The 1067935-nt window shown below is 37.9% G+C and overlaps 3 protein-coding genes, 1 long non-coding RNA gene, 1 other non-coding gene and 2 pseudogenes across 10 annotated transcripts; 4 read left to right on the top strand and 3 right to left on the bottom strand.

Moving 5' to 3' along the window:
• The first annotated feature begins 99019 nt into the window (after positions 1 to 99019).
• Fgf14 (fibroblast growth factor 14) lies at positions 99020 to 800004 on the top strand. Of its 6 annotated transcripts, none has more exons than XM_021181486.3 (6): positions 99020 to 99386; positions 99502 to 100068; positions 640230 to 640340; positions 643449 to 643552; positions 790209 to 790407; positions 793634 to 800004. In XM_021181486.3, exons 2-6 carry the CDS (start codon positions 99861 to 99863, stop codon positions 793768 to 793770), a joined length of 759 nt encoding a protein of 252 aa, XP_021037145.1. In that variant the 5' UTR covers positions 99020 to 99386; positions 99502 to 99860; the 3' UTR covers positions 793771 to 800004. The 6 variants fall into 6 exon arrangements, with proteins under 6 accessions (XP_021037145.1, XP_085685030.1, XP_085685031.1 ...); XM_085828905.1 differs by lacking the exon at positions 99020 to 99386 and adding an exon at positions 415401 to 415440 and having other exon boundaries at positions 99882 to 100068; XM_085828904.1 differs by having other exon boundaries at positions 99020 to 100068.
• On the top strand, positions 357527 to 367023 carry LOC115029235 (uncharacterized). Its single transcript, XR_003834789.2, has 3 exons — positions 357527 to 357733; positions 365357 to 365435; positions 366756 to 367023. It is a non-coding gene; the product is annotated as an uncharacterized LOC115029235 (long non-coding RNA).
• Positions 762454 to 762998, bottom strand: LOC110309084 (SS18-like protein 2). Its single transcript, XM_085829003.1, is given in 3 exon segments — positions 762454 to 762701; positions 762703 to 762775; positions 762814 to 762998. Coding segments are annotated over 3 exon segments (294 nt in total). The 5' UTR covers positions 762960 to 762998; the 3' UTR covers positions 762454 to 762626.
• Positions 786648 to 788872, top strand: LOC110309628 (RNA polymerase II subunit A C-terminal domain phosphatase SSU72-like; annotated as a pseudogene).
• A 5-nt stretch (positions 800005 to 800009) lies between the features above and the next one.
• Positions 800010 to 1061473, bottom strand: Itgbl1 (integrin subunit beta like 1). The gene is made up of 11 exons (XM_021181852.3): positions 1061214 to 1061473; positions 1060114 to 1060331; positions 940577 to 940723; positions 930771 to 930893; positions 927743 to 927883; positions 925103 to 925243; positions 908107 to 908253; positions 819903 to 820019; positions 807521 to 807667; positions 801910 to 802023; positions 800010 to 800867 (listed from the first exon to the last, which is right to left on the bottom strand). Exons 1-11 carry the CDS (start codon positions 1061300 to 1061302, stop codon positions 800776 to 800778), a joined length of 1476 nt encoding a protein of 491 aa, XP_021037511.1. The 5' UTR covers positions 1061303 to 1061473; the 3' UTR covers positions 800010 to 800775.
• Positions 839912 to 840039, bottom strand: LOC115029315 (small nucleolar RNA SNORA17). Its single transcript, XR_003834888.1, has one exon. It is a non-coding gene; the product is annotated as a small nucleolar RNA SNORA17 (small nucleolar RNA).
• Positions 1035541 to 1036186, top strand: LOC110309287 (transcription factor BTF3 pseudogene; annotated as a pseudogene).
• Positions 1061474 to 1067935: the final 6462 nt, after the last annotated feature.

Genomic DNA, 1067935 nt, shown 5'->3' with positions numbered 1-1067935 from the left:
ACCCTAACCCTAACCCTAACCCTAACCCTAACCCTAACCCTAACCCTAACCCTAACCCTAACCCTAACCCTAACCCTAACCCTAACCCTAACCCTAACCCTAACCCTAACCCTAACCCTAACCCTAACCCTAACCCTAACCCTAACCCTAACCCTAACCCTAACCCTAACCCTAACCCTAACCCTAACCCTAACCCTAACCCTAACCCTAACCCTAACCCTAACCCTAACCCTAACCCTAACCCTAACCCTAACCCTAACCCTAACCCTAACCCTAACCCTAACCCTAACCCTAACCCTAACCCTAACCCTAACCCTAACCCTAACCCTAACCCTAACCCTAACCCTAACCCTAACCCTAACCCTAACCCTAACCCTAACCCTAACCCTAACCCTAACCCTAACCCTAACCCTAACCCTAACCCTAACCCTAACCCTAACCCTAACCCTAACCCTAACCCTAACCCTAACCCTAACCCTAACCCTAACCCTAACCCTAACCCTAACCCTAACCCTAACCCTAACCCTAACCCTAACCCTAACCCTAACCCTAACCCTAACCCTAACCCTAACCCTAACCCTAACCCTAACCCTAACCCTAACCCTAACCCTAACCCTAACCCTAACCCTAACCCTAACCCTAACCCTAACCCTAACCCTAACCCTAACCCTAACCCTAACCCTAACCCTAACCCTAACCCTAACCCTAACCCTAACCCTAACCCTAACCCTAACCCTAACCCTAACCCTAACCCTAACCCTAACCCTAACCCTAACCCTAACCCTAACCCTAACCCTAACCCTAACCCTAACCCTAACCCTAACCCTAACCCTAACCCTAACCCTAACCCTAACCCTAACCCTAACCCTAACCCTAACCCTAACCCTAACCCTAACCCTAACCCTAACCCTAACCCTAACCCTAACCCTAACCCTAACCCTAACCCTAACCCTAACCCTAACCCTAACCCTAACCCTAACCCTAACCCTAACCCTAACCCTAACCCTAACCCTAACCCTAACCCAACCCTAACCCTAACCCTAACCCTAACCCAACCCTAACCCTAACCCTAACCCTAACCCTAACCCTAACCCTAACCCTAACCCTAACCCTAACCCTAACCCTAACCCTAACCCTAACCCTAACCCTAACCCTAACCCTAACCCTAACCCTAACCCTAACCCTAACCCTAACCCTAACCCTAACCCTAACCCTAACCCTAACCCTAACCCTAACCCTAACCCTAACCCTAACCCTAACCCTAACCCTAACCCTAACCCTAACCCTAACCCTAACCCTAACCCTAACCCTAACCCTAACCCTAACCCTAACCCTAACCCTAACCCTAACCCTAACCCTAACCCTAACCCTAACCCTAACCCTAACCCTAACCCTAACCCTAACCCTAACCCTAACCCTAACCCTAACCCTAACCCTAACCCTAACCCTAACCCTAACCCTAACCCTAACCCTAACCCTAACCCTAACCCTAACCCTAACCCTAACCCTAACCCTAACCCTAACCCTAACCCTAACCCTAACCCTAACCCTAACCCTAACCCTAACCCTAACCCTAACCCTAACCCTAACCCTAACCCTAACCCTAACCCTAACCCTAACCCTAACCCTAACCCTAACCCTAACCCTAACCCTAACCCTAACCCTAACCCTAACCCTAACCCTAACCCTAACCCTAACCCTAACCCTAACCCTAACCCTAACCCTAACCCTAACCCTAACCCTAACCCTAACCCTAACCCTAACCCTAACCCTAACCCTAACCCTAACCCTAACCCTAACCCTAACCCTAACCCTAACCCTAACCCTAACCCTAACCCTAACCCTAACCCTAACCCTAACCCTAACCCTAACCCTAACCCTAACCCTAACCCTAACCCTAACCCTAACCCTAACCCTAACCCTAACCCTAACCCTAACCCTAACCCTAACCCTAACCCTAACCCTAACCCTAACCCTAACCCTAACCCTAACCCTAACCCTAACCCTAACCCTAACCCTAACCCTAACCCTAACCCTAACCCTAACCCTAACCCTAACCCTAACCCTAACCCTAACCCTAACCCTAACCCTAACCCTAACCCTAACCCTAACCCTAACCCTAACCCTAACCCTAACCCTAACCCTAACCCTAACCCTAACCCTAACCCTAACCCTAACCCTAACCCTAACCCTAACCCTAACCCTAACCCTAACCCTAACCCTAACCCTAACCCTAACCCTAACCCTAACCCTAACCCTAACCCTAACCCTAACCCTAACCCTAACCCTAACCCTAACCCTAACCCTAACCCTAACCCTAACCCTAACCCTAACCCTAACCCTAACCCTAACCCTAACCCTAACCCTAACCCTAACCCTAACCCTAACCCTAACCCTAACCCTAACCCTAACCCTAACCCTAACCCTAACCCTAACCCTAACCCTAACCCTAACCCTAACCCTAACCCTAACCCTAACCCTAACCCTAACCCTAACCCTAACCCTAACCCTAACCCTAACCCTAACCCTAACCCTAACCCTAACCCTAACCCTAACCCTAACCCTAACCCTAACCCTAACCCTAACCCTAACCCTAACCCTAACCCTAACCCTAACCCTAACCCTAACCCTAACCCTAACCCTAACCCTAACCCTAACCCTAACCCTAACCCTAACCCTAACCCTAACCCTAACCCTAACCCTAACCCTAACCCTAACCCTAACCCTAACCCTAACCCTAACCCTAACCCTAACCCTAACCCTAACCCTAACCCTAACCCTAACCCTAACCCTAACCCTAACCCTAACCCTAACCCTAACCCTAACCCTAACCCTAACCCTAACCCTAACCCTAACCCTAACCCTAACCCTAACCCTAACCCTAACCCTAACCCTAACCCTAACCCTAACCCTAACCCTAACCCTAACCCTAACCCTAACCCTAACCCTAACCCTAACCCTAACCCTAACCCTAACCCTAACCCTAACCCTAACCCTAACCCTAACCCTAACCCTAACCCTAACCCTAACCCTAACCCTAACCCTAACCCTAACCCTAACCCTAACCCTAACCCTAACCCTAACCCTAACCCTAACCCTAACCCTAACCCTAACCCTAACCCTAACCCTAACCCTAACCCTAACCCTAACCCTAACCCTAACCCTAACCCTAACCCTAACCCTAACCCTAACCCTAACCCTAACCCTAACCCTAACCCTAACCCTAACCCTAACCCTAACCCTAACCCTAACCCTAACCCTAACCCTAACCCTAACCCTAACCCTAACCCTAACCCTAACCCTAACCCTAACCCTAACCCTAACCCTAACCCTAACCCTAACCCTAACCCTAACCCTAACCCTAACCCTAACCCTAACCCTAACCCTAACCCTAACCCTAACCCTAACCCTAACCCTAACCCTAACCCTAACCCTAACCCTAACCCTAACCCTAACCCTAACCCTAACCCTAACCCTAACCCTAACCCTAACCCTAACCCTAACCCTAACCCTAACCCTAACCCTAACCCTAACCCTAACCCTAACCCTAACCCTAACCCTAACCCTAACCCTAACCCTAACCCTAACCCTAACCCTAACCCTAACCCTAACCCTAACCCTAACCCTAACCCTAACCCTAACCCTAACCCTAACCCTAACCCTAACCCTAACCCTAACCCTAACCCTAACCCTAACCCTAACCCTAACCCTAACCCTAACCCTAACCCTAACCCTAACCCTAACCCTAACCCTAACCCTAACCCTAACCCTAACCCTAACCCTAACCCTAACCCTAACCCTAACCCTAACCCTAACCCTAACCCTAACCCTAACCCTAACCCTAACCCTAACCCTAACCCTAACCCTAACCCTAACCCTAACCCTAACCCTAACCCTAACCCTAACCCTAACCCTAACCCTAACCCTAACCCTAACCCTAACCCTAACCCTAACCCTAACCCTAACCCTAACCCTAACCCTAACCCTAACCCTAACCCTAACCCTAACCCTAACCCTAACCCTAACCCTAACCCTAACCCTAACCCTAACCCTAACCCTAACCCTAACCCTAACCCTAACCCTAACCCTAACCCTAACCCTAACCCTAACCCTAACCCTAACCCTAACCCTAACCCTAACCCTAACCCTAACCCTAACCCTAACCCTAACCCTAACCCTAACCCTAACCCTAACCCTAACCCTAACCCTAACCCTAACCCTAACCCTAACCCTAACCCTAACCCTAACCCTAACCCTAACCCTAACCCTAACCCTAACCCTAACCCTAACCCTAACCCTAACCCTAACCCTAACCCTAACCCTAACCCTAACCCTAACCCTAACCCTAACCCTAACCCTAACCCTAACCCTAACCCTAACCCTAACCCTAACCCTAACCCTAACCCTAACCCTAACCCTAACCCTAACCCTAACCCTAACCCTAACCCTAACCCTAACCCTAACCCTAACCCTAACCCTAACCCTAACCCTAACCCTAACCCTAACCCTAACCCTAACCCTAACCCTAACCCTAACCCTAACCCTAACCCTAACCCTAACCCTAACCCTAACCCTAACCCTAACCCTAACCCTAACCCTAACCCTAACCCTAACCCTAACCCTAACCCTAACCCTAACCCTAACCCTAACCCTAACCCTAACCCTAACCCTAACCCTAACCCTAACCCTAACCCTAACCCTAACCCTAACCCTAACCCTAACCCTAACCCTAACCCTAACCCTAACCCTAACCCTAACCCTAACCCTAACCCTAACCCTAACCCTAACCCTAACCCTAACCCTAACCCTAACCCTAACCCTAACCCTAACCCTAACCCTAACCCTAACCCTAACCCTAACCCTAACCCTAACCCTAACCCTAACCCTAACCCTAACCCTAACCCTAACCCTAACCCTAACCCTAACCCTAACCCTAACCCTAACCCTAACCCTAACCCTAACCCTAACCCTAACCCTAACCCTAACCCTAACCCTAACCCTAACCCTAACCCTAACCCTAACCCTAACCCTAACCCTAACCCTAACCCTAACCCTAACCCTAACCCTAACCCTAACCCTAACCCTAACCCTAACCCTAACCCTAACCCTAACCCTAACCCTAACCCTAACCCTAACCCTAACCCTAACCCTAACCCTAACCCTAACCCTAACCCTAACCCTAACCCTAACCCTAACCCTAACCCTAACCCTAACCCTAACCCTAACCCTAACCCTAACCCTAACCCTAACCCTAACCCTAACCCTAACCCTAACCCTAACCCTAACCCTAACCCTAACCCTAACCCTAACCCTAACCCTAACCCTAACCCTAACCCTAACCCTAACCCTAACCCTAACCCTAACCCTAACCCTAACCCTAACCCTAACCCTAACCCTAACCCTAACCCTAACCCTAACCCTAACCCTAACCCTAACCCTAACCCTAACCCTAACCCTAACCCTAACCCTAACCCTAACCCTAACCCTAACCCTAACCCTAACCCTAACCCTAACCCTAACCCTAACCCTAACCCTAACCCTAACCCTAACCCTAACCCTAACCCTAACCCTAACCCTAACCCTAACCCTAACCCTAACCCTAACCCTAACCCTAACCCTAACCCTAACCCTAACCCTAACCCTAACCCTAACCCTAACCCTAACCCTAACCCTAACCCTAACCCTAACCCTAACCCTAACCCTAACCCTAACCCTAACCCTAACCCTAACCCTAACCCTAACCCTAACCCTAACCCTAACCCTAACCCTAACCCTAACCCTAACCCTAACCCTAACCCTAACCCTAACCCTAACCCTAACCCTAACCCTAACCCTAACCCTAACCCTAACCCTAACCCTAACCCTAACCCTAACCCTAACCCTAACCCTAACCCTAACCCTAACCCTAACCCTAACCCTAACCCTAACCCTAACCCTAACCCTAACCCTAACCCTAACCCTAACCCTAACCCTAACCCTAACCCTAACCCTAACCCTAACCCTAACCCTAACCCTAACCCTAACCCTAACCCTAACCCTAACCCTAACCCTAACCCTAACCCTAACCCTAACCCTAACCCTAACCCTAACCCTAACCCTAACCCTAACCCTAACCCTAACCCTAACCCTAACCCTAACCCTAACCCTAACCCTAACCCTAACCCTAACCCTAACCCTAACCCTAACCCTAACCCTAACCCTAACCCTAACCCTAACCCTAACCCTAACCCTAACCCTAACCCTAACCCTAACCCTAACCCTAACCCTAACCCTAACCCTAACCCTAACCCTAACCCTAACCCTAACCCTAACCCTAACCCTAACCCTAACCCTAACCCTAACCCTAACCCTAACCCTAACCCTAACCCTAACCCTAACCCTAACCCTAACCCTAACCCTAACCCTAACCCTAACCCTAACCCTAACCCTAACCCTAACCCTAACCCTAACCCTAACCCTAACCCTAACCCTAACCCTAACCCTAACCCTAACCCTAACCCTAACCCTAACCCTAACCCTAACCCTAACCCTAACCCTAACCCTAACCCTAACCCTAACCCTAACCCTAACCCTAACCCTAACCCTAACCCTAACCCTAACCCTAACCCTAACCCTAACCCTAACCCTAACCCTAACCCTAACCCTAACCCTAACCCTAACCCTAACCCTAACCCTAACCCTAACCCTAACCCTAACCCTAACCCTAACCCTAACCCTAACCCTAACCCTAACCCTAACCCTAACCCTAACCCTAACCCTAACCCTAACCCTAACCCTAACCCTAACCCTAACCCTAACCCTAACCCTAACCCTAACCCTAACCCTAACCCTAACCCTAACCCTAACCCTAACCCTAACCCTAACCCTAACCCTAACCCTAACCCTAACCCTAACCCTAACCCTAACCCTAACCCTAACCCTAACCCTAACCCTAACCCTAACCCTAACCCTAACCCTAACCCTAACCCTAACCCTAACCCTAACCCTAACCCTAACCCTAACCCTAACCCTAACCCTAACCCTAACCCTAACCCTAACCCTAACCCTAACCCTAACCCTAACCCTAACCCTAACCCTAACCCTAACCCTAACCCTAACCCTAACCCTAACCCTAACCCTAACCCTAACCCTAACCCTAACCCTAACCCTAACCCTAACCCTAACCCTAACCCTAACCCTAACCCTAACCCTAACCCTAACCCTAACCCTAACCCTAACCCTAACCCTAACCCTAACCCTAACCCTAACCCTAACCCTAACCCTAACCCTAACCCTAACCCTAACCCTAACCCTAACCCTAACCCTAACCCTAACCCTAACCCTAACCCTAACCCTAACCCTAACCCTAACCCTAACCCTAACCCTAACCCTAACCCTAACCCTAACCCTAACCCTAACCCTAACCCTAACCCTAACCCTAACCCTAACCCTAACCCTAACCCTAACCCTAACCCTAACCCTAACCCTAACCCTAACCCTAACCCTAACCCTAACCCTAACCCTAACCCTAACCCTAACCCTAACCCTAACCCTAACCCTAACCCTAACCCTAACCCTAACCCTAACCCTAACCCTAACCCTAACCCTAACCCTAACCCTAACCCTAACCCTAACCCTAACCCTAACCCTAACCCTAACCCTAACCCTAACCCTAACCCTAACCCTAACCCTAACCCTAACCCTAACCCTAACCCTAACCCTAACCCTAACCCTAACCCTAACCCTAACCCTAACCCTAACCCTAACCCTAACCCTAACCCTAACCCTAACCCTAACCCTAACCCTAACCCTAACCCTAACCCTAACCCTAACCCTAACCCTAACCCTAACCCTAACCCTAACCCTAACCCTAACCCTAACCCTAACCCTAACCCTAACCCTAACCCTAACCCTAACCCTAACCCTAACCCTAACCCTAACCCTAACCCTAACCCTAACCCTAACCCTAACCCTAACCCTAACCCTAACCCTAACCCTAACCCTAACCCTAACCCTAACCCTAACCCTAACCCTAACCCTAACCCTAACCCTAACCCTAACCCTAACCCTAACCCTAACCCTAACCCTAACCCTAACCCTAACCCTAACCCTAACCCTAACCCTAACCCTAACCCTAACCCTAACCCTAACCCTAACCCTAACCCTAACCCTAACCCTAACCCTAACCCTAACCCTAACCCTAACCCTAACCCTAACCCTAACCCTAACCCTAACCCTAACCCTAACCCTAACCCTAACCCTAACCCTAACCCTAACCCTAACCCTAACCCTAACCCTAACCCTAACCCTAACCCTAACCCTAACCCTAACCCTAACCCTAACCCTAACCCTAACCCTAACCCTAACCCTAACCCTAACCCTAACCCTAACCCTAACCCTAACCCTAACCCTAACCCTAACCCTAACCCTAACCCTAACCCTAACCCTAACCCTAACCCTAACCCTAACCCTAACCCTAACCCTAACCCTAACCCTAACCCTAACCCTAACCCTAACCCTAACCCTAACCCTAACCCTAACCCTAACCCTAACCCTAACCCTAACCCTAACCCTAACCCTAACCCTAACCCTAACCCTAACCCTAACCCTAACCCTAACCCTAACCCTAACCCTAACCCTAACCCTAACCCTAACCCTAACCCTAACCCTAACCCTAACCCTAACCCTAACCCTAACCCTAACCCTAACCCTAACCCTAACCCTAACCCTAACCCTAACCCTAACCCTAACCCTAACCCTAACCCTAACCCTAACCCTAACCCTAACCCTAACCCTAACCCTAACCCTAACCCTAACCCTAACCCTAACCCTAACCCTAACCCTAACCCTAACCCTAACCCTAACCCTAACCCTAACCCTAACCCTAACCCTAACCCTAACCCTAACCCTAACCCTAACCCTAACCCTAACCCTAACCCTAACCCTAACCCTAACCCTAACCCTAACCCTAACCCTAACCCTAACCCTAACCCTAACCCTAACCCTAACCCTAACCCTAACCCTAACCCTAACCCTAACCCTAACCCTAACCCTAACCCTAACCCTAACCCTAACCCTAACCCTAACCCTAACCCTAACCCTAACCCTAACCCTAACCCTAACCCTAACCCTAACCCTAACCCTAACCCTAACCCTAACCCTAACCCTAACCCTAACCCTAACCCTAACCCTAACCCTAACCCTAACCCTAACCCTAACCCTAACCCTAACCCTAACCCTAACCCTAACCCTAACCCTAACCCTAACCCTAACCCTAACCCTAACCCTAACCCTAACCCTAACCCTAACCCTAACCCTAACCCTAACCCTAACCCTAACCCTAACCCTAACCCTAACCCTAACCCTAACCCTAACCCTAACCCTAACCCTAACCCTAACCCTAACCCTAACCCTAACCCTAACCCTAACCCTAACCCTAACCCTAACCCTAACCCTAACCCTAACCCTAACCCTAACCCTAACCCTAACCCTAACCCTAACCCTAACCCTAACCCTAACCCTAACCCTAACCCTAACCCTAACCCTAACCCTAACCCTAACCCTAACCCTAACCCTAACCCTAACCCTAACCCTAACCCTAACCCTAACCCTAACCCTAACCCTAACCCTAACCCTAACCCTAACCCTAACCCTAACCCTAACCCTAACCCTAACCCTAACCCTAACCCTAACCCTAACCCTAACCCTAACCCTAACCCTAACCCTAACCCTAACCCTAACCCTAACCCTAACCCTAACCCTAACCCTAACCCTAACCCTAACCCTAACCCTAACCCTAACCCTAACCCTAACCCTAACCCTAACCCTAACCCTAACCCTAACCCTAACCCTAACCCTAACCCTAACCCTAACCCTAACCCTAACCCTAACCCTAACCCTAACCCTAACCCTAACCCTAACCCTAACCCTAACCCTAACCCTAACCCTAACCCTAACCCTAACCCTAACCCTAACCCTAACCCTAACCCTAACCCTAACCCTAACCCTAACCCTAACCCTAACCCTAACCCTAACCCTAACCCTAACCCTAACCCTAACCCTAACCCTAACCCTAACCCTAACCCTAACCCTAACCCTAACCCTAACCCTAACCCTAACCCTAACCCTAACCCTAACCCTAACCCTAACCCTAACCCTAACCCTAACCCTAACCCTAACCCTAACCCTAACCCTAACCCTAACCCTAACCCTAACCCTAACCCTAACCCTAACCCTAACCCTAACCCTAACCCTAACCCTAACCCTAACCCTAACCCTAACCCTAACCCTAACCCTAACCCTAACCCTAACCCTAACCCTAACCCTAACCCTAACCCTAACCCTAACCCTAACCCTAACCCTAACCCTAACCCTAACCCTAACCCTAACCCTAACCCTAACCCTAACCCTAACCCTAACCCTAACCCTAACCCTAACCCTAACCCTAACCCTAACCCTAACCCTAACCCTAACCCTAACCCTAACCCTAACCCTAACCCTAACCCTAACCCTAACCCTAACCCTAACCCTAACCCTAACCCTAACCCTAACCCTAACCCTAACCCTAACCCTAACCCTAACCCTAACCCTAACCCTAACCCTAACCCTAACCCTAACCCTAACCCTAACCCTAACCCTAACCCTAACCCTAACCCTAACCCTAACCCTAACCCTAACCCTAACCCTAACCCTAACCCTAACCCTAACCCTAACCCTAACCCTAACCCTAACCCTAACCCTAACCCTAACCCTAACCCTAACCCTAACCCTAACCCTAACCCTAACCCTAACCCTAACCCTAACCCTAACCCTAACCCTAACCCTAACCCTAACCCTAACCCTAACCCTAACCCTAACCCTAACCCTAACCCTAACCCTAACCCTAACCCTAACCCTAACCCTAACCCTAACCCTAACCCTAACCCTAACCCTAACCCTAACCCTAACCCTAACCCTAACCCTAACCCTAACCCTAACCCTAACCCTAACCCTAACCCTAACCCTAACCCTAACCCTAACCCTAACCCTAACCCTAACCCTAACCCTAACCCTAACCCTAACCCTAACCCTAACCCTAACCCTAACCCTAACCCTAACCCTAACCCTAACCCTAACCCTAACCCTAACCCTAACCCTAACCCTAACCCTAACCCTAACCCTAACCCTAACCCTAACCCTAACCCTAACCCTAACCCTAACCCTAACCCTAACCCTAACCCTAACCCTAACCCTAACCCTAACCCTAACCCTAACCCTAACCCTAACCCTAACCCTAACCCTAACCCTAACCCTAACCCTAACCCTAACCCTAACCCTAACCCTAACCCTAACCCTAACCCTAACCCTAACCCTAACCCTAACCCTAACCCTAACCCTAACCCTAACCCTAACCCTAACCCTAACCCTAACCCTAACCCTAACCCTAACCCTAACCCTAACCCTAACCCTAACCCTAACCCTAACCCTAACCCTAACCCTAACCCTAACCCTAACCCTAACCCTAACCCTAACCCTAACCCTAACCCTAACCCTAACCCTAACCCTAACCCTAACCCTAACCCTAACCCTAACCCTAACCCTAACCCTAACCCTAACCCTAACCCTAACCCTAACCCTAACCCTAACCCTAACCCTAACCCTAACCCTAACCCTAACCCTAACCCTAACCCTAACCCTAACCCTAACCCTAACCCTAACCCTAACCCTAACCCTAACCCTAACCCTAACCCTAACCCTAACCCTAACCCTAACCCTAACCCTAACCCTAACCCTAACCCTAACCCTAACCCTAACCCTAACCCTAACCCTAACCCTAACCCTAACCCTAACCCTAACCCTAACCCTAACCCTAACCCTAACCCTAACCCTAACCCTAACCCTAACCCTAACCCTAACCCTAACCCTAACCCTAACCCTAACCCTAACCCTAACCCTAACCCTAACCCTAACCCTAACCCTAACCCTAACCCTAACCCTAACCCTAACCCTAACCCTAACCCTAACCCTAACCCTAACCCTAACCCTAACCCTAACCCTAACCCTAACCCTAACCCTAACCCTAACCCTAACCCTAACCCTAACCCTAACCCTAACCCTAACCCTAACCCTAACCCTAACCCTAACCCTAACCCTAACCCTAACCCTAACCCTAACCCTAACCCTAACCCTAACCCTAACCCTAACCCTAACCCTAACCCTAACCCTAACCCTAACCCTAACCCTAACCCTAACCCTAACCCTAACCCTAACCCTAACCCTAACCCTAACCCTAACCCTAACCCTAACCCTAACCCTAACCCTAACCCTAACCCTAACCCTAACCCTAACCCTAACCCTAACCCTAACCCTAACCCTAACCCTAACCCTAACCCTAACCCTAACCCTAACCCTAACCCTAACCCTAACCCTAACCCTAACCCTAACCCTAACCCTAACCCTAACCCTAACCCTAACCCTAACCCTAACCCTAACCCTAACCCTAACCCTAACCCTAACCCTAACCCTAACCCTAACCCTAACCCTAACCCTAACCCTAACCCTAACCCTAACCCTAACCCTAACCCTAACCCTAACCCTAACCCTAACCCTAACCCTAACCCTAACCCTAACCCTAACCCTAACCCTAACCCTAACCCTAACCCTAACCCTAACCCTAACCCTAACCCTAACCCTAACCCTAACCCTAACCCTAACCCTAACCCTAACCCTAACCCTAACCCTAACCCTAACCCTAACCCTAACCCTAACCCTAACCCTAACCCTAACCCTAACCCTAACCCTAACCCTAACCCTAACCCTAACCCTAACCCTAACCCTAACCCTAACCCTAACCCTAACCCTAACCCTAACCCTAACCCTAACCCTAACCCTAACCCTAACCCTAACCCTAACCCTAACCCTAACCCTAACCCTAACCCTAACCCTAACCCTAACCCTAACCCTAACCCTAACCCTAACCCTAACCCTAACCCTAACCCTAACCCTAACCCTAACCCTAACCCTAACCCTAACCCTAACCCTAACCCTAACCCTAACCCTAACCCTAACCCTAACCCTAACCCTAACCCTAACCCTAACCCTAACCCTAACCCTAACCCTAACCCTAACCCTAACCCTAACCCTAACCCTAACCCTAACCCTAACCCTAACCCTAACCCTAACCCTAACCCTAACCCTAACCCTAACCCTAACCCTAACCCTAACCCTAACCCTAACCCTAACCCTAACCCTAACCCTAACCCTAACCCTAACCCTAACCCTAACCCTAACCCTAACCCTAACCCTAACCCTAACCCTAACCCTAACCCTAACCCTAACCCTAACCCTAACCCTAACCCTAACCCTAACCCTAACCCTAACCCTAACCCTAACCCTAACCCTAACCCTAACCCTAACCCTAACCCTAACCCTAACCCTAACCCTAACCCTAACCCTAACCCTAACCCTAACCCTAACCCTAACCCTAACCCTAACCCTAACCCTAACCCTAACCCTAACCCTAACCCTAACCCTAACCCTAACCCTAACCCTAACCCTAACCCTAACCCTAACCCTAACCCTAACCCTAACCCTAACCCTAACCCTAACCCTAACCCTAACCCTAACCCTAACCCTAACCCTAACCCTAACCCTAACCCTAACCCTAACCCTAACCCTAACCCTAACCCTAACCCTAACCCTAACCCTAACCCTAACCCTAACCCTAACCCTAACCCTAACCCTAACCCTAACCCTAACCCTAACCCTAACCCTAACCCTAACCCTAACCCTAACCCTAACCCTAACCCTAACCCTAACCCTAACCCTAACCCTAACCCTAACCCTAACCCTAACCCTAACCCTAACCCTAACCCTAACCCTAACCCTAACCCTAACCCTAACCCTAACCCTAACCCTAACCCTAACCCTAACCCTAACCCTAACCCTAACCCTAACCCTAACCCTAACCCTAACCCTAACCCTAACCCTAACCCTAACCCTAACCCTAACCCTAACCCTAACCCTAACCCTAACCCTAACCCTAACCCTAACCCTAACCCTAACCCTAACCCTAACCCTAACCCTAACCCTAACCCTAACCCTAACCCTAACCCTAACCCTAACCCTAACCCTAACCCTAACCCTAACCCTAACCCTAACCCTAACCCTAACCCTAACCCTAACCCCTAACCCTAACCCCAACCCTAACCCCAACCCTAACCCTAACCCTAACCCTAACCCTAACCCTAACCCTAACCCTAACCCCTAACCCTAACCCTAACCCTAACCCTAACCCTAACCCTAACCCTAACCCTAACCCTAACCCTAAACCTAAACCTAAACCTAACCCTAACCCTAACCCTAAACCTAAACCTAACCCTAACCCTAAACCTAAACCTAACCCTAACCCTAACCCTAACCCTAACCCTAACCCTAACCCCTAACCCTAACCCTAACCCTAACCCTAACCCTAACCCTAACCCTAACCCTAACCCTAACCCTAACCCTAACCCAACAACCCTAACCCTAACCCTAACCCTAACCCAACAACCCTAACCCTAACCCTTGACCCTAACCCCTGACCCTGACCCTGACCCTGACCCTAACCCCTGACCCTGACCCTGACCCCTGACCCTAACCCCTGACCCTGACCCTGACCCTAACCCCTGACCCTGACCCTGACCCCTAACCCTAACAACCTCTGACCGTGACCCTGACCCTGACCCCTGACCCTGACCCTGACCCTGACCCCTAACCCTAACCCTGACCCTGACCCTGACCCCTGACCCTGACCCTGACCCCTAACCCCGACCCTGACCCTGACCCTGACCCTGACCCTAACCCCTAACCCCGACCTGACCCCGACCCCGACCCCGACTCCGACCCTAACCCCCGACCCCTGAGGCAGACCCCGACCCCGACCCTGACCCTGACCCTAATACCGTATTCCTGAGTCTTAGAGAACATAGTGGAGCATGTGTCCTTGTTGTATGTTGGAGCATCTTCTGGCTATATGCCCAGGAGTGGTATAGCTGGGTCCTCAGGTAATACTATGCCCATTTTTCTGAAGAACCTCCAGACTTATTTCCAGAGTGGTTGTACCTGCTTGCAATCCCACCAGCAGTGGAAGTGTACTCCTCTTTTTCCACATCCTGGCCACTAGCTGCTCTCACCTGAGGTTTTGATCTTAGCCATTCTGAATGGTGTGAGGTGGAATCTCAGGGTTGTTTTGATTTGCATTTCCCTGATGAGTAAGTATGTTGAACATTTCTTTAGGTGCTTTTATGCCATTCGGTATTCCTAAGTTTAGATTTCTTTGTGTAATTCTGTACCCCTTGATCTTTTCCAACGGAGCTGAAACTATCCACTGGGAAAACAGCATTTTCAACAAATTGTGCTGGTTCAATTGGAGGTCAGCATGTAGAAGAATGCAAATCGATTCTTTCTTATCTCCTTGTACAAAGCTCAAGTCCAAATGGATCAAGGACCTCCACATAAAACCAGAGACACTGAAACTTAGAGAGGAGAAAGTGGGGAAGTGCCTCGAGCACATGGACACAGAGAAAAATTTCCTGAACAGAACACCAATGGCTTGTGATATAAGATCAAGAATTGACAAATGGGACCTCATAAAATTGCAAAGCTTCTGTAAGGCAAAGGACATTGTCAATAGGACAAAACAGCAACCATCATATTGGGCAAAGATCTTTACCAACCCTCTATCTGATAGAAAGCTAATATCCAATATATACAAAGAACTCAAGAAGTTAGACTTCAGAAAACCAAATAACCCTATCAAAAACAGGATACTGGTATCTTAACTTTTAGGGTTATAAGATTCCTATTTTGTTTAAGGGTATAGAAGGAAAACAAGGGTATAAAATATGGGAGGGAGCCCAGAGATATAGCTTGGCTGATGAAGGTGTCTGTTGCCAAGGTTGACTACAAGATTTGGAATCCCATGATCCATAAGATGGAAAGAGTGGATATATTCCTCCAATTTGTTCTCTGATGTTCACATATGTGCTGTGGCTCATACATACCTCTTCCCACCATGTACTGAAAATTGGGAATCCATCCCATAATCAGCCACCAAACCCAGACACTATATTGCATATGCCAGAAAGATTTTGCTCACAGGACCCTGATATAAGTGGATGCTCACAGGGTTAGGGTTAGGGTTAGGGTTAAGGAGCTAGAGAAAGTACTCAAGGTGCTAAAGGGATCTGCAACACTATAGGAGGAACAACAATATGAACTAACCAGTATTCCCCAGAGCTGTGTCTCTAGTTACATATGTAGCAGAGGATGGCCTAGTCGGCCATCAATGGGAGGAGAGGCCCTTGGTCTTGCAAAGATCATATGCCCCAGTATAGGGGAATGCCAGGGCCAGGAAGCAAGAGTAGGTGGGTTGGGGAGTAGGGAGGGGGGAGGGTATATGGGGCTTTGGGGATAGCATTTGAAATGTAAATGAAGAAAGTATCTAATAAAAAAAGGATAAGAAAAAGAATTTAAAAAGATCTCAAATAGGAGAAGCTACAGATACAAAAGTTCCAATGTCAAAATCACCAGTGTCTGGAGTCATCAGGTCCACAAATAGAAGGGGCAGACATGAAGTGATGAGACATTTGATAGGATGCTGTACTTGTTTGAATAAGAATTCCCCTTCCTCTGCCAGGCTGATAGGTTTGAATGCTTGATCATCAGGGAGTGGAACTACTTGAGAGGGATTCGGAGGTGTAGCCTTGTTGGAATAGTCTTGGCCTTGCTGAAGGAAGTGTGTCATTAGGGCTAGGCTTTGGGGTTTAAAAGCTAAAACCAGTCCTGCTCTTTCTGTTACCTGTGGATCCAGAGATAGAACTCTCCATTACCATAGCACTGCAGCACCACGTTTGCCTGCATGCCACCATGATCCCCATCATGATGACAATGAACTAACTCTCTAAAACTATAAACAAGCACAAACAAAATGATTGATTTTATAGGAGTTGTGGTCATGGGTATTTTCACAGCAGTAGAACAATGACTAAGACAGATGCCATTTATTTAGTCACCACTGACAAAAAATTTGTGAGACTGACAGAAAAAGGACACTCAGTATGTACTCTATACCAGTGAAACTGACACACTTAGCAGCAGTTTGGAATCACCTTGTGGAAGGAGCAGGGGGGTCCAGAAACAAACTGGGTTCTGTCCTAGAGATGCTGACTTAATCTGGCTTTGAGAATTTAGATTTTTAAAGTGGTCCTTAGGACAGTGTGATTCAGAACAACAAAAATGAGTTCTCTGTACACTTCAGAACTAGGTATTATCATTCAGTTTTAATAGTGGCACAAATAAGACTCAGAAGTTAAATTATTGCAAATCATATAGAAAAGAAATATTGAACAAAGAACTGAAGCCCATATTGGCTTAGACGTAGGGCCAGAAGTATGGCAGAAACTAAATTATGGGTCTGATCATATTAGAGGGCAGGGCAGGGGAAGGCAGGAGCCATGTCCTGGGTAAATGAGAGCTGACAAGATGACATTGAAATGCATTATCCATTACTGTATTAGAAAGGGGATATGTTTGTGGAAGACTTTAGAAGCATAAAATGCTAGTAGTCCATGCTACTAAGTTAAACTGATATATGTTTCCAGACATTGAACTTGAGGTTTTTCTATTCCTTGACTATAAGAAAAGAAAGATTATATTGAAATTTGCTTCAAAGATCGAAATCAGTTAACTTTTGTTTTATGAATGAATTGCAGTGAATATATTTGGCATTTTATAATTTATCTTACCTCCCCATTATCTTTTTTCCTAGCTTACTTTTCAAGTGACAGAATGACTTATTGGCTGTCTTTTAAAAATTCCATTTCATTACATAAATGATGAGTATGACCTAACACTGACTCAGAGATTCAAGAGTTTCATACGATTAAAGAGAACTTATGGAACTGGAGGCTAGTAGGTGGTAAAATTTAAGAAAAATGAGACATTTCTGAGATTTTTCCTTTTAAAACTCACAGAAAGTAATCTGAATCACATTTCATTTTGCAGTGACCAGTGATGGGTCTTGCTTTTGATTTTTAAGTCTGAACTTACACTGAGTAAGTTCATCTTTAGCAGTCTAAACATGTGTCCACATTTCAGAAAATACTCAGAGTAAACTTTTCTTTATTTCTCTTGTCAAACTCACAGCAGGTTGTATGCAGGAAGATAGAAAACAGCCTTAACATGGAATATGAATCAATTGCATTGATTTTAGGTATAATAGTGGTATTAATATGGGGATTATGTGAAAATAGAGGTGCTTGGATAATACCAAAACATTCCTTCGGTTTGTTTATCATCTAACCAAACTATTGCTGGATGCCATTGATCAGATAGGCATACACTAATTGTATATATGTTAACATTAGCTGGGACTTCAGCAAAACAATAACTTGTTAGTGGAACATTACTCATAAGATTGGGAAGAAGGGTATTTCTCTGGGAATGACTATTGTGGTACAATTTGAAAGAACATGCTCATTTGCCTTTAGCATTTGTTGTCATTATCAAGTGACTTTTTAAAAAATGTCTCTTCCTCTCTGGATCTCAGTACGGATTTTGGTGGGGGGAATCAGCTGGGATATTCCTTTTGTATATAATATGCCACAGTTATGCCATTCTGGATTTCTACATTCATATTATACTCACTTCTCATTCCTGCTTACCACCATTATTAATTAGGAGACCAACTTGCTGAACAAAGGTCACTGGGGAGTAGAATTAGGGTCATAAATTAAGCTGGAGATTCTGAGGGGGAGCCATAAAGACCACAGTCATGCATCTGAGCTCTAAAGAAACAAAAAAACACTAAATGCATTCGGAGGAACATTAGGGTTTTACCTCAACTATGGTTTTCTGCAGACTAATGTCAGCCAAATGTGAGCTCATAATAACTTCATCAGACTTAGAGTGTAAAATATCAATTTTATAAAACATATAATAAAGGGTAAACATTTAAAGCCAATAAGGGTTTATCTAAATAGACAAAATTAAAACATGAGATGTAGTGTTAATGGTACGGATACATTGTAGAAGATATTTTATTTGTTCTTTATGAGACTAAGAAAACACTTGCAATACATCCTGATAATTACACTCCGGGACACTAATCCCAAAAGGAATGAAAATTTCTATATATGCACATAAGTGTTTATTTATTTATTTAAATTTTATTTATTTATTCATTTTACAACCCAATATCAGTCCTTCTTCTCCTCCCAGTACGCCCTCACAAAAGTCGTTCCTCATTCCACCTTCCCCTTCTCAAAAGAGAAGGGGAAGCCCCCCTCTGGGTGTCACACCCCACTAACCCTCTCCTTCCCTTCCCACACATCAAGTTACTGCAGGACTAGGCATATACTCTCCCACTGAAGCCAGACAAGGTGGTCCATTTTGGGGTGCAGGAGCCACAGGCAGGTAGGCAACAGGCTCAGGCTTCTGCTCCAGTTGTTGGAGGACTCACATGAAGATCAAGCTCCTCATTTGCTACTTAGCATAAGTGTTTATAACAGCGTTATTCATAGTAGCTCTGAACTTGAATGATTAAAATTCTCTTCAGTGAATGGATAAACCTCCATACAATGTAACAGTATTCAACAATAAAATGGAAGAAATGAGTGATAAATACAGTGTGTGTGGTTCTTAGGGAAATATATTGGTTAGAAAGCCAGTCCCTAATGGTTACAGATTCCATTCAGATAATTGTTTTGTTATGCAACATTATAAATCTGGAGAACAGAGGAAGCCAGGGCTTAAGAACAAGGGGGAATGAAGGGTGGCTAATGGGTGGTATGAAAGATTCTGTGGTAATGGAATTTTTGAGTGTCTTGAATGTGGTGATGGTGTAATCTGGATCTATACATGTGGTATAAGTATCTAAATCTAAATGGACAAGTGCCCATGCACTCATATGCATGTAAATCTGGGAAAATCTGAGTAAAATTGGTGGATTCTGTTGCAAACAATTTCCTGGCTGTGATATCACAGTATAATTTATTCAGAATGTTACATTTGGGTAAACTGAGTGAAGCATGTTCATTATTTTTTGTCTTATTTTATATAACTGCAGAAGAGTCTATTACTTTAAAATTAAAAAAATAAAGAAAAGCAAAAGCTAGAATAAAAAAGATATCAGTTTTAGGTTACAAAAACATACAGTCTATTGGCATAATTATCACAAAAAATCTGAACTCTCTGAGTTTAGATATTATTAAGGTTTGTCAGAATAACAAAGAAGACCACCAGATAACACATTTATGTTTTAGAGGGCTTGGAGGACAAAATCTAATATAATTGTAGTCAAAATGAAACAGAATTTGTTGAAGGAAACAAGATAAATTATAAATATTTGCATGGCCCCAGTAGTACCTAAAACATTCTTTAAAGAATTAAATGGAAGGACTTTGCAGGAGTTATATAACTAATTAATAAGTCCCTCTCTTCTCATTCTGAGTGATAGTGTCCTAGATTGTTATATGGACCTGTCCCAAAGCACTCTGACACAGAGCATCTTAGGGGAATAAAGTCTTTCAGCTTACAGGTCACACAGTTCATCATCAAGGGATTTCAGAGCAGGGAGTTGAGACAGAAACCATGGAGGAGCTTGCTGGCTCACTCAGGACCATATTTAGCTTCCTCTCTTTTATATCAGAGGACTATCTGCCCAGGCAATGGTGCCATTCACAATGGAGTAGGCCCTCCTACAATTAAGAATCAAGACAACCTCACACAGATATGGCTACAGGCCAATGTGAACTAGGAAATCCTTCAGAAATCTGAGAAATTACTTTCTCAGATGACAGTAGGCTGTTTTAAATTGACAATTAAAGATAACTTGGACATAACTTTTTAGTTGGAGCAGAGCAATATGCCATTTTCTTGGAAGAGCAATCTTGAACAGGGTAGCTACAGGGTAGCTACAGGGAGGCATCTAAGTGGTATCTTAGAAATTACTATTGCTGTGATGAAACATCATGACTGAAAGGAATTTGAGGAGGAAAAGGTCTATTTGGCCTAAATATCATAACTCACAATCCATTGAGGGAAGCCAAGGTGGGAATTCAAACCAGCTGGGAACTTGAAGCGGGAGATGATGGCAGAAGCCATGAAAGGTTGTCACATATTTGCTTGTAACTCATGGCTTGCTCAGTTTGCTTGTTTTGTTTGTTTGTTTTGTTTTCGTTTTTCGAGACCAGGTTTCTCTGTATAGCCCTGGCTGTCCTGGAACTCACTTTGTAGACCAGGCTGGCCTCGAACTCAAAAATCCACCTGCCTCTGCCTCCCGAGTGCTGGGATTAAAGGCGTGCGCCACAAAGCCCAGCTCTCAGTTTGCTTTCTTATAAAATCTAGACTCACCAGCCCAGGGCCCTTCCACATCAACCACTAATTAAGAAAATGCACTGTAGGATTGCCTACAGTCCAATATTACAGAGGCATTTTTCTCTTTTCAATTGAGGTTCCCTCCTCTCAGATGACTTAAGTTTGTGTCAAGTTGAGTTTGATAGAACTAACCAGAACAAGTGGCATCATAAGGCAGGCGATGCCAAGATCCTGAATATGGCAACTAGGTCTTAAATGAAAATAGGAAGTTGGGAAGTGAGGCTGGAGTCACACCTAGGGTTGGGTTGGAAATAAAAGGCAAACTATGTGGAACCTGAATGACTGAAAAGTTTCAAAGTTGAGATGGCCAAGGGTCAAGAAGATCAGATGAAAGAGTCATGACATTTACTTAAAAATTGTGGATCTGAACTGGTCTCTGTAAGAATACTGAGAGTCAAACCTTTCTTTAGTTCTATGGGATTTAAAACCTTGGGATGTGTCTATATTAATTTTCTGCCTTTTATAATGCAACTACAGATATGGATGCAATACATTATTGCAAAGACAGCTGTATATCTATTGTGGTGTTATATCACTGAGAACCCATTCTCAAATGACTCAGGGGACAAGTACTTGCCATTTTTCTCTGTTTGAGATTGATTTAAATTGTTGGTGCTCATTACTGGTGCTTTGAATGGGAAATTCTAGTGTTTAGTTTAATCTGTTGTTCTTGTTTTCCCTATTTAGGCAAATGTAGACTCCTATTATCTCTTAAGATCTTCTAGGCCCCAGGGGAGCAATTACTCTCAATCTGGTGTTCACTTCAGATGGCCATATTTTATTCTCAGGATGAGTCAGATTGCTGACCCAGTGAGTAAAAGAGCCATACCCAGGAGACAAGTTATAAAAGCCATCTGCCCAGGTACAGTTTTTAAGTTTTCCATTTCTGTGTTCTAAACTATAGCAATGTCAACTACAAGCATGGGTGTATTCAGGGTCATTTACAGGCAAATGGTGCAGCTGTACATCCTGTGAGGTAGGAAGGCCCAGGCAGCCTCTTATCTTGCCTAAATACCCAGTTTGGTAGTTGGTTACAGCATTCCATTCTTCAGCACGGTTCCCCATATTCTGTCACCCTCCCTTCATCTTCACAGTGCAGGCATTTTGCTTTTTGAACAGCAAACCCTGTATGGATGTCTTTGAGTTGCCTACATTTGAATTTTCTCAAGACATAATCTGAGCTAGATCTGACCAGAAAGCCTCTTACCTAATGATTAGCTTTCATGGTACAAAAAAGTACCTTGCAAACTTCAGAGAATGAGAAACAATGGATAGTCCTACTCATCTATGATGTCTCTGATCCGCAATAACAACCAGTATGGCACAGTAACCCTAATGGTGCAGAAGTAGCACTCATACCTTTTTGGTAACCAACAGCTTTCTAATTGGACTTAAGGTCCTTTTAACAGGAGAGATATAAAAATCTGTTACTAGAAACCTAGCCAAATCTTTGGAGATTATGAAGTCATAGATGTTTGAGGAGAAGCTACATCTGCCAATTTACTAACCTAGCAGATTCCCCAATTACATTCTGAATGTTTATCCCTATTGCAAATAATTTACATAGGACTCTAGCTTATTGTTCCTTGGCTCACTGGACTGACAGAGCAAAGATGGTATTCTTGTTCGAAATCTAATTTTCACCAGAAAATATTAGGAACAAGTAGATTCATGTGGTGTTTATGAGAAATTTAACAACCTGGGGTGTTTTGAATGTTTGTCTGTGTGTATATGTGTGCCTGTATGGTAAATGAATGTGAGTGTGTAAATGTGTAGATATGTGTCCCAATAATGAGTTGAATGGTGAGTTTCAGAGCTCATGGGATACCGTAGGAGAATTTTTGTGGAAGCCCTATAGTTTCTACCCCCTTTAAATGTACTACATGCATAAATACTGATCTTTTTACAAAGTCTAGTTAGACCCATTCTACTTTAGATTGTTATGGTTATGGTTATGGTTGGGGTTAGGGTTAGGGTTAGTGTCATGTTCAAAGATGCTAACTGTTTGAGTGCTGATGAGATGAGAAAACATTTGCAATACGGAATTAATGCTACTCCTAATGAGAACTCATGTTTATTACTGTAACTATTAGTGCACCAAGGACATGGTTAAATGTCAAGTTTTCCTTCAAACATCTTATATTTGTTTAAATTTAAAAGCAAGCTATCATTTTGAATCCATTTTGTTAGCACTTTTACTTCATTGTCTTCTTTTCTTGGTTTGTCAAAATTAATTGTATCTTTTAATCAGTATATTAATATTGCATATGCAATCAAGACAGTTTGCAAGTTAACAGTCGTTTAAACATAACTTATGAAGCAATGAGAGACATTATACATTATTTAGAGGGATAAATAAGTTCCATAAGAAACATTTGTTTGAGTGGTTGATTGTTATTTACAAAGTACCTTGAACTACTGGTACCTGAGAGATGTTCATTAAATATTAATTGGGTGGTGGGTTCTCTTTTGTTGTGAACAATTCTTTTTACATTTCTTTATTACTCACATATTTATAATAGTTGTACATAAATAATTCTCAAGCTGAACATTGGTGGGACTACACATGTAGTCCCAAAACTTTGGAAGAGGAGTCAGCTGGAGCAATAAATCAAAAGAAGGAAATTAAAGGGATACAAATATGGAAAGGAATCAAACTATCCTTATTTGCAGATGGCATAATACTATACATTGGAGATCTCAAAAATTCTACTTGAAAATTGTATAAATAACAAAAAATAGTAATATGGTAAAATAAAGAATTAACTTGCACAATCAGTAGCTACTTTATATGCTAACAAAAAAAAAAAAGAAAAGAAGATCGTGGTCATAATCACATTTACAATAGCCTCAATAAAAACAAAATATCTAGAAATAAATCTAACCAAGGAAGTGAAGAACTTCTATAATGATAACTTCTTAAACCTCTGAAGAAAGAGACAAGAGAAACACATCCCATACTCATGGATTGTAAAAATGACCTCTCTTTATGAACTGAAAAGAACAACATAAATAAACCTCAAACTGCATGGGGAAAAGCCCACAAGGCCTTAACCCTACACAAATCACTATAGGCAACTGAGTGAAGCAAGGAGCAGGAGAGGTGGTCTCTCCCTCCTTATGAAAGAGCACACCAATTTGTTGTCTAGTGTCAAATGGTCAGCCCTGAAAACATATATTTGAGTAACATGTAGATTGAACAGGTTATATTTGGGAATATATGTGTGCATAAAAATATATATACATACAATAACAACGATAAAAAAGGCCATGAATTTGAAGGAGAATGGAAAGAAGTATATGGGAGCATTTGGAGGGAGAAAAAGGAAGGACAAATGTCATAATTAAAATAAAATCTCAAAAATAAATTGAAAAAATCCCATTTAACTTCCTGCCTTACATCTTAAAATTGGGTTTCTGTAGTTTTTAAAAATTAAATTATATTTTTAAAAAAGTATATTATAGGTTTCCCCCCAGATTCCTTGATTTAACTAGCCCTGAATGGTCGGCTATGTTTGTGGTACCTGGTATGATTTTCCTCTTGTTCAGTGGGTCTTAAGTTCAATTAGAGAACTAATGGTTAATGTCAAGGTATGCATGCCACTATTACATCCTTAAGATTATCATGCTATACTGGTCATTTTTCTGATTTGTAGCTGCTAGCGGCCACAGGTTACTGGGTTCCTGAAAGGAAAGATGGGGTTGGATGGGAAAGGCGGCAAGAGAAATAATGAGCCAAGACAAAGTTTTCTGATCAAGGCCAATGTTTACTTGTGAGTCTGAGCTTATAAAGGGGGGAAACCCATGCCCAACTATGTCAGGATCTCCTGGTCACTTTGTCAGGATCTGTCAAGAAAACAAGCTCAGCTGCTCAACAGGTAGCTTCTTGCAGGAAGCTGCAGATGTGACAGACAAAAGACTTTACCTAGGTTGAAAGACTCCACCATAGGTGAGCTAGCAACTGTGGCAAACAAGGTCTGAGCCAGCCTGCTCAAGGCTGGGGAGAGGGCACAGTTTGGTTCATAAGTGTCATAGGTGTGTATGGCTATTGGTTGCTTTTCTCCCTTTGGAAGCTAGTCTGGTGACTTCTGGTACCATGAAAGTTATCCTTCAAGGAGGTTGCTTTCAGGTTAATTCTAGCTCAGTGACCTCTAGGTTCTGTGTCTGAAGCACATGCTATTTTTAGAATAGGGACTTACTTGTCACACCTGGGAGGCAACCAAGGACTGCCTGTAATATTTAGAAAGTCTCTGAGACAATTCTGACCAACAATCCAAAAGAAGGGGATATGGAAAAACTCAGGAGAAATGTTGTTAGTCATATAAATGTGGATTTGGTCCTAGTTATATTTGAAATGTTCTTCCAATGTGTTAGAAATTGAAAAACTAGGAAAGCTTGAATATATTTACAATGCACCTTAGTTTGGGCCAGAAAAGCAATGAAAGCATATGACAGCTTTGAATAGATGTTTCAAAACCTGACATAAATCCATTAAAAGGCATTTTAAGCAATATGTTCTTTGGGACTTTTGATGAAAAATAATAATGAAGTAAATGTGACCTCTCTGGTTTCTCAGTGGTGGCTCTTATTTATTCCCTGTCTATGATCAAGGAATTTCAGAAAAGTAGAACTTGAAGGGTATTGAAAAATCTGTGATGTGATTATGATGATTACACAGTGAATTTGGGATGGATTTTTACTCTCATTTCTAAGGATTAAAGAATAAAATTCGCCAGTCTTATTTTCTTTGGAACAAAAATCTTGTTTTTCAGTTTTTTTTTAATTTAAGAGAAAATTGAATTAGTAATAACCCACAAATGGATTTAATCTAACATTTTTGCTTCTCACACACTAGTAAAAATGTTATCTGAGTAATTTAATTTGATTTACTTCAACAATCAGGTAGGATTGTTTTCTAAATCTGTTGCCATTATGTGATGAGACCATGTGCCAACATACCTGTTTATTGAGAGCTTTGTTATGACTCATGAAGGCAAGAAACAATAAACAACAACAACAAAAGTAACAATAGCAGCAGCAGAAGCTTGTGCTATATCAGGCTACAGAGAGAGGTTTGCTACCCTGGTGCAAAGAATCCAGGGGCTAGAATAACACTGAGTGCCAGAAGTATATAGAATGAAAAACTACAATTCGGTGAAAACAATGTGAATCACAGATATGAGACTAATGTGTAATCTAATCTTTCTTTTATTGTCTTCTTTTTTCTTTTTTTATTAGATATTTTCGTTATTTAAATTTCAAAGGTTATCCCTTTCCCTCATTTCCCCTCCAAAAACCCCCTATCCCCTCCACACTCCCCCTGCTCACCAACCCACCCACTCATGCTTCCCTGTCATTCACCTACACTGGGGCATTGAGCATTCACAGAACCAAGGGCTTCTCCTCCCATTGATGTTAGAAAAGGGTTACATATGCGATTACATATGCAGTTGGAGTCATGGGTACACTTTGGTTGGTGGTTTAGTCCCTGGGAGCTCTTGGGTTACTGATTGGTTCTTATTGTTCCTCCTCCTATGAGGCTGCAAACCCCCTCAGCTCCTTGGGTCCTTTCTAGCTACTCCATTGGGGACCCTGTGCTCAGTCCAATGGTTGGCTGAGAGCATCCACCTCTAGGTTTGGTAACTGTATATGGGATGGATCTCCATGTTGGGAAGTCTCTGGATGGCCTTTTCTTCAGTCTCTGCTCTGCACTTTGTCTTCATTTTTGCTCCTGCGAATATTTTGTTCTCCCTTCTAAGAAGGACTGAATCACACTTTGGTCTTTCTTCTTTCGTGAGCTTCATGTGGCCTGTGAATTGTATCTTGGGTACTCCGAGTGTCTGGGCAAATATCCACTTATCAGTGAGTACATACCATGTGTGTTCTTTTTTGATTGGGTTATCTCACTCAGGATGAAAATTTCTAGTTCCATCCATTTACCTAAGAAGTTAATAAGTTCATTATTTTAAGGCATTTACTAGATATTTTCTTCATTTACATTTCAACTGCTGTCCCCAAATCCCTCTATACCTTCCCCTGCCCTGCTCCCCATTGTTTTTAATAGCTGAGTAGTATTCCATTGTGTAAATGTACCACATTTTCTGTATCCATTCCTCTGTTAAAGGACATCTGGGTTCTTTCCAGCTTCTGTCTATTATAAATGAGGCTGCAATGAACATAGTGGAGCATGTGTCCTTATTACATGTTGGAGCATCTTCTGGGGATATGCCCAGGAGTAGTATAGCTGGGTTCTCAGGTAATACTATGTCCAATTTTCTGAGGAACATCCAGACTGATTTTCAGAGTGGTTGTACCTGCTTGCAATCCCACCAACAATGGAGGAATGTTTCTCTTTCTCCACATCCTTGCAAGCATCTGCTCTCACATGAGTTTTTGATCTTAGCCATTCTGACTGGTGTGAGGTGGAATCTCAGGCTTGTTTTGATTTTCATTTCCCTGATGACTAAGGATGTTGCACATTTCTTTAGGTGCTTCTCTGTCATTCAGTATTCTCAAGTTGAGAACTCTTTGTTTGACTCTGTACCCCATTTTTAAAAATAGGGTTATTTGGTTCTTGGGAATCTAACTTCCTGAGTTCTTTGCATATATTGGATATTAGCTCTCTATCAGATATAGAGTTGGTAAAGGTTTTTTCCCAATATGATGGCTGCCATTTTGTCCTATTGACCTTCTCCTTTGCTTTATAGAAGCTTTGTGATTTTATGAGGTCCCATTTATTGATTCTTTTTTTAAATTGGATATTTTCTTTATTTACATTTCAAATGTTATCCCCTTCCCTAGTTTCCCCTCCAAAAATCCCTTATTCCCTCGTACCTCCCCCTGCTCCCCAACTGACACACTCTCATTCCTGGTCCTGACATTCTCCTATACTGGGGCATAGAACCTTCAAAGGACCTAGGGCCACTCCTCCCATTGATGACTGACCAGGCCATCTTCTGCTAAATATACAGCTAGAGCCACAAGTTCCATCATGTGTTTTCTTTGATTAGTGGTTTAGTTCCAAGGAGCTCTGGGGGTACAGGTTAGCTCATATTGATGTTCCTCCTAATGGGGCTTCACACCCCTTTAGCTCCTTGAGTACTTTCTCTAGCTCCTTCATTGGGGACCTTGTGCTCTGTCTAATGGATGATTGTGAGCATCCACTTCTGTATTTGCCAGGCACTGGCAGAACTGCTCAGGAGACAGCTATATCAGGCTCCTGTCAGCAAGCTCTTGTTGGCATCAGCCATAGTGTCTGGGTTTGGCGTTTGTTTATGGGATGGATTCCCAAGTGGGACAGACTCTGGATGGTCGTTTCTTCAGTCTCTGCTCCAAACTTTGTCTCTGTAACTCCTTCCATGGGTATTTTTGTTCTCCTTTCTAAGAAGGATTCTGAGCTTCTGGGCTAATATCCACTTATCAGAGAGTGCATATCATGTGTATCCTTTTGTTATTGGGTTACCTCACTTAGGATGATATCCTCCAGATCCATCCATTTGTATAAGAATTTCATAAATTCATTGTCTTTAATAGCTGAGTAGTACTCCATTGTATAAATGTACCACATTTTCTGTATCCATTCCTCTGTTGAGGGACATCTGGGTTCTTGCCAGCTTCTGGGTATTATAAATAAGGCTGCTATGAACATAGTGGAGCATGTGTCCTTATTACATGTTGGAGCATATTTTGGGTATATGCCCAGGAGTGGTATTGCTGGATCTTCTGGTAGAACTATGTCCAATTTGCTGAGGAACCGCCAAACTGATTTCCAGAGTGGTTGTACCAGCTTGCAATTCCACCAGCAATGGAGGAGTGCTCCTCTTTCTCCACATCCTTGCCAGCATCTGCTGTCATCTGAGTTTTTGATCTTAGCCATTCTGACTGGTGTGAGGTGGAATCTCAGGGTTGTTTTGATTTGCACTTCCCTGATGATTAAGGATGTTGAACATTTTTTTAGGTGATTCTCAGCCATTCGGTATTCCTCAGTTGAGAATTCTTTGTTTAGCTCTGTACCCCATTTTTTAGTAGGGTTGCTTGGTTTTCTGAAGTCCAACTTCTTGAGTTCTTTATATATATTGGATATATGCCCCCTATAGGATTTAGGATTTGTAAATATCTTTTCCCAATCTGTTGGTTGCCTTTTGGTCTTATTGACAGTGTCCTTTGCCTTACAGAAGCTTTGAAATTTTATGAGGTCCCATTTGTTGATTCTTGATCTTAGAGCATAAACCATTGGTGTTCTGTTCAGGAAACTTTCCCCTGTGTCTATGTGCTCAAGGCTCTTCCCAAATTTTTCCTCTATTAGTTTCAGTGTATTTGGTTTTATGTGGAGGTCCTTGAACCACTTGGACTTGAGCTTTGTCCAGGGAGATAAGAAAGGATCTATTTGCACTCTTTTACATGCTAACCTCCAGTTTAACCAGCACCATTTGTTAAAAATGCTGTTTTTTTTTTTTCCTCCACTGCATGGTTTTAGCTCATTTGTCAAAAATCAAGTGACCATAAGTGTGTGAGTTCATTTCTGGGTCTTCAATTCTATTCTATTGATTACTTGTCTGTCGCTGTACCAGTACCATGCAGTTTATATCACCATTGAACTGTAGTACAGCTTGAAGTCAGGGACGGTGATTCCCGCAGAAGATCTTTTATTGTTGAGAATAGTTTTTGCTATCCTGGGTTTTTTGTTATTCCAGGTGAATTTGCAAATTGCTCTTTCTAACTCTATGAAGAATTGAGTTGGAATTTTGATGGGGATTGCATTGAGTCTGTAGATTGCTTTTGGCAAGATGGCCATTCTTACTATATCCTGCCAATCCATTAGAATGGGTGATCTTTCCATCTTCTGAGATCTTCTTTGATTTCTTTCTTCAGAGACTTGAAGTTCTTGTCATACAGATCTTTCACTTGCTTAGTTAGAGTCACACCAAGACATTTTATATAATTTGTGATTATTGTGAAGGGTGTTTCCCTAATTTCTATCTCAGCCTTTTCATACTGTGAGTAGAAGAAGGCCACTGATTGGTTTGACTTAACTTTGTATCTAACCACTTTGCTAAAGTTTTTTTATCAGGTTGAGGAGTTATCTGGTAGAATTTTTGGAGCCACTTAAGTATACTTTTATATCATCTGCAAATGGTGATATTTTGATTCTTCCTTTCCAGTTTGTATCCCTTTGACCTCCTTTTCTTGTCTAATTGCTCTGGCTAGGCCTTTGAGTACTATATTGAATAAGTAGGGAGAAAGTGGGCAGCCTTGCCTAGTTCCTTATTTTAGTGGGATTGCTTCATGTTTCTCTCCATTTAGTTTGATGTTGGCTACTGGTTTGCTGTATAATGTTTTTACTATGTTTAGGTATGGGCCTTGATCTTTCTAAGACTTTTATCATGAAGGGGTGTTGGATTTTGTCAAATGCTTCTTCAGCATCTAATGAGATGATCATGTGGTTTTTGTCTGTGTGTTTGTTTATATAGTGGATTACATATATTGAACCATGCCTACATTCCAGGAATGAAGCTTACTTGATCTGGATGGATGATCATTTTGATGTGTTCTTGGATTTAGATTGTGAGAATTTTATTGAGTATTTTTGCATTGATATTCATACAGGAAATTGGTCTGAAGTTCTCTTTCTTTGTTGGTTATTTGTGTAGTTTAGGTGTCAGACTAATTGTGCCGTCATAGAATGTATTGGGTAGTGTTCCTTCTGTTACTATTTTGTGGAATAGTTTGAAGAGTATTGGTATTAGGTCTTCTTTGAAGGTCTGATAGAACCCTGCACTAAACCCATCTGGTCCTGGATTTTTTCTTTGGTTGGGAGACTATTAATGACTGCTTCTATTTCTTTAGAGGTTAGGGTTCTGTTTAGATCATTTATCTGATCCCAATTTAACTTTGGTACCTGGTACCTATCTAGAAAATTGTCCATTTCCTCCTGATTTTCTAGTTTTATTGAGTATAGTCTTTTGTAGTAGGATCTGATGATTTTTTTTTTTTTGATTTCCTTGGTTTCTATTATATCTCCCTTTTCATTTCTGATTTTGTTGATTTTGATAATGTCTTTGTGACCTTTGGTTAATCTGGCTGAGGTTTATCTATCTTGTTGATTTTCTCAAAGAATCAGCTCTGGTTTTGTTGATTCTTTGGATAGTTCCTTTTGTTTCTACTTGGTTGATTTGAGCCCTGAGTTTGATTATTTCCTGCCATCTACTCCTCTTGGGTGTATTTGCTTCTTTTTGTTATAGAGCTTTCAGATGTACTGTCAAGCTGCTAGTGTATGCTCTCTCCAGGTTTTTGTTTGTTTGTTTGTTTGTTTGTTTTTTGTTTTTGGAGGCACTCAGAGCTATGAGTTCTCCTCTTGGAACTGCTTTCATTGTGTCCCATAAGTTTGGATATGTTGTGGCTTCATTTTCATTAAACTCTAAAAGTCTTTAATTTCTTTCTTTATTTCTTCCTTGACCAAGTTATTATTGAGTAGAGTGTTATTCAGCTTCCACATGTATATGGGCTTTCTATTGTTTTTGAAGACCAGCCTTATTCTGTGGTGATCTTATAGGATGCATTGAATTATTTCAATCTTCTTGTATCTGTTGAGGCCTGTTTTGTGTCTGAATATATGGTCAATTTTGCAGAAGGTATCATGAGGTGCTGAGAAGAAGGTATATTCTTTTGTTTTAGGATCAAATGTTCCATAGATATCTGTTAAATACATTTGGTTCATAACTTCTGTTAGTATCACTGTGCCTCTGTTTAGTTTCTGTTTCCATGATCTGTCCATTGCTGAGAGTAGGGAGTTGAAGTCTCCCACTATTATTGTGTGAGGTTCAATGTGTGCTTTGAGCTATAGTAAAGTTTCTTTTATGAGTGTGGGTGCCCTTGCATTAGGAGCATAGATGCTAAGAATTGACAGTTCTCCTTGATAGATTTTTTCCTTTGGTGACTATGAAATGTCCTTCCTTATCTTTTTTTGATATCTTTAGGTTAAAAGTTGATTTTATTCAATATTAGACTGGCTACTCAAGCTTGTTTCTTGGGACCATTTACTTGGAAAAGTTTTTTCCAGCCTTTTAATCTGAGGTAGTGTCTGTCTTTGTCACTGAGGTGGGTTTCCTGTAGCAGCAAAATGTTGGATCTTGTTTATGTATCCAGTCTGTTAGTCTATGTCTTTTTATTGCGGAATTGAGTCCATTGATATTAAGAGCTAGTAAGGAAAAGTAATTGTTGCTTCCTATTATTCCTGTTGTTAGAGGTTGTAGGTTGTTTATGTGGCTACATTCTTTTTGGATTGTTAAAAGATTGTCTTCTTGCTTTTTCTAGGGTGTTGCTTCCCTCCTTGTGTTTGAGTTTTCCATTTATTATCCTTTGAAGGGCTGGGTTTGTGGAAAGATATTGTGTAAATTTGGGTTTGTCATGGAATATCTTGGTTTCTAAATCTATGGTAATTGAGAGTTTTGCCTGGGCTGGCATTTGTGTTCTCTTGTATGACATCTGCCCAGGATCTTCTCCTTTCATAGTTTCTGTCAAGAAGTCTGTTGTAATTCTGATACGTCTACCTGTATATGTTACTTGACCTTTTCCCCTTACTGCTTTTAATATTTTCTTTGTTTTATTGCATTTTGTGTTTTGATTATTATGTGATGGGAGGAATTTCTTTTTTTTTAAAGATTTATTTATTTATTTATTTATTATATGTAAGTACACTGTAGCTGTTTTTAGACACACCAGAAGTGGGCATCCAATCTCATTATGGATGATTGTAAGCCACCATGTGGCTGCTGGGATTTGAACTCAGGACCTTTGGAAGAGTAGTCAGTGCTCTTAACTTGCTGAGCCATCTCTCCAGCCCCCCTCCTGTATTTCTTTAAGGGAATTATTTATGTCCTTCTTAATGTCCCCTATCATCATCATGAGAAGTGATTTTAGATCTGAATCTTGCTTTTCTGGTGTGTTGGGGGGGTATTCAGGACTTGCTATGGTGGGAGAATTGGGTTCTAATGATGCCAAGTAACCTTGGTTTCTGTTGCTTATGTTCTTACACTTGCCTCCGGCCATTTGGTTATCTCTAGTGCTACCTGACTTGGCTAAGTCTGACTGGAGCCTGTCCTTCCTGTGATTCTGGTTGTGTCAGAATTCCTCTGAGTCAAGCTGTCTCTGGGATCCTGTGATTCTGGAATCCTGCGATCCTGAGATTCTGGGTGTGTCCAAGGTCCTGGTAGTGAAGCTGCCTTTGAGACCTTGAGATCCTGGTGTGACCAAGCTCCTGGGATCCTGGGATCCTCTGATCCTGGGCTCGTTAGAGTGCCTGGGAGTGGAGCTGCCTCTGGGTGTTGTGGGGCTGGCTACAGAGTTTGCTCCCAAGGTCTTCTCAGGGCACCGTCCAGACAGACCAGAACACAAATAGTTTTATTTTGAAGACAAATATAGAGCATGGCTATATTTTATCAGACTGATGGACTGCCTGGTCTGGGTTTGATCTCGAAATTGTTTATGGTGCAGTGTGTTATGGTAAGTGTCATCTTCTCATCTACATGATTTTGTAAATTTCTATTTCATAGGAAACTTGGTAACACATCTTTATAAAAGACTGTAGTATGTCAGGAAGTTTTCCTATCTATTTTTTTCCTTCTGGGAGTAGTGAAGGGGAGTTAACAAAGGTTATCCAAGAAAAATCCCATAATTCTGGAAAGGTACTCTGTATATCATTCCACTTCTGACATTTTTTCTTTGATATCTTGGAAAACCACAATTATTACTGAAGTTATTAAGTTTTCTTAGAAATTTGAAGTTATTGTCTTCATGATAATATATCATCTTAAAATATCCTCATTCAGCTGGTTAATCTATTTATCTACCAGAGAAGTGATGTAGCCACAGATGCTTCTGTGCTTCTCAGTAGCAAGCAGTCAGGGGCTCAGTCCATTTCACTACAGAGCCAGGAGTCAGCAGCCTGTGAAATAAATGGAGCATGCCAGAGCAAAACAGGTCTAAAAATAATGAAACACAAAAGACTTGGAAATCTTTCTACATTTTGAGAAGATTGTTGTAGCAGTTGCTGCCAACAATAGGACAGCATGTGATGAGTTCCCTCACCAACAAACTGAACTTTGGGCCTCAAAACTAACAGATGGTCTCAGACCAAAACTGAAGCACTGTGTTCAAAGTATACATTTTAAGGAGCTCTATCAGGTAACAGAGTTCCTGTCACTAAAACTATATGAGTGACTATTTCTGTGTGAAGATTCTCTTCCTAAAAGGAAAGAAAGTCTTAATAAAAGTAGTGAAGCATTCCCCAGTGACAGGAGATGTGAAGGACAACCAGAAACATAATCAAATGTTTTGATTAAAATATCCCCAGAAAATAATAAACCATTTGGAAGGTTTTCTTTAATTGTTATTGTTATTTTTTTTACATTCCTTTTTTTAAATTTTTAATATTTTTTATTACATATTTTCCTCAATTACATTTCCAATGCTATCCCAAAAGTCCCCCATAGCACCCCCCACTTCCGTACCCACCCATTCCCATTCTTTTGGCCCTGGCATTCCCCTATATTGGGGCATATAAAGTTTGCAAGTCCAATGGGCCTCTCTTTACAGTGATGGCCGACTAGGCCATCTTTCGATACATATGCAGCTAGAGACAAGAGCTCCGGGGTTCTGGTTAGTTCATCATGTTGTTCGAACTATAGGGTTGCAGATCCCTTTAGCTCCTTGGGTACTTTCTCTAGCTTCTCCATTGGGAGCCCTGTGATATATCCAATAGCTGACTGAGAGCATCCACTCCTGTGTTTGCTAGGCCCCGGCATCGTCTTACAAGAGACAGCTATATTTGGGTCCTTTCAGCAAAATTTTGCTAGTGTATGCAATGGTGTCAGCGTTTAGAAGGATTATAAGATTGGATCTCTGGATACGGCAGTCTCTAGATGGTCCATCCTTTCATCACAGCTACGAACTTTGTCTCTGTAACTCCTTCCATGGGTGTTTTGTTCCCAATTCTAAGAAGGGGCACAGTGTTCACACTTTGGTCTTCATTCTTCTTGAGTTTCATGCGTTTAGCAAATTGTATCTTATATCTTGGGTATCCTAAGTTTTGGGCTAATATCCACTTATCAGTGAATACATATTGTGTGAGTTCCTTTGTGATTGTGTTACCTCACTCAAGATGATGCCCTCCAGGTCCAACCATTTGGCTAGGAATTTCATAAATTCATTCTTTTTAATAGCTGAGTAGTACTCCATTGTGTAAATGTACCATAATTTCTGTATCCATTCCTCTGTTGAGGGACATCTGGGTTCTTTCCAGCTTCTGGCTATTATAAATAAGGCTGCTATGAACATAGTGGAGCATGTGTCCTTCTTACCGATTGGGACATCTTCTGGATATATGCCCAGGAGAGGTATTGCGGGATCCTCCGATAGTACTATGTCCAATTTTCTGAGGAACCAGAGTGGTTGTACAAGCTTGCAATCCCACCAACAATGGAGGAGTGTTCCTCTTTCTCCACATCCTTGCCAGCATCTGCTGTCACCTGAATTTTTGATCTTAGCCATTCTGACTGGTGTGAGGTGGAATCTCAGGGTTGTTTTGATTTGCATTTCCCTGATGATTAAGGATGTTGAACATTTTTTCAGGTGCTTCTCTGCCATTCGGTATTCCTCAGGTGAGAATTCTTTGTTCAGTTCTGAGCCCCATTTTTTAATGGGGTTATTTGACTTTCTGGAGTCCATCTTCTTGAGTTCTTTATATATATTGGATATTAGTCCCTTATCTGATTTAGGATAGGTAAAGATCCTTTCCCAATCTATTGGTGGTTTTTTTGTCTTATTGATGGTGTCTTTTGCCTTGCAGAAGCTTTGCAGTTTCATGAGGTCCCACTTGTCAATTCTCGATCTTACAGCACAAGCCATTGCTGTTCTATTCAAGAACTTTTCCCCTGTGCCCATATCTTCAAGGCTTTCCCCCACTTTCTCCTCTATAAGTTTCAGTGTCTCTGGTTTTATGTGAAGTTCCTTGATCCACTTAGACTTGACCTTAGTACAAGGAGATAGGAATGGATCGATTCGCATTCTTCTACATGTTAACAACCAGTTGTGCCAGCACCATTTGTTGAAAATGCTGTCTTTCTTCCACTGGATGTTTTTAGCTCCCTTGTCGAAGATCAAGTGACCGTAGGTGTGTGGGTTCATTTCTGGGTCTTCAATTCTATTCCATTGGTCTATTTGTCTGTCGCTATACCAGTACCATGCAGTTTTTATCACAATTGCTCTGTAGTAAAGCTTTAGGTCAGGCACGGTGATTCCACCAGAGGTTCTTTTATCCTTGAGAAGAGTTTTTGCTATCCTAGGTTTTTTGTTATTCCAGATGAATTTGCAGATTGCACTTTCTAATTCATTGAAGAATTGAGTTGGAATTTGGATGGGGATTGCATTGAATCTGTAGATTGCTTTTAGATAGCCATTTTTACAATGTTGATCCTGCCAATCCATGAGCATGGGAGATCTTTCCATCTTCTGAGACCTTCTATAATTTCTTTCTTCAGAGACTTGAAGTTTTTATTATACAGATCTTTCACTTCCTTAGTTAGAGTCACGCCAAGATATTTTATATTATTTGTGACTATTGAGAAGGGTGTTGTTTCCCTAATTTCTTTCTCAGCCTGTTTATTCTTTGTGTAGAGAAAGGCCATTGATTTGTTTGAGTTAATTTTATATCCAGTTACTACACCGAAGCTGTTTATCAATCAGGTTTAGGAGTTCTCTGGTGGAATTTTTAGGGTCACTTATATATACTATCATATCATCTGCAAAAAGTGATATTTTGACTTCATCTTTTCCAATTTGTATCCCTTTGATCTCCTTTTGTTGTCGAAGTGCTCTGGCTGGGACTTCAAGTACAATGTTGAATAGGTATGGAGAAAGTGGACAGCCTTGTCTAGTCCCTGATTTTAGAGGGATTGCTTCAAGCTTCTCACCATTTACTTTGATGTTGGCTACTGGTTTGCTGTAGATTGCTTTTATCATGTTTAGATATGGGCCTTGAATTCCTGATCTTTCCAAGACTTTTATCATGAATGGGTGTTGGATCTTGTCAAATGCTTTTTCCGCATCTAACGAGATGACCATGTGGTTTTTGTGTTTGAGTTTGTTTATATACTGGATTACGTTGATGGATTTCCGTATATTGAACCATCCCAGCATCCCTGGGATGAAACCTACTTGGTCAGGATGGATGATTGTTTTGATGTGTTCTTGGGTTCGGTTAGCAAGAACTTTATTGAGGATTTTTGCATCAATATTCATAAGGGATATCGGTCTGAAGTTTTCTATCTTTGTTGGGTCTTTTTGTGGCTTAGGTATCAGAGTAATTGTGGCTTCATAGAATGAGTTGGGTAGAGTACCTTCTGTTTCTATTTTGTGGAATAGTTTGTGAAGAACTGGGATTAGATCTTCTTTGAAGGTCTGATAGAACTCTGCACTAAACCCATCTGGTCCTGGGCTTCTTTTGGTTTGGAGACTATTAATGACTGCTTCTATTTCTTTGGGGGATATAGGGCTGTTTAGATCATTAACCTGATCTTGATTCAACTTTGGTACCTGGTATCTGTCTAGGAACTTCTCCATTTCATCCAGGTTTTCTAGTTTTGTTGAGTATAGCCTTTTGTAGAAGGATCTGATGGTGTTTTGGATTTCTTCAGGATCTGTTGTTATGTCTCCTTTTTCATTTCTGATTTTGTCAATTAGGATGCTTTCCCTGTGCCCTCTAGTGAGTCTGGCTAAGGGTTTATCTATCTTGTTGATTTTCTCAAAGAACCAGCTCCTTGATTGGTTGATTCTTTGAATAGTTCTTCTTGTTTCCACTTGGTTGATTTCGCCCCTGAGTTTGATTATTTCCTGCGGTCTACTCCTCTTGGGTGAATTTGCTTCCTTTTGTTCTAGTGCTTTTAGGTGTGTTGTCAAGCTGCTAATGTGTGCTCTCTCTAGTTTCTTTTTGGAGGCACTCAGAGCTCTGAGTTTTCCTCTTAGAAATGCTTTCGTTGCGTCCCATAAGTTTGGGTATGTTGTGGCTTCATTTTCATTGAACTCTAAAAAGTCCTTAATTTCTTTCTTTATTCCTTCCTTGACCAAGGTATCATTGAGAAGAGTGTTGTTCAGTTTCCACGTGAATGTTGGCTTTCTACTATTTATTTTGTTATTGAAGATCAGCCTTAGTCCATGGTGATCTGATAGGATGCATGGGAGAATTTCAATATTTTTGTATCTGTTGAGGCCTGTTTTGTGACCAATTATGTGGTCAATTTTGGAGAAGGTACCATGAGGTGCTGAGAGGAAGGTATATCCTTTTGTTTTAGGATAGAATGTTCTGTAGATATCTGCCAGATCCATTTGATTCATAACTTCTGTTAGTTTCACTGTGTCCCTGTTTAGTTTCTGTTTCCATGATCTGTCCATTGGTGAAAGTGGTGTGTTGAAGTCTCCCACTATTATTGTATGAGGTGCAATGTGTGCTTTGAGATTTACTAAAGTTTCTTTAATGAATGTGGCTGCCTTTGTATTTGGAGCATAGATATTCAGGATTGATAGTTCCTCTTGGAGGATTTTACCTTTGATGTGTATGAAGTGCCCCTCCCTGTCTTTTTTGATGACTTTGGGTTGGAAGTCAATCTTATCAGTATTAGAATGGCTACTCCAGCTTGTTTCTTCATACCATTTGCTTGGAAAATTGTTTTCCAGCCTTTCATTCTGAGGTAGTGTCTATCTTTTTCTCTGAGATGAGTTTCCTGTAAGCAGCAAAATGTTGGGTCTTGTTTGTGTAGCCAGTTTGTTAGTCTATGTCTTTTTATCGGGGAGTTGAGTCCATTGATATTAAGAGATATTAAGGAAAAGTAATTGGTTTTTTTTTTTTTTTTTGATCTAGGCTCAATTTTACTAATTCCAGACACTCAGTTTATAAAGGAAGGGGGAGGGAACCCAATTTCCCGCCAAGTAACTCAGGGTCCAGTAGCAGGACGAACACGAGTGTGACTCCAGGCAGCAGAGGCAGGTTCCAGCAGTGGGCGTGGCAGGACGAATGAGCCGGTAGCTCCACCTTTGAGCAGGCAGGTTCCAGGCTGGGGGAAGGGAGGCCACATTTCCTTCCATTAGATAACAAAACAAAAATAAAAAAGGGGGTGGCCTGTGGCAGAAAAATTATCTATGTTCAATAGTTCTGCCTGAGTTCCTAGGGCTAAAGAAAAAACCTATTTCCGTGGGATTCCCTAACTTTTCTAATGGTAAACTGTATCTGGCTAAGACTGTCTTTAAAGCACTGACTGAATAGCAGTGCTGGGCTGTAGGCTCTGACTTTATAATGCTAATTAGTGCTGAATAGGTAGCTACCTGTTTACATTTTAAGTAGGGCGTTGGAACCCTGGCTGAGTTTAACTAAACGATTTTAGAATAACACTGAGCTGATAATTATCCGCAATTTTGGGTGACAGGCAGGGGGACAGGGAGAAGGGGTTAAGACTGACTGGCTCCTAGTACAAGGCCAATTGGCTTTTTTATTTTTTGGGTGGGAGGCAGTGAAGGGCTTGCTCTTACAACAGCAAGGTCTCCAATCTCTCTCCCCCCTATTAATTAAGTTTAAATAGGCAATGCTTAACAGAGGTGATCAAATGATTCTTTTCATCCATAGATGAGTGGGCCTTTAACCTTGACTTGGGTGGACATTGACCTGATTCCTCCCGTGAGCATTGTAAAGACTCACATCTGTGGCTCTTGGTATCTTTTGGGGAGGGGAGGCAGAGCCTTAAGTATTTTTGGTTTTTAGCTGGAGTCAGATACCAACCTCCTTCAAATCAGGTGTGTCGCACAGGGAACTCAGAAACGGTCAAACTGGACCTTCCCTCCGCAGTAATCTCCTGCGCCAAGCGGTACCCATACCGTATTCATATGATTATGAATCAGTAGCGCAATTCTGAGTTATTGCGAGGTCTCTATATGAGACTTGTCAACCTCAGATTTAGCAAGGCCTAGACAAGAATTATGTCAGTATTAACACCGTTAATTTTGGTTAAAATAGGAGCTGAAAGTCTTTCCTCTTCATCCCTGTTATTCCCAGTAGCCTGAGGAACTAAGGACACCTTGCAGTAACAGCAAGGGTGAAAAGCCAGAGGCCAGCTAAGGGACTAAGCCTATATCTATCAAAATAAAAACTAATCTTTGTAAATATATATGAAATTTCTACTTCCCTAGCTCTCCTGTTAAATCTAAATCTTCTCTAGACTGAAAAGCCACATGCTGGGATGTCCCTGGAAGGGAGATTAGCAATACCACCTGTTTGCTCGTAGGGGCGGAGAACCGGAGAATGTAGATCGACCTGCTTGAGAGAAGGAAGAATTCTAAACAATGAGAGTGTAGCAATGTAAATTTTCTGTTCGGAGAAGTCAAGGTACTTTATTTAGATGCAAATTGTAAAGCTAAAGTTAATCTCCGGTCTCTTGTAGGGGAATTGGGAAACAGAGGAAAACAATTTTTTCTGAGAGCTTCCACTCCCAGCACAAGAGGAATTTTAGTCTTTAGAATGATACTTACGAGGAGAGACAGAATCTGTGTTTACCTGACGAACTAATCTCTCTGGTAGCCACCGTGCTTCATCTTCATCTCGTGAAAAAACACAAACCGAGCCTCTTCCCCAGATTAGAACTGGATCTGGACCCTTCCATTTATTAGTCAGGGCGTCCTTCCATTTTACCAATGCATAAGAATTAGAAGTACTGGGTGCCAGTGGCGTTCCGCTGCAGACTGACCTTTAATGTCAGTTTGCAAAAAGTTTAGGACAAATAAGGTAAAGGCAAGGTGAGCCTTTGGTGACCTTGGGGGAAATGCTCTGAATTAACTTTGCTAGGTAATTTAGAATATAGGAATCTCTAATAATTGAACTGAATATTAGACCAGTCTAAGATTGAGTTAGAATGGCTGGTCACACTGAAGAAGAGTGAAAAATCATTATGACTCTATTAAATGACCAATTTTACTAAGTCTGAATATACAGTCTCTGATGTACTATTGTCATAAAGTTAAAAGGCTAGAAGCTAGTCTAAACTGGAAAAATGACAAGCAAGGATGGATCTAAAACATGAATTTAATCTTTTAGTCCTTTTAATTAGGACACTGAGTTAACTTACCTGTTGGCTCGGCACACGAATTACTAATATGCTTCTGCAGCGTTCTGTGGAGAGAACCTGTCTTTCCCTTTCCTAATAAGGTAGCTGTTTTAGGATCAATCTATAAGCCAATAAGTAGATCCTTTTAAGATACTAAAAAGCATTTATTAAATTTGACATTTTAATCTCAAATTTTGAAAATAAAGGTATGTTTTAAATAGTGTGCATGGAAATGCACTAAATAGTATATATGGGGATACAATTTCTCTCTTTTGTCTTTTAAGAGGTTAAAGTTTAAAATTTTACAATATCTAACCTTTTGAATTAATAACTTTTTGGACAAAACATTTTAAATATTTGGCTGTAAAGGGGCAGTGACTGATTGCACTTTAAATCATTTTTCTTAAGGAACGGTTGTAACTAGAAAGCTTGAAAAGTTATTAAGAGTCACACGTGCATAATTTATTTATTTATTAACTAGAAATATGTATAAGCAATTGTAAATTTGAGAATTAATAGTATCTGAGGGACGAACAATTTTAAGTAATTATGAGCTCAGAGATATAGCATTGACTATTAATATATAAATTAAGGTTTGATTGTTCAGCATTTTAAAACACCATCTACAGCACACAACCAGATTATTTGTGCTGGAATAGGGGCAACTGTGTCTTAAGACTCCGCTCCACAGCAGCTAGTTGGGCCCACGTGGGCTAACGATCAGCTGGGAGGATGAGAAAAATGACTTTACAATAATGTTTTTTCTGGCCAAAGAATTATCTTCGGCACAACTAATTTTTAATTACCAATTAACAACAATTATAAAAGCTTTCTTTATTTTTTGTAAAACCTTTTGTAGTAAACTAAAACACTAAATAATAAAAGGATACTGTCTCTGAATCTTTTGGGTGAGAGCAAGGATTTAAGGTAAACTTCCCTTGAGAAGCATTAGTTAATAAAATACTTTTCACTTAGGAAACAATATATACTGAAAGATTAAAACTTTTGGCTTCTTGTAAAGAAGCAGAAACAATAAACATTTTTCTTACATAATGTAAAGCTATATTAGCCATACATAGAGGCAAAATTTTCTAGTGATTACCAGTTTACTAGAAGCAAAAATCTTTGAATTTAAGCATTATTTTAAACATCTGAATAGATCTGTAACACTGTTAAAAAGAAATTTTCTTGAACACAGGGAAAAACTTTTTTAGGCATTGTTTGCAAAACAAAAGAAAGGGCCACAAGCCGCTCTGGGACTGCCCAGAGCCCTGTATTGACTCAAAGGTAAAATACTTTTTAATCTGAGCATTAATCTTAAATTTGCAATTAAACTGCAAGCTGCAGTCAATGGAACAATGGCAGTTTTACCCATAATTTTTAAGTTTTTGTGCAAGGTTAGGATAATACTTACAACTTTGGGAAAGCAAAACCTATGTTTAAAACAATTTATCACTGTTAAAATCAATATTAGAAGCATTACTATCATATTACGAAGTTTGGATATCAATTAATACCTATGAATACCTATTAAAGCAAGCTTTAACGCTTTAATAAAGAGGCATTGTTTTATATCTTATCTTAAATTTTACTATTTAGGATAGGAACCACATTAATCATTATCTAAACTAGAAATATCTTAAGAGACTCAGCCTCTGAAGCTTAATCTCAAACTCTAACTCGTTTCAGGGCCTCACCAACTTTCTCCCAGGTTCCACAATCTATCGTTTCTTCTTTTTTGAACCATGGACAACAGCTATTTATCTTATCTAAAAATTTCTGACTTTGAACCCTTCCTTCTTCCACCTAAGCAGTTTTCTAAAAAACTGCGGCACACCGCCTGTCTCCGTATCTAGTTCCGATTAACGAACTGCTGACCCCAAGCAGAAACAGTGTTGGGTCAGCACTGCTTCAAACTTGATTCGTATCCTACCGCATCCTCAGCAACACTTTACAAAACTGAAATTTTTTAGGCTAGCGCTAGCATGTGTACCTGTCCGTTGCTCCGATGCTCCTCCGATACGAAGATCCTTTCCTTTCTTGTGGAGCTCCACACAGCAGTCGTTTCTCTTAGCATCCCTCTGCCATTCTTCAGGTCCCAGTTCTGGCGCCAACTGTTGCGGCCCGCCCGCGGTCCAAAACACGAACGGTTCAACTGAAAATGGCAGTTCAGGCTGAAAGAGAGGAAACTAGATGGGGTGGAAGAATGGAGCCAGGACAACAAGTTCTGATCTAGGCTCCGGAAAAGTAATTGTTGTTTCCTGTTATTTTTGTTGTTAAAGTTGGCATTCTGTTCTTGTGGCTGTCTTCTTTTAGGTTTGTTGAGGGATTACCTTCTTGTTGTTTCTAGGGCGTGGTTCCTGTCCTTGTATTGGTTTTTTCCTGTTATTATCCTTTGAAGGGCTGGATTCATGGAGAGATAATGTGTGAATTTGGTTTTGTCGTGGAATACTTTGGTTTCTCCATCTATGTTAATTGAGAGTTTGGCTGGGTATAGTAGCCTGGGCTGGAATTTGTGTTCTTTTAGTGTCTGTATAACATCTGTCCAGGATCTTCTGGCTTTCATAGTCTCTGGTGAAAAATCTGGTGTAATTCTGATAGGCTTCCCTTTATATGTTACTTGGCCTTTTTCTCTTACTGCTTTTAGTATTCTATCTTTATTTAGTGCATTTGTTGTTCTGATTATTATGTGTCGGGAGGTATTTCTTTTCTGGTCCAGTCTATTTGGAGTTCTGTAGGCTTCTTGTATGTTCATGGGCATCTCTTTCTTTAGATTTGGGAAGTTTTCTTCTATAATTTTGTTGAAGATATTTGCTGGTCCTTTGAATTGAAAATCTTCATTCTCATCCACTCCTATTATCCGTAGGTTTGGTCTTCTCATTGTGTCCTGTATTTCTTGGATGTTTTGAGTTAGGATCTTTTTGCGTTTTACATTTTCCTTGATTGTTTTGCCGATGTTCTCTATGGAATCTTCTGCACCTGAGATTCTCTCTTCCATCTCTTGTATTCTGTTGCTGATGCTCGTATCTATGGTTCCAGATTTCTTTCCTAGGGTTTCTATCTCCAGTGTTGCCTCATTTTGGGTTTTCTTTATTGTGTCTACTTCCCTTTTTAGGTCTAGTATGGTTTTGTTCATTTCCATCATCTGTTTGGATGTGTTTTCCTGTTTTTCTTTAAGGACTTCTACCTGTTTGATTGTATTATCCTGTTTTTCTTTAAGGACTTCTACCTGTTTGATTGTGTTATCCTGTTTTTCTTTAAGGACTTGTAACTCTTTAGCCATGTTCTCCTGTAATTCTTTAAGTGAGTTATTAAAGTCCTTCTTGATGTCCTCTACCCTCATCATGAGATATGCTTTTAGATCCGTGTCTAGCTTTTCCGGTGTGTTGGGGTTCCCTGGACTGGGCGAAGTGGGAGTGCTGGGTTATGATGATGGTGAGTGGTCTTGGTTTCTGTTAGTAAGATTATTACGTTTACCTTTCGCCATCTGGTAATCTCTGGGGTTAGTTGTTATCGTTGTCACTGTTTAAAGATTGGAGCACACTCTGTGTTCCACTCACCCGAAGTCTCAAAATCCTGTGGCGGGTGTCGTGGGTAGCTGGCGGGTGTCAGCCGACCCTGCGCTCTAGCTACCCCGGTGCTGCTCAGGCCGGAAGAGGCCTGTGGCCCTACTCAGGCCGGTTTTCTTATTGTTATTTTTTAAAAAAGAAATGTGCTGGAGAATTTTTAGACCTGTCATGAACCTCAAGGCTTTTGTTTTTATCTAGTTATATTGATTAATTTATGGATTTATTGATTTTTTTTGAGGTAGTGTCTCATGTTGACCTAAAACTTTTCTCTTGCCTTCTCTTCCATTTTACTGGTGTACAGGAATAAACACCCATGCCTAGTTTTACATTACTAGCTGCATATCCACATATATAATAATTAAATTACATGTGTATCTCTCACCCTGCACAAAATGAACTTAAAATAAGTCAAAGAGCTTAGAATACAATCTAAGTTTGAATGTGCTAAAAGTAAACACTTCAAGATATAGGATCAAGGGAGAACTTTCTATAAAGACTAGTAGAATAGAAAATAATTCTGAGAACTGACAGATGAGACTGAATGAAATTTTAAAGTTTCTGCATAGCAAACGAAGCAATGACCACAGAGAAGAAACTCACTATAGAATAGGAAAGAAATTTTCAGAGATAAATAGACAGGGAATTGATATTCAGAATATATGGAAACTCAAAATATTAAACACATACACAAAAAAATGAGTAACAAATCAATAAATTACCAAACAAATTGAGCAGATATTTCAAAAGAGAATGATACAAATGGTCAAATAAAGATATGAAAAATGTTGACTAACCTTAAGTATCAGGAAATGGAAGTCAAAACTTCATTGATAGTCAGAAGAACTAGCATAAAGATATAAAACAACAAATGCTATTGAGTATGCAAAGAAAAAGGAAGACTTACACACTGTTAATATGAGTGTGAATTAATGAAGGTACCATGGAAAACAGTATGGATGTTCAACAAACAAACAAACAAACAAACAAGCAAGAAAAGACCTATGACCTAGCCAAACTACTCCTAAGGACTTACCCAAAGATGTCTAAGTCAAAAGATGACTGTATTAATCAATGTTCTCTAGAGTAATAGAACTTATGAACTGAATGCATATATAAAGGGAATTTATTGGAATGACTGACAGGATGCAGTCCAACTAACGCAACAATGGGCAGCTGTGAATGGGAAGTCCAAGAATCTAGAAATTGTTCAGTACCACAAAGCTGAGTGGCTCAGCTGGTCTTCTGTATAAGCTGGAATCCTGAAGGAGTAGGCTCCAATAGATGTGCTGGCAAGTAAGTGCAAGCAGGTGAAGAATGAACCCTTCCTTTTTCCATTGTCCTTATGTAGACCTCCAACAGAAGATATGACCCAGATGAAAGCTGTATACCACCACACCTTGGCTTAATCTTTTCTTTACTTGGAACTTGCTCTGCCCCAGGCTAGCCTTGAACTCAGAAATTTGCTTGCTTTTGTTTCCTTGGATTAAAGATGAATACCACCTTGCCTACACCTAAGTTCTTCATGACAACTATGCCTCAAAATCCAGATCAAAATCCTGTGTCTTCCAGCCTCAAGAACTTGATTACAGATGTGCACCGCATTTCTGAATTATAGTTATTTGCAGCTATAGTCAAGTTAACAACAGGGAATAGCCATCACAATGCCAGACATTTGCTTGACCATGCTTAGTGTAATGCTATTCATAAAAGCCATATTTGGAATCAGCTGAAGTGACCACAAACAGATGAAAGAAAGTGAAAATAATAATCACACACAGAAAGAGGGGAAGGGAGGAAGAGAGGGAGAGGAAGAGGAAGAGGGAGAGGACAGGGAGAGGGAGAGGGAGAGGGAGAGGGAGAGGGAGAGGGAGAGGGAGAGGGAGAGGGAGAGAGGGAGAGGGAGAGGGAGAGGGAGAGGGAGAGAGGGGGAGAGGGGGAGAGGGGGAGAGGGGGGAGAGGGAGAGGGAGAGGGAGAGGGAGAGGGAGAGGGAGAGGGAGAGGGAGAAGGAGGAGATTGCCAAAAGCAATCTACAGATTCAATGCAATCCCCATCAAAATTCCAACTCAATTCTTCAACGAATTAGAAAGGGCAATCAGCAGATTCATCTGGAATAACAAAAAACCTAGGATAGCAAAAACTCTTCTCAAGGATAAAAGAACCTCTGGTGGAATCACCATGCCTGACTTAAAGCTGTACTACAGAGCAATTGTGATAAAAACTGCATGGTACTGGTATAGCGACAGACAAGTAGACCAATGGAGCAGAATTGAAGACCCAGAAATGAACCCACACACCTATGGTCACTTGATCTTCGACAAGGGAGCTAAAACCATCCAGTGGAAAAAAGACAGCATTTTCAACAAATGGTGCTGTCACAACTGGTGGTTATCATGTAGAAGAATGTGGATTGATCCATTCCCATCTCCTTGTACTAAGGTCAAATCTAAGTGGATTAAGGAACTCCACACAAAACCAGAGAAACTGAAACTTATAGAGGAGAAAGTAGGGAAAAGCCTCGAAGATATGGGTACAGGGGAAAATTCCTGAATAGAACAGCAATGGCTTGTGCTGTAAGATTGAGAATCGATAAATGGGATCTCATAAAGTTGCAAAGCTTCTGCAAGGCAAAAGACACCGTCAATAAGACAAAAAGACCACCAACAGATTGGGAAAGGATCTTTACCCATCCTAAATCAGATAGGGGAATAACATCCAATATATATAAAGAACTCAAGAAGGTGGACTCCAGAAAATCAAATAACCCCATTAAAAAATGGGGCTCAGAGCTAAACAAAGAATTCTCACCTCACCTGAGGAATACCGAATGGCTGAGAGCACCTGAAAAAATGTTCAACATCCTTAATCATCAGGGAAATGCAAATCAGAACAACCCTGAGATTCCACCTCACACCAGTCAGAATGGCTAAGATCAAAAATTCAGGTGACAGCAGATGCTGGAAAGGATGTGGAGAAAGAGGAACACTCCTCCATTGTTGGTGGGATTGCAAGCTTGTACAACCACTCTGGTTCCTCAGAAAATTGGACATAGTACTATCGGAGGATCCCGCAATACCTCTCCTGGGCATATATCCAGAAGATGTTCCAACCGGTAAGAAGGACACATGCTCCACTATGTTCATAGCAGCCTTATTTATAATAGCCAGAAGCTGGAAAGAACCCAGATGCCCCTCAACAGAGGAATGGATACAGAAATTATGGTACATTTACACAATGGAATATTACTCAGCTATTAAAAAGAATGAATTTATGAAATTCCTAGGCAAATGGATGGACCTGGAGGGCATCATCCTTAGTGAGGTAACCCAATCACAAAAGAACTCACACAATATATGCTCACTGATAAGTGGATATTAGCCCAGAAACTTAGGATACCCAAGATATAAGATACAATTTGCTAAACGCATGAAACTGAAGAAGAACGAAGACCAAAGTGTGGACACTTTGCCCCTTCTTAGAATTGGGAACAAAACACTCATGGATGGAGTTACAGAGACAAAGTTTGGAGCTGTGATGAAAGGATGGACCATCTAGAGACTGCCATATCTAGGGATCCATCCCATAATCAGCTTCCAAACGCTGACATCATTGCATACACTAGCAAGATTTTGCTGAAAGGACCCAGATATAGCTGTCTCTTGTGAGACTATGCCGGGGCCTAGCAAACACAGAAGTGGATGCTCACAGTCAGCTATGGATGTGGAAGGATCCACAGGGCCCCCAATGGAGGAGCTAGAGAAAGTACCCAAGGAGCTAAAGGGATCTGTAATCCTATAGGTGGAACAACAATATGAACTAACCAGTACCCTCCTGGAGCTCGTGTCTCTAGCTCCATATGAATCAGAAAATGGCCTAGTTGGCCATCAGTGAAAAGAGAGGCCCATTGGTCATGAAAACTTTATATGCCAGTACAGCTGAACGACAGGGCCAAGAAGTGGGAGTGCGTGGGTGGGGGAGCGTGTGGGGGGACTTTTGGGATAGCATTAGAAATGTAAATGAAATAAATAGTCAATTAAAAATATTCTATCAATCCTACTTTAAGATCTAGTTAGCATGATTGGGTTCATCAGCAATACAAAACAGTTATGTCTCTGTTACTAATCAAGCCAATCAAGTTAAACCCTTCTATAGCTTTTCTCTTTCTTCTTTCTTTCTTTCTTTCTTTCTTTCTTTCTTTCTTTCTTTCTTTCTTTCTTTCTTTCTTTCTTTCTTTTTTCCTTCCTTCCTTCCTTCCTTCCTTCCTTCCTTCCTTCCTTCCTTCCTTCCTTCCTTCCTTCCTTCTTTCCTTCCTTCCTTCTTTCTTTCTTTCTCTCTCTCTCTCTCTCTCTTTCTTTCTTTCTTTCTTCCCCTTCCTTCCTTCCTTCCTTCCTTCCTTCCTTCCTTCCTTCCTTCCTTCCTTCCTTCTTTCTTTCTTTCCTTCTTTCTTTCTTTCTTTCTTTCTTTCTTTCTTTCTTTTTCTTTCTTTCTTTCTTCCCCTTCCTTCCTTCTTTCTTTCTTTCTTTCTTTCTTTCTTTCTTTCTTTCTTTCTTTCTTTCTTTCTTTCTTCCCCTTCCTTCCTTCCTTCCTTCCTTCCTTCCTTCCTTCCTTCCTTCCTTCCTTCCTTCCTTCCTTCCTTCTCTCTCTCTCTCTCTCTCTCTCTCTTTCTTTCTTTCTTTCTTTCTTTCTTTCTTTCTTTCTTCCCCTTCCTTCCTTCCTTCCTTCCTTCCTTCCTTCCTTCCTTCCTTCCTTCTTTCTTTCTTTCTTTCTTTCTTTCTTTCTTTCTTTCTTTCTTCTTTCTCTCTCCCTTTCTTTCTTTCTCTCTCTCTTTCTTTCTTTCTCTCCCTCTCTTTCTCTTTTTCTCTCTTTCTCTCTCTTCTTTCTTTCCTCCCTTCCTCTGATTTTTCTTTTCTTTGTGTGTGTGTGTGTGTGTGTGTGTGTAAATATACAGAATCTTTGTTCTGTGGATCAAACCCAGGTTGGCAGGCCCTGTGGCAGGTACTCTACACTCTGCACCAGCTTCCTAGCACGATTCTTTTCTTACAATTTTGAAGGTTTCCCTTGCTTGTATCTGACATCTTATTCTTGGCTACTCTGTCCTTCAGTGGGCACACACATAAACATGCACATAAAAATTACATACATGTTCATGTGCACACATGAACCACACAAGGTGTGAGGATGTTGACCCCTCATTCAGCTGAAGTGCCCACAGCCTTGCAATAATAAACCAGAACTGAATGTCATAATCTATTATCCTTGTCACTGCTGCTGCCACAGGGTGTCACTGTTGAAGCATAGGCTGACCAGCTACCTGGGGTTCAGCCAGGGTGTGGGCCTCTTGACCTCACCCCTTTACCCTAGCCTCTCACTATACCCTCTGTTGGCTTGGAAGTCTGATGACTGCTCTCTGGTTCAGCTCCTCTACCAGGCATGTCTATGTTAGAGTCTCCAGCACTTACTACACACATATAAAGAACACACAGGAGCTCCAGCTATCTGTCTCCAATGGCCTCCAGGAGTTAACACACTGCTTATCTGAGTTCCCCTCTGCTTGCTGCTAGTGCAGCTTCTCAGGGTTAGGCACTAAAGATAGCTTCATCTATTTTTAACTCTCTCAGCCATAAAGAATATTTTTCTTGGTGAGTGTGCAAGAGAGCTGGTTTACTAATCCAGAATAGATAAGGGATGGAATGTATTCCTTTCTTCTACCCCCTACCCACCCTAACCCTAACCTTTATGTTTTATTATTGTTGTTTGTTTTTAGAGCTGATTTTGTGTGTGTGTCTTAAAAAGTCCACACTCTTCTCTTGGGATTTTTTTTTTTTTTTTGAGAAAGGTGGCTGACATTTAGGGGTTGAAAAGAAAAGCAACCAACTTTACAGATATTACCAAATGCCCAAGGAAGGGGAAAGGGGGAAGGCCAGGGGCAGGGGAGGGGAAGTGGGAAGGAGGTTAGGATTTTGTAATTGAAGAACTTGCTGACTCTAGTACAATACTGTTGTGGTCCAGGCTCAGGGAATTGCTGTTAAAGAGACAGATGTGTTGTAGTTGGTGAACCAGGCATAGATGCTCTGCAGCTGAGGAAGTGTACAGACCAGTTTTTAAGGACATGGTGGACTCAAGTCTTCAGCTGGCAATGGCTATATTTTGTTAATATTGGAAAAGAAGGTTGGAATAAGAGAGTAAGAGGGAGCAATGACACTCAAAGAGGTTGACACCCAAGATGCCTCCTTTCTTGGGAGTGGACATTTGGAGAAAGAGGCCTTTGGGATATGAAGGATGCCCAGATTTTTCAAATATCCAAGAAAGTGGGAAATTCCCTAACTGATTAAGGATAGGCTTTGTCCAGACTCAAAGAAATAAATAAACTTATTATCTGTGGTATGTATACATATGAATAGAAGGAGGACTTTATGGAGGGAAAAGGGACATAAAGATAAAGTCAAAATAAACAAAAGAGGGTTAAGGCATCAAGAGAGGATAATGGAGGTAAGAGAAAATACGTAATATTTTCTATCATGTGAATCTGTGTATCATCTATTATGTATTTATCTAACTTGTATGTGTGTGTGTGTGTGTGTGTGTGTGTGTATGTATGTATGTATGTATGTGTCTATCTATCCTGAAAGCAGAATGGGTACTATTTGGGAAAAAAAGGAAGTGGGAAGGGTAGTGACTATGAGTAAATGAGCAAAGTATAATGATTGTATGTTATATGTGTATATACATGTATATATACACACACATATATAATGCCATATTAAAACCTATTGTACACCAACTGTAATCCACTGTACATCAACTACAATTAAAAATTAAAAAACAGAATGGGCTTTGTGCCCATCTGGCATTTGGATGCTAAGTCTGATTACTCTTACTGTGGAGACTTTAGGCTACGTGAGGCTGCACTCTAATCTTGAGCAATAGTGTTTAATTCTGTCCACAGGCATACATTCTCTATTCAGGGCTAAGTCCCCCACCATGACCATCAGTCTATAGGATCAGTCTTGAAGTTTCTATTAAGCATTTCTGATTCCTGAGGTCATATGGAAACTTGTCTTCTCTCAGGTAAGCTTTACTTTTTCTCTTTATATTGACAGAAACAATATAAAAGGATAAAAAGTTTATTTGGCCCATAACAAGGTTGTAATACATCATTACAGACACTTCAAATCAAAGTGGGGACTTGAAGCAGTTAGTTACAGCCACAGTCAAGACCAGAAAGATGCATACTCCCTAGCACTCAGCTTGCTTTCCCTATTTCTGTACAGTCCAGGATGCAGTCATCAAATATTGCTATAGCCAGGAGAGACCATTTTATACCAATTAACCTAATTAGGATAATATCTCAAAAACATGACAACAGTTTACCTGATCAAGCCAATCCCGTATTGGGAATTTCTTTCTCAAGTGATTCTAGATTGTGTTAAGTTGACAATTAAAACCAATTCTCACACTTGAACATCTTGAGACTTTTACTTTATTCATTATGGTTCATTCTTTTGTGATTTCTTTATTTATAATTTTCAAATTTTTTCTGTTATTACTATTAATCATTCCATTTGTTTACATATCAGATGATATCCCACTTCCCGGTTACACCCTTCACTAACCCCCCCCCCCATTCCACCTCTGCCCTCCCCCCTCCATTTTGCCTTTATGAGAGTGCTTCCCCACCCACCCACACTCTCCTGCCCTACCGCTCCAGCATCCCTCTACTCTACAGCATCCCTCAGCCTCCCCAGGACCAAGAGTCTCCCCTCCCATTGCTGCTGAGCGAGGCCATCCTCTGTTAGATATGTATCTGGAGTTAAAGATACCTTTAAGTACACTCCTTGGTTGGTAGTCTAGACTCTGGGAGAACTGGGTGGTCAGGACAACCTATGCTGTTCTTCCAATGGGTTTGCAGTCCCCCTCTGATACTCCAGTCCTTCTGCCAGCTTCCCCACCAGGTTCCCTGAGTTCAGCCTGATGGTTGGCTCCAAGCATCTGCCTCTGCTTTTGTCAGTTGCTGGTGGGACCTCCCCAGGAACTGCCACACTTGGTTCCTGTCTGCAAGCACCTCTTGACCATGGCAGCAGTGTTGGGTTTGGTGTCTTCAGGACTGAAGCATCCACTCCTTGATCTTCCTTCCTTCTACACTCTATATAGTCTGTAGGTTGTATCATAGGCATTGTAAAATTTTGGGTTAGTATCCACTTATTAGTATGTACCATGTGTGTTCTTTTGTGTCTGTGTTATCTCACTTAAGATATTTTCTAGTTCTATTCATTTGCCTCCGAATTTCATGAAGTCATTGTTTTTAATCACTATGTAGTACTCTATTGTGTATATGTACCACATTTTCTGTATCCATTTTTCTGTTGAGGGACATCTGGGTTGTTTCCAGCTTCTGACTATTATAAATAAGGCTGTTATGGACATAATGAAGCAAATGTCCTTATTACATGTTGGAGCATTTTTGGGTATATGCCCAGGAGTGGTATGGTGGGGTCCTCAGATAAATACTATGTCCAATTTTCTAAGGAACTGCCAGATTTATTTCCAGAGTGGTTGGACCAGCTTGCATTCCCACCAGCAATGGAGGAGTGTTCCTCTTTCTCCACATCCTCGCCAGCATCTGCTGTCACCTAAATTTTTGATCTTAGCCATTTTGACTGGTATGAGTAGAATCTCAGAGTTGTTTTGATTTGCTTTTCCCTGATGACTAAGGATGTTGAACATTTCTTTAAGTGCTTCTCAGAAATTCGAGATTTTCAGTTGAGAATTCTCCATTTAGCTCTGTACTGCACTTTTTAAATATATTTTTTTATTACGCATTTTCCTCAATTACATTTCCAATGCTATCCCAAAAGTCCCCCATACCCCCCCCCCCCAACTCCCCTACCCACCCATTCCCACTTTTTGGCCCTGGCATTCCCCTATACTGGGGCATATAAAGTTTGCGTGTCCAATGGGCCTCTCTTTCCAGTGATGGCCTACTAGGCCATCTTTTGATACACATGCAGCTAGAGTCAAGAGCTCCGGGGAACTGGTTAGTTAATAATGTTGTTGCACCTACAGGGTTGCAGATCTCTTTAGCTCGTTGGATACTTTCTCTAGCTCCTCCATTGGGGGCCCTGTGATCCATCCACTAGCTGACTGTGAGCCTCCACTTATGTGTTTGCTAGGACCCGGCCTAGTCTCACAAGAGACAGCTATATCAGGGTCCTTTCAGCAAAATCTTGCTTGTGTATGCAATGGTGTCATCGACTGAAGGCTAATTATGGGATGGATCCCTGGATAGGGCAGTCTCTAGATGGTCTATCCTTTTGTCTCAGCTCCAAACTTTGTCTCTGTAACTCCTTCCATGGGTGATTGTTTCCAATTCTAAGAAGGGGCAAAGTGTCCACACTTTGGTCTTCGTTCTTCTTCAGTTTCATGTGTTTTACAAATTGTCTCTTATATCTCAGGTATACTACGTTTCTGGGAAAATATCCACTTATCCATGAGTACATATCATTTGAGTTCTTTTGTGATTGTGTTTCCTCACTCAGGATGATGCCCTCCAGGTTTATCCATTTGCCTAGGAATTTCATAAATTCATTCTTTTTAATAGTTGAGTAGTACTCCATTGTGTAAATGTACCACATTTTCTGTATCCATTCCTCTGTTGAGGGGCATCTGGTTTCTTTCCAGCTTCTGGCTATTATAAATAAGGCTACTATGAACATAGTGGAGCATGTGTCCTTCTTACTGGTTGGAGCATCTTCTGGATATATGCCCAGGAGAGGTATTGCGGGATTCTCCGATAGTACTATGTCCAATTTTCTGAGGAATCGCCAGACTGATACCCAGAGTGGTTGTACAAGCTTGCAATCCCACCAACAACGAAGGAGTGTTCCTCTTTCTCCACATCCTCGCCAGCATCTGCTGTCACCTGAATTTTTGATCTTAGCGATTCTGATTGGTGTGAGATGAAATCTCAGGGTTGTTTTGACTTGCATTTCTCTGATGATTAAGGATGCTGAGAATTTTTTCAGGTGCTTCTCAGCCATTCGGTATTCCACAGGTGAGAATTCTTTGTTTAGCTCTGAGCCCCATTTTTTAATGGGGTTATTTGATTTTCTGGAGTCCACCTTCTTGAGTTCTTTATATATATTGGATATTAGTCTCCTATCTGATTTAGGATAGGTGAAGATACTTTCCCAATCTGCTGGTGGCTTTTTTTTTTGTCTTATTGACGGTGTCTTTTGCCTTACAGAAGCTTTGCAGTTTCATGAGGTCCCATTTGTCAATTCTCGATCTTACAGCACAAGCCATTGCTGTTCTATTCAGGAATTTTTCCCCTGTGCCCATATCTTCAAGGCTTTTACCCACTTTCTCCTCTATAAGTTTCAGTGTCTCTGGTTTTATGTGGAGTTCCTTGATCCACTTAGATTTGACCTTAGTACAAGGAGATAGGAATGGATCAATTTGCATTCTTCTACATGATAACCACCAGTTGTGACAGCACCATTTGTTGAAAATGCTGTCTTTCTTCCACTGGATGGTTTTAGCTTTCTTGTTGAAGATCAAGTGACCATAGGTGTGTGGGTTTATTTCTGGGTCTTCAATTCTATTCCATTGATCTACTTGTCTGTCACTATACAAGTACTATGCGGTTTTTTTTATCACAATTGCTCTGTAGTAAAGCTTTAGGTCAGGCACGGTAATTCCACCAGAGGTTCTTTTATCCTTGAGAAGAGTTTTTGCTATCCTGGGTTTTTTGTTATTCCAGATGAATTTGCAGATTGCTCTTTCTAATTCGTTGAAGAATTGAGTTGGAATTTTGATGGGGATTGCTTTGATTCTGTAGATTGCTTTTGGCAAGATGGCCATTTTTACTATATTGATCCTGCCAATCCATGAGATTGGGAGATCTTTCCATCTTCTGAGATCTTCTTTGATTTCTTTCTTCAGAGACTTGAAGTTCTTATCATACAGATCTTTCCATTCCTTAGTTAGAGTCATGCCAAGATATTTTATATTATTTGTGACTATTGAGAAGGGTGTTGTTTCCCTAATTTCTTTCTCAGCCTGTTTATTCTTTGTGTAGAGAAAGGCCATTGACTTGCTTGAGTTAATTTTATATCCAGCTACTTCACCAAAGCTGTTTATCAGGTTCAGGAGTTCTCTGGTGGAATTTTTAGGGTCACTTATATATACTATCATATAGTCTGCAAAAAGTGATATTTTGACTTCATCGTTTCCAATTTGTATCCCCTTGATCTCCTTTTGTTGTTGAATTGCTCTGGCTAGGTCTTCAAGTACTATGTTGAATAGGTAGGGAGAGAGTGGACAGCCTTGTCTAGTCCCTGATTTTAGTGGGATTGCTTCCAGCTTCTCACCATTTGCTTTGATATTGGCTACTGGTTTGCTGTAGATTGCTTTTATCATGTTTAGTTATGGGCCTTGAATTCCTGATCTTTCCAAATCTTTTATCATGAATGGGTGTTGGATCTTCTCGAATGCTTTTTCCGCATCTAGCGAGATGATCATGTGGTTTTTGTGTTTGAGTTTGTTTATATAATGGATTACGTTGATGGATTTCCGTATATTAAACCATCCCTGCATTCCTGGAATAAAACCTACTTGGTCAGGATGGATGATTGCTTTAATGTGTTCTTGGATTCGTTTAGCGAGAATTTTATTGAGTATTTTTGCATTGATATTCATAAGGGAAATGGGTCTGAAGTTTTCTATCTTTGTTGGATCTTTCTGTGGTTTAGGTATCAGAGTAATTGTGGCTTCATAGAATGAGTTGGGTAAAGTACCTTCTACTTCTATTTTGTGGAATAGTTTGTGCAGAACTGGAATTAGATCTTCTTTGAAGGTCTGATAGAACTCTGCACTAAAACCATCTGGTCATGGCCTTTTTTTTGCTGGGAGACTATTAATGTCTGCTTCTATTTCTTTAGGGGATATGGGGCTGTTTAGATTGTTAACTTGATCCTGATTTAACTTTGGTACCTGGTATCTGTCTAGAAACTTGTCCATTTCATCCAGGTTTTCCAGTTTTGTTGAGTATAGCCTTTTGTAGAAGGATCTGATGGTGTTTTGGATTTCTTCAGGATCTGTTGTTATGTCTCCCTTTTCATTTCTGATTTTGTTAATTAGGATGCTGTCCCTGTGCCCTCTAGTGAGTCTAGCTAAGGATTTATCTATCTTGTTGATTTTCTCAAAGAACCAACTCCGAGTTTGGTTAATTCTTTGAATAGTTCTTCTTGTTTCCACTTGGTTGATTTCGCCCCTGAGTTTGATTATGTCCTGCCGTCTACTCCTCTTGGGTGAATTTTCTTCCTTTTTTCTAGAGCATTTAGATGTGTTGTCAAGCTGCTAGTGTGTGCTCTCTTTAGTTTCTTTTGGGAGGCACTCAGAGCTATGAGTTTCCCTCTTAGAAATGCTTTCATTGTGTCCCATAGGTTTGGGTATGTTGTGGCTTCATTTTCATTAAACTCTAAAAAGTCTTTAATTTCTTTCTTTATTCCTTCCTTGACCAAGGTATCATTGAGAAGAGTGTTGTTCAGTTTCCACGTGAATGTTGGCTTTCCATTATTTATATTGTTATTGAAGATCAACCTTAGTCTATGGTGGTCTGATAGGATGCATGGGACAATTCCAATATTTTTGTATCTGTTGAGGCTTATTTTGTGACCAATTATATGGTCAATTTTGGAGAAGGTACCATGAGGTGCTGAGAAGAAGGTATATCCTTTTGTTTTAGGATAAAATGTTCTGCAGATATCTGTTAGATCCATTTGTTTCATAACTTCTGTTAGTTTTACTGTGTCCCTGTTTAGTTTCTGTTTCCATGATCTGTCCATTGATGAAAGTGCTGTGTTGAAGTCTCCCACTATTATTGTGTGAGGTGCAATGTGTGCTTTGAGCTTTACTAGTGTCTTTAATGAATGTGGCTGCCCTTGCATTTGGAGCATAGATATTCAGAATTGAGAGTTCCTCTTGGAGGATTTTACCTTTGATGAGTATGAAGTGTCCCCCCTTGTCTTTTTTGATAACTTTGGGTTGGAAGTCGATTTTATTCAATATTAGAATGCCTACTTCAGCTTGTTTCTTCAGACCATTTGCTTGGAAAATTGTTTTCCAGCCTTTTAATCTGAGGTAGTGTCTGTCTTTTTCCCTGAGATGGGTTTCCTGTAAGCAGCAGAATGTTGGGTCCTGTTTATGTAGCCAGTCTGTTAGTCTATGTCTTTTTATTGGGGAATTCAGTCCATTGATATTAATAGATATTAAGGAAAAGTAATTGTTGCTTCCTTTTATTTTTTTATTTTTTATTTTTTTATAATTTATTTTTTTTATTAGGTATTTTCCTCATTTACATTTTCAATGCTATCCCAAAAGTCCCCCATACCCACCCTCCCAATCCCCTACCCACCCACTCCCCCTTTTTGGCCCTGGGGTTCCCCTGTACTGGGGCATATAAAGTTTGCAAGTCCAATGGGCCTCTCTTTGCAGTGATGGCCAACTAGGCCATCTTTTGATACATATGCAGCTAGAGACAAGAGCTCCGGGGTACTGGTTAGTTCATATTGTTGTTCCACCTATAGGGTTCCAGTTCCCTTTAGCTCCTTGGGTAATTTCTCTAGCTCCTCCATTGGGGGCCGTGTGATCCATCCAATAGCTGACTGTAATCATCCACTTCTGTGTTTGCTAGGCCCCGGTATAGTCTCACAAGAGACAGCTATATCTGGGTCCTTTCAGCAAAATCTTGCTAGTGTATGCAATGGTGTCAGCATTTGGAAGCTGATTATGGGATGGATCCCTGCATATGGCAATCACTAGATGGTCCATCCTTTCGTCACAGTTCCAAATTTTGTCTCTGTGCTTCCTTTTATTTTTGTTGTTAGAGTTGGTATTCTGTTCTTGTGACTGTCTTCTTTTTGGTTTGTTGAGGGATTACTTTCTTGCTTTTTTCTATGGTGTGATTTCCATCCTTGTATTGGTTTTTTTCTGTTATCCTTTGAAGGGCTGGATTCGTGGAAAGATAATGTGTGAATTTGGTTTTGTCGTGGAATACTTTGGTATATCCATCTATGGTAATTGAGAGTTTGGCCGGGTATAGTAGCCTGGGCTGGCATTTGTGTTCTCTTAGTGTCTGTATAACATCTGTCCAGGCTCTTCTGGCTTTCATGGTCTCTGATGAAAAGTCTGGTGTAATTCTGATAGGCCTGACTTTATATGTTACTTGAACTTTCTCCCTTACTGCTTTTAATATTCTCTCTTTATTTAGTTCATTTGTTGTTCTGATTATTATGTGTCAGAAGGAATTTCTTTTCTGGTCCAGTCTATTTGGAGTTCCGTAGGCTTCTTGTATGTTCATGGGCATGTCATTCTTTAGTTTTGGGAAGTTTTCTTCTATAATTTTGTTGAAGATATTTGCTGGCCCTTTAAGTTGAAAATCTTCATTCTCATCAACTCCTATTATCTGTAGGTTTGGTCTTCTCATTGTGTCCTGTATTTCCTGGATGTTTTGAGTTAGGATCTTTTTGCGTTTTGTATTTTCTTTGATTGTTGTGCCGATGTTCTCTATGGAATCTTCTGCACCTGAGATTCTCTCTTTCATCTCTTGTATTTTGTTGCTGATGCTCATATCTATGGTTCCAGATTTCTTTCCTAGGGTTTCTATCTCCAGCGTTGCCTCACTTTGGGTTTTCTTTATTGTGTCTACTTCCCTTTTTAGGTCTAGTATTGTTTTGTTCATTTCCATCACCTGTTTGGATGTGTTTTCCTGTTTTTCTTTAAAGACTTCTACCTGTTTGGTTGTGTTTTCTTGTTTTTCTTTAGGACTTGTAACTCTTTAGCAGTGTTCTCCTGTATTTCTTTAAGTGAGTTATTAAAGTCCTTCTTGATGTCCTCTACCATCATCATGAGATATGCTTTTAAATCCGGGTCTAGCTTTTCGGTTGTGTTGGGGTGCCCAGGACTAGGTGGGGTGGGAGTGCTGTGTTTTGATGATGGTGAGTGGTCTTGATTTCTGTTAATAGGATTTTTATGTTTGCCTTTCACCATCTGGTAATCTCTGAAGCTAGTTGTTATAGTTGTCTCTCGTTAGAGCTTGTTCCTCAGGTGACTCTGTTAGCCTCTATCAGCAGACCTGGGAGCTAGCTAAGAGAGACTAGCTAAGAGAGACTAGTTCTCTCCTTAGTTTCAGTGGTCAGAGTATTCTCTGCAGGCAAGCTCTCTTCTTGCAGGGAAGGTGCAAGAAGGTTATCTGCTTCCCTAGTTAATGCAGTCTCAGGTCCGGCACGATTGGATTGGAGCAGACGCTGTGTTCCACTCACCAGAGGTCTTAGGATCCCATGGGGGATCCTGTGTGGGTCCTTGCGGGTGTCCGGAGACTCCACGGGCAAGGCACCCTGGTGCTGGAGTGGACTAGAAGACTGTACTCCACTTTTTAATAGGGTTATTTGGTTATCTAGAGTCTGCCTTCTTGAGTTCTTTGTATATTTTGGATATTAGCCCTCTATTAGATATAGTGTTGGTAAATATCTTTTCCCAATCTGTGAGTTGCTGTTTTGTCCTATTGATAGTGTCCCTTGCTTTACAGCAGCTTTTCAATTTCATTAGGTCTCATTTGTAGATTGTTGCTCTTAAAGAATAAATCATTGGTGTTCTGTTCATGAAGTTTTCCCCTGTGCCCAAGTATTTGAGGCTCTTACCTTTTCTATTAAATTCAGTGTATCTGTTATTTTTTTTTTAGTATAGAATAAAGTTTATTCAGGGCATAGGGAGGGGAATTAAGAGGATAGTAGAGGCAGAGAAAGAGAGTAGAGCATTAGGGTCTGGCCATGAGCACTTGGAAAGAGTGGGGGAAGGAAATGGGGAAGGGGTGAAGGGACAGGAGCAAGAAGGCAAGAGACCAAGAGAACAAGAGAGTAGTGTTTCTGGTTTTATGTGGAGGTCCTTGATCCACTTGAACTTGAGCTTTGTGCAAGGAGATAGGTATGGATCAATTTGCATTCTTCTACATGCAGACCACCAGTTGAACCAGCACCATTTGTTGAAAATGCTGTCTTTTTTTCTACTGGATGGTTTTAGCTCCTTTGTCAAAGATCAAGTGATCATAGGTGTGTGGGTTCATTTCTGGGTCTTCAATTTCATTGATCTACTTTCCTGTTTCTGTACCAATACTATGCAGTTTTAAATCACAATTGTTCTGTAGTAAAGCTTGTGGTCAGGGATGGTGATTTACTCAGAAGTTCTTTTACTGTTGAGAATACTTTTAGCTATCCTGGATTTTGCTCATTCCAAAAGAATTTGAGAATTGCTTTCTTAGTTTATGATGAATTAAGTTAGAATTTTGATGGAGATTGCATTGAATCTGTAGTTTGTTTTTGGTAAGATGACCAGTTTTACTAAATGCTGCCAATTCATGAGCATGGAAGATCTTTCCATCTTCTGAGATCTTCTTTGATTTCTTTCTTCAGAGACTTGAAGTTTTTAATCATACAGATCTTTCACTTCCTTAGTTAGAGTCACACCAAGGTATTTTATATTTTTGTGACTATTGTGAAGGGTGTTGTTTCCCTAATTTCTTTCTCGGCCTGTTTATCCTTTGTGTAGAGAAAGGCCACTGATTTCTTTGAGTTAATTTTATATCCAGCCACTTTGCTAAAGTTGTTTATCAGGTTTAGGAGTTCTCTGGTGAAACTTTTAGGGTCACTTATATATACTATTACATCATCTGCAAATAGTGATATTTTGACTCCTTCCTTTCCAATTTGTATCCCCTTGATCTCCTTTTGTTGTCTAATTGCTCTGACTGGGACTTCAAGTACTATATTGGAGAGGTAGTGAGAAAGTGGGCAGCCTTGTCTAGTCCCTGATTTTAGTGGGGTTGCTTCAAGTTTCTCTCCATTTAGTTTGATGTTGGCTACTGGTTTGCTGTATATTGCTTTTATATGTTTAGGTATGGGCCTTGAATTCCTGATCTTTCCAAGACTTTTATCATAAATGGGTGTTGGATTTTGTCAAATGCTTTCTCAGCAGCTAATGAGATAAACATGTGGTATTTGTCTTTGAGTTTGTTTATATAGTGGATTACATTGGTAGATTTCCATATATTAAACCATCCCTGCATCCTTGGGATGAAGCCTACTCCATCATGATGAATGATCATTTTGATGTGTTCTTGGATTTGGTTTGCGAGGATTTCATTGAGTATTTTTCCATCGATATTCATAAGGGAAATTGGTCTAAAGTTCTCTTTCTTTGTTGGGTCTTTATGTAGTTTAGGTATCAGAGTAATTGTGGCTTCAAAGAAGGAAGTAGGTAGAGTACCTTCTGTTTTTATTTTGTGGAATAGTTTGAGGAGTATTGGCATTAGGTCTTCTTTGAAGGTCTGATAGAACTGCACTAAACCCATCTGGTCCTGCGACTTATTTGGTTGGGAGACTATTAATGACTGCTTCTATTTCTTTAGGGGAAATGGGACTGTTTAGATCATTAATCTGATTGTGATTTAACTTTGGTACCTGGTATCTGTCTAGAAAACTATCCATTTCATCCAGCTTTTCCAGTTTTGTTGAGGATAGCCTTTTTTAGTATTATCTGATGGTGTTTTGGATTTCTTTAAGTTCTGTTGTTATGTCTCCCTTTTCGTTTCTGATTTTGTTAATTAGGATACTGGCTCTGTGCCCTCTAGTTAGTCTGGCTAAGTGTTTATCTCTCTTGTTGATTTTCTCAAAGAACCAGCTCTTGGTTTGGTTGTTTTTTTTGTATAGTTCACTTTGTTTCCACTTGGCTGATTTCAGCCCTGAGTTTGATAATTTCCTGCTTTCTACTCCTCTTGGGTGAATTTGCTTTCTTTTGTTTTAGAGCTTTTAGGTGTGCTGTCAGGATGCTAATGTATGCTCTCTCTAGTTTCTTTTTGGCAGCACTCAGAGCTATGAGTTTTCCTCTTAGGAATGCTTTCATTGTGTCCCATAAGTTTGGGTATGTTGTGGCTTCATTTTCATTAAACTCTAAAAAGTCTTTAATCTCTTTCTTTATTTCTTCCTTGACCAAGGTATCATTGAGTAGAGTGTTCATCTTCCACATGAATGTTGGCTTTCTATTATTTATGTTGTTATTGAAGATCAGCCTTAGTCCATGGTGATCTGATAGGATGCATGGGAGAATTTCAATATTTTTGTATCTGTTGAGGCCTGTTTTGTGACCAATTATGTGGTCAATTTTGGAGAAGGTACCATGAGGTGCTGAGAAGAAGGTATATCCTTTTGTTTTAGGATAGAATGTTCTGTAGATATCTGCCAGATCCATTTGATTCATAACTTCTGTTAGTTTCACTGTGTCCCTGTTTAGTTTCTGTTTCTAGGATCTGTCCAATGATGAGATTGGGGTGTTGAAGTCTCCCACTATTATTGTGTGATGTGTGCTTTGAGCTTTACTCAAGTTTCCTTAATGAATGTGGATACCCTTGCATATGGAGACTAGATATTCAGAATTGAGAGTTCATCTTGGAAGATTTTACCTTTGTAATTTGTATGAAGTGCAAGTCCTTGTCTTTTTTGATAACTTTGGATTGGAAGTCTATTTTATTCGATATTAGAATGGCTACTCCAGCTTGTTTCTTTGGACTGTTTGCTTGGAAAATTGTTTTCCAGCCTTTTACCCTGAGGTAGTGACTGTCTTTGTCCTTGAGGTGGGTTTCCTGTATGCAGCAAAATGTTGGGTCCTGTTCACATAGCCAGTCTGTTAGTCTATTTTTTTTTTAATTGGGGGAATTGAGTCCATTGATATTAAGAGATATTAAGGAGAAGTAATTGTTGCTTCCTGTTATTTTTGTTGTTAGAGTTGTGATTCTGTTCTTGCGGCTGTCTTCTTTTAGGTTTGTTGAAGGATTACATTCTTGCTTTTTCTAGGGCATAATTTCCATCCTTGTGTTGGAGGTTTCCTTTATTATCTTTTGAAGGGCTGGATTCGTGGAAAGATATTGTGTGAATAGTTTTGTCATGGAATACCTTGGTTTCTCCATCTATGGTAATTGAAAGTTTTTCTGGGTATAGTAGCCTGAGCTGGCATTTGTGTTCTTTTAGGGTCTGTATAACTTCTGTCCAGGATCTTCTGGCTTTCATAGTCTCTGATGAGAAGTCTGGTGTAATTCTGATAGGTCTTCCTTTATATGTTACTTGACATTTTTCCCTTCCTGCTTTTTAATTCTGTCTTTATTTAATGCATTTCTTGTTCTGATTACTATGTGTTGAGAGGAATTTCTTTTCTGGTCCAGTCTATTTGGAGTTCTGTAGGCTTCTTGTATGTTCATGGGCATCTCTTTCTTTAGGTTAGGAAAGTTTTCTTCTATAATTTTGTTGAAGATATTTACTGTCCCTTTAAGTTGATAATCTTCATTCTCATCTATATCTATTATCCTTAGGTTTGGTCTTCCCATTGTGTCCTGGATTTCCTGGATATTTTGTGTTAGGATCTTTTTGTATTTTGCATTTTCTTTGATTGTTCTGTCCATGTTTTCAATGGAATCTCTTGCACCTGAGATTCTTTTTTCCATCTCTTGTATTCTGTTGTTGATGCTTGCTTCTATGTTTCCTGATTTCTTTCCTAGGGTTTCTACCTCCATAGTTGTCTCCCTTTGGGTTTTCTTTATTGTTTCTACTTCCATTTTTAGATCTTGGATGGTTTTGTTCAATTCCATCATCTGTTTGGTTGTGTTTTCCTGTAATTCTTTAAGGGATTTTGTGTTTCCTTTTTAAGGGCTTCTACCTGTTTAGCAGTGTTTTCCTGTACTTCTTTAAGGACTTCTACCTGTTTAGCAGTTTTCTCCTGTATTTCTTTAAGTGAGTTATTAATGCCCTTCTTAAAATCCTCTACAGCATCATGAGATATGATTTTAAATCTGAGTCTTGCGTTTTGGGTATGTTGAGGTATCCAGAACTCACTGTGGTGGGCAAACTGTTCTGATGAACGGTCTTGGTTTCTGTTAGTAAGATTCTTAAGTTTGCCTTTCATCATATGGTAATCTCTAGTGTTAGATGTTCTAGCTGTTTCTGGCTGGAGCCTGTTCCTCCTGTGATTCTGTTAGCCTCTGTCAGCATTCCTGGGAGTCCAACTCCCTCCAGAATTCCAGTGATCATAGCACTCTCTGCAGGCAAGCTCTCCTCTTGCAGGGAAGGTGCCCAGAAGTCTGGAGCTCAGATCCACCTCCTGAGTCCCGGGGTCAGAGCCTTCCCTGGAGGCAGACTCTCCTTTGCTGATGAAGGTGCCCAGGGTTCTGGGTCTCAGCTCTGCCTCCTAGCTGAGGATGAAGGCCCAAAGGGACCCTGTCCAAGAAGCTCTCTTGCTTCTGCTGCCCACTTGCTCTCCTGTGTAGACTGGTCTTAGTGATCCCAAGATCCTGGGTGTACTAAGGCCTGCTGAGTTCGTGCCCAAGATGGCAAGAATTGCATTAGCTTTAAAATTTTCTATTTATCTCAACTAAGTGACTACTTCCATTCCAAACAGGCCACAGGCTCTAATTATATGTAAAACTATAACTGTAAAACACCACATAAATTTTTAGATATTCCATCTCAGCACATCTTTTTTGCCTAGCAGACTGCCTTATAGGAATCTTCTTCCCTGTCTAACTCAGAAAACCACATTTTTATTTTTATTACTATTATTCTCTTGAAGTTCTTATTTTCTCTCTTTTCTGTCCCTTGTAAAACTCGAGTCTATAATGACTCAACCATCTAACTAAATGCTTGGTGCTTAAATGCAAACATCTGAATCTGAAAGCAGGAAAGAAACTTGGCCAGACAGGTTGGCTTTCCTTTAAGTAAACTGTAGAGAACTCCGTGGACCATTTGTCTCTGATTAATACCTCAACTAACTTTGTCTTGGTAGCTGTTTTTCTTACTGTTTTGTACTGTTCTTTTTATTTATTTACTGATTCCCTTCCTAAATGTTCACCTATTAATATTGCTTATTCAGTAGAAAAATGTAATAACAAATTAGGAATTTCTTCATTGTTTCATGCCAATTCCAGAAATCTACCTGTTACTAAGCTTGATGTCTTCTGTCTTTACAGAGGGAGGAATTTAATTTTTCTAAGAGTTCAATGGCTTCACTGTTCTCTAGCTGAAGAGGATAGACACAGCATTGTGAAAAGCTTTCTTTAAAGACTGCCCAGTCATCCATTCACACTTAATTTGATTTGGCACAAATGATAAGTATAATTTTATATCCTCAGTATAGATAATTTCCAAAATTTAATGACATTTTATAAATAATCTTCTTCCTGTTTCTCTAATATAGAGAGTTTATTGAGATGATAAAATTTTGTTAAATTGAATCATTCCCTATAACATCTCTTACATTTACATCATGTATCTACTTTTCTTATTTAGGCTTATGTGATATTTCTCTAGATATTTTAATTCTTGCAAGTTAAATTAGCAATTCATGAAAAAACAGTAACCATCTCCATCACAAAATGATCACCACAATGTCCTAGTTGAGATATATGAGCTATGCTTCTTGTTTCTGTTCCCAGTAATAAGAACAGTGTAGATTCATAGAACCTGTACTATAGAAAGGTGGGGAACCTTGTCTTTGTTGGATTGCTGGAAGAATCTAGAATCCCCAATTTTAGTGCTTAAATAAAGTATTTTGATAAAGATTTTTTTTTGATGTTTTTCCATTGGGTGATTCAAAGGAAGTCTACAAAGTAATTTTCTTCACTTCTTATTCTGAAATATTTTCAACTACTCATGAAATAGTATTGTCAGAGATAGCTCTTGGTGAACATATCAATTTTAGTAAAAACGAAGGCAAAGACCAATCTTGGTAATCAATATCATATGATAAAAATCCTTTTCTATTCATATTTATTTAATTTCCTTTACTCCATGGAATGGGCATGCATGAAAGATTCCATTTATATCAATTAACCTCACTTAGGTTAGTTGGATATTTGATTTAATAATCATTTACTTTCTTATATTCTCTATTCTTAATGTCTGAATAGAGGATATTCTTTACGTCTGAAAGTAAAAGCAGTCAGAAATCCATTTATCAGGATAATTAGTGAAAATAGGTTGCTCCAGGAATATTTTATTTTATATGATGAATTTCTTAGTTACACATGACAGGTTCAGGTATCAGTAGTTCAAAGAGTGGGATTGAAAAAAATAAAAGATGAGCATCAAATCCACAGCTTTACATTTAAATGCTAGGTAAATACTATGTCAGTGAGTTCTATGATTAGGCCTTATTTTTTTATTTTTATGTTTTTAATTTTTTTTAGGTTTGATAATGTTTCTTTTTATCTTTTTCTTTGTGTATGTGTATTTCTTTTTCTTTTTCTTTTTTTATTGGATATTTTCTTTATTTACATTTCAAATTATATCCCTTTTCTTAGTTTCCCCTCCAAAAATCCCCTCCCCCTAACCTCTCCCCCTCCCACTGCTCACCAACCCACCCACTCCTGCTTCCTAGCCCTGGCATTCCCCTACACTGGGGAATAGAGCATTCATAAGACCAAGGGCCTCTCCTCCCGTTGATAACCGACTATGCCATCCTCTGCTACATATGCAGATGGAGTCATGAGTCCCACCACGTGAACTCTTTGGTTGGTGGTTTAGTACCTGGGAGCTCTGGGGTGTACTGGTTAGTTCATATTATTGTTCCTCCTATGGGGTTGTAAATCCCTTCAACTCCTTGGGTCCTTTCTCTAGCTCTTTCCTTGGGGACCTTGTGCTCAGTCCAATGGATGTCTGTGAGCATCCACTTCTGTATTTGTCAGGCATTGGCAGAGCCTCTCAGGAGACAGCTATAGTCTAGTCAGTAAGCATTTGTTGGTATCTACAATAGTGTCAATAGAGTTTGGTGATTGTATACGGAATGGATCCCTAGGTGGAACAGTCTCTGGATGGTCATTCCTACAGTCTCTGCTCTACACTTCATCTTTGTAACTTCTTCCATGGTGTTTTGGATCCCCTTCTAAGAAGGATTGAAGTATCCATACTTTGGTCTTTCTTCTTGAGTTTCATGTGGTTTGTGAATTGTATCTTGGCTATTCGTGAGCTTCTGGGGTAATATCCACTTATCAGTGAGTGTATGTAATGTGTGTTCTTTTGGGATTGGGTTACCTCACTCAGGATGATATCCTTCAGATCAATCCATTTGCCTAAGAATTTCATAAATTTGTTGTTTTTAATAGCTGAGTAGTATTCCATTGTGTAAATGTACCACATTTTCTGTATCCATTCCTCTGTTGAGGGACATTTGGGTTCCTTCCAGCTTCTGGGTATTATAAATAAGACTGCTATGAACATAGTGGAACATGTGTCCTTATTACATGTTGGAGCATCTTCTGGGTATATGCCCAGGAGTGGTATGGCTGGGTCCTCAGGTAGTACTATGTCCAGTTTTCCGAGGAACTACCAGACTGATTTTCAGAGTAATTGTACCAGCTTGCAATCTCACCAGCAATGGAGGAGTGTCCCTCTTTCTCCACATCCTCACCAGCATCTGCTGTCACCTGAGTTTTTGATCTTAGCCATTCTGAGTGGTGTGAGGTGGAATCTCAGAGTTGTTTTGATTTGCATTTCCCTGATGACTAAGGATGTTGAACATTTCTTTAAGTGCTTCTCAGAAATTTGAGATTCCTCAGTTGAGAATTCTCTATTTAGCTCTGTTCTCCACTTTTTAATAGGGTTATTTGGTTCTCTAGAGTCTGCCTTCTTGAGTTCTTTGTATATTTTGAATATTAGCCCTCTATCAGATATAGTGTTGGTAAATATCTTTTCCCAATCTGTTGGTGGCCTTTTGGCCTTATTGACAGTGTCCTTTGCCTTACAGAAGCTTTGAAATTTTATGAGGTCCCATTGTTGATTCTTGATCTTAGAGCATAAACCACTGGTGTTCGGTTGAGGAAATTTCCCCCTGTGTTCATGTGCTCAAGACTCTTCCCAACTTTTTCCTCTATTAGTTTCAGTGTATCTGGTTCCTTGATCCACTTGGACTCATGCTTTGGTCCAGGGAGATAAGAAAGGGTCTATTTGCACTCTTCTACATGCTAACCTCCAGTTTAACCAGCACCATTTGTTAAAAATGCTGTTTTTTTCCCACTGCATGGCTTTAGCTCCTTTGTCAAAGATCAAGTGACCATAATTTGTGGGTTCATTTCTGGGTCTTCAATTCTATTCCATTGATCTACTTGTCTGTCGCTATACCAGTACCATGCAGTTTTTATCACTATTGAACTATAGTACAGCTTGAAGTCAGGGATGGTGATTCCCCCAGAAGATCTTTTATTGTTGAGAATAGTTTTTGCTATCCTGGGTTTTTTGTTATTCCAGGTGAATTTGCAAATTGAATTGCTCTTTCTAACTCTATGAAGAATTGAGTTGGAATTTTGATGGGGATTGCATTAAGTCTGTAGATTGCTTTTGGCAAGATGGCCATTTACTACATTAATCCTGCCAATCCATGAGCATGGGGAAATCTTTCCATTTTCTGAGATCTTCTTTGATTTCTTTCTTCAGAGACTTGAAGTTCTTGTCATACAGATCTTTCACTTCCTTAGTTTGTGTCAACTTGACACAGCTGGAGTTATCACAGAGAAAGGAGCTTCAGTTGAGGAAATGCCTCCAAGAGATCCAACTGTAAGACATTTTCTCAATTAGTGATCAAGGGGGAAAGGCCCCTTGTGAGTGGGGCCATCTCTGGGCTGGTAGTCTTCGTTCTATAAGAGAGTCGGCTGAGCAAGCCAGGGGAAGCAAGACAGTAAGGAACATCCCTCCATGGCTTCTGCATCAGTTCCTGCTTCCTGACCTGCCTGAGTTCCAGTCCTGACTTCCTTGGTGATGAACAGGAATGTGGAAGTATAAGCTGAATAAACCATTTTCTCCTCAACTTGCTTCTTGGTCATGATGTTTGTGCAGGAATAGAAACCCTGACTAAGACAGTGTCACACCAAGGTATTTTATATTATTTGTGACTATTGTGAAGGGTGTTGTTTCCGTAATTTCTTTCTTAGCCTTTTTATCCTTTGTGTAGAGGAAGGTGACTGATTTGTTGGAGTTAATTTTATACCAGCCACTTTGCTAAAGTTGTTTATCAGGTTTAGGAGTTCTCTAGTGGAATTTTTGGGGTCACTTAAGTATACTATTTTTTTTTTGATTTTTAATATTTTTATTACATATTTTCCTCAATTACATTTCCAATGCTATCCCCAAAGTCCCCCATAGCGCCCCCCCCCACTTCCCTACCCACCCATTCCCATTCTTTTGGCCCTGGCATTCCCCTATATTGGGGCATATAAAGTTTGCAAGTCCAATGGGCCTCTCTTTCCATTGATGGCCGACTAGGCCATCTTTCGATACATATGCAGCTAGAGACAAGAGCTCCGGGGTTCTGGTTAGTACATCATGTTGTTCCAACAATAGGGTTGCAGATCCCTTTAGCTCCTTGGGTACTTTCTCTAGCTTCTCCATTGGGAGCCCTGTGATACATCCAATAGCTGACTGTGAACATCCACTCCTGTGTTTGCTAGGCCCCGGCATCGTCTCACAAGAGACAGCTATATTTGGGTCCTTTCAGCAAAATCTTGCTAGTGTATGCAATGGTGTCAGCGTTTAGAAGCTGATTATGGGACGGATCCCTGGATACAGCAGTCTCTAAATGGTCCATCCTTTCATCACAGCTACGAACTTTGTCTCTGTAACTCCTTCCCTGGGTGTTTTGTTCCCAATTCTAAGAAGGTGCACAGTGTCCACACTTTGGTCTTCATTCTTCTTGAGTTTCATGCGTTTATCAAATTGTATCTTATATCTTGGGTATCCTAAGTTTTGGGCTAATATCCACTTATCAGTGAATACATATTGTGTGAGTTCTTTTGTGATTGTGTTACTTCACTCAAGATGATGCCCTCCAGGTCCATCCATTTGGCTAGGAATTTCATAAATTCGTTCTTTTTAATAGCTGAGTAGTACTCCATTGTGTAAATGTACCATAATTTCTGTATCCATTCCTCTGTTGAGGGACATCTGGGTTCTTTCCAGCTTCTGGCTATTATAAATAGGGCTGCTATGAACATAGTGGAGCATGTGTCCATTTTACCGGTTGGGACATCTTCTGGATATATGCCCAGGAGAGGTATTGCTGGATCCTCCGGTAGTACTATGTCCAATTTTCTGAGGAACCGCCAGACTGATTTCCAGAGTGGTTGTACAAGCTTGCAATCCCACCAACAATGGAGGAGTGTTCCTCTTTCTCCACATCCTCGCCAGCATCTGCTGTCACCTGAATTTTTGATCTTAGCCATTCTGACTGGTGTGAGGTGGAATCTCAGGGTTGTTTTGATTTGCATTTCCCTGATGATTAAGGATGTTGAACATTTTTTCAGGTGTTTCTCTGCCATTCGGTATTCCTCAGGTGAGAATTCTTTGTTCAGTTCTGAGCCCCATTTTTTAATGGGGTTATTTGACTTTCTGGAGTCCACCTTCTTGAGTTCTTTATATATATTGGATATTAGTCCCCTATCTGATTTAGGATAGGTGAAGATCCTTTCCCAATCTGTTGGTGGTTTTTTTGTCTTATTGATGGTGTCTTTAGCCTTGCAGAAGCTTTGTAGTTTCATGAGGTCCCACTTGTCAATTCTCGATCTTACAGCACAAGCCATTACTGTTCTATTCAGGAATTTTTCCCCTGTGCCCATATCTTCAAGGCTTTTCCCCACTTTCTCCTCTATAAGTTTCAGTGTCTCTGGTTTTATGTGAAGTTCCTTGATCCACTTAGACTTGACCTTAGTACAAGGAGATAGGAATGGATCGATTCGCATTCTTGTACATGTTAACAACCAGTTGTGCCAGCACCATTTGTTGAAAATGCTGTCTTTCTTCCATTGGATGTTTTTAGCTCCCTTGTCGAAGATCAAGTGACCATAGGTGTGTGGGTTCATTTCTGGGTCTTCAATTCTATTCCATTGGTCTATTTGTCTGTCACTATACCAGTACCATGCAGTTTTTATCACAATTGCTCTGTAGTAGAGCTTTGGGTCCGGCATGGTGATTCCACCAGAGGTTCTTTTATCCTTGAGAAGAGTTTTTGCTATCCTAGGTTTTTTGTTATTCCAGATGAATTTGCAGATTGCACTTTCTAATTCGTTGAAGAATTGAGTTGGAATTTTGATGGGGATTGCATTGAATCTGTAGATTGCTTTTGGCAAGATAGCCATTTTTACAATGTTGATCCTGCCAATCCATGAGCATGGGAGATCTTTCCATCTTCTGAGATCTTCTATAATTTCTTTCTTCAGAGACTTAAAGTTTTTATTATACAGATCTTTCACTTCCTTAGTTAGAGTCACGCCAAGATATTTTATATTATTTGTGACTATTGAGAAGGGTGTTGTTTCCCTAATTTCTTTCTCAGCCTGTTTATTCTTTTTGTAGAGAAAGGCCATTGATTTGTTTGAGTTAATTTTATATCCAGCTACTTCACCGAAGCTGTTTATCAGGCTTAGGAGTTCTCTGGTGGAATTTTTAGGGTCACTTATATATACTATCATATCATCTGCAAAAAGTGATATTTTGACTTCATCTTTTCCAATTTGTATCCCTTTGATCTCCTTTTGTTGTCGAATTGCTCTGGCTAGGACTTCAAGTACAATGTTGAATAGGTATGGAGAAAGTGGACAGCCTTGTCTAGTCCCTGATTTTAGAGGGATTGCTTCAAGCTTCTGACCATTTACTTTGATGTTGGCTACTGGTTTGCTGTAGATTGCTTTTATCATGTCTAGGTATGGGCCTTGAATTCCTGATCTTTCCAAGACTTTTATCATGAATGGGTGTTGGATCTTGTCAAATGCTTTTTCCGCATCTAACGAGATGACCATGTGGTTTTTGTCTTTGAGTTTGTTTATATACTGGATTACGTTGATGGATTTCCGTATATTGAACCATCCCTGCATCCCTGGGATGAAACCTACTTGGTCAGGATGGATGATTGTTTTGATGTGTTCTTGGATTCGGTTAGCAAGAATTTTATTGAGGATTTTTGCATCAATATTCATAAGGGATATTGGTCTGAAGTTTTCTATCTTTGTTGGGTCTTTTTGTGGTTTAGGTATCAGAGTAATTGTGGCTTCATAGAATGAGTTGGGTAGAGTACCTTCTGTTTCTATTTTGTGGAATAGTTTGTGAAGAACTGGGATTAGATCTTCTTTGAAGGTCTGATAGAACTCTGCACTAAACCCATCTGGTCCTGGGCTTTTTTTGGTTGGGAGACTATTAATGACTGCTTCTATTTCTTTGGGGGATATAGGGCTGTTTAGATCATTAACCTGATCTTGATTCAACTTTGGTACCTGGTATCTGTCTAGGAACTTCTCCATTTCATCCAGGTTCTCCAGTTTTGTTGAGTATAGCCTTTGGTAGAAGGATCTGATGGTGTTTTGGATGTCTTCAGGATCTGTTGTTATGTCTCCTTTTTCATTTCTGAATTTGTTAATTAGGATGCTTTCCCTGTGCCCTCTAGTGAGTCTGGCTAAGGGTTTATCTATCTTGTTGATTTTCTCAAAGAACCAGCTCCTTGATTGGTTGATTCTTTGCATAGTTCTTCTTGTTTCCACTTGGTTGATTTCCCCCCTGAGTTTGATTATTTCCTGCGGTCTACTCCTCTTGGGTGAATTTGCTTCCTTTTGTTCTAGTGCTTTTATGTGTGTTGTCAAGCAGCTAATGTGTGCTCTCTCTAGTTTCCTTTTGGAGGCACTCAGAGCTATGAGTTTTCCTCTTAGAAATGCTTTCATTGCGTCCCATAAGTTTGCATATGTTGTGGCTTCATTTTCATTGAATTCTAAAAAGTCCTTAATTTCTTTCTTTATTCCTTCCTTGACCAAGGTATCATTGAGAAGAGTGTTGTTCAGTTTCCACGTGAAGGTTGGCTTTCTATTATTTATTTTGTTATTGAAGATCAGCCTTAGTCCATGGTGATCTGATAGGATGCATGGGACAATTTCAATATTTTTGTATCTGTTGAGGCCTGCTTTGTGACCAATTATGTGGTCAATTTTGGAGAAGGTACCATGAGGTGCTGAGAAGAAGGTATATCCTTTTGTTTTAGGATAGAATGTTCTGTAGATATCTGCCAGATCCATTTGATTCATAATTTCTCTTAGTTTCTCTGTGTCCCTGTTTAGTTTCTGTTTCCATGATCTGTCCATTGGTGAAAGTGGTGTGTTGAAGTCTCCCACTATTATTGTATGAGGTGCAATGTGTGCTTTGAGATTTACTAAAGTTTCTTTAATGAATGTGGCTGCCTTTGTATTTGGAGCATAGATATTCAGGATTGATAGTTCCTCTTGGAGGATTTTACCTTTGATGAGTATGAAGTGTCCCTCCCTGTCTTTTTTAATGACTTTGGGTTGGAAGTCAATCTTATCAGATATTAGAATGGCTACTCCAGCTTGTTTCTTCATACCATTTGCTTGGAAAATTGTTTTCCAGCCTTTCATTCTGAGGTAGTGTCTATCTTTTTCTCTGAGATGAGTTTCCTGTAAGCAGCAAAATGTTGGGTCTTGTTTGTGTAGCCAGTTTGTTAGTCTATGTCATTTTATTGGGGAGTTGAGTCCATTGATATTAAAAGATATTAAGGAAAAGTAAGTGTTGTTTCCTGTTATTTTTGTTGTTAAAGTTGGCATTCTGTTCATGTGGCTGTCTTCTTTTAGGTTTGTTGAGGGATTACCTTCTTGTTGTTTCTAGGGCGTGGTTCCTGTCCTTGTATTGGTTTTTTTCTGTTATTATCCTTTGAAGGGCTGGATTCGTGGAGAGATAATGTTTGAATTTGGTTTTGTCGTGGAATACTTTGGTTTCTCCATCTATGTTAATTGAGAGTTTGGCTGGGTATAGTAGCCTGGGCTGGAATTTGTGTTCTTTTAGTGTCTGTATAACATCTGTCCAGGATCTTCTGGCTTTCATAGTCTCTGGTGAAAAATCTGGTGTAATTCTGATAGGCTTGCCTTTATATGTTACTTGGCCTTTTTCTCTTACTGCTTTTAGTATTCTATCTTTATTTAGAGCATTTGTTGTTCTGATTATTATGTGTTGTGAGGTATTTCTTTTCTGGTCCAGTCTATTTGGAGTTCTGTAGGCTTCTTGTATGTTCATGGGCATCTCTTTCTTTAGATTTGGGAAGTTTTCTTCTATAATTTTGTTGAAGATGTTTGCTGGTCCTTTGAGTTGAAAATCTTCATTCTCATCCACTCCTATTATCCGTAGGTTTGGTCTTCTCATATTGTCCTGTATTTCTTGGATGTTTTGAGTTAGGATCTTTTTGCATTTTACATTTTCCTTGATTGTTGTGCCGATGTTCTCTATGGAATCTTCTGCACCTGAGATTCTCTCTTCCATCTCTTGTATTCTGTTGCTGATGCTCGTATCTATGGTTCCAGATTTCTTTCCTAGGGTTTCTATCTCCAGTGTTGCCTCATTTTGGGTTTTCTTTATTGTGTCTACTTCCCTTTTTAGGTCTAGTATGGTTTTGTTCATTTCCATCATCTGTTTGGATGTGTTTTCCTGTTTTTCATTAAGGACTTCTACCTGTTTGATTATGTTATCCTGTTTTTCTTTAAGGATTTGTAACTCTTTAGCAGTGTTCTCCTGCAATTCTTTAAGGGATTTTTGTGCTTCCTCTTTACTGTCTTCTACCTGTTTACCAGTGTTCCTTTGTATTTCTTTAAGTGTGTTATTAAAGTCCTTCTTGAAGTCCTCTACCATCATCATGAGATATGCTTTTAGATCCGTGTCTAGCTTTTCCGGTGTGTTGGGGTGCCCTGGACTGGGCGAAGTCGGAGTGCTGGGTTCTGATGATGGTGAGTGGTCTTGGTTTCTGTTAGTAATTTTATTACGTTTACCTTTCGCCATCTGGTAATCTCTGGGGTTAGTTGTTGTCGATGTCACTGTTTAAAGATTGGAGCAGAAGCTGTGTTTCACTCACCAGCAGTCTCAAAATCCTGCGGCGGGGGTCGTGGGTAGCTGGCGGTACGCTGGAAGAGGCCTGTGGTCCTACTCAGGGCGGTTTTCTGCTTCCCTAACTAATGCAGTCTCAGTTCCCGCGCGCAATTGGTTAGGAGCAGAAGCTGTGTTCCACTCACCAGAAATCTTAAGATCCTGTGGCTGGTGTTGTTGGTAGCTGGCGAGTGTCAGCCAACCCTGCGCCCTAGCTACCCAGGTGCTTTTCTGACTGGAAGAGGCTTGTGGCCCTACGTAGGCTGGATTTCTGCCTCCCCAACCAAAGTAGTCTCAGGTCCCGCATGATTGGACTGGAGCAGAAGCTGTGTTCCACTCACCAGCAGTCTCAAAATCCTGTGGCGGGGGTCGTGGGTAGCTGGCGGGTGTCAGCCGACCCTGCGCTCTAGCTATGCAGGTGCTGGTCCGGCCGGATGAGGCCTGTGGCCCTACTCAGGCCGGTTTCTGCTTCCTAACTAATGCAGTCTCAGGTCCCGCGCGCAATTGGATTGGAGCAGAAGCTGTGTTCCACTCACCAGAAGTCTTAAGATCCTGTGGCGGGTGTTGTGGGTAGCTGGCGAGTGTCAGCCGTCCCTGCGCCCTAGCTACCCCGGTGCTTTTCTGACCGGAAGAGCTACACAGTCTTTTAAAACACAAAACTGGAAGCCTTAATAAATAGACAGAGGGACTATTAAGGTAAGAAAAATATATTGTCAAAACCTTATGAGACAAAGAACCCTCCAACAGGCCATCTACTCCTGGACATGGGACCTGATCTTAAAAGTGGTTTGTTTTCCCGATGAGACTCTGTTGGAGAGAAATGATATTTTTTTTATTTGTAATGGCTATCAACCAGGCATGATCAGGGTTAAGGATTGAGGCTTGTGTTCATAGCACTGGGACTCTGTGTGGCAGAGTCACACAGGCCTGGCATCTACTAGCGTTCCATTTAATAGGTTACATCTAATAGAATGGACCATAAATCTAGTCAGATATTGGTTGGTTACTCCCACAAACTTTGTTCCACTATTTCAGTAAGTGCATATTGCAGGTAGATCATCATTGTAGATCAAAGACACTGTAGCTGGGTTGTTTTCTCTTTCATTAGCTTGCAAAGTACCTTCAAGTACCATGAATACTAATCCCTAGGGCTGAAGACTCAATATAGGCACCAGCTCAACTTCTCTGTGTTCAATGAGTTGTGTAGGCGCTGTGTTCAGGTTGTTTTAGGATTCTATAGGGGGGCCCTTTGACCAACAACTCAATCAGATGCAATCCATTTCTAGCACTGAAGCTTCATTTGGTGACAAGAGGTATCTACTTGGATCTTCTTCTCCCTGTTATTTGGGAATTTCATTCAGATTGCCTTCATACGTGTACATATTTTAGGAAATTTCTACTATATTAGCTTTCCAGTCAATCCCTCAAATGGCTCTTAATTTTAGATGTCCCTTCCTGTACTCCCTCCTTTGCCCCCGCTTTCTCACCTTTTCTTCATCCTTATTTGATCCTTCTTCTCCAGTTCCCTGCCCCCTCCATCCATAACTATTTCATTTCTCCTTGGAGGATCCATCACTTTCCCTATTCCCTTACACTATACATAACCTCTGTGGTTATACAATTGTAGCTTGCTTATTGAAGGCTTAAAAGCTAACATTGCCAGGTGCCAGCCCTGGCAATGGCCAGGTCTTACAGAGGAGATAAGGAGTTGCAAAGGAGGAGTGAGTCAGGCATATGGGTTGGGGGGAAATACTTTAGCCTGACTAACTGGCAATCAGGTGCGTCTTTATTTTTACAGAACTCAGTGTGCAAGGATAGATTCACGCTGTTCCAAAACACAGATCATGTGTTTTAACTTCCTCTTGGTCATAGCTTTAGTCATTACTGATAAAGTGATAGAACAGAGTTATCTTTTACAATCATTTTCCCTTATCAAACCCACAACTCAACTTTTAAAAATTTAGACACTTATTTTGCCAAAGCATGACAGCTCATTCTCAGTCTAGTAGTTCTCATGGTTTCAAGGGCATTGGACAGAAAGAAACTCTCCAAGCCAGCCTGAGTAGATGGTTATGAAGTGTATTATCAACTTTTTTTTTTGTTTTGTTTTTGGTTTTTTGAGACAGGGTTTCTCTGTATAGCCCTGGCTATCCTGGAACTCACTTTGTAGACCAGGCTGGCCTCGAACTCAGAAATCTGCCTGCCTCTGCCTCCCAAGTGCTGGGATTAAAGGCATGCGCCACCATGCCCGGCTGTATTATCAACTTTTAATGGTCAGAGTGCTATTTGTCATTAGACCAAAGAAATCTCTTCAGGCCAAATCTGCTGTAGCTATTATTCAATTTCTGCCATGATACGAAGTTTATAACTTTGTAGAGTTCATTTATACGTCTAATTTTGGTATTGTCTTGTTCCTTGGTCTTAAGACACCACAGTGGTTTTGTACAAGCTACCTTTTCTTTTTTATTAGGTATTTATTTCATTTACATTTCCAATGCTATCCCAAAAGTACCCCACACTCTCCTCCACCGACTCCCCCACCCACCCATTCCCACTTCTTGGCCCTGGCGTTGCCCTGTACTGAGGTATATAATGTTTGCACAACCAATGGGCCTCTCTTTCCAGTGATGGCCAACTAGGCCATCTTCTGATACATATGCAGCTAGAGACATGAGCTCCCGTGGGGTACTGGTTAGTTCATACTGTTGTTCCATTTATACGGTTGCAGATCCCTTTAGCTCCTTGGTTAATTTCTCTAGCTCCTCCATTGGGGGCGCTGTGATCCATCCAATAGCTGACCTTGAGCATCCACTTCTGTGTTTGTTAGGCCCTGGCATAGTCTCACAAGAGACAGCTATATATGGGTCCTTTCAGCAAAATCTTGCTAGTGTATGCAATGGTGTCAGCGTTTGGAAGCTGATTATGGGATGGATCCCCGGATATGGCAGTCTCTAGATGGTCCATCCTTTTGTCTCAGCTCCAAATTTTGTCTCTGTAACTCCATCCATGGGCGTTTTGTTCCCAGTTCTAAGAAGGGGCAAAGTGTCCACACTTTGGTCTTCGTTCTTCTTGAGTTTTATGTATTTTACAAAATGTATCTTATATCTTGGGTATTCTAAGTTTCTGGGCTAATATCCACTTATCAGTGAGTACATATTGTGTGAGTTCTTTTGTGATTGGGTTACCTCACTCAGGATGATGCCCCCCAGGTCCACCCATTTGCCTAGGAATTTCATAAATTCACTCTTTTTAATAGCTGAGTAGTACTCCATTGTGTAAATGTAACACATTGTCTGTATCCATTCCTCTGTTGAGGGGCATCTGGGTTCTTTCCAGCTTCTGGCTATTATAAATAAGGCTACTATGAACATAGTGGAGCATGTGTCCTTCTTACTGGTTGGAACATCTTCTGGATATATGCCCAGGAGAGGTATTGGGGGATCCTCCAGTAGTACTATGTCCAATTTTCTGAGGAACCGCCAGACTGATATCCAGAGTGGTTGTACAAGCTTGCAATCCCACCAACAATGAAGGAGTGTTCCTTTTTCTCCACATCCTCGCCAGCATCTGCTGTCACCTGAATTTTTTTTAATTTTTAATATTTTTATTACATATTTTCCTCAATTACATTTCCAATGCTATCCCAAAAGTCCCCCATAGCGCCCCCCACTTCCCTACCCACCCATTCCCATTCTTTTGGCCCTGGCATTCCCCTATATTGGGGCATATAAAGTTTGCAAGTCCAATGGGCCTCTCTTTACAGTGATGGCCGACTAGGCCATCTTTTGATACATATGCAGCTAGAGACAAGAGCTCTGGGGTACTGGTTAGTTCATCATGTTGTTCCAACTATAGGGTTGCAGATCCCTTTAGCTCCTTGGGTACTTTCTCTAGCTTCTCCATTGGGAGCCCTGTGATACATCCAATAGCTGACTGTGAGCATCCACTCCTGTGTTTGCTAGGCCCCTGCATAGGCTCACAAGAGACAGCTATATCAGGGTCCTTTCAGCAAAATCTTGCTAGTGTATGCAATGGTGTCCGCGTTTAGAAGCTGATTATGGGATGGATCCCTGGATACGGCAGTCTCTAGATAGTCCATTCTTTCATCACAGCTCGAAACTTTGTCTCTGTAACTCCTTCCATGGGTGTTTTGTTCCTAATTCTAAGAAGGGGCACAGTGTCCACATTTTGGTCTTCATTCTTCTTGAGTTTCATGCGTTTAGCAAATTGTATCTTATATCTTGGGTATCCTAAGTTTTGGGCTAATATCTACTTATCAGTGAATACATATTGTGTGAGTTCTTTTGTGATTGTGTTACCTCACTCAAGATGATGCCCTCCAGGTCCATCCATTTGGCTAGGAATTTCATAAATTCATTCTTTTTAATAGCTGAGTAGTACTCCATTGTGTAAATGTACCATAATTTCTTTATCCATTCCTCTGTTGAGGGACATCTGGGTTCTTTCCAGCTTCTGGCTATTATAAATAGGGCTGCTATGAACATAGTGGAGCATGTGTCCTTCTTACCAGTTGGGACATCTTCTGGATATATGCCCAGGAGAGGTATTGCTGGATCCTCTGGTAGTATTATGTCCAATTTTCTGAGGAACTGCCAGACTGATTTCCAGAGTGGTTGTACAAGCTTGCAATCCCACCAACAATGGAGGAGTGTTCCTCTTTCTCCACATCCTCACCAGCATCTGCTGTCACCTGAATTTTTGATCTTAGCCATTCTGACTGGTGTGAGGTAGAATCTCAGGGTTGTTTTGATTTGCATTTCCCTGATGATTAAGGATGTTGAACATTTTTTCAGGTGCTTCTCTGCCATTTGGTATTCCTCAGGTGAGAATTCTTTGTTCAGTTCTGAGCCCCATTTTTTAATGGGGTTATTTGATTTTCTGGAGTCCACCTTCTTGAGTTCTTTATATATATTGGATATTAGTCCCCTATCTGATTTAGGATAGGTAAAGATCCTTTCCCAATCTGTTGGTGGTCTTTTTGTCTTATTGACGGTGTCTTTTGCCTTGCAGAAGCTTTGCAGTTTCATGAGGTCCCATTTGTCAATTCTTGATCTTATAGCACAAGCCATTGCTGTTCTATTCAAGAATTTTTCCCCTGTGCCCTATCTTCAAGGCGTTTCCCCACTTTCTCCTCTAAGTTTCAGTGTCTCTGGTTTTATGTGGAGTTCTTTGGTCCACTAAGATTTGACCTTAGTACAAGGAAATAGGAATGGATCGATTCATATCCTTCTACATGATAATAACCAGTTGTGCCAGCACCATTTGTTGAAAATACTGTCTTTCTTCCACTGGATGGTTTTAGCTCCCTTGTCGAAGATCAAGTGACCATAGGTGTGTGCGATCATTTCTGGGTCTTCAATTCTATTCCATTGGTCTACTTGTCTGCTACTATACCAGTACCATGCAATTTTTTATCACAATTGCTCTGTAGTAAAGCTTTAGATCAGGCATGGTGATTCCACCAGAGGTTCTTTTATCTTTGAGAAGAGTTTTTGCTATCCTAGTTTTTTTGTTATTCCAGATGAATTTGCAGATTGCCCTTTCTAATTCCTTGAAGAATTGGGTTGGAATTTTGATGGGGATTGCATTGAATCTGTAGATTGCTTTTGGCAAGATAGCCATTTGTACAATGTTGATCCTGTCAATCCATGAGCATGGGAGATCTTTCCATCTTCTGAGATCTTTAGTTTCTTTCTTCAGAGACTTGAAGTTCTTGTCATACAGATCTTTCACTTCCTTAGTTAGAGTCACGCCAAGGTATTTTATATTGTTTGTGACTATTGAGAAGGGTGTTGTTTCCATAATTTCTTTCTCAGCCTGTTTATCCTTTGTGTATAGAAAGGCCATTGACTTGCTTGAGTTAATTTTATATCCAGCTACTTCATTGAAGCTGTTTATCAGGCTTAGGAGTTCTCTGGTGGAATTTTTAGGGTCACTTATATATACTATCATATCATCTGCAAAAAGTGATATTTTGACTTCTTCTTTTCCAATTTGTATCCCCTTGATCTCCTTTTGTTGTCTAATTGCTCTGGCTAAGACTTCAAGTACAGTGTTGAATAGGTAGGGAGAGAGTGGACAGCCTTGTCTACTCCCTGATTTTAGTGGGATTTCTTCAAGCTTCTCACCATTTACTTTGATGTTGGCTACTGGTTTGTTGTAGAGTGCTTTTATCATGGTTAGGTATGGGCCTTGAATTCCTGATCTTTCCAAATCTTTTATCATGAATGGGTGTTGGATCTTCTCGAATGCTTTTTCCGCATCTAGCGAGATGATCATGTGGTTTTTGTGTTTGAGTTTGTTTATATAATGGATTACGTTGATGGATTTCCGTATATTAAACCATCCCTGCATCCCTGGAATAAAACCTACTTGGTCAGGATGGATGATTGCTTTAATGTGTTCTTGGATTCGTTTAGCGAGAATTTTATTGAGTATTTTTGCATTGATATTCATAAGGGAAATTGGTCTGAAGTTCTGTATCTTTGTTGGATCTTTCTGTGGTTTAGGTATCAGAGTAATTGTGGCTTCATAGAATGAGTTGGGTAAAGTACCTTCTACTTCTATTTTGTGGAATAGTTTGTGCAGAACTGGAATTAGATCTTCTTTGAAGGTCTGATAGAACTCTGCACTAAACCCATCTGGTCATGGCCTTTTTTTTTTGGCTGGGAGACTATTAATGACTGCTTCTATTTCTTTAGGGGATATGGGGCTGTTTAGATTGTTAACTTGATCCTGATTTAACTTTGGTACCTGGTATCTGTCTAGAAACTTGTCCATTTCATCCAGGTTTTCCAGTTTTGTTGAGTATAGCCTTTGGTAGAAGGATCTGATGGTGTTTTGGATTTCTTCAGGATCTGTTGTTACGTCTCCCTTTTCATTTCTGATTTTGTTAATTAGGATGCTGTCCCTGTGCCCTCTAGTGAGTCTAGCTAAGGATTTATCTATCTTGTTGATTTTCTCAAAGAACCAACTCTGAGTTTGGTTAATTCTTTGAATAGTTCTTCTTGTTTCCACTTGGTTGATTTCGCCCCTGAGTTTGATTATGTCCTGCTGTCTACTCCTCTTGGGTGAATTTTCTTCCTTTTTTTTTTAGAGCATTTAGATGTGTTGTCAAGCTGCTAGTGTGTGCTCTCTCTAGTTTCTTTTGGGAGGCACTCAGAGCTATGAGTTTCCCTCTTAGAAATGCTTTCATTGTGTCCCATAGGTTTGGGTATGTTGTGGCTTCATTTTCATTAAACTCTAAAAAGTCTTTAATTTCTTTCTTTATTCCTTCCTTGACCAAGGTATCATTGAGAAGAGTGTTGTTCAGTTTCCACGTGAATGTTGGCTTTCCATTATTTATATTGTTATTGAAGATCAACCTTAATCCATGGTGGTCTGATAGGATGCATGGGACAATTCCAATATTTTTGTATCTGTTGAGGCTTATTTTGTGACCAATTATATGGTCAATTTTGGAGAAGGTACCATGAGGTGCTGAGAAGAAGGTATATCCTTTTGTTTTAGGATAAAATGTTCTGCAGATATCTGTTAGATCCATTTGTTTCATAACTTCTGTTAGTTTTACTGTGTCCCTGTTTAGTTTCTGTTTCCACGATCTGTCCATTGATGAAAGTGCTGTGTTGAAGTCTCCCACTATTATTGTGTGAGGTGCAATGTGTGCTTTGAGCTTTACTAGTGTCTTTAATGAATGTGGCTGCCCTTGCATTTGGAGCATAGATATTCAGAATTGAGAGTTCCTCTTGGAGGATTTTACCTTTGATGAGTATGAAGTGTCCCCCCTTGTCTTTTTTGATAACTTTGGGTTGGAAGTCGATTTTATTCAATATTAGAATGCCTACTTCAGCTTGTTTCTTCAGACCATTTGCTTGGAAAATTGTTTTCCAGCCTTTTAATCTGAGGTAGTGTCTGTCTTTTTCCCTGAGATGGGTTTCCTGTAAGCAGCAGAATGTTGGGTCCTGTTTATGTAGCCAGTCTGTTAGTCTATGTCTTTTTATTGGGGAATTCAGTCCATTGATATTAATAGATATTAAGGAAAAGTAATTGTTGCTTCCTTTTATTTTTTTATTTTTTATTTTTTTATAATTTATTTTTTTATTAGGTATTTTCCTCGTTTACATTTTCAATGCTATCCCAAAAGTCCCCCATACCCACCCTCCCAATCCCCTACCCACCTACTCCCCCTTTTTGGCCCTGGGGTTCCCCTGTACTGGGGCATATAAAGTTTGCAAGTCCAATGGGCCTCTCTTTGCAGTGATGGCCAACTAGGCCATCTTTTGATACATATGCAGCTAGAGACAAGAGCTCCGGGGTACTGGTTAGTTCATATTGTTGTTCCACCTATAGAGTTGCAGTTCCCTTTAGCTCCTTGGGTAATTTCTCTAGCTCCTCCATTGGGGGCCGTGTGATCCATCCAATAGCTGACTGTAATCATCCACTTCTGTGTTTGCTAGGCCCCGGTATAGTCTCACAAGAGACAGCTATATCTGGGTCCTTTCAGCAAAATCTTGCCAGTGTATGCAATGGTGTCAGCATTTGGAAGCTGATTATGGGATGGATCCCTGCATATGGCAATCACTAGATGGTCCATCCTTTCGTCACAGTTCCAAATTTGTCTCTGTGCTTCCTTTTATTTTTGTTGTTAGAGTTGGCATTCTGTTCTTGTGGCTGACTTCTTTTTGGTTTGTTGAGGGATTACTTTCTTGCTTTTTCCTGGAGGACTAGCTCTCTCCTTAATTTCAGTGGTCAGAGTACTCTCTGCAGGTAAGCTCTCCTCTTGCAAGGAAGGTGCCCAGATATCTGGTGTTTGAACCTGCCTCCTGGCAGAAGTTGTGTTCCACTCACCAGTGGTCTTAAGATCCCGTGGAGAGTCCTATGAGGACCTTAGGGATGTCCGGAGACTCCCCAGACCAGGAACCCCAGTGCTGCAGTGGACCGGAAGGGACTTGTGCCTCTGATCAGGCCGGGTTATCTGCTTCCCTGGTTAATGCAGTCTCAGGTCTGGAGTGATTGGATTGGAGCAGACGCTGTGTTCCACTCACCAGAGAGCAGATGCTGTGTTCCACTCACCAGGGGTCTTAGGATCCCGTGGGGGATTCTGTGTGGGTCCTTTCGGGTGTCCAGAGACTCCCCGGACCAGGAACTCCGGTGCTGCAGTGGACCAGAAGACCAAACATACAATTCTTAAATATACATATTTGCAAAAATAATCCATATATTGTTTTTAGAATGGAATACTGAGCAGACCTAATGAATGAACTGCTAGTTCACACAACCATGTGGTGAAGTACCACAAACTACTGTGAGTGAAAAAAGCTGGAAGGAGTCTGTGGTCGGGGAGAAATGGGTATTGAGCTTAGTAGGTATTCATGAAGAGTAGAAGACATAATAGTAGTTATCCTAACAATGTACTGATTAATTGGGGGTATATAAAATTTTTGGATGTAAGTAAAACTTCATTTCTTGATAAAGATAGTACCTGTGAAAATTCACTGATATTAGCATTACCATGAGTGCATTTTCCGTGATTATTATTCAATAAAATATTTACCAAAGTTACTAAATTAAGTACTTTTTGTTGGTGTGTGTGTACGTGTGTGTGTGTGTGTGTTTGTAGGCCATAGGTATATGTGGTATGTCTTCCTCAAATGGTCTCCATCTTATTCAGCCTGCTCCACCAGTCCTTAATTGTATATTAATTCCTATAAATGTCTTAGAACTTCATATCCCTGAATGTAATAAATTAAACTTTAAATGATAATAACAATAAAAAACAATGATGTATTTATCAAGAATATGAAAGATAGGTATAATTATGCCATAACTAAAATAGAGAATTTATACATTACTCTCAACGCTTAAAAAGCACCTTATAGATATTTTCCAATAATGAATATAATATTTGATAGACAAATGTTGGTGAGTACAAGAATTAATGAAGCATTTGTCTTCCGGTGTTTTTGTTGACTTTCAAACTTTCTATAATTCCAATATGGGCAAAGGTGGTAGAAAGAAGGCAGTGGACAATTTTTTAATCTTCATGAAACTATTTAAAAGCTAAACCGTAAAGATTTTATGGCAGGGGTTTGAAATTTTACCCATCCTTATGTCTCTAACATGGGTGGTTTTCAAGAGTTGTCCACAAAGGTCCTTTTTTGTGGGTAGGGCTCTGTCTTTTTGTTTATTTAAAGAAAAGAAAAATCCACAATGAAGTAAAACAAAATTAATTACAAACAATTATGTTTATGTATATTTTTCTTAATAGTATTAGAGAAGATAGAAGAAAAATAGGATATTCTGAATCTTAGAGTTTTTATTTGTTGAAATTTTGGACTGGATCTGTGATTTTCTAAAGTTCATATCTTGAAGTTCTAACTCATATTATGATGATATTTGGAGGCTGAGCATTTGAGAGGTGAGGTTTATGGTGGCATAGGAGAAGGATTGAATGGTGGATCACATAGTGTCCTTAAAAGAAGCAGTACAAATTGTATCTTATATCTTGGGTATCCTAAGTTTCTGGGCTAATATCCACTTATCAGTGAGTACATATTGTGAGAGTTCCTTTGTGATTGGGTTACCTCACTCAGGATGATGCCCTCCAGGTCCATCCATTTGCCTAGGAAGGGCCTAGCAAACACAGAAGTGGATGCTCACAGTCAGCTATGGAATGGATCACAGGGCCCCCAATGGAGGAGCTAGAGAAAGCACCCAAGGAACTAAAGGGAACTGCAACCCTATAGGTGGAACAACAATATGAACAAACCAGTACCCCGGAGCTCTTGTCTCTAGCTGCATATGTATCAAAAGATGGCCTAATAGGCCATCACTTGAAAGAGAGGCCCATTGGACTTGTAAACTTTATATGCCCCAGTACAGGGGAATGCCAGTGCCAAAAAGGGGGAGTGGGTGGGTAGGGGAGTGGGGGAGTATGGGGGACTTTTGGTATAGCATTGGAAATGTAAATGAGCTAAATACCTAATAAAAAAACGGAAAAAAAAGAACAGAAAAAAATAATAATTTGGTAAAAAAAAAAAAAAAAAAGAAGCAGTACACAGAGCTACCCTCCCCTGAACAGTCCCTATACACTAGAAGGGAGTGAGCACTAATAATGTTACTAAGCCAGGAAGGAAACCCTCATCAGAAGCAAAACCTGTTGAAACTTTGAATTAAGACTTCTTAGCCTCTTTCCAGCTTCTGGCTATTATAAATAGGGCTGCTATGAACATAGTGGAACATGTGTCCTTTTTACCGGTTGGGACATCTTCTGGATATATGCCCAGGAGAGGTATTGCTGGATCCTCCGGTAGTACTATGTCCAATTTTCTGAGGAACCGCCAGACTGATTTCCAGAGTGGTTGTACAAGCTTGCAATCCCACCAACAATGGAGGAGTGTTCCTCTTTCTCCACATCCTCGCCAGCAACTGCTGTCACCTGAATTTTTGATCTTAGCCATTCTGACTGGTGTGAGGTGGAATCTCAGGGTTGTTTTGATTTGCATTTCCCTGATGATTAAGGATGTTGAACATTTTTTCAGGTGTTTCTCTGCCATTCGGTATTCCTCAGGCGAGAATTCTTTGTTCAGTTCTGAGCCCCATTTTTTAATGGGGTTATTTGACTTTCTGGAGTCCACCTTCTTGAGTTCTTTATATATATTGGATATTAGTCCCTTATCTGATTTAGGATAGGTGAAGATCCTTTCCCAATCTGTTGGTGGTTTTTTTGTCTTATTGATGGTGTCTTTAGCCTTGCAGAAGCTTTGTAGTTTCATGAGGTCCCACTTGTCAATTCTCGATCTTACAGCACAAGCCATTACTGTTCTATTCAGGAATTTTTCCCCTGTGCCCATATCTTCAAGGCTTTTCCCCACTTTCTCCTCTATAAGTTTCAGTGTCTCTGGTTTTATGTGAAGTTCCTTGATCCACTTAGACTTGACCTTAGTACAAGGAGATAGGAATGGATCGATTCGCATTCTTCTACATGTTAACAACCAGTTGTGCCAGCACCATTTGTTGAAAATGCTGTCTTTCTTCCACTGGATGTTTTTAGCTCCCTTGTCGAAGATCAAGTGACCGTAGGTGTGTGGGTTCATTTCTGGGTCTTCAATTCTATTCCATTGGTCTATTTGTCTGTCACTATACCAGTACCAGTACCAGATGTCCCTCAACAGAGGAATGGATACAGAAATTATGGTACATTTACACAATGGAGTACTACTCAGCTATTAAAAAGAATGAATTTATGAAATTCCTAGCCAAATGGATGGACCTGGAGGGCATCATCTTGAGTGAAGTAACACAATCACAAAAGAACTCACACAATATGTATTCACTGATAAGTGGATATTAGCCCAAAACTTAGGATACCCAAGATTTAAGATACAATTTGCTAAACGCATGAAACTCAAGAAGAATGAAGACCAAAGTGTGGACACTGTGCACCTTCTCAGAATTGGGAACAAAACACCCAGGGAAGGAGTTACAGAGACAAAGTTCGTAGCGGTGATGAAAGGATGGACCATTTAGAGACTGCCGTACCCAGGGATCCATCCCATAATCAACTTCTAAACGCTGACACCATTGCATACACTAGCAAGATTTTGCTGAAAGGACCCAAATATAGCTGTCTCTTGTGAGACGATGCTGGGGCCTAGCAAACACAGGAGTGGATGTTCACAGTCAGCTATTGGATGTATCACAGGGCTCCCAATGGAGAAGCTAGAGTAAGTACCCAAGGAGCTAAAGGGATCTGCAACCCTATTGTTGGAACAACATGATGTACTAACTAGAACCCCGGAGCTCTTGTCTCTAGCTGCATATGTATCGAAAGATGGCCTAGTCAGCCATCAATGGAAAGAGAGGCCCATTGGACTTGCAAACTTTATATGCCCCAATATAGGGGAATGCCAGGGCCAAAAGAATGGGAATGGGTGGATAGGGAAGTGGGGGGGGGGCGCTATGGGGGACTTTTGGGATAGCAATGGAAACGTAATTGAGGAAAATATGTAATAAAAATATTAAAAAAAAAAAAGACTTCTTAGCCTCGAGACAGGGTGAAAATAAAGTTGTTTTCCCTAATCCACCCAGTTAGAGTAGGTTGCCATGGTAGTTCAGGCAGACAACTGGTCTCATTTAGACAAAGATGAATCTTTTAAAGACTCAGAAAACAGATTTCTTCACAATCTTACAGACTTGCCAAATTCTAATGAGTCAGCTGAATGAGTGCCAGAAATAAAATTGAACAAGCACGTGTGATATAGACTTGAAAATATTTTTTAATAAACATAACAATTAATCCTTAAGTACATTAGGTACAGATCAGTGATTTATGCTGTTTTGGGTTGAATGCCATCCAATGCTGACTTTGGTACACTTACCATAAATATTGCTCATGTACTGAAGATGCCATAGGTTAGAGATGTTGTGGCCAGCAAGATAAACATACAAAGAGCTTAAATCTCTATAGTGACTAGCACTCCATTTTAAAGAATTGATTCTGAGTGTGTGTGTGTGTGTGTGTGTGTGTGTGTATGTGTATACTTCACTCTGAGTGCATACTGAGTGCAGATTCAGTATGACTAGCTAACTTCCTGCTCCAGCTACCATGTCTTCCCTGCCTGGTGCATGTATTTTTTTTTTTTTTTTTTTTTTACCATGATGGACTCTTTTTCTCTGGAACTATTTTTTTTTAATTAGATAGTTTCTTCCTTTACATTTCAAATGTTATCCTGAAAGTCCCCTATACCCTTCCCCCCACCCTGCTCCCCAATCTACCCACTCCCATTCCTGGTCCTGGCATTCCCCTGTACTGGGGCATATGATTTTTGCAATACCAAGGGCCTCTCCTCCCATTGATGGCCGACTAGGCCATCCTCTGCTACATAATGCAACTAGAGACACAGCTCTGGGGGGGGTGGGTACCGGTTAGTTCATATTGTTGTTCTACCTATAGGGTTGCAGACCCCTTCATCTCCTCGGGTACTTTCTCTAGCTCTTTCACTGGGGGCCCTGTGTTCCATCCAACAGATGACTGTGAACATTCACTTCTGTATTTGCCAGGCACTGGCATAGCCTCACAAGAGATAGCTATATCAGGGTCCTGTCAGCAAAATCTTGCTGGTATATGCAATAGTGTCTGGGTTTGGTGGTTGTTTATGGGATGGATCCCTGGGTGGGGCAGTCTCTGGATGGTCCTTCCTTCCATCTCAGCTCTGAACTTTGTCTCTGTAACTCCTTCCATGGGTATTCTCTGGGAGTATTTTACACATGTCTGTACGCATGTGCACATGCACGTGAGTGGGCGTGTACCTCCCGAGTATTTTAATTAAGTACATGATCTGAACTTTATTCTTATCTTTAAGATCCACTGTAAGAAATTCATTCTAAAATACCTACCTCATTGAATATTGCTTTATTTGTGTATGTTTGGTACATGCATATACAAGTGTGCTTGCAAATATGTGTGTAGTGTATATGCATGTGTACATGTGGAAGACAGAAGATAACCTTGAGTATATTTACTTAAGTGCTATCTATCTTGTTTTCTCTTTTGAAGCAGGTTCTCTTACTGATCTGCAATTTACCAAGTGAGTGAGGCTGGCTTGTGTATGAACTCCAAAAATCCTTCTGTCTCTGCTTTCTTGTCTCTGGGATTACAAAGGTACCACTATGCCCACTTATTCTTTTTCTTTTTTCTTTTTTTAAAGTGGATTCTTGGGATTGAATTCAGGTCCTCATGCTTTCAAGGCAAGAACTTTATTGACTGAGTTATCTTCTCAGCTCAATAGTTATTTGAGTTTTCCATAGTTATTTTAGCTCCCACCATAAAGAATAAAATTTATTTTGGCTTACAGTTTCAGAGAGATATAGTCCATCATGGTGAGGAATATATACACCAGGCTGGTGTATATATTCATGACATGGTAGCTAGATCTGGAAACTGGCTAGTTATACTGCATTTACATTCAGAATGGAAAGTGAACAAAGGTGGCGCTGAACTATAAAGCCCCAAGGCCCACCCTCACTGCTCATTTTCTTCAGTTATGCTCCACTTTTTGAATGTTCCATACTTTTCTCAAAGAATACCATCAACAGGGAAACAAGTACTTAAATTTGCAAATCTATAGGGAATATTTCATGTACAGACTACAACCAGTTAAGTATCATAATATGCAGGGAAACTTTCAGAAATCTTGATATCCTTTCAAAGTGTCTGTAAGGAGCAATACAATGAGATATGACTTGTGTGGTTTTGGCTTTGGTAAGATGTGTGATGTCAAGGGAAATTCTTTCATTCCTCTAAAGGTCAAGCTACTATTGACATTATAAATAAACCAAGACTATGCTGTATTTCCTTAAGGAATGTTACATGCTGTTCCCCAGATTTGTGCCACCTATGTAATCATTACTTGCAAAATATTACATTGAGTCAGTTGGCTTCTCTGCCTCAACTTTTTTATTTATAAAACAGGGGTGGTAGGATTACTCACCTCATAAGGTTGTGAGGGAGGCATACCATAATTTGGGGCTCAGTAAATCTATTGTCTTCATCAATCTTCCTGTTGTGACCATATATAACATCTTTGACAGTAGCAATCCACCTTTCAATTTCTATGCTTTGTGTCCTGGGACTCAGGACTGCATCATCTGCACTCTTCTGTTCTCCATTTCAGTTGAGATTGGCAATGAGAAGTAGCAGCTGAAGCATAGGGGACAGAGGAGGACAGTTAAGAAATTTCTGCCTTTGTCCTTTCTAATTCTGCACTTTGGTCATGAGAGTAGTTTCTTCCTCTGATCCAAAAAGCCATATCAGATCTATCTTTTATTTTGGCTCATTTAGAGAAATATGCACTCCTTCACCCCCATTTTCACTCACATACGCAATGGCGTTGGTTTCCCACTTTTGCTAGTGTCTAGGACCATTATCACTAGAGAGTGTTTTAATCTTATCTATACAATTATAAATAATGTCTCCAATGAATTATCAGTTGTTAAACTCTTCTGAATAAAACTGACTTGTGAGTTATATGAAAACAGTAAAAAAGAAAACAGTGTCTGTCTCTAGTCAGTTTTCCTGCTTCATGAAAAAAGGCTTCTATCAATGTATTTCATACTTCATACTGTGTTTAGAAGTCACCATTCCTTCAGAACTTCAGTCTGTTTTCTGTGATTCAGCTTATGTGTGTGAATAGTTCTTTGTGGTTGTTTCTTCTTGGTCCTATGTGCATCTCAAGAGGCTTCTCTATAGGTTCATAGGCAGGAAGTTCAAGCATGGTGTACTAAGTAAAAAAGGTCACTATTTTAGGTTGGCCCATCATAAAATTCATAATTTTGGCTTAACCAGTCATTAAAAAAAATCTCAACAAGAGGCAATCAGCATCCCTCAAAGTAAATTAGAAAAGAATGCTTTTTCTAGTGTAGGCTGATGCTGCCTTACACACACACACACACACACACACACACACACACACACACACACAGAGAGAGAGAGAGAGAGAGAGAGAGAGAGAGAGAGAGAGAGAGAGAGAGAGAGAGAGAGAGAGAGAGAGAAGAGAGCAAGTATGAGAAAGAAACAGATATACTGGTAATCATCTCTACAAAAAACTACACAGAAAGGAATACAAATCAGTCATTGTTGAAACTTCATTTCTCTTATAATTTAAAATGCTAGATCTAAAGTTGTTTTATTCAATAACCACAGAAATTAAGAAATTGGTTCCACATACAGAACATGTCATCTTTTTTTTTTAGTATGCTTCAAATCTATAGAATAAGGATTTGCAACAGGGGACATGTTTTCTTAGAAAAAGATGCAAAAAAAATTTATGCTACTGGGGCAATAATAGTATAGCTTGAAGTAGTCTATAGGAAGTTACCATTGTTTTGGTTTGTTCTTTGTCAATATACTTAATCCATATTAAAATTTACATAGATTTGAAGAAGATTTAATTTATTTTTAAATTTGAGGCATGGATTACAAAAGTTTACAATACTTATATGGTGGGCCATGTTTCATAGGTACGAAGATTGCTCAGAGCCAGTCCTATTTGTGAACAGTTAACTCCTATCTACAGCAGAGGACACAAAATAGGGTCCCTGGGATTCTTGCTAGGGTGGGTTTCTAATTTAGGCTTCGTTGCCACTCACAGATGTGTGGGCCAGGATAACATCCAGTTTTGGTGGGAAATGAAACCTTGTGCCACATTGACAAAAGAAGCACATATTTCTGGGGGCTCATGAGATTCCTGCTTTCCTTTGTATCTCTCGACATGTTTTTCATGGTTTTGTTAACACATTCTTTGAACATAATGGGAACAAAAAGAAAAATTTTCTTATATTATTTTCTACAGGTGTAGTCAAAAAAGTAATAATTAGTTCTTTCTTCTCCCCTCCACATTCTGAATTTAGATGCAATTAAGAAAAATGGCCATATGAGAGAGAAAGATGAAAATAAAATTATTTATATTCTACTGACAAGGTTTATTTATTTATTTATTTTCTGACAAGGATTTTTTATTAGATATTTTCTATATTTACATTTCAAATGTTATCCCCTTTCCTCTGAAAGTTTCCACTCTGAAAATCCCCTATCCCTTTCCCCCTTCCCTTGCTCCCCAACCCACCCACTCCCATTCCTGGTCCTGGCATTCCCCTACACTGGGGCATAGAACCTTCACAGGACCAAGGGCCTCTCCTCCCATTGATGACCGACTAGGCCATCTCTGCTACATATACAGCTAGAACCACAAGTTCTACCATGTGTTTTCTTTGATTGGTGGTATAGTTCCAAGGAGCTCTGGGGGTACTGGTTAGTTCATATTGATGTTCTTTCTATGGGGCTTCAGTCCCCTTCAGCTCCCTGGGTATTTCTCTGGCTCCTTCACTGGGGACCTCTGACAAGGTTTTTTAATAAATAGAATTCTGTATAAAAGAATTGGTTTTCCTCTGTCTGAAACTTATGTTTTGATCTCGGGAACAAATAACATGAACCCAGACCTAATGTCCATATAGCTCTGTCTTGGCTTAGTTGTCATTAGAAAATAAAGAATATAAGAAAATTGTATCAGAAGTGGGTGGGTTGGTGAGCTGGGAGAGCTGGGAGAGCTGGGAGAGCTGGGAGGAGATAGAGGGTTTTCGGAGGGGAAACTAGGAAAGGGGACAACATTTGAAATATAAATAAAGAAAATATCTAAAAAAAAAAAAGGATACAAAAGGATGGACCATTTAGAGACTGCCATATCCAGGGATCCACCCCATAATCAGCTTCCAAACGCTGACACCATTACATACACTAGCAAGATTTTGCTGAAAGGACCCAGATATAGCTGTCTCTTGTGAGACTATGCCGGGGCCTAGCAAACACAGAAGTGGATGCTCACAGTCAGCTAGTGGATGGATCACAGGGCCCCCAATGGAGGAGCTAGAGAAAGTACCCAAGGAGCTAAAGGGATCTGCAACCCTATAGGTGGAACATTATAAATTAACCAGTACCCCGGAGCTCTTGACTCTAGCTGCATATGTATCAAAAGATGGCCTAGTCGGCCATCACTGGAAAGAGAGGCCCATTGGACACACAAACTTTATATGCCCCAGTACAGGGGAAAGCCAGGGCCAAAAAAAATGGGAATGGGTGGGTAGGGAAGTGGGGAGGAGGGTATGGGGGACTCTTGGGATAGCATTGGAAATGTAATTGAGGAAAATATGTAATAAAAATATTTTAAAAAATTAACACATTACCAGGGGAAAAAAAGGATATAAGAAAAATAGTTTACTTATGAAAAAGACAAAAGAGGAAACAGACAATAACATGGTGATAAATCAGATATTCCAGTGAGAAAATATGTCTTGGTCCCACAGGGAAATTTTAAAAGGGGGAAAAAACATATTTCTATGTAGCAGAGGATGGCCTAGTCGGCCATCAGTGGGTAGAGAGGCCCTTTGGGGAGCAGGGCGGGGGAGAGGATTTAGGGGGTTTTGGGGATAGCATTTGAAATGTAATTGAAGAAAATATCTAATTAAAAAACAAAACAAAACAAAACAAAACAAAAAACATGTTTCATCATTATCTCTCCCAAGAGACAAGAGAGCAGGAGTATTTATTTAATGGTGGGGAAATTCTTTAAAGGAGAATTCATTCTGAGGGTTTCTTGTGAGTGTCGGGGGAGAGGGAATGCCTGTGGTTTGGACAAAATTACTTCAGGCTAAGAGGTGGAAATATCACAAGTTATATGGTATATATATATCAATCTTATCTTGCTAAAATAACCCACATTTGTATGTCATTATTAATATTATTAATTATTAATATGAGCTCTGCATCCTAGGGAGCAAGAATGATAAACTGCTGTAGCAAATTCTAACGAAAACTTAGTGGTTCTGCTGTGTATAGAACATTGATGTTCCTCAAGAATTGTTACATGAAACCAAATACCCAGGGTAATGGCAGTGAGAGACAGTTTTAAGGGGACACTGAAGGTGGAACCTGATGAATGTCATTAGTGCTCTCATACAAGAGGCCCAAGGAAGCTCACTGTTCTCTTTCACTACATAAGAAGAGAGTCAGAAGGTTCTAGCAAATTCTCAACAGGAACTCTCAACTTCCAAATCTGAAAATAAGTTTCTGTTGTTTTAAAGTTACCAGCTTATAATATTTTGTTATAGCAATTCAAAGGAATCAAGAAGGTCAAAATTTCTTCCCCTTTAATAGTTCAGAGGCAGGCAAGTTGTCCAAGGTCCTACGTTGAGTCTCATGTATACCACTGCCCTCAGTATGTGGTCCTATATTTGCTGTTACAGCTGCTCCTATCTTGCCTTCTAACTTTTTTTTTTTTTTTTTTTTTTTTGCCTTCTAACTCTTAGCAAGGATGGAATAGAGAAGCAGTAGCTACGCAATTTCTTTTGGAGATTGTGAGGAGGAAGTTTGCCACATCACTCCGGTCACATGTCACAGGTTAGAATTTACTCATGTAATCATGTTTAAAACTATTAATGGAGTTCTGAGAATTATGTTGTCTGTCAAAGACTACTTCTGTGTCCTTCCAAAACTGTGGTGGTGAAGTTTATTACTAAAAGGTGAAGTAAAAGAACAAGTGTTGGAATTGACAGAAAACGCATGCCAATTTCAGCTTGCCAAGTCTTGTTGACTGATTTATAACAGTTCTCTCATATTTAAATAAATGTATTAGTTGTGTCCTGAAATCCTGATTATTATACTTACTTTTGTATTTTACTATTATGTTGTTTTACTATGACAAACTGAGGGTAAGTTTAACTTTAAAGTGAATTTGATAATGTATACCCCACAATTTTACTAGGGCTTCGGGAAAATAATATGGCTTTAAAAGCAATTCATTACAGATTTTACTACCAATCTTATAAGTGTAGTATCTTCTTATCTTTATTCACAAGCATCTAAGACCTGTATGTATTTTCATATTAGTTTTCATTTTTGCCAAATATTATTGATTTAAATTTAGTGTGAATGAACAAGAATTTGACAAAATTCCAAAATGAAACTTAAGAGTCTGGAACTTAAGTTAACATGAAACAAATCTGTATGGATCTTTCCTGATCTAAGATGTAAATCTTTCAAAACAAGACTTAACTCCCAGACCTTTCATCTCTCTTCTGTCACTGGAAATCTGTTTCACTTCATACCTTAGTATTGAATGTGGTACTATCTATAGTCACTTTCAGAGTGGATGCTCAGTGGATACTGGCTGCATGATTGATTTTGACAGCCAGGACCCTTAAGAACTCTTAATTTTCTCTGTCCTGGATAAAAATAAGTCTTTGTTGATATTTATTCAACAATGTTACATTTTACTTCAAATGAATAAATAATAATATATTAGTAAATATAATAAAAATTTTTTTAAGATCTTCAAAGATAAACACAAACAGTACCTAGCATAATAAATTCTCAGTAAGGGTGGAACAAAGAAATAAATTTTCACCAACAGGTAACGAAGGAGACCATAGATATCTGGTGGCCAACCTTTATTTTAGTCTTGAATTACTTACTATATGGAAATATTTCTCCTTCATAATTCAGAGACAACAGTAGAATTTGTAATTGCAAGAAATCTTGATTTGAGAAATACCATTTATACAGGCTGAACATAAATTTTAATAGTTACCAAATTGTTATTCTATTTTGAACAAGTAACTCAAGTTTTGTAGAACCTTACAGCTGATGAGTTTGCAGGACAATGCTTTTTATTTGATGATTTCTCTGGCTTTTTCAGTGAGACTTTGTGGGATAAAACCCCAGGAAGACACTAAAGCATATTATAAAAACAGCATGAAATATCTGTTTCTGATTTATGTAAACTTAAATCTAATTGCTTGGTATTGGTTATCTCATTCTTTTTCCTTTAAAACACAATTCCACTCTTCATTTTTTCCCCCATTCTTCTTCATAGTAAGTCATTTGGCAGTAGATGCATGTGTTCCCTTTCTCTGTCTCCCAAACAGTTTTAGACTGTGTTTAGTCTTAGCAACTGTTTTAAACTGTAGAACATGACTATTTTTGACACATAAAAGCATTAGCATTTGTCCCCCTAATTTCTTATCTTTAATAGCATTTACTCATCTTAAATTCTTCTTTTATGCTAGTGTAAAATTTATTGTTTCCCAAAAATATTTGTAACAAATTTTAGCATTTGGAAATACTTTATAATTTTCAGAACACTAAGGAATATGGAAGATGTTTATTATTTTTATGGACAACAATAATAAAGAGATTTTATAAGCTAGTCTCTTCAAACAATCTTCAATTCCGTAAAGATTTATCTATTACACACTTACTACTTAAAAGACAGTTTCATGGTAAAGGTAGTAGTTTTAATTTTTTCAAACAAATAACCTGGAATTTCTAAGCTAACAGCTAAAGATAGGGTTAATTTTTAAATTATAGTTTAATGCATAACTTTAATATACATAAAGGAGAGTGAGAGTGGTCACTCTCACTTTTTCTGGTCCTAAATTCTCAGCTCAAATGTAGAAATTGGCACCAACTCTTATATTCTTAGTAAGAACACTGCTGTTTGTTATATTGTTCTTTGTATTAGCCTGTACTGCCTTGTACACAATACTGTCTGCCCCTTAAACAAAACAAAACAAAGCAAAACAAAGCAAAACACTCAAGCAGATCTGCCCCATATCCTTAGATTTTCTGTGTATATAGAATTAGATTGTACCCATTTTGTTGGGAGATACTGTAGTCTGTGTGATAGGAATAGAGAACTGTAAAGAGTGAGTTTGATGCTGATTAAATTAGCAGGCAGAAATAAGCCACTGGTTAGATCATGAGTTAATCAGAATACTTTCTGTCCAGAAAAGTATTTCAAGGGAATGGGCTGTCTAGAAAAGGCATAAATATTGTCCTGTACAAACGACACTCCCCACTAAAATATACTTTTCCATCTAGAATTTGGTGCTTGCCCTTTTACCAGACTTTCTAAAAATGTGTATTTGCCATCAACCTGGTTTATATTTTTCCATGAGCATGGTAAGTTAGAGTCACATTCTAAAAAAGAAAGGTACCTGAGTTTTCCTTAATATCTAAGAAGAGTTCATGCTACTTTGGAAGATGGAGAGTGGAGTTGGTTTTGTCTGTGTGCAATGACGTTAAACTCCTCCTTTATATATTTTCTAAGGTTTACTCATTATAATTGTTAATTGTAATTTTAAAATTCGCTTTTAGCAGAAGGATATGAGGCTAGCTCTGAGAGCCAGCAGCAGGCCTATGAGCTGGGTGAGAAGGAAGAGGGTCTCTGGGGTTGGGCTGGAGCAGGGCTGGGGTTGGTGGAGGGGAGCGCTTCAGAGGGGTGGCACACACTGCAGTGACAGTCCCTCCCAGGGCTGGTTGAGGCACCTCACTGGTGACGGGTCTGAAAGCACGTGGCTACGTCATGGAAAGCCAGTCTTTTCAATGCAAACTTCAACTCCTCCTCCTCCCTCTAATGCCTGTAACTCACAGCCGAGGCTGGGTGAGGAATCTGGAGAGGAGATTTTCCTCATGCTTACGGTGGCTGGAGACTGGAAGGAAGAGTGTAGGGAAGGAGGAAGGAGATTTGTGGCGCTTTCTACCTACTACGAGACTGAAAAGGGGAGGGGGCACCTACATTACATCTTCTCTTCGTGACTGAGAACTGCAGGTTCAGTCCGATCCTACGGAGCTCTGGCGATTGCTTATTTAAAAAAAAAAAGAAAGAAAGAAAGAAAGAAAGAAAGAAAAATTGACCGCGGGAGAAGGAAGGCTCAATCTTTGGCAGCCAGACTCGTCTTGGAGGTGGTATTGGTGTGAGAGTGTGTGTGGTGGTGGTTCATTTTTTTCTTTCTTTTTTTTCTTTCTTTTTATTTTTTTTCTTTTTCTCTTTTTTTCTTTTTTCCCCCTTCTCTCCTAGGGGCTACACAATGGCAGTCTTCTCTCGCTAAGATGAATCCGGCTTGCCTTCTGCAGATCCGCCCATCCTCAGTTCCATTTAGTAAAAGGCTATGATTTTCTCTTTGGGGATCTTTTGTGCATTACTGTTCTCCCTGGTTAGTTCTGGTCTCGGTTGGGATTTCTTTGCTTTTTTTTGTTTGGCTTCATGTGAAAAAGGATTTTTTTCTCTCCAACCCTTTGGTCATGATCCAGTGGTGATCAAGAGGGGATAAATCATTCACCCTGGCCGAGAAAAAACAATCGCTGAGAAGTCTCAAAGAGATATACCACGTGAGGGGAAAAAACTGGGAGAAGATCCGGAATATTAACGTTTTTCCTATGGTAAAACCGGTGCCCCTCTTCAGGAGAACTGATTTCAAGTTATTATTATGCAACCACAAGGGCCTCTTCTTTCTCAGGGTGTCTAAGCTGCTGGGTTGCTTTTCGCCCAAATCAATGTGGTTTCTTTGGAACATTTTCAGCAAAGGAACGCATATGCTGCAGTGTCTTTGTGGCAAGAGTCTTAAGAAAAACAAGAACCCAACTGGTAAGCAAAGCATGCATCATATTCTGTTTTCCCTGGTAATATCCGTCTGTTGCTCACGGAGCTAGGTCTGCAGTTTTGCTATGCAGGAGGCCGGGGAACATGCAAGGAACCCGGACAGTGTTGCATACAGAGGTGTTGCATGAATAAACAAGTAGCCACCGCCGGATCTGCGTCCTCCCGACCCGAAAACCGTGATCAACAGCTCTTAGCTGTGACACAATCCATCATTAGGAGGGAGGAGGAAACTTTTTTTTTATCCCCCACTAAGTGAATGTCTGGTGGAATATAGAAGGGCTTATGGCTATGGCTGTGCCAGGAGAAAGAGCCAAGAGCTTGCCTTACTTCTACTCCTCCGGGGACATAGCTTTAGACTTTCTGATTAGCTTGCACAATATTCGCCACCCCATCACCTTTAACAAAGTAAAAGCGCCCCCTCCCTCACGGCCTGGATCCTCCGTCAGCCCCCGCCTCCCTCCCCCGTCTAGCTCTGGGTGCTATTAACTCATTCCCTAGTCTGCCTCTGACACATCCAGCCAGAGAACACTGAACACCGGAGCAGGGCTTGTGCCTGGGGGAACCAGGACCCAGAGGACAAGCTCAGTCCCTCTAGTATATGACATTTAAGTCCCTTCTTTTAAAAACCAGCGTGGAAACCTTACGTGTGGGTCCCACACTATGTGTGTGTGGACGAACAGAGAGGGTCCTTGCCTATGCCTCCTGGCGATCATGCGCCCTATTCCAAAGGGCTCCAACCAGGGAAACTTGCAGTATATTACATAAGAAATGCAAATGCAGGTGATTCTGGGAGCTGGGTCCCAGGGGGTTACTTTCCAGTGTATATCTAGTCTGAGGCATTTGGGAGCAGCCAAGTGGGCGAGCAACCCTCAGGCAGTCAGGCCGGAGGGCTGCCTGATGGTGGCAGCTGTGGCAAAGGAACCTGGGTGCAGCCTTTCCTCAAATCATTTCCGCTGTCAGCCAGGAGTGTGCATTATCCTCTGGCTGGGATACGGTGGGAAACGACCTGGAGCGGTTTTTGTGTCTGGAGTTATGCTGGAGGGGCGGGGGATCCTCTGTCCTGCAGTGACAGCGGGCGATGGAGACTGCTGAAGCTAGCACTGCGGTGCACTAGATCATAGCTCTCCGCGGCCACCCTGACACCTGGAGCTTATAGCCGGCCATGGCATTCAGAACTCCCACGGCTGGGCAGCAAGTGGCTGCTGTCTCCCAGGCTCTGAACCCAGCAAATGTAGCATCGCCTGGATGACGCTCATGGAGGGGGCTGCAGTCCGTGGCTGCAGGGAGAACAGAGGAGCGTGGGTGGGCGGGGATAGAGGCAGTGGGTGTGGAGGTCGAGGAAGCCACCACTTCTGCAGCAAAAGGCAAGGTGCCTGCGAGTTGTTCAGAGTGTCCAAATGGGCAGATGTTACTGTGCTGAGACCAAGGGAAGTTGCCCCTAGCTGGGACGCTTAGGGGACTGTGGAGGCTCTGGGAGGAGCCAGCTATTGGCTTCCAGGAGGGCTCCCCACTGCAGTGGAATTGTTGCCTCTGTCCTACAACCCTACTCCATATGTTCTAAATCCACTCCTTGCCTACCAGCTTTCATTACTGTCCCCTGTCTTTTTACTCTTCTGTTCTTTAACTACTCAGCGTTTAGCAACTAACTCTGAATTGATGTTCAAATCCTGAGATTTGTCCAAGGGACAGCAGATTGAGGCATAATCTTACTTACCATGACATTACTGATTCAGCCCTGAGGTATACTCCTGGCCATTGGCAGCTAGCCTGACACCATCGATGCCTGGTTCAAATAATACCCAGCTACATCTGCAGCAATGGTTCATGGCCTGGGCATGAAATAGTTGTCTGCAGGACTTCCCAAAGTGGGACAGGTCAAAGGCTGTAGTTGCAAGGGAGGGGCTACTACTTCGCACAGTAAAAATAGTAGCCTTTTGAAGCCTTCTTGTGTTCTGTGAAAAGATTTAGTTCTCTTCTGAGAACGGGAAACAGTAAAAAGTCTTTCTTTTTTGAGACTTGACCATTTGTCTAGGGACCTCAAACTCAGCCCTTCCATAATACTGGGGAATGAGAAATAACTCAGAGGTGGAGAAACAGTAAGCTTGTTTTCAAGACTTTTATGTTTTTATTGTAAATAATTTTACTGAAAATGCTGACCACCCCTGCTCAATTGAATATCTTTTTATTATAAGACTTGCCCCTTCCCATCCACTTTCATCTCTCTAGAATAACTTCCTCTTTCCAAAGTGCTTTGGAAGTTGTTAAACTAATGATTATTTATTTTAGGGAGAAATTTATTTTGCAGCTAATGTACTTGAGTGGTGAAGTGGAGGGGTTAACCCACGATGTGTCTGACAATATAGATGACTATTCTAATAGGATACTTAAGGCTCAGATTGCCAGGGATTTGAGTCTAAACTGGAAGTCAGAGCACTTAGTAGATTTCCCACCACCACCACCAAAAAAAAAAAAAAAGTGTGTTAAACTGTGTAGCTCACCTTCAAAAGGCTGGACTCAAACCCATATCTGCCATTTCCTTTGAATATTGTACTTGGTGAGGTCTATTCTCCTGCTATTAACATGAAGCCTATAATCATTTGCAACTTTTTGATCCCAAGATAGCAGTACAGCTAAGAATTTAATTGGGTAATTAAAATAAAACAGGGACCAAAATCCTCTTAACTGTTAAAAACAAAAAGAACAGATTGGCTACCACCTATTATGTTATCTTAAATCTACAAGGAGGACAATTAACTTGTTTCAAACTAAAAAGCTCGACAGAATGCTGCCAAGCACTAGGGAATTTGTTGCAAAGCATTGCCTCCTTAATATTTCAGAGGCAGATTTTAGGTTGGTTTTTCTTCCCAATATTTGCAAGTTTTGAAATAATTTACTGATTATTTTCAGCTTTGAAATCCTCAACAGTTGTGGAGAGTTAGGATAAAGGTTCCTGAGAATTTTAGAGGCGTGTATTTAATGGTGAAATTTATTCATCAACTCAGAACTTACTAATCAACTCCATAGTATTGCATTGTTCTATAGTTGTGTTATGTGATAATCTAATGAGAAAAGAACATGTAGCATGCATTTGGGTTACATTTAAAAAAATCAAAATAGTTTAAACTTTTTTTGGATGTAAAGTAAATCTACTAATTTCATGAAAATACCTAGTATTTTACAGCACAGTGATTATCAGAGAACACATTTTGATGTATATATGTGCTCAAATGTCCCACTTTCTGTTATTTTCCTAGCACAGCAATAGCTGTGCATTTAGAAGGAATATTACCTGCTGTAGCTTTTGCTGTAAGTATGAGTCATGCAAGGTGACTGTATTTTAGGCAAATCATTAAGTAGGAATAATAAGTACAAGGTGATTTTTTTTTTTTTTTGGCCTGGAGGAGGCTTGTAATGTTTTCTTGAACCAGTTTAATAGTTTAGAATGACCAATGTGTCTATCAGGCTTGTTTAGGAAATAAACTAGGTCACTGCTTTTGAAGCACAGAGTGATAAGGTAATAAATACAGTTGATAAGTATTAAGGTTGTGTCACTGTTTGTCCAGATTACTAAGGTTGTGTCACTGTTGTCTGCCCAGATTCCTAAAACCAGTAAAGGAGTCAGGGACTCTTTCACTTGCTGTATCCAATATACCATGTGCTAGATCCCCAAGCCTTCTTATCAATTCTGGAAATTGTGGAAAACTCAGATTTTAAGATACTTTATAATGTGTGAAAATCTTCTTAAGTACAGGTATCTGTGGTGGGAGGATGTGTAGGAAGTATATTACCTAGGCATAGCTTCACAGAGTGCACTGGGAACAGTCCATAGACCCATTGCCTCTGGTGTTCCCTTTTCTGAACTCAGCCTCATCTGCTGAGTAACTAACTCAACCACAGAACCAGGAGAGGCTGATAGCAGCCATTAGTACCTTCTGTTTCTTACTGGCATTGGTATCTTTAAGACCCATTTTTTTTTAACTAATTGTTTTCTGTATACCAAACACCTAGTATGTTAGGGCAATTCATTTACATATAGATTTTAAAAAGTTACTTGCATATAGGTGTGCCACATCCTTTTGAAGTGAGAAAATAGGGAGACTGGAAAGAAAATACCAGTAAGCTCTCCCTTTTCCCCTTCTTCTCAGCCTGCAGAGCTGGGTCAGCCAGAAATTGGCAACTCTAAACACCAAGTGGGCAGAAAATGAAAACATCAAATTCAGATAGCATGACTAGAACAGGAAACAGGTGGAAGGTTCTTCTTGTAACATTTTTAAACTGAGTTGTGTCTGGACTCCATCTAGAAAGTTTTAGTTATTGAGGTAAAGTGAGTTATACAGAGTAGTGCCACTTTATGAATCAAAGGTAGCATTTTTAGCTAGGCTAAGTTCTGAATTTCTAGGAGAGTGGATTTTTTTCTTTTCTTTAGGTTGACATCCAAGTTAACAAGTATAAAGTCAATGCTTAATAAACTCATCTTTAACAATGTAGATGATGTTCAAATGATGCATTGCTATTTGAATATGCTAAAGCTAACTTTATACTGTGCTTCACATTTCCCACAGTCGACTATTACTTTATATGTTTGAATCTAGCTTTCCACGTTTTAGCAAGACATACACTGGAAACTTTTGTGTTTTCATACAAATGGTAACAAGGACAACAACCAATGTTTTTACTCTTTTATACAGTTTGGAGTCATACTTCATTCATACTGACTCATAAGTTTTATATAAATACCATGTGTATGTATCAAAGTGGAAGCATTTATTTCAAATAGTTTTTTATGACTTAGAGGGAAACAGTTGAGACACTTGGACAGTGTGGCACAAATTTTGCCTCTGTGAAGTTTAAACCAGTCATTGCATTATACATAGGATTGAAAAACAAACATACACCACTGAGCCCAACTTAGCCACACCCTCGGGTCAATGTGGGTCAGAGATCGATCTACTTATTCATCTACCTGCTAGTGTTTAGTCTATACATTTTTCTTTAGATCTTTAGTTAATGCACCATGCATCAGATCCAGGTGTGAGTTAAACCTGGGCATTGGAGAGCAGGGGATTTTCTGAGGGAGACAGTTCAATTTCTCAATTTATTTCCTTACATGCAATTCCAGTTTTTTTGCTATTCTGTTTTGGAATGGCCACTGCATCTAAATGTTTTCTTGTGTATTTCTCCAGTTGCTACACAATCATGCTTCTACTTTAGTCAAAGATGTAGGATGATTGGGAAGTCAAAAGGAAGAACTACTAGGATTTTTTTTTTTCAATCATGGAAGTCAAAAGGCAGAGAGTCTGTTTTATAGAGATCACTGACAGTGGTGTTAGACACTACTACATTTCCTGTTTCCTGACAAAACTTCTGCTAGAGATGGCAGAAAAAATGTTGCAGGGAAAAGTTGATGGCTCTAAAAAGCTGATTCACAGCATTGTGCCCCTATTAGTATGATAGTTGGTTAAGTTCATTCAGGGTTCACTTCCTTCCTGAATGATGAAAACAAAACTAAACACACAAATGTAAGTAGGGAAGCACAAATGGTGGTGACAGTGTCAATGTTCAGCTCTTTGTACAGTTGGGTGACTTTACAGAAGAGTCCTGAAAATTCTGAAACCTGTGGTATATTCCTCATACCAGAGCATTCTCTAAGAAAACCAAGCCAAGGGTTAATTGCATTCTTTCTTGCCCTTAAAATAAAAAATGAAGACTGGAGACCTCACCTGGTTCCCTAGGAGGCAGGACTGGCTTAATTTTATTATTTGGTTCTTTCTTGTTCCTCTTTTGTGGAAGTCAAGTGATTTATTTCTTTCTCTAAGGCAGTATCTGGGACCCTTTTTTATGGTCTTTCTCTTTCTTTCTTTCTTTCTTTCTTTCTTTCTTTCTTTCTTTCTTTCTTTCTTTCTTTCTTTCTTTCTTTCTTTCTTTCTTTCTTGCCATTGAGTTGGCAGCTGTTTCTAATGATGCCTTCTCACATCTTCCATTCTGTTCTTTTGCAGTTTAAAAGACAGTAATTTTCTAACCTTTTGGCTCAATATACTTCCAACACCAAATTATTTTGCTTCCTTTAGTCGGGAACCACTTTAGTAGGGTAGAGGATGCTGGGCCACTGTGTCTTTGGAATGAGAAGCTTGGAGTTTGTATCAGAAACAACATAGTTTGGCAGAATCTATAGCTTTGGATAGAGGACCTTGGCTTCTAGAAAACTGTTAACATTCCGTGCATAACCTAGTCTTAAAACTCTGTAGTTCTGATCTGTTCACAGCACGGAAACCCTTTGGAGATCTAGCTGAAGTTGGTGACCACAACAGGTTGCCAAAGGCAGGTTTTCCTTTCTGCCCAGCAGTCTTATATTTCCTAGGCTTGCGAAGGGGTTTGTGTGTAGGGGTGTGGGGTGTGTGTGTGTGTGGGGGTAGGGGGTAGGGCAGTTACTTTCACATTCATCCTAGAGGGCTCTGCTAGGCTGAGCAATGTAGTGGAGCTGCCAGCACAGGAGAAGTTTCTGTTGCCACGGAGATGACCTCTGACCCCGAAAGCAAGAGTGGCCCCTTTGCGGCTGCGGGGGGGGGGGGTGCGGGGGGGTGCCTTGGTTGCTATGGCAACTGCAATATCCAGGATCTTGGCGCTGGAGCAACTTGGGAGCAAGGGCTAGGGAGCAGCTACTCTGCCCTCTTCTTTCTAGGATGGGAACATGGTTGTCCTGTGGAGCCCAGACTGTCCTATCGAAGATCCAAGGAAATAAGTAACAAGTCAAAAACTTTAACAGATTTGTAAGTAAAAATCAAAACACTTCTATAAATAATTATATAGGATAATGAGTTCATTTTTCTTGACTTTTTTTGGAAAATATTAGGGATGGAAAAATGATTTATAATGTAGTCAAGTGTTTTTTATGATTATATAAAGTTTTTGTTAATAGCAGGCATTTTTGCACATATTTTGGCTAGTATGAGAAGCCAAGTAGTACAATTAAAAGCCAGGTTTTCAGATGGATTGTTCCAGATTGGCAGGAAGGGAAAAGGAAGTGAAAAACCTTGTTGGGTTTATATATGTAGTGTACTTTTGCTTCCCAGATGCAAATGAAAGTGCTTGTAATTAAAACGTCTTCCCCCTTCTGTAACATTTTGTTGTCTGAGCAATTACAGTGGATCACTGAAGTGAGCCATAACCTTTTCTACAAAGCTGTCTCTTAACTAGAGTGTAGCTTAGGAGGATTCGCCATCTCTCTTCTTCACATTTCCTATATGAAATACAGTACTGAATTGTACCTAAAAAGCAAAAATAAAAGGGTCTAAAGACCAAAACAAAACCAATATTCTTTAAGTGGGATTAAAATGAAAACAGTCTGAACCTTGTATTCCTTCACTGTATTCCTGTTGAACATCAGGTGTTATAAGTATTAAGCAAAGAAAGACTATGTTTGCTAAGAGACCTTACTTAGCTTGCCAATTAAACACTTAACATTCACCATCATTCTGCATTACAGTTTTACTCTTAGGTGAATTGAAAGAAGCCAATATATTAAAAGTGTCCCCTTTTATGATTAACATGGCTCATAATATTTAGATTTTTTAGATTTTTTTATTAGCTCAAAAATATTCTCCCATTTACAATGGTAACTGAATGAAGTAAAAATCTTTGCATATCACATATATAATAATAGATACTAAATAGGAGAAAGACATTTTAAAAGTAAATTAAATAAAAATACGAAAATATACATTTTAGGGGGTACTATAGGATGTTTTGACAAATATATGTGATAATATAGGAGATACTTTGAGTAAATGGATGATGAATGCTAGAAATATTTAAGGGTACAGGAACCAATTTAATGTGGGATATTCTAGCTTATCTTCTATTTCTATAACTGTATGAGACCAAGTAATTTAATGAAGAGAAGTTGGCAGTTGGTGGCTGTTGGGGACAGAATATCATTCACTCTTTAAGATATGGCCATTGGTAGGCTTTCCATGCTCTAGTAGATGTGCCTTCACCCATTTACTTAGTAGCCTTGGTAGGCTATCAGAAAGAGGAAAAAAAAAAAAAGAAATGAAGTTGGGGGAACATGATGAAAGAATATAGGATTTAGGGGCAGGAGATAGGGAAGTAATATCATATTTTGTTGTACACACATATGAAGTTACCAAAGAATGAAAACACACAATAAAAACTATGAGGCTCCAGAATAAACAGTTTACAAGTCTTCAGACTGGTAAATAAAAAAATCTGAGTACAAACCAAAGTGATTTGACGCCAAAGCAAATGCCCTTAAGTATCTACACTGTAGCTGTCTCTTTACAGAGCATGGTAGGCAGTGTGTGTGTATGTATATATACACACACACACACACACACATATATACATATATATGCATACACACATATACACACACACACACACACATATATATATATATACATATTTGTTTTTGTGAATCATCTTGACATAAAACTAAAATGAACTGCTACAAATTCAACCTTTAGAAACCTGGAGTTTAATGTCATTTTTGATAGTTATTTTAAAATTATTAAAATGAAAATTATTTATATTGATGCATTTTTACAGTTGTGGGTTATAATCATAACCAAAAATCTAATCAGGATTTAGATCATCACTGATCACTCCAGAAAAAATTTTCCTCTCTCTTTCAGAAGTGTTTTGACTTCTCTGTCTTTAACTTAAGTTACAGTCAAATAACCCATCACTAAATCATAGTGTGTTTCTTTCAGAAGGCACAATGCGTCTTCTGAAGCAAAACATAGTCTGTGATCCAAACTAGTTGAGGGATCTTTTCTTGGCCAAAAACAAGTAATCAAGGTCAGAGAACAGGGATTCTGGTGACCCCAAGTAACTTGCTCATCTGTGGAAAAGATTATATTAACTTTTATAATTACAGAAAACGAGAAAATCATGTTAGCACACTTAGAAAATACAGGGGCAGTGGAGATATCAGGTTTTGGATGTTATAACATTTTTAGCTTTAGGGGTGGTGGGAGCTAGTAGACCTAAAAATTTCAAAAGTTTTAAAAGTAACAAGGGTGTTAGGTCAGATACAAAGGTTGAAAATGAATGGCTAATAGATGGGATTAAAAGTAGCCAAAGACAACTTTGGCTCCATCTGTAAACATCTCAGTTGTCACAGTAACCAATGATAGAAGTTCTAGGAGTTAATTACTCTGCAGATCTCCAGCTAAGAGTGGCTTCTTCAGAGAGTATCAGTATATGCTTTGAGATTCCCCTGTGTCCTTGCTGTTATACTGGTAGGTTTAAAGGGGGGAAGCTTTGGCTTTTACTTTGTAAACTGGAATTTTCTAATTGAACAGAATAAAGTTAACACCCATAAGTTGTCAGGAACAACAAAGCGTCAAAGAGTATGGAACTTTTAATCTTATCATAGGATGCAGAGCTGTTAGTGCAAGACAAGGAGACTCCCGGGACATATAAAAAGGACTTTATTACTCAGAAAAAACAGGCAGGCTGGGATTCATGTCCTTATCATCTCATGGTGTTCTACATGATCTTTGGTTCTGTAGAAGCAATGTTCAGTGGCTTAGAAGACACCTGTACACAAATACACCATGTACTAATGGATTAAACAGGGTGGCATATTCCTTCAAAATAATATCTCTTATGAAAAGTTAACTGTACTACTATCCTAAAAGCAGGAAAGGCTCATAATGATAATGCTTTAAAAATAAAATACAACAAAATTATGTGTGTGTCAGCAAAAGGGAACAAACACAAATCAGAAGGAACAATAATAAAAAATTATAATAAATAGTAGGATGTGTTCTGAGGACTTCATGGCTGGGAAAGACTCCAATTCACTACTATATAGAATAACTGAAAAAGGGGTAGTATAATTCTCAAGTAATGGTCTCCTCTCCACCACTGTACTTCTTATAACTAAAGGTAATGAACAAGAATTATTTGATTTTGCTCTAAATTTTGTCTAATTTTTGTTCTCATTTGTTTTTTTAAATAATTTTTGGTTTATATTTTATATTTATTTTATTGGTTTTTTATTTATTTACATTTCAAATGTTGACCCTTCCCCATCTCCCTTCTGCAAACCCTCCATCCCATCCCCTCTTTCCCTCTAAGAGGGTGCTCCCCCACCTACCTACCCACCACCTACATCTACCTCACTGATGTAGCATCCCCCTTCGATGAGACATCAAGCCTCAACAGGACCAAGGACTTCCCTTCCCATAGATGCCAGATAAGGCAATCTGCTAGAGCCTGGACCTATCCATGTATATTCTTTGGTTGGTGGTTTAGTCCCTGGGAGCTTTGAGGGGGGGGTCCAGTTGGTTGATACTATTGTTCTTCCTATTGGGTTGCAATCCCCTTCAGCTCTTTTCAGTCCTTCCCCTCACTCTTCCATTGTGGTCTCTGGGCTCAGTCTGATGGTTGGCTGTGAGTATCTGCAACTGTATTTGTCAGGTACTGGCAGAGCCTCTAAAAGAACAGCTATACCAGGCTCCTATCCAGGCACTATCAGCAATAGTGTCTGGGTTTGGTGTCTGCAAATGGGTTGGATCCCAAGGTGGGGCAGTCTCTGGATGGCTTTTCCTTCAGTCTCTGCTCCACTTTTTGTCCCTACATTTCCGTTAGACAGGAACAATTCTGGGCTAAAGATTTTGAGATAAGTGGATGGGACCCATCCCTCAACTGGGAACATTCCTATTTACTGGAGGTGGTCTCTTCAGGTTCTATCTCCCTGCTGTTGGGTATTTTGGCTAAAGTCATCTCCATTGGGTCCTAGGAGCCTCTTGCATCCCTGGTTCTGGGACTTTCTAGTGGTTTTCCCATCCCCCGCCCCTGCTACTTATTTATCTTCACTCTTCTGGCCCTTTGGACTTCTCTCCTGCCTATTCCCATACCTGATCCTGACCCTGCTTTTTCCCTCTGTTCCCCAATCCCACTCAGCTCCCTCCCTCCCTCCCTCCCTCCCTCCCTCCCTCCCTCCCTCCCTCCCTCCCTCCCTCCCTCCCTCTTTCCATCCACACATTGGCTTTCCTTCTCGTTAAGCTTCATATGGTCTGTGAATTGTATCGTGGATATTCTGAACTTTTAGGCTAATATCCACTTATCAGTAAGTACATACCATACATGTCCTTTTGGGTCTGAGTTATCTCACTCAGGATGACACTTTTTAGTTCTATCCATTAGCCTACAAAATTCATGAACTTGTTGTTTTTAATAGCTTAGTAGTATTCCATTGTGTAAATGAACTACCCTTTCTGTACCCATTCTTTGGTTGAGGGACATCTAGTTGTTTCTAGCTTCTGGCTATTATAAATAAGACTGCTATGAAAATTGGGAAGCATGTGTCCTTGTTATATGTTGGAGCATCTTTTGGGTATATGCCCAATAGTGGTATAGTTGGGTTTCAGGTAGAACTATTTCCAATTTTCTGAGGAACCACCAGATTGATTTTCAAAGTAGTTGTACCAACTTTCAATCCCACCAGCAATGGATAAGTGTTCCTCTTTCTTCCCATTCTCACCAGCATCTGTGGTCTGACAGCTTTCTAAATAAAGAGAGAAGGAGGTTTGATTCTTCACAATGTGAAAGGAACTAGTATGTACCTGCTTCTTTGCAAGATGATGTTTTTACTGAAACACTCAGTGGGAACTAAGTAAAAATGCCAACAAGTTATTTGAACACAACCACCCTTTCACCAACTTGTAGCACATTGTATTAGTGCTTTTCTCATTAAAGTGATGAAATATCTGAAGAGAAATAACTTAATGGAGAAAAGGTTTATTGTGGCTCATCATTTGAGGGTTATCATAGTGAAGAACATGAGGATGTGCAACATATTGTACCTGCAGCTAGGAAGCATAGGAGAATGAATACTAATGTTCCTTATTTTCTTATTTCTACTTAATCCAAGACCCTAGTCTATGGGATGGTGTTGTCCACATTAACTGAAGTGGATTTTCCTCCTCAGTTAAACCTCTCTGGAAACTCTGTTCAAGACACAGAGCTGTGTATCTTAGGTGAATCTAAAGTCCATCAATCTGACAATATTAACCATTACAGGCATCTTTTTCTGAAGTGATTTAAGGTGCTGTTCTGGCTCTAATAGTGCTGGTTATTGTTAGTGGAGACATACATTAAGGAACAGTTTACCACAGATACACTTTTGGGAACTAGTGTTTGTCTTATAGTTTCTGTTACAAATTTTAATTGTGTATTAGGGAATCAGTATCTTTGTTTTAACGTTTGAAATGGCACAAAATTTATAACATGATATTTTAAGAATGATAACTTATAGTAAAGAGCAAATCTTATTAGTATCTAAAAAATAAGGCATTAAATTAGAAGTTATAATCTCTTTGATTTACAGCTAGAATCAGAGTTTCTAAGACTGGTATGCATATGGCCACATATATATAGGGATGAGAATAAGTTCCTTTTGGGTGCTGATGGTGGTAGAACAATGTGTTTGGAGCCAATGAAACTTAAATTCAAATTCTCTGTTGGATGGGTGAGTGAGTAGTGATTGAATCAAACTTTTATTTTACTTTCTTTGCAAATTAGAAAGCAATAGACAACTAGCTGCATAACACCACAGGACCAGATACTGAGACATTAAGAAAAGGGCCTGACTGTTTTTACCTAAGTATAATTGAACAACAACAACAACAACAACAACAACACCATGTGCATTTTGTGCAGGTAAAGATGCTACATCAGATCATGGTCTAATCTGTGTCATCTGAGTAAGTGCCTATCACCTCACCGATTCCCTCAGATATCCACTGACTCATGAGAACCCAAGTAAGGATGTTTAAGGTCATTCAGTTAACTCTGTGACTTATAGATTTCCTCTTTCATGCTTCGTAGTCAAAGTAGACTGAGGTAGTATCTATCTCTGTGCACCTTGATATCAGCTTCTGTTTACTAACGTTTTTACTAAAATGTTAATATTTTAATGTGAGACAAATCTTTGTACTTCTCTTACATTTTTAACACTGTTAAATGGTTTAAATACAATTGTGTAGTTGTAGGAAAGTGATTTTCAGGTAAAAATACAGTATATTTATTTCTTGTTATATTGAATTATGGCAAAACTGGACATAACTACATAATGAACAGTGACATGCTACTTTACCTCACAGATTAAATTGTAGTTTGAACTTTCATAAGATTCAGAGAAATACAAAGCATTTAAATATACTTATAGTTATGAATGCATAATAGATATTTCAATTGGACATTTGTGTTCTTATCCCACCTGCTGGCCAGCACAATCTTTTACCCAAGAGAACCACTGATACAGGGTCTGTATTAACAATAATTTAAAAGCAACAAGTAAAAGCTCAGATGTAGGTTGGTACAACTGTTGATACTTTCAGTTCTTAAACTTATGACTGTGAAAACAGTGTAATAGTTGTACTAGATAGTTTTGTGGTTCTCAGCTATTCCTGAATTTTGTTTTGTTTTAAAGACAGGGATTTACTATGTAGCTCAAGCTGGTCTTGAACTAACAATATTCTTTTTTTTTTTTTTTTTTTAAGATTTATTTATTTATTATATGTAAGTACACTGTAGCTGTCTTCAGACACTCCAGAAGAGGGCGCCAGATCTTGTTACGGATAGTTGTGAGCCACCATGTGGTTGCTGGGAATCGAACTCATGACCTTCAGAAGAGCAGTCAGTGCTCTTAACCACTGAGCCATCTCTCCAGCCCCGAACTAACAATATTCTTGTCTCACCCTCCTGGATGCATACATTATGGATGTGTGCTACCACACCTGGTTATTCTTTGTCCTTTTAGGTGGTCTACATGTAGTTTGATAGAGAATGCACTGTGCAAAATGTCCCAAGTCTCTAAACTTACTTTTGTTAAAGCACTTGTTTTGAGACAGCATCTTCCTATGTAGCAATGAAGGAATAAACTGATTTTTCTCCTTTGTTCTTCCCCACTCCCCTTCACCTCATGTAAAGAACAGTAATGTCAAGAACTCCTATTTTTTGACTAAATTACAAATGGATTTGGGCAAAATCGAGAGCTCATGGTTACTCTTGAAATCTCAGAATAAATTCACGCGTCAACTTTCTGCTACCGCAACAAATACCTGAGATAATCAATGACAATCAACTTAAGTGAAGAGGTTTATTCTGGCTTGCTGTTTTGGAGTGTTCAGACCATGGCTGATCAGACTTGATTGTTTTAGTGAGACATCTGACTGGGGCAGAAGAAGAGAGTAGAACAGAGTTCTCACTTCAGTACTAGGTCATGTACTAGAAAAGAGGAAGGAGTTGGAATCATATTATCTTCCAAAGACTGGAGATAGGGACCCCCTCTTAAAAGTTCTACCTCCAGCAAATCCTACCAGTGTGTGCCACTGGAGTACACATGGAGAGACCCATTTCTCCAGCTGCACACACACACACACACACACACACACACACACACACACACAGATATATATATATGTGTAGCAGAGGATGTTCTTGATGAACATCAATGGGAGAAGAGGCCCTTGGCCCTGAGAAGGCTCGATGCTACCATGTAGGAGAATGCCAGGACAGGGAAGCAGGAGTGGGTGCAGGGGGAGAAAGGATGGGATAGGGAGTTTTCGGAGGAGAAACAAGGAAAGGGGTAACCTTTGAAATGTAAATAAAGAAAATATCTAATAAAAATAAAATAGATATACAAAGTAAGTATTTGCTGATAGTGAATTTTAAGGAAATATTTTAAAAGAAAAAAAAAAGTTCTCCCTCTTTCCAGAGTAACCCTTTATTACTGGGACCTTTGGGAAACACTAAGTTCCAAACTATAGCCGCTGGGCACATTTTTAAAGGAAAATGAGGTAGTAAATAGTTATAAAACAGGTTGTGACCAGAAACTGATCTATATTCCACATAGCTGACTGGCATCTGTGGGGGCTGTCCTTCATTGTAACTGATGCTGACAATAGAACCAGGGCCTTACACGATATATTCTACCACTGACCTACTTCTGTAACTTTTTGTTGTTGAAATTTGTTTGCCTAGAACAACACCACTTGAGGATTCTTTTTCCTCTACATCTTTGATGACTTTTGTTACCATCTTTTTGATTTTAGTCATTTTATTGAGTATAAATTTGTATGTTTTTATGGTGTTTGGTTGTGTTTTCCTAATTACTATTCATTTTTATTTGTTTGTTTGTTTTGTTATGTTTTGTTTTTTGAGACAGGGTTTCTCTCTAATTACTATTCTTATTGGCCTTTTGTGTATCTTCTTTGGAAAAATATCCACTTACATGTTTTAACATTTTAAATTGAGTTATTTATTCTCTTAGTTTTGAATTGTAGGAGTACATTATATATCCTAGACACAAATTTCTTATAAGGCTTATGATTTATAAGTATTTTCTTCCTTTCTGCTTATTTTATTCCCACATTTTTAGTGATGTCCTTTAAAGCATTTTAATTTAGTGAGGTTTAATTTATCAATTTTTATTACTCATTTATATGCTATTAAACATATGGTATTTATACCTAAGAAACCATTTCCTAACTTCAATTTACAAAGCTTTAGCTCTAAATTTGCTTTGGAGATGTGTAAGCTTTACATTTAAGTCTAGGATCCGTTGTGAGTAAATTTTTGCAAATAGGATGAATTATGAAAACATTTCTTTTACATGTTAGCATTCATTTGTTTAAGGACTGTTTGAAAAAAATTGCAATAATATTTGGAAATCTTATTCCTAGATGATATAAACCAAAGCATTTTTTTCTTTATTTCTAAAACCAATTTTAACTAATTTTATCAAAAAATGATCTAACAATGTCTCAGTATTTCAAATAAAAAAATAATATGTCTAATGTACCTACAGTAGAGACACTGTGAACACTTTTTATGGAAATGCATGTCTACTTTACTATAGCTTACTTCAAAAGAACATCTAACATTAATAGCCACATGAAGTGTGCAAGCATTTTTAAGAAATCAAATAACACATGCTTAAGTTCATTCAAGGTTCTATAAGAATACCTTAGACTGGTTGGTTCATTTTGTTGTTCCTCCTATAGGGTTGCAGACCCTTTTAGCTCCCTGGGTACTTTCTCTAGCTCCTTCATTGAGGGCCCTATGTTCCATCAAATAGATGACTGTGAGCATCTACTTCTGTATTTGCCAGGCACTGGCATAGCCTCACAAGAGAGAGCTATATCAGGATCCTGTCAGCAAAATCTTGCTGGCATATGCAATAGTGTTTGGGTTTTGTGGTTGTTTATGGGATGGATTCCTGGGTGGGGCAGTCTCTGGATGGTCTTTCCTTAACCAGTAACCTACCCCCCCCCCCCCGCCCAGAGCTTGTGTCTCTAGTTGCATATGTAGCAGAGGATGGCCTAGTTGGCCATCATTGGGAAGAGAGGGTTATATGCCCCAGTACAGGGGAATGCCAGGGCCAGGAAGAGGGAGTGGGTGGGTTGGGGAGCAGGGAAGGGGGAGGGTATAGGGAACTTTAGGAGAGGAAACTAGGAAAGGGGATAGCATTTGAAAAGCAAATGAAGAAAATATCTAATAAAAAAAGAATACCTTAGACTAGGTGTTTATAAACAACAAAAATTCATTTCTCAGAGCTCTACAAGTGAAAAACATCCAAGTTTGAAAATGTTAAAGGTGCATCGTCTTGAGAAGGCTTTATCTAGGATTTAGAGATGAAACCTTTTTGGCTGTATTGTCACATGATATAAGGAAAGATCAGTTTCTTTTATAAGGGTACATGTCTTGGAGGCACATGATCTGATCATCTCCTAAAAGTTCCACCTCTTCCTACTACTGCATTGGGAATTAGAATTTTGAGATAACATAAACACCAAGACTATATCACTTAGACTATTTGTAGCAAGTAAACAGGAATAAATATTTTTTATAGCCATATCTATGATTCAAAATTGCTCTGATGCTTATGTTTGTTTTTAAGGAATTGGCATTTCATTAGTATATTGATAATAGGATATCATATTTACAGTTAATTTTTCTAGTTTTAAAGGTTAAGCCACAAAGGTCAAGATTCAATGATATATAAATTGCAATTTCTGTATTTAAATTTATCTTAATTTCTTATTAATTATGACATGCAAGACATATATATTCCTTGATATGAAATGTTATCTAAGTTTTAAGAGAATCACATCTTCTGCTAGGTTACTGTGAATAGAAAAAAAAAATCCACTACTATGCATGAGATCAAAGCTGTGTCATTTCTAGAAAGACCCTTCTGAAAGCAAGTGGACAGTCTCAAGCACCATCAGTTGATGAATGATGCAAATGTCCTGGGTTATTATATATTGATTTCTTTTGTATTATATATAAAAATACTCGGTTGCCTTGGCTATGCTCTAGGGATTAAGAGAAGGGACATTTAACCTTGTTTGAGCCGTAGTACTTAATTCAAAGCCCCAACATCAGTGAAATATTCAAATGGGATGGGAGATAGATAAAGCTGTGAGAGGCCTCACTGATCTTAGTTTGATTTTCTTAAGGGGTTGGCAAATGAGCTCTCCAAGGTAGAGTTCTTGTTTTATGATATTAAATTTTTTCTCTTCTATTACATCCCTAAAGAAGAGTATAATGGTGTTAGATGACTTTCACTCGATTGTTCTGATTTATTCACTCACCTGACCCTGCTTTTGTTTTTTTCTTCCTGACAAGATCTCACTCTATAGCTTGGTTTGTCTTAGAAGGCACTTTATAATCTAGCCTCGAATTCAGAATTTTCCTGTCTTAGCTGTCTGATTGACAAGATTAAAAGTATAAGCTTGACATCCCAATTTAACAAAGGAACATTCCTCCCAAATTTTAGAATGGTGTGGATTAGATGAGTATGTTCATATGTTGTTTTTATCTTTGTGTTAATCTGTGTGCATTTAGCATCAAGAAACATGGAGTGCATAATTTGAAAATTGCATGTGTGTGTATGTGTGTGTGTTTGAGAGAGAGAGAGAGAGAGAGTGAGAGAGAGAGAGAGATTCCACATTATCTAAGTGCAGAGAAGCAAGCAAGGGGTACCTCTTCTTTCTAATTCTATTTTTCCTGTGGCAACTTTCCTAACACTGAGTGGGTTTGCATAATTTATAAGGTATATTTGATTTTCTTGAAAATAATAGTCTAGATTTCTTTACATATGTCCAACATACACTTTTAGGCAGAGCTGGAAGGCCAAACAAATAATTTAATAATTGATTTGTTGATTCTGATATAATACTGAAGGATAAAACACTACCATGTCCAGAGAAACTTAAACCAACCATAATGGAACAAGGATGTAAACAGAGTACTCACTCCTGGAACTTTAAGGGGGGCAGGGAGGTATTTTATATCTACTGAAAAATGCAGGTTTACAAAAGGAACCACTAGAATTTGGGTGATAATAAACTCAAAAAACAAAAGTCAGAACTTTAAAAGCAGAGACCAAATTAGAAATATTTATTAAAAGTTGGACCTAATTCATAAACTGGGGGTGGGGTGGGGGGCATGAGAAATGAAGAAAAGCAATTAACTATTTAAATTATTAGTCCCTAGGCCACCCCTGAAGGCTATAACTTTTCACAGAATGTAGAAAGAGGGTCTCAGTATAAAGCCAGGGGTGGTCAGATAATTTCACTCTGGGGAGTGGGGGAGATTGGGGACGGGATCCTATTTGTAAGTGATAATACAGAATAGAAATGTAAACAGTTACATCGTGGTAAATAAATCTGATTAAAGTGTGTGCAGAAGCAAAAAAAAAATCTGAAATTTGTCTTTGTATTAACAGAAAATGTGCTGTAGAACAGATAAAAGATTCAGCACTTTCTTTTTCCCATGCTAAAGATAAGTCTTTTGGAGCAACTCCTACATTAATGCTGTATATCCTTTGTCTTGTACTTGCCCAAGTGTCCCCAGCCCTCTTGATCTACATGGGTTAGTGTGGTCAGACCCTCTTTTTGGGTCACTAAATACCTTCTTTAGATAACTATTGTTGGATAGTATGCGTTTCAAAAATTAAATTTTATCCCTCTTACTCTCATTGATAAAACCAGCCTTTGGAGTAAAGGTTTAAAATTCTATTTGTGATTTGTCTGTGTCTCAGGGTCCTTTTTGTTTGTTTTGCTTTTGGTAGGAGAGAGAGAGTAAATACTATTTTACCTATTTACAGGCATCAGCAGAGAATATGTATACATAGAACCTAGCATGTAGATCCTTATTTACTAGCTTTTTTCTCACTATTTCCTTGTCAGTTACTATAATGTTAGTTTCTTTCTTGTGTTCTCCTATAAGAATGAGGCTTATGCTAAAATTAGCATTAAATTAATATTTTAAAGTCTTTTATATGCAATTAGTGCTATCGTAAGTAAATGACAATAGAAAATAAAATTATTTCTAATGACTTGTTTTTGATTCTGGGGTTGTAACAAAAGCTTTATATATGTTAGAAACACACAACTGTCCAGTAAATTTATTTTTAAATAAAAATTTAAAGAATAGTTTTAAGCTCACTGCAAAACTGAGGACAAAGAGTTTTCATATTTTCTTTGCCAACACATATGTTGACATGTTCTATCAAAGTGGTCCATTTGTTACAAGTGAGGAAAGTGTATTGAAGTATACAGAGTACAATGCTTGCATCTGAGTTTATTCATGGCATTATATGCTTTGTGAGTTTGGACAAATAAAGTCTTCACCATTGTGATATATAGAGAGAGTTTTTTTTCACTACCTTAAAAATTCTTGTGCTTATAAAAATGTCCAAACAAAGGTTGAAGGTAGACATATTCAGAGGCTTAAGAAAATTCATGTTCTTTCACTGAATTTCATTTTGTACTTTTTAGGCTTAACTGTTTTTTCACCTATGTTTTGTTGGTCCTAGTGGACTTGCTGAAAGCAGATAGTTTTTCTAATATTGTTTCTGACCTTTTAAAGAACATTGTCAAATATATGTGCTAAAATATTCATACATCTACTCTTTTCACATATACTTTCCAGATATGTATTAGTCATGCATGCATGCCAAAATGACAAATTTTGAGGCTTTAAGTAGGTATCTACACACTCATATCTTTCCTATACTGTTATCTTCATAATTCATATTCCATTATTACTTTGGCCTAATAGAAATAACCTCAGGTACTGAGGTAAACTTCATGGATAATTCCCTTTTTCTGATGCCTTTTGTTCTAGTTATAAATTAATGAAGCACATGTAAAGTAATCTTCTTTAATCATTATTTTGCTATATGAGAGGTTCTTGTTTTCTTTTGACTTTGGATCAGAAAGAATCTCATTTGTGGCTTTGATCTCTTTTTTTTCCTTTATTAGATATTTTCTTTATTTATATTTCAAATTTTATCCCTTTCCATCATTTTCCTTCTGAAAACCCCCCATCCCATCCCCCCTTCCCCTGCTCACTCACCTACCCACTCCCACTTCCCTGTCCTGGCATTCCCCTACACTGGGGCATTGAGTCTTCACAAGGCCTCTTCTCTCATTGATATCCCACAAGGCCATCCTCTAAATTTCCTTCTGTGGTTCCTGTTTCTGCTTAACTCCTGCTATTAGTGTTGTTGCTCATATCATCAAATTCTTTTTAAATTATTTATATGTTTTAGTTTTTTCCTTTATTCTTACCTGACTATTTTGGGCTCTGCTATTTATTTCTTTTCCTTTGGGGGGAGTGGGGATAAGCTATGTAGATGTGTGAAGTCTAGCTTGAATTGCTTGCTTCACAGTTTGGATGGCAAAACTCTTAATCCATTAATGAACATTCCATTGTGATAAGAGATAGACAGGACTTTGTGAATGTAATTCTCATTTTAGCTTCAGGTCCCTGGGGATGTTTCTCATCATGAGGCCCAGGGTTCATGATGAGTGCTAATTGCTTATGGATGACAATAGATTGATGATGATGGTGGTGGTGATGGTGATGATGATGATGATTAAATATATAGCAATATGCTTCAATTTTTAGAAATATCATTGGAAGATATTCTATTAATTAACCAGTCAGTTAATATGATTTAAAGTTATGTAGATATCTCAGTTGGTATAGTAATGCCTTTGTGAACATGAGGACCTGAATTTCATTACCATAGTCCATATTACAAAAGGCCAAGTATGGTGTGTATACTGGCAATCACAAAGTAAGGAAGTGAGGACAGTTAAATCTTGAGACTCTGCCAGCTAGCCAAGCCTATTGGTGAACTCCAGACCAGATACTAAGTCTTTCTTAAAAAACAAGATGGGTGGTATAGGAGGAATGATTCTGGTGGCTGACCTCTGACCTCTACATACACATACACACACGTGTGTGTGTAACCTTCATCCCCCAAAATATGATTTAAATGGTACATGTCAAGATAGTCTGATTTAAAATGTTAATCAGTGTAAATAGTTGTCTTAGGGTCTAATCTTATAAATGTTTTTGGAGTCTATTGGTATAGTCTAGGCTGGATTAAGTTTGTTTTCTCTGCTAGAGAAAGAATTAAAAGGCAGGAAAACATGAAGGACAAACAGGCAACAACAAGAGAAATCTCAAGCACTGCAGACAGAATCAACAATTTAGAAAGGCATTTATTGGGGTTGAGAGAATACACACATGCATCAAATAGACAGAGAGACCCTCTGTGAAGCAGAGGGATGACTCAGGAAGTCAAAACATCCAGCCTCTTATCCAGAGCTGGGGGTTTTAAAGTCTCTGAAGAGTTTTTGTCTCCTAATTTAGGGCAGGTCAACTTGAAGACAGCTAAGATGATTGGTTTGCCCAGAACTGCTGCTGTGTGATGAGTCCTAATCAGGCCAGAAGAACTTGTTGAATTGATGTATTGGTGCATAAACAGGCAGGTGTGGGAGGTCACAGATGGTGGGAGACAAAACTCTGGCAGGAAGTTGAGGAAAAAACTAGCTATCTTGGAAAAATCACTACCTTTATTACTTAGCAATGGTTCCTATTATTATGTGGCTATCAGGGAGTTTGTCTAACTCCCAGTTTCTCACTATTAAGTTTAATTCTAAGAAGGAATTTATTACTTTTTTGACTACTGAACTGATTTACTTACTAGATTTCTATAGTATTGTTTTTCCAGGAAAGGTTATGAAGAGAAGATAAATTCTAAGAGAGTGCTAGACTAGGCAATTGTATGTCATCTACTTAGAAGAGAGTTTGTGCTACACAAAATAGGGCAGAACGACCAGTGAGGATTTTTGAAAAGTATGAGAGCACAGAGAAGAGAGCTGGAAAGAGAAGAGTTCAGAAGAGGGTTCTTGGAACAGTTAATTGTATCTACAACACAATCAACTGACTTTTGTTCATTATGTATTTATTCACTTTACATCCTGATAGCAGCCCCCTCCTTCCTCTCCTCCCAGTCCCACCCTCCCAATCCCCTTCTTTCATTTCTCCCTCCTCTTCTCTAAGGAGAAGGGGAGCCTCCACTCATCCCCATGCATACCAACATGCCCTGGGAGTCAAGTGTCATTAGGACTAAGCACATCCTTTCCCATTGAAGTCAGTTAAGGCAGCTCAGCTAGGGGAAAAGGATCCAGGGGCAAGCAACAAAGTCTGAGTTAGAGACAGTTTCTGCTCCAATTGTTGTGGGATCCACATGAAGACCAAGCTGCACATTTGGTACATTTGTATAAGGGGCTTAGGCCCTGTCCATGCATGCTCTTTAGTTGGTGGTTCAGGCTCTGTGAACTCAGATTAATTGGCTCTGTATGTCTTCTTGTGTTTTTTTTTTGTTGTTGTTAATATTTTTTATTAGGTATTTTCCTTATTTACATTTCCAATGCTATCACAAAAGTCCCCCATACCTCCCCCCCCCCCACTCCCTTACCCACCCACTCCCACTTTTTGGCCCTGGCATTCCCCTGTACTGAGGCATATAAAGTTTGCAAGTCCAATGGGCCTCTCTTTCCAGTGATGACCAACTAGGACATCTTTTGATACATATGCAGCTAGAGTCAAGAGCTCCGCGGTACTGGGTAGTTCATAATGTTGTTCCACCTATAGGGTTGCAGATCCCTTTAGCTCCTTGGATACTTTCTCTAGCTCCTCCATTGGGGGCCCTGTGATCCATCCAATAGCTGACTGTGAGCATCCACTTCTGTGTTTGCCAGGCCCCGGCATAGTCTCACAAGAGACAACTATATCTGGGTCCTTTCAGCAAAATCTTGCTAGTGTGTGCAATGGTGTCAGCATTTGGAAGCTGATTATGGGCTGGATCCCCGGATATGGCAGTCTCTAGATGGTCCATCCTTTCATCACAGCTCCAAACTTTGTCTCTGTAACTCCTTCCATGGGTGTTTTGTTCCCAATTCTAAGAATGGGCAAACACTTTGGTCTTTGTTCTTCTTGAGTTTCATGAGTTTTATAAATTGTATCTTATATCTTGGGTATCCTAAGTTTCTGGGCTAATATCCACTTATTAGTGAGTACATATTGTGTGAGTTCTTTTGTGATTGGGTTACCTCACTCAGGATGATGCCCTCCAGGACCATCCATTTGCCTAGGAATTTCATAAATTCATTCTTTTTAATAGCTGAGTAGTGCTCCATTGTGTAAATGTACCACATTTTCTGTATCCATTCGTCTGTTGAGGGGCATCTGGGTTCTTTCCAGCTTCTGGCTATTATAAATAAGGCTGCTATGAACATAGTGGAGCATGTATCCTTCTTACCAGTTGGAACATCTTCTGGATATATGCCCAGGAGAGGTATTTAGGGATCCTCCAGTAGTACTATGTCCAATTTTCTGAGGAACTGCCAGACTAATTTCCAGAGTGGTTGTACAAGTGTGCAATCCCACCAACAAAAAGACAGCATTTTCAACAAATGGTGCTGGCACAACTGGCAGTTATCATGTAAAAGAATGCGAATTGATCCATTCCCATCTCCTTGTACTAAGGTCAAATGTAAGTGGATTAAAGAACTCCACATGAAACCAGAGACACTGAAACTTATAGAGGAGAAAGTAGGGAAAAGCCTCAAAGATATGGGTACAGGGGGAAAATTCCTGAATAGAACAGCAATGTCTTGTGCTATAAGATCAAGAATTGACAAATGGGACCTCATAAAATTGCAAAGCTTCTGCAAGGCAAAGACACTGTCAATAAGACAAAAAGGCCACCAACAGATTGGGAAAGGATCTTTACCTATCTTAAATCAGATAGGGGACTAATATATATATAAAGATCTCAAGAAGGTGGACTCCAGAAAATCAAATAACCCCATTAAAAATGGGGCTCAGAGCTAAACAAAGAATTCTCACCTGAGGAATACCGAATAGCTGAGAAGCACCTGAAAAAATGTTCAACATCCTTAATCATCAGGGAAATGCAACTCAAAACAACCCTGAGATTCCACCTCACACCAGTCAGAATGGCTAAGATCAAAAATTCAGGTGACAGCAGATGCTGGCAAGGATGTGGAGAAAGAGGAACACTCCTACATTGTTGGTGGGATTGCAAGCTTGTACTACCACTCTGGAAATCAGTCTGGCGGTTCCTCAGAAAATTGGACACAGTACTACTGGAGGATCCAGCAATACCTCTCCTGGGCATATATCCAGAAGATGTTCTAACCGGCAAGAAGGACACATGCTCAACTATGTTCATACCAGCCTTATTTGTAATAGCCAGAAGCTGGAAAGAATCCAGATGCCCCTCAACAGAGGAATGAATACAGAAAATGTGGTACATTTATACAATGGAGTACTACTCAGCTATTAAAAAGAATGAATTTCTTGTGTGTTCTTGACCCATATGGCTCCCTCAATCCTTTTCCCGACTCTTCTACAAACTCCCTTAGCTCTGCCTAATGTTTGACTGTGGATCTATTCATCTGTTTCCATCAGCTGCTTGATGAAGCCTCTAAATGACAGCTGTGCTAGGTTCCTGTCTGCAAGCATAGCAGAGTATCATTAGTAGTGTCAGGAGTTGCCTCTCTCCTATGGAGTGGGTCTTAAGATAGACAGATTGGGGCTGGTGAGATGGAGGTATGTAGAAGTTCTTGCCCTTTGATCCCTGCGGTCAGAGTTCTATCCCTAGGACCCCTGCAGTGGAAAAAAAGATACAGCCCATAAGTTTGTTCTCTGATCTCCATAAAGTGTGTGTGAACACACACACTAAGGTGGATGACATTGACATTTTGTTGATTTGAGGTTTGGCTTTCCTTAAACTAACAACTGACCATATTGTAGGGGAGAACACCAGGTTTCTATGAGTGGAGTTTGGAAGATATAATTTCAAAATAGGAACAAGAGTTTGTACAAAGAAACACAGCTTCCCAGATAAGTAGTGTTATTGTTTGAAATTCAAGTATTCATTTTAAAAGGTAGGTTGCATACAGTGGGACATACACACACACACATCTTTTTTTTTTTATTACATCTTTTCCTCAATTACATTTCCAATGCTATCCCAAAAGTCCCCCATACCCTCCCCCCTACTTCCCTACCCACCCATTCCCATTTTTTTGGCCCTGGCGTTCCCCTGTACTGGGGCATATAAAGTTTGCATGTCCAATGGGCCTCTCTTTCCAGTGATGGCCGACTAGGCCATCTTTTGATACATATGCAGCTAGAGTCAAGAGCTCCGGGGTACTGGTTAGTTCATAATGTTGTTCCACCCATAGGGTTGCAGATCCCTTCAGCTCCTTCGGAACTTTCTCCAGCTCCTCCATTGGGGGCCCTGTGATCCATTCACTAGCTGACTGTGAGCATCCACTTCTGTGTTTGCCAGGCCCCGGCATAGTCTCACAAGAGACAGCTATATCTGGGTCCTTTCAGCAAAATCTTGCTAGTGTATGCAATGGTGTCAGCGTTTGGAAGCTGATCATGGGATGGATCTCTGGATATGGCAGTCTCTAGATGGTCCATCCTTTCGTCACAGCTCCAAACTTTGTCTCTGTAACTCTTTCCATGGGTGTTCTGTTCCCAATTCTAAGGAGGGGCATAGTGTCCATACTTCAGTCTTCATTCTTCTTGAGTTTCATGTGTTTAGCAAACTGTATCTTATATCTTGGGTATTCTAAGTTTTGGGCTAATATCCACTTATCAGTGAGTACATATTGTGTGAGTTCCTTTGTGATTGTGTTACCTCACTCAGGATGATGCCTTCCAGGTCCATCCATTTGCCCAAGAATTTCATAAATTCATTCTTTTTAATAGCTGAGTAGTATTCCATTGTGTAAATGTACCACATTTTCTGTATCCATTCGTCTGTTGAGGGGCATCTGGGTTCTTTCCAGCTTCTGGCTATTATAAATAAGGCTGCTATGAACATAGTGGAGCATGTGTCCTTCTTACCGGTTTGGACATCTTCTGGATATATGCCCAGGAGAGGTATTGCTGGATCCTCCGGTAGTACTAAGTCCAATCTTCTAAGGAACCGCCAGACTGATTTCCAGAGTGGTTGTACAAACTTGTAATCCCACCAACAATGTAGGAGTGTTCCTCTTTCTCCACATCCTTGCCAGCATCTGCTGTCACCTGAATTTTTGATCTTAGCCATTCTGACTGGTGTGAGGTGAAATCTCAGGGTTGTTTTGATTTGCATTTCCCTGATGATTAAGGATGTTGAACATTTTTTCAGGTGCTTCCCTGCCATTTGGTATTCCTCAAGTGAGAATTCTTTGTTCAGTTCTGAGCCCCATTTTTTAATGGGGTTATTTGATTTTCTGGAGTCCACCTTCTTGAGTTCTTTATATATATTGGATATTAGTCCCCTATCTGGTTTACGATAGGTAAAGATCCTTTCCCAATCTGTTGGTGGTCTTTTTGTCTTATTGACGGTCACACACATCTTTTAAACCCTTGTCTCACCTACATTATTATTAAATAATTATATTTTGGCAGAAACAGTTGACTCTGTAGACTTTAGTGCTTCAAACTAACACAATTCATTATCACACTGAACACTGGCTCTAATTTGCTCACAGCTATGATTATATATAGTGTTAGAACCAGGAGAAAAGGAACACAAAAATTTAGTCCTGTTTCCAGAATAGCACCTGCCTCGATCTATCCTGAACCTAGTAATGGAGAGTAACTAAATGTCGATTTCATTTAGGGGCATAAGCATGGAAGTAGGGAGGCAGAGATGTTATTTTTCAATAGCATAATAAACCATTATTATCACTCTGCATTTCTACTTCCATTTGGGTATACTCAACTGAAATGGCTGAGTAGATGCTGTGTCTTGTTTAGCCAGTTTTCCTTTAACTCTGGCTCTGTTACATGGCTCTACCTCTCTTAACTCTGTTTTATTTCTAGTAAACAAACAAAAGATTAGTTTCTTGAAGTAAAATTTAGCAAATGAATGCTTGTTGATTAGTATCCTATCATATTTCAAAAACCCTTTTATCTTGTGGAATCAACATAATTGACCAGCAAGCTTTGGGAATATTTATATAAATTATTGAGAATGTAATAAAAATTACATGAGCTACCAATATACCCTGAGTAATTTTAAAACATTTCACTTTAGTGTTGGTTGAGAACCTGAATGTCTCCTATGTAAGCTTACTTTATATTCCATATATTTGTATATGTATGCATACATATGTCATCGTTTAGCGGTTTATAATTTCAGTTATATTTATTTTTCTCAAATATGTGATGTATAGACTTCTGTACTTAATTAAAACAAATAGTTCTGTCTCATGACCCCTTTTTTGTCAGTGGACATAATCTCAGCATTTATTCCTATATACCTATTAACCTACAGTTTCAACAACTTCTGAGGCTCTGTTTAATCAATTGATTATCCAATGCCTATAGGAGTGTAGTTGAGAATCAGTAGATAGGTAGTAGATGAACATACGAAATGAGTCTTTGGCCTCTTCATATGATCAGAACCTGTGGAAGAAATGCAAATCATAAAGGCATTCTCTTTGTTGTTTAAAACTTCATCTAGGAAAACAATATGATTGCAGTGATTTATTTTGAAGATGCTATCCAAAGAAACTTCAGGTTTGATCCAATGCGAATTATGCCAAGACCACATGGATAATTCCCCTTGTACTCTCTGGTTAGAGGCATCGGAAATACTATCAAGTCATCAAGTCCAACTTTCCCTCCATTGCTTCCACAACAATTTTATGCTTCAAAAGGAGGATGACTTTATACAGTACAAATGGTATACTATATGTTAAATTCATGTACTTTACTTTTATGTATAATATTTTAAGTTCTATGACATTTGAAGCTTATTTAAAATATCATTTGATTGTGAGTTTAGTTTTATGTAAGTGCATTGTCAGGCACATCAGTTGATGAAATCTTATTGAGATCCTAGAGCACAGTACTTAACCTTGTAGTCTCATAGCTACAGTGGAGGGAGAATTTGATGTTGTGATATTTCCTTGGCTGCTGATGACAGTAGGGTGCAGTTTATCATGACTCAGCTACACTTAGAGGTTGATTCTACATACAGGAGAGTGGGCTGGGCTATTAGGTGGCGACTCATTGGAAACAAACATATGTATTGTCAGTGGTGCATGGCTCTTACTTCCCTTCATCTTTGGCTACATTAGGGAAGACAGGATGGATGTTGGCAAATTATTTCCTCACCTGTACTGAAAAACTGGAGAGAGCAAGAAAATGCATGCTAGTCTCTCTTTTTAAAATGCCACAGCAGACACACTGGCCATTGCTGGGAACCCATCGATGAAAGACAGTGACTAAAACCACTTGATTATTGCAATCCACCATGTGTCTGAAAGCCACATTTCACTGACATCATCAGACTGGAGCTAGACTGTGTGACTTGGGCAGGTGAATTTTGACAAGCTTTTCAATGAAGTATGGATGAGCTGTACTAGTTTGTTAAGAACACATTATAAACCTATGATGGAATCTCTTAGAAGTTCAAGTGTGGTGACTACTTCTATATAAAACAACTGGATTCTTTTAAAGAAATGATTCTCACTATTGCCTCTTACTCATTTACTTAACAGACCCAGTTATATGCCAGTCTTTTAAATTAGAGGGTGGCTTTAGAGAATACACATTGGTCATTGCACATAGTTCTTTTTGTGAGATAAAAGAGATTACTGAAAAAAGATAGCATTTACAGGCCTTTAATAACATTAAACAGGAAGCAAACTTGACATAGATAGACAATTTAGTGGATGAGCACCTTTAGAAAAGGCAGGAAGGACCTATGTCAGATCTCTAGCACCTATATGAACAACTGGGTATGGAGGAATGCTCCTGTTGGCCCCATATTGGAGGGCAGAGACAGTTGGAACCTAAGGATTTGCCAGCCAGCCAGCTTAGTTTATTGATAAGTTCAGGTTCAGTGAGAGACCCTGATTCAAAAAATAAAATGGAGTAGTGATTGAGGGCAACAATTAATGTCAGATGCTTCTGGTTTCCACACATACATGCCTGGGCAAGTGCACTGGTTTATACATGTGCACATATCATTACACTTATAGAAACAGATATCCCTCCCCTATATACAAAGAGGTGAAATGCATTTTCTTTATTTGTAAGCAAATAATGAAGGTAATTCTGAGACATCACATTCAGAACTGGTATGGCTTTTAATGAACATACTTCATTACTGACATGCAATTGTACATATTAAGTATAAATCATGCTATTTTGCTGGAACTACCAGATAAGTCCAGTTTATCAGTTTTCCAGTGATACTGAACTTGGAATATAAAGGTACCATGGTTCCTACGAGAGTAAAAAGACTGTTTTGAATTATTTATGATCACAGTTGGGGAGGGGGGTAAACCTAAGTATTTATTATCTTCTTATGATGTGTTGTGAGAATTTTAATGACTTTTGTCTCCTTCACCTTTGAAAGTGATTCTGTGAACTAAATTTGAATCTAGTTTTTTGCTAATGAGGAGATGGGTGGCAGTCAGAAGATCCAGGGACCAGTCATCATCTATTATGTGTTACATATTGTTAGGAACTTAGCATATATTTTTAAAATTTTGTTCTCAAAAGAGATAACATGCCTTTACATCTGTGAGTCAGAATATTCTAGGTTATATTGTCATAACAAGTAGACCCAGAAGTACCATGGCCTAGGAATAAGAAATTTTACTATTGCTCATATCAAGATCACTACGGTGTCCATGACCTTTCACAGTGGAGGTTAATGGAAGTGTCATAGCTCTATAGTGGCAGCCATGCTTCTCAGAATGTGGGTCCATATATTGGACAAGAAAATGTAAGCACAGAATAGCATATGATCTTGCAAGGCTTCAGCTGAGAAGCCTTACACAGTTATCTTCACAGCCTATTGGCTGGAGCTCTGCCTATAAGGAACTACCTCTCCATCATCAGGATGGGAAACATTAGAGTCACATGTATAGAAGTAACCATCACTGGGCCTGGGCTTTAAAGATGGAAAAATTCAGGATAAATTCAGACATTTTGATTGTATTACTCCATTTTATGCTTATTAATTGATAAATTTGATTATTATAGTTTGCTCTAAGCCTGAAGAGACTTTAGGGTCTCCAGCTTACTATCACAGGAGGTATATCTGTGGTTTCTATGATTTGACCTCCTGTGTATTAAATCACATATTGTAGAAATAGTGGTGTAACTTTTGAGCCAATCATGACAGACAGTGGCTTCACTTTGTTCTCTATTGTATCACTCACACTGGAGAAACACAGCTGCCATCATAAGAGAATGCTAAGAGCAGTCCTGTGGAGATCTTCCATGGCAAGAAGTGGAGGCCTCCTGCTAGCATGAAGATCCAGCATGCCATCTGTGAGAGTGAGTCATCTTGAAAGGAGAGCCATCAACATCAGCCTTCAGATGACTGAGCTTAGATGGATCTGATGGACTTGGACAGCCAAATCCCAAGAGCCAAGTTATAACCATTCACTTAAGTTGCTCTTGAATGCTTTTTGGCCACAGAATGGTATGAGATGACGAACATTTACTCTTGTTTTAGTTGACTTTATAGAATCATTTATGCTGTGTAATTATGCTTTAAATCCTCAGTGTCCCCCTAAAGGCTCATGTAGTATAGTTTGACTGCGAAGCCCTTTACAGGCCCCTGTATTTGAATACCTGCTTTGTAGATTGTTCTGCTGTTTTAAAGGTTGTAGAATCTTTGGGACATGTGATTTAAATGGAATTAGGTCACAGTGGGATCTGATGTCTCTTCTTCCTGGTCAGTCACCGCATGAAAAAGCCTTTACCACATGCTCCTGCCACCATGACCTGTGCTATGTTTTCCTTGTAATGATGGGACTTCTTGTAATTCTTCTGGACCTGGAAATCAAAATAAATCTGTTCTGTGCTACTTGGGAGAGTGAAAACTTTGTGTGAGAGCCATGAACTTGAAATATAATATGAGATCTTGGCCACTTCTTTTCCTCTCTTGCTTCTTGGTGATGAGGCCATGGTTTGCTTTCCTTTGCCCTCCTCATCTCAGTGTGCTGATTCATCTAAGGTCCCAAACCAGCAAGGCTAATGGATGAAGCACCTTCAAATTTGAGGCAAACAAACATTTGTAAGTTGATTTACTCAGATGAAATAAGACTAACAAATTTGTTAGTGAATAGTAACACCAACCCTATTTGAATTGCTTAGTGTGTAATTTTTTCAGACTCTTTTGCTTTATGATAGTACATTTTCAAATGAGCAGAATTATAAAGTAGTACACTTAACAGTGACGCCACATAATTCAAATGACTTTTGACTTGTAATGGGGGTTATAAATTGAATATATCCCAACTTGAAAATGTTCTAAAACACTTAACCTACAAAACTTAGCTCAGCTTTCCTAAAGCATGTTCAGAACACTCACATTAGCTTATAATTGGACAAGATAATCTAATAATGTCTGTTTTCTAACAAAGTGTTGCATATGCTGATTTATTCAACAGCATACCAATTTCCATTCCATCCTAAAGTAATCAGATCCTAGATGTAGCTGCCTCCTAAAGAAAGTAAAAAAAAAAAAAAAAAAAAAAAAAGAAAGAAAGCTACCAGCAGAATGTTATAAAGTTTTAGGTGGTTGTGGACCTGCTCGATATCATGGTCTGTATTAAAAAAATTATACTCTACTACTTATGAAGAGAGACACTTTAAAATTTATTTTCCAAAAAGTCTGTAATTTTCTGTTTTGAGATATTGCCTGTTTGAGATTATTTTATTTTTTAAATTACATTGAGATGTTTGAAGATTAACACATCAAGAACATTTTAATTAATAGTTTACTCTCAGAAAATATAGGAATGTCTGTTTGTTTCTTGATATATAGGAATGCATTCAGTGCTTATCTCTGAGACAGGAGAATGGACTGCATGAAAAGCAAAATTCTGCAACGGAGAGCCACAGCCTCATTACCACTTGTTCCTTGATAGTCAAAGTGTTCAGTTCTTCCACACTTGCATTATAGACTTCTCTCTGTCCTAAGTGCTAGGCCTCAGCATTACTACCTGATGGTGCTATTGTTGGTACTAAAAGATTATAATGACAAACAATGGTTTTCTGAAGTATAATAATTCAGTTTATCAAACAGTTGTAAGATCTTTATTAATATATAGTATCTTAGTCAAGGTTTGTATTCCTGCACAAAATATCATGACCAAGAAGCAAGTTGGGAAGGAAAGGGTGTATTTAGCTTACACTTCCACATTGTTGTTCATCACCAAAGCAAGTCAGGGCAGGAACTCACACAGGACAGGAGCTTGGAGGCAGGAGCGGATGCTGGTTATTGGATTGCTTCCCCTGGCTTACTAAGCTTGACTTCTTATAGAATCCAGGACTACCAGCCCAGGGATGGCACCATCTGCAATGGGCTGGGTCCTCCTCTGTTGATCACTAATTGATCTTACAGCTTACAGCTGGATTTCATGGGAGGTATTTCCTCAAGGGAGGCACCTATCTCTGTGATAACTCCAGTTTGTGTCAAGTTGACACACCAAACCAGCCAGTATATATAGTGCTTTAAAAATTTTAAGTCAATCCTGCTTTACCACTTAACACGGCATATCTTTCTGACATAAATGCTGGCTTTGGGATTCTTGCTTCCTAGGGTAGCAATGAAAGAAGCTTGGACCAACTACAGTCAGACAATTTCTATGTAAAAGGTGACAGGATATTATTTCTGTTCCATGACTTTGGCTTATTATCTTTTTTAAACGTTTGCTATAATGGACAACATAACATTTCTTAATAAGAACTTTTCTTTAGTTTTCTGTGCTCATGTGTTCCTTTTTCCCTTTAACAAATCCTTTCTGTATGGTATATGCTCCTAATTTTCTATCTTGGCTTAAATTTTCTGGTAGGACAAATGACAGAGAACATAATTTACATTAGACAAATATTATTCCTAGAAACATGATCATTCATAGAAACCTAGCCAACTCATGAGGGTGATGAAATATACATCACATTCATATATACACATTTTATATATTTAGAATTATAAAAACATAGATGTTGTAAATTTCCATTTAAACAGTGAATCTTTATAACATTCCAGAAATAGTGACACCTCTAAAGAAGACTAAGGCTCAGATCAATGGGATTTAGCAAGGTGGGTATGACAGTGAGATTTGACTGTCTATATTAAAGGAACATGTAACAGATTTTGAAAGACTAAGAAAAATTTAGACTCAAGGACAATTTCAAGGTTTCTGACTATTATACACATGTTAATTTGCATAGGAAAATATAATTAGAATATACATATATATGCAGAACTCATAGATAAATGCATACACATATCTATAGATATACATTTATATAAGTACCAGAGAGGTAATTACAACAAGAATTATGAACACCATTTAAAATTGTGTTTTTGAGATTATAATATAATTACATCATTCTCTCCTCCCCTTTTTCCTCTAAGCTATCCCATACACCCTTCCTTTTCTCTTTTACAAGCCCCTGGCCTCTTTTTTCATTAATTATGCTTATATGCATATATCTCTATACGTAAATATAACTTGCTTAGTCTGTTTAAAGTTACTCATGTATATGTTTTCAGGGATGAACATTTAGTTTTGGATAATCAGTTGATGTGATCTTACCTGAAAAAGACTATTTCTCTCTCTCTCTCTTTCTCTCTCTCTCTCTCTCTCTCTCTCTCTCTCTCTCTCTCTCACACACACACACACACACACACACACAGCATTTCATAGGTACCTGTAGTTCTTTATGGAGAGGTTGAGGGTTCATAAGCTTTCTGTCTTTTATGTTAGCATATCTATTGGTGTTGTATTTGTTTATGGTTGTGGTCATGTCTTGTTCATAAAGTCATGCTGGTGAGACCTTATGGAGCTATCTTCTGACACTCCTAGGAGATACTTTCATGGAAAAAAAATCCATGTTACTCTTGCTTTTACAATCTTTCTGCTCCATCTTCCCTGAGATTCATATTTTGGAGTTGTATTGTTGATATATCAATTGTAACTGAGCTCCACATCTCTTAGTGTTTTCTGTAATGTTCTCTGTCCAATTGCAAAGAGAAGTTTTTTTTTCTTTTGCTGAGGTATAAACATTATTTTTAAACGAGAATTTTAATAGATTTTCTGAAGGTTATACCATTCATAAAGAACAAGATAGAATCTGAAGGTTCTGTTTTTAAACATGATTAGGGATTTTCCCAGTTTTAGGGATTCTTTAACTATGGGGCCCACAGATAACTGTACAGGACCCTTGTAATGCTGCCATAGACACAGATGCTTATGTGTGATCTTTTCTGACCAGAAGACCCATACTTATATTCTCATAGGAGTTAGGTCTAACAGAGTTTAAGGACTTTTATTGTTGATGCCTGCCAGACTCTTGAGACAAGAAGGATAATGATGTGGAAGGGAAGAATCTACTTTATACTCAGATAATGGAAAACTGCACACACTCAGGTAAGGAATATTGAATGTGAAACCAAGGGAACAAAAGCAAAAGTGTAGATTTTAGGTAAAATTGGAAAGGTTTCAGATAGCCTTTAATGTTCATCCTAGTAAGGAAGAAGGGCAGATTTTAAGCCTTGGCCATACAAATGTTACAAGTAAGCAAAGGCATTGAACTTTACCACATTAGCAGGGTCTCTGACTTATTTGGACAATTATGGAAAATGGAGTTTTCACTCTTCTGTAAATGGAGAAGAATGAAGCTTTTATGGCTTCTGAGCAATGGCTGTGGGGATGCTGTGAGTCTTAAGACCACAGGTGATTTTTGATGCAAGCAAGCTTTGTTATTAAGAACTCATCTCTGCTGTAACATAATCAGAAGCCAGAAAAAGGATACATTTTTTTTCTTATGTGACATGCTGTGTTTAAACATTCAACATACAAAACACTAAGGAAAAAAGATTGGAATATGACCGAACTCTCACTAGGACCTTAGAAGCTAACATTGGAAATTAGAGTCAACTGTTTATTGTTTATAGCTATTCCCTAGTGATCCAGGTATCATCCTGTTCTATTCCTCTATCACTTTATAAGTTACCTCCTGTAAATAGGTCATGTGGTGGAAAAAGTCTTACTAGCTGAATAACTAGGTTGAATAACATTCCTTGTAATTTCTTAAATTTATCTTAACTTCTCAGAGGTTATTTTTTCAAAGGGTTTACATAGTTTACAAGCAAATCATGGGATCATTTGACCAATTCCAGCCTGACCAGTTTTATATTTTATTTAATTCTCTCTGGAGATAGATTGGGAGCTCAAAATTAGAATGAAATATATCAACATTTAAATTACAAAGAAGGGTTAAAAATCAAATCAAGAAGCATCTCATTCATTGTCTTTTCAAGAAGAAACTTTTAGTTGAGGAGTGAGTCAGAATTGAAGATCATCTTTCCATCTTTTCTTGTCCTTCAAGGATTCTGAAGTTGGGTTTGATGATGGACCTCATTGTCCCACCAACCCTCCCTGCCTTACATACTATCTTCTAGTAGAACCCAAAGCTGAAGATATTAGAAATGACTGCCACAATATCTGATATTCCAGCCCTTCCTACTGTCTGTTTCTGTACTCTGCTTTCCCCTTGCTCTGGTTGGCCTTTAAAATAAGAACATTATTTTTATTCTCATTTTCTAGTCTATTTCACATTTGACACTGAGTGCCTTGTTATGAATATCTTGTTCTTACCTAAGATCTTTTCAGTTCCCACTTCCTGTAGACCCAGCTACATATTCCTAATACATGTGCTTGCAGGTATGCTAGGACAGGAAATTCACAAACAATACTCATCTCTGCTTCAATATTGGTGGCTAGGTTGTGTAATCTGGCCTCATTTCTTAGCCTATTTTGAAACATTTTATGCTTTGAACATTTTGAATATCTTTCTTAAAGCTAAGTTAATTTCCTGCCTTCTCCATGATGCCTTCCCTAACTGTTTTAACGTCACTGCAAGGTTTGACAAAAGGCAAGACCTAGACCTCTTCCAGTGAGGGTATTGTTTGCAGCTCATCCTGTTTATGTGAATGCTAAGACACAATGCCAGGTACTATTAATTATTGCACAGGAAAAAAATGACTAACCAGTCAATATTTATATATGCTTTAGCTGCTCTGGTAACTTATAGCTGTTTAAATTTTGTTTTAGCTGGGTTTTAAAGGCACCATAATATTTTTGGTCTACGTGATATTTTTACCCCAAATGCAGTCTACTCATTCTGTGTGTTTTCCATATATTATAACATTCGCTCCATTATATTTAAGTCCAAGAAAAATGGTAAATATAGAAAGTAAATTGTTCTCCCTTGAGGATGGCTTGTGTTTCTCAACATAAAGCTAATTTTGGTTTATTTCCCTTCTAAACTACTATAGCATTTTCCAATGTATTTATGTTCAGGTTTTCAGAAATTGAACATACAGAGACAGTGAATTTTCTTCCTCCTAGACTACCTAATGCAGACATTTCATTTCACAGGAGAATTTCATCAAGACATGAATAACTGAAATGAAACTTATATATCAAAAGGCAGTGTGTAACTTTACACTACTTCTCTTTTCAGATGTATTTTGGCCAACTTCTAAGGTATCACTTTTTTCTGCCTGAGGGAAACTGAGGGTCAATCCCTACTATATTTTAGTAAAAGAGGGGAATGAAAAAGTGAAAACTAGCAACAAATATATGAATGCATTTCTAGGGTTGATAGATAAAATGAAAATAAAGAAAGTCTGTGTCTCACAGCTATGTGAAGAGGGAGATTATGGTTTAGGTCAAGCAGCAATTTTTAGTTCTATGCAAAGCACATTTTCATGTTGTTTGGAATGTATCAGGTGAACAAAATCTTATTCAAATCTAATTGTCTTAGTTCCATTTGTCAACTAATTGTTAGTATCCTATTGACTTGTTCTATATGTCAATATTCTATGGCCATGGCAATTCTTATAAAGGAAAGCATTTAATTGGGACTTGCTAACAGTCAGAGGTTTAATTCATTGTCATCAGGGTGGGAATCATGGTTGCATGCAAGCAGATGAAGTACTGCAGATCTAGCTGAGAGTTTTGTATTTGCATTGGCAGGAATCAGGAATAGAGATAAATTGAGCCTGGATTAAGCTGACCTCCCAGTGGCACATTTCCTCCAAAAAATGCCATATCTACTCTAATAAAGCCATATCTCCTAATAGTGTCACTCTTGGTGAACAAGCATTCAAAACTATGAGCCTATGGAGGCAATTCTTATTCAAACCATCACATTCCACTTTCTGGCTCTCATAGGCTTATAGCCATTTCATAACATAAAAATGGATTCAGTCTAACTTCAAAAGTCCCCATAGTCTATAAACAGTCTCAACATTGTTTAAAAGTCAAAAGTTCAAAGTCTCTTTTGAGACTCATGACAGTCTCTTAAATGCAAGCTCCTGTAAAATCAAAATAAAAAAGCAGATCCTATATTTCCAACACACAGTAGTACTGGATATGCATTACCATTCCAAAATGGATGAAATGGAGCATAGTGAAGACAAAAGCCAGCTGAGCAAACAAACTCTACATCTCCATGCCTGTTGTCAAAGGTCTCTTTAGATTTAACTCTTTTCAGCTTTATTGACTGCAATTCACTTCTTTCTCTTGGGCTGGCCCCACGCCAAGACTGCAGCTTTACTTGGCAGGCATCCCCAAGACTCTGGCACCTCCAACATCTTGGCATTTCCAAGTCACAGTGTCCTTTCTGGGCCATCATGCAGAATCTTCTCCTTAGCCATGGAGGAAGATTCCACAACTTCTTTCTTACATCCTTGATTCTAAAGTCAGAACCACATGGCTGAAGATGACCTGTTCTGCTTGTTGTGGGTGGAACATGTCTCTCTCATTTAAATACATTTTCACTAGCTTTCTGTTTTCAGTGGTTTCCTTCACTGCCTAAACTGATCTTGGGATTCACTCTGGGTAGACTAGGCTGGCTTCTAATTCAGAGATCCACTTGTTTCCTCCTCCCTAGTGCTGGATTTAAAGTTATATGCCACCACACTGGTCCCAAAGCTTTTCTTTAATTCCTTTTCACAAGTTGGATTCTTAACTATTTGAAGTCTTGATCTGAGGCCACTCCCTTTATCCCATTTAGGCCAAGCTTTTCTTTAAGCTTTTTAACTCCTTGAGCATAAGACTTATCTCTGTCACATTTACTGGTGCTCTTTTCCTCAAATTGTTCATTTTGTAGTTTTCCTTGGTTAGCTTGCTTCTTTCATTATAGACATACAGAAGGGTCACCACTAATAGCCACGTGACAGAGTCAATACGAGGCTGTCCTGAAATCTCATCTGCCAATGCTATTGATCCATAACTCTTTAATTTGGTTGGTTTCAGGCAGATTTTTTGTTTTGTGTGTATTGATATTTGATCTTCATATATGTCTGTATGAGGGTGTTAGATCCTCAGAAACTCAGTTACAGACTGTTGGAAGCTACTATGTGGATTCTGGAAATTGAAACTGGTCCTCTGGAAGACAGCTAGTGCTCTTAACTCCTGGAGCCATCTCTCCAGCCCTCAGGCAGATTTTTTGAATAATGGAAGGAAAAAACCATATTCTTCATCAAAATATCACAAGAATGATCAACAGTGTCATTTACTAATATTCTTCTCCTCTTAAAACTCTCGATCTAAGTCATCAAAATCTATATTGTTTTCAGTACCACTCTCTTTCCTGCTCCTACTAGTATAGTCCATTAAGACCCATTTACAGTGTCACTCTTAGAAAGGAAAGTATTAAGTAAGTGTACCACATTTTCTGTATCAATTCCTCTGTTGAAGGACATCTGGAGTGTTTCCAACTTCTGGCTATTATAAATAAGGCTGCTAGGAACAAAGTGGAGCATGTGTTCTTATTACATGTTGGAGCATCTTCTAGGTATATGCCCAGGAGTGGTATAGCTGGGTCCTCAGGTAACTACTCAGCTATTAAAAATGATGAATTCATGAAGTTCTTTGGCAGATGGATGGAACTAGAAAACATCATACTGAGTGGGGTAACCCAATCACAGAAGAACACACATGGTATGCACTCACTGATAAGTGGATATTATCTGAGAAGCATGGCATACCCGAGATACCATTCACAGACCACATGAAGCTCAAGAAGGAAGACCACAGTGTGTATACTTCAGTCTTTCTTAGAAGGGGAATCAAAATACCCATGGGAGGAGATACAGAGACAAAGTTTGGAGCAGAAACTGAAAGAAAGGCCATCCAATGTCTGTCCCACCTGGGGATCCATTCCATATACAGTTCCAAAACCTAGACACTATTTTAGTTTCCAGCAAGTGCTTGCTGACAGGAGCTTGATATAACTGTCTCCTGAGAGGCTTTGCCAGTGCCTGACAATTACAAAAGTGGATGCTCACAGCCATCCATTGGACTGAGCACAGGGTCCCCAATGGAGGAGTTAAAGAAAGGACCCGAGGAGCTGAAAGGGTTTGCAGCCTCATAGGAGGAACAACAATATTAACCAACCAGTATCCCCAGAGCTCCCAGGGACTAAACCACCAACCAAAGAGTACACATGGAGGGACTCAAAGCTCCAGCCACATATCTAGCAGAGGGACATCAATGAGAGGAGAGGCCCTTGGTCTTGTGAAGGCTCTATGCCACAGTGTAGGGGAATGCCAGGACAGGGAAGTGGGAGTGGGTGGGTTGGTGAGCAGGGGGAGGGGGCATGAAATAGGGGGAGGTTCTGAGGGAAATGAGGAAAGGGGTCAAAATTTGAAATGTAAATAAGAAAATATCTAATAAAAAGATGGCTTACCTTAAAAAAAAAAAGAAAGAAAGTAAAGTATTTAATTGGGACTTCCTTGCAGATTCAGAGCTTTAGTCCATTGTCATCATGGTGGGAAGCATGGTGGTTTGCAGGCAGACATGGTGAATATATCTGAATATATATATATATCTGAATATATCTCTATATTCAGAGATAGCTAGCTGAGAGTTCTACACCCAGATAAGCAGGAAACAGGAAGAGAGAGAGATACACTGAGCCTGTATTGAATATTTGAAACCCCAAAGCTGACCCCACAGTGGCATACGTCCTCCAAGAAGGCCACATCTACTCCAACAAGGCTATACCATTCCTGGTGACCAAGCATTCAAATCTATGAGCCTATGAGGGCCATTCTTTTTCAAATGAAAATAATTTGTGCCTCAATTAACATTCATTGTATAATATCAGATGAACATTTACATTTGAAAAGTGAAGTGTTATCATTTGAACACTTTTTTGATATCTTCATTATTGTTCCACCTTCCTATTCCTGTAACAAAATACTGTTTTAGTTACAGTTTCATCTGATGGTCTGTTGATCTTATTAATCTTAGTGCTGTAGTGAGGCAGCCTCTCTTCCTAGGGAATACTTGTTACAGTGGAGATGGTCACCTTATGATGGCCTGAAAATAGAGAGAGGAAAAGAGGAAGAAGCTAAGGTCCTATTATCAACTTCAAGCAACTGCTATCACTTATCCAATGTCTTGTCCTTCATCTCCTAAGGGCTTTATCACTTCTCAACCACTCAGTGGTCCAGAAACTAAGGCTTTTATACACTGGCATTGGGAAAATACTAGTGCAGACTGTGACAGTTGCAGTAAACAACTGATTTGTAAGATGTTTCTATAGACTGTGTATAGATTGGTTTTGTGTCATGGAAGTAAAGATTTGTTCAAATATTCCAGCTGTGTTTTAGGTGGAAGAGAGGTAAGAACACACATACACATACTATGCCATCAGTAGACTGGCTGATCAAATTCTAAATGAATTAGGCATTGGCAGTTAATGCACAATCCTTGCTGTGCCCCGTGACCTTTGATAGTTTGTTACTACCATACTGCTTCTAACCTTCCTGGCAAGATCGCATTTAGTTAAAGCCTATCTTAGGAAAGTCTGTAAGTTCTCTGAGGGTATACATATGACTGGGAAATAAAGTTCTTATAATGAGGATGATTTCAATGTCTAAAAAATGCCAAGACTTAGTTTAAAGTGGTCTTCAGTAAAGGTTGTAGATGCTATAGTAGGGGCTTCCTGTGCTTGATGTAGATGACCTCTGACTCATAGAGGCTCCACTTCAAGATGCTAAGGCTTTACAATGCTGTGAATGTGATAAATACTAAATAGTAACAAAACTTGGAATTTTTGAATTTTGATCTTTTCCTAGCCTGGCAACATATGGAGAAGCCACGCAGCTCCATGCCTTACTGTGGCATGCTATGGTGCCAAGAGATCATATTCCAGAACTTAGTGGTACTCTGTACATTTGGCTCATCATATTTTCACTTCATGGTGGGTTTTTAGGAATGGGACTCCTTTTGTAAGTCAAAGAACATTTGTGAGTAATGTGTCCTTGAGACATCCACAAATCGTGTTTGGGTTATGCTTAGAATTCTTTATTTTACACAGTCAGAATGATTCCAAGGCTTTAGCTATGGTTAAAGTATCACTTTCAAAGGCAAACAACTACTATATTTTTTTTTTTAAAAGAAAGCTTAAGTTTTGTCCAACAGAAGTCAGATTTTCCTAGTTTTAGACCTTTCTGTTAAGAAGTAAACCAGTGGGCTGTCCTTGGTGCAAATCTGGTATCCTCTGCTATCCAATTGTTTGGTCTATAATTGTGGTATAATTACTGTTCACCTATAGACCTGTACATTTTCCTCTAGAAAATGATGACTCAGATATTGAGGGTATGTGCACACTCTGTTCTGAACCCAGTTTCTGTTATATACACCACAGTCTTATCATGTAGAGACAAGAATAGTAACACAAAAGTGTCATTTATCAAACGTATATTCAGACACTTCTGAAAGCATTTTATAGTACCAACTCATTTTAGTTCTTCAATATCTCCCTTACTATTCCCATTTTACAGGCTTGTTGAAGTAGGGAGAAATAACATGCTATAAATACCCTATCTTAGCTTATAGCTGGTGGGTCAAGATTGAAATTTATGCAGTTTGACAACCAAAAGTGCTGTTTTAACTACCACACTGAGGTTTTGTTTTGCTTTTTGTTTTTAGAAAGAGTAAGAAGTTTTGAATATCTAGTTGTTTCTGGACCTTAGTGAATACTGTTGATTCACCTAATATTCGTACTTGGTTGACTATTTGACTCATATGGACACAGTGAAGGACTGTGTGGTACATGGCTCTAGAAACATGTACCTGATACATAGCCTTGCTTGAATGTAAAGAATTTTATGTCATCAGGAGTTAGGTATAACACTTTATATATATATTATAAGATCTTTGTGGTGAAAGTTTTCCACTTACCACCCAAGTTTTATGATTTAAAGTATACATTGATTCTTGTTCTTCTATTGCTTTCTACAGGGAACTTTTACTAACAAATGGACTTTACCATATGTTCACAATCTATATAGATGAATTTCTTTCTGTTTTCACATATGTGCATACTTTGGACACATAGATTTTATAGCCTATGGCCACATTTTACATGTTCTGGAGTTTCCACAATTATATTTCCATTTTTTAAAATTTAATTTTATTTGTAATTCATTTTTTACACTCCATATTCCATTCCCCAGCCCTCCCCATCCACCTTCTGACTGCTCCACATCCCACACCTCCTCCCCACACCACTCCATCTCTATGTAAATGCCCCTCACCTGACCTCTAAACTCCCTGGGGCCTCCAGTCTCTTGAGGGTTAGGTGCTTCATCTCTGAATGAACAGAGACCTGGAAGTCCTCTACTGTATGTGTGTTGGGAGCCTCATATCAGCTGGTATATGCTGTCTGTTTGGTGGTCCAGTATTTGAAAGATTTCAGGGGTCCAGATTAATCAAGATTGCTGGTCCTCCTACAGAATCACCCTTCTCCTCAGCTTCTTTCAGCCTTCCCCAACTGAACAACAGGGGCCAGCTGCTTCTGTCCATTGGTTGGGTACAAATAACAGCATCTGACTCTTTCAGCTGCTTGTTGGGTCCCTTGGAGAGCAGTCATGCTATATCCCTTTTTGTGAGCATTCCATAGCCTCAGTAATAGTGTCAGGGCCTGGGACCTCCCCTTGAGCTGGATCCTACTTTGGACAACTAGATATTCAAAACTTCTTACTCTTTCTAAAAACAAAAAGCAAAACAAAACCTCAGTGTGGTAGTTAAAACAGCACTTTTGGTTGTCAAACTGCATAAATTTCAATCTTGACCCACCAGCTATAAGCTAAGATAGGGTATTTATAGCATGTTATTTCTCCCTACTTCAACAAGCCTGTAAAATGGGAATAGTAAGGGAGATATTGAAGAACTAAAATGAGTTGGTACTATAAAATTTCTATAGTTGGTTATCTTTACATTTTAAAAGTCTATGTTGGAATATTGAGAAATATCTTATTTTAGAAAGCAATCACTGAATAATCCACGAAGTAATCTTTGAAATAGAAATACTAAATCCCACCAAAAGTAATACATAATTTTAGAGGATCTCCTCCCATGAGGTTTTGGGTTGTGTTCTAGCAGTGTGACTCACTGTGAGAGTGGGCAGTATCTACCTTAGGTGAAGGAAACATGACTTAGTCTGTATGTGCTTGGACTTCTATTTTTTTTTGCCTCATGGAATGCTTTATTGTTACCCATGCAGCAAATTCTTCAGGTTTACCCTTACTAATGGCAGATTTTCTGTAATTCACAAGTTTGTCAATGGTTCAACTTAATGAACATTATGTGATTGATTGATTCATTAGCCTACTATATTTTTATCAGTTAAGAGGTGGGAATAAGCTTTCTAAATTCTGTGTATTTAAAGATCAGAAAAGACAAAGGTTCTAAATTTATTTGTAACTGCTTTAGAGTTATTTCCACTTTTGAAGGAATTCTTCCACATTGTATATGGTAGTTTGGTTGGGTCTTAAAATCTTTCACTCCAGTAGAGTATAGTGTTGTGGTAAAGGAGACAACACTTTCTGCATCTGGGTTTGCATTCAGCAGAGATGGCCAGGACAGTCTGTAGCTTCTTAGCAGACTCATTAATGTCTCCTTCTTTGACCTTGGTTGATATATTCATTTTTTTCTTTCTTTCTTGTTTTCTGCTTAAACATCTGTTATGACTTATGGCCAGATAGTGAACTTATTCTGTGAAAAGTTCTAAAAATAATAATCCTGAGCAAGTGACTTCAAAGTGGCACTATAATTGACATGCTAGAGAAATGGAGGCCTATGCTTACTCCATGGTTACTATGACTATAAAACTTCATGAGGCATTAGCAATGTAGATTGTGCTTGACAAGGAACAGACATCTTAGGACTGGATTAGTCTCAACACAATATTCCCTGCATTTTTTGTTGCATTAGGATAAAGACTTTTATAACTTTTATAAAATCTTTTTATAACATGCTAACACAAAATGTAAATATGTATCAACAGACTGGGCCATGTATAGTTCTTTTATTTCTACAGAATAATTCATGTGATTTGACTACATTTAGGGAATGTGCAAGCTGTATTTGTTTGGGCAATGACAGCACATCTACGCAAGGGTCATCAACATCAATGGGTGTTAAAGAAGCATTTTGTCTTTATCAAGACAAAAGCTGAGAAGCTTCTGTCATCCATGTCATCCATGCATAAGGGAGTCTCTAAGGTCTACATCTGGATTTCTAATTAATCCACCCACAACACACAGAATCCAAGCAAGTTTACACAGAGGCCTTTGTCACTGTGATATGTGAAATTCAGGGGCTGCACACAGTATTTTAAGTATTGTGTCATTTGTACCTAAGGTGCCAGATGCATGGGCTCCTTGGTCACTGACCATGGTTCATAAAAGTCTATGTTAGGACGTATGTTAGCTTTTTGTTTTGCTATTATTACTGCATTGCACCACTCCCATCACTCATCTCTTATTCAGCATTTATCTGTCCCCTTTGAGCAAGAGGTCTTATATAAGGGGGTTTACAAAGTAGAAAAGATATGTTTGTTTATTTCTTTCAAGATAATCACAAAGACAGGGAATGAGAAAAGCATTGCACTGGTTATGAACCAATTGGTCAGTAAGGTACTCAGATAGGCATAATAATATGAAAGTTTTTATAGATGGGTTAACTCTTAAGATAGGAGTGAAAACAAAATCTTCCTGATAACAGGAGTGAGGAGATGGATAGTGGAGGGAAGCCAGCAAAAATGTGGAGAAGAGATACAGGAAAGGTAGAACAAGCAGTGTACCTGGCTGGCCTTGAACTCACATCATTCTTTTCATAACTAATAACAACTGTATTTTAAATGTCATCTTTCAGTGCTTTGTGGACCATGTACTAGATTCCAATTATTTCAGGTAAGATTCTTTAAAATGTAGACTCTGCATTTTCATGTGGCATCAATAAAGGAGAAGAAGGAATGGTTGAAGACACTGTCCTTTCTTTCATGACAAACAACAGACTTGCAAAGTCAGAGGGAAAGAGGGGCAGGTTTCAGAGTCATCTATTATGAAATAAAGTATTTTGAGAGGAAATATTTATCTATGAAAGACCCATTGTTTCCTCCAATGTATTTTGAATATTCACATGTAGGTAGATCATAGAACAGTTTTTCCCCTGTCTGGATGTCACTAGAACTTGCATTACTCCTTGTAGTGGCTTGAAATGTTTCCAGAGATTCTTTGGCATATCCATCTTTCTCTCAAATGATGAAGCAGATTCTTCACTGTGGGATGGATGTAGTGATCTCTCACAAACAGAAGCAGTGGCAGGAGTGACTGTGTGGTTTCAGAGACTGGATTAAAAATGCCTTACCCCTGCTCTCTCTCTCTCTCTCTCTCTTTTTTTTCCCTGGATCATTGGCACAAAAGAAGCCAGTTGTCCTGTCTTCCGGTCATTCAGGCAATCTTGGGAAGGGTCCACAAGAAGGAGAAACTAAACTTCCTGGTAAAACACTTGTGAGTGAGCTGCTTTAAGCTCCAGATATCTGTCCCAGTGGATAACCCATAGCACCTTCATGGGAATCAAGTTAGAACTGCTCAGCTCATCTGAGCCTGAATTTTTGGCTCACCAATGATGACATTTTATTCTTACCACTGGAGTTGCTGTAAGGCTCTGTAGGGGAACTTGACTTTTTAAACTTGGATTTAATTTTATCATACTTAAGACATGATGCCATCCAAAATCTAAAATTTTACCCTTTGTGATTTTAGTTACCTAAGATCAACCGAAGTCTAAAAATACTAAGTGAGAAATTCAAGAAATATCCAGTTCTGTTCACAAGATTTACATTGTATATATTTTTTAATTAGGTATTTTCTTCATTTACATTTCAAATGCTATCCCAAAAGTCCCCCAGACCCCCCCCCCCGACTCCCCTACCCACCCACTCCCACTTCTTGGCCCTGGCATTCCCCCGTACTGAGGCATATAAAGTTTGAAAGACCAAAGGGGCCTCTCTACACCATTGCATACACCAGCAAAATTTTGCTGAAAGGACCCTGATATAGCTGTCTCTTGTGAGGCTATGCCAGGGCCTGGCAAACACAGAAGTGGATGCTCACAGTCAGCTATTGGATGGAACACAGGGCCCCCAATGGAGGAGCTAGAGAAAGTACCCAAGGAGCTAAAGGGGTCTGCAACCCTATAGGTGGAACAACAATATGAACTAACCAGTACATTGTATATTTTTAATGATATCCTATTTTGCTATATTCTGCCTGCAATATGAGTAAATTATCCCTCTGCTCAGTGCATCCACACTATATATGCTATCTTGCTATTAGTTGGTCCATAGTTATTTTAATTATAGGATCAACCACAATCTTATCATAGTGCTTGTGTGCAAATTTCTCTTACTTTATATCTCTTTATAATCCCTTAAAAAAGCACAGCACAAGATTTGTACTGAAGTTTGAGTATGCCAATGAGAAGCTGTGAAGTGCTTTCCATTAGTGGAAAAGAAAAGGGATAATATTTTGAAAAAGTGATGTGAGGGAAAGAGAAAGAGCAGGGAAAGACCACATTTATTAAACTTTTAGTACAGGATGTTATAATAATTTCTATTTTATGGTTAGCTATATATAAAGTTTAACTTTGTAATAGCTTTGTGTGCGCTTAGAGTATATGAGGGGGTCTTGGCACATATCTCTGTAGAAAGGGGGTCCACAAATTTTTTTAAATAAAATCATAGTCTTCTTTGGATTCACATCATGAAGAAACACAATAACAGGAGAGTGAGAACAATGGTTTTCTTGAGAAGAGAGTTTATCCATGCCAAGAAGTTTTGGAGTAGTGATATTTATAGCATTCAGTGAGCATGGGAGTGGGTGGGATTATAGGTGGCCCATTCTTTGCAAAAGTGGTGCTGATAGAGAATCATCCTTCTTAGGAAAGGAGAATCTCTTTGAAAAAAGCTAGGTTGGAACTACCTGACATTGGCCTCTGGCCATTGGAGCACAAGGGAGCTGAATATACATTGGAGGGGTATTTGTATAAAAACAGATGGAGCATAATCCAGTCCTTAATTTGATTATATAAACTCTGATATTTCTGCCTTGAGTCTTTTTTTAGTTCCTATATCTTTGTTTTGTACTTGAGCACACAAGAATGGTCAATAATATCTGTCATCTCACCCAAATGTTCTCTGAATAAAGTCCAGGAAAGGCAGCTTGATTTTTTGCCACATTTTATGATCTCCATAAGTTCTTGGACTTGTTAAAGGGGTATAAAATTAATTACCTAGGAAAGAAAAGTAGAGCTGATAAAATGAGCTGCATTTATCTTTCTCACTTGTTCCCAGAGCTTGCAAGGCTGAAGCAGAAGGATTGCTACAAGGCTGATGCTGTGCTGGCCTACATAGTGAGTTTCTGTGACAGGCCTGGGCTACAGAGTGAGACTTTGTTCCAAGAAATACCAAAAAACAAAACAAAACAACCCCAAAACAATCTATTGCAAGCATAGAAAGGCAATTCTGTCTTTGTTCTAGGCATGACCTTTAAGATGTCTGGAGCTTATTTTTTCCCACTATTTAAAGAGATGAACTTTTGAGTATGACTTTGGTGGCACTAGAGGCAACCACATAGTTGTCTGAATTATACTGCCTTGTGTTTGTTGTCACACAAAACTCTGGTAATTATGGTATTAAATTAGTGCTATTGAATGTTTTTTTATGTGTATGCTTTTAGAAAGTAATTCTAATCCACATTCATACCTGCCTTCCTTTGATTTTTTTTCATGTTCATATTTGAAAATAACAGGATGTAATTCAATGTGAATATTTGAATTTTTTATTTATTTACTTTTGTTGGTTGGTTTTGTTTTTGCCCTCCTCACTAATAGACTTGACTCTGAAGGAGACAGAGTATATTTATTCTATGAGAAAATTGATTAGTGAAACTATTCATTTGAAAGTACTTGACATGCTTTCATCAAGTAATCAGAACCTGTCCTAGTTTCACCCAGATATGTGGCTTCATAATACACTATATTAAGTAAAACCATGAATCAATCTTCAAGGTTTTAAAATGTCTCCTTAGCTGAAGGGGTCTGCAACCCTATAGGTGTAACAACAATATAAACTAATCAGTACCCCCAGAGTTCGTGCCTCTAGCTGCATATGTAGCAGAAGATGGCCATCATTGGAAAGAGAGGCCCCTTGGTCTTGCAAACTTTATATGCCCCAGTACAGGGGAATGCCAGGGCCAAGAAGTGGGAGTGAGTGGGTAGGGGAGCAGGGCAGGGGGAGGGTATAGGGGACTTTTGGGATAGCATTTGAAATGTAAATGAAGAAAATATCTAATAAAAAAAACACACACATACACACAAATGTCTCCCTAGATAAAGCCAACTTTCTGTTTTTCAGCTTTGAAACTTCTATTGATTTAAAAGAAGAGAAAGGAGGAAGAAAGGAGGAAGGAAGGAAAGAAAGATAGAAAAGAGAGGGAGGGGGAAAGAGAATTGTTTCTGCAGAAATAAATATTTTTAGCATCTTGGCATAACTAAAATTTGTAGATTTTGTGACTCTCTACCAAGTGGCATTATTACGGAAACTATCTTATCAATTGTTTAATGTGTTACATCAGCTTTTAAGAACACAGCATCAATTCTCTTTGGGGTTTTGATGATATGCAGTGTTTACATGGAGAAAACAGCCAATAGGGATGTTTCTCATGAAGAATCAAAGATATGAAACATTCTGAGGATGAAGGGAGATTGACTTTATCACAGCAACTGAAATTTCACAAGCACAGGTGGAACCCATTTTGTCTGGGGAGACCACAGAACTGTAATGATATTTGATGTGCACCCTTGCTTACCATGATAATAGCCCCAGGTTTTGTTTTCTTAGTAGTACTATTGGCAGTTTGATTGGGAAAGATCTTCATTGGGAGAGGCTGTCATGTGAATCTTAGAACATTTAACAGCATCCCTAACTTCTCACCAATAGCTATTAGATTAAGGCAAAATGTTGTCTTTATGTTCACAGAGAGAGGCAATTTCTGGGTAAGACATAGCATTTGCTAAAGCAGGGGTTTTTTAACCTGTGGGTTATAACCTATTTGGGGGTCACATATCAGATATTCTGCATATCAAATATTTACATTATAATTCATAATGGTAGCAAAACTCAGGGAGTAGCAACTGGATGATTTTATGCTTGGGGGTCACCACAACATGAAGATCTGTATTAAAGGGTCACAGCACTAGGAAGGGTGAGAATCACTCTGCTAAAGGAATGAACAAAAAAGGCTAGAGAAAAGAAACCTTTTAATGAGGTCACCTACAAAGATCTACCTTCAAGATATTGTTTCTCAGGTCTTAGGCATCTCGTAAGTTTCATTGTTTCTTTCTTCATGGTTATCTTCAGAAGTGGTGGGTTCTGAATGTGTGTGGCATCAGAATCACCTGGATGGCTCATGAAGCCACAGAGTAGACTAGTACTCAGTATGTGGTCCCATAAACTGGAGGTGTGTAGTCTAAGAAAGATAGCACATCTCTACCTAGCTGCTATGTGAAGATAAAGCCTGTCCAAGACACTACACCTTGAGAATTATTGGTCTAGAACCATCTCTCCTTGGCACTATCTGACACTGGGATTTCTTTATTACCTTTATGTTTCTTTATGCCATGACTTGCTTTCTCTATATGATCTTAGGAATTCTCTTTTATGTAAGGTTTGTATCACTTGACTTGTATAGTTGCTTTATTCCAAGGGGAAGTGTCTCCTCCTTTTTCATTTCACACTGGGCATATTTTTTTCTTTATTTCAACATCTATGAAACTCACTTCACCTCATACTGAGACTGGTACCATATTTTACATCTGTCTGTTTTTTAAGGAAATTGGTTTCCTAAGGGTGGTCTATCTCCAGACACAGTCATCAATTATTTGGGGTTATTTAACATTTTACTGATTGGAATATAGTAACACGTTTTAAGTGACTATATGACATGTAGACCCTCCTCTGAGCAGTAAGTGATTTCTTAGAACTTATTTTTCTACAGGGGATATTTGAATTATTTTACATAAATGTATATTTTTACACTTGCCCACATCAAACTTATCTGTGAATTTCATGCCCACTCATATTTCCATGTGACATCCTTATCAAACTGCATTTTATTGTTGGGAAAGAAAATTCAGGGCAGCATGTTTTCTTAGAGATGGCACTGTAGCTTATCTTTTCATTAATTTTTAAAACAGTTGTAGATTGACTCTTGGGAATCTATCATTGTTTTATCTCTCTCTCTCTCTCTCTCTCTCTCTCTCTCTGTGTGTGTGTGTGGTGTGTATGTGTGTGTATGTTGGGGAGTTGAGTGTCATAGGTCAGAGGACAGCTTTGTGGACCCTGTTTTCTCCTAAAACTTTCATTGAATTCCAAAGATTGAACTGAGGTCACCATTGCACAGAAAGTACCTTAATGTTAGGCCACCTTGCTGGCATGTGTTATCACTGAATCAATCCAGTTGGACTGCTTGGTTTGTGATACCCATGGATCCTTCTGCTTCTGTCCCCCAACCTCTGAGATTACAGGCAACTGCTGTGGGTAGCCACTGGTTTTTGAGAAAAATAAAAAAAGGGAGTTGCTGAGGATGGAATGGGCATGCTCAAGCTTGCATGCAAGCTCTTTGCAGTGAGCACCTTCTCAGCCTAGAATTGCTTTTGTATTCATTTTCTTGGGTTAATGTTGCTGTATAACTCCAGGACCATGAAAAAACAGATTCACATTCCAATTTTCCTCAAAAGTAGATTATTTTCTCCCTTTTGCCACTTGGATTTCCTAGGTCTGGTTTTTCTTATGGAGCTGACCTTGCAATCCACTCATGTTGATTGTGCTTCATGGTCAAACCCCAGTTGGATTGCAAGCAACTGCTGGGGCAATTTTTCTTTATACAGTATTACATGTGAAGTCATTGGCTTCTGTAGTGGTTCTAGCTCCTTCCAATCTACTTGCTCTCTAAAGTCTTCTGACTGAAGGCTCAGCAAATATCTTCTTTGCCAGAAAGGATTCTACTCCACCTAACCTCAGTGGGTCTTCAATGATACCCATGCTATGCCTCTGTGCCTGATCTCCTTTAAGATGTTTTTTTTATAGTGTAATTAATCATTTTTAATAAATTGGTGACTTATTTGTCTCTGAGTTCTCTGAGGACTGTGATGACTTCTCAGGTTCTTGTAAATCCACAGTGACTGGATGAACCTAAATAGTTAATTAAGTTTGATGTCTTGAGTAACAACAACAACAACAAAACCAACAAAACCCAAAACATTCACCACCACTACCATCACCAACAAAAACAAAAGAAATTGCTAAATTTTCCATTGTGACTGGCCTTCAGGAGTACTTTTTTTCTATTTTCTTCCATTGTTTATATTTTCTGAAAACTCCTCCATTCCCCTGGTCATCATCTTAGGGCACAGTCTCCAACCCTTTGGCCACCCTGGCTCTCAAAACACTGTTCTGAATATTACAACCTGTGACACTCTTCTGTTATTATAATTTCTCTTCAGGATACCTTAGGAGTGCTTTAATGTCTGTCGTTGTTAGGGTTTCTATTGCTGCAATGAAACACCATGACCAAAAAGCAAGTTGAGGAGTAAAGAGTTTATTCAACTTATATTGTTTTTAAAGTTACTTTTTTTGTATGTGAATTTTTTCATTAATTAATTAATTTATTCACTTTGTATCCTGATCCTTGCCCCCTCTTCTCCCCATCTCCACATTACACAGCCCCTACTCCCGTATCCCCCTCCCCTTCTCTTCTGAGAGGGTGGAACCCCCCCCTTACCCCTATCCCTCCACCCTGGCATATTAAGTCTCTGCAGGGCTAGGCACATCCTTTCCCACTGAAGCCAGATAAGGCAGCCCAGCTAGCAGAACATATTCCACATACAGGCAACAGCTTTTGGGACAGGCCCTGCTCCAGTTGTTGGGGGACTCACGTGAAGACTAAGATGCATATCTGCTACATATGTACAGGGGGCATAGGTCCAGCCCATGCATGCTCTTTGGTTGGTAGCTCAGTCTCTGAGAGTCCCCAAGGGTCCAGGTTAGTTGACTCTGTTGGTCTTCTTGTGAAGTTCCTATTCCTTCCAGAACCCTCCTCAATCCTTTCCCCAGGTCTTTCATAAGACTCTCAGAGCTCCCTCTAATATTTGGATGTGGGCATCTGCATCTGTTTCAACTGGCTGCTGGGTGGAGCTCTCAGAGAACAGTTATGCTAGACTCTTCTCTGCAAGTATAACAGAGTATCATTAATAGTGTTAGGAATTGGTACTTGGCAATGTGAGGGGTGTCAAGTTGGGCAGGTTATTGGTTGGTCATCTGCCCAATCTTTGCTCCTTCTTTGTTCCTGCATTTCTTGTAGACAGTACAAATTTTGGGTTGAAAGTTCTGTGGGTGGGTTGATGTCCTTATCCCTCCACTGAGGGCTACAAGGTAAATGGGACATGATGAAAGTGAAAAGATTCTGTAAGCCAAAGGACACTGTCAACAGCACAAAATGACAGCTTACAGACTGGGATAAGATCTGCACCAACTCTACATCCAACAGAGGACTAATATCCAAAATATATAAAGAACTCAAGAAATTAGACAACAACAACCCAAAGAACCCAATTAAAAATGGAATACAGAACTAAACTGAGAATACTCAACAGAGGATTCTCAAGAAACACATAAAGAAATGTTCAATGTCTTTAGTCATCAGAGGAATGCAAATCAAAAGGATTCACCTTATACCCATCAAAATGGTTAAGATTAAAAACTTAAGTGTTGGGCTGGTGAGATGATGGCTCAGCAGTAAGAGCACCCGACTGCTCTTCCAAAGGTCCGGAGTTCAAATCCCAGCAACCACATGGTGGCTCACAACCATCTGTAACAAGATCTGACTCCCTCTTCTGGTGTGTCTGAAGATAGCTACAGTGTACTTACATATAATCAATAAATAAATCTTTAAAAAAAAAACTTAAGTGATAGCACATGCTGGCAAAGATGTAGAGCAAGGGTAACAGTCCTCCATTGCTGTTGGGAGTCAAACTTGTATAACCACTCTGGAAATCTTGCAGTTTCTCAGAAAATTGGATATAGTTCTACCTGAACACTCAGCTATACTGCTTCTGGGCATATACTGAAAAGATGTTCCACCATATCACAAGGTCATGTTCTCCAGTATATGTTCATAGCAGCTTTATTTGTTATGACCAGAAACTGAAAACAACCCATATGTCCCTTAGCCAAAGAATGGATAGAAAAATGTGGTTTATTTACACAGTGGAATACTATTCAGCGATTAAAAACAAAGACATCATGAATTTTGTAGGTAAATGGATGGAACTAGAAATTTCATCCTGAGTGAGGTACCCCAGACCCAAAAGGACATGATGATATGTACTCACTTAAAGTGGATATTATCCATAAACTCCAGGATGCCCACATTATATTTCATAGACCCAAAGAAGCTAAACAAGAAGGAAGGCCCAAGGGAGGATTCTTGAATCTTACTTAGAAAGGGGAATAAAATAGTCATAGGAGGCTGATAGGAGGGAACTGAGTGAGGAAGGGGATGGGGAGGGAATGGGGGTTCAGGGCTACGTGTGGGGAGAGATAGGAGAGAGGGTTAGAGTGCCAGGAGAATGAATGGAGATCAGCAGTTGGTGGGGTAGGAGTTGGGAGCATCTCTAGGATGTGCCAGAGGCCTGGGATGGGGGAGGCTCCCAGGAGTCTATTAGGGGTGACTTTACTGAGACAACTTATACTTCTACATTGCTGTTCATCACCAAAAGTAAGTCAGGACAGGAACTCAAGCAGGGCAGGAACCTGGAAGGAGCTGATATAGAGGCATTGGAGGTGTGCTGCTTACTGGCTTGCTTTACATGGCTTGCTCAGCCTGCTTTCTTATAGAACCCATGACTACCAGCCCAGGGGATGGCAGTGGGCTGGGCTCTCCTTCATTGATCACTAATGGAGAAAAGGCCTATTTCTGTATGTCATGAAGGCATTTCCTCAATTGAAGTTCCTTTGTCTCTGATGACTCTAGCTTGTGTCAAATTAACAAACAAAACCAGTCAGTACAATGACTTTAGCACCCAAGCTGCTCTGCTGATTCCTGCTAGATGACAAAGACAGCAAGGTTCCAGTTATTACATTTTTTTCAGTAATATGTAGCCATTATAAAGTACTCAAAATTCAGATGAAAAACTATTTTTATGTGTATAGTATATCTATTTCTGTGTATGTGTGCTATAGTGTCTAAATGCCCCTGTATGTGTATGTGTTAGTGTGTGTCTGTGTGTGCTTGTGCATATGTAAGTAGAGACTAGAGGTTGACATAGGGTATCATACTCTTGTGTCTTTTTACCATATTTTTTGAGACAGAATTTCTCTCTCAGTCTGGAATTCACTGATGCAGCTAGGCTTGCTGACCACTGATCTTCTAGGATTCTCCTATCTATGCCTCTGAGGGCTGGAATTATAGATATGAAGCATCATGTCTGATAGGGATAGGAACTTAGGTCATCTTGCTTGTACAGCAATCACTTTACCCAGTAAATCATTTTCACAGCCTCCCAAAAATAATTTTCAAAATCTCCAAATAATACACTGCCATCTACAAACACCCAATGTTAATTTATGTATGGAAAGACTAACTAAGAGCCATGTATTCATATGTGTGCATGTGTATGCATAAACAAGCATTTTTACATCCTGAGTTGATGATCTCTTTTTATTTGTGGCTCTGCACACTCTCTTTTGATGTCATATTATGTCAACAAATATAGCCTTAGTCTTCTTTGGGAAGTAATGAAACACTGATTAGAATTTTAGTGCTTGATCAACCTTTCCTCCACACCCCAATGCTTAGTAGCTGTTTTACCTGGGGATATATGGCTTATCAACTAAAACTATAATTATACAAGTTATTTATAGTTAAATAATTACTTCATGCATAGTTATACAACATTTAAATAGCTGTATAACATTCCATTTCATGGGTAAATTTACTTAGAAGATCTTTAAATTATTTCTTCCCTATACTATAATTAAACTTTTGAGTTCGAATTTGATATTTTCACAACTGTTAAAATTTCTTTCCAATTTCAATTCAATTATTTAAGATTTTGAATAATTTTGAACCATGTTTGAATTTCCATCTCTAGTATCTGTGTGATACACAGATCCAGTAAGCAGAATTTTATCTTGTATGATAGATCAGGGATTAAGTGTTTTAAATATCTCTATAGCCTGTCATTGTAACCACTAGAGTGCCCCCTTCCTCACTGTTCTCTTATTAATACTATGCTACCAATTAACATGTTGCTTAAGTTATTAATTATAGAATATACCAAACTGCTACATTCCTGATAAGGTACTTCATTGATTCCAAGGAAGAAAAACAAATCTGATGAAATGAGTGTAACTTTGTAGTGTTCTCACAATCTTTACCTCCAGTAAGTTTTGTAAAGGTAACTAATCTTGGGGCAGCAAAATGTCTCAGTAGGAGAAGTACTTGCAAACCTCATGACCCTATTTTATTTCCTAGGACCCATATAGCAGAAGGTGAGAACTTACTCTGGAATGACATCATCTGATCTCTAAATATTCACTGTGGCACATTCATTGTGCATGCACATGAACACACACAATAAAAAAGTAACTGTAACACTAAAATTAAACTAATTTTCAGTTAGTGTGACGAATTTTTAGTGAACTCATACTGGTTCCTTAAAGTTTTCATGAATCAGACTCTTACCTTCTCTTCCAGCAAACATCCTTTGATCCTAATATGTAGGCTGCTCAGCACTTAACCTTGAAAAGCATTTAATGCTATACTTGATATGGCAATGCTTTCTTTACATGTGTCTTTACTACTTTACTCTGAGTTCTTCGAACATCCAGATACCAATATGTAGTAAGTACTCTAATATGAAAGTGGGTTAAAATGACAAGACGTGTCAAACAGGACTTGTGAGAAAATATGAATCAAAGACCAGATTAAAAAGTTCTTGGGCAGAATCCCATTGAAGAGGAAGCTGTGCTTTAATTTAACTATTTTTTAAAACTTTTTTAAATGTCCATTTTTGAGTCAGACTCATCTTATATAGTCCCAGCTTTATTAGAACTCTATGTAGACCAAGCTACCCTGCGCTCATATAGCTCCACCTGCCTCTGCTTCCCCAGCATGGAGATTAAGAGTGTGCCCCACCATGTCTGGCCAAATTACAGGTTGTTTTTTAAATAGCTGAGGTGTATTACAGTTTTAAATGACTATCGGGGTTGGTAAGGTTCTTTAAGTACTGATTCTACTTAAACTCAAATTCCCTAGGGACTAAATATATAGCTCACTTGATAGAGTACTTGCCCAACATATATTAAGCCCTGTGTTTGAACTCCAGCTCTGCATAAACAAGGCATAATGCTGCTTGCCTATAATCCCAGCACTCAGAAGGCAAGACATGGAGAGAGCAGAAGTTCAAGGACATCCATAGCTACATAGTGAGTTTGAGACTTGCCTGGGCTACATGATTTCTTGAGAGATTGGAGAACTCTTTAGTACCAATTGTAGCATTTTGACAATCTACTTTTTTTTCTTTATACTCCTAACTTGATTGACTTAGTTTTAATAGATATGAAGGAATTTATAAAAATTTACCCACAGGTTAGTTTATTTGTGGAGGATCATTTAGTAAGTGATAGATTTTATTTTTTTCTATTTTAGTACACATAGAAAAATGTATGTGGATTACTTTTACTAATTTAATAATTTTATTGATAAAATCTTACCATATAACTAATTTAATAATCATTGCATATCCTTTCTTTGACAGGGTATGGAAAACACAAGGCAGAAAATATGGTTATTACATAATTTTTCCTTACAAAAAGTTTAATGACATTGTATTTCTCAGTATAGTCGGAAAAACATTGGATTAGAATGATCAAATTAGGCACTCAAGAAATGTAACTCTACAACGTCATGAGTACCTTTTCTTTTTCCTGCTAAGAAAATCTAACAGAATAATAAAAAATGTTAACCTTCAAAACATGTTTGAATTCTATTCTGCTTCTATGACTGCTAGAGCTATGTTAAGCAGAAAGTTTGAACCATAGTATTTGCAGAAAGAGGTCACTTAAATTTAGTTTGAAAGGCAACACTCCAGTATGACAGTCTCTATCACATCCCTTAATTCATTCTCCACACAGTTGGTGCACTTATCATTCTAAAAGCAAACCTAATTATGTGATTGATCTGGTAAAAGCACTGTAGTGGTGGAATGTAGGTGTCTTGCTTTTGTGGACAGATCATCTCTCAGCAGGGTCTATACCATGTACCTTAGAAATCCCATGTTGGAACTCTGACCCACCTCAGCCATTATTTACTATTATTTCCCAATCAGCTCTGTCTGCTTGTAATTTATGGTCTCTTCTGTCACTGAGTAACTGAGGCCTCTTCTCTTTGTATTTACAATCTATGTCAACATCACTGGCATGTCAAGCCACTTCCAGAAGTTTATATATTCATTAGTCTTCCAAGCTTTTATTACCTCTGCATGGTCCTTTCTCAATAAGATATTCCAAGAGGCACTTAGTTAAGTCTATTCATAAATGGACCCAGTGATATGTAAAAGACTGTAAAGTTTCTATTTGTAAAAACAACACTATCTTCCATTAGGGCTTTGTTAGGTTGAAAGTTTGACCCACAGAATTTGCAGAAAGAGATCACTTAAATTTAGTATGAAAGGCAATGGGAGAGACTATTGAATGTTTCTATTCTCGAAAACAGTATCCTCTATCAATGTTTTGCCAGCGATTTAAAAATAAATTGTCTTCATTTTGAATATTTTTGAGCTTCTCTTGCTGTATTTACTGACTTTGTATGAATGGCATCATTGAAAACATTGAACACAAGTAGATATGGTTTGTAACTTTTACCTCTTACTCAAATGCATTCAGAAAATCGAGCTAGTGAGTAAATGTCTCAATTTCAAGATTAATATTTTAATCCATGGAAATGTGTCTTCCAGAATATGCTTTTTGGCCCACTGATATTGTTAGATGGGCTTGTGATTTTATGGAGAAGAAAGGCACCAGCATTTTAGTAGTATTACTTATAGCTAGGGTTTAATTTATAGCTATACCCTATTGTGTATAGGATTAAGAGTAACCATTGAACTAGATGCAGTTCTTGGGATGTACACAGTATTGGAAAGTTAATTTTGAACATCTTTCTTTCTTTTTTGTTTTACAATGAAGAAAACTGAAACCCAGAAAATTAAGAAGCCTATAGAATTTCATATCATTTTAAAAGAGAAGTTATAAGCACCATGCAAAAACCATTTTTGAAACATTTCACTTGTTTTGTGTATGTGGTTTTATTCTGGTGTATTTTAATATTGGGCCTCTTCAGGATGCATCAGGCTTGTAGCTGTGAATTATACCACAGCTTACTTTCCATTATGTTTTATAATTGCCTTTAAGAATTGCCCCTTGAATAGTTACTCATCAGGGGCCAAAAAACTGAGATGTATAACTACCTCATAAGTGTTAGGTAGAACCTTAAAATATCAGAAGTACTAGCTTCCTACTTGAAATAACAAAGACAACACCAGGGAAGAGTCTATTAACAAATTGGGCTGTTGTCTTTCTTCAAGTTTGTGAGTCTTCATGTAGAATAAAATCAGTTAGGATGACAATGTGGGATCATAGATAAAGTAAGATAGGAAAGGGAAAAAAACAACTCAAAGAAAAGTGTAAATAATCTTGGGAGTCATTATTAAATATATCTACACAATGGTCTACATGTGCTTCTCTGACAGTCTTTCTCAGTAGGTTAATTATTCTTATTAGACAGTTTTACTTATTTTGCATTAAGGTAAAAAAAGAAAGAAAGAAAATATTAACACCCTTGTATTTATTGCTTTTCCATCATTATGATAACAGAACTGATAAAAAAAACTTGAGGAAGCAAAATTTTTCTGACTTATGATTTCAGAGAGTTTTATTCTACTGCATCAAAGAAAACATGGCTGGTTTCATTTATGATTTTTTTTTCACAGTTTCAGATACATCATTGCCTTCAGGCTTTTAATATTGGCAATGAGAATAATGTATATCTTTGTCCAGGTTCTTTCTGGGACACCTTCTCCTGCAATCTGCACCCTTGAATTTTTAAAAGTCCATGATATGGATTGTTATTTATTTAAACAACTTTCATTTTAATTTTATTTTTAATGTAGGGGATGTGTCACAGTGGGTCAAGAATTAAAAATTGATTAGCATTAGGGACTGAGGAAAAAATTTTACAGGCCTGTTTTCTATAGAGAGAGACCCACCTGCTAAAGTGTCCACAGCCCTAAGAAACCTGAGCTGTTGGGAGATATTTCAGATTTAAGCCATAGCAACCACATTGTTGTGTCAGTTTTGTCTTTTATTTAATAGTAAGAAGGATATAGAAAGGGCTTGATGAGTGGCGTGTTGGAAACCTTTTGGAGCTGTAACCATCACTATTATGAAACTATTTCCAACAGCAATTTAGTCACTTTTTTTGCTTAAAGCTCATCATGTGGAGAGTGGGAGGGTGGGGAAAGGGAAAGAACAGCCTTAAATTACACATCAGCAGCACTTTCAGGGAGAAACCGTATGTACTTGTGTCCTTCAAAGTCTGGTATCTTCTTAAACATATAATCTACACATGAAGCACTTGCTGGATGGGTAGGTGGTGGGGTAGCATTCTATTTTACTTCGTTGGGACCTATGTTCACCTCTCTAGCTTGTATTGTGCTGCCTTTCCCCACCTTAAGGAGTCTCTTACTCTACCATGCCTTTCTTTTTCCTTTGACGCTCTGCTCCTTCAAGTATATGAGGTGCTTGGTGCTTTGCTTTCCTCCTCCTCCTCGTCTCCTTTTTTAAACAAATCAGATAGCCATTCTATATTTCCTCAATGTATTTTATTTTCTTCATTAATTAATTAACTTACTTTATACCCTAGTTGCAGCCCCCCTGCTCCCTGTTGCCCCTCACATAGCTCCCTCTCTCCCTTTCCCTTCTCTGAGAAGGGAGAGGCCTCCCCTGGGTATCACCCACCCTGGCAATCAAGTCACTTTAGCACTAGGCACATCCTCTCCCCCTTAGGCCAGACAAATCGCCCCAGTTAGGGAAATAGGATCCACAGACAGATAACAGGTTCAGAGACATCCCCTACTTCAGTTGTTGGGGAATTCACATGAAGACCAAGCTACACATCTGTTCCATATATTTGGTTCATGGGTCAGTGTCTGGGAGCTCCCATAGGTCCAGGTTAGTTGACTCTTGTGGAGTCTTTATCCCTTTTGGGTTCCTCAATCCTTCTGCTAACTCTTCTACAAGATGTCCCAAGCTTTGTACTTTGTTTGGTTGTGAGTCTCTGCAATTCTAATAAAGTCAGGGATAGATTCTAGACCATGGGATGGGTCTCAATTGGGCCAGTCATTGGTTGGCCATCCCCTCTATCTCTGCTCCATCTTTGTTTCTGCACATCTTGTTGGTAGGGCACATTTTGGGGGGAAGGTTTTATGGGTGGATTGGTATTCTTATCTATACATTGGAGTCCAGCCTACCGACTGGAGATAGCCACTTCAAGCTCCATATCCCCCTGCTAGAAGTCTCAGCTAGAACACCACATTCTCTCTGTCCCAGGTCTCTGACATGCTCTAGAGATGCTCTCTCTTTTGGCATCCACTTCACTTCTTATTTCCTCATAGCTTAGCTTAAATCCTTCAAAGATGACAATTTCTTATGTAGTGTGAAAATAATATTCCATACCAAAATATCTTTGAGTAGTCTCTCATGAGCTGATATAGTTGATGAATACTTTCTTCAAATATGATGATTCTCAGCTAATTATCAGAATTAATAAGAGTTTATTCTTCTTAAGGCTTGAGGAATCTTTCTTTGCCATTTTTTTCTTTGTAAAAATTTGCCTCAAAGGCACAAGAAAAAGATAGTCCCCACTGGTCATCTACCTTATATGTTTCTAGTTATGCAAACTATTTCTTTTACTATAATTATAGAAAAAATGTAACAGCACATAGCTGAGTATCTAGAAATTACCTCATTAATTACTAATAATCAATGGCTAGTTAACTAGTACATGATTGTTAATGGATCTAATCATTATATGCATATGAAGTACACATAATCTTTTGAGTCTGCCTGATTACCATTGCCATTTTATTATAGACTCCAAGAACTCATAGACGTACACTCATCATAGTAATTTAAAAGATTATCTTGTCTTCTTGAAGGAACTTCAGCTATGATAATATGAAAGCCTTTGCATCTTTACTATTGCTTTTTTGACCCGTGTATTGATTTTAGGGTTTGTTTGTTGAGCATTATACTTTATTTCACTTCACAGACAAAGGGTAATGCAAGACTCATGTTACTATTAAAGACCAACATTATGACACTGCATTATTGAAGTTTTAAATTCCAAGGTATTTTGGTATATATTGCAAGGTTATAATATAAAGAACTTACAATAATTTGTAAAACATCTATGATGAACCTCTTCTTTGGTGTGTGTGTATGTGTGTGCATGTGCACACCTGTGCATGAATGAAAAAGAAATAGATAAATGGGGGGGAGGGAGAATTTATTTTGTGAGGACAAAGGTTAGATAATAATCCTAGGTATAGTCCAAAGTAAGAGCAAGGGAATAAATAATAATATTTATATTATGTTTTCTTTTCTTCCATTCTCTCAAAGAAAAATTTTGATATGGAACATATCAAATCTAACCCCAAATCTCATGTTTCTTCTCTAATGAATTTGTCAAAATGGCAAAAGTGAGCCTGGGTCATTTTGCATTAAACCCAATATGCAAGAAAGACCTTTCCCCTTTTGGACATGATGGTAAATGAACTACATTCCATGGAATGTCTAAGAGTAGAACACAGTAGGAATTTGAAGACAATGTTTTACATTTTCTCCATTTTAAGTGAATTAAACAGATCATTAACCTTTATTTCACCTCTACCCCATCCCAACCAAAGAAAGAATGGAAAAAGACATGAGATAGACATTCAATTCATTTTGTAGGAAGTGTTATGAATCATTTAGCCCATCCTAAAAATTTCTTTCATGTTTTAAAACATGGGACCATTTAGCTTTAGAGTCTAATGTTACCTCTTACTATGGTAATTTCTGGAGGGACAATTGAGGGACAACTGAGACAATGTGTCTTAGGGTTTTATTGCTGTGAAGAGACACCATAACTACAGCAACTCTTATAAAGGAAAACATTTAATTGGAGATTAATGTACAGGTGTTTTACAGACTCTAAGAAACCACAGATGTTATATATTGGAGCATCTTTTGGGCATATGCCAAGAAGTGGAATAGCTGGGTCCTCAGGTAATACTATGTCCAATTTTCTAAGGAACCGCTAGACTGATTTCCAGAGTGGTTGTACCAGCTTGCAATCCCATCAGCAATGGAGGAGTGTTCCTCTTTCTCCACATCCTTGTCAGCATCTGCTGTCACCCGAGTTTTTGATCTTAGCCATTCTGACTGGTGTGAGGTGGAATCTCAGGGTTGTTTTGATTTGCATTTCCCTGATGATTAAGGATGTTGACCATTTCTTTAGGTACTTCTCAGTCATTCAATATTTTTCAGTTGAGAATTTTTGTTTAGCCCTGTACCCCATTTTAATAGGGTTGTTTGGTTCTCTAGAGCCTAACTTCTTGAGTTCTTTGTATATACTGAATATTAGCCCTCTATTGGATGTCTTCATAGTGTCCTTATTTATAATATGCAGAAAGATCCTAGATGTCCTTCAACAGAGGAATGGATACAGAAAATGTGGTACATTTATACAATGGAGTACTACTCAGCTATTAAAAACAATGACTTCATGAAATTTGCAGGCAAATGGATGGAACTAGAAAATATCCTGAGTGAGGTATCCCAGCCACAAAAGAACATACATGGTATGCACTCACTGATAAGTGGATATTAGTTCAAAAGCTTGGAATACCCAAAATACAATTCACAGAACTCATGAAGCTCAAGAAGAAGGAAGACTACAGTGAGGATACTTCTCAGAGGGAGGAAAAAATACTTATGGGAGGAAATATGGAGCCAAAGTGTGGAGCAGAGACTGAAGGAAAGGCCATCCAGAGACTGCCCCACCTGGGGCTTCATCCTGTCTGTATACAGTCATCAAACTCAGACACTATTGTGGATGCTAAGAAATGCTTACTGACAGAAGCCTGATAATAGCTGTCTCCTGAGGGGCTGTGCCAGAGCCTGACAAGTACAGAGGTGAATGTTCACACCCAACCATTGGACTGAGCACGGGGTCTCCAATGGGGAGTTAGAAAATGACTGAAGGAGCTGAAGGGGTTTGTAACCTCATAGGAAGAACAACAATATCAACCAACCAGCCTCCCAACCCCCAGAGCTCCCAGGGACTAAACCACCAACCAAAGAGTACACATGAAAGTATCCATGGCTCCAGTCGCATATGTAGCAGAAGATGGCCTTGTCAGGCATTAATGGGGGTTGGGGGTGGGGGTGGGAGAGGCCCTTGGTCCTATGAAAGCTTGATGACCCAGTATAGAGGAATGGCAGGGAAGGGGCAGAGGTGGTGGAGTGGGTGGGGGCTTGGAAGTGGGGGTGGGTGGGAAAGGGGTTAACATTTGAAATATAAATAAAGAAAATATCAAAAAAAGAAAGAAAGGAAGAAAGGAAGAAAGAAGGAAGGAAGGAAGGAGGTAGAGGGAGAGAGAGAGAGAGAGAGAGAGAGAGAGAGAGAGAGAGAGAAGAGAAGAGAAAGAAGAAAGAGAAAGAGAAGAAGAAAGAAACCACAGATGTCAGCCTAGGCTACTATACCCAGCAAAACTTTCAATCAGCATACATGGAGAAACCAAGATATTCCATGATAAAACCAAATTTAAACAAATTTGTACTAATACAGCCCTACAGAGGATACTAGAAGAAAAACCCCAATGCAAGGAGGGTAACTACACCCAAGAAAAACACAAGAAATTAATCATTTCATAACAAACCCAAAAGAAGAGAATCACACACACACACATATTACCATCTCCAACAAATAAATATAATAATTTAATAAAAAGAAAACTATTATCAAGTTATAAATTAGTTTACATGTTCAGAGGTTCAGAAAGCACCCAGAAGAAATGGACATGGGCACACATTGATAGGAATGTAGATTTATACTGTAGAGAACATAGGAAGTGAAGAACACAGGCATGTTAATGGCTCTGAAACTGGCTTCTTATTAGAGAGGGCTCTACCTGATCCCTTTAGGTTTTAGTGTAGTTTGAAAATAGGTACTTTGTTGGGAATGAGAGGGTGTATCAGTAACACAGCTACCCAAGTGGCCCTATTTCTTTATTATTATTATTATTATTATTATTAATTATTAGATATTTTCTTTACATCTCAAATGTTGTCCCCTTTCCTAGTTTCCCTTCTGAAAATCCCCTATCCCCTCCCCTCATCCCCTTGCTCCCCACCCCACCCACTCCCACTTCCTGGCCCTGGCATTCCCCACAGGACCAAGGAGTGGCCCTGTTTCTTGATGTTCTTTCATTAACATATGTGTTACTGTGAAAAACTCTAGGCTATCCTTAACATGATCATCTCAAAGTTAACTATGAAAAGAAGACACTATCATTGGAAATACAATTTCTTCTGAATTTGCACCAACATGATGTTGAAAAATTCTAATTATTGCCATTGTAAGTTAATACATATATGATGGTGGCAGAGAAAGAGATGAGTGGAGAAAGATGAAAAGATTGACAAGAGTAAAAGGAGAAAAATAGGATTGGGAGCAAGATATTGAAGGGAGAGAGAGAGGAGGAAAGAGAGGGAGACACACACACACACATACACACACACACACACACACACACACACACACACACACACACACAGAGAGAGAGAGAGAGAGAGAGAGAGAGAGAGAGAGAGAGAGAGAGAGAGAGAGAGAGAGAATGAGATATAGAGACCAATATAAAATTGACTTACAAAATTTTAAACCTGAGCTGCGTATGGCAGATTTTAGTTATGTTACTATTTATTGTATGTTTATTTATATATGTTTCCACTTTAAAAATCAGATAGAATTCCTTTGAACAACATAAATTGTTTTCTTACTTACCCACCCTCCCCCCATCAAAAAAAAGAAGCCACATCTTAGGCACCAAAAAACCACATTTTGGAATTTTTTTTGTTTTGTTTTTTGTTTGTTTTTGTTTTTGTTTTGTTTTGTTTTGTTTTTTGAGACAGGGTTTCTCTGTATAGCCCTGGCTGTCCTGGAACTCACTTTGTAGACCAGGCTGGCCTTGAACTCAGAAATCTATCTGCCTCTCCCTCCCAAGTGCTGGGATTAAAGGCGTGCATCACCATGCCCGGCTTGGAATATCTTCTAAAGGTAAGTCACCTGCATAGAGTTTATAAATAAATGCTGTATGTGTAACATGAAGTTAGAATTCTGTTCAAAGAAAACCTATAGGAACGTGTGCCTTAATTCCAACCTTCTCTGTCATGACTGGCAGTTCTCTGCAACAGATCATGAATCTTTGCACAATTGGGTGATGTTGAGGTGAAACAGAACATCTCATTTGGCTTTATTTTACTGAGCAAAGATACATGACTGTGCTATTTTTGGAGGGTGTATTCACTGGCATGCTTTTCTGCAGACAGCTGATTTTGAAGGGACACTAACATTCCATTAGGGAGGCACTAAGCACAATGTTGAGGCAGGTTTCACTTGGCAGGATTGCTTTGCAATGCATATTTGCATTGACTCACTGTGTGACTATCAGAACAAGATCTACAGGTTCAAATCAACTTAAACTTTGCCTAGGAAAATCAACCTCAAAACAATTGTTCCAGCATCAATCCATGGCTTAATTAGTTCTGGATGTTAAAAGAGCAGCTGAGTGGGTGGGTTGCTCTGCTGGGTCTTATGGTTCACCTCAGGTAGCTCTTTCACAGAGCTGGAGCACACTCTTTTTGACATCATCTTTCTGTGTGTGTTTGGAGAGCATGGGACCTGAGCAGATGGCCTCAATATGGGCTCCTATGACTACCAGGCATGCCAAGCAGTGATCTGGCTTGTACTTTCTCTTTTGAATTGCTGTAAGCCAGGCAAAGTGGTGAAAATAAATCAATGGCTGCTTCCTTCAGACCCAGCATATAAGCAACATCCTGTGGCAGCTATTGGGTGTTTTCTTTGTCAGGAGTCCTTCATACTTTGGGAAGTAATGTAACAAATGACCAAGTCATGCCTCAGAAAAGTCATGTATATAAGTGTGATGCCAGGGACTAAATGTTGGCACTGGATGGACAGGAGCAGGCTTAGAGGAAGTATTATTTATTCACTCCTATATATTCTAGTTTCATTATCACTGGATTAAGGATTTTTGGTATCTAGTTGGTGACTATTTACATCTCTCATCATGAAAATACAGAAAATCATAAATAGAAATGTGCTGACAATGTCTTTTCATTCCAGCTGTATGTAAATATCAGGATCCTCTTCTTGGATTTCACCCAGAACTTTGATTCTTACAAAAAAAAACCCTGGGGTTCAGTTTAAGAAAATAGCATAAGCTTTAACACACATTTAATCTTCAGATGAAGAGTTGATATCAGGTTGAACTTCTTCATGGCCCAGCTTCTTTTTGTTTGGAATAAAGATCCTCTTCTTATCTCGTTTACCAACCCATGACTCATTCTCACAGACCCAAACTGACTTTCCAGTTATAAATCAGGGACATCTGACATGTTTTCAAACAGTAAACATCCCACTTATGTGACAGCCATGTCAGGTTAAGATGGAAAGAAAAATTTTACTTCACATATATATTAACACACACACACACACACACACACACACACACACATATATATATATATATATATATATATATATATATATATATATATATACTTATATATATGTATGTATGCATGTGTTCCAAAGATTCTTCAATTTTGGAAGTTTCATATGGCTTGTGGGTGGCAGTTGGAGATCCCAAGATTTACTTAGCACAGTATGGTAATCTAGTTCCCAAATTTTACATAGTTTAACACCTAGAATTTGTAATGTTTCTAGAAATATCACTGGTAGAAATATCTTCAAAGGGGTTCTATGTTTTGGTCTGTCTTCAGTTGACTTTTATTAGTTAACTAGAAGTATCAAAGGATAGGTAGGTTGAGGAACTGACAGGCAGACAGCTGTTTTCATTACTGGTTTGGTCATGACTGAACCTTTTCTTTGAGAGACATCATCTCTCATGGCTCTTTACTGATGATTTAATATATGTATGTGGCATCAAACAATCTAACTTGTATGCTTTGAATGGGGTTATTTCATAAATGTCATGAAATAACAACTAGTTATTAATGAGTGAAACACAGACTCATCAGGAAGGATAACATTATTTCAACCCTGAAGAGAAGACAGGTCTCCTATGAGTTAGTCATCTTTTGTAGATGATGCATTTGATGCACTGATGTCGAATACAAAGAAATTGTTGGTAAAGTTCTTTTCAGAGGAATCATGGACTGAAGTTTTATATGCTGGGAAAGAAATTTTCTTTCAGCTTTACAAACATGTCTGAAGGGAACCACAGTATTTTGTATTTTTAAATTTGCATTAATATTTTATCTTACATACACAGATTGAGAACTATGGTAATCATAAATCCTATGTAAGTTTAAGGTACATTTAAAATGTCTGTAGACGATGTCATCTTGGGAATAAGTGATATTTCTTCTGTTTCAAATCTGTGGCTTGCTTGGGGAGATGTATAGCCAACTACTTGTTCACACTTTACCTTTACAAAAGTGTTTTTTACCTTCTGAATAGACTAGGATCCTTAGGCTCCAGTGTCATAGGATAATTCTGGAAGCCTTAGCACAAATCTTTAATTTTTTTTTTTATCTTTTAATATCCTTACAAACTGAAGCATAAGGTGTCTCTGACTCTGTTGTCTGCCACTGGATCCTCTTCCCCTAACTAGATTATCTGGTTGAGTCTCAGTGGGAGAGGATGTGCTTAGGTCTACTGTGGTGGGGAGGTTCCAGAGGTACCACCACCCTCTTCTTCTGAGGAGAAGGGGAGGGAGTAATAGGAGGGAGGGATTTGTAAGGGTGGAACTGGGAAGAAAAGAGGGACAAGGGGCTATGGTCAGGATGTAAAGTGAATAAGTAAATAAATTTAAAAAAGAAAATGTAGGAAGAGGTAAAAAAAAAAACTATAATCATCTATTTAACATGCCTTAAAGTGATGGATTCTACTGAGACTGGCGTTAAGTACAAAGGTGAGGGAAATGAGATGATAGAGGTCAAGTAACCAAGCAGAGATGGGGCAAAACAACAACTGGAGTCCAAGCCACTATACTGCTGATTCAATTCATGCAATACGTATTTGCTGTGCTAGGTGCTATGTCGATAGATAACTTTGTGTCTTTTCTATTCTGGCAATTTCTCTGTTTTCCTATGGGAGTTTTGCTCTCAGACAGGTACATTCTTTCCAACAGAATGCTTCTCTAATACCTAGTTTTTTCCATAAGCTCACTGTTATACTTTAATTTCCTAACTTTTATGATGAAATCATATGACAAGTCTAAACTTTGATGAATCTGTCACACTTTTTATCAAGTAGACCCGAAAACTGATTCTGTATTTCATGTAGCTCAGGTTCTCCAAGTTGTATTTTACTTATTCTTTTAGCTATTTTATTGGCATATAGTCATTATATGTAATATTGGGCATAAAAAGAATATATTCGCACAAGTCTATAACCTACTTATATCCACATCCTCCTCCCCTCTTCTTTCTTTTTCCCTCCTATCTTCTGTTAGCTCCTTTGTTTCCATAGGCATTTTTACTTCTACTTTCATGCCTGATGTACACACATTTTATGTTTTATATAAAATCAAGCCTCTGCCTTAGATAAAGCTTCTAGTATCTGGCTTGTTTCATATTATACAGGTGATCTCCAGTTACATCTGTTTGCCTCAAATGACATAACTTTTGTTCTTCATGTTTGGAAAATATTCCAATGTTCACATACTTTTTCTTATCTATCCCTTTGTAGATTGACACTGAAGTTGATTTCAATGTCTATCTTTTTCTACTTTACCACCATTCTTCTTTAAAATGTCATGAGAAGTTGTAGAAAAGCTCTTTGTTAGTACATGGCTTAAGAGAAGGGTTCTGTTATTTTAACTCAATAATTAACTTTGGCTTTTGAATCTTTGCTTTAGGTTTCTAAGTCTTCATACAACTTTGCTGCTGCTGTCTGATTTTTGGGTACCTGTGTATTCATCAACACAGCAGCATTGTGAGCCACTTTGCACAAAGATAAGGCAAGCTAACTATACATATATGAGAGAGCTAAACAGTGTTTTCAGTATGAGTCAGTGGGAATAATATTATACCAATATCTGTGGTACCCTCAGGATTGTTGTGAACTTTGTATTTTGGAGGCTTCAGTATATTAAAATATTAGAAAAATGGAAGAAGTTTGGGATGTAATTCTTAAAAGTGCTCAGTATCTTTTGACCTAGGATTAAAAAGTGTCTAGATTTGTTGATGCCCCATCGAAGGGGGATTCTAGAGAGGTGAGATGGGAGTGGGTGGGGGAGCACCCTCTTAGAGGCAGAGGGGTGGGATATAGGGGTGAAGGGCTCATGGAGGAGGGAAAGGAGGATAACATTTGAAATGTAAAAAATAAAATAATTAATAAAAGAAAAAATAAGTTGAAGGAAGCTAGAGAGTCAGAGCACAGGCACAGGTGTGTAAAGAAATGGCTGTGGGCATTCATTCTGGTGGCTCCCATGTTCTCACTGAAAAGCACTCTTATCTTGATCTGTGCATACAAGTGGAGGAGGCTTTGTTTGAAATCAAAATAGGAAATGCAGATTAGAATGTCTGGAACATGTCTCTGATTTCTGGTCTGCTAACACTGAAGGCTCACTTGGGTCAGGTGACATATGTTTAAAATGAGAGCAACAGATGTGCTTATAGGTTCAAGTTCAAGGATGAAGAAATTGTTCAAGCCAGGCTTAATATTCGTAAAGCAGATTTGGAAAAGTTGAGTTTAATTGTGGTCATTATTTTCCAAAAAGAGTGTAATAATGAGATGATAATCATGGAATTTGGGCTGGTGAGTTGAGAATTAAGGACATAAAAGGGTGGGTGAGACTATATGAAGAGTAATAAGATCATGGGTTACATAATATGGATGGCTCAAGAATGAGAGAAGAAAGTGAGAAGAAAACATAATGGTCAGAGTTATGCTTGATAATGAGGAAACTGTATATCAACTGTTATACTTGATAATGGCATCTATTTTTTCTTTGTCTTAATTTTATCTTTATTTTTATTGTACTAATATTTTGCTTGTATATATGACTGTTCATCACATGTGTTCTTGGACACTATGGAGGTCAGAAAAGGGCATCAGATCCCTTGGAATAGGAGTTACAGGTGCATGTGAGCCACTGTGTGGATGCTGGGGATGAAACCTGGGTCCTCTGAAAGACCATCTTGTGCTCTTAACTGCTAAACCATCTCTTCAGCTTCTGATTATCACCTTTAAAAAGTGCTTTCCTCTCAAATGGTGTATCATGTGTCATGGGCTAGCCTCAAATTTGCAATGTAGCTGAAGATGACCTTGATGTCCTATTTATTCCTCTTAACTCTACCTCCTAAGTGCTAGGGATATAGATAAGTGCCACTATGCTTGGTTTATGCTATGCTGGTGTTTTCTAAAATGGCTCATGTATGTTAGGCAAGCACGCTATAAACATCCAGACCTAAGTTTTGTCCATTCTTAGAGACATCAACAATGAGTTAAAGATTAAAAAATTCCACTGAAATAAAGGAGAACTGAAGCTCAGGTGGTATTTGCATATGTTGCAAGTTGAAGATGGGTTTTATAGGAGGAATTAGAATGGTAAGCCTGCAATGAATTCTTGCTTATAGTCAAAACTGAGAAGCTAGAGATCTTTCTGAGGGGTTAAGGAACAATCAAGATAATCTGGCAAAGAGGAGAGAGATTATCCACTTCGCATTTGACACCATCATTTGAGTGAAATGGAGAGACAGCAGCTTTTACTCATGAGGTCAAGATGAAATTGATTCCTCAAAGGAAAGCACATGAGCCTCAGCATTGGAGAAGGAGTGTGAAAGCAAGAGTCAGGGAAGGTTAAGCATTTGTGGGGATGCATAGGCGGCTGTGAGCTTGATGGACACAGTAGAAGATGTTGGAGAAGTTGAGTTTTGGTAGATATAGTCAAACAAGTAGGCAGAACCATAGTGGTTTCCACTCTCACAGTAAAGGAGTGAAGTAGAACTCCCAAGCTTCTTAAAAATGAAAAGTGAATGTAATCTTGATTATTTTTAGGTAAAAATTATGACAAAGATGGATGTGATGAGAGGAGAGGAGGTTGAGAAACTTGTCAAGAGCAGAGATGCTTCAGGGTGATCCTTCCTGTTTATGATGGTGTCACTTTCCCTGGGAATACCAAGATATCTGAACTGCTAGTCTAACTCCTAGAATATGAGCAGTATTAAGTCTTAAATTATACAAGATATTTATACTTAGGTTCTCACGTTTTTATATGAGGATGCTCAGGTATGGAACCAGGATTTCTTTTTCCCTTAACCAGTTTGTTATTGTTGTTCTTTATTACAGCATCCAGATAGCTATAGTCTAAGATTCATAATGCACAAGGCAGTGTATGAGCTCTTGAAGTGAAAAGTTGAGTGAGACTCCATGAATGGATGGAATAAATTTTTAGGCCAATTTAGGGACTAGAAGGGTGGGAAAATCTATTAACAGATAATTATGCAGAGGATAGACATCCATGATTGGAATAATGTCGTAAAGAGCAAGTTTATTACTTACAAGGAATGAGAATGACCTATAAACACAGAATACTGCTGTTCTCTCCATGTTTGCAAAACAAAGCTTCTATAGTCATGAACTTACAGCAAGTACAGATGCCTACACTGAGTATGTAAAATGGGCTTGTGAACAATCAGGTATGGGTGAAGGTGGAACTAGAGAGTCTTATTCCTCGCTGTTGAATTATTTGTTATTGGTAGGCTTAGGGTGTGGGAAAACCTTTGTATTCAGTTATGTACTCACTGATGACTTCACCAAGTTCCAATGACATTTCTAATCCAATAGTCATACAAATGGCCCTGGTTAAACAAAACCACAAACTCAAATCATGAACATGGTAAAAGTAAGATTCTAGTAGGTGATTGATAGGGACAGAAGATGTGGATGGGGTGAGCTTCAGAATGTCATACATATGTATTTCATTGTCAAACAACAAAACTGATCAATAAAAATCAGAGACAGACAAGTCAATCAATGGAATAGAATTGAAGACCCAGAAATAATTCTACATACCTGTGGTAACTTGATCTTTGACAAAGAAGACAAAACCATCCAGTGGAAAAAAGACAGCATTTTCAACAAATGGTGCTAGTTCAACTGGAGTTGGCATGTAGAAAAATGTAAATTGATCCATTTTTATCTCCTGTACAAAGCGCAAGTCCAAGGGGATCAAGGACCTCCACATAAAACCAGATACACTGAAAATTATAGAGAAGAAAGTGGCAAAGAGTGTTGAACACATCAGCACAGGGGAAATTTTCCTGAACAGAACACCAATGACTCAGACTCTAAGAGCAATAATTGACAAGTGGGATGTTATAAAGTTGAAAAGCTTCTGTAGGCAAAGGACACTGTCAATAGGACAAAACAGCAGCCTACAGATTGGGAAAAGATCTTTACCAGCCGTACATCTTATAGAGGGCTATTATCCAAAATATACAAAGAACTGAAGAAGTTAGACTCCAGAGAACAAAACAACCCTATTAAAAATGGGGTACAGCACTAAACAGAATTCTCAACTGAGGAATCTCAAATGGCAGAGAAACACTTAAAGAAATGGTCAATGTCCTTAATCACCAGGGAAATGCAACTCAAAAGTACCCTGAGATTCCACTTCACACCAATCAGAATGGCTAAGATAAAAAACTCAGATGACAGCAGATGCTGGTGGGATTGCAAGCTGGTAAAACCACTTTGGGAAACAATTTGGCAGTTCCTCAGAACATTGAAAATAGTTCTATCTGAAAACCCAGCTATACCATTACTGGGCATATAACCAAAAGATGCTTCAACATATAGCAAAGACACACGCTCCACTATGTTCATAGAAGCCTTATTTATAATAGCCAGAAGGTGGAAACAACCCAGATGTCCCTCAATGGAAGAATGGATACAGAAAAAGTGATACATATATACAATGGAGTGCTGCTCCGCTATTAAAAACAATGACTTCATGAAATTTGCAGGCAAATGGGTGGAACTAGAAACTATCATCCTGTGTGAGGTAGCCCAGACCCAAAAGGACACAAAAGGTATGTACTCACAGAGAAGTGGATTTTAGCCCCAAAGCGCAGCATACCCAGCACACAACTCACAGACCATACAAATCTTAACAACAAGGAAGACTAAAGTGTGTGGATGCTTCATTCTTACTTAGAAGGGAGAACAAAATAATCATGCAAGGTAGAGGGAGGGAGGGACTTGAGAGAGAAAGAGGAGGGGGAGACAATAAAAGGGTGTGCAGGATCAGGTATGGGAAGAGCCAGTAGAGAAGTCTAGAGGGTCAAGAAAATGAATAGAAATATGTAGCACTGGGAGGTGAGGAATGTGGCCTGGGAACCACTAGAACATCCCAGATGCTAGGGAAGTGAGAGATTCCCAGGACCCAATGGGGATGACATTAGCTGAAATACCCAACAGTGGAGAGATAGAACCTGTAGAGACCACCTCTAGTAGGCACGGCCCCCAGTTGAAAGATGGGGCTACCCACCCATTTCAAAAATTTTAACCCAAAATTGTTTCTGTCTAAAGGAAATTCAGGGACACAAAACTGGAGCAGAGACCGAAGGAAAGGCCATCCAGAAACCATCCCACCTTGGGATCCATCCCATCTGCAGACACCAAACCCAGACATGATTGCTGATGCCAAGAAGTGCTTGCAGACAGGAGCCTGATATAGCTGTCCTCTGAGAGGCTCTGCCAGTACCTGGCTAATACAGATGCAGATACTCAGAGCCAACCATCAGATTGAGCCCAGAGACCCCAATGGAAGAGTGAGGGGAAGGACTGAAAAGAGTTGAAGGGGATTGCAACCCCATAGGAAGAACAATATCAAATAACCGGACCCCCCCCCCCAAGGCTCACAGGGACTAAACTACCAACCAAAAGAGTATATACATGGATGGGTCTGTGGCTTCAGCAGAGGATTTCCTTATCTGTCATCAATGAGAAGGGAGGTCCTTGGTCCTGTGGAGGCTTGATGCCTCATCGAAGGGGAATACTACAGCAGTGAGGCAGGTGTGGGTGGGTGGGGGAGCACCCTCTTAGAGGGAAAGAGGGGAGGGGATGGAGTATTTGCAGAGGTGAGATCAGGAAGGGGATTGAAATTTGAAATGCAAATAAATAAAATAACCAATACAAATAATTATACAATATAAACAAAAAAATTATAAAAAAACAAATGAGAACAAAAAATAGACGAAATTTAGAGCAAAATCAAATAATTCTTGTTCATTACTTTTAGTTATAAGAAGTACAGTGGTGGAGAAGAGACCATTGCTCGAAAATTATACTTCCCCCTTTTCAGTTATTCCATATAGTAGCCTTTCCTAGCCATGAAGTTCTCAGAACGCATCCTACTACTTATAATTTTTTGTTACTGTTCCTTCTGATTTGTATTTTGTTCCCTTTTGCTGACACACACATAATCCTGTTGTATTTTATTTTTCAAAACAATATCATCATGAGCCTTTCCTGCTTTTAGGATAGTGGTACAGTTAACTTTTCATAAGAGATATTATTATGAAGGAATATGCCACCCTGCTGAATCCATTAGTAATTTCAAACCCACTCTCACACATTATAGATTCATTGAGGTAAGAGCTTGTATATGATACTTATCCTTACCAGTTCTGAGACTTTCTCTCTCCTCTGTATCTTCAAACAGTCTAATCCTTTAACTTTAACAGATGTGTCACAAAGAAGTAACACATTAGTTATTGTCCTTATGATTATATAAGTACATAGGCACTTAAATGAGTTGTGCAATGTTGGAGGGTCAGAAGCCTTGAGAATTATAGGCTTGGCATACTACCAGCCAGCATTTTAGAAGTTTATGTGACAGAAAATGTGGTACATTTACACAATGGAGTACTACTCAGCTATTAAAAAGAATGAATTTATGAAATTCCTAGGCAAATGGATAGACCTGGAGGGCATCATCCTGGGTGAGGTAACCCAATCACAAAGGAACTCACACAATATATACTCACTGATAAGTGGATATTAGCCCAGAAACTTAGGATACCCAAGATATAAGATACAATTTGCTAAATGCATGAAACTCAAGAAGAACGAAGACCAAAGTGTGGACACTGCCCCTTCTTAGAATTGGGAACAAAACACCCATGGAAGGAGTTACTGAGACAAAGTTTGGAGCTGTGACGAAAGGATGGACCATCTAGAGACTGCCATATCCAGGGATCCATCCCATAATCAGCTTCCAAATGCTGACACCATTGCACACACTAGCAAGATTTTGTTGAAAGGACCCAGATATAGCTGTCTCTTGTGAGACTAGGCCGGGGCCTAGCAAACACAGAAGTGGATGCTCACAGTCAGCTATTGGATGGATCACAGGACTCCCAATGGAGGAGCTAGAGAAAGTACCCAAGGAGCTAAAGGGATCTGCAACCCTATAGGTTGAACAACACTATGAACTAACCAGTACCCCGGAGCTCTTGACTCTAGCTGGATATGTATCAAAAGATGGCCTAGTCGGCCATCACTGGAAAGAGAGGCCCATTGGACTTGCAAACTTTATATGCCCCAGTACAGGGGAAAGCCAGGGCCAAAAAGTGGGAGTGGGTGGGTAGGGGAGCAGGGGGGAGGGTATGGGGAACTTTTGGGATAGCATTGGAAATGTAAATGAGGAAAATACCTAATAAAAATATTAAAAAAAGAAGTTTATGTGACAATGCCTTGAACACTGGAAACAGAAGCAGGGGAGCTAGTTTTTCACTTAAATCTTTTGTCTTGAGCTTTTGAGTTTGTACTACATTTTCTCTGGACTTGGTCTAACATATGAATTAGTATCTTCCCCCATGTTCCTGTTCTCTACGAGCTTTTGATTTATTTTTTGTGACAGTTATAATTTGCTAGTGTAGTCTAGTCTCCCCAAATTTCTCTTTTATTAAAAAATATCCAGAACCCTGGGTTTCTTTTTATCACATGCTATTTTGATTTATTTATCTATTTATTTAATAATATAGATATGAAATAACATGTCAAATTTCAACGTGCCAAATCAGTGTTTTTTATTGTGTACAAACCAGTCATACCACTGCAATACCACCTCATAACTAAGAAACAGATACATTTTTCCCCTGAAATGAGGAAGTGCTACATATTGTTGTAACTCCTTGTGAATTTAGTAATCATTACTTTGTGCCAGGGAAGTTTACAAGGCCAAAGAAATCATAGGAAGGAGGTCAGTATCTTCTTGGTTTTAATTTATTTAAATTGAACATAGGCAATGGAATAATTATCTACTATGCTTGACCTAATTATCTTGACAATCTTGTTTGCCATCATGTAGTTTATACCAATGGTGTATATTATGGCACTGAAGTATTTAGCTGCCATGTTTTAGTGGAGACATTTCTTGTTTCTGGTTTCTTACATTTGATGTCTAGTTATTGTTTCTTGTGTGAATAGCCAACTGTTTTTGGTCGAAGACCCTTCCAAATGAAGAAACTCATATCTGGTTCTATAAACCAGGTGAAAGCCTATGTCTGAGGAGGTCTTAAGCCTCAAGGGAGGACCTATAAATATTGATTTGTTAAATGGTCACATTGTCAAACTGCCTTATAAATCATTATATTTGTACCCATAAAGTAGTACAGTGCCATCCTTCATCAGGGATGCTTCTTACTGCAGTAGGCAGCAGTTAATCATCACTAACAAACACAAAAATAGGTTTAATAAGCTGTAAAAATATATTCTTATAAATCTTTTCACCTACATAGTATAATCATGATGAAGTTTGTCAGAATTCCAGGCATTCTTGGTGATGACTGTGGCCAATGCAGCTCTGAACATCTCAAGTAGATTTTTGTTTGTTTATTTTTATTTTTATTTTTTATTAGGTATTTATTTCATTTACATTTCCAATACTATCCCAAAAGTCCCCCACATGCTCCCCCACCCACCCACTCCTACTTCTTGGCCCTGGCGTTCCCCTGTACTGAGGCATATAAAGTTTGTATGACCAATGGGCCTCTCTTTCCACTGATGGCTGACTAGGCCATCTTCTGTTACATATGCAGCTAGAGACACGAGCTCCGGGGGATATTGGTTAGTTCATAGTGTTGTTCAAACTATAGGGTTGCAGATCCCTTTAGCTCCTTGGTTACTTTCTCTAGCTCCTCCATTGGGGACCTTGTGATCCATCCAATAGCTGACTGTGAGCATCCACTTCTGTGTTTGCTAGGCACCGGCCTAGTCTCACAAGAGACAGCTATATCTGGGTCCTTTCAGCAAAATCTTGCTAGTGTATGCAATGGTGTCAGCGTTTGGAAGCTGATTATGGGATGGATCCCCGGATATGGCAGTTTCTAGATGGTCCATCCTTTCGTCTCAGCTCCAAACTTTGTCTCAGTAACTCCTTCCATGGGTGTTTTGTTCCCAATTCTAAGAAGGGGCAAAGTGTCCACACTTTGGTCTTTGTTCTTCTTGAGTTTCCTGTGTTTTGCAAATTGTATCTTATATATTGGGTATAGACACTGAAACTTATAGAGGAGAAAGTAGGGAAAAGCCTCAAAGATATGGGTACAGGGGAAAAATTCCTGAATAGAACATCAATGGCTTGTCCTGTAAGATCAAGGATGGACAAATGCGACCTCATAAAATTGCAAAGCTTCTGTTTGTTTATTTTTAAACTATTTCTTATATACTGTGATGTCTCAAATGCTGACATAGTATTAAAAACAATTTAAAAACTGAAATTTCAGTCATTTTTATTACCTTACACGTTGACGAAATAAGTGCAAAATGAAAAAAAAAAAGAAAAAGAAAAAGAAAAAGAAAAGAAATGCCCCAGGACAATATTAACCAAATTTATATTATTGTGAATCAAATGTTTGGCTTTGGGTGAGGTGTTACTCTATCAGTTTAAGCAATGGTTTCAAAAGGGTCAGCTTGTGAGAAAGCAAGGGCTAAAGGGATCAGGTCACATTGCTTCCCAAGCTTTTTTTTTTTTTTTCTTTGTTCTTAAGATGATGAATTCTTTCAAATTCAGCCAAATGGAAGGAGGTAGAGGCTAGTCAGGATGAGAAAGGAGGAGGCAAGTCTGTATCTTTAATGGGCACAATGTGTCTTGGATATGATTTATTTACACTTCAGTGAAATGTAAATGTATTAAATCTTCTGAAGATATCAGTGTTGCCATATGTTTGATACTGCTTTTGTAAAGTCAATAATGATAATTTACCAAAGGGAACTTATCCAGGGTACAGGAAACAATATAATACCAAAAACTTCATTTATAACTACAAAAGGATTCCAAATTCCAGCTAAAGTTTTAGATAACATTTTAAGATTCTGAACATGTTAATATTCATATCAAGACTCACAGAACAATTCTATCTTCATAAATCCTGATGAGTCACATCAGCCACTAAAATGACAACAATTATGAGATTCCCTAAAGATGCATGGTAAACTATACATTGGCACTGCGATGTATAGCCTGTCTTTCATAATCAAGGGGTAACTGTATTATCTAGCCCCTACAACACCAGGTAAGTTTCAGTCCCGTGGAAGAGGTTGTCTCAAGTCATTGCAGCACAGTGCTGCTAAGTTACACGTATTAAACCATTGAGTTAACTGCTCAAGTAGTTCAAGGTAGTACTCTACACATCACAGTGTGACATTGAGAAGGCTATATGTAGGCATGTTTAGTAAAGTACTACTTCAGCTCTACCAAGAAGGCAGTTCTAGCCCATTAGCTTTTCATTTCAGTCAACACTGGAGCAAAAATGTTTGATGAATTTTCCTTTTGATGTTCCAGTGTTTGGGTACTTCTCTCAGGTCTAACTTTGCCTTTCAGGATCAGTCCATGCCTGTCTAAATCATACCAGATTGGACTGGATCTACCTGATGAAATTCAGTCTGTTCTCTGCATAATTTAGGAGGAATAAAAGATCATTTGAATCTTTGGGTTGGAAAACAAGATGTGAAATTGAAGATGTGTGCATGGCCAAATATACATTCAATGTATAGAAGTCAGATTAGAAGAATTCATCAAAACACTGGAACATCAAAAGGAAAATTCATCAAGCATTTTTGCTCCAGTGTTGACTGAAATGAAAAGCTAATGGGCTAGAACTGCCTTCTTGGTAGAGCTGAAGTAGTACTTTACTAAACATGCCTACATATAGCCTTCTCAGTACTAACTAGTATTTTAAGAATCATCAGTTAAACAAAAATTTGAGTTTATAATGTACTTGAGAATTGTTCAAGTTCATTAAAATCTTATATTTGTTGTGATTGTTATTAAATAAATATGTTCATATGGATATTTTGAAATTAAAAATTAAATATAATTTCATATGTGAAGTCATCTGATAACATCAAAACAATCACAATCAGTAAATTCTGATATTGTCTACCTTATCTGATTCTAAGGAGATTATAATCACAAATTTAAGCATTCTTTCTCTGTCTCTTCTCTATTTCTACCTTTATATTTATACATACACTTGTATACTTAGTTACTAACCAACCTAAGTAGGCTTAACCAGCTATATAACAGAGACAAGGAGTTAGGGGTATGAATTTCAACTCAGAGTTTTATTGAAGAAACACCATGATCTGCCACAATCAAAGGGCTTATCTAAGGGAGAATGGCTACTAGGCAGTCAAGAAGAGATAGTAGTTTTGCCTTTTGACTTAAAAATTGGTGTACTTAGCTTTGCAGCTGTCTTCAGGAATCAGACATTCCAACAGTTTTTGGGTGACCTGAATTTCTCTAAGTCAGAGCTGTACCAAGTACCCAGGTTATAATGACTTCTATTCTTTTAAAAAATTGAGAGTTCCATACTGTCTTGGGGTTTTACTGCTGTGAACAGACACCATAACCAAGGCAACTCTTATAAAGAACAACATTTAATTGGGAATAGCTCACAGGTTCAGAGGTTTAGTCAATTATCAAGGTGGGAATATGGCAGCATCCAGGCAGGCATGATGCAGGAGGAAGTGAGAGTTTTACATCTTCATCTGGAGGCTGCTAGCAGAATACTGGCTTCCAGGCAGCTAGGATAAGGGTCTTAAATCCCACACTCACAGTGATACACCTATTCCAACAAGGCCACACCTACTCCAATAAGGCCACACTTACTCCAACAAGGCCACACCTACTCCAACAGGCCACACTCTCTAATAGCCCTACTCCCTGGGCAGAGCATATACACTACATTCCACTCCCTGAACCTCATAGGCTTGTTCAAACACATGAGTCTATGGGGGCCATACCTAAACATAGCATAATGCAAAATATATTTAGTTCAACTTCAAAATTTCGTGTAGTCTATAGCAATCTCAACAATGTTGAAAGTCCAAAGTTCAAAGTCTCTTCTGAGATTCATACAATCACTTAATTGTAATTCCTAAAGCAAGACAGGAAACCATCTGGACAAACTCCAAATTCTGCCACTCCATGTCTGATGTCAAAGCTGTCATCAGATCTCCAACTCCTTTTTCATCTTTGTTGACTGAAAAAAAAATGTTCTTTCATGTGGGCTGGTTCCACTCCCTGTTAGCAGCTTTCCTCAGAGGATAGTCCATGGCTCTGGCATCTTGAACATCTTGGGGCCTCCAAGGCAACTTCAGTATTACAGCTTCTTGTTTTAATTTCTGGGATCCACACACGATCTTCTGGGCTCCTCCAAAGTGCTTAGGTTACTTCTCCAACTCTACCCTCTGTAGCACTCAAAGCTCAGGTTGATCCACTCCACTGCTGCTTCTGTTCTTTGTGATCATCCCACAGTACTGGCATCTCCAGTACACAGGGGTCTTCTGTTGCAACTAGGCTTCACCAATAGCCTCTCATAGGTTCTCTTCATGGTGCCAAGCTTCAACTCTTTTGCATGACCCCTTCAGTCCTGGGCCATCAACTGCAATTGAGACTGCACTTTCACCAATGCCTTTCATGGCCTCTCACAGTGCCAAGCCTTAGCTATCCTTCATGACCCTTCCATGCCTTCAAAACCAGTACCACCTGGGTGACTCTTACATATTACCATGTACAGCTGATTGTACAGGAGGTACAACCTTGGCTAGCTCTCGAACACAGCTTCTTTGTGTTCTCAGAAAACACTTCCCAGAAGATTTCACCTCAGTGATGCTGGTCTCTTCTCAATCACCACTAATTTCGTAGCTCCAGCTAACCAACATCAATTTTCCCAGAAGTCCCTTCTATTTTGGACTCTTAAAACTAGAACCACATGGCCAAAGCTGTGGTGTTCTGCTGCTTTTGGGGGCTGGAACATGCACCCCTTTTCTATTACATTATCACCAGCTCTCTGTTTTCAAATTCCTTCACTGCCTAAGCTTGGGTGTACTGGAACTTGTTACATCGACTGACTTTGAACTCAGAGATTGGCATGCCTGTCTCCTAAACAATGAGGAGACACCAAGCCTGGATTTAAATTTTTCTTCACCTAGAACTTGTTCTAGGCTGGCATTGAATTTAGAGATTTGCTTATCTTTGCCTCCTGGGATTAAAGGTTTATGCTACCCTGTCTGGGTGGGATATTGCCCCAAGGCCACTATTCTCTTAATTCAATTTAATATCCTTGAACACTGGATTCAGCTCCATTTCACTTCTTGGTGCCCCTTTAATGATCCAATCATATATTTTATATTTTCCCTTTCTCAGCTTGCTATGTTTGTTTAAAATATTCTTCATGAGTGGGTTGGTGAGCATGGGATGGGGTTTTTTGTAGGGGAGACCAGGAAAGGGGCTAACATTTGAAATGTACATAAAGAAAATATCTAATAATAATAAAATAACAGGCAGGTTAGAATAGGGGTTGAGAAAAGTAGGGAAACCTAAAGAGATGGCAGTCCCTGATAGCAATTTCTGTCTTAGTTAGGGTTTTACTGCTGTGAACAGACACCATGACCAAGGCAACTCTTATAAAAAACAACATTTAATTGGGGCTGGCTTACAGGTTCAGAGGTTCAGTCCATTATCATCAAGGTGGGAACATGGCAGCATCCAGGCAGGCATGGTACATATACAGGCAAAATTCATACACATGAAATAAAATGACCCAAAAAGTCTAAAAAAGCCAAAAAAAAAGTAATTTAAAGGACTGGAGAGATGCCATAGTAGTTGAGTAATTACTACTCCTTCAAGGAATCTGAGTTTGTCCCCGATACCCATATTGGGTGGCTTACAATTACTTATAACTCCAGCTCCAGAGAATCTCATGCCCTTTTTTGGACTCAGGGTATCCATACACATGACCATACACATGTATATGCATGCACACACAAACAAGTGTTAAATGATTCTTTAACAAAATAATTTAAAATAAAAAAGTTTGGGGTCTGAAAATATAGTTTAGTGCTTACCTAGCATGGATGCAGTCCTAGATTTGGTCTCTTTCACTGCAAATATATACTAAATTAAATAAAAAAATGTTTTTCCATGAGCTCCATTTGAACAAGAGGTCAAGAAATCTAACACCACGGTTGAAAACTCACATGCCAACATTTAAAATATTTTATATACACAAATGGTTAAAAGAGATTTAAGGTAACTGTAAGCATATTTTCTGCTGTTGTCTCACTTTCTCTCTCTCTTTATATATACATATATGTTCATATAGTTCCTATTAAAATATATAATATCTCTGTACATATATATGTACATATAGTCTCTTTGAAGCAGTGGCTCGCTCACCTAGTGTAGCTTGGAACTCACAATGTAGATTTAGCTTGCCTTGAACTTGGGGCGCTCCTCCTGCCTTTGCCTCTTGTGTATTGACATTATTATCACTATACTTGGCTGTCAGTGTTTTAAAGTGTTTAATTCATGGAGAACTTGAGTGATGCATGGTCTTTGTATGTAAAAGACACCCCTTTTGCATGTTTGACCCTTACTAACCTTTCTTCCACGCTAGAAAAACTGTTGTGATATCAATGGGAGCGGTAGGGTCAGCAAGCTAACACTGGAGCAGGTTTCACTAGTTGAAAATGTATTATCTGTAAATTTGAAAGTTTTGTCATAATTAGTAACATTGTTTTTTGACATGCTCAATAATTGCCAATTACCTTTAATAGTATGTCATGAAAACAATATTCAAATGTGGCCAAAGTATAAGGTGTTTAGGGTTCAAGAATAGAGGCTGTAGAGACAGTTCAGCAGTTAGAAATACTTGTTCCTTATACAAGGAAAACCCTATGATGGCTTACAATTTTTAGTAACTTTAGTTGCAGGAGTTCTGATGCTCTTTTCTGGCTTCTGTGGGTACTGCATATATGTGGTGCACATATGATCATACAGGCACATACTCATATACATAAAATAAAAATAAAATATTAAAGTCATTTTTTCTACAGGCACAAAACTTATGCTAATTTTATATATAGTACTCTTGTGGGATTAAGTGGGACTCTAGAGGGTCTTCTGGGTTAAATCTTTCCCTAATTTGATAAACTGGCTGAAAGCTTGTTTTCTTCTTAGAAAAGTATAGCTATGAAGTGCACAGTAGTTAATATGTAGCCAAATAGTATGTTTTAGTTTCTGCTTTTTCACACTGCTGTTGCATGAAGGAATGAGTGTTTTGTAATACACAAAAATTTTTTTCTATATTATCCTGGGATATGTAGAAGGGAAAAATTGCTTGAAAGTTAAGAAGAGAGAATTAAAAATTGAATAAATCTGTGTTAGACTCTCTGTCATTCTGCATTTGAGATCTTACCTAGTTTAATTCAGGCTTGGGGTTCTCCCTAAGAAACAAGGCCCAAACTTATATACTATAGAGGTGTCATATTTGGGGGAGGAATTTCCAACTGTAGTTTTGTGATATGCTGGAGGGGATCACACAATAGCTTAAAAATCTATTTTCAAATACTTTGATAAACTTTAATAAAGCAGATACATTGAGGCTCCTGTTCTGCTGGGATGGTGATTCAGTTTGATTGTGCTAACCCCAGACATTTAGCGACAAAGGGATCAATCACAGTGACAGCTTACATGCTGTCTTCTCAAGTCAAACAGATTAAAACAAACACAGCCAAGTGCTACAGGCTTTGCTTACAGTTAGGGTCTGTTAATATTATGCTTCTTGACTCTTAGAATTGGGGGATAGCTTTAGTAATTCCTGCTTAGTCTGGACCAGGATGCAAAATGGTCTTTTGTATATGTAAATGACTGACTCACAGAAATCTGTGAATCTTTTGGAGTCTCTTTGTCAAAGGAGGAATAGAAGATCTTATGTTATCTTTGCTGTTTATTAGGAGAAGCACATGTGTATATGTATGTGTGTGTAACATACAGTATTCACAGGACACAAGCATATGTAGCAAAATTACATAAGCATATATTAACCTATGTATGTGTATATCTACATGTTTGTTTATATATTTATTTTAAGATATTTATTTTATGTTCACATATATAATAATACAATATATGATGCATAAGCACACATACAGTTTGGATATATATGCACATATATACACATATATACATGTATATATACATTGGTATATTTTTACATATATTTTTAAATTTTTTATTGTATATTTTATTTACATTTCAAATGTTATCCCCTCCCCTGGTTCCCCCCTGGAAATCTCCTATCCTGTCCTCCCTTCCCCTGCTTCTATGAGGGTGTTCACCCATCCACCCATCCACCCATTCACCCATTCACCCATCCACCCACTCCTGCCTCCCCACTTTGGCATCATCCTACTCTGGGGCATGGAGCCTTCCCAGGACCAATGGTCTCTCCTCCCATTGATGCTCGACAAGGCCATCCTCTGCTACATACGTGGCTGGAGCCATGGGTTCCTCCATGTGTACTCTTTGGTTGGTGGTTTAGTCCCTGGGAGCTCTCTCTCTGTGTATGTGGGGTCTGGTTGGTTGATATTGTTGTTCTTCTTATGGTTTGTAAGCCCCTTCAGCTCCTTCAGTCCTTTTTTTCTAACTCCTTCATTGGAGACCCCATGCTCAGTTCAGTTGTTGGCTTCGAACATGCACCCCTGTATTTGCCAGGCTCTGAAAGAGCCTCTCAGGAGACAACTATATCAGGCTCCTGTCAGCAAGAACGTGGCATCAGCAATAGTGTCTGAGTTTGGTGTCTGTATATGGAATGGAGCCCCAGGTGGGGCAGTCTTTGGATGGCCTTTCCTTCAGTCTCTCCTCCACATGTTGTCTCCATATTTCCTCCCATAAGTATTTTGTTCCCTATTCTAAGAAGGACTGAAGCATCCACACTTTGGTCTTCCTTTTACTTGAGCTTCACGTGGTCTGTGAATTGTATCTTGGGTATTCTGAGCTTTTAGGCTAATATCCACTTATCAATGAGTGCATACCTTATGACTTCTTTTGTGACTGAGTTACCTCACTCAGGATGATATTTTCTAGTTCCATCCATTTACCTAATAATTTCATGAGTTCATTGTTTTCAATAGCTGAGTAGTAAGTACTCCATTGTGTAAATGTACTACATTTTCTATATCCATTCCTCTGTTGAGGGACATCTGGGTTTTTTTTTCAGCTTCTGGCTGTTATAAATAAGGCAGCTATGAACATAGTGGGCCATGTGTTATATGTTGTTGCATCTTTTGGGTATTTTTACATATATAATTTTAATTCTAAAAGGTAGTTAGATTAGTATAAACTGTATTTAATCGAATGTCCATTTAAAATTTCTGATAGATTTCATCAACTTCATGCTTTCAAAATCTCCAGGAATAAATTCCTGAATCAATACATACAATACAAATTTTTTTCAGATACTAAAGCACATATTATGAAAATATCACAGTATTATGTCACTTGTATCCTAACTAAAGACAAATGAAAGACTCAAATGTTTATTATCAGGCACACAAGCACATGCATATATTTTAATTTATTTTTCTTACCACTGGTTCTAAATTTTAAATGTACATAACCATTAATGTGCCTCAGAATGTTACCTAGTTCACTGTCAATGTAGGAACCTGAGAGTAGTTTCTATGGTGTAGTAAATTAGTCCTCTAAATGCCAAAAATGGAGTAAAGGTACTGCATAATAACTATGCAAAAGAGTGCTTGGTATTTATTTATTTTTATATTCATCCATCTGTTTATTCACCAAGTATTATCTGAGTGTTTTCATGAATTATGCAAATTATAGTGGTGATTCTAAAACCAGATTGCTAGCTCTCTGAGGGTAGGAATAGTTTCTTATGAACTGACAGATACAGGTACAATGATTGGACAATGTAGATGTTCATCTGTTCTGAGTTTGGTGAAGTTCTTTGTTCTGTAAAGTCATGAAAATGGCACCTTTAGTTAAGAAGATATATTTAGTTTGGAGCTGAGACAAAAGGATGGACCATCTAGAGACTGCCATATCCAGGGATCCATCCCGTAATTAGCCTCCAAACGATAACACCATTGCATACACTAGCAAGCGTTGGCTGAAAGGACCCAGATATAGCTGGCTCTTGTGAGGCTATACGGGGCCTAGTAAACACAGAAGTGGATGCTTACAGTCAGCTATTTGATGGATCACAGGGCCCCCAATGGAGGAGCTGGAGAAAGTACCGAAGGAGCTGAAGGGATCTGCAACCCTATGGGTGGAACAACATTATGAACTAACCAGTACCCCGGAGCTCTTGACTCTAGCTGCATATGCATCAAAAGATGGCCTAGTCGGCCATCACTGGAAAGAGAGGCCACTTTATATGCCCCAGTACAGGGGAACGCCAGGGCCAAAAAAATGGGAATGGGTGGGTAGGGAAGTGGGGGACTTTTGGGATAGCATTGGAAATGTAATTGAGGAAAATACGTAATAAAAAATATTAAAAAAATAAAATGATTGAGGAAATATTCTGCAGGTAAGAGGTCAATACAGGATACCTGTTACTTGTTTGGTATATACAATACATGTCTTAGGTCATTGGAGAGAGAAAAATAACTTGTTGTCTCTCTCAGTAGTATCCAAACACTCCCTTAATGGCTTCAGTTTGTAAATGACTTTGGTTCAATATAAATTTTCTATTAAGGTACAAGTTATAGAAGGGAATTTCTATCTCTAACATTCCTATTTCAATTGACCTTTCAGAAAGCACATCAGTTCTTATCAGATGATATTTCATAAAGATGGCTTTCATGTCCCCTGGGTGGTTGCATATATTTCTTTGAGTGGAAGTCTATATGTTGCCTGTGTCTTCTGGTCTTACACTGCCAGATTGGAGATATAATTGCTGCATTTTCTATTTCAGTGATGAAAAAAAGGTCTGGAAATTTTAGAAAATGTATTAGTTTCTGAGCCATTTGAGAAAGGTTGGGGTGACATTTGAGGGGACATGAATGTGTGTTTTGTTTTTTGTTTTTTATTTGTTTTTGTTTTTGTTTTTGTTTTTTTTTTGTAGATCTTGACCTGTTTTAGTGTTTTATGCTCAGCTGGTATATTTTTGAGAGAACTCTGAAGTTGTGTTTTTTTGAGTTGGGTCTTTAATTGTAGTTTCTATACTAACATTCTTATGGTTGTTCTTTCATAAGTGGTGGCACACTTTCTCATATGCTTTCCATGGTTAGAGTGTCTTTCTACTAGATCCAATGATATTTTTTCAGTAAATCACTCTTTAGCTTTTGATGTGAAGTGGGAATAGTATCTTCTAATACAACAGGCAGTTTCTCTGCTTCTGTAGTTATTTATGAAGAACCTTAGTCTACAACTAAAATACTATTTCTATATCCCTGCTTAGGAGATCTTCCAGTAACAGGATTTGTTTCAAATTGTAGCACTGTTGATGATCATGTCCCTGTTCAGAGGTAGGAGTTAACTCATTGAGGAATAAGATGGACTTGAGCCGTATTTGACTTCTTCTCACAGAACTATTAGTCTTTCAAGGTCCTGAAGAGGCTTCATTGTCCTTGGACTAGATTTCTCTGGCTGAAGCTCAGGAAGGACAGGCTTGCCTACAAGTCTCTTGGCTGAGGGGGAGGACTCCCTTACCTTTATTCATACTGCATTTCCTCTTTACTCCATTTTGGTTTTCACAGAGCCCTGAGTCAACATCAGGAGATCTCTGCACTGAAAGGACATGGAAGAGTACACTCAGACCAGAATCAAAGCTAGGATGTAAATACTTAGCTTCTTGGTATTCTGTATGTTTTGAGAATATAGTTGATGATACAAAATTATCAACAGGAGCCTTTAACTTAGGAATTTTCTAAATATGTGTCCCTCAAAGAACAGTACAATTTTTGTATTGTGTTTACCCAGGACCGGCATTAAGTATATTTATCTATTTAAGACACTTAGAAGTTATTTGCTAATAGATAGGTTGAGAGTGCATGTTACTATTAGTAGATTATCATGAGAAATACAATTTCTGGTATATTTGATTAATAACATTAAATAGAAAGCCTAAGTTTTGTTGTTTGATTTTATATGGGGGCATTGAACCTAGGACCTCATGCTTGCTAGGCAAACATTCTACCACTAATTTGTATCTCTAGCAGAAAACAGATATTTTAAACCATTGGTTTGAGTGGCAATCCAATTTATTCTTTTGTTTTTGAGAAATACTTTGGATGACCACTGTTGACCCCATTGATAAAACACTGTAAATATAATGAGCCCCTGAAGTCTGTGGTTAGGGTAGCGGAGATTATGCAGATGAAACTTTTTGGAAATAAGTCCTGAATATTGGTCAGACTGGGGTTTCTGATACAAATTCTTTCCAACTTTACGCATTCATTTTTGCTTTCATTCAAATAAGTAAGCAACTTACTGCTCTTTGCCGAGTCTTGTACATTGATCTTGATATGATGGAAAATTCCAGACTACAAAGGATGGGACGGTAATGGTTCCATAACTTCTCACAGACAACCTAAAAGACAGTATGAGGTTCTTTATTTAGTGGATGGGAAGCTAAAAATCTGAGTACATAACTTATGCAATCAGTACAAAGTCCAAACAGCAGCCCAGGTTGCTTGGTTACTACATGCAAACTTCATTGACCCGTAAGAATTAAATAGTATATTGTATAAACTAAATCATACAAGTAGTGGGAGAAAAATGAAGCCCTAGTATCATCAAAACATTCATTTCTGTAAGGCTTACCCCAATGTTTGTATGAGAATTTTAGTGCAAATATTGCTATTTTTATTTGGCAAATGTGGCATGCCTTTTATAGTTACAAGAAACACCCAGGGAAGGTTATAGCTTGCTTTGCTCTTACCTTTGATCATAGGGATTTGAAAATATTATAGTAGCTGTGCTTCAGGGTTAAACCACATTATGTTCATTGTAAAAAATCAACAAAGTTTATTTTATTTTGGACTGTAAATTCCTTATTAACTTTTAAGCTTTCTGTTAATTTTCTTATCCCCTACTCCTTCCTGTTGCTCTGGTTTCAGTTAGTGGTAGTGTGAAAGCATGTCTGGGACTATTGTTCTTTTTTCCATGCTTGTTTGGAAACTTTTGTTTTTTTTTTTTTTTTTTTCTGATTTTTTTTTCCAATTTATTTTTTTTAATTAGGTATTTTCTTCATTTACATTTCAAATGCTATCCCCAAAGTCCCCCAGACCCCCCTCCCACTCCCCTACCCACCCACTCCCACTTCTTGGTCCTGGCATTCCCCTGGTTCTTTTTTTTTTTTTTTAATATTTTTATTACATATTTTCCTCAATTACGTTTCCAATGCTATCCCAAAAGTCCCCCATAGCGCCCCCCCACTTCCCTATCCACCCATTCCCATTCTTTTGGCCCTGGCATTCCCCTATATTGGGGCATATAAAGTTTGCAAGTCCAATGGGCCTCTCTTTCCATTGATGGCTGACTAGGCCATCTTTCGATACATATGCAGCTAGAGACAAGAGCTCCGGGGTTCTAGTTAGTACATCATGTTGTTCCAACAATAGGGTTGCAGATCCCTTTAGCTCCTTGGGTACTTACTCTAGCTTCTCCATTGGGAGCCCTGTGATACATCCAATAGCTGACTGTGAACATCCACTCCTGTGTTTGCTAGGCCCCAGCATCGTCTCAAAAGAGACAGCTATATTTGGGTCCTTTCAGCAAAATCTTGCTAGTGTATGCAATGGTGTCAGCGTTTAGAAGTTGATTATGGGATGGATCCCTGGGTACGGCAGTCTCTAAATGGTCCATCCTTTCATCACCGCTACGAACTTTGTCTCTGTAACTCCTTCCCTGGGTGTTTTGTTCCCAATTCTGAGAAGGTGCACAGTGTCCACACTTTGGTCTTCATTCTTCTTGAGTTTCATGCGTTTAGCAAATTGTATCTTAAATCTTGGGTATCCTAAGTTTTGGGCTAATATCCACTTATCAGTGAATACATATTGTGTGAGTTCTTTTGTGATTGTGTTACTTCACTCAAGATGATGCCCTCCAGGTCCATCCATTTGGCTAGGAATTTCATAAATTCATTCTTTTTAATAGCTGAGTAGTACTCCATTGTGTAAATGTACCATAATTTCTGTATCCATTCCTCTGTTGAGGGACATCTGGGTTCTTTCCAGCTTCTGGCTATTATAAATAGGGCTGCTATGAACATAGTGGAACATGTGTCCTTTTTACCGGTTGGGACATCTTCTGGATATATGCCCAGGAGAGGTATTGCTGGATCCTCCGGTAGTACTATGTCCAATTTTCTGAGGAACCGCCAGACTGATTTCCAGAGTGGTTGTACAAGCTTGCAATCCCACCAAAAATGGAGGAGTGTTCCTCTTTCTCCACATCCTCGCCAGCAACTGCTGTCACCTGAATTTTTGATCTTAGCCATTCTGACTGGTGTGAGGTGGAATCTCAGGGTTGTTTTGATTTGCATTTCCCTGATGATTAAGGATGTTGAACATTTTTTCAGATGTTTCTCTGCCATTCGGTATTCCTCAGGCGAGAATTCTTTGTTCAGTTCTGAGCCCCATTTTTTAATGGGGTTATTTGACTTTCTGGAGTCCACCTTCTTGAGTTCTTTATATATATTGGATATTAGTCCCTTATCTGATTTAGGATAGGTGAAGATCCTTTCCCAATCTGTTGGTGGTTTTTTTGTCTTATTGATGGTGTCTTTAGCCTTGCAGAAGCTTTGTAGTTTCATGAGGTCCCACTTGTCAATTCTCGATCTTACAGCACAAGCCATTACTGTTCTATTCAGGAATTTTTCCCCTGTGCCCATATCTTCAAGGCTTTACCCCACTTTCTCCTCTATAAGTTTCAGTGTCTCTGGTTTTATGTGAAGTTCCTTGATCCACTTAGACTTGACCTTAGTACAAGGAGATAGGAATGGATCGATTCGCATTCTTCTACATGTTAACAACCAGTTGTGCCAGCACCATTTGTTGAAAATGCTGTCTTTCTTCCACTGGATGTTTTTAGCTCCCTTGTCGAAGATCGAGTGACCGTAGGTGTGTGGGTTCATTTCTGGGTCTTCAATTCTATTCCATTGGTCTATTTGTCTGTCGCTATACCAGTACCATGCAGTTTTTATCACAATTGCTCTGTAGTAGAGCTTTAGGTCCGGCATGGTGATTCCACCAGAGGTTCTTTTATCCTTGAGAAGAGTTTTTGCTATCCTAGGTTTTTTGTTATTCCAGATGAATTTGCAGATTGCACTTTCTAATTCGTTGAAGAATTCATTTGGAATTTTGATGGGGATTGCATTGAATCTGTAGATTGCTTTTGGCAAGATAGCCATTTTTACAATGTTGATCCTGCCAATCCATGAGCATGGGAGATCTTTCCATCTTCTGAGATCTTCTATAATTTCTTTCTTCAGAGACTTGAAGTTTTTATTATACAGATCTTTCACTTCCTTAGTTAGAGTCACGCCAAGATATTTTATATTATTTGTGACTATTGAGAAGGGTGTTGTTTCCCTAATTTCTTTCCCAGCCTGTTTATTCTTTGTGTAGAGAAAGGCCATTGATTTGTTTGAGTTAATTTTATATCCAGCTACTTCACCAAAGCTGTTTATCAGGCTTAGGAGTTCTCTGGTGGAATTTTTAGGGTCACTTATATATACTATCATATCATCTGCAAAAAGTGATATTTTGACTTCATCTTTTCCAATTTGTATCCCTTTGATCTCCTTTTGTTGTCGAACTGCTCTGGCTAGGACTTCAAGTACAATGTTGAATAGGTATGGAGAAAGTGGACAGCCTTGTCTAGTCCCTGATTTTAGAGGGATTGCTTCAAGCTTCTCACCATTTACTTTGATGTTGGCTACTGGTTTGCTGTAGATTGCTTTTATCATGTTTAGGTATGGGCCTTGAATTCCTGATCTTTCCAAGACTTTTATCATGAATGGGTGTTGGATCTTGTCAAATGCTTTTTCCGCATCTAACGAGATGACCATGTGGTTTTTGTCTTGGAGTTTGTTTATATACTGGATTACGTTGATGGATTTCCGTATATTGAACCATCCCTGCATCCCTGGGATGAAACCTACTTGGTCAGGATGGATGATTGTTTTGATGTGTTCTTGGATTCGGTTAGCAAGAATTTTATTGAGGATTTTTGCATCAATATTCATAAGGGATATTGGTCTGAAGTTTTCTATCTTTGTTGGGTCTTTTTGTGGTTTAGGTATCAGAGTAATTGTGGCTTCATAGAATGAGTTGGGTAGAGTACCTTCTGTTTCTATTTTGTGGAATAGTTTGTGAAGAACTGGGATTAGATCTTCTTTGAAGGTCTGATAGAACTCTGCACTAAACCCATCTGGTCCTGGGCTTTTTTTGGTTGGGAGACTATTAATGACTGCTTCTATTTCTTTGGGGGATATAGGGCTGTTTAGATCATTAACCTGATCTTGATTCAACTTTGGTACCTGGTATCTGTCTAGGAACTTCTCCATTTCATCCAGGTTCTCCAGTTTTGTTGAGTATAGCCTTTGGTAGAAGGATCTGATGGTGTTTTGGATGTCTTCAGGATCTGTTGTTATGTCTCCTTTTTCATTTCTGATTTTGTTAATTAGGATGCTTTCCCTGTGCCCTCTAGTGAGTCTGGCTAAGGGTTTATCTATCTTGTTGATTTTCTCAAAGAACCAGCTCCTTGATTGGTTGATTCTTTGAATAGTTTTTCTTGTTTCCACTTGGTTGATTTCACCCCTGAGTTTGATTATTTCCTGCCATCTACTCCTCTTGGGTGAGTTTGCTTCCTTTTGTTCTAGTGCTTTTAGGTGTGTTGTCAAGCTGCTAATGTGTGCTCTCTCTAGTTTCCTTTTGGAGGCACTCAGAGCTATGAGTTTTCCTCTTAGAAATGCTTTCATTGCGTCCCATAAGTTTGGGTATGTTGTGGCTTCATTTTCATTGAACTCTAAAAAGTCCTTAATTTCTTTCTTTATTCCTTCCTTGACCAAGGTATCATTGAGAAGAGTGTTGTTCAGTTTCCACGTGAAGGTTGGCTTTCTATTATTTATTTTGTTATTGAAGATCAGCCTTAGTCCATGGTGATCTGATAGGATGCATGGGACAATTTCAATGTTTTTGTATCTGTTGAGTCCTGTTTTGTGCCCAATTACGTGGTCAATTTTGGAGAAGGTACCATGAGGTGCTGAGAAGAAGGTGTATCCTTTTGTTTTAGGGTAAAATGTTCTGTAGATATCTGCCAGATCCATTTGATCCATAACTTCTGTTAGTTTCACTGTGTCCCTGTTTAGTTTCTGTTTCCATGATCTGTCCATTGGTGAAAGTGGTGTGTTGAAGTCTCCCACTATTATTGTATGAGGTGCAATGTGTGCTTTGAGATTTACTAAAGTTTCTTTAATGAATGAGGCTGCCTTTGTATTTGGAGCATAGATATTCAGGATTGATAGTTCCTCTTGGAGGATTTTACCTTTGATGAGTATGAAGTGCCCCTCCCTGTCTTTTTTGATGACTTTGGGTTGGAAGTCAATCTTATCTGATATTAGAATGGCTACTCCAGCTTGTTTCTTCAGACCATTTGCTTGGAAAATTGTTTTCCAGCCTTTCATTCTGAGGTAGTGTCTATCTTTTTCTCTGAGATGAGTTTCTTGTAAGCAGCAAAATGTTGGGTCTTGTTTGTGTAGCCAGTTTGTTAGTCTATGTCTTTTTATCGGGGAGTTGAGTCCATTGATATTAAGAGATATTAAGGAAAAGTAATTGTTGTTTCCTGTTATTTTTGTTGTTAAAGTTGGCATTCTGTTCTTGTGGCTGTCTTCTTTTAGGTTTGTTGAGGGATTACCTTCTTGTTGTTTCTAGGGCGTGGTTCCTGTCCTTGTATTGGTTTTTTTCTGTTATTATCCTTTGAAGGGCTGGATTCGTGGAGAGATAATGTGTGAATTTGGCTTTGTCGTGGAATACTTTGGTTTCTCCATCTATGTTAATTGAGAGTTTGGCTGGGTATAGTAGCTTGGGCTGGAATTTGTGTTCTTTTAGTGTCTGTATAACATCTGTCCAGGATCTTCTAGCTTTCATAGTCTCTGGTGAAAAATCTGGTGTAATTCTGATAGGCTTGCCTTTATATGTTACTTGGCCTTTTTCTCTTACTGCTTTTAGTATTCTATCTTTATTTAGTGCATTTGTTGTTCTGATTATTATGTGTCGGGAGGTATTTCTTTTCTGGTCCAGCCTATTTGGAGTTCTGTAGGCTTCTTGTATGTTCATGGGCAACTCTTTCTTTAGATTTGGGAAGTTTTCTTCTATAATTTTGTTGAAGATGTTTGCTGGTCCTTTGAGTTGAAAATCTTCATTCTCATCCACTCCTATTATCCGTAGGTTTGGTCTTCTCATTGTGTCCTGTATTTCCTGGATGTTTTGAGTTAGGATCTTTTTGCATTTTCCATTTTCCTTGATTGTTGTGCCCATGTTCTCTATGGAATCTTCTGCACCTGAGATTCTCTCTTCCATCTCTTGTATTCTGTTGCTGATGCTTGCATCTATGGTTCCAGATTTCTTTCCTAGGGTTTCTATCTCCAGTGTTGCCTCATTTTGGGTTTTCTTTATTGTGTCTACTTCCCTTTTTAGGTCTAGTATGGTTTTGTTCATTTCCATCATCTGATTGGATGTGTTTTCCTGTTTCTCTTTAAGGACTTCTACCAGTTTGGTTGTGTTTTCCTGTTTTTCTTTAAGGACTTGTAACTCTTTAGCCATGTTCTCCTGTAGTTCTTTAAAGTCCTTCTTGATGTCCTCTACCATCATCATGAGATATGCTTTTAAATCCAGGTCTAGTTTTTCAGGTGTGTTGGGGTGCCCTGGACTGGGCGAAGTGGGAGTGCTGGGTCCTGATGATGGTGAGTGGTCTTGGTTTCTGTTAGTAAGATTCTTACCTTTACCTCTCGCCATCTGGTAATCTCTGGAGTTGTTATAGTTGTCTCTGTTCAGAGGTTGTTCTTCTGGGGATTCTGAGTATCCTCTGTCAGCAGACCTGTACAGACTAAGTTCGGCGGAGTCCCGGAGCCAAGATGGTGCTCCCTGCAGGGCAGGTCACTGTCCTCCGACTGGGAGGGTGCCGGATGTCTGCGGCCCCTAAAGGGTGCTGCCTCAGCAGCTCTGTGGCTCCCGCCTGTCCCAGAAGCCGTCTGCCCCCGTGGTCCCCACTCTGACCTGTAGAGACTAAGCTCGGCGGAGTCCCGGAGCCAAGATGGCGTTCCCTGCAGGGCAGGTCACTGTCCTCCGACTGGGAGGGTGCCGGAAGTCTGCGGCCCCAAAAGGGTGCTGCCTCAGCGGCTCTGTGGCTCCCGCCTGTCCCAGAAGCTGTCTGCCTCTGTGGTCCTCACTCTAACCTGTAGACTAAGTTCGGCGGAGTCCCGGAGCCAAGATGGCACTCTCTGCAGGGCAGGTCTCTGTCCTCCGGCTGGGAGGGTGCCGGAAGTCTGCGGCCCCAAAAGGGTGCTGCCTCAGCGGCTCTGTGGCTCCTGCCTGTCCCAGAAGCCGTCTGCCCCCGTGGTCCCCACTCTGACCTGTAGAGACTAAGCTTGGCGGAGTCCCGGAGCCAAGATGGCGCTCCCTGCAGGGCAGGTCACTGTCCTCCGACTGGGAGGGTGCCGGATGTCTGCGGCCCCAAAAGGGTGCTGCCTCAGCGGCTCTGTGGCTCCCGCCTGTCCCAGAAGCTGTCTGCCTCTGTGGTCCTCACTCTAACCTGTAGACTAAGTTCGGCGGAGTCCCGGAGCCAAGATGGCGCTCTCTGCAGGGCAGGTCCGAAACTTTTGTTTTGTTTTTGTTTTTGTTTTGAGATAGACTATGACTGTAAGCTCAGGCTGGTCTTGAACTCATAACAGTAGATCTGTTTGAGACTCCTGAATGCTGTGATTACAGACAAAATCTGTAGTGTGGTGTTTTTCCACAGTTCCAACCTGTCCCAAATACATGAGGTAACTAAAATTTTGCGGACTCAGCTTTGGGGATGAGTGACAATTGTAAGCAAAGGCATTGTTGCTTATACTAAGGCACAATTGCACAATTCCTTCTTCTGAGCATCATTGACAAAACCTATTTTTGCTTTGAAGAGCTTACATAGGAAAATTGTTTTCCCCAGCACTCTTCAAATAAGTGAACCTTGTAGATCATACAGCTCAACTCTCCAGAGTCCAGAAACCAGGACACAAGAAACTCCTAATGCAATGTGATCTGTTCATGACCTTCTTAGAAAAGAACATCCCATACTCTCTGAAGACTGAATTCATAGGCATCCTTTCTCCCACCCTGCAGAAACATCTACTCTTGGGCCACATAGAATCTAGTGACTAGAACAATGAATGAGAGTGCAGAGAAATAGACTAGTTAAATAGCTAGCCACATCTTGTGTATGTGTGTGTGTGTGTGTAAATCTGTATGTACAAATATAAATAGAAGTCAAACAGAGGTAATGCTGGCATCATGGATGGACATAGGCTGGAATTAGGTCAAGCTCCAGGTGCAGCTCCAGCTCCTAAAGATGTGACCCTGGCAGTCCCTTTGTGCCTCCAAGGGGGAACAATCTGGCCTAGGATTTGACTCCAAATTATTAATTCACTCCTGAGATTATGGACATTCATGAGATTATTCAAATCTCATGAGTGTTAATCTTTCTTTTTCAGTTCCTTAAGGTTTATTATCTTGTATATTGAAGAAGGTATATTTATAATACATGTAGACACACACACACATATTATATAGAATTTTCATTTCTTGTTTTTCTCATTTTCTAACCCAGAAAGATTTCTTTTCAGCCCCATTTGCCAACAAAAACTCTTGAAGAGAAAAGACTGTTTTAATTTAAAAGATCAAATTTTGTCTCTTTTAATATTTATCAGCTCCATTCTGTCTTTTCTTCAAGGTTACTTCCATTTTACACATTTGTAGATTCTGTCAACATTTTTAACTTTCAATAGTTGTAATTTAAATAAAGAAAATTGAGAATATTAATACAGGAAGGTAGAAAAAGATTAAAAAGGTAGAAAAATTGTATTTGTGTTCCTCAATTTAACTCACATCAAATAAGGCAAGAATAAACTCTCACTCTATCTTTTCTGGCTCTGGGCTCCTCTTAAAATTAAAGCCCTCCCAAAGATCTCCCAGTTTAAAACCATGCTGTTCTAAGTAAACTGATTATAGAACTCCATATCTAGAAGCAAAGAAGCTCTCTTATTTAGAGGGTGAGAAAACAAGGCCTAAATTGTTGAAGTGACAGATTAGTGTAACTGAGAGATGTTGTTAGATAGTGAAAAAATTGCATACCTTGTGAGAGGTGTGTGCTTGATTGACATATAAGATGCCACAGAGGCACCAGCGGTGGTTTTTATTGGAATATTTTTTAGATACACTATAACTAATTCAAGAATAATAGAGATTGAAATACTCATCCAAAGGCAGGAGAAAGATTCAGAGTGGTTCTCATCATCTTATATGGAGAAAGAGAGGAAAGAAAAAGCTGCCCAGGATATGCTTACTGGGAAGAGATTTACTACATTCTGTAAGATTTTCATTAGTATCAGTCTGTTCACAGATGAATTTGTAGCTGCTACCTTTGACCCAGTCCTGTACTTAATAACACTAAGTTCAGCCCACTTTTTCATGTACATTGTAGTGTTTGCCTGATTTCTGCAGTTCAATATTGATTTTTTCCCCTCCTAATCCTGTGCTTTGTCACCAAACTTTATGGTCCTTTTGTATAAAAGGTATCACTAATTAAAAACAAAAAGCAACTTTCTTGCTGTTGTTTTTGTTTGTTTGTTTGTTTTTGTTTTGAATAGAATCTAGTCAGAATCCTGTGTTCCTTGATACTGCAGTGTAGGCTGTCGACCAGCCTTCCTAGGACTATCTAATGCAGGCTGACACGCCTTCATTTCAACCTGTTAAGCGAAAACTTAGCTGATAACAACATCAGAGTTTGGAAGAGTTCCAGGTAGTTCTCATGCTTGGAGATGTTTCAAGCTTGGTAATGTTTCCAGGCTTGCAGTGTGCTTGGTGAGTTTGCTGCAGTGCAGCAAGCTTGTGTAATAGGGTCAGGTTGACAGGCTCAATGCTCCATTTGAAAGAATGGAAGCCTTGGCTCATATCTGTGCAAAGCATGTGTGCATATCATATATAAGCATGCATTTGTGTGGATGCATATTTACTTTATTTAAATCACATTAACTGAGTATCAAGTACATCTGCCTTTACTTACTTAGCAAGAGTACTATTTCTGGTGTTCCATTTTAATTCAGGTCTTGGAAAACTCACTAATCTTTTGTTGATATTTTGGAGTGCTCCAGTGTTTTAGGGTTTGCTTTTATTTATATGTATGTATGTACATATATATGTGTGTATGTGAGACTGTATCAAAATCTATATGAATATATTGTTTGCCTATTTTCTATCTATCTATCTATCTATCTATCTATCTATCTATCTATCTATCTATCTATCATCTATATCTATCATCATCGTCTATCTAAATAATTGGCTTTAGGGTTTGGCTATTTGCCATTTTCTGCACCTAGTACTACCCTTTATACCTGACCTCACACCAATTTGGTTAATATATGTCTACCACACTGGCTGAAGCTAACATCTTCCTAGTGCCAAGGTAGATTGGCAGGACTTGATGAATGGCAACATGCAAATGAGTAGCCTAATCTTTCTGTTTTACAAATAAGAAAATGGACACCAGCCCAGCATTTAGGTTTTTTGTTATTTTGTTTTATTTCATTATAATTTTATAAACTAGCTTTTTAGTATACAAGTACACAAAAATTTCCTGCTATAAAAGTTTTGTTGAATAAGACTTTCTGAAAATGAAAATCTACATGGTGGGCAGAACAATCTTCCTGAGACTAGATGTAAATTTACCTGTAGGTACTGAGCTATGCTCAGGTTTCCACTGCCCATGAGAAAGATAAAACGTTTTGAGGTCATCTAAGCAGATGATTAGGGTCTGGCCCTGACCTCAGGCCTGGATACCTAGGCAAATAGATGCTCCTGACAGCTCAGTGGATTTGGAGGCACAAGTGATGCCATGTGATAGAAGGTCCTCTTTCCAACCATGATTTTCTAGAGCCATATTCTGCTTTAAATTTGTTCAGGTAGGTAGCCTACTACAATCCACCCTCCATACTCTATTCTTCATCAGCTTTTGCTGGGGGAGTGCTATGAGACTCACTGGCAATTATGACAAAAGTGAGGCTCTTGCTCTTGACTGCACTGAGGCATCTGCGATGGTGAGAGAGCCTACTTGCCCACTGCTCGTAGTAGAAGCTCCAGCAGGCAGAAGAAGCCTACTCACTGAGATTTCTACAAGAGATATGAGACTAAACGGTCTGGAGCTGAGGTCCAAAGAGCAGCAATAGGCCTCTCTGGGAGGTAGTGAGGCCCAGAAGGTTAGATAGGACATATTCTAGACCGTGTTTTCTCTGTTCAGTTGAAAGATATTTATGCTGGTATTTAATCTCAGGTCCTGTGGAAGAACAGTAAGTACTTTTAACCACTAGGCAAAATTTTCAGCTCCTGTATTCATCTTTTTATATTTAGCTTTTCTCTGTTCAGCATTGGTCTCTTGAGCACTTGGAGATACTATTAATTTTTTGGCAGTATTTCTGGTGTACAGTCTAATTTCATACAAAATACAGATTTGCAGTCTCTCTTACCTAGTCTTTCAGATGACTATTTAGTTAATGACCAAAATCAAAGGTCACCATTTTAATGGTAGTTTTTCAGATAGCGCCCTGTTTGGTTATTCTTGCTTCTTTTCAGAGTTTCAGTTCTCTGTCTTCTCTCAGTCATGATAGCTTTCTTCATCTGAACATTGCCATGTGCATAAGCTGACTACGTGCTCCTCTATAGCCAAAGTTGTACATTCCTGGAGCTTAATACATTGCCTGACTGGAGTTGAGTATGATAGGTTGTTTGTAATGTATGGGCTAGAAAACGAATATTTCCTTCATCAGCTAATCTGCCACTCAATATTTATCTATCAGTCAAACACAGGACAAAATAACTTATGGTCAAAGGCAGAGCCATAAATAGATACAGTTACTCCCTTGGGAATTTACAGCCTAATTTCTAGGGAAGCATCAAAGTATCACATCTTTGACAAAATGAGTGTGTGTCCCTCAGGAGGAGATAGATGTTAAATGCTTTATTTGAGGCCAGGCCAGGCCATTGAAATTATTTAACTTTTATCTTCTAGATGTTTCCCCTGAGCTTCCAAAGGAAAGCCAAATTTACCAGTTCTTCTGTCTTCCACTTTGGGTTCATAACCCTACTTCCTATAACGTGTGACACATCAAGAGCAAAGCTAATGCTGACAACATCCAGGCACCTCTCTATATTGGGCACACAGCATTTCACTTCTCTTGAAGATTTGAATACGGATTGAGAATAGTACTCTGGTCTATTTGGCTTATACCACTTTTCTTGTGATTTAAAAAAACTTAGTATGTATGTACATGTGCACAAATAGAGGTACATATGAATGTGTTGCATGTCCACATGTGACTAGAAGCCAGAGAATACCCTTGGGTGTCATCCTCAAGAACAGCATCTACCACCTCTGAGTCAGGATCTCTCCCTGACCTGGAGCTCATCAACTGGGATGAATGGTCAGGAAGTTCCAGGAATACTGAGGTCTCTTCCTGACTAGCTGTGGGATCTCAGGCTGCTGCTACCACACCTGACATTTCAACTGAGTTCTGGGAATGAATCACAGTCCTCACGCTATGCTTGCCTTGCCAGTCAAGCTCTTTATTGAGGAACTGTCATCCCTATCCTTGAGTTGCTTCATTTAAACCCACCTCTGGAAGGATGCTGCTGGCCAGGAAAGAAAAAGATTAGCTGAGAGTGGTAAAACTCTCTATATAAGGGCTATTTATATTTCTATTCAATTGGCTTCTTGTAGCAAACTTTTTTTTTTCATTTTTTATTAGATATTTTCTTTATTTACATTTCAAATTTTATCCCCTTTCCTCATACCCCCCTATCCTATCCTCCCACCCCCTGCTTACTAACCCACCCACTCCTGCTTCCCTGTCCTGGTATTCCCCTACACTTGGGCATCGAGCCTTCACAAGGCCAAGGTTCTCTTCTCTCATTGATGTCCTCAGCTTGAGCCTTGAGTCCCTCCTTGTAAACTCTTGGTAGTTTAGTCCCTGGGAGCTCTGGAGGTACTGGTTGGTTCATATTGTTGTTCCTCCTATGGGGCTGCAAACCCTTTCAGCTTCTTGGGTCCTTTCTCTAGCTTGGAGCAAACTTATAATCATGTAAGAAAGTACTGCACAGATTTCATTTTGGTGCCAGCCTAGCATAAGCACCAAGATTTCAACATTAGGTGAATGTTTCTGTGGTAGACTTGATGAAGCTGTTTTCTTTAACAGATGTATCCTGACCTTCATTTTGCAGCTTCTGTAAGTACACACCTCTTTATAGTCCAGGCAGCCCACATTTAAGTGATAATCATATTTTAAATTGTTGTTACTGTGTTAGAATCAACACTTCATATTTCTTAATGTTTTTCAGAGTTCAGAATTCTAAGTCTTCAGAAGCCTTTTTTTCTCATAGCTTGGCTATTTCACAAACTTACTTAAATGCATCAGCTTCCTTTACTGAAGGCCAGAATGAGTCAAAAAACTGCTTATGAGGAAACTCACATAAACATTAGAAGCTTAATAAAATGACCAGTTTCTATTGATCTGTTTTATATATCAAATCAATTTTAGATGCTATGTTGAATGTTTAAACATATAATTCCCAGTTGGCTTCAGCTGTCAAGTTGACAGAGTCCGAGTTATCTGAGAAAGGTTCAATGAAGATTGACTGAATCATATTGACCTGCAGTCATATCTTTGGGGGCATTTTTTGATTGCTTATTGCTGTAAAAGTGTCCAGTCCATTTAAGAGAGTACCATCCATTGGCAAGTTGGCCTGGGCTGTGCTAGAAGCTAGCTGAACATGAGCCTGGGAGCAAGCCAGTAACAGCTTTCATCAGCATTTCCTGTTTCTGCTCCTGCTTGAATTCCTGCACTTACTTCAGAAATGATGGACCATGAGCTGGAGATACAAGCTGAAATAAACTCTTTCCTCCTCAAGTTACTTTTGGTTATGATATTTATCATATCAATGAAAGTAAATTCGAACAAGTTATTTTTATTTGAGTATGGGTGTCCATGTGCCATGGAATTTGGGATAGAGGTTAGAGCAACTTGCAGAAGATGATTCTCACCTCCTACCATGTGGGTCCTAAAGATTGAATTCAGGCTGTAAGGCTTGGCAGGATGGGCCTTTACTTGGAAGTCATCTTGATGGCCTTGGGTTGAAAATTTTTACATGATTCTCCTTGCTGTAGCATCTCCTTGCTCATGATCTTTTAGACTTATTTTCCTTGTAGTAGATTTTGTAGGAGCCTTGCTTTAGTCATCTGTTGGTGCCTTAGTCATGGGCATAAAACTCAGTGGCATCAAGGAAGAATAAACTCTTAGCATTTTAAATAGTTTTTGTGGGAATTTACATGTATCTCAGCTTATCTCATTCTGGCATCTGGATCTTATTCTTTCCTGAGTTGTGAATTCCAGTGGAAGCTGAAGGTATAGTGTCCTCTTTGGATTGCTTGTATGAAGGACAGTCACAGTTTCTGTGTATCAGGCCTGTTCTGGATGGTTTTACTCCTTGTGCTAAGTGGATTTCTTCACAGGAATGGTTTGCTGGTTTCATGACTTAAGAGAATGATCCAAGAGCACAAGGCAGCTCCTACTGTGTCCTATGTAGTTTTTCTTCAACTTCAAGGCCAATTTTATTTGATAGATGAAGGGAATATTAAGCAACATGAATAACTGGAAGCAAAAATCTCTAGAGTTTCTCTGGAAGATGGTTGATCACCATCCAGTCCTTTACTTCTTAGTCTATTCTGTAGAATTCTCATTTGCTTACTTTGAAAATACATTTTAAGATTAATTTGGGCATGGTGAGAGAACCATTAGGTAAAATCCAGAGGTGGCACCACATAGGGTTAACAATACTGGAAATTGTAGGTCTGGATTTAGAATCAGAGCAGCATTAAGAATCTGGGTCAGGAAGACAGGTTCAAAAAAGAACAGGTACTCAACCAGACAGTACATCTGGCAGCTTTGTTCTTTTAGCAAGAGTTTGCTAGGTTTGGGCAGAAGATAAACATGGGGATAGGTTCCAGTGAAAAGGGCTGCTAACAACAACATTCTTATTTTTTTATTTTTATTTTTTATCTTCAGAAATGTGATATAATCTTTATTTTTCCTGATCTGTGTAGTTGATGATGATGAACTAGCTATGAAAGTACCTTGGCAAATTGATTTTAACAACTTGAACATTAACCTTAACTTATTGCTACTAGTTATGTGGAACGAAGTTAAGACTATGCCCATTTCATTGACAAGAGAGTTATCATCCACATCTCAAGCAACAAAGGATGATCAGTAAATATTTCTGTTGGCAAATGTTGTACCAAATAATTTCTATGTGTTTGAATATGAACTTTCAGGCTTTTGCTTATTGTGTGGATTTTGATTTTTAATAATAATGATTGAAAATGCTTATTAAGTATTTAAGTTATATAAAAGTCATTATCTAGGCTTACTGTTGTAGCAAAAATGAGAACTACTGAGTCAGTTTAGAAAAGCAGCAAGTTACTGGAGTGAAACTGGCTTGAGTGTCTATCTTAAGTAGGCCTCATACTTATTGTGGTTGTGGGAAGTTGGGACCCCTTAGCCTAACTTTTTCATGGGTAAAGCTTAGGATTGAAAGAAGTCCCTTCAATGATTAATTACTGTGGGGGCTTAGTAATATAAAACATGTGTGTTATATTACTTATGTAATATGGGTATTTATGGGTGCTAAGTGCCCAGTATGTATTAGCTTTTATTATTCCCATAAACTTCCTTCTAAAAGTTTTAACTCAATTACTTATTTAATGACTATTTCCTTTTTTTGTACCAGTTTTCTTCAGAGAGTCTTGGAAGTAAAAACAAACAGTCAAACCCTCTCTGTTCTCATAGTACAATGTCCATGACCATACATTAAGCACCTAAAGTATGCAAGATGTTGATTAATTCTATCAAGAAAATAGAAGAAAGGGAAACAACTGCTATAATTATAGAATGATAGGTACGTTTTGTAGACTGGATATGGTAGTTCCTTGCTTTTAGCTTCCCAGATGATTGGGAGGAGTGAAGGGAAGAGTTATGACTGTTTGTGGAAGCTAAACAAAGGAACCAAAGAAATATATCTCACCTTGGATGTTAGGTCATCAGGTCATTAGAAAGTGTGGTTGTGAAAATATAGTGTTCAGGGTGAGTTCTTTATTCTCAGTAAAATCAGGGTGCAGGGGCTTGGTGTTATATGATCAACGGTTCTGAGAAGAAAAAGAAAAGCATGAAATATCTTCCAGTACTGTTGAAAGATGCTTTCTTGCTGTCAAGCCCTCTTGAAGATAGTAGACCTGGACTTTAAGGAAGTGCCTAGAGACTCAGAGTGGTTTTCTCTAGTTTTATGTTCATTCTTGTGAGTTCAGCTATGAAGTAGGTTAGATCAAAAAGTCAGAATGAGTGAGGGGCTGAGTAAAGCAATCCAGGATGACCAGAGATGGGAGAACTTAGAAATCAAAGCTTCCCTCTTACCACCTTGTCATAGATGAAGACTACCTCTTCTATTAAATTATACTTTTCTCTGTCACCCCAGAAACTATGAGCCTGTGTCTTATTCTTTTAATCTTTTTGACACAGTTTGTTGCAAGTTTTGTTTTCTTGCAAAACAGGAAATCATAACTGTCCATTGGATTGTGTTTCATATTTTCCTTAAGTCATTCTACATCGCTTACATTATGTAAAGCTTTACTAAAATGACTTTTAAAAGTCAGCACCACATAAATACAAAGCTACTCTGTTCCAAAATGCTACTTTTGATTATAAATGTGAAGATTTTATCAATATGAACATTTTTTCAATTAATTAGATGGATGAAACACAAAATGCAGTGGAAAATTTGGCTTGAACTATTTGGTTTACATTTTGTCAGATTGAGTTGGTGCTTGCCAATTCCCCATTTATTTTTAGAAAATCTCAAATAATGAAGAAAAGGACAATCACCTTTTTTATTCCTTTAATATAATCTCTGTATGCTGACCATCACTGTAAACTTTTATGGAAATGAGATATATGGTGGTGAGGAGGCATTGCTGAAGTCAGGAAGGGAAAATGGACTATAATGAAAAGTCAAGTCAGGTGTCATATATTGACAAAGGCTCTCTAAAAATATGTTCTCTTGTGATTATAGTAAGCATGAAAGCCTTAACTGAATTAATTATCCTGAGGTATTGCAATAAATAAATTCAACAAGTATGCTTTATATCTCCTTATGACTAATATAACTGAAAGATGAGAAATATTAGACACACAAACAAATGAAAAATTCTTGATATAATGGGGCTGAATCTCTGATGGCCTTATGTGGTATAATCCTTGTAGATAGAGTGATCGGATGTTAGTAACTAAATAGACATACAGAGTTAGAGAGAAATGATTATAAGAATCTCATAGATTTGAGGAGATTGAATGGGTGAAAGAGCTTGCTAGTGAGCCTGAGGACCTGAGTCCAGATTCCTGGTCCCCATGTAAAAGCTGGGTGAGGTAGAGCAAGTCTGAACTTCCCTTCTTAGTTGACTCTAGACTATGACAAGTTGACAGTTAAGGCTAGTTGGGATAGATACTAAAATTTCCAGGTGAAGGGAAGGGGAGGTTTGAAGAAGAAATAAAGATGTTGGAGGAAACAACTAGTTAAGATCCAGGTTTTAAAGATAAAAATTCTGGCTATTGCTCATTAATGGAAGAATCATATTTTATATTTTTGGGTAATTGATTATAATTTTAAATGATGAATAATGAAACATTTTTATCCACATATCAAATTTGAAATTATAAGGCTACTTAAATGAATAGAATATGCCAGCATCTCAGTTTCAGTGAATAACACATAGATTAAATATATCCATTAATAAAATTTAGGTTCCAGGGTATGAATGGTGGAATACATTTACAAACACAGGTTTGTTTAGGGATAATTTTGGTGAACTTTTAAAGGCTTAGCTCATTTGTGGGTTTACTGTACACACTGGCTTTTCTTCCTTATGTTCCTAAAATACACCTAGGCTATTATTCATTTTTGGAGTCACCCAAGTTGTAGTAGTCTCACTCTAGCCTTCCTCCTGTTTTAGAGAATTTCTACATGCTCTACTCTCAACTTGTTTTTCTCTTTCACACTGCTGTCCTTTTAGCCTCATGGATAATGCCTGGGGAAGCAAAGCAGAGGAAGAAGCATTGAAGTCTTGGAGTTTTATCTTTGACCTGTCAGAACCCTTCTTCCCACTGTCACACTTACCCTCAGCTTTGCTGGGAGAGATTCAAAATGCCAGGTGTTAGAACTACAGCCAGTTCCAGTGCTTTCCGCCTTACTTGTTTTTTTTTCTCCTGCTCTGTTGTCTATCTGCCAACCTGTGGTCCTGGCAATAGACAGTTACTATGGAAAAATAAACAGTCCAGCCAAACTATGTACATAACAGAGACTCTCATTGCTTAATCCTAAAGTAGACTGATTTTGCATTGTCCATACTGTTCTATATTCTCAGTGGAAAGTTAGCTTTCATTTTCTTCCATTGGATTTGAATATCAAGCATATTTTTATAAGTGACCTATTTTAAAAATCACTCCTCCTAAGCACTGACCAGACAGAAGCATACCATTTTATGTGGGCATTTCTTCTCTTTTGGTGAACAATGATGTTTGTAAATAAACAGTTGAATCCTCTCATTGTATTGCTATATATCCTTGCTGTTTTTGTTTTAGGTTAGAAAATACCAACCACTTGATACTATTTAACTAAATAGGATAAGTTTACCACACACAGAGAAACCAACACTGTTGTCACCTTCATTGAGAAAGATGGATTCTTTTAGGGAAGGTAAAATGGGAGAGAGCCTTTTACTTTTAACATGAAATAAACAGATTCACATAAAAGATAATATGTCTGGCACAGAATTATTACTGAGAGAGAAGTTACTTAGTTTTCATCTAAGACTCCTTCTTAGAGTGTTTTGAAAATAGAATCACTTAAACGTAAGGAAATGATGTTGTTTTCGTAGACACTTGAGTTTAAAAACACCTTTCAGCCCCTTTGTTTCTTAGTTTTTCCTATAGCATCCACCTAGCCCACTACATTGTTCTATGAGAAGCCATTTTACAGATTTCACTGCGTCCAAGCAGCACAGCACTATTGGAAGGAAAGATAGGGACAGAATAAAATAGTACAAAATAAAAGTCTTGACTTGGCAAGGAATTTTCTAAACTTCCTTTCTGAAAGGAAGTTTCAGGAAGAAGTCTAAAGAATTTTGATGCATGAGAGACAAAATTAAAAATCACCTTCACTGGAGTGTCTTTTGTCCATTGGGATCACTAGTAATGTGTTTATTGGAAAGGTAACAAAAGGAAATAAAACACCATAATTAATAAGATACAATACACCTTAAATGTTTTATTTCATATTGAACATGTATATGCACTTGTACTCTGAGTTATTGTGATGGTGTGTTCTTTAATATGGTTGAAATGATTTGAGTTCCTGAAAGAATAACTAACACCATTGGATAAACAATTATGATTCTGGTATTTTTAAGTAAAATGGAACTTAAAAGAAGTAGGAAAGCCCAGTACAAATCTTTCTTGAATTTCAATGTACCCCATTTTTTATGGGACAAGAACATACATATTCAAATAAATTGTTTTAGTAATTTTTATTTTTCAAGTTTTTCCAAATTGTTTAATCTATTTTCAGTAAAAGAAACAATGCCCCCTAGGAATTATATTATTTTTAAAATAATCCAATTATGTAATTAAAATGACAAGTGTTACATGCATAAATAAGACTAGGGACATGTGTTGGTTGGAATAGAATTCTACCACATGAATAGTCATACAGGTGTCTTAGCCCACCAGTCTGGCTTACTAGGACTACTTCCACATTCTGTATAAAATAAAAGTAGGAGAATGTTTTAATTAGTTGAATGACTCTGACACATAGAAATCATTAAGATGTATGGAATTTCTTATTTTAAACTTAGAATATCTTTAGGTTTATACAAATATTGCAAAAATAGTACAGTGAGCTACAATTAAATCTCATTTGAACATTACACAACAACGTTTTATTTCATATTGAACATGTATATGCACTTGTACTCTGAGTTATTGTGATGGCATGTTCTTTAATATGGTTGAAGTGATTTTGAGTTCCTGAAAGAATAACTAACACCATTGGATAAACAATTATGATTGTGTGTCAACAATTTGTGTCAACTAATGAGCCAAAAATAGATATATCATTACTAATGAACATACCCTTCCTTTGCATTCTCTTATTTTTTATTCAGTCTTCTCCTTCTTTTCCAGGAGCTCATATAAGACACCATGTTTTCTTGGTTCAGATAAATGCTACTTTCCATATGTAAATGATGGATACAGTTTTATCAGCAGTTCAAATGGAACTGATGACTAAGGGCAATCCTGCATCCTTTGTTCAGCAGACCATCTCTCAGCTAGAATACAACTTTAACATGATACAAACAGAGGATCTGTATACAAAACTGAAAACTGACATTTCATAATCCTTTACTTTATGGGAGAAGTTGCACAGATCCTAAATCATTTTTAACAAACAGCCTGACACCTACACTATGTCTATCTATTGGAAAAGATTTTAATATAGAACACAAAGAGATCTCTTTCAGAGAACAACTGCTCCCTCTGTGTATAGAAAATAAAAATGCCACAAAAACTTCCTTGTACATAAATATCTGTGAAGGGAGATATCAAAGAGAAACTAGTTACCTCACTTAAATAATATTAATTTCACCAATTCCCACAAATGTACAGAAATTGGCTCCTGATAACTTAAACTGATATTACCTAATTGATAAACATTGAAAACAAAGGTACCCAAATATTTTGGTTTTCACTTATGTACTCCCAAACAATTATTTTCTGCCCCACCTTGGATGAATATGGATTTTGTTCACCCGTTTCTTCATTATCTCCATCATGTAGGTAGTCTCAGTGTGAATTTAATATGGAGCTGGTGGTAGGGTAAATATTTTACTGTCTACTATGTATTATATAGTGTTTTCATGCAGTTGTCTTTGGTTCTCTGTCCATTGAAACAGTGGTATAAAACAATGTGCTCTAGGGAGAAGTAATGAGAAGCTGTGATAACATCTGGGAGGAGAAATCCTAGGACCTGGGCAATCTGTCTCTCTAGCATCTATCATTCGGTGACTTCAGACAAGGTCCTTGCCTTCAGTCCTCAATGTCTCAAATGATTATGATGGGACAGTTGTGACTACCTTGTCTACCTCTAGGAAGGTAGTTTTAGAATCCTGTATAACGCTATATAAATTTGTTCCAAACCATACTATATTGTGTAAGCCACAGGGATGGCTTTGAGGCTAGCTGAAGTCATGAAAATCTACAGCAGTAGATAATTTTGCATTCACAGGAGCTATTAGTGTAGAATAGGCTGAAAAATCTGTACTGTTTAACATAGTGGGTGAGAGGTACAGAAAAGGGGGTTAATGTCCAGAGCATCATATTCCCTATGAGCTGTGATCCACAAACAGTGTGATCAGTCATGAAATGCCCAGTGATGGTTGCTGCAGTGAAGAACATGGTATAGGCATGATTTGATTTCTAGTATTCCTTCTGTTTTAAAGATAACTTTAAATATGTCAACTACTTAAGCTAAAGACATCTATATACAAAGCCCAAACTACACAAGTATAGGTATTTTTAGACAATATAAATGATACTGTGTGCCCATTTAAATCACTTTACCTTTCTGGATGAAAACACAAAAAAGGAACTTGTTTTATCCCAGTCGTTTTTCTGTGTGCTGTGATGACACACTTAATGATCTTATGATTCTTATGAGGTAGGAAAGGCAACTGAGGCACAGAATGCCAGAAATTGGAAAAAACATTATATTATTCAATATTAGAGAACAACTAAATTGGAAGATGTCATTAATAGTCAAGGAGAAAAATAAATAACTAGTTTGTCAATAGAAGGAAAATGAGATAGCACATTAAGGTACAACTCAGGGCCAGTTGTGAAACTTGAAGGTAGTTTTCACAATTGATACTTGTAATGTGTCTCTTAAAAAGAAAATGAGATAATTCACTGCTAAGATGGAAATATTTTAAATAAGGAATCTCTAATATACATATTCAGAATATATAGCTTTAAAAATATCCTAGAGAAAGAATTATGAAAAGCAAAAACATTAAACAGTGGCAAAGGGGCCTATCACTCTAACAAAATTAATTGCTGAAAATGAGTAGTAAGGACAGTTGATAGTGTCTGAGGACATGCCTTTAACTGACTAGAGAGTATCATTGTGGTCAAATCCTTTATAGATTTTTTTCCCTAAAGAAGATACCTTTGTAATGATTAGATAAAAACAGCTTTGTTCTAGTTTCTTTTTAATTGCATGATGCTTGTTGATATACTAGGTGTTTATCTTTTTATAGTGCAGGTCTCAACATGTACACTTTTACTCCCAAGTACTCATGAAAAAACTCTGAATCTATGACAGGTTGCACTCACCCCCTTAGTGCATTCAATTTATGTGTTATTATATCTTGTTATATTTTGAATCAAGTGTTGCTGTTTCCAAGCTGCTATCAGCAGTGGATGCCAAAAATATTCATTGTAATACTTCTCAGCATGCAAGTGAGAGCACTTCAAATCACAGGAGCAGAATTTACAGCCATAGTTCTGTTCTCTTTTGGATATTATGTAGCAGAAAGAATACAAGACAAAGGAGGATTTATGAGAAAAAATGTGGTAAAATATGAGATTGTTTCGTGACAGTTTGTAACTGAAAGTTAGAAAACTTGTATCAATTGTGCTTTTAGCAAAACATTTTACACCGCTTTTAGAAACTTATACAAATAATTACACATCTCACTACTTATAAAATGACCATTACTCAATTTCAATGACCTCTTTATTTTGATTTCTTAACATGAAAATGGTAAGTGGAAAGAAATAATGTTTTTAAATGCTATCAGTTTATACTGGGAAGACAATTCAATGGGTAAAGTGCTTGCTCCACAAATGTCTGAGTTCAGATGCCCAGAACTCATGTAAAGCCTGGCTCAGTAGGGCATATCTATAATCCCAGTGACCTTCTGGTGAGATGGGAAATAGAGAAAAGGCAATTTCTTGGAGTTTATGAATTAGCTAGCCTGGCCTATCAATGATGAACAAGAGACTCTGGTTAAGGACCAATACCAGATATCTTTTGACATCCATACATGCAGCATGTCATGTTTGTGACTGTATTTACACACACACACACACACACACACACACACACACACACACACACACACAGAGATAGAGAGAGACAGAGACAGAGAGATAGATTGAGACAGAGTGAGACAAAGACAATGATTTAAAAATGCTCTGAGTTTTAGAGGTTCTACAAAATATCCCTCCACTCTGGCACATCAAGAATCTGTAAGGGATATCTAGAGGGGAAGAGGGTGTGTGGAAAGGAATGTGGGAGGGGGTGACTAGGAAGGAGGCAGTAAGCAGGATGTAAAGGATGTAAAGTGAATAAGTATAAATAAACAAATAAATAAATAAATAGCCTGTGGGAGGTGATTAGGTCGTAAGGATTGAGGCTCACAAATAAGATTATTCTCATTTCAAAGAAATGCCAGATGGCTAGGCAATAGGGGTCTCTTCTGCTACATAAAAATAGAGAATAAGGAATCCTATTAGTCTCAAGGGAGCCATATCTTCAAGGTTCTGGTGCCCTGACTAATATTTGAGTTCTTAGATCCAGAAATATGAAAAGTAAATATAATTTTTCAGAGTATAGAGATAAATATTAGAGACTGCAAACTTAAAAATGAGAAAGGACATTCACCTTTCTGTGAAACTATGGAACTATTTTCCATAATTAATCAAAAAGAATGTGTTATATCAGAAAGAATTGACTTAAATTTTATCATAGTAACACTTAAGAGAGAGTGAAAGAACTTTAAGTTCTCTGAATTTATTAGTCTCTCTCTGTCTCTCTTCTCTGTCTCTGTCTCTGTCTCTGTCTCTCTGTATCTCTGTATCTCTGTCTCTGTCTCTGTCTGTCTCTGTCTCTGTCTCTGTCTCTCTCTCTCTCTCTCCCTCTCTCTCTCTGTGTGTGTGTGTGTCTGTCTGTCTGTCAGAGGACATCTTTCAGGAGCATGTTCTCTTCTTCTACTATTTGGATCCTGGGAGTGGAACTCAGGTCATGAGGCTTCTATGGAGGGTACTATGGAGAAGCCTTTGAAAGTTTAGTATTGCAGACAGATTCAACTTAAAACACTGTCCTCTGATGCAGACTGTTTTAAATCATTCATCCTCAGAAGAGTTCAGTGTATTTGCATATTTCAAAAGACTCTCATTTGTTCATTAACCAAGCAATTACTCAGTAACTACTGTGTGCTAGGTACTGTGTCAGATGCTTGGAATAATAATGCAACCCAAAGTGCTCAAGTACTTGGAACAAAGGTAGAAAATTTGTACAGTCAACAAACTATTCCTCACAAGCTGATTATCTGTGATGGATTCAAGCATTTGTGATGGCAGGAAATGTAGACATGTTTTATAACTGATAATTTTCTGTCTCTTGCAGAGGGAATGGGAGCCATGAGAGATGGGGAGATAAAAGGGAGGGTGGAGTCAATCAAAACTAAGTTTATAAGAAAATTTTGTAAAGAAACCTGCTACTTTGTAAGCTGATTAAAAAATAAAAAATAAAACTCAGTGGAAATGTTTTACCATGTTTTCTTAGAACTCTTGCATAAAAACAAGAACATTGAAAAAAACTAAATATTTATTATTATAAATTTGCTTAATAAAGGCATCTTCTCGTTCTAGGGATATAAATTATTTTATCTGCCTTATGGATTTGTCTTTAAATTAAGTAAAACCCAAATAGAAAATATTGTCTACTTAAAAGTAGACATGGCTTCAGTAGAGGTAACTTCACAAAGAATTATATTTATGCTGTGGTTGATTCTGCTTGTCAGCTTGACTGCATTGAGAACCATGCAGGAGAATACTATGTCTCTTGAGGTCTGGTTAGGGATGTTTCTATAAAGGGTGAATTAAGGGGGCAAGACCTGTATAAAATGTGGGGAGTATTATCCCTGAATCGAAATAAAGAAGACCAAGAAAGCCAGTACATGCAGGCATGTTGTCTCTGATTTCTAGCCACCAGAAAATAGGCTGCTCTGCTTTGCTACACCTTTTCCACACAATAAACTGACACTGTGAAGATGAGTCAAAAGAAGTCATGCTGATATGTAAGTGTTCTATTTCCAGTAACGAGAGTGATTGAGGACTTGCCTGGTAAAGCATACAGCAACTTACTATCAACCCTGGTCTCTCAAATCAGAAACATCTATATATGAGACTATTTGCCCCAATCATAGTCATCTGTTTTAAGCTATGGGACATATTTTGTTTTCAGTCAGAGCATATTTTTGGAATCTAACACCAATGGTTCAGAGATATAAGCTCGAGTTAGTTTTACATCATTTTGATACTCTTTTGTCATGGACCCAGGTTTCACAAAGGGTGCTCTTTACACAACCCTTGCCATTGGCCCTCTACATTGTACTATAGTTTCTGCAACTATACCACTGTCTTAGTCAGGGTTTCTATTCCTGCACAAACATCATGACCAAGAAGCAAGTTGGGGAGGAAAGGGTTTATTCGGTTTACACTTTGATGCTGCTGTTCATCACCAAAGGAAGTCAGGACTGGAACTCAAACAGGACAGAAAGCAGGAGCTGACGCAGAGGCCATGGAAGGGATGTTCTTTACTGGCTTGCTTCCCCTGGCTTGCTCAGCCTGCTCTTTATAGGATCCAAGACTACCAGCCCAGAGATGGTACCACCCACAAGGGGCCTTTCCCCCTTGATCACTAATTGAGAAAATGCCTTACAGTTGGATCTCATGGAGGCATTTCCTCAACTGAAGCTCCTTTCTCTGTGATAACTCCAGTTGTGTCAAGTTGACACAAAACTAGCCAGTACAACCACCTTTGTTTTGAAAGGTCTACCTTGCTCTATGCCTTGCATTACTAACAGTTGTATACAGTGATAGCTGTCCCTACCTTCATTATATACTTTCAGATTTGAGAACAGTAGTGTCTATCTCTTTGAAAGATGAGTTTAGGATATTTAGAACAGTGACAGATACTAATTAAGTGTTAAGAATAATTAAAAGCAATTAAAGTATTATTTTGGTGCATTTACAAGAATTTGTCATCTTTATGAACTGACTCAACAAACTTAAAATAATATAGTTTGTGGAGGAAAATCATTAGAAATTCTGGGATCAGATTCTCTCAAATAGTTTAATGTCAACATAGAGAGTAAAGATTGAGTGGTCTTTACTCTCTGTATCCTCCTAGGTTAGTGAAGAAGCATGTTTAGTGTTAGTGTGTTAAAGTGCCATCTGTCATCTATTCCATCAACTGCAAGCTCACTCTGATTCCTTAAAGCCATACATGAAAATATTGCAATAAATTTATTTTCTACAGTTTTTATTATTTCCAGAAACACAGCTACCCAAATATATTTCATTCTATACAGAATCACTCTGTTTTTAATGAAGTAATAAAATTACTTCATTTTGGACTCTGTTCTTAATGAAGAAGTAAAATATTCTTTGACAGAGCACATATAACCAAGTGAATAGAACCAATATGTGTGCTAAGAACATTCATCAAATTATTATGGAGCTATGAATGCCTCCATGGTTCCAAAAGCTATCTTCTGTCATTAGGATAGTATAACAAGATAGGTTCCAGTAACAATTTCTAAATGAATAAACATGTCCTAGTATATGGCTTTCTATGCTCCATTCCTTTTCTTTTAATTTACTTTATGCCTTTGGCCATTCACTTTCCCTTTACTTTCGTAAAAATATTTAATACTATCTTTAATATGATAATATGTTAATAATTTGATAATATGTTGATAATATGGTAATGCTCAAACAAGGAGATAGGTAAAGGGGAAGAAAGAGTTTGAGAAAGTCAGAGAGTACAGACTCAAGTCTTGATATCTGTGCCTTCAGAAACATTTGCTTTGCTCAGAAGTTGCTGAGAAATCCAGTTCTCTTTTATGGCTTCATTTGCATTAGAAATGCAAATACGTATTTGATATCCTGTAAATGACTTGCTCAAATGCTTCTCTGTACTTGTTCTCAATGGGTGAAGTTTTAGTTAATCTAAAACATGTTCACACTGAAATCAATATCAAAACTCAATTTCTTAAAATTTGAAAGCAAATTATTTTACAAAGCATTTAGTCCGTTGTTACTGAGAAACTGGAGCTAGGTGTTACTACTTGATCTTCCTTTTTATATTCTATAAAGGCCACATTTAAGCCAAAATACAATTTCCCCATGGATTTCTCATTTAAGCCTGGTCACATTTATAACCTCACTAGCTTCTGTCCTATAATATTTTTCTAGACACTTGTAATCATTCTCTTAACCAGTGTATAAATTGACAACAGAGAACTCTTCAGGAAGAGATAGTGAGTAGACAGATGGAGTTAAGAAGCCATATGATTATTCTTTCTGTACATTTTATTTTAATTTTAGTTTTCATCCTAAGCAAGGGAGTTTATTGTGAAGTTTTAATTCTCTCTCTCTCTCTCTCTCTCTCTCTCTTTCACACACACACACACACACACACACACACACACACACACACACACACACTATACCTTCTTTTTACTCACCTCCCCCACTACTGTATCTCACTCCCTTTCCACACCTCTTGCTGGTCCCATCCTCTCACAATGTCTTTCCTCCTAATATGTTATACACATTCTATTACCATCTTTTATTTCTCTTTCCCCCTCCTTTCCATATTGATGTACATATAGACTTAAATTGCTATTCTGTATATGAGAAAAAAACATGTTTGTCTTCATCTTCATGAGTCTGGCTTTTTAACTACAGCATAATAATCTCCAGTTCTATCCACATTTTTGCAAAAGATAGCTTTTCTTTATAGCTGAAGGACATTTCATTGTGTAGATATACTACATTTTCTTTATCCATTCATCAGTTGGTAGATCTCTAGGCATACTCAACATCTGCAATCCCTGCACTAGAGAGGCTGAGGCAGAATGGTTATTGAAAGTGTGATGCCATCTTGAGATACATAGTGAGTTTTGAGACAGCCTAGGTTATGGAATAAAACTCTATATTAAAAATAAAAATATAAAACATTGTTTCTGGACTTGATGCTCATAGCATACATTTTTAAAACCATGTATTCAGAAAGCCCAGCTTTCTTATTGGCTGAGTGTGAGATTAATGGTGAATGTTGGGCTTGGGTAGGAAGGATGTTATCTAGGAAACCCAGGCAATATAAGTCTCTTAAAGTTAAGGTACGTATCATTAGATGGGAGCATTTATTCGTTATATGTACTCAGTTAATAATGACACTAAGATATTTGAAGTAATTTTGAAACAAAAGTGGGTTAGATTGCTTATATGATAGCTAGTAACAAGATAGGAGGAAGGGCAAGGGAGTCTTCTGAACGTACATATAGGTGGGGCTTTGGCCATTCTTGGACTAGAAGGAGGTACTTTATTCACTGACCAAACATTCTTTTGGTGTAGTTGCGGGTGGTACCTGGTGGATATATCTTAATTATGTTGACCTCTGTGGCCACTGTTTGGAAACATGAGTCCTATGATATTTGGTGATATGTGATAACATAATTTGGGAAGTAGGGATTTAGAGTTGGGAGAAATCAGAAATCTAGAGAAATACTAGAGAATACATGTAAAGACAGTTTAAGAATAAACAATATGTGAAATAAACAGAAACCACAAAGGATAGAGCCTGAAAAACACAAATGTAATGTAAATTAAATTGGTAAATTGTCTTAATCTGTTAACATGACTCTGAACAAGAGAAGGGCCCATTTGCCTCAGGTGTCTCTCATGTTCACTTTAGGTGTCTTCTAAAATTCAACTGATATGGATCATATAACCTTGTGAAAGATTACAGGATTATATTCCCACCAAGTTAATGTTCTTTGCACTTAACTAGAGGCTTATTTCTGTTTGTTTGTATTGTTTTCTTCCTTGTCTGCCTGATGGACCTACTATGTGTAGGTAGCCACTACACTCTGTACTCAATCATCTCTCTTTTCTCTTGGAGCCTTCCCCAAGCCTATGCACTTCATGTATACTTCAGTCAAGGTCTCTCTGGGTTTTCCAGTTTTCACAGGACATATCATCTGAAGTCATATTCCTTTCCTTAAGACAGTCTACACAAGTATTTTCTTAAACAAAGACATTTTTTTCCTTCTCAGGGAAACTCTGGTGCCAGCTGTGAAAGTGGCATTTCTCTAACATGCCTTTCTTTAAAGACAAATATGTTATTTAGACCTCAGTGACTGACATTTCTGCAAAAAAAAAAAATTGCCCATTTTTTTCCTACTGCCAGTGAGTGATCTAAGTCTGGCCTATTATTTGAATGGAGTAACGATATTACTTCATATATTCAGAACTGCATCTATGATGTATTTAACTGTGCTGGCAATTTCCTTTTACCATGTACACATAGCAATCTTCTGATTTATTAAATCACATAGTCTACAGGGCTAAGCCTGCACCTAAGCAGCATCATAGTCCCCAAAGACATGTCTGCATTCACCAGGAGAGGGGATGCTAATACCAGCACCAATGCCATAGAATTTCCATTTTCTGCATAAACTGTTAACAATTATAATGTCTTAGACTTTTTTCCTAAGAAGCATCATATTTTATTTAATTACTTATTTGCTTGTTTGGGAGAGCAAAACTTAGGTAAAAATTTATAATTTATAATTATGGGGGATTGTGAAAGCTAATTTACTGTGTGGTATCTGACTCTGGCACATAATGCTGATAGATCAATATTCCTACTTTAAGATTATAGCTGTAGAAGTGAGAGAAGTGCATGCATTGTTTTGGGGTCACATCTGCAATGGGTAACAGTTGCATTCATTCTGATTCCAGTACATTACTATTCTTGATTATTCCTTTCTTAAGTGTATGACTGAACTCTGCATTTTTTAAGAGGAGTAGGACAATTGTCTTGTGGAGAAAGTGAAGCTGCTTCAGTGACAGTTGAGTCAGGATGACTATTTTCCCTGTGAGTGGTTTTCCAATTGGTTATCCAACTATATCAATATTCCCATTCTTACATGCAGTTTAAAAGATGGAGCTTAGATTTAAATAGCAAACTTAGTAACATAGGAACATATCCTTGGAGAAGTGGTAATCCTCTAGTGATTTAGATCAGGGCTTAGGCAACCACATGTCTGGTTTTAACTGTCTGATTGTAATCCTAGGAAATTGTAGTGGATTGAGTTTTCTCTTATTTTTGAAGATGATAACAGACAACAATAGTGCTATACCATGGAAATTACTGTGAAAATATGTAATATGAAAAATGTTTAGGATGGAATTTATAGTATAAATACATAATATATAAAATTGACTATCATATTATGGATGGTGTAAGGTACAATAGATATCAAAAGAAACTCAAGGCTGGAACATTTAGACAAAAAACTTTGGCAACTAAACTGATGCATCATAAAATGTACACTTTGTGAATTCTTTTTGCTAATTGCAGTATTTTTTTATCAGCCAAGAAGGAAATTGGTCTAAACTCTTGACAAGATATGAATAATTAGATAGCTGCAGTTAAATATGGTGGCATCTTTCAAATATGATGCTTTATTCTGTATGTTTCCATTAAAATATATCATATGGAAAGAATGAGAACATTCTGTTAACCTATCTAAAGATATTATCTGTCTTTCTGCCCGTCTATTCATTCCATCCATTCCATTCATGTCCATCTTTTCATTTAACCATGTACACACCCACGCATACATACAGGGCCAGGAATAAATACAACTATATGTTAATTATATTATATTGCTGGAATTTAAGTATCTAAATATTATGCAAAATTTAAATTTTATTGTCCCAACATCTTTTCCTGAGTGTTAGTACATTCATAACCATAAGGTAGGATTGAAATAAAACAAATGAGATTAATTTCACTAATATTTGTTATGGAATAAACAATACATATTGTTGCACAGTGTCTGCTTGAAGGGTACTTCATGTGCCCTCTGTGTTAAGCAGATAGTATTCGATCTGTTTTATGGAGATTCTGATTTCTTTCTCCACAGTCGTTATTGCTTCCATCATTTAATTTTCAGCTTAAAGAGTGAACATTATGGTAGCAATAGAGAGAAAACTTCAGAGCAACACATAATATTAAATTTTTTCTTCCTACACAGTATATATTTTATTGTGAAGTGTAGTTTGTTGCTTAAATGTCTATTACATGCTTATTTGTCTACTTATATGCTTAAATCCTAAATCTTAGATAAACTGACTTTCTGGAAAAAACGGTGCAGGTTTAACTTGTATTTGATGTCTCCATATTAATCTATGCAGTCATCTGATTAAATTCATTAGCTAAGAACAGAGTGACTGTTTGAATGGAGGTGGCTGACATCACTATCTGTCTTTGCCTACCTGGTAGTAGATAACATGAACCTTATGAGAGGGCTGTCACTTAATTCTTCACAAATCATTTCACCTTTCTGGTTTTTGTTGTTGTTGTTGTTTTTTTTTTTTTTTTTTTTTCGTCATCTGGGAATATAGAGATTTTCTGAAACCCCCAGCCCATGACTCATGTGGATTTTGTTTATAGACTTTTGGTGGCAATAGGATACTTTGAAAGATTTCAAGTGCATGCTGCACCATTTCATTATATTTCAACTGCAGAATCTGGTTGTAGAACTGTTTTATCTGATAACAGTCTCCTGCTTGGGCTGCATTTCCTAAAGGGCTTTCTAAAGCACCCTCCCCATCCCAAGAGAAACACTTCATTGAGGATTTATATTTGGTTTGAGGCCAATCACTCTGAAAAGATAGTTAATCCAAGGTGTACACAGTTTTTAGTCACAGATAGCCAATAATGAACTGGACAGGGATATTAAGGATATAAACCAAACAAATTCATACGTTCAGTTAGCACAGTCTTATAAGGCAGCTGAAAATTTAGGCATGTAGCACTTCTTGTGAGGTCAGAAGTGCTAGAATTCAGACCTCTTCCCATTTTCACAGTGAGATCCAGTGAATGAGAGAGTTGTGATGTCCTCTCTCTCTTCTGGCCTCCTCTTCCCATTGCAATTTTCTCTCAGAATCAAGGAAGGTTGTAGAATAGAGCCTGGGGTTGGTCTACAAGAACCTCCATGCTGGGACTAGAAGATTTGAATTAGCAAGATAAGTGCATGAAGAACTCTCTCAATAACACTAGTGACTCACATGGGGCCACACAGCTGTTCCCACAGATACAGAGAGCTTTGTGTCTATGGACCATTTCTATAGGAAAGACTGGAGTAATTTTTTCCTGTAGGACAAGATATTGTTTTTCTAGTTCTGGAATAACTTTCAGTTTGTGTAAAACTTGATAATTGGTCATAAATGTATACATTTAAATCCAAAAGACATTTCATTATATTATAAATTATTTTATTTTTAGATAATAATTAGTTTCCTGTTTCCTTTTATTCCTCTAGATCATCTCATATGCTTCTCCTTTCTCTTTTTCAAATTAATGGCCTCTTTTGTCATTAATTGTATGCATATTCATACAATTAATATACATGTATGTTTATGCATAATACATTTAAATCTATGTAAAAATGTGCATATATATTTTAAATGAAAATTTCCTATCTGGGCTAACAATACTCCCTCCAAAAGCTAAAGACCACTTAACAAAAACCACAATAGCAGGCACAGAAGCACCTTCTTGAGTTGTTAACCAGGGTTATCTAAGAAACTCCCAAAACATTACAAGCTGTTACTATTGCCTTTGGTTGTTCTTCAGAAGTTGAAGATAAGTCCTTAAAACAGGGCCCAGAGGGCCCTGTGCTGAAACTGATCTAAATATCTTCTCCCTGAGGACTAGTGTTCATGGTACCAGAAGGTGCCATACAAGATTCCAAAGGAATCCAGAGGCAACCAACAATCCTATTTGGTCATGATGCCCTATGAATCACATCAATGACCAGCATGACACAATAACCCCAAGGGTGCAGTAGTGGCACACATACCTTGGCAGTAACCAATAGCTCTCAAATTGGACTTAAGACCCACTGCATTATTTTAAATGGAATATAAAGTCAACATTTATTTCTAGAATAGGGTTTCTTGGCAGTCATTATAAATTAGATTTTTATCAGTTACTATCTTTTCATTGCCTATTATTCATTTAAAAGTAAACTGGATAAATTTGCTATATTATAGGAATATAGCAATTGGCAAATTTAATGCATAGTATACAGATAAAATAATAGAAATAAAAATTGAAGAATCCATACATATTATTAAGTGCTATATCATCTTTTATGTGGTATTGCTTGTAGTTTGGCTTAATAACAGTTACTTTTTTTTTATCTCAATTTTATAAAGAGTGAAAATCAACAAAGATACCCATCAGCATAATACCAAATCAGTCTCAGTCTTTTTTTCCTATTATTTATTATGACCCTCAGACCTTGCAACCTCTAAGTTTTCATCATTCACTGTCAAATTAGTCAAATTAATACTTTCATATTGGTAATGAAACACATCATTTATGTGCTTTTTGCGTGCTTATATAAAATATTGCTTAGATAAAATTTTTCTAAAAAAAAACCCCAAAGCATTAAGATGTATAAAACATACACATTTTGCAGTGTTTTAGAAGGAAGATTGTTTTATACCATGACAGTTATGTGGTGTTTAGGCATCTTGAATAATAACTCAAAGGCGTTAAAATCTCTTCTTAAAAGAAAAAATAACTCTTTGAACTGACAGCAAATAAATTATGATTTTTGGAGCTACAATTTTTTATTTGCTGTCCTGCATAAAATGCAACAAGCTATAAATTGTCAGTAACTTGGAGGAGATACCCAGAGACATTTGCTAAGGTGTTTTTGGTATATACATTAATTTTTAAGCTAGACAACAGAAATTCCCAAAATTCCATAGTTAATAGTAGTCAGTAATTAAGTAGTTAAGAGAGATCACAGCTCTGCAATAGTGTTCATTTATTTTAGTAAACATTCTCTTTTTTCTTTCTTTTTATTCTTCAAACTTTTTTACATACCTCCTCCCCTGCATCTCCAAGAGGATGTCCCCAACCCCCACCCTACCAGAATTCCCAACTCCCTGCGGCCTCAAGTCTCTTGAGGGTTAGGTGTATCTTCTCTCATTGAGTACAGACCAGGCAGTCCTCTGCCGTATGTATATGTGTTGGGGGCCTCATACCAGCTGGTGTGTTCTGCCTGGTTGGTGGCTCAATGTCTGAAAGATCTCAAGGGACCAGATTCATTGAGACTGCTGGTCTTCCTATAGGGTTGCACTCCTCCTCAGCTTCTTCCAGCTTTTCCCTAATTCAATCACAGGGGTCAGTAGCTTCTGTCCATTGGTTGGATATAAATGTCTGCATCTGACACTTTCAGCTGCTTGTTGGGTCTTTCAGAGGGCAGTCATGATAGGCTCATTTTTGTGAGCACACCATAGCCTCAGTAATAGTGTAAGACTTTGGGGCCTCCCTTTGAGCTGGATCCCAATTTGGGCCTGTCCCTGGACCTCCTTTCCCTCAGGCTTTTCTCGATTTTGTCCCTGAAGTTCTTTTTTTTGTTTGTTTGTTTTTGTTTTTGTTTGTTTTGTTTGTTTGTTTGTTTGTTTGTTTTTTCAAGACAGGGTTTCTCTGTGTAGCCCTGGCTGTCCTGGAACTCACTCTGTAGACCAGGCTGGCCTTGAACTCAGAAATCCGCCTGCCTCTGCCTCCCAAGTGCTGGGATTAAAGATATGCGCCACCAATACCTGGCTCCTGAAGTTCTTTCCAACAGGAACAATTCTGGTCAGAGATTTTGACCATGGAATGGCAACCCAATCCCTCCACTTGATGTTCTGTCTTTTTACAGGAGGTGGACTCTACAGGTTTCCTCTCCCCACTGTAGGCATTTCATCTAAGGTACATTCCTTTGAGTTTTGAGAGTCTCTCGCCTCCTACGTCTCTGGTACATACTAGACGGTCCCCCTACCTCCTACCGCCCGAGGTTGCCTGTTTCCATTCTTTATGCTGGCCCTCAGAACTTCAGTTCTGTCCTCCCCAATACCTATCTGATCATGTTCCCATCTTCCCCTTTTTGTATCCTTTCCCACCCAGGTCCTTCCCTCCCTCTCACCCCACTCTCAGTGATTGCTTTCTTCTCTTTCCCAAGTGGGATTAAAGTATCCTCACTTGAGCCCTTCAGTTTGTTAACCTTTTTTGAGTTCTGTCGATTTTATCCTGAGTATTCTGTACTTTTTTGGTTAATACTCACTTATTAGTGAGTATATACCATGCATGTCCTTTTAAGTCTGAGTAAACTCGCTCAGGGTGATATTTTCTAGTCCGATCCATTTGCCTGAAAAAACTCATGTTATCCTCATTCTTAATAGCTGAGTAGTATTTCATTGTGTAAATGAACCATATTTTCTGAATCCATTCTTCTGTTGTTGGACATCTGGGTTGTTTCCAGCTTCTGGCTATCACAAACAAGGCAACTATGAACATAGTGTAACACGTGCCATTGTAGCATGGTGGGGAATCCTTTGGGTATATGCCCAAGAGTGGTATAGCTGCATCTTCTGGTAGATTTATTTCCAATTTTCTGGGAAACCTCCAGATTGATTTCTGGAGTGTTTTTTTTTTCTTTTTTTCTTTTTTCTTTTTTACCAGTTTGTGATCCCACCAGCAATGGAGGAGTGTTCCTATTTCTCCACATCTTCACCAACGTGTGGTGTCACCCAAGGTTTTGATCTTAGCAGTTCTGATTGGTGTAAGGTGGAATCTCAAGGTCATTTTGATTTGCATTTCTCTGACCACTAAATGTCTTTGAACATTTCTTTAAGTGCTTCTCAGCCATTCCTCTGTTGTGAATTCTCTGTTTAGTTCTATACTATACTGAACTTTTTAAATTGGGTTGTTTGGTTTCTTGGTGGTTAGCTTCTTGAGTTCTTTAAATATTTTGGATATTAGCCTTCTATCAGATGTGGGGTTAATGAGGATTTTTTCCCCCAATCTGTAGGTTGCCAATTTGTCCTATTGACTATGTCCTTTGCCTTACAGAGCTTTCCAGTTTCTTGAGGTCTCGTTTATCAATTGTTGATCTTAAAGCCTGAGCCATTAGAGTTTTGTTCAGGAAATTTCCCCCTGTGCCAATGAGTTTGAGGTTCTTTCCCATTTTCTCTTCTATTAGGTTTAGTGTATCTGGTTTTATGTTGAGATCCTTAATCTGCCTGGTCTTGAGCTTTGTGCAAGGTGGTAAATATGGATCTATTTTCAGTTTTTTACATATAGACTCTCTAAATACATTTTTTGTCTCCTTATTAATGATAGGCACATTAAGTGTCAGACTGGATAATTGACGGAAATACATTCAAAGAATCTGACTGAAAAAAATGGTAGCCATTTCCTTCCTTTAGCAATTCAAAAAAGCAGCTGTCACTTTAATATATGCACAATAAAAAGAAAGTAGCTTCAGATATATGGTAAAAGTTCTTTCTTACAATTTTCTGTCTATTGTTAATAAGTTCAGCCTAACATTATTATAGATAAACAGATTCACATTTTGTCTTGTGTCTTTATTTCCAAGTAATTTTGCTTTCTAATACTCTTGGAAAGAATTTTAGAAAGAATTATAGTGGAGTCAGAATAGTTTATGGAGCTGTTTAGTCATAGAGACTGGGGGAAAATGTTTTCTTTGAGTATTTAGAACCTTGTAGACTCATGATAGAGAACAAGATTTAAGAACCACTGATGTCCTGAAGTTTATAAGTTCATCAGAAATATAAGTCTGAGATACAAATTATTTTTAAATGAATTATATTTTTAATAAGCATGCATATATGTGTACTTGTAGGTACATTCATTTGTGAGTGCAGGTACCCATGAAGTCCAAAAGATAGCACTGGAACTCCTATAGCTGGAGATATAGGTAGTTTTGAACTACTAGAATTGGGTGCTGAGAACCTAATTCTAGTTCTCTTCAAGAGCAACAAGCACCCTTAACTGCTGAGCCATCTCTGAAGCTATCTAGTTCTTTTCAAGGACTTGAAATCTACCAGGTTTGGGGCCAAAGTTATTTCCCAACAAAATCAACATATTTGGACAGCTAGATCATTATTCTGAAATTCATATTCATTATTCTGAAATTCATTTTCACCTCTATTATTTTTAAAATATTTTAAGTTTTATTTTAAAGTGAAAATTTATAGAAGAATCCTTCTATGTTTAAATGACAAATATTAGAGTTTGTAAAAATAAATACCACCTACTATAAACATCATGGTTTAAATTTTTACTAGTATTTTTAGATGTTTAAAATATAACAAAGATAGATCATAAAATTCTAGATTTAGAATAAAGAGCTATTGTCTTAGGGGGAAGGTGATGACTTTGTGCATAGCATTATGGGAAGTATTGCCCACATGTCAAACTGAAAGAGACAACAGTTAATCTCAAGTATAATTGAATATATTTAGGAGAAAATGCAGTAAATTTGTACAATGATTCTGGAATAGGCAACACAAAATCTTAATATGTTTATGTAAGATTAATATACCTTTAATTGTAAATTTTGTGAATATTTCTGTTGAATTGTATTATTGTTTGAGCAATCTATTATACACTTATGAGCAAAAGACATTCTTTGCAATGACTATAAGATAAACAAGCATAATTTATTAAGTTAGTGACCGAGAAACAAAAGCAGAACATTCTATGTCAGACATTGCTGGTATGTATACTATATCTGTGGTCTTAAGATTTCTTTTGTTAATCACCAAACACCCCATGTGTGTATTTGTGTGTCCATTCTTGGTCAGATAAACAATACCTTCTTAATAAGCTGTACTCAAATGAAAGGATCTGTTATACAAATCATTAAGTGTTAGTGAAAACTTCTAAACAGCCCTGTAAACATCATTTTAGTTCTTTTTTTACTGATTTGCAAAATCTTGCTAGATGCATTCCTGAAAATTTCAGGCAAACATGCTGGGGAATATTGCTCAGTAGTTGTACTTACCACTGTAATGTACTTACCAGATGAGCTAGAATCAATTACTAGTAACACACAGACACACACAGACATACACACACTCAAAAAAATATCATAAACAGCCCAAGAATACAATAAATAAATATTAAATAAATAAATATATAAATAATCTTTATTTATTGTTTAAATGAACATCATGGTAAGTGTGTGGGATATTAATAAATATCTAATAGAACTCCAAATTTATTTTAAAAAAACCCAACATTCTAGCCTTAGATACATGTAGTAATTCCCTAGGTCTTTAGAAATAAATAATAATTTTTTGCTCACAGAAGGACAAGTGAATAATATGGAAATCACAATACTATAACAACTGTGTATTGAGGATATCCCTTCACCAAGTTAGGAATATAACAAATATAATAAAACATATTTGGAGGGAACGTCCAGTGAAGGAAGGGCAAATACTTCCTCTTTTTCATAAATTCATGAGCCTTGAGGGGAGGGAACAAATATAGACATTTCACCAAAGTCTCCTACTCTCTGCATGTTGTCTAGTTGTGGGTCCCTATGTTCCTATCTAGATTCAGATGAACCTGATGCTTTTTGTTTGTAATGATTCTACAGCACAGTTTTTGAAAAATGCCCCCCATGTGGTCTCTCTCTCTCTCTTCTCTCTCTCTCTTTCTTTTTTCCTCCCTCCATCCGTCTCTCCCTCCATCACTTCTTTTCTTCTTTATATCTATGAAAGTCAAATGGAAGGGAATTTGATTGGATTTGGATTCAAGTAAAGATGTTTGGTGATTAGATCAATATTGTTAATAACTAAAATGGTCATGAATAAATGGAAAAATCAAGGAATAGTGGAAAGCAAAAGAAAGGAATAATTGGATGAAAGAGGCATTAAAATTATTCTTATTGAAAAAATAAAGGCCATAAAGAGGATGAAAATCAGACTGGTCATGAAGCAGCATAAGAAAGAATACTATATGCTGCTTATTAAATTTCAGATGTTCTAAGTTAGTGCACATAAAATATCTGTTACTAAAATTAAGCTAGAGAATGTAACTATTTTATCACTTTATTCTTTAGATCACAAAATTTACTTTGATTTATCCCGTTACTTTTTTTTTAAACTGTGTGACACACAAATGCCACTCTTATTCTGGCTGTGGACCATCGTAAATCTCCCAGAAACCAAACCTCTGAACAGGTGGTGAGTCCTCAGGTTTCCTCTCAGTGAAGCTGTGTGCAGGGAAGGAAATTACGTGTTGTGGATTAATTCTCTCCCATGCTGCTATTTCTTATCCTCACAATTTCTATTTCCTGTAAACACCATTACTTGACAGATCAGTGACTGGCTATAATTAAATAGGTTGTGTGTATTTGTTAGTGGCCTTGTCCAAAAGTCACTCAGCATGGCTTGAACCATGCCATATGGCCATTGTTGCTACATTTGAGTAAATGATGCAATGCTTCAAGATCCTGCATGTTTCTTCCTGTAGAGGGAAAAGAAAGTCTCTGATTTTTTTCCCCTAGGGAAGATCTCTTACTTAATTTACTTAATTTCTCTCTCTCTCTCTCTCTCTCTCTCTCTCTCTCTCTCTCTCTCTGTGTGTGTGTGTGTGTGTGTGTGTGTGTTGTCCTAAAATAGTGTCCAAAGTTGCAATGTAAACTGCCCTATTTGTAAAAATCTCCTTGGTCTGACCATTGTATTAACTACAAATACGTTTGTTCTAGGTTTAAATTTTTTACTTAGCCAGGTATGGTGTCTTAGTCAAGGTTTCTATTCCTGCACAAAACATCACAACCAAGAAGCAAGTTGGGGAGGAAAGGGTTTATTCAGCTTACACTTCCACACTGCTGTTCATCTCCAAAGGAAGTCAGGACTGGGACTCAAGTAGGTCAGAAAGCAGGAGCTGATGCAGAGGCCATGGAGGAATGTTCCTTACTGGCTTGCTTCCCCTGCCTTGCTCAGCTTACTCTCTTATAGAACCCAAGATTATCAGCCCAGGGATGGCACCACCCACAATGAGCCCTCCAGCCTTGATCACCAACTGAGAAAATGTGCCCCACAGCTAGATCTCATGGAGACACTTCCCCAACTGAAGCTCCTTTCTCTGTGATAACTCCAGCCTGTGTCAAGTTGACACACAAAACCAGCCAGTAATATGGCAAGGGAATAATGTATTTGAGAATAGTTTGAGCAATATAGCAAGACCCTCTCTTAAAAGCCAAGTGATGAAGTTTTTCATATTGCTTTAAAATGAGAAGTATGTAATCCAGAGGTAAAGGTTTTCAGTAATGGCAGACCTGTTTCCTGATTCTATACACATATCTGGTTGTCTATAGAGCCCTGGTCATGTAATCAGCAACACCATAAGTAATGGAATCTAAATGGATGGAATCTATTCATGTTTTCAACATTATTGGTTTGATAGAGTTGATTTGCTGAAGAAATTATTTTCCCCCTAATTTATATAGTATAAGCTCATTAAAAAAAATGGTATTCTACACATAAGTGGATGCTCACAGTCAGCTATTAGATGGATCACAGGGCCCCCAATGGAGGAGCTAGAGAAAGTACCCAAGAAGCTAAAGGGATCTGCCACCCTATAGGTGGAACAACATTATGAACTAACTAGTACCCCGGAGCTCTTGACTCTAGCTGCATATGTATCAAAAGATGGCCTAGTCGGCCATCACTGGAAAGAGAGGCCCATTGGACATGCAAACTTTATATGCCCCAGTACAGGGGAACGCCAGGGCCAAAAAGTGGGAGTGGGTGGGTAGGGGAGGGTGGGGAGGGTATGGGGAACTTTTGGGATAGCATTGGAAATGTGAATGAGGAAAATACCTAATTAAAAATATTTAAAAATTAAAAAATAAAGTGTATGCACATTAATTCAGAATACTGAAAAAAATGGTATTCTCACGAGGGATTGCTTGTATAATAATCCACCAGATTCATAAAGTACACTTGTGTTCTCTGGTCTTTTCAGGTAACCTTTCATGATGCTCATGGTGAGAGATGCATTTGTAGCTAACAAAAGGTTTTTGTTTTATAGTTGTGGACTACTGCTGGTCATGCAGTTTCTAAGATAATTTATTGGTATTTCCTTGCCTGTTGTATATGCATATATCCAGATTCTAGCTCTTAGCATTTTGAAGGCTTTTGTTTTTCATGTGTTGCTTTTTGTTTTTATATATATTGGTGCTTAAAAAATCTCTTATGGCCTGTCTTTGGCTACATTTTCCTTTATTAGCATAATATTAATCTTAAATTTTGTTTTTCTTATTTAAATGCTGTTTGAACACATAATAAGACGTTAGAGTGCCTCAGATTGCTAATAATTAGGTGACATGTTTCAAAATCAAACACTTACAAGTGGTATCTCTCTTCTAAATAACCTATTGCACCGTTTTCCTGAGATAGAAGATAAAATGGGTTGCCATGGAGAGTTTTTCATTAAGCTTAGCATGACATGAGACAGACTTTTTATGTAAATATTTTCCTTAATTTACATCTATTTGAATAATGTAGCATGTATTTCCCCATACATTTCAGAAATATAAATTAAAGAATCAATATAAATTTCCAGATGATATGTGTAGGCTTTTTTAATTTTCAGTTTAGATTATTTAAATTATAAAGTTAACATACTATAAAAAGTAAAACCTAACAAACAGGTTAAAAAGAAGACAGAAAGCTCTCCATTTTCAATCATTTCTCACTTCATTCATTAAAACCTTTACTGAACTTTCTGATGTAATTGTGCACATCACTCTGCATACCCTCATACATTCATGTAGTAGAGTATAATGTATATACATTACATTTAAGCATCTTGTAAAACTATGTGATTTTTATGTGATATTGTATTCTCTTAAAATATCATGCAGAACTTTTCATTTCAGTCAGTTTTGGATCTTATCATTTTCACAGCTGCACATTTTTTTCTTTGCATGGGTTACTGTGAATTATTTTCATAGTTCACAAAGAGTGAACTTGTAAATTCCTGTAACATATGGAAACAACATGCAGCAGGTAGAGATGAGGCATTTTAGAGCATTCACACTTCTGTGACACTTGTGTCACCCTGCAGGATAGCATCCAATTGTTCACTATTACACACAATGTTTTTATTCACAGTTGATTTTTCTCTATATAGAGTGATTTCAGAATCATGTTTAGTTGCATCCTCATGTAGAGAAACATTGTAGCTCAAGATTTTTTTCTTTTTAATCTATTTTTGCCTAAATTGAGTATGCAGGTTTTTTTTAATTTTTAATATTTTTTATTACGTATTTTCCTCAATTACATTTCCAATGCTATCCCAAAAGTCCCCCATAGCGCCCCCCACTTCCCTACCCACCCATTCCCATTCTTTTGGCCCTGTCATTCCCCTATATTTGGGCATATAAAGTTTGCAAGTCCAATGGGCCTCTCTTTCCAGTGATGGCCGACTAGGCCATCTTTCGATACATATGCAGCTAGAGACAAGAGCTCCGGGGTACTGGTTAGTTCATCATGTTGTTCCAACTATAGGGTTGCAGATCCCTTTAGCTCCTTTGGGTACTTTCTCTAGCGTCTCCATTGGGAGCCCTGTGATACATCCAATAGCTGATTGTGAGCATCCACTCCTGTTTGCTAGGCCCCTGCATAGTCTCACAAGAGACAGCTATATTTGGGTCCTTTCAGCAAAATCTTGCTAGTGTATGCAATGGTGTCCGCGTTTAGAAACTGATTATGGGATGGATCCCTGGATACGGCAGTCTCTAGATGGTCCATCCTTTCATCACAGCTCCAAACTTTGTCTCTGTAACTCCTTCCATGGGTGTTTTGTTCCCAATTCTAAGAAGGGGCACAGTGTCCACATTTTGGTCTTCATTCTTCTTGAGTTTCATGCATTTAGCAAATTGTATCTTGTATCTTGGGTATCCTAAGTTTTGGGCTAATATCCACTTATCAGTGAATACATATTGTGTGAGTTCCTTTGTGATTGTGTTACCTCACTCAAGATGATGCCCTCCAGGTCCATCCATTTGGCTAGGAATTTCATAAATTCATTCTTTTTAATAGCTGAGTAGTACTCCATTGTGTAAATGTACCATAATTTCTGTATCCATTCCTCTGTTGAGGGACATCTGGGTTCTTTCCAGCTTCTGGCTATTATAAATAGGGCTGCTATGAACATAGTGGAGCATGTGTCCTTCTTACCGGTTGGGACATCTTCTGGATATATGCCCAGGAGAGGTATTGCTGGATCCTCTGGTAGTATTATGCCACACACCTACAGTCACTTGATCTTCGACAAGGGAGCTAAAAACATCCAGTGGAAGAAAGACAGCATTTTTAACAAATGGTGCTGGCACAACTGGTTGTTATCATGTAGAAGAATGCGAATCGATCCATTCCTATCTCCTTGTACTAAGGTCAAGTCTAAGTGGATCAAGGAACTTCACATAAAACCAGAGACACTGAAACTTATAGAAGAGAAAGTGGGGAAAAGCCTTGAAGATATGGGCACAGGGGAAAAATTCTTGAATAGAACAGCAATGGCTTGTGCTGTAAGATCGAGAATTGACAAGTGGGACCTCATGAAACTGCAAAGCTTCTGCAAGGCAAAAGACACCATCAATAAGACAAAAAAACCACCAATAGATTGGGAAAGGATCTTTACCTATCCTAAATCAGATAAGGGTCTAATATCCAATATATATAAGGAACTCAAGAAGGTGGACTCCAGAAAGTCAAATAACCCCATTAAAAAATGGGGCTCAGAACTGAACAAAGAATTCTCACCTGAAGAATACCGAATGGCAGAGAAGCACCTGAAAAAATGTTCAACATCCTTAATCATCAGGGAAATGCAAATCAAAACAACTCTGAGATTCCACCTCACACCAGTCAGAATGGCTAAGATCAAAAATTCAGGTGACAGCAGATGCTGGCGAGGATGTGGAGAAAGAGAAACACTCCTCCATTGTTGGTGGGATTGCAAGCTTGTACAACCACTCTGGAGTATGCAGTTTTTTACTTTTTGAGACACACAAAAAATGTCATCTGAACTAACCAGTTTCTTTTTATAGTTTCCTTAATAACTTTAGATAATATACTTGATAACTCATCCTACAATTTCTGGTTTCCTTAAAAATATTTTATTTTTAACTTGGTTATTCATATAGTATTGAAAGTCATAATGCTTGCATTCTGTATAGGATTATAATTCTCATTTTTTAAAATCTAATCTCATTTATACTGCTAACTCAGCACTAGCATTGTGTTATGATTTGGCCACATTATTTTGAGTTATCATTTGTTTTATATGTGTGTGTATAATGATAAATAACTTCATATATTTTTAAATATTAAAAATGTATTTTTGTTTATAATCTTGATTTACAATCCTTATCTCAGGATAAACTTAAAGCTCACCCTTTTCTAAAGAATTTAGCAGATGTTTCTGTACTATGTTGATCATTGGACATTGGTACCATATATCTAAGACTTGCCTGAAAGGTTTGAATATGCTTCCCTACCCCACAGAGTACAAGGAAGAATGCTAGGAACTAGAAGTACAGGATGGATGAATTTCATGTCTCTTCACTTCGAAGTTTTCAAAGGAGGCTACATAGGGCCAACATCAATTACATGCCTTGGGCATCCTTCTGACCCAATGCTTTTGTATAGAAAGTTCATCTTTTGACTTGAAGTTGTCTGTCATTCAACCTTATTTGAATGTTACTAACGTCATTAATGTTTTGTATTTTTCTTAGTTAATAAAGTATAATTGTTTGGCTTCAAGCCTATATTTTTATTAATTAATTAATTAGTTAGTTAGTTAATTAATTTACTTTGCATCCTGACCACAACCCCCTTCTCCTCCTCTCACATGGCCTCTGTTTTCTACTCCTCTACACCCCTCTGTTTTATCTCTGAGAAAGGGGAGGTTCCCCCTGGGTATTCCAACCTGGCACCTCAAGTCACTTCAGGACTAGGAACATCCTCTCTCCCTGGGCTGTCTTGTCTTCTCCCAAACAAGACAGCCCAGTTAGGGGAACAGGATTCACAAGCAGGCAACAGAATCAGAATAAGCACCCACTCTAGTTTTGGGATTTTCATGAAGACCAAACTGCTCATCTACTATATATATGCGGGGGCATGGCTAGGACAAGCTCTTGTATGCCTTTTGGTTTGTGGTTCAGTCTCTGAGAGCCCTCCAAGGGTTCAGATTAGTTGACTCTGTTGGTCTTCTTGTGGAGTCCCTCTCCCTCTGAGTTCTTCAATCCTTTCCCCAACTCTTCCACAAGACTCCCCTAGTTCTGTTTAATGTTTGGCTGGGTGTCTATACATCTGTTTCTGTCAGCTGCTGGGTAGAGTCACACAGAAGCAGGAGTAGCCATTGATTTAATTCTGGAACACAACCCTATTGTGGTAAGCTCTGGGAGCCACTTGTGATCCATCTCACAGAACCTTTCAGCATATCCAGCAGGGTAGATACAGACAGAGTGCTCAGGGTCTTTATGGAATGTGCCTCTATGTTGGCAGGTGTTCCCTCCACAGGAATCAGTGGCAGTTTCACGGGTCAGCCACCTGTACCCAGGAGGACATTGGCACAGGAAGCCTCTTTCTTCTGGGGTATTCACACAAGGATTCACACAATCCTTCTTTGGCAGGGACTGGAGAAGCAAGGGTCTTTTAGATCTTCAGTTTTTGTTCAAATTTTTGGCTATGTCAAAGCAACAATTGTTGTCTTGTGGAAAACCCTTGAGCATAGAATTGTTTTGGCAAGACTTAAAGAGACACCTAGTATTTTTATTGCACAATAGATCCTGGCATCTCAGGTCACTGCAGGTCTAGGTACATGCCCTCCCACTGAGACCAGATAAAAAAGACCAATTATGGGAGAAGGATCCATAGATAGGCAACAGAGTCAGGATAAGCCCCTGTTCCAGTTGTTTCGAGGCCTGAATGAAGACCAAGCTGCACAACTGCTACATACGTATGGGGTCTGTACTGGCTGGTTTTGTGTGTCAACTTGACACAGGCTGGAGTTTACACAGAGAAAGGAGCTTCAGTTGGGGAAGTGCCTCCATGAGATGCAGCTGTGGGGCATTTTCTCAATTAGTGATCAAGGGGGAGAGGCCGCTTATGGGTGGGACCATCTCTGGGCTGGTAGTCTTGGATTCTATAGAGAGCAGGCTGAGCAAGCCAGGGGAAGTAAGCCAGTAAGGAACATCCCTCCATGGTCTCTGCATCAGCTCCTGCTTCCTGACCTGCTTGAGTTCCAGTTCTGACTTCCTTGGTGATGAACAGCAGTATGGAAGTGTAAGCTGAATAAACCCTTTCCTCCCCAACTGTTTCTTGGTCATGATGTTTATGCAGGAATAGGAACCCTGACTAAGACAAATTGGTACCAGCATAATGGGGTATTCCTGTGACAGCCTGGCCATGTTTTGGGAAGGACTGTGGAAGGACTTTGGAACTTTGGGCTAGAAGATCCATTCACTGTTAAGAACTCTGTGAGATGTTGTTTAGGAGCTTGCAAGATAATGTTGAGAACAGTGCAGAAGATGGAGGCCTGTCTTGTGAAATTTCAGAGGGAAGATTAATGACTTTTTTCAGGGCCATTGCTAATTTGATTTCGAAGATTCTGTGGTTCTGGTTAGCTGGGGCTGAAGAATCAGCTGTGATTAACAAGATACCAGAACTACTAAAGTGAAAACTTGGTATTACTGGGACTATTGATGCTGGTTAGCTGGAGCTAAGAAATTAGCGGTGATTAAGAAGAGACAAGCATCATTGAGGTGAAATCTCATGGGAAGTGTTTCCTGAAAGCACAAAGAAGCTATATTCCAGAGATAGCCAAGATTTTTACCTTGTGCTACAGTGGAACTTGGTAATGTGTAAGAGTCACCCAGGTGATACTGGTTTTGAAGGCATGAAGGGGTCACGAAGACCAGCTGAGGCTTGGCACTGTGAGAGGCTATGGAAGGCCATTGGTGAAGGTACAGCCTCAGTTGCAATTGATGGCTCAGGACTGAAGGAGTAATGCAAAGGAGTTGAGGCTTGGCACCATGAAGAGAGCCTATGAGAGGTTAAAGCCAAGTTATAGTGGAAGACAGCAGCATTTTGGAGACGCCAGTACCATGAGATGACTACCAAGAACAGCAGCAGCAGTGGAGTACAGGCAGCTGGAGCCTAGAAGACAACTTGTGTGCTACAAAGGGCATGGCTGGAGAAGTGACCCAAGCCCTTGGAGGAGCCCAGAAGATTGTGAGTTGGATTGTGAGTTGATTGGATGGTTGGAGATTGATTTTTTTTTATTGTGACTGTGCCCTGATATTTTTCCCTCTTGAAGGAAGAAAGTATTTTAGTGGAGCCCACAGTCAAGAGACTTTGAATTTTAAAAGATATTGGACATTTTAAAGGGATTAAAATTTAATATACAAGATTGTGGGACCATATAATTGGTCATAAAACAGGCTTCAGCAGATATAAAAATATTGAAATTGTCCCTTGCATCCTATTAGATCACCATGGACTAAGGCTGATCTTCAATAACAACATATAATAGTAAGCCAACATTCACGTGGAAACTGAACAACACTCTTCTCAATGATAACTTGGTCAAGGAAAGAATAAAGAAAGAAATTAAAGACTTTTTAGAGTTTAATGAAAATGAAGCCACAACGTTCCCAAACTTATGGGGCATAATTAAAGCATTCCTAAGAGGAAAACTCATAGCTCTGAGTGCCACCAAAAAGAAACTAGAGAGAGCACACACTACTAGCAGCTTGACAACACACCTAAAAGCTCTAGAACAAAAGGAAGCAAACTCACACAAGAGGAGTAGATGGCAGAAAATAATCAAACTCAGGGGCAAAATCAACCAAGTGGAAACAAGAACTATTCAAAAAATCAACCAAATGAAGAGCTAGTTCTTTGAGAAAATCAACCCTTAGCTAGACTCACTAGAGGGCACAGGAACAGCATCCTAATTAACAAAATCAGGAATGAAAAGGGAGACATAACAACAGATCTGAAGAAATCCAAAACACCATCAGATCCTTCTACAAAAGGCTATACTCAACTAAACTGGAGAACCTGGATGAAATGGAGAAGTTTCTAAACAGATACCAGGTACCAAAGTTGAATCAAGATCAGGTTAATGATCTAAACAGCCCTATATCTCCCAAAGAAATAGAAGCAGTCATTAATAGTTTCCCAACCAAAAAAAGCACAGGGCCAGATGGGTTTAGTGCAGAGTTCTATCAGACCTTCAAAGAAGATCTAATCCCAGTTCTTCACAAACTATTCCACAAAATAGAAACAGAAGGTACTCTACCCAACTCATTCTATGAAGCCACAATTACTCTGATACCTAAACCACAAAAAGACCCAACAAAGATACAGAACTTCAGACCAATTTCCCTTATGAATATCGATGCAAAAATCCTCAATAAAGTTCTTGCTAATCGAATCCAAGAACACATCAAAACAATCATCCATCCTGACCAAGTAGGTTTCATTCCCAGGGATGCTAGGATGGTTCAATATACGGAATTCCATCAATGTAATCCATTACATAAACAAACTCAAAGACAAAAACCACATGATCATCTCGTTAGATGCTGAGAAAGCCTTTGACAAAATCCAACACCCCTTTATGATAAAAGTCTTGGAAAGATCAGGAATTCAAGGCCCATACTTAAATATGATAAAAGCAATCTACAGCAAACCAGTAGCCAACATCAAAGTAAATAATGAGAAGCTGGAAGAAATCCCACTAAAATCAGGGACTAGACAAGGCTGTCCACTCTCTCCCTACCTATTCAACATTGCACTTGAAGCCCTAGCCAGAGCAATTAGACAACAAAAGGAGATCAAGGGGATACAAATTGGAAAAGAAGAAGTCAAAATATCACTCTTTGCAGATGATATGATAGTATACATAAGTGACCCTAAAAATTCCACCAGAGAACTCCTAAGCCTGATAAACAGCTTCAATGAAGTAGCTGGATATAAAATTAACTCAAGCAAGTCAATGGCCTTTCTGTACACAAAGGATAAACAGGCTGAGAAAGAAATTAGGGAAACAACACCCTTCTCAATAGTCACAAACAATATAAAATACCTTGGCGTGACTCTAACTAAGGAAGTGAAAGATCTGTATGACAAGAACTTCAAGTCTCTGAAGAAAGAAATTAAAGAAGATCTCAGAAGATGGAAAGACCTCTCATGCTCATGGATTGGCAGGATCAACATTGTAAAAATTGCTATCTTACCAAAAGCAATCTACAGATTTAATGCAATCCCCATCAAAATTCCAACTCAATTCTTCAAGGAATTAGAAAGGGCAATCTACAAATTCATCTGGAACAACAAAAAACCTAGGATAGCAAAAACTCTTCTCAAGGATAAAAGAACTTCTGGTGGAATCACCATGCCTGACTTAAAGCTGTACTACAGAGCAATTGTGATAAAAACTGCATGGTACTGGTTTAATGACAGACAAGTAGACCAATGGAACAGAATTGAAGACCCTGAGATGAAGCCACACACCTATGGTCACTTGATCTTTGACAAGGGAGCTAAAACCATCCAGTGGAAAAAGACAGCATTTTCAACAAAGGGTGCTGGCACAACTGGATGTTATCATGTAGAAGAATGCGAACTGATCCATTCCTATCTCCTTGTACTAAGGTCAAATCTAAGTGGATTAAGGAACTCCACATAAAACCAGAGACACTGAAACTTATAGAGGAGAAAGTAGGGAAAAGCCTCGAAGATATGGGTACAGGGGAAAAATTCCTGAATAGAACAGCAAAGCCTTGTGCTGTAAGATCAAGAATTGATAAATGGCACCTCATAAAGTTGCAAAGCTTCTGCAAGGCAAAAGACACCGTCAATAAGACAAAAAGTCCACCAACAGATTGGGAAAGGATCTTTACCTATCCTAAATCAGATAGGGGACTAATATCCAATATATATAAAGAACTCAAGAAGGTGGACTCCAGAAAATCTAATAACCCCATTAAAAAATGGGGCTCAGAACTGAACAAAGAATTCTCACCTGAGGAATACCGAATGGCAGAGAAGCACCTGAAAAAATGTTCAACATCCTTAATCACCAGGGAAATGCAAATCAAAACAACCCTGAGATTCCACCTCACACCAGTCAGAATGGCTAAGATCAAAAATTCAGGTGACAGCAGATGCTGGCGAGGATGTGGAGAAAGAGGAACACTCCTCCACTGTTGGTGGGATTGCAAGCTTGTACAACCACTCTGGAAATCAGTCTAGAAGATGTCCCAACCGGTAAGAAGGACACATGCTCTACTATGTTCATAGCAGCCTTATTTATAATAGCCAGAAGCTGGAAAGAACCCACATGCCCCTCAACAGAGGAATGGATACAGAAAATGTGGTACATTTACACAATGGAGTACTACTCAGCTATTAAAAATAATGAATTTATGAAATTCCTAGGTAAATGGATGGACCTGGGGGGCATCATCCTAAGTGAGGTAACACAATCACAAAGGAACTCACACAATATGTACTCACTGATAAGTGGATATTAGCCCAAAAACTTAGTATACCCAAGATATAAGATACAATTTGTTAAACGCATGAAACTCAAGAAACGAAGACCAAAGTGTGAACACTGTGCCCCTTCTTAGAATTGGGAACAAAACACTCATGGAAAGAGTTATAGAGATAAAGTTTGGAGCTGTGACGAAAGAATGGACCATCTAAAGACTGCCATATCCAGAGATCCATCCCATAATCAGCTTCCAAACGCTGACACCATTGCATACACTAGCAAGATTTTGCTTAAAGGACCCAGATATAGCTGTCTCTTGCGAGACAGTGCCGGGGCCTAGCAAACACAGAAGTGGATGATCACAGTCAGCTATTGAATGGATCACACGGCCCCCAATGGAGGAGCTAGAGAAAGTACCCAAGGAGCTAAAGGGAACTGCAACCCTATAGGTGGAACAACATTATGAACTAACCAGTACCTGAGAGCTCTTGACTCTAGCTGCATATGTATCAAAAGATGGCCTAGTATGTCATCACTGGAAAGAGAGGCCCATAGGACTTGCAAACTTTATATGCCCCAGTACAGGGGAATGCCAGGGCCAAGGTATGGGAGTGGGTGGGTAGGGGAGTGGGGGGGGAGTGTATTGGGGACTTTTTGGATAGCATTGGAAATGTAAATGAGGAAAATACCTAATTAAAAAAGATTAATTAAAAAAAATAGAATGTAATGGTTGAGGCTTAATAGTGATATGTTTGTGTGTCAAGTTGACAAGGGGTCAATTGTACTGTCTGGTTTTGTGTGTCAACTTGACACAGGCTGGAGTTAACACAGAGAAAGGAGCTTCATTTGGGGAAGTGCCTCCATGAGATGCAGCTGTGGGGCATTTTCTCAATTAGTGATCAAGGGGGAGAGGCCCCTGTGGGTGGGACCATCTCTGGGCTGGTAGTCTTGGATTCTATAGAGAGCAGGCTGAGCAAGCCAGAGGAAACAAACCAGTAAGGAACATCCGTCCATGGCCTCTGCATCAGCTCCTGCTTCCTGACCTGCTTGAGTTCCAGTTCTGACTTCCTTGGTGATGAACAGCAGTATGGAAGTGTAAGCTGAATAAACCCTTTCCTCCCCAACTGTTTCTTGGTCATGATATTTGTGCAGGAATAGAAACCCTGACTAAGACAGGGACTGAGGGGGTAGGTCCAGCCCTTGCATTCTCTTTGGTGGGTGATTCAGTCTCTGGGAGACCCCAAGGGTCCAGATTAGTTGACTCTTAGTTTTCTTGTGGAGTTTCTATCCCCTTTGGGCTACTCAATCTCTCCCAAATCTTCCACAAAACTTTCTAAGCTCAATGTAATATTTGGCTGTAGGTGTTTGCATCTGCTTTAATCAGCTCTTAGGTGAAGCTTCTCAGAGGACAGCTATGCTAGGCTTGTCTGTAAGCATAACAGTATCACTAATAGTGTCAGTGTTGATTCTTGCCCATGGGATGGCTCTCAAGTTGGACCATTCAGTGGTTGGCCATTCCATCAGTCTCTGTTACATCTTTGTCCCTGTGCTTCGTGTAGGTAGGATAAATTTTGGGTTGAAGGTCATATGGGTGGGTTGGTGTCCTTATACCTCCACTGGGAGTCCTGCCTGGCTATAGGAGGTAGCCACTTCAGGCTTCTTATCCCCCCACTGCTGCTAGAATCACCCTCTTACACTCCCTGGAGACTCCCCCCATCCCATGTTTCTGACATATCCTAGAGATGCTTTCCCCCGACCCCCACTGTTTTCTATTTATTCACCTGGCCCACTCTCCTTGGCTCTCCTTTCACCTTATACTCCCTCTCCTGCATTCCCCTCCTATCCCCTTTTCTACCCAGTTCTCTCCCTCCATCTACCTTGGATGACAAATTTATTTCCCATTCTGAGTGAGATTCAAGCATGCTCCCTTGGGCCCTCCTTGTTATTTAGCTTCTTTGTGTCTGTGGAGTGTAGCTTCAGTATCCCATACTTTATGGTTATATCCACTTACAAGTGAGTACATATCATGGATGTGTTTTTGGGTCTGGGTTATCTCACTCAGGATATTTTCTAGTTTCCTCCACTTGTCTGCAAGCTTTATGATGTCCTTGTTTTTAAGTTGAATAGTACTCCATTGTGTAAATGGAGTACTATTATCCATTCTTTGGTTGAGGGGCATCTGGGTTGTTTCCAGTCTCTGGCTATTACTAATAAAGCTGCTGTGAACATAGTGGAGCACATGTCCTTGTAGTATGGTGGTGCAGCTTTTGAGTATATGCCCAGGAGTGGTATAGCTGGGCCTTGAGATAGAACTCTTTCCAATTTTCTGAGAAACCATAAATTTGGTTTCCATAGTGGTTGTACAAGTTTGCACTCTCACCTGCAGAGGAGGGTTCCCTTCCTCCATATCTTCTCCAGAAAGAGCTGTCTGTTAAGTCTTTGATCTTAGCCATTCTGATGGGGAAAAGGTGGAATCTCGGGGTTGGACATTTCTTTAAGTGTTTCTGAGCCATTCAAGGTTACTCTGTTGAGAATTGTCTGTTTAGTTCAGCATTCCATTTTTAAATTGGGTTATTTAGTTTGTTGCTGTCTAACTTCCTGAGTTCTTTATATGTTTTGGATATTAGCCCTCAGTCACATGTAGAATTGGTGAAAATCTTTTCCTAATATGTGGGCTGCTATTGAACACTATTGTCAGTGTTCTTGGAATTACAGAAGTTTTTCAGCTTCATGAAGTCCATTTATCAATTAGTGATCTTAGTGCCTGAGCCTTCAGTGTTTTGTCCAGGAAGTTATCTCCTGTATCATCCCATTCAAAGCACTGCCCTCTTTCTCTTTTATTATATTTAGTGTATCTGGTTTTATGTTGAAGTCTTTGAACCACTTGAACTTAAGTTTTGTGCAGGATGATAAATATAAATCTACTTGCATTTTTCTTTTCTTTTCTAATTTTTTCTTGGATATTTTCATTATTTGCATTTCAAATGTTTTCCCCTTTCCAGGTCTCTCCTTAGGAAGCACCCTATCCCATACTCCCTCTCCCTGCCTCTATGAGGGTGCTTCACCACCTACCTACTCTTGACTTCCTGCCCTGGCATTCCTCTACACTGGGGCATTGAATACCCTCAGGCCCAAGGGCCTCTCTTTTCACTGATGTCTAGTAAGGCCATCCTCTGCCACATATGCAGCCAGAACCATGGGTCCCTCCATGTATATTCTTCGGTTGGTGGTCCATTCCTCGGGAGCTCCAGGTCTGGGGTGTTGACACTGTTGCTCCCTCCATGGGGCTGCAAACCTCCTCAGCTCCTTCAGTTCCTTCTCCAACTCCTACATCTGGGACTCCCCAGCTCAGTCCAATGGTTGACTGTGAGCATCTGCCTATGTATTTGTTAGGCTCTGGCAGAGCCTCTCAGGTAATAGTCATATCAGGCTTCCATCAGCAAGCACTTCATGACATCCAAAATAGCGTCCAGTTTGTTGGATGTATATTGGATGGGTCCCCAGGTGGGGCAGTCTCTGGATGGTCTTTCCTTCAGTCTCTTCTCACTTTGTCTCCCTATTTCCTCCTGTGAGTACTTTGTTCACCCCTCTAAGAAGCACTGAAGCATCCATGTTTTGGTCTTCCTTATAATTAGGTTTTATATGGTCTGTGAATTGTATCTTGGGTATTCTGAAGTTTTACCTCATAAAATTGCAAAGCTTCTATAAGGCAAAGGACACTGTCAATGGACAAAACAGCAATGAACAGATTGGGAAAAGATCTTTACCAATCTCACATCGATAGAGGGCTAATACTAATATATATAAAGAACTCAAGAACCAAATGACTCTATTAAAAAATGGGGAACGGAGCTAAACAGAGAATTCTCAACTAAGGAAACTCGATTGAAAGAAATTTTCAACATCCTTAGTCATCCGGGAAATGCAAATCAAAACAGAAGATGCTCCAACTTGTAATAAGGACATATGCTCCACTATGTTCATAGCAGCCTTATTTATAATAGCCAGAAGCTGGAAAGAACCCAGATGTCCCTCAACAGAGGAATGGATACAGAAATTGTGGTAATTCACACAATTGAATACTACTTAGCTATTAAGAACAATGAGTTCATGAGGTTTACAGACAAATGGATGGAACTTGAAAATATCATCCTGAGTGAGGTAACTCAGTCACAAAAGAACACAGATAGTATGTACTCACTGATAAGTGGATATTAGCTCAAAAGTTTGGAATATTTGCATTTTTCTACATGCAGATATCTAGTTTGACAAGGACCATTTGTTAAATATGCTTTCCTTTTTGCCCTAGTATGGTTTTGGTTTCTTTATAAAAAAAACCCAAGTGTCCATAGTTGTAGGGGTTTATTTCTGGGTCTTCAATTCTATTCCATCGATTAAATTTTTTATGCAAATACCATGCATTTTTTATTATGCATTGCTCTGTAGTTCAGCTTCAGGCATGGTGATGTCTCCAGAAGTTCTTTTACTATGCAGGGTTTATTTTTGCTTGTTTTTTGGTTTCTTTTTGTTTTTTTGTTTTGTTTTGTTTTTCCAGCTATCCTGGCTTTCATTTCTTCCTTCCTTCCTTTCTACCTTCCTTTCTTTCTTTCTTTCTTTCTTTCTTTCTTTCTTTCTTTCTTTCTTTCTTTCTTTCTTTCACCATATGAAGTTGAGAATCGTTTTTCAAGGTATGTGTTGGAATTTTGATGGGAATTGCATTGAATATTGTACTGGTTAGTTTTGTGTCAACTTGACACAGCTGGAGTTATCACAGAGAAAGGAGCTTCAGTTGAGGAAATGCCTCCATGAGATCCAACTGTAAGGCATTTTCTCAATTAGTGATCAAGGGGGAAAGGCCCCTTGTGGGTGGTACCATCTCTGGGCTGGTAGTCTTGGATCCTATAAAGAGCAGGCTGAGCAAGCCAGGGGAAGTAAGCCAGTAAGGAACATCCCTCCGTGGCCTCTGCATCAGCTACTGTTTCCTGACCTGCTTGAGTTCCAGTTTTGACTTCCTTGGTGATGAACAGCAGTATGGAAGTGTAAGCTGAATAAACCCTTTCCTCCCCAACTGTTTCTTGGTCATGATGTTTGTGCAGGAATAGAAACCCTGACTAAGACAAATGTGTAGATTGCTTCTTAGTAAAATGGCCACTTTTACTATGTTAATCCTATCGATCTATCATCATGGGCTATCTTTCTTTTTCCGGTATCTTCCTTAATTTCTTTCTTCAGAGAATTGAAATTCTTTTCATAAAGGTCTTTTACTGGCCTGGTTAGAGTTATACCAAAGTATTTTATATTATTTGTGGCTATTGTGAAGGATTTGGTTCCCTAATTTCTTTCTAAACCTGTTTCTTGTATAAAGGAGGGCTGCTGATTATTTTGAGTTAATTTTTTATTCAGCCACATTGCTTAAGGTGTTTATCAGTTCTAGGAGTTCTTTGGTAGAAATTTCAGGTCACTCATGTATGCTATCATATCATCTATGCATAGCGATACTTTGACTTCTTTACCAATTTGCATTTCCCTGATCTTCTTAGCTGTTTTATTGCCATAGTTAGAACTTCAGGTGCTATATTGAAGAGATTCAGAAAGGAGAGAAAATCTTGTCATGCCACTAATTTATAGTGGAATTACTTTAAGTTTCTATGGATTTAATTTGACTCAATTGTTTGTCTTATGAAAAATTTATTTGTTATATATTTGAAACTTTTCCCCTTCTACTTTTGTGTTTTTACTTTTTCCTTTCAGGAGTTTTCATACTAAACATGTCATCCCATCTTGTATACTGTTGGTATTTTTTCCTCTAGTGAACTGTTCATATTTTTACTTTTGTTTTGTGTGATTTACTGTGCAAGTTTCTATTTCTTGTTGGTTTCAGGGCTATAAATTAGTTTCCTCTCTTTTTCTTTTTTTCTTTTTTAAAAATTAGATATTTCCTTTATTAACATTTCAAATGTTACCCCTTTTCTTGGTTTCCCCTCTGAAAACCCCCTATCACATCAACCCACTCCCTGCTCACCAAGCCACCCACTCCTATTTTCCTGTCTAGGCATTCTCCTACACTGGGGCATCAAGCCTTCTCAGAACCAAGGGCCTCTCCTCCCATTGATGACCAACTAGGCCATCCTCTGCTACATATGCAGCTGGAGCCATTCCCCCCCGCCCCCCAATGCGTACTCTTTGTTGGTTTATGGTTGATGGTTTAGTCCCTGAGGGCTCTGTGGTTACTGGTTGGTTCATATTGTTGTTCCTCCTATGGGGCTGCAAGTTCTTTAGCTCCTTGGATCTTTTCTCTGGTTCCTCCATTGGGGACCTTGAACTCAGTCCAATGATTGGTTGAGAGCATCCACCTCTATATTTGTCAGGTAATGTCACAGTCTCTCAGGAGACAGCTATATCAGGCTTCTGTCATCAAGTACTTGTTGGCATCCACAATAGTGTCTGGGTTTGGTGACTGAATGTGGGATGGATCTCCAGGTGGGGCAGTCTCTGGATGGTCTTTCTTTCAGTTTCTGCTCCACACTTTCTGTATCTCCTCCCATTGGTATTTTGTTCCCCCTTCTAAGAAGGACAGGAGTATCCATACTTTGGTCTTCCTTCTTGAGCTTCATTTGGTCTGTGAATTGTATTTGCATAAACTGAGCTTCTGGGCTAATATCCACTTATCGGTGAGTGTTTACCATGTGTGTTCTTTTGTGACTGGGTTATATCACTCAGGATGATAATTTCTAGTTCCATCCTATGAATTTCATGAAGGCATTGTTTTTAATAGCTGAGTAGTATTCCATTGTGTAAATGTAACACAATTTCTGTATCCATTCCTCTGTTGAGGGATATCTGGGTTCTTTCCAGATTTTGGCTGTTATAAATAAGGCTAGTATAAACATAGTGGAGCATATGTCCTTATTATAAGTTGGAGCATCTTCTGGGTATATGCCCAGGAGTGGTATAGCCAGGTTCGCAGGTAGTACTATGTCCAATTTTCTGAGGAACTGCTAATTTGATTTCCAGTGGAATTGTACCAACGTGCAATCTCACCAGCAGTGGAGGAGTGTTCCTCTTTCTCCACATCCTCTCCAGCATCTGCTGTCACCTGAGTTTTTGATCTTAGACATTCTGACTGTTGTGAGGTAAAAACAGTCTCAGGTTTGTTTTGATTTGCATTTGCCCGATGACTAAGGATGTTGAAAATTTCTTTAGGTGCTTCTCAGTCAATCGAGTTTCCTTAGTTGAGAATTCTCTGTTTAGCTCTCTTCCCCATTTTTCAATAGGGTTATTTGGTTCAAACTTTTTGAGTTCTTCATATATATTCGATATTAGTGCTCTGTCAGATGTAGGTTTGGTAAAGATCTTTTTTCCAATCTGTTGTTTGCCATTTTGTCCTATATACAGTGCCCTTTGCCTTATAGAAGCTTTGTAATTTTAGGAGGTTGCATTTGTCAATTCCTGATCTTAGAGCTTAAGCTATTGGTATTCTGTTTAGGAAAATTTCCCCTGTGCCATGTGCTCGAGCCTCCCTCCCCTTTTATTTTTCTATTAGTTTCAGTGTATCTGGTTTTATGTGGAGATTCTTGATCCACTTGGACTTGAGCTTTGTACAAGGAGATTCCAATGGATCGATTTGCATTCTTCTGCAAGGTAACCGTCAGTTGAATCAGCACAATTTGTTAAAAATGCTGTCTTTTTTTCTACTGGATGGTTTCAGCTCCTTTGCCAAAGATCAAGTGACCACAGATGTGTGGGTTCATTTCTGGGTCTTCAATTCTATTCCATTGATCTACCTCTCTGTCACTGTACCAATACCATGCAGTTTTTATCACTATTGCTCTGCAGTACAGTTTGAGGTCTGGGATGATGATTCCCCTGGAAGTTCTTTTGTTGTTGAGAATAGATTTTGCTATCCTGGGTTTTTTGTTATTCCAGATGAATTTGAAAATTGCTCTTTCTAACTCTATGAAGAATTGATTTGGAATTTTGATGGGGATTGCATTGAATCTTTAGATTGCTTTTGGCTAGATGTCCATTTTTACTATATTAATCCTGACAATCCATGAGCATGGGAGATCTTTCCATCTTCTGAGGTTTTCTTCAATTTCTTTCTTCAGAGACTTGAAGTTCTTGTCATACAGATCTTTCATTTGTTTGATTAGTCACACCAAGGCATTTTATATTGTTGGTGATTACTCTGGATGGTGTGGTTTCTCTAATTTCTTTTGCACCCTGTTTATCCTTTAAGAAGTCTACTGATTTGTGTGAGTTAATTAACTCAAACAAATATTATATGACTTTGCTGATGTTGTTTATCAGCCGTAGGAGTTCTCTGGTGGAGTTTTTGAGGTCACTTAAGTATACTATCATATCATCTGCAAATAGTGATAGTTTGACTACTTACTTTACAATTTGTATCCCTTTGACCTCCTTTTGTTGTCTAATTGTTCTAGCTAGAAATTCAAGTACTATATTGAATAGATTGCAAGAGAGAGAGGACAGCCATGCCCAGTCTCTGATTTTAGTGGGATTGCTTCAAGTTTCTCTCCATTTAGTATGATTTTGGCTGTTGTTTTGCTGTATATTGCTTTTACTATGTTTAGGTATGGGCCTTAAATTCCAGATCTTTCCAAGACTTTTAACATGAAGGGATGTTGAATTTTGCCAAATGCCTTTTCAGAATCTAATGAAATAATCACATGCTTTTTTTTTTCTTGGAGTTTGTTCATATAGTGGATTACATTGATGGATTTCCATATATGGTACTATCCCTGAATCCCTGAGATGAAGTCTACTTGATAATGGTGAATGGTCATTTTGATGTGTTCTTGGATTCAGTTGGCAAGAATTTTATTGAGTATTTTTGCATTGGTATTCATTAGAGGATTTGGTCTGAAGTTCTCTTTCTTTGTTGGATCTTTATGTGATTTAGGTATCAGAATAATTGTGGCTTCATAGAATGAGTTGGGTAGAGTACCTTCTGTTTCTATTTTGTGGAATAGTTTGAGGAGAATTGGAATTAGGTCTTCTTTGAAGGTCTGATAGAACTCTGCACTAAACCCATCTGGTCCTGCGCTTTTTTTGGTTGGGAGACTATTAATGATTACTTCCATTTCTTTAGGGGATATGGGACTGTTTGGATCATCAATCTGATCCTGATTTAATTTTGGTACCTGGTATCTGTCAAGGAATTTGTCCATTTCATCCAGGTTTTCCAGTTTTGTTGAGTATAGTCTTTTGTAGTAGGATCTGATGGTGTTTTGGATTACTTCAGGATCTGTTGTTATGTTTCCCTTTTCATTTCTGATTTTGTTAATTAGGATACTGTTTCTGTACCCTCTGGTTAGTCTTATAAGGGTTTATCTATCTTGTTGATTTTCTCAAAGAACCAGCTACTGGTTTTGTTGATTCTTTGTATAGTTCTTTTTGTTTCTACTTGATTGATTTCAGCCCTGAGTTTGATTATTTGCCTTCTACTCCTCTTGGGTCTATTTGCTTCTTTTTGTTCCAGAGCTTTCAGGTGTGCTGTAAAACTGTTCCTGTATGCTCTCTCCAGTTTCTTTTTGGAGGTCCTCAGAGCTATGAGTTTTTCTCTTAGCACTGCTTTCATTGTGTCCCATAAGTTTGGGTATGTTGTACCTCCATTTTCATTAATTTCTAAAAAGGCTTTAATTTCTTTTTTCGTCCTTGACCAAGTTATCATTGAGTAGTGTGTTGTTCAGCTTCCATGTGTATATGGGCATTCTGTTGATTTTGTTGGTATTGAAGACCAGCCTTAATATGCATAGTGATTTGATAGGAGATGGATTATTTCAGTCTTCTTATATCTGTTGAGGTCTGATTTGTGACTGATTATATGGTCATTTTGGGAGAAGGTACCATGAGGTTCTGAGAAGAAGGTATATTCTTTTTATTTAGGATGAAATGTTTTATACATATCTGTTAAATCCATTTGTTTCATAACTTCTGTTAGTTTCACTGTGTCTCTGTTTATTTTGTGTTTCCCTGATCTGTCCATTGATGAGAGTGGGGTGCTGAAGTCCCCCACAATTATTGTGTGATGTGCAATGTGTGCTTTTAGCTTTAGTAAAGTTTCTTTTATGAGTGTGGGTGCCCTTGCATTTGGAGCATAGATGTTCAGAATTGAGAGTTCTTCTTGGTAGATTTTTCCTTTGATGAGTATGAAGTGTACTTCCTTATCTTTTTTGATGACTTTTGGTTGAAAGTCGATTTTATATGCTATTAGAATGGCTACACTCACTTGTTTCTTGGGGCCATTTGCTTGGAAAATTGTTTTCCAGCCCTTTACTTTGAGGTAGTGTTTGCCTTTGACTCTGAGGTGTGTTTCCTGTATGCAGCAAAATGCTGGGTCCTGTTTACGTATCCAGTCTGTTAGTCTATGTCTTTTTATTGGGGAATTAAATCCATTGATGTTAAGAGATATTAAGGAATAGTTATTGTTGCTTCCTGTTATTTTGATGTTATTTTTATGTTTGTGTGGTTATCTTCTTTTGGGTTTGTTGAAAGAAGATTACTTTCTTGCTTTTTTTTAGGATGTAGTTTCTATCTTTGTGTTGGCATTTTCCATCTATTATCATTTGTAAGGCTGGATTTGTGGAAAGATATTGTGTAAATTTGGTTTTGTCATGGAATATCTTGGCTTTTCCATCTATAGTAATTGAGAGTTTTGCTGGGTATAGTAGTTTGGACTGGCATTTGTGTTTTCTTAGGGTCTGTATGGGATCTACCCAGAATCTTCTTAGTGTCTAGGGAGAAGTCTGCAGTAATTCTGATAGATCTGCCTTTATATGTTATTTGCCATTTTCCCCTTACTATGTTTATTAAACATATCTATCTTATTAAGCATCTTATTATCTTATTAAATTACTTATTATTATTATTAAATTATCTTATTATTAAACATATTCTATCTTTGTTTAGTGGGTTTGGTGTTTTAATTATTATGTGATGGGAGGAATTTCTTTCCTGGTCCAATCTATTTGGAGTTCTGTAGGCTTCTTGTATGTTCATGGGCATCTCTTTCTTTAGGTTAGGGGAGTCTTCTATAATTTTGTTGAAGATATTTACTGGCCTTTTAAGTTGGGAATCTTCATTCCCTTCTATACTTATCTATCCTTAGGTTTGATCTTCTTATTGTGTTCTGGATTTCCTGGATGTTTTGGGTTATGATTTGTTGGGTTAGAAAATGTTTTGCATTTTGCATTTTCTTTTACTGTTATGTCAATGTTTTCTCTGTTATCTTCTGCCCCTGAGATTCTTTCTTCTATCTCTTGTATTCTGTTGGTGATGCTTGCATCTATGACTCCTGATTTCTTTCCTAGGTTTTCTATCTTCAGGGTTGTCTCTCTTTGTGATTTTTTGTTTTGTTTTTCGAGACAGGGTTTCTCTGTGTAGCCCTGGCTGTCCTGGAACTCACTCTGTAGACCAGGCTGGCCTCAAACTCAGAGATCCCCCTGCCTGTGCCTCCCTAGTGCTGGGATTAAAGGTTTGTGCCACTACTGCCTGCGCGGCTGTAATTTTTTTTTTATTTTCTATTTCCATTTTTAGATCCTGGTTGGTTTTGTTCAGTTCCTTCACGTGTTTGGTTGTGTTTTCCTATAATTCTTTAAGGGGATTTTTGAATTTTTTCTTTAAGTTCTTCTACCTGTTTACCTGTGTTCTCCTGTATTTCTTTAAGGGAGAATTTATGTCCTCCTTAAATTCCTCTCTCATCATCATGAGAAGTTATTTTAAATCACAGCCTTGCTTTTCTGGTGTGTTGGGGGTAAGCAGGGTTCTCTGAGGTGAGAGAACTGGGTTCTGATGACGCCATATAGCCTCGGTTTCTGTTGCTTATGTTCTTACACTTGTCTTTTACCATCTGGTTATCTCTGATGTTAGCTGGTCTTGCTGTCTCTGTGACTTCTCTGTCCTGATTCTGTGTGTCAGTACTCCTGGGAGACCAGTTTTCTCTGGGAGCAATTTAGGTATGGAGAACTGTGATACAGAGTCAGCTCTGGGGTGCAAACTGAGACTAGAAGGATCCTGTCCCTAGTTGATCCTTGGTTCCTGTGTACTGATGGCTCCTGGAGGGTCCTTTTTGTGCTAGGAATTTGAAGAGAAGTTGTGGTAGCTACCTGTGTTTCCAGGTATTTAGGCACTCCTGGGAGGCCCGCTTTCTCCTGGTGCTATTTGGGTATGGAGCCCTGTGGCAGAGGATCTGTTCCATGTGCTGACTGAAACTGGAAGGCTCCTGTCCCAGGCCACCCCTCAGTTCTTGTGTCCTGAGTGTTCCAGGAGGGTTCCTCTGAGCAGCAGTGATGGTCCTACCTTCACTCACAGACCTGTCCACACTCCTCTTGCTCTCTTTTTCTAATGCACATTTTAATCTGAGGAATGTCTGTCTTATGCTTCCTTACTAAAATTCTAAATTCACTACTGTTTTTCATACTTCTCATTTCTCTTTTGCCTTGCCCCCAACCCAAATTCTTTATCTAAAATTTGTTTTTACTTCAGATTTTTAAAAATAATTGTTTGGTATACATTTCTTCTGTTTACTGAGAGCAATTTGTTCATAAAGTTTAGTGTTCATATGACCTTTCTTTTTCTCTTTGGAAGAATCAGATCTTTCATCAAGATTCTATTTGGCACTGGATAATTAAAGTGTGTATTTCACAGTTCTATTCTGTCATTGATCTATTGAATTTTGTCAGCAAGTATGGCAGCATTGATCCTCTTCTAGAAGGTTCCTACATTCCATCCTGCTTATCATTTCTATAGCTTGATATCTCTGTGAGAAACTATGGAGATGGTCCTTGTGGATCTTCTACCTTCATTTCTTCATCTTCTGGGAGGTGAGAGTCAATCTTTGTCTGTTTCATCATAAGTAAAGGTTCATGAAGCAGTCTTTCATAGTCACTACTGTGAAGAAACAACATGACCAAGGCAACTCTTATAAAAGAAAGCATTTAACTTACAGTTTCAAAGGGTTAGTTTATTTTTTATCATGGCAGGGAGCATGGTGCTGCAACAGCAGATAATAGCTACATCTTGATTTGCAGGCAGCAGACAGAGAATGTCACTAGGCTTGGTGTGGACCTTTGAAACCCAAAGCCCACACTCTGTCTGTGACACACCTTGTCTACCAAGATCACTCCTAATCTTTCCCTGACAGTCAACTGGGCACTAAACATGCAAATATATGACCCTATGTGGCCATTCAAACCACCATAGGGGTCTTTCATGAACTTACCAGTCACTTAAAATTACAGTTACAATTAGAATATTTAATTATTATTATGTGTGAGAAAGAATGTGTGGATGCCACAGAACATATATGGAGATCAGAAGAAAAGTTCCAGAAGGCAATTCCTTTCTTATATTGTGGGATCCAGTGATCAAACTCATGTCATCAAGCTTGCAGGGCACATGCTGAGCCATCTTAACAGAGTCTATACTTGGTCAAGTTCTAGAGAGATGAACTGCTCACATTGTTTTCAAATGCCTTGTATATTCTTAGTCTTACTAATAAATATTTGTATAGCTTCTTAATCGCAGCTTTATGTTATTTCAAATTATTTTCATTAATGATTTTAAATGGTAATGTAGGAAACAAGCAAATATTTTTCTTGCTTTTTTTTTTTTTTAAAGAAATCTCCATTAGTGGGATTTAAACCAGAGAAACCAGAATATTTGTACTGACTTTTAAAATATTTACATTATTAAAACACACCTTTAAAAAGAATTTCTAGTTAACTCTTAAGTAAAGTGTTTTCAATCCATAGGGATAAATAAATTTATGTTAAAAATACTCTGGATTCTAATTTTGACTTCTTCACTTACCAGCTGTGATTCTTCTGTTTAGTCATTTGATTTTTCTTAGCCTTAAGGGGATAAAAATTCCTACTTGCTTCACAGCAATTTTATGAAACTCTAACAAAATAACACAAGAAATCTTGGAATGCTACCAGCTTCAGTGCATGTGTTAGGTACAATCAATATTTACATTTTCAAGTGTAATAAACCCAAGACATGGCTCATAAAAGAACTTAATTTATTGATTTAAATTGTGTTTAGCTTCTTTTCATGTTTTCAAAAGACATAGTGATCAATTAGTATTATTCTTAATTTTTTTTGGATTGTGTTTCTTTGCAGTACTAAACGACATCAGCTTTATGTGAGGCACTTCTGTTTCTCCCTCAGTCTCCTTTCTGTTCCATCAGCACCATGCCCTTGGAAATCGACCTTGACTTTGATCATTGCATCAGCAACAGAGAAAGCAGAGGCTGGGAGCATAGTCTTTGTCTTTGACTGACCCTCACTGCAGTTTAGACTTCTACAAGGGGCCTTTTCTGATTCCAGGCTTGGTAAACTTTTTCTCTTTTCCCATTTTTAACTCAGGAGTTTTGTGCCTGATCTTGCCTGCTTGTGTGCTTCTAGGATGCGATTGCTGTCCCTGTAATTCCTGTACAATCACCATAGACTCTTATTAATGTTTTTTTCAAGAATTTCCTTCTCAGATTACTGATGTGTAGTGTGTTGTTTTCTGCTAGAGCCAAGGATGTTACAGGACTTTATGCAGCCTTTCCATTTACCCAGTTAACAAAGTATCTTTTCAATGTCTGGCATTCCCCCAGAGAACATAGATGGCTTACTTGTTAGATAGCTCAATTAGCTAAAAAGAACAACACATTTCTTTTGAGTCATTGTTTGAACAATACATGGATACTACCTTGTAATAGATTCAAGGTCAATAGTAGATGGTAATTTTAATGAAATATGTAAACTGTTTTGAGCATTCTCTTTGTGATATTAACAGTTTTCAACACCATAACTGATGTAAATCTAGCAAGAAGGTAATATTTTCCCTCATTTTAAAATAAGTGTTATGAGGACAAGAGAGTCTGATTTTGTTTGTCAAATGAATACAAGAACTTTTACCTGATTCTGGTATTTTTATTATTTTCAACAGTAGAGAGTAAATTGCATTGCTAAGAGTGAATATTATGATTTTCTTTCTAGGTTACTTTTTTTAAACTAAGAATTTTAGCAATTGTGCATGAATCAAATGCAATTACAACTAAATATTGAGTACCTTTTCTAGAAAGATTGTATCTTTAAAAATATTTAACTAAAATATATTGTTGTTCACTATCCCATAAAATATATAAAGACTAAATTACTAGTATCAAGGAAGTAAAACTTATTAGAGTGTTTGAAATACAAGTTAATAGAAAACAAGAGTGTTAGTATTTAAAAAGCTTTCTAAATTTTGTGCACAATAGAAACTATCTCTATTGTGGGTTGTTTGAGGTTTGGGGGTTGAAGCAAATTTTAGGCTTTTAGCTTCTGTTAGTAGATCTTAGCTATGTTCATCAAACCGTAACACCACATAATTTTTCACTACTCACTGCTCCATTTTACTGTCTTTAAAGTGGAAAAATTGACCTTATTTAAGCTAAAAGGAGTATCTATCAATTTTTCTCATTAAAAATAATTCACGGTCTGTGGAGGATTGTTGCTCCAGCAAAGGGGGATGCTAGAGGGGTGAGGCAGAAGTGGGTAGGTGGGTGGGAGAGTACCCTCTTAAAGGCAAAGGGGAAGGTGATGGGATGGGGGGTTTGTGGAGGAGAGACCAGGAAGGGGGATAAATTTGAAATGTAAATAAATAAAATAATCAATAGAAAATAATTCACTGATTTCTAAGATGATATAAAATAGAGGCATCAATAAAATACAATAAAAAATGAGCTGCTTAGGGCCTTATTGAAAGTATCAAGCTACTAAAAACTCATGTGGTTTCTCCTTAGCAACTGAAATTTCCATGGCTTACTTTGCTTAAGTGAAAATAGGCACTAAGTTTGGCTTTGCCTTGTCTGTATTAGATCATCATTGCATGGGATACATGAATGAGTGGAGTTGTCTTGGAATATATAATTCTGTGGTAAATAATTGTTTCTGACAAGCTTTAGGAAGACTATCTGCCCATCCAGAAAGAGCAAATATGAAAACGTTTCACTGATAGAAACCAGAATGTCATCCTTTTTCATAAATCTCCTCCCAGGGATAGTATAAACAGGAAATAAAGACTGAGTTTGTACCCTAATACTGAAAAACAAATACTGGAAATCTGAGTTTGACTATGGGTAAAGCATAAACAAAAGAGAGCAGATATATTACAATGGCTTGGAATTTTCTTTCCAGTAAGCAAAAATCAGAAAAAAAAAAAAACAACTTAATGTGTTTAACTTAAGCTTTTTCCTTAAACATTTGTGATATCTATTCTAAGGGTAGAGACATTAGAAAGTCTCATATTCCACATTTATAATATTAGGAATTATGCAAGTGTTTCTTATAGGAACCATAAATAAATTTTCTGCACTATGTGATACTGGAGTTTGACCTCTGCATTAGAAAGGCCAGGTCTATTCATTCACTGGAATCTTCCTGAATCTCTCTCTGGTCACAGATGGTATTGAATGAATACACAAGCGCAATGATTCTAGGGTGGATCATGCATCTAATCACCAGGGACTTGAAATGGTCTTCAACCTTTCCATTCCTGACACCTTAGCTAATCAAACCATTTGGCTCATCTTTGAATTATTTGGGAGAATCACACACACACACACACACACACACACACACACACACACACACACACACATACACAAAAGAGGCAGTAAGTGAAAGTCTCCCATATAGCTACAGTTCCATAAAATCCATGAGATGCCCTCTATTTTTAGGGGAACAATCTCTCCTTTATTTGAGATGTAATAGGGAAAATAATTTTGTTTATTCAGCACAACAAGGTTGAAGGTAGATTTTAGCTAAAATGAATTCTAGGAATATGCAAAGCTGATAGGCTCTCTATGCTAAGAAGGAGTTTGCTATCAACTCTGAGACCTGCTGTCATCTCTTCGTTAGTCTAGGAAAACAAGGGAAGCATAGCAGGTTATTTTGGAAGATGCAAGACATGCTGATGAGTTATAATTATATAGCAGCATCTTGGAAGCTGCTATTTGGATAGTGCTTCCCAGCTGATTTATAATTTTTTTAACGATGCTATATCTATGTAGCTTTGCATTTACTCTCACCCACCCCCCATTTCTTTAAAACTGGGAACATTGCTGTTAGTTTAAAGGCCTCAAAGGTTTTCCTCTACAAGATTTCATCAGCTGAATAAAGGTACATTTAAATGTATCTCAAACTGGGTTAATTGCCTCTCCTAAACCTTTTGCTTTGTTTTTGGTGCTTTGGCTGTGGCTACTGTGAGATAGTCAGGATGGATCTTACCCGAGCTTTTGATTCAGGGCTGGCATCATTTATTTCAGATATTGTTCCAAAAGAAAATCATGTGGCTTTGTTTTGATAAAAACAGGCTGAGTTTGTTTTGATAAAAACAGGCTTCTTGAATATCTGAGTTTTGTTTGCTAATAGGAAACTTAGAGTTTGGTAGGAAGAAACAGAGAAAGATCAGTCAGCAGCGTAAGTACCATTTGAGTGGCTTGGGAGCAAGTTCTCTGCTGAAGCACAAAGATTATACCTGCATAAAAAAAAGAGATTAGCAGAGGGAATCTATGTTTGTATGGTATTCTGGTTTTGTTTTTTTTAATGTGATAATTGTTTAAGTTTTTATTTGAGCTATATGAGTAATTGAGGAGGTAATAGCCTTCCACTCTGCCTTAAAGAAAATTTACATAAAGTTATTCTCCTTCTACTCTTCTTCCTTTTTCTCCTACTTCTCCTTTTCCTTTTCATGTTCCCCTCTCCAGATTTTGTCACATGTTCACTCTGAACTAGTATACAAATCATGGATTTTGTGAAAATGAGCAGAGAATAATGCAGAAGAAGGTGGGGGCAGGGACCAATTCCTCTGTCCAGCGAGGTTCACAGAATAGTTACATTTATGTTCTTAAAGACATGAAGTAAATAAACATCAAGAACAGAAAGGAAAAAGCAGTCCTCTTTTGCTATTATTTTAGGGACACTGTAAAATAGTGAACACAGGGAGAAGATTACTGGTACTAGGGGTCCATGTCTGTCTCTGTCTCCACTAGCTCCATGACCTCCTAGATATACTAGTACATAGGATCTGACTGTTGAAACTATTTAGGTCTCTCCATTATTGTCTCTTCAGGGGACTCTAATTCATAAGTGTTCCATAACCTTCTGAAAATATAGCACCAGTTTGAGACTAAATGTTGAAATATATGGGCCTATAGGGGACATTCATGTTCAAACCACAACTAGGCTCCAAGGAACATGAAGTTAGAAAAGAACTAACTTTCAAGGAAGAGCTGGGGGAGGGCAGGACACTTATATAGTATTGATTTATCCATACAGGAGAAAACACAAAACAACAGTGGGGAGATATAGGCAGGTGTACACACAGGTAACTATTAAGACAAAATATCACCTAATAGAAACTGAGTGTCAAGTTTGTATTGAGGGACATTTTTAAAAGGGAAAAGATATTAGAGAGTCACAGTGCATTGAAATTATCTAGATGATGTGAGGAATAAATATTCCCAAAGGGAAGTATGGACCATCTAGGAACTATGATTAAATCAATCAGCTGTACAGGGTATGAGTGTTAATGCATAGTGAATATGACACTGGAAAGTTGACTGGGGCCAGACCCCTCACTCCATCCTGTCTATAATAGTTTGTCTCTTGCCTGGAACTTTTGGGAGTCACTGAAGTCTTAACTATAAAGGATGAGATGGTTATATTTACACTTTGAGAATACCACATTGTACTTTAGTTTTCCTATGTAGAAAATGAGCAGATGATTGAGATGGTTTCTCTTTAGAAAATCACACCTGTGTGTAATATTACATGTGGAATTTCAGGGCTGTAAAAGCCCTTAACTTTTATCCATAGAAAGGGCTGGTCAAACCATACTGAACTGGGTCATGTCCAGGATGATAGTAGGAGGAGGATAAGACAAGGGTATATGAGCTGAGAGGGACATAAAGTGTCAAAAGCAATCTAGGAGAGCCTAAGACTAGCAGATGACTTTCCTAGAGATGGCCTACTATTTTGTATGGTCTACTATGAGTGAGCTCTGGGAAAGAAGGCCCCAGGAGACTTCATCCCAGGATTGCTTCTTGCTATTGATATGCCTATCCTGTCACTATTACATAGTCTAGCAATTCCTGAGCATCAGCTCACCCTATTGGGCAAATTTCCTACAGATCAACATGAAGATAAAAATTCATGAATTAATGCTGTTTAGATAAATTAATGAATTTATAGAACTCCTGGTTTGAGTCAGATAATTTTAGGAATAAAGTTTTAAGAGATGGTTTTAGTTGTTTTGCTAGAAAGATGTAACAGTCAGGAGAATCAAGTTATAATCAAGAATATAGTCTGCCCATTCCTTATGATAGTAAGTAAAGGCTGGATGATGAGAAATACAATGACCTTTCATAATTGCAATAAAAAGAGAAATTGGCTCAGAACAAATTTGTGTTCAAGGAAAAACATTCAGGTCAAAGGACAAAGCCACAGATGTGCTCTATGATAAGACAAGCCATTTGAAACTTGCTTTGAGCTTATAATGAGCTTAAAGAATAAAACACTGCTTTGAACTTGATATTGGTATCCTTCTGTTACTCTTTTATGTAACATTTTGTTTATGAGGTAATTGTTTCTTACATAGAGGACTTTTTGTCTAAAAGCTACAAAAAGAAAGGAGGTGCAGCCATTTTCTGCTTCACTCAGTGTATATGTGTCTGTGTGAATAACTTCTTTCCTTTCTTTTATCCTCTCTGGTTCAAAAAGAGTTAATGAGCTCCCTGGTTTAGCACTAGCAATAAATCCTGTTACCTAATTCCCAGCTGCTACACAGCAGGAGTTAATTACCTTTGACCTTAGGATAGCAAATGATTTAAGAAAGGTAAATATTATCAAAAGTAAGCTACTTTTGCCCAAGCAATCACAACTTCTTCCACTATAACTGCCAAAACCCCATTGCTGCCTTCCAGGCTGGGAAACCCTATAGCTGCCGGGGAAAAGTCACTGGCAATAAAAAATATATAAAAGCAAGAATCATTTATGACTTCCAGTCTTCTAACCCTTGTAGAAAGGGCAGTGAGCAGTGCATTGGTTAGGGCTTTCTAGAGCAACAAAACTTATAGAATGAATCTATATACAAAAAAGAGGATTTATTAGAATAATTTCTAGGTCCTGGTACAGATAATCCAATAATGACTGGCTATGAATGGAAAGTCCAAGAATTCTGTGGTTGATCAGTCTACAAGGCTAGTTGTCTCAGTTTGGTCTTTAGTATACTTTGGAATACTGAACAGGTAGGCTCTAAAGCCAGTGAAGGAATAGACTTGCCAGCAAGGTGAGAACAAAGATTGACAGAAAGCAAAAGAAAATGCTTCCTTCTTTCTTGTCCTCATATAGGCTTCACACAGAAGGTATGTCTTTCTGCTTCAAGGTCCAGATTAGAAATGAATCTTCCTACTTCAAATTAAGCAAAAATCTCTCAGAGGTGTGTCCACCACTTTGAAATTTTTAGTTAATTCAGATGTAGAAATTTTAGTTAACTCCAGATATAGTCAAGCTAAGAACCAAGAATAGCTATCACTGGCAGGAAAACTAGATAAGCCACTGTTGGCACGGGCTGATGTTGCCATTGCTTTCCCAGCTGTAGGTATATCGGGCTGAGGAATTGTGACATGGAAGAACATTGGTTATCTCAGCTTGAAAATTTTGAAACAAAAGACAGAAGAGAGCTCATTCATTTGAAATGAAAGTAGATCCTACAGAAACACTGCATAACAGAGAGCCTTGTAAAACTCTTCAGTTCTTAGAGAGCATTTGCTTATCATCTGGCTTGGTGGAAGTAATAGGTGTAGTATTTATAACGATAAAAAAAAATCCTGGAATTGGGTTACTACCTGTCTTAATAGTTTATGTTCCCAAATGAAAGACACATACAGCCTTTATATTTTAATATGCGTTAGGCAGCACAATAGCTGGGCAACTGCCTAATTTCCATGTTGTTAGAATCTACCTCCCACTGATAACTCCGAGTTACTACTTAGTAATTTTTATGTTCCATCTTGGCTGCTCTTGATCCAGTTGAACAGTCCAATGGGCCTCAGTCTCTTGGTTCCTTTACATGATAGCTCTGCTTCTCCCTTCTGTATGTTATTCTTGCATCCTGTGCTCCTCTTTCCTCTCCCACACTGCTCCTAAGGCATGGCTACTCTCTCCTTCCTGCTTCACCTGTGGTTCCAAGCTCAGGAAACCTAAAACTCCACTTAAAAATCTGCTCCCCAGCTATTGGCTGAGGGCATCTTTCTTACCCATCAGAATTAACTGAGGTCAGGTTCCCAGAAGCTACCTGTAGATCCTCTTGAACAAACAATTTTGGGGAACCCAATTAGCATCAGAATACAAGCCAGGTATAAACAGGCAAGACAGAAGTACTGAGGAACAAAGTACAAAAGTGCATCTCTACTAAGTAGAGATGCACTTATATACAAGAGGGTGAAAAAAAACCCCACATGATAGTAAATGTGTGGGATTAAAAGAGGACTGGGAATGTAGATCTGTAGTAACCGCAGCTCTAGGAAATCCAAAGCCCTCCTCCTATTTTGGTGGGCACCTGCATTCATTTACTTTGGGGAGTGTTACATATAATCTTTTCTCTGAGAAATTAATTGTATGTATCCACCATTGTTTACTCTGAAGATCATTATGAGACTAGCATTAAATTTAATCCAGTTGATATTTTGTTTTATAATTATCTTATTGTTTGTTTTAAACCAAATATGCAAATCAATCCTCTGTTTTTGATATACTAATTCGGTTCAAAGCAAATCAGGGTTAGGATATATTTGTTAATCTCATTCGAAAATCAAAGGCAAATAGGTATTATTTCATTTTACCTAGGATCATATTTTGCAATCGTTTTGTATTATAGGTCTTGTTTTATTATTGTGTATGTGTGATGTGCACATGGGCATGTGTGCGGAAGGCAGGCAACACCTTGGATGACTTTCATGAGTAAATTTTCCCCTTCTACCACATGGGTCCTGGATATTGAACTTGGGTCATCAGACTTGGTAATAAACACCTTTAAGTAAGCCATCTTACTGACCCAATATGTTTAAAATTATTAATCCCTTTATAATTTTATATAATGTGTTATATAATCATATTCACCCCCTTTCTTTTCCCAGATGCCTCCATTTGTCTACCCACCCTACTAACAAAAAAATTAAAGCAATCAACACTAAATTTTGCTGCCCAAATACTCTTGGATGTGCGGTTTTCCATTGGTGTATGATCAAAGGCCAAGTTCTATATTCTTATTCTTAGAGAAAAACTATCTTTACTTTAGCAGCTTGCAACTTCCAATACTCCAAAGGCTAGGGTTTGGGCCTTTCTGCCCAACTCTTCTCTACATACTGGGATTTGTTCTGGCTTGGACTTGCATAGTTCTTGTACATGCTGTCATAACTGCTATTAGTTCATATGTACAGCTGCTTTGGTGTGTACAAAAGACACTGTTTCCATATAGTTGCTCACTACCATTGGGACTTACACTCTTTCTACCCCAAGTTTCCAAAGTGATTTCTGAGCCTTGGTGAAAAGGGGTGTAGTATATATGTTTGATTTAAGGCTGAACATCCTGAAGTCTGTTTGATCAGTTGGGTTTATGTGAAAACAAATATTTACCATTAATAGAAGCTTCTATGATAACACTTGAGAGATGCATTAATCTATGAGTATAAGGATAAGTCATTAGGAAGTAGTTTAATACTACATCTCTCCTATAGGACCTATAACATGTTTAGGCACAGGTTCTATATCTGATAATGGTGCCAGGTTTGGGTTTCATCTTGTGCAGCAGAACTTGGGCTTGTCATGCTAGGCCAGACAAATAAATGCTCTGGAAAATTTCCTCATTTAATACCTCGTTGTATAATTCACACTGTCTAGATTTGATCTATAAACTTGATATTGAATGTCATCCACCTTAATGTCTAACTGTACTCAACCTAGACCCACTTTGTACATGAATCACATATACTCTTACTTTTATATTGTGGAATGCATCCACTTACTATTTCCTTTATAAATAAGTGCTAGTGTGTGATATTTTAGAGAATATTTTAATTATTTTAAAAGATTGTTTATGTCTATAAGGGTTTTACCTGCATGAATATATGTGCTCCATATGCACTGGATCCCGCTTTTGTAACTGATCTGTAGCTGGTTTTGATTATAGCTGCAGTGTGGGTGCTGGGAACTGAACCATGCTCTCTGCAACAGCAGCACATATCTTGTTCTCTAAGCTATCTCTTGAGCTCAAGGGCAGATTTTTTTTTAAAGAAATTAAGTTCTATGTATGATGTGGGAAATATCAGGAGATGTGTTAATTCTTTAGGACATATAAACTCAGTAGCTACAAAGAGACTTTGGGAACCATTCCAACAAATATGACCAAGTTCTGGGCACTCCTGATTTGGCCTTTTCATCATCTTCTCATAATTTTTCTATAATATATATTATACAGTCTCAACATTATTTTAACTTTTCACCCTCATAAATAACTCATGTGTCCAAATTTTGAGTATGAGTGAGTGTTGTGCTCACCACTTATTAGGAGTCTTGAATACTTTTCTAAACATTTGAAAACTATGTTTTATTATTTCTAAATTCTGACATTCGTTTCTGTTCTATCACGTTGCAAAATGTGCATAAGATCCTAAGTCTCTACTTTGCTACCATGATCCAGACATATTGGATTAACTCTGAAAATTTGCAGGGGTCTGGGTCAATAATAGGCTGTAGCTGGCCTGGCATAACATGTTTTGACTTAATTTTTTAGCCATTTGTGGCTCATAGCCTTTGTAGGCTGAGAGATAGATGAAGATATAAAATGAATTTTGTCATTGGTAAATTTAATTTCAAACTTAACAATGACACTTAAATAATGGAGTGATTTTGCCTATACTGAAAGTGTCACTTGGGGATTAAGTGAGTCTAGGTAGAAGAGTAGATTGGTAATAGTATTTGGAAGAAATGTGCAAAGAGAGTCACACAAAAGAGATTATATCTGATTTTCAGTAAAATATCAAGACTACTAGGTTGTTACCAGCCCTGAGATTGTTGCTGAGAGAATTTGATTATAACTCCTCTACATATTAAATAAGTATTCTAAAGTATATATTGTAGGATAGACACTAAGCAACTTGTCAAATGTCTGGAATGTTGCTTTTTAAAACATGTTCAGTAAATATTAGCTTACTAGGATGTTGGTATTCTCAAAAGAAAATCTGATAAATATTTGAGAAAAACAGCAACATTTTAAAAGTAAGCAGATGTCTTTATGACAGGACTTCAAGGGGATGTTTACATTTTCTCATGAATGAGGTTCCCCTAGAGAGAAATACCATATGCAATGCCTGCCACAGTTAAATGTAAATTCATAACTAATATTCCATTCTACCTACATGGCCTCTTTACATATTTGATGATATGTTTTCTTTTTCCCTGTTTAGAGACTTGAACAGAGCCATGATAATTGGTAACTCTGAGATGAAGACACTTCTCTTGGCATATAAAGAAAGCCAAAATTCAGAAAACACAGATAAACCATTTTGTATAATAGTAAAAATTCCAAAAAAACACTGTAATAAAATACTGAATTTCTCCTAGATCAGATGTGGCTCAGGTTAGAAACCTATGCCCCAGGAAAGTTGCTTGCTTATCCCTTTTGGTGGCTGCCATTGAAATCTCTGAATCAGATTAAATGTAGGTGGGATAATGAGTGAGATAACTGATCCCTCTCTGTTGTTCTATTCATCTTAACCAGTGTTAGAACTTCCCCTTCCTTCCTAGTAGTGTTTTCAGAGTTCTTCCCATTCCTGGGGCCATTGACAGGGAACACAGTCCTCTTTATCACCAGGCCTGTTTTTTTTTTCCCCCAATAATGTTCCCTACATGCTTTCTGATTTATCCAGCCAAGGCTTCCTTATCTATTTGATATCCATGGACAGAAAAAAAAATCATCTACCTCTCCTGAATGTCTCCAACCTGCTCCAGGGTGAAGTCCCCAAGCCTCTCTGCCCCTATAGTTCACAAGTAACTGGTATTCTGGGTCTGCTACCAGAAAGGGTAGTCATTTTTTTTCTCCCAGGCTATACTGACTGGTTCTAGACTCCCTGAGAAGTTTTTCATAAGAGAAATGAAATTAAAAAAACAAACAAACAGAAAAACCTGTTCTGGCTTCTCTGCTAGTGCCAGTATCACCTCTGTTAAGTGTGCTTGCGTGTGTGTAGACGGAATTTGAAGTGTTTTACATTATGCTTGTAAACCAACTCACCAGTTCTTTTTTTTTTTTAAATTAATCATTTGTTTACATTTCTTTTTTTTAATTTTTAATATTTTTTATTACATATTTTCCTCAATTACATTTCCAATGCTATCCCAAAAGTCCCCCATAGCACCCCCCACTTCCCTACCCACCCATTCCCATTCTTTTGGCCCTGGCATTCCCCTATATTGGGGCATATAAAGTTTGCAAGTCCAGTGGGCCTCTCTTTCCAGTGATGGCCGACTAGGCCATCTTTCGATACATATGCAGCTAGAGACAAGAGCTCAGCTTCTAAATGCTGACACCATTGCATACACTAGCAAGATTTTGCTGAAAGGACCCAAATATAGCTGTCTCTTGTGAGACGATGCCGGGACCTAGCAAACACAGGAGTGGATGCTCACAGTCAGCTATTGGATGTATCACAGGGCTACCAATGGAGAAGCTAGAGAAAGTACCCAAGGAGCTAAAGGGATCTGCAACCCTATAGGTGGAACAACAATATGAACTATCCAGTTCTTTAAATGCTGACCAATCTGCACTGTATTGTTAATGTATTTATTTAACAGTGAGGATTGAAAGATGGTTTGAAACCTTAACATTATCATAGCTGCAAAGATAGTTTGTCAGCTTTGAAATCATTTGAATTGTAGTTATCATAGTTATAATTGTTATTAAACTTTGGGTCAAGGGTTGAAACAGTGTCTTATTGTGTAGCTCAAACTGGCTTAAAATTCACTGCACAGACAGGCTGGCCCCAACTCCTGGCAATCCACCTGCTTCATTTTACTGTGTGCTAGTGTTACAAATATGAGCTTAAATTTTCTTGAGAGTGCATGGAGACACGTCAGGAAGATAAATTTTAAAAGTATCCCTTATCCTGAAAAATATTTTGACCAAGTTTTAGAAATTTTGTGCTTTATGTCTTTTTAAAGACAAAACCAAAACAACTTTGTAGCATTCATCTATGACATTTTTTGAAACAAAAAAGAATATGACAACTGTAATTTTTATGTACTTAATCTTTTTGGAAAGATTTAAATTGTGAAGTAGAAAAAATGGAAGCATATATTTTTAATTGATTATAAATTGCTGTTTTCTTAGATATACTTTCAAATTCACTACAATGAGTTTGTCTCATCCATGAGTTTTGTTCTTAATATTGAGTACAAATTAAGACTTTAAACACTAAAGAATACTTTAAATATATAATCATAATTTTCATATTTCTCTCTGAGAGAAGTTTAAGTGCCTTACTTACATAGATACACTTATTATAAAATAATTTCTTCAGATGTTCATTTTGCTCAGTGGGTATAATTAATGCCATGCAATCATTTTTATAATATCCATGTAGAAATAACAAGGCTGACATACATTATATTTAGGTATTACTAACAGTGGAGTTAGAGATAATCTCTAACATTTGTTACTTCTAAGAGGTCATGGCTATTCATTTGATTTCTTCATTCATTTACTAACTTTTTGAATGAATGCCTTCGTCTACAATGTGCTTTACCAAGTCTTAGTCATCTGAGTGTATGTTTTACATGCTTTCTATCAGATGTAGCTTTGTATACATTCTGCCATTGTTCTGTTTCTTAATTAATGGCTTTTAATGACATGTTTATATTTACATGCTGCTTATCACTGGGCAGCATACACAGTTATGTTATTGGCCTAAATTCTTAAATTAGCTGTGTCTGTCAACTTTTGTGACTATGACAAAATAACATAATTTGAAGAAGACAGGATTAATTTGGCTCACTGTTTTAAAAGTTTTGGCTCATGTTCTTTTGACTCTGCTGTTCCTAGATTTTTGTGAAGCAGAATATTATGTATATGTGTAAGAACAGAGAAGCCTACCTTATGGTGGCTAGGAAGGGACTAGTACTAGACATCCAGCTATTGACTCTTTGATGTTTTAACCAACAGATGACCCAGTCATCAATCTATGGAGCTACGGAACCAAGCTTTCAACACAGGAGCTTCTGGGAAAGCTATTTAACATCTAGCCTTAACTAGCAATCATTTAGACACCTAGCTGGAGTCCATCATGTACTTTTCTAGTTCAATAACTTAGCCAAGCACCAGTGGGCAACTGATAGGATTTAAGATCCTTTAAATATAAGGGACAGAGATGGGGATAGAGATCTCTTTAACTATAAGAGAAGAGATAAATATCGCAGCTGTCATTTCTTTTTTCTTTTTTTGTTTTTGTTTTTCAATTTTTTCAATTGGATATTTTCTTCATTTATATTTCAAATGCTATCCTCAAAGCCCCCTTTACCCTCCCCTGCCCTGCTTCCCAACCCACCCACTCCCGCTTCCTGGCCCTGGCATTACCCTGTACTGGAGCATATGATCTTCGCAATACCAAGAGCCTCTCCTCCCATTGATGGCCAACTAGGCCATCCTCTGCTACATATACAACTAGAGACACAGCTCTGGGGGGTACTGCTTAGTTCATATCATTGTTCCTCCTATAGGGTTGCAGACCCTTTAGCTCCTTGGGTACTTTCTCTAGCTCCTTCATTAGGGGCCCTGTGTTCCATCCAATAGATGACTGTAAGCATCCACTTCTGTATTTGCCAGGCATTGGCATAGACTCACAAGAGAGAGCTATGTCAGGGTCCTGTCAGCAAAATCTTGCTGGCATATACAATAGTGTCTGGGTTTGGTGGTTGTATATGGGATAAATCCCCAGGTGGGGCAGTCTCTGGATGGTCTTTCTTTCCATCTTAGCTCTGAACTTTGTCTCTGTAACTCCTTCCATGGGTATTTTGTTCCCCATTTTAAGAAGGAACGAAGTATCTATACTTTGGTCTTCCTTCTCCTTGAGTTTCATGTGTTTTGCAAATTGTATCTTGGATATTCTAAGTTTCTGGGCTAATATCCGCTTATCAGTGAGTGTATATCATGTGTGTTCTTTTGTGATTGGGTTACCTCACTCAGGATGATATCCTCCAGATATATCCACTTTGCCTAAGAATTTCATGAATTCATTGTTTTTAACTGCTGAGTAGTACTCCATTGTGTAAATGTACCACATTTTCTGTATCCATTCCTCTGTTGAGGGACATCTGGGTTCCTTCCAGGTTCTGGTTATTATTAATTGGGCTGATCTGAACATAGTGGAGAATATGTCCTTATTACATGTTCCTTTTCTATGTCCAATTTTCTGAGAAACCGCCAGACTGATTTCCAGTGTGGTTATACCAGCTTGCAATCCCACCGACAATGGAGGAGTGTTCCATCTGTTGCCACCTGAATATTTGATCTTAGCCATTCTGACTGGTGTGAGGTGGAATCTCAGGGTTGTTTTGTTTTGCATTTCCCTGATGATTAAAGATGTTGAACATTTTTTTCAGGTGCTTCTCAGCCATTCAGTATTCCTCAGTTGAGAATTCTTTGTTTAGCTCTCTACCCCATTTTTAATAGGGTTATTTAATTTTCTGGGGTTCATTTCTTGAGGGAGAACAACTGCTTTCCTTTCTTTCTCTTTGATATTGATCAGAGATCATTGATAGTTTCTTCATTTTATGTAATAAGAACAAATTAGTGTTTTTCTGCTCCATTATTAAAGAACTATTATTGTGAATTTATACCATTCTATGGTTCAGACACAAGAAATCTCATTTGTTTTTATTTTGTTTTCTTATTTCTCTGCACCCTTATATTATTTTCACAGAAACATGTGCTTGTTTCTTGGGATGAGATCCTAGGATACTGCCAATAAAGTGCCATTCTTCATGGTCTCCTGCATCGGGCACTACTCGGTGACTATCTCTGTATCTTTATTTGATAATATCTATGTGCTGTCTAGAAGCAGTTGTGAATAAATAATCAATGACTGAAAAACGACTTTCTTGTCCAATAAGATATTCAGCTTATTATATAAAACAGCACAAAATTCACTACAGGACTCTAATTTGTATATACTTAGTATTTCTGTTATCAAATCTATAACCCACTTTTTCATAAGAGTCTATAATCTGATGGATATAATAATACAGTATTGAAGATTTTTATCTAAAGTACTGTTTCTCCACCCACCCACCCACAACTGCATCACCACTTATACACAATTGTATGTATGAAGTGGTCAAAGAATGCAGAATTTGGGAAGTATGTAAAAATAATCATTGTGCCCATTCTTATGTATCAATGATGAAATTTCAATTCACACCCACCTTACAAGTCATAAGTTTAAGAAAGAACTCAGAAACTAAAACAGAACATAAAATTGCAGAATTCTGACACAGCATAGATCTGGGTGTTCCACAAAAAAAGTCCATTAAAAGAATGTCCCAAGGTCAGTTTGGGTTTTCAAGGCACACAGGGGATACAACCCTCCTTAGTGGAAATCTCAATTAAAACTCAGAACCTAGTAGTTCTTGGATAGAATTAATACTTGCTAAGTATAACAATGTAGGAGGAACTTTGTTGGAATGAAGTATCCCTTGTAGAAACATGGGGCTAAGAGTCATAATAGCTGCTTGAAAGCATTGTCTAAGTCTAGATCACCCAATTGAGGATTCTTGAAACTAGACAATGAAAGTTCTTATCAACATAGCTGCAAAACAATTACCTGTGCTTGAGCCAGTGTTGATTGTCCTCACAGCATGCACATGTGTTCTGTAACTAAAGGCTGCTAACTAAAACAGAATATGTGTTCTTGCTGACTAAACACAGCTGCTCCATCATTTGATGATCTAAGCCCATATTCTGTGCACTGTACTATCTTTGGGTACAGAGAAAGTAAAGAAAATGTTTCAAGTCCTTTTGCTATTAATTGCACATTCTTATACTTGAAGTGTGTTTCTTTGCTACCTTTTCATTTCACCAAACCTCTAACTACTCTGGCACCTCAACTTATTTTATAGTCACAACTGGAAATTAAACTCTTAGACTATTACTAGAACCAAGTAGGTAAAATAGACATCTATTTTTCAACAGTGATTTAGGTTTATAAATTTAGATGATTTATTTTAGACTTAATTTTAAAAGTATAAAATGCATTCAAGAATAACTACTGGGAGCTGGGCAGTGGTGGAACATGCCTTTAATCCCAGCACTTGGGAGGTAGAGGCAGGAGGATTTCTGAGTTTGAGGCCAGCCTGGTCCAATTTGCTTTAGTAGGTTGACTTTTTCTTCTGTATTTGTTATAGGAAAAATTAAGCTGTGACAAAAGGGCACATGACAAATGACAATCACTTAAAGAATATGTTGCCCATCGAACAGGCTAGATAACTCTGTTCTGTAATGTCATTCAGACCCTAATTTTCCATCATTGCTATTATATCCTTTATACTTTGTCTCTTCTTCATGATGCTTACTGGGTTACTGTTATATCTCTCTCCCAATCTGTGGGAATATGAGAGAAAAGAGTAATGTGAATGGTCAAAAGGTTATGATGAAAACCCATGGAAGTTGCATTCACTGATAGACACATGACTATCTATGCCTAATTGCAAAGAAGTCTGGAATCTCAAATCCAGCAACATGGCTGCTCTGGCTGGAATGCCCTATAATTCCAAACAATGAAGGTAAAGTTAGTTGGTAGAAGTAAGCAGAGAGAGAGAGAGAGAGAGAGAGAGAGAGAGAGAGAGAGAGAGAGAGAGAGAGAGAGGAGAGAGAGAGGAGAGAGAGGAGAGAGAGGAGAGAGAGAGTTTTTCCAGAAGAGTTTTACAGAGACAGGTTGAAAAGTGAACAAGTTAGACATAGATGAAGACAAAACAAGCCAGAGAAGAAGGCACCAGAATGTCAGAACAGATTGCTAGAATTAGTTTGAAGCAAAGGAGAGTAATTAAGTCAGAGACTGAGAGAGATGCCAGATTGAATCAGTTAGTTTGGAGGGGAGTTTGAGACAGAATAGGTGAGTTAAACTAGCCAGCCAGAGTTCAGAAGGAACAAGAAAGGGTGAAGATATTCAGCAGTAAGTCTCGGAGGCTGAAAGCATTCTAGTCCTTGATAAGATTGTATGGAGGCTAGATGCTTCCAGGACTAGACCTCAGTTAGCAGGCAGAGGCAGTAAGCCTCAGAGATGACAATTACATCAGGTGAATAAAAGATACTTTTACAGGGTTAAGTTCTTGGTGAAAAAAATTAGATTGCAGAAATAACTGGCAGACTGTCATATATTACATATGACCATTATTCTGAAAAGGTGAAATTGAATGAATATGTGAATTTGCATGCAAATCACCAAAAAAAGCTAAATATGTGAAGTGGATGTATATAGAAGAGGCAATATCGTGCACTATGGTTGAGTGTTTGCTCTGAAAAACACATATTAGAAATATAATCTCCAACATTACAGTCCTAGGTTGTGAAGTCTGTTGTGAAAAGTGACTATACCATGAGGTCTGTTCCTGTTAACAATGAACATTATCAGAAAAGTAGCTTTATTATAGCATGAGTGGGTTTCTTTTCTCCCTTAAGTTTGATTCTTCCTTTTCTTCTTCTCCTCCTCCTCCTCCTTCTTCTTTTTTTTTTTTTTAATAACAAGATGATATAGAATAAAGGCTCTTTCCAGATTCTGTCTCTGCCTATTGACTCCTATCCTCCAGAAAGGAGATCCATATATTTCTGCCCAATATACACGATGTAGCCTTGAGTATTTTGTTATAGCCATACAAAGGAAATAAGGATCCAGTTTACTTCAAAGCATAGCCAAGGATTGGACTTTCCCCTGCATCAGATTTTTTTTGTCATCATTATAAACTAAAGTACAATTTAAATGGAATATTTCTCCAAGTGCTTGAGGAATACCAGAGAAAGGGAGTAAAATGAAGATCAGTCAGGACCTCTTGAAGCTAATGACTTAATTATGCAATTAAAAAATCCTTAATACGTTTTTTATTTCATTTTATCCTCACCAAGTAAGTTATTATGACCATGCTCATTATACAATTGTGTTGTACTTAAAATTCATATGGATGAGGAGAAAAATAGGGGTTTTCTATAATGAAAAACCATTATACCTGTCACTACCCTGACTTTGGAACCTAAAAGCCCGAAGAAGGTATTTAGCTTATTTTCAATTCCATGGTTGCTTTAAGTCTTAAATACAGAACAAGGAAAACTTGTATGGTTTGTTGAAAATCATTGCCTAACTAAAAATAAGACTTCCTGGAATGGACTATTTGCTGGATCAGAGTTTTAGGGCTTTTCACTGGCAAAACTTTGTCTCCAGTGGTTTGTCTCTCCTTATTGTACTCTAAACAATTTCATTCTTTGTTAAGTGGATATCTCTGTAAGTAATGAGATGATGGTTTGGCTGCTACTAATAGGAAAGTTGTTTTTTTTTTTTTAAATAATGGAAAAATAGTCTTGATGCCAAAGTTCTTGAGACCAAATGAGCTAGGCAGGTGGACAGTTCATGTCTTCTCTGAAGCATAACTCCAGGGGGCTCTGAGCTGTTTTTGGTACTTGTCCTAGTTCCTTCTGACTCAGACTCAACAAAGAAATGTGCATCTTTTAACTTCACTGTTGTTTCTTCCAAAGGGTTATTTTATAGTGAGATGAGAAATAACAGCTACTTATTTGTCTATGCAGGGTGTATATTGTATGATCCTAAGCTATTCTGAGAAGGTGAAGATATCAGAGTGACCTTTATAAGATATTTGTTTTATTAGGACAAAGGGATGTGTGACTTGGGCAGGTGTCCTATTTCCTTCCTCCCTCCCTCCCTCCCTCCCTCCCTCCCTCCCTCCCTCCCTCCCTCCCTCCCTCCCTCCCTCCCTCCCTCCCTCTCCCTCCTCTCTCTCCTCTCTCTCTCTCTCTCTCTCTCTCTCTCTCTCTCTCTCTCTCTCTCTCTCTCTCTTTCTCTCTTTTTTCTTTTACAAGGTGAATCATGCATGATTTGGGCTCATCCTTTCTATAAAAAGGGCACATGCGCGTGCACACACACACACACACACACACACACACACAATTGTTGCTGGTAACAAAAACTCTAGTATTTACTATGTATAAGTCTGGCCCTTTCTCTGCAACCCTTAAACCACCCAACTTTGTCAGAAATCTGATATGAAATGTATGTACCAATTATTTAAATTTGTATTTTTTCTCATCACACTAAACAGATTGGACTTCTTGTGTTGATTGGACCTTCCTTACTGGATTCCTACTCATTGCTATGTTGGGTGCTTTTCTTTCCACTTAATGACTTGTAGAAGCACTGTGTGTGTTGTAGGTCTAGCTTCTATCCCAGCTATTTTCCCAAGTCAACAAGTAAAAATGAATTTTCTATAGTGTCTCTCCTAATTTTATTGTTCCTGTCAATATTCAAAGTTTTGGTCCTTATTGAGTTCATAGATGTTATTCTGTCAATTCCTTTAGACTTTACTTCCTGTTGTTATTTGCCTCAGTAACATTTTCTCAACTGAGGCCATGATTGTGGAATATATGAAGTATGTTTTTCATAATGCTACTCTGTATATGAGGATAACTGGAACTCAGATACAGTGGAGAACATGAATCTGTTCATAATGTTTTAAAGATGAAAATATCTCTCAAAATTGTTGGAAATTTAATTTTAGTTAGATGACGTTAAAGGAGAGTAAGTAGAGAAAAGATCCTCTGTAAAGTAACAAGAATCTTTATTATATAAAGAGTGAGCTGGATAATAGCATCATTTTATAGAGAAGATTTGGACATAAAGTTTGGATCTTCTATGAATCTGTTTAGTAGGTTATCTAATTGCTTTCTACCACAGCTGAATATAAGGTTTCAAGTCTCAGAGCCACAGCCCTTGATTCCACTGCACTTTCACTGTACCACATGTATCAGCAAAACAGTTTGTGGGTGTGGAGACTGGTGTTCAGTCATGTTCTTATTGTCAGGAGATTCTGCCTAGTTTTGTATGAACTACCTTTTGCAGAGAAGATATGTAAATCAGACACATAAAAATATAATTGAGCTATGAGTAAGAGAAATTGAAGGGACATTTAAAAGACCCATTAGATTATTTTAATAGTTGGATTAAAATTAATAATTCTTAAATTAACATTAAAATGTCTCCAAATAATTGGTTGTAAAGATGAATTAATGGCTTTGGCAGGCTACCCTGCCATTTATACTTTTTTATGTGACCTCTGGATTATAACAGTAGGGGAATATTGCTAATGATAATATGATGCTGTGACATAGAGGCAAAATTAGATGTGTGTATAATTCCAGTTGGCATCCATAGACATATTTTAAGAGAAGTCCAGCCTTTCTCTGAAATAGCATTTTAGGAGATGTGGGGGCTCATATAAATGACTTTTAATTGAAAAAGAGATAATGCTATTTGTTTGTGACATATTCATATTTTATAATTCAGAATATTACTGAATTGCACCTCTCTAAAAATCTATCTGCGATAAAGTTTCAGAAAGAAACACCAATGATAGGATAGAGGATGGAAACAATACATTTTTGTCTATCAGCATATGTGTGAACAGCATAAAATTCTTACAGTCCCACAGAGGCCAAAGAAGGTGTAGGATTACCTGGGACTGACTTTACAGACCATTGTGAGCTACTATTTAGGGGAGGGGGGGGCTGAACCTGTGTCCTCTGTAATATTAATGCATTCTCTCTCCACTTCCATGTTTTAAATAATCCCTGGAGAAATGTGTACAACATATATTATCTTAAATTAAGGTTTTGTTAATCACTGCATTCAACTTCATTGTATTTCCTAAAGCTGATACTTTGTTATTTTTTGCTAAGTAATTCTTCATTAGATTTCCATACAATTTAACTCAATGCAACCTTTACAAATTTCTTATGTCCTAATTATTTCATGTAGTAAGCAAGCATGTCAATTTAGTTAAAAGACAAATTTAATGATGATAAAGAAAATATAGCCTATTAAGTGCATACTGGGTACATAAGTGGTAATTAAACATATTTGGGAGTACAAATAACTGCATAATTAAAACATAAGTAAATCTAAAAGTATAATTAATATGCAGCAGTAAGTGTTCCCACTACCAGCTCATACAAAATGAAAGGATACTGACTTACTACTTGAATATCTTCCAAAAGTCTCCATGTGACTTCACGACAGTGAATTAAATCACTTTTCTATTGAATTCAACAGTTTTATATTTAGGGTATGCTTTAGGTTTGTACATTAAGAATTGTCACTTGTTATTTTGTAAGAGGAAATGGAGTCTCAGGAGTTACTTTTCAAGGTTTGCTTCCAAATGTAGTCTCTATATTGACTATCTTCAGATGGCTACTTTGTAATCCACAGATTCCCAAGTAAAGGCTGACACACTGTATCTTTCATCTATAGCACCTACTGTCTGTTCTCTTTGCCCATGCCCACTTCTGACTCATATTCTATGGTTTCTTGCTTTTTCTTGCTTGACAAGTAAAAAGGCACAGCTCTGGTACTGGGTGCCTTGCTATGCTAATGCCCTGAAGCTATATGAGGCTGGTTGAGATGCCCAGGCAAAGATCTTCTTGCGATATCTTGAAGTTTTCAGACTGTGGCTCATTCCCAAGGAGTTACAGTACGCTATAATTTGCCCCTGCTTGTCACAGTTCTAACAGGATCAGGCAGTTTGTGGAGTTAACACGAAGATGGGAAAGAAATGACTTACTGTGAGAACTTTCAGTCTACTTGTAGACTGGGTTACCAAGCACTTGTTATTTACTGCAGAATGAGTGCTTCTCAAGGTAGCTGGAGGATTTTCCTTCTGACAATGCCTATTATTTTAAACCACCCCTAACTGCTATTACTTATCATCTTTCTGAAAACTTAAAGAATAAGTGTCCTATGGTAATGTCTATTTCTCATGAGAAAAAAATGTCTATTTCTCATATTTTATTATTTAGGCTGCAGAGCCCAAAATATCAGAAAGATTAGTCAATGTTCTACCATGATCTAATCCTGATTGGTCATCAATTTAGAAAATGTTTGTTGTTTTTCTTTGCATACCCACTCCTACATAGTTCTTCTCAAACTTTAATGTGCATACAGCATTCAGAAGGATTAAATGATGTTTGTTGGAGTCTGTGAGATTTTATATCTAATAATTTTCAGCTGACCTCAGTGCTGCTTGCCAATGAACCAAACTCTGAGTAACAAAGACCAAAAGCAAATAAATTTCAATAAATAATTTCATTTGGTTATCTTGATAGCTGAGTAGAGATCTTATCCATGAATTACTCATGATTTCTAATTTATTCATTTGTAAAACTTTAATAATATCCTGGAATTTTAATATTACTCTGTATGACTAATGTTTCATATTATTTTGGAATTATGTGGTACAGGAAAATAGTCATGAATCATGAAATATAATTTCTAGAGTAATAAATGCCTTCAACAACTCTAGTGTTTGTTTTGGAGCTAGAAGTTTACTGAGAGTATATGTTATAATATTGGGGAATAAACCAAACTTAGAAGTCATCACATCTAAATGCTATTTGACATAACCAGACAGTAGAATCCTATTTTTTCAGCATGAACATAGGAAGCATATTATTCTATATGAATCCAGACACTGATAAGAATGTAGTAGGGGTCATATACTCTTGCTGATTAAAAAAATGCTTTATTCCAGCACACATAAAGCTTTAGAAATTCTTATAGCTTTTTCTCCATACTACTTCTTCATTTTCAGAATGTGAATATGATTTTAGGTTTCAATCTATCAAATTTTCCATTTATCATTGTGGGGGATACAAATGCTTAGGTTAAATGAACTCACATATAATTCATTAATAATGTGTGTTTAATATCTCATACAAACACAGATATGTCAATAAAATGGGTATATTGCATGGAATAATTCTGAACTCGTTGAAGATAATACTATAATGTCTAGATATTTGAAGAAAATTCTCAATAATTATGATTTCAAAATTATGTCATGTAAAAAGTACCATCATACTTGAAAATATACAGTCTTGTGTTACTATATTTTTACATTGTCGTGCTTCTGTCTGCAAGCATAGCAAAGTATCATTAATAGGGTCAGGACTTGGCGATTTCCCATGGGATAGGTCTCAAATTGGGCCAGTCACTGGTTGGCTATTCCCATCTTGCAGGTAGGACAAATTTTGGGTTGAAGGCTTTGTAGGTAGGTTGTTGCCCCCTTCCTTCACTGGAAGTACCACCTGGCTACAGGAGGTGGCCACTTTATCTCCATATCCCCATTTGCCAGCAGTCTCAGCTAGGGTCACTCCCATAGACATCTGGAATTCTCTTCTATGTCAGGTCAACAGCTAGTCCCCAAGTTGCCTTATTCCAATTTTTTTCTGAGAAACCACTAAATTGATTTACATAGTAGTTGTACAAGTTTGCATTTCCACCTGCAATGGAGGAGTGATCCAGATCCTCCACATCTTTGCCAAAATGAGTTGAGGCTTGAGTCTTTGATCTTAGTCATTCTGTAAAGTGTAAGGTAGAATCTCAGGATTGTTTTGATTTGTATTTCCCTGATCCCTAAAGACTTTGAACATTTCTTCAAATGCTTTTCAGCCATTCAAGATTCCTCTGTTGAGAATTCTGTTTAGTTCTGTATTCCATTTTAAAATTGGATTATTTGGTTTGGTATCTGACTTCTTTATATAATATATTTTGGATATTAGCCCTCAGTCACATGTAGGGTTGACTTTTCCAAATATGTGGACTGCCATTTTGTCCTATTGACTGTGCTTTGCTTTACAAAAGCTCTTTGGTTTCACGAGGTTCCATTTATTAATTGCTAATCTTAGTTCCTGAGACTTTTAGTGTTCTGTTCATGAAGTTGTCTTCTGTACCAACACATTCAAGGTTATTCCCCACTATCTTTTCTATTAGATTAGAATATGGTTATATGTTAAGGTCTTTGGTCCATTTGAACTCAAGTTTTGTGCAAGGTGATAAATATGGATCTATTTTGCATTTTTATATGCATACAACTCCTAAAATAATTACAACTTTAATACTGTTTGAGTAAAGTTGATATTGATGAGAATGACAAGCAGTGGACAGAACTAGGGGAGTCTTGTAGAAGAGTTGGGGGAAGGACTGAGGGATCTGGAGGGGATAGGAACTCCACAGGAAGATCAATAGAGTCAATTAACCTGGATCCTTGGGGCCTCTCAGAGACTGAACCACTAACCAAAGAACATACATAGGTTGGACCTAGCCCTCTTGTACATATTTTGCAGATGTCCAGCTTGGTCTTCATGGATGGCTCTCAACAATTGGAGCAGAGGCTGTCCCTGAATCTGTTGCCTGCCTCTGGATGCTGTTATTCTAACTGGGCTGCCTTGTGCATGGCCTTAGTGAAAGAAGATGTGTCTAGTCTTTCAGTGACTTGATGTGGCAGGGTGGGTTGGTATGGGGGGTTGGGGGGCTCCATCTTCTCAGAGGAAAAGAGGAAAGGAGGATTGGGGAGAGTCTATCTGAGGGGGATTGGAAAGGTGAGGGGCTTCAGTTGAGATGTAAAGTGAGTAAATAAATATATTAACAGAAAAAAAATAAGTTAGAGAAATACCATGTTCCCACTGTTAAGAGTCCCACAAGAAGATCAAGCTATACAACCATAAATGTTCAACGTCCTTAATCATCAGGGAAATGCAAATCAAAACAACCCTGAGATTCCACCTCACACCAATCAGAATGGCTAAGATCAAAAATTCAGGTGACAGCAGATGCTGGCAAGGATGTGGAGAAAGAGGAACACTCCTCCATTGTTGGTAGGATTGCAAGTTTGTACAACCACTCTGGAAATCAGTCTGGTGGTTCCTCAGAAAATTGGATGTAGTACTACTGGAGGATCCTGCAATACCTCTCCTGGGCATATATCCAGAAGATGTTCCAACCAGTAAGAAGGACACATGCTCAACTATGTTCATACCAGCCTTATTTGTAATAGCCAGAAGATGGAAAGAACCCAGATGCCCCTCAACAGAGGAATGGATGCAGAAAATGTGGTACAGTTACACAATGGAGTACTACTCAGCCATTAAAAAGAATGAATTTATGAAATTCCTAGGCAAATGGATGGACTTGTAGGGCATCATCCTGAGTGAGGTAACCCAATCACAAAAGAACTCACATGATATGTACTCACTAATAAGTGGATATTAGCCCAGAAACTTAGAATACCCAAGATATAAGATACAATTTATAAAATGCATGAAACTCAAGAAGAATGAAGAAAAGTGTGGACACTTATCCCCTTCTTAGAATTGGGAACAAGACACCCATGGAAGGAGTTACAGAGACACAGTTTGGAGCTGAGATGAAAGGATGGACCATCTAGAAACTGCCATATCTGGGGATCCATCCCATAATCAGCTTCCAAACGCTGACACCATTGCATACACTAGCAAGATTTTGCTGAAAGGACCCAGATATAGCTGTCTCTTGTGAGACTATGCTGGGGCCTAGCAAACACAGAAGTGGATGATCACAGTCAGCTATTGGATGGATCGCAGGGCCCCCAATGGAGGATCTAGAGAAAGTACCCAAGGAGCTAAAGGGATCTGCAACCCTATAGGTGGAACAACAATATGAACTATCCAGTACCCCCCAGAGCTCGTGGTGTCTCTAGCTTCATATGTATCAGAAGATGGCCTAGTTGGCCATCAGTGGAAAGAGAGGCCCATTGGTCGTGCAAACTTTATCTGCCTCAGTACAGGAGAACGCCAGGGCCAAGAAGTGGGAGTGGGTGGGTGGGGGAGTGGATGGACTTTTGGGATAGCTTTGGAAATGTAGATGAAATAAATACCTAATAAAAAAGAGAAAAAAAAAGTCAATGTAAAAATAAATATATTCTTTATGTTCAAAAAAGAAATATGTGCTGAGGGCCTAGGTCAAACCCATTTTGGTTCAGTCTCTGTGAGACCCTATGAATCCAGGTTAGTTGATCTTATGGGTTTTCTTTTGATGCCATTGACCCCTCTGGGTCCTACAATGTGAGCCTATCCATGACACTGTCTGGAGGGCTAGGGACCAGAGCCTAGATATCTCAGAGACTTAGGATTAAAACCAAACATGACCAGCAAAAGAAAAAAAGTCAATGAAATAATTAGAGAAGCTTTTTCTAGCAACTGATGGAAAGGGGTGCAGAGACCCATAGCCAAATATCAGCTCTGGAAAAACTGCTGATTTTCTTATACCATGACTAGGTCTTGAGAAACCCTGAGGATAGATTTAAAAATGAAAATTCAGGAAAGAAGGTTAATGAAAGGAAAGAGTACCATATCTTACACCAAGGGAGCAATGTGTCTTAGGGGAGGTTGCCCATAGTCTGCCAGTAAATTCAGATCAATTAAACATTTAGAATCTATTCTGGCTGATAAGATAGTATATATAAGTGACCCTAAAAATTCCACCAGAGAACTCCTAAGCCTGATAAACAGCTTCAGTGAAGTAGCTAGATATAAAATTAACTCAAGCAAGTCAATGGCCTTTCTGTACACAAAGGATAAACAGGCTGAGAAAGAAATTAGGGAAACAACACCCTTCTCAATAGTCACAAATAATATAAAATACCTTGGCGTGACTCTAACTAAGGAAGTGAAAGATCTGTATGATAAGAACTTCAAGTCTCTGAAGAAAGAAATTAAAGAAGATCTCAGAAGATGGAAAGATCTCCCATGCTCATGGATTGGCAGGATCAACATTGTAAAAATGGCTATCTTGCCAAAAGCAATCTACAGATGCAATGCAATCCCCATCAAAATTCCAACTCAATTCTTCAACGAATTAGAAAGGGCAATCAGCAGATTCATCTGGAATAACAAAAAACCTAGGATAGCAAAAACTCTTCTCAAGGATGAAAGAACCTCTGGTGGAATCACCATGCCGGACCTAAAGCTGTACTACAGAGCAATTGTGATAAAAACGGCATGGTACTGGTATAGTGACAGACAAGTAGACCAATGGAACAAAATTGAAGACCCAGAGATGAACCCACACACCTATGGTCACTTGATCTTTGACAAGGGAGCTAAAACCATCCAGTGGAAAAAAGACAGCATTTTCAAAAAATGGTGCTGGCACAACTGGCGGTTATCATGTAGAAAAATGCGAATTGATCCATTTCTATCTCCTTGTAGTAAGGTCAAATCTAAGTGGATTAAGGAACTCCACATAAAACCAGAGACACTGAAACTTATAGAGGAGAAAGTAGGGAAAAGCCTCGAAGATATGGGTACAGGGGAAAAATTCCTGAATAGAACAGCAATGGCTTCTGCTGTAAGATCGAGAATTGATAAATGGGACCTCCTAAAATTGCAAAGCTTCTGCAAAGCAAAAGACACTGTCAATAAGACAAAAAGGCCACCAACAGATTGGGAAAGGATCTTTACCTATCCCAAATTGGATAGGGGACTAATATCCAATATATATAGAGAACTCAAGAAGGTGGACTCCAGAAAATCAAATAACCCCATTAAAAAATGGGGCTCAGAGCTGAACAAAGAATTCTCACCTGAGGAATACCGAATGGTTGAGAAGCACCTGAAAAAAATGTTCAACATCCTTAATCATCAGGGAAATGCAAATCAAAACAAACCTGAGATCCCACTTCACTCCAGTCAGAATGGCTAAGATCAAAAATTCAGGTGACAGCAGATGCTGGCGAGGATGTGGAGAAAGAGGAACACTCCTCCATTGTTGGTGGGATTGCAAACTTGTACAACCACTCTGGAAATCAGTCTGGTGGTTCCTCAGATAATTGGACATAGTACTACTGGAGGATTCCGCAATACCTCTCCTGGGCATATATCCAGAAGATGTCCCAACCGGTAAGAAGGACACATGCTCCACTATGTTCATAGCAGCCTTATTTATAATAGCCAGAAGCTGGAAAGTACACAGATGCCCCTCAACAGAGGAATGGATACAGAAAACGTGGTACATTTACACAATGGAGTACTACTCAGCTATTAAAAAAATGAATTTATGAAATTCCTAGGCAAATGGATGGACCTGGAGGGCATCATCCTGAGTGAGGTAACCCAATCACAAAGGAACTCTAACAATATGTACTCACTGATAAGTGGATATTAGCCCAGAAACGTAGGATACCCAAGATATAAGATACAATTTGCTAAACGCATGAAATTCAAGAAGAACGAAGACCAAAGTGTGGACACTCTGTCCCTTCTTAGAAATGGGAACTAAACACCCATGGAAGGAGTTACAGAGACAAAATTTGGAGCTGTGACGAAAGGATGAACCATCTAGTGATTGCCATATGCAGGGATCCATCCCATAATCAGCTTCCAAATGCTGACACCATTGCATACACTAGCAAGATTTTGCTGAAAGGACCCAGATATAGCTGTCTCTTGTGAGACTATGCTGGGGCCTAGCAAACACAAAAGTGGATGATCACAGTCAGCTATTGGATGGATAGCCAATGGAGCCCCCAATTGAGGAGCTAGAGAAATTACCCAAGGAGCTAAAGGGAACTTCAACCCTATAGGTGGAACAACAATATGAACTAACCAGTACCCCGGAGCTCTTGTCTCTAGCTGCATATGTATCAAAAGATGGCCTAGTCGGCCATCACTGCAAAGAGAGGCCTATTGGACTTGCAAACTTTATATGCCCCAGTACAGGGGAACCCCAGGGCCAAAAAGGGGGAGTGGGTGGGTAGGGGATTGGGGAGGGGGAGTGTATTGGGGACTTTTGGGATAGCATCGAAAATGTAAACGAGGAAAATACCTAATAAAAAAATAAATTAAAAAAAAAAAAAAAGAATCTCTTCTGGCTACCACCACATGTAGCAACAGAACATCTGAAAAAAGAGCAAGAGCCTTTTAGCTTATGAGTTCCTGTTCCTAGCCCACTGCCTTGAAACTCTGCCAACTCTAAGCTTGGGGCTTGTTGTGAAATAAAGTTAGGAAAGTCACATGACTTGCTGTGCATAGTCCGGCTCATTATAAGTGCTAAATATACATCAGTCATCAATTTTTTGTTGGCTGTGTAATTCCCCAAAGTTAAGAAAACAGAACATAGTATCACTGCCTAATATTCTTGTCTCTAGCAAACAAAGGACATCCATAATACTTACAAAATCTCCTATGGCTGAGAACTCCCACTCAGGGCAGGAGCCTTCCTGTCTTCTAAAGATGGATGCTGACATCTCCTGGGGGTAGGAGTATCCAAGAGAGACATTTTTTTTCATTCTCAAAATAGAAGTGAGTCAAGGTAGGAAACAGAAAGAATGAAGTCAGTAGAAGACTAAAAATAAAATTCAGCAGAATCTTGAGAAATTTGGTTTTAAATCAACCAAAAATGTATTTGAGACTGTTCTAAAAAGTGCTTTTAATTACAGAGGAGGGTTTATATTTAATGTTTTTATTAGAGAGGACAGAGGACTTTTTCTAATTATTAGTCAGCTCCTAAGAACATGTTTCCCCATCACCAAAACTTGAATCAAATCCCAGGACTAGTATTTACATGGTGTGCAATAAGAGGTTTCTTAATTTATTCCTGAATCAGTCTTCTCATCTGCAAAATGGAAAATATTGTAGCTAACTGTCTATGTTTATAATTTATAATGTTATTGAAGAATATGCCAGAAGACCTGATCAATAAATAGTGATGTTATTGTGAAAATACGAGAGATGTATAAGTATATAGGCAGGTGGAAAGTGATGCAACCATTGTTTCAATCCCAGTGAAATATGTGTGAAATACGAATTAGGTGATTCTGATTTTAGAAGTTTGTGCCTGAGTGAGCTGATTGAGCAAAGGCCATCATCAGTGTCAGAATGGTAAACATGACAGAGAGAATTAGTCTACACAAATGTTCAGGTAGAAAAGTGTCTATTACTCAAGGAGTGGAACATATCATGTGCAGTTTCCCTTTATAAATGTTTCCAACAAAGAAACCTAGATGTGAATGAGAGTTGGAAATATGGCACATACAATATATATAATGTAAAATAAATAGGTCATTAATGTGGTTGAGAACACAAGATAGTAGATGTTATATGCACTCGATCAAGTGGCCCCCAGTACAGGAAAGCACCCACCTGTTTTTCTGAAAACACAATGAATAGGTTTGAAGATTTTCATCTATGTTATTCTTTCAATTCAGATTTAGTTTAAGATATGAGACTCTAGTAAATAATAAAGTGGGAGTAACAATGACCAGTATTGGAATAAGACACAGAAACAGAGGTTGACATTGTGCAAATGGGAATATCTGAGAGGTGGCCCTTAGATGAATGTAGATGTGGGAAGATGAATAATAGCATAAAATGAACAAAGATTCTATTGTCCCTGCTTGGGTTTTGAAAATTAATGTAAGTGCTCTGCAAATATCTGCATCTGACTCTTTCAGCTACAGATATTTGGGTCTTTCAGGGGGCAGTCATGATAGGTCCCTTTTTGTGAGCTCTCCATAGCCTCAGTAATAATATCAGATCTTGAAGCCTCCCCTTGAGTTGGATCCCACTTTGGGCATGTTGCTGGACCTTCTTTTCCTCAGGCTTCTCTCCATTTCTATCCCTATAGTCCTTTCAGACAGGAACAATTATTTGTCAGAGTTTTGACTGTGGAGTGCCAACCCCATCCCTCACTCAGTGCCCTGTCTTTTTGCTGGAAGCGGGCTCTACAAGTTCCCTCTCCTTCCCTTTGAGTCCTGAGGTCTCTGAGATACTCAAGGATAGGTATCTTACACTTGGCACTGGGATTTTTATTTGGAAATTTATGGCTTCTGAAAGAACCATTATCATGTCCTATTTTTTATAACTTCAAAAATGTATAAATCCATATAGATTTGTATATAGATGATAGATAGATAGATGATAATAGATAGATATAAAACATACAAAATATTAGGTTCCATGGAGCTTTTACAAACATCCTTAGTGTTAGTTATTACTTTCACCCTCTCCCATACCTTACCTCTCATTTAAACCTTCCTCTCCAGTATTCCTTTTTCCTTCATATCATCTGTGTTCTAATGACAATCAATGCAAGATAGGCCTATGGGTGCAATAGTGGCATGACAGTTATGAGGAAAAACTAAACCACTTTCTGATTGGATTTAAGGCATCCTCCATAGAAACACATGACTAGTACTGCAAAATCTTTAAGAATCCATAGTTGAGGAGCTCATATCATGAGCCCCGTGTAGCTGGACCTACTACTGTTACTTTGAAAAATAGACACTGTATCAAATTGGCCTCTCAATTTGTATCTCTGTAACTGCATATTAGCGAAGTGCTTAGACATTAGCAGAAAATTTGTGTGTATGATAGTGGTGTTGATAGTGTGGATGTTGGTTAATCCAGAAATTTCAACTGGTCAAAGTGCAGAAAATAAGAGAAATTAGAATAAGTATCTGTGTAGTTTTCATCCACAAATGGAACACGTATATCCCTCCTCTAAAGGCACAGGTACCACCATGGAAGTGATGTCATAAGGATGGTAAAATCTAGATGTCAGGAAAGACCAGAGTAAAATAGTGTCTTCTGAACATAATAGATTCAATGTACAAATGAAGCCAAAGCAGTTGTGGTTGCCTGCATATGACCTGCATGAGATTAAGCCAGTCAAAATTCCAGAATGGAGGAAGGGTTAATGAACCACTCACTACCCCCACATCAGCATTTATTGACAATTAATATCTTCTTTCAGGGTACCACTCCTGTTAGGTTTCCCATGCTTCAAGGTTGACCCATGAATATATGTACACTGCAAATTGGACTTAATTACTTTAAAAAATTAAACACAAAATTGGGAGTGGTTGGGGGTGTGGATGGAGCAGTAGGTAAATATGGTCAAAGTACATTGCATGCATATATGAAAGTGTCAAAAATAAAAGTATTATATTTAAAAAGGATAAAATTTATCCTGGTGGATGGTCATTTAAAAGTTGTGTTAAAAGTATCAGAAATGAAGTTTTTGCTTAAGGTTGGAGACAGAGCTTTGATCATAATTGGAATCAAAGCAGTTATGCAAGCATGAGAGTAGATGGCATCGCTTGGGGAGATCAGATACAGTGAGAACAAAAAGGTAAAAATCTTAAAGAATAAGTAGATTTCAAAGATGAGAATAGATTTTATAATGGGAGGCAGAATAAGGTTTTAAAACAGAAGACAAAAACCATGAGGAACCATTGTTGCTGAGGCTTTGAACATGAAATGTTAAAGAACATTTCAAAACTATTATACTCCAAAACATTACCTGTTGTCAAGGAAATTTAATAGGATAAGAAATGAGAGAATATTGAAGAAGATATTATGAGATAGTACTAAGAATAGCTTAAAGCAGTAAGTGATATAAACTTAAGGGGAAATAACTACTTTTATTGATCCTCTTTTACTTTATAAGTTTTGTTCTTCAGACACAAAACACACATGAAAAAATTTGACCATATGCATCTCCATTTCCCCCTCCAACCACCTCTATATCAACTAACATGGTCCCCTTTCAACTTCATGTCTTCTTTAAAAATCATTTCTGATAACCCACTTAGTTCAGTTAGCGCTGCACACATGTGCATGTGGTGGGGCCATCCACTTATGCATGGGGAATCTACCAGTGGCCAGATCTAGAACCTCATCTTTGTGTTTCATATATTTGCTCCAATCCTTAAAATGCCAGGTTGTTAGGTAAGAAAAATGTACAAAGCTCCTTCCAGAATGTATAGATATAAGGCTTGCTCTGCATGCATGAAGCCCTATATTGGATCCTTGGTGCTGCAACAGAATCCATATATCTGGTAAATGACACAGAGTACAGTTCTTAAAGTAACTTGGAATAAGTTAAGTGTGGTATTGGGAAGCATGTTTCAATAGGACAAGAGCTGGTTTCCTCATGAGCACATGATCATTCTGGCATAACAGACAGAGCAGCAGCTGGATTGAATCTATAGCCTATGCAGGGATTCAAGTGGCTCTATCAAAGCACCTCTAGCTGGATGTGGTGCCTGTAATCTAACACTCAGAGAAGTCTGATGCAGAGGATTGCTGAATGGCTGAATGTTCAAGACTGTTTTTGGCTACAGAGTGTGTTCCAGGCTATCTTGGGAGGTAAAACCAAACAATAATAAATGAAAAACCAAACAGACAACTTCTAGCCACGCTTCTAGAAATAAAAAAGTACAATTCTGAGGCCATAGGTTTAACTCAGGGGTTGTCTTAAAGCTATAGTGTTTAGTTATAATTTGTAAATTTTGTAAAAACAAACCAACAAGGCAGAGAATTGTTTTTAAGGAAAAAAGAATTTGCCTTATTATCAGGATGCTCATTTCTTTAAGATAATTTCTCCAGGTAGTAGCATTGCTCCCCCAAAAAGAGAAAAGATGAGTGGCTTGCAAGATATCTTAAATCAAAACATTTTCTATAAACACTTTGAATCATCCATTTAGCTTAATCTAAAATTTTCCTCCACCCTGTGTGTGTACACAGGTAGACTGATATTATCTAGTTAGAAGTGATTAGAAAGAGGCAGAATGAGAATTATAAATCAGCTAACTGTGCAGGGCTGGGTATTTTATATAATTCTTATTATAAATTGAGAGAGAGAGGCATGCCATTTGCATTCATAGAAACTTGCTCTTTTCATGCTGCATCTTTAAATAAAGGAAAACAAAAATAATGCCTAGAAGAGCTGGACATAATTAGCCCATCCAGCATACCCACATGTCTGGTCTAGTCATGAATGACTGTGGTGAGAAACAGAGGTAGTTACATGGAAGAGCTTGTGTGGAAACTAAAAATACAGGGAAAGCAGGTTAAGAAGATTCTGTGAAACTCAAGGCACTGTCTGTGGTATGAAGGAAGGGTCAGCAAAAATAAGGAAAGAGAAGGCCTAGTTTCTGATGTTGAGAAGGGATGTGATTCTCACTGGAGCAAGTACTGAGTTGAGAGGGAAGATAATGATGAGATAAAAATATGTGCTGTCATTCTTATAGGAACAATTAGTATGCCTAGTGAAGAGGGAAGTGGTGCTGAGTTGCTGGCAAAAGTGTGCTGTTTTGGAAGGATGGTAGAGCTACTCAATTCCAGGATTTGGTAGCCAGAGAAGGAACAGAAAGCTCTCCCACTGGAACTGAATATATGCTTAGGGTCTGGAAGAGAATTATAAAGGTGCTGTGTTTGTCTTCTTCATTCCTCCCTAGAATAGGGAATAAAATACCCATGGAAGGAGTTACAAAGACAAAGTTTGGAGCTAAGACGAAAGGATGGACTATCTAGACACTGCCCCATCAGGGGGTCCATCCCATAATCAGCCACCAAACGCAGACACTATTGAATATGCCAGCAAGATTTTGCTGAAAGGACTCTGATATAGCTGTCTCTTGTGAGGCTATGCCAGTGCCTGGCAAATACAGAAGTGGATGCTCACAGTCGTCTGTTGGATGGAACACAGGGAGAACACAATGGAGAAACTAGAGAAAGCACCCAAGGAGCTGAAGGGGTCTGCAACCCTATAGGTGGAACAGCAATATGAACTAACCAGCACCCCCCAAAGCTCATGTCTCTAGCTGCATATGTATCAGAAGATGGCCTAGTTGGCCATCAGTGGGAAGAGAGGCCCCTTGGTCTTGCAAACTTTATATGTCCCAGTACAGGGGAACACCAGGGCCAAGAAGTAGGAGTGGGTGGGTAGGGGAGCAGGGAGAGGGAGGGTACAGGGGACTTTTGGGATAGCATTTCAAATGTAAATGAAGAAAATATCTTTTAAAAAATTTTAAAAAAATAAAGGTGCTGTGAAGAAAGGGGATGTGTTGCGGACTAAGACATTATTCCCCAACATTAAAGACCTGGTTACAATTCCAATGTACCAACTTACAAGATAGTGTGTTGATCAAATTTTTACTTTATCATATGGTGCCAGTGGGAAACAGAATGGATGCAATGAATAGTATTTTTTTAGTTACTGAAAACACTATGCATAAAATACATAGTCAACTGTGGTAAACATGTTAAAATTGAACAAAAGCATTATTTTTTCTTTATTTTATTCTATTTTTATTAGATATTTTCTTCATTTACATTTCAAATGCTATCCCCAAAGCCCCCTATACCCTCCCCCTGCACTGCTCCCTAACCCACCTACTCCTGCTTCCTGGCTCTGGCATTCCCCTGTACTGGGGCATATGATCTTCTTAAGACCAAGGGCTTCTCATACTATTGATGGTGGACTAGGCCATCCTCTGCTCCATAAAAAGCATTATTTTTTCAGGTCATATTTCAATGTAGCTGTAATTATTAACTAGTGATGTATTTCCTCCAAAGGATCAAGCTGCAGCTCAGCTACTGTTTGAGAAAATAAAACAAGTTAAGTCTGATGAGAAAATGTTCCACATTGCGATTGGTTATACTTGAAGACATGAGGATACATAAAAGCAGCCTTTCTAATGTTCTGCAGTTTATTTAGCACATGAAACACAATTATGATAGTAGAAATACTACCTTTTGCAGCTCTTTGTAAAACTGATGTTTTGTACAGTTTCAATGTAGACAACCATAAATATTGCCTTCTCTTTGTTCTCTTATGACCACCTGTAGAAATGATAAATGAGATCTATTAACATGACATAGCAACAACCTACCCTATCACATGGTGATACACTAGAGTCAACACCCCAGAGAACCCTGGACACAGTACAATCAAAACACTTTATCATTTACAGAGAGAGCTCTCCTGCAGAAGTGATGCTAAGATAATATATAATCATGAATTTCTTTACAAGCAGTCTGTCCCACCAAAATGATATGGGGGTGAACATCCTTCATTCAAAGATTGTTACAATGCTCAGGAATGCCCCAAGCCATTTTGGAGAGATATGTTTTCTAAATTCTACTTTTCTCTTTTAATTGTAAATTTGGAAAAAAATTTCTACCAAATCTCTTCAGTGATTTCAACATGTTTTCATATGAGAGCACATTAAAATGTGTACAAAAAGTACAGAAATTCCAACATCTAATTAATCTGCTGATCAATACAAGTTCTCACAATCAATATGTTGTCACTAACAACAAAATGAACATATAATGACATTCTAATGTGTTATATACTGAGATAGGATATTTAACTTATAGTCTTAAAGGGTTTTGGCCCAATTAACAGTACCAGGTGTGAGTAAGCCTTAAGGTCAGTTAGAAAGGGGTTTACTTCCATAATATCCACACTACTATTGTACTAGTATTATTATTTTAATTTGAAGGGTTCACAGCAGGGTATGCTTGTTGATGATTTTGTTTACTGGCAGCATACATAAAACATCCCAGAATTATAAATGCTGGCTAGGAGCGAAGAAACTTCCAGAGTAGCACCAGCTTGATTTCATCATGTTTTATGGCTCAAGTATATATATGAGGTCTTCAGCAATATGATGTTACCAGTTTTCTCTAAATGAAAATCAAGAGCAATGCCAATATCTTGTAATTTGGGGGTGACCCATGGGACACGACTATCAAAATTTATGGCACCAGTGACTACATATGCAAGTCTTGCACAAGAACAATCTTGTGTTATTGTGGATTATAAAATCCCATCCTAGTTGAGGATGATTGGCAGTTGATGGCTCATGAAAGAGGAGGAGTCAGTTTTCTTTAAGTATGTGTTCTCTGATAGAATACTTTTGTTCCAGTAAATGGTCTGATAGTATCTTAGTTGATTTACTAGTTTATTTTGCTGTGATAAAACACCATGACCAAAAGCAACCTGGGAATGAAAACATTTATTTCAACTTAGAGTTCTGCATCACAGTACAACACTGTGGGAAGCCAAGGCAGGCACTCAAAAAGGAAAGGAACCTGAAAGTAGGAACTGATATAGAGGCCATGAAGGATCTCTGCATATTGGCGTGTGTCTTTTTTTAATCTTTTTTTAATTAGATATTTTCTTTATATACATTTCAAGTGCTATCCCAAAAGTCCCCTATACCCTCCCTTTGCCCTGCCCCCCTACCCACCCACTCCTGCTTCTTGGCCCTGGCATTCCCCTGTACTTAGGTATATAGAGTTTGCAATACCAAGGGGCCTCTCTTCCCAATGATGGCCAACTAGGCCATCTTCTGCTACATATGCAGCTAGAGATATGAACTCTGGGGTACTGGTTAGTTCATATTGTTGTTCCACCTATAGGGTTGCAGACCCCTTCAGCTCCTTGGGTGCTTTCTCTAGCTTCTCCACTGGGGGCCCTGTGTTCCATTTTATAGATGACTGTGAGCATCCACTTCTGTATTTGCCAGGCACTGGCATAGCCTCATATGAGACAGCTATAACAGGGTCCCTACAGCAAAATCTTTCTGGCATATGTAATAGTGTCTGGGTTTGGTGGCTGATTATGGGATGTATCCCTGGGTGGGGTATTCTCTGGATAGTCCATCCTTTTGTCTTAGCTTCAAACTTTGTCTCTGTAACTCCTTTCATGGGTATTTTGTTCCCTATTCTAAGGAGGAATGAAATATCCACCCATTGGTCTTCCTTCTTCTTTTTTCTTGTGTTTTGCAAATTGTATCTTGGGTGTTCTATGTTTCTGGGCTAATATCCACTTATCAGTGAGTGCATAGCTAATGACTTCTTTTGTGATTGGGTTATCTTACTAGGGATGATATCCTCCAGATACATCCATTTGTCCAAGAATTTCATAAATACATTGTTTTTAATAGCTGAGTAGTACTCCATTGTGTAAATGTACCACATTTTCTGTATCCATTCTTCTGTTGAGGGACATCTGGGTTCTTTCTGGCTTGTGTCTTATAATTTGCTCACCCTACTTTCTTATGCCATCTAGGACCACCTCCCACAGTGATCTGAGCCCTATCACATCAATAATCAACCCAGAAAAGACATTACAGAGGTATCCACTGGCCAATCTGATGGAGGCATTTTCTTGATAAAGGTTATCTCTTATGAGATGACTATCTATACTTGTGTCAAGTTGCCTTAAAACTAACCTACACATATGCCCACATACAAACAGCACTAAGTAGACTCTGTAGGTTTTAAATAATGGGCACCTGAAGTTGAAAGGGAAGAGTGGTGGCAGGGAGAGGGAAAGAATTGAAGGGTGAGGGATGCAGGGTGGATTTGATCAAAACACATCAGCATGTACAAAATTCTCAAACAAAAAAATGTGCACACATGTATGTCCATGAACAGAGTCAAGAGGAAATCACTGAATATCCTGCTCTATGTTTTCCCCCTTATTTCCTTGAGGCAGTGCCAAAAAGTTGAATCTGGAGTTAGGCTACTGTACATAAATCCCCAGTTATCCCCCTACTCCCTGTCCCCCTATCCTTGAAATTCCAGGCTTATGGGCATGCATATGAGTGTGCATGACTTTTTATGTATATGGTGGGAATTTGAGCTGGGATCCTCATGTTTTCACTGAAATCACTCTTATCTGATGAGTGACCATCCTGTCCCTCGGATCCAGGTAAGATATGCTCTACCTTATGCTGGTGAGCCATAGGAGTAAAATTCAGCATAGATATGGGTGGAGGTTGAAACAGGGTCCTTGCCACCTCTGGAGATATACTGAAAAATGTATGCATTCCTGACAACTTTTAAATCTTTAAAACAGAGTGGAGCTTGTTTAAAAGTGATAGGCTACAACAGACAGTATAGAGGAAAAAAAAAACAGTAAAATTGTTATTTCAAATTTAGATAAGGGCAAGCCTAACAGATTTATGTCCTTAGGCCATTCTGGAGTCATAAACTGACAGTAGCTTTTACTGGTGAAGCTGGTACAGCACTGGAAACAGAATTCATTTGAAAAGTATAAAACTATAAATAACTTTAGTCCCTGAGGAATCTTTAGTAGCTATGGAACACTCCCACCCCCATTCCTATATTGATAAGCTCTATGTATTGCTCCATGGTGTCAGACAAACATATGTCCCATATTTGGTCACTTACATGATTTCTAAACACTCACCTAAAGTATGGTTTCAACACACCATATTTTAGGGAAATGTTTAGAGACCAATTTCTGAAAAATCTTTTCTATCATTTGTTGAGTACTATCTGGGTCAGATATCTGTTCTGGAACACATTATTGCTCACTTTGTTTTAAACCTCATTTTCTACAGTTCCAAATATAGGTTTCAAATTATCTAGAGGAATATCATCCTAGAAAATTGCTAAAACCAAAAACTACAACCTTGCCAAAATTCAGAATCAATGGAATAAGAATACATTCCTGACTACTTTCCTAAAATGATGACTGGGGACTCTAAAAACAGATCAGTGACCAGACATGGGGACATGTATTGTTTGAAAACATAGAGCAATGCTTACACTATACTGTGACCACAAAATATTATCTGTCTCTTTGTCTCTGTCTCTCCCTGCCTCTGTGTGTATCTCTCTGTCTCTCTCTGTCTCTGTTTGTTTCTGTTTCTGACTCTGTTCCCCCCCTCCCCCCGTGTATGTGTGTGTGTGCACGCAAGTGCATATGTAGGTATGCATAAACATGCATGTATGTAGAGGCTGGAGGAAGATGTTCAGTGTTCTCCTGTATTGCTGTCATCAACCTTATTTCTTTGGGGCAGGGCTTTTCACTAAGTTTCTAGTAGTACTCTTGTTTCTAATGCCCATTTCCAATCTGCCTTGTGGATTGTATGAATGTACATTCATGCCAACTTTTTATGTGAGTTGTTGAGATCTGAATTCAGAATGTCATACTTGTATAGCTGACACTTTACCCACTAAGCTCTCAGGCCTCTATAGGTAAGTATTCTTTAAGGAAGCATGTAAAATATCAACTAACTTAAAAATAATTAAAAATATAGTAAAAATCCTAAAATTAATAAAATATTTGTAAATTATCAAATATATATATAAAATTTTTATCTAACCCACTACCCCATTTCTTTGTACATTATTCTTTAGTGCAAAAATCTGGCAGTTAGATTGTCTTTCACTATCCATTTTTCCACTTTTCTGTGGGATCTCCTACCTATTGTTTCTCTCTCATATCTGTGCTCCCAAAGCTGAAGTTGCTGTCAGGTCTTCTACCATGTGAAGTTTCCTTTCCACTCAACTGTGTGTTTTCTGTCTCTGCAGATGTTTAGCTCTTTAGTGTATGTGTTCATTCTCATTTTTTAGTTCCTTTTTGATGAAAAAGACACAGAAACGGGTTTAGTTAGCAACTCACCACATTAACTTGTTGTTATCCTCTGCTCTAGCTTAATTTGGTAACCTCTTTCACATATAAAATGCAGACGCATTAATGATGGGATTTTCTGGTAAGTGTCTCTCCTTCAAGGTGAGCATGATGACTCATGTTTGCACTCCCTGCTGTGACAGAAACATTGCTGTGAAGTAGACAGCTTGGCTATGTAATGAATTCCAAGCCAACCTGGGCTATAGAATGAGGCATTTTCTATCACACGTAGACACACATACTTCCAGAAGACCTGTACTCTCTAAAATTCAACTAAAATGCTATTTAATCCAGTTATAGCTTCACGATCAAATCTTATGTTATAACCTATAATCATGTGTGAGCTGGGGGCCCTCTCCTTCTTTACTGGTGATTACCTTTTGGTTAATATTTACTGAACAACTCCACTAGAGAGGAATCTGCTTTGAGGTATAATTCAAATGGAGTTCTGGTTTGGGAAGAAAGATGGGGATTTGATGAAAGGTTTTACTTTGAGGTGAGATTGATTTCCTCTAGGGATCAATACTGCATTTGCAGAGCTGGGAAAGTTGAGCTGCTGAGGCTCCAAAAGTAATTGTGTGAGTGAGAGGTGAATCATTTGGGTGCAAGGGAGCACTCTCTAGAGACTGGATCAGGATTTTGTAGCTTAGGGGAAATTTAAAGGCATTTAAATGATAATTCTTTGGTGTTTTTGAGTTGCTATTTAGTATATTTGTATCTAAGCAGCAATGACTTCCTCTATAGAAGCTTAGGTTGGTCCTGAACTTTACCCTTCTTTGTGGTTCTTACAGCTAACTGAGCACCACTCTCTTCAGATCACTGCACTTTGTGGACTAGCTCTACTGAACTACATTTCCAAAGAATATTTCAGGTTTATTTTATTTTATTTCATAAAATAGAGTTTATTTAGAGCATAGGAAGAGGAGTTGGGAAGGAAGGAGAGAGAGGGAGAGGAAGAAAGGAAGAAGAGGAGGAAAGGCCTATCATGAACACATGGAGAGGGGGGGGGAAGGGGAATGGGGAGAGAAGGGACAGAGAAGGAAGAGTGTAAGAGAGTAAGAGCACATTTAGGTTCTTGAGGAGGGCCATATGTTAATTTTCTGTGTATCTGTGCAAAGGGGAAGGAGTGACATACTTATCAATTGTTGTTTAGCTTTTTGAGTTATCTTTCTGTTGTTCTCATGTTTACTATCCTTCAGAGTACTGGCAGACTAATTCTTAACAGTGTAGGCTTTTATTTGATCTTCATCAATAAGATAAGACATAGTTTCTTGGCTACTGAAATGTCTATTCATCACATTTTTAGCAGGTAATCTTATAACATAAATGTTATTTTTACTAGTTATAACACAAAATATGGCCGTGGAAGTTTCCAGATTGCAATGCTTTTTAGAACTAAATTTTTGTGCTGTGCCTTTTCTCCTTATAGGTAGATAACAAAAACTACCCATCTCTCCTTTCCTTCTCCCCCTCTATTCCTCTTTCTTCTAATTTCCTCCCTCCCTTCCTCCTCTCTCCCCAAATTGCTAATGCCTCTAATACTTAGAACATGCACCTCAGCTCAGTCATGATTAATGAGTATCCTTACTTTAAGGATGAGGAAATGGAGTTAGAGGAAAGCTAAGTGACTTGTTAAGGGTATGTGGTCTTAGGGAAGCCTGTTATGTCTGGATCAATGGTACAAATTTTCACAGAAATATCATTCCTTTATTTCAGAGCTCTGAGACTTAGGATGAGGCACATCCTAGACTAGGGTTGTGGGTACAAAGTATGACATAGAACCTAGCTCTATCTCCTGGCAACCTAACCAACCTTTATTCTTTTGCCAGGCTTATACAAGTTTTATGGCTCTTCTTCCTCCCACCTCTTAACTTTGTTCGTCTCCATTTAGTACCCTGGCTCATTTCTATATATATTCTCTTACTTCTATGTTATTTAATTTCACATTATTTGGTCTATGTGGACCTCCAATTCTGATATTTGTTTCTTCCACTCCATCAGTTCTGGGTTCTTAAAAATACACTGTCAAGTCTAAGTCAACTGTGAACAAGAGCAGGAAGAGATGAACAAGGAGGTGTGTACAAAATAATACTAAGAACATTGTTATCTTACTTCCAGACAAAGACAAGAGTTATCCACCAAATTTAGAGAGATATTATATACGTGACTAATGCCTGGAAAAAGTAGAATTTGAAAGGATTTCTAAACTTATATTCTGCTCATGAAGAACATGTCATCTCGAGACTGATATGCTATCTATTTTTATCAGCTGCCTAGATGCTAACATAGTAGCATGGATGGTGAGTATGTGGCTGGTCACAGTAAAGGGACTTGAGGATAAGACATTGGCTTACTCTAGATATTGGTAACACACACACTTAGGTTTGAAATAGGTTCAGGGTCTAGATGTAATTTGTAAAGAAGAATTGGCTGTCTAGGAGAGTTCTTACCTTCTCTGAGTTTTGAACTAAGTTGTTTGAAACATATGTTGCATTTATATTTTATTTTAAGAGGTATAGAGGAAAAAGAAATAAAAAGAAGCCCCACTTCTGATCAGAAGCTGGAATATATGGAATCTGCTTTTAAAGCTGGATCTGATCAGTAGATCTCATGTGTATGCACTATGCTGTCAGTCACTCTCACTCCACACTCAGGAGATGATGATCCAGTAGTAGGAGCAGGCTAATCTTAAGAGATCTTCCTGCTCTGTGATCTCCCAGTGTCAAGCCTGACAGCTAGGCCAGAGGAAAATTATCCTGTTAATGTTGTATATTTTTGGTACATTATAATTTGAATATGAACAAAAAGGAGGAAAATTGTGAAATTTTATACTTAATTTTCCAAAAGAGTGAATAACTGAGTCTCTCCTTCACAGAATGTGGGTGGTGACACTCAGTTGCCACCAACAAAGAATATCTATTCATTGTTCTCAGGAGAGATATTCTCTAGGATTATGTGAACCCTGATGAGCACAGTGGCTTTTTACCCCATGATGTGAACAAGAAGTTCTGGAGTTATGGTCTTCATCCTTGACACATGACATATAGGGATGGAAAATTCTGTATATGGTCAGAAATTTAGTGGCATCCCTTACCACTTTACCATAGATGTAAATTGAACTTTTTGAGTTGTTGCTAACCCAAACCATCCCAGCAGTAGTGAAGAATTCCCTGGGAGAAGGGTCTATTGACAATGAAAACAACAACAGCTTAGAGGAAGAGACATCTGTAGTGTTTCAGTAGAGAGTGATGGGAGTTGGAACTCAGTTGAATCCAGGAATTGTGACTTTTTTCTTTTTTTTTTTTTTTCACTGTTTTTTTTTATTACATATTTTCCTCAATTACATTTCCAATGCTATCCCAAAAGTCCCCCATACCGCCCCCCACTTCCCTAACCTCCCATTCCCATTCTTTTGGCCCTGGCATTCCCCTATATTGGGGCATATAAAGTTTGCAAGTCCAATGGGCCTCTCTTTCCAGTGATGGCCGACTAGGCCATCTTTCGATACATATGCAGCTAGAGACAAGAGCTCCGGGGTACTGGTTAGTTCATCATGTTGTTCCAACTATAGGGTTGCAGATCCCTTTAGCTTCTTGGGTACTTTCTCTAGCTTCTCCATTGGGAGCCCTGTGATCCATCCAATAGCTGACTGTGAGCATCCACTCCTGTGTTTGCTAGGCCCCTGCATAGTCTCACAAGAGACAGCTATCTTTGGGTCCTTTCAGCAAAATCTTGCTAGTGTATGCAATGGTGTCAGCGTTTAGAAGCTGATTATGGGATGGATCCCTGGATACGGCAGTCTCTAGATGGTCCATCCTTTCATCACAGCTCCGAACGTTGTCTCTGTAACTCCTTCCCTGGGTGTTTTGTTCCCAATTCTAAGAAGGGGCACAGTGTCCACATTTTGGTCTTCATTCTTCTTGAGTTTCATGCGTTTAGCAAATTGTATCTTATATCTTGGGTATCCTAAGTTTTGGGCTAATATCCACTTATCAGTGAATACATATTCTGTGAGTTCCTTTGTGATTGTGTTACCTCACTCAAGATGATGCCCTCCAGGTCCATCCATTTGGCTAGGAATTTCATAAATTCATTCTTTTTAATAGCTGAGTAGTACTCCATTGTGTAAATGTACCATAATTTCTGTATCCATTCCTCTGTTGAGGGACATCTGGGTTCTTTCCAGCTTCTGGCTATTATAAATAGGGCTGCTATGAACATAGTGGAGCATGTGTCCTTCTTACCGGTTGGGACATCTTCTGGATATATGCCCAGAAGAGGTATTGCTGGATCCTCCGGTAGTACTATGTCCAATTTTCTGAGGAACCGCCAGACTGATTTCCAGAGTGGTTGTACAAGCTTGCAATCCCACCAACAATGGAGAAGTGTTCCTCTTTCTCCACATCCTCGCCAGCATCTGCTGTCACCTGAATTTTCGATCTTAGCCATTCTGACTGGTGTGAGGTGGAATCTCAGGGTTGTTTTGATTTGCATTTCCCTGATGATTAAGGATGTTGAACATTTTTTCAGGTGTTTCTCTGCCATTCGGTATTCCTCAGGTGAGAATTCTTTGTTCAGTTCTGAGCCCCATTTTTTAATGGGGTTATTTGACTTTCTGGAGTCCACCTTCTTGAGTTCTTTATATATATTGGATATTAGTCCCTTGTCTGATTTAGGATAGGTGAAGATCCTTTCCCAATCTGTTGGTGATTTTTTTGTCTTATTGATGGTGTCTTTAGCCTTGCAGAAGCTTTGTAGTTTCATGAGGTCCCATTTGTCAATTCTCGATCTTACAGCACAAGCCATTACTGTTCTATTCAGGAATTTTTCCCCTGTGCCCATATCTTCAAGGCTTTTCCCCACTTTCTCCTCTATGAATTTCAGTGTCTCTGGTTTTATGTGAAGTTCCTTGATCCACTTAGACTTGACCTTAGTACAAGGAGATAGGAATGGATCGATTCGCATTCTTCTACATGTTAACAACCAGTTGTGCCAGCACCATTTGTTGAAAATGCTGTCTTTCTTCCACTGGATGTTTTTAGCTCCCTTGTCGAAGATCAAGTGACCATAGGTGTGTGGGTTCATTTCTGGGTCTTCAATTCTATTCCATTGGTCTATTTGTCTGTCACTATACCAGTACCATGCCGTTTTTATCACAATTGCTCTGTAGTAGAGCTTTAGGTCCGGCATGGTGATTCCACCAGAGGTTCTTTTATCCTTGAGAAGAGTTTTTGCTATCCTAGGTTTTTTGTTATTCCAGATGAATTTGCAGATTGCACTTTCTAATTCATTGAAGAATTGATTTGGAATTTTGATGGGGATTGCATTGAATCTGTAGATTGCTTTTGGCAAGATAGCCATTTTTACAATGTTGATCCTGCCAATCCATGAGCATGGGAGATCTTTCCATCTTCTGAGATCTTCTATAATTTCTTTCTTCAGAGAGTTGAAGTTTTTATTATACAGATCTTTCACTTCCTTAGTTAGAGTCACGCCAAGATATTTTATATTATTTGTGACTATTGAGAAGGGTGTTGTTTCCCTAATTTCTTTCTCAGCCTGTTTATTCTTTGTGTAGAGAAAGGCCATTGATTTGTTTGAGTTAATTTTATATCCAGCTACTTCACCGAAGCTGTTTATCAGGCTTAGGAGTTCTCTGGTGGAATTTTTAGGGTCACTTATATATACTATCATATCATCTGCAAAAAGTGATATTTTGACTTCATCTTTTCCAATTTGTATCCCTTTGATCTCCTTTTGTTGTCGAATTGCTCTGGCTAGGACTTCAAGTACAATGTTGAATAGGTATGGAGAAAGTGGACAGCCTTGTCTAGTCCCTGATTTTAGAGGGATTGCTTCAAGCTTCTGACCATTTACTTTGATGTTGGCTACTGGTTTGCTGTAGATTGCTTTTATCATGTTTAGGTATGGGCCTTGAATTCCTGATCTTTCCAAGACTTTTATCATGAATGGGTGTTGGATCTTGTCAAATGCTTTTTCCGCATCTAACGAGATGACCATGTGGTTTTTGTCTTTGAGTTTGTTTATATACTGGATTACATTGATGGATTTCCGTATATTGAACCATCCCTGCATCCCTGGGATGAAACCTACTTGGTCAGGATGGATGATTGTTTTGATGTGTTCTTGGATTCGGTTAGCAAGAACTTTATTGAGGATTTTTGCATCAATATTCATAAGGGATATTGGTCTGAAGTTTTCTATCTTTGTTGGGACTTTTTGTGGTTTAGGTATCAGAGTAATTGTGGCTTCATAGAATGAGTTGGGTAGAGTACCTTCTGTTTCTATTTTGTGGAATAGTTTGTGAAGAACTGGGATTAGATCTTCTTTGAAGGTCTGATAGAACTCTGCACTAAACCCATCTGGTCCTGGGCTTTTTTTGGTTGGGAGACTATTAATGACTGCTTCTATTTCTTTGGGGGATATAGGGTTGTTTAGATCATTAACCTGATCTTGGTTCAACTTTGGTACCTGGTATCTGTCTAGGAACTTCTCCATTTCATCCAGGTTCTCCAGTTTTGTTGAGTATAGCCTTTGGTAGAAGGATCTGATGGTGTTTTGGATGTCTTCAGGATCTGTTGTTATGTCTCCTTTTTCATTTCTGATTTTGTTAATTAGAATACTTTCCCTGTGCCCTCTAGTGAGTCTGGCTAAGGGTTTATCTATCTTGTTGATTTTCTCAAAGAACCAGCTCCTTGATTGGTTGATTCTTTGAATAGTTCTTCTTGTTTCCACTTGATTGATTTCGCCCCTGAGTTTGATTATTTCCTGTTGTCTACTCCTCTTGGGTGAATTTGCTTCCTTTTGTTCTAGTGCTTTTAGGTGTGTTGTCAAGCTGCTAATGTGTGCTCTTTCTAGTTTCTTTTTGGAGGCACTCAGAGCTATGAGTTTTCCTCTTAGAAATGCTTTCATTGCGTCCCATAAGTTTGGGTATGTTGTGGCTTCATTTTCATTGAACTTTAAAAAGTCCTTGATTTCTTTCTTTATTCCTTCCTTGACCAAGGTATCATTGAGAAGAGTGTTGTTCAGTTTCCACGTGAATGTTGGCTTTCTATTATTTATTTTGTTATTGATGATCAGCCTTAGTCCATGGTGATCTGATAGGATGCATGGGACAATTTCAATGTTTTTGTATCTGTTGAGTCCTGTTTTGTGCCCAATTACGTGGTCAATTTTGGAGAAGGTACCATGAGGTGCTGAGAAGAAGGTGTATCCTTTTGTTTTAGGGTAAAATGTTCTGTAGATATCTGCCAGATCCATTTGATCCATAACTTCTGTTAGTTTCTCTGTGTCCCTGTTTAGTTTCTGTTTCCATGATCTGTCCATTGGTGAAAGTGGTGTGTTGAAGTCTCCCACTATTATTGTATGAGGTGCAATGTGTGCTTTGAGATTTACTAAAGTTTCTTTAATGAATGAGGCTGCCTTTGTATTTGGAGCATAGATATTCAGGATTGATAGTTCCTCTTGGAGGATTTTACCTTTGATGAGTATGAAGTGCCCCTCCCTGTCTTTTTTGATGACTTTGGGTTGGAAGTCAATCTTATCTGATATTAGAATGGCTACTCCAGCTTGTTTCTTCAGACCATTTGCTTGGAAAATTGTTTTCCAGCCTTTCATTCTGAGGTAGTGTCTATCTTTTTCTCTGAGATGAGTTTCTTGTAAGCAGCAAAATGTTGGGTCTTGATTGTGTAGCCAGTTTGTTAGTCTATGTCTTTTTATCGGGGAGTTGAGTCCATTGATATTAAGAGATTTTAAGGAAAAGTAATTGTTGTTTCCTGTTATTTTTGTTGTTAAAGTTGGCATTCTGTTCTTGTGGCTGTCTTCTTTTCGGTTTGTTGAGGGATTACCTTCTTGTTGTTTCTAGGGCGTGGTTCCTGTCCTTGTATTGGTTTTTTTCTGTTATTATCCTTTGAAGGGCTGGATTCGTGGAGAGGTAATGTGTGAATTTGGTTTTGTCGTGGAATACTTTGGTTTCTCCATCTATGTTAATTGAGAGTTTGGCTGGGTATAGTAGCCTGGGCTGGAATTTGTGTTCTTTTAATGTCTGTATAACATCTGTCCAGGATCTTCTGGCTTTCATTGTCTCTGGTGAAAAATCTGGTGTAATTCTGATAGGCTTGCCTTTATATGTTACTTGGCCTTTTTCTCTTACTGCTTTTAGTATTCTATCTTTATTTAGTGCATTTGTTGTTCTGATTATTATGTGTCGGGAGGTATTTCTTTTCTGGTCCAGCCTATTTGGAGTTCTGTAGGCTTCTTGTATGTTCATGGGCATCTCTTTCTTTAGATTTGGGAAGTTTTCTTCTATAATTTTGTTGAAGATGTTTGCTGGTCCTTTGAGTTGAAAATCTTCATTTTCATCCACTCCTATTATCCGTAGGTTTGGTCTTCTCATTGTGTCCTGTATTTCTTGGATGTTTTGAGTTAGGATCTTTTTGCATTTTCCATTTTCCTTGATTGTTGTGCCGATGTTCTCTATGGATTCTTCTGCACCTGAGATTCTCTCTTCCATCTCTTGTATTCTGTTGCTGATGCTTGCATCTATGGTTCCAGATTTCTTTCCTAGGGTTTCTATCTCCAGTGTTGCCTCATTTTGGGTTTTCTTTATTGTGTCTACTTCCCTTTTTAGGTCTAGTATGGTTTTGTTCATTTTTATCATCTGATTGGATGTGTTTTCCTGTTTCTCTTTAAGGACTTCTACCAGTTTGGTTGTGTTTTCCTGTTTTTCTTTAAGGACTTGTAACTCTTTAGCCATGTTCTCCTGTAGTTCTTTAAAGTCCTTCTTGATGTCCTCTACCATCATCATGAGATATGCTTTTAAATCCAGGTCTAGTTTTTCAGGTGTGTTGGGGTGCCCTGGACTGGGCGAAGTGGGAGTACTGGGTCCTGATGATGGTGAGTGGTCTTGGTTTCTGTTAGTAAGATTCTTACCTTTACCTCTCGCCATCTGGTAATCTCTGGAGTTGTTATAGTTGTCTCTGTTCAGAGGTTGTTCTTCTGGTGATTCTGAGTATCCTCTGTCAGCAGACCTGGGAGACAGGCTCTCTCCTCTGAGTTTCAGTGGTTAGAGCACTCCCTGCTGACAAGCTTTCTTCTTAAAGGGAAGGTGTACAGATATCTGGCGTTTGGACCTCCTCCTGGCCGAAGAAGAAGGCGGAAAACAGGACCTTTCCCAGATGCTGTGTTGCTTTGGCAGGTCACAGAAGCTGTAGGCTTCTGTGGTGCACACTCTCAGCTGTGCAGACTAAGTTCCTAAGTTCAGTGGAGTCCTGGATCCAAGATGTGCTCCCTGCTCCTGAGGCAGAGGGCTCCTGTGCAGGGCAGACCACTGTCTTCCAGCTAGGAGGGTGCCGGATGTCTGTGGCCCCAAAAGGGTGCTGCCTCAGCGGCTCTGTGGCTCCCGCCTGTCCCAGAAGCTGTCTGCCTCTGTGGTCCTCACTCTGACCTGTACAGACTAAGTTCGGCGGAGTCCCGGAGCCAAGATGGCGCTCCCTGCAGGGCAGGTCACTGTCCTCCGGCCGGGAGGGTGCCGGATGTCTGCGGCCCCAAAAGGGTGCTGCCTCAGCGGCTCTGTGGCTCCCGCCTGTCCCAGAAGCTGTCTGCCTCTGTGGTCCTCACTCTAACCTGTACAGACTAAGTTCGGCGGAGTCCCGGAGCCAAGATGGCGCTCTCTGCAGGGCAGGTCACTGTCCTCTGGCTGGGAGGGTGCCGGAAGTCTGCGGCCCCAAAAGGGTGCTGCCTCAGCGGCTCTGTGTCTCCCGCCTGTCCCAGAAGCTGTCTGCCTCTGTGGTCCTCACTCTGACCTGTACAGACTAAGTTCGGAGGAGTCCAGGAGCCAAGATGGCGCTCCCTGCAGGGCAGGTCACTGTCCTCCGGCTGGGAGGGTGCCGGATGTCTGCGGCCCCAAAAGGGTGCTGCCTCAGCAGCTCTGTGGCTCCCGCCTGTCCCAGAAGCTGTCTGCCTCTGTGGTCCTCACTCTGACCTGTACAGACTAAGTTCAGTGGATGGCGCTCCCTGCAGGGCAGGTCACTGTCCTCCAGCTGGGAGGGTGCCGGATGTCTGCGGCCCCAAAAGGGTGCTGCCTCAGCGGCTCTGTGGCTCCCGCCTGTCCCAGAAGCTGTCTGCCTCTGTGGTCCTCACTCTAACCTGTACAGACTAAGTTCGGCGGAGTCCCGGAGCCAAGATGGCACTCCCTGCAAGGCAGGTCACTGTCCTCCGACTGGGAGGGTGCCGGAAGTCTGTGGCCCCAAAAGGGTGCTGCCTCAGCGGCTCTGTGGCTCCCGCCTGTCCCAGAAGCTGTCTGCCTCTGTGGTCCTCACTCTAACCTATACAGACTAAGTTCGGCGGAGTCCCGGAGCCAAGATGGCGCTCCCTGCAGGGCAGGTCACTGTCCTCCGGCTGGAAGGGTGCCTGATGTCTGCGGCCCCAAAAGGGTGCTGCCTCAGCAGCTCTGTGGCTCCCGCCTGTCCCAGAAGCCGTCTGCCCCCGTGGTCCCCACTCTGACCTGTACAGACTAAGCTCGGCGGAGTCCCGGAGCCAAGATGGCGCTCCCTGCAGGGCAGGTCACTGTCCTCCGACTGGGCGTGACTTTTTTCTTAAAGGTAGAACTTAATAAAATTCCTTGTGCCATCTTTGGTAATAGAAGATTTGCTCACACAAATCTGAATACAAGTTCAGAAGCTCACACAATTCCAGGCTACCTAGTAATTTATTCCCTGTAAGTAAACCTTACTATTTCTTGTCTTTTAAGCTTCTGAATCTTAAATGGTTGGTCAGATCCTCAAACTAAAAACAAAAAAAAAGGAACAATGAAGTGACTCATAATTACTGTTCAAATGAAACTGTTTTTTTTTTTCTTTCAAATAACACCTCTCTGCTATTTGGGTGTAAGTAATTAACAGCAGAAAAGGGGAATTACTGAACAAGAGTGGAAGGGTCTTCTCCAGTGGGTGAGCAGTATTGTTAATCTTACGAGATGGTGAAAGTTATATTGTGTAATTCAGGAAAGTGTCAGAAACCTAGGTAAAGGATAAATATCACTCTAAATGGGCAGACCTAATGCTGTTTTTCTAACTTGCCCAATACTTCTGGACCTACATTGTATATTGTAATCTCATCTGGAAGCTTTCTTGGGTGAACAGTGCCTCAGACTTCTTCCTTTATGAGGCTGGAATATTCTGTGTAGTCTTTCTTAGCATCTTAGATTTAAGTGCTTTCTAACTAAAGGTGATATGTTGGATGACAGCTTCTCATTATAACAACATGAACTCTGACTGACCACAGAGCTCTCCAGTACTTGGGGTGTGAAAAGTGTTTCTACCTTTCTTGGTGTGGTGATTGGCAGAAAACACTGCTGAGCTCCTTGTCAAAAAGGGAGGGATAAGAAATAATTCCACTTAAGTCACTGGGTCTGTTTCTTTATATTCACCATAGTCAGGCTTTATATTCACCATTGTCACCATTTTCAGAGAACTTTTTCTCTGGGCCTTAATTTATTGTCAGATGCTCCAACAGTATCTTAACTTTACAGTCAGCTGATGAGTCCATTGCCACCTTCTGAAAATTGCTTAGATTCTGATCCTCCAGGACAACTCTTTTGCTCACCATTCAAATGAGTCTGATTCATCTCTTGTCTAGCCAAAACTTGGAAAATGTAGAGCTTGGACAGTCACAAATGAAAAAAATATTCTGGAAGGGCTCATGTTTTTTCAAGTACAAGGTTCTAAATTCTTTTCATTTGTATTCCCCCCTCCCGTGGGTGACCTATTATATTAACATATAATATCCCTTAATGGAAAGGAAGGATAAATTTGCTTCTGTGTATGCTCTTTGTGAAGGTGATGTCAGAAATCCCCAGGCAGTTCACCTCATTTAGTGTATTCTCATCCTCAAATTGCAAAAGCAGGTTCAGGGCATGCTGGTTGCAGGCAGGAATCTCTGGTTTGTGAGGCTGCTTCAGCGTCTGCTTCTAAGGATCTCCATCTCTTTCACTGACTATTTCAAGGTGTTAAATAATTTCAAAGTGGCTGCTGCTAAATAAGTAAAAAAGGCACTGATAGCTGGCAGCATTCTGAAGGTTTTTCTGTTCCTGTCATGGAACACTTTGCTCTGTGGTGGGTAGAGCTTTACATTTCATTTGGACTTAGTTATGCTGTGGAGTCTGTATAATAAAGGCTTGGTAGTACTGGTGGAGACCTCCTTGCTTCAGTTGCCTTGCTGTGTGGTAAGAAACCTGTACTTAACAGGGATGTCTGTTCTTTTGAAGGGGAGGGTGATTCTATTTTCCCCTATGGTTAACCTTGTAACTAGTTTTTGTTAATACCAGGATCACAATTTCCCATTTTACCCCTTCCTACCATCCCCTTCTTTCTACAGTACTATTTTCATGTGCTTTCTTATTTTTTTTTAATATTTTTTATTACGTATTTTCCTCAATTACATTTCCAATGCTATCCCAAAAGTCTCCCATACACTCCCACCCACTCCCCTACCCACCCATTCCCACTTTTTGGCCCTGGCGTTCCCCTGTACTGGGGCATATAAAGTTTGCATGTCCAATGGGCCTCTCTTTCCAGTGATGGCCAACTAGGCCATCTTTTGATACATATGCAGCTAGAGTCAAGAGCTCCAGGGTACTAGTTAGTTCATAATGTTGTTGCACCTACGGGGTTGCAGATCTCTTTAGCTCCTTGGATACTTTCTCTAGCTCCTCCATTGGGGACCCTGTGATCCATCCAATAGATGACTGTGAGCATCCACTTATGTGTTTGCTAGGCCCTTCTAATCCAGGGTAGCACTGTGTCTCTTGCAGTGAGAAATAAGAAAGTGACCTAGGAAAATCATGGAATTCCACACCTATGACATTGATTAATGAAATGAGCCTCAGCCCCTAGTATACCAAAATTCAGTAAGGACCACTTGTAGTCAAAGAAGGCTAAAACAGGCTGCCACTGTTTTCTGTTTTGTTTTGTTTTGTTTTTGTATCAACAGAGTAGAATGTTAAAGAATTGAAATACTTTTTTTTCTTTTGTGACTAATCATTTATCTTTCATTTACAATAAAATATGGTGTGCTTCACCACAATTTGAAAACATCAGAATTGTATAGCAGAATGTCATTAGGAATTATTTTATTGCTATTAATTTAGGAGAGTAGTATTTGGATTTACCTTAGGTTCTTGGCCTATCTAGTCTCATGTTCTTGGTCACCCAAGCAGTGTCAGACCATCTTGTAAGTAGGCCTTCAGTTAAATTAGATATTGCTTGATTACTCCTACATGCTTTGTGCCACCTTTGCAGTAGGCACATTTTGTAGGCAGGATGATATAGATCACAGGTGTATATTTTTGTCCTTTGCTATCATGCAGAATAACTCCCTGTATCAAAGATGCTAGCATGTAGGTTTGGAGGCTCCATGTAGGCACAGGCTTGACTTCTTCATATTTAGTGAGTTGTGGAGGTACTGTCTTTAGCAATGGAGATTTGTTGTCAGTTTGTGGAGAGCAGGAACACACAAAATCATATTCTGTTCTATAAGTCTGGAAACCTCTCGTAACACAATGGCTGACCACACAGTCTTCTTCACCTAGTACAATCTAGCTATTTGTTCTGCAGACAAAACTTCCTAATTAAATGAAAAATGTACAGTAGGTAACAAACTTCAATTAGCAGTTGTTTCCAACTAAACAGCCAAATGTTAATAGAGGAGGGGCAAGTGGTCTTACTGACTTAAATTGTTTTGCCATAATATAAGTTGGTGTCAAATGTTGTGCCAATTGGGAGAAAAAAATTTGAGATCGCAACCTAATTGGACTCAATAGGTTAAAAGTATAAATAAATAAAGAGGATATGAATTTAGGAGAGAAATATGATGGGGCTGGTAGGCTTAGAGGCAGGGAGTAAGGGGTGAATATGATCAAAACACATTATATACATGTATGGAATTAACAAAAGCTAAATCAAAAATTAAAAGCAAGAGTAAATCCAGAAATTGCAACCCAATTTCAAACGAACAATTGGATTCCAGAAAGTATATTTAATAGCATGGAGGCAAAGTATTGAACATGTTTAGGCTTGTTTTTCTTAGCATTAGCGTTTCACATTTGAGACTGCTAATTTAAAACATAATAAGCACAATTAAATTTTGCTAATTTCTTCATATTGAATTATGAAAATCAATAAAATGTGTAATATGCTTTCAAAAAGTGATCAGATGAATCTCTTTGTAGCTTGAATAATATAAGGAAAAGGCAGCTTCACGTGTGTCCCTAGTCTTAGCTATTCAGTAACTAACTTCAATAGTTGTTTTAACACCATTCCAGAGTTATTTGAAGGTAATTTTTCTCCTTAAATTTTGTATAAAAATACAAAAATATCTGCACCCTACCACTACCAGATTTGTTAATTATAAATTTGCCTTTAAGAAGTGGATGCTCCTTTGTCACCACTACTCCAAAAGCTGCCTTACTTTGTTTGTTACTGATATGTACTTGGCAAATACAAACTGATTTATTGTAGTATTTGCATAGTCAAATGTTCAGAAGGAAACCATACTCCACCAAAGCAAAGGAAAGTACAGAGTGTATATATAGTCAAACTGAAATAGAAAAATCCACTCTGACCTGATTTCTTGTAGCTCTTCATAACCACTCTGAGTGTGGCTACAGATTACATGTTTTCTGTTTCTGATGGACACAGGTAAACTCTCATTTTATGTTTTGTCATCTGTTCTGAAGTTGAGGGATCCAGAGATAGCACTGATAAACCTGAGTCAGCACTGCCTTCCAGACATCCACTTGAAGTCCCACTAGTTGATTCCCTGCCACCTCATAAAATAATCCTAGATGAGTGTTGGAAACTGTAGTTCTAAATCTGGGGTCATTTCTTGCTCTTGGTCAGAGCAGTACAGTAGAATTTAGGGATGGAAGCCTAAGAATAGCTCTTTTTCTGCACAAAATGTTTGCAATGAAGAGGAAAATTGGCCACTCTAAGCACACCTGGTCATAGATTTTCTAAAATGAATCTTCCTTATCATTAAGCTTGTTAATCACCAACAGATGCATGACTAGGAAGATGATGTATTATTCTGTGAACCACTTACTTGATATTACCACCTAAAACCAGCAACGTACAATTTGACATCAGCAGAATGCTTTCAATGTACTGTTAACAGGGGCTCATGATGACTAAAGAGGCTGTGTAGCTCCTCCTACCCTGTTTTCATCAGGCTAGCTCATTGACTGTGTGTATTGCACCACAAGTTTGCTTCTTACTAACAAATCTCTTTCCTTCCAGCCTAGCAAGCATTCACAACCTCCCTACTGCCCTACTAATCTATGTCTGCATCCTGATAGCCTTTTTGCACTGAGTAACTGTTATGAAGACCACAATTGGAGAATGAAAGAGAAAAAATAACTTCATTCATGCACCATCTGAGGCCATGTCTGCTAAGCAGGGCTGCTCCTCACTGAAGTTTTGAGTCAGAAATGGACCCCTAGACACATGAATCTTTTCAGAGTATTTCCCCTAAAAGAATTTTGTACTGAAATACTAAAGCCACTTTAGATAAAATTTTTGAAGACATCTGAAAACTAATTTTATTATAATAAATTTTGCCTACATAGAATGTGTTTATAGATATATACAATGGTGGCTAATAATTACATGAAAATGATATCTTTATTTTATATATACATTTGTATAAATTTATTATGTAAGTTTACATTGTTTCATTACATATATATGCCCATTTACATACAATTGCATTACATTATTTATTTGAGAGGAACTGAGAAAAAATTCACAGAGTATGGACATCTAAAATTGCAAATTTTTGAAGGTGCAACTGTGTTCAAATGGCTGAGCTATTTTTACAGGTATAGAAGCTTCAGAAAAGTAGCAACGACTTGGAGAAGTTCTCAAGAAAAGGCAAAATCCCACCTTTAGCTCATGTACTTTTCACTCTAAGGCAGCACTATGTCTCTTGCAGGGTGCTGGCATGGGAGTCCTCTGGGAGAAGCTGTAGCCTATGAATGACTGTGAAGTGTCTCACTCCTTACTTTAACCTTATCTCAGATATAGGAAAGGACCAAAAGGTGGTAACACAAGAAACAGTTGCTTTGCAGAATCACCAACAGCATAAATACTAAAAGACATTAACTTCCTTCATAACAGATGGACACTTTCCCTTCCTATGGAATAAAGAACTTTCCAGAAATCTTCCCAGAGTGTACCACTCATAGAAATGGGTCTTCTATTACATTTTATCTGCTTATCATGAGACTATGGTTTCCCTTTTGCTCTACACTGCAGATGCAAAATACAGATCTTACCTTGGCATTGGGACAGAGATTCAATTGCCTGTGTAATGTGTTCCGCATGTAAAGAGTCTCATGAATTTCTACAAAGTGAAAGAGAACACAAATCTGAGACAATAGTTAAATATATTGGTAGATACATCAAGTAAAGTGGTTGCAACAAAGCAGGCAGTTTGTTACAGGTATCAGATGTTACTTGTGACTCTTAGCTTTTGGGTTAGTGGAAGCTACTGATTAATTTCTAAATGGCTAAAGTTTTATGCATGATAGTCCCAAGGATGTTATGTCTGGCACAAGAATTGGCCATTGATGGCTATTAAAGGGACAAAAGATAGCAGGAGATAATTTAATTCTGGATCTGCAACATTCTCACTCTCCTCAATCCAGTTCTAATTAATCAATCAGCCTTATAGAATCTTTAACACGGGTGTAGTTTTCTTGTCCTGAGAATTCAAGTCAGCAAGTTTACACTGAAAGCACAAGAGAGAAAGTCTGGGCATAGCCATTTCTTTGCAAAGAAAACTCTCAAGGGTTCTGATCAAATGATACAAGTTTCAGTTGGAGAAGAGGAGAATTACCTTCAGTGCTCAATGCCAAAGTATGGTATTTGTAATAAGTAGCAATATAATATGCACTTCAAAATTGCCGAAAATGTTTTTTAAAATGTTTTCACCACAAATAGTGTTAAGGGCATTTTTTATTATCTGGGTTTAATCATCCTACGCTGTAAAAATGTCTCAGAAATTCACATTGAATCCCTATGTTTCCCCTCTTTAAACCATGGGCTGCTTTCTAAATGTGTGACCAAGTAGGCTGACCAAGAACTTTGCAGTGTAAAGCTCAGTGCTTTCTGTATTGAGTCACTTCACTTGAGTCCAAATTTCTTTGCACTTGACATACTCCTCACTCCCTTCTCTTTCCATCAGCTGTCCTAGAAGAAATGGTCAAGTTTAGATTTTTAGCCAATGCCAGCAGGCCTACAGTCCAGGACACTTAACTCAGTGTGATATGGTCAGTTTTATTTCAAATTAAAATTAGAATGAGTAGTGTCTTAATTCTCTTGTCTAGACAATCGTCACGCTGTAAATTCTCATCCTAATGGCTCTGGCTGCTTTCTGATGGCCTTTCCAAAATACAATTTGTCAATCCTACAAACTTTTGAACATGCTGTTTCGTTTACCCTGATTAATCTATTAAGAGATGAAATACTCATTTTGCTTCCTCCTTCTAAAATGACATTTAAAGATTCAATTTCTTACTGGTTGCTGATGCTTTCTGTAATGCCACCACTGATTTAATTCTGTCTTCTGTCTGTCTGCAACAAATTTAATCAGAAGAACCATTAACCAAATTTGATATTCTTTTCCACAGCTGAGACAGAGACTCTAGCTTCCATAGACTTTTAATATGATCTTAAGTGAATAGCAACTGTATATACACATTTGTGAAGGGTATATAAGGTAGTATATTGCCTAAGCTGCTACAATGTGTGTATCCATGGGAGGAAAATAGTCTTTTACCAAGACCTTGGAATTCAAAACGACTCCAAGATAGGCCTCCATACTTGAAGTATAGGCAAGGGTGTGTCTAGGCACACTATTCCTGAACCAGGCTATGAATTAACTTGGCCTCAGAATATGTGGGCAACTAGTTACACAGTTATTCACTCATTAATACCTAATCTGCATAGTCCAAACTCTTGTGGGGATCAGTCTGAGAGAAGGAGTAGGTTTAAGACAACAGAGAAAGGTGGTAGAGCAGGTGCATTAATGGATTAGACAAACGTTTTAACCCTGGCATCTAGACTTGTCTATTTGCTGGAAGACTAAGTATTCAAATTATGAACCTATAGGGCATTCTTATTCAAACCATCATAACATTACTGTCTTTTTCAGGTGACACTAAGACTCACATGAAACTAGCGTGGAATTCAATTCAATTCTTTTGTTTCATGTTTATCTGCTGTACTATCCTACCTGCTCACCTGGAACTCCTCCCTGTCCACAGAAATGTGTCTAGGATTATAACATGAACACCATGACTTAAACTACTGCAAGGCAGAAACTTGCAAGTCAATGAGAGACCTGTGAAAAGAATGCTGAGTATTCACGTATTGTCTTGTATTTGCTTAAGTTCCTCAAAAACATTCATGGTTAAAATTTGCCATGAATATTGTGTATTAAGGGGAAAGATAATTGACCATTCTTTTTCTCAGTTTTATGACAACACCAAGAGCTGTTATGGTCTCTGTTTTATATCTAAGATCTAGAAAGCTATGTCCTACATGTGTGACACTCTTCCCTCTACAACATGAAGCTAAGATGGGCAGTGAGTTTCATGTCATTGTGTCTATCTCTGAAGGCTATGTCTATGTCTATGCTTCTTTGATTATCTGGCTGTGTGTGGAGACACATCAGCTTGTGTCTCTTCTAGAGTCTCTCATAAATGGATTCATGGGACTGAGGGCAGTGGAGTGAAAGCAAATACTAAATACGTTTTCTGTTTTAACAGCAGATGACTGAGTTTTTTAGGGACTAATATGAGTTGCCAGTTCCCAGCATGTGGTACACATGTAACAGCTGTAAGTGCTGAATGGAAGATGCTTTTCTTGAGTTACCACCTCTTCTCACACAAAAGAAGCATGCACTCCTCTGTAGAACCAGGGCTTTCTGGCAATGCTGATGCCCCCACTTTACTATTTAATTTCCTATTTAGCTTTCCATTCTTCAAAATTAAGGTTTTAAGCTCCAGGTAGAACAGTTAAGCTGAAGGCTTGAACGTATCTAATTCACGATTAACAAATAGCAATGTTCAATTCATCCTTACTGGATATCTGGTCAGGATTTCTGAATGCTAAAGAATTCTTTGAGGAATGGATTCTGAACACAGAAAATCACATCTCTTTATAAAATTGTAAAATATTTGTTTTCCCATTTTTTCAAAATTTCTACTAGACTTCTGGTTTTGATATAATGCCATACATACATACCCATTCTCTGAAATTACCTGTATATAGAGTTTGATCCTTCCATTTCCCTGAGGTGAGGGTTTTTGTTTGTTTTGCTTTTGGAAATAAATATTCATGCTTAAGTCAGTTCTCAGATGTCTGAAATTTAATTCTAAATGTATAACATATAAGTGTTTGAAGTTCCAGGTGTCCTGTGATAGCATAGACAAACTGAAAATATGAAGCTCAGTACAGTCACTGTGAAGATAGATACCTTTATTCCTTTTTTTTTTTTTTTTTCCGAAACAGGGTTTCTCTGTGTAGCCCTGGCTGTCCTGGAACTCACTCTGTAGACCAGGATGGCCTCAAACTCAGAAATCCATCTGCCTCTGCCTCCCAAGTGCTGGGATTAAAGGCATGCACCACCACGGCCGGCGCCCCTTTAATTCTTTTAAGAGTGCCACTATAAACTTTACAATCAGCATCCTCAATAAAATAAACACCATTTTACATGAGATAGTTAGAGATAAAAGATAATTTTAAACATTTTCTTTTCAAACAAATTCAAAAATTGTTAGCATTTAGAACCAGAAGTCAAAGCACTTTGAGTCAGACAGAAAATATTTTAGGCTTTGTGGGCTAAGATACAAAATTGAGAACATTATTTCAAGAGAATAATAATAATGATAACAACTGAGAGTAACTACATATTTCATAATGCAAGGTTATTACATATATTCTATCTATAAAACTCAAATTCATAATACATATATGTTGCCTTATTGTATAGTCTAGTGCTTAACAGTTCAATTAAGTTTTCACTGGACTGAGATCAAAATGTTGGCATGGCTGTGCAAGGATTGTTATTAGAGGAGGTTATGAGGATAATGTGTTTTTCTATCTTATGTAGATACCATAGACAACCTGTACTGTGTAGCTCTGGATCCCATCCTCTGTACTCAATTACAGAAAATTATGCTTCCATTATTATATTTTTTTCTTCACTATTTCCTGGGAAGGCTTGCCAATTTTTTGCCTCATGTGATTGATTGTTCTGGATGCACCTGGAACATTTAGGCTAACCTTCATAACCCAGTTCCTAGACTACGAAAAAAAAAATGGGGAATCACCAATTTGGTAATGAGACCACAATCAATTTTTTTCAAAGTCCTAAGGGCTAAAAATCCAAAATCAATGCCACAAACAGAGAGTTCATCTAGATTCTTTGCTTTCTCTGTAGTTTCTGGTGAGACTCTCAGTCCTTGGAACTCTGTGCTTCACTGCATTGCTCCAGTCTCAACTTCTGCCTTCACATGACTTCCATTCCTCATGTTGCTATCTCTTCTCCTTCACTGTGAATAACTATTGCACTAAGTAAGGGCTCTGTTGGCTTTGTCATAATTGCATTACATCTGCAAAGAGTGTATTACCAAATGAAGTGTCAGAAATTTCGGCTTTGTCATATCTTTGCAGAGAATATGATCCAACTCATCATAGTCCATAGTCTCTGTCATCTCTGCCGAATTTGTTTTACCATGTGCCATTTTCACAGGTTCAGTGACTTTGTCTAATATTTCTAGACAAAAAAGAATATTTAATTTATATTTCTTTATTCCTTTTTGAAATAAAATCCTATGTTATTGGTATCCAGAATAACATTCCTGATCATCAAATTACTCATAAATCAAACGTCACTTTCAGCTATGGATCATACAAAAGCATGTGGAGGGTTGTATTTGTCCTGTAGGTTGTAGTTTGCTAAGTCTTCCTATGAAGAAATCTCATTTAGGGTAAAATCTAGAAAAATGTTGATAGAAATACCATTTAGTACACTATAAAAATGATTTTAAAATGTGTTAGATATAACTCTGTTGGTCTGGAATACCTATATAGAAGTCAATCATGTGATTAAAAGGACCTTTTGGATAATTTGAATAAAGTTTGATAGACTTAGGGATATTTATTATTAACTTCTTTCAAGTGACTTATGTTTATACTACTATTATATGTGTATGTTTCTTCAGCTAATGAACATCATAACTATGAATATCACAACTACATACATTCGTTCTAGATGATTCTCAACAAACAGGAAAATATTGCTAGTCTTCACCTTTAGGAAAATACAATTTGATGAAAATATGTATCACTAATATAAAATTGATCATTTTAATTGGTATTGACAAGTTTTGGTGTTTGCATAAAATTATAGTGTGGAAATGGTATCAAATTATCCTAATAATTAACATTTATACTGCCAAGAGAAAAACACCACCAATTTCAAATAGCACATCCTTCAAAGGAGGACATAATATATGTTGAAATTTATCTGGTTATAGCACAGTCTTGTTTTAGAAATCAATATTAACTTTTCTCTTGATTGATTTTTACAGAGATACTCATTACTCCTAAAGCATTAAAAATAGCAATAAAATATAAAATCGTGGAGGTCTAGTCAGGACAGCAAGTGGTTAGACAGAAGTGCAGAATTGTCACATTTCAAAATCTGAAAAAGTTTCACTGGTGAATAGGTTTCAATATGCATATTATATAAAGCAACTGGCTACAGATGTTTTTGAAAGAAGATGGCAGAACTATGAAGCCAAAGCCGATCAAAAATTTTGTACAGGAGTAGAATTATATTTATATTTTTAGTTATTCATGCAAATTCCTTCATAATCAAGTCTTCTCTCTTGAAGATTGTCATGGAATGGTGATAAACAGGATGACTGTGGGAGCCAGATAGCATGGCTTTAAATCTCTGATATGACATTTTCTAGCATCTAAGTTCAGATTCCAGATCTACTACTTCTTTTTTTTTTTGTATGTTTTTTTAATTGGGTATTTATTTCATTTACATTTCCAATGCTACCCCAAAAGTCCCCCACACACTACACACACTCCCCCACCGACTCCCCCACCCACCTACTCCCACTTCTTGGCCCTGTCATTCCCCTGTACTGAGGCATATAAAGTTTGCATGACCAATGGGCCTCTCTTTCCACTGATGGCTGACTAGGCCATCTTCTGATTCATATGCAGCTAGAGACACGAGCTCCGGGGCGGGGGGAAGGGGGGGAGTACTGGTTAGTTCATATTGTTGTTCCACCTATAGGATTGCAGATCCCTTTAGCTCCTTGGGTACTTTCTCTAGCTCCTCCATTGGGGACCCTGTGATCCATCCAATAGCTGACTGTGAGCATACACTTCTGTGTTTGCTAGGCCCAGGCATAGTCTCACAAGAGACAGCTCTATCTGGGTCCTTTTAGCAAAATCTTGCTAGTATATGCAATGGTGTCAGCGTTTGGAAGCTGATTATGGGATGGATCCCCAGATATGGCAGTCTCTAGATGGTCCATCCTTTCATCTCAGCTCCAAATTTTGTCTCTGTAACTCCTTCCATGGGTGTTTCACTTTGCCCCTTCTTAGAATTGGGATCTACTACTTCTTAGAGCTCATATTGCCTTTTGAAATCTTGATTTCCTTTTCTGTTTAATGTCCTCAGATGCAGTACTTATAGAAAGCTTTTCTGAAAAGTGCCCAATTCTTTTCAAAGTGTATACTTTTGCCTTGTAATAAAACTTCCTTGTAGTTTTTTGCTTTAAAATATAGTACGTACAAACAAAGTGATAGTGATAGTTCTTGGTACATAATGTGCATTACATACATACTATTAACTTGTTTTAGTATTATTATTATCATTTGGTGGTGTTGGTGATAAGGTACTCTATATTCCTAAGCTAATATACCAAGGAACATATATATGCACCTGGGACTCTCAAAAGACTGTAGAGTCCACAAATCATCAAGAGGTCATTTGGCATGGATGAGACTCCAGATTGTCTCATAAACACTTGGATTTGGACTGAAGGATGTAGCTTAAGAGGGAGGTCATTGTCAGAACAATACTTCCTAGGCAAGAATAAGAAGGCAGAAACCTTATGTTCCTGGGTAGCTACTAGATGGCATCTTCTTCGTGATATCCCCTGTTTCTTTACCTCTTCATACTTGCTTAAACTAAGCTAGAGAGCAAGGGAGAGCCTCATGTCACACATTTATTTCCATGTTATTCTTCTATGGTTGTATGATTTTTGCAAGCTGTATAACTGAATTTAAGTTTTCAGGATGACCATAGAATTTCTTGTAGCTGTCCTCTCTTTGTTTTCAATATTGTTTTTTCCATGTGTTTTCTTTCTCTAAATGTTTTCCTCAGAACATCTTCATCATCACTGTTTCTACAGTATCTGTACCCTCAAAAGAGATAGAAAACTATGATTACAACGAGCAAATCAGATAAAATCATTGCATTTGAGTCGAGTCTATGATGGTAAATGTAATTTCAAATTAAAGCTAAACTAAATAATGGGAAACTATTTCAGTAGTTATATGGTAGAGCTGAAGATTGCAAGAAAATTGGTGACCTCAATCAGCAAAACCTGTTTTTGGTAGCTATAGGAATAATGTCTTGCATGGCTAACATAGCATGGAAAAATAGGTTTTGTTTTCCAAGTTACTAAGAATGATACTTTATCATCCCCTGTTGACAGTATCTGGTCCTTTACTTCCTTCTGTAATTCATGTTGACTATTTTTAAGCCTTGGAAGCAGAGAAGAAACATTAGGATTTGGATATTCTAGGATGTTGTAGCAATTGGGTTGAGGAATAGCATCTCAAATACCAATGTGGTTGTAGAAGCTGTTTGGGGTAGACACTAGTCCTGCATTTGTGCTGGAGAGGATGATGTAATGTTAGGAATTTCTGGTGTTTTATGGAAATCCTTTGTGCAGGCATGGATCATATGCTGAGAAAGGGAGGTATCACATGATGGTTTTGATAAGCGGATGATAGGCCTTAGGATACTTTCACATCAACCTATTAGAAGTATAGCCATGGATTTGCAGTTAAATCAGATTTTAGATAGAAATCATTTAGGTAGAGGGGAACTTTTCTTAGATAGTAAATATGTTTTTCTTTCTAGTTTTTCTGTATTACACTTGTCTTAATGGACTCTTGCTAATAAACTCTCTATTGCACAAAGTTCTCAAGCAAGCTTTGAGAATGTTGCTTCTTTTCCTATTGAAATTGCTGACAAAACCTTAGTACACAATAAATACCAACAGCTCCAATATGAAAAATCATGTGGCAAAGAAAAGAAGTTTTAGGATGTAGTAGAGATTGTGAAGTAAATTAATTGTAAAGTTGATTTTCCTTAAGTAAAAGAGCATAACCCTGCATTCTACAGAAATGTCAGAGCTTCCAGAAGACCATGAGGAGAACAAAGTTTGATATTGCTTGACTTCAGAGAGATATGCCTATAAGAGTCAAGCTCTAAAAATCTATACTAGTATTAAATATCTCTCTCTCTCTCTCTCTCTCTCTCTCTCTCTCTCTCTCTCTCTCTCTCTCTCTCTCTCTCTCTCTCTCTCTCTCTCCTTCCTTCTTGAATCCACATACAGAATAGTCTTGAGTTCTGTTTTCAGGGTCCTGCAAGGAACTAGCTACTGAACTAGTAGAAATGTCTATGAGCACTTGAAACAGAAAATGTGAGAAAGAAAAAAAGAGTCAAAATATCTCCACAGGGAAGGTTGTGAATAATCAATCTGTGAAGAAGAACAGCCATGTTTGTGGTAATCTAAGGATGCCATGGCTTACAAAGGCTCACAGAAATCCAGAGCTGGAAAGAACTGACTTTGTATTTGTGGTCTTTTTTTTTTTTTTTCATATCTTTCCACTTGCCTTGGGCATCCAGAGAGGCTTTTACTATTTTCTAGGGTAGACATTTATTCAGAGGTTTTTCTGTCTAGAAATCTCCACTGTATTTTCTCTGGGGTTTGATGCTGCATTTTGTTGTCCTTTTCTGCTCTTGGAGACCTCCTCCCTTATCTATTCCTGCTGTGGACAGAAAGTTCCTGCCTTAAGCAGCTGTATGGCCTTGGTGAGGTCCTCAGCTACAATCAGAAGCCAAGACTAATAACTTCATTCTTTCTAGTTCTTTCTGAACTCTGACTGGATTGTTTAACTCAGCTCTTCTGTCTCAAGCTCCTCTCCAAGCTGACTGATTCCAACTGTCTTTTAATCTTCTGGCTCCTTCTTGTTCTCTGGCTCATTCTGTCTTTTCCTGCCTCTGTAAAACTGTCCCAGTAAAACTGCTTCTCTCTGTCTCTCTGTCTCTCTGTCTCTCTCTTGCTGTCTCTGTCTGTCTCTATGTCTCTGTCTCTTTGTGTCTCTCCCTCTGTCTTTTTCTCCATCTCTCTCCCTGCTGCTGCTGCTCTTAAGTAGCCTCTCTTTCCTCTCTGTTCCTGTGCAAGTTGGGTGTATCTGATTTCTGACTAATTCTGTCAAATCCTTCTCTGATTCATCATTTGGTTTGCCCTTCGATTAGATTTTACCTTCAAACATGGTTGCTTCCTTCTACAAAACCTTTATTGTACTAAGGTCTGTGTATATTCCAGCCAGAGGGATTAAAAATGTATCATTCCATCTAGATTACACAGACCTTGAAGGATTTTGCATATGATCCCTTGACAAAGTAGCTACATTGATGGCTTAAAATTCTTTTACAGAAGACAATAATCCTGAGGGAACTTGAGAAAGAACATACTTTGGATTATCCTCTCCTATACCTAGTTTTCCTTCCTTTCCCCTCTACTTCTATCTCCTCTCTTTTCCTTTTCCCCCATTCCTTTTAACTGCAAAACTGACACTAACTCAAGACAGCATTTTCATGGTCTCAGAAACAAAAACAGTTAGTGCTTATGTTCCACCTAAGCCAATTTTCGGTAAACATTTCAAAAACAGGAAAATATTAATGAATGTTTAAAAAAATGACCCATGAGTACATGGTTTATTGTAAACAAATACAGAAAGAGAGAGAGAGAGAGAGAGAGAGAGAGAGAGAGAGAGAGAGAGAGAGGAGAGAGAGGAAGGAAAAAGGAAGGAAGGAAGGAAGGAAGGAAGGAAGGAAGGAAGGAAGGAAGAAAGAAAGAAAGAAAGAAAGAAAGAAAGAAAGAAAGAAAGAAAGAAAGAAAGAAAGAAAGAAAGAAAGAAAGAAAGAAAGAAATGAAGGAAGGAAGGAAGGAAGGAAGGAAAGAAAGAAAGGAAAGAAAGAAAAGAAAGAAATCCAACTACTACAATGCAAACTTGGTGATTTATAATGTCGTTTCTTGAAGTTGTTTACAGTTCCTACAGACTATTTTATCACCTACAAAAGATGGCTATGACTAAAGTTCATTGAGTAGATTCAGTAAACGTTTGCACAAGAATGGAATTAGCTGACTTATATTATCACCTCCTACTGCTATACCTGGGAGGGTATAATGAACATATGTTCAACACTTCCAAAAATAATACAATGAAAGGATTTGGGGATTTATTTTTATTCAAATCCTCATTTCTCTTCTTCTTTATCTCTCCTCTCATCCTATCTCTATCTCCCCATGTTCTCTCTTTCCCTTCCTTTTCTTCTCTCCTCCCATCCTTCTCACAGGATGACAGAGGCTGCTTTTTTCCTAAGAAAGCAAATACATGTCACTTTGTGAGTTTTCTGTTGCTCTTTTTCTGACCTTAGTTTATTATTCCAGTTGATTTTCTGACAGAAATGTTTCTGTTGCCAGATTAGACAAGTCAGATATTTGGAATTTATTTTTATTTTTTACAAGTACATTTGAGAGTAAATCTCTCTTTCTTTATAGCAGAGTTCTCCTAGGAGAGAACCATATTGATTATTTTATCTGAAGCCTTCAGTTATTTGAAGGAAAGGTCTACATGAAAATAAAACTATTATGCCGTGAAAACTGAGTCATACTAGAAAGAGGAGGAGGAGGAGGAGGGAGAGGAGGAGGAGGAGGAGGAAGACTATATATGCTGTAATATATCCAGACTGTGTCAGCATTAGCAATAACATCTAAGGCCAGGACACAGCAATGGCAGTGTCTGGATAGTTACAATGGAGTGTGAAGAGAGTCATCATACCTTCAAATACTTTCATTATGATGGGTCATATATGATTTACATGGAAGACATTGCTATTTATAGTTTAGTTTATTTTGTTTCAAACACTTGAATGTAAAAGTAACTTTTATTCACCAGATGTAATTGTCATCTGGGAGACTTAATACTGAATAAGTATTCCCTTTCTAATTCTTTCTGAACTTTAGCTGGCTGCTTCAGCTCAGTAGTTCTGGCCCATCTAGTGATGCCAGAGCTGTGGGATACCTGCTGAGGAAAGCTGCTAACAGGGAGTAGAACTAGGCCAAGAGAAAGATGTTTGTTACAGTCAATAAAGATGAAAGGAGTTGGAGATATGCAGAGTGATTTTACATTAGACATAGAGATGCAAAGTTTAGAGGTCTCACAGAGATTTTCATTAGCAGTGCCTAACAAATACAGAAGTGGATGGTCACAGTAATCCATTGGATGGAGCACAAGGTCCCCAAAGAAGGATCTAGAGAAAGTACCCAAGCAGCTGAAGGGGTTTGCAACCCCATAAGAGGAACAACAATATGAACTAACCAGTACCCCCCCCCCCCAGAGCTCCCTGGGACTAAACCACCAACCAAAGAAAACACATGGTGCAACTCATGCTCTAGCAGTATATGTAGCAGAGGATGGCCTAGTTGGTCATCAATGGGAGGAGAAGCCCTTGGTCCTGTGAAGGTTCTATGCCCCAGTATAGAGGACTGCCAGAGCCAGGAAGCAGGAGTGGGTGGGTTGGTGAGCAGGGGGAAGGGGATTTTCAGAGGGGAAACTAGGAAAGGGGATAACATTTGAAATATAAATAAAGAAAATATCTAATAAAACAGGAAAAAAAGAAATACGAAAATTAAAACTTTTGTGCTAAGTACTTAAAATTTTTTTGAATATAAGTGTTTTTCTGTATGTATGTCTGTGTAGTATATGCACGTTTGATGCTCATGGAGGATGGAAGAGGGCATAGGATCCCCTAGTACTGGAGTTATGGATGGCTGTGAACCACCTTATGGTACAGGAAACGGAACCTAAGTCCTCTAAAAAAGCAGCCAGTGTTTTTTAAGTGCTGGGGTATTTTTTTCCAGCACCATGGGTACTTATTTAAATTCATTTACAAGTTTATTATTTGGATTTTTCCAAGATACTTGGTTTAAAGAATCAAGGATTTAAAGCCCAAGGATTCATGGCTGAAAGTATAGTGACAAATGCCCTATTTCCTATGATTCTTTGCAAATCTTATGTGATAGTCAAAAAGGAATCTTGGTTTGGACTTTGGTCATATTGTTTTGACATATGGAAATGGAAGCAAACATTAGTTTTTTTCATCTTAATCAACCACTTACTGCCTAGCTTCTGTTATTTCTCCCTGCAATGTCACTAGAGAACAGGAGATTCTCAATATTCATAATATTTATATCCTCTTTATTATTATTATTATTAATTAGGTTTTTTCTTCATTTACATTTCCAATGCTACCCCAAAAGTCCCCCAAAACCTCCCTCCCACACACCTCCCCCACTCCCACTTCTTGGCCCTGGCGTTCCCCTGTACTGAGGCATATAAACTTTGCACGACCAATGGGTCTCTCTTTCCACTGATGGCCGAATAGGTCATCTTCTGATACATATGCAGCTAGAGACACGAGCTCTGGAGGGTACTGGTTAGTTCATATTGTTGCTACACCTATAGGGTTGCAGACCCCTTTGGCTCCTTGGGTACTTTCTCTAGCTCCTCCACTGGGGGCCCTGTGATCGATCCAATAGCTGACTGTGAGCATCCACTTCTGTGTTTGCTAGGCCACGGCATAGCAAAAGACAGCTCTATCTGGGTCCTTAGAGCAAAATCTTGCTAGTGTATGCAATGGTGTCAGTGTTTGGAAGCTGATTATGGGATGGATCCCCGGGTATGGCAGTCTCTAGATGGTCCATACTTTTGTCACAGCTCCAAAATTTGTCACTGTAACTCCTTCCATGGATGTTTTGTTCCCAATTCTAAGAAGGGGCAAAGTGTCCACACTTTGGTCTTCTTTCTTCTTGAGTTTCATGTGTTTTATAAATTGTATCTTATATATTGGGTATTCTTAGTTTCTGGGCTAATATTCACTTATCAGTGAGTACATATCATGTGAGTTCTTTTGTGATTGGGTTATCTCACTCAGGATGATGCCCTCCAGGACCATCCATTTGCCTAGGAATTTCATAAATTCATTCCTTTTAATGGCTGAGTAGTACTCCATTGTGTAACTGTACCACATTTTCTGTATCCATTCCTCTGTTGAGGGACATCTGGGTTCTTTCCACCTTCTGGCTGTTATAAATAAGGCTGGTATGAACATAGTTGAGCATATGTCCTTCTTACCGGTTAGAACATCTTCTGGATATATGCCCAGGAGAGGTATTGCGGGATCCTCCAGTAGTACTATGTCCAATTTTCTGAGGACCCGCCAGACTGATATCCAGAGTGGTTTTACAAGCTTGCAATCCCACCAACAATGGAGGAGTGTGTTCCTCTTTCTCCACATCCTTGCCAGCATCTGCTGCCACCTGAATTTTTGATCTTAGCCATTCTGACTGGTATGAGGTAGAATCTCAGGGTTGTTTTGATTTGCATTTCCCTGATGATTAAGGATGTTGAACATTTTTTCAGGTGCTTCTCAGCCATTCAGTATTCCTCAGGTGAGAATTCTTTGTTTAGCTCTGAGCCCCATTTTTTAATGGTGTTATTTGATTTTCTGGGGTCCACCTTCGTGAGTTCTTTATATATATATATATATATATATATTGGATATTAGTCCCCTATATGATTTAGGATAGGTGAAGATCCTTTCCCAATCTGTTGGTGGCCTTTTTGTCTTATTGACTGTGTCTTTTGCCTTACAGAAGCTCTGCAATTTTATGAGGTCCCATTTGTTGATTCTTGATCTTATAGCACAAGCCATTGCTCCTTCAGTCCTTCCCCAGATTCTTCCATTAGGGTCTCCAAGATAAGTCCAATGGTTGGCTGTGAGTATCTGCATTTGTCTTAGTCAGGTGCTGGGAGAGCCTCTCAGAGGACAGCCACACCAAGCTCCTGTCTGCAAGCACTTCTTGGCACAATAATGTCAATATTTGGTGTCTGCAAATGGGATGGATCCCAAGCTGGGACCATCTCTGGAAGACCTTTCCTTCAGTCTCTACTTCATTCCCACCCCCCCTGCATTTCCTTTAGACAGGAACAATTCTGTGTTAAAGATTTTGAGATAGGTTGATGGCCCCATCCCTCAACTGGGGGCCATGCCTGTCTACTGGAGGTGGTCTTTTCAGGTTCTATCTCCCTGCTGTTGGGTATTTTGGCTAATGCCATTCCTGTTGGGTCCTGAAAGCCCCTTGCATCCCTGGCAGTTGGGACTTTCTAGTGGTTTCCCTGTCCCCCACCTCTGCTACTTATTTCTATTCACTCTTCTGGCTCTTTGGAATTCTCTCCTGCCTCTTCCCATACCTGATCTGCCCCCACTTTTTCCCCTCTCCCTTCCCTGCCCCCACAGGTCCCTTCCTCCCTCTACCTCCTGTGATTATTTTGTTCCACCTTCTAAGGGGTATTGAAGCATTCACACTTTGGTCTTCCTTCTTGTTAAGCTTCATATGGTCTGTGAGTTGTATCCTGGGTATTTTGAGTCAGGATGATATTTTCTAGTTCCATACATTGACTTAAAAAATTTATGAATATGCCATTTTTAATAGCTGAGTAGTGTTCAACTGTGTAAATGTGCCACATTTTCCTCTATCTGTTCTTTTGTTGAGGGACATCTGGGTTGTTTTCAGCTTCTGGCTATTATAAATGATGGTGCTATGAGCCTAGTGGAGCACGTGCTCTTGTTATATGTTGGAACATCATTTGGGTATATGCCTGAGAGTGGTATAGCTGGGTCTTCAGGTAGAACTATTTCCAATTTTCTGAGGAACCCCTAGATTGATTTCCTTGCAGCAGTGGAAGAGTGTTCCACTTTCTGCACATCCTCACTAGAATCTGCTGTTACCTGATCTTAGCCATTCTGACTGGTGTAATGTGGAATCTCAGGGTGGTTTTGATTTGAATTTCCCTGATGACTAAGGATGTTAAACATTTCTTAAGTGTTTCTTGGCCATTAGAGATTCTTCTGTTGTGAATTCTCTGTTTAGCTCTGTAACCCATTTTTAAATTGGATTACTTGGTTTTCTGGAGTCTAACTTCTTGAATTCTTTGTATATTTTGGATATTAGCCCACTATCAGATAGGCTGATAAAGATCTTTTCCCAATCTGTAGGTTGCTGCTTTGTCCTATTGACTGTGAACTTTGCCTTACAGAAGCTTTTCAGTTTCACAAGGTCCATTTGTCAACTGTTGATCTTAGAGCCTGAGTCATTTGTGTTCTGTTCAGAAAAATTTCCCCTGTGCTGATATGTTCGAGGCTATTTCCCACTTTCTGTTCTATAAGATTCAGTATATCTGGTTTTATGTGGAGTTCCTTGATCCACTTGGACTTGACCTTTGTACAAGGAGATAAAAATGAATCAATTTGCATTCTTCTACATGCAGACCTCCAGTTAGACCAGCACCATTTGTTGAAAATACTTTCTTTTTTTCCACTGAATGGTTCTGGCTTCTTTATCAAAGTTCAAGTGTCCATATGTATGTGGCTTTATTTCTGCATCTTCAATTCTTTTTTATTTTTTGATATATCATAATTTTTACGGCCCCATTGTCAGACTAATTATCTAATTTTTTTGTATATAACATAGAAATAAATATTGCTCCCAAAAGTATTCTCTTTACTTTTGGTTACATAGTTCTGAATACATTTCTACCCAGGAAGGGAATTACTGTGAACTGAAAGTTATGCATTTTTTAAAATTATTTTTATTAGATATTTTTTTTATTTGCATTTCAAATGTTATCCCTTTTCCTAGTTTCTCCTCCAAAACCCCCCTATGTCCTCTTCCTCCCCCTGTTCCCCAACCCACCCACTCCCATTCTCAGTCCTGGCATTCCCCTATATGGGGGTATAGAACCTTCACAGGACCTAGGGCCTTTTCTCCCATTGATGACTGACTAGGCAATCCTTTGCTACATATACAACTAGATCCATGAGTCCCATCATGTGTTTTCTTTTTTTTTTTTTTTTTTTCGGCTTAATCTTTTTTTTTTGATTTTTAATATTTTTATTACATATTTTCCTCAATTACATATCCAATGCTATCCCAAAAGTCCCCCATAGCGCCCCCCACTTCCCTACCCACCCATTCCCATTCTTTTTGCCCTGGCATTCCCCTATATTGGGGCATATAAAGTTTGCAAGTCCAATGGGCCTCTCTTTCCATTGATGGCCGACTAGGCCATCTTTCGATACATATGCAGCTAGAGACAAGAGCTCCGGGGTTCTGGTTAGTACATCATGTTGTTCCAACAATAGGGTTGCAGATCCCTTTAGCTCCTTGGGTACTTTCTCTAGCTTCTCCATTGGGAGCCCTGTGATCGATCCAATAGCTGACTGTGAGCATCCACTTCTGTGTTTGCTAGGCCCCGGCATCGTCTCACAAGAGACAGCTAAATTTGGGTCCTATAAGCAAAATCTTGCTAGTGTATGCAATGGTGTCAGCGTTTAGAAGCTGATTATGGGATGGATCCCTGGATACGGCAGTCTCTAAATGGTCCATCCTTTCATCACAGCTACGAACTTTGTCTCTGTAACTCCTTCCCTGGGTGTTTTGTTCCCAATTCTAAGAAGGTGCACAGTGTCCACACTTTGGTCTTCATTCTTCTTGAGTTTCATGCGTTTATCAAATTGTATCTTATATCTTGGGTATCCTAAGTTTTGGGCTAATATCCACTTATCAGTGAATACATATTGTGTGAGTTCTTTTGTGATTGTGTTATTTCACTCAAGATGATGCCCTCCAGGTCCATCCATTTGGCTAGGAATTTCATAAATTCATTCTTTTTAATAGCTGAGTAGTACTCCATTGTGTAAATGTACCATAATTTCTGTATCCATTCCTCTGTTGAGGGACATCTGGGTTCTTTCCAGCTTCTGGCTATTATAAATAGGGCTGCTATGAACATAGTGGAGCATGTGTCCTTTTTACCGGTTGGGACATCTTCTGGATATATGCCCAGGAGAGGTATTGCTGGATCCTCCGGTAGTACTATGTCCAATTTTCTGAGGAACCGCCAGACTGATTTCCAGAGTGGTTTTACAAGCTTGCAATCCCACCAACAATGGAGGAGTGTTCCTCTTTCTCCACATCCTCGCCAGCATCTGCTGTCACCTGAATTTTTGATCTTAGCCATTCTGACTGGTGTGAGGTGGAATCTCAGGGTTGTTTTGATTTGCATTTCCCTGATGATTAAGGATGTTGAACATTTTTTCAGGTGTTTCTCTGCCATTCAGTATTCCTCAGGTGAGAATTCTTTGTTCAGTTCTGAGCCCCATTTTTTAATGGGGTTATTTGACTTTCTGGAGTCCACCTTCTTGAGTTCTTTATATATATTGGATATTAGTCCCTTATCTGATTTAGGATAGGTGAAGATCCTTTCCCAATCTGTTGGTGTTTTTTTTGTCTTATTGATGGTGTCTTTAGCCTTGCAGAAGCTTTGTAGTTTCATGAGGTCCCACTTGTCAATTCTCGATCTTACAGCACAAGCCATTACTGTTCTATTCAGGAATTTTTCCCCTGTGCCCATATCTTCAAGGCTTTTCCCCACTTTCTCCTCTATGAATTTCAGTGTCTCTGGTTTTATGTGAAGTTCCTTGATCCACTTAGACTTGACCTTAGTACAAGGAGATAGGAATGGATCGATTCGCATTCTTCTACATGTTAACAACCAGTTGTGCCAGCACCATTTGTTGAAAATGCTGTCTTTCTTCCACTGGATGTTTTTAGCTCCCTTGTCGAAGATCAAGTGACCGTAGGTGTGTGGGTTCATTTCTGGGTCTTCAATTCTATTCCATTGGTCTATTTGTCTGTCACTATACCAGTACCATGCAGTTTTTATCACAATTGCTCTGTAGTAGAGCTTTAGGTCCGGCATGGTGATTCCACCAGAGGTTCTTTTATCCTTGAGAAGAGTTTTTGCTATCCTAGGTTTTTTGTTATTCCAGATGAATTTGCAGATTGCACTTTCTAATTCGTTGAAGAATTGATTTGGAATTTTGATGGGGATTGCATTGAATCTGTAGATTGCTTTTGGCAAGATAGCCATTTTTACAATGTTGATCCTGCCAATCCATGAGCATGGGAGATCTTTCCATCTTCTGAGATCTTCTATAATTTCTTTCTTCAGAGACTTGAAGTTTTTATTATACAGATCTTTCACTTCCTTAGTTAGAGTCACGCCAAGATATTTTATATTATTTGTGACTATTGAGAAGGGTGTTGTTTCCCTAATTTCTTTCTCAGCCTGTTTATTCTTTGTGTAGAGAAAGGCCATTGATTTGTTTGAGTTAATTTTATATCCAGCTACTTCACCGAAGCTGTTTATCAGGCTTAGGAGTTCTCTGGTGGAATTTTTAGGGTCACTTATATATACTATCATATCATCTGCAAAAAGTGATATTTTGACTTCATCTTTTCCAATTTGTATCCCTTTGATCTCCTTTTGTTGTCGAATTGCTCTGGCTAGGACTTCAAGTACAATGTTGAATAGGTATGGAGAAAGTGGACAGCCTTGTCTAGTCCCTGATTTTAGAGGGATTGCTTCAAGCTTCTGACCATTTACTTTGATGTTGGCTACTGGTTTGCTGTAGATTTCTTTTATCATGTCTAGGTATGGGCCTTGAATTCCTGATCTTTCCAAGACTTTTATCATGAATGGGTGTTGGATCTTGTCAAATGCTTTTTCCGCATCTAACGAGATGACCATGTGGTTTTTGTCTTTGAGTTTGTTTATATACTGGATTACGTTGATGGATTTCCGTATATTGAACCATCCCTGCATCCCTGGGATGAAACCTACTTGGTCAGGATGGATGATTGTTTTGATGTGTTCTTGGATTCGGTTAGCAAGAACTTTATTGAGGATTTTTGCATCAATATTCATAAGGGATATTGGTCTGAAGTTTTCTATCTTTGTTGGGACTTTTTGTGGTTTAGGTATCAGAGTAATTGTGGCTTCATAGAATGAGTTGGGTAGAGTACCTTCTGTTTCTATTTTGTGGAATAGTTTGTGAAGAACTGGGATTAGATCTTCTTTGAAGGTCTGATAGAACTCTGCACTAAACCCATCTGGTCCTGGGCTTTTTTTAGTTGGGAGACTATTAATGACTGCTTCTATTTCTTTGGGGGATATAGGGCTGTTTAGATCATTAACCTGATCTTGATTCAACTTTGGTACCTGGTATCTGTCTAGGAACTTCTCCATTTCATCCAGGTTCTCCAGTTTTGTTGAGTATAGCCTTTGGTAGAAGGATCTGATGGTGTTTTGGATGTCTTCAGGATCTGTTGTTATGTCTCCTTTTTCATTTCTGATTTTGTTAATTAGGATGCTTTCCCTGTGCCCTCTAGTGAGTCTGGCTAAGGGTTTATCTATCTTGTTGATTTTCTCAAAGAACCAGCTCCTTGATTGGTTGATTCTTTGAATAGATTTTCTTGTTTCCACTTGGTTGATTTCACCCCTGAGTTTGATTATTTCCTGCCCTCTACTCCTCTAGGGTGAATTTGCTTCCTTTTGTTCTAGTGCTTTTAGGTGTGTTGTCAAGCTGCTAATGTGTGCTCTCTCTAGTTTCCTTTTGGAGGCACTCAGAGCTATGAGTTTTCCTCTTAGAAATGCTTTCATTGCGTCCCATAAGTTTGGGTATGTTGTGGCTTCATTTTCATTGAACTCTAAAAAGTCCTTGATTTCTTTCTTTATTCCTTCCTTGACCAAGGTATCATTGAGAAGAGTGTTGTTCAGTTTCCACGTGAAGGTTGGCTTTCTATTATTTATTTTGTTATTGAAGATCAGCCTTAGTCCATGGTGATCTGATAGGATGCATGGGACAATTTCAATATTTTTGTATCTGTTGAGGCCTGTTTTGTGACCAATTATGTGGTCAATTTTGGAGAAGGTACCATGAGGTGCTGAGAAGAAGGTATATCCTTTTGTTTTAGGATAGAACGTTCTGTAGATATCCTCCAGATCCATTTGATTCATAATTTCTCTTAGTTTCTCTGTGTCCCTGTTTAGTTTCTGTTTCCATGATCTGTCCATTGGTGAAAGTGGTGTGTTGAAGTCTCCCACTATTATTGTATGAGGTGCATTGTGTGCTTTGAGATTTACTAAAGTTTCTTTAATGAATGTGGCTGCCTTTGTATTTGGAGCATAGATATTCAGGATTGATAGTTCCTCTTGGAGGATTTTACCTTTGATGAGTATGAAGTGTCCCTCCCTGTCTTTTTTAATGACTTTGGGTTGGAAGTCAATCTTATCAGATATTAGAATGGCTACTCCAGCTTGTTTCTTCATGCCATTTGCTTGGAAAATTGTTTTCCAGCCTTTCATTCTGAGGTAGTGTCTATCCTTTTCTCTGAGATGAGTTTCCTGTAAGCAGCAAAATGTTGGGTCTTGTTTGTGTAGCCAGTTTGTTAGTCTATGTCTTTTTATCGGGGAGTTGAGTCCATTGATAATAAGAGATATTAAGGAAAAGTAATTGTTGTTTCCTGTTATTTTTGTTGTTAAAGTTGGCATTTTGTTCTTGTGGCTGTCTTCTTTTAGGTTTGTTGAGGGATTACCTTCTTGTTGTTTCTAGGGCGTGGTTCCTGTCCTTGTATTGGTTTTTTTCTGTTATTATCCTTTGAAGGGCTGGATTCGTGGAGAGATAATGTGTGAATTTGGTTTTGTGGTGGAATACTTTGGTTTCTCCATCTATGTTAATTGCGAGTTTGGCTGGGTATAGTAGCCTGGGCTGGAATTTGTGTTCTTTTAGTGTCTGTATAACATCCGTCCAGGATCTTCTGGCTTTCATAGTCTCTGGTGAAAAATCTGGTGTAATTCTGATAGGCTTGCCTTTATATGTTACTTGGCCTTTTTCTCTTACTGCTTTTAGTATTCTATCTTTATTTAGAGCATTTGTTGTTCTGATTATTATGTGTCGGGAGGTATTTCTTTTCTGGTCCAGTCTATTTGGAGTTCTGTAGGCTTCTTGTATGTTCATGGGCATCTCTTTTTTTAGATTTGGGAAGTTTTCTTCTATAATTTTGTTGAAGATGTTTGCTGGTCCTTTGAGTTGAAAATCTTCATTCTCATCCACTCCTATTATCCGTAGGTTTGGTCTTCTCATTGCGTCCTGTATTTCTTGGATGTTTTGAGTTAGGATCTTTTTGCATTTTACATTTTCCTTGATTGTTGTTGCGATGTTCTCTATGGAATCTTCTGCACCTGTGATTCTCTCTTCCATCTCTTGTATTCTGTTGCTGATGCTCGTATCTATGGTTCCAGATTTCTTTCCTAGGGTTTCTATCTCCAGTGTTGCCTCATTTTGGGTTTTCTTTATTGTGTCTACTTCCCTTTTTAGGTCTAGTATGGTTTTGTTCATTTCCATCATCTGTTTGGATGTGTTTTCCTGTTTTTCATTAAGGACTTCTACCTGTTTGATTATGTTATCCTGTTTTTCTTTAAGGATTTGTAACTCTTTAGCAGTGTTCTCCTGCAATTCTTTAAGGGATTTTTGTGCTTCCTCTTTATTGTCTTCTACCTGTTTACCAGTGTTCCTTTGTATTTCTTTAAGTGTGTTATTAAAGTCCTTCTTGAAGTCCTCTTCCATCATCATGAGATATGCTTTTAGATCAGTGTCTAGCTTTTCCGGTGTGTTGGGGTGCCCTGGACTGGGTGAAGTGGGAGTGCTGGGTTCTGATGATGGTGAGTGGTCTTGGTTTCTGTTAGTAAGATTTTTAAGTTTACCTTTTGCCATCTGGTAATCTCTGGGGTTAGTTGTTGTCGTTGTCACTGTTTAAAGATTGGAGCAGAAGCTGTGTTCCACTCACCAGCAGTATCAAAATCCTGTGGCGGGGGTCGTGGGTAGCTGGCGGGTGTCAGCCGACCCTGTGCTCTAGCTACACCGGTGCTGTTCTGGCCGGATGAGGCCTGTGGCCCTACTCAGGCCGGTTTCTGCTTCCCTAACTAATGCAGTCTCAGGTCCCGTGCGCAATTGGATTGGAGCAGAAGCTGTGTTCCACTCTCCAGAAGTCTTAAGATCCTGTGGCGGGTGTTGTGGGTAGCTGGCGAGTGTCAGCCGACCCTGCGCCCCAGCTGCCCTGGTGCTTTTTCATGTGTTTTCTTTGATCAGTGGTTTAGTTCCAAGGAGCTCTGGGGCTACTGGTTAGTTCGTATTGAAGTTTCTCCTATGGGGATTCAGACCCCTTCAGCTCCATGGGTACTTTCTCTAGCTCCTTCATTGGTGACCTCATGCTCTGTCCAATGGATGATTGTGAGCATCCATTTCTGTATTTGCCAGGCACTGGCAGAGCCCTCAGGAGACAGCTATATCAGGCTCCTGTCAGCAAGCTCTTGTTGGCATCTGCCATAGTGTCTGGGTTTGGTGGTTGTTTATGGGATGGATTCTCAAGATACCATAGAAAACATTGACACAACAATCAAAGGAAATGTGAAATGCAAAAAGATCCTAGCCCAAAACATCCAGGAAATCCAGGGCACAGTAAGAAGACCAAACCTAAGGATAATAGGTATAGATGAGAAGGAAGATCTCCAACTTAAAGGACCAGTAAATATCTTCAACAAAATTATAGAAGATAACGTCCTCAACCTAAAGAAAGAGATGCCCATGAACATACAAGAAGCCTACAGAACTCCAAATAGACTGGACCAGAAAAGAAATTTCTCCTGTCACATAGTAATCAAAACACCAAATGCACAAAAGAAAGAAAGATTATTAAAAGCAGTAAGGGAAAAATGCCAAGTAACATATAAAGGCAGACCTATTAGAATTACACCAGACTTCTCACCAGAGACTATGAAAGCCAGAAGATCCTTGGCAGATGCCATACAGACCCTAAGAGAACACAAATGCCAGCCCAGCAAAACTCTCAATTACCATAGATGGAGAAACCAAGGTATTCCATGACAAAACCAAATTTACACAATATCTTTCCACAAATCCAACCCTTCAAAGGATAATAAAAGAGAAAACTTCAACACAAAGAGGGAAACTAAGCTCAAGAAAAAGCAAGAAAGTAATCTTTCAACAAACCTAAAGAAGATAGCTACATGAACAGAATTCTAGCTATAACAACAAAAATAACAGGAAGCAACAACGGCCTTTCCTTAATATCTCTAAATATCAATGGACTCAATTCCCCAATAAAAACTCATAGACTAACAGACTGTTTATGTAAATAGGACCCAACTTTTTGCTGCATACAGGAAACCAACCTCAGGAACAAAGACAGTAACTTCCTGTGATGGTTTGTATATCCTTGGATCAGGGAGTGGCACCATCTGAAGGTGTGGCCTTGTTGGAATAGGTGTGACCTGGTTGGAATGGGTGTGTCACTGTGAGTGTGGGTATAAGATCCTCACCCTAGTTGCCTGGAAGTCAGCCTTCCACTAGCAGCCTTTGGATGAAGACATAGAACTCTCAGCTCCTCCTGTGCCATGCCTGTCTGGATACTGCCATGTTCCCACCTAGATGATAATGGACTGAACCTCTGAACCTGTAAGCCAGCCCCAATTAAATGTTGTTTTTTTAAAAGACTTGCCTTGGTCATGGTGTCTGTTCACAGCAGTAAAACCCTAACTAAGACAGAAGTTGGTACTGGGAGTGGGGTATTGCTGTGATAGGCCTGACCATGCTTTTATTTGACAGAATGTGGATTTTGAGACTTTGGATTTGGAAAGCAATGGAATGCTTTAAATGGGGCTTAATGGGTCATCCTAGTAGGAATATGGAAGACTTAGTTGCTGGAAGTAATTTGAACTGTGTTGACCTGGCCCAAGAGATTTCAAAGGAGAAGAATTTCAGAATGTGGCATAAAGACTGGTTTTGTGGTACTTTGGTGAAGAATGTGGCTACTTTTTGCCCTTGTCTGAAAAGTTTGCCTGAGGCTAAGGTGAAGAGACTTGGATTAATTGCATTGACAAAGGAAGTTTCAAAAAAGCCCAGCAGAGATTTTGTTCTCTGGTTAAGTCTTATGAAGAGAAGTTTGAACAAGCATAGCAAGCTTAGAAAGGAAAAGTATAAAATATATGGTTTGAGTATTAAAGGGGTACCAGGAAGTGAAATGGAACAAATTCCTGTGTTCTAGGAGATAACAGATTAAGGGAGTGGGACCTTGGGGCAAGATCCTACCTAGCTAAATTAAATCCAGGCATGGTGGTACACACCTTTAATATCAGGAGACAGGCATGCTGATCTCTGCATTCAAGGTCAATCCAGGATAGCCAAGCTTAGGCAGTGAAGGATTTAGAAAATATAAAGCTAGTGATAATGTAATAGGACAAGGGGATCATGTTCTAGTTCCTGTATGCAGCAGAACTCAGCAGCTTCATCCATGTGGCTCTGGCTCTAGAGTTAAGAATGGAAGGAACTACTGGGAAAATTGATGCTGGTTAGCTGGAGCTAAGGAATTAGCAGTGATTAAGAAGAGACCAGCATTACTGAGGTGAAATCTTCTGGAAATTGTTTTCTGGGAGCACAAAGAAGCTGTGTTCCAGAGATACCCAAGGTTGTACTTCATGCTGCGGCTGGACTTGGTAATGTGTAAGAGTCACTCAGGTGGTACTGCTCGTGAAGGAATGAAGGGATCATGGAGAGAAGCTGAGGCTTAGCACTGTGAGAGGCCAGAGAAGGCCATTGGAGAAGTTGAAGCCTCAGCTGTAGTTGATGGCCCAGGACTGAAGGGGTCATGCAAAGAATTTGAGGCTTGGCACCCTGAAGAGAGCCTATGAGAGGCTATTGGTGAAGCCTAGTTGGAGTGGAACACCCCAGTGTATTGGAGATGTCAGTACCATGGGATGATCACCAAGAACAGCAGCCGTAGTGGAGTGGATCAACCCGAGCATAGAGTGCTACAGAGCACAGAGATGGAAAAGTGATGCCAGCCCTTAGGAGGAGTCCAAAAGATCAAGTGGAATCCCAGACACTGAAACAAGAAGCTGTAACATTGAAATTTCCTTGGAGACTCAAAGATGTTAAAGATGCCAGAGCCATGGGATACATGCTGAGGAAAGCTGCTAACAGGAAGTGGAACCAGCCCAGGAGAAAGCAGTTTGTTGCAGTCAAAAAAACATGAACAAGGAGTGGAGATCTGAAGACCGCTTTGACATCAGCCATGGAGATGCAGTTTGGAGTTTGCCCAGCTGGTTTCCTGCCTTGCTTTGGGGATTACAGTTAATTAAGTTGAATGAATCTCAGAAGAGACCTTGAACTTTGGACTTTAAACATTGTTGCGACCGTTATAGACTATGAGGACTTTGAAAGTTGGACTAAATGCATTTTGCATTATGCTATGTTTAAGTATGGTCCCCATAGACTCATGTTTTTGAACAAGTCTATGGGGACCAGGGAGTGGAATGTGATGGTTTGTATATCCTTGGATCAGGGAGTGGCACCATCTGAAGTTGTGGCCTTGTTGGAATAGGTGTGACCTGGTTGGAATGGGTGTGTCACTGTGAGTGTGGGTATAAGATCCTCACCCTAGTTGCCTGGAAGTCAGTCTTCCACTAGCAGCCTTTGGATGAAGACATAGAACTCTCAGCTCCTCCTGTGCCATGCCTGTCTGGATACTGCCATGCTCCTACCTAGATGAGAATGGACTGAACCTCTGAACCTGTAAGCCAGCTCCAATTAAATGTTGTTTTTTTTTAAAAGACTTGCCTTGGTCATGGTGTCTGTTCACAGCAGTAAAACCTTAACTAAGACACTTCCTTACAGTAAAAGGCTGGAAAACAATTTTTCAAGCAAATGGTCCAAAGAAATAAGCTGGAGTAGCTATTCTAATATCGAATAAAATTGACTTTCAACCTAAACTTCTCAAAAAAGACAAGGAGGAAAGTTATAAATTCTTAAAAAGCTTCTTGATATATCTTTTCAAATTTATCATTCATCCCAGTAATAGACCTTTACCAATACCAAGTCATACTATTATTATTGTTGTTGTTGTTGTTATTATTATTACTGTTTTTCATGTTTGTTGAATATATATTTTCCTCAATACCCTTTGCTTTCTTTCCCTTCTCCTCTCATTAGTCCTCTGTATTCACCTAATCATTTTTCTTCTATTTTCTTTTTTTCTTAGATATCTTCTTTATTTATATTTCAAATTTTATCCCCTTTCCTCATTTCCCCTTCAACCTTCCCAGCCCATCCTCCCCCTACCGACTCACTAACCCACTCACACCTGCTTCCCTGTCTTTTCAATTCTATTCTATTGATCTACCCGTCTGTCTCTGTACCAAGACCATGCAGGTTTTTATTTATTTATTTTTTTAATGTTTTTTTATCCCTATTTCTCTGTAGTACAGCTTGAGATAAGGGATGTTGATTCCCCGGAAGTTCTTTTATATTTTAGAATTGTTTTTAGTATCCTGTTTTTATTTGTTTTTTGTTTTGTTTTGTTTTCATTCCAGATGAAGTTTGGAATTGCTCTTCTATCTCTGTGAAGAATTGAGTTGGAATTTTGATGGAAATGGCCTTGAATATGTAGATTGCTTTTGGTTAAGATGGCCATTTTTACTATGTTATTCCTTTGAATCCATGAACATGGGAGATCTTTCCATCTCCTGGGGTCTTGTTCGACTTCTTTCTTCAGAGACTTGAAGTTCTTATCATACAAATCTTTCACTTGCTTGTATAGAGTTACACCAAGATATTTTATATTATTTGTGACTATTTGAAGGGTGTTGTTTCCCTAATTTTTTTTCTTAGCCCATTTATTTTTCGGTAGAGGAAGACTATTTATTTGTTTGAGTTCACTTTATATCTAGCCATTTTGCTGAAACTGTTTATCAGGTGTAGGAGTTCTCTGGTAGAACTTTGGGAGTCACATGTATAATATCATATCATCTGCACATAATGATATTTTGACTTCTTCCTTCCCAGTTTGTGTTCCTTTGACCTGCTTTTGTTGTCTAATTGCTCTAGCTAGAACTTCGAGTACTATATTGAATAAATAGGGAGAGAATGGGCAGCCCTCTGTTGTCCCTGATTTTAGTGGGATTGCTTCAAATTTCTCTCCATTTAATTTGACGTTGGCTATTGTTTTGTTTTACATTGCTTTTATAATGTGTAGGTATATGCCTTGAATTCCTTATCTTTCCAAGACATTTCCAAGACATTTGACATAAAGTGATTTGTCAAATGCCTTTTTCAGCATCTAAGGAGATGATTATGTGATTTTTCTTTGTTTTATAGTGGATTATATTGATGGATTTCCATAGATTGACCAATCCCTGCACCTCTGGGAAGAAGCCTACTTGATCGTGATGAATGATGGTTTTAGATTCAGTTTTCAAGAAGTTTATTGAGTTTTTTTGCATTGATATTCATAAGCAAGATTTGTCTGAAGTTTCCTTTCTTTGTTGGGTCTTTCTGTAGTTTAGGTATCAGGGTAACTGTGGCTTCATAAAGCGAATTTGGTAGTGTTCCGTCCATCTCTATTTTGTGGACTAGTTTGAGAAGTACTGATATTATGTCATCTTTGAAGGTCAGATAGAAATCTGTCCTAAAATCATCTGGCCCTGGGATTTGGTTGGGAAACTTTTAAAGATTGTTTCTATGAAGTTATGGGATTGTTTAGATAGTATATCGGGACCTGACTTAAGATTGGTACCTGATATCTGACTAGAAAATCACACATTTCATCTAGGCTTTCCAGTTTTGTTAAGTATAGGCTTTTGTGGTTGGATCTAATGAGTTTTTTCATTTCCTCAGTTTTTGTTGTTATGTCTCTCTTTTCACTTCTGATTTTGTTAATTTGGACACTGTCTCTATGACCTTTAGTAAGTTTGGCTAAGGGTTTATGTATTTTGTTCATTTGCTTAAAAAAATCAGCTCTTAGTCTTAGCTTTTTATTCTTTGTATAGTTATCATTCTCTCTAATTGGTTTATTTCAGATCTGGGTTTGATTATTTCCTGCTGACTACTCCTCTTGGGTATGTTTGCTTGTTTTTGTTATGGAACTTTCAGATGTGCTGTTAAATTGTTAGTGTAGGTTCTCTCCAATATCTTTGTGAAGGCACTCAGTGCTATGAAGTTTCCTCTTAGCATTGCTTTCATTGTATCCCATAAGTTTGAGTATGTTGTGCTTTCATTTTAATTAAATTCTAGAAAGTCTTTTATTTCTTTATTTCTTCCCTGACCAAGGTATTGTTGAGTAGAGAGTTATTCAGATTTCATGAATATGTGGGTTTTATGTTGTTTTTGTTGTTATTGAAGACCAGCCTTAGTCTGTAGTGATCTGATAGAATACATGGGATCATTTCAATCTTTTTGTATATGTTAAAGTTTGTTTTGTGTCCCAATTGTATGGTCCTCTTGGAGCAGATACCATGAAGGGCTGACAAGAAAGTATATTCTTTTGTTTTAGAGTGAAATGTTCTGTAGATATCTGTTAAACCATTTGATTCGTAACTTCTGTTAGTTTCACTGTGTCTCTGTTTAGGTTATTTTCCATGATCTGTCCATTTGGGTGTTGGGAGTTGAGTGTTAAAGTCTCCCACTATTATTGTGTGAGGTTCAATGTGTATTTTGAGCTTTTGTAATTGCATTTTGGCATAGATGTTCTGAATTGAGAATTCATCTTGGTAGATTTTTTTCCTTTGATGAGTATGAAGTGTCCTTTCCCATCTCTCTTGATAACTTTTGGTTGAAAGTCTATTTTATTGGCTATCAGAATGGCTACTCCAGCTTGTTTCTTGGGGCAATATGCTTAGGAAAAATTTTTCTAGCCTTTTAGTCTAAGGTAGATACTGTCTTTGTCATGGAAGTGCGTTTTCTGTACACAGCAAAATTCTGGGTACTATTTATGCATCCAGTTTGTTAGCCTAGGTCTTTTTATGGGGGGATTGAGTCTATTGATGTTGAGAGAGATTAAAGACCAATGATTGCTCATTCCTGTTATTTTTGTTGTTAGAGGTGGTATTATGTTCGTATGGTTCTCTTCTTTTTGGTTTGTTATGAAATGATTAATTTCTTGGTTTTCCTTGGGTGTAGTTTTTCTCCTTGTGTTGGTTTTTTCCTTTGTAGGCCTGGATTAATGGAAAGATACTGCTTAAATTTGGTTTTGTCATGGAATATCTTGATTTCTCCATCTACAGTGATTAAGAGTTTTGTTGGCTATAGTAGCCTGGGCTGGTATTTGTGTTGTTTTAGGGTTTGCATGACATCTATCCAAGATTGTCTGTCTTTTTAGAGTCTGTTGAGAAGTCTGGTGTAATTCTGACAGGTTTACCTTTATATGTTACTTGGCCTTTTTCCCTTAACACTTTTCATATTCTTTCTTTGTTGTGTATATTTAGTGTTTTGATTATAATGTGATGGGAAGAATATCTTTTCTGATCCAATATATTTGGTGTTCTGTAGGCTTCTTGTACATTTATATTCATCTCTTTCTTTAGGTGGGGAAGTTTTCTTCTATGATTTTGTTGAAGATGTTTTCTGGCCTTTTGAATTGGGGATTTTCAGTCTCTTCTAGTCCTAGTATTCTTAGGATTGATCTTCTCATTGTGGCCCAAATTTCCTGGAGTTTTTGGTTACGAGCTTTCTGCACGTTGTATTTTCTTTGACTGTTGTGTCAATATCTTCTATTGTATTTTCTATCCTTGAGAATCGCTTCTATCTCCTTTTTTAAAAATTAGGTATTTATTTCATTTACATTTCCAATGCTATCCCAAAAGTCCCACACATGCTCCCCGACCCACCTACTCCCACTTCTTGGCCCTGGTGTTCCCCTGTACTGAGGCATATAACTTTGCAAAACCAATAGGCCTCTCTTTCCACTGATGGCCGACTAGGCCATCTTCTGATACATATGCAGCTAGAGACATGAGCACTGGGAGGTACTGGTTAGTTCATATTGTTGTTCCACCTATAGGGTTGCAGATCCCCCCAGCTCCTTGGGTACTTTCTCTAGCTCCTCCATTGGGGGCCCTGTGATCCATCCATTAGCTGACTGGGAGCATCCACTTCTGTGCTTGCTAGGCCCCAGCATAGCCTCACAAGAGACAGCTATATCTGGGTCCTTTGAGCAAAATCTTGCTAGTGTATGCAATGGTGTCAGTGTTTGGAAGTTGATTATGGGATGAATCCCCGGATACAGCAGTCTCTAGATGGTCCATACTTTTGTCACAGCTCCAAACTTTGTCTCTGTAACTCCTTCCATGGGTATTTTGTTCCCAATTCTAAGAAGGGGCAAAGTGTCCACACTTTGGTCTTTGTTCTTCTTGAGTTTCATGTGCTTAGCAAATTGTATCTTATATCTTGGGTATTCTAAGTTTCTGGGCTAATATCCACTTATCAGTGAGTACATATTGTGTGAGTTCTTTTGTGATTGGGTTACCTCACTCAGGATGATGCCCTCCAGGTCCATCCATTTACCTAGGAATTTCATAAATTCATTCTTTTTAATAGCTGAGTAGTACTCCATTGTGTAACTGTACCACATTTTCTGTATCCATTCCTCTGTTGAGGGGCATCTGGGTTCTTTCCAGCTTCTGGCTATTACAAATAAGGCTTATATGAACATAGTGGAGCATGTGTCCTTCTTACTGGTTAGAACATCTTCTGGATATATGCCCAGGAGAAGTATTGTGGGATCCTCCAGTAGTACTATGTCCAATTTTCTGAAGAACCACCAGCCTGATTTCCAGAGTGGTTGTACAAGCTTGCAATCCCACCAACAATGGAGGAGTGTGTTCCTCTTTCTCCACATCCTTGCCAGCATCTGCTGTCACCCGAATTTTTGATCTTAGCCATTCTGACTGGTGTGAGGTAGAATCTCAGGGTTGTTTTGATTTGCATTTCCATGGTGATTAAGGATGTTGAACATTTTTTTCAGGTGCTTCTCAGCCATTCAGTATTCCTCAGGTGAGAATTCTTTGTTTAGCTCTGAGCCCTATTTTTTAAATGGGGTTATTTGATTTTCTGGAGTCCACCTTCTTGAGTTCTTTATATATATTGGTTATTAGTCCTGTATCTGATTTAGGATATATAAAGATTGTTTCTCAATCTGTTGATGGCCTTTTTGTCTTATTGACGGTGTCTTTTGCCTTACAGAAGCTTTGCAATTTTATGAGGTCCCATTTATCGATTCTCGATCTTACAGCACCAATCATTGCTGTTCTATTCAGGAATTTTCCCCCTGTACCCATATCTTCGAGGCTTTTCCCTACTTTCTCCTCTATAAGTTTCAGTGTCTCTGGTTTTATTTGGAGTGCCTTAATCTACTTAGAATTGACCTTAGTACAAGGAGATAGGAATGGATTAATTCGCATTCTTCTACATGATAACTGCCAGTTGTGCCAGCACCATTTGTTGAAAATGCTGTCTTTTTTCCACTGGATGGTTTTAGCTCTCTTGTCAAAGATCAAGTGACCATAGTTGTGTGGGTTCATTTCTGGGTCTTGATCTTACAGCACAAGCCATTGCTGTTCTGTTCAGGATTTTTTCCCCTGTGCCCATATCTTTGAGGCTTTTCTATAAGTTTCATTGTCTCTGATTTTATGTGGGTTAGGTTTAGGGTTAGAAGAAGGAAGACCAAAGTGTGGATACTTTGTTCTTTCCTAGAATGGGGAACAAAATGCCCATGGAAGTAGTTAAAGAGATAAAGTTCAGAGTTGAAGCAGATGGTAGGACCTTCCAGAGACTGCCCCACTCTGGGATTCATCCCATAGACCACCATCAAATCCAGACACTATTGCATATGCCAACAAGATTTTGCTGACAGGATCCTGATATAGCTTTCTCTTGTGAGGCTATGCCAAGTGCCTGACAAATACAGAAGTGAATGCTTGCAGTCATCTATTCGATGGAACACAGAGCCCTCAGTGAAGGAGCTAGAGAAAGTACTCAAGGAGCTAATGGGGTCTGCAACCCTATATGAGGAACGACAATATGAACTAGCAAGTACCCCCAGAGCTCAGGTCTCTAGCTGCATATGTAGCAGAGAATGGCCTAGTCGGCCATCAATGGGAGGCCCTTAGTCTTGCAAAGATTATATGTCCCAGTACAGGGGAATGCCAGGGCCAGGAAGCAGGAGTGGGTGGGTTGGGGAACAGGGCAGGGGGAGGGTATGGGAGACTTTAGGAGAGGAAACTAGGAAAGGGGATAACATTTGAAATGTAAATGAAGAAAATATCTAATAAAAAATTTATCACAAAGTTCTGGAAATAGCAGCCTTTTATTATTCATCTCTAACCAAGAAAATATAGGGTTGCTGAAACTTCATTTTTCATTGAAAAATTGTTGTTCAGAATCCTTACTCCTGGATTCAGTTATGAGATTTGTAACAGATTCCACCACCTCTTCTTAAGTGTCTCTTAAAAACCCAAGTTACGTTACCTCCTCAAACTTTTGAACTGATCAGATATCTTCCAGTCATCTAGCGTGAGCTGTTTTGTTTAGAATCTTTTACAGATTAACACCAGAATATCCCAAATGCTCATTCAGATTCTTCAAAAATATTGCTTTGAGAATGTATGACAGAAATCAATAAAGGGTACACATTTGTGCAAGAGTGTTAAAGTCATGTCCAAGGGAGCACTATCATTCATTCATCTACTCATTCTCTGTACTTTTATTTTATTTTTTTGCAATGTCTTTGGGGTACAGCATGGTGGAAACACAGTGATAAACCACACACTTCTATTATCTACTTTTTTGTCTTTGCATAATAAGAATAGTGGAAATTTGGCTGCAGAAAGAACATTTATAGTTATAATAAAGGTATTATCTTATAAAGGGTTCCAAAAAGTGTTCCTTCTGATTGTTCCCCTTTAGTCAAAATAACAACCTTACCTTGGTCATAACTGTTGTGTGTCATTTGTTCTTTGGGTGTTCTGCTGTTTCCCAGACTCTTTTCCAGAAGGCATGGTGAAAGGGGTGACAGAATAGTCATAACCAAGCCAGTGATGACTGAAACAAGAGGATCAATTTTCTCTTATGATCATGACAATTCTTACTTCAAGGAAATTTTCAATAAAACATAAATATAGAGTTATGGAACACTCCTTCTTTTCTGTGCCTTTTCCTCTGTGGCATGTTTTTTTTTTCTTTTCTTCTTCTTTTCTTATAACATGACTCCTTCAAAATGTTTGTCAAATGCCTAGTATATACAAGAAAATTTTGTAAATTTAGCCATTTGATTTTTGTTGGGAACAATGATATACTTTATACCAAAACTTCATCCTCATTATTTCTCATGGGAAAACTCTGCTCTCCTCCAGTGACTTTTGTTTTTTTTTTTTTTTTTTACTATTAGTATTATCATAATAATATTGAAGCAGAAATGCACACATGATTTGAAGGGGCTCTGAGATTATGAAGTGTTGATGATCTCTTTTGTGTTCTTTTGTTGAGTCAATTAATAGGATTTAAATTGCACCTGGATGGGAAGGTTGGATAAAAAGCTGGTTGTTTTGCCACATACAACTTTTTTGGCAACCACAAAATGTGTAAACAATTTGACGTGTGTATGTCAGTGTTTACAAATTCCGAGGAATACATTAGACTGGCTGGTCAGCACTTCTGGGTTATGATTGTTTCCACCCACCTCTAGCACTGAAGTTACAGGTACATGGTACTGCAAATCCAGCATTTTACATGGGAGCTGGGCATTAAAACTCAGGTCTTCATGCTAGCATGGCAAGCATTTTGCCATCTACCTGTCCTAACACTTGTAACCTTAGCTGAATGCTTAGAAAACTGAGGAGAAAGGAGTGTGCTTAGGCAGAACATCTTGGGCAGAATATACCTCCTTCCTTGAAAAGAGAAATTATTGAAATGGGCCTACACCACTTAATTGTAAGGGCCAAACATCCATCCTACACAGAATGACAGGATGACGTAGCATGGAACATTTAAGTATATTAAAATAAAAACTATTTCCATGGTATATTTCAGTGAGATGACATTGATAAACTAGTTACAATGCTAATTTACCTGGTATCTGACAGGAATAAATTCATTATAATATTTCTTTTAAGGACATCATGAAAACAAAAATGGAGCCTTAATAGAAATCTAGCTACCACTGACTATAAGTTGTAATTTGTAATGTAATTAAATGTATACAATATCTTAATACAGCTCTCACACAGGGTGCTTTATGTATGAATTGAATGAGTCTTTCTTAAAATGCTTAGCTTAAAGTGTTCTTCAGTCTAATAAGTGAAATCAAAGAAGAGAATGATGGAATGTACTCTGTGTTTGTTGTGGTAGGTCATCTGAAATTCTAAATTTCCATGGTTGACATGCTCATCCACAATTTCATTTGTGTTACAATTAAGATAGAACCCTGGCAGCTTTTGCTCAGATCTATCCTCTCTACTTATGTTCAGTTCTAGTGTCTTTTCTGCTTATGTTGAGACAATGTGGTCATCCTTGAAGGCCAATGCCATTACTTCTCTCTAGACTGTTAAGTACAAGGAATGCATTATTTTTGTCATTAGAACATTTTGTTCATATTACTAGTTACTTCACTTCTTTCATTTCAGTAAAAAAAGATAGGTATACCCCGTGACGTTAACAATGGTGAATGTTAAAACTGATAGTTAATGAACAATTTATAGCAGTTTTACAATATACTCACTCTGACTCCAAAAATTACATATATTGATTTGTGAACCTCCAAATCAAAATTTGGAATTACCAAACTGGTGATGCTGGTCAAGTTCAAAGCTTTAGTTTTATTTACTGTCTTTGTATTCTTACAAATGTCATATAGTGAAAGAAATGATGATTTAAGACCCAGAGACAAATTCTGCCATTATCTCCTTGGATCTCACTTTACTCCTATGTAGAGAAAAACACAAAAACAAAAATAAACGAACACACAAAGTCCATCTCACAGGGATTAGGTGAAATATGTGTATATCACTTAGTATAGCAGAGAAAAAAGTCATTAAGTCACAATTCTAATTAATCCTATGATTGTGCTCCCTGCTTTTATCTCTCCAACTGAGTTGTGTTTAACTAGGAGGAGAAATAGAGTGACTCTTGTGTGTTGGTTTCTTTCTATTGTTATTATTAATTAATTATTTTATTTATTTACATCCAAAATGCTGCTCCCCTTCCAGATTCCCCCTCAAAGAGTTCTTCCTCCTGCCCCTTCCCCTTCACAACTGAGGGGGTACCCCCAAGTATTTCTCTCCCTGACTGGGCATCAAGTCTCTACAGATTAGATGCATTCTCTCCCACGGAGGACAGAAAAGGCAGCTTTCTGTTATATATTTTCTGTTATATGTTTCCTGTTGGCTTTGAACCAACCCATGTATGCTCTTTGGTTGGTGGCTCAGACTCTGGGACCTGCAAGGGATGCAGGTTAGTCTTCCTGTGGGGTTGCCATACCCTTTGTTCCTTTGTAGGTAGGTTGGTGCCCCCATCCCTCCACTGGGGGTCCTGTATGGCTACTGGAGGTGGTCTCCTCAGGTTCTAAATCCCCACTGTTAGACATTTCAGCTGAGGTCACTGGCATTGAGTCCTGAGAGCCTCCCTCATGTCAGGTCTATCAGAATTACAGTTGACTTCTCAACAGAGACCCTAAAAGCCAGATGATCCTGTACAGATGTCTTACAGACCCTAAGAGACCAGAGATGCTGGCCAAGACTGCTATACCAACAAAACTCTCAATCACCATAGATGAAAAAACCAAGATATTCCATGACACCAAATTTAAACAATATCTGTCTACTAATTCAGCCCTACAGAAGATACTAGAAGGAAAACTCCAACACAAAAAGGGTAATGACACCCAAGAAAACACAAGAAATTAATCATTTCACAGCAACCCTAATAGAAGAGGATCTCTCTCTCTCTCTCTCTCTCTCTCTCTCTCTCTCACACACACACACACACACACACACACACACACACACACACACAGAGTACCAACAACAACAACAACAAAATAACAGGAACTAATAATCCTTATTTATTAATATATCTAAACATCAATGGACTCACTTCTATAAAATGGCACAAAAATTTGCTGATCAGGGTGCCCCTGTTAAATATCCTGAATGCATAGGCTGGAGAAGGCTGGCTCTACCCTCATCTTTAGCCTGCTGATGAGGTTTGGCTGATAATTACAATCTTGACCTATTTGTTCCTTATTTTAGACTGATTAACATGCAAGAAAATAAATAGAAAACTATATAGCACTAATTAAAGTCTTTTCAGAAATACACAGTGAAACAACATTCTTTTCAGAATGCTAATGGATAACATCATTTCATTTACTCTATCTTATCTGATTCATACAAAACTGTAAAATAGACAGGGGTGAGGTCATTATTACTGTGTGAAAAATGGAAAAGGGTCCCAAAGAAGGTGAAGACTTTTTTCAAAGCCATGCAGGAAACAGATGTAATCCAGACCTTGTGAGCCAAGACTCAGGGTCTTGCTATCTTTTTTAAAAATTCATATTCAAGTATGCATGTGAGCATACATGCACATAAAGGCCAGAAATTGACATTTGATGCTTTCCTCTTTAATTCTTTCCCTTACGTATTGAGACTCTAAGTATCACTGCACAGGCAACTTGCTGATTTGGCCAAACTAACTAGCCAGCTTGCTCTGAATATTCCCAATCTCCATGTTAGGATTTCATTCCTGCTTGAAATTTGCATGGGTTCTCAGGTTCCTTATTCTCACATGGCCAGTGCTTTTAACCACTGAGTTATATCCCCAGCCCCAAAATTTTTGTTGATATAATTTTCAACAGATCAGTTGCTATCAGTATCAACTGAAAAAAAATACACATGACATCTGGGGATATCTATATATATAATTCTGGTTCCTTCTTGTTCTTTATCAGCAGTGCAGTAGCTAACCTTGGAGATTAGTTCCCTTCTCTCTGATTCTATTTCTCTCTCTTCCAGGCTGTTTCCAACTTTAGAAAGTGTCAGGCACACCCAAAAAAGCTTTGTCTTCTTTGAGATGTCTCTGAATCAGTTAATCACTTCATTTTATAAGAAAACCTCAAGCTAAGATACTTGGAATGAAAAAAAGCTGGGACCTCTTAGCTCCAAGCAGCTGCACTAAAGCTGCACACTGCCTGATGTGAGCAGAGACTTGGGTCTGCCACCATGTGGGAGGAGAATGAAGTCACGTAGAAAGTCAAAAAGTAGCTCTCCAAGCAGCCAAAAACAGACCTCTGGATCAGCCCCCTCACATCTTTAAAATTAAATGTTCAGCAGAACTTGAGACATTAGTAGATTAACATGTCAATACATTTTCTACATCACTGCAGAAAGGTAAGCTCCAAGAATAAAATGTACTGTTTAGGCATTTTAAAAAGAGATATAAAAATTATAGGTATAGCAGAGGATGGCATAACTCTAAAAATAGTTATTTTGGAGGTGAGGGTTTAGTTACTCACAGAATACATCTCTGAGTCCTAGAAAATTCTTTGACTCCAGTATTACAGGTTAGAGTCAACTCCCTCTAAATTCATGGTTGAAGTTAAAATCCTCGAATGCTAGATGGTAGTTGTATTTGTAGCTGAGAGCGAATATTGAGTTAAGTGGGTCCTCAGCATGGGCTTTCACTCAATGTGACATTGTTCTTGCAAGATCATGACCAAACCATGAAGAGGGAAGAATGTGTGGAGACAGAGGCAAGATGATTAACTCACAGTAGTAGTTGGGGTACTCAGAAAAATCCAGACTTGTCCTTTGGCTTGAACCTCTTAACTATGAGAAAGTGAACCTATAGTTTGAACTAGTCACCATGTAGCACGTGGTTGTGGCAGGTTAATGCAATCATTAAGGGCTTGACGAGTTTAATGATATTTGTACATGTTCCTCTCTGTAATTACCCTGAACTCAGTTATAGTGACACTCTATTGTTTTAACTGCTAGGACACAAACCTATGAATTTAGGGTAGCATCAGTATCAAGGGATGTGTTAGAGCTTAGATCTGGAACCCACAAGTAAATAAAACCTTAACTCCAAAACAGGAGGCTCATTGTAGAGTTACTCCATGAAATTTTTATGCTGTTAAGAGCTTTTGGCAGGTCTTACATTTCCAGTGAAATGACACACTGTCTTTGGCAATAGTAAATCAGGCTTGGTAAATAAAATCACTACTTTCATTTTCAGAAGTGAGGAACCAACATTCCCACCCATAACTGTGTGGAAGGATGAGCTACAAGTACCAGTAGTTTGCTTTATGTTGGGAATGGTTAAAGTGTCCATTGTGAGGTCACAATTATATTGAAGAGTGAGAATCCCAGGAAATTATATTTCTTGTATAATGTCTCAGTATAATAGGCTAATAATGTATTGGAAGATTGTTTTGTGACCCAGTGAACTAACCACCCATGAAATTATGGTCATACATTTGCTGCATAAGTAATACAAGTGCTGTATACAAACATGGGTCACTATTTCACTTGGCTCTTTCCCCCCTTTTTTTTCCTCATTTTTTCCACTTTTTTCTCTTTTTTCCTATTTTTCCCCAAAACAATTTTTGTTCTCTTCATTTACATTTCAAATGCTATCCCCAAAGCCCCCTATAACCTCCCCTCACTCTGCTCCCCAACCCACCCACTCCTGCTTCCTGGCCCTAGCATTCCTTGGTACTAGGGTATATAATCTTCACAAGACCAAGGGCCTCTCCTCCCATTGACAGCCTACTAGGCCATCCTTTGCTACATATGCAACTAGAGACGCAAGATCTGTGTGTGTGGGGGGGTACTGGTTAGTTCATATTGTTGTTCCTCCTTTAGGGTTGCAGATCCCTTTAGCTCCTTGGGTACTTTCTCTAGCTCCTCCATTGGGGGCCCTGTGATCCATCCAATAGATGACTGTGAGCATCCACTTCTGTATTTGTCAGACACTGGCATAGCCTCACAAGAGACAGCTATATCAGGGTCCTGTCAGCAAAATCTTGATGGCATATGCAATAGTGTCTGGGTTTGGTGGTTGTTTATGGGATGGATCCCCAGGTGGGGCAGTCTCTGGAAGTTCCTTCCTTCCCTCTCAGCTTTGAACTTTGTCTCTGTAACTTCTTCCATGGGTATTTTGTTCCCCATTCTAAGAAGGAACGAAGTATCCCCATTTTGGTCTTCCTTCTTGAGTTTCATGTGTTTTGCAAATTGTATCTTTGGTATTCTAAGTTTCTGGGCTAATATCCACTTATCAGTGAATACATATCATGTGTGTTCTTTTTTGATTGGGTTACCTCACTCAGGATGATATCCTCCAGATCCATCCATTTGCCTAGGAATCTCATAAATTCATGTTTTTAGTAGCTGAGTAGTACTCCATTGTGTAAATGTACCACATTTTCTGTATCTATTCCTCTGTTGAGGAACCTCTGGGTTCTTTCCAGTTTCTGGATATTATAAATAAGGCTGCTATGAATATAGTGGAGCATGTGTCCTTATTATCAGTTGGAACATCTTCTGGGTATATGCCCAGGAGAGGTATTGGTGGATCTTCCAGTAGAACTATGTCCAATTTTCTAAGGAACTTCCAGACTGATTTCCAGAGTGGTTGTAGCAGCTTGCAATCCCACCAGCAATGGAGGAGTGTTCCTCTTTCTCCACATCCTTGCCAGCATCTGATGTCACCTGAATTTTTGATCTTAGCCATTCTGACTGGTTTGAGGTAGAATCTCAGGGTTGTTTTGATTTGCATTTCCCTGATGATTAAGGATGTTGAACATTTTTTCAGGTGCTTCTCAGCCCTTTGGTATTCCTCAGTTGAGAATTCTTTGTTCACTCTGTGCCCCATCTTTAAATGGGGTTATTTGATTTTCTGGAGTCCCCTCTCCCTTTCTTGAAGTCAAATGGCAGAATGTGGAGTCCAGCTCACCTTCCACATACATTTGAGCATTAATATGATTTATTATTTTTTAGGATATAGCTTTTAAGATAAGGCTTCAGATACTAGATATTGCTCAGAAAATATGAGATAATAGGGTCACAGTTATATTTGGGTGTTTTACCTCGTAGCAGTAGGCCATCAATAGATCCCACAACCGGTATTTCTGTATGGGTTTAAGTTTCTCAATGACATGCAACAAGTCATTACAACATAATACATCTAAGGGCTTGAAATTAGTACTATAGTGAACTGTCCCTTGGTGCTATATCATAAATAATAAAACCTCAAAAACAATTGAATTTTGTAATCACACTTTCCCCTTTGCTCAGTCACCTCATTTAAAAAGGAGTTTTAAAGTAGTGTAAGTTCATTGAAAACCCTTTTAAAACACAAAAGAGATAAAAGAGAAGTTTTGTTTGCTTTGCTTTCTGAATCATAGCACTCAAAGTCTTACTACTGACTATTAGGGTCTTTTATTTATGTCCCCTTAAAAATTGTTTCTAAATTGTAAACTCCAACCAGGTCAGTTTCACTAACCTCAGCATCAATATCAGCCTATAGCTAAATAATTACCTGTAGGTAGTCCTAAGCTCTGCTGAGTTATTTATTTATTTATTTATTTGTTTGTTTGTTTGTTTGTTTGTTTTAGGGGTCCCTAGTCTCTATCTACAAAATACTGCTTCACCCTACTTCCCTAAGTTGTACTCACCAAAAATTCTTCCTTTTTTTTCTAAGTATTCCTAAATTTGAAAACTTTGATAATCATTTACTTTGATGGAAGAATACTTTGAAGACACTCTGAGGAAAATATGTGAGTAAGACAAACACCTCACCATCAGCATGAGAAAAAAACTCTACATTTACACTTAAGTTGTTAACCATCCTCTTTCCTTACTCAATGAATTTTCCTGTTCAATAAATCAGTAGAATTAAGGATATAGTGAATATTCCTATACAACATGATAGGTTGAGTTGTAGTATGATGACTGTGAGAATAGTGGACACATGGAAAATCCAGAGCCAAAGTCATCATGCTTAGAGATGATATAGATGTATTTACATTAATGTTAGTCTTTTTTTTAGACATGTAAATTTTTCTTTATTGTATATGTAGCAGAGGATGGCCTCATCAGTCATCAATGGGAGGAGAGGCCCTTGGTCTTGTGAAGATCATATGCCCCAGTACAGGGAATGGCAGGGCTAGGAAGCCGGAGTGGTGAGTTGGGGAGCAGGGTGGCTGGAGTGTATAGGGGACTTTTGGGATAGCATTTGAAATGTAAATGAAGAAAATATCTAATAAAATTGTTTTAAAAAAGAATTTAAACAACTACAAATAAAGAAAAAAATTTGAGTACATAGAAGATATATTAAATGTTGATTGAAATTTTTTATAGTCAGCATGCTTAGGAGATTTTATAATTTTTTTCACAAAAGCAATTCTGATTCCTTAACCAAATTCTAAGTACAAAATGTTAAAACCTTTCTCTCCTCTAAGTTGTATTGAACTTAAATATAAAATTATACAGAGTAATTAGAGAAAAGACAAATGAACATTTAAAGTGACATAAATATTTCATTGTTGATACAATGACTTTTGATGTATTGTCTCTGAGCCTGTGAACTTGGAAAAATACTTTAAGTCACATTAGCAAGCAAAGAATTGTCTATCACACAATTTTCAGGCATAAAGAATTTGCTGCATTTTGGACTTTGACCAATCTTTGAAAAATATTTATTCTTTATGCCGTGAATGCTTATAAAAAGTTATCTGTAAGTGTGACCTAACATACAGAACAATTAACACCCGTAAGTTCTTTGCCTGCTAAAATTCAAAATGAGAATCAGTTTCCAATGGGGAAGTACCAGACCACAGCCCCAAATGTAAATTAATGAGCTTTGGCTTCTCTGCCCTTTCTGGGACTCATTTAGAGCTGGTGCCTTTCTGCCTAACACTCAAGATCCTGTGCTACATTATTTGAATTTCCAAAATCTAAATAGGTTGTACAAAAAATGTGATTTTTGTACATTTTGTATAAATCTGCATGGTGTGTCCTGAAGTCAAGAATCCTGGGAGTTTAATGATTCAAAACAGTTCTGATATCATTAGTAATATCAACTCATCAGGGAATATCTTTCTGCATGGTCTTTATTACATTATAATGCAGTCATAGAGGCAATCTCAAAAGCATTTGGTAAATGACCAAGGGAATTATATTATCCCATTTAAACACTTTAACAAATACAAACAATATTTGCTGTCATCATTTGGGTAGATATGATATCAGGTCACAGTTGATTAGTGGCTGTTTTAGATTTTGTCCTTTGTGACATTGGTCCTAATATCACACAATGTTTTATCATCATTAACTTTTATCAGCTAGTTGCTTAGAACAGAAAAGGTTACTAAGAGTAACTAGAACCAGTCTAAGCAACATGTGCTGTGCACAGACTACAGATCTTGTTAACTTGACATGTCTGGGAAGAAAAACCTTCACTTGAATTCTGTTATATTGGTCTATGACCATCTCTTGTTTATATACAGTTCTGGGGTATAAATAGAGCAGTATTGAAAATAAACAGGAAATATTTTACAACAATGATTTCTGCCTTGATTTTTTTTACTGTAAAGATGTTTCATTTCTCTTTCAAATTCATTCATTTCATTCAAATTTTAACAAAAATCATCCTTGAAATAAGTTGACATAGATTTAGATACTTCTAGAAGCCTCATCCCTTTCCTCTCTTTTCTCTATTCCATCAGAGGAAAGTGCCGGAAGACCATTGCATGTGATGTTTGTGGTGTAAGCTTATCAAGAGGAATGGACAATGCTTCATAGAGCATTTCATAAAAGTTATCATAATATAAATGCTGCACTCAGAAAAACACGTGATCCAAAAATGTGGGGATGGAAATTGGTATTTTTCCCTGTAGAGTGAATACTCTAGTAACATTAAAAGCCAAAATTTATCATCTCACCCAGAGATTATTCAAATTATGACTCAAGAAGTAACAAAAACTAATGGAGTGCTTTAGGGATTCTATTAACAAAGTATTTGGAATAATCATTTTATAATATTTTTGAGAATTCATATAGCATTAAAAGAACGTGTCTTGATCTTAGCTACTTTGCTATTCTCCTGATGCTCTTGACAATACTTGACCTGTCTCCCCACTAAATTCATGTTCTCATTTAAATTTTCTTAGTATTAGTATTTTAAACCATTGAGTCCAATTGGTGCTGTCCATATGGGCATGGGTGTGGGGTCATTCACTGTGGTATGGGAAACCTATTAGTGAACACATTCCCAAAGAAAGATAAATTTCCTTCCTTCCATCAGCAAGCCATCAACTGCCATAGTTCCTCCACTAGGCATAATTGATAACTCCTCTCCCATCTACTGGCTTAATGTTGGATAGATAACCTCTGCTGAGTTGAGTTCATATGTGCAACATTCATGTTATATCCAGAAGACATGGTTACTTTAAAGTATATCTTAAAATATGTTATGAACTATAATAAATACATATACTAATATATAATGTTTGATATATTACATATTATATATACATATATTATAGTTGTATTATGTATATATAATATAGATTGTAATTCATAAATGTGTGCTGCCAGTTGTTATTCAGGGAACCAAACAGTGAATTATTCCAGACATAATTATAGGGAAGTGGGGGGGAGGGTATGGGGGACTTTTGGGATAGCATTGGAAATGTAATTGAGGAAAATACGTAATAAAAATATTAAAAAAAGAAAAAAAAGAAATTATGATTCTATGCTGGGCTCAGTTTTCTTAATTTAGGCTTGCATGTGTTCATGTCTATGAAATTGTGCAAATGATTCTGTAAAGTGTGGGTGCCTCAGTGAGCTGAATGCTAAGCAAGGTTGAGGAACTCTGTGGTGTAGCATAGCCTATGCACACACTATGACAGTTTTGCAGTTTAAATGGCTATGAGCTTATTTAAGAGTTTAGGTAGCAATTGTTTAGGATACAGTGAATACATGTCTGTAGAGTCCTTAGCCAGAAATCAGACATGTATATCATATCCCCTACCCTCAAGGCTTAGAGAATACTGCCAAAAAGTGGACCAGGATTATTGCAAGAACCAGAGGTCAGGGAGGACTAGAGTGAAACAGTATCTTCTAAGCATGACAGGATTACTATACTTATGAACTCACAATAGCTGTGGCTGCCTGTACAAGACCTGCACAAAATCAAGCCAGTCAACACTATAGTGTGGAGAAGGGATTCAGAGTCACACCCTTAATCAAGGAGCTATTGATTATTGATAGTTTCTCAGGGAAAGAAATTCAATTTTCTTTTAAGGTGTGATTCTTAGTAAGTCAACCATGTTCCAGGAATGGTCCCATACCCAGAAGTGTGAAGTATAACACAAATTACAGTCAATGGTTATTTTAAAAAGAAGAAACGTAGTAGGGATGTGGAAATGTGAAAATGTCCCTGAGAGAATATAGAGACATTGAGAGTAAACATGATCAGAATACTATGTCCAATTTTCTGAGGAACCACACCAGACTTAGTTCCAGAGTGGTTGTACCAGCTTGCAATCTCACCAGCAATGGAGGAGTGTTCCTCTTTCTCCACATCTTTTCCAGCCTCTATACTGTCACCTGAGTTTTTGATCTTAGCCATTCTGACTGGTGTGGGGTAGAATCTCAGGGTTGTTTTGTTTGCATTTTCCTAATGACTAGGGATATTGAACATTCTTTTCTTTTCTTTTCTTTTCTTTTCTTTTCTTTTCTTTTCTTTTCTTTTCTTTTCTTTTCTTTTCTTTTCTTTTCTTTTCTTTCCTTGTTGACTCTATTTTTAAATTTATTTATTTATATTAAGTTGTGTTTATATATCTCGTCTGTTAGTCTGTCTTTTTATTTGGGGAATTGAGTCCATTGATGTTAAGAGATATTAAGGAAAATTGATTGTTACGTCCTGTTATTTTTGTTGTTAGAGGTGGAATTATGTTTGTGTGGCTATCTTCTTTTGGGTTTGTTGAAAGAACATTACTTTCTTGCTTTTTCTATGGTATAGTTTCCCTCCTTGTGTTGGAGTTTTCCATCTACTATCCTTTGTACACCTGGATTTTTGGAAAGATACTGTGTAAATTTGTTTTTGTCATGGAATATCTTGGTTTCTCCATCTGTATTAATTTAGAGTTTTGCTGGGTATAGTAGCCTAGACTGGCATTTGTGTTCTCTTAGGGTCTGTATGACATCTGCCCAGGATCTTCTGGCTTTTATAGTCTCTGGTGAGATCTCTGGTGTAATTCTAATAGGTCTGCCTTAATATGTTACTTGACTTTTTCCCCTGGCAGATTTTAATATTTTTTTACCGTTCTGTACATTTGGTGTTTTGGATGTTATGTGACAGGAGGATTTTCTTTTCTGGTTCACTTTATTTGGTGTTCTGTAAGTTTCTTTACATTTATAGCCATCTTTTTATTTAGGTTAGTGTAGTTTTCATACATGATTTTGTTGAAGATATTTTCTGGGCCTTTGAACTAGAAATCTCCCTCTTCTATTCCTATTATTCTTAGCTTTGGTCTTTTCATTGTATTCTGGATTTCCTGGATGTTTTGGGTTAGGAGCTTTTTGCATTTTGCATTTTCATGGACTGTTGTGTCAGTGTTTTCTATGGTATCTTCTGCCCCTGAGATTCTCTCTTCTATCTCTTGTATTCTGTTGGTGATGCTTGCATCTGTGACACCTGATCTCTTTCCTAGGTTTTCTATCTCCAGGGTTTTCTCTCTTTGTGATTTCTTTTTTGTTTCTATTTCCATTTTTAGATCCTGGATGGTTTTGCTCAATTCTTTCAAGGGTCTTTGTGTTTCCTCATTAAGGGCTTTTTTACCTGTGTTCTCCTGTATTTCTTTAAGGGAGTTATTTATACCCTTGGTTTTTTGTTTGTTTGTTTGTTTTGGTTTTGGTTTTTTGTTTTGTGTTTTGTTTTTCGAGACAGGGTTTCTCAATATAGCCCTGGCTGTCCTGGAACTCACTTTGTAGACCAGTGGCCTCGAACTCAGAAATCTGCCTGCCTCTGGCTCCTGAGTGCTGAGATCAAAGGCATGCACCACCACGCCCGACTTATTTATATCCTTATTAAAGTCCTCTATCATCACCATGAGATGTGATTTTAAACCCCAATCTTGCTTTTCTGGTGTGATAGAGTATCCATGATTTGCTGTGGTGGGAGAACTGGGTTCTGATAATGCTAAGTGGCCTTGGTTTCTGTTGCTTATGTTTTAGTGCTTGCCTCTTGTTATCTCTAGTGCTACCTTCCCTTGCTGTCTCTGACTGGAGCCTCTTCCTCCTGTGATCCTGGTTGTGCCAGAACTCCTCAGAGTTCAGATGTTTCTGTGATCCTGTGATTCTGGGATCCTGTGATCTTGAGGTCCTAGGTGTGTCAGAGCTCCTGGAAGTCAAGCTGCCTCTGGGATCCTGAAATCCTGGTATGACCAAGATCTTCAGATCCTGTTGTGTTAGAGCTCCTGGGAGTCAAGCTTTCTTTGGGTTTTTCTGGGGTGGGTGGGGAGCCTTAGCCCTGTGTTTGCTCTGGGCACAGGTGCAAGCTGGCAGAAACCAGTGCCTCTGGCTGGGTGGGGTTTTGCATTTTCTTGGTTCCTATGTGGGTTTCAGTTATGCTGGGTGTTGGGAAATATGTTGTGGCCTTAGCTGTGATCTTGAGTGTGTCAGAGCTCCAATGTTCCTGAGTGTGTCTGATTTACTGGAGTTGAGCTTCCTCTGTGATCCTGTGATCCTGGGTGTGTTAGAGCACCTGGGAGTGGATCTTCCTTTGGGTGTTGTGGGACTGGGTGCAGTGCCAGTGCCCAAGGTCTCTCTGCTCAGGGCACAGGCTCCTGTTCTTTTTTGGTCGAGAGTGAATTAGAAGTATGTTGTAGTTGATATTTATGATTAGTTGCAGATATCATACCTATCACAGTTTCATTGGATATGTTTTTGGTACCATCATTACTAGTTACTAATACATTAATATATTAAAATACATATATCATACCACATATATGTAAGTCAAAAGTAAAGAAAATATACTATTATATTTGGAGGCAGCTCATCAGCTCCTGTGAATGCCTTCAATACTGAAGGGTTATTCTATAGGAGACACTGCTTGACAGAATTTGAATGGAAGAAGAGATAAACTCTGGCTCAGTTCACCAGAACTATGTAATTCTTCAAAATAATTCTTGCTATAGGTGGATGCTCATAACTGTCTATCAGTAACCTAATTGTATTTTATATATAACAATGGACTCTTTTGGCATCTCAAGAGTTAAAAAACTGGATCAGAAAAGGAGATATGTTCTTAGTATAACTTTGCAATAAGGGCCAGATTTGTTCCTATGGAAGGCATATATGGTTTAATAAATCATCTGTTAAGAAATTAAAAGACATACATTTTAATGGAGAAATGGCTTGGCAGTTTAAGTGCACACATTGTTCTTGTGGGATACCTGATTCAGTTTTCAGCACTCACGTTGGGTAGCTCACAAGGGTTAGTAACTCCAGCTATAGTACCTCCATGGGCACTGCACATGTTCACATATCACTACACAAGCAGACACAAACACACATAATAAAAATGAATCTAAATGTTTTAAAGTGCTTTTAAAAAAAGACGTTGGGAAAGACTGTTCTGAGTGACTGAAAATCTATATCTCCTAGTTTATAATTTTTAAGATTGGAGTTTTAGAGAAGTCTCAAAAAACTGAGGGCAATCAATATTTTACATTTTGACATTACTTTTCTGTTCCCAGTAGTTTATTTTCCACTTTCATAGACACCAAAATTAAATTACATCATCTGGCTAGGTATCCTTTCTCTGCCCTTAAAGGCATCTCAGTAAACTACATGCTGTTTTGGTTTTATTTTTGGTATGATTGTTGGCTCTGCAAAGGGCTTTATAAAATAGATGTAAACAAATCAAGGCAGTGATCTAATGTGATTGCAGGTATGAGAGCTTGCCAGACACTCAAGCTGACAAGATTGAGAATCATTTGCTTATTAGGAAGAATCTAGGCCTCCCATCCCCCTCTCTCCTTTTATTTTTAAAAGCTAAAATGAGCTGTTGAAGATGAAGATACTCTCCAGTTGTAACTCTGGTGCACCACTCTGTGAAGATAGCAACAAAACCACATCTTGTATTTTTTCTTTTTTCCTTATTTATTTATTTATTTATTTATTTATTTATTTATTTATTCAGCTTTCCACCCCCCAGGCCCACTCACAAACTCTTCTCCCATCCCAATTACCCCTCCCCTTTTTTCCTGCGGAGAAGGCTCCCCTCTCCCATACCAATATATGCTCTTTGATTGGTGGTTCAGTTTCTGGGACCCACAGAAGCTAAATAACAAGGAGGGGACAAAGAGGGGGTCATCTCTAAGATGGGCCAGAGATCTGGGATGGAGTGAGTCTAAGAGGGTGACTCTAGTTGAGACTCATAGCAGTGAGGGATAAGAAGCCTAAAGTGGTCACGTCCTATAGCCAGACAGGACTCTCAGGAGAGAGAGAAATAAGAACAGCAACCTATTTACAAAACCTTCAAACCAAGTTTGTCCTGCCTCCAAGAGCTCAGGGACAAAAATAGAGCAGAGACCAAGGGAATGGCCAACGAATGACTGGCCCAACTTCAGACCCATCCCATGGGCGAGAACCAACCCTGACACTATTAACAATACTCAGTTATACTTACAGACAGGAGCCTAGCATAACAATTCTCTGAGAGGCTTGATGCCCCAGTGTAGGGGAATGCCAGGATGGGAGCTGGAGTGGGTGGGTTGGTGAGCAGGGGGACAGGGGTGGGGGTGGGATAGGGGGTTTTTGGAGGGGAAACTAGGAAAGGGGATAACATTTGAAATGTAAATAAGGAAAATATCTAATAAAAATCCATTAACATAATCCACTTTAAATAAAAAGAAATTATTTAAAGCAATGTGCATCATGGAGCACACAGTAAGTTTTAGATGTTATTAATATTTTGTGTTTTTCTTTTAATTAAAAATGCATTTAAAATGGAGCCCTATATTAAAGACTTATAATTGCCTGTTCTGTGTAGTTAGTTTATTCTGTGACTTATACATGGATGTATAATCTGTATTGTACTCATAGTGTTTAAACTTCAGAATATATTGTGTGTATGTAAACATGTGTATGTGCAAATAAGAAATGTGAAAATACGTTTAAGGCAAAGTACAGAAAAAACATTACAATAAAGTAAAAAACTTTACTCTAAAACAACAACAACAACAACAAAACAAAAAGAAAAAACAAAAAACAAAAACTATTGACTCTACAGTTCTCACTGTAGATCAGACAAATAGGAATATGTTTTTAAGGAAACTGTAGCTGGGACAGTATCTTATATGTTTTTCTGTTTTTGATGATCATTTATTTAACTTCTATCATTTAATATACTCTGCATTCTTATGAGTAATTTGTGCTTCTTGCTCCTTTCAAATGTACACACTTTTTTTTGTGAGAGTTTGAGAGAGAAAAGAATGGAGATACATGCTTAAGTGTGAATGTGTGATTTTTCTTCTGATTTAAAGAAAACACACACATCTAAGTGTACAAACTCAGCCTCCCTAATAGGAATGTTGTCATTTTCAAATCCTGTTTTTCTTCAAGCCAGCTTTATTTGTGCCCTCTAGTGGTAGAAGCAGGAATGTGTTCAGTAAGCCAAAAAATCCTGGAGAACACCACAAGCCCCCTTTTTGGTACATAATGATTCAGCATCCACATCCCTAAACAATAATGCTAAACATAAATATGCACAAAGAAAGGTGTATATGAGTTTACTCAGAATAATTTTCGAATGCACTAGAATTTCTACTGAAACATGAATTTTTGACTCCTGGACAGTTCAGGTTCTTATGTAGCAGAGGCAGGTATTTTTATGAATTTAATGGCCCATTTGCCCAGCCATCTTTTGATAATCTCTGGAGAAAATATTTACATTTTCCACAAATCTGTTTTCTGAGACCTCTTAAATTGCTGCTGTCAATCAACTTACCATTTACTTTGATCTCATTACAAAGGTAATGGAATCATTTCATTCGCTTTTTTTTAACCAGTTATGTTTGGTTCTATTCTAGTTCTCTGGGCTGTTCAGCCTCTGGTTTACGCCATCCAGGCAGTGTCTGGTTTGGGTTTCCTCTCATGGCTGGAGTCTCAAGTTGGAGCAGTTATTGCTTGGCCACTCCCATAAGTTTTGCACAGCCATTACCCAGCACCTATTGCAGGCAGGATAAATGGTAGATCAAAGGTTTTGTGGCTGAGGTGATGTCCATCCACTGGAAGTTTTGCCCGGTTACACAGACATAGACGGGTGCCTAGTCCAATAATTGTCAGAGAGGCTTTATCCAACAACTGACAGGAACAAAGAGCCAAACATTAGGCAGAGCTTGAAGAACACCTTGAATGGGGGGTGGGGGGTGGGGGGGCGGAGTCAGGGATCAGAATAACAAGGCCTACAGAATCAACTAAGCAGGGGTCATAGTGGCTCACAGAGACTGAAGCAGCAACCATGGAGTCTATAGGGATTTGAGCATGGTTCTCTGCATATAAGTTATGGTTGTGAAGCTTGGTGTTCTTGTGGGATTCCTGAAAGTGAGAGTAGAGGTGTCTCTGACTCTTTTGCTTGTTTATAGGAACCTTCAGCTGGATTGACTCATCTAACCGTGTGCCAGTCTTATAGAATCTTTTTTTTCCTATTTGATACTTTTAAGGGTGTTGCTTGTCTTTTCTTTTTTCTTTTTAATTAGATAATTTTTGCATTTCAAATGTTATTCCCTTTTCTAGTTTCCCCTCTGAAAATCCCCTACCCTCTCCCTTTCCCCCTCCCCCTGCTCCCCAACTCACCCAGTCCCAATTCCTGACCCTGTTATTTCTCTATACTGGGGCATAGAACCTTTACAGGACCAAGGGCCTTTCCTCCCATTGGTGACCGACTAGGCCATCCTCAGCTACATATGCAGCTAGACTTGATAGACTATGTTCAATGGATAGCCCTGTGAGGCCTGCTCTTTTATGAAGGAAAATGGAGGAGTGTGGGATGTGGGGAGGTGGAGGTTAGCTAGAAGGAGTGGAGGGAGGGGAACTTCAGTTGAGAGAACAATGAGTTAAAAGAAATAATACAAATTTGATAGAACAAAATAAAAAAAGAACACCACCATCAACAAAAGCTGCATGTAATTGAAGATTATCTTTCTCAACACACCAGGAATTAATTCTGATAGAAAATTTCCCAGGATTAGTGGATCTTGGCCCTAAGACCACACTGGATATCCCCTGGCTTGATATCCAGCTTTCTTTCCCTTTTAAAGCAACCGCTGGGTATAGTGGACATGCCTATTTTCTTGTATGACCAAAGTTAACTGGAACAAGAATGGATTCCTTATCTAACAAAGCCAACTAGAATGTTTCTTTGGGACTTTTGAAACTGAAAATGAGAAAAAAATTAATCTATTGTAAATATAGCAATCCGTAGTATCTATGTTAGTTTCTGTCTCCCTCTATCTACTTTTTCCTCCTCTTTCTATTTCCATCTGCAACTATCATTGATTATGTTTGCTGCCAGCATTTACAAGATTTGTGACATCACATAATAGAAGATAATTTTGATCACCTTTGTCAATTTGTCTTGCATTTATGCTGATATTTTTTAAGCCATCAAATGGATTTTGAGAACCAATACATTCTGAGATTGTTTAGGATTAATATGAACTTTGTTTTTTAAAATGTATCACTTATCTTTACTGTATAATATGTATAAGATATAATACAATAGGTTAACATGTACTGATGTTTTTCACTAATTTTGTTAAGCCAAAATATTTTTTTTTGTTTTTATTAGATATTTTCTTTACAACTTTTTATCATTTTTTAAAAACAAATTTCACACAAAAATATTTCATGCTATGCCATCCATTATTGTCAAATCTTTTCACAGTCCAATTCATAGTGGAACACTATCATCAGAGAATTGTTACACCTGCTAATATGGTAGGTTGTTCATCTCACAAAAATGTGGCCTCTTTTATCTTCTTTCTGAAGAGTTCTTAAGTTTAGTTTCAACTATTTCACACCCCCCCCCATTAGAAGCATCATATATATATATATACTTTGTTTTCTTCTGTTTCCTCATCCTCTTTTATGGGAACAAGGTAATGTTAAACTATAAAGAAATCAGAATTCACTCCAAGTGTCTGCTTTTAAAAAGGCCTCATGGAAGGACCCAGATATGGCTGTCTCTTGTGAGACTATGCCGGGACCTGGCAAACACAGAAGTGGATGCTCACAGACAGCTATTGGATGTATCACAGGGCCTCCAATGGAGGATCTAGAGAAAGTACCCAAGGAGCTGAAGAGATCTGCAATCCTATAGGTGGAACAACAATATGAACTAACCAATACCCACCCCCCCACCCCCCAGAGCTCATGTCTCTAGCTGCATATGAATCAGAAGATGGCCTAGCAGGCCATCAGTGGAAAGAGAGGCCCATTGGTCTTGCAAACTTTATATGCCTCAGTACAGGGAAATGCCAGGGCCAAGAAGTGGGAGTGGGTGGGTAGGGGAGTGGGTGGGGGAGTGTGTGGGGGACTTTTGGGATAGCATTGGAAATGTAAATGAAATAAGTACCCCCCCCAAAAAAAAGCCTCATGGACACAGAGATATATTGCGTAGATGCAGCACACACAAACTGAATGTCAAAGCAATTCCATATATTGAGCAATAAGAAATATGACTTTCATCTTACAATGTGTATAGCTATCAATAATTTAGAAAAAATGGTACTCGGGATAATTGTAGGTTTTAAATTTGGTCATAGATCTCAAAATATCTACATAGTGAGAATGAATACAGGGAGTAGTTATTTCATTGTGTAGAAGATAATAATAATTACCCATTTGTGTAAGCCACTAATCACTTAGGAATGGCTTTCATGTTGTACAATAAATGTTTAGCTAGTCTAATAAGCCATTATTACATTCATGATCAGAGATTAGCACCCTTAGACATATCACCAACTACTTTTCCTTAGAAACAAGAAACATCCCTTCTCTCTGTCTTGTTCAGTGTGCTGAAGAACTAGCTCAGACATAAGATATTGTAGAATTTTCCCCACAACTTCTGCTCTCACTAGAGATCACTACCGCTGTTGTCACTCCAGATCTTGACAACAGGCATACAGCTATGCACTGCATTTTCCATGGAAATGTGATATTTTCCTTCACATCACAATAGACAATGAGAAATTACAGCAGACTGAGATGACAATGGGGAAGATTGCCACAGAGTGGATAACATACAGTTTTATTTGGCTTTATACCTCACGTCACATCTTTACTTTTCCTCCTTTGCTATGAAGATTTCAGTTCATCAGAGCCCAGGTCAAACTAAAATTCCAAGACCAGAATGTTTTTCTTTCCTATCACCTTAGACTGAGGCCACTCTCCTAAGTTACCATTTCCTATCTCTGGAGTCATGTAACTGCTTCTATTCTAATGCTAATTATGTTCCCCCAAAAACTGTTTGTACAAATACATTTGCACATAGCTTCTGGGATTCTACCCCCAGTTAGTTCTGATTGGTAAAAAAAGATGCCAACAGCCAATAGCTGGAGAGGACAGACAGGCAGGATTTTAGGATTCCCAGATGTGGGAAGAGGAGGAGGACAGAGAAGAGAGATCCTCCAAGCTGGAAGAATGTAGAATAGAGGAAAGATGCCATACCTGAGAATAGTAAAGGACAGAGAGGCATAGATTCCATGTGAAGGAGCCTGGAGAAAGTGGCCCATAGGGCTGCCCAACTGGGTCTAGGGCAGCCAAGATAGAACACAAAATATATTAAGTAGTAGCTAGGAATTATTAGTAGGAGGTAGTGGAGGTTAGTCAGTGCCCTAGCTATTGTGCTGTGTAAGGCATATAAAATATAAAGGCTGAGTGTGTCTCTTTCATTAGGAAATATAAAACATTGAGATGGGTAGCAAACCCACTGTCGGAATTTATTTATTAATTATTTAATTCAACAGAGTCATATCTTTTGTTGTTTGCAGTGGGACCATCAAAACATCATCCACTTGAAGGGTATGACTTGTCTGATGGCTCTCATACAATGACACAATAGTGCACCATGTATGTATCCTATAATATTTGCGTAATAATACATAAATGACATGTCCCAAATCAGCTCCATAATTTCTTATTGTTAGTTGTGATATAGGATCTAGAAAGAATCCATGTTTGTACAGACAGCACAGTGAAGATCTGGATATTTGCTGCCTAGCCTTAGGAACACTGCAGTAGGGATGAATAGTTCTTAGAGAGGATTGAGTATGTGGGTGGAAGCTACCAGAAAGGCAAAGATATAAGATTATGATACACTGATTTATGAAAACAAGACATTCAGAATTGAGAAGCTTTAAGTAATTATGATGAAACCATAAACAAAAACTGAGATATGTTCTTTATTATACATATCTGGGACACACAAGTAGCTTGGGTTACAAGAAACTTAGGTTCATTATTTTCCACTGATGTCTCTTCTAGTTTTAAAATGTTGGTATCTCATTATTTGAAGACACAGCAAGTACAACTAAATGCTTTGGCTGTGTCTTACTTGAGTAGTTTGAAAGAATCCAACTTTGCTGTGTATAGACAAATTGTCTCCAATTATACTTTTTGCTCAGAAATCTTTGCTTATCCAGAGTCTGTCTCCAGAGGATAATTAATTTTATAGAGACAGAAAACACTATTTGACCTTTGTCAGTTATCTCAATGCTTTTGATAGAAATGTTGACGAGGGATGATTATAGTATAAATATACTGTGACCACTGGGAGGAAAAGTAAAAGCCAATTTTATTAAAAAGTATCTGTCAAACACTAGGTGCCAAAGGGTCATGTGACTGTGTAACACACAGTAGGTCAGTGAGAACTCAGGCCAAACTAGCACCCCAAACTTGGCATAGTTTAGAAGTCACTTCATTGCTATTTCTAAAATATAATGGGCAGACTTGCCTAGTTTTAGATTCTTATAATTGTTACATATTTTGTTAGGTGTTGTCTAAATGATGCAGTATTCTGGATTTCATCCTTTCTTTGTTCAAAAGTGCTGTTCTGGTCCACTAGGGTAACATGGAAGACAGTAAGGAAAGTAAGGAAAGGAATGGTTCTGTTTCTCTCTCTCTCTCTCTCTTCTGTGTGTGTGTGTGTGTGTGTGTGTGTGTGTGTGTGTGTGTGTGTGTATACAATAAACCACATGCCTGGACAAGTTGAGATCACAGATACGGGGACCGGTGGTTTTCTTCTTTGCTATCTATAAGTGGTAAATACTAATGTTAATATGAATTGCATTTACTTTGGTTTATATCATATATCCAAGCCTGTAATATTTTATGTCTCAGGGTATTTTAAATTATAATTTATTCATTTTGTGGTTCCTATGTTGGTCCTAGGAGATATTTTTAAGAAGTCCATTCTGGTTGCTACCGTGTTCTTTTCAATTGGATCATTTTGAACAGGAAACCAACTTTAAAAACAATGCTGTGCATAGGTAGGTAAGGGCTTAGTATTTTTTTATTAGATTTTGTTTTTGTTGTTGCTAATATGGGGAGAGAACAGTGCAGCAGTTGAGAGCTCAAGCTTGTGAGAATAGTACTTCATGTCAGCTTCTAGCTCTGCTACTTAAGAATGATCTTGTATTTAAAGCTGACTGTCCCTTAATTTCCTCACCTACACAATAAATATTAGGATAATAGTAATGCTACATCCTTCACAAAGTGGTTATGAGGATTATGTGACTTAAAACTTATAAAATGTCTAAACAAAACTTAATATATTAAATATATAATAAATGTAAGCTATCAGTTTTTCATTCCAGAATGCATGGTGTTATTATTGTTAGGTTTAGAATAACATTGTCTCATTGCATAAAGTTACTTGTCACTATGCCTGAGACCTGACTTCCATCTTCAGGGGCTACATGGTGTGGAAAAATTGTCCTCCGAACTTCATATCTGTGCATCTTTGTCTCTGTCTCTCTGTCTCTCTTCCTCTCAATACATCTTTTTAAAAAGACATAATGGTTGAATTTAAAAGTCTATCATTGTCTGAAGAATTTTGGGTAAGACATATTTTCTGTTTTAAAATATTGCTTCATCCCATTGAAATATTCTCCATCTCATCAAAATGGACAAGCTGAGACATCTAAAGCATATAAAGATGCATAGATATATTTAAATCTCACTGGAATTAATTTTAAAGTCCCACATTTAGACAAATTCTATTTATAGGCAGTCTTCCAGATGTCACTCACTGGGTTCCAGAGTGTCATCCAAAGTCCTGGCTCTTGTTCATTTTAACTCTTTGAATGTGACTTTTAATAAAATCCTAATCTCAGGCATTTCTAAAAAAAAAAATCAGATCTTAACCAGAAAACATTTTTTAATACTGTTGGTCCTATAATATTGGTATTTGCTGGTGTGGTGTGGAGACTAAGTACTGTTGGGCTTCTTTCCAGTGCAAAGGGACCTGGTATTGCCTAAGTGAGCTGATCCTGAATTTCAGATAGGTCAGGGAAATGCCAGGATCATCAAAAAACTGACTTGTTTTTCGTGTGTGTGTGTGTGTGTGTGTGTGTGTGTGTGTGTGTGTGTAGACAGCTTCCAGGAAATCTCTCCCGTGGTTTTATAGTTTAAAGAAAGATCCTATTGATACCTTAAAGAGGTTTCTTCTTAAAAATCTACAGAATCATCATTAAAATGTATACAAGTGGGGACCTTTGTTAAATTTAACATTTTAAAAAAATCTTGATTTAGACACTTTACAAATAAATGATCAATAAATAGTTTTGAACTTCTCTAGTTCAAGATGCCTTTTCACCTGTCATTAATGGATGTTCAACACCAACAACCAATAAGGCCAGGAAACCTGTTTGTGAGTTTATTCTGGAATTTTCCCTTGATCTTCATGCCAAGATGACTAAGATAATTAAGTTTACTGTGTACAAAGATACAAACTCTAACAAACTAAAAATATTTAGCATTCATAATTGTTTTTACTAATAACCTCCATGCAGTTTACATGTTTGCTTGTGTGAGTGAGGCTGGATACCAATCATAATACTGAGTTTCCATGGATTAACTCCTTCTAATTCAAGGGTAGGAGGACAGAAGTATTCCTGCTCTGTTCTTTTAAGTACCTTGAGGAGGAACTCACAGAACTTGTCAGGAAATGCTGCCTGAGTATCTAAGCATGGGTCGGAGTATATATTCAACTTGTTGTCTATATTGTACGAAAGTATACAAAATAAACTTTAAAGAGAACTACAAAGTCATGAAAGATAGGACTGAAGTCATCCAGATCACCACTAAATCCTGTTCTCTACTGGGATTTCTGACCTATTTTAAAATGCATGGCATCTGCATTTTTGTTGGTTTTGCTGTTTAGGACTCAATGTCTTAGCCTAGCCTCTTGTCCAAAGCATACACATGGTATAAATATATATATATATATATATATATATATATATCTTAATGTAATAATCCTTTAGGTTAGGGAAGTTTTCTTCTATAATTTTGCTGAAGATATTTACTGGCCCTTTAAGTTGAAAATCTTCTCTCTCTTTTATATCTATTATCCCTAGGTTTGGTCTTCTTACTGTGTCCTGGATTTCCTGGATGTCTTGGGTTAGGAGCTTTTTTCCTTTTGTATTTTCTTTGACTGTTGTGTCAATGTTTTCTGTGGTGTCATCTGCACCTGAGATTCTCTCTTCTATCTCTTGTATTCTGTTGGTGATGCTTGCATTTATGACCCCTGATCTCTTTCCTGGATATTCTATCTCCAGGGTTGTCTCTCTTTGTAATTTTTTTAGTTGTTTCTATTTCCATTTCTAGATTCTAGATGGTTTGGTTCAGTTCTTTCACCTGTTGGTTGTATTTTCCTGTAATTCTCTAAGAGATTTTTGTGTTTCTTCTTTAAGGGCATCTAGGTGTTTACCTGTGTTCTCTTGTATTTCTTTAAGAGAGTTATTTATATACTTTTAAAGTTTTCTATCATCATCATGAGAAGTGATTTTAAATCAGAATCTTGCTTTTCTGGTGTGATGAGGTATGCAGGACTTGTTCTGGTGGGAGAACTGGGTTCTGAAAAATCAGTCTGAAGGTTTCTCAGAAAATTGGACATAGTATTACCTGAAGACCCAGCTACACCACTCCTGGACATATACCCAAAAGATGCTCCAACATATAACAAAGACACAAGCTCCACTATGTTCATAGCAGCCTTATTTATAATAGCCAGAAGCTGGAAAGAACCCAAATGCCCTTCAAGAGAGGAATGGATACAAACAATGTGGTACATTTACACAATGGAGTACTATTCAGGTATGAAAAACAATGAATTCATGAAAATCCTCAGCAAATAGATCGAACTAGAAAATATCATCTTGAATGAGGTAGCCCAATCACAAAAGAACACACATGGTATGTACTCACTGATAAGTGGATATTAGCCCAAAAGCTTGGAATACCCAAGATACAATTCACAGACCAAATGAAGCTCAAGAAGAAGGAAGACCAAAGTGTGGGTGCTTTGGTCCTTCTTAGAAGGGGGAACAAAATACTCATGGGGGCAAAAATGGAGATGAAGTGTGGAGGAGAAACTGAAGGAAAGACCGACCTTACAGAGACTGCCTCACCTCCGGATCCAACCCGTGTACAGTCACCAAATGCAGACACTATTGTGGATGCCAAGAAATGCTTCCTGAGAGGAGCCTGAAATAACTGTCTCCTGAGAGGCTCTGCCACAGCCTGACAAATACAGAGGCAAATGTTCTCAACCAACCATTGGACTGGGCACAGGGCCCCCAATGGAGGAGTTAGAGAAAGGACTGAAGGAGTTGAAGGGGTTTGCAGCCCCATAGGAACCCCCAAAGCACCCAGGACTAAACCATCAACCAAAGAGTACAGATGGAGGGACCTATGGTTCCAGCCCCATATACAGCAGAGGATGGCCTCTCAATGGGAGAAGAGGTCCTTGGTCCTATGAAGGCTAGATGCCCCAGTGTAGGAGAATGCGGGAGGTGGGGGCAGGATTGGGTGGGTAGGAGGAACACCCTCATAGAAGCAGGGGGAGGGAGGATGGGATAGAGCACTTCAGGGGGAGGGGACTAGGAAAGGAGATAACATTTGAAATGTAACTAAAGAAAATATCCAATAAAAAATACATCCCACGCAAGAAGAAGATAAATGACAAGGAAAATGGAAACTCTTTAAGATTATTGCTTCTGATTTTTATTTTAGATATTTGCTTATTTGTATGTTTTTATAAGAAAGAAATGAAATAAAGTGTAGCAGTTTACCAGAATAGACCACAAGAAAACATGCCAACATTCCCCTCTCAAGCACACAAACTAGGCTCCTAATATAGCACTGATCTCTACAGAACAAAGACTAGAGAATTTAGAGCCAGGCAGTCCATGGCCAGTTCTGTTGTGTGCCCAAAGCATTCTTTTAAGAAGTGCCAATGAAGCTGTTTCCTAAGTAATGAATAGCCCTTGCTTAAGTGAATTGTCAATTAAAGACTAACTGATCAAAAGTGCTAAGACTGAATTAACTTTATTTTCATCTGTGTTATTATAGACTGCAATGTGTGCTTTCCACATTCTTTGAAATACTACTTTCTCAATCTCCATGTGTAAATATCTTTTACCTTATGTATTATTTCTTGTTGAAGATAAATATATGACATGTAGTATTTTATAAAATACATATATACAACTCATCTAGGTATGTATATCATATATATTTGAAATATAGATACCACATGTGGTGTGTATGTATGCATATATACACAAACAGGAACATATTATAAAGAATTGATGTGACATCATCTGAATGACAGCCCACTTTAATGAGAACTTTAAAAGGCTAAATTTTCTTTTTTTCTTATACTATAACCAACCACATTCATGTTTAATTAAGAGAAACAACTTTAACTTGGTCATATTACTCCATATTTATGTAGTTTATGATCACAGAGCTATTTGAAATAGCTCTCTAGATCAAATGCAGCACAGACATAAAATCACAATAGTTAAAATAATTGCTTAAGAAGAACTTTTCTTGTAGAATATCATGGTTCTGTGTTGGATGGAAATTGCTGATGAAAAATGAGTATGCAGAGGGTAGGAAATGGCCAGAAATTCAGTACTATTCTAGTCATAAAATTTAGCTTTGGTTTTGATGGATTTTAAGGCACATATGTTAAAGTTCTCTGCTGTCTGTGTTTATAGGGATCAAGAAAGTTGCTGAAATGACCTTGTTCAGGTAAACAAAACACCTGAAAATCTTTTGAGTAGTTCTACAAAATGTTAACTGGTCCATTTTAGATTTAAATATAGCAGAAGTGATATCCTCTAAAGTTAAAAAAAATTGCTTTAAAAAATGAAATCTGCCTATAATTTTTCAATTACTTTATTAATTAAAATTATTTGACATGCACTAATCATACTCACAGGATACAGAGTGATTTTTCAGTCTATCTAATGTGTCAGGATCTAGTTGGGGCATTTTAAATTAAGATACTCTCATTGTCTGTGTGCCCTTATTTGTTCACCATCTGCTTTCTCAGTTTAGATCTGTAATTGAGTTAATGATACTTCTGGTTGAATAGCATTATGCTAGAAACTATCATTTAAGATTCCAAGTTTCAGAGTTTCTCTCTCTCATGCTTATTTTTAAAATACATACTAAGTGTCTTAATATGTTACAGTATATAGCATTTTGTATATGTCCTAAAATGATAAAAGTCCAGTATTCTATAAAGGTGTACTGTTTCTTTTCCTTTTGGTATTATGTATCTGCTGTTTCTGTTTGTTCTCTCCCTCTCTCTCTGATGCATGTGTTCCCTTGCAGTGTACTAGTAATATAGCAAAATCCCTTCCTTGATTTCTTGTCTTCTGGGTTCCATCCAACTATGTGGGAAAAATCGTTTAGACCAGTGCCCTTGCAACATTTCCTAGTTGGTCTGGTGAGAATATCTCTAAGATATATTCCTGTGGGTATCTATCAGCTTTGCAGCATAATGTATCAGCTGTTCAGCTAAACAGAACTTTAGGCTTTAGGCTTTAAGATTTTATTGCTTGCTGCTTTGAGAACCAGTTCATGAAGATGCAACAAGAAAATTTGTAATTATGTGGGAACACCAGAAGCACATTAGTTACAGAATTTTGCTCTTGCTTTCAGTAGATTTTGAGTTGCCCACTTAAAATGAATTGGCTATGAAATCACTAGTTTTGCTATGTATTTGTTCATTTGGTAGAAGTTCTTTCTAAACAAACATAAAAAGAAGTCATACAATATTTTTTACCATGAGGTCATATTTATCTTTCCCATAGACTTTCAGAGAAAAAACTTGATGCGTTTCTTCTGTAATTGTAACTTGTTGATATAGTGGGTATCTCTGAGTCTAATTAGTACCTGCCTTTCATTATAGAAGCATAGACATTCAATATGCTTAAAATTTTTCTTGGTGGGGTATCCCCTGAAGACCGAGACTTTTCTGGGGTTTCTTGGCTCCTCAATTCACGTTTACAGTTTTTGATATGGGACCACAGGGTTCCTCTTTAATGGGAGAGTGCTTAGGAGTTTTTGTTTTGACTTTTGAAAATTCAGGAGCCAGCTTTTGAACAGGAGTCTTCTTTTCTGTATTTCCAAATGGGGTTTTCCTTTTGTGTCCCTTTCCACTCTGGCCACATGAGAAAGGCTTGGAAGGCAGAACCTGGGATGTCTCCCAAAGCCCTGGCCTTCAGTGTATACCCCACCAAGACTCTCGACTCCCCAAAAAGGACCCAGCTCCCACCCCAAGGAGAAAGCCTTCTGAAGTGAGATGGAAGATTTTCCACCACAGAAATGTATTTGTGTTGTTGGCAGCAGCCTCCCCCATCACTGTTACTGTTAGGGTTAGGGTTAGAATTCTCTCCAAAGAAGGAGGAGACTGTAGCAAGTAAGGCATAGAGAACACTTGCTCTTATACCCTAGTGGTGGTGGTCAAGCTAACAAGTGTGAAAGGCCTTTGGCAATTTAAAAAAGTGCAATCAATAAAGCAGAGTTCTGTCAAGAATGAGTAAGTTAACAGCCAGAGACAGACACTGTGCAGGCATTGCAAATAGATAGAATTACAGCAAAATGTGCTCAATGTATGTGTCTGCTTACAACACTCGGAGATGTGTTTGCCAATAAGTTGCTCATCACAGGAGCACCAGACTTGGGGGGTGTAATCTCCAGCAACTTGCATGCCCCCTGAAAGAAGGGTTTTCTGTGCTGTGAAATGCATAGAACTTACACTTTGCCATGCATGGCTATTCCTGCCACTGATATTGTGTGAAACCTGGTAGGGTGGTCTTTGGGTGTTCTCAGGGGACAATGGTAATTTTTGGTTGGGGAGACAGCTTGGGGTGGGGAATTTCAACTGAACCTCTGCTCTCTAACTCCATAAACATTTATCCATATCTCTCTGTCTCGGTCTGAGGGCAGGAGGAATCTGCCAAAGACCAACAGTCTTACTTTACTGTACTTCACAAGGTTCTAAGATGTGGAGAGCTCACTTGGATTGCAGTAGCCCATTGTTTGTTTATATATTTAAATAAAATGGTTTACAAACTAAAAAAATTTTTTTCTTCACGTCCATAGCTTAGATCAAGGTAGGTACATATGATATTTGAAGGTGATATTTTAGAGCATTTGACTTCTTTATCTTATTTCTTGCTTTTTACATATGCTGATGGGCCCATCAACTTTGTCTATGATCTAGTTCCCAAAGTTTATGAGCGCAAGAAAGAGTATATTTTGTTTATAGAATTAAGGTTGTCAATCTGATGGAATGAAAATAGGAAGGGTTACTCCCAAGCTATCAGATAGACCCAATGTAATCACAAAGTTGCTTGAACAGAAGGGTACAGAGTCAGTCAGAGTGATGTCAGGCTGAAGGGTTCTATCCCAGATAACATTTTTGAAAAGAGAGAGGAAAGAGAGATAAGTCTCAAACTGAGGTAGTCTCTAGAAACTAAAAAAAAAAAAAAAAAAAAAAAAAAAAGCAAGGAAACCCAGCAGATGCTAATATGTTTAGTCCCCAGAAATGCAATTCATACTCTTATCCTCCCAAATGGTAAAATAACAACTCTTTTTTTCTTTTTTTCCTTCCGCACACATTTATTGGGAGAGCTCAATTACAGAGGCGAAAAGACCCAGAGCCTAGAAATGGCGCTGCTTATATAGGCCTAGGAGTGACGTGTCTATACCTGATTGGTTATGCTACCATTACCTCATTAATATGTCTCGGGACAGGCAGTGACTCGGCAAAAAACTCTTATGCACATGCGCACATTGGTTGTTTACCCATGATCATGGGCAGTGGCCAGTGGTAGCCAGCGCCATCTTGTAATGGCATTTGCGGCTTCCCACATCTCCCCCTTTTTATTTTAATAAAATGATGCTGGACTAGGCATATGCAATTATGTCCATCTGCCATGGCTCCTGTTTTAGGTCGTTCCTCTATGTTACAGCCTTACCCGTCATAGGGTAACCCTATCGCCACCAGGCCCCTTGTCTTAGGTTGGTCTGTGCATGAGGAAAGTTGCCCATCTGGATACCGAGATGCTGTGTGACAGTAATTGCTAAATGACCTAGGGTGAACTCTGCAAAAGAGGCCAGCCAAGTTTTTTAAGGAATTAATTAGCAGAGAAATCATGATCACCCTATCGCGTGCAATGAGGAAACTTCAGCGATGTGCAAGGGCTGATCAATGATCGTTGAGTCTCTCTCATCCCAGTGCAATGGATCCATAAATTCGTGGGGTGCAAGAGCAGAGAACTCAGGTGCCAACTTGAGCATAGATAATTCTTGAGCATAGATAACCAAACTTCAGGGGAGGTGCCGTTTTCAATGGCTAAAAGTGCCTGAGTTATAATCACCTTGTCACATTTTTGTTGAGTTCTGAATTTGCAAACCAACCAAAGCATGAACACCAGTCCACAGCATATGGCAGCACAAAACAAAATCACTCCCACTCATTCCTTAAAGGGCTGGATTCATGGAAAGATATTGTGTGAATTTTGTTTTATCATGGAATACTTTGGTTTCTCCATCTATGGCAATTGAGAGTTTTGCTAGGTATAGTAGCCTGGGCTGGCATTTGTGTTCTCTTAGGGTCTGTATAACATCAGTACAGGATCTTCTGGCTTTCATAATCTCTGGTGAGAAGTCTGGTGAAATTCTAATAGGTCTGCCTTTATATGTTACTTGACCTTTTTCCCTAACTGCTTTTAATATTCTATCTTTATTTAGTGCATTTGTTGTTCTGATTATTATGTGTCAGGAGGAATTTCTTTTCTGGTCCAGTCTATTTGGAGTTCTGTAGGCTTCTTGTATGTTCATAGGCATCTCTTTCTTTTAGGTTAGGGAAGTTTTCTTCTATAATTTTGTTGAAATTTGCTGTCCCTTTAAATTGAAAATCTTAGTTCTCATCTACTCCTATTATCCGTCAGTTTGGTCTTCTCATTGTGTCCTGGCTTTTTCTGGATGTTTTGAGTTAGGATCTTTTTGCATTTTGCATTTTCTTTGACTGTTGTGTCCATGTTCTCTATGGAATCTTCTGCACCTGAGATCCTCTCTACCATCTCTTGTACTCTGTTGTTGATGCTCGCATCTATGGTTCCTGATTTCTTTCCTAGGGTTTCTATCTCCATAGTTGTCTCCCTTTAGGTTTTCTTTATTGTTTCTACTTCCCTTTTTAGATCTTGGATGGTTTTGTTCAATTCCATCACCTTTTGTTTGTGTTTTCCTGTAATTCTTTAAGGGATTTTTGTGTTTCTTCTTTAAAGATTTCCACCTGTTTAGCAGTGTTTTCCTGTAATTCTTTAAGGACTTCTACCTGTTTTGCAGTGTTCTCCTGTACTTTTTAAGTGAGTTATTAATGCCCTTCTTAAAATCCTCTACCAGCATCATGAGATATGATTTTAAATCTGAATCTTGCTTTTCAGGTGTGTTGGAGTATCCAGGACTTGCTGTGGTGGGTGTACTGGGTTCTGATGATGCCCAGTAGTCTTGGTTTCTGTTAGTAAGATTCTTACGTTTGCCTTTCGCCATCCTGTAATCTCTGGCATTAGTTGTTATAGCTGTCTCTGGCTGGAGCTTGTTCCTCCTGTGATTCTGTTAGCCTCTGTCAGCACTCCTGGGAGTGCATCTCTCTCATGAGTCCCAGTGGTCAGAGCACTCTCTGCAGACTGTCTCTCCTGTGGTGGGGAAGGTGCCCAGGTGTCTGGGTCTCAGCTCTGCCTCCTGGGTGAGGATGAAGGCCCGAAGGGACCCTGTCCAAGAAGCTCTGTTGCATCTGCTGCCCACATGCTCTCCTGTGTAGACTGGCCTCAGTGATCCCAAGATCCTGGGTGTGCTAGGGCCTGCTGAGTTTGCGCCCGAGATGGCGAGGGGCTGGTGCTGACCAGAATGAACCCCAGTCGCTGGTTGTGTAAGTTTCTTTTGTCCATGTTCCTGCTGGCACAAGACCCTCTGGGTTTTTTGGAACCTATGTTTCATTCCACTCACCAGTGATCTCAAGATCCTGGGTGTGCCAGGGCGCCTGCAGTGTGGAGAGTCCTCTAGGGACCTTGGGACCCTCCACCAAGTTTGCACCCAAGATGGTGTGGGGAAAATGGTAGAATTTTAATACCAACACTGTCTTCAGATTCTGGTAAAAGAAGATAATTTATGCCAGGATCAATGTTCTGCAACATTGTGGAATTTTTCAAAGAGCTATAGTAGCATACCACAGTGCAATTATGAATGAAACTTTCTGCTTCAACATTTAATCAGTATCCTCACAAACCAATCCAACATGTAGTAAATGAGTTCTTTAAGTTGGAGTTGTGATTTTTAAATTGTAGTGGAACTCAGCAATTAAAGCAACCTGTCTCTGATCAAAAAAATCTACTTCTTGGAATAAGCTGCTGTCTTTTAAGCACAGACTTCATGGATCCCGGAGCCAGCTTCCAGTTTTCTGTAATTGCCTTTCCTTTCTGATGCTGTAATTTGGAGTGTTAACAAATGTTTATTGGGAAGTGAGGACTGAGTTTCCCCAAATCTCCACCCACAAGAATGAATGAGATATATGGTTTTTCTTTGTTTTAAAAAAACCCAGTAAATTTGACCTGTTAAAACTAAGTTTAGCTTCCTTTTATGCCTTTTAGTAAAATATTGGTAACAGTATTGTCAACAATGTGAGGCAGCTATGTGAGGATTAGAAAACTTTGGCCCTGTTATCTTCAACATTGCTATGAATAGGAGTGTCTTATACTTCTGTTTGGCCAAATAGCCATATTTTTCCGGTTTCTTAGATAATTAGGAGTTCTTGTACAGATTGGCTTATTTGTGAGATAGTACCAATGATGACAATACTTGCTAACAACCATTGAACTCTAAGTATGGACCATGTTTATGCTTTAGAGACCTCTCCTCTTAGCACGTAGGGGCTAAGCATTCCTGTTATGAATCAATAGTATTCTGGATATCATATAAAAATGGATGTATATTACAATACAGAGTAAAGACTGCCCCTTAGTGCTGAATTACCTGCCTCAAGGAGTAGCTGAGGGTACCCAGGATTACAAAGGTCCTTCTTTCCTGATGTTTCTGACTCACTAAAAGTGGGGTGGAGGAATAAGTAGAATCTATCTTTGAAGGTGTTGATTATATGGGCTATATCTACACAAAGACCTCTTTACATTGCAGAACAATGTGAAGGAAGGAAGCAATGAGAATGCTGAAAAAATAGAAGGTCTAGAGTTAGGAAATCCAAAAGCTACATACTGTTTGTTTACGGAAAATCGATCTAGCCCTTGGTCACATTTGGTTTTTAAAATGCATATTAGCAAATCTTTTTCCTAATTCCTCTAGTATTATAAACATTAATGTCTTACAAGAAAAATTAATTTGTAGGTAATCTTTCTCTTTGAACTAAATTCTTACAGCAATAACATCATATTCATCTTAATCACTGTGGAACTTTTTTCTAATATCTTATCTTCTAACTTAATTATTAATTAACCTTGAATTCTTTCCTACCAGCTTTGTAAATTTTACTTAGGAAAATACTTTTCTCAATAAAGTAGCAAACATGACACTTAATTTTATAACCTTCACTAAGTTCTCTCACCTTTGCTTTAGTTTTAGTATAATTACTAATAACCTCCATAATATTGAATAATCTTCTCCAGTATCTATCTATCTATCTATCTATCTATCTATCTATCTATCTATCTATCTATCTATCTATCTATCTATGTTTATTTATCTACCTCTCATCTACCATCTATCTATCCATCCATTCCATTATCTCTCTACATGAACTATTTGCAAAATCTCTTCAGCTTGGGAATAAATCCAATTTGACCCTTTGGTTGAATAATGAGGTGTGTGATAAAGTGAAATTGATAGGTGACTTGAGATAGAGGATAGGCTCTGGAACCAGTCAGTCTAAGTTAAAACACTTGTCACTTCAGCATCTACAAGTAATTTTATCAAAATTTCCCTATTTAGAGACTATAAGTCGTCAAGACACAGTATCTATAGAATAGATTTATCTGTGATTTTCAAATACTTTAATAAGCATAAAGCATGTAAAATAGGCCTTGAAACAATTAAGTTCCTTTAATCTATTTTATTATTCTTTGGAGTATTTATTTCAGAAGCTGAAGTGGTGACTCAGAGGTTAAAAGCATTTGCTGCTCTTGGAAAGAGTTTGGTTTCCAGCATCCACATCACTTCTCACAGAACATAAATTCCAGGCAAATCCAACATGCTAGTTTCTGCAGGAACTGCATGCATGTGCTACATATGCATACATGTAAAGTATACATATTAAATGTACATAAATAATTTCATCATGATCCAGATACTTATGCAATTCTGTGATTTGATTATCAGTAATATAATGTACTGCCCAATAATCAAGCAGGTAAAAGCTGAAAAATATCCATTTTCTTTAACAAGAAGACTGTCTTAGAAGATGTCCCTTCAATGAAAGAGCTTTTCTAGGAGATAACCTGGAAGAGTAAATATTTTTTCCTGCTGCCTGAATTTCTACAAAAGGCGATATGACAAATGCAGTGAGTGTAGACTAGAGGCTTTACTAAACAGAACCATGAACTATAATTTTAAGATATCATTGAGAGTAGGGTAGCAGACTGAATTCCATATGGGTGATAGGATACTGAAGTTTGAACATTTGCATAACAGGAGAGAGCTCCAGGAAGGTTCAAAGGGTCAGATACTCATATGTGTATAGTCTTCTGTTATGACACTACCAGTCTGATAGATTACTGGGGAGTTAACAAATTCCTGAATAAATGGAACTTTACAGTTTATTACATGACATTTTTCTTGGATGTCTTTGTGAGAAAAATAATTTGCTCTTTAATTTGTCATTTTAAAATACAAAATCCCCTGAGGAATAAGATTCATTATTCAAAATATCTTGTGGCTTGGTAGTAGTTATAAACATGAATTTCCGCTTATTTTGTCTTGGTCAATTTGCATTTTTATTTCACTCAATTGACATGCTATTTTTGAATGTCAAAATAGGGTTTCCTTAGCAGAAACAGTTTTCTGCTAAGAAAACTGGGTTTGTCTTAGACTATTTTTCATTTATTTTTTATGCTGCTTCTCATGTTTAATTGCATTTATGCCAAATTAAGCAAGTGTTTAATTCAAAACCTGGTGATGGTTTCCATTAGCTGTGTTCCAAACACAATCATGCTATGGCATTTTTCTCCAATTCAGGGTAATACTCCTAAGCCTTATAGGAACTATTTGTGTGTAATTAATACTCTGATGTCTCACTTAGGGTTGCTCTGAACACCAGGACCAAAAGCAAGTTGTAGCTGGCTTATACTTTCATACCATAGTCTATCACTTGAGGAAGTCAGGATAGGAACTCAAGCAAGAATGGTACCTTAAGTTAGGAGCTGATGCAGAGGCCATGAAGGGGTGCTACTTACTAGCTTGATAATCATGGCTTCCTCAGTCTCTCCTTTTTTAGAGAATTCAGGACCACCAGCTTAGGGGTGACACCACCCACAAAGGGCTGGGGACCCTCTTTCATCATTAAGAAAATGTCTTTAGGCATGCCTGCAGCCCTATCTCAGTTAAGGTACTGGGTCAAGATGATATAAAACTATCCAGTATACTCTAAAATATTTCAGATCAAAACAAAAGTATTCAAATAGTTTCACTAAGATATTTTTAAGTGTATAATATTTAGTCCTCAGCAGCAAATATGAAAACAAATAAAAATGAATTTCAAGTGGAAATTAGGGTACACTAGACACGAATGTAAGGCTCCATGGAGTATGAGCCCTTTTGGTAATGATGAATATGTGGATTTGTGTGTTTAGAAAGGTTTTTGAAATTTTTGTTAGGAGGCTAGAGAAGTGGCTCAGTGCTTAAGAGTACTTGTGTTCTTCCAGAGGTTGTAGATTTTGTTCTTAACATCTACCTAGTAGCTCACAACCATCTGAAAGATCAATTACAGAGGAACCAACATCCTCTTCCAGATTCTGAGGATATACATATTATATCTACATATATGCATGCAAACACTCATAATACATATAGAATGAAAATGAATAAATCTCAAAACAAAAATTGTATAAGTAAAGTATGTTTATGTTCTATGGTATTTAAATGATACATTCATTAATCTATAAATCTGTATAAATGCTAGGTGGTTTATAAACATAAACATTTTGGGACACCAAAAACATATAGTGGTAGAGCACATGAATAAAGATGTTATGTACCAATAAAAAGTCAGGATGACATCAATAAAAACATTTTTCTAAGAAGTGATATTTTGAAGATTAAAATATTCTTCTGCATTGTATTTTATTATAATATTAGTAAGCAGTAATTGAAAATAACATCTTTAAATTTTCCTTTCTGGAAATGTCTGCCTTTTAAATTTAGAGAATGGCTATAGAATGATTCAACAAGAATGCCATGAAGGGGTGAGAGAATGAATGAATGGATAACCATCATACTATATTCAACACTATTCAGAGGCTAAAAGTGGATTATAGTTTTCAATCACAATGCTAATTTGCTGCTTATCAAAGCAACTTTCTTTTAACTGATACTAAAATAAATTTATAAAGGTTTTTTTGTTTTTACAAAATTCTTAATGAAAAGTATACACTTCTTTCTTCCAATAAATATTAACAACACACACAAAATGAGATAGCTTCTAAGAAAGTACTGTGAAAACTATCCAATCATAATGATTGACCATGGTGGTGTACAGGACTATGCATGTAGGAGACCATTATGACTCTATGGCATTTTCTGCTGTCAGCTGCTAGGTTACACTGTCTGTATTATCCAGTTGTATAAAATGAAGAAGAAGAGACAGAAAGGGGAAAAGGAAGAGGGAAGAGGGAGAAAGGCAGACAAACAGAAATAAAGATGGAGGAAAAGAAGAGCCTCTCCACAAAGGAACAGTAAAGATGGAATCCTTAGAGACAGACAGGACGTTTACATCATTTTAAAGATAAACATTCAGCCATTCTCACATGCTGCCTGGGAAGGCATCAGCATGGGCACTATAACATTGGGCAAGTTGTGACATCTCTCTGAATTTCTCTCTCTCTTTCTCGTTTTTTTTCTTTCCTTTCTTTCTTTCTTTCTTTCTTTCTTTCTTTCTTTCTTTCTTTCTTTCTTTCTTTCTTTCTTGCCTGCCTTTTCTTTTTCTTTCTTTCTTTCTTTCTTTCTTTCTTTCTTTCTTTCTTTCTTTCTTTCTTTCTTTCTTTCTTTCTTTCTTTCTTGCCTGCCTGCCTTTTCTCTTTCTTTCTTTCTTTCTTTCTTTCTTTCTTTCTTTCTTTCTTTCTTTCTTTCTTTCTTTCTTTCTTTCTTTCCTTCCTTCCTTCCTTCCTTCCTTCCTTCCTTTCTCTTTCCTTCCTTCCTGCCTGCCTTTTCTTTCTTTCTTTCTTTCTTTCTTTCTTTCTTTCTTTCTTTCTTTCTTTCTTTCTTTCTTTCTGGATATTTTCTTTATGTACATTTCAAATCTTTTCCCCTTTCCAGGTCTCCCCTTTGGAAAGCCCCTCCCCCTTCCCTTCCTACTCCCCCTGCCTCTATGAGGGTGCTCCCCCACCCACTCACTCCCATCCTCCTGCCCTGGCATTCCTCTACACTGGGCATTGAACACCTCAGGCCCAAGGTCCTCTCTTCCCACTGATGTCCAACAAGGCCATCTTCTGCCACATACGTGGCCAGTACCATGGGGTTGCTCCATGTTTATTCTTTGGTTGGTGGACCAGTCCCCGGGAGCTCTCGGGGTCTGGACTATTGATACTGTTGCTCCTTCCATGGGGCTGCATACCCCTTCAGCTCCTTCAGTCTCTTCTCCATACATCTCCTCCATCAGGGACCCATGAGCTCAGTCCAATAGAGCTTCCTCCTCTGTATTTGCCAGACTCTGGCAGACCTCTCAGGAGACAGCCATATCAAGCTTCTATCAGCAAACATTTTCCAGAATCCATGAAAATGTCCGGGTTTGGTGACTGTATATGGGATAGATCATCAGGTGAGGCAGTCTCTGGATGGCCTTTCCTTCAGTCTCTGTTCCACTCTTTGCCTCCATATTTCCTCCTGTGAGTATTTTGTTCACCTTTCTAAAGCACTGAAGCACCCACATTTTGGTCTTCCTTCTTCTTAGCCTTCATATTAAAATTTTTAGCAGATATTTTATTATTGTTTAAAAGAATTTCATAAAATGTATTTTGATGATATACACCCCCAACTATTCCCAGTTTCACCCACACTTATCTATTTCAATTTTGTGTCTTCTCTCTTCAACCTTCTTAAAAATTTAATAACTCATTGACTCCAACTCATGCTGCCCATACACTCCTTGGTCTGGGGCCATCTCTAGAGTATAGTTGACTACCAGGAGACACATTCTTAAGGAAAACTGACTACCCACCCCCCAAAGAAGCCTAAAATGATCTGTAGCTCCTCAGTTATGGGTGGAGGATCATGGAGCTCTTCCCCATTCTAGAATGCTTGCTGGTTTAATCTTGTGTAATAAACCCCAGCTCCTATGAGTTTATGAGTGCAGAGGTCATGTTATATCTAGAAGACCATGAAAGCTAGTAGAAGTTCCATAGTTTGACTCTTAAAAAGTTTTGGCTTCTTCTTCTGTGATGATTCCTGAGCTTTAATTATTAACTCTAGAAATTAGATTTTTTAGATGTTTGTCACTTACTGAGAGATGGATGGGGTAATGAGCAGCAAAACAGTATAGATTCTGTATTGGGTAAGAAATTTGCCAGCACCAAACATCTTCAGTTGACCCCTGACAAGTTGCCATACATATAAATTTTTCACACTATAATACCTAGTCAGTGTGAGGTATTCCTCCCCCCTGCAAAGGGGTATAAAGTCATGGGGGTAAAACAGTGGCAACAGGGTCAGAAAGAACACAAAACCTCACCAGCAATGCTAACTCCAGAAAAATCCATGTCAGAAAAGACTTCACCATAAGGCTGAGGACTTGGAGTATATTCTCTTGAACCATTCTGAGCACTTTGAAATGTATTCCTATGTACTCTAGACTGTATTTCTTAGTTGAAGGACCTCTTTTGCAGAGGCATGTGAGATAAGCCATTTAGAGACATGGACTCACGAAGCTGCCAAACTTCTCTCCTGGTGACACCATTTTATCTATCCCAATGGATTTCACTTTTGAATCCCTCAGACCTCACATCTTAGGCTAATGACACGAGTCTTCTTGTCTCTGCAATTCTCCCATTTGAGTTTTTTAATCAACTAACTACTGCTTCATTTAGTGCTGCAGATTATGCCTTTCATACTTGTGCCTTGCAACTTTCCATGTCACCTTTTTCCTTGATGAATGCCTTACTGATGGGATTATTTTTTCCTGGTATATTTAAAAGTACTTTGTGGTGAAATGGCTCCCCCATGAGAATGTGAGGTTTAAATCAGGGAAGCCTGGAATGCCTAGGTTGCCAGAATTTAATGATGTTGCTGGCTGCGGGAATAGAAGAATGTATCACCTTGAATGTTCATCAATACCACCTAGTGATTCATTAAGAGTACCAGTACCCAAGCCTCATCCCAGATATTTGAAAGCTTTGTGAGTTGGCCTATGCTAACTTTCTGAATTTTGTAATAAAAATGTTCAAATATATACTAATGAATCAAGCATTAAGTTTCCTTATCCACTACCCAGTTTCAACAGTTGTAATGTTTTGTTATAGTTCATGTGTCTTTGCACTCAGGCATGTAAACACACACATTCATATGATAAAGCACTTTCATATGCTAATTCTTTTTATGCATTGGTTACATGTATCATTTATTTCCAAATCTAAACCAATGTCTCTTACTTCCTTACCATTTCAATAAATGATAATTCAACCACCTACTTGTCTTTTAAAGTATCTAATATCAAGGATTATTGAAGTACAAGTGTTAACTAATTTGTGTCCTTGTCCCATACATTCTCCAGAACAAGGACATTAAGGCTATTTTTTTTTCTTTTTTTACTTGATTCAGCTTAAACCTTGTCTTCAAGAGTGCCCATGCACTATGCTGTGGACTACATGTTATAACACAGTTTAAACACATAACAACATAATGTCACTGCTATTTATAATGAAGGTGAGAATGGTTATATCTCTTTGCTTTAAGACTTCCACATCTAATTACAATGATTCTCTTATTTCACTTTTCAAGGCAAGGGGTAGAGAACAGCCATATCAATAATCCAAGTGAGTATTTTATTTCAGTAAGAGACAGGGGATGGGCAGTAACTATATATTCATATTTTATATTTAGACTGAATTTTCACAATATTTTACTATTTTACACTGTTTTGTTCTATCATGTGCTAAGTCAGTTTGACAAACTGCTTTATTTAGTTTCAGTACAAATTCTCATTCCCATATACTCAGTATCAATTCTCATTCCTCAATGGGACCTTAGGAATCCTTCAAAAGCATGTGATGATGCTAATCTCTTAACACTTAGGGAAAAACAGCAGAGTAAACTTTTTTTGGCCACAGAAGTACAGAAAACTAACCTTTGAACATTAGCCATGAAAGAGGAAAATGTGTGTATGTGTGTGTGTGTGTGTGTGTGTGTGTGTGTGTGTGTGTGAGAGAGAGAGAGAGAGAGAGAGAGAGAGAGAGAGAGAGAGAGAGAGGGAGGGAGGGAGAGAGAGAGAGAGACATATATATCTCCCTCAATGTCTCGATATAGTAAAAAATATAACAAAATTATTTTTATAAAGGGAGTAAGCAAGTTATGGTGTTTTAGAAAAGATAAAGTATTTTCATCTGGAAAAAATTGGACAGACACAAGAAAGCAGAAGAAAGGACTGTCTTAGTAACTCAGAACCAGGATGAAGGGGCTCGGACCCAGCAATGGGAAAAAAGATGCTTTTATGCTTGAAAAGTTTCCAAGAGGAAATGAAGTTTGCAAGAGGACATGAACTGAAGACCATAGTGACAACCATCTGTGATGAATACTTGAGGAATTAATGAAAAGCTAGATCAGAGATCCACACACAGACTTGTTGTATTCGTGGCAAATAGCTAAGTACCATCAGCTTTGCAGGGCAATATAGTTCATGGTTCAGTACAAAATGCAGCCATGGACACAGGTAGAATAAGAATATAAGGTAAAAGATAATTGATTCTGATCTCCCTCAGTATATATTTAGTCTATTCATCTCAAACAGCTAGTTACTTTAATCATATACTAAATAAATATATAGTCTTTGCATTCTCTGAAGAAGACAAAGAAGAAATATTTTAAAAAATCAAAATTACAAAAATCTTATTTATTAATTTTAAGTCAACAATTAAATTTGTATATATTTTGCTGTACAAAAAGTATTTTGAACTATGTACATATTATAAAATTACTAGATCTAGTAGCATACATACTACCTCATACACATATTTTTTAGGGATATGGTAGAAAGACTTAAAATCTATTCCCTCATCAAATTTCGAGTATATACCATAAGTCATCAGTACAGCTACAGTGCTGTACAATGATTCCTTGAACTGACTCATTTTACCTGAAGGAAAATTGCAACATTTCTCCAGTATCACATCTCTATCTTCACATCTTCAGGCCCCTTGTAACCACTGCTCTACCTTCTGTTTCTATGGTGCTGCATAAAATCCTGATTTTATCTTTCGTTATCACTCAATTTAAATACATGTGTTTGGGGTTATTTACTGTGGACAGTTTTCTAAATACTCAGATATTTCTGAAGCTAGCATCCTCCTTAGAAAAATGTGTGTTACAAATGTAAGCTTAAATACAGGTTTAAAGATTTTTTAAAAAAATATCCCTATATGTCTATGTATGTATGTTGAATGGGTGTATGCACATGAACACAGGTACATGCAGAGAGCAGAAGTTGTTGGATCTTCTGGTACTGGAGTTATAGGCATTTGTGAGTTCCCCAATATGTGTATTGGGAATTGACCTCTATTATCATACAAGAGCAGAAAGATATTTGACTTAATTAGACATCTCTTCAGCCTCCTATATGCATGTTTTTAATAGCGGTTTTATTTGTAATTGTGTGTGTGTGTGTGTGTTTGCGTGTGTGTGTGTGTCTGTGTGTGGGTATGTGTACACAAGTGCAGATGTCCTGGAAGGTCTAAGGCACTGGTTGCAGCTGGAGTCATAGGTAGTTGTGAGATTCCTGATGTAGGTGCTGGGAACCAAATATGAGTCCTTTGGAAGAGAACTATGTGACCTTAATCACATCTCTCTAGCTTCTTATATATTTTTAAATAAATTAACTAATTAATTTTTATAATATTTGAGATTATAACATAATTATAACATTCTTCTTTCTCACCTTCAAACTCTTAGCCTATTTTTCAATAATTATTTTTGCATACATAAATGTATATGTGTACATATTCCTAAATTCAGCCCATACAATATTACTTATGTGTATGTTTTTCAGGGCTGACCAGTTATTGGAAAACCAATTGGTGTGCTCTTCCATGGGGAAGACCACCTCTCCTGCTCCCATTTCTTTTTCAGTCGCCAATATTTCACTGTACAGGGCTGGTGCCTCATGGGCTTTTCCCTGTCCATTTTGGCATGTCTATTGGTATGATATTTGTTCAGTCCACATTTGAGCAGTCATGCAGTTGGCAGGTGAGATTGTATGAATATAGCTCCTGATGTTACTAGGAAATACAATCTCACAGCAAAATCCCTGACCCTCTAACTCTTAACAGTCTTTTTGACTACCTTCCACAATGTTCCCTGAGACTTAAGTATGGGATTTTTATTTATATAAATGTATCAATTAAGACCGGTTCCTTCTGAGCTAAAGAAAGTAACCAAGGAGCTGAAGGGGTCTGCAGCCCTATAGAAGGAACAACAATATAAACTAATCAGTACCCCCAGAGCTCGTGTCTCTAGCTGCATATGTAGCAGATGGCCTAGTTGGTCATCACTGGGAGGAGAGGCCCTTGGTCTTGCAAAGACTATATTCCCCAGTACAGGGCAATGCCAGGGCCAGGAGTGGGTGGGTTGGGGAGCAGGGCGGGGGAAGGGTATAGGGTACTTTCGGGATAGCATTTGAAATGTAAATGAAGAAAATAGTAAAAAATTGTTTTTGGAAAAAAAAAGACTGGTTCTACAACTCAACATTTTGATTAGTTGTGGTCTCCAACTGTTGCAAGAAGAACTATGTTTTGATATGTGCACAGAAAAGTATAAGTTCACAAATTTTACAACTATCCATGATTTAGCTGAAGATTCTTTTATACTTTTTCTTTTTAAATGATCTAAAAGTTGGATCCCATGAAGATGCCATTGGCATTATTCACATCTAAGAAAGCAGGTCTAGTGTTAAAAAATGTTGTGTTAGAGTAAGATATCTTATTATGTTCTTATTTATATGAACTTTTTTCTTTTCTTTTTTTATTAAATTAATTTATTTATTTATATTTCAAAAGTTCTCCCCCTTCCAGGTCTCCCTCCCTGAGTTTCTCACCACCCCACCCCTGAGTCTGAAAGGTTGCTCCCCCAACCAGCCACACACCTCTACCTTACCCCCACCAGAGCCCCTCTTCCCTGGGGCATTAAATTTCCAAAGGATTAAGCACATCCTCTCCCATTGAGGCCATACAAGGCAGTCCTCTGCTACACATGTTCCCTGGGGCCATGAACCAGCCCATGTAAGTTCCTTGGTGTTTGGCTTAGTCTCTGGGAGCTCTGAGGGGTCCAGGTTAGTTGACACTGTTTTTCTTTCTATGGGGTTACAATCCCCTTCAGATTCTTCAGTTTTTCCTCTAACTCTTTCATATTGGTCCCCAACCTCAATCCAATGGTTGGCTATAAGTATCTGCATTTGTCTTAGTCAATTGCTGGTAAAGCTTCTCAGAGGACAGCCATGTCAGGCTTCAGCAATAGTGACAGGACTTGGAGTGCATGCATAGAATGGATCCCAAGTTGGTTTGATCATTTTGTGGCCTTTCTTTCAGTTGGTACTCCATTTTTGTCTCTGTGTTTCCTTTAGACAAGAACAATTCTGGGTTAAAAATTTTGTAAGATGCATGGTGGTTTCCAGCCTCAACTGGGGGCCATGTCTATCTACTGGAGGTGGTTGCTTCTAGTTCCAGTACCCCACTGTTGGGCATAAAATGGCTAATGTCATCCCCATCGAACCCTTTCACATCCCAGGTCTCTGGGACTTTCTAGAGGTTCCCCCTAGGAAGGTTAGCAAGAAGGAAGGCCCAAGTGTGGATACCTAAAATCCACTTAGAAGGATAACAAAATAATCATGGGAAGCAGAAGGAGGGAGGAAACTGGGTGGATGAGGGGAGGGGGAGGGGAAAAAGAAGGGCAGGATCAGGTATGGGAAGATGACCCATCCAGCAGGTCCAGTTATTCGAGGGTCTCGAGGGGACCTCCTCCTAAAAACCAAATGGGGGGTAGAGAGGGACGAAGGCCTTGTGCGAATAACAACACGGAAACCGTTTTGGAATGCATCAAAGCCCCAAATGTATTGAGAAAGGCCCAAAGCTTAAATGCACAAACAAAAGGGGAAGTACAGATACTTATCAGTGGGAGGGGTAGGGTAATACAAGCAAAAGGAGAAGTACTTATGGGAGGGGGGGGATAGAAATTCTTTCTTTTGGCAACTACACGGGGAAGCAGGAACTTGGTGGTATCAGGGTGTGGTCAGGACATCTGCGATGATTTAGGGCTGGAACATCCCGTGGTTGTTCTCGGAATCCATGTGTCGCTGGCCCGCTTTTGACCCCTTTTTCTTCTCGGGGGGAGAGGCCCAATTTAGAGGTCAAGAGTTGTCTTAATAGCTCCCAACAGGAAGAGATAGGAAGGATGCCCAGAGGGTCAGGAGAATTAATCTAAATATGCAACAGTGGGGGCTAGGGGGCAAGGGGAACCTCTTATATAAACTTTTCATCCCATAAGCAACCACCAAACCCAGACACTATTGCATATATCAACAAGATTTTGCTGACAGGACCCTGATATATCTGTGAGGCTATGCCAATGCCTGACAAATACAGAAGTGGATGCTCACAGTCATCTATTGGATGGAACACAGGGTCCCCAATGAAGGAGCTAGAGAAGGTACCCAAGGAGCTTAAGAGGTCTGCAGCCCTATAGGAGGAACAACAATATGAACTAACCAGTACCCCCAGAGCTTGTGTCTCTAGCTGTAAATGTAGCAGAGGATGGCCTAGTCGGCCATCAATGGGAGGAGAAGCCCTTGGTCTTGTGAAGATTCTATGCCCCCATATAGGGGAATGCCAGGCCAGGAAGCAGGAGTGGGTGGGTTGGGGAGCAGGGGGAGGGGGAAGGGTATAGGGGATTTTTGGAGAGGAAACTAGGAAAGGGGATAGCATTTGAAATGTAAATGAAGAAAATATCTAATTAAAAAAAAAGGAAGAAAGAAAAAGCTCAAATGAGCCTCTTTTTTGAAATTCTTTGACCTTACATGTTTCTTGTTTTACTAGGCAAGTCAGAGTAAAAATTAAATAATCTGCTTAAAAATGGATAATCTCCACAACTATTTTCAAGAGCTAAGAAATTTTTAAAAGAGCTGCTGTAATGTCTCAGTTCAATCTGATTTCAGATTTGACTCCTTGAACAAAATCTCTTCTTTGTAAGTATTTCTAATTTATTGTATGCCTGATTGGGTACTCTGTCTTCAAGACAGAGTATTAAGAATGATACACACACACACACACACACACACACACACACACACACACACATATATATATATATATGAGAGACAAAGTCTTTTGGAACAGATCATTGAAAGAAAATAGACAAGGCTAATTAGGAAGATTTGTAGTATTCATATAAATATATATAAGAAACTCATAGGTAATAGCATATAAGTAAGAAACATGGGTAATGGTATGAATAGAAAATAAAGACAACTGTACTGATTTACCACCAAATTGATACAATAGATAAAAATCAATTATATAATACAGTTATTTTGAATCATTATCAATGATAAAAATTATACAAACAATGTAATTTATAATTAATGACTGTTTAATGGGTTTTACTTAATGTAATTTAACTTCATATCATTATTTGGTTTTTAAAACATTAGAAAATGCGATCACATAACCCATTAAAGTCATTGCGAATATTTTGTACATATAATAGGATTCAAGATTAGATTAATTTTTTTCTGATACTCCTATATAATAAGGCTACATTGATGAGCAAGGCACAAGTCTCTCCTTTCCTAGTCCTGTCAGTGAGTTAAACCCATGGCCTTCTGTTTGCTACATGTATCCTGTCATTTCTGTTGATTATGACTTTGGCAGGTGGTTCCACATTCCTGAAGTTCTTTCTTTACTTTTTTCTTTTTGCTTTAAGTGGAGGAAATACAAACCCTACATTTAATTTTATTAGAGTATTTACTATACATTTACAAAAGGCTGACATTTTTAAAATTATACATTTTTACCTTATCTATAAAGTTATCTAATACTTGTATTGAATTTTGAAAATAATAAATGTTTGCACTTCTGTGCAAATTTGTAATCCTGTGTGTCTGTCTGTCTGTCTGTCTGTCTGCATGTCTATGCATATGTATGTTACAAAATTTAGGATTGACATCTATAGCATATTTAAAAATCTAAAAGACAAGACATTTGGAAGGGATGAGAGAAAATGATTTCTAGTTACTCCCTCTCTCATCACCTGAAATTATTTATGGTGTGTTATGTTTGTTGTATAAAGTGTGTGTGTGTGTGTTTGAGTTTGTGAGTGGGTACATTCATACCACTATAGGTTTTCAGATCAAATTCAGGTGTCAGTTTCTCTTCCTCCTTTTTTCAGACAATTTCTTCCAATTTGTTCACCAAGATTCCAAGACTCCAAGACAACTCTGAACTCTGCTTCACGTTCTATCACAAGAGGACTAGGATTACATATTACATATATGTGCTTTTGTGACAAGCTTCTTCTCTTTTGAGTTATAAACATTCAACTGATTATCCTCATGCAAATATTTTATACATTTTACATATTGTGAACAATATCTAAGCCCCAAATACTATTTTTAAAATATCACATATATTTGGAAGCTCATTTCTGCTTGTACATAGAGTAGTACAACAAAATATAGACTATAAATTATAAGAACTACTTTTAAAACTGAGAATTAAAGCTCTTTCTTCCTCTTCCCCTTCCTCCTCTTCCCCTTCCTCCTCCTCTTCTTCCTCCTCCTCTTCTTCTTCTTCCTCCTCCTCCTCTTCTCTTTTAAGACAGGGCTTCTCTGTAGCCCCTGGTTGTCCTGGAACTCAATCTGTAGACCAGTCTGACCTTGAACTCAGAAATCTGCCTGCCTTGGCCTCAAAGTACTGGGGTTAATGCCTGGCTTTAATTTTTTTTTTCAATAATGAGGATTGAACCTAGGATCTTGTTTGTGCAGGTTAAATAAGTGTCCTACTATGGAGCTACATATACCCAAAGTTTTTAGGTTTTTTTTAAATCTTTAATATTTATTAGACTTTAGACTCTTCTGATTTTTAGGAAGTCTATCTTCTAGCTACTTCTGAAGATTTTCTGAGTGTTCACATCAGTAACAGCTTGCCCTTGAGACACTGGGTACCTTCCAGTGGTTCTGTGAACTTCTCATATTATCATCAGTCTGTGTGTGAGTTACCTGCTTTTTAAAATCACTTGCAAAGTACATTTAGTTTAAGTAAAGATGAAAGAAGTATAGAAACAACTAAAATTCTGAGTTCATGTTCCCTTATTTCTTCTAGGAAGCACAGAAGCACATTTTCTCCCAGGTCAACCTTGTCAGAACTATGTGAATCTTAAGATAGGAATGCTTGCCATTAATGGGAGAAGAAGCCCTTGGTCTTGTGAAGATTCTATGCTCCAGTGTAGGGGAATGCCAGGGCCAGGAAGCGGGAATGGGTGGGTTGAGTGGGAAGTTGGGGAGCAAGGGGAAGGGGGAGGGGATAGGGGATTTTCGGAGAGGAAACTAGGAAAGGGGGTAGCACTTGAAATGTAAATGAAGAAAATATCTAATAAAAATACTTAAAAAAGAAATGCTTACATTGACTGCATGACTTATGATTGTGTTCTTTCAGGCTAAAGCTTTTGTAATTACTAAAAATTAAAAGTTATTTGCTGTAAGATCTTTTGTATTTTTAAAAAAGATTTATTTATTCATTTTATTTATGTGAGTACACTGTAGCTGTCTTCAGACACACCAGAAGAGGGCATCAGATCTCATTACAGATGGTTGTGAGCCACCATGTGGTTGCTGGGAACTGAACTCAGGACCTCTGGAAGAGCACTTGGTGCTCATAACCCCTGAGCCATCTCTCCAGTCCAATAGTTTATATTCTTAGCAGAACATTAAAATTCTTTTGGATACTTGGGTTTCAACCACTCAACAGTATACTGGCTTACTGGAGATAAAACTGTTCAAGCTAAATATTATTTTATAAAAGGAAATATATTTATCTTGAAAAAATTGAAGGTGAGCTACTTTTGAAAGCACCCTTTGTAGACTGTTACAAAATTTGTTGATTAATTTTGGCTTTAAACTACTTTAATTTTTTTTCACTTTTATCTATATTTTGTCTCCGTGCCTCAGAGTACTGTTTCCATAGAGGCCAAAAGAGGGCATCAGATCTTCTGAAACTGAAGGGCTGTTATGACCTGGGAATGCACTTTTGTTAGCTCTTTGCCTAAAATCTAAACTTTTAAATCAATATTCACTAATTAAGATATTATCTATACTCTAAACTCATCGCCATCATTGATGCATGAGTATTGACTGGGAAATATTTTAATATGCAATATATTAACACTCATAACAGCTACTAGCTTATGTTATTGAGTATCTAGGACAAAACACACTATGTGTTTAATTCACTACCCCACAAGATACTGAGTGCCTATTTGTAGAGTTCACAAAGCATTTTGAAAATTCAAATCACAGATTGGCAGGTTACTCCTGATTTATATTTTCCACTTACAATGTTGCTGTTTCTGAATCATTAATGCATTGTAAGAACAGTGTGTCAGCTTAGCCACACACAGAAAATAACAGAATAAATGAAGTGGACATTCTGTCCCACTTAGATCTATTCAACAGTGCAGTAGCTCATGTCTTTGCAAACCTACTTCTTAACAGAACAAAGCCTCAGTTAGAAACAATGATGTCAGTGGTGCCTTGGAATTTTCAGCAGTAGGAAGATCATAAACCTTTATGACCAAATTAGACTATTATCATCATCTTTTCAAATACTGTGAAAGGTATTAACATGGAATAAAACAGGTCAGTGGCTCCTCATTTAAAAAAAAATGTCTCTAATAGAGGTCAACCTTGATTAATGAAATGATCAGGATAAAATACCTAATTATTTCTCTAGTCCTACTTAGTCCTGGCATCAATTTTCTCTTTTTCTCTCAAAAAAAAAAATGAAGATGTTGACTAAAACAATGATAAAACATTCAACATTCAGTCAAAAAGTAGAATTCTAACTGTACCTAGAGACCACATACTATGTTCAGGGCATATGTATTAATGTTAAGAACAACTAGGTAGCCTTAGTTTTACTTACCAATTTCCCTAACACATGCCTCTTAGTCAAATGAACAGACAGTGGTATGCTGGTGCAGAACCATTTTGTATTAGAAAATTGATATTTTCTTTGTATACATCTTATCTTGCCATATACTCTAAATTGTTCTTGGAACAGTCCTTGCTGTAACTTCATTTGGATTCTGTAAACACATGTGGCATTTGATCACATGTGCACAATATGGACACTGTTGTAGACCTTGTGATTTCAGTGACACAGGGAGTTCTTAGTTTTTGGCAGCTGCAACTTTACTCAGCATCACCCCTTCTCCTAAGAATTACTAGCTTTTCAGAACACAAATACCTTTGGCAAGGATAATTCTTAAAGCATTTATATCTGACAGGTGAGGGTAAATAGATGTCATGACATGTGGCAGATGATTCCATTCCTTCAGGTTTCTTATGCATGCTACAATTTTGAAACCATTAAGAGAACTAGATGCGTAGAAAGATGATTTTTCCTTAGGCCAATTTTGCTTGATGCTATTTTATTGGGTGTGGATATGGAATACTAGGAAGGATCATCAGAAAATAATAAACAAGCAGTATGTGATAAGTGGAATGAATTCTGAAGAAGGGCTACATAAATAAGACGTAGTCTTTGTCTCTTTCTCTAACTTGACAGATAGCCATAGAGTTGGTCCCAAAAGCAATGCAGAATGAGCCCTATATGGTGAATAATGCTTTACTCCAAGATTGCTGTGACTTGTTCATTTTGTGACTTGTACATTATTCCCTGGCAGAGAAAGAGTACATGGAATAGAAACAAGTCATCCTCACTCTAGTAAGTTCCCAGAAGAGTTTGTCAAATACTTGGTGTGCACATGTTTCACCAGGAGACCTGTTCCAATGCAGATCCTCACTGAAGAAGTCTTATTTGGGTTCATTATATGTACATCTTATGTGTTCTCAGGTGGTGCGGTGAACGCCTGTGTGATAGTCACACAGCTAATGTCTAGTCCTTTAATCCTTAGTTGACAGCCAACTAAATCTGAAAGGGAAAAATATGATAATTTTATTTATAAAATCTAAAGGTACCTTACACCCTTAGAAAACAAGAACATGAATGCATCTAACAGCCAGCAAAATCATATTCACGTGCTTTCAGAAGATAACATACCAGTGTGTGGCTTTCACAAAACAACAACCAGAAACAAGAACAAAAACAAACCTAGCCAAGATGCTTTGAGTATATTGTGAGCTAATATTTTTGCACTTTCTCTGTAGGAATTCTGACCTAACACCAGGTGATTATTCCCATAACTGGCTGAGAATACTGAGATATCTATACTCTAGAACTTTTACCCTCTTCCTGAGCAGAAATATTTTTAGCAGATCTGAAACTGTGCACCCATGATTTATAGCTGATATTCATGCTGTGGCTGAATTTTCTCATAGAAAGTTTGACTCTATCCTTTTACTTATTCATCCTGTCATTATCTCCTTCCTGTACCCTCTTCTCAGTAAACATCAGTTTTAAGGAAGCCAAGCTTCCTTCAAGCCATCTCTGAGAAGTTGGGTTTCTGGAGCACTAAAATTTTGCTACATAGATTTCGCAGCAGTTTCCTTTGGAAACAGATCTTTTCCTTCATTTCTTTTCATTATTTGTTTCATTTCTTTCTTACTTTCCTTTCTTTCTTTTCTTTCTTTCTTGCTTTCTTTCTTTCTTTCTTTCTTTCTTTCTTTCTTTCTTTCTCTCTCTCTTTCTTTCGCTCATTCGTTCTTTCTCTTTCCCTTCCTTCCTTCCTTCCTTCCTTCCTTCCTTCCTTCCTTCCTTCTTTCTTTCTTTCTTTCTTTCTTTCTTTCTTTCTTTCTTTCTTTCTTTCTTTCTCTCTCTCTCTCTTTCTTTCGCTCATTCGTTCTTTCTCTTTCCCTTCCTTCCTTCCTTCCTTCCTTCCTTCCTTCCTTCCTTCCTTCCTTCCTTCCTTCTTTCTTTTCTTTCTTTCTTTCTTTCTTTCTTTCTTTCTTTCTTTCTTTCTTTCTTTCTTTCTCTCTCTCTCTCTCTCTCTCTCTCTTTCTTTCGTTCATTCGTTCTTTCTCTTTCCCTTCCTTCCTTCCTTCCTTCCTTCCTTCCTTCCTTCCTTCCTTCTTTCTTTCTTTCTTTCTTTCTTTCTTTCTTTCTTTCTTTCTTTCTTTGGTGGCTGTGTGTTTAAAGTAGAGCTTGCAGGCTTACATCATGACCTAAGTATCCCCCAAAAAGGTGAGAATAAAGCATGATGTGACTGATAATCAAATGAAAGTGCTTAGAGGAGTAGCTGATAAGGATCCAGGAACAGGGGATTAGGATATGAAGCATTCCTTTGCTATTTCGTGACTCTCTGAACTTGTTACCCCATTCACAACTATTCTTGTTTTATTTATAAGCTATAGAAGAGTGCTGTGGTAAGTTCATTATGAACATTATTCGCCAGCGTGTACACCAATTAATAGTGTAATCATTTGGTTTGTGTGGTGGACATTTCAGGCACCAATTTGTTGACTTGGATATTTAATGACAGGGTTAGGGATTCATAATTTATTGAGTGACCCTCAAGATTGATGACATCATTGGTAAAATACTGAATTTCTCCTCAAGATTTATTCTGTTGAGTTGGCCAGGCAATAATGTCTATTTCTTGGTATTAACAATAACAACAACAACAACAACAAGATGATGTTTTCTCACTTTTAATATGAAAGTGAAATCAAATTATCTAAAAGGGCACCTCTTTTTTTCTGATTTCCATTACCCTGTGTTAAATTTCAAATCAGTACCTTTCCTGAATGATTAAGAATCATTATCTAACATATCTTGTATACCTTTGGGCAGGAAAATACCACTTGCTTTTTTTCCCTCTGCTTATTGCTTCTGTTCCTACTGATTCAAGTTTAACTAGGATGATTTGGGAAATAACTAAGATTTGTGCTATCATTTGTAAAAGACTAATCATGCCTGCCAAGTTGATTGGATCAATTTTCAGCTGTTTCTTCATGATGCTGACATTTGGCTCTTTATCTCTGTTCAATATTGACTTCCATATAGGAAATAAAGGTAGAATAATAAATCCACTAACTTAAGAAATGTGTGCTGCATACTTGATTCTTAATTGTACCCATCATTTTAGGCTTTTAGACATGCATTTGGCTTAAGTATAAATGCAAAGTATATTTGAAAACAAGAATGGGCACATTGTTTTATAAAAGTCAGTCAGGAGACTCACTTCTCCGGATCCTGAGTGTGAGCCATAATGACTCATTCTCTTTTTTTTAATGATGCACTTTATTCTATAAGATTAGTAAAACTTGGCTTTTAATCTTCTACTCTAAACCCCATCACAGATCATCAGGATTTTTTACATTTTTCTGGACCTTGGTTTAAAATCTGAGCCAGACTATGTTTCTTAGAAGGCTTCAGAACATATCTAAATTCAAACCTGTGCATAAATATTCTATGGAGAGGAATCATTTTGGAAATAGCTCTATATTATCTCACAATGAATGGAACCAGAGGGATAGCTAAAGAAAATGTGTGGTTTATGTCCAATGGGATGTTTTAAGCCATAAAGAAGAGGTTATGCTATTTGCAGGAAATGAGTGCAATTGCAGAGAATTATATTAAGAGAATTGAACAATTTTCAGAATAAACAAATATTGTATTTTAGGATCCTATATTTTACAAAGATACATAAAATCATATATGTACATATGAAAAACTCATATTACTTGAGTCCTGTGAAAGATAATAGCTATGAGTCATAATTATTTTATTAATTACTTTGTGAAAGTTATTTTCAAGGATTTTGTCTCCAAATGTAATGCCAATAAAGGCATTTATTCATTAATGCATGATTTAATAACCCATAGGACAACAATATAAAGTTGTACTGTTGAGATGTTTCTGATGAATGGGAAAGAGTATGGGCTTTGCAGTTTGGGCAAGCTGAGTTTAAATCCCTACGGTAGCTTTCTCAGATGAAAGCTCTTCTTAATTGGGCTAAATGGGACTGATAAGAATTTTGTAAGAATTAAAGGCATAATTCTGTAATATTCCTGGCATGGTGTTTATTCTATAACAATTAATGAGTTTTCCTCATCTTAGACATGACAACTTAGTTCTAACCAGCCATATGTAGTAAAAAGGCAGGATGACATAAAAAAAAAAAAAGTGGAGTAGGGCAAGAGATTGAGGAGACAGTAGTTAGTGGTGCATGATCACTGTTTCTTTATGCATAAATACTGCATTTGCAAGCACTCAGCTATTTCTGTCCTCTTTCTGTTAACTTCAGCCCCCTTTGAAACAGGCAGTCATTGGCCACTTTTTTTTAAAAAGATTTATTTATTTATTAAATGTAAGTACACTGTAGCTGTCCTCAGATACTCCAGAAGAGGGCATCAGATTTTGTTACGGATGGTTGTGAGCCACGATGTGGTTGCTGGAATTTGAACTCAGGACCTTCGGAAGAGCAGGTGGTGCTCTTAACCACTGAGCCATCTCGCCAGCCCCGGCCACTTTTATTTTACCTACAAAATGGCATCTATTAGCCAGACTGTGAGGACCATTTGAATATGATGTACAACTAGAAAATCTTTAAGTATGGAGGAGGAAAAAATGATCCTACCTTTGGCAAAGAGGTAGGGTAGCCACCTCCAGAAATGTACCTTCTGTGTTCTATTTACTTTAAGAAGGGGGTTCAGTGTCAACCCCCTGTGGTTATTTATAGTTCCTTTCTTACTTCTAAGGAACAAAAAGAAAACCAGTTTCTGTCTTTTCAGTCTTAGTTTATACTCAAGCCAGTATGCTTCTCCACATACACTGTGGAGTATGAGTATGATTGTACTGGCTAGTTTTGTGTCAACTTGACACAGCTGGAGTTATCACAGAGAAAGGAGCTTCAGTTGAGGAAATGCCTCCATGAGATCCAACTGTAAGGCATTTTCTCAATTAGTGATCAAGGGGGGAAGGCTCCTTGTGGGTAGTACCATCTCTGGGCTGGTAGTCTTGGGTTCTATAGAGAGCAGGCTGAGCAAGCCAGAGGAAGCAAGCCAGTAAAGAACATCCCTCCATGGCTTTTGCATCAGTTCCTGCTTTCTGACCTGCTTGAGTTCCAGTCCTGACTTCCTTTAGCGATGAACAGCAATGTGGAAATGTAAGTTGAATAAACCCTTTCCTCCCCAACTGCTTCTTGGTCATGATGTTTTGTCCAGGAATAGAAACACTGACTAAGACAAATGATGTAAAAGGTTTTGTGCTTGCTGAACTCATTTTAGACTACAGGTGAGTTGGAGAAAACTTTGGCAGCAGGGTAGCCTTTTCTGTCCTCAAAGCACACTAAAGAATGTTCTTGGTCACCCCCATTGATTCTTGGGTGCCTCCCTTATTCCAGGTCTCTGTCTCACCCTGGCGATGCTCCCCAACTCCTAATCCCCATCAGTTTCAAATTTCCATGAATTTTCATCACTATTTAGCCATCTCTCCTGTCCTTCCCCACATCTGATCTGGAACCCCTTTTCCCCTCCCCAACCCCTCCCAGTTCACTCCCTCCATCTTCCTCTTATGACTATTTTATTTTGCTTTCCAAGTGATATTCAAGCCTCCTAGCTTGGGCATCCCTTTTTGTTTAGCTTTTTTGGTTCTGTGGAGTGTCACATGGTATCTGTATTTTATGGCTAATATCTACTTATAATTGAGTACATACTATGGATGTCCTTTTGGGACTGGGTTATCTCACTCAGGATGGTATTCTCAAGTTCCATCCATTTGCCTGCAAAATTTATGACATCTTTGTTTTTAATAACTGAATAGTATTCCATTGTGTAGATGTACCACATTTTTTTTAATCTACTCTTCAGTGGAGGGACATCTAGGTTGTTTCCAGTTTCTTGCTATTATGAATAAAGCTACTATGAACATAGTTGAGCAAGTGTCTTTGTGGGATATTTGGAGCATCTTTTGGGTATATACCCAAGAGTGGAATAGCTTGGTGTGAGGAAAAACTATTCCCAGTTTTCTGAGAAACTGCCAAATTGATTTCTAAAGTGGTTGTACAAGTTTGCACTACCACCAACAATGATGAAGTGTTTTTGGCTTAGCCATTCTGATGGAACCTCAGAGATGTTTTGATTTGCATTTCCCTAATGACCAAGAACTTTGAACATTTCTGTAAGTGCTTCTTGATCATTCGAGAATTCTGTTTAGTTCTATACCCCATTTTTAAATTGGGTTATTTGGGTTGTTAGTGTCTAACTTCTTGAGTTCTTTGTAAATTTTGGATATTAGCCCTCTGTTAGAATTAGGGTTGGTGACCTTAGTTGTAACTTACTACATTGGCAATATGGAACCTAAAAAGGACACCTCCTGTAGCCAGACAGGAACTCCAGTGGAGTGATAGAGACACCAACCCACCCACAAAACTTTCAATCCCAAATTTATCCTGTCTACAAAAAAATACAGGCACAGAGGATGGAGTAAAGGCTGAAGGAATGGCCAACTAATAACCAGTCCAACTTGAGACAAATCCCATGGGCAAGCACCAATTCCTAACACTATTAATGATACTCTATTATGCTTGCAGCCAGGAGTAAGTTGTCCCCTGAGAGGCTCTACCCAGCAGCTGACTCAGACAGATATGTTTACAGACAAATAGTAGATGGAGCTTGGGGACTTTTATGGAAGAACAGGAGGAAAGATTGATTACGGGTCCTGATAGGGATAGGAACTCCACAGGAAGACCACAGAGGAGTCAACTAACCTGGAGCTTTGTGGCCCTCAAAGTCTGAACTTCCTATCAAAGAACATACACAGGCTGGACCTAGGCCTCCCTGCACATATGTAGCAAATGTGCAGGTTGGTCTTCATGTAGGTCTTGAACAACTGTAGCAGGGCTATCTAAAAATCTGTTTCCTATACTTAGGATATGTTCTACTATCTGGGCTGCCTTGTCTGGCCTCAATGGAGGAATAAATGCCTAGCCTCGCAGAGAATTGAAGTGCTAGGGTTGGGAGATATGTCAGGGGATCCTACCCACTCAGAGGAGAGATGAGGGGAATGGGAGAAGGATTGTGGGAGGGGGTGACCTGGAGGGAGGCAGTGAGATATAAGTAAAGTGAATACATAGAAATAAAATAAAATTAACAAAAAGAATGTCCTTAGCAGGTACCCTTCAAAATGAGGTCTGATACACCCTGAGTGCACAGACAGTAGGATTTAACTCACTCTTGGTCTCTGATCTTTACTGTTTTCTGAACTAATTTTTTTGCTTTTCTGTGTCTTGGAATGCATATCTAAATATGCCAATTACAGAGCAAACAAGTGTACCTTGATAAATATTTCAGTAGAATGAAACAGTAGTAAATTATTAATTGCTCTCTGTGGAATTTCTTTCTAAACTCAGTAGCAAATAACTTTGCATAAAAACAACATGAAACTTACATATTAATTGCTTCAAATAAATACACACAATCCTGAGAGTGGGCTTGGGAAAAATAAATAAATATTCAGAGATTAGGAGATTAGCTACACATTACATGCACTAAGAAACAGTCCTCAGGATCATTATAAATGTAAAAATCTAGGGAAAAGATTTTATAGAAAAGATGTTCTAAATAAAAAAGTGAACTGGTGACAAACTATAGGTTTAGGGATCATGAGGAAGAAAAGATGCTTATGTTTATTGTCAATTGTGATATCCAGAGCTAGATGGTGGGACTTTCAGATAGTCTCAAATGTGCAAAATGAGACATATCTGGTCATGGGAATCCAAGTAACTCTAGAAATTGGAAACAGCTAATTGCAGAAGAAAGCAACATGTGATAAAGATGTATTTGGTTTGCACTGTGAGTTGATAATTTCAATAAGCAGCCATGTCCCAGGCCAGGCTAACACTATGCTTTCCTTCAGTGAATTCTCATTATGACAAATAGCAGAACTCTAGTTCATGGTCTATGTGCCAGTGTGCTCTGTAGTGCTCAGGACAAGCATAACACATTTTTGACAGCTCTTTTTCTTTTTTTTAATCTGATCAGCTTATCTCTTTTCATGAAGACAGGCTTCAAACACTCCTCAGAGTATTGTTTGGCAGATGTGCATTAGAACAAAAGCAACTTCCCTGTAAAGGATGTAAGGTTTGGAAAAAGAAAAACATCAAAATCTTTCAATCATGTTACACACCCATGCTGCTCTCTTTGATATTAATAATTTGGGTCTCAGTTCCCACACTGCTTTTATGCATGGATGCTCTTGAGTTGATCTAAGATTATAGATGCTTATCATTCAAAATGTACAGGATACTGTACTGGGTGCCAACCCTGCAGACACAACTTCTGACTACTTCTGGGAGCATAATAAATACTGTCTGATTTGTTAAGGCTTAAGGAGATGAAAGAATTCATTAAAATGACCATAAATTAGTCTGGAAGCATATTTGTTACTGGGAGAATATTTATCCTTGATAAATTCACTAAGAAATATATGTTTCTAACAGTGTCTAAGGCCAAATGCTTTGTAAGTATGGCTATCACTGGAGATTTAGAAAGATGTTAATTTCTGAATCTTCCCACTTTAAGCCTCAGTCATTTGGGGACTGCATGCCAAGAAATTTTAGGGATTGGCAGGAGACAGAAATTAATCTTCCTTCAAAAATCTAATGCTGATTTCCTAGATGTTGAATTGTCCATGATTATACTAAAATCTTGCCTTGAACTTGCCTCAGCCCTTCATGACTGCCTAAAGTGTCTATGATTCCTACTTACTTTTGTTATTCTTTCCTTTAAAAAGGCAATACAGGATGTTACATAGCAGATGGAAATAAAGTGTGAGGGAAGAAGCTCTTGTCTCTAGCTGCATATGTATCGAAAGATGGCCTAGTCAGCCATCAATGGAAAGAGAGGCCCATTGGACTTGCAAACTTTATATGCCCCAATATAGGGGAATGCCAGGGCCATAAGAATGGAAATGGGTGGGTAGGGAAGTGGGGGGCGCTATGGGGGACTTTTGGGATAGCATTGGAAATGTAATTGAGGAAAATATGTAATAAAAATATTAAAAAAAATAAAAATAAAAATAAATTAAAAAAAAAAAAGAAAATTCAAGTGTTTGAGGTCTCTTATTCTAAGGCACCAAACAGCTCCATTTCTTCTTACTTAGATGCCGAGAACATAAAATTTTATGTGAGGACTCAGGAATAGAATCTGTGATGCAAATTACAGTTTTAATGGATTTGATTGTTCTTATGAAACATAGTTTTCTTAAGTGTTTGTTAGTCAACTGACCATCATCAAAGTTACTAAACATCAAAATATGTAATTAAGTCTTGACTTCTCTTGGCATAACATATTCATTATTTTTCAATGTCTAATCCAGAATTTTAATGCTTAAATTAGGTCATAAATTCAATATATAAGTTGCCTTGGCTGCTTACTTGGTCAGCGTGTAAAATGATCACTAGCACTTATAATTTTGCTTCTTACAGCTGATCATCTTTGTCCCATATAACTTGTTATTTATTCCTAATTTAACAGATATTTATTGAGGTGACTTTTGTTATAACCTAAACTGCCGCAGACCCTCTGGATCCCTTTGTCTGAGTGGAACGGGTCTCTGGGGCAGGTGGGCAAAGCGTCAGCGGTTGACAGACAGACCAACACGAGAGATTGTGTAGAATCTGAATGTATTGTGTCAGGTCAAGCATCAAATTTTTTATACCAAAGAAATAACAAGAAATCAAGCAAAATACAATCCACCAAGTTACAGTGACGCAATACAAATGAATGTATACATCAAAAGAAGGTGGGGACCAGGCAATAGAAGAGAGCCAGGTGTAAACTAGTCTATTGTAAAACCCACCACCAGGGGTTCTGCACTAGCAGACCTTATCATGAATACTGCAATACCCCAACACCTTATTTCCTGGGTCTACAGAGGAATATACCAACCTGCTTCTAAAGTGAAGCTCCCTATACCTAGCTGTAGAGAAGATCTCTGTCTCAGTGGGATTCCCTAGCTCTATTATTCCCTTGTTTGGGTGAGAATTGCTACTGTCCTTGGTAACTGTTTTGCAGACCAGCTCTGAGCTACTGTCTTTGTAATGCTTAATTAGTAACTGAATAGGTAACTTCCTTTCTGCATTCCTGCCAGATTTCAAGCTTGCAGGCTTCTGGGACCTTGGAACAGTGTGGAGGCTTAACTATAACAGAATTTAATCTTAAAAGGCATTTATAATAAAATATTAAAAGAGAGCTCGTAGATCCATACACCAGACTAACGCAGGAATAGAGTGTGAGTATATGGGTAAATGAGAACGCCAAAACTCCAGGAGGTGAGCTTCCTTGAAACTCTATTCCTTGTTGAGTGCTTACAGACTTTTTCAGCCTGTCAAGCAGACCTGACCAGAGGGTGTGGCACTAAACCAATGGCTCCTCTTTGATATGCTGAATATTCAAAATAATGTCTCCAAATCCTAATGGTTAGTTAATGTTGAAATAAAGAATGAAATAGAGAATCTATTTATACAAATGCAGCAAAGATAATCATGGAATTTGTATTCATATAGGTATATATCTCTTTCTATACCAATAGTTTTCAAAGTAAAAACTCACATGTATATTGTGTATATGTGTTCTCTTCTTATTCCTGATACATTCTAACCACTTCCCAATCCCAAGAGATGCTTGATGTTCTCAAAACGTAATTGTCTCTCTGGAATATGTGTCAAGGTCCTCCATAGTAATTAGATTGATAATCATATTCAGTCTTAGATTCTAGTGTAGTTTATTCCTTAATCAATGACATATTACATTATTATTATATAACAATATTTTGTTGATATTAATATACACATGTTATTTACTATTGTTTATTTGTTTGCTTGTTTATTATTTTGTTATGATCTTAAAATGTGTGTACATGGGTCCTCGTGTGATAGCTTGACCCGTCCAACAGGTCCAGTTATTTGAGGGTCTCGAGGGGACCTTATCCTAAGAACCAAATGAGGGGAGAGAAAAGACGGACACCAAGTACAAGGAACGACACAGAACCATTCTGAATAACATCAAGGTGTCACTGTATTAGCAAGGCTCTAGGCTTAAATGCACAAGCAAAAAGGGGAAGTACTTCTCAGCCTGAGGGATGGGCAGTGAAAATTTTTCTTTTGGCGACTACACAGGGAAGCAGGAACTTGGTGATATCCGGGTACATCTTGTGGTCAGGGCATCTGGCGCTGACTTAGGGCTGGAACAATCTGTGGTTGTTTTCGGAGCGGTGAGTCGGTGGCCCGCTTTTGACCCCCTTTTCTTTTTTGGGGGGGGGAGAGGCCCAATTCAGAGATCAGGACAGTAGTGCTGTCTTAATAGCGCCCAACAATAGGTCAATTTGTGAAATGTTTGCCTTATAAAGACCAGAGTTTTATTGCTAGAACTGATGTAAAACTGGGTTGTGATATGTCCTTGTAATCCTAGCATGGGGGAAATTGGAGGGTCTATGAGGCATCCTGAATAACAATTCTAGCTTGGTTAGTGAGTTCCAGGCCAGTGTCTCAAAGAATGTAGATGATATTTCTGAGAATGACAACTAAGATTGTCCTCTGGCACCTGCACACACATGAATGCACGTGTAAACATATGTTTACAAAGGCTAATAATTCATTTTACTATCAGAAAACATTTCTTCATTTCATCTCAAATCTTCAAATGTTTTATTAAGTGACAAGAAATCCAAGGAAATGCTCTGCCATGTGGAAAGGCAAGGTTGTAGTAGTAATTAGTCTCCATCAGAGTTTCTACTCTGCCTTTTATCATTGTGCTCCCAGATTTAAAAAAAAAAAAAAGAACACAAAACTTAAATTTATAATAAACCTTACTCAGCACTAGAGTTGGCCAAATATCTACCCTCTGTGCTATTATGTCTACTCCCCTGCTAATAACCCAGAGATATGACTTCCCATATTCTGTTTGGACCACTCTTTCTCAGACTGACTAGCCTTCATGACCAGTTCTCGTGATTGTTTATCCTGTGGCTTCTTCTCTCTACCTTCTCTCTCTCTTTCTGTTCCTCATGGTCCTCATACCTCAAGCCCAGGAACCAAATTCCTACCTACTCTCTTTTGCCTAGCTATAGGCTGTAGACATCTTTATTCAACCAATAGTTTTAAACTAAGGAGCAAGGTCATGTAGCTTTCCTTGATGTGCATGAAGATTCTCTTGTCCCTGAGGGCAACCAGAAAACTAACCTCAACATAGAATGTAACTTGCTTTGTTGTTGTTGTTGTTTTGGTTTTTTGAGCCAGGGTTTCTCTGTGTAGCCCTGGCTGTCCTGGAACTCACTCTGTAGACCAGGCTGGCCTTGAACTCAGAAATCCACCTGCTTCTGCCTCTGCCTCCCAAGTGCTGGGATTAAAGCCGTGTACCACCATTGCCTGGTGTAACTTGTTTCTTAATTCATAGAAGAAATGGCCTTTGTTGCTCTGTTACTACTTGATTCAAATGTGTAAAGTACATACACTGAGTACCCTTTATTCAAAATGATTAGAAGCAGAATGTTTCAGTTTTTTAATTTCTGATCTTCTTTTGAATCTTAATCATTAGGAAGAAACCCCCAATACAAATATTCTTTTTTTAAAATACACATCTTTACATGTAGCCTGAAGGCTATTTAGTACAATATTTTAGAATTTAAAAAAATTATATATACATAGGGCAAGAATGTACTGGTAAGAGTGAGTGCAAGTGTCCATACAATTAAGAAAAGGACATTGAATCCCCTATAATTGAAACTATAGGTGGTTGTGAGCAACCTGATATGGGTTCTGATAACAGAATTTAGGCTCTTTCTCAAAGCAACAAGTACATCTAACTGCTGAACAATCTCTCCAGCACTAGTAACATATTTTGTATGCATCTTCAAGTTGTTATATGATGTCAGTTTGGAATTCCACTTCTCTTCCTCCTCATAATTTTTGTTTAAAGGGTCGTACCAATAAATTCTTGTTGATACATAAGAGGATCAGATTGTGCAGCATATCAGATTTTTGAATTAGAGTTCTTAGCCTGTATACTGTGTGATTTTAGAGAATATAGAAGCAGCATGCTCAAGATAAGATCTCACATAGTAGAAAGAAGTCAGAATATTTTTCTGAGATGCAAATGCATGAAACTGTTTTATACAGGAATCTTTCCCTGAATTCCTTGGTTATCTAATACATAAAAATACAAAGGGTTATTTCAACAATTGAATAAGTTTGCTGAGAACAAACCTGTTATATATAAATAAGAAGAGATTATAGTTTATTTTCTTCATTCAATTTTTTGTTTAGGACTATTCACTGTTTTTGAAAATAGCTCTATCAAGTCACAAGTGACAATGCTGGGAGTGACTTGCTAGCCAACAATTTGTCATCCATTGAGTCTTTTTTTTAATGTGTTTGTAAACACTTGTTTTTTACTTCCTTTTTCACATTCCAAATTAAAAAAATTGCATTTTACTAATACACCCAAAGAATTGATAGGGGTGTATAGTGCTATAGATAGCAACTGTCTGCACCTATACAAAGGAAGAGACAATATTTGTATCATTTACTGGAGTGAGCTAAGATCTAGTAGTTTCCTGATAGTAATGAACATGACACTTTTAAAGAAATTTCCTCAGTGTATGACTGAGTGGTCATTTTGTCAATGGAGATACTGAGGCACTATCTCAGTTATTACAGTGTGGCTGCTTATCTGTTAGGTGAGATATGAGTAGGAGGATATAGAACGATACATGGCAGATACTATTGGAAGGATAAGTAAGACAGCAGGGACAAGAACTGGCTATGCTAAGGCCTGTCTGTCCTTATGACTCTAGTAAGGCAACAGAAATGACAGTGGTCATATGAAAGATAGTTTTAAATATTTTGTAAAGTATAAATCACTTTAAAATTATAATCATTTTAAAACACTAAGTTAGTAAATCAGTAGGTTAGCTAGACATAGCTACATGTTTGAGCTGGCAAGGACAAATACATTGTATTGTCTCAACCACAAAGAGCTTCCATGCTATTGGATTCTCCCTTCATGCTTGTTGTTCAACTTTTCAGGCCCTCTCTGCAGGCTCTAAAGACACACAGAGGAGATTACCCTCTGTATGAGTCCAATCTGCAGTTTCCATGGAGGATGGTGGTGATGTTTGTAGCCGTTGTAAACAAGCCCTGAGTTTTTTTTATGAAAATCATGTTAAGGAACACTATTCAATATTATTTAATGCTGCAGCAACTAGGCACTTGAAGAGGAATCACATACAAATTTACAAATGTGTTCAACTCTCCATCTAACAGATGTGGTTCCTGACTACAGAGACTCTGCCATTAACCTGTGATCACAGTTCTAGCTAGTAAGAAATTTCCTGATTTTTGACATAAGTCCCTAGCACATATACATACATAAAATGTATTTTATGCTACATTATTTTTGTAATTATATAATTATTTGATTTATGAAGAGGTTCATTACTATTTACATACATTAATAACAATATTTGGTATATATTAGAATCTATTGTTATATGTTGTAAGTGTATCCATAACAAATTTTTGTTATAATGATAGTTGACAAATTGACCCATTCTGATCTTGAATATAGTTAGTAGTGTTTCTGTTGTAAAGCTACTTATATAACTTTAGTTACTTGCCTCATAACTGCTATAAATATCTCATAGCAGCAACTTAATGGGAAAAGGGTTGACTGTGGTTCAGAGTTGCAAAGGATATAAACAAATGTAGTAGAGAAGATACAGCAGGAGCATGAGGCATATTGTCATACTATATTCATATCCAGAAATCAGAGACAGTATTTAAGCTCCTTTTTATTCAGTCCAGGATCCTGCATGTGGAATTATCTTTCTTCTTCTGCCTTCACTGAGTGTAGGCTTCCAAATTTAGTTAACTAATCAGTATAGTCTTCCACAGACAGGCTTCTTAAGTAAAATGAAGTTCCTTTCTAAGATACACTTTCATAGCTCAGAAGTACTTAGAAGACACAATCAGGAGTAAGAGACCCAAAGCAGTTATATGGTGGATAAGTACTTGTCTCAGCCAGTTGGAAAAGGAGACTCATCAAAACCATCACTATTTCTCTTGCTATGCCTTCTAAGATTTGATGAAGCAGGTTACTTTTGAAGGCTTAATGTCACAGGGAACATTTTGTTTATAGTCATTATATATAATCTATGTTCTTCTTAGCAGGTATTTAAAATAGTCAAATGCTAAGTCAGGCAGTGGTGGCGCATGCCTTTAATCCCAGCACCTCAGGGTTGGGGGAGGGCAGAGGCAGGAGGATTTCTGAGTTTGAGGCCAGCCTGGTCTAGAGAGTGATTTCCAGGGCTACACAGAGAAACCTTGTCTGGAAAAAAATAGTCAAATGCTAAATGTAAATGTCCATAAATATAAATGTGGCATCCTTAGGTAGTGGTGCAGACTAGAAACACACTCTTAGGTGGGCTGTTAAAATTAGGAAGCTGGGGGCTAGGTAGATGGCTCAGCAATTAAGAGTACTTGATGCTATAGCAAAGGATCAAGGTTCCATTCTCAACACCCACATCAGGAGGCTCAGAACCACTTGTAATTCCAGTCCCAGAGGGATCCAACACCTTCTTCTGGTCTCTATAGGCACCAGGAATGCATGAAATATACACACATATTCTGGTATATTCTGGTTCTGGTGGCTAATATTTTCTATTATATGTATTGAAATGAAAATTTGTAAATATAAACATGCACTTCAATATATAAGGAGTCTAAATTGGCAAAAATCTTCATTTATATTATTAGATTATGTAAAATCTGCTTTATTCTAGTAAAATCATATTGATATTTCCCACTTGCCAAGAGATAATAATGAAGCATTTTTACCATGAAGATCTAAAATACACATGTATGACCTAAATACTATTCAATACCTTGAAGAATGAGAGAATACAAGATTTATTAAATTCTTATATTACACATGTTGCATTTTAACAGTAACTTAGCGTTTCTTAATATGTACTATGATATATCTAATATTTCTAATACAAAGTATTTACTGTGTTCACGAATTTATAATGTGAATTATATCTTGCCAATTGTCAGCAGAATGACTTTTACCAAATATAGTTATTCTAAAACTTGATGAAACATCAAGAACAACTTGAAAGTTAATTTAAAACCTGAGCATCCATGGGTTTGTTGACTTGATTGATTAGAGAAGTTCACTCACCAAGGATCTAAATAAAAGTAGGATTTTGTTACAACACATCCTTTCTGTGACACATGAAAAGCCTGCTCCAAATTCATAGGTTATTTGTAAGTTTTAAGTGAAAAAAATAATACAAAGTTAAGTGCCCCGGTAAATCATCCCCAGCGATATGTTTACAGACTCATTGAAAAGCAGAAGAGCCCTAGGTATGTGAAGCCCTGCATGAATACCATCTTCTACACTTATTTCTGCAATTTGCATTTGCAACCTGTAAAGTTGCAGCTGTTTCAAATCAGTTGATGTGCACAAAAAGTCTAGTGCAGTATCTGAGCTACAGGAAGTTTGGAGTGGGAAAAACAGATACAATTAGTCATCCAATACCACTCTTGCCAATTGGTTGATTTATACCAGGACCTATGTTAAGTGTTACAATCTGCCAGGCAGTAGTGGTTCACTCCTTTAATCTCAGCACTTGGGAGGCAGAGGCAGGCAGATTTCTGAGTTTGAGGCCAGCCTGGTCTACAGAGTGAGTTCCAGGACAGAGAAACCCTGTTTTGAACCCTCCCCCACCCCCAAAAAAGTTACAGTCACTAAAGGCTAGAGCAGTGGTTCAGTTGGCAAAGTGCTTACCATGAAAACACTGAGTTCAAACCCCAGAATACATGTGAAAAATTCATGTGAGGTGGCATGCTTATAAACATTTGGTTTAAGTAATCAGTAGTTATGACACAGAGGAATATGACTTTCCTTATCCTTATAACTTTAAATTGCCAGTAGCCCCAGCAAAGGGATAAAGACTTACATTTCCTTGGCTATCAATAATGGCTGAGAGCCAAGTATTGTGAAGTTATTGTGAGGACAACTAAGCTGCTATTAATTAATGTGTGCAATACTAGGTCATTTCCAGAAGACACATACTTAATAGAATTCACTTTAATTAGAAAAGTTCATAGGCACTATATGACATGAAGGGGTGGTAGAAAATACTGAGGGTAATTCTGCTGTTATTAGCTTCCTTTTTTTAACTTTGTGTTGCCTTAAATTTTGTAATTGGCCATTTCTATGAGAATTTAGGGTATAATCAGGTGACAATTGTCAGTTGGAGAAGAAATTTCCATTTAAAGGATAAAAAACAGCAACAGAAGCTGTATTACTGATAGGCAATAGGAATCAGTATTAAACAGTATTTGAGGAAGACATTTCTTACTGTTAAGCTCTTTGAAGCAAATTGCCATAACTATATTGCCCTTTAAAAAGCAATTAGACACTCTAAAGAAATTGCACAGCACACCTGGACAAGAACTCACTTCCCAAGGGATGATTAGGGAGGAAAATACCTGGGGAATATTCTGTGAAGAATTTGTCACTGCTTGCTTGTCTCTTGTGATTGCCTCAATAGCTTCCTGCTTCTTCTGACTATATATAACTCAAACTATTAATACAGTGCTATTTACATCTCAGTGCTGTAGCAAAACTTAATTTTGCACTTTAAATGATCAGCAAATATAGCATTAAGCATCTTGATGATTGGTCTATAGCTAATATTTCTTCTTGAATATCCATACAAATTAGAAATATGGAAATTGAAATACATTACTGATAGGAAAGATTAAAAAATAATATCAATGGGAAAAATTAAGAGCAGTATAAAGTTAGGAATACTGTTGAATTACTTCTCAACAAATATTTATAACCAAATAGTTCTTGATAAAAACAAATAAATCTATGAATCCAAACAGACAAAAGTTCATTAGCAATATAAAATATATATTATATTTGGGCAAGAAAATGACAGCAAATAATACAAGTGTAGAATTTAATAAAACAATGAATATGGAGACAAATGTAATAGAGTGAGGTTTTTGGGAAGACTGAAGGCAGTTGCAATTTTACATTAGCTTCTTTGATAAAATGGTGTTTAAGTAAATACTTGGAGGTCAAGAGGAAGCTTACTTTATGGCTATGTTGAAAGAATATTCTGGGATTCGAGGGTGTCCTCATGAGGAAGGACCAGAAATGTGAGTCCTGTGGGAACAGCCGCCAGTTCCTAGAGTGAAGAGAGAAAGAAAAATTGGAGATGAACTGTGAGAGGTCTGAGAGACAAGTTATATAGGACTTGGAAGGGTTAGGATTAGGGTTAACTCTAACCCTGAGGGTTATATAGGACCTAGAGGGCAACAAGCAAAACCTTAATACTTGGGTTGAATATAGTGTTAAATTGATTCATTTACATGACTGTAAATAAATACCTTAAAATTCAGAACAAACTAAAGCAAACAAAGGGATTATGTAAGTAGAAGTTCACTTACTGGGCATGCATGCCCCCTCTTTTTTGCTTTGTTTTATTTTGTTTTGTTTCCCTTCACAGCTTGGATGAGAGGCACCACTGTGTAAGGACAAAGGCAACCTCTATTATATTTGTCTCCATACTCATTATTTTATTAAATTCTACACTGATATTATAGATGAAGAAGTCACAGTAACAATACTTCTCACTTCAGTAATTGAAGCAAAAGATGTGAAGAGTATGAGGTGAGGAAATAGTGGTTCTGATACAGGGCACTGATACGTTTAAAGGCAGCTGGTAAAATTTCTGGATGAACTTTTGGAGATATTGAGAGAATAAAAAAAATGACCAAAGATTAATTACAATTTCTTAGTTGAGGAGATGTAATATTCTTGAGAGTGAGTAAAGAAAATGAAACAAATTACAGTATAGGACAGTTTCCTTGACTTCTTAAATGGGGTTTCTGAGGTACCCACTGAGAGACAGTTCATTAATTCCAATTTAGAGTATTCTACTTATCATTCAAAGATTTATCTAACTGCTTTTTGATTAATGACATTGTCTCCTATAGCTCCCTTTTTTGAACAATGCAGGGTTTTAAATCTACTAATACCCACTTTGTTATTTTTGTTGTTTGTTGTTATAGCTGTTTTTTTACTTTGAGTTTGATTCTGATTTCTGTGGTTAATTTACAGACACCTAGTTTGGGGGAAGATGAAAGAAAATCATCTCACAAAGGCTTAGTCAGTGCTACCTGCTTTCACAGCATTCTCAACAATGAATATGAACATCTCTAATAGTGAGGAGAAGTGACTTCAAGACTCTATTATAACAACAAGACTGGAGATGGACTCTTTGAGTTCCCTCTTCCTAATGTCGGGCAATTTGGCTAAGGTCACCCCTATTGAGTACTGAGAGTCTCTTCTCTCCTGGGTCTCTGGGTCCTCCCCACTCCCCCCACCCCTCACTTATTTCCATTCATTTTCTAGACCCTCTAGGTTCCCGAGCTTTTGTCCCCGCCGGCAAGAACACACTCAGGACAACCGGAATCTTCTGTGGCAAAGCTTTATTGCTTACTTCTCAGGAAGATCCTGACCCCAGAAAATGGAGTCCCTTATATAGCACTCAGCCATGACGTTTCAGCACCTGATGTGGCGTGACAGCTCTTGATTCGTTGCTCGCTCATCACACCACTATTACACCCCGAGAATGGGCAGTGACTAGGAGTGAGTTCACTCTCGCACTTGCACACAAGGCTTGTTTCCTAGTTAGTCACAGCGGAGGCCAGCGCCATCTTATAATGGTGATTGCTCGCAGCACGCGCACAGCTCTCCACAGCAATTGCTCAATTGCTCGCTGCAGGGCTCTCCACACTAGGTTTCTCTTCTGATCCTATTTCCGTTTTTTACTCTCCCTCCTCTCTCCCATCCAGCTCCCTCCCTCCTTCTGCCTCTCATGATTATTTTTTTCTACCTTCTAAGTGGGATTGAAGCATCATCACTTGGGCCTTTCTGCTTGTTACACTTCTTATGGTCTGTGAGTTGTATCCATCCTAGGATGTTATTTTCTAGTTCCATTCATTTGCCTGCAAAATTCATCATGTCCTCATTTTTAATAGCCGAATAGTACTCCACTGTGTAAATGAACCCATTTTCTGTATGTGTTCTTTGGTTGAGGGACATCTGGGTTGTTTCCAATTTCTAGCTATTACAAATAAGGTTGTTGTGAACATCATGGAGCACATGTCCTTGTGGTATCATGGGACATCTTTTGGGAATATACCCAAGAGTGCTATAGCTGGGTCTTCAGATAAAGCTATTTCCAATTTTTTTAGGAACTGCCAGATTGATTTCTGGAGTGGTTGTACCGGTTTGTAATTGTACTAGCAATGGAGGAGTGTACCTTTTTCCCCACATCCTTGCCAGCATGTGCTGTTACTTGTGTTTTTTGATCTTGGCCCTTCTGACTGGTGTGAGGTGGAATCACAGGGTTTTGATTTGCATTTGTCAAAGAGCAAGTGTCCATAGGTGTGTGGGTTTACTTCTGGATCTTTAGTTCTATTCCATTGATTGACCTGTCTGTCTCTGTATCAATACCATACAATTTTTTTTTTCATATTACTATTGCTTTGTAAAAATAGCTTGAAGTCAGGTCTTTGTTGAGAATTGTTTTGGCTCTCCTGGGTTTTTTTTTTTTGTTGTTGTTGTTGTTGTTTGTTTGTTTTTCCATATGAAGTTAAGAATAGCTCTTTCCATGTCTGTAAAGAATTATGTTGGAATTTTGATGGGGATTGCACTGAATCTCTAGATTACTTTTGGTAAAGATGGCCATTTTCTCTATGTTTATCCTACCAATCCTTGAACATGAGAGATCTTTCCATCTTCTGAGGTCTTCTTCAATTTCTTTTTTTCAGGGAATTGAAGTTCATGTCACACAGATTTTTCACTTGCTTGGTAAGAGTTACATCAAGATATTTTATATGATTTGTGGCTATTGTTAAGAGTGTTGTTTTCCTAATTTCTTTCTCAGCTGGGTTTTTGTTTTTGTTTTTATCATTTGTATAAAGGAAGGCTACTGATTTGTTTGAGTTGATTTTTTTATCCTGCCACTTTGCTGAAGTTGTTTATTAACTGTAGGCGTTCTCTGGAGGAATTTTTGGGGTCTCTTATGTATACTATTATATCATCTGCAAATAGTTATACTTTGACTTCCTCCATCACTATTTATATCTCTGTGACTGCCTTTTGTTGTCTAATAGCTCTATCTAGAACTTTGAGTACTATATTGACTAGGTAAGGAGAGAGTGGGCAACCTTGTCTTGTCCCTGATTTTAGTGGAATTGCTTCTAGTTTTTCTACATTTAATTCCATGTGAGCTGGGATGATAATTTTAAATGTAGTATTTATGTTAATGATATAATGCATAAGTTCTAAACACTATAAAATTTGAGATTCACTGTATTAATTGTTTAAGTAATTATAGCTATTTTTCTTAATTTTGGACATCTTAAGTAAACAAGTCACTGAAGATTTTGGTTAAAACAAACATTTTCTATTATTAATTAATTTATTCAATTTACATGCCAATATCAGTCCCCTATCCTCCCAGTACACTTTCACACCACACAGATCTTCCCATCATTCACTTCTCCCCTTTTCTTCTGAGAAGAGGACCACCCTCCTTTCCATCCTCTGCACATCAAGTCACTGAAAAACTAGGTGCATTCTCTCCTACTGAGGCCAGACAAGGCAGCCTAGTTAAGGAAATGGGATCCACAGGTAGGCAAAAGATTCAGGGACATCTCCAGTTATTGGAGACAAACATGAAGACCAAGCTTATATTTCTGTTACATATTTGAGGGGGTCTGAGAGTAGGGGGGGCTAGGGCCAGCCCATGCTGGCTCTTTCCATGGTGGTTCAGTTGGGAGGCCCTAAAAGTCCAGATTAATTGAGTCTGTTAGTCTTCCTGTGAAGCCCCTCTCCGCTTTGGTTCCCTCAGTCCTTCCCCCAACTCTTCCACAAGAGTCCATCTAACATTTGACTGTGGGTCTCTGTACCTGTTTCCATTGGTTGTTGGATAGAGCAGCTCAGAGGACAGTTATTCTAGGCTCCTAATTGCCAGCATAACAGAGTGTCATTCATAGTGTCATGGGATCAGTCTCAAGTTGGGCCAGTCATTGGTTGTCCATTCACTCTATCTCTATCCTTCCTTTGTCCCTGCACATCTTGTAGTAGGGACACATTTTAGGTCAAAGGTTTTGTGGGTGTGTTGCTGTCCATATCCTTCTCCTGGGAGTTCTGCCTGGCTATGGGAAGTGGTCACTTCAGGCTCCTTATCCCCCACTGCTAGGAGTCCCAGCTAGAGTTGCCCCCATAGACACCTTGGGGCCTACACCCTACCTCCATCCCAGGTCTCAAAAAAGTCCCAGAAATGATCCCCACACTGTGGATTTCCATTCTCTCTATATACCTGATCCCCCATGCCCCATTACCCTTCCCTTTTTCATCCAGTTATCCCCCTCTCTCCACCTCTGGCATCTAATTTATTTTCCCTTTTGAGAAAGATTCAACCATTCTCACTTGGTGCCTCTTTGTTATTTGGCTTCTCTGGGTCTGTGGATTGTAGCATGGTCATCTGTAGTTTATGGCTAATATACACTTATAAGTGAGTACATACCATGCATGTCCTTTTGGGTCTGGGTTACCTATCTCAGGACAATATTTTCTAGTCCCATTCATTTGCCTGTAAAATTCATGTTGTCCTTAGTTTTTAAAATCTGAGTGATAGTCCACTGTATAAATGAACCACAGTTCTTTAGCCATTCTTCGGTTGAGAGACATCTAGGTTGTTTTCAGTTTCTGGCTATTATGAATAGGGATGTTATGAACATAGTTGAGCAAGTGTTCTTGTGAAATGTTATAGCATCTTTTGGTTATATGCCCAGGAGTGGTATAGCTAGGTCTTGAGGTAGAATGATTCCCAACTTTCTAAGAAACTGCCAAGTTGATTTCCAGAATGTTTGTGTAAGTTTGCACTCCTACCAGCAATGTCTTCCTCTTGCTCCACATCTTCACCATAATGTGCTGTTGCTCAAGTTTTTGATCTTAGCCATTCTGATGGGTGTAAGGTAGAATCTCAGAGTTGTTTTGATTTACATTTCCCTGATGAATAAGGATGTTGAACATTTCTTAAGTGTTTCTCGGCCATTAGAGATTCTTCTGTTGTAAATTCTCTGTGTAGCTCTGTAACCCATTTTTAAATTGGGTTATTTCATTAGTTGGTGTTTAACACCTTATGTTCTTTATATATTTTTGGTTATTAGCCCTTTGCCAGATGTAGGGTTGGTGAAGATCTTTTTCTAATCTGTAGTCTATTTGTCCTATTGACAGTGTCCTTTGCCTTACAAAAGCTTTTCAGTTTTATGAGGTCCCATTTATTAATTATTAACCTTAGTTCCTGAGCCATTGGTGTTCTATATAGGAAGTTGTCTCATGTACCAGTGCATTCAAGGATATCCTCACTTTCTGCTCTATTAGATTTAGCCTATCTAGTTTTACATTGAGGTCTTTGATCCACTTGGACTTGACTTTTTTTCAGGATGATAAATATGGATCTATTTTTTTCTTAATTGCTACTCACCTGGGTGTCTGTAGGGGAACTGTAATCCAGCAACATGGTTGCTCTGGCAAGGTATTACATCCAAAGATCTAGATCTGTGTAATCTGGCTGGAATACAGACATGTCACACACTTTTAATTCCTTTGTTGGAATACAGACATGTCCTTAGTACACATCTTCAATCCCAAACAAGTAAGGCTAGTTTATAGGAGGAAGCAGCCATATTTGAAAGTAATATCTATTTGAGGGTCAGACAAAATGATGAATCAGAGAAAGATTTCACAGAATAAGTCAGAGATAAGATATGGCCAAGTCACACAAGAAAGACAGGTGACTTAAGAGAACAGTACAAATAGAGGAAGAGAGATGCAGTTCAGCTTTCTGCAGTTCAGTTCAGAGTAGAGTACAGTTGAATTCCATTCAGTCAGTGTAGTGAAGTTGAGTTTGTTCCTGAGTTTGTTCAGTTCCATGCAGGTCAGTAGAGGCAGTTTTACTAGGACAGTTTTACAAAAATATGTTGTTTGTGAATACAGAGTGAGCCAGAGAATGAGTAGGAACCAAAGGTTAAAACACAGTGCTAAAGTTAGAGGCCAAGCCGAGTAATTCAGTGAAAAGCCAAAGAAGCCAGTTTGAATCAACAGCTTGTATAGGAGTTTGGGCCAGATAGCTGAGTTAAACCAGGCAGCTGGAGTTCAGAAAGAACTATAAAACATGAGACTATGCCAGGGCCTAGCAAACACAGAAGTGGATGCTCACAGTCAACTATTGGATGGATCACAGGGCCCCCAATGGAGGAGCTAGAGAAAGTACCCAAGGAGCTAAAGGGATCTGCAACCCTATAGGTGGAACAACATTATGAACTAACCAGTACCCCGGAGCTCTTGACTCTAGCTGCATATGTATCAAAAGATGGCCTAATAGGCCATCACTGGAAAGAGAGGTCCATTGGACTTGCAAACTTTATATGCCCCAGTACAGGGGAATGCTAGGGCCAAAAAGTGGGAGTGGGTGGGTAGGGGATTGGGGAGGGGGGAGGGTATGGGGGACTTTTGGGATAGCATTGGAAATGTAAATGAGGAAAATACCTAATAAAAATATAAAAAAAAAAAACATGTGCTAGATGAGTACATCTAGCAAATAAAAAGTTTATAGGTATCATCTGAGTTTGGAAGTACTCCTTCTTTTTTAGTATTTTTGAAAGTTATGGTATAAATTTCCCTGGTTGATTTATGTGTTTCTAATACCTAATGCAGTTTCTATTTCACATTAGACTGTTAAGTTTTGTTGGATGAGTGGCTGCTTTCTCTAGATGCCAGCATTTGGGAGTCAGGACATAGAATAATATTCCCCAACTAAAGCATTCAATAAAAAACAAGACTTGTTTTTTTTTTCAGATGCAAATATGTGTTGAACAGGTACTTGTGACCCAGCATTTCCATTGGTAAAACTTTTCTTTTAGACTTTGTAGGGTTGGGACACAAAGATTAAATGCAAGAATGGTAGAAATATTTATTCTACTTTCAAAAATACTTTTCATCAGGATGTTTCTTGTCTTTAGGAACACTCCTACTGGGCTTTGATCAGGGTATCTATTAGGATAATGTCTTGATAATGTTTTAAGCAACAAAAAGTAGTTAATTCTGCACCAACCTAAAATCTGTAAATAATAACCTATTAGAACAGGTTTAAATACTGCTGAGGGAACAGACAAGGGATAGGATGCACCCCAGCACCACCAAAAGTGAGGAACTTCTACCCATTATGCATGAAGTATGCTGCTTCATAGTCCATTGAAAACTGGTGACATGGGGGAGAGTTACCTCATAGAAGGAATGAACTACCTCACTGTCAAAGAATAAACAAGTAGGGGCTGGGTAAAAATTATCCAGTCATTCCTTTTCAGTGTACTCTGATCTCCTCCAACTGTATCTCATTTGTCAAACCCAACTAGAAATAGTGGACAAGTACTAGGTACTTCAGCCTATAGGCAACATTGCATATTCTACTCTGGCATACAGAAAACAAAGATAAGAAAGAATGGTGGGTGATATGAAGTGTAGATATATTCAGTTTAGAAGAGACAAGCATCTGGATTCTTATGAACAACTTTTGGGTGTATGTTTTATCAACCTCCAAGATTATTTTTAGGCTTATCAACTTATCTTTGAAAACTTAAACATCATTTTTTTGAATTTCTTTTCCAGAGTAGCCTTTGTTTCCTCCTTTTCTCTGAATCTTTTCTACCCCATTTGTTACTGGTCATGACTTGAGTACAGTTTTCCCACACAAAGTTTTTGTTTATCTAGATTATCAGGTACAACTGGTTATAAGCAACAAGACAGCCCTATAACTTGCCTAGCAGACATCGTGCCCAGAAAGACTAAGCCTCTGATTTTGCTTTTAGGACACACAGTATTTTTTCAGGAACTGAGTATAACGAGTTGGCAGAGTCTGGTGCTGCTTCCTGCAACACTAAATATTTTGTCTAAGGGCAGGTAGCCATAAATGACAAAGTTCAGATAAAGTTTCCAAATATCTAGGATCAAAGCATCTTCTTATCACTGAGCCCCTTTCAAGCCCTATAAATGTTATCCTGATGAGACTCCAGGGTTATCACTGGGGCACCCTAAAACTGGAAATGTTTCATTCTATGACTGGCATTTATTTTTGCATGCCAGTCCTGCACTCTATTTGTGAATAATACTTAGATTCAAGAGACTGTTACATCGTGATCATTGAATAACACTTTGTTCAGGTTTTGTCATTTGTCTGAGTGACAGAACACTCACTCAGCAAGGTTAGAGGACATGCAGAGAATGCCTTGCAACTTGCTGCTGCACTGAAGGATTTATCAAGACTTCTTAATAGTCAACTTCCAGAAAGAAATATATAATTAGTTGTGATTTGAATCACAATCAGTTGTAATTCAATTGTCAAATTCATATTGGGTAAATGACCTAAGTTGTGAGCTTAAGTACATGCCCATACATGTGAGTACCACAATTTGCCCTCAAGGAACAGAAACAAAGCCACTGAAAATCAAGGAGTTAGATCAAGTCTGATAAATGGTCTCAGCCCTAGAAGTACAAGTCTTAGCATCCCCCTTTACTAGAGAGACTTTTAACCTGATATCTGGAGAGTTCATGTTGGTAAACCAGTGGAGGTGCAGCTGCTAAGGATCTTTTCTCTTTTCTTTTCTTTTCTTTTCTCTTCTCTTCTCTTCTCTTCTCTTCTCTTCTCTTCTCTTCTCTTCTCTTCTCTTCTCTTCTCTTCTCTTCTCTTCTCTTCTCCCTTCCCTTCCCTCCCCTCCTCTCCCTTCCCCTCCCCTCCCCTCCCTCCTTCCCTCCCCTCCTCTTTCTTTCTTTCTTTCTTTCTTTCTTTCTTTCTTTCTTTCTTTCTTTCTTTCTTTCTTTCTTTCTTTCTTTCTTTCTTCTTTCTCTTGTAGCATTTCTTCATTGTGGATGCTAATTTTATTGGAAGAAGGGACTAGCCAGACAACCAGTGTAAGCCACCTGTTTGAGACATCCTGAAAGAGTTCTTGGCCACTTTTTATAAGCCTTTCTTGTGATCTTCACTTTGGTCAGTGAAAAATTTTTAGATGGATGAAACCACTTAAAATCAGAGTTTATTTTTAACAACAGTCTTTTTTTTTTTTTAAACCCAACTCATTAAATACCACTTTCCCATACAGTATGCTTAAAAGGGTCAATATAAAAGAATAATTTTGTTTGGAGTGGATATTTAAAGTAAGATCTATTTGTGCTGTGTACTATAATAAGAGATTTTGCACATTTGCTTTAATTGCTGTGTGATATTTGAATGCATTTTTATGCCAGAATGAAATGACAAGTGCTATGTCATTTATTCTCTCTCTCTCCCTCTCCCTCTCTCCTCTCTCCTTTCTCTCTCTCTCCTCTCTCTCTCCCTCTCTCCTTCCCCCTCTCTTTCTCTCTCCCTCTCTCCTCCCCCTCTCTCTCCTATCTCTCCCTCTCTCCTCTCTCCTTTCTCTCTCTCTCCTCTCTCTCTCCCTCTCTCCTTCCCCCTCTCTTTCTCTCTCCCTCTCTCCTTTCCCCCTTCTCTTTCTCCTCTCTCTCCCTCTCCCTCTCTCCTCTCTCCTTTCTCTCTCTCTCCCTCTCTCCTTCCCCCTCTCTTTCTCTCTCCCTCTCTCCTCTCCCCCCCTCTCCTCTCTCTCTCTCTCTCTCTCTCTCTCTCTCTCTCTCACATACACACACACACACACACACACACACACACACACACACAGATACACACATAAACACACACACACAGGCACACACAGACAGACACACACACACGAAATTTTAGTGTTCAAGCTTCCACTACAGCTGTTTTACATTGCTCTGTTTTGCAAATTTCAGGTGACTGTTATAAATAAAATTGCTGTTTTATTATATACGTAGACACAAAATAATGAACTTTTGCAAGCAGAACTCATTGAATTCTGTCTTAACTAAGTGCACAACAAGTATAAAGTGAATAAATGAATGATAAGACCTATTATCAAAGAAGGTGTATAGTAGTGCTTGTTGTAGGACTTAAGAATGGAAAATATATACCCCCTGAGATAACTGTGATAGATACTTTGCTACATTTGTTTATTTAGGTGAACTCATATTGTAATAATATTTTTTCATAAACATTTTACTATGAGAATTTCTCATTATTCAACTTTTTTGAAAATAGAATGTTGTTAGCTGTATGGTGTATCAAGTTACAGGCTACTAAAGTAGTGAATTTAATTATTATGTTATTTAGTGAGATTTAGTTCTTTAAATCTTTATACATGGGTGCTATGGATATCCTGATTCACATATACAAATAATTTCCTGATTATGATTGATGTTTCAATATAAACTCATTGATATAGAATTGTTAAATCAAAGCAATGTATTAAAAATGAGACTTTTCATACTATATTGTTTTAAGGAAAAAAATCCTTTTTCTCAATGAATTAAAAATTAATCTCATAGTATTACCAATTTTTACATTCCTTATATTCATTATCCTGGACAGCATTTTGAAAAGACTAAATTATTATTTAATGAATTTTGAATTGCTATGTATGCAAATTATGTCTTATCTATGTCTTTCTGTTGGAATGTGTCATATTATTCATTAGAGAGTTTTAGCTGGCAATATTAACAGTTTTTCACAGATTTAGTTTGTTAGTATTTCCCCTCTTTATTTTTTCCTTTTGTTTCTGTTACACTGTGTGATTTGGCACACACACACACACACACACACACACACATACACACACACACACACACACACACACACACACACACACAGAGGCATCTTTTCAAGTAATTTATAACATTTGCATCTTAACAACTTATAATTTAGTATTGAAAAAAGGCTTACGGCAAGTGCTAACCTTAATATTCTATTTCATTAGTGGCATTTGTAAAGTAGTCTTGAACAAAATGACTTCTACTTATTAATTTGTGCCAAGGCTTAGGCTACATACTATCAAACCATTATTTTATTAATTCGGACTAGCATTTTCTCAAAGTGATATGTCTGTATTTCTTTTTTTTCTTTTCCTTTAAAACAATTTTTTATTGATTATTTTATTTATTTACTTTTCAAATGTTATCCCCCTTCCCAGTTTCCCCTCCACAAACCCCCTATCCCCTTTCTATGCCTCTATGAGGATGCTCCCCCACCCCACCCATCCACTCACCCACTCCTGCCTCAGCACCATAGCATTCCTCTACACTGGGAGCCTCCACAGGATCATGGGGGCTCCCCTCCCAGTGATGCCTGATAAGGCAATCCTTCAGCTCCTTCAGCTCCTTCAGGCCTTCCCCTAACTCCTCCACTGGGGTCCCCATGCTAAGTATGACATTTGGCTGCATGCATCCGGCAAAATATCTCAGGGGACAGCTTTACCAGGCTCCTGTCAGCAAGCACTTCTTGGCATTAGCAATAGTGTCTGGGTTTCCTATCTGCAGATGGGACAGATCCCTAGGTGGGGTAGTTTCTGGATGGTCTTTCCTTCAGTCTCGGCTCCACTCGTTGTCCCTGCATTTTCTTTTGATAGGAGTGTCTGCATTTCTAACGATGAGATTAGACCTTTGTTATATTATAATTTTATAGACATTATGAATAATTATTTCAAAGATATCATTCCATAATGATTATCCACACTAATTAACACAAATTTAGAACAATACTTAAAACTTAAATTTGCTATTATTAGTAAAAAATGTCATATGATTTTAGAAATTTTTATAATTTTAAAATGAATATTTTGATTAATTTCTTGAAAATTTCATATAAGGAATACTGAAAATAATCACCCTAACTCCTTTTCTCATTTCCTTTCAGATCAATCCCCACCTCCTTACCTCTCAACTTAGTTTTCATTTAATGATCCATCAACTCCAATTTGTGCTATCCATTTAATTCTGAGCGTAGTACCATCTACTAGAGCATGGTTGATTTTCTAAAGAAAACTGACTTCCCCTCCACCAGAATCCATCATCTGTCCTGGACTAATACAATATACATTTAAAATTTTATATTTGAAATATATGTTGTATTAATATCAATTTCTTGTTATTTAATGAAAAAATTTTCTAATTTTCATACTCTTATTGTTATTAACTTCATATTTAAGGTACATCTAGAAATTACTGAAAAGCAGAAGGAAGAGAAAAAAATCATATATTTTATAACAACAAATTGGTATAAGATATAAAATAGCCTATATTTATTTTTCTCTTATTGAAATAGATTCTCCCTCTCATATACCTATTACAAAGCTTCCTCCTGTACCAGAGGCAAACAAATACAGAAACATACAGCCAGAGAGTATGAAGAGAGTGAAAGACTTTGAAAACACTCATTCCTAAACAGGATGTCTCCATCAAATCCCTCCTCTCAGGCTAACATGAACTCACAGATTCTGAGGCAGCATGCATAGGGCTTATAAGGGTCTCCACCAGATAGGGTCCTACAGCAAACAGAGAAGAGGTCACATACCCTCTCCCTAATCCAGAAACTATCTCCAATTGATAACCATTTACAAATGAAAATTTAGGTTTTTCCAAAGGACTCTCACTGGCAACTTTTAAGTGTAGATCACCTGCATAGCAGCAGATGGCCAAAAGAAAATAAACTCTATAGTGTCTTTGGAGGTATTTTGCCTTATAATGTCATGTCAGGGCTTTTTATTTTTGTAATTTTTTATCTTTTTTATTTTTAAATATTAGTTCCTTTTTTAAAATTAGGTTTATTTTATATTTTTAAAGTGGTTTCTTTTTTTGTTTGTTTGTTTTTGTTTTTTTGTTTTTTTTTTGGTTTTTTTTTTTTTTTTTGACTACATGTCTGTTAAGTAGATCATGTGTGTGCTTGGCGAACCCAGAACTCATAAGAACAAAGAATCAGCCCTAGTTTTTGTAATTAAAAAAATAACTTATTTATTGGGTGTGTACACATATATCTACACACACATACATACACACACCCCATAAGTAAGTTAATTTTTTTACAGTGTACTTTTGGAGGTCAGAGGGCACCTTGTAGGAATCAATTTTCCTTACACCACATGGCTCACAGTGCAGTGATGAAGCTCAGACTGTCAGGCTCGATGGAAGGCACCTTTAATAACAGAGCCATCTTTCCAGCTTCTCAAGTTTATTTTTATTACAGACTTAGGCATAAATGTTAATTTTTTCCTGTAGAATTTTAATGTAATCAATATTGATATAAAAATTTACAATGACATAAAATTCTTGTACTCATTTAGAGTGTTTTCATTAATTTAATACAAGTTAAATACAAGTATAAATATGAATTTCCATATACAGAGTATTCCATATTAGCCCTGAATTTATTGTATAGTTTCGGCTGGTTTCCAAACTATACTCTTCCTGTTTTAGTTTCCTGAGTACTGAGATTTATGACCTGTCCATAACACGTAGATACCCGGATATAAATATTAATTTTTAAACATGATATAATCATAGGCCTCTGAGATAAAAACATCACATGACAAAATCCTTGAAAACTATTGGTTTTGACAATTGATATGAAAGATTTATAAATCATTGGATTTTAAATGTCTTCATTTTAATCCCTTTGTTCAGTGTCTCAATCATATATAAAAGGCATTGCTTGCTAGTACTACAATAAGATATAAGCTGTGGTTGTTTTAACTCACCACCAAAGCCATGCTAAACTCACATGGTCTGCATGGTAAAATCTGTGGCCTGCTGTATCGCAAGTAATGCAAGAGCTGTGATTCACAGCTTTACTGGTAACACACTGTAAAACTGAGTGCTTTCATGGACCTGAGTCTGCTTGATAGTTCATATCTCTTGTAGAGATTGCAGAAGAAACTTGAGAAAGGGAAATTTGAGGTCAAAAAGTGTCGGCCCCCTAGTGGTGCAGAGACAACTGATGCGGTTTTTTTTAGGCACATTTAGTCCCATGGCCTTATATGGGGTCTAAATTCTCTGGTTCCCTGCAGAGAACCCTGCTTTCTGTTGTTTTACATGTTTTATCACTAGCTTCTGCTATATGACATTTGTTTTAGAGACCTCAGTTTACAACTTCAATTTCCCCATTCTTTGTTTTTACTTTCCCATTTGTTTACTGATATTTTGAGTAATGTTTACTCTCAGGAAATGTTAAGGAGTAATATTAAGGCCACTTTTCCCACATGAATATGTCTTTCTGTTGCCTCCCACAAAAAAAGCAACTTGACTGTGGGCGGGGATTAATACATAATAAAAGTTTTTTGTTTGTTCTTTAAATTAAAACTGTACATTCGTGTACAAGTTCCCTATCTATGCTCTAAGTTTGTAGGAGGTTGGACACCAAATAGTTTCTGTTTATTTAAAATGTTTATTTTCATAGGGTAAAAATGACTGCTTATGGAGTGGCTTTCCTTGACTCATCCCTCTTCTTGTATTATTTGCTGTCACTGTGTTTACAGTGAATTTTTATGTTTCTGAGGCTTCACTGGAAAGTGCAGATGATCCTCCAAAATTGGTGGCACAGTTTGCCCAGACTTCACTCTACCCTGTGCCCTCAAATGAGGATGGATATTTTGTACTCTGAAATTCTACCTTCTCTGTGTGTGTCATCTGGTTTTACATTGTATTTTCTGCTTTTGCCTGTATTGTAGTTTAATGTTTTCTTCTAGAAAGTCTATATATACTTGTGCCTTCTCATGAAGGCTCTAGGGCAGCAGGGCACTCTACCTTTCAGTACTAATGATTTCTTCCCTATTTTCGATGGAGGCTTGTAGAGGTGTGCCTAGGTATGTGGCCATGTGTATACACAAGTACTCACATGTACACACACACACACACACACACACAGGAAAAGTGTGTCAAATAACAACAGAAGAAAAGGAGAAAACAGAAGAGTCTATTAATATATCAGATAGATTCATGTAAAACTAAATGCCCCTGAAAGTAATAGGGGATTTCAGATGATCAACCCTACCTTATCACATGATGTTCCAATATAAACTATTTATACAAAGGAGGACCTCTGGCAGATTTGTCTTTGCTTATGCAGTGACTCTATTCTGAAACCTCTGGTGGAAGGAAGCTCTAGTTTTTCCTTGTTTCTTTCTCCTTGACTATTTTACTGTTTTTTGTTTGTTTGTTTTGTTTTGTTTTTTGTATTTTTTTGGTATTTTTTTCTTTTTTATTAGATATTTTCTTTATTTACATTTCAAATGTTATCCCCTTTCCTAGTTTCCCCTCCGAAAGCCCCCTATCCCTTCCCCCCTCACCCTGCTCACCAACCCATTCACTGTTTCTTTCTGGCCCTGGCAGTCCCCTTTACTGGGGCATATAACCTTCCCAGAACCAAGGGCCTCTCCTCCCATTGATGACCTACTAGGCCATCTTCTGTTACATATGCAGCTAGAGCCATGAGTCCCATCATGTGTTTTCTTTGGTTGATGATTTAGTCCCTGGGAGCTCTGGAGATACTGGTTAGTTCATATTGTTGTTCCTCCTAGGGGGTGCAAATTCCTTTAGCTCCTTGGGTACTTTCTGTAGCTTCTTCATTGGGGACCCTGAGCTTTGTCTAATGGATGTCTGTGAGCATCCACTTCTGTATTAGCCAGACACTGACAGAGCCTCTCAGGAGACAGCTATATCAGGCTCCTGTCAGCAAGAGTTGTTGGCATCCACAATAGTGTCTGGTTTGGTGGTTGTTTATGGGATGAATCCCCTGGTAGGGGAGTCTTGGGATGGTCATTCCTTCAGCCTGTTTCACACTTTAACTTTGTAACTCCTTCCATGGATATTGTTTGACAAAGGAGCTAAAACCATCCAGTGGAAAAAAAAGATAGGATCTTCAACAAATGGTGTTGGTTCAACTTGCGGTTAGCATGTAGAAGAATGCGAATTGATCCATTCTTATCTCCTGTACAAAGCTCAAGTCTAAGTGGATCAAGAACCTCCAATAAAACCAGAGACACTGAAACTTATAGAGGAGAAAGTGGGGAAGAGCCTAAAACATATGGGCACTTGGGAAAAATTCCTGAACAGAACATTAATGGCTTGTACTATAAGATCAAGAATTAAGAAATGAGACTTCATAAAATTGCAAAGCTTCTGTAAGGCAAAGGACACTATCAATAAGACAAAAAGTCCACCAACTGATTGGGAAAAGATCTTTACCAATCCTAAATCTGATAGAGGGCTAATATCTGATACATACAAAGAACTCAAGAAGTTAGACCCAGAAAACCAAATAACCCTATTAAAAATGGGGTACAGAATTAAACAAAGAATTCTCAACTGAGGAATACCAAATGGCTGAAGAGCACCTTTAAAAAAGCATCCTTAGTCATCAAATGTCACATCCACCCCGACCAGCAGGAAAGACTCAACACCACCTTGTCCTTCTTCAAGCAGGTTTATTCAGGAACACTTCGAATTGCAATGCAGGAACAGGAATCCCTCGAACAACCCTGGGGCGCCTTAAATACCCTACTGACTCCTCCCAATCACCCCAGTCACTTAAAGGCAGTCCATAGGTTCACAGCAAGTGACAACACCTCAGGCAAGCTGACAGGCATGGCATCTGCGCAGTGCAGGCTGCAGCGGTGCACCAGCTCCTCACAATCATCCCTTATCATCAGGGAAATGCAAATCAAAACAACCCTGCAATTCCACCTCACACCAGTCAGAATGGCTAATATAAAAAACTCAGGTGACAGCAGATGTTGGTGAGAATGTGGAGAAAGAGAAAACTCCTCCATTGCTGGTGGGATTGTAAGCTGATACAACCACTCTGGAAATCAGTTTGGCAGTTCCTCAGAAAATTAGACATAGTACTACCTGAGGACCCAGCTATACCACTCCTGGGCATATACCCAGAAGATGTTCCAACATGTAATAAGGACACAAGTTCCACTATGTTCATAGCAGCCTTATTTATAATAGCCAGAAGCTGGAAAGAACCCAGATGTCCCTCAACAGAGGAATGGATACAGAAAATGTACATTTACACAATGGAGTACTACTCAGCTATTAAAAACAATGAATTTATGAAATTCTTAGGCAAATGGATGAAACTGGAGTATATCATCCTGAGTGAGGTAACCCAATGTGTGGGTTTTTCATTTTTAAGTAATATTATTTGTGAAGTTTATATCATGTACCCCAAATTGCTCATCTCCTGATCCCTTCCTACCCAGGACTCTGCCCTTGCAACCTTTCCCACCAAAAAACAAAAAACAAAAACAAAAAAAAAAAAAAAAGAAAGAAAGAAAGAAGGAAAGGAAAGGAAAGAAAAGAAAAGAAAAAAGAGAAGAGAAACGAGAAGAGGAGGGGAGGGGAATGGAGGGGAGGGGAGGGGAGGGGAGGGGAGGGGAGGGGAGGGGAGGGGAGGGGAGGGGAGGGGAGGGGAGGGGAGGGGAGGAGAGGAGTGGAGAGGAGAAAGAGAAAGAGAAAGAGAAAGAGAAAGAGAAAGAGAAAGAGAAAGAGAAAGAGAAAGAGAAGAGAAGAGAAGAGAAGAGAAGAGAGAAGGAAAAAGAAAAAAGAAAAGAAAAGAAAAAAGAAAAGAAAAGAAAAGAAAAGAAAAGAAAAGAAAAGAAAAGAAAAGAAAAGAAAAAGTCTCATTGTGGAAGCTGTAGTGTGTCACATCATGTCTCACAGAATACCTTTTGTCCATGCTTTATTACTTACAAAATGTTCATTGCAATGTGTCATTGGTCAGGTTAGAGGCCTGGCCCCAGGCTTCTACTATACTATCAATCCCGAATTTTCACCAGGACTCCCCCTGGATATCCTGTTGTTGCCTGAGTCATGGAAATTCTGAAGCTCTGGATCTGTAGGACCACCCTATTCCAGCAGTTCATAGATGGGGTAGATGTTGGGGTGGGTCAACTCAAAGTTCTGTATCTGGGACTTGGTGGTAGCTAAGCTGATTAGTCTGCCAGCTCTCCAGCACCCACACCACCAGTGCAAGCTCTCCAGCACTGCCCTGGCTAGCTTACTCAATGATACAGCTAACAAGGGACAGAGCCAGCTCTTCCACTCTCATGTTCTCTGACCAGCTCACCTACTCCAAAGCCATGCCATCAAGGCCAGTTCTACTGTGGTGCCCAGGCAAGGGTCAGATTTCCCTGGTATTATAGCTGGTAAGGGGGGGGGTAGCTTTCCTGCAGTCATGACCCCTGAGTCAGGTCTCTTACCTATTGCAGGTGGCACTGTCCTCTCTCTCTCTCTCTCTCTCTCTCTCTCTCTCTCTCTCTCTCTCTCTCTCTCTCTCTCTCTCACACATCTACCTATCTACTTATCTACCTACCTACTTACCTACTTACCTACTTACCTACCTATTTACTTCTGTTTCTTGCAGGGTGATTCTTTCATGCATTACATCCCTAGGACAGTTTTTCCTCCCTCCTCTCTTCCCAGTCCCTCTCTACTACCTTATTTCTTCCCCAGATCCAAACCCCTTTGTTTCATTTCAGAAAAGAGGTCTCTCAGTTTTATCAAGCAAACTTAGAATAACAAGTTACAATAAAACTAGGCTCATATCAAGTCTGGATGTTGGAACCCAGTAGGAGGAAAAGTGTCCCCAAAGGGGGCTAAGAGTCAGAGACAGCCCCTGCTTCCATTGTTGGAAGTCTCACAAGGATACCAATCTACAGAACTGTAATTTATATGCAGATGGCCTAGCAAAGGCTCCCTGTCACTTTAGTCTCTGTGAACTCCTATGAACTATGGCTAATTGATTCTGTGGGTAATGTTCTTGTAGTATCCTTGACCCCTTTGGTTCCCAAAAATCCTTCCTCTCTGTCTTCTGCAGGATTCCCCAGGCTCACTTTAATGTTTGGCTGTGGGTCTGCATCTGTTCCTCTAGCAACCTACCAGTTGCTAGATGAAGCCTCTCTGATGATTATACTAGACTCTAGTCTACCCAAATACCATTAGGTATCATTTCATTGACATTTTTTTTTCAAACACGTTTGAATCTATCCTAGGTCTCTGGGCTATCCAGCCTCTGGTTCCTGATTGTCCAGACAGTGTCAGGCATATGCTCCCTCTTGTGGCTTGAGTCTCAAGTTGGATCAGACATTGATTGGCCACTCCTACAATTTCTGTTCTACCTTTACCCCTAGCACATCTTGTAGGCCATACAAATTGTAGATTTGGTGTCCAAAACTCTCCACTGGAAACTGCCTGATTACAAAAGATGGCAAGTTCGGGCTCTGTATCCCTGTTTATTAAATGTCTTAGCAAGCGTCACATCATAGGTTCCAGGGAGTTTCCATTGCACAAGGTTTCAACCTTGCCCCTGAAATACCCCAGAGTTGCAGTTCTCTCTCCCATATTCTTTCCCCACAACCTTCCACCTGATCACTTCTGTTCCCATCCACACCTGCTCCTAGTCCACCCACAATATCTATGTACCTCCTCCCCTCAAACCCTCCATGTTACTTAGCTTCTCTGAATCTGTGGATTGTGGCATTGTTATCTTTTATTTTGCAGCTAATCTCCAAGTGAGTACATACCATGTTTGTATTTTTGTGCCTGGGTTACCTCACTCAGGATGATTTTTTCCCCCATTCATTTGCCTGCAAATTTCATGATGTCACTTTAAAAAAAAACAAAAACAAAAAAACAGTAATACTCCATTGTGCAAAGGCACCACATTTTTCTGATCCACTTGTTGGTGGGGGTACATCTAGGTTGTGTCCAGTCTCTGTCTACTATGAATAAAGCTGCTATGAATATAGTTTAGCAAATATCTTTGTGGTAGGATGGAGTGTTCTTTAGGTAAGTGCAGGAGTGGTATAACTGGGTTTGGGGGTAGATCATTTTCCACTTTCCCAAGAAACAGGTGTATTGATTTCCAACATGCCTGAACAAGTTTGTACTCCCACCAGCAATGGAGGAATGTTCTCCTTGTTCCGCATCCTAGGCAGCATTGTTTTTGGATCTTCACCATTCTGACAGGTGTAAGATGGAATCTCAAAGGAGTTCAATTTGCTTTTTCCTGATGACTAAGAATGATGTTAAACCTTTAAGTGTTTCTCAGACATTTGAAATTTGAAAGTTCTCTGTTGAGAATTTTCTGTTTAGATCTGTACTCCATTTTTAAATTGGATTATTTGGTTTATTGGTGTCTAATTTCTTGAGTTCTTTATATATTTTGGATATTGTGGAGTTGGTGAAAAGTATTTTCCTATTCTATAGTTTGCCATTTTATCTTATTGACAGTATCATTTCCTTACAGAAGCTTTTCAGGTTCATGGGTTCCCATTTATTTATACTGCCCTTTAGACTTTGCTGTAACTTAAAATAAATGTAAATCTCACATTCACACTGCTTTGTTTTTTTGTTTGTTTGTTTACAAACTTTAGCTGGAGAAGAATTAACAGGAGGAACAGTTTGCCTTTAAGTAAATGTACTTTAGAATTTGTATTTGAGGTAAGACAGAGGATTCTTGGTAAGCAGTTAACACGTGGTGAGAGTCAAGCTGTGTTATGCTACAGAAAGAGTTGAGTGAGGATTTTATTTCATTTTATTTTTTTATTTTTTGAAAACCATAGAGAACCTTAGAGGAGGCACATTCCATGACCCAGATGATCCTACACATCTAGATATGCAGCAAGGGGCAGAAGATGAAGAGGAAGTTGGATTGCTTGCTAAGGAGAGAAATTTAAAGTGTATTTATTCTTGAATATGTTCATATAACTATACAGATGTAAACATATACAATGTTCTTTGTCAAATTTACTCCATCATCCTCTCTTATTTTCCTTTCCCTCCCATCAAATCTCTTCTCAAATTCCAGGTTCGCCTCCTATTATCACACCATTTTTCTCCTGTCACCCACTACATTTAATAGTGTTGCTACATGAGCATGATTTAGGAGCCATTATTTACTTGAGCAGGATCAGTAACTGTGCTCATGATCATCACATAAGTTATCATACATCATATCCAGAGTAAGATAACTCCCAGCGCTGCAGCATTTAACTTCCTGTAGCTCCTTTGAGAGCAGCTTGGGCCTTTGTCCAGTGAGAACCATTCCTTAGAGAAAGTTACTCAGACTCAGGATTTAGGGAAAAAAGCCATAAACAACAGCAGCAACAAAAACCTAGTAGAGAACCTTGTTAAGTATATTTCCCGTTAGAATATTTGGAAACATTGTATGTATAATTCAGAAATTCAGAAGCATATTGGAGGGAATAAACTATATAATAGTTTAGCACTATGATATACTAGAAAAGAAGTTTGTAAATGTGAATTTATAGGAATAACCCATATTTAGAGATAAAATATTCATGCATGTCAGTGTTGTTTCTGTTCAGTCTTTGATAAAATAGTACCACTATTAATAAAGTTTGAGCACCTAATTTGTTTCTAGTGGAAAATTAAGAACCTGATGCAAAATAACTGTCAGAAAAGCAGTGAGTTTTTAAATTGTTCTTGGATCACATATTGGTAACAATGATAGAGAACTCTCAGCACTTATTAGACATCAAGCAGAGATTAATTTCTCAAAGTTACTATTATGAATTAGCCATCTATTTTCAAGTGGGAGCATTCTACCATGGTAATTATGGAGTCATAACACATTAATAACCCTTAATAACCCTTGTTAAAAGCAGGGTGTATTGAAAGCTGAATGCTATTATTAACAAATTATGTGTATTCTTAAGTGCTAAGACTCTACACTTTTACATTAAACACAGTTAAACAGAACTTGGATTTACATTCTACTCACTGTATGTATCTTGGAAATTATTCCTTTTTTATGTTGGAGGTAGAATTGCCTAAAGAGTGTCATTCAGCTTTCATAATTAATCATTTAAAGTTCTCAATATATATATTTCAGGCCTGACTACATAAGGGCCTCATTCCTGAAGAATACTAATTCTCCTTCTCTCAGGAGCCACTACTTGTTGGTATTACTTAGTATAGGGTTATTGTCCTGTAAATTTTTTTCTTTCCAGTTTAGCATGTCTACTGGTTTTGTTCTGGTTCAGGTCTTGGTCAGGCATCCATATTGTTGAAGTATTATGAATGGAAAGGGAAGGGGGAAATTGTGTAATTATATTTTAACTTTAGAGAACAAAAATTAACAATAAATTAAGTGTTTAATATATGTATATATGTATATGTCTGTATACTCAAGTGTGTGTTATTTCTTCTCTCTATAGTCTTCCTGCCTCCCTTTTCTGAGAGTGGGGGTTATAGGGATGTACTACAGTACCCACATACTGTCTGCTTATTTTAAAAGGAACTATCCCTTAGATCTTTGAAACTAATCTTCATAGTTGTAGAGAAGCTAATGTGAAAAGATGTTTTAAGAAGGAATTAACCTGGATCACTGTCCATTCAGTGACCATCATTGCTGATTTAAGTGAGTGACTGCAGGCGATCAAGGTCATTCCTGGGATCCATTGGCCTCATCTTGTGGAACAGAGTACAAGGGATGCTTTCTGAGTAGTCTGCCTCCAGCTTAAGTTACACAAACAAACTTTCAGATTGATGGTGCATAGCTCTTTGGGGAAAGTGGTATTTCTATGCTGGGAACTTCTAGTAAAAGCCCTGCCTCCCTTTCCCTTCATATGAAATATACCCAGGCTCAACAGAAGTTGATGAACCTCTTGGCTTGAGCACAGCATGGTTAATCATTGAAATAATATTTTACTTGGAACAAAGGCTAGTGTTTGAAAATTTGAAACTGTATTTCATGGAAAGGTTTTAATTTAAAAGAGAACAGCAAATTGTTACCAGATACATATGACAGAAACTGCATCCCATTACCTTTTTTTCTCTTATATACTATAAATGGAATCAATCATACATATTTGAATTGTATGTTTTATAAAATTATTTAATTTTAAGGCAAGCCTTCTTCATAAATATTCATTTATGTGTTTATCTTTTTACAATCTGTATTGTGAGGTAATGTTTTCTTCTTTTGAATTTTTCAAAAACAGTTGAAGGATCTCAATGTGATATAAGAAAATGCAACTTAGACATAGATATCTTTCTGATAATGGAATCCAAGAGTACATGTGTAATATTCATGAAGTTAATATAAGCAATAAAACACATTTGAAACTTTAAAAGATTTGAACATCTTCTGAGCCCATATAAAACACATTGTCATCATACCATTAGAAAAAGCAGGTATTTTCTGTAACTTACTTCAGATATTTTTTTTCTGGAATCATTATTTATTCAGATAGAATAATTATTCAGCACCTTGCTGCCAGTGTGATTGCCTCTGTAGACTAATTATTCTTTACTTGAGTATTTAAATTATGAGTTTTAGAAGAATGACTTCAGCTTTGGACATTATTTGTAGAAGCTTCCCTACATCAGTTAAGTCTATCAGTTAAATATATCTGAGTGCATCACTGACTTAGTGGTGTTTGAGATCAAGTTGAAAATTATCATCCATATATATAAATGACATGAGAACAAAAAGACCTGCTCACACTGCATAAATAGAATAAAGAACCAAATCAAGAAATCTGTAATAATAAAATAACAGTCTGGTTGGGACAAAGGTATTAGAGTGGGGTTACTCCTGATTCTGTTGCCTGCCTGAGGATCCTGTGGAAGAGGATGTACCTAGTCCTGGCAGTGATTTGATGAGCCAGAGTGTGTTGGTCCCTGGGGAGCGGGGCAGCTATCCCTTATCAGGGGAGAAGTGGAGGGAGGATGGGGAGGGTCTATATGAGGAGGGACTGGGAGGAAGGGGCCTGTTATCAGGATATAAGATGAATGAATGAATGAATGAATGAGTGGGGGAAAAAGAGTAGATAGCGATATACTTGACCACTCTGAGTCACTCAATCCTAGAGTCTCAGTGGGAGAGGAATCACTCAGCCTTTCTGAGACTTGATTTCTCAGGGTAGGGTAGTACCCAAGAAGGGCTTACCCTTCTCTGAGAAGGGTAAGGAGGAGGTACTAGAGGGAGGTGTTCGTGAGAGTTGAACCAGAGGGAGAGAAGGTAGGGAGCTGTGATCAGGATGAATGAATGATTGAATGAATGAATGAATGAATGAATAAATATGAGTGGCTAGTGGGGCCTCTTTCCTATGCCCACTCAACACCACATAGGAACCACACCCATAACAAATAACATTAGATAATGCTATGCCTCCATGTGAGATAAACCTTCAATGATAGCACAGCCAAGGCAAGGCAGGCAGTGGAAAACCACAGTAAGTGCCAGAACTGTCTTCAAAATTTATGAAGCATTAATAGAACCTAGCCACACCCACTCATTTGTCTATTCCCCAAACCTGCTTTTACACTGCAGTGATAAAGTAGCTTAGTCCTTATAAACACTATAGTATTGAGAGCTAAAAATACTTGGCCTTGTCAGACCCTAATATAAATCTATTCCCTAAATTCAGCTACTGTAATTATCTAGACCGAAAGAAAAACTTGTCAACATCTGCCATTCTCAATGTCCTATTCCTCTGTTATTTATGGATCAAGGATGTTAGCTTTCAGTTGTTCCTATAGACATATGTTTTCTCTGCCTTCATGGATTATAATTCTCTGAAATCATAATCCAAATTTAAACACTCACTTTTCAAAGTTACCTTGGTTGTGATTTTTATCACAGCAATAGAAAAGTAACTAAGACACATAGGAAAACAAAGAAGATGTTCAATGAGAACCTATTTGTTGGACACATATTTAAGATAGGTATCATGATTATCTGGTGCTGTGGATTCCTCTGCATCAATAGTAAGTCCTCCTAACTTAATCCAATCATACTAACAGGTATTTCTTTCTTTCTTTCTTTCTTTCTTTCTTTCTTTCTTTCTTTCTTTCTTTCTTTCTTTCTTTCTTTCTTTCTTTTTTAAGAACTAAATGCTTAACCAAGCAAATGATTGGACAATATCTAATATACTCAGACCATTCTCAATTCACTTAATGAGAATTTTGGATTTAATTTTATTTTAGATTTAGAACTTGGCTTAATTATGTTAATGACAAATATTTTATATACTCTGAATCTTGGGTCAATATCTTAATTATTAGATATACCTATGAGTTACTTTTGTGGAAGCCTGTAAAATACTCTACTGACAGCCATACCATTGCATTGCTGCATCTCAGCAATTAACTCAGGACACTTCATTTACCAAGAGAATGTTCAAAGCAGAACATGAAATATGTGGCATTTTTTTTCTCACAATTAGCAGGTGTTTTGAAGGACATAATCAATAATGACACATTGCTATTAGGAATTCAAGATGCTCTGACATCACCAGTCACATATATATATATATGTGTGTGTGTGTGTGTGATCTTGACTTTTTAAAATATAAGCAGAAATTTTACCTTTTTGTTTGTTTAAAGCAAATGACTATTCTTACTTTATTTTATTGATTCATTTATTATTCTGTACATTCACACACACACACACACACAAACACAAACACGGGCATATGTTCATGTGAATGTGAAGGTCAGAGGAGAACTAGAGTTTTGGTTTTCTCTTTCCAACATGTGGGTTCTAGGTATCACTCTTGACATAAAACATATGCATACATGCATTTTTCAAAGCAAGAGAATAGATTATATTGTTTTGTTTTTTAAGTATTTCAATAAAAATAAACTTAATTTCCATATTAATAAATTGTTATGTCATCTAACAAAGGAGCCTAATTTGTCCCAGAATTTCAACTGCTGCTTGACTGGGAGACAATGAAGAATCATGTATTGCTCTAGCTGCTGGACCTTGGCAATGCTTTTTAATCACATTTTTAAAAAACATAATTGCTAAGGAAGCCAAGAATTTCTTCTCTCTTAATTATAAGGAACAGTAAAGATAATGTTACTTTATATGTCAGAACCAGTTCTGAGTAAGGATTAAAGAAAGGTAACAAAGGCAATTCAAAGATGCAACTAAAATCTAATATTCTAAAGTCTAGACTGTCTAGGGCATAAGTGGAAGTATCTATGGGCCCATGCTCCTACAGGACTTAGACATGATAAAAGTCTTCTGGAAAATAGAAACACAGTTTGGCTTCCTTTAACTCTTAACACTAGAGTCTTTATAAAGAACATATAAGACAGTCACACTTTTGTCAGAAGCCATCTAGGGTAGGCTAAAAGCTAGCATGTGATCTTCCTGAGATGGTTTCACAATGGACTGTGGACTATGATGAATAAGCCCTTATAGGCAAGGCCCAATAAATAACATTTTCAGGATTGATTCCTGCTCTTGATATGCCCTTCGTGTCAATATTAAATTAATATATAGTTTCTGAGCATTAGCCAACCCTATTGGGCAGATTTTTCACAGATTAACAAAAATGTAGTCTTGTAGTGATGCTATAGATGATTTCTTAATTATGGATGATTCTATAAGAAGGAGAAACAAAGAAAGGGGATAACATTTGAAATGTAAATAAAGAAAATATATGATAAAAAAGAATTCCTAAAATTATACTAGTAATTATTAAGCCATTTTATAATAGGACTGCAGTTAAGGCCTTCTGTGATATGGCTATTGCAACTAGAACTCTGCATGTCTTCATGTGTCATGGGAAGATAAAAAGCAGACTCACAATTAAAGAATACATTCCTTAGGGATATAAAACTGAGAATGAACAATTTATTGTAGGATCAAGGGCAGAAGATGAAACATTGGCTGTGTTTACCTATATAAAACTTTAGTGCTAAGTTAGACACAAAAATTATGTTTTAGATGCTCAATGAAGCTGTGGAGCTAGTGACAGATAATGAACGTCTAGCTAGTTAACTAGTCTCAAATGAAAACACATGTAAACATCTTTGTTGTAAAGTTCTTATTCAATTTAGGATTTAAATTTTTTTGAACTTTGAGAGAAATTTTATTTAAAAAATGCTTGGAAAAGCCATGTTATCTATTCTCTTAAATAACATACAAAAAACCTAGAAACAATGACATTAGGTGGCAGAAGGAGAGAACAGAATTAGGAGACAGAAGGAGGGAGCAGAATGAAGAGTGCAGAATGCAGAAAGATAATTAGAAACTAAGGCAGAAGGTGGAGAACATGGTAAAATATAACAGCATAAGAGAATGAGATGAAGAGAGACAAAAAAGAAGCTGCAGAGAGAGCAAAAAGAGCAGGCAGGGTTCTCCTTAGGTTTTTTTTCTTAACAGCAAGGCAGTTTCAGTCTTACTAAGAGGACAAACCATTTTTCTTACAGACTTGGGTTTAATTAATTTAACAATAAAAGAATAACAGCTTTTTTTCTTTTCCTATGCAATAAGGTTTGGAGTTTATTTTTCATGCAGAATGAGTGATTTCTTTTTGCACTGGGACTTGGACTTTAGCTCCATATGCATATGCAAGTGTGGATATGTGTGTGTGTGTGTGTGTGTGTGTGTGTGTAAGTACATAAATATGAGATAAGTAGCTGAATACTCCAACAGGAGTGTATGAAGATGTGTGAATGTATGTGCATGAATGTGTTTATAAATGTATGTTTAGTCATTCATAATTGCTTGTATAATTATTTTTCTGTCTGTGAGAGTACCTTTCTCCTTCTGATTCAATAAAAGTTCATTGCTCTAAATCTCTCTCCCATCTGGCAAGCAGGAGGCAAGATTTCTTGGCAAAGAGAGGAACCCTAGCAATTAATCCTTTACTTAGCCCACCCCCATCCCCCTACACACTGTTAAGTGACAGATACTAATTTGCCCAGAGGCCTGCAGCTTCTGGATTCAGAGTAACTTAGAATGAAGACAGATAAACATTATTATACAAAGCAACCTTAATTTCACAATATCAATGCTCTTTCCCATTTCCTGCTTCAGAGAGGACCCACCCTACTTCTGGTATCAACTCACTTCTGGTATAAATGTTCACACCAATTAAAGTGAAAGGCATATGACCCTAAAGTGAAGCTTGAGAACTCAAAGACTCCATGCAGAGACATGTTACTCTAAAGAAGCATAGAAAACAACAATAAACACTAAAAGATAAAGAGACTTAGAAAACATATGTCCTGGGTAAGACATCCTGTGCTTGATAAAAGATGAAGTAAATTCAGCAAAAATTCAAGTTATTAAGGATAAAAATAAATTAATAGAAAGAAAAAAAGTTCCAACACAAGTTTTAAAGTGTGATGAAGCTAACTACCTCATAATTTTTGATATCTGTATTTACGTCACTGAAAGTATAGTTAAAATTAAATAAACAAGAAAGGGGAAATAAGAAAATAGTTTTTCCTATTTCACATGTTTTAGGAAATGATGAGCCTTTATCATCACTTCAATGAACAGAACAAGATGACAGTGACATTATGTGACCCCTGGTGCTAGGCCATTTGAGGCAATTCACTTGGCTTTTAACTGTGTATTTTCAAGTCACTGGAGGACTAGGCATATCCCCTTCCACTGAGGCCAGATAAAGCAGACCACTTAGGGAAACAGGATCCTTAGGCAGGCAACAAAATCAGAGACGGCCCCTGCCCCAGCTGTTAGGAGATCTGCATGAAGACCAAGCTGTACATCTGCTGCATATGTGCAGGGAGGTCTAGGTCCAGCCCATGTATGATCTTTGGTTGGTGGTTCAGTCCCTGGGAGTCCCCAAGGATCCAGGTTAGTTGACTCTGTTGGTCTTCTTGTGGAGTCCCTACTTCCTCCAGGTTCCTCAAACCTTCCCCCAATTCTTCCACAAGACTTCCTGAGCTCAATGTACTATTTGGCTGTGTGTCTCTGTATCTATTTTGGTCAGCTGCTGTGTGTCCTCTCAGAGGACAAATATGCTAGGCTCCTGTCTGTAGGCATAACAGAGTATCTGAAAGTAAGAGATTGGCTCTTTCATCAAGAAATTTGCAGGGAAACAGATGGAACTAAAAAACACCATCCTGAGTGAGGTAACTCAGATCCAAAAGCACATCTATGGCAGGTACTTAGTTATAAGTGGATATTAGCCATAAAGTACAGCATACTCATGCTACATTCCACAGACCCAAAGAAGTTAAATAACAAGGAGGACCCAAGGGAAGATGCTTAAATCTCACTAAGAAGGGGAAATAAAATAGGCATCGTCTGCTTATTGCTTATTAGTATTCATTCCCTGAAATTCCTGAATTTTTAAATATTACATAAATAATATGTTTGTCTCCTCCCCATTGCCCACTGGTAATATTTTTATTGATGGATAATTAATTGTAGACTGATAACTCTACATGGAAAAGAAAAAAAATAGGCATCGTCATCAGTGATGTATGGAGAGAAGGAACTGGGTGGGAGAGAGATGGGGAGAGTGACAGGGTCAAGTTGCTCAGGTGTAGGGAGAGATGGGGAGAAAAGGCCCAAAGAGTGAACAGAAATTGGCAGAAGAGAATCTCTAGGTTGTGCCATAGATCTGGAATGGGGGGAGGCTCCAGGAAGTCTATGAGGGTAACTCTAGTTGAGACTTCTAGCAATGTGGAATATGGAGCCTGAAGTGGCCACTTCCTGTAGCCAGGCATGACTTCCAGTAGAGGGATAAGAACACCAACTCACCCACAAAACCTTTGACCCAAAATGTGTGCTGCCTACAAGAAGTACAAGTACATCTCTGTGCAAGATGTCACAGAGACCAAGGGAATGGCCAACCAATGACTGGCCCATCTTGAGACCACGATCTACTCTTAAAGGAAGCTTGGCTGGTAAGATGAGGAAATAGTTTATATTTCATTCTATGCAAATCAAAGGTCCTTAGAGGGTACCCAAAAGAAAAACACGTAGACTTAGGACTTAAAGCTCACATAAAGCAGTTTGAAAAATGAATAACATAATGCAAGAGTAAGGAATGAGCTTAATACTTCTGGGGGGAAACAGTACACACTTAAGCGAGCAGATGGTATTTGATATGGATCATGAGAAATGAATTGCACTTGGCCAGGCTCAAGAAAACATTTCATAAGGAGGAAATGTATGTGTAGAACTAAAGGTGTAAAAAGGAAAAGCAAATGTTGGAGATGATTTTTAAAAACTGTAATTGAATAGAACTTGCATGAGACAGGTGAGTAGAGATAAGACTTAGAAACTAAGTTTGATTCTTATACAAATGGCACACTGAACTATGAGAAATAATCATGAAGCCAGCAAAGTTTTTGAGTGCTGGTAGTGATCTTTCACTATTAGATAGAAAATATTGTTAGTAGAGTGGATATTGACCTTCCATAGACAGAACTGACTCTGGCCATCCCAAAGAATAGTGAAAAGGAGATAGGATGTGTGGGAGTAGAAAGGAAAGAGGGGAACTGGTCTGAGAAGGTAACTGTGCACATAACACTGATGGGAGCTGCTGGTTGGTTTTACTTTTATGTTGATATTCATGTTACAGGGGGAAAACAGGGATGACTACTAGAGGATGCAAAAATAACAGCCATCTGTGTTGGAGGAGAAAGCAGAGAAATATAATGATTAGAGATACATTTTTGAACTTAGATTGGGATATGTAGGGCCAATGTCTAGTAAGATGTGGAAATCAAGAAATACGAAAATATTTGGGAATCCACAGCAATAAGTAGTAAGTGGTGTCTTCCTGAGAGCTGAGAATACCCAGGAAAAGCCTTGAACTTGAAGATCAGGAAAACAACAGAGAATAGCAATGTAATTAGCATTAGCCTGTGAAGTAGACTGAGAAATATTAAAGTATTACTGGAATGCTACTGTACTTCCTCAGTTACAGTAGAGTGGCCAGGAAGCATTTCTGCAGCATCGCTTGCACACTTCAGATATCTTAAGTACAAGTAAATGTATATTCTACAAGTGCATCACTATAAAAGAGGAGGAAGAATTCTTGGAAAGAGCACATTTAAATATACTTATTCTTCAAAACTCAGGCTCATGAAACAAATCTTAGTTAAATTCAGCAGATCACATACACACACACATGCACATGTGCATGCACACACATGGGGAGAGAGAGACAAAGACAGACAGAAAGGCATAGAGAAAGAAAGAGAGTAAAAGCCATGAAAATAGAATGAAAGCCATTTTAGAGAGGTGTTTTGTGGAAGTGGGAGGGAAATAAGAGGATACTTTTGGGGGAATACAATCAAATTATATGTGTATGTATATGGAATTGTGAAGAATAGATGAAATTATATTGCTAATAGGATGTGTCATACAATAAGGTAGTTATAAAGTCAAGGCCTTAAAGAATTGTGTTTATTATTTCACAAAATATGAACCTACTTCTTAACCTATACATTTAAAGATGTGAGTCAATATTCTCTTATATAAGTGACAACAGATTGGTTTTTCTTCTCTTAATTTAGCCAATTCTGTCTATCTCTGTTCCCAAGGATGTTTTATAAAGCACAGTAAGTGTCTATAACCACATGGGTATTTCTGTAAACCACTGACCAATGCTGCTCATGTGTCTGTGGTTTAAGGGAACTTGTGCAATCAAATTTTCTTCCTTAATTCATTTAAATCACAAGTCAGTACTATACTATTGATACTGTATTGAATACCTGCACATGATACGAGTAGTGCAGGTGGTGAGCCTTTTCATAGGAGACCAGTGTTCCAGTAAAGCCTAAAGAAAACAAAAGCAAATAGAATTTTGAAGATTTGTTTGGCTTCTTATAAAAAAGATAATCATGTCATTATCTTGATTGTAAATTATAAGAAATCTAGCTCCTTATATATGTTGATTTAACTTCTCTGTTTTTGTTGGTTTGTTTCATTGGTTGGTTGGTTGGTTTGGTTTGGCTTTTTTTTTATGGGATGTGAGTAAGATTTATATCTATTGGGCAGGCAAGCATCTGACTCTTGGAATGCACTTATGCTGTTCTAACTTTTAAGTATAGTTATTTAACTATAGTATAATATAATATAGTACAGTATAGTTTAGTATAGTATAGCTATGTATATACTGTAGTAAGTATCATAAGCTGGGTCACTTCACATTGATGGCTGTATTTGTCATGTTCTATAGGTTTTTCATGGCTGTATTTCTTTCTGTGTTCATTTTTAATACACACATACATGCATCATACATACATACATTTTTAATGTCGTGGCTTGAATATAAATGGTCACCATCGGCTCATTGAGAATGGCATTATTGAAGGTGTGGCCTTGTTGGAGTAGGTTTAGCCTTGTTGGAAGAAGTGTGTCACTGTTGGTGGGCTTTGGGGTCTCACATGATCAAGCCAGGCCCAGCGTCTCACTCTTTTCTTGTTGTCTAACAATCCAGAGTTAGAATTTCCTCTCCAGTACAATGTTTGCCTGCTTGCCACCATGCTTCCCACCATAATGATGGTGGACTGAACAGCTGAAGTGTAAGACAACCCCAATTAAATGCTTTTCTTTTTAAGAGCCCAGGACCAGATGGATTTATTGCAGAATTCTATCAGACTTTCAAAGAAGACCTAATTCCAATGCTCTTCAAACTATCCCACAAAATAGAAACAGAGGGATCACTACCCAATTTGTTCTATGAAGCCACAGTTATGCTGATACCAAAACCATACAAAGTCCCAACAAAGAAAGAGAACTTCAGACCAATTTCCCTTATGAATATCGATGCAAAAATACTCAATAAAATTCTCCCAAACTGAATCCAAGAATACATCAAGATTATTATCAAAATAGGCTTTATCCCAGGGATGCAGGGATGGTTCAATATATGAAAATCCATCAATGTAATCCACTATGTAAACAAACTCAAAGGGAAAAAAAAACCCGCATGATCATTTTATTAGATGCTGAAAAGGCATTTGTCAAAACTCAATGTCCCTTCATGTTAAAAGTCTTGGAAAGATCAGGAATTCAAGGCCCATACCTAAACATAGTAAAAGCAATATACAGAAAACCAATAACCAATATCAAACTGAATGGAGAGAAACTTGAAGCAATCCCACTAAAATCAGGGACTAGACAAAGCTGTCCAGTCTATCTGTTCATTTTAGTACTTGAAGTTCTAGCTAGAGCAATTAGACAACAAAAGGAGGTCAAAGGGATACAACCACCTGTTTGATTTTGTTTGTTTGTTTTTGTATTTTATAACTTTTTATTTAATTTTATTTCATTTTTATTAGATATTTCCTTCATTTACATTTCAAATGCTATCCCCTTTCCTAGTTTCCTCTCCGAAAGTCTCCTATACCCTCCCCCTGCCCTGTTCCCCAACCCACCCACTCCTGATTCCTGACCCTGGCATTCCCCTGTACTGGGGCATATAATCTTCCCAAAACCAAGGGCCTCTCCTCCCATTGATGGCCGGCTAGGCCATCCTCTGCTACATATGCAACTAGAGACACAAGCTCTGGGGTGGGGTGGGGTTTACTGGTTAATTCATATTGTTGCTCCTCCTATAGCAACCACCTGTTTTTAAGATCACGAATTTCTTCTGTTCTTTGAATGTTTATAATATGGATCTATTCTATTGCATTTTTAATTTCCCCTAAAATTTCTGTTTGATATTTTCAAAGATAATTTCAATGTCTCTTAAAATTCCGAGTTCTTCGGTGTTTTATAGGTTTCACAATTTTCTTCTTGATGTTTTCTTAGCACCCTTAAAACATTCATTTTGAATAATTTGTCAGACAGTTCATATTGTTCCATTTCTTCAAAGTCTGCTTTTTTTGTGATTCTGATCTTCCTTCATGAGTGATTTGTCTTCTTGGTTTTTATATCTGTTGCTTTGCACTGATGTCTGTGCATTTGATAACTCAATCATCTCCCCAGACTCTGGATAAATCTCATTGTAAAAAGAAATTCCCACAGGAGATATGTGTATAGGAGAGTAGAATGTTTACTCTGCTATTATGTGGTGTTGTCTTTGTGCAACTGACATCAGTATAAAACATCCCAATAATTCTCAGCAGCAAATATCAGAAAACCAAAGTGATAGCCTGTTTTAGTGTCTTTGATGATGATGACTAATAATATCTTCTTGGTCTCTTTTACTTACAGTGGGGAAGTAGTGGCCTTTGCACTGTTATTTCATAGCACTTTACAGCTGCTTCCCCTAAAAAAAACAAAACAAACAAAAAAAACCCAAAAAACATAAACAATGTACTGAAGCCTGGGACATGTTTCTGAGATGCCTATGAATATATTTATTAGGAAGGGGGTTATAACAAACTCTTACATGCTAGATAGGCTCACAGTGCAGGTTGCTAGAATTTGGAGATTCCAAGGTCAATGTATCAGCAAAACATACTAAAACATTTTTTTAGTACTATGGGATAGGATCTTTTCTTTGCTTGTCACTTATATCCTGGTACTTCGTTGGCTTTGTAAGAATTTCCTTTTTTTGCAAATGTCTCTTTCCTGTTCAAAATGTAGCATATATATATATATATATATATATATATATATACACATATATAAAAAATCTACATATATATGTGTGTATGTGTACACACACACACACACACACCATAGGATACTAGATATACTGAATCAGTGAAACCTGCTGTACCCACACAATGTGATTTCAGCTTGATTTAACTAATTATATCTTTGTTGTTCTCATTTCCAAATAAGGCCGCATTCTAGGTCATAGTAGTTAGAAATTCAGTGTATAAATTTTAGAGGGACATAGAGAAAACTATAATATTCAGGAAAACCAACAATAAATCCTTAATGATGAGCCACTTTTTTTCTTTCTTTTTTTTTTTATTAGATATTTTCTTTAGATACATTTCAAATTTCAAATGCTATCCCAAAAGATCCCTATACCCTCCCCCGGCCCTGGTCCCCTACCCACCCACTCTCACTTCTTGGCCCTGGCATTCCCCTGTACTGGGGCATATAAAGTTTGCAATACCAAGGGGCCTCTCTTCCCAGTGATGACTGACTAGGCCATCTTCTGCTACATATGCTGCTAGAGACACGAGCTCTGGGGGTACTGGTTAGTTCATATTGTTGTTCCATCTATAGGGTTACAGACCTCTTCAGCTCCTTGGGTGCTTTCTCTAGCTTCTCCAAGGATGAACTATCCAGAGACTACCCCATCTGGGGATCCATCCCCTAGTCAGACACCAAGCCCAGACACTATTGCATATGCCAGCAAGATTTTGATGAAGGGACCCTGGTATAGCTGTCTTATATGAGGCTGTGCCAGTGCCTGGAAAATACAGAAGTGGATGCTCACAGTCATCTATAAGATGGAACACTGAGCCATACTTTTATTTCATTCTTTTTGTCTTTGTCTCCTGATTACTTGTTTAGTTTTGCCTTGAAGCTGAACACATTAAGAGTAGACTCATCCCAAACAGAGCTCTGAGTCTTAGCAATAACAAGGCCGGGGATAATGTCTGTAGATGAGGGATAACAAACAAACAAGCAAGAAATTGGATATTCAGTTATTTAGGTAGAGAACATGTACATTTTTGATTAATTACAATCAAGAATGTGGGCATAATAAAAAGAATATTTAATCATGCAAGTCAAAGATTGTGTCTTTCATTAAAATTATTATGGCCTTAGGATTTACTAGTATGAATTAAACTAATGGCTTCACAGATTTATACTGATTGTATCTTTTTACTGAAATTTTCTTTTTTTAATAATTGAAAATTTTTATTTGACTACTAACATTATACATTTTTTCCTCAGGAAATAGTTTCAAGTTTTATTTCTTTTCTTTTTTTTTTCTTTTCTTTTTATTTTTCTATTTACTTTACATCCCAATATCAGCCTCCTCTCCTTTCAGTACCCACTGACACAGAACCTCCCTCTACTACTTCCTCTACTACTTCTTTGAGAAGAAGGAGCCCCTCTCTGTGTAGCTCCCCTCACTGGTACATCAGGTCACTGCAGGAAGATGTCGGGCAAGGCACAGAAACAGGATCCAAATGCAGTCAGGCAATAGACTCATGTAGAGCCTCCAAACCTTTGTTGGAGACCTAGATGCTCATCTGCTATGTAAGTGCAGGAGGCCTAAGTCTAGCCTATGCTTGCTATTCGGTGGGTGATTCAGTCTCTGGGAGCAACCAAGTGTCCAGGTTAGTTAACTCTGTTGTTCTTCCTCTGGAGTGTCTGTCCTCTATGGTTCCCTCAATCCTTCTGCCACACCTCCATAAGAGTTCCTGAGCTTCATTGACTGTTTGGCTATGGGTTTCTGCATTCCTTTCCATTGGTTACTGGGTGGAGCCTCTCATAGGACACTTATGCTAGATTCCTGTCTGCAAGCATAATAGAGTATCATTAACATTGTCAGGGATTGGTTCTTGCCTATGGGATGGGTCTTAATTTGGGGAAGTCATTGGTTGGTCATTTCCTCCTTCTCTGCTCTGTTTGACCCTGCACATCTTGTAAGCAGGGTCTATGAGAGAGAAAGTTCTTATTTCTTATTGTAACTTCTGTTGCTCTCCTTTGAACATTATGCTCCCATTATCAACTAAAAGAAGGCAATATTAAAGAAGAAGAGATCTTTAAGCAACCAATAAAATGAATCTATAAAAATGAACAAGCATGGTGCAAAGACTTAAAAAAATACTATAACTCATAGTGGGAATGGGCTTATAAAGCCCTACCTGTAGATGAGAAATGGTTGGCAATTGATGGCTGATGGAGGTAGAAGAAGCAGTTTCCTCTAGATGTAGCCCTTGAAAGGTTGCTGGGTGTCCCTATCCCCTTGTATGTATAGGCAGCATTAATCAAATTCAATGTGTCTTTAAATGATACCTGAGGTTGGGAGGGAAAATTGGTGGTGGATATAGGAGGAGATGGAGGAAGATAAGGGGGATGGATTTGATCAAAACATATGTGCATGTATAAAACTCTTACTCAAAAAAACTTAAGATATTACTGTGAGTCTCCGGACAATCTTAATTCTGGACACAAGGCATGTTTTCTGGGAATTCCTAAAATCAACGCTTCCCTCTTTTGGGAAGGTTTACACATAACATTATTTAATTTGATAACATGGATCTACTCCTTATGATGTGACCCCTTGCTAACATTTGACTACTATGCTTTTGCTTGTTGGTAGAATAGAAGCTACAGAAATGGTGAATAGATCATGGAAAGGAATGAAATTGTAAGTTTGTAGTTAATAAGAAGCCACTATTCCACTTTTTTTGCCATCACCCATCATGATGATCCAATTCTGTACTCTTCTACATTATTGCCAGTTTTAATGGTGTGATGTCTTCAACTAGTATAGTAAGACAACTCTAGAGATCAAAGAACAAAGTTTAAAACACTTCAATAGTATTATTGATTTGCTCAATTTTAAAATGCATAAACTGTATCTGGAACAAAATATTGTTACTGAACAGAGATAGTTTGTGAATCTTCCTTTTCCTATATCTCTGTGTAAGACATATGCGTTCTTTATCCCTATTATCCTACACCTGTGGGTCCATTTTCATTCTCCTCAAGCTTTTAAAGAAATTTTCATGATGGCTAATTACAGTTGGAGCATAGTAATCACCATTAGAAGGATGAGTCATGAGTCTTATCTGAATACTAGCCCAGTATTTACATTTAGAAAAATGTTCATTACTTTCCATGAAATTCTGAAAACTTGTTGCTTATGAAAATGAGTTTTATGTATAATGTATCCCAGCCTGTTTGCTACCTGTCTCTCACATGCACAGATATTTTGTTATCTGATGTGACAACCTTTATCTATAAATGCATCTAGAGGTTTGACTGAAAGACTGTCCAAGTTTATCTAGTTATCTAAATTTAATTTCAACATCATTATATGTAGAAAACCCTACAAAGTATCTAAGTGGTGCTAACATTTTTATGTGGATGAGGAATGCTAATGAGGTTATAGCTACAGGTGTTGATCTTCTCACTGCTGCTTGATTCTTGTGTACTGTGGTGATAACATTTCTCTAACAGATTTTAGAATATTTTGCTTGATAGACTCTATTAAACTTGATATACTTCATCAAACTGAAGATAATCTTCTTGTGTCTGATCAACTAATATTCTTGAATTTTGATGTGGGGAAAATGGTGGGTTTCATCAATGTTGGTGAATGTTTTCAGATTACATTCTTCTTATAGAAGGAACAATTATATAACTGTAGATACATGGGTTAGAAATTAATTCATGCAGTGGTCACTCAATAGGGCCTTTAGAAACTGTGCTTAGTTTTCTTTCCTCAAACAATCCCATGGCACCTAAAACCTAGAGAATATACCTAGATGTGTTTTATAAAAGAGGGGAAGTCCTTTCTTTCATTTGTCATTCAACAGGATTCACTTCTTAAGGACAATCTCTGCGCTAGGATGTGCCAATAGCACAGATGTTTTTGGGCTTCTGCTTTCTCCACATTTATTTTCTCAGAAAAACAGAGAGGTTTTCATGTTGACAACTGGAGTAAGAAGGAAAAAAGAGTGTTATGATTGGATACCACCTTAGATGACTAGCATCTAGGGCAGCAGGGCTTGAGGGAGGAGGCTTCTTTGGAAGTGGAGGATCCATTAAAAGGCACTTCAAGTGCAGTTCCTTTAGAGCGTCATAGGTATTATGTGTCCATCATCTAGCTATCCTGAATGTGGCTCAGGTGAGGCTCACTGCTATTGAGGTAGTGCTTCCCTAGGATAGGAAAGATTTCAAAATTGCTCAGTAGGGCTGATAGGAATCTGCCTTCAACTTTGGCTTTCACCTGAGAGTGCCCTTTCTATGCAGTACATGCCTACTAATATGGAATCAAAACTTAACAGAACATGAGCATTGGAAACTTAGAGATCTTTCTGACTGCCATGTTCTATCTACAAGAACAGTTTAGCAGTAAGATGAAATGTGCCAGTTGTTCTGATGTTGTACAGTGTTCATCCACTCAATCCAAGATTCAAAATTTTTACTGAGTGCTAGACATGCTCTTTATTCTTGGGACACATCATTGAATGTAATGTAAAAGCAAAATTCTTTCCTGGTGTAATTTATTTTCTATCCACTGAAGAGCACTTACTGTGTGGTGTGCCACTTAAATGATATTATACACAAGGATAGACAAGGTCAGAAAGGAACAAAATATTGACCTTTACAAGTTGAATGAGCTAGGCTGCAGTGACTAATAAATGAAAAATAGATGAGGAATCTCAGTAATCATTTGGTAATGAGATGGCTCAGTGCACATTTCACATCTGAGTATCACACACAGAAGCCCTGTCCTACTAAATGATGCCATGTCTTTATTTACATTCCATGTCTTACCATCAGTCTTTAATTAAAACTATGGGTTCCTATCATGTGCTACATAATAGTTGACACAGAGCTGATTCTGTTTTTGAGAAAAAAATTATCTGAAGGAGTATGGCTTAGAAAAATAAGCTTTCTCTTCTGTGGCTATGTTTTTTTGTACAAAAGAGTACAAATGATTTTACTATTAATTATAAACCAAAAATTTCAAGAACATTCCTTCACTATGAATCAGAGGGTAATGTGTTTGTGGAGCATTTTGTCAGGGCCTCACTTTGGAAAGTCTTATGAAAGTGGACTAGAACTTAGATTTTCAACTTTAATTGGTAACTGTCATGGTCACAAAGATTCTTTGAACAGATTATATGCATGTAATTTCACACTGCCATTCATGTTTTCACATCTGTGCTAACATTGTAGAACATATAGCTTGAGAGTTTCTTGAAGTATAGTTTATATATTGAATTGCATATATTCCCATTGTAAGTAAATTGCATATATTCCCATTATTTCTTTGTGTCTTTGTATTGCACTTAGGCATTATTTTGATTTTGTTTTTGGATAAACATCTGAAGAAAAGTTATTTCAGTGAAGCAAATAGTAATAATATTCAATATTTTATTTTGAATGGGGGTACTAGTCTTAACAGGAAACACAATATTAAGAGAATGGGAGTCAATTCAAGCCATCATTGATTGACTATATGTTGCATTTAGTAATAGGTTCAGTAAATATTAAGTTTAGATACAGGTTTTATTACCATGGATGAACAGTATGGGAGCCAGTCTTAATGAAGGACCCAGCTTTTCTAGCCTTTAGGAAAAGTAAGTCAGGTTTTAAATTAATAAAAATAAATAGCCTTTGATCCCGATAGAAAGAGTAGATGTTGATTCTCAATCTTACAGCACAAGCCATTGCTGTTCTATTCAGGAATTTTGTACCCATATCTTCCAGGCTTTTCCCTACTTTCTCCTCTATAAGTTTCAGAGTCTCTGGTTTTATGCGGAGTTCCTTAATTCACTTAGATTTGACCTTAGTACAAGGAGAGGGGAATGGATCAATTCGAATTCTTCTACATAATAACCACCAGTTGTGCCAGCACCATTTGTTGAAAATGCTGTCTTTTTTCCACTGGATGGTGTTTGCTCCCTTGTCAAAATGGGACCTCATAAAATTGCAAAGCTTCTGCAAGGCAAATGACACCTTCAATAAGACAAAAAGGCCACCAACAGATTGGGAAAGGTTCTTTACCTATCCTAAATCAGATAGAGGACTAATCCAATATATATAAAGAACTCAAGAAGCTAGACTCCATAAAATCAAATAACCCCATTAAAAAATGGGGTTAAACAAAGAATTCTCACCTGAGGAATACCGAATGGCAGAGAAGCACCTGAAAAAATGTTCAACATCCTTAATCATCAGATAAATGCAAATCAAAACAACCCTGAGATTCCACCTCACACCAGTCAGAATGGCTAAGATCAAAAATTCAGGTGACAGCAGATGCTGGCGAGGATGTGGAGAAAGAGGAACACTCCTCCATTGTTGGTGGGATTGCAAGCTTGTACAACCACTCTGGAAATCAGTCTGGCAGTTCCTCAAAAAATTGGACATAGTACTACTGGAGGATCCCGCAATACCTCTCCTGGGCATATAACCAGAAGATGTCCCAACCGGTAAGAAGGACACATGCTCCACTATGTTCATAGCAGCCTTATTTATAATAGCCAGAAGCTGGAAAGAACCCAGATGCCCCTCAACAGAGGAATGGATACAGAAAATGTGGTACAGTTACACAATGGAGTACTACTCAGCTATTAAAAAGAATGAATATATGAAATTCCTAGGCAAATGGAGGGCATCATCCTGAGTGAGGTAACCCAATCACAAAAGAACTCACACAATATGTACTCACTGATAAGTGGATATTAGCCCAGAAACTTAGAATACACAAGATATAAGATACAATTTGCTAAATGCATGAAACTCAACAAGAACGAAGACCAATGTGTGGACACTTTGCCCCTTCTTAGAATTGGGAACAAAACACCCATGGAAGGAGTTACAGAGACAAAGTTTGGAGCTGTGATGAAAGGATGGGCCATCTAGAGACTGCCATATCCGGGGATCCATCCCATAATTAGCTTCCAAACTCTGACACCATTGCATACACCAGCAAGATTGTGCTGAAAGGACCCAGATATAGCTGTCTCTTGTGAGACTATGCTGGGGCCTAGCAAACACAGAAGTGGATGCTCACAGTCAGCTATTGGATGGATCACAGGGCCCCCAATGGAGGAGCTAGAGAAAGTACCCAAGGAGCTAAAGGGATCTGCAATCCTATAGGTGGAACAACAATATGAACTAACCAGTACCCCCAACCCCCGAGCTCATGTCTCTAGCTGCATATGAATCAGAAGATGGACTAGTCGGCCATCAGTGGTAAGAGAGGCCCATTGGTTGTGCAAACTTTATATGCCTCAGTACAGGGGAACGCCAGGGCCAAGAAGTGGTAGTGGGTGGATGAGGGGAGTGGGTGGGGGAGCATGTGGGGGACTTTTGGGATAGCATTGGAAATGTAAATGAAATAAATACCCAATTAAAAAAAAAGAAAGAAAGAGTAGATGTGAATTATATTTTTCTGAAGTCTACTTAGATCACCTGCTTAGAAAAATAAAATATCCAGAATACACAATTAAGGCTTCTTACTAATATGCTTTACAAAGACTCTAGAATTTTCAGAGATTTAACAAACCAAAGCAGTAAGGAAATAAACACAATAATAGCCAACAAATATTTAGGCAAAGTTTAACATGGCTAACTAACATACCCTGTGGAACGTTTTCCTGTGTCTCTCCTATCTTTATGCTGTCTGTGTTAAGTAGTTTTGACTATCTACATTTTACAGATTTAGATGTGTGATCTGGGCTCAACAATTTAAAATGACAATAGAGACTTTGTTACTGTTTCTCTATCAGCAGTCACTGAAAATCTGTCAATTTGTAAAACACTCTTAATGTCTAAAAAAGAGGCATTGTACAGATGCAAATATGACACACTAAAGCCATTGTGCCTACAACCAACAAAATAGGAGATGATATGGAAGAATTGACTGTAGAAATTATAAGAGAGAAAACAGTGTGTCAGAGAGCCAAAAAGAAGAGTGTTTTAGGGAAGTAGGGGAGTCTCATAGAGAAAATTTTGTTAAAAACTCAAATATTTCAGGCAATTATATTGTTTTGATTTTTTGGGTTTCTTAAGGGTGGGACTCCAGCCTCCTCTAGTGAACATACATGAGGAACCATGATATTTTAAAGATATTTTTAGAATGGGAGGTAATAATTTTTTTCAAAAAGCTTCATGCAAATACCTTTCCCTCAACCTCTAACTGGAAGAAGAGAAGTTAAGAAGCTTTAAATAATAATAGATCATAATTATTCTTTTGTCTTTTGAATTGCTTCATGGCCATTTGCTTCAATGAAAACAGTTCTAAACTAGGTTATTATATTAATTACTGAAAAATAACATCTTCCAATGGATTCCAACATAAAGGTATCTGTTTTCTCAGTCATCTAACTATTATCTGTCTGTCTGTCTGTCTATCTATCTATTTACTATCTATCTCTATGTGTCTATCCCATTGTCTTTATCCATATCTCAAACTTCCTTATACTAACACAAAACATCAGTTTTGTTAATGTTTCTGACTCATTCTATCTCATTTGTTTATTCACACTGAAAGCATAACCTAGAGTTACCAAATATTTGAAATAATGGCAAGTCCAGTTTGTGACATCTTAAGCTGTATTTTTAAAGTATTTTGTTCATAATTGAAATGGTGTTTACTTAAATGTCAAATGCATATGTATACACACATATATATATACATATACAAAGACTCCCCCCCCTCTATATATATATATATTTGTATGTAGTGCCTCTGAAGAAAAAAGTATCCATGTTCTGATCCTGTGAACCTGTAGTTCTGTTTACATATACCCTTATAGTATACCCTTTGCAGGGAGCCAGGTGGCTTGATTTGCTATTGTTGGAAAGCATGATGTGAATTGGTACTGAGGACATAAATACCCCAATTCAGTTTTCACAGTCTGTAGGTGTTCAATGTCCAACTAAATTAAAAAATACATTATTTAGCATTTTTAGCACAAGGCTTCATGCTCTTTAATGGATAGAGGTTGTGGCATAGACTAAGTATTCAAGCATTCATTCGGTTATAATAATGTCCACCTTTACCTTTTGTTTTGTTTTGTTTTGGTGTGTGTGTGTGTGTGTGTGTGTGTGTGTGTAGTCTTTCTTCATCCTCTCTATATTTATTCAAAGGTAAAAATTTTCAGTAATGTCTAGTTTATGGCATCTTAAGCTGTTTTAAAATTATTTTGTTCATGTTCAAAATAGTGCTTACTTAAATATGTCACATGATTATGCATATATATACACACATATATATATGTACATACATACATAAATACATACAACATGTCATCAATATAATTAAAAGGGTTGTATGTGATACCTCTGAAGACAAAAGTTTCCATGTTCTGATCTTATGAGCCTGTAGTCCTCTTTAGGCTGTATTACAAACAAAGGGGTTTTTGTTTTGTTTTGTTTTATCTTTTTAAAGATTTGTGATTATTTTTATGATATTGACACAGGAATCAAGGATATTCTGTATCATAGATATAGTTGTATAAATAGAGTTAAACTGGAGGACAAATTCAAGGAAAAATTTTGCCAGATTTTCAGATAGATGTTAGAGGACAGGAACCAAAGAATACAGGAGACCTCTATACACAGGGGATGAGAAGGAAACAAATTCTCTCTTGGAGCCTTGGAAGAGTGCACATTCCTGGTGATAGATTCAGTTTATCTCATAGAGACCTGTTGGACTTCGGACCTCTGAAATTAACTATGCAATAACAAGTATTAATTAAAACTAGTTAAGAGTAAAATCCTCTGTTTTAATCCATAATAGTAACTAGTTACCAATAAATTCTTATTGACCCAAGACTAATATTTACCAAATATAATATGTTGCTCAACATATCTGAATAAGAGTTATAAACAGCTTAGACCATAAGCTCCTCAGAAAACACACTCCATTTGTATTCAGCTGTGGTCATTTAGAGATTGTGAAGGAGGAAGGACTTTGCATCCTCAAGATCCTCTCTGAAATCATTAAAGCATATGAATAAACATTACTGAGTTGAGAATATAGCGCAGTGGTGCACTGCTTTCTTAACATGCACAAAGCTCTATATTCAATATCTAATATGTCAGAAGGGAAAATAAATATTAGCATTTTCTCTTTATCAATTAATATTGTCCTTTACTCTCATTTATTTTTGTGACATAGAAATCTACATTTCTCAGAAGCAGAATGTAGATGTCCATAGCTTTGACCTGGGAATCACATGTTGATACTTCTCAAAGGAAATATGAAAAAATGTTTTTTCATCTTCTCTCCTCTTTTTCTTACAAACCCTAACTCCCTCATCTCTCTGGAAATTTCTGGTATATTCAGTAAGCTATAATACCATAGCTGTACACAGTTTCTACCGCTGACTCTCCTTACCAAGGTCAATCCATGTTGAGCTCAGCCATATCCCTTTATCCTCCTATGAGAGTCAACTTTGTGTCTCCTTTTGCCCAGAAGAATCCAATTCCTGGGGCAGACAGTTCTGTATCACACACTTACCATATTCCTAGAAACATGGGTATTGGTGTGGAAGGCACTTCCACATCCACATCTTCCTAATGCTCCTCTATGATCTTAACTGTTCTTAGAGTTCGTTGACTTCCATTATAGTCATTTTGTTGATGATATAATTAATTGAGGGCTTATATCTTTAAAGAAAAACATGGATACTGTACTTTATTTAGTCTATTAGGTATCAGACTTGAAGAGGACTGGAATCATGTGAATGAGGGTTTATCTCATATTCACAGAGTATCTTCCTAGGCATACAGATAGGAGACTAGAGGTGACTATCAGGGACGCTGATAATAGGTTTACACAAACACAGCAATTGCCATCTAACCTGGGACCTAAGTAGAGAAGAGAGATCTATAAGTAACTGATTCAAGAGGAAAGTTCTAGACTAAAAGAACTTTTGACTAAAATGCTTAGATTTTATTGGAACTATCTATTCTTCTTTTCTGTGGAAATAAAGATAATAAGACTAGATCCAGCAATGAGAATGAAATGTAGCAGTACAGTCTAAAATGTAGGTGAAATTCTTGGGCAGATATTGCTGAATTGACTGTCTTGGACCAACTAGGGGTGTTGGTGTAATGGTATCAAAGAAGAAGTGGTGAAATCAACAACTGCTTGGTTAGTAGTGCTTATTTTATGGCCATGTTCATTTTAAAGTCACATATATGCCGTCAGCTATGTGTAATCAGGATATCTAGTGATTAAGTACATAGAAATCTACATTTCTCAGAAGCAGAATGTAGATGTCCATAGCTTTGACCTGGGAATCACATGATTATGATTGTTGGGCCTAATTGAAAAATATTTCAAGGCATTACAGCTACACCAGGAGCTATACACATGAAGAATATCTTCTAGTGGAACATCTATGATATGGACAGTCTCTTTCTGTCCTTTAGGTTCATTTAGGAATCTACCTGGTTGATCAATTTAAGTAGAAACAAGTGGCTTCAAATAACTAATAGGTAAGCATTATGAAAATAGCATGTTGCAATTTTCTCTGCCTCCTCTTTCTGCGCCCTGTTCAGATGCCTATGTAACTATTCCCAGAACCTTAATTTTGACATGGGTTTCACTGTTAGGATTAAAATTTGGAACATGACATTTTTTAAAAAAACATGGGTTTTTAAAATCATTAGCTCAAGTATTGAAGAGCCCCATCTGACTCCACTTTCATACTTCAGTTCCAGCTGTACATCAATACAAGTTTCATGATTAGGAGATGGAGTCAGAGTCTGGGGTCCCAATTCTTGGTAAAGATCTCAGTTTATGAGAACTGTGATTGCTGAAAAATAAAACATTAACATCTGCCTCAAAGGATTCTGAGAATAAAACAAAACAGTGATTACAGTTCTGGCCTATACTTTATGGAATTTACTCTTTCTCTGGAACAGTGGTGTTCTCTATCTATAAAGCTTGTAGACTTCGATGTAATGCTAAAACAGCCCTCCGAGGAATAGGAACAGGCCTTGACAAGGTTTATGAGCTGACTGGCTGTGACTGGCTGTCAGCCATCAGGACTGTTTTTAACTAAAAAAAAACCAAAAAAAACAAAAACAAAAAAAAACCAAAAAAAAACAATTAGAAATTTTGAATTGAATCCTGTGGCATAGACCTATAACACTAGCTATTTGGGAGTCTGAGGTAGGTAGATCACAAGCCCAAATCAGTTTGTTCAACTTAGTGAGTCCTATCTCATAACAAAAAATACATTTAAATTGTTGGGATATGGTTCAATGATAGGACACTTATATAGCCTGTAAAAAACTCTTAAGTTCTATCCCAAGTATTACAGACTACACACAGACACACAGACACAGAGAGAAAAGGGGTGGATAGGTAGGTGAGTGAGTAGGTGGATGGATAGGATGGCAGATGTAGATTTTGTTCATGATAACTATGTTTTCGTTAGTTCTTACTGTTATAAATGCTATATTGGAAATATCTTGATTATTGGCTTGATTATAAGCTTTTCCTGCATTGCTGGTGAGGGAAGAGCTAGAAGAAGGGTTTTCCTTATTTGATAGATAGAAACTATAGGTGCTATGAACAGTGATGTTATGAGTAACCTTTGTTTACTAAATAGCCAGGATTACAAAGATGCAAGGTTTACAAATTGCTAGCCCCACAGCTCAGTTTCCTGTTCTTCAAAGCCTTCTTAGTCATTGTTTTTCCCTCAGTGAGGAAACTCTTGTGTTCCTACCCAGTGTTCCAGCTGACTGCTAAAGGGATGGCTTGTCATGTTCTACTAGTCATCTCTGTTTCATTATTATGGATTCTAAGGCTGTGTGTGTGTGTGTGTGTGTGTGTGTGTGTGTGTGTATCTCTAGAGAAAATGAGCCTTTGTATTAACATTCTCTTCTTTTGTATCAGATGTCACATTAAACAGTCTTCTTTCCCCTATTAGATAAAATAGTGAATAGATCCCAGAAAATTAGGGAGGCACAGCTGTTGAAGTCATGACAGAAGCAATGCTTGCATATTTCTCTGATATGTGGGCCTCATGCTTCTAGATTCATTCTCTGTAGATTCAGCATTTTGCTATGAAAGGCTTTTTCTGACAGATGGCATGCTGACTCTTTGCAATATACACAACCCACCTTGCCACACATCACATCTCAATGCTGATGAACAGAGCTGATGGGAAGTGTTAGTGTTGAAAGCAATTCAGTGAAGCTATTTCCATGTCTGTGATTTGCTGAGTCTACATGATTTCTTTTTTTTTTAAAAAAAAACCTTAAAATTGATAAACATGCTTCAGAATCGGTATGTTGTGCTGAATAGACATTGCATTTTAATATAGCTAAATGCTAGATTCTACTCTCCTCTCTGAGAATGTATTTCAGAATGGATATCTTGGATCTTGTTCTGAGAGGAATGCTATATAAATCAGAAGAAAGTGATGTTGAGCTGATAAGCCCTAAGGTAGATTTAAGTCCCTCAAAAACTTCATAGTGGAATTGTGTGCATCCATGGTAAGATCAAGTGATTTACACTAATATGTTAAACTTAATGTTCTACTAAAATAGTATGCTTTGTCTTCTTTGGACTGATCTGGTCTGATCTAATAGCTTTTCACTCCTCATGATGATTCTATTACATATTACTCCATTACACTTGTATTCTTCAAGAATCACTAAGATTTTTTATATGGTAAATTACAGCCAGATGTGATTTTAAATATCCTGAAATCTTTCATATACTTGAAATGCTGTCAGAAAGTAATGCCAATATGGAAGGATTATAAATACTAGAATGTGTATTCATGAGATTTGATTTATGATCCTAACATTTAAAATCTATACAAACAATATTCAAATATTTTCATATTTTAAACATTTTGCTAGTGTATGGAGGAATGCAGAAATTAGTTTCATGTTTAGGGTCAACTTATGATGAGGCTGTTGTCGTTAAGTTTATTATTTTGAAGAGTTTTGGGCCCACTTTGTCTTTTATAAGTTCATACTTATAATTTATTCTTTCTTGCAAAAATTTTTAGAAAGAACTCCTAGGGAATGAAATATTTGGTTGGTAGTGTAAAATAAAGAATATACAAGATTTGAAGTGTCTTATTCTGAGACTTTTCCTCTGGGTGCCTATGGCATGATGCCTTTCTGGTTTGGCTACCACATTGTAATTGGAAATGACAGCATTGTTTCTGGAGAAAAGACAGATAATTTGTGATAGTCGGTGCCATGTATGGATCCTCACACAATTGTGCAACACATTATGCACCTTCAATATATATGTATATATACAGGTATGCATGTATTTATATGTAAACATTTGTGTGTATACATACAAACAGGCAAACATAGACACACACACACATACACAGTGACCTGATATCTCACCTCTAAAGAGTTAAGGATATAATATGTAATTCAATCAATGTAACCAACATATTTCAAAATAACTCAAGATCTATATAGAATTTCTTATTTTCATGATTCCGTGAAAGGAAAGATGTAATCTCAAAGTATCTGACAGCCTTATGAGCTATCTTCCCACACTCAACCTTCCCACACTGAGGTTTTTATTCTCATCTTGCTTCTAAGCTTTGGTAATAATTTTTTCTTGTAAAACTTCTCTCTCTCCTCTCTCTCTCTCTCTCTCTCTCTCTCTCTCTCTCTCTCTCTCTCTCTCTCTCTCTCACAAACACACACACACACACACACTGTCAAGTTGTGCATTTCTACTGTGCACAGAGATTGCATAATATTGGGCTTAAACTGAGCCCTCCTTCCTTTGTGAAAAAAGAAGATAAATTCCTGCTTCTAAGATCTCCAGTCTAGAAAAGCACTGTGCTAACAAAGCCTGGGAAACCCAAATGCTTTTAAGTAAAATCATTGCATGAATTTTATTTACAAGTCCTTATTGAGTCTGTTTATTCTGAAAGGTGGTAGATAATTAGAGCTTAAATGACAACAGCAACAACAAAATCTCATATTGTGGATACCAAAGGTCCAGGGCAATGATGTTCTTTTGCAGTATCTTGCCAAATGCTTTAAATCGTTTGTGGTCTTTAGATGAGTTCTTGAATAAATGTAAGCATTTGATAAACATTGAGCACTTAAGAAATGTTTCAGTTAGTTCAGATTACTATAGCAAAATGTCATGATACAGATAGCTTATAAACACTTTAAGTTTGGTTTTTATAGTTCCCAGAAGCCCTAAAATTCAGTATCAAATTATCAGTAGACTTTCTGTATGATGGTTTACATAATTATTTATAGATGGTGCATTCTCTCTGAGTCCTTGCATGGTGGAAGGGGAAGAAGGTCCTTTGAGCCTCTATCATAAAAATACCCAAATCTTCAAGGCCTAATCACCATTCTCAAGGCCCACCTCTTAGTCACATTTGTGATTAACTTTTAACATCTATATGCATAGACTGCATAAACATTCATACCATAGCATCTAGGATAGAAAAAGGAAAGAAAAAGAATTTATGCTACCATTTTAACAGACAAGCTTTTGTTTCCCCTCTGCCTTCCTTTGGAGGGATCTAACAGGTACAGATGGAAGAGCTAAACTATACTATATAAAAGGTGGAGAAAATTTGCAGTTTGCATAAAGACATAAGTATTGAAACCCCAAAGAGGAAAGTTGGAAGACTTTAAGGCCAGAGGGTCAAAGGTAGTGAACATCTGCAGCTGAACAACACTTGCGAGATATGATAGTGAAATTACACTTAAGAAATCACAGCATGAATTCATTGTTTTTAATTGCTGACTAGTGCTCCATTGTGTAAATATACCACATTTTCTGTATCCATTCCTCTGTTGAGGGACATCTGGGTTCTTTCTGGCTAATATATTAAGGCTGCTATGAACGTAGTGGAGCATGTGTCCTTATTACAAGTTGGAACATCTGGGTATATGCCCAGGAGAGGAATTGCTAACTATATAGTATAGTTTAGCTCTTCCATCTGTAGTACTATGTCCAATTTTCTGAGGAACTGCCAGAGTGATTTCCAGAGTGGTTGTACAAGCTTGCAATCCCACCAGCAATGGAGGAGTGTTTCTCTTTCTCCACATCCTTGCCAGCATCTGCTGTCACTGGAATTTTTGATCTTAGCCATTATGACTGGTGTGAGGTGGAAGTGGATGATCACAGTCATCTATTGGACGGAACACAGGGCCCTTAATGAAGAAGCTAGAGAAAGTACCCAAGGAGCTGAAGGGGTCTGCAACCCTATAGGAGGAACAACAATATGAACTAATCAGTACCCCCCAGAGCTGTGTCTCTAGTTGCATATGTAGCAGAAGATGGCCTAATCGGCCATCATTGGGAAAAGAGGCCATTGGTCTTGCAAAGATCATATGCCCCAGTACAAGGGAACACCAGGGCTAGGAAGCAGGAGTGGATGGGTTGGGGAGAAGAGCAGGGAGAGGGTATAGGGGGATTTTGGGATAGCACTTGAAATGCAAATGAGGAAAATATCTAATAAAAATATTAATTAATTAATAAGAAAAAAAGAGAAATCACAGCAGCTTTCTCTGCATGCATATGACCTGCACAAAAATCAATCAGTCTGAATCCCAGCAAGGGAGGAAAGCAGGTAATGAAATTCTACAACAACCTGGGGATTTATTGGCAAGTGATAGTTGTTGGAAGAGTAAATGCCAATTCTCTTTAAAGATTCTTCCCCTAGAGGTTAGCAATGTTCCTATCCTCATGCACACTGATTTGACTTGGTGAGTTTACAAAAGGGGAATGTGAAGTTGGGAAGAATTCATGGCAAGAAGGATGGGGACAGGTTACAGGAGGTGGGTGGATTTGATCAAAATGAATTATATGAATGCATGTAATTCTTAAATAATAACCAAACAATTTGAGAGACCAAAATGGCCTTTCTCTTTGGCAATTAAGGTATGATGAATTATCATACCTTATCTACACTGACTAGTTTCTCCACTGATAAGAAAAAACACCTCTAAGAATTATTTCCTGATAGGTAACATAGCCCTAGTAGCAAGAGTCATGTTGCTAAGGAAACATGGGTAACCCAGCCTGTAAAGAACAAATTAGTCTTGAGGTAGAGAACCCGCTAGCACAGGTCAAGTGCAAATACAGCAGAACTCACTCTCCAGGTTGTCCTATTCTTTTATATAAAAAGCTTTAGGTAGCAAATAAAGTTATAGTAAGCCATGAAAAAGGTGGATAGTTAAAGATGTGAAGTTAGTCAAAAGTCAAACACTGCAGAAATTCTGGCATAGATTTGACATTTTTTCACAGATCTATGAATATGTATTTATCATTTTGACTTTTAAGAATGTGTAGGACGGAGAAACTTAAGAGGTTCAAAATAGTTGCAACCTGTGGAAGCAGATGTCATTGGTGGTAATCTGCTTTGTATTTTATGTGGGTGATGTTACTTTTATGTTTGAAAACATCTCACTGTGTGTGTGGAACTTTGCCACCAGGCTGTAAACTAAAGAGAAGGCATCTCCCGGTTCCATGTCTGCTTTTGCTAGAAAGCCTAGCACAGCTTCACAAAGCATAAGTGCTCTGAATTGTTAGCAGATGCAAGCATTTGCTAACAGCATCATGGTTAGAACCCAAGTTCCATGTAGAGGCTTATACAATGATTTTCTTCTTTTTGAAATTTAAAATGGGACTTTTCATATATTTTTACTTCATACTAGCTTACCCAAATAATTCTCAACATTCTAAGTGAATGGTTTATTTGCTGTTCTTGTGGACATCAAACTGAGAAAATATTGGATATAAAGCTGATATTGGGTCATCTACTGGTCTTTTCTGAGTTCCTGCATTACTTAAACCCTTAAACCTCTCCAGAAGACTTCAAGCAATTGAGGAAGGACATATTTGTTTCCTATGGGAAGATTCAGTGCAAGAAAAATCAAATGCCTACAAAAATTAGGAATGAATGTCACTATCTCTTTGAGAAGGGTTCACTTGCCATCTTGATCATATGTGATTCCTTGCTCTTATGGTCTAAAGTCAAACTCAGGAAGGCAAATAGCACATTTTCTATAATTTGTGGATTGTTTATGTTCTATAAGTGATAAAATTATATATATACATATATATATAGCATATATGTATATGTGTGTGTGCATAGCATATATATATATTTATGGCATGCAAGTAGAACACAACTAGGTAGGTGAATGAAGATCTAAAAGGAGGAGAAGGAAGGAAAAGAAACATAGTGGAAGAGAATGAGATTGGGAATCTGGTCAAAATACACAAGGAATATGTGAAAATGTTCCTAAGAACATTGTGTGAACATTGCATGATGAAGACTCGCTAGATCGTTAGCTGCACTTACTTTGCTTTCTTTTCTCTCACTTTCATTTAAGTCAGAGATGCATTCAGGCACTCAGAAGGGGCTATGCTTGTTTGCTATGCTTTAGAGTATTGACATAGGCAACCTGTTATGTACTCTAAGGAACAGACCTTTTAGGCCCACGAGATAGCTCAATGGCTAAAGCTGCTTGTCACCAAGCCTGGGGACTTGAGACCTGAGACCTGAATTTGAGTCTTGGAACACACATTGTGGAAGGAGAGAGACCAACTTCTTCAAGTTGTCCTCTGTGAAGCATGTTTACTCGGATACACAAAAAATAAATGCTAAAATAATATTTTAAAAGAATAGAATTTCCCACTATACCCTACATTTTTTTCTCACTGGAAACTACCAATTCTAATATCTTGTTTATAGGTCTACTTTCCCTCCAGACTTCTTGTCTTCTGTGTTGGTACTAAAATTCAAGCCTGTTTGGAGCCTGGTATTTTCTGAACACTCATTTTCTCATTTTCTTCTCAGATGTCATTCCAATGTTCCTCACTGCTGATGCCCTAAAGCTAACCTGACTGGGTACTCATTGTGCTCCTCCACTCTGGTGACTAAGTGTCATTGGGAAAAGTCACAAACATTCAGGAAACACAAATTCATAGCCTGTCTGAATTGTGCTCTTAGCACTACTCAAAGCCACATGCTGAGTTATTGTCTTCTCTAAGTACTTGATCTCCCTACTGTCTGCTTGCTTTCTTTCTTTCTTTCTTTCTTTCTTTCTTTCTTTCTTTCTTTCTTTCTTTCTTTCTTTCTTTCTTTCTTTCTTTCTTTCTTTCTTTCTTCCTTCCTTCCTTTCTCTCTCTCTCCCTTCCTTCCTTCCTCTCTCTCCCTTCCTTCCTTCCTTCCTTCCTTCCTTCCTTCCTTCCTTCCTTCCTTCCTTCCTTCCTTCCTTCCTTCCTTCTCTCTCTCTCTCTTTCTTTTCTATCTTACTTCTGATAGACTTTCTTTCATTTCCTCCAATTCCTACTACCAAACTTGCAATGTTAGCCATATCTGAATCTAGTCACACATCAACCCTGCAGCAAGCCTGTTTCTCCACAATCCTTCAAACCATTCTCTGCTTATGAAATGCTAGCATGCTACCACCATGATTACCTGGTGACTGTTTCACGTGCCATCACTGCTCTAGAGGCTGTAGGAACTGAGAGAATGGAGCCAACAGATGAGGTGGTCTAAAGTCTCACTCAATAGCCAGCTTTATTCAGAGCCACAGACGATTTATCCTCTGGGGGTTAAGAATGGTCACATTAGTAAAGTTTTCATAAGTTTATGCTCTATACATCCGCAAGACAACCTGCAAGTGGCAATAACATTTTCCCCCCACAGAGGCACATAAAGGATAGTTTAAACATTTAATTGAATAACAAAAGCAAGCAATAATGAAGCAACCTGAAATAAATGCACTTCTATCTGCTACACCTAGGAGAAAGAAAACAGCACATTGCAAGGATAATTCCATGTTTTAATGGAACTTACATCACACAACTCTTGTTTGATTGGAAGGTTCTCACATGACTCCAAACCTGGACCATGTTCCAACAATTGTGTTTTCCTTAATTTTATATATACATATATATATATATATATTTTTATATATATACACACACATACATTACTGTCTTTAAAAGTTGCTAAAGTCCTGAGAGTCTCTCATCTCCCAGGTCTCTGGTACTTTCTAGAGAGTCCCCCCATGACTGCATATTTCCATTCATTCTGCTGGTCCCCTGGGCTTCTCTCCTGTCCCCCATATCCCTTCATACTTGATCTTATTACCTTTCCACCACCCCTGCTTCCCTCTCCTACCCAGATCCCTCCCTTTCTCTGCCTCCTGTGATTATTTTCTTCACCCTTCTGAGACTGAAGCCTCCTTACTTGGGCATTTCTGGTTAATATGCTTCTTACAGTCTTTGGGCTGTATTCTATTTATTCTATGCTTTTGGACTAATATCCACTTATCAGTGACTACATACATACTATGTATGTCCTTTTGGGTGTGAGTTATTTCAGTCAGGTGATATTTTCTCATTCCATCTGTTTGCTTGCAAAATTCATGATGTCCTCCTTTTTAATAGCCAAATAGTATTCCAATGTGTAAATGATCCACATTTTCTGTATCCATTTTTTCATTAAGGGACATCTGAGTTGCTTCTAGCTTCTGTTAATTATGAATAAGGCTGCTATAAACATGGTGGAGCTTGTGTTCTTGTGGTATGATTGGGCATCTTTTGGGTATATGCCCAAGAGTGGTATAGTTGCATCTTTTGGAAGAACTATGTCCAATTTTCTGAGGAAATGCCAGACTAATTTCCAGAGAAGTTGTACCAGTTTGCAATCTCACCAGCAATGAAGAGTGTTCCTCTTTCCCCACATCCTTGCCAGTATTTGATGTCACTTATATTTTTGATCTTAGACATTCTAACTGGTGTGAGGTGAGATCTCAGTCATTTTGGTTTGCATTTCCCTGATGACTAAGGACTCTAAACATTTCTTTAAGTGTTTCTTGGCCATTTGAGGTTCTTCTCTTTAGAATTCTCTGTTTAGCTCTGTACCCTATTTTTAGTTGGGTTATTTGGTTTTTTTGGAGTTTAACTTCTTGAGTTCTTTATTTATTTTGAGTATTCACCCTCTATTAGATGATGGTTTAGTGAAAAAATTTCCCCGAATCTGTAGGTTGCTGATTTGTTCTATTGACAATGTCTTTTGCCATATAGAAGCTTTTCAGTTACACGAGGTCCTATTTATCAATTGTTGATCATAGATCCTGACCAATTGAAGTTCTATTCAGGAAATTTCACCCTCTGCTAATAAGTTCAAGGATTTTTTCTCAATTCTTCTTCAATTTGACTCAGTATATCTGTTTTTACTTTGAGATTCTTTTTTTTTTTTTTTGAGGGTAGGAAATCAGGGTTTTTTATTTTTTTTTTTTATTTTTATTACATAATTTCCTCAATTACATTTCCAATACTATCCCAAAAGTCCCCCATAGCGCCCCCCACTTCCCTACCCACCGATTCCCATTCTTTTAGCCCTGGCATTCCCCTATATTGGGGCATATAAAGTTTGCAAGTCCAATGGGCCTCTCTTTCCATTGATGGCCGACTAGGCCATCTTTCGATACATATGCAGCTAGAGACAAGAGCTCCAGGGTTCCGGTTAGTACATCATGTTGTTCCAACAATAGGGTTGCAGATCCCTTTAGCTCCTTGGGTACTTTCTCTAGCTTCTCCATTGGGAGCCCTGTGATACATCCAATAGCTGACTGTGAACATCCACTCCTGTGTTTGCTAGGCCCCGGCATCGTCTCACAAGAGACATCTATATTTGGGTCCTTTCAGCAAGATCTTGCTAGTGTATGCAATGGTGTCAGCGTTTAGAAGCTGATTATGGGACGGATCCCTGGATACAGCAGTCTCTAAATGGTCCATCCTTTCATCACAGCTACGAACTTTGTCTCTGTAGCTCCTTCCCTGGGTGTTTTGTTCCCAATTCTAAGAAGGTGCACAGTGTCCACACTTTGGTCTTCATTCTTCTTGAGTTTCATGCGTTTATCAAATTGTATCTTATATCTTGAGTATCCTAAGTTTTGGGCTAATATCCACTTATCAATGAATACATATTGTGTGAGTTCTTTTGTGATTGTGTTACTTCACTCAAGATGATGCCCTCCAGGTCCATCCATTTGGCTAGGAATTTCATAAATTCATTCTTTTTAATAGCTGAGTAGTACTCCATTGTGTAAATGTACCATAATTTCTGTATCCATTCCTCTGTTGAGGGACATCTGGGTTCTTTCCAGCTTCTGGCTATTATAAATAGGGCTGCTATGAACATAGTGGAGCATGTGTCCTTTTTACCGGTTGGGACATCTTCTGGATATATGCCCAGGAGAGGTATTGCTGGATCCTCCGGTAGTACTATGTCCAATTTTCTGAGGAACCGCCAGACTGATTTCCAGAGTGGTTGTACAAGCTTGCAATCCCACCAACAATGGAGGAGTGTTCCTCTTTCTCCACATCCTCGCCAGCATCTGCTGTCACCTGAATTTTTGATCTTAGCCATTCTGACTGGTGTGAGGTGGAATCTCAGGGTTGTCCTGATTTGCATTTCCCTGATGATTAAGGATGTTGAACATTTTTTCAGGTGCTTCTCTGCCATTCGGTATTCCTCAGGTGAGAATTCTTTGTTCAGTTCTGAGCCCCATTTTTTAATGGGGTTATTTGACTTTCTGGAGTCCACCTTCTTGAGTTCTTTATATATATTGGATATTAGTCCCTTATCTGATTTAGGATAGGTGAAGATCCTTTCCCAATCTGTTGGTGGTTTTTTTGTCTTATTGATGGTGTCTTTAGCCTTGCAGAAGCTTTGTAGTTTCATGAGGTCCCACTTGTCAATTCTCGATCTTACAGCACAAGCCATTACTGTTCTATTCAGGAATTTTTCCCCTGTGCCCATATCTTCAAGGCTTTTCCCCACTTTCTCCTCTATAAGTTTCAGTGTCTCTGGTTTTATGTGAAGTTCCTTGATCCACTTAGACTTGACCTTAGTACAAGGAGATAGCAATGGATCGATTCGCATTCTTCTACATGTTAACAGCCAGTTGTGCCAGCACCATTTGTTGAAAATGCTGTCTTTCTTCCACTGGATGTTTTTAGCTCCCTTGTCGAAGATCAAGTGACCATAGGTGTGTGGGTTCATTTCTGGGTCTTCAATTCTATTCCATTGGTCTATTTGTCTGTCACTATACCAGTACCATGCAGTTTTTATCACAATTGCTCTGTAGTAGAGCTTTAGGTCCGGCATGGTGATTCCACCATAGGTTCTTTTATCCTTGAGAAGAGTTTTTGCTATCCTAGGTTTTTTGTTATTCCAGATGAATTTGCAGATTGCACTTTCTAATTCGTTGAAGAATTGATTTGGAATTTTGATGGGGATTGCATTGAATCTGTAGATTGCTTTTGGCAAGATAGCCATTTTTACAATGTTGATCCTGCCAATCCATGAGCATGGGAGATCTTTCCATCTTCTGAGATCTTCTATAATTTCTTTCTTCAGAGACTTGAAGTTTTTATTATACAGATCTTTCACTTCCTTAGTTAGAGTCACGCCAAGATATTTAATATTATTTGTGACTATTGAGAAGGGTGTTGTTTCCCTAATTTCTTTCTCAGCCTGTTTATTCTTTGTGTAGGGAAAGGCCATTGATTTGTTTGAGTTAATTTTATATCCAGCTACTTCACCGAAGCTGTTTATCAGGCTTAGGAGTTCTCTGGTGGAATTTTTAGGGTCACTTATATATACTATCATATCATCTGCAAAAAGTGATATTTTGACTTCATCTTTTCCAATTTGTATCCCTTTGATCTCCTTTTGTTGTCGAATTGCTCTGGCTAGGACTTCAAGTACAATGTTGAATAGGTATGGAGAAAGTGGACAGCCTTGTCTAGTCCCTGATTTTAGAGGGATTGCTTCAAGCTTCTCACCATTTACTTTGATGTTGGCTACTGGTTTGCTGTAGATTGCTTTTATCATGTTTAGGTATGGGCCTTGAATTCCTGATCTTTCCAAGACTTTTATCATGAATGGGTGTTGGATCTTGTCAAATGCTTTTTCCGCATCTAAGGAGATGACCATGTGGTTTTTGTCTTTGAGTTTGTTTATATATTGGATTACGTTGATGGATTTCCGTATATTGAACCATCCCTGCATCCCTGGGATGAAGCCTACTTGGTCAGGATGGATGATTGTTTTGATGTGTTCTTGGATTCGGTTAGCAAGAACTTTATTGAGGATTTTTGCATCAATATTCATAAGGGATATTGGTCTGAAGTTTTCTATCTTTGTTGGGTCTTTTTGTGGTTTAGGTATCAGAGTAATTGTGGCTTCATAGAATGAGTTGGGTAGAGTACCTTCTGTTTCTATTTTGTGGAATAGTTTGTGAAGAACTGGGATTAGATCTTCTTTGAAGGTCTGATAGAACTCTGCACTAAACCCATCTGGTCCTGGGCTTTTTTTAGTTGGGAGACTATTAATGACTGCTTCTATTTCTTTGGGGGATATAGGGCTGTTTAGATCATTAACCTGATCTTGATTCAACTTTGGTACCTGGTATCTGTCTAGGAACTTCTCCATTTCATCCAGGTTCTCCAGTTTTGTTGAGTATAGCCTTTGGTAGAAGGATCTGATGGTGTTTTGGATGTCTTCAGGATCTGTTGTTATGTCTCCTTTTTCATTTCTGATTTTGTTAATTAGGATGCTTTCCCTGTGCCCTCTAGTGAGTCTGGCTAAGGGTTTATCTATCTTGTTGATTTTCTCAAAGAACCAGCTCCTTGATTGGTTGATTCTTTGAATAGTTTTTCTTGTTTCCACTTGGTTGATTTCACCCCTGAGTTTGATTATTTCCTGCCGTCTACTCCTCTTGGGTGAATTTGCTTCCTTTTGTTCTAGTGCTTTTAGGTGTGTTGTCAAGCTGCTAATGTGTGCTCTCTCTAGTTTCCTTAGGGAGGCACTCAGAGCTATGAGTTTTCCTCTTAGAAATGCTTTCATTGCGTCCCATAAGTTTGGGTATGTTGTGGCTTCATTTTCATTGAACTCTAAAAAGTCCTTAATTTCTTTCTTTATTCCTTCCTTGACCAAGGTATCATTGAGAAGAGTGTTGTTCAGTTTCCACGTGAAGGTTGGCTTTCTATTATTTATTTTGTTATTGAAGATCAGCCTTAGTCCATGGTGATCTGATAGGATGCATGGGACAATTTCAATATTTTTATATCTGTTGAGGCCTGTTTTGTGACCAATTATGTGGTCAATTTTGGAGAAGGTACCATGAGGTGCTGAGAAGAAGGTATATCCTTTTGTTTTAGGATAGAATGTTCTGTAGATATCTGCCAGATCCATTTGATTCATAATTTCTCTTAGTTTCACTGTGTCCCTGTTTAGTTTCTGTTTCCATGATCTGTCCATTGGTGAAAGTGGTGTGTTGAAGTCTCCCACTATTATTGTATGAGGTGCAATGTGTGCTTTGAGATTTACTAAAGTTTCTTTAATGAATGTGGCTGCCTTTGTATTTGGAGCATAGATATTCAGGATTGATAGTTCCTCTTGGAGGATTTTACCTTTGATGAGTATGAAGTGTCCCTCCCTGTCTTTTTTAATGACTTTGGGTTGGAAGTCAATCTTATCAGATATTAGAATGGCTACTCCAGCTTGTTTCTTCATGCCATTTGCTTGGAGAATTGTTTTCCAGCCTTTCATTCTGAGGTAGTGCCTATCCTTTTCTCTGAGATGAGTTTCCTGTAAGCAGCAAAATGTTGGGTCTTGTTTGTGTAGCCAGTTTGTTAGTCTATGTCTTTTTATCGGGGAGTTGAGTCCATTGATATTAAGAGATATTAAGGAAAAGAAATTGGTGTTTCCTGTTATTTTTGATGTTAAAGTTGGCATTTTGTTCTTGTGGCTGTCTTCTTTTAGGTTTGTTGAGGGATTACCTTCTTGTTGTTTCTAGGGCGTGGTTCCTGTCCTTGTATTGTTTTTTTTCTGTTATTATCCTTTGAAGGGCTGGATTCGTGGAGAGATAATGTGTGAATTTGGTTTTGTCGTGGAATACTTTGGTTTCTCCATCTATGTTAATTGAGAGTTTGGCTGGGTATAGTAGCCTGGGCTGGAATTTGTGTTCTTTTAGTGTCTGTATAACATCTGTCCAGGATCTTCTGGCTTTCATAGTCTCTGGTGAAAAGTCTGGTGTAATTCTGATAGGCTTGCCTTTATATGTTACTTGGCCTTTTTCTCTTACTGCTTTTAGTATTCTATCTTTATTTAGAGCATTTGTTGCTCTGATTATTATGTGTCGGGAGGTATTTCTTTTCTGATCCAGTCTATTTGGAGTTCTGTAGGCTTCTTGTATGTTCATGGGCATCTCTTTCTTTAGATTTGGGAAGTTTTCTTCTATAATTTTGTTGAAGATGTTTGCTGGTCCTTTGAGTTGAAAATCTTCATTCTCATCCACTCCTATTATCCGTAGGTTTGGTCTTCTCATTATGTCCTGTATTTCTTGTATGTTTTGAGTTAGGATCTTTTTGCATTTTCCATTTTCCTTGATTGTTGTGCCGATGTTCTCTATGGAATCTTCTGCACCTGAGATTCTCTCTTCCATCTCTTGTATTCTGTTGCTGATGCTCGTATCTATGGTTCCAGATTTCTTTCCTAGGGTTTCTATCTCCAGTGTTGACTCATTTTGGGTTTTCTTTATTGTGTCTACTTCCCTTTTTAGGTCTAGTATGGTTTTGTTCATTTCCATCATCTGTTTGGATGTGTTTTCCTGTTTTTCTGTAAGGACTTCTACCTGTTTGATTATGTTATCATGTTTTTCTTTAAGGATTTGTAACTCTTTAGCAGTGTTCTCCTGCAATTCTTTAAGGGATTTTTGTGCTTCCTCTTTATTGTCTTCTTCCTTTTTAGCAGTGTTCTCCTGCATTTCTTTAAGTGTGTTATTAACGTCCTTCTTGAAGTCCTCTATCATCATCAGGAGATATGCTTTTAAATCCATGTCTAGCTTTTCCGGTGTGTTGGGGTGCCCTGGACTGGGTGAAGTGGGGGTGCTGGGTTCTGATGATGGTGAGTGGTCTTGGTTTCTGTTAGTAAGATTATTACGTTTACCTTTCGCCATCTGGTAATCTCTGGGGTTAGTTGTTATCGTTGTCACTATTTAAAGATTGGAGCAGAAGCTGTGTTCCACTCACCAGCAGTCTCTAAATCCTGCGGCGGGGGTCGTGGGTAGCTGACGGTACCCCGGTGCTGGTCCAGCCGGAAGAGGCCTGTGGTCCTACTCAGGCCGTTTTTCTGCTTCCCTAACTAATGCAGTCTCTGGTCCCGCGTGCAATTGGATTGGAGCAGAAGCTGTGTTCCACTCTCCAGAAGTCTTAAGATCCTGTGGTGGGTGTTGTGGGTAGCTGGTGAGTGTCAGCCGACCCTGCGCCCCAGCTGCCCCGGTGCTTTTCTGACCGGTAGAGGGTTGTGGCCCTATGTAGGCCGGATTTCTCTCTCCCCAACCAGAGCAGTCTCAGGTCCCGCGTGATTGGACTGGAGCAGAAGCTGTGTTCCACTTACCAGCAGTCCCAAAATCCTGCGGTGGGGGTCGTGGGTAGCTGGCGGGTGTCAGGCAACCCTGCGCTCCCGCTACCCCAGCGCTGATCCAGCCGGATGAGGCCTGTGGTCCTACTCAGGCCGGTTTCTGCTTCCCTAACTAATGCAGTCTCAGGTCCCGCGCAATTGGATTGGAGCAGAAGCTGTGCTCCACTCACCAGAAGTCTTAAGATCCTATGGCGGGTGTTGTGGGCAGTTGGCGAGTGTCAGCAGACCCTGCGCCCCAGCTGCTCAGGTGCTTTTCTGACCGGAAGAGGGTTGTGGCCCTATGTAGGCCGGATTTCTCTCTCCCCAACCAGAGCAGTCTCAGGTCCCGCGTGATTGGACTGGAGCAGAAGCTGTGTTCCACTCACCAGCAGTCCCAAAATCCTGCGGCGGGGGTCGTGGGTAGCTGGCGGGTGTCAGGCAACCCTGCGCTCCCGCTACCCTGGCGCTGATCCGGCCGGGTGAGGCCTGTGGCCCTACTCAGGCCAGTTTCTGCTTCCCTAACTAATGCAGTCTCAGGTCCCACGCAATTGGATTGGAGCAGAAGCTGTGCTCCACTCACCAGAAGTCTTAAGATCCTGTGGCGGGTGTTGTGGGCAGTTGGCGAGTGTCAGCAGACCCTGCACCCCAGCTGCTCAGGTGCTTTTCTGACCGGAAGAGCTACTTTGAGATTCTTAATCTACTTGGACTTGAGTTTTGTGAAGGGTGATAAATTTGAATCTATTTTTATTCTCTTACATACAGACCATCAATTAGACCAGCACCATTTATTGAAGATACTTTTTTTTTTCACTGTATGTTTTTGGTTTCTTTGTCAATGATCCAGTGTCTGTAAGTGTGTGGTTTTATTTCTGTTTTCAGTTTTATTCCATTGACCAACCTATCGGTCTCTGTACCAATATCATGCAGTTTTTAATCACTATTGATCTGTGATACAGCTTGAGGTCAGCGATGGAGATTCCCCCAGATGTTCTTTTATTGTTGAGAATTAGTTTTGCTATTTTGGGTTTTCTAAAATATGAAGTTGAGAATTGCTTTTTCCATGTTTGTGAAGAGTTGTGTTGGAATTTTGATGGGGATTGCATTGAATCTCTAGATTGCTTTTGGTAGGATGGCCATTTTTACTATGTTAATCCTACTATGTTAATCCTACTTTTTACTATGTTAATCCTAGGATTCAATGGGGAGAGGGAACTTTAAAAATCCACCCCCAGTGGAGGAACACGGTTACCAACTCACAGTTAAAATTTCTGACCCAGAATTGTTCCTGTTTAAAAGAACTGCAGAGACAAAAATAGAGAAGAGACTGAGAGAAGGCAGTTCAATGACTGGCCCAACTTGGGATCCATCTCATGAAGGGATGCACCAAAGCTTGACAATATTACTGATGCTATGATGTGCTTGCAGGCAGGAGCCTAACTTGGCTGTCCTCTGAGATGTCCTGCCAGCACCTGACTGAGGCAGACACAGATACTTATACCCAATCATTGGACTGAAGTCAGATATCCCTATGGTTGAATTAGGAAAATGACTGAAGAAGCTGAAGGAGTGAAAGGGGGGGGCGGCTAACCCCATAGGAAGACCAGCAGTCTCAACTAACTTGGACCCTAGGTTGCTCTGAGAGACTGAGTCACCAACTTGGGAGTATACAGGGGCTGGTCCAAGGCACCTCCAGCACATATATAGCAGAAGATTGCCTGGACTGGTCTTAGTGAGTGAAGATGTAATTCTCCAGGGACTTGAAGCCCCAGGGAAGGGGGAAGTCTGGTGGTGTAGGGAGAAATCTCTTGAAGGCAAGGGGGGCGGAATGGGGTGATGAACTGTGGGATGGGGGCCAGGATGGGGGCCAATGACTGGAATGTAAATTAATAATAATAATAATAATAATAATCGAAAATTTTTGCTGAAGTCAAGCATCTAATAAAAATAAATCATTTTTTCATTTTGAGCTAAATATCACCTTCAAATGAAGACATATAGACTGTTGCACCTCCACTGAAATGAGGAATGAGGCGACTTTCCTTTTCAACAGAAATGCAAGTCCATCTCTCACCCATTAATATCAGAGGGACAATTCTGCCTCTCAGAGCACTAAGAATTTAGTGTTCATGTCTTACATAAACTGAAGAACATGCCTGCAGTACAAGTGCAACATAAGAAATTATCTTCTCTACTACTTGTTACTTAAGAGAACCTGAACTCTAACTTTTACAAGAGAGAAACAGGACCATCAGCCAGGCTTGTCCAGGTGAATTGCAGTGCTTAGCCAATATGGAAATGGAATACAGGTATTATTCTCAGGACTAGAAAACCAAGAATCTTGGAAGTTTTGAGTAGAGGAGGAAGGAAGGTGATCAGGCATGTGAATACCATGACCTGGAGTAAGGATCATTAGTATCAAAGAACATCACAAATTGAATTATGAGCCATGTTCATTTATAGGCTAAGAGATACTGATGAACCCCTTCAGATAAATACTGGAATGGACTCCAATTCACTTGAAGCTTCAGTTAATGAGTGAGAATGGATTCAAATGCAGGAACAAACTGTGAGCAACTACTTGTAAACTCAAAATTGTCCTGACTGTTGGATTGGCTCATCATATAGCTAAGCATACTGTGATGGCTTGGAAAATGCTTTCAGTGAGTTAAAAATTAGAGTTGCTTCCTTTTCATTTCGTCTGCATAGAAAATTGAGGCAAAAGGAGTTTTTAGAATGTCACAAATTGTGCTGAGACATTGCCTCCACTTTAGCTAAGCATGAGACATTTGAAAACTGTTCATATTTGAGCCCTATCCTGAAGGATATGTTTCAGCAGATCTAAAATATTCTCTGGGAATCTATACTTCTGTGAGCTCTACAGGGCTTGAGATGTTCAACAGTTACAAAGAGTTAACTACTGTCTGGTTTAAAACATCTATTTTGGGTTTGCATAAGTTCTGCCTCTCAAAAACTTCTGAGCAAGATCTGCAGTGGTATTGTATACATCTCAATTTTCATGAATCACTCTCTGTTTCTTCTAGGTGACCTTATCTGGCTTTTACAGTGTCAAATATATGTTTTATATTGTGTTCTGCATTTCAAAGAAGTTTTCAAATGATCTTGATAAAGGGTTATTTAGGTAATTCTAAATACATATGATTAAGAATATTATAGAACGGGAAGAGAATTAGCTGTTTTTCTTAACTTCTCTAAAACTTCATTTCTCATGCATAAAGGAGAACTATACAGATGAAACTAAACAGCTCCCTAGGAATACTTTAATCATTGAATTTTTATTGATTAATTTATTTACTTTATAACCAGATCATAGCTTCCCCTCTCCTCTCCTCCCAATCTCTCCCTCACTTTTGATGTGTTCTTTGCTTTTCAGTTACATAAAGCCCCATTTATTAATTGTTGATCTTAGTGCCTGAGCTGTTGGTGTTCTGTTCAGAAAGTTGTCTCCTCTGTTTAGCTGTTCAAGGTTTCTCCTCACTTTCCAGTTTTATGTTGAGGTCTTTGATCCACTTAGACTTGAATTTTGTACAGGGAGATAGATATGGATCTCTTTGCATTCTTTTCCAGGCAGACATCCGGTAAGTCCAGCACCATTTGTTAAAGATGTTTTCTTTTATTCTCCTGTGTAGTTTTGGCCTCTTTATAAAAAAAATAATCAAGTGTCCATAGGTATGTGGGTTTACTTCTGGGCTGTCAGCTTGATTCCATTGATCAACCTATTTTTATGCCAATACAATGCAGTTGTTATTACAGTTACTCCATAGGGCAGATTGAAATCAGGAATGGTGGTAATTCCAGAATTTCTTTTATTGTACAAGATTATTTTAACGTCCCTGGGTTTATTATTATTATTATTAGATAATTACTTTATTTTCAACTCAAATGTTGTCCCCTTTCCTGGTTTCCCTTCCGAAAACCCCCTATTCTCTCTCCCCTCACCCTCTCACCAACACACCCATTCCTGCTTCCTGGCCCTGGCATTCCCCTATACTGGGGCATAGAGCCTTCACAGGACCAAGGGCCTCTCCTCCAATGATGGCCAACAAGGCCATCCTCTGCTACATATGCAGCTGGAGCCATGAGTTCCACTCTTTGGTTGGTGGTTTAGTCCCTGAGAGCTCTGGGGGTACTGGTTGGTTCACAGTGTTGTTCTTCCTATGGGGCTACTAAACCCTTCAGCTCCTTGGGTCCTTTCTTTAGCTCCTTCATTTGGGACACTGTGATCAGTCCAATGGTAGATTGTGAGGATGCACCTTTGTGTTTGTCAGGCACTGGTGGGGCCTCTCAGGAGACAGCTATAACAGGCTTCTGTCAATAAGCACTTGTTGGCATCCACAGAAGTGGCTGGGATTGGTGATTGTATATGGGATATATTCCCAGGTGAGGCAGTCTCTGGATGGTCATTCCTTCAGTCTCTGTCCACACTTTGTCTCTGTATCTCCTTCCATAGGGATTTTGTTCCCCCTTCTAAGAAGGATGAAGCATCCACACTTTGGTCTTCCTTCTTGAGTTTCATGTGGTTTGTGAATTGCATCTTGGGTATTCAGAGCTTTTGGGCTAATGTCCATGTATCAGTGAGTGCATACCATGTGTGTTATTTTGTGATTGGGTTTTCTCACTCAGGATGATATTTTCTAGTTCCATCCATTTGCCTAAGAATTTCATAAATTCATTGTTTTTAATAGCTGAGTAGTACTCCATTGTGTAAATGTACCACATTTTCTGTATCCATTACTCTGTTGAGAGAACTGGCTTCTTTCCAGCTTCTGGCTATTATAAATAAGGCCGCTATAAAGGAGCATGTGTCCTTATTGCATGTTGGAGATAGATAATTTAAAATGTATAGCTGCCAAATTTTCCACCAGAGAACCCCTAAACCTGATAAACAACTTCAACAGAGTAGCTAGATATAAATTAACTCAAACAAATCAGTGGCCTTCCTCTATACAAAAGATAAACAGACTGAGAAAGAATTTAGGGAAGCAACACTTCACAATAGTCATAAATAATAAAAAATACCTTGGTGTGACTCATATAAGCAAGTGAAAGATTTTTATGATAAGATGTTGAATTTTATCAAAGGCTTTTCAGCATCTAATATGTGTTGTTTTCATTTTGTTTGTATGGTGAATTACTTTGATGGATTTTTGTATGCTGAACCATCCCTGCATCTCTGGGATCAAGCCTCATTGATCATGGTGAATGATGTTTTGATGCATTCTTGGATATGGCTTGTATTTCACTAAGAATTTTGCCTAAATGTCCATAAGGGAGATTGGTCTGAATTTTCTTGGTTGAGTCTTTGTGTGGGTTAGGTATCAGGGTGACTGTGGCCTCATAAAATGAATTTGACGGTGTTTATTCTATTTCTATTTTGTGGAAAAATTCAAGGAGTGTTGGTATTAGCTGTTCTTTGAAAGTCTGGTGGAATTCTGCACTAAAAACATCTGGCCCATTTTTGGGGTGTGGGAGGTTGGGGAGATTGTAAATGGCCAATTTTATTTCCTTGAGAGTTATAGGCTTATTTACATTATTCATCTAATCTTGATTTAACTTTAGTATATAGTATTTATCAATAGAACCACCCATTTCATTTAGATTTTCCAGTTTTTTGGAATGTAGATTTTTTTAATTAAGACCTAATGATTCTTTGGATTTACTTGGTGTCTATTGCTATATCCCCTATTTCATTTCTGATTTTCTTTATTTGGATATTCTCTGTCTGCCTTTTGGATTGGATAAGGACTTGTCTATGTTGTTGATTTTTCTCGAAGTATCAATTCTTGATTTCATTGATTCTTTGTATTGTTCTCTTTCTAATTTATTGATTTTGTCCTGTCCCTGAGTTTGATTATTTCTTCCCATCTACTCCTCTAGGTTCTGTTTGCTTTTGTTGTTTTTAATTAATCAATTAATTAATTTAGTTATTTAAATTAGATATTTTCTTTATTTACACTTCAAATGTTTTCCTGTTTCCTAGATTCCTCTCTGAAAATCCCCTATCCCTTCCCCTATCCTTCTGCTCCCCAACCCACCCACTCCCACCTCCTGGCCCTGGCATTCCCTTATACTAGGGCATAGATCCTTCACAAGACCAAGGGCCTCTCCTCCCATTGATGGCCAACTAGACCATCTTCTACTATATGTGCATCTAGAGACATGAGTCCCACCATGTGATTTCTTTGATAGGTGGTTTAGTCCCAGGGAGCTCCGAGAGTAGTGATTAGTTCATATTATTGGTCCTTCTATAGGGCTGCAAATCCCTTCAACTCCTTGGATACTTTCTCTAGCTGCTTCATTGGGGACCTTGTGCTCAGTCCAGTGGATGACTGTGCGCATCCACTTCAGTATTTGACAGGCACTGGCAGAACCTCTCAGAAGACTGCTATATCAGGCTCCTGTCAGCAAAATCTTGTTGGCATCTGCAGTAGTGTCTGGGTTTTATGGTTGTTAATGGGATGGATCCCCAGGTGGGTCAGTCTGTGGATGGTCATTCTTTCAGTCTCTGCTCCGAACTTTGTCTCTGTAACTCCCTCCATGGGGATTTTGTGCTGCCCCCCCCCCCATTTTTGAGTTTCTTTTTCTTTTTTTTTTAATTTATTTTTTTATTAGGTATTTTCCTCGTTTATATTTTCAATGCTATCCCAAAAGTCCCCCATACCCACCCCCCCAATTCCCTACCCACCCACTCCCCCTTTTTGGCCCTGGGGTTCCCCTGTACTGGGGCATATAAAGTTTGCAAGTCCAATGGGCCTCTCTTTGCAGTGATGGCCGACTAGGCCGTCTTTTGATACATATGCAGCTAGAGACAAGAGCTCCGGGGTACTGGTTAGTTCATATTGTTGTTCCACCTATAGGGTTGCAGTTCCCTTTAGCTCCTTGGGTTATTTCTCTAGCTCCTCCATTGGGGGCCGTGTGATCCATCCAATAGCTGACTGTGATCATCCACTTCTGTGTTTGCTAGGCCCTGGCATAGTCTCACAAGAGACAGCTATATCTGGGTCCTTTCAGCAAAATCTTGCTAGTGTATGCAATGGTGTCAGCGTTTGGAAGCTGATTATGGGATGGATCCCTGCATATGGCAATCACTATATGGTCCATCCTTTCGTCACAGCTCCAAATTTTGTCTCTGTAACTCCTTCCATGGGTGTTCTGTTCCCATTTCTAAGAAGGGGCAAAGTGACCACACTTTGGTCTTCGTTCTTCTTGAATTTCATGCGTTTAGCAAATTGTATCTTATATCTTGGGTATCCTAAGTTTCTGGGCTAATATCCACTTATCAGTGAGTACATATTGTGCGAGTTCCTTTATGATTGGGTTACCTCACTCAGGATGATGCCCTCCAGGTCCATCCATTTGCCTAGGAATTTCATAAATTCATTTTTTTTAATAGCTGAGTAGTACTCCATTGTGTAAATGTACCATATTTTCTGTATCCATTCCTCTGTTGAGGGGCATCTGGGTTCTTTCCAGCTTCTGGCTATTATAAATAAGGCTGCTATGAACATAGTGGAGCATGTGTCCTTCTTACCGGTTGGGACATCTTCTGGATATATGCCCAGGAGAGATATTGAGGGATCCTCCGGTAGTACTATGTCTAATTTTCTGAGGAACTGCCAGACTGATTTCCAGAGTGGTTGTACAAGCTTGCAATCCCACCAACAATGGAGGAGTGTTCCTCTTTCTCCACATCCTCACCAGCATCTGCTGTTGCCTGAATTTTTGATCTTAGCCATTCTGACTGGAGTGAAGTGGAATCTCAGGGTTGTTTTGATTTGCATTCCCCTGATGATTAAGGATGTTGAACATTTTTTCAGGTGCTTCTCAGCCATTCGGTATTCCTCAGGTGAGAATTCTTTGTTCAGCTCTGAGCCCCATTTTTAATGAGGTTATTTGATTTTCTGGAGTCCACCTTCTTGAGTTCTTTATATATATTGGATATTAGTCCCCTATCCGATTTGGGATAGGTAAAGATCCTCAAATACTTTCATTATGATGGGTCATATATGATTTACATGGAGGACATTGCTATTTATAGTTTAGTTTATTTTGTTTTAAGCACTTGAATGTAAAAGTAACTTTTATTCACCAGAAGTAATTGTCATTTTTGAGTTTCTTTTTAAAAAATTTTCTTCTCTTTTTTTTCTTTTTTTTTTTATTAGATATTTTCTTTGTTTACATTTCAAATGCTATCCCAAAAGTTCCCTATACCCTCCCCTTCTAAGAAGGATTGAAGTATCCACGCTTTGGCCTTCCTTCTTCTTGAGTTTCAGAGCTTTCACATGTGCTATTAAGTCACTAATATGAGCTGTTCTCGATTTCTTCATGAAGACACTCAGTGTTAAAGGCACTTTTAACATTGCTTTCATTGTGTTCCATAAGTTCGGGTATGTTCTGTATTCATTTTTGTTGAATTCTATGAAGTCTTTGATTTCTTCCTTGACCCAGTAGTGATTGAGTAGGGACTTGTTCAGTTTTTATGGGTTTCTAGGCTTTCTGTTGTTTGTGCTGTGGTTGACATCCAGCTTTAATCCATGTTGGTCTGAGAAGATACAAGGGTATTTCAATTTTCTTTTGAAATTTGCTTTGTGTACAAGTATGGTGTCAATTATGGAGACATTTTCCTGAGGTGCTAAGAACATATATTCTTTTATGTTTGAGCAAAATGTTTTATAGATATCTATAGACATGAACTTGATTCATTACATCTGTTACTTTCATTATTTCTCTGTGTAGTTTTTGTCTGGATGACCTGTCCTCTGGTGAGATTGGGATATTGAAGTGTCTTGCTATTAATGTATAAGGTTCAATGTGTGATTTAAGATTTAGTAATGTTTCTTTTACAAATGTGGGTGCTTTTACATTTAGAACATAGATATTCAGAATAGATATTTCATGTTGGTGGATTTTTTCTTTGATTCGTATGAAGTGTCCTTGCTTATCTCTTTGGATGAATTTTGGTTGAATGTCTATTTTGTTAGATGTTAGAATGGTTACTTGGCTTGCTTCTTAGGCCTGTTTCCTTGGAAAATAATTTTTTCAGCCTTTTACTCTGAGGTAATGTCCAGTATTTTTATCTGTATACAATAGATCCATTTTCACATCCTTTCTTTTAGCCTGTGTCTTTTTATTTGAGAATTGAGTCCATCCATGTTAAAATTTATTAATGACCAACGATTGTTAATTCCTGTTATTTTGATGTAGGTGGTTGTTATTGTTTTTGGTGTGTGTGTGTGTGTTTGTGTGTGTGGTGTTTCTATTCTTTTGGTTTTGCTGGTGTAAAATTATGTATTTCCAGTACTTTCTTGGGTGTGGTTAATTTCCTTGGTTTAGAGATTTCCTTCTCTAGTCTCTTCTGTAGGACTGGATTTGTGAATAGATATTATTTAAATTTGGTTTTGTCATGGAATATCTTGCTTTCTCCATTTATGGTGACTGAAAGTTTTACTGGCTGCTGACATCTGTAGTCTCTTAGAGACCACAAGGCATCTTCCCAGGCCCTTCTGGCTTCTAGATTCTCTGTTGAGAAGCCAAGTGTAATTTTGATAAGTGTGACTTTACATGTTACTTGATGTTTTTTTTTTCATTTGAAGCATTAATTTCTTTGTTTTGTACATTTAGTGTTTTGATTATTATGTGGTGGGAGAATTTTCCAGTCTATTTACTATTCTGTATGCTTCTTTGTATGTTTATGGACATCTCTTTCTTTAAGTTAGGGAGAATTTCTTTTATGATTTTGTATAAACTATTTCTTGGACCTTTGATCTGGGAATCTTTTCCTTCTACTATTATTCTTAGGTTTGCTCTTGTCATAGTGTTCATATTTCGTAGATGTACTGTGTTAGAAACCCATTAGATTTAACATTTATATTGATTTATTCTATTGTGTCTCCAATATCTGATATTCTTTCCTCCATCTCTTGAATTCTGTTGGTGATGCTTGGGTCTGTAGTTCCTGTTCTCTTACCTAGGTTTCTCATCTCCAGGTTTCCCTCAGTTTAAGTTTTCTTTATTGTTTCTATTTCTATTTTTAGGTCTTGAACAGTTTTATTCATTTCCTTCATCTGTTTGATTGCTTTTTCCTGTATTCCTTTAAAGTTTTTATTTATTTCCTCTTTAAATGCCTCTATCAGGATCCTTTCAGCAAAATCTTGCTGGTGTATGCAATGGTGTCAGCATTTGGAGACTGATTATGGGATGGATCCCTGGGTATGGCAGTCTCTAGATGGTCCATCCTTGGGAAGAGAGGCCCATTGGTCTTGCAAACTTTATATGCCTCAGTACAGGGAACGCCAGGGCCAAGAAGTGGGAGTCGGTAGGTAGGGGAGTGTGTGTGTGGGGGAGGGTCTGGGGGACTTTTGGGATAGCATTTGAAATGTAAATGAAGAAAATACCTAATTAAAAAATAAATTAAAAAAATATCTAATAAAAAATGAAAAAAATTACAAAAAAAAGGAAAAAAATGCCTCTATCATCTACATAAGATTAGATTTAAAGACATTTTCTTGTGCTTCAGCTGTTACAATATCCAGGGCTTATAGCAGGCTAGCTGGGTTCCTGTCTGGGGTTTTGCAGTTATTATAGGTTTAGATGCTGATTTCAGAGTTTATCTTTATTGGATGAGTGGCTTTTGTTTGTTTATTTGTTTTGTTTTGTTTTGTTTTGTTTTGTTTGAATGTTTTCCTTTTTCTTTATGTTTTTACTCTTCTCTGGCCTGAGTGGCCTGGAGTTCTAGTGACTACTTAGTGCTCAAGTCCAATAGGGTGCTTCCTCTTGGTTTTTGTGGCTTTTGTGTTCTGTGGGGTTTACGGTGCTACCTTTGACCGTGGGGTCAAAGTACCAGTACTGGTACCAAAGTACTGGTACATATAGTACCAGTGTAGTCTGGGGTCCTTGGTGCTTGTGGGCCTCCAGGAAATCAAGCTAGGTTTTTGGCTGGAAAATGAAATCCAGGCAATGAGATTAGTTAAAAGCTGATGGCTGTGTTTTAGAGGAATATGATTTCAAGGGCTTGGGAAAGGGTTTTTCCCTGATAACTGTCCCAGGTCTTCAAGGAAACCAGGCAGGGTTGTGGAGCAGGAGATGGGTGGCAGAGTATTTAATGCAGTTCACTGTTATTTAGAGTATTATCAGGGGAGTTGGCAGCCTGGGGTTGGGAGAGGGAAGGGCTTATCTGGTGTCTCTGGGGCTGGCAGGCTTCCAGAAAAGCTGATCATTGAATTTTTAAAACACAGTTTAAATGCCTTATATTGGTAATTTAAAAATTAGTTGTTAACCATGGGGAAAATGTGAATTTCACCTTTTTAAGGAATAAAAGACAATACTTATGTAACTAATTCACATAACTGTCTTGCAAGAAAACTTTGGAATTGGAACTAATGGTTCCATATCTTTTTTTTTTTGCTCTGTTTTGGTGTATTAAATTTCAGTGAATATTTCTGCTTTTTTTTTTTTTTGAGATACTTTTAAACACTGCTTGCTGAAAACTCTACAGAAGCTAGAAAACTAAGCCTGAAACAAGACATCTTTCATTTTATACCTGGAAAAAGAATGCAAGTTGTGAACCTGGCAGATATTTTCCATGTAGACCAGAACAACATCCATCAAACTGTTAATCTTATTAATACTGATGCCTTAGATCCTTTGTAGGAATAGCACAGAGCAGTGTATCTGTTGTGAGTAAAAAAAAAAAAAAAAAAATCTGTGATGAGCAGTTCAGACACCATATTCAGGGACAGTCTCTCTCAAATTCTTCTCAGAATGTTTTTTCCATGATGTATTTCATGTACACAAAGGATGGCAAATATGAGTGGTTAAAGGGTAATTGGTAGTGTGTTCTTTCATTGCTGGTCTTAAAGGTAACTGATGGTTGACCTTGTTCTTCATTGACTCCCGGGCATGCAAAGCCTTTGCTTTGACTGGGCTTGTCATGACAGAAGGTTAACAGACTAATATACTCTTGTGCTAACATAAAAGGAGAAATCTTCCCCCTTTACCAGAATAGGAAAAGAATGAAGATGTAGTGAGTAATGTGGCCATCATTGAAAACAAAGACTGAATTTAGCTGCAGGCTCTTATTATAACTTTTAACAGGAGAAAATAGTTTTTGACCTGATCAATCTAGCCATAAATTATATGACTTTCATTCACACTACTTATTCTTTTCATTATTTGTCACTAAGAATAATGACAATTATATTTTTGAAGAAAAAGTTATATTTATTTATTATGGTTTTTGGCTATTTTATGAATAGATATAATCTGCCATATGAAATGAATTGTTAAAGAGTAGAAAATGAGTAACTTTTGACTTTGAACAAAAATAGCCATTTTTTTGTACTTTAAAAATTCAAATTAGTCAATGGGAGTGTATCATATTTTGCGTTACTTCAGTTAATTTGGGATACAAGTCATCATATTTGATATGATATACAGTATTGCAGTCTTTGTGGTTTCTTTCCTATTTCTTAAACTTAGCTACTTAGATACAATTTTACTTAATTGCATTAATTGCTAATGAAGGCATGTGATTCTCCATGGATGCTAGTATGAGGGTTTAGAAACAATGCACACCATACCTAACTCTCTCTCTCTCTCTCTCTCTCTCTCTCTCTCTCTCTCTCTCTCTCTCTCACACACACACACACACACACACACACACACACGCACACGCACACGCACACGCACACGCACACGCACACACACACATACACACACACACATACACACACACACATACATATATACCACACACACTCACTTCTTTCCCCTCTTTCTTGCTTATGCCTTTCCTTTTCCTCTTGTGCTCCATGGTAATCACCTTTTTCTCTTTTAATTTTGAAATTCAACCAACGAGATCAGAGGTAGAGATTTTAAAATGATCAGCTTATTTGAAATATGACATTTTTATATTACTAGGGATTGGGATACAAATTATATATAATCCTCATACGTTTTCTTCCTCTTTGGTGATATATTGACTGTTTAATATCTTTAACAGACAATGTAGCCACAGTTACATGTAAGTTCATAAACACACACATATATTACTTTCTCAATAATAATAAGTGGTTGTATTAGCTAGAACAAAGCATGTTCTAATCCAGAAACTCTCACATGGTAAATTTACAAAAGAGAGTCTTGCTGTTGAATTCCATTCTCTCCTGTCTCCCCTGATCCTTTCCATTATAGAGGATGAATCTATGTTAATATTTTCAAGGTTAAAGTTTTTACATGCACATGTATAATCAGTTTCACATATAATGTGAGGTTGCATTGGGTACGATAGAGTTGCTCAGATAAGCAAATGACATTTTACTGTTTAAAAATTAACTTTTTTTTTTCTTTTCATTTTACCTAGATCCATCAGCAGAGAGAGAAAGAGACAGACAGAGAGAGGTGGAAAGAGTGAAGGTGGGGGGCACTTTGAATGGGTAACTGGTCACACAGTTAAAGCCATCAATATTTCAGATCAAAACAGTCAAATCAAATATTGAAGGGACTGTGCTCAGGAATTCTATACTCAGAATCCCCAGCTTGGGTATAGCTTCTCTCTCTCTCTCTCTCATTCAGTTTTGAAAGCCCTTGATTTCAATTTTCTTTTTAACATGTTGGGTACATTTTATTAGAAGCACCATGAGAGAAGGATGAAAGTATGTTGCCATAGTAATTATCTCCATGTAGTTTGGAAGGCTATCATGGGAAATTAGGCAATTAATAAAATGTTGTTATAACAATACCATCCTAAATGGTTCTCAAAGTAACAAACTATAACAAATATAATCTTTACATCTAAAAAGTCATGTTCCCATGGAAATAAGACTCCCAGATTCTCATGAGGATACATCACTAAAATAATATCCAAAATGAACAATGGCATTATTAAAATAGAAGACAAAGCCCAAGCATAGTCACTATTTAAATTTAGCATTTTTACATATGCAGGCTTAGTACAAAATCCCACGTTGATTTTCTTAAATCAGTTTTGTTACATTCCCTTATTCTTCATCCCTACCCACAGATGACTGAAAATGAGCACATGTTTGATAACTTATCACCGGTTCTCATCTTTGACAGTTCTGCTCCGTGTTCGTGCATTATCTGTAATACAGTGTCCAATGACCTAGTGAGCAGAGAATGTTGAAATTGACAGGGATTAACCTGTCCAAACAGCCAAGCTGATAAGCTGGATTTTGAACTGAACATTACATTGAGGGCTGGAGAGATTACTCTGTGTTTAGGAGCAGTTGTTGCTCTGAGTTCATTTTTCAGCTCACAACCATTCATAACTCCAATTCCAGGGTATCTAATGCCTTCTGACCTCATGCATATGGTGAATATACATGAAAAAGCAAAATACTCATACACATAAAAATAAATAAGTCTAAAATATTTAGAGAATAGTTTTTTTAAAGGAACTGAGCTATGATCTTCCCAGGATTTATTTAATATTGGCCACAAAAGAAAATTTTAACTGTCACTTATTTTGTAAATAAACAAATGTTATTTTCCTTTTAGAAACAATTTTTATAATTGAATTACATCGTACCCTTTCCTTTTCACCTTCAAAGCTCTCTCATATACTCCTCTTTCTTATCTTTTAAATTTGTGACCTCTATTTTCATTAATTATTGTTATATGCATGTATGCATATCTCTTTTTAAGAAAAATAAAACACTTTGCTTTGCTTTGCTGCTTGCACCTAAGAGAAGAAAGCATATTTGGGGTTGAAGTGGCTAATCTCAGTTGTGTTACCTAACTGGAACATCTCAGCATTCTAAAATGGGGACTAAACTAGGTTGCATTTGTCCTGCAGGCTTCTTTCCCCTCTCAGGAATATCCCCTGCCTCCCTGCCACTGGCACCATATGCTGCCACTTTAATGACTTGACTTAATGGTTTTACATCAACTTTATTTTCTCTTTCAGACCATTTACATAACACAAACCCACTGTGAGAGAATGTTCTGTTTCTAAAGTGAAGAGTTATGCTATTTCAACCACTTACTTAGTAAGAAGAGAATGATTACTTTAAAGTGTGAAAATAACTAAAAAGGGCCCAGAGGTAGCAGCAGAATTCTCTCTTCTCCACTGAAAAACTTGAGTCTTCCCTTTATTTCTGACTTTTTTCCACCAGACAAATTTCAAGATTTGGGGACTCATTATATGTTGTGGTCAATGTTGACAGAGTTTCTGGAGGGAGAGAATTGTCGAGCTTTGTCTCACCTCTGCTTGTTTCTAGAATGTTTGGAATAGGATGCTCTATTACAATACAGTGCTACCTGTGCTGAGAAACTAGAAAAGGGAAGACCTGTGTACAATGCTACTTTATTTTGTTCAGAAGCCTGGGTATCAAATAAGATAAAACCTTTGTGGCCAAACATAATACCCCAGAATTGTGAAGATATGCACAAAGTAACCTTATAGACTGGTGACAGGTCTATAATTTAGTATGTAATTATTAAAGAGAACTCTGGTGTGAAGGATACCCTTGTTCAGTGGGGATTCCCTCCTAGAAGCCCAGCAAGTACCTGTGATTCCTGGAATTGCCTCTCCATACAAATTAGGCCAATGAAACTCCACCCAGTGAAACTTTATCATAAGAAGAACCCCTTCCCACTCTCCAAGGTTCATATATAGCTCTGGTTTGCCCTGAAGAAAAAAAAGTATATGCATATAAGTCCATAGTAAATAAAGGTACATGCATAGCTAAGATCAGCTAAGGAAACTGTTTCATTAAAAAATCCTTCTCCATCCTCTAACACCTATTGCACTCACTCCCAGCCAGACTGGAATCCTGAAGAGCCCCCCTATTCTGGACTCAGATTCATCCTTTCAGCCCAGTGTGCTGTATTTGGACACCCTGACAGGGAAGAAACAAAGGACATGGAATCATAGCTGGCACTGACATGCAAACCACAATATATTGCAACCATTTTTTATGTAAGCAGCTTACATAGGCAGTTGATAGAGATAAGAAGGGGTTATAAAATAATGTTATCTAGCTACATGGTAATTTTTTTCTTTTAAATTTTAACCAGTCTCGAATTGGCTGAAATTAGTTGTTTCTGAGATTGGGATGTAAGAGTTTGTGGTTTCATTCCGAATTATAACCAACACACATGCTTTACCTGTACACATGGAAGGGACTCTGGCCAGTTTGAGTATGATGAGAATGGCTCTGGCAGGCCTTTCCCTTTTCTTCCTTTCCCTCCGCCTTGCTAAAATCCTTTAGATTACATTCCTAAACCTAGCCCCCAAGGTCCATTTCCTTTTTGGGCTACTTCCTCCTCCTGGTGGCTGACTAACAAGGTCCAGTTAACAAAAGGTACAGCAAACAAAAGCCATCTTTGTTTTACCTAATTAACATACCCAATCAAAGCATGCCACCATATTCAAACACAGACCTTCCCCTTTTCTCTTAAAATTTACACAAAGTATTTGCTGCTGTTTTTCTTCCTGAGTCAGAGCAGCACTTTAATATTTCTTCCCCTGTTAATAAAGAATCTCTTTGTGAAAACAGGTATTTGGGTGTGGTTTGTGCCTAATCTTGGCTTCTTTCTTTCCTCTCCTCAAAAATAAAACTATGATCTTTGGCCTAAATTTTTAATTTTCTGTGAATCATGATGGTTATAGTTAATCCTCACAGATATAGGCTTAGAAATGATCAAATTAGTTCAAGAAGAGAAACCTCTATCTAACAACAAACTATTTTTTTTCAGTCTTTTCTGTCTAACAATATTTGGGGCTGGGGGAGGGTTTGGATTGGATGTCAGCTTTAGTGGTGATAAAATATATGCAGTGAGAATGTGTTTGATTAATATTAAATAGTTAGATTATGGTAACAAATTAAAATGCATTGACCTTCACATCATATCCATACTGTCTCTTCTGAAGTTAAGAAATATAGTTTTATACTCTTCATATTCTGAGTTGTATCTCATTTTTCACATCAATGTTATAAATATAAGAGTAGGTTACATATATTATATCTATGTGAGTGGCTTCAGTTTGTTTATTTTGAGAATGGATCACTACTCACTAGGTAGCCCTGTAGGCAAGAGTGACCTTGGCCTTGCAGAGACTCTTAGGCATTTGCCTCCTGAGTGCCTAGACTACAACCTTGTGTTATCACATCTCGATATTCCTGGAATTTTGAATACTGAATATTTTAGCCTCAAAGTAAAACTTGTTAATAAAGTGGCAAGTTTAGTTCATTAAATGTACTGTGTACTGCATCTGATTAACTTTGGATCATTTTATAATTGAACAGGATGAAATCCTGACAACCTCATTCATGAAATCCCTTCCTATACTTTTCCCTCCCCTCCTCTTCCCTCTTCTCCAGTTCCTTCTCATCACTTTAAAACACATTTTAAAGGGATAAAGAGTATAAATGACTATACTGGGCATTTTAGCTAAACCCTTTATTTTTCCATATTTTTTATTGGATATTTCATTTACTTATGTTTCAAATGTTATCCCCTTTCCTGGTTTCCCCTCCTGAAATACCCTATCCCACCTGCCCATCCACTTTCACCAGCCAACCCTTGGCATTCCCCTACACTGGGGCATGGAACCTTCCCAGGAGCCTTGCCTCCTATTGATGTCCGATAAAGTCATCCTCTGCTACATATGCAACTGGAGCCATGGATCCCTCCATGTATACTCTTTGGTTAGTGGTTTAGTTCTTGGGAGCTCTGGGGGGGTCTGGTTGGTTGCTATTGTTGTTCTTCCTATGAGTCGCAAACCCCTTCCATTCCTTCAGTTCTTTTTCTAACTCCTCCATTGGAGACCCCATGCCCAGTTCAGTGATTGGCTGCGAGGATCTTCTTCTGTATTTGCCAGGCTCTGAAAGAGCCTCAGGAGACAGCTATGTCAGGCTTTTGTCAGCACACACTTCTTGGCATCCACAATAGTGTCTGGGTTTGCTGTCTGTATATGGAATGGATCCCCAGGTGGGGCAGTCTCTGGATGGCCTTTCCTTCAGTCTCTGCTCCACATTTTGTCTCTATATTTCCTCCTTTGAGTATTTTGTTTCCTCTTCTAAGAAGGACTGAAGCATCCACACTTTGGTCTTCTTTCTTCTTGAGCTTCATGTAATCTGTAAATTGTATCTTGGGTATTCTGAGATTTTCAGCTAATATCCACTCATCAATGAGTGCATACTATATGTGTTTTGTGATTGAGTTACCTCACTCAGGATATTTTCTAGTTCCATACATTTGCCTAAGAATTTTATGAATTCGTTTTTAATAGTTGAATAATACTCCATTGTATAAATGTACCACATTTTCTCTATCCATTCCTCTGTTGAAGAACATGTTTTTTTTTTTTTTTTATTTTTAAAACATCATTTCTCCCTAGAAAATAGACTTCTCTCTGCCCCTTTGATTTTCTCCACAATCAGTTCCTGAGTCTCATGGTTCAGACCCTGACATTTCCCAAGGCTTCTAGATAATATACTTCGCTTATTTTTAGGTTATTGATGCATTTTAAAATTTAGTGTTGATGTTTTGAGTTCATTTGTCTCTTTTCTGCATATAAAGAAAAAGAATCCCCTTTCATAAAAGGTTAGAGATTTCTATGGCATCAGCAGTATTTGCAAAATCAATTTGCATTCATTGCTTTGCGAAATGATAGCAATAAATGAAAATTAAGAAGTCTTACATTGAAGCATTTCACCAAACCTACCTGGTGACTCCTTGCCCACTTACATTGAGCTCCTCCTGATTCAACTGTCATGTCAGGAGTATTGATTATAATAATAATCTTATTGACTAGATCAATAAAATACCCTTGGATGTGTCTAGGACCACAGACAGAGGGGGTTAGATTAATAAACCAACCCTTTGATAAGATGACTTAAGCCTTTAAAATATGTTGATGAAAAGTTGGGAATGAGGCTTAATTGAAGAAAGTTGGTCACCTTCGGTGTGTCCTTGGAGTTATGTCTTGCATACATTCCTTTTGTATTTCATTTTTCTGTTCCCTGTTCACTATGATATGACTGGGCATGCTCTGTTATTCTGTAAGTCTTCAGATGAGCCAATATCTCTGAAAACATGAGCCAAAATAAGTGACTCCTCCTTTTGAGTTGATCTTGGGGCTTTAATGAGTCACAGTGTTAAATTCAACTAATATATATTAGAATCATGCTAAGTAGAAATATGAATCATTAATTTTCATCATCTATCTATAATTATATAGTACTATATTTTACTAATATAATTTATTAATAAATTCAGGTGTAGGGTAATAATTTTAGAAAATTTATTGGTTTATACAAACCTGATAAGATGAAGTATACAGTTTCTGTACCATCTTGGCATCCTTTATTGTTAACAGTTTAAGACACTGAAGTTCTCAATGACAATGTCCACTTTCTTTCATCTAGTCCTTACTCACTAGATACCTGGATGACAGAGAAGATATTTTAACGAATACATTTAGTATAGATAAAAGTGCTGTTTATTAGGACTATAATGTACATACCCAGTGTGCTTAAAATTTCTGTAAGAAGTCATTTGTTTTCTTATGCTGTTCCCCAAATTATAATAGTGACTTTAAATCTTTCTAAGATTTTACATAATTTAATGCAGAAATGTGGGAGAGACAAAGTTGGTTTATCTCTCCAAATTTATCATCAATTACTTCAACAATAACTGCTGTTCTCTTTTGTGTTAGTTATTTTACAAACTAGTTATATAAAATCAGCCTCTTCCACATTTGGTTAGTGACGTAGAATCCCTAAATATATGTCCCCAAAGTTACTTTCTAAGATGACTTTGGATCTCCTAGAAGTCATCTCTGAAAACACTATGCATAGTGTATGTGTGATAGACAATGAACTTGAAGACCTAACCAGAAAAACAAGCATGGCATACTAAAGCCATCAGTATGTTGACATTATTCTTGGTCTACATAAAGAATTAATAAGCAGTAAATCTGAAGCCTATGCCACACTGAGATGTGCTGAATGGTGCTGGCATTGCACAGAGAAAACTACAATTTAAAAGCTGCTATTTTCATAATGTAATACAAAAGCAAAATACAAATCTCATGCTTGTTTGCATGTGATTGTCTTTAATCGAGACTTTTGAAACAGCATCGTTAAAGGGATACAAAAGCTAAAAAGTTTTCTCTGTGCAAAAGAGATAGTAAAGCAAAACGTTCACAGTTTGTATTAAATTTTAGATTGCTTCCTTAGAACAGATGCCCAGATTAAGATAAATGTCCAAGTATCATTCGTTTCCTGACATTTCTAGTAAGCTCTTTTCTGTGGAAAGGAGTTGGTGGTTCTGAGAGGGTACTTGTTTCTCCACAGACAATTTGGTCACAGTAACTGAGGCACAAAATAACCCTACACAGGTCCAGGTTTTCAACAGGTAATTATGAGTTGGGGTGGATGATGATAAAAGGGGAATGGGGAGAAGTTCACAAGCTTTTGTTTCTTGGAAGTTATGTTTCTTTAATACCTACAGAGAAAACTTTAGACTAAAGAGTAAATGGTTTAAGTGGAGGAAATCTAATTTTAACATATAATAATGCCCATAAGAATGTTTGGTCTCCAGAAGATAATGACATGTTGAAAGTTTGTAGAAGACTAGAGGGATTGCTCAGTGGTTAAGAACACTTGCTGTTATTCCAGAGGATCCATGGTTGGTTTCCAACACCCATATCTGGCTGTTCACAACCACTTCTAACTCCAACTGTAAGGAACCTGATATCATCTTCCAGCATCTGCAAGCACATGCACATACCGCACACACATTAATAATAGTAGTAGTAGTAGTAGTAATAAATTATTTAAAGTCTGTAGACTCCTAGAAATGGAGCCCAGAGTGAGTAAGCAGTCCTTGGGGACTTGTCCTTGGAGGTTTTTTTTTTTTTTTTTTTTTCTCTATCTGGCTATTTCCTTTTCTCCTTCCATATCAATCATGTAATGAAGAGATCTTCTTCACAACATATTCAAGGAAACAGATGTTCTGTCTAGGAAACTGTGACCCAACAAGCAAGGACTGTGCACTCTGAAATAGCAAGCCTAAAAACCTGCCCTTATGCTGTTTCTGCCAGGCATTTGATCCCAACAATATAAATGTAACACATATAGGAGGCTTCCAGTGAATCAGCCAGGTCTTACTGAACAAGATAGGGAGACTAACACAACACAGTTTCTGTTTATTTTTTTTCTTTTGTGTGTATAACACTGGTTAGTAGCGGTGCAGGAGATAACAGGTCCACAATGAAACCAAGAACTTATATTCATTTGCTAGCCTTGACAGCTCCTCTTTCAGAGTATCCCAGTTAGCACCCTGGGAGAACAGAGGAGGCAATTCTGACAAGAAAGATTACACAGTGAATTTAAAGTCTAGGAACTGCTTTTCATAAGACCACTAAGTACATGAAACTGCAACTTTTGCAGAACACTTATTATTTATTCATGTGGATTTGTATATGAACATTACAAATATTTAATAGATCCATTCCCCTCACATAGACATTATCATTTTTGAAACCAAAAGAGGCCTAGCAAATCAAAGCCACTGTAACTGTGGATATTTTGTTTGTTCATTTAAGACTTTGTAGTACTATATAGCCTCAACCTCCTTCGTAGACCAGGATGGTCTTAAATTGTGGAAATTCTGCCTCTATCTCTGTGATTTAAGACTTGTGGGAGTGTTTTCCTGTATTTCTTTAAGGACTTCTACCTCTTTAGCAGTGTTCTCCTGTATTTTTTTAAGTGAGTTATTAAAGTCCTTCTTGGTGTCCTCTACCAGCATCAAGAGATATGATTTTAAATCCAAGTCTTGTTTTTCGGGTGTGTTGGGGTATCCAGGACTGACTGAGGTGGGAGTGCTGGGTTCTGATGATGGTGAATGATCTTGGTTTCTGTTAGTAAGATTCTTATGCTTGCCTTTCGCCATCTGGTAATCTCTGGAGCTAGTTATTATAATAAAAATTAATTAACTAGTTAATTAATTTTTAAAAAGGCTTGTGAGACAATGCATTTTCTACATAAATTGTTCCCATGTCTATATTACAAAAAACAAAACAAACAACAACAACAACGACAAAAACAAACAAACAAACAAAAAAACCATGATGGAGAAATTTTTGATATAAATGGGCTTGCCTGTGGTCTAAAGTATGAGCTTTGTATTTCTATAGAAATGGAGACATGATTCTTGGGTCTGCTCAGCTCCTAAACTCACCTCCTATCATAAGACAAATAAATCCCCAATCATTCAGTTGCATCAACTGTTTTCCAGCCCCTAAGAGAAATATCTGTCTTTTATAACATTCAGATTGTTGTTTTCACATTGAAACTTAGAAATAAGATACATATAAACAGTTACACTACTTCCTTTCGTTCTTCATAAAAATTATTCTGTTCATTGTGTAGTCATGGTTTTCTGGACTTATTCCAAGAAATACATTTGCTAGCATAGTACTCTCAGTTGGGCAAAATGTTCTTGTTAAGCATAAACTCATCACAGACAATACCAAAAATTTGGGGATCCAATATCACAGGGTTCAATTATTCTTTCCTTTACTTTAATTCCCAGCTGGAACTGTTAATATAAATCATTAAGGTAAATGTTTACTTCAGGTTGTGGTGGTGTAGACCTTTAATCCCAGCAATTGAGAGGGGAAGGAAGGCAGATCTCTGAGTTAGATGCCAGCATGCTCTACAGAGCGATTTCTAACACAGCTAGGGCTACACAGAGAAACATCCTAAGAAAAAAGAAAGAAAGAAAGAAAGAAAGAAAGAAAGAAAGAAAGAAAGAAAGAAAGAAAGAAAGAAAGAAAGGGAGAAAGAAAGAAAGGGAGAAAGAAAGAAAGGGAGAAAGAAAGAAAGAAAGGGAGAAAGAAAGAAAGAAAGGGAGAAAGAAAGAAAGAAAGGGAGAAAGAAAAGAAAGGGAGAAAAAGCAAGTGTTTATTTTAAATGTTGGAAGTTTGGAATCTACTCCATGTTTTGTTATTCTTCAGCTTTGTTGTTTATTCCAGAAAATGGAATTTCATTTTCTTGTTTTATTAATTTAATGAGATTATCAATTTGATCTTCACTAAACTGAAAGTATAATTTGATATGTCCTAGGAATAGCATTTGTCAGTACTTTACAGATCAGAGTAGGAAACATTTTTGAAGATACTCGACAGGAAGGTAGGCTATAAGTGGCATCATACTTTCTGGTCCCATGGTAAGGATTGTGTAAATTAAAAAAAAAAAAGAACTCCCAGTCCTAGACAATAATGTAAAACAATAATAAGCAGTATCTTAGTGATTTCTCAGAAAAATTGGAATTGGTCTTCTTCAAAACATAGCTGTACCACTGCTGGGCATATGCCCAATGGATGCTCCATCCTACCAAAGGTATACTAACCTACTCAATTATATTCATCGCAGCTTTACTCATAATATCCGGAAACTGGAAACAACCTAGATATCCCTCAATCAAAGAATGATAAGTATTTACACAATGGAGTATTAATTGGCTGTTTAAAAACTGACATCATGAAATTTGCAGACAAATGGATGAAACTAGAAAAAAAAATCATCCAGAGTGAGGTAACCAAGACTCAGAAAGACAAACATGATACCTACTCACTTATAGATGAATATTAGCTGTAAAGTAAAAGGCAATCATGTTACAATCCACAAACTCAGAGGAGATAAGAAACAAGGAGGGCTCACGGGTATATATGTGTGTGTGATGCATGACTCTCCCTGAGAAGGAAAAATGGAACACATATTGTGTGTAGAGTTGGGGTGGGTGGGGGATGAGAACAGGAGGGATCAGGTGAGGATAGGATGGAAGGAGAGAGTACTGGAAGAGATATCTGGAACTGGGGTCATTTTCGGAAGAGAGGTAGAAACCTAGTAAAATGGAAGCTCCCAGGAATCTGTGAGGGTACCTCCAGCTAAAACTCCTAGTAATAAGGAATAAGGAGCCCAAATCTGCCATCTCCTATAATCAGGTAAGAATTCCAGTGGAGGGATTGGGACACAATCCAGCCACAAAACCACTTACAATTGTTCTGCCTGTAAGATGTGGTGGGTAGCTCAGAATACACAAGATACAATTCACAGACCACATGAAGTTCAAGAAGAAGGAAAACCAAAGTGTGGATACCTCAGTCCTTCTTACAAGGAGGAACAAAATACTCATGGGAGGAGATACAGAGACAAAGTGTGGAGCAGAGACTGAAGGAAAGGCCATCCAGAGACTGCCCCACATGGGAATCCATCCCATATACAGTTACCAACCCAGACACTATTGTGGATGCCAACAAGTGTTTGCTGACAGGAGCCTGATATAGCTGTCTCCTGAGAGGCTCTACCAGTGCCTGACAAATACAGAGGCAGATGCTCTCAGCCAACCATTGGACTGAGCACAGGGTCCCCAATGGAGGAGCTAGAGAAAGTACCCCAAGAGCTGAAGGGGTTTGCAGCCTCATAGGAGGAACAACAATATGAACCAACTAGTACCCCCAGAACTCCCAGGGACTAAACCACCAACCAAAGAGTACATACATGTGAAGGAATCCATGGCTCCAACCGCATATGTACCAGAGAATGCTCTTGTTGGATATCAATGGGAGGAGAGGCCCTTACTCCTGTGAAGGCTCAATGCCCCAGTGTAGAGGAATGCCAGGATCAGGAAGCAGGAGTGGGTGGGTTGATGAGCAGGGGGAAGGGGGATGGGATAGGGGCTTTCCGAGGGGAAATGAGGAAAGGGGATAACATTTGAAATGTAAATAAAGAAAATATCTAAAAAAAAATGTGGTGGGGTAGTGCAGAAATTATAGGAGTGGCCAACACGTGAGACCTATGCCACTAGAGGGGGCCCAAGCCTGACATTGCCAGGAGGGTTAGGAACCAGAAACTGGATAGCAGTGATGTAGGATAGAATCAAATACAACCAGAAGAAAAAGTCAATGAAAATGATTCACAATGATAATCTGCTATATTCATAGACATGAGCCTAGCATAATTGTCATCAAAGAGGCTTCATCCAGCAACTGATGGAAACAGATGCAGAAATCCACAGGCAAACATTAAGTAGAAGTCAGGGAATCTTGTAGAAGACAGGGAGCAAGAATTGTAGAAGCCTGAGGGGTAAAGAACACACACACACACACACACACTCTCTCGCTCTGTCTCTCTCTCTGTCTCTCTCTGTCTCTCTCTATCTCTCTGTCTCTCTGTCTCTCTGTCTCTGTCTCTGTCTCTGTCTCTGTCTCTGTCTCTCTCTCTCTCTCATACACACACACACACACACACACACATCCACAGAATCAGCTAACCTGAGCTCATAGGGGCTCACAGAGACTGAACTGACAGTCAGGGAGCCTGCATGGGTCTAGCTTACACCCTCTACCTATATGTTTATAGTTGTATATCATGGTCTTTGTGTGAAACTTCTAATAGTGAGGAAAGGGGCTATCCCTGCCTGATTTTGGGACCCCCTTTTTCCTATTGGTTTTTCTTGTCTAGCCTTAATATGAAGGGAGGTGCTTAATCAATCGTGTGTGTGTGTGCGCGCGCACGTGTGTGTGTGTGTGTGTGTGTGTGTGTGTGTGTGTGATGTTTGGTTGATATCCTTGAGAGGCCTGCCTTTTTCTGAAGGGAAGTTGATGAGGAGTAGATTGGAGGAAGAGAGGAGGAGGTAGGGAGAAACTGGAAGTAGAGGAAGGAGGGAGAACTGCAGTTGGGATATTGTATATGAGCATATATTTTAAAAATTATCTAAAAAAGAAATAGATAAATCTTTAAAAATAAGCAATATCTGGTTAACTTTAGCATGTGCAATTATACTTTTAAGTTCCCATTAAGTGACGTGAGTCTGCTATTAGTTTTAACATAACATCTTGGAGAACAGCATTCTGAGCTTTCATAAATCATTTCAGATATTCAATCTAATCGTACTTATTATTGGGTGTAGAAAAAGTCACCTTGGTGTGACCCATATTGTGGGAAATGTTTTTCTTAGACTTCTTTGAGAAATTTACTTTGGTCCTATAATCAGATGTGGGTTACAGGTATGCTGTAGAACAGTTTTTATGTAAGTGTGTGGAGGGGAATTGAATATATACGTATATGCATATGTATGTATATGTATATATATATATATATATATATATATATGTATGTATACATGCAAACGTACATACCCATGTGTATACATACTTGTGGAAGCCTGAAATTTTTTTCCATAATTCTACAACTGTGTTTGTTTGTTTGCTTGCTTGTTTCATAGACAGGATCTCTAACTGAGCCAGAAGCACATAGATTTAGCTACCCTGTCTGACCAATTCATGTTAGGGATCCAACCAACACCTCTTAATTAAGGATGAGGTTGCAGGCATGTGAACTATGTTTATCTTTTTAAATGAATTCTATGAATCTAAGCTCATGTTCCTGTGCTTGTACTAAAGATACTTTATTAACTGAGCTGTCTCCCCAGCTCTGATATCTATATCTTAAATATGAAGATATGCTCTTGGAAGTGATATTTTACTCTGTACACTTTATTTATTCATTTGTTTTCCTGTTTCCAGGCTGTCATAGTATGGACTCTCTTCTATACTGTATACTCCCTGCCATGGTACACTAATGTTTATAAATCATGAGCTAAAATAAATACCTTTATTTATTTTAATTTAAGCAATGTTATTTTCTGTCATGTATTTTGGTAACAGCTATGCAAAATTAACTAATACATAAGATCAGACACAGGAGGTATAAAAGGAAGGTTACCAAAACGGATGCACTCTATCATGTGGTACAGAGAATGTAAAGAAGCTGTGGTTTATGCCAATGACAGGTTGTAATTTGAACAGTGCTGGGGTCCTCCAATGAGGAGAAAGGAGCTGGGTACTATCTTCTGTTAACTGTTAAGACTGCTTTTTACAACATGGATCTGCACTGGAATCTCTATGGCCTAATCTATGAGTCATGCAAGTGTTTCAAATGTTTCCTCAAGCCTGAATTAGTCAGAGTTCTCTAGAGGGTCATGGAAGAATTTGGTTCTGTTTTCCTGATGAAGGTAGTTAGACAATAGACAAAATTTCATGGATGTTTTATCAAGACCAGATGGATAAAATAGGAGAGTGTGTCAGCAAGGATGGGCCGCTGACTCTCATTGTAGAGGTCTTTCTGGTCAGAGTCCACACAAATGAAGTTAAAAGCAGATATCCAGATATCCTCATCAGAGGGAACTGCAGGTGGAAATGTGAGTTAAAAAAAATGCTAGACATCAGAAAATACTGTTGTATTTATGTTGTATTTTGGGTGCTGGCAGACTGTTGGTCTGGGTTATTCCCGCTCTGTATTTGGGAGGTGGTGAATCAATTATTCTATGCAATAAAAAATTTATAAACCAGCCTTTTTGTAGTCATTCATTTGAAAAGAAAATGACAGTGCAGATATAACGGGAGATTTCATGGAGAATCAGAAGTAGCTTCCTGTTACAGAATTCCACTGTGAACCTGGCTTACATTGCTGACACAAGATCTCACAATTCTCACCTCTTTACTCTCATATCTATTCTAATCTATATTCTGATGCATAAGTAAGATTTCTAAACTTCCAAAATCTTAAACTACTAATGTCTTGTGCTTTCTTCATCTGATCCTTCCATCTAAGTTGTTTAATCACTTATATGTCTTAGCAATTCCTATGACTGTGGCTCTTCATTTTCTCCCCTTCTCAGTTTTTACCTTACGTATTCTAAAATCCCCTTAATCATGGCCACCACTTCCACTCCACAGCCAGTTGTACCATGAAGAACTCACTGATTTTATGATGAAGGAAGGTTTTTATTCTCTAATGTACTGTGGGAAGTCAATTCTAGATATAGCAGTACTAGATGATTACTGGGCTAATGTCTCCCCTTATATCTAATCTATTTTCAAACAAATTAGAAGCAAATGAGACCTAATGAGTCTTTGGAACCAGCTTGTCATATTTGCATAACTCCAATTCTTCAAGCAATGTGATGCACATAGGGTTTGTTCAATTGTATTCAATTAACTGTCAGACATTGGCCTAGTTTGTGTTGTAAGTACATGAATTAGCTCTTCCTTATGCAGAGTGTGACTCATTGCCACACCCCTGTTATCATAAAGCTGAAAAAAAAATCCATGTCAGTTTTTCAAAAACACATTCATTTCCTATTTATAAACTCCTAGAAACTTGGAACTGTTGTTGTTTTCCTAAGATATAATACATTTTGGTTTAGGACCATACTGCTTAGAAAACTTCACATATCTCCATCTTATATTGAGTAACAGCACACACACACTTACACCCACACATGAACCCACACATGAACCCACACACATGCAAATATAATTCTTTCAAGCAAATCTGCAAAAGAAAAAAATGAGGCTTTTAATGTTGTTTTAGAAAATTGCTGCCCTTTGGATATTTTTGTGACCACTTATGACAGTTGATAGCACACATTATGGTTTTTGTTTTAACTAGCAGATGTCCTATTCAAATTGCTGTAATTATTTTTATCTTGTGATTGCTATGCCAGTGCAAAACATGTAAGTAAGGAAGACAGGTATTTTTCATTGCCTAATGTCTAATTATATAACACAATTCATAGTTGTGTTCCATGTAGTTCCTTTGTGTCTAGAAAAATATTGCAGCATATTTCTATTTTTCTCATAACCAGATTAACTCCAAAAGCAGCTTTCCAATAAGGAATAGAGTGAAATGCTATTATAAATACAGCAATATTTGTTTATTATTTCATTTTAATCTTACATTTTACTAATTTTGCTTCCTGCAGTTCCTATGAACTTCAAATTACTTCTTGACATACAATTAGATTGAGTTAGGAAGTAAAGATAGAATTATAGAATTGTGACTTATGGGTTTATGACCAGTAGCTGATGGTTTTTCAGTCTCTTGAGCTCAAAATGCATTTATAATAGTTGTTAGAAAATGAGAGTAAAATATCAGTATCCAATACAAAATTTAAAGAAGAATGGCTATTGGTGGGACATGCTTGTCATGTTTGTGACTGATGAACCATGACTGCCACATTTGGGGTATTAAAGTGTGAGTACACAGGCCTTGTGCTTTCCAGTCATGTTCAAAGGAAAACCATGTTTGGTGAAATGTGGATATTTCCATTTGTGAAATGTGGATATTTCCATTTGAGTGTTCTGAGCTTTGACTAATAATATTTTTGTGATGGTCATGACTCATAGAATTTTGAAAAGTCACTCTTTGATAAAAAAGACAGATAAAAATGTTTAAAGATACTGTGAGATGGTTTGTTTATGGTAAGATACTACATTAATAATAAACCTAGCTTTTATTTAGTGTGAATAATAGGGAAAATTGGCAAGAATTTATAGCTAAAGATCTCACAGTAGTAACTTCAGGATGCTAGCCAAAGGAATAAAAGCATTGTGTGCAGAAGAACGCTATTTATTTCATCACACAGGAGATGTCAATGTAGGAGAACCCAGAATAATTATGGGTAGTAAAATAATAATACCTAGTAGAAAAATAATGTATAATCTTAATATATAAAATGTATAGTTACATAATAATAAAATAATTAAAATAAGCATAATATTCTTTTGTGTTTACCAAGAACCAGAAGACTAAAATATTTATAATTAAAAATTATAGTCTATGAATGTAATTTATTTGTTTGAAAGATTTATACAGTTTTATGTTTATAAATAAAATCTATAAACATATCTATATGAGAATCTACATGAGCTTTATCAAAAGAATAGCTGTAAGATTTCATTGATTTATTTATTATCTCTATTTATTGGGGAAGTAATCACTCTAGAATTGAGTAAAATTAGTTGATATTTGTTCAGTAGAAGACAACATGTCATGGTATAGGGAACCAAACACACACCATCTTCTGTTATCAGCAAGTTTAGATTCTTTACATTTTTTCAGAAAAATGAAAAACATAATTAGTTTTCATTTGTGATAAATTTGAAAGATGTATCAATGCACTTGACAATTTATTTGTGAAGTGGAGCTTTATGCAATTATTAATTATCAAATGTCTATATAAAATTAATCTTATATATAATATTTAATGGAGAGGCCCTGCATTTACCAATTGTCTTAAAGACTCTTAATTATCTTAGACATTTAAAATTTTTAGAAAAATTACTTAATAAATGACAGAAGCTACTTTTAAGATTCTAAATAACTGTAATTCTAAGAGATTGAAAGACTAAGATGTTTTCTGAAAACCATTTTTGGAGTAGTCAGGTGAACCTCTGAACTCTGCCCAATACCAGGAAATTAAATGTAGTATTTTAAATTCAGGTGTTTAATGGCAATGTTTTAACTCAAGTATGAGCTGTCCTCATAGGAGCTAAAAAGTAAGTTTTGCATTGCATTGTGCTAACAGTAAATGGTGTTGACTTCAGCTATGTCCACAGTAGTAGCATTTCCTTCATTCTATTGTCAGAACTATTCTGGTCAGAAGCCATCATCTAATGATGTAGATGATGTAATTTTTCTTTATGTCCTCCTAGCTGTGGTAACCACTTCTGTACTTCTAATTTCATCTTGTTGTTTTTTCATTAATACCAAAAGTAACCTGTTATTTTGATTGCTGTTTGTTACCATTGTTGGTGCAAGTATCTAAAACCATAGTTCATCTTTCCTTGCAAATAACTCGTAATCTTTCACCTTCCTAACTCTGTAAAAGAGTTAATGTCTCTGAGATACACTTGACAATTTATTTGTGAAGTGGAGCTTTATACAATTATTAATTGCTTTTGTACAATTGCTTTTGTACAATTAATTGCTTTTATACAATTATTAAATGCTTTTGGCTTATAAAGTAAGAAATATTGCTTTATGTACAGTTCATTAATAGTTCTAGAATAGGAAAGAAAATTAATCTGATATATTCACTTAACAAACATTAGACAAATGTGACAATCATTTTGAAGGAACTGGCAATAGATCTAAGAACAGAACAAACCTTAGCTCTGTTCTTCTGGTCTTGTGCTATCATGACGGGAGATCATTTGACCATTGAATCCAGTGAAATACACTGTGAATTGTCCATTAAACTCTGACAATGAACAGGTTTAAGAACTTCCCTTGAAATATATTAAATTTTGTGAAACATTGCTAATGTGGCACATCTATTGAATGTCCAAAGATAAAGTGTAACTCTGGGTCCAGATAACTGAAACACAAAGCAGATGACATCATGCTATTGCTAGACCAGTATTCTGGAGGAGGGACAAGAAAATTAACTAATTAAAATAAAATGTAAAATTATATCCAAAGTTCACTGTAAAAAAATAGGGATGCAGAAATCTTAGAAGAGGACACAGAGAAACACATGCTGCTTGTTGAACTGGTGAGGAATGCAAGCGGCCTAGTGTGCTAAGGATGAAATACTAAGAGTTGTAGAGAAGCCATCAGAGTTATGATAAAAAATAAATAGGGGGTTTGCAACCTGAATGGTATAGAAAGTGTTGGAGGACTTTTACTAGGAGGGTAATATAATTGGAATTATATAATAAAAGGAAGTATATACCCTATGGAGATTATATTGTAGTCAGCAAGTGGAAACAATAATTAGAGGTGTTGGCAAATGTTAGACGTAACGATGCCTTTGATAAGTTGGCAACAAATAAAATAGTGAGAGTTATAAAGCAATAATTATAAAGATAAAACAGAATTTCACAACAGATTGTAATGTGTGTATGCGTGTGTGTATGTATGTGTATATATGCTGGTTGGGAAAGAGAACAACTAGGAAAATTAGCTATTTCTAAAACAATTTACCTGGAGTCTGCGAAAATAATGGTGTTTATATGTAGTGAAATAAATAGGATGTAGATATAGATAGAATCCAGAGGGTAGTTTCCAGAGCTTGGATTTAGACAGGCTTTAACACTTCTGTTAGACATCCAGTGAAGACTTCATGGATTCTAGATTAATAGTTGATTATATTACTTTAAAATCTCCAAGATTCTACTTGCTTCTGAGCTCTGAACTAGATGTATCCTTTTGAAAATGTTTTCCAGGCTGCATCTTAATTGTTCTCAGAAATAAATGAATGGAAAGACCTCTTTTACTTCTGCTCAGTTCCCTTTCCTATCTGACACAGACCACTCCTGTCCTTTAGGGGATCATAAGGATTTCACCAAATACTCTTCTGTGGGGCCACAGTTAGGAAGATAATGAGCCAGAATAGTCATGAAAGGGTAACAACTCCTGTTATGAACTGCTTCACATTCAAGAAACAAGGAAGTATTTTTATTATTACATCATAGTTCTTGAGTAGATGTTAGCAAGAAATGGGACATACCAGCAGAAAGATCAGAAGACATCTTTCAGTTTTGTATAAAAGAAATCCATGGAAATATAACTGAAAAATTAATACATTACTGACATCAAGGAAAATGCCTCATGAAAAGATGAAGAATAAGAATTATGTTTAGGGCTGGAGAGATGGCTCAGCAGATAAGAGCACTGACTACTTTTCTAGAAGTTATGAGTTCAAATCCCAGCAACCACATGGTGGCTCACAACCATCTGTAATGAGATCTGATGCCCTTTTCTGGTGTGTCTGAAGACAGCTACAGTGTACTCACATATAATAAATAAATAGAGCTTAAAAAAAAAAAGACCAGGGCTGGCGAGATGGCTCAGTGGTTAAGAGCACCCGGCTGCTCTTCCGAAGGTCCGGAGTTCAAATCCCAGCAACCACATGGTGGCTCACAACCATCTGTAATGAGATCTGACTCCCTCTTCTGGAGTGTCTGAAGACAGCTACAGTGTACTTACATATAATAAATAAATAAATCTTTTAAAAAAAAGAATTCTTACCTGAGGAATACCGAATGGCTGAGAAGCACCTGAAAAAATGTTCAACATCCTTAATCACCAGGGAAATGCAAATCAAAACAACCCTGAGATTCCACTTCACTCCAGTCAGAATGGCTAAGATCAAAAATTCAGGTGACAGCAGATGCTGGCAAGGATGTGGAGAAAGAGGAACACTCCTCCATTGTTGGTGGGATTGCAAGCTTGTACAACCACTCTGGAAATCAGTCTGGCGGTTCCTCAGAAAATTGGACATAGTACTACCGGAGGATCCCGCAATACCTCTCCTGGACATATATCCAGAAGATGTCCCAACCGGTAAGAAGGACACATGCTCCACTATGTTCATAGCAGCCTTATTTATAATAGCCAGAAGCTGGAAAGAACCCAGATGCCCCTCAACAGAGGAATGGATACAGAAAATGTGGTACATTTACACAATGGAGCACTACTCAGCTATTAAAAAAATGAATTTATGAAATTCCTAGGCAAATGGATGGACCTGGAGGGCATCATCCTGAGTGAGGTAACCCAATCACAAAGGAACTCGCACAATATGTACTCACTGATAAGTGGATATTAGCCCAGAAACTTAGGATACCCAAGATATAAGATACAATTTGCTAAACGCATGAAATTCAAGAAGAACGAAGACCAAAGTTTGGACACTCTGCCCCTTCTTAGAAATGGGAACAAAACACCCATGGAAGGAGTTACAGAGACAAAATTTGGAGCTGTGATGAAAGGATGGACCATCTAGTGATTTTCATAAGCAGGGATCCATCCCATAATCTGTTTCCAAACGCTGACACCATTGCATACACTAGTAAGATTTTGCTGAAAGGACCCAGATATAGCTGTCTCTTGTGAGACTATACCGGGGCCTAGCAAACATAGAAGTAGATGATCACAGTCAGCTATTGGATGGATCACACGGCCCCCAATGGAGGAGCTAGAGAAATTACCCAAGAAGCTAAAGGGAACTGCAACCCTATAGGTGGAACAACAATATGAACTAACCAGTACCCCGGAGCTCTTGTCTCTAGCTGCATATGTATCAAAAGATTGCCTAGTCGGCCATCACTGCAAAGAGAGGCCCATTGGACTTGCAAACTTTATATGCCCCAGTACAGGGGAACCCCAGGGCTTATCTATTTTAGCTTATCTATATTATTTAATGTTAATGGTGGTAATAGATAAAAGACTGACTTCATGTTAACCAAAGATAAATTGTGACATTTAATTAATGGCTTCTATGAGGTACGTGTGGGTATATGCAGATGCCATGACACAAATGTGGAGGTTGGAGGTCAGTTTCCTCTTTCTACCTTTATGATGTTCTGAGGGTTCTGAGGTTCAACCTGGTTAATGAGTTTAGACACTAAGTCTAACTCTTTCCTGTTTTCCCACTTGCTTGCTAGAAGCTTGATTTATGGGAAATAATTCAGTTGCTTTAGTGCATATTTGTACAAGGCAAAATTACTCCACCAGACACTAAAGGATTGATTTTCCCAGTTTCTCTTTGTCTTCTCAGAGACAGACAAGGAAACTATAATCACAGAATATTCTAAGAAAGATGAATAAAGGCTCTGCATCTGTATAACACAGCCTCTTAGATTTTGTTCTGTCATCCAGCATAGCAGCTCCTAACATGTTTAAAATGCAAATTTGCACTTTAAGATAATTTATGAATTGTTGTGATATATTTTGAAAGCATATTGCACAAACCAGGCAAGCATACAAAAGATGTCACCATTTAATTCATCGTTTTGCAGGGTAGTGTGGTGTGAACTTCTTTGTTATAGTTTACTGAGGCACTCAGAACCCTGCCAGTGGTCCTCTTTCACAATGCTGTTTCATGCAGTATCATACTTATATGAAACTTCACGGTGACAGATATTCTAAAATACTCTACAATGCTTAGTTAGAGAATGAATTGAATTCTGAAAACTTAAATCTGAACCCCATTGTACATAGTGGAAGTTATAATTTTAAAATGAGATATATGTATTTTGTGTGTTCATTGGAACCAAAGGCAATCAAGATGCCAACAGATAGCACTTGGCCAGAAGAGGTGCTGTGGATAGAAGATGCCTTGCTTACTGCAACAAATATATCAGAATGTTTCAGAGATCCAGTGAGATATTACTGGAGGTTGCCATTTATCAGCCCTCCAACTTTTAGGGAAATCAAACATAAATCCACCCGCGGACATAATTTTCATCAACTAGTTCCCAGTAGAAACTTTTCCAAAATCATGATTCTTTGTTATAATTTTTTTATCATTTTTTTTCCATTAACTTTAGGCTTATTTTCAATTTCTTTACATGCAGATAATTTAAAGCATCCCCATACACGAGATTTGTATTTTGTCCCAATTCATTTTTATTCCAAATTTAGTTAGTTAATTTAATCCTTATTTTATCACTCTCTGTTTATGAGGGTGGTAGTGTACCTACACAATCACAGAGGCCAGAAGAAGAGGTGGGCTCCATCCGAGCTACAATTATTTGGGGATAAACCTGGCTTGTTATGATGGTCCTGGAATTAAAATCTCTTGACACTTATCATCACTGTTTTCTAATGAATAATGTTGCAAAGTCAATCCTTAAATCCATGTAAGTCAAGATAAATGTACTGGCTAGGCCTGTATCTATACTTTTTGGTTGGTGGCATAAAGGATGACATTAAAGTAGCTCATCTTTCTTTTTTTTTTTTTTTTTTTTATCTTCCTTCTGGCTTTTATTTGGAATGATTGTGAAAACATGTTAATTCCCCAAATGCCAGTTTCTTTTCAGTCAGTTGTTGCAAGACTTCTGATCTACTAAGTCCTTAAAGGAAAGGAAGACGGTGCGATCTGTGTCACTAGTTTTTCTGGCTATTTGACATGTGGACATCTCTTAGACATTGTCTTTTATTTATATTTTTGAGACAGGTGGTATCTTTAATGCCTGAACTTTTTTTTTTTTCACTGTTTTTTTTTATTACATATTTTCCTCAATTACATTTCCAATGCTATCCCAAAAGTCCCCCATACCGCCCCCCACTTCCCTAACCTCCCATTCCCATTCTTTTGGCCCTGGCATTCCCCTATATTGGGGCATATAAAGTTTGCAAGTCCAATGGGCCTCTCTTTCCAGTGATGGCCGACTAGGCCATCTTTCGATACATATGCAGCTAGAGACAAGAGCTCTGGGGTACTGGTTAGTTCATCATGTTGTTCCAACTATAGGGTTGCAGATCCCTTTAGCTCCTTGGGTACTTTCTCTAGCTTCTCCATTGGGAGCCCTGTGATACATCCAATAGCTGACTGTGAGCATCCACTCCTGTGTTTGCTAGGCCCCTGCATAGTCTCACAAGAGACAGCTATCTTTGGGTCCTTTCAGCAAAATCTTGCTAGTGTATGCAATGGTGTCAGCGTTTAGAAGCTGATTATGGGATGGATCCCTGGATACGGCAGTCTCTAGATGGTCCATCCTTTCATCACAGCTCCGAACTTTGTCTCTGTAACTCCTTCCCTGGGTGTTTTGTTCCCAATTCTAAGAAGGGGCACAGTGTCCACATTTTGGTCTTCATTCTTCTTGAGTTTCATGCGTTTAGCAAATTGTATCTTATATCTTGGGTATCCTAAGTTTTGGGCTAATATCCACTTATCAGTGAATACATATTGTGTGAGTTCCTTTGTGATTGTGTTACCTCACTCAAGATGATGCCCTCCAGGTCCATCCATTTGGCTAGGAATTTCATAAATTCATTCTTTTTAATAGCTGAGTAGTACTCCATTGTGTAAATGTACCATAATTTCTGTATCCATTCCTCTGTTGAGGGACATCTGGGTTCTTTCCAGCTTCTGGCTATTATAAATAGGGCTGCTATGAACATAGTGGAGCATGTGTCCTTCTTACCGGTTGGGACATCTTCTGGATATATGCCCAGAAGAGGTATTGCTGGATCCTCCGGTAGTACTATGTCCAATTTTCTGAGGAACCGCCAGACTGATTTCCAGAGTGGTTGTACAAGCTTGCAATCCCACCAACAATGGAGGAGTGTTCCTCTTTCTCCACATCCCCGCCAGCATCTGCTGTCACCTGAATTTTTGATCTTAGCCATTCTGAATGGTGTGAGGTGGAATCTCAGGGTTGTTTTGATTTGCATTTCCCTGATGATTAAGGATGTTGAACCATTTTTCAGGTGCTTCTCAGCCATTTGGTATTCTTCAGGTGAGAATTCTTTGTTCAATTCTGAGCCCCATTTTTTAATGGGGTTATTTGACTTTCTGGAGTCCACCTTCTTGAGTTCCTTATATATATTGGATATTAGACCCTTATCTGATTTAGGATAGGTAGAGATCCTTTCCCAATCTGTTGGTGGTTTTTTTGTCTTATTGATGGTGTCTTTTGCCTTGCAGAAGCTTTGCAGTTTCATGAGGTCCCACTTGTCAATTCTCGATCTTACAGCACAAGCCATTGCTGTTCTATTCAAGAATTTTTCCCCTGTGCCCATATCTTCAAGGCTTTTCCCCACTTTCTCCTCTATAAGTTTCAGTGTCTCTGGTTTTATGTGAAGTTCCTTGATCCACTTAGACTTGACCTTAGTACAAGGAGATAGGAATGGATCGATTCGCATTCTTCTACATGATAACAACCAGTTGTGCCAGCACCATTTGTTGAAAATGCTGTCTTTCTTCCACTGGATGGTTTTAGCTCCCTTGTCGAAGATCAAGTGACCATAGGTGTGTGGGTTCATTTCTGGGTCTTCAATTCTATTCCATTGGTCTATTTGTCTGTCACTATACCAGTACCATGCAGTTTTTATCACAATTGCTCTGTAGTAAAGCTTTAGGTCTGGCATGGTGATTCCACCAGAGGTTCTTTTATCCTTGAGAAGAGTTTTTGCTATCCTAGGTTTTTTGTTATTCCAGATGAATTTGCAGATTGCACTTTCTAATTCGTTGAAGAATTGAGTTGGAATTTTGATGGGGATTGCATTGAATCTGTAGATTGCTTTTGGCAAGATAGCCATTTTTAAAATGTTGATCCTGCCAATCCATGAGCATGGAAGATCTTTCCATCTTCTGAGATCTTCTAGAATTTCTTTCTTCAGAGACTTGAAGTTTTTATTATACAGATCTTTCACTTCCTTAGTTAGAGTCACGCCAAGATATTTTATATTATTTGTGACTATTGAGAAGGGTGTTGTTTCCCTAATTTCTTTCTCAGCCTGTTTATTCTTTGTGTAGAGAAAGGCCATTGATTTGTTTGAGTTAATTTTATATCCAGCTACTTCACCGAAGCTGTTTATCAGGTTTAGGAGTTCTCTGGTGGAATTTTTAGGGTCACTTATATATACTATCATATCATCTGCAAAAAGTGATATTTTGACTTCATCTTTTCCAATTTGTATCCCTTTGATCTCCTTTTGTTGTCGAATTGCTCTGGCTAGGACTTCAAGTACTATGTTGAATAGGTATGGAGAAAGTGGACAGCCTTGTCTAGTCCCTGATTTTAGAGGGATTGCTTCAAGCTTCTCACCATTTACTTTGATGTTGGCTACTGGTTTGCTGTAGATTGCTTTTATCATGTTTAGGTATGGGCCTTGAATTCCTGATCTTTCCAAGACTTTTATCATGAATGGGTGTTGGATCTTGTCAAATGCTTTTTCCGCATCTAACGAGATGACCATGTGGTTTTTGTCTTTGAGTTTGTTTATATACTGGATTACGTTGATGGATTTCCGTATATTGAACCATCCCTGCATCCCTGGGATGAAACCTACTTGGTCAGGATGGATGATTGTTTTGATGTGTTCTTGGATTCGGTTAGCAAGAACTTTATTGAGGATTTTTGCATCAATATTCATAAGGCATATTGGTCTGAAGTTTTCTATCTTTGTTGGGTCTTTTTGTGGTTTAGGTATCAGAGTAATTGTGGCTTCATAGAATGAGTTGGGTAGAGTACCTTCTGTTTCTATTTTGTGGAATAGTTTGTGAAGAACTGGGATTAGATCTTCTTTGACGGTCTGATAGAACTCTGCACTAAACCCATCTGGTCCTGGGCTTTTTTTGGTTGGGAGACTATTAATGACTGCTTCTATTTCTTTGGGGGATATAGGGCTGTTTAGATCATTAACCTGATCTTGGTTCAACTTTGGTACCTGGTATCTGTCTAGGAACTTCTCCATTTCATCCAGGTTCTCCAGTTTTGTTGAGTATAGCCTTTGGTAGAAGGATCTGATGGTGTTTTGGATGTCTTCAGGATCTGTTGTTATGTCTCCTTTTTCATTTCTGATTTTGTTAATTAGAATACTTTCCCTGTGCCCTCTAGTTAGTCTGGCTAAGGGTTTATCTATCTTGTTGATTTTCTCAAAGAACCAGCTCCTTGATTGGTTGATTCTTTGAATAGTTCTTCTTGTATCCACTTGATTGATTTCGCCCCTGAGTTTGATTATTTCCTGCTGTCTACTCCTCTTGGGTGAATTTGCTTCCTTTTGTTCTAGTGCTTTTAGGTGTGTTGTCAAGCTGCTAATGTGTGCTCTTTCTAGTTTCTTTTTGGAGGCACTCAGAGCTATGAGTTTTCCTCTTAGAAATGCTTTCATTGCGTCCCATAAATTTGGGTATGTTGTGGCTTCATTTTCATTGAACTCTAAAAAGTCCTTGATTTCTTTCTTTATTCCTTCCTTGACCAAGGTATCATTGAGAAGAGTGTTGTTCAGTTTCCACGTGAATGTTGGCTTTCTATTATTTATTTTGTTATTGATGATCAGCCTTAGTCCATGGTGATCTGATAGGATGCATGGGACAATTTCAATGTTTTTGTATCTGTTGAGTCCTGTTTTGTGCCCAATTACGTGGTCAATTTTGGAGAAGGTACCATGAGGTACTGAGAAGAAGGTGTATCCTTTTGTTTTAGGGTAAAATGTTCTGTAGATATCTGCCAGATCCATTTGATCCATAACTTCTGTTAGTTTCACTGTGTCCCTGTTTAGTTTCTGTTTCCATGATCTGTCCATTGGTCAAAGTGGTGTGTTGAAGTCTCCCACTATTATTGTATGAGGTGCAATGTGTGCTTTGAGATTTACTAAAGTTTCTTTAATGAATGAGGCTGCCTTTGTATTTGGAGCATAGATATTCAGGATTGATAGTTCCTCTTGGAGGATTTTACCTTTGATGAGTATGAAGTGCCCCTCCCTGTCTTTTTTGATGACTTTGGGTTGGAAGTCAATCTTATCTGATATTAGAATGGCTACTCCAGCTTGTTTCTTCAGACCATTTGCTTGGAAAATTGTTTTCCAGCCTTTCATTCTGAGGTAGTGTCTATCTTTTTCTCTGAGATGAGTTTCTTGTAAGCAGCAAAATGTTGGGTCTTGTTTGTGTAGCCAGTTTGTTAGTCTATGTCTTTTTATCGGGGAGTTGAGTCCATTGATATTAAGAGATATTAAGGAAAAGTAATTGTTGTTTCCTGTTATTTTTGTTGTTAAAGATGGCATTCTGTTCTTGTGGCTGTCTTCTTTTAGGTTTGTTGAGGGATTACCTTCTTGTTGTTTCTAGGGCGTGGTTCCTGTCCTTGTATTGGTTTTTTTCTGTTATTATCCTTTGAAGGGCTGGATTCCTGGAGAGATAATGTGTGAATTTGGTTTTGTCGTGGAATACTTTGGTTTCTCCATCTATGTTAATTGAGAGTTTGGCTGGGTATAGTAGCCTGGGCTGGAATTTGTGTTCTTTTAGTGTCTGTATAACATCTGTCCAGGATCTTCTGGCTTTCATAGTCTCTGGTGAAAAATCTGGTGTAATTCTGATAGGCTTGCCTTTATATGTTACTTGGCCTTTTTCTCTTACTGCTTTTAGTATTCTATCTTTATTTAGTGCATTTGTTGTTCTGATTATTATGTGTCGGGAGGTATTTCTTTTCTGGTCCAGCCTATTTGGAGTTCTGTAGGCTTCTTGTATGTTCATGGGCATCTCTTTCTTTAGATTTGGGAAGTTTTCTTCTATAATTTTGTTGAAGATGTTTGCTGGTCCTTTGAGTTGAAAATCTTCATTCTCATCCACTCCTATTATCTGTAGGTTTGGTCTTCTCATTGTGTCCTGTATTTCCTGGATGTTTTGAGTTAGGATCTTTTTGCATTTTCCATTTTCCTTGATTGTTGTGCCGTTGTTCTGTATGGAATCTTCTGCACCTGAGATTCTCTCTTCCATCTCTTGTATTCTGTTGCTGATGCTTGCATCTATCGTTCCAGATTTCTTTCCTAGGGTTTCTATCTCCAGTGTTGCCTCATTTTGGGTTTTCTTTATTGTGTCTACTTCCCTTTTTAGGTCTAGTATGGTTTTGTTCATTTCCATCATCTGATTGGATGTGTTTTCCTGTTTCTCTTTAAGGACTTCTACCAGTTTGGTTGTGTTTTCCTGTTTTTCTTTAAGGACTTGTAACTCTTTAGCCATGTTCTCCTGTAGTTCTTTAAAGTCCTTCTTGATGTCCTCTACCATCATCATGAGATATGCTTTTAAATCCAGGTCTAGTTTTTCAGGTGTGTTGGGGTGCCCTGGACTGGGCGAAGTGGGAGTGCTGGGTCCTGATGATGGTGAGTGGTCTTGGTTTCTGTTAGTAAGATTCTTACCTTTACCTCTCGCCATCTGGTAATCTCTGGAGTTGTTATAGTTGTCTCTGTTCAGAGATTGTTCTTCTGGTGATTCTGAGTATCCTCTGTCAGCAGACCTGGGAGACAGGCTCTCTCCTCTGAGTTTCAGTGTTTAGAGCACTCCCTGCTGACAAGCTTTCCTCTTAAAGGGAAGGTGTACAGATATCTGGCGTTTGGACCTCCTCCTGGCCGAAGAAGAAGGCGGAAAACAGGACCTTTCCCAGATGCTGTGTTGCTTTGGCAGGTCACAGAAGCTGTAGGCTTCTGTTGTGCACACTCTCAGCTGTGCAGACTAAGTTCCTAAGTTCAGTGGAGTCCTGGATCCAAGATGTGCTCCCTGCTCCTGAGGCAGAGGGCTCCTGTGCAGGGCAGACCACTGTCTTCCAGCTAGGAGGGTGCCGGATGTCTGCGGCCCCAAAAGGGTGCTGCCTCAGCGGCTCTGTGGCTCCCGCCTGTCCCAGAAGCTGTCTGCCTCTGTGGTCCTCAGTCTTACCTGTACAGACTAAGTTCGGCGGAGTCCCGGAGCCAAGATGGCGCTCCCTGCAGGGCAGGTCACTGTCCTCCGGCTGGGAGGGTGCCGGAAGTCTCGTAGCTCATCTTTCTAATCTTTCTGAAATTTTAGTTAATAAACTGTGTTGCACATCTGTTTATGAAAGAACAGGTGTTTCTTATACTATAGGATGCCAGAAGTAAGGAGATGCTTTAAGTTTATTTCTTTCATTATTTAGTTTTAAAAGGTAGTAACAATGTTCTGCATTTTGACTTCTAGATAATAAAAGTTGAATTTACAGGGCATTAGGTGGCCTTAAGATTGACTATAGATGCTGTTTCCCTTGTAGCCTTAAATGCTGACTTAACACCTTGATTGGAATATAGTAGTTTCTGCAATTCTCATGTCTTTTCTAGTTTTTTGTTTGTTTGTTTTGTTGTTGTTGTTTCTTATAGAAAGTGAGTCTGCCTTGCCATGGAAGGGAAATTCATATTGTTTTTTTCATGTCACTTTTTTTTATCCTAATTGGTTTCATGCCAAGCTTCTTCTGTTATCCCATAGTGTGTACTACTGTATTTGAGTGTGACAATACAGATGGGAAAAACCTGGGGTGTTTGCCCTACTGTACTCAGCATTTATACATCTCCATCTGCTTCGTTTATTTTCTAGTCTTTTAATTCCAGCTTCAATCCTTGATTATCCAATTCTATCTTCTAGATACAAGGCTGAGAAATGGATAGATGTGCAAACAAGCAACATGTCACAATTGAGTAAAATAAGGACCAGGATAGAAATCACTCTGCCTGGTAGGGTGGATAGATATATGCTTTGAACTCAGACTTCTTATCTTTAAAACAAAGATTATAATGCCTACCTTGCAGCAGCTTGTTACAGGAAGGCAAAGAAGGTAAAATATCCATTTCTTTTCCAGTGTGAGAGGAATTAAAAGGATAAAGGAGCAATTCATCACCACAGTAAATATTCATTGCATTTTTAATCAAAGTATGTGATGATAATATTGTCCTAAGAACTTTATAGATATGAGCTAACTTTTCATAAGTCTGCCTCCATACAAATACATGCACCTGTTGTACTTCTCTTACCACACTCAAGAGAAATTCAACCTCTGAAGAGTTAGGTTAAGGTAAAGTATTAAGGTAAAGCCCACACAGCTGGCCTTTCTCCCAAGGTGTATTTTAGGCAGGTCAGGCCACTAAGTCCTAATCCTAAAACCATCATGAGTACTCCTCCCTTGATGTTAAAGAAAATGGGATTTAAGGAGATACAGGCTGTTGTTTAAGGACAGGGAATTTTCTCCTGGCTTCTATTTAACTTCTAGACTTTCCATTGGCTCTTTGATGTGCCTATTGTACCAAGAAGGTCCCCACAATTTTATCATGAGTGGTGTGATACAAAATGAGAGTGTGCCCGGCAGACCTGGGAAAATAGTTGCCCACCTTACACAGAGGTGGTTCATCCACTAGGCAAACTGTCCAGTTTCTTCTTAATTTATATGATGTAATGGACTTGCTACAAAAATACAACAGGCATTTACTACAATTATCTTAGTTTTCCATGAACACCTAGTGAATTCAGATAATGTTATCATCATAGGCTTAGGAGAACCACTTCTGTTTGGTTTTAGACTTATTTAAATACTTAGAAATCCCACTTAGCATTTGTTTTTAAAGCTATCTTCTCCATTTACTACAAATGTAAATTACCTCATTTTTATTATCCACCTTGGCATTTTAAAAACGTTAGCAAAAGTATTCTTGATAACAGTGTTTTCTGGCTGCCACTTAGAGGTAATTCTAGTTGCATGGTATTATGATAAGAATCAGAAGCTGATCTGAAACAGCAGCTATCATATACAGATGAGGAAGAGACAAAAGAGTGTGATTATAGAAGGATAGAAATGTTAAGAAAATGTCACATCAAGTATCTCCCACTCTACACAAGCTATAAATAAGTGTAAAACTTCATTAGCTAGGCAGGGCCAGCAAGGAAAATATACTTTGAAATGCAACTCTATTAAAATTAATCATTTATAGCATATAGTGTGCATTTGACAGAACAACTTAAAAACAACAACAAAGCACCCTGACTTTTGCTAACCTGCTTAAGCTTCTTTCTTAATGGGGATATCATAGAGAAAGCAAAGTTATTATGATAAAACTAGCCTGGGTGATTTTTTTTCATTCAAATGGAAATTTCAATTCACTTCTATTTTCATTTCTGTTGTGGAAATTACATCCCAATCCCTTTACATCAGCTGTTTTACATTCCTGAAGTTCCCACTTAGTCAATGTTCAGCAGATCTTACGACTTAATAAGTATTTAATCTGAGTGAAATACAAACACAAGTTGACTGGCATGTGACTTTGATGTACTGACCACATGAATGTTAATCTGTACTTGGGTCTTAGATCACAGGGAACATTCAGCTTCCTCTGTTCTCTTTACTGGAACTTGCCTTCTGTGGTATAGGTTGTATCCAGAGATTGAGAGCTTCCTGCCTTTATTTCTTTGGCTCTCTTTGTTAGCTCAAAGAATCATATTTTTAAGGGAAAATGAAGGGGTTGGAAAGAAGGGGAGAGGAGAAGGAGAGGAATGAGGAAAGAAGGAAAAAGAAAGAAGTGAGAGGAGGAGGAAAGGACCTCCCTTCAACCTCTCTTACTCAGTTACCTTGGGTCATCCAGTCACTCTCACCAGGAAAAACTACAGAGTAGATTATTTAAACTCAGGCTGGAAGTCCATTCCTGAATATTTAGAATAATCTAGGATAAAGGTTCCTGTTATCATGTGGCTTTATGAAATGAAAGGCAGAAAAGCAATCAGGAAACATCCATTTTAGTCCCTGTAGCTAAATAAAAAAAGTTTTCATTTTCTAAAAGAAACTGTCTGTTAACAAACAGGAAAAATCTCACCTGTGGTATCAGACGTCAGGACTAAGATTAACTCTGGACAGTGCTGGAACATAGCATGCTGGATCCTCATGAGATAGGATAAAGTTTTCTTCCTTTATCTGGTTGGTAGATATATCATGGGTCTTTTCACCTTTTTAGCCAGCTATATATTATTGATATAAACACCTTTCTCCACTAATTATACTTCCATTAGTAAAACTTAGTGAGAGTATAAATTTGCCCAGTTGTCTGTGCATAATAACTTACATGAATGAAATTTGATAGCTGCTCCCAGTGGTTCATACAGAGCGTTGAGACAACATGGAATATCAGCAAAATGGTGAGGACAGGACATATCTTCAAATGTTGAAGGAAGCAGGAATATTCAGCAACTGCCAATCAATATGGTTTTGTACACACTGTAACTGGGGTGGTTCATATCTTTTATAGGACTTCAGGCTATATCATTTTGAGTCTTAGATCTGAAAGCCTGATTTTATTTTTCTGCAAGTGCTGTGATAACAAAACTGAATGGAAGGTGCAGGAGGTGTAACATCTAACATGGAAATATGTTCAAAGGTTTAAGAAATTGTACAGTACCCAGAAGAAAGTATAATCCTCTGGCAATTATGCCTATTGAGAAGGAAGTAAATATGGTATTGAGTTAATTTTGTTAGTGGGCTTCTAAGTTGGGCATCACTAAGTTGCTTAGGCATAATGTCTTCATACATGTAATTGGCATCTATTTCTTTGCTTTAGATATAATGAAAATGTTAGTAATATGGTGAGTACTATGAGCTGATAAAATTTTGAAATAACTACATTATACTAATTTCTAATTGATCAGTTACCTACAATTGTTTAATTCAGGTCAGAAGATAAGAGACTAACAGAATCAAGAAGTAATTTACAGTTCTGTCTTTAAAAAGAGCATGTTGAACGGGTAATGTTTATTTTATCATAACTCAGGCACACAGTTCTGAACAGATGCTCAAGATTCCAGGTGCTTCACTGAAGAACCCACTGTACTCGACAGGCCATAGTTAGGGACCACATGTGGCTTTATGGTACAACTGTTATAAATATGTTTTAGAGTCTTGTTAGCATGTTTCCATTGTGTTCAAGTGGCTTTTCTTTTCTCCTGTCAGAAAAAATGGGAGAAAGGAACGAGAGGACGCTTGTTCTTACATCTTTGTGCTAAGATTTTGGTCCCCATGTGGTTTTTACTTTTTATGAACTTGAGTCTCCTTAGTACTAAGAAGCTTAGTATTCTTGAGGCCAAGAAGACACTACATGTTTCACCGTGGTTACTTGGCACAAAGCTTAGCTTATGCAGAGCAGTTTTAAACATACTATCAATATATTATTTAAAAATTGTCTACATTGTTTCTCCTCTCTGCCTAAGGAAGCAAAACTACAGAGCAGATTTTGTTCTATCTTTAAAAAGCAACAGCATGGGCCGGGTGTGGTGGCACACGCCTTTAATCCCAGCACTTGGGAGGCAGAGGCAGGCAAATTTCTGAGTTTGAGGCCAGCCTGGTCTACAGAGTGAGTTCCAAGACAGCCAGGGCTACACAGAGAAACCCTGTCTCAGGAAAAAAAAAATCAGCATGTATAAAATGAACTAGGCCATAGCTCAGAAATAGAGGCAGCAAGAAGATGCTGGAGATTTGAAAGGTAATGGAACTAGAAACAAGGATTAATTTCTGAAGGAAAAGACTAGAAAATGCTTTTGATGCACATGATATTCCCAGTGGGGCCTTATGCATGGGTGTTTGTCCTAGGCAAAGGTGGAGTTGAATGTACTTTAGCTATAGGGAAGAGGGCCAGTGAGGTCTTCTGGCTGAGGAAGGGCTGGTTTGGGTGTCAGAAAAGCTCTTGTGCTTGTACAGAGGGATGAGAAGCTCTCACAGGAGAACAGAGAAAGGAAACAAGTCTGGAATACAGCTTGAGAGGAGTGCGGTTGATATTCACGTTTATTTTCTGAATGTGAGCTAGATTTTGTAGTTGAAGTTTTGTGCCCAGTCAGGAAAGGTTTTAGTAGTCATGAAACATGAGAGCTCAAGAGGAGTACTAAGGTGCATTAAAACATGTCAGCACTCACCCCTTTATTTTTTCTCAGCCATTTTATTATTTTCCTCTTCTGCCTTTGACCTACTCTGCTACTTCTGTGCTTTAGGATTGCTTTAGGATTCGACAAAATACCTGTTATTTCTGGCTAGGACCTAGATGCACATTCTACAGGAATTTATTATAAATCTATGTAGCCATGAACTTGTGAATAATCCAAAGAAAAATGGGAAGTCTTCTCTACATTGTTCACTATTTTCACTGCCAGTGAGATTAATTCTTATCTGATGAGTCAGGGAGACTTAATTGCCAAGACCATCTTGGTTAGTTGAGCAGGGTACAGAATACCTGACTCTCAAAAGGACAATTCCTACAGAATTTAGTGGAAAGTGTAGACCTTGGAGTGATACAATACAGTGGTCCTACTTCACATAGCAGGGGTTTATCATATTAAAGTAGTCCATATTAAAATTATCATTATGTGACATTGAAATTTTATATAAGGGTTCTTTTACAGCTTTTAGAATTTGACAGAAACCTGCTTAATTAATCCTATGTTATTGGTGTCTAAGGTTAGCTATGTGTTGCCTGAGTAGGAGATGCTAAATCAAAATAAAATGGACTAATAACACATATTATTTTTTAGTTAAGCTTTGGGATTGTCTATTGTGCAGCATTCCAGGACTGGCACAGATGAACCTGAAGTTGATCTTTTATTCTAACATGTCAAAATAAAAGTTCAGACTTTTAAGAAAATGTATAAAGAAGGACACCAAACTAAAGGTTCACTGAATGATCTCCTCTGCCTAGTGGGAATTTCTTTATCAAACACAAAAGAGAAAGTGAAATAATTACCATAGTTATTGTGACATGGGGGAATATCTCCAAGCCAACTTGCATTATTTCATAAAATATTTATCATGGTACACAGTGTTGTGCTGGCAAAATGATTATATTTTCATTAAAGGCACCAGAATGTTTCCATGGCTATGGCCCCTATAGGAAGAAGCTGACTTTATTAAGACATTCCTGTGTGTTATTCAGCCTCCACTATGTCCCAGACCAGCTAGTTAAATTATTTTTCAAGAACTTTAAACCTACATACATAAAGAATATATAAATGAACAATATCCCTTATGATATGTCTTTTCCCTGACAAAATTCTCCAGTTTTCATTTTGAACCTAAAAGTGCTATTAAGTTTTTTTTTTAAGGTCCACAAACAAGGTCCTAGGTTCAAACTACAGTATTTAAACATAAATTTAAGGCTGGGCATTGGTGGCGCATTAACCACAGTAATTTGGAGGTTCAAGGCCAGACTAGCCTTCAGAATGAGTTCCAGGACAGCCAGGGGCTACAGAGAAGCCCTATCTCAAAGAGGAAGAAAGAGGAATAGGAGGAGTCGGAGAAGAAGGAGGAGGGGGAGACCCTTTGGTCCCTCCAACCCACAGTTCCTCATCCAATTCCTCCTTCACCTTGCTTCTGAGAGAGTGCTCCCCCCTCACCAGGTCTCCCCATTCCCTGGAGCCTCAAGTCTCTCAAGAATTATGCCCATCTTCTTCCACTGAGGCTTGAACAGGCAGAACTCTGCTATGTATGTGTCAGAGGCCTCAGACAGGACCATGTATGCTCCTGGTTGGTGATTCAGTCTCTGGGAGCTCCCTGGAGTGTGGGTTAGTTGAGTCATATGGTCTTCCTATGGGGTCACTCTCCCTTTCAGCTTCTTAAATGCTTTCCCTAATTTAACCTTAGAGGTCTTCAACTTCAGTCCAATTGTTGGGTGTAAGTATCTGTGTCTGTCTCAGTCAGCCACTGGTTGGGCCTCTCTGATGATAGCCATAACAGGTTCTTGTCTGTAAGCACATCATAGCATCAGTAAGTGTCAGACCTTGTGTCCCCCCATGAGATGTATCTCATGTTTTGCCGATCATTGGACCACCTTTTCCTTCAGTCTCTTCTCTATTTTTGTCCTTGAAGCTTTATTACACAGGAACAATTCTGGGTCAGAAATTTTGACTGTGGGTTGTTAACCCTGTCCCTCCACTTGAGGCCATGTCTATCTACTGAAGGTAGACTCTTCTTGTTCTCTTTTCCCAGTGTTGGGCATTTTGAGTCCTGAAAGTCTCTTCCCTCCATGGTCTCTGGTACTTTCTAGAGGTCCTACCCTACTTCCTACCCTGCCAGGGCTGCTTATTTCCATTCATTCTCTTGGACCTCTGGAATTCCCTCTTGTCCCCCATCATATCTGATCCTGTTCCCCCTTTTATCTCCTCCTACCCTTTCCCACACAAGTCCCTCCCTCCCTCTGTCTCCTGTGATTATTTCCTCCCCCACTTTTTTATTAGATATTTTCTTTATATACATTTCAAATGCTATCCTGAAAGTTCCCTATACCCTCCCTCTGCCCTGCTCACCTACCCACCCACTACTGCTTCTTGACCCTGGCATTCCACTGTACTAGGGTATATAAAGTTTGCAATACCAAGGGGCCTCTATTCCCAGTGATGGCCGAATAGGCCATCTTCTGCGACATATGCAGCTAGAGACATGAGCTCTGGGGGTACTGGTTAGTTCATATTGTTGTTCCACCTATAGGGTTGCAGACCCCTTCAGCTCCTTGGGTGCTTTCTCTAGCTCCTCCATTGGGGGCCCTGTGTTCCATCTTATAGATGACTGTGAGCATCCACTTCTGTATTTGCCAGGCACTGGCATAGCTTCATACGAGACAGCTATAACAGGGTCCCTTCAGCAAAATCTTGCTGGCATATGCAATAAGTGTCTGGGTTTTGTGGCTGATTATGGGATGGATCCCTGGGTGGGGTATTCTCTGGATAGACCATCCTTTCATCTTAGCTCCAAACTTTGTCTCTGTAACTCCTTTCATGGGTATTTTGTTCCCTCTTCTAAGGAGGAACGAAGTATCTACCCATTGGTCTTCCCTCTTCTTGATTTTCTTGTGTTTTGCAAATTGTATCTTGGGTGTTCTATGTTTCTGAGCTAATATCCACTTATCAGTGAATGTATATCTAATGACTTGTGATTGGGTTTACCTCACTAAGGATGATATCCTCCAGATACATCCATTTGTCCAAGAATTTCATAAATCCAGTTTTTAATAGCTGAGTAGTACTCCATTGTGTAAATGTACCACATTTTCTGTATCCATTCTTCTGTTGAGGGACATCTGGGTTCTTTCCAGATTCTGGCTATTATAAATAAGGCTGCTATGAACATAGTAGAGCATGTGCTCTTATTACCAGTTGGAACTTTTTCTGGGTATATGCCCAGGAGAGGTATTGCTGGGATTGCAAGCTTGTACAACCACTCTGGAAGTCAGTCTGGAGGTTCCTCAAAAAATTGGACATAATACTTCTGGAAGATCCAGCAATCCCTCCCCCCTTCTAGGTTGGATTGAAGCCTCCTCACTTGGGCCTTTCTGATTGTTGCATTTCAAAGTGTAAAACATTCATTGTTTTTTCTCAACAAACAACTCAGTCATCAAAAAAAATTATGTTCATGAAATAAATGAGTGAATGAGAAAAGATGAAAAGGGCTGTGGGGGAAAAACATAAAATGTGTGCTCTAGATTTTTGGTCATTGTGGTAATTTTAAGTACAAAATATTACTGAAAGTAAAGAGCAAATAAAAATTGTCCAGTAACTGTTATAAGAGAACGTGGTTTTATGTAGCTAATAGCTTACATATTTTATTCCTGTTTGATGAGCTGTAAAAACAAACATAATTTTTTTTAGGCTTTTGTCAGATTTGTGATGACATGCCTAATAAATTGAATACCATCATTACTTCAGAGTTTCACCTTTGTTCATTTACATTCATCTTCATCTAGGAAACAATATTTCTTTTCTTATTCTTGATGTTTCTCTTGAACAGAGATTGGTTATACAATACAATCCATTATAGTTTCTCTTCCAAGTCATCAGTCTTAGCTAAAACAAGACAATTGTTTTAAATACTACCTAAGGCATTAGCAGAGAGCTACAAATTGTCTAGATTATCATTGAGTTAGTGACTCAGCAGCATTACAATCGTAGGTGAGTATATAATTCAGAAAAAAGAAAATTATGCCTTTTCAATGTGCATAAGCTATCACCCCTTGATCTCAAGTATTCATGCATGAAATTTCTTTCCTTTTAATGAGGCAGTAATAGTTTATCAGGATCTTAACATGTTTAAGAATGTGAAATGTGTGGCAAATGTAGTTCCATGAGTAAATGATGCTTTCTGGCAGCCCTGATGACCTTATCTTTATCCCTAGTATCCATGTGTTGGAAAAAGAGAATCAATTCCTGCAAGTTGTCTTCTGACCTCCCCAAACATCCTGTGTTGCATGCACATACTGACACATACACACACACAAAAACACACACATGCACACATACTCCTAAATAAAATAGATATACAGGGCAGCAGATAATATCATTCATATTCCCAAAGAATGTTCAATGTTATAGGGGATAGAGTCTAAGAACCTAAAAGATTCAATGTGTAGTGTCTTGGTTTAGGAAAGCCATGAAATGAAAGTATTTAAGAAATACATTTTCCTACTCAGGACCTCCAGCATTTCTACTGTTTTTCTTGAAATTCATGTTTGTTACTCATAGAAAGGAGTAAAAGGTCCATCCTACACAATATAAATGTTCTTACTTCATGACCTCAAAATAACCTCATATTGCAGAAGAATTTGTATTGTACTGCAGAAGAAACCAAGATTGCCAAAATTGGCATTTAACTCAACCACGGCCAGAAAGGAAAACAATCAAGGAAATATAGAAGTGTTTTACTCACATTTTATGTGTGCAAAGATTATCTGAGATTAGTTAAAAGTGATTTTATATATTTCGATTCAACTTTCAACATCTTATCTGTTAATTTCATCCTGGAAAGTTGGAGTTTGAGGTTTATTTTAGTTGACTTAGTCGTGCAAAGCCTATGCCCACTCATTGAGGTTTTATACTCTAGAGGCTGCTGATGGCCACAGCAGTGTTAGGATAACCCTGTTTCAATGTGCAGGACTTTATAGCATTGTGTGAGTTCTTGATCTGCTTAGTCCAAGTCTGTCTTAGAGAGCTGTGAGTCTGAGATTGAAATGACAAATCACGCTATGATGTTGCTTGAGCAATTGCCCAAACATCCTTATAAATTCCTTTTCTTATCTAATCTGAAATGCTGCCTCAATTTGCTCTCATGAGCCCTCTGAGTTCTCCTCTTAGGTCTGCTCTCAAAGTGTCACAAAATGTATACATAAATTTTGTATGGTAAGAACTTCAGAGTCAAGTGTCTGAAGAAACCTGCAAAATCTTCGGAGAAGAATACTTTTTGGGTGCCTTCTGGCTTCTGCTAATCCTTGACAGACCTTGAAATTTTTGTACAAACTATCACCTTCATGTCTCTCTTCATTTTTACATAGTATTCTCTGTGCATACATGCCACTTTGCATTTAAACTTTCTATTTTTGTAAGGAAACCACCCATCTTGGGATCCATCCTGTCTGCAAACACCAAACTCTGACACTGTTGCTGATGCCAAGGAAACAAATTATATTGATTAGAACCCACTCTCATGAACTCACTTCAACTTTATTATCCCTATAAGGATCCATTTCAGCAATAGATGTTATTTTCATGAATGGGCTTCAAGAATTCAAAACATCTTCTTTTTTATTATTTTTTGGAGGAGGCAAAATATTTGTATCCGCAACATCCTTTTCTCCCTCAATTACATTGTAAATACATTTTAGCTGTCAGAAATTGATAGAATAATGGAGTTGTATTTCTAATGACTGTGGTGTGTGTGACTCCTGACTCCTAAAAAATAAAAAGAAATAAAAAAGAAAAAGATAATATTTTCTTCTTTTCTGAGATGACACTTTTCCACTCTACCCTTGGAATGTGTTAGGCAGACCATGATAAATTTAAATGGCCATGAGGAGACCTGTGGATTGCCTTCTTAGGTATGCTATCAAAGTCTTGTAAAATACGTACTTTAAACAAACAAACAAACAAAAAACATGTACTGCTTGTTTTGGAGGGTGAGAACATCAAAGTCAAGTATATGTGCAACTCTGATCTTGCAAAAGCCTGCAAAAGAGAATCTTTTCTGGGCTTCTAGATTTAGAGACAAAAAGTATTCCACTGAAACTGCTTATATATGAAACATTTCTTTATTCCTTTGAGAAAACTGACTTTCTTCTCCATATATTATCTCTCAGATATTGGTTACTATCTCTTAGAATACTATAAAAAATATATAGTCAATTAAACAATCATTTCTGTAAGGCCACTGGAAAAAAATTCAACTCAATCTTTTGTAAGATTTCCCATTATTCTGATAATTGATCGTGGGAAGTATTTTATCTCTTCTGCATTTGTATTAAAATAAAATATGTCAAGATATTGAGTGGCTATGCTATCAATTTTACTTAATCTTTTGGTTACTAAACTATTTTGATGCAAGTTCAAGTCATAATTGGTCAGAAAATTCTAAATTTCTGAATTTTCTGTGAATATAAATATATTTGTTTATAATTGTTTCTATAATTTTATTATATAATTATAAATATAATAAATATAAATGATATAGTTATAGCTAACATATACCATATATTATATATCACATATCAATCATATACCATATACTACATATTATATACAATATGTCATATACTTATGTGTAGTATATACTCATATATTTGTATATGTTATAGATATTTATATATGATATATTGCATATTTATATGTTATATAATATATAAATTATGGCTGAAGACAAATTCATTCATACAACACAATGATGAAAGGTGATCACATTCATATTATGGGCATTCTTGTATACCATGTTTGTGATTTCACACATTGTTGTAGAAATATATTTAAAAAAATTCATTGTATCTTACATAAAATTTCAGTGATGTATGGGAACTGTTAGGGAAGCATAGGTGAGAAAATAGGGGTTACTAACAACAAAAAGAATAACATGAAGTTGATTGGGGGTGGTGGGTTAGGGGAGTTAATTAGAGTGAATGGTAGATATACCTAATCAAAATGTTTTGTCCACCGCATTCTTCCCCAACCCAAGGCTCAGGAATCACTGCAGAGAGGTATTAGAAAGGTTATTAGAACTAGACATGGTGGATGATTGAAGGGAAAATATGTTTTCGGGTAGAGAACAAGGCAATTGCACAAACGAACTGAGAATAATTATGGCAACATAAAAGAAGACCTGTGCAAGCTCAAGCCAGAGAAAATCTCAAGATGAAGAGGAAAGGTGGGCACAAATTCTAGCTCCTAGATAAGAAGCTATAAACATTGATGAAAGTGGTGTGTTGAAGTCTCCCACTATTATTGTGCGAGGTGCAATGTGTGCTTTGAGCTTTACTAAAGTGTCTTTAATGAATGTGGCTGCCCTTGCATTTGGAGCATAGATATTCAGAATTGAGAGTTCCTCTTGGAGGATTTTAGCTTTGATGAGTATGAAGTGTCCCTCCTTGTCTTTTTTGATAACTTTGGGTTGGAAGTCGATTTTATTTGATATTAGAATGGCTACTCCAGCTTATTTCTTCAGACCATTTGCTTGGAAAATTGTTTTCCAGCCTTTCACTCTGAGGTAGTGTCTGTCTTTTTCCCTGAGATGGGTTTCCTGTAAGCAGCAGAATGTTGGGTCCTGTTTGTGTAGCCAGTCTGTACTACTCAGCTATTAAAAAGAATGAATTTATGAAATTCCTAGGCAAATGGTTGGACCTGGAGGGCATCATCCTGAGTGAGGTAACACAATCACAAAAGAACTCAAATGATATGTACTCACTGATAAGTGGATATTAGCCCAGAAACTTAGTATAGCGAGATATAAGATACAATTTGCAAAACATATGAAACTGAAGAAGAATGAAGACCAAAGTGTGGACACCTTGCCCCTTCTTAGAATTGGAAACAATCACCCATGGAAGGAGTTACAGAGACAAAGTTTGGAGCTGTGACGAAAGGATGCACCATCTAGAGACTGCTATATCCAGGGATCCACCCCATAATCAGCTTCCAAACGCTGACACCATTGCATACACTAGCAAGATTTTGCTGAAAGGACCCAGATATAGCTGTCTCTTGTGAGACTATGCTGGGACCTAGCAAACACATAAGTGGATGTTCACAGTCAGCTATTGGATTGATCACAGGGCCTCCAATGGAGGAGCTAGAGAAAGTACCCAAGGAGCTAAAGAGATCTGCAACCCTGTAGGTGCAACAACATTATGAACTAACCAGTGCCCCGGAGCTCTTGCTGCATACATATCAAAAGATGGCCTAGTTGGCCATCACTGGAAAGAGAGGCCCATTGGACATGCAAACTTTATATGCCCCAGTACAGGGGAACGCCAGGGCCAAAAAATGGGAATGGGTGGGTAGGGAATTGGGGGGGAGGGTATGAGGGACTTTTGGGATAGCATTGGAAATGTAATTGAGGAAAATACGTAATAAAAAAAAAAAGAAGCTATTAACAATTGGTAGATACTGGAAAAAGTAACATCAGGGTTTTTGTTTGTTTGTTTGTTTGTTCTGGCTTTCTTTGGTTTTTGTTTGTTTGTTTGTTTTTTAACGATATGGCTGATGGTGAATTGATCACATGCCAGGGGAAGGCTACACATCCAGGTTGTGTAGGGACTTAGAGACTGTGAGATTGATGGGTTTAGAAACAAAAGAAGGCACAATGCTGGGTAGGTAAGGCAGGGAAGGCAGATCTGGGGGGAGATGAGGAAGGGTGAACATGATCAAAATATATTATACAAAATTCTCATTAATTAGAATGAATACAACATTTGCATAAAATATAATTTTTTCAAAGGATAAATATAAAATATAAAAAAAGAAAGGAGCAAATGGGTGATCCAGAAACGTCAGTGTCAGAGATACTACTTGGAGAAATGATGAAGGTGGGGAAAGAAGAGGATGGAGCAATTACTGCAGCTAACAGAGCCTAAGGCACAGCTAAGGTCAACCTCATCAACACACACAGTGGTGAGACGGCAAGAGAACACCTAGGTGAATGTAATTGGGGAACTGATATCTATCCTAGCATAGAAATATAAATATGAACACACGGCTGTGTGAAAATACTGCCACAAGGTCTGGGTTGGCTGGAGTAGTATAGTAAATCACATAGCAGAGGAGAATGAATTAAATCGCTTGAATACCATAATATTAAATCCAACAGGTAATTAGGAACATTCACACACTGATACACTCAGACACACATAGACACACAGAAACACACACACACACACAGAAACACACATATACACACACACACACAAATCATTGTATCTGAAGTAATCAGGCCAGGAGAAAAGTTAAGAAGGTTATGAGAAAAATATAATAATAACAGTTTATGTGCATCTTTTATTTCATCTGTGTAGATTGCTATTGTGTTTTATACATGTTAATCTTCAAGGAAAATAACATAAATAGGTTCTGCTTTGGTACCACCAATTCTCCAATGAAGGAAATGAAACACAGTGGGATGAAGTATTCTGCCCCAAATTATACAAGGGGAAAATGGTAGCCCCTAAGTCAAACCAAGCAGCCTGGGTCAGTGCTGAAATAACTGTGCTGTTCATTCTCTGAAAAATCATACATCAAGAGGCAAAAACCGCACATGTTTGCAACAACTGTCATCATGAAGTCAACATAAATGTTATGTTCAGAATACAGGAGATTTGAAACTGGAAGACAGTTCAATTGATAAAATGCTTGCCTGGCAAGCCTAATAATCTGAGTTTGATCCCTGGAACTCATAAGGAAAAACTAGGTATGGTGGTACATGCTTGTAATGCCAGTGCTGGAAAACAGACACAGGAAGATACCTGGACTAGCCTACTTTGTGAACATTCATGTCAAATGAAGGTTAATATTTCCTTTATAATAACACCTGGTGTTGTCATTTGCCACATACATATGCACACACACACACACACACACACACACACACACACACACACACACAGGATACTTTTTAAAAGAACATAAAATATGGGAAATTTTAACTAAAGTTACTTGAAACACCTATCAGAGACCTGCATAATTCACTACTTTGGGATCATTAATCTTGTTTTCCAAATTGGTCTTTGAGGAGTATACTTAAAGTTCTGTATTTTTATTTGTTTTGCTTTTTTCCTTGATTTAACCTTGACACTTGATTTCCATCATGTTAAGTTAATTTGCAAAATATTGGGACATTTTCTATTTTTCATGTACCTATAAAAGTTTTTTCTCTGGTAAAGTAAAAAACAAATATTAATTTAGAAAATTATTAGTTCAATTTAATACTTATTAAGTAACCAGTTTTAATACTTTTGAATTGAAATAATAAGGAAATATGTTGAGTTGAGGCAAGTGGAGTTGAATTATGTCAATTATGTCAATCAATAAACAATCAATTCCTTGATATTTTAAGTCCAGTGAAGTTCTACTTTGTTGCTATAAAAACATGTTTAAAAGGCTTAACTGATTCTTCTGAAATTAACAAATGAATTTACTTCTCAGAAAGATTCAGTTGTTTTTTTAAAGTTTAGCTTTATTGTTATTTTATTTTATTTTTTGCTAAGGTCCACAAATTTCTGTAAGACGAGTACTTTAATGAAATATTTTCAAAGAAACAATATATGCTCTAGTCTGCAGAAGGTGCAGCTCAAATGTCCATACCTAATTATTAATGTGCGTTAAAATCAGCATAGAGCTGTTTTGAGTTTTAACCATACTAAAAACCCAGGGCTCCTAATTTCATTAAATGTGTTTACAAGCAATAATAAATTCAGACCCTCTGTACTATGGAATACACATATCTGAAAAGCAACATAAAAGAGTGAGATCATATCAGTAAAAATGTATACAGTTAAAAGAGATGCACAAAGTACTGTAGCTTCATTAAAAACTACTACTTGATAAAAATTCAGCTTTAATACAGAAATTTGAAACTGAAATTCCAAATATCATACAACCAATATCAATTAAAATTTTATCATAAGTAGTAGAGAGCTAAGCAAATCCCACAGCAAAGAGTGATAGATTATACATAACCAGAATTCCCAATGAACTCTCCAAATAGTAAGGAGGAAATTCAATAAAAAGTAAAATAGAAGGAATGTTGAAAACTATCTGAGCAAATCACCAAGGAGACAGCAATGAGTTTTAAGTATATAAATATATGATTTATAAACTAGTAGCATTTAACGTATACTTTGAAATGTAAGGTGACAATTGAAAGAAAATTGGGGTAAACTGTTCACCTCTACAGGACCAAAAACACAGATCCCATTGAAACCAATATCATTCAGTGAGGTAGACCGGACACTAAAACTGCAGCCCTGGATGTAGTAGAGCATTCAACATTATACAAAAATCGCCAATGTCTTTTAGCCAGTGATGACCAGGCACACACCAAACATTAAATGCACCTCAGTAGTACAGAACACAGTGAGAGAGAAAGAGAATGCAGGACCTAAGAAATGAAGTTGGATCTGTAGATGAGTGTTAGAAGGTTTGAATTTGGTTCCATGATTTGGGGAAAGGATCTAGATTGGAGTGTGATCTAGACAAGATGTTATCAGATATTCCTTTTAAAATTTTGTTTTTCTCTTCTCTATCTTTTGTTTGAAATAACAGTCTCTCTTCATTTTTTTCTCCTCTTCTCACTTTGCTTTCTTTTTCCCAAAAGAATAATCTTAGTAATTAGGTTACTTCTGACCTTTATTTTTTAAAAAACTATGCATAAGTTTTGAAATGAGATCATAAAAGTGAAGCATTCAAGTGACTATCTTTTTGTTTTAAATTCTCCTTATACCTACCTGTCTTCTATGTATATCCAAATTTGGTTACCCAAGATCCTGTAAATGCAGGTCTTCCTTTGAGTTTAGTGTTTGCTTTATAACTTGGAGAGGATATTGGTAAAAACAGACTTGATTATATTTCTGCAAATTATCTGGATGATCTGGAATATCTTGATTACATTTATTTATGGTCTTATTATTCTCCTAATTAATTGTCTTATCATAGCCAGGGTTCAGTTTTCTATATTTAAAATGAAATAATGAAAGGAGAGACTCAGCAGGCTGTTTCTTTTTTGTCACAAAGGCTGCCAGGAAAAGCATTTTTCTCCTTTTATTTCCTTATTCCTTTTTTCCTGGTAAACTAAATAATAGATGAAGTTCACTAGGAATCTTCCCATTTAAATACCACCAAACAGTTTGGCTCCTTTTGCAAAGCAAATAAAAAGTGATAGAAGTTAATCTTTATTGTGCTCCACCATTTAAATGGCAGAGGCAGCTTACAGCTTTGCCTCATCATCTCTACAGATATGTAGGTTGGGCCTCTTTGTTGTATGTACGCTGTTGAAGATTGGGACTGGGAACTCACAGAAAGCCTTTCTGAGACTTTAGCAGATGAGAACAGAAGGCTGTTCTCATAACACTGTCAGAGAATGGAATGATCTGTTCCTTATGGAACTCCTGGAAAATAATAGGCTTTTATCTACTTGCTTCTAAAGAAAATTATAGTAGAAAGCAGTTAATTAAAATTGGAAAGGCGTTAGATGATGATATGAGAGGCTGCACATATGTAAATGTGACATCTAAGGTTTATGTTAGCATGATAATTTATGATGGGAGTTTGTGAACCAATGGGTCATTAGGTTGACCTGGCTAGAGATTTTCATTTCTCTTCTGTCTCAGTAGTTAGTAGAATTAACTTGCTCCCTTGGAAATTTTCAGAGACTGAATAAGTAAATAATGAATTAGGAGATGATGAAGTTACAATTCTATTACAAACTACTTCATATTATCCTTATTTCCCTCTGGGTCGTTATCAGTGAACCTATTTGCCAAACACTTGAATGAAAAACACAAAAGAAAATCTGAGACATTTCTTCCTACTAGTCTGGGTAGAGTAATACAACAACAGTAGCCAGTTTAAATGGCAGTTCAATGTAATGTTTATCTTTATGTGAAAGTTCAGTTAATGACATGTTTTTGGCACTCATGCAACTGTTTCATAAATCACTGTGACTTTCCTGTCATGTTAAATCAAAGGGTCTCAATTCTAAAACAATAATTTTAGAAATGTATATGTGATTAAAGTCAACCATAAAGACTACTGGAAAAGGAGCTGTCTGCATACTTCTGCTTAGTGCTATACACTCAGGTCTAATCCTTCACTGAGCAATCTTGAACTTAAAGGTAACAGTGTGATGTATACAACACTGCCCAGCAACATAGCACATAGATACTTCCCCCTTCTAAATAAATATGTATATTATAATATGTTAAGCCATTTTATAAAGAATTGAAGTGAAATAAAAGAGTGGGTTGCTTTGAGCACTGATTTTTCCTGAATTTGTGTATTTATTTCTGGGCCTTTATAGTGTCACAAGAAGTCATCTTATTCATGGATGAGAAATCAAAGCATAAACCACAGCTAGCTATCATCATGAAGAAGGCTGTATGCCTGCTGTGTGAAAATAATTGAAGCTATCTCAGATTTGCAATTTATAAGCTAAATCTAATTGCAGTGTAGTATGGTTTCTGTGCAATTGTCTTCCTGCTCACAATCGATCCTGAAAAGTTGAGTCCTGAGTGGAAAGTAACTTTGTAGTATTGCTATAATTTTCTTTTTCTTTTTTAAATATTTATTTATTTATTTATTTATTTATTTATTTATTTATTTATTTATTATTTTCTTCAGATACATTTCAAATGCTATCCTGAAAGATCCCTATGCCCTCCTCCCACGCTGCTCCCCAACCCACCCACTCCCGCTTCTTGGCCCTGGCATTCCCCTGTACTGGGGCATATAAATACCAAGGGGCCTGTCTTCCCAGTGATGGTTGACTAGGCCATCTTCTGCTACGTATGCTCTGGGGGTACTGGTTAGTTCATATTGTTGTTCCACCTATAGTGTTGCAGACCCCTTCAGCTCCTTGGGTGCTTTCTCTAGCTTCTCCATTGAGGGCCCTGTGTTCCATCTTATAGATGAATGTGAGCATCCACTTCTGTATTTGCCAGGCACTGGCATAGTCTCATATGAGACAGCTATAATAGGGTCCTTTCAGCCAAATCTTTCTGGCATATGCAATAGTGTCTGGGTTTGGTGGATGATTATGGGATGGATCCCCAGGTGGGGTATTCTCTGGATAGTCTATCCTTTTGTCTTAGCTCCAAACTTTGTCTCTGTAACTCCTTTCATGGGTATTTTGTTCCCTCTTCTAAGGAGGAATGCAGTATTCACCCATTGGTCTTCCCTCTTCTTGATTTTCTTGTGTTTTGCAATTTCAGACACCTAAATGATAGTGATCAGGCTGCAATGAACTCTGATCATTGTTATTTATGAATTTCTAGATTTATCTCTAGTCTCCAACAGGATGCACTCCATTAGTACCATGCATAGTTAGAAGCCTCTGGGCAAGTTTTGTTCAAATGACAGAATTGAAGCACAGAGTCACAGCCAGAATGCCTGCCATTTACTTTTATCTTACTCATATTTAATTTGAAGAATGGTAGATAGTCAGTCCATGGGGTAGAAGTGATTTAATCTATGCTTCCAACTTTAAATACCTTCTTGCAGGTTGCATCTATTAGCTGAGAAGCATAACGGCTAAACTACAACTGATTGCCTTTACCCCTGTAACTTTCATAGCTGTAATAGGTCACCATTTGGCTACTATTAACCTTTTCTTGCTTCACAGATTATGGAAATGAAAACATCCCTCTACATGTTTGCAGACAGACACACATAAACACACACACACACACACACACACACACACACACACACACGAATGGAGGTTTACTGCAAGTTCTACTGAGTTCCTCAGGGGCTGTGACAGCATACTTTAGTATATGCAGGGGCTTTATGATTTATTCATGGGACTCTATATTTCTAACTAATAGAAATATAAAAGTTATCAACATAACTCACACTTTTTCTTCAGTTTTCTGAAGAGCTACAGTATAATTTTTATCGACTTTAATCTATTCCCCAGTGTCTCATACATTGTTGATGATCCGTAAATATTTACAGACTGGGTAATTATGCTTAGAAGAGTAAGGCAAGGTCAAGCTCAGTCAGGCTTTCCTAGGATATAGCTATACTATGACATCATCTGCTTTCCAACTGGTTAGATGGTGAATTTAATAGGAATGTTCTTCATACCAACAATGAGCAGTAAACTTAAACTAGTCTTTTCAACATCTCCTTCTTTAATGTGCTAGAAAGAGTCAAGATTGTTATCAAGCTGAAACAAAGGCTGCTGGTTAATGTAGAAAGCTTCAGTGTCTGGTCTCCACAGCAGGTTTTACAGATGAGAAGGGTGATGTCTCCCTGAACTTAGGCATGGGTGTTCTATAGAGCCATTATTTATTAGTAATTAAAACAAAAAACCCTAAAACTAATTATTTGTTATGAAAGACAAACTTCTATGTAGTAATATTGAAAGGGTTCATTTTATAAAATTTATAAATATGTAAAGAAAGGAAGAAAGAAAGAAAGAAAGAAAGAAAGAAAGAAAGAAAGAAAGAAAGAAAGAAAGAAAGAAAGAAAGAAAGGAAGAAGGAAAGAAAGAAAGAAAGTTAGGATATTGATAAATTCTAAGCCACTATCCATCAAACAAGCACTTTGGTAGTAGTTTTCCTATGTGTGATAGCTAAGATATCTTCTACAGTGAGAGATTATATTTGGCTTCATCCTTTTATTCTCGGAGACAGACATTCTGGTAAGGTCATAGTTACTGCTGTCTGCTTCTGGAAACCTGAGTGTTTTTTGACATGTCAGGGAGAAAAAATAATGTGATCTGCATAGAGGCACATTCTTCATATGACCCAAAGAGAATTTTTTCTAGTTGCATCATTCTGCCATTCAAATTTATTATTCCTCTGCAATTTTCTGTTCTTCTGGGAGAAAATTAGCTTTGGTTTGATAATATTTACTTTCTAATGTTTGTGATAGAAATAGATTAACAGAAGAGATAGGGACAGAGTTATAAGTATAGATGAAATTGTGGGAGAAATAAGGTTCTAGACTATTAATGAGATCAAAATGCAGAGAATCCTTGTGGATATCCAGCCCTAATTGATACATCCACAGTGCCACACCTACACCTAAGACATAGGGAACATCATTGAAGAGATCAGAGGACCAACACTCATGATGCTTAAGAGTATCTTCAAGACATGAATGGGAAGCTGTATCCATGAAATCTCAATGGTACAGTTACATAAGCAAAACACACATAGTAATAACACCAGTTGATATGCCAATGTTGTCCAGAAAGTTTCACAATGTGTCACTCCTACATGAAGGTCTATAGGAAGATCTATAGGTAGTCAGGTGAATGAGTTTTCTCCAAGAACAAGTTATTCAATCCCACATAGTTAGCCATTTTATCTTTAAAGATAAAATGAAATTGCACCTGTGAAACGGTTTTTGATATTTAACATAGTGGGAACCCAATAAATGTAGGGTAGATTAAATTAAATTGTATTGCACAGATATGGAGCACACATTATTAAACAAAAAGAACTTATTATATTAGTAGAGTTGGAAAATTATGATTGATGCAATAATTTAACAATGCATGATATTATCCTCCAGGTACTAATCGGTATCAGAAGGTCTGAACGTGGTTAGGGTAGTCTGGGTTATTACTGTTGTTAACAGTGAGGATAAATGAGTTATGATGCTGCACACACTGAGGTAAGGATATGGCTACCCATTCTGTCAGGGGGATTTCAATCTAGGCTTCTTAGTAAGACATCTTATTTCTTGAAGATGAGATAAATTCTATAGTGGTAAAATCTTGAAAATTACTACTTTGAAAACAACTGAGGCTACATATACACAGAGAGGATGAGGAAGTGTGGAGGCCCACCCATAAGAACAGAGAAAACAAGCTCACTATAATTCTTCTACCTTGTCCCTAATGTTTCTAAGAGCCTAAAATCTATCTCATGCATAGAAACAATTATTTTTTGATGAAATTTTGGAACTATTTCACTTACAAATTATAGCTGAGTACTAGGGGCTAAAGAAGTTTTTCCTACCTCTGTTGGCTTTGTCTGGTTTAGAATTTCAGCACCTCCACCCTAACTTAGGACCTCACATTGTTATGCTCCTTCTTTTTTGGCTTAGCTGTGTTCAACACATGCACTTGATCAGATTAACTTTAAGTAACTTTATATTTTTCTCAATATAGAAAAAATAATCATATTATAAACTGTAAGGTTTTGCTTAAATTGTATATCCTATTACATTCTTTATAGCATGCATTACATTAAAAACAGTTTTCAGTATTTTACAATATAAATACTTCTTATTCTTCATTCCCAAAGATATATTTTATATATTATCTTTTAGAGTAAAGTTCTCATCTTTTTTCTAAGGGATATAGGAACATTGTAGTAAATCCCTTTATCTTCCTGACAGCCTAAAAGTTGTTGTTTTTTTTTAATTCACCATTTACTTTTCAACTACAACTGTTTGCTGCTTCCAGTTTCCTAAAAGAAAATAGCTAAATGATCAGATTTTTAAAAAAATCTTGATAATCAGCTTAAAACATTGAAGTAGAGTTTAACATTTAAAAGCTAAGTGTGTTTTGAGCAAAGACATTGTCTAATGTTTCCTTTTTTGGATTAAAAGATGGGTTGAGGTGCGATTACATAGAAGGTATCTCTGAGGAGCTGATTCTGTGATCCTAAATACATTACATTTGGCAATTACTTTAACTTATTTGGGTATTTCTCTAGCACTTGACGCTAGAGGTAGGCTACTAAATACAACGAAAGGCATGTTTTCAATCACTGAGGACTTTACTAATGAAAGAAGAAAACTAAAGTGGGACAAAATAAAAACTAAAGTGGATCAATAGTCATCTTGTCCCCAAAGGTCCTGTGTTATGCTCTTCTCAGTATAACTAAGGCAACCTTTTTTGTGGGAAATATTATTTTTAATTAGGTATTTTCTTCATTTACATTTCCAATGCTATCCCTAAAGTCCCCCATGCCCTCCCCGCCTACTCCCCTACCCACCCACTCCCACTTTTTGGCTCTGGTGTTCCCCTGTACTGAAGCATATAAAGTTTGCAAGACCAATGGGCCCCTCTTTCCACTGATGGCCAACTAGGCCATCTTCTGATACATATACAGCTAGAGACACAAGCTCCGGGGGGGTACTGGTTAGTATATGAACTAAGGCAACCTTTTAATCACCTAGAAAATACCCAAGTATGTCAGTAAGAACATAGTCATTTATAAGTACTACAATAGCTGTTGCATACTAATAACTTTGTCATTAGTATACATTAGGTTTGTTTGACTTTTAATTTGTGATAGATGCAAGATAAGCTTCCCTAGCTGCAAACATCACTTCCTTGTAGAAAGGTTCTAAAGAAAATGAAAGAGGTTGGGTAGAAATGGATTTCTACTTCATAAGGAGGAAAATAAAAACTTCTTTAGTATCTCTCCTGTTTATTTTTTTCCATTTTACATGATGTGGCAGGAACTGTTCCCTACAGCATCATGTATCTACATTGAAAGCAAGAGATGTGAGTTTCTAGAACAAAAAAGTGAGTGGGACATCAGGTGGCAGAGAGTACCTGGGATTCATTTGTCTGATTTGAACATATTGTAACAGTGAATAAAAATGGGGTTCTCTTGACAAATACGGATGGAGTTCTCTTCACTAAATGTTTGTTGTTGGTTACTCCAAAAACCTTAAAATCACTTTGTAATTCTTCTTCAGGCCCTTTTCAGTAAATTAACATGTTTTTATGCAAATGTTAATGTTTGAGAGAATGCACGCACTCTTTAAATTCTTAGGACACAGCCACAAACACCTTGCATTTCTAAGCACAAATGTGCTTTGACTCAATTTTCTGCTTTTTTTGAGTTATTAGTTGAGTACCAAATTAATAGTACTTTAAACAGCATCCATTTACTAAATAATACCCTAGTCACCCTAAAGAATTATTTGCTTAATTCCTCAGAAGAGCAAGCACATAGAAGCAGGTGTCCCTGCACCCCACCCCCAAGGGAATATTAAATTTTGCAACTAGGCCATGTTGTTCAACAGCCCTCACCAGAACATGCTCATCCTTGAAGCCCACATTGAGCAGGGGTTTCATTAGAGAATAGGAAAAATGTTGGGGTGTTGCCATGAAACTTTCCTGAGAGAAAATAAAATGTTGATTTGCCTTCTTAACTCTTAATATGACCAGAATTTAATCACCTCAACACAGAGTCCGTCAGCCATTTCACAGACCTATTTGTCTCAATGTAAAAATAAAGAACCAAGGGAAAAAAGAAGGAGAGGTAATGCTATAGCCTTATGGGCCATGAGACAGATCCAGTAATGGTCTCCCTTAAAGTTCCTGCTAAGCCATCACAGATACTTAGGCTGAATTTACTAAAAAAATAAATAAAAATAAATAAAACGAATCAAAACAACAACAGCAAAAACACTTGGATTACAAAGTAAAGCAAATGCAGAAATTTCTGAGAAGTCATATTTCAGAACTTCAGAAGAGAATTAGAGCTGGCAGATGCCCTAACCCAGGAATGTTTGATTATTGTATGAGTTTTAAAACCTTCCTTGATGAAAGCACAGTGCGTCAAACTCCTCTTTTGTTTGCACCTTAAAATGGAAAACAGCTCTCACTTTTCTTCTTTGTCATTAATGAGGCTTGTGCATTGGGAACCTATTTAATATCCTTGTTAACGAGCTCATTTTAATATCTTCATTTGTGTTCAAGCCAGCTTCATTAGATAGACCTCTAAGCCTACTTGTTATAGTAAAAGCGTTATGTAACTGTTTCAAATATGACAGGTCTCCCCCAGATCTTTCCTCTTATCTCTATCTTGTGTGTCTTCTGTTTCTATCCTTCTTTTCCCTCCTTTTTAGTTCTTGTGGAACTAAAAACTGTTAAACAGTTGGCATTGTATTTGCTAAGCAATGAGAACAGAGAAACTTTCAATACACTTGCATTGCTGATTTTACAAATAATAAAGGATAAAGTCCAGTGATAATATATATATAGTCTATTTTCCAAAGACATAGCCACATGCCTTTGCTTTATCTTCTCTTTTATTAGGTATCCTTGATAAATATTTTGCACATGTGAGAAATCTCTTGGACACAACTATATAGTATGACAAAATGAATAGTCACTGTGCTTGGACATCATTTGTTTTATCAAACATTTCTTTTTTCCTTTTAAATTGAGTTCAGTATTGCATTTGAACTAATTTTCTTTAATTGTCCTGAAAGGATTCTATTTAAAATTTTATATCATTAATATACCTCTTATATACTATTATTTTAACTGTCTTCTTTTACTTTAATTTTTAAAGGCAATTCATTTTAAAGGGAGAATAATTTCTAAGAGTGTTTTATGTCAGAATTTGATATCTAGTGATTCAAAACTCAGTCACTAGGGAATCTTTCCAGATGTAATACATAATATATAATATTTCAGTAGCTGTAATAAAGAAAATATTTATAAAATTAACCTTCAGACAATTTACCAACATCTGAACAACCACAAATGATGGCATCTTCTGGCGACTATATGTTGCTTGTCCAGGGAGCTCTACTACAGAGCACTTCACAACAGTGCTGCAGTATTCGTTCAACCTGCAGTGATTTCCATTCTCTAACAGTGCAGCAGCTTGCTGAAGCTGGCAAACAGAAGTTGCATGAAATGATTGACAGCTAAAGATGGAGTTTGCCATTTTTAGAATCCCTCATATTCAGAATGGTTACTTGAAATCAATTTTCAGATATCATTTGGACAGTAGGGTGGAATTCTGCACTACAATTTAAAGAATTTACTCTCTGTAGCTGGATAATTAAAAGTAGGAAGAGAATGTGAACAGTAAGTGCCACAGGAGGCCAATTAAAATTTTTGCCCTTCAAATATCACAGACTGAAATTTCACATAGTTTTTTGTCTTAAAGCCGGAGAATCTATACTCCAAGCTCTGTAGTCCACAAGGTCTGGGTAATATCTGCACAATTCATGCTATGATATATATATAAAGCTTTACAACAAGTAAAGAAATGGTCAAGGCTATATTCTGATTAAACTTCATTAAACTGAACAATGGGGTAGACTTAGACTAAGAATCATGATTTTCTAAGGCATGACTTAGACTTTTAAATATCCATTGGAATTTTAACTCAATTTCCACATGGAAAATTGTTGTATAAACCTGCATATAAAGACTTAGATCAGGGATGAGGATTGTCTGTGCAAAGCCACATCCTAGGAAGCCAGGGCTAAAGACTTCAGTCATTTTCCCCCAGATTAGAGTGTTTCTGAAACTGAATATCTTCTTTTTACTGGGGAGACAATTTTGTAGACGCATCAGATACATGTGAGTTTGTGGGTGACCGGATATTTGACAGTTCATCTACTATTTTCTATATACTGGAAAAATTCAAAGAGCAATATATCTCAAGATATAAATATAATCTGTTAACAATCCTTTGTCTTCCAACAGTCATATTGATATTTTTTTAAAGTTTGATTCTCCAGTACAGTCATCTATATTACTGATGTCTGCTCTAGTTAAGGTAATAAAGAGCAGACATTTCTTGAGACATGAAGCAGGCTTTCTATTCTTTTCTATCATAATAACTAGAGTAACAGTGGCCACTACTGTCCAATCAGATAATTGCACCACTTTCCTCTCATTGCTCTGGGTAGCACAAACATTAACCTGGAAGCATTTTCAAGGAGTTTTAAAACATGTCATCTGGATGGACACTGCTATGAATTAAATAAATGCTCCTTTGTTATTAGCTATTTATGAATAACCTATGTATCTCTAGAAACTCCAAATATAATATAGTAACAGTTCCTATTATAAAAGGGGTTTAAATATTAAAAGCATACTTTTATACAAGTTTTAGTGATTTCACATAAAATTAATGAATACAATAGCATGATATAATAGGTAAGTTTTTTATTTCAAATATTAATCCACCAATATTTCTATAGAACCATTGTTTTAAAAAACATTCATCACAGGTTTGAGAGAAGAATAGATTACTAAAATAGAGTTAGGATTTTTGCCCTGGATTTATTAAAAATATTGGAGAATATTTTCATTTATTAGATCATAGAAGCACTTTTCTTTTATCTAAGAATTTCTATTGGCATTTCTAAAGCATTTGGCCTTAACTAGAAATGGTTTCTCCAGGATTTCTTTTTTTGTTTTATTTTGTTTTATTTTTTTATATTTAAAAATCCCTTTATTCTTAATCACATTGGCCTTTCTTTTTCCCCCCACATTTTTTATTAGATATTTTCTTCATTTACATTTCAAATGCTATCCCAAAAGTCCCCTATACCCTCCCTCTGCCCTGCTCCCCTACCCACTCACTCCCACTTCTTGGCCCTGACATTCCCCTGTACTGGGCTTATAAAGTTTGCTAGACCAAGGGGCCTCTCTTTCCAATGATGGCCAACTAGGCCATCTTCTGCTACACGAGCTCTGGGGGTACTGATTAGTTCATATTGTTGTTCCACCTATAGGGTTGCAGACCCCTTCAGCTCTTGGGTACTTTCTCTAGCTCCTATAATGGGGGCTCTGTGTTCCATCCTATAGATGACTGTGAGCATCCACTTCTGTCTTTGCCAGGCACTGGCAAAACCTCACAGAAGACAGCTATATCAGGGTCCTTTCAGCAAAATCTTGTCGGTGTATACAATAATGTCTGTATTTGGTGGCTGATTATGGGATGGACCCCAGCTATTAAAAACAATGAATTTATGAAATTCTTGGGAAAATGGATGTATCTGGAGGATATCATCCTGAGTGAAGTAACCCAATCACAAAAGAAGTCACTTGGTATGCACTCACTGATAAGTGGATATTAGCCCAGAAACCTAGAATACCCAAGATAAAACTTCCAGAACACAAGAAAATCAAGAAAGAAGACCAACACATGGATACTTCATTCCTTCTGAGAATAGGGAATAAAATATCCATGGAAGGAATTGCAGATACAAAGTTTGGAGCTAAGACAAAAGGATGGACCATCTCCAGGATTTCTTTTGCCTTAGAAAAGCTTGCTAGTTTCAATGCCAAAAGCAGGCAGCAGAGGGCCCTGCAAATTTAACTGTCCAGAGACTTGCTAAAATGAGTAACAATTTTCTTTAACTCTTGTGAAGTCTGTGCTTGTGAATTGCAAAGGCTGCAGTTTCCCTGCAGTGGAAAAGAAACAAAGGGGTATATGTAGGTGAAATTATTTGATGTTGATATAATTTTTGAAATTCTCATGTAGTTATTTATTCTAGTTATAGAATTCTAGTTAAGAAAGTCAAAAGCTTGGCATTTCAGGGTTGATTAGCTTTGAGATTGGGTAATTACAGTCCCAGCAGCAAGCATCCACCATATGCAAAGTTTATGCATATTGATGAAGGTTGTAAATATATGGAAATGTCTTGGTAGTCTCTGCTCAGTTTGTACTTTCCGTCTGATGAATGATTTCTGTTTTTCTAAGATCTGGAACTGTAGGCTCCTTGAGGACTGTATCTGTCCTTAACATTTTCTTTTGCCAATCTCTGTCCTCCATATATCTCTTCTTGCTCATTGCATTTCTAGTCTTTCTTATGTACTCACTTTTTCTTTTAACAAATGTTTATTGAATTTAATAGGTGCTAAATACTTGGGCTTCCAGTCTTATGGAATTTGCTTTCTTTTTTATATAAAATATTTTCTTTATTTACATTTCAAATGTTATTCCCTTTCCTGATTTCTCCTCTGAAACCCCCCTGTCCATCCCCCATCCCCCTGCTCACCAACCCACTCACTCATACTTCCCTTTGGTCCTTCTTAGAAGAGGGAACAAAATAGCCATGGGAGGAGATACAAAGACAAAGCATGGAGCAGACTGAAGAAAAGGCCATCCAGAGACTGCCCTACCTGGGGATCCATCCCATATACAGTAACCAAACTCAGACACTATTGTGGATGCCAACAAATGCTTGCTGACAGGAGCCTGATATAGCTGTCTCCTGAGAGGCTCTGTCAGTGCCTGAAAAATACAGAGGTGGATACTCTCAGCCAACCATTGGACTGAGCACAGGGTGCCCAATGAAGGAGCTAAAGAAAGGGCCGGAGGAGCTGAAGGGGTTAGCAGCTCCATTGGGGATAAACATTACACACACACACACACACACACACACACACACACACACACACACACACACCAAGAAGGTATGCCATGACAAAAAACAATCTGAAAAGATAAAGAGGATTTGAAATGTTCAAGCCAGTTACTTTAGATTGACAGTTGCTTTAGATTGACTGGGCAGGTAATGCCTCTCTGAAGAGGTGGGATTGGAGAAAAAAATCTGAATGACAGAAAACAGCCCTTTAAGTATTGCAGATAGTCAAAAGCAAACTTTTACAAAATTGCTTCAAGACTGCACAAGCATTTCATGTCTGAGGAATGGAAAGTAGGCCACCCAGCCTCCCTGCAGTGCTTCCATTTCACCTTGAAAAGGAGAAATGACCTGGGAAATGTTTTCCCTCTCTGTGTTACTAGAAAATCATGACTACACTGAGCAGCTCTACCCATCTTCCTTTCTCGTTCACCACTCAGGTTTGCAGAGGAAGAGGTGTAATACCAGTCAACACCCTTAAAAAAATCCTCTCCTAGATAAAATTATAAAAGCTTATCTACTCAGGAAATGCTTGTATAAGTATATCTTCCAGTTATTGCTTTGACAAACTTTCATGGAGGTGATTGATTCAAGTTGTCTGCTTTGCAGTTGCACAGATTAGCCAAGGCTTATTTGCTAAGTTGAGGAGTAAGAAGCAAAAATATGTGAATATTCTGAAGTTATTTATTAAATAACTTTGATCTACCTGCAGTACTAATTTCTCTGTAAAGTTCTATTTTATCTCCAAACTATTTTTTTTCTCTCCGCTCCATCCATTTTGGATCACCTATTTCTTAAACTTTCCTCAACTTCAATTTACCTGACTTCTTCCTAGACAATGTCTTTTGTTATAAAAGAATTTTGTAGGCTTTTGTTCCCCAGTTTTGTTTCTAAAAGGCTAGACAAAATACAAATAAGTGAAGCTAGATGCATTATATCCTATGCCTAACAGGGGTGTTTTCCATGGATAATGATGTTATACAAAGTAGATCAGCATTTGCATTTTGTGAACTGTGACAGGAAGAGGAGGAAAGCCTGTATGTTTCCATTATAACAAGGTTTAATGTTCAAGATGCAAAGCTAACCATGCTCAAGTGTACATCTCAGAATTCTGACTTAATCAGACTCATTCAAGGGCCTTTATCTTTCAAGATGACTCAAAATGGAGGGTGTGTTTATCATCAGGGAAAAGGGGTGTGCTTTAACTCCTAGGACCAAGAATATGCAGTCAAAATTAAATAGAGAATAAAATGGTTACAGCTGGCCAAAGGCACTTTTAATAGTCATATAAATGATTGTGTCTAATGATGCTGTTGATACATTTAAATCAATTTCCAGGAGGGTTGCAGAAACCTTGCCATTTACAATCAGGGAAAAAGAGGCCTAACCCAGAACAAAAATATAACTCACAGAATTAGAACATAAGAAGAATTAGAGAGCGGCAGAAAACCTGAAACTTTGCAGGTTTCATTCATTCATCACACACAATTTTACCAACCTTCTTGATCTCAGTTTGCTACCAAGGCAAGGCCTCTCCAGCTTATTTTTCCATTTTGTGAGTTAAATATTCTTTGCTGGAGAAAGACCTGTGCGTTTTAATGTATAATGTTCAGTGGCATATCAGGCCTCTGCCCACTAGTTGCCAGTAACATCAGCCCACCCTCTGCTCTCATTTCTGATAACCAAACCAAGTCTTCAGGCATTGCTAAAGTTCCCCCTGGGGATCCAAATCACCCCCCTGAAGAAATACTGCTTCTGGTGAAGGTGCTTTTATTTTACCCTGATGAATCAGACTGATTATTTAGGTCTTATCAGTTTCCCTGAAGGAGTTATAGAAGATTTGGGGGAACAAAGACGTTGTTTGGTATGTTTATGAGATTACATAATGAAAGTTAAAGACAATATACACATCGCTGTAGCAATTTCATCTAAAGAAGACACTGTTTTGGCAATCCAAGGGGATCAATTTGAAAAGAAAACAAATGATCTCATTCTTATTAACTGAGAGATGTTTAGAAGACATTAAATTTGTTTCTTTGTTTAATGGAGAGAACCCAGGGCTTTGTGCATGCTAGGTAAATTCAACCATTGAGCTGCATGTCTAGATCTGAATAGCAGCGTAACAAGTTTGAAAATTTCTCTTCAAACCTGGATTTTTATCAGGGCAAGGGCAGCACCATAATGTTTTAAGCAAATTTTATTAGGAATAAAATTAACATTCTTTCTATATTTCTTTCTACTTAGAACCCAAGATATAAAAGCAGAGGGAATAATTATAAATACTGATTTCATGAAGGTGTTTCTTTAGACATTCACTTTAATTACATTTCCTAGTGTGAGAAAAAGAGAAGCCATATATGTGCAAGGCCTTTCTCTGTCTCTATGAAATTCTTCTTTGTATTATAAGCAGATGGCAAGCATTGTTCTCTGCCGGCAAGGTGTAGCAACTTCATATTTACTAGTGAGTTTAGTCACAAGACTAAACATGAAGTTGTCAGCAGAAGTTTGGAGAGTTATCTCTAGTTATATCCACACAGCAGCACAATGTGGGGCTCATCCTTCAAGGAACTGGCCTCAGTGAATTTTTTGTTTTGTTAGTTTGTTTTGTTTTGTAGTTTGTGTTTGTTTATTTTTTAATGAGAACCTGTAGGAAGCAATGGCTTATTTGAACAGTGTTTCAAGTATAAAGGCAATTTTTTAAAATGACATTGCTTTAGCAGAAAGACAAGTTAAATTCCAAGTAATGTATTACTTTATTCAACTTGATTTGATAAAATATGAGAAACTAAGTAAGTTAACCAATAAAAAATCAATTTCCTCATATGTTTAACTGCTAGAAGGTCAATATTATGGAATTTTCAGGGTAGGTTTCCTATCTTCAACTCTAAGGTTCATCTCTTCAACTTGAGGATTGCTGTTGCCTTCCTTTTTGCTATGTGGTTTCCTCTGTGTGGAAGCATCACTAATGTCCCTCTTGTGTCTGGACTTCTCCTAATCTAGATATCAGTTAAATTAAATTATGGCCATTGAAACAGCCTCATTTGAATTTACCCTATCTCCAACTAGAGTATATTCTGAGGTAATAGCACTAGGAGGTCAATATGTACATTGAAAAGATTTAAAGGAGAATATAATTAAGTCTGTATAATTCAACAAGTAGCCTGTATGCTAATGACAAAATGAGAGGAAATCTACTAACCCAATCATTATTTCAAGTAGGTTCCATTAATGCAAATGAGATCATGAATGTAGAGAGAAATGTTATCCATACTAACAGTAGATTTGACTTCTTCTTACATGTCTTCCACAGGTAGGCAGGCTCAGAAGTGCTGCAATTATAAAGTATCATAGGTTTGTGCACATTTATTAGAGATATGATTTTCATAAAACATAGAGTTCTTTCTTCTGTGTTTCAATTTCTCCCTTCAATATGACATTTTTTAATTATTTGCTCCTGTGAATTCATTGTTTTTCTTGAAAAAGTATGTGTGCATATTACACACACACACACACACACACACACACACACACACACACATACACACACACACACACACACACATATTGTATATGTTTACAGATATTACAGATATCTCCTAGAGGGTAAATAGGGGCTTTGCAGTCTCTTACTATTATGCTCTGTCACTCATTTAATCTTCCTTCAGTTATTTAGATTTATAGCACATAAGTATTAAGTTTTGGGAAGGTGATAATGAACTAAAAGACAGCTGACTTTGAAAACTAAAAAACAAAACAGGTATAGTGAGCTCCCAGGTTAGTGAATTTCAGATATTGACTGGCCAAAGTAGCCTCCCTCCACAGTCTGAACCTTTTGGATGAGGCATGCTGGAAACCCATTTCTATGGCTGGCACTCAGTAGATGGTGGATTATGTATATATTTCAGGTCTGAAACTAACACTTTCAGTGTTCCCTTCCTTGGTGATCTTCCACAGGACTATTGCTAATTCCTCTTTCAAGATTAACACTATACTTACAAATCTCTTGCTAGAAAATTAAAGATGTACCTGAGTAGGGAAATCTACAGTGCAATGAACATATCCTTAGACTCACTGGCCATAGTAGCTGCACAACTACTTAGAACTTATGGGTTGTGACCCTTTTGGTAAACCTCTATCTCTAAAAATATTTACATTATGATTCATAACATTATCAATATTAAAGTTATAAAGTAGCAACAAAAATAATTTTATGACTAGGTAGTAACCACAACACGAGGAACTGTTTTAAAGGGTCACAACATTATGAAGGTTGAGAACTACTGACTTAGAAGCCTTGTGGATAAAAGATACAGTTTTATGGGTGGATAGGATGCTTCTGTGTGTTTTGTTCTGTTTTGCATTAGTTTCTTTTAAATTTTTTTTATTAGATATTTTTTTCAATTACATTTCAATGCTATTCTCTTTCCTAGTTTCCTCTCTGAAAGTCCCCTATACCCTTCCCCGCTCTGCTCCCCAACCCACCCACTCCTGCTTCCTAACCCTGGCATTCCCCTGTACTGGGGCATATAATCTTTGCAAAACCAAAGGCCTCTCCTCCCATTGATGGCCGACTAGGCCATCCTCTGCTACATATGCAAGTAGAGACATCAGCTCTGGGGAGTACTGGTTAGTTCATATTTTTGTTCCTCCTATAGGGTTGCAGACCCTTTTAGCTCCTTGGGTACTATAGCTCCTTGGGCCCTGTGTTCCATCCAATAGATGACTCTGAGCATCCACTTCTGTATTTGCCAGGCACTGGCATAGCCTCACAAGAGATAGTTATATCAAGGTCCTGTCAGCAAAATCTTCCGGGCATATGCAATAATGTCTGGATTTGGTGGTTGTGTATGGGATGGATCCCAGGGTGGGGCAGTCTCTGCATGGCCCTTCCTTCCATCTCAGCTCATGATAAAGTAGGCTTCATCCCAGGGATTCAGGGATGGTTTAATATACAAAAAAAAATCCATCAACGTAATCCACCATATTAACAAACTCAAAGACAAAAATCTCCTTAGATGCTAAGAAATCATTTGACAAAATCCAACACCCATTCATGATAAAAGTCTTGTAAAGATCAGGAATTCAAGGCCCATACCTAAACATAATAAAAGCAATATACAGCAAACCAGTAGCCAACATCAAACTAAATGGAGAGAAACTTAAATCAATTCCACTAAAATCGGGGACTAGACAAGGCTGCCCACTTTCTCCATACCTATTCAATATAGTACTTGAAGTCCTAACCAGAGCAATTCAACAACAAAAGGAGATCAAGGGGATACAAATTGGAAAGGAAGAAGTCAAAATATCACTATTTGCAGATGATATGATAGTATATATAAAAGACCCTAAAAGTTCCACCAGAGAACTCCTAAATCTGATAAACAGCTTCAGTGCAGTAGCTGGATATAAAATTAACTCAAACAAACCAGTAAACCTTCTTGTATGAGTTTTTTGAAGTTGAGAATGGAGTCAGTTGAAGAATTTGAACCAAGAGGCACACAGTAAGATTATTGGTAGAAAAGAAGCCTTATTTGGCTATGAAGTATTGCATAGTGTTTGACAGGGGGCCAGAACCTTCTATTTCATACATATCCCTGAGGAGTGTAAGTAATGGTGCTTCTCCTCAGTTCACTCACAATGGTCCTAACCAAATTTATGAACTGATGATCTGCCTCAATTATCTTAACTTTTATATGAAATATTTGATTAAAATATACTCTTGGGAATAGCTCTGTTCTGTTATCCTTTCCTTTTACTCTAGTGTGCTATTGCTATAACTTAATAATCTCCATTTGGATCTTTATGAATATGAAAAATTAGATAAAAAAGCAAGTTCTAGATAACAGCAGTCCACAGTTATGCCTAGAGATATTAATACTTTGCTATTCAACTTAAAATAAGCTAAAAGGAAGATCTCATTTTAAATACTCTTTACTTGAAAATTAGTGTCTTTTAAAGCTAACAACATAAATTAAATAAAAACAAGCAACCTGAACCAAGCTTTCTTTCTAACATATCCAAGAAGGGAGCTCTCCATTGTCAGAATGTTGCATTTCCATAGTTTCTATCAGCTATCAGAGTGGCTTTTGTACATATAATTAAGGTGCTTAGAGTGGACATTGTGACCTCTTGATCATTTTCTTGTGCAGAAGCTATGCACAGGTCAACTGGGAAATCTGAGTTGATGCTTTTGACATGGTGTTTATTTGAGAACATAATCTTCTCACCATAATTTGTGGGATTAAATACAATAAAGTAAAATGCAACTTATTGAGATATCAGGATCAATTTGTATCAAGTGTATATATTCTGTGATTATTATTCAGGTCAGTAGATGCTATTTTCAATACCAACTTCCATTTTGATTCTTTCTGACCAGTATCCTCACCTCTATGTCTTCATAACTGTTCAAATTAATGTTTATGGGGCGTATTCTTGGTATCTTATATTCCAGTGTTTTTTCCCTTTATAAACAAATAGTATCACTTCATATGGATATGCTATGCATGCACTGACTTATTGGGAGGGGGCATATGGTTTATTTCCTTCTCTTGAGTTCTGGGTGCCCCTGCCACTAGAAATGTTTTCTGGTGTCACGATAACCATATTTATTCACTAGTTCATGGTCTTTCATCTTATGAATTGCTGGCTTGATCAAAGTCTTCTTCTTGCCATTAGTGATGACTGTAATTATAAGTTTGAAACTAATAAGTACATAAAGTGAGTTTTAGTATCCCATTATTTTTGCTGATTAAAAATTTATCATTTGAGGACATTAGCTGACTTATATGTGGGAGTTTATATCCTTGTGTTGCACGTATGAGTGTAATCAAAACTAATTGTGAAGTTAAAGTATGTTGTTTCTTGGCTTGGATGTATATGTATACATCTGTAGATGATGAGGACAAGTGATGAGGAATACATCATTAGTCACAGCAGCCAATATTTCACAGGTTGTCTGCTCCCACATAGCTTTTGGATATAGGCAAGAAATGCAATCCACACAAAATATGGAACATTTATGCTGGTAAAACTGGGAAGTCTGCTTTTCATAAACAAGTCTTTAGATCTAAATAGAAGAAACACATTAAAATAAAGTATGCTAGATACATAAATCAGTACACTCATTTATATTCCAGAGACCTGTAGGAAAGATTGGCAGATTTTTTATGTATTTGATGACAGCTCTTATGGTAGATCAATAAAAGACATTAAAGGGAGAAGAAACAAAGTTTAGAAATAAATAGTATAGTTCTTAAAAAATATTTTTAAAGGTTTTCACGTGGCTAATGAAAAAATATTATATTCTAAAGGCCATTATAAGATGTGAAAAATTCTGGAAACCCAAAGGTTAGGCCCAATTCTGTAAAAGGAAATATATAAGTCAAACCATCTGAAAAAGAGGAGGGGTAACTTTGTCTGGTGTTAAGTCCCTGAAGTCTTCAGGTGGCAACCTAGTCAGTTTTCATTCATCTTCTAGTACAAAGCAGAAACTGTTATGGTGACTTTAGCAGACCAGTATCTGGGCTTCTATATAGATGTCACTGTTACTACCCCTGACAGATTCAGGGAGTTTAGCCATATTGGCTTAATTTTCTTTGTATATGTACTTTAATTTATGCCAAATGTAAAAGTTACTGTCATGTAAAATACTTTGTTTCTATGAAGTTAGTAAAGTTCTGTTTGCCATTAACCATTCAGGGAAAGAGGAAGAACACTCTCCAAGAGGGAACACTTCCCTCTAAGATGAAACAAAATCAGCAAATGCTTTTCTAACTCTACAAGGAATATTATCAAAACAATCTATCACAGAAAGATTGGTTTATTTCTATATTTATCAATAAAGCATTTGTATCAGACTATGGTGACATAAGTGTGGCAGAAATAAAATGGAACTTGTTTACCTAGGAGCTGAGGTACAACTACATGGAGAGTAATGTTTTATCACAGGAAATTAATTTTGCTCTTTCTGATAGGAGACCTTGTAAATATTCCCAACCCATGAATCATATTACTCATATTCATACACAGCCCAGCTAAAGGCTCTCTCAACTAAGCCCAAGTTTGACTTTTTAAGTGCTTAAAGATAAAATTATCTTGTTTTCTCCTTATTCTTTCATTTATTTTAAAGAACTATTTCATTGAAACAAATCTTTTTACCTCTGTGAAGACAGCATGGGTAAATGACGAACTAATGTTTGAGAAATCTCAGTGCAAAGCTTTTGAAATTATATAAATGAAATACTGTCTCACATAAGTGGGTAGTACTATTACATAAAATTTATGATTTATTATCAGCTATGAGTATGCATAGCTCACTGGTGAGTGCTCTTTATGCAAGTTACCCTCTTCAGTTCCTTAAAGATCAAAATCTTTGTTTTAAAGGGTCAATATTTGTGGTTATATAGGTAGCATATGTTCCTTTGAATAGCCAGGAAAAACATGCAAATAAAAAAATTTAAAAAGCTATAGTTTGCTCCCCACTGATATACATTATTTATACTTCTCTTCCATCTTTATTTTGCTCACATATATAATTATACTTAACACTTATGGATTAGATCTTGTGTGTTTGCATGCAATTAATATACATCAAATATTAAAAGAAAAATGTATACTGGAAGATCATTCTGAGCATAGTGGGAAAATATGATAATAGGAGTCAAGTAAGCATCTTATTGCTGGCTTATATGAGAACACGTGTAGGTATTACATGAATTATTACAAGCTTATTTTTATTTTAGAAAGTTATATATGTTATAACTTAGGATTTCTTTACTTGATATTTCTAATTGAAGTTCCTGTGTTCCTTTGTCTATCTGGCAACTCCCACTAATCTATTGATTCTTAGCTCCATATGGCATTGTTTCCCTGAGATCTTTTCTTGTCTGCAGCAGGGAGACGTGGCATTCTTCATCGGCTGCCCCTCTGATGCTTTAGTCTCACCATGACATGTTTATATCCTCTCCATTCTTTTCCTACTATTCTTTGAATATTCAGCTCAGGGATGATGAAGCAGTGCTCACTGGACTGTATAACAGAATGAATTAGTGAATGGATGGGTATATGGAAGATACATAAACAAGATGTGTGTCATGACTATGTTGATTGAGAGAGAATTACTATGTACATATCAGATGCAATAATGCACCAGCTGAAGTTAAGAATAACATGGATATATGTGTGAGTTTCTATATAGGAAGAAATTTTTTGTTTGTTTTTGTTTGGTTTTGGTTTTTTAACCATTCACTTGTCATGTGGTGTTTTTGTGGAAGTTGCCTTGTGGGAGGATGTTTTGCTAAAACAGACACATAAGAGGGTGTTTTGCTGGAGCAGACACTTAAGAGGGCACATGATATTTAAAAAGTATATAGCCAGAACCCCTCAAACAGTGACAGGATGCTCATGCATTCCTATACCTTGCTGGTCTCCATTGTCCTTCTAACACTTCACTGGTCTTTTCTGGTTTTCACTGGTCTTTACTTCATAGAGATAATTGTGGTATTCCAGCTGATTCTTGCTACTTCTGCTGACTTGTGCTGAGTGGGCAGAGCCTTGTAATTTCTGCTAGATTGAGCCACTACTACTAGCTTGTGTTTGATGTTTCCTATACGACTAGACTACTGGAATCCTGATAACAAAGAGTAAAATTGCCCCTAGCTCCCAGGGTTTAAACAAGTCCACAATCCCCTTTTCCTATAAATCTTCTTCTTTCTCTATCTCTGATTGGTGGGTTAGAAGGGAGGTTGAAACATTCTGGAAACCCTAAATAAAGTAGGTTTAGAAAAATCTAAGCCTACAAAGTATTCTGGGAAGCTTACAATGCCCACTTTACCTTAGTGCAACTAAAGTCGTCTCAGTAGTATGGAGTTGGGACACTGAAGCATGCATACAACCAGGATATTAAATGTGGAACTTAGACTTGAATCTACTTCCAGTTAACTTTGTGATTTTAGTCAATTAATCACCTGGCACGCTTAAATTTGTAGATCAGTAAGATTAGGCTGTTGGACCAGATCATCACTAAAGGTCCACATTTTAAATGGGGACGAGTACTGCAATGCAACAGATTAAGATTTCAACTCAGAACTCTAAATGACTAAAATTGAAAAAAAATGAATAAAGTTGCATGGTGATTTTTCTGCTTCTTAAAATCATAAATTATATGTACATACCTGGGCATTCACACAAAAACACGTATTATGATGTTTGGACTTTTATATTAAGTTTGCAAGTTATATTAGCTTTTAGTAATTTTTTTCAAACACATACATAACTTTATTTTTTTTTACATTTTTTAAATTGGGTATTGTCCTCATTTACATTTCCAATGCTATCCCAAAAGTCCCCCATACCCTTCCTCCAACCCCCCTACCTACCCACTCCCACTTTTTGGCCCTGGCGTTCCCCTGTACTGGGGCATATAAAGTTTGTGTGTCCAATGGGCCTCTCTTTCCAGTGATGGCTGACTAGGTCATCTTTTGATACATATGCAGCTAGAGTCAAGAGCTCAGGGGAACTGGTGAGTTCATAGTGTTGTTCCACCTATAGGGTTGCAGATCCCTTTAGCTCCTTGGATATTTTCTCTAGCTCCTCCATTGGGGGCCCTGTGATCCATCCACTGGCTGACTGTGAGCATCTACTTCTGTGTTTGCTAGGCCCCGGCGTAGTCTCACTAGAGACAGCTATATCAGGGTCCTATCAAGTATCTCAATCATTATTTTTGTGATTAAGTAATGAGACTTGATTTTATATTCAGCCTCACTATTATTGATGGAACAGAAGTCTTGTGCTTGGGTGACATTTCCTACTTTCTTGCCCTTTTCATGTTACTCATTTTATTAAAATATTAGGAAATCCATTGGTACAGTGATATCTTTACTTTCTCTCACACTAAATGTATCCCAGCTCATGGTCTGAAAATCTCCCCCAAGCAGCTACCTCCTCCAGGGACTCTGTTATTAAGCAGATAGTATGAGCAGTGTATCCAAGAGAATATCTATTATCAAATACCTATCTTTTAAAGGCCTATTGCTTCATATGGCTTTTGAAAAGTGAATTCTATTTCCTGAGATAAGGAAGTGAAATAGGATTAAAATTTTGTAGGTTTTACTTGCAAGTAGAGACTCATAGGGATCTTAGTCTGGAACTTTGGCTAGCATTATTTTTCTATCTTCCAGCAGTGGCAGAAAGAATTGAACTATGCACATATATCTGTCAGGCCCAGGAAGGTAGAGGCATTAGAGTGGGAAGCTTTGAGTAGGAGAGGCTGGACAGATGATCCTCAGAGCCAGAATAGCTGAGTTCTCATTGGTAAGCATGTATGTAGTGACAAATGTTAAGAACAACCTTTTGAAATGTAAAAAAAAAATTAAAAATGTTTTAAAAAGTTAGATAAACATGCAAGCTAGACCTGGATGGTTATGAAATTAAGGCCCCTGTTCCTGAGTGTATGTCCTGACTACTAGCTGAGTCCAACTAAATTCTAAAGTTTTCTGCGTATAGTAAAATATGACTGACATAAATTAATCTGAAGCTTGTCCTGCCAGAATTAAATGTCTTGAGAGCATCACTAAACTCATTTCATGGAGAAAAGAACAGAAGCTAAATGCAGCCACGCTGCTTTAGCATAGTTAACTGTATTTATGAGGCTTCTTGATGAAAAGCTTTGTTTGAATAGTTTCTCCCTGTTAGCTGGGAGAGATCCAGTTACCGAAATGTCTGTGATTTCAAATGAATGAATGAAATGTATATATGAAAGAAAACCAGAAAAACAAAATAACTACCATTTTCAACTCATAACCAAAGGTATCTTTGGAGTATGTGTTCCTGTTATCTCTGGAAGATATCAGGTTCAGATATCTGTGGACCTCAAAAGAAAGAACAGAGCCAGAGGAATGTAGGTAGGAGTGAGCAAAAAACATTGTAGCTGAACTTTTCTGAGTAACCTGAAGTTTGTTTATTTAGGACTACTGTGGTGTTATCTGTCTGAAATTACAATGTTTTTGAAACTCCCCACCACATACAAACACACACAGAAGTACACACAAACACACATAGAGGTACACACACACACTCATTATATATATATATATATATATATATATATATATATATATATATATATACACACATGTGAATGAATGCACACACAAGCAAGTGTGCACACACACATACAGGTATACACATAGGCATGCACAATCTAGGCTATAACTCTCATTCTTTTATAACTCTCTCAAATGATAACTTTCATTTGTCTTCAAGTTTAACTATGTAGTTAAGACAAATCCTTGCCTAAGATATAGTCTAAATTTCTGAGGATGAAGACTAATTATCTACTACAATCCCTAAAGCTACATTAAAAAGAAATAAAATGGAAAAGGGAGAAAGGACGTTCTGAATCGATTTCTTTCATTTGATGATAGCCTTAGGCTCCAAATCTCATTTTGTAGAGCACCACATTTACTTTTAGTTTTATTTAGCTCAATTCTATGGCCCTAAATCTCAGGAAAGTCATGTTATAAATTCAAGAAATTAGATTCTCCATGGATTGATTTCTGTAGAGCTCAGAAAGATGTGCTCTCACAATCCTCAGGAGAGACACAATATTTTTGTTTCCATCACAACAGAGAATTGCTATATCCCAACTGCTTTTTCCCACAAAAAGATTTGATTACTAAACTCAAAAGATATTCTGGTAATCAGGTATTTCCAGAGAGGTCACAGCAAATGATCCCAAGATATTCTGGGCAAGGGGAAGAACACTCAGAAAGACAGGATAAATGGTAGTTAGGGATTCAATCAAATGAACAGCAAATAACAAAGTAGGTAACAATCAGGATTTCCACTTTAAAAAGGCAAAGGCACTCTGAAGCTCTTCATGGTAGTGAGTGACCATGGTACTAAGATGAGTCTTATTTTCACATATGACTGGTAAAGAGTAGCTGTGGTAGACTGGAGAACAGTCTCTCAAAATTTTAAACACCCATTTCCCTGAAACATATAGTAACTGTATGGTAGAAGTAATTGTAGGCATAATGTTTTTGTCTGTGTTAAAGGTCTTAAGACAGGGATCCTGGATTGAGCAAAGGAGCCAAATGAAACCATTAATGTTTTTATAATAAAAGAGACAATGTGATCAAAGTCAATAGTAGTAGATGTGAAACAAAACCAAGAAGTTGGTGTGACACAAAGAATGGTCCAAGAGACACAGAATAATGATGATATTAAAAGGATTGTTCAGAAAGCAAGAACAGCTCAATCTCTCCTCGGGATTTGCAGAAGTCAGAGCTAATATCTTGATTTAGCACAGTGAAACTAAAATGACACTTCTGACCTCATCCTAGGACTGTAAGAAAATAACCATGCAACTGTTTAAGCAGATAATACTCTATGAGTTCTTTACGAATGGAAAACTTAGACTGTAGATTACTAAAAGGATGGTAAAGAGAACATACTTCTCTTTGGTTCCCATCACCTATGTTGGACAGCTCAAAACGACTTGGAACTCCTGCTCCAGGCAATCAGATTCCCTCTTCTGGCCCCCATGGGCAACTGATTCATGTGCTCATGCTCCCAGACAGAAATACACAATGCACATATTTTCTTAAAAATAAAAGTAAAATAAAATATTTTATAAAGACATGAAGACGGGATATAAAAATGTATTCTTGTTTTTCAGTGCTTGAAACAAGGTAGCAGCTAGGATTAGGAACAAGGCATCAATCAGTTTATGATTTATCATTTCCTGAGTGTATGTACTTTGGAAGCTACTTTTACACATATCAGAAAGAGCTCAAAAGATTGAGGCAGATTAATAGCAACTTTTCTAGAGTCCTGAGGCTTCTGGAATTTAGCTAGATTTCCTGAAGCCCTGTATACTAAGGAAAGGATTTAGTTTAGACCAGGCAGAATATCTTTTGGGGGGATTTAAAAAAATATTTATTTACATCCCAAACACTCCCCCTCACACTCCCCCTTACAGAGTCCCTCCCCTATCCCCCCTCTCCTTCCCCACACCCCAATATCCCCCTCCCACCCCCAGACCCTGTTCCCCTTCCCTTCAGGGCCTTAGATCCTCTGTTATGCTTACAGACCAGAGCCTAGCATAACTATCCTCTGAGAGACTACCCAGCAGCTGATGACACAAATGCACATATCCACAGCCAAACATTGGACAGGCTCTGAAACCCTTATGGAAGCGCTGGGGTAAGGATTGAAGGAAGAGGTCTTTGAGTAACAGAGATTTTAGAGATTGTATACTACACTAGTCCCCATGGAATTCCAGATCATATTCTTGAAGTGTGTGATCTTTCACATAGTGACTTTTTACCTCAACTGTAAATTCTCTGTTGTTAAGTTATGTCAAAAACAAGTTATAAAAATTTTGATATCACTTTTACAAATACTAGAGAAAATAATAGTAAAAAGTTTATTGTTGAAATTAAAGAATCCTGCGTTTATCATTACATTATATATTTTTCAATGAATATGTCTTACTTTCAGTGTGAGAAACCATTGTATTAGGTGTTAATGTGTTCATTTTTCTTTACCCCGTCCTTTAACCTGATACTATGAAAATACACACAAGTATGCCCATATAAAATTCAGAAGAAGCTGCATATTTGTAATGGCATGGACAAGGATGTCAAGAGTCCTGAGCTTCGTGATGTAAGGGCCTATTCTGTACTTGATTCTGTGATAGATGGTTTCATTTCAAGAAGCTGTCTTTCAAATGGCAGACAATGTAGGAGGAAAAACTGCTTCTGCTCTGTGACTTCCCAACGGAGATTTGCTGATCATTTAACATCCCTGAATTCTCTCTACTATGAAGCTGGGATTAGGATATCTACCTCACTAATCTAAAGGCTCTTCACAAACTATGGCCCAGGCACTATTTAGATGTTTCATAAATCAAGAGGCAATGTCTTGTTAAAATTAAAAGAATTATTACAGCTAGTACACATCTTCTAATTTAGTATTAATTTCTACTTAAGCATTATCTTAAAAAGATATGTTTCCTTTTTAAAAATTAGCTGTGTATTTATATGTACTAGTGAGGCACAATGAGATTATACAATTCACATAGAAAGTATGCAATGATCTTGTCAGGGTAACCAATACTCCTCTCTCCTTTTTTCACTTGTGATATCTCTGTGTTTGGAGCTTTAAACCTCTCTTTCATTCTTTGCAAAGAATATAATAGACTGCTGGAGGTTATAATTTTTCTACCATTCAGTAGGACACTTCCTTCTTTGAGGACTAGGGTTTTAATTTCCAAAGATGATTGAGAGCATGCATTATTTCTTTCTGTGTCTAGCTTGATTCATTTAGCAAACTGTCTTCCAGTTCCATACCCCATGCCACAAATGACAGGAATTCATTTTTATGACAAATTAATATCCTATGTTATATGTGCATATATGTGTGACTTACCTATTCATCTCCTAATAAAAGTGCATATGAGACTTTTTAATGTAAGTTTTCCACATTTAGTGATTACTATGAATAGTGCTCAAGAAACATGGGAGTGCAGCTAACTCTTTGATGTGTTTACTTAATTTCCCTTGTGTATAAGCAAGGTATCTGGGTAGCTGAATGACATGCTCTGAAATAAATAGCAATAATTCTGTCATGGGAAAAATGTGACTTAGTACTTTGTCACAAGGATATAAATATCCAACATTAATTAAGTAGTTGAAAACTCATATCTTACTTTTAGTAGCTTTCCTAATATTCTCCAAAACGATTGTACTGGTATTGTATGCATAAAAGTGCCATTTTTCAACATGAATACCATCATTGATTATTATTTGCTGTTTTGATAGTAGTTTCTCTGGCCATGCTGAAATAAAATATTTTTGTGTTTCTCATTTATATTTCCCTGTTGACCATTGAATTAATATACTTTTTGGTAATTCCTTTTTTATTCTGAGAAATGTGTAATCATATAATTATCCTCTTTAAAAGAAGTTATTTAAGTTTTTCTGCTGAAAGTTTTAGAGTCCCGTATATTATTCCAGTTTTAAAAATAATGCTTCCATTCTTGAGGTGGTAATGGAAACATACTTATTAATATAGAAGAGAAAGATTGAGGAACATTTTCCTGCAACAGTCACAAATGCATTAAAAGTGCATTAAAACGGAGACAATGTTGATCTAGAACACTGAATTACTATGAATGTGCCTATTTAATTACTATAAATGCAGCTAATTTTTAAAACTAAAAGTTCCTTTGGGAGTTTTTTTGCATTTTATTCTTTAAATCTAAAGTAAAGAGCAATAATTCTGTCATGGGAAAAATGTGACAACCTTACCATGAATTAGTTGATATTAAGTTGTTAATGAAAAACAATTATGTATCTTATTTTGCTCACAATTTAGAAAATTCTTAAGAATGTGAAAAGTGATCAAAACCAAAGTCAACCATGCCATAGAGTGGAGACTCCTCCACAGTATAAAGTAGACCACACATAGACTCTGGAAGTATTTGTGGGATATTTACTAACTCATACTCTCTGAGTCTCTCAATTCTGAACCACAATGAAATAAATTAACAGCCTTGTAAAAGATGAAGGTCTGAAAATATTTTTTTACTGAAAGCTTTGCAAAACCTAAGCCAAATACACAGTTTAAAAAGACTAACAGGGTATGACGTCCATTTATGGCTTCTCTAATGTCACTTTCTCCCACTTTATTGACCCTTAGTTGAAAATTTTTATATACAAACACTAATGTTATTAGCACATATATTACGATTTTTTAGGATGATAGGGCTTAATAACATGCTTATTCCTCTTCTTGGTACACAAAATAGTGGTAAATCTTAAAATTATTCTTTTGGATTATTTGGCTTTCTCTGTTTTTACCACAAGACACTCCTGTCCTTTTAGAAATATCTTCCCCACCCCACCCCCGCACAATCTCCCAATTGATTAATTGGGAATTTCATATAACATACCCAGATTACACTTGCTTCCTACTCCTCCCAGATCCACCCTACCTCTTTACCTCCACCTCTCCCCACAAAAAAAGAGAAGGAAAGAAGAGAGAGAGAGAGAGAGAGAGAGAGAGAGAGAGAGAGAGAGAGAGAGAGAGAGAGAGAGAGAGAGAGAGAGGAGGGAAGGAAGGAAAGAAGGAAGGAAGGAAGGAAAAAAGAGAAAGAACGAAAGAGAGAGAGAAAGGAAAGAGGAGAGAGGGATGAGGAAGGGATGAAGGAGGGAAGGCAAGGCAAGAAACGAAATGAAATACACCTAGTCTAGTTTGTGTTGCCCATATACTCACTGAAGCAGCTCATACTCTCAGTGGCCAGTCCCTTAAAGATAATTGAGACTTTCCGCACCCTACCCCACCTCTGCCAGAAGGCATGAACTGTGAGGAACTACAGTTCAGCATCGTTGTCATAATTTTCAAGATGCTTCAGTAGCTTCCTATCTGGACTGTTTCTTTCTGGGGACATGTGGGAAGACTGTCACAGAATTCTTCAATCTCTCTCATTCTCCAATTATGAATCTGTAGTCATTGATACCACTGCAAAAGAGGGTTTTTTTTTGGTGGCAACACAGATCACTATCATTAACATGGCCTCTGTTCAGTCCTGATCATGGATATTAGCATGGTCTCCAGTTGCAGCACAGACTATAGACAACCATATGGTTCCACCAACAACAGAGACCGTAGCCATTAACACAGTTGCTGCAGCAGGACAGATTATGTACAACATGGCTTCAGGCTGCAGCAGGGACCAGGAATATCAATATGGCCTCTGGCAGTGATGTGAACCATGGAGGTTTTTCAAAGAGGTTTAATCTTAGCTATTCTGACTGGTGTGAGGTAGAATCTCAAGTTTGTTTTGATTTCCATTTCCCTTATGGCTAAGGATGTTGAACATTTCTTAAGTGCTTCTCAGCCATTTGAGATTCCTCAGTTGAGAATTCTCTGTTTAGCTCTGTACCCCATTTTTAATGGGGTTATTTAGTTCTCTGGAGTCTAACTTCTCGAGTTCTTTGTTTATTTTGGATATTAGCCCTTTATCAGAGGTAGGGTTAGTAAGGCCTTTTCCCAATCTGTGGATTCCCATTTTGTCCTATTGACAGTGTCCTTTGCCGTATAGAAGCTTTTCAATTTTATGAGGCCCCATTTGTCAATTCTTGATCTTAGAGTATAAGCCATTGGTGTTCTGTTCAGGAAAATTTCCCCTGTGCCAAAGTGTTCGAGGTTCCTTCCCACTTTCTTTTCTATTAGATTCGTTGTATCTGGTTTCATGTGTAGGTCCTTGATCCATTTGAACTTGAGCTTTGTACAGGAGATAAGAATAGGTCAATTTGCATTCTTCTACATGCTGATAGTCAGTTGAACCAGCACCATTTGTTGAAGGAAAGGCCATACAGTGACTGCCCCAACTAGGGATCCATTCCATCTGCTGTCACCAAACCCAGACACTATTGCTGATGCCAAGAAGTGCTTACTGACAGAGTCCTATATAGCTGTTTCCTGAGAGGCTCTGCCAGAGCTGGACCAATACAGATGCAGATGCTTGCAGCCAACCATTGGACTGAGCATGGGGATCTCAATGGAGGAGTTAGGGGAAGGACTGAAGGAGCTGAAAGGGTTTGCAATCCCATAAGAAGAACAGCAATATAAACCAAACAGAACCCCCAAAGCTCCCAGGGATTAAATCACCAGCCAAAGGGTACACAGTGGATACCCATGGCTCCAGTTGGATATATAGCAGAGGACTGCCTTATGTAGCATCACTGGGAGGGGAACTCCTTGGTTCTGTGGAGACTTGAGGACCCAGGATAGGTGAACGCTACTTTGCTGAGACAGGAGTGGGTGGGTGGGTTGGGGAGCACCCTCATAGAGGCAGGGGGAGGAAGGAGGGTATAGAAGGCTTGTAGAGAGGAAACTGAGAAGGGGGATAACATTTGAAATGTAAATAAATAAAATAACCAATAAAAAATTTAAAATTTTTTTAAAAAGAAAAAAAAACAATTAGCCAAGAAAAGTATCATTAAAGTACAAAATAGTTCATTGTAACCACACCTGGCTGACATACCCCTGTGTTTTTTGGTATGTGCTTCTGTGTGTGTTTATGTTTAAAATCAGTTATGAGTCATTAAAGGAAAGAATAGAATAAGATAAGAATCAAAGGAAGAACATGAGAAAAAAACCCAAAAAGGTAAAGAGGTTTAATCCAGAAAATGAACTATTCTTCATCACATGAATTTTGTTGTTGCTCAGATTTAGGGTGATAATGTTGGGGGAAGAGCCTTCAAGAGGTCTAGGTTGCAGGATAACACTCTGCTGGCCCTATTCAGTAAAAACATGCTCCTTTGTCCACTACAGCTGTGCTCCCACACCTGCAGTTGTATTTCTAGTTCACCATCTCTCTGATGCTCAAGCACTGGTCGGTCCTTTCCACCATCTTTCCCACCTCTCTATCACTCATTCATTTATTAAACTGGCATTGCAAATACCCTGTGTCACACAGAATACACACACACACACACACACACACACACACACACACACACACACACACACACACATGCTTAACATGCAAACACTTATTACAAATCATTGGTCCAATTCAAAATCTCTGGTAAATATTGAACTATAGCTGAGATATATTTCCAATATCCTGCTGTTGCCCTGAGTAAGGGTGATTTTGTGGCTAGGCTTAGGGCCAGTATCCTTAAGAGCTTGAGGTTGCTGAACACCTACCTACCCTCAGTGTTGGTAGCTCCATGGGCTTGAAATTGTAGTCACCTATGCATAATCTCCTAAAACACCATAAAAACTCCAAAGGACTTGTGAAAATTTCTTAAATAATACAGTCACTATTGACAAGGCTGTTCTCATGTTTATACAAACCTTCTTTAAGATCCACTTACATTTATATCTATAGATTACTTTTAAAAGTTCATTTGGTTAAAATTTTTGTGATGAGATGTATGTAACAACATATACAAAGGCACAAACATATTTACCAACTTGTCAATGTACAGCCTGAAAGGGGGTAATGATGGTTGAATTATCAAAATCAGTATAAAGATCTTTGTAATTTGAGAGTAATCAGTCATATATTCCCCACAGAGACATCCTAACATTCAGAACTCAACATGCACGTCCTGATTGGTTGAACATAAGCCTTAAAATATGCTCTGTATATTGCATATATGGTGATGAGGTTGTGCATAATCAAATGACGTTGTATATGTCTCAGTACTTGACCACATGAACATTTGGTATTAACTCTCTACTTACCTGTTCAACTTCTTAATATTCAATAAATAATTACTTGTTAACTGCTGACTGGGTATGCATGTGACAATAAGTAGAGAGACAGAATCTGTGTTCTTACAAGCTTATATTTAAAAGGGGGGAAATAAGCCAAATACTAAAGACTCCATAGAGATTTTTTAAACTGTGGGTATTCTACAAATTCATTAAACAAGAAGGCAGAGGTGAAACACAAGCCAGGATTTTGAACAAGGTTGTGATATAATCTAAATCCTGCCTCCAGTGATCTGGCTAAGGTGTTGAGGTATGAAAACAAACAAACAAAACACTGAACCTCAAGTGACCCATTAGGTTACTACCTCAGTGGTCCAGATGGTGGAATGGTTGATTGAGTCGAAGGATGATCATTGTGATTATATTGTGTGTATATTTTTAAAATAAAATTGAGTAGTTCCTGTACCAGTATATAAGGGGTTTGCTAGTATGATTCCAAATATTTGGACAGAAGAAAGAGAAAGGAGTTGCTTTTCTAGAGATGAGAAAGATTAAATAAAGATCACATTTAAGAAGACAAATAGTTCAAAGCTGGCCATGTTAATGAGATGTCAAATGTACATCTTTGTAGAGATAGCTAGATTGCTTGCTCTTCAGTTAATGGAAATTACCTGTAATATCTGCATTGTGGATATATTTGCAAAGGCATGCATTGTTGTTGCATTTTTATTATGGTAGGGTAAATAGAAAACTTTGTTTGTTTTTTTTCTTTTGTTTTTCAGAAAAGAGGTCTATGTTGGGACATAAACTCTAGGTTCTAAGGGCAGAGCCTATGTCTCCCTTTGTTTCTCTTTATCACTTAAAAATCTGTTGACTCGCCTATTATTTTACCAACTCTGATCAGAACTGGATCAACTGAATAAATGGTGACAAGTTAAATGATCACCAATAGTTACTATTTATTAAATCCCAGTTGTGTGATACTCACAACAGTGTTTGGTATCATCATTGAAGTCTCACAATAACCTATGGGTAATGAAAATCATGGGGGCAAAACTGTGTTGAGAGAGTGTAAACAAAATTTGGATGAATTTATACAGTATATTTCCCTCACTTGGATTCTGATGTTAGCCAAGACTTTATATTGCAAGGATGAGTGTAAGGATCCAGCACTTAGAGAGAATAACAACAAATCTAGACTGACAGGCCCATGGAAACTATGCATCTTCTAGAAACCTTAAAGTATAGCAAATGGTGGAACAATTCTTTGCCTTCCCTCAGAATGGTGTTTCTATGGTATTTTACATGCTAGGACTATTTACTGCCCACAGACTCAATAACATCTGGGAAGCATGATGATATTTGGATCAGCAGTTTGGAGGCATGGAAATACAGGGGTAAATTTATAAGTCTATTAACAGAGGAGAAAAACATACCTGAGATTATATGCTGTGATATTAAAACATTGAAACTGGAAAAGAATGTGTAAGATATGAGTACATAGTCTAGGGGATGACACTAAATAGCTGGCATTTGTTGTATACTCTAAGATACTGTCATAGAATCTATACTTTGTTTAGAACTGAATGGATTCTGCTCTCTGCTTAAAAGATGCAAAACTTGAAGCAGAAAAACTAAAATGACTTTGGAGATCACCTTAAGAAGTTCCAGACTCAAAAAATAAATAAAAAAGGAAGAAAGGAAGAAACAAAGAAAGAAAAGAAGAAAAAGAACCAGAAACCAAGAACCAAGAGCACTTGAAATTGAAGTTTACACACCTAAGAGCTTAGTCAGAAAAACACCATCTTCCTAAATAGCCTCTCTCCTCCCCTCCCCTCCCCTCCCCTCCCCTCCCCTCCCCTCCCCTCCCCTCCCCTCCCCTCCCCTCCCCTCCCCTCCCCTCCCCTCCCCTCCCCTCCCCTCCCCTCCCCTCCCCTCCCCTCCCCTCCCCTCCCCTCCCCTCCCTTTCCTTCCCTTCCCCTCCCCTTCCTTCTCCTCCCCTCCCCTCTTCTCTCATTTCCTCTTCTCTTCTCTTCTCTTCTCTTCTCTTCTCTTCTCTTCTCTTCTCTTCTCTTCTCTTCTCTTCTCTTCTCTTCTCTTCTCTTCTCTTCTCTTCTCTTCTCTTCTCTTCTCTTCTCTTCTCTTCTCTTCTCCTCTCTTCTCCTCTCTTCTCCTCTCTTCTCCTCTCTTCTCTTCTCTCTTCTCCTCTCCTCTCCTCTCCTCTCCTCTCCTCTCCTCTCCTCTCCTCTCCTCTCCTCTCCTCTCCTCTCTCCCTTCTATCTTTCTCGTTGCTTTATATAAAGTTAAAGGTGAAATTAATAAGTCTGAAGAGATTCTGAGGCAAGAAGCCTTGTCTGTATTCTCCTTATGTTTAGTTTCCTCTGCACCCTCCTGGTTTCTCTCCAGCTCCGCGCTGCCTTTTTATCACAGCTTAAGACAGCAGATGGCTCTCTTGCGTTTTCTTTCACTTATCTCTATCTGTAAACAGCCTAGTAGCCTTTGGAAGAGGGAATAGGAAAATGCGAGGAGGATTAAGCTAAAAGACCCTGATTGCCTAATACAACTCCCCTCTTCAGGTTCTCCTGAAATACGAAGCCACATCGAATAGAATGGACCTCTGGAGATTTGAGAAATTTCACTGTCTGAATAGACCCAGAGAGACTTTCTACACACTTCATCAGGGATCCTAATAGAAAGATCGAGCAGGCAGGATGCTTCTCTGGTATCCAACAGTTGAAAGCTTCTGCCTCGAGGTGTGTTATTACAGTCAGTGGAAGTAGTGATGGTTAATTTCCGTTCCATTTAAGAAAAAGAGGAGGAAAAACACTGCCTTTAAGGAAAGGTATAGTCTAGGAGACCTTTACAGATAGCCAGACAGCGCTTCTCTACCTTCTGACTTCTTCAATGAAGTGGTCTGGCCAGCGTCACTGTCCGCGGTGCTGAACCTCAAACAAGCGGGAACTTGAGGTGCAATAAATAATAGAGGGGGTGGCATATGAAGCCCAACGTCTGACTTCCCTATAGTCAAAGATTGGGAAATAGGACTGAAATACGAAACGAACGAACAAACAAACAAACAAACAAACCAGTGAACACAGCTGCGATGATAAGGAGCTCAATCCTATTCAAGTTAATAGCATGATGTCTTGGCTGCTGGAGTTGTACTCAATTTAAAAGGTCATTACACTTTGCATCTCATCTCACTCTCCGGGAAAAAAAAAATCACTACGAAACCTTTAGGTAAATCTGTTTGATTTAATCATGCAGTCATTTAGAAATTTCAAACTAGAACTTTTCAAATGTCCAAATGGATTCTTTGCAGTAATGGCTCTTATTAAGGTGGTTTTTTTTGTTTTGTTTTGTTTTTTTTTTTTGTTTTTTTTTTTTTGTTTTTGTTTTGTTTTTGTTTTTTTTTTTTTTCGAGACAGGGTTTCTCTGTGTATCCATGGCTGTCCTAGAACTCACTCTGAAGACCAGGCTGGCCTCGAATTCAGAAATCCTCCTGCCTCTGCCTCTGCCTCTGCCTCTGCCTGGGACTAAAGGCGTGCACCACCACTGCCCGGCTTATTGGGTTCTTAATAAGCCCTGTGATTTAGCAAAAGAACAGTCATACTTTTATTCGTGTTTTATTAGGGTTGCTCATCTCTCTGTAAACAATCTTTTTTCTTTGTGAACCACGACACTGCTTCACAAACACACACTCAAAATACATTGGTGTTCCCCTTTTCTCAGTTTTCTCTTTAAACTCATGGGTGACAAAGCAGTACACATTTTAGACAAGGTAACTCTAAAATATCCTTCTTAGTAATTGTGGTGTTTGTAGATGTAACAGCCAAGTGATGGGAATAACCTTACAGGACATACCTCTTAATATCAAAAACAATATTATCCTAAACCTAATAATACCTGCCCTGGATCCAAATTTACACACTATCATTTCAGCAGATGTTCTCCACATCTCTAGTAAGAAAGGAGATCTAAAGGAAGAGTAGTGAAAGAAAAAGAATTCCTTACAAGGGGAAGATATGGATCAGTTGTAGGGGGAAGAAGTTCAGCTTCCCTGGAATACATCCTAGGCAAGACTTTCCTTATTTGCCTAGTCATATCTTTGTAGTACTTTTTAACTATTATCCAAAACAAAGGAAATAGTACATTTTTGTTCAACACTGCTTCAGAGACTTCCTGTCTTCCTTATCCCTCTTTCCAGTTCTCATGTAGTGCTGGGAGAAGATTTCTAAAACCCTGTCAATGATTGCCAAAGCATGCTATGTCTGTGTCCATATTGGATGGTGAGAAGTTTAGCTTTTGCCTTTCTTTCTCCTTGTCTTCCTGGGATGATAGACAAAATTGGGCAGGGTGGTGGTGGTGGTGGTGCATCTAGTGCTTGGATCAACTACAACTACTAACTGTTCACCCAAGGCATGAAGAGCTTTTCCTCAGTCTTCCTTTTCCCAGCTGTGTTCCCTTTCCCGAGAAAGAACACTGTTAGGTTACAGGCAAAACACTGAAGGTACGAGATATAAAGTATTATCTTTGAATTTCAGATCCAGCTCAAGTGGCTTTGCTCTCTGATGGTGCTTTTCCATCTAGGCAAACTAAAGAAAAGCAGAGCTCATGATGACATGCCCTTAGTCTGACTGCTCTTTGCTATTGCTGAGTGCTGTGACAGACACCCTTTCTCCACACTGTGCTAATCTTTGTGCTAAGGCTTCCTCAGTATTCTCCCAGGCTCTTATCCTAATCCAGCTCTCTGTGTAGAACCTGTGTAGCCCCTGGCTGCTTCTCTTCAACCCTTTGGGAAATAGAGCTGGAAGCTCTTTCCTCCATTCTATATTAGAACAAATTATCTATGTTCTTTCCCCTGGTTCTTCTTTTTGCTAAGTATTGATGGTTCAAAATGATAAACCTACCCTTCTTGGCAGCAGAAGAGAGTCCAACAAGTTTGGGTGACTAGGTGATAAGTGAGGGCACCTCCCTCCCCAGGGCTAACTCTCCTCCCTCCTCCTCTGTGGTGTGGGGATGCTTTGGTGCTAGAGAGATTAACTAGAGAGCAGAGACCATCTCACCCCTCAGCTGCTGCTGAGAGTTTTCTGTGGACTCTACACCCTTAAGCTGTGACAGCCTCGGAAACATGCGAGTTTCATTTGAGCCAAAGTGCATGGATATTCTTTCAATTCTACCTCCTTAGTCTAGCATCTTGGCATCCCACCCCATGCAATTCATTTTACCTTTCTCTTTTTATTAGTATTTTAAAACATCACTGCATATACTTTGTGTGTGTGTGTGTGTGTGTGTGTGTGTAGACACATCGGGTGGGGACCACATAGTTGGGAGGGGATAGTGGGGTGGGAATGGAGCGCTTTGATTACAGAGCTCAGGGGAGAAGATTGCTCTCTCCAGATGCTGATTTCCAAAGCACTTGACAATCACAGGCAGAAGCCAAGAGCGGACCGCTGTGGCCGCACCTGCCTGAGGGCAGCTTGAGCAGGGCACTGAGACCTGCCCATCGCGTCCAGGGACCCACAAATGCGCTGATAAACTGTCGCGACCTGTCCTCCGCCCCTCCATCCTGTGCCCAGGAAGGAAGCCCACAGATCTGCCAACCTTTCACACGGGAGGCAGGCAGGACAAGAAAGCTGAGCTGGTGGCGGTGGCGACCCCGAGAGGGCTCCAGCGATAGGAGGTGACCGTCAGCCACAGCCCTCTGGACTCGGAAGCAGCTGCGACCTCCAGTTCCCCGTGCTGGCTCTGCTGTGTCCCGAGAGCATCTGCTTGCCTGGTCCAAGCTCAGTAGACTGGGCGATGGGTCCTAGTAGGGACTGACCACCCTCACCTCTGTCCCCAGCCCCTCCAGACCGCCCCTCCCTCTGCTTCCCTTAGGGCGAGCAGCTGTCTGCGCCGCCCCTTTCCTCTCCAGTGCCCCAGCTCCCCTTGCTTCTGTCCCTCCCTCCCCGGGACCCATTCCCTGGGCCACCATGGCCGCGGCCATCGCCAGCGGCTTGATCCGTCAGAAGCGGCAGGCGCGGGAGCAGCACTGGGACCGGCCCTCTGCCAGCAGGAGGCGGAGCAGCCCCAGCAAGAACCGCGGGCTTTGCAATGGCAACCTGGTGGATATCTTCTCTAAAGTGCGCATCTTCGGCCTCAAGAAGCGCAGGTTGCGGCGCCAAGGTCTGTGTGGGTCACGGTGGGGAGGTATGCCTCGGATGGGATGGCTGGCATTTCACTACCTGAATAGAACCGCTTCGGGCTTCCCTTGCTGCTTCATTCCTCGTGTTTCTGTCCACCCATCTCCAACCTTCTGATCTCCCTCCAGCGCGCCAGAGCGCCTTCCCGGTGTAGCTGTGAATCTGCTCCCAGGCAACCTGTAGCCAGCCACTGGGAACTCAAGCCCGCCCAGAGCCCTCAAATTGGCTAGCTCCTAGCAGGCTCTTGCTTTCTGATTCTCCTGCGAGAGGAGCTCCCGAAAATCTGTTTGCACTCTTCTTCCAGACGTTAGGGCTCCCCAGAGAACAGCATTCGCTCTAGAATGCAGGATGAGGGTCTGCCTTCCGCAGTGCCTCAGGTCATGCATGTTGTACCCCTAGTAAGTTAGATGTCAGGAATCATGTGTGCCCCGCCTCACCTGGTATCTTTAGTCTCTTGAAAACCCCATGGTTCATATCTCTTGATGAAAGGAACCCTCTGCTGGGACTATTGTAAAAGAAATGAGCAGCTGGGAGAGCATGAATTAAGGGGTTAGCTCAGTGGAGAGTTAATGGAAAGCTGGTTATCAAAGGGCTCTGATCCCTTCGGCTCACCGGCCTCTGTGTCCTGTAGTCAAATCTTGGGTGAATACAGAGTTACCCTAGGAATGAATCTGACTGGGCCCGTGAGGGAAGAATGTATTCCTGTTTTGTCTGTTTTTAAATGATAAACTAGCAAATTATATGGAGCATGAACAGTTACTACACAAACATGACCAGCATAGAACCCTTCTTACTATGTGTGACATTACTATGATATTTTCAGAGTTAGTGCCCTGATGACCTTCTGCTGCCTGTAAAATGTCAGTATTTACTCAGGAGACAGAGCCTAGCCAGATGCCCCCTCTCCACACCCAGTTAGAAAGGGCAGCTGTTTTAGGAGCATGTGGGGCTGGGGCATTAGGAGGACAACACAGGGATGCTTGCTATATCTAACCAGGTGGGCAGGAAACAACATAGTTACATTAATGGTTATCTGTGTTTGCCCAGCACAATGCATTCTGCCAGCCCAGCTGTGTTTGCTTTCAGTGTCCTGCTCCTTTAAAGACAAGGAAGAGACACTCTTGAAAAGCTTGGGTTTCTGTGTGCATTTGTATGTGTCCATGCCTTTTCCCATCTATGACAAAAAGTTTTGATGCCTTTTTAAAAATAATGCTAAATATGAAAAGGGTCGATAACTGAATTTTAGCTAAGTTCCTGTTTGTTGCCATCAAGCTCAAAAGAACACAAGTAAGAAATGCTCTCATGCACATTTTAATGGAAATGCAATTGTGTATCTGTAACAGGAGAAACTTCCTTATAAAGGCAAAGGGATAAGGAGATTTTAGAGCAGTGACAATTATGAAGAATAATTAACTTGTCGTTTGCACTTTATACAGGAACCTTATACAGGAAATCTTTAAGGTCAGTGTTCTGGTTACTGTCCATACCAGTATCCATCACTACCACAGTGTCTGCTTTCTACTTTATCAGATAGATTATTCATTGGAACACAACATTCACAGCAGTGAGTTGAACTTGCCATCTAGTTAAACTGCAATGGATATATTCTCTCCTGAATAAGATTATCTTAGTACAAACACAGCTTAACAGTGCTAAAGGTTACAATGTACATTCTTAAAATGTGCAACAATTAGATTATTTTATAAACACAGTGGATCTTTTGTGCTATATTGGGTGATGAAGGAGGGGTTACTTGACCTGTGATGAATTTCAAGATAATTTTTTTTCCAAGTCTAGAAAGATATCTGGGCTCTCTAATAGTCAATTTTCTATTTTTAATGTTTACTCTTTTTTTAATATTCTTAAGTCTGAGCACACACACACACACACACACACACTCCTTGATGGTCTGTAAGAAAATTACATTTGGTACCATGTTGTCACCTTGTTTTTGCTGAGAGAGTGTAAGAAAAAAATTTATACACAATATTTTCTTTTGTTCCTTTTTCATCACATAAAAAGCCTTTAAAATCTAATTCGCCAGTAGGTAGACATAACCTTTTAAGTATGATAGTTTCATATATTATTCTTAATAATTGAAAATCAATAACCTGACAAAAGAGTATTGAAAGTTTATAGTGTGATAAGCCTTGCTACAGATCTTATAGATAACTAGGTTAATAACTAAGAGAGCCTCTTCCCCATGGAGCTCACATACACAGGCTACAGAGTTATTGCATAGAAGGAGAACAAATGGGTGAGAAATATGTCCAGAGTTCTACAGACCTGTAGCACAGAGGAGGAGAATGCAGAACTAGGGAAAAGATTAGCTGAGGAATGAGTTTAGTGAAGATGAGGGAGGATGATGCCCACATTGAGGACTGCCTGTTGGTGAGGGTGTAACGGCACGAGAGATGGTAAAAAAAAAAAATGGAGTATACATGCAAAAACCTACTGGCAGGAAAAATCTTAGTTCACAGAGAGAGAAAAAAAAGAGGTATAGCAACTCTTGAAGCACACCTTCAAGTATAATATACATTGACTCTTTAAAACAAGACAAAACAATAGATGTAAATTTTATGTCTTGGAGAAAGGCAATAAATATTTTTTAAACTCAGGGAATTGATTTTTCCCTCTTTAAAAATTTTTAGCTGGCTATAGTAATGCATACATGTAACAACAAAACTTGGTAGGTGGGGGCAGGAAGATCAAGAGTTCAAGGCCAGCACTAAATGTGTGAAATCTTCTCTCAAAGGAACAAAAAGCAAAAAACTAACACTCTATTAGATAGCAATTTCTGTATTGTCAAATGGGTTAAACTAAAACCCCACCACCCAAAACCTCATTATATGCTTTGATTTGCCCCTGAGCCTTCTGCTGGATGGCTGTAGCATGATAGGTGCTATGATGATTCCACCTTCCCAGATTCCTCTACTTCTGCCTTCTCACTTCCTCTGACTTTAATCAAAAGTTAGCATCCAGCAAATTAGCCATATGAATTTGTTTCTTGCATGTATGTATGTTTACATGTATGTGTGTGTGTGTGTGTGTGTGTGTGTGTGTGTGTGTGTGTGTGTGCATGTGTTTGCATGAATGCATGCTTTGCTCTGTGCCTGGAATGTTCTCTTCACTTCTATACTCGGATACAAGAATTAATCTTATTTCTGAAAGCTAGGAAAAGATGCCTTCTGAGAAGTCTTCACTAACTGCATCATATAAAAGTAACCCTCAGTGGCATTTTGTAATTTCTTTTGTTGTATATACCTGATAAAAATTATTTAGCACACATCTTTAGTCTATTTTGTTTAAGAAGAAAGTTCATTTTCTTCAGTTTTCAAATCTTGATAGAGTTTCTGGGCCCTGGGGGTGCTCATCTCTGCCATTTAACTGGGGGTGGGGGGGAATGGGATGGCAACAGATCCACACTAAAGAACTGTCCCTCAGCCTCAATGTTCTCACTAGATCATACTAAAATAAAAATTCCTTTCAAGTCTCCATGTTTTTCTACTTTACCTTAACAACTGCATAAATGTAATTTGTTCTTCAGAAATGGGCCTGTAGATATCAAGAATACCAGTTGCCTCATTTTAATACCTGCATAATACATGGAACACATTTAAAGTGTATGCTAACTTTTTATAAAGAAAGAGGAACACACAGGAAACAGTTGGCAAATTGTTTTCTTATTTGAAATCTTTGCAGAAAATTTAAAACAGAAGCTGAAGGTAACGATCTTATCCTAAAAACATTACACTTCTGCTATTACATGTTAAAATATCATGCAGCATAACAAGCAAGAGCATGTCTGTTTGTAGAATAGTAGCCTTTCAAAAACTCTCTGAGGCCTGTGTAATTGTCTCTTGCAGGTTAATATTTTATTTGCACTTTTACCTGGGATCACTGGAGCCATTGAAGTACGCACTGTTTGTGTTTAGGCAGTAGGTACAGGTTCGCTAACAACACATCTTGCCTAAAATAAATTGCAGGGTAGCTAAAATTTTGGAAATGAAAAATGTACTACTTAAATCATGTTTTCATGTTAATCTGTGTTCTAAAATGCAGAAAATGCATGTGTATCTGTAGAGACAAAACAGCTGTCCTCAAGTGGTAGTGAAAAAGCTCCATCTCCTAAGAAATGAGAAGAGCCTTCCCTCTTAACAAAGCACAGTATAAAAGAAAACTAGCCGCTCAAGAAGTGATCAACACAGACAAAAACACAGGACCTCCAGGTTGATGCTGCAACCACAGGGCATGGGCACACAGGCTTATGAAGGTGCTCATGGAAACTAAAGTAAAAGAAACTTTTCCCTCTAAAGCACATTTCTTCTTACTTTTTTTTTTTTGAAATGTTTTAAGCATGTTTTGTTTCTATTTTTGCTGTTTATGTTTTTGTTTTCTGAGACTACCAGAATCTTCCTACACATATTTTGATAAGACTTGTTGCTGTTTAATAACTGGAGTTCTATCTTTTGTTAATTATACTATGACTATGAAAATCATGCTGTTTCTTAATTGAAATGTTTAATTTTATTTTTAAATGGACATTTAAAGATCTAATAGGAATATAATTGAATTGTCTCCCCACTGATTTTCTTGTTTTGGTTTCAACATCCCATGTTCATTGTGAGTAGTCATTGCTTCAGCAGTACAATAAATTAAAATGTCTAATGAAGTAAATGTAATTGCTATATTAAGATAGATATTCAAAATATGGTTTGTTCTGGGTTGAATTATATTCATTGAGTTTAATTTCTACACACTAAAGCAATAAAGCAATGCCTTTTGACTTTTTTTTTTTTAACATAAAGTCCACCCAAGAAATATGAGACCTCCTCTGCTTGCACTCCCATGGGTTTCATAGTCAACTACAGCTTTCCCTTCATATTTCACTCAGTGAAAATTTAGGGATGATATTACATGTAGATAATAATTTCTGTGGAGTTTCATTGTCTTTAGTAATCCTATTTTTATATTTATATTTTTATTTTTTCAATTTATATCCTTTTAATTCTAGACAAAATATTCAGATTAATGGAAAACCATTTTTTCCCTTCGAGGTAGTGTGGTACTGGCTATTGAACTGAGGGACAATGACATACTGGGCAAGCAATCTACACCTAACTTCATCTCTAGTACAGTGTTTTTAATTTGAGAGAAACTCTCCCTATGTTTCTCAGGTTGGCTTTGAACTTACTCTCTAGCTCTGGATGGTTTTAGACTTGCTGTTTTCTGTCTCAGCTGACCAAGTCTGGGATCACAGGCTGGAAAGAGCATGTCTAGCCCCTTTGATACTTTGATGTATATAAGCACTGTTTAAGTTATATTAGAATATCAAACTCCTCAAACATGTATACTTTATAGTGAAGATATTAAAAATCCTTTCTGCTAGCTTTGAATTTGCAGTGCTTTATCATTTAATCTCTACATCCTGCTATGCAATAGTTCACCTGAGTTCACCTGAGTTGTTTGGGTTGTTTTTTTTTGTTGTTGTTGTTGTTTGCTGATTTTTTTAGATTTATTTATTTTTCTTAGATGTTTTCTTCATTTACATTTCAAATGTTATCCCCTTTCCTACTTTCCTCTCCAAAAATTCCCTATACCCTTCCCCCTCCCCCTGCTCCCCAACCCACCCACTCCCACTTCCTGGCCTGGCATTCTCCTATACTGGAGCCTAGAATCTTTGCAAGACCAAGGGCCTAATGAGCAGTCTTTCTCTATTCCCCATCCTCACTGTCTTATCCTTTATGAAATAAGTTTTTATACTTTGCATGTGCTAAGAGCCTATGAGACATGCCACTATATGTATGGTTATTTAATTTAGTTATTTCCAGTTCTATCTAAGATGTCACAAACAGGAAAGTGTCCTCCATTTTTATGGCTGAGTAGTTTTTCATTTAATATACATATCACATTTTCTTTGTTCACATCAGGTAAAGGACATGGGTTGTTTTAGTTTCTTAACTTCTATGAATAGAATGGCAACACATATGCAGATGTTTTTAATTCTTCCTAATCTCATTTTGAGAATATTGTTTTTCAAACCATTCATGAATCTTCCATAGCTTCATGCAAAATTATAATTTTATGTTTCATTTGGTTAATTTTAAAAATGGCAGAAATTAAAAGTGGGGCTTTTCAATATGGTCTATCTTATTTTTAGTTTTGAAATTGTTTTTTCTTTGGTTATACTGTTCATGTACTTCTTCACAAATGATGAGAAACCTTTAGCTAAAAGGACTATGATAATTGTACAATCTAAATGGCATATGATAATTTCAATATTATTATTTTAATACTCGGAAGCGAGAAAAATAGACCAATAATGGTAAATCTATAAGAGATCACTTTAGGGAGGTTAAAATAAAGAAAATTGCTTACTCTCTGAACCAGATATTGAGTGGCAATATCTGCAATGACTCCTGTCTTTGTTAAGAAACTCAGGTCTCATGACTATGTCTTTATTTACTGTTCTTTGGGATAACTAGCTACCTTTTTCTAAGCTATTTTATCAGAATTACTTGTTTATGGTTGGGGGAAATCTCTTCTTTCATAATGTCATTCAATTTTGTGAAATACTTTTTACAGAATGCGATTCACCCTGTGTTTTATACATCTTTCATGTTGATAGATATTGGTGTGAGACTAGGAGATAGTCAGTTAGTAGTCAGTTAGTAGTCAGGGCCTCAACTGTGACTAGCATACAACTTCCTGACTCTTCTCTCTTCCCCAACTCTTTACAGTCCCTTATGACGTTTTAAGTTCTTTATTAATGGAAGTCACATTACTGCAGGTAATAATAGGAAATGCAATATGTATATATGTGGATGAGATTAACTGTCATCTAGCTGCTGTTTCTGCAACAGGGATCTAATTACAAATCAATCTAACACTGCATTATTAACTTTAAGACTAATGCCAGAAGCAAATTTACCTCAAAGGAAAGATTGTGAGTTTTGTAAAAAGAATAAAGAAAAGAAAGTTCTGTGATTCACCAAGCCACTTTTGATATAGAAATGCAACTTAGTTTTTAGTATAGCTGGATGTTACATACAATAATGCTATGGCAGTTAATAATTGTTACCTTCATAGATCTGGAATTACCTAGGAGTCACGCCTCTGGGCATGCCATGAGGAATTATCTAAATTAGGTTAGCTTCTGAATATGCCTATAAGGGATTGTACAGATTTGGCTGATTGAAGTGGAAAGACCCATCTTAACTGTGGGCAAAGTATTTCAAGGGTTGAGATTCTAGACTGAATACAAATGAAAAAGAGAGCTGAGCAGAAGCATCTATCTTGCTTTCTGCTTTCTGACTACAGACGCAGTATCACCATCTGCTTTAGTTCTTCCACTATGACTTCCCCAACATGGTGATTATACCCTTAGACTGTGAGCCCAAATAAACCCCTTCCTTCCTTATGTTGTTTGTGTCAGATATTTGCTGCACTAACAAGAGTGAAATCTATGTTAAATATTATATTACTTGTCATGGAAAGTATATTCTAAATACCTTTTATACTCATTAATATGTGTTATTGATTATATTTATCATTGGTCTTATTTTACATGATAAAATGAAGTTAAGCCACTGAGGCTAGAGGATTACAAATTAATCATGAAAATTACAGATGGTTAGAAATCTACTGAGCTTTGCTGGTTTTTAATCATCTCCTTGGCTTATAGTCCTTTTTAAAAACAAGTTCTTATATTTTATTCTTCGTACTGATTCTATAAAATATGATGTAGTCAAGTACATCTTGTAGACAAATACAACTTGTAAGTTGTATTTTATACTTTATATATATTGCACATAGGAGAGTGTTTAAGTCTGCAACTCCTTATTAGTTTAGTTACAAGAGATTTGGTTGAAGTATTCACTGCCTTTTCTAGTTGTTTTCACGGCAGGGAAAAACTAACTGCTTAATCCAATGGCCAATGCTTTTTATGCTAGCATCAGCATGGCTGATTTTGTCTGGAGAGAAAAATCTACAGACATCTGAACTGTTCCTACCTAAACTTTGGAGTAAATAACTTCAAGTAGCCCCCTTCTGCATTAAAAAATCATCATCATCAACAACAACAACAACAAAACCAAAAAAAAAAAATGATTTCTCTTTAGCTAAGTAATATTTCTTATCTTTTCCTCTTAAAATATCCTCCAAGTGCTCCCTTTCTTCACCCTCACTAGTATCTTAGCTTCTGACTCTGAAAAAAACAAAGCAATAATAAACAATATGTTTTTACAGAGTTCCATGGTTTCAAGAAGCCAGACTATACATCTATCTGTTTGCTCCCTTTTCATACCTAACTGGGGATAGACCTTAGTTCTCCAACCTTGCAAAAACCTTAAATTGAATCACATATCTTCTTCCAATGTAGGTTCATCATTGGCATAATTGTTATCTTTTCTAAACCACAATGTAACTATCAGTACATAATCTCATTTCCATGTAAGCACGTGATAATATGTCCAAATTTGAGAAGGAATCCTTTCTTGATCGTGTGTTTCTATAGAATTGTCTTTTATTGACCACTGATTGAAAGAAAACCTAGTCCTCTCCCCAGATCAGTCTTTCTAATAGATTTTACATTAGTTTTCCTCATCATGAACCTGATTTGTCAACATCACTGATGAGCTACAGACGTTCTGGGGTCCTGCTGTCTGATCTTAACGCACCTGCATAGCCTTGAACATTTTGATGTTCACAATAAATTTGTATTTTTACTGTATTTTATCTAATATTAACACAAAAATATTTAGAACTTACAGCTTATACTATCTTAAGCTTTCATATGATTTTCATAGCTATGATATGATTTTTTTTTTGGTAGTGTCCTGTTAGCTTTGGCAACCTAGTACTCTGTGTATGGCCCAGGCTAATCTGAAACTCACGGCAACACTCGTACCTCAGCCTCTAGTATGTTGAGATTTCAGGTATATACCACCAAGTCTGGCTATAGGTGGCTTTTTTTCCCTGTGTGTTAATAAGTTATTTATTGCCAGTATGTGGCTGTGTTTCTGCCAAACACTATTGCTAATTCACTGGTGCCATTAAAAGACAGCAGTATTTCTTTATGAGGGTAAACTATTCTGTAGAGCATATTTAGTCCACATCAAATGATTTATCTTCATTATATGGAAAAAATTCTGAATGGACTTTTAAAGAATAAGCCTCAATTATTTGTCTTTATTTTCAAATATAAAAGATTTGCCTTAAGCAGTGACTGTTTTTAAACTCCTCAATTACTATCACAGCAAATAATTATTTGGCAAGTTAAAATACTGTTTTGTATACTTAGTAAAAACTTTCACTCAGATTCAAGTGCCATGTAGAAAGAAATGGAAGTCAAGAAGAGAAATCTTTCCGGAGAATGTTTTCAAGGACACATTTGCTCCCTATTGCATCTAAACATTTTCAAGAACATACATTCTCTTCTAGGCCTATCTAATACATACAGACCTATAATTATGAGCTCTGGTAAGAAAATTAAGCTAATGGTTTTGTTTTTGTGTTTTCCATTGTTTATTTTAATTCCTATCAGAATGACAAAGGGCTCTTCAGGTATGAGAGATGGCTCAAAGCTGCAGCTGGAATGTAGTAATAAACCTGCAGGCACAGTTCTATTGTGCATTCTTGTTAGATCTTCCAAGAGTGACTAGGAATCACTATGCTCCATCACTAACATGTAAGTGCAGTGTCTTTTGTCAGGGTGCTTCAAATGTTAGACAAGAGATTGTTTGCTCACTTCATGTCCCCAGAACACAACAATTCCCCTCCGCCCCCCGCCTTGAAAATGTCTTTAAAACAGAATTTCATTGCTTAACATCTTTTTATTCCACCACATGTCTCATTTCATCTCTCTAAATTTCTGTAAATAATATCTGCACATCCTTGGTTACATCTTGCCCTTTAAATATTTGTTCATGACTTTTTTATCCTTCTTATCATTTGGTCAAGTTACAACTGTTTAACTCTACTTATCTTTCTGCATAAGTAAATGCCACCAGAACCTTAATCATTTCTGTGGCTCAGAGTGTTCAATAATTACCTCATCTTTATTCTAGCAAATGAGATGACTGATTTTTTCATGAGCAGAATTTCACGTAGAGGTCTGACTTGGTGGAGGAAGCCTGACAGCAGCTGTTCCCCCTTTCTTTTTAAGGTGGGGCTGCCTTGAATGGAAGAAAAAGAAAATCAGGCATATTTGTGCAGGGAAGAAGTGCTTGGTGGCTTTACACCTGAAAAACTTAAAGAAAATGTAGGGAAAGTAATAAAACTATCATTGCTACTTCTGCCAAGATTTTAGGCGCTAGATGCTACAACTTACATCCTCCACTACAGAAAGTAGGTGGTGTTAATTTCATTTTCCTGGATGAGGGGGAGTGAAGTACTTTTTCCAGGGACTCATTTGGTAGAGGCAGTAGTGTAAAGTGCCTCCACCGCATAGAGAATGCAGTTTGAGGATTAGTTTGTAGATACTAGATGGTATCAGGCTAACAACACATTCCATGGCTATATCCTTGGCTTTGTCTAGACTATAAAACACAATGTTATCTGTTTATTTTTACAGGATTGCTATGAGATGACATGGGTGCTAGTGTGACAGCAGTGAACACACATAAACACTGTACAGAAGGGTGATGTCTGTAACTTTCTGTACAGGTTTCTATTTCTCTCCAACATAGGACACCTAAATAGGGCAGCAGAACATCAGCACAGGTTTTCTGGAATCTGATTCATCTATTGAGTGCACCATTAGAGAGCATGTGGGCAATTTTGGAGTTTGTCTGTAAGGTGCAGAGTATTAAATATACATTCAACTCTTAAAAAACCATTCAAAATCCTTTGGACTTTTGGAAAATTGCAGAAGGTATATGAAGTTGCTGAAATTTCATGAAGACTCATGAACAAAGGTTTCTTGTTATCTCACTGATGCTTCTGAATTAGTACAATTCCCATCATTAGAAATGTCTCCGGTGTGCAAATATTTTCTTATATGTTTGAATTTTTATTTTCTGAGTGGTGTAATATTATTAGTTTGCACCATAAAGTCCTGCTTGTTTACTTTAAACATCGCAGTTTTTAAATACTAACAAAAGTGTTGCTGTAATTAGTCTGTAATAATGAAAAGATAACATTGTGGTTGATATTGTAGCCCAACTTAGGGACAAACCATAAGGACATAAAATATGATACTGATTACTGTCACCATTTAGCATGTGGAAGTTAGTTCACAAAGTACATCCTCCAGACTATTCACTGTAGCTTCTTTTGAATTTTTGAATTACCAACAGAATTCCTATTGTCACCAACCTATGCAAGCTTATTGATTTTCTTCTTTAAAAGATAATGTCCAAATGACCTTTTTCTCCTTGTCCATAGTCTTCTACTATATTATCTATTCCCTTCCACAACCCAGCAATCTACAGAAATGACCACTCTTCACAGAATGGTAGGCCCTGTTTGGAGTTTTGGTTTTAAACTAGAAAGTTCTCACACAGCTGTGAGCTGGCTGATGTGCAGATGATGTGAAGGATGATTTGGTGTGTATCCTCCTTTACCTCAGCCCTGGAGAGATGACACAGAACTGTGTTTCTTTGGTATAAATAAGACGCTTTACAATAAAAGGCTGTTTACAGGATGGAAGTATCTCTCATAAGTGCCAGTGTCTGACTCTTGCCCTAGCACAAGACCCACCCACTCATGCTTGCCTATTCCCCATGGTTGTGATTAAGTAGGACTGAATTTCCTGTTGGCTGCTCAATAAATGCATCCTGGAGGCTGGAAGTCATTTGGTCATTAGCATTGTGTGTGTGTGTGTGTGTGTGTGTGTGTGTGTTACATTTGCTTTGTAGCTTTCAGCTTTTCTTAACCCAAACAGGGTTATAGATAAGGTTAAGGTCTCGTCTATTAAATCTAATATTTAAAACATTTGTAGTTAATGCTTTTCTTATCAGTATCTGTTTGCTGTATGTGTGAATAAAAATTTAAAGTGAAGCACGATGTGTGGTAAAGATGAGCCATAAAACCAACCAATTCCTAAACTGTTCAGCTCCATATATTTATTACTGAATTTGTTGTACCAAGGTTGGCACTTTCCCCCTCTCTCTGCTATGTGCTCTTTCTACCTACAAAAGTAACAATTTACTTATATGCACAAATGTAGATACTAAAAGTAAGAAATATATAGATGCCTATTCATAAACCACCCAAAAGACAAGTTAATGTCTCCTCTTAATCATTGTACTTGATTCTGCCATGTGCCTTTGTTATTTAAACCTTAGCCAAGTTTGCTTTATTATTCTGGGTTGGAATCTACACAAGACCTTTCTTTTCTTTTCTTTTTTATTGGTTAATTTATTTATTTACATTTCAAATGTTACCCCCCTTCCTGGTTTCTCCTCCACAAATCCCCTATCCCATCCCCCTTTGCCCCTGCTTCTATGAGGGTGCTCCTCCATGTACCCACTCACTCTCACCTCTTCCCCTTTGCTAGGGCATCTAGCCTTCACAGGACCAAGGGTCTCCCCTCCAATTTATGCCAGATAAGACAAACCTCTGTTATGTATGAAGCTGGAGCCATGGGTCCCTCCATATGTACTCTGGTTAGTGGTTTAGTCCTTGGGAGCTCTGAGGGGTCTGGTTGGTTGATGTTGTTCTTCTTACGAGGTTGCAAACCCCTTTCAGTTTTTTCAGTCCTTCCCCTTACTCCTCCATTGAGGTCCCTGTGCTCAGTCCTACAGTTGGCTGCAAGCATCGCATCTGTATTGGTTAGGCTCTGGCAGAGCCTCTCAGGAGACAGCTATATCAGGCTCCTGTCAACAAGCACTTCTTGGCATCAGCAATAGTGTTTGAGTTTGGTGTCTGCATATAGGGTGGATCTCCAGGTAGGGCAGTCTCTGGATGGCCTTCTCTTCAGTTTCTGCTCTACTTTGTCCCTGTATTTCCTTTTATTAGGAGCAATTCTGGGTTAATAATTTTGAGATGGGTGGGTGGACTCATCCCACAACCAGGGGCCATGCCTAACCTCTGGATATGGCCTGTATAGGTTCTTCTTCTTCTTCTTCTTCTTCTTCTTCTTCTTCTTCTTCTTCTTCTTCTTCTTCTTCTTCTTCTTCTTCTTCTTCTTCTTCTTCTTCTTCTTCTTCTTCTTCTCCTTCTCCTTCTCCTTCTCCTTCTCCTTCTCCTTCTCCTTCTCCTTCTCCTTCTCCTTCTCCTTCTCCTTCTCCTTCTCCTTCTCCTTCTCCTTCTCCTTCTCCTTCTCCTTCTCCTTCTCCTCCTCTTCCTCCTCCTCCTCCTCCTCCTCCTCCTCCTCCTCCTCCTCCTCCTCCTCCTCCTTCTCCTTCTTCTTCTTCTTCTTCTTCTTCTTCTTCTTCTTCTTCTTCTTCTTCTTCTTCTTCTTCTTCTTCTTTTTCTTCTACTTCTTCTTCTTCTTTAGATATTTTCTTCATTTACATTTCAAATGCTATCCCCAAAATCCCCTATAACCTCCCTCCACCTTGCTCCCCAACCCACCCACTCATGCTTCCTGGCCCTGGCATTCCCTACACTGGGGCATATGATCTTCGCAAGACCAAGGGCCTCTCCTCCCATTGATGGCCAACTAGGCCATCCTCTGCTACATATGCAACTAGAGACACAGCTCTGGGGAGGGGGGTGTACTGGTTAGTTCATATTGTTGTTCCTCCTATAGGGTTGAAGTCCCCTTTAGCTCCTTGGGTACTTTCTCTAGCTCCTTCATTAGAGGCCCTGTGTTCCATCCAATAGATGACTGTGAGCATCCACTTCTGTACTTGCCAGGCACTGGTATAGCCTCACAAGAGAGAGCTATCATCCCGAGTGTGGTAACCCAGTCACAAAAGAACACACATGATATGCACTCACTGATAAGCAGATATTAGCCTAGAAACTTAGAATGCCCAAGATACAATTTGCAAAACACATGAAACTTAAGAAGAAGGAAGACCAAAGTGTGGATACTTTGTTCCTTCTTAGAATGGGGAACAAAATACCCATGAAAGGAGTTAGAGAGACAAAGTTCAGAGCTGAGATGGAAGGAAGGACTATCCAGAGACTGCCCCACCCGGGAATCCATCCCATATACAACCACCAAACCTAGACACTATTGCATATGCTAGAAATATTTTGCTGACAGGACCCTGATAAAGATTCTTTTTAAAATTACAAGTTGTATAAAATCCAGTCATACAAGCTGACAAACTCACACATAAAAAATAAACTCATCCATATAAAAACAATGCCAAGCTTGGGGAGAGAATGATTACACACAGCATTAATTATACTTCCTGTTGTCCTGGTAAAATAAACAAAAGCTACTAAAGGAAGGGTTTATTTGGGCTCATGGTTCAAGGACGCAGAAGCAACTAGCTTCTGTTAGAAGAGAGAGAGAAGCAGTCCACTATGGTGAAGAAGTTACAGCAGCAAGAACTTGAGGCCACTTGATGCATTAAAACAAGCCAGGAAGTAGAAATTGATAAATGAAGCTACTCAGTTTTCCTCAGTTTAAGGTCATCTTTTTAGCATAGCCCATGCAATAGTGCTGCCCACATTAAGGAGGGGTTGGCTTTCCACCTAAATTACCCAATTCTAGGTAATCCCTCATAGACTTACCCAGGGATTTGTCACCTACGTGAATCCATATCCTGTCAAGTTTACAGTCAATATTATCCACCACAAGTCTGAATACCACATCCCTCCCTCCCTCCCTCCCTCCCTCCCTCACTCCCTCCCTCCCTCCCTCCCTCCCTCCCTCCCTCCCTTCCTCTTTCTCTCCCCATTCCTCTCTCTCTCAACACACACACACACACACACACACACACACACACACACATACACACACACACACACCTAAAACTATTATCTGTAACTCCAATAAATGTAAATTGTCTTCTAAGGACTTAATCTTCAGGTTTTGGTCTTGTTAATGTGTTGGAATGTATTCCTCAGAGGCAGCATATAAAACTCTCAAATAGCTACTAGAATGCATTTGAAAAGAGTGTTAGAGAAAATAATGATGAACAAAACTGGCAGAATGTCATCTATAGGCAGCAGTAGATAAACCTGAAAGCTTGGACCATTGGATGATACCCAGTTGGACCTGGCTACAGTAGCTAACTTCTGCTGAGAAAGAGGGGGAAGCAGTATGTGAGGTTCAATTTAATAAGTCAAATTAGTCAAACAGAGAATGCAATCTATGGAGCTTTTATTAAATGTGATGCTTTTGAAGGGAGAGCAGATTAATGTAATTCTGATTAGCAATCAGCAACTGAAGACTTCAGATTCTCAAAGCCATGACAGTCTTGGGAAGCATCCTTGGGTAAAAGTATCAGTAAATGGTAATTTTTCTAGAGAAGAAAATAATTATGATTCAAGAGGAGTATTTATGGCTCTAGGGAATTTTGTATTGGCACTTGCATCCAAGGTGATTCCATTTAGAGTGCATGATATACCCATGCTTGTTAAAGGTACTGAGTAACTGGCTGTAGCAGTATTGGGTGCAAGAATATTGTTTCATGAGGAAATAAATGGGTGGACTACACATTACATATCCTGACATGATATTTAGAAAGAAATTTGAGTTATTTATTTATTCTTGAAAGATATAGTATCTCCTCTAGGTACAAAAAATAAAATAAAATTGTAAATTGCTTTATTAGCCAGTCTTTTGTTTCTCTTTCACATTGTTGTGCTCTATATTGAAGAAGATGGGTTTCCACCTAATTCCATTTTATAAATATTGTGTCAGTTTCTAGATTAAAAACTGTCTGCTTAAAGTTTCATATTATTGAAATACAATGCCTACTCACAAGAATAGAGCTAACTATGTTTACACAGTGAAAGCATTTATGTAAACACAATCTAGATAAGAAGCAGACTAATAGGTCCTCAAGAACCTCACCCACAATCACTAAAGCCTAAAGACAAGTACCCGCTTGACCACTAATATAGTAGATGATTTTTTTCTGTTTGTAGCTTTGTTTAGAGCATTTCATAGTATATATACTTTGCCTGGCTTTTTAACTTACTGTTATATTTAGGTATCCATTCATGTTATTTCTGGTTATATTTTATAAGATTTGTAAAGATATACCTGTTTTTTTTTTAATTAGTAATTTTAGCTTTTCTCTTGCACGGTTTTGTGGAGATGTATTAAATTTTATTAGTCTTTTCCAAAAAAAAGGTACTTTTAGCTTAGTTGATTTATTTTCTCCTAGGGTTTTTGTACTGTGTATGTTTCTATTACCTCATTTTATTATTCCCTTGTATTTTCTTTAGAGAAACCTCACCTTTTAAATCTTCTAGAATATAAAGTGATGTTCACTGATTCTAAGTTGTTGAAAACTTAAGTACATATGCAGTTCAGCTGTAATCATAGCTTTGGTCAAATTGCTGAACACTGCTCGGTTACAGTTTAATCAACTAGATAAATTATCTTCTATTTCCCATTGTGATTTCTTCTTTGAACCATGATTATTTAGAAGCACTTGTTTATTTTAAATATATCTAGTAATTTTCTAGTTATCTTTTTATAACAGTAAATTACATATTTCAAGGTGAAGTCTATGGTAATTAGAGAACAAATGAAATGTGATAATGAAACAAAATGTTTACTTGTCAGTGGTTGGAAAAATGTTTTCTGTGTTAGTTACAACAAGTCTGTTAATTACATTGATCATTTAAAAACTTATTTCTTGTGTATGTGTGTTTGTACTGAATGTGTGTATAAAGTGTATGTGTATATCTGTGTATGTCTGGTGTGTGTGTGTAGGCCAGAGTGGGACATAAAGTTTTCCTCTAGTGTTCTCCTTATATCTTTTGTACAGGGTCTCTCACCAAACCAGAAGTTAGTCATTTCGGCTCCCTGGTTTGTTAGTTCCATCTGAGTAGTAAGTAGCTCTACTGCTCTGCACCAAGGGGTAGGGCACCTTCAGCTATGCCTGGTATTTTACCTAGGTGCTGGGATTTCTAAGTCAGTTCTCATGTGTGCAGAAAACTACTCTTACCTACTGAACTCTCTCCACAGATCCAAATTATTTTATCTCCAGTTTTGTTAATTCTGAGATAGCTATAAAAATAAAAAACCACTTATAAATAAATAATATTGAGCTAAAGAAAAATAGCAATGAAAATTAGAGTATTTTTCTGTGTCTCATTTGACTCTGCCAGTTTTTGCTTTCCTATTTTCTAAATCGGTATAGAATCATTGAGTTACCAATAACAATACCCGGTTTTAATAAACTTGCTATTAGTACAATACTAGTATCCTTTCATTTAGTGTCTATATGAGTTTATCTTTCAAAATTTCAGTTTTCTGAGTCTTCAACTATGAACCGTCGTTTGAAATCTAATTAGACTACTCTACTTATTGCTTCATCAATTTACTGGTGTGCTTGAATGTTAAGTCTGCCATCTTAATGATTCATTTGCTCTGTCTTCAACTCTGCTCATTTGCTTTGCTCTCCTGGCTTTTTTTTTTTTTTTAATTTTGGAAAGATATTGGGTTACTTTTCTATTTTCTACCATTACTAACATGGTTGTTAAATCAGTATAAAATATTTTCAAAATTATCTTGCATTACCACACTAAATACTTAGTAGCTACCTAAATGTGAATATATTTCACTTTTCAATACACTCGCAATTAAATTTTTATTTCTTATTATCATGCTTTCATTTCTATTTTGAAACATTAGAATTACTGTTTATTGTTTAATGCTTTCAGTATTTAGTTATTTATTTCAGTAAAGTCCATTTGTTATAAATTCTGTTAGAGGTGTGTGTGTGTGTGTGTGTGAAGAGGTCTTCTTTCTTTCTCTCTTTTTTCTTCCCTTCCTTCCTTCTTCCTTTCCTTTCCTTTCCTTTCCTTTCCTTTCCTTTCCTTTCCTTTCCTTTCCTTTCCTTTCCTTTCCTTTCCTTTCCCTTTCCCTTCCCCTTCCCCTTCCCCTTCCCCTTCCCCCTTCCTTCCTTCCTTCCTTCCTTCCTTCCTTCCTTCCTTCCTTCCTTCCTTCCTTCCTTCCCTCCCTCCCTCCCTCCCTCCCTCCCTCCCTCCCTCCCTCCCTCCCTCCCTCCTTCCTTCCTTCCTTCCTTCCTTCCTTCCTTCCTTCCTTCCCTCCCTCCCTCCCCCTCCCCTTCCTTCCTTCCCCCCCCCCCTCTCTCTCTCTTTCTTTCTCTAACTCTAAGATCTGCCTTGCCTCCTGAGTGCTGGTATTAAAGGTATGCCACAACCTCCAGGTGCACTGGTTTTAATTTTGAGGACTTTGTACTAGGCTCACATCTCCAGTCTAGAAACTGTTTTCTCTCATAACTTTACTGATTTTGTTGTTTTCTCATTTCCATTATTTTGTCTTAAAAATTCACCTGTGATCACAATTCTGCTTTTTGGAACTTGATGTTTCTTTATTCTCTGGCTAGTTTGCAGATTTGCTTTTGCCTTTTATTTCAGCCGTTTTATTATGTGTGCTATGCTGAATGTGCCTTATTTTGTCTTATACTTGTTTCTCAGCTCTGATAAAGTCAGCTGACAGCTTTAGAAGTCATTATCTCATCATCTCTCCTTTTAGATGTGGTTTATCTTGAGTCTCACATGCAAAAAGATATATTCATTTTATTTGTGTGTTTTTAATATTTTCAGATTTTTCTCTACATGCATTTGTACTTTTTCTGATAAATTTTCTAATTTTTATTGATTTTGGATATAAAATAAGTTTTCTATGGTTTTACATTTTGTGGAAATTTTTATATGTATCATGTACATGAGAATATTTATACATACATATAACATAAAACCCTAATTTACTCTAGTATAAATATATATTTAAAGTTAGTTTTTGGCTGTGTGAATGGTTCTCTCTCTCTCTCTCTCTCTCTCTCCCTCTCCCTCTCCCTCTCCCTCTCCCTCCCCCCCTCTGTGTGTGTTTGTGTGTGTGTGTTTCTTCATTAACTTGTATCTTTCTGTTTGCTTTTGGTTGCTTTATATGTTTATAAACATTCTGACAAAGAACCTTGGTATTTTCATCACTACTTTAAACTCTATTTTCTTTTTTAGTATTATATAGCACAAAATGCATTGCTCTAGATTTTAGTTTTTTCTCTTTTTTCATATTTATTTATTTATTTATTTATTTATTTATTTATTTATTCACTTTACACCCTGATCATAACACTGTCTCTCTCCTCTCCACCCAGTCGCTCCTTACAACCCCCTCCCCTTAGCTTTTTTTCATCTTACCTATAAGACATTCTGAAGAGAGTAATATCCAACACAGGCACTGTAGTTCAACACAAGGCACTGTGGCTTACTGTCCTTCTTACTAATCCTCTCTTCCTGGGCACTGGTCCCTCAAATCCCCTCAACTCACTCCCCAGGGTGTATGTCTCATCTTTTTCAAGTATGGCTGGGGAATTTCTGATACTGATAAAATTTCTTATTAGTAATAGTAAAATTAATTTTCTAACTTTAAATTGTTACTCATAGATAATGGCCATCAGGAAATCTGTTCCATTTTGGTCCACACTTCTTAGATAAAGAAAGAAATCAGTGTAGTGACAAAAATTGAGAGTTTTATATAACCCCAGCTATGATTAAGCCTTCAGAAGTTCCAGGAAGAAAGATATTGGCCAGGTTTCGATTCTACTCAATCTTTTCTAATACACCTACTGGATCCACATTCAGTTGTAAATTTTGATAAAATCTGGGGCAAAGAAAGATATTTTTGTCAAGAATTGTTTTTGGGTATATATCTTTTGTGTGTTGTGTGTTTCATGCTATTACGCTGCTGCCATTGCCAGCTGGGATTATTTTAAGCCTTTTGTGTTATGTTGCAAAAATTGAGTTATTCTTTAGCTCTTCTATTTCCCGGCAGTTGCAAAGATTTGTGTGTGATCTAATTTTGGCTTAACTCTTAAAGTTTACAAGGAAGAGGGAATAACAGATCTGCTACCAATCTAGGCAACAACTTTTTCCTAAGTCCAAGTACTCATGAGAAATTGCAAAAACTTTTACAGTCCATTTTGATGTGCTGTAGTATGTATGTATGTATGTATGTATGTATGTATGTATGTATGTATCTTCTATCTATCTATTATCTATCTAGCTATCTATTATCTTTTACTAATTTATTTACTTTACATTCCTATTGAAGGGTACATTCCTACCCTTGCTATCTCCCAGTCCTAGTCTTTTCCCTCCCCTCCTCCATTCCTTCCTCCCTTTCTTCTGAGAAGAGGAGGCCTCCCATGGATATCAACCAGCCTTAGCATATCAAATTGCAATAGCACTATGCACATCTTCTCCTACTGAACCTAGATAAGGCAGCCCAGTTAGGTGAAGAGGTCTAAAGGCAGCCAACTCTTGTTATGGGTCTCACATGAAGTCCAAGCTTCACATCTGTTACATATGTATAGGGGGCCTAGGACCATCCAATGCATGTTCTTTGGTTGGTGGTTCAGTCTCTGTGAGCTCCTATGGGCCCAGGTTAGTTGATTCTGTAGGTTTTCTTGTAGTGTCCTTGATCCCTTGGCTCCCTCAATCTTTCTTCTCCCTCTTCTAGGCCTAATATTTTGACTATGGATATCTGTATCTGCTTGCATCAGCTGCTACATGAGGCCTGTCAAAGGACAAGTATGTTAGGTTCCTGTATGCAAGTATAAGAAAATACCATTAATAATGTCAGAAGTGGGCTCTCTCTTGTGAGATGGGTCAGAGGTTGACACAGCCATTGTCCATTCTCTCAATTTCTGCTCCATCTTTATCCCTGCACATTTTGTAGGCAGGGCAAATTGTGAGTGGGTTGGTGTCTTCATCCCTCTACTGGAAATCTTGCCTGGTTACGAAGGTGGGTGTTTTAGGTTATATATTCCCTATTGCTAAGACTCTTAGCTAGGTTCACCTTTATGGATTCCTGGAAGTTTCCCTTGTCCTGGCATTCTAGTTTGGTCCAGAGGTCCCCAAACCCCAGCCACCAACCCCAGTTCTGTCCCCCAGTTCTTTCTCTTTGTTTTCTCCACACTTGATCTTTCCAGCTCTTCTCCTGACTCCCTCTCTCACCCAGTTTCCTCCCTCTGTCAACTCCTGATGTCCATTTATTTCCCCTTCTAATTGAGATTCAAGCATTTTGCTTTAGATCTTCTTTGTTATTTAGCTTCTTCAGTTCTTCAGATTGTAGCAGGGTTATCCTGTACTTTATGAATACCATCTGCTTGTAAGTGAGTACTTACTACCTTTGTCTTTCTGGGTCTGGGTTACTTGACTCAGGATGTTTTCTACTTCCATCCATTTTCCTGCAAATTTCATGATGTCCTTGTTTTTAACAGCTGAGGCACATTCCATTGTGTAAATGTACCACATTTTCTTTGTATATCCTCTGGTTGAGGGATATCTAGGTCGTTTCCAGTTGCTGGCTATAATGAATAAAGCTGCTATGGACATAGCTGAGTAAGTCTTCTTGTAGTATAGTGGAGCATCTTTTGGGTATATGCCCAGGAATGGTATAACTGGGTCTTGAGGTAGAACTATTCTCAATTTTCTGAGAAACCACCAACTTGATTTCCAAAGTGATTTTAAAAGTTTGCTTTCCTACCACCAATGAAAGAGTGTTCCTCTTGCTCAATCCTTGCTAGCATGATCTGTCTCTTGAGTATTTGATCTTAGTCATTTTGATGGATGTAAGGTAGAATATCAGAGGCATTTTGACTTGTATTTTCCTGATACTAAGGATGTTGAAATTTTTTTAAGTTCTCAGCCATTAGAGATTCTGCTGTTGTGAATTTTCAGTTTAACTTTGTATCCCATTTTTAATTGGGTTATTAGCTTATTGGTGTCTAATTTCTTGAGTTCTTTATATATTTTGGATATCAACCCTCTATTGTAGGGCACTTTCCAGTACATTTTGATGTACTATATTTAAACTTAAAACCATTATCTTGGGGGCTGAAGAGATGGCTCAGTGGTTAAGAGCACTGACTGCTTTTCCAGAGGTCCTGAGTTCAATTACCAGCAACCACATGGTGGCTCACAACCATCTGTAATGGGATCCAGTGCTCTCTTCTGGTGTGTCTAAAGACAGTTACAGTGTACTCACATATAATAAATAAATCTTTTAAAATCATTATCTCATATTCTCTCCCCTCTGTCCTTTCATATGTGAGTCATAAGCAAGTTTGTGTTACTCCTTGAGTCTTACTTCTTCTTTCTTCTTCTTCTTCTTCTTCTTCTTCTTCTTCTTCTTCTTCTTCTTCTTCTTCTTCTTCTTCTTCTTCTTCTTCTTCTTCTTCCTCCTCCTCCTCTTCCTCTTCCTCTTCCTCTTCCTCCTCCTCCTCCCCCTTCCTCCTCCTCCTCCTCTTCTTCTTCTTCTTCTTCTTCTTCTTCTTCTTCTTCTTCTTCTTCTTCTTCTTCTTCTTCTTCTTCTTCTTCTTCTTCTTCTTCTTCTTCTTCTTCTTCTTGTTTTAGCCTGGTTATTCAATTGAGTTAGTTTGCATCTATTTACTGTTTTATTTTGATGGATGCTGGTTTAAGCTCCACCCCCAATTACTGAATTTTTCATATTTTTTCCTGTTATGGTTGTGTGATCTTGCACATGTGACTCTTTATTTTTGAAGTAATTTGATTTGCATTTCTGTATTATGCTTGTTAATGAAAAAAGTAGGACTCAAATGAAATAAAACATGTGAGTGGTTTTATAAACTATCAAATTCCATGCCCATGTCAAGGGAGGAGCAACCATAGATTGAGGCAAAAATTTCAGTGTTTTTAACAACCAGTTACACAAGCCACAAATATAATCCCTTCACATTAAATATTTTCATTTAATTCCCACAAATGTTAATATAATTCTATTGCAGATAGCCCTGGGTCTAATTGTATTTGATGTTAATTCTATTCTCCTGTGAGGGACTGTGAACAAGGAATGAGTCAGCGCTCAGGTGATTTCCTGTAAACCTTCTTCCCACCTGAAATTATAAATAAAGCCTAGAGTCGGTGATTGGGCAGAGAAAGAGGGAAAGGTGGAGCTGAAGGCTTTGGGAGAAAGAGAGAGAGAGAGAGAGAGAGAGAGAGAGAGAGAGAGAGAGAGAGAGAGAGAGAGAGAGAGAGAGAGAGACAGAGGAGGATGGAGGAGGAGGAAGAAGAAAAAATGGAGCAGAAGCATATGGCCTGGAGAAACCACAAGTTATAAGGTGTCTCTTATATGGGGAAGATGGTAGTGTAGTGGTAGATCTACCCAATCTAGGTACACAGCATGTGTTCTTATTAATTAAGTTGTGTTTTCATTGCCCAGAGCTTATTGGATTGGAGATTTACCGCAACATAAATCAGTCTGAATATATAGACTGGAAGAAAAAAATGTAAAGATTGCTGGATATTTGCCTCTTCGCTTTTTAGCTTTATTTGAACTATAATATAATTTAATACTTCTTTTGGGAAAATTTCAATATTCTCTATTACTGGTTTGTTTTATATGTACCTTAACCCCAAAATAGAGATGGAACAACGGCAATGTCAACTTTCTTATTATGCACTTATTGGTAAGTGTGTGTGTAGGTAAGAAAGAATCCTAATTTCTTTGGACCAATTGACCTACAGTGAGTGACATGATACAGTAGAAGGTTTTCCAGATAGCACATGGAACTATGCCAGTGTATCAACCTAGACACACAAACACACAGGAGTAAAGAAAGAAAGCTTTCCTCATATTGACCAAACAACATTTTCACTTCTTCCTCTATCTCTAAAGGAAAATAAGAACACATTTCTTTCCCACTGACATATCCTCCCTTTGACCAGGGTGCTTATATCCCTGGGGTGAGCACATTTTTCTTCACTATCCAGTATGAGTCAAGGATCTCTAGAGGAATGACATAGCAGCTAAGAAGTCATACTAGTTGAGCTGGAATTTTAGTAAATCCAACTTTAAAACAAACAAGCACCTAAGTTTAAGTGTAACAGTTACAAATTTTTTACTGAGAGGTTATCCTAGTTTTCTTGTTCTTTTGTGTGTGTGTGTGTGTGTGTGTTTTTTAATTAGGTATTTATTTCATTTACATTTACAATGCTATCTCAAAAGTCCCCCACCTGCTCCCCCACCCACTCCTCCACTCACCCACTCCCACTTCTTGGCCCTGGTATTCCCCTGTACTGAGGCCGATAAAGTTTGCATGACCAATGGGCCTCTCTTTCACTGATGGCCCACTAGGCCATCATCTGCTACATATGCAGCTAGAGAAACGAGCTGTGGGGGGTACTGGGTAGTTCATATTGTTGTTCCACCTATAGGGCTGCAGATCCCTTTAGCTCCTTGGTTACTTTCTCTAGCTCCTCCATTGGGGGCCCTACGATCCATCAATATCTGACTGTGAGCATCTACTTCTGTGTTTGCTAGGCTCCCGCATAGTCTCACAAGAGACAGCTATATCTGGGTCCTTTCAGCAAAATCTTGCTAGTGTATGCAATGGTGTCAGCGTTTGGAGGCTGATTATGGGATGGATCCCCGGATATGGCAGTCTCTAGATGGTCCATCCTTTCGTCTCAGGTCCAAACTGTGTCTCTGTAACTCCTTCCATGGGTGTTTTGTTCCCAATTCTAAGAAGGGGCAAAGTGTCCACACATTGGTCTTCATTCTTCTTGAGTTTCATGCGTTTAGCAAATTGTATCTTATATCTTGGGTATTCTAAGTTTCTGGGCTAATATCCACTTATCAGTGAGTACATATTGTGTGAGTTCTTCTTTTGTGATTGGGTTATCTCACTCAGGATGATGCCCTCCAGGTCCATCCATTTGCCTAGGAATTTCATAAATTCATTCTTTTTAATAGCTGAGTAGTACTCCATTGTGTAAATGTACCACATTTTCTGTATCCATTCCTCTGTTGAGGGGCATCTGGGTTCTTTCCTGCTTCTGGCTATTATAAATAAGGCTGCTATGAACATAGTGGAGCATGTGTCCTTACCGGTTGGAACATCTTCTGGATATATGCCCAGGAGAGGTATTGCGGGATCCTCCGGTAGTACTATATCCAATTTTCTGAGGAACACTCTTCCATTGTAGGTGGGATTGCAAGCTTGTACAATCACTCTGGCGGTTCCTAGTTTTCTTTCTGTTGCTATGATAAAACAATCTGAACAAATGCAACTTAGGGGAGGAAAGATTTTATTTCATTTATGCTTCCTGATCATAATATGTCACCAAAGAAAGCTAAGGCACAACTAAAACAGTTTTGTATAACAGACTTTTCCTAGGTATATGCAAACACACGTAGACACACATACACACAGAAATACATAGAGGCACACACACAGACAGATACATTTACACACTCACACACACACACATTAAAAAAATAAGTAGCCCAACACAGACCAAAGTAATGATTATATCAACATCCAATTTGGTAAAACAATAAGATTTTATGAGTTACCAGCAGAAGTATTAGTTCTTTACCAATACTCTTGTTACTTAGAAACAACCTGAACTGTAAATACATAAAATAACCAATAAAAAATAGAAGGTCTAATTCAAAAGCAGCTACATTACCAGAAAGCCCACCCACTATGGATAATAATTTGAAAACTGCAACACAAAGCCCTCCACACAGCTTGTAGTCAGATCCATCCATATGTCTTTCTTCCTGCACTTAGCCTGGTCAGGCTCAGAAACTTAACTCCCCTTCATCCCTTTATGCTGTTGGTAGGGACCTTCAAGGAACTTCCAAGATTTTGTTCTCCTAGACTGTGACATTACATTTGTGTCCTGTTTACCAACTGAGCCTGGTGATCATCTTATTTCTTCCTGGAGCAAATATTTCAATCAAAAGAGAATGCTACAACTGAGAGGAATGTGCCTTGCAACAAACAGAACCTGAAGCAGAAACCATGGCAGACCACTGCATATTGACTCACTCTCTGGCTTATATTCTAATAATTTTCTTGAATAGCCAGGAACCACCTGCTTAGGAATAGTGCTACCCTTTTTGGGCTTGGCCTTCCCACATCAATAATCAAATGCTTTCCACTTCTTAGTACAATATTGGGATGAAGAAATTTGCCTCTGTAGATTAATACATTTCTGTACTGTGCATTTGCATTTGTACATTAATTATCTTGGAAAACTGTATATGTATGTTACTGTTATGTGCTGAGAGCAATTATTTTTCACCTGTTTGTAAAATATCTTATCATTTTGAGCAAGTCTTTGGATAACATGAGAAAATATGATTTGTCCAGGTTAAAAGAACTTTTATTTATTTATTTACTTTTTACTGCTCAAAATCAACTTTAGACAAATGGGCTACAGTGTGAAATATAGGAGCAAAGAAAGAAGCAATCAGTAAAGAGCTATTGGATAGGATTGCATGTCCTTATTTTATATTTGTAAAGAATGTATGACAAGTGAAGGCCCAAAGCTAAAGTTTAGAATCATCCTCCATCACTCTACCACATTGATCAATTAGGTAGGGTCTTTTAATCAAATACATAACTCTCTAATATTGCTGGAGTTGATCCTACTTTGTTGTGGGAAATATTTAAAAAAGGGAACTAGCACATTCTTGCACCTCTGCTGGCAACTCTCATCCCCGATAATATTCCATAGACTCTGTTTCTACCAGCCAACTCTCCTGTGAGGTCGGAGCTCCCAAGATCCTCTCACTGCCACACAATGACCGTCCACCCCACTGTCAGCCACCACAGCACCCAGGTAGAAACAAAACTCTTGAAGCTTATGGTTAGCCAATCAGATTTATGTATCAATAAATTCTCAATTTACAGAAAACCAATATAATAATTTCAAAATCAATGAATAACGATAAAACTTTATCCCAATTATTTTAACCATACGGTATCATAACTACCTGTGGCTGGTTAAAGCCACACTGGTTCACATGTGCCTCCATCTTAGCCTTTTTCCTTTCTTCCCTGAGGCACTCTCTGTCTCTACAAAAGCTTTCCCTCCCTTTTCCTTGTTTAATCACAAGCCTCTTGTTGTCCTAATGTAATTGGACAGGAAACATCCTGTGACACTACTTGCTCTGGGAGAATCACTCATGTCTGTCTTATGAGGCTGGAATTACAGCTGAGTACTTCACCTAAGCAGTATTTACTTAGGTTCTAGGTATCTGAACTTGCAAGGCAAGTGCTTTAACTACAGAACCATCTCCCTAGCCAAACTCTCTACTCTTGACTGAGTGATGTGACTAGCTAATAGCTCTTGCTACCTTGATTTCCCTTTTATAATAGGCTATAACTTGGAATTGTGAGCTAAAATTAACACTTTTCTCTCCAATTTTCTTTTTGTATGGTATTTTATCACAGCAACAGAAATGAAACTAGGACACTCTCTTTTATAGTCTTTCAAATTTTCTGTAATTATCCTTGGGGAGACTCAATAACCCATGATAATCTCACTAGTCCAGTCCTCCTATTTATTTGGTAAGACTCCTGGTTCTTGTAATGTCACATATATATATATTTTTGATATTAGGAACTAGGATATAGGCAGTCTTAAAGGAGTATTATTTTGACCACTGTAACAAGACAATCACAGGAAGAGGTAATCACAAGTAATAGGACACAGTTAATGCTGCAGTGACATTGAAGCAAGGCAGACTGGCTTCATGCAGCTCCAGGTACCTGGGGCAGGAAAACTCCATGACGAGATAACCAAACACAGAGATGATGCCAGGGTGAAGAGGAAACAGCAATTTCCCCCCAGGAAGTACATAAAATAGCCAGCCAGCCTCTATAAAAACTACATCCCACAATTTTTAGGTCCAACACAACTCAGAGCTACTGAGCTGCCTCCACCTCAGAGAGAGACTGTGCTATGTACAACATGATTGTATATCTTACATTCATAATATCATAATGCCTCATTTGCTACTGTCCCACTGCCCTCACCTCAGAGAAAGGCTGTGATATGTACAACATGATTGTATATCTTACTCACATTCATAATATCCAACAATCCAGAAGCTGGAACACCAACATAAACCAACTGCATTGTACTCCGACTCTTGCCTCCTTGAATTTATTGACCTACTACATTTTCAGCATACATTTAGACTCTATTCTAGTAGAACAAATCAGATTTTTGTTTCACAGGTTTTAGCCTCATTCCTTTATGGTGTTCCTCACTCCTACAAAATCTTGTTGAGTTTCCCATGGCATCCTGTGATGTTAGTTGGCAGGTATTTTTACATCCACTTTACAAAGGATTCTGAGAATCTGTGACTTACCTCAAACCACCCAGCTAATGAGTGACTCAACTACAGTATTTTTCCCACTGTTTTACAGGAGGCAGCCCACTGCCAAATGTTAGGTTTTGTTCCTAGAGACAACAGGATGGATCTGGGGACAGACTGCCTCCTAGCTTTCTGCAAATTCATTTTCTCTTAAACTAGTTAATTCTGAAGTGGGGGTTTTCTGGGGAATGCCAGTGAGTCATAAGAAGTCTAATTCCTCGTGCTTCACATGTTCAATAGCCCATGTAATTATAAAGTGCAAGGATTTCCTCTCTGCTGGTAAGAGAATTACCATGTTAAGAATGTCTTGATCTTAATTAGGTTTTACTAGGCTTTTCTAACTGCCAAATGTGGTTAAATGGTAAACAAAGGGGGATAGAACATTTTCCTTTGCCTCCAAAACATGTTTTAAAGAGCTTTCAAAGAGATCATTGTATCAAGTGTCTTGCTGTAATATCTGCTTTAGGAGAAAATTAAGAGTTTAACTGAAGGGCACATTTTTTAAAAAGATCAAGATCATATACATAAAATAAAGGTACTTCTTTTGAAGCTTAGCTTTGAGTTGCCTATTCCTTATTGTTTTCTTTTATGTTACTCAAGTGTCATATGTCTTAAATCTTTAGCATTGATCCTTTCATTTATATATTCAAAGAATGTCAAATTATATCTACAAAATACTTAGTAGGATGCTTGTTGTGAAGAGAATAACAACTGAATAATGGCCGTCACTGTTATCATAAAGTAGCATGACTTCTAAATAGGACAATGTTGAGCAGTACATGGTGACTGGAGAGAGGATATTTCATTCTGTGTTATTCCTAGCTTTGAGGGTACTTTTTGGAAGAAGGCATCTAAGAACTATTGTCCTAGTGTTTTCCCACCTGAACAATAGGACACAGAGGACCCATATTTTGAATAAACATATTTAATTAAGCCAGGATAATGCTCTGTAATAGCCCAAGTGTCTATACTGTGGCCACTGGAGGGTCCCTTGTGGAAGAAACACAAGGCAGAGTGTAGAGAGTCTCCCTGCAAAAATATATCTTCCTTAGTGGGTCATTGTGGGTACTTGCACAGTGGACTTGAGTAATATGTTTTTTCATTTGTGAAATCTATATTTGGAGATTTATTTATATATTTTGAATGAAAGTTGTATGGGAACTATGAGCAGGTCAGAAAACTAAAGATGGAGAGTGGCAAGAGAGGTAAATGAAAGAAGAACAACATATTGTTTCTTTTATTTCATCTATATTTAAATACACACATACTCACACACATGTGAACACACACACATACACACATATACATGCACACACACAGAGAGAAAGCAGAAAGGGGTTATTTGATAGTGGGGGAATCAGATAGTAAAAAGGAGAAGGAGTAGAGAGGGCTATGAGGAAAGAAAAAGCATGGTATAATTTATGTGTGAGAATGTCATAGAGAAACCTGGTTTTTTTGTTGTTGTTAAACAAAAATTCATTAAAAACATTAAATTAACAAAATAAATAAAGAATTCTGATTTAATTTTCTGTAAAAAGAATCTGTATAAATGGCAAAAAAAATGAGTAAAATTTAAACCCTGCTTTGGACAGATATGCTTCACATGAACATGCACTATATCTCATTCAGTTGTTCTGCCTTGATTTCGAAACTATGTTTGGAGGAAGAAACTTTCCTCTTGTCTTCTATCGATTATAAAATAGGTTGACTCAAGTCTAAGTGGATCAAAGAACTCCACATAAAACCAGAGACATTGAAATTTATAGAGGAGAAAGTGGAGAAAAGCTTTGAAGATATGGGCACCAGGGGGAAAGTCCTAAACAGAATAGCAATGGCTTGTGCCGTAAGATCAAGAATTGACAAGTGGGACCTCATAAAATTGCAAAACTTCTGTAGGGCAAAAGATACTGTCAATAAGACAAAAAGGCCACCAACAGTTTGGGAAAGAATTTTTACCAATCCTAAATCTGATAGGGGACTAATATCCAATATATACAAAGAGCTCAAGAAGCTGAACCCCAGAAATTCTAATAACCCCATTAAAAATGGGGTACAGAGCTAAACAAAGAATTCTCAACTGAGGAATGCCGAAGGGCTGAGAAGCACTTGAAAAAATGTTCAACATCCTTAATCATCGGGGAAATGCAAATCAAAACAACCCTGAGATTCCGCCTCACACCAGTCAGAATGGTTAAGATAAAAAATTCAGGTGACAGCAGATGCTGGCAAGGATGTGGAGAAAGAGGAACACTCCTCCATTGCTGGTGGAATTGCAAGCTTGTACAACCACTCTGGAAATCAGTCTGGCGGTTCCTCAGAAAACTGGACATAGTACTACTGGAAGATCCAGCAATACCTCTCCTGGGCATATATCCAGAAGATGTTCCAACCGGTAAGAAGGACACATGCTCCACTATGTTCATAGCAGCCCTATTTATAATAGCTAGAAGCTGGAAAGAAGCCAGTTGTCTTTCAACAGAGTAATGGATACAAAAAATGTGGTACATTTAGGCAATGGAGTACTACTCAGCTACTAAAAACAATGAATTTATGAAATTCTTAGGTAAATGGATGGAACTAGAAAATATCATCCTGAATGAGGTAATGCAATCACAAAAGAAGTCACTTGATATGCACTCACTAATAAGTGGATATTAGCCCAGAAACCTAGAATACCCAAGATACAATTTGCAAAAAACAAGAAAATCAAGAAGAAGGAACACCAACGTGTGGATACTTCATTCTTCCCTAGAATAGGGAATAAAATACCCATGGAAGGAGTTACAGAGACAAAGTTTGGAGCTAAGACAAAAGGATGGACCATCCAGAGACTGCCCCACCTGGGGGTCCATCCCATAATCAGCCACCAAACCCAGACACTATTGCATATGCCAGCAATATTTTGTTGAAAGGACCCTGATATAGCTGTCTCTTGTGAGGCTATGCCAGTGCCTGGCAAATACAGAAGTGGATGCTCACAGTCATCTATAGGATGGAACACAGGGCCCCCAATGGAGGAGCTAGAGAAAGCACTCAAGGAGCTGAAGGGGTCTGCAACCCTATAGGTGGAACAACAATATGAACTAACCAGTACCCCCAGAGCTCATGTCTCTAGCTGCAAACGTAGCAGAAGATGGTCTATTCGGCCATCACTGGGAAGAGAGGCCCTTTGGTATTGCAAACTTTATATGCTCAGTACAGGGGAACTCCAGGGCCAAGAAGTAGGAGTGAGTGGGTTGGGGAGCAGGATGGGGGGAGGGTATAGGGAACTTTTGGGATAGCATTTGAAATGTAAATAAAGAAAATATCTAATAAAAATTTTAAAAAAGAAAAAGAAAAAATAAAATAGGTTGAACAGAGATGAGTCCCTCATCTAGCTTACCAAGGTGATGTGAAAGTGCCTGTGTGTTGAATGAGAATAACCCTCATAAGCTTATATATATGAATATATTTCACACTAGTTGGTGTGGGGAAACACTGCTAATTAAGGTTGCAGTCTTCCATGTACAGCTCTCCTGAGCTCCTGGGAAAATGGATGACTCCTTTTATCAGCAGGGCTTCTCCTTCTCTGACTTTGTCTGGGAAGCCTGATCCCCATTCCCTCTAGTAGTACTTGTCAAACCTACAAGTTCCACTTCCTCTTTCCCAATAAGAAAACAGCCAGGAAGTACGTGGGATTCCTTAATACCTGTCTGTACAAATGAGGCATTCATAGTACTTAACATTCTAGCCAATGATTTCAGTCACTGTGAAAAACTCCTTCCAACTCCAAAGTCCATATATAGTTCTTTACCACCTAGGAAAAAAGTATAAACAAGCTAAGTTTGTCTAAGAGAAATGCTGCACTGAAGATCCTTGGAGAAGGCCTTCATCTACAGAAGCTGAAACACTTTTCCCTACCCCTGCCCCAACCACCTTTTAGCATTCACTCCCAGTCCAACCTGGATCCTGCAGATCCCATCCAATCTGCATTCTACTTCATCTTTCTAGCTCGGGGTGCAGTGGCATCTAGACATCCTGAGAGGGAGGAGGCAGAGGACAGGGAACCACAGTTGAATCTCAATGCACATACCAAAGCTGGTGCTTAACATGGGTCAAAACACAAGTTAGTGGACTGTTTTGAGAAATATCTGGAAAAGAATGGTAAGGGTATATAACTGGGAGTGAACCTTGAAGTTTCAAAGATCAAACTGGTCGCAATTAGCTTTCTCTCTGCCCCGCATTTGTAGATCAGGATGTAAACTCTCTGCACCTGCTTCACAGCCATGCATACCTACCTGATGTCATGCTTCCCATCATGATGATCATAAATTCATCTACTGAAACTATAAGCAAGTCCAGATTAAATGCTTTCATTTTTAAGTTTCCTTGGTCATGGTATCTCTTCATAATAATAGAAAAGTAACTAAAACTGAACACAGCTAGTCCCACATTTTCTTCCTGAAGCTCTTTCCCTGTCCCATCCCCAAACTCCATCCTATCTAGGGATGAGATAATGCAAAAGGAAGGTGGCTTCACTGTGTGCTAATTTGGTCTCAGTTTGATCATGTAAAACACAAAAGTGAGAATACTGAGATGAGATAATAATACTGAGAAAAGATGAGATTTGTCTTGGATTACCCAGTTAGTAAGGGCTTGGTGTGTTCTGAGTACCAAATATCACTGCTTTGGACTCACCTTGCTTTGCCATGTTGCTTTGTATATGCATGTGAATTCTGTATTGAAACTATTCCTTAAGTATTCATGCCTGCCAAAACACGACCTTCACCAAGGTCCAGCTTCTGTATCTCCTGTTTACTCAATGATCACTTGTCTCATATTTGTTGGGGGGAAAGGTATCATTTAGAGTTTTGTTTTTTTTTTCATTTTATATTTATGTATTATGTATATATATGTATACAGTATAAATGTATATTTGTTCATATGTGCACATGTGTTTGTGTGACTCTTAGGCTTATAGACCCATAGATCCTTCCAGGCTAATTTTTTGTTCTGGCTATCTCCAGGGCATTATTTTGTTCCTGGGCACCCATTGGCCTATGTGCTTTCATGAATGCTTGGAAGTATAACTTCTATTCTCTGAGTAGAAAACATTTTGTTCCCACTTAGAGGTTATGTGGGAGTAGATGATTGTTGCCATCAATATTGTTGTAACTTATTTTATGCTGTCCTCTCAGAGATTTGAAATTTTCTTTGAAGTCCAATTTTGTTTAAAGTGCTGTCTTTCTGGAATGACCTCATGAACACATCTTCTTTTCATGAAGGAACTGCCATGAGCCACTGCCAACACACTGTTCTTTCTGTTTTTGTTCTTGTTTTTTGTTTTGTTTGTTGTTAGTTTTTTTTTTTTTTTTTGTATATAGCAAAACAGACACAAATGTTTAGTGAGTATCCTCTCCACTAAGCACTAGTCTGGCCCTATAGTATAGTTTCCTTAGCACTACTGTTTGAGGAGATTTTTGTTATCTAAAAGCTATCCACAGATTAGAACACTAACAAAAAAGCCTAAATCTTAAAAAAGTTCTGGAATTGACACATCAACATCGTTCTGACAAAATTCAAGATTTATATCAGAACTTTAACTCAGTGTTCCATAATTAGAGGAGCAACGACTTTCCCTCTATTATTGTTTGCATATTTTATTGCCTAAAAATAATTTAATGCAAAAATATTAAAGATGACTTATTAAAATCTACAATCAACAATCTGAGAAAATGACACAGTTGATAATATGTTTGCCTTGAAAGCATAAGGACTTGAGTTGGATCCTCAACACTTACATAAAAAAAATGTGTACAAACATATGTGCCCATATGAAAAAAGTACATTTATATTCTATATATACATAAACATATACATGAATATAAAATAAGAAAACAACCAAAACTCTAAATGATACCTTTCCCCCCAACAAATACAAATTATAATTGAATAAACAGGAGATACAGAAGCTGGACTGTGACACAGGGTCATGTTTTGGCAGGTGTGAAGACTTAAGGGATAGTTTGAATGAAGAAGTCACTTGCATACCCAAAGCAGCATGGCAAAGCTGAGTGAGTCCAGCCACTTTGCTGAAGCTGTTTACCAGGTGCAGGAGTTCTCTGTTAGAATTTTTGGGGTTGCTTATTTATACTATCATATCATCTGCAAATACTGATACATTGACTTCTTCCTTTCCAATTTTTCCTTTTAACCTCCTTTTGTTGTCTTATTGCTCTAGCTAGAACTTCGAGTACTATATCGAAGAGACATGGAAAGGGTAGGCAGTCTTGTCCCTGATTTTAGTGGCATTGTTTTAAGTTTTTCTCCATTTAATTTGATGTTGGCTCTTGGTTTGTTGTATATTGCTTTTATTATGTATAGGTATGTGCCTTGAATTCCTGATCTTTCCAAGACTTTTTTTTTTATTATTACGTATTTTCCTCAATTACATTTCCAATGCTATCCCAAAAGTCCCCCATACCCCCCCTTCCCTACCCACCCATTCCCATTCTTTTGGCCCTGGCATTCCCCTGTATTGGGGCATATAAAGTTTGCAAGTCCAATGGGCCTCTCTTTCCAGTGATGGCCGACTAGGCCATCTTTCCATACATATGCAGCTAGAGACAAGAGCTCTGGGGTACTTGCCAAGACTTTTAACATGAAGGTGTGTTGTATTTTGTCAAAGGCTTTTTCAGCATCTAGTGAGATTATCATGTGATTTTTCTTCTGAGTTTGTTTACATAGTGGATTACATTGATGGATTTTCTTATATTGAACCATCCCTGCATCCCTGGGATGAAGCTTATTTGATCATGGTGAATGGTGGTTTTGATGTGTTCTTGGATTTGGTTTGTGAGAATTTTATTGAATATTTTTTCATTAATATTAAAAAGCGAGATTGGTCTGAAATTCTTTCTTTGTTGGATCTTTCTGTGGTTTTGGTATCAGCACAACTATGGCTTCATAGAACAAATTTGGTGGTATTCCGTGTGTTTATATTTTATAGAATAGTTTGAGAAGTATCGGCATTAGTTCTTTTTTAAAGGTCTGATAGAATTCTGCACTAAAACCACTTGGCCCAGGGGAGATTTTAATTATTACTTCTATAGCTTTAGGGGTTATGGAGTTGTTTACATAGTTTATCTGGTCCTGAGTTAACTTTGATACCTGGTATCTGTTGGAGAAAATCATCCATTTCATCTAGATTTTTCAGTTTTGTTAAGTATAGTGTTTTGTTGTAGAATATGAGGATATTTTTGAATTTTCTCACTTTCTGTTATGTCTCCCTTCCCATTTCTGATTTTAGTATTTGGATATTGTTTTTCAGTCCTTTATTTAGTTTAGCTAAGACTTTATCTTTCTTGTTGATTTGCTTAAAGAACTAGCTCTTAGTTTTGTTGATTTTTTTTTTATCTCTTTCTTTCTAATGGGTTTATTTCAGTTCTGAGTTTGCTTATTTCCCACTGTCTACTCCTCTTGGGTTTGTTTGCTTCATTTTGTTCTAGAGCTTTCAGATATGCTGTTAATTTGCTAGTGTAGAATCTCTCCAATATCTTTATGAAGGCACTCAGAGCTATGAATTTTCCTCTGGTTTCATTGAGTCCCATAAGTTTGGGTATCCTGTGCCTTCATTTTAGTTAAATTCTAGAAGGTCTTTAATTCCTTTCTGAATTCTTCCCAGACCAAGTTATCATTGAGTAGAGTTATTAAGTTTCCACAAGTATGTGGACTTTTTGTTGTTTAGTTGTTTTTGAAGACCAGTGTTAGTTTATGGTGATCTGATAGAATGGTATGGGGTTATTTCAACCTTCTTGAATCTCTTGAGGCTTGTTTTGTGTCTGATTATATTGTCAGTTTTGGAGAAGGTCCTATGAAGTGCTGAGAGGAAGGTATATTCTTTTGTTTTAGGGTAAAATGTTCTTTATATATCTGTTAAATCTATTTGGTTCATAACTTCTGTTAGTTACACTGTTTCTGTGTTTATTTCTGTTTCCATGAATGGTGCAATGGTAAGAATAGGGTATTGAAGTCTCCTATTATTATTGTGTGAGGTTCAATGTGTGTTTTGCCCCTCGGTGATGTTTCTTTTACAAATGTGGGTGCCCTTGCATTTGCAGCATAGATATTCTGAATTGAGAGTTCTTGGTGGATTTTTTTTTTTGATGAGTATGATGTATCGTTCACCATCTCTTTTGATAACTTTTGGTTAAAAGTCTATTTTACTGGATATTAGAACAGATTGTTTCTTAGGACCATTTGCTTGGAAATTTTTATCCAGCCGTTTATTCTTAGTTAGTGTCTTTCTTTGTCACTGAGGTATGTTTCCTTTACGCAGCAAAATGCTGGGTCCTGCTTATGTATCCAATTTTTTACCCTCTGTCTTTTTATTGGAGAATTGAGTACATTGATGTTGAGAGATACTAAGACAGATCATTGTTGGTTCCTGTCATTTTTGTTGTTAGAGGTGGTATTACGTTTGTGTGGTTCTCTTCTTTTGGGTTTGTGTGAGATGATTGATTTCTTGGTTTTCCTTGGGTGTGGTTTCCCTCCTTGTGTTCAAGTTTTCCTTCTTCTTCGACCCTCTGTAGGGCTGGATTAGTGGAAACATATTATTTAAATATGGTTTTGTCATGGAGTATCTTGGTTTCTTTGTCTATGGTGATTGAGAGTTTTGCTGGGTTTAGGAGCCTGGGCTGCATTTTGGTTTTCTTAGGGTCTGCATGTCATCTTTCTAAGATCTTCTGACTTTTAGAGTCTCTTAAGAAGTCTGGTGTAATTCTGATAGATCTGATTTTATATGTTACTTGGCCATTTTTCTTTACCACTTTTAATATCCTATTTTTTTGTTCTATGTATTTAGTGTTTTGATTATTATGTGATGGGGGGAATATCTTTTCTGGTCCAATCTATTTGGTGTTCTGCAGGTTTCTTGTATGTTTATGGGCATCTCTTTCTTATGTTAGGGAAGTTTTCTATGACTTTGTTAAACATGTTTTCTGGCCCTTTGAATTGGAAATCTTCACTCTTTTATTTCTATTATTCTTATGTTTGGTCTTTTCATTGTGTCCTGAATTTCCTGGATGTTTTGGGTTAGGAGCTTTTTGCACTCTGTGCTTTCTTTGACTGTTGTATCAATATCTTCAATGGTATCTTCTATGTCTGAGAGTCTTCTATCACTTGTATTCTGTTGGTGATGCTTGCATCTGTAACTCCTAATCTCTTTCCTGTTTTCCATCCCCAGGTGTGCCTCATTTTGAGATGTCCTTATTGTGTCTGTTTCCATTTTTAGATCCTGGACATTTTTTTGCTCAATTCCTTCACCTGTTTTGTGTGTTCCTATATTTCTTTAAGGGATTAATGTGTTTCCTTTTTAAGGGCTTCTACGTGTTTACCTGTGTTCTCCTGTGTTTCTTTGAGTTATTTATATCCTCCTTAAGGTCCTCTATCTTTTTAATGAGATGGGATTTTAGAACAATCAGGCTTTTCAAGTGTGTTAGAGTATCCAGGGCTTTCTGTGGTGGGAGAACTGGGTTCTGATGGTTCAAAGTGGTATTGGTTGCTTATGTTCTTGTACTTGCCTCTTTCCATCTAGTTATCTCTCCTGTTAACTGTCCTCCTGTCACTGACCTACCTGTCCTTCATGTGAGCATGTCCCTCCTGTGTGCCTGGTTATATAGGATTTCTTCAAGTCAGGCTGTCCCTGGGTATGGGAAGGTTTCTAGTGGTTCTGATCTCTGAGCCTAGTTATGACAGACCTCCTGCCAGTCAAGCAGTCTCTGGGTGTGGGTGAGAGGAAAGGGTGGGGGTGGGGGGCTGAAGCACCTGATCTGCCCCTGGGTGCAGTTGTAGACAGGAAGGATGATCCATTCTGTAATTTCTTAATGCTAAAAAAATCTATAGAAGGTATTGTGCTAATGTTGAGGCAGAAAGACAGAGTGAATTTGATTTACAAAGCTAATAACATAAATGAAAAGAGAAGATCAACATGCGGAAATAGAAGGCACATGATGAAATTTCCACATCATTACTGTATAATTTTAAAAGTTGTTTATTTTCATCAGGCTTTTCAAGTGTGTTAGAGTATCCAGGGCTTTCTGTGGTGGGAGAACTGGGTTCTGATGGTTCAAAGTTGTATTGGTTGCTTATGTATAAGGGGGGTGTGATAAAAAGACAAATTAGATGGAGTTAATTTTCTCCTTCTTCCATGTAGATCCTGATGGGTTGAACTCAGATTGTCAGTAAGCACTTCTACCTGCTGGGCTATCTTGCCAGCATTACATAGTTTTTAAATGTCACTAAATTGCCAAGCATTGTTTTTAAGCCTTGGCACTGTTTATATAAGTTTGCTAGAGATGCTTTAATAAAATGTGAAGACCTGGACTTTTACAAAAATAAATTTTCTCACAATTCTATAGACTGGAAGGCTAATGCTATGGTCTTGATTGTGTTGGTTTCTTCAGAGCTTCTCCTCGTGGCTTGTACATGGCTGCTTTCCCCTGTGTCTTCACATTGTCTCCTTCTGTGATACCTTATGTTCTAATATCATCTTATAAGGACATCACTCCTCCTGGAATGAAGTCTGCCCTAAGGATCTCAGTATAAATGACATGTTTGAATGCTATGGCTCCAAATAAAGTTACATACTGAATTATTGGTGCTAAGAACTGCAGTCTGTGATTGGGTGATCACACAATTCAGTTTCCCTTTGAGTTTCATACCATCACACAAACGAAAAATAAATATCCTCTATAGAATGTTGCTGTTCATCATCAGCACTTGAAAAGCACCAAGTCTCAGAGGTGAAGAACACTTGTGACTATTGTGGAGGACCCAAGTTCAGTTCTCACCACAAAGTCCAGAGAGTCCCTCCCAACATCTTGTTGCTTGGGCTCCAGGGTATCAACACCATTTTCTAGCTCTTGCTGGCATTTGAACATATGTAGAAGGTAAATTCTCCATCTGTCTGTCAGTCTGACAGTCTGTCTGTCTGTCTGTCTCTCTTTCTCTCTATGAAACAGAGACAGATAAATAAAAATGAGAATAAACTTTTCTTAGTTCTCCATAGTTGAATATATCAGAAAACGCTAATTTTATTTAACTGCAGGAACACACAGCAGAAAACTGCTGATAGGGATTTAAAGTGAAATTGTTTTCTATCAGTGTACGTGTTAAATACTCTCCCATCACAAAACTTGCTTAACCAATCTTGTAGATTGATCCTGTATGTAAATGAGAGTAGGAACCATCTGGAAGCACCCAAAGTCACAGAAACAAAACAAAACAAAACTTGCCCATGCTACAGCATGTATTTTAAGTTTCATTGTGTGTGTGTGTTTATGTGTGTGTGAGCATGTTTATGTGTGTGTGTTTATGTGTGTGTTTTTATGTGTGTGTTTATGTGTGTGTCTGTGTGTGTGTCTGTGTGTGTGTCTGTGTGTGTGTCTATGTGTGTTTATGTGTGTGTGTGTGTGTGTGAGAGAGAGAGAGAGAGAGAGAGAGAGAGAGAGAGAGAGAGAGAGAGAGAGGAGAGAGAGAGAGAGAGAAAGAAAGAGAGAGAGAGAGAGAGAGAGAGAGAGAGAGAGAGAGAGAGAGAGAGGAGAGATTTGGAAATTTGAGAATACATCCATACAGCCAAGTACTATGTTTTTTTTTTTTTCCATTTATAATCTTTGCCAAGCATCTGTTGTGTGAATGACAGTAGTTTATTCCCACAAACAGTTAAAAATGAGACTTTGGCAGGTCATTCTTTAATTAAGAAAAATAAGATAAAACATGTTTTAATCTCTCTAGTGTTTACTATGCAAACTTATCAGTATGTTCATGGATGCCCAGAATAGCTGAGTACAGACTGCCATCAGCTTTGTCTACCGTTTCTGAAACTCTCTAAATCTGCCATCCCAATCAAATGGTCCTCAAAAATCACTCTAGATTTCCTCCTATGAAAGACACCTGATTAGTTGACAAGCCTCTGTTTTCTTCTACCATCCACATCCTGGACAGGTCCGTCTCAGTTCAAGCAGCCTTCCACTGACACCCAGGTTTGGAATGATGATCAACTTCTATTTCTGTCTATGTCATAGGTTCTACAGTTAGGTGTGAAGAATAGCCACCTTTGATCAGTAACATTATATAACTGAATAAGTAGTTATTATTAATTCAGTTTTTATTTAAACCCAACTTGATAACCACATAAAATTTCATATTTCTTAAAGACAAAAATACCTCAAAATCACCAGTCAGCAAGGTGTTAACACTTTAAAAAAATAAACACTTAGTTCCTGAATTAAATGGAGACTTTTTAACTACTTGACACACATGGTACACAGATACAAAAGGATTGGTCTGAGATTTTAAAACTGTTGAAAGAAATGCTCTTGGAGGCTGCTTTAGAAGAAAAGGATAGAGGTATGTGTATCTGCAGAGCAAAGTGATATTTTGGAAGGTGACATTCAGCATCTCACTTTTTATTTTTATCTTCTTCTTATTATTCTTTTTTTTTTCATTGTGATGAGGGTCAGATCCAGGCTTCTTTGGCCTCCTGGCTTCTCTATCTTCTTGATTTTTTTCTAAGGTCTGTGGCAGATTAACTGTAGATCAAAAAGGCTTTTGGATAAAGGGGAACCTAATTTCATAAATGTAGCTTAAAAATGTACAAGTATAAAAGCCCTTAGAGATAAGTCACCTGTCATTTCTAAAGAAGTGTGCCCACATGGACATTTCAAGTGACACTTTTCCTAGAATTATCCCCTACTTAGAAATTAACAGTATATAGCTTTGATATCAAAGACATAAATGGTGAATTCAGTACAAGGAAAGGGAATTAAGACAATTAATTCAGATATATGTGATGCAGGGGGAACAGAAAGCACTTCTGTATTGTTTGTTTTTACATATTTTTGAGAATGTCACACACAAATACAATATTTACATCATAACCATTTTACATGCTCCAACCGCCAATATTTTCCATGTTATCCCAACTCCTTCTCAACTTTATAACCTTTTTCTTCTTCAATCATTATTGTTATGTATACACACATGTATTTACCAATATAGACTGCTGAGTCTATTTAGAGTAAATAGTTTATTTAGATTCATAGATTGCATATGTGTGTGTGAGCTTGTACATGTTGCCCACATGCACAGGCATGCATATATGTGCACAGGAACATTTAAGACTAACCTGGAATTATATAACTTATCATGGGTACTGTTCACACCCTAGATGTAGAGCTAAAAAAAAAAAAAAAAAGATGGTAACGAAAAAAATGCTGTGTGTTTGTGTGTGTGTGTGTGTTTTAAATCAATTTTCTTCTGGTTAGATTTTTTTTATTTTTAAATATTTTTTATTAGGTATTTTCCTCATTTACATTTCCAATGCTATCCCAAAAGTCCCCCATACCCTCCCACCCACCCACTCCTACTTTTTGGCCCTGGTGTTCCCCTGTACTGGGGCATATAAAGTTTGCCTGACCAATGGGCCTCTCTTTCCAGTGATGGCCAACTAGGCCATCTTTTGATACATATGCAGCTAGAGACAAGAGCTCCAGTGTACTGGTTAGTTCATATTGTTGTTCCACCTATAGGGTTGCAGTTCCCTTTAAAATGCTGTGTTTTTAAATTTAAATCCACTCACCACTTTTCTTCCTTTCTCCAACCTTGTAGCCTGTAAACAATTCGAAACAGTGAGATTGCCTATTAATCTTACTGCGAGCTAAAGCAAAATTTGAAATATACAATTTAGATACAACAAAAAGAGGAATTTAGAAGGGAGATTGAATGCAGTTTCATGCATATTTCTCCCAGATTTCAGCATATATAACTCCCACTGAAGTGGGCCTGGTAAAAGGCAGAATCTTCATGCAAGAGTATGTGTTTGGAGATTCTGGGGGCATAATTATGAAGGAGAAGACCTGAGATCATCATATGGAGATGGACTTCCACTTCTAAAGTAATAGCTGCTTTTGGCTCAGATTTGTTCTGTGTTTATCTTAAGTTTCATTTCTATGATAGCATACCTTAGGGAAGCAACTGAGGGGGACAAAAGGTTTATTTTAACTAATAGTTTTAGCAAGGATACAGCTCACCAAGGAAGGAAGTTCACCATGGAAAGTATGGCTTCATGAGTACAAAACTAAACAGTCAGTTTGGGTCAGCAGTGTGACCACAGACAAGAGACAAGAAAGGAAGGCTATGTTGTTTAAGGTCTGCTCCAAGTGACCCAGTGACATCCTTCCTCCAGCAAGTTTCTCCCTTCTAATAGTTCTAAGATTTCCCTAAACAGAACCACAACTCGCAGACCAACTGTTCAAAGACATGAGTCTATGAAGATAGTTTACATTCAAATCACAAGAGTAACTGTATGTCATTTAACATTATGAACTAACCAGTACCCCGGAGCTCTTGACTCTAGCTGCATATGTACCAAAAGATGGCCTAGTCGGCCATCACTGGAAAGAGAGGCCCATTGGTCAGGCAAACTTTATATGCCCCAGTACAGGGGAACACCAGGGCCAAAAAGTAGGAGTGTGTGGGTGGGAGGGTATGGGGGACTTTTGGGATAGCATTGGAAATGTAAATGAGGAAAATACCTAATAAAAATGTATATAAAAATTTTTAAAAAATTAAAAAATAAAAAAGCAATCATGACATTCAAGAATCATGACATTCACTGATTCTTTCCCCAATTTCTCTCTTGAATGCTCTCAGGACCAGGGCATCTATTGCTTTGTGGGAGAGTTGGCTCTTTATCCATTGGGCAGCTCAGAGTAATGCATCTATCCTGATGAGTTTCACCCAGAGATAGCAATGACCAAAGAAGATACTGCCCATATCTGGATACTACTCAAATTTGTCCTAATTGTGTATTCTGAGGCAACATAAAACAATTTCTACTTTCTCTTGTCATGACATCCCCACACAACTGAGGATAACCTCTCACCATCTTGAGAATAACCATTTTCTAGAGAAATTATTTCAACACCACCGCTACCAAGTCGAGCCCCTCAAATCTGTTGGTATCTGTCATTGTGTACTTGCACCTGTGCAGAGTAGTCCTGGACTTCCTGGGTAGGCTGAAAGAGAACTGAATTCCATGTTTTAATACTAACAGCACAATTCCCTTATTGTGTTGCTCTTAGATGAGTGGCACTGTGCCTTGGTTTCCCCTTCTTCATAGTGAGGCTAACCATGCCACCTTCCTCAAAACTCTGATATTGTATGAGTTAATAAACAATAAAACAACTCAAATAGTTTCTAGCTCAAATTATGTGCTCAGAAAATAAGAGACACAAAATAAGTTCTTTTGACTGATTAATTTTGGAGAGTTGTTATCTGTTTATGAAGCCTCATTGTCTTATGATATCATATGGATGGATGAGGCTTGGAACAATTGCCAGTAATATCCTCTGGCTATGAGTTACTTTTGGCACCTAATAAACATCCTGGAAAAAGTAGATGCACAACAGATTCTTACTCAACAATTGAGTTAAATACTATGATTTCTGAAATTATCAATAACTAGAACCTGAAGTGAATTTCTTTTCTGATTTTTCACTGTGAAATGCCCTATCACCTCTAAACTGTATACTACATTTTTAGTGGCTGATACTATATAAAGGAAGAAGTAAGGAAACTGTTAAGACCTGTCATTCATTTTAAGCCTCAAAAATAATATAGTGGAGAGGTTATTTTATAATAATAAAATACACAAAGTCTTTGGATTTCTGAGACATATATATATATATATATATATATATATATATATATATACACATACATCCACAAGGATTAGCACCAGTTAACCAATGTGTTTCTGTCCCACAAAGTTACGCTTGAGGCATATGGAAAGAAATTTAGTGGGGAGCAGAATTCAGATGTCTGTACTTGGTTTACATGGAAGTGTCCTTGAAATTTTAATCAACACCACTTTCAATTGCCCACACAGTCAACTCTACCAACGTTGTAGAGACATCTGAATATTTCTAGATATGAACAGATAACATGAGGCTTGCTCTGAGATTGGCTACTCAAACATGTGACCCTGGACAGTGCTTAGGAAGGTGTATATCATTCTGATCACAATAGGTTATAGGTTTTAATTTGTCCACTGTTGTGCATAATTGTCTAGAAAAAATATATTCAGGAGTATTCCTCCTATTCCTAAAGCAAAGCATGTACCAAAAACTTGACAACATCCTTTTCATGTCTCTGTTTTCATGGTCCCAGTTCATTGCTCCATACTAATCCTTAAGAAAACCTAAGTCTGCAAACCCCTTCAGCTCCTTGTGTCCTTTCTCTAGCTCTTCCCTTGGGGACCCTGTGCTTAGTCCAGTGGTTGACTGAGAGCATCCACCTCTGTATTTGTCAGGCACTGGCATAGCCTCTCAGGAGATAGCTATATCAGGCTCTTGTCAGCAAGAACTTGTTGGCATACACAATAGTGTCTGGCCTTGGTGACTGTATATGGAATGGATTCCAGGGTGGGGCAGTCTCTGAATGGCCTTTCCTTCAGTCTCTGCTCCATACTTTTTCTCTGTATTTCCTTCCATAGGTATTTTGTTCCCCCCACCCCCTTCTAAGAGGGACCAAAGTATCTACACTTTGGTCTTCTTTTTTTTTTTTTTGAAAGCTACTTCCATTGACTTTATTTTTTTTTTTTAATTAGGTATTTTCTTCATTTACATTTCAAATGCTATCCCCAAAGTCCCCCAGACCCCCCTCCCACTCCCCTACCCACCCACTCCCACTTCTTGGTCCTGGCATTCCCCTGGTTCTTTTTTTTTTTTTAATATTTTTATTACATATTTTCCTCAATTACGTTTCCAATGCTATCCCAAAAGTCCCCCATAGCGCCCCCCACTTCCCTATCCACCCATTCCCATTCTTTTGGCCCTGGCATTCCCCTATATTGGGGCATATAAAGTTTGAAGTCCAATGGGCCTCTCTTTCCATTGATGGCTGACTAGGCCATCTTTCGATACATATGCAGCTAGAGACAAGAGCTCCGGGGTTCTAGTTAGTACATCATGTTGTTCCAACAATAGGGTTGCAGATCCCTTTAGCTCCTTGGGTACTTACTCTAGCTTCTCCATTGGGAGCCCTGTGATACATCCAATAGCTGACTGTGAACATCCACTCCTGTGTTTGCTAGGCCCCAGCATCGTCTCACAAGAGACAGCTATATTTGGGTCCTTTCAGCAAAATCTTGCTAGTGTATGCAATGGTGTCAGCGTTTAGAAGTTGATTATGGGATGGATCCCTGGGTACGGCAGTCTCTAAATGGTCCATCCTTTCATCACCGCTACGAACTTTGTCTCTGTAACTCCTTCCCTGGGTGTTTTGTTCCCAATTCTGAGAAGGTGCACAGTGTCCACACTTTGGTCTTCATTCTTCTTGAGTTTCATGCGTTTAGCAAATTGTATCTTAAATCTTGGGTATCCTAAGTTTTGGGCTAATATCCACTTATCAGTGAATACATATTGTGTGAGTTCTTTTGTGATTGTGTTACTTCACTCAAGATGATGCCCTCCAGGTCCATCCATTTGGCTAGGAATTTCATAAATTCATTCTTTTTAATAGCTGAGTAGTACTCCATTGTGTAAATGTACCATAATTTCTGTATCCATTCCTCTGTTGAGGGACATCTGGGTTCTTTCCAGCTTCTGGCTATTATAAATAAGGCTGCTATGAACATAGTGGAGCATGTGTCCTTCTTACCGGTTGGAACATCTTCTGGATATATGCCCAGGAGAGGTATTGCGGGATCCTCCGATAGTACTATGTCCAATTTTCTGAGGAACCAGAGTGGTTGTACAAGCTTACAATCCCACCAACAATGGAGGAGTGTTCCTCTTTCTCCACATCCTTGCCAGCATCTGCTGTCACCTGAATTTTTGATCTTAGCCATTCTGACTGGTGTGAGGTGGAATCTCAGGGTTGTTTTGATTTGCATTTCCCTGATGATTAAGGATGTTGAACATTTTTTCAGGTGCTTCTCTGCCATTCTGTATTCCTCAGGTGAGAATTCTTTGTTCAGTTCTGAGCCCCATTTTTTAATGGGGTTATTTGACTTTCTGGAGTCCATCTTCTTGAGTTCTTTATATATATTGGATATTAGTCCCTTATCTGATTTAGGATAGGTAAAGATCCTTTCCCAATCTATTGGTGTTTTTTTTGTCTTATTGATGGTGTCTTTTGCCTTGCAGAAGCTTTGCAGTTTCATGAGGTCCCACTTGTCAATTCTCGATCTTACAGCACAAGCCATTGCTGTTCTATTCAAGAATTTTTCCCCTGTGCCCATATCTTCAAGGCTTTTCCCCACTTTCTCCTCTATAAGTTTCAGTGTCTCTGGTTTTATGTGAAGTTCCTTGATCCACTTAGACTTGATCTTAGTACAAGGAGATAGGAATGGATCGATTCGAATTCTTCTACATGTTAACAACCAGTTGTGCCAGCACCATTTGTTGAAAATGCTGTCTTTCTTCCACTGGATGTTTTTAGCTCCCTTGTCGAAGATCAAGTGACCGTAGGTGTGTGGGTTCATTTCTGGGTCTTCAATTCTATTCCATTGGTCTATTTGTCTGTCACTATACCAGTACCATGCAGTTTTTATCACAATTGCTCTGTAGTAAAGCTTTAGGTCAGGCACGGTGATTCCACCAGAGGTTCTTTTATCCTTGAGAAGAGTTTTTGCTATCCTAGGTTTTTTGTTATTCCAGATGAATTTGCAGATTGCACTTTCTAATTCGTTGAAGAATTGATTTGGAATTTTGATGGGGATTGCATTGAATCTGTAGATTGCTTTTGGCAAGATAGCCATTTTTACAATGTTGATCCTGCCAATCCATGAGCATGGGAGATCTTTCCATCTTCTGAGACCTTCTATAATTTCTTTCTTCAGAGACTTGAAGTTTTTATTATACAGATCTTTCACTTCCTTAGTTAGAGTCACGCCAAGATATTTTATATTATTTGTGACTATTGAGAAGGGTGTTGTTTCCCTAATTTCTTTCTCAGCCTGTTTATTCTTTGTGTAGAGAAAGGCCATTGATTTGTTTGAGTTAATTTTATATCCAGCTACTTCACCGAAGCTGTTTATCAGGCTTAGGAGTTCTCTGGTGGAATTTTTAGGGTCACTTATATATACTATCATATCATCTGCAAAAAGTGATATTTTGACTTCATCTTTTCCAATTTGTATCCCTTTGATCTCCTTTTGTTGTCGAATTGCTCTGGCTAGGACTTCAAGTACAATGTTGAATAGGTATGGAGAAAGTGGACAGCCTTGTCTAGTCCCTGATTTTAGAGGGATTGCTTCAAGCTTCTCACCATTTACTTTGATGTTGGCTACTGGTTTGCTGTAGATTGCTTTTATCATGTTTAGGTATGGGCCTTGAATTCCTGATCTTTCCAAGACTTTTATCATGAATGGGTGTTGGATCTTGTCAAATGCTTTTTCCGCATCTAACGAGATGACCATGTGGTTTTTGTCTTTGAGTTTGTTTATATACTGGATTACGTTGATGGATTTCCGTATATTGAACCATCCCTGCATCCCTGGGATGAAACCTACTTGGTCAGGATGGATGATTGTTTTGATGTGTTCTTGGATTCGGTTAGCAAGAATTTTATTGAGGATTTTTGCATCAATATTCATAAGGGATATTGGTCTGAAGTTTTCTATCTTTGTTGGGTCTTTTTGTGGTTTAGGTATCAGAGTAATTGTGGCTTCATAGAATGAGTTGGGTAGAGTACCTTCTGTTTCTATTTTGTGGAATAGTTTGTGAAGAACTGGGATTAGATCTTCTTTGAAGGTCTGATAGAACTCTGCACTAAACCCATCTGGTCCTGGGCTTTTTTTGGTTGGGAGACTATTAATGACTGCTTCTATTTCTTTGGGGGATATAGGGCTGTTTAGATCATTAACCTGATCTTGATTCAACTTTGGTACCTGGTATCTGTCTAGGAACTTCTCCATTTCATCCAGGTTCTCCAGTTTTGTTGAGTATAGCCTTTGGTAGAAGGATCTGATGATGTTTTGGATGTCTTCAGGATCTGTTGTTATGTCTCCTTTTTCATTTCTGATTTTGTTAATTAGGATGCTTTCCCTGTGCCCTCTAGTGAGTCTGGCTAAGGGTTTATCTATCTTGTTGATTTTCTCAAAGAACCAGCTCCTTGATTGGTTGATTCTTTGAATAGTTTTTCTTGTTTCCACTTGGTTGATTTCACCCCTGAGTTTGATTATTTCCTGCTGTCTACTCCTCTTGGGTGAATTTGCTTCCTTTTGTTCTAGTGCTTTTAGGTGTGTTGTCAAGCTGCTAATGTGTGCTCTTTCTAGTTTCCTTTTGGAGGCACTCAGAGCTATGAGTTTTCCTCTTAGAAATGCTTTCATTGCGTCCCATAAGTTTGGGTATGTTGTGGCTTCATTTTCATTGAACTCTAAAAAGTCCTTAATTTCTTTCTTTATTCCTTCCTTGACCAAGGTATCATTGAGAAGAGTGTTGTTCAGTTTCCACGTGAAGGTTGGCTTTCTATTATTTATTTTGTTATTGAAGATCAGCCTTAGTCCATGGTGATCTGATAGGATGCATGGGACAATTTCAATGTTTTTGTATCTGTTGAGTCCTGTTTTGTGCCCAATTACGTGGTCAATTTTGGAGAAGGTACCATGAGGTGCTGAGAAGAAGGTGTATCCTTTTGTTTTAGGGTAAAATGTTCTGTAGATATCTGCCAGATCCATTTGATCCATAACTTCTGTTAGTTTCACTGTGTCCCTGTTTAGTTTCTGTTTCCATGATCTGTCCATTGGTGAAAGTGGTGTGTTGAAGTCTCCCACTATTATTGTATGAGGTGCAATGTGTGCTTTGAGATTTACTAAAGTTTCTTTAATGAATGAGGCTGCCTTTGTATTTGGAGCATAGATATTCAGGATTGATAGTTCCTCTTGGAGGATTTTACCTTTGATGAGTATGAAGTGCCCCTCCCTGTCTTTTTTGATGACTTTGGGTTGGAAGTCAATCTTATCTGATATTAGAATGGCTACTCCAGCTTGTTTCTTCAGACCATTTGCTTGGAAAATTGTTTTCCAGCCTTTCATTCTGAGGTAGTGTCTATCTTTTTCTCTGAGATGAGTTTCCTGTAAGCAGCAAAATGTTGGGTCTTGTTTGTGTAGCCAGTTTGTTAGTCTATGTCTTTTTATCGGGGAGTTGAGTCCATTGATATTAAGAGATATTAAGGAAAAGTAATTGTTGTTTCCTGTTATTTTTGTTGTTAAAGTTGGCATTCTGTTCTTGTGGCTGTCTTCTTTTAGGTTTGTTGAGGGATTACCTTCTTGTTGTTTCTAGGGCGTGGTTCCTGTCCTTGTATTGGTTTTTTTCTGTTATTATCCTTTGAAGGGCTGGATTCGTGGAGAGATAATGTGTGAATTTGGCTTTGTCGTGGAATACTTTGGTTTCTCCATCTATGTTAATTGAGAGTTTGGCTGGGTATAGTAGCTTGGGCTGGAATTTGTGTTCTTTTAGTGTCTGTATAACATCTGTCCAGGATCTTCTAGCTTTCATAGTCTCTGGTGAAAAATCTGGTGTAATTCTGATAGGCTTGCCTTTATATGTTACTTGGCCTTTTTCTCTTACTGCTTTTAGTATTCTATCTTTATTTAGTGCATTTGTTGTTCTGATTATTATGTGTCGGGAGGTATTTCTTTTCTGGTCCAGCCTATTTGGAGTTCTGTAGGCTTCTTGTATGTTCATGGGCATCTCTTTCTTTAGATTTGGGAAGTTTTCTTCTATAATTTTGTTGAAGATGTTTGCTGGTCCTTTGAGTTGAAAATCTTCATTCTCATCCACTCCTATTATCCGTAGGTTTGGTCTTCTCATTGTGTCCTGTATTTCCTGGATGTTTTGAATTAGGATCTTTTTGCATTTTCCATTTTCCTTGATTGTTGTGCCCATGTTCTCTATGGAATCTTCTGCACCTGAGATTCTCTCTTCCATCTCTTGTATTCTGTTGCTGATGCTTGCATCTATGGTTCCAGATTTCTTTCCTAGGGTTTCTATCTCCAGTGTTGCCTCATTTTGGTTTTCTTTATTGTGTCTACTTCCCTTTTTAGGTCTAGTATGGTTTTGTTCATTTCCATCATCTGATTGGATGTGTTTTCCTGTTTCTCTTTAAGGACTTCTACCAGTTTGGTTGTGTTTTCCTGTTTTTCTTTAAGGACTTGTAACTCTTTAGCCATGTTCTCCTGTAGTTCTTTAAAGTCCTTCTTGATGTCCTCTACCATCATCATGAGATATGCTTTTAAATCCAGGTCTAGTTTTTCAGGTGTGTTGGGGTGCCCTGGACTGGGCGAAGTGGGAGTGCTGGGTCCTGATGATGGTGAGTGGTCTTGGTTTCTGTTAGTAAGATTCTTACCTTTACCTCTCGCCATCTGGTAATCTCTGGAGTTGTTATAGTTGTCTCTGTTCAGAGGTTGTTCTTCTGGGGATTCTGAGTATCCTCTGTCAGCAGACCTGTACAGACTAAGTTCGGCGGAGTCCCGGAGCCAAGATGGCACTCTCTGCAGGGCAGGTCTCTGTCCTCCAGCTGGGAGGGTGCCGGAAGTCTGCGGCCCCAAAAGGGTGCTGCCTCAGCAGCTCTGTGGCTCCCGCCTGTCCCAGAAGCCGTCTGCCCCCGTGGTCCCCACTCTGACCTGTAGAGACTAAGCTCGGCGGAGTCCCGGAGCCAAGATGGCGCTCCCTGCAGGGCAGGTCACTGTCCTCCGACTGGGAGGGTGCCGGATGTCTGCGGCCCCAAAAGGGTGCTGCCTCAGCGGCTCTGTGGCTCCCGCCTGTCCCAGAAGCTGTCTGCCTCTGTGGTCCTCACTCTAACCTGTAGACTAAGTTTGGCGGAGTCCCGGAGCCAAGATGGCACTCTCTGCAGGGCAGGTCTCTGTCCTCCAGCTGGGAGGGTGCCGGAAGTCTGCGGCCCCAAAAGGGTGCTGCCTCAGCGGCTCTGTGGCTCCCGCCTGTCCCAGAAGCCGTCTGCCCCCGTGGTCCCCACTCTGACCTGTAGAGACTAAGCTCGGCGGAGTCCCGGAGCCAAGATGGTGCTCCCTGCAGGGCAGGTCACTGTCCTCCGACTGGGAGGGTGCCGGATGTCTGCGGCCCCAAAAGGGTGCTGCCTCAGCGGCTCTGTGGCTCCCGCCTGTCCCAGAAGCTGTCTGCCTCTGTGGTCCTCACTCTAACCTGTAGACTAAGTTCGGTGGAGTCCCGGAGCCAAGATGGCGCTCCCTGCAGGGCAGGTCACTGTCCTCCGACTGGGAGGGTGCCGGATGTCTGCGGCCCCTAAAGGGTGCTGCCTCAGCAGCTCTGTGGCTCCCGCCTGTCCCAGAAGCCGTCTGCCCCCGTGGTCCCCACTCTGACCTGTAGAGACTAAGCTCGGCGGAGTCCCGGAGCCAAGATGGCGTTCCCTGCAGGGCAGGTCACTGTCCCACTTTGGTCTTCTTTATGAGCTTCATGTGGTCTGTGAATTGTATCTTGGGTATTCCGAGATTCTAGGCTAATATTCACTTATCAGTGAGTGCATACCATGTGTGTTCTTTTGTGATTGGGTTACTTCACTCAGGATGATATTTTCTAGTTCCAACCCCATAAGAGGAAAAACAATATGAACTAACCAGTACCTCCAAAGCTCCCAGGGACTAAACCACCCAGCAAAGAGTACACATGGAGGGACCCATGGCTCCAGTTGCATATGTAGCAGAGGATGGCTTTGTTGGATATCAGTGGGAGGAGAGGCCCTTGATCCTGTGAAGGCTCAATGCCCAGTGTAGGGGAATGCCAGGACAGGGAAGCAGGAGTGGGAGTGGTTGAGTTGGTGAGCAGAGGGAGGGGAGTGGGATAGGGGGTTTTTGGAGGGGAAACCAGGAAAGGAGATAACATTTGAAATCTAAATAAAGAAAATATCTAAGAAAAAGAAAAGATAAAAAGAGAAAAGGAAAGGGAGAGACTCAAGAGGGGTTGAAAGAAAGGAGACAGGGAGGAAGAACTGAGAGAGGAAATGAGAGAGGGGAAACCATATGTCTTAGTTAAAATGAAAATATGTTTATTAAACATTGAAATAATGACATATTTGATTAACACACACAAAAAAAAAAAAAGAAAAAAAAAACAAGTCTATTCATCTGCTGTTACTGTTTTCTGATAAACTCTACAGCTTGGTTACAAGATCTCTTTTTACCAAAAGGCTTTGGGAATTGAATTTTAATAACTGATAACACATTTAAATTCAATGGATGCCTTCAGCTTTAGTGTTAAACTTTTTGGTCATGCAAATCCATTGTTTCCAAGAGAAACAAGTTCCTGGGGAACCTCTTAATATGACCTGCTATGGGTATGACTAGGTATTGAATACCATGAATGAATCAAATATCTGTTTTTCAAATTCTTTAAATTTAGGGAATCTCATTTTTCATTTCTGAAAGAAGTAAGTGGTGCCATGTTGTACCACTCTGTATTAAATTTAATACTTTGAGCCTCAGACTGGTTTACATAGCCTTACTGATTTTCCATTTATAGTCTTGTTATAGATAACAAAGTAGAAACATCTTAGTATATTCTCAGAATTTTATATTCTTCCTTGTAATTCTGCTAGTTTCTGATTTTGGTGTTTGAAGTTACTAGCAGTGGACAAATATCTAAAGATTGTTCTGCCCCCCCCCTTTTTTGATGGATTAACTACTTCATCTGGAATTAATTCCCTTTGGTATATTGCAGCAGGTTTTTTCCTTAAAATCTGTTTTGTCATTTTTTTAAAATAAAGATGTTTTATTTTATTTACTATTTTATTATTCATTTTGGTTGTGGTGCTATGAATGAGACATAGGGCTTTAAGCATATAAGATATGTACTCTATAATTATTATCTTATTAATATAGTTTATTGTTATTATTGTATATTGTTTCCAATCCTGTAAAATGTATAGTTTCAAAACATTTGACAAGTTGATAGTACATAAAGATGATAGATAAACATAAAAAGATAATGTCAGACAGGAAGATAGATGATTGATTGATAGATAGATAATAGATAGATGATGAACACTCCTCCATAGCTGGTGGGATTGAAAGCTGGTACAACCATTCTGGAAATTGGTTTGGTGGTTCCTCAGAAAACTAGACATAGTACTACCTAAGGATCCAGCAATAACACTTCTGGACATATACCCAGAAGATATTCTAGCACATAATAAGGACACATGCTCCACTATGTTCATAATAGCCAGAAGCTGGAAAGAACCTAGATGTCTCTCAACAGAGGAAAGGATACAGAAAATGTGACACATTTACACAATGGAGTACTACTCAGCTATTAAAAACAATGAATTAATGAAGTTTTTAGGCAAATGGATAGAACTAGAAAATATCATCATGAGCAAGGTAATCCAATCTCAAAAGAACATACATGGTATGCACTCACTGATAAGTGGCTATTAGCCCAAAAGCTTGGAATACCCAAGATACAATTCACAGATCACATGAAGCTCAAAATGCTGATACAACGGTCATTTTTAGAAGGGGGAACAAAATACCTATGGGGGGAGTTACAGAGACAAAGTGTGGAGCAGAGACCATCCAAAAGGCCATCCTAAGACTGCCCTACCTGGAGATCCATCCCATATACAGACACCAAATCCAGACACTGTTGTGGATGCCAACAAGTGCTTGCTGACAGAAGCCTGATATAGCTGTTTCCTGAGAGGCTCTGCAAGTGCCTGACAAATACAGAGGTAGATGCTCTCAGTCAACTATTAGAGGAAGCACAGGGTCCCCAAAGGAAGAGCTAGAGAAATGACCCAAGGAGCTGAAAGGGGTTTGCAGCCCCATAGGTGGAACAACAATATGAACCAACCAGCACCCCCAGGGACTAATCCACCAACCAAAGAGTACACATGGAGGGACTCATGTTTCCAGCTGCATATGTAGCAGAGTATGACCTTGTTGGTCATCAATGGGAGGAGAAGGCCTTTGTCCTGTGAAGGCTCTATGTCGCAGTGTCGGGGAATGCTAGGGTCAGGAAGCTGGAGTTGGTGGGTTGGTTAGCAGGGAGGGGGATTAAGGTTTTTTTTGAGGGGAATCCAGGAAAGGAGATAATATTTGAAATGTAAATAAAGAAAATATCTAATAAAAAAGTTAGAAAAAAGATGTCAGACAGAAAGATGATTAATTGATAGATGATGATTGATAGATTATATATATATATGTATATATATGATAGATATAGATAGATAGTAGGTAGATAGATATAGATGATTATACCCCTATATACTTTTGTATTACACAATAATATTTTGACTTATGGAACACATTTATAGACATGGTCTCATAAGACTTTATCCCACATCAACATAGTTATTCAACTTAATTTCTGTAAGCATATTCTGTGATGTGTGTATAGAGACAGAATCACATAGAATGTATTTTTCACAATATATCCCATTCACTAAATGACATACAACTCATTTATGGGTAATATATACATAGACATGTATATATGTGAAGGTTTCACTGTATTCACTATTCTACCTGTGTCCATCATCACTAAACTTTGCTTGAGCCCTTTTGTACTCCTTGAACTTTCAACCCTCTGACCATCCCTCTCTTTACTAATATCCAGCTGCAAAGCCTACTCATGTGGTTATGCATCAGTTTACACAATTATGTAAATACAATTATGTAGTGGGTACAGTTTCATTGAATATACACCCTCTATCAGTAGCTTCTTTTTTTTTTTTTTTTTTTTTTTTTTTTAGGTTTTTCGAGACAGGGTTTCTCTGTATAGCCCTGGCTGTCCTGGCACTCACTTTGTAGACCAGGCTGGCCTCGAACTCAGAAATCCGCCTGCCTCTGCCTCCCGAGTGCTGGGATTAAAGGCGTGCGCCACCACGCCCAGCTTATCAGTAGCTTCTTTATGTGCTGTGTCATCCTTCAGTGTACATAATCCAGTTTGCTTATACATTGATTTAACCAATAGGCATTTGGGTTGTGTGATGGTTTGTATATTCTTGGACCAGGGAGTGGCATCATTTGGAGCTGTGGCCTTGTTGGAATAGGTGTAACCTGGTTGGAGTAGGTGTGTCACTGTGGGTGTGGGCTTAAGACTCACCCCTGTTGCCTGGAAGTCAGTCTTCTATTAGCAGCCTTTGGATGAAGGCATAGAACTCTCAGCTCTGCCTATGCCATGACAGCCTGGATATTGCCACCTTGATGATAATAGACTGAACCTCTGAACCTGTAAGCTAGCCCCAATTAAATGTTGGTTTTTATAAGACTTGCCTTGGTCATGGTGTCTGTTCACAGCAGTAAAACCCTAACTAAGACAGGTTGTTTCCATTTTTAGGCTAATTACAAATAAAGTTGCTATGAGCATTCATGTATTGTCTTATATGGATACATGCATTTATTTATGTGGGCTAAATACCTAGAAAAAGTATATGATCACATGATAAGTTAATATTGAACATTGTCACATTCCAAAAAATAATTTCTAAAGTGATTAGGATAATTACTCTTCCCATTATCCATTTATGAGGCCTGCAATTTATCTATAATCTTGTCAGTAGTCTATATGATCGTCTTCTTCCTTTTTAAAAATTATTATATAAAATATTCTAATTCATCCTTTCCATCGTCACTCATGGTTTTACTTTTTGTTTTCATGGTAGATGTCAAGTCTTTATTTGTTCCCTTTTTGTTGCTGCATATTGTATGGTAAAAGTACTGCATAACAATTGCCCATCTATTTGTGATTTTGTTTTCTTATACATTGATTATGCACTTTACTTTGGATATTTTAATACCAGTTTCTGTTATTGCTATGATGAAATAACTGACACAAGCAGATGAAGACAAGATTTGTGCTGGCTCACAATTTGTGAGTTTATCATGGCTCAGAATATGAGAGTACAGCTCATCATGGCTCAGGATGGGAGGGTACAGTTCATCATGGCTCACATTTTATGAAGGTACACACTTCATCATAGCTCAGTTTATGAGGTGACAGTTCATCATGGCTCACAGTTTTTGAAGGTACACACTTCATCATAGCTCACAGTTTATGAGGGTACAGTTTATCATGGCTCACAGTCTGAGGGTGCAGTTAGTTCATCATGGTTGAGAAGGCAGTAGGACAATGAAGCCACTGGTCACACTGAATATTCTTTCAGGAAGCAGACAGAAATGAATGCTGCTGTGTGGCTTATTTTTAGCCTTTTCCACAGTCTGAGACCCAAGCCTGTGGACTGACTTAGGGTGGATCTCGCACTGTGCATTGAAACTGTCTAAAAGTGCCTTCACAGGCATACCCAGAGAAAGTGACTGCATGAGGTTTTAAGTCCCATCGAACTGTCAATTATGATTGGCCATCACATCTTATAAATGTGGCTTCACATAATTATTTCCTGTCTTAAATTGTCGTTTTTTTAAAAGAGATCCAAGTAACATTTTTTGAATGGAAGGTCTACTTAAGACAAATTCTACTGTGTGGACACAGTCCTCTTACCTTTGATTTTAAGTGACATTTTCACTGGGTTTAGAATCTTTTGGTAACATTTTTTTTCTTTCAACACACTAAAGGTTGCTCCATTGTCATCTTGTTTGAATTGTTATAAACAAGAATCTCCTGCCTTTTCATCTTTGTTTCTTTCTAACAAGGTACCCTGCACATACCCCAGGGAAGAGTAAAAACAAAATAAAGCAGACCTTCTCTTCATCTGTGGTTTCAACTACTATATTTTCTTCTGTGGCTCAGTTTTCCTCACTGTCTTATCTTTGGATTCATACAGTTTGCTCAAATCTTTCTGATGTTACTTTTGGACATTTCCAAGCTATTATTCTCTCTCCCTTCCCATCTTTTGACCTTCCTTCCTTCCTTCCTTCCTTCCTTCCTTCCTTCCTTCCTTCCTTCCTTCCTTCCATGCAGTCATAATGAGACTTTAATTATTGAGACTTTAATTATACATAGCAACTTTCTCGAAGTTGCTACCAAAACTCCCCAAAGCTCTTTTTTTAATTTTCTTTTCTTCTTCTTCTTCTTCTTTTTTTTTTTTTTTTTTTTTTTTTTTTGGTTTTTTGAGACAGGGTTTCTCTGTGTAGCCCTGGCTGTACTGAAACTCACTCTGTAGACCAGGCTGGCCTCGAACTCAGAAATCTGCCTCCCTCTGCCTCCCGAGTGCTGGGATTAAAGGCGTGCGCCACCAACGCCCGGCTTCTTTTTTAATTTTCTAAAAAAATATTTTTTCTTTGAGTTTCATTTGGAACGATTGCCACTTCTGTGTTCTAGAGTTCATTGTTTTTTAAATGACTTTTTAAAATTTTGATATATTTAATGTATGAGTACTTTGTTGCATATACATCTGCAGGCCAGAAGAGGTCATCAGATCCACTTATACATGGTGGCAAGCCATCAGCTCCTTGTTGGGAATTGAATTCAGACCCCTGGAAGAACAAACAGAACATGCTCTTATCTGCTGAGCCATCTTACCAGCCTAGAGTTCATTATTTTTAATTCTTCAATTACCAACTAGTCTTTAATTTCATACAATACATATATTTTTATTCTATGTGTTGTAGATGTTTAAAAATCTTTATTTTATGTGTGTATATGTTTTCCTTGCATGTATGTATGTGTACCACATACATAGCTGGTTCATGTGGAGACCAGAAGAGAACTTAGAATCTTCAGAGACTGAATATATACATGGTTGTAAACTACTATGTGGGTACTACAATACAGACTGGGTCCTCTGGAAAACCATCCAGTGCTCTTAACTACTGAGCCATCACATGTGATATGTAGACTTTATCTCTAGAAATTCCTTTGGGATTATTTTTATTTCTTCTAACTATAAACAGAAATCAAACTCATGGAAACAAATCAGGCCTTAATGTTTTCTTTGTGAGTATTTTAGAAACTAAGCTACCCCGCAATTCCCAGCTATACATACTGTTCAGATCTTGCTTTCAAGTTTGTAATGTGAGACAGATTCAAGGTTGAAGTTGTTTTCTTTTTTTTCCCCTAATACTGAGGAAAGATATATTTGCTCTTTGTTCAGAACCCTGTGAATTATGAAAAAAATCAGCGTGACTGTGATTCTCAGTTCTGTGCATCTGAGACTCCAATACCCTCATATATTTGGTGCTTCTTTTCAGCCTCAGGTTCTTTCAAAGCTATGACTTATTAGTCCTCAGCTGTATATGTGAGAGGATTCTGTCTCTGAGACGTTTTCTTCTCTTTAGTATTCTGTTAGCACCCCCACCCCCAGTCTCCACAGGTGCTCATTTTCTCCTGCTCGCTCTAGGAGTGTCAAAACCTTTATGGGTGTGCTTCTATCCAGCATGTCCTGCAAGATTCATAAAATGTTACACTCTGGAGAGAAGGCTTTTCTGCATAGCTTTTCCATTGTTTCCTGATGACTGACTCATTTCTAATATTCAATGGGTTTTATCATTCAACCTTTTGAGTTTATATGTTAGGTATGGATGGGCACTGCCGTTCTTACCCTCTCTTCTTCCCTCCCTTCCTCTCCTTTATCCTTCTTTGTCATCCTTCTCTTCCCTTTTACTCTTCTCCTTCCTACTCCCTCCCTCCCTCCCCCATCCCATTTCTTTCCCCCCTTTCTCTTCCTCCCCACTATGGTCATACATTCATTATGCATGGCATTGAATTTCATAGGTGCGCTTTCATGCATATGCATCATGTACTTTAAGTACATCCTTACATTAATCCTGTAACAACCCCTCTGCCCTCCCATTTCTCATCTCTTACCCCTCCCATTAGTTTCTTTGTTTCTCTAAACATTTTCTCTTATACTTTCATATTATATACACATCCATGATTTGATATATCTCCATAAAATCTAGGATCCCTGGTGACTTTCCTATAATTATTTAGAAAAGGTTACTATCAAAGGTTGTGAGGCACTGTTGAATATTCCATCCAAGTTCTTACCTGAAAAGGCATACATAATAAAGTGTATATGTAGAATTGTAAAATAGCAGCTACATAGCAACTAAAATGTTTTATAATCTATACTTTTCATGAAAATTTATGTAACATACATAGTTATTTACTTAGCCCTATTAGAAATATTTATACTCTTTAACTGTAGCATTGTCCTCTCTAATATGCTAGTATGTGCCAATATAAATGTTTCCTGCAGCTATCTTGGTTCTTTTAGGATGTGGTGTTGTTGGCACACTAACAAGGGCTCTGAGAGTGAATAATTGTGTGCCTGTCTGTGATTGCTGAAGTTCATATGAGAGATGCACCAGCACACTGAGGAAGGCAGAGTGCATCACTGTTCTGTTCTGCATGTGCACTCCATTGTGTAGGCCAGGCATGAACAGAATTGCACAAAAACTGGGAATCCCTGACACAATGCAGCATCTGAAGAGTGCACTCAGTGTTGTCACTCAAGAGTAAGTTATCATTCACTTAACTATGCCACAAGAATGCTGAGTATCTTCACTTAAATAATCAATATTTACAACTTAATTTCTTTAAATTTAATACTATAAAAGAAATGTATCACAGGGACAAAGTACTTTAATACAATTTTATCACATCTTTATAAAGATGATGAAGCAAGTTTTAGAAAATCTCATATTGTGGCCATTACATTGTCTAAATTGAGAAGATGCTCTGGGCTGTGAGAGTTTTAATATGTTTCTAAAATTTAGAATATTGCAGTTATAGAATATTGGTAGAAATTATGTTGGAAAAGGGGTGTTTCTTACCAAAGATTTCTTGACCCTGGCACTTTCAAGCACTGGATATTTGTCCAGCTCTTGAGAATTCAGCTTTAGCTCCTTGAAATGCTTAAATCTGGGCTGTGTCTTAGAAATATGGAACATGTGCTAAGCAGGCTTCCTGAATGTCATGGGTCTATGTATATATGTACATATGTATGGGTCTATGTAATGTCATGGGTCTATGTATATATATATATATATGTATTCATATATACTAGTATATATATATATATATACACATATATATATACATAGACCCATGACATATATATATATATATATATATATACATATATATACACACACATAGACCCATGACATATACATATATATATATATATATATATATATATATATATACATAGACCCATGACATATGAATATATATATATATATATATATATATATATATATATATATATGCAGGTGTGAGAAGTTGTTTGTGTGGGAATACATGCAGGTGTGTATGCAGGTGTGACTGCCCTTGAGGTCAGAGCTTAACAGTGGGTATCTTGCTCTATCACTTCTCACTTTCTTCCTTTACAACAGGGTCTCTCCCTGAGTCTAGAGCTCAATATTGTTGTCTAGACCGGTGGCTATCAAATTCTAATGTTCATCTGATGCCAATCCTCACCTAGGGTTTGCCTGACCACACTAGCTTTTATGTGGGTTGTGGGGGTCTGATGTCAACTCTTCATCCTTGCACACAAAAGTTTCTTTTATACACTGAAAGCAGCATTCTTACTGTCTGCCTTCCCTCTAATGATTTCCTCAAGCATATCCCTTTGCCTGGGGTTCTCATGTCCAGTTTGTATTATCCTATATTTTACCAAAAGACATTATCTTTTAACACAATTGTTTTGGAAAATTATTTCCAAATAGTTTTATTTTATTTTGGTTTATTTTATTTTCACATTTTCACATTTATCTTTATATCAAATAGGCTTTTCTATTCATATACCTAAGAAAGATTTTTAAAATAATAAATTTTATCCAGAGTACTAGTTAGGGCTTGTATAGATATTTTAAAATAGACAGAAAGCATATTGGATTCAATAAGTATTCCTTGAGCATCTATTCTGTGAAAATCATACTAATAGGCAATCATAAGGAAATATGCAAATATCAAAGGGTTTATAGTGTTTTATTGAACACATTAATTTAAAGCTATTTGCTGGTGAGTCTTTTACATTCAATGCACAACACAGAGATGGAGGGGTGCAATAATAGCTTTTCTTAATCATCTTAAAGGTCAAGACTAACAACTCTACACACACAAGTCAGGTTAAGAAGAGAAAAGCATAAGCAATCTTCTAATTAAAATCTTATGTGATATGGAATCTTCAGACATGGAGGCCTAGTGAAACCTGTTTCCACACTGATAAAGGAATGTGACTGGACAGAAAAAGGTACACTCTTCTGACAATACACTGAGGTGTCTGGTGAAGATTTGTCATCTTGATCTCTCTGTGGAGCTTTCATTCCTTCTGGGTGTGATCTAAAACTCCTCTGAAAGGATAGGTTTGGAGGAGAAACAGGAACATGATCATCTGAAGTTCTGTTGATTGCTTTGTAGGAAAAACGGCTCTGGATTCTGACACCCAGTTTAGGAAAGGGAAATTCTGGTTTATATTATTTACTTTGAGGGAGGATAATCCTGGAGGCAGCAGTTTTAGAGAAGGTTAAAGAGCTCATAGAACTCACCCCGTCAAAGTACCATGCCTGGAAAACTGCAATCTACCCATCCCCCTGTCTCCACCCAACAGAGAAAGCTTTGAGAATAAAACCAATATGCTCTTCCTGGCTTGTTTCTGTAAACCTGACTGGGGAAGGGAGGACAAACACACAAAGACATGTAAAGCTGGGACCTAGTATGTGTCACATTTGCATATGGATCAGAGGAAGGCTTTGCCAGTTTCCATGGATCTGAGGCCTCAGGGTCCTGGTCATAAAAACAGATTCACACAGAATTTCCTTGGCTTACCACATAAAACTATTTTGTTTGGATTTGATTTTCATTTGTGAGGAACAATTTAACAAGAAAGGGTTTATTCTGTCTTGTATTTCAAGGAGATACATTCCAACACAAAGAGGAAGACATGGTATTAAGAGTAGGATGGCCAGCTTGTCACATTGCATTGGCAATCAGGAAGCGGAGAGTAAACAGGAAGTGGGACTCCCTACCACACCTCAAAGCCTGCCCACGAAGATTCACTTCCTCCAGCATAAAACCTGCCCCTTCTAAAGGTTCAATAACCTCAAATAGCACTACCAGGTAGAGAGCAAGTGTTCAAGCACACGAGTTTATGGGACATTTCCCAGGCAAACTGCATTATTCTAGAAAAACTGAAGGAAGGAATGGATTTTCTCAGCAGCATTGTGTTTGTAAGTGGAAGAAAATTACTATCATCCCAAGAGATAAGTGGAAGGATATATGAAACTTTGTATGGCTTACTGATAGTTATCATTTCCTTAGTGCCTTTACCATGGTCTTTTCATCAGCCTTCTAGAAGAATTCAGGGCATAGTATCTGATAATTTATAGCTTTTGGAAAGAGACTCACAGTAGTTTTTTCTGCAACCAGGAGTGACAAATTTAATTAGATCTACCACATTTCCCCCATATATATATTCTAGAAACTGTTTTTATCCTGGAGAAGAATGTGTGTATGTTTTCATAGCTAAAGGAAGAGTCATGTTTAAGGACTTCCACTGGCATTCAATGAGAACCACATATACCACTTATCAGCACAGGACATGTGAAGTGAAACATCAGTATATTAACTGTAAACAATGTACAATGTAGTGAGCATTTTTCACTATGAACAGTAATAAAAAGCATGCATATCATCAAATGGTTTGTCCTGGCTACTCAATGTACATATTGTAAGAAAATGGCTTATAATGGTGATTGATTCAAATGAAGCCATTTCTGAGAAAGTAATTGTTCTAATTAAAACATTGGGCATTTTCCCCCTCTATGTTCAGGCATTTAGACTCATTTGCGTGTCTTTCAATTCTTAGTATTGAGAGGAAATACATTACAAAGCATTTTTTCTTGTTGTAGATACATTAGTTTTCATTGTGTCTGTTTTAATTAATGTTCATAATTTTGCGCAAAGGGTATCCTCAAAAACAGTTTTAGGTAACTGACCTAGTACAGTAGATAGAAAATTAATGAAAAAAGAAGAAAAAAGAATTGAGACAAAAAGAAGAAAATAAGTTATTTATATTTTCTTAGATAGACTAGATATTCTGAGGGTATAGTGTTTTTAGAGGACAAAGAACTCTACCAATCTTGTAAATAGAAGTTTGTATTTACATGAATAGCTGAAATATGTAAATGTTAGACCTCAAAACTTACTTGTACTTAGTTATTAATTGTGCTTCTGAATTGTAAGAGTTTGGGGTACAAGACATACAAAACAAAAGTCTTTGTTCTTACAGAGTTTTTACTTTAAATACTAGAGAAATGTCATAAAACTTCTTATTTGATCAGTTTAATAAAAATGTGAGCACCTATTCACAAAACAAACCTTTTTTGTTTTACATTAGTGATATTTCCATTGCTTTGAAGGTCAGGACACAATATTTATGTAGGGTAAGCATTTTTAATCATAATAAATATATGTCAAATGTCTTAACATTTTTGAAACTTTGGCTAAGTGCATACTAGATTTGAGAAGAGAGCTTATTTTTTATGTGTCTATTTTAAGCAGGTAATTTCTATAAAAGAGATTTCATCTTAGCTAAAAGTTTGGCATTTGACAATGCTAATTTTATGTTTTTATTTTCAATCCACATTCTGTCAGTGTATTTTCCCTTTAAATTATCCTACTGTTAGTTAAAATACATGCTATAATATATAAATCTGTTTTACTTGTAACACATAAATTTCAGAACATAGTGAAATATTCATCAGGAACAACTAAGTCAGAGCCAGTGTCCCTGGAACAGCCCATCAGAATGTGTCTGTCCACCCACCTCAGGCTCCTTAAGGATCTGATATAACATTTAGCTGCATAAGGATACCAATATCACATCTGTATATTAAGTGATAAATAAATATAAATTTAATTCCCATTTTTGAAAATAAAAAATGCAAATGGATTGCCATCGTGCCTTTGTATACCTGTAGGCAGCCTGCTTTGCACACCATTACTTTAGAGAGTTGTGCTTTTATTGTGGCTGCTTAATGGGTCCTATCCTGCTGAAGAATGTAAGGTTTTCTTGGTCTGTCCTTGATAATCACTCCTCTCATTCTGACATGAAGATTCATGTAGGTGAGTGAGTGATCTAGCAGATACTAGATAGAGATTTGTTGCCCAGTTATAGTGATTTCCTGTGTGTTCATTCTCCTAGTCAGTCTAGGAGCTCAGTTCTCTTTGCTTCATGGCATATGCCTGACATAGCTCTTTTCTCCATACTTATTTATTTATTTATTTAGTTTTTACCTTCCTATGATCATCCACATATATTTTGGCCTTAGAGGAAAAGTTATTTTGTCTCTTTTTATGATTGTTTGAAAGATGAATATTAAACTTTAAGTGGCCTTATCAGCCAGCAATAGATCATTTTACAAGTAATAAAAAGAACTAAGTGTCATAAGAAACATCTCTGCAGGGCTGGTGAGATGGTTCAGTGGGTAAGAGCACCCGACTGCTCTTCCGAAGGTCCAGAGTTCAAATCCCAGCAACCACATGGTGGCTCACAACCATCTGTAATGAGATCTGACTCCCTCTTCTGGAGTGTCTGAAGACAGCTACAGTGTACTTACATATAATAAAAATAAATAAATAAATCTTTAAAAAAAAAAAGAAACATCTCTGCATTGGGAGCTTCACAAAATCAACTGACGAATGATAACTTTAAGGCGTTAAACCAGTTAGCCCACAGAAGTAGTACTTATATTTTTGGTATATATGATTATAATTTTAATTGTGAATGAATATGAAATATTATTCTTACTCATTATTCATCAGTCATTAATAGATTTTATTACAATCTCTAGATTTCCATTATAAAATTGGCATACCTTCATTGTACAAACCTTAGCAAAAAATGTTGATAAATACTTTCAAAATTCAGTATATTTAATATTTTGGTGTGTTTTTCCTATAATTTTTCCTAATAGGTGGTAAGTCCTATTTTGCCACATTCCTTTTAAGAATATAAGCTATGTATAAAACTCAGAACCAGAGTTTATCTTAAAGTTAGAGGTCTGTAAAGCATAACTATGTGAGTGATCTGTGAAGTACCATGTAAAGATTTGCTAGCCATTGTCACTGTGGGTTTTTGCACTGTTCAAGTTTCACTCCTGTCAGCCACATATGAAATTGCTGTATGTTTTACTAGCCCCTTGTCAGTATTTAATCAACAAACACTCACTGCAAATATCATGAACAATGTCACACATTTCAACTTTATGTTACTTTATGTGAACTTTGTGAGATAAATATTATCATACAATTTTACCAATATAGATTTATAATCATAAATTATAAGACAAATTATTAACATCTTTTTTAAAGTACTGTTGGGTACATAGATGTCGCTTGAATTGTTTCTGTATATTTTAATGCATTTTAAAGCTCAGAAGTGAGCAATTTCTATGTTTAAAAACTAATGATGAAGTACTCAAGCAATGGTTTAGTTGATATTTTATTTCCTGAGAATGCATAAGAAATCCCACACTGGTGAGATGATAGATAAAGGGAGAAGAGCATTAGGCAGTAGAAAAGCATTCTTTGGAGGCAAACAGCTCAATAGGTAGACTATGAAAACAACTTAGTGGTGTGGAGGCAGATGCTGGTCACATGACCATGGGTAGTCAAGTCATGGGTAGAAATTCCTTTTGGCTGGACTTGAAGATGGGCAAATTATAGGGAAAATTGTATGGGTGGAAAGAGGAAACATGATCAGAATTTCTTGTATGGAAAAAAAAATCTAATTTCAATAATCAAAAACCAAACCAAACAACAGCAACAACAATTGCAATTATTACTCAAGCAACTGTTAACCTGATTGAATTGACTTATCTAAGAAACTGGTGGGTTCTGACTCTGGTTATATCTATGAGATAATTTCCAGAAAGGATTAACTGCAGGGAAACATGTACTTTGAATGTAGGCCATATCATCCCATGGGCTGGGTGCTCTGACAGAACAAAAGAATGAAAAAGACAAATCAGAATTATGGAATTATGAAATTTTGAAATTACTTGTTATATAAAAAGGCATTGATAAGTTATTTCTTTGCTGGTAAAATAAGCCATTTCAAGCCAGATTAGATTAAATTAAATGCAGGTTGATTGGAAGCTGCTCTTGGGTGAGTTCACTGGCCCCAAGGACTAAGGCCAGGGGAGTTGCCATGAGAAGGGAGAGAGATCAAAGGGGAAAAAGAAAGAGAGAATGAGCATGTGCCGAGAAGAGAGAAAAAGAGAGAAGTGGGTAATAAAAATGACTAGATTTTACAGGGAAGCACCTTTGGGGGAAGGGCAGCCCAGCTGCTGGACTAGAAAGTTCAGGGTTAGAGCCAGGTAGGGACTGAGAGATTCTAGGAGAACCTGGAGGCCATGTCTGCTTTGATATGTAAAACATACACCTCAGTCCCTTGTCCCAGTTTCCAAAACCAAACAGGTATATATACAATACAGCCTTAATTATCACTTAGATATCTCTTTTTTACAATCAGCATTTTAAACACACCTGTCTTCTGACATGCTTGTTACAGAGATGTTATAATACTTCAATGTTAGCTCACTTTCCAGAATGTTATTTGTGTCCAGTTCATCATCCCATCTCTGAAGTAAATGTGCTCAGTGCAGCTGTGTGCATAAAACAATGGCTGAGCTTGATTTTTTTTTTCATTTCCTAAAAGCTAATCAAAATCCCAGAGCTATTCTGTTGGGGGCAAATCTCTCTGTTTGGCCTGTTTGCTGTTTCTGTTTGCCTGTTGGCTAGTCTGTAGTTATTAAAGACTATGTGCTAAATTGTTCACGGCATCCTGTAATTTGGACAGCACAAACAAATTTGCATGTTTTATTCAGCTGCTGTGGAGAGAAGCCTGTTGCCATGGTAAGAATTATGATGCCCCATATTAGATATGCTCCCAAAATGAGGATGGCCTTTGCAAAGCCACATGCAAATACTTATTTTATTAAATAGAGCTAGCTTCTAGGGAAACACTGAATTACTATGCATATACCTTTTCTCAGAGTCATTAAGTGGGAAGACCACAATACATAACTTCCCCTTCTGTTATAGTAAATGCCCACCTCCATTTACTTCCATGCCTGATGTTCAAAAATTCAAATTTTACATACATAGATACATATATATGCACACACACACATATATATATATATACCCATACACACATACATATATATATACATATACATGTACATCATATATATATACATACTAGGCTGTACTTTTCAGTTATATAAATGAAGAGCTTGTTTGTTTCATTTACACCTTAACTAGTACCTTGTCCTAAAGCTGACTCCTATGTTGATTAATGTATTGTTATATTTTGTTGTTTTGTTTTGTTTCAGCAGTGCTGGGTGCTGCACATGCAAGGCACTCACTGCAACATTGAGCCAAGCCCAATCTTCTTTTGATCCTAGGCCTCACTTTGCGTTCAGAAGTGAAATATCTGACTCTTGTATGTGTCATTAATAAACACCGCAAGTCCTTCCATGCAAGCAGGAGGGGGTCGTTGTCCAAACTGGGAGTTTTAGTAAAGATGTAGATTGCATTTTAACATTGTTTTAAAATACAGTTTTCTCACACTTAAAGGTTGTCAATTTAAGTAAAATGAAACTCCATTTAAAACCTTTAATAAAGTTTCTGAGTCACTTCTTTGAAAATCTGGAATTGTCACCCTGAATGAAAGGAATAATTAGAGGTTAAAATCATAATTAAACTAGTGATTTAATTAGTTTAATCATATAATGAATAATGTAAACACACATTCTAGTTTCATGAAATGCCCTATTTTCTGAAACTTATTATTATGCCTGCTTTAATTGTGGTGGTTTGTGTAGTCTGGATATCATGACCCAGACAAGTCTGGGAGCTAGAAATGTGCAGCCTCTACAAAATGTCTTCTTCTGAAAAAGAAACATGAAATTTTTTAAAAGAAGGGTAACAACCAACTTTCCCCTCAGCCTTGTGAAGCTGATTACCCTTGTATTTGCCTTTCAGATCCCCAGCTCAAGGGCATAGTGACCAGGTTATATTGCAGGCAAGGCTACTACTTGCAGATGCACCCAGATGGAGCTCTCGATGGAACCAAGGATGACAGCACCAATTCCAGTAAGTGACAAACTAGGTCTGCTACTGAAATGGCTTCATGAGATGCATTTCTAAATGCTTGGTTCTGTTGGCTTTTCTAGTTGCCCACGAGAATGCATGTATCATTTCACTGAGACCACATGCATGAAGGTACTAATGTAGAAGGAGGCACTTTTGGTCTTAAACTGAGTTTGTTTTTTTCTCACACACTGGTTATGTCCAGAAAATCACTATTCATCCCTGATTATAACAGTTAGGTACATTGGTGCATTAGTATAAAAGTTAATGTCTTTGGCATAGAAGGTAATCTTCAGATTATTATTATTATATACACTGTATAAAACATTTGATTATCTTATAAATAGGGTCTGTGTTCATTTAAAAAACTATGTGCTTTTTGTAATGTTGATATTTGTATTCTATTTGCTATTTTTTATGTTACAATTGTTACATTTTTCACAGGATTTATCTGGGACCCTCCTTACTTAAACATTTTCTTTTATGCTGATCTCTAATTTCCTCTAATTGCACATTAGTTTTAACACACACATATACATACATACATACACACACACACACACACACACACACACACACACACACACCTTTTACTGCTGAGTTCAGAAAAATTACCAAAATGTGTTTTGATAGATTTAGTTTCAGGGCTAGAGCCCTTAGGTCATGAGCAATGATAACTGTCTAGTTATCATTCTCTTCACAATAAATTATAATCCATAAAAAGAAAGGAAAACCTGATTCATTTAATGGAATAATCAGCCCTTCCTGTTTTTTTTTTTTTTTTTTTTTTTTTTTTTTTTTTTTTTTTTTTTTTTTTTAGTTCTACTCATCAAGTTCTGAGGCATGGATTCTGAGATCAATTAATGACACGAAATCAGTTGTTTTACACATGATGCGTCTATGTGAAATATTAATATTTTCACTATCTTTATATCTGAAGTGAACTGAGATTTATGAATATTGTGTTTACATTGGCAATTTGTGGGACTTGCTTTACTCCCTTTGAATAATATTATAGATACATTTTCTTGTTAATCTTCCTTTTCTTTTTGTAAATAATAAATCTTTCTATTGTGTCTTGCATTTTTTGCCTTAAAAATGATCTTTATATTATTTCCAATTTATTCATTCATTCATTCATTCATTCATTCATGTATTCATTCACAATCACAGAGACCTCTTTATTTTTATTCCATCAGGATTTTCCTCATTGCTTTGTAATATAATATTTAAGGAGAGTGAAAGATAATTTATCTGTGTTCTTAACTAGCACCACCCTTGTTCCATGGTCAGCTCTACACAGTTAATTAGTAAATGGTTATTGTTTTCATTTTCCCTGCCAGAATTCTGACAAAAGAAAGTGTAATTTTTATTATGGCTATTTTAGGCTACATTTTAGAACTTTCCTACTTCTTATAATGTATTATTTTAGTGTATTCATATTACTCTTGCCTTTGGAAATTATACCATATATATGACATGATATATTCAGAAGCTACAACACTTTTTCAAAAGCAGGATACAGAGGTTAAAGTAACTAGGTTTGAAATTGTCAGGTTAGGTAGACATACACAAGATTATGTTTTCTCTTAAATTCTGCATGGAAGTTATGAATTTTCATAAAGTGTCCCTCCTTTCAAATTTTAGGGAGATAATAAAGATAAAAATAAACATAAGCCTCACAGGCAAAGAAGAAACAGAATTTCCAGGACAAAGCCTATTACCAAATGACACCATGCCATATTCAATACTAAATAACAGAAATGAAAAGGACTAAATTTTTTTCTATATGTCATAACCTTCTAGAATCCTGCAGAAGGCAGTTCAGTATTACTTTGCATAGTGAAAACAATACTCAACTTTTCACACATGGGTCCCCAAATTAAACTCTAGGTAATTCTCAAGACCATTTCTGACTGTTTTTCTTTGATGTGCAGATTTGGTATTATCTGGAGAATAGGAATGTGTAATTATTGCAAAAGAGTAACTTTCTCCACCATACATAGTATGACCCTGAAGAAGAAAAAACAAAACAAAACTTTCAACATTATTTTTAATTATGTACTTATTAGCCTTAGAATGAAACCAAATTGCCCGTCAATTTCAAATGGTATGTCTTATATAAAAGAGTTGAAGACCTAAAGATAAGACATTTTACTTATATATTTATGTTAAGAGCTAAGTATTTCCCATGCCTACTCCTATTTCTCAGAAGTAAATTCAAGTTAAGGAGTTGAATAAGAGCAGTTAATTAATAAATAGCCTTCTTGTCAATAACACTTGCACTAAGAATACTAATAGAAGCCTTATTAAGTAGTATATGTATACCAGAGATATTATGGTTGACAATATACAAGATGATGTTGTATATACTTCATAAAAATGTATTAAATACTTTTTAGAAAGGAGGAAAACATAATAATATAATTGTGTTTTTAACTTATCAGAAATATAAAACTAAGCATATTCCACTTTTTATTTATAGCTTTTTACAATACCAGTAAATAAAAGTCTTTCTTGAAAATTTGCATGCTATTTAATTTTCTTGGCACATATGGGCAGGTATATATCTTTTCTTGGATTTTCTCATGTTGCTTCTGCCAACGTGATTTAGCTTCGGAATTACTTCTGAACATCTGACCTATGCTGCACTGCAGTACCCAGTCATACTGTATAGAAATTAACAGTCAATTTTCAAGTTGTACTTTTAAAATTTTGCACCTTGAGAATATACATAGGTGACTTTCTTTCCCTGAAATCTAGTAGGGTCAGAAACTTTGATAATAGAAGCAAGATTCCAGGCTTGTTTCTGTTCTGTCCCTCAAGCCCTTCAAAATGTTGTGAGCAAGTCTTCTATGGGGAAGCTGTTTCTGTTATGCCCCTCAAACCCTTCAAAATATTGTGAGCAAGTCTTCCATGGGGAAGCTGAAACTAAGATGTTCATTTTTTTTCCTATATAGCAGAAGCCTTTTCATCATAAAGTTCTTTAGTTGACCTCATAAATTAGAAATATTATGGTATTTCTTAAATAACAGAAAGAAAAGAGGACGTATTATTGAAATGCTTTGTTCCATTTACTGCCTGGTGACAGATCACCTTTATCTTCAACAGCACTGTTCAACCTCATCCCAGTGGGACTGCGCGTTGTTGCCATCCAGGGAGTGAAGACAGGGCTGTACATAGCAATGAATGGAGAAGGTTACCTCTACCCATCAGTAAGTGACGCACTAATGACAGTAGTGACTGGCCCACAGCACAGTATTGGTAAAATAGCTAGAGCAGCAGCAGAAGCTAATGATGTGTGTGCATGGGTTCTGACACGTTGACTTTGAAATTTGGTCCTTATTACACTACTGTAGAAGCTGATTATTAATTATTCATCATTGTTTGGTGATCTGGAAAAAATACTAATCTCACATCTGGAAATGTGTTTGCCACATTTTGAAACACAACCTAGTTCATAAAAAAAACCTGAAAAATACGATGTTCTTATGATCTTTTATTTCTCTGCACTTGTTTGGAAGACTTTCAAAAGAAGTACGATTTGTACACATTTTTTTTTAGTAATTTATTTTTACTTAGTTTAATAACTGAATGTTTATTTGGTATCTGTACATATACACAAAAAAGCAGTGGCATAGTCTGTTTCCATGAGGTCTTTTTATTTTTATTTTTCCATTTTGAAATACAGTATATGATCTCACTTATACTTGGAATCCAAAAGCTTGTATTTCTTAAAAGGATACAGTATGAGTTTTGAAACTGAAAGGAACACAGTCATCCCTCAGTTTCTATAGGCAGGGCTTCCCAGCCTCTGTGGATACTACAATCTGAGGAAGTTAAAGTCATTTTTAGGAAATGGTGAAATATTTGTGTATTGACTACATTTCCCCATGTATACTATATCTGCTTTATTGATGATTCTTTATGAAGGGAATAATAAGGAGGCAGTTGTTTTATGTATTGCTTAGGGAATAGTTACACCAAGAATCTGTCTGTCTATCTATCTATCTATCTATCTATCTATCTATCTATCTATCTATCATCTATCTATCTATCTATCTATCTATCTATCTATCTATCTATCATCTATCATCTATGTTCAGCACAGGCACAAGATTTTATAATGCTTCTGAGTGGCTAGTTTGAAAGTATGGATACTGTTTTTTTTTTATTATTACGTATTTTCCTCAATTACATTTCCAATGCTATCCCAAAAGTCCCCCATACCCCGCCCCCACTTCCCTACCCACCCATTCCCATTCTTTTGGCCCTGGCATTCCCCTGTATTGGGATATATAAAGTTTGCAAGTCCAATGGGCCTCTTTCCAGTGATGGCCGACTAGGCCATCTTTCGATACATATGCAGCTAGAGACAAGAGCTCCGGGGTACTGGTTAGTTCATCATGTTGTTCCCCCTATAGGGTTGCAGATCCCTTTAACTCCTTGGGTACTTTCTCTAGCTTCTCCATTGGGAGCCCTGTGATCCATCCAATAGCTGACTGTGAGCATCAAGAGGCTATAGAAGGACAGACAACTATATTTGTTTTAATGGGAATTACAATAATGAATATATTTTGATGAAAATATTTCCAATAATTAAGTATATATCTCACACCAATCTAAGCATGGCTTTCTGGGTTTTATTTCTGATATTTATTAGAAACTGACCAGTTTTTCTGCTACATAGCCTCCACTGGATGAATTCTTCTTTAATCCATTTTTCATCAGGTATTCTGTGCTCATGCACTATAATATAGTTAGAATCTCATTCCATTGCAAGAAAAAAATAAAAATAAAAATTTGGTCAGAAATGCTTCTTTCCACTATTCCTTGAGCATAAATCAATAGATTAAAATATAAATGTATTAAAATATTTTTCTGTGTTTGCTTTGCATTTTCATATATATTCTTGTAATGTTTGTTATTTTTCAATATTACTAGCAAATAGCTATAATATTCAGTTATAATATCATCGTATATTTATGTATCAATAGCATATGACTTTATGCACATATCATATATTATAAAAATTCTCTCAGTCTTCCACAACAGGCAATCTTTTTTCCAGCAAATCTGGAAATTCTGTCAAAGGGAACTGCAAAGAAACATCAGAGTCCCTCTTATCTAAGCTCACCCAAGGGTATTCCAAAGCACAGGACTTGCTCTTATATTATGCAAATTATGTGCTGCTGCAGGAGATGAATGTGCAGCATGCTGTGAGAAAGATCAAGATAGAATTTCTTACAGCTTGTCTAGGAAAACATACAAAAATTCATTTCTAGAGATGACTCATTTCAGATACAACTCAATTTTATTTATTTGATATTTGTTATTTTTTTATATCTTTCCCCGAATAACAGTTTTGAATAATCTATATTTCACTGATTAAGAACTTTTCCATTTAGTTGTTTTCTGGTGCATGTACTGTTATTAGAGCATTTCTGTTTGTTTTATCTCTTTTCTACTATTAGAGATGCTTTTAATTATTGCTTATTTTGAGTCAGATTATGTACTTTTGGATATGTGTCTTGGCCTAGACCAAATTCTAGTATGTTTAAAGCAATCTACCAGTACAGTAAAAATGGAAACAGGCAGCTACCCCCAGTTCAGCTCCAAGCACCTTAAACATGGCTTCCTTGTTCAGGATTCAGAACTCATGAAGTTGCTGTGGGAAACAGTGTTTGTACGTGTAAGTATTGAAGGATCTTGATTCATTGTCTTCTACTGAGTTTTTGGATGGATGGCTTCTTAGCATCCCCTGTGATGGCTCAGGTTGAGTCTCTGACTTACAGGTTTTGGTTTTGCTTCTTCCCAACTTTTGGTACAATGAACCCAGACTGTGTGCATAAAAATTCATAATGCTGTAACTAAAAATCTTTGTGGAAATAAACTTCATTTCAGGACATTCAGTAAAAAAACTAAAATGTTATAGGCCTATGAGTTTATTCAGTGATTAAGAGCACTGACTGCTTTTACAGAAGACCACTAGATCCAGGAGCTCTGACTTTGTCTTCTGGCCTCTGGGGGCATAATATACATATGATGGCACACACATGCATACACACACACACACACACACACACGTGTGTGTGTGTGTGTATGCATGCGTGCATGTACATAAATGCACACAAATAATTCTTTAAAAAGAAATTTAACTTAGTGTTTTTTCAGTATATGCGTTTTTTAAATTTATTTTTTATTAGGTATTTTCCTCGTTTACATTTTCAATGCTATCCCAAAAGTCCCCCATACCCACCCCGCCAATCCCCTACCCACCCACTCCCCCTTTTTGGCCCTGGGGTTCCCCTATACTGGGGCATATGAAGTTTGCAAGTCCAATGGGCCTCTCTTTGCAGTGATGGCCGACTAGGCCGACTAGGCCATCTTTTGATACAATATGCAGCTAGAGACAAGAGCTCTAGCTGCATATGTATATGCGTTTTATGAAGAATATGTTTTGGAGGAAAGTAGATAATAGAATAGGCTATTCCAAATGAATTCTGTTCCATGACCTCACAACAATGTTGAAATCTAGGCATCTATTTCTCTATTCCAAGGAAATTCTTGAAATCCTTCCCTATCCAGATAAAGATATTTAATGTGTTCAATAACAACAGTTCTACCTTGTGAGAACAAAAATTGTTGTCTTGACTGCTCCTAGTCAATATCCATATTTTCAGAGTTGGAGGGAGTTGTTGCCTGGGGAAATTTTTCTTTCATTTGAAAAAACCTATTTTTTGGTCCTAATGATTATAGTATGTTATTTGATATGTCTGAAGAGATTTAATGTCATCTGAACATTTTGCTTGGAGGTATATCACTAGCTCTCAGATCAGAGAACAAAAATTGGAAAATATTTTGTTTTAGAATTAAATGCATTAAAATACTGCTTTAAAAAAGTATGTTTAAGCTAGCTAGAACTACCTATTGTGCCAAGAGAAACAGTCAGGTGTATTGTTTTGTTTTACCATACCACCCACTTTTGAAGATGAAGAAATTCCCTGTGGGGTTAGAAAGACGGCTCAGCAGTTAAAAAGCACTTACTGATTTTGAAGAAGATCTTCATGTGGTTTGTAGGAACCACATGAGGTCTCACAAGTATCTGTAATTCCAGTTTAAAGCTTCCCTTTTCTATACTCTGTGGGTACTGTATGCATCTTCTTAACTGGGACATCTGTATCATCCTAAACAAGCATTTTATCCAAGGCTCAGGGAATGTTGTAGGGGTAAAAAAAATGGGGAGAAGTGCTGTGAAACACCAGAAACATCTTGGTTATTGCAGTCATGAACACATAGAAGTTGTTTTTACCTGCAGAAGATCAATAGATCAAGAGCCCATCAACCTTCTATTATGGATAGTTCAGAGGCTCATGGAGCCTCATCCCTAACTGGTGGTTAGTGGCTATTGGAGTATTTGGTAGCATATGGTCTGGTAACATACAGGCTCATATAGGCAACTCTAATGAAAATCAGTAGGGTTTTGCACTAAACTATATGAAAGTACTAGGAAGAACACTTGGGAAGACGTGGGTCATCCAGAATTGGAGGGTGGGATGTCAAAGATGGTAAAGTGTGTAAAACGCTGACACCATTGCATACACTAGCAAGATTTTGCTGAAAGAACCCAGATATAGCTCTCTCTTGTGAAACTATGCCGGGGCCAAACAAACACAGAAGTGGATGCTCACTGTCAGCTATTGGATGGATCACAGGGCTCCCAATGGAGAAGCTAGAGAAAGTACCCAAGGAGCTAAAGGGATCTGCAACCCTATAGTTGGAACAACATGATGAACTAACCAGTACCCCGGAGCTCTTGTCTCTAGCTGCATATGTATCGAAAGATGGCCTAGTCGGCCATCATTGGAAAGAGAGGCCCATTGGACTTGCAAACTTTATATGCCCCAATACAGGGGAATTCCAGGGCCAAAAGAATGGAAATGGGTGGGTAGGGAAGTGGGGGGGGGTAAGGGGGACTTTTGGGATAGCATTGGAAATGTAATTGAGGAAAATACGTAATAAAAAAATAAATAAATATATTTCAAATATTAAAAAAATCATAATACATTATAGTCATTTATGAAATTGTCAAAGAACAAATTTCAAAGGAGAAGCATGTAAAGATAGAACTGTTCTAAAATGGAAGATGTTTCTTATTCCTTTTATTCATGCTCGTGTAGCAAAGATTTAAAAATGAAATCAATAACCTTATAATAGTAAAGAAAGAAAGTAGAAAGAAGCTTAGTAAATCATCCTACTTAATAAAAAGTCTTCCCAACATATTTTACTTAATTCAAAGAATCCATTACAGATAAGAGAGCAAAAAGCTAGCTGATTTAAATTCATGACTTGAACTTTCATAAAAATAATTTTAATATATGAGAAGTAAAATCTCAGGTATTCACACAGTGCTCCAAGACTTGCATATGACTTGTGTAGAATGTTTTATATATGTTCAGACCTCAAAATATTGACCCAGAAGATTCCTAAACTCCAGGTTATTAAGTTCACATGTTTTAAAAATCACAACTCTGGCTCTATATAATGAGTCTTTCTAGAGATAGTGCCTGAATAACAGTTTGAAAAGCACAGCTCCCCATCACATCTAACCTACTATGACTTTAATAGTCTAATAGCTGCCGAAATACACCTCAGTAATAAACTTCTTCTACCTTAATCTCAGTCCCTGTCACACCAAGATTTTTCTGGTAAGTGTTCTGTTCTCTTATAGTTAAGGGTATTGACCTCCTGGTCTATAATTTACTTAACTAATCTGAGAAAACCATTAACTTCTTTGCTAAGAGATAATGAAGAATAAATTAGAAATATGTTGATATGTCCCTTGAGAACCTTATATTATTGTGGCCTGAAAAACACTATATTTTATTACTAGAAATCACATACAGGGTTCACACTGTAAATGTTCAAATTCCTTTGCAAACATTTCTCTGTAATTAAGATTAATATTAAGTTTAATATTAATATTAATAAATGTTAAGATTTATATTAACTTTACTGCCATGTTAAATTAAAAATGATGGCTGAATATTTAACCTTATAGGATATCCTCATATCTACTATGATATTATTATTGTTGATATTTAATATTTACTATTTTAAGATCATACATTAAGAGTATAAAAATTAAAATTCTTTTGGTTTTAATATTTTGGAAAATGGAGCCTCATGAAGCCCAAGATAGTAGAGAATTTGCTATGTGGCAGGATTGGACTTTGCTCCTATTATTATTGTTTCCATATCCTACATGCTGGGATTATAAGTGTGTTCCAGATGCTTGGTTAGAAAATTTGAGGTTTAAAATTATCACCTGTGATTACTAGAAAATAATTGTTTCAGTGTATGGTAACAAATAAATTTACCACACATTAGATAAGTCTATATAGTTATGAATATTATCTTTGTATGTATTTTTCTTTCAGTTTCAACTAGATATCTATATTTTTCACAAAAAGAAAAGTAGAACAAACAGACTTTTAAATTGCTTAAAAGTCTTAAGTTTAGCTGGGAAATAAGAAAGAGGTGTTTTTTAAACTATCCGTGGAGAAATACATATTGATATAAAATATGATTAAACACAAAGAGGAAATTGTTAAGAAATCATTTCAAGGTACCATAAATGATTTAACTATTTTCCTAATGCAATTTGAGCCACTTGAAATATAGTTTTATATAGTTAACAGAACCAAATGCCTACCTAGGAGAAATAGCAGTAAACTCTTTATTTGATTTAAAATTACAGTATGAAATAAAGGTTTGAACATTGAAATGGACAGACAGAGAAGTGCATTGAATAAAAGTTCTTGTGTACTTACCTCAAAAACTCAAATACCATGTAGTATTTTGGATGAAGATGAAATTCTTATTAATTTTATGCATAATTTATCAAAAATATCAATCAGAAAAAAATTAAAAAAGAAAAAGGTACTAATGGGTCACAGTTGTGAGTGCACAGGATGTATCAACACACTTTTTCTGGGCCACAAAAGCCAGTCCTGTAGTATTTAGGAATAATAATTTCATTTGAAAATATATTCCTAATAGCTGTTAGAGAAAATGCAAATAGTATGGAATACAATATCATACTTAATTTTATTGGCCAGAAATTCTAATAATTTCCTTTACAAGTCACTTGCCTATGGGATTATTGAAATACCAGGTATCTAGATTCCATAGTCATTGTTATGATAAGCACACATTGATTATTATTTCACATTTTCTATTGCTGTCACACTTCACCTAAACATCTAGTGATTTAAATATAATTTATGAATTTGTTAAAAATGATCAACTGATATTGACCACTTGCAGTGGTTTTACATTTGAGGAAGCTACATAGATGTGAATAAAGTATGTCTGATTTGACAGGTGCATATAGCTAAAGCCTCCAAGTTGTTTTTAATGTATAAATTATCCTTCCATGTGAGCTTGTTAACCATAATTTCATAACTTAAAGAGAAAAGCATATAATAATTTTATTACATATAATGTGTGTGTTTGTATGTAACAATCTTATAATCACAAGCTACTAAGATGCATCTTTTCTTCAGAATGAAAACAACACAAAATTGACAAATAGAACCTCATAAAATAGCAAAGCTTCTGTAAGGCAAAATACACTGTCAATAAGACAGAAAGGCTACCAACAGATTGGGAAAGGATTTTTACCAATCCTTAATCTGATAGGGGACTAATATCCAATATATACAAAGAACTCAAGAAGCTGGACTCCAGAAATTCAAATAACCCCATTAAAAATGGGGTACAGAACTAAACAAAGAATTCTCAACTGAGAAATAGGGGAAAAATGAAAAAAAAATGTTCAACATCCTTAATTATAAGGGAAATGCAAATCAAAACATCCTTGAGATTCTACCTCACACCAGTCAGAATAGCTAATATAAAAAATTCAGGTGACAGCAGATGCTGGCAAGGATGTGGAGAAAGAGGAACACTCCTCCATTGCTGGTGGAATTTCAAGCTTGTGCAACCACTCTGGAAGTCATTCTGGAGTTTCCTCAGAAAATTGGACATAATACTACCGGAAGATACAGCAATACCTCTCCTGGGCATATACCCAGAAGAAGTTCCAACTGGTAACAAGAATACATGCTCCACTATGTTTATAGCAGCCTTATTTATAATAGCCAGAAGCTGGAAAGAACCCAGATGTCCCTCAACAGAAGAATGGATACAGAAAATGTGGTACATTTACAAAATGGAGTACTACTCAGCTATTAAAACAATGAATTTATGAAATTCGTGGACAAATGGATGCATCTGGAGGATATCATCCTTAGTGAGGTAACTCAATCGCAAAAGATGTCATTAGATATGCACTCACTGATAAGTGGATATTAGTCCAGAAACATAGAACACCCAAGATACAATTTGCAAAACCCAAGAAAATCAAGAAGAGGAAAGACCAATGGGTGGATACTTCGTTCCTCCTTAGAATAGGGAACAAAATATCCATGAAAGGAGTTACAGAGACAACGTTTGGAGCTAAGGCGAAGGGATGGTCTATCCAGAGACTACCCCACCCAGGGATCCATCCCATAATCAGTCACCAAACCCAGACATTTATTGCATATGCCAGCAAGATTTTGCTGATGGGACCCTGGTATAGCTGTCTCGTATGAGGTTATGCCAATGCCTCGCAAATACAAAAGTGGATGCTCACAGTCATCTATAAGATGGAACAAAGGGCCCCCAATGGAGAAGCTAGAGAAAGCACCCAAGGAGCTGAAGGTGTCTGCAACCCTATAGGTGGAACAACAATATGAACTAACCAGTACCCTAGTGTCTCTAGCTGCATATGTAGAAGAAGATGACCTAGTCAGCCATTACTGGGAAGAGAGGGAGTGGGTGGGTAGGGGAGCAGGGCGAGGGGAAGATATTGAGAACTTTCGGGATAGCATTTGAAATTTGAAATGTATAGAAAGAAAATATCTAATAGAAAAACAAACAAACAAAAAAACAAAAACAAAAAACAAAAAAGAATAAATATGAAAGAAGCAAAAGATTTCTCCACAGAAAACTATAAAATATTGACAGAAGGAATTGAAGATAACCCCAAAACAAAAAGACATCTCATGTTCATGGTCTTGAAAACTTGATATTGTTAAAATGTCTCTATTGCCCAAAGTAATCTACATACTGATTTAGTGTATCACAGTACATATGTATATATTCTTAGTATAAAACAAAAAATATATATAAGCATATATATATTTTTTGTTTTATAATAAGAATATATATATATATATATATATATATATATATATATATATATATATTCTTATATATATATATATGATCAGAAAATCTTTAATAGCCCAAACAATCTTGGAGGAAGGGATCAGAGCAGGAGGCATTTCACTACTTAACTTCAACCCATACTACAAAGTTGTAACCATGCAAACAGCATAAGCTGACATAAAATAGGCCTAGATACTGAAGGAACATTATAGAGATCCCCAAAGTAACCCCACACATCTACCAGTAAAGGTGTTACTGATGCATGGAAGGGATAGTCACATACAAAAGGAGATAGACTTGTTTCTCACCAGTTACAAAAATATACTCAAAATGTATTAAAGTCTCAAATGTAAAACCTGAGGCTATGAAACTACAAGAAATAAAATATGGTGAAAAAAAATTTACGACAGTTGCAGAGTACATGACTGATGAGCTGTGAGGCGCTCAGCACTTAGGATATATAGACTTGCCTTTCAAATATTCTTGGTTCATTCACACAAACATTCCTTACAGGACCAAACTACTAATAAAGATAATGGTAATCTCATGTAAGTAGACATCTCACCCAGCAGGAATGCTCCACTAGGCAGAAAATGCTTCAGGTTTCTCTTGGGGAATCCACTTTGGTGAGAACACTTTGAGAGCAAGCTAGCCACTATCTATGTCTACTGTTAAGTCCTTCAGCTGTGGTGGGCTGAGAGGATGGTGCTGCTGTTCTGTAAATTCCAGAAGGTCCATGAGAACATCTGTCAAAATTAGTTAGTGTTGACTGGTAGGCACTGTTACAGAATTTTTGCAGAACTGTTGTATCTGGCATGAATCTGGAGTGGTGGCACCTAAACTTTGAAGTACCCCTTTATCAGTGATTGTTATTTGAGATTTTATGGGGTTATTCCTTTGAAGGTTTCTTGGAACCTTTGCATATCTTGGTCCAGAAACAGGCTTTGCACACAGATTGCTGAAAACTGCACATTATCAGGAAAAATAGGGAAATGAGATTGTGTGATTTTAAAAAGCTGCACTGCAAAGCTGTCAACACAGAAAGGTGTCAACTTTAAAAATATAGAAAATACTCACAAACGAAGGGGTTAATATCCAGAGTACCTAAATCAAGAAATTCAAAAGTAGAAACACAAATAACTGTTTAGATATTAAGAACAGGGCTCAACAGACAAACAAACTTGCATTGCAAACCTGGTGACCTGAGTTTGATCCTCTGAAACACACATAAAGGGGAAGACAGACTCCATCAAGTTTTCCTCTTGCTTCAAGACACACATACACACATATATGCAAGTGCATATGTGCATGAGCACACACACACACAAAACCACAATATTAAAAGTAAATTAATGAAATAAAAATAAACAATAGACATTTTTCAGAAGAGATGATGATGTCCTATAGGCACATGAAGTATTATCAGCAAAAATTATCAAGGTAATGAAAACTAAAACCATAATAAGATATCAGCTCATTCAAGACAGAATGATATCTATCTATCTATCTATCTATCTATCTATCTATCTATCTATCTATCATCTATCTATCTATCTATCTATCATCTATCTATCTATCCTCTATCATCTAATCTTATTTAGTTTTACAAGCCAGGGTTTTTCTGTAAAGGCCAGGGTGTCCTGGAACCTGCTCTGTAGAACAGGCTAGCCTGGAACTCAGATCTGCCTGCCTCTGCCTCCCAAGTACTGGAATTTGAAGCATGCACCACCATTTCCAGTCTAAAAAAGTGATTATTATAAAGACCAAAGATGAAAACTTTGATAGCTAGGCTTAGTGGCACATGCTTTTAATTGTATCACTCAGAGGCAGAGGCAGAAAGATATCTATGAGTTCAAGGTCACATAGTGAGTTCAAGGACAGCCAGAGCTATATAGTGAAACCCTGTCTTGAAAACAGCAACAAAAAAGATGAATATACAGTAGAAAAGAATTCATGCATACTTTTGGAAAGAATGTAAATTAGTACAGTAATTATGGAAAACAATATGGAGCTACCTCAAAAATTAAAAATACAGCAATACTGTTCACAGTAACCAAGAAATAGAAACAACTGAAGTGAACCCCTAGAGACAAATTCAGTGCAGGTACACAGTAGTTATTCACCCATTATAAAAAATTAAATTCTTTCATTTGAGACAACATTGATGTTATTAAATATTATTGTATTCCATAAAATAAGTCAGGCATCAAAACCCCAAGTAGGAAGTGGCTTAGTGGGTAAAGTGCTTGCTGCACAGTTGGAGAACCCAAGCTCAATCCTCAAAATTCACAGAAAGACAGAAGCAATACTATACATTAGAATCCAGTACCCTATCTATGATGAGCTAGGAGACAGGGAAGGGAAATTACCAGAAGCCCCTGGGCCACTTAGCCTGGTGTCTGAGAATCAAACAGGAAGAGATTCTGTCTTGAATAAGGTGGAAAACAAACACCTGAGGTTGTCTGCTAACTTCAGCACACATAACATGATATACATAAACACACACACTCTCTCTCTAACTCACTTTCTCTCTGTCTATCTCTGTCTCTGTCTGTCTCTGTCTGTCTGTCTGTCTCTCTCTCTCTCTCTCTTTCTCTCTCTCTCTCACACACACGTATAAAAGTACAGAGAAATATAATATAATTTCACTCACATAAATTCTCCAAAATTGTGAATTTATAGAAGCTGAGAATAGAATAGTGGTTATCAGAGGCAAGGGCAAGTTAAAGATAAGAAAGACTGGTCAATGGGTATGTCCCAGTTGCATAAAGCCTGAAGTTCTAATATCCTTTGGACAGTAAAATGGACACAGGTTCTGATAATGTGCTATATAGAATTAGAAAGAATGATTTTGGATATTTGTTCCCATGTTCCACTATGTTCATAGCAGCCTTATTTATAATGGCCAGACACTGGAAAGAACCCAGATGTCCCTCAAAAGAGGAATGGATACAGAAAATGTGCTACATTTACACAATGGAGTACTAGTCAGCTATTAAAAACAATGAATTTATGAAATTTGTAGGCAAATGGATGGATCTGGAGGGTATCATCCTTAGTGAGATAACCCAATCACAAAAGAACTCACACAATATGTACTCACTGATAAATGGATATTAGCCCAGAAACTTAGAATACCCAAGATACAATTTGCAAAACACATGAAACTGAGAACGAAGAGCAAAGTGTGGACACTTCACCAGATCTTCAAATTGGGAACAAAACACCCATGGAAGGATTTACAGAGACAAAGTTTGGAGCTGAGACAAAAGGATGGACCATCCAGAGACTGCCGCTTCCAGAGATCCATCCCATAATCAGCCACCAAACGCAGACACCATTGCCAGCAAGATTTTGCTGAAAGGACCCTGATATAGCTGTCTCTTGTGAGGCTATGCCAGTGCCTGGCAAACACAGAAGTGGATGCTCATAGTCAGCTATTGGATGGAACACAGGACCCCCAATGGAGGAGCTAGAGAAAGTACCCAAGGAGCTAAAGGTTCTGCAACCCTATAGGAGGAACAACAATATGAACTAACCAGTACCCCAAGAGCTCGTGTCTCTAGCTGCATATGTAGCAGAAGATGGCCTAGTCGGCCATCATTGGGAAGAGAGGCCCCTTGGTCTTTATATGCCCCAGTACAGGGGAACACCAGGGCCAAGAAGTGGGAGTGGGCAAGTAGGGTAGTGGGGGGGATAGGTTATGGGGGACTTTAGGGATAGCATTTGAAATGTAAATGAAGAAAATACCTAATAAAAATTGGAAAAAATATTAAATTAGTATTTGAGAAGATAGACACATTTAAGCCTATTGAAATGAACAGAATTCATATATGAAAACACCATATAATACCTCACTAATAGATTTAACCATTATGTTATATATTGCAATTAAAATAACAAACTATTAAAAAATATACTAATTTATTTTTTAAAAAGCAACTCAAAAAACTGAATAATAGATGGCAGTCTACTAGCATTGAGTCAATTCTTTAGGACTTTTGAATGACCCTGAGAATTTGTGGAGAATTGCAGGCTGGTATCCAGTTGAGCTGAGGTCTGAACCCCGATGGTCATAATTCACCTTCATGACAAGGTAGGCCCTCCTTCATGCTCCTGGAACTCCGGCCCCTGCCTAAGTTACTGCCTCCCACAACCCCCACAAGAGAAGCATGGTTAGTAGTCAAGTAAGCAATGGCCCAATCTACTGACCTTCAGGCTAAACTCCTCCCCAGTTACCTAGCAACAGTGAATACCATAAACAGGGGTGCTCAGCCCCCACCTCCCTCTCTTACTCCTTTGTTCCTCTACCTCTCACTTCTCTCACTTCTCTCTACTCTTCCCCTTTTCTTTGTCTTCTTCTTTCAGAACCTCTTCCCCTATTCCCTCTCACACAACCCTGGTGACTTTAGCAAACTAGAAAAAAATGTCCTCAGTATTATCAGCATTTCACATTGAGCTGAGATGTATCAGAAAATGGCCCCAACTTTTGATAATTTAGAGATGACATTTCTGTTTGAATTTCTATTGTTTTCTCATGTTGTACATACATTATGTATTCTTCAGCACTTCCTTCTGACCCTGTTCTTTTTCTGCCTTTCTCAAATTCTTTACTCAAAACCATCCTCACTGATTTCAACTGTCCATTAAAGCATCAAATTTATATAGAATTCTAATGTATTGTTGGGGACACTGCAGTTGTCAGAACTCTGAAGACTAAATTATTTGACCATTTCCCCATGACTTACATTCCAGAAATCCTGAATGAGTTCTTCAAGATCACACAATGACCAAGTGGGAAATCTGGAGCCAGAAACTAACTCGCTAGAAGTCTATATCCTAGAACCTAAAAAAAATCTCTCAGCCCTCTCCAAGAATGCATTGACCTGATTCATATTCACCTCAGTTAGCCATTGTGGTGATTTAAATGACAATGAAACCTTTAAGCTCATATATATAAATATCCCATCCCCAGTTGGTGTCACTATTTGGGAAGGATTGGGAGGTATGGCCTTGTTGGAGAAGGTGTGTCCTTGGGGATTGGCCCTGAGGTTTCAAAAGTCCATGCCGGTCCCAGTTAGTTCACTCTGCTTCATGTTTATGTACCAAGATACGTATGTAGCTCTCGGCTACTGCTTCAGTCCCATTCCTGTATACTTGCTGCCATGTTCCCTGCTATGAGAGTCATGGATTCTAATCCTCTGAAACTTTAAGCCTTGAAATAAACTCTTCTGTAAGTTGCCTTGATCATAATGTCCTTTCAAAGCAATAGAAAATAAACTAAAATGGCCATGTTTTATATAATAATTAGATTTTTTATCTGTCTATCCATATGTTGCCTTACAAATAGGCCAGCAGTGCTATTTAAATAGTGTGTAAGGTACTGCAGGTTTTCCACAAGCATATGCATAGTAAATCTCATCAATCAGAGCCTTTCACAGTTACTTGTGTTCTTTTTTATTTGTGGCAAATTATTTTATTGCTTCCTTAATTGGTATTTTTTTAAAGACTTTCTTGAAGTGTATTCAATAATACAACAGATAATATGCAACTGGGTCTGACCTATAATCCTGGCATCTAGAAGACTGAGGCAGGAAGAATATGAATTAAAGTCCAACCAGGGTTTCATAGGGAGAGCAAAACAAAGAAAATCAATGAAATGTCTGCATAATTATAATTAAAGAAATGATGTGCATTATATGTCATGTCTACAATTATTTTCTACAAAATGTGGTGTCCTCAGAGAGTGATTAAGTAGCTATTTCCCACATTGAAACGCTAAATTAGAAATGCTGAAATAGTTTTCTGTCTAAGCCCTTTTGATGTTATTAATAAATATGAGATTTGCCTGCTTCCTATTGGCAGACAAAGTTTTTCTACCACATTGACTCCTGGTAGTTTCTATTACTCACTAAAGATAAGACCTAGACACTATTGCATATGCCAACAAGATTTTGATGACAAGACAAACTATATTTTAATCATATAGAATATCTCATAGTTCTTTCTGATTTTCATGTTTTATTGAAAGTTTTCTTTAAAAAATGATTTCAATGGATTTTGACTTCACAGGCTTTATTTATTCTGAGATAAGGTGAATTCTGCTTTTCACAATACACGTAGGACATTGTATGAGAAATTCTTTCTAAAGCAAAGTCTGTTGTATTCCTTGGTTATTGTGGAACTAATGATGTCTCGTTGAGAATTGGGGTTTCTGTAGAAGTATGTGAATACCTATTTGTTCATGTCACAAAGTGTAACAAAATAGTAACAAAAATATACTTGCATTGGTGATCTCATTTTAAAATTCAGTAGTTTCTGATCCAGGAGAGGATTTCTACTTAATTTAAAATCTAAAGTGACTTGAAAAGTTGATCTTTGAGAGAAGAAGAGCTGATAAAGGTTGAAAGTCAACCATCTCCCTTAAATCAGATACCCCAACAATTATTCCAGCATACAGAAGAGCAGCTGCTTTGTGTAGATCTCCAAAACTTTCTCAACTTTGCCATCTCATGTGTTTCCTCTTAATTTCTAAGCCTAGTATTCTTTTCAAGGGAGCATGTTTTCTCATGTTCTATTACAGAGTAAACTGTGTAGAAAGGCAGAATTTTAAAACTGAGAGAGAAGCCATAGAAGAACTACTACAACTTTTTCAGTGTAGAGATTTAAAACAAAAACAAAAACAAAATCCAAGGATTAAGAATCGTGATTGATGTGTTCAAAGACCCAATAAGAGTCAAGACTAAAAGGTAGATGCCTATGGGGCTGCAAACCCCTTCAGCTCCTTGGGTACTTTCTCTAGATCCTTCAATGGGGACCCTGTGCTCTGTCCAATGGATGGCTGTGAGCATCCACTTCTGTATTTATCAGGCACTGGCAGAGCCTCTCATAAAGATGTACCCCGGAGCTCCTGTCTCTAGCTGCATATGTATCGAAAGATGGCCTAGTCGGCCATCACTGGAAAGAGAGGCCCATTGGACTTGCAAACTTTATATGCCCCAATACAGGGGAATGCCAGGGCCAAAAGAATGAGAATGGGTGGGTAGGGAAGTGGGGGGGGGTATGGGGGACTTTTGGGATAGCATTGGAAATGTAATGGAGGAAAATATGTAATAAAAAATAAATAATAAAAAAGAAAATAATAAATAATTAATGCCAGATGCTTGGCATATGAATAATGCACAATATTTTTCATTAAATAAAACTGCATAATCACAAAAAAATGACAGATATATCAGGCTTCTGTCAGCAAGCTCTTATTGGCAATCACAACAGTGTCAGGGTTTGGTGTTTGTATATAGGATGAATCCCCAGGTGGGGCAGTCTTGGATGGTCATTCCTTCAGTTTCTGCTAACTCCTTCCATGGTATTTTGCTCCCCCTTCTATGAGGGATCGAAGTATCCACATGTTGGTCTTCCTTCTTCTTGAGTTTCATGTGTTTTGAGAATTGTATCTTGGGTATTCAGAGCTTCTGGGATCATATCCACTTATCAGTGAGTGCATATCATGTGTGTTCTTTTGTGATTGGATAACCTCACTCAGGATGATATCCTTCAGATCTATGCATTTGTCTAAGAATTTCATAAATTCATTGTTTTTAATAGCTGTGTAGAACCCCATTATACCCAGAGCTCCCTGGGAGTGAACCACCAACCAAAGAAAACACATGGTGGGACTCATGGCTCTAGCTGGATATGTAGCAGAGGAAGGTCTAGTCAGTCATCAATGGGAGGAGAGGCCCTTGATCCTGTGAAGGTTCTATGCTCCAGTATAGGGGAATGCCAGGGCCAGGAAGAAGGAGTAGGTGGGTTGATGAGCAGGGGGAGGGGGAGGGAATAGGGGGTTTTCAGAGGGGAATCAGGAAAGGGGATAACATTTGAAATGTAAATAAAGAAAATATCGAATAGAAAATAAGGAAGAAAGAAAGAAAGAAAGAAAGAAAGAAAGAAAGAAAGAAAGAAAGAAAGAAAAGAAAGAAAAGAAAGAAAGAAAGAAAGAAAGAAAAGAAAAGGTAGATGTCTTTCTGTTACATTTCACACCTTCTTGCCCAGGCTAATTGATGTTAGAAAATCCATCTGCTGGATTCCCATCCTTTTTTTCCCCCCTCATAATAATCTTCTAACTTGATTATTCACTAAACGCACTCAAAGTCTCTTGGACACTTTTGAATTCACTGAACTTACACTGAACTGAAGGACTCTAGAGAAGATTTGACCAGGGCTAAAAGCATAAGTATGGTAAATTAATAAAAAAGCCACTCTGGCAATCTTGATTTATTGACATTGGTAATGCCATTTCAGAGAAATGTATAAAGATATGAAGTTTAAAATCAACATTGATGGTGCTGAAGAAATCATTTGTTGCACTTGCAGAGGGCTTGGCTTTCATCTCCCTCACAGTGACTTAAACTCTGTATAATCCCTCCATCCTATTTCAAGGAGATCTGACACCCTCATCTGACCTCTGCATATACCAGGCATAACTACAGTGTACATATATACATGCAGGCAAAACACACATACACACTCAAAAAATGGATGTAAAATTTTAATAAATAAGTGTGAAATTAATACTGAGTATGCAGAGACTGTCCTAAAGCTTCCACATTTTATTCCCCATATCAGCTAGGCACCACTGAAGAATCCTATTAGCTCACATTTCAGTGGGAAAGAAGGGATGGTTTAGGTGGGTCAGGGAAGACAGACACATGCCATTCCAGAGAAGGAGTTAGTTTATGGAGATGGGCAATGCTTACATTTTTTGTGGGTCTTATTTTGCTCACATACACTGAATAATTCACAAAAATGTGTGTTTTTCTCACTTTCATAAATTCTAATGACTTTTAAAAAGGTCCATGATAACTTTTCTTATATAGTATTTCAACTAGCAAAGTGACAAGTCCCATAACGGAAAAAAAATCTGGGTCTTTTTGGTCAAAAACTTTCCTTCTTTTCTTAAGACTTTTCACAACAACAACAAAAACAAACAAAAAACCAAAACAAATTCTAGATTTTCAATTCAGTTCAGTCCAGTTTGAGATATTATTTCATTATTTCAGGCCTGAAACTAATTAGTTAGCATTTTTCTGTCACCATGAAATTATTTTCATTCTATCATTGAAATGACCTCTAAACTATCCCTGAAATGGGTTGCATGAAACTCACACTTTCAGTGTCCTGAAACCAGATAAAATACATCTATAGTAAAAAAAATTCATAAAAATAAAACATTTGATGTTATCATCTAAGGGAAACATACTTCTTTTAAAATTATTTACTTAAAAACTAACTCATTTCAATGCATTTTAAAATATTTTTTCTTTTCAAATTATTTTTTGTTTTGAGATTATATTAAATTATATCATACCTTCCTTCCATTTCCTCTCTCCAAATACTTCCAAAAATCCCCCCTTGCTTTTGTCAAATTCATGGTCTCTCTTCATTAATTGTTGCTACATGACTCTCTCTCTCTCTCTCTCTCTCTCTCTCTCTCTCTCTCTCTGTGTGTTTCTAAATATAATGTGCTCAGTCTGAATAATGTTACTTGTATGTATGTTTTCAGGGCTAACAATACAATCTCTAAAATGATGGCTTCTCTCAAGGCTTCACTTTCATAATATTGATTTTTTAATATTTTAAAAATGAAATAAAGCATTATAGTCATGATTATTTTAGTTAAGTTTATAAGGATTTGACTTGGAATGCACATTACTTCAAGATGAACAAGTATAATCTACTTTTAAAGTACTGAAAATATGGCAAGGATAGGATGACCCCCTTGTTCAAGACTAACGAAGCTGGTTACTTGAACTTGTTGCCTGTTTTCCATTCTGAAATTCATGGAGATGTTGAAAATTTTTACTAAGCCTACACTGTTAGTTCTCTGTATGTGTCACAACAAAGCCTGGGTGACAGTATACCTGCTTCCAACAGGGTTTACTACTTTAATCCCACTCTCCCACAGCTCAGAAAGCAATATTTTTCAAAGTATTACTCCTTATTGGCAATGCCTCGGGCCATGTAAGGGCTGTGATGAAGACATACAATATTAATGGCATTTTTATGTCTGTCAGCATAATATCTACTCAGCAGTCCAAGGATTACAGAGTGATTTTGATTTTCAAGTCTTACTGCTTAAGAAATGCATTTTTCAAGGCTACAGCTGCGTTCTAGTTTAGTTTAGTTTCTGTTGCTGAATGCAGAGCAGTGAAATGAATGCCTGTATCCTTGCTTGCTTTACTCAGCTGGAGTCTGCCACTCTAATACACTTCAAAATCACCTGCTTAAAGAATGGCTCTATCCTCTGTAGGCTGGATATTCTTTTTTTTTTTTACCATTTTTTTTAAATTTTATTATTTTTATTACATATTTTCCTCAATTACATTTCCAATGCTATCCCAAAAGTCCCCCCATAGCGCCCCCCACTTCCCTACCCACCCATTCCCATTCTTTTGGCCCTGGCATTCCCGTATATTGGGGCATATAAAGTTTGCAAGTCCAATGGGCCTCTCTTTCCATTGATGGCCGACTAGGTCATCTTTCGATACATATGCAGCTAGAGACAAGAGCTCCGGGGTTCTGATTAGTACATCATGTTGTTCCAACAATAGGTTTGCAGATCCCTTTAGCTCCTTGGGTACTTTCTCTAGCTTCTCCATTGGGAGCCCTGTGATACATCCAATAGCTGACTGTGAACATCCACTCCTGTGTTTGCTAGGCCCCGGCATCATCTCACAAGAGACAGCTATATTTGGGTCCTTTCAGCAAAATCTTGCTAGTGTATGCAATGGTGTCAGCGTTTAGAAGCTGCTTATGGGATGGATCCCTGGATACGGCAGTCTCTAAATGGTCCATCCTTTCATCACAGCTACGAACTTTGTCTCTGTAACTCCTTCCCTGGGTGTTTTGTTCCCAATTCTAAGAAGGGGCACAGTGTCCACACTTTGGTCTTCATTCTTCTTGAGTTTCATGCGTTTAGCAAATTGTATCTTATATCTTGGGTATCCTAAGTTTTGGGCTAATATCCGCTTATCAGTGAATACATATTGTGTGAGTTCTTTTGTGATTGTGTTACTTCACTCAAGATGATGCCCTCCAGGTCCATCCATTTGGCTAGGAATTTCATAAATTCATTCTTTTTAATAGCTGAGTAGTACTCCATTGTGTAAATGTACCATAATTTCTGTATCCATTCCTCTGTTGAGGGACATCTGGGTTCTTTCCAGCTTCTGGCTATTATAAATAGGGCTGCTATGAACACAGTGGAGCATGTGTCCTTTTTACCGGTTGGGACATCTTCTGGATATATGCCCAGGAGAGGTATTGCTGGATCCTCTGGTAGTACTATGTCCAATTTTCTGAGGAACCGCCAGACTGATTTCCAGAGTGGTTGTACAAGCTTGCAATCCCACCAACAATGGAGGACTGTTCCTCTTTCTCCACATCCTCGCCAGCATCTGCTGTCACCTGAATTTTTGATCTTAGCCATTCTGACTGGTGTGAGGTGGAATCTCAGGGTTGTTTTGATTTGCATTTCCCTGATGATTAAGGATGTTGAACATTTTTTCAGGTGCTTCTCTGCCATTCGGTATTCCTCAGGTGAGAATTCTTTGTTCAGTTCTGAGCCCCATTTTTTAATGGGGTTATTTGACTTTCTGGAGTCCACCTTCTTGAGTTCTTTATATATATTGGATATTAGTCCCTTATCTGATTTAGGATAGGTGAAGATCCTTTCCCAATCTGTTGGTGGTTTTTTTGTCTTATTGATGGTGTCTTTAGCCTTGCAGAAGCTTTGTAGTTTCATGAGGTCCCACTTGTCAATTCTCGATCTTACAGCACAAGCCATTACTGTTCTATTCAGGAATTTTTCCCCTGTGCCCATATCTTCAAGGCTTTTCCCCACTTTCTCCTCTATAAGTTTCAGTGTCTGGTTTTATGTGAAGTTCCTTGATCCACTTAGACTTGACCTTAGTACAAGGAGATAGGAATGGATCAATTCACATTCTTCTACATGTTAACAACCAGTTGTGCCAGCACCATTTGTTGAAAATGCTGTCTTTCTTCCACTGGATGTTTATAGCTCCCTTGTCGAAAATCAAGTGACCATAGGTGTGTGGGTTCATTTCTGGGTCTTCAATTCTATTCCATTGGTCTATTTGTCTGTCACTATACCAGTACCATGCAGTTTTTATCACAATTGCTTTGTAGTAGAGCTTTAGGTCCAGCATGGTGATTCCACCAGAGGTTCTTTTATCCTTGAGAAGAGTTTTTGTTATCCTAGGTTTTTTGTTATTCCAGATGAATTTGCAGATTGCACTTTCTAATTCGTTGAAGAATTGATTTGGAATTTTGATGGGGATTGCATTGAATCTGTAGATTGCTTTTGGCAAGATAGCCATTTTTACAATGTTGATCCTGCCAATCCATGAGCATGGGAGATCTTTCCATCTTCTGAGATCTTCTATAATTTCTTTCTTCAGAGACTTGAAGTTTTTATTATACAGATCTTTCACTTCCTTAGTTAGAGTCACACCAAGATATTTCATATTATTTGTGACTATTGAGAAGGGTGTTGTTTCCCTAATTTCTTTCTCAGCCTGTTTATTCTTTGTGTAGAGAAAGGCCTTTGATTTGTTTGAGTTAATTTTATATCCAGCTACTTCACCGAAGCTGTTTATCAGGCTTAGGAGTTCTCTGGTGGAATTTTTAGGGTCACTTATATATACTATCATATCATCTGCAAAGAGTGATATTTTGACTTCATCTTTTCCAATTTGTATCCCTTTGATCTCCTTTTGTTGTGGAATTGCTCTGGCTAGGACTTCAAGTACAATGTTGAATAGGTATGGAGAAAGTGGACAGCCTTGTCTAGTCCCTGATTTTAGAGGGATTGCTTCAAGCTTCTGGCCATTTACTTTGATGTTGGCTACTGGTTTGCTGTAGATTGCTTTTATCATGTTTAGGTATGGGCCTTGAATTCCTGATCTTTCCAAGACTTTTATCATGAATGGGTGTTGGATCTTGTCAAATGCTTTTTCCGCATCTAACGAGATGACCATGTGGTTTTTGTCTTTGAGTTTGTTTATATACTGGATTACGTTGATGGATTTCCGTATATTGAACCATCCCTGCATCCCTGGGATGAAATCTACTTGGTCAGGATGGATGATTGTTTTGATGTGTTCTTGGATTCGGTTAGCAATAACTTTATTGAGGATTTTTGCATCAATATTCATAAGGGATATTGGTCTGAAGTTTTCTATCTTTGTTTGGTCTTTTTGTGGTTTAGGTATCAGAGTAATTGTGGCTTCATAGAATGAGTTGGGTAGAGTACCTTCTGTTTCTATTTTGTGGAATAGTTTGTGAAGAACTGGGATTAGATCTTCTTTGAAGGTCTGATAGAACTCTGCACTAAACCCATCTGGTCCTGGGCTTTTTTTAGTTGGGAGACTATTAATGACTGCTTCTATTTCTTTGGGGGATATAGGGCTGTTTAGATCATTAACCTCATCTTGATTCAACTTTGGTACCTGGTATCTATCTAGGAACTTCTCCATTTCATCCAGGTTCTCCAGTTTTGTTGAGTATAGCCTTTGGTAGAAGGATCTGATGGTGTTTTGGATGTCTTCAGGATCTGTTGTTATGTCTCCTTTTTCATTTCTGATTTTGTTAATTAGGATGCTTTCCCTGTGCCCTCTAGTGAGTCTGGCTAAGGGTTTATCTATCTTGTTGATTTTCTCAAAGAACCAGCTCCTTGATTGGTTGATTCTTTGAATAGTTTTTCTTGTTTCCACTTGGTTGATTTCGCCCCTGAGTTTGATTATTTCCTGCTGTCTACTCCTCTTGCGTGAATTTGCTTCCTTTTGTTCTAGTGCTTTTAGATATGTTGTCAAGCTGCTAATGTGTGCTCTCTCTAGTTTCCTTTTGGAGGCACTCAGAGCTATGAGTTTTCCTCTTAGAAATGCTTTCATTGCGTCCCATAAGTTTGGGTATATTGTGGCTTCATTTTCATTGAACTCTAAAAAGTCCTTAATTTCTTTCTTTATTCCTTCCTTGACCAAGGTATCATTGAGAAGAGTGTTGTTCAGTTTCCACGTGAAGGTTGGCTTTCTATTATTTATTTTGTTATTGAAGATCAGCCTTAATCCATGGTGATCTGATAGGATGCATGGGACAATTTTAATATTTTTGTATCTGTTGAGGCCTGTTTTCTGACCAATTATGTGGTCAATTTTGGAGAAGGTACCATGAGGTGCTGAGAAGAAGGTATATCCTTTTGTTTTAGGAGAGAATGTTCTGTAGATATCTGCCAGATCCATTTGATTCATAATTTCTCTTAGTTTCTCTGTGTCCCTGTTTAGTTTCTGTTTCCATGATCTGTCCATTGGTGAAAGTGGTGTGTTGAAGTCTCCCACTATTATTGTATGAGGTGCAATGTGTGCTTTGAGATTTACTAAAGTTTCTTTAATGAATGTGGCTGCCTTTGTATTTGGAGCATAGATATTCAGGATTGATAGTTCCTCTTGGAGGATTTTACCTTTGATGAGTATGAAGTGTCCCTCCCTGTCTTTTTTAATGACTTTGGGTTGGAAGTCAATCTTATCAGATATTAGAATGGCTACTCCAGCTTGTTTCTTCATGCCATTTGCTTGGAAAATTGTTTTCCAGCCTTTCATTCTGAGGTAGTGTCTATCCTTTTCTCTGAGATGAGTTTCCTGTAAGCAGCAAAATGTTGGGTCTTGTTTGTGTAGCCAGTTTGTTAGTCTGTGTCTTTTTATCGGGGAGCTGAGTCCATTGATATTAAAAGATATTAAGGAAAAGTAATTGTTGTTTCCTGTTATTTTTGTTGTTAAAGTTGGCATTCTGTTCTTGTGGCTGTCTTCTTTTAGGTTTGTTGAGGGATTACCTTCTTGTTGTTTCTAGGGCGTGGTTCCTGTCCTTGTATTGGTTTTTTTCTGTTATTATCCTTTGAAGGGCTGGATTCGTGGAGAGATAATGTGTGAATTTGGTTTTGTCGTGGAATACTTTGGTTTCTCCATCTATGTTAATTGAGAGTTTGGCTGGGTATAGTAGCCTGGGCTGGAATTTGTGTTCTTTTAGTGTCTGTATAACATCCATCCAGGATCTTCTGGCTTTCATAGTCTCTGGTGAAAAATCTGGTGTAATTCTGATAGGCTTGCCTTTATATGTTGCTTGGCCTTTTTCTCTTACTGCTTTTAGTATTCTATCTTTATTTAGAGCATTTGTTGCTCTGATTATTATGTGTCGGGAGGTATTTCTTTTCTGGTCTAGTCTATTTGGAGTTCTGTAGGCTTCTTGTATGTTCATGGGCATCTCTTTCTTTAGATTTGGGAAGTTTTCTTCTATAATTTTGTTGAAGATGTTTGCTGGTCCTTTGAGTTGAAAATCTTCATTCTCATCCACTCCTATTATCTGTAGGTTTGGTCTTCTCATTGTGTTCTGTATTTCTTGGATGTTTTGAGTTAGGATCTTTTTGCATTTTACATTTTCCTTGATTGTTGTGCCGATGTTCTCTATGGAATCTTCTGCACCTGAGATTCTCTCTTCCATCTTTTGTATTCTGTTGCTGATGCTGGTATCTATGGTTCCAGATTTCTTTCCTAGGGTTTCTATCTCTAGTGTTGCCTCATTTTGGGTTTTCTTTATTGTGTCTACTTCCCTTTTTAGGTCTAGTATGGTTTTGTTCATTTCCATCATCTGTTTGGATGTGTTTTCCTGTTTTTCATTAAGGACTTCTACCTGTTTGATTAGGTTATCCTGTTTTTCTTTAAGGATTTGAAACTCTTTAGCTGTGTTCTCCTGCAATTCTTTAAGGGATTTTTGTGCTTCCTCTTTAATGTCTTCTACCTGTTTACCAGTGTTCCTTTGTATTTCTTTAAGTGTGTTATTAAAGTCCTTCTTGAAGTCCTCTACCATCATCAGGAGATATGCTTTTAGATCAGTGTCTAGCTTTTCCAGTGTGTTGGGGTGCCCTGGACTGGGCGAAGTGGGAGTGCTGGGTTCTGATGATGGTGAGTCGTCTTGGTTTCTGTTAGTAAGATTATTACGTTTACCTTTCGCCATCTGGTAATCTCTGGGGTTAGTTGTTGTCGTTGTCACTGTTTAAAGATTGGAGCAGAAGCTGTGTTCCACTCACCAGCAGTCTCAAAATCCTGTGGCGGGGGTCATGGGTAGCTGGTGGTACCCTGGTGCTGGTCCAGCTGGAAGAGGCCTGTGGTCCTACTCAGGCCGGTTTTCTGCTTCCCTAACTAATGCAGTCTCAGGTCCCGTGCGCAATTGGATTGGAGCAGAAGCTGTGTTCCACTCAGCAGAAGTCTTAAGATCCTGTGGCGGGTGTTGTGGGTAGCTGGCGAGTGTCAGCCGACCCTGTGCCCTAGCTACCCAGGTGCTTTTCTGACCGGAAGAGGCTTGTGGCCCTATGTAGGCCGAGTTTCTCCCTCCCCAACCAAAGCAGTCTCAGGTCCCCCGTGATTGGACTTGAGCAGAAGCTGTGTTCTACTCACCAGCAGTCTCAAAATCCTGTGGTGGGGGTCGTGGGTAGCTGGCGGGTGTCAGCCAACCCTGCGCTCTAGCTACCCCGGTGCTGATCCGGCTGGATGAGGCCTGTGGCCCTACTCTGGCTGGTTTCTGCTTCCCTAACTAATGCAGTCTCAAGTCCTGCGCGCAATTGGATTGGAGCAGAAGCTGTGTTCCACTCACCAGAAGTCTTAAGATCCTGTCAGGCTGGATCTTCTAACATCAATTAGCTTAAAAGAATTCCCCCACAGGAATGCCCACTGGTTAACTTCATACAGACAATCCTTCATTGAAAATCTCTTTTTTGGTGATTCCATGTTGTGTCCAGAAGACAATGTTATTATTATAGGCTACTATAGATTGGAACTGAAAACCCTTAGTAAAAGCTGTATTACTGAAGATGTCAACAAGAACACTTGTTGGAACACTGGAAGAAGGCCAGAAAACCAAGATGAAAGGGAACTTGCAAAAACTGGGTCCTTCCAACCCTTATAGAATACTCTGAGAAATCCAGTATTTCATTAAATGTAGCACCTGCAGCTACAGTGGAAACAGAAAGAGAATGAGAATCAAAAGTGTCTGGATTGCTCAAGAGTTACAGTAAAAATTACTGTTAAGGAGTTGTGTCTATGGATGAGCTTCCAAATAGTGTTTCCTGAGTCAATCTACTTACTCATGGTAAGGATATTGTGAATGTGACAATGAAGAATCGACAAAATTACATAAACTCAATAGAAAAAAGTAGCATTAGGGACTGAGAAGACTGACTCCAACTTTGAAAGACAGGTGTTCTGTGGATATAGTGTTATCAAACAGTATCACGTGAGAAAAAATATTTTATGAAAAAGAATTGGTGAAAAACATCATGATTGCCTTATTTTAAGAAGTTACTAAGTCTGTTGTAACCTTAGCGAACCACGTAAATAAATAGGAGCCATTGAGACAAGATACTGCCACTGGCAGAAGATGTTAACTTCCTAGAGGCCCATATTCTCACTGGCTTTTAAATAATATTTTAAAATTAAGGTATGTACATACATTTTAGAACTTTTCTTTCACTCATACCAACAAAATTCCCCTATATAGCTTTTAGATTTGAATCAATCACTTTACAAGTTTCTATATCAGATCACAATTGTTACTTGTTTTATCAGTTCTGTGAAAACAAAAAAGGATAAGTTTAGAAAACAACCCCATGGTCTGTGACTGTTTTCAGCATGCAGATGAAGGCTCTGGTAACTTGTAATGATTATTGAAATCTCCAGGAAGTCTTTAGATTTCACCTTCCTTTAAATTTGTTAAGAAACTGCCATCATAGTGAAGACATAGTGTGCTAGTTACAACTAATACAGCCATCTTTCTTGGCCTAATTAGTTAACAATTTAGGAATTAAAATATTCCTAAACTCCATGTGATTCTATGTATTACTAAAAAGGATTTTTCTTTTAATGCATAGCATACTTTTTTGATTGATTTCTGTATTGCTGCTATGATATGAAAATTAAGTAATCATGATAGATTGATGATGACTATATTTTAGACAAATGTCTTCCCTCTGAGCTACATTTATTTAAAGGAGGTCATGAGGACTTACAATGATTCTACAAAGGAACAGAAAGAATCAGTCCTGCCTGGCCTTAGGGGAACAAGTTGAGGTGGGACACAGAATTGGATGATCTTTTACTTGTAACTTTCTCTAACTGCACCGGAAGCTTCTGGAAACAACACTCTCTCGTTCACTCTGTAGCTGAAAACTGGTGCCATTGGCTATTAACACATGTTGTTGAACAGTGGGGAATTAGGTTAGGGTTAGGGTTAGTGTTAGGGTTAGGGTTAGGGTTTGCTAGTGTTCCCTTCTTAAGCAAGCCAGGAGCCCCTGACTGGCCAGGGGAGAGGGTCAGAGGCCATTAACTCTTTGTGAACCAGAGAGGAAAGAGTCACTTATACAGAAAACATATGTACCAGGTGAGGGAGAATATAGATACATTACCTTTATTGCTTTCAGCTTTTTGTAGCATTAAGACAAAAAGTTCTCTATGTAAGAATTACCTAATAGATAAAAAGTTACATAAAAGAGGAGTAAAAGACAGATGTCAATAACAAGTTCAAAGCAATGTTTCATTCTGTAGGCTCATTGTTAGGTTCAAAGCAACAGTTTTTACATGGTTTCACCTTATCATAGTGCACAGGTGTAGCTTCATCATTGAATATGAATGTTTTACCTTGAACATAAGTTTGTCCCAAGCCTATTTCTCTTTATAGTGCAATTATGAAAACTCATTGTATTTCTTATTATGTAGACTTTACTTACTAGTATGAGGAATGGACACATTCTATTCTTGATTTTAACTTTATTACATCTTTCTAGCAAAACAACTAAAACTTCTGGGCAGTGGTGGTGCATGCATTTAATTCCAGCACTTGGGAGGCAGAGGCAGGTGGATTTCTGAGTTTGAGGCCAGCCTAGTCTACAAAGTGAGTTCCAGGACAGCCAAGGCTACACAGAGAAACCTTGTCTCAAAAAACAAAACAAACAAACAAAAAAATCAAAACAAAACAAAAAAAACTAAAACCATCTGTTAAAACTTTCTAAAATTATTTGAGAAAAATCAGGGGTTACAAAAAAACATTAATTCATCTAAATGGCATTAGTACTTGAAAGTTCATCTTCATGTTGATCTGAAAGAAATTTGCCCAATATGGTGGGCTGAGGACCAGGAATTGTTAGACTATGTAATAGTTATAGGAGAGGCATATCAATAATAAGAAGCAATCATGGGATGAAATGTCTAGAGGACTTTCCTCCCAAAGTTTACCCATTGCCGACCATGCAAAACAGTGGGTCATCTCCAGGAAAGTCATCTTCTAGCCTTAGCCTCTCCTAGATGGTGTCTGACACAGTCCAAACCCAATTGTGTTTAACTCTGTTTTTGAATGTTTTTATAATGCTAAGAGTCATGAGGTATTGGAAAGTGACACTGTATCATTCTCCACTATATTCTCTTGCTTACTAATTTTGGATTGATCAAAGTATGTTTTACTACAATACTATCTCTGAAGCAAATAGCTATATATAATAGAGGATGATTAGATCCTCCTTAAAACAAATGTCAGTAAGAATGGACACTAAAACAGTATTTAATGATTATACTTGATCCCATTATTTGAAAATGATTTTCATGTTGTGTGTATCCATGTACATATACACAATATACATGCACATGTGCATGTGGGAGCAAGAGATCAATTACACCCCACCTTAATTTGTGAGACAAGGCCTCTCACTGAGCCTGGAGTTTTAATTGACTACTGAGCTCCAGAGATTTACCTCCTCAGCACTAGGATTAAAGCCTCAGCTTTCAGAGAGTGCTGGAACTACACAGACCCACATGTTTGCATGGTGAGCATTTTAATTGCTGGGCCAATTTCTTATACCCATATCTGGAAATTTATAAAATTCAGAAATTATAACTGTTGCTTATATCAATCCAGAAATATTGTATTTTATAACACAAGTGGTAGGATTCTGCCACAGAAGAAAATATTAAAACTCAGGTGAACCTTGCCCATACTGAAAAGATATTTAAACTATGATTAAACATCGTTACTTAAAATTATAGTGCTTTTAATATATATTTTTTTTTCATAAAGTACTTTAATCATACCTTTCCCCTCTCCCAACTCTTCCTAGTTACTGCCCTCTGCCTACCAATTCAATGTTTTTACTCTATCAGAAACAATGCAAAGCAAACAAACAAGAACCAAATAAAAGCACATACACACACACATACACACACACACACACACACAGACACACACAGACACACACACACATAAAACCCATGGACTCCATTTTGTCATGGCCAACAAATCTTCAGTGTGAGGTCTTCCCAGGAGTATGGTCGATAGACCCACTCTATTGAAGAAAATTGATTTTCCCTCTCCCAACAGCTATAAACTGCAAATAACTTCTTGGATGTGTGAAGGTTTATGTCTGCTTTCTTTTCTCTGTACTTGGATTTTGTCTGGCACGAGCTTGTGCAAGTTTGTGCATGCTCTGTGAGTCCATATGTGGATCAGCCTTGTGCTTGGATGATCTTGTTTCCTTGGAGTTGTCTACCATATTTGGCTCTTACAGTTTTTATGCCTCAACTTCTACATAGATCCCTGAGACTTCAGAGGGTTTTGCTAAATACATTCAATTTAGGGCTGAGTGCTCTAAGTCTGTTTGTCTGTCTGTCTGTCTGTTTCTCTCTCTCTCTTTCTCTCTTTCCACACTGACTAGTTGTAGGACCCTTTGTTAATCTGTATCTAGTACTAAAAAACTCCTTTAATGGGGGTTGGATGATGTACTAATCTATAGGCTTAGCTTTTTTTGTCATGTTAATTCATCTGAATAATAGGGGTATGTTTCAACTTCAGTAAAATCAGTGGCTGCTTGGTTTGTCTCTTGGTAAACTACCACCCATAGATATCATGTTTAGAGTATATTTCAAATAAAAAACAAATTATGTAATGAGATAATTTATATAGTCTTTAAATCATTGCCTCTGTACTGTATATAATGTTCACATACAATTATCTTTAAAGAGAAGGTACTACCAAGAGTAGAGTTCTCAATTTTCATTTTAGGTACAGTAGGCTTACATATTTCTGAATATTGTCTGAATTTATATGATTTCAGAGGATTCATAAGGAAATATTAATAATTATGTTAATTAAATGAAGCTTTTCTGATTAACTACTATATTTGAATTTACAAATAACTCTCTACTTAACAGTATAAACTTCTCCTATAAGAAAACCAACTAAATGATTCTCCCCAAAATAATTTTATTTTATTAGCCCATATTTATACTAGGAAGGGAATTTAAACTATTGAACTCTTCTTAAAATATCAACTAAACTATTGTAAAAGTAGAAATTCTGTAGGGTTCACTTGTTTTTTGTTTTTTGAGACAGAGTCTCACATAGTCTAGACTATCCATGTACTTGCTATGTAGCTGAGAATGGCATAGAATTTCTGATCCCTGTCTCTACTTCCTGAGTGCTGGAATTGCAGTCTTGTACTATCACACACAGTTTATGAAGTGCTAGACAGTCAACTCTGGACATCAAATGTAATAGGCAAACAATCTACCCAATGAGTTAAACAAACTTTCTTCTTGGTTTTATTTTACACTCATGGATGACAGGATTTAATCATTAATGTGTAATAGAAATGCTTAAGTCATTTTAGCAAAGCAAAAAAAGCTCTACTGTATACATATAACTCCCTTTATGTTATACTGTTTGCTTATTATGCATATGCAATATACTGCATTTGATAATTTGCATGAAATATTTAAGTAGTCTTGTTTATCTGGTATTACCTGAATAATAGTTTTTGCCTGTCTACTTTAGAATAGCAGTTTATAAACATATATATTGTGACCATCTATTTATCTAATGAAGAAAAGTACAATAGTAAAAAGTATATCTTTATATTATTAGTAGTATTCATAAATACATTTAATTTGCAAAACACATGAAACTCAAGAAGAACGAAGACCAAAGTGTGGACACTTTGCTCCTTCTTAGAATTGGGAACAAAACACCCATGGAAGGAGTTACAGAGACAAAGATTGGAGCTGAGACGAAAGGATGGACCATCTAGAGAGTGCCATATCCTGGGATCCATCCCATAATCAGCCTCCAAACGCTGACACCATTGCACACACTAGCAAGATTTTGCTGAAAGGACCCAGATATAGCTGTCTCTTGTGAGACTATGCTGGGGCCTAGCAAACACAGAAGTGAATGCTCACAGTCAGCTATTGGATGGATCACAGGACCCAAAATGGAGGAGCTAGAGAAAGTACCCAAGGAGCTAAAAGGGTCTGCAACCCTATAGGTGGAACAACAATATGAACTAACCAGTACCCCCCAGAGCTTGTGTCTCTAGCTGCATATGTATCAGAAGATGACCTAGTCGGCCATCAGTGGAAAGAGAGGCCCGTTGTTCTTGCAAACTTTATATGCCTCAGTACAGGGGAACGCCAGGGCCAAGAAGTGGGAGTGGGTGGGTAGGGGAGTGGGGGGGGGAGGGTTTGGGGGACTTTTGGGGTAGCATTGGAAATGTAAATGAAGAAAGTACCTAATTTTTAAAAAAGATAATAAAAAAGGAAAAAAAGGAAAAGAATTGATACTTAATATGAATATCTATTATAATTGAAAAATAAGAATAAAGTGTCTTAAATTATTAAATTATTATTGTACAAATAATCTATACTGTTCAAAAGCTTAAAGGACAAATGACATACTTAAAATAACAATATTAAGTGCCTGTGAATTGAAAGTAGGTGAGAAGAACTGTACATCATTTCATAATCTCAAGCAAAACCAGAATCCTTTAAAAACAGAAATAGCCCTTCTTCTGGATGAGCCAATTGAAACAGCAGCAGGGATCCACTTTACTCCGGCATTAATTGAACTGGCATTTAAGCTTTAAGCTATTCTCACTTGACAAGGAAAGATTGGGACCTGGCTTTCTTCAATAATTACTTCACTGGACACTGAATTATAAGAAATTGTTTAAGAGAAAGAAAGAAGAAAGAAAGAAAGAAAGAGAGAGAGAGAGAGAGAGAGAGAGAGAGAGAGAGAGAGAGAGAGAGAGAGAGAGGAAGGAAGGAAGGAAGGAAGGAAGGAAGGAAGGAAGGAAGGAAGGAAAAAGAGAGAGAGAAAGGAATAAAGGAAGGAAGGAAGAAAACCAGCATAAGCCATTTTTCCTGATCAGCATTCATTTTCCTCCCTGCCAGCAAACTCAGATACTACTCATAGTTTTCCAATACTCACAAATCAAGGCAGACCATCATGTCTTCAGTCACTATTTTAGTTTGATTTTGTTTGCCTAGAGTAATATTCTAAATCACATGTCATTTAACTTGGGACTTTATATTCTGTGAGCCTACATTTAATTCAAACAACCAAGCATTTGGGCAACACAGTAGACAGACATTGTGGCAAAACTATATATTTAATATAGGTTTAAGAAAGAAAGCACCCAAGGAGCTAAAGGAGTCTGCAACCCTATAGGTGGAACAACAATATGAACTAACCAGTACCCCCCGGAGCTCCTGTCTCTAGCTGCATATGTATCAGAAGATGACCTAGTCGGCCATCAGTGGAAAGAGAGGCCCATTGGTCTTGCAAACTTTATATGCCTCAGTACAGGGGAATGCCAGGGCCAAGAAGTGGGAGAGGGGAAGGGATGGGGGGGGGACCTGAGGGAGGGAAGGATTTGGGGGACTTTTGGGGTAGCATTGGAAATGTAAATGAAGAAAATACCTAATTTTAAAAAATAAAAGTATTTTGATGATAAAAAAAAATCTACCCCAGCCATCTTCCTGTTTTCTGTAGCCTTTAAAATGCTGATAGGAACTACAGCTCAAATTTGTTCTTTGATAAGAGTCATAAGGGGCCGAAAACTGATCTGACATTTTATTTTTAAATGTTATTCAAATAGTGAGTTTTTTCCCTGTTCTTTTAAAACCAGAGTCTGGGTTTGGGAAGACAGATCAGTAGATAAAGTGCATGCCATGCAAACATGAGGACCAGATTCAGAGCTCCAGAACCCACATAAATGCAAGGCAGATATGACCGGCGCCACAAGTAAATCTAGATTTTGGGAGGTAGAGAAAGGGTAGCCCTGGGGGGAAGGGGGAGCTGCCTAGCTTGTGTAGATGAGCATGGAGGTCTGGGAATCAGAATGCTCCAAGTTTAGAGAGTAATTTTACCTCAGTAAGTAAATTTTATAGTGATAAAGGAACATACCCAATGTCAAATGCATGGCTCCACACACATGGACTATAGACACAAACATTGTTGCACATACATGCACACAAAGACATGTATATGTAAACACATACAAACACATGTATAACACACACACACACACACTTGTGCAAACAGAAGCTGAAGTTTACAGTGTTTCCCAGGACCATACTTATATAAATTGTTTGTAAATTCCCAATAATTATTGATAAAATGAATCAAGGAAAAAAAACTTTTCATTACATTTAAAACATTTCATCTTTGAATAGATCATAAAAACACTGTACATTTCATCAGACATGAAACAGCACAAGTAAATGATTATCTTGAAATAATTGGCTTCTAGTTATTAAAAAGATACACATAACGCTCATGTCTGTCATATTATTTTAAAGGCAGTGGATTTGGATATGGAGTACATTATGGCCTGTAATGGGGATGGATCTGAAATGGATGCCTGTGCCAAAATTTTTGAAAGTTCCCTAGGAAATTGCCTATCAGTGGTTCCAACAAAAGTAGGGAAAATGGGAAAATTCTTTGTAAACGAGTAAAAAATACAAAATTTTGCCTAGTTAGTCAGTGTAACTCTATGGAAATATTATTGGGGCTTGTTCACAGACGTCTTTGTAATTTGACAGTATTAACTAGGAAAATCATCTGCTTTTGCTGCTTCTCTTGAAAAATACCTTCCTAGGCCAAGTCTTCATTCTACCAAAGTTCATTTATGCAAAAATTTTATTTTTATTTTATTTTATTGTCTGCTATGCACAATGCCAAAACTTCTCTTGCTTATTTACTTTAGATTTTTTTTTTTTTTTTTAGAGTTTTTGAAAGGAGAGAATGGGCAAAACGTACATCTTTCTCAAAAAGACTTCTTATGCAAGTTACTGCCAGGTGACCGACCACAGTTCTTTGCAAAAGCGCTCATTATTTCGATCAGGGGTTCCCTTTTAAATATACATTTTAATCTTTGAATAGCAATCTTCGTTTGTGTTTTGGCTTCAAGCTTCAAGATGAATCGCTATGCCTGGAGCAAGAGCACTGTCAAGGATGAAGCTGATAATTTGAAGGAGCAACTTTGAGTGCTTACAGCCCTGTGTCCCTAGGTCAGCTCTTAAGGAAAGGATCAGGAAAGGAGAACTCTGAGTGCTACAAGAAGTTACAGAGTCAGAAATGAGCCTCCATTTCCACAACCCCATTTTCATTTCATCTTATTTTAATTTCCTTAATATGAACAGTCAGGAAGCAAATTCTTTTGAACACGATGACAATATATTTCAGAAAAAATTGAAGATTGTGAAAGTCAAAGTTATAGGGTTTAAATTTTGTGTTTATTTTCTTTAAAGGACATTTGACTTGGGAGCTTGTTGTTCATAAATTTAAGAGTTATAAGTGGAGGTATTTTGGAGTTTATAAAGCCACCATTTTGGAAAGAGGGGCCATTCAAACATCAATATGAAGGATTTTAACAATGATATGGTTTCAAGGCACACTTTTATCTTCCTGTTGAAATAATTTAGAGTGGCATTGTTTAGTACAGCTGTGATGCACATACAGAAAGTAGTAGACCAGAGTCTGTTTGTTTCTTTAACAGAGAAATCCCATGGATAATTAGGAAATAACTGAAATAAACATGTTAATTCCAAACTATGACTGAAATAGCACACTCAACCGGTTCTAGTAATTTATTGAGTAGTTAACATGACATGTATAAGGTAGGATTTACTTCTGCTTAGTAGAACAACATTATATTTTAAAACATAACAAATTAAAGCCAATCATTATATCAACAAGTTACTAAATGAGTATGTCTAACAAAAGTAATCATTTCTCATCAAAAGATCGTAGCAACACACCATCCTCAAGATTTCACACAATCATTGCAATCATGGAAAAGACTGACCTTGGCAATAATCATAATCAGTCATGTATATGAGAGAGGCTTGTGGGGATTCTGAGCTATTAGCTATTGGTAGCTTCTGGGAGACAGACAGTCATTATCTTCAGTTTTCAGTTATGTCCAGTGCTGAGCCCAGTGGGACAATAAATAGATAGCTCCAAACCGTCACACAGACAGTTCCTGGATAAACTCTTTGGGACACACATATACATGTTCTCTGTCACACACACAAACACACACATACAGAGAGAGAGAGAGAGAGAGAGAGAGAGAGAGAGAGAGAGAGAGAGAGGAGATGGGGAAAGGTAGGAAATGAGACTGGTCAGCATGCACTTGTATAACTGTCAAACAACAGATTTGATTAATACAATGTGAAAATTACTATTAAAATGCAGGTGTGATAACATGACTCTTGTCTAAACGGTATAAAAATTAAATATTTGAAAAACATTTGAAGTCATACAATGTCAACAAGTTTATGAGACCAATGGCTCTCTCAAACAAATTTTCTAGAAATTGATACAATATATTTGGAAAGCGTTTTGTCAATTTCATTTAAAATGTGGATGTCTTTGAATTAGCCTTTCCTTCTTTTCTCTAACATTGATTGATTTGACTGAGCGAGTGAGTGAGACTGCATTTGGAGAAATGGGAAGCACGTGTATACTATAGTAGAGGAAGTGGTTTTCTCCCTCGACTACGTGGACCCAGGCATTTACTCCAGGTTTAGGGGCTTGATATTAAGCTGCATGTCTATCTTTACCTGCAGAGACATCTCATATACTCCAGCAAGTTCAGTTCTTTCAACTAAGTATAAAAATAAATAAAACTGAAAACAAATTAGAATGAACCAGTTATTGCAACACTGCCTTCAAGAGCAAATCTATGGTAAACTTATGTCTCTATATACAAATATCTCATAGGTTGTATTTTAATTGAAAAGTTACATTAAGTTGGGCATGGTGGCATACACCTTTAATCCCAGGACTCGGGAGGCAGAGGCAGGGTGGATTTCTGAGTTCGAGAACAGCCTGGTCTACAAAGTGAATTCCAGGACAGCCTGGGCTATACAGAGAAACCCTGTCTCAAAAAGAACCAAACCAAAAAAAAAAAAAAAAAAAAAAAAGTTACATTAAAATGAACTATTCTGTCTTTTGTATAATAAGTGAAATTCTCTTTATTTTTGTTCAAAACAATACATTTATATATCAGTTTGGGTTGAATACTTTTTGAAAATGCTGGTTCTTCAACATTCTGATATAGCTACTTTGTGGTATAGTTCAATCATTCAATTTTTTATTTTCTAATTTTAATTATTTAATATATAAGTACATTCCATTATGCAGAAATCTGGGTAAAAGTGAAAATCGCCAGATATTGCTCACATAGAGAAATATTTGATACATTTTTGTTTTACCTCAACCTATTGAATTTGAGACTTTCAGATAGATATGAATCTTATATTTGCATTTTAATAACTTGCTGGGTGCTCTTTACACACACTAACCTTTGGCAACCACTGGATTTACTATGTGATATTTTTCTTCCAAGAGCATTTAATTCTCTTATTATACAATACTGTTCTTAATTTCACAGTTTATGCTTGCAGTAAACTTATATATCTGGAGCTATATTTATATATTTAAGTATCATCTCCATGTATCCTGCATGTGTTAATTTGGCATATACTAAGTATTCTTGTTACCTGTGGCTCCAGTGGATAAAGACAGCAAGACAAAGTATGGTGCTTTGTCATTTCCATCTGCTCTTAAATAGCATGGCAGGGCTTAGTTACTTACTGAGGTGTTATGTTGGATTTTATCAGAAGGTTTGTCTCAGAGATTCCTTGTGATGTAGCTTTGGGTACTTTTCCCAACTAAGTTTTATTTGTCTGTTCAAAGGTGGATTTTTTTTTAAGAGTCTAGCTATTCATCCCATGCTGATCTTGAGCTTTGATTCTCTTACTTCATCCTCTTCAATGCAGCAATGCAGCAATGCATTGAAGGTGATTGCAGTTATGCATTACCATAGCTGGCTAGATGGCTGGTGTTCATAGCTATCTCTAAGATATCTGTAGTCCATTCTAGCAGCAGTGCGTAAAAGATTAGGCAAAGTTATACTTAATTCACTTACACAGAACTGACTAGAATCTGTGACAATCTTCTAATGTCGAGACCCTTGACATAATCTCATCTTCAAAACCTCTCTTTTCCTTATAAAGTTTATAGGTGTTAGATATTTAGACAGTCTCACTTTGGTATCCAATAGGATACTACCATATGGTGCAGTGAAACACTATCATGCTCACTTCTGTATATTTAATTCCAAAAATGCTTTTTCTGACATTATGGAAGTGTTCCCAATTCATCTGTAGTTTTAAAGATTTTCCTCCAGTACAGACCTGGTCTGTATATTCATATTTGAGTTCAATGGTAGAATGAGTTGATGCTTGACCTTGCTTTAATCCAAGACTTGATTTATCAATTCTTTTAGTTTATTAAGCAAATTATATATCCCATATCTGGAAGAAATTGAACTTCAATGCCCTAGAGTGTCAATTTTGCTCAGACTTACAAAATCTTCCTTTAAGTGTATGGCAGTCTTCAAACTGCATGGCACTTCATTAGCCTACATTTCTGCAACAGTAAATATATTTTTTAAACCCTATAGTGTTTTGAATTCATATAATATTCTCAAACTCAATACTGTTATCTAGAAATAACATTAGTAAATATATATTATATTATATATTATGAGTTACCATCTGTATTATATATTAATATATAATGTATATAATATTTTATATTATATAAGTAATATTACATTATTAATATAGTAATATTAATTAACACAATTAATATTATATAATATAGTATAGTATATTATATACTATATTTAAATATATATATAAATAAAACACCCAATGCTTCTCTAATTCTCTAACATAAACCATTTAATTCAACTTTACAAATTCTGAGGCATAATAATGTTTCCTCAAGATGTCTACACTGTGATTTCTAAGGTCTATGACTATATCATCTTAAATCATAACAGAAATTAGACAGAATGTGTCATTAGGCTAAGGACCCTGAGATGAGTTCTTGAATTATCCCAGTAGATCAAGTGTAATGACAAGAATTCGTAGCACTAAAAAAACCAGAGGATGAAGTCAGAATGATGCAATGTGCTAGGACTCATCCGTCTGACATTGGAACTCCTGAGTATAGGCCGTCTACAGAAGCTGAAAAATCGACAAGCTGTGTCATTCCCCTCGTCTCCAAAAGGAAACATATATGTGCCAAAGGCTTGTGTTTGCTCAAAAGGACCCTCATTAGACTTATGATTTTTAAAGGTGCAAAATAGCTGTGTGTTGCTTTGTGTCCAAATAAGAGATGGATACATATGGTGACTCATTTACCTGAGTGAAAATAAGGATTATCTGTGTCACATAATGTTAGTGACCTTGCCTAGGGTAAAACAGTCAAGTGGTAAAGGAGGCATCGAGGTAAGTCTATTTATAGATACATCTTTTTAAAGCCTCTTTAGCGGAAGGAGAGGCCCTTGGTCCTGTGAAGGTTCTATGCCCCAGTGTAGGGGAATGCCAGGGCCAGGAAGCAGGAGTGGGTGGGTTGGGGAGCAGGGGGAGGGCAGAGGGGATAGGGGAAACCAGGGAAGGGAATAACATTTGAAATGTAAATAAAGAAAATATCTAATAAAAAAAAAACTCTCTTTATCTACATTTAAACAAGTATCAAATTTGTCTCAAGGTGGAAACCTTTGCTACAGCTGTGAAATCTTTGTTCACCAGGAACCAGTAATCCCATTGTACTTGGGAAATGATAGAAATTCCTCACCAGTTCATGGCCCTGAGACAGATTCTCTGCTTCTTTCCCTATCTATAATTCATGATAATGATTCTCACTCCTGACTCTTCCATCTACAATCCTTAGATACATTCAGAGCCTCTTCAGAGGCAATGGTAAAGTGGAGAAAAAAATGACACCATAATACTATAATTCTATGTAGCTGCATTTATGATGTCTTGGGTTTTTGTGATAGCCCTTGCTTCATTTCAAACAAAGAACTCTATTCAGAAAGTAGATAATGTTCTCTGTGGTATAAGACTGTATGTAAGATGATTATTGACTAAGAAGGTTCACAAGCTTGCCTAATATTTTCTAGGAAGTGTGGGAGCAGTGGCTGGCCGGTATCCAGTGTCACTGTGGCATGAGGAAGACCATGGATGTAAAGTGAACTTTGTTTGATTATCAAGCACAGTGTTTATTAACCTACAGATCCCAGTAACTTCCATTCACCATATGAACTTCAATAAAAACAACAACAACAAAAAAAAAACCAGTTAGAGATAGGCAAAGTTCTCCGTTTTTATGTGTGTTCTGACACTTAAGTAGTTCTGACAAATACTGTATATTTGTCTCTTGATAGAAGTTAAATGGATGCTAGTAGCTACTGTAATCACTAGTGAAATTGGGGTAAAGTTAGTTTACTTTGTGTTTCAGATATTCAGATTTACTTTTTATTTTTTGTTCTGCCAAGAAAGTTATTACTGAAATCCTTGCTTCCCCCAAAGTCCTAAAATATGTAGTTAGCCCTCACCTGTGGTTTAATTTCTCTATAGTTTCAGTTACTATGTTCAATAATGTCTGAAATTAACTGGGAATTTCTAGATCTAACAAGCATAAGGTTTGAATGGCACAGCATTCTGAGTAGCATGAAGAGAGATCATACCACCCTTTAAGCGATGTGCATCATCATACTACGTTCAACGGTTCACTCTGCGTATGCTAGTTGTCTGTGAGTCGATTAGAAGCCATTTATGTATCAATTATAACACTGAGCTACCACAGTGGTTGTGTTCTGGAATCTTTATTTTACTTAATTATGGCTACAAAGCACAAAGTACTAATGGTAGAAATTCAGATAAGCCAGAGCCAAATGGAAACCATAAAGTACTTTATCAAATAAAAAGAGTAAAAATAATAGATAATATTGTATGCTGAGTTTGCTAAGATGTGTAACATAATGAACCTCCAATTGGAAAAAAAAAGTACAAAGAAATGTATTCTGACATTGCTGTGGAAGATATGGCCACTATGGGTAATATGAATTTAAGTATGAAAATGTTTTCATTATAGAATCTGGTACTGTCAGCAGGTTCAAGCATCCACTGGGGATTTCACTATGGGTGAGTGGGAATGGTGGCGTTTAATTTAGATCTGACTCATCAATTTCTTTAATATACTATGAGACTAGTTTAAAGATGATGGTGAAATTGAGTTTTAAGTGGGATGTATTTTTTTTTGTTTTCAGCTAGAAGGCAATTGTTTTGATGCTTTGGTGTTGTTTACTAGCTTGTACAAACTTCCACAAAGCAAAATAAATGTTCTCCCTTTAATCATTATTAAAATTCCTGTCAGGAACTCATTCATTGTTATTATGAATTTTTTTCTCTCATGTGTGATAGTTGTGCTTCTATGTAAATTAGATAAGAAAACCTATGTGACACTTTATGATCCTGCATAGGACTGGTGCCACCAATTTGACCCTAGTTATCATTCTGCTCCTTGACACCTCTGCGTTCATCTCTGGGACATGATAGGACAAAGCTGCCTATGAGCCAGCTAGTTTTTTTGTTTTGTTTTGTTGTTGTTTGCTTGTTTTGTTGTTGTTTGTTTGTTTGTTTTCTATTTCATTTTATTTGAATTTTTTTATTTGTATTTCATTTTATTTCCAAAAGGACTTTAGGATAGTCATAGTACCATTCCTCAATTCTAGAATTACTTCCCTAGATATCAATACTCATAACCCAGAGGTTCATCTTCCAGCCTGTAGATAAACAGAAAAACTTTGAATTGGAAGGAAGAGAAACCCAGTGTGTAGACAGTGAGGCAGAGCTCATGAATGTGTTCCCGGACATTGAGGTGTAGATGGCCGCCAGGTGGTTCTATTACCAAGTGTGACTCTTGTTTCTAATGAGCCAACAGAGAAAAGAAAGGTGAGAAAGAGCTAAGCCATTCTCTCTGCTTTTCCTTCTTGAACATATACATCTTAAAATTAAAAAAAAAAAATACAAGCAAGCCAGGAAGATTTTTGTTGTTGTTGTTTTTAAATAAATTCTTCTGGTTTAAATTCAGAGACTTTTTTTCGTTTCATTAAAAATAAGTTTTTTCATACAATATATCCTGTTATAATTTTCCCTAAAAATCCAGGGTTTTTAAAATCACAACACAGTAAAAATAATTAGGATAAAATGGAGCATGTGGAAAAATTAAATTAATCCATGAATTAAGCCTGTTCATTAATCAATGGTTACTGTGGCTCTACTTTAAATATTAGTGTTGGCCACACTATATGAATATCTAAGATATAAGATGTCCTATTAGCCCTCAACTTGCAAGTATCTTCATGATACTTTAATTAACAGATAAAATAATAAACAATTACTCTGAGTCATGTTTTCTCTTATCAACTTGCCTACTACTACTACCAATAATAATGATAATAATGATAAATGTATTTTATTTTCTAAAATCTTTGTGATGGCCTCATGAAATATTTGACATCAGTGTCTTAGTGCAACAGGAATAGTTGCTATAAAAGTCTTTTGAATGGCATGGAGGTAGGAGGATACAGCTAATGAAGTGGATATTTACTGAGCAGATGCATACAATTGATTCTCTGAACTGAACTCAAGTCAACTATAGACCAACTATATTATTCTTATCACTTCATTTATTATTTGAAATTATAACGTAATTACATAATTTCCCTCTTCCCTTGTCTCCAAACTCTCCAATATTATCCCTCCTTTCTCTGAAATTCATGGCCTCTTTTTTTTTCATTAATTATTGTTACATACATATGTCTTTTGAAAGTGTTAGAATTCCATGCATTATATAAGATATATAAGATATCTATATAATGTATGTCTACATATGCAACATATGTATATGAGAAAGCTTTGGATTTGAATGAGTTATCTTTATAATGAGTAAATAAAATAGTCAATTTTATAATAATTTGGAAATGACAGTGAAACTCTATACTGATTTAAAAAAAATTGAAATTAGATTCTTCTCTCATACATCTCAACCACAGTTTCCCTTCCCTCCACTCCTCCTAGCTCTACCCCCAAATCCACTCCTACCTGGTTTCCTCTGCCAAACAGGAGAAAACAAGATATAATAAGTGAGGGCTAAAAACCCGTTGAAGAATTGAGTTGGAATTTTGATGGGGATTGCATTGAATCTGTAGATTGCTTTTGGCAAGATAGCCATTTTTACAATGTTGATCCTGCTGAACAAAGAATTCTCACCTGAGGAATACCGAATGGCAGAGAAGCACCTGAAAAAATGTTCAACATCCTTAATCATCAGGGAAATGCAAATCAAAACAACCCTGAGATTCCACTCACACCAGTCAGAATGGCTAAGATCAAAAATTCAGGTGACAGCAGATGCTGGCGAGGATGTGGAGAAAGAGGAACACTCCTTCATTGTTGGTGGGATTGCAAGCTGGTACAACCACTCTGGAAATCAGTTTGGCGGTTCCTCAGAAAATTGGACATAATACTACCAGAGGATCCAGCAATACCTCTCCTGGGCATATATCCAGATGTTCCAACCGGTAAGAAGAACACATGCTCCACTATGTTCATAGCAGCCTTATTTATAATAGCCAGAAGCTGGAAAGAACCCAGATGCCCCTCAACAAAGGAATGGATACAGAAAATGTGGTACATTTACACAATGGAGTACTACTCAGCTATTAAAAGGAATGAATTTATGAAATTCCTAGGCAAATGGATGGATCTGGAGGGCATCATTCTGAGTGAGGTAACATATTCACAAAGGAACTCACACAATATGTACTCACTGATAAGTGGATATTAGCCCAAAAACTTAGGATACCCAAGATATAAGATACAATTTGTTAAACGCATGAAACTCAAGAAGAACGAAGACCAAAGTGTGGACACTGTGCCCCTTCTTGGAATTGGGAACAAAACACCCATGGAAAGAGTTACAGAGATAAAGTTTGGAGCTGTGAAGAAAGGATGGACCATCTAAAGACTGCCATATCCAGGGATCCATCCCATAATCAGCTTCCAAATGCTGACACCATTGCATACACTAGCAAGATTTTGCTGAAAGGACCCAGATATAGCTGTCTCTTGTGAGACAATGCCGGGGCCTAGCAAACACAGAAGTGGATGCTCACAGTCAGCTATTGGATGGATCACAGGGCCCCCAATGGAGGAGCTAGAGAAAGTACCCAAGGAGCTAAAGGGAACTGCAACCCCATAGGTGGATCATTATTATGAACTAACCAGTACCCCAGAGCTCTTGACTCTAGATGGCCTAGTAGGCCATCACTGGAAAGAGAGGCCCACTGGATGTGCCAACTTTATATGCCCCAGTACAGGGGAATGCTAGGGCCAAGGGGTGGGGGTGGGTGGGTGGGGGACTGGGGGGGGAGTGTATTGGGGACTTTTTGGATAGCATTGGAAATGTAATTGAGGAAATTACCTAATTAAAAAAAAAGACAAACTCCCACTTTGATATTATTATATACTGACACAAAACTTAAAATTTCTTTGTGTTTAACCAGAGGTTGTTACTTTAAGAGTAGAAATGAGCATATAACTTATAAACATGTTATTTTACTTCTTTCTTATAGGACTTAACATAACATGAGACTACCTCTGCGTCTGTGACAATAAGAGAGAAACTTGAGTATTTCAAAGCTAAATACTTTGAAGTACTACATGACAGAAAATAGGGAACATGAATTTTGCTCAGCATCCACCAATAAGACTCCTACAAAACTAAAGTCATATATATTCTAAGATTATTTTCAGATATCTCTAATACCTTAAAACTTTATACATACTTCTAAATGTGGGCAAAATCTATAATAATTTAAGAAGTATTATTTATTTAAATTGCCAAGTGTATTTATTTACATCAATTACACATACCCTTAGAACACAGACTGCCAATGGAGTGGTAGTATATAAGAAAATGGTACAATTCTATAGCAAATATAACATGACTTGGTATTTTTTCATTTTGTATATATTATATTTCATGAAAGAATAGAGATCTTTACATATTTATGTTAGAATTTGATGTACATTAAATATCAATTAACTTGTGAAGACTTTGGATTTAGATTGGAAATATAGCTCACTGGTTATCTGCTTCTTGTCTGGCCACTCAAAATTTGGTTGATGTCAATGTGGATATTTAGCAATTAAAATGGGACAAATGAACAAATAGGACCTAGCCTGGTAAATTCTTTTTTTTTTTTTTTTACTTTATGTGCATTGGTGTTTTGTCTGCATGTATGTTTGTGTGAAGGTATCATATCCCCTGGAACTGAAGTTACAATTTTGAGCTGCCATGTAAGTGCTGGGAATTCAACCCATGTCCTCTGTAAGAAGAGGCAGTGTTCTTAAACACTAACCCATGTCTTCAGCCCCTCCTCCTTTTGCCTAGTACATTCTTAAAGGGTGATTTTTTCAGATAAAACATCCCATTGGGTATTCCCAGAAGACTGGGTGAATTTAGAGATTACAGAATATTAGATTATTAGAAGCCCGAGAGAATGGAAGAAAGGTGTACTAATAGGTGAATGTTTCCATGGCTGTATAATTTAGGTAAATTATTTTTGCTTCATATATTGTATATTTTTCTAAAAGAGAATGGAAGAATCTAAAATTATTTAATTTACATACATGTATAACTAGATTATGACAGTAAATAGTATGTTTATTACAAATGTAATACTACAGATATAATAAACATACTGAATTTAATCTTATGTTTGATTCATAGAATTCGACTTATCACTAATTACTTTGTATTAAGGAGATTTAAAAGATACAAATGAACATCCACGTGGAGATATATAAACTCATAATTAGGATTTTCTGTTTCTATGGAGTTGAGTGGCATTGGCCTTCACTCTATGTATGCAATATAAACTTTCCACACTATGTCTTATGTTTTTATGGAGTCTTCTAATGTAGGCAAGATTGATAAAATCATTGACTTATGATATACATAACCTCTGCCTCACTCCTCTGCTTAGAAACCTGGGTAAGGCTGGAATCTATAACTATTTAACACGTGGTTTATTCCCATAGCAAACAACCATATCCAAAGATATCTCCCCAAATAAATTATTTCAGTTCACACACAAAATTAGATGTATCACTTTGGGGACTCAAAGAATTTAGAAACTATGTGCCAAGAAAGTGAGTCTAAAACTCAATATATTTTTATTGTTAACCACAATACTAAAATTATCTATATGAATTTAATACCAAACATCCATGTACTGTAAAAGGACATGATTTTAGTGATATCAGGTCAATGCAGAGAAAGGAAAGGATGAAGGAATCCCAATGAAAAATATTGGCTAAGGAAACTAAAACACATGATTAAAAAGTGGCTCAAAAAGAAAAACAAGAAGTGTAAGTCCAGGGGCAATCAGATTGGTGTTAGTCATGCTCAAACTTTCAAAAGCAAAGCAAAGATGAATTTAGGGAATCCTTGAAATGAGAGTCAGAAAGGAGACTTAAGGTGATTCCAAAGGAATGTGGGATCCTAAAGATAAGGAAGCAAAGTGTGAAAAGATTAATATAGGATTTCAAAATTAAGTTTTAAATAATACATTTGGCAAGTAATACATGAAAAATTTATCACCAAATTTGTACTGAAAGGGATAGTATAAAAATTGCCAGGATAAGTGGTGGTGCACGCTTTTAATCTCAGCACTTGGGAGGCAGAGACAGGGGGATTTCTGAGTTCGAGGCCAGCCTGGTCTACAGAGTGAGTTCCAGGACAGCCAAGGCTATACAGAGAAACCCTGTCTCAAAACACACACACACACACACACACACACACACACACACACACACACACACAATCAATTACTAAAAATGAAGCACAGAATGAAAATGAGGCATATGTAAAAACAGTTATGGGGATAACATGTGGCAATTATGTGTGTGATATAACACACTATGAAGCCCTAGAGTTGTAATACCTCCTGTGATTTGTGACTAATATCTATATATTCAAATTTGCTCAGTAATAAAACTGGCATACATTTCAGAATCTACTCATAAATTTCTGTGAAACCAGACTTTTAACATAGAAAAGTAGCAACATTTTGTAAGAAGTTTATAAAGAATAATATTTTGAGGAAATTTTGATATAAATATATAATATGTATATATTTGTTAGAGAGAGAGAGAAGCAAGCAATAACATGAACAGCTGCTTTCAAACAACTTGCCAATTCTTCAAATAATTAAATGTAAAAATACCATATGATGCAGCTATTCTACTTCCAGGCATTTTCCCAGGATAATTACAAACATATGTCCACACACAAAATAATTGTACATGAGTATTTATAACAGCTTTATTTATAATCACCAAAAAGTGGAAACAACCCAAATGTCCATCAAGGGATAAATGGATAAGTAAAATGTAGATTTTTATACAATATTATTGAACTATCAAGAAGAATTAAAATACTGAAGCATGTTGCAACAATGAAACCTGGTAACATTAAGTTATGTGAAACATTAAGCAGCCAATTACAAATGTTCCATGCTCATAGATAAGTAGGATTAAAATGAAGACATATGAGCATATACCCTCACTCTCAAGCACTCACAGACGTGTACACACAGAGAGGATGAGAGAGAAGAGATCATGTTATTGCTTTTCTATTTATTGACAATCAAGGATGATTTTAAACTATCAATATGTATAAAATAAAGATTAGCATAGTTATTTCTTTACAGAAAAGGGGTCTTTCCTACTTGCATCCAGTCTGGGGACCTCTGGAGATCATGGTACAGTTCTGAGAACCTGTACAAGCTGCTCAGTTTGGTTCATAAAAGAAATGGTCTTTTCAGTTTCTGTCTTATCTTTCTCCTTTTCACTTTTGTTTGGGAGCACACACTCCTGTGTGTGCACTTGTGAAGGTTAGAACTAACCATTGGGTGTGTTTATCAGTCTACATCTTACAGATTTACATAGGGTTCCTTCAATGAACATGAAGTTTTGCCATTTTGGCCAGATTAGCTGCTTAGTCAGCTCTCCAGATCTATATGTCTCTTCCTCCATCCCCAAAACTAAAGCTGTAGGTCAATACTAAATGCCACCAAGCCCGATTTTTACATGGATGCTGGATATCTGAGCTCAGCTGCAGAAATCACTTTACTCACTAAGCCTCTTCCTCAGTCTTTCTCCTGCTTTTTTACTGGGCTTCTTTTGTAACTCACTCTCTCATAAATTAATTTAACACTTGAATTCACCAAAACATTTAAGAAAATAGTTTTGACTTCCAAAAGAGGCCATGGATAGTATGCAGTAATATTATTGTGTCTCCAAGACATTTTCTTATCATGAGAAATTTAGAATAGCAGAAGTCAGCGAGAAACATCTTATCCAGAAAATCTGGCAAGGCAAAGAAAAGACCCACTCTGACAGGCCCAGGCCCTTTATAGCATAAGCTGTTTCAAATATACAATGAATGTCTTGTAATGACTTCCTTTAAACATTGGTTTTATTATTTTTTAGAATATCATATATGAGTATTATATGTATATAATTCCCATGCAATCCCCCCATTCCAACTCTTCCTGTGCCCTCACTCCCTCACAAATTCATTTCCTCTTTTCTTTAATATATACATTGTATAAATACATATGTACACACACATTATATATATTTATATATAACATCTACATATTTATATATCTTTTTATCTAGCTATACCTACTAATTCAGTTTAATGCTGTTCATATGTATATATTTTAAGAGATGAACACTTGGAATAGGATATTCTATCAAGACCCCTTGCCTGGAGAAGGCTGATTCTCTAGCCTGTTAACTGCAGCTCTTCATCTAAGGTTGGGGCCTTGTGAGAGAGTCTCCATCTTCATTAGGTGTGAACTAGTATTATCATTAGCCAGATCTTGTTTACGTGGCTATATTGTTAAGATTTTATTGGTGAAACTTCCCTGTCATACATATAAGACTGCCTTGTACTTTTACTCTCTTGTAGAAGGCACCTGAGCCTCTGGCTCTTTCACTCTTTCCACACACACACATATACAACACTCTTCCATGATATTCTCTGAGCCTTAGTTGTAAAGTTTGTGTTGTATATGTATTAAATGGGAATTGACACCCAAGGCTGGTTGTTCTATTTCAACCAATTGTGGATTTCTGTGGTAGTTGCCATTCACTGGGAAAAAGGGGCCTCTTTGGTGAGGATAGGAGTTCTATTTACTTGTGGGTGTAAGGATAGTAAATAGGAATATAGGTGAGAATTAGAATTGCTTGATTTCATTAGGGTCCAGGGAAATTTTGATCATAATTTGTAAGAAAAAAAAATAAAAGGAACAAAAACTAATCTCACTGTTGACAACAAGATAAGGGTATTCTCTGTGGATTTAATCTTCATTGAATTTTTTAAAGGTTTCATATGTCAGCATGCATTTTCTTTTTGGCTAGAAGCTACATATATGAGGGTTTCCATCATAGCAAATTCAACTTTTCATTACCTTTGCATGCAGTTCCAAGTGCAAAATAAGCTTTGAACACATGTGTCTTAACTGACTTAATATATGGGAAGTGAGTGAAAAAGAATGAGAGTAACCTGCAGTACTCTCTGCTCTAATTGTACATGGATAACACAAGATAATCAATGATAGCCTTGGAAACGTCTTCTCTATTGTTAGGTTAAATGTAATTGCTACTTTTCTAAATCTATTTTTAAGAAGTACTTCAGCTAAATGGGTAGGTTTTAAAAGCTATGTAAAATACTTCTTTTTCTTCTTTCCTGACAAGCATTTAAGGGTACATCACATTTACCTCTTTCTCTTCCTTCAACTTAAAACTTTTGTGAGAGTTCAGATGTTGTTTTCTGCACAAGACCTGCAGGAGATCATGTAGTTGTAGTTAGCCTTTCAATATGTGGACTACATTCCAACTATTCACCAAACATTGGGATCTATGTTTCTCTTGTTGTCTTTATGACTATACCTTTGGCTAAAATCCTCAATATGTCAAGGTACAGATGATTCTTGCATCATTATTCTTGTGAGGCAAAACATATATATGTATATGTATAATATATGTACAATAACTTGACATGACATGAAATCTTTTTCCCAGAACCTTAGTTCCTAAACTCAACCTCTTTATTTCTATTTCTCAATAATAAAGTGGAAAATAAATTAGAAAGAAAAATAAAATGCTAAGAGTCTGTGGAAGAAGATGCAAAAATAAGCAATAACATTGGTCATCATGAAATCACAAACTTGAAGAGATCACACAGAAAGTCTATAACCATACTGTCTTAGTCAGGGTTTCTATTCCTGCACAAACATCATGACCAAGAAGCAAGTTGGGGAGGAAAGGGTTTATTCGGCTTACACTTCCATGCTGCTGTTCATCACCAAAGGAAGTCAGTACTGGAACTCAAACAGGTCAGGGAGCAGGAGCTGATGCAGAGGCCATGTAGGGATGTTCTTTACTGGCTTGCCTCCCCTGGCTTGCTCAGCCTGCTCTCTTATAGAACCCAAGACTACCAGTCCAGGAATGGTCCCACCCACAAGGGGCCTTTCCCCCTTGATCACTAATTGAGAAAATGCCTTACAGTTGGATCTCATGAAGGCATTTCCTCAACTGAAGCTCCTTTCACTGTGATAACTCCAGCTGTGTCAAGTTGACACAAAAATAGCCAGTACAATTGACCCCTTGTCAACTTGACACACAAACACATCACTAGTAAGCCTCAACCCTTACATTCTTATTCATCCCCAAAATCTAAATAACTTTAAAAGTCCCACAGTCTTTACATATTCTTAAAATTTCAATCTCTTTAAAATATCCATCTCTTTAAAATCCAAAGTCTTTTTACAATTAAAAGTCTCTTAACTGTGGGCTCCACTAAAACAGTTTCTTCCTTCAAGAGGGAAAATATCAGGGCACAATCACAATCAAAGCAAAAATCAATCTCCAACCGTCCAACGTCTGGGATCCAACTCACGATCTTCTGGGCTCCTCCAAGGGCTTGGGTCACTTCTCCAGCCATGCCCTTTGTAGCACACACGTCGTCCTCTGGGCTCCAGATGCCTGTACTCCACTGCTGCTGCTGCTCTTGGTGGTCATCTCATGGTACTGGCATCTCCAAAACACTGCATGACCCCTTCAGTCCTGGGCCGTCAACCGCAACTGAGGCTGCACCTTCACCAATGGCCTTCCATGGCCTCTCACAGTGCCGAGCCTCAGCTGCTCTGCATGACCCCTTCATGCTTTCAAAACCAGTACCACCTGGGTGACCCTTACACATTACCAAGTCCCACTGCAGAAGGAGTACAACCTTGCCTATTTCTGGAACACAGCCTCTTTGTGCTTTCAGAAAACACTTCCCAGAAGATGTCACCTCAACGATGCTGGTCTCTTCTTTATCACTGCTTATTTCTTAGCTCCAGCTAACCAGCATCAATAGTCCCAGTAATGCAAAGTTTTTGCTTTAGTAGTTTGGTATCTTGTTAATCATAGCTGATTCTTCAGCCCCAGCTAACCAGAACTACAAAATCTTCACAATAAGAATAGCAATGGCCCTGAAGAGAGTCTTTAATTTTCCCTCTGAAATTTCACAAACCAGGCCTCCATCTTCTGCACTGTTCTCAGCATTATCTTCCAAGCTCCTACACAACATCTGACAGAGCTCTTAACAACAAATGGATCTTCAAACCCAAAGTTCCAAAGTCCTTCCACAGTCCTCCCCAAAACATGGTCAGGTTATCACAGGAATACCCCACTCCCAGTACCAATTTGTCTTAGTCAGGGTTTCTATTCCTGCACAAACATCATGACCAAGAAGCAAGTTGGGGAGGAAAGGGTTTATTCGGCTTACACTTCCATGCTGCTGTTCATCACCAAAGGAAGTCAGTACTGGAACTCAAACAGGTCAGGGAGCAGGAGCTGATGCAGAGGCCATGTAGGGATGTTCTTTACTGGCTTGCCTCCCCTGGCTTGCTCAGCCTGCTCTCTTATAGAACCCAAGACTACCAGTCCAGGAATGGTCCCACCCACAAGGGGCCTTTCCCCCTTGATCACTAATTGAGAAAATGCCTTACAGTTGGATCTCATGAAGGCATTTCCTCAACTGAAGCTCCTTTCACTGTGATAACTCCAGCTGTGTCAAGTTGACACAAAAATAGCCAGTACAATTGACCCCTTGTCAACTTGACACACAAACACATCACTAGTAAGCCTCAACCCTTACATTCTTATTCATCCCCAAAATCTAAATAACTTTAAAAGTCCCACAGTCTTTACATATTCTTAAAATTTCAATCTCTTTAAAATATCCATCTCTTTAAAATCCAAAGTCTTTTTACAATTAAAAGTCTCTTAACTGTGGGCTCCACTAAAACAGTTTCTTCCTTCAAGAGGGAAAATATCAGGGCACAATCACAATCAAAGCAAAAATCAATCTCCAACCGTCCAACGTCTGGGATCCAACTCACGATCTTCTGGGCTCCTCCAAGGGCTTGGGTCACTTCTCCAGCCATGCCCTTTGTAGCACACACGTCGTCCTCTGGGCTCCAGATGCCTGTACTCCACTGCTGCTGCTGCTCTTGGTGGTCATCTCATGGTACTGGCATCTCCAAAACACTGCATGACCCCTTCAGTCCTGGGCCGTCAACCGCAACTGAGGCTGCACCTTCACCAATGGCCTTCCATGGCCTCTCACAGTGCCGAGCCTCAGCTGCTCTGCATGACCCCTTCATGCTTTCAAAACCAGTACCACCTGGGTGACCCTTACACATTACCAAGTCCCACTGCAGAAGGAGTACAACCTTGCCTATTTCTGGAACACAGCCTCTTTGTGCTTTCAGAAAACACTTCCCAGAAGATGTCACCTCAACGATGCTGGTCTCTTCTTTATCACTGCTTATTTCTTAGCTCCAGCTAACCAGCATCAATAGTCCCAGTAATGCAAAGTTTTTGCTTTAGTAGTTTGGTATCTTGTTAATCATAGCTGATTCTTCAGCCCCAGCTAACCAGAACTACAAAATCTTCACAATAAGAATAGCAATGGCCCTGAAGAGAGTCTTTAATTTTCCCTCTGAAATTTCACAAACCAGGCCTCCATCTTCTGCACTGTTCTCAGCATTATCTTCCAAGCTCCTACACAACATCTGACAGAGCTCTTAACAACAAATGGATCTTCAAACCCAAAGTTCCAAAGTCCTTCCACAGTCCTCCCCAAAACATGGTCAGGTTATCACAGGAATACCCCACTCCCAGTACCAATTTGTCTTAGTCAGGGTTTCTATTCCTGCACAAACATCATGACCAAGAAGCAAGTTGGGGAGGAAAGGGTTTATTCGGCTTACACTTCCGTGCTGCTGTTCATCACCAAAGGAAGTCAGTACTGGAACTCAAACAGGTCAGGGAGCAGGAGCTGATGCAGAGGCCATGTAGGGATGTTCTTTACTGGCTTGCCTCCCCTGGCTTGCTCAGCCTGCTCTCTTATAGAACCCAAGACTACCAGTCCAGGAATGGTCCCACCCACAAGGGGCCTTTCCCCCTTGATCACTAATTGAGAAAATGCCTTACAGTTGGATCTCATGAAGGCATTTCCTCAACTGAAGCTCCTTTCACTGTGATAACTCCAGCTGTGTCAAGTTGACACAAAAATAGCCAGTACACATACTATTGTACTTTGTTCTGTTGACAACATACACTATTTTTTCATTTAAAGATCAGTTCCTAATAAAAATTTAACATTTACATTGTGAACTGGAATTTGCATTTGGGTATTGTTTAGGGTTATTTATTTATTTATTTATTTATGCTTGACACTCTTCAAGGTTTCATTGGTTAATTCATTAAAAGAAAAGTTCTATGTCATGTTCTAATTATTAGAGTAATGAGACATGAGACAAAGAAAGGGAATGGGAATGGGTAATACCTGAGTGTCACTATTGCAGTGGCAAAACTCAAGTGACAGAAGATGCTGGCAAGGATGTGGAGAAAGAGTGACATTCCTCCATTGCTGGTGTGATGGCAAGCTGGTACAACCACTCTGGAAATCAGTTTGGCGGTTCCTCAGAAAGCTAGACATAGTACTACCTGAGGACCCAGCTATACCACTCCTGAGTATATACCCAGAAGATGCTCCAACATGTAATAAGGACACATGCTCCACTATGTTCATAGCAGCCATATTTATAATAGCCAGAAGCTGGAAACAACCCAGATGTCCCTCAACAGAGTAATGGATACAGAGAATGTGGTACATTTACACAATGGAATACTACTTAACTATTAAAAACAATGACTTCATGAAATTCACAGGCAAATGGTTGGAACTTGAAAATACCATCCTCAGTGAGGTAACTCAGTCACAAACATAGTATGCACTTTCAGATACGTGAATATTAGCCCAAATGCTTGGTATACCCAAGATACAATTCACAGACCATATGAAACTCAAGAAGAAGGAAGACCAAAGTGTGGATGCTTTAGTGCTTCATAAAAGGGGGAACAAAATACAGGAGGAAATATGGAGACAAAGTGTGAAGCAGAGACTGAAGGAAAGGTCATCTGGAGACTGCCCCACCTGGGATCCATCCCATAACAGTCACCAAATCTGTATTCTATTGTGGATGCCAGGAAGTGTTTGTTGACATGACTTACTCCTGAGAGCCTCTGCCAGAGCCTGACAAATACAGAGGTAGATGCTTGCAGCCAACCATTGGACTGATCCCAGGGTCCCTGATGGGGGAGTTGGAGAAGGGTCTGAAGGAGCTGAGGGGGGTTTGCAGACCCATTGGGAGAGCAACAGTGTCAATGGGCCAGACACTCTGGAGCTTCTGGGGTCTGGACCACCAGCTAAAGAGTACAAATGGAGGTACTCATGGGCAGAGGATAGCCTTGTTGGACATCAGTGGGAGGAGCTTGGTCCTGTTGGGGTTGGGTGCCCTAGTGTAGGGGAATGGCAGGGCAGGAAGACATACTGGGTCGGGAGCACCTTCATAGAGGCAGGGGGAGGGGGGGATGTCATAGAGGTTTCGGAAGAGGAGACCATTTGAAATGTAAATAAAGAAAATAGTCAATAAGAAAAGATAAAAAAGAAAAAAGAAAAAAAGAAAGAAAGAAACCAGGCTCTCAGTCCAAGACATGATTACAATAAGAGGTCAGCTCCTATAAGTTTCTGGTAGTAGCTACATACTTAAGTTCTCAGAACCCTGTCAGAAGAATGCTTTTTGTATTCTCTCAAAGTTTTAAATAGTATTTTATTCCTCATGAATTTCTTGCATGCATGCAATTTACTTTGATCATATTCATCACTCTCTTCCCACCTCCAATTTCTCCTGGATAACCCCAAGGTCCCTCTCCCAATTTCATATCTTCTTTTCCTTTTTATTACCTACTGAGTCCAATTAGTGCTGCCCATATGTGTGCCCATAGTGCTGCATGGGTGTGGGGACATCCACTGGAGTGTGGTCAACCTACCAAGGTTGACACCACTGAAGAAAATAGATTCTAGTTGGGGCTCAGGTGTCTCTCTTGAAACTATGTTGGAATCTTGACAACAACTACATGATTTCCTGCAGGTCTTGTGCAGGCAGCAGCAGCTGATCTCTCACAAAAGTTTTACATATGAAGGAAGAGAAAGAGGCAAATGAGATGTGGACTTAAATGTTTTTATTAAAAGAAAAAAATGTTTTGTATATGTTTTAAAGCCTTCCCATTTAGCTAAATTGCTTTTAAAATTTGATTTAGTAAAATAACAGATCACATGATAATAGAGAAGATTTTACCATGGCTATTATTAAATATTATTATTTCTAAAAGACTTTCATTATCTCAATTTGAAATACTCTTTCACTAAGTCCTGAGATTTTATGCACTAATCACATCTCTTTAAAAACACCTCCCTGACTCCTGACCCACCAAAAATTGTGTCCTTATTATTTTTAAATAATGGGATCTCATTAGTAGTGCCTATATGTTCTTAGATATGTAACAAACCACTTGATAGTGTTACACCTACAAAAGACACACCCTTAAAAAAAAACTCTCCCTCCCTTGGCAGGTATAAATTACCACTATATCTTCGCTATGAAATATGTCCCACCTCACAGCTTTTTGCTTGGATTTTTGTCTTGTTTGAACTTAAGCAGCTCTGCTGTATGCTATTAGAACCACTGAGAATTTATATGTAAAACTGCCCTATTGTATCCAGAAAACACTGCTTCCTTATTGTCAGACTCTGTAGTCAGCCTCAGACTCTTACACTCTTTCTGATTCCTCCCCTTCCCCCAATGATCTCTGAGCTTTGGGTATCAAGGAATAGGATACAGATGTCCCATAAAGGGCTGAACACTCTGTAGTCATTTATTCTCAGCACCTAAGCCAGTTGTTGGTCTCTGTTAATTATCATCTATTAAAATAAGCTTATCAGATAAAGGTTGAGATATGCGAACTCTGTGTCCATAATGAGAAGTCTTTAGAAGTCATTTTAATGTTATTTCCCATTAGGAGAATGTTTGAGTAGGTTCTATCCTAGGGCTGATGTCAAGCTATAGGTTCTTGAGGCCCATTAACTGTCAGTTTTGGATTCTATGTTGTGGAGAGGGCCTTAAATCTAACCTGAATGTGTTTGGTTACCCCCCATCCCATGCCATTTGTGCCACTATTTCATCACTGGTCATGTCTTGCCATGCAGGTCACTATTGTAGCTCTTGGTATTCAAGTTAGAAATAGTGATGATTTCTTTTGTCCTTTAGTAGCATGCATTACCTCTTCCAACGCTATGAAAGGTAGCCATAAGAGATAAAATTTCTAGGTTTTCTATTATCAACTTAACTTTTTTCTTGTTCAATGACTCAAGTATGAGACCTTATACAATAATGTGGTCTCATGGTCAGCTTCTGGAGTAATGCAAATAGTCTCTAATATTTGGGAGCTATGGATAATCGTTAACAGCTCTGGTAGAGCTAACCCTTTCCTAACATTTCTTTTTTGTGTGTGTGTTTTTATTTTTTCTATTGCTGTGATGAAAATATCATGTCCAAAAGCAACTTGAGTAGGGAGAGGGGGTTGTAATTTGCAAGTCAGAGAAAAGAGTTCATTTCTTCATATAGTTAATACGCCACCATTCAGGGCAGGAGCGTAAAGGCAGGCCATAGAGAAATGCAATTTGATGACTAGTTCCCATAGCTTGCTCAGACTACTTTCCCATACAATTCAAGATCACCTGCACGGAGGAATAACCAGTCCTGCCACATCAGCCATTAATCAAGAAAATGACCCACAAGCTTACTTATAGACTTATATATATTTTCTCTATTGAGATTCACACATACAACCACACACACACACACACACACACACACACACACACACACGAAAGTGGATGTGGGAAGGAAAGAAAGCTAAACTAGCTAGCGCACTTCGTTAACGTGTTTTATAGAGCGATAGTTTCCCCATTATAGAGTAACTCCATTTAAACTCATTTTTATAGCTGAAGAAAATGCTGAAGTTTAGTAGGAAATTGATGAAAATATACACACACTACTCCCCATGGAGTTTGCTGATCCTCTAGATCCCACTTATAGACAGTTTGAGACTCATCAGCCTCCAGATTAAGATCAGCTTCACCAGAAACTACTCAAGATGGAAATTTTAGTGGCTAAGTGGTGATGGTTGCTGTAATAATCTGGAAAGCTTGTGCAATGTTTAAATAATTATAATATATGGCATATTTCCTTACTAGGTAAGAACAATGTCTTTTAATCTCTCTTATCATAGAAGAGGGAGATTAAAGTTGATGTGGTTGAACAAAAGATACATAATTGGTTAGTAATAAAATTTTAGCACAAGACATGATGGTTTCTGAGACTCCTTTTCATAGTACCTTCCAATTTAGGAAATGAAACACTGGCCTTGGCCCATCTAGCTTTCTCTATATTGAATATTTTCAAAATTACTTACTGGAGATTTATTTAAACCTAAGACCAAAAAAGACAAGCTTCAATATTTCAGCCAATTTCTTTCATCATACAGATTTTTATTTTAAAGCAAGAAAATGTTTGCTTTGATTCACAGTTGTATACATAAAATCTGCATAAACTTTTGGCACCTTTATTCATAATTGGATAAAACAAGGTTGTAATCAACATGTCACTCAGTGAAACCATAGATGAGCAAAATTAATGGAATAACATTTGTTGCTAAAAGAGACTGAGTTACTAAGTCCCGCAGAATCATGGAGGAACTTCAGAAGACTCCAACTACTCAACTCCAGTAATGTGACATTCTGGAAAAGATAGAATGCTGTGGACACTGACATGATCAGGAGTAGTGGTCAATGCAGACTTATTGTAGAAAACAGTGAGACAATGAAGCATTGAGGGTTTTAAAGGTAAGAACAGTTCTGTATGTTTCAGTAATAGTGGACACACATATAAGGATACATCTGATAAAACCTAAAGACTGTCCAACACCAAGAGAGTACCCTAATGTAACTTTGTGTTCTTAGTAACAGTGATGTGTCAGTATGTGTTCCTGCGAATGGTACTGATAGTAGCAGCAACAACAGCAGCAGCTGCTGCTGCAACAACACGACAATGACAACACTCACACATACACACAACCCATGGAAATCTCTGCACCTTCCCCTCATTTGTGAGTAACGTCACCATACACACCATTTGTAGAGACGTAATGGCAAAATGCAATTTTTTAAAAAAATATTTATTACATTTGTTCATAATGTACATATGTGCATATATACACAATGGCACATGTGTGGAAGTCACAGAAGATGTTCCTGGAGTTAGTTCTCTTCTTCCATCATGTGGTAATTAAAGCCAGCTCGTTAGGCCTGGCAGCAAGCTGCCCTATCTGCTGACCCATCTCACTGGCCCAGACGGGAACTTTGAAATCATAACTTAGTACAATTATGTACAGTGAACAGAGATCACTTAACATCTGTATAATATAGGGAAAATGATTAAAGTGTATATTCTATTTACAAAACTGACAACACAATTTACTTAAAATTAAAGCGTCTGGTTAGCTCTAATCCACTAATTCATTGTCCTTAGAAAGTTTGTCTTTTATAAAACATGGATTAATCATGAAGAAACCTTAGTGTCATAATATAAGCTAAATAAGCTGGATATCTTAGATTGACAGCTATCAATCAACACCATGACTTATGAGTGGAGTGAACAGTCTTCAAGAACTGCAGTTTTAAGAATCCTTAGGCAACACTGAATGGATTTTCCTTGCTTGGGTATTTCAGCCCATTTGTACATCAGACACAATGACTGGATCTCTCCTTAGATTCATGTGTGATATTATGAACCTACTGATGCTTTCCACCCGTTCAGTTCTATTTGTTTGGGTTGCATCAATTAGGAATGACCCCAGGTGCACATTCAAGGCTCTTTGAACTACTTTTATATTAAATTCCTTTTTAACTATAGTGAGTTTTTTTCATATTTTCTGATAAGCTCTTTATAACCTGCATCTGAAACCAGACAGTGGGTATGTATATGCACATATAATATAAAACCATATATAATACAGTGGCTCTTGGATAGTAAAAATGCACATAGTTGAACATTTTTATCATGTTTTCTAAAAATTTAGAATACAGATTATTTTGCATTTAATAAGTACATTTTACATTTCATCTTTATATATTATTTGATTTTAAAACAAAATATGACAAAAATATTTGCATTGTCAAAAATATTTAAAAGTTATCGTTGTCACATGAGTAGATTACTGCTGGCTAAGGACTAAATGCCACTAGTAAATCACATGATTTTCAAATTACTTTCCTATTATGCAAAATAGGATTTATCATCATCTTGATAGTCATCAAATATCTGTTTAATTTATAACTCCTGGAATGCTAAATGTTTACTAATTGCTTTTATTGACATTGGTGCTTTAAAAGAAAACAGTAATTTATAGATTACTATTTGTGTATATATGTATATGTATATACACATATGTACACAGTGTTATATAAAATGTCTTACAAATAACAAGTAGTATCATATAGACAGACCGACATGTATTGGAAATCACATTTGTGCTCAATTTTAACCACAACTTCATGTATATACCCCATATGATTTGATGTCCAATAGAAACATTATGATTGAACTAGATAACACGGAGAGAGTAAAAGACTTTTGGAAAGACAACCACAAATGAGATATATCTTTCATAGCCCTTGCCTCAAGGTTCAGAGCCCTGTGAAGAGGAGGAGGCAGTAAAATAGTAAGAGTCAGAGGTGGTGGATGACTCCAAAGAAACATTTTCCAGACACAACTGGGGTGATGCCCTTGGGTACTCAGAGTGTCTTTGTCTGCACACATAAGACATGTCTAAGTTCAAACCAGATAAAATCTCACCATGGAGAAGAGGAAGTGGACACAAAGTCCCACCCCTTACCAAGTAGTTATTTGGGATTGATAGCTGGTAGGAGAAGAAAAATTATTTTTCTTCCAGGGAGTCACCCTTATTGCATCAAACACACTCCGAGGCAAGCTTGATACTCAGGGATAGTTAGCTGATACAAAACAGCCTCCATTTTTATGTACTTTTTGTTGTTGTTTTCTTTATTTTGAGAGTGAGGGAAAAAAACATGAAGTCAGATGAATAGGAAGGAAGGAGTATCTGGGAAAAGTTGGGAAATGGGAAAGAAGAATAAAATAGAACTTATTGAAATGTTTTTTTTAAATTAAAAAGAATATTGTGTTTAGTTTACAGATAGTGAAATACATGAGAATTTTCTGTATGTATACACACATCTACTTTATATTAACTTTGTGCATATGATATAATAATATATACACTACATAAATTTTATAGACCTAAATTTTTTTACATATTATCTATTCTTTACATATTTGAATTTTATATAACACACACGCACATGCACACACACACACATATATATATCCTATTATTATATATATTTAATATATATTAATAAATTGACACATGAATATTTAATTATGTTTACTTTGTTTACACAAATAATATATAAATAATATATGTAGACCCAATTTGCATTAGTAAAACTGCGTAAATTTGTTTTGCTTCACATACATCCTTAAAGGTAGTGTGGAATACCAGGTTTTCAAAACATTTTTAGCATAAGCCTCTTTAATTTCAGTTGTATTTATGTTGGTTACATGCACAGAAACCTTATAGAGTAACATTCAAGTGACTGATGTGATTAAATTTGCATGTTGTTCTGATTTTCCATGCAATTTTATTATAAGTGTTGGCCATTTATATGATTGGGCCAAAAAAGGGATTTGAGAAGCCATGTTCTAGACTAGCCAAGATGGGAAGCCACGGCTGACACAAACATCTTTAGCTTATCTTGTGAAAGGTGCCTGGATCTTCAGCAGTTTCAATGGCCTTTCATTATTTCCCAGTATCTAATCTGACTTTGTGGTCTGAAATTGAATAGGATTCTTGGACTTCTTACTTTAGGAAAAATCAGAAATACAGCAATTAATGTGCACTTCAAATTTTGACATACAACCCATGGCTTTTCATAATTTAAACATATAGTTTTTTACTAAAGCAACCACTATTACTAAACATCTATATGATGTATTACACATACACCTTCTCCTTGCTAAAGAATGTGGATGACATCTTCTTGCAGTCCCTCCACCTACCTTTATAAGCATTTTATTCCCCTTTCAAAGTAGATAGGCATGACCACTGGACAAAAGATGGGGCCACCCACCTATCTTAAAGAGTTTTAACCAAGAAATGTTCCTGTCCAGAGGAAGAATAGAGACAAAAAAATGGAAGAGGTTCTGTACCTCACTTTTTGTTTGTTTTGTTTTCTTTTCTTTTTATTTTTATTTTTATTTTTATTATTTTTAACATTTATCATGTTCTTTAACTTATTTGTTTTTTAAATTTAAATTTATTTTTAATCCATTTCTAACACTCCATATTCCATTCTCGGACCCCACATCCAACCTCCAACTGCTCCATTCCCTCAGAACTCTGTCGGGTCGCCAGGCTTCTTTTTTTTGTTTTGTTTTGTTTTTGTTTTTTGTTTTTCGAGACAGGGTTTCTCTGTGTACCCCTGGCTGTCCTGGAACTCACTCTGTAGACCAGGCTGGCCTCGAACTCAGAAATCTGCCTGCCTCTGCCTCCCGAGTCCTGGGATTAAAGGCAAGATGTGCGCCTTCTTGATGTATTGTTGCCAAGTTGTTAGCACTAGTCTGCCAGTTCCACAGGTAGTCAGCTATCTCAGGAACATCTCCGGAAGACAGTTCAGCCTCTCAGCAGGTAGCAGAAGAGCAGGGCAGTTGTCACTTCAAAAGAAGCCAGTAGAAAGAAGCCAGCCAAGTTGGAAAGCTGCACCACAGGTGGCCCCACCTCAGTGGCAGCCTGGTCTGTACCAGCCTGCTTCAGGCTGGGGGAGCCTACACAATACCATGCAGTTTTTATCACTAATGCTCTGTAGTAAAGCTTGAGATCAGGGATGGTGATTCCCCAGCCATTCTTTTATCATTAAGAATTGTTTTCACTACTCTGGGTTTTTTGCCTTTCCAGATGAATTTGAGAATTGCTCTTTCCATGTCTGAAGAATTGTGTTGGGATTTTGATGGGAATTGCATAGAATCTATAGCTTGCCTTTGGTAGGATGGCCATTTTTACTATGTTAATTCTGCCAATCCATGAGCATGGGATATCTCTCCATTTTTTAAGATCCTCTTCGACTTCTTTCTTGAGAGATTTGAAGTTATTGTCATACAGGTCTTTCATTTGTTTGGTTAGAGTTACCTCACAATATTTTGTATTATTTGTGACTATTGTGAAGGGAGTTGTTTCCCTAATTTCTTCCTCAGCCTGTTTATCCTTTGTATAAAGGATGGCTACTGATTTATTTGAGTTAATTTTATATCCAGCCACTTTGCTGAAGTTGTTTATCAGCTGTAGAAGTTCTCTGGTAGAATTTTTGGGGTGGCTTATGTATACTATTGAAAGACCCACAACGTGAGGACTTCCCCATGTTCTGACTCAGGAGAGGTGACACCCCAAAATCACCAACAAGAAATGGTCTTGCTGCAAACTGCAAGAGGATTTTTATTGAAGAGCGCTCTCGGGCCCATGGTCATACACCACGCAGGGGTAGAGGACCATGGCATGGTAGCTGAGTAAGGGGGTATTTAAAGGAAGAAACCACAACTCAAGGAGGTGGGGAGGGCATTGTTGGAAAATACCAAAAATACCAGTTAAGAGTCACAAGGAAGTGTAAAGTCACAAATGTCACAAGGAATACCTGGTAATTGTGAGGGTTATTTCTCAAGACAATTTCTAAGAGCCCCTAATGATAGCACATTTGCATTGCAGGTTCCAGCAATGGTCAGGGTGGGTCAGGGTGACTTTCTTTGAATGAACACTCTTTGAACCCAGGGAGCGGATGGGTGGAGGAAGGAATGTTGCTATCTGTTTTATGACCAGCACCTGGAGCACTAAGCCACAAAGACCACACTCTCAAGCCTGGGCCTAAAAGCCTCGAATTTTGTTTTTACTTTGCTATACTTCTTCACTATCACATCATCTGCAAATAGTGATACCTTTTTTCTTCTTTACCAATTTGTATCCCCTTGATCTCTTTTTGTTGTCTTATTGTTCTTGCTAACACTTCAAGTACTATATCGAATAGATATGGGGAGAGTTGGCATCTTTGTCTTGTCCCTGGTTTCAGTGGGATTGCTTCAAGTATGTCTCCATTTAATTCGTTATTAGCTGTTGGTTTGCAGTAAATTGCTTTTATTATGTTTAGGTATGGGTTTAATTCCTGATCTCTCCAATACTTTTAACATGAAAGTGTGTTGTATTTTGTCAAATGCTTTTTTTTTCTTTTTTGCATCTAAGGAGATGATCATGTGTTTTGTTTTGTTTTTTTCCTTTGAGCTTGTTTATATAGTGGATTATGTTGATAGATTTTCATATAGTAAACCAACCTTGTATCCCTGGGATGAAGCCTACTTGATCATGGTGAATGATGGTTTTGATATGTTCTTAGATTTGGTTTGCAGGAATTTTATTGAGTATTTTTGCATCGATACTCATAAGCAAGTTGGGTCTGAAGTTTCTTTTTTGGTTGTGTCCTTATGTCATTTAGGTATCAGAGTAATTGTGGCTCCAGAGAACAAGTAGATAGTATTTAGTAGATAGTATTTCTTCTGTCTCTCTTTTATGGAATAGTTAGACGAACAGTGGTATCAAGTCTTCATTAAAGGTCTGGTAGAATTCTGCACTAAATCCATCTGACCCTGGGCTTTTTTTTGGTTGGGAGGATTTTAATGACTTCTATTTCCTTGTGTGATATGGGCCTGTTTAGATAACTTACCTGCTCTTGATTTAACTTTGGTATGTAGCATCTATCTAGAAAACCATCCATTTCGTCTAGATTTTCCAGTTTTGTTGAGTATAGGCATTTATAGTAGGATCTGATAATTTTTTTTTTAATTTCCTCTGTTTCTGTTGTTATGTCTCTGCTTTCATTTCTGATTTTATTCATTTGGATTCCACCTCTTGGCCCTTTAGTTAGTTTGGCTAGGGGTTTAATCTATCTTGTTGATTCTCTCAAAGAATCAGCTTTTGGTTTTACTGATTCTTTGTATTGTTTTCTTTGTTTGTATTGGGTTATTTCGGCCCTAAGTTTGACTATTTCCTGCCTAGTACTCCTCTTGGGTGAGTTATCTCATTTTGTTCTAGAGCTCTCAGGTATGCTGTTGTTAGTGTAAGATCTCTCAAGTTTCTTTGTCCCATTTTTAATTGGGTTATTTGAGACAAGTGCAAGTAGATCAAGAACCTCAACATAAAACCTGATACACTAAATCTAGAAAAAAATCTAAAACTGAAAGTGGGAAATAACCTTGAACACATTGGTACAGGAGACCATTTCCTTAACAGAACACCAATGGCTCTAACAGTTGATAAATGGAACCTCATGAAACTTCAGAGCTTTTGTAAGGCAATTGTCATAGGATGAAGCAGCAACCTAGATATTGGGAAAAGATCGTCATCAACCCTATATCTGACAGAGGGATAATATCCAAAATTTCTAAAGAACACAAGAAGTTATATAACTAACAACCCAAATAATCTAATTTTAAAAAATGGCATCTTTCTTATGTGTCAGACTCTCAGCCACTTCAGAACACAATATTCTTTCACTTCTGCAGCAAATACCAGCAGCAGCCACACTTATAAGGCAGAAAAATGCTCAAAATGCCTCTAGAAACCGTTGCTGTTTTTCTCAATTCTCAGTGGTATTGTTTCTGACTTTATTTACTCTATCACTTGTTGTGTAGTCTAAAATTTACTTTTTAAAAAAACATGTTCTTCCACCACTCTTTCTTTGGTGGTGGTATTTTTGACTAAGAGCTCTTCATTTTTTTCAAGTTTATTCACTTTACCTCTGAATCTCATCCTCCTCTTTTCTTAGTCCCACCCTTACAAATCCCTTCCCCTATTGCCCTCTCCTCATCTCCTCAGAGTACCACCCCACCCTGAGGCATCTAGTACCACCAGGACTAGGTATATCCTCTCCCACTGAGGCCCAACTAAGAAGTCCAGGTAGGAGGAGGAGGAGTATAGACAGCAAATTATTAAATGCTCACCACATATGGTTTTAAAGCAGCATTGGATATACATTCCTCTCATGCTGTATCAAGAGCACCTTCCTAATATATATTTCCTGTGTTTCTCCCTTTTTCTGATGCCTTCTTTAAGGCATATCTAAATATTGTGGTTCTTGAGACTTAGTCTAATCCTATTCACCTGTGTCTGTGGTTAAAATTTGCAACTCAAAAGCAAATCATTTCTGTATTTGTAAATCTAGTTTAGATCTCTCTTCTGAACTCCAAACTTGTACAATATTTGACTTTCTATTCAAAAATCCTATATCCACCTTCAATGTGTATCCAAAATACAGTAGATCTGAGACTGAATCCCTGTACTTCTATCCCAATTTGGACTTCCGTCAGATTTCCTGGTTTAGGAAATGCAGCAACATTACCTACAACATTGTGTGTGAAGCCTGAGTGCTACCGAGGGCATACCTACCCTGTAGTAGTTCCCACCCTCTCCCATCCACCACTCTTTATTCCCTAAGCAGCATAGAGGTAGTCTGTCAAACTCATTATCCTTCCTAACTGCCTGAGAGATCAACTTAACCTGATTTTTCAGGTGATCTTGTTTCTTCTAGTTACACACAATAAATTGATCACTCTATCTTGCAATAAATACCCAGATATTGCCATGTTTCCTTTTTTTAATCAATCACAGCAAAAATGATATGACCCTGGCCCCAAATCTGGACATCCCCACAGCCACACTCATTTGCTCATATTTTGTCTACATATTGTGGCTACTTCTAATTTACAGTGTCAGAACTGAGTGGTTACACATGGGATTTTTAAGTCTTCTAAAGCCTAAGACAATGTCACAATGTGTCACAAATATGCCTCTTTCTGCATTAATTATTGAATTGACATATAATAGATTGTTTTATATTGGTATCTCTAAGTACTACATGCCCCATGTGTTCTGTATGAATCCTGTGATTGTACATGACCCTTTATAAGTTTCCTTGATGAATAAGACCTAATGCACCACTATGTTCTGTTCAGACTTCAATGCTTTGAGAAAAATAACTGTGCATTTAGCATCAGTGATAAAAGAAAGAGAGAGAGAGAGAGAGAGAGAGAGAGAGAGAGAGAGAGAGAGAGAGAGAGAGAGAGAGAGAGGTGGTCTTTGAGAGACAACTTCTAACTATCCCTAACTAGGTCACCTACTTGCTACCTTCCAGATTTGACATTCCTTTCATAGAAAATGCTAAGGATTATCTCAGATTTTATAGAACAATGTAGCAGTTCATTCTTCAGGAAGACTCATTCCTGAATGCTTGTGGTATTCTGCCTTATGCTGTGCAAGAGGCTCATACTACACCAAAAGCTCTCTAGAAGAAGGAGGAATCCCCACCCATTAAGCCAAGCTGCATTTGGTCAAGTTGCTATGCTATCTACTTCACCACATTTGCAAACATTCAGAATACAGAAACTGCACCAATATGATTAGATTTTAAATGTAGATATTTATATTTAGGTGGAACCTTTTTCTATTATGATCAGGAGGAATAAGATTGTCAGTTGCTGTCTTTGAATAACTGAGAACCAATATCTAACTATGATACACCAATAGCAACACACGTTAAAATTATACTAAAACCAAAAGAGTTATTTTTCTGCTGTTTGTTTTAATCTGGATATTGGTGTTATTTTATTAATGTGTTGTTATACAGGTGTATCATAGTTAGCTATTAAGCTGATAGAATAGTATCAATTATTATATATCCTATTTCTGAGTAGTTTTTGAGATGATGAAAGATTTTATTTTATTTTATTATAATTTTCATGAACCCATGCCTGTGGGCCATGCTGAGGCCCATTTTCAGGCATCCACTTCTATTTCAGTTATTCATTTTAAGTATTTTTATAAAGGTTTATTTCTTTATGTTGAATTATGTTACTGTCTGTCTTAGGGTTTTACTGTTATGAACAGACATCATGACCAAAGAAACACTTTGACAACATTTAATTGTGGCTAGCTTATAGGTTCAGAGTTTCATTCTATTATCATCAACGTGGGAGCACAGCAGCATGCAGGCAGGCATAGTTCAGGCAGAACTGAAAATTCTACATCTTCATCTGAAGGGTGCTAATGGAAGACTGACTTCCAAGCAGCCAGGGTGAGGGTCTTAAGCCCCTGCCTACAGTAACACATCTACTAGAACAAGGCCACACCTCCAAATAGTGCCATTCCCTGAGTCAACCATATACAAAACATCATTAGGAGTAACTGTCCTCTCCTAAGTTTTTTCTTCAACTTTTGATAGTCTCCCCAAGACTATTTAGAATCCATCCCATAATCAGCTTCCAAACGCTGACACCATTGCATACACTAGCAAGATTTTGCTGAAAGGACCCAGATATAGCTGTCTCTTGTGAGACTATGCCAGGGCCTAGCAAACACAGAAGTGGATGATCACAGTCAACTATTGGATGGACCACACAGCCCCCAATGGAGGAGCTAGAGAAATTACCCAAGGAGCTAAAGGGAACTGCAACCCTATAGGTGGAACAACAATATGAACTAACCAGTACCCCGGAGCTCTTGTCTCTAGCTGCATATGTATCAAAAGATGGCCTAGTCGGCCATCACTGCAAAGAGAGGCCCATTGGACTTGCAAACTTTATATGCCCCAGTACAGGGGAACCCCAGGGCCAAAAAGGGGGAGTGGGTGGGTAGGGGATTGGGGCGGTGGGTATGGGGGACTTTTGGGATAGCATTGAAAATGTAAACGAGGAAAATACCTAATTTAAAAAAAAAAAAAAAAAGAGGGACTCAGGATAATCGGGCGTGGTGGCGCACGCCTTTAATCCCAGCACTCGGGAGGCAGAGGCAGGCGGATGTCTGAGTTCGAGGCCAGCCTGGTCTACAAAGTGAGTTCCAGGACAGCCAGGGCTACACAGAGTAAACCCTGTCTCGAAAAACCAAAAAAAAAAAAAAAAAAAAAAAGAAAGAAAGAAAAATTCACTTAATGAAGAGAACGGAAAATGATTTGCTAGTTGCAGCAGAATCAATCTGCTTAGATCCACAAAAGAAATCATAAAATAGAACCTCTTATAAATGTTTCCTCAACAGAGGGCAGTCCTGTGTTTCTGACAGTCACATACATTTTTCAAGTTGCTTTAAGTCCTTTTACTGTCCTAGTATCAGACTATACAGCTAAGTCCTTTGTGGCAACAATCTCCAAGCAGTGCACTTGCCTTCTATGCTTGAAGGCACCCTTTTACTTAGGGGAACAGTCAGAGTCTGCCAAGGAGAAAGGGAAGCCTTCAAGATATCACATCAATGTCACCAGAATGCACTGCTTTGACTTCTGTATCCTTTGGGCTCTAGAAACTTCATATTGAAACACAATCAGAGCAGACAAGATGAATTTGATTTGAGAAAGATCAGAAAAGAAAAATTCTCTCCAGGATTTCTTCCCCAAGTGGACACAAGTTAAACCAAAAGCAGAACAATTCTTTATTCTTGAGTTGCACTAAATATTCAAATATGTATGTTCACAATTGTCCACTCAGGTTTACTCAATGTTTATGATTCGTGTTCTATTGTGAACTTATCAAATAGAATACTGAACATAGTTTACAGGAAACAATACTTTAAAATTGAAATTGTTCCATTATTTTGCAAATGTCAATCAATGCTCAATAATGTTTTCTCTCCATTTCCTACAACCCATAGTCCTAAGTCAGACACACATACACTTTTCTGTCCAGTCTTGTATTGCAGTGACTTATATAGACTCTCATATGCATAATCTTCCTTTAGACAAAAAGAATCTGTGTTCCCATACAACATTTAAAATTGTTCACAGTTAGGCCTTTAATCACAGCACTTGGGAAGCAGACGTATATAGAACTCTGAATTCAAAGCCAGCCTGGTCTACAGATCAAGTTCCAGGACAGCCAGGCTATACACTGAAACCTGTCTTGAAAGGACTGGATGAGCAGAGGGGGATAGCAACCCCATATAGGAAGAACAATGTCAGCAGTCCAGACCACCCAGTGCTCCCATGGACTAGACCACCAACCAAGCAGTGTATGGGGAGGAATCCATGATTCCAGATACATATGTAGCAGAGGATGGCCTTGTCTGACATCAATGGGAGGGCAGGTCCTTGTTCCTGTAAAGGGTTGATGCCCCAGCCTAGGGGGATGCTGGAGTTGTGGAACAGGAGAAGGTGGATTGGTGGAGGAGCACTCTCATAGTGGCAAAGAGGAGGGGAGAGGGATGGTATGGGGTGGGGGTGGGGTTATGGGGGGCAACTGGGAAGAGGAATATCATCTGAGATTTAAACAAATAGTTTTATAATTTTATAAAATTTAAAACAAACAAAATAAAATAAAATTGCAATTCATAAGATGTACACATTTTGAAAATGTACTAGTCTATTCTTAAGATTATTCACAAAATCACAACTGCATCAATTCCACCCCATCTATATCTCTATATGTCTGTCTGCCTATCTGTCTATCTCTAGCTCTATTTCTATCATATCTCTGTATGCATTTGAAAAAGAACATTTAGATATGTGAAATTTGCAATAGCGGTATTGAAAGTTCAGCTTAGAATTTTTTCTCATTTATCATCTGGAACAATTATTATAGAAGTTAGTGTCAATAAAGCCAGTGTTTGTGTGCTAACCTTTTAACAAATTATAGGGAGGTGGCTGATTCTAAGCACTGAGATTTAGTTTACTAACCCCTGGGTGCTGAGTGTGATGTTATTCAGTCATGCATATTATCACCCTGCTAACTCTCATATTTTTTAGTTAAATTTCAAAGTAGTAGGTTTCCTTATGGCTTTTTCATGTGCCCTTTGTTTTGCTTAGTGTTCCAGTTTTGCTCCCCTTAATTCCCACACTCTCTACCTCTGCTCTATCCTAACCCAAAACACTCGTATGTATCTTCTATTTTCAAAACCAGTATACACCTGAAGATCAGAAACTGGAATTAACACTGGGCTGTTTGTGAATGCCATATATTTTCTCCTGATTAATAAACAAGCAATATATATTTGTTCATTTAGCTGTTGTTGTAGTTTCTTCCTATCTCCCAACCCCACCGTTTATGTTCTGTGACTATTGTGTGGAAACCTGATTAGCTGAAGTGTATGATTCCAATCACTATGTGAGTCAACAAAAGAGAAAAACTCCATGTGATGAATAGATTGGCCATCTCATGGTTTCTTGTCTGCCATAAAATCATTGAGATGCTATAGAAATTTTTTTTCTTAATTCACAGCTTACTCCCTACCAGCTTCTTCTTCTTCTATTGTGAATTAGAATGCAATTCTGGTAGTTATCTTTCCAAGCTCTTAGAAGGGCTCTTTCTGTAATCAGCCAGGTCCTGTGAAGGTACAGTTGGTTTAGGAAGACTTAATGAGGAGATATTGTAAATCTAGACCCAGAAGTTATAGCAAAAGCTTCAATAGTCTTGGAGTAGGAAAAAAGACACGAGGATGTATTAATCTGCAATAACAAGTGACTTGAACAGAAAAAAATGCAATCTCAGAATTCTGTAGGCTAAAAGTCTGAAATATTAGCAGGGCTCATTCATTCTTTCTCTTACAAATGTCTTACTTACCATGGTCCTTTCATTGTCTTGCTTCATTATATATGTCTGTATCCTAATCTCTTTTTCTTTTTTTTCTTTTTTAAAACATTTTTTATTAGCTATTTTCTTCATTTACACTTCAAATGCTATCCCAAATGTCCCCTATACCCTCTCCCCAACCTGCTCCCCTACCCACTCACTCCCACTTCTTGGCCCTGGTGTTCCCCTGTACTGGGGCATATAAAGTTTGCTAGACCAAGGGTCCTCTCTTCCCAATGATGGCCGACTAGGCCATCTTCTGCTACATATGCAGCTAGAGACACAAGCTCAGGAGGTACTGGTTAGTTCATATTACTGTTCCTCCTATAGGACTGCAGACCCCTTCAGCTCTTGCATACTTTCTCTAGCTCCTCCATTGGGGACCCTGTGTTCCATCCTATAGATTACTGTGAACATCCACTTCTGTATTTGCCAGGCACTGGCATAGCCTCACAAGAGACAGCTATATCAGGGTCCTTTCAGCAAAATCTTCCTGGTGTATGCAATAGTGTCTGTGTTTAGTGGCTGATTATGGGATGGACCCCCAGGTGGGGCAGTCTCTGGATCGTCCATCCTTTCATCTTAGCTCCAAACTTTGTCTCTGCAACTCCTTCCATGGATATTTTATTCCCTATTCTAGGGAGGAATGAAGTATCCATGCGTTGGCCTTCTTTCTTGATTTTCTTGTGTTTTGGAAGTTGTATCTTGGATATTCTAGGTTTCTGGGCTAAATGAAGTAACTTGATATGCACTCACTGATAAGTGGGTTCTACCCCAGAAACCTAATCTCTTTTTCTAATGACATCAGTCATTTAATATTAAGGTTCATTTACATAACCTCCATTCACTACAATGAGCTCTTCAGCAACTCTGGCGTAAGGTCATTCTGAAGTACTATAAATTGGACATCAATATAAAATTTTGGATGGGAAGGACTAAATCTGAATTAACTACTGATAGTTAAGTTCACAGAGTAAAAACCAAATCACATAAACATTCACATGTATGCTGAAAATCTAGGGCAGAGAAAGCTCAAGACCAATCAGGAGTTTATCACTAAGGAAGAAAATATTTGGAAGGACCCAGCAAAAAGGCCTTGTAAGCATTTGCAAGGTAGTTATCTTCAAAAAGATCTTAGCCTTTCATTTTGAAATCATAATAGAAAGTTAAAATGAGTTTTGAGAATGTATTTTACATAGGTAAATCACTCATTTAAAGCTGTATGTTTTAAAAGACATAACCAGCTGAGCAGTGGTGGCACACGCCTTTAATCCCAGCACTTGGGAGGCAGAGGCAGGTGGATTTCGAAGTTTGAGGCCAGCCTGGTCTACAAAGTGAGTTCTAGGACAGCCAGGGCTACACAGAGAAACCCTGCCTTGAAAAAACAAACACAAAAAACAAACAAACAAAAACCACTTTGTGTAATTTTACCACTTATAAAAATAATATGAATATTTATCTAGGATTCATAATTAATTTTAGTTACCAGTCCTATACTCTTGAAAAGTTTTTAATGAGACTTTGCACTTACATTCAGTTTCTATGTGAAAGCTATGTAAAGCTACAGTATTTCAGAGATTTTTTTTTGCCCCATTCTAGTAATAGTTTAAGATAAAAACACTTCATGATCAAAAAACTAACAAGTAATTCGAGAATGTGGATAAAGGGAGTCCTTGCAAACACTTGGCAAGAATGTAAATTAGTACAGTCATTATGGAAATTAGTATGGAGGTTCCTCAAAACACTAAAAGTAATACTACTGTATGATCTAGTCACTTTATATGCCTGAGCACACATCCAAAGGAAATGAAATCAGTATGCTAAAGAGACATTTGCAATCTCATGTTGATTGAAGGATTTTAAAACTATTTCTATGCTTATAAAATACTTCCCAATGGTTTGTGTATATAGCAAAATTCAATTTTACGGGCTACCTGTTCATCACATATGAAATGTGAACACATTTATTGCCCTGTATTACATGAGCTTTATCTAGTTCACATTGCCTGGGTGATTGTGTGTGAATCCTAAGAAATAATGTCTGCTTGTTCCACATTGCTGAGAGATCATCCTTGTGGATTTGCCTTTCTACTCTGCTTCTTGTTTATTTTCTTGAAGCTATTTACTACTATCTAAGCTGCCAATGCTCTTTTTTTTTCTCTACTTCTGGTGGCATGCTTTTTACCTTGGTGTCAATCCTCAGGGTCAAAAGTCAGAATTGGAGAAGTCAGGAACTAAGCTTCACAGACTCACAAAGATTTCATTCCCACCCACCACAACCCTGGAAGTCTTAGTTATGAGTTAAGCAAAATGAAATATGTAATGCTAAAATGGAGATGACTTTCAACAGAAAAAATTTTCTATTTCCTTTTCCTGTCACTACACTCTTTGTATGGAGTCCTAGCTATTCTAATCTCATAGTTTAACCATCAATCACAATTCAGAAGAACCAACACTAGCTACCTTGATTTGATCAGGGCATTTTGTTTACATATATTGAACTAGCAGAGTTCATCCTATAAATATGTATAAAATTTTTACATGCTCATCAGTTTTTTAAATTTAAAAATAGCAAAAATGGTGCACGACCTTGATTGAGTGAAAACAACAGCAGCAATAAGCATCCCTGGGTGAGCTCTGGTTGTGGGCTAGCTCTAGCTAGCCTCTTGACTGAAGGCTAACTGAAGTGTAGTCATATCACTTATGTGTCTGCCTGTTAGCCATGCCTTTTCTGGCAGTGTAGAAGAATACACAGAGGCTGATTGACTTCAGATCTTCAATTACTGGCACTCTGGACCTGTTAACATAACATAGTTTCAACTGTACATATTATTGTATATGAGCTAACATGCAAACAGTAGTATAACTTTAATCCTAAATGCTTTCACAATTTGAAGATATTTAGGTAACTTTGTCATAAATGAAGCCAGTATTTTTTAATATTATTATTATTCTATTATTATGATTATTACTTTATTCACTTTACATTCCTCTCACTGCCCTATTCCGGGTCACCCCATCCCACATTACTTTCCCCATTCCCACAGCCCCTTCTCTGAACATGTGCCCCACCCCTGGGTAATCCATCCCTGGCACTTCAAACCCCTGCAAAACTAGGTACTTCCTCTCCCACTGAGCCGGTCAAGGCAGCCCAGCTATTAGAACATATCCTACACACAGGCAACAGCTTTTGTGATAGCCCCCATCCCAGTTGTTCACAACCCACATGAAGTTCAAGTTGCATATCGGCTACATATGAACATGTTCTCTGACTGGTGGTTCAGACTCTCAGAGCTCTAAGGGTTAGTTGACTCTGTTGGTCTTCCTTTGGAGTTTCTATTCCCTTCAGGGCCCACAACCCTTCCTCCTATTCTTCCATAAGTCTCCAAGTTCCAGTCACTATTTGGCTGTAGGTGTCTATATCTGTCTAAGTCAACTGCTGGGTGTAGCCTCTCAGAGGACAACATGCTCCAGTCTGCAAGCACAGCAGAGTATCATTAATAGTGTTAAGGATTGGTGCTTGCCCATGAGATGGGTCTCAAAGTGGGCCAGTTATTGGGTGGCCATTCCGTCATTCTCTCTGCTCCATTTTCTGCATTATTGTAGACAGGATGAATTTGAGGTTGAAAGTTTTGTGGGTAGGTTGATGTCTCTATCACTTCACTAGGATTCCTGCCTGGCCACAGGAGGTGATCTCTTCTGGTTCCATATCTTCAATTCAGTGAGTCACAGCTAAGGTCACTCCCATTGATTTTTAGATGCTTCCCTTATTCCAGGTCTCTGTCTCATCTTGGAGATGTCCCCCATCTCCTCACTCCCATCAGTTACAGATTTCCACAGCCTCTAGCCATCCCTCCTGTTTCCCCCCACACCTGATCCTGAATCCTCCATTCCCTTCCCCCTACTCCTTCCTCCCAGTTCCCTTCCCTCCATCTGTCTCTTCTGACTATTTTATGCCACCTTCTAAGTGAGATTCAAACTTTCTTGTGTCCCGAGCTATGGTTCTCGCCGGCAAGAACACACTCGGACAACCGGATTCTTCTGCGGCAAAAAGCTTTATTGCTTCTTAAGGAGGGAAGACCCAGACCCTGGAAAATGGCGTTGCTTATATAGCCCTCAGCCATGATGTTTCAGCACCTGATGTGGCGTGTCAGCTCCTGATTTGTTGCTTGCCCATCACCCCATTACTACACTCCGAGATAGGCAGTGACTAGGCGTGAGTTCACTCTCCCACCTGTGTACAAGGCTTGTTTACTAGTTAGGCACAGCAGAGGCCGGCGCCATCTTATAATGGCGATTGATCGCAGCATGGCTCTCTACATTCTTGCTTGGACCTTCCTTCTTGTTTAGTTTCCTTGGGTCGGTGCAGTGAAGTCAATATTTTTTTTTAGTTCTTTTTTTGCATTGTGGTAAGTACCCAAAAGAACAACTTTAAAGAGAGATTTATGTGGCTCACAGTTTAAGTATATAGTCAACTTATCTCATGGCTTTGAGCCTTTGTTGACGTAGACAAGATGATTGATTATTGGAGCACAGCAGAGAAAAGGGGGCTACCTTTCCTCCAGTCCCCAAAATAATGTCACTAGATGAGGTACAAACTTTTATTTTCTGAGTCTCTGGTAGATATTTCATATTCAATTCATAAAAGTACATTTATAGGATAAAGTGTTGGAAATGCTTAAGAACTATAAAAGTAGCATAAATTATTCTTTTGGTAAATGTTTTATAGTAAAAACATATCTTCAACACATGCTATTGTGGCTTAGAAAATTCTTTTCCTTTACAGCAGTACTAGATTAGTAAAACTGGATTTTTAATAAAAGGTGTTAGAGTCGTCAAGTGAGCATAGGTGAGTTTGTTTTATATTATGATTTGTTTGTTGAGTTCTTTCCGCTTAATCTGCCATGGACACAAAGATGAAGAACAGAATACAAATTCCTGTTTTTAAACTGTTGATAAAACTGAGAAACACTGCTCATGTTTTAAAATGCTGCTGAATAGCAGGGAGAAAAACTACAGGTGCTACTTTGCATGGTCTGTTTGTATTCTGTGGCTATTTATCTCTGTCTCTTCTGATTGGGAGCAACAGTTGGTAGCTGAACTGGTAGCTGCCCCTCATGGTTCCATATCGCTGTCTCATCATGAGCATTCCCTTTTCATTGCCCACTAGCCTTATGTGGTAGATTAAGAACTGGATCAAAATGAAGGGAAGACTACACAGAGGAAGAGAAGGCAATGGCTAAAGATAGGAAGAGGACACAGGTAGTAAGTGGCTTTGGCTTATTGTTACTAGGCAATAGAAATAGTGAGTGGAAGAGGACAGGGGAAAAGAGGAAATACAGGAGTTATAAAGAAGATATAATAGATGGGAATGATTGGGTCCCTATAATCAGAAGTTCCTTTCACTCACTTCTATGGATGTAACTAACTACTTGAGCTGCTTAGCGACATAGAGGAGTATTCTAATTCTTCTGAAATCATTTACCTAACTACCATACATGTCCACACACCTGACCCGTCCAGCAGGTCCAGTTATTCGAGGGTCACGAGGGGACCTCCTCCTAAGAACCAAATGGGGGGTAGAGAGAGACGAGGGCCTTGTACGAATAACGACACGGAAACCGTTCTGAAATGTATCAAAGCCCCAATTCCATTGAAAAAGGTCCAAGGCTTAAATGCACAAGCAAAAGGGGAAGTACAGTTTCTTATCAGTGGGAGGGGTAGGGCAATACAAGCAAAAGGGGAAGTACTTATGGGAGGGGGGCAATAGAAATTCTTTCTTTTGGCAGCTACACGGGGAAGCAGGAACTTGGTGGTATCAGGGTGTGGTCAGGACATCGGCAATGGCTTAGGGCTGGAACATTCTCGGAATCGGTGTGTCAGTGGCCCGCTTTTGACCCCCTTTTCTTCTCGGGGGGAGAGGCCCAATTCAGAGATCAAGAGTTGTCTTAATAGCTCCCAACATCTCCCCCGTTTTAATATTTTTATAAAGGCATAATGTATAATAAATTTGTAGCCACGTTTTATCGATCGCTTAAATGTCTGTTTGCTCACCGGGTGATTCTCTTAAAACCACGAAGGACACAAGGACAAGTCATCTATGAGGCTTGAATTAATGGTCCCAGTCTGTTGGATATAACCTGGGCCAGCCAAGGGATTTAGGAACGAAGCAAGCTCCGTGGGTAGAGGTAGAGGTCTGATCCCCAGTGTACAATGTTAGGGGCTATGTACAGGATTGACTCTTAGGCCCACAGACTTCTACCCAGAGTAACCCTGACCTGCTCCCGTGCCGTTTTTTCTGGGGGAAGGATCCTAGGGCACTCAACCTTCATGCAATCAGACATGCCTCTCAGAGACTGTCTAACAGCTTCCAGACTAATCTCTGTGCAGTACTTAGTCTTACAACTCTCACGGGCGACGGCTTCAAGTTCCAACTTTTCGATGTGTCTAGCCTGGGATGACTGTTTAGTTTCCAATGTGGCGAGAATGTATATTACCATGTCGGAAGCACAGACTAAGGCAATCTATAAATGATTTGTGGCATGAGACTGATGGCCGAATTTGGGGGAGGGGAATGATCTTACTTAAGCATTTTATGGAAATTGAGTCTCTCTCCCCGAGAAGAGGGTGATGAAGCGGTATCCATGTCTGCCTCTTCTCCAGTAACCTGCTTGTTATCACCAACGTCCAGCTGATGGTAATGAACTGAAACAAATGTGCTTGAAAGAGATGAATCAATTTGAGATTTAACAAATCGGGTCAATTTCTGAAATGCCCAAGGACCGAAGGAGATCAACAGTAGGAGTTCCAATAGGGGCCCCACAAGGGAGGACAAGGTCGAGAGCTAGGGGGAGGTTGAAAACCAGTTTTGGTAGTCTATCTTCCCCCTAGGCCATTGTAAATACATGTGCATGGGTGTAACTCAGCTATAGTTCTATTTACTCTGGTTCCTCTTTAGGTTTTAAACTTCCTTAACAAAATGGGCAGTACGTAGCTACTGATCTAAAGCTATGGTAGATACCTTTTCAAAGTTTGCATTCTCAGATTTTTAAACCAAGGATCATTTCCTAACTCTAATAGGCAGCAAAACATAAGCAGGTCTCTTACAAAAACATAACAGTAGATTCCTTATCTAAATTAGGATCTACACAATTAGTTAATTGACAAGAATTACAATGAATATAAAAAGACTTGCCAAGATTGGCGATCTTAACTCTTAAAATTATCTAACAATAAGCATATAGGTAAGGTACAAACTTTTATAGCTATAAGGAGCTGGCCTGAATGGCAAAAAACAGTGTCTCTGATGAAAGCATCTTGTACATTCTCTGTACCAGTCTTTTTGCTTCACAAGTCAGCTTTTTTAGTTGTTTTTATTTTAAGTTGGAACCAGGTTGGTACTCCTTGCTGCAGCACATGGTGGAGATAGGAAGTTTCTTCATCTGTTTGTAAGTGGCTGCTCTCAGATTTTTCCTCCTTTGTGTACTCAACACAGCTTTCTGGTCACCACTGTCAGGGCACTCACAGGTCACAGGTCAGCCTGTCACATTGGAAGCTAGCATGCTCTTGTAGCATTCTGTGGAAGAAACAGAAACATGCCCTCTTCCCCCCATATTAAGTATCTGAACAGGATCATGGCATGTGCCAATAAGTGGATCCTTTTTATCTGCCCTAGACACTATTATATCCAGTTTTTCCAAAAACAAAAATGTGATCCAAATAATGTGCACAGGGATATAATTCCCCTCTTTCTTTGTTTTTAAAGAAGGTATAGTTTTTAAAGTTTTACAATATCTTGTATTTGAGAATTATAAAATATCTCAGTAACATGTGTAACATTAAATTGTTGACAAAACATTTCTTGGAGGTTTTGAAAATAAAAATTTTGAAGCAAATTTGTACCACAATTTTCCAGTATAACTAAAACTCTAAATATTAAAAATATTGTCTCTGAATCTTATGGAGCAACAATTATTCCCCAGAACTTTAAACTTTCCTTTAGAGGCATTGGCTAATAGAATACTTTTTACTTAGGAAACAATATATACTGAAAGATTTAAACTTTGTTTTTTGTATTGAAGCAGACAATAAAAATCTTACCTATTGTAAAGCTATGTTAGCCATGCCTACAGGCAAAATTATTTAGTGATCACCAGTTCTTTAAAAGCAAAACTCTTTAAATTTAAGCATTATTTTAAACATCTGAATAGATCTGTAACAAAGCTAAAAAGAAATTCTTTTGAACACAGGGGAAACTTTCTCAGGCACTGTTTGCAAGATAAAAGAAGGTTACAAGCTTTTTGGGGGCTGCCTTGAGCCTTGCATTAACTCAAACGTAAAATATTTTTTAATCTGAGCATTTGGCCTTTCTGTAATAAGGAATTTAGAGGAACAATTTAACTGTCTATGCCTCTAATTTTTGATACTCTTTCTTAAAGATGATTACTCTTATAATTATCTTAATTACAATATATGGGTGAGTTAAAGATCTTAAATTTGAAATCAAACTGCAAGCTGCAGTCAATGGAACACTGGCAATTTTAACCATAATTTTTAAGTTTCCATTGTAATATTAGAATATATCTATAACTTTTGGAAAGCAAGACCCAATTTTAAACAATTTATTTTCCTTAAAATCAATACTAGAAACATCAGTATCACGTTATGAAGTTTGACTGTTAATTTATGAGTGCAAATTTTAATGTTTTATTAAAGAGACATTGTTTTGTCCAAATTCACCTGTGTCATAGTTATCTTGATACAATCTTAGGCCCCAGGTGAGAGGGCGAGAACTTTCCTAAGCCTCTAAATTCCTCCCTTTAGCAGAAAATTTTATGATCAGTGGATTACACCATCCCTTAGTGGGCTGTAAGGGCCAGGCTGCAGGTCAATGTGTTGAGGAAATTACTGTCGCATCTGCCCTGGTATTCAGGAGCCCTTGAAACTGTTTGCCCTCTAGAAACAAAGTCAGCATGGGCCGTGAATCAGTTATTTTCTGTGCCCAGTAGACTTCTGAGGATCCCGGGGAGGATGGTCCTCGCTCCTCTTTTATATAAGGGAAATGACCAAATAGTGGGAGTGGTAGGGCTTGGGCTATGCGCTCTCCAGCCATAAGGGTAAGTGGTCCCTGCATGGTGGAGACTAAGATTTTTATCTCCCCATGGTAGTCGTGTCAACCACTGTAGAAATCACCGTTAGGCCTTGTAAAAGTCTGGACACTCGGCAGATGACGAGAAAAAAGTCTTTTGGGGAGGGGGTCCAAATTCACCTGTGTTAACTGCTGTTAATTGAGGCATATAATGATCAGGTGTGCCCCAGGCGGCATCTACACCCAATGTGAGGACACAGATGTGTCTACTTCTAATTTGGGCCAATGGGGCTCGGCACCAATCTTGGAGCTGGAGTTAGAGCAGCCCCAATGGCCAGGTTAATAGGCTTAGAAACTTGTTGAGAAAACACATATACCTCATTACAAAGCTTGATCATACCATTTAAATCTAAACTCTTGGTTTTACCTCTTAGGGCAGCCCTACATGTCGAATTGGCGTTTTCAAGAGCAAGTTGTCAGACTAACAGACCCTCACTTTCCTCAGGTCCTAAAATTCTCTCAGCTGCTTTCTGCAATCTGGCAATGCACTGCGCATAGGACTCTTGGAGCCCTTGGATAATCTTGGTTAGGGGCATAGTTAGCGCCCCTGCTGCAGGGACAGCGCGCCAAGCTCTTAGGGCCGCTTGTGCCATCTGGGCGAGGACACCAGGGGAGAGCCCTAATTGTTTTATGTCTGCAGCGAAATTGCCTTTACCACAGATTTTATCAGAAGTCTAGGAGGCTGTCTTTCACAGACTCTGACTTTCAAGTTAAATATTGGCCTCTAGTGAGGACAGACTGAACAACTTTATTCCATTCATTGGGTATCAAGTAGCCTTCTCTTGCTAAACCTTCTAATATAGATACTGTGTGCTGGCAGCTTAGTTTCGCTTTTGGGAGATGGCGATCAGGAGTTTTCTAAAAAATCTTCAGTAAGGGCTAGGAAGCAAGCACCTTCTCCACCCTCTTCTACCTGTTTAAGGAGACCTCTGATGATTCCCCAATTGCTAAAAAGGACTCAGGGACATCTTCTCCTTGTTTTATCAAAGCATTAATATCTTTGCCTACTTTATTTTAAGAACCATTCAATACCATCTATGGACATCTCTCGTCCACAAAACAAAAATATTTTATTAAATACTTTTTTTTAAACTCTTATCCCTCTCTCCTTAAGAGAACTCTTCATCTCTTGACCTAAATTCCCCAAGGTTGATGGGACAACAACTGAATGCCTAGGCTTACCTCCCGACGTCCGTCCACGACACGAAGTGGCGGGGGACTGTCCCACTGTCTCACTGTCTGCGCGGTACCTCTTTAATCCGTTGTCCGAAGGGCGGTCGTACCTCGTGCCCCACGTTGGGCGCCACTTGACCCGTCCAGCAGGTCCAGTTATTCGAGGGTCACGAGGGGACCTCCTCCTAAGAACCAAATGGGGGGTAGAGAGAGACGAGGGCCTTGTACGAATAACGACACGGAAACCGTTCTGAAATGTATCAAAGCCCCAATTCCATTGAAAAAGGTCCAAGGCTTAAATGCACAAGCAAAAGGGGAAGTACAGTTTCTTATCAGTGGGAGGGGTAGGGCAATACAAGCAAAAGGGGAAGTACTTATGGGAGGGGGGCAATAGAAATTCTTTCTTTTGGCAGCTACACGGGGAAGCAGGAACTTGGTGGTATCAGGGTGTGGTCAGGACATCGGCAATGGCTTAGGGCTGGAACATTCTCGGAATCGGTGTGTCGGTGGCCCGCTTTTGACCCCCTTTTCTTCTCGGGGGGAGAGGCCCAATTCAGAGATCAAGAGTTGTCTTAATAGCTCCCAACACACACCATTGCAAAGAACCTTCTTAACCATAACAGAAACAGAAACGTCAGAGTTCCATTAGTAAGCATGATTAACTGATGGGTTTCATAATAAAAGACAAAGGCAATGAATCCCAAAAACTATTTATAGCTTTCCAAAATGCTACCACATATATAAAGCCAAGCAAGAGCATGGTGTGTGAGTCTGAGTGTGGACAGCAATAGGAAGCAATGATAAAAAGAAAGGCAGCTTGGATTGAACTCTAGCTGCATGTGGAGTTAAAGGCTCTGCTACAGAGATGAATTCCTAAACTGTGCTGTTTTTCAAAAACAGCTAGAAATTATAACTGTATGTTAGTTCTAGGTTTTAAAGAGAAGGACAAATGACTTTAAAAAAAAAAGAATAAGTAGTCTGAGGTAATTAGTTGGATTCAATAATGTTATATATGCAAGTAACAACAGGCTGGTGTGTGTGTTTGTGTGTGTGTGTACATACTAGTGTACACTCATATTCATGCATGTTGCATACACATGGGTATCCACATGTCTTCATCTGTATAAATGTGGAAGCTAGAACAAGCAATATGCCTACTGTCTTCCTCCATCACTTTCTTTCTTATTTTCTGAAGATATTGTCTCTCACTGAACAGAAAACACTATTTTGAGTAGGCAGGGAACTCTTGAGATGCCCCGACTCTGCCTCCACCAATTCTGAAGTTATAGGCATGCATCTTCAGGAGTAACTTTTTGAGTTATTATTAGGGATTTGAAATCAGGTCATCATGATTGCATAGCAAGTGCTTTTACTTAATGAGCCAACTCCACAGACCCAAGAGGCTGAATTTTGATAACCTTCTCACAGTGACAGTTTCTTCAGGACATAGACCAGTAATCCTTTCCAGAGATGTTTTTTGTTTGTTTATTTTTAAGACTGTAATTTAATTACAACCTTCCCTTTCCTCCCATCAAACCCTCCTACGTACCCCTTCCAAATATTCTTTAAATTCATGGTCTGTTTTTTATTATTTGTTATTGTATGCATATATGCACTTGTCTTATTATATATCCCCAAATATAACCTATTGAGTTCAGATACTGTTATTTGTGTATAAGTTTTTAGAGCTGATCATTTTTCCCCTCCCCAAAAGATTGACCTGGATATTAGTTTATGACATGACTGAAATTTTACTGTTGTTTAGTCTTTCACTATTTCTTCTCTGTAAGCTTCTAAAACCTAAATCTGCAATGTATTCAGTGATGAGTTGGGATATACAGTCAACCCAAGAGACACTAAAATGAACAGTTGTCATTTTCTATCCCAAATCTCTTTGTTTTATTTCCTGTTTTTGTAACAATTTGAGACCACTGGATATGGATCAAGAATCAGAGCTCTACTTCCCACATAAGGATTTCATTTTACATTAGGAAAATCCTCTTACCTCAGCAGAATTTCTAAGTTTGATGCCATATACCTCAATTATTTTGTTATCCTCTTACTTAATCTAGAAGAATTCTTCTTAACTAACATAACATGGTTTCTTGATTTAATGTTATTCTCTTGGCAAACTTTCTTAGTAAGATTATTTCATTTTGTGCTTTGTTTTCTTATATGTCACAAAGAAGAAATACTTTTAATATTTTTATTTTATTTTATTAACATTTTTGCATAGTACAACACACTTGTTTTCTAGTGAAAGTCAGTAATAGCCTAGTTTTATACTTATACACAAGCATACAAACACATGAAATAGATAGATATCTAGGAAGTTTTGCTTCTATAGTGGCATCTCCTAATGAGTAAAAGTCACCTAATTTCCTTAGTTCACACACATTTCAAATACTAGAGAACTTTTGCATTATAATGTATGTTGTAGTGTATATTTATCTTTATTTGAAGTTGACCATGAAAGTGTTCAGAATGAATGATAATGAGCAGAAGAGAGGTAGTAAGTAAGCCCAGAGATCGTGGCCAGATGATGGTCTTAGGGTTTTTACATTTCCTCATATCACTTATACTATCCTATTCCAGGGGTTACAAAGGGATAGCACACTATAAAGATCCTCTTGCTAGCCAGAAGAGATTGGGGGAAGATGTCGGATTAAAGTGGGAACCATGAAATGTAACTGAAAAAATAGATATGCTTGTAAAATCACTCACCTGAAATACTGAACAACTTTTAGACTGCTAACTTTAGGGAGTTGTAGAAAAGTAAGATAAAGTTACTGAATTTAATAAAAATTGCAATTTGGAAGTATTGGAAGGTCTTAAGTATAAGGGGACTGCAAAACTGTCAGTGCCTTAATGCCCCATCCTTCTGGGCTTCAGGGCTTCACATCCTAAAATATGACTGTCAACTAATTTCTGTCCCTGCTCCCAGAACCTTGTAGAATCTTCTCACTTCATCCTACAATTGCTTCAAGTAGCATCATGTCCACATTATATTCAGGGGGCATAGTTTCAAGAGATTTTATGTTCATCCAATAATTCCAGCCAGGAGCAGCCAGAAATGGAGCTTAGAATTGCTTTGCACATCTCTAGAACATTCCAAGCTATGTATAGGAGTAGATAACCCCATATTCATCCCAGAAAATATTTTTGGCACTGCTCTTTAAGTCTTTCAGTTTTGAATTTATTGGTTTGTTTGCTTTCTTGTTGTTTATGAGTGTTTGTGCATGGCAGGCACATATGGTGGAGGACAGAGAACACCTAGCAGGAATGTTTCTCTCATTCTACCTTGTGGATCCTGGACTTTATCTAACTCAAGTTCTCAGACTTGGCAGCAAGTACATTTATCCACTGAATTATCTTGATTCCCTCTATTTTTCAAGAAAAAAAAATGTCTTATGAATTAAAAAAAAAAAACAAATACCTTTCATATCCTAACAAAAGCATGTATCTGTACTTTGGCACAAATAAGAATAAAAAAATCCACATTATAAATATGAAAAAGTAGACACTCTAAAGATTTAGAACTAACTGTTCTTATCTGTTCCTTTATTGGTTTTTATCACAGTCTGATTCAAATTCAAGTTGTATCAAAACCACCTTGGATCCCTATCAAACACTAACTTTACCCCAAAAACTCTTTAACCAATATCTGTGTTAGTAGGACATTAGAATACACTTTTTAACAATTTTGCATAAGATACAGTGAAATTCACTAACAAAGATCTAAAAACAAGGGTTTGATTATGGAAAGTGCATATTTTATGATTTTATGTTTAATTCTAGTATAGAAGAGAAAGTTTAAAAAAAGGTAAATAAATCCAGTTGAGAACTCTCCCAAATTCTATTCATATAATTGACTATGTTACAAAAATCAGTAACATCTAGATTCTTTATTGCTGTTATTCTTATTAGATATAATTTAAAATAAAGGAATTCCTGGGTTATAAATAAAAAAAAAAAACAGACTTAAGATAACAAAGTGCAAGAGTGTTAATATTAAACAAACAAATCTTGAAACATCTAAGATTATAGAAAACTAAAGGAAAACAGAGGAAACAGAATATTTAATTTAGCCCTTCATATAAGGCTCAAGTTAAAATAATTACAAAAATTGGTTATAGGGACAGTTTAGGAAGTGAAAAATATGGATCATAAAATCAGCTGACATGTGCTGGGACATGCAGGCACAGAGTAAGAAGGAAGCAGTCCAACTCCTGCAAGCCACAGGAGGAGATTTTCAGGCTTTGGATACATTTCAACCTCACTCTTGCTTAGGACTGGCTCCCTCATTCACATGGCTTTTTGGCCCCATACCCTAGTACTGTACATGCTACAGCAAGGTTATACCTTCTGAAGGTCCCATAACTTCCCCCAAAAGTGCAAACAGCTAGAGATAAGTGTTGAGTCAATGAGAGGCATTGCTCATTCAAACCACCACAGTGGCCAATAGGACAGAGATCCTCGGTGTGTTTCCTGATTATACATTTGGAGATGAATAGAAATGATGGGGTACTTAAAGAATAACAGGGATTTCTTCAGGAAGAAAACTGCATTCCCAACACTAATTTTTGATGTTGAACTAAATTGTGCACATTTTGCACATGACAAGTATAACACAGTGTGAAGAGAATTATAAACCACTATATGACTTGTGGTAACTGAAACCCCTAAAAGAAGATATTTGTGAGACAAAATAAAGTTAGACATATGTCCTCTTGTAGGGGGGAAGAAGAGAGCCTCATATTAAATGGCAAGAAAAATGCTTACAGTCAAAATGCACAGACAAGAACAATGGGACTTGACCTTCTCGTATCAGAAAGTATCCCAGGCAAAGAGGAGTGAATGACTATTCCAGAACAGCCTGGATAGGGCTGCTGATATTTCCAGAGCTGAAACACACAGCCTTCTGCTTAGTGTGGCCAACACAAAATGGAATTATGAGGAAAAATGTGCTCTAAATAAATTTAATTAAATGTCTGCTTCTCTTCCTCCTCTTTCTCTGAGAACAGCATGCCTTAGGTTTCTAATAACTTACCACCGGTCACAGATCTCTGTGCTTTCTAACTCTCCTACATCACACTGTGTTCTATTAGATTGTGGATTTGGGTGTTGAACTTGATCAAAGTCAAAGTAAAGAAAGGAGGCAAGTGTATAACGTTCAAGTCACATTTAAGAAATCAATTTTGTCTCTCTGAAATACACTTTTAATAAGTTAACTAAACACAGAATTCTGTCTAAAGATTGCTGGGTTTTTTATTTATTTATTTTTTTACTAGCAGACAGTTCAGAATTTTCCTTGGAGTTTCCTTACACATATGTATTTTAGTTTACACAGGGTGGGTAATAATTGCAGTCCCCTCCCCAATTAATTTTTCCATTCAGAGTTCTAATTGCCAGCTAGCAAGTTGCTCAAATCCCACAGAGGCAAATCGGAAGTCAGACATTTTAGCAACTTTAACTGGGTGGCTTGCTGAAAACAGTGAAGCAGAAGGGCCCTGTACTCTATGCCAGGCTAGCAGAACCACCCTGATGATATGAAAAGAAGACAAATCAAATAGACCCAACTAGATATTTCCTGTATTTAAACTTCTTGGTGTGGAGAGGTGAGTAATGTGGCGAAGGGACAGAAAATCCATTAACAGCTCCACATCATGTGGGCGGCGGTACAAGGGCAGTGGAAAGTGTGTGTGGATTGATGCTGTGAGGTGGGGAGTGCAGACTGAAGAGAGCACACCATGTCTCAGGATGAAACACAGACTGGCATGCTTTGAGAAGCCATCAGACAGCTGAAAGCACAGTTTGTTTCTATCGAAGACCACATCCAGGAGCTGGAGCTGCTCTGTTCTTCAAGAGATATAACTCAGTAGGAAAGCAGAGGAGTAGATCTGCATTTAAAATACAGAATATGGGGGCCAGAACATAGCTCTGTGAGCAAAGTGCTTGCCACTAAGACTGACAACCTAAATTCAAAGCCTGGAACTCACATGGTTGGAGGCAGCAATCTTGAGACAGAATTCTGTGATTAGTTAACTTATTATTTCCTGAGTTAATTTGTTATTTTTCCATGTGTATTATGTGGCACGTGTATCACTCTCCTTCCTCTACAAGTAAATGACCAAATGTGAAAACATTAGCTGGTGTCCTGACACCTTTGGAATAATATTATAAAACAGAACAAAGGGATATTCCCTACTTTCTACTACATTACTCTGTATTATGTAATTCAAAAGACACATGAACTTAGTATCTGTGTGTTTATATAGGTACAGGGGAGAGATGTGCTTACATTGAGGATGACTATGCTCATTCAACACGAATAGAAAGAATGTCCAGCAGGCAACACAAAAGGAGAATGCCTATTGGTAGTTGTAATTTCTACTTCTATACTATTTAGGCAACATCTTGAATAAGCTTGAATTTACACAATCTGATGCCTGTTCTCAAAGAGGGTGGTTAGAGCCCAGTCTAAACCTTTCACATCTCAGGAAGTTGATTGCCATAGCCCACAGTTACATTTATTTATTTATTTATCTATTTATTTATTTATTTTCTATCTAGATACTTTTTTATGTTCTTTTTTATAGGTACTTATTTCATTTACATTTCCAATGCTATCCCAAAAGTCCCCAACAAGCTCCCCCACTCACTCCCACTTCTTGGCCGTGGCGTTCCCCTGTACTGAGGCATATAAAGTTTGCACAACCAATGGGCCTCTCTTTCCACTGATGGCTGACTAGGCCATCTTCTGATTCATATACAGCTAGAGACACTAGCTCCAGAGGGGTACTGGTTAGTTGATATTGTTGTTCCACCTATAGAATTGCAGATCCCTTTAGCTCCTTGGGTACTTTCTCTAGCTCCTCCATTGGGGGCCCTGTGATCCATCCAATAGCTGACTGTGAGCATCCACTTCTGTGTTTGCTAGGCCCCAGCATAGTCTCACAAGAGACAGCTATATCTGGGTCCTTTCAGCAAAATCTTGCTAATGTATGCAATGGTGTTAGCGTTTGGAAGCTGATTATGGGATGGATCCCCGGATATGGCAGTCTCTAGATGGTCCATCCTTTCCTCACAGCTCCAAACTTTGTCTCTGTAACTCCTTCCATGGGTGTTTTGTTCCCAATTCTAAGAAGGGGCAAAGTGTCCACACTTTGGTCTTCCTTCTCCTTGAGTTTCATGCGTTTAGCAAATTGTATCTTATATCTTGGGTATCCTAAGTTTCTGGGCTAATATCCACTTATCAGTGAGTACATATTATGTGAGTTCCTTTGTGATTGTGTTACCTCACTCAGGATGATGCCCTCCAGGTCCAACCATTTGCCTAGGAATTTCATAAATTCATTCTTTTTAATAGCTGAGTAGTACTCCATTGTGTAAATGTATCACATTTTTTGTATCCATTCCTCTGTTGAGGGGCATCTGGGTTCTTTCCTGCTTCTGGCTATTATAAATAAGGCTGCTATGAATATATATATATATATGCGATAGTGGAGCATGTGTCCTTCTTACCGGATGGAACATCTTCTGGGTATATGCCCAGGAGAGGTATTGCGGGATCCTCCAGTAGTACTATGTCCAATTTTCTGAGGAACCGCCAGACTGATTTCTAGAGTGGTTGTACAAGCTTGCAATCCCACCAACAATGGAGGAGTGTTCCTCTTTCTCCACATCCTCGCCAGCATCTGCTGTCACCTGAATTTTTGATCTTAGCCATTATGGCTGGTGTGAGGTGGAATCTCAGGGTTGTTTTGATTTGCATTTCCCTGATGATTAAGGATGTTGAACATTTTTTCAGGCACTTCTCAGCCATTCGGTATTCCTCAGGTGAGAATTCTTTGTTCAGCTCTGAGCCCCATTTTTTAATGGGGTTATTTGATTTTCTGGAGTCCACCTTCTTGAGTTCTTTATATATATTGGATATTAGTCCCCTATCTGATTTAGGATAGGTAAAGATCCTTTCCCAATCTGTTGGTGGTCTTTTTGACTTACTGACGGTTTCTTTTGCCTTGCAGAAGTTTTGCAACTTTATGAGGTCCCATTTGTCTATTCTCGATCTTACAGCACAAGGCATTGCTGTACTATTCAGAAAATTTTCCCCTGTGGCCATATCTTAGAGGCTTTTCCCCACTTTCTCTCTATAAGTTTCAGTGTCTCTGATTTTATGTGGAGTTCCTTAATCCACTTAGATTTGACCTTAGTACAAGGAGATAGGAATGGATCAATTCACATTCTTCTACATGATAACCACCAGTTGTGCCAGCACCATATGTTGAAAATGCTATCTTTTTTCCACTGGATTGTTTTAGCTCCCTTGTCAAAGATCAAGTGACTATAGGTGTGCACAGTTACATTTATAACTACTACATTACAACGCTGATCTTAAGGACTGTGTAGGTTTTTAAAGATTGTGTTTTTCCTAGGATGCAAGTATGCTCATGGTGTCTGCTAGTCTCACACAGTGTGGCAACCTGACCACTACCATTTTGTGGAGGTGGATCAGAAACTAGACTTCTTGAGATCTGGATAAATTGAAAAAAGAAGAGATTGTACCCCAAAACATACTCGGAGTGCAGGTAAAGTTCTGGCAGCAAAAGTGAGTGAAGGCATGTTTGAAAGACTGAACCAGAGGCAATGAAGATACAGGGAAGTTGAGGTAAAAATGCACACTGGGGCCACACTGCAAGTGACTGCTTGCAAGGTGTATCATTTAAAACTCAAACTGAGAGAAATTTGTGTAATACTGATTTGGCACAGGTGGGCAGGATATCTTCTACTTATGAGACATGGGAAACAGAGAATGAGTAAGATGCTACTGTAACAATCCAGGTGTAAATCCACATGGATTGAAATATGAGATTAGCAGTGGGAATAGAAAAGACAGAAAGATTACAAAACGCAGACATAATTTAGGTAAGACTCAATAGGATGTAATGAATGTTTTGAATAAATAGTCAAATACAGCTAATCTTTGGTATATATGCTAAGAATATCATTCCAAAATTCAAAACAAAGAGAGAATTTGGGGACAAAAAATGACAACTGAAGACATAGGGAAATACTGACTTTGTTTGACAACAAGAACCAAAAGTGAGGTGTTTATTCGACATTCAGAAACAAGACTAGAATTAAAATGGATTCTATCATAGAAACAGAATAAAGGGTGCAAAGTCATGTGAAGAAATTGGCCTTCTATGACAGAAAGGAAGACAAGATAAATCCTAGGGGGTGCCTATATTTCAGGAAATCTTAAAAGAAGGAAAGAAACAAAGAAAGGAAAACAAACATGAAAGAAAAATAAAAGAAAAAATAAAAAAGAAAGAAAAGAAGAGAAGAAAAGAAAAGCCAGAGGCTGAAGTTTAAGTGTGAGTCTGGGCTGCTTAGGTAGCTCCAGGCAACAAGCCTGAGCTACAGATTAATCCTTATCTAAGGAAATAATAAAGTATGTCAGGGCAGAATAAAAGTAAAGGGGAGTGGAGGAGAGGTGTGGAGAGAAAATGTTAGGGAATTTGATTGCTAGTTTGTTTATATAAATACTCATTTTATTAGCTACATATATCACCATTTCTCATTCAGATACTTTCTAATATGAACCAATTAGCATTTAAGAATCTTTAAGCCTCTCTAATTTTCTTTGAAACTTATTTCATATGTATATCAACTACAGATAGGAAAGAAAAAGAAAGAAAGAAAGAAAGAAAGAAAGAAAGAAAGAAAGAAAGAAAGAAAGGAAGGAAGGAAGGAAGGAAGGAAGGAAGGAAGGAAGGAAGGAAGGAAGGAAGAAAGAAAGAAAGAAAGAAAGAAAGAAAGAAAGAAAGAAAGAAAGAAAGAAAGAAAGAAAGGAAAGAAAGGAAGGAAGGAAGGAAAGACCATCAAATTTGGAGTTTTAGAAAGAGACCTTAGCTCCTGGGAGTCACTTGCTGGCACATGACTTCAAATTGAACAAGTTCCTTAGATTCTAACATGAGAGACCTCTGAGGTAAGAGGGTAGAGTATCCTCCATAGTGTTTGTTTTGGTAATTTAATGTGAAAATACAAAGAATCTGTGTCAGATCCCTGCCATTTCTGTAAATATTAGTCCTCAATGCATCTCTACTTTTTCTGCTGAGAACTGACTGCTCAGCATTGACATAGACACTTGAATATTCCTGTAGTCTTTGCAGTGTCCAGACATAGCTCCTGATGCCAAGGATATGACAATAAAGTAATCTGTCTTGTCTTGAAGTCCTGTGTGTGTGTGTGTGTCTATGTGTGTGTATGTGTGTGTGTAGGGGTGCTCTGAAAATGTGTATTTTGAAAATATGCAAACCCAATTTTAGTTAAAGCAAAGCTAAATCAAATAGCAAGATATGTGGGGAATAGAGGTATTTTAGAAATGACAACTAAGGACACAAAAACTTAACTGGAATGGTGAGGTAACAGGAGTGGTAAGGAGGGAAAATGGGTGGAGTCAGACAGAGGGTGCACATGAGCAGGGCGTGGAGGTGGGACTATCACATTGATCTTAGAAAGCCCTCAGATGTTCAGAGCATACCACAGCATCTGTGATCTGAAGGAACCTTTATGGTAAGGAGGAAAATAGAGAGACCTCTTCAGGGTATGTCCCTCCTCTCCTGGTTTCTTCGTCTACCTTAGAACATGAATATCCATTCTGTTCTGTGATGAACTGCAGGAAAAAACAAAACAAAACAAAACAAAACAAACCTTCATTGTCTAAAGGAGAAAAACAAAGAGAAACAATAACAGCAACACACACACACAGTGAATGTGCTCTTTGAACCTTTTTATTTAGAGTCATCATGGCCATTGCAATTCTGGGACGAGACTACATTCCTGGTAAGCATAAAAGCAGTAAAGACTTTTTGCTGCATATTGACCTCTGAATAACCCCATTTTATAAGATAATGTAGTTTGACTTGCGTAGACAAAATATGGATCGTGGTATATTTCACAAGCACTTGATAGGAAAATCATGAAGTCAGTAGCACTATTTCCAACTGTTGAGGCACTATGCATAACAGCCTCTGAAAGGCAGAGGCAAGCAAAAGAACTCAGAAAGCCTGTCGTTCCACAATCATTTATGCTGTTCCACTCTGTATTCATATTCAACTAGCAACAGTAAGGAGCCATACCCACCAAGAAGCTTGGAAAGCAATTTAATTGTCCCTACCTGAACATCAAAAGAACATGTATGGTATAATCATTCCATATTTCCATATGTGGAAACTCATAGTCAAGGAGATTCACCTGACTTGCCCACTACCAGTTGGGAAACAAGTGCCAGGACACATGAACTGGCTTCCACAGCCTGTGCCTTTGATTTCTTATACTGTGGCAACAGAGTAGTGCAGGAATACATACAACCAGGACATTTTACTTATGGAAAGATATACTACTATAAAATTATCTAAAATATTATTAGAAAATTCTTTCTTACATTTTATCTTTTCACTATTCACAGGCCATGCATTACTGAGAGATAAGGTGTTGATTCTCCTTTCATAAACATAATAGTCAAACCAAACTGCCAGTGTAACATATCAGATAAGCCAAATTACCTGTGGCAAATAAATATGAGCATATTAAAATATTTTTTGGTACCATGTTCAGGTTATCTGCTTAAACACAAACGATTTGTAGCTTCAGGATAGGTACACACAAATTTACTAATTTATGTGTCTTTTATGTTGAGTGAGGAATTTTTTTTTACATTCTAAGAAACAACTAAGAGCCATTTCAAAGTAGAATTCATATTAACTAAGGCACAGATTTCATCTCAAAATATCCTAGAGGCACATTTTACCCTTAAATCATTTTTCTTTAAGATGGTTTTTAGTTCCTAAGATAGACTGATGTAGTAAGGCCTTCTAGGTCTCTGAGTTTGCAGTTGTTTATTATAGCAAAGCAGTGCTGGATTTCTAAATGTGTTGTTGCTGATACATACAAATGACATCTGAACCTCAAATTTCAGTCCCTTCTGCAGGGTCTGGCCTTTCCAACATTGTTGTAAATATTATATAAAGAGGTAATTAGGGGAGCTGTTTCAGGTCTAAGGGGCAAGGGAGATACTCAGTTGCTATAGTGTTTGCTGTTTAAGTAAGCATGAAGATGCAAGTTTGGAACTTCATCATCTTCACAAAAATGTGACTTGGTAGTACATACGCATAATTCCAGAGCTGGAGGAACCCAGAGACAGATGAATTCCAGGAGCGCCCTGGCCAGACAGTCTAGCTGACACACACAGTAAGGCCAAGGTTTAGCAACAGACTCTATCTCAAAAAATAAAATGGAGAACAAATGAGGATGACAGATGATGTCATTGTCTGGCCTACACACACACACACACAAACACACACAGGAACGCACACAGGCATAATGTACATGTATATGACTATATAATATCTGCATAAAATAATAGAACTGCTAAGGGGCCTTATGTCTAACAATACTTTGACATCTATAGTATTTTAAATCATCTACCTTAATAATTGACAGTTGTCACTAGAAAGAAAGTAGGATAGAGTTAATATTGCAGACTGGGGTAAGAGCAACAACACAGGAGTCAGTTATATGTGCTGGCCCCTGCAAAGGCCATATGATAGAAAAAGGCTGCATGCGGGCTGAAAGATGGTTAATAAGTAAAAATGCTTGCTATGCAAGCAAGAAAAACCTGATCTGAATCCTCAGAACCCAGGGAAAAGCAAGCGCTCTCTCTCTCTCTCTCTCTGTGTGTGTGTGTGTGTGTGTGTGTGTGTGTGAGAGAGAGAGAGAGAGAGAGGACAGAGAGGCAGAAAAAACAGAGAGAGACAGAGAAAGAAGAGGTTTCATGAGAAGAGTGCAAAAGTAAGGAAGTAAGGCAGGCTGCTGAACTAGGCTTGCTCTAATAAGCCATCCTCACAGGAGAACCATCATGAAGTGACACCACTGTGTTCCTGAGAACCTGGGTGGTAAGAGCAAGAGAAAAGCACTTGGATGTTGTCTTGGTCAGGATTACTATTCCTTCATAAAACATCATGACCAAGAAGCAAGTTGGGGAGGAAAGGGTTTATTCAGCTTACATTTTCACATTGCTGTTCATCACAAAGGAAGTCAGGACTGGAAATCAACCAGGTTAGGAAGCAGGAGCTGATACAAAGGCCATGGAGAGATGTTTCTTACTGGTTTGCTTCCCCTGGCTTGTTCAGCTCCCTTTCTTATAGAACCCAAGACTACCAGCCTAGAGATGGTACCACCTACAAGGGGCCCTCCCCACTTGACCACTAATTGAGAAAATGCCTTACAGCTGGATCTCATGGAGGCATTTCCTCACCTGAAGCTCCTTTCTTTGTGATAACTCCAGATTGTCAAGTTGACACAAAACCAGCCAGTACAGGTGGTATTAGACATGTTTAGATGTGAAAAATATAATTAATATTTCATAGTAAGGATCAACAGAGTTGAACTCTGAGCATGGATGCAGGTAGGCAATTCCAATTAGATAGAAAAACATGACAACTACCTCTCTGTAAATCATCTGGCAGCCTGGAATTTGCTCCATTTTCCAAAACAAGAATCATAACCATTTGATTTATAAGCTACTCTCAACATGTAGCTCAAGGACATGCTTCCCTCCACATGTCTAATCACAATTTCATTGCATCAGACATGCAGAAATTTCTCCTCTGGTGACTTAAAGGGTATTTGAGGTCAGAAGGAAATTTAAAATCAATCTCCCTCTCTCACTCTTCTCCCTTTCTCCCTCACCTAGAGATTACTCTAACATTTTAGATTCAAAACTTTCTCCTGCACATAGAATATAATTAATGTAATTGAAAGAGATTTGAGTCCCAGATGTTTATGCATTTGTGATCCGAAAGGCCTCCCTGGGGGAGCCATTCTCATTTGCAGTTAGAGACACAATGGAAAGGCAGCCTCAGAGAAAGCAAACAATGTCACTTAAATTCAGATGTCAATCCAGGCTTTTGGTGATAGCCCTGAAGTGTAACATGGTTACACTATGTCTCACATCAATTTCTCAGTTTTGCCAATTACGATGCTACAAAGACTGTCTTACAAAAGCTGACATCTTAATGAATGGCCAATCTTAAGGATTTTCCCTCCCCTTTTCAGAGGTGGCAGAACAAAACATTTTTATAACAAAGGCAATCTCTACTACCTGCAGTGTAGAGAAGCCTAGGTAGAAGCAGGTTGCCCTGAGCCAGGAATTTGGCAGTCAGAGAAAGGATGTGACAAACATTGAATATGTTACTATTGTCTCAACTCCTAATGGCAGCATCAAGTGGAATGAAAACTTCCATAAATAAATTTAGAAGGGCAAGGACATTCAGGCTTTTAACAAAACCTGAAAATGCATATCTCTCCTCCTTTTGAAATGTGTGCAGAGGTTACACAATTAAGATCTTTGGAATGGGTTTAGGTGGTGAATCTGGAATATTCATAAAGATTAATGATCTTACAACAGAGCCTTGAGAGACATCTCATGCACCTTTCATGAGAAGGAACTGTCTGTGAACCAGAAACTGCCACCAAAACAGAGCCCTTCAGACCTTGATCTTAGACTTCTCAGCCACCAGGCCTGTGAGTATTTATTGTTGTTTATAATGTCAGAAATGATCAAAGGGCCCCCAAGTGTAGCTTTAAAACTGGCGCATGTGACCCAATCACTCATAGAGTTGTGTCATTAGAGGTGTAGGTTTTGTTCAGTGGCAGAGATTCTCCTGTAAATCCATCCCAGGCTGAACACATCAGCCCAGCTCATGCTACCAGCTGAGGTCAAGCATAGATTTTCATAAAGTGGAAGGGGGCTCATGTATTATCCTGGAATAAAAAACTGAGACCCAGCGTTGCTGACATCAGGAGGAAATGAAGTCTGGTTGTTCCTCAGGGCTCCCTGGAAATTACCCTTAGCTTAAGGTCAAAGAAAGCTATGATCATAACACTCCCCAACTTTCATCCTGCTGTCTCAAAATCCAAGTGTCTTTCTAGAGACACTTTCTAAACTTTAATATCTTCACATCCTGAATGATTCTCTATAACTGCAGTTAGATAATAAACTTTCACTCAGAGAGAGAGAAAGCAATAAAGAGTGATGCCCTCAAATATTTGTTTTAGTGATAAAGGGAGGCGTAGAAGGCCTAAGACACCTTCTCCAGGTTCCTGTGGATAATTTTCACCTATATTAAGAGAACCATTAAATGTGTCTTGTGAATTAGAAAATAAAATTCTAGAAGGTAGTCCCTGCTGACTCTGCTACATTTGGATTTTAGGAAGTTATACAATACTTTCCTGAATGCTTCTTCTTAGAAAACCATTGGCATAAAGCATTTCATAATTACTATTAGAAATACAGTATCTAAAATTGAGAGAACTTATAAATATTCTGTGAATGTTTTCTTGACTATTCTAGTTCACATGTATAATTGGTAGTAATAAATATTTTGAAAGGTAAAGTTGAATTTACCTCTTGGCTAAGGAACTGGGTTATGCCAAATGAAAGCTCATTTGGACCAAGGGAACCTCTATATCCTTGTTTTTCCAATTTCTTTTCACATTCATGATCTTCTGGGTAACCCTCATGACATAACTGCACCCTCCCAAGGAGCCCATCTTCCGCTTGGGCATCCACCTCTTGTTCTTCTGTGTGTACACAAAGACAGATATATGACTCTAAAAGCAGTTGTGTTTGTTCTTCCCTAAGATTGGTTGCTTAAAAGCAAGAGAAAAAAGTATGTGGTAACATACACATGGGCCAGCATCTCTGAATTTCTCAGCTCCTCAAAGAAGTGTGTTTTCACTATAAGTAGAATTTGATATGAATCCACTTAAAAACAGCAGTCATTTAAATTAGAAGTGCTTTCCCCTCTATCATTTTTGAGCCAAGTTTATTTTTTTCCTTCTAAAAACATTCACTTTTTTTTTTCCTGCGCAGCACAGAAGAAATATTCCAAATGAATTTAAAGTTTACAAAATCTCTGAAAGTTATCTTTGGGCTGTGGCAATAAGTATACACATGCACACATGCCAAAATTATAATTAATGAATTAAGAACTACCCTGTGGAACCATCTATAAATGTTTATTTTTATATGAATAAACTATATGCGTAAACTGATACTGCATCCACTGCTGTATCTGTTTTCTACATAGTTTTATGTAGTTTTCTATGTATATTTTTTAAGAAGGTGGGATGTGTAGACAATATGAATTATTGCTTAAATTCTGCTTTTCTGTTTTTTAAATGTGAAAAGAGAAACAAACATATCTTCTTTGCATTCTCTTTTTTACTAAAATGATTTATGGATATATAATTTTAGCAAATTTTTAATTGCAGCTGTTTGTCTTTAAATCAGGATACAAAGTAGTGGGCTTTGTGACAGCGTTTTCATGTGTGGTTTTCATTGATCCCTGCCTTCCATCCTTCTGTCCTGTGTTCTGCCTCCCCTAACTTGTTCCTTTCTCCCCCTTTCACTTTCCTATCACATTTATTTTATTCTCTTTTTAAAAATCTGTCTGGAATTCCTTGAGAGCTCATTTTTACCTCCCATGGTCCCCTCTCTAGTTTAAAATATCCTCTCTCTCTCTCTCTCTCTCTCTCTCTCTCTCTCTCTCTCTCCCTTATTCTCTGTCTTTCAGGGTTATATACACACTAGTCCTATTTAAGATCTTTAAAAACACATTAAATTATTTTTAAAAAGTCTTACTCTACCCAATTATAATTATCGACTTGCATCTGGGCGTTACCTTTATGTTTAAAAATCCTGTCCTATGCAATACAATATCCTTCTGTATCAGAGCTGCTATGCATAGACACTTGATCAATACTAATGCCATTGTGGGAAGCTATGGAGTTGTGTTAGGCAGAACTTTAGAACCAGCATGTTATCCTTCAGCCAAGAAAGCTGTACCAAACACAAACACTGAGCTTGCTATGTACACAATGGATACTGAATTCTTTATTGTTTGTCATAGCTTTCTAGTCCCTCTGATGAGAAATTCTAATCTCAATACCTTTGAAAAATAGAGAAATGCAGAGTGTGCCCTAATGCTGAAAGAACCATCCTGAAACTCAAGAAGAAAGAAGACCAAAGTGTGGATACTTCTATCCTTCTTAGAAGGGGGAACAAAATATCCATGGAAGGAGATACAGAGACCAAGTTCAGAGCAGAGATTGAGGGAAAGACCATCCAGAGAATGCCCCACCTGGGGATCCATCCCACATTCTGTCACCAAACCCAAACACTATTGTGGATACCAAGTGCTTGCTCACAGGAGCCTGATATAGCTATCTCCTGAAAGACTCTGACAGTACCTGACAAATATAGAGGTGGATGCTCTCAACCAACCATTGAACTGAGCTCAAGGTCCCCAATGGAGGAGCTAGAGAAAGGACCCAAGGAGCTGAAGGAGCTTGCAGCCCCATAGGACAGACAACAATATGAACCAACCAGTACCCCTCAGAGCTCCCAGGGACTAAACCACCAACCAAAGAGTACACAGTGGGGGACCCATGGCTCCAGCTGCATATGTAGCAGAGGATGGCCTAGTTGATCATCAATGGGAGGAGAGGTTCTTGGTTCTGAGAAGGCTTGATACCCCAGTCTAAGAGAATGCCTAGACAGGAAAATGGGAGTGAGTGACTTGGTGAGCAGGGAGTGGGTGGATGTGATAGAGGGTTTTCAGAGGGGAAACCAGAAAAGGGAATAACATTTGAAATGTAAATAATGAAAACATTTAATAAAAAAAGTAAAAGAAAATAGATTATTCATTTAAATTTTAACGATTTTAGTTCCTTTAATAATTATAAGATTTTTTTTTAGTAGACACTACTTACTATTTTATATATTTAAGTGTGTTTTTATTGTGTTACCATACTGAGTGATACAATATTCTAAGATGAGATAAAAATTGTCAAAGCAAAAGATTAGAAAATTATTAATATTGCCTCTGAAAAATGTCAGCACACACTATGTGAAAACAGTACTTTGTACAAAAAACAAATAATATTTAGATTTATGTCATCCATGAGTGAATTATAGTATCATAAATGTCAGAAACATCTATACTAATAAAATATTTTCTTAAACCAACTTTAAATTAAATTTAATTTCAATTAAAATCAATTTCTTAATTAAATTGCTTTTGTTTAAATTATGAAAATAAAGCCCTCAGTGTGAATGTTTTTTTAAAAAAGACTCACTGGGGGATTTTTATCTGGCTTGATCTTGTACAGGTCTTATGCATGCAATTTTAATAGCTGTGATTTCATATATGCAATGTCCATATTATTATGCAAATAATACTGCATCCATGCACTACTTCTGAATTTTACATCGTTCCTACACTTTATTCTACCATGATACCCAATCTTTATGGATAAAATGTATAATATAGAAGACCCATTTAGAACTGAGCCTTCTAGTCTCTTGAACAGGAAAGGAACTCATAAAATCACATCCCGCTCTGAAAAGCTATTGACAATTTGTGATTGCTGAGGGAGAGAAAGCAAATATCCTTCAGGTATGTGGTCCCTAAAAGGCAACTCATTTTTCAGCTCATGGTTCTTCATCCATGCATATAAAGTAGTAGCACTAAGTGGACTCAGTCATGGGGAGATGGGGAAAGAGAGAGGGGTTGGGAGGGTAAGAAAAGAGTACACACTTAAAGAAAGACTATTTTCAGAGTACTTTCAGTAAAATGGAAAATACAGATATCTACCATACACTACATGCCCATAAATGCATATATCTATCTTAATTTTTAGTATTCTTCACCAGTAAAAACCTTTGTCATGATTCTAAACTTGTGTTGACATAACATTATCACCCAGAATTCATGAGCCACACTAGGGTTTTGTATATCCTATCTAAACAGATTTAGAATTAAGTGTTGCTGTTATAGCATCATCCAGAGACTCTCTACTATCCTGAAACTCTCCATACTCTACCCACTTAGCCCTCACTAATCCTAGGTGGTCATTGTTCATATTGTTCTGTAGGTTTTGTCTTTTTCTACAGTGTCCTATAGCTTGAATCACATAATCATCTTTTGCATTGACTCTTTTCAGTTAATGTGAATACTTCTATTTTTTTTCATGGCTTAATAGCCTATTACCTTTCATAGATGAGTATTATTACAATTTTTGGGTTCCTATATTTCCATATTTATTCATTCATCTGAAAGATGCCTTGATAGTTTCCAAGTTTAGAAAACTATAAATGCCACTGTAATAAATATCTGAATAAACATTTTTGTTTGGTTATAAGTTTTCATCCCCTTTGAGTAAAAACCAAGAAGCATCATTAAGCATGGTAAGAAGGTGTTAGATTTGTAAGAAGCCACTACACTGTATTGTAAAGGGACCACTGTTCTATATTCCTACCAACAATGAATGCAGGTACCTATTGAATCAAATGCTAGTAAACTTTTGATAGATTGTATAGTCTGGAGTCTGGTCTATCTAATCAGTTTTTAGCAGTATCTTATTTTAATTTAAATTTCTCTAAAGAAATATAAGGTAATATTTTCAAATGTTTATTTCCAATATGTGGATGTTTCTCTGATAAATTATTTGTTTTGAACTCTTAAGATCATTAGACCATTTCAAAATTATGTTGCTTCCTTGTGTATGAGTTTTAAGAGTTCTTTGTGTATTCAAAATGAAAATCTTTTATCAGAAGTTTTCACTCCCAATCTTTTTTTTAATATTTCTTTACATTTCCATAATACTATCTATTACAGAGAGAAATGCTTGCAAATGCATTAAGTGTGTTAAGTGTCTGACTGTATGTGTGGTTGAGGGATGATATCAGGTATCTTCCTCTATGATTCTGTCCTATTCTTTTCAAATAGAATCTCGCCCTGAATTCTAGTCATTTTGGACATCCTGGATGGCCAGTGAGTTGTCTCCATACCACCACCACCATCACCACCACCACCACCACCACCACCACCTCCACCTCCACCTCCACCACCACCACCACCACCACCACATATACCTTGTATACACTGTTACAGGCAGATGTGGCCAGGCCTGGCTGTGCATTCCAACTCAAGTCCTCATTCTTGGACAGCAAACTCTCCTGCTCACTGAGTCATCTTTCATCTCCCAGAGGAGAACCTGTCAATTATATCTTTCATGAACAATGCTTTACTGACATATGTAAAAAGTAATAGACAATGTTTAGATCATCTATATTCTCTTCTTGTTACCCACCAGATTTGTGGATTTGAATTTATATGTAAGTCTTTGGTCCATATTTATTTAAATTTTTGCTCTAGTCTATATATAAATTTTACATGTATATGTCAAATTTTCAAACATCATATTTGAAAACTACATCTCTTATTGAGTTATCTTTATTAGTCCAAGATTATTTAACTATGCTTGTGTGGGTCTATTCCTTCTTCTTTACTCTGTATCATTGGTATATTTTTTCAATACCACACACAGTATTGATTAGTACTGCATCATAAGGTGAACAAAGAAAAATCATTTACATTTAATATTTAATATTACCTTTAATATTATGATATTTATTATGGAATTTTCTTGTCTCTTCCACATAAACATAAGAGTCAGTTTTTAAAATTGACTTGCTAGAATGTTGAAAGTGCATACAGTTGATAGAATAAATGGATATATTGATAATACTGATTCCTCTTATTCATGGACATGGAGTATCTTTTTACTGATTTTGTTCTTAATATTTTTTAATTAAAAGTTTTAGAATTTACCTCATAGAGTTTTTGAATATACACATTTTTTAAATTCTTGTATAAGTCTTTCTGGAGCATAAAATTTTTAAGGATGTATGATTTTAATCATAAAATTATTTTATCATATCTAAATGTAAAATTTTGCTGTTATTAAAATATTCACATGTTGTTGACTTCAACAATTTCCTTTTATGTCAATTAAAAAGCTATACTTTTAAATTTTTAAAAAATGGAATAAAAATATCAACATCAAAGTGGTTTCTGCTCTGTACTCAAAAGTATTTCTTTTTGTTTTTAGAAAAATGATTGAATTTAAATTTATGATTAAAATTGTGGAAAAAACAATATACTTCTGGCAGGCACTTATGATTAAATTAATCAATTTTCTCTTTCCTGTTTAATGCTTTACTCTAGCAATTTTTGCCCAACAGGATAGAATGGCAATTCATATTTTTCTTTTGCCTTTAAATTCTTACCTTCTTACTTAAACTATTTCAGCTGGAACATTCTGTCTACCACACATCATCATTCTGCTCTGTCCTGGCTCAGTAAGATCCTGGTCTTGCTCTGTCATAGATCACGTCTCATTATTGTCAATATCCCCCAATTTCCACTCTAATCAAACAAGGTAAAACATTGCATACCTTTATAAGACAGAATCACAAATTTAAAACTGACTTTCAGATTTTATTTCTTTTATCATGCCTTTAAAAACTACTTCATGTTCTGCATTCTATAAAGCTTTTCTCTGGGCTACATTTCTGCATCTCTAGAGAGTTATAAAAACAAAAAGGTGGGGGATAATGTCTAAGATCAATCCAGATCAATTAAATTAGGGTCTTTGGAGGTTGGTGCTCGGGCATCAGTACTTGAAACAGCTCTACAGGGGATTCTCAAAGGCACAAGTTGCAAGCTGAGGATTAATACAACAGAGGGAGGGGACTGCTCCATTCTGAATATCTTATAAAAATGGATAAAATACCTTTAATAACTTAGGCTACTGGAGGAGAATGATAATTGTATATTTTATTGTTATTTTTATCTCAAATATGCATGGAAAGAATAAATGGATGATAATTACAGGAACATAGTAAGTTTTATTTATGTACTGATTATACACTGTCATGTTCAGAAAAGTTAGCTTTTATGGGTGGTGTGCTTGTGTAGGACTGCTAGAGCGATTTTTCTGATGAGTCCTTAATCCTATTAGTTTTCCTGTACTGTTACAAAGAACTTCCTATAATCTTGGTGTCATAAAACAGCAGCAACTACAAACAAGATATCTCATAACTCAGAAAGTCCTAAGTCTGAAGACAAGCCAGCAAAACTGGTTCTCCTGGAAGGTTCCCAGGAATCATCTCTCCTTGCCTCTCCTGGATTCCTGCTGAATGTTGCTGGCAGCCTAAGCTTGTAGTTAGGTCACTCAGATATTCCTGCCTCTGGCTTCACTTCTGTGTATCTACAACTCTGTTTACCTTCATCTTGAAATTTAGGGGATGATATTATAACTCAACTAATTATATCTGCCCACCACACTTCTAGAGAAATTCATTCTGACACCACCTATAGTAATAACTCACCTGCAAGTCTAAAGGGGCAGCAATTGCTGGCTTTTAATACACCTTAGATGGACAGGCAGCAATGCCTTTAGTCCTATTATCCTAATATCTGTTCTATGGAAACATGAATTTGGGGAGAACACTACTGAATCCAATGTTACTGAAAATTTGGGCAACCCTGCCACAGTCACTAGATGGTACTCAGGAAATCAGGTTCCCTATTTTGAGTTCTTCATTTCATTGATAGACAAATTTAAGAACAGACTGAAATGAAAGCTTGAAGATAATCATATTAGGGTTTAAAAGAAAAATACTCCAGAGTGGATAAGCTGTAAATTTCAATCCCTATATAGAGTAAGAGAATGGGGAAGAGAAAGACAGAAGGACAAGGTTCTTAAAGTTCAGCTGTCATGAATGTCAGCTGTGGGTAGTGGGAGCTTTAGAGAAAAAACAAATGATGAAGCCCATGGTGCTATGGAAAGCATGCTTGGAACAACATAGAAGAAAAAAAAGGTTTTGCTCTTCTCAAAATAGTGGGCAGATTTACACAGCAAGGATATGCTCTTATAAGAGACTTCCCTAGAACGTAGAAATTCTGGAAAGGAAAAGTATATTATTTCACTAAAAGTCTAAGTATTTTGCCTGTCTCTCTTGCATGGCTTACCACTGCCTTTCTAGGAATGGGTTTTGACCAGGTGATTGACTTGACCAAAATGGAATGTTACATCCTCACTAAAACCAGAGATTCTATCCTTTTGACTAGAAGAGATTTTTTTTCCTTAGTGGAACTTTATCACTAGTTTAATACCAGTATTTTAGATATGTAGCTGAAATTCTCCTCAGCTTTGGATGCTCTTCAGCATCCAAAATCTTCTGCTTGTGTGTGTTATTTCTTGTATTCTATGTGTATTATGTAGGTTTTGCTTACTCTTGTCATTATTCCCCTGAGCATGTATTTCTAAAGTCTATTAATGTGATATTTTCTCATAGAGTCTGTGAAATTTTAGAGCAGAAGACTGACTTTTTCAGGTCATTGTGTGAACACCTAACACAGTTTCTGACTCTTGTAAACCTTCATTAAGCACCAAAAGAAAGAGGAACCGGGGGACGTAGAAAAAAGTATGGATACTCACTTTTACACAGCAGCAAAGCCTCCCTGAACATCTGCCAGAGTATATAAACATGAACCAAAAAGACTTCTACAATTCACTTTTCAAATACTGTTACTCCTTATTCACTATTGAACATCCCATATGAAAAATACTATGCCAACTAATAGAGTTTCTGATTATGAAATCACAGTTCAGATCATTGGCTCTATAGTTACTGTTACAGTTACAGTTATTGGGTCTCAATGTTTGGAAATGAAATCTCCATAACTTTGTTCAAGAAATAAGAGGCTTAAAGATTTCACAAGATATGATTCTTACTGGTTAAATATTTATTTGACAGATAGGGATCTTATAAGGAAAAAAGTAGAAAGTTGTATCTTGGGCCAATTCTTAGACTTCACCTACAGAAATAACTCAACTTCATGTCTAAGGGAGAAGCAATTGCTATTTTCATACAATCATAGAGGGACAGAGAGCAAAGCCTTTCCTGCTATTATCCTAATCCCTATGACCTAGGTCTTCAGAATTTGGATCATGCTATCATGGGTTCATTCTGTGGGTCAAGTATGGAATTTTCAGATTTTCTTTTGTGTGAGTTTTTATATTGATTTTTTCCACTCCCATCTGAAGCAAAAATTAAGAGAAAGAATGCATGGACTAAGCTGAGTAACAGCATAGTGTAATGTAGATCGATATACCTTCAGGAGAGGTTTCTGCTCAAACCCCACTAAGAACCTCATTAACAATATGTAATGCTAATCCCTATCCTTCTTTTTGTTCCCACATACTGGCTTCAACTTTAGAAAGGTTGTTCTTAAGCCTAGCTAATTTTGCCTCCTCAATGTTTATAGCCACTTTTTGCTTTGGTATCTTGGAGGAAAGGAAAGATAATGGTATATTATAAAGAGAGAGAGACCAGTAATACTGCTAAATGAAAAGTGCACAGAATACCTCTTGAAACAAAATAATCAGCTTCAAAATGTCAGTGGTGCCAGAGTAGATAAACTGTACAGTTGAAGGACAACCAAGAAACCAGGGCTCAAATTGACATCTTTTTATTCCTTCATTTTTCTTTCTGCAATATTTGTGAGATATAGAAATATTATATATGTGATATATTCTAGATATATAATATATTATAAATGAGGTCAACTTGGTCTTCATAGTTAGTCCCAGAACACCCACAACTGCATAGAGAGACCCAGTTTTAATAAAAAAAAATAATAAAATAATTAATAAAATAAATAGCTCTATATATTTGGAGTTAGGAGATGCACACTACAGCCTGCTTGTGGGAGTGGGAGAAATATAAAGGTCCATTCTCTCCTACCTTTTTGGGTCCTAGGTGAAATTCATGTCTTTTGGCTTAGGGAAAACTATTTTAAACCAAAGAAGTCAGGCAATGCCAGAGAATTTCAAATCCCCCCACATTCACTAGTCTCATATCAGACACAATTAAGGTCTTAACAGCCAAGGTTTGCCTGACAGATACAGACACTTTCTCACCCATTGTCACCCATTGTCATTTTTGATCTTTACAGTCATGCAATTTTAAAAGGACCAGTATGAATTTGTTATATGCAAATTAGGTAATGAAAATTAAGAGATAGCTTGGAGACCAAGGGGAAATGGAGGGGTATTGTCAGAGCTGATCAGGTTTGTAAAGATGCATTGCTTGAGAAATGTTACATAATGAAAATAATACTTAGAAAAAGCAAGAAAGTAATCCCTCAACAAACCAAAAAGAAGACAGCCACAAGAACAGAATGCCAACTCTAACAACAAAAATAAAAGGAAGCAAGAATTACTTTTCCTTAATATCTCTTAATATCAATGGACTCGATTCCCCAATAAAAAGACATAGACTAACAGACTGCTACACAAACAGGACCCAACATTCTGCTGCTTACAGGAAACCCATCTCAGGGAAAAAGACAGACACTAACTCAGAGTGAAAGGCTGGAAAACAATTTTCCAAGCAAATGGTCTGAAGAAACAAGCTGGAGTAGCCATTCTAATACCGAATAAAATCGACTTCCAACCCAAAGTTATCAAAAAAGACAAGGAGGGACACTTCATACTCATCAAAGGTAAAATCCTCCAAGAGGAACTCTCAATTCTGAATATCTATGCTCCAAATGCAAGGGCAGCCACTTTCATTAAAGAAACTTTAGTAAAGCTCAAAGCACACATTTCACCTCACACAATAATAGTGGGAGACTTCAACACACCACTTTCATCAATGGACAGATCGTGGAAACAGAAACTAAACAGGGACACAGTGAAACTAACAGAAGTTATGAAAGAAATGGAGTTAACAAATATCTACAGAACATTTTATCCTAAAACAAAAGGATATACCTTCTTCTCAGCACCTCACGGGACCTTCTCCAAGATTGACCATATAATTGATCACAAAACAGGCCTCAACAGAAACAAAAATATTGAAATTCTCCCATGCATCCTATCAGATCACCATGGACTAAGGCTGATCTTTAATAACAACATAAATAATGGAAAGCCAACATTCACATGGAAACTGAACAACACTCTTCTCAATGATACCTTGGTCAAGGAAGGAATAAAGAAAGAAATTAAAGACTTTTTAGAGTTTAATGAAAATGAAGCCACAACATACCCAAACCTATGGGACACAATGAAAGCATTTCTAAGAGGGAAACTCATAGCTCTGAGTGCCTCCAAAAAGAAACTGGAGAGAGCACACACTAGCAGCTTGAACACATCTAAAAGCTCTAGAAAAAAAGGAAGAAAATTCACCCAATAGGAGTAGACAGCAGGAAATAATCAAACTTAGGGGTGAAATCAACCAAGTGGAAACAAGAACTATTCAAAAAATTAACCAAACCAGGAGTTGGTTCTTTGAGAAAATCAACAAGATAGATAAACCGTTAGCTAGACTCACTAGAGGGCACAGGGACAACATCCTAATTAACAAAATCAGAAATGAAAAGGGAGACATAACAACAGATCCTGAAGAAATCCAAAACACCATCAGATCCTTCTACAAAAGGCTATACTCAACAAAACTGGAAAACCTGGACAAAATGGACAAATTTCGGGACAGATACCAGGTACCAAAGTTAAATCAGGATTAAGTTAATGATCTAAATAGTCCCATATCCCCTAAAGAAATAGAAGCAGTCATTAATAGTCTCCCAGCCAAAAAAAAGCCCAGGACCAGATGGGTTTAGTGCAGAGTTCTACCAGACCTTCAAAGAAGATCTAATTCCAGTTCTGCACAAGCTATTCCACAAAATAGAAGTAGAGGGAACTCTACCCAATTCATTCTATGAAGCCACAATTACTGATACCTAAACCACAGAAAGATCCAACAAAGATAGAGAACTTCAGACCAATTTCCCTTATGAATATAGATGCAAAAATCCTCAATAAAATTCTTGCTAACCGAATCCAAGAACACATTAAAGCAATCATCCATCCTGACCAAGTAGGTTTCATCCCAGGGATGCAGGGATGGTTCAATATATGGAAATCCATCAACGTAATCCAGTATATAAACAAACTCAAAGACCAAAACCACATGATCATCTCCTTAGATGCAGAAAAAGCATTTGACAAGATCCAACACCCATTCATGATAAAAGTCTTGGAAAGATCAGGAATTCAAGGCCCATACCTAAACATGATAAAAGCAATCTACAGCAAACCAGTAGCCAACATCAAAGTAAATGGAGAGAAGCTTGAGCAATCCCACTAAAATCAGGGACTAGACAAGGCTGCCCACTTTCTCCCTACCTATTCAACATAGTAATTGAAGTCCTAGCCAAAACAATTCGACAACAAAAGGAGATCAAGGGGAAGAGATGAAGTCAAAATATCACTTTTTGCAGATGATATGATAGTATATATAAGTGAACCTAAAAATTCCACCAGAGAACTCCTAAACCTGATAAACAGCTTCGGTGAAATTGCTGGATATAAAATTAACTCAAACAAGTCAATGGCCTTTCTCTACACAAAGAATAAACAGGCTGAGAAAGAAATTAGGGAAACAACACCCTTCTCAATAGTCACAAATAATATAAAATATCTTGGCGTGACTCTAACTAAGGAAGTGAAAGATCTGTATAATAAAAACTTCAAGTCTCTGAAGAAAGAAATTAAAGAAGATCTCAGAAGATGGAAAGATCTCCCATGCTCATGGATCGGCAGGATCAACATTGTAAAAATGGCTATCTTGCCAAAAGCAATCTACAGGTTCAATGCAATCCCCATCAAAATTCCAACTCAATTCTTCAATGAATTAGAAAGAGCAATCTCCAAATTCATCTGGAAGAGCAAAAAACCTAGGATAGCAAAAACTCTTCTCAAGGATAAAAGTACCTCTGGTGGAATCACCATGCCTGACCTAAAGCTCTACTACAGAGCAATTGTGATAAAAACTGCATGGTACTGGTATAGTGACAGACAAATAGACCAATTGAATAGAATTGAAGACGCAAAAATGGACCCACACACCTATGGTCACTTGATCTTCGACAAGGGAGCTAAAACCATCCAGTGGAAGAAAGACAGCATTTTCAACAAATGGTGCTGGCACAACTGGTTGTTATCATGCGATAACAATGCGAATCGATCCTTTCCTATCTCCTTGTACTAAGGTCAAATCTAAGTGGATCAAGGAACTTCACATAAAACCAGAGACACTGAAACTTATAGAGGAGAAAGTGGGTAAAAGCCTCGAAGATATGGGCACAGGGGAAAAATTCCTGAATGGAACAGCAATGGCTTGTGCTGTAAGATCGAGGGTTGACAAATGGGACCTCATGAAACTGCAAAGCTTCTGCAAGGCAAAAGACACCGTCAATAAGACAAAAAGGCCACCAACAGATTGGGAAAGGATCTTTACTTATCTTAAATCAGATAGGGGACTAATATCCAATATATATAAAGAACTCAAGAAGGTGTACTCCTGAAAATCAAATAACCCCATTAAAAAATGGGGCTCAGAGCTAAACAAAGATTTCTCACCTGAGGAATACCGAATGGCTGAGAAGCACCTGAAAAAATGTTCAACATCCTTAATCATCAGAGAAATGCAAATCAAAACAACCCTGAGATTCCATCTCACACCAGTCAGAATGGCTAAGATCAAAAATTCAGGTGACAGCAGATGCTGGTGAGGATGTGGAGAAAGAGGAACACTCCTCCATTGTTGGTGGGATTGCAAGCTTGTACAACCACTCTGGAAATCAGTCTGGCGGTTCCTCAGAAAACTGGACATAGTACTACCGGAGAATCCAGCAATACCACTCCTGGGCATATATCCAGAAGATGTCCCAACCGGTAAGAAGGACACATGCTCCACTATGTTCATAGCAGTCTTATTTATAATAGCCAGAAGCTGGAAAGAACCCAGATGCCCCTCAACAGAGTAATGGATACAAAAATGTGGTACATTTACACAATGGACTACTACTCAGCTATTAAAAAGAATGAATTTATGAAATTCCTATGTAAATGGTTGGACTTGGAGGGCATCATCCTGAGTGAGGTAACACAATCACAAAAGAACTCAAATGATATGTACCCACTAATAAGTGGATATTAGCCCAGAAACTTAGTATACCCGAGATATAAGAGACAATTTGTAAAACACATGAAACTGAAGAAGAATGAATACCAAAGTGTGGACACTTTGCCCCTTCTTAGAATTGGAAACAATCACCCATGGAAGGAGTTACAGAGACAAAGTTTGGAGCTGAGACAAAAGGATGGACCATCTAGAGACTGCCATATCCAGGGATCCATCCCATAATTAGCCTCCAAACGATGACACCATTGCATACACTAGCAAGATTTTGCTGAAAGGACCCTGATATAGCTGTCTCTTGTGAGACTAGGCCGGGGCCTAGCAAACACAGAAGTGGATGCTCACAGTCAGCTATTGGATGGATCACAGGGCCCCCAATGGAGGAGCTAGAGAAAGTATCCAAGGAGCTATAGAGATCTGCAACCCTGTAGGTGCAACAACATTATGAACTAACTAGTACCCCAGAGCTCTTGACTCTAACTGCATATGTATCAAAAGATGGCCTAGTAGGCCATCACTGGAAAGAGAGGCCCATTGGACATGCAAACTTTATATGCCCCAGTATAGGGGAATGCTAGGGCCAAAAAGTGGGAATGGGTGGGTAGGGAAGTGGGGGGAGGGTATGGCGGACTTTTGGGATAGCATTTGAAATGTAATTTAGGAAAATACGTAATAATAATAAAAAAAACACTAAGGAATTTAAAAAACTTTTAAAAAAATTTAAAACAAATTTAACATTTAAATATGCAACAATTTTCAGAAGAAAAGAATGGGTTTTTAAAATGCTGTTAAATCCCATTGCTTTAGCACAATACATACTCAAAGTTCTTCTCAGTATCACCATTTTGTGGTCACCATTTTAACACCCATCCGTGACACAGAAGGGTTTTTCTGCTATCTGGACCACTGGGGGAAATATTGGGCTGAAGACCTTTATATTTCTCTGATTTTGTGACAAGCAATATATCCAAACCATCATCACAGGTACTGTCTACTTCACTATTCAGTCTAATCTGGAACCTACCAGAACCATTAAGACAGATATTCTATCAATACAGAAAGCAGAACTTTCATGTCAAAGAGAATAAGGGATAGTTTACTCTGAAGCCATCCATGAACATGGTCTTGGAACTGAGATTTAGGTCACCTCAAATTCCGTATTACAATCTGATAACAATTTCATGAATTTTATGTTAACAGGAAAGACAATCATAAATCATGATACTTTTCTAGCACCTTTTTGGAAATAAGGGATAGTTGCATTATGGTATTGTTGGGAAGACTCTGATATAAACCTTAGAAGCTGATGAGTCTTAGCTTTTGAGTTGTTGGAAGCTAGGTGTCTGTTTATATATTGCAAAGAATGTACTGAATAGTCATAAGGATGTTATGCAATACACACTCTTAGCCAATAAATGGCTTTTTAAATGGACAACTTATCCTAAGATAATTTTGGATCCTAACCTATAATAAATAATTCAGATATCCACAATCAGTCAGTCAGCCTTTCCCACTTACCAACACCATCCCATTAGGAGCTTCAGTTCATAATTCTTCTTTAGTTCATCTTAACATATTTCTACATACTTACAATTTGACTTTCCTTATGATGAAAAGAAGAAATGACAGTTGTTTGTCTGAAAGATGCCATGATATTTCTGTGATAGGATGGATAGCTTGAGGCTGTGGCTTGGTGTGTGTTTGATGCAGAACTAAAAGATATTACCTATGGCTATGTCAGAGCATGCTAGAGAATAACTTTATGACTAGCTTGACAACATAACTTAGGGCAAAAGAAAAAACAAGACCTGGCAGGAGGGATTGCTGACATGAGACTGATTTAGTAAAAGCAAAATGTGACAATTGCAGAGACCATTTAGTTCAGTGAGATCGGCTGTACTTCAGGTTTACAGTAGGTATTTAATAATGACCTGTTAAGAGGGGTGGTAGTTCAACTACTGGCTACTTCTGAACTTTTACACACAAATGCATGCGCGCCCCTGCGCGCACACACGCATACACACAAATGCAGAGAGATTATGACTTTGAAACTATATTTATATGCTATGCCTCCCTGCATTTTAACTAGAGGAACTCAAATAATAGTCCTTCTTAGGCCAACTGTTTCTGTTTTGCTGTTATTAATTTTTTTGGTTTTTAAATTTTATTCTGATTTTGTTTGTGTGTTTGTTTTTTTGTTTTTACCAGAGTTGTATAATCAGACAGAAGACCAGAATGGTCTGAACTATACTTATAGTTTCTATTTCCTAAGATTATCTTTCTAGGAGTATTTTGATGGATAACTGGAAGAAGAGAGAACAGGAAAATTATAGTGATGCTTGCCTTACTTGAACACAATGCCCCTAAAATTTTTTGTTTTGCTGTTCTAAATTTGTGAGCTTTTTGCTATATGCATATCAAAATCAGCATGAAAATGTATGTATTTTCCCACAAGAGTTAGAAGAGTTCAATGAAAAAAAATTATCCATGTGCAAATAAATTCTACTGATTCTGAATTTGAAGCATGCTATATTACTAAGTATGACTTAATGTGGGGATCTATGATTTAACTGTTTTGCTCATAAAACTCAGCCTTGTAAATGTTTACTAAGGCATGTCAAATGGTGTAATCATTTGAGTTTTGACCTCTCCAAGTTTGTTTAAATCCTCTTGCTGGGGAAAACCTCACAGTTTATCTATCATATGCACCACAGTGCCTGGCAGTCTTTTCTACACAGATCATTTGCTCATGTTGTTTTTTTTGTTTTTGTTTTTGTTTTATTTTTGTAGTTGTTGTTCAAAATGTCAATTGAAGTCAGCAGAATCCAAAAGCACTGGCTTGGGCTGGTTTATCCTCAGTTTTGACTACTTGGCAGTCCTCTCATTGACTTCCCTGAAGGTGTATATATATCCCCAGAGAAGGGAGCCTCTGACTGATTTCAAGGCTTGAAAATATGAACTGAATACCAACAGAAGAATGCCTACCTGTTGTGAATGAGGCACATGGGGAATTTTTTTCTGAAAGGTTGACCAGAAAACCTCGATAAACATTTGTCTGGGTCCAGCCTTTATGTAGCCAGTAGAATTTTAACATTTGCTATCAAGACTCAAAGGGTGTTCAACATTTTGATATTTCTCCCAACTTAACAAAATAGTTAACTCAATTTTTCAAAGCTATCATCAAAATTCTTGAATCTACAAGCCTGTGACAGTATTTATGTTCCTATGAAACATTTGGATTTGATAGATTTTTAACATTTCCTAAGACTTTAAAGAATATGGTAGTATGGAGAGGAGGAATTATAACCTTGAAATACAATGTGAGGTTAAATATAATCTTATCATTTGCTATTGATAGAGGTGAGATTTTTGAAGACATCTTTTAAGTCTTCTTCAATCAATTTTCATGCTCATATAAATTAAAATAATAATGCATAAAGTGTATTATTGGCTACCAATGACTTTGATTTTTTGTGTGTTTTTATTTTTTAAATAGTCTACATAAATGGTAGTCATAATTTTTCTTAAATAAATTTATAGGAATTAGGTTTATAATTACCATTACCACATTTATCTTAGAAGATAAAGAAAAATGAAGAGGGAACAATGAGAGAATAGATAGAATTAGAATGCCAAGATATTACATATTTAACTCTACAGCTACCCTATGAAACTTTTGCCTCAAGAGACATGATCCTTTAAAGGTACCTAGCAATAAAACAGAGTTTGCAGGTACTATATGCAAAGTCTACACATTATCATTGCAGACTTCTATATCTTCAGAGATAAAAAAAAAATGTATGCAGCAAATGACATCATTCAGAATACAGGCAGCTTTATTATAATGTACCTATAAATGCTTACATTAGGAAGCAAGAACATGTAGTTATGATGATTGATACATTATAGGAAGGTTCATGTATTGGTGACATTGGAGATAAAAATAATGAGATCATGTTTTTCATGAAGGGAAAGATGGTAATGAGAAAGCACTTGTGTTATGAAGTAGAAGTAAATTGAGAAGAATTTACAAAATAATAAATATTACCAGCTAAGTTACCTACAATAGATACTCAATAAATTCTGTCTGCTATTTAGATGAATAAGTGGAAGAATGAAGTGGCTGTTTAAGGCAATTTCAACATATCACATGCCATACATCCCAAAAGACATTTAAGTGATTTAGAGTCACTGGTGGCTTTTGGTCAAGGAACTATCATGCATAGTGTGCTAAGCATCTGAAACACTAAAAAGCCATTCTAAAACTCTATTTCATACTTATGTTCCATCCATTTTATTTAGCTCTCCTAGATAAAGTGCCAATCTGTGACTTTAGACATTGTCATGTAATTAGGCAACATCTGACAATAGGCATTGATAAAGAGAATATTAATTTATCAAATAAATGACAGTCTTAGACAAAGGACTTTTGATAAAAAGTGAAAGCCAAAAAAGAAGCAGAGGATGAAAAGGAATGTCTTAACTTTCATACTCAGGCACTAGTTCATATTTCACCCGTTTATTTCTGTCAACAATAGTTCCCTATGGCCCAATATGGTCTCAAAAGGTGGATTTTTCTTTTTAGGCATTGGTACTATATTTAAAGAAAAAATTAGAGACATCCCTAAGTTTTAGGCTGAAGGGTTTATATTGGATGAAGAGACACAAGAGTTCTCTGTTATCTTAGAAATCCTTTTTTCTTTAGTTTATTAAGCTAGTTAGCTACTGCTACATTTAATTTAGAGAAAAGAGAAAGCCACAAATAACCAAAAGCCTCTGAAACATCTATATGGGTCCCTTTATTTATCTAAATTCCATTTCCACCCCTGTAAAAAAAAATAGATGATAAATTCAGTGCTCTCATGTCCACAGTTATAACTTTTACCCAAGGGCAATTCTACAGCTAAATGGGCTAGGAATCCAAAGACTGGGGCAACAGAAGAGATTGTTGTTTTCTGTAGGCTTACATTTTCCAAAACCTACTTTGTTAAGGGTTCCTAAATGCTTTACCCTCTAATCTAGCCCACCGCCCACCAGAGGTAATAGAAAGGAAAGCTAATAAGGCAAAATGAGATGTGGACCTGTTTAGAAATAGTTCTTTGGGATGATTCCACTCTTTGTTGTCAGGATATCAGCAGTTCAGTTCACACGAATTGGCAGTAGTCATTCAATCCACTCACAAACACCATTCACAAATCAGCAATGGCAGTTCAATCTAGAAAAACAAACAAACAAACAAAAAACCATCAAGGCTTTGCCAATAGCCCTGAGTTCATAAAGCTGTTATGAAGCTGCCAAAATAACAGAAGTTCTTTGGTGCGTTTCTCTCTACTAAGTCATGACAAGCAATGACCAGCAAAGAATGGCAAGGTGAACCAGAGAGTAATTGGGTTATACTTATACCCTCTCCAAATATCACATGTCCTGTCAAGCATCCAGTCCAGCAAAATATCACATGCCCTTTCACCAGGCAGTTTCCAGAAAAACATGTCTGTTCTCAGTGAAACATCCTCTCACTCGTCTGCTTCCACCAAGTATCCACTCATAAGACAGTTCTCAGAAAAACAGCACATGAAACAATTGAGTCTCCAAAGAAACCACTAAAGAAACTTTAGTTTTCCCTCTTAATTTTACAAATATAAACACACTGACACACCTCATCCCAAATTAAACAGTTTTCCCACAGGTAAAATCATTAGAAAGACATATATAAAGCTGAAACAGTTTTGTCTTGACTTATATAAACCATTCCTCCAATCTAAGGATCCTCCCTTTAGGGTGTGGGTGTAGAGAGTAGGCTCAGCTATTAAGAACACTTACTTCTCTCTGAGAGGACTAAGGTTCAGTTCCCACTACTCAGCACACAATGATCCTTTTTCAGGGGATCAGCTGTCCTCTTATGGGTACTACTAGCACAGAGCACAGATGTTGCACATAGACAAACATGCCAACAAAACACTCATATGAATTTTTTAAATCTAAATAATTGTTTTGTGTTGTGTTGTTTTTTAATTACAGGGATCTGATACTGGGTTATCTGGCATGTAGAGGATCTATACAAATACTGAGTAGTAAGTTATGTTCAGAGAAAAGACATGCCCAATTCAGCCAGATGCAGTGAATGTGTGTCATTTCTGCTCACTAGTTGTGCTCACTAATAATTGTTTGGTTCCAGATCCTGAGAAAAAGGACTGAGGTACATATTATATATATCAAAGCAGACCTGGCTTCCAGGTCTCCCAGTATCCCTCAGTCCCTAAGGCACTGGCATCCCTTGCCCCCAACCCTAAACTTTCTTTCTTCTTTTTTAAAATATTATTTTATTAGATATTTTCTTTATTTACATTTCTTTTATTTATTTATTTATTAGGTATTTATTTCATTTACATTTCCAATGCTATCCCAAAAGTCCCCCACATACTCCCCCACTCACTCCCACTTCTTGGCCCTGGTGTTCCCCTGTACTGAGGCATATAAAGTTTGCAAGACCAAAGGGCCTCTCTTTCCACTGATGTCCGACTAGGCCATCTTCTGATACATATGCAGCTAGAGACACGAGCTCCGGGAGATACTGGTTAGTTCATATTGTTGTTCCACCTATATAGGGTTGCAGATCCCCCCAGCTCCTTGGGTACTTTCTCTAGCTCCTCCATTGGGGGCCCAGTGATCCATCCAATAGCTGATTGTGAGCATCCACTTCTGTGTTTTCTAGGCCCCAGCATAGTCTCACAAGAGACAGCTGTATCTGGGTCCTTTCAGCAAAATCTTGCTAGTGTATGCAAGTAGGGTTACAGACACATTCAGCTCCTTGGGTTCTTTCTCTAGCTCCTCCATTGGGGGCCCTGTGTTCCATCCTATAGATGAGTGTGAACATCCACTTCTGTATTTGCCAGGCACTGGCATAGCCTCATATGAGACAGCTATATCAGGGTCCCTTCAGCAAAATCTTGCTGGCATATGCAATCTGGGTTTGGTGACTGATTATGGGATGGATCCCCAGGTGGGGTAGTCTCTGGATAGTCCATCCTTTCATAATACTACTGGAAGATCCAGCAATACCTCTCCTGGGCATATACCCAGAAGATGTTCCAACTGGTAATAAGAACACATGCTCCACTATGTTCATAGCAGCCTTATTTATGATAGCCAGAAGCTGGAAAGAACCCAGATGTCCCTCAACAGAGGAATGGATACAGAAAATGTGGTACATTTACACAATGGAGTACAACCCTAAACTTTCTAGCCCAGGGCCTGTGCTGCCCTTTCCCCAGAGGCTCTTCCCCTATATAATCCAAACATATTCTCCCTCTCCCTACCCTTCCCCCTGCTGCTCCCCCCCCTCCTCTTTCTGTGCCCATGTACACTTTCTCTTTTTCTTCCCCCTCCCTCCTCTCTCCATGGTGACTTCACTAGTCTCAATTCTTGGGGTCTTGCTCCCCTGAGAGTAGCTTCCTAATAAACCTTCCTATAATATAATATCTGGTTTAAATTGGCTCATTTCACTGGCAAAGAAAAAAACCCTATTAATACTATTACCATTACTATTGCTCTTGAATTCATATTTGAAGTCTTCAGTACAATTCATGCCCCACGCTATTCTGTACATGCCTCTCCTTCTTAAAATTGAGACTCTCTATGGAAAAGTCATCACTTCCATATGGTCATATCAGGTCATGCTTCCGTGGATCATACGGTGGTGGACAGGGTGGTAAGATGCAGTCTTGCATCATACCTTTCCTGAAATTCTCTGAGTAAGACTGCTTGTATAACAAGTACCGAATTCAATTCTATACAGTTTGTCTCTGTTTATTCTTTTATGTATTTATTCATTTATAATCATTTTATTTGTTTACATTCAAATGTTTCCCCCATTCCTGGTCTCCCCTTCATAATCTCCCCACCCCTGCCCCCTCCCCTTTGTCTCTAAGAGGGTGGTCCTCCACCCATTCACTCATTCTCTCCTCACTCCTCTTTGTCTCTGTTTTGCTCTGCTCTGCTCTGAAAGGTGTAGCCAGAGATCAGGTCCTTGGTAGAAAAAGACCTTTTGCTGTGATTTCTTTATTCTTTTTTTATAACCCAAGAAGCAATCAAAAGATGTTGAGTCTTTAATGTCAGAGCCTTCCAAAGCAAGTGGAAACATCTCCGATTCAGTTATAATGTATAATTGTAGAAATATGTACCTCAGACCCCAACTCCAAAACTGCTCAGCAAATATTATCTGGCTTAGACATAGGTGCACACTGAGTTGTGGGAACCATTGTCATGACATAACTTTGTAGGACATTGTATCAGTTTATAAAATCCTACAGCTTAATTCACTTCACACAGAGAAATAGTGCTAGATCTAAGAAAGTCTTAACTTTTATATTCCTGCAATGGAATCCTCTGGTATTTTTAGTTTTTGTCCTTACAGGCACAGTGTGTTTGTGATATCTATTATCCATATGTTGTTGTTTTACCATGACTATGAGGACAGAAAAGTCCAATATGTTAAAATGCTTCTATGGCCCCTTCAGATCTCTGCTGAAGGACAATGTATACATTCTAACCTGGAGTGGTGGTTTTGAAAGGGTGTTTTCTTAGCTGAGCTGCCTCCGCATTGTCTTAAGAACTCATGCTTCAGTTCCATTTATGGGTTTCTGATGCCTACTGTAGTTTAAGATCTGTCATTCTGAGTTATCCATTTCTTTGTCTATCTCATAGCAACTCTTTAATGCTTAATGTTAGTCCCCAATCTCATTACAAAACTGAGATTTTATACAATAATATACTCTGACCGATATAAGTGTTCATGCAGATATTAAAAATACAACTGAACCTGTTTGATTTTTAAAGGCGGTTGACTTTTTTTTTTTTTTTTTTTTTTTTTTTTTTGGCTGTGTGAAGATGTAATTAGTTGATGTGGGACACTGAGGACGGGCGTGTATCATTTATTATTACATGTCATCAGATAATTAATCACTATTGTTGACAATGACACTGCTGTCATACACCTCAGGTCCTCGCAGTTCTACCGTTGGATCTGTTTTATTAATAAAATATTTATAGTCAGAATACAGTAGAGTTGGTAGCGAGTTTCTTCACAGTCTAAAATGAATGGGACTTTTTGCCCATGTTCTGAGCAGCTCTCTGGTTCCCAGGAGATGGGTTCCAATCAGTCACTCCTCATTACAGCCTTCTGGAAAACTACTCCACTGCCTTTGTGAGACTGCTTGTGTTGGCGTCTGCGATGGTAGCTAAATAAATGAGATTTCTATGTAACACATGCTGATACTGGACGCACTCGTTCGCTCGGCCCTTGTTCTGATACTCCACGATACAACGGATCAGCTGGTCATTCTCCTCCAGGAGCCGCTGGATAGTCTCTTGATTGACCTTGGCCTTGCCGCGTAGCCAGTCAGGAGCGAAGATGACAGACATGCTGCAAAAAAAAAAAAAAAAAAAAGCTTGGAATCCCGAGCTGGGAGCCCCCGGCGGTTGACTTTTTAATTGCCTAATGTCAGTGACTCCATGGGTAGCTATAACATAAGCAGTCATGTTAGAAGTTTCATCTGAAGGTTCTAGATGGGATCCAAGTGTAAAATCGTAATGATTAACATGGGGGAAAGACAGCTTCTTTTTATGTGCTGTTCTTAAAGGTACAACCAGGCTATCTAATTTTCTAGTCTCTTGGTAACCTTAACATGACATTAATAAGCTTAATGGGTCCTTAAATTTCATAATTTAGGTTTGGGGGGGGCTGAGTACAATAATCTGTACCTCTTAATTTTTCACACTTTAAAATATTTTTATTAAAACTCGAAATGTGGGTCTTGTATTTGGTTGTTGAAAATCAGTATTTTTTTTTTTTTTACTCAAAGGCATAGTAAGTGACATTTCTTCCCCCAACAGACTCCACACAGCCATTTCAGGATTGAATTCTGTTGTTATTTATTAAAGGTGGGAAATTGCTGTGGAGAGGTTCACACCTGAATATTTTCCTACTTCCAAATAACTTGGCTGATCTGATAGGACCACCTCTCTTTTAGCATCTTCTCTCTGGGCTCGTTTTAATTGGCTGTGGATCTCTGCATCTATTTCCATCGGCTATTGGATGGAGCATCTCAAAGGACAGTTATACTAAGATCTGTAAGAATAACAGAGTATCAATAGTGTCAGGAATTTGGTTTTTCCCATGGGATAGGTCTCAATTTGGCCAGCCATTGGTGATGGCCATATCCTCCATGTCTGCTCCATCTTTGGTCCTGCATTTCTTGTAGTCAGGACACATTTCGTGTCAAGTTCTCACAAACAAATGATTTTCTTTTATATCTGTTCCTTCAAACCGAGGAAACTACTACACATAAAATAAGCTTATATTAACATGCAAAATTAAAAGGTTTACATTAGTATAATTCTTTAATTAATCTAACTTGGTTTTTGACATGCTTCCAAGTTCATGCAGAGAGATTGCCTTTAAGAGACTCTCTTATACAGAGAAGCATCCCAAAGTAGGATGGGAAGGGAAAAGGGGAGTAGTCTCTCTTTTAAGGAAGGAGATATTATCTAAGATGCTTCTCAACAGACGTTTTCATTCATTTTAATGGTCAAAACACATCACCACATTTTGCTAGCTACTGGAGTATGTTCTATGATGAGTGTGAACTTAATGTTTAAACCAAGTCCTGATGGCTTCCAGGGTTAGGGCACATGGGCCACTAATGAAAATGTGGTTCTACTAGTAAGGAAGAAGGGCTTATTATAAAATTGAGGCAACACCAAAGCTGGCATATATATATATATATATATATATATATATATATATATATATATAATGATAAATATGTGATATATATATTTGACATATATTTATATATAAATATATAATATATATGAAATATGATAAATATAATGTATGTATATTATACATGTACATATAAATGTAATGTATGTATAATTATATGTAAATATATCAAATATACATATACACACACATATATATACATGTATATATATATAGTGTTACTACCTTCATTTATATCAAACCTAGTTTGATATTTGGTGGGGGTGGTGGATAGCAGGGGTCTTCTCTCTTACTGGTTCTTCTTGAGGTAGCAGAGGAGAAAGAACATCAGTGGAGGGTAAGACTTTGTCTTACAAGATTCTGGGGTTAGACTTTGTCTTACAAGATATTTAGAGTTGCTGTATAATAAAAAGTTTACTTATCTAAGTCTAAGTCACTTGTAACTGTAGCTGACCTGACTTCTGTGTTCCTCTTTGATCAGAAACTGCACTTAGCCCTTCTTTCTAAAAATAGCAAAGGATTAAGTAAACAGCATTTGTAGTATCTCAGCAGGAACTGTGCAGCTCTAACTTTCAACCTGCTAGTTGGAAGTCGCAGGAAGAAAAGAGGACAGTCAGAAAAGTGACTATAGAGTTTATGACTATGTTGTAAAAAGTCTCCTATGAAAGCTATCTAAAGGGAAAAGCAGAATGATCCTATGTGGGGAAAAGGAAAAAAGCCTAGTAAGGGAAAAATTCTTCTGAAGGAAAAAATTCTAGGCAGGGGAAAAGAAAAAAAAATTCTTCTTTCTTCTCTTTGCCTTCAGTACGTATATATCTTTCAGAATACATGATCACGTATTACAAAGTTCATCACAAGTTTACACAAATTCAAATCATAAATTGAAATAGAAGTTTACAACAGAGAATGTTTACATGAATTAGGAATAATTATCTGGCTAAACATCCATCACTTGTCTGAGCGCCACAGGTTCACTGAAGGTTTAAAACCATAAGTTATTAGTGAAATTTTGTATAGAGAAACCCAGTCAATATTTTATCTTCTGTCCTAGCACCTATAGTAAATCGTTAGTTCCCTTTTTATGACCTTTAGTTAATTGTTTATAATCTCTTGGAATGTGCTCTGAATAGAAGAAAGTCTGGTTACTATCTAAGAGAAATTAACTGGTGACACTTGGTAGACTGGCAGAGTTCTCATTGCAGTTTTGACTATCAGAAAGAACCTCATAGCAGTCCCACTATAAAAGAGCTTAATCACAGATATAATTTTAGGAAGTCTTATAGTATCATCATTAAGACTTACAAAGTCATCTATTTGTCTATATAGCATCACTACAACATAGTACATCTTCATAGATCTGTAGAGATCTGTTCCTAAGGGGTGTGCTATTACTTAGTGATTGTTATGTATTTTTAATAAGAACAGGAAAAGCATATTAATAACAGGAATCTTTCCTAAAATGAGTCCCTTACAGCCTTGCTTAATAAGGGCGATCCTGACTCTGATTATATAATAATCTGAAGCAGGCCATTTCAAGAAGATCACCTGCTAGGTTGTCCCATTATGGCTCCTGACAATATTTTTCACATATGAACTTATACTGAATATTTTTAAGCCTTGTATCAATTTATTTGTTGGACAGTTTCAGACGTTTATATAATATAGTTATTTCATCCTTTGGCATTATTTCTCTCCCTGTATTCTGCCAGAACTCTTTCTCTCTACTTTGTGTCTTCCACATGGTCCACAGAGTTTAATTAGAGATTTTTGACTAAATTTCATTTCATTTTCACTTCCATATTCAATAGTGCATGAGAATGCTGGAGAGATAAAAATCATATATGTTTTTAAATGTTGTTTCTACTTAACTGAAAATAAATGGTTCAGATTTTCTGGTAATAGTTAATACCTTTAATTATACATTTCATTGGAATTGTGGCTCTACATATTCACTGATAGAAATTAAAAGGGATTTATTATCAATTTAATTGTCAAGTGGATAATTGAAATAATAAAATATGTAGAGAAAGCTATTGCATTGTCTGCGCTATAACTGGATTATCTTAATGAGTCAATATGAACACTGTCACCACTGCAGATGAAATTGTAAAATATCTCTAGAATCTTTTCTTAATTCTACAATATTCCCAGGACAATCTGGCCTCAGTTGGAATAATTTCATTTTATTCTCAGAGATTGTCATGTATACCATGTATAAGTATTATTTCCATGTGTAAGTATTTTATTTTTAAAGTGAGAGACTTCTCTGTGTGTTATGTGTAGCTAGCACCAGTCTAGAACAGCAACAAGATCAGCAACGTTTTTTATGGAAGGGACTAAGCTGAATGTATGTTAAATTTATGGGTTCAGCTCCAGTTGTTACTACTTAAGCATGGAGGTAACCAAAAAAATCCAAAACAAACAACAAAACAAAACAAACAAACAAACAACAAAAAACACAATCCAAGAACTTATATAAATTACTGGGCTTGGCTATTTGCTAATAAAATTTCATTTGCATGTGTAAAAGATAAGCTGCATTTGGTCTAAGAGCTGGGGTCTGCTTTTCTCTTATCTAAAATTTATGCTTTTGCTCCCCAAGCCTAGACTTTCAAATACAGTTCTTGACTTTCTTTGCTTCATGCATAGCCACAGAGACTTCCCACTGTGAAGTTCATTAAGAAGTTAGTCAGGGAACTTATGCAGAGTTTGAAATATCTCTAGACCCCAAACTTCCTCACTTTGACTCATATTGTCATTTTAAAAATGTGTTTGGAATAAGTAGACTTTTCAATTAACCTTAAGTTTACAGGCAAACTGAGCAGGAATTAGAGTTGTCATGTAACTCTTTGTGACTACCCCACCCCATCCACTCTACCAGTTTGTCCTATTATCAATATCTCACACTAGTGGAATACAAAGACTACTGCTACTCAGTCAATATTGCCATATTAATAGTAACTGAAGTCCACAGTTTTCAGTAGAGTTTAGTTATGCTGTTGAGTATTATATGAATTTGGTTCAGAGCATAGTGATATATAGAGCATGTTTTGAGTCCTAGAACTAAAACTCCCCTGTGTTCTACCTCTCTATTCTCAGTCACAATCTCATATCTACACACAAATTGAAAAGAACTGGTCATTTCAGCTTTCCCCCTACTCAAAACATCTATGATTGGAATCATGGGCCTTTTCATATCATTTCTTTTTACTTTGTAATATTCATTTCACTTTTCACATGTTCTAGTGGCTTCATGGTTCCTTTTCATTACTGAGTAATAGCCCACTTCTGACTCGTCTTTGTTCCATATTTACCTGTTAAGGTGATCTCCTTAAGTACTAGCAGTTGCTTCCATCCCTTGCTGGCTCTCCATATTCCATCTTCAGCTGATTGCACAAACCCAAGTTTCCATTAGGTTGTTCTAAGGCCCAAGGTTCACATTACATCACATCATCTCTTCCTTCTATACAGAAAGCTGTAGCCTTCTCTCTTTTTCTGTCTGACTCCTGCTCACCCTCTAAGATACACCTAAATACCATGACGTTTAAAAATCTTCCCCATCTTAGACAAAATTGGATTTCTTGTTTCTGTCTAGACATGTGCTGTATAGTTCTGACACAAGATTCTCCCTTATTAAAGTGATAACAAAGCTCTTAGATGCCTAGAATGATAGCTACTTACCTACCCTCTTCCAGCAACTAGAAGACAACACAGTAGACATAAATATTTGTTAAATGAAGCAATGGGTTTGGTACCCTGAAGAAATAGGAACAAATAGTTCTTCTTTCACTTTCTGATCTTAATAAACGACTCAAAGTTAGTTCTACTTTGAAACTACACTTTAAAAAGTTGAAAATACAATGTTTATGGATTATATGTCATAGGTGATCAACGAACTGTTTTGATTACTGATTGAGAATTTTCTTTTTAAAAAGTGTCATAAAAATTTACAGAACCATTCTCCTCAATTTCCAGCATTTAAAATTCCAATGTCATTGTTTTGCAGCTAATAATGTTAATCCGTCTGTAGTTTTTCTTCATTAAGAAGTGCACTGATTTTTAAAACTAATCCAGAATTGTAATCTAACCCATCATAAAACATGTGAAGAAAAAAATTTGCATGCTGAACTGTGTGAAAATACTTCACAAATATTTGAGTTAATATTTTCTAAAAGGATAGGACACAGCAGGTAATTTTGTGCTATGTGCTTCAGCTTTATTTTGCCCACAAATTCAAGGACTGAGCATTTGACCTTTCAGAAACAGTGGTGAGCACATCCCAAATGCCATCCATTCCCACAAGCAAGGACCCTGTGCACTGTCCCACCGCACTTCCCTACTGCTGCAGCAGCATGCACTGACTGAGCTCTTCAGTGCACCATTTCTCCTTGTTCCCACTCATGACGTATGTCTGTCTCACACAAAACACTATTTCCTGCCTAGTATTGCACAAACTATGCCCAAATCCTTGTATCCAGTCTGGCTCTCCTGTGTTCTTCATGACTAACAAGACATAGCTTTCCAAACTTGCAGTTGATTTTTTTAAATGTGCCTCTCCTAAAGCTTTTAACATCTCTTTCTCATTACTAGGGAAAGTCCCAATACCTTTAAAGATAACTGCCTTGTTTAGTTATGCTTAGGACCCAAATCCAAGCTTTAGAATCCCTAGCTTCATGCTTTTGTTTTCTGTTTTCATTGTTCATGTTTTGTATTTCAAATGTTTTCTCTCTGTCTCAATATAAGCACAAGCTGCTACCTTTGTGAGCAATATTCTTCATCCTACTCTTAATCTAGTTAAAACACACTGGTGTTTCAAGTTCCTTTACAGAATTTAATTTTTTTGGTTTTTATTTATCAAGTGATGCTGGCTTGAATTTAAGTGATCTCATTGAAATCATTCAATTTTACAAAGACCTATAACAAGAAGATTCTTAGTATATGCATTTGATCCACTCCCCCCCCCCTTATTCTGTGTTCTCTAAGAGAAGATAGACTACATCAGTTTATGCTCACTGAAGTATCTTCAGGTCAAAGGCAGCAAGTGGTACATGCTAGAAATTTGATAAACACTAATTGGATAAATGAATGCATAGATTAAATGGAAACCTATCTCTACCTGTCCACTTAATTCAGATTTTCAGGTTTATTATCTATTATATGGGGCTAAAAAGAATGGTAAAGTTTTGGGGGGAAGTCTATTTTAATTAACTTTTGTTTCTTACAGTCTCACATTGTCACTCACAATTTGGAAAATAAGAAAATATAAGTCCCCATCCTTTTAACATATCACACTGTGCCATGCTGAACTAAAGGGAATTGAATCTGCAGCAATGCAAGCCTGAAGGCTTCACTTATTGAGTGGATTGCTTTAACCAAGGATTTGACATTCCTGCCCTTGAGAGCTGTCTCCTCAGGGCGTGCTGGCTCCCTACTCTCCTGATTTCACTCCAGTATTTGATGTTTGCTCTTTTGTATTAACCTTTGAAATGATCAAACAAGTTGTTGCTAGAGTATGGAGGATTATGGCCAAGGTATACCTGCTTAATAAAGCAAAGTGAAGGGGAAAATTACCCGCCACATTTCGTTTCTGCAGTACATGGACTTCATCTGTTTTCCACACCCTCATATTGGTTCTTCTCATGAGAGAGTTAAACCTCTAGTTTTTAATCAGATGTTTTATTTGACAGCAAACAAAATTAAATCCCTTTTATTTTCTTTATGAATCTATTGCTATCATTAGAAATATGTATTTACTTAATAGTTCAATAAGGAATGATATCTTAATTAGGATTTTACTGCTGTGAACAGACATCATGACCAAGGGGACAACATTTAATTAGGGCTGGCTTACAGGCTCAAAGGTTCAGTCCATTATCATCAAGACGAGAACATGGCAGCATCCAGGCAGGCATGGTACAGGAGTTGCTGAGAGTTCTACATCTTCATTGGAAGGCTGCTAACAGAATACTGCCTTCTAGGCAGCTAGGAAGAGGGTCTTAAAGACCATGCCCATAGTGACACACCTACTCCAACAAGGCCACACCTACTTCAACAAGACCACATCTTCTGTTTTTTGTTTGGTTTTGGTTTTGTTGTGGTGGATTTTTAAAATTTATTTATTTTATGTATGTGAGTATACTGTTGCTCTCTTCATACACTCTAGAAGAGGGCATCAGATCCCATTACAGATGGTTGTGAGCCACCATATAACTGCTGGGAATTGAACTCAGGACCTCTGAGAGAACAGTCAGTGCTCTTAACTGCTGAGCCATCTCTCTAGCCCAAGACCGCATCCTCTAATAGTGCCACTTCCTGGGCCAAGAATATACAAACCATCACAGATGGAGAAATAAATAACTGTTAAGAGGTTTGCTGCTATTGTACATGATCCAAGTTTAGTTCCCAGCACCCACACTGAGCTGCTCAAACCTTTCTGTAACACCAGTTCTAGGAGCTCTGTCACCAATTTCTGAGCTCTGTGGGCAACTACACACAGCTGCATACATTAAGACACATTCTCATAAACAAAACAAAAGAAATCTTTAAATAGTAGAATAATGCATGTGCAATTTCACATGGCTAAGAATAGAAAAGTCTTCAGGGTTGCCCTCTAAGGCATGCCATCAGTGCTTTGCTTCTTACACCATCTTAACAGGTTCCTGGATTGGAATAAAATGAGTGTGAATGGTCTTTAAGAATCTAAAACTTGAATAGAAATTATTACTACTATTGAATGAATATTGAATTTTAGAAGTATTGTAGAGTTTATCTACCATTTCCTTCTTACATAAAAATTTACATTTTAAAACAAGTATTTTTATCCATTTACTTGTTTGATTTATTTATTATTTCTACTTATAATCCACAACACATTCTAAACACATCAAAGTCTTATGGAGAAGTTTAAAGTAAGATTTAGACAAAGGAAGCTAGAAAAGAGGCAGTCTATAAATGCACACAGAAACAAATGTTAGGGAACTACATAGAGAGAAATGGGACAAAAATATTCCAGGAGGAAAGTAGAGGGAAAGTTGGATGAAAGCAGTCCACATTTATTCAAAGAATCTGACAGTCAAAGTCATGGAACTGTGATCCCCAACCTCTTTCCCCAAAATATTCCATTTTGAAATTTTCAAAGTGTGTCATTTTATGTTCAGTTACTCATGTGATGAACCAGCTTGCCTCCAGCTTAGGCTTGAAAGCCATCTTATAATAAAGACAAACTAGATTCATTCCTGTTTGTTATTAAACCTCTTTTTCTCAAGGATTGATCCATGCCCCGCCTATAATCATAACTAGAAATGGTTCTGTACTGCCTGTTCCAGGAAACATCAACCAGGCCTTTGTTTTAAAAGATTATTATTACCACCTGTTGCTTTGACTACCTTATGACCACCTTGCAATCATCTCTATTTCACAAGAGTTTATTTTGACCAACCTGTTATGTTTTGCTTCTGCAGCCTGAATTATTTGCATGCCAAATTCCTCATTTGGAAGCTCCCTATCCATGAACTACAAAAACCTTATCTTGCTCGTGTCCAATGCTGAGGTCTTGAACCCTGTCTTAGGGGGAAGCAGCCTGTGTACAGGAATTAAAAAAAAAGTTTACTTTAATTAATTACTTCCTTTAATTAATTTGGCTAAGATCATTGGGTCAGTGGTCTTTCTCCTCAAATCTTTGGGATTACCAACAGTCAATTGACAGGGACAGACAAATAGGTAAAGAGAATATTGAGTTAGATATAGTTCAAACATTAAATTCAGCACTTCAGAGGCACACTCCAGGTGCTGAGTCATCACTACAGCTCTGATATTGTCATTGTATATACTAGAAAAGGACATATATGAGCAGATTTGGTAAATGGGAGGAGAAATGTATTTTGATAGCTAATACATTTTATGGTTACTGTTTGCAAGGGTCTTATGAAGCCCAGATTGGCTTTGAACTATGCAACTGAGAATGATCTTGAATTCTTAGCCTTCCTGCCTCCACATTCCAAGCACTGGAATTATAACAGACCCACTATTTTCTTCTTACTGTACATTACAATATTTGAAAGAGTATATCCTTTTTGTTTATATTATTCATCTTTTTGGTTTTTTGTTTATTTAGAGACATGTTTTAGTTGTCAGTATGCCATGTACCATTATATTTCCCATCTATATTTCTCCAAACATAGGTGTAGTGATCAGCAATACAACATATGTGCTTTCTGTTATGTTGAATGCGTATTTTAATTTAATTCATAATTACTTAATAAGAGTGTATAACACCGAACCACTAAAATGAGATTCAGGCAACATGTACATTGCTTTTACATGTATAGTCAAGTGGGACCAAGTAAGGTTTCTGCACATACTGGCAGGGTCATGATGTTATGACTTGGGTTAGATTGGATTTCAGTGGGCCCTTTAGCCACTCCATCTGTCTTCTCATTCCAGCCAAGCTCTCTGGAATCTTCTCAGGGCAATGAGACTTGGGCAATGAGAAACAGTTGAGGCTAATTTTACAAAAATAATTAGGTATAATTATTTTTATATTTATTTTTAATTCTTTTATATTTATTTATTCTTCAATACATCCAGATGCAGCTTCCTCTCCCTCAACTCTTCCCAGTCTTTCTCCTACCTCCCCATTCTCCAAGATTCACTGGTGCTACATCAGGCCTCACAAGAATATTAGCCAAATTCAGAATAACAAGAGGCAGTCCCACTGCCCCCCAGCTAGCATGCAATATCTATTCTACTTCTTCCCAGAGACATTCATGTGTCCCTCCTTAGATCCCTCTTTGTTATTTAGCTGGGTCTATTATTATCCTTTAGTTAAAAGCTAATATCCACTTGTGAGTACATATCATGTTTGTCTTTCTGGGTTAGGGTTGTCTCCCTCAGTATGATTTTTTTTTCTAGTTCCATTAATTTGCCTGCTAATTTTATGATGTCATTTTTTTAACAGCTGGGTAATACTCTATTGTGTAAATGTACCTTGTTTCCTTTATCTGCGTCTCAGTTGAGGGGCAGCTAAGTTATTTCCAGTTTCTGGAAATTACAAAAAAAAAAAAGGCAGCTATGAACATAGTCGAGAAAAATTCCTTGTGATAGGATGGAGCATCTTCTGGGCATATGACCAAAAGTGGTATAGCTGGGTCTTGAGGTACATTGGTTTCCAATTTTCTGAGGAACTACCATATTGTTTTCCATAGTGGCTGACCAAATTTCCACTCACACCAGCAATGGAGGAGTGTTCCCTTACTCCACATCTTTGCCAGGATGAGCTCTCACCTGTGTTATTGATCTTTAACTATCTTGATGTATGTAAGATGAAATCTCAAGCTAGGCCATGATGGCACAAGCTTTAAATTCCAGCATTTGGGAAGCAGAGGCAGGTAATTTCTCTGAGTTCAAGACCAGCTTTAAGGAGAGCCAGGACAGCCAAGGCTACGCAGAGAAACCCTGTTTCAAAAAACAAAACAACAACAACAACAAAAAAGATGAAATATCAAAGTAGCTTTGATTTGCATTTCCCTGATGGCTAAAGTTTTTTTTTTTTCCATTAGTGAAATTTTGGTGAATATGAAGTATTTCTCTCTGTCTCTTTTGCTTAATTTTGTTTTGAAGTTTGTTGTTTTTTTTTTATTTCAGATATTGAAATGTCTATACCGCTTTCTTCTTAAGTTCATTTGCTTAGAAAATTTTCCCAACTCTTTATTCTGAGTTAATGTCTCTATCTTTGACATTGAGGTATGTTTTTGTATGCTGAAGGAGGATAGATCTTGATGTTTTCATAGGGTTCTAGTTTTTCCTGGATAGTTTGTGTCAGGAAAATTTTAGACTTAAGTTTTCTTTCACAAATATATCTATTTATTCTATTATATTTTCAATGCTTGAGATTCTGTCCTCAACTTCTTTTGTTGGTGATGCTGTGTCTGTAGACCATGTTCACTTAGATTTTCAACTCCAGATTTCACTCATTTTGTGTTTTCTTTTTTTTTTTTTTTTTTTTTGCTTCTATTTCCATTTTCAGGTCTTAAATAGTTATTCATTTCCTTCTGCTGTATTTTCCTCACTTTAAAGGAATTATCCACAGTCCCTCTGAGTACTTCTATCATCTTCATAAAATTGGTTTTAACTGTGTTTCATCTGTACTGGTCTATTCTAGGCTTACTGTAGTAGGATAACTGAGTTCTGGTGGTGGCATATTACTTGGGCTGTTGTTGATTTTGTTCTTACACTGACATCAAGGCATATGGCTTTGGTACGATTATTAGTCTAGGTGCTGATTTCTGAGTTTGTCTTTGTTGGATGGTTACTTTGCTCCTTGGTTTCTCTCTGGTCTTTTGCCTGTGGCTGAGCAGTACATCTCCACTGGAGTTTGTGGCAGAACTTCTGATGGCCAAAGTGGCCTCTTGTTGAGAAGGGATCCATGCCCAAGTTGGTGGTTGGGATGTGGTAATGTGGAGAAATGAGGAGATTGGTGGGGGTTGGGGCAAGAGAGAATAAAAGAAGTCACCAAGTGGGCGGTGGCCTATCTGGAGTTGTGCTGGCTGTGGTAAAGCAGTGAGTCTCACCAGAGTTGGGGACTAGGATATGGTAATGAGGAAGGAAGGGATAGTTGGAGGTAGGATGAGCAGGAACTGAGACAGTGGGGACAATCCACAACTAGGCAGCCTACCTGGAGTTCTGGCATCCAGGGTGACCTCTCAAAATAAGTATTTGAATGAAAAAGGTGAGAATAAATATTTATATTTATATTGGTGAATATAAATAAACTGTGGTGAATTACTTAAACACACTGCTCAGTCTCTCATTACTAAAGTGGTGATTATAATGTCACTAATCCCATAGGATTACAGGGAGGTTCAAGTTAGCTGGTCCTATAGAGCTTTTACAACAAGGCCTAATATGTAGGTATGCACAAAGTCAATCTTAGTACATTCAGTAACATTATATTGATATTAGTGTAACTATTGAATATTGACAAATATATAGTGATGAATCTTAAGCAGTTATAACAATTCTCTCTTTAGAATGATACAATTTAGGGAATTCATACATGTCTGTCTACTGATGAAACAGGTCTTATAGAACCAGTTGAGACATATTTTTATTTATAAATTTAAATTTCTCACTTAAATATGTACTGTAAATACATCATATTTTTGTTTTTACTTTCTTAATTTGTAAATTTTTGCATTGACTTTAAGAAATAGGTGGCAAACTTTAGTAATATTTGGATACTGTGGTCATTTATTGATTCTGTATGGCACTGAGAACATATACCATGGCTTCCCATACTTTAGAACACACACATATTACTTGGGGTCCTGATAAAAGCTGATTCTCTCTGGTAGGAAGAGAATTTGTGAAATAACTCCTGGTCACTGAATACCACATGTTAAGAATATAAAATATACATGTATGCATATTTAAATACTAAATATGTAGCTATGGTGTATATTTTCAGATATGATATCTATTTATGTTGAACAGTTAAATATTATATCAAAAATAGTTTATTTTAGCACTAAAATAAATTATATTATATACTATAATAGCCCAAAGTATAATATATAATAAATAAATAAATATATTTTAAGATATGATCACTCCTAAGTAACAAGTTGTGTCTTTTCAGATGAAAAAACTAAGCTTTTATTTGCAACTTTGTTTCCTTGGAATCTAAGTAAAAATAAAAACAAAACCCACCTGGTTTGTTGTTAACCATTCACTTACATTCATTGTATCTTTTTTTCAAATCAAAGCTATGAATCATGTACTACATATGAGATTGTGCATTTGTTTAAAGTACACATATACACTTATACATCACACACATACACAGTTTACTAATTTTAACTCTATATGCGATTCAAAGCTCTATAGTGTACATTTTAAAATATATAGCATTCCAGAGAAATAAAACACAACAGTCAACTTAAATGGATTCTTTAAAGAGTTAATTGTAGATATTTTCTGTTTCAAATTTCATGACTCCATCATTTTCTGAAAAGTCAGACTATTTTTGCCTTTGTTAGTGATTGTAAGAACATTCTGCACTCCATCTTGAAGCTGGTGCTGTCAGAAGAGTAGCATTCAGGGATATGACTGATTGATTATAAACTGGAAAGGGTGACAGAGATTGAGATAAATCTCTGCTGACCTCATTTTAACCTTCAGTAGGCCACATCTCCAACAAAAGAGACAAGGGAGGAGAAAATGGAGATTTCAAGTTGAACAGGCCATTAGAATTCCATCTAAAGTTTGAACAATTAATTTGAAACCTATTAAGAATAATTAAATAGGACCTTGCTCCTGATAACAATTCACATTTGAAAGCATTTTTTGGTTTCATTTGTTGTTATAAGTAAGTATACTTTATTACTCAATTTACAGTTTAAAACTTATTTTTTTCATTTCTATATAGTTGATAGCTAACGCATGTGATATTTATAAATTACTTTTGTGAATTGTCATTATCTTTCATTTAAGAACCTGAGACTTCTATTTAATTCTTAGGAACAAACTTTATAAAAGTCTAGGGTCAATGTCTATACTCTGAATGGGAGAGTGTTATATGTATTGATGACTCAGGAAATAGATGTAATGCTATTATTATATAATGCTGGTATTATCAGAGCAGTGAAGTACTGAGCAGGTCAGTCATCTAGCTAAGGGACCTTTAATCACACTAAGGAGTGGAAGTAATAATAATCCTTCTAATGAGTTTACTTTTTCCCCAGAACTTTTGTATTCTGTGCAGTCACTACAGAACTGCCACAAGGTTCAGCCAAGTCTGCCTGCCTTTCTGAGTCCTCACTCAGAAAAGAGTTACTTTTCCCTTCTTCACATCTGTTCTTCCTTTTGGATGCTGCCTGGAGCCCAAGTATGCTTCTTCTAGTAGTTCTGGTGTTTTTATTTCCCCACTCCCTGGTTGCTTGTCTGCAATGTAACTGTTTATAAACAGCCTGGCTGTATTTGTTACTCTTTGTCTTCCTCTTTCAGGTAGCTGTCAAAATTTACAGCTTGTGGTTCTGTTCTGGAGTTTTTGATACCTAACGAAACTGTTCTCAAGCCTTTTTCTGAGTGCTCCCTTAAATTATTTTACTAATGAGACTAAGAACTGTAAGTGGGAGCCAAATACTGGCTCCCCTGTCATGAACCAAGTGGGGCTCCTTAAAGTTTCTGTTAATAATACATATCATGAATGTGTGATAGGCTCGTTGGTACAGTATGCCTAGTATAATTCCTATATTCTGTCTTTTTAAATTGAGTTTAGAATTTCCTCTTATTTTAAAAATGTTAATCTATCAAATTTTTATTGTAGATATAAAGGAGAAAGTAGATAGCCCAGTTCAGCATCTGGGCTGAACTTGATTAGCTGACTAAACTGAACAATGAGAGAAGAGAAGGGGAGAGAGAACAAGAGGCTGGAGAAAGGAAAGCAGAAGTCCAGCCCCTGGGAGGAAGAGGTTTAGGTAGGAAGTGGGTTGAGAAGTGCTAGGAGAAGCCACAGGTACTGTCTTGCATTTCATAGACTTAACATTCTGTCAGGTTCTCCCAGGTTACACAGTACACGGAATGGGTGGCCTGAAGCATTTTAAAAGGAAGCTGGTGCTCGTCCTTTTAAAAGGGAGAAGACTTTTAGATTTCTCTAAAATCAAGCTTTGATGAAAAAAAATGTATTCAAATCATATATATTTACATACATGAATATATTACAATATATGAATGTATACGTGTTGTACAATATAAAACAAAATGAATATACATGAGATCTAAATTTAATTGGGAACAATTATCCCTAAGGAGTTTGGTATTAAACACTTCTTCCCTCATCTAGATTGTGAAAAAAATGGTCAGATTTTACTTTAAACCAGTTGTGGGAAAATTTTCTGGTAAAGGACCACACAATAAAGACTTTAGGGTCTTGTTGTGGTAAATCTCCAACCCAAACATGCCCAGCAATGAAAACACGACTCAATATGGATACATGCTGTGCGCCTAGATTGGGCAGATCTACCACTATACTACTATCTTCCACACCTTATGAGACCCCTTATAACTTTTGGTTTCTCCATGCCATGTGCTTCTGCTCTGCTTTTCTTCTTCTTCCTCCTCCTCTGCATCCTCTCTCTCTTCCATTTTCTCGTTCTCTCTCCCAACCTTCTGCTCCACCTTCCCTTTTATCTGCCCAATCATCAGCTCTCCTTTATTTTACAAATTAAGATGGGAAGCAGGTTTACAGGAAATCTCCTGAGTGCTGACTCATTCCTTGTTCACAACCACTCACTGGTGAATGGGATTAACATCAAATATAATTATCCCCAGGGCTATCCCCACAAGGGTCCGATCATTTTCTCAGCTCCCCAGATTTGAACTTTGAAGTCTCTTGAAAAAGCCACACCTATGCTGAAGTTTCTAAAGACTGATTCAAAACTGTGATTGTGGAGAGTCTGAATGTTACAAATCTTGAGACAAAGTTACCTGGCTTGCCTTTAAACCCTTTTAGTAGGGGTATAGCTTTCACATCTGAGTCCCATATAACATCCCTTTAACTAGCAGATAAAATCCTCAGAATACATTAACTAGACTATTAGATAGACTATCTGTTTCTGAAAACTCAGACTCTAAGAACATCACCAGATAGCATCTAAAACCTGAAACAGAGACCCCATTCAACTGCCTATCTGATGTCCCTATCAGTGTTTTTAGTAAATGCATTTTTTTTTCCTGGAAGCTCTGGCTTCTGCTAAAGTCCCTGGTTCCTGGATATTAGCCCTCTATCAGGTTTAGAACTGGTAAAGATCCCAATCTGTTGTTTGCCCTTTTGTCTTATTGACAGTGTCATTTGCTTCACAGAAGCTTTGCAATTTTACAAGATCCCATATTAATTCTTGATCTTACAGCACAACCCATTGGCGTTCTGTTCAGGAAATTTTCCCCTGTGCCCGTGTGTTCGACACTCTTCCCCACTTTCTCCTGAATAAGTTTCAGTGTCTCTGGTTTTATGTAGCGTCCTTCATCTACTTAGACTTGAGCTTTGTACAAGGAACAATTTACATTCTTCTACGTGCTAACCCCCAGTTGAGCCAGCACCATTTGTTGAAAATGTTGTCTTTTTTCCATTGAATGGTTTTAGCTCCTTTAATTATGAAATTCTTAGGCAAATGGATGGATCTAGAGGATATCATCCTGAGTGAGGTAACAAAAGAACACACATGATATGTACTCACTGATAATTGGATATTATTAGCTCAGAAGCTCAGAATACCCAAGATTCAATTCCCAAATACATGAAACTCAAGAAGAAGGAAGTCCGAAGTGTGGATATTTCGATCCTTCTTAGAAGGGGAACAAAACACCCATGGAAGGAGTTACAGAGACAAAGTGTTGTGTAGAGACTAAGGAAATGACCATCCAGAGATTGGTCCACCTGGGGGTCCATCTCATATACGGTCACCAAACCCAGACACTGCTGTGGATGCCAACAAGTGATTGCTGACAGGAGCCTGATGTAACTGTCTTCGGAGAGGCTCTTCCAGTGCCTCACAAATACAGAAGTGGATGCTCACAGTGATCCATTGGACTGAGCGCAGGGTCCCCAATGAAAGAGCTAGAGAAAGGACCTAGCTGAAGCAGTTGAAGGGGTTTGCAGCCCATAGGAGGAAAAACAATATGAACTAATCAGTAACCCCAGAGCTCCCAGGAACTGAACCACCAACCAAAAGTACACATGGAGGGACTCATGGCTCCAGCTGCATATATAGTAGAGGATGGCCTAGTCGGACATCAACAATTGGTCTTTTGAAGGCTCTATGCCCCAGTGTAGGGGAACGCCAGTGCCAGGAAGTAGGAGTGGGTGGGTTGGTGAGCAGGGGAATGGGGAGGGAGATAGGAGGAGGGTGTTTTTCGGGGAAGGGGGGGGACCAACCAGGAACCAGGATAATATTTGAAATGTAAATAAATAAAATATCCAAAAGAAAAGAAAAGAAAAGAGAAAAGAAAAGAAAAGAGAAAAGAAAAGAGAGGAAGAGAGATTATAGCACAAAAGGGAGTTTATGTCCAGGTAAAATGCAGGATCTTCAGGGGATGACAGTAGACAATGGCCCAATGGACCAATGAGAAGAAACGTGTTCACAGGGTGGCAGTGGCCAGTGCAAGAGACTCCATTGTGCTGATTTCCATGTTTAGGGATGGTTCTTGGAATTTTTAGTAGATATTTACTTTATTTACATTTCAAATTTTATCCCCTTTCCTCATTTCCCCTCCAAAAAAAAAAAAACCCCTATGCCATCCCCCTTCCCCTACTCACTACCCCACCCACTCTTGCTTCCATGTTCTGGCATTCCCCTACACTGGGGCATAGAGCCTTCATAAGAACAAGGATCTCTCCTTTCATTGATGTACCACAAGGCCATCCTCTGCTACATATGTGGCTGGATCTTAGAGGTCATCTATGTGTACTCTTTGTTTGGTGGTTTAGTCCCTGGGAGCTCTGGAAGTACTGGTTGGTTCATAGCGTTTTTTCTCCTATGGGGCTGCAAACCCCTTCAGCTCCTTCAGTCCTTTCTCTAGCTCTTTCATTAAGGACCCTGTGCTCGGTCCAATGGATGGCTGTGAGCATTCACTTCTATAATTGTCAGGCACTGCCAGAGCCTCTCAAGAGAGAGCTATATCAGGTTCCTTTCAGCAAGCACTTGTTGGTATCCACAAGTGTCTAAGTTTGGTGACTGTATGTGGGATGGATCCCCAGGTGGGACAGTCACTAGATGGCCTTTCCCTCAATTTCTGCTTCAAACTTTGTCTCTGTATCTTTTCCTATGGGTATTTTGATCCCCCTTCTAAGAAGGACCAAAGTATCCACACTGATCTTCCTTCTTGAGTTTCATGTTGTCTGTGAATTGTATCTTGGGTATTCCAAACTTCTGGGCTAATATCCACTTATCAGTGAGTGCATACCATGTGTGTTCTTTTGTGATGCACTCAGGATGATGTTTTCTAGTTTCATCCATTTGCCAAAGAACTTCATTCTTAACTCCTTACAACAGACAAGTTTCCAGAAGGATAGAAAGAATGATTTCAATGAACTCTAAAGGGAGAGACAGCTCTATTCTTACTTAGGTAACTACAGAAATGTCAGCAAGCTGCCCTGGAGGTCCTAGGGAACATCTCTCCCCTTCAAAGAGAGTGGACTCCACCTCCTTTTTGCCAGAAAATAAGTCTCCTGAGGACTTAAATCAGCATATAAAAAGATGGAAGATAGGTGATTTTTTGAGGCCCATTATGGTCTGAAGACTAGAACATAGCTATTATCAAGACCTAGATGGAGATATAATATTCTCAGCTATATAACTAGGTGAGTGGAATTTATATTCTAATTAATAATATGTTTTTCTTTTGCAGTAACCTTCCCCTTGTAGTATGGACACTTAGAGAAAATCACTGGCCAGCCTATTTTCTGAGTCTTAACCCAGAAAAAGCACACAGCTCTGTTCTTTCTACCCTTTTGTCTTTTCTTTTTGTAGTAGATGTTTTATTATGTTCTGGGCTTTCTCACTTTGCTTGTGTGAAGTCAGTTCTCCACTCTTTTGAACTCCATTGCTGTACATGCCAGATCCTAACAACATATTGTAACTTTCTTTTTTTCTCTGTTCATCATCCATCAACATAAACATAATAGTTTAAAGGTTAGCTGCCTTGCTGTTTTTCTCTTAAACTTTAGTAAAGTTGTTCTCAATCTCCCTTTTACTTCTATTTTAAAATTCTCTTGTGTTTAAACTAGAAACAGCAGAAGGGGTTCTAGATTTTGTAAGTAGAATATGGCACCCAGTGTGGGGCTGCTCAAATTCCTCTGGTAACAGTCCGTCTTTACTGCCAACTATAAAGCCTTCTGCTAAATTACCTTTTGTGCAATGTAGGGTGTCATGTCCCCACCCAGAGCAAGAGATATCATTAAAATTTAATTCTTTTAACTAGTACTCAAATTCCTGCAATGATTACTCCCTGGTTTTACAAGCTAATAGTTACAGAAAAGAGGAGTCCTCCCTGATAGTCCTTTAAGTCTGCTCATTCCTGACTAGGTTCAGAACACATTGCTTATGAATGTCTTTTATTCTGGTACTCTGGAAGTTTATTTTACTGATTTCAAACTGGAACCCATCTTTCAGAGCAACCTAAATCCATGTTTCCAACCACAATCTCTAACATTTGACTCAAAATAAATGTTATTGCCTTTGGTGATAGAGCTGTATTCACTCCACAAGAGTTAGACTTGATCTTGTGAAAATAAAATAAAAAAAATTGCTGAAATAAAACAAACAAAACCTGCACTTGCATGAACTTTCTACAAGGCTGAACTCAAATTGATAAGAACTTCCATGATTGTGGGGAGAATGGAATGTTGCAGATCCAGAGCCTAATTATATTTTATCTTGGGCTATCTTTACCCACCTAACTAGCCATTCCTTGTCCACCTCTGCATCTGACCTTTGCAACTAGCAGATAAAAATCTTTGGGATTTATTAACTTAAAAAAGAAAAAAACCCTCATTTCCACCAAATCAAAAGTCTAAAACTGTCATCAGATAGCATCTGAGGCCCATAGCTGTGAATTCTCTTGCTTTGCTGCTATTCTGATGACTCTACCACTATATTTGAAAAGTATCTCAATTTATGATTTCATTCTGTCATTACAAAACCTTCAAAAACCTGCTACTTCACTGGGACATGGAAGTTGGGTAACCTAAATGTGAGTTCCCAGGCTGTGGTGACTCATGGCTTCAGAAAAACCTCTCTTTCCAACTTGCAGTAAAGTTGTGTTTTTGAGTCAACAGTCTGAAGACCACAGCCTACTGCACATCTCAAGGTCATGTCAGTACTGACATTATACTTTGTTTATGCCTAACCTTCTGGGTTTGTGGCTAATTCATTTCTTATGAGTGTAGAACATGGACAGTCTCCTCCTATCATCCTCCCCTTTCATCTACAACCCAGAAGACTATCTTTGCACATGCACATAGACCATCAGGGGTTTCCCTGAATAAAGAACACACTGCAGATGGTGCTTTCGTCCCAGAGCAACCACAACAGAAAAGGAGATTTGAAACTTCTGTCTGCATTGTGGTGTGCCTTTTTTCCCCCCTATTCTATAATTTGATGGTTTAATTTGGCATTGGTGCAAATAAATACTTAATCTTCTACTGGAACTTGACTGCTGGGCTTGTTGTCAGGGTGGTAGTTCTAAATATAGGTAGACAAGAGTCGAAAAAGACACATCAAATTCCTTATCTATCTCGTTTTTGGCACTTTCAAAGAGTTTATATTTAAGCTTAAATTTAAATAAGCGTTCTCTTATTACCACTGCCAGTATTCTGTCACAGTAGTCTTATTTAGTTCACTAAATAAGAAACATAAATTAGAGCTTCAGAGATAGCCTGGAATCCCTGCTTTTTTCAATCTATTGGAGGCATCAAAGTGGAAGTGTACTGGGTCCATCCCAGCCCTTGAGCTTCTCCATGTTGAGAAATACACTGAAGAAATAGTCAAGATGAACAGGCGTTATGACCGAAAACAAAAAAAGTTATTTTTTTTTCTGAAAACTCAGATCTTCTCAAGATATAAAGTTCTAACTTTTCATGCAATGCACAGCCTCTTCAGTTTGTTCCCACCACTGTCTGCCCGGTGCAGGGCCAGAGCTACACATTTATCCTTGTCAGCGAACCCTGCTTGCCAGCTTGCTTCACTTCTGCTTACTACAGCCTCCAATGCCCACATGATCCCTGGTCTCATCAATTACAACTATTTCAAGTTCTATTTACTGAACTTTCCCAATGCAGTCTATCTCCCTAATGCATCTGTAGTATTCAAATACAAAACTATAGTTGGGTCTAATATCAAGAATTTTTTTCCTTTGTGTTGATCAATGTTACTTTTATAAGTTTCTTTACAAGTTAGCATCAAGAAAAAGATTTCACCTCCTGAATTATTTGCATAACATGTTTTCTTCCTCTTTCTTAGATATTATAAAATTGAGAATTCAGTTTTGTAGCTTATAATTTGGATAGCATTTGTTTATGCCTTGTGAATCGTTCTCATACTATCAATATTAGTGAAAATAATGTAATTTTTAACAGACAACTTCCTGAGAGGTCTCATATTTTGCTTCAAAGGTGAACACTGGGATAGATTATCTTTTTAGTAAGAGATTTATTAAAAGGAATTAAAGCCATAGACAGATGGTGCCATGGCAAGAACATTGAATACAGTTCATGCTCCTGTGGCAGACTAAGGTTTCATTTTCATACATGTTAGAGGAAGGGGGAGGGGGAAATAGATTATAAAGTTTTGTTTGTAGCCTGCAGTTAGTCATTGGTAAGGACAAACAGTGAGTAGTCAGGTAAAGAATGTCAAGTGTCTAACGGAAAATCAGCTTTCCTGGCTGGCTGGGACTTGAGGCTGATAGGGCAGGAAAGACACAAACCTAGAGAAACAATTGAATTTATTTCTAGAAACCAAAGTACCTTAATTTCAAGAATTATAAATTTAAGCCGGGCGTGGTGGCACACACCTTTAATGCCAGCACTCGGGAGGCAGAGGCAGGCGGGTTTCTGAGTTCGAGGCCAGCCTAGTCTACAAAGTGAGTTCCAGGACAGCCAGGGCTATACAAAGAAACCCTGTCTCAAAAAAAAAAAAAAAAATTATAAATTTAGTCAAAGTGAGGGAACTTCACAAAATGATATTGCCCTACCTAACACTTGCCAGTCCATTTCTCTAGAGATTAGGAATCAACATACTAGTGTTGAAACATAACATAACTATATAAATTTGTCTTGCACACTGACAGTCACTTTGTGTTTACTCTGTTGCTTATTCAAGAGTGCCATGTTTCTTACTGACAATAGGGTTCATTATCTTGGCAGTATATAAAACCTTTATTATAAATGCAAGCCTGCCTTTCCTTCCACATCACTTTCTGTTTCTTCTCTGCAGTACCTATATCTTTGCAAACTGCTTATGGTTCTCCTAATACACCATGGCATTTTCTGTCTCTGATTTGTCACAATGCTATATACTACATCTATAATCCTTCTCTCATCCAAGATGCCAGCCTTCCATAATAATATGTACCTATATGGCTTTTTAAATGAAATGAATTATTTTATTCATATTTGTCATATCTGGTGTTCAACTCAATACTTGATGTGAAGCCATGTTTATTGACTAATCATGCAGCTGAATTTTGATCTGTAGTAATATCATTAGACTCAAGTATTGAAATAACATACAGAAAGTTATACTATATAATGAATAATGTATTTCATAAAAAATAGCAAGTACTTATTATTATTTTATCATTCTAAAATGAGTTAATTCACACCAGTTCTCCCAGACAGCTTTTTGTCTATAATTTCAACTTTGTCTTAGAAATGTGAACTGAAACCCAGGGAGATAAAACCATTTTCCCAAGAACACTCAGCTAAAAAGAAATCAAACACTGGTTGAACCTTGTCTGTCTGGACATATAGATCATAATCCTCTATTCTATTTTTCTTCCATTTACATATTGAAAGTATATTTATAACAAATGATAGTAACTAGGCCCTTCTGTGTGTAGTTTTAGTATTTCTCCTAAGAATGCTGACATTTCTTTGGCTACAACAATTGAAGAATAAATTAAGTTCTTTTAAAGTCTTAAGAAAACTGTGTTAGATAAGAGCATCTTAGAATATTGTAAGTGTATGTATTCACTTTGATTATTTAACCAGGAATAAAATGGCCCAGAATATACCAACCAGTCCTCACAAGTATTACATAGTTCTCTTGAGATGGTTTTTTGTTGTTGTTTGTGTGTGTGTGTGTGTGTTTGCTTTGTTTTTTGAGATAGGGTCAGCCTTATTGTCCTAAAACTCACAATGTTAAACCAAGCTGGCCTTTAAATTCACAGAGACTCATCTTCCTCTGTCTCTCAAATGCTCAGATGAAAGTCAGAAGATACATAAGTTTTTGGAGTCACAGGCAAAGCTCACAAAGTAATATAAACAGGAGCTAAAGAAAAGGTTTAATGATCAGAGTACTTGCCATGCAAACAGGAGGATCTGAGTTTAGATCTCAAGCACCCATGGTAAAAGTCAGCCATGACAATATAGACCTGTAACTCTTATGCTCAGAGGGCAGAGGGTACGGAATTGCAGGCTGGTCTCCAGTCAAGCTGAGGTCTGAACCCTGAGGTCATAATTGACTTTCATGACAGGGTAGGTGTTCCCTCATGCTTCTGGAACTCTGGCCCCTGCCTAAGCTACCACCTCCCACAGCCCCCACAAGAGAAGCATGATCAGTAGTCACTTAAGCAATGGCCCAAGCTTCTGATGTTCAGGCTAAACTCCTCTCCAGTTACCTAGCAACAGTGAAGACCATAAAAGGGGCTATTAGGCCCCCACTTCCCTCTCTTACTTCTCGCACTCTCTCACTCCTTTGTTCTCTTACCTCTCACTTCTCTCACTCCTTTCTCCTCTTTCTCCTCTCTCTCTCTCTCTCTCTCTCTCTCTCTCTCTCTCTCTCTCTCTCTCTCTCTCTCTCTTCTCTCTTTCCCCCTGCATTTCTAGAATAAAGCTTTAAATCATAGAGAGTCTCTGCTCCATCAAGATGCACTGCACACTCTGGTCAGTGTTGGGAACCTCTTCCATTATCCCTCTCTCCTTTACCCCAGGGATGACTGGGTGTCGCCTCAGGGTCCTCGGTCAGCTGTTAACATCATACTCTTTGATATTTTGAGGCAGGCTTTTACTAGCAGATAACATGCTTTTTCACCTTAGATTATCTCAAGAATACATGTGTCATACCAAGACCTAGAAGACTTAGTTTCAATCAAGATGGCAGATTTATTGGTCTGTTGGAGACTCTCATATTTTTTATTGTGTTATTGTGATAAAACATAACTAAAAGCAACTTAGATAAACAAGGAGTTTGTTTCATCTTACAAGTCCATGTCATAATGGAGAAGTCAAGGCTGGAAGTTCACATATTTAGTCATATCACCACACAGCCAAAAACAGAAAGAAATGGATGCATGTAAGATGAATGCATATAAGTTGACTTACTTGCTGTGCTAGCTTGATTATTCCAATTTCTCCATCCTAATATAGTTCAGGACAAACTCTCTTGGGGATGTTGCCACTCACAATAGGCTGGTTTTTCCTACATCAATTAACTTAATTAGCAAACCCCTCACAGACATGCCCATAAGGTATCCCTAATTGAGACTATTTTCTTAAGTAATCTGAAAGCTAACCATCACAGGGGACAAGCCAGGTTTGGAACATTTTGCTTTTCCCAATTTATCTACTTTCCTCTGTGACATCTCTTAGATGCTGACACAGTAGGACTCCATTTATTAATGAGAGAACTATAAAGAGGGTATTTGGAGAACAGAAATTTAGTAGAAGGCCAGGACATTTATTTGGGTAGGTTCTTTTTAAAATCTGAGGTAGTATCATGTTGGAAGACCTTACATATCCCTGTAAGGAGGGGCGTTTTGTTTTGCTAATGTCTTTTATTGATCACTGCATCTGTCATCTTTCCTATGATCCACTTCTCCTTGGAAAATTAATTTCTGGTGAAGCAAATATATAGAGCACACTGAATAAATTTATACTGCAGAAGATATCATTTGATAACGCACCTCTTTTGGAAAGCATTTTCCATATGCAATTATGAAACATTTCTTATGACAATTCAACATAAATTCAATTTTTAGAGATTTTATATTTTACGCAAAGAATTGTAAAATATATATATATATATATATATATTTAGATAGATAGATAGATAGATAGATAGATAGATAGATAGATAGCACAGAACATAGCCTATTCTTATCGGCTACAAAAACTAGTTAAACATCTTACATAGTTTGCCACTAGGAGGTTAGAATTTTAAAGTTCTGAAGTGCAGTGGGTAGTTGGGTAGGTGCCATGTCTTGATCAGTGCCGAGGGTGATTGATGGTGGTATGCTCAAGTAACCAGAATCGGAGCATGAAAGCACACGACATCCTGAGCAACCGTCATTTCAGTGTCTGTTCCTTTGGAAAAGAAACTAGTGATGTTCCCAGGACCAGCAACTGACAAGTCCAATGTTTATGATTTCAAAACCATATATGACCAGAATGTACAATGATCTCCTCAGGAAAGACAAAGAACTCTATACACAAAATGGAATTTTACATACGTTGGACAGAAATAAAAGAATCAAGCCCCATCCAGAAAGGTTCCAAAACTGCACAGACCTGTTTGACCTGATCTTCACTTGTGAAGAGAATCTCTGACTAGGTTGTAGCAGATTTGAACTCCAGAGATCAGGAGTCCTGCCAGCCAGTTCATGTGGTCAATGTGGACAACCAGGACAAGCATGAGAGGCCACTCTAGGAGCATTCCTTATCTGTGAGCTCTGCCAGTGTATCCAGCACACTGAGGATATGGAGAATGAAATTGACGAGCTGCTTTAGGAATTCGAGAAGAGTGGCTAGGCCTTTCTGCATACTGTCTGCTTCTACTGAGCCACCTGTATTTGGTGCATGGCTCTCACCTTTGTTGAAGACACTATTTCAGTGTGTTTTCCCTTCTGATAGTTGTTTATACTGCTAGGTGTACATCACCAATGTACTGAACGTAAGGAATGAGCAGTACACAGAAATGCCAGATTCAAATCCATTGTTTTTAACCAAAAGAAATAAAGATGGTTTATTCTACAGTCTTCACAAAAAAGGGACTTTAAAGTTCTATTTAATTGGATGCTGTCAGAAATACTTGTAAGCTGTATTGCTGTGCATTCTTATAGATAAGCATGAAATAATATTTATTTCAAATAAATTTCACAAATATGTAAAATCATCTGTGAAATATGTGTGATATTTATAATAATACTAAAGCTATGTGCTGTTCACTGTTAATGAAGATGATGGCAAGAGCTTAAATCTGTTTAACACACTGTACTCTCCAAATTGTAGGGTGGTTTTTAGTCAGGGCAGAGTTTTGCTGTTGATCTTCAAGAGTTTCAATAGGGTTCAAAAACCATGAAATTTGGTAATTATTTCCAGCTTCTATCAGCTAATATGATGTCTGGCCCTAGATCGTCACACTCCAATAACTCCTTGCCATCTCATTATCATAACTTTAGTTTGAAGTTTCAGTTCCTCAGTAGTATAAATTTGTCACTCTATAACACTAATCTACTTACAACTACAACTAATGTTACTTATTGTAACAGCTGTTTACTTACTGTTACAATGTTGCAAAGTTATTTGGTGAAAATAATGTAAAACATATTGTATCTTAAATAGCTTTGTAAACTTTATGGGGAATAGATAATGCTACAGTCATGTGGTTAGTGGTTAGATAGTGATTGAATTGGGCTTTGATTAAGTGAAAGTACGGTATGGTTCATTTTTCTTTGGGTTTTTATGATTTGATACAGGATCTTGCTATGTAGGTGTTGCTGTCATGTGTCATTGTGCTCCGACTGTCTTCAAACCCACAGCAATCCTCCTGCCTCATCTTTCTGAATGTTCAAATTACAAGCATGAGCTACCATGCCTGGCTTACATTTTTTATTTCCTTACTAGAGGAGATACAACCTTGCATATATATATATATATATATATATATATATATATATATATACATATATATATATATAATTTCTACCAATTATGGACTCTCCAAATTCCTTTGTTATTGAAAATTATGTATAGAGAGCTTCTGCATGCAGGAGGACTCAGTTCCCTTTACCCCTAGTATGAGGGTTGGCTCCTCAGAGAAATCCATGCAGACCAAGTGAACACTGGAATCTTCTGCTTACTACTTTAACTCTCTTCTCTTCTTTTCTCCCAATAGGAACTTTTTACCCCTGAATGCAAGTTTAAAGAGTCTGTTTTTGAAAACTATTATGTAATCTACTCATCCATGCTGTACAGGCAACAGGAGTCTGGCCGAGCCTGGTTTTTGGGATTAAATAAGGAAGGGCAAGTTATGAAAGGAAACAGAGTAAAGAAAACCAAACCAGCAGCTCATTTTCTACCCAAGCCATTGGAAGGTGAGTATATCACATGCATCATCCTCTTGAGTGCTGCTGCAGACTTTAATTTTCACATAGATACGTCTGGCATCGCCTCAGGAACCTTCCAGAGACGGATATAAATGTTCTTTATTGGAGTGGTGTTCACACAGATTTCTCCTTATGCTGCTTTGCTAAGCTTCATGGGGTCACCACGTGCAGGTTTGTGGTAGAACATGTGCTTAACATATGTAGGAGCAAGGATTTTCAGTTCTGTGCATCAAAGTGGGGGTGAATATTTCCCTTCTATATACTTGACTGTCTGTATATGCTGTCTGCATGTGTACATGTGTGCATGTGTGTGTGTGTGTGCTTGTGTATGTGTATGTGTAGCAGAAAACTTTCAATGTCACAAATCCTCATTATCCCAAATGCTCTAAGTACTTCATGACTTTCGATTATTTGAGAAATAAAAATCTATGTTCTTATGAATATATAATGATAAATATATAAGAAATTATTTTCACATGGAACTTAAAGAATTGGCTTATTTTCAGAATATCTAGGTAAAGTTTCTTTTGAATTATTATAATTCTTGCAGATAACCCTTAAAGAACTCTATAAAGTCCCATGCTACATAAATAATTTTCCTTTTATTAAATTATTTCCCTGCACTAAAGGAACTTACCTACTTTCAACTCTAAATAATAGCTCCTTTACATTTATTTTGATCAAATCCTAAGGCACAGGCTACCATGCTCTATCAATTAATTAGAAAAATATAAACATATGTACCTTGATCATTAATGATTCTGCCAAAGGGCTATTTACTATTATTTATGTTAAAATTTAGAGCTGAAAAAATTGACCTTAAGTCTATTCCAAAGTTTTCTGAAGAAGTGAAATGGAGAAAATAGCAGAGCCAGCAAGCAAGCTTATAGAGGTGGCCCAGGTTCCTGGGATAAAAGAAAAGGCCACCAGGTCCCTCTTGAGACTGACATGGTACTAGCAGGGATTTCTTGGAGGTGTAGCCAGCCTATCTATCGAACATTTCAGTTTTTGTTTCAGGCTTGATGCTTTGGTATTACCTCCAACCACTGGGCAGACCCCAGCCTTGCTCCTGTAGGTAGGTCAGGTTGGAGACGTATAATAAATATCATGAAGGCCATAGAAAACATCAGAGATTCTCCCACTGTGGTATAAACAGTTTAATCACAAATAAATCCTATTTCTTGGTATTCTAGCTCTAAGCTGAACTGTTGTGTGAGTATGATGTGTACATATAAAGAGAGAAAAGTGCTATTTTATCATGTTTTAAAATAATACCTGGACAGAGGTACTCTAACCAAAACAAAGTGGTGTGCTTTATTCTTTTAAAACACTACTTCTGAAAAACAATGCTTAACAGTGAAGATTATTAGAGGGATATGAATTTCAAACTTTACAAGCCCCACTAGGGTATAAATTACACATCTGAGAGCTTTAGGACAAGTAGAGATATTTCCACAGGACCATTGCTTCTGGATACTCTGGGCAGTCACATCTCCCACTCAGCTTTATTTCATATGTGATGTTAGTCAAAGCTTTGATACTATTGGGTCCTGATTTGAATGGGAGTGAGAGACTGGAGGTGCTTCCAGAATGAAGACTGTCTTTTTTCTTTTTCTTTTTAAGCTAAAAATAGATTTTCAATACAATATATTCTAATTGCTGTTTCCCTTCCACCAACTCCCCCCATATAGTCCCCACTTTCCTACCCACACATATCCACACCACTTCTTTCTCTCTAGCCTAAGAAAAGAAACAGTCATTTAAAATAATAAAATTATATAAAATAATATTAACCAAAATAGGAAACAAACAAACATTAAAAAAACAAAGTCAAAGAAAGAGCTCAAGATATACATACAGACGCAGAGACCCACACATTTACACAACACCAATCCCATAAAAACACAATACCACATATACATACACATACACATATACACACGGACCTGTAAGGAAACAAAACAACCAAAAGCCTAAAGTCTTGAAAATGTATTATGAGTCAAAGAACCTCTCATAAATACCACTGAGTTCATTTTGTTTGCCATCTACTGCTGAGCATGGGGCTAGGCCTTTAGAGTAGTTTGTATAGCCAGTGAGACTTGACTGGTGAAAACAAATTTTTTATTTATGAAGGGTTATCAATTGGACACAACTTCCTGGGTTAGAGATTGGCAACTTTTACATACTTTTCAAGTCATTTAGCTCAGTGTACATTTACTTTTGTAAGTATGCTAAGACAACCCATGAGATACATTGATGCAGATGCAAGATCCCTTTACAGCACTTGTGGAATTGATCCTAGGGTCTTTTCTGAAACTTCTAAGCTTTCAAAACCCAAGCAGCTTGCTGGGCAGTTCAGATATAATTATATTTCTGGTGGCAAATGACTTTATGTCAACTAGTTTTTCCAAATGTTAGATACTCTTAAATACTCTTTCCCAGGATTCTGTAAAAGTATTTTCTAAAAATGTGACATGAAGCATGGCACTCATGTCACCAGGCACAAGTCAGCCAGTTCCTCAAATTTTTCTCAGGCAGTAGTCTCAGCTGCAGTTACTGTTTTATACCTGAATCCTACTAACCATTTGATTTTTTAAATAATGAATCAAAAGTAGATATAAATATAAATGCACACAGTTGCTTTCAGTTTTGTAAAGGACTTTACTATGATAGTGGGAACGGAATAGAAACAATTCTTCATAGAAGGCTCTGGATTTAGCAAAAGGAAGCCTTTATTACTAATGCTGTGTGTAGCTTTCGAGAGGAACCCAGCATGACCGTATGTCTTTTAAACCACTGGAGAGAAAAATAGCTTAGTGTTCTCAGGTGAAAATAGAATTAAGTCAAATGCTTTTCCTCCTGGAGAGAAACACGTGCACACATGCTCATGCATGGTTAAATATTATGTGTACTTTGTTGCTTTATAGGTCTACAAGGAGGCCATAGCTTTTATTTAAACTTTCCTAGACAAAAATCTAAGTACATGTATATGCACGTATTTCATTGTATAAATTAGAGAATGCATTGAAAATGATGTCTTAACTTAGGGACTGGGAATGACTGCCTTAAAGCTGCTGTCCTGTTATCAATGGGATTGAGTTCATTCTCAGAAAACAGACATAGACTGGCTGAGGTTTGTGCAAAAGGTGATGTGCTATTCTTGCATGGTAACCACAAACCTCTTCTTTTCATCTGCCTTTCTTTACATTCCTAGTTGCCATGTACCGAGAACCATCCTTGCATGATGTTGGTGAAACAGTCCCGAAAGCTGGGGTGACACCAAGCAAAAGTACAAGTGCATCTGCAATAATGAATGGAGGCAAACCAGTCAACAAGTGCAAGACCACATAGCCAGATCCTCAGGTGTCCTGACTTACTTGTCCCGAGCACAGTGGAGTGATTTATCCTTACTAGACATTCCTGCTCCTGTGGCGGAAAAGCCCCAGCAAGCAAGCTGACGCTTGTCTTATGCTGTCTCAGACCTCCTTCGTTGCAAGTGGATAAATCTCAACCTGTGGTCCCCCTACACCAAGAAGACACCTGGACAAACCAGCTAAACTCAGACCATGGAATGCCCTACCAGATATGGAATGCCTTTTTAATATCTTTTCTGTGACTGTGACACTTCATGTGAATGACATACTTCACAAGTACACTCAATACCTTGCCTGCTGACAGCTACCCATAATCCTTTTTGAGTCCTGTTTCAGCGAAATCCATGTGTTTAAGTTCAATTTTGTAGCACACAAATAATATTGAGTAATTTCTAGTTAGATGCTGTAAACCTGTGCTATCATGGATTTCTCTTCTTTCCATTTTTACAGGGCTGCTCGCTCCACTGTCTGTGACCTTTAGCAGGGATTGTGTTGCTCTGAATCTTAAATGTTGCAGTTGGTTTGCTTAGGAGAACAATTAGGGAATCAGGAAGCCTTCTAAACCTATTACTACAAATAGTATCTATAAAGATTAAGATTGTTGTCTTTGGCTCACATTATTGATTAAACACACATATATGTTCTGTCTAGTAGGAGATGCTGTGCTCCCGAGGTAGGCATGGCCTGGGTGGAACAAGGGTCAAACACAATCCATGGAAAGCTCTCTATGATAGGTGTTTGGCATTCCCTCTTAGTTTCTTTATGTGTGTGTGTTTTATACATATCACAAGCTTACTGGTAATGGTAACATTTGCCTTGCCCAGCGAGCAAGACCCACTTAGTTTTTGAGAAAGTGGGTCCAAAGAATTCTGTAGGCCTTGTAGGCCTGATTAAGGTTCATTTTATTTTCATCAATTAATCCTCACTATTGGGAAAAAAGAATAAAAACCCAAATCATTACAACTATAAGAAATATGCTACCTAAATCCATTTCCGGCCGACTCCTTCCTATTTTTAATGAAGATAACTCAGTGCCACACCTGATTTGGGCTGCATTCCAGTTATCCTCATCCTCAGCCAAGCATGGGCAAGGCGGCTGTTGTGTTCTTTCCTGCAGCAGCAATGCACACGTTAGTATAAATTAGACTTTAATATTTTTGGTATTTAATGACAAGCTTTAAAACTGGATGTATTAGGGGTTTTGTTTGCTCTTTTATTTTGGGTTTTGATTGGTTTGGTTTGGTTTTGTTTGTTTTGTTTTTGTTTTGTTTTTAGCTCAGCATGGGGCCTGGTATCCTTGATGTCAGCAGTACATACCTCTAACTCAGCTATGTTAGGCCCAACAGGCTGGTTAGAACTGATTTGTCAAGATTTCAGAATACAGTTTGTTGAGTACCCTAAATAAAACTAAAGACAACCCAACATACTCCAGCAATTGGGGTTTGGGCATTTGATTTATTTAATTTTGTTTTATTGCTTTAATTTCATTTTGAATTGAATTCTGTAGAACTCAAAGTTTAGGGATACTTAGAAAGGTTGTGAATTGCTGGAGATGCACCTTAAAGGTTTCGTGCAAAGTGTTCAATAACAGATATAAAAAGCTTCAAAATGTTTAGTACTAAATTGTTTGGAAAAATATTTGTTAACTGTATGTACACTTAATAAAATTCCATGTTTTCTTCTCAGAAGAATTCATTGAGACCAAACTGAACCTCTTTTATAAGAAACAACTGATGTAGGATCAATGTACTGGCCTCTTGTTATTTCCATGTGGCAGGATGATCCACTTGCCATTGTCCCCATCTACACTGTACTTACTGGGAAATTATTTTCTCCTTGTTTTCACGAATCTCCATGACAGCCTTTGCCCAGCGTAGAAAAATTTTGGCCTGCTTAGCTAATTAAAGATTCAGTATAAATTTAAGTGTTTATGCTCATTTCATGTTCATATTAGATTCCATTTTGATAAATAAACATTAGCAAAATCTTTGAGTAGATTTATTGTCAATAATGCTAAATTGAAAATAAAACAAAATGACCCCTTTGACCACTCCTGATTTGGTGTTATGCATAACTAGATAAAACTCATTAGCTGATTATTTAGGGAAGACATAGATTCATAGTATGTGGTGAAATATGAATAACTTGTACTTTCTATTAGTTGGGTTTGTAGACACAGCTTATACCCTCCACATGCACACACATCCCAAACCAACCTATCTTTCTGTTGATAATCAACACTACCTGAGATTTCTGTTCTCAAGACCTACTTAGTGGTTAAAATTGAGGCAAGATTTATTTTTGTAAATGCCTAAGATTTATGTTAGTGTTTCCTTCTGTTTTGTTTCCCAAGAGTTGTCTTTAAAAGCATTTATTACTGTAAGTAGGTATTCAAGTGTTTTATTCTAATATATGTTTAGACACATTAGTAGTGGGGTCCTTGTTATCTTTGATTTAGTTAGAACATTTCCTTTGTGTCTGGTCTCACCTGTTGCATGGGAAGAGGAAAGCACCAAATGATCTGCATGTACTAGGACTCATGTATCCAGAAGTGCTGGTATGTATTATTCAATTTACATACAGAGAGATTGTCTGTATTGTACAATTTGTGTTTCTTATCATTTGTTGTGTTCATAGCTATGACATATCAGATCAAATACTTATATGAAGGCATATGGAAACCATAAAATAATTTTGTGTAACAAAATAGCATTGTATCACCCCAAATATAGAGAACGCTCATGTAAATAAGTTGATAAACTCAATTTTCCCCTTTACCATGCCAAAGAAAATTTTAGCTCCTTGATGATACCTCTCTTGCTATTTTTCTGGAACAAGGTCATCATTCCTTCCCTCAGAAATTCAGTTTGCTACCATTAAATGCAATCTGTCATCACTGATGTTCTGTATAGTAAATCTGATGGAACACATTTGTATTTATAGACTGTGTGTTTTATATCTTCCTGTATGTATGTTCATTGTACCAAGTCTATAGAAGACCCATTCCTTCTGCATGCATATCTGATAGGGGAGGGTTAGTTCTGTCACCTTTTTTATGGTACCTGATTGCTTTGCTTATCCATCAACAGTGCTCAATGTTCATCCTCTGCATAATTCAAGTAACTCCATTTTTGTTTTCAAATAAGTTTAGTTCCTGAAAATTTTTACTACTTTCCTTGGAAATAATTGTGAAAGACACACAGTTTGTTCTGTGTGAAGAGCAAAAGGAATTGAGCACTTTCCCTATTATTTTGGAGAATGTGGAGTCTTGCTTTAAGTGTTTGCTTGTTCTGGGTACTTTGGGTGAGGACTAGATCAATAATGGACACTACAACTTTTTCTCTAGTGTTTCTAGTTATGAGCTTTTTAGAAAGTAAGCAAAATGTATCATATCTGACCATTTAATTAATGATTCAACTACTAAACCATCTTTTTTTTTTCTCTCTCTCTAGAGTGACCAATATCAGATTTGGTTCTTTAAACAAAAACTAACACAACAACAACCACAAATCTTTTGTTGTTCCTTAAAGTGAAAATGTATTACTTTGTTAATTTTTTTCCAAACATCACACGTATAATATGTGTTTGATATTTCTCAATGATGGTTAGTGAGACTAAACTGACTAAGGTTCAAATTAGAAGAAACAGAAAATAGTGGGAAATGACTTTCTATTTTATTTTAGGAAAATATTATATTCTAGGGAAACAATTAGGCCAAATTTCTAAATATTTTCTGGAGCACAGGCTTAGTCAAATCCAGAATGTAAATTGTGTTGTTCTGGATTCAAAGACATAGGTAATTAAGAGTTTTACAAAGTGAAACACAAGACTGAAGTGTCTGGAATACTGAGTAGCTTTCAGAAAAGTTGTGACAGTTGAGCTTGTAAATTAAGACTACACTGTATTTTTTTTTTCTTGTTCTAGGTTCTCATTTAGTATAATTCTGACATTTACTGGGTGAGCTGATAGAGATAAGTTACTTATTCTCTGGTGCTGCTAGACTCCAGATGAACTCAGGATTCCTGAAAGGAACAATGGTTCTCTTCCTAAATTTAGAACTTTTGTCCCCTGGAGGAATTCTTCAGTTATGATTTGCTAAATAAGCATGGCGAAGATCATCAAAATTGGTGAACTTAATGTCTCCTTTTCAATTATCATGTATCCCAGTGTAATTTTTGAAAACCACAAGTAAGCCAAAGAGATTTGTTTATTTTCTTCTACTCATTATGAATTTGTCCTTGCTTGGCATTCTCAAAAAAGGTAGTTTCTATCTTGGAGTCAAAGTATAGAAACATTTAGATAGGAGATAGGTTATATTCTTGCCTATCACCATGTGCTTTAGATTTGGTTTGATTTCTTCCTCTTCCTCCTCCTCTTCTTCCTCTCCCTCCTCCTCCTCCTCCTTCATCATCATCTTCTTCTTCTTTATCTCCTTCTTCTCTTCTTCCTCACTTTCCTCCTCCTCTTCCTCCTTTTACTATAAAAGTGTGTGAAATCTATCACTTCTTTATAGGTAAACTGATGTTGGCATGGCTAGGGCCAAATACAGATAGACAAACAGACACACAAATATTAGCAAATAAAATTAACTTTTTTTTTTTTAAAAAGTCTGTTTTCCAAGAAAAAGAACTGATTAGAATTTAAGTTACGGAGGCAAATACTACAGCTTTCTTCCATAGTCTATAACAATGTACCCCAGAACATGGTGACCTACAACATATTTTCATGTTGTCCAAAATTCAAGACATAGCACACTTTATTCTTCATGAAAGAAGTCATTTTTCCAATGTCTTAAACTCTATTCTGAGAACCCCTAAATGGTCAGGGTATTGCAACACTTTTTTCTTATGAAAATATACGAAAGGAACACATACTTTTATGATAGATGCTATTTATAGAAATGATAAAAACTAGAGAGGAAAATATAACAATAAAAAAGATGTGCTCAATGAAAAAGGCCATAAGGAACTGAAAGTAATTCCAGGGAAGCAAAGTCTGGCAAACTACCACACATAGCTGTGATTAAAGCCAGCCCACAAGCTGTTTATGTATGGCCTAAGAGTTCAGGGTAGATTTTATTTCTTTGTTACAGTTTTAAAATATTATACATGAAAAAAAGATTCTCTCTCAGTGGTTTCTCTAATAGGCATTATCCAGATTTTTATAGAAGGCTGAGTCCTATAGTAAGAAAAGCTGAAGGCCATTGTACCATGATGGGAAGGTTAGTTACTCTTAATGCTTGGAAGTCACCCACCACATCATCAGAACTGGTATTGAATTATTATAATTGGTTTTTTCCTGGTTTAAAATCTATTTAGAGAGATGGAAAATATAGAGAAAAAAAGAATGAAATCACACTTACTATACCTTAATAACTTATATTTCCCTCATTTTATAAAACTGACATTGATTACCAGCTCAGTAAGTAATAGATATACGACCAGTATGTCTGGGTCCCCTAATCTCAGGATGGAGGCAACAATTTTATAAATATATTAAGTTCTGAGAACCTTATTATAAAACCAGCACCAGTGACCCTTCAAATACTTCTCGGTATTTAGTTTTTAAGTAACACAGTAGACATGTGTTTTCTTTACATTTGGAGACTTGACTGATAAAGTCCAAGCCATGATTCTAAAATATTTACATTATTAATATAAAATTTGCAAGTAAAAATTTCATCTTAAAACAAAACAGAAATGATTTTGCTATGTTATTTTGGATTTTACAAATAATTCACATTTAGGGAAAAGGTATTTTTTTAGCTCTAAATAATGGTTGATTCAACTATGTGTATAAGTAGATCTAACTGTATATATGCAAGAGAACCCCAAATATTGTACATTTTCATAATTCAATGTGAATTTCATACAGAGCAAAATTTCACCAGAAAATAAACATTTTGTTCGTATCATTGAGTGAATATTTGTAATTTTGATTTAAACCATTTCTAGAATTTTAAGGTCCACTTCTGAACTTGTAAAATCAATGTCATCCTTTGGACTCCACCATTTCTTTGAAGAAAAGAGAGCCATTAAAGGGAAATGAATGCAGTATGAAGACCCTCATGTTTCCTAACTAGACACTGTCTTCTTCAGAGGATAAATTACATGAAATAATTTAAGTATGAAAAATCAGATTTATTGTACATGTAACCCATGTCTAGTCTTAAAAACAAGATCTACTAGTTCTTGGGATCTAAAGTGGTTAGTCCAATTTATTCTTTTCTGCTGTGTTTGTTTTCCGTGAGTAAATAGATATTGACACAGAATATAAACAACTTATGTCATTATTTATTAAAATGTCAAATTGTGCATTTATCATTTCTTCCTGTAAGAGATTCTTGTGAATTTAGAGCCCTTGTGATCTGGGAAGCGCCCAACCCATCATCACACCTCGTATGTGTCTGTCATAATCATCCCATATACAAATTCAGAGTCATATGAAATCCTGGAAAAATCTGACTGGTTGGTTTATGTGAGAATAAATATTATCCTTATATTCTGATACAGTGTTTCTGGTGTTGGGATGTGGAGTACTAAATACCATGTGATTTAGCATTTTTCTACTACATCTTGGTAAACATTGGATGTCAGAAATTACTTTGTTGTAAGGGCCTTTCTATTTTCTTTAGGGTGGTCAGCATTGTCTGTGGTCACTACAGACATATCCCCATAACACAAATTCTCCTACCTACCAAGTCTGAAAACCAAATTCTCTGTAGACATTGCCAAATGTCTTAGGGGTTGCAAAATTGCCCTCTTCATTTGTGAAACACTGATGTTAATTATGGGAGAACAATTCTTTATGGTGTAACTTATATCAGTTTACTAAAGTTGTTTGAATTGAAGACCCATGCTTCACTTGGGCAGTCAGAAATAGAGAAACACACAAAAGTCTATCCTAGTGCTGTGTAGTATGCTTTCCTCTGAATTTCTAAAATGGCCTAGAAATTAGAATCCAGTTGTCTCCCATGGGATGATTAAGGATATTCGGTACCAAGCCAGATTTCACATGCATTTCCATTCCATCCATCCCAGCATTCACAGTTTCCACAGCTACAGATTCCATTCCCTGCAATAAAATAAACACAGAAATCATGATTATGATCAGAATACACCATTAGAATATATAACTATGAACCATATCTGTTCATGAGGAAACCATTTATCCTCCCTAAAGTGTCTAAACATCTTTAAGATAGTCAATAGCATCTCTTTGATTCCATAATTTATTAATTGAACAGTGCCTACCTTTCATAACTCAGCTGGGCTCCCATATCACAGTTCTATCTTCTGTTAGTAGGCAAACCATGTATGACTTACAAATAAACATTGAAAAGCATAAAGCCCCTTCATATTAAATTAGGCAGGCCTGAGAGCTGGAAGAAATCCTTGTCTAGTAATTTAATGTCATGCAAAAATAATCATATTTAACCAAACTAAAAATGTTTGATTACAAAAATATTTTGTGCTACTGAGATTTTTACCAATGGTATATTGAATCAGCTAGAAATATAATAAGTGGGCATACATTTTATAATTAAAATATTAACTTCAGGAGAACACATACATAATTATTTAACTTAGTTCAATATTATTTATGGCCAATTATTAGAACTCAACAAATTAGGTTTGATGGCCATTACACAGTTAAATATTTAGTATACTCTGTTGTTATCTCTCATCCCTTCCCCACACACATTCATACATATATCCAGTTTTCTAAAAACAGCCAATACACCAACTTGTAGCATGTGAATACTGCTTTAAATAATACCCCTTCCCTGTCTGGACCATATTAAAATGAAATGGTTGTCAACAGACTTCTGTATTTGTATAATTGTCTTTGTGTAAGTTTATGTAACAGGTTATTTTGTGAAATTTTTCCAACAGTCATACAATCTGGCTTCATCCCTTTGCATTTTTCTAGGGAAAATGTTATTTTGTATTTACAGATGTTCATTTTTCCTTTCAGAGTTACTACACATGGGCATTGTTCATTTGAGTGCATGGCCGCTGCCCTCTCTGCCCTATCTAAAGCAGTGTGTGGTAGATGTCATTTTACTCTATTGTCATTTGTGGCACAAAACAATTAGTGTAGGTCAATACTGTACCTGTGCAAATGAGACCGTCATGTTTGTCGCAGTCTCTGTCATCACAGTCACAAAACTCCCCTGAAATATACCACTCTTCTCCAGAACAAATGCACTTTCCACAATGACAAGAACCTGAAATCACAAAGGGTGTTACTCACTGTCACTAGAGAAATAAAGGTTTTCATCAAGAGGAAAGTATCGTTGACACACTGACAATAGACTTGTAATAACCTATCTTCTAAAGGAAAAAAAGTTTATTGAATAGCTGCTTCTCAGAGGGGAGCTTTACTTGCTGTAATACATACAGGTCATCTGGGAAAGCCTTCGTTATAGATCTAGACAGTTGCAATTAGCCTTGAGCAAAAATGTTCCTTGGTCCAGTCTGGTGGAAATGTCAATGAAACAGGATGTGGCTCACCCTTAGAGATGCTCTCCCCAAAGGGTATTCAAAATAGATGGTTGATTTGTTTCTTTCTTTTTCATTTGAATTGCATTTTAAGGTCCCTGTTCTCTACAGGAATGTACTATGGAATTATATCAAATGAAGATTTTATTTTACAATCAAAGAATTACTAAATTATTGAGCTAATCATTTTATAGTTTCACTTACATGCATTTCTTGAAATAGGAACACACAAACTTCATACTGAGTGGCAGGGTGAAATGCTAAAAATGCAAACTTAATTCCTTATGTCTGATTGATGGCTCAGGCTTGTGCTTTAGGATTTGCTACCATCAGCAAGAGTTCTAAAAAAAAAATTCTGAATAGGGTCTAGTCAATTTTCCCACCTCTTATAAACTTCCTATGTGGTTTCCTCGAATTTAATTTAAAAACTATTTAGTTATTAAAATATTTTGTGCTAACAGAGAATCTTACTAGCAACTTAAAATTAAAAAAAAAATAGTTTCGTGATGTCTCATAAGGATTTTCTTGGTGTAAATGCCTTTCAAACCAGGATTGAAAAATCACAAGGATAACCTACTTTTGGTACAGCTAGTAGGACAAATACAGAATTCAAAAGGACCTCTTCCATTTCTTTGTTTAGCTTTTTTGTTGGACACAATTTTCTTTTACTACAAGATGCTGGTAGTTATTGCTAAGTTACTCAAGTAACCAATCACCTTGAGAGAATACAAAATAATAAAAGTTTTTAATGCAGTTAGGAAAACTCCAACTCCTTAAGCTTTAAATACACACAGGAGATTCAGGGTTAAATTCTGAGTACTTCTGGTGATTAACATATGATCAAAGACCTGCAGGAATAGACAGCAGAAGACCTCAGTTTTGGGAAGTGGATGACTATGATACTGTCATATGTATCATAAAAGAATTCAAGTTAAAGTGTCCCAAGCATTTGTAAGCTCATGCCATGGAAACTGGTACACATATTTTTGGTTAAAGAATCTCCCACATCAAAATTTCACTTTTGTCATCCCTCATCACACATCTTAAGGCAAGCAAGTAGTCAGAACCAGTTAAGAGAAAATAACTGCATTATACTTCATTGTTAAGTGCAGCACGATTTCACTTAATCTTGTTTTCCTGAGAGTCTGGGCTGACTTTCAGGCTCTTTAGGTCAATATATAGATTTCTTCCAGTTTTGAGACATAATTGACAACCTAGTGGTTGCTCAGGCCCTTACTGCTAGTCTAATGGGAACGAGATAAGGGTCCCTTGCATCCTCATCAACACAGAGTGTATCTTCATTTTAGAATTTACTTTTTCCTAAATTTAAGTATTTTCTTTAAGATTTCTAGGCATGGAAATATTAACTACCAATTGCTTGTTTAACAAATGGTTTATAAAGCCCCTACATGGGAACTCAGCTGTCTATCATAGAGATATTCCCCAAAGGACATCACATTTAGTGGCTGACTTTAACTACTTGAAGAATTAAGTACTTTTATTTGTTTCTAACACAGTATCTCTTATATCATGAAGTTACTTCTATAATAGAAATAAATAATTTTATATAGTCATGATATTAATATATCATATCTAGGTTGCCTTTTTATGTATATCATAATTCTTAGAAAGAGTTTACACTTCACCTTCAAACTTATCATCTCTTGCCTGGAAGTGATTCTTATTAGTTCTTTTGTTTATGGACTACTCAGCTGCAAAGAATAGCAAAGTATTTTCCTGAAATCAGCTAAAGTCAATTTGGTTTATGTGGACTGAGTATTTGACAATTTAGAGTTCTTGCTTCAAATAGTAGATGTCATGAAATGGTGTGAATAAAACCGGAGTTTGATTTTATGTATGTCATGGAAGCAATTTTCGTGTTCACCATAATTGCAGGTGTGTTGTTTTTCTGTTTGTTGATGGTAAGTAGAAAAACTTTCTACTTCTTACATAAACAGGAACAGTATACCATGTAGTACTAACACAGTGTATGCAGTCATTAGGAGCTATTATAGATCTTTATTATAGAGAGCTCTGGCTTTATTACAATAACAGGGGTGGATTATCTCTCTCTAGAAAGGGGAAAAGCATGAGTAGAAGATTCTGTCTAACAAAATAAGTTTCCTGAACACTCAGAAATAAGCAACTGTTTAACTCAGCAGACTTGGATCCATTCCCATTGGAACAGCAGCCCAACCATAGGCTGCAACTGGCCCATCCTGTCAGAACCGTAGGGGATAAACCTGGAAAATCACCACCACTAATCCATTTGATATCATTCTCCAAAAGGACTTTTAACAATGTCTCTGTTTTTCTGGCTTTTATTATTGGGCAATTCTTTTTTCATCTATTCGTAGAATATTCCAAAGACCTAAGGAGGAGAAAACAAAACAAACAAAAACTTTCCTTGAAGATGAGAATGGAATACCAGAGAGGATGGGGGAATTGCCTCAGACCACTTTCCAAAAACAGCTAACAGACTATCTTTTCTCTTATTTTTTAGTTTTTATTTTTTACACTCCGTATTCCATTCCCCACCCCTCCCATCCACCCTCTGACTGCTCCACATCCCATACCTCCTCCCTACCGCACACCATCTCCATGTGGATGCCCCCACTTCCCCACCAGACCTGACCTCTGAACTCCCTGGGGCTTCCAGTCTCTTGAGGGTTAGGTGCATCATCTCTTAGTGAACACAGACCCGGAAGCCTTCTACTGTATGTGTGTTGGGGGCCTCATATCAGCTGGAGAATGCTGTCTCTAACAAACTATCTTAATCTGATTTAATCTACCACCTACTCACCTATCTATCTGTGATGACTATCACAGCAAAAACATTTATATAGTTTCATAAATGAGCAATTCTTGCCTACAGATCTGGCTAGCAGCCATCTGGGAATGTCAACTAGAACACTAATAGCATTTTCCTGTTCTCTTTTCTGAGCAGTCAGAAAGGAGGTAGCAGAGGAACAGATGAATGAAGAAGGGTACCCTAAATTTACTAATGACCTGGATGCAGCAATATCACCACGACAGGTTAAAGATACATTTAAAGATGTGTTCCATAATCGTGTCTCTAAAAATATGGAGTGATTACTTGAATCTAGGGTAACGTTGTCAAGAAGAACACACTATTGTGTCACCATGGAGCTAAATAAATAAATAAATAAATAAATAAATAAATAAATAAATAAACAAACCCCTAAGCCAACAAATGAACATAAATCAATATAAATTTCACCATATATTCTGCAAAGGTAGCTAAACTTAGGGGCAACATGGCCACTAAGCATATCTTTCTTGGTCATTTTCAAAGACAATTTCTGTCAGGGGTTAAGGCCGCATTCCATTACTGACTTTACTCTTCATACATCAAGCCTGAAAAAATGCTGCAACCTGATACCCCAGCAGGCAGTTTTCACTATTGTACTAATGACACCATCTGTTATGAAGGTCACAATAATGTATCTTGTTTTAAATTTTTCTATGGAGTGATTTATTGTCTTGGCTATAAATTTGTAAGAAATAAAATGCTATTTCCTCATCGTCTCCTGAAGTGATGGCTTTATTCCCAGGTCCTAGCAAGTGCGAAGTTTGCTTGTAGGGCTTGCGAAGTTTCATTTCAGTAGGGGTGGGTTCTAAAGTATATTGGCATGCAGTCACAAGCCAATCTCTGACTCACACCTGTACTGGCAAGAGGGTAAATTCTCGATATACTTTGAGATCACCAGGTTGAGGGTTTTACTGTGTAGATTTTGGAAAAATTATACAGAATGCAGACAAGTCCATGAGATTTATCAAGGATACAGAGTAGAAGGATGTGAGAGCATCTTTCTCATTCACCATGCTGAAATACATGAAATACAGTCTCTCATATGCTACATTTTTATTGTAGTTCTTGAGGTGAACTGTGGGATGATGCTCTCCATGGAGACCAGGAATAACATCCTTGTTATCCTCTATAATAAAGACAAATTACAGTTGCAAGAGCTCATCCTCGGCCCTTTCTTCTATAACCCAGGATGAATGCCAGAAGAAAGGAAAAGAAATAATCTTCAGTCACCTGCTGCCCACCGTTAATGTGAGCTATGAAATTCAAAATGGAAAGTTCTGGGAAGCCTTTACATTCCTCTGAATTTAGCCATACCCAAGCATTCTATCCACTTAGAAATTTTAAATTCTCAACCTTTGTTGATCTGTCATTGTCTTCCCACCACCCAAAGCAAATAACTGGGAAAGCATTAAATATTGATTTGTGTTGGAGTTGGTCATGAGGAAATACCTTTGTGTCGGTACTTAATCAAATTTTATACTTTCTCAGGTTTTTGAAAAAGATTTATCTCATTGAAAATTATGTACGTGCAGATTCAGTGCACATGAGAGAAAGCATCATGCAAGGAAGAAGAGAGTATTTGATCCCCTCCATCTAGTATAACTGTGGCAGTTCTGAGTTACCCAATGTGGGTATGGAAAGAGAGGCCCATTGGACATGAAAACTTTATATGCCCCAGTACTGGGGAACGCCAGGGCCAAAAAAATGGGAATGAGTGGGTAGGGAAGTGGGGGGGGGTTGTGGGGGCCTTTTGGATAGCATTGGAAATGTAATTGAGGAAAATATGTAATAATAAAAAAAAAGTATGAGAAAAAAAAAACAGCAAATGCTCTTAATTGCTGAGTCCTCTCTCCAGAATCCCTCAACTGTGATTTTTTGCTTTGTTTATTTACTATTTATTTATTTACTGCATTTTCTATATGCAATTGCCTAGCTGAGAATTCTGAAACTGTAATGAGAACTCAATGTAGGTTTTAGTGAGTAATTTTTGCATAAAAGTCAGGTTAGGGAATAAATGAACTGTAACTCTCGCACTGGGGAATATGACTTTGTGCATTCTTATGGTATTTGCAGCTGGGCATGACTCAGTAAAAGCCTATTTATGATGAGGTTCTAAACAAAATATATTTTAAAAACCACACCTGTGTTTTAGCATGAATGAAGTATTCATTTGGTAAAGCATTTGTGAAAACTTGAGGAAGATCCTTCCATCTTTTGCAGAGACAAAAACTCAGCTGCCATATCTCCTGTTGCTGATGCTCTACTTTCAAGTTTAACACACAAGCTTAGTGGCTTTTCTCAGGCAAAGTTTATTCTGTTTGCTACCTGCTGTTCTGAGGTACCTCATGTCTGAACAGAGATTCAGTCCAGACTCTGACAGTGATACTCACCCTTCCCTGAGCACAATGTGCCATCTGCTGACTCACACAGACTCCTGCTTTGTTCTTCTGTCATATTACACTTCCGCAGGTGTTGGCAGAGCTTACCAAACCATCCTTTCTCACAAACACAACGACCACAGGAGCACATGCCATGGCCTGCATAGCAACCATAGGATAAGGTAAAGGGAGGATATGAATAAATAGCCAGGAAAAAAAATCAGAATTTGTAATCTAGAAAGTGCAAATCATAGGTCCTCATCTCCCATTAGACATACTTTCCTTACACATACAATCATTCTGACACATCTTTATTTAAAATAGTGTCCCAAAAGAGATCTATCTTAGCATGGCATATTTGGATATGCTGTAGAAAAGAAACTTGCAAGAAAGAAATATTGAAATTATGTGAAATGGAATTATGGCTCCTGTCTGGATATTAGTCCCTTCTCATTGCATTTCTGTCAGCATGTGCTGGTGTCGTTCTTCATGTGCACACCTCAACGCCCAGTTCAATTTTGAAGGCTAGTCACGATGTCACTGCTTTCAGCATTATTAATTGCTCTCCTGGGGCTTAATAATGATAACAAATGACATTCCTAAGGATTTTACCTTTGTCCTCACCTCTTCATGAACAGGAGCAGATAGAGTGTAAATACTCATGCCATTTATTGGTATATAAAAGTGAAAAATTGCATGAGCTTTGTGCTCACATTTGATCTTTTGTTTTTGTCCTTTTCTGTTGTCTTTGTTTTGAGATGTTTATTCTGTGATGTGCAACTGTTTTTGCGACAGTTATGGGGTTATATAGTTTTTGTATGAAGTATACACTTTTTAACTGTGTATAAACTGCAATGTACTAGACTACTGAATTTTCCAATTTAGTTTCCTATTTCTATTTAGTTTTTTTTTTTGTGATTGTCACACTTTCTCACAGCTTGATCACTCTCTGACTTAGTTATTTGACTGGAATTTCTCCAGTATATATTATACACAGAATGAATTGCCAGGAACCAGAGCATAGGAAATGAAAGATGATGTGCAAAGTGATCCTGACATGTTCCCAAGAACATGTATTATTGTCATCTATACATTGCTTCTGGCACTGTGTCACCCATTCTCTCTTGTCCCATCTTTGTACATGAAAAAGTTAATGGACAGGACTCCCTTGTTGAGAACTCATTAATGTTAATTTAACATAACCACTCATGAATCCAGGTTTTCCAAAACATATGGCAATCTAGAAATTAAAAAAAACAGATAAAAGATCAATTTAAAAAAAAAACAATTAAATGAGTATACCTATTCCCACTTCCCTTGTGTATTAAATGCTGTATTGTCTCAACCAGTGAAGTTTGGTGCTGTCTTCTTCTTACAGACAGGAAGCTGAACCTCTGAGGACTTCAAGTTTCACTTCAGATCTAGACACACAGGACCAGATCTTGGGTCTAGTTCTCTTATTTCAAGGTCCATGTGCCTTCTATAGCAGCACAGCACCTTTCATTTTGGGAAAGGAGTTGCCTAGAAATAATTTCTTAATATTTGTCTTTTTAATTCCTCCTTCTTAATATTTGTCTTTTTAACTCGCAGGCTTGTTCTTAGCTCTTTCCCCTTCTAAGACCTCTTTCCTCCTCATAACTAGATTCCTTATGTTCTTTAATAATCCACATTGATTGTATCCTCCTGCTTGTTTTTATGATGTAATAGATGATTCCCTCTACCTTCCTTTAATCATTTTCAGTTATCTGTCTATAGTCTTTGACAATTAATCAAACCATGGAATTTCTGTTTCTGTCTCTATCTGCCTCTGTCTCTTTGCCTCTGTCTCTCTGTCTTTTCTATCTCTATATCTGTCTTTGTCTCACTATCTCTGTTTCTCTGTCTCTCTGTTTATCTCTTTCTCCTTTTCTCTCTCTGTCTCTCTGTTTATCTCTTTCTCCTTTTCTCTCTCTGTCTCTCTGTTTATCTCTGTCTCCTTTTCTCTCTTTGTCTCTGTCTCTTTCTGTCTCTATCTCTTTGTCTTTCTGTGTGTGTGTATGTGTGTGTGTGTGTGTGCGTGTGCCTATGTGTGGTGTGCCTCAAGAAGCTGGAAAAGAGCATTAGATCACCTGGAGATAGAGTTGTGAGGTACTGACAACAGAATCTGGTTCCCCAGAAGAGTGCTTATAACTAGTGAGCCATCTCCCCATCATCCATCCACACCTGCACCTTTTGAAACAGGATTTCACACTGACCATGGGGATGGTTGACTTGGCTAGTCTGCTGGCTTGGAAAACACAGTGATCCCTCTGTCCTCCATCTTTGCTTTTCATATAATGTATACGACACCATGTTTGCCTTTCACATGACTCATCATGCTTCCACAGCAAGTGCTCCATCAGTGGAGTCATGTCTTCAGCCCAAATCATGAGATTTCTGTTAACTATAAATATTTCAGGGCTGTGCTTCCAGTACATAAATCTCCCAAGACCTGTTCCTATGACACTACCTGCCTTTCTGTCACCCCCATAATTGGAACTTTCTTAATTTCATCATATAACTTTCTTTCTAAAAGTGATCTTTTGTTATTTTTCAATTTGTTTTAAATGCACAACTGTTCTAGTCATTCAGTTCAAAATGTTTTAAATAATGATTGAATCTCTTCAACTCCCCCCATCAAGGGAGCTGTCAATTCCTGTTAGCATTACCTACAACATAGTATCATAAACCTTTGAGATACTTCTCTACTGGGTCTCTCACATTCTTGCCCACACTACCCTATCCTATACTTCTCAAATCATAGTTTTTCTCCTAGTTCTATTGTGATTTCCTTTTGCTCAGCCAGGAGATCTTTGATATGCTATAGATTATTGAAAGGTAGAGCTTCAAGCTTTTTATAATTTTATTTCTTCTCTTCTCTCTTTAACCTCACTGACACATTTCCTATGTGTTTCTTATACTTGCTGAAGTGAAATGCCTTTCTCTCTCAATATATTCAATCCCTGCTACAAATTTCAGCAAATGAATGAGTAGTATACTTCCACAAAAAAATTTCCAAATAAAACTCATTTAATCCCCTCTGAATTTATTCTCTCTCTCTCTCCCTCTCCCTCTCTCCCTCTCTCCCTCTCTCCCTCTCCCTCTCCCCCTCTCCCCCTCTCTCCCTCTCCCCCTCTCTCCATCTCCCCCTCCCCCTCCCCTCCCCCTCCCCCTCTCTCTCTGTGCATATTTGTATGTTTGCATGTTTGTGTTACTTGGATTCAAATCCAAGGGTTGTGCATAACTTGTAGCAGTTTACTGTAATCTGAGCTATGTCTTGAAACTTCTATACGATTTTATTTCTCACTTTGCATGGAAATCTCTAGTGTGAAGGAAGGAATTCTGCTATTACTTAAGGAATCAATGGCTCCTCACAGAGAATAATATAATACAAAATTTGTATGGGAGGAAAAAGTCCATATTTGCCATTTATCAGCTCATTTATCAAATCCTTTTACAAAGTAAAATTGCCAACTTTGCCATATAATCATCAAAATGGATCGATATTTACATTTTGATTTGTCATTTATACGCAACTTCCCTTTACTTAAAATATTAATCAATTTTAATAGCATATTCTTTATAAGTGGTCATTCATCAACTCAAGAAATATTTGTTATGTACTGGATATTTTATTAGCAGTTTGTAATATAGTAGAATAAAGCATGTATTGGCCCTATTTTCATGGCACTTATAGTCTACTAGGTGTGAACACAAGTCACAGCAAAAAATACATGGGCTACTGGAGCTTGAAGAGTCTATTACTATATTCAGTGGTGAAAAAAGGCAAACAAGGGTACTCAGAGAAGTATACAGCAAAACCAGGCATAAGAAGGAGCCAGGCAGTCAATGTTCTAGGAACAGAACCTAGAAATCCTTGGGACAAGAAATAGCTGAGCATGTTTTAGGCAGTGAAGGCCAACTGTTTGAACAATAATCAAACAGGAGTAAAATTCAGAAATGTGTACATAGCAAGTTTCTTATTTTGTGTAAAGAATTTAAACCCAAGAGAAATGGGGAATGCTAGGAGATATTGAGCCAGATGTTGTGGCATAATTAAAAATTTGCAACTTCATTTAAGTAACTGAGTGTGGTTGGGTGTGTTGGGGGACATGAGACTGGAGAATGTAGAAGGCTATTAATGATTAAGTCATGGGAAAATGAAGAGACTCCTGTTTTGAGTCCTGTCTTGATGGTAGAACATGGGCATATGGGGTTAACTGTGGGGCTGAAGGTTGCACATATGGGAAATTTTTTTGATTTTCTGCCACCAAAACTAGAATAAAATACATTTTATTAAATAGAGAAGTTTTAGGAGGTTAAAGGAACATCAACTCTTTGTTAAATTTCCTGTGTTTAAAAACTCTTAAGACACTGACCTACAAAGTCCGATAACCAACTGCATTCATATCAGAGCTTAGAGAGCAGGTTGGGCTGAGTCTAGGCAAAAACACACTGATGTTTACAATGAAAAAAAAAAGCACAATGTTTTGAGTTTTAGAAGTGAATGAGCCAACCCAGGGAGAATACATTCTGACAAGCTCTAAGCTTTAAGGCTAGAATACAAAAAGAAAAGTCATGCAAGGAGTAAAATCCAGCAGAGGAGGAAAATACTATAACAAAAAGAGTGTCTCAGAAATGAAGCCTACTGAGCAGTTTCTGAACATTTTAGTTAAAAAATATAAAAGCAAACAAGTAGACAATTGTCTTCAAGTCAACTTTTCTTTAGCAAGCCACTCAAAGATACAGAGTAAAGTAGCCACAGCCAGCAGAACTCTAGGAAAATAGTCTATTGTGATAACTCACTGAGAACAGCCACCTTCATAGAAGGAACATTCTGGAATTATCTCTAGGGATTGAGCTTAATGACTATTCACAAGGCTCTGAAACTGCTTTTGCCTGCCTTCCTTAGACTTTGTACAGATGGCCAACTCTTTAGAGACAAAAGAAAAAAAATTAATCATTTTCTCTGACATGTTCATCTCTTCTCAGTGCCTTCATTTTCACACTGAAATATGCACTGAGAATGCTCTGTGCCTCACTGTGTAGTGCAATACAATACTCATTGCAGGTGTGTATTTGCATTTAGTTAAACTAGGTAATTTTAAAAAATTAGTTTCTTGATCTTTTTAGGCATGGGACAAGTAGTCAATAGTCACATAGGTCTGTTGGTATCGTAAATAATTCAGATGTCAGAAACCTCTGCCAACTATGCAAGATTGGTTGAATATGTCTACTTGAGATGATAACCTTTCCCAATGCAACTTAACTTGCCAGCTCTGGACTCATTGGACTGATGTTCTTAATTGGTAAACTAATCCATTTTATCTTTTATTGATTAAATTAAACACTACAAATCCTTGTCATTTCTGAGTTTACAATCACAGATATATGATTTCCTTCAAATTGCAGCTCATGCTGGAGAAGTCCCAGAAGAAATGGGAACTGATTGTGTAATTAAGAGGTGGCTCTTCATTATCCTCTCTTGCTTCTTAAATTGGACTCCTGGGCAGCTATTCTAAGAGCAAGGGGTAATGAGAAAAAGCAACCCGCAGTCTATTTCTCATTCTCACCCTGGGTGTAGGGCACGTAGGAGGTAAGCCTCTGATTAAGCTTATATTCACTAAAATAATTAAACACACGTGAACCAGCATCTGAATATATTCTCTTTATGGAATTAGAAAAAATATGCATTGCTGAAAATGAATAAATCTTAGGAACTATCACACATACAAAGCATTTTTAAATAGTGACATTTTTGAAAAGAAATTCATGTCAATTGATAGTTACATCCATTTTAGTTGTTAACAAAAAATGTTTAGAGAAAATCCACATACCCTGTATGGTGATGGAACATGACTCACACAGAAGTTAATTAAATGAAGAATGGTCCTACTTCACACTGATTTTCTTTTTGCCATTTTTGTGACTCGTTTTGAGGTTGCAATTTTGGTTCAATCAAAACTGAACTGTTTAAAATTATGAAATTAGTTACATTCACCTTTGAGTATAATTGGTAATTTATCTTAACCTGCCAGAGTAGGTTTAATCATCTTTACTTTTATTGTTAAGAAAGTGGATAAACAATATTAGCTCTTGGTTTTTACATGCTTGCTGATTAGGTAGACATGTAGATATTTTGGGTTTACATATTTGTTGAAAAATATTCTCAAACAGTCCCTGCTTTTGAGTTAGAAGCTGTATTTGTTCTCTGCCCACACCCTGAATATGCAGAGTTCTAACAAAATGTCAAGGTGAACCCATAAATCAGTGAGGTGGTAGACTGAGCACATGATTCAAATTCAAAATGTTCCTTTATTGTATTCTATAAGCCTAGAGTATCCAAATATTTCATACTTACTTAGTAGTGGTGTGCCCATCACTGGCTTCCTATAACAGGGAGCATGAACTTCCTAGTTAACCTTAACTTTCAACTTGACACAGCCTAAGTTCACCTGAGAAGGAAGTTTCAATTAAGGGATTGGCAAGATCAGACTGGCCCATGAACATGTCTATGGGCGCTTTCTTGATTCTTAATTGATGTAAGAGGGCCCATCTATATAATCAGTGCAATTTGGTATACTAGAGAATTTGGACTTTCACTAGCTATATTACCAAGCTATTTCAATGGAACTAATAAACCTATATTTGAAAAGAGTTCTATCTCTTAAAGGAAACCTAGAAAGAAATACAATGAAATGTCATCATATATTATTTAGGGAGATAGATAGATAGATAGATAGATAGATAGATAGATAGATAGATAGAGATATCACCATATATTAGTATATATGATATATGACCACACACACACACACACACACACACACACACACACACACACACACATGTCTTTTCAACACAAAGTTTCTCTGTGTAGCCTTGGCTGTCCTGGAACTCACTCTGTAGACCAGACTGGTCTCAAGCTCACAGATCCATCTACCTGTGTCTCCCAAATGCTGGAATTAAAGGTATAAGCCATCACTATCTAATTTGGTGATATTTTATCAATGAATTTCATTTTTTGCTCTTTTCTTTAATTAAATGTTTCAAAGGAAATGATACATTAAAATAATTTTAGTATCCATTATTTGTTGGAAATAATAATAATGAAATCTGCAAGCAACAAATGGAACTGAAATATATTATTATATTAGTGAATTAATCCAGACTCAAAAACACACATACTATGTTTTTTCTTCTTTATGCTGTTAGCTTCTAACTTTTGCAAAAGTGTGTTTTTGTGGGAGTGAGTATAGTTATAAGCTAAGAAACAACTAAAAATGGGTCCACTAGATGGGAAGAAATTAGGGGATGGATTGGGAAGAATAAAATAACACAGGCTGAGTAGGAAAAACAATGTGGAAGTAGAAATACTGAGTGTGAAAGGATGGAGCAGAAAGAAGGAGCTCAAAAACAAACTCAGTATATATAAAGATGCTGCAAGATATTTTGTTGTTTTGCATGCTGATTAAAAAATGAATTAAGAGGGAAAAATCCTTGTTTCCACAATGTATAACAAATAGAGACAGAATATTTTGTATTGTGCATAATATCTGGGTAAAGAGCTCCAAATAAAGCATTTCCAACAGGTTCAAGATCAACTAAGAATTACTTAAGGATTCAAGAAAATGTGGCTGTCAGGATAGATTAGCAGTTAAGAGCACTCACTGCTCTTGTGGAGGACCTAGGTTTGGTTCACAGCACCCAGGTCATCCTTCTGGCCCCAAAGGATGATGCCCTCTTTTGGTAGTTGAGGATACCTGCATATACTGGGTGCATATACTCGGGCATACTCACATATACATAAAGCAAACCATATTTTTAGAAGACACAGAAAATAAAATATCTTTCCTCAACATAACAAATACTTTTATTCATTATGATTTTGTTTAGCTTTCTCAGACCTAAATACTTTCACATTAAATACCACACACCCAAAGCTGTTATAAAACCAAACCAACTCTACTCCAACCTGAAGACTACTATACTCCATAATTCTATGTTCACAAATTCTGAGACTCCCTTCATTTCTAATTTATTTGAAGGATGCTCTTTATGCTAAGTTTGAAAATAACTAGAAGTGTGGAAGATGATGAAGGAGAAGAGAGGAAAGGAGTTTGATTATGTTCACATACACAGCACCTCACTGAGTTATGTACCCCTGGAAAGCATAGCATACAAAGGGAAAGTACAACAGTTCCCTGGAGAAGGTCATCTGGAAACATATCTGGTGAGATTATTCAGAAGAATGTGAGAAGATAAAGAGCAGAATATTAGGTAGGATCATGATATATCCCAGCTTCTCCATCCAAGTTGCCCTTGACGAAGAACCCCCCCCCCCCTTTTTAAATTGTATTAAATTAATGAGTATTTTCTGTCTCTCTAACACTGCAAAGAAACCTAGGAGTCACTAGGGTTGACTCTGGATACCACTAATATCATTCATTATATCAGGAATGATTATAAATGCTGCTTATCTTCTGGAATTAGAGCTTTTTTCTGGTTCAATTAAAAGTTCACACTGTTGTTCCAGACCAGCGTCCTTTCAAAGACATGGGGCAGAAACCAACATCTTGCCATCATCAGATATGGGCATTCTGCTTCACAAGGGCTCGTATACTCACATGACTGTCTTCTCTTCAGATCATAGGCCAGACACACAGAGGTGAGCTCTACAGTCCAGATAGTGATGTATCTATCTCAGAAGAACTTCTGTAGCAGCCTAAGTCTCACTCTATGATTTCTCAAATAGGGATTTTAGATACCCCACAAAAGCTTTTTGTGAGTTACATAAGTCATGAGAACTTTTAACTTTCTTACAGAGTGCTTGCTGTACTGAGTATTTATTAATACAACTGGTTCAGGTACAAATGTCTTCTATAATGGAGAGTCTCCTTCATTTTAAGATGAGTCAAGAAATAGAAAATCATGAAATTAAAACAGCCAAGGTCAGTATAATCTCTTCCATAAAGCATAATCAGAAAATAGAGAAATTAAAAACCACATTAATTTCATTCACCTCTTCAATGAAACCACTACATGAAGGTCAGTGCAAAGCTAAGATATGAAGCATTGTTCACCTTTCTAGTGGCACTTAAAATGAACTATATATTGTTTGCACTAATCCTCGTTTTGTTTCAGACTTACTTATTTCTAAGTTTATTTACAGCTCCAATCTCACTGAATACAGAGTGATGGGATCACATATGTGCAATGGTAGAAAACACCATGGTTCAGATTTGTAGACCCAGCTAAGGTCAAAGAATGTCATTATTTTCTTTCATTTTTTAGCTTTCACATTCTAAACTCTTACATGGTCTCTTCAGTACCATATTCTGTTCATTTTACTCTTTTTTGTTACCAATATTGATGATTTAAGACTATCTGGCATAGTGTTGAAAAGTTCTTTTGTTTTTGTTTGTTTTTCTGAGTACAAGAAAGATATGATATGTCTTATATAAATATATACATGTTAGGTTTGATTTGACATGAAAAGGTATTGAGTTCAGTATTAATGGGTCAATTATATTCAAATGAATTGTGTTTGAACAAAAAATAATAATAAAACAAAGTTGTGTGTTGAGTAGTCATTGAAAAAAATTGTGGCCAAAGGAAGAATCTAATTCCACACTTATCCTAAGTCTGATGATTCTGCATTTGTTAATTCAGTGTTCAGGGTGGTCTTATATAACATAGCTGCCATATATACAAAGGACTGACTATATGTTGGCCTTCATATTTGGGGTATGTTATTAGTCAAAACACCAATGATGGATAGTTAGTTATATCTAATGGTTTTTGCTCTTTATTCTTACTTAAAACATGACCAAGCCATTATAAAAAAGATCCCTCCCTGAAAGAACTGTCTCTAACTTAGCAATAGGACTCTGAGATGTGTAATGCTGTGGAGTACCCTTGCGCTGGGTGCAAGATTGTGGCAGAGAATCAGGCCCTGAACTGTGAGCTGAATAGTTGACAGATAGCCCAGGTGAAAGGGGAAGTAACCACCACACTTGGCATTACTTATACTGAGTGGGGACTCCAGTAAGAAGTCTAAATGTGTATAAAGGTCTCCTAGAGTGAACCACAGTTGTAGCAGGATAGGGCAGATCAGCATACGTATAGATATGTCTATTCTATTGTATATGAATACATATATAAATGTCTATATGTATGTCTATTCTATTGCTATATACTCTACAAGGAATTATGAACTGAATGATTAACAAATCTTGAGAACGTTCAACAAATGAGAATATGCTCAATGGTCTCCTACACTCCTCAGAGAAGAAACACAAACCATCTGGCATAAAAGTTGTGTTCTTTTGAAGTATATGGTGTTAGCTATGACAGATACCCACTGACATTCTTTCATCCTTATTTCTTTTGTTGAATTTTGCTTCCTGAAGGTTTCTTTCAGCCATGGGAGCTGATCACATACCTGTGAGTCATGCTGATGTAGTAAGAAGACAAATGCTAGAAGCAGGCATTGGGGAACAATTTATGGATGAGAATTTTGTTTGCATAAATTTAGAACTTCATTTTTTTTGTTGTTTTGTTTTTCGAGACAGGGTTTCTCTGTGTAGCTCTGGCTGTCCTGGAACTCACTCTGTAGACCAGGCTGTCCTGGAACTCAGAAATCCACCTGCCTCTGCCTCCTGAGTGCTGGGATTAAAGGCATGCGCCACCACTGCCCGGCAGAACTTCATTTTTTATGTTAGAATGAATTTCTAGTTGAACCTATATGTAATTCTAATCAAGTAGCTTTTATCAAATGCTTTTTCTTCCTTAACACAACTTTCAGTTCTCATTACCTTTTTCAACAACCAACCACTCAATATATTTCTTAGAACTTGTTCTAAGCTCTGAGACAACTCCATTTCTCCTTGATCTTGGAAGGATTTCCGCTCTGGTTTGTACATGGGCATTTTACTAATGTAGATCATGGAAGTCTATTCTCTTGGAAACAGAGTCAACTTTGTGAAGATGGACAATACCAAAGGGTGTTCACATGCAATCCTAAGAATTTTTCAAGCAAAACCCTCTACAGGTTGTCTCATTCACCCAATTAGCATTTGCTCTTGTATGACAGGTAAAAAATTCTGTTTTAGTTTTTGATAAAAATGTTCATGGAGGAAAAATACATAATTTAATGTACATAGAGATTTAATAGGTTTCTACCAAATCAAACACTTCAAATAAGTTATCCAATTATTTTGGGCAAGGAGCTTCATGTTAGGTTAACATTGAATACCAGAGAGGAAAGGACAACAAACATGACCAGACCATTGTGAGAAGATCCCAGTCTGCAGGCACTGTCCCTAACTGACAAGATTATGATAATAAGAGTAGTAAGGCCCATATAGAACTTTCTAGATACTAGCTACACTATACACACATGCACACACACACACACATGCACACACACACACATGCATATACACACACACACACACACACACACACACACACATACACACACATACACATGTAAAATTGTAAGTGTCTCAGAGGTTACAGAACGTAGAGGTGATCAACATATATAAGAAGGTAGATGTGAACCTATAAAGATATACAGATGTGTAGTGATGATAGAGTGAGAAGAGAGTTGCCAGATGAAGATCAAAAGGTACCACCAACATGATTCTTAATAATACAAAGCATTTCAAGACTTTCAGGACTAGCATAATTCAGATCCATATGCCTGCTCCTGGATGGTGCTCATCTCAGCATTTCATCTCCTGGACTTTCATCTTCTCATTTCACTTTTCCATCTACCCTTGCTCTGCCTTTTTCTTTATATGGATAATTAATTTTCAGGGGACTTTTGGCATCCAAGAACAAGGCAAGAAGTTGAGTTTCTACCTCTTGTGATTCTGTAGTTGAACTTAAACTGTAATCTTTCCCAAGTTTCTGGGTGATATTTCATTTCTCCCTCAGTGTTTCTGAGTGAAATAATAGACATCATGAATAGATGTCGGCTTGCATGGAAGCCTTTTGCTTGCCACCATCTAGCATAGAACTTAGAAACTGATTTAGACAGTCTTTTCACATATCCACAAGTCAAGTGTTCTTGTTTATAGAAATGGTAATAAAGTTATATTGCTTTTATATGTAATGGTGTATTATTTTTGTATGTTTTTCTAATTGAATATTTTATTTATTTATGTTTCAAATGCTATCCCCTTTCCCAGTTTCCTCTCTGCAAACCCCCATCCCATTCCCCCTTACCCTGGTGCTATGAGGGTACTGCACCACCCACTACTACCTCAAACAGTGTATGCCTTATTTTTTTTTTTTTTGAACAGCAACTTTAAATAGTCTAAACAATGACGAAGGGCAAATGAAGTAAAGCTGAGAGAACAGCTACTACCTCCGCAGACCACACCATCCAGGTCTTCGCAGCGCCGGTCATCACACTCACAGGTCTTGCCATAGACTCTGCTGTCCCCAGGAGGGTAACAAGTACATCTGCCACATTCGCATCTGCCTACAAGGTAACCAGAGAGAGCAGGGAGAGGACTGTCAGCCTGAGCAGGGTCTTCAGGGAAACAAGCACATTCAAAACCCAAATATCCCAAAGTGTTCAGCAAATACTTTCTCAACCTTCCCTACGACACACTGAAATTCAAACACACATGCCAAGAAAACAGGGAATGGAAAGGACAGTGGCTGGCTCAGAAGTTGGCCATTTTTTATGACACTTTTTAATCAACCCTGAAGGATGAAACTATTTATTACCTAGTTCAAATGTGCCATTAAAAAATAATTACATCACATCAAAGTATCATATATAATATACATAAAATATTCATATATAATCAGTACATATTTTCATTTAATTTAAAATACTTCAGTTATTTAAAACTTCTTTTAATTGGAGATAAAGTGACACATGAGAAAAAAAGTAATCATATGTATATTTCTGTTTGATAATTCAGTGATTATTTCTGGCTGATTTTCTAGTTCATAAAATTCATCTTACTATGAAACATACATCAAAAACCATGACCTTCAAATAGTTAGCCCTAAAACTCAAACTACAAACATATTGCAGAATGAGTTTGATTCCTGCTTAGACAAGTCCCTCAGCTAGTGAGATGAAAATTGCTCTCATTATTTTTTCAGCTGTACCTAGATGCTGATCATTGATCTCTTGCTTTGTCTCATTTTATTTTTATAATACTACATATTGACTACCACATTAAGCTCATTTGACAAGACAAGAAGTTGAAATTTCATTGAAGCTAAATAGTTATTTATAGTTAAGATTAGAATCAAAATTCACATCCATTCTCACTGACCTCAGAGCTTGTTCACCTATTAAGTCATATTGTATCTTAATATGGCATCAAGAGACTGCACAGGAAGAAACTTCCTTTTGTTTGAGAAATCAGACTTGTTTGCCAGAAATTCATCTGGTGACAGTGCTTCAAGACAGCTGTTACTCCTAGTCATTAGCCTGGCTATCATAATTACACACCCACTGATATGATCCTATGATGCTTCAGGGCTGCATTTGACCCAGCAATGCTGTTGCTGTATTTGTATCTTGTTAAAGAAATTCAGTATTGGCAGTGATGGGGGAAAAACATTAGTATTTAGAATCATACAGTCTCAGAGCTGAAATTACAGATGATCTAATTTTCAGTGATTCAGTGTTCTGGCAGGAGGTATGGGGTCAGTGTTGCCTTAGAATACTATCAACAATGAGACACTTTCAACAAGTTTTTTTTCCCCTCTCTCTATCCTGTCTTCTAAACAACTCCTATTTTTACTTGAGAGTAGTTGCAACTTTAACAACAGAGAAGGATCTCTTCCTCAATGAAAGTCCTTCTTGGCCATTGGTGACCAGAATGGTGACATAGGAAAACCTCTTGCTAGAGATCTGATTCTTAAGCATGGGTCTAAGATCCAAGATGAATCAGAGAGCTTAGCCTAGCCCACAACTCCAGCAACCTGTGTCCTGGATGTTCCTGTCATCCAGGCTGGTACAGAGGCTGATGATGTGACCATGAACTTTTTATAAAATATATTTTCTGGGTTTGGTGGTTGTATATGGGATGGATCCCTGGGTGGGGAAGTCTCTGGATGGTCTTTCATTCTGTCTCAGCACTGAACTTTGTCTCTGTAAATCCTTCCATGGGTATTTTGTTCCCCATTCTAAGAAGGAGCAAAGTGTCCACACTTTGGTCTTCCTTCTTCTTGAGTTTCATGTGTGTTGCAAATTGTATCTTGGGTATCCTAAGTTTTGGGGCTAATATCTGCTTATCAGTGAGTGCATATCACATATGTCAGCAAGATTTTGCTGATAGGACCATGACATATCTCTCTCTTGTGCGGCTATGCCAGTGCCTGGCAAATACAGAAGTGGATGTTCACAGTCATCTTTTGGATGGAACACAGGGCCCCTAATGAAGGAACTAGAGAAAGTAGCCAAAAAGATAAAGGGGTCTGCAACCTTATAGGAGGAACAACAATATGAACTAACCAATACCCACAAGAGCTGTGTCTCTAGTTGCATATGTAGCAGAAGAGGCCATCAGTGGGAGGAGAGGCCCTTGGTATTGCAAAGATCATAATGCCCCAGTACAGGTGAATGCCAGGAAACAGGAGTGGGTGGGTTGAGGAACATGGTGGGGAGAGGGTATAGGGGGCTTTGGGGATAGCATTTGAAATGCAAATGAAGAAAATATCTAATAAAGCATGCCTTAAATTTAAAAATTAAAAAAAAATGTATTTTCTCCCATTTGTAAAGCACATCGTCAATGGTGGCTATTCACTGAAGACACAGGCATCTCTTATATAGCCTATTTCATCCTAATCGTGTACTTTATACAATCTCCTCTATTAAATCCCACCAATGGTTAGAAGCCAGTGGAATTATAAGCTCTCTATGGCACCATCTTTTCTCTCATGCTTGGTTATATGGCAGAATTGCTCCTTGACACCCATCTAGTATATCTTCACTATTAAAGCACTAAGTACAATTCTATACTAGATAATCAATACTTAAATCCTATCAAAACAGTGAGATCTTCCCAGTTCAAAGTACCGGTGAGTTTTTGATTGTGTTGGCAATTAGCAAAGGTCTCAGCTACTGAAATAGAAAGAATATATGAATATATATATGCATAATTGAAAAAAATGATTGAAAAAGAAAATGGATTTAATTTATTCTTTTATTTAAAAATGATACTACTTTACAAATTCTTCTAAAGTTTTGAAGATATGAATGTGATTTCATCAACTATTATAAAATTAAAATTATCATAAATAAGAACTAAAGAGAATAATAACATGTCTAGTTCTAGTAAGTGCTCTTTGTAACATATTGTCAATAAAAACAATAAATTCAATCAATGCTCAAATAAAAGTAAACAAATATTTAGTTTATAAAAAATGCTTATGTGATGAGAAACTATTTTAGTGAATAAAAATCAGTATTATCCTACCAAAACTTTATATTTAAAGTATATTCTATACTAATTTGGATTAACTACTCTTATATGTAAATAGCATAGAAAGTTATTATTAACATTGACAACAAGCCAGTCTAGTAATACTATCTATAAAAGACAGTAATGCCACCTGTTCAGTGTTTTAAGGCTTACTAAACATTAGTAAAGAATAATAATGAAAGAAGGAAGATATCTGAGAGTTCAGATAAAAATAGAGTTTATGCATTTCACATCTAACATAGAAAACCCAGAAACAGTCTAATTCAGGCATTGAAAAGATGCACCGTACATAGTTCTATGTATAGCTAATCATTTAAAAGATTTAAATATATCTCATTTAAATTAAATCTTAACTTAGACTGTTTTGCTTAAGGTTCCTGATTAAATATAGGAATATTTTTCCAAAAAAGAGCCAAGTCTACATTTTCTGCTTCTCTAAACAGGTTGTCTCATTATACAAAATATTGACTACAAATAAGATAGTTGGAAAAGGTGCATATTACCAAATACTAAATATTTTTGGATCATCTTTTCAGACTCTAAAATGATTATTAGTATGAAGCTAATTTGATTAATATTTGTATATGGAAAGTCAAATACTTTCACTAGTTGCTTTATTAAAGAGAGAAAGCTGAATTTTTCTAGAACTTTTTTTCTCTTTAGGTCCAACTTTAAATAAAACTATCTCAAAAACCTTAAAACAATCATTAGTAAAGGAAGCTTAAAATTTCACATTGCTATGAATATTTCTGACCATTTTAGATGTGACAAGCTATTTGTCATAAGCTCTGTTCTATGCTTATCAAAGAATCAACACTATCATATTACTTTGTACCCATTCCTAGTCCTGTCTACATAAATCCTCACATACTCTCTCACAGGCAAATGCATGGCTTTTAAAAAAAACCATGGTCTTATGTGGATCCCCAGAGAAACTGGAGTGGGGGCTGTCTCTAAAGCTATTGTTTTATCTTTGGAATCTGTTCCCCAACAGGGCTGCATTGTTTGGCCTCAGTGGGAGAGGATGCTCCTAACCCTGCAGAAACTTGATATGCCTAGGCTGGAGGGTACCTGGTGGGGCACCCTCTCAGATAAGAGAGAAGTAGAGGGGGAGAGACTCTGTGAAGGGGGGCCTGGGAGAGGGCAGAAATGGGATGTAAATAAATAAAATAATTTATAACGAACAAAAAAATCACGGTCTTTGAAAACACGACATCATGCTTTTCTCTGAAAATAAGTAGGTTGTGGGAAGGAAGGAATATCAAAGTCAGAAGGATAAACCAATATCTTCCTAACAGGAGAATGTAAACCTGGTGATTGTGGTTGGGAGGAATATGTAGGAGCTTTAAGAAAATATAAATGAGTGAGAAATAGGAAGCATCCTAGGCTGGAAATGAGCAATTCAGCAGTACAAGGCAGAGCAAGAATCTCAAAAGAGATTCTTGTTCTTGTAATTCCATTCTCATCATGACCTGCTGCAATCCTCTTGACATACCACTAATTAGCAATCTCTTTCAGTGACCAAACTAGTTCCTTTCCTGAATCATTTTGTACTGTAGCTCAGAAGTCATAGAGAGTTAGCTCTCCTTTTTCTCTTCTGTTAGGTTTTTCCTGTTTTGCCCAGTGTATCCTGGTAGCTTTTCTTCTTTATACAGATGATGAATCTTGGAATGTATTGAAATCCATTCTTTGAAATGTCTTTCTTCTGTATGTTCCCAAATACCATCTCTCCCTCTATATTTTAAAACTATCTCACATGAAGAACTTATATGACATGGAACTAGACCCTGCCCCTGTGAAGAATCTTATATCCCTTGATAAAACAATAATTTGATTAGTTATATAAAATGACCCACTAAAACTAAATAATTTCCTACATCATGGTTAATAAGGAGTATCATAGTTAATACGGAGTAATCAAAATCAAAGATCAGACAGAAACATGCTTGTTATAGTGAAAGAATAAAACGTAAAAACAAAATTCTAGGCCTTTGGGCCCAGGCTTGGGAGTGGGGCCTTTGTGGCTCAGTGCTCTGAGGTGTGCTGGTCATAAAACAGATAGTGACATTCCTCCACCTACCCGCTTCCTGGGTTCAAAGAGTGTTCATTCAAAGAAAGTCACCCTGACCCACCCTGACCATTGCTGGAACCAGCTATGCAAATGTGCTATCTTTAGGGGCTCCGTATCCAGGGATCCATCCCATAATCAGCTTCTAAACGCTGACACCATTGCATACACTAGAAAGATTTTGCTGAAAGGACCCAAATATAGCTGTCTCTTGTGAGACGATGCCGGGGCCTAGCAAACACAGGAGTGGATGTTCACAGTCAGCTATTGGATGTATCACAGGGCTCCCAATGGAGAAGCTAGAGAAAGTACCCAAGGAGCTAAAGGGATCTGCAACCCTATTGTTGGAACAACATGATGTACTAACCAGAACCCCGGAGCTCTTGTCTCTAGCTGCATATGTATCGAAAGATGACCTAGTCGGCCATCAATGGAAAGAGAGGCCCATTGGACTTGCATACTTTATATGCCCCAATATAGGGGAATGCCAGGGCCAAAAGAATGGGAATGGGTGGGTAGGGAAGTGGGGGGCGCTATGGGGGACTTTTGGGATAGCATTGGAAATGTAATTGAGGAAAATATGTAATAAAATATTAAAAATTAAAAAAAAAAAGAAACTGTCTTGAGAAATAACCCTCACAATTACCAGGTATTCCTTGTGACACTTGTGACTTTGCACTTCCTTGTGACTCTTAACTGGTATTTTTGGTATTTTCCAACAACGCCCTCCCCACCTCCTTGAGTTGTGGTTTCTTCCTTTAAATACCCCCTTACTCAGCTACTCGGGGTGCCACGGTCCTCTACCCCTGCATGGTGTATGACCATGGGCCCGAGAGTGCTCTTGAATAAAAATTCTCTTGCAGTGTGCAGCAAGACCGTTTCTTGTGGGTGATTTTGGGTGTCGCCTCTCCTGAGTCAGAACGTGGGGGAGTCCTCACGTTATGGGTCTTTCAATAGCTCTTGTTATTAAAAGTGCAAGTGAAAAAATAAAATCAGAAAGAAAAGGAAATATTATCAAATGGTATGTTTATATATAAAAATAAAATTATAATTGCATTAGAATACAAAGAAATATGATAAAACATTTACTAAATTAGTAATTTTTTTGTATTCTAATAGTAACCAAACCTAGGACGTTGGAAATTGTCTTATATATAAGAATAGTAACACAAAATGAACACACTTAAACTGTATTAATGCATAGAGTTATCTTGAAGATCCAAAGAGTTTATCATTTTGTAAAGGAGATATTTAACTGCAGAATTGCAAGGAAGAAATTTCCATGAATAGGTTCATTTAATATAATACAAGTTTAAATGTGATAGATTTGTTTAAACACAAAATTATTCTCAAGTAAATATTCAGGTGTCCTATGAAACAGAATAGATAACTGTGTGTGCATGTATGCATCTTGTGAAAAGAGTAAATAGCTATAAGAATCATATGGCAGTATCAAATGATATATAATCTAAATTCAATGTCCCCCTACTGTAGTAAATAAACTATTAATATTGGAAAATTAAAAAAGAAAGAGGAAAACTAATAAAGAAAATTCATCACCTTGATAATAATTGCTTAATACTATCAATTAAACTTGAAGAACTCTAAGACTATTAAAAAATAAACATCACATCAGTTCTACTCAATTTCATGGTATGAAAGTAAAAAATACATGAGGAATACACACACACACACACACACTCACACACATACACACAAAACTCAAAATAAATAGTATTGCTTCATGGGATTGTAAAGGCATAAATATAATAATTTTGATTATGAACAGAGGATAAAGCATTCATAAAATTAAATTGAATATATTAGCTTAAAAACAAAATCTTTAAGTAATATTTTAAAAGTAAAGAAATAATACAACATTCAGTTACCTGGCAGTTGACTTATTCTTTTGATTTTATCGTAAACAAATCTTACCAGGCCTTCTATACATATTATAAACCAAGATACTTTTATGAATAAGAAGTAATAGCAATAAGAACACTTTTGAATAAGAAAGCAAAAAACCTTTTTCTAAGATGCTATGGCTTATTTAAAGGAAGTTGCATTTGAAAGAAAGAGGAAACCAACAGAAGCAGCACAAAGAATAGAGAGGCAAAGTTTAGAATATTGGACATTCTATTAGGATGAGGTGGCACTGTGGAGTATAAAGGAAAGATAACCTTCCACATGCATGGTGTGTGGACAAATGGCTATAAAAGAAAATATTAACAAATTAATTAGGAGCCCTATATTCACTTAAAAAATTGGTAGAGCAAAAGAGAACCCCAGAATGAGAGATATCAACAAAACCACAAATCAGACAACTGTCTCATATCCCTAATACACAGAGGATTCTAAAATGACACCCCACACATTAAACATGTGGACAACTGAGATGAAAGAGCACATGTGCAAGTTGGAAGTTGGCATGGACAATAAATACATGAAAAGAACCTTCTCTTACTTAAACTGGACTTCAATGATGTTCCACCACAGACCAGTCATGTTAACAAGAACTTAAAAACAAGCAGCAAGCACTGGAAATGACTTTTATAGCTGTCTCTTGTGAGACTATGCCGGGACCTAGCAAACACAGAAGTGGATGCTCACAGTCAGCTACTGGATGGATCACAGGGCCCCAATGGAGGAGCTAGAGAATGTAACCAAGGAGCTAAAGGGATCTGCAACCCTATAGGTGGAACAACAATATGACCCCCCTCCCCTGCCAGGAGCTCGTGTCTCTAGTTGCATATGTATCAGAAGATGGCCTAGCCAGCCATCAGCGCAAAGGGAGGCCCATTGGTCGTGCAAACTTTATATGTACAGGGGAACGCCAGGGCCAAGAAGTGGGAGTGGGTGGGTGGGGGAGTGGGTGGGGGAGCGTGTGGAGGACTTTTGGGATAGCATTGGAAATGTAAATGAAATAAATACCTAATTTTAAAAAAAAGGAAAATTAAAGTCTTGAACAGAGGATGCTGGTATAGACAGGTAGAATATTGGGGTTGTTTGACCTTATTGAGTAGGATTGATATGAAGATTTCAGAAACCAGTAATTTGATTCTTGGTTATATTAGAGAAAAAAACACATCTTTGCACCAGAGGATATTTCAGAACATCCTCCCTTACGATATCAAAGGAGAAATATCCCAAATATTCTATAACTATAGACCATTTACACACCTTAAATATAACACCACAGAGAAATTAATATGAAATAATGATAGATGCAATATATGAATCTTCTCTTTTCATTTTAGTTTTCAAAAAGTACTTGTGGGTGTGTGCATGTATTTCTCTATGTGTATATTCACACACACACACACACACACACAAATGCAAGTGTCCATAGAGACCAGAGGGATCAGAGTCTGCAGCAGCTGGAGTTATAGACAGTAGTTGTGAGCTACCTGGTGTGAGTGCTGAGAACCTCATACCTTGTATCCTTTGCAGGAACAATAAGTAAACATCACAACTAGCATCAGGTAACTTAAGAATCTTTAAAGCAAGAGGTCACTTATAAAAATCACACATACACTTTGATGCGGTCTTTTCCAAACAAGCAAGTCTAAATAATACAGTACTTAAATACAGACTTAGGAGGAAAACTTGAATGAAAGCACACTTGTGATGACTCTAAAAGAAATACCATCTTCTCAGAGGAGGAAGCACGTTGCTGAGGAGCAGAGGAAAAGGACTCAATAGCATGCAAGCATTATTGTATTTCCAGTCTTAAGTGTGTAATTATACTAATTCACAGTCCCTTAAGTAAATGTCATATAACTTATGGGATTAATATTTCATTTTTAAATTATAAAATTACCTTTTTATTTTAAGAGTAAGACTGACTGCATTTGTGCATGTTTAAAACACACGAACTTGGTAGAAGTCCACTTAGAGACTAGAAGAGAGCATCAGTTCTTCTGCAACTAGATATGCAAATAGTTTTTGATCTGTGGGTGCCCAGAACCAAACCCAGATTCTCTGCAAAAGTAGCAAATTTTTTTTTAATTAGGTATTTTCTTCACTTAAATTTCCAATGCTATCCCAAAAGTCCCTCAGATCCTCCCCCCTCCCACTCCCCTACCCACCCACTCCCACTTCTTGGCCCTGGCGTTCCCCTGTACTGAGGCATATAAAGTTCGCAAGACCAAGGGGCCTCTCTTTCCAATGATGGCCGACTAGCCCATCTTCTGATACATATGCAGCTAGAGACACGAGCTCTGGGGGGTACGGATCCATCTCTCCATGTGCCTTCCCCCAGCCTTGAGCGGGCTGAATGAGACCTGTTTCTGCCATAGTCCACTAGACCACCTAGGGTGGTGTCTTCTGACCTAGGTAAAGTCCTAGGTAAAGTATATTGTGTGCCACATCTGCAGCTTCCTGCAAGAAGCTAGCTGCTGGGCAGCTGAACTTGCTTTCCTGAAAAGATCCTGACAAAGCAACGAAATCCTGGCAAAGTGGGGGTTGGGTCTCCCCCCCTTTAAATTCAAGACCCTACAGTTAAAAGATTGAGCCTTGATCAGAGAACTCTCCATCCTTCCCATCCATCCCCAGCTTTCCTTTCAGGAACCCAGTAACCTGTGGCTGCTGGAGGCAACATCTCCAGCCTTTAATAGGTTAGTTTTAAAAGTTTATTTCAGCCTAAGTCGTTTTCTTAGTTAGGGTTTTACTGCCGTGAACAGACACCATGACCAAGGCAAGTCTTATAAAAACAACATTTAATTGGGGCTGGCTTACAGGTTCAGAAGTTCAGTCCATTATCATCAAGGTGGGAGCATGGCAGTATCCAGGCAGGCATGGTGCAGGCAGAGCTGAGAGTTCTATGTCCTCATCCAAAGGCTGCTAGTGGAAGACTGACTTCCAGGCAACTAGGGTGAGGATCTTATACCCACACCCACAGTGACACACCCATTCCAACCAGGTCATACCTATTCCAACAAGGCCACACCTTCAGATGGTGCCACTCCCTGGTCCAAGGATATACAAACCATCACAGTCGTCTTTCAGCCTAAGTCGCTGAAATGTTCAGTTCTTTTATTGAATATTCTTTAACTAAAATCAATTAATTCAGAAGATTCACCATGTAAAAGTTTGAATCACAAAATATTGAGAGAAGAATAGTATGGAATTTTCCTAAACATTAGATAGAGAAAGCTGTTCCAAACATGACATGCATAGATTTCCACACCAGAAAGGTAAAGGAAAGTATTGATAAATTGGAATATTTAAATGCCATTACTTTATTTAAAGCAAACAATAACATAAGGAAGAAAGTTGTATAAATAAAGCACACACTAAATTAGCATCCTGCAAGGTAAACATTAAGTATATTACAAATATGTACATATACATGGTGTCATGAACATACACATAAGATCAAACTAAATGATGACTAGTGAACAAAAGAAGGGGACATTCAGCAGAAATATTTCCCACTGTTGAAAATGGAGAGATGTCTGGAAATATTGCTCTTGAAAAGTTCACCTCAGAAGTTAGTAGTCTAAAACTTGCATAAGGCTGACTGTGAAATTATGAAAGCAAATTTTGTTTCTCAGCCTATAGTCCCTCATCCTTTCTTCTTTTCCCTCTTCCTCCTCTGCAATTCCTTTTGATTCTCTGTTCTCTTCCTTGCTCCTAGCACCCACACACTTGTGCATCCAAACCCACACACAATTTCTACTGGTTTTGTGTGATTAGCATTATATTCCTTAAGACAGTATGACATAAAGAACACACACGACCTTTTTCAAGGATGGGCTCAACAAGACTCAATCAACACTCTTGAATATCAGTATTCATACCATTACAACTCTGTTGTTAGGGTAACACACAACAAGAATATCAACTAATATGCCAGCTACAATATTAAAAAGGATGTTTAAATACCATTAGTAATCAGGGAATAAAGGTAATGTGTATGAGTAGGCATACTCTACAGGGCTAACAAAAGTTTCTTTTAATGCAGGGTTGAGTTTTTCAGTGCTGAGTCAAGTGCTAGGAGGCGACACAATTAAAAATGTATTAGATATAAATAGACGTAGAGCTAGAGATAGACATAGATAGATGGCAGATGATTGATAGATGATAGGTAGATGAGAAAGAGAGAGAGAGAGAGAGAGAGAGAGAGAGAGAGAGAGAGAGAGAGAGAGATTATGTGCTGCTGTGTGTGTAGGTAGATATGACCCCGTGAGTGCAGGTAATTGTAGAAATCATAACAGGCCATTGCATCTCCTGCAGTTGGAGTTTACAGACACTTGTGAGTCCCCCCAACAGTCACACATTTTAACTTTAAATAGGACTGGATTTTGATCTTGACATATCTGCCAGCAAACATAATTATTTTGAAGAGGAAGTTAGACCTCATTCATCACCATTTTCAAAATGGGCACATTACCCAGAATTACTGTGAAAGCTAAAAGATGTAATGAATACAAAGGTACAAAGGACATTTCCAATGATATGTGCCCAGTACATGTTCCACAGACATCACACATTGTCATTATATTCCAGTACCACTACCACTGCATATACCTTTAATAATAAAACATGTTGGGGGCACATACTTCATTTACTTAAATATAATTTGCCCACTTTTTTCCCTCACTTCATTTTTCAATTAAATCAACCAAAATTTGTACTTCCTGCTCTAGAATGAGATTATTTAAGAAGAGGTCCCTTATGCTGACAGCACCTGCCAGGATGGTAACATCAAGCACACTGTTTATGACCTTATTTTTCTCCTTTTATAAAATAGTGTAAACCATGCTTGCAGTACATTCTCAATAGTTGGAGAGTAATTAGAGGCTCACATAAAACAGAAAAGAGATTAGCACTTTACTAACATAGTCCTGCTTTGCCTAAAATAATAGGTTTACCATAGCAACCTGATTGCACTAGAAAAAGTGCCTGCCAAATACATCCTAAGTTCCCTTGAAATTTCTATGAGATGAAATTAAGCATCTGAGAACTATAATATTCTGTACCATTTCATCTAAGTACAAATATTTTTTTTCTGGGTAAATGAAGTAGTCTTGCCTCTGAGATTTGAAGGTGAAATAGTACTTCTGCCTTTCATTTCAAAACAGGCAGAAAAAGCCTTTGAATACCACCCACATTGACATCACACATCAAATTTTACACGAGGAAATTACTCCTGATTTTAAAGTATAAACAATGGCAGTCCTTCTATTTGGACATTCATCTTAGAACAAGATAATGAAGTTGCCATGGAGTCATGTGAAGAAATTAGACATCTTAATAAATGTTGTACTAATAGGATTTTCTGTGTCTTCCCTAAACTCTTTAAAATTGAAAATGGAAAAGGAATAATAGACCTTACTCACGTTGCTTTTTTTTTTTTTTTTTGGTAGCAAGAAAAACATCACAGGGCCAATCATCTAGCCCTCCAAAGGAGGCTATCTCATTTCTTCAACCTTATATAGTTTCTAAAAATAGCAAAATATTATTTAAGCCTCATTATTTTTCTAACTAAAACCTTAGATATTGGGTAGAAATATCTCACTCACACAAAGGTACCTCAAAACTTGCAGGTGCAAGGTTAAAATGTCAGGTTAAAATGTGATTAAATCAGGAAATGTGGACTTTAATCAAGAAGTGTAACTCACCATGAAGCAACCTGTAAAATTAAAATTGGAACTGTCATTGTCCAGAAGGAGTATTCTATATTCTGTTCACTAAAGGACAGAAGCCACTTGGTTAGCAGGCAAGGCAGTGGTATAATTTAGGTAAGGTGAGAACCTTAACATAATAAACTAGCTGCTTGGAAGATGGCTATTATTTAAGGGGTATTTGTGTAAGAGACGGTAAATGTCAGTGCCAGCTGGTGGAGGATATCCTACAGGTGGTAAGATGTAACCAAGTGACATTTCTGATCCTAATCAGTAATTGCCAGGCACTGGCAGAGACTCTCAGGAGACAGCTATATCAGGCTCCTGTCAGCAAGTACTTGTTGGCATCCACAATAGAGTCTGGGTTTGGTAATGGTATATGGGATGGATCCCAGGGTGGGACAGGAACCTGATAACCTTAAATTTAAGGACATAGTTGATTTGCATTCAGGCCTTCAGATGGGAAACAGTGTTGGTATGTTGGCCGAGAAGGACCTTGCACTATTTCAGATAAGTTCTCACATCTCCCTCACCAAAGAAAGTGCATGGCCATTTCCTTGAAAAGAAAGGGAATTTAGGATCCCATTATATTATAAGATTAACTATACTATGTGCATCATTCACATTTTCTAAAAAAAAAAAAAATCACAGGATTTAATATCCGAAAATAAAATTAAAACAAGAAAAACCAGAACAAATTATATGGAAACATGGTTTCTTCAAGTGCCTATGTCATTTTTTGAAGTGTAATGTATTCTTTGAAGTGACAGGAAGTCAGAAGGAAATAATGACATTGATTCCCAAGTAAAAACAGTTTCTTTCACCTGATGCTTATCAAAATGAATGGTCCATTCACTCTAAATAATGGCACTAACATCATCCTGTAAAAGAGTTTAGAAAATGAAATGAGTATATTAAAAGAGAACAAAGAAAGGCTAAATGCCCATATGCTTTACAATATAAGATGACTTTGAAGTTATATTCCTTCTGGCTCAACATCCAAATCCTTAGCCACAATGCCAAATAGAGATGTGACTTTATCTGTGAGGTTTTTAATAGTTGTCATTTTAAAAATAACATTAAGATAGATTGCAACAAAATATGTAATATTTACATTTTAGCTTCTAGCAACTCAAAACTCACATAATACGCTATATCTAAGATACCTGCAATACTGTTCTCATAGGAAGTAATGCAATTCTTTAGAATTCTCAGATTCAAGATCTGAGATGAAATAAGAGAGATACAACAAACCTTTGAAAAGGTTGTCCAGAAGGTAAAAGCCTGCACAGGTGCTTCAAGCATTGTAAGTAGAAAAGATACAGCTGTGTCTATTTGAGTAACCCAGAAGAAAGGGGCCTAAGACCAGCAATTTTACTCTCAAAATTAAGTGCTATCATTACCAAAAAGAGACTGATTCTGAACCTCAAGAGCACTTAGCATTTAGTAGAAATCACAGGCAGATTAGAGTAAAAGATTAACAGAGGCATGCAAAGGAAACAAATCACCAAGAGTCAAAGTCAGCAGAAACAGCAATCTTTCATTTCTACATGTTTACACGGGCTATTGACTAATAGTCTATCTTTTCAAATTTCTCTTGATAATGTTGTTTATACCATTTTATGCATTCTTTATAAACAAATAACTTGGTCATTTATAACCAGTAGCAATCTGTTGGTTTTATCTTTAGTCTTCTCTCTCCTTCCCCCTCCCCATCTGCCTTTCCCTCCCTCTCCTTCCCCTTCTCTCTTATTGGATCTCAGAAGTAGTATAAGAAGCAATCACTCTTTGGGCCTTCAGATGGTCATCTTCACCTAAAATGTTTCTCTTCATAAAGCAGGCAGAGCATTGTTTCTGGGTTGAAGAAAAGCCTCACTTTCTAAGGATCCTCATCAATATCTTGAGAGACTGTTAGATACAACAAGGGGAGAGACATGCTACTGCCATTCGATAGGTGACTGCCACTCAACATTCTACAATTAAAAGGGTGGTTCTTTCAGAGGTAACTGCCAGGCCCAAATATTAAACATCCTGCTGTTGGGGCACCCTGATACAAATGAGTATAGATTGTCTAAATTTATCCAGTAAGTGTTCAAAGAGGCAGGGTTATGTTTACTCTCTTTTTAACCCTCTTACCTAGAAGTCCAAATAGGTGAAATGTACACACACATATGCTCAAGTGAAACCTACCTCACATGCTCAAGTGAAACATACCTCACAAAGAGATTTCTTTGTCCTTTGAGATTAATCATTTTCACCCCCTCTAATAAGCACTTTTTCTATCCCTGTACTTAGTCCTCACTTTAGTGACAGGTAGTTATCATTGTGACGCTTAAGATAGAAATTTGGTAATTCTCTGGTCTAAGAAGTATCAACAGATCTGAAATGGTTTTTATTGTTTCAAAGTTCATTTAATATAAAATATTTATTAATATACTCTTATATATTAACTATATACATATATGTATTAATCTAGACTTCCAATTTGTACCTTGAAATCAATGATTGATTATATCAGTAATCAACTATTTTATTCTATTCTTCAAAAATTCCATCTACTACTTACACACACACACACACACACACACACAAATACAAACTCAACAAAATAAACAGGTAAATGAACAAAAATTGTGTTGGTCAACTACTCTTGAACATGAAGCCTGTCCTATACTATTTGATAAATCCAATGTCACACCATTGGAGAAAACTGATTTTCCCTTTCTCAGAATGTATAAATGACAGTTCAGTTCAAAATTATTATGAACCCAATATATAAAAACTATAAGATCACTGAAACTGTAAAAACATACAAGAGTAAAGGCAGAATATTCTTCCAAATAAATTCTATTTCAGAGAAAAATACTGCTAATGTGTTAATGATTTTCTTTCTTGTCTTTTTATCTAGAACTACATATACAAATATTAGTAAATAATGCAGCATAAATTTACCTAAACTTGTGAAAACTGTTTTAGTGAGGAGTATTCTGAAGATCAATTTAAATAAATTCTTCAACTATTCCTCTTCATAACCAACTTGAGGCTTGACTTTACCTTCAAATATAGAAGTTTCTTAAAAGAATCAAGTAATTCTAGTGCCAGCCCAAACTCTGTTGCATACATCTGAGCCCTGCCTATCAACAGGATTTCAAGTACACATCAATTTACTTAATGCTTGATTTTCTTCCCCAGTGAAGAAAGAACACTGGTTTATTGACATATATCATCAAGTACATCATCTCTAGTATATGAACCTCTAGTCTCTATTTGGTGGCAGTTTTTAGAGAAGTTGTGGAACCTTGGTAGTACCATAACTACCACCAAGATGAAGCCTTGCTTTAGGAATTATGTAACCAGGGGTGGTTGTGAGTGTTTATGGTCTTGTCCAACTTCCTCTTCACTCTCTCTGCTTCCTGCTACTGCTCCTATCATTACGGACAGTTCCTCTGGAGCCTCATATAAAAATGAATACCTTTTCCCATGTGTCATGGTGTTTACCACAATAACAAAAAATTAACTGACATACTTCCCAACATGGCCCCATCCCAATAACATATCTTTTTTGTTAGTTATCGTTGTTGGTTGGTTGGTTGGTTGGTTGTTTTTGCTTGATAATATACTACTACTTTAAGTGTTGTTAAAGATGTAAAGTCTAATATGGACTTCCTAGTAAGAGAAATTGAGTTTGGGTTTACATTCATAAAAATATTAATAACCAGAGAGAAGGAGGATATTAAAGTTATCAGTGCTTCTTTCTGTTTATGCCAACTGGCTCTTGGTTTCTGTCTTGTGGTTTTTCTGTATTATCAATGTGATTACATATGTGAGAAAGAATTACAACAGGAATTTGCATCTCCCGAGGAAAAATTATTAGTGCATTAATTTGACTAAATTTATCTTGTCTACCACCTAGATTTTTGCTGTATTTACATAGACATGTCTAGCAACTGCTTTCTGCAATATGTCCACTCCTCCCACACAAGAAAACAGAAAAGAGAAAGAAAATACCTATTTTATGTCATTAGTACAGCTGGAATACAGCAGCAGTATGCTGACATTTCACATGCAAGGAAATCTTGGTGAACTTTCTCCTCTTTGGCAAGAACCCTTACCCTTTTGCTTTTGAACAAGCCCACTATTCATGCATCACTTGTGCTAAAATCATTTGCATAAATTCAAGTTCAAAGATTATATGAAGGAAATTTTTATGTATTCTACTTTGTGCATCATGCTTCCATCATCCCTGGAGCCCTACATGACATTTTTTTTTCAGTTTTGAAATTTTTTATTAAAATACAATGCATTATAAATTTTGGTGCATACCTACATGGCATTTTTAAAGTGAAATCTTTGTTTGACAGGTCACATTTAACCATATCCCTTTCTTGGAGCTTTGCTTTGCCTCTTGTTCTAAATCCAATCTAATTGCTTTGCAGAACCCTCCCAATCTCCTCCTGGTTTCATTCTTTCTCTCAAATTATTGCCTTTTACCAAGGCTTACTTACAACTTTACACAGTCCTTGGTTTCATCAAATCTCAGGACTCCCTATCTGTCTGCAACTCTCTTCCAGACTTGTACATGAGGTGTCTTATCAATTTGTGTCACAAGGAACTAAATCTTGATGACATATACCCACTCACTCTCTTAATAGCATACACTTGCTCACTCTACTAATTAAATTGGCCCTCAAAGCCCTTCCTCTTTTTTTTTATAATTATACTCATACAAACCTAATAACTCATATAGCCTCTATTTTTCTTTGATTCTAATTACCAAACCAAACTTTGAGCAAATTAGATCACAGGAAAATAAGAATTATAAGATTTGAACAACTCCCTATCTATGGTCCCCTTCCCGGACCTTCATTACATTCCTGATCCGGTGCTTTTTCCACGTTTGCATCACCATACACTATGATAGCCAGCGACCTTTCACAGGAAACAAAAATAGTCTACTGCACCTCCCCCATCGCTTTAAAACTTCTAGTAATCATCTTTAATTTAGAAAAGAAAAGACAATTTATTCTTCCAGACCCTATTTTGTTGCTCTGAGATTAAGGTCTGAACTCATCTTTCTCTACTTCTTGGCCTCAGCCTTTATGATCTTTTGACTGTTTAACCAATAATTATAAATGGACTCTTTGTACTTCATGTTATACACATTTAAAATTTAGAAACATCAAATATTATATATATATATATATATATATATATATATATATATATATATATGTACCTGAGGCTTCAGGTACATTTACTTTAACCAAAGAACATTTGGGCACTTGTTTTTTTTTTTAAACTTTTATTAGATATTTTCTTCATTTACATTTCAAATGCTATCCTGAAAGTCCCCTATATACTCCCCCCTCCCCCGGCCCCACCATGCTCCCCAGCCCATCCACTCTAATTTTTTAAGAAACTTGATACTTGGCTATGCCTGCCCATCAGAAGCCATGCAATTAACAAGACAAAACAAAACACACCACTATATAATCTCCTTCCCCTAGCACTCTCATTCTAACTCTCACTCTTTCTGGGGCAACAGACACTTCACTGCGCAGAGCAAACAAATCATCCTTCCTGGTAGGGAACAATTTGATAAGAGTGAGATCAAAGTGTAGAAGTGAGCTCTGGGTAATAAGTTTTCAGTTTCTTGAAACAAAGATCCTTCAATGAGTTGAAGCTGATTAAAGTAGGTGTGGCAGATGACCAGAATATGTAATCATTCCTAAACCTTCATAAACTTTAAGTTGAAAAGTTATAAAATTGAATTTGGATTTTTGCCAAAATTATCTTGGAAGCAATTTGGAGAATACATAGATCAAATCTCACAGGAGGTGCAGTGGAAAGGTTGACCTGGAGGACAAATTGTGATGTTCTTAGAGCCAGGAGACTGAGAGGCAAAGATCTGCAATGAGGTTGTGGCAGAGGTGGGCAGGAGATCAGACATTACCTCATTTGACTGAAAAAGACTGTGTCTAAACAAGTGCAGATGCCCATGAGAAATATCATCCACAAGGCCGCAACCTTGAAAATAATTTTTAAAAACTCTAATTCTAAAGGTAACCAAGATGGGCACTCTTAAGTTTCTGCCATCATTTTTTGAAGACTTTGCTTATATGAATGCCAAAGTCTAATATAGAAAAATAATCAAGAATACAAAAGTAAATATTTAATATAATTTCTTGCATATGCAAGCACCAACACAAGATTCTGATTCCAGTACTTTAATGAGCTCTTTCTTTAAATGAAACAAAGATACCTCCTGGAGTTCGGAATTGTCTCCCAGTTCACAATGAAAATATATATTAGGGAAACAGATGTTTTCAGATTTAAATTTCAATAAAAATTAAAAAAAAAACATAAACAACAGAAGTGAGCAGATGTTCAAAAGCCAACAATATCCTAAAATGGAAATTATCACTCTTATTAAGAGGAAAATATGTAAATCATAATTTTAGTCATGTTTCATTTTAAAGTCTTTAAATTTTGGATAGCTGTCTCATTTCTAATATGTTAATCTAAAGACATACACATTTATAATAGACACAGAAGACAAGTGCCAGGGCCAGCTCTCTCACATGCTGAATATCCTAAAGGCCAGTCAGTTTACTCATAACTCCTGAGATGTTCAAGACTGCTCTCTGGAGTACTAAAGCTGATTAGGTCAGCTCTCCTGCTCTCATGACTCCAGAGCTGGTTTTCCCATGATGTCCACTTGTGGTATAGGGCCACTTCTACACCACCCTCAGACACCCATAGGTCTCCAAGTGGCAGTGCAGACCAGGGATATCTGTCTGGCCTTTTGTGGGTTACACACCTCGGCCACTGACCGAGGGTCACAGACCCAGACGCCCCAGGTGTCAGCACAGGGCATGATCTCATCATGGTCCCAGGTGGCATCACCAGCTACTCGCATCAAGATTGTCCTTACTACCCTCAAATATTCAGTTCTGCCTCTTCATTGTGCATATATCCTTCTGTTTCTCTTCAATTTCTCCTCTACTTACTTGCTTTTCTTAGTGGTACCCAGGGTCTCTGAGTGTCTGGGGATACACCAGGAGTGAACTCAAGTGTGCTGTGCCATGCTCATGCATTATAGTACTGGGAAGGTATCATCTTGGGTATGATCTGCCCCTCTCCCAAGCATACATAGACTACTATCTCCCTGTCTGGGCCGCATGACATAGGTCTGATGGTCTTCTTGAGCTCACTTTTTCCTGGGAATAGTAGACTACTAATCATTGAGATATTCACAGGTCTGAACACTAAATATAGGCATAGCCTCTCTCTGTGTCATCTTCTGATACACTTGTGACATAGCAACCACACCTGCAACACTGCTAGGGCAGCTTCATTTCTTGTAAGAAAGCTTTTTAAATATTTATCATTAAATATGTGTATATTTTTAATGATTTTCTTCCCATGTGGTTAATTTTCTTTAAAATATAACTCTTGAGTTCTTCCTGCATTACCCAAATCTCATCCTATTCACATTGATTCTAAATATCTGTTGAAATTCTAAAGCTGACTGTTTGTTCAAATATTAATTGTGCACACATGATAATTAAAACATTTCAGAAACACATATGTCTGTTTCTAACATCTTAACAAGTCTTAGCAGTTTTTTGCCTTGTTTTTTTTTTTTTTCAACTTGTATTTAATGCTATTGAATGTAGGATACTGTAAGGACTCTGCATGATTCAATGATTCTCTTGCAATAATTGACCTCAGTCTATGGTAAACACCAAACTTAAGTCTAGATTTCCTCTGCCATCAACAAGTAGGTGAATGTAGCCAGACTGCTTTTGGAGCTGTCTCTGAATAGCAAGGTATCTTCAACTTCTTGGTCAATAGGATCCATATTCCTTCAAATTCAAATCTGATATTCAATTTTAGCTTCAAAGCTCACCAGATTACCCGATGTTCTAATAAACATGTTATTTACTTCTTCATTTTTAAAGATTCACTTATTTTTTTAGATTTATATGAGCATACTGCAGCTGTCTTCAGACACACACTAGAAGAGTGCATCATATCCCATTAAATATAGTTGTGAGCCACCATGTGGTTGCTGGGAATTGAACTCAGGACCTCTGGAAGAGCAGTCAGTGTTCTTAACCCATGAGCCATCTCTCCAGCCCTAGTTACTTCACCTTTGGATATTTGACTCTTTCTTATACTTTCCGGCTCAATGGACATGCTACCTCAAGTATTGGTAGTGAAGGCAACTTTTCCCTTGCTGGATCTTACTTTGTACAGAATAGAAGGGTGATAATTCCACTAGGGGGATCTGGAAACAAGGAGAGAAACTATGTGAACTGACTGGACTGAAAACAGAACACTTTAGAGCATGAGTGTAGCTCATATCTTTCACTGATCATTGGAAATTTTTTTTGTTTCATTTTAGGGTAGCTCAGCATCCAACTTTATTTGCAATCCAATAATATTTCCACATTAGAACTGAAAAGGAAAAAGACTAGGTATAAAATATTTATTTTAATATTTGACTAGTTAAAAGAAATTAATCTACTGGTTCACATAGTATAATTTTTATTATGGATATTTGGTTCACAATGCCACAAATAATTCAACAAACTAGAGTGTGTTCTTCATGGTTAATCTTTACTAACACTAAACTATTATAAAAAAATCATTCATCTCATTAATTTGTAAAACTTTAAATTGACCATGCTTGAGTCTGAGGCAGGAGGATGACTGGTTTTATGCCAGACTAACTCTTCTCAAACAAACAAGCAGATACCTACAACCATACCTCTAAATTTTTAAATAAATGGAGTTTTCACTTGAGTTAGTTATTTTTCAAAGCTCTCAAATAATTCTTAATGTATATCTTTTGTATAAGTTGCAGATATCTTCATATTAAGAACTATTTTAAATTAAATATTGCATAAACAATTATACTTTAAAGTGTGTTACCCTAGAGCCTTCTTCATGGAGAAACACAGCATAGAGGTATAAAGCAGGAAACCCAGTGGAAAACCCCACAAAGAATTCTTTTCATGACTGCCAATGGCTTATACCATGGTATATACAAAGAAACAGCAGAGGGCCCATGCCAAGGTGACACTTCAACTTCATGGAAAGTGGAGGCCACTATGGAGTCAACTCTGTTCACCTTCATCATACATACTCAGTTTCCACCACTTAATTATCTTACAGTGAAGAGAAATCTCAGCAATTAAAATAAGAATACAGAATTCATTTATGATGCTATCCTGAATTCATTTTCTTTTAGGCATTGTGTCAGGAAATACACAATATTTTATTTCTTGCTGTACTGATGTATACTTGCTGTATATATCAAAAAGTGAGCATGTTTATTTCCACACCTTGGTATATTCTGCTTCATTTCAGAGTTCCTGGGTTCAAATTTCCTGTTATACTTATAAAAAAGCTTTAAGGTTTTATCCTGATGCAGTTCATGAAAGATCCTGTAATATTAAGAAATTATTGCAGATAATTTTTCTGAGGAAGAGAGATATCCTCGGCACAACTATACATTAGGTCCCTTTATTTCCTAGGGTCCAAAATATTGTTTTATTCAAGTCCAAAATATACACAAAAAAACCCTGTATTGCAAAAACCTTGTGCACAGGGAGGTGGCAACCATTCTTCTGGACACAGCAGAAGTCAATGAGAAATTTATGTTCTTTGTGTACAAGGCAGATGAATATTACTTACTTACAGTATTTTACCTTTTCCTCCCCAAGACGTGCATATGAATCTAAGAACCCAGTATGATCCTTAGAATATGAGGGTAAATGTGTCCTCAGGCACACATTTTCACAGTCCTACCATAGAATACACATGCCTTACCAACACACAATCTTTTAATTAGATTTTTTTTATTTATATCTCAAATCCCCGTTCCTGATTTCCCCTCTGAAAACCCCCATCCCTCCCCACTCCCTCCTGGTCAACAACCCATCCACTCCTGTTTCCTGGCCCTGCCTTGGTCCTGTGAAGGTTCTATGCCCACATTGGAGACCAAGGACCAAGGACCTTCCTTTTCATTGATGATGGACTAGGCCATCCACTGCTACATATGCAGCTAGAGCCACAAGTTCCACCATGTGTTTTCCTTGGTTGATGGTTTAGTCCCATAGAGCTCTGGAGGTACTAGTTTGTTCATATTGTTGTTTTTCCTATGGGGCTGCAAACCCAACACACATTTTTTTTCATTTTTTTATTAGATATTTTCTTCATTTACAATTCAAATGCTATCCCCAAAGTCCCTTATACCCCCCCCCCGCCCCACCCAGCCCTGCTCGCAAACCAACCCACTCCCACTTCCTGGCCCTGGCACTTCCCTGTACTGGGGCATATAATCTCCGCAAGACCAAGGGCCTCTCCTCCCAATGATGGCCGATTAGGCCATCTTCTGCTACATATGCAGCTAGAGACATAAGCTCAGGGTGTACTGGTTAGTTCATATTGCTGCTACTCCTATAGGGTTACAGACCCGTTCAACTCCTTGGGTACTTTCTCTAGCACCTCCATTGGGGGCACTGTGTTCCATCTAATAGATGACTATGAGCATCCACTTCGGTATTTGCCAGGCACTGGCATAGCCTCACAAGAGACAGCTATATCAGGGTCATGTCAGCAAAATCTTGCTGGCATAGGCAATAGTGTCTGCATTTGGTGGTTGATTATGGTATGGATCCCCGGATCCCCAAACTTTGTCTCTGTAACTCTTTACATGGCTATTTTGTTCCCCATTCTAAGGAGGGATGAAGGATCCACACTTTGGTCTTCCTTCTTCTTGAGTTTCATGTGTTTTGCAAATTGTATCTTGGGTATTCTAAATTTCTGGGCTAATATCCAGTTATCAGTGAGTGATAAAATTCAGGTGACAGAAGATGCTGGTGAGGATGTGGAGAAAGAGGAACACTCCTCCATTGCTGGTGGGATTGCAAGCTTGTACAACCACTCTGGAAATCAGTCTGGCAGTTCCTCAGAAAATTGGACATTGTACTACTGGAGGATCCAGCAATACCTCCCCTGGGCATATATCCAGAAGATGTTCCAACTGGTAATAAGAACACATGCTCCACTATGTTCACAGCAGCCTTATTTATAATAGCCAGAGGTTGGAAAGAACCCAGATGTCCCTCAACAGAGGAATGGATACAGAAAATGTGGTACATTTACACAATGGAGTACTACTCGGCTATTAAAAACAATGAATTTATGAAATTCTTAGGCAGATGAATGGATCTGGAGGGTATCATCCTGAGTGAGGTAACCCAATCACAAAAGAACCAACACACATTTTAAAAATACAAACATTTAAAAAATGTTACTACACACATAGATTTTTATAAATTATATATATACATATATATGAACATTTTGCTTGATATTATGCAAAGACTTCACCTGCCAAATTACACATTTTCTAGGTGACAAAACAATAACTATATGGTTTAATAGTTGGTTGTAAAAGTTTGCTTCTTATTTGATTTTTTAATTGGACATGTTCTTTATTTGCATTTCAAATGTTATCCCCACTTTATTTACATTTCAAATGTCTCCCCTCTACAAACTCCCTATTCCATCCCCCCTCCCCCTGACTCTATAAGGGTGCTCTCCCACCTACCTACCCACTCCTGCCTTTCTGCCCTGGCATTCCCCTACACTAGGGCATAGAGCCTTCACAGGACCAAGGGCCTTTCTTCCATTGATGCCCAACAAGGCCATCCTCTGCCACATATGCGGCCGGAGCCATGGGTCCCTCCATATGAACTCTTTGGTTTGTGGTCCAGTCCCCAGGAGCTCCAGGGGGGTTGACCAGTTGACACTGTTGCTCCTCCCATGGGGTTGCAAACAGCCTCAGCATCTCCAGTCCCTTCTCCAACTCCTCCTGTGCTCAGTCTGATGGTTGGCTGTGAGCATCCACCTCTGTATCTGTCAGGCTCTGGCAGAGCCTCTCAGAAGACAGCCATATCAGGCTTCTGTCAGCAAGCACGTCCACACATTATTTTTCATAGTATTTTTTAGTTAGTATTAAACTGATGCACTTATTTCTAACCATCATTGGGTATTCATTGCACACTACTGCATTTCATCACTTCATTATTATACATAATAGCGCTCGATCTCTGGTTTATATCAGAAATCATAAAATTCAAAGGATAGTGACAATGTGACCTCCTGCTATTGTTAGGCTTACATTCTGGTTAAGAGGTGTACTGAAACAGCAGTGACAGTTATACCCAGAAAAGAGGAAGAAGAAAATATGAAAATATCTTGACTTTACTCAGGAAAACAGGTATGATAAGTACCCCAGAGCTCTTGACTCTAGCTGCATATGTATCAAAAGATGGCCTAGTCGGCCATCACTGGAAAGAGAGGCCCATTGGACACACAAACTTTATATGCCCCAGTACAGGGGAACGCCAGGGCCAAAAAACTGGGAATGGATGGGTAGGGATGTGGGCGGGGGGAGGGTATGGGGTACTTTTGAGATAGCATTGGAAATGTAATTGAGGAAAATACGTAATAAAAAATATTTTAAAAAAAGAAAATTTTCACTTAACCCTCTACTCCTATTAATCCAATACTCCAGTCTCATCAACAGATTTGTAGAAGAGAGCCTGTTGCAACTTCCTTTCTCCCCTACACCTATCTCCAATCTTCCATTTAAAATCCCCCCCCCATTTATTCATTTATTGCAGTTCCCAACACTAATAGGCATTCCTGAGAACCTGATAGACACTCAGGTCAAGAAAGAAGGGGGGCTAATTACAAAATTTTACTAACCCCTCATTTCCTCCAAACCCAAACCCCTAGTCTCATCCCCAGCTCTGTAGCAGAAAACACGCTATAGTCTGTTCTTTCTCTTTGTCTCCAATATCCAATGAATCATCTTATTTATAACCCTTCCTTCTCCCTGCCATTTATCTCATTATCCCAGCCTCTGACACCAGCAGCCATGCCCTGGTAACATTCCAGTCAAGGCTCATAGAGAAACCAGAAGATCAGCTGAGTTTCATTCTCAATCTCTCTCTCTCTCTCTCTCTCTCTCTCTCTCTCTCTCTCTCTCTCTCTCAAAACACAAACCCAACAAAGATAAGATTGGATATCAGCACCTAGAATTATAATAGTTTCAAACACAGATGCCTAGATCCAGTGTAAGAACACAATCATCAATACCCAGGACTGCGTCTCCCCTAGAGGCCAGCAGCCCTACCGCACCAGGCCCTGAGTATTGTAGCATAGTTGGAGCACAAGACAAAGACCTTAAAATAGCCTTTATGGATATTATATCAGTATTTAAAGAGGAAATGAACAATTTAAAGAAATCTATGAAAACACAAACAAATAGTGGAAGGAAATGAATAAAACAGTTAATGACCTGAAAGTAAAAATAGAATCAATAAGGGAAATCCAAACCAAGGGAAATCTGGAAATGAAAAATTTTGGAACTTGAATAGGAAATTCAGAGACAAGCCTTGCCAACAGAAGACAAGAGAGGAAGAAAGAATCCCAGGCACTGAAGATACAATAGAATAAATAGATATCATGATCAGAGAAAGTGTTAAGTCTGAAATAATGCTGGGAGAAAAACATCTAGTAAATCTGAAACACTAGGAAAAGACTGAACCAAAGAAAAATAGGAATAAAGGGAGGAGATAAACTCAGGTCAAAATCCAGAAATATTTTCAACAAAATCATGGAAGAAAATTGCCCCAATCTAAAGGAGATGTCTATTAACGTACAGGAAGCATACAGAACCCCAAACATATTGGGCTAGAAAAGAAATTCCCCTCAGCACATAATAATCAAAATATTTTTTTAATTTATTTTTTATTAGGTATTTTCCTCGTTTACATTTTCAATGCTATCCCAAAAGTCCCCCATACCCACCGCCCCAATCCCCTACCCACCCACTCCCCCTTTTTGGCCCTGGGGTTCCCCTGTACTGAGGCATATAAAGTTTGCAAGTCTAATGGGCCTCTCTTTGCAGTGATGGCTGACTAAGCCATCTTTTGATACATATTCAGCTAGAGACAAGAGCTCCAGGGTACTGGTTAGTTCATATTGTTGTTCCACCTATAAGGTTGCAGTTCCCTTTAGCTCCTTGGGTAATTTCTCTAGCTCCTCCATTGGGGGCTGTGTGGTCCATCCAATAGCTGACTGTGATCATCCACTTCTGTGTTTGATAGGCCCCGGCATAGTCTCACAAGAGACAGCTATATCTGGGTCCTTTCAGCAAAATCTTGCTAGTGTATGCAATGGTGTCAGCGTTTGGAAGCTGATTATGGGATGGATCCCTGCATATGGCAATCACTAGATGGTCCATCCTTTCCTCACAGCTCCAAATTTTGCCTCTGTAACTCCTTCCATGGGTGTTTTGTTCCCATTTCTAAGAAGGGGCAAAGTGTCCACATTTTGGTCTTCGTTCTTCTTGAATTTCATGCGTTTAGCAAATTGTATCTTATATCTTGGGTAACCTAAGTTTCTGGGCTAATATCCACTTATCAGTGAGTACATATTGTGCGAGTTCCTTTGTGATTGGGTTACCTCAGTCAGGATGATGCCCTCCAGGTCCATCCATTTGCCTAGGAATTTCATAAATTCACTTTTTAATAGCTGAGTAGTAATACATTGTGTAAATGTACCACATTTTCTGTATCCATTCCTCTGTTGAGGGGCATCTGGGTTCTTTCCAGCTTCTGGCTATTATAAATAAGGCTGCTATGAACATAGTGGAGCATGTGTCCTTCTTACCGGTTGGGATATATTCTGGGTATATGTCCAGGAGAGGTATTGCGGGATCCTCCGGTAGTACTATGTCCAATTTTCTGAGGAACCGCCAGACTGATTTCCAGAGTGGTTTTACAAGATTGCAATCCCACCAACAATGGAGGAGTGTTCCTCTTTCTCCACATCCTCGCCAGCATCTGCTGTCACCTGAATTTTTGATCTTAGCCATTCTAACTGGAGTGAAGTGGAATCTTAGGGTTGTTTTGATTTGCATTTCCCTGATGATTAAGAATGTTGAACATTTTTTCAGGTGCTTCTCAGCCATTCGGTATTCCTCAGGTGAGAATTCTTTGTTCAGCTCTGAGCCCCATTTTTTAATGGGGTTATTTGATTTTCTGGAGTCCACCTTCTTGAGTTCTTTATATATATTGGATATTGTCCCCTATCTGATTTGGGATACGTAAAGATCCTTTCCCAATCTGTTGGTGGCCTTTTTGTCTTATTGACGGTGTCTTTTGCTTCGCAGAAGCTTTGCAATTTTATGAGGTCCCATTTATTGATTCTTGATCTTACAGCACAAGCCATTGCTGTTCTATTCAAGAATTTTTCTCCTGTACCCATATCTTCGAGGCTTTTCCCTACTTTCTCCTCTATAAGTTTCAGTGTCTCTGGTTTTATGTGGAGTTCCTTAATCCACTTAGATTTGACCTTAGTACAAGGAGATAGAAATGGATCAATTCACATTTTTCTACATGATAACCGCCAGTTGTGCCAGCACCATTTGTTGAAAATGCTGTCTTTTTTCCATTGGATGTTTTTAGCTCCCTTGTCAAAGATCAAGTGAACATAGGTGTGTGGGTTCATTTCTGGGTCTTCAATTCTATTCCATTGGTCTACTTGTCTGTCACTATACCAATACCATGCAGTTTTTATCACAATTGCTCTGTAGTAAAGCTTTAGGTCAGGCATGGTGATTCCACCAGAGGTTCTTTTATCCTTGAGAAGAGTTTTTGCTATCCTAGGTTTTTTGTTATTCCAGATGAATCTGCTGATTGCCCTTTCTAATTCGTTGAAGAATTGAGTTGGAATTTTGATGGGGATTGCATTGAATCTCTAGATTGCTTTTGGCAAGATAGCCATTTTTACAATGTTGATCCTGCCAATCCATGAGCATGGGAGATCTTTCCATCTTCTGAGATCTTCTTTAATTTCTTTCTTCAGAGACTTGAAGTTCTTATCATACAGATCTTTCACTTCCTTAGTTAGAGTCACGCCAAGGTATTTTATATTATTTGTGACTATTGAGAAGGGTGTTGTTTCCCTAATTTCTCTCTCAGCCTGTTTATCCTTTTTGTAGAGAAAGGCCATTGACTTGTTTGAGTTAATTTTATATCCAGCTACTTCATTGAAGCTGTTTATCAGGCTTAGGAGTTCTCTGGTGGAATTTTTAGGGTCACTTATATATACTATCATATCATCTGATCAAAATATTAAATATACAAAGCAAAGAAATTATATCAAAAGCATTAAGGGGAAAAACATGTAGCATATAACAACATATCTATTAGAATAACACTGACTTCTCAATGAAGACTCCAAAAATTAGAAAGGCCTTGGCAGATGTTCTATAGACTCTTAAGAGGTCATAGATGCAGCCCCAGACTCCTGTCCCCGCAAAACTTTCAGTAACAATGGATGGAGAAAATAGGCATTCTGTAATAAAGCCACATTTAAGGATTACTGGGGGCTCCTGGCATCCAGTTCCTGGCGGAAAGCAGCTGAGGGGTATGGAGTCAGTGATTGCATGGCCAAAAGCTGCTTACTCTCGGCAATTTAAATTTTTCCTTAACTCTTTGCCATTCTATGTCCAAAAGCTGCTGGGTTTTGGCAATTTAACTCTTGATGATAGCAGAGGAGTTTTTAAAGGGGCTTTTTTTTATCTGGACTCTTTTCCTTAAATCATGAGCTCCTTACTGGCCAGGCTAGAGGCTCAGAGTTTGTTAACTCCTTGTGAGCTGGGGAGAAAAGAAAAGGAAGAAAGTCGGGCACACACACACACACACAAGCACAAGCACACCTTGGCTGGGCCCAACCACCTGTTTCATCATTTTCACAAGTGCACATACATACTTACATACATACACATATACCTACATACATATGTGTATACATGCATATAGACTGACAAACATATAAATATACACATTTGGTGGATGGAGAACAGTCACAAACTCACACTTTATTTCCTTTCTGGCAATTTATACCTTTGTAGACAAAAGTTTTTTTTTTTTTTAAAAAAAATCACCTCATAGATAAAATGTTACACAGAAGGCAAGTTATAGAAGGATGTTTATAGTAAGTTCAAAGCAGTGTTTAATTCTGTAAGCTCATTATAAGTTCAAAGCAGCAGGGTCACAAATCCCTTCCGGTCGGTGCCAGCACCGGGTCACCTTGGGTGCGGAGTCATAGGACACCCCAAGGTCCCTAGAGGACTCTCTACTCGACCTTAGGACCACCTGTGAGTGGAACATGACTTCTGTTCCATTCCAATCACGCAGGACCTGAGACAGCATTAGGGAAGTACCTACCGGTCACCACCAGCACCTGGTCACCATGGGCAGGGAGTCGGCAGACACCCCCAAGGTCTCTAGAGGACAGCTTCTGAGGTAGACCCCGTTTCAGTCGGCCATCAGTGGAAAGAGAGGTCTGTTGGTCTTGCAAACTTTATATGCCTCAGTACAGGGGAATGCCAGGGCCAAGAAGTGAGAGTGGGTGGGTAGGAGAATGGGACGAGGGTATGGGGACTTTTGGGATAGCATTGGAAATGTAAATGAAGAAAATACCTAATTAAAAAAAAAGTTCAAAGCAACAGTTTCACATGGCCTTGCTTTATCATACTGTACACCTGTGCCTTCATCCTTGGACCTGGCCTAGAATTAATGTCTTTCCATGATAACAAATTCGTCTCAAGCCTAATTCTCTTCTTAAAGCAATTTATGAAAGCTCATTGTATTCCTTACTATGTGGTCCTTACTTACTAGTCTATGAGGGGGCAAATTTTATTCTTGATTCTAACTTTATTATATCTTTCTGGCAAAACAACTAAAACCATCTCCCTAAACTTTCTCCCTAAAATCATTTGAATAAAATCAGGAATGCTATGAAGCCATTAATTCATCTAAGCAGCTTTAATGTATTAAAGTTCATCTTCATGTTAATCTGCAGGAAAATTGACTAATAGGGTGAGCTGATGCCCCCAAATCATTAAGATATGTGATAGTGGCAGAAAAAGCATATAAGCAGCAAGAAGCAATCCTGGGATGAAATCTCTGGGCTGTGTCCCCCCCAGAGTGCACCAATCGAATCCATGCAAAATGATAGGTCATCTCCTGGAAACTCACTTGCTGGCTATAGCCTTTTCTATATGGCTTCTGTCATAATATCTATGTACAAATCCTACCCTACCAAGGCAATAGAATACTTGTTCTCAACCTGTGGATCCCAACCCCTTTCTTGCACATCATATATTCATATTTCAATTCATAACAGTAGCAAAATTACTATTATACAGTAGCAATGAAAATAATTTTATTGTTGGGCTCCAGAATATGAGAAACTATGCTAAAGGATTGTAGCATTTAGGGAGGTTGAAACCCACTGTGCTAGAAGAAAAAAATTCAACCTAAGGAGTTTAGCCACACTCAAGAAAACAAAAGGAATAAATAATCCCAGAGTAGAAATGCTGCCTAGGGCCATACTGATATCTAAAACTGCCCCACCCATCACATGGGTAGCTAGAGGGAGCTGTCCCTGAGGGCATAAGAGTATAAGAGCAGGAAAGCTCCTCACCAGCTACAGCATTTAGGAGAGCCAGCCCTGAACCTCACCTCACCTCACCTGGGTAGCACAGAAGAGTCGAGTTTGGTAGTGTGGACAAGGGTGAGCCTCTCTGAGAGTATAAGAGCTGGAGATCTGGCCTCACCCCTTGCCAGCTGTGGCACTTAGGTGAGCTGGCTGTGCCCCTCACCTCATAGCCTGATGCATTCAGGGCTTTGAGTTGGCCCATTATCTGCACTATATATGAACTACCGGAGAACATGAAGGTGCCAGTCATTCAGAACCAAAGGTGTAAGATCTCTAAGACACAGGGCAACAACAGTACATCTGAGAGGAGTCCCAGTGAGCATCCAATATTAATGGTGTAGTGGAAGCTAGAGACCTCAAACAGACCAATAATTCACTGCAATGAACATTTGCAAGAAAAAGCTTTTGGGCAAAAGAGTAGAGTGTGTAACACACCATGCATGATACTTCCACAGTGAGATTTTCTTTTCTTGTTTGTTTGTTTGTTTGTTTGCTTGATTGATTGATTGATTTTGAGGGGGTCAGAGATTGCAATGGTGGAGACATTGCAGATGTGAAGGGACAGAGAAATGAGTGGGTTCGGGGCTATGATGTGAAATTTACAAAGAATCAATAAAAGAGTTTTTAAAAATTCCTAGACTAACAAATTGAAAGAGATGAAACACACACACACACACACGCACACATGCAAAAATACATCACCACCACCACCACTATCACTATCACCACAAATAATAACATCAAATTAACAAGAATCAACAAATGCCACTTATTGTATCTCTCAACATCAATGGTCTCATTCCTGAATAAGACACAGACTAACAGAATGAAAGTGAAAACAGAATCTATTCTTCTGCTGCATGCAAAAATTCCCTTTATATCAAGAATAAATGACACCTTAAGTTAAAATAATAGAAAACAGTATTTCAAGCAAATGGCACAAAAAAGCAAGATTGTGCAACTATTTTTAATATCTGACAAAATGGACTTTGAACCAAAATTAATCAGAAGATACAGAGAAAGACTCTATATAGTCACCAAGAGGGGAAAAATCCACCAAGAGTTCATCGAAATTCTTAACATCTGTGGAACAAACACAAGAGTACACAAATTCATAAAAGAAACAAATTAACATCTTAAATCAGATATTGACCCTCAAACACTGATATTGGCAGATACCCATAGTTCAATTTCGCCAACAGACAGGTCATCTAGACAAAAACTTAACAGAGAAATGCTAGAACTAACTGACTTTATAAACCAAATGGACCTATATTTATAGAACATGTGACCATACACAAACGAATATACACTCTTCTCAGAACCTCAGTACTTTCTCCAAAACTAAAAATATACTCAGACACAAAGCAAGTCTCAAAAGACACAAATACATTGCAATAACACTATGCATCCTACCTGACAACCATGGATTAAAACCAGGTATCAACAATAGGAAAAACAGAAAGCTTATAAATGCATGGAAACTGAGCAACTCACTATTGAATGAAAATGTGTTAAGGCAGAAGTTAAGAAGGAAATTAAAACTTTCTAGAATTTAATGAAAATGAATACATAATAATCCAAAACTCATGGAACACAATGAAGGCAGTTCTAAGAGTCAACTTTATAGGACTAAGTACCTTCATAAAAAAAAAATTGGAGAGATCTCATTCTAATAACTTAATAGCATACCCTAAAGCTGTAGAAAAAAGAAAATAAAAACTCTCATCCAAAAGGCATAGATGGAAAGAAATAATCAAACTCAGGGCTGGAAGATATAAAATAGAAATGGCAAAAAGCAAGACAAAGAATCAGTGAAACAAAGACTTGGTTTGAGAAAAATTGACAGATCTTTAGCCGTATAAACTACAAACCAAATGAAACTTCCAATTCTGGGATTGAGTTACAATTTATTAAGATGTTGGTCATAGGGGGTCCATGTGAACTCCCAAACAAACCCAGCTTTTGTCAAGATTATGGGTTGCTCTCCACAAACTGATAGCAAGGCCTCATTGCTGAAGACAACATCTGCACAATTCAATGAACTTGGAGAAGTTGAGTAAGTGTTTACATAAAACCTTCACCCTTGTAAACTAGTGTCTTTGGTAGAGGAAGATATTCTGCATGATACTGTAAACACCAACACAGCAACAAACCCTTTGATTTGAAGTGGTGTCCTGCCTGCAAGATATGTTATTACAACAGTGACACAATGCTTGTGGGAGTGATCAGTCAATGCCTTATGTGATTTAAGTCCCACTCCATGAAATAAAACCTATACCTGACAGTGCTTCATTGACCATGAACCTGAGACTAGATGACCCAGAAACCCTAGGTAAAACCATCTTCTTTGGTTCTTTAAAAAAAAAAACAATAAAATGACTCTTGTTGACATTCTGCTATAATCATAGGTCTGTGCTTTGTTCAGCCATCATCAGAGAAACTTCATCCTCCAGCATATGGGAACAGAAACAGAAACGCAGTCAGACATTATGCAGAGAACATGAGACTCAGGAACACTGAGTCCTAAATGGAATATCTCCATCAAATCACTACCCTCAGGGCTCAGAGAACCCCATGGAAGAGGTGGTGGAAGGAGTGTAAGAGCCAGAAGGGAGGAGGGCACCAAGAAAATGAGGTCCCTAAACCAACATGATCATGGTTGATATGAGCTCACAGAGTCTGAGACAGCGTGTAAAAGCACAGGTCAGCACCAGATGGTGTCCTAAAACTGAAAGGAGATGTGAATACATGCCCCCTATCTCTAACCCAGAATTAATCTCCAAGTTATAGCCACATATAAATGAAATTTAGGGTTTTTTTGTTTTGTTTTATTTTGTTTTGTTTTAACAAGGGAACATCACTGAGAAAACAAACTTTCAAAGGGTAGGCTGCATTCCCAGCCAGATAGCCAATAGAAAAGAAACTCAAGGTCAGTCATATTGAGAGGTCATCTTGTCTCCTAACATCCTTTCAGGACTTTTCATGTGGGTTTTTTATCTTATTATTTTTTTATTTCTTTATATATATGAATACACATATTCTCTCTTGCCCTGCTCCTTCCCTTAATCCTACAAACCTCTTGAGTATTTTATGGCTTTTAGCTTAACGCTTTTATTGGGATTTCTGAAGGTGTGAATGAGAAGTCTTTCATTCTTGGTTCTTTTCCTTCTATTTATTTTGTCCTATTACAATATGTAGTTTTTGTTTTGTCTTTTAAAAACTTTTATTTTATCACTTAATTTACTTATTCTTATCCCTTAGGAGTCTGTTTATTTTCTAATGATATACAGAAAGTGGATAGACCTATATAGGAGTGGAGAAGAGGAAGAAACTGGGTAGAATAGAGGGAGAAGAAGCCATAATCAGAATGTATTATGTAAGAAAATACTTTTCAATAAAAGGGGAATGTTTTAAAAAGAAAATATCTTCACTGACAAAAAGATTTGTAGTGAAAAGTCCTGCAGTGATTGCCAAATGTATCATCAAAAACGCCACAGATGAAATGTGCTTGGTAGCAACATCAGTGCAAAATTAAACAAACCATGTAACTCATCAACTCTTCATTAAGATATTATAGTATTTCATACACAATAAGGCATAAGCTCATGGAGAAAAATAGTTTAATTGCACTTTATTCTATAATTTCACTTGAAGAGGTGAAGCAGGTATTTAGAAGTAAATACATAAACTTTAAGAAAAATAAATATATCAGACATTACTATAACAGACTAAGGAATAAATTTGTTTTGCCCATATACTTATTGGCCAAATGTCTTTTTAAGGAATAGAGTGCACTGATTATCTTTGAGTTGTTGTCTTTTTGAAAGTTGATTCAAAAATTAGTGTGTAAAGTTCCTGCCTTCAAATATACTACTTCATTGATGCAAATGGCTGAGTGATCTGGACTTTGATTTTTGTTTTGTATTTGATAATAAATATTCTGAATTGCTAGGGACCCTTATCTCCACCTAAACAAACCCCCAACTAGCAGGAAGGATGATTCACAGAACGTGAAGATTGAAACTAAGAACAGCACCATCTTACAAACACTAGTTCATACTTCCAGAGTCTGACCTCTTGGTTTTTCTTATACATTTAAATATAGTAAAACTTACGTACCCTGTGGTCTTTACAATAAGAATTAATTCTATTGATTGATAAACAGCCTATGGCCCAAAGAAGGGTCTGTAATAAGCATAGAGATAGATTTTATTCATGAATACTATAAAGTACATGGGCTTCTTTCATAGGAATGTGTTCTATTGACTGAAGAATTAGGGCCTGAACACTCCTCAGGATTTAAGGTGAATTCAGATGGAGGGTGGTTCCTAACAGAATAACAAAGAATCAGTAAAACAGGTTGACTGACCAATTTTCACTCTGGCATTCCAAGTAAATAGACAACATTTATTTCCTTCCCTTGAAGAAAATAAGACAGTGCGATTGACAATGATAATTTTCCAGTGCTTTTTCTAAGTTATGCTTCATACAACAAATAATAACAAATGTTTTTAATTTGTTTTTAATAAAGATTAACAAACTTTAAAATTCTGGAATAGTTCAAGAATCTAATCCTAAGGTCATACCTAAAAGTAGTAGGATACATTTCTCTTTGCACTTCAAATGTATTCACTTAAGGATAACACAAACCTGTAGCATACATCATATGTAGTAATCATAAAAAGGATGTCTGAGCTTTTATAAGGTAATAAATCATTACATCTCCTGACATTGAATTTCATTTTGTTTCTGTTAAGCCATTTAAAGATAATATCATCAACTTTCTTTTTAAAGAAGAACGGAGCTGTTAAAAGATGACTGGTACACTTCCATTGGATACTCAAAACACTCTAAAGCCATGTTTAATGAAAAATAAATGCTTTTCTGACATACTCTTATTAGATATACTTTATTTCATCTTCATGTTAATATATTATAATATATGTCAGTTTACCCTAAATTTTCCTTTCAAGAAAAGTATAATTCTACTTCTGATCTGAACAATAACAACACAAATTGATAGATAAGGAAAATGCTATGAGATTTCAAACCTATATAAAGCTAGATTTAGAGCTGTAGGTAGTTAATGGTTGCTGAGAAAGAGAAATAACCTTTCTCTAAGGACAAACTCCCTAATAGGTTATGCAGTCTCAGTCCATCAGCCCTGTCATATATAACCAACAGTAAAAGAACTCAGCAGGTGGTGTTTGCAAATTTACACACACACACACATGCACACACACATACATACCCACAGTAATATTAATTAAAGAATAAAAAATCTTGAATTTGAGGTAGATTAGAAAGTAGAGAAGAGTTGGTAGGAGGAGACAAGAGGATAAGGAAATGATGCAAATGTATATTCATATATGAAATTCTCCAATAACAGATATAAAAGATGTTTAATTAAAATTAATTTACATTTAAACAAGAATCTGCTAATAAATTGGAGCCACACAAGAAATAATTTATTTTATATCTAAGTCTAAGGCTTCTACATAAAATTAACTCAGTCATGAACTGTTGATTAGAATCGGATTAGTAAAAACATCTGTACTTGCAATACTAAGTCTTGCAAACATGCTCCATAAGCCAGATAGCCAGATATAGTACTTCCTTGTACACGAAGGTAAAGAAGCATTTGCTTACAAAAGATGGCATTTTTTTTTCTGGATGTGTGATTTAGTCACAGTAACAATAACTGATACCTTAGAATTACTGTACTAACTGGTTTCTGTGTCCCAGTCACAAACTAGGGCAGATATTCCTTGCTTAAGAGTAGGCTATGCCAGCCAGAAGAGCTTGCCAAGCCAATCAGAAGAACAGTTAAGCTGCCTGCCTATGGAACTCTCCCCTCCTGTCTCTCAGTACTCTCTGATACTATTACCAATGTCCTTTCCCTAATCATCACCATGTCCCAGACCTCAACTCAGGCAAAGAACTCATGCTCAACAAGAGGCCATGTTGGCTTCCAGAAGTCCATCCCCTAACTCAGGTTGAGAACCCCTGCTTGACTACAGGCTAAACAGACCAGAAGACCATAGGGAAAAATATAGAAACTAGGAAACAAATACCCATGCAACAAAGACAAGCTCAGAAATTGGCACCTAGAATTATAATAATGCCAAACCAAGATGCCTAAACATCAGTATAAGAATACAGTCAACTGATATAGCTGTCTCTTGTGAGGCTATGCCGGGGCCTAGCAAACACAGTAGTGGAGGCTCACAGTCAGCTATTGGATGGATCACAGGGCCCCTAATGGAGGATCTAGAGAAAGTACCCAAGGAGCTGAAGGGATCTGCAACCCTATAGGTGGAACAACAATATGAGCTAACCAGTACCCCCGGAGCTTGTGTCTCTAGCTGCATATGTATCAGAAGATGACCTAGTCATAAAGAGAGGCCCATTGGTCTTGTAAACTTTATATGCCTCAGTACAGGGGAACACCAGGGCCAAGAAGTGGGAGTGGGTGGGTGGGGGAGTGTGTGGGGGGGTAAGGGGGACTTTTGGGATAGCATTGGAAACGTAAATGAAGAAAATACCTAATAAAAATAAAATAAAAAAGAATACAGTCAACAAGAGCAATGTGTTGCCACCAGAGCCCAGCTACGTGACTGTAGCAAGCCCTGAATATTCCATCAACGCTGAAGCACAAGATAATGAACTTAAAACCAATTTTCTGAGAGTGATAAAGGTCCTTAAAGAGGAAGTGAATAAATCTGTTAACAAAAATGAAGAAGAGACAAATATATAACTGGAAGAAATGAATATATCTTGAAGCTTAATAAAAGGTTGAATTTAACTATGAATCAGGAGGTTTTCTTTCTGTAGACAAACCCTTATCCAAAGAGAGAATATTCAAATTAACAAAATCAGAAATGAAGAGAGGGGATAAACAACACTCAGCAAATCCAAAGAATAATTGGTTACAGTTTAAAAAACTGTATTCCACAAAATTGGAAAATTTAAAAGACATGGATAGTTTTCTCAATAGATACTACTTATAAAGTTACTACTTGTAAGTTAAATCAAGATTAGATAAAAATTTTAAATAGTCCTATAACCCCTAAGGAAATTTAAGCACTCATTAAAAGTATCAAAGCCAAAGCATGGCCCAGACAGTTTTACCAAAGAATTCTAGCAAACATTCACAGAAGAGCTGACACCAATACTCCTCAAATTATTTCACCAAGTAAAAATAGAATGAACATTGCCAAATCCATTGCATGAGGTCACAGTCACACTATTATCCAAATCAAAAAAGATTAAACAAATAGAATTACAGAAAAAAGTTTCATTATCACAGTTGTACAAATACTCCCAAACTGAGTCCAAGAACACATGAAAAGACCATCCAATAGGGTCAAGTAGGCTTCATTTCAGAGATGCAGAAATGGTACAACCTATCAAAATCAGTCAATGTAATCCATCATTTAAATAAACTAAAAGAAAAGATCACATGATCATCTTATTAGATGCTGAATTTTTTTTAAAATCCTACATCCCTTCATAATAAATGTCTTAAAGAGATCTGGGATACAAGGAAAATACTTAAATATAATAAAGGCAATTTATAGCAGCCCTATAGCCAAGATCAAATTAAATAGTGAGAAACTCAAAGCAATTCCATTAAAATCAGGAACAAGACAAGGATGTCTATTCTCTCCATATTTATTTGAAAGTTTTAGCTAGAGCAATGAGATAACTGAAGATCAAGAGGATACAAATAGAAAAGAAGGCAAAGTATGGTTGTTTGTAGATGATGTGATAGTATACATATATGACCCCCAAAATTCTACCAGGTAACTACTACAACTGATGAATACCTTCAGTGACGTGGCTGAATACAAAATTAACTCAAAAAATATCAGTAGACCTCTTATAAATAAATGTCAAGTGGGATGAAAAAGAAATTTGTGAAACAACATTCTTCGTAATAGCCACAAATAGCATAAAGTGTCTTGGGGTAACTCTGACAAAGCAAGTGAAAGACTTCCATAATTAAAACTTCAAATTGTTGAGGAAATAAATTGAAGACATCAGAAGATAGAAAGATTTCTCATGCTCATGGATCAGGAAGATTAACATAGTGAAAATGATCATCCTGTCAAAAACAATCTACAGATTCAATACAATCCCCATCAAAATTGCAACACAATTATTTTCAAACCTTGAAAGAATAATACTCAACTTCATATGCATATGGAAAACAACAACAACAACAACAACAACACAGGGTAGATTAATAATCCTGTATAATAAAAGAACTTCTGGAGCTATCGTCATCCCTATTTTCAAGCTGTACTACAGAGATATAGTAATAAAACCACATGATATTGGCAAAAAAACAGACACATTGATCAATGGAATTAAATTAGTGATCCAGGCATAGATTCACATACCTATTGACATCAGTCTGATTTTAATAAAAAAGCCAGAAGAACACAATGGAAAAACAAGAAGAACCTTCAATAAATGCTACTGATCTAACTGGATGTCTGCATATAGGAGAATCCAAATAGATCTATATCTTTCAGATCACACAAAACTCAAGTCCAACACTGATCCTAATAGAATAGAAAGTGAATTCATTGATACAGGCGACAACTACATGAACAGAACACAACAGCTCAGGCACTAAGAACAACAATTAATAAATGGGATCTTACGAAACATTTTATAAGGCAAAAGACATTGTCAACAGGAAAAAATTGCAGACTACAGAATGGAAAATGGTTTTTACCAACACCACATCTGACAGAGGGATAATACCCAAAATATATAAGGAACTCAATAGACTAGATATCAAAAAAATAATAATTCTATTTAAAAATGGGGTACAGATCTAAACAAAGTATTTTCAATAGAGAAACCCAAAATGGCAGAGAAGCAGCACTTAAAGAAATATTCAACATTCTTACCCATAAGGGAAATGCAAATCAAAACTCCTTTAAGAGCCTGTAGGAGGACCAGCAATCTCAGTTAACCAAGACCTCCAAGATCTCTCAGACACTGGACCACGAACTAAGCAGCATACACCAGCTGATATGAGGCCCTCAACACATATAAAGAAGAGGACTGCCATGTATGGGTTCAGTAGGAGAAGATGTACCTAACCTCAAGAGATTAGAGACCCCAGGGAGTGGGACATCTGGAGGATTAGGGCTTGGTGGTTGGGGACATTTTCGTGGAGATAAGGGGAGGAGGTATGGGATGTGGAACAGTCAGAGGGTGGACAAGGAGGAGGATAAAGTCTGGAGTGTGGCCAGGGAAGGCTTTGCCTCAGCACCTGGGGGAGACATCTTGGTTCCCAGATCCTGCCTAGACTAATCTGCGCAGGTGAGAGTGTGGACTACAGAAGCTACCAGCTTCTGGGACAGGCAGAACCCACAGAGCTTCTGAGGCAGACCCCATTTTGGGCTCCAGACATCCCGGCACCTTCCCTCCTAGAGGAAAGGTGTCCACCCCACCTGGGAGGACTTTGCCTGAGCACCTGGGGAAGCCACCTTGGTTCCCAGATCCCACTGAAACTAGTCTGCACAGGTAAGAGTGTGGAATAAAGAAGCTACACAGATTCTGGGACAAGCACTGTTTTGGGCCTTCATCTTCTGCCAGGAGGCAGGTCCAAATGCCAGATATCTGTGCACCTTCCCTGCAAGAGGAGAACTTGCCTGCACAGAGTGCTCTGACCACTGAAACTCAAGAGAGAGCTAGTCTCCCAGGTCTGCTGGTAAAGGCTAACAGAATCACAAGAGGAACAAGCTCTAACCAGAGACAATATAACAACTAACTCCAGAGATTACCAGATGGTGAAAGGCAAACATAAGAATCTTACAAACAGAAACCAAGACCACTCACCATCACCAGACCCTAGCACTCCCACCTCAACCAGTTCTGGGCAACCCAACACACCTGAAAAGCTAGACCCGGATTTAAAAGCATATCTCATGATGATGGTGGAGGACATCAAGAAGGACTTTAATAACTCACTTAAAGAAATACAGGAGAACATTGCTAAAGAGTTATAATTCCTTAAAGATAAACAGGAAAACACAACCAAACAGTAGGAGTTCTTAAAGAAAAACAGGAAAACACATCTAAACAGGTGATGGAAATGAACAAATCCATACTGGACCTAAAAGGGGAAGTAGACACAATAAAGAAAACCCAAAGTGTGGCAACGCTGGAGATAGAAACCCTAGGAAAGAAATCTGGAACCATAGATGCGAGCATCAGCAACAGAATACAAGAGATGGAAGAGAGAATCTCAGGTGCAGAAGATTACATAGAGAGCATCGGCACAACAATCAAAGAAAATGCAAAATGCAAAAAGATCCTAACTCAAAACATCCAGGAAATCCAGGACACAATGAGAAGACCAAACCTAAGGATAATAGGAGTAGATCAAGATATTTGTTGGCCCTTAAAGTTGAAAATCTTCATTCTCAACAAAATTATAGAAGAAAACTTCCCAAACCTAAAGAAAGAGATGCCCATGAACATAAAAGAAGCCTATAGAACTCCAAATAGACTGGACCAGAAAAGAAATTCCTCCTGACACATAATAATCAGAACAATAAATGCAATAAATAAAGATAGAATATTAAAAGCAGTAGGGGGAAAAGGGTAAGTAAAATATAAAGGCAAGCCAATCAGAATTACACCAGATTTTTCACCAGAGACTATGAAAGCCAGAAGATCCTGGACAGATGTTATACAGACACTAAGAAAACACAAATGCCAGCCCAGGCTACTATACCTAGTCAAACTTTCAATTGCCATAGATGGAGAAACCAAAGTATTCCACAATGAAACCAAATTCACACATTATCTTTCCACGAATCCAGCCCTTCAAAGGATAATAACAGAAAAAAAAATACAAGAACAGAAACCACGTCCTAGAAAAAGCAAGAAAGTAATCCTTCAACATACCTAAAAGAAGACAGCCACAAGAACAGAATTCCAACTTTAACCACAAAAATAATAGGAAGCAACAATTACTTTTCCTTAATATCTCTTAATATCAATGGACTCAACTCCCCAATAAAAAGACATAGACTAACAGACTGGCTACAGAAACAAGACCCAACAATTTGCTGCTTAGAGGAAACCCATCTCAGGGAAAAAGACAGACACTACCTCAGAGTGCAAGGCTGGAAAACAATTTTCCAAACAAATGGTATGAAGAAAAAAGCTGGAGTAGCCATTCTAATATCGAATAAAATCGACTTTAAAACCCAAAGTTATCAAAAAAGACAAGGAGGGGCACTTCATACTCATCAAAAGTAAAATCTGCCAAGAGGAACTCTCAATTCTGAATATTTATGCTCCAAATGCAAGGGAAACCACATTCTTTAAGAGACTTCAGTAAAGCTCAAAGCAGACATTGCACCTCCCACAATAATAGTGGGAGACTTCAACACACCACTTTCATCAATGGACAGATTGTGGAAACAGAAACTAAACAGGGACACAGTGAAACTAACAGAAGTTATGAAACAAATGGATTTAACAGATATCTACAGAACAGTTTATCCTAAAACAAAAGGATATACCTTCTTCTTGGCACCTCATGGTACCTTCTCCAAAATTGACCATATAATTGGTCACAAAACAGGCCTCAACAGATACAAAAATATTGAAATTGTCCCATGCATCCTATCAGATCACCATGGACTAAGGCTGATCTTCAATAACAACATAAATAATAGAAAGCCAACATTCAAGTGGAAACTGAACAACACTCTTCTCAATGATACCTTGGTCAAGGAAAGAATAAAGAAAGAAATTAAAGACTTTTTAGTTTAATGAAAATGAAGCCAGAACATACCCAAACCTATGGGACACAATGAAAGCATTTCTAAGAGGAAAACTCATAGCTCTGAGTGCCTCCAAAAAGAAACTAGAGAGAGTACATACTAGGAGCTTGATAACACACTTAAAAGCTCTAGAACAAAGGGAAACAAATTCCCCCAAGAGGAGTAGACTGCAAGAAATAATCAAACTCAGGGGCAAATAAACCCAGTGGACAAAAGAAGAAATATTCAAAGTATCAACCAAATGAGGAGCTGGCTCTTTGAGAAAATCAACAAGATAGATAAACCTTTAGCCAGACTCACTAGAGGGCACAGAGACAGCATCCTAATTAATATCAGAAATGAAAAGGGAGGCATAACATCAGATCCTGAAGATATCCAAAACACCATCAGATCCTTCTACAAAAGGCTATACTCAACAAAAATGGAAAACCTGGACGAAATGGACAAATTTCTAGACAGATACCAGGTACCAAAGTTAAATCACGATTAGGTTAATGATCTAAACAGTCCTATATCCCCTAAAGAAATTGAAGCAGTCATTAATAGTCTCCCAGCCAAAAAAAAAAAAAGGCCATGACCAGATGGGTTTAGTGCAGTGTTCTCTCAGACCTTCAAAGAAGATCTAATCCCAGTTCTTCACAAACTATTCCACAAAATAGAAGCAGAAAGTACTCTACGCAATTTATTCTATGAAGCTGCAATTACTCTGATACATAAACCACAGAAAAAACCAACAAACGAAAAGAACTTCAGACCAATTTCCCTTATGAATATCGATGCAAAATACTCAATAAAATTCTCGCTAACCAAATCCAAGAATACAGCAATACAATCATCCATCCTGAACAAGTAGGTTTCATTCCAGGGATGCAGGGATGGTTCAATATAAAGAAATCCATCAACGTATTTCACTATATAAACAAACTTAAAGACAAAAACCACATGATCATCTCCATAGACGCAGAGAAAGCATTTGACAAAATGCAACACCCATTCATGATAAAAGTCTTGGAAAGATCAGGAATTCAAGGCCCATACCTAAACATGATAAAAGCAATCTACAGCAAACCAGTAGCCAACATCAAAGTAAATGGTGGGAAAGTGGAAGTAATCCCACTAAAATCAGGGACTAGACAAGGTTGCCGACTTTCTCCCTACCTATTCAACATTGTACTTGAAGTCCTAGCCAGGACAATTCGACAACAAAAGGAGAACAAGGGGATACAAATTGGAAAGGAAGAAGTCAAAATAACACGTTTTGCAGATGATATCATAGTATATGTAAGTGACCGTAAAAATTCCCTCAGAGAACTTCTAAACATGATAAACAGCTTCAGTGAAGTAGCTGGATATTAAATTAACTCAAACAAGTCAATGGCCTTTCTCTACAAAAAGGATAAACAGGCTGAGAGAGAAATTAGGGAAACAGCACCCTTCTCAATAGTCACAAATAATATAAAATACCTTGGCATGACTCTAACTAAGGAAGTGAAAGATCTGTATAATAAAAACTTCAAGTCTCTGAAGAAAGAAATTATAGAAGATCTCAGAAGATGGAAAGATCTCCCATGCTCATGGATTGGCAGGATCAACATTGTAAAAATGGCTATCTTGCCAAAAGCAATCTACAGATTCAATGCAATCCCCATTAAAATTCCAACTCAATTCTTCAATGAATTAGAAAGAGCAATCTGCAAATTCATCTGGAATAACAAAAAACCTAGGATAGGAAAAACTCTTCTCAAGGATAAAAGAACCTCTGGTAGAATCACCATGCCTGACCTAAAGCTGTACTACAGAGCAATTGTGATAAAAACTGCATGGCACTGGTATAGCGACAGACAAGTAGACCAATGGAATAGAATTGAAGACCCAGAAATGGACCCACACACCTATGGTCACTTGATCTTCGATAAGGGAGCTAAAAACATCCAGTGGAAGAAAGACAGCATTTTCAACAAATGGTGCTGGCACAACTGGCAGTTATCATGTAGAAGAATCTGAATTGATCCATTCCTATCTCCTTCTACTAAGGTCAAATCTAAGTGGATCAAGGAACTCCACATGAAACCAGAGACAGGGAAACTTATAGAGGATAAAGTGAGAAAAAACCTCGAAAATATAGGCAAGGGGGAAAAATTCATGAATAGAATAGCAATGACTTGTGCTGAAAGATCAAGAATCTACAAATGGGACCTCATAAAATTACAAAGCTTCTGTAAGGCAAAAGACACCTTCAATAAGACAAAAAGGTTACCAATAGATTGGCAAAGTACCTTTATCTATACTAAATCAGATAAGGTACTAATATCCAATATATATAAAGAACTCAAGAAGGTGGACTCCAGAAAATCAAATAACCACATTAAAAAATGGGGCTCAGAGCTAAACAAAGAATTCTCACCTGAGGAATACCGGATGGCTGAGAAGCACCTGAAAAATATGTTCAGCATCCTTAGTCATCAGGGAAATGTAAATCAAAACAACCCTGAGATTCCACCTCACACCAGTCAGAATGGCTAAGACAAAAAATTCAGGTAACAGCAGACGTTGTCCAGGATGTGGAGAAAGAACACTCCTCCATTTTTGGTGGGATTGCAAGCTTGTACAACCACTCTGGAAATCAGTCTGGCAGTTCCTCAGAAAATTGGACATAGTACTACTGGAGGATCCCGCAATACTTCTCCTGGACATATATCCAGAAGACGATCTCACTGATAAGAAGGACACATGCTCCACTATGTTCATAGCAGCCTTATTTATAATAGCCAGAAGCTGGAGAGAATCCAGATGTCCCTCAATAGAGGAATGGATACAGAAAATGTGGTACAGTTTACATAACGGAGTACTACTTAGATATTAAAAAGAATGAATTCATGAAATTCCTAGGTAAATGGATGGATCTGGAGGGCATCATCCTGAATGAGGTAACCAAATCACAAAAGAACTCACATGATATGTACTCACTGATAAGTGGATATTACCCCAGAAACTTAGAATACCCAAGATACAAGATACAATTTTTAAAACACATGAAACTCAAGAAGAACAAAGACCAAAGTGTGGACACTTTGCCCCTTCTTAGAATTGGGAACAAAACATCCTTGGAAGGAGTTACAGAGACAAAGAATGGAGCTGAGATGAAAGGATGGACTATCTAGAGACTGCCATATCAGGGGATCTATTCCATAATCAGCCTCCAAACACTGACACCATTTCATACACTAGCAAGATTTAGCTGAAAGGACCCTGATATATCTGTCTCTTGTGAGGCTATGCCGGGGCCTAGCAAACTCAGAAATGGAGGCTCACAGTCAGCTATTGGATGGATCACAGGGCCCTCAATGGAGGAGCTAGAGAAAGTACCCAAGGAGCTAAACGGGTCTGCAACCCTATAGGTGGAACAACAATATGAACTAACCAGTACCCCCCAGAGCTCGTGACTCTAGTTGCATATGTATCAGAAGATGGCCTAGCAGGCCATCAGTGGAAAGAGAGGCCCATTGGTCGTGCAAACTTTATATGCCTCAGTACAGGGGAACACCAGGGCCAAGAAGTGAGAATGGGTGGTTAGGGGAGTTGGGGGGGTGGAGGGTATGGGGGACTTTGGGGATAACATTGGAAATATAAATGAAGAAAATCCTAATTAAAGTAAAATAAAATAATTTAAAAATCCTGGAGTGTGAAAAATTAAATAATAATATAAAAATTAAACAAAAATGTTTCCATCTTACACCTTTCAGAATAGCTAAGATTAAAATCACAAATGACAGCTCATGTTGGCAAGAGTTCCGTATAAGGAGAACACCCCTCCATTGCTGGTAGGAGTGCAAGCTTGGACAGTCACTATGGAAATCAATAAGGAGGTTCCTCAGGAAAAAAAAAATCAATCTACCTCAAGACCCAATACACCACTCTTAGACATATGCCTACTACAAGAACTCTTGAACATCTAAGTTCATAGCAGCTTTATGTATAATAATCATAATTTGGAAATTACCTACACGTCTTTCAACCAAAGAATAGATTAGAAATTGAGTAACACAAGGAGCACTACTCATCTGGTAAAACCAAAGACACTATGGAATTTTTAGGCAAATGGACAGATGTAGAAAAAAAATCATTCTGAGTGAGGCAATTCAGATCCTAGAAGATAGCATGATATTTGCTTTCTTATAAGTGGATATCAGCTGGTAAGTAAAAGATAATCATGCCAAAATTCACAGACACAGATACACTAAGTTATGAGGATTTTTTTGTAGTATACATAGAGCTCCATGGAAAGGAGTAATAGAATAAACTTTGGGAGTGTATTGGGTTGTAGGTAGGAATGGGAACAGACAGAAAATATTAGATGGTGGGGCAGAGGGAGAGTACAGAAAATAATGAATTGAATGGAGGTGGCATTTGGGTGGTGATGTGGAAACTTAGTACATTGAACCCCCTGCCAAAATTGAGGTTTTCTATAAATAGGGGGAAACAGAAATTGAACAAGCCATTTTCTATAGCCAGGCAAGGCTTCCTTCCTGTGATGGGACTAAGACACCAACCCAGCTACAAAACTTCAACCTACAATTTGTCCTGTCTGCAGGATGTGCTTGGGTAAGGGTGGCACAGAACTTGTGGGAGTACCCAACCAATGATTGCTTGAGGCCCATGCCATGAGAGGACTCCCATGTCTTGTTCTTCAAGAAGTAGAAGCTGGATGGCCCACAGACCTAAGGCAGAATGAGGCATGACTGGGAAATTAGTAAGTTAATGACATTCCACTGCACTCATAGATTGGTGTCTAGCCCAACCGTCATCAGAGAAGCTTCATCCAACAATTGATGGGAGCAAATGCACAGATAGAAAAACATTAGGCTAAGCTGAGGTAACTACACTGAAGAACCTGGGGAAAGATTGTAGTAGACAAAGAAGTTGAGAAAACCAGCAAAACATGGTCCACAGATTCAACTAAGCAGGGTTCATAGGTACTCACAGAACCTGAAGTGACAATAACAGGCCTACCGGTGTCTGTGCTAGGACTCTGCATATATGTTATGGTCGTGTATCTTGGTGTTCTTGAGGGACTCCTATTGTGGAACTGGAGGCTGTCTCTGACTCTTTTGCTTGTTCTTAGGATCCTTTACCTCCTACTAGGTTGCCTTGTCCAATCTTGATATGAGGGTTTGTGCCTAGACATCTTGTTATTTGTTTGGTTTAATATCCTTGGGGGAGACCTTTTCTGAAGGGAAACAAAAGAGGAGTAGGTCTCAGGGAGCAGGGTGTTGAAAGGAGAGGAGGGAAAGAAAATGCAGTTGGGAAGTACTGTATGAGAGAATAACACACACACACACACACACACACACACACACACACACACACATGAAGAAGTACTTACTTTTGGTTTTACTGACCCATAATTGATTGGATTTCAAAGCAAATGCATGCTTTGCCAAGTGAACCTGTGTTTATAAGTAAATATTCTCGTAAGTATATGTACAAAAATTATTGGGTTGAGATTATTTTATATCATTTAAATTACTGAGAATGTCCACATATTAAAAATTCAGAATTAATAAAGTTTGTTCCATTTATATCTTGCTGTTTGGTGCCAAGCTACAAAAATATGACCATAGACATGGTTATATAGATGCTACCATAGATTCTCTAGATTAGTAGAGTTAAACCAATCTTAGCAAAAAACTAATCTCATAACAAAGTGGATACAGTTACCTGATTATACCACATATAAAATTTTTAATTAATTCTCTCAAAAATATTTTTGATATAATAATCTAAGAGAAAATCAAAGCAGTATACAGTCTTTGGAATCTAAACACATGGGATACTTTCAACATAAGATACATTAACTCAACTTTGGAAAGTTGAGAGGTAACAAGACATTGAAGGATTGGGAAGCACAGTCAACAGTTTATGGCAAACTGAGAGTAAGAGACAATCATATTCCCTGGCATCCTTTTTTCTTTTCCATGAGGGATGAACTGAGGCTATTTTCTAATTATGCAAGACACTTAAAATCCTCATCTAGGACTAAAACTCAGTGCCTTCAAATAAAGTCATTAAAAAGTTCTAAATCATTTAACATAGTTTGATCTTATAATGCCAAAGGAATATCAGCAACACGCTTATATGTAAGTAACCTGTAGATATTTGAAAGGATTTTAACAAATATCAACACTACATTCTTAGTAAAAGTACCCCATTAGTCCTGATGAAACAATATGTCATGTAATTTTCTAATGCGTCCTTTTAACATGAATCATAAGAGTAAGTGGGTAATACGTTCCCACTCTTTGCTGTGTATCTGATGGCTCTTCTGGACTCTTGCCACTGCCTAATTAGAAAGAAGCCCTACTCTGAAAACTATTTGTACACGATTGCTCAAAATCATATTTCTGGATCTTATTCTATTCTGAGTGGCCACTGTCAATTTTATGGCTGACATTTAAGACAAACTGAAAAAGCAGAACACACTCTGACATTTTCATAATGTATTGTGGGCAAGAGTAAAATGGAAGGAAACCATAAAAGTTGGTCTCTTGAACAAGGAAGGTTTTTCTTTTTTCTTTCTTTTGTCATATTTAATTCTTAGAATTCTTCAAGAGTTGTGTTTTCAGAACATTGGAAAATAAGTCATCACAATCACAAATAAGTTCATTTTGTGGTTCTAGTCAGGCAAATAATTTTTTATTCCTCTCTGTTTTCTTTAGATATTTGTTGAGTTATAAAAACAAAAAAGAGCCATGATGAATATAAATAGTGAAATAACTTATGGTCTGAATTTTCTAGTTTCACACAAAAGAGGAAAATTACCTCCAGGAAGAAGGGTTTTGAACAGCTTAATCTGTGCACAATAGCAGATATACACTTGGTTAACGTTCTCATTGGCTACCAAAGCTGAGTGCTTACTCTTCTCTGTGTACATTCAGATTTTTTTTCCATGCGTTTAGTGTTTTGATTATTATGTGGCCAGGGAACTTTCTTTTCTGGTCTAATTTATTTGATGTTCTGTGAACATCTTGTATATTTTAGGCATCTCTTTTTTTTAGATTAGAAAAAATTTCTTTTATGATTTTTTAAAAATATTTTTGAGCCTTTGAGCTGGATTTCTTTTCCTTCTTTTATTCCTATTATTCTTAGGTTTGATCTTTCCATAATGTTGCAGATTTCCTGGATGTTTTGTGTCAGGAATTTTTTTTTAAAAAATTCACTCATGTATATATTTTTTCTTTTTTTAAATTTTTATTAGATATTTTCTTTATATACATTTCAAATGCTATCCTGAAAGTTCCCTATACCCTCCCCACGCCCTGCTCCTTTACCCACCCACTCCCACTTCTTGGCCCTGGCGTTCCCCTGTACTGGGGAATATAAAGTTTGCAATACCAAGGGGCCTCTCTTCCCAAACGTATCATCTTTTCCCACCACAACTACTGCACATCTCTCACAGGGCCATATTTTACATATGTCTAATCCTTTGAACAAATTACTACTTTGTATCCCTTTTAATGATCTTTGAGAGGGATATTTTTCATCCCATTAGGCCACAATATGGACTACTGTTAGGGCTCATATAAACAATTTTATCCTGGATGATCTGGAGTTTCTTTGAAGAGATCATATGTATACTTAGTCTCTTAAAGTGGTTGTTTTATTTGGTTATTTAATGTATCCAGATAGAAAACATGATAGGAGGAACAAGAGTGATAATGAGCTAACTAATATTTTCCTCCATGAAATATTGTATGTCTCACACAATTAAGGAATTCTAAAATGTTGTTGGAGCTTTTTTTTTTCCATCAAAAATTCCAATTAATATGAAATACTGTAGGTCATTCTACATTTATATTTTCTTCTGGATCATTTTATTGGATATAATATTTTAACACTATAGCTGATTAAACTAAAATAATGAATTAAATTGAGAAATTTATTTATTAAATTGAAAAATTAAAACTGAAACAGAGTATACCTGCCTATCAAGCTAGTTATACAAAAGAAGCCCAATGCCAGAAACACACATATTCTTTTCCAAAGTGTGCTTGTGCATTTTTAGTTTATACTATAGTCTCTTATCAGACATAAGATACTCACCAGCTCTATTTTCTGATCATCTCATCTGCGTTTCCCATAACAACCGCCACCTCTGCCTGCTTCAAATCAACACTCAAACTCTTCGTCCTGTGCATCTTCCTATGATTCGGCTCACCTTCATCTTAGCCTTAAACACCATCTTATAGTAAAGATAATCCATGCCCACCCATAGCCTTAACTATAAATGGCTGTTCCAGGAAACGGCAACCATGCCTATTTTCCAAAAGGTTATTGTGGCCGGCTGTTACAACCACGTGTTGTTATGACTACCTTACAACCACCTTGCAGTCATGACTTTGTTTCAGAAAGTTGTAATGACCATCTTGCAACTCTACCTTTGTTTCGAAAGTTTGTTATGATTATCTTATTAAAATCACCTTGTATGTTCTGTTTCTGTAACCCTGCCTATTTTTCCTAGCAAATCCTCCATGTGGAAACCCTCTACCCCTTACCTATAAAAACCTTCTTTACCTCAGGTCCAATGCTGACTTCTCAAGCCCAGTCTTAGTGGGAAGCAGCCTGTGTACATAAATTTAAAAAGAGTTCATAATTCATTGCTTACTTTAATGAATTTGGATGTGATGATTTGGGGCAACATTCTTTCTCCTCAAATCACTGGGATTAACACTTCCTGCCTGCATTCTTTATTTCCCAAAGGAGATGTTTATTGTTTGTTTCCCACTGAAACATAAGCAATTCTTGAGAGGAACCTCATTTCCTGCTTCCTCACCCTCATATGAGACTTGGTAAAGACGGAAGGAAGGAGTAAAGTACTTGAGGAAGCTGTTATACATTTTCTTCATATAACATTTTTAATGTTACCTCTCAAATCTTAATGGAAAATTATCTTACCTCATATTTCCCTCAATTTAATTTCTTCTTTCTATCAAATATTGTTCTTCTAAATCCCAAATATGATAGTATTGCTCCTATTTTCTGTATAACATTCATTTCTGGCTTCATTAGCAACACACATACCATTGATCTACCAAATTATCAGGGTGCCCAATAAAAATTTCCTTAATAGGTACAAATTTAACCATCATCCTCATCTCCCCTCTGAAGTATATCACTTTCTAATTTCAGACATCAAAAATGGATCCTATCTACTTCAATGAACCTAGTCAAATTATACCCAGAGTTCTGCAAAAGAGGAATTTTTAGTTAGTTTTTGCTGTTTATAAAGATATATTTAATCAAATTTGTGTCAAAAAATTATGGTCAACAAGTAGTCTCTGTGGGCAAAATGACTGTTTCTTGGAAAAAAATAAGCTAAAAATATTTTAATAGATTTTTCCGTTTTCCTTTTACCATAATCTGCTTTACTTATATTCACTATTTAATGTGTTGTCATTCCATGACACAACTGTAGCCCAAGACCTGCATCATGTAGGAGGAATGTTTTTTTGAAATGTTCTTTCACCAATGCAATAGTAAGCATTTGTTCTCTGCTCACACAGCACATTGGTTACCACTGTTCGCCATGTGATTCTGTTTTTGAGCTGAAGAACAGTTGCTTTCTGTGACATACATTTCTTATGAAGAAATAAAGGCAAAGAAACTTGGGGGGGGAGGGGAACTCCTATAGCTTCGTTTTGGAACTCTCACACTCTCATTCCACTTGTTTCCTTGGCCAAAACAACTCCTAAGGCTAAGCTTGTTATCACCTGGGGAAATCTCCTCTACCTCCTTCCAACTCATATTATAGTATAAGTCACATAATAAGACATGGGAATAGAAGAATTTGGCACAGGAATAAGATGTACTATCCTAGCTGTTTCAAGAAATTAGAATCAGGGCTAAATAGTACCCATACTCTGGGAAAGCTGAATGACAAATAGTTAAGGGGTTTCTGCATAATATAGGAACTGTCTTTGTTCTACTTAATTATTCCATGGTTATATCCTCAGACCAAGTTGATATAAAAGTTGATTTAGGAACAAAGTGTGCACGGGGTTAGTAGTAGAGTAAGAAAAAGCACAAGCAGGAGTCACATATGTGTTACACCATTAAGGACAGTACCCAGCCAGAAATCACATCTTAGTCTGGTATTCTTGTATTATTCTTTAAAACAAGGAACATGAAATCAATCACCATCAGTCTATTAGCTAGTACCCACAAAGATCATCATGCAAGATTATCATCAGCTGCCACCATCAACATTAACCAGGAAGGTTGAAAGGAAAGAACAAAGACTCCAGTCCTGTCCTCCCATGTCAAAACTCAGAGACCCTGTTGAACACAGAGGTTCAGCATTATTAGCAATTCTCAGATGAAAGCAATGCTAACAGATGAAGCTTAAGGTTGAATTTAGCTATGAGTCAGGAGTTTTCTTGTTTTTTTTTGTTTTGTTTTTTGTTTGTTAGTTTGTTTTCTGAAACACCATTTCAAACCTAGAAACCTGACCATCTTGTTTAAGAAATATTAAGGAAAAGAAGGAAAGTAGTCATCACCACACAAACTTTGATACATTTGGGCAAATGAATTTAAAATAATGCTTGTCTAAATCCACAGTGTTGTACATGTCACTTATTTGTGTTTAATATTGAGTGACATTATACTATATGGAATTCCATTATGTACTTGTCCATGAATAATTAAAAAATTTTAAGGCATTTGTATTAGATATTTTCTTCATTTATATTTCAAATGCTATCTCCAAAGCCCCCTATTCCCTCCCCCCGCCCCGCCCCACCCTGCTCCCCAACCCACCCACTCCTGCCTCCCGGCTCTGGCATTCCCCATTTTTAAGTCTTTTAGTAATAACAAAGATTGAGCCTAGAGTCTTATGCAAATCAGAAAAGGGCTTGACCATAGTGCCTGAGAGCCTCAAAGATCAGTATATATGTATTTGCACACTTGGACCTTGGGATCACCTCTAAGTGGCATTGTTGGTCATAGACTAGGTGAATCCTTTTTCTAAATCAGAGATCCCATTTTATTTACAGAACTGTACAAGAGTTCCAGGCTTTAAAACTCCAACCGCATACAGTGATTTTATTCTCATAAATTCCCTTCGTTCGAATGACTATGCAGAAATAACTTACTGAGCTTTTAATTTCTACTTTCTTGATCATTGTATCAAGCAGTTTCATGTGGTTACTGACCAAGCAGTTTGTTTGTGGTATCTGTCCTTTTCACATGCAATCGAGGTGTTTATATTGTTATTGTAGAGAAAAAGTTATTTATAAATGTAAGGTAAACACTCAAATATGTCCTGAGTCTATTCTGTCTTAATATATGTTGTGTTCATTTTCTTAGTAGGGTTCTTGAGAGACAGAAGGATACCATCTTTACAAAGAAGTCTAGTTTATCAACTTATTTTTATGAGTTGTGCCTTTTGTATGCCCTATATAAATTTTGACTTAACTCAAGAGCAAAAGAGCACTGTGTCTCATTTTCCTTTACATAATTTTTTAGGGTTATCTACTACATTTAGCTGTATATACTGGGTGTGAAGGGACCATCTTTTACGGACCATCAAGCATTTATTACTTATCACCACATCTTTTGTTGAAAGGTTTTCCTTTCTATTTGGTGTGCCCTGAGGACCAGCAGCAGCTGCTAAGACCCTCTTCATTCTCTTGCATGCTTGCTGTAAACATCTTCTTATATTCCACATGGTTAAAAAAAACAGAGATAGGTTTTACAATATACAAAAATTATTCATTGACACTGCAATAAGCCTTGTGAAATTTTTAAAACTGTATTTTAGGCAAAAATGTGATTTCACATCTTCTAATGTTACTTTAACATCTTTTTGTGATATTATGTCAGAATTTATAATAGTAGAAGTAGCACAGATATTATTTGCACTTTTCTTCTGAGAAATCTTTGTTGAGTCTGAGTATATGACTTCTAAAAGCTAATTAATTTATTACATATTTAAAGAACTATAACATATGCTAAATATCTACATGTTATTTTTATATTGCAGTAACAATTCTGGAACTGTAAATCATACTTTGTTTTCATAGTATATAGTTAAAGATGAAATAGAATAATCTGGCTTCACAATACAAATGAGCATTTGGTTATTATAGTAAAGATTTCCTGATGTTTATTTATTCTTAACTTTTGTGATAAAATATTACTTTATAACAGTAATTTTGTGAGATAATTGATGGGGAGAGATGTTCTAATGTAATTTAATTTCAGAAAAATACTGTACTAGACAGATCTAAGGAATTTGTCAGTATGCTTATATTAGAGTCACCAGGTAGTGAAAATACATATCTTTAAGCCAATGCTAACTCAAGATGAATTCTTCAGAAATTTAGAACAACTATATAAGTTGCAACTTGAAAAATCTAGTTTGAGAAAATATAGAACAAAAACATTAAAAAATTACTTCATCATATTGGTTGTAGAAGAGTAACAAAAATATACCATCAAAAATTGGTTGTTCAATTGAGTAACAAAAATATACCATCCAGAGGTGGGAGAGCAAGAGAGAGAGAGAGAGAGAGAGAGAGAGAGAGAGAGAGAGAGAGAGCTAGAATTATTAGAAGACAAGAGGTGACAAAGAGAGAACAAACAAAGCAAGTATTGGAAAATTAAAATTTGCACTGAAAACAGTAAACAGCACTTACAGCTGGCAATGCAACAGTCTATGGAACAGCAATTTGGAAGATAAAACACCTACAGAAGATAATGATGCATATGGAAACACTCATCCTGAGTCATGGGTCTTCCTATGGAAGAGCTGAGCTCACCAGTACCAGTAGTAATTCTCGACTAATTATGCTTTACTTAAAGTCTGATGTTAGTGTCAATTAAAAACAACTTACTATACTCTGTGGAAGGATCAGTTAGATTCATTACACCATGCCAAATACACACGATGTAGTCTAAGGAAATTTTTGATGTATGAAAATAGATAAATAAAATTAAATTATGTTTACCTAATAATGCATGTATCTCAAGCATGATTTTAACATTTTCACTGAGTTGTGTCACTGTATTTATAGTATTTATCAAATGAATTCTGGGTAAATTGATTACAGTTTTATACTCAACCCATTTTCTACTTCACTATATTTTTAATGCTATATATGAATGTTTCTTTGTTATCTATTTTGAAGTAACTATTTCAAGAGAGTATATAGAGACATGGAAGCTAGAGAGTGCTGAAGTTTGATTTAAACAAAGTCATCTTTAGAAAGATAGCATTTTAAACAAATGGTACTGGTTCAACTGGAGGTTAGCATGTAGAAGAATGCAAATTGATCCATTCTTATCTCCTTGTACAAAGCTCAAGTCCAAGTGGATCAAGGACCTCCACGTAAAACCAGATACACTGAAACTTATAGACGGGAAAGTGGGGAAGAGCCTCAAACATATGGGCATAGTGGAAAAATTCCTGAACAGAACACCAATGGTTTGTGCTGTAAGATCAAGAATCGACAAATGGCAGAGCCTCTCAGGAGACAGCTATATAGAGGCTCTGCCAGTGAATGACAAATATAGAAGTGGATGCTCACAGACATCTATGGGACTGAGCACAGGGTCCCCAATGAAGGAGCCATAGAAAGGACCCAAGGAGTTGAAGGGGTTTACAGCCCTATAGGAGGAACAACATATGAACTAACCAGTACCCCTCCAGAGCTCCCTGGAACTAAACTATCATCCGAAGAGTACACATCGTGGGACTCATGGCTCCAGCTGCATATGTAGCAGAGGATGGCTGAGTTGGACATCAATGGGAGGAGAGGCCCTTGGTCCTGAGAAGACTCTATGCCCCAGTGTAGGAGAATGTCAGGAAGTAGGAGTGGGTGGGTTGGTGAGCAGGGAGAAAGGAGACCGGATAGTGGGAGGGGGTTTTCAGAAGGGAAACCAGGAAAAGGGGTATCATTTGAAATGTAAATAAAGAAAATATCCAATTAAATAAAAGAATCTACAAAAGGAACCTCATAAAATTGCAAAGCTTCTATAAGACAAAGGACACAATAAGACAAAAAGGCAACCAACAGACTGGGCAAAGATCTTTACCAATCCTAAATCTGATAGAGGGCTAATATCCAATATATACAAAGAACTCAAGAAGTTAGACTCCAGAGAACCAAATACCTTATTTAAAAAGGGGGCAAAGATCTTTTCCCAATCTGTTGGTTGCCTTTTGGTCTTATTGACAGTGTCTTTTGCCTTACAGAAGCTTTGCAAATTTTATAGGGTCCCATTAGTTGATTCTTGATCTGACAAAACAAGCCATTAGTATTCTGTTCAGGAATCTTTCCCCTGTGCCTATATCTTCAAGGCTCTTCCCCACATTCTCCTCTCTAAGTTTCAGACTAGAAATGTTGCTCAATGGTTAGCTACATAAGGGTGAGAAGCTGAATTCAGATCCCAGAACCCACATCAATAAGGCAGAGTGACAGCTGGACACACCCACTATCCTCCTAGGTCTTCTGTAACGTCTGGGAGCATGTACATAGGTCCAACCCCATGTATATGGAAATCTACTCTATACATGTATATTGCACACACACAAGAGAGAGAGAGACAGAGACAGAGACAGAGAGAGACAGAGAGAGAGACATAGAGACAGGGAGACAGAGAGAAAGACAGGAAGAAAGAGACAGAGAGACAGAGAGAAAGAAAGAGAGAGGGAGGGAGTGAGGTAGGAGGGAAAGAGAGAGAAGGAGAGAATGAGGGAGGAGAGAGAGAGAGAGAAAGAGAGAGAGAGAATTACCATTCTCTAAATAGGCAAAACAACATCAATATAAATTATCCACTGAATAGACTATCTTCTGAGTTAAAGTTTTTACAGTGTACACTTATATTTTCACATTGCACTGAGATATATTTACAAAGTATGGTAGCTCAAAATGATTGTGACATTGGAGGGTCATTGTCACAAAAATATTTTTCCTAAGAAGAGTGATGATGTAAAGATAGAGGAAATAGCCAGGCTTCCTGGAATATGTCTGTTTAAGAAATTATGATGTCTTGGTTTCTTCTGTTTTGGTTTTTTAAGGCAGTGATTAAAGGTGGGAACTTAAGTATGTGAAGATCATGATTCTTCACTAAGGCCCAAGGCAAAACAAATAAATTGGTATTTGTTGTAGTTTGGATTTTCTCTATTTTTTATGGCAAAGAAATCTCCTATCACTGAGCTACATTTCCCAGGCCTCTTTTTACTTTTTATTTTGAGATGAGGACTAAATTGCCTAGGTAGACTGAAAACTCACCAATGTACATTCAGCATTCTGAGCCTGTACTAGAAGTCTTTGTGCAGAACATTTTGTCCTCAAAGTGGTGCTAATAGGAGGTGAGGTCTATGGAATGTCATTGGATCATTAGGTGAACACCTTCAAAAAGGTGAAACCTGCCTGTTGTTTTTCTCTGTAACTTTCATGATAAAGGTGAGCTTTCTTTTGCTGAATTATCCTTAATATTGCCTCCTGGCTCCCCTACCAGATTTCTACATGAAATGGATAAAACTTATTAGGTAATCCCATAACAATGAACTAAAATAACCTTCTCATCAAAAGTAGAAAATCAATGCAAGCTTTTATCACAGGGATGAAGAGTTAAGTACATTTCTACTTCTTTACAAAATTTGTTGGTGTTTGGCTAAACTCTCCAGCTTAGCTTAATTTTTTTTAAAGGTGTTATTAAAGTTGACAAGCATTATTCAACCTTCAGTATCAACTTCATTTCCACTCACAAACAAATAATTAAAGCTAACAACTAAAGTAATATATAAAGCATGATAAAAAGTAATTAGTTCTATTTTAAGGATTTTGGTTTTGTTGCCATCATGTATCTTCTAGGTCTGTTAAAAATAACGAAGTGAAATACTACCTGATGACAGAAAATCATCCTCAATGCACTGTCAGACTCCTCTAATAATTAATGCAAATGCTCAAACAAACAAACAAACAAATAAAAGGTAATTTCATTTTAAATGTAGAGTTGTCAAATATACAAATACCAATTTTGTTTCATGTTAAGAAAATATTTCAGAACTTGTGAAGTGTATCGCTTGTGCAATTTTTATAAATTTAAATTTCCTATAAACATTATTACTTATTTGAATCTAATCAACAATTTGACTTTATCAATATTAAAGGTCACATATTTATAATGATCAATAAATATGTCTCCCATAGAGGAGTACACAGCTAGCACATGAATCGTGTGCTCAATAACAAAATGATTTCATGATGTAGCACCAGAGGAGATGATTTTAATTTTTAAAATGCTTTTGTACCTCAAAATGATATTTTGAAATTTATCAGCATTATTTTCTTGCAAAGTTAAACAATGACGGTTTCTTTTGCCACCTTCTGTTAGAGGAACATTACATTCTTCATCATGCTAAAAGTAGTCTCAACCTGTAGCTGCAATCGTCCATAAGCTGTACAAGTACATCTCTGTCAGTCTTATATGTTGGCAAACCTTAGAATGTAGATTGCACTTTTTTTCTTTTTTTATATTATTTATTTATTTTTATTTATATGAGTAGACTGTCGTCTTTAGACATACCAGAAAAGGGCATCAGATCCCATTACAGATGGTTGTGAGCCACCCTGTGGTTGCTGGGAATTGAACTCAGGACCTCTAGAAGAGCAGTCAGTGCTCTTAACTGTTGAACCACCTCTCCAGCCAGAATGTAGATTCTGATCAAGTAGGTCTAGGATTGGGTGTAAAAAGTTCTGTCTTTTAATAATAGCATTGTCCCAAAGACCACAAATCAAACAGCAAAGAGACAATTATGAACAGGACTAGTACTAAAGTTTGACATGACTGAGTCAAAGCCCCACTGTTTATTACCTATGTGACCTTACAATTCTCTGATTTCTAATTTTTCATGAGTCAATGTCTCTGTTTACCTCAAAGCCCAGAGAGATATATAAAAGGAGAGGTAGAAAGGTTATAGGATCTAGAATGGTAGATGTCAAAGGAAATAATGTCATATGTATATCAGTCCTGATACACATATGAACTCACAGAGACTTCAGTAACATGCACAAGACCTACACAGATTTAAGCCACATGGATTCCTAGTATGGAAGGGGCATGTATACAGGATCCTGCTTCTCAGAACTTGAAGAAAGGGACCCTAGATAAAATGCCTTACAGTTCCCAATTCTAAGAAGGGGCACAGTGTCCACACTTTGGTCTTCATTCTTCTTGAGTTTCATGCGTTTAGCAAATTGTATCTTATATCTTGGGTATCCTAAGTTTTGGGCTAATATCCACTTATCAGTGAATACATTTTGTGTGAGTTCCTTTGTGATTGTGTTACCTCACTCAAGATGATGCTCTCCAGGTCCATCCATTTGGCTAGGAATTTCATAAATTCATTCTTTTTAATAGCTGAGTAGTACTCCATTGTGTAGATGTACCATAATTTCTGTATCCATTCCTCTGTTGAGGGGCATCTGGGTTCTTTCCAGCTTCTGGCTATTATAAATAAGGCTGCTATGAACATAGTGGAGCATGTGTCCTTCTTACCGGTTGGGACATCTTCTGGATATATGCCCAGGAGAGGTATTGCTGGATCCTCCGGTAGTACTATGTCCAATTTTCTGAGGAACCGCCAGACTGATTTCCAGAGTGGTTGTACAAGCTTGCAATCCCACCAACAATGGAGGAGTGTTCCTCTTTCTCCACATCCTCGCCAGCATCTGCTGTCACCTGAATTTTTGATCTTAGCCATTCTGACTGGTGTGAGGTGGAATCTCAGGGTTGTTTTGATTTGCATTTCCCTGATGATTAAGGATGTTGAACATTTTTTCAGGTGCTTCTCTGCCATTCGGTATTCCTCAGGTGAGAATTCTTTGTTCAGTTCTGAGCCCTTCTTAGAATTGGGAACAAAACACCCATGGAAGGAGTTACAGAGACAAAGTTTGGAGCTGTGATGAAAGGATGGACCATCTAGAGACTGCCATATCCAGGGATCCATCCCATAATCAGCTTCCAAACGCTGACACCATTGCATACACTAGCAAGATTTTGCTGAAAGGACCCAGATATAGCTCTCTCTTGTGAAACTATGCCGGGGCCAAACAAACACAGAAGTGGATGCTCACTGTCAGCTATTGGATGGATCACAGGGCTCCCAATGGAGAAGCTAGAGAAAGTACCCAAGGAGCTAAAGGGATCTGCAACCCTATAGTTGGAACAACATGATGAACTAACCAGTACCCCGGAGCTCTTGTCTCTAGCTGCATATGTATTGAAAGATGGCCTAGTTGGCCATCACTGGAAAGAGAGGCCCATTGGACTTGCAAACTTTATATGCCCCAATACAGGGGAATGCCAGGGCCAAAAGAATGGGAATGGGTGGGTAGGGAAGTGGAGGGGGGGTAAGGGGGACTTTTGGGATAGCATTGGAAATGTAATTGAGGAAATAAAAAAATAAATAATAAAATAAAATTAATTTTCCTAGTGAAAAGAATAAAAAAAAATGCCTTACAGTGAGGAGAGCCTACCTCCAGTAGAAAGACAGGGCATCAAGTAAGGGATGGGGTTGCTATCTCACAGTCAAAACTCTGACCCATAAGTGTTCCTGTTTGAAAGAACTACAGGCATAGAAATGGAGAAGAGACTCGAGAAAAGAAGGTCCAGAGACAGGCCCAAAGTGGGATCCAGCTCAAGGGGAGGCCCCAAGGCCTGAGTATATGGAGCATTCACAAAAAGGGATCTATCATGACTGCCCTCCGAAAGACCCAACAAGCAGCTGAAAGAGTCAGATGCAGATATTTGCTCCCAACCAATGTACAGAAGCTGCTAACCCCTTTGGTTGAATTAGGGAAAAGCTGGAAGAGGCTGAGATGTAGGACAACCCTGTAGGAGGACCAGCTGTCTCAATTAATCTGGACCCCTGAGATCTCTGACACTGGAGCACCAACCAGGCAGCATGCACCAGATGATAAGAGGCCTCCAATACATATACAGCACAGGACTGCCAAGTCTGGGTTCAGTCAGAGAAGATGCACCAAATCCTCAAGAGACTGCAGGTCCCAGAGAGTTGAGGTCAGGTGGTGTTAGGGTTAGGACATCCCTGTGGAGATAGGGAGGCAGGGAGGAGGTATGGAATGTGGAACAGTCAGAGGGTAGACTGGGAGAGGAATGAAATCTGGAGTGTAGAAAAAAATAACAACAACAACAACAATAAAGAAACTCTCTGAAATGATATCAACGTGCAAGGGGAAAATCAGTTTTCTCTAGTGGAATCATGCTGGGTATATTAACCACACCCCAGGGCAGGCATTATTGCTGGGAGTAGCTGGTCAACAAACAAACAAACAAACAAAATACATATTTATTTGAGGAGGCATTTTGATTTGCTTTATCATGTTTTGATTTTTTTTTTTTTTGCTTTGAATTTTTTAAAGAGAAGGGCAAGAAGTCTGGTGAGTAGGGAAGTGGGAAGGATCTGGAAAGAGTTGTGTGTACTCAACATCAAAATATGTCATATGAAAAAATCAAATAAAAATGATAGCTCTTGCCTCATATTTCTTTTTAACATTTTGGGATTTTTGCAAACTTTATGGAAAATCCTTAGAATAATGTAACTAATACATTGTGATGCCCAAAGAGCTTAGCTCTTGCTTTACTGTGTATAAATAGAGTAGGTTCTGATGAGTTTCCACATACAGTATTTATAGAACTACCCAAGGAATGTTGTATTCTGATATCAAACCTATCCTCTCATTTGGTACTGACTAGCTAGCATTTCATTGAGAACAGTTATATTAGGCTCATTGGAGGAACAACTAACTTAGAATATAAGGCCCATAATCATACACTTATACTTGAGCAGTTCTTTAATGTTTAAAATCTCTGTCAAGAGTATCCACTGTTAGTCTGTACACAGAATGGCTATCATCACTTCACTTATTTTTGTCACCTTGTGATGCTGGTCATCTATTAGATATAATTATTAAAACTACAACTTTTTCCTTGGTAAAACAGAAAAGGTGAGTACCAGGATGCTGAGGCATCACTAGAAGAGACTTCTTGCTTTAAAAATGAGTATGCTGCCTTTCCCTCTATGTTTATCTACTAGCAGCAACCTGTTAGGCAGACAGTGCTCTGTTTCAGACGTATTATCTCTTCAGTCAGCTGCTTCTTCTCTCTCTAGAATACCATGCATGCAAAACTTCCTTTAACATGGCAGATAGAATTGACATATGCACATTATTGATGCAAAAAATACCTTTATCCACCCTAAAGCATGCAAGTTAACCATCCTATTCTGATCTAAGCTGACATTCAGTTCACTTGAAGCCATTTGATGAGAAGGTCATCTTCCCTTCTGAACATATACCCTCAAAGAGAATCTATGGAGTACAATAGCTGGCTGCAGAGACCAGAACTGGAAAGTGAAAGAGTCTCTGATTATGTGGTGTCCTGATTAGCTGAGCAAAAATAGGAATTCCACAGAAAGAAAATGTAAAGGTATGTGTGGTGAGTGAGGGCTAGGCAAAGGAAAGGCACAGGTGTGTACCTACTCTCGCTTACACTTGGTACATCCTTCCTTATGTTGCTTTTATACTCAATCCAAGATCACCAGGTAAATCTGTGTGGAAGCCACCCTCAGCTTTTTCAATGGATGATCATTTCATTTAGAGTTATGGGCTTTTAAAATCCTTTCAAGTGAACATTTCAAGGCTCGGAGCCGGGGGAAATAAATAGAACTGTAGTTACTGGAGCATAGAATATAAATGTTCATCTAGGGAGGAATTGTTAGCTAGGGGATATGATCCAGGAAATAAGGGTGTCTGCTTTCACTAAGGGAAGCTGGACAATTAGGAAAAAAATAAGAAAAGCTCTTATTCAAAAATGAAATTAGCCATAGATTGTTGCTAATTAAAATATGCTTAAGTGAAATCTGCCTGTAGGAAGCAGAGGCTTGGGCAGTTAAGTTTGAACAGGGCCACTTAGTTCTCACCTTGTAAAGCCACCTCTAGGATGCTTTGGAGGCTCTGACTCATCCTGTAAAGTCATTACCATAAACAGATATAATGGGGAGCATATCTTACTATTTTAGCTACATATGGGAACATTTTTACATTTAAAAATAAAATTAAAACACATATGGAAAAATTGGGTATGTGATTCAAATAAAATTTAATCTATTTAAAAGTATTCTCAATATGCATATCCACTGGAGTTTATGATAACCTAACCAAATGAAAAAAAAAAAACAGTTTTTGTGTAAATTACACATGACTAAATCACACATCATCCTTTAAATCCTCATGTGTGAATTTCAGGTTCATCTGTATCTGATATCTTTTGGTGACCTTATTACTCCTCAGATGAAGTCAACAACACAATGAGCACATATAATTTTATAGGATAGCCCTGTAAAGAATCTATACATGAGCCATTCACAATAATATAGCTTCATTTACCAACCTTTCTTAAAATAACCAGAAAATATATCTCTACATGTGGAGAGGAAAAAAAAACAATAACTGTATACTATATCTTTTAGCAGGAACAGAAAGTAATTTCAGCACAAGGAAATATGAGGTGTATATGGTGTGGTATGCTTATAACCCATGTGCTTGGATGGGGGAGTCATGAAGGTAAGGAATTCAAGACTAGCTTCACCTTAATGAGTTTTAATCTAGCCTAGGCTATGAACCATGTCTCAAAAAACAATCTTGATAAATAACTTTATTTTTTAAAGTAAGTTATTGTTAGTCTAGAAAAACATAAGAAGTAATCTTTGAAATATTCTCATAAGTTATTGATAATATACCAATATTGGCTTGCTTTGTCATAGGATCAAGTAGAAATAATTCACATTATCTTCATTTTTTCTATTTTTTCTGAAATTTTTAGTGATTTATTTTAAAGATTAAACACACAAAAATTAATTGGAGAATAACATCCACCTTGATAATAATAACAACCATCAGTGATTTACAAAATTAAAGATTATTAATGAATGAAAGCATTGTCTGTAAAATGTGAATATAGTATATTGTCCTTCATACAAAGTAGTATAAATAATGGAAACACGCACGCTACTTTTGGCATTAGCCCACAAGTTCAGAGAAAACACTGACATACATACACACACACAAACACACACACACATACACACACACACATACATACACACACACACATGCACACCACTTTGACCTAATTTCAGATTCAGTTTTCTTTTTTCTTTACAGAGTCCTGCTGCCAAATCCAGAACTTAACTCATGGGACAATTCCCAAGAGTGTATTTTCCATTGAAAGATCTTGAACCAGAGAAGAAGCCATACTGTGAACCAGGTCATGGATTCCCTGCAAGTGATCCTTAGTTCAAAGAGACTGATCTTGAATGGAACCTTCTAGTATCAGAAAGTTTGACCTTTCCAAAGAAAGTGCACATCAATTTGTTATTCAATGCCAAATAGCCCTAAAAACACACATACAGGTAGCACTATACAAACTTAACAATATATGTGTGTATATAAATATATATATATATATATATATATATATATATATATATGTGTGTGTGTGTGTGTGTGTGTGTGTGTATGTATATAGTACATATGTTATTACACATATCTATAATTGCTAATAATTGTTATTAGTGAAAACAGAGGCCATCCATGAATTTGTAGAAGAGCTAGGAGGAGCATATGAAAGGGTTTGTAGGAAGGAAAAGAAAGGGAAAAACGTTATAATTAAATTATAATTTCAATAATACTAATATTATTACTACTAAAAAAAAGGATTCATTTACCCATTCACATAATCACTTGTTGTTAGGATACAACTCTTGACTCTGAGAGAAGTGTTTCCTGGTTCTTTAATTCTAGAGTTACAGACAGAAAAATCACTACTCATTGGATAAAACTTAAGAGGAACAAACAAAAGTAGCGATGGTAAAGTAGTGTGTTGGCACATGCTCGTAGGATTTGCTGAAGGAGGCAGAGGCAGGAGGATCAAAAATTAAGTATGTTTTCATAGGTTTAGTGGCAGCATGGAAGAAAATGAATGTGATTATACATTCATGTGAAGCTTTTATTTATCTGTGTATATATGTACATGTTTGTGTGTATGCATGTGGAGGTCAGAGGTCAGTGTCTTTCTTGATGCCTTTCTCTTCACTGAGACAGGGTCTCAGACTGAATGTGGAGATTAATGACTGACTAGATGAGCTGCCTAGCAAGCCCTCGGAATCGTCTTCTCTCTACCCCCTTACCACTGGGATTACAGACCTACTCTATCATGCCAACTTATTACGTGGATAAGGGATCTGACTGAGTCCCTTATATTTTCTTAGCAAGCACTTTATGGAGTAAGCCATCACATTATGCCTTTGAAGATTAACTTTCATGCATATCTATAAGATGGCAGCAAATATTCTGTATAAAAGAAGTGTACATTGGGAACTTAGTATTGATGAAAATAGAAATAAGTGGTTGGATTTAGAAAGACAGTTAGATTGGTTTCAAGACTAGCTGTAGAGATGTTCATGATATCAGTCATAAGATTGATGAGTATTAAATAAGGCTTGGTGAGTATAAAGTAAACCCTTAAGACAGTGCTTAGGACCAAATAAGTACTCATTAAATATTAAGTACTATTACTTATTAAATCTTCAATATAATAGAAAGTTTGCACAAAAATGTTTGATCATATAACTTCTTATAATGTGTGGAAAACAACTAATTTAATCAACAAGAATCTAGTAAATACCAGAAATTGTATAGACAAAGGGACCACAAAGAAACAGAAAACATAAACTCTGCCTGTTTGCTTGCATGCCATAATTATCAACAAATAAAAATATCCCTTTCAGCTCTTGACTCTAGCTGCATATGTATCAAAAGATGGCCTAGTTGGCTATCACTGGAAAGAGAGGCCCATTGGACACACAAACTTTATATGCCCCAGTACAGGGGAACGCCAGGGCCAAAAAAAAAAAAAAAAAAAAAAAATGGGAATGGGTGGGTAGGGAAGTGTGGGGGAGGGTATGGGGGACTTTTGGGATAGCATTGGAAATGTAATTGAGGAAAATACGTAATAAAAAATATTAAAAAAATTATATATCCCTTTCAATTTCTCTTTGCTCTGTCACTTTGCTGCACTGTCTCAGCCCTTGACCTGAGGGCACACACACACATCTACACTGAAGTCTATGCTGCTCCTGTCTTATTTTTGTCTGATCCAGGATTTGGAGATAAGCTACCTAACTTTTCCTCTTCCTTATTTCAATTATCCCCTCAAACCTTAATTTGTCGTTGCTGACACACTCATTCCCTGTGACTAAGATAAAAATCCACCTTTCCCCAAGAGAAGTCCAGAGAGTTTTAAAGAATTGAAGTAGCTTCCTTTTCTGTATTATCTTTATTCCAGTGCTCGAAGTCTAGAAGTCTCTCGCTGCCAAGGTCTTATGATGAGATAGACAAGAGCATTTTAAAATGTGGAAGAAAGATGTTCAAAGGTGGGAACTCATTTCAATGAGTATGCAAGGATCACCTAGGCTTAGCAAAGATCCTGCTGGATCAGCTTCCTTAGCCCTTTTTAAGTGAAAAAATAAAAATCATTGGAAGCACTCTAGTTCCACATTTTTAAACTAAAAGTTTAGCTTTTGTGGACTGTGAAACTAAGACTCAAAATTATGATTTCCTCTTGGTGGAATATCTGCAAGGGATTCAGATAAGAAGGAGCATTCTATATAACTAACAAAACAGACACGCTTAAGACCATGGGTAAATATTTCTGGACTTAAAATTGTTTTTGAAGTTGATAATTTGACACATATCTCCACTCCTACACACGTTCACGACATGGAAGGATGCCCAGGCTATGTCAGCCTAGACAAAGGTATTAGAGATACTTTGCTGTCAAGCGCTCATCTTCAGGCTTGACAGTACCATCACCATTATGTCAGAATGTGATGTGTTCACAGCTATAGATGGACCCCACGTGGATCAGGGACAAAGAAAGTCTGATGAACATCACCTGTTCCACTTTGACAGATGTTTGTCTTACTGTTCTGTTGAAATGTTAGTAACAGTTGAGATGGAGAAAGTCACTCTTCTATACTTTGGATACAACCCAGGTATTTAAAAGTATTTTAGGAAGACAGAGTTATTTTGACCCATAGTTTCAGTCCATCACAGTGAGAAAAGCTTAGTAGAGTTTCTTAGCAGCTGAAGCATACAGAGGAAACTCCCCTCATATTGTTGAATCAGGAAAGGTGGTTGAAAATGTGTTTGGGCTATTATCCTTAAAACTATCTTTTAAGGATATCCTTAAAACTATCTTTTAAGGATATCCTTAAAACTATCTTTTAAGGAGTCCACTTTTGCCCACCATGCATCACACCAGCAAATTCTACACCAAGCAGCAACACCAGCCTGAACCTGGTGTTCAAGCACAGGAGCATGTGGAGGAAATTGCACATTCAAATCATAACTTGTAGATGAGGGAAAGATATATGCTCAGCCATGTGCAATACAGAATTACAGAGACAAGCAAACTCACACAGTGCTGAGATCTTATAATTAAGTTCATGGGCAATTTAAATAAAATAATAGATCCAATGATGGACTAATAATGCATATATTATTCTTGGTCAAAATACCTTAAGATGAAACCATTAAAAACAATGGATCATGATTATATTACAACGTCCAGTAAGTGAAAATGTAAGATATAAAGCAGTGTTTTAAAAAGTAGTTTCCATTATTTTAAAATAATTCAAGGATAAAATCAAGATGAAATTTACACCCCATTTAATCTCAATATGTATTCTTAGATGTTTAATATTAATAGTAAAAGGAGTAACCTTTTCAATACTGTTCTTTTTTATACTTATATAAAACTTTCAAAATATATAATTCATTAAAAACAAATTCTGTCTTCCCACTGGAGGTGGACTCCACAAGTTCCCTCTCCCCACTGTTGGGCACCTCATCAAAGGTCCCCCCCCATGAGTCCTGGGAGTCTCTCTCATCTCCCAGGTCTCTGGTGCATTCTGAAAGGTCTCCCAACCTCCTATTTCCTGAGGTTGCCTGTTTCCATTCTTTCTGCTGGCCCTCAGGACTTCTGTCCTTTTCCCTCACCCAATATCAGATCAAGTTCCCCTCTAACCTGCACTGCCCAGCCACCCCATCAACATTCCCTCCCAAGTCCCTCTCTCCTTCCCTCCCCACATGTGACTGCTTTCTTCTCTCCCCCAAATGAGATTGAGGCATCCTCACTTGAACACCTCAGCTTGTCGAGTCTTTTGAAAACTGTGGACTGTATCTTGTGTATTCTCTAGGGTTTTTTCTTTCTTTTTTAATTTTTAAAATATTTTATTTTAATTTTTGGCTAATATCCACTTATTAGTGAGTGCATACCATGCATGTCCTTTTGGGTCTGAGTTAACTCACTCAGGATGATGTTTTCTAGTTCCATCTACTTGCCTGCAAAACACAGGATGTCCTCATTCTTAATAGCTGAGTAGTATTCCATTGTGTAAATGAACCACATTTTCTGTATCCATTCTTCTGTCTTGGGACATCTAGGTTGTTTCCAGCTTCTGGCTATCACAAGTAAGGCTGCTATGAACATAGTGGAACATGTCCTCCTGTGGCATGGTGGGGCATCTTTTTGGTATATTCCCAAGAGCAGTATAGCTGGGTCTTCAGGTATACCAATTCTCTGAGGAACCTCCAGATTGATTTCCAGAGTGGTTGTACCAGTTTGCAATTCCACCAGCAATGGAGGAGTGTTCCTCTTTCTCCACATCCTTTCAAACATATGTTGTCACCTGAGGTTTTGATCTTAGTCATTCTGATTGGTGTAAGGTGGAATCTCAATGTTGTTTTGATTTCTTGCTTTTAAAACTTGACATTTCTGTGATCCTTAGCTCTTCTGTCTTCAAAGTCAGTAAGATAAGGTTAAGATCTTTACATGTTGTCATTATGAGTCACCCTTTCCCTTTTTCCAGATATATAGACCCTTGTGATTATATTTGGGCCTTTTTAGTAATCCAGTATAATTCCTTGATTGACAATCATCAGATACAGTCATCTTTAGATAGTTATTATTCGTTTTACCACAACCATTAAGGATTTAACTTTGACTAATTTATTGGTTAATATAATCCTTTGCCTAAAATGTGATAACAAGGTACAAACTATCTTCCTTACACCAAAGGAAGGTGTGCTCTACATGTGGTCAAAGATTCTTAAAAACAGTACAATTCCAATAAATTTCTAAAAAGGACAAACCATTTTATGCTCAGAAGAGTTCTTTGATTCACATGATCTTACATCTAACTGCTCTGACCCAATTGCTAGGGAAAGAGAACTTAGGACTTCACTATTCCTCAGTTTAGGCACAATTTATTGATTCAAAATTTATTATTTGGTCTAATTTTCCAATCAGTGTTTTCCACAAATTTTATTTTAGGTTTTCTTTTCCTTCTTTGAGCTGCCAGGGAAGAACTTCTTATCTGTCTTAGAAAACATAACCTGAAGATTTGTTAAATTCTCCCCCTTAGAGAAATACCCATATGTGTTAGGTCAAAGTACAATTAAACTGCTGAGAGAGTAAACACATATGTGCCACTGTTGAGTGTGTTCACAAGCAAATAATACATGATAGAAGGACTAGAAAGAATAACTGGAAGTTATTTATATCCCTTTCCATTTATGTGTCTGATGAGTAACACAGATCATTTGCTTGTTTATGATCATCACAATTGGAATTCTTCACTTTTATTCTGAACTACAGTAGATGCTGTGTAATTTTGTATGTACCCAAGATTGTAATTAATGACAATTAATCTTACAATCAAGAAAGATAGTTCCTTCAGACTACGATCAAAGAACAATTTGTTAGGTGTCCAAAATGGGGCTTCTTATTAGTATAATCTGGTAGCATCAAAGCCTCATGCATTTTATTATCTTTCATAACAGGCTCCTGGATGATTTCTATATGTACTGGGCACAGAATATCATTTGCCTTGCTGTAACCACTTTATGTCATAGAAAACAAACCCTCAGCTTCAATCAGAAAGTATAAGAAGTGTATGTATAAAGTATAAAGGGGTATGATAATAGTAACCCCAATTATATATCTAAGGATGTTATAGAGAGCTCCTGTTGACATCTTTTATTGCCATTTCAATAAATAAATGAATTAATAAGTACATGAATAGATAGTGAACTGCTAATGCTGGTTCATGACCCAGGAGTCCATCTGCCCTACCTATTCCCAAGATTTCTGAAACATGCTCTAACCAAAGGTAAAGCATTTTTTATTAGAAATAAGTTATAGAATAGGTAATTATATAGCAATATAACTACAATAAACAGCAATTAAATTATTATTTAATTGCATATTTTAAATAAAATTCTTTATCATAAAAATGGTTCTTATTTTATTATCATATTTAAAAATCAGGTTATATTTATGTGAGTATTCAAAACTTCAACTTTTAGTAATGAGAAGCACAACTCTTCTTATATGTAACACTGACACCTGAAACCATAAAGAACAGTAAAATCTCTTCTCCAAGAACAGACTAGAAATTGACTTGTTTCTTCTGCCTGAAACTTTATGCTATTCCCAATTATCCAAATAAAAGAAAAGCCCTATATATATCCCAGGATATATAGTCAAATAACCTGGGACTTATTCTATGTTTTCAATCTAACATTGAATCTTGTGTAAATATTTTTTTTACAGTTTTGTAAATATTTTTATTAGATATTTTCTTTATATACATTTCAAATGCTATCCCTAAAGTTCCCTATATCCTCCCCCCACCCTGCTCCCCTACCCATCCACTCCTGCTTCTTGACCCTGGCATTCCCCTGTAGATATTTTTAAAAGAGAAAATCAAAATGTATCTACAAAAGTAGATTTTACAAGGTATTTCTAAAATTGCTTGTTATTTGGATAATTTACTAATTTAGTTCATAATCAATATGATAAATAAATAGAACTTACCTATATTAAAATGTTTCTTCATAATTTGATGTGATACTAAAGTATCTACATTATGCCATGTTATCAAACCAGTTACCTTTGATGGACATTAAGGGTCCTTTTACAACCAGTAAAACAAAACCATGGGCTCTTTTCCATAAAATACTGGAAAGTATGTATGATATGTATGTTCCATGTTTAAGTAGCTTTCGTTCCTGGTGCGTATTTTTTAATGTTGCATGAATTCAAGTTAAGTATCTTTGATATAGGATATTAAAAAACAATCTTCATCACAAATTACTGTGCCCAAGAAATCATCTCACAAATCAGCAGGCAGGAAAATATCCATGAAGACTCAAATGAGGTATAAAGGTTTGAGCAATTAAAGATAATGAAAGGGCAATTTCCTGAAACATGCACCTTCAGCACATATGTCCAGATGTTTGATTATCACCCTGGGAATCAGTTTTAAGGTGTAGAATTCTAGTCTTACATTAGTTTGGTCAACACTGGGTTCTATTCTAGTATATGGCTTTACTGGTTATGTAAATTTTTCTTTTTCTCCCCATACCTTATGATTATATAAAAATTATCTTTCCACTTCCTTCAAAAGTAAATATATGACATGTCCAGACCTCCCTTACCTGCTCTCTTAATGCTCCAGTAAGTGATTACTATCCTCCTCAGCGCAATCACCTGGGATCCTTATACCCATCAGAGTACATTTTACAGAAGAAGAAGAAGAAGAAGAAGAAGAAGAAGAAGAAGAAGAAGAAGAAGAAGAAGAAGAAGAAGAAGAAGAAGAAGAGGAAGAAGAAGAAGGAGGAGGAGGAGGAAGAGGAGGAAGAGGAGGAGGAGGAAGAGGAAGGGGAGGGGGGGGAGGAGGAGGAGGAGGAGAAGAAGAAGAAGAAGAAGAAAGAAGAAGAAGAAGAAGAAGAAGAAGAAGAAGAAGAAGAAGAAGAAGAAGAAGAAGAAGAAGAAGAAGAAGAAGAAGATTGCATGTTCCATGCTGTACCTGATGCAACTTTACTGATTGTATAAATCATTTGAGCTGTGTTGAGAACTGAATGTAAAATGTTCTCCATAGATACATGTGTTGGAACACTTGGTGCATAGTGTGTGGTACTGTCTTTGAAGATTGTAAAAACCTTTAAAATTTAAAGCCTGGCTAAAGCAAGTATGTCCCCAGGAGCTGACTTCGAGATGTTATACCACCATTCACTTCCAGTTCTCTCTCTACTTCTAGATCGGCCATTCAGTATAATATCCCTACCTCATATTTCTGCCACCATACCATCCATAATGGGCTGTATTCCCATAGAATCGTAAACCAAAACACACCTTTCCTCATTTGTGGTCTTTGTCATTAAGTGTATTTTATCATAGCAATAGTAAAGTCCCTAAGGAAAGACTGGGTGATTTAACAACATAAAAAGGAAGTTGAAGCATGGTCAAAACTGTGAGAAAGGAACACATATTTCCTAGCTAAGAAATGACATTTTTTCATATGTCTTTACATGTAAGAATATTCAGGTAGCACATTAGAACCTCTTTTATAAGAGCACTAACATCATTAACAAGGAGTCTACTATTGTGACTTAACCACCTCAGGAAGGTCCATATCCTGGGACCAACACCTTGGCAGCTGGGTTTGAACACACGAGTCATTTGGGTCAGAGATAACCATTCAGACCACAGCCAAGCACATCACTCAGTATATAAATTAGCACACAGTAGATTAGAAATTAATACTCCTTTTACAAATACCTGGGGCAGATATAGGCTTGATTTCCACTAACAGGGTCTTGTAGGTTGTTGAATGTATCTTCCATAAGATGTTTGTCTACTCTAGATTTAGAATGCCTTCTTATTGGGAATTGTCATTGAAGATGTAATTAGTTAAGGATATAGAGAGGAACAGGCCTGGATTTTAGTGTGGTCTATAAATCCTATTATAGTGTCTCTATAGTAAAAAAGAGAAGAGCTTAGGAAAGAGATTCATACCAAAATTGGCATGGAAAGCAGCCCAGTAACAATAAAGATTTAAGTAAGAATAATTCTGCCATTCATCAAGGAACATCAGGTGCCAAGTCAAGCTAGAGAAAGAAAGGATAGAAAGCAGGGTATTTTCATTTTACTTTGTAGAAGGGTTGAGTTCTCTTAATTTCAGATTCACCATCTGTAGAATTGTGAGACAACAAATTTCTGTTACATGTTTCTCCTTATTTCAACATCTCTAGGAATGGCTCATAGAGGTGAACTGGAGTAGACCAGAAGCAGTCAATGGCAACACAAGGGAAGAGGGTACCATGGATATAGATAAATCTAGGAGACCATAAACATGGATAAGGTTTCTGGGAAGGCACCTGAGGACAAGCAGGGCTCCTCCAGGATGTAGGGCTCCTTTCCCATGTAGCCTTTGAACAATGTGCCCTGTTACTGCTGCTAGCCCAAAGTAGGTTAACTGCTCCCATGAGCATGGGGATCAATTCTCAGTAATGGCTCTTGCTGTCTACAAAAGCCACACTAAAAAAAAAAAAAAAAAAAAAAAAGAAAAGAAAAGAAAAAAAAAAAGCTATGAAGCTAACATGCCCTTAGGCAAGCAGCTAATAAAATGCAGAGGGTGGGCAGGGGACATGCCTAAATGGATTGTTGGATTCAACTAATCATATCTTTGACTAAATAATGGAGAATGTGTTCAGTCAGAATTGTCCGCAAAAAAAATTCAGTTTAATTAACAAAAAGAAATTATTTCCTTATTCAAAACTTGAGAAACTATATAGAGAGGAAATAAACAGAAACAGACATTAGCTTATGAGTGTGTACAAGAGAAAACAGAATATTACCATAGCTATTTAGGTAACCACATACTTCTGCTCTACAATTATTGCCAAAAAAGAAATCCAAAGTGTTTTTTTTTCCTGGCAAAACAAACAAACAAGGAAAAAACAACCTATTAGCTCAATTATTTTCTGTTTGAGCAAACTATCAGTACCCTGTATGTATGCTGTCAGGATTAGAATGTGCCTGACTATTCTTTCTTTGTTCAATATTCTCCTTGTATTGATGCGTTTCTGTCTCTGTGTTTCTGTCTCTGCCCCCCCTTTTCTTTCCCATTCCCCTGACTCATTTTTCTACATATTCAATGAATCATGAAAAAATAATCCCAGAAGATATTAAAGTCCAGTGCAACATTTGAGCAATCCCTTATGTCCCACCAGCTCATTCTAAAGTGGGGCAAACACTTCAGCACCATCCGGTGCAGCCAGCTTGTGCCTGCTACACAATTCTGCAGAGCTATGTTTCTTAATAGAGGTGCATAGTACAATCACTCAGGGAACTATAAAAGTCCTCGAAGGCCAGAAAGCAGAACAGACCTGGCAGACTGGCCCAAAACTTGGCCCTGGTATCTTTAGAGTGCTTTTGCAAAGACCGAGGCCTCATCCCTTATGATTTTTCTTCAGACAAAAATTCCCATCAACTAGAAATCTTCCAGAAAGTTTCTATCACTTGAGTCTGAAATTTTTGTAAAACATCTTTTGTTTTCTCCTCTGGCCATCTCCCCTTCATTCTCCATTAGTCCTCTTTAGATAGGGCTGGATAGCCCTTCTAGAACAGTCACCTAACTTTATTATGTTCATTCTGTCAAGGCATCTAGATTTGCTTCAATTACTTGCTTTTAGTTTGATTTTCTTTGCGTGATATACACTAGACGTCTGTGACATTTGTTGTCATACATGTTTTTCTCTACTTAGTATCTCATATAGTAGGACACTAATAGACATATGATGAATGGAAAGATGATATGTGAATGAAAGAATATGGACCTTGTTTCCTCTAAATTTTATGTCCTTGGGTCATGAGCAAATCATGTACTTGCACTCCTGCAATTGCACCTTACAATTTCAGTATTACTTTGAAGTTTGCAAAGAAATTTCATGAGAATTGTTTAATTGTAGCTACAACATCACCTTAGAGGAAAGGAAACATCAGTTATAGAATGCTATTTTAAAAAAGAATAAAATTGAGGTGCCCAAATATCAAAAATGAAAAAAGAAAAGTCTAGTGTCACACAGATAATAGGTGGTAGAGGACAAGTACTTTAAGAGGACATAATGCCCAGCATCCTTCCTCCATGTTCTTGCCACCTTTGAAGTAAACATCATTAGGATTATAAGCAATTTGTGTAAGTTATACACTCCCTATGGAGGAAAAATACAATACTAGTAGTATGATCCGGTGGTTTGTTTGTTTTACCTAAATTGAAAATAGACTTCTGCAGATAATGTTTACAGGGTTCCCCAGTAAGAATCTGGAGTCACTGCCATTAGTGAGCAGAATAAGGGCATCGTCATCATACACTGTATCATACCCCCATGCAAATTTATAATCCTTTCAAGATCTTACTTGCTAGTAAGCATGACCTGAAGACTTAAATCCCTCTGGACTTATCTCTTTATGTAATAAAATTATCTGGAAGAAAGTGTCTTGACAGGAACATGAATTAAGTCACTTGAGTTTTGTGGTTGTCTCTTCTATAATTACAATAAACTATACTCAAGAGTATAAGTTCTCAGATTCTGTCTCCTCATCACAATGTAAATGCTTACTCACATTAACCACAAAAAGCCTTCCTAAAGTGTATCCAGAGTCAGCAGCCTAAGAAGATTTTCAAAGTTCCAGTGCAGATTTTCTTTTTCTTTTTTTTTTTTTTTTTTCATCTCACAGTCTCACATTCTCAAGACCTTTGGTTATGATCATACAATACAGACTTTTGAGTGGAAACCTGACAAAGCTGATGTGTTTGTCAAAGACTGCATAGGATCTTGGGTACTTGTTTCATCTCTGGGACTACCTAAGCCTCACAAGTCTGGCTGCAGTACTACACCAGACCATTTGGTATTATTTACCAGAACCCACATGGCATGAATATTATGAGTAGTAATGAGGCTAAAATTATTTAAAATCTTAAATAGAAAGCCAATTCTTTCTTCCTTCCTCCAAATAAAAGGCACCACAAGCTAAATAAATATTTGTGGAAAAGCAAAGTCTCATCTGTCTTGTTACATTCCAAATGAAAGGGTGTTTCATAAAGGGATACATTACTCTCAACCCAAAACAAATACTTGGTAAAAGGCAGAGACTAGAAGCACATGTGCCCGAGGCACGTGATCCCAGGGAACAGGGATGAAGGATAGGGGATGGCTGTGAGCTCTCAGTCCTTTTATCTGGTTATGCAAGTCTAGTCTTGGAGCTAACTTTGAAGATGAGCAAGAAGTAACGAGCAGGGTGTAAATGAAAGCAGTAATATAATCTAGGGGTCCAAAGATGAGAGCACAGAACTAAGCTCACACACAACCTAGAACAGTAAAAGACAAGGAAAGCCATGATATGAGCCAACATAAGCTACTTTAGCTTATGGTCTGATAAGTTTGTACTTCACTCATGGATGGTCCAGGTTAAATTACAGGCAGCTCGGTCTCATACCAGTATCTAAGTATCTCACACAAAGGAAGGGTTCTTTGGCTTCCCATTTAAGATTTCAAATAATTTTATCCTCATTACCATTCATAATATTCATGCCATGTGAGTTCTGGTAAATAATACCAAATGGTCTGGCATAGTACAGCAGCAAGACTTGTGAGCTTAGGTAGTCCCAGAGATGAAACAGCATCCTAGAGACGAATCATATTGGAAATGTTATCTCCTAGGTTTTTCAAAATACTAATCTGACTTCCAATAAATTGTGTTGCTGTCTCTTCTCTCTCTCTGTGTATGCTTATATTGTATGTGCTTTTTTCACACACCTGTCAGCAGACACGATGATATAATTTGAGATATAGGAAGGAAAAAGAAGAGCTTATTAATTGTGCTATTTGTGGCTAGATTTGCACATTGATAGCCTGAGTGACCTTTGATATTTTAACAATGATGTAATAAATGGGAATCTTGGTGTTTCAATGTCAACATTAAAACTAAATCACAATGTGAATTTTTCTTAGTAGCAAGACTCTAAGAGAATTTATCAGACCCCTAGAAATTATGAGAATATGTTCTTATACACTCCAAACTTGTCATTTCTGGTACATCTTCAAAGTGAGCTTTCATCCTAGATTTACATAGCTAGCCAGAGGGACACACACACACACACACACTCACGTGGGGCACTGGGCTATGCAAAGACAGTCTGGTCTCCAGTTGAGCTGAGATGTTGAACCCCGGGACCCAGTGGTGATAATTCACCTACATGGGACAGAAGTAGTTCTCTCATGTCTCCTGGAACCCTGGCTCCTGTTGAAGTTACCACCCCCACAGCCCCCACAGGAGAAGTGCGTGGGTAGGCAATGTCCCAAGCTTCTGACCTTCAGGCTAAACCTCTCCCCAGTTACCTAGCAACACAAAAGATAGCAGCATACTTAAAGGGGGGCTGTTTGGCCCCTCCTCGCTCTCTCACTCCTCTCTCTATCTCTTTGTCTTTCATCTCCTCTCTTCCTCTCTCTAGCCTTTCTTCTTTCTCTCCTTTTCACCTTCTCTCCTCTTGGCCAGGGTCGATCTCTCTCTCTCTCTCTCTTTCCACCTTCTTTCCTTTCTCCCTACCTTTCTATAATAAAGCTCTAAAACCAGACAATCTCTGCTCAAGGCCCATTGCACTTGGAGGATGGGATAGGCTTTCTCCTAATGAACTGTTTCTAATCTGATCAAAGGCCTTCCTGTGCTCCAGCCAAAGTCCTCTGCACTCACTCTTGCTGGTGTGGGAACCTCTCTTCCCTCAGCCCTCTCTCCCATAACCCTGGCTACAGGGTGTAACCCCAGGGCCCCTTTTGGTTTCGGGGGGCTGCCTCTTGTCCACCCCCATTGAGTAGTCAGAGGCTTAGATGCCCACCCGGGGCCTAGTGGAAAGTCTGGCAGCCCTCCCGCATATACCTTCCCAGAGCATAGGAGGAACTCTGGCTGGATGTGTGCTATCCTCCCTGCCCCCTCCTTCCCCTGGCCCCTTTTAGTTCCCATACACACAGGAGGAGAGAGAGAGGAGAGAGAGAGAGAGAGAGAGAGAGAGAGAGAGAGAGAGAGAGACAGAGAGACAGAGAGACAGAGAGACAGAGACAGAGAGACAGAGAGACAGAGAGAGACAGAGAGACAGAGACAGAGAGACAGAGAGAGACAGAGAGACAGAGAGAGACAGAGAGAGACAGAGAGAGACAGAGAGACAGAGAGACAGAGAGAGACAGAGAGAGACAGACAGACAGACAGAGAAGAGTAGGGAGAAGTGAGGAAGGGAGAGAGGAGGGGAGATGAAAAGGAGAGAGAGAGAGAGAGAGAGAGAGAGAGAGAGCTTTGTAAGGTGAGCTTTGCTTTCTTTGCCTCCAATCTGTCAGAACATGGTCATATTCTCTCTTTTATCTGATGTCAGGTAGAAGTTGGATTTCTGCTTTTTCCTTGTTTGTTTGTTGTTTATTTGGTTTTATATTTATGTCTTTATTTTGTATGTTTGACTTAAAGAAATTGCTTGTGTGCAGAGGATACAGGACAACCTGCCGCAGTAACATCTCTTTGCACCAGGCCATTGATGGCTGCTTGTGAAGTATTAGTTTTCTTCAGTGGTGCAGCTGCTGAGAGGCTAGCCATGCTCTAGCAGATGGTCTCCAATCAAGCAGACTGGATTTAAAAAGATAGTAAGCCATCATATAATGTCTGGTGGAAAAAAAGGATCAGAATAATAAGAGATGGCATGAGATGCATGCATGAATATTAAATAAAATATTAAAATACTGTAATTTCCTTCCACACTTGTGTTTATCATTTATGATTTGTTATATGTCACAAAAACCTAACACAGGGCATTGTAATTTGTCTTGTAGAGGTCTAAACAGGAATTATTTCAGGATTTATAAGCCATATGGTTTCTATGCCAACTACTGAAACTTACCTTTATAGTAAAGAGGTAGTAGCCACATGTAAACAAGATGATGACTCTTTTCAATAGACCTCTTTTACAAAGCAGAAACTCAACACGCTAGATCTCACTGCCTCACCCCTGGCTGAGGTAATAAATTAAAAAAAAATCAGATAATCAATAAATGCTAAATTGATTTGATTTGAAGCAATAAAACTGAACATATACTTCATCTGCTGCCTGATTTATAGACTGCATGGTCTATTGAAATTTTGAATTCATTTTGGAAACCCAACATAATGGCTAGGCTATTAATTTTTAATAACATGTGTGTATCCAAGAAAGGGAATCATAGGTCTTGACCAGTTGAATGACCTGAAGCTTAGCCAAAGAGATGGCACTCTGCCCCATTGATTTTCTATTAAAAAGAACATATACTAAGGCTGGAATGTCCTCAAAAGCATGACTGATAATCAGATGAGATTTTACCCCACTGAAAACAGCTAGCTTTGCCCATTTATACTAAATAAAATATAGAAAACAACTTCCAGAGAACCACAATCAAGACCCCATGATGATTTTAGTGTTTTCCTACAAATAAATATGTAAATACATTAACAGAGTGGTCCTGGCTGTTACATGTTTCATTTTAAGCTCACTTAAAGAAATTGGAATTGGATTACTGTCCAATTTTCTATTTCCATTTCAAATAAGTTTTGACAATATTTGCTACAGTCTTCCCTAAAAAAATTCTTAGCCAGAGAATTTCACGGGTTTTCTATTTACCACGTGAAAATGATTTGAGATGCAATAAAAATATCTATTCAGATCAATTTCTATTTTTGGAACAAAATATTCTGTCACCAAAGAAAAAACATTTAAACAATATTAGTGGCTGGAACACTTACAAAAAAAAATACTCCATGTGTTTTACTTGGTAGTGGTACAATTTTAGAGGATGTGGATTAAGAAAACCTCAGGTAATTAAAAATGCTATGATATTTATCTAGTAAAGTATTCGTGATGGTTAATACTCATTGTCCAGGTGACTCAAAATCATCGAGGAGATTAGTGAGCCACACTGATTAATCTGTTTGTGAGGGTGTTTCCAAGAAAAAGTCAAGAGAAGATATGTCCCAAATATCACCCATTCTGTGGGCTGAGCTGGTAATAAAAGGGAGAAAGAATAAAGTTGGCTTAACTCTGATTTTCACTTTTCCTACTTCCTGACTACTGTGAACTGCATGGCTCTGCTGTGATATGTGATGGATCGAGCTCTTGCATCAACTCCTCGTTAAGCTCTTTCTGTCCAACATTTCTGTCATAGAGACCTATTACAGTGTTTTACATTATATTTAAGACATGAAAGTATGCTTTCTAATATCTTCTTTTTCTTTCTGTTGTATGATAGAGGGAAAATCAAGATAAAAAGATAAAGGATGAAGACTATAAATAATTTTCATCTGGGAAGGGGGTCCCTAAATAAACACTTTACTTGTATTCAGCATGGATCTTTTCTAATCTTTTTATTTAGCACTATGTTTTCAGGGACATACCTTATGCCTTCATTTTAATAAATGACAATATATAATATGACTGAGAGACAAAATTATGGATTTGTCAGACCTTTCAAGTGGACTACCATTTCTGGGCACCTTCACCTGGGTCTATCTTTATGAGATTTTACAGCATCCCAAAAGAAATTCACATACTCTTTGAAAACATAGGAAGAAGGCTGACCACATATTTACTGTTTTTGTTACATCTTAATCTTTTCCTTTATGGGTATCCTTAAACATGTTACAATATATAACAATTACATTCCCAAAGTTTCATTAGATATAGAATACATACATAACTTAAGGCTTGATAATGAGTTCTTCTGGGTACAGAGAAAGAAATAATAAATAGGCTTTTCTCTGCTTGGATACCAAAGAATGTATCACTACATGGTACAGAGCACATAAAACACAAAATAGTATCAAAAGTTCAGTGGTCTCAGCATTGCACAGAAACTTCCCAGGTAGTCCACAATTGATTTATCATCACCATCATCATCATCATCATCACTTATGTTCTGTTTGAGTCCAGATTTTGCTTGCTGACCTCAGTCACCACTCCCTATTCATTTCCTATCCATTGGTGAACAGTGGGAGTGTTAAATACAGAACCATTTCTCCAGGTAAAGCAGAGCTAAGAAGTTTGTTTGTCAGAACTGTTTCTTCTTCATCCTTAACTACAGGTCCTTGACAGCTAAATCTTGCTGGCATATGCAATAGTGTTTGAGTTTGATGGTTGTATATGGGGTGAATCCCCAGGTGGGGCAGTTTCTGGATGGTCCTTTCTTCCGTCTCAGCTCCCAACTTTGTCTCTGTAACTCCCTCCATGGGTATTTTGTTCCCCATTCTAAGAAGGAACGAAGTATCCACACTTTGGTCTTCCTTCTTGAGTTTCATGTGTTTTGCAAATTGTATCTTGGGTATTCTAAGTTTCTGGGCTAATATCTGCTTTTCAGTGAGTGCATATCATGTGTGTTCTTTTCTGATTGGGTTACCTCAGTCAGAATGATATCCTCCAGATCCATCCATTTGCCTAAGAATTTCATAAATTCATTGTTTTTAATTGCTGAGTAGTACTCCATTGTGTAACCAAGGAGCTAACGGGGTCTGCACCCCTATAGGAGGATCAACAATATGAACTAACCAGCAACCCCCAGAACTGTGCCTCTAGTTGCATATGTAGCAGAGGATGGCCTAGTCAGCCCTAGAGGCCCTTGGCCTTTCGAAGATCATATGTCCCAGTACAGGGGAATGCCAGGGCCAGGAAGTGGGAGTGGGTGGGTTGGGGAGCAGGACAGGGGGAGGGTATAGGGGACTTTCAGGATAGCATTTGAAATGTAAATGAAGAAAATATCTAATGAAAAAAAAACACAAAAACTACAGGTCCTTGAGACTAGATTTGGAATGGCACCATTTAGTGCTTGCCATTCCAGTGTCTCTGAGCACTTACTTGCACATCAGTATTTCAAGGAATAAACTGGGCCTACTTGATCTCTTTAAAAGAGAGCACACAATTAGACAGAAACACAACTGAGCCTTTGTCACTTGACACTCAGTGAACTCCCTACTGCACTTAACTTACAGAATCATAATTAAGCAACAAAGTAAATATAATCAAAGACACTACATGTGGTATGCTGCTTAATTGAGAATGTTTAGAAGATTTCTAATATTGTAACTTTTTGTTTCAAATAAATAACCCATCTGTAAACATGGATTTTCAAAGGAATGATTCAATGGTCTCCAAGCCACATGAAAAACAAATTGCATAGGTTTTAAAAAAGCAATTTTCATGGGTGCTACTCTGATAAAAGAAGCAAGAAAATTTGAAGCTGTGGTTTTCTAAAGGTAAAGAGAGATAAATTGTGACTTCAATTGAAAAAATCTACAGATGGTGAGAATGTGACATGCTATTATTCTTTGAAATGTGTTCCCTAGGTAGGGAAATTGAAAAACATATGATTAATTCATTAATTAAAGCATACTAATTGATAAAAATGAGGATAACATTTCCATTTTCTAGATGATAAAATAAGAAATAAAATAACTATTTCCCACGTATCATTTTTCTTACATTTTGCACCATTTCACATAGAGGTATGCGTTTATGAATGTCCAAGGAATGAAGATATAGGGAAATTTTTTTTAATATTTTTTATTATGTATTTTCCTCAATTACATTTCCAATGCTATCTCAAAAGTCCCCCATACCCTCCCCCCGACTCCCCTACCCACCCATTCCCACTTTTTGGCCCTGGCGTTCCCCTGTACTGGGGCATTTAAAGTTTGCGTGTTCAATGGGCCTCTCTTTCCAGTGATGGCCGACTAGGCCATCTTTTGATACATATACAGCTAGAGTCAAGAGCTCTGGGGTACTGGTTAGTTCATAATGTTGTTTCACCTACAGGGTTGCAGATCTCTTTAGCTCCTTGGATACTTTCTCTAGCTCCTCCATTGGGGGCCCTGTGATCCATCCAATAGCTGACTGTGAGCATCCACTTATGTGTTTGCTAGGCCCCGGCCTAGTCTCACAAGAGACAGCTATATCAGGGTCCTTTCAGCAAACGCTTGCTAGTGTATGCAATGGTGTCATTGTTTGGAAGCTAATTATGGGATGGATGGGAAATTTTAACAATTTTACTGAAATACAACCAAAGAGCAAGGATCCAGGCAGAATGCACAGGGGACAGAGATACAAGGACAATGTGCTGATGATGATCAAAGACAGCAGACACTGCAGACACATTGTGAATAGTAATGCCCGCAGATAGATAATTTATTTTGATGGTTATACAAGACAATACAAGGAATTTGATAAATGGTGGAAGTTTATAACACAAACAGCAAAATATATGAGAAAGAGCTTTTTAAATTACTCCTATCTGTGGGCAAGAAGATCCTTTCTTGTGCTTCCAGTAGGAAAGCCGATTACTGAATTTTTTTTTTAAGAATATAAATTGCTTGGCTATATTTTTCCTCAAAAGACTTAAGATATTTTCATTCTTTATCCCACATCTAAGAAGTAGAACTAAGGATTTATGTGTATATTTTGCTCCAAGAGTATAATTTATGGCATCAGATAGAATAAACAGCCATAATATTTATAAAAATGATTATTTTGCTACACTCGAAAATCATGTGCAACTGTGTAAACAGACAGTAATTTTCAAGATTATAACTATAACAAAAAGACCATTTAGTGTGCATTGTTTAGCAAATTACCATGGCACAGAATTAAGCTATTTTAAACAATAGCTCTGGAGTTCAGAGCACTTCATTAAGAGGTAACATGACACCCGCAGGCCTGGAACTTACCATATAAACAAGCAAACTATAGATACTTTTTACTATATAAAATAAACACTTCAAGTTTCACTTCACTTATTTTCAATCAGAATAGTTATATTTTTCCCAATTTCATTGTGTTTTAGGGAAGTTACATTGAAAATGCATTTAACAGTTTTTTTTAACCACTTTCTCTATTCAAATAAGTTCACATAATTGTATTTATTTTGATTTGGTTGTTGTTACTGATAACACATATAGAGTTAAAAACCTTAATCATTTGAATAGCCATGTGTTTAGGTGTATGTGAAATTTTGTTCTGATTACTTATTTATTTTGGCCTACTTGTACTTCCTAAAGTTTGATTGGAGAAGACTGTATGAAATAGGAGTTTGCATACAATAACCAACATGCCTCAAATGTCAGTTACTTAAACAACTGGAAATTTTATCCAATTCACTCACTGTGGGAGGATCAGCTGAGCTAACTGCTAAATACTGTCACTCTAAGACCCAAGCCAAGGGACCAGAATCTGTCTGTAGCGCACCTCCAGGAAAGGAGGAAATAACAAATCCTTCAATGCTTCTCTAAGTTTCTGCTTGGAAGGAGCAAGCTTTATCAATAATGATAAAACTGCAGGTTATTTTTTTACCAAAAGAGTTAAAAACTAGTGTGTAGACTATCTTAATCTGCTTGTGCTTTTTAAATACAGAACACACATGTAAGAAATGAAAAGTGACTTCCCACTGCTTCTGAGAAGTAAAGACAAGATGAATAAGCTTATAAAAACATCAACTACAGAAAAAACATCCAGTTGAATGAAATCATATCTAGAGACAATAGAGACTAAAAATCAAGAGTTTAAAGATCCTCAGTTCTTTCAAGAATTCAAGGATCTTAATCCTTAAGACAGAAGGACCTCATGTACTCATCACCATCAAAAACAAGTAATAAAATTTAATTATTTTAGGACATACCTACCCCATAGAATATTCTAGGGGATTCTACCCCAGTTTGTGGACTGATGAGGCTCTCTGGTGCTTATAATTGTTTTCTTCAATCTTGTAATCACAGCCGTGGTGGGTATTCATTCAAAACTGCAAAACTAACTCTTTCAAAGCTTTCCTATGAGATGTGTGCTTCAGAGAACCCAGTCGCAACCACAACTGTAGCCCCACAGGAAAGCAGAGTGCGCCAACCACAGATTCAAATGCCTGATGGACTATTGCATTTTGGTTTTCATTCTCAAACTCCCATGGGGTGAAATTCACCCACCAATACCTCCATCTCTCTTAAGGAGACTGGTAATTGTACATTTATACAGTGCTTGTAGAAGCTTAAGCAAATTCATGATTTAGTCAGGTTATTCATATATATTGGACATCCTGTTGATGCAATATATTTTAACTATATATTATTCCTCTAAAATGGTAGCTAAGAGGTGATTCTTGGAAAGATGGGAAAACAATAGGTATTAGACACAAAACTTATTCATTGTTTATTAAAAGTTAAACATATAATTCCCTTGTATTTATTCTGTGTATTAGAGTCTAGACATAATAAAAAAAAACACCAGCACATGTATACATTTAAAGAGAATCTTGAGGTGTGAAAAATAATTTTAAAAGTTTTATTTTATTAGAAATAAATATAATTGAATATATAATTGAAGAAAATATAATTGAAGAAAACAATTATAATTTGACATTTGTTCATTCATGGTCTATTTATTTCTACTATTAATACAATTTTATATTTAGATGACCTTATATAATGTGTATGTCTTAGATTTAAACAATTCTTTAAGTCCTCAAAACACAGACACAACCCTGTCGCTTGTTTGGGACTTTATAACAATAGTAAAATCTTAAATGGCTAAAGTGAAAACACCTGGAAAAGGGTTCTCAGAAAAAAATCTATTTTGATATGAAGCTACTCTTTATTTATCTTGAGGTTTTTTGCTTTGGAATCATCTCTATTATTATAAAGGGATATATTATATATAATTTATATTATATATAAAGGGGCATATAATATATATGGATAAAATATATAAAGGGATAAAATATAAACACTTAGAATAAATAACAGGAACACTCCATGTGCTAGCTTCCATCGTTCACTCCTATCACAGAGCACAATGTTGAAATTTTCACTAGAGAAGATAGTGATGTCATGACAGTACCTGGCTAAAGACTGTCAATGTGGATGTGTAAATGTGTAAAATGAGTAAAAGTTGTCTGAGGGTTAGGACAATTTCAACCCTTGAAAGCCCAGAAGCTTGACAGGGTAATTTAGTACCACCTGAGTGTATTTTATACTGGATGGAGCAGAATCTCCTGTCTGGGTTATTGGTAGAAGGCAGGATATTCAGAAATATCTCTGACATTAAAATTTTCTGACCCATACTCCACTAGCTTACTCATAATATATGTAGAATTAGTATTCACAGCTACATCATTCTGTAATTATATCTAAAACACCAGGGTTTAAACACTAAAATGTTAAACTTTGACTTATATGAATTAAATCTTAATAAATAAAGCATATTAACCAAACAACACAGCAGAAAATCACATTTTTAATCTAAAATTCAAAGAATTTTCCTTGTTCTGTTCTAAACAACATTTTTAATAGAGTCTACAAACAGTTCTAAAAACATGTGTCAGATTGATGTTGCTATTCTCAAGTGAGGTATGAATTCATATTCCTACTTTGATAGATCAAAAAGAATGTTCTTACAGATGAGTTTTTCCTTATCCTGAAGTTTTTCTTGATCTGAGAGAGCAATAACACACCCTAAGCTAAATGTCTTCCATAGAAGCAGCTTATTCATGCATGTTTATACAATGCTTTTCCAAGTGAACAATACCCAATAAACAAAGGTATTGGATTCCATAAATGTCAGTGGACAATTAGATTCTGAAGTTCAGAAAGCTTTAAGCAAACATCTTAACTGTGCTTTTGTTGTTTTTAATGTATTGAACTGGATGAAGCTAAACTGGAATTGAACAAGCTGAAGTAGAGAAAATGGTGTGTGTGTGTGTGTGTGTCCACATGAAGAGAGAAAAAGGAGACAGAGAGACAGATTTTCTTTGGTATTTTTCCCTGATCAGACTGTAGTTTACCTATTCTGAAAAAGCAACAATTTTTCTTTTTTTAGAGACCTCAGGCACCAGTGGGGGGTGGGGTGGGGGACATTTGATGCATACTATTAGAAAGCCATGATAAGACAAGTGGCTTTACTCACCCCTTCCAGAGCAAGGAAGATCAGAACTACCCTGGCACTTCTTGGCACTCTCCTCAGCTGACAATGGGCAATTCCTTGGGTGCTCACATTTCTTCCCATACCAGCCTGCTCTGCAGTCACATCTTCCACAGTTACACTGCCCGTGACCTACACAGAAAAGAGGAGGGGCGATTACATGAACATTATATAACCATAGTTTATAGCTTTTATTCTAAAAGTGACTCACTTTTTTAAGTCAGCATCTTAATTTATACAGCATTAACCATTAAGGCAGAGAACCATCCTTTTCCTCAAAAATTTAAACAACCAACATACATTAATGGATCAAAAAGGACAAATAAAAGCAACAAGTATGGTTTAATAAGGTTTTTAATTTAACTCTCTCAAATTCTAGATAAATGTGATTGTATTGGTCTGCTGGGAAGTAAGTGGAGTATTTGATGGATTTGGCAATTACTTCATGTGAAGGAGAACTATAAGAAATAGAAAACAACCGATTTTTTAAAGGAGGTTTTTCTTTCTAATGAATCAGTCAACTGGTTTATATATAGTTAAAAGAAATAAGGAGCCACAAACTGACAACAAAGCAATAAAATCTAGAAGTAGAGAGACTTCCCCATATCCCCATGCTTTATTAAAATATAATATAAAAAATTTAAAAAATAATGCACACATAAGGAGGAAGTGGTTGAAAGCATCAGAGGGAAGGGACTGAATGATGTATCTATATTACAATTTAATTTTTTTTAATTTATAAAAATGTATATATTGAAAATTTACAGGAGTGAGACTGTTCTTCAGACATACATGGTGAACTGACTGTTACAATCAAGCAAATGAGCAGGTCTCTCACCCCACACAGGTGCCTGTTTGGGTTACCAACATTTAACGCACAAATCTAAACACCTTACAAATCTAAAGCATACAAATCCCAGTAATTATATTCACCATGCTGAATGTTATGGCTGCTGGACTTATTCGCCTGTAATTTTGAAAGTTTGTTTGCTTTGATCAGCAATTCCTACCCTCAGTATTTGGGATCCATTCTTCTACCCTATTTTTAAGAAAGTTTGGGAATATAAGTCTCATTTCCCCACTTAAAGTTATCCCAATATATTTAAGCAAACTTTTTCTGGAACCAGTTGGAACTTTTTGTTCACCATTTTTTCCTTTGGTAGGTAAGGAGGGGTACAAAGTCAGGCTGGCCTCAAACTCTTTATATAAATGAAATGAGGCTGTCAACTCCCAATCATCTTGACTCTAATCTCCAAAGTCTCAAGATGACATTCATGTATCACCACATCCAGATTTTTATTTTGTTTTGCTGGAAATTGCTCCTGTCTAAAGGAAATACACGGACAATGAGTGAAACAGAGACTGAAAGAAAGGCCATCCAGAGACTGCCCCACCTGGGGATCCATCCCACATGCAGCCAACAAACCCAGTCACTATTGCTGATGCCAAGAAGTGCATGCTGACAGGAGCCTGATATGGATGTCTCCTGAGAGGCTCTGCTAGAGCCTGAACAATACAGATGCAGATGCTTGCAGCCAGCTCTCCGGACTGGGCACGAGGACCCCAATGGAGGAGTTAGGGGAAGGACTGAAGGAGCTGAAAGGGTTTGCAATCCCATAGGAAGAGCAACAATAACAACCAACCAGACCCCTCAGAGTTTCCAGGGACTAAATCACCAACCGAAGAATACTCATGGAGGGACCCATGCATATGTAGCAGAGGATGGCCTTAACTGGCAGCAGTGGAAGGGAAGGCCCTTGGTCCTGTGAAGGCTTGATGCCCCAGCATAGGAGAATGCTAGGGCAGTGAGTGGGGTCAGGGGGGGGAGCACCCTCATAAAAGTGGGATAGGAGGTTTTCAGAGGGGAAACTAGGAAGGGGGATAACATTTGAAATGCAAATACATAAATAAAAAACAATAAAAAAATTAAAAAAAAGAATGTTTGGGGGCTGCAAAGATGTGTCAGCAGTTAAGAACACTTTTGTGGTCCCGCCTGCACGGGAGCCATCTGCCTCAGGAGAAGGGAGTGCCATCTTGGTTCCGGAACTCCACCGAACTTAGGAAATTAGTCTGCACAGGTGAGAGTGTGCACCACAGAAGCTGACAGCTTCTGTGACCTGCCAAAGCAACACAGGAACTGGTAAAGTTCCTGTTTTGGGCCTTCTTCTTCAGCCAGGAGGAGGTCCAAACACCAGATATCTGTGCACCTTCCCTGTAAGAGAAGAGCTTGTCAGCAGAGAGTGCTCTAGCCACTGAAACTCAGAGGAGATAGCCTGTCTCCCAGGTCTGCTGAGAGACGGTAATCAGAATCACCAGAACAATCTCGAAACAGAGACAACTATAACAACTCCAGAGATTACCAGATGGCGAAAGGTAAACGTAAAAATCTTACTAACAGAAACCAAGACCACTCACCATCATCAGAACCCAGCACTCCCATTTCGCCCAGTCCAGGGCACCCCAACACACCTGAAAAGCTAGACCTGGATTTAAAAGCATATCTCATGATGATGGTAAAGGACACCAAGAAGGACTTTAATAACTCACTTAAAGAAATACAGGAGAACACTGCTAAACAAGTAGAAGACATTAAAGAGGAAGCACAAAAATCCCTTAAAGAATTGCAGGAAAACACAACCAAACAGGTGAAAGAATTGAATAAAACCATCCAAGACCTAAAAAGGGAAGTAGACACAATAAAGAAAAACCCAAAGTGAGGCAACTCTGGAGATAGAAACCCTAGGAAAGAAATCTGGAACCATAGATACGAGCATCAGCAACAGAATACAAGAGATGGAAGAGAGAATCTCAGGTGCAGAAGATTCCATAGAGAACATCGGCACAACAATCAAAGAAAATGGAAAATGCAAAAAGATCCTAACTCAAAACATCCAGGAAATCCAGGACATAATGAGAAGACCAAACCTACGGATAATAGGAGTGGATGAGAATGAAGATTTTCAACTCAAAGGACCAGCAAACATCTTCAACAAAATTATAGAAGAAAACTTCCCAAATCTAAAGAAAGAGATGCCCATGAACATACAAGAAGCCTACAGAACTCCAAATAGACTGGACCAGAAAAGAAATACCTCCCGACACATAATAATCAGAACAACAAATGCTCTAAATAAAGATAGAATACTAAAAGCAGTAAGAGAAAAAGGCCAAGTAACATATAAAGGCAAGCCTATCAGAATTACACCAGATTTTTCACCAGAGACTATGAAAGCCAGAAGATCCTGGACAGATGTTATACAGACACTAAAAGAAAACAAATTCCAGCCCAGGCTACTATACCCAGCCAAACTCTCAATTAACATAGATGGAGAAACCAAAGTATTCCATGACAAAACCAAATTCACACATTATCTCTCCACGAATCCAGCCCTCCAAAGGATAATAACAGAAAAAAACCAATACAAGGACGGAAACCACACCTTAGAAAAAAGAAGAAGGTAATCCCTCAACAAACCTAAAAGAAGACAGCCACAAGAACAGAAAGCCAACTTTAACAACAAAAATAACAGGAAACAACAATTACTTTTCCTTCATATCTCTTAATATCAATGGACTCAACTCCCCAATAAAAAGACACAGACTAACAAACTGGCTACACAAACAAGACCCAACATTTTGCTGCTTACAGGAAACTCATCTCAGAGAAAAAGATAGACACTACCTCAGAATGAAAGGCTGGAAAACAATTTTCCAAGCAAATGGTATGAAGAAACAAGCTGGAGTAGCCATTCTAATATCTGATAAGATTGACTTCCAACCCAAAGTCATCAAAAAAGACAGGAAGGGGCACTTCATACTCATCAAAGGTAAAATCCTCCAAGAGGAACTATCAATTCTGAATATCTATGCTCCAAATACAAAGGCAGCCACATTCATTAAAGAAACTTTAGTAAATCTCAAAGCACACATTGCACCTCATACAATAATAGTGGGAGACTTCAACACACCACATTCACCAATGGACAGATCATGGAAACAGAAACTAAACAGAGACTCAGTGACACTAACAGAAGTTATGAATCAAATGGATCTGGCAGATATCTACAGAACATTCTGTCCTAAAACGAAAGGATATACCTTCTTCTCAGCACCTCATAGTACCTTCTCCAAAATTGACCACATAATTGGTCACAAAACAGGCCTAACAGATACAAAAATATTGAAATTATCCCATGCATCCTATCAGATCACCATGGACTAAGGCTGATCTTCAATAACAAAATAAATAATAGAAATCCAACATTCATGTGGAAACTGAACAACACTCTTCTGAATGATACCTTGGTCAAGGAAGGAATAAAGAAAGAAATTAAGGACTTTTTAGAGTTCAATGAAAATGAAGCCACAACATACCCAAACTTATGGGACGCAATGAAAGCATTTCTAAGAGGAAAACTCATAGCTCTGAGTGCCTCCAAAAAGAAACTAGAGAGAGCACACATTAACAGCTTGACAACACACCTAAAAGCACTAGAACAAAAGGAAGCAAATTCACCCAAGAGGAGTAGACGGCAGGAAATAATCAAACTCAGGGGTGAAATCAACCAAGTGGAAACAAGAAGAACTATTCAAAGAATCAACCAATCAAGGAGCTGGTTCTTTGAGAAAATCAACAAGATAGATAGACCCTTAGCCAGACTCACTAGAGGGCACAGGGAAAGCATTCTAATTAACAAAATCAAAAATGAAAAAGGCGACATAACAACAGACCCTGAAGAAATCCAAAACACCATCAGATCCTTCTACCAAAGGCTATACTCAACAAAACTGGAGAACCTGGATGAAATGGAGAAGTTTCTAGACAGATACCAGGTACAAAAGTTGAATCAAGATCAGGTTAATGATCTAAACAGCTGTATATCCCCCAAAGAAATAGAAGCAGTCATTAATAGTTTCCCAACCAAAAAAAGCCCAGGATCAGATGGGCTTCAAAGATCTTCAAAGAAGATCTAATCCCAGTTCTTCACAAACTATTCCACAAAATAGAAACAGAAGGTACTCTACCCAACTCATTCTATGAAGCCACAATTACTCTGATACCTAAACCACAAAAAGACCCAACAAAGATAGAAAACTTCAGACCAATATCCCTTATGAATATTGATGCAAAAATCCTCAATAAAGTTCTTGCTAACCTAATCCAAGAACACATCAAAACAATCATCCATCCTGACCAAGTAGGTTTCATCCCAGGGATGCAGGGATGGTTCAATATACGGAAATCCATCAACGTAATCCAGTATATAAACAAACTCAAACACAAAAACCACATGATCATCTCGTTAGATGCAGAAAAAGCATTTGACAAGATCCAACACCCATTCATGATAAAAGTCTTGGAAAGATCAGGAATTCAAGGCCCATACCTAAACATGATAAAAGCAATCTACAGCAAACCAGTAGCCAACATCAAAGTAAATGGTGAGAAGCTTGAAGCAATCCCACTAAAATCAGGGACTAGACAAGGCTGTCCACTTTCTCCATACCTATTCAACATTGTACTTTAAGTCCTAGCCAGAGCAATTCCACAACAAAAGGAGATCAAAGGAATACAAATTGGAAAAGATGAAGTCAAAATATCACTTTTTGCAGATGATATGATAGTATATATAAGTGACCCTAAAAATTCCACCAGAGAACTCCTAAACCTGATAAACAGCTTCGGTGAAGTAGCTGGATATAAAATTAACTCAAACAAATCAATGGCCTTTCTCTACACAAAGAATAAACAGGCTGAAAAAGAAATTAGGGAAACAACACCCTTCTCAATAGTCACAAATAATATAAAATATCTTGGCGTGACTCTAACTAAGGAAGTGAAAGATCTGTATAATAAAAACTTCAAGTCTCTGAAGAAAGAAATTATAGAAGATCTCAGAAGATGGAAAGATCTCCCATGCTCATGGGTTGGCAGGATCAATATTGAAAAAATGGCTATCTTGCCAAAAGCAATCTACAGATTCAATGCAATCCCCATCAAAATTCCAACTCAATTCTTCAACGAATTAGAAAGTGCAATCTCCAAATTCATCTGGAATAACAAAAAACCTAGGATAGCAAAAACTCTTCTCAAGGATAAAAGAAACTCTGGTGGAATCACCATGCTGGACCTAAAGCTGTACTACAGAGCAATTGTGATAAAAACTGCGTGGTACTTGTATAGTGATAGACAAGTAGACCAATGGAATAGAATTGAAGACCCAGAAATGAACCCACACACCTACGGTCACTTGATCTTCGACAAGGGAGCTAAAAACATCCAGTGGAAGAAAGACAGCATTTTCAACAAATGGTGCTGGCACAACTGGTTGTTAACATGTAGAAGAATGCAAATCGATCCATTCCTATCTCCTTGTACTAAGGTCAAGTCTAAGTGGATCAAGGAACTTCACATAAAACCAGAGACACTGAAACTTATAGAGGAGAAAGTGGGGAAAAGCCTTGAAGATATGGGCACAGGGGAAAAATTCTTGAATAGAACAGCAATGGCTTGTGCTGTAAGATCGAGAATTGACAAGTGGGACCTCATGAAACTGCAAAGCTTCTGCAAGGCAAAAGACACCATCAATAAGACAAAAAAACCACCAACAGATTGGGAAAGTATCTTTACCTATCCTAAATCAGATAAGGGACTAATATCCAATATATATAAAGAACTCAAGAAGGTGGACTCCAGAAAATTAAATAACCCCATTAAAAAATGGGGCTCAGAACTGAACAAAGAATTCTCACCTGAGGAATACCGAATGGCAGAGAAGCACCTGAAAAAATGTTCAACATCCTTAATCATCAGGGAAATGCAAATCAAAACAACCCTGAGATTCCACCTCACACCAGTCAGAATGGCTAAGATCAAAAATTCAGGTGACAGCAGATGCTGGCGAGGATATGGAGAAAGAGGAACACTCCTTCATTGTTGGTGGGATTGCAAGCTTGTACAACTACTCTGGAAATCAGTCTGGTGGTTCCTCAGAAAATTGGACATAGTACTACCGGAGGATCCAGCAATACCTCTCCTGGGCATATATGCAGAAGATGTCCCAACCGGTAAGAAGGACACATCCTCCACTATGTTCATAACAGACTTATTTATAATAGCCAGAAGCTGGAAAGAACCCAGATGCCCCTCAACAGAGGAATGGATACAGAAAATGTGGTACATTTACACAATGGAGTACTACTCAGCTATTTAAAAAATGAATTTATGAAATTCCTAGGCAAATGAATGGACCTGGAGGGCATCATCCTGAGTGAGGTAACACAATCACAAAGGAACTCACACAATATTTACTCACTGATAAGTGGATATTAGCCCAAAACTTAGGATACCCACGATATAAGATACAATTTGCTAAATGCATGAAACTCAAGAAGAATGAAGACCAAAGTGTGGACACTATGCCCCTTCTTAGAATTGGGAACAAAACACCCATGGAAGGAGTTACAGAGACAAAGTTTGGAGCTGTGATGAAAGGATGGACCATCTAGAGACTGCCATATCCAGAGATCCATCCCATAATCAGCTTCCAAACGCTGACACCATTGCATACACTAGCACGATTTTGCTGAAAGGACCCAGATATAGCTGTCTCTTGTGAGACTATGCCGGGGCCTAGCAAACACAGAAGTGGATGCTCACAGTCAGCTATCGGATGGATCACAGGGCTCCCAATGGAGAAGCTAGAGAAAGTACCCAAGGAGTTAAAGGGATCTGCAACCCTATAGGGGGAACAACATGATGAACTAACCAGTACCCCAGAGCTCTTGTCTCTAGCTGCATATGTATCGAAAGATGGCCTAGTCGGCCATCACTGGAAAGAGAGGCCCATTGGACTTGCAAACTTTATATGCCCCAAAACAGGGGAATGCCAGGGCCAAAAGAATGGGAATGGGTGGGTAGGGAAGTTGGGGGGGGTATGGGGGACTTTTGGGATAGCATTGGAAATGTAATTGATGAAAATACGTAATAAAAAATATTAAAAATTTAAAAAAAATGAACACTTTTGCTCTTCCAGAAGACATGGGTTAGAGTTTCAGCAAGCACATGGTAGTTCACAGCTATCTGTAATTCTAGTCCCAGATGATCCAGTGCACTCCTTGGATACCAGGGTAGCAGGGATGGAAATAATGCACATATGTACATGAGGCAAAACATTCACACAAAAAATAAAACTTGGATAAGCTAATAAAAAGCTAAAAAAAAATCTAAAATTTTTAGACTCCATATAATTATTATGTATCACTGTTCTTTTCCAGATACCATAATGTCCTTATGGTCCTGCTGAGCTATTGCAAATGCCATATTTCTTTCATGGAGAATTGCATTCAATTATATACATCCATATCTACATATACATATATTTGTCATACACTCTTCTAGCCATAGCCACTTTTTTCTAAACCCTGACTATTATGAAAAACAGCACAAAAGTAGTGTTGCTCTACTGTGGGCAACACTATTCCCTGGGCACTAGTCCTTAGCTGTATAAGAAAGATGGCTGATTGTGGGCCTATTAGGGTTGCTAGCAAGAAGCCTTCGTCCATGATTCTCTTCCAAGTTCCTACTTGAGTTACTAGCAAGATGGCTCAGCTGTGACCTGAAGTAAGTGAGACAAAACCTTCTCACCCCTAAATTTCTTTGATCATGGTATTTGTCACAGTTAACAGAATGAAACTAGAACACCATCCTTTTCAGCCTTCCTGAAAATAAGGACAAACTTCAAGTAATTCTACATCAGAAATGTATGTATAAATAACTATTTTTGAGACAAAAAACCTTTTAACATTTAAAGTACAATTCACTCCACTGTTTTATACAAGGAAGTGGTTTTAATATACTAAGAAGCAGGCAAGAGATTCAGTTCAGGAACTGTTAGATCCGTTAGGACACAGTACAAGGACATGTGCTTTTGGAGCAGCTTAGTTGACAACATACTCAACAGTGAAACTGAGGGAATGGTTAGATTGAAGGAAGGAAAGTCTTATTTATTCTTAAGTCTTTTAAAACTGTAAATATCTGAGCAAAACATCTAGCAGATGAGAATGTCATAAAATCCCTCCTTTACCCAAAAGAGTGCCTCCAGCTGTTGTGACTCACGGGGATTCAAAAATTCAGTCAGGGCAGCACTCCATGTCAAAATATCCTATTCTACCAGAGAGAAGAAAAAAAAATGGGGAGACAGGGACAGAGAGAAACCAAGGACTGCAGAGAGATACCATTGTCAAGCTGAAGTCAGAACACAAACTTAAATTTTGTAACGGTTATTTCTTATCTGAAGCTCATTTGCATGGAAACATTATCAAAGATACAGATATGATGACACACATCTTTAATCCCAGCACTGGGAGGCAGAGTTAGAGAATAGCATGTCTCTGAATTCAGCTTGGTCTTCATATTGAGTTACAGATCAACCAAGGCTACAAAAAGACCCTGTCTGCCAGATTAGGGAGGGGCTGTGCATAAAAAACAGTCATAGTTTTTAAGAAGAGATTTTTAGAGTTAGAATCTTGTCACTCACCATCAAAAGAAATTAATTTTGGTGGGCTTAAGGCTACTATTTCATATTTTAAATTATATTTATTTATTGTGTATGTGGGAGTGGGTGGATGTGTATACCACATTGCACACATGAGGGTCAGAGGTCAACTTGCAAGGAGTCTGTTTTATTCCTTCTTTTTTTTTTTTTTTTTGGCTTTTTCGAGACAGGGTTTCTCTGTGTAGCCCTGGCTGTCCTGGCACTCACTTTGTAGACCAGGCTGGCCTTGAACTCAGAAATCCGCCTGCCTCTGCCTCCCGAGTGCTGGGATTAAAGGCGTGCGCCACCACGCCCGGCTGTTTTTTTTCCTTCTTAATGTTGGTCCCAGGAATGAAACTAATGTTGCAAGCACCATTTCCCAGAGTCCTGGTGTTGGCACCTAATGGTGTCTAATATTAAAGTTGCACATGCTCCTGGCCTAGAGGAAATCAACTTTCAGAATTCTGTTTTAAGCACTCATATTCACTTTCTGTTTCTGAGTCATTTTATTCATGTTTTCAATCCTCTAAGCCTTTCCAGCTATAGTAGAGCTATCTTTCTATGCCATTGTTACATCTGTGTCCTTCACAGGGCAGAGGAGGGTACAGCCTGTGATCTGAACCATAGTTTCTTGTGCACTTGTAATAGGGCGTGCTTGGGGATGACTCGTGTGAATTTTGATTTCACCTCCAGCCATGCTAACTCTCAGAAAAGCTAGGGAACACATTTTTTCACTTTTGTCAACTATGGGATGAGCCTTAATTGCTTTTAATTTCTGCTTCAGTTTTGTGCCTCAACCATAGCTTTTTGCTATTGAAAAGCCTCTATAATCAATAGTTCGTTGATCAGTATGAGTTAAGAGACAGTGAAATGCATGTGACTGGCTCAGAAATCAAAGATATTTCTGTTGAACAGGATATACCAAGGTAGGAGAATACTGTCTGTCTCAAGAAGACTGCTCTTACTCCTGAATCACCTGGGTATGTGTATGTTTCCTTTTTCAATTTTTCCAAATGCATTCAATATCAGCCCAAAACTTTTAAACAGAGAGACACTAAAAGCGGAGGGTGGTTCATAAGTCACACAAGATGTGAGCACACAACAGCTGGAGAAATGACAACACAGCATATTTTTTTTAATGTGGAGGAAGCAATATTTCCTAAGTCAAATATAACAATGAGACAATACAAGAGTCACAAGAAAGTTTCTAATCCACAATGCTGAAAAGTAGAATTAAAATCAGCAATGTTAGAGTGTGTTGAATGACTTCAGTCTGTAATCCCAGCACTCCAAAGGCTGAGGCAAAATGACTGCTTCTAGATTGATGTCTGTCTGAGTTATATGAGCCATATCTGCATATGGATTAAGAGTATATCTCAAAATAAATAAATAGATTTTTAAAATGCCATTAACTAATTTAAACATTTATTCAAGACTGTTAGAATTTTTAATCATAATTTTTTTCTCAGTAGTGAAAACTCTTCTTACATCTTGATTTCAAGAAGTCTACTCTATGATGTCAAAATAAATTTCAGAATGTTAGTAATTCCATTTTAAATAAAACTGTGCATTTCCTACAAAAGAACTTTAATCCATTTAGTCAGAAACTCGTTTAGAGGTGTAAAGTATTGACAACAGATTGCCAGGAAGTGGCTGAGTCAGAAAAGCACTGGAAGTGTAAGGGATTGATATGATTTCTGAAGCAGGCACTGAGTCTTAAAGAGGAGACAGGAAACTGCAAAATAACACTGTGGTCTCTTCTGAAGTTACTAGTTCCTCAATTCCAAACTAAAATCCCAGCTCAAAAGAAAGTGATCACTGAGCAAAAATAAAATCAGGAAGATAAAAAGGCTTGATTTTTGATAAAACAGAATTTAGGGAGAAAGACCTGTTTGACATGAGAACCTGTTAGTCTGTCTAACACACTTAAATATGCTATTAGATCTTTCTAAAACAGGAAATGAGGGAGAAATGTTTAAGATAAATAAAAATAAGTGTTTTTACTTTACTTAGATGAGCCACTGTTCTTTTCTAAGCCTCATTAGAATATAATTTTTCAAGTGTTGAGAAGCAAAGGGGATTCTCACCAAACTGATCTTAATGTAATGTGTCCAGACTGGTTTGTCAAATCCATGTATATTTTAAACCTTTCAGAGCTAGTATAATTTCTTCTAACAAGTGTTCTTTAAACTGCATAGACATATCAACAAAATTGAGATGAAAGACTTAGAATGCTATTTATCCCTGATCTCAACATCAAACATATTCAAATAAGAAATATTCTGCACATATGTGCATGCATATGCACATGCACACACACACTCCTCCCCCCACTTACCTGCACACATATACATGTACACACAATACAAATTCATGAATCTACACATATTCATATACAGATAGGTTTGGGTATAATCTACATACTGCAAATGTGACTGCTGCCCAGGCTATCACATATGATCAAGAAGGTTCACAGCATGACTAGCAATGTATTAGTGTAGTGTAGGAAGGCATCACAGGCTACTTTAGGATGAGTGTGATACCCAAACCCATATTTCATTTATGGATTGTGCTCCCTTGAGTTACAATGGCTAAACTCTAAAAAGTATCAGTCTAAGATAAATTTAGTTAAGTACATTTCAAACAGTTCTTTTATCCTGGAGAAAATATCCCTTCTTTTAAAATGACCAAAAAATGCACATTGATGTAAATTTTAAGGCTACAAGTAGCTACTTAAAATGGACACAAAGACCATCAACAGGGAAAACTTCAGGAAATAAGTTATACTTAGTTGATTATTTATATGACTTGTCATTTTTTAAAGGAGCTTTGCATCTTTTTTTAATTGGATATTTATTTCATTTACATTTCCAATGCTATCCTAAAAGTCCCCCACATGCTCCCCTACCCACTCCCCCACCCACCCACTCCCAGTTCTTGGCATGAAACTCAAGAAGTATGAAGACCAAAGTGTGGACACTTTGCCCCTTCTTAGAATTGGGAACAAAACACCCATGGAAGGAGTTACAAAGTTTGGAGCTGTGACGAAAGGATGGACCATCTAGAGACTGCCATATCCAGAGATCCATCCCATAATCAGCTTCCAAACGCTGACACCATTGCATACACTAGCAAGATTTTGCTGAAAGGACCCAGATATAGCTGTCTCTTGTGAGACTATGCCGGGGCCTAGCAAACACAGAAGTGGATGCTCATAGTCAGCTATTGGATGGATCACAGGGCCCCCAATGGAGGAGCTAGAGAAAGTACCTAAGGAGCTAAAGGGATCTGCAACCCTATAGGTGGAACAAAAATATGAACTAACCAGTACCCCCCTGGAGCTCATGTCTATAACTTGTCATTTTTAAAAATCTATTTATATATTGATTTTTTTCCATTCAAGATAAGGCAGGATGGCTATATTTAGTAATTTTTCTTCCAAGTTTTTCTTAATGCTTTAGTAATATATCATTAGAAAGTTCCGCATGTAATATAGTTTTATCATACCTTTGATTTTCCAAGTTAGTGCAGCCCACCTCATGCTCTCATCATTTTGGTATATTGGACAAGAAGAATAAAGGTTAAGGTCATCCTGGAGTATACTGTTCTAATTCTGAAATTTGGAAAATAGAAAGGCAGGTAGTTGTTCAGTGGTTCAGAGCAATTGCTGCTCTTCCAGAAGGCCTGAGTTCAGTTCCTAGCACCCATGTTGGGGATTTCATAATTGCCTGTAACTCCAGCTCCACAGGATACAATATACTATTCTGGTCTCCAAGGACACTTTTACACACAAACACACAGACACACACACCTACAATTTTGGATTTTCAGTTGTACCCTTTTTAGTTCAATTATGTTCAGATATGGTCATACAGTATTTTGTATTGAATGTGTTCCTCTATCTGTATGTGTGTGGGGTGTAGGATGATTTTGAAAAAAATAAATATAGTTTTATACTATGCTAATAATATCACCTAGAAATGAAAGAAGTGGATGGAACTATTAATTTAGAGGCAGGTATCACATTCCAATACATCTGTACCTCTGTACCTGTGAATTACTAAGTATAAGATTTATACACTTGAGTGTACTGTTGATACAGTTTACACTTGAGTATACTGTTGATACAGTTTACACTTGAGTTTACTGTTCATACAGTTTACACTTGAGTGTATTGTTGATACAGTTTACATTTGAGTGTACTGTTGATACAGTTTACACTTGAGTGTACTGTTGATACAGTGAACAGATGGGCAGATTTGGAGGAAATGAACAAAATGAGAATGTCAATTAAAAGCAAAGACTTAAGCTAATGCACTTATGTTTCTATTAGACTTAAATAAGACCAATATTATTAGAAGAACAAAGATGACAACTAAATATAAATTATATTTTATCCAAACCTTATTAGATTCTTGCCCTGCAAAAGTCACTGGAGAATATTGATGCTGGCTTCTTTCTGTGCCATCACACAAAGATATTAACATCCTCAATAATCAAATGTATCCCACCCTTTCTACATAATGGGTGAAAGAGGTAATTAGTAAATCTGCAAAGTCTATTGGCTCTCAGCATATTATATAGACCTCAACAGGCATAGTCTGGATTCCAAAATCCTCCAACATTTGATGCCCTATATCATCTGGAAGTTAAAAAAAGAAAAAAGAAAAAAACTAAGAATTTGGGCATCCATAAATCAGTTCTCACTCACTAAAATAAGTATAATTGAACAACTGCATTTGTATCTCTTGCAGACTGAAGCACATCATCAGTGCTTGAGCTTCATGAATGTTTAGATGATAATGGCAAGGCAAATACTGTCAAAGTGCTTAATTCCATGAAATTATTTCCTTTTATGAGTTGGTGTAAAAATCAAATGGAATAAGATGTAATTGTAGCACTCTGCAGTAGTCTGAACAACTGAAGATCTACATTCATGTGAGTTTCTTCTTTTTAAATTCCTTCTAAGTCTGGGAACCACATTGGCCATGTTCAAACCACTACAGCCAAAGAAACAAAAATCACAATTACACACTAATGTTTTATTGCACACATCACAGCTGACCACCATCACTTCTTCCGACCTCTGTCTGTACTCACAGCATGAGGCCACATATGAGAGATAAATCATTCTCTCTCCCCCTTCCAATCCTACCAATTAGGTAGTTATAACTACTCAACCAGCTTTTCCTGGAATCTACAGGTCAGGTAGAAAATGGGAAGAGAAAGAAAACAAGACTGAAGAGGTTAACTCAAGAAAAGATAAATTCTTGGTGGAACTGCACTTGTTTAGTTTACAATAGTAGCTCTAAACCTGAGAATCATGCTGTAGGACCTGAATTGATAGAAGCCTAAAGGGTTCACTGTGGTATCATTTCTCATGTTCATCTACAGATCCATCTCCTGACAGTGGGACAGAGCAACTCACAGGACCCTGAATAATCACTAAGATGCAGAAAACATGAATGATCAAGCCCATAGAGATATCAGATGAAGATGATATGAATCTAACGAGGGACAGAGAACTCATGAAAAAAAACCCAAAAACTAAACCTCATATCAACATGTCAAAAGCTTACTTTCTGTTCTCTCTCTCCCTCTCTCTCTCCCTCTCTCTCTCTCTGAGACCACTTACCTTGTTTTCTCATAATTCATATTTGCCTCTAGAAAGCATTAAAAACTTAAAGGTATTTGCAACCTTAAATTCTCACATTCAATGGGCTTCAAAAGGTACCAACTTTGACTATCAGTCTTGTATGCTCACAATGTCCCAAAATAAACTTGAAATTTTGCTTCTATAAACAACCATTGTAAATGGCACCAGTATTTACTCAGAGAATCGGGATATAAATGTAATGATGTTGGCAGTCTTCTGCCTATATGCATCATAAGCTCTCCACTTCCCGTAGAACATGGTTCTACAGCAAGCCAGTACTCCCTCAGTAGTCTACTTCCTCTCTCCTATATTCTGCTTATTTCCCTCTTGTTTTAAGTAACTATTGCAGTCCTCTCTTCTTCCTGTCTGGTAGTCCTTTTTTATATTTCATTAAATGAAAGCCTGCTCTTAAGAGAGAATCCCACCTCTGTGATCCAGCAGCATCCTGTCATGGATACCCACCTCCTTGAATAGCTACATCTCCCTAATTAGAATACTAAACAAGTCAGGTCCCCACAGCCTTTGTGTTCCTTAGCATGTAAAAAGCACTCAATAATTGTTAGCTTTTAAAAAATAATTGATGTAGTAATACTAATTATCCAGGAGAACACTCACATTCTCTAAACTACTATGACTAAAATGTGTTCTAAGGTTTGAGGTCTTTTAGAAAGGTATCTTGCAGGAGAAAATTCTGAAAGCAGGCTCTCCCCAGGCTTTGAAGTTACACAATCATGATTATATAGGGCAACTCTTTTATCTCCTTTTGCTGGCAAACTTACAGAGACCAAGGGAGCTTTCTGTCTACCTGCAAGTACCAACCAACCAATCAAGCTGAAAAGGCACATGCACATAAATACTTCTGTCTTCTGGTTAATTAAGCAAAATGATTTTGAATCTGTAACTTCACTCTCGAGGAGTGTGCACATTTGTGTGTGAATGTGCATTCCTTTACTTGTATGCATGGTACCCAGAAGATGATGTCAGGTATTCTTTTGTATAGGTCCCTGCCTTTTTCCTTGAGATGAGGTCTTTCAACCTAGGTGGTGAGCAGCAAACCCATCATCCTGTGTATGCTTTTTTACTGTAATTACAGGCATGCATACAATGATATTAAGCTTTTATGTGGGTTCTGGGACCCAAACTTAGGGCCTCATGTTTATATGCTTAAATGCTGTTTACCCACTGAATCATCTCTCTAATCCCCAGATATTTTCTTCTTGGTCTACATATTGTGATCTCTGTGCAGTCCCAGGTCATGTTTGCTTCCTTCACTACTGGACTCATTAACCCAGACACAGCCCATAAGTTGGCATATAATATCTGCTCCATAAATATTTAAAATATAAAATGTTTGAGTCCATTAACAAATATTCAATTCTAGATTGTATTATAGAGTGGTTTTGAGAAAATGTCTACCAGTTTATGAATATATCATTCTTCAATAACTGTATCGCCCTAGCTTTTGGCATATATTTCTCTTTCAGTCCCTTGCTGACAGCCAGCAGGTGCACTAGTTCTGCAGTCTTAGAGCTGAGTGGAACAGATATTTGGAGCTAATGGATCTCCTTGGCAAGGGATCAGGCTAATTTAAAGAGTGTAGGTGGTTTCATCTTGAGCCTTTGCAGAATGTCTGAAGTCTCTTGAGGTTGCCCACATTACTGAGAGGAGCACTGCAGAATATAGAAGGCCTAGGGACATAGGCCTCCATGTATGTGACAATCAGAATGATCCTGCACAACAAGAAAGTGAATCTTTTATATAAAGATAAGAATCAGGAGATCTGCCTTACCTGAACAGAAATCATCAGAGTATCGATCATAAACAGCTCTGCAGTCCCTTTCATCACACTCACACGTGTCCCCATGAATGTCTCCCCAGTCCCCAGTTGGATCAACATCATGGCAAGAACATTCACCACATACACATGTTCCTAGATGGAAAAAAAGGAATATTATGAGCGTCCAGACAAGACAAGTATAAAAGAAAGCATCTTGTATATTTATTATTTAAAATACTGATTCTTTTACATTTTTGAATTATGCATTTTAAAATAAAAAATATTCTAAGAAGAAACATCATCTGAAGTTGATGAAAGAGATTTCTTAACAAATAAAAAGTATATATAATTATGTGAGATTGTTAGATATGCAACTAACATTGCATTAATTTTTCTCAAAGATAGTATTAAAACAATATGTAATATTTGTCTGCTATAAATTTAGGAACAATTTGACCAAAAAGTGAAGACAAAGGTAACAAAATGTCTAATAAACTCAAAAATTGCTATCACCAACATCTTGTGATGTAAGATGTATGTATCTTAAGAACTGGAGAAGTGCACTCTGGATGGAGCATCCAGAGTAGACAATATGGATGCATCAAGGAAGGGCCAAGTCTTAGCGAACTTTAGAGGTATAATCTAAGGAAACTGAATAGGATGATCAGGATGGTGGGGTCCATAAGTGCCTGTGAAGAAACTATGAAGGGACTAAGTAAATTTTATTACTTGAGATGAGGCTGGATCAGAGAAGATGTTGGAGACAAAACTGAAAAGTCTGACATCCTCAGTGGGAAGTTTGTGTTGGAAAGTAATATTTTCTTTAAATAGGTGGTCAGTCTTTATGGTAGGTAAAGGCAAATTATTTGGGAACTAAAATAAAGACATTTCTTCCTTGTTTCTTTAAATAAAAATAAATAGCAATTCTACTAAAAATATAAATGTTCAAAATAAAGCTATAGGATATGAACAAGTTCATTTTTTATTCAAATTATCTGAAACACAATTACTAAATGAAATATACTTAACTAGATGAAAATTTGAAATTCAGATAGGGACCAAAACAATCTAAGAATACCCAAAAGGTTAAAAGAGCTGAAGCAAGTTTTCCGTATTTATGCATGTAGAAGGCAAAAGTGCACCCACAAGCATGCAGTCAATTCTTAGGCATCAAGACCTAAAGTTTAAATATACCTAACTACAACACAGGCAAAGACATAGAACAAGAAGTATCATAGGGGATTAATAATAAGCATGACCAGGGTTGAGTATGCAGAGAAATATTGCCAGGATTTGGGCATGAGACCATAACAGTGAATTGAAATTATTTTGGATGTTAGATTGTAACTGGTAGTGACACATGCAGAATTTAGAAGCTTTGAGGATGTGGCTAGATGTACTAGAAATTCTGACACTGTAGCCAATTGAATACAAAAGATCTAGGTGGAAGAGAAGTGCTTATGAACACAAAGTAAGTTAGTGTGGTATGTAGTAGGAAGTAGTCCACATGAACAGAGGGGTTTCCCTTGCAGTTATTATTTTGGAGGGTGTGGTAAGCCCAGGGCTTTGTCTTTCTTATTCTATATTTATCAACATTTAAGACACTTTATCAGGGGTTTCTCTATGAGAATAGTCTATTAAAATGACTTGCACATTTATAGAAATGAAAAAACAAAGCTTACCCAGCTTTCTATTTTAATTGCTTTAAAGAAAGCAAAAACTTCACTCATTTATATCACCAGCTAAGTAAGCTGGGTCTCTTTGACCAACCTTCACAGAAAAGGAAAATATCAGGTATTCTAAATAATAAACAAAAACAAAAGAATAACCCAAGAAACATGAGAAAAACACTTAAACTGTGCTGATGAGATGGTTTAGTGAGTAAATCCATCAAGCCTGACACCTGAGTCTGATCCTCAGGGTCCACATGGTGGACTGTAACAAGCAGTTCTCTGACATTCACAGGTATGCCATGATAAATGTATGCCCGTACACGTGTATGCATGGGCACACAAAATATACTGATGAAATGATTTCTAAATTTGATTTTATATCAGTAGTTGGTAACTTTAAATTATATTTGATAAGCATTTAAAATATCTCTTTAAAGTCATTCTACAATTCATAGGGCCATTTCATGCCTGGTTTCTGTTATCTATTTTGTTCAATGTATTTTAGAATTGTGTTCAGAAGTTAAGGTCATTTAGGCCAATTTGGTACTTCAGAATTCAACCTTCTATTTCAGTGATTAAGACAGGAGGGTTTGTCTAACTGCCCTGCGGACAATCCAATACTCATGCTACCCATGGTTCTGTTAGTCAAGAGATGTTTTTAGCACAGCATCTCCAGGAATCGCCTTTTTAGCTGTGCTGTAGTAGCAGTTTTGGAAAGATGCCAAAGAAATCACAGCCCCCATGCTCTATTTGTTCAGGGAAGCTTAAAGAATAATAACATAATTTATTTTCCCTTATCTACTCAGTAAAGAGCAGGAAATAAAAGATTGCCAGTGTCCATATGGATTTCCACTAAAATAAAAGATGATGGATGATGACTTTGTCCCACCCTAAAGGAAATGCATTGAGAAGATAGATCTTAGTAATAATGATTATTGTTTACCACCGGGTCATGTAGTAACGTGAATGAGTGACACACCTCTGTTGCTACAGACTTTGCCATCTGGAGATGTGCATCTTCGCTTGCTTTCCCAGGGGGTGATGTCACACTGGAACTCGCATTTATCTCCATGCCAACCAGCCTCGCAGTAACAGTTTCCACAGTAACACTTCCCATGGCCTTTACCCAAAAGAATTTTATACAGTGAGGAAAAAAGCAACTTTTCAAAGCAGCCTTACCTTTCTACCTTTTCACAACCATTCGGAAATAACAAAGGGTTCCCAGATCGTTGCTAAACTTAATCAACTTGTGGGACTTTTTGTTTTTCTCCCAAAACATCAGAGTTGAGCTTACATCTATATAATTATACAAATAAGGCAGCCAATGTGTCCTTTGCCTTGGCCTATAAAGAAAGTGATCAAGATGACAGTATTTGCAAAGAAATTACAATAACGACTATGAAAGTCCATTACTCTACCATTTGAAGTACATGCATTACTTGGATGTCTATAAGCCTTACTGTGTGGATGTTTCTTGAAACAGTAACTAATACTGTTTTCTTTGAAATCAATTACTGAAAAAACAGCAGTTCGTATTTAGACATGCTTCATTAATGGCTGAGTAGTCTCAACCAGAGGAAATGTTTCATCTTCTCATTCCTCTGTGTCCCACAAGCTGCTGTGTTCTAATGTGGAAAGTTCTGAGTTAAACCAGTTAAATGCAGTGCACTCTTGGCCTTATAACCAAACTGCAACTCTAGTGTCCAGAGAACACAAATGGGAGTCAATGATGCCCCTCACCTTGAGCCAAAATGCCCACTTTGCCATAGTACTTTTCATTTTTACTTATACAACCCAGCATGCCACCTTTGACAAACTGCCATCACTACATCTCCGTTCTGAATGTCTAGCTGTCTTTGTCCAAAATAGTATTTACCTTTAAGTTAACTTTCTTCAAGCTCTCTTCTTTATAGTTATTCCATACAAACACAGATGAATGTCCTATTTATTTTTTATTCTAGACTTTCTAATCATAAAATTTTATAATTTGTGAGACTCTGACTAAGATATTTATTCTTCCAATCCTCTCTTCCAGGGCCATAATTCTGGGATGGCCATGGAAATGTGACTGTGTGACTACTTTATAATTGATTACTAGTACATTTTTCATCGTACCATTATGATATCCCTTTATTAATTAAGTCTCATAAATATTTATACTTTATGTGCAAGTTCCTAAAAAAGTTATAAAACCCCAAAAGGGTTTGTTTTAAAATAATTGTTAATATAAAGGGTTAGTCCTGAAGGAAAACAGAGAAGGGTAAATTTGGGTGATGGGGAGCTAGAAGAAGTAGAGGGAGGAGAAAGTGGGGTCAAGATATATTGTATGAGAGAAGACTCTATTTTCAACTTAAAAAATGATAGGGGTTAATTAGAAAAGAAAACTAATGTAAAGCTACACTTTAATGAAGACAGGGAAAATATTAAAATGAAGGGTAAGGAAAAAAACATTGGGACAGCAGAATATTATTAAAATAAAATGTAACCACTGCAATGTATATTCCAGGCAACAGACATAAGTTTCTATGATTTTTTTAAAGTGATAGAGAAAAATCATTTTGTGTGTGGTATCAATGATAGACTAAAGATAACTTTCTGAAGAGATTGTTTTCATGTGAACAACACATGAAAAGCCCTAGGATTCTAAGCAACAGCACTCCTACAATGTTATTTGATAGGGGTATCTGCGGTCATATAAATGCCAATGGGGGCATATACAAGCCTCCCCCATACCTGCTCAGAGAAGAAGGGGAGGGGAGATGGGAGAAGGATTGCAGGAGGTGGTGACTGAAGGAGGTCAGTGAGTAGGATATAAAGTGAATAATTAAAAATTAAATTAAAAATAAAAACACTTGAATAATACTACAAGACTAACTAGAAGCCACCGTGATATTACAAAATTGGCAATTTGTTACATGTTTGTGGTGGTTTTCTGTAGCTCTCTGATTCCTTCAGGTCCTAGTATCATTGATCTTTCTAGGATATGCCAGAGCATATTAATTAGATTTGAATGCTTTTGGAAAGAGCAAAGGAGAGTGTACTCATTCTAAATGACTCTCACTGTTCTCTACTGCCATTTCATTATGTCAATTAAGGCTGCAAGTGGACTTTCTGGGCAAGCGCTTGGCAATAGTTAAGTAGAAAGAAATCTCTAGAATGGGTGGTGAGAAAGCAAGCTTCTCATGGAACTGAAAACTCCAAGGAAGGCATGCAGTGTAATTGGTGAAGAGACAGAAACACAGTCCGAGTGTCTGACAGACACCAGTCTGGGGGCTGTGTCTAAACTTCTAACTAAAATCTAGTTTTGCATTTATTAAATAGTTCTAGAATACTCTGAAGGCCTTGCTGTAATCCTTTTTACCTGATATGTTTTACAAACACAGGTTCAAACTGAAGTTCATACACAGATTAGTTAGAACAGAAGTTTAGGCCATACAATTGGGATGGCCCAGGGCATGTTGGTAATATGTATGTCTCTGTTCCCAGTGATTAAATGGATACAATTGCAAAGTGGTTCTTTCAGGTATTATAAGATATCATAAATATATGTTTGCATATAAAGCATGTGTTACATGTCCTTGGCAATAGGAAAGAGGCAAGAGGAAAAAATGACTGAATGATGGTAATTCATAGTAAAGGTCAGGGGAGTATCAACAGTTATGGGAGGCCATCATACTCCATGTCCCCAGTACAGCATAGAATTATCTAAAGACTTTTTATTTGCAATGAGAATAAAATCAAAGCAGTTAAGAGATTTTAAAAACACCCAATAAGAGTAGCTAAGGTGAGCAAAAGAGATGGAATCCTGACAGGACTACTTCAGAGTTGTGCTGCTAGATTATTGCATCAGCAATGTTTGCCTCCTCTGGAGACAATCTAGTTTTGCATTTATTAAACAGTTCTAGAATATTCTGAGTGCCTTGATATAACTCTTCTTATAAAGAAAAGTCTACAATAAGATGGGTGAAAAACAGGGGCTTTTTACGCTCCACACTTAGCATACTTACCTCCACATACTTCTTCTGTTTCATCATCTATGCATTCTCTATCATCACATTCACAAAATTTACCGTAAATGAGTCCATGTCCATCTGAATTATCACACTTACACCTGCCACAGTGACATGTACCTAAAGTAGGGAAACAAAGATAAGGATGTTACACACTAGAAATTATCATTAATAATGCTCTTCACTATTTCTTCCAAGTGGGTAGAGAACTCAAACCAATTTAATGTTACAATTATACATTTCTACAGCTCTGGTAAGGTGGAGGGAACCTGCTCATTTTTGAGATGATTATGGTATAAGAATTATAATAAGTACTTCACAGTTATTACTGTTGACCGTTGATAGTTTAATGAGCATCAATGTAACCCTCTCAAAACGTAGAGGTCCTGACATGTATCTTTCAAAGTAAGTTGTGAATGAATATCTTCTGATGACCACCTGTTTTTAAAGAGAGCTAAAGCAGTTTTTAGCTATCTGACTGAGGGAATCTTGCTTATCTTCCCCGCCAGTTCGATGTTTTACTACATGTTCAAACATAATATTTATATAATTAATATTTAAAGAAATGTGTAATTAATAAAAATGCCAATGAAGAATATATATAAACCTGATAGTGTCTCATCTAAGCATTAGCTGACATCCTTCATTTAAGGATTACAGGACAAGCAAGTTTTCTTAGGTACAGATTCTTGGGACCTCAACAGATTTTCAAGCAGCTCAAAGAGTGTTAAAGGTCCGAGAGATAGTAGATCTCCCTAAAGGCACATATTCACCTTACTAGAAGGTTGGCTATATCCTGCAAGAGTGATTTTATTGAAATATTTTGTCCAAATAATACTAACAAGTCAGATGTCTACCTCCTCTATTTTTAATTGATCCTCACATCAATTGACATATAAAATTCTAAAACTTTGTGAGTCAACAGAATGGTCAAATATTCTGGAAATCCAACAGGCAATAAAATCATTCATAAGAAATAAATGTGTTAAAATAGAGAAGTGCAACGTACTGAAAAAGCACATAGCAAGGAAATTTAGCTGAGAGCTGGACATCAAAGAGACCCTGAGGACATTTCTGAGGATTGAAGCCAAGCTAACTGAAACACATACATACATACATATGTACGCACATACATAAATGAGACACAAAAGCAAAGCCTCAGTCAGTGGTTGAAGAAGAACAAATACAATATGCCTGAAAATTAGCATCAAATGAACAAAATTACTAGATAGAATCTTCTGGTAGCTGAGTAGTTGAGGCTAAAGATCTCCATTATCTGAGTTCTCATCAAATAACCACAAGAAGAGGTGTACATCTGGACTAGATAATTCTTGTTATCACATGGAACACGAACTAAAACTGGGAAAATGGATGTTAAGAAATGAATAAACAGGCTACTTCACAATGGCACAGGTTAAATAAATGATGGCAAAGAGTTGAAAGAATACAGACATATTTGAGAAGATTGTTGAGAGTAGAAACAGAATTAGTGGTCAGATGAGTATAAAGCATGGAGGGGGGTTGGGAAACTTCAAGAATGATATTTGGCTTGAGTGATGGCATAGTAGTTATTCTGTGCATGTTACACAGGGAAAAACATAGACTTTGCATTCAGGTACAATTACAGTCAAATACAGGTTTAATCCTTCCTGGTAAAGAATTGTTTAGATTTAGATCACTTGTATGTCTCATTCTCATATTCCATGTGCTCAGTCTGTTTCAAGATAACCATGAGGCCAAGTGACAAACCCAGGAGCCATTCACCTCTGAAGACACTGCTCTACCTGGTACGTAGGAGGCTTGCAGAAAACCATGAATCTTTCCTCATCTCTCACTCACTTTTATGGATGGACTCTGACAACATTCTCATTTTCACACCTTCTACATGCTTCTGTTACCCAGATCACCTGTAATTTGCTGTTCCCTATCAGAGGGCCTCATCTAGCAAAATCACAAAGCAAAGAGAGTTTGCAAAATCTGATTTTTTTGTTTTGATTTTTTTTTTGTACCTTGAGGGAATGTCTGTGAATCTGGCATATATTAAATGTAATTCTTTTGTGTTATTTTTTTGGAACCTACTTTAAGTTATAATCTTACTTGAAATGTAATGCTATAATTTGTGGAACTGCTTCATTATTTTTTATCTCATTATAACCTTTCTCTTTTACTTTCACATCTCTTCTTTCTGTCTCTCAACCACCCACATATTTAGTCATTAAACTTTCTTATGACCTATTATACTATTGTCAAAGTACTATAGGAGATAATGAAATAAAGAAAATTAAATCAGAGAACAGAAAGGAGAAACAACAGAAAGGCTTTCATAACAGATTCAAGGAAAATTCTTCACAAAGAATGATAAACCTCAAACTTGTTGGGGGGGGCGCATCAGGAAGAAGAGAATCCTTAATTTATTGCTGATAAATGGGAAGAAAGGCAACAAATGAATTGAGATACAATAAATATTTGTGGTGTTGAGTAGAAAATTATGGTGGAAAATAACAGTTTAGGTAAGAGTCTGATGAGTTTGGATAAAAGGGTATAAGGACTACAGATGGTAAAGATGAAGAACATTGGCTAAGGATTTTAAATTATCTCTTGGAATATCTTCTGCCACAATTTGGCAGAAGAGAATAACTTGGTGGGAGATGCACACACACAGTCATTCTCCCTCCAGAAAGATGGGCAGGAACTGTCACCGCATCCAACTTCCATGACTGACAAGTTCTACTGGCAGGCACACTCCCATCCACACATGTGAACCATTCCTATTCCTCACCACAGTGGAAAGTTTACAACAGCTCTGAGACTTCCTATCTCACCATCCAGCACAAATCACATCTGATCCTCCAAGTCATGGCAGATGGGAGCCCAAGCAAAGGTGCCAGACTCCTGTGTTCCTGCAGTGTGGTCCTACTTCTCGCTCTGGGATGCCAGTCAATCACACTCCAGGATGAGTAGCTTTGCACTTGATTATTTTAGCTCTACTTTTAATGCTGCCTAACAGAGCTGGTTCTCTATGGTGCTTACCAGGCATGAAAACCAATCTTCTGTCTGTTCTAACATGCTAGGATCTGCACATTGTTACCTTTCTAGATCTACTGAAGAGGAAGCTTCTGGAAGCTCTCTGTTCTCATTTCCTTCTAAACATGCCTTGAAGTTTATGCTACACAATGGCTACCTCTTCTCCCTCTTTTATATGCAACCTAGTACTATAGAACAAAAACCTCTCTAAGGGGAAAAGACGGGTTGGAACATCTCCTGGATAAATGCCCAGGAGAGGTATTGCGGGATCCTCCGGTAGTACTATGTCCAATTTTCTGAGGAACCGCCAGACTGATTTCCAGAGTGGTTGTATAAGCTTGCAATCCCACCAACAATGGAGGAGTGTTCCTCTTTCTTCACATCCTCTCCAGCATCTGCTGTCACCTGAATTTTTGACCTTAGCCATTCTGACTGGTGTGAGATAGAATCTCAGGGTTGTTTTGATTTGCATTTCCCTGATGACTTAAGATGCTGAACATTTTTTCAGGTGCTTATCTGCCATTCGGTATTCCTCAGGTGAGAATTCTTTGTTTAGCTCTGAGCCCCATTTTTAATGGGGTTATTTGATTTTCTGGAGTTCACCTTCTTGAGTTCTTTATATATATTGGATATTAGTCCCCTATCTGATTTAGGATAGGTAAAGATCCTTTCCCAATCTGTTGGTGGTCTTTTTGTCTTATTGATGGTGTCTTTTGCCTTGCAGAAGCTTTGCAATTTTATGAGGTCCCATTTGTTGATTCTCGATCTTACAGCACAAGCCATTGCTGTTCTATTCAGGAATTTTTACCCTGTACCCATATCTTCGAGACTTTTCCCTACTTTCTCCTCTATAAGTTTCAGTGTCTCTGGTTTTATGTGGAGTTCCTTAATCCACTTAGATTTGACCTTAGTATAAGGAGATAAGAATGGGTCAATTCTCATTCTTCTAGATGATAACAGCCAGTGGTGCCAGCACCATTTGATGAAAATGGTGTCTTTTTTCCACTGGATGTTTTTTGATCCCTTGTCAAACATCAAGTAACCATAGGTGTGTGGGTTCATTTCTGGGTCTTCAATTCTATCCCATTGGTTACTTGTCTGTCACTATACCAGTACCATGCAGTTTTTATCACAATTGCTCTGTAGTACAGCTTTAGGTCAGGCATGGTGATTCCACCAGAGGTTCTTTTATCCTTGAGAAGAGTTTTTGCTATCCTAGGTTTTTTGTTATTCCAGATGAATTTGTAGATTGCCCTTTCTAATTCATTGAAGAATTGAGTTGGAATTTTGATGGGGATTGCATTGAATCTGTAGATTAATTTTGGCAAGATAGCCATTTTTACTATATTGATCCTGCCAATCCATGAGCATGGGAGATCTTTCCATCTTCTGAGATCTTCTTTAATTTCTTTCTTCAGAGACTTGAAGTTCTTATCATATAGATCTTTCACTTTCTTAGTTAGAGTCATGCCACGGTATTTTATATTGTTTGTGACTATTGAGAAGGGTGTTGTTTCCCCTAATTTCTTTCTCAGCCTGTTTATCCTTTGTGTACAGAAAGGCCATTGACTTGTTTGAGTTAATTTTATATCCAGCTACTTCACCGAAGCTGTTTATCAGGCTTAAGAGTTCTCTGGTGGAATTTTTAGGGTCACTTATATGTACTATCATATCATCTACAAAAAGTGATATTTTGACTTCTTCCTTTCCAATTTGTATCCCCTTGATCTCCTTTTGTTGTCCAATTACTCTCAGGACTTCAAGTACAATGTTGAATAGGTAGGGAGAAAGTGGGCAGCCTTGTCTAGTCCCTGATTTTAGTGGGATTGCTTCCAGCTTCTCACCATTTACTTTGATATGGCTACTGGTTTGCTGTAGATTACTTTTATCATGTTTAGGTATGGGCCTTGAATTTCTGATCCTTCCAAGACTTTTATCATGAATGGGTGTTGGATATTGTCAAATGCTTTCTCCTCATCTAAGGAGATGATCATGTGGTTTTTGTCTTTGAGTTTGTTAATATACTGGATTACGTTGATGGATTTCCATATATTGAACCATCCCTGCATCCCTGGGATGAAACCTACTTGGTCAGGATGGATGATTGTTTTGATGTGTTCTTAGATTCGGTTAGCAAGAACATTATTGAGGATTTTTGTATCGATATTCATAAGGGAAATTGGTCTGTAGTTCTCTATCTTTGTTGAGTCTTTCTGTGGTTTAGGTATCAGAGTAACTGTGGCTTCATAGAATGAGATGTTCCAACCGGTAAGAAGTGAACCATGGTCCACTATGTTCATAGCAGCCTTATTTATAATAGCCAGAAACTGGAAAGAACCCATATGCCCCTCAACAGAGGAATGGATACAGAAAATGTGGTACCTTTACACAATGGAGTACTACTTAGCTATTAAAAAGAATGAATTTATGAAATTCCTAGGCAAATGGATGGACCTGGAGGGCATCATCCTGAGTGAGGTAACCCAATCACCAAAGAACTCACACAATATGTACTCACTGATAAGTGGATATTAGCCCAGAAACTTAGAATACCCAAGATATAAGATACAATTTGCAAAACACATGAAACTCAAGAACGAAGACCAAAGTGTGGACACTTTGCCCCTTCTTAGAATTGGGGTCAAAACACCCATAAAAGGAGTTACAGAGACACAGTTTGGAGCTGAGATGAAAGGATGGACCATCTAGAGACTGCCATATCCGGGGATCCATCCCATAATCAGCCTCCAAACGCTGACACCATTGCATACACTAGCAAGATTTTGCTGAAAGGACCCAGATATAGCTGTCTCTTGTGAGACTATGCTGGGGCCTAGCAAACACAGAAGTGGATGCTCACAGTCAGCTATTGGATGGATCACAGGGCCCTCAATGGAGGAGCTAGGGAAAGTAACCAAGGAGCTAAAGGGATCTGCAACCCTATAGGTGGAACAACAATATGAACTACCCAGTACCCCACAGAGCTCATGTCTCTAGCTGCATATGTATCAGAAGATGGCCTAGTCAGCCATCAGTGGAAAGAGAGGCCCATTGGTTTTGCAAACTTTATCTGCCTCAGTACAGGGGAATGCCAAGGCCAAGAAGTGGGACTTTAGGATAGCATTGGAAATATAAATGAAATAAATACCTAGTAAAACAAAAACAAAACAAAAAGAAAACAAAAAAAAACAAGAGGGGACAAGACTTCTAAAGTGGGTATTTTAGTTAGGTTTTCTATTGCTGCTATGAAACACCATGAACAAAAGCTGTGGATAACATGGTTTATTTGATATATATATATATATAACTTGTTTATCATCAAAGGAAGTTGGCACACAAGGCAAGGGACTGGTGGCAGGAGCTGATGCAGAGGTGTGGAGGACTATTGTTTACTCTGTTGCTTCCCATGGATTACTTAGCCTGCTTTCTTACAGAACCCAGGACCACCAGCCCAAGGATAGCAACACCTACAATGGGCTGTGCCCTCCCCTATCAATCGCTAATTAAGAAAATGCCTTACAGTCAGATATTATAAAGGCATTTTCTCAATTGAGTTTCCTCCATTTCAGTGTGTCAAGATGACAGAAAACTTGCCAACAGAAGGGAGTAATACAATTTTGAGTGGCTGCTCTTGAAACTTGTTGGGAAGTTATTATTAAAGAAGATGTGAATAAGACCAAGATTGCCAAAACAAACCACAAGATTCATTTAAGGCAGTGAGTAAATATAAATTTGAGTAAACCCAAAGCAGCAACATTAGTTCCTTACAAACCTAACACTTACCAGATGTGATGTATTCTCTGTGTGTTTGTGTGACTGTGAGGAATCTTTAAGTATGCCTCTTGAAAAGTGTTAACTTTGGACCCTTCTTCATAATCTACATTATAATCTATTAATAATAAAAGGGAGAAAGGCTAACAAAACCCCTAAAAATAAAATAAAAATAATATATATATAAATAAGCTCAATTATATTTCAAATGACCTACATAGCTCCTCTAAAAAGAGATTAAGGAAGCCAGGCAACTTATCAATATAGCTTCGACTAGATTCCCTAACCTGAGGCATGGTTAGAGTGGGGTGAGAGTAGACGTACTTGAATTAGAACCAAACTTTTTTTGGTTTTCTACATTTATTTCATGTAGGTATGTCTATGAACAATTCTTAAGAAACAATTTTAGATGTAGGTAATATAGAATAGAGCAAAATAGTAAATGTATGTGGGGAGGCTTCATAGAGGTCCAAACTGAGCAACATTTCATTGATGAGAATAGATAAATGGACTATAGGCATAATGGCCCATGCTTATGATCTCAGCAGTGGGGATGGAGGCAGGAAGACTGTACCAAGTTTTAGTCTAATTGGGAATATAGGGACAGCTAAGATAGCCTGAGCTACACAGTGACACTTCACCTCAAAAAATCTAATACGGCAGTAACAATGTTAACACACACACACAAATAAAAAATAAAATAAAATAAAATAAAGGAGGCCTATAGAACAGATTTTATTTGTGGTTGTACAAAATTATCAGTAGTATGAAAACAGCAAAAGCAAGGGAAAACAAGAGAGATGACAACATCACCCTGTCTCAAATTAGATCAGTGAGGAAAGGTTGGTGTTATAAAGGACATCATTGAGTCATTGAAAACAGGGGACCAGAACTATGATTTTATAAAAATATTTATCAATCTTATAAAAGAGGGTATATTTATCTTGTACTTTATACTTTGTCAAATATGATTTGTCATCTACGAAGAGTATTCTTTGCCAGGCATGTTAATTCATACCTTTAACCCCGGCAACTGCAAAGCAGAGGCAGGCTGATCCTTGTGGAACTGAAACTAGTCTGGTCTGCATAGTCTAATGGTTCTCAACCCATGAGTTATGACCCCACAGGGGTCACATATCATTATTTACATTAAAATTCATAACAGTAGCAAAATTGCAGTTATGAAGTAACAATGAAATAGTTTTATGGTTTGGGGGTCACTACAACATGAGAAACTGCATTAAAGTTTCCACAGCATTAGGAAGGCTGAGAACCACTGGTATTGTGAGTTCCAGATCACCCACAGACTAAGACGTTCTCTCAAAAGGGAGAAAAGACAGGTCTGTATATTTCTCTTTTGTGCAATATTAGTGTGTCAAGCCACATTTACTGAGTCATGAATCTTCAGAATCAATAACATACTTGTGTGTAGATGTGTTTGTGTGTGTTTTCATATGTTTGTATGTGTGTTTTATCTGTATGTTTGTGTACATACATGGGTGTGTACATATGTATATGTGTGCATGTGTGTTGGCAGGTGATTGTGAGTCAGAGAAATCCTACTGAGAGAAAGACATAGTGAGCAAAGAAGTGAGGAGACTGTGTTGAGCACATCCTGGCATGGTAGATAGCAAAACACCCTGACTGAGCTTAACTTATACTAAGCAGTTTGTTGAAATCAGACTGAGAAAAAGCCCTAGCTCTGATTACAAAAGAGACCCAGCAATAATGCAAGCTTCAGGGTGGGATATGTCTAAATTGTCAAAGATTTGCCTCTACCAGGTGGAACAAGTCTTGTACCTCTGGAACTGACCAACCAGAGAGCTTCCAAACCCAAACTAACAAGTTACAAAACCCAAGAGACAAACAGCTGCTTCCCATAGCCTGTAATGTGGATTTGTTTGTTCACTGTGGGGTTACTGAAAACACCTCTCTGACCCACAGAGCTTTTCTACTAGTTTGAGTTGCTCCTTCTCTTGCTGATGTAGAAGCAAAGAAAGGCTGGGGGAACAAGAAAGAGAGTTGATACCAAGTAACTCTCTAACAGTATTAATGAAGATGGTTCATACACTTATAGTCACTGAAAAATAAATCACAAAACCAAAACTAAAAAGCAACAAACAAAAGACAAAAGCGTTCACACTACATATCTAAACAGTTGAAGCTGAACCTCTGTTGCATCCACCCCAACCAGTAGGAAAGACTCAACACCATGTTGTCCTTTTTCAAGCAGGTTTATTCAGGAACACTTTGCATTGCAATGCAGGGACGGGAATCCTCCCAACGAACAAACGGGGCACGCCTTAAATACCTTACTGACTCCTCCCAATCACCCCAGTCACGGTTCACAGTAGGCATGGCGTCTGCACAGTGCAGGCGCCTGGGATGTGGCTAAGTCTGAGGTAATGAGGAAGTCAGGTGCTTGTCATAAGACCTGGCAGCCATCCCGGGGGCCATCTTGGGGCAGTGGCCGCACCCGCTCCTCACAAACCTCCAGGGCAGCACATGAGACTGAGAGTCTAATGCGTTCCTTTGGATGGGTAGGTGCAATATGGTTGAGAAAAGTGACTTAGAGGCTTATGTGGGCATTTGTTGAAGCTATTTAAATACAATTACAGTACCTAACTACCATTGAAGTCCAAACTATAACTATTATGGTTTATGTGACTTTGCTAATTACTTTAATAGCTTCCCTGTAATGCCTAAATGACTCCTATGAAATAATTTGTCAACACACACACACACATGTATACATACACACACATAAATAAACTTTGCTATTCTTACATCCTCAGTGAAGTTCATAAGCAGTATCTGAAACTTCCATACATTAAAATCTTAGGCTTCATTTGCTGCTAAGGTGTAAATTCAAAGCACTCTTGAACTCTAATTACAATAATTAAGTCAGTCATATGTCTTAGTCCAGCATTCAACATGACTATAAAATTTCATTAAAATCCAAGTCTTGATTATTGTAATGAAGAACTCTCCAGGGATGTAGTTCTTACCTGCATTGGAGCAGATGACATCTTGGGAGTTCTTGCACATCTGGTTGCTGATTTTTTTGGTCAGGTCACACTTGGTTGGGTACTGGCAAGCTTCCCCAGACCATCCCACATCACACTTGCACTTGCCGCAGTCACAATTACCGTGGCCTGAGGGATCAACAACATCTGGTGAGATTCAGATGGTTTTACCAAGGAAGGGTCTATGTTAATAAAGACCCCCATGGGGCTGTTGCTTCAACACAATGGTACAATAATATCAAATACACATATCTGAGAGTGGTTAGGGAGTAATATTATTCTTCAGAAAGAATATGACAACTTCATTTCAATAGTCAACTTTTATAAGTAAAAATATTAAGTGAATTTCCAGAGACAGAGAAATTAAAGGAAGACTAATAACTGACAGTTAAAAAAAAAAAAAAAAGCATTTCTATTTAACTGTATTAACACCACAATCCCCAAATGTCCCTTATGTCCCTTATGAGACATCACTAAGTGGTACACTGGATTGGGATTTCTTTTATAAATATATTAAATATTACCATGGAATTATCATAAATTTCAAAGTGTGATTTTTTTTAATTAATGAAGAAATGAAGAAATTTGACTCCATCACAAAAGAGAAAGCCACATCTTTACAGAATTGTCTCAGTTCTTTCTGTCTTCAATCATCATTTTGCTTTTAGGTGATGCTATTTAATGGGTTATGAGCACAGGTTTTATTAAGTCTGATTTCAGAAAGCATGATAATATTTTGTTGACTGTACACTAAACAATACTAAGTTTATAACATAAAATACTTGACCCCAAAATGTACAGTTTTCAAACTCAAGCTGTGATAGAAGTTACTGAGATTTTCATTTGCCAATGTTTGTCACGTTCTATGGAGGAATATAGTTTATAGTGTAAAATGTAACACTTCCTTGACCTTAAACTGCTTTGGAAGTTGAGCAAAGTTTAGTACAGCACTCCCACAATGGACAGCACCTATAGTACCTCCAATGTACAGCATCCACAATGTTGAGCACCCACACAATCTTTTGTCTCTCAGGCATGTCACTCATCTCCTCCATGATAACACATTTCTGGGGGTCAGGGTTTGACTCTTAATCCATGTAATCCAGAACCAGATTCTCATTTCTCAGGTCTAAGGGTGATTTTTACCTAATCCATGGCTACATCAAGTCCTAACTAGAAAAGAAGTCTCCAAACCTGACTCGTTGGAATTGACATTCTTGCTATTTGTTTTCTAAAACTTTAATTTCCACAATTCTGAAACTTAGTATTTAAATGTAATCCAGCATACTTAAGAACAAGCCCACTGACCTTCAAGTGAGTTCTAAAAGAGTTAAGGAAAACAAACACACAAAGCGAAATAAGTCCCAGACAATACAGTGGGGATGGTATGTGCGAGGCTCCTTTCATTCTTTGCAGGCTCAGTCGTGGTTGGGCCAGTCACTAATAGGCAAGACAACCTTCAGTAGAATACGAAATCAGAACTTCTATACCAGGAAACAATTATTAGACCCAGTCTCCTGTGTGAGCTAACTCCTTGCTTCTACAAGAATGCAGAAAGGGCTTTGTGAGAAAGTAAACAGGCTGCCACTAGCTCATTGCTTCCTAATGGATGCTAGAGGGGCAATGTGAAAGGATTACCCTCTTCCTGGTACTGCTAGTGAGTTCCTTAGAAGTTAACAGGGAGCAATACATAAAGTGGATGTTTATTTTTTATATGTATAGTAACTGCTTCAAGCCAAAATAAATATTATTTCAGTGCTGAAAAGATTTTAAAATTAATTAACCATTTGTATATACCAATGAAAAATTATTATACTTTCAGCTGATGAACCAAAGGAGAGAAAAAGATGAAAGCGTAGCACTTACTTCTCTCTTATCTACTAATATCCTATAGAGAAATAGACTCTCATGAAACACACAAGGATCATGTTTAGTGATAAACACACATATCCCAGGATTATGAGCAATCTCTCTGTGGCTTAGGAGGCTCTAAAGAAGTACATCAAAAGCAAACATATGAGGAAATACCGGTATGAAAGGGACCAAACAAACCAGCCTGACAACTAGGCACAGAATGAGACCTGGAGGAATCCCAAGTGCAAACAGGACATCTGTGGGAAAACTGAATGAAATCAGAAAAGTCTGCATTATACTTTAAAATGTAATGTTTGTCTTTTAATTTGTAACTGCATTGTGGCTACATGAGATGTTGACTGTAGATAATGCTGGACAGAGTGTGTGCAAGAGGCCGAACTGTGTTTTCTGCTCTTCTGGAAATCTAAAATCATCTCATAATCCAATGTATAAAAACATGAATACTCTGTATGAAATTGAGCCTAATTTATAGCTCAGGTTCTTAGAACTAACTTTAACTAAAAGGCAGTGTTTATGAGGTAACATATACTACATGTGTGTGAATTTGAATTTAGAGCATATTGGTACATACTTTATCAAAGGTATTAAGTAGAAGCTTCTACACATATCTAAAGCTTAAGCCAACAAAGAACTTGTTTCAAGCGAGATGTTTTACTGGAACTAATAACAATTGTCTAATGATAAAAGCCTGGTTGTTCTGGTCTCTAATCAGTGACAATTCCTAAACCCTCCTCATACTGACGATGCTTAGAATCCTGAAGTGTAATGATACTTTTGTTGTTGTTTGGTAATATATAATATTTCAATTTATTATTTTAACAGGTTCTAGTGAGTACAGTGAGACCATCTGTTACCAGGAGGACTTTTTATATAGGTAAACACCTATGTCCACAGATGCAGGATCACATCTGAATTCCTAGGCTGAGTTCCCTGCAATGTTAACTTTGATTTTCTGATAAATAACAAGCACATCCAAGGTCAAGTTTCTACTCACTCCTTGCATGTGATACAGCTTGAGGGAATACTTTGAGGTCCTGCAAATGTCCTGCTTCCTTCTAACATTTTCACCTTTATCTTCAGCATTTATCATGGAGTCTAATCCACAACAATTTGGGGTAATTCAGTGGCATTTTTCTATTTCTTTTATTCCCAACATTAATTTCTCTAACCATGGAAATATTTCTTCTCTTTACTTATAATTTTTCTATACATACTTTGTATATTATTTCACATTTCACAGTAAGTCTAATACTATTATTTCTTAGTTAATTATATAATAAAAATAAAATAATATTATTAAAGTTCTGCTACCTTTGAACATAACATTTTTCATATTTCTTATGCAGCCTTTTGGTAGATCAATATAGATAGATTTCATATATTGTGTATTTATAATATATATTTGTATGTTTTGCTGCTTGTATATTGGTCTTAAGATTTCATCAGCGTTCTTTTCATTTAAGCAGAACTTATTGTGCAGCTATTTTCTCTTAGTGAAGAATATATTCCTGGAGGGAGGAGAAAGACTCATCAGACTGAGGGAAAGAGAACCATATAAGACCAAGGAAGCTCATGAAGGTTACAAGACTCATAAGGCAAGGCACCTTCTCAGTGCCATACTCAGTAAACAGATGCTAGAAAAGAGAAAACATCTTGCAAGTTGTACAAGGGACTTCAGTGACACAGCTTTTGTGAATTATTTCTTATGCTGGGAAAGACTTTTTAGTATCTTTGAGTCAGCCATGATCCTGGACATGACCAGTCATTCCTCTTGTAAGTAACTCATATACTCATTGGCTCACCAAGCTACACTTGTATAGAAATTTTTTTTTAAATGTTTGTCATTCAGTGACTGTTTCATGTCTCCCCAGGAGAAGTCACTACCAAATGTACAATGAAATAAAGTCTATGCACAAGGAAATAAAATCTATAATACCAAGATGTGGAGACTGAGTGCTCTGACTTTTCTTCAGGTGCCACTACTTCTCAACCCTCTAAATAAAGGGAGCAAATAATACATATTTACATATTAATTCATATGTATGCATATGGATATTCTATGTATATTATTACTCAACACATAAAAATTCAAACCAATGAATGCATAGATCACACTGACGTTTCTTTTCCATGAAGCATTGCTTACCTCTACAACAGTAAGAACCTCCTTTCCATCTTTAAAATACTTATAGATTTATTCATACTTCTATACATTCAAATATTTTGAGAATTGCCTTGAAACAGGTCAACTAGAACAAATGCTTGTACATAAGGTTTCTTTTTTCTCTGTAAAATGCTATTTTTTTCCATTAATTTATTTATTTATCCACTTTACATCCCAATTGCAGCTGCACCCCTCTCCTCCCAGTCTCCTCATCCAGTCCTTCCTCCTATGCTCGTCTCTTCTCCTGTGAGAAGGGGAAGGTCCCCCCTTGGATTCTAATCTACTCCAGCACAGGTCACTCCAGAACTAGGCACATCCTTTCCCACTGAGGCTAGACAAAATTTGAGTAGGTGTTTGTGGGTGGGTTGTTGTCCTTATCCCTCCACTGGAAGCCCTACCTGGCTACAGGAGGTTGCCACTTCAGGCTTTATATCCCCCATTGCTAGGAGTCTCAGATAGAGTCATCATCCTCACAGACTCCCTAGAGTGCCACACTCCCCATTTTAGGTCTCTAGCATGTCCTGTTTTAAAGGCTACTTACATCTCTCTCTCTCTCTTTCTCTCTCTCTCCCTCCCTCCCTCCCTCCCCCTCCCCCTCTCCCTCCCCTCCCCCTCTCCCTCCCCTCCCCCTCTCCCTCCCCTCCCCCTCTCCCTCCCCTCCCATTCCCACTCCCACTCCCCTCCCCCTCTCTTGTTTCAATGGGGAAGTTATGGGACTCATTTGTAATACAATTACATTCATTTGTCACACTTTAACTTCCTTTTGAATTCTACCTACATCCTGGATGGTTCATTTTAATTTTACCTACTTCCTTTTGATGGGTTACACTTTTTGTGAGTTACATTTCAGTGGATTTTGACAAAGACCAGAGATTCAAAAATGTAGTGTTTATATACCAGTTCCAACACTCCATAGAGTGTTCCATGGTCTCTGCTGAAGAATCCTCTGAATCCTTTTCCTGTCCCTTGGCAATGATTAAGCTAGTCTGTATCTCTGTTCTCCAGGACATGCCTGTTTTTCAGTACTGTGTGAGTAGAATTACATCCTAAACAGCTTTTTATGATGGGCTTCTTCCATTTGGCCCGATGCATTTAAGTTCATCTTGTACGGGAATAAATTTATTCATTCAGAGACTTTTTTTTCTTTTTAATTTTCTGACAAATATTCCACTGTACAGGTTTAAAAGAATTTGTCCATTTACAAGATGAAGGGTATGTGCATTGGCTTTGAACTCAGAGCATTTGTCAATTAATTTTCATATTTGAGTGCAGTTTTTCTAATGCCTATATGGTTTTTCTGTGCTTATTTATTTTAGAATGGGATTGCAGTATCAATGAGACATAGAAGCATAATTGTGTTTTTAAAATCATAAAACTTTTCCAATGTGACTGTACTGGCTATTTTCGTGTCAACTTGACACAGCTGGAGTTATCACTGAGAAAGGAGCTTCAGCTGAAGAAATGCCTCCATGAGATCCAGCTGTAAGGCATTTTCTCAATTAGTGATCAAGGGGGAAAGGCCCCTTGTGGGTGGGACCATCCCTGGGCTGGTAGTCTTGGGTTCTATAAGAGAGTAGGCTGAGCAAGCCAGAGGAGGCAAGCCAGTAAAGAACATCCCTCCATGGCCTCTGCATCAGCTCCTGCTTTCTGACCTGCTTGAGTTCCAGTCCTGACTTCCTTTGATGATGAACAGCAGCATGGAAGTGTAAGGCGAATAAACCCTTTCCTCCCCAACTTGCTTCTTGGTCATGATGTTTGTGCAGGAATAGAAACCCTGACTAAGACAGTGACTAACATTTAAATGTGTGTGTATGTGTGTGTGTGTGGGGGGGGGGGGGTGTAGTGTAGTTTTTGAGACAGAATGCAAGGCTTCTTGAATGTTAGCCAAACTCTTTACTATGGAGTCACATTCAGGATATTATATCATAACCACTAACTACTGGGAAAAAAAGAATTTTCTTTTTTTTCCCCAGTATAAAGACAACATTTAATAGGGACTCACTTACAGGTTCAGAGGTTCAGTGCAAGGTGGGACCATGGCAGCATTGAAGCAGACATAGTGCAGGAGGAGCTGAGAGTTCTACATCTTCATCTGAATACTGCTAGGAGAAGACTGGTTCCTACATGATTAGGAGGACAAGGGTCTCATTGCCCATCCCCACAGTGACACACTTCCTCCAACAAGGCCACACCTTCTAATAGTGCCACTCCCTGGGCCAAGCATACTCAAACCATTCCAACTTTCAAGGGCATTCCTCGTGCTACCTCCAACTTAAATAACTACTAGCCATTTTTGGTTATCCAGAATTACAGTTCCATGACATCAGGAGTCTCACTGTGTTCATATCTAAATGACCTCCTTTTATAACCTATGCCAACCTTTTGATAAATACTTGCTGGATGAATACCACACCTTGCTTCCATGTGCTTTCACATACTAGCATACAGACACTCGATGCCTAGTAGGTATTTGAAGTTGGTAGTATACATAACTTAGAATGTGTTTATGCTTCAGCTAAAAAATGATTGCTATTTTTAAGTTTTAGACTCAATAATTGTGATCTTTGTTGTCAACTTGACTACATCTGGGATCAACTAAAACCCAAGTAGCTAGCTGGGCACGCCAAAGAGTGATTTTCTTTCGAGGCTCAATTGAGGTTGGAAGACCCATCCTAAATCTGAGGCACACCTTTGGGTGGCAGCCTATATAAAAGAATGTGGAAGATGGAAGCTTCTGCTGTTGGCTTGTTTGCCCCCACTCTTGCCAGCATGTTCACCTATCCTGCTGGATTTTTGTTTGTTTGTTTTGTTTTGTTTTGTTTGGATATTTTATGTATTTATATGTCAAATGTTTTCCCTTTTTTCCGGTTTCCCCTTTGCAATCCCCTATCCCCTTCCCCCTGTTTTTTTACTTCTCTTCCATTTCCCTTTTGAATTTTAATCATTCTAATCAATTTGTTGTAAAATAACGTTGTGGTTTAATTTACATTTCCCAAATGATTCTGATATTATTTTTTCAATATGCTTTATTTTGCTATCTATGCATTTTCTTTTGCTCGTTTTTGGTTTGTTTTACCCTGGTATTGAAATTTGAAGTTTGTAGATCTTAGGCACAACATCTCTGTCATAAATGTGATTTGCAAATATTTCCTTTAATTTGTGGCTTATGTTTCATTCTCTGGGTTTCATTTTATACATATGCATTTTATCAATTTTTCATTTTAAAAGCTATTAATAATCTGTCTACAAATTCTGCCTAATGTCAAGTTTATTCTATTGTGATTCATAAACAATATTGGCTCCTGTAACTTGCAGATTTTATGTAACTTGATAATTATTGATGTTGTAAATTTTTCACTAACTACTAATACTCCTGTACTTCACAAAATATAAAATTTCGGTTCTATGAGAACTCTAGCTATGTTCTTTAAAATGTTTTGGCTGCATAACATAGTTACTCTGGTTTTCTGTGTAAAATTCAGAATTATTCTGTTGATAATCACAAAATAAAAGAAAAATACTTTCAAAGATTTTACTGGGTTCTCATAGAACCTATGGACATACTAAAAGGGAAAGTAACTGTCTTAATATTACCCCTCATAAGCCGGGCGGTGGTGACACACGCTTTTAATCCCAGCACTTGGGAGGCAGAGGCAGGTGGATTTCTGAGTTCGAGGCAAGCCTGGTCTACAAAGTGAGTTCCAGGACAGCCAAGGCTATACAGAGAAACCCTGTCTCGAAAAAAAAAAATACCCAGGATATATAAATATAATAAAAACTATGAGTTTTGAATATTGTACCAGCCTATGTTTTGAGACACATTTTGTTCTCAGAAGTTATATTTCAGCATATTCTGTTATGGCTTAGATGTGTCTCCTAATACTCATTGAAGATTTTTGTGTCTATGTTCTTAAACTGTATTGGTATCAAGTTTTCTTTATTGTCACAACATTGTCTAATTTTAGTGGTCAGGAAATCTGAACAAAATGATCTGAGGTGTGGTTCTCAATTTCCATTTTGGGGGACAAGTTGTATGGAATCAGTATATTATTCACAAGGTTTGGTAGAATTTTCTAGTGAAATCATTACTCTATGCAACCTATTTTGTTCAAATGTTAGTTATGATTTAACGTCTTTAACCTGTAATGGGACAATAAGGGCTTTTTTGTTTTATTAACATTTTAGAGGTTGTGACTTTCAGTAAATTAGGCTATTTCATTTAAGCTGTTGAATCTGTGTTCATAAAAAAGCAGGCCATCCTTTAACACTAGCAACACCAGCTATGAACTATCTTATTTTATGTTGATGCGTTGATTCTCTTCCTGGACTTCCTCTACACAAATGTATTATCAAATCATTCCTTCTCCACCCTGAGTTTAATTAGGTCATACTTCCATTATCCCCATAATTGATACAATTAATGTTAAATATTTCTTCTGCCTCATTATAAAATATTGATGCTGTATATTTTTCTCTATATGGTAATTTTTTGCTATATGGTATTTTTATTTTTACTTAAGATTTAAATGCCCCAGGAAGATTTCTCTAATCTATGAGTTACAAAAAAAATGTACTATGTATTTTCATAACCCATGACGATTTTTCTAACTTATTGGTTACATAAAAATGTGCTATGTATGCTCCAGTATTTTTCTAGTGATTTCTCAGAAGTAGTTCTCTAATATTTTTTATTCATCCAGTATGATATACTACAATAGTGTCTCTTTTAAATTTCTAGAGGCTTATTTTATGGCTCAGAGTTACCATCACATTTAATTTCTCTTCTGCACTTTCTTCTATGATATAAACTGGTCATATTGGTAATGGTTTAACTTAGGCTTTTCATTTCCTCATCAATTTTGTATCTGCCTGCTCTGTCGATTGCTGACCAGGGAGCATTCTCATCTCCAACTGTGATTATTGATCCTCAATCTTCATTTCAGTTCTGTCATTTTAATCTTGATGTCTTTGAATACTACACTAAATGCACACAATTTGGCTTCCTCGCCTTGGTACAGAATCGTAACTGGTCCATTATATGGTGTCCTTACCTGGATGTTAAGCCTTTCCTTATGCTCCAAATCAGCATAGCTGACCCATCTTTGACTACAATTGCTTTAATAAAATAAATGTGCATTCTTTTATTTTTGATATATTCATATCTTACATTTTATCTGGTTTCATACACATGGCATGAAGTTGGATCTTCTTGACTAATAGTCTCCACTTTTCCCCCATTTTTAATTCCCCCATTTAGCATTCTCTGATCACAGTTCAGAGAAGTCTTATACTGTTGGATTCATACATAATCATACATACATCATTTAGTAGTTTCCATTCAACTTTTAGATTCCCTTCTCTTTTGTTAGTTGACAAGTATTAATGATCATAAGATTTTCTTTATTAACCAAGTCTACACTGTATTTCCCATTGTATTTTCCTTTAATTAATCACAATTTACTTTCAAATACTTTATGTGTGGTGTTAGAAACATAAGAGATCCCGGGCGTGGTGGTGCACGCCTTTAATCCCAGCACTCGGGAGGCAGAGGCAGGCAGATTTCTGAGTTCGAGGCCAGCCTGGTCTACAAAGTGAGCTTCAGGACAGCCAGAGCTATAAAGAGAAACCCTGTCTCGAAAAACCAAAAAAAAAAAAAAAAAAAAAAAAGAAACATAAGAGAGCAAGTACTTAATTCTCTCTTCTCATTCTCTATGCTATTTTTGCTTTTGCATAAACATACCTCATATTAACTGTAATAATACAAGTTGTTCTTTAGTTTTGAATTAGATAGTTATCCTCAATTTAGACCAAGAATAATGAGCTGAATTTCTGTGCTCTTTCATGACAATTTCTCTCAATTTCTAGCCATCTTCATCTCTTTGGTAGCCAAGTAATTTCCGGTGTCATATCATTTTTGTCTGAGGAAGTGTACATTTCCTTAGGGTAAACTTTCTGTGATAAACATTCTTATATGAAAAGTCCTTCATTTTGATTTTTAAAAGTATTTTTGCTGGATACAATGTTACTTTATCATTCCTTTCTGTGCTTTAAAAATGTCACTCCATTTTCCTCATGCTTGTATGATTTCTGAAAAGAAGTCTCCTCTAATTGTTATCTTTGTTCTTCTGCATTTAATGTATCTTTATTCCTGTCATTCCAAGATTTTCTGTCTTTACTTTGAGCAAATGTTTCTGTCTTTCCCCCAGGTGCAACTGTTACCTTGAAAACAGTGTTTGTTTGTCTTTGACTGAACAGAGAGGAAAGCTTTGTTTTGTAGGAAAATCAGTACAGTGCATATGGAAGTTCTCATAACCATAAAGGTTTGGTGATTTCCCTAAGGTCCCCAGTTCATGAATCACATTGAAAACCAATTTCCAATCTCTTCTGTAAGCAGTCAGTTGGAGTTATAGGAGACAAGTGTGAAGATTGTGTAAAACGCCCCCTCCTCACACACAAAACACTGCTGCTGAAGCAGCCCCAGGGCTTCCTACATATTTTGTTTTTGTTTTGATGCTCTTTTTTTTTTTTTTTACAAACTGGTTATTTTCTTTATTTTCATTTCAAATGGTCTCCCCTATGCACCTCCCAATCCCATCCCCCTTCCCCTTTGCCTATAAGATGGTACTACCACACCCACACATACACTTCAGCATCCCCGATCCTGGGGCAACATGCCTCCACATGACCAAGCACCTCCCCTCTTATTGATGCCAGATAAAGCAGTCCTCTGCTACATGTGTACCTGGAGCCATGGACTCATGGCTCTTTGGTTGCTGGTTTAGTCCCTGGGAGCTCTGGGGGATCTGGTTACTTGATACTGTTGTTCTTCCTATGGGGTTACAATTTCCTTCAGCTCCTTCAATCCTTCCCCTAACTCTTTCATTGGGGTCCCTGGGCTCAGTCTGATAGTTGGCTGTGAGTATCTGCGTCTGTGTTAGTCAGGTGCTGGTGGAGCCTCTCAGAGGACAGACATACTAGGCTCCTGTCTGTAAGCACTTCTTGGCATCAGCAATAGTGTCAATGTTTGGTGTCTGCAGATGGGATGGATCTCAAGGTGCATGACATTAGCCAAAATACCCAACAGAGGTGATATCAAACTTGAAGTGACCACATTCAGTAGATAAGTATGGTCCCCAGTTGAGGGATGGGCTACCCACCCATCTTAAAATTTTTAACCTACATATTCTCCAGCTATGCCCCATAAGGATTTGGTTGTAACTACAGAAAAATCAGTGCTCACTCCTTGTCTCCCTCCAGATGTTTATCTTTTTCCACAATGGGGCCTAGCTGCTTATCCTGTTATTTCAGAAGAATTTGAGAACACATAAGAATCAGCAGTTTTTCTACTTTTCTCCATTCTCAGGGTATAAACCACACTTTCTAGCTCTCTGTATCCCAAATGGAAACTAAGATCATAATTTGCTTTGGGGGCTAAACTCCTCAAAGAAACATTGTAACTGTAGCTTGCTTTTCCAGATCTTACAAGGCTATGTAGCTGATTTTTAAATAGAGATTATAAATATGAACAAGAATAACTTGAATTACTTCAGTAACTCAGGCATTCTTAACCATTGTCAGTAATACTTGCTTATTTTAAATTTTAAAATCATATCATAAAATGTATAATTTGAAAGTGTTTGTTTATTTGTAAATTGTTTAACTGAAATAATTAAAAAAACTAAAATATCTCTGCTTACTTAATTTATTCAACACTATATATGATTTCTACTGACAGTAACCTTATCACTAGAATAGCTATAAAATCTGGTCCTCCATTGGCACTGACAAGATACAGTATTGCTACAGCCTTGCTGTAGCAATTGCTACAACCTTGAAGCTGATGTTTTAATCGGATTTCTTGGTTGGCCCTGCCAGATAAAACCCATTTGCTCTTTCTTCAAATGTGCAAATTACCAGGATCTACACTACTTCCCGGCAGATTCAAACTTGCTTACTTAGACATACTCAATTTTCTCCTTGTCTTTTTCAGACACTGTTGACTCCATGGCCTTCGGCACTTGCAAAAAAACTCAAGAATTAACCATCACTAGAACCTTCATTTTCTAATATAACAATTAGTTCATACTTCAAAGTAGAAACTTGGCATTGTTTTTAACTCAGGGTCAGTGACTGGCCCATAGTAAGATTTTTTAGGCTAACAAACAATTACCTTTTAGATATTTCTGCTTTTCATTTTGGGGAACATTTCAATGAGCGCAATGGAAAAACTCTATGTGAAAAGCCTTCAATATTTAGTCTTCATTTTAGTGTTGCCATGACATTAGTAAGCCACATGATCCTGACAAGTAAAAGAGAAAAGAAAAGGAAAACAGAAGTGATAATTATTGGCTTCTAACACTGTAGCAAGTACTTTATGCGGATTAGTTCATTAATTGTTATAATGAGCCAATAAGATAGATTTCGTTACTTGGTTTTGCAAGTGAGGGGACAAAGGGTGAATGTTTATGTAGCTCCTGCACTCAAAATGCTTCTGTCAATATCCTTTGCTTAGAAGTTGAAATGAGTGGGCTAGAGTAAGCCATTTTTCCTGGAAAGGCAGCATGTGGCCCGGATTTGACACCAAAGCCTCTGTTTCCTGTGTTTCCTTTGACAAATTGGACCAGACTGAAACAGGTAGAAACTCAGGATTCTTAGGTTTGCCTGCAAAAATAAGACATTGGACTAAATAACTCTAAGGTTCAATTTACTTGAAAAATCTGACACTATAGACTAGAAAAATATTTGTTTTTTTATTTAACTTGTTATTAATTCTTTGTAAACTTCACATAATGTACCCAAATCTCACTCATTTTTCAGTCCCTTTGTACCTGCCATCTGCCCTGGCAACCTGGTGCACCCCCCACCCCCCAAAAAAAACCTCTCGTTGTGGAAGCTGTAGTGTGTCACAGTGTGCTCCACAGTGTATGCTTTTTTCCCAACACATTGTTACTTGTGAATTGCAGCGATCTTTGCGATGAGTCATTGGTCTAGTCCAAGAGCTCTGGCTTCTGCTACTCTACCAATGCTGGATCCTCTCCAGGACTCCTCTCAGATAACCTGTTGTTGCCCTGTGTCATGGAGATCCCGAGGCTTTGGATTTGTAGGGAACCCCTTCACATTCTCCAGCAGTTCATCAATGGGGTAGATGTTGGGGCTGACTGACTCAAAGCCCTGGATCTGAGCCTGCTTGGTAGATAAGTTGGTCAGCCCATCAGCTCTACTTCACCCACACCACCAGGGCAACCTCTCCAGCATTGCCCCAGTTGGCTTAGTGCCAGCTCTCCTGGTTCTGAGACCACTCTTCTAATTGCTGCAGCAGGCACTTAGAGAGTTCTTAGTCTCATACCCTCTGGACTGGGTCACCAGTAACCTCCCAGTCAGGACCAGCTCTACTATGTTGCCTAGGTGACCTGCAGTTCAGGCTATCCCCTGTTGATGCCAGCAAGGGACAGGACCAGCAATTCTGTTTTCATGACTTTAGGACAGAAAAATAAAACCTCCTCATAACAAAGCAAAGCAGACTCTTCAAAGCAGGGACTAAACAAACAACAAACAATCAAAAATAGGTAATGGTGGACATCTAAACATCCAAAAATTGTTACTAAATTATATTTGCTACTCAAAAATGAAAACGTTGAAATTATACTTTTTAGCCAAAATTCACATTAAAATATTACATATGCCAATCTGATTGTATGTAAAGTAGAGTTGGGTAAATCATGATAAAATTGGGACTTAAAATAGAAATTTTGGTAAAGAGATTGAAACATAATGTATGATAGTAAATATGGTAATTTGGAATAACTCAGGTAATAAGTTGCATAATGTCAAATACATTCATGCATTAAACTTTTTTGCATTAAATTTGTGCACAAACACACTTACATTAAGGATTCAGAAAACTTCTAGGAGTTCTTGCAAATTCTGCTACAGTTAACCGTGAGCTTTGATGTGCTATATAATTAACCTTTTCACTTCCTTCAACTCATTAAGGCAAAGAGTAGTAAAATAAAAATATGTATGTGTCCCTCATTTCTTACAAAATGTGTCTTGGTAAGAACATTAGAGTTATTTGCTGACTCTGCTTAATCCTTATAAACCCCAAGAAGTTTATGGCCCTTTTCTATTACAATAAGGAGGTGTGCCCTTTGTCCCAGGTCAATCAAGATAGGAAAGGAAAAGAGGAAGGCTCAGAGATCTGGGACAGATGGTCTCAGGTCTCTTTCCCTTTGGACTTCAAATTCCAAGTCCTAAGACTCTATCAGAAAACACTTATGAATAATGTGTTTGAGTGGAAAAACCTTGCCAAACTAATCTAAAAAAATCCCAGAATGGTCCAGGGCGAGATGGCTCAGTGGGTAAATTGCATGTCACACAAACATGAAAACCTGAGTTCAGGTCCCCAGAATCCACATAAAGTCAGATCCTGAAGCATTTGTCTGTAATATCAGTGCTCCCATGGCAAGATAGAAGGCAGAGATAGGAGAATCCTGGAAACTTCCTGAGCTAGCTAGCCTGGAAAATACAGTGGTGAACAAGAGACCTGTGTTAAACCAAATGGAAAATGAGAAAGGTATCTTGAGGTTGTTCTCTGATCATGACATGCATGCATACATGTAATAATATGTGCATCTTATATGTACTTTAGTATTAACATATATGAAAGTTAGTAAGCAATAAATGTCTCTAAGATGATTGCTAAAAATGGAAAATCTGCGTGATGCACTGGTATTCATCCACCTAGACCAAAAGCTTTGAAGAATAGGCATTCTTACACACTGGCCTAATAACTACGATCGTAAGCTTAAGACAATAAATGATTTTACAGACTTAAAGTTTGGAGCTAAGATGAAAGGATTGACCATCCAGAGACTGCCCCACCCAGGGGTCCATTCCACCATCAGCCACCAAATGCAGACACTATTGCATATGACAGCAAGATTTTGCTGAAAGGACCCTGATATAGCTGTCTCTTGTGAGGCTATACCAGTGCCTGGAAAACACAGAAGAGGAGGCTCACAGTCATTTATAGGATGGAACACAGGGCCCTCAATGGAGGATCTAGAGAAAGCACCCAAGGAGCTGAAGAGGTCTACAATCCTATAGGAGGAACAACAATATTAACTAACCAGTACCCCCAGAGCACGTGTCTCTAGCTGCATATGTAGCAGAAGATGGCCTAGTAGGCCATCATTGGGAAGAGAAGCCCCTTGGTCTTGCAAACTTATATGCCCCAGTACAGAGGAACACCAGGGCCAAGAAGTGGGAGTGAGTGTGTAGGGGAGCAGGGAGGGGGGAGGGTATAGGGGACTTTTGTGATGGCATTTGAAATGTAAATAAAAAATAACTAATAAAAATTTTTAAAAAGAAAAATTTAAAATGACATAAAGTAAAAACATGTTCAGCATCATTTGTCCTCTTTGTTTTAGGGCACACAAAAAGGTATATCCCACCAACTGGTAACAGTGCACATGGATTATTCGACAAGCAGTGTTTGTATTTCACAAAACTAGTGGGAAAGTCCTTAAAAATTATAAGCTATTATTCAATTTGAACTGGGTATTCACTTAAATATGTATTTTTTATACATTTTACTTTCATTGTTAGTCAGTATGCTAACAAAATTATAACCATGTCAAATCATGCATGTGTGTTTGTTTCTGCATATTGCTTGAGATTTTTTTTAGAGTTCCTTAAAGTTTCTCTACATTAATAATAGGCCTTATGATCAACTACCTCTTAAAAATCTCAAAACATGAATAAATAAATAAGTGTCAGAATTCATATTGTTCTCTCTGATTATTAATGGTAGGTCAAGATCTAATACAAATAGTCTAGAGTGTATTAACATCATTCATTCATGGAATATGTCAAGAAAGAAACAATAAAGATAATATTTATATTTTTATCTTTAGAAACATTTATTTTGTTTATGTATACACTATTATTATAAAAAGACATGTATAAAATTACAAATTATTATAATTTATACAGGTATATTCCACTTTTATGTGCAATTCAGTTTTAATATAACTGAATTAAGAATAGATTTGCAGAATTCATAAGAATTATTCTAAGCTAGATGAAAGAGAGACATTATTGGTATTTTGGGTATTTTTCATACTTCCTATCCATCCTGAGTCTGAATATGAATTCTACCAAAGAGGATTGAAGTGTTTTGGTGGTTAGGAGAAAGCCTTCTACCCTGCCTACCTCAAGGGTGACTGTATATAGACACAGAGGGAGAATGTTGGAAATCTACCCTGCATGACTCTTGGAAAGAATTGCAAATTTCTTTCGTACTATCTTGGGACAGTTGCAGTGGAACTGGGAAGTGAAGTGGCTGTTAAGGTCAATTGATGTCCTGCAGGTCCAGCAAGACATAAGAGGGTAATGCTAATTTTCTTTCAATAGAGTGCTACACTTAGGGAAGACTTTTGTTTGGGTGGGTAGATGGATGTGAACAACTAATGTCCTACTAAGTGAGAAACATAGATGTGGCAATAAGGGATCTGGCATCTAGCAGAAACACAGAGGTAGCAATAAAGTTCTATGAGACTCTGCATTAACTTATGTTTTTTTACTGCAGAGGAAATCTGAAGTTGGCTAAGTACTTCCAGAACAAAATCATATAATATTTATCAATAGAATTAGCACACACAGGTTGTATGTCCTTTTCATTGGTATGTTGAATTTATGACCACCAGGACTTCAAATGCCATGTTATTTGAAAATGGGACCATTGCAGATGTATTCAGGTAAGATAAGGTGATACTAGGGTAGGGTAGGGTGTCCTTAATTTATGAAGGACAGATCCCTATAAACAAGAACAATCTAAACATAGAACTGCATGCATAGAAAAGATGCCTGGTAACATGCAGGTAAAGGTCAGTGTACTATGACTACAGGGAACAGATCATCAAAAAGCCAGTAAACAAATTGCCAATGTTTAGAAGAGAGCCTGAGTCACTTCATTGCTCCTAACAAACATAAAACCAAGCCACCAACTTGATATCAGACTTCTGGTCCCAAGAACTGTGACACAAAGGAATTTCTGTAACATATAGCACCTACTGTGTGGACTCCATTTCAACAACCCTCACAAAAATTGGAGGTACAGTTTGCAGTGGTTCTCAACCCTCCTAATTAAAAGGTTCTCCAACCTTCTAATACACCCCCAACCATAAAATTATTTTTGCTGCTACTTCATAACTATAATTTTGCTGTTGTTATAAAACATAATGTAAATACTTTTGGAGACAAAAGTTTACCAAAGGGGCCTTGATCCATAGATTAAGAACTGCTGGTTTCAAGAAATTAGAGGGTATGGAGGTGCAACACTATACTTTTCTGAGTTTGTCCCATAAAAATGAACTGGTACTCATTGGCATCACTAAGTTATAACCTGTATGTTTAAGAGGTAGTTCTAATCTGCTTCTTGGGGAATCATGAACTCTGAACACTGTGCTAATACCTAGGGCATTCTGAGGATCACGTGAGAAGGTTGTGCTAGATGTTCTTTCAGATTAAAATATTCCATCTAGATGGAGGAAGAAGGTTTATAAACCTCAAGGACAATCACAATTTAAAAGACTCATGAAACTCTGGAAATTTACAAAAGTCACATGGCCACTCCCAGTGCTATGCAGGTAAAGAACAATTGTGGGCAGGAGTGAGGGGTTTCCTTCAGTGGAGGTTCCTGCAAGTTGGGCAGAGAACTCTAGGGATGCAGTGTTCTTGAATCATCATCAATACTGGGTCAAGCTTTCTGTTAATGTAGCTGACATTGAGTCATATGTGCTCCTTTCAATGACCTCAACAAACTCATTGTTTCACCAAGCTAAAATCAGGTTTAATGGTGTTGGCTTTGTTTCACTTTGATTAATTACTTAATTGTCAATGCCCTACTTGAGGTGAACATGTGTTCTGTTCAACCATTTCCAGGAAAATTCACACAACAGAAAGTAGAAACTTCTAAACAAAATAATATATTTCTCTTTGCTTAGTCTACACTCCATATGGAAAAAAATGATGGGAAAGAAATCCTCCCATTAAATAAATCATTGCTTAGACAAGTACTGAGGAAAAGGAAAAAGGTGAAATGACTTGACTACATCTTTCTAATTGTTCTATTCAAGATTCCTCTAGTACACAAACCTTGTTTTAAAAAACAAGATCATCTTTGAAAGCCAAGTCAAGCCTCTTCTACTGTATTATTAGTCAGGGTTCTCTAGAGTTACAGAATGTATGGAATGTCTCTACATATTAAGGGAATGTATTGTAATGACTTACAGTCTGCCAATTACTAACCTGACTAAGCAAGCAATGGGTAGCTGTGGATGGGAAGTCCAAGAATCTAGTAATTGCTCAGTCTCACAAGGCTAGTTGTTTAAGATGCTCTTCTGTAGAAGTAGCTTCCAACAGATGTGCTGGCAAGTAAGTGCAAGCGATTGAAGAAGAGTGAATCTTTCTTCTTCTAATGCAGGCCTCCAGCAGAAGGTGTAGACCATATTAAGCTGTGTACCACCATGCCAGGATCTTGTACTTGTTCTGTCCTAGGCTGACCTTGAACTCAGAGATCTCCTTACCTCAGTCTCCTGAATTAAAGATAAGTACTACTTTGCCTGGACCTAAGCTTTTCATGGCCACTATGTATCAAGATCCCCATGTCAAGATCCAAGTCAGAAACTTGTGTCTTCTACTTTCAAGATCTGGATCATGGGTGTACCCTCCAATTCTGGATTCCAGATATAGTCAAGTTAACAAATAGGAATAGCCACTATACCCACCAACTCTATAACACTTCTGGTTTGAATGGGATGTTGGAAGTTCCCTTCTACAAACATCAGCTGCAAATTGGGCCTGTGAGGTAGAATTGCAATACAAGTCTCTTATTTCCAATTAAGTTATACCTCTGTAGGGTAAGTTAAATACCACCATCACTATAAGATGATCAATTAAATCTTTAGAGTGATAGTTTCCATACCTCAACTACAAAACAGCAGATGGCAATTTCTTTTTCTTTTCCTCATCAGTTAAAAAAGTAAGCATTTATATATTTTGCATTAAGTGTATTATTAATCCTCTAATTGCAATGTTTTCTTTTTGACTTTGACTCCCTAGGAGACATCTACTATAAGCTAGCATGAAGTAGCCACCTAATGAAAGCAATCAAGAGCTTGGCTGCCTTGATTTTCAAAGAGAAAGAAAATCATTCATTTCCATGTGGCAAGAGTACTTTATAGCATGGCTGTTTATGCAGAACTAGACCAGCCATCAGGAAATGTATGTCTGCGGTTGGCATGGAAACTAATTTTAGCTGGTTCTCATTCATTCTTTTAAAGTTTTTTAATCACTTATGAAATATTTCACAGAATTTAAAAAGCAATTCATGGATAAGATAAAATATATTAAAAATAAAGTGTCACTTTTGATTTTTCTTTTTGAAAAGATAAGACTTCCAGATCAGTAGACAGAAAAAATTAATTAGAAATAAAGCCGCATGACAGGCAGTATGTTTAAGGATTTAACACTCCCTCTGTTCTGATACACCCATCTACTTTCTTGAAGAGTGAAATCTGGATACAGGTCACTCAACAAGTAGGGTTCTAGAAATCACATAGACTAGCAATAGGAGGCATAGTCATGTCAAGTGACCAAAAGAGAAAATAAGTTGCCATAGCAGCCAAGCCACTTTGTGTAGAAACTGTTGAAAGCCAAGGCTCTTAGATATTGAAGAAAATGTGTAGCAGAAGTGGAGCTGATGCTCCAATGATTTGCAGCAATATGATTAGCTATCAACCTCCTCAGCCCTGTCCAAAATGCCCTCTAACCTTCCCTGTGACTCATGTGCTTTGCTTTACTCCTCTGGCAAACCGTAATTATAATTCATGCTAGATAACTTCCCCTAATTTTACATTTAAACATATATATTTTTTTATCCCTTCTAGATGATGGATTTTAACTTCTACTTTGCATCAGCATACTGATATTTCCTTTGGAAAGTAGCACTACTAAATCTATAATGCATGAAATAACACAAATACATGTTGTGATACAAATAACTTGGATGATTGAAGTGGTGTGTGAAATGAAAAGCAACTTAACAGAAGAGGACATGCTTGGAGACAGTCTAAAAGTGACTCATGCAAATGCTTAAACAGTTTGCTCTCACAACAGCAATGGAGGAGGGTGAAAAGCGAAGTCCTTCCTTGCTGCTCTTCCTTTCTCTCATGCCAGCCCCTCAGGCCCAGTCCATGCTTCCTCCATCTCTTCTTTGGAAAAGGCCTAGATTTCTTTGTCTCTAGCTTTTAGAGTTCCCCAATTCCTTTCTTTCCTCCAGATCAACCCTGGTGGTTTTATTAGTAGCAAAAGTCCCCTGCTCTTTCCTCAATGAAATCAAAAGCCCCTTTGTAGACAGACACAGATCCCAGCTTTTAGTATCTATTTAAATTCTACCCTACCTTTCCTGTTCAGAAATTCCATTTGCACTTAGAATCTTGTCTATTACTTGCCATCAACTGCCATGGATGTTTTTCTGAGATGACTAATACACTTTTTTAAAACTTAATTCAATTGACATTTAGATCCCTACCTAATAGGCTGCTTCTCCTCTTGGCACCCCCTTTCTCTTTCTCCCACTCCTCCTGCCCTTCTCTGCATCGTCACCCTCATCTCTCATGCCTACAAAGTACAGCAAACCCAGAAATCCCATTGCACATAAAGGGTAAAGTCAGTCAAAGCAGTAAAATGAGTAACAAAATTCATTTGGGAGAGAGTTATTAAATCTAAAGATAGTCTTTACCCTACTGTATCACATTAGATTTCAAACAGCTGGAGCTTAAATCTATTTGTTAGTTTTTTTTTCCCTGGGTGTCCACTAGCAGTTGAAGCATTGTAAGCTCATGTGTAACAGAGGGCTTTTCTTTTTTTAATTAAAAGCCTTATTTCCTTTGCCTATCCAGATTTTTTTTTTAAAAGCGATGCTTAGTCACACAAATACACATATACACACACACATTTATACATAAACTATTGTTCCTATCTTTACTAATGTACCATGACACCATTTTGAGCCATCATTTATTTTCCCCCATAAAATACATGTTAGAATATTTCATCAAGAACTGGAAAGGAAGACTGAAGTTATAGTTTACCCTACTTTAAGCCAAAATATTCACATGATCCAAGTTCATATATGGTCACAGAATACATGGGAATGCTGGGGTCAAACGCACTAATTACACAAGGCAAGAATAATAACTTTACTATCTGTGATGGTGTGTACATGGCCCAGAGAGTTGTACTATTTGCAGGTGCAGCCTTGTTAGAGAAGCTGTGTCACTGTGGCTGTGGGCTTAAGACCCTCGCCCTAGCTGCTTGCAAGTTTGTTTTTTGCTAGCAACCTTCAGATGAAGATGTAGAACATTAAGCTCTGCCCGAACCATGCCTGCCTAGATGCTGCCATGCTCCTGCCTTGATGATAATGGACTGAACCTCTGGACCTGTAAGCCAGCCCCTAAATATATGTTGTCCTTTATAAGACTTGCCTTGGTCATGGTGTCTGTTCACAAGCAGTAAAATTCTAACTAAGATACTATACTTAAAAAACAATTCTCAAACTCCTGAGGACAACATAGAGAGCGAACCAGGCCATGGTTACACAAGATTTGGTTGTATTGCAGAACAGACACCCCAGATCAGGGGTCCTGATGCTTCCTCAGTAAGAGAGAAGTGTTCTGAATCTTGACATAGAGGAAAATGGTATTTTATTATGTTAGGTAATGCACAAGCCTTTTATTGTTACATCATTGCCACATATATAAGACAGTATTGAGCAATAAACGTCAGTCTGTGTTGCAAATAATTGTGGAAACCTAAGATAACCAGGGAGAATTATATCCTGATACTGGTTCTTAGCAATGTCTTAGGCTGTGAAGAACTGCTCTACTGTTTGTTACTGATTGATAATGCTCCACAATATATAGCTTCAGTACTTGGGCAGTCCTTTGTTGATGTGCACTTACATAGGTTCTGATCATTTATAGCTACAAGCAATCCTGTCACTAGTTTGTTTGCTTCTTTGATTATACCAGTGAGGATTGACACAAGGACTCGTAAGTTAGGCAAGCACTCTACTACTGAGTTTCAATCCCTAGACTTCTTTTTAGCTTTTTCTTTGAGAAAGAATTTTAATAAGTTGCCAGGCTGACCTTGAACTAAATCTACAGATCAGGCAGACTTGGAAATCTGTCTTCCTGTCTCAGCCTCAGCATGGTTGAGACAAGAGGTCTGCATCACCAGAGTTATCAAACATCATTTGGTAGCTGGTATCTGTCCAGAAATTTGTCCATTCCGTCCAGGTTTTCAAGTTTTCTTGAGTATAGTCTTTTGTAGAAGGATCTGATGGTGTTTTGGATTTCTTCAGGATCTGTTGTTATGTCTCCCTTTTCATTTCTGATTTTGTTAATTAGGATGTTGTCCCTGTGCCCTCTAGTGAGTCTAGCTAAGGGTTTATCTATCTTGTTGATTTTCTCAAAGAACTAACTCCTCGTTTGGTTAATTCTTTGAATAGTTCTTCTTGTTTACACTTGGTTGATTTCACCCCTAGTTTGATTATTTCCTGCCTTCTACTCCTCTTGGGTGAATTTTCTCCTTTTTTTTCTAGAGCTTTTAGATGTGTTGTCAAACTGCTAGTGTGTGCTCTCTCTAGTTTCTTTTTGGAGGCACTCAGAGCTATGAGTTTCCCTCTTAGAAATGCTTTCATTGTGTCCCATAGGTTTGGGTAAATTGTGGCTTCATTTTCATTAAATTCTAAAAAGTCTTTAATTTCTTTCTTTATTCCATCCTTGACCAAGGTATCATTGAGAAGAGTGTTATTCAGTTTCCACGTGAATGTTGGCTTTCCATTATTTGTGTTGTTATTGAAGATAAGCCTTAGTCCATGGAGGTCTGATAGGATGCATGGGAGAATTTCAATATTTTTGTTTCTGTTGAGGCCTGTTTTGTGACCAATTATATGGTCAATTTTGGATAAGGTCCAATGAGGTGCTGAGAAGAAGGTATATCCTTTTGTTTTAGGATAAAATGTTCTGTAGATATCTGTTAAGCCCATTTGTTTCATAACTTCTGTTAGTTTCACTGTGTCCCTGTTTAGTTTGTGTTTCCATGATCTGTCCATTGATGAAAGTGGTGTGTTGAAGTCTCCCACTATTATTGTGTGAGGTGCAATGTGTGCTTTGAGCTTTACTAAAGTGTCTTTAATGAATGTGGCTGCCCTTGCATTTGGAGCATAGATATTCAGAATTGAGAGTTCCTCTTGGACTCTTTTTACCTTTGATGAGTATGAAGTGTCCCTCCTTGTCTTTTTTGATAACTTTGGGTTGGAAGTCGATTTTATTCGATATCAGAATTGCTATTCCAGCTTGTTTCTTCAGACCATTTGCTTGGAAAATTGTTTTCCATCCTTTCACTCTGAGGTAGTGTCTGTCTTTTTCCCTGAGATGGGTTTCCTGTAAGCAGCAGAATGTTGGGTCCTGTTTGTGTAGCCAGTCTGTTAGTCTATGTCTTTTTATTGGGAAATTGAGTCCATTGATATTAAGAGATATTAAGGAAAAGTAATTGTTGCTTCCTTTTATTTTTGTTGTTAGAGTTGGCATTCTGTTCTTGTGGCTGTCTTCTTTTTGGTTTGTTGAGAGATTACTTTCTTGCTTTTTCTAGGGCGTGATTTCTGTCCTTGTATTGTTTTTTTTCTGTTATTATTCTTTGAAGGGCTGGATTCGTGGAAAGATAATGTGTGAATTTCATTTTGTCGTGGAATACTTTGGTTTCTCCATCTATGTTAATTGAGAGTTTGGCTGGGTATAGTAGCCTGGGCTGGCATTTGTGTTCATTAGTGTCTATATAACATCCGTCCAGGCTCTTCTGGCTTTCATAGTCTCTGGTGAAAAGTCTGGTGTAATTCTGATAGGCCTGCCTTTATATGTTACTTGACCTTTCTACCTTACTGCTTTTAATATTCTATCTTTATTTAGTGTATTTGTTGTTGTGATTATTATGTGTCGGGAGGAATTTCTTTTCTGGTCCAGTCTATTTGATGTTCTGTAGGCTTCTTGTATGATCATGGGCATCTCTTTCTTTAGGTTTGGGAAGTTTTCTTCTATTATTTTGTTGAAGATATTTGCTGGCCCTTTAAGTTGAAAATCTTCATTCTCATCAACTCCTATTATAAGTAGGTTTGGTCTTCTCATTGTGTCCTGTATTTCCTGGATGTTTTGAGTTAGGATCCTTTTGCATTTTGTATTTTCTTTGATTGTTGTGCCGATGTTCTCTATGGAATCTTCTGCACCTGAGATTCTCTCTTCTATCTCTTGTATTCTGTTGCTGATGCTGGTATCTATGGCTCCAGATTTCTTTCCTAGGGTTTCTATCTCCAGCATTGCCTCACTTTGGGTTTTCTTTATTGTGTCTACTTCCCTTTTACGTCTAGTATGGTTTTGTTCATTTCCATCACCTGTTTGGATGTGTTTTCCTGTTTTTCTTTAAGGACTTGGAACTCTTTAGCAGTGCTCTCCTGTATTTCTTTAAGTGAGTTATTAAAGTCCTTCTTGATGTCCTCTACCATCATCATGAGATATGCTTTTAAATCTGGGTCTAGCTTTTCGGTTGTGTTGGGGTGCCCAGGACTAGGTGGGGTGGGAGTGCTGCGTTCTGATGATGGTGAGTGGTCTTGATTTCTGTTAGTAGGATTTTTATGTTTGCCTTTCGCCACCTGGTAATCTCTGAAGCTAGCTGTTATAGTTGTCTCTGGTTAGAGCTTGTTCCTCAGGTGACTCTATTAGCCTCTATCAGCAGACCTAGGAGGCTAGCTCTCTCCTTAGTTTCAGTGGTCAGAGTATTCTCTGCAGGCAAGCTCTCTTCTTGCAGGGAAGGTCCCCAGATATCTGGTGTTCGAACCTGCCTCCTGGCAGAAGTTGTGTTCCACTCACCAGAAGTCTTAGGATCCCGTGGGGAATCCTGTGTGGGTCCTTGCGGGTGTCCAGAGACTCCACAGGCAAGGCAGCCTGGTGCTGGAGTGGACCGGAAGGTACTTGTGCCCCTGCTCAAGCTGGGTCTTCTGCTTCCCTAGTTAATGCAGTCTCAGGTCCCGCACGATTGGATTGGAGCAGACACTGTGTTCCACTCACCAGAGGTCTTAGGATCCCGTGGGGAATCCTGTGTGGGTCCTTGCGGGTGTCCAGAGACTCCGCTGGCAAGGCACCCCAGTGCTCGAGTGCCTTAAATATGTTTTTATTTGAAACAGGAGAAACATTATGAAGATAAGCTTTTAATTTAAAAATTAACAAAAGCTTAAAATGATATATTTTGTGAAATAAAAATGTCTCTAGCCAAAACTTCAGCTAAAATTAGACAATAAATCTTGTTAGTTATCAAATCCTTAAGATTCATTATGCCATCCTTCTTGTTGCATGAACAAAGATTTGTTACAATTGGTTATTAATCAAGTTAGCTCATAAAAAAGACGCTTGTTTTTCACCTGCTCAAACAAGGAACAAAAAACCATTTCATCCTTAACTGTTCTGTGCACCTTGCATGATCCATATAAATATCTATATAGTATTAAAGTTTGGTTGTAAGATTCATGTATTGCAGAATGTTCAGCTCTGACAATCCTTGGAGATGCCGAAATGATTTGCTGTCCCATCTCCTTGTCTCCTGATGCTGTTTCCAGAGACTTGTTTCCAGAACAGCTTCAGGAATATCTGGTAATTCCCAATGACCTCAGTTCACCTAGCCTTTCAGACAAATCCAATCAGAACTTCAGTCAAGCCGTGAGCCTTCTGAGCATACAGAGACTAGACTGGATAACAGATGCTAAAGCTATCTTTCTTAAGTCTAAATAATTTTTCCAATTATCCTACCTCTCCCATCCTTTAAAAATAAGCCATGGAGAATCTCCATTCCTACTCCTTGGGTTCCAGTGTCTGGTTATGGTTATTTTATATATTATATTTTAAGGGATATTTTGGAAATGATCATAATTTTAAAAAGGGAGGAAACTAAATAGAGAGCTTAAACATGGGAACTACTGCCTTTTCTCTATCCTTTCTTTCTTAGGTTAAAGGAAGGGGACTGGAAAGAAAAAAGGATAGAGAAATATTATAAGAAATTAGATATATGGGATAGACTACTAAATTTGTTCTTAAACACTACTGTATAGCTATAATCTTACAATGGTAGAAATCTTTATATTTGATGCAAAACTGAAGTTATAATTTCTTACATTGGAACATAATTTATATATTGATACAGGTTTAAGGTTTTCATTGGTATAAATCTTTGTATATTGATTTAAAATTTAAAATTAATTTTTTTACTCCTAGATAGGTATTGTGTCTATGCAACTCATTTAAGAATACAAGGCTTATACCAAGTCCTTCTAATAGCTGCTATTGCAAACTGTTTAGGATGATTAAGTAATGAAAGTTAAAGGCCAGATAGTAAAGTCATGATTATATTAGATTCTGATTTAATTATAATAAAGTGTTTTCAATCTTACTCAAAATGAAATAGCTAAGAGTAGTCAAGGTATAGCAGTTCAGATATAATGTGTGTATGTATGTGTGTGTATGTGTGTGTTTGAAGAATATAGCATTTAAAATAATTTCCTTTTTTATTAGGTATTTTCTTCATTTACATTTACAATGCTATCCCAAAAGACCCCCATACCCTCCCTGCCCCGACTCGCCTACCCACCCATTCCCACTTCTTGGCCCTGGCATTCCCCCGTACTGAGGCATATAAAGTTTGCAAGACCAAGGGGCCTCTCTTCCCAATGATGGCCAATTAGGCCATCTTCTGATACATAGGCAGCTAGAGGCACAAGCTCCGGAGGTACTGGTTAGTTTATATTGTTGTTCCACCTATAGGGTTGCAGACCCCTTTAGCTCCTTGGGTACTTTATCTAGCTCCTCCATTGGGGGCCCACAGATGCTGGCGAGGATGTGGAGAAAGAGGAACACTCCTCCATTGTTGGTGGAATTGCAAGCTTGTACAACCACTCTGGAAATCAGTCTGGCTGTTCCTCAAAAACTTGGACAGAGTACTATGGGAGGATCCTGCAATACCTTTCCTGGGCATATATCCAGAAGATGTTCCAACCGGTAAGAAGGACACATGCTCCACTATGTTCATAGCAGCCTTATTTATAATAGCCAGAAGCTGGAAAGAACCCAGATGCCCCTCAACAGAGGAATGGATACAGAAAATGTGGTACATTTACACAATGGAGTACTACTCAGCTATTGAAAAGAATGAATTTATGAAATTCCTAGGCAAATGGATGGACCTGGAGGGCATCATCCTGAGTGAGGTAACCCAATCACAAAAGAACTCACATGATATGTACTCACTGATAATTAGATATTAGCCAGAAACGTAGAATACCCAAGATACAAGATACAATTTGCTAAACGCATGAAACTCAAGAAGAACGAAGACCAAAGTGTGGACACTTTGCCCCTTCTTAGAATTGGGAACAAAACAGCCATGGAAGGAGTTACAGAGACAAAGTTTGGAGCTGAGACGAAAGGATGGACCATCTAGAGACTACCGTACCCGGAGATCCATCTATAATCAGCCTCCAAATGCTGACACCATTGCATACACCAGCAAGATTTTGCTGAAAGGACACTCATATAGCTGTCTCTTGTGAGCCTATGCTGGGGCCTGGCAAACAAAGATGTGGATGCTCACATTCAGCTATTGGATGGAACACAGGGCCCCCAATGGAGGAGGTAGAGAAATCATTTCATTTTTAATAGATCTTTTGACTAGGAGAAAATGCCATATAATATGACATTTAAAATCATTTCATTTTTAATAGATCTTTTGTCTGTTCCTGAAAGTACCCCCTTCATAGTTCAAAGAAGATATTTAGCAACATAATCCCCATATAGAGTTGCTCCAATTGTGGCAAGGTAGCCACTGGGCAAGAATTGCTCTAATTTATCTGTAGACCAATAAATAAATAAATAAAAGTACTGTCCAGAAAAGGACACACATGATGATGGGTAGTGGACAGCTTAGCTCTGCCAAGTCAGGGTAAGCCATGCCTTCATAATTCCTGCTTCACTTAAGGTCTGTCAGATAGTTCTGTGCAAGAAGGCTGAAGACAGATACTCCAATGTTTTCAGGAATAGAGGACTGCCAAGCAGTCAGCTGTCTTTAGAAATTGTGTACATTTTGAAAACTATGTTTTTGTGCTTCCCATATATTTAAGTAGTATCTTAAGATTCATTTTTTTAATGTATATGAGCAAACTGTAATTGTTTTCAGATGCCCCAGAAGAGGCTATCAGATCCCATTGCAGATGGTTGTGAGCCAACATGTGGTTTCTGGGAATTAAACTCAAGACCTCTGGAAGAGCAGTTGGTGCTCCTAACCACTGAGCCATTTCCCCAACTCCCAGTAATATCTTATTCATTCTTGGATCTCTGATGTGGTTGAAGACTAGGTATACGTCTTATAACCAAACTTAAGTTGTTTGGTATTAAGAAAGGTAATCTAGATTTGAAAGGATGGTTTTCAGATGGTAATGCAAGTTAAATGTAAAACATGCTTCAGGTATAGAATTGTAAATTCTTTATATTAGCATAGATGTTAGAGTAATGTGCCTAAATTAACAATATTGATGGAGTATGAGTTATTAGTGTATATCATACCTTATAGTTTATTTAACTGTGGTAACTATGTTCATTGTATATCTAAGAGAAAAGGCCTAATGGATAAAAAGAGGGAAATGTTATGATTTTGTCTAACCCTTGTATTATGCTATTTGGGTCCCCAAAATTGCAGGAGAACATAAGATGATAAGAGTCCCTGTCCCCAGTTGGTTTTGATTGGCAAATAAAGTTGCTGATGGCCAATGGCTGGGCAGAGAGATAGAGACAGGACTTTGAGGATTCTCTGACAAGGGGCCAAGGGAGGAGGAAGGATATAGCAGCCATTCTGGGAAAGGAGTAGCTGACACATGAGAAGTGCAGGACAGAGAGACAGCGAACATGTAAGAGCAGATGATCATGGCCTAGGAAAGCTGCTTGTCTGGGTCTGGGGCAACCAAGATAGAATATAGGTTTTACTAAGTGATGAGTTGGGATTATCGAAAAGTACATCGTCAATGTGGAGGTTAGGAAGTGGTTCAGCAATTGAACTGTTTAACACATATTAAAATATAAGGTTGTGGGGGTAGGGGGGATGTCTTTCATTCGGGAACCCAGAACATTGGGAAGGTAGTGAGAAGTGCTCTGATGTTGGGATGACTTGAGTAGAGTTATTTGGGTACTGCAAAAGAAATTTATATATTCATTCCAGATAAAAGAAGAAATTAATAACTGAAAAGTAATTGTATGAGTCTAGAAAAGTCAATACCTAACAAAATGGGTGACATTACCTATCATAATACATAAAGATAAAATGAAGATAGATGTTCTAAAAAAAAAAGGAAAATATAATCATTAGAGAAAATCATGAACTATTTTAATGGTACACAACTAAATGAGGTATATATCTGATGTTCTTAATCGCCACGGTCAGTGTTTTGTAGTTTGAATTTCCTTTCTTTTCTTTTGTCATAATTCTGAGAAAATTCCATTCCAAAGCTTTCAATAAGTAGGATCTTTTCTGGGTTCAAATCTGAATAATGTAACAGCGTGATGGCTTTTACACAAACTATAATATGATCAGATAATTATTTTTAATCAAATACTTATAACATTTTAACTTACTTTGGTAGTATCTTTGGTAAAATATTTAATAGACCTAAGACCCCATGTTTATCATGCAGTTTAACAAGCCATACTGAATCCTGTCTCTTTACATTGCATCATGTTTGTGTAATACATAAATCACAGTTTATTTTCACTTATTTTTCTGAAATGTTAAAGTAACTTCTACTGTATGCTATTTCACCTCTCCTGGGCATATATCCAGAAGATGTCCCAACCAGTAAGAAGGACACATGCTCCACTATGTTCATAGTAGCTTTATTTATAATAGCCAGAAACTGGAAAGAACCCATATGCCCCTCAACAGAGGAATGGATACAGAAAATGTGGTACATTTACACAATGGAGTACTACTCAGCTATTAAAAAAATGAATTTATGAAATTCCTAGGCAAATGGATGGACCTGGAGGGCATCATCCTGAGTGAGGTAACACAATCACAAAGGAACTCACACAATATTTACTCACTGATAAGTGGTTATTAGCCCAGAAATTTAGGATACCCAAGATATAAGATACAATTTGCTAAACGCATGAAACTCAAGAAGAACGAAGACCAAAGTGTGGACACTTTGCCCCTTCTTAGAATTGGAAACAATCACCCATGGAAGGAGTTACAGAGACAAAATTTGGAGCTGTGACGAAAGGATGGACCATCTAGTGATTGCCATATCCAGGGATCCATCCCATGATCAGCTTCCAAACGCTGACACCATTGCATACACTAGCCAGATTTTGCTGAAAGGACCCAGATATAGCTGTCTTTGTGAGACTATGACGGGGCCTAGCAAACACAGAAGTGGATGCTCACAGTCAGCTATTGAATGGATCACAGGGCCCCCAATGGAGGAGCTAGAGAAAGAACCCAAGGAACTAAAGGGAACTGCAACCCTATAGGTGGAACAATATGAACTAACCAGTACCCCGGAGCTCTTGTCTCTAGCTGCATATGAATCAAAAGATGGCCTAGTAGGCCATCACTGGAAAGAGAGGCCCACTGGACTTGCAAACTTTATATGCCCCAGTACAGGGGAACGCCAGGGCCAAAAAGGGGGAGTGGGTAGGTAGGGGAGTGGGGGGGTGGGTATGGAGGACTTTTGGGATAGCATTGGAAATGTAAATGAGGAAAATACCTAATAATAAAAACTGGAAAAAAAAAGAAAGAAAATATCATCCTGAGTGAGGTAACCCAGTCAAAAAAGAACACAAATGGTATTCACTCACTGATAAGTGGATATTAGTCCAAAATCTGGGAATACTCAAAATAAAAATCACAGACCACATGAAGCTCAAGAAGAAGGAAGACCAAAGTGTGGGTGCTTTAGTCCTTCTTAGAAAGGGGAACAAAATACTTATGGAAGCAAATACAGAGACAAAGTGTGGAGCCAAGACTGAAGGAAAGGCCATCCAGAGACTGCCCCACCTGAACATCCATCCCATATACATTTACATAACTCAGACACTATGTGGATGCCAAGAAGTGCTTGCTCACAGAAACCTAATATAGCTGTTTGAGAGGGTCTGCATTGGAGGAGTTAGGAGAAGGGACTGAAGGAGCTGAAGATGTTTGCTACCCCATAGGAAGAACACAATATCAACCAACCAGACCCTCCCCCATAGCTCCCAGGAACTAAACCACCAACCAAAGAGTACACATGGAGAGACCCATGGCTCCAGCCACATATGTAGCAGAGAATGTCCTTATCAGGTGTCAATGAGAGGAGAGGCCCTTGGTCCTGTGAAGGTTTTATGCCCCAGGGTAGGGGAATGCCAGGAGGGGAGGCTAGAGTGAGTGACTGGGTGGGAGAACACCCTCATAGATGCAGGGGGAGGTGAGATGGGATGGGGGGGGTTTGGAGGGGAGAGAACTGGGAAAGGAGATAGCATTTGAAATGTAAATAAAAACAATATCCAATATGTTTTTAAAGGACCCCATGAAAATGAGAAAATACCCTCTAAATTGGACTGTGGGTAAGACTGTGGAAATTTTCTTAACTGATGATGGATGTGGGAGATTCCAACTCACTGTGGGCAGTGCCATGTATGACTGGGTGCTATAAGAAATCAAGCTGAGCAGTCTCTGTGTGCAACTCTTCCAGAGACTCTGCCCCAATCCTACCCTGCAGTTCTGCCCTGACTTCCCATTCCAGTGGGCTTCAAGCTGTAAGAGGAAATAAACCTTTTCATGTCCAAATGGCAAAAAAAAAAAAACCCTAATCATTATTTCATCATAACATTTGCAATGTTACCTTTATCAAACCCACATAGCCTGGTTCTTCTCAATGTTTCTTAGTCACTTTTATTTCAGATGTCTTCTACAATTATTTTTAAAATATGGGCCAACTGTTGTAGCTCCCCACCTATACACCTATACACCCACCTAAACAATAAAAATTTGTTTCTTATGATGCCAGAATTTGGGTTTATATCTATTCGTTGTCAATGTCAAGAATACGATTATAGACAGAAGTGATTTGAAAATATTTATCAAATTGAAGTAATCCACCAAAACAGCTCTTTCCTTATTTTGATTATTAGATCAATACTTGGGCTACATAATAAAAAAAAAATTAAGGATCTCCTAAAAGTCAAGGCTAATCTTATACCAGCCATTTGGGAAGTCTTTCAATAATAACAACTGTAATAATAATCGGTCAACACACTCCAGATGAATATGATCCAGACCATACCCAATTTTGAATGCTTTATAAGGTTTCTATTATCTGATATAATTTTCTATATAACGTTCTAGCTAGAATTCCAATGCATCTAGAACCAAAACAGTTGTGTCCTGATAACGGTACCTATCATGCCCAGGAAAGATGCTAATTAAACATACCCTTGTGTGATTGTGAAAGACTAAAATGACTGTGAGAAATGATCTTTCCACCAACAACCACATCCTGACCCTCTTCTGTTTATAATTCCAATCTACTTGAATGTTTTCCTAGAGATTCAATACACTACATGCAAACCCATCTCTTTATTCATCCATAATAATGCATTTGCCTGGATCCCCTACAAACCTGCTATCCTCTTTAGGTTGAAGACTCTCTTTTTTATCCTCAGTTTCTATCTATATTTTGGCACATAGTAATTAACAACAATATGTAGAAATATTTTTGACAAATACAGAAATATGAAACAATTTAAAATTGCTATGTTGCTAACAAATGGTCAAAATAGAATGTAAAACCATTTTTCCTATCTGCAAATCATACTTTTGAATATGACAGTCTTAGTTACAGCAATATAAACTGAAAAGTCCATGTCTAGGTCAAAAACCTATTGTACATACATTAAATTATAATTATCCTACAATGACTCCAGCAAATAACTCTTATTCATCTTAATACTGGGAAAATTGCAGTGCAGGATTTTCATAGACTTTAATAACAAGGTTTAATTCACATGAAATTTGAAAGCTTGACTCAAGTGGCAGTATATATCTATGTAACCAAAATTTACATAGGACTAATAAACTCTCTTGAAAATGTTACATAATTCTCTAACTAGTTGATTAAGCTGCAACTAACCAATTATAAATGATTAGGACTAAAATTCAATCACTGTACATGCAAATAGCTTTTTGGTTTTGCCCTCAAGTGAAGAAATAGGCAATCTTTGGAGGCTAAGGATCAGGTGACTTGAGAACATTACAGTAATTTCTTTTTTTTTAATATTTTTATTACATATTTTCCTCAATTACATTTCCAATGCTATCCCAAAAGTCCCCCATAGCGCCCCCCACTTCCCTACCCATCCATTCCCATTCTTTTGGCCCTGGCATTCCCCTATATTGGGGTATATAAAGTTTGCAAGTCCAATGGGCCTCTCTTTCCAGTGATGGCCAACTAGGCCATCTTTCAATACATATGCAGATAGAGACAAGAGCTCCGGGGTTCTGGTTAGTACATCATGTTGTTCCAACAATAGGGTTGCAGATCCCTTTAGCTCCTTGGGTACTTTCTCTAGCTTCTCCATTGGGAGCCCTGTGATACATCCAATAGCTGACTGTGAGCATCCACTCCTGTGTTTGCTAGGCCCTGGCATCGTCTCACAAGAGACATCTATATTTGGGTCCTTTCAGCAAAATCTTGCTACTGTATGCAATGGTGTCAGCATTTAGAAGCTGATCATGGGATGGATCCCTGGATACGGCAGTCTCTAAATGGTCCATCCTTTCATCACAGCTACGAACTTTGTCTCTGTAACTCCTTCCCTGGATGTTTTGTTCCCAATTCTAAGAAGGGGCACAGTGTCCACACTTTGGTCTTCATTCTTCTTGAGTTTCATGCATTTAGCAAATTGTATCTTATACCTTGGGTATCCTAAGTTTTGGGCTAATATCCACTTATCAGTGAATACATATTGTGTGAGTTCTTTTGTGATTGTGTTACCTCACTCAAGATGATGCCCTCCAGGTCCATCCATTTGGCTAGGAATTTCATAAATTCATTCTTTTTAATAGCTGAGTAGTACTCCATTGTGTAAATGTACCATAATTTCTGTATCCATTCCTCTCTTGAGGGACATCTGGGTTCTTTCCAGCTTCTGGCTATTATAAATAGGGCTGCTATGAACATAGTGGAGCATGTGTCCTTTTTACCAGTTGGGACATCTTCTGGATATATGCCCAGGAGAGGTATTGCTAGATCCTCTGGTAGTACTATGTCCAATTTTCTGAGGAACCGCCGGACTGATTTCCAGAGTGGTTGTACAAGCTTGCAATCCCACCAACAATGGAGGAGTGTTCCTCTTTCTCCACATCCTCGCCAGCATCTGCTGTCACCTGAATTTTTGATCTTAGCCATTCTGACTGGTGTGAGGTGGAATCTCAGGGTTGTTTTGATTTGCATTTCCCTGATGATTAAGGATGTTGAACATTTTTTCAGGTGCTTCTCTGCCATTCGGTATTCCTCAGGTAAGAATTCTTTGTTCAGTTATGAGCCCCATTTTTTAATGGGGTTATTTGACTTTCTGGAGTCCACCTTCTTGAGTTCTTTATATATATTGGATATTAGTCCCTTATCTGATTTAGAATAGGTGAAGATCCTTTCCCAATCTGTTGGTGGTTTTTTTGTCTTATTGATGGTGTCTTTTGCCTTGCAGAAGCTTTGCAGTTTCATGAGGTCCCACTTGTCAATTCTCGATCTTACAGCACAAGCCATTGCTGTTCTATTCAAGAATTTTTCCCCTGTGCCCATATCTTCAAGGCTTTTCCCCAATTTCTCCTCTATAAGTTTCCGTGTCTCTGGTTTTATGTGAAGTTCCTTGATCCACTTAGACTTGACATTAGTACAAGGAGATAGGAATGGATCGATTCGCATTCTTCTACATGTTAACAACCAGTTGTGCCAGCACCATTTGTTGAAAATGCTGTCTTTCTTCCACTGGATGTTTTTAGCTCCCTTGTCAAAGATCAAGTGACCATAGGTGTGTGGGTTCATTTCTGGGTCTTCAATTCTATTCCATTGGTCTATTTGTCTGTCACTATACCAGTACCATGCAGTTTTTATCACAATTGCTCTGTAGTAAAGCTTTAGGTCCAGCATGGTGATTCCACCAGAGTTTGTTTGTCCTTGAGAAGAGTTTTTGCTATCCTAGGTTTTTTTGTTATTCCAGATGAATTTGCAGATTGCACTTTCTAATTCGTTGAAGAATTGAGTTGGAATTTTGATGGGGATTGCATTGAATCTGTAGATTGCTTTTGGCAAGATAGCCATTTTTACAATGTTGATCCTGCCAATCCATGAGCATGGGAGATCTTTCCATCTTCTGAGATCTTCTAGAATTTCTTTCTTCAGAGACTTGGAGTTTTTATTATACAGATCTTTCACTTCCTTAGTTAGAGTCACGCGAAGATATTTTATATTATTTGGAACTAATGAGAAGGGTGTTGTTTCCCTAATTTCTTTCTCAGCCTGTTTATTCTTTGTGTAGAGAAAGGCCATTGATTTGTTTGAGTTAATTTTATATCCAGCTACTTCACCGAAGCTGTTTATCAGGCTTAGGAGTTCTCTGGTGGAATTTTTAGGGTCACTTATATATACTATCATATCATCTGCAAAAAGTGATATTTTGACTTCATCTTTTCCAATTTGTATCCCTTTGATCTCCTTTTGTTGTCGAATTGCTCTGGCTAGGACTTCAAGTACTATGTTGAATAGGTATGGAGAAAGTGGACAGCCTTGTCTAGTCCCTGATTTTAGAGGGATTGCTTCAAGCTTCTCACCATTTACTTTGATGTTGGCTACTGGTTTGCTGTAGATTGCTTTTATCATGTTTAGGTATGGGCCTTGAATTCCTGATCTTTCCAAGACTTTTATCATGAATGGGTGTTGGATCTTGTCAAATGCTTTTTCTGCATCTAAGGAGATGATCATGTGGTTTTTGTGTTTGAGTTTGTTTATATACTGGATTACGTTGATGGATTTCCGTATATTGAACCATCCCTGCATCCCTGGGATGAAACCTATTTGGTCAGGATGGATGATTGTTTTGATGTGTTCTTGGATTCGGTTAGTAAGAACTTTATTGAGGATTTTTGCATCAATATTCTTAAGGGATATTGGTCTGAAGTTTTCTATCTTTGTTGGGTCTTTTTGTGGTTTAGGTATCAGAGTAATTGTGGCTTCATAGAATGAGTTGGGTAGAGTACCTTCTGTTTCTATTTTGTGGAATAGTTTGTGAAGAACTGGGATTAGATCTTCTTTGAAGGTCTGATAGAACTCTGCACTAAACCCATCTGGTCCTAGGCTTTTTTTAGTTGGGAGACTATTAATGACTGCTTCTATTTCTTTGGGGGATATAGGGCTGTTTAGATCATTAACCTGATCTTGATTCAACTTTGGTACCTGGTATCTGTCTAGGAACTTCTCCATTTCATCCAGGTTCTCCAGTTTTGTTGAGTATAGCCTTTGGTAGAAGGATCTGATGGTGTTTTGGATGTCTTCAGGATCTGTTGTTATGTCTCCTTGTTCATTTCTGATTTTGTTAATTAGGATGCTTTCCCTGTGCCCTCTAGTGAGTCTGGCTAAGGGTTTATCTATCTTATTGATTTTCTCAAAGAACCAGCTCCTTGATTGGTTGATTCTTTGAATAGTTCTTCTTGTTTCCACTTGGTTGATTTCGCCCCTGAGTTTGATTATTTCCTGCCGTCTACTCCTCTTGGGTGGATTTGCTTCCTTTTGTTCTAGTGCTTTTAGGTGTGTTGTCAAGTAGCTAATGTGTGCTCTCTCTAGTTTCCTTTTGGAGGCACTCAGAGCTATGAGTTTTCCTCTTAGAAATGCTTTCATTGCGTCCCATAAGTTTGGGTATGTTGTGGCTTCATTTTCATTGAACTCTAAAAAGTCCTTAATTTCTTTCTTTATTCCTTCCTTGACCAAGGTATCATTGAGAAGAGTGTTGTTCAGTTTCCACGTGATGGTTGGGTTTCTATTATTTATTTTGTTATTGAAGATCAGCCTTAGTCCATGGTGATCTGATAGGATGCATGGGACTATTTCAATATTTTTGTGTCTGTTGAGGCCTGTTTTGTGACCAATTATGTGGTCAGTTTTGGAGAAGGTACCATGAGGTGCTGAGAAGAAGGTATATCCTTTTATTTTAGGATAGAATGTTCTGTAGATATCTGCCAGATCCATTTGATTCATAACTTCTGTTAGTTTCACTGTGTCCCTGTTTAGTTTCTGTTTCCATGATCTGTCCATTGGTGAAAGTGGTGTGTTGAAGTCTCCCACTATTATTGTATGAGGTGCAATGTGTGCTTTGAGATTTACTAAAGTTTCTTTAATGAATGTGGCTGCCTTTGTATTTGGAGCATAGATATTCAGGATTGATAGTTCCTCTTGGAGGATTTTACCTTTGATGAGTATGAAGTGTCCCTCCCTGTCTTTTTTAATGACTTTGGGTTGGAAGTCAATCTTACCAGATATTGGAATGGCTACTCCAGCTTGTTTCTTCATACCATTTGCTTGGAAAATTGTTTTCCAGCCTTTCATTCTGAGGTAGTGTCTATCTTTTTCTCTGAGATGAGTTTCCTGTAAGCAGCAAAATGTTGGGTCTTGTTTGTGTAGCCAGTTTGTTAGTCTATGTCTTTTTATCAGGGAGTTGAGTCCATTGATATTAAGAGATATTAAGGAAAAGTAATTGTTGTTTCCTGTTATTTTTGTTGTTAAAGTTGGCATTCTGTTCTTGTGGCTGTCTTCTTTTTGGTTTGTTGAGGGATTACCTTCTTGTTGTTTCTAGGGTGTGGTTCCTGTCCTTGTATTGTTTTTTTTTTCTGTTATTATCCTTTGAAGGGCTGGATTTGTGGAGAGATAATTTGTGAATTTGGTTTTGTCGTGGAATACTTTGGTTTCTCCATCTATGTTAATTGAGAGTTTGGCTGGGTATAGTAGCCTGGGCTGGAATTTGTGTTCTTTTACTGTCTGTACAACATCCGTCCAGGATCTTCTGGCTTTCATAGTCTCTGGTGAAAAATCTGGTGTAATTCTGATAGGCTTGCCTTTATATGTTACTTGGCCTTTTTCTCTTACTGCTTTTAGTATTCTATCTTTATTTAGAGCATTTGTTGTTCTGATTATTATGTGTCGGGAGGTATTTCTTTTCTGGTCCAGTCTATTTGGAGTTCTGTAGGCTTCTTGTATGTTCATGGGCATCTCTTTCTTTAGGTTTGGGAAGTTTTCTATAATTTTGTTGAAGATGTTTGCTGGTCCTTTGAGTTGAAAATCTTCATTGTCATCCACTCCTATTATCCGTAGGTTTGGTCTTCTCATTGTGTCCTGTATTTCTTGGATGTTTTGAGTTAGGATCTTTTTGCGTTTTACATTTTCCTTGATTGTTGTGCAGATGTTCTCTATGGACTCTTCTGCACCTGAGATTCTCTCTTCCATCTCTTGTATTCTGTTGCTGATGCTCGTTTCTATGGTTCTAGATTTCTTTCCTAGGGTTTCTATCTCCAGTGTTGCCTCATTTTGGGTTTTCTTTATTGTGTCTACTTCCCTTTTTAGGTCTAGTATGGTTTTGTTCATTTCCATCATCTGTTTGGATGTGTTTTCCTGTTTTTCATTAAGGACTTCTACCTGTTTGATTATGTTATCCTGTTTTTCTTTAAGGATTTGTAACTCTTTAGCTGTGTTCTCCTGCAATTCTTTAAGGGATTTTCGTGCTTCCTCTTTAATGTCTTCTACCTGTTTACCAGTGTTCCTTTGTATTTCTTTAAGTGTGTTATTAAAGTCCTTCTTGAAGTCCTCTACCATCATCATGAGATATGCTTTTAGATCAGTGTCTAGCTTTTCCGGTGTGTTGGGGTGCCCTGGACTGGGCGAAGTGGGAGTGCTGGGTTCTGATGATGGTGAGTGGTCTTGCTTACTGTTAGTAAGATTTTTACGTTTACCTTTCGCCATCTGGTAATCTCTGGGGTTAGTTTTTGTCGTTGTCACTGTTTAAAGATTGGAGCAGAGGCTGTGTTCCACTCACCAGCATTCTCAAAATCCTGTGGAGGAGTTCATTGGTAGCTGGTGGGTGTCAGCTGACCCTGCGCTCTAGCTACCCTGGTGCTGGTCCGGCCGGAAGAGGCCTGTGTCCCTACTCAGGCCGGTTTTCTGCTTCCCTAACTAATGCAGTCTAGTCCCGTGAGCAATTGGATTGGAGCAGAAGCTGTGTTCCACTCACCAGAAGTCTTAAGATCCTGTGGCGGGTGTTGTGGGTAGCTGGCGAGTGTCAGCCGACCCTGCGCCCTAGCTACCCTGGTGCTTTTCTGACCGGAAGAGGCTTGTGGCCCTACTCAGGCCGGATTTCTGCCTCCCCAACCAAAGCAGTCTCAGGTCCCACGTGATTGGACTGGAGCAGAAGCTGTGTTCCACTCACCAGCAGTCTCAAAATCCTGTGGCGGGGGTCGTGGGTAGCTGGCGGGTGTCAGCCGACCCTGTGCCCTAGATACCCCGGTGCTGGTCCAGCCGGAAGAGCCAGTAATTTCATGGGAATATACATGACAACTTTCTGTCTCTGGGGAAGAATAGGGAAGTTTTTACTCTACATGAAAATATGTATGTTTAAAAATTAATAATTTCGCTTAATTGGAATTACTGTTCCAACCTCAGATGTAGGAAATTTAGTGACAATATACTGTTCTATAGGCTGAGGAAAATAAAATCTTTCATCCACAGAATTTGTATTTTCTGTTGCTATGAAACACAACTAGGCAAAATGACTTATAAACAAGTTTATTTTGTTTATTGTTAAAGAGGAATAGAGTCCATCATGATGGGAGACATGGTAACAGGATCAAAAAGCTGATTATTACATCTCAGTCATAAGCATAAATCAGAGAGAGTGTTAACTGAAAGTAGGGCAGGATTACACACTCTCAAATTCTGCCCCAAGTGATTTACTTCCTCCAGCAAAGCTGGAAACCAAATGTCAGAATTCCTGAGGCTGTGGGGAACATCATCATAAAAACTGTCATACCTATCTACTCAATCCTTGTCAACTACACAAAAAAGAAACATCCCAGACTGCCATGTATCATCAGGTTTAACAACTAAATCCAGAATTTTACTGTGAAATAGTAACTTTTTATAAAAACTAAATTTTATGTAAACTATTTTAATTTTATTCATTTCTTCCACTAAAAAGGTGCATTATGCTATAAATATTGTGTAAGATTTTTGGACAAAGTTCTTTTCAGGATTTTGTCTTGACAAATGGACAGAATGAACTAAATGCTCATGTCTGACAACCAAGATGAGGCTTGGGGTAGTCTGAAGTGATTATATTCATGTTTCAGTAAGTACAGTAAGTACATAGTTTGATAAGAATATTATATCCCAGCAATCTAAACCACAGAATGAAGGAAATTATCCTGTTATTACATTGTTAACTCTAAGTCCTTATATTTATTAAACTAAGAAAAACACTGAGTATCAAGTTAAGTTTACAAAATACTTTATGTTTTCCCACATGTCCCAGCTTAACAGTGCTGGTACAAAGATAAATTAACAGTAAGACACTATTACCATGTCTCCCTTTAAAAACTATATTCTCAAACAATTTCTAGGTTAAAATTCAATGAAATGGGTACTGCTATATTTTCATATAAACTTGCCATTGTAGTTTGTTCTCATTACTTCTCCCCCACACAATTTATTTTAAAATATAGTCGGCATGATAGACAAAAATATCCTCCTTAAAAGAAGATAAACAAGGAATATCTGTGTATTTAAAACATATATACATTTTAAATATCTGATACACCAGGTAAAACATACTTATTTTTAAAAGTACAGTTTGAAATTGCAAGTGGTTAAAATTAAATATGCAAATGTCATTGGCTTCTTGAGTATTTACAAATAACATGTCTCCTCTATATTTTATGTGGAACAATTATCAGATTAAGATTACAATAAAGTAATCCAGTTGAACCCAATTATTTATTGGGTTCAAGACATTATTTGGCCAGTGGAATAAACATACTAAAATAATGAATCATTTTTATCAATTTATTCAAAAGTTTATGTGAAGCAAATACAGGCTTAAAACAATGACACTAATAAAGGAAGACATTGAGATTGACATAGTACCTACTAGGGCCATGGCATTCACTATCACAGCTAATTGTTAACCTTGTGAGTTGTGAAAGACAAAGTAGCATTTAGACAGGGAGACAAACTGAATTATCTCAAATTGTATAGTTTGGATTAAATCATACCATCCATGACCTCTCTTCTGGCATAGCTCTCAGTATTAACAGTCTCTTTCAATTTTACTTCTTTCTAGCATAATTTTCAGGAAAGTCCATGGTTGTATGGTTAGTTACTTTAGATTTTTATCTGCTTAGAAGTGATGTTAAATACTCTAGCTGAAATAATTTATTCTTAAAAGTCTAGATATTGACTCAATTTTTTTCTGCTTCCTAATGTCTCTAGAATTTGAAAAAGCAATCTTTTTTTTTTTTTCCTGACAAGAATCCTGACTTTGGGGAGGATATGCAGATGATACTCTTCTTGAAGAAAAAATATAATCTGTTCTTCTGGTCATTTGCCAGAAAATAATTTTAGACTAAGGACCACCAACTTTCCCTGGATATTTAAAGAAAAAAAGAAATAATTAATGGGACAAGTGCAAAATCAAATACAAAAATCCTAAAGTGAAGATTTAACCATGAGGAAAATCTTTTGAAACCCTATATCAATACATATTAAATCACCTGTAACATCTAGCTTATAAATTCTGAAACCCAAGTGAAAAATATTCACTTGCACTTTGAGTAGGTTGATTATGAACAAGTGATTTGGATTAAAAAAAATCACATAAGAAAGTGGTTTTGTATGGATGAATGAAAGTCCTGAGGGATTAAATAATCTCTGAATATCTTACAATCATCTTACTGTTCTTGTTCATGGTACAGGTGACAATTAGTCTTTACAAGTTTACAGTTCTGGAAAAAAATCAAGTGTTGGCTAAGGAGATAGATGAGATAGTAAAGTGTTTGCCTTGTGAGCATTAGTGCCTGGTTTTAATTCCCAGAACTAATGTGAAATGCCAGACATGTTTGTAATTGTTGGGTGTCAGAGACAGGAGGAACCCTGTGGTTTGCTGGCCACAAGGTTTAGCCTAATTGGTGACTTAGAGAACAATAAAATATCTGTGTCTATGCAGATAAATTACATGCTTCAGCTTGACACCTCAAAACACCTTCTGATCTCTCTATGACATGAATATCACCTGCACCCATACAAACATGAACATGCACACACACACACACACACACACACACACATGCATGAACGTGTGAGTACGTGTGTGTGGGTGGGGTGGGTGTGTGTGGGTGTGTCTCTGTGTGTGTCTCTGTGTGTGTCTCTGTGTGTGTATGTGTCTGTGTGTGGGGGGGTGTATCTGTACTTGTGGTACAGATTTTTTTTTTAAATTTTAAGTGATCAGGAAAAACTGGCTCTGGATAAAATTTTAAGAAAATTTACATATACTCATGCTCCAAAAAGTCTAAATTTTAGCATATCAAATGAATACTAGAGAATTTTCTCAAATCTTGACTCCCTTAGGACTTCCAAACTATTTAAAAAGAAGCTAAACACTTAAGCTAAAATTTCCAAATAAGATGTCTTTGTCAGGTAGCATTTTATTGTCAAAGTTACAACACTAATTCCAATCATTCTTGGAAATGTAGGGCCTCACCATATTGTGAGGACAGATGGAATGTCATCATAAAATGTGTGGTAGAGTCAGAGCATTTTCCAACTCTTCCGGGTTACATGGGAATTACTTCACAGATTAACAATGTTGATTAAAGTTTCTAAAACATACTTGAAGGTTTAATTTTATTATCACTAATCATGAGCATTTGCATTAAATATGGCACGGCATGTCCTCCTCAGACTCATGACTGATTATTTGGGGCTAAGTATTTGGGGAGGATTTAGAAATATTAGAAAGTAGAGAGTAGCTGAAAAGATTAAGTCACTGAAATTGATTGGATCAATTTTCATTCTTCTCCATGCTAACTACCAGTTGAACCAGTACAATTTGTTGAAAATGTTGTCTTTTTTCTGCTCGATGGTTTTAGCTTCTTTATCAAAGATCAAGTGACTATAGGTGAGCGGGTTCATTTCTGGGTCTCCAATCATATTCCATTGATCTACCTGCCTGTTACTGAACCCATACCATGCAGTTTTTATCACAATTGGTCTGTAGTACAGCTTGAGGTCAGGGATGGTGATACAAATTGGAAAGGAAGAAGTCAAAATATCACTATTTGTAGATGATATGAGAGTATAATTAAGTGACACCAAAAATTCCACTAGAGAACTCCTAAACCTGATCAACAACTTCAGTGAAGTAGCTGGATATAAAATTAGCTCAAACAAATCAGTGGCCTTCCTCTACACAAAGGATAAACAGGTTGAGAAAAAAATTATGGAACAATACCCTTCACAATAGTCACAAATTATATAAAATACTTTGGTGTGACTCTAACTAAGCAAGTGAAAGATCTGTATGATAAGAAGTTCAAGTCTCTGAAGAAAGAAATTGAAGATCTCAGAAGATGGAAGGATATCCCATGTTCATAGATTGGCAGGATTAATATAATAAAACTGGTCATCTTGCCAAAAGCAATCTACCGATTCAATGCAATCCCCATCAAAATTCCAACTCAGTTCTTTACAGAGTTAGAAAGAGCAATTTGCAAATTCATCTGGAATAACAAAAAACCTAGGATAGTGAAAACTATTCTCAACAATAAAAGAGCTTCTGGTGGAATCACCATCCCTGACCTCAGGGAAGTTTCTTCTGTTTTAAACTGAGATAATAAGCTACAAAACTTGATGTATGCAGCATTGAGGATTTAACTGGGAATCTCATTCATGGTAGGAAAACACTCTTCTCAATATGCAACATCCTCTACTCTGTTATTGAAGTTCAGCTTTGGGATGGGAGCATCCAAGTGAATGCTACCAAATCTCTTCTGTGGGAGAGTGGGCTGAGCACAGACAGCCTAGTCTCCAGTTGAGCATAGGTCTTGAACCCTAGGGGACTCAATGAGTGTTGATTTACACCTACATGGGATGGAAGGTGTTCGATCATGTCTCCTGGACCCCTGGCTCCTGTCGAAGTTACCACCCCCACAGCCCAGGCAGGGGAGGTGTGTGACTATCAGTCATGTAGACAATGTCCCAATCTTCTGGCATTCTGGCTGGACTCCACCCCCACAGTTACCTGAGTATAACCAGGTATGCTCCTCCCTCAGTTTCCTAATAGCCTAGCCCACTATAAAATGGGCTGCTTGGCCCCTCCTTGCTCTCTCTCTAAGCTCTCACTTTTCTTACTCTCATCTCTAGCCCTCCTTCTTTCTCTCCCTTCTGCCCCTCTCCACATGGCCATGGCCGGCCTCTCTCCCTCTTTCTACCTTCTCTCTTTCTCCCTGCCTTACTACAATAAAGCTCTAAAACCATAGACTCTTTCTGCTCATCAAGACCCACTATGCCGGACCAAGGACTCTTGCCCTCATGGGAACCACCCAGTGCCTCCCTCTCCCCTGCCCTCTCCTCCCTTCAGCCCAGGGCTGACGGAGCTGCCCCTAGGGACCCCCATTCTGTTCTCAGCTCTTCTGCGGTGTCCAGCAGTGTCTGGGGTGCCCGATGCTGAGAACCTGGTACCTAGGACTGCCCCTTGTTTACCACCTACTGAGCTTGGATTTCGTGGCTTCCCACAGAAAAACACCTACCCAGGGTACATGGAAAGCATGCAGCAGTCCTTCTGCATGTACCTGTCCAGAGCATGGGAACTCTGGTGAAATGTGGGTTTTCTCCCACTCCCTCTTTTTCCCATGCTCCCTGCCCCACACTTTCTCCTTTCTTTTCTTTTAATTTTATTTATTTATTATTTTTACTTGTTTCCTTTACATGCTACTCACTGCTCCATTCTGGTAACCCCTACCACAATCATTCCCCCATCCTCTAACCCTTTCTCTTCTGAGATTGTATTTCCTAACCCTGGTACATCAAGTCTCTGTGAGGCTAAATGCTTCCATTGCCACTGAGGCCAGACAAGGCAGCCCAGCTAGAAGAACATGTTTGACCTACAAGAAACAGCTTTTGGGATAGCCTCTGCTCCAGCTCTTGAGAACCAACACGAAGACCAAGCTGCACACCTGCTACATATGCCTAAGTCTAGCCCCTGTATTTTCTTTAATTGGTGGTTTAGTCTCTGAGAACATCAAGGGTCTGGGTTAGGAAATCTGCAACTGATAGGGGTAGGGAGGTGAGAGGCATCACCAGAACAAAGACCTGGGATAAGGGATGAGTCCAAGAATCAATGGGGGTAATCTTAGCTGTGACTCACAACATTGGGGATATAGAACCCCAAGAAGCTGCCACCTGTAGCCAGGAGGGAATCCCTGTGGAACAATAGAGACTAACCTATCCACAAAATTTTCAACCCAAAATGTATCTTGTCTACACGAAATGTAGGTACAGGGGGATAGAACAGAGACTGTTAGCCAACCAAAAACCAATCCAAATTGAGACCCATCCCACTGGCAAGTACCAATCCTTAACACTATTAATGATACTCTGTATGTTTGTAGACAGAAGGAAGCCCAGCATGGCTGTCCTCTGAGAGGCTCCACCCAGCAGCTGAGTCAGATAGATGCAGACACCCACAGACGAACAGTGGGTGAAGCTTGGGGGCTCTTATGGGAGAATAGGAGGAAGGATTGAGGGCCCTGAAGAGGATAGGAACTTCATAGGAAAACCAACAGAATCTTCCTCCTCCTTTCTAAATATTGTGTCCACAATGCCTAATGTGAACACGACACTCTTTCAGTTGGATGGTCGGTAATATATATGATCAAAATTTAGTGTTTGTATGTATTTTTAACTTCTAATTAAAAACCTTAATGAATTTAATGTTTATTTAACAACAAATAAAAATAAAAGCTCAGACATGAATATTTCTCAAATTTCTGAGGAAAATACAAAAGTCTTCACAGAAAACTTAAGAAATCCTAGAACAATTTAAAGTCTGCTTTATTGGGAATGGTGTCCCAAGGTTGAAAAGAAATTATTACGTGAAACTTTGTTTTGTTGTTTTGGTTTGGGTTTTTTATATTTTTGCTTTGTTGTTGTTGTTGTTGTTGTTGTTGGTGGTGGTGGTGGTGGTGGTGGTGGTGGTGATGGTGAATTTTGCTTTTTGTTTTTTGTTTTGTTTTGTTTTTGTTTGGTTTTTTGCTTTGTTTTGTTTTAGAAAGAAAGAAAATCTTAGCAACTTTGTTAGAACCATCCCAATAGCAGTAATGGATACCAGCAAAGATGAAGCTGACTTTTCCATGTGTAAAAAAAAATGAAAACCTTGATTGTTGTGCCGATGTTCTCTATGGAATCTTCTGCACCTGAGATTCTCTCTTCCATCTCTTGTATTCTGTTGCTGATGCTCGTATCTATGGTTCCAGATTTCTTTCCTAGGGTTTCTATCTCCAGTGTTGCCTCATTTTGGGTTTTCTTTATTGTGTCTACTTCCCTTTTTAGGTATAGTATGGTTTTGTTCAACATCCTGGGCATATATCCAGAAGATGTCCCAACCGGTAAAAAGGACACATGCTCCACTATGTTCATAGCAGCCCTATTTATAATAGCCAGAAGCTGGAAAGAACCCAGATGTCCCTCAACAGAGGAATGGATACAGAAATTATGGTACATTTACACAATGGAGTACTACTCAGCTATTAAAAAGAATGAATTTATGAAATTCCTAGCCAAATGGATGGACCTGGAGGGCATCATCTTGAGTGAAGTAACACAATCACAAAAGAACTCACACAATATGTATTCACTGATAAGTGGATATTAGCCCAAAACTTAGGATACCCAAGATATGAGATACAATTTGCTAAACGCATGAAACTCAAGAAGAATGAAGACCAAAGTGTGGACACTGTGCACCTTCTTAGAATTGGGAACAAAACACCCAGGGAAGGAGTTACAGAGACAAAGTTCATAGCTGTGATGAAAGGATGGACCATTTAGAGACTGCCGTATCCAGGGATCCATCCCATGATCAGCTTCTAAACGCTGACACCATTGCATACACTAGCAAGATTTTGCTGAAAGGACCCAAATATAGCTGTCTCTTGTGAGATGATGCCGGGGCCTAGCAAACACAGGAGTGGATGATCACAGTCAGCTATTGGATGTATCACAGGGCTCCCAATGGAGAAGCTAGAGAAAGTACCCAAGGAGCTAAAGGGATCTGCAACCTTATTGTTGGAACAACATGATGTACTAACCAGAACCCCGGAGCTCTTGTCTCTAGCTGCATATGTATCGAAAGATGACCTAGTCGGCCATCAATGGAAAGAGAGGCCCATTGGACTTGCAAACTTTATATGCCCCAATATAGGGGAATGCCAGGGCCAAAAGAATGGGAATGGGTGGGTAGGGAAGTAGGGGGCGCTATGGGGGACTTTTGGGATAGCATTGGAAATGTAATTGAGGAAAATATGTAATAAAAATATTAAAAATTAAAAAAAAATGAAAACCAATATCTCTTTAGAGGGATAGATTGTGGCAGAGTCCTGACAGAGATAGGCAGATAAGTGTTAAGGAATCACCATTCTTGCATTGCCCAAGATTTTGAAATTTGACTACAAAAGTATTGGCACAAAAATAATATATTATTGTGCTAGTCAACTTTCAGAAGATGCATTCTTGTAACTAGAAATGTATTTCTGACAAAATATGTGTCTAAGAAAATACAAGAAGTGGTGGTTGTGTACTAGATCAGCTACACATTGATTTCGACACCTGACCACTGAGAAATGACAAACAATTATGTGTTGTTGGTTTTGCATTCAACTGGAGTTTCTTTGTTTTTTGTGGGTTTTTTTATTCCAAATAATCCTAGATCAGTTACATGACATGCACTTAAATAACTGGGCAATAAAATATATAATGTTAACAGTGAAGGCTGACTGCTCCTAGATTTCCACAGATTAGTATAATCTTCCTAATGCTTCTAAAATGCTATCATTTTGACTTACAATGTGTGTAAGTCCTTTTACTAAATCAAACAGAGTTTTAGAAAACATAAGTTGCAAAGTTAAGATTCAAATTTATTTTTTATGTGCTAAATTTGTGTTGTAAGCCCATGTTCAGACAAGACTTATTTTGTTCAACTGCCTTTCTTTTCTCACTATTATCTTAAGTACTAGGGACTGAAAAGACTGCCAACAGAAATACTGTTCACCAAGCCTGGAATTGGCTTGCTCCTTATGATCTGTGGAATTCTCATTGTAGGAAGAAACAATAATATGCAATCATTGCCTGCATCCATGCATACCTAATTCCAAAGATATCTGTTAAGATATATTTTGAATCTGCTAAAATTAATTGACGTACTAATTAAACAACATATGTCTGGACTTCCTTTTTCTATTAGCTTGCAATGAACAAGCAAACTACATGTCAGATAATGTAGTGCATATTCATAAAAGATAAATTAAGTAAAACAATTACTAAGGTAATTTTATGCACCTATATACTATTATGTCTTTAAAGGACTCAAATGCTATTTGTATCATTAAAAATTAACATTACTTCAAATATTTTCTTCCAACAATAAACTTGAAATAAAAATAAGTCTTTAAATGGAAATGTGTACATAATTTAAGATGTATATTTTATTTGCAATAAAATAATATGAAAACTTTGGGAAAAAACTCAAAAGCACTAAGCAAACATCCATTTTTAAGTGGTGTAGACTCTGAGCATGGCAAGGAAGTGAATATCTGGCCACTTCCCAGAGCCAACAACACCTGTGCTCAGAAGTTTGTCTACTGACCTTGAACTCACAATACACTGGTTGCTAATTTTCATCTCATATCTCTTCCAGAGCATTCCTTTGAAACAGCACGGTATCTAAACTATAAAAAGCAGGCATGCTTTGATAAGTATTTAACAGCTGATTAAGTGAATGAATATTAATGATCATCAAAAACATTAATAGAAACTTCAAACTACCAAGAAAGTAATTTTAGTTCAGGGAACAGGAGCATAAATATCAAGTACCATTTATTTTCTTTTATCTGATAACTTTTGAAGTCACTTTTTAATTACATAGAGTAGTATTGAAGCTTTCTGCATGGAACCAACTAATATTCAGTTTGCATATTTCAGCTAAATTTAATGAATTTCTACACCATTAAAAGTTTCTTTCTAAGACTTATTACAACTTCTCTAGTGGTTCCAATATGAAAGCAAGACAACAGTAACAAAAAGAAGATAACTTCAGCATAATTTCAAACATGTAATTGCTACATTTTATATAGTCTGTTCATGAAAACCTGACTGAGATACCACAGGAACAAAAGGAGGACATAAGAGTTTGTTTTGCCATAACCATATTTCTCCCTCAAAATTTCTTATGACATCAATAATTCTCAGAAAATATTCAATTTTTAAAATTGTTTTCTATTCCAATCCATATTACAAGCATAATGAGGGTAGAATCATGGGTCTTTTCTACAGTCTTACCCATAGGATTGAGACTAAAATGTGGCATATCAACTTTGATTCATATGTGCAGAATTATGCATGTTTTGATATACACATCAAATATATGCATGTATTCACCAAGGTATACATATATGTGTATCATAAGTACTCATTCAACAATGCTTTCATATGTAGTGCTTTAGTTCTACACATATGAATATTGACATGTATAGACACACATGCCAACTATAATTGTAATGAAAAATACCAAATAAATGAAATAGAAATAATAGTAAAATAATGCTGATTACAGAATTTTGCATTTTAAATAACATTTGTCTTCATAACATGAAGTAGGGGTTGCATTTATGAGACATGGGGGAAGAATGAGTGACTATGATCAAAATATATTGAATCCATATGTCTTACTTTACTTTCTATTGCTGTGATTTAAGACCATGGCCAAATGCAGCCTGGAAAGGAGAGGGTTTACTTGATTTATATGTCTCAACCACGGTCTGTTAGGAAAGGAAGCCAAGACAGGAATTCAAGTAGGGCAGAAATCTGCAGACCAGGACTAAAGCAAAGATCATGGAGGAACACTACTCATTGGCTTGTTCCTCTGCCTCATTTTCAACTACATTTTTGCCAGGACTACCTACCCAGGAGTAGCACTGCCAACAATGGGCTCCCACATCCATCATTGAGCAAGAAAATGTTCTACAGACTTGCCTACAGGAAAGTCTTAGTAGCATTTTCTCAGTTGAGTTTTCCTCTTTTCAGATAACTCTTAACTTGTCTTAAGTTGTCCGAAAATTAAACTCACCATGTATAAGATTTTCAAATTTTATTTTAAAATATTTTATTTATCTAAAAATAAATATAAATAAGTAAATAAAATAACAGTTAGTATACGTGTGTGTGTGTGTGTGTGTGTGTGAGAGAGAGAGAGAGAGAGAGAGACTGTATATGAGCACACATACTATGATTTAGATCACATATAAAACAGTGGAACAATAAGAATGAAGACAACTTTTTTCTAGGTAATAAAATGGTATTGTGAGATTTGAAGTATAATCTTGGTAATAGAATAAGGTTTTTAGTAAAGAGGTAAGAAAATCTTAGGAAATAGAGATTTAAGACAACTTCATTTTAATTACAAACAGATAAGATACCCTCAACTTTTATGACCCCATTTTTTTCAAAACTCCTTTCTTAAAACAGTTTGTCCAGTTGTGATTATCATTTGTTCAAGCTTTTGTGGATAGTACTTGAGTTATAGGATAAACGACAAACGATTTATTAATTAGATGCAAATTATAAAGCAATAATCCCAAAATGACCATCATTGCAGTCAACACAATACAGTATTTTACCTTTGAATAGTAAAATCCACATATGAACATATTTCAGCTCAATGCAAGGACTGATTTCTCATACCTTCATCTGCTTAAAGGAAAGAAACTAATCTCTCTAGAGACATGGCAGTGCACATGTTCAAAACCATTTGGTCAGCTGTTTTAAAAACACTTGTACAAACAAGTTACAGTTATTTAGTTCTTTGTTTCATTCTTCAGGTCAACAAATACTCATATGGGGTGCAAATAATATACAAGATTTGTGTCAGGCCCTCCAAAGAATGATGACTCATGTACCAGGGGTAACTGTCCCTATATCCAATATACTGTATTACAGAAAACAAATGAATGAGACAAAGTACATTTGTATGAGTGGTGGTAGCTATTAAAAATCAATTTGCTTAATAATATTTTTTTCTGAAATCTTGACAGTGTCTAGCCTTGGAACCATGGTTCAGATATTTTAAGAGTAACTTTTTAAAAAAAAATTAGGCTGCATTGAGTTCTGTAATCTATCTCTCATCGATAAAAAGAACTGAAATGGTGTAAAGATGGCTTAGTTGATAAGTATCTTCTAAACAAACATGAATACTGAGATTGGGTTCCCAAAAATGGCATAAGAGCCAGGAAGTGTGATACATCTGTAACTAGTGCTGAAGGAGCAGGGGCAGGTAGGCCCCTAAAACTCACTGACCAGCTGGCCCAGCCAAATATATATGCTACAATTTTAGAGAGAACCCCATTTCAAAATCAGAATGTGTATAGCAACTGAAGAAGACACTAGAAGTCAATTTCTGGTACTCACACATGCACATATATCCACAAACACACATGTATTCATGCATAAGAATACACACATGGGGCTGAAGAGATGGTTCAGCGGTTAAGAGCACCAGCTGCTCTTCCAGAGGTCCTGAGTTCAATTCCCAGCAACCACATGGTGGCTAACAACCATCTGTAATGGGGTCTGATGCCCTCTTCTGGTGTGTCTGAAAGGAGCAATGGTGATGTACTCATATGCATAAAATAAATAAATCTTTAAAAAAAATACACACATACACACAAAAGGAGTGAATTATTTCTTTTATAAAATAAATCTTTATGGAGCAATGTGAGCTAAGATATACAAACATACATATCAATGACATTAATTATATTTTGAAGGATAGCCTTAGTAGGAAGAATTTTCATCAGAGGCAGAACCTAGTTGTTCCCATCTTCAAAGCTTATGCAGGACAGGTCATTTAACTTGCAGTGTGAAAGAGAGCTGGTATTAAGCTGAAAACTGTTTTCCCCTTAATCTCATTAGGAAGGTGTACATTAATCACACTTAGCAGCACTGAAAATGATTCTGCCATCATCTTTCTTTCGCCCACGCTAAACCAGGGAGCAGCAACTCATTTGGCCATCATCCATAGCTCTCACAGCCATCACACTCTACCCTTCATAACAGACTTGTCTGAGGAGCCGCAAATGAATCTGGTAGAAGGATAATTGTGGTTCACACAGCAGTTGCTAAGGGCAGTCCATTCTTTCTACCAGCTGGTCCTGAATCACTAAAAGTGACAAAGTGATTCTGTGGCAAAATTTGGGATCACTACGATGAAGCAATATATGAACATATTATGTTATTTTCTTCTTTCAGTTACAAACGTTCAAGAAATTGTATGATGCTCATCCAATCTAAGTTCCAAGTATTGTCAAGAGAACAAACTAATCAATGAATAAGCAGCGTCATAGCTTGACATTTTAGAGGTCACCTGCATTAATAGGAAGCATATGATTTTCTAACGTGAAAAACAAGCAATATTGGATTAACATGACTCCAGAGTTGAAGATTCACTGTCACTAAAGGTACATAGGAGTTTAGTCACAATGTGTCACCTAGAGACTAAAAGCTCATTAATGTGATATTCACTTAGCAAAAACATTTTCAGCTCCAACACTGTGGGTGGTAAGCTACACTTCAGGACATCATCTGAGCCAACACCAAGCTGAGTTCTTTTTAAGAGGATTTGGCTACTGTGCCAAGAAGAAGAGGAAGTCTTGGGAAGAATGAAAATGCTATCTTATCATCCAGGCCTGGCTTTATCTCTTAGAAATAGGTAGTTTAGGGGCACTGACAGATGGCTGGAAACCTTTAAAATGCAAAATCGGCTCTTCAAGAAATCTTAGATCTCACACCAACCATTTGTTTTAGGTAAGGGGAGCTAGGATGGACCATGAGTTTTGTTTCATAGGTCAGGTGTGTAGTAAACAAGAAAACAGAATCATTCCATTGAGGGAGAATTTTAAGTTTGCACAAGAGGATAAACATCCCTGAATGGCCTGAGATAAAGCTGCTGGATTAGAAGGATATGCACACATAGATAGCCATTACTGCACAATTCTATCTGCAACTACATAAGCAAGACTTTCTCCTTTGAAGATACTGCTTTTTTATAACTCAAGACCTCACCATTCCTTGTTGCGCCTTCTCTTTTCCATCTACCTGTCTGCATCAATAAGAAATAAATCTCCCTTTGTCTGAGGTTCTGACTTCGGCAATCTGACTTTCCATAACTTTCAGAGGATACAAACATCATGAATGTAAGACCCCTGGTTTGCTCCTGACTCTCAACTACACAGCTAAACAGATGAGACAGTAGACACTGGACTGGAGCAGATCTTCAGGAAATATTTCTAACAGTGTACACCTCTGTCTATGTCCTACTGATGAGAACCATCATCTGAAAAAATTCTCTAAAACCCAGAAGATTGGCCCCTCTGCTACATATCTTCCTGCTTCTCAGAAAGCAGATGCTATTGTTTGATTTTCTTATATCATGATGAAATGCAAGTCTTGACAAAAAGATCCAGTTACTGCTTGCAGCTAAACTCAGACTCTTCCGTGATTCCCATTGGAAGTGCAGAGGCCATATTCTCCAGAACAAGGACAAAAGAAGCAAATGGCTAAAACAGTATGGATACTATTTCTCTTCTCTTTTTTCCTACCCTCCCCACTGCATCTGCCTCTTGTTGTTTCCAACCCTCCTCTTATTATGCCATTTCCTCCCTGGAAAGTAACAAGTCTCCAAGGTCTTTATCAGCACAACTCAGATGCTTTTATGCTACAAATTTTGATCACACTTTGTCATAGACTGTACTGAGTCTACCCAGTATCCATATGTGGAAGACTGCCCTCAATATGGCTATCTATGAAGACAGACTTTAATATGGAAAGTAAGATTAAATGAGATCACAGGTGGGATTCCAATCTGAAAGAACTGGCATCCTTAAAGGAGAAGGAAGACAGCAGAGCTCTCCTCCTTTTCATATAATACAGAAGTTAGCAGGAAAACCACCATCTGCAAGCCAACTCAGAGGGCACAGGAGCCTCCAACTCAAGCCCCAGAGCTGAGAGGAATGGCATTAAGTCACATCATCATATGTTAGAAGGAAAAGTAACATGTGTGGGAGGGTAACTGCCATGAGTAAAGTACAGCATTTGATTTGGGGGATTGTATTTGAACTAATCACAGATTAATAATGGAAAAGAGGCTCCTACTTATTCACATGGGCTGACAAAAAGATATTTGGATTCTATCCCCCAGAGGACATGAGGTCTTCTCATTGGCTTTTGTGAAACCCTGATACCTTCTTAGACCCTGCATATTGATAAATGATCTCATCTGCTCTCTCCTTCTCCTTCCAACTCAGCACCAGTGTTCTTTGTTTTGTGTTTTCTATGACAAAACCAAGATCCTTGGCATCTGCAGGCACCTTCTGCCCACCCTATTTGAAGTGTAGCTCACCTTAGAGCAACAGTCTATTCTCCTTGCCATGTAACCTTTATGTTTTGTCTGTGACCACCTACAACATACATTACTTTTGGAATCTTTTTAATTCATTTACTGTTTGCCACACTGTAATGAAAGCTACAGATGAGAAAAGGATTTTAACAATTGTATTTTCTACTATCTCTTTTCCTAGAATAGTGCCTTGGAATGAATGAATGGAAGAATTAAAAGTGGATAAATGAGGAATAGCTTTGCGATACGATCTCCAGCTAACGAGACACTACTTCTACTGGCTCAAAGTTCTATACTTAACAGTCTACCTGAAGTTTATAAACATTCCACATAATATCTCAATCTATCGGCTTTATTATTCTTTCATTTAATCACTCTTGTTTTATTACTGTGAAATACTACTTTTGGTGTCAAGTTGATTTAAGAAGGAAATTGGCCACAAAAGGCTTCTCCTCCCCATCTGAAGGAAGAGAGTCACCTCCTTTATCAGTACATTCATCACTCATAGGCACTTCCTTCTCAGGGTCTTTTCTCTGAGTATCCAATTAGAAGCCCACGTTGTCCTTTGCATACGCTGTGTCTCCAAATACCCCAGGACTAGTGGGTTTTAATGTATCCATAAGCCTCTGCCCTCACTCCTAGGGCTTGGTCATTCCAGGGTAGCACTAACACTCTCATCTCGTGTGTGCTTTCCTTTCTAAATAACTCCTCATAAATCCCTTGCTCCCAGCGAGACAGATTTGTGATATTCTACATCCTGTTTTGTTCTTCATGGAGTGAACAGTATAGCCTTTAAGCCCACGATTAGATACCATTGCTTCCATGGAATCAGCCCCAAAATGGAAGATGGATATTGATAGGGTAGTTGGTATGTTTTCTGTCAGGATTATTTCTTCCATTTTTACCAACAAAGAGCACAGAGTTTGTCTATAACTCACTACTGTTGCACCCATTTCAAGGACTTGGTCTGAAAATTTCCAACTGTACAATTAAACAAAACATATGCTGCTCTGTTAGAAATGCTGCTCACAGGAGTGCAAAAGAAGAAGGCAATGGTTGCATCTGGAACTTTCATTTGTGCCAAACAGTGAATCTGACATATTATTGGCTTATTTGATAAGAAAATATTGTAATGAAGTTTCACAATAAAGTGTTGAAATTATTATACTTGTTTTTCATATCACTAATGTAGAATTTATGTATAAGAAGAAGTAGTCAGAAAAAGAAAGTAAGATTTGGGGTGTAAATTCTGGGCAGTATTTATCAAATTCTTCTTTCTTTGTTTTTCTATTTTATTGTTAGTAATCTAAGCTTAATACTTAAGTTCTGTCCACAATGATCATATGCACACATACACATGCATAAGCCATTATCTCATGTTCATAGATGGTAGTCTACACCTGTGGCTTTAGTAACAGTCTGAAGTGATACTACAGTAGTGAGTAGACAGGTAGGGGCACATGCAACACTAATGTGGAAATGAAGTCTTCCTTGCATCCCATTTGCCAAGTCAGTATCACCATCATCATAACCATGATCTCATCAACAGATCATCACTTAAAGCAGGTACTCTGCTAGATGCTTCTCACAGATTGTCTCATTAATCCTAAAAATATCCAGAAGTACCTACTCACATATGTCCTATCAATCCTAAAATAAGCTACCAAATAAAGGAGAAGATATGACATACTCTTTGCATTTAGAAAGAGAAAACTCAGTTGTGTACCCATATTGATATTATCAGGAATTGAACTTTCATGTTTCTGATTCCAAACTTCATGTTTATTCTTTTAATTCCTGGGGGAGGGCACTCTGCACTGTATAATAAAGCAACTGTTTCTTCACATATTGCTAGTTGAGTTTAAATTAGTTTATATAATAAAAATTAAAGCTTCAATTATGCATTTGCTATGTCTTCATCCCAAGTGCTCCCCAGGATTCCATGTTATACAAATATAAACATCCCCACCACTCACATAGCTCTAACAAGCAGACTCAGGTTAGGACATGGTTAGACTAGCACAGCACCTTGTATCTAACTTGGGTATCGAAACATTTATATACCCCTCAAGTATTTACTTCCAAACTGTTTCCAAGCTTCCTCTGCTTTTCCTTTATGAATGCAAACATGTATTTTTGAGTGCATAACACTTGCTTTATTTTATCAGTTTAATGCCCATTAAGCAATAGGATATTGTACCACATGTGAGAGAGAGAGAGTACGCACGCGCATATTTCTGTTCCCAATTATCTGTTTCAACCATTGAGAACTGATAGATACTTTCAGTTCACATGACTTTGTATAATAGTTAAGCATTTAGTGCAAATTTTAACTGTGGATTGCATACTAAATAAACTAGGGCAAATTATTTGAGGATCTTCTCCCATTTGTAAAATAGAAATGAAATAGCAGAAACCCTATAAGATGATTGGTCTGTAAAAGTCAATGTTAAGGTTGGGGATATAGCTTGGTGGTATAATGCTTGCTTAACATATATAAGGTTCTAAGTTCAATCTTCAGTACAATATTTTTGAAAAAATTAAAAGCCAAAGGCTAATAAGCAATACTTTTACCAAGTGTATTATGCAGCATATAGTAACTATGAAAATATCACGATGAATGTCACCATTATTTGACTTGGACTTTGTAAAGTAGGGCAACATTATTCAAGGCCTGAGAATCCTTAAGTTAAATAAACTGGAAAGATACATTGAGTACTGGTACTAATCAATAAACTGTTTTTTCTCCACCCTTGAATTGACTTCAAGTGTTCACTAAAATGAAGTGATTAATCCAAATAAATAATTAAGGAGAGGCTCAGAATGGCAAGCAAGATATCATTAACAGGATTAAAGTAGCACATTGGAGGTGAAAGCAGTGGCTACAATTTTATGTGTGATTCATACTGCTTAGACAGATGACAAAAGACACCAGGGGAAGACAGAAACAAATTATCCTTACCCAGCAAAACAACTGGGAACTGAACAGCTAGATTAACATATGTTTTAGTGATAATGTAATCAAGCTACCCTATGATGAAAAAAAAGTGAATTCAAGACCAAAGGCATGACTCGAACGCCAGGGCCAAGAAGTGGGAGTGGGTGGGTAGGGGAGTGTGGGGGAGAGGGCATGGGGGACTTTTGGGATAGCATTGGAAATGTAAATGAAGAAAATACCTAATTAAAAATATTGAAAAAGGTAAAAAAATAAAATAAAAATGCAAAGTGAATGTGAAGAGTTTCCAACAAACAAGACCAAACATCAATTTTGCAGATCTACAGCCTCTGTCAAAGATCTGTTCCTAAATACTAAAGTCACACTAATATCTCAGAACAGCAACTATGTATCCATATATTTCCCAAGAGTAGAGAAGATGAAAGACAGGACAATGTTCAGGGTAAAGATCATTTCAGGTCAGGTCAGCAGAGGAGCAGAGCTATATGAAGTGTCCCAGCATTGAACCCATGTGTTGATTAGCAAGCTTGGCTGACATAAAACACAGGGACCCTTCTCCAGTCTCTGCCTGAACCAAAAATATTAGACTCTACAATTTCTTGAAGCTTGTAATATCAGGGAAAGTAATCCTTTCAATATTGGAGCGTATAACTAGTAACCATTCTGTACAAACATATAATACTTTGCACACAGACAGACTTTCATACATTACTAACGTCAAATGCCAAATGTAGGATGAGAGTATCATTTGTCAATGTTCGTTCTTATGACAACTCTTGAACTTGGATCACTCTTTAAGCTTAGTCACTTGGTAAGCCTAAAAAAAACTAGTGATGACTGGTTGAAACCAGCCATTCATATTTAATTAGCTTGGGATGCAGCCATTGCTCTCAGACTTAAAGATCACAAGCAGATGAGTGTCGTGTGTGTGTGTGTGTGTGTATCATTGCATGTGCATGCACACACACACACACACACAGAGAGAGAGAGAGAGAGAGAGAGAGAGAGAGAGAGAGAGGATGCATCCACATGCATCCACAAGGGAAGATCTCTAACTACCCTGAATGGCTCTAGGAACACGTGCTTATTGGATACATACCCTCTCTCTACTACTGTTTCTTTGCACTAGGACTTTCAGTTTTTGGTCTTTTGATTGCTTCATAATTACCCAGTATTGCCAGGGCAAGAAAGGGGCAAGTGTAGGTTTCTAAATTCTAAAGTAGTCTTCTCACACCCAGAATGAGTGAGAAGAAAAATTACATTTCTCCTAGGTGACCAAGGAAGCATAATATAACCTCTGCTGAAAGAATATTGGCCATGGAAACCTTTGCAAATAAACCTTAGGAGATTATTTTGAGCCAAAGCACATTTTCTGCCAATTCAATTTCACATAATGTGGGTAGTAGCACATCTCCTCTCTAAATGGCAAACACACACAATTGGAACAATGTCTAAACATCCTGAATTTCAAAGCTGAACCAGAAACCTTGAGATCATATGTCACTCAGCATGAAATAGTTAGGAAATATCAATGAAAATATTTTAGAGTGTTAATCCTAGGTTATATAAGCTTTAAAATAGTATGAAAATCACCGAATATTTCTCTGAATGAAATCTACCTACTCTAAAAACCAGTTTCATTTTAAAAAGTCTTTTTTAAATTTATTTTTATTTTTAAATTATGTGTGTGTGTTTGTGTGTGTGCACGGAGGCCAGAAAAAGGTGTCAGATCTGTAGTTACAAAGGGTTATGAGTATGCATGTTTGCTCTGGGAATCCAACTCTGGAATTCTATAAAAATAGCTATAACTTCACCCCCAGGTAAGAAGCATAAAAATAAAAGGCAACTTGTGATGTAGTATATATCTTATTACTAGCAATATTATTGTTTTTTAATCATTTATGCTGCTGTGCATGTTTTTAACTCAACGTGAGGCATCATCTTTAAAAGTACTTAGTTGATAAGTGAAATGTTTTTTATTTCCTTTGAGGATAAGTGGAATGTTTTTTATTTCCTTTTTTTCACATAAAAATCCCAGTGAATCACAGGGACAGGTGACTAGGTCTGTTCCCAGGTGACTATGGATGAACAAATGCTATCTGAGTACAAAACACAACTGCGCAGTATGATGATTTTATATCCATGTTTCCATCAAATATGGCAAATTAAAACAAAGGGCTGGAGTGCTTCTCAATCACTACTGTCTCATGAATAGAAAGCAACACTGGGCTAGAAGAGGATTTGAAATGGAGGAAGCCTGCAGGAAAAACACCATATGAAAACCCAATTTAAAACAGAATTCAAATAGTGCTTCAAAATTATTTCCACGAACACGAGATGCATGGGATCTGCTCTAATGGCATTTTCTTTCTCTAAAGAAAAGCACAATCAATAATTCTCAGACCAGAAGAACATAACGGATAAAAAGGAGAACAGATTGTTTTATTTTCTTCAATAATACAATATTTCAATCTTACAGTCAGGAAGGCAACATCTAGGTGTGGGTGTATAATTAAAGGGACCTCCATGTTGTTACTCTTCTTGATGAACATTTAAGTGCAGAAATAATAATGTATTTTAGCGGGGGAAGGCAATTTGAAAAGGCAGAGCAGCTATCTTCAATTAATTGCAGTGGTAACTGAATACAGCTTACAGCACATCTCAGAGTCAATCTGATCACTCATTTGAGTAGATTCACCTGGATTTTAAATGTTCCTTAAAAAAAAATCTTGTTTTCAAAATTTGGTCTGAAAAATGAATGTTTTTTTCCCCCTTGTAATGATGCCTAATCTCTTCATCATAGTAGGATCCCACTACAGAAGGTATCTGGGTTGCCAAGGTTAGTCAAAATGTATCCATTCAATGACAAATGGCAGGTGCAGTTTCTGCTTCTAGAGTTTTCCTTGTAACTGAGACTGCATTAACTTACCAGTGCAGAAACCGTGAGAAGAGCCACAGAAGCAAAATCGCTGTTGATCCCTGTGTAGTTATTAGTTTGTGGCATCACCCCTCTTGTGATGACCAATGTGCCCAGACAAGACACTCTTTTTTTTTTTTGGTTTTGGTTTTTTAGAGACAGGGTTTCTCTGTATAGCCCTGGCCGTCCTGGAACTCACTTTGTAGACCAGGCTGACCTTGAACTCAGAAATCCTCCTGCCTCTGCCACCCAAGTGCTGGGATTAAAGGCGTGCGCGCCATTCTATGATGTTCTGAGCCATACCTCCTTGCTCCCAAATAGGCTTTGAATTGGAAAAGCATCAAGCATCAATAATGAGAGATTCTCCCTACACTTTACTCTGAAAAATAAATACAGCTACATTACTCTAACCACAATCAGTTCTATTTCATGCCATTCACTTATAACTTATAGACTAAATTGTAGATGCAGTCTCACGTTTACATACATAAGTACTTAAAGTAGGGAGTAAGCAATCATTAAGTATAGTAACTTTAGAGCTTGCAGAAACTAACATAAAATTCAACCACATAATTTAATTACTTTGTTCTAAGTTTGCATACTAAAAGCATTTTTGCATAAGGGAAGAATGGTTTTAGGAAATAACCCTACCCCCCACCCCACCAAATAAGCTCTAGTACTAATTACAATACTTTTTATTCTATGGTGAACTTTCTATTAGCAGTACTTGTAGTTTGATTCATAGATGGAAGGGTTATGAGAGCCCTCTGGTGGCCAATATTAAAGTGCTTTTTTTTTCTTTCTCCAATTTTTTATTAGGTATTTTCTTCATTTACATTTCAAATAATATCCCAAAAGTCCCCTATACCCTCCCCTACCCTTCTCCCCTACCCACCCACTCCCACTTCTTGGCCCTGGCGTCCCTCTGTACTGGAGCATATAAAGTTTGCAGTACCAAGGGACCTCTCTTCCCAACGATGGCCTACTAGGCCATCTTCTGCTACATATGCAGCTAGAGACAGGAGTTCTGGGGGTACTGGTTAGTTCATATTGTTGTTCCACTTATAGGGTTGCAGACCCCTTCAGCTCCTTGAGTACTTTCTCAAGCTCCTCCATTAGGAGCCCTGTGTTTAGTATAGACCAAATTTCCCTAATCTGAGGGTCTCGTAGCCCAGGAGGTGGAAAGAATAGATGTCCATGGAGCAGAGAGTGATTATATATATATACTTATGTATTTGATATTTATATATCATACCTCATTCTTCCATTTCTCAGGAAATTTACTCAAAGGTTAGGTTAGGAACAAAATAATCTAAATTCATATATAAAATAAGGTGTTAAAAAGATAGCAAGAGAGTTAAAATTTACATATTAAATGGCACGGGTAGGTTTTAACAAGAGCAAGGAGATAAAAGTGGAACTTTCACAGTAATTGTAGTGTTAGCGATTAACCAATGCAATTGTTTTTATTTGCATCATATATATATATATATTTATTTATTTATTTATTTATTTATTTATTTTTTTGACAGAGGCTCACTGAGGTGCCCTGTTCAGCCTGGAACTCACAGAGATCTGTCTGCCACTGTATCTGTTCCAACACCCAAGTGCTAGAATTAAATCTGTGCTCCATCATACCCAGCTGTGCCATCATAAGTTTTGAATATTGTTAATATCTCTCAAAAGAGGGGAACATGGGCAAATATAGTCAAACTATATTATATACATGTGTGACAACATCATAATAAATCCATTATTTGTATGATTAATATACAAAAAATAAAATAAAATAGATAATAATTTAAAAGATAATGTAATCCATGACACAAACCAACATGAAAAGAAAACAAAAGACCTTAGAAAACAAATTATCTCTTAAAATGATTTTTAAAAATAAAAACATAATAATTAAATGTGCTTCATTAAGGAACACCTTGCTCACCTGGGAAGCTTCCTGCACTTTCAGAAGTGATTATTCTCCATGGGAGATATTTATATGGCGTGGGTTATTGAGTCACAGCACATTTTTACTAGATATTTTCTTCATTTACATTTCAAATGCTATGCCCAAAGTTCCCTATACCCTCCCCCCGCCCTGGTCCCCAACTCACCCATAAGAGACAGCTATATCAGGGTCCTTTCAGCATAATCTTGCTGGCATCTGCAATAGTGTCTGCGTTTGGTGGCTGATTATGGAATGGACCCCCAGGTGGGGGAGTCTCTGGATGGTCCATCCTTTCGGCTTAGCTCCAAACTTTGTCTCTGTAACTCCTTCCAAGGGTCTTTTGTTCCCTATTCTAGGGAGGGATGAAGTATCCATGGGTTGGTCTTCCTTCCTTCGTCTTGATTTTCTTGTGTTTTGTAAATTGTATTTTGGGTATTCTAAGTTTCTGAGCTAATATCCACTTATCATATCAAGTGACTCCTTTTGTGATTAGGTTACCTCACTCAGAATGATATTGTCCAGAATTGCCTAAGAATTTCATGAATTCATTGTTTTTAATAGCTGAGTAATACTCCATTGTGTAAATGTACCACATTTTCTGTATCCATTCCTCTGTTGAGGGACACCTGGGTTCTTTCCATCTTCTGGCTATTATAAATAAGGTTGCTATGAACATAGTGGAGCATGTGTCCTTCTTACCAGTTGGAACATCTTCTGGTTATATGCCCAGAAGAGGAATTGCTGGATTCCGGTAGTACTGTGTCCAATTTTCTGAGGAACTGCCAGTCTGATTTCCAGAGTGGTTGTACAAGCTTGCAATCCCACCAGCATTGGAGGAGTGTTCCTCTTTCTCCACATCCTTGCCAGCATCTGCTGTCACCTGAATTTTTGATCCTAGCCATTCTGACTGGTGTGAGGTAGAATCTCAGGGTTGTTTTGATTTGCATTTCCCTGATGATTAAGGATGTTGAACATTTCTTCAAGTGCTTCTCAGCCCTTCCGTATTCCCCAGTTGAGAATTCTTTGTTCAGACAGGTAGATCAATGGAATAGAATTGAAGACCCAGAAATGAACCCACACACCTATGGTTACTTGATCTTTGACAAGGGAGCTAAAACCATCCAGTGGGAAAAAAAGCATTTTCAACAAATGGTGCTGGCACAACTGGCAGTTATCATGTAGAAGAATGCAAATTGATCCATTCCTATCTCCTTGTACTAAGGTCAAATCTAAGTGCATCAAGGAACTCCACATAAAACCACAGACACTGAAATTTATAGAGAAAGTGAGGAAAAGCCTCGAAGATATGGGCACAGGGGAAAAATTCCTAAACAGAGCAGCAATGACTTGTGCTATAAGGTCAAGAATCTACAAATGGGACCTCATAAAATTGCAAAAGCTTCAAAAGATACTGTCAATAAGACAAAAAGGCCACCAACAGATTGGGAAAGTATTTTTACCAATCCTAAATCTGATAGGGGACTAGTATCCAATATATACAAAGAGCTCAACAAGTTGAACTCCAGAAATTCAAATAACCACATTATAAAATCAGGTGGGATTAGTTCTTAAAGCTGTGAATGAGCACAGAGGCCACTTCCAGGAAATGAGGGAGGGGTCAAATACTTTGTTTTGAGCACAGAAAAATTTTAGGCTCTTGGCCAATCGACCTCTTTTCTACTCTTCTTTAGGACACATTGTTACTCATATTTGAGGACATGCCTTCAAACATATCTTTGTTCCAGGGCATCAAACAGACTCCTACATCTGTGTCATCTCTCCAAAACTTGAATTCTGAATATATTACATGAGAACAGAGAGGAAAGATTGTTGAGTAGTTCCTGTATCCGGGTGTGTCAATGGCTTACTGTTCTGCCCATTTATGTGTCAGGAAATACTTTTGTTTGTGCTGGTAAAATTGCTTTGTGTAAGACTTCTTTCATCAAAGCTCTTGCATTGTTTTACTTAATACACATTTAATAAATAATTATGATATCACAGATAGTATACAGAAGGGAATGAATGGGTAAAGACAAACAGGAATTTAACAAAGCTTCCCAGACTGTAAAGTGAGGTGAAGTGTAATGAACTGTGAAGGAGAAGCTGCTGAGTTAGGTGGGTGCACAACCATTTGAGACATAAGATAGGTGCTCCGGGAACTTATTTAAAATATGCATACAGAGCACAAGAATGCTATAAGCCTATCGTCATTTTTGTGCATGCCAAAATTTGAGGATATTATTTCCTGGTTTTAAAGTAATAATGTTGATGAAATTATATCAAGCATTTCTTATAAGTTTCTTATAATTTGTAAAGAACAATATATCTTAAAAGTAAAAATGAGTCTCCTTAAATTGTTTTTATTTAGTCAAAATTACCAGGCAGGGTATAATCTGCCTTTATAATTCTCTTGTAAGTCTAAATCTTTTAATATGGCCATTCATAATTATACTTCAAATTAATGAAGAACCATTGACCCTGTGAAATCAAGTTCTCATATTGACCTACAGTAATGAGTTCTTAATAAGGATATATTACTCATGTCTGTAGTCATTATTTTCGGCAAATGATATTTCTAGTTTAAGTGATGTTGGAAAACATCTTACATATAAAAAATAGTTCTGATCTCAAAGCACAGTGTATTAATGAGTAGTGTAGAAATCATTGATTTTTTTCTGCCACAACTAAGAAATATACATAAAAGCACACATGACACATATATACCTATATAATATTTATAATATTATATAAATATAGGATTCATTTTTCCAATGTGAATTTAATCACATGAAATTAATTTCCATTATTAGTTATTACTTTGTGTGGTGAGATTTAAAGTTCTTCTAAAATTTAACAAACACTGTGTTTTCATGTGATGACATATATAGAGACAAAATGACTTACAACTTAATCATTCCACCATATATGTTATCTTTGGATTATATGAGGAGATGGTTGGTTGTATATAAGCTTCATGGTTATATTCATTGCTGGACTGAAAATGTTCCTAATGTCCGTATCTGTTAAAATTCTGTTAAATGTCATCATTAAAAGTGCTGTGACTTCACCAGTCAGAATGGCTAAGATCAAAAATTCAGGTGACAGCAGATGCTGGTGAGGATGTGGAGAAAGAGGAACACTCCTCCATTGTTGGTGGGAGCACAAGCTGGTACAACCACTCTGGAAATTAGTCTGGAGGTTCCACAGAAAATCGGTCATAGTACTACCGTAATATCCAGCAATTCCTCTTCTGGGCATATACCCAGAAGATGTTCCAACTTGTAATAAGGACACATGTTCCACTATGTTCATAGCAGCCTTATTTATAATAGCCAGAAGCTGGAAAGAACCCAGATGTCCCTTGTACTGGCTAGTTTTGTGTCAACTTGACACAGCTGGAGTTATCACAGAGAAAGGAGCTTCAGTTGAGGAAATGCCTCCATGATATCCAGCTGTAAGGCATTTTCTCAATTAGTGATCAAGGGGGAAAGGCCCCTTGTGGGTGGGACCATCTCTGGACTGGTAGTCTTGGGTTCTATAAGAGAGCAGTCTGAGCAAGCCAAAGCAAGCAAGCCAGTAAAGAACATCCCTCCATGGCCCCTGAATCAGCTCCTGCTTCCTGACCTGCCTGAGTTCCAGTCCTGACTTCCTTGGTGATGAACAGCAGTATGGAAGTGTAAGCCAAATAAACCCTTTCCTCCACAACTTGTTTCTTGGTCATAATGTTTGTGCAGGAATAAAAACCCTGGCTAAGACATCCCTCAACAGAGGAATCTACTATAAGAAGGAGTTTCTCAGATGATAGATCAGTGAAGCATTCGTGATTAATGTATAGCAGAATGTCATTAGGAGTCTTTTTACTGCTATGTCCCTTTAATAGATCCTTTTGTATTTTTATCAGCATCCTAGAATTTAAAAGTGCAATGAATATTATGAAAGTGACTGTGTGTGGATTTAAAGCATGGTCCATATGACAGAATTCATTGTTGATACCATCAGCTGGATGAAAAAACAAAAAACAAAAAAAAAAAAAACCAAAACCATGCCTGGCTAGGTCATAGATCCTAGAAGATAACAGTAGAGAGAATATCTTGTGTATTGTGTGGATGCATTACCTCTCAATAGAAAACCTATGGCCTATGGCTTAGGCAGGAAATAGAAGTTGGATACCCAGGAAGCAGAAAGGATTCTGGGATAGAGGAGGGGGGAGATTCACAGGGAAGATGTGAGGAGCCAGAATGGGCACATGGCAGAATGTAGATTATAATAATTGGATTATCTAAGTTTTCATCTAGTCAGAGTAGAGCCTAGCTATATGATCAAGGTATTTGTAAATATATTTTGAGTCTGAGTCTTATTTCTGTGAGCATAGGACTGTAAGAAAGAACCAGGTTTCTTTCTTACAGAGAACCACAGCAGTAAACTGCCCCGTAAATTCTCATCAAATACCCATAGATCAGTGACTCTCTCAACACCCATTGAAGATGCTTTCATTTGCACTATATGGTAATTAATATAGAGACTCTATATTAGTTGGTCAATAAATAGAGAATAAGTGAATTTAGATTATTCAGCTCTGAATGGAACGTTTATATTACAGCCCATTTCCCCTGAACCTCAGGGATCATAAAAGAAGTGAAAGCAAATTGATTGTAAGAACCAGAGGAAGTAGATGTCCACAGCAAAACTGTATTTGCACAAATGAAATCACAGCAGTTGTTCCTACATCTACAAGATGTTTACATCATCAATCTAGATTCAAATCAGGGGAGAAGCTAATGAGATCCCAAATCTATCTGAAGATACAGCTGATATTCATGCCACTGGGGGAGCAATGAGGGCTCTGAGAGGCTGCCCATGATCCAGAAAGTGGACCCACGCTCCTGTGTATATATAGGCATCTATTAATGGATTCAATAGTTTTTTTTAACATTTTTAAAGATTTACAACAGAATAGCAAAATTTGGAGGGGGGAAAGTGGCATAGGACTATAGAAGAAATTTGAGGGAAGGAAATAGGGAATGAATTTGATAAAAAAAATACTTTATATATATGTAATATATAAAATATAAATATATATAAAGTATTTCCAAAATTTACAAGGAAAGGAGTAAAGAGAACACAGCAGTTCTTCAGAATGAATATAATGTAAATTAGAAAGGTAATATTCAAATTTATGGTGGGCTAAGAAAAGAACTATTTGGGCATGTGTGAGAGAAGGAATCCCTCTTCCCACCACAGAGGCCATCAATGGGACAACTTGATTTTCTTTTCTACAGGGGCATAACTAACTAATCATGAGAAGTGCAGATGCTTAAAATAACATTCATTTTATGTATATCCTAGTTTTATGAATCAGAAAACTGAGTGTACCAACTTTACATATAAGCTTGATAAGTATTTTGGAGAAAAAAAATAACCTTTAAGTGTCCATGGGAAAATCACAGGCTTAAACATGAAAGTTCTAGGGCTCATAGTGAAATGATAAGATTAGAGTTCTCACATATTCCAGGCAGAAAAGTAAACAAGAACAATGAAGCAGTTTGGAATTTCAGGACAGAAGAGAGCCCATACTTACTCATCTGGGAACTCCTCCCATGTCATGTTTCCTGGGAAAATTGCCAAAAATATAAAGAACAAATTTTTGTGTAAAAATGTTAGAAACTGGAAATAAACAGTATAAAAATGTGTCATTCACCAATGTAGCAAAGTTTACTAAAACTGTAAAAGTTTAAAAGTGCTAGGTATTGCTGATATAGTCATAAATAAACACACTTAACTACCAGTGTCGAATTTTAATCCTAGTAGAAGAGAGGGTACAAGAAATTAATTATAGACTATCAGCAATATCACAAAGAATGTTAGCTAGTGAGAAAGAACTCCTGAGCAAGACCTGTAGATGGATTTATAAATTTATAAAGAAATATTTGTTTTAATTATTAATATTTTAATTATGTATTTTTGTTTGTGAGTAAAAATGCCCAGAGTCCAGAAGAGAGCACTGTATTCCTTGGAGTGGGAGTTACAGGTAGTGAATCACCTGATGTGGGTGTTGAGTACTTTGCAAGAACAACAAGAGCTCCTAACCACTCAGCCATTTCTTAAACCCCAGAAATAACTTTTGTTCTTAGGCTTGAAGCATGGTAGCAAGTTATATGGCCAACTTTAAGAAGCATCTTCCTTATCAAAGGAAATACAAATACAGGAAATACCCAGGAAAGAGTTCCAAATGCTGAAAATCCCATACCCCAAATTCCTTTGCAAGCAACACTCCAGGTAATTTGTATTTGAAAAAAACAAATTCAGAATGAAAACAGGATCAATGTAAAGTTGCCCCTATAGACTCATCCCTAAAATCCTTTCTTTTAGTTGTGCTAATGACTTCATGAGTTCAGTATGTTCATCCTGTTTTAAAACATTAGCTAGAAGCAATTATGAATAGTTGTAGTTCATGGTAGCTACATAAAAATTTCTATAATGACTACAAAAACAATGTAAAAGAACTAATATATTCCTTAGAAACATAAAAATGTGGCTGTTTTTCTATCACAAATTTCTCTACCTTGAATATACATGAATAATTTTTGTAATTATTAAAAGTAAAAAATACACTAAGATATACTATATTTGAAGTGTAATAGGAAAGAACAATTATTTGTTCAGTACGATCATAAAAGTCATTCATTAGAAAGTACGTCATCTGTTCACAAATTTTCTGTGTCCTGTCTGTAAAGCAGAGTCTTCCCTGTTGTAGGTTAAGCAGAGAACAAATATTGTCTTCTTTTTCTTTAGGAACTTCTGTGGTAAAGATGGAGAATAATTAAATAGGTCCAATTTCACACCAGACAAATTAGAAGCCATAGACTCCCCATCCCCAACCCTGAAGACTTTACTCTATTGTGTAGAAAGATTTTACTACCATTCTGGTCCGCTGCAGCACTGGAGCTCCTAGTCCGGGGAGTCTCTGAACACCCTCAAGGACCCACACAGGATCCCGCACGGGATCCTAAGACCTCTGGTGATTGGAACACAACTTCTGCCAGGAGTCAGGTTCGAACGCCAGATATCTGGGCACCTTCCCTGCAAGAGGAGAGTTTGCCTGCAGAGAGTGCTCTGACCACTGAAACTAAGGAGAGAGCTAGTCTCCCAGGTATGCTGATAGAGGCTAACATAATCACCTGAGGAACAAGCTCTAACCAGAGACAACTATAACAACTAGCTCCAGAGATTACCAGATGGCGAAAGGCAAACATAAAAATCCTACTAACAGAAATCAAGACCACTCACCATCATCAGAACCCAGCACTCCCACCCCACCTAGTCCTGGGCACCCCAACAAAACCGAAAAGCTAGACCCAGATTTAAAAGCATATCTCATGATGATGGTAGAGGACATCAAGAAGGACTTTAATAACTCACTTAAAGAAATACAGGAGAGCACTGCTAAAGAGTTCCAAGTCCTTAAAGAAAAACAGGAAAACACAACCAAACTGGTAGAAGTCCTTAAAGAAAAACAGGAAAACACATCCAAACAGGTGATGGAAATGAACAAAAAGATACTAGACCTAAAAAGGGAAGTAGACACAATAAAGAAAACCTAAAGTGAGGCAACACTGGAGATAGAAACCCTAGGAAAGAAATCTGGAACCATAGATGAGAGCATCAGCAACAGAATACAAGAGATGGAAGAGAGAATCTCAGGTACAGAAGATTCCATAGAGAACATGGGCACAACAATCAAATAAAATACAAAATGCAAAAGGATCCTAACTCAAAACATCCAGGAAATCCAGGACACAATGAGAAGACCAAACCTACAGATAATAGGAATTGATGAGAATGAAGATTTTCAACATAAAGGGCCAGCAAATATCTTCAACAAAATTATAGAAGAAAGCTTCCCAAACCTAAAGAATGACATGCCCATGAACATACAAAAAGCCTACAGAACTCCAAATAGACTAGACCAGAAAAAAAAAAAATTCCTTCTGACACATAATAATCAGAACAACAAATGCACTAAATAAAGATAGAATATTAAAAGCAGTAAGGTAGAAAGGTCAAGTAACATATAAAGGCAGGCCTATCAGAATTACACCAGATTTTTACCAGAGACTATGAAAGCCAGAAGAGCCTGGACAGATGTTATACAGACACTAAAAGAATACAAATGCCAGCCCAGGCTACTATACCCGGCCAAACTCTCAATTACCATAGATGGAGAAACCAAAGTATTCCACAACAAAACCAAATTCACACATTATCTTTCCATGAATCCAGCCCTTCAAAGAATAATAACAGAAAAAAAAAACAATACAAGGACGGAAATCACGCCATAGAAATATCAAGGAAGTAATCCCTCAACAAACCAAAAAGACGACAGCCACAAGAACAAAGTGCCAACTCTAACAACAAAAATAAAAGGAAGCAAGAATTACTTTTCCTTAATATCTCTTAATATCAATGGACTCAATTCCCCAATAAAAAGACAGACTAACAGACTGGCTAGACAAACAGGACCCAACATTCTGCTGCTTACAGGAAACCCATCTCAGGGAAAAAGACAGACACTACCTCAGAGTGAAAGGATGGAAAACAATTTTCCAAGCAAATGGTCTGAAGAAACAAGTTGCAGTAGCCATTCTGATATCAAATAAAATCGACTTCCAACCCAAAGTTATCAAAAAAGACAAGAAGGGACACTTCATACTCATCAAAGGTAAAATCCTCCAAGAGGAACTCTCAATTCTCAATATCTATGCTCCAAATGCAAGGGCAGCCACATTCATTAAAGACACTTTAGTAAAGCTCAAAGCACACATTGCACCTCACACAATAATAGTGGGAGACTTCAACACATCACTTTCATCAATGGACAGATCATGGAAACAAAAACTAAACAGGGACACAGTGAAACTAACAGAAGTTATGAAACAAATGGATTTAACAGATATCTACATAACATTTTATCCTAAAACAAAAGGAGATACCTTCTTCTCAGCACCTCACAGGACCTTCTCCAAAATTGACCATATAATTGGTCACAAAACAGGCCTCAACAGATACAAAAATATTGAAATTGTCCCATGCATCCTATCAGACCACGATGGAATAAGGCTGATCTTCATTAACAACATAAATAATGGAAAGCCAACAACATTCACGTGGAAACTGAACAACACTCTTCTCAATGATACCTTGGTCAAGGAAGGAATAAAGAAAGAAATTAAAGACTTTTTAGACTTTAATGAAAATGAAGCCACAATGTACCCAAACCTATGGGACACAATGAAAGCATTTCTAAGAGGGAAACTCATAGCTCTGAGTGCCTCCAAAAAGAAACTGGAGAGAGCACACACTAGCAGCTTGACAACACATCTAAAAGCTCTAGAAAAAAAGGAAGAAAATACACCCAAGAGGAGTAGACAGCAGAAAATAATCAAACTCAGGGGTGAAATCAACCAAGTGGAAGCAAGAAGAACTATTCAAAGAATTAACCAAACAAGGAGTTGGTTCTTTGAGAAAATCAACAAGATAGATAAACCCTTAGCTAGACTCACCAGAGGGCACAAGGACAACATCCTAATTAATAAAATCAGAAATGAAAAGAGAGACATAACAACAGATCCTGAAGAAATCCATAACACCATCAGATCCTTCTACAAAAGGCTACAATCAACAAAACTGGAAAACCTGGATGAAATGAACAAATTTCTAGACAGATACCAGGTACCAAAGTTAAATTGGTATCAAGTTAACGATCTAAACAGTCCCATATCCCCTAAAGAAATAGAAGCAGTCATTAATAGTCTCCCAGCCAAAAAAAAGCCCAGGACGAGATGGGTTTAGTGCAGAGTTCTACCAGAACTTCAAAGAAGATCTAATTCCAGTTCTGCACAAACTATTCCACAAAATAGAAGTAGCATGAACTCTACCAAACTCATTCTATGAAGCCACAATTACTCTGATACCTAAACCACAGAAAGATCCAACAAAGATAGAGAACTTCAGACCAATTTCCCTTATGAATATAGATGCAAAAATACTCAATAAAATTCTCCCTAATTGAATACAAGAACACATTAAAGCAATCATCCATCCTTACCAAGTAGGTTTTATTCCAGGGATGCAGGGATGGTTTAATATACAGAAATCCATCAATGTAATCCATTATATAAAGAAACTCAAAGACAAAAACCACATGATCATCACGTTAGATGCGGAAAAAGCATTTGACAATATCCAACACCCATTCATGATAAATGTCTTGGAAAGATCAGGAATTCAAGGCCCCTACCTAAACATGAAAAAAGCAATCTACAGCAACCCAGTAGCCAACATCAAAGTAAATGGTCAGAAGGTTGAAGCAATCCCACTAAAATCAGGGACTAGACAAGGCTGTCCACTCTCTCCCTACCTATTCAACATTGTACTTGAAGTCCTAGCCAGAGCAATTCAACAACAAAAGGAGATCAAGGGGATACAAACTGAAAAAGATGAAGTCAAAATATCACTTTTTGCAGATGATATGATAGTACATATAAGTGAACCTAAGTATTCCACGACAAAACCAAATTCACACATTATCTCTCCACGAATCCAGCCCTTCAAAGGATAATAACAGAAAAAAACCAATACAAGGACAGGAACCACACCCTAGAAACAAAAAGAAGGTAATCCCTCAACAAACCTAAAAGAAGACAGCCACAAGAACAAAATGCCAACTTTAACAACAAAAATAACAGGAAACAACAATTACTTTTCCTTAATATCTCTTAATATCAATGGACTCAACTCCCCGATAAAAAGACATAGACTAACAAACTGGCTACACAAACAAGACCCAACATTTTGCTGCTTACAGGAAACTCATCTCAGAGAAAAAGATAGACACTACCTCAGAATGAAAGGCTGGAAAACAATTTTTCAAGCAAATGGTATGAAGAAACAAGCTGGAGTAGCCATTCTAATATCTGATAAGATTGACTTCCAACCCAAAGTCATTAAAAAAGAGAGGGAGGGACACTTCATACTCATCAAAGGTAAAATCCTCCAAGAGGAACTATCAATCCTGAATATCTATGCTCCAAATACAAAGGCAGCCACATTCATTAAAAAAACTTTAGTAAATCTCAAAGCACACATTGCACCTCATACAATAATAGTGGGAGACTTCAACACACCACTTTCACCAATGGACAGATCATGGAAACAGAAACTAAACAGGGACACAGTGAAACTAACAGAAGTTATGAATCAAATGGATCTGGCAGATATCTACAGAACATTCTATCCTAAAACAAAAGGATATACCTTCTTCTCAGCACCTCATGGTACTTTCTCCAAAATTGACCACATAATTGGTCACAAAACAGGCCTCAACAGATACAAAAATATTGAAATTGTCCCATGCATCCTATCAGATCACCATGGACTAAGGCTGATCTTCAATAACAAAATAAATAATAGAAAGCCAACCTTCACGTGGAAACTGAACAACACTCTTCTCAATGATACCTTGGTCAAGGAAGGAATAAAGAAAGAAATTAAGGACTTTTTAGAGTTCAATGAAAATGAAGCCACAACATACCCAAACTTATGGGACGCAATGAAAGCATTTCTAAGAGGAAAACTCATAGCTCTGAGTGCCTCCAAAAGAAAACTAGAGAGAGCACACATTAGCAGCTTGACAACATACCTAAAAGCACTAGAACAAAAGGAAGCAAATTCACCCAAGAGGAGTAGACTGCAGGAAATAATCAAACTCAGGGGCGAAATCAACCAAGTGGAAACAAGAAGAACTATTCAAAGAATCAACCAAACAAGGAGCTGGTTCTTTGAGAAAATCAACAAGATAGATAAACCCTTAGCCAGACTCACTAGAGGGCACAGGGAAAGCATCCTAATTAACAAAATCAGAAATGAAAAAGGAGACATAACAACAGATCCTGAAGACATCCAAAACACCATCAGATCCTTCTACCAAAGGCTATACTCAACAAAACTGGAGAACCTGGATGAAATGGAGAAGTTCCTAGACAGATACCAGGTACCAAAGTTGAATCAAGATCAGGTTAATGATCTAAACAGCCCTATATCCCCCAAAGAAATAGAAGCAGTCATTAATAGTCTCCCAACTAAAAAAAGCCCAGGACCAGAGTGGTTTAGTGCAGAGTTCTATCAGACCTTCAAAGAAGATCTAATCCCAGTTCTTCACAAACTATTCCACAAAATAGAAACAGAAGGTACTCTACCCAACTCATTCTATGAAGCCACAATTACTCTGATACCTAAACCACAAAAAGACCCAACAAAGATAGAAAACTTCAGACCAATATCCCTTATGAATATTGATGCAAAAATCCTCAATAAAGTTCTTGGTAACCGAATCCAAGAACACATCAAAACAATCATCCATCCTGACCAAGTAGGTTTCATCCCAGGGATGCAGGGATGGTTCAATATACGGAAATCCATCAATGTAATCCAGTATATAAACAAACTCAAAGACAAAAACCACATGGTCATCTCGTTAGATGCGGAAAAAGCATTTGACAAGATCCAACACCCATTCATGATAAAAGTCTTGGAAAGATCAGGAATTCAAGGCCCATACCTAAACATGATAAAAGCAATCTACAGCAAACCAGTAGCCAACATCAAAGTAAATGGTGAGAAGCTTGAAGCAATCCCTCTAAAATCAGGGACTAGACAAGGCTGTCCACTTTCTCCATACCTATTCAACATAGTACTTGAAGTCCTAGCCAGAGCAATTCGACAACAAAAGGAGATCAAAGGGATACAAATTGGAAAAGATGAAGTCAAAATCTCACTTTTTGCAGATGATATGATAGTATATATAAGTCACCCTAAAAATTCCACCAGAGAACTCCTAAGCCTGATAAACAGCTTCGGTGAAGTAGCTGGATATAAAATTAACTCAAACAAATCAATGGCCTTTCTCTACACAAAGAATAAACAGGCTGAGAAAGAAATTAGGGAAACAACACCCTTCTCAATAGTCACAAATAATATAAAATATCTTGGCGTGACTCTAACTAAGGAAGTGAAAGATCTGTATAATAAAAACTTCAAGTCTCTGAAGAAAGAAATTATAGAAGATCTCAGAAGATGGAAAGATCTCCCATGCTCATGGATTGGCAGGATCAACATTGTAAAAATGGCTATCTTGCCAAAAGCAATCTACAGATTCAATGCAATCCCCATCAAAATTCCAACTCAATTCTTCAACGAATTAGAAAGTGCAATCTGCAAATTCATCTGGAATAACAAAAAACCTAGGATAGCAAAAACTCTTCTCAAGGATAAAAGAACCTCTGGTGGAATCACCATGCCTGACCTAAAGCTTTACTACAGAGCAATTGTGATAAAAACTGCATGGTACTGGTATAGTGACAGACATATAGACCAATGGAATAGAATTGAAGACCCAGAAATGAACCCACACACCTACGGTCACTTGATCTTCGACAAGGGAGCTAAAAACATCCAGTGGAAGAAAGACAGCATTTTCAACAAATGGTGCTGGCACAACTGGTTGTTAACATGTAGAAGAATCCGAATCGATCCATTCCTATCTCATTGTACTAAGGTCAAGTCTAAGTGGATCAAGGAACTTCACATAAAACCAGAGACACTGAAACTTATAGAGGAGAAAGTGGGGAAAAGCCTTGAAGATATGGGCACAGGGGAAAAATTCCTGAATAGAACAGTAATGGCTTGTGCTGTAAGATCGAGAATTGACAAGTGGGACCTCATGAAACTGCAAAGCTTCTGCAAGGCTAAAGACACCATCAATAAGACAAAAAAAACACCAACAGATTGGGAAAGGATCTTCACCTATCCTAAATCAGATAAGGCACTAATATCCAATATATATAAAGAACTCAAGAATATGGACTCCAGAAAGTCAAATAACCCCATTAAAAAATGGGGCTCAGAACTGAACAAAGAATTCTCACCTGAGGAATACCGAATGGCAGAGAAGCACCTGAAAAAATGTACAACATCCTTAATCATCAGGGAAATGCAAATCAAAACAACCCTGAGATTCCACCTCACACCAGTCAGAATGGCTAAGATCAAAAATTCAGGTGACAGCAGATGCTGGCGAGGATGTGGAGAAAGAGGAACACTCCTCCATTGTTGGTGGGATTGCAAGCTTGTACAACCACTCTGGAAATCAGTTTGGCGGTTCCTCAGAAAATTGGACATAGTACTACCGGAGGATCCAGCAATACCTCTCCTGGGCATATATCCAGAAGATGTCCCAACCGGTAAAAAGGACACATGCTCCACTATGTTCATAGCAGCCCTATTTATAATAGCCAGAAGCTGGAAAGAACCCAGATGTCCCTCAACAGAGGAATGGATACAGAAATTATGGTACATTTACACAATGGAGTACTACTCAGCTATTAAAAAGAATGAATTTATGAAATTCCTAGCCAAATGGATGGACCTGGAGGGCATCATCTTGAGTGAAGTAACACAATCACAAAAGAACTCACACAATATGTATTCACTGATAAGTGGATATTAGCCCAAAACTTAGGATACCCAAGATATGAGATACAATTTGCTAAACGCATGAAACTCAAGAAGAATGAAGACCAAAGTGTGGACACTGTGCCCCTTCTTAGAATTGGGAACAAAACACCCAGGGAAGGAGTTACAGAGACAAAGTTCGTAGCTGTGATGAAAGGATGGACCATTTAGAGACTGCCGTATCCAGGGATCCATCCCATAAGCAGCTTCTAAACGCTGACACCATTGCATACACTAGCAAGATTTTGCTGAAAGGACCCAAATATAGCTGTCTCTTGTGAGACGATGCCGGGGCCTAGCAAACACAGGAGTGGATGTTCACAGCCAGCTATTGGATGTATCACAGGGCTCCCTATGGAGAAGCTAGAGAAAGTACCCAAGGAGCTAAAGGGATCTGCAACCCTATTGTTGGAACAACATGATGTACTTCTCAGAACCCCGGAGCTCTTGTCTCTAGCTGCATATGTATCGAAAGATGGTCTAGTCGGCCATCAATGGAAAGAGAGGCCCATTTGACTTGCAAACTTTATATGCCCCAATATAGGGGAATGCCAGGGCCAAAAGAATGGGAATGGGTGGGTAGGGAAGTGGGGGGGCACTATGGGGGACTTTTGGAATAACATTGGAAATGTAATTGAGGAAAATATGTAATAAAAATATTAAAAATTAAAAAAAAAAAGAAAATGTGGTACATTTACACAATGGAGTACTACTCAGCTATTAAAAAGAATGAATTTATGAAATTCCTAGGCAAATGGATGGACCTGGAGGGCATCATCCTGAGTGAGGTAACCCAATCACAAAGGAACTCACACAATATGTACTCACTGATAAGTGGATATTAGCCCAAAACTTAGGATACCCGAGATAGAAGATACAACTTGCTAAACACATGAAACTCAAGAAGAATGAAGACCAAAGTGTGGACACCGTGCTCCTTCTTAGAATTGGGAACAAAACTGCCATGGATGGAGTTACAGAGACAACGTTTGGAGCTGTGACGAAAGGATGGACCATCTAGAGACTGCCATATCCGGGGATCCATCCCATAATCAGCCTCCAAACGCTGACACCATTGCAAACACTAGCAAGATTTTGCTGAAAGGACCCAGATATAGCTGTCTCTTGTGAAACTATGCCGGGGCCTAGCAAACACAGAAGTGGATGCTCACAGTCAGCTATTGGATGGATCACAGAGCTCCCAATGGAGGAGCTAGAGAAAGTACCCAAGGATCTAAAGGGATCTGCAACCCTATAAGTGGAACAACATTATTAACTAACCAGTACCCCGTAGCTCTTGACTCTAGCTGCATATGTATCAAAAGATGGCCTAGTAGGCCATCAGTGGAAAGAGTGGCCCATTAGACAAGCAAACTTTATATGCCCCAGTACAGGGGAACGCCAGGGCCAAAAGAATGGGAATGGGTGTGTAGGGAAGTGGGGGTCGGTATGGGGGACTGTTGGGATAGCATTGGAAATATAATTGATGAAAATACTTTAAAAAAAAAAGAAAGATTTTACTGTGGAGACATGTGGAGAAAGAATGTGTTTCAGTCTAGTCCCTCTTCACCAGTGATCGTCTTTGCTTCTTCTTTTGATTCTATGCCTCTTTGCTTCCTCTTGGTATTGTGGAATGACCTTCCCACTGTGGTCCTACTTTAATATGGGCCTTTAATATGGAGGAATGCTTTTCTGATACCTACATTTTCAAACCCACGGACTCTACTAATGACTGTTTAAAATCCATAGTTATTAGAAATTGGAAGCATTTTACTTTTTATGTTTTGTTGGATAGGCAGTTCAGAGCCAGAACCTCAGGAGATAAGAAACCTGCCTGTTACAAGTGCCAAAGGATATCAAATGCAAGACAAAAGAAAAATAAGAAAAAAATATCTTTATGCTGAAGCAAATCTGATATCTGTTAATGTTTCCCAAGCACTTCCTCCAGGTCAAAACCCTTTCCATCTTAGAAATGTTCTGTATAGCCTGAAGGTCAAAGATAAGTGGAGTGGACTGTGTGAAAGCCAACCTTGGCCACATCTAGGCACTCCCTGAATGTTGTCATGTTTGCTTATTTATGCACCATTTACTTCACCCTGAATATTTAAAACATCTGTCACATATCCCAGTACCTTTTTATATGTAGTCTTTCACAATTACAGTGGGAGGGATGGGGTTGTAGCTTAGTAGAACATGTGTCTAGCATCTACAAGGTTTGATCTCCAACACTGAAAGGAGGTGGGGGGAATACTACAAGAAAAAAAATATTACATTCAAAACTCCATTGCTAGACACAAACACATAACTAGAAATTTATCCTATAATGAAGAAGATGAATAAATTATGACTGACACTTTATCTTTAACCATTTTGTTTAACAGTTCCCTTTTCTTCCATACCACACATACAATGAAAAAGAAGAAAGCTATGCCTCCTGGGAGTTTGTCCTTCATTAAACCAAACTCTAAAACTCAGCACATCGGGGCTGTCATGTTCAGCTCAGCAGTGCATTGTCACACTTTAGGACATCTGAAGTATCAAATATCCTTAGGTTAGTTCCACATTGAGCTCATTGCAATAGGCCTAGCATCAAAGGGATATTCACTTGGTGGGAAATCCCACCTTCAGAGGTCACAGAGTCTCTTGCTAATAGATCTCTTTTTCATAACACTCCTGCATTATCATCCTGTGGATGACTGATGCTGTGGCTCAGTCGTCTGAGCAGGTCTCTAATCCACATGCCTACTCCCAGCAAGCCCATGTTCTCTTGTTAGTTGGTCTCCTCAGAATAGGAAACCTGCTCCCTGAAACTACCCAATCCAATTGATTGGGGGTCCACTCAACTAGTGCTATATTTGCTTTGTGAGCATTTAAAGGCATGAGAACATGGTTATAGTCAAATTCTAAGCTTTCTTTTTCAGTGCCACAAAGACACAAAGCTGATTAGAGGAAAATTCTTAAACCCTTCCTTGTTCTTGATGCTGTTGCTTGTCAGCAATGCTTATCCAACTGAAATGGAAACTTCTGGTGTCTTGGGAAAGTCAGTTATGTCAACGAATGTCTTGCTGAACCAGATGCAGGTGAAAGGATGTTCTGTTGAGATAAATCTCCTCCCAAAATATGCCCCAGCAATGAAAACACAACACAGTTAATAGGATTTCATGCTGTGGGCCTAGATTGGGCAGATCTACTGCTACATTACCATCTTCCAGAGTTTATAAGACCCCTTGTGGGGAATTGCAGGCTGGTATCCAGTCGAGCTGAGGTATGAACTCCAATGGTCATAATTCACCTACATGACATGGTAGGTGTTCCCTCATGCTCCTGGAACTCTGGCCCCTGCCTAAGGTACCACCTCCCACAGCCCCCACAAGAGAAGCATGGCCAGTAGTCATGTAAACAATGGCCCGAGCTACTGACCTTCAGGCTAAACTCCTCCCCAGTTACCTAGCAACAGTGAAGACCATAAAAAAGGGGTGCTCAGCCCCTACCTGGCTCTCTCACTCCTTTGTCCTCTCACTTCTCACACTTCTCTCTCTTCTTCCCTTTCTCTTTGTCTTCTCTCCTCTCCTCTCCTCTCTCCTCTCCTCTCCTCTCCTGTCTCTCTCTCTCTCTCTCTCTCTCTCTCTCTCTCTCTCTCTCTCTCTCTCTCTCTCTCTCTCTCTCTCTCTCTCTCTCTCTTTCCCCTGCATTTCTATAATAAAGCTCTTAAACCATAGTCTCTGTTCCTTCAAGTTCCGCTGTGCACTTTGGTCAGTTTTGAGAACCTCTTCCCCTATTCCCTCTCTCCACAACCCTGGTGGCTTTAGCAAAGTAGCTGGGGGGGAGGGGTCCCCAGGCAGGGCTGCCCCTTGGCCACCCCCTGAAGATTGGGATAGAGGAAGGCCCACCCAGGGATGAGTGGATAGGGTAGGTAGCAGCCCTCCCACGCCTGACTGACTAGAGAATAGGGAAACTCTGGCGGGGTGTGGGCATCTTTTTTCTTCCATTCTTCCCCAGCCTCCCCCCTGTTTTTGTTCCCAACAACCCCTTAGAACTTGCTGTTTTTCCAGGCCATGTGCTTCTGTTACGATTTTCTTCATCTTCGTCTTCCTCCTCCTCTGCATCTTCTCCCTTGTCCATTTTCCCCTTCTTCTCTCCCCCTTACCTTTTGTTACACCTTACCTTTTATCTACCCAATCATCAGCTCTCCTTTATTTTACAAATTAAGGTGGGAAGCTGGTTTACAGGAAATCATCTGAGTGCTGACTCATTCCTTCTTCCCAACCACTCACTGGAGAATGGAATTAACATCAAATATAATTAGCCCCAGGGCTATCCACAACAATATTCTGCTAAGGCAAACACATGAAAGGACACATGATGTTAAGAAGAATCCAAAAGATGGTAGATGATGGTGGTTGGTAGTAGTGTATCTTGTCATTCCTTAATGACCATCATTTGCCATGACTTCATAGAAAGAAACATACCAAAAACCTTGTGGTCTTCTGGCAGCTTCTTGCCACCTCAGATTTGGGCCAATTGGCAGAATGATGTCAGCTGATACAGGCTCATGTGGAGTTTTGCTAAGACAGACTCACTTGGTGGTTTGCTGAGGCAACACCATGGAAGGACACATGATATTTGGAGAGAGTATAAGTAGGACTCAATGGACAGTGATGGCGGCTTGCATAGCTAGCTTTGCAATCCTTCTTTGGTCTCAAGTCTTTGCTGATCTTCTCTTCATTGAGAGAAGCTCCTGGCATCCCTGCTGGTCCTGGTCACTTCCACTGACTTGTGCCAATTCAGTGGAGGTCTGGCTGTTTCTTCTGGGTCATCCCACAGCTGCTGATTCATGTTTGCTATCCTGACACTACTGAACTGGACTGCTGGTACATCTGTGCAGTGTTTGCTAGTGGACCAAGCTGCCGCTGCTAATTCTTATGAACTAAACTACTGATTTCCTGACAACACAGATTGGATTTGCCCCAAAGAACAATTTCTAAACAAGTTCACTTCCCCTCATATCCTAATAACCTTTCTTTTCCACTTTGCCTTGTGTGTGTTGGGCTAGAAGGGAGGTTAAAGCATTTAAGAACCCTTATTAAAAGTAGGTTTTGAAAAATCAAAACAACACTCAACGTCAAGTGCCTCGAAAAATATCAAACCACCTGGGGGATTTGTTTATTGTTTATGTTGCTCTTTTTAGTCTTCTCATTTCCCTAGCAGACTAGTCACAAACTGTTAAGAGTATCCAGGACAAACACATCACCCTCCTTTCAAATATTTTATTGCATCCTATAATATACACCCATTTGCTTACTTTTATCTCACTAGACCATGACTTTTTTAAGGACATAGATATCAAGGACACAATATGTACTTAAGGAATGATAGTAAAAAGGTGGGGCAGAAAAATCAAATAAGTGCACACTTCTACTACAGGGATCTTCCTGTTCAAATGCCTTTCACAGAGACACAGAGGTCCTTTTAGATAATTCTACTGACAATCCATTTCATGGTACAGAAACCCCATTAAAGTACATTTGTGTGTGTGTGTGTGTGTGTGTGTGTATGCGCATGCATGTGTGTAAATGCATTCACTGTTAATCTTGGCTTTATGTGAAGGTTTCAGCTTTAAATGTTTATAATAAATAAGTAGGTAAGCTTGGAAGTGAGTAACAGCTTAGAGCACAGCATGGACACCCCAAGTGCCCTAGCATTAAACACTTCATGGAGAGATGACCCACTGAACACTCTCTATTACCCTCACCTTCTTCCACTTAGGTAGAATTATCTATAATTGTGCAAAAAGGCTCTGAGGTACTTTTTCCCTCTCTGGCATTATGTGAGGATGTCATTTTCTCTGAGTATAGTGGATATGCCTTATAAGATTCTGCCAGGTCTATTTTCTCCCTAAAACAGACAAGACAGAAACCAAGGCAAAAGAGTCAGTCTGTAATCATTTGCCAAGTACTGTTTCAGGTTCTTTCAAGTACAGTACAAAAGGCTTTTAGATAATATGAGATTCTCATATAATAGTCACTGTTTATGTAAATACTTCTATTTCATGTAACATGTACATGTGTGAATATTACACATACATAAAAGTTACTTAATACTTCTATTTCATGTAATATATACATGTGTGTATATTACACATACATAAAAGTTAAACACATGTACACACATACACACACACACAACACATACACACACACACACACACACACACACACACACAAACACAATGTGCTTAGACATATGTTTCTGAAAGGCCTGCTGCCAAGTCTTAGGACCTGAGCACCATCCCTACAACCCACAATATGGAAGGAGAGAACTGATTCCTGCACATTGTCTTCCGACATGTGTGTCCTGCCACATATGTGTTCCTATATATAAATATGCATGAACACACAAAATAAATAAATGTATTGATGTGTTAATTTTGAGCATGAGTATTATAAATGTAATTGTACCTTGGGTTCTTGATGAGTACTTTGATGAAAATATTTACGAAAATTCATAGAGCATTTGTTTTATTATTAAGTAATGCTGTTCTACCAGTGTGTGAAATTACAGCACATACTTATTACCTTATTTAATCTACAAAGCAAATATGAATTACATAATGCAAAGACTCAAGTTACTTTCTAAGCCCTCACTGGGTTATGACTCCTAAAAGGATACAACTCCTTTTCCACCCACTTTGCATGTCTAAAACTATGCATAAAACAGGAAAGATGAAGTGCAATAATAAAAGTGGTATTTAAAAACATACCTATCCTAATCAAGAGGTGTCTGATAAATCTCCTAGGCATATATCTTTATAAGCCACTTGGGATATAAAAATTATTATCGAATTTAGCAAAATAATATTTTATTCCATACATAAATTATAAATGATAATTTCCCTATCATTTACAAGTTAATGGGATGCCTATATTTCATCATGGAAGTAGATGTTTCATGTACTGTGAGAGACAAAGTTGTGTTTTAAGTTTTAATTACTGTTTTAAGAGATGCATAAAACAAAAATGCCTCTAACTGTAAGCCCTTTGAAGAAAGACAATTACTTCCTGAAATGCTGGAGGCTATTACTTATGGGAGATAACAAGGCAAGGTTTTGATCCTCTAAACAAATTTGTTTAAGCCAACTGCACCAGATGTGCTTGATCAAATGTAGATTGGATGTATACAGGCAGGAAATTCTTTCAAGATATATATTTGTTCTTGATCGTACCTAGTAGAAAATATGATGGCATTATGGGTTTGCCTGTTTAAGCCTCTGCAAAATGTGAGTCGTTGCCATTTTCTGGGAACCTAGGAATGTAGTTGGCCAGAGTCCATCATACTGGCCAGTCTGGCTCAAAATTGTGATGATGGTCTTATTCTCACATGGTAGAATTAAAAGTAATCCATCATTTTTCATGTAACATTAGCACGAGATAACCCTATGGGGTTAGAGGATTTACAGATTCATATAATCCAGTCTAGCATGTCTTTTTCTACTGATCACAGATCCCCAACTTATCATTCACTCCTCTTTGTTGTTCTATCACCCACACATGTTGTTCTATCACTTTAAAGAAGAGAACCTCAGCTCTGTTGTTGATCACCTCACTAACTTTAGTTGCTGTGGCTGAGGAAGGATTCTTTTCTTCCAGGGTATATAGATGCCTCAAAGAAACTAATGCTCTGAATGTTAGTAATTATTTAATTTTTAGAATTCTGAATTGCCTCCCCCAGGGCCTGTGTTGGAAACCATTCAGAGCTGTCCATCAGGGTCATATTCAAAGACAGACATGGTGCTAACCAAGATGAATGTTGTGCAGATAGATCTAGCCTACAGGAGAGGTCCTGACTTACCCAGTCATTCTTCTTTGTCCTTAGCCTGAAGGTAGGACTGAACTTTGTTTTCCTTTGTTATTTCAGAATGCTTTGTCCTGGTCCCCTAAACTGTATTCTCAGCTTTTATTTTTGTCACCAGTTTTTCCACAGGTACAAGTGCCCCAGGATGTTTGATGTGGGCATTCAGATAAGTACCTCTGTTATCACTGTGAATTCAAATATCCCTAAGAACACTGCCCATGTTCACTATGCATATAAATATTTAGCTATTTGGATAGAATGTGCAACTAGATCTATTGTATCTGTCAATTTGACACAATCTAGAATTATCTAAAAAGAGAGTCTTGCAGGCGTGGGCAGTGCCTAGATCATGCTTGGCTTATGGGCATGTCTTTGAGAAATTGTCTTGATTATATGAATTAATGTGGAAAGACCCAGCCTAAAAGTGGGCGGCATCATTACCTGCATTTACTTCTGAACACTGTAACAACGGAGAACAAGAGTTAAGCAGGAGACATTTCTGCATTCATTTCTCTCTGCTCTTGTCTGGATGTGATATGACTAGTTGTTTCAATCTCCTCCATTGGCTTCCCTATGCTGATCGGCTGTAACCTGAGAAATGTGAACCCTTTCCCCCTTAGGTTGTTTTATGTGGGGGTATTTATCATAGCAACAAAAATGAAACTAAAACACCAGATTTCTTCAGCTGTGCCATACTCTACCTCAATCCTAGTTTTAACCTTTCTCAGAACAGAAAGACCTAAAGGACTTTTAAATTGATTGTGTTCCCTTTTTATTACCTAATATGACCTCTGACTGATGAGAAATACAACTTACTTCAAATTTTACACGTGTGAACAAACAACTGTTAGGTTGAGGCCATTTTATTGGATATACATGAGATGAGTTCCCAGGACCATTGTATTTGAATTAGTTAGAAGGCACAGCTTTAAATTCGAAGGTGTTGTGGGAAAAGACTGAAGAAAAATTCAATTCATCTTTCAAATTCTTTCTTCTCTCTGAGGAAATGACTAGTGTAGGAAAGAAACATACCAAATCATTTCCCCTCCTATCTCAATCAATAATAGCCTTTAAGCAGTCATAAACGAACGGATGGAAACACAGTCTTTAAGATTGCATTTCTACTGCACAGTGTATTCCCAAAATACACACATTGTGGAAACAAAGACTGATTTGTTTACATCCATGTCTTTTCTAATTACCAACATATGACATAAAACATTACAAATTCTTAGTAATAATCTATTTAATTGGTAAATATATAAACAAGGTCTATCTGGGCCCTGACTATCTGAATATCCATAGAACAGACATTTTAGAGAATGAATTTGTAATGACAAGATTCAAATTTATTTAGAATGATGCCTTGTTAATTAAGATTTAATTATAATTGTGTCAGATGCAAGACTAGTATAGGCTAATCACTCTAAAATGATTGCCAACAAAGTGAATTAATGAATTTAAAACAACCAGACAGCTGGGCAGTGGTGGTGTACACCTTTAATCCTAGCACTTGAGAGGCAGAGGCAGGCGGATTTCTGAGTTCAAGGCCAGCCTGGTCTACAGAGTGAGTTCCAGAACAGCCAGAACTACACAGAGAAACCCTGACTCGAAAAACAAAAACAAACAAACGAACAAAACAGAAAAAGAAGGAGGAGGAAGAGGAGGAGGAGGAGGAGGAGAAGAAGAAGAGAGAGAGAGACAGAGACAGAGAGACAGAGACAGAGACAGAGAGACAGAGAGAAAGAAAGAAAAAAACCCAGACAATGAATACTTTTGATAGAAAAGACTAGGGTCAAATTTGAAAAATGACATTTGATCTTTGGGGCATGTGACACAGACTTCATTTTCTTAGCCTTGATGTACAGAAAAGAAAGTTCAACCTTTGTAATCTTTGTATTTATTATGAACTCAGACCCCAATCTATACTTAATCTACCAACACAAACTTTTAGAAGATAAGATATAAATGTACTTAACACTAATAATTATCAATTCTTTTAAATATTTTGATACAAAATTATAAACCGTCATAAAACACTAGGTTTTAAAACATTGCACGTATGCCTACAATACCCATTTGGTCCTAAATCTATGAGCTCTTGTCAGGGGGAATAAAGTATAGTCTCACCATGGTTTGTTTTCATCCCACTGAATTTCACAGATAAACCGTTCCAGGTTCCCCTTTCTGACTGTTTTGGGGGAAATGAATGTATTTAAAGTATGAATGTATTGGCTTACTTTTGGACATCTGGTCTTCGGGTTTTTCATCTTTATGACATGAAATTTACAAATATTAATAAGGATCTACATAAGGATGCTTATTTGGCACCAAATATTCTATCTGCTATAGTTTGTTCATTTCTGTTCCAAAAGTTTATCCATCATGACAGACTCTGGAGAAATCCAGACTTTATGGGAACACAATGATCATTCAATATATAGTATTTGAAAGAAGCTGATTTCACTGGCCCATAGAGAATTTTCAGACATGTCAGTTGAGTAATATCTATTGTTGAGAAACTTTATGAGCTATCATGGGACATTATGATTCCCATAACTCAAACTTTACTATGGCTTGTCTTCTGGGTAATATCAAGGGTATATATATATATATATATATATATATATATATATATATTTATATATATATATATAATTTCATTCTGATCCACTGAAACCAATATATTTCTAATGAGAATGTTATTACCAGGTCACTGAACTCTTAGTGGAAAAACTCTCCCTAGAAATAGAATCACTTGAAGAGTGAAGGGTACAACATAACTGTGCATGTCAGGCCACCGAGATCTAAGGGAGAAGCTAACAAAATAAATTGACATCAGTGGAGACAGATCACTGTCTGACAATAGCCTGCCACTCTGTAAGGGAGCTGTAGGGAACTCTGGTGCATGGATCTCCACATAAAGACCAGAAGGCATGAGAGAATTCCCTGTCATTTGCTGGTGTTGATTTTCCTTACTCCAGATGAAGAGACACTTTAAATCATTCAAATTCTCCTATGGACAAATAATAGAACTTTTGGCCATATAGGGACATCAGAGATTAAATCAAGTCAAGGAACAGTAGTCAGAAGTTAAACATCAAGTCAAAAATAAACAAATACTCCCAAACAAGCAAGCAGGGCCCTCTACTCTTTGCAACAGAACAAGAGATGACATAAAACTTGGCATATGAGTGATAATCACTAGAAAATAAATATTTGTATGTGTGTTATGTATGTGTTTATGTGCATATACGGAGTCCAATAATTGATGTCAAATGTCTTCTTCAATAGCTCTCCACCGTGGTTTTTGAGACATGTTCTATCAGTAAAACTAAAATTCACTAATTCTTTTGGGCTGGATAAATGGGAAGCTCTGGAGGTCTTTCTGTCTCTGTCCCTCTAGCAGCAGCAATACAAATTCATGCTGATATACACATCTCTAACTTGGGTACTGGGAGTCTGAATTCACATCCTCAATATTGCACAATCCTCTACCTATTGCACAATTTCCCCATCCTAGAAACATAAAAGTTTACTATTAAGAAATGGCATCCCACTTTATTTATTGTCAAGAGAAAGTTGGAAGAGTAATGAAATTAGATACATTGCCTGTGACTCCAGAGGGTCGTGAAGTTGAAGTAATATTCTAAGCTTGATGCCATTTGTCCTGGAAGGGTTTAAGACATTTCAACCAGATATTCAAGATGATGCTGATATTTCTGTTATATGCTCTTCACAAAGAAATTAGCCTATTTATCCAAAGAGTTTCCATTATTATTTGATCGGGGAGGGGGGGAAGCTGTTTGAAGACTATAAAATGGCATTTCCTGTTAAGGTGCCTCTAAGGTTAGTCATGATTGTCAACTTGGCAGATCTGAGAAGTCACATAGAAGACAAACCTCTAAGGATATTTGTGAAGTTATATAGAAGTTAAAGTTACATCTTAAGTGAGATGTAAAGACCCACTTTAGATATGGATACAGATACCATTCCATGGTCTGGATTTCCAGAGTGAATTAAAAAAGAGAAAATAAGCTGAGCACCAACATCCACTTCTTGACTATAGACACAATGTGAACAGCCTCATACTACTGTTGTAATGCCATCTAGTCCTGATGGATTGTAGCCTCAAACCAAATAAAATAAACCATTCATTCTTTACATTACTTTTCTTTGGTACTTTGGTCACAGAAATGGGAAAAAAAAGCCTAGTACAATTTCTCTGTGCACCTATGCATACTTACATATAAATTAGTATGAGAGAATGTAATTGAGCAGTTATTAATCAACCTACTGTTGTATAAGAGATGTATTCTTTACAGGTGGATAAATAAGTTCAAGTTATTCCTACTTCTGGAAAATTCAGAGGTTTAATTAATGATTGTTAACTTTGATGAAATTTGAAAGAATCATTATCTCACAAGTATTTTGTAGCAGTCGTTTAATATTCAAAAAGAACGCCGAGTTCCTTAGAAGAAAAGATTCACTCAAATATAAGGATAGAGCATAATAAGCTTCCCTGACAAAGAGCAACATGACATTTTTAACATAGTTGTACTTTAATTGCATCCCTATAAAGGAAAATTTTATTTCCAACACTGTTCAGCAGGATTTATCCTACATTAATCTCAGTGTTATAAGAAAGGAATCCAGTGGATAATGCCCATAATCAGGAATACTATTTTTTAAAAATACTTTATGACATACCTTATTGGACTTTTGGTTGATTAACTGAAATAGACAATGGTCAAAAATAATCCTAATATAAAGCATCAAATAGAGGATATTTTGAATATGCTGGGGGCTGGTTCTAAAACCTCCCCACCTGATAATATAAAGGCACACCGATATTCAAGTCCCTTATGTGAAATGGCATGCTGTTTGTATATAATGTGTGAATTCCCTCCTGTATACTTTTAATGATTTCCAGATTATGTATAATAGTAATCTAATATAAATTCTATGTATGTAGTTGTTCTCTGTGTTTTGTAGTACTAATAACACGTAAAGGGGAATGTATGTATGTATGCAGTACAAAGTTAGTATTTTTCTGAAATATTCTATCTGAGATGGTTGGATTCATAGGTATGTAACCTATGAATAAAGGGATGGCTAATTGTACTGTGCAATTCTGAGAACATGGAGAATGTGGGAAACAGGGTGACAGTTTCTCTAAGCCATACACATGCTGTACAGCAGTACTACAGACTATAAAGACAGTGGAAGATGGGTCTAAGGGTGACAGCTGTGATCACGATTTTGATCCAGCTGGTAACCAAGCCAAGAAACCAAACTGAGAGGAAGAAGTGTGTGAAGTGTCAGATGAAGAAAACTGAAACAGCAAAATTAGGAGTATGCTCCAGTCCTCCAGTTCATTCTCAGGAGCAAGTCAAGAGACACAGTCATCCAAACCATGACCTACATCCTGTTCCTTTTGTATTTTATTTTTCTCTTTTTTTCCACAATCATTATCATTATGATTACTATTACAATTATTTTGATATAAAATATTTTCCATGTTAAAGTCAGAGTCATCAAGCATTACTCTCTAGGGGTTATCTGATTACTAGTGAAGATTAAAGTGTCAAAGTCTGTTCATTTCTAAGTGCCCACACAAATAGGACAGGGAAAACATGAGGAGTGATTTGCCCTAGCCAAAAGTGGCAACTCTATACTTCTCTTGTTCCTTTGATCCTGTTCCAAATTGGAGCCCAAGAAATATCACAGTCGAAGTTAGAGAGGGAAAAAAATTACCTTAATGAGAAATATTTGGATGATACCACATAGTCTCCTTTCTCAGGAGCAAACGCATGTTCTGTAATCCCTTCTGCATTCAGTACTGCAAAAGTCTAAAATGCTAGTGCAATCCACTTTACAGCAAATACATCTTTCAAGTTATACATATCTACACATGAGACAGAGTTAAACAGAAAAAGAATGGGAACAGAAAAAGCAGTGCTCTTTAACCATGGCTGAGATAAAGTTTTCATCCACAGAGAGAATATATGACAAAGGCAGATGTCTGAAGCTCTTTGAAACAGATATTCAGGTGTATTCACTATTTTTTTGTTATTGTTGCTGCAATAAAGCACCATGACAAAGACAACTTAAAGAGACAGGATTTTTGTTGTTGTTGTTCATTTTTTTGTTTTTTTTGTTTAAGGTTCCAGAGGGCTAAGAGTCCACCATGATGAGATGGAGGCATGACAATAATTGGCAGGCATGGTGTCAGGAACAGGAAGCTGAAAGATCACATCTTTAACCACAAGCGTGAGGCAGATAGTAAACAGGAAGTGGCATAAGGCTATACATCTCAAAACACACCACCAGTAATTTATTTCCTCCAGAAAAGCTGTGCTACCTCCCTAAACAGTGCCACCAACTGGGGACCAAGTGTTCAGATGTGTGAACCTATAAGGGGCATTTCTCATTCAAGCCACCATACCAGGGAGCAACTTATAAAATCACAAAGATAGCCACATAGCACTAGAGAAGAACAACCAGAAATCAAGAAGGGAGCCCCCCTAACTATGATTGGTCTTGCAACTAATTTCAACAAAATAGATTAGAGGTTAAACATGCTGACTCTTGTATAGCAGCACATACCTAATTGCCTTTGTATTTTTAATGCTAAGTTAAGTTTTACCCTGTATTAACTAATTCTTTCATTTATTATAAAACCCTGGAGCCATAATGAGACAAAATCTTTTGAAACTAAAGCAACCCGTTATAGATTTCTAGGCATATGTCATACATAAGTAACACTGCCTTCCGAAATTCCTAAACAGTTAAACCAATCTGTGGAAGGAGTTCCACACCTATATGAAAACTATATACAATAAAATTATTGTAATACATATTTCAATGGGAAAATATGTCAAAATTTCTTCCCTGAAAGATGCCATTGTATAAGATTATTCTAATAATTTTCAATATTAATTTCAATCTAATAAATTTCAACGTAGAAACTTGGGCCAGCCACTGGGGTTTCAAGGGAAATGTAAGTTGACAGTGGAGACAGCTCCCAAATAAACTGTACAAAATCACAGTAGAGAGCCTTTCTCTTTTACAAAATTAGAATGGAAAGAAGAAGTGTCAGATGTGTTGAATTCCTGCATTCCAAGACTCTACGTTCACAGGCTGACTAGACTGGAAAATCTTAAAAACTGAAACCTTAGAAGAGTTCTCAGGACATACCTATGATTGGAAAAGTGCTGGCCAGGAGCTGGCATCAAAATCTTCCCACATCTCCTTGGAAACTGTCAAAGTCTTAAACCCCACAGAAGGAATATTTGCATTTGAGTCTGACAATGGAGGATTTTGTATTTACCCAGAAGGAAAGCACATCATCTGAATTCCCCAGAAAAAAAAAAAAGGGGGGAGATGGATGCTATTTGTCTCATTGGCCCCCTCAGTCCTAAACTCAATTTCCAAGTGATTTCTAGAGACTAATTGGTCACTACAGATTAATCTTTCTGAAGGAGAGCTGCATGGCCACTTAGGTGAGAGTTGAGATGCAATGAGCATCTAACTCCCAAGAAAAAGTATCAAGCCACTCTAGAAATTGAGATTTTATTTACTGAAATTCTACATGGCTCATTTACGTGCATATACATTAAACAAAATCAGTTCATCTTTCTGGGTTCAGTCTTTGCTTAGCTTGCCCAACTAGAGAGAACTTTCAGATGTTCAGTGCCTTCCTATATAAGAAAAAACCCATATATGCCTTGCATAGAGCTTCCTATATGTCTGAGCCCAGCAGCACAGAAAAAAGTTTACATATGATTGTATATTTTAAGAATAAAGTAATTAAAAGAGGAAATAAAAACTTTGTCTCTTTGAACCTAAAGCTGTCTGTGTCTCCTGTGACCTATGTCATTGGGATTAATTCTCTAAATTTGGGTGTAAGATATAGGGCATGTAAAGCATTTGCCTCTGAGGAATCAAGTAAAAAGTAAAGCAATCCAAGGTCCAGGTGCTGTTAGCAGACTTAAGTACTTATTGTCAGGTCAGATCACTACAAAGCCAGTCAGCTGCACATTTGGCTTCTCCCATCTCATAAGAAAACCTGTGGCCTTTTCCTCTTTTGTCTCACATAATAGTCCACTGTCCGGAGGGTAGTTCCATAGCCTTTCTTGCTGTGGAATTGGCATTCAGCTATGCTCCCTAATCTTCCTGGTTCCTGGACTCCCTTGAACCATAAGCTGGTGCCTAATAGTCAAACTATACCTGCCTATAAGCTCTTGCTTGGTTTATAGATCCTGTTTTTTTTTTTTGTTTTGTTTTGTTTTGTTTTGTTTTGTTTTTTAATTCCCCAATTCTCTTCTCTGGAATTTTTAAGGATGTCTTTGTTCTAGATACAATAGGGCACTCTCACTAATAATACCATTGCTATGGTAGAGTGTCTTTTTTTTTTTTTGCATTTATTTCTAACTTTTAATGTTGTTTCCTATAGAGGCTTTTGAAGGATTACTAGGCATTACTAGGAAGGGGAGAGACCTCTCTGGGGACCTCTTCCTCTCATCTGATCATGTCCTCTCCCTAGATGTCATCTAGGCAGCATGAACTTAAGGCTGAGCTGTCTGAATTTCTCCAGCAGAAATTGAGGGAAGGGATTGCCATCCCACAGTCACATCTCTGACTCATAATTGTTCCTATCTGAAAAAATTACAGGGATGGAAATGGAGAGGAGCCTGAGGAAAAGAAGGTCCAGCAACAGGCTCAAAGTGGGATCCAGCTTAAGGTGAGGTCCCAAAGCTTGACACTATTACTGAGGCTATGGAGCACTCACAAAAAGGGACCTATTATGACTGTCCTCAGAAAGACCCAGAAAGCAACTGAAAGAGTCAGATGCAGATACTTGCATCTAACCAATGGACAGAAGCAGCTGACCCCTGTTGTTGAATTAGGGAAGGCTGAAAGAAGCTGAGTAGAAGGGCAATCCTGTAGGAAGACCAGCAGTCTCAATTAATCTGGACCCCTGAGATCTTTATGGTAGAGTATCTATACAAAGGAACTCACATAATATGTACTCACTGATAAGTGGATATTAGCCCAGAAACTTAGAAGGCCCAAGATACAATTTGCAAAACATTGAAAATCAAGAAGGAAGACCAAAGTGTGGATACTTCCTTCCTCCTTAGAATGGGGAACAAAATACCCATGGAAGGAGTTACAGAGACTAAGTTTGGAGCTGAGAGAGAAGGAAGAACCATCCAGACACTGCCCCACCCTGGGATCCATGCCATAATCAGCCAGCCACCAAACCTAGACACTATTGCACATGCCAGCAATATTCTCTCTCTTGTTAGGCTATGCCAGTGCCTGGCAAATACAGAAATGGATGTTCACAGTTGGTCTATTGGATGGAGCATAAGGCCCCCAATGGAGAAGCTAGAGAAAGTACCCAAGGATCTGAAGGGGTCTGCAACCCTATAGGAGGAACAACAATATGAACTAACCAGTACCCCCAGAGCTCCTGTCTCTAGCCTAGTTGGCCATCATTGGGAGGAAAGGCCCTTGGTCTTGCAAAGATTATATGCCCCAGTACAGGGGAATGACAGGGCCAGGAAGTGGTAGTGGGTGGGTTGGGGAGTAGGAGGGGAAGGGTATAGGGGACTTTCAGAATAGCATTTGAAATGTAAATGAAGGCGCCTTTTCTCAACTGGTCTGAGAGAAGAGTGAACCTTAGCCATTTCCACTCTGACAAGTTGAAAGAAATGATCATGAACCAGGAGAAACTCGCCAAACTGCAGGCACAAGTGCGCATTGGTGGGAAAGGAACTGCTCGTAGAGAAGAAGGTGGTTCACAGAACAGCCACAGCAGAGGAGAAAAAACTGCAGTTCTCCTTAGAGAAGTTAGGGGTAAACAATATCTCTGGTATTGAAGAGGTGAACATGTTTACAAACCAAGGGACAGTGATCCATTTTAACAACCCTAAAGTTCAGGCATCTCTGGCAGCAAACACCTTCACCATTACACGCCACACTGAGACAAAGCAGCTGACAGAAATGCTTCCCAGCATCCTCAACCAGCTTGGTGCAGACAGTCTGACTAGTTTAAGGAGACTGGCTGAAGCTCTGCCCAAACAATCTGTGGATGGAAAAGCACCACTTGCTACTGGAGAGGATGATGATGGTGAAGTTCCAGATCTGGTGGAGAATTTTGATGAAGCAATTCTTTGCTTCTAAGAATGAGGCAAACTGAATTGAAGCAACTTCTGAAGAAGGTGATACTTGCAGAAATTACAGGAGCTGCTATTTTATATCATGACTGCTTTTTAAAAATTTTTTGTTTATTATGGATCTGATAAAATCTAGATCTCTAATATTTTTAAGCCCAAGCCCCCCAGACACTGCAGCTCTTTTCAGTTTTCGCTTATACCTAATTCATTCTTTGCGGCAAATAAAGCTAAAGAAGCCTGGGAATACAGTTTGGAAAGGGTTAATAAAATTCTTTGCCTAGTTAAAAAAAAAGAAATGTAAATGAAGAAAATATCTAATAAAAATGTTAAAAAATAAAAATAAATAAATAAAAGTAAAAGGTCTGTAAGCTACAAACTTGAGCTAACAATAGGTCCTTAAGGACTATGAATATGACCTTACAGGGGATTGTGGGAATCTAGTTTCTGCTTCTGATTTTAAATGGCTTGCTGACTATAAAGTATGTGGCTTCACTCAATCATATGCTCTGACCATATGTTGTCTATTGTGGATTTAAAATCAATGACATTAACCAGCCAGGGACTGGAACTCCAACATTATAAGCAATACAAACCTTTCCCTTATAAATTAATAATATCACATATTTGGTACACTAATAAAAAAATGTTCAGGAAAGTTGGAATTCAAATTCAATATAATAATCTATATCTTATGTATTTGTTCATATGACCTTGCAATGAGAGAGGATAGTGACAAGGAGGAAGTAGAGGATGCTATTGATAAAAGAATTTAAACTTTCAAGGGAAAAATCAAAGGCCATTGATATTCATTATGGATATTTTAAGGAAAAATCAGTAAGTCATGAAAGATTTAAAATCAAGTACAGACATTCATATCAAGCCACTTTTCACTCATCTTTGCACACTTATGCATATTGTTAAACAATAAAATCACAGAACCAGAAGACACTTCAGAGAACAACTAGATCAGGGCACTCCTATTACTGATTAAGGGTTGGAAATGTGAAACTTCCAAAGTAACCACGTGTGTGACTTCCTGGTAACTAAATCCATGCTCTACCAGAGTGAATGCAAGCCCTGGTTTCCTGACTGTCATCTCAGAGGGCTATGGACACACTAGTCCACCAGTGAGTTCGTCTACCCATGCATGATGAGTTAAATTCCACTCTGAACATAGTTGCTGTCTTTAAGCATAAATAGGTTTTAACTCTGACTTCAGAGTGAGTGTGTGTGTGTGTGTGTGTATGTGTGTGTGTGTGTTTTCAGATGGTGACAGAGTCTCTCAAGTAAACATAATCTGAGAAATGCAAATTCTATAATGTAGATTGGAAAATATATGTAAGCTAGGAGAAATGGAGTGGATCAGGGAGGTAAGAAGGAATCTGTGTGTAGATCAAGTGTGGAAATTGAGATTCATGGGTAAATGAAAGATATTTTAAAAAACCAACATAAGACAAAGATCTAAAAGTAGCAGTCATGGTTTTTTTATATATTATAATATATGCTACATAATAGTAACTTTTATCTCAGTGAGTTAGTTACCTAGAATCATTGTGTTTCTTCTATTGGGTGGCAAGAATCAACTTAAGGATGCCATGGCCTCTCAATACAGACACTTGCCATGATAGAGAGAAACTGTGCTCTCATTTCCTGCTAAAATGTGAAAGGCTATCTAAGAGACGGGAACAGCACTTGAGAAAATGCCTCCAAAAGACACAGCTGTAGAGAAGCCTAGGGGCATGTTCTTAGTGATTGATAGAGGACCCAGTCCAATGTGGGTATTGTTGTCCCTACACTGCTGGTCCTGGGTCTATAAGAAAGCAGAGTGAGCAACACAGGAGTAGCACTCCTTGGCTTCTGCGTCAGATCCTGCCTTACTTGAGTCCTGACTTTCTTTGATGACAAACAGTGCTATGGACATGTAAGCCTAATAAACCTTTTCTTTCCCTAGTTGCTTTCGGTCCTGATGTTTCCTCACAACAATAGCAATCCTGACTAGGGCAGATGGAGTTGGAACATCATTCAGCTAGGAATGGGAAAACAGAAGAGATCTTCCCAGTGATGGGCAAGATAAATCACTGCCCACCATTCCCACCACTTCCGACTCACATGTCTTCCATCTCAGTGAAAACATACTAGAATTTTCTACTAGCCATCATTCTTTCCACAGAAGTATCTTAGAGCCTCTTAAGAACTAAGTTAGTCTAAAAATTAATTTGGACTCTATAATGAACGTTACCATAAGAACTGAAAACAGTAAGCACCTTGTATGTTGTTACTGGTCAAGTTACAGACCTGAAGGTTCAGCAGAGAAAGATGGAAAACCCTCTGTGATTGGTTAGGAATTCCCATTGTGAGAACCAGAGAAGGACCCCCACTTATATAATCACCACCTCACGTCAGCTAATATACCCCCCCGCTCCCTCACAGTACAGATCACACTGTGTATTATAAAACTGGTGTTAATTTACAGAAGGAATGAAATGCAAAGAGCACACCTATAATTTCACCAGTGTTACAGCGTTTCACAGAGGCGTTCGCTGTCCTCTGTTACATATTAATCTAATAAAGTGGAGTGGGTATACAGTAGGGCTTGGTGATTTTAAAACTTGATCATATATATTTCAATATAATGAATTATTATGCTTGTCTTAATGACTAAAAATTATGCTTAATATAATTTAATTCATGTACAAATAATTTGCATACATGTTTCTCTGAAAAAATGTTCTGTGACATCTGGGGAAACAACACTGTGGTTAGGAATATTTGCTATTCTTCATAAAAGATTAGACTTCACTTCCCAGAGCCTATATTGGGGAGCTTATAGTCACTTGTAACTCCAATTCCAGGAGGTCCAATATCCTCTACTGGTTTCCACAGGCAATTTTTACTCACATGCCCAGACATTCACACATACTCCAAGTGTATCTGAAGTCTTAAAAATCACATACATGGACAGTATTTTCTATTAAATTATTTACAGCAAAAATGATCTGAGGTAAAAACTGTATATAAAAGGTTTATATAATTATGTAATAATATAAGATATTATATATTCAATACATCTTTACTTTAGGGAGGTTTACATTGTGCATTTCTGTGTGGCTATGCATTCTGATTCCAGTGTCACATTTTCAATTATTTTAAAATTCTTAAATTTTAATTTTGAGACTATATTGCTAGAAATAATTTTATCCTTTTAAAAGAATAATTTATTGACAAGGAAGTTATAAAAACTCTCTAGAAAAATAAATGACCACCAAAAGTTTAGTGTTATAATTAATTTAGAAAGTGAAAACAAATTTCACCTGAAATATGAGCAAATTTTGATATTTAAAAAAAAAAGCCCACCCCCATAGACTTCAATAAAACGAAAGGGGGTGAGAGGCCAAATCTTTTTTCAGACTCCGTTAAAGAGAACCTGACCTAAGTTTGAACTCAGGTAAACTAACAGGTCAGTATCTAGTATTACTTTCCAAGTTAACTCCGCCCCCCTCCGACAAAAACCTGAGTCTCTAGGCTCACCTCCAACAAGACCAGCATCTCCAGGTTATTACCCCAACAAATCTGTACATGCTCCCCGTCATGTTAAGAGCCCACACTCTGCCTAATGACCACAACGCAGAGGGAAATACAAATCAAGTTTAAGTTTTGACTCCCGGCACCAGCCAACTATGCTAATGCAGCTTTCCAATTAGACACTTGCACATTTACCCCTGCTTGTTGTTGCCATAAAGCCTTGCCCTGATAAATATTCCGGGCTCCTCTCCACCAAAGACCTTACTGTCCTGCCTGTGTGTTCCTGGTGAGCTGAGGGGCCCAAGTAAGCTCCAATTAAAGGCCCTGCTGTGATTTGCATCAGATCAGCTCCTGTCTGATTTTCAGGGTTCAACCCTTCCCTGGCACTACAGGGGGTCTCTAAATGGCTGTCTGCTTCCTTGCTTTCTACTATATGTGATATGGTTTTACAGCACCTAGTAAAGAAATGCTGGATACTGTGTAATTTCAGTAAAAAAAAAAAAAAAAAAAAAAAAAAAAAAAAACACACATAAAAACCTTATTCCTTCAAAATGGCTGAACAGTGAGATATTTAGGTAAGAAAAATTGGAAGAAAAGATTTAACTATAAGGTCTTGGGTCAATATGAGAGAAACACAATTAAGTTTTAATGTCTATTTAAATGAACCTGGAAAATCTAGTAAATGGATCTGAGATTAGAAACTAGCAACAGATGGCAACACACTTTGGTCAAAGCCAAGTTTCTCATAACCTTGAAATTCTGAAAGGTCTCCAAAGAAGAAAAAAAATCAGATAAGCTTTTAGCCTGGATTGTCCTCAAGACAGATGAAGCTAATGGACTTGTGTCAACAGAGAGAAAAAGAGATCGATGTTCACAGGCTTGGGTCCCCAGGGGAAGGACATTTTGCCATCAGGACTATGGAATAAATCTTCAGACAAAAAGGACAGATGTGGAGAGTGGCCTGTCAGAAAGCACAGGTGATGGCGCAGGACACATGACTCAGGAGCAGAACATGCTGCAGCTGAAGCCTGCAAGGACAAGGTAGATCTTGACAGATACAATTTCCCCACCACTGATCAATCACTCCAAACCATGACAGAGAATGCTGGATGCCATCTGAATCACAGTCTCAAAATACACGGGATTCACTGCATGCTAAGAATCAGAATGAGCAAGGGACATGTGGATGCCTGAAAAGGTTTAGTAGGGCTGGAAAACTGGCTCCATGGGTAAAAGCACCTCCTACCACATCTGATGGTCTGAGCTCAGTCAGGAGCACATGTGGTTGCAGGAAGAATTAACTTTGCAAGCTTTTCTCTGCCTGCACACATGTGCCATGGCATAAGTGCAGCAATATATATGCATGTGCAAACACAAAAATACAAACAAATAATAAAATGGGGGCTTTATTGTTTGTTTGTTTGTTTTGAGACGGGGTCTCACTATGCAGCCCTGGCTAACTGAAACTCCCTATCTAGACCAGGCTGGTCTCAAACTCATAGTGATTCAATTGCTTCTGACTCCCAAATATTGGATTAAAGGCTTGTGTCACCATGCCCTAATAAATAAAATATGTTTTAAACATATGATAATTTAGCTTTATTTTCTACAGGAAGTAACAATGGTACTTCCAAGAGTTTCTTCCACCTTTCTGTAGTACATTGTCTTTAAATAAATCTTTGGGCTAAAAGTGAAAGTTGCAAAGCAAAAAACAAGATTCTGCCAAGGAAGGCAGTCTTCCAACTTGGCTACCCTTATAGCTCACTCCTAGAGGTTCCCACTGACCTCTTACATCAACTCCAATGAGTAGAAATACCACTGGTGACTTGAAATCTTTTATCTCACAAAAATCTATAATTCTACCTATTCAACTATTTGTGTCTATTCTAGCTATCCTCTATCTTTTTCTTTCTATCCATTTAAATATCTATCTTCTATTTAACTATCTATTTATGTCCATCTTTTTATTTCTATTTAACTAACTACCTATCTTTTATTTAACTATCTATCATCTACATATCTGTGTGATATACATTTTTAATGTATAATATACTTATGCTGTCTTAGAGGAACATGTTTGCCTTCAAGAACCCTGAGGTTTATTCTCTTGAATTTGAAAGAAGACAGCTTAAATGGGTAGGACTATCATAGAGACGAGGCAAAGGAAAAGAAGAGCTTGATTTTCAGCTTCTAAAGTTTGAAACAGGAAAGACAAAGGAAGACACTGAACATACTGAAGCCATGCATTGTTCCAAAGGCAAGGGCCTTCTATCTTCCTCTTGTAGCCTCCAGTTATATATCTATTAATATATATTAATTGTTATATACTAATGATTCATCTAGTTGAATTATTAGGAGGACTAGAAGAAGGAGGAGAATGGCATTACATCCTTTCAAATACGGGAGAACTGGGGGAGAAGAAAGGCCAAGAGCAAGGGGTGCTGAAGTAGGGTCGGGCACAGACTCACAGAAGAAAGGGCTGATCTTCCTCTCAGGGACTCCACAGGATGCTGCCCAGTCTCTCTCATTTCAAATTCCCTACTATTTACCATAAGAAACCTGAGCAGAAAATCTGTATCCACTGAAATTATAAAAAGGCTCTAAAAACTGCAATAAAATCTCAGCACCATGGAACCAAATGGTTTCCTGGATTCTAAAGGTATCCTGTCTTATACCTCATTTCCCTTCTCTTAACAAACTAGCAGCAGCATCCCCTGGGTGGGTAACTGTTGAGGGTGTCACAAATGCAGTCACATATTTATCCAAAGCATATGAAATTCTAAAAGAAAGAACAATACATGTTCTCAGTGTTTCCTGTGAAAAGCAATGCCCATTTGGATTATAAACTACTCGGAGTTTTTAATCTCATAAATCAGCCTAAAATAAAAATAGTTAATATCATCAAAGAAAGGTATACTAAGTGGCACACAAACATACAACATGCAGCACGGCCTGTGAGAATAAAAATACCGTAGCTCTGGTGGCTTTAAAAAATTCCTTCTTTCTCCTCATTTTGGAGACTGGAAGGTCAGTGGGTTAGGTTCTGGGTAAAGAACTGCTTCCTATCCTGCCGATTTTTTAAAAAAGCTTCATCTACAAACACCATCAGAATGGGGTGAGGGCTTCCACACCTGACTCTTCAGGGAGCAGAATTCAGCAGTTAAAAGTGCTGGGTAAATTGAATACCAGGCTGTTTTCCCTTAAGTGTTTCCACTCTACAACTAAGCTTGTGAGACAAAGTTAACATGAAAACATTTTGCCTTTTAACTTGTTCTGAAAGCTAGCAATCATCCCACCAAGACCTTGGTCCACCTCTCAATCATTTCTATTTTTTCACTGTGAGTCAGACAGACTGAAGGTGCTGTTCTCAGTGTGCACCAGCATTACGGTGTCCTTTCATGTGAGTGACCTCATCTCTACCAGGACATTAGGGGGGTTTCCTCTAGTGTGAAAAATTTTAAAGTTCCACCACTCTCAGCCTTTAGCATGGGTCTTAAGAGGTTAGTTAAAACTGTGCAGCTGTAACATCATATACTAGAGAAAATTAACTTTATCTTCCCCATTTGCATCTTAGTTTGAACTGCCAACCAGTCAACAAAAACAGCCATGAACTTTAATTATATCGTTCCCTTATCAGTGACATCAATGTAAATCTCCAAGGTAACCCATACATTCTTATATCAGGGATGGTAACGGGGCGAATGTGGTTTGATTTTATGCCACCATCAAATACGACTTGTTAACGGCGGCAGGGTCCATATATCACTTTCTATATCTCAGTCCTTTTCAGCAACTGATGGGACATAAAAGCAATCAGACACAATCATAATGGCTATGAGGCCACCTGTCTTTTGTGACAGGTCAGATACTCAGCTAATCCACCAAGCACGGGCATGTGTAACTAAACTTGCAGCATTGAGAATAATACAGATCACCAGGATCACTGCTAGAGCCTACAAGCAATAAACCCATTTCAAGGTTTAAAAGATAGTAAGACAAAACTGTTACAGAACAGTGAGCTGTATTAGTTAGGGTTCTGAGTCAATTACAGCTAACTACCAACTTGACAACCACAGATCCAGCGGGGTTGGGTTCATGATTTTTTTTTCACCTGCTTTCAGGATTTTGCCACTCAGAATGAAAAACAACTACAACAAACAAACAAATTAAAGCTAATGTTTAATAGTTATAGGATAGTCTTCTGTATAAACTCAGATCAGCTAAAATGTATACTATGTAGACATGTTTATATCACCTGAGGTATTAAAAACACATGTACTTATTGAATAAATGAATGACATCTACAAGAATAACAATTGCCATTAATGATTAAAATAGACACAATTTAGAGTGCTAAACATGATACTCAAATCACTTAAGAACTTTAGTGCTGAAAGAGTTGTAGGTTTAAAATATGAAGAGTATTTTACATGTTTGTACAACTTATATTACATGACCTCCAGCATTTCTTGTAGGTCAAGTCAGCTAGTAAATTTTCAGCCTTTATTAAGTCTGAAAAACGTTTTACTTCATATTTATTTTTCAAAGGTGCTTCACCCAGGACCAAAGAGGTAGTTTAGTACTTCCAAATGCTTGTTCTGCAACTCTGACAATGACAACCTAAATCTCATATCAAGAATATCATATGGAAAGAAAGAACCAACTCCTGAAAGTTTTCCTTTGACCTCTACGCGAGTGTCATGGAACATGTATGCTTGCATGTAGAAATGTCATAGATACACACACATATTTATGATATAATAATAAATTTTATTTTATTAATAAAGAAAGACATCACTGCTTCTCTGAGTATAAACTTATATATATATGTATATGTGTGTATATATATATATATATATATATATATATATATATATATATATAAAATTTTATTTTTAGCACTTTGAAGATGTCCTTTAACTTTCTTGTCACAAAGAATTCTTCTGATATCCTTATATTCGCTTTCCATATGTGAAACGCAATCCTGCTGTAGCTAATTTTAATATTTCCCCTTGCTACTAATCTCTAGTAATTTGGTTATAGTGTGTATCCATGGAGTTTTCTTCAGATTTGCTTTGCTTTTAGATTTATTGAAATTTATCTGTGTGAGTATGCTATTTTCTTCATGTTTGAAATGTTTTCAGCCATTATTTATTCAAATACTTCATCTGCTCCCCACAGACTAAATAATAGACTTGTGAGACTATGAAGTCTTTAAAAGTTCTTTGCAGATAACCATTGCTTTATTCCTTCTTTTAAAAAAAGAATGCAAACTTTAAATTTGCGTTGTTTCTGATCCTCTACCTTCAAGTTCACTAACTTTATTTTTCTGTGATTTAGTTTGCCATTAATTTCCTGTTCTGTTTTTTATTCATGACAGATGTTTTGGTTTTCATATCTAAAGTTGCCACTTGGGCCAACTGGCAACATTAGCAGACCTAAATGACTGAAATTTTTTAAAAATTAAAGATAACATGACTCTTCAGTTAAAAAGCCTACCCCTACAAAACTGAGTCTACAGCATGGAATATGTAAAACCAGAGATTATTGTCTTTTGACTCTGGATATTGTCTGATTATTGTCATGTTTTCCTTGGATATTGAAGAAAACATTGTGTGTGTGTGTTTTATTTTGCTATAAAAAGAAAACTAAAGTTAAAAAAAATACTTGAAGCAAATTAGCTGAAATGTTCATTAGGAAATCCTCCTCAACATGGATGCAGTTAAGCAGGTGTTTCCCACTCCACTATGCAACCCAGAGTCACCAGATTCAGTCACCCTCAGGTAGTGTCTCTGCATCCAACAAAGCACAGTTCAAACTTAAGGTGTCACCATTCTTCCCTAGACCACACATCATAAACATGTAATAAATGCGTCATGATTTCAATCCAACAGTCTCAAAAAAAATTAAGTAACTCCAAAAAGACCCACAATAATAAGGAGCAAACTTGGTGGAAACAGAGCATTGTTGTATTATTTCCTATTCCTGTGCGTTTTCGCAGGCAGTCTGCTTTGATGTTTCTGTTCTGTCGAAATCAGCCTCTTAGCTTCCCAATGGAGGGAAAACTTATTTAGCTCAGTGAAGTCTGTGTTATGATAGATAGGTCATTATTCTGTCACTTGTGTCTTAAAGTGCTACGTCACCTGTCAGCAGAACCATTTGAAATGCAGGGAGATAATTTCAGGAATCCAGGAAGGCTGATGAGTGACGTTATACAGCATGTCCCCCAGACACTTTATATCAAGATCCAAAGTCCAGCATATGCATCCAACTGATAAAGCAAACCCACATGATGAATCAGTTTTCTGTTCTCTGTGAATGTCCCTCACTCTGCATTTCTCTAGGCTCACATTGCTTTCATGTCATTCTGGTTCCACTTCATTCCTGTAGCTAGCTACACAATGAGCCAGGGATTGCAACCTGTAGATTCTGAGAGAGGAAGTGAGGCAGGACCAGTGGGAGCTACAATCTCAGGAGGCAGCTTCAGCGAGACACCTCCTTTAATGTGGGTGAGGGGAGGGGAAACAGGCTATTTCAACTTTTGGGGCATGGGGTAGGGGCTTTTAGGATGAGTGTACATCAGCAGGGCCTGGGTGCTGGGGATCCCTCATTTGTTTATTCCAAGTGCTGGTGGCTATGACCTTGTAGGGGAAGAGGACATTTAACCTGGCTACAGGGCTACATGCCCTCCTCCAAGGGGCAAAGATAAAAGTGCAGGGCTTCTAGCCAAGCCAGGACAGAGGGTGGGGAGCAGTCCTATTCCCGCCTACCTCAGGGTTAGATTGTTATGGTTTGAACATGAACTCTTGCTTTGGTCCAGCTCCTACTCCCACTCCCAGGGCTCCACAGTCCCACACTTTCATATCTAAAGGGTCACATATATATTAAAACTGATGTAGCTGAATTTTTAGGTTTCCTTTATGATTGCTTTAATATTATAAGAGCTAAAGAGGACGTTTCTAATGTGGCATTCATAAAAGCTAAAAATCCATCACAGACAAAATAAGGAAAGTCTCTGTTCGTGAGAATAACAAGTACACAGATTTAACACTCCACCTACATTTTATTTTTATTTATTTATTTATTTATTTATTTACTTATTTATTTTTACTTTTATAGACAAGGAGAACTGTAGATTGCAGGGTTTCTTCCATTAATGACTCAGGAGAATTTTTTTTTTCTTATTTGGATAATAGTTAACGCAGAATACATACCCTTGAGGGACTTCAATTATAACTAAGAAAGTGGTCTGCCTTGATCTGCCAAGAAATTGTGTCAGTAATTTCTGTTATTATGACTCCTTTGAACATTACATCTAGAAGGGATTCCTTCTCCAGTATTTAAGCTTTTATGTACATTCACTAACAAAGAGCAGAAATGAGAATCAACATTTGATTTTCTAGAGAAACAAAACTGACACATCTGATCTTAAAATGTTAAATGAGGCCCCCTGAAAATTTGTCCATATTTCAGTTGTCCAAAACTCTGTGAAAGTATTTGCCCTAAATATGTAATTTCACTCTAATAATGTGCTTCAAGATAATACTAATATTGGTCTTAGGAAAAACAAATTTTTACTCAGTATTTCTCAGTATAACTGTCAAATGATTATATTTGCCACTTCTTAAAAGTTATAAAAATTGAACATAGATTTCAACAAAGCATATGAAAATATAAGTTAATTATTTTTACTATTCTTTTGTGCTACCAACTCAGCATTAAATTCAAGCCTCCAATCCACTCAAGCAGGTAATTGAGAGAGTTTTATCCACTATATCAAATATTTTCTTTCTTGAAACAAATGGATTATTTTTAGGTCAAAACAGCTGTTATAGTTATGTAACTACTGGTGTTGACTGAGAAAATAAAAGTCTATAACTTGTGCTTTGTATTTTGTAGAGAAAAAGGCTTAAACAGCCAAGTAATTTTATTTAGAAAAATAACTAGTTTTGTGTAAGTATTCTGCACAGCAGATAATAGTAACTTTGAAAACACATTAATCATCAATTAAGAAATATACTTATAAGAGGCCCTTGGTCCTGTGAAGGTTCTATGCCCCAGAATAGGGGAATGTCTGGGCCAGGAAGCAGGAGTGGATGGGTCAGGGAGCAGGGGGAGGGGGGAGAGGATAGGGGATTTTTCGTAGGGGAAACTAGGAAAGGGGACAACATTTGAAATGTAAATAAAGAAAATATCTAATAAAAAGAGAAATACACGTATAGTGTTTTGATTTTCTGGTTTTGGCTCCTCACTTTTCCCCATGAACTTAGTAATAAATGTATAGTTACTGCTTTGCCATAAGAGAAATTTGAAGTAATCCTTAGACATGTTGACCTCTTAAAATGTGCTTTAGCCTGTCTTTCCCTGAGAAATTTCTTGATAAAATAATGAATCAGGAAACTCTGCTGGTTAACTACCTACTTGGAAATTTGGTGTTTGAACGACTGACTCTTCTTAGACAATGATAGGTCTTGGAGCCGTGGTGGTGCTTATTTTACAGCACGAGAAAAGACTGGGGTGGGACAAGGTCAGGCCACTGTCCTTATAAAGTCCCTTTCTTCTTTTCCCTTTATAAAGCCATCATTCTTCTACCCAACCCTAAGTAAGATTATTTGGAATAGATGAAAGAGTGATTTCTATTACAAGATATAGTTTCTTATTTGCCAGGAAATGTGATTCTTGAAAAGACAAAGCACTCTTTTTCCAGAGAAAATGAGATTTGTAACCTTCTTCCAGCTCTCTATCTTTACCAATTTAAGAGTTAATGGAAAATAGCTTGAGAATTCACCTGTGAAGAGGCCTAAAAACACCACAGAAAATCCCTTCAGCACCCTGGTCCCAGATGTACAAGACTCCACTCTCTCAGGTATGATTCTGGCCCTTGAATCCCAGACTAACCTTGGGAACTAAGTTTCCCAAGGGACAAAAGCTGTTGCTCTCCCAGTTACACTGGTCTGAATCTCCTTTTTGCCAAAGTCAGAAAACAAGGAAGGCAGCTGTAACATACTTCTTGTATGCCTGAAAGCCCAGCTCATGTTTATGAAAATGACTATATAAATGTGCAAAATCCAGAATGCCATGAAGCTATGTGTACCTCTTTTATGGGAGCATTCAATTGGATATGTGGATAATTTTAAACTGGAGATCAGAATTCAAAATCCTATATCAAAACAAAAGATACAGTAAACCCTCTGATAATTTGATAGAGTAATATGCCAAACCATTATTCAGTGAAATTCTATTAGTGTATTTTTAGTATATAGTGAGGATCATAATAAGATTATTTAGAAATCAACTCCAACTCCTAGTCTCCATATTCCTGCCCACAACCCCAGCTGCTTGCCCAGAGACAACAACTGCACTAGGGACCCCAGAAAATACTCTACCCTCTGCCTTCTAACTCCCCAAAAAGCACAACCAACAGCCCTAAACTGCACCCTATCTCCTGGGCTCTATATTCTGACCCACAATTTTAGAAGAAAACTTCTTTCCTAGAGGCCATGCTGGTTCTATGGAGCCTACAGGCAATGTAAACACCCAAAACCTCAGCAATTATGCAGTCCACAAAAATCCCAGCAGGGGCATTCTACTAGGTTACCAGAAGCCCAGACAACTCAGACCAGAATACCAGAGAAAAAACAGAAACAAGGGAAAAAACATCTAAAAACAAAACAACACCAGCAACAAGAATAAAAACAAAACAAAACAAAACAAAAAACAAACAAAATTTTAAAAACCCACTCATCTAACAAAGATAAACTATAACTCCAACCCCAGACAACTAGAGGCCAGCATAAGAACACAATCCATAACAGCCAGGGCAATATGGCACTACCAGAACCCAACTATTCTACTACAGAAATCGCTGGATATTCCAACATGACTAAAGCACAAGAAAATAACCTTAAATACAATCTTATGAATATTACAGAGTCCCTTAAAGAGGAAATGAATAAACCCCTTAAGGAAATCCAGAAAAATGCAAACAGGGGAAAAAAATGAATAAACTGTTGAAGACCTGAAGATGGAAATAGAAGCAATAAAAAGCACAAACTGATGGAGTCCTGGAGCTGGAAAACCTAGGGAAGAGAACAGAAACTTCAGACACCAGCATCACCAACAAAATATAAGAAAAAGAAGAGATAAACTCAGATATTGATGATATGATAAAAGAAACTGATACATCAGTCAAAGAAAATGTGAAATACAAAAAGCTCCCAATACAAAATATACATGAAATCTGGGACACTATGAAAAGACAAAATCTATGAATAATAGGAATAGAAGAAGAATATTCCCAGCTCAAAGGACCAGAAAATATTTTCAACAAACTCACAGAAGAAATTTTCCTAACCTAAATAAAAACATGCCTATAAACATACAAGAATCTTATAGAACACCAATTAGTTTGGACCAGGAAGGAAAAATCCTCTTGCCACATAATAATAAAAACACAAAATGTTCAGAATAAAGAAAGATTATTAAAAGCTGCAAAAATGCTCAATAAAATACTTGCAAACTGAACCCAAGCTCACATTAAAAAGATCATCCATCATGATCAAGTAAACTTCATCCCAGAGATGCCGGGATGGTTCAATTTACAAAAATCTGTCAATATAATCCACTGTATAAACAAACTGGAAAAAAAACACACATGATCATCTCATTGTTGAAAAAGTCTTTGACAAAATTCAACACTTCTTCATAATGAAAGATGTTACAAGGCATATACCTAAACATAATAAAGGCAAAATACAGCCTTTAGTATGTATTATATATACAGCCAATAGACAACATCAAATTAAATAGAGAGAAACTGCTACAGCTGATGAACACCTGGACGCAAAATTAACACAAAAGTATCAGTAGCCCTCCTATATACAAACAATATAAATAGGCTAACAAATAAATCAGGGAAACAAAACCCTCAAAGAGCCACAAATAATATAAAATATCTTGCTGTAACTCTAACCAAGCAAGTGAAAGACCTAGGTGACAAGAACTTCCAGACTTTGAAGAAAGTAATTTAAGACGATATCAGAAGATGGAAAGATTTCTCATGTTCCTGGATCTTAGGATTAACATAGTAAAAATGGTCATCTTAGCAAAAGCAATCTACAGATTCAATGCAATTACCATCAAAATTCCAACATAATCCTCTATAGACGATGAAATAATAATACTCCACATTATATGAAAACAACCAAACAGGATAGCTAAAATAATCCTGTATGATAAGAGAATTTTTGGAGGTATCAGCATCCCTGATTTCAAGCTTTACTACAGAGCTATAATAAAAACTGCATAGTATTGCCATAAAAACAGAAACGTTTTTCAATGGAATCAAATTGTAGACAAAGAAATAAACCCAAAAACCTACAGACACTTGATTTTTGACAAGAAAACAAAATTATACAATGAAAAACAGAAAGCATCTTTAATAAATGGTCCTAGTCTAACTGGATGTCTGAATGTAGAAGATTGGAAATAGATCCATATCTGTCACATTGCACAGAACTCAAGTCCAAAGACCTCAACATAAAACTAGGTACACTAAACATGATAGAAGAGAAAATGGTGAGTAGCCTTGAATGCAATAGCAAAGGAGACAAAAAGGCAAAATGACAGTCTGCAGTCAATACAAAACCAGGTATACTAAACATGATTGATGAGAAAGCCTTGAACGTATTAGCACAGGAGACAACTTCCTGAACAAAACACCAACAGCTTAGGCACTAAGATCAACAATTAATAAATGGAACCTCACGAAACTGCAAAATTTTCTAAGAAGAAAAGGATACCATCAAAAGGGCAAAATGGCAGTCCAAAGAATAGAAAAAGTTCTTCACCACTGCTGGTGCCCAGCCCAGCATCCAGGGTAGATTGAGTCAGGCAGGCAGTGATGGGTGTTGGCAGTTGCCAGAGCAAAAGTCACAATTATGGTGGCAAAAGTATCTTACTTTTGGTAAACTTTCTCTTTCTTTAACTCTTTGTCATTCAATATCCAAAAGCTACTGGCTTCTGGTAAGAAGATTAAGAAAAAGAAGTAAATTATTAGGGCTCTTTGATAACTCTCAGGCCCCTTGCTGATCAGGTGAGAGACTGAGTACATTAACTCTTTGTGAGATAGAGAGGAAAGAAAGAGGCAGGCATACAGAAAGAAAGAAAACAAAACAAAACAAAACAAAACAAAACAAAACAAAACAAAAAACAAAAAACACCACTCGCCTACTCTGGATGAAGCAGAGAAAAGAAGCTCCAACAAAACTTTATTTCTGTTCTCAGTACTTATTATAAAAATTACCTCATAGAACTATTAGAACTGTTACAACATGATACTTCACTAAATGATTTTCTAAATACTTTTACATTCCAATAAGTTCAGAGTAAGTTTAAGGAACTAATTCATGTCATAGATCGATAAGGCTTAAGAAATTATAACAGAATTGTTTACATGTCTTTCTATTAAGACTAGTACCTGAATAAACATTCATTATCTATCTTCTAGAGTTTTCAGTTCATTATAAGTTAAAAACAATAATTTTAGCATAATAAGTTTGCACTTTTGTCGAGAGACAAATCATCTGCCTTGTGTATTTGTATTTATTATTATTATTATTTCAAAGTTTTGTATAAATAAATTAGTCAATTTTTTATTTTCTGCCCTTGCACCTACTATAAATTGTCTATTCCCTGACAACTTTACTTGCCAGGTAATGATTTCATAGCTAACCTAGACAGAATGTTTCCTTGATCGTAATTTGTTCCAAGCCTGCTTTCTTTTCCTAGTGCAATTAGCCCTTGACATGTGAAGGTTTGCAGGGCTCTATTTGGAACTTTTATTCTACATGTGGCTTGAGATTACTTGTAGCAATTTAGAGATTCTATAAAATCATAATCAGGAATTATGAAATCATCAGTTTATATAAACAGCATTATTACATGATGAAAGTACATCTTCATGTTGATCTGCAGAAAATCTGCCCAATAGAGTGAGCCAATGCCCAGAGATGATTAGGCTATGTAACAATTACAGGAAAGGCATATCAGCAGCAAGATAGAATCTTGGGATGAAGTCTCTAAAGACTGTGCATTGTCAGAGCTCACCCATTGTAGCCATACAAAATGGTGGCCCATCTCCAGAAAAGATATCTGCTTGCCTTAACCTTTCCTAGATGGCTTCTGTCAACCAACCTCACATCTAACAAAGGGCCAATATCCAAAATATATAAAGAACTCAAAAAAACTAGTCATCAACAAACCAAATAATCCAATTAAAAAATGTAGCACAGATCTAAACAGAGAATTCTCAATGGAGGAATTTCTAATGGACAAGAAACACTTAAAGAAATGTTCAACATCCTTAGCCATCAGAGAAATGCAGATCAGAATTCCTTTAAGACCCCATATTATCCCCATTAGAATGGCTAAGAAAAAATACTCAGACGACAGCTCATTCTGGCAAGGAGTAGAGCAAGGGAAACACTCCTCCATTGCTGGTGGGAGTGAAAACTTGTACAGTCACTTTGGAAATTTATTTGCGGTTTTCTCAGAAAGTTGGGAATCAACCTCCCTCAAAACCAAGCTATACCACTCCAGCATATATACTCAAAAGATGCTCCATCATACCATAAGGATTCATAATAACTAGAAACTGGAAAAAAAAATAAAACACCTGATGTCCATCAACAACACAATGGATAAAGAAAATGTAGTACAGTTACACCATGGAGTATTACTCAGATATTAAAAACAATGGCATCATGAACTTTGAAGGCAAGTGAGTGGAATTAGAATAGATCACCCCAAGTAAGTTAACCCAGACTCAGGAAGACAAACATGGTATGTACCCACTTATAAGTAGATATTGTCTGTAAAGTAAAGAAGGATGACCATGCTTCAATCCACAGACCCAAAGAAGCTAAGTAACAAGGATGGACTAGTAAACCTCACTGAAAAGAAGAAATAGAATAGCATAATGAATAGATCAAGAGAGGGGTCTGGACAGCAGTGGCTATGGGGATGGGAACAGAAGGGATTGGGTGTGGGGATAATGGAAGGAGAGAATACTGGGAAAGACAACTAGAATAAGGGCAGGGGACATTTCTGGGATAAGCTAGAAACTTAGGGCAATGGAAATTCCTAGGAATCTATGAGGGTGACACTAGCTAAGACTCCTAGCAGTTGGTCTGAACCAGCCAACTCCTGTAACCATACAAGATTTTCAATGGAGGGATTGGAACACTTAGTTAGGGTTTTATTGCTGTGAAGGGATAACATGACCAAGGCAATTCTTATAAAGGAAAATATTGCATTGGAGCTGGCTTATAGTTTCAGAGGTTTAATCTTTCATCATAATGCTGGTAAACATAGTGGCATGTAGGCAAGCATAGTGCTGGAGGAATTGAAGGCTCTACATCTTGATTCACAGGCAGCAAAAGGAGACTGTGCCATACTGAGAATATCTTGAGCATATATGGCCTCAAAGTCTGCCTTCTCAGTGACATACTTCCTTCAATAAGGCCATATCTCCTAATAGTGCTACTCCCTATGACCAAGCATTCAAACATGTGAATGTGTGGAAGCCAAACCTATTCAAACTATCACAAATATCAACCCAGTCACAAAACCTTTGGCCTACAATTTGCCCTGCCTACACAGAACTAAGGTGTTGATAGACACAGAAACTTTCCCTTGCTGTTCACATGCATAGTAATTTACAGTAGAGTGATTAAATCAGAAAGTCCTAAAAAAATTATCTACTTTCACGTTTCTGTAACTTATAAGTAGATTACCTTACATGACAAAGGGGAATCTTGAGATGAATAGCTTACCTTGTGTTATCTAAGTGAGTCTGGCCTAATGGTCCTTAAAGGTGGAGAATTGACTCAACATAATGAGAAGAGACATGAATCTATGGGCATCAAACAAGAGAATACACTCAAATATGACAGCATGAAAAGGACTGGACATCCTGTTGGCAGTTCTGAGACATTGACAGGGGTTGACATAGAAAGACTCTCAGACACAAAGTAGACTAGCTGGACATAGAAAGACTCTCAGACACAAAGTAGACTAGCTGCAGAAAAACAATCACCTCAGGCATATAAGCACAGGGAACTAAATTCTTTCTACATCAAATAAGCAGATTATCCACAACAGCAGAGTACCCCCAAAGCTCATATAAAGTGAGGAAGCTAGTATTGGTAAAACCTAATCCAAAATTGTAAGTAATGCCAAGACCATGAAGGAAAGGCATAAAAGGAAACAATGTACTGGCAAGTATGGTGTTTCAATGGAGATGGAGGTTAAAGACTGTCAGTGACCTTAGGTGCTCCAAGACTTTAACTTGAAGCCATGGAGAAAGGAAAAGAAGGCTAAACCCAAGCAGAACTAGACAAAGGCAAACTGATGGACAAGGAACACTGGGTAAGTCTTGAAGAAGAGAAACAGAGAATAGAAAATGACTAAGAGAGGAAAAGCCAAAGCATGAATTTAGAAAAATAGGCTTGGAAAAAAGTTACTCCACAGTCTAATAGAAAATATAATAACTATGGGGCAGAGAAGCAGGTCAAATAGTCCTCAGGTTATGAAAATCCAGAAAGTATAATATTATTACAAAGTCATATCACCCCATGGTAGTTATTTAACTACTGTGTGTAATTTCAGAAATACCTGCAAGAAAACCACATATGCCAAAGATATTTAATGTTATTTCCATTATTCTTTTTGTACATTTGTGAATAAAACTAATGTACATAAGAACGTTACATAGCCTGAATAAATGCATATATAACTCAAATATATTTATATATAAACATTGAAATTATTTGGAATATCATACTTGATACAAATTTCTTTAAGACACTGAATTCAGAGAAGTTTCATTGTTATTTATTCAAACCAGGTAACAGCTCAGGCAATATTTCCATCTAGTCCCAGGATTATTGGTTAATGGAGTAGAATCTCATTCCTCAAGCAGTTGTTCTGCACTCCATGGCATTTCTACATAAAAACTGTTATTTAATAAGGGCTGAAGCCACTGGTTAAGAATTAACTAGCTCTTTCCCTTACCTACTTATTCCATTTGCTCTATCACATTCCCATCCACTCATACCTCCCTCAGTTTCCATCCATTATCTCACTTACCCTTGAATGCCAAATCACAAGAACAATGCTTTTAAATGTCTTTTTAAAAAAATCATCCCAATTCTGTCTTGTTCTCTCCCCCTTAGGATGCAAATGTACACAGCATTTAAACTAAATTCTTGTCCACCAAATCACTACTTCACACTATGCCCTTATGCACCACATCACATCTATGAACCAGAGCACAAGCCATCACTCCTATATTCCAGAATGCAGTTGCTCCTAGCTATTGTTTAAGAGGCACAAGCTGCATCAAGGTTTATTGCTCGATTTAACTTCTTCAACTCTAACTTCTTTCAAAAGGTCTCCTGCTACTTTGCCTACGGTGCTAAGATCCAGCCAAGCCAAACCTGTGTGCCTTTTCTTATATTAGTGCATTCGTATGTCTTTCCAAATCTCACCTGATACCTGAGAGCTTCCTTATTTGGAATTTCAAGTCTTTTTTTTTTTTTCCTAACAATTTCCTGTCCTTAACATTTTACATCAATTGTTTCCTTTCTTTAACAAAATTTTAACCACAGTGTTCAATACCTGCATCAATGGCATCCTCACTGGAATTATACCCTACACTGCATTATATGTACTTGGTAGTCCTGGTAGCCTCTCTAGACAATTGGAAGAAACCACATAGCCCCAACCTCACAACCACTTTGACAGTAGAGCGCCTACTTAACACACAGTACTTTGTGTTACCTAAATTGGATTCAGTAGTTGTTCCCCAGTTATACTATTTTTTTAAGATGCCAAAGGTGTTAGATTCCCCTGGAGCTGGAGTTACAAGGTACTGTGAGCTACTTGACATGGGTGCTGGGAACTGAACTTGGGTCTTCTATAAGAGCAACACATGCTCTTAACCATGATCCACCTCTCTTAACACCCTACTTTAGTTTTTCATATTTTTGTGGAGATCTGTGCCATGAAAGAGACACTGTTCAATTTTAAGTGACACACTTCAATAGCAACTCTAAAAAATATTTAGGAAACTAATGTTTTATTTTAATAAAGCATATCATTGCTACTCATGGGGTTTATCCAGGGATGCTTTAGAAATATCAAGCTAAAGTTTATTTTCATGCAAAGAAAAATGCTGCTGCTGTCACAGATACAATTTACCAAAATTAGTTTATCCAACAATAAACCATCACACCCACAGGAACTGTCACTAGCCAGATCTGGATGCTGCAGAAGTGAGAGATAGATTCAGGTACCATGAACACATGGGCATTGGAAGAAACATATTTGTGGTAGTGTGGACATTTTCAACCAGCTCAAACTAAAATAAGCACAGTTCTTATGATTCACAGTATAAGAATCCTAACTGACTGTGATTTAAAAGGGCAGACTGTGCATAATGCAGATGTTTTGAGGCTAGGCCAAAATTGCTATCCTTGCTTGACCTTTTGAGCCTCAAATCAATAACAGGCTCTGACTACAGAAAGAAAATTAGATTGATCTCTGCCACAATACCCAACAATTCATAAGGCCAGATCTACCTATTTATCTTTTTACCTGTCCACCCACAATTCGATACACATCAAAACATTAGTATGCTTTGAGCATTCACTTCAAGTCAGACACTACATGAAATGTTTTATACATATTAAACTTTACAACAATCCTATAAGATCATTACTGTTGATCCTATAAGATGCTCATATTGTGGGATTGGAGAGATGGCTCAGTTATTAAAGGCAACTGTTACTCTTACAGAAGACCTAAATTAGCTCCCAGCATCCACATGGTGGCTTACAACCATCTATACCTCCATTTCCAGGTGATTGGACACCTGCCTCTGAGCTTTTCAGGAACGAGAAATACACATAGTCATGCAAACCTGCAGCAAAATATTCATACACATAAAATAAACTAAATACTTCTTAAAGATTTCTATTTTCTTTCAGATGAAGAAATGAAGGTTTAGATGTTTAAGTAACATCCAATTTCAAACAGTAGACGGACTAAGATTTGAAGTCTAAAATTTTCTGACAGATTATATACTCTAACTGTTATGTTCAAGAGCAGGATTTGTTTTCTTCAAAATCAAAAGGAAGTCTCTGGTAATTATTATTTTCCACAAAGGACTTGCAAGGGTATAATCAAGTCAAATGTCAGATGGATTCACAAAACAAACAAACAAAACCAAAATTATTTTTACCAGATTTTCATACTAATTGTGACATTGAAAATAGGATGAAGAAGCTAAATCTAAAAGTGCAGAACAGGAGGATGGGTTGTCAAGGCAGCTCTGGGCTTCATGTGAAAATTCTTTCTGGGCCTGGCAAATGTGCTCCCAGCAGTGTCAGGGCCAGATACCATAGAAGACCCTAAAGGGAAATCTCAGGGGCCGCCAGTAGTGCATGCATCCCTCTGCAAAGTAAAAATGTCAAAAGCGCACAAATATTTCACTCAGCTGTGAACAAACAAGGACTTTGCCATTTACAGAAAGGCACAGAAAACATGTGACTTGATCCTGTGTTTAGTATCAAGAAGGAAGGAATTCAGTGACTAAGATGTTATAAGTAAACAACCAGTTCCTTCAAGGAAGAAGAAGGAACTCCAAAACCCACAGCATCACAAGCCAGATTCACAGCAAGGTACCAGCCAGGACCCTTAGCAGGGAAGCTTATGGGATGGCATTCAGCCATCATTGCTAGTTTTACTAGCTAAATGCTAGATCTCACCACTATATTTTTTAATCAAACAAGAACACTAAAAGCCCTGGATTGATTTTTTTTTTCAAAAATCATACCATTTTGAAGGCCTTGCCAGAGACAATAAAGCCAGAGAGACTGGTATAATGAGAATTTTGCTCTCTTTCAAAACACAAAAATGTTTTGGGAATATGTTTTTGTTTTAATTCCAGGTATGGGATATGGGAATGCTTCAGATTGATCATAGCAGATACCTATGATTTGTCGCATGCTCAGGAAAGAGCATGATTTTACCATCTGAAGATAGATTACATTTGAAATTCTGGGGACTCTTCAGAGGGTCCAAAAATGCCAGACCCCTGAGAGAGGATGTTGCTGCTCCGGTGCCGATGTGGGTGTAAGCAAAGAAATAAGTAGGAGAAATTGGATATCCTGACAACGAAGTTCAAACTTGCCCCAAGGAACTAGATGCCTCTAATCAGCAGGAAGGCTCCGTTTCTCCTTTCTCCTTCTTTTTCTCCTGCCTAGTGTTGGGATTTGGAAAGGATAAGGGTGGAGTAGGAAGGTAGATTAAAAAGAACCCAATAAAGTATCCAAAAGTATGGTTACAGACTGGGTGATTGTTGAATTTGGAATGAAATGCAGATAAAGCTTTGCTTTCATTCCAAGGAGACACCCCTAATGATTCAGGCTTGAAGCTATTGTAGTTCTATGACCAGGGCTGAGTCACAGCACTCACGAGATCTCACAGACAAGCCACCTAGAAGCACCCATGTTCCTCTAAGTACCTTCCAGTATCACTTTTTCAATTCTCATACAACCTAATTATTACAACTCTCCCAGTGTACTCTTAGGTCCAGGTTCAGAGGGAAAACATTTCTGCTATAAATTTAGTTTTGATCTCTTGATGTTATTCTTGGACACCTTACCTCTAGCAGACTCAAGGGTAAAATAACTTGCTTTGTTTTCCTACTCATCGGCCAAGCCCTGTTTGGCACACATCATTCTGGCTTTGCTAGTGAGGTTCCTGTATTGGTCAGGATAAATTAACTGAGGCAGGCTCATAGCCACAAGTAAATGGCCCAGTTACACAAAACTCTTAAAGAGGTTAAAGGTTCTGACCCTTTTCAGTGACGATTTCTGATGAACTTGAACTATACCTTCAAAGAAAAAAAAAAGATTATGCTTACAAGTGTGCAAGATAAACAACAGCTCAGAATTCCAAGCAGTTAAAACAAAATGTATCCAAGTAAATATGTGACATGGTAATTTTTTTTCTATCATGGATTTAGATATGTTCCTCTCTATCTTTCTGTGAAGCACACCCTAAAAGTGAAAGGCAAAGCTGAGCTCAAAGATGCAACCTGCCTGCTTTCCTATATTGTCTATAAAATGAGGATCAGAATCTTCAAATATGATAGGTAACATGTCTGAGAGGGATAAGGGAGTCCATCAAGGTAACTCTAGTTGTGAGGCTGTGAAGAATCAAGTCCATGATAAGGAGCCACAGGAGAGGCAAGTGAAATGTAGAATGTAAGTATGTATATATAATATATATTTATATATATTTCAATATATGTTTATATCTAATATATTTATGTATACATATATGTTTGTAATTATAATTTATAAGCATGTAATATAGGCTTATATTTATAGTTTTCACTTAAGTGAGGGTCCCAGAAGAAAAGAAATATTGTAATAAATGATGCCGAAAATTCATAGAAGCATGACCTCTTATAGCAATAACTGGATGCAGGTGACTCCCAAGGGAACAGCGCCTCTGCCTTACCTGCACAGGTTTTCCCGTCGTAGGTCTCGCATACCCACTCATGGCACTCACACAGTGGACCGAAGTAGGTGCCAGGTTCGGTCACATGACAGATGCAGACCCCACACTCGCACCGGCCACGGTCATGGCACAGAGCGCTCCCTGGGGGCTGCCCAGGTGCACGACATCTGCGTTCGGACTCTGCCCGGGACAGCCTGCAGGGGGCGCCCGACAGGCTTCTGCAGGAGATAAGAAAGGCCACAGCTAGGCCACAGAAAGACACAGACCCCGCCCCTTCTACTCCCAGCCCACACTGGGAGAAGAGGCCTTGCAGCCTCATTTCTCTGTGGGCCAAGCAAGCCTCTGAAGGGTTGTTTTAAACATGACTAAAAATAGCACTTTCCAAGTAGACAGAGGCGACGGCCTCTTGCTCCTTGGCGGATTGCCACTGAATCTTAAATGCACATTTTGATTAAATGCAAATTAGTCTGAAGTATGATCTGTGGCTGGCTTTTTGTTCTTTCTCTTTAAAAAGCGCTCATTGCTACCTAATAGCTAGAGGGAGATTATTTGGTAAAAAATAAAGAGAGGAATGTATAGAAAAAATTTAATGTATCATACATATGATAGGAAGTAATGCTTTTAAATTATACTTGAAGCAGACATTAAGTAGTCTATATTTTAAAAGTTGGAATGGAACTTGTTGCCTCTTTCGAAATGCAATGCAAGGTGTGACAGGGCCATCAAGCGGGTGCTATATTAGAAAGTGGAGACAAGACTGCCTTACAGGCTATGGGATCAGACAAGTGTGCATAAGTACATCTTTGACTTGAGGTAAGTAAAAGTAACGACAAAAACAAAAACCCTAACATGTATTTGCAGGGGTAGAAATGATATCCGCTTTATTCAGTGAGTATTTTTCCAAAGAAAAAGTGAATGAACAGATTATGAAGCAACATTAAAGTTAGATATAAGGAAAGAAAAGGCAGAACAGGTTGAAAACTGTTAATCTAACGTCCCACTTAGTAACTGCTCTTGGCTTGTGGCAGTCATCTGTAAGCTTGAATTCTGCTATCCACGGCAGGGCAGGTGTGTCTCAAACAACAATAAACCAAACTTACCTCAGAGATGGTAAGAAGCTTTGAGGAGCAGCTGACAGCCCAATGAAGAGAAGGGAGGACACCAGCAACAAGAAGCCTGGGGGATGCATGCTGAGCTCTGCAGGAGGGAGGGCAAACCAGCTGCACTGCTGCTAGGTGGGGCTTCCACCCGAGGCAGCAGGAGGAAGAAGTGTCACCAGCAGATGTCCAGGCAGAAGGACTTGGGATACCGGAGCTCACAGGTTCTGGGCTCCTCCTGGAAGCTCAGTTGCCTGCGAAGACTTGGGCAGTGGATCCGCTCTGGGCGGGGTGCGGGTGCCAAACTCCTCCAGTGGAGAGTCTAGGCAGGGAAGTAATTAGAAACAGTTGTACAAGCAGATGGTTTATTTTGACATTTTAAAAAAGTGTCCTGTTCACAGATTTGAGAAAATCATGTCTTTCTTCGAGTACAGGCCCCCGAAATATTTAACAAGAAGATATTTGGACTGGCTGATTGGAAAGGCACCGTTAAAATAATTCCTGAATTGTGAAAAGGAAGGGGAGGGCTATGGTAAACACGGAAGGGAATCGCCTCCACCAGCAGTATTAAAAGAAGCCCCATTGGCGGCTTGAGTGATGCAAATGAACAAAGCTGGCAGTCACAACTTTGTATTTATTAAGCTTTGTCTTTAACCATGGGTATTTTATTCCCTAAATGTCTAAAAGGTGTATTTTTTTCTTCCAGTTATTCAGGCCAGTTTCTTATCGCAGCCACATTTTTTTTCCTTGACTTGGACAGTCCAAATTAAAGTTGTTCCAAATCCACGCTATTCTTTCCTGTGATTTCAGTATGCAGAAACAAAATAAAATATATGTTTAAAGTGTGATTTGCACTAAAAAAAAAAAAAATCAGCAGTGTTTTTTAGTCACCTACTCGGTGCCAGCCTCTGATATTAATTCTGATTGTGAGAATGATCACACATTGTTTTGCTAATTACACTTCTATCAGGCACCAGACTCTGTGCCAGATGGAAGAGACATACAAAGGACAAAGGGGACATCTTCCTTTTCAGGAAGGCAGAGGACTGGTAAACTGTCAATCAAAACAAAATCACCAATTCCAGAGGACCAGGGATTGCAATGGAAAATTACTTCCTGATTAGATGCAGGTAACAATCACAACTAAGAAGGGAGGAGCTGAGCTGAAAGGCTAAAGAAAGAAGATTTAACCTCGATGATAAATGTGGGGGTGGAAAAGAAAAGAGATGCAATTTTATTTTATTGCTACTTTAAAGATAAAACCTGAGATCAAAGATATGAACTGATGATTCACTGGGACTCACAATGGGACCTCAGCGTTCACTCATGGTCACCCACACTGTATGGCCATCTGGGAGAGTGTGCAGATGGAGGAAAGTCTTGAAGAACACTTTATGTGTAATGGTGTCTTCTGATGTTGACGATCCCTGGAATCATCCATGGCTTTGTAAGTGTTCAAGTTAGACACAAGCTCCTGCAGGGAAGAATTTCCTCAGGCATTTCCAAAAGTGGATAAAGGGACAATACATCCCAACACTGGCTGCTAGAGCAAGAAGGAACAGAAGTGCCCTTGACCACCTTTGTGTTTCTCTCTTTGCCTAGATCTGTACCAAGAAGAGCTTTGCATGGACACCAGTAAAGAGTTGACGTTTATCAGTCCTTAGGTCCATCAGGGGATAGACTTGTAATAGGTATACAGTACATGGAGTACTATTAGAGGCTTTCTGAGGAGAGAATTCTGAGATATTCATACCAGAGTATGACCCAGAAAGAAAAGCCTCAGTTCCAAGTTGGCAGGTTCCCTGCACCAAATGACCTGCTCATCCCGTAAAGAAGGATTGTTTTAAAGAGAGGCTGATAGGGGAGTTCAGTGGTTGAGAGACAGAATGGGAATCTTGTTCCCAAGTGGGGTTCATGGATCAGCAGCATCAGCGCCACCTGGAAACTTGCTTGAAATGTGCATCTTCAGGCTTCTTCATCAAACCAACTGAATCAGCGGTGCCGCAAGAAATCAGCTTTCACCAAATAAATAGAGATGCCTTGCAATGTATAGGACACAAGGCTGGGGCTAAGGGTGTCTGGATATAGGAGTGGTCTTCCCATTCCCAGCATGGGCGTTAGCATTACATTCCTTCCCACCCATACCTAAGACAATGGAGACAAGTGGATAGGCTTTCCTGTAAACATCAGGGAATCCTGGAGATGAAGGGAAGATGAAATAACAGAGAAGCATCTATCTCAAAGCTTGAGTAGGAAATTGCAGTGAAAACAAGAAGCTTTAATATGAAGCATGTACTATTTATCCTCTTTGCTTCCCTACCCCTCCAGGGGGGAAAAAGACTCATTATAAAATGGAGAACTGATTTTTGAACATTTTGATTATTTACTTTATGGATTAAAATGGTTTTTTGAGGCTACTGTTTTCTCACCCTCATTCAATGTAGCATTCGTGTGCGTGTGTGTGTGTGTGTGTGTGTGTGTGTGTTATTAGAAATACACATTTCTAGGCTCTTCTCCCAGTTCAACTGAACCATGAAGTATATTTAAATAATATTCCAAGAAATTTATTTGAACCAAAGAATGAGGATATATATGATTGAACTTAAAGCTTTAAGCATGCTATGCGAAAGCTCTACCACTGGGCTACATCTCCATCCCTTATTGTATTTTTTTTTTTTAAGATAGATTCTCACTGAACTGTCTTGGCCTGAACTCATCATACAGTCCTGACAGTTGTTACTCTAACAATCCTGGCAGGCCTTAAACATGTGATGCTTCTGCCTTTGACGCCTACCTAAATAGCTGGAATACAGACTTGCATCGTTGGACCCTACCAATTTTGCAACTTTGCAACTGTCAACTGTGTAGTAAAGACAGTATATACTAGGCGCCTGAGGAGATTTAAACATTTGAATCATTACAATACAAGGCTTCAGAAATTAAGTTGTGGTTGACAAGGTGACTCAGTAAAATACCTTAGAACCACGGAAACTCTGTCAAAATAAAATGGTTAAGTTTTCATTTGCTGTGGTTTTAAGCAAATTTACTTTCTTTTTTTCCTGCCCTAGTATTAAATATTCACTTCCTTACCTCTTTTGCTTTGTATAAATGTCCTGTGTTTCTCAATTCTTGAGACAGCAATAAAGAAAGGCAAGAACCCATGTACCTTTGCATGTAGAACCAGACTCAAAGAGAATGGAAGTCTCTCAGTAGCTGGCAGTCATACTTAAATCTTTGGGCCACAAAACTATAGAATTTACAGACTTAACAGCTTCCTTAAGACTGTTTGCTTCTAAATTAAACTTGCTGATAGCATACTTGCCATACAATGGTGCCAATTTGGCAAGAAGACAAAAAGCTAGCACAGCTTATCTTTGAAAGCTGCTCCTGGGTCTTTAACCTTTGACTCCATGCTATTCGAAGAGGTCATTAAAATAATGACCTAAACAACAGGCTGGATTTGAATGTTTGAAGGCATGAAAGTGTCTTTACCAGGGTCACTGCCTACACATTTATTTCCCCAATAATTCTACACTTCTGAAAGGCAAGCATTCCATGTCTTTCACACCTGTTTCACAAATTACAGCTTCAAGGCATTGATACTCCAACTTCAGCCATGATCATCCCACTGGTGCACTGCATGAGTACAAGTATATTCCACAAGCACATCTACCCCTGTAAAAACTTTCCTACCCTCAGTTTTTTATCCAGACAGTAAGATTCACTATAGATACTGTGTTGTGTTTCTCTCACCCTTGATAAAGTTGGTGAGAGGATCGCACACTTAGACAGCCTCTTCTTTCAAAACAATAGTGGCTTCATTCGAATAGCACACACTGACTGAGACTCTCTCCAGTTACTGGATCAGTCTTTCTTTTCATAAGAATTTCCTGAAAAAAAATCTATTAGTTGCTGTACACTTTTATTTTAGGGGTTTTTCCACACTTTTATTACCACCATGAAAGACGTCCCCTAATATTACTATGTATCAATATACAACTAATGCATTAAATGCATTAAACATATATGTCTTGGCTATAAGATCTGAGAATTCAGGATGAAGCAATAGTGCTAACTCTGACTTATGCCAAAAGGGTGGGGACCTGGAAATATTGTAAGCAGAAGGAGTAGAACTCAGTGCTGTGTAGCCTAGAGTTCCTCTAGGGACTTGAACTCAAATATAAATGGGGTGTTTTGTTTGTTTGTTTGTTTTGTTTTGTTTTTCATTTTTAATTAATTTTAAAAATTCTCTCTCTCTCCTCTCTCTCTCTCCTCTCTCTCTCTCTCTCTCTCTCTCTCTCTCTCTCTCTCTCTCTCTCTCTCTCTCTCTCTTCCTCTCTCCTTCCCTCCCTCCCCAACAAAAACAAGGAAAAAGGTCCATAAAAATTACAAATATACAAAAATCAAAACAATGCAAAATACCAACAAGTCAAAATATCCCACAAAGTCGTGAGTTTGTTTTGTTTTAGCCAACCATTCCTGGGTATGGGACCTGCCATTTGGGTTGAGATTACCTAATGACATTTCATTGGAGATATCAATTCCAAGTAGTGTATTTGTCTTTTTTCCTTTTCTTCTTTCTCCTCCTCCTCCTTTTCTGACACAGGATTTCTCTACGTAACTCCAGGTGGTTGTCCTGTAATTCACTTTGTAGAACAGGCTGGCCTCAAACTCATAAATTCTTCTACCTGTGCCTCCCAAGTGCTGTTACTAAAGTCATGTATCACTACTACCTGGATCGCAGATAATTTATTCACTAGGAGATTGTATGTTCACTGCTCCATCTCAGTGCTGGGACCCCATCAGGTTTTTGTGTACACTGCCACAATCTCTGTGAGTTCACATGTATGTCAGTTCTTATGAGTCTGGAAGATACTTTTACCCAGTACCTCTAGCTCTTACAGTCATTCCTTTTCCCTTTTCCTAAAGAACCCTGAGTCTTGAGGAGGGCTTTGAGGAAGACATCCCATTTAGTATTAAGCTTCAAAGTCTCTCACTCGATGTACATTGTCTAATTGTTGGGCTTGTGGTAATTACCATCTACTGAAAGAAGAAGCTTCTCTGGTGAGAATTGAGTGAGGCACTAATCTAGGGATATAGTAGTATATCGTTATGAGTCATTTTTTTCTTATGTTTCTTTAGTGGAGAAGTAATGTTAGGATTTTCCCTAGACCCATGAAGTCTCAGGTTCTTGGCCAGGTTAGCAGTGCCAGGTATGGGTTCAACCTCATTAAGTATGCCTTAAGTCCAACCAAAAAAGTCTGTTACTCTTTTAACAGTTGTACCACTATTATACCAGTATATCTTGTAGGCAGGTCTCTGTCATAGGTTGTAGGGATTGCAGTTGGATGATATTGATGATTAGCATGAAGTGTACCTTCCAGAATCATGAATGCTTGTCAGTAGGGAATGAATCTTCTAGCTAAGCAACAGATCAGTTCTCTGTGTTCAATGAAAAGCATTGTCTTCAGGTTGTAGAAAGAAAACAATAGCCTTGGCTGTATTCTATGATGTCTGGGGCACTCCAAAGGACCCTTTCGGAAAACAACAAGATACAACCCATTCTTGTCACTGGAAGTTTTACATGTGGCATAGATTTCTAGTTAGAACATTGTATCCTCTATTATTTTGTGCCTACATTTAGATTTCATGGAATCTTTTCATATAAATAAACTTTTATTTAGTGAACTTTCCTTCAGCAAGAGGATTTGAAGTGCCCTGTGCACATTTACATGAGAATTGGATAAAAAAAGGTTCAAAAACGTCAAAGAGTTCTTATTGCACATAGGTCTCAAGGAGGTCCAGGCATGTGTTTTGACATTACATTTCATTCATAGTCCTTTATATGCTTTTTTTTTTCCTCAGAAAAAGGGAATACAGATAGTTCTTCGCAGGCTGCTTCCAAACTCCTGATTCTCAGTCAGTGAGAATGTTAGGAAGAGAAGGAAATAAATGGTATGTGAGAAAGAAAAGCAAGCACACTACTTTCCTAGATGTGGTATAATGTTCTCACCTCTATTCCCCCTCTTTCTGTTTCAGGACTAAGCATTTCCTTGGAGAGCCCATTTCCGACCTCAGTCTAAGACTGTGTGTCTATCCCAGCATCTTTTACCCTGTTTAGTTTTTAAAAGCACTCCAGTAAGATCTAAAAATCATGGTTTATATATCTTTATCTTCTTCGGTGCAGTATGCCACCTTCTATTTCAATGCAAGTTTAATGAGATTTGAAGATTTTTTTTTCCTTTCTTATCCTTTGCCTAAATCTCAGGGTCTTGACTAAAATATCCCCAAAAAAGATTTTCTCAGATAATGACTTCTAAATTTTTAATGACCCTTGATAAGAAACAACAGTTTTAACTAAAGCATAGTTAATGGAAGAAAGGCATGCACACACATTAAAAATGTTACGTTCAGATTAAGATAATGTAAAAATCAGTAAGAAAATTCTATCATGGAAACATCAAGAAAGTTGGTCTCACCTTTAAATTTTTAACACCACCCATTGAAGCTCCAGTGTGTGTACAACACAAAGACTCCTTCCCATCACTTAGTAAAGCTCCAAGCTGATGAGAAGAACCATGGTTTTACTCAAAGTCCACATGGATCATATTTTTAAGCTAGGACACCTTTCAAAATTTCAAGTAGTGGACTATACACAGGAGCACTCATAAAGGCAAAATATTCCTAAGCAGAAATAAAAAATAAGCTTGCAATTTCCAGAAAAA

Source organism: Mus caroli, unplaced genomic scaffold (assembly GCF_978045245.1).
Source record: "Mus caroli unplaced genomic scaffold, Mus_caroli_1 scaffold_12, whole genome shotgun sequence".
In the NCBI taxonomy this organism is placed as follows: Eukaryota; Metazoa; Chordata; class Mammalia; order Rodentia; family Muridae; genus Mus; species Mus caroli.
The sequence above is the reverse complement of the archived record's forward strand: the minus strand, read 5'-3'. Positions and strand labels throughout refer to the sequence as shown.

Coding starts and splice junctions, on each gene's coding strand:
- Fgf14 (XM_021181486.3), top strand. CDS start 99,861: ATGGTAAAACCGGTGCCCCTCTTCAGGAGAACTGATTTCAAGTTATTA. Junction 640,341..643,448: donor GGATGACAGCACCAATTCCA/GTAAGTGACAAA, acceptor TATCTTCAACAG/CACTGTTCAACCTCATCCCA. Junction 790,408..793,633: donor TCTACCCAAGCCATTGGAAG/GTGAGTATATCA, acceptor TTACATTCCTAG/TTGCCATGTACCGAGAACCA.
- Itgbl1 (XM_021181852.3), bottom strand. CDS start 1,061,302: ATGCATCCCCCAGGCTTCTTGTTGCTGGTGTCCTCCCTTCTCTTCATT. Junction 930,894..940,576: donor TGTCATCTGCTCCAATGCAG/GTAAGAACTACA, acceptor TCCCTACTTTAG/GTACATGTCACTGTGGCAGG. Junction 802,024..807,520: donor CACATTGTGCTCAGGGAAGG/GTGAGTATCACT, acceptor TTGTGATTTCAG/GTTCTTGTCATTGTGGAAAG.